Below are 1,143,353 nucleotides of genomic sequence, written 5' to 3'. Positions count from 1 at the left end.
CAATCTGACACTGTGTGATAATTTTTTCTTAAGTTTCTGTTGTCTCTTGGCAGAACTCTTATTTTTCTATCAAAACTCAAAAGAAGGAAACGTACTATACAAAAAAGTGTAGCAGTTCAGCCCTGAGGGTTATTGAAACAGGGTGATAGGGTTATAGATGGGCTTCAACTCCTGAAACGATTAATGTTCCTGCTGCAGGCCCACCTCTAAAGGTAAGCAGTAAGCACCCAGGCCCCTCCCACCGCATGTGGCTAATTCAAACCCAATGAATTGCAGGGCAGTGTCCCCCACACCCACCCTCTAGAGGTGCCACCTGGCCAGGATCAGGTATCTAGCTTGACTTCATTCAGTTAGTAAAGACCTGCTTTTTCCAAAGTCCTGTTCCGGTACTGAAAGTACAACAGTAGACCAAACAGGTAAATCAGATACTAACACATCTAGAAACAGTTTTTTGGCAGAAGTGGGTGGGGGCAACAAAAATGTGTCCAACACAGTCTAGGGTTGAAGCTTCAGAATTGAGGGCCTGGCTCCTGTGGGCAGGCTCAGCACATGAGGCCTCACCAGAGCAAAGAGGAAGGTCCCTCTGAGCCAGCATAGCCCCCAGGTTCCAGCCCCTCCCTAGAGGGCCCTCCATGCCTCACTGGCCTCCTTCCCTTGGGCTTGGGTTCTGGAGGATGTGCCCTGGGCAGAGGACACCTGCCTATGGTCACTGGGGAAGGATGCGTCATCCTTTCCCCACCACCAACATGCAGTGTTAATAAGCAGTATTATGCTTTTGTTCTGGCCCAGGTGGTATGCTGGACCCTCATAAAAAGTCCCTGTATGCATGGGGTTTGCCACCTGCTCAGGGTCATCTTGTGGTTGAGAGCCTGGTTTCTGTGATCAGACTGTCAGAATTCAAATCCCAGTTTCCCCTTTTTATCTGGTGACCTTGAGCTAATGACCTAGCCTCTCTGCCTCTACTCATTTATAAGAAGTGTCACCTATTGGTAGCTAAGTCATAGGGCCATTGTGAGTTTCAACATGACTATGCATATAAGGTCTTGGTACAGCTTGGCACACAGAGGATGTGCTCATTAAGTATGTTTGCAGTTGTGATGACTATCACTATTTTCACTGAAAAACATGCTCTGTGAATTCACAAGGAAAACCCAATCCTTTGACGCTTTTTAATTTACTCAGATGGAGTTGTCTGTGGCTTTGGAAATTGGGCCTCCCTGGAAATAACTCCTGCCTCACTCTCTGCTCAGTCAGTAGATCCCAGGAAGTATTTCGCACCAGGGACAAAGAAAGCTCAGAAAGGGGACTGACACTTAGCAGCCGTGTGGATCAGAGCTCGAACATTTTCATTTAGGCCATAAAGTAAATGTGATCTCATTTTAAGAATTGTGGGTAGTAATACCAGATCACTCAGAGGCTCATTACAGAGAGATGCAGTTATTGATATGCTTATTTATATAGGTGTGTTATATAACAGGGCCTGTAGTGCAGGAGACGAAGGTTTGATCCCTGGGTTGGGAAGATCCCCTGGAGGTGGGCATGGCAACCCACTCTAGTATTCTTGCCTGGAGAATCCCATGGACAGAGGAGCCTGGCGGGCTAGTCCGTAGGATCGCAGAGTCAAAAAACAACTGAAGTAACTTAGCATGCACACACGTCCCACTCTTTAAAAGAGAGGTTGCCATTGAAAAATCATCAGCAAAAAATATTGCCAATAATAAATTGGTAATGTTGGCCACTTTACTTTCCACTCTGTTCTGCTGTACCTTTCTTATCTTGTACCTTCTGAAGGTACTGCCCTTTTTTTGTCAAGTCTGATGGTAAAGAAATCAAATCATCTTGGACCAAACTTTGCTCTCGAAACTGCTGAGTGTTCCACTCTGAACATAGTAGAGGGGTCATTTCCAGTTATATAAACATAAAGCAAGTAAGCACCAAAAATTCAGGGAGCAGGACATTATTATCAGCAAAAATTAACTAAAAATCTAAGTTAACACAGCCTTAAATACCTAAGGTTGTTTTTTGTTTTTTTCTGACTTAAAAAGACCATAGAGGGTATTGCAGGATTAATACAGCAGTTTCATAAAGCTGTAGGAGAACCATGCTTCTCCCAACCTCCCCTTCCACCCCAGCATGTGGCCCAGCCCTCGTTCCTCAAGGTCCAAGGTGGCTACTTGAGCTCCGGGCATTACAGCCAGAAGAAAGGGAGAAAGAGGCATAGCACTTCACTTTAAGGAGAGTTCCCAAAAGTTAACTTGGCATTTCTGTTTATATCCCGTCAGCCAGAATTAGCCAAACACAATTTCAAAGGAGGCTGGAGGATGCTGTCTGGGTTCTGGGTGGCCATGTAGCAAAAAGCATGGGGAGGAACAGAAGTGGGCTACGATCATGTCTGCCTGCAGGGTATCAGGATGCGTTGTGGGGTTTTGTTTGTTTGGGGGGTTTTGCTTGATAAAGTTCAGAAAATTCCCTTAAACCTCTTGGAACTGGAATGTTTCTGGGGTGGATACAACCATGGGACCGCTTCCTCTTCAGAAGGACTAAGAGTGCCCCCTCCCTGACCCCCAAGCCCTTCACTCTCCCCTTTCTTTTCCCTTTCTTGCAGATTTCATGCCTGAGTTTTTGTTGTTGTTGTTTACTAACCTGACATTTATATTAGATCTCGTTCCCTTAGCAAGCTGTTCAAATTGTTTCTGGACTTATGGAAAATGTAGTTGTCAAACATTCATTCCATAAATAACACTGTTCATTGCTCACCTACTATGTCCCAACCCCAGGGCCAGGTATTGAGTGGTGAACAGAATTTCCATGACCCCTCTTTTTAGCAAATTAATGTAGTCATAGCACTATCCACAAAAATATAGTACAAATAATATATATAAGTTCCCATTTTCTGATATCCACATTTTTTAAATGGTGAACTTAATTTTAGTAATCTATTTTAATTGATTCAGCATATCTACAATATACCAATATGTGACCAATATAAAAATCATGGATTAGATATTTTACACTTCATATACTAAGTTTTCAAAATCCAGTGTACGTTTTACTCTTAAGAGTACAACAAGTTTCAGGTTCTCAGCAGCCAGATGTGGCTAGAATATTCCATATTCAGTCAAAAAACACAGTCTGGGGAATTCCCTGGAGGGGGTCCAGTGGTTAGGACTGCACTTTCACTGCTGAGGAGCCAGGTTCAAACCCTGGTCAGGGAACTAAGATCTCACAAGCCACACAACCAAAATTTTTTTAAAAAGAAGAAAGAAAAGCCTAATCTGAAAGAGACAGTAAACAAATGGACAATTACAAATGGCACTAAGAATCAAGGAGACAGCTGCAGTGAGAAGGAAGGGGCGGCCTCTGTGAGCAGGGCCCGAGCTGATGCCTGAAGGATGAGCAGAGCAAGCAGAAGGGGCCTCCAGGCAGGAGGGCTTCTGGGAGGAGGGAGCTGGTCCCTGGAGGGTGGGAGACCAGCCCCATGCTCTGCTGGAGAGCTGACCTGGGAGTGAGCCGAGGCTGGGCCCCAGAGAGTGCCCATGTCCTCCTGTCCATCCTGAAGCTCCCTACTCAGCTCCTCCATTCACTGTCCAAGGAACATTCAGTGAACATCTCTCAAGGCTTAAACTGGCCCCAAATAACTTTCTGTTGCCTCTGACCCTGGCCCCAAACCCAAGACCTATTTAAAGGTGGATAACCTATACTCAGGGAAGTCAGAGCCTAGCGCAGAAAGGCTCGTTCTTGCTGCCTCAGGAAGCTTGCTGGCACAGAGTACACACTTTGTATACGCTGTGTGCACTTGGACCTGTGCTCCCAAACTTCTGCATTTCCTGGAGGAGGTGTCGCATCCAGGGGAAGCCAGGAGTTAGAAGCATCACCCCGCCTTGCCCTTCCTCTGCACCACCACCAGAGAACAGGCCATCACATACACCTGAGCTTGACAGAAGTAAACAAATCCAGACTCCCTGGATCGACTCCAGCAGTCTCCCAGGTGCTCAAGACAAGCAGTATCTTCAGCCTTTTGTAAAACAGTGCTCAGTGTAGGTATGAGTTTGCAGACTTGCTGATAAATCCATGGGTCCAGCAGAAACAGTCCTGAACTTTCCAGGACTCAAGCTGTCGTCCTCACTCTGCTTGCCATCAGCAGACTTAGGCACACCGCCTCCTGCTTTTGGTCTCAGTTTCCCAGTCTGTACAGATTTTAATTTTAATCCCCAGCCATGCCTGTCTGCTATAATGCTTCTCATGAGGCATCCAGGAAGCTGGAAGATGAAACTGTTAGCCGTGGTGTCAGGACACTGAAAGGAGTCAGTCATCGCTGATGGAGCCTCCAATCTCCACCAGCTCTCATGCCTCACTCTCGTCCCTTGGGGGAATGGTCCCAAGACCACTGTCCCAAAAGCTGAGTCCCAGGGGTCCTGGCCCTTGTGTCAGTGTATGCCACTGCTTATCCTGGCACTCCTGAGCCCCCTTCCCTAATACTTCACTTAAACCACCCTTTAGCCTACAGAGTTCATTCTTTTATCTCCCCTAGCTGAATTTAAGTTCCAGAGGCAAAGGTATTTGTTTTACTCACTGCTGTAACCTCAATGCTTAGCACGGTACCTAGCATGTAGTAAGGCCTTTAAAAATATGATCTCAAGTGAAGGAGCAGATTCCACCCCCTCTCAGCAGCTGGAATCTAGGAGCTGGGCCTTGGAGCCCAGCAGGCATGGATGGAATCCCTGCCCCATCACTTTCCAGCTTCCTCCCAGCTAGCCACCCCCAGTCCTGAGTCCCAGCCCCATCCAGGGTCTCCTGCTGGCTGCTGGATCTGATCAAGGACTGCAGGAGCCTTACTGCTGCTTGTCCTTGCAACGCTTCCCAAAGGCTCAATTCCACCTTTGCCCAGAGAGGCCCCCTCACAGGGCTAGAACTAAGGCTGAGGGGCCCCCGACCAGTGCTACCTCCCCTCCTCCCATTTCTGCCTGCAGGCTCGGGCCCCAACCCTGGCCCCAAACATAAGAGCCAGAGCCAAATGCTTCTAGCATATACCACCGTGGGTGATTTATTTAAGGGTCTCCAAATAATCACTTAAGTGTCACCATGGCAACCTGGAGAGTTGCCATGGAGATCGAAGCAGGAAACGTCCCCATGGAGACCCCTGGGAGACTCTCTAGGAAATCATTACCAGGTGGATGGGGCTTGGGAAGGGGGAGCTGGACAAAGAAGGGAGCCCCACGGTTCTGTGTGCTGGCAGGCGGAGGGGGTGAAGGGGCAGAGTGGGAAAGACCAGCTTAAAAAGGCAGGCGAGTTAATGATCTCCACCAAGTCTAGAGGCCCATGTGATAAATAACTTCTGTTGTGTGCACAGAATATATCTGAAGGAAAAGACAGGAAACTAGTAAAATTGGTAGGGGGTAGAGGAGAGAGATTTTTCACCATATGTTCCTTTGTATACTATTTGAATTTCTTTTATCAGAGGTATGTAGGTATTAAATATTCCAAAATTTTAAAAGTTATTTACAAAGCATTTACTATAGTGTTGGGTGTTTTACATCCTCAAAGCAGCGCCATAAGGTAGGTATTATACCTGTTACACAGATGGAGAAATGGTGGTTCAGAAAGGCCCACAGCCACGCAGATGAGTGGGAATCAAACCCAAGTTTCTCCAGCACCCCTAAGTGAGTCTGGATTCTCTGATCTGCCAATGCCATGCTGAACATTTTAGATGACGTTGCCCCCTGGACCTCAATTTCCTCACCTATAAAATATCTTGGCACTTTGGACAGGATGAAGGCATATGTGCTGCTACCTCTGGCATCCTGTTGAAGTGCCATGGCTCTTTAGAAGGATTTCTGAGCGCTCTTATCACAGCCTGTCTCTTCTTTTTCCTCTCCCTCACCTCACTCTCTAATCCCAACCCCAGCAGTGGATCTTCAGGGTTCTAAAGAAAACACCCAAAGAACTCTGAATGTCCAGCCAGGAGGACTTCTGAAGAACCTCTAGATTCTGTCTTAGCAGAGAAGGAAGCTGTGGTCCAAGAGAGGGGAGGTGAGCCACCAGGAAGCCCTAAGATCCCTCCACACACCCAGTAAGACGGCTACAATCTAAAACACAGATGGTAACACGTGTTTGCGAAGCTGAGACATTGATGCACTGCTGGTGGGGAAGTCAGAAACTTCATACACAACTGTAAAATGGTTCAGCTGTGTCTGAGCTGCTACAGCAAAACCCTACAGACTGTGTGGCTTAAGCTACAGACAGTCATCTCTCAGTTTTGGACAGTGACAGACTTTATTTTCTTGGGCTCCAAAATCACTGCAGATGGTGACTGCAGACATGAAATTAAAAGATGCTTGCTCCTTGGAAGAAAAACTATGACCAATCTAGATGGCATATTAAAAAGCAGAGACATCACTTTGCCGACTAAGGTTCGTCTAGTCAAAGCTATGGTTTTTACAGTAGTCATGTATGTATGTATGTGAGATTTGGACCATAAAGAAAGCTGAGCACCAAAGAATCGATGCTTTTTAAAAATTTTTTATTTATGTATTTTTATTTGTTAACGTTACATTATTTATTTATTTGCCATGCAGCATGGTATGTGGGATCTTAGTTCCCTGACCAGGAATGGAACCCATGCCTCCTGTAGGGGAAGCACGGAGTCTTAACTAGTTAACCACCAGGAAAGTCCCAGAATTGATGCTTTTGAACTGTGGTGTTGGAGAAAACTCTTGAGAGTCCCCTGGACTGCAAGATCAAACCAGTCAATCCTAAAGGAAATCAGTCCTGAATATTCATTGGAAGGACTGATGCTGAAGCTGAAACTCCGATACTCTGGCCACCTGATATGAAGAACTGACTCACTGGAAAAGATCCTGATGCTAGGGAAGATTAAAGACAGGAGGAGAAGGAGACAACAGAGGATGAGATGGTTGGATAGCATCACCAATGCAATGGACATGAGTTTGAGCAAGCTCCGGGAGTTGGTGATGGACAGGGAAGCCTGGCATGCTGCAGTCCATGGGGTTGCAGAGTCAGACACGACTGAGCAACTGAATTGAAGTCCTAGAGCAAGGTCCTAGCCTACTTGGTTCCTCATGAGGGTCGTCTCGCTGATGTGCAGATAGCTAGTTTCTTGCTGGAGCCAGGGTGGAGAGAGAAAGCTCTGGTGTCTATTCTTCTTAAAAGGATGCTAATCCCATCATGTGGCCTCCACCCTCATGACCTCATCTAAACCGAATTATATCCCCAAAGCCCTACCTTCTAATGCCATCACACTGGAGGTTAAGGCTTCACCTTATGAATTAAAGGGAGAGGGGCAGGCAAACACTTAGTCCATGATAAGCTACTTTGGGAACACAGTCTGGTAGTTGCACAAAAGGTTAAACACAGGTTTACCATATGATACAGCTATGCCACTCCTAGGTATGTCCCCAAGAGAATGCAAAAATATTTGAACACAAAAGTTTGTACATGAATGCTCACAGCAGCATTATCCACAATAGACAAAAATGGAAACAACCCAGAATCTCCATCAGTGAATGAACAGATAAACAAAATGTGAAATACAATGAGTATATCATAAAAACAATATATTCAACCACAAAAATGAATGAAGTACTGACACATGATACAATGGGGATGATCCTCAAAAACACTCTACTTCATGAAAGAAGCCTCTCACAAAGGACCACACATGACCAATAAATATCTAGAATAGGGAAATCTATAAAGACAGAAAGTAGATCAGTGGTTGCCTGGGGCTGGGTGGATAGGGAGATGGGATGGTGACTGTTAATGAGTATGAGGTTTCTGTTGGGGGTAAATGTTGTAAAATTGATGGTGGTGACTGATGCACAACTCTAAATATTCTGCGTGCATGCTCAGTCGCTTCAGTCATGTCTGACTCTTTTGTAACCCTATGAACTGTAGCTTACCAGGCTCCTCTGTCCATGGGATTATCACAGCAAGAATACTGGAGTGGGTTGCCATGATCTCCTCCAAGGGACCTTCTTGACCCAGGGACTGAACCCTCATCTCTTATAGCTCCTGCATTGGCAGGTGGATTCTTTACCACTGGCACTACCTTCTAAAAGCCACTAAACTGTTTACTTTAAATGGGTAAATTGTATGGTATCTCACTAAAGCTATTTTTAAAAGAGTGAGGGAATTCCCCGGAGATCCAGTTGTTGGGATTCTGAGCTCTCACTGCCAAGGACCTGGTCAGGAAACTAAGATCTTGCAAGCCATGTGGTGCAACCAAAAACAAACAAAAAGCAACAGAGAGTGAGAGGGAAAGTACTTCCTCAAGGTTACACAGCCTTAGCAGCCACTCTTTAAGACCTACCTCCCAGGCATCCTCCTCGCACTCATTCTGTTCTATAAGGGTGTCCAGCAGGGCCTCTACGGCTGCTTCCAAAATGAGCAGGTGTAAACTACTGAGGGCTTCAGATTGTGTCCCCCACGCCCTGCCCACGGCCACAGCAGCATTGTTTTTTTCTTTAATTTAAATATAATATATTTGACTTACAGTGTATTCGTTTCAGGTATACAACCTAGTGATTCAGTATTTCATACATTATGTATCATGAAATGATCACAATAAATCTAGTTATCATCTGTTAGCATCAGAGCAGCATTCTTTAGTAAACTGAGAGCCTCAAGTAAAATGAGAGCCTCAAGATCTCATTTGGAGAAAGAGTTCCACTGCCAAAAAGAAAGAAAAGCAAAAGTTTGAATGCCATCAACCAGAGACAGTATTAAGGAGGGAAAGCAAAGTGATTGAGAACCTGAGGATGGGCTTGTAGGAAGCATCTCTTCTGATTCTGATGCTTTGACACCTTGGGGCCTTGCTGACCCTGGAAGAGATTGTGCCTCCCAGAACTAGCCAGTTCGCACAGGTAGTCAAGGGCCCTCCAGTGAGCACACCTTTTACATGCAAACCAGTCAATTCAGAGCCCACACCCCAAGCATTCTCTTCATCAAGTCCTTACAAAGCTCTCACAGTCCAGGCAGCTATTTCCCTGCCCTAATCAGTCCAGGGCCCAGTATCAGACAAGTAGAAGGCCCTATGCCCCAGAGTCCACTGAAATGTTTCAAACTAGTCAGTCTTATGCCTGCTTTCTTGTCTCACCTCTTCTGCCTGCAGAAACTACAGTAAAGGCTCTTGCTCATGTTCTCTCTTCCCTTCTGCCTCCTGACTGACCCCAGTGCTTGCTGGTGTGACCCTGCATGGTGAGTAAAATACTATCTTTTCTTTCTTTCCTTGTTTTAAAGTGAGGTTGAACTGACATATAACATTATATTGATTTCAGTTGTATAACATAATGATTCAGTATTTGCATACAGTCTGCCCTCCATATCTAAGGGTTCAGCATCCATGGATTCAACCAACCATGGACCAAAATATTCAAACACACACACACATACAAAATTCTAGAAAGGTCCAAAAAGCAGAACTTGAATTTGCTGAACCAACAATTATTTACATTGTATTTACAACTGTTTACATAGCATTTACACTGAATTAGGTATTATAAATAATCTGCAGATGATTTATAGTATATGGGAGGATGTACATAGGTTACATGCAAATACTACACCATTTTATATAAGGGACCTAACCCAGATATTCTCAGAAGTCCTGGAGCCAATCCCGAGAAAATGCCAACAGATGACTATGTGTGCAAAATGATCATCACAATAAGTCTAGTTAATGTGTGTCACCATACAGAATAACCAAAAAAAAAAATTTTTTTTTCTTGTGATGAGGTTTTTAAGATCTATTTTCTTAGCAAGTTTTTTTTTTTTTGCTGAACCCCACGGCTTGTGAGATCTTAATTCCTTGACCAGGGATAGGACCCTGGGCCCCCAGCAGTGGAAGTATGGAGTCCTAGCCACTGGACCACCAGGGAATTCTCTCTTAGCAATTTTTAAATACGCAGTGCAATATTAAGAATAGTCAAAAAAAAATTAGTCAACATGCTGTACATATACTATCTTTCCAATGATGATCATCTCCTGATCTGCTGGCCTCATCATATCTAAATAAGGTCTACAATTTTTAAAGCAGACATCAACATTTTAAAAATAAAATAAAGCAGGCTTCATTCTGCTCTAAGCTTGCCTTGGCTCCTTATGACCTCAGTCAAACTCCTTCTCCTCCATGCTTCACTTTCTTCATCCATAAACCTGAGTTACCCAGTTACCCACTGAGCCTGCCTAAGGGCCCTCATATATTATCATGTTGTATATATATAACTGGCTGTGGTTTGCACAGGGCGGGTGTGCTGAAGGCCCAAGTGGGCACTCCCATCCAGACCATGCTCCGCTTGCTGAGTTACGAATCTGCCAGGAGGAATGAGCATCTCATCCTACTTTTTAAAAAGATCCAATGGGTCAGCAATGGTCCTGGCCCATGTCCTGGGCCGCCGTCAGGATTAAAAGAGGGAAGAGTAGTGGAACACCTAAGACAGCACCTAGTGCTCCAGAAACAGTGTCCTGGAAGGCAGGAGGGGGCTCCAGCTGCTGTGCTGACATCGAGGAAGGCTTCCATTTTTTCTTTTAGGGATGGGGGCTGTAGGCATACCTCAAGCTGATTTCATTTGCCTCAAAGGAAGATGACCTGAGTTAACTCCCAGGCTATGAATGAAGGGATATCTGTGCAATTTGTATGATCACATGCATAGCAGCTTTATTCCCATTAGCTAAGTGGTAGGAACCCAAGTGCCCACTGATGGATGAATGGATAAAGATGTGGTATATCTATACAACGGAATACTACTCATCCCTAAAAAGAATGAAATCTTGCCATTTGCAAGGACACGGGAGAACCTAGAGGGTATTATGCTAAGTAAAATAAGTCAGACGAGGAAAGACAAATACTGGTCTTCCCTGGTGGTCCAGTGGTTAAGAATCCACCTGCAAAAGCAGGGACACAGGTCCGATCCCAGCCCGGGAAGACCCCACATGCAGCGGGGCAGCTCGGCTCAGTGCCACAACCACTGAGCCTGCACTCCGGAGGCTGAGAGTCCCGGCCACTGAAGCCTGTGCCCCGCAAGCCCGTGCTCCACAACAAAGAGGACGCCCTGCTCACTGCAACAAGACCCAGCACAGCCAGGAATAAACAAACAAAGAGAGAAAGACAAATATGGTATGACTGCAACACAGTCAAAAATAAATAAATAAAAAGAAAGACAAATACTGTATGATTTCACATATAAATGGAATCTAAAAACAGAAACAAACGAACAAGTGTAACCAAACAGAAATGGTATCATAGACACAGAGAACAAACAGGTGGCTGCCAGAGGAGAAGAGATACAGGAGAGAAATAGGTGAGGGAAATGAAGAGACATAACTTTCCAGTTACAAAATACACGAGTCATGAGTATGAAGTATACAGAATAGAAAATACAGTCAATAACAATGTTATAACTTCGTATGGCGACAGAGGACAATTAGACTTATCGTGGTGATCATTTTGAAATGTGCAGAAATCTGGAATTGCTATGTTGTGTACCAGGAACTAACAGCATTGTATGTCAAATATATTCACAAACAAACAAACTCGTAGAGAACGAGATTGGATTTGTGGTTATCATAGGCAGAAGGTAGGGGGAGAGGGACTTGGTGGTCAAAAGATACAAACTTCCAGTTAACAGAAAATAAGTATTAGGGATGTAATGTACAACGTAACTCTAATGGACACTGCTGTGTGCTATATATGAAAGTTATTAAGTGTAAATCCTGAGTTCTCATCACAAGACAAAAACTAATTTATTAATTTATTTAATGCTGTGTCCATATGAGATGAAGGACGTTTACTAAACTTATAAAGGTAATCATTTCATCATTTCAAGTCAAATCATTATTCCGTCCACCTTGAACTTAAACAGTGCTGTATGTCAATTGAATCAATAAAACGGGAAGAAAAAAAGAAAGAAAAAGGGAAGGATATTTTGACATATTCTACAACAGGGATGAACATTGAGAAGATTATGCTAAGTGAAAAAAGTCAGTTGCAACAAGACAATACTGTATGATTTTCGCTTACAGGATGTACCTAGAGCAGTCAAATTCAGAGACAGCAGATATGGTTGTCAGGGCTTGAGGAGAGGCAGGAATGAGGAGTTATTGTCTAATGGGTGCAGTTTCAGTTTTGCAAGATGAAAAAGTTCTGGGGATCGATTGTTCAACAAACAGAATGTACTGAATGCCACTGAACTATACCCTTAAAAATGGTTAAATGGTAAATTTATGTTATGTGTATTTTATGACAAGTTTTTTGGAAGTACACCCAAGTCATACTTCCCAAAAAAATCCCTGCATGTGGCAATAATTACTGTTCACATCTTGTCCTCTAGCAAAACTACTCAAGGCAGTGGGAAGTGATCTTTAAACTGTTTCCCCACTGGTGAGGTCACAACACTTGTTTAGACTCCCTTGGGACTGGCAGGCTGAGCACTCTGTGACGTGGGTGAGACGCTTTGCCCACACCAGCGATTATACTTTAATTACCCACATACCTGCACACACACATACAGGTACATTTGCTAATAGGATAGTAGAAATTGATGTCTACTTTAATTTTCTACTTTAATTGGGATTTCTTTGTCTTCTCCCAAGACTCAACTTTTTATTGACCATTTGTTTTCATTTTTCACAAGCTGCCTGTTCTTAATGACACAGGATTACCCAGGAGAGCAGGTGGGAGCACTTTCTTCTTAGTCCCATTGGTGTTTCAAACATCATTGCCCTAGTTTTGATAACTTCCTTTGCCTTTGGCATCAGGTTTATTAACCAGAGTTCCTGGTAACAAGAAACAGAAACCAAATCCTGCCAATGACGTGGAAAAGTTTTGTTTTGTCTTTGGAAACATATCAGGCAGCTTAGAGAATCATTGTGAAGACTGGAAACCCACAATGAGAAAATGGGCAAAACCCAAGGGTGAATGGTGACAGAGAACCAGTTGGATCTGGTAGGGACCCGAGGCACCGTGCCAGTGAGCCTGGTGCTGCCTTAGTCCCTGCTGCCAAAATAAGGCTCTCTGTTCTCTTTACAGGAGCATGCAGTTGGTCATGATGCCAGCAGCAGGGACCAGGCGACAGAGGTAGTGAGGGGCTGTCATTTCTGTCCTGGGGAATGGGAGTAAAAGGGAGGCCCTCACTCAATGGAGAAAGGGGGGATTTAGATGCTGGGCTGTTGAAAAGGTGATGCCCACCAAGTACTTAACAGTGTACAAAGCATCATATCCATAACAATAATGATCAGTGGTCACCATTTTCTTGAGTTTTGCCATGTATGCAGCACCCTGCTGAACCTATTCAGTGCTATGATGTTAACGCTTACAATGATTCTCTGAGGCTGGTGTTACTCTCGCTGTTTTGAAAATGAGAAAGCCAGGTTCTAGCAAAAAACAACAACAGAGGAAATGGAGTGCAGGAAGTGATCAAAGAAATCCTTGAAGAAAATTTTCCAGGGACTTCCCTAGTGGTCCAGTGATTTAAGAATCCACCTTCCAATTCAGGAGATGTGGGTTCAATCCCTGGTCAGGGAACTAAGATCCTGTGTGCCACAGAGCAACTAAGCCTGAGAAGCACAACGAAAGATTCCGTGTGCTGAAACTAAAACCCAACACAGCCAAAAATAAATAAATATTTTAAAACTTTTTTTCCCAAAACTGATGGACATGCATTTCCAGATTAAAAGAGCCCACTGAGTACCTGATGTAATGCATGAAAATAGACAACCCATATCAAGACAAATCACTATAATTCAGAACACAGAAAACAAAGAGATCTCACCAAAGGAAGGGAGGATCAGGTCAGAAATTAGAATGGCTTGAAACAGTCTCAACAGAAGCACCAAAAGTGAGGAGATCCTTCAGCAATGCTTTCAAAAGTCTGCAGGAAAATTACCCACAACTTAAAATTTTATATGCAACCAAACTATCGATAAAGTTTGAAATTTAAAAAAAAAAAAGACATTTCCTATGATTGAAATGCTGTTAAATGATCAGAAAATTTTTTTTCATGTACTCAAGAGGCTCTTAGAAGATGTGATTCACCAAAATAAGTTTGTAAAGCAAGAAAAAGAGAGCAGGAAGCAGGAATCTAACTCAGAAGATGTTAGTGAAGAAAGATCACTAGATAAAAAAAGTACAACAGGCCCAGGCGACACCTAGCCTAAATCTGATTAGGTCAGGAAGCTCCAGAAGAGACTGCTTCAAGAAAATGAAACAGGTAGAACATCATCTAAAGGTAATGAGGGGAGATTTCAGTAACTGGAAGAGTTTGGCATTGAATACAAAGAAAACTAAGTGAATCGGGGTCGGGGGATGATTAGTAATTCCAGGGAAAATAAAAGCTTATGCATGAAAAGAGAAGTAAACATAATTCATGCCATGGCTTTTAGCATAAACACATGGGAATAGTGTTCACCAAATGGTAATAATATAAACACCAACTTTGTTCTAGTCAAATTATTATACGGTTATATTGGGAGGATGGAGGCCAGGAAGGGAGAGTGGGTTGTTGGAGTGGAGAAGACAATAATAAATAGTGCCTTAAGCTGAAAAATCGTTGAAGTAGTAATAAAACAATATTATTTAGGAAATTATGGCAAATGCCTAAAGAATGAGTCATAGAAATTGAAGGAGAGCTCTGGAGAAGGAAATGGCAACCCACTCTAGTACTCTTGCCTAGAAAACTCCATGGATGGAGGATCCTGGTGGGCTACAGTCCATGGGGTTGCAAAGAGTTGGACACAACTGAGTGACTTCACTTTCTCATGAGGGAGAGAGCTTTTTCATAAGTTTTGCACCACTATTTGCCTCTTGGAGCGATGTGGATGAATAACTTTAATGAAAATTAAAACTATGCCCTGATTTTTATCTTAGGATATACAAGCTGAGGCAGGCAGACACAGGAAACAATACAAAAGAGATACATAGAATCCAGGATCCTAAAAGAAAACTTTCCTTGTAGACAGAGGAAGAGACAGTACACACAGTTAAGAGGAACAGCTGTATTTCCAGAAACAGGCTGGCCCAGGCTAGCTATCGTGACCTCCAGGAAATCGGCAGAGTTCATAAGACCACTTTTGAACTTGACCTTCCAGGAGGCAGCCCTGTTCTCCAGGGCAGGTACCATGGGATGGAGGTCCCTGGAACGCAAAGCAGTCATGACTCCCCACCCTTTCCTCTGCTCCTCTCCATCATCTGCCCCTTCCTCCAGCAGCCCCTGCTCTGGGCCCCTCAGGAATCCTGCCAGGAGGTGACAACTCTGTGCTCAGACTTGCAGAGATCAAACCGGCTTCAGGGATTAGGATGCTCCTCAGAGCCAGCAGACAAACCTGGCTTGGATTTGCACCCCACTCCTGCCCCCCACATCCTCTATCCCCAGTCATGGTCATGTTTGCAGGATCTAGGCAGACAGCCCAGCCGACCCACCTGCGCAGCTTCCCCAGACATTCCACACCCAGACAGTGGTGCCGGGAGTGAAGCTGCAGAGAAAGGGAAGGAATTAGGGGAGAATTAAGGTGAGGAAGTGACTCAGCCCAGCATAAGCCTGCAGGCATCCGGAGGAGCTCTCACAAGGCAGTGTGACCGCTTGTTTCGGCTTTCAAGTTGGCCTGGGAGCATTGCTGAAATGTGACTCGCTCTGCTCCGCTGAGCACGGAGGGTGGAAGGGAAAGTTGGCTGGGCTCCTGCTCCCCTCCTCCACTCCCAGAACATCTCTGGTGGGACCAGCAGGGGAAGAGTGGGAAGCAGGGATGGGCTTGGGGGTCCTTGGATTTGGTATGCCTGTGAGTTTCTTTCTCCTAGATTTGCTTGCTTTATGCAGAGTGGAGCCAGGTTGGAGAGATCACCCTAGGGACTGGCGACCTCTTGCTCACCCTGCCCACCAAGGGGGCTAAGGGTGGGTCGTTGGCACCTGATAGGCAAGGACAAACCTCTTGGGGCTCAGAAGAAAGGCACTGTTCTATAGAGGGTGTGCGGTCTCACGGTTAATTCAACTTCAGGTTCTTGACTATTTCTTCATGGAAAAAACCCTGGGAAACACAACTATCCCATCTGTTTGTGGTGAAATCATTCAGTCACTCCACAAACACGCTGCATGCCAGAGTCAGGGCTCATTTAGCGAGAATTAAAAACTAAACCACCTCACACCCATTAGGAGGGCTACTACTCAAAAAGCATGTTAACTATACAATTGACTCTTGAACACAGATTTGAACTGCACAGGGCCACTTATACACAAAGCTTTTCAATAGTAAATACCACAGTTACTATCATGGTCCATGGTTGGATGAATCTAAGAATTCGGAGAAACCTAAGGTATGGAGAGCTGACTATAAATTATACAAGGATTAATCCTGCCTTGTTCTCATGGGTCACTTCGCTTCAATAAGAAAGTATAAAAAGAAAAACCCAGAAAATAACAAGTGGTGGTGAGGATGTGCAAATATGGGATCCCTTGTTCACTGATGGTGGGAATGGAAAATGATGTAGTCACTATGGAAAACAGTATCATGGTTCCTCAAAATATTACACAGAGAATTACCGTATGATCCAGCAATTCTGCTTCTGGGTATACATCTAAAAGGATTGAAAGTGGTATCTTATGGAGGTATTTGTACGCCCATGTTCATAGCAACATTATTCACAATAATCTAGAGGTGGAAGCAACCCAGTGAACAGATGACTGGATAAACAAAATGTGGTAAATACATGCAGCAGAATATTATCCAGGGTTATAAAGAAAGGCAATCCTGTCACATGCTACAACATGGATGAACCATGGGGACATTACGCCAAGTAGAACAGGCCAATTACAAAGGGACAAATATTGTATGATTCCACTTATATGATGTAGTATACCTAGAGTAGTCAGATTCACAGCAACAGAAAGTAGAATGGGGGTTGCCAAGGGCAGAGGGAAGAGGGGATTGGGAAGCTGTTCTCTAATGCATGTAGAGTTTCAGTTTTGCAAGATGAAAAAGAGTTCTGGAGATTGCTTGCACACAGTGTGAATATACTTAGCACGACTGACCTGTATACTTAGAAGTGATTAAGAGGGGACTTCCCACTTCCCTAGTGGCGCACTAGATATAAGAATCTACCTGTCAATGCAAGGGACATGGGTTCCATCCCTGGTCCAGGAAGACTGCACATGTCACGGGGCAACTAACCCTGTGCACCACAGATACTGAAGCCCTGAGATGGCACTGCAATGAGAAGCCCACGCACCACAAGGAAAAGTAGCCCCCCTCACTGCAACCAGCTAAAGCCTGTGCAAAGCAACGAAGACCCAACGCTATCAAAAATAAATAAATTAATGATTTTTAAAAATGATTCAGATGATAATTTTTATGTTGCAAATATTTTGAGCATAATTAAAATAATAATAATTTGACTTTTTTTTTTTTTTAGAAGAGACACAATTCCTCCACCAACATTCCCAGATCGAGCTGGGCAGAGAGACGGGAGCATGGCCACACAACGTAACGCCTGCCCAGTGATGATCTGTGGAATACTTGGTGGAAAATACTACAAACAAGGATGAAGGTATTATAGGGAAGCACAGAAGAGGCATTTTGCTCAGGGGAGAAGAGGGGTGGGTTATGGAGAAAAGGTCATTTGAGCCGTATTCTCAAATAGTGGGTTTGACCAAACCAGAAAATTCTGGTTATCACATCAGTTTTAGGACTTTGGGAAAATGCCCTTTGAGCCTCAGTTTCCTCATGTGTAAAAAGGCAAAAATACCAACACCATAGAAGATTAAATGAGGAAATGTATGTCAATAGGCTAAGACTAACTGGCACATAATACACACTCATTTAATGGTAACTTCCAGCATCATTGTTGTTATTGTTAGCATCATCATCGTCATTGTCATTATTATATTTTGGCCCATTTTTGATAATGTGTGTGTGCTCAGTTGCTCAGTCATGTCTGACTCTTTGTGACCCCATGGACTCTAGCCCATCAGGCTTCTCTGTCCATGGGATTTTACAGGCAAGAATACTGGAGGAGGTAGTCATTCTCTTCTCCAGGGGATCTTTCCGACCCAGGGATTGAACCTGTGGCTCTTGTGTCTGCTGAATTGGCAGGCAGATTCTTTACCACTGTGCCACCTGGGAAGCCCATTTGGACAGTGGTAAGTTAAAGCTAAAAAGATAGGTTAGGGTCAGATTACAAAGGGTCTGCGGAGTCAAAAGTTTGGTCATATTTTTCTAGCCAGAAGCCTTGGAAGACTTTTGAGATAGAGAATTTCTGGGTTGTTAAAAATGTATTTGCATGCAGTTAATTTTATATGCTTACCTTATTTACTTAGGCAGGATGTATGGGCTTCTAGGCCCATCCCATCTGGCTTCAATGCAGTGTTTATGTTTCAAAGGGACATCAAATACCAGTTAACTAGGAGAGGTCTGGGAGAAAAGCCCTAACTTTAAAAAATCAGGAGTAGAGGACCCAGAGAGGAGGATGGCAACACTATAGCCAGAAGAAAAAAAACTTACTGTAACATTGACCATGTGGACACTAGTTTTCTAGGTGAACAGATGGTGTAACTTGCAACGCTTAAGAATGTGGCCTTGTTAAAGGTATATTTTACCCTCCAGTATTTTGTGCTGTGGGATATGTCAGTGTGTATGTTTACGTGGAAGCAATTAGGCAGATCTGCTTAGAAGTGTTCTTCTGAGCTAGTCTATGGCAGAGCCATAGACTCTATAGCCAGTCTACGGCAGAGATTGTTCATTGTCCTGCAAATCAATTCTCTCTTCCTCCTCAACGATGGAACTCTCAACTTTTAGCTGGGCATGTGGGCACCAAGAATAAAGACTACATTTTCTAGAATCACTCGCAGTTTATTGTGTCCATGAGATTAAGTCCGGCCACTGGGAAATAAGAGGAGGTGGCTTGTGTGACTTTCTGAAAGTATATTCAAAGAAAATGGGTGAAACGTTTTTTTATCCTCCTTTTTGTTGGCTGGAATTTAGATGTGATGGCTGGAGCTCAAGCAATCTTCTGGGAGTTTAAGCAGCTCAAGTCCTGTGCAGAGGAAAATGAAGCACAACGGAAGGATCCTATACCATGGAGTACCATACCAGTCTGGATAGCTGATTTATTGCCTTCATTTATGTGGGAAAAGAATGTACTTTTTTTTTACTGCAACCACTTCAGAAAACAGGCGTCACCTGGTAAAGTTAAACAATGCATACCCCATGACTCAGCAATTCCTCTTAAATATAGAAGAGATTTGTGCATGTGCCTTAGTACCATAGGAGTTACATACGGCAGCATTGCTAGTATCACCAAAGAGTCGACACAGTCCTAATGACCATCACTAGAAGAAAGCCAAGTAAATGGGGGGCTGTGTTTATCCAATAAAATGGACCATAATGGACCATGACGGCATGGGCAAAACTCCCCAAAACGGGCACACCACGAAAGAAAATGTGCCAGTGTGGGACACTCAAAACCAGGTAACTCTAGACAATGCGTTGTCCAGTGGTATATGCACTCATATGGGCTTCCCAGGTCCCTCAGTGGTGAAGAATCTGCCTGCCAGTGCAGGAGACTCGGGTTCAATCCCTGGGCTGGGAAGATCCCCTGGAGGAGAAAATGGCAACTCACTCTAGTATTCTTGCCTAGAGAATTCCTTGGATAGAGGAACCTGGCGCGCCACAGTCCATGGGATCCCAAAGAGTTGGACACGACTTAGCAACTGAGTGGGCACATATATGCATTCACAGTTCAATGATGAAGAAAAGCAAGAGAATGGTTCACACCAGATTCAGGACAGAGTTTGGATTAGGGGAAAGAGAGAGGGGTGATGGGCTGCCATGAGGGGAACACAGGAGTTCAAGCTTCTGGGATTCTAGCAAGGTTCTATTTCATAATTAATCTGGGGAGCTGGAGAGGGGGTGACGATGCTGGTGTGTGTGCTTTGGAATCCCTTAAACCATACACGTGCGCACCCTGCTGTCTTCTCTATGCAGGAGAGACAGGAAGGGAGGAAGAGTTAAGATTCTGTTTTGACAGTACAGGGGAGAGAGTATGAATATCTTTCCCCCTCTTCCTTCCCCGTCAGCAGTAATGACTCATTCCACCACCATTTAGCACTTACTCCATTCTGCTCAAATTACTGTTAGCTGTTAACACGTCTGTCTCCCTTTGTCATTAATTTATTCATTCAGCTGACAATTACTGAAAGTCTCCAAAGTGTCAGCCGGAGGGAGGGGGTGACAGGAGGGAGTTAACCAATAAAAATGAGCGAACTGGGCTTCTTTCCTCCCATAGCGTAGAGCCTCCTCAGGGAGAAAGACAGATCTCCAACAATTTGGTCTCACTTGGTCCTGTGCCTCCAGGGCCTGGGTTCTGATAAAAATGGCAGCACTGGAGCTGAGCAGGGGTGTGTGTGGGGGCAGGGGTGCCCTGCCTGCAACTCTGCAGCCTCTCCACCTGCCCAGCACAGCGCTCAGATGTTGGTAGGGCGGGTATGCAAGTTAGCATCAAGCTCTTCAGGCTAAAACACAAGCTGTGTCAAGTAGGAAGGGACTTCAGAGAGGCCCAGCTTTGGGTTCACTGTTTCCTAGACCATAGACGGGATTCACTTGGGGTGCTGGTTAAAAATTCAGGTCCTTAGGCCTCGGTCCTGGAGGGTCTGGCCTTGCAGGTTCTGGACTGGGGCCCAGGAACCTGGATGTCAAAATCACTGCTCTGGTGTCCCATGTATTGTCCGGTGAGATGTACATTCTTCTCTCTTTGGAACGTATGATGTGTTTCCCTCTTTGGGAGGCCCTGAAGTGACTGGTAGGGGATTAGCAGGGAGCCCTCTGCTTTCTCTAAAGAGCGGGTGGAGAAGGTCTTCAGTTCAGTTCGCTTGGTATTTCTCTTGGGTTGACGAATGTTTCTGGAGCCACCATTAGTAAACGAGAGAGAACCTAGCGTTTCTTTGCAATGTAAATGAATCTTGCTCCCAACTTTAGAACACCCTAAAGATTCTTCTACTAGCATCTGTGTTCATTTGAAGACATTCAGGAGCAGTAGAGTGAAGGTGTGCAGGATTTACCTCCAGACCTGGGCCATCATCGCTCTTCTACTTACTACCTGTGTCAGCTTGAGCACATCACTTGACTTCTCTGTGACTCGTTTCTCCATCTGTTGTACCCACTTCACAGGGTTTTTCTGAGGATGAATACAGTCCATACAAGGCACCAAGCTAACAAGAATGGTAACTATTACTATTGTGTTTTCCTGGCTTTTGTCTTGCGGTGAGAAGGTGGGGCCAGCCTTGGGTGGAGCCAACCTCAGGAAAGAAGGAATTCCTCTGGAGTCAACTGGCTTCCCCAATAAAAGGGACTCAGAGAGGCTGGGTGGGGCACCCTGAAACCAAAGAGGAAAACTCCCTCCAGAGAGCAGAGCTCTGCGTACAGGCCATGACTGGCCTTCCCTGGTTGGGAAGTTTCTATGGCTCCTGGCAGCTCGGTGCTGCGTGGACTTTTGCCCTCTATTGTCAGCTTCAGTTTCACCATAGGCATAAGCTGACACCTGTGGGACTCCTAAAAGAGCTCACGTGCTTGCTTTCAGAGTCTGGGAGTCAGAGGGGAGAAACTGAAGACCGAGGACTGGTTTCTCAGAGACCTCCGGAGGAGAGGACCTTGGGTACGCAGGCAGTTTTCCCACCTGGGTTTCGGGTTCTTCCCTTGAGAACAGTGAAGGAACTGGATGTGTGGATGCACCTCCACGTGCATAGAACAAGAAGGGAGTGGGGTATGTGGCTGCTGAATGCAGATCAGAGGTGACCCAAGGAGCAGGGGGCTTATCAGGAGGCTCCCCAACAATCCAAGGCAGTTTCATCCCCCAAGATTCAAGCCCCAAACTAGTATCCTAGGTTTACAAGTAAGAAACAGAGTCCCTAAGAAACTCAACAATTAGGAAGTGTGGAAAGAAACAAAGATAACTCAGATGAGAATAAGCAAAGGCTATATACTCTGTTTGCTATAGCAAGCGAGTCAGCCACCATCGCTTGCTTTTGGCATGTAGAGAAGGGATAAAGTTTTTAGTGGAAAAAGAGGAAGACCAGGTATGCTCTGACTGGAGGCTGTTGGCATGGGGTGCATTAACTAGTAGACATCCTCTGTAGGGCTTCCCAGGTGGCACAAGTGGTAAAGAACCTGCCTGCCAATGCAGGAGCTGTAAGAGACGTGGGTTCAGTTCCTGGGTTGGGAAGATGCCCTGGAGGACATGGCAACCCACTACAGTATTCTTGCTTGGAAAATGCCATGGACAGAGGAGCCTGATGGGTTATGGCCCATAGGGTGGCAAAGGGTTGGACACGACTGAAGTGACTTCACGCGCACACACACACACACACACACACACACACACACACATCCTATGTAATTGGTTAGGGGAGCATATTTGGCTTTCTCTTGTTGGTGAGAAGTTATAAGTAGATACAAAATTAGGGAACTAGTCAGTTATTAAGTCCTGGCTCATTGAGGCTGATTGCTAGAGGGGTTGTTGTTAGGTTTCTGCAGAAGATCAGCTGGTTTTCTAAACTGGTTGCTTCAGACTGTGGGTCAGAGTTCTATTTTTACATGTGGTCTGGCCATTGTCCATTTGTACATTCAGTCTCTCAGAGGTCTCCATGGCCTTCCACTTACGCCACTACCTGTGCTGTCACCTGTTGCCACTGATGCAGGAACACCTGTGAGAGTCTCTGCTTGCCTAAACAAGGACTCCCACAGAGGGACTTTCCCACCAAGGAACAACTCCAGTAAAACTGCACAGAGCTGGTGGTTCCCGGCTGGAAACCGAAAGCCGGTGTTCCATCCCTTCTAATGTGCTGTTCCTAACTTGGGTTCATTTTCACCGCCTCCAAGAGTCTTACTAGGTCTTAGGTCCATTTGCATCTGATTTACATGTGTCCGCAGACAGGCCAGCTATTGATTTCTAGCTTGCTCTGTAGTGGCTGGATTCCATTCCTCTGAAAGCAGGGGTAGTTGTTTTTTTTTTTCAATTAATTGAAGTATAATTTATTTACAGCGTTGTGTTTCATTTCTACTGTAAAGTGATTCAGTTATATATATTCTCTTCCATTATGGTTTACCACAGGATATTAAATAGAATTCCCCACGCTATACATTAGGACTTTGTTGTTTATTCAGCCTATATATAATAGTTTGTATCTGCTAATGTCAGACTCCCAATCCCTCCCTCCCCTTGGCAACCACAAATCTGTTTTCTATGTCTGTGACTATTTCTGTTTCATAGATATGTTCATTTGTATGGTATTTTAGATTCCATATGTAAATGATATCATGTGGTATTTGTCTTTCTGACTTACTTCACTTAGTATGATAATCTCTAGTAGTCCATGTCGCTGCCAATGGCATTACTTCATTCCTTTTTATGGATGAGTAATACTCCATTGTGTATGTGTATGACATCTTCTTTATCCATTCATCTGTCCAGGGACATTGAGGTTGCTTCCATGTCTTGGTTATTGTAAATAGTGCTGTTATGAACATACAGATGCATGTATCTTTTTGAATTATAGTTTTGTCTAGGTATAGGCCCAGGAGTAGGACTTGTAGGATCATGTAGCAACTGTGTTTTCAGTTTTTTGAGGAAACTCCATATTATTTTCCATAGTGGCTAGACCCATTAATTATACATTCTGGCAGGGGTAGTGTTGATGCACTGTCCAAAGCTCTTCTGACGACTTCCCTAGTGGTGCAGTGGATAAGAATCTGCCTACCAATACAGGGGGCATGGGTCCGATCGCTGGTCCAGGAAGATTCCACATACCGTGGAGCAACTAAAGCCCATGCGCCCCCACTACTGAGCCCGTGCTCTAGAGCCTGCAGGCTGCGAATGCTGAGCCTGTGTGTTACCCAGAGTCTGTGCTCTGTAGCAAGAGAGGCCACCACCAGGAGAGGGCCCTGCACCGCAATGAAGAGTAGCCCCCCTCACCGCAACTAGAGGAAGCCTGCACACCGCAACCAAGACCCAGTGTGGCCAAAAATAAAGAAATAATTTTTTAAAAAAAAGCTCTTCTGAGGCTTCTCAGTCACTCTCTTACCCTGGAGATTTCCTCTATCCTGCAAGATGGCAGACACAGCTAGGAGGGCTGGGAGCGGCCTTGGGTCCCTCCTCTGTAGCCGATCGTAGGTCTTATTGCCCATGGGTGTAGGGAGAGGAACTGGGACGGTAGGGAAAGCCTTAAGTACAGTGCCTAGTGTGTACTTAGCACTCAGGAAAGGGGACCTGTCATCTTTTGCTCTTTGAGACAGTGGACCTCTCAGACTAGAGTTCCTGGCTTAAACCAGAAAGATGGAAGTGCTCCACTGGGGCATTCCTGAGCATGGTGATGGGCACCAGGAGCAGGTGGGCTCCTTTCTAAGGTTCTTAAGTGCTCTGAATCTCTAATCTCACTCAGAATTTCGCCCTGTCCTTGCACTCCAGGCTAGCTTCATCACTAGGTATGAGCCACTCTCCGATTACTTGTTTTAAATCTTAGGGCATTTGCCTCTGAGTTTTCCTGAACTAAAAGCAAAAACAGTCTGGAAGAAAAATGTCTTCACAATTTGAGATGCTACCAAGAGCCAAGCTGAAGCCAATGTTTTTCTAAACAGGTGTAGTTCACTTCATCATCATAACATTCCTAAAGAGCTGTGTGAAACGTGGTGTTTTCATAAATAGAATTCCATTTTTGGCATCCCAGGGGAGTTCATTCTTTTAAGGAATTCTTCAAGGAAATCCTTTGAAATGTCACATCTCAGATGTTGGGCCACCTGCCTTTCCAGGGTGTAATGATGAAAGGATCCTGGGAAGTCTTGCTTCTCTGCTCACACCACGCTCACACTGAGACAGCCCCACCCATGCCCACAACGCCCTTACTGATGCTGTGCATGTGTGCACACATGTACATACTCCCTCTCGAAGGCAGCCTTGCTTACCTCTGAGGGGGCTGCATAGAGGGAGCAGACACCAGGATCTGTTTCTTCTCCAGGGAACAGCTGTCTTTCACCCCCTGGAACATAAAGTCCAGGGTCAAGAGGCCCCTGGGGCCCCAGCTCACTCAGCCTGCAGAGAAGGCCTGGTTTCTAAGTATCTTCCTTTGAAAACTTCCCCACCAATTGCTGTTGGAGGACTGGATTCTGTTTTCCAAAGACACCATAAAAAAATTACCCCCAAAGTCAGTCCTGGTGGAGAAGCAGGTTTCCGTTGGTACATACAACTGTTTTTTGAGTGCCTACCAGGGGGCAGGCACTCTGGCAGGGACTGGGGATTCTATAGTGGATAGTGGCTATTGATTCTGTCCCAGAAGAGCTCATAGTCTTTGAGGATCGTTAGTCTTCTGCTGCCATAACAACATTGCTACAGACTTTAAAACAACCTACATCTAAGATCTCACAGTTCTGTGGGTCCAAGGTCCAGACACCTGGACTGGTTTTCTCCACCCAGGGTCTTGCCAGGGTAAAAGTCAAGGTGTTGTCCAGGTGGGCTCTAATTGGTCGGTCATGGGAAGAATCCACTTCCAGGCTCATTCAGATTGTTGGCAGAATTTAGTTTCTTGGTGTTGCAAGACTGCTATCCCTATTATTTTGCCAGCTGGGGACCACCTTTCATTCCTAGACCCTCTCTGTGTCCCCTTTGCATGAGGACTCCTACAGCTCAGCTGGCAATGGCATGTCACATCCTTCTTATGCTTGGAATCTCTCCAATTTCCCCTTCTACTGCTTCCAGCCTGAGAAAATCCTCTGCTTTGATTAGATTGGGCCCACGTGGACAATTTAGGCTGTGCTCCCGATTTCAAAGTTTGTCACTTTAGTCACAACTGCTCAGTCCCTTCAGCTGTGGAACATAATATATTTCATATTTAGAGGCTCTGAGGACTAGGGCATGGACATCTTTGTGAGGGTGCATTCTGTGTACCAAGGGGATAGAGAGAAGTAAACTGGCAGTTTTGAGGATGCACATACATGCTTGGGCGCTTAGTCATGTCTGACTCTTTGTGATCCCATAGACCGTAGCCTGCCAGGCTCCTCTGTCTATGCGGTTCTCCAGGCAGGAATACTGGAGGTGGGTTTCCATTTCCTCCTCCAGGGGATCTGCCTGATCCAGGGATTGAACCTGTGTCTTCTGCACTGGCAGGCAGATTCTTTACCACCGAGTCACCTGGGAAGCAATTTTGAGGATGAGTGTTGATAAATGTTAATAAAGGGGAGGTAAAAAGTTGCAGTGTAGCTAGGAGCAGAAACATCTAGCCCTTTCGAGAGGAAGTCAGGAAGGCATGTAAAGCATGTTACCTTCCTAAAGCTGGTAACATCTAAGTTGAAATGCGAAGAACCAACTCTGAATCAAAGGGTTAAAATTCTCGGTAAGACTGTGCTTGCAGAAACCTGGAGTGGGCCATGCCCAGCCTCAGGGCTACACTAAGCTGGGGAATGGATTTCTGAGCAGAAGCATCTTTAGTTGGGTCTTGTGAGCCAAGGATGTATGCAGGACAGGGCAGAGCAATGCAGGAGAGGATGGGGTCCTGGTGCTTAGCCCTCCAGGGGTGGTGGCCCTGCCTGGAGCTCCCAGCCTGCCCCCTGCCTGCAGATGTGACTGTCTCTTGGTGCTCAGTCACTCAGTCATGTCCAACTCTTTGCGGCCCCACAGACTGTAGCCTGCCAGGCTCCTCTGCCCGTGGAATTTTCCAAGCAAGAATACAACCTCTCTTATGATGCTTCTGACTCTGCTCCATTTTCAGATGCTCTCTTTCCTCATCTTTCCATTTTTTTTTTTAGCAGATATTATTTTTTGAAGCAGGGCCTTAGTGCACAACTCTTTTGTTCATTCATTCATTCATTCTGTTCACTTATTAATTAAAGAGTATAAGCTGAGCACCCACCACCACATGCCAGGCGTTGTGGGAGGCGGGTACAGCAGAGAACAACAGAGAAAGGGCCCCTGTCCTCACCTGTCCTCTGAACAGAAGTGAAATAGACGTCTTTCTGCTGGAACCCACACCATTCTTTCAGAAGCCTAAAAACAACTGCTGAAAACCTGTTGCTACATGCTACAGGGAGTCTTTCCTTTCAGACAGATGAGACGGTGGAGGCCAAAAGAACACTGCACCTGCTATTAATTGAGCATTAACTCTTTTGATATAATTCTTGACACTATCCTTCATCGATAGATGAAAAGACTGAAGCATAAAGAGGTTTATCCAGTGTCATCCAGCTAATAGGATTCCCAGGTGGCTCAGTGGTAAAGAATCTACCAGCAATGCAGGAGACCCAGGTTCTATCCCTGGGTTGGGAAGATTCGCCTGGAGGAGGAAATGGCAGCCCACTCCAGTATTCTTACCTGGGAAATTCCATTGACAAAAAAGCCTGGCAGGCTACCATCCACAGGGGTCACAAAAGAGTCAGACATGACTTAGTGACTAAACAACAACAACCCAGCTAATAAGGTGCAAAGCCATTCTATAAGTCAGGCATTCTAGGGACTTCCCTGGTGACGCAATGGCTAAGACTCCATGTTTTCAATGCAGACGGCCCAGGTTTGATCCCTGGTCAGGGAACTAGATCCCACATACCACAACTAAGAATGTGCATGCTACAGCTAAACCCTGGTGCAGCGAAGTAAATATTAGAAAAGTAAATAAATCAGGCATTCCGACTGCTGTAGTTGCCTGATCAAGCACTACGTTACGGGGTTCATATGCCTGCCACATACTGAGGGCTTTGTATAAGTCCTATCACTGAATACTCCTAATAACTCCACCAAAGGGGGATGTTCACTCCCAAGGATGAGGTGCAGAAATGGAGGCTCCAAAACGTTAACTAGCCCAGGGATATCTAGGGAGTGAGTATCAGTGTTGGGATCTGAACTCAAGTCTGTCCTGCTCCAGAGTGAAGGAAAGGCCTTGGGATGGTGTCAGGAGATCTAAGTGGGGGAAGCAGTTCTCTAGGGGGGAATTGTTCTCAGAAGTCAGATTGCAAAGCGCCAACCGAGGGATATGGGGTCCATGAGCGTGTGGAGGTTCTGTTGTCAGGCACTGGTTCTTTCTTGAGGACACGAGAGATGGAAGGGCCCCTTTGAGAATGAGGAGACTCAGGACTGTTCGTTGACAAAGGGAAGGAAGGCCATTTGAGTGTGTGTCTGTGTGCAGGGAGGGGGTGCAAAGATTCTCTCCAGAGTCTGGAGGGCTGTTGTCAAGGAGGAAAGGCCCTCTTCCTCTAAGATCAGAAGGAGGAAAGGTCTGCAAATCTATAGAGAAATTCTTAGGCAGAAGAAGAGTGAGGTGACCAGGTGATGTGTAAAATGGGGACACCCATCTTTGTCCACTGTAACGAGACTGTATTAGTTTCTTGGGACTGTTGTACTAAGTTACCACAAACTGCTGTTGTTCAATCTCTCAGCCGTGTTGACTCTGTTCTACCCCATGGACTCTAGCCCTCCAGGCTCCTCTGTCAACGGGACTCTCCAGGCAAGAATACTGGAGTGGGTTACCACAAACTGTTGGAGGAGCTTAAAATGATAGATAATTGTTAGCTCACAGTTCTGGAGGCCAAAGGTAAAAAATAGGGGTGCTGGCAGAATTGGTTCCCTCTGGGAAGTTCTGCCGGAGAGTCTATTTCAGGTCTCTTTCCCCAGCTTCTGGAGATTGCTGGCAATCCTTGGCATTTCTTGCCTTGTAGATATAGCACTCCGACCTCTGCCTCTGTCTTCATATGGTATTCTTGTGTGTGTCTGTGTCCAAATTTCCCCACTAATCCAGTGGAGATTAGGGCCCACTGGATTAGGGGCCCCCTAATTAGGGCCCCCTTAATCCAGCAACCCACTCCTGTATTCTTACCTGGGAAATCCCAGGGACAGAGAAGCCCGGTGGGCTACAGTCTATGGGGTCACAAAAGAGTTGGACACGACTGAGTGACTAAACGACAACAACAATCCAATATGACGTCATTTAAAAAATATTTATTTATTTGACTGTGTCGGACCTGAGTTGTGGGATCTTTCATTGTGACACATGGACTGGAGTGTGTGCATGGGCTTAGCTGCTCTGTGGCACCTGGGATCTTAGTACCCTGACCAGGGATCAAACCCATGACCCCTGCATTGCAAGGCAGATTCTTAACCAATGGACCAGCAGGGAAGTCCCATGACCTTGTTTTAATTTGATTACATCTGTAAAGATCTTATTTCCAGATCAGGTCATGTTCATAGGTGCTGTGAGTCAGGGCTCAAACATATTTTTTTTTGAGGGGGGGGATGACACAATTCAACCTAGAGCAGGGCACAAAGGGAATGTGTGAGGGAAGATGCCCTAAAGGAGTTAAAATGCTAAAGAAATACAAGGTCATATCAAGGTCACTGGCTAAAGAACTCCTAAGGTTGAAGATGTTTATAAAGTAAATGATTTCCTCCAGAATTTATGTTTTGCATAAAACCCCAGAGTTTCCAATAAAGGGTCTGCTGAAAGTAATCATTTATCACACTGTAGCCCCTGGGAGAAAGCACTCATAGCAAATGGACTTTCTCACTGCTTCCCGGGAAAACTTCCAGGGACACAGCACCCAAGCTCCTTGCCTCTTTTTGGGGTTACTGGGAGATGGTACCTCCCTCCTGCCCTCTCCTACTAGGCACCATTTGGACCTAGGACTCAGTCACAGTTTGTCCTAACCACAGACCAAATTAGTCTCCCAAACTTCTCTTCCGTTCCACCTCCCTCCCACCCCTAGATTTCTAGTTAATCCGGCTAGGAACAGAGCTCCCAGTGTGTCCTAAAGGGTGGATGCCTTTGCACATGATTTAGGATGTAGGGGAACAGGTGACCAGAAGGGGGAGCCACCTTTCAGGGGCAGGAGTGGGAAAGACAGGGAGGGAGCCTGTCTAGACCCCTGGCACTGGGCAATAGAACAGCCTTCCCATCCCCTAAAACCTTACTCAGTTATAGAAGCCCAGACTACCTAAGAAGGGAGTCCTCTGAAAAGAGTTGAGTTCCACCATTTTGGGTCCACTTTGGGTCATGGAGCCCTTAATGAATTCGATGAAAGTTATGGACTTCTGTCCCAGAAAAATACATATTGTAGATAATTTGTTGTTGTTGTTTGGTCACTCAGTCATGTCTGACTCTTTTGCGACCCCATGGATTGTAGCCTGCTAGGCTCCTCTGTCCATGGAATTCTCCAGGCAAGAATACTGGAGAGTGGGTTAGTCATTTCTTTCTCTAGGGGATCTCCCCGACCTAGGGATTGGACCTGTGTCTCCTGCATTGGCAGGCGGATTCTTTACCCCTGAGCCACTAGGGAAGCCCATTGTAGACAATATGTGTCTACAAAAAAAGGCTTAGATAATTTCAAAAGCTTCACTGACACCCTCAAGCTTGTTCATATCCCCTGATGGGATACACTCTCCCCCCACCCCCCATCCTGTTTTTCTCAGGAGAAAACTGAGAACAGCCAGGGCAATTGATTTGCTTCCACACCGTGTAGCTACTTAAAATGAAATCCAAAACTGAAGTGCAAACTCTGGTACTTTTGTTCTAATCACTATACATAGAGTTTGTCCACTAAATAAAAGTGGATCCTCCCCCTAAAGAAGCAGCATGGAAGAAAGCTGCTACTGAGGGGAAGCATGGAAGTGGTGATGCTGGTGGTGGGGGTGACAGCAGAAAAGGCCTGTGATCCCCAGGGTTTGTAAATGAGCTTCACTCAATGAAACAGAGACGTTTGCACCAGCCCTGGGATTTCCACTCTACACTAGCGAGGTGGGATTACTGGAAGTGCTCAGTTGGGAGTCCAGCTTTTAAGGACCTCCTCCTGTGGTCAGGAGGTAAATGGTATGTGTCCAAGGGCAGGAGACCTTCTTGGACTTGGAACTCAAGTGTAGATCCTCATTGAGGCCATTAGGGGAGCAAGGCTTCTGCAGTCCATGGATTTATCTTCTCCTGAGACTAGCTGGAATCCGGGGTGACATCTACGAAGGAGAGCACTTCTCTTGCCAAAAAGATGCGGTGGCTCCACAGCACACCCCACCTCTCTCTTGTTCTTCCAGCAACACATCCCTCCGTCTCTGGCTCCAACATCCCACTTCTTTAGACACTGGGGACCAACCCATCTAAAACGCAGGTGAGGCATAGATCCTGATTAACCCGGTCTCAGGGGATAATACTGGGCTATTTTCTATATGTGGCTTCCCTCCTAGTTCAGTCGGTAAAGAATCCGCCTGCCAAAGCACTGTAGCCCGCCAGGCTCCTCTGTCCCTGGGATTTTCCAGGCAAGAATACCCGCCAGGCTCCTCTGTCCCTGGGACTGTATTCTTGCCTGGAGAATCCCAGGGACAGAGGAGCCTGGCGGGCTACAGTCCACGGGGTCGCAAGAGCCGGACACGACTTGGCGACTAAACCACCACCATTTTCTAAATAAGAGCTCCTTGCAGTGAGTGGGCATATCTCATAGATTTGCGGGAGGTCTAAATTTGGAGATGGCCAAGTTTAGGGGACATCCCCTCAGTTGTCTCCAGGCTTGATTGTGGAGTATTTCAGATTAGAAAACGCTAGACCGGGGGGGGCAGGGTTTTGTTTGGAGGGGGTCTCCAAGAGCTTGGGGGCTGGCCATGTGCCTAGCTGAGGGGGCGGGCTGCTTCCCACCGGGCCCCTAGCTCCGCGTACTCTACCCCGGGTGGAGCCTGGGCCTCGGAGACCGGGAGGGCCAGCGCGCGCGGTATCCCCGCCTCCCAGGCGGGCTCGGGGCGGGGAGGTGGGGACCCCTCCCCTTCGCCCATCCCCTCGGGGCCGGCCGCCCGGGCTCCTGAAAGGCCGGCCGGGGTAAGGGAGGGGAAAGAAGAGGAGGGCGGAGGGACAGACCGGCGGCGGCGGCTGGGCGCGGGCATGGCGGAGCGGGCGGCGGCCGCGGGGCCCCGGTGAGCCGGGCCGGGGCGCACGGACCGGGCCGCGCCGAGGCGGGCCCTGAGCCGTCGAGGGGGCCTGGCGCACACGACCGGCCACTTTTGCTCTCGGAGTTGCGATTGTATTCGGGGGGCGGCGCCGGGGCCGACGTTTCGGGGCGAGTTTTTTCTCGCGGGGCCGGCGAGAGAGCGGCGCGCACCGAGGGGGAGGGGAGGGGGAGCATGCCCGGCTGGAGCCGGGCCTCGGGGCGCGCCCCGGCCGCCGTCCCCACCTCCGCCTCCTCCTTCTCCTCCTCCGTCTCCTCCTCCTCCTCCTCTTCCAGTCCCGCCGCCGCCGCCGCAGCCAACATGGCTGCGCTCCTGAGCCCGGGAGGCGGCCGCTACTGAGCGCCGCTCGCCGCCCGGGCCCCCAGCCCGCCCAGGCCCCGGCCCATGGCCCCCGCGGCCTCGCGGCTCCCGGCGCGCTAGGGCGACCGCCAGCGCTCGCCGCCCCGAGGCGCCCGGGTCCCGCCGCCGCCCGCCCGCCTGCCCGCCTGCGCGCGCGCGCCCGCCGGCCTCGGGGAGCCCCGGAGCCCTCCGGCCCGGCGGGGCGGGGCGGCCGCCACCATGGAGCCCCAGCGCCGGGAGCTGCTCGCCCAGTGTCAGCAGAGCCTGGCCCAGGCCATGACGGAGGTGGAGGCCGTGCTCGGGCTGCTCGAGGCCGCGGGAGCGCTGAGCCCCGGCGAGCGGCGGCAGCTGGACGAGGAGGCGGGAGGCGCCAAGGCGGAGCTGCTGCTCAAGCTGCTGCTGGCCAAGGAGCGGGACCACTTCCACGACCTGCGGGCGGCGCTGGAGAAGACGCAGCCTCACCTGCTGCCCATCCTCTACCTGAACGGCGTCGTCGGGCCGCCGCAGCCCGCCGAGGGCGCCGGTGAGTGGCAGACCCCTCTGCCCGGCCCCTCGCATCCGCCTTCCGCGACTCTCTCCGGTTCTCCGAGAAGGGAGGTCGCGAGGGCCATTCATCTACCTGGCGCTGGCCGCGGGGAAAATTGGCTTTCCTTCAGCCCGCCGGGGGAGGGGCTGATGCGTGGACCCCCCCCGTCCCCCTCGTCCTCCAATCCCGCCCTTGCTGTGAACAATGCCCGGCACTGTAGGCCTTCTTTCTCCAGGTGCCGCGGCACGCGGCGGGGTCCACTAGAGACCCCCGAGTCCAGCCTGCGGGGCGTATGTCCGGTCAGCCGCTTTTCTAAGACTCCTCATCCACCAGTCCTTTGAGAACCTCTGCTAGCCTTCAATCAGTGTTAAGGTCTAGAAGGATAGAACCCGGCCCAGGGCTGGTACTCCTGAATTTTGGTCCCTGGCACCCGGTTTCAGGACCACTCGTGCCTTTTCACTCTCTGATTTTCTTAACTCCCTCTGCTCTGAGCTCAGTCTGTTTTGCTCGCCGAGACTTGTGGTTGATTATGCACAATGCCTGCTAGGTTTCTTTGGAAACTGTGGGCCGGGAAAAGTTGGGGGAAGTTGAACTGCACCATGGGAAAATCTTAGTAGTAGCTGCTGGGGCTCAGTTCCTTCCCTGAGGGTGCGCCAGCTGTTTGAGGAGGGAAGGCTGGTGGCTGGTACCCTGGCTGGTGGATGATGAATCTGTGAGTATTCCGGTGTGTGTGTGTTGGGGGGGGGGGGTTGGTATTACTGGGTGTTGCTGACAACTGGTAGGCTTGGCGTGGTGTGTTTGGGGACTGTGGAAAGCCAGACTTTTAGACAGGGAAGCTGAGGAAGAAAGCATAGCTCTGAGGAAGGAAGAGCCAGCAATTGTTGGGCACCTACTGTTGTGACAGGCACTCTGCTTTGTCATGTTTAATTGTTACCACTCTGTGGTATGATTCCTACTTTGCCAGAGAGAAAACTCCAGCTTGGAGTGGTTAAGTCGCTCAAAGTATTGGGCACCAGGAGTTTCCAATTATGACCCATTGTTTTATTTAACCCCTTTGGAGCCAGGAAGCAGCAAGTGCCACCTTTTCTATGTCTTGTCTTTGTTTTAAAAGTGAATGGAGAGGGCCGACAAACTGCCAGTAACAATTTGTGGGACAGAGGCTGGTGAGACCCGTTTATTTGGCTGTTAAAAGCTTGACTTATTAAGGAGATGATTTTATAAGCTGTTCCTGGTAACAGCTGGATTGGATATTGGCCATCTCAACTGACTTTTTGTAGTGAAGGCAGCTGACAGAGACTGAACTGCTGGCTATACAGCAGATCGTTTCATTGGTGACCCTTCTGTCTCCACTGTGGGTTTCTGACTCTAGCATTTTCGTCTCTCAAATCTTCATTGTCCCCCAATTATGATCATTTATGCTGGTCAGCCTAGTCCTCCCCTGGGATGATGGTTTGGAAGATGTTAAGAAGAGCTGTTGGATGTGGCTATGAGGATAATAAGGTCAGAGGGAAATCTCTTTGGGGTAATTTTTCTTCTTTTTTTTTAATTAATTTTTTTATTGGAGTACAGTTGCTTTGCAATGTTGTAGTAGTTTTTGCTGTTAGTTTCTCACTTTACTGAGTGAGTCAGCTAAAGGTATATCCTATATCCCCTCTTTTGTAGATTTCCTTCCCATTTAGGTCTCCACAAAGCATTGTGTAGAATTGCCTGTGTTACACAGTAGGTTCTCCAGTTATTTACCTATTTTTATACATAGCATCTTTTTAATTGCCTTGCTGTCTGTCTAGCTGTCTGTGTTTGAAGGAAGAAATTGATCAAGGAAGCTGGCAAAAGTTAGAATGCAGACTCAAGTTTTGGGTGGGATGTGTTTGAATCAGTGCCATCTTTAATCTCTGGAATAGATGAATTGTCATTAATTTGGTCCCTCTCTTTTCCCTGAGTGGTATATAAGGTGGGGCCTCTCCGAGCTGAAGTTCTGGAAGCTGGTCTGACTTCTAAGGAAAGGATGAAATAAGGTTTGGATTTTATTCTTAAGGGCAGCTTTTCAGACCCTAGTTTTAACACAGTGTAGAGCTGTGTAGCTTTTCAAAGGAAAGTTAAGTTCATTTTCGTTTGGTTGTTGTGCGCTAAGTCGTGTCCGACTCTTGCGAGTCGGACTATAACCCACCAGGCTCCCCTGTCCATGGGAATTCCCAGGCAAGAATATTGGAGTGGGTTGCCATTTCCTTTTTCAGGTGATCTTCCCGACTCAGGGATCGAACCTGGGACTCCTGTATCGCAGGCGGTCTCTTTACCGACTGAGCCACGAGGGAAGCCCAATTTTAGTTAATACTTTAGAAAAAAAATAGGATGGCATTTGACCTGGTAAGTTGCCATGTAGAGCTTTTGGGGATGAGGGATGACATGGTGTGACATAAACCGCAGAACCTCGGGATCTTTGTAAAGGATGAATTACTGTGCAGTGGTTTTTCAGCATATTTTCTTGGAGCCAGGGAGCCCCTCTTATGGAACAAAGCTCAGTGCCTAAAAGGACTGCTCAAGTTGAAGGGACAGAAGCACTGGTTTCATCCCCGAGGGGCCACAGCCAGGCAGGCTCAGCCCTGTGTCCTGGTCTTTGCTCTCCCAGCAGGTTCCACTTTGCACACAGGTGCAAGCTCTGCCTGGCAGACAGCCTTAGTGCAGGGCTCTTGTGGGAGCTCCAGGGAGGAACCTTCTGGCTTCCCAAGGATCCAGAGCCTCAAGAGGAGGCCCCCCTTGTCACTTTTTCTTTATCCAAGGTGCTGCCATCACCCAGTTAAGGGCCCCCTTGGTGGATTCCACATCCCATGTGGACCCCTGGTCTGGAATGCCCATCCCCTGGCTGGCATCTGTGTGCGGTGGGACTTTGTTGTGCTGCAGGCAAATGATGTCTGACAGCTCCCCACGTGGGGTCTGGAACTGGGGGAGACTGGCCTAGGTGGCGCTGGGCAGGCAAGCAAATCAAACTCATCTATGCTGCTCATGCTCAATTAGAGAGAGCCCGGACATGTGTAATCTGCCATGCTTAGGCCTGGAGTTTGAAGGTGACTAAGAAACCACAATGTGGTTTTATTCTGGGGGCAGGGGGGACTTCTGTAACAGAATTGACAGTACATTGCTATTGAGCATTTTCTATCTGACAGCATACTTTAATATCTCACTGAATTCTGTGGCACACAGTGGCATGAGTGATGCCTTTTCTGCCTATGCAGGGTTCCGGGCCTCTCTGTGATCTGAGGATAGACTGGAAAGAAGGGAGCTGGAGTCAGGCTAAGCGCAGTGCTCCAGATTCCTTGTCCTTGGTGGTTTTTCCTGTTACCTGGGTAGGCCGTCCCATTACAGCTTCAAGCCATTTCCTGCATTGGGAGCTCTGTGGAATTTTGTAGCTTTCTCTTGTCCCAATACATGAATGTTTAAGAAAGGAGTAGGTTGTCCCTGCTGGTGGTAGAGAGAGGAGAGAACTGTACTGTTCTGATTGGCTCAGGTCTCTAGTTTTCCATGCAATTGTCAGGATCATGTTTGTTCACTTAGAACCCATGAGATCCTTTGTTTTTTCTCTTTGATTCATTTGCCGACATCTGGATTTTCTTTCTGGAAGCTCCTCAACTGCCTGGCCCTGGGCCTCAGGGTCCTCATCCGTGAGGTGGGGCTGCATGGCCTGCCTCAAATACTGGGAAGCAAAATGTGACTGGGGAGGATCGAAGTGTCTCATCCTGCACTTGGTGCAGACAGGGTCGGGGTGCATAGGATGTAATTCCAGCCTGCAGCTCGCTGCCTAGGTGGGGGAATGGGACACTGAGAAGAGTGACATTCTGAGACAGATCAGCTGAGTGATAGAAATACCACGGGGGCTCGATGGTAATGAATCTACTTGCCAGTGCAAGAGATGCAGGTTTGATCCCCGGGTCAGAAAGATCCCCTGGAGTAGGAAATGGTAACCTGCTCCAGTATTCTTTCCTGGAAGATTCCATGGACAGAGGAGCCTGGTGGGCTCCAGCCTGTGGGGTCACAAAGATTCGGACATGACCGAGCACGCACGTCATCATCGTCATGACTCTGTCTACCACATGCTTCCCCCACATGCTCTCATCCACCCCCGGTGGCTCTAATGACCATCGACATGTGGGGGGCTCCACAGACTATTTTCCCAGCAGGCCTCTTAAGTGGTGCAAAAATGGCAGAACATGGTGGCTGCAGGCTGGCCCTCCCTCCTGTGCGTCCTGAGCTGAATGTCTCCTCTCATGCCCTCTGCCTCCTCTTTAGTTGCCTGGTGACTCGGCTTCACTAGAATTAAGAGGATGGAGACAGTAGTGTTTGCTGAAGAAGCCGAAGAATACTTTAAGGAGGGGTTGAGGCTTGAGGCTGGTGTTAAGGCGTTCTCTGAGCGTGCAGAGGGAAAGGAAGAAGTTTTGGGTGGGAGAAACAAGACCAGAGACCATGAGAGGAGCAGTGTGTTTTGAGGTTGTAGAAATTAGACCAGCCTGAGTGAGCAGGGCTTTGGCATTGGCTCTAGGTGGGTGGGGATGCAGAGATAATCTGAAGGACCATGATGGCTAGGCGGAGCGAGGGGTTTATATACCACTTGGAGTTTAGGCTTTGTATGCTTGTTAGAAATTGAAGCCGAAGGAGTTTTCTAAAAAGGAATAACCCTGCCAGGCATTTCTAGTAGGAGGAGTGCAGTTGGCTGCTGATTGTCAGGTTGTGGATTATCTATTATTTATTAGAGGTTATCTGGACCTTTTATTGGCAGGCAGATTCCTCACCGTTGAGCCACCAGGGAAACCCTCGTTTGGTTATTTTCATTGTGTTAAGAGGAAGTGATAGAAGAACTTGAAAGTAATGATTGAAAGGAGATTTCTAACAGAAAGGCAGTTATTATTTATTCCTCTATGTATTAGATCAGGCCCCTGTGATCTCAGGCAACAGAAACTTAGCTCAAACTGTATTAGACAGGAAAGAGGAATCGATTGTATTATATTCCAAAACCTTGGGATGGATTGGGGTAAATGGCCTTTGGGTGATTGATCCTGAATGCCATGGGCTTTTTCTATTAATGTCATCCTGAAACATGACCTCAGGCCCCTCTTGGCTTCGTCTTCACAGCCTCTGACCAGAGAAGAAAGGGAGCTGAGTCCACTAAACCAGGCAGAAAAATCTCATGGAAGGATTCTGATTGGCTTAAATATGGTCACATGTCCATGTGAGACCCAGTCACTGTGACTAGGGCTAGAGGATTGGCCCAACCAATAGGGTAGCATGATGGGATGCTGTGATTGGCAGCTTGTACCAGTACCATGTGGTTCTTTAGAGTGGAAAGAAGCAGTTCTCAAAAAAGAAGAGTAGAAAGGATATTGTGCAGGTAAAGCATCAGGTGAATGTCTACTATATGTGGTCTCATCTTCATATGATGATGCAGTTTGGTGTGGGGTGGTGGGAGAGGTTGTCAGATTTTACTAGATTTTAGACTTGAAGCTTTTTCATTCTCCTCTTTCACTTTCATCAAGAGGCTTTTCAGTTCCTCTTCGCTTTCTGCCATAAGGTTGGTGTCATCTGCCTATCTGAGGTTATTGATATTTCTTTCAGCAATGTTGATTCCAGCATGTGTTTCATCCAGCCTGACATTTCACATGATGTACTCTGCATATAAGTTAAATAAGCAGGGTGACAGTATACAACCTTAATGTACTCCTTTTCCAATTTGAAACCAGTCTGTTGTTCCATACAGTTCTAACTGTTGCTTCTTGAGCTGCATACAGATTTCTCAGGAGGCAGGTAAGATGGTCTGGTATTCCCATCTTGAAGAATTTTCCACAGTTTGTTGTTATCCACACAGTCAAAGGCTTTGGCATAGTCAATAAAGCAGAAGTAGATGTTTTCCTGGAATTCTCTTGCTTTTTTTGATGATCCAATGGATGTTGGCAATTTGATCTCTAGTTCCTCTGCCTTTTCTAAATCTAGGTTGAACATCTGAAAGTTCTTGGTTCAGGTACTGTTAAAGCCTCATTTGGAGAATTTTGAGCATTACTTTGCTAGCATGTGAGATAAGTGCAATTGTGTGATAGTTGTGTGTGTGTGTGTGTGTGTGTGTGTGTGTGTGTGTGTGTGTGTGTGGTAGTTTGAACATTCTTTGGCATTGCCTTCCTTTGGGATTGGGATGAAAACTGACCTTTTCCAGTCCTGTGGCCACTGCTGAGTTTTCCAAATTTGCTGGCGTATTGAGTGCAGTACTTTCATGGCATCATCTTTTAAGATTTGAAATGGCTCAATTGGACTTTAAGCAAGTCTCAACTGGACTTTAAGACTTTAAGGAAGACAGCCTTACTGAACTCATCTCCCTCTCTGTTGTTGTTCAGTTGCTCAGTTGTGTGTGATTCTGCAACCCCATAGGCTGCAGCATGCCAGGCTTCACTGTCCTTTTGCTATCTCCTGGAGTTTGCTCAAACTCATGTCCACTGAGTCGGTGATGCCATGCAACCATCTTGTCCTTTGTCATCCCCTTCTCCTCCTGCCTTCAATCTTTTCCAACATCAGAGTCTTTTCCAAGGAGTTAGTTCTTCACATCAGGTGGCCAAGTATTGGAGTTTCAGCTTTGGCATCAGTCCTTCCAATGAATATTCAGGATTGATTTCCTTTAGTATTGACTAGTTTGATCTCCCTCTTTGCAGAATATTTAAAACAATAACTACTTCACTGTGCTATTTGACAATCTATGGTAGGAAAAAAGCAGCATCTATTAGTGTGGTGGGCGATGAAGCCTGAAACCAGATTCTCCTGATGTATCTGAGGGTTATGTGAGAACTCCTTATAAACTATGCTGAACGGATGTCAGGGTTGCTTTTACTGTGGCCGTGGGTCATCAAGAGTAGAATGTAACCTCCATGAGCCAAATTTGCTGTTGTATTCCCAATGCCTAGAATAGAGCCTGGCCCAGGATGGGCATTCAGTAAATTTCTGTTGCATGGATAACTATTCAGCTGGTGTGGTGAATGAGTGGCGTGTCCCTGTGAAGTCCAGATCCTCTTCAGAAATAGGTGCAGATTCCTAGGTGGTGACTTCACGATGGCAGAAGGCCGTGAGAGTGCAGGAAGGCCGGGGGGGGGGGCGGTTCCAGATGCACACAGGGAAACCCCCTCCCACACTATGTCTGATAGAAGCAGATGCTGTGACTTTGGTGTCGGAAGTCCCCAGGGTCACCCCTCAAGTACCCGCACTGTGCGATTACCTGTTGCAGGATTGGAGAGCCCTGCCCTGTCTGAGCTTAGAATTTGAATGTCAGCTTGGTGTCCTCGAAAGAGTTTTGGATGGGAATCTGCTCCTAACTGTGCAACATCTTGACCTTTGATGAGCCTCTTAACTATCCAGGGCTTGTTTTTTTTCCAGTGAAAAGATGGATGAGGTAAAGCTGGAAGAAGTTCAGGACTGCCTCAGTTCTCTAGGGCAGCAGTCCCCAACCTTTCTGGCACCAGGGACCAATTTCGTGGAAAAGACAACTTTTCCACGGGGTGGGGTGGGGATGGTTTCGGGATGATTCAAGCGGATTACATTTGTTGTGCACTTAATTTCTAATCTAATGCCACCGCTGATCTGACAGGAGGTTACCGGTCCACCGCCTGGAGGCTGGGGACCCCTGCTGTAGGGCTCTCAATACTTGCAAGGTGGCATTAGGTCCAAGGAAACTTGGTGATGGGGTTGGATTAGATTTCTGAGACTTCTTCTAGCTCTGTACCATGCTCACTATTTTTTGATTTAGCGTTAGTGTTGAGTGATTTTTGTACTCTGGCTTTCTGTTTCCTGAAAAGCTAAGCACTGTAGGAGAAGTATTTTGTCTTTGTTTTTTTGATCCATTTCACTCCAACCACTGGAGAAGGCAATGGCACCCACTCCAGTGCTCTTGCCTGGAAAAATCCCATGGACGGAGGAGCCTGGTGGGCTGCAGTCCTTGGGGTCGCTAAGTCGGACATGACTGAGCGACTTCACTTTCACTTTTCCCTTTTATGCATTGGAGAAGGAAATGGCAAACCACTCCTGTGTTCTTGCCTGGAGGATCCCAGGGACGGGGGAGCCTGGTGGGCTGCCGTCCATGGGGTCACACAGAGTCGGACACGGCTGAAGTGGATTAGTAGCAGCAGCATTCCGACCACCATCATGAGGGGGCTCTTTATTTCCTATATCTTGGGAAGATGTGACCCACACAAATAGTGGGCGTAGAGCAAGAGGGCTGAACTGCCTGTCGTCCTGTGCAGTAGGGAGGCTGAACATGTTCAGAAAAGAATTTTAAATGGGATTGAGTTGGGGAGATACTGTTGTTGTTGTTTTTTTCCCCCCTTTTCCCCTGGGGCAGATAGCTTATCTCTGAATTGTGTGTGTCTATTGATCTGTTTGAGGCAGAGTTCCATGAAAGTGCTACAGAAATATTTTAAATTAAACAGATACTTTGAGTGTTCCATGTTTGCCATCCAATTCTGAACCCTTGGTGGTTAATTGTGGGGTGGCTGTTGACCTTGATGTTTCATTTCATACTAAGGGTCATAATCCATTTGCTTTGTACTTTTTTTTTTTAAAAAAATACTGTGATAAAATATACATAGCATAACATTTACCATTTGAAACATTTTTTGCTATTTTTTGAATTGTGGCAAAATATCTGTAATATTAAAATAACTATCTTGTTCACTGTTAAGTGTCCATTTCAGTGCTATTAAGTACATCCTCATTGTGCAACCATCCCCACCATCCATCTCTAGAACTTTTTTCATCTTACAAAATTGAAACTCAATTGATAGTACAATACAATAACTCTCCATTCTCCCCTCCCCCCAGCTTCTGGCAACCACCATTCTATTGTACTTTCTGTCTCTGAATTTAACTGTTCTAGGTATCTCATATAAATGGAATCATAGAGTATTCATTTTGTGACTGGCTTGTTTTCACTTAGCATCATGTCTTCGTGGGTCATCCATGTCAGAATTTCTATTTTATTTTTAAATTTTTAGAGAACACATAATGTAAGATTTACCATCTTAACCGTTTTAAATGTGCAGTTCAGAAGTGGTAAGTATATTCTCATTGTTGAGTAAGAGATTTCTGGAACTTTGATATCTTGCGAAACTAACACTGTATCCATTAAACAATAACTCCTCCTTTCTCCCTCCTCCACCTCTGGGAATCACCGTTCTGCTTGGTTTCTGTGAATTTGATTCCTTTAGCTAGCTTGTGTAGGTGGAATCATACAGCATCTGTCTTTTTGTGATTGGCTTGTTTCACTTAGGGTAATATCCTTAAGATTCACCCATGTTGAAACATGTGACAGAATTTCCTTCCTTTTAAAAGACTGAGTAATATTCCATTTCATGTATATACCACATTCTGTTTATCTGTTCATCTGCCAATGGACTCTTGGGTTCCTTTCACCTCTTGTGAATAAAACTGCTGTGAACATTGGTGCACAAATACCTCGTTGAGGCCCTACTTTCAGTTCTTTTGGTTATATATCTAGGAGTGGAATTATGATATGATAATTCTGTGTTAATTTTTTAAAGAATTTCCATATTATTTGCTTTGAGTTTTAATGAAAGGAATTCCTACTGTCTATAGCACCTTGACTCAGGGGTGAGTGACCCACCTGGAGTCCCAGTTTATGTTTTATTATTTTCTAAAAATTGTGTAATTTTTTCCCCTCAGACTCATTTTGGAAAGTCTCGAGACATTCTTTTTGGACTTTAAATATTTTAGTAGTCATCTGTGACTCTTTTGAGGACAGTCGTTGTTGACCATAGAATCCCGGCAGCGTTCCTATCTGGCCAGGAGATGTTCACACATTTCCTTCATGTTTGCAATACTAATATCTCCATCTCCAGAGGCCTGGAAGTATGTTAGTTATTTCTGCTTTATAGACACTTGCTCTTTATCCCATTCAGGGTTAGTTCGGTTATATAGACTTGAATCCAGGGTAACTGGCTGTTAAGATTTTTCTTTAGAAAAACCTAGATCAGCATTTCCCACAAAAATGCCTTCTAAACAGTAGTTTGGTGGGATGTCAGTGGTGTTATTTGTGAAAGGGTCCTGTGGTTAAGTACATTTGAGCAGTTTTGTTTTGAGAAGGTCACGCAGGCTCCTTTACTGGGAGCCTCTCAAGCCACCAGTCAGCCAGTCTTGGGACTTCGCTGGATTGAGTTCACTGGGCAGTGTTTCCCAAACTGATTTGACCACAAAGCCCTTTTTCATTGAGCATCTTGCAACATAAGTGTTCTGAGAAGTGCACTCTTGGGAAACGTTAGCATTAGTGCAGGGGGTTGGAACATCAATGTATACCATCGTTTTTCAAATTTTCTCACAACTCTTTCATTCAAGTAACCAAGAACCTTAAATTCTGATGCCAGCTGAAATGGGCATATGATTCTGGGGCTATTGGATTTTTTTTTTTTTTTTTTTTGCTGTGTTGCTGATTCTGACGTGTAGTAGATTCTGGGACCAGTAGATTTTTAGGGGAGAGTGTGTGATCTTGCCTAAGTAAGAAGTATGACTTCTCTGGGCCTTCATTTTCCCTAATGCAGCTCAACAAGGATGGTCTCGTTCATGATGATTATTGTTTGAGGCGGTTAAACCTCTTGACGTCTTCTCTATGACTGAACTTTGGTCCATAGTTGGGGTTTCTGGGGGCACCTTGGAGGGATTTGTAGAGACTGTCCTGATGGTTTGGTGACTGTAGGTCCAGGATTGGTTACCTATTGTGTGAATCCTTCCTGAGCTCGGGGGGTTGTTGGGCTGGAGAGCTGGAAGATGGCCTGGAGAATGATGTTACTTCTGAAAAGCTGGGTGATACAGCTGAATGACCCAGGTGGCCTGAGCATCACGGATGGGTTTGGAGCCCAGGAGTAAGGCCACAGAGAGCTGAGTGTCATGAGCCCAAACTTGGGGAACCCCCACAAGTTTAATTCTTGAGTCTTCCATCTTAGGCTATGTGATTTTAACAAATTGCTTAACCTCTATGGGTTTTCTTTTTCCTTATCTGTCAAAGGGCTAGTATTTTCCTCGTAGGGCTTTGGTGAGGATCTAGATTTATGTGAAGTGAGGGCAAGCTATTGCTGCTGCTTCTGCTCTAGGAGGTACCTGCCCTTGAGTGGAGAGCCAATCCCCTAACTGTCCTTGGAATCAGGAAGTGTCACAGGGTACAGAGAGATGCTCAAAGGAGGGTGGAGAGTGTGCATGGACCAGGAAATTCACATTCCTGGGACTGCTCAGAACACACCTTCACAGTGCTCTGGTCCTGGGGTCTGCAGTTAAGGAGGGCATTGCTGTGAGCTGTGAGGAGTTCAGCTCCAAAAGGGAAGAGTTATTTTAAAGAAAAGGCGACTTAGAGGGGCTTGGATGCCTGTTTTCAGATGGACATGGACAAGTGATGAGACCTGATTCTTTCTGACCCCAGAGAGCTAACTGGTAGAAGATACTGGGAGGTAGAATTGAGTCCAACGTAAGGAAGAACCTCTCTCTTCCTCCTGTCTTCATTTGAAACTTTATATTATAAAATACTCAAACATGTGCAGAGATTACAAACTCCCACTTCCCAAACTTTTGTTTCCTGTAATATTTTCAGACAAATCCCAGCCATCATATTACTTTCTCCATAAATACTTAAGGAAGTGTCTCTAAGAGATAAAATCTTAAATTTTTTTTTCACAGGTGACTGTATTAACAGTTTAATGTCATCTCATATCCAGCTGATATTCAGTTTTTCTTATTGGGCTTCCCTGGTGGCTCAGATGGTAAAGAATCCGCCTGTAATGTGGGAGACCTGGGTTTGATCCCTGAGTTGGGAAGATCCCCTGGAGAAGGGAACAGCTACCTACTCTAGTATTCTGGCCTGGAGAATTCCATAGACAGAGGCTCTGGTGGGCTACAGTCCCTGGGGTTGCAGAGAGTCAGACGTGACTGAGTGACTTTCACACTTTCTTTATTGCGGGAATGCCGTTTTATAGATGGTTTGTTTAAATCAGGATTTTAATAAGGTCCACACGTTAATAAGGTTGCCTGGGACCCTTCCCTGGGCTTTTTGTTTAGGGAGGAACTTGTTTTCATGGTCTGTGCCATCCAGCTATGATGTTGACTGTGGAAGGTGGTGACATCCCTTTCCTGAGAGTCCATGTAGATGCTGGATGAGCGTGGGGTGGTTATGTTAGGGAGTGGGTTGTGGAGTCTCATCACAAACCCATGTAGCCCCAGGTTCCTCACGGGACTGTTACAACAATTAAATGGAAATAACATATGTAAAATGTAGCTGTTGTTTATGAGTTCAATTATTTTATTTTTGTAGCTGTGGGACTTTTTTCACTAACTGGACTCTTAGGTGAGTAAGCCAGATATATAAGCTAGACAGGTGTTATGGAGGCTTGGCACTTGCCCCTTTTCTTTTTGGACTCCCTGAGGTGCCTCCGTAGGATTCTTTGAGTTCTCAGGGTTCCTTGGAACTGAGTTTGGAAACCACTGTGCTTGGATGCTTTTATTGTAAGATGCTCTCTATGATGAGAGAGGTGAAGAGCCACCCAAAGTCTCACCTTCCTTTACCTGAACTGAGCTGGGTTAGTGAATGACAACTAGACTCAGAGGCTGTTTTTCCACCAGATACTCTTGTCTTTGCCTGTTTCCTCTGTTTACCTTTGTAGGTTTTCTTTGGGGATGAACCATGCTCTCAAAAATGACAAATGACCAGTGACTTAAAAAAAACTATTCTCTGCAACCCAAGGCAGTGATGGGGAAGGAGCAGAGTGAAACCTCATCAGATAGGGTCAGGTGGAAAGTGGTTACCTTTTTGTGAAAAATTACTTTTTAAAAAATACCATCACTGACTGGCCCTACCCCTACATTGCCTAAGAGAACTGATAGTTGCTGATGCATAAATAAGATTCCTCTGACCTGCAGCCTGCATGTGGGGTTCCTGGAGCTGCCTGTGTGGAAAGAGCAGAGATAATCGCTTGTGACTGTGAGCTGTGGCCCTGGTGGCTCTCTCAAGCCAGGGTGTGTTTTCTCTGCCCACAGTGTTTTTCTAGGTGTGGCCTGTCTCTTTCCCAGGTGGCTCTCTGGCTTTTTTCTGGGTCAATTTCAGGTTACTTGTCTGGATGGTAACTGACTCCTTAGCATGGCCTGGGATCCCCAGACAGATATTCTTGTGTATCACTTTGACCCTTGTAAATCTGCTGTTCAAATGTGGTGAAAATCTATCCAGCCAAGACTGAGCGAGAGGATAACAAACCACATGGGAAGAAACTTAATTGTATTTTTAAATTTTGATGTAGGAAGGTGTACTTTTAAAGAAATATAATGACCTTTTTAATACTCACGATAACCTTCATTCTTCTTGCTCAGGATAACCTCTTTTTCGTCTTATCTGGCCAGAACTTTCATTTCCTGTTTATGTTTCTTAAGCAGCTTAAGATTGTTGAGTATCACGGCTGGAAGGGATCTTAGAGATGACTTTGCCCAGACTGCTGATTTTAGAAATGAGAAATAGCAGTCCAGAGACACAGAGGGACTCCCCCAGGCTCTCATAGCATGCCCTGGCGGAGCCGGACACAGGATCCAGGTTTCTTCCCAGGCCAGAGCTCCTTCTCAGTCTTCTCTGCCAGCCACAGGCTGGGCGGGGAGTCTCAGGGCCTTGGCTAGTTTTTCCTGATCTGGGCCTGGCTTTGCAGGCAGCAGCCTTTCCAGCAAGTAACAGGGCATCACACGCAGTTCATGGAATTGTGCTGCAGCTCTCCTTCCTGCCCATTGAGAAAAATCTTTTATCAGATCATGCAGTTGTATGCATATATGCATGATACAACAAAAATGCAGTTGGTATTAATATTTATGTTCCACTAATGGGTGGCAGAGACCAAAAGAAGTTCTTCAGCTTCTCGGGGCCTCCAGCTGCTGAGAGGAGACTGGGTAGGCTTTGGAGTCCTTGTCCATTTCTTTATAGAGTCTGCATTTGTTCTGTACTCTGGGCCATCCTGTGAAGGTCCCCATTGAGATTTCTGTGTCCCAAGCCTTGGGCACCCTTTCTCTTCTTCATGACAGTGTTCGTTCATCCAGCAGACGTGTTCTGAGCACCTGTCACTCAGAGGGTACTGTTTGAATGCAAACGTAGGACGTGACATCTACATTTAGTGCTGAGTCAGAGAATGGGTCTGATGTTGGCAGGAGGTACCTCCTTGTCTCATTCTTTACATGATACAGCAAAAACTTCCAGCGCTGACTGCTGTGGCTTCTTATTGCTTAGTCACAGGACAGAGTTCAAGCAGGAAAATGACGCCACCAAGCCTCTTGCCTCAGAAAGAACAGCCTTTAATAAAGATAAGAGGGTAAAGGCCTTGTGAACACTGAGCTGGCCCACCCCCATGGCCAACCTCAGTGGAAACTGGATCCAGGAAACGGCAAGAAAATAAACAAAACTAAAATGTGCTGGCTCTGGGTCCTCCTTCTGTTGGAAAAAATATAGCTGAGCCTGAAACAGCTTAGAATTTATGGCCTGAGTGTGAGTTTACACATGACCGTCTATTCTCCTAACTCATTTCTTCTTTTAATTTTTGTTTCAACATTTTGTTTGTTTATTTTTGTCTGTGCTGGGTCTCTGTTGCTGCGTGCGGGCTTTCTCTCGCTGTGGCGAGCAGGGGGCTACTCTCTAATTGTGGGGCCCAGGTGTCTCATTGTGGTGGCTCCTCTCAAGGCGCGTGGGCTCTAGAGCCTGCAGACTTCAGTCATTGTGGCATGCGGGCTCAGTCGTTTTGGCACACGGGCTTAACTGGCCTGTGGCATGTGCGATCTTCCTGGACCAGGGATTAAATCGGTGTCTCCTGCATTGCAAGGCAGATTCTTAACCACTAGACCACCAGGGAAACCCCTCTCCTAACTCATTTCTGATAGAAAATGGCAGACCACCTTTATGAATCTTGCCTTATATTCTCACCCATTTTATGAACTCAGAGGAAACAAAACAGTGACCATTTGTCTTTGCTTTCCACGGGGAGTTGTGGAATTTCACATAGGCTCCTGTTTCTGCCCTGAGCCTCCCGTACTTTAAGGCTTCTCATATGGAGACTCAATGGAGGCAGGCAGTGTCTTCCTGCATGAGATCACTCAGCCTTTAGGGTGGAGCCGAGACAGAAGTGGAGCCAGGTTTTATCCGTCCATCTGCCTACCCCCCTGTCCTCCCGTCATCCATCCAGTGTGTACCTGGTCCAGGCTCCACCCAGGCTGTGCTAAACATTGAGCTTGCAGAGAGGAGAACGTTAAGCTTCGCTCGTGAATGACAACCACAGTCCCATACTGGACACCCCGACCTGGATCTGCCCTTTCAGATGGAAATTATGTCCTATTCTTCCTCAAAGGTTTTCATTTCTGGTTGCACTGTCTAGACTGGAGCTTTTAGAAATCCTGAAAAGTAATCAGCTTAGCTTATCGACTTCCTACTCCTCACCTTCCATTTTGTGGTTTGTAAAGCAGATGCAAGTGTGTTCGGTTGCAAAAATCTATAAGATTCTCAAAAGGGTGACTGAGAAGATGGCTCCTGCCCACCAGGAGTTTATTGTCTCATTGGAAAGCCTAAGCCTGAGGGAGCCGGTATCCAGCTGGACAGGCCATGCGGCATAGAGAAGGCCGCCTGAAGGTCAGTGTACGGTGAGCTGGTGTGGGTGGGTGGCTGGCAGGCTGGGTGGGCGCTGGAGAGGGGTGAGGAGGAAGGCTGGCCTAATGAGGCAGCGTGCACAGTAGGGGCAGCAGGCTTGGGAGAAAATTCAGTCTGTGAAGAGTGGGTCTTCATGGGAATTCCGAGCTCCTGTTTAGAGCATGTACTCAGCAGGCCCTGGGAAAATGGGGTCAGGATAACCGGAAGGCATAGGGCAGGCCTGGCTGTCACATCCAGTCATTCTTCCTGCACCTGCACCTGTGTGAGGCTGCCTGAGCCCGGGCGTCCTAGAGGAATAGGTGGAGTTGGCATGGGCAGGAGGGTGGTCTGTGGAGTGTGGAGGAGGGCACTGTGGCCAGAAGGGAGTGGGGTGAGGGGGTCCAGACTGACTAGTCAGCCTCCTTGGAATTCCTGAAATCATTGGCTTTCTGTGAGCTGTTAGATGGATTAGAAGGCCTTCTATTTCCTCCTAAGTTTGAAGTCTGAGAATTAACAGCTGCGATGTTTAGAAGTGGGTTTCAAGGGCTTCCCTGTGGTGGCTTAGATGGTAAAGAATCCGCCTGAAATGCAGGAGACCCGGGTTCGATCCCTGGGTTGAGAAGATCCCTTGGAGAAGGGAATGGCACCCTACCCCAGTATTCCAGCCTGGAGAATTCCCATGGACAGAGGAGCCTGGTAGGCCACAGTCCACGGGGTCCCAAAGAGTCGGACGCGACTGAGCGACTAACACTTTCATACTTTCCAAGTTTTCCAGGAGACTTGAGACCCATTCCCATCTGCTGGCCTTCTCTTTGGGGAGGAGAAGGGAGTGGTTGAAGAGTGAAGTGGCTGAGGGGGAACAAGTGACCATGGCCCTCTCGCTGTGTCCCCAGGGCTACCTCACATAGCCTCGCCAGCCTCATCCCTGCCTCTCTGGTGGGGACTGCGATGTCACCTCCTTCTGAGCTGGTGCGAAAGCAGGTGGATGATGTGGGGAAATCGTCCCATACAGGTAGATGGTTGTGTACCGTGCAGGTGATAGGTGTTTCTGTTGCATAGGATACTTTGTCTGTTTTTGTATTTCTTCATTTGACCTCAGCCACACTTTGGGGGTCCTTACTGCACCTTACAGTGAGGGGACAGATGGGAGAGGTCAGCTCACTCAGGAATCAGCTGAGTCAAATTGCCAGGCACCTGTGTCTGAGTCAGGAATTGGGTTCAAATCTTCATCTCTGCTCACTATGACCATGGGCTAGTCGCTTTCCCTCTTTGTGCCTTGGTTTCCTCATCAGTGAAATAAGAATAATAATAGGACCTTGTCTTGTAAGAATCAAAGGAGCTACTATTTGTGAAGTGTTGAGAGCAGTCCCTGACACCCAGTAGACACAGTGTAAGCTGTAACGTGTTTTGTTATTGATGCCCCAATCCCAGGGCTCTTAAGCACCACCCTACACTGGCTTCTGGGGCGGCTTGGTTGGTTTGTTTCCCCTTCTGTCTCATGCTCAGGGTATGGTCCACAAACCAGCGCTGGTCTGTAAACTCTTGGCTCCTGATCCATGATGAAGTTAGCACAGAGATTGGGATCAGCATTTAGCAATCTTTAAAGCAATTTGACCTTGCTGGGACGCATTGAGCAGGTAGACTGCTTCAGGTGCTCTCAGGTCACATGGGGAGTCACATGTGGTAGGAACTGTGCATAGCGGTGCTCGGTGGTGCAATTGTGTGATGACGAAGAAGTGAAGGAGTCCGAGAACCCCTTGTCGCTTGTTCTTGAGCAGTCATGTCCTTGGGAGGATCCTCCACCCACCGGAGCAGGTGGGACCCAGGACGTTTTGCAAGGCGGTGCCTGATGTTTGTGCTCTATCAGTCTGTAGTGAGCTTTCCCAGTGGAGGTTTTTATTAATGAGCAATTGTTTCCGTCAGTGCCACTGATGCTTTTCCTGTCGCTCTCCTAGTAGGCATGGTTCTGGCAGGTTTGGTAAGAATTGGCAATGAACTCTCCTTTTCCACCTCTTAGACTTCGCAGAAACTAGAAAGCTAGATGATGTCAGTGGACAGCAGGGTGTGGGGTAGTGGGGACTCAGCCCTGCTGGTACAGCTGTCCTGCAGCCTCTGGCAGGGCTCCTGCTGAGCCCTGACCCTGCAAGCCCTCTCCTGGATGCCAGTGCCCCAGGCTCTCTCCCTGTCCCTGAAGGGGTGGCATCTGTCCCTGGGAGAGCCGACAGTGCAGTGATCGAAGTGACTGAGACACACACATGGTGATGGGATGGAGCTTAAAGCATAGTGCTTGGTGAAAAAGTAAGAAGTAGAATGAGGTGGACACTGGAGTGCTGTTATGTAAATTAATAATGCAAAACAATGCCCATTTTGCAAGAACACAAAGAAAAAGAACAATGGTTGCCTCTGTACCTGGTGGGGAAGAGTGGAAGAGAAATCGGAGTAAAACGAAATAAATAAAACAAGAGGTAAGAAGGAAACATCACTTTTCTATGGGCTGCTGTCCTCAAGAGAAGGGTCTTTTGCTTGCTCCCGACTGGGCTGCTTCAGTCGGCCCAGCTTCTGATGGTGTAGCATCTGTGTGTTTTGGCTGATCTGGCAACCTCAGGCAGATTGCTCACCCAAAAATGGCCTCAGTGAAGAGTTTCCCAAGCCATTGCAGGGCTGTCGTAGTCACCAGTGGGGGAGGGGCAGCTGTAGTTTGTGGAACAGTTGGCTCAGTGACTCCAAAGGGACATGGGTGTTTATGATACTCATCTAGGTGATTGTGGGGAGGTGACCAACTCTTGATTTATTTTTAATTAAAAAAAATTTTTGTTGGAGTATAGTCGCTTTACAGTGTTGAGTTTTAATAGTTTCTGCTCTACAGCAAAGTAACTCATCTGTACATATACATGTGCATGGATGTGTGCCTGTTCAGTTGCTCAGTTGTGTTGGGCTTTTTGCGACCCATGGACTGTAGCCCGCGGGCTCCTCTGTCCATGGATACTCCAGGCAAGAATAGGGATTTGCCATTTCCTTGTCCAGGGGATCTTCCCAATCTAGGGGTTGAACTCGTGTCTTTTGCATTGGCAGGTGGATTCTTTACCACTTAGCCCCCTGGTAAGCCCTACATATACACATATCTCCTCTTTTTTAGATTTCCTTATCATTTAGGTCACCACAGAGCATAGAGTAGAATTCCCTGTGCTATACAATAGGTTCTCATTAGTCATTTTATACACAGGATCAACAGTGTATATACGGCATTCCCAGTCTCCCAGTTCATCCCGCCCTGACCCTGATTAGCACTTGATTTAAACATGGCATTGGGAGTTTGTGTCAGCAGTGATTACAGTAACCCACATCCACCTCTTGGTCATAGTGGGAAAGTATGGATAGTCACCCTTGAAGTCAGTTCCTTAGAAAGACAGCTCTGTTGTATTTGTTGAGCTTTTGATGCCATGTGCTGCAAGGGAGATGGAGGTTTTAGCTTCAGGAAGGTAGAGTCCAGCAGTACATGAACTGAGAACTTCCAGATGTTCAAGCTGGTTAGAAGAGGCAGAGGAACCAGAGATCAAGTTGCCAACATTTGCTGGATCATAGAGAAAGCAAGGAACTTTCAGAAAAACATCTACCTTTCTTTCATTGACTACGCTAAAGCCTTTGACAGTGTGGATCATAACAAACTGTGGAAAACTCTTAAAGAGATGGGAATACCAGACCATCTTACCTGTCTCCTGAGAAACCTGTATGTGGATCAAGAAGCAACAGTCAGGGTAAGGAGCAACTTTTTAATTGCCAGCAGTCACTGCTTTAGGAAAGGGAGTGAGCTCCCAGCTGCTGTAAGTATTCAAGCAGAACCTTGGGGGTGGCAGGGAAGGTGTTCCTTCTGTCATGTTCATGGTTAAACTAGATGCTGTCTGCAGTCCTTCCTCTCCTAACTGAACTGGGCTTCACGTTTTAAGTCTGACACTGGTAATTAAAATAATCAGTTTAAAAATATAATTAGCCATGTTTATGGTAGAGAATTTGGAAAATGCCGGTAATCAAAAGAAGGTACTTTTACCTTCTTTTATTTTGCAGGTACTTTTACTAACTGGAGGTAAATACTGTAAAGCTTTTTTAAAAAGAGTGAACAAAGGAATCATTTTTTATGGGTGCACAGTATTGCCCTATCAGGATGTATGTCACCAGTCCCCCTTGGAAATTTAGGAATGTCTTATTTTTCAGTTGGGTGTCCCTGGTGGCTCAGACGGTAAAGAATCTGTCTGCAATGCAGGAGACCTGGGCTCAATCCCTGGGTCAGGAAGATCCCCTGGAGGAGGGCATGGCAACCCACTCCAGTATTGCCTAGAAAATCCCCATGGACAGAGGAGCCTTGAGGGCTACAGTCAATAGGGTCGCAAAGAGCCCAACACAACTGAGCGACTAACACTTTCACTTTTATTTTTCAACATATATCATGTCACCATGAGGATCTGTGTACTTTTTCATTTCCTTAGGGTACATATCTGGAAGTGGGGCTATTGGGTCAAAGGGTGTGGACATCTTTAAGGCTGGTGATAGAAATCACCAGGCTCATGGGATTGATTCTGAATTACTCCTAGGTTCCTCTCCGAGCAGGTTTTTGGATCCTCATCTTCAGAATCCCCCGGGAAGCGTCTGAAAAGTGAAGGCTCCCTAGCCCTTCCCTCCGTCTCCTGAAACAGAACCTGAGAGTGGGCTGGCCTCTCGTCTTCATTTCACCAGCACCCGGGAGAGCCTTCCCCTAGTGCATGGTGCTTTTTCAGGGTCTGAGCCTGCCCAGGGAAGGGAAGCAGGGAAGCATCTGTTCTCCCATCTGAGGGAGAACTGGGATGTACTTGCAGGTCAGGGAGGCTCTGGAGTGGGAAGTGCATTGTTTAGGGACCTACCTGTGGATGCTGTTTTTCTTGTCTGTTAAGTGGGAGTCTTCTCTGTTTTGATGAGCTGGGTGTCCTCCGTGTATGAATACACGCATGAGTGTTTCACTTACCGACATCACCAGGTGAGAAGGAGCTCACTGGGCCAGGCCAGACCTGGGAAGGGAGCTCTGGGAAAAGTGGGTCAGGATGGAGCTCATCTTTCCTCCTCTTCCCCACAGGGACGTGGGGCTGATACACTGCTGGAATAGGGTGCTATGGGCCCCTGAAGGCCCTGGCGTCTTTCTGTCCAGGTCAGCCAGGGGAGCTGCTTCTGCCCCTGGCTTGTTGCTCATTCCCTGTGTGTAGGGCTCCTTGCCAGTGCAGGGGCCTGGAGAAGGCCCAGAGGTTTCTCTCCAGCACCGCGGCTCCCAGAAGTCTCCCATGCTGCCTCTCATCACAGCTTCCCATTTGGATGGGCTGCTTCCTAACACTGGAGCTGCTGGTCCTGATGAGCTTGCTCAGGTGTACACAACTAAGGATGGACTCTTGGCCAGGTGTAACCTCAAGGGAGCCACTCTAGATGGACTGATTACCAGTTTTTCCTGCAGATGTTAAAGTCTCTGCCTACCCTCTGTTTCCTGGTCTGTAAGTCTAGAAGGGAGATCGTTCATTCTCTTATTGAAGCAAATGTATTGAGCTGTGGTGGCGTCAAGATGAGTGATGTACCTTAGGGAGCAGATGGCAGCATGGTTGGCTTGGGGACTGGTCAGTCGTGCTCTAAAGTGGGTAGGGACAAGGTGCCCGGGGAGCACATTCAAGGAAGAGACTGGCTTTGTCTCGTAGAAGGGAGAGCTGGGTTGAGGGTTGGTCTCATGAGGGAGGTGACTTGAGGGCCAGGCTTTGAAGGTTGAGTAACAGTTGTCAGGTGATGGGTAGGGACATTGCAGGCAGAGGGAGGGGAACTTGGCAGGAGCCAAGTGTGCTGGGTGACCGTGGGCACTGTGCTGGCTGGCCAGTGGTCTGGTCGGGGGGACTGGGGCAGAAGAGCTGGAGAAGGAAGCAGGAGCCGGGATTTAGGCTGCGAACCTGGCCTCCGGGTCTGCTTCTTATGCTGCTGAGCCGTGTGGCTTAGGCGAGGCTTAATGTTTTGGAGCCTTGCCTTCCTCCCCTGTGAGATGTGGTAATAAGACCAGCCTTAGAGGAAGTTATTAAGTGGTGCAATACATATAAAGTATGTAGCTGAGAACTGGGCAGAGAATTAGATGCTTAACACGTGCATGTTTCCTTCTTCTCAATGCTGGGGTGAGGCTTTTTGACTCTATCCTAATAGGCTAGAGGGAGCCATGGAAGGTTGTAGAGCAGGGAACTGACAAGATTGCATCTATTTTCGTGGGTGCGTGTGTGTTTTTAAGACAACTTTGATGGTCTGGTGGTGGATACCTTTTGGAGTCTAGGGTGGAGAGGCTAGAGACTTGGGCCTAGACTGGGAGGGATGAAGAGAACCCTTCCCCATCATGGTCTGTCTTCTGCTACGTTTCTTGTCTGCTGGCTCCACGGGGCTACTCGGTGGCCTATCTGAGCTCTGGGCAGAAGGTTTTGCAGGAGAGGCTAGGGTTTGAAGTGTGTCCCCAGAGAGCTGGCTCCTCTTAAGGGAGGCTATAGAACTGGATGCTTGTCAGGTGTGAGTCTGGTCTTGAGAAAGTGGGATGAGTGTCAGGAGTGGGCAGAGGCTGAGCCAGGACAGAGCTCGTGGGAACAGGCCTGATGGAGCAGTGCAGTAGATGGTAAGTGTTGCAGACAGTTACTGACCACTCAGAGCATGTGCCAGGGAGCTGACACGGGTGTCTCAGGGGTCGTCCCAGCAACCCGAAGATGAAGGGCTGTTATTTCCCCCGTTTTACAGATGTGAGGACTTGAGGCACAGAGAGGGCAAGCTGCTTGCCCAGAGTCTAAGCTGGTGAGTTAGGATTTCACATCTGGTGGTTGGGACCCAGAGGGCACACCCACTGAGCTATGGGAAATCAGAGCAGCCTCTGGGGCCACTAGATCTGGACTTTTGGCTCCTGGTTCCTTCTGGCAGATTTCAGGTGCCCACAAGGAAGAACACTGCACGTGGAGAGCTGGTCAGCAAGGGGACGGCTGCCTGTGGAGATGGTGCGCCCGAGGCTGGGAGGACCTGCAGGGCTGCCTGCCAGGTGCTGCTGGAGCTGGAGGACACACATTATGTGCCCCCCATCCCTGCCAGCCTCGAGACTTCCACCTCCCCCACGTCTTCTTACCTACACCCCCTGGGAGCTGAGATTTTGAACTGGGGCTGGAGACGTGGGTGGGATTTGGATGTTCACAGATGCAGGCGCCCAGACAGACTCTGGTGTGGAGGCGGGGACAAGCCTGCTGCATCTAAGAGAATGTGGCTTCTGTCTCCTGGGTGATGACAGAGGCCTCAGAAATCCTCCCGATAGGTAGGCACGTAGCTCCAGGCTGGTCCTTGAGTTGTCAAGAGTGCGTAAAGTGGAGGCAGGCTGGGCAGCGCTGCTCACTGGTCTCGCATCTGTTGGCATGCTCTTGCCTGCTCTGCTTGCCCAGGGCCACAAAATTCCTCCTGTGCAGGATTCCGGGCAGCCCGCCACGGCCACTTGATATCAGCTGTTCTTAAGCTGCAAAGCTCTTCACCACATCTGGGGAAAAGGAAGATGCTAGGGTGGCTGCCTCTTCCTGGCATGATGCCAACCTGCCCGGTGACTTGGAGCCACTGCCTTCCCTTCTTGGGTCTTTGTGTTTGGTGACCCTGCTCGGCATGGCCGCTTTCTCCACTTCCTCACCTACTGCCTCACCCGCCCAGGCGTGCACAGGCCTGTCAGAAGCCAGGCCTCGGAGGGGCAGGGGCTGCGCTTCCTGGGATCGCAGGGCAAGCCCCGGCCTGAAGGGACAGACAGGGCCCAGCCGCGTGACTCGTGTGCCCCGAGGAGCTGCTCCTGCCAGATGGTGTCATCCGGGGGTTGGATTAAAAGATAACTCTGTTGGCAGGAAGAGCGGCCCTCTCCTGGCGTTAGGAGCCGGGCCAGTGGTGGGCTCTGTGCAAGCTCTCCTGGCCCCGCTCCTGGCGGCCTCTGCCTCTCCTTTTACTCCCTTCCTGCCGGGACGACTCTCCTCAGATTCTCCTGCCCCTCTGTCTCCTCCATGTTGTCACTAGCCCCCTCTCTGTGGACAGGTTTCAAAATCCTGTTTTTTTGTTTTTTTTTTTTTTGATTTGGCTGTGGCAGGTCTTAGTTGCAACATGTGGGCGGGCTCTGTGGCATGCAGGATCTAGTTCCCTGACCGAGGATCAAACCCGGACCCCTGCATTGTCAGCATGGAGTGTTAACCACCGGACCACCAGGGAAGTCCCTCGTTTTCAAAATCTTAATGAGCAATTCAAGAGGATTTGCTTTCTTTCCCTTTACTCCCCGTCTCTGACAACAAGTCTGTAGCTGGGAGGGAGGTGTGGTGGGGCAGGGTGGACATCAGCAGACCGTGTCCAAGCCTTTGTGGAGGTGGGGAAGATAGGGCAACTTGGCCTAAGTGTGAGGGGGCGACTGTGAGCCCGTGTCTCTTAGACCTGATGGAGGGGCCGTTCTGGTGCCTTGAGGAAGTTCGAGTACTCCAGGAAAGTGGGAGGAAGGTGCTTCCTGAAGCTGGTGGGATCATGGGTGTTTTGTTGGGGAACTGTCCCCCGTACTCCTGGACCTGCATAGGCAATCATAGGACTCTCGGGGATTTCTGGGGAGCCCCAGTATGTTTTAATCACTCAGTTGTGTCTGACTGTTTGCAACCCCATGGCCTGTAGCCCACCAGGCTCCTCTGCCCTTGGAATTCTCCAGGCAAGAATACTGGAATCGGTTGCCATTCCCTTCTTTAGTGGATCTTCCCAACCTAGGAACTGAACCGGGGTCTCCTGCATTGCAGGCGGATTCTCTACTGGCTGAGCCACCAGATAAGCCCCCAGAAGGCAGTCCTATCTGTGGGTGGTGGAGATGTGGGGAGAGTCCTGCCTGGAAATTCCACCATCATCAGCTGAACCAGAGGCAAAGGGGTCCAGAATATTTGGTAGAACATTTTTGATACTTCTTCCCCATGTCTCCTTATCTTTGGATAGGCCCTCATTTTGGGAATCACATACTTTAAAAAAAGATCCATTCTGCTGTTAAGAAATGGTACAGTAAACTTTTTTCTCGATTGTTCTTTGTCTAAACTATTAGTTTATTAAGAGAAAAAAATCCTCTTTGAATATTTTCCTTCTTGGGTAGATATTACAGCATTATAAATGCACACATATAGCATTACTGACCTATTTTTTGGGGGGAGGTTGCACTGGGTCTCTGTTGCTGCACAGGCTTTTTCTAGTAGTGACGAGTGGAGTCTTCTCTTCATTGCCGTGCTCGGGCTTCTCATTGTGGCTTCTCTTGTTGCTGATCATGGGCTCTAGGTACATAGGTTTCAGTAGTTGCGGCCTGCAGGCTCTGGAGCACAGGCTTAGAAGTTGTGGCACATTGGCTTAGTTGCTCCAACGTATGTGGAATCTTCCCAGACCAGGGATTGAACCTCTGTCCCCTACATTAGCAGGGGCCACTGTACTACCACGGAAATCCTGCTCACATGTTTTTATATTAGTAGTTAAATGGCAATATTTTTTAAAAAATTACCTAGACAGTAGAATTATGAGCCATTTTATTTTTCTTCAAAATTTTCTGTTGTAAACAAATTTCAAATGATACTTTTTTTTCCCCTGATACTCCATTTGTAAATGTTTAGATATACAAAGAAGTTGAAAGAATAGTACAGTAAACATTTGTATAGTTTTCACCTAGAATCATCGCTGGGTAGCAGCTTGGCATATTTGGTTTTTTTTTCATTATCATTCCATTTTTATTCACATATAATTTTTTCCTGATTCTTTTGGAAAAAACGGTGGATATTGGAATACTTTACCCCTGAACACTGAAGCATGTATCACCTATGAGCCAGGACGTGCACCTACATAACTCACCACCATTATCACATCCAAGAATTCAGCACTGATACAGTAACGTTATCTAGTAGGCAGTGCATTTCACTCTCCTGAATTGTCCTACATGGACTTCCATGGTGGTTCAGTGGTAAAGAATCTGCCTGCCAACACAGGAGACATGGATTTGATCCCTGGGTCGGGAAGATCCCCTGGAGAAGAAAATGACAGCCCACTCCAGGATTCTTGTCTAGGAAATCCCATGTACAAAGGAGCCTATCCATGGGGTCAAAAAAGAGTCATACAGGACTTAGCGACTAAACCACGATGTTTGTCTGACATATGTTTTTTTTTTTTTTTTTCGACATATGCTTTTTATAGATTTTTAAAAATTCTAATAAACATGTTGTATTTGGTTGTTATGCTAATGTCATTAAAAAAAGACATGTATTATAAGCTTGATTGTCAGTGACTGACATGTTTTTGTTAGAAGACATTGTTATAGATGTGTGTACGCACATGAACACTGCTGATTGCTATCCCTTGGGCAATCTTGGAATTCTTGAAACTTGGGAGGAGCTCAGGAGATCTGCTCTTTTGTCTTTACACAATCTGGTCTGAACAGTTGAGAGACCTTTCGAGCATCCCAGCGTTGAGGTCCGCACATGTGTTCCAAATTTCTTTGCTTTATGAAATCTGACACCTTCAAGTCTGGACATTTTAAACCGTCCCGCTAAATTCTTTCAAGTACCCAGGGCTCAAATGTACCGTTGCCTGGGGTGTTACAGGTCATTTGACATAAAACAGAGAAAAACCAGAGGCATTTTGTACAGAGCTCGAAGCCTCTTCCTCCCCTCCCGCCGTTTAGCATGGGCTCACGGTGTCCTTGGGTCTGAGCACTCTCAGGAGGACCAGCCCCTGCAGTGGGGTGGCTGAGGGTCACAGCCCAGCCAGGGGAGAGGAAGGAGGGGGTGAGCAGGGGGAGCGGGAGGACAGGGAGGTGCTCTGGTGGCCGGGGCAGTTCTGCGCTGTGAGCTGGGCTGTTCCGTTAGCCCTGGGGTCTGCTGGCTGAGGGGCCTGGCTGTGCCTCCCGTGGGAAGCAGTACTGTGTTGGGAATGAGCCCTTGAGTGGAGTTGGTCAGACTGGCTTTCATCCAGTTGCAGGAATCACTTATCACTTCCCGTCCCTGAACCCCTCACCCATGCGTGGGTTGTGGCGTGAGGATCCAAGAAGAGAAGTCTGGTGAGTGCTGTGAAATCACAGAGGCAGCGGGTGGCCCTGTCCTCAAGTTTATCCATCTAGGGGGTTGGCGGGCTTCTCACCGCTAGACTATCAGGTTGGTGCAAGAGAGGCTTGCTGTGGGGTGGGCAAGCTTCAGACAGGGGTAACGCGTGAAGGGAAGGGTAATGTTCCCAAGGAAGAAGGTTGCAGTGTGGGCCTACAGGCAGGGCTTCTTGGATGAGGTCAGGCTTGAGTCCTACTAGATGGCGGGGTGGAAAAGAAGCCTAGCATGGGTCAGGGAGGAGAAAGGTCTGGGGCCGCCCTGGGCAATAGAGTGTCCTGCCCCAAACAGGGTCTCTCAAAACTCTCTCAAAACAGACCAACAGGGACAGGACTACTTCGGCACCGTGTGTTTGGAGGAAAGGGTTACTTGGGATTCTTCCTACCCCAGCTTTAAAAAAAAAAAAAAGAGCTTTATTCTTTGCTGACAGTACAACATGTACATTCATGTAGGAAATTCAGTTAATGAAGAAGAAAAAAGAAAATCACATATAACTCCCAGAAGCCACTCTATTAACATCGTTCTGGGGGAAATGGAGTTTTATTGTATGCTAAATATTGTGCCAAATGTTACCTCTTTTCATCTTCCCCAGAGCCCTGGCAGGTGGACACTTTTATCATCCCTGTTTTACGGGAGAGACCAGCAAGGCACAGAGAGGTTAAGGAAGGTGCCTGGAGTCATACAGAAAGTGCGTAAGCTGGGATTCCTGGCAGGCAGGCGGGCTCCAGGGCTCTCATGGGTGTCGCCTCGGGGATGCTGATCACCCCAGCAGATAGCTGACATGGCCACAGACACACGTAGGCTAGGATTCAGCCTCTCAGTGGGCAGTGGAGACACCAGTCACCATGCAGTGGATACAGATATATATGGCTGTCTACGGGGACCATATTCTTCCCCATAGCTCCTTGTACCAAAGTCTTGGTTGGTGTCCATGGGTTTAGAAACAGGCTTTGTCTACCTGCTCTGGTACCTGAAGATAGAGAGGTCAGCCCCACATTGGGAGGGACCCAGGATCGCTCTGTTGGGAAGAGGACACAGTGGGGAGTGGAGGAGGGGACGTCCCAGCTCAGGTCCAGGGGCAGGTAGGTGCTGAAACTGCCCTCTCACCCCCTCCATCTGCCGTTAACAATGTCTCCTCCGGGGAGAACTGGAAATCCAGGGAACGGTGTCTGCTGTGACTTCTAGGCCGTGTTTTCTGCTTGGCCATCTGAGCTTCCTTGGACTCTGTCCACGGCATGGAAGGGTCTACAGCTGATGCTTCCCCATGGCACCCGGGGACTAGCTGTGGACTTAGCAGGTCACAGTCAGGAGTTGCTGCCCAGCTCAATGTGGGTTTGGCGGGTGTTGCTCTCTGAGAGGAGGACTCCTGGAACCCGTTCTTGCCCCTACCCTGGCCTGGGGCACTTGTTAGCACCCTGGTGAGCACCTGGGTTTTCCAGGGGAGGGGGCTGCTGCAAGAGTGGCATGGCCTCTCAAGATCTTGTTTTCCTGTCTGTACAGTGGGACTGACGGTGTCTGTTCTCACTGACTACCAGGGTTAGGGGAGAATACGTGCGCTGATGGGTGAGGGAGACGTGGGTTTTTGGTGCACTCAGCTCCACCTGCCTGTTGTCATCAGTCCATACTCAATTGCTAATGGAAAAAACCAAGGTTCAGAGAGGCAGTTCGTGTGGTCACAGGGCAGGGCTGAAAACAAGTCTGACCCCCAGGCCAGTAACCTAACTGGGCAGCATACAGCATACGGGTCCTGCCATTCTCATCTTCCTTCACCCAAGTTACGCAGCAGCACCTACTGCGTTTAGTCTGAGAGAAGAACAGGAAGGTGGTAACACCGGAACTGGGGCTCCAGGCTCAGCTTTGTTTGCCTTCAGCGTGTCTCTGTGGGTCGTTTGTTTCTTTATTGAGTGCCTATGGTTGCCAGGCCTGGGGAGTGATACTGGATCGGCAGAGGTGAAACAGTTAACACCCTAGTCTCCGACGACTCACAGTGGAGTGTGGGAGGCGGCTTGTAAACAGCTAGTGCCAATACAGTGCACGGATGCAGTGTCCAAGTGAAGCATGGTGGGGCTCTAGGAGCTCAGAGGTAGGCAGTTCTGACCCTGCTAGAGCCTCTGTTTTCTCATCTGTCAAATGAGTACACTGGATTACTTGATCTTTGGGGTTGCTTCCTCCTTTTTTTTTTTTTAACTGAAGTATAGTTGATTTGCAGTGTTGTTAGTTTTTGGTGTACAGCAGTGATTCAGTTATACACACATATATTCTTCATATTCTTTTTCTTTATAGGTTATTACAAGGTATCGAATATAGTTCCCTGTGTTATACAATAGGACCTTGTTTATCCACCCTCTGTCTTACACATTCTGTGATTCTTCATGAAAACAGTGTTATCTTGGGGGCTGAAACACACCTAAGTATGTGTTTAAGATGAAATTTCCTGTTTAAAGTGGCTCCAGATCAGATGAAGAGGGATGACTCTATTATGTTCTCTATCTTTATCTTTTCATAAAAAAAATATTCATTCTCCGATGGGCCAAATACATTTGTTTTTTACGGCCAGGGAGTTTTTCTCACAAGTTGGCTTGGCTTATGGCTGTGTGCTGGTGCCAGCAGGCTGCTTATGGGTCACGGGGTAGGGGGGATTGAGGGCATGTGGCAAACCTCCTGCAGGTCTGAGCCAGCGCAGAGTGTGAGTCCATTGGTGAGCAGGTGGGTGGTGAGGGGAAGTGGCCACCTTGCCTGGTTCCTAAGGCCATGTCTGGCCTGTGGGTTTGTCCTGTCCTGTCCTCCTGACTCTGGGGCTTGTGGGCACCCCAGATAAAGACTGTGAGAGCAGGTTGAGGTGGTCATGGTGGGCCCTCGCCCCCAGCCAGGTGGCAGGAAGGGACAGGGAGGCGGGTGGGAAGGCTGGAAAGGGCCTGTCCACACGTCCCCCTAAAGGGCCTCATAGTCAAGGTTGTGCAGTCAGTAAGCAGCAGAGCTGGGTTGACTCCTGAATCAGGGTCCTGCACCCTAAAGCTCTCAGGGGGTGAGCTGTTCAGCAGACCAGTGTGTCCTTAAGATGCTGTGTTTCAGGAGAGTCATAGGACTCTTCTGTGGTGTCCTGTGGAGTGCGGTGTAGTGGGGACGGGAGCAGAAGATGGGTGTCGGGCATGATCTGAGGCCAGTTGCTGCTCTGTGCTCTGCTGCATATGAGAGTGTGGGGGGGGGGGAGCAGGAAGGAAGGGAGAAAGGTGAGCTGCACATGTGTGGATGAGCTGCCCGAGGTGGCGGAGACACTAGACTCTTACCCCTTTCCTCCTCCTGTGAATCCCTGCTAGGTAACAGGCCCCACTGCACACTGCTGCCAGGATGCAGACATAAACAAAAGCCTCTTCCTTGTTAAGTCCTCAGCAGGACTGGGTACTTAATTTGCAGCCCAGTGCAAAGTGAAATTGCAGGACCCTTGACTTGTAAATCATTAATAATTTTAAGACAGCAACAGCAGAGCGTGAAGCCAAGTAGAGGACCTCGTGAGACTGTGCAGGCTGTGCACCCGTAATGTTGGCCTTGGGACCCAGTCTCACTGGTACAGCTAGACATGCTAGATGTCGGTTAGAACCGTAGGGAGGTATAAGCAGGCTGATAGCAGAACAGATAATTTCCAGATGGAGAGGTCTGGGAAGGCTCCTTGGAGAGGTCCCATTTAAAACTGGACACCTGGGTCGGGAAGATCCCCTGGAGGAGGAAATGACAACCCACTCCAGTATTCTTGCCTGGGAAATCCCATGTACAGAGAAGCCTGGCGGGCCACAGTCCATGGGGTCGCAAAGAGTCAGACATGACTGAGTGACTGAGTGTGTGTGTATGCACACTGGAGGGACGGTGTGGACCTTGGTGGTGGTGATGGTGATGGTGGAGGTAGGATATGTGGGCATGGACAGGGAGTGATGAGGACACAGCCCGTTAGCCTGGCTGGAGGCCTGGATGGTGAGGAGAGCAATGGGAGAGGGTGCAGGCAGGCTGGGCCCCAGCCCTTGGAGAAGACCGTTGAATGCCAGCCTCAAGGCAGACTTTATTCTGCAGCCAGGACTTCTGGAAGCTTGAAGATGGCACAGAGCTGAGCCCTGGGAAGCGCTCTTGGGAGGTGGTACTTGCTGGGTTTCCAAAAGCTCTGTTGTTGAGACTCTTGACATTGGTTATTCCCTTAATCCTCTGGAGCCATTGTGGATGAGGAAACCAGGTACAGAGGGGTATTGTGTGCCTTGTCCACAGTGACAGGTGGCAGAGCTGGCACCCTGGAGACTTGAGGTGACTCGGGAGGTGGAAGAGACAGTTGAGCTGGGAGAACTGTCCCCTGGATGGTGGCAATAGCAAGAAGGGACTGGTGAGGGGTGTGGAGGTAGGCACCTGAGTGGGTCTCCTAGTCAAGAGTGCCCACCAGCTGAAGACGCCCTGCAGCCCTGGTAAGTGGCCATCCTTTTGTAGCTCAGTGTCAGCAGAGGGGTCACCCCACTTTGAGAAGCTGCTCGCCTTTCTTGGGGTAACTCTGGCCAGTTTTACTTCTTGGTGTTGTGGCCCTAAACTGTCTCCATGTTTTCCCTCTTTCTCATCATCTCCATTTGGCCATGTAAAGCAGTGAATAGTCTGTTCCTTCAGACCTAGTATTTTTTCCTTTTTGCAGCTTTTGGTTCTTTTCCACCTCTCGCATTTGTTGTGGTTTTATGTCAAATATGTGCTTCCTTTGTGGCTCAGCTGGTAAAGAATCCTCCTGCAATGTGTGAGACCTGGGTTCGATCCCTGAGTTGGGAAGATCCTCTGGAGAAAGGAAAGACTACCCACTCCAGTATTCTGGCCTGGAGAATTCTTTGGACTGTGTAGTCCATGGGGTTGCAAAGAGTTGGACACCATCTCCCTTGGCTGTTCTAACCATACTGAACCACCATATTCAGGTATGGTTAGAACAGCCAAGATAGATCGATCTGACTTTCAGAGTGTCCAGCGGATGCTGTTGGGTTTTGGTCTTCCTGCACATTTAAGATGTTCATTATCTTTGGCCCCCACCCCCTGGGGGTCAGTAGTGGCCCTCTTCATCACATGTTCACTGAACCACGTTCCCGCACATTTCCAACAACCTCCTTGGAGAGCTGTCCTCCTGTATCCTGTGCTTCAAGACCTCATGTGACAAGGTCTTGTGTGACAGGTTCTAAATTCCTTGTGATCACCTCTCTTCTCCTGCAAACCGTCCCCCCCCCCCCCCCCACCGACCCCCTCCCCCAACCCCAGCTAGGCTCAGAGAGGGGGACAGGCATGGAGTTGAAAGAGCCTGCAGCTGACCCGGCCTGACCCCTTCCTGGGTCTGCAAACTGACTCCTACATGCTCTCCCAGCCTGGTAGGTGACCTGCCAGAGCTTGGAAACTCAACACTACCTTGCTAATTGTCTGCTGAGGTCACAGCAGCCCTTGTCACCACCCATCCACCAGGACCACAGTCTCCGACTGGGCCAACTGGTTGAGCCACTGTTCTGGGCACTCATGGGAAACAAGTGGCCTTTGTGGTGAGCCGGTGGACAGGGTGGCCGTCAGCATGGGGGCGGTGACGGCACACGCAGGCTTCCAGGTTGGGTGGGGCCCCGGGCAGCAGGCTCTGAGCTGGGAGACCCACCCCAGACTCCGTTTTTGTTGTCTGCCTCTCAAGGTCTCTTTGTTTCTCTGGGTGCACAGAGTTTTGGGGACTGCTGCTCTCCCTTTTTGGTTGCTATTAAAAATGATACTTCCTAGTGTTTTTATCATGCCTGTATCAAGAAACCTCACTGATATTCTCCTGGCATAGGCCCAGGTCTGGGAGTTACCTGTGGGTTGTGACCCTTCCTCAGGGCTGGATTTTTACCATGTCTGCTTGAGATACAAACACACTGGGGAAATGAGACTTTGGAAGATCGAAGTGTTTCAGTTTTGGCAGTTCTTCCTTGGTTATCTTGAGGGAATCTCTCCATCACTCCCCACCAAACACAAACCCCAGACAGACCATGCAGGTTACTAAAGACCACACACCTCAGAGGAATGCGGTCTGTAGTAGGTGACTTGGTTTAACCAGGTTTAGTGCATGAAACTTGAGAGGAAGATGTATTTAGTAACAGGGGCTGGAATGGTCCTTACAGATGTCCTTGCCTCAGAATTCCTTCCATCTGCCTGAAGCATGCCGATGGCCTGAAGGTGGGTTTGGGCAAAAGCCTATCTGTCTTTTGAGATGCTTTAAAGAGGCGCCAATGAATAAGCTTAGAATGAAAAAGTGACTGACCTTTTAAAGTGGTTCAGAAGAATCAGTATCAGCAGCTGAAACTGTCCAACAGCTTTTCCTGTGAATATTAGTCATACTTTTAACCCCTTCATCTAATCCCTATTCATAGGGGAATTCTGCTTTCACTGTCTGCGTGGTTGCCTCTCTCCACCCCAGCAGTTTTGTATGTGTGGGTCTGTGTGTGTGTGTTTGCGTGTGCGCATATTTTGTTGTGTCATTTCCCTCTCCAGGACCTTGGAGCTTATTAGGAGGGAGGCTGTGCTAACACAGACTGGTACATCCATGCAGGAGCTGCAGAAGAAGGGGAGCTCTCTCCCCGTGGGGCCCCGCCCTGTCATTTGCCTGTGATTGACAGCGAGGGGCAGAGTAAAGAGGCGCCTGCTGCATCTTGCCTCCTAGTTATTCAGCCAGCTCTTCCTGCACGTTGTGTTTGCTCTGTTCTCTGGTGCTCCTGACAGCCCTCCCCACCCGCCTCTCTCGTCTTTGATGTTGTTGCCATGGACGGAAAGCTGGGAAAATGAAAGAACAGGTTGTAGACTCAGAATGTTTGCCCCCAAGGAAAGCGCATGTTTGCACAAAATCTGGTCTGACAGTTTCCATTTAAACTAAGAAGTTGGGGGCCCAGCAGGCCCTAGGAGATATGAAAATTGGCGCTTTGTCGGGCTGCATACTGATGGTAGCTCTGTATCTGAGCTCCATCTGTCACTGGAGATTCGCATTTTTCAGATGAAAATCACTGTCTGGCCACGGGCGACCACACCGCTGCTGTAAGCATGGTGCATTTCGCTTCGGAGCCTGCCTGTCTGCCCCTCAAGGTCTCTTCTTTGTTTTTCTGAAATGTGATGAAATGGAACATACTTTTAAAAATAGATATTTTCAGGAGATGGCCTGACTGGGGTTATTGGCCGTGACGGTCTTATTTTTGCCTCGTGAGTCCCTTATCTCATCTTGGCTGATGGGATACTGGCAAAGGTTGCTTGTATTTTTTTCCCCCTTTTTGTTCTCAATTGTGTTTCCAAAGATACTCCTTTTGATCATTTATTTATTTGCACACAGGCTGAAGAGTATCTAGAATTCATTAACAGTGTTAACTTTTTAAGAATAACTTTTTTTTCCCCTGATGATCAAAGCAGTATTCATTAAAAAAAGAAGAAGAAAAGACACCAGAACTATTCATGGTAGACAACAGAGTTCCCTGAAGTAGCTGTTGGGAGGCCTGAGGGTGATGAGGAAGGCAGTGGCCTCAGATGGTGGACATCGGTGGTCCAGGTGCGCAGGGCCATTCTGGGATCATACTGGAGCTGCTGAGTGGTTGGGGGCCAGGCAGAGGGAGCAGGGTTTGGCTTAGAGGCAGCTCAGGGGTAAAGGTGCAGGGCCCAGAACCGGGGATGTTTGTTCCAAGTCTAGCTGAATAATCTGTGTCTGGCTCCTTCATCTTTCTGAGCTACAGGAACCTTGTCTATAAATTGAGGCTAATAGCAGTATCCCTTTTTTGGAGTGCTGTGAGTTTTAAGTAGGATAGCATTTTTATAAAGAAGATTTATTTATTTCTGGCTTCGCTGAGTCTTCATTGCTGCGCATGGGCTTTCTCTAGTTGCAGCAAGGGGAACTGCTCTTCGTTCTGGTGCACGGACTTCTTGTGATGGCTCCTCTTGTTGTGGAGTACAGACCCCAGTCTCCCAGGCTTCAGTGGTTGTGGTTCCTGGCCTTGGTTGCTCCTCGGCACGTGAGACTTTCCCCAACCAAGGGCTGATCCGGTGTCCTGTACATTGGCAGGTGGATTCTTAACCGCTCGACCACCAGGGAAACCCAGGATAACGTATTCATTTGACAGTTTTACATGGCTTTCACTGTGGATGATATCTGTATTGGATAGGGCTGTGCAAAGCCTGGCACGGTAGCAACTGGATTAGTGTGGGAGGGCTTCCGTAACAAAGTACCATAGACTTGGGGGCTCAGTCGATGGGCATCTATAGTCTGACAGTTCTGGTGACTACAAGTCCCTGATCAAAGTGTCAGCAGGGCTGGTTTCTTGTGAGACCTGTCTCTTGCATTGGCTTATAGATAGCTGTCTTCTCTCTATATCCTCAAGGGTCTTTCCTCTGTGTGTGTGCATTTGTCTATATCCAAATTTCCTCTTCTTAGAAAGATTAGGGCCCACCCTACTGACCTGGTATTAATTGGATTTCCTCTTTGAAGACCTCATCTCTAAACACAGTCACAGGCTGAGATTCTGGGGAGTTAGGACTTTGACATTTGAATTTCAGAGGGAACACAATTCAGCCCTTCATAGATTATTTCTATTATGTGTGGTTCTGTAGTGATGAGGGACCCTGAAGCTGGCCTTGGCGCCGTCTCCAGCTTACCACGTGACCTGGCTCTGTGTGTCTCCTCTGGATATCCATAGAAGGTCAAGGCTGGGTGGTATAGGGGCCCCGTAAGCTCTGAGGAGGCTAAGTGCAACTGAGAACGGGGATCCAGCAGTTACTCTTCAAGCTTTAACTCAGCGTTGGCCTTGTGCTGGGGCCGGGCATGAGGCCAGCACGGGGACTCAGGGGTTCCCATTGACTGAAGGACGCCGGCTGCGTGTGCTGATAGGTGACCAGTGTGCCAGGAGCTGGGAGGACCCCGAGGTCTTTGGGGACTGATGTGCTTTGGTTTCATTGCTACACTCTGTGGTTGTGGATGCGGGTTTTTTTTTTCCCCTCCTTGCACAAGAAAGTGAAATACCTTCCTCTTTTATCACGATCAACTTTGTCTCGTGAAGATTGCCTGTGTGTGTGAAAGGTAACCCACATTTGTGCGTTTGAAATACTTCTGTGATCTCCTCCCCCTTCTCAGAAGCCTGGGGCGTTCTAGACTTCCAGGACTGAGGGGCTGGGGCTTTACTGGATTGTGTGATGCTTGGTGGGGTTTGGATCACACTGAAGTCCCAAAGATTTTGTATTGCTTTAATGGAGAGGGAGTGAGATAAAGGTGCCTCCCCCCACTCCCCACACCCCCCCTCCCACCCCTGTTCTTCGTTTGTTTTGCTTTTTGCTACCAGTTTTTCTGATGTGGTAAAGTAAACCTAGAATTTACCATCTTAACCATCAATGTTATTAATAAACACATTCATAGTGTGCTGCCATCCCTGCCATCCATCTCCAAACCTAGAATCCTTCTGTGATCATACCTCCCCCATTTCCTGGGGCTGATTTGGGACAATTCGTAGACTGTGGGTGGCCAGATTTTGTCTGGGGTAGGGTATGGGGGGAACTATTATTTCTTCATTTGAGGAAAGAGTGGTCATGGGCCCTTTTTCTGGGCTTTGGTTATGCACTCAGGTTTAAGGTAAATGTGAGCACTGGATTTGATGAAGTTATAGGTTAGAAACTGGAAGTTGCGAGATTCTAGGGAGAAGGATGCTCTCGATGTTTCATTTTTATTTGTGGCGGAGTGCAGGAGATGGCTGGCAAGAGGAGAACACTGCTTGAGTGTGTTCATGCAGTGGGTCGCAGCCCAAGTCCTCTCCCTTGTTTGGGGTGTGACAGCACCTGGTTGGTGGTGTTTACTTGCTCATTTGTGTCCAACTCTTTGCAACTCCATGGACTGCAGCACTCCAGGCTTCCCTGTCCTTCACCATCTCCTGGAACTGGTTCAAACTCATGTCCATTGAGTCATGATGTCATACAACCATCTTGTCTTCTGTCGTGCTCTTCTCCTCCTGCCTTCAATCTTTCCCAGCCATCAGGGTCTTCTCTAATGAGGCGGCTCTTCACATCAGGTGGCCAAAGTATTGGAGCTTCAGCTTCAGCATTTGGTACCTGAGTAGATTCCTGCAGGTGAGTGCATGTAGCTGTCCTTTTTGTAAAACTTTGTAAAATGTCCCTGTGGTTTTGGAAATGGACTCCTTTCATCTTCTTCTGAAGGTCCTTTCAAAATCCATAAAAGCATTGTGCAAATAAGTGTGAATCTTTCTGGGTGATGTCACTTTATCCAAGAGGAAAAGGTGTGCATAGTGTCCCAGGGCTCTTGGATGGGAAAACCATCTGCTCGGGGCAGGACCTCTGAGAGACCCCCTGGAGGGTCACACTCTTCTCTATACTTTGTTTCTCAGAGCCTCAAGGAAAGAATAGATGAGATCATTGTCCTTTTATTTTCCTTGAGGGCCCTTTCAGTCCTGGGCATTTAAAGAATGTTGGAGAAACAGATTGGATTTTAGAGTTAATTCTGGTCAGTCATTGATTGTAGTAAGCTTGCTAAGAGCTGGGAACCTTGAAATAGTGTTTCTGTTGGTGGACTGGCGCTTAGGAACAGCACAGATCAGGAGCAGTGCATCCGTCCTGGTCTTGCCCTCGGCAGACAGCACTGGTCCCTCCTGGGCTCCTTTCCTGAGCACCCGTGTAGCCTCATGCTCCCTAAGCACAGTAGGCAGTTGTCACAGACATGGCAGTTCTTTCATGATGAGCTTCTTGCCTTTTCTGCTCTAATCCAAGCCCTGCAATTTTGGTGGAGAAACCAAAGCCAATCAGTAGCCATACTTAATTAGCAGAACATCGCTGACCTCCAGATGACCGAATCAACCGTTTGTGCTCTGTGTCCTAGCCTGGCATTTGGCACGGCAGACCAGCCCCTCCGACCACTCTACCTCCACTGCCTTCTGGAAGTCTTAATTCTCTAATTCCCCCTATCTCCCCAAGTAGTCTTTCTGTGTCTCTCTCTGAAATTTGTATTCCTTCTCCTGTCCCCACAGGTCACATGTCCTAGGATTTTGTCCTGTATATGCTTAGAACAGTAAGCTTCTCAGGTGACTCAGTGGTAAAGAATCTACCTGCCAAATAGGAGACTTGGGTTCCATCCCTGGATCAGGAAGATGCCCTGGAGAAGGAAATGGCAACTCACTCCAGTATTCTTGCCTGGGAAATCCCCATGGACAGGGGATCCTGGTAGGCTACAGTCCACGGAGTTGCAATAGAGTCAGAGATGACTTACTGACTTCAACAACAACACAGTGCTTAGAACAATACTTCCTGTGTGGGTGCTATTTAGGAAGTCCTAGATCTGACCTTCCCCTTCCCCTTGCTTTTTTGTTACCCAGGGGCTTCACATTGCCAGTGAGCCGCTCTAGGCTTGTCGCTCATATCCTCCACGCTCTGCAGGGTGACTGTGTGAGCTTGAACCTGGCTCCCTAGCTCCAGTTTCTGACCGTCAGCAGCAGGCCACCTCCGCAGAGATTTCCTCTAGCACATTCATTCAGCCTGAGCCTCAGCAGGGTCTCCTCGTCTCTCTGCACCAGCTTTCTTGAGTCCTCTGTTAACTGAAGTACCTCCCAGTGCCCTCACCCCGACCCAGTATCACCCTCCACTTCTCCCCACCCACAGTTCCTTCATTCTAGCCTGTCCTCACCTCTGCAGTCTCTGCGTCCCTGCTCAGCTCGCACTCCTGACCAGTGGTTCAGGGGAGCTCTTGCAGGAGCATCCTAACTGTTCTCTTTACTTCCAGGCCTTCCCTCTTTCCACCCACCCTGTTCACAGGTGCTGGAGACATTTTCCTGACCCTCATCCCTGCTGTCTTACTCCTGTGCTCAGAAGCTTGGGGCGTTCTTGACTTCCAGGACTGAGGGGCTGGGGCTTTACTGGATCAAAGTCGTTGTAGGATTATGTCATGCTTGGTGGGGTTTGGATCACACTGAAGTCCCAAAGATTTTATATTACTTTAATGGAGAGGGAGGGAGATAAAGGTGCCCTTCCCCCCAACCTCCACCCCCACTGTTTTTAATTTGTTTTGCTTTTTGCTACCAGTTTTTCCGATGTGGTAAAGTAAACCTAGAATTTACCATCTTAACCATCAATGTTATTAATAAAAACATTCATAGTGTGCTGCCATCACTGCCATCCATCTCCAAAAGTGTTTGCATCCTGCAAAACTAAAACTATACCCATTAAATAGTAACTCCCCATTTCCCCCTCCTCACCCTGGCATCCACTATTCTGCTTTCTCTCCAGTTTTGACTGCTCTAAGTACTTCATAGAAATGGAACCAAACGCTTTTGTGTGTATCTGTGACTGGCTTATTTCACTTAGCATAATGTCCTTAGAATTCATCCATGTTGAAGAAGACACCCAAATCGCTTGCCTTTTTAAGGTTGAATAATATTTTATTGTATGTGTATACAACATGTTGCTTATCATTTCATCCATCAGTAGATGTTTGTATTGCTTATACATTTTAGGTTTTGACTAATGCTACTATGAACATGGGTGTAGGATTACCTCTTTGAAACCCTCATTTCAGTGTTTTGGGGTAGATACCCGAGATGGATATATTGGATCATATAGTAATACTATTTTTTATTTTCTGTGACACCACCATACTAGTTTACACAGTGGCTCTACCATTTTACGTTCCTACCAGCAGTACACAAGGGATCCAGTTTTTCCACATCTGTACCAAGACTTCCTATTTTATGATTTTTTTTTTAAATAGTAGCCATCCTAAGCAATATGATGTAGCTTCTCATTGTAGTTTGATTTGTATTTCTCTAATGGCTAGGGATGTTGAACATCTTGTCATGTAGCTATTGGTTATTTGTATATCTTTTTTGGAGAAATGTCTATAAAGTCATGACTAATTTTGAACATTTTCTGTTGTTGAGTTTTAGGAGTTCTCTGTTCTGGGGTTTCCCAGGTGGTGCTAGTGGAAAAGAAGCTGCCTGCCATTGCAGGAGATATAAAGAGACACAGGTTCAATCCTTAGGTTGACAAGATTCCTGGAGAAGGGCATGGCAACCCACCCCAGTATTCTTGCCTAGAGCATCCCATGGACAGAGGAGCCTGGCAGGCTACAGTCCATAGGGTTGCAAAGAGTTGGACACGACTGAAGTGATTTAGCATTCACATACTGATACTAATTTCCCATCAGATATGTGATTTGCAAATATTTTCTCTGATTCTGTGTGTTGCCTTTTTACTCTGTTGATAGTGTTTTTCCATTTACCATTTAAAAAATTTTCGTGAAGTCCAGTATGTCTGTTTTTTCTTTTGTTGCTGTGTCTCTGGTGTCATATCCAAGAAATCACTGCCAAATTCAGTATCTTGAAGTGTGCTAAGAGATTTCTAGTTTTAGCTCTTATCTTTAAGACTTTGATTCCTTTTGAGTTAATTTTTGTACATGGTATTAGGTAAGGGTTCAGATTCATCCTTTTACATGTGGGTATCCGGTTTTCCCAGCATCATTTCTTGAAGACACTCTTCTTTCCTCTTTGGATGGCCTTTCAGCACCTGTCAAAAATCACTCGGCCCTTATGCAGAGGTTGGTTTCTGGGCCGTGTATTCTGTTCTCTTGGTCTGTATGTCTGCCTTTGAGCCAGTACCACCCTGTTTGGATTTCTGCAGCGTTGTCCCCAGTCAGGAAGTGTGAGTGCTCCAGCTGCACTCTTCTTTTCCAGGGTTGTTTTGGCTGTTTGGAGTTCCGAGTGTCTGGGCAGAGCGGGAGGGCCCAGGCCCATCAGCTTCTGCTCCTGTGCTCCGTCCACTGCACGGTCACTTTGAACCTCCCATCCCTGTGGCAGCTGTCTCAGCAGGTTCAAACTCAGCAGGGCTGTTGGGGCGGTGGGAGGGTAAGTGGTTTTCCTCCTTGATCTCAGGGTCCTGGGGCCCCAGGCTGAGCTGCCTTGGTGGTCAGTAATAGCCAAGGCACCACACAGAGCATGCAAGGGAGAGGCGTTAGTGCTGTTAAAGGAAGAGGGGCGCGAATGGCAGCTTGTTGCTGATGAAGACAAGACCTTTCCTTTGTAATGACCGTCTTTGGCCTCTGTGGACTGAGTGTCCCTGACCTGTCCAGCCTGGGGTGTCATGTCCTTGCCCACTTTCTGGTCTGACCCCAGGGCCTTTGCACTTGCTGTTCCTCTACTGGAGCAGTCTTCCTCCAGCACTCAGCTTCCTCCAGGCTCCTTCAGGTCTCTGTTCAGATGTGACATACCAGAGAGACCTCCCCTGACCCTTGTCCCACCATAGCCACCTCTCTGCCCTACCCCACTCACCCTCCATTTTACTCTGCTATAATTTTCTTCATAGCACTTGCTACCTGATGCAGTTTGCATTGGCTTGTTGAGTTATTTCTCTCCCACTCGCACTCCTTTGAGCTCCATGAGGGCAGGGACTCTGTCTTATTTTCTGCTGCATCTCCAGTTTGTTCACTAAGCATTTGGTGAAGCAGCGGGCTTTGTGTTCCCAGGGCAGGCATGCCGACTAAAGGATGGTGTCTGTGCAGAGCACCATCATTCCATCTCTCTTGAAGGGCTGACCGATGCTCATATATGTGCAGGTGAGGGTCATGAGAAGGTCGGGGCGTGGCTTGGTGTGATGCTCAGCACAGTGAGCACTCTGGCTTGTTCTCTTTGATTCAGAGGACAAGAGATCTGCAAGTGAGGCTGGGAAGGCTTGGAATTGGCCATAGCTGGGCAGAATGATGGAAGGGAATGGGAGGCCTCCTTATCCTGAGGGGAAGAAAACAAAGGCATAGCAGGGCCAGATTCAGGTATTGGGAGCGGACACTCAAGGTCGAGAGTCTGGTAACAAGAATGGGAACTAGCGTTTATGGAGCGCTTGTCTGTGTGCCTGGCTCAGTCCGCAGAGCTTTACCTTTCGTCATTCAGTTCTCATAGCCCATGATTCTTCCTATTTCATAAACCAGGAAATGAAGTGCAGAAAGTGGAAGCATCTTGCTTACGGTCACACTGTTGGTAGGTGGCAAGCCTGAGCTCGGAGTGTGGGCCCAGAGCCTGTTCTTGTACCAGCAGCCTGTGGTACAAGGTTGTGGTGGAGGGCAGCACGTGCCACTCAGTCAGAGTCCAGGCATGGGGCGGTAACCTCCTCTCCCTTTGCTGAGTTGTGGAGGGGGAGCCCAGACAGAGAGGAGGGTGCTGATCAGAAGTTTATTCCAGGGCGCTGCGCTCACTGTGCCGTGTCTGGCTGCAGCGTAGTGGAAGCTTGGCTGCCCGTGCTGCACCATTTCCTGTCCCACCTCGGTGTGGCCTCTTGGCTGCTGACTTAGGGCCACGAGCTCTGGTAAGGGTAGCAGGGCAGTGACACTGCAACCTTCTCCACCCTCTCCTCTGTAGTCTTTGTTTTGGGGTGCCCATCAGGTGCGGCTGTGCTCATTGATGATGAACATGCCTCCACTACATCATTGCAAGACTCTTTGAAATCTGTCTCAGCCTCCTCCCTACCCTCTAGGGTGTAAATGATGACCAGCGCAGCCTCCCTCCCTTGAGCCGTACAGATCCTGCTTTGGACCACTTTCTGGGCTTTCTAGGTCAGGTGATAACTCACCCAGCCTGGCTAGGAGACACCAGCCTTCTCGTGCATGGCAGAGAGAAGGTGCTTTCCCACCCGGAGGTGGGCGTGTCAGGTACATGAAGCAGGGCTTTCTTGATCGATGTGCCAGGCTCCATGGCTGCTCCATTCCAGGGCCCCGGTCACTCCCTCTCTCCTGAAATGTCTGGACTTGTCAGCCTCCAACCGTGGGTCTCCGCATTCACGGTCTGGGGCCATGTTGTTAAAGGAGGAGGAAGCTGAGGCCCTAGGGAGGGGTGTAGCTGCACTGAACTGTGCTTCTGCAGCGGGGCTTCTCAGCAGCCGGAGGCGCCCACCCTCCCAGCGCTTCCCGAGGTCCTTAGATGCAGGAGAGGCGGGCTCAGCATGCAGCACTTTCACCTGCCTGCCTCCTTCTCATACCTGCAGCTCACGGAGTCAAGTGTGTCAGCAACCAGCACGGTCTGGACATTGGGATGGGCAGGAAGGAGTAGCATGTGTCAGGGCCATAAAGCCACAATTCATCTCTCTTTCTCGCTTCTCACTTAACACAGAAGAGTGGGTTCTGCCTACATCTCCTCCAGGCTGATCTGGCTTCTGGGTGCTTGTCCAAGTCCACCAGCCTCCAGGCCCCTTCCTCCATGAAGTCTCCTGAGACTGCCAGACCTTTAGAGCTGGGCAGCAGTGTTGTGACTAGGGATCAGGAGCACAGACGTTGAGCTGGACTGTCTGGGTTTGTATCCTATTTACCCTGTGGCCTTAAGCAAGTTACTTCATTGTTCTAACCCTTTGTTTTCTCCTCTCTCACTGCAGGTGTAATGACAACCTCAGGGTTAGTGCGGGAATTCACTGAGAGAATACATGCAGAGTTTAGTACGTCCCAGCACTTACAGGGCTCAGGATCAGCTGCTGCTATTATTGTTACTGGTATTGTTGTTTTTATTAGTGCTCCTGCTTTGTCATTGTGGACTGTTCAGCCTTGTCGTCCTGGCAGACAGCTTTCCTTATGGGTAACCCGAGGATTGAGGACGGCGGGGTTGGAAGGTCTGCTTTGACTGCAGAAGCAGCAGCTGACATTTGGTGCAGTGGCAGGGCCAGGTGCTGTATCACAGCCTTTTCATATTAACTCAATTGATACTCTGTGAGGTTAGTACTCCTCTGGTCCCGTTTTACAGACGTGTACATGGAGGCAGTGAGAGGCTGAGGGTACACAGCCGCTAAGGGGCAGAGTTGGGAGTTGAACGCAGGCCGACTGGTACCATCGGTATTCTAGTCTCTGCTCCCTCGGGTTTGCAGATGGGCCCCAGGCTCAGAGGGGGAAGGGCCTTCCATAGACTCTCAGCAGGCAAGTCGCCTCCTGAGCCCCTGGCTTTGCTCCTGTCTCTTAAAGCCAGCCCAGTGTCGGGCTCGCAGGGCTCAGCCGGGTGCTAGGACTCTGTTGGACACCCGTGGGCGTGAGAGTGACTGGTTGCCCTTGGCCGTCCGTGGGTGGTCAGCTCTGAGCCGGAGGGAGGCTTCTGGGCTGGGACAGGTGGCCTGGTGGTGATCCTCCCCGCCCTGTTGCAGAGCCCCCAGGGAAGAGAGGCTTGCCTCTCCCTCCTTCCCTGGTGCTGGGGGAGGCGCGTGTCCTCCCAGGGTCCAGAGCTGTGTCGCTCGATGCCTCAGGCTGGAGCACTGAGAGGACTCTGCGTGCTGCTGGAGGCTGGAGCAAGCCCCTTTGGTGTCTTGCTTTCATGGGGAGGAAGCGTGAGTCACCGGGGCCTTTACAAGCCCCAGGTGAATGGAGGGGTGTGTTCTGGGTGGGAGGGGGGCACAGGCCCCAGAGGGGGCCTTGGAGGGCTGGGCGTTCTGTTACCGCTTGGGTGATTTTACTGGAAGTTCTTTTGATGTGGTCTCTGTGACCCAGTGGAGCTGAGTCACAGAGTAAATACAATTAGCATTGCGGCCTCTGGGGAAGGACGCAGACAATGCTTGTGGCCCAGGCCAGTCCCCGTCTGCCAGCTCTCTCCCAGGGCTTCTGCCTGGCTCCCACGCGCATCCCGCCTGCCTGCTGACTTGGGTCAGCCTTGCGTTCAGGCCCCCTGTGGCCCTCACTCCCTGCGGGGGTGTTGGAAATGCAGAGTCTCAGGCCCCACCCCAGGGCTCCCCAGCCGGAGCCTGCACCTTGACCTTGACCGTTCCCCGGGTAATTGCTGCGCAGGGAACCCCTCTGCTCCACGAGGCCATGAAAACCTGGCTCCCGCTCTGCTCTTCTCTGGAACTCTTTCACAATCACACGACTTTCTCCCAGCCCTCTCAGGACCTCTGCACAGGCTTGTCTGAGTTTGCGGCGACCATCCTGAGGGTCGGTGCCTTGGTGCTCTTTGGGGGTGAGGGGGAGGCGGCAGTGGTGTGGGAAGCTGGCCCCCATTCTTCCAGACCTCTGTGAGAGGTGGAGCGTGTGCCTTCGGATTGGGGGTGGGTGGGCAGGGGGTGCAGGTGCCTTCAAGGGAACTCGTACTTGCTCACATGGCCAAGGGTGAGGGGCTCTGCAAGGCCGCGGAGCGTGCACAGAGAGATGGGATCCCTGTCGGCCTCCAGATTGGATTGTGAAATCCCAGGGGTAGATGACGTCCGTCTCACCCCTCAGAAGCCATCGCTTAGCAAGGACACCGCGTGACTTTGGAGGAAAGTGACTCCTTTTGCCTTTTCCCGACAGTCCTGACCACACAGGCTTTTAAAGACAACAATAGCCGCAGAGACAAAGCATGACCAAGACAGTGTCGTCTTCGGACCTTCCCCCCTCCCCCGAATGACGTCTAAGGCCCTGGGAACATTGTAGAAACTGGGCCTTGTCCAATTTTCATCATCCCCTGGCAGCCCCAGCACTGGCTCCCAGGAGCCCTGCCAGCCAGCTCGGGGGAGGTAATGCCTGGAGATGCAGATAAAGATGTCGTACCGCCCCCAGGTCAGGCCCCAGAGCCCCATCAGGTCAGGACATAGGGGGCAGGGAAGAGGAACAGAATGTGTTGGTTGGCCAGTTGACTCCTCCCAGCCAGGGGGGAAGGTGGGAGGAGAGAGAGAAGGGTGTCTGCCAAGTTTAATTAACAGTGGAAACTGGCCACAGGGGAGGAGAGAGACAATCTGCAGGGGAGGGGCAGTTTACTGGAAGATGGGCTGCTGCTGATGCCAATAATGAGAAAGAGGCACGGCGTTCTGCAGAGAGCATCACCAGAGCGCAGCCTATGGTGTCGTAAGCGGGGCTGGGCTGAGCTCAGATCTCAGAGGTGTGAGCAGGACAGTGTAGCTGTGCCTGCTTTGTCTGAGTAGATGTCTTTTGAAAACAGTCCACCAACACACCAGCGGGTTTGGTATATTACTCCCTAACCCCTTCAACTGCCCCGCCTCCTCATAACAGCAGCAAAAAATAACTAGGAAAATAGCAGTTGAGTTTAGCAGACAGGCATGCTGTTGTATTCTGGTTTTTTGAAGATACACACGGATTGGCTGCTTTGCACCTGACTTTAGTTCATAGATCTTTATGTCATGCTTGATGTGTATGATAGGTGAAGAGGAATGCTTTGAGAAGTCTGTGATGCTCGTTGTTGAGACAGAAATGAATCGTGTGGGTTGAATTTGAAATGCAGGATATAGCTCACTGAACACTGCTTAGATATTTTTTAGTGGGATCGATAAAGGACTTGCTGGGTTACTGGGGGTTTTCCGGTTCCGTCTCCCTTCAGAGGATGTGCAGAGCCCACCTGTGATATCCCTGCCAGGTGGGCATGGAGTGAATGCCTGTGTCGTGAGAGTCCCCAGCACCTGGGTCTTCTCGGACCGAGGCAGCACTGACCGTTAGGCCACCCTGCCCTGCATCCAATAGCTGTTTCAGGGGTGCTGTCGGAGGCCAGTTGAACAAGTTGAATCCCTTTGGGCGGTCCTTTCTACTTCCCGAGCAAGCCTCTTCCATCCATGCTATGCACCCAGAGATTCTCAGAAAATGTGATAATGAGGCCACTGGCCATTCCAGGCCACTGTTGCACTGCTTGCCATTAGAAGTCCCTTTTTTCTAATTTTCCTTTTTTCCCCTCTCTCCTTTCATCTCTCTGGTGGGCACACCTGCTGTTAATAGCGCCCCAGCATGCTGTCTATTCTGCCAGGGCAGTTTATTGCCCTGCCCTCTGTGTGTGGTCTTCATCTTTCCCCCTCCACATCTTCCCCATCCTTTTAGGGTCTCCCCTGTCCCCTGGTGCACACCTTCCTCCCCTCATCCATGAGTTTCCTTGCTCTTCTCCTTCTCTCCTGCTCACTCCATGTGTTTATCCCTTTTCTTTCCCTTCTGAGGGTGTGCAGGTGTAGAGTAGCTAATCAACAGTTGAGATGGGAGAGAGCCTCTTAGATTTGACCCTGCATTTTTGATCCTGGAGTCCAAGGTCTCATTAATTCTTGGTTGCTTTCTGACACCAAAGCCCTAAGGCTCATTCAAAGGCTTTATTGCAAAAATCTCATCTCTGGCTCACCCACTTTGCCCAGTACACACACGCCTTCATTGTGTAGTTCTTTTGGTTCCAAGAACAAAACATTACATTCTTCCCATTGTCTTGTTTTATTTGACCCACCATCTCTGCATGTTGTGCTTTTTTCAACTCCCATTCAATCTCTGGGTCCATTCGCCCACCCTCTTGCTTTTGTGTCATCTGTAGTCTTGGTAAGCAAAGCACACCTTTGTTTCTGTTCATCATGGGAAATGTTATCTCTGAAATGAGTCAGGGGAAAGGACCTTCTGAGCCGTCTGGTTGAACCCCTTCATGTTACAAACTTGAGAAACAGAGATCCAGAAAATCGAGGCCACTGGCCAGCTACTCACATGTGGGTGAGACCTGGGCTCAGACCTGGATTTCTTGACCCAGAGGTTTTTCCTGAGGCCAAACAGGTAACATCCTGGCTTTGAAGATATTTAAATTCAAAGCAAACCCTGGTGGTTATGTATCTGCCACTAGGAGTCAACAAGTGTCAACCTCCCTGCCGCCCCCAAAACTTGTTATTCCCCAACTTTGGTGACTGTGTAATTGCTCATAATTTTATGAGTAACTTTTAATACAGGGGCAGCCACTGACTAAATTATTAAGGACTAAGGCTTGAATACAGTTAGAACCTAAGAGCAGAACAGTCTGGCATGAAGAACAAGTCTGGCATGAAGATGCTTACTTAGGCTCTGTTACTCTCTGTAAGGAAGCCAGAATCACCCTGATACAAACCTGTAGGAAATCCCCAGGCCCCTTGTCACCCTGGGTGTGTGACTCCCTTGCTAAGTAAGCCTTTCCCCAGATGGTCTGATAAGAAGCCAGCTGACTGACTCTAAGCTGCCCTCTGCCCATGCAGAGATCAGTCAGACGATGGCCAAAAGTGAGGCGGAAACTGAACAAAAACACCGCAGACGAGACCCTGTCAACCACGTCTCCCCGGTCCGGCCCGTGATTCTGATTCTAGTGCCTGGCGCGGTGCTGGTTCTCAGCCTGGCGCTCCCTGAAGTCAGTTAGTCTGACAGTGGTTTCGGGTATAGACCAGAGAGCCCTGTAGGGTCAGTAACAAATGGCCTGTCTTTCTGCCTGCAGGCTCCACCTACAGCGTCTTGTCCATCATGCCCTCAGACTCGGAGAGCAGCAGCTCACTCAGCAGTGTGGGTGAGTACCTCCTTCCCGGAGGACCTCAGGGAGGCGGGGGGCTCGGGGCACGCCGGGGCAGCGCGGGGTGCGTGGGTGGGAAGTTGGCCCTCGCCCGTCACCTCCCTCTGCAGTCTCTCTTCGCCCTCTTACTGGAGGAGGGCAGAACTCTGCTGTTAGCAAGGGCGTGCGTGCTGGGGCGGCACCCCTGTCGCCGCTTCTCCACTTTGTCCGGGCACAGGACCTCGCAGAGAGCCTGTGGTCCCCTGCCCTCAGCCCCTGGCCTCGTAGCGCCCGGTGCCCGCTGTCCAGGAGGCCGGCCCCTTTGGGAACTGTCCTTTGTGAGCAGGAACAGCCCACAGGGAGTAAGGATTGCCTTGAGGGCAGAAGTCACCAGTTCATGCTGAATCGGGTGTGTGTCTCTGCACGTGGGTTCCAGAAGCCTTAGAGCGAGGCTGTCCCTGCTGTCATTGGAGATGTCTCAGGGGAGGAAAGTTGTCAGTCTTCCAGTCTTCCTGCATCTCCGTGGCCTGTCCCCTGTGTCCCACCTGTCCTGCGTGTAACACCCTAATGTGGCTCTGTGTCCTGGTCTGAGCTTGACACCTTCGGTGGTGAGTCCTGGAGGTTTTGAGTCGGAAGGGCTCACAGATGTCATCTGGTCCAATTCTATCCTTTTCCTGCAATAGACAGATGGGGAAATGGACACTCAGAGAGGGGATGCCTTGTGTCTGAGATTCTGGAACTAGCCAGGGAAAGGCCTCTTGTGAGTTAATCTGACTGGTCCAGAGCACCTCCGGGGTGGCAGAAGTGGGCTTGTGATGTAGTGGTGAGTAGGCAGATGTAGTCCTTGTGCTCATGGATCTTAGGGTCTACTGGGGTGATAGTCAGGTGAGGAGACACAGTAAGTAAGGTCAGAGTGATGAGAGGGGTACCAGAGGGAAGATTGTATTCATTTTCTAGGGCTGTCCTAGCAAAGCACCATAAACTGAGTGACTTACACTATAGAACTTTATTCTGTCCAAATTCTGGAGGCCAGAGTCTGAGGTCAAGGTGTCGGCAAGGCCGTGTGCCCTCGAGGGCACCAGGAATGGGTCTTTTCCAGGCTTCTTTCCTGCTGATGGCGTGTTGGTAATCCCAGACCATCCTTGGCTTGTAGATGCATCACTGAGGTCCCTGCGTGCATCTTCACTTGGGGTTCTCTCTCTGTATGTGTCTCCAAATTTCCTTTTAAAAACAGGACACCATTCACGTTAGTTTTGGGACCTGCCCTACTCTAGTATGATCATTTGTAAGGACCATATTTCCTAATAAGATCACATTCACGTTTACCGGGAATGAGGACTTGAGCATCCATCTGTGGGGCAAAGTTCAGCCCCTCAGAGGTCCCCGCATCCTCCTTAGGGTCCAGGGAGGACTCTGCTGGGACCACAGTCCACTTTGCCCTGCCTGCTTTGGGTCGGTGAGATACAGGGATTGAGTGATGGAGTTGTGGGGATTTTGAACATGGGACTGGCTTTCAGGAAGGGTGCGGTGGGGCAGTCAGATTGAGTGCTGTGGTAGGATGGGTTTTTGTAAAACTGAGCAGGTCGAGCTCTGAGCATACCTCTCTTGCCCCACCCTTTTCCAGCTCCGTATTTCCCTTGGGAACAAGGTACAGTGGTCTAACTGGCATCTGACAAACCCATTCACATTGACACTTCAAAGCTTGAAGTGTTGCCTTTCCTAGGAGCATTTGCATTTTTTAAGGAGATTCTAGAGAGACTGCTTAAACCACAGCAGTTATTGTTAACGGTGGAATTTCAGGCATGAGTAGAAAGTTAAGTTTCTTGTGGCTGGACCTTGGTATACTTTGGAAGAAGCGTCATGTCAATGACCCACCAGTTGGCCCTTGGGGTGGAGGGGTCACCAGTGTCCCTGGATACGTGTTGGCAGGCCGGCAGAGAGCAGTGTTGTGTTGTACTTCGCTGTCTGTGCCCAGATCTGGGATGCCCAAGATCTGCGTGCATCCCTTCAGGTCAGAACCTCTCCAGTTCCCCAGTAGCCAAGTTCTCCTCCTCTTGCTTTTCTGCATAGAGTCAACGTTGACCTTGGGGTGAGTAGCCCCACTTCTCTGCAGGCTGACCTCAGTGTCCCCATGGCTGTATTGGCCAGAAGGCTTTTGGCTGCAGCAGTACGAAATACCTATTCATATTGCCTTAAACGAGAGAAATGTGTGATCTTGCGTGGTAGAGGCGCTGAGGGTGGGCTAAGTACATCAAGTGTGACTTTGCGGGCCTCTGTGTGGTGTCTTCCCTCACGCCGATGGCAGGGGCAGCCGTCACATCTGGATCTAACAGTGTCCAGGGCTACGGTGTTCATCGTGGGAACTGCTAGCCACATGTGGCTATTTAAATTCCGGTGAATTAATATGAAATGAAATTTAAAGCGCTAGTTTCAGTTGTCACACTAGCCACATTGCAAGTGTTCTGTAGCACCTGTGGCTAGAGGCTACTGTAGTAGACAGAGCAGATAAAAGAACGTCCCTATCATCACTAGTGGCCCGGAGGATGAAGAAGGTCATCTCCTCTCATGTCTCCTGATGAGTAGAGAAGCCTTTCCCAGAAGGTCTTCAGCGTAGTCGCCAGTCCGTGTCTCTTGCGTGCCCAAACCACCTCTCATGCAGTGTGGTCCTTGGACCAGCAGCACCCAGATAGGTGATAGAAATGCAGGTTCTTGGGCTTCAAAAGCTCTGAGGATGGGTCTCAACATCCACTTTTAACAGCCCTCTTGTTTGGAGATGAGCTGAACTAACCTGGTCCCAGGCAATAGCACTGGAATGTCTGTGGCCAGCTTGGACCAGTCCCTTGGAATGGAATGAATGGTCAGCCATGGCCCACTGCAGCACCTTCAAGAGGAATTCCTCCTGGCTCAGCCACATCTAACGATGGGCAGAGCACTTCCTTTCCTAGCCGTCTCAGGCACACCATGGTCCTGGCTGAGGGGCTGATGAGTCAGATGGAGACTGGCTGTTTTTGTTTGTTATGGTCTTTCTCCATGAACTTAAGGGAAGGTAAGGTCTTATAATAAAAATATCATTTTCACTTTCCCACTTATATCTCCCTAGCCAAGAATGTTTGGGAAAAGAGCAAGTTATACGCAGCTAAGAGAAAATTGGTAGGTGGAACCTTGGGTATAGCATTTTCTCTGTAACAGCTGGTTCCTGGCTGGCTGTCCCTCACCACTTCCCAGCTCTTATTAGGTCCTCAGGTAGTCTGTCCATCTTAACTTTCCAGCCTGACCCTGCTAACAACATACCAACAGATTTAAATGTTGCAGTATCTTTCTAGGCAATTTTCACCAGCTGAGCACATGTGGCTTCTTTGAGGCTTTCCCCCACCCCATGTGGCCTGTTATTTAAGTAGCTGGCCTGTTATTTAAGTAGCTTGCCTTTTATTTAAGTAGGCCCCATGAATCTGCCCAGGATAGGCACACTCTTTTCAGACAGTCCATATTTTTTCCTCCCCATTCACCCTGACCTCATTTCTCAGGTGCCTTTTTTTTTTTTCCTCCTCCCTCATCTTGGATAACTAGAGAAGTTTTAAGAAGAAGAGAGATTTTTGGGCAACATTTATAAAACGAGCCTTAAATTCCATACACATTGAAGTAACAGGGGAGCTTTCTTATTAAAGAGAGAGATGTTCTGGTTTGTCGGCAGGAAAAAGAACTGGAGGACTTCCTTACGATCCCAGCAAAGATTCCTTGAAAGTGCAGCTTCTGGTTGAAAGGATGGTGGGGTAGATGAGCATCGAGGCGGGTTACACCTTGACCCTTTGCCCTCTGACCCTTCCTTCTCTGGTCCTTTTGGACCCGGGGCCTGTATTTTTCTCAGTTTATCAGATGGACAGGCTTCCCTGGTGGCTCAGATGGTAAAGAATCTGCCTGAATGTGGGAAACCTGGGTTTGATCCCTGGGCTGGGAAGATTCCCTGGAGAAGGAAATGGCAACCCACTCCAGTATTCTTCCCGGGATAATCCCACTGACAGAGGAGCCTGGTGGGCTGCAGTCCATAGGGTCACACAGAGTGAGACACGATTGAGCGACTTTCACTTCACTTCAGATGAAGTGATGGGAGCGGCTTGTCCCCTTGGAGCCTGTGCTCCACACTCATGGGGATCACAGGGGACCTGACTCCAGGTTTTACAGGCTAGCCAGGTATCTTACTCTGCCTAGGCACTATCACAGACACTAGACTGGGCAGTTCAGAAACAGCACACATGCATTTCTCACCGTCCCAGGAAGCATGTAAGTCAAGATTAAGGCAGAGTCAGTGTCCTGGATTGGGGAGGCACTTCCTGGTTCGCAGATGGTGCCTTCCCCTTGTAACCTCACCTGGCAGGAAGGGGAGGCGCTTTCTAGGGTCTCCTTAATAAGGCCACTAATCCCATTTATGTGGGCTCCACCCTCATGACCTGATCACCTCCCAAAGGCCCCACCTCCTAATACCACACCTGGGGAGGTAAGGACTTGAACATGGGAATTCGGTAGGGAACACCAACATTTGGACTATAGCCCTAAAGAGGTAAGCGAGTGGCCATTTTGGCTTGTGTAAAGCAAGGAAACCAAGGGAAAGGAGTAGCTAATTCTAATGAGGGGTGTCAGAGTAAGCTCTAGGGAGGAGGTGGCCCTCGAGTGGGGTCTTCCAGGAATATCATTCTGGATGCAGGAGCACCCTGGAAGCAGCAGGGCCTTGCTGTCTGTCTTGATTTGGGTTTCTGCAAACTGACCCAAGTCAAGGATTCGAGAGCAAGTAGCTGATCTGGGAGGAGATCTGGGAGCTTGGCGAGGTGGCTGCTACTGCCCTGGAATCTCACCTCCTTCCTCTCCAAGTCCACGAGGAGCCCAGCTGTGGCCCTGTGCTGACTAAGCAGGCCATCCCCTGGACGTCAGTGGGTGATGCTTTTAAATGTAGTGGATCCTGGACTGCCAAAAGGTCAAGGGATTGGAAAACGACTCTGGGCAGGCAGTGCAACTTTGATTCACACCAGAGGTTCTCAGACTTTATGAGGAATCACATTTACCTGGAGTTGGGTGTTGGTTCTCCACCAGGGTTCCTGATGTGGTAGGTCTGGCTGGGGCCAGAAATGAGTGTTTCTAACAAGTTGTATGAAGCTGAGCTGCTTTTGGATGTGGAATTGTGTCTTCCCCGATGGCTCTTGCTCTTCTGGGCAGGAGACGAGGACGGCTTGGTTTTGCTCGCTGAGGCTGGTGGTGACCATGTTCTGTTGCTTTGCGTTGCCGCTGATGTTCAGGGTCTGAAGGAGGCTGAGCAGTTTACCTGGACATCCCCACTCCACCTGACCACCTTTGGCCAGTGCCTATATTCTCCTTGGCCTCTGGTACCACAGGTCAGCAGGGCTCAGAAGCAGAGCTGTGACCTGTCTAGCTGTAAATAAGAATTAGACTCGAGGGATGGCCTTCAGGGTCAGCTGTGGTGTGACAGAGGAGCTTATAACCAAGAAGACTATCAGCTGCCAGGCTCGAACTGAGCCTCAGTGGTCCATAGAGGAGGCCGCATGAATCAGAGTTAGAAGAAGGAGGGGCCAGGACTCATGATGGCCAACAGGCTGTGTTTCCCTCGCCTGTGCCCCGTCTCACACCAAGGCCCAGAAGAGTGATGACTTTCTCTAAACTCCAGGGCCCATGCCAGCTCTCCTGGCATCTTTTAGCACTCCTTTTGGGGCCATTTTAGTCCAATCCAAATTGCTTAACCCCAGAATCTCACCCTGGACATAAAAAGGAAAAAGAAAATCTGCCTTAAGTTTTTATTTTTTAATATTTATTTATTTATTTCAGTCGCGCTGCTCAGCTTGCAGGCTTTCAGTTTTCCTCAGTTCAGTTCAGTTCAGTCGCTCAGTGGTGTCTGACTCTGTGAACCCATGGACTGCAGCACACCAGGTCTCCCTGTCCATCACCAACTCCTGGAGTTTGCCCAAACTCATGTCCATGAAGTCGGTGATGCCATCCAACCATTTCATTCTGTGTCGTCCTGTTCTCCTCCCGACTTCAATCTTTCCCAGCATCAGGGTCTTTTCCAATGAGTCAGTTCCTTGCATCAGGTGGCCAAAGTATTGGAATTTCAGCTTCAGCATCAGTCCTTCCAATGAATATTCAGGATTGATCTCCTTTAGGATGGACTGGTTGATCTCCTTGCTGTCCAAGGGACTTTCAAGAGTCTTCTCCAACACCACAGTTCAAAAGCATCAATTCTTCTGCACTCCACTTTCTTTATAGTCCAACTCTCACATCCATACATGACCACTGGAAAAACCATAGCCTTGACTAGATTTCCCTACTGCGTATTGAACCTGGGCCTTAGCAGTGAAAGCGCCAAATGTTGACCACCAGAGAGGTCCTCTGCTTTCTTTTCAAGTGGGTTCAGATTTGAGAAGAGGAAGAAGTGAAGTGTGGGGGAGAGTGTACAATTTTGCATTTGAATCCAAAAGAACAACTGCACAAAGAGAGTTTGAAGCTCCTGTGGACAACTCATTTGACGTTAGTTTTAATTTTGCTTCTTTAAACCATTTCCTATAAGCATAGTGACTGATGGGGGTGGGGGTGACAAGCCACACCTCTTCTGGAATGGTTGTTTCAGTTTTAGAGCACTATGAGGTTTTTTTTTTTTAAATATCAAAACTTTTTTTTTTTAAATCATGTTCATTGAGGTATGTACAGTAAAATTTATCCTTTTTAGTGTATAGTTTGATGAGTTTTGACAAACACATTAGTCATTTAACCAGTGCCACGATTAAGACACAGAGCAATCACCCTACCCCGAAGAATCCCCTTCCGTGACTTTGTAGTCAGCCTTTCTTGCCTCCACCCCCCTCTAGCCCCCGTCAACCACGGATCTCTCTCCTGCCTCTGTAGTTTTGCCTTTTTCCAGATGTCATGTAAATGGAATCATGCAGTGTGTGGCCTTTTGAGTCTGGCTTCTTCCAGTCAGCTTAGTGCATTTGAGGTTTCCCGTTCCCTCTGCCCTTGTGTGTACCAGTGGTTTGTGTGATAGTCAGTGCCTTTTTATTGCTGAGATGTATTCCTTTATATGAATGTAATAACACTGTCATTTATCCATTCGACAGCTGCTATAAACAGTTATGTGCTAGCTTTTGTGTGAACATAAATTTTCATTTCTTTTGTGTAAATATCTAGGAGTGGGATTACTGGGTGGTATGGTAAGTGCATGTTTAACTTTATAAAAGACTGTCAAAGTGTTTTCTTTGACAGAAGTGGCTGTATGATTTCGTATTCCCAGTGTTTGAAAATCCTAGTTTCTAAAAAAAAAAAAAAAAAAAGAAAATCCTAGTTTCTCTGCATCCTTGCCAGCATTTGATGTTGTTGCTTTTTTAAAAAAATTTAGCTATTCTGGTAATGATAAAGGGACTTGACAGTTGTCTTCAAATACTTGCATGTTTATTGTATAAAAGAGAAATTATAGTTGTACCTTATGGCCCTAGGGGTAGATCTAGGGTCGGTGGGAGAAATGAAGAGCTTAACTCGGTTTACAGAATAATTGTCTGGGGAGAGATTAGATGGGCTTTGCTGTGAAGTAGGGAGCTCCCTCACTGTTCAAGAACTCAAACAATCTTGGTTAGAGGATTCCAGCAACCATTTTCTTGAAAGGACTGCATCATCTTCAAAATGTTTTTCAACCCTGAGATGCAAGTAGAAGAGGAAAACTTTATTTTGAATTGAATGGGTATGGAAAAGGTTTTCAGCAACACTTGCTGTTTATTTTGGGACTTCCTGGCTGAGCCCATCTTGGGATTTTTCTTGAGGTCCCCGTGGTCCTCCTCTGCCCTCTGGCCTCCTTGTTGTGAAAGGACTGGAGCGTCCAGGCGGCAGTTTCCCTAAGTTAACCTGCCATCTTATGGAGTCACAGGCCTGGGTGACCTTCCTTTCTGTGTGTTTCATGTATGCTCAAGCCTTTGGGGCCGGGGCAGGGAACCAGGAGGCCACTCCTGTTGGGAGACTGTGCGCACGGTGACTGAGGCCCTGGGTCTGGAGGTGGAGCCGGGTTTGTGTGGGTGTCCGCACGTTTCCTAGCTCTGCAGCCTTGCTAGATGTCAGTTTCTCACGTGGTACTCACAGCATGTACTGGGGAGGGCACCCTGGGGATTAATGAGGTGAGGACCCAGGTGCATTTAGCATAGAACCCAGCACCTAGGCTGCCCTCAGCAAATGACAGCACTCATGTCATTGTCTCCAGGATCAGCTGCCCCTGGGTCCTTTCAGCTGCAGGGCCGGTGGCCTCATCCTGCCGGAGACAGACGGGGGCGGTGGCTGTGTGCGGTGACAGGTCTGACCCCTACTTCTGTCGGACTACTGCTTCTCTCTCTAGCCTCCACAAAAGCTAAGGACTGCATCTTCCTGTTGCTTCATTTTCAAAATGGGGTGAGAATTCTTTATCTCTCCGGAGGCAGGTTTTTGGGCCTGGTGGTGCTTTTCAGTTTCGAAATTGAGATATGATATTTCTCTGATTCTTATTGAACTTGATCATAGGTCAGGTCATTCTCAAAGCATGGTCTGGTGTCCCTGAGGTCCTTGCAGGGAGCCAGTGTGGTCAGAACTGTTTTTATAATGATACTGGGATGTCTCTTGCCTTTTGCATGCTAGTCCTCACACAGACTCCACTGTGGAGTGGAGTTTTCTAAAGGTTCGATCCGCAGTGTGTGATGCTGCAGATATGTGAGGCTGTAGCTGACTGTTAAGCCAGACATCAAACGTCATCACAGAGACGCACAGCAGTGCCATTCTTCTCGCTGTCTTTTCTGTTTGGTGATGGGAAGGGTAGTTAATTTTTTACAAAAGAAATCTTATGTGACTATGTAACAGGTTTGGTTATTTTAAAATTAGTGAGTATTTTAAAATACTTCTAAAATTTCTAATCTGGTAGATGTTATTAGGCATAAACATATAAATGAAGGTTCTTTGGAGTCCTCATTTTTAAGAGTGTAAAGAGGTCCTAGGATCAAAGCATTTAAGAACTTTTAGGTTGAGGCCTTGGGCACTGGGGTCAGGCAAAGGGCACTCTACATTTACTGGCTTGGTGACCTGGACCCATTATTTAAGCTTGATAAGGTTTTGTTTCCTGATCTGTAAAACAGGAATAACAGCAGTATCTTCCTTAAGGGGATGGGAGGGGATAATGTATGAAAAACATCTTAGAAACTGCCGGGCATATGTGAGTGCTACTCACGGTTGTCTTTGCGGGGCGGCAAGGCACGGACTACAGCAAAGAGCATGTTCTCTGAATCCAAGTGACTGGGCTGTCATCCGGGGCATCACTTGTGGTTTGTGCACATTTCAGTCAATTTCTTGACCTTGCTCGGCCTGCCTTCCCACCTGTAAAATGGAGATATTAATATTCTTACCACCTCCAGGGTTGTTGGGAAGATTAGATGAATGCCTGGGACATCTGTGTTGGTTGCTGTTGTGAGGGTTGGTTGTGACAGTTTACACTGAAATCCTTCTTTTCCAAGCTGAGTCTGAGTCTGTTTAGTCTATTCATTCCCTATATTGGGTTTGTCAATCTTACACAGATCGCGTCCCCCTGGGTTGGTTAGAAGCTGAGTTAGTTGTGGGCTTCTCTGGAAGAGTGTCAGGCACATACCCAGAGGAATCCCCGTATGTCAGAGAGCCAGGTAGATTAGTGCAAATCAGAAAACAGTCATAGGACTACAGCTCATAGAAGTGCCTTCATTTGCAGAGAGGAGGGCGTCCAGTCACACAGCTTCACAGAGCAGTAACCAGCCTGTCTTCCAGAACTCTTGGGGGGCAAGGGTGAGGGTCCAGGGTCTTTGGAGAAGGGTGAGGGACGACTTCTCCCACTGTGAAGTAGAACCCCTGCAGGGAGGGCGATGCTTGTTGGTGTGGTGGTCCTGGACCCCACCTTAGAGAACATTCCGGCCCCAGAGGTCTGGTCTGAGCGCAGAAATCCTGATGTTATGGTGGTGCTGGTTTTAAAATAACATGCGTTTCAAGAGGTAGTAGATTCGGTGGTTGGGGTGCTGACACTGGATAATGTTGGAGTCTCCTGCCTCAGACCGTGGCCTGCCTTGTTGCCCACAGTGTCAAACTTTCCATCCTCCCTGGCGCTCCTAGAAGACGCGAGGTCATGCCTGAGTGCCTTTCTTGGGGGAAACTTGGTGTACACGAACAGATCCGCCAGCAGGGGTCAGCTGGGGGGCAGTGGTCAGGCGACACAGAGTCAGAGGACGTGTGTCTTGCCCTTTGCACATTACAGGGCTCCTGGGGACACAGATACTGTGTTCCTGGGGTGAGTCAGCTTCGGGATCCCATCCATTAACTGGGGTGACTGCTGTGGGTTTTTCTGACCCCACTGAGGATCCATGAGAGGTAGAGATACTTAAATATACAAGTATATGCTTAAATATACAAGTATATATTATAAATATACAAGTATGTACTTAACTATACAGGTATTGGTATAATACCATGGATTTGTCTGTTTTTCTGGGACATTTGAGTGAGGTGCATTCTTCCTAGAAACAGATGGGGGTCTCACCAGAGGTGCTGGTGGTGGCCACTTTCCCTAAGTAATGGCATACGGCGTGGGATTTCCTTCTCAGGACATGTCTAGTCCCGGGGATAAGTGATGAGCGCCTGGTGTGGGCTGGGCCGCCAGAGGCCCTGGGACTGCCCTGCACCCCTTGGCCATGGCCAGCTGTCCCTGCACCTCCCCCAAGCTGCACCTCTGGGCTGGTGGAGCAGGTCCTCAGGCAGTCAGGCAGCTTGGAAGAGGGAGCCATGCAGACTGTCCAGCCCTGATCAGGGAAGAACAGAACACGGCCCATGGGCCACGCTTAGGAACTGACTGCCTCTGTTCTCTGCCAGCCTCTCTGGATTGCAGCCATGCCTTCCTCTTCAGGCTGTGTCTTCCACTCTGTTCAGGGCTTAGGCCGGCCCCTTTGCCCAGAAGAGGGTGACAGCTGGTGGTAGTGGAGCAGGCAAAGATGCAGAGATGAGGCTGGGCCATCCTGGAGGTGCCAAAGCCAGGCTGGGGAGAGAGAGGGGGACCCCAGCGTCCTCAGCCAGGGCCCTGGGAGTGGATGCTGGAGCCAGTCTGCCTGGGTTCTGGTCCCTGCCTTGCCTCTTGCTCTCTGGCTTGGTGGTGTCATCTGGGAAAGAGGGTTGTAACCGGACCCACCTGGGAAGGTGGGTGTGAGGAGTGAACGCCAGCTGAGAGCCCAGGATGGCGCCTGGCTGCTGGTGGGGGCTGGGTTAAAGCAAGTTCCCTCTGTCACCTTCCTCCTGCAGGCACCACCGGGAAGGCGCCGTCCCCGCCGCCTGTGCTCAGCGAGCGGCAGTTGAACGAGAAGCTGGAGAGCCTGTCCATGCAGCTGCGGATGATGACCCGGGAGAGGAACGAGCTGCGGAAGCGCCTGGCCTTTGCCACCCACGGGATCACCTTCGACAAGAGGTGGGGACCATGCGCCTCCCCTGCTGGACAGGGTCACCACCTTGATGCCGTGGCATCCCCTGCCCCAGTCACCCCGTTGCTGAGCCTTTGACTGATCTGTGTGTCCGCACGCATCCGTGTTTCTCTGTGCACGGGCGCTGTTGTCTCCTGGATACCCTAGCCTGCTTCATTGTTGAGTAGATCTTTATGTGGTTTGTAAACTGTTAGTTGTTTCCTGCCACATACATGCTTTAAAAAGGGTTGGTCCCACCTGACTTTTTGTTATTTTGAAGAAAATCTTTGACTGCTTCTTTTGTTGGAATTAAGAGGTAGATAGCAGAGAAGGGTTGGGGAGATTCTGGCAAGGTTCTGAGGGAGGTGGGAGCAGGCTCGGTTTAATCTGTTTCCTTTGAAAGCATCAGGGGTATGTGGCTCACCCCGAGGAAGGTCTTTCTGGGCGGCTTTTTTGAAGACATGTTTCTTGGTCAGACAGCTTGAGGGCTGGGCGTGAGTGTGTGCTATCCTTAACCGCTTTCATGTCACAAGGCAGAAGGGTGTCTGTGCAGAGACTAGCCCTTCTATACGATGTTGCTGATGCCCCCTAGAGCAGGGGGCACCAGACTGGAGCTCACAGCAGGACCACCCACAAGGGCTTGTTAAAGCACAAATTGCTGGCCAGTCCTTTCTCCCTCCTGAGTGTCTGATTTCGGAGGTCTGGGCCTGGCCTGAGAATTTGCATTTCTGACAAATTCCCAGGTGATTACAATGCTGCAGGTCTGGGAACCCCACTTTGAGAACTCCTGCTCCTGGCTATTTTTCTCAATCTTGGCTGCACATTGGAATCCCTCTAGGAGTTAAAAAAAAAAAAAAAAATCACCATGTCTGAGTCCTGCCCTCAGGGATGCTGATGTCATTGGTCTGGGCCTTGGTCTTTTATTATGCGCCCAAGATTGAGAATCCCTGCTCTTAAGAGAGGAGGACCTTAGTCACAGGGACTTGGTGGACCCAGTGTGTGTGCAGGCTGGTCGCGTGGCCTCCTGGAGGCTCCCAGAGATCAAGAGCACCTCCCAGCTCTCCAGGCCCACCCAGGGAGATAAGCGATCAGGGCCCTCCATCCTGGGGGTTCTGATTCTGGCTGTCTGGGTGTGGCCAGGACTCCTGGGCTCAACAGGGCACCAGGTGGTGGTGTGGGGATGTGGAGGTGACCAGTGTTTGGGAAGCACTAGGCTGGAGTGACCTAGGACATGGCTCTTCAGGCAGAGACGTCCTTGTCATGGTGATCCCGGGGCGCGTATTCACTGGGCTGTTTGCTGTCTGGGCTAGGCCCTACCACAGGCTGAATCCAGACTATGAGAGGCTGAAGATCCAGTGCGTGCGGGCCATGTCAGACCTGCAGAGCCTGCAGAGCCAGCACACCAACGCCCTGAAGAGGTGTGAGGAGGTGGCCAAGGAGACCGACTTCTACCAGTGAGTTCCTGGGGCTCCCCAGCTTCTGCCTCTTGCCAGTCTTTATTTCTGGACCCGGAGCTTGGGCTTCTGGTTCTGTCTTCGCTGTCTAGCAAGCAGTGGGCCTTCACCTAGTAGGTTTGTGGTTTTTGGCCTCAGTTTTCATACTGCATCCGTGGTCAACTTCCAAAGCATGGCTGGTAGGAAAGTGGTTGAATGCGTGAGCCAGGCAGATTGCTGGACCTCTGGTCCACAGAGGCCAATGGGGCATTTTCCCCTTTGTTCTCCTGGGGCCCCTCCGAGGGCATCTGCCTGCCCACCTGCTGACATTGGCTCAGCCCTCAGTATTGAAGGTGCGGGGTCCCTACCAGGATAGGGGCTTGTCTGCTTTCCTTGGCCTTCACACATGTGCCATTTTAGTGTCAGGTTGCTAAAAACTGGCTTGGGTGTTACTGGCATGTGGCTGACACCAGGGTTTGAGTGGCCTGTCTGGTGTATTGGGGGTGTTGGGACCTGGTGGAGGAGGAGGTGGTACCTTGGTGGGACTTGGAGGCTGGCTGGTCTCACTGTGTTGGGGGCATTTCAGCACACTCCACAGCCGGCTCCTGAGCGACCAGACCCAGTTGAAGGATGACGTGGATATGCTGAGGCGGGAGAATGGACAGCTGCTACGGGAACGTAACCTGCTCCAGCAGTCGTGGGAGGACATGAAGCGGCTCCACGAGGAGGACCAGAAGGAAATCGGCGATCTCCGGGCCCAGCAGCAGCAGGTACAGCCGGGCTGGGCCGTGGGAGCAGACTCAGGTCAGGCATCCACCCACTCACATCTGTTTACCAGCCCCGCTGCACCTACTCCTCTACCCACCTACTATCCTACCCACCCACCCATGCACCCTCCTAGCATCTATCCATCCATCTACCTACCCACCCACCTATCACCCGCCATCTGTCTGTGCGTCTGTCCCCTTACCCACCTGCTTATCCACCACCCATCTATCCACCTACCCACGCGTCCGTGTGATTATTTAGCAAGTATTTCTGGTGTCTGCCTTTTGTGAGGAATCAGGGCTATCTGTGAGCATACATTCAACCCTTGTGGTCCTGGACTCTGCAGTCCCATGGAGGGTACAAATGTTAATCAAATAATCATACACAGTCTATATCATTATGAGTGTTGCCAGGGCTAACGAGGAGGAGGTGCTCTGTGGTATGTGTGCTGGGTAACAGGAATTTGACTTAGTCTGGGAGCTTGAGGGTCTATAGCTTCTTTGTATGGATTTTGTGTGAAATTATAGATGGAGAGAAGCTTGGAAACATTACATCTCTTTGTAAGTACAAGATGGCACAGTTTCCATCGTGGTTTTGGGGTGGGAGTGTGTCCTGTTTCTCTTGCTGCTCTCTGCATTAGAGTCAGTTTCTTCCCTTTGCTCGGCTCTTGTTTCCCATTGACAGAGGCGTGAAGAGCAGGCTGGTCAGAACACTGCTTGCTGTGGGTGGTGTTGGCCAGTGCCTCTTCTCTTGTAGTTTATGGTCTGGAACTGCCTGGGCTGCAGGGCCATGGCAGGGACTGATGACGCTCTGTGTCCGTAGATGGTTGGACCTTTCGGGTTGGAACACAGTTCCAGGAGGAGGCAGAGTGTCCTCCTAGCCCTGCAGCAGAGGTCTGATTTAAGCAGAGCCCCTTCTCAATCAGAAGCATTTATGGTCCCCCAGTTAAAGGAGGACTGTTAGGGTTTGATTGACACAAAGCTAGTATATAACTATCTGAACTCAACTGGTAACTTAGCACGATGTTTTTTCCATTTGCAATTAAATTTTTTAAATTGTGAAACTGTTACAGACTTACAGAATAGCTGCGAGTACAGTATAAAGAATTTTTCTCTTTTTACTTAAGTTGCCAGCCTGATGTCCCATCACCCCTGAGCATGTAAATGTGTATTTTTTGCCAACAAGGATATTCTCCTGTATAATAGTAACCCGTCAGGAATTAATGTTGCTACGTACCACTGTCCAACTGTCAGACCCTGGTTAAGTTCTGCCAGTTGTTGTTTTAGTAGTGTCTTTAATAGGAAAAGGAGCTCGTTTGGAATAAAGTGCTGTGTTTACTTGTTTCTCTTTGGTCTCCTTCAACCTGGAACAGTTCCGCAGGCTGTGACCTGTGTGACCTTGATGCTTTGGGAGATTACAGGTTAGTTATTTTCTAGGTAGTGTCTCAGACTGGATTTGTCTGATCCTCATGGTTAGGGCTTCCCTGGTGGCTCAGACAGTAAAGCATCTGCCCGCAATGCGAGAGACCCAGGTTCTATCCCTGGGTCAGGAAGATGCCCTGGAGAAGGAAATGACAACCCACTCCAGTACTCTTGCCTGGTAAAGTGCATGGACGGAGGAGCCTGTTAGGCTACAGTCCATGGGTTTGCAAAGAGTTGGACATGACTGAGTGACTTCACTTCCTTTCTTTCTTTCTTTCATGGTCAGATGAGTTTTTCATCTTAGGCAGGACTTTCACAGGCTGAATCTGCCTTTTCTTTTTGCATCCTGTTGATTGGGACTTGGCTTGATATGACTTAACTACTAAGGATGTTCACTTTGATCATTTGACTAAGGTGGTGTCTCTAGGCTTCACCACTGTAGTGATACTTGTTTTCTCTTTACACACCTCTTTCCACACACACAGACACACACTCTGTCTCTCTCTCTCTCTCTCTCTCTCTCTCTCATGGCTTCCTGTTCTACTCAGTGGGTTGTATATACCCCTATGGCCCGTGGAAACCACTTCAAGCTTGCTTCTCTATTTGTTTATCCATTCATTCAGCTGAAACTGTGTCCAGTCTTAGTTGCAGTGCTTGGTTTTTCCCTTATTGTGGTTCACAGGCTTGGTTGCTTGTGACATGTGGGATCTTAGTTCCCTCACCCTGGGGCAAGTCCCCTGCACTGGAAGGCAGATTCTTAACCACTGGACCACCACGGAAGTCCCTTCTCTGTCTTTTCAACATATCCCCTTGTTCTTTGAGCACGTTCTTGTTCTCTGGCACAAGATGTTTCAGGCTTGTTTTATAATTATCTTGCCGTAGTCCTGGAAATCAGATGTTTTTCCTAGGAGTTCACGTTCTTTTTAGCGGAGAATAGAAGCAAGTCTGAATGCTGGGTATACTTGGTGTATTCAGAGCTCCTGGCGGGTAATGGTTTCTAGGACCTTTCAGGGAACAGAGTGGGGATATCTGAGTACACCCCCACCACACACACAAGCACTCATATCTATTGCCATGTGTCTCTCTTTCTCTCTTCCTAATACACCTGTACCTCCAATATGTAATATGTATATTGGAAACCATGAGTTCTCACTCACATTTCTAGTTCCAGTGCAGAACCACAGTGTGACAGGGTCATTCTTGTCTTCTTCCTTTCCATTTTTGTATCTCCCTTTTCCAGCAGTGAGAAATCTGGTTTTGATTCTTCTTAATCTATTTACTTAGTGGCTGTATGTGTACCTGCTCGCTTTTCCCTCTGCTGCCTCCTTCCCCACACCATTCCCCTTTTCACCTTTTGCTGGGTCTCCATGCACCTCTGCAGGGCCTCTCCTTGTCCGTACAGACTCTGATGGCCCCTCCAGGGTGCCCTTCGCCCGCTGGAGCCTCCTGGCCTGCTCTGCCTTACCGAATGACTGTTAGATTAAATAGTTTAAAATGCGGAAGGCCAGTGCTTTCTTCATGTTTTTATACTTTTCTTAATTGTAAAATTAATATGCATTTTGTAAATAATTAAAGAATCGATGCAGACATTTAAAAAATAAAATAATTTTTCCTGTAGCCTCACTCCACTGAAATAACTAACCATGAGTATATCACCATGAAAAGTTTGAGATTTTTATCAGTACACGTGGAATGCTTTATATCTTGTTAATGTATTTGACAAAATGGAATTGCACAGTGCTTTTATTGCTAGCATGCTTTTTTTTTTTTTACTGAATATGTCATGTGCATCTTTCTTTTTCAGTACAAATTCTACTTCCTTGTTTTTAACTGCTGTAGAGTATTGAGTTACATAAAAGCAGCATAATTGATTTAACTAGTCGCCTATTGACTGACCTTTGGACTATTTTAGTGTTTTCCTGTTACAAGCTATGTTCTATTGAAAAATTTGTTTCTATGGTTTATTTTCTTTCTCTGATGTTTGTTGACGCCTTATGTGGAATTAACCCAGTGCAGGCTCAGGGCAGGCCCCTAAGCTGGAGATACTTGGAGATACCTAGAATCTTTTCTGTGAGCCCTCTGATGTGTTGTTGTTGTTCAGTTGCTAACTTGTGTCTGACTCTTTGTGACCCCATGGCCTGCAGCACGCCAGGCTTCCTTGTCTTTCATCAGCTCCCTGAGTTTGCTCAGATTCATGTCCGTTGAGTCAGTGATGCTGTCTAACCATCCCATCCTCTGCTGCCCTCTTCTCCTTTCACCTTCAGTCTTCCCTAGCATAAGGGTCTTTTCCAGTGGCCCTTCCCATCAGGTGACCAAAGTATTGGAGTTTCAGCTTCAGCCTCATTCCTTCCAGTGAATATTCAGAGTTGATTTTCTTTAGGATGGACTGGTTCGATCTCCTTGCTGTCCAAGGGACTCTCAGAAGTCTTCTCCAACACCACAGTTCAAAAGCATCAGTTCTTTGGTGCTCAGCCTTCTTCATGGTCCTCCTCTCACATCGTACATGACTACTTGGAAAAACCATAGCTTTGACTATATGTCTGTGTGTCTAGCAGAGACTGTATGTCTCTGCTTTTTAATATGCTGTCCAGGTTTGTCATACATTTTCCTCCAAGTGGAAGGAGCAGACGTGTTTTAATTTCTTGGCTGCATCACCGACAGAGAGCCTCTGATCAGAGGGGTTGGTTACGTGGTGGCAAGTCTGGCGGTGGGAGTGGGTGGGCCTGACCCAGCCATGGTAACAGGAAGGTTCCTGGAAGCGGGGAGCTAAGAAGAGACCAGGGTAGCAGGAGTCCCGCTGGTGCTCTTCCATCCCACTCCTCGTCTTTCTTTTCCTGTAGCTCTGACCCTTGGGGTGAGGTAGCTGATTACAATGGTCAGTGAATGTCCCCAGTTCTCTTCAGCTACACCAGTGCCCCTTAGCAAGTGGCCTGGGGGCCGCCTCGGGGTCCCACAAGAAGAGGAGACCCATCCCCACTGGTGGGGGCCAGGGGTGTATCTGAGCCACCGGGCCGCCTGCTCTTCCAGGCCAGGGCCTTAGCCTCTTCACCAGGTCTGAGGTGGCCGTCTGGGCTGTGAAAAGCTCAGGTCTCGGGTAGGCCAGCAGCCGAGGAAGCGGGGACACGGGGGCGGCCATAGGTCTCCTCCCTGGGGCAAGGGCCGACCCCGCCGGACAAGGCCGGTTTTGTTGCCCGGATCCTCCCACGCCTTGTTAACTTCAAGAGGCCCTTGCGGGGTAAATGGTGCTGTTTGACTTGCATGTTTGCTCGAGGGATTTGTGGGCTCCCCAGCCCTCTGTGTGATTTATCTCAGAGGAAATGAGGCAGCCGGTGGGGAGGGTGCTGTGGGCTAGGGTCCTAGGACCTCTCCCTCACTAGAAGTGGCAGACAGGTGGCTTTTGTGTGTGGCTGCGTGTGTTTGCATGCATGTGTGTGTTGGGAGGGGGGCGGGCCTGATGTAGCAGTTCTGTCTCCAAGGAACTGCAGTCAGAATGCGCTGTCTGGATACCCAAGTAATCTGGGGCAGAGATGGCCAAGCCTTGGTGGGGAGTAACGTTAGGGCATAATTTTGCATCTTCTATCTTGACTACAGTAGTACCTACCTGATCTCTGGTTAAAAAAGAAAAGAAAGCCTTCAGTGACAGTGAAGTCACTCAGCCCCAGCATCACTCCATGGAGGTGACTGACCTCTCTGAACCCCATGGGATATTTCCATGTGGACATTTTCTGTGTCAAACTTAACACACAAAGTTTTGTTTTTATTTTATACCACCTGCCTTTTTTTTTTTTTAAACTTGCAATATATCATAGGTCTCCGTTTGTTTTCTGTAAATTTGAAACATCCAACAAGATATTTTATAGGTTAGTTGTCAGTCATTTATTAACAGCATTCTGTTTGTTGAGCCGCTTGGTAGTCTGCACTTTCTCCTGTTAGAAATAATTTTTTAGTGGGCACCCTTACATATATCCTTGCGTTCCTTTGTGTGTGTATTTCTAAAGTTTGATTCTTAGAGGTATGTATAACTAGAAGGTTCAAAGTAATGCTTTTTTTTTTTTTTTTAATTGGTTCTACCAATTTATTTGGGAAACTTGAGGCTCCAGGAAACTTCCCTCTCTTCCTTTTGGCCCTGTTACCTTTCTTTAAATATGCTTTTTTCCCTGGTGATTCATGGAAGTTGACTTCTTTTCCGCCGATAACCCAGGAATTGGGTTTCTCAGTCTCCAAAGGGCCTGGCTCTCAGAGAAGCCCAGCGTGTTTCTGACCAGCGTGGAGCACGGGTGCAGCTGTTCTTGGCCTCCTTGTGGGGAACAGATCGGGCTGTGGCTGTCTTGCTGTGTGAATGGGACCAGACCCTGGCCTTGTGCCTGCCCTGGGCCACTTCCACGCCCTCCTCACCAGCTGGATGGGAGTCATCTCTAAAGACTGCTGCCTGCCTGAGCTGAGAAGTGTATCAGCTTTTTCACTTTAGAACTCTGGGCCAAATGTAAATATTCTCTCTGACTGCTGTTAGCCTTAGCTGGGAAGCTAAACGTTTGATGGTTAGTATGTTTGTGTCTAACTGTCTACTAAGAACATAATCTTCTAACCATAAAAAGGAAAAATTCTAGACTGATAAGATAGTCTTTTAAATCCTCTGGTGTTAACTATGGCTGTGGTTTTTCCCAAATTTCTCCAGAGGCTTTTGAGTACACTAGCATAGGCAGGATTCTCAGCCCTGTTTGTGGAGAAAAGCTGAGAAATGTTAGGGGCCCCATGAGCCTCTGAGTATCTGGGTGCTGTCCTGTGGGAAAGGGAATGTTCTTGTGCCTTAAGGGCTCAGACCAGACGTTAGGAGTTGAGGAAGGTAGATTTCAGCTCATAATAAGCAGAAACTTCTTCTGCAGAGCTTTCACCTGTGGAATGGGACAGTGCTAGGTGTCAGCCTGATCTCCCCAGGGTTCCTTCTGATCCCTGAGCCTGTTGCGTTAGCAGGCTGGATTGCGCATCAGAAAAGATCCCTGGGTCTGTTCTGTGGTTTTCTCTGATTGATCCTGTCTCAATAGGAAGTTGTGACCCATCCTGGCAGCGGATTCACTGGTGCTAACTTGTGCCTGGGGCATCATGCAGACCCCATCCAAGCGCCTTACGGTGGGCATTTGGGGACCATTTCCCAGTGAAGAGAGGCCGCCTCTGTGTGTAGTCCCGGTGGGCTCTGCTGGGCTAATGCTCACACGGTTTTTCTTTGCGTCATTTCAAAGCCACCTTTAAAATTAGGTTTTATTTTAATATTGGGACAACATAATTTTTATTTTATAGGTATAATTGACATGTAACATTGTATTAGTTTCAGGTCTACAACATAATGATTTGATATTTGTATACATTGTGACAAGCTCGCCTCTGCAAGTCTAGTTCACATTCATCAACTTACACAGTTAAAATTTTTTCTTGTGATGAGAGCTTAATGAGCTTTGTTTCTTAATGAAGCTTGGAAGGCTGGACAGCTATGGGAGTGCATTTGGCTGGTCTACGCAGGGCCGCCACCTCGTGGAAAACTCTGGGAATGGCAGCAGTGCCTTTGTTCTGTGGTTCTCTCCTGACTTGGGGATGTTTAGAGAATAAAACGTTTGGAGTGATTTTTAAGTGGACTGTTTGAGGTGCTGCCCAGAAGACAGGGAAGTCTGGTCTAGAGGCTGGATCGTTTCCAGATGTGAGTCTGAAGTCAGGAGAGCTCCCCACTGGCTCTGTGTGTTCTGGGCATGTGTGGGCACCCCCTTTGTGGGATGCCCTTCTCGCCCCTCAGTTGTGGGCTCTGTGTCAGCTGATACCCCTGGGGTCCTCCAGCCCTCGTCTGCGCCTGGACAAATTCGGGGGTCCTTGGTTCATTCTGCACTTGGGGGACCATTTCTCCTTTGTCTAGTGATTTATGGAAAAGAATAATGTTATTATCTTCATCTTGCAACATACACAAAAATATATTCTAATACTTTAAATAAATAGTTTAGAGATTTAAGTGTGAAATATAAAATTCCTTTTAGAAAAACTAATGAGAGAGTATGTTCATGATCTCAAGGTAGGAAGGAAAGAATTTCTTATTTTATTTTTTTTCATATTTTTATTATTTTTTTTCATTTATTTTTATTAGTTGGAGGCTAATTACTTTACAATATTGTAGCGGTTTTTACCATACGTTGACATGAATCAGCCATGGATTTACATGTGTTCCCCATCCCGCACCCCCCTCCTGCCTCCCTCCCCATCCCATCCCTCTGGGTCATCCCAGTGCACCAGCCCTGAGCACTTGTCTCGTGCATCCAACCTGGGCTGGTGATCTGTTTCACTCTTGATAGTATACTTGTTTCAGTGCTGTTCTCTCAGAACATCCCACCCTTGCCTTCTCCCACAGAGTCTAAAAGTCTGTTCTGTACATCTGTGTCTCCTTTTTCTGTTTTGCATATAGGGTTATGGTTACCATCTTTTAAAATTTCATATATATGCGTTGGTATACTGTATTGGTCTTTATCTTTCTGGCTTACTTCACTCTGTATAATGGGCTCCAGTTTCATCCATCTCATTAGAACTGATTCAAATGAATTCTTTTTAATGGCTGAGTAATATTCCATGGTGTATATGTACCACAGCTTCCTTATCCATTCGTCTGCTGATGGGCATCTAGGTTGCTTCCATGTCCTGGCTATTATAAACAGTGCTGTGATGAACACTGGGGTGCACGTGTCTCTTTCAGATCTGGTTTCCTCGGTGTGTATGCCCAGGAGTGGTATTGCTGGGTCATATGGCAGTTCTATTTCCAGTTTTTTAAGAAATCTCCACACTGTTCTCCATAGTGGCTGTACTAGTTTGCATTCCAAACTAGTGTAAGAGGGTTCCCTTTTCTCCATACCCTCTCCAGCATTTATTGCTTGTAGACTTTTGGATAGCAGCCATTCTGACTGAGAATTTCTTATTTTAAATTTTAAACTTTCTATTTTGTATTGGGGTATAGCCAATTAATAATGTTGTGATAGTTTCAGGGCTTCTGGGGTTGTAGTGAACAGCAAGGGACTCAGCCATACATATACATGTATCCATTCTTCCCCAAACTCACCTCCCATCCAGGCTGCCACATCACATTGAGCAGAGTTCTCTGTGCTATGCAGTAGGTCCTTGTTGGTTATGTATTTTAAATATAACAGCGTGTACCTGTCTATCTCAAGTTCCCTACCTGTCCCTTCCCCCTGGCAACCAAAGTTCATTCTCTAAGTCTGTGAGTCTCTTTTTCTTTTGTAAAGAAGTTCATTTGTATCATTTCCTTTTATATTCCACATATAAGAGATACCATATGATATTTCTCCTTCTCCGTCTGACTTACTTCACTCAGTGTGACAATCTTTAGGTCCATCCATGTTGCTGCAAATGGCATTATTTCATTATTTATAATATCTGAATAATATTCTATTGTGTATATGTACTACATATTCTTTATCCATGGAAGGAAAGAATTTCTGAAAGAAAACAACCAAAGCACAAACCATAAAGGAAATGATTGATCAGTTTTATCACATTAAAATGTGAAATTTTAGAAACAAGGGACACTAAGAAAATTTAAAAGCTATATATTGGGAAAAGATACTTGTAATGAATATAACTGGAAAAGGATTAGTACCTGGAATTTAAAAGTCCTGCAGAAAGGAGAAGGGGGGAAGGGAGGGGCAGGAGGGGAAGGAAAATAAAGGATATTAACAAGCAGTTCATGAAAGAGAAAATGTGTATAGTCAATAAACGTAAGGTAAACATAAGGAGAATGTTGCCCTTTCTAGTAATCAGGAAAGCAAGTTTTTTTTGGTTTTGTTTTTTTTCTAAAGACATTTTTTGGTCCATGAGATAGGCATTACTTCAGAAATCTGACAGTTTTCATGGGTTCCAAGAGGTGGAAACATCCCAAGTGTCCTTTGACTAATGAGTGGATAAACAAAAGGCGGTACACATATACAGTGGACTGTTATTCATCTTTTAAAAGGAAGGGAATCCTGTCATGTAATGCAGCCTGGATGAACCTTGAGAACTATGCTAAATGAAATCAGTCAATTACAAAGACGTAGTAATGTGTGATCCCGTGTATAAATACTGTGTGTACGTCCCGAGCAGTTGGATTCGTAGAAACAGCATAGAAGAGTGGCTGCCGGGGACTGGGGGAAGGGGAAAGCTGGTTGTTGTTTAATGGGGACAGAATTTTGCAAGATGAAAAAGTTCTAGAGATTGGTTGCACAACAGTGTGAATATACATAACACTACTGAAATATATACTAAGAGGGCTAAAGATGGCTGAGACAGTTTTATGTGATGTGTATTTTATCTCATTTAAGAGGAAAACCTGATGTTTGAAATCTTGGTGAGGCTGTGTTGACGACAGTAACTCTCAAAACTCCTCCCCAGAGCTGATGGGATGTGAAATGGGAGAACAATTTTATATCGTCCAGTTAGCGGGGAAAAGTCCATTTTATGACCTTTAGCTCTACTTCTAGATGTCCGCCGTAGGGGAGCATCTCACAGATGTGGGAGAGGAGACATGGACAGAGTTCACAGTAGTATCATTTATAACCGCAAAAAAAAAAGAGAGAAAGATGATGTAAACATCTGTCACAGCGACAGGCGTGATGCAGAGCAGTCTTGGGGTTGCTGAGGGAGAAAAAGGGGTGGGAAATGGATGACTGGGAGTTTGGGATTAGCTGATGCAAACTCTTATATGTAGAATGCATAAACAGTGAGGTCATACTGTGTAGCACAGGGAAATACATTCAACACCCTGTGATAAAACAGTGGAAAATAATATAAAAAAGAATGTATGTATTTATGTATAACTGAATCACGCTGTTGTATAGCAGAAAATAGCACATCGTAAATCACCTATGTGTATGTACTCAGTCGCTCAGTTGTGTCCGACTCTTTGCGACCCCGTAGACTATAGCCCTCCAGGCTCCTCTGTCCATGGGGATTCTCCAGGCAAGAATACTGGAGTGAGTTGCCATGCCCTCCTCCAGGGGGTCTTTCCAACCCAGGGATGGAACCCGGGTCTCCTGCATTGCAGGAGGACTCTTCACTGTCTGAGCCACCGTACTTCAACCTAAAAAATCTGTCCACAACATACACTACTGTATTTTAAATAGATAACCAACAGAGATCTACTGTATAGCACAGGGAACTATACTTAATATCTTGGAATAACCCATAACAGGAAAGAATCTAAAAAAAGACTACACACATATATATGTATGTAAATATATAACTGAATCACTTTGCTGTATACCTGAAACTAATACAGCATTGCAAGTCAGTTATATTTAATAAAATGTTTAAAAATCTAAAAATGTGTGATGTACTCCTACAGTGAAATACTGCCTGCACCACTGCCTAAGCCTCAAAAGCAGAAATGCATAAAAGGAAGCACATGTAACACCATTAGGAATTTTCATGAGTACATAAGTAGTGTAAGTAAAATATTATGCATTCTGATGGTTGATAGCAAATGTAGGGGAGCAGTTCTGGAGGGGGAAGTGAGGGGTACTGAATAAGAGAAGGCTATATTGGGGGCTTTAGCTAAGCATCTGTAATAATTTATATCTTCGGAAAGCAGTTTGAGATGTGTGACAAAGAAGAGTTGGGCCTCTATGTCCTTGGGTTTCACATCTGAAGATTCAACCAACCAGGAATTGGGGGGAAAATACCTGAAAGCTTGGAAAAGCAAACCTTGTATTTGCCTTGCTGGCAACTATTTCCAAAGCATTTATGTTGTGTTAGGTATTATGTATAATAGAGATGATTTGAAGTATAGGCAGCCTGTGCATGGACAGAGGAGCCTGGCAGGCTGCAGTCCATGGCGTCGCAGAGTCAGACACGACCGAATGGCTAAGCACACACACACAGTACACCGTATAACATAAAAGATTTGCACATTCATGGATTTTGGTATCTGAAAGGAGTCCTGGAATCAATCCCTCATTGATTGCCTTAAGATGAGAGCATGGTGGTGGGTTCTTAACATTTTACTGCATTATTTGCTGGGCTTTACCGTATGTTTGGAAGATACTGCAGTGTTTTTTAAGAAAACTTTAAAAGATGAAGTGAGGCTCTGTCAGTGGTTTTCTGACCATTTCTCAGCATGCAGTCCTGATCTGCAACAGCGAAGCATTTTTATAAAACTGTTGATGATTTTAATCACCTGAGAAGCCTGTATATTGTCTTTTAAAATGAGTTTTCTAGTTTGTTGTTGTGAACTTTCCTTTGAAGGAAAAGAGTTTTGCCTTAAAAAAAAGAAGAAAGGAGAAAAGGAAAAAGACTAAAAGCCCCGAGTGAGCTGATTTCTGTGATTCCCTTTTTTCCCATAGTCCACAGCCCTAGGAGATAATGTCTCAGAGGGGTGAACTCACTTTCCCTTTCTCTGAAAAATTCTGACATTTGAATTAGCTCTTTCTTGTTAATCATATTTATTGATGGTTTACCTCCCTCCAAAGGGAATATTCAGTAGTTCCAGGTTTTGGTTTTCTTGACTGCAAAGATCTTCTGATAACCCAGAATCTATGTTGGATGAGCCACGTGATTCCTAGACTGGAGTTGGAACAGTTAAACAGGCTTTTCTGGTTCAGTGCTATCATTTGAGGAATAAGGAAAAAACCCCACCCAAGGGCTCATATCCCCTGAGGTGCTTAGCGGAGGTCAGCAGGCCCTGACCACCTCTTAGCTCCTCTTGTAGTTTGTTCTCTAGGGCAACACCTGAAGAACGTTAGTACCTCTAAGTCAGAGTAGAACACTCTTTTGCTTAAAACCCTCCTGTGGTTCCCATGTCACTCGGGATATAATCTTGGCAGTGCGCCTTGTAGCCGTGTCCACTTCTCTGGCCTTTTTTCTGTGTGTCCATTCCTGCTTATTCCCTGGACCCCAGCCCCTCTGCCCTGCCCTTCTGTTCGTGCATGGAGCGTGGCTGGTGATTCCTGCCTCAGAGCCTTTGAACCTGCTCACTTCTCTGCCAGGTCTGCTGTTGGCTGCTGTTCTTTATTTGCACCCAAGCTCAGAAGTTACCTTCTTAGAGACGCCTCTTCAGGCTTTAGCCTCTCTCCTGACCTACTCTGTGACTCAAAAATCCCTCTCCAGCTCATTATTCTATTTTATTTTTTATTTCCTTGACAGCCCTTCTTATGCTCTCAGGTTATTTTATTTGGTCTGTTTTTCTAAATATCTACCTATCTCTGTCCCTGTGTGTCTGTATCATCCCATCAGGTTAAGAGGGCCTCAGACCACAATCATTGTGTCTGACCACCATCACCAGCGTCTAGGACAGGACTGGAACATGTTAGGTACTTGTGTTGGAGTATGCAGCATCACCCCCAGGTCTGGTGATTTACTAAAAGAATTTGTACAACTTAGCATGTAATTGTACTCATGGATAAAATTTATTTCAGCAAAAGGACACAAAATCAGCCATGGAAACCGGTCAGTTCAGTTCAGTTGCTCAGTTGTGTTGGACTCTTTGTGACCCCATGAACCACAGCATGCCAGGCCTCCCTGTCCATCACCAGCTCCTGGAGTTTACCCAAACTCATGTCCATTGAGTCGGTGATGCCATCCAGCCATCTCATCCTCTGTCGTCCCCTTCTTCTCCCACCTTCAGTCTTTCTCAGCATCAGGGTTTTTTCCAATGAGTCAGCTCTTCGAATCACATGGCCAAAGTATTGGAGTTTCAGCTTCAGCGTAAGTCCTTCCAATGAACACCCAGGACTGGTCTCCTTTAGGATGGACTGGTTGGATCTCCTTGCAGTCCAAGGGACTCTCAAGAGTCTTCTCCAACACCACAGTTCAAAAGCATCAATTCTTTGGTGCTCAGCTTTCTTTATGGTCCAACTCTCACATCCCATACGTGACTACTGGAAAAACCATAGCCTTGACTAGATGGACCTTTGTTGGCAAAGTAATATCTCTACTTTTTAATGTGCTGTCTAGTTTGGTCATAGCTTTTCTTCCAAGGAGCAAAAAGCGCCTTTTAATTTCATGGCTGCAGTCACCATCTGCAGTGATTTTGGGGCCCCAAAAATAAAGTCTGCCACTGTTTCCACTGTTTCCCCATCTATTTCCCATGAAGTGATGGGACCAGATGCCATGATCTTAGTGTTTTGAATGTTGAGCTTTAAGCCAACTTTTTCAATCTCCTCTTTCACTTTCATCAAGAATCTCTTTAGTTCTTCTTCACTTTCTGCCATAAGGGTGGTGTCATCTGCATATCTGAGGTTATTGATATTTCTCCCAACAATCTTGATTGTTCTTGCTTGTGATTCATCCAGCCCAGCGTTTCTCATGACGTACTCTGCATATAAGTTAAATAAGCACAGTGAAAAATACAGCCTTGACGTACTTCTTTTCCTGTTTGGAACCAGTCTGTTGCTCCATGTCCAATTCAAATTGTTGCTTCCTTACCTGCATACAGATTTCTCAAGAGACAGGTCAGATATTCTGACCTGCCAAGCCAGTGTGTTATGGTATTCCCATCTCTTTATGAATTTTCCACAGTTTGCTGTGATCCACACAGTCAAAGGCTTTGGCATAGTCAATAAAGCAGAAATAAATGTTTTTCTACAACTCTCTTGCTTTTTCGATAATCCAGCAGAGGTTGGCAATTTGATCTCTGGTTCCTCTGCCTTTTCTAAATCCAGCTTGAACATCTGGAATTTCTCGGTTCACCTACTGTCGAAGCCTAACTTGGAGAATTTTGAGCATTACTTTGCTAGTGTGTAAGATGAGTGCAATTGTGCAGTAGTTTGAACATTGGCATTGCCTTTCTTTGGGATTGGAATGAAAACTGACCTTTTCCAGTCGTGTGGCCACTGCTGAGTTTTCCAAATTTGCTGACATATTGAGTGCATCACTTTCACAGCATCATCTTTTAGGATTTGGAATAGCTCAACTGGAATTCTGTCATCTCCACTAGCTTTGTTTGTAGTGATGCTTCCTAAGGCCCACTTGACTTCGCATTCCAGGATATCTGGCTCTAGGTGAGTGATCATACCATCGCGATGATCTGGATTGTGAAGATCTTTTTTGTATAGTTCTTTTGTGTATTCTTGCTGCATCTTCTTGATATCTTCTGCTTCTGTTAGGTTCATACCATTTCTGTCCTTTATTCTGCCCATCTTTTCAAGAAATGTTCCTTTGGTATGTCTGATTTTCTTGAAGAGATCTCTAGTCTTTCCCATTCTACTATTTTCCTCTATTTCTTTGCATTGATAACTGAGGAATGCTTTCCTATCTCTCCTTGCTTCTCTTTGGAACTCTGCATTCAAAAGGGTATATCTTTTCTTTTTTCCTTTTCTTTTCACTTCTCTTCTTTTCACAGCTATTTGTAAAGCCTCAGACAGCCATTTTACTTTTTTGCATTTCTTTTTCTTAGGAATGGTTTTGATCCCTGTTTCCTGTACAGTGTCACGAACCTCCATCCATAGTTCTTCAGGCACTCTGTCTATCAGATCTAATCCCTTGAATCTATTTGCCACTTCCACTGTATGTTCGTAAGAGATTTGATTTAGGTCATACTTGAATGGTCTAGTGGTTTTCCCTACTTTCTTTAATTTAAGTCTGAATAGGGCAATAAGGAATTCATGACCTGAGCCACAGTCAGCTCCTATTCTTGTTTTTGCTGACTGTATAGAGCTTTTCCATCTTTGGTTGCAACGAATATAATCAGTCTGATTTCGATATTCACCATCTGGTGATGTCCATGTGTAGAGTCTTCTCTTGTGTTATTGGAAGAGGCTGTTTGCTATGACCAGTGCGTTCCCGTGGCAGAACCCTTTTAGGTTTTGCCCTGCTTCATTCTGTACTCCAAGGCCAAATTTGCCTGTTACTCCAAGTTGTTTCTTGATTTCCTAATTTTGCATTCCAGCCCCTTATAAAGAAAAGACATCTTTTTGGGGTGTTAGTTCTAGAAGGTCTTGTAGGTCTTCATAGAACTGGTCAACTTCAGCTTCTTCAGCATTACTGGTCGGGGCATAGACTTGGATTATTGTGATATTGAATGGTTTGCCTTGGAAACAAACAGATCATTCTGTCGTTTTTGAGATTGCATCCAAGTACTGCATTTCTGACTCTTTTGTTAACTATGATGGCTACTCCACTTCTTCTAAGGGATTCTTGCCCACAGTAGTAGATATAATGGTCATCTGAGTTAAATTCATCCATTCCAGTCCATTAGAGTTCATTGATTCCTGAAATGTAGACTTATACTCTTGCCATCTCCTGTTTGACCACTTCCAATTTGCCTTGATTCATGGACCTAACATGCCGGGTTCCTATGCACTATTGCTCTTTATAGCATTGGACTTTACCTCCATCACCAGTCACATCCACAACTGGGTGTTGTTTTTGCTTTGGCTCCGTCTCTTCATTCTTTCTGGAGTTATTTCTCCATTGATCTCCAGTAGCATATTGAACACCTACTGACCTGGGGAGTTCATCTTTCAGTGTCCTATCTTTTTGCCTTTTCATACTATTCATGGGGTTCTCAGGCCAAGAATACTGAAGTGGTTTGCCTTCCCTTCTCCAGTAGACTGCATTTTGTCAGAACTCTCTACCATAACCTATCTGTCTTGAGTGGCCCTACATGGCATGGCTCATAGTTTCACTGAGTTAGACAAGGCTGTGGCCCATGTGATCAGATTGGTTAGTTTTCTATGATTGTGGTTTTCAGTCTCTCTGCCCTCTGATGGAGAAGGATAAGAGGCTCATGGAAGCTTCCTGATGGGAGGGACTGACTGTGCGGGAAACTGAGTCTTGTTCTGATGGGCGGGGCCAAGCTTAGTAATTGTTTAATCCAATTTTCTGTTGATGGATGGGACTGTGTTCCCTCCCTGCTATTTATCTGGGGCCAAAACTATGTTGGAGTTAATGAAGATAATGGCGACCACCTTCAAAAGATCCCATGCACACACTGCTACACTCACTGCCCCCAACTCTGCAGCAGGCCACCACCGACCCACGCCTCAGCTGGAGACTCCAGGACATTCCCGGCAAGTCTGGGTCAGTCCTTGTGGGGTCACTGCTCCTTTCTCCTGGAAAGGGGTGCATGGGGCAAAGTCCAGAGGAAACCGGTTGCTGAGTTCTGAGAGTCCTGCTCTGGAGTCACACAGGAGAGGCTTAGTTCCCCCAGCACTGAATCATGACAACACGTGAGACGTGTAACCAGGGAAGCCCGTGAGATTCTCCCTGCCCAGGATGTTTTTACTGGGAGTGGTCATATATGTAGCCCCTTGCTTAGCATGCTCTGAAATTCAAGACTCCCAGAAGAAAGCTGGTGTTGAGCCCAAGACACACTGTCCATCTATTCCAGGCATGGAAAAGCCTTTCTATCACTTGGGAAAAGTTTTATATCAGTGCAGTGAACTACTTAGCATTCATGCTGCCAGGGTCGGCTTGCAAGCAGGTCTCCCTAAGGCTAGAAGTCTCAGACCTGCTGTAGTAACTCTTTCCTTACATTACTTAAGGAATGTTTGTGAATGAGTGAATCAGCTCAATGTGACTGCAGAGCCTGTGGAATCAGACCGTGAGACTCCTGAAGGCCAGAGGGTGTAACCTCCCTTCCCTTGTCAACAATCCTTCCCCGAGACAGATGGAGGTCAGTTTGTCCTTCTTCCTGCCCTCCGACCTTTGGTAAGCCTGATTCTCTGGTCCCCAGGTGTTGAAGCACAACGGGTCATCAGAAATTCTCAACAAGCTGTACGACACGGCCATGGACAAGCTGGAGGTGGTGAAGAAGGACTATGATGCCCTGCGGAAGCGGTACAGTGAGAAAGTCGCCATCCACAACTCGGACCTGAGCCGCCTGGAGCAGCTGGAGGAGGAGAACCAGCGCCTGCTGAAGCAGACGGAGATGCTGACCCAGCAGAGGGACACGGCCATCCAGCTGCAGCACCAGTGTGCCCTTTCCTTGAGGAGGTGGGAACCTGGGTCACCCCGGGAGGCAGCGAGTCAGCCTGGCTTTTGCTCTCGGAGAATGGCCAGAGTGCCAAATGCCACCTTCCCTGCCGGGGACTGCTTTCTCCTCTGTGGGCCCTTGGTTATCTGCAGGGCTCCCTGCCACTTTCTGGGGTAAAAAGAGCACATTGAGCTCTTTCAATCAAAAGTTATGTTATCTCCAGAAATCATTTTCCTGACTCAGCATGTCGTGGGCGTTGTGCTCTTTTCTCCTGTCTGAATGACTCAGGTGTTCTGACCATCCTGATTCAGAGGTTGCCCCACACGCCTCTGCCCTCCCTGTCACTCATCCACCTAACAGATAGGGAAGTTAATTGTCCTAGGCAGTGTTCTTAATAAAAAGTTCTACTTTGTATTAAGGTAGATAATCTGTAGGGCTGTGACCCCAGCCCTCAAACAGTGTTTCTTGAGTACATTGCTGTGGGACACCTGTCCTCGGAGATGCCTATTAGCTTTATATGAAAGGTGGTCTCTGGCTGTAAGAGCGTTTGGGAATTGCCAGGTGGCACAGAGACAGGGGTCTGCCCTGCAGGACTTCTCAGAGCCTTTAGCCTGGTACTGTGCCCTAGATTCTCCCAAGACGGGGCAGAGTGCAGTGTCTCCTAAGCATCGGTCAGCAGAGGGCACACTTTCTTTAGTGGAGCTCCATGCAGGGTTGGTGCCCCAAGGAACCCACATTCAGAAGCACTGCTCTGGAGCTGCAGGCTTTAATTTGCAGGATTGCCTTCATGGCAGGATCTTCCTTGCCTGGAAGGACTGAGCTGTGCCCTGATGCCAACCTGGTGACCTTGAACCAGTCACCTGTATCTCAAGGCCTTATCATCTACATCTGTGAAATGAGCTGGCCAGACTCAATGATCATTCAGGCCACTTTTATCTTTCATAGGCTGTGATTCTAGTGGTTTTTTGTTTTGTTTTGTTTTCTTTTTGTTTTTTAAAATAATGTAGCTTGACCATGGAAGAAAGAAAGAATTATGTTTTTTTCTGGTAGAGGTCCTCCATGCAACTTCCAGTATTTGTAAAAGGTTGAGAAAAAGCCTGGGTCCAGGAGCACTGGTCCTTCATGACTTTTCTCTCTTGGGGGTATGGAGAGTGACCGCTCTTGAATCTTCATGCTTCACTGTCCAGCACCGCAAAGCTGGCCTCCATCCCCCACATCCTGACTGCCCCTCTCCCCCAGGTTCGAAACCATTCACCACGAGCTGAACAAGGCCACGGCCCAGAACAAGGACCTGCAGTGGGAGATGGAGCTGCTGCAGTCAGAGCTGACGGAGCTGAGGACCACACAGGCGAAAACCGCCAAGGAGTCGGAGAAGTACAAGGAGGAGCGGGACGCCGTGTACAGCGAGTACAAGCTCATCATGAGCGAGCGTGACCAGGTCATCTCCGAGCTGGACAAGCTGCAGACCGAGGTAGAGCTGGCCGAGTCCAAGCTCAAGAGCAGCACGTCTGAGAAGAAGGCGGCCAGCGAGGAGATGGAGGCGCTGCGACAGGTCGGAAGGTGGTGAGGGAGGGAGGGCTGTGGTGCATAGGTGATTGGAGTAGCAGGGAGCTGATGGCTTCTCACCTTTGGCCTGCTGCTGGCTGGGCTGGCGGATGTTGCCTGGGTAACTGCTGAGCTCACGCTTGGTGCCCGGCTCTGGTCAGGCTGCAGGGGACACAGGTGAGATCCAGCTGTGGTCCCGGGTATCTGGAGCTGACAGTGTAGGAAGAAGGTTGGATGACACATGCAGATGCTCACCCATGCCCTTGGTGATGTGATGGTTGATTAGTCTCCAGTTGGAAGTCAGCTCAAGGACTTGCTCATTAAGAAGATATCCCAAGGCCAGGTTCCCAAGGCCAGGGTCCCAGAGCCATAGATACATTTGGCCTTGTGAGTCTGGAAGAGCACACTCAGTGTTCCTTTCCCCCTGACATCTGAGGAATCTGCTCTGTGAAGGGGTGGTTGGGCTCATGATGGGAAGTTGGTCTCCCAGGCTGAGCCCAAGGGCCCTCTCAAGCTTTGCTTCCTGGGGGACATTTCTGCAGGGAATGGGGCTCAGGAGCATCCAGATTGAGCCGCTGAGCTTGACTGCTGAGTGACCAGTGGGGAATCTCTATCTTTCCTGCCTGGCCACCCAGACCTCATTGCTGACACTGCTTACTCCTATGACCAGGTGTGTTCTGCTGAGGCAGAACACAGGTCCGTGGACACAGTGCCATGGACATAGGCCCATGGACTCCCCCTATTTGAGATTACCTTTGTATCCTGTTGCTTCATGTGTGACTGTCTTTGGAGTTGCTGAACTTGATCAGAGCAGATTTTCTTTCCATTGGAGTAGTTCTCCATTCATACCTCTCCATTCTGCTTTGCTCTGCAGGTCCATTAGAATAAAGGCTTGAAAACTGGCCTATGAGAAGTGAAAAGAAGGTGTTAAAGGTCGGGCAGTTTGGGAAGGGACAGTGTGTGCCTGGATTGTTGCAGCCAGAGCCCGCTGGACTAAGCCTGAGGCAGGGCTGATACCCGAGGGGTGGCCAGGTCCTCGAGAGCCTCTCTCTGGACAGTGATGCTGCCTCATGCCCTGGCAGTGCTGGGAGCAGTGCTTGGAGGGTGGACCTCCTCAACCACGTGACCTCTTACCTCTCCTGGCGCTCTGGGCCTCTCAGTTGCCTCGTCTACAAACTGGAAATAATGACAGTATCTGCTTTGCAGGGTGGTTGCGACCATCAGCTGAGTTAACATTGAAAACACACTTAGAATAGTATCTGTGTGAAGTAGGAAAGATTTAAGTCTTTATTATTAGGGTTATTTTTATGCCCATGTGAACTTTACCACCCTGTTCGGATTAGGGTGCATCCTATGAAATTGTTTTTATAGGCAAAAATGGGCCAAATAATGACAGAGTTTCATGCAGAGGGAGTGAAATTTCTCCAGACCATCAAGGTGAAAGCCATCATGAAAAGGAATATTTTTTCTTTGATGAAGTTTTTAAAAGACCATAATGAAGAGATTTTTTTTTTTAATTGCTGTAAAAGTCACATAATATAAAACATACTATTTTAACCATATTGACTGCACAGCTCAGTGGCTCTAAGTTCATTCACATTGTCGTGCAGCTCTTACCATCATCCATCTCCCGAATTTTCACCTTTCTAAACTGAAACTTGGTCCCAATTAGATGCTAACTCTCCATCCCTCTGCCACCCCCACCCGCGGCCCCTGACATCTACTAATGTACTGTCTGCCTCTCTGAATTGAACTATTATTCTAGGTAATTGAAGAGATTCTTGATAAGCAAATGTAATGTGTTAGGACTTGGCGATTGCCCTGGAGAAAACATCACCCCATTTTCACATTCTGGTATGAGACCTTAATTGTTGGGGAAAATGTTGATACCAAATAAGGAAAACAGAATGATGAAGAATAAAACGTCAAAAATGCCCGAGTCAGTCACTGAACTGCAACGCTGAGGACAGTGTGTTAAAGCCGTTGAAGGTGGGCCTGTGATAGGCCGGCAGCCATGTGGCTGAGATGATAGAGGTTAATCGTGCTCTTGGCAGGAATGCGGAAGCACGGGGGCGGAGGAAGACCCCCAGCTGCCCCGCGATGCTCGGTCTGGTGGCCCGTGTCGCCCACTCCTCCCAGGGCTCACGCGTGCCTCCAGCCTGGAGCCCTGTACCTTCACAGGGGGCACTGGCCGCGCGTGAGGTCTGCCTGTCAGCTGAGACAGGAATCTTTTCTGGGCACCCATCCCAGTCAGTAGGCGAGGACAGCCCAGCTCCCGCCCCTGCAGCTCCCACAGCTGAAACCCTTAGCTCTCTCTGGAATCTGTCTGACTTCTGGGACAAGACCATTCCCCATCTGGCCAGAAGAGGCTAAGTCTGTGGCCTGGGCCGTCCTGGCTCTGAGGTGTGGGTATGAAGGGTCTTATCTCCCCATGGCTTGCGAGGCCCCTAAGGATTGCTCCCACCCCTCTCCAGCAGCCACTTCTTGGGGGGTCACCTGAGATGGACCTTGGGCCAGGCCAGGGCCCAGGTCTCAGAAGTTTTCGTTCTGCTCGACAGGGCTGGTGGTGCTTTCTCCTTCTGACACCTGTGCCTTCCCATGCTCCCCTCCCTCCTCTCCGTACCTCCTGTTCATTTACCCTCTTTTCTCTTTCTTTGCCTCCCACCCGCCCTATTGTCTTCTCCAGAGCGGGTGTGCAGAGGAAGGGCAGGTGGGGGGCCCTGTCAGGGTTTCGGCCTCACTCTGGCACCTGGTCAGCTCTGCCACCTCCCTCCCTTGCTTTCCACCTCTCAAGAGTGGGCACATCCAGGGACTTCCTTCACCCGGGCCGGTGTCCAACCTCCGGCCATGGGCTGCCAGGTTCGCCGAAAGCTCGCCGGCTTCAGGAGGACGTGGAAACCGGTTGCTGCCCCAGGGAAGCCATGGGGCGCTGCTGCCTTTCACAGAGGTCCTTCCAGATACTGGGTCACTTCCTAAGACAGGCCCCTCTGACAGAGCCGCTGTCCCCTTGAAAGGCAGGCTCGGTCACTTGGACTGGCACTGCTTTCCACTGCTTTCCTTGAACGCAGTTGCATCTCTGATGTCCAGTCCTGCTTGGGGGGTTGAATTTGGTAGAAAGTTGGGGAACATGGTATGAGGGGGGAAGTACTGCATAAAGTGAGGAAGAAGCAGCGGGGAGCAGAGGGATAGCAGGGGAGGCAGTGGGGGAGGCGGAAGATGACCAGAGGAGCATTCTCGTCTTGTGTGTATTTTACTTCTTCAGAAAGTGTTTGAGCTGGAGGAGGAGTTACTCTAGCAGTAGACACTCACTTCGTCATTTATCACATTCTTTGTGTTTTCTGAGGATGGTAGAAGCACAGAGGGAGCTTTCTGTATGAGTGCTTCAAAGAGTTTGATTTGAAATTTTAACGGAGCATGTTGTACTTTGGAAAGAGGTCCAGAAACAGATCCTTTAGATTTCAGCTTTTAAAAGGAACTGAGACACCCAGGACTTCCCCAGCAAACATAGCGGTTGGTGAATTTTCAGATTTAGCAATAACTCCATATGCCAGAGTATAACAGCTGTGTTGTAGACACAACGGGTGGTTGGAAGCGTCATGACCAGCGCTGCACCCTTCACTGCAGTGGGGCCTCTTGTCACATTTTGTCCCAAGCACTCTCTAAAGAGATGCAGAGGGCTTTCTGCAAGACGTATATCCCGTAAGTGGCAGGTGGGGTTTAGGAGGAGCCTTCTGGGGGTCATTTCACCTGGGCCCCTGAGACCAGAGGAGGGGCCGGGCTTCCAGTCCTGGCTCTGTGAGGGGCTGAGAGAGTTTGGGTGAACACTAATATAGCATCACTATTGGTGTGAGCATGGCTGTGGAGTGTGTCGTCACGGTTTGGGGGGTGTCGGAATGGGCTCTGGCTGGGATCCCAGCACTTCCCTCCATCCAGCTCCTGCACCAGTCGGAGGGCACTTCTGGACCAGGAGGCCCAGTAACCTCCGCCTCTGCTCACTCGTCGTCCCCCTGCAGATCAAAGACACAGTGACGATGGACGCCGGGAGAGCCAACAAAGAGGCCGAAATCCTTCGAAAGCAGTGCAAGGCTCTGTGCCAGGAGCTGAAGGAAGCCCTCCAAGAGGCAGACGTGGCCAAGTGCCGGCGGGACTGGGCATTCCAGGAGCGGGACAAGATTGTGGCTGAGCGGGACAGCATCCGGTATGGGTGCTGGGGCGTCCACGGGATCGGGTCTCCCTGTGACGCAGTGGGTCTGTGGGAGAGACAGAGTCTTTGCCACTTACTTCCAGGTCTGGTGGGAGTGACCTGGGTCATCCTTCTCACTCTAGGTGATGTCCCAGTCTCGCCTCATAGTGAAAATTTTGAATTTTCCATTACATCTCAACTTCCTATTTCCCTTCACCGTAGATGTCCAAGTGCATGCTGTGTCCAGAGCATAGACCCTCATGAGGTGGCACAAGGCCAGGCTTTTATCTTAGGGGGCTTCTGGTGCAACTGACGTTTCAGAAATGCATTTTCTTTTTAAAAAACTTTTGATTTTGTGTTGGGGTATAGTTGCCTAACAAACAATGTTGTGATAACTTTAGGTGAACAGCGAAGGGACTTAACCACACATAACACATGTATCCACTCTCCCCCAAACTCTCCTCCCATCCAGGCTGGCACATCACATTGAGCAGAGTTCCCTGTGCTGTACAGTAGGTCCTTGATGGTTATCCATTTTAAATATGGCATTGTGTACATGTCCATCCCAAACTCCCTAACTTTCCCTTCCGCTCATCCTTCCCCCCACAGCAACCATAAGTTCATTCTGTAAGTCTGTAAGTTTCTTTCTATTTGGTAAGTAAGTTCATTTGTATCATAGAAGTGCATTCTTACAGCCAGTATTCATTGATTGCTGACTGGGTACCAGGTCCCTTGAGCTTTAAGGACACCCTGGGAGAGAAATAGCTTTTGAGGCTCCTGGGCATGTGTGATGCCCGTGAGGGGGCCAAGCAATGGGGGCTGCCGGCAATGTCATGGGACAGGGCAATGGGGAGAGGGAGATGCATGAACAGCAAACCCGTGGGGGTGTGCAGGGAACTGGGGGGCAAGTAGGGAGGTCTCCCCAGGAAGCATGGCATTCAAGCTAGAACTTAAGCCTGAGTGGCATTTTTTCTAAATGGAGAAGAGGGATGGGTGCTGCAGCCTGAGGGACCATCATAACAAAGGTGGTTGGTGAACCCAGGGCAGGCCTGGGACTGGGTGTGGCATGAGCGGGGTGCACACTCACAGAGTCATAGGAGAAGCGGCTGACAGGGCTCCTGAGCGCAGGTGGAGAGGACCTCTGAAGGGAAGCCCTTGAGTGTAGACTTGGACCTTGGCCTGGAGTAAGGCCAGGAGAGACCCTAGTGGCGTGGTGTTGCTGGGGATGACTGAGAACCTGGTCACTGAGACTTTTTGTAACTTGTGGCCATTTGGAGAGACAGATATACTCTGGGCTGATCGGGAGGTGAAGGTTCAGGGCTGGAGGGCGACTTGGGGCCTTTGAGAGGTAGGGACGAGCCCACTCAGGGTCCATCTGGGGGCAGGGATGCAGTTGTGGGGCTGGCATAGAGCACAGACTCCCCTGCTGCTGGGTCAGCTGTCCTCACCTTCTGTCTGACTGACCAAGCTGGTCCTGGGATCCCAGAGGCCACATGTTTGTTAGTAGAGACTTTTTAAGCCTACACTTTCTACCTGCACAGGGCTCGGGGGTGCAGAGATGCATAAGACATGATTTCTGTCCAAATGGGGGGCTCCGTCTAGTTGTGGGGTGGAGGGCAACTCTAGAAAAACCTGCATGAAGCATGTGGTCGGTGCTGGAGCACTGGGGCTTGCCAGATGAGCTGGGAACGGGAGCATGGTGTTTGACCCCCAGGTACACTGAGGGTGAAACTGTGACATGAACACTGGACTGCAGAATGAGATGCTCGTTGTCTGGTAACCATGGGGTTGTCCCCTCTGCCAGGTCCAAGGTGTCCTCTCTGTCCCTGTGTGGGATTGGCCTGGGAGGTCTTGTCTCCAGACTCTCAAGCACTCCTCCCGTGCCTCTGGGGCCGAGGCAGGAATCCAGGGTGTTCAGGAGCACGGGTTGCAAGCTTCACTGCAGGCCATGAGTCCTCTGTCCGCTGCCCCTCACAGTGACCTTGCCCTTTGCCCCCTCTGCCAGGACGCTCTGTGACAACCTAAGACGGGAGCGGGACCGGGCAGTAAGTGAGCTGGCTGAGGCCCTGCGCAGCCTGGACGACACTCGCAAACAGAAGAATGATGTCAGCCGGGAGCTGAAGGAGCTCAAGTATGCTGGGGTGGGCGCTACTGGGATGAGCTGGCACCCGGGGAGCACAGGGCCCCCTCCCACGAGGGCACAGCAGCCCCATGGGCAGGCCTGGCCGCCGGTCACCTTACTCAGTCAGTCTGTAAAATGTGTCCCAGTGTTGCCTCTACGTTGAGAGTTAATTAGAAATCCTCAGACCAGCACAGAGAGTGGCAGCGGCCCTTTGGTGAGCCCGTGGAGGCGGGCAAGCACCATGTGCTCAGGTACATCAGAAGGAAGGCCCGTGCCCTGGGCAGTCCGCCGGGGGACAGGCAAGCATGTGTTGTCCATTCATTCCCTCTCTCCCTCCCTCGTTCATTCACCAACTCAGCAAGGATTTGCAAGGCACCTGTTCTTTGTGGACCAGGCCTTGGGGGAGGCACAAGCCATCGGTCCCTGTGGGGCTCACAGCACACGGAGACGGACCCAAGGCAGGAGCATCTGGGAGACCAGTATGTGATGGGACAGAAAGATGACAGATTGTGAAGCAGCGTTTGAAGGTGGTTGTTACCACCACTCCGCAGTCTACTCTGCCTGTGCTTTTTGGGGCGTCAGACACTTGATTATAGTGCTGCTCCAGGGATGTCACTTCAGACTTGGTGGCCCCTCCCAGTGTGTAGGAAATACAAAGATCCAAGCTGAAAAAGAGAAACTGGCAGATCCCAACAGCCATCATTGCAGTTCAAAACAGGAACCAGGCCCTGTAGTTGAGAAGCAGTGGCTCTCTCTCTCTTCGTGAGACCTCCCAACCTGATAGGGTGGTGAGAAGCTAGTGAGTGTGCAAGCCTCGAACATTTCATCGAAGCCTTCCAGAAGTGGGTGACTGCTTCCCCTTCCTCCCTGTTCAACAGCACCTCTTAACATGAGACAAACAGCTTCATTTGCTCAATGAAAACTCAGGAGCCCTGGGGTGTAAGCACTCTAAGAAAATCCCAGAGGTTAAAAGGCAAGAAGGCAGGCTCTCCAAGGACCTAGTTTGGATCTAGCAAGTGGTAGAATCAAATTAGGGCAAAGCCTGGAGCCCTGGGGTGCTTGAGCATGGGAAGAGGTTTTTTGTATAGTAATTGAACCAGAGTTGCCTGGAACTTTTGAGAAATGTCAGGTTCCATTTGTTCGTCCGTTCAGCACATTTGTATTTGCGCCGCCTCTGTGCTAAGTTCTCTTTAACTGGTGGGATGCAAGCAAGGGACTTCCTGCTGCTGCTCAGGAAGCCCCCCGTCTGCAGAAGCAGCAGACTTGCATGGTGGGTGAGAGCTGAGCCACATGCAGTGAATGCGCAGCATAGAGCTGCTGCTCTGTCGGGAGGAAGGCTTGGAGAAGGCTACTCACAGGCTGTAGGCTTCTAGAGCCGGCCACACATTCTTGATCACGGCTCAGACCCAAGTGTGTACCTGGGAACACGTCCACTTGATCAGGAAATGAATTATGAGTGTGTCAGGGAAGTACTGACGAATTTGGAAGGTTATCTGGGCCCAGGTTTTAGAAAGAAGGATGTTACTGGGAAATATTGCAAGGTTTCTGAGTCTTTTCATCCTCTTACCTGGGTCTTTCTGATAGCTAAAGCTTTTTATTTTGATCAAATCCAATGTATTAATTGTTTTGAAACTTTTAGTGGATTATGTTATGCCTGAAAATCCTTAATCTATTTTTAGATCTCAAAGATTTTCTCTATACTTTCCTTCTAGAAGTTTTACAGTTTTACATTTAAATCTATGATATATCGTGAGTTAATTTTTACATAAGGTATGGGGTTTAGGTTGAGAGTCTGTTGCCATGATGTTCAGCATCATTAGTTGAAGATGATGCTTTCTTTATGGAACTACTTCTGTACCTTTTGTACTTTGTGGAGCTGATTCTGGGTCTTCTATTCAGTTCCATTGATCCATGTCTCTGTCTCCCTAGCAATTCCACACAGTCCTGGTTTTTGTAGCTGTATAAGTCTTAAAATCAAGTAGAATGATCCCTCCCATTTTTTTCTTCATTTAAAAAATCGGTTTAGTCATTCTAATTCCTTGCCTTTCCATATACATTTTAGAACAGCCTTTGCTACAGAAAGTCTTACTGGCATTTCTATCAGAATTGCACTAAACCCCTACCTAGATAAATTTGGAGCAAATTTCTGAGACTTAAAAACTATGAAAACCCACTGATTCAGGAAGCCTTGACCTGACCCTCGAATTTATTAGGAAGCTGGTGTGTAGTGTAAGGGAGCTGGGCATGGTCCACCTTGTTTCCCAGTGGACTCGGCTGGGATGCTTTGCCTCCCAGAGGGCTGTTGCCATGACTCTCTCTTCGTCCTCAGGGAGCAGATGGAATCCCAGTTGGAAAAGGAGGCCCGGTTCCGGCAGCTGATGGCCCACAGCTCCCACGACTCGGCCATCGACACAGACTCCATGGAGTGGGAAACAGAAGTTGTGGAGTTTGAAAGGGAGACGGTAAACTGCCTGCAGGTCTTTTCTCCCCAGCTGTCCTCAACATGCAGGCTTGGGATGGAAGTGAGAGGGTGGCTGGCCCTCTTGCAGTGCCCTCGTTTCATGGCTGCTAGTTGGGAGGTCAGTTTTTCCTCCCAGGGTGCAGATGCCTCCTTTGCCAGCACTTGTCCAAGCCAGGTGGCAGCCACAGCTTGGTCTCCTGTGTCCCCCAGTAGATGCTGGCAGTGCGTGGAGCGCAGAGCCCGAGGGGGGGGGTGTGTGTCTGCAGTGGCAAAGAGGGGTGGATCACAGCTGCTGAGAGGTTCCATCCTGGGGACCAAGTGCCCCATCAGAGTGAAGGGACAACCCCTGCGTTGGAGTGAGTGGCCAGAGGTGTAAGATCCAAGTGTTTCTCATCACTGCTTAAAGTGAAATGTTGCTGCTCTTCTTGACAGGAGGATATTGACTTGAAAGCACTTGGGTTCGATATGGCAGAAGGTGTGAATGAGCCTTGTTTGCCGGGGGACTGTGGCATATTTGTCACTAAAGTGGACAAAGGAAGCATCGCTGATGGCCGCTTACGGTAAGTATAAGGACCCCAGCTCTGGAGGGGAGGGGGATGTTTCCCTTTGACCTAATGCAGAGGACCTGGAGATACCAGGTGATGTTTATAAGGTATTTCTTTTTTAAGAAAATTAATTTATTTTTGGCTGTGCTGGATCTTCATTGCTGCACAGACTTTCTCTAGTTGCAGCGAGCAGGGGATACTCTCTAATTGTGGTGCAGAGGCATCTCATTGCAGTGGCTTCTCTAGTTGCAGAGCACAGGCTCTAGGGCACATGGATTAGTAGTTGTAGTTCCTGGGCTCTAGAACACAGGCTCAGTAGTTGTGGCTCACAGGCTTAGTAATTGCATGACATGTGGGATCTTCATGGAGCAGGGATCCAACATTTTGTCTCCTGCATTGACAGGTGGGTTCTTTCCCACTGAACCACCAGGGAAGCTGCCAGGTGGCATTTAAATGAATGCATCCCAGGATCTAGGTGACTCCTAGAAGCGGTTTGAACTTGCAGGTTCAACTGTTAACACTGTTCTTAAAGGACATACTGACTCCAAATCGCCTCTGAATCTGATCTTTCTCCTTTTATTTCTGTGTATTAAGGGCGCTCAGGTGGTGTGTGTGTGTCTAGAATGTACATTGCTTTCTCATCCCATGACATAGTAATAAAAATAATAATTAGCACCTACATAGTGCTTGTTAACCACTAAGTTCAAGCACTTTATACAGTTCATTTACCTTTATAATCCATGAGGTAGGTGCTCATTGCCCCCATTTTACAGATGGGAACCCTGAGGCCCAGAGGGGCTACGTCACACTACCAGTAAGTTGTAGAGCTTGGATTTGAACCCAGGCTGCATCTATGAGCTTAACTACTTTTCCCTCCTGGAAGAGGAAATCTTTCTGAACGTGTTTGTGGGGTGTCTGTTTTCTGGTGTTCTGCTCCTGAATAGGAGCAACAGGCATTGGCCCCTGGTCCCACGGCTTCCACAGGCAGTGACCTGGCTTTGCCCCTCCTCAGGGTCAATGACTGGCTGCTGAGAATCAACGACGTGGACCTCATCAACAAGGACAAGAAGCAGGCCATCAAGGCACTTCTCAATGGGGAGGGGGCCATCAACATGGTCGTGCGTCGGAGGAAGTCCCTGGGTGGGAAGGTGGTCACACCACTGCACATCAACCTGAGCGGGCATAAAGGTAGGGGCCGTGGAGATGGATAGGGTACCCCTTTCTTGTGTAGAGAGGATGCGTGTGTTTTCGAGCGTACCTTATTCCCAGAACGAGGTATTGCAGTGTGTGTGTGCTTCCCGCCAGGGGACTGTCTGGGTCTTGCATCTTGCTGTGACTGTTTAATTCACTAGACCAGACATGATCAGGCCCCTGGATGGTCTGACCTGGGTGGGGTGCTGAGATGGATAGTTCATAGTCTGCCAACATCCCTTTTATAAGTTGATCTCACAAAGATGAGGGGAGGCAGCCAGAGGGCCGTTTGACCCTGGCGGGGGTTAACTGGGGGTCTCTGTGGTTTGCAGACAGTGGCATCAGCCTCGAGAATGGAGTGTATGCTGCTGCTGTGGTGCCCGGAAGCCCAGCTGCCAAGGAGGGGTCCCTTGCCGTGGGAGACAGGATCGTGGCCGTAAGTCTTGGGAACTCTCCCCAGTTCTAGACTCCCTGTCTCCCAGTTCCCACCCTGATGCCAACCACTTCTAACAATTCATTGTGTTTTTCTCTCCAACACACTCAAAACTTGTATCTCCCACTTTTTTTTTTTAAGCAACAAGTGTTTGTTATCTTACAGTTTTAGCTCCCACTTTTTAAAAAAACTCAGCTAACCTTGCTTTTTATTTTTAACAGCATGCTTTGAGCTTCTTTCGGGTTTACATCTTTAAATCTGGTCGTTTCAATAAACTGCATGTTCCGTAGTGGCTGTTGAGCCAGTCCCCTGGTGCACAGTGGGGACATTTTTGCTTCTGTGATAGTGCTGCATGGCCTCTGCTATGTCTTGTCATGGGGTATGGTTATGGGTGGGGGGACTGCTGGATCAGAGGCTGTAGGCGTTTATCCTGTGATGTGACCTTTCTCCATGTGCTCTAAGGAAGCTGTGGCCTTTCCAGTCTCATCTGCAGTGTTTGGGGTAGCTTGTTATGTCACATCTTTGCCAGTGTTTTTCAGACTTGGGGGCAAGCTAGAGTTTAAAAGCAATATGGCCCTTGTGAAAAATTTTAAGATGTGGGAAAGTTATAGAGAAAATCAAAACCAACCAAATTAATCTACCATTCCAAGATAAAAACCAAAAATTAGTCTACCACTCCAAGATAATCACTCTGAATATATATTTTTAGGTTTTGATTTTCAAATGATTGCTGAGCTAATTCAGTTATGATATTAAGTAATATTTAAAAAGTTGCAAAGATAGTACAGAAGGGTCCTGTATACCCATCATCTAGTTATGTCTGTCGGCAACATCTTATATAACTATGGTATCAAAACCAGACAGTAGATGTGGGTACAGTGTCTGTGTATAGTTCTTTGTTGTTTTATCACATTTTAGATTAAGAAAAAAAAAAAATCAAGATATAGAACTGTCCGATGCTGCAAAGATCTCCCTCATGTTAACATTTATATATTTTTTATAATTCTATTTATTTTTGATTGATTGATGATTGCTTTACAATATTGGTTTGATTTCTGTCATACTTCAAAATGAATTACCTTTATATTAACCTCTACCATCTTCAGCATGTTCCACCCCCCCAGCCCCCATCATAACTCTGGCAACAAATTTGTTCTCCTGCTCCATAATTCTGTCATTGGGCGTATATTGTGTAAGTAGAATTTATAGCATGTGCCCATTTGAGATGACCTTTGTCACTCGGCTTTATGCTGTGAGCTCTGTCACGTGGTCGGCTGTGCCGATGGGATGGTCCATGATGCCGAGTAGCGAGTGCTCCATCGAGAGCACTACCCCAGTCTCACCGGTCACCTACTGTGTATACACTTTTTAAAAGGATTGGAACAAGTCTGAGACGGATGTGATCAGAGACTCCGGCCTGTGGGGTTGTGGGAGTCTTTGTGATGATACTTGGTGTCACATGATTCCTGTGTGGTCTCCCACACCATGATCTCATTTTCAATCTCCTCCCACCCCTGGGGGTCAAACATGTTTTTCTTCCTTTTTGCTCATGAAGGAGTTCTGAGCCGTGGTCCAGCATCACACAGCAGGAAGCAGCAGGGGTGGGATGCTCCCTGGGACCCCTGGTATTCTGGTCCCAGCCAGACAAGTCCTGTCCCCAGAGCACTCATAAGGCTGTGTATTTCATTTGCTTCAGAAGCCCCATAACTGGACTTTGAGGGCCTTACTGGCGAGGGGCTTTCTCTCCTTTGCCAGCTCCAGACATGGGCACCTTATATAACCAGGCCCACTGTTCAGCATGGGTCAGCAGCTGGGCAGAACCCCTGACCTGGCACGGGCCTGACGGGCTCTCTGTTGGCCCTAGATCAATGGCATTGCGCTGGACAACAAGTCTCTGAATGAGTGTGAGTCTCTGCTGCGGAGCTGCCAGGACTCGCTGACCCTGTCCCTCCTGAAGGTAAGGGCCCCACCCTGCACTGGCTCTGCTCTAGCTGTCTGTGGGGCGGGCAGAGCCTCAGCTTCACGTACCCGAGCTGCTTCCCCACATCTCGGGGATCCTTGGGGAAAAAGTCTTGATTTCTAAGTCTAGGGTGTGCACGAACCCTGACTGGATCCTGGTTTAAAAACCAAAACCAAATAGACAAAACAGACAACCCAGCTATGAAGGATGTTTGGATCTGGACTGGATAATCAGGTGATCTTAGGAAATTTTTACTTTTCCTGGGTATGATAATGGTGTTGAGATGATATAGGAGAATGGCTTTATTTGAGGGAAAGGCATGTTGAAGCTGTTAGGGTGAAATGTCATAATATTTGTAACTTACTTGCAAATGTTCTGCAGTGTAAATAGATATAGACAATTTGGCCAAATACTATTGAATCTAAATGGATTTAAGGGCATTTATTGTACTTTCCTGTCAGCTTTTCTAAGAAGGTTGGAAATAGGCTCATCTGCTTCATTAAGAGATATTTTAAAGTGTTATTTAAAAGTTAATAGGCTTTTAGGGGAGCAGTTTTAGGTTGATAGAAAAGTTGTGTTAGCACAGAGAGTTCTATCATCTGCTTTGTTTCTCGTGTCCATTCTGTGTCAGTGGGGGCACGTTTGTTGCCCCTGATGAGCCAGAATTCATACATTAGTATTAACTGCAGTGTTCAGTTGACATGAGGATTCACTTTTGGAGTACATCCTGTGGGTTGGGACAAGTGTATAAGGACCTGTATCCACCAGCACACTACCATAGAGAATACTTTTACTGCCCTAAAGACCCTCTGGGCTTCACCTATTCATCCCCTCCTCCCCCGTAACCCTTGGCAGCCTCTGATATTTTTTTCTATCTTTGTCGTTTTGCCTTTTCCAACATGCCATATAGCTGGACTTGTCCAGAATGTAGCATTTTCAGATTGGCCTCTTTCACTTTGTAATATGCGTTTAAGGTTCCTGCGTGTCTTCTTGTGGCCTGACAGGTTGTTTCTTTTTATCGCTGAATAATATGCCATTGTCTTGGTATACTATAAGAAATATCTTTAATAATGAAGTTTTTACATTTATGTTTAATCATTTAAAAACTTAGGCAGGGCACAGTGCAAATGATTTCAGAAAACGCTGAAAGCCAGGGAACTTTGTGTCTCTCCCGTGGGTTCATAGAGGCCAGGCTGTAAACAAGCCTCGCCCGTGGGCGAGGTGTGTACCTGCACGTCTGTCTGTCTGTCCGACTTTGGGGTGTGTGTGGCCCATTCCCTCCCATGGCTCTACCTCCAGGGATGTTTTTCGGTGTCAGCTCCAGGTCCTGTCGTCTCACCCGCTCCCTTCCTCACTCCTTTGCAACCCCTCCCTTAGGTGTTCCCTCAGAGCGCCTCGTGGAGCGGCCAGAATATCTTTGAAAACATCAAGGACTCTGATAAGATGCTGAGCTTCCGAGCCCATGGCCCAGAGGTCCAGGCTCAGAATAAACGGAATTTGATGCAGCACAACAACTCCACACAGACGGACATCTTCTATGCAGACAGGCTGGAAGACAGGAAGGAGTCAGGCCCCGCCGGAGGCAGCAGCTCCTTCTTGCACAAGCCATTCCCCGGGGGACCCTACTCCGTCTCCCCCCAGGCTTGTCCCAGTGCCTCTGAGCGCAGCCTGAGCTCCTTCCGCTCGGATGCCTCGGGGGAGCGTGGCTATGGGCCGGCAGACGTGCGCAGCCGGCGGCCACTGCTGCCCTTCGAGACTGAGGTGGGCCCCTGTGGGGCGGCAGAGGCCCCCTTGGACAAGGCAGAGCCTGACAGCGCCCACAGCGGCGGGACCTGGCCCAAGGCTGTTCTCAGCTCCACGGCGGGGCCCGAGAAGCTCTCTGTTTACAGGAAGCCAAAGCAAAGAAAGTCTATCTTTGACCCAAACACTTTCAAACGCCCCCAGACACCTCCCAAAATAGACTACTTGCTCCCAGGCTCTGGACCTGCCCATTCCCCCCTGCCCTCCAAGAGGGTGGGACCTCTGACGCCCCCAAAACCTCCCAGGAGGGGTGACTCCATTAAGTTCCAGCACAAGCTGGAAACCAGTTCTGAGTCAGAGGCCACTCTGGTGGGCAGCTCCCCATCCACCAGCCCCCCGAGCGCCCTGCCCCCTGACATGGACCCTGGGGATCCCATGCACGCCTCGCCCCCTCGCAAAGCCAGGGTCCGCATCGCTTCAAGTTACTGCCCCGAAGGGGACAGGGACGCCTCCTACCTGCCAGCCAAGAAGTCCTGTGACGAGGACCTCACCTCCCAGAAGGTAGATGAGCTGGGGCAGAAGCGCCGCCGGCCCAAGTCCGCGCCCAGCTTTCGGCCTAAGCTCGCTCCGGTCGTGATCCCTGCTCAATTCCTGGAGGTAGTGCTTGACCTGGGGTGGATTAGGGCCAGCTGGAGGAGGGTGGGGCAGTGGGCTGTGAGCATACCATGAAGGGGCTTGTGCTCACCTGTACAGCGTCCCCCAGCTCAGGCTTAGCCCTGGCTCCTCTGTCTTAGCTCTCAGCACCTGCCTGGGGGTGGGGGTAGCAGGTGGATGCCAACAGGAAGCAGACTCCCTTAGGAGACTGGAATGTCCCATGAGGTGTGCATGATGGTGGTAACATGACGCCAGGAGAGAAGCACCATCTTGGGTGTGGACTGTGATTTGCTTATCTAGCAAGAAGCTTTTGAACTTTTATAATGGAACCAAGTGGTAGGGACCTACCTTGAAGAGCTTAGGGAAACAATATAGCACATGTGAATCTGTTAGCTGGCAGCAGGACAGGTGAGTTTTTGCAGGTGCTGTGATCATTTCTCAGAGAAGGCAATGGCACCCCCCCTCCAGTACTCTTGCCTGGAAAATCCCATGGATGGAGGAGACTGGTGGGCTGCAGTCCATGGGGTCGCGAAGAGGCAGACATGACTGAGCGACTTCCCTTTCACTTTTCACTTTCAAGCATTGGAGAAGGAAATGGCAACCCACTCCAGTGTTCTTGCCTGGAGAATCCCAGGGGTGCGGGAGCCTGGTGGGCTTCTGTCTAGGGGTTGCACAGAGTCGGACACGACTGAAGTGACTTAGCAGCAGCAGCAGCAGCAATGGTCATTTCTAGGAGGGAGAGATGGCTATGAGCAGGAGAACACATCTATGCTCCTCTCGGCAGACACAGAGCTTCATGTGACTGGGCAAGTCACGTGGAATTGTTATAGACATGTGCCTGAGGCATACATGTGTTCTACCTTCTACACACAAAATCTATTTCTTTGAAAGAACAGATTCTTTCTCTGTGGTTTTCTTCCAAAGTATTTTTGAAGGAAGTTCTTTTCCAGATGTGTAAGATAGCATGAATGAATAGTGAGCTGGGAGAAGCCAGGTCATAGAGGACAGAAATTGCTTGCCAGTGCCCGTGTGTTTCCCTGTTTCCAGCCACTGCCTCTTGCCTTTGGTCCTGCAGGAGCAGAAGTGCGCCCCGGCCAGTGGAGAGCTCTCCCCAGATCTCCAGGAGTGGTCCCCTTACTCTCCTGGACATTCCAGCCGGCACAGCAACCCCCCGTTCTACCCCAGCAGGGCATCTGTGGGTGAGCTGGCAGGGCAGGGCTGGGGAGGAGGGTCAACGTGGGCTCACAGGGCTGCCCAGCCTCAGGCAGAGTGGAGACGGTCATTTCAGGGAGCTGCTGCATGTCCTCAACAGAGTGGTCCAAAAGATTTTGCAGTTGCTGACCTACCTGGAGTGTTTCGTCTTTTATCAGTGACATCTTTTAGCTTTTCAGAGCGTTTTCTCCCCATGCCAGTCTGGGAAATAGGTAGCATTGAAGAGAGTTCTCCTGCTTTATGATGGAGAAGGGCCAGATGCTTGCATAGGTCCGGGGCTAGCTGGGTGTTTCGGGGCAGATGTCTCACCCTACCCGTTTCCAGGCACGGTTCCCCGGAGTATGGCCCCAAGCACTGTGAGCTCCATCCTGAGGAACCCCATCTACACTGTGCGCAGCCACAGGGTCGGCCCTTGCAGCTCTCCACCCATCCCCAGAGAGGTTGGCCCCCACGGTTTGCATCCCAGGTATGTGAGGCCGCCCATGCCTCCCTGTACCCCAGCCATCCAAGCCTGCCTGGGCATAAAGCCACTGTACATAGAGGGGCTCTGTATGGGGGAGGGACTTGGTAGAGTAGCACTGGAACCCCAGGGAAAGTAAACTTTAAGGTCACTCTCTTCATTTACCAATATGGAGCTTGAAAAGGTATTTATAGGAAGATGGTAGTGATGGCAGCTGATAACTGAGTGCCAGGCAGTATGCTCGGATGTTTATAAGCATCATCTCACTTGATCGCTATAGCAACCTTACTCTTAACAGTCTTTGGTTGATAGATGAGAATAGAGCCTTAAAAACTGAATAGATTGATGCAAGGTCACTCATTCCTTAAGTTACTTGACAGATTTTAATTGATCGTCTACTACAAGCCATGGACTGCTGCAGTTTTAGAGGGTTATAGTGGAGAATTAAGCAGATAAACTTCCTCTCCTGTGGCATTTGTGTTCAAGTGGGGGGTGGGCGGGTGTTAAAAAGAGAACAGAACCACTCAGATCAGATGGCGCTGAGTGAGCTTGAAGACCCTACAATGTTCAGATTAGGCTGTAAGAAGTTTGATTGGGCCGTGGGGGGACCCCATGCAGGGTCATGCTGCCGTAACCAGAGGGGCGAGAAGAGGCCAGTCACTCGGGACTTGGGGAGGAGGTTCTGGGAAGGAGGGCCGTGTGTGCTGTGGCCCAGGTGTCTGAGAGAGAGGTGACGGGCTCGAGGGAGCCTGAGAGAGAGATGGTGAGTCAGGAGGAAGGCACAAACCCTGTAGGGTCTGCGGCCATGATGCAGAGTTTGGGTTTTATTGAGTACAGTGAAGACTACTGGAAGGCTCCAAGCGCTGATAAGATGTAGTCTCACAGCTAGAGGAGGTCATGGATGGGCCTGACCACAGGCCAGCCCTGACATGGGCTATGTCGTCTCCCTGCCCTCAGCTCTCCAGTCTCCTGGGTGGGCTTCCCTGAGGGAGGTGCAGGACTCTGTCCTTGGTGCGGTCCAGCTTCGCCCTGCCCACCCAGGATTCAGATCTTCTGCAGTCCCTGTAGAAAGCCTTCTGTCCCACTGAGCCTGGTCCTGGCCCGGGGCTTGCAGGGCCCTCTGCGTGTGGCTGTGGGTGGTCGCTGTCCTCAGCTGCCCAGGAGTGGCTTCTGGGTTACTCTGAGCTGGCAGAGGGCCTTAGGAAAGCCAGTCACTTGGTCCCATCCTGGTCTTCCTCCTGAGCTCCTCACCTGTCTGCTTCTCACACAGTGGCCAGCACCAGGGCCGCCTCAGCCTGGACCTGAGCCCCAGGGCCTGCAGCGACTGCTCTGACGTGAGAGCCTCGCATGGGTCCAACTCACTGCCCTCCAGCGCCCGCCTCGGTAACTGCGCTACTGGAGCCTTCTCGCCGGAGTGGGCACCAGCCTTCCTTCCTCTGCATCCACACCCTCATGCCCAGACCCCCTGGCGGCCCCGCTCCTGACCCGGGGCCGAGGGTGACTCCATGCTGCACACAGAGCCCTTTCCTGCGGCCTTCCTGCAGCTTCCCACGGAGGCCGTGTGGTTGTTCTGATGACCTCTAGCCCAGGAGCCTTGCTCACTACCCTGAGGTCATTCTGGGGGATGTTGTGTTGCCGTTCACTCACAGAGAATGCCACCCGGAGTCGAGTCTGGCAGTTACCCCATAAGGACACGCTGGTGGGGCTGCTTCCAGCCTTGTGGAGACAAAGCCACAGTGACCTCTGTCACGTGGGTTACTGTCAGCTCAGGGCTGGGGCCAGACTATGATACCGTTCTGCGGCAGCCTCCCCCTGCACCGATTATTCACTCGCTGGGGACTGAGCGTCTGCTTTCCCTGACTGTCCCACCTTATAGGCGCCCCCAGGGACAAATGGCTGGGTGCTCTTACTTCTGTGTAACCCTGTGTCTTTCCTGACACCCAGGGAGGTGGGGAGGGAGTGAGGGGCACTGTTCAGTCGCAGGCCTAAACTTTTGTCTTCTTGTGGAGCCACAGGGTCTTCGAGCAATTTGCAGTTCAAGGCAGAACGCATTAAAATCCCATCGACGCCGAGATACCCACGGTCTGTCGTGGGCTCTGACAGAGGTGAGGACTTTCTCAGTGCTTCCCTGTCCCGCTGGCCCTTGGTCCTCAGGGTTGGGGGGTGTCTGGGCACCGCTCACAGCTCCCCCACCACCTCCGCCATCCGTAAATGCTGGCAGGGCAGGCCTCAGGCCCCTGCGCTCACGGCCGTGTGTCTGGGCCGTCTGGCCCGCACCCGCCCGGCCCGGCAGGCTCGCTGTCGCACTCGGAGTGCAGCACGCCCCCGCAGTCTCCCCTCAGCGTCGAAGGCCTGTCCTCCTGTAGCCAGTCCCAGACCTCAGCCGCCACGTTGCCCAGGATTGCTGTCAACCCTGCGGCCCTCGGGGAGCGCAGGAAGGACAGGTGAGCAGGCACGGGGGACGGGCGCCCCTGCAGTGGGCCAGCGCTGGTCCTGGGAGGTGCCGGGCGTTGGGGAGGGCCAACAGAGTTGACCTCCAGCGAGGCCGCTGCAGTTTGGGTCACCTTGCCTTCGCTGGTGTCCTGCTGCAGGACGTCGTGAGGAAGTCCTGTGCGCTCCTGATGCAGGAGGAGGGGCGCACCTGGCTGGCCGGGGAGGCAGGGTGAGCTCTTCTGCTGAGTGCCACAGGCGGAGGTGGGGGCCTCCAGCAAGTGATGCTGGGGTCGACCTGACTCTGACTGTGCTGGGGTGATGCCGTTCACTACCTCCCAGACCCTTGTTCAGGCACTGTGCACATAGGAAGTTGTGAAATCCTCGTGCAACCCCGTGATCAGCAGTGTCATCCTTGACCCCATTTAAGGGTGAGGAAACTGAAGTCGGGAGGTTGGAGTGGTCTGTCTGTGCTCACTTGGGTAGCGATCCACCTACCCTAATTAGACTTGTTCTTATCCTTTGCTTTTTGACCCCAGAACACAGCTGCATTGCTTGACCTCTGCCCCCCAAGGTTTTTTTTTCCCCCCAAGCTTTTTGTTGTGAGATAAAACACACATAGGAAAAAAAAGTATATGAGGCGTACATGTACAACTTAGTCAGTTTTTGGTTCATTTTGAAAAGCAGCTGTCAAGGTTCTATCTAGATGCTAGTGGGAGATAGGATTAAGCTCAAATTTACCTTTACTTAATTACTTATAAGGACTGCGGCTCCTCTGTGGCTCAGATAGTAAAGAATGTGCCTTCAGTGCAGGAGATGCAGGTTCGATCCCTGGGTCGAGAAGATCCCCTGGAGAAGGGAACGGCAGCACGTTCCAGTATTAGAGGAGCCTTGTGGCTACAGTCCATGGGGTCATAAAGAGTCGGACACAACTGAACCACACTACAAGGACTAGAGCTACTCTCCTTCACTTCAGTCCAAAAAGCCGAGGGCCCTTGTTGCTATGAGCCATAGAAAAGATACTGCTGGCTGGGCCGTCATTAAGAAAACCTCATCTGACTTGACAGTCTGAACTTGGGAGACAGCACACCTAGCAAGTGTGAACTGGAGAACAGCGTGTACCTGTAACTGCCAGCAGGCCCCCAGGGGAGTCAGGTGCAGTGTGTATGGATGTGTTCATGACAACCTCACCTGCGTCGTGCAGACAGGAGCACACACTGGCCCTGAAGGGGTATGGGGTGGGTGTGTGGTTTTACTGAACCCCAGCTCAGGTCTTCCCCCCGATAAGGTGGGTTCCTTAGAATCAGAAGGGGCCTTGTCACATGCAGTCGGACATCCCCTTAGCTTCTTCTACAGGGCACAGAGAACCGATGTGTGTGAGCGTGTATGTGTCAATGATGCCTGCCTTCTTGGTGCTTAAGTGACATCAGGTTTAACATGTGTGTGACCTGGCTGACGGACGGATTACTCATTAAAAATAGTCCCTCTTTTCCTCAGTCTAAAATACACTGTCACTATTGAAAACTGGGTAAACTGGAAAAGTAGAAAGAAGTAACAGCAATTTAAATCTCTGATGATCAGCGGTCCCCAACTTCTTTTTTTTTTTTTCTTTTATTCTTTTATTTATTTATTTATTTAAAAATTTTATTTTATTAGTTGGAGGCTAATTACTTCACAGCATTTCAGTGGGTTTTGTCATACATTGACATGAATCAGCCATAGAGTTACACGTATTCCCCATCCCGATCCCCCCTCCCACCTCCCTCTCCACCCGACTCCTCTGGGTCCCCAACTTCTTCAGCACCAGGGATATATTTCATGGAAGACGATCTTTCCATGGACCAGGGTTGGGGGAGATGGTTTTAGGAGGATTTAGAAAGAAAAAAGGTTGCATAATTCAGGGGCCCCCAACATCTGGGCCTCAGACCCTTACCTTCTGTCAGATCAGTGGTGGCATTAGATAAGAAGTAACGTGCACAATAAATGTAATGCATTTGAATCATTCCAAAACCATCTTCTCCATCCCTTGTGGATAAATTGTCTTCCATGAAATTAATCCCTGGTGCCGAAAAGGTTGGGGACCACTGATCATCAACCAGAGATTCAGTTGCTGTTATTTAACCTTTGGGGGGGTGTGTGTGTGTGTGTGTGCGTGTATGCACGCACACACAAGTATTACATTTACAGTTTAAATTCATTTTATCTTATTGTATATATGTAAACATTTCCTCCTTAATGTTATGTTTAAAGCTACTTGTAATATTAAGTATATTTTATGAATCTCTTTTACAAACAAGCCTTATTGTTTTGACAAAACTCTGCATATTATAAAAGTTTCAACCATTCAGGAGATTAAAAAGGAAGGATTACCTCAAAAAGGGCTCCCCGCTGCCCACCCACCCTTCCACACCTGGATTCACAATGTGCTCTGGAGGAGGGGGGCCTGAGGGGCTGGTGCTCTGCTTGGAGCTCAGGCTGCGTGCAGGGCGGTCCTGGCGGCTCAGTGTCATGAAGCTGTCTGTCTGTCTGTTACATTCCAGGCGTCTGTGGTTGTCTTCCTCCTCCAATCACCCCTCTCTTCTTTCTAACCCTTTGCACCTTCCAGATGCCTCCACCACCACAGATCCCTCCTGAGATTGCCTGCGGCTGCCAGGCCCAGGTCCTCCTCGCTGAGGAGTCTGAGGTTGGCCCAACAGGAGGGCTCCATCCCAGCCCCCATGCCCCTCATTCCCACAGGGTGGTGGGCGGCGGCCTGGGGCCAGCGAATGCATGGCATCACCTTGCTCCCAGCCTCCCCGATCCCTTTTAAATGCCTCGGGTTTGCAGCGGCTTAATCTCATGATCAATTTGCATCACCCTGTGTACTGGTAAATATAAAAACTGATATTTCATATTGTCCCTTTGGGGGTAAACGTCATGCCAGAAAGCACTTCTTTTCCTCCGAGGGTGTCTGAGACCCCACTGGAGGTTTGTGAGTTGCACATCGTGAGGCCATTCCTCTCCTGTCATGGAAACCTACGTGCCTTTTCCCTGCGTATGTCAGTGTTTAAGTTCACTCGGACCACTCTGTGACTTCGGGACTGGATGCCTCTGTGTCCATCTTGGGGGTCGTGTTTGTATTGCATGAGGTTGTGCATCACCGTTGTGTGAAGGTAGACTTCATCATGTGCCCATCCAGCTGTGTCGTCATAGGAGCGTCCACGTTCCCTGGCTCTCTCTGCGTAGCGAATGCATGCCTGACCTCAGACCCCCCCCAGACCTTCCCTTTGAGTCTGAGTCCCCGAAACCATTGGCTGTCTTCCAAGGCCCTACGTGGAGGAGCCACGCCATGTGAAGCTGCAGAAGGGCTCGGAGCCGCTGGGCATCTCCATCGTGAGTGGGGAGAAGGGCGGCGTCTACGTCTCCAAGGTGACCGGGGGGAGCATCGCTCACCAGGCTGGCCTTGAGTATGGGGACCAATTACTTGAGGTGAGCGGAAGGCCGCCCTTCTCTCCCTCCCCTCGTCCCTTTGTGAGTCCCCAGGACCTCCTCCGTGCCCTCCTGTCTCCTTGCTGAGCCCGTTCTTGGTGTTTCCTAGTTCAATGGCATCAACTTGCGGAGCGCCACAGAGCAGCAGGCGCGGCTCATCATCGGGCAGCAGTGCGACACCATCACGATCCTGGCCCAGTACAACCCGCACATGCACCAGCTGAGTAGCCACTCCCGGTCCAGGTGAGGTCCTGGGCCTCCGAGGGGGCATCTGGGCTGCAGGAGGAGAAGTGGAGGCTGCAGGTGCATGGCTTGCTCCAAGGAAACCACAGCTGCAAGCTCTGGGGATTCTGCTGCCATGAGAGGAGAGTTGAGCAGCCTTGGGCTTTGGAGAAGAGACATATCAGGGGAGGGTTTCTCCTCCTGAAATAGGGTGTGGAAATAGGTGGCCAGGCACCCTGTGAAGCAGGACGCCTCGGCACATGTGTGTGGTAGCCAGGCACTGAGGCCTGACGTGGATTCTCACATAGAGCGGTCCGACCCCTGCCCACGGGCAGACGCCGGACACCTGCCTGTGTGCTGCAGGTTGCAGGACAGGTAAGGAGAGTGAGAAGTGCCCCCGTGGTGCAGCGCCTGTGAAGGGAGGGGCTGAGAGGCTCAGACACAGGAAAGGGGAGCAGTGTCTCCATGTGTCCTCAGGCTCACCATTTGCAGAGGATCCTCAAGCTGAGGACAGAAAGATCGTGCAGGTGGACAACTGAGTCCATGCTCCCAAGGCACTTGCTCGTCTCAGGGCTCAGATCACAGAGCTGTGTGACCTGGTCTTTGTTCACATCCCAGAGCCCACCCAACACCACCATAGAGGGATGGCTCTGGGCAACTGCCTGCCACTCCTTATTCTTCCTGTCCTCTGTCCCCAGCTCCCACCTGGACCCTGTCGGTATTCACTCCACTCTCCAGGGCAGTGGTGCCACCACCCCGGAGCACCCCTCTGTCATTGACCCGCTGATGGAGCAGGACGAGGGCCCTGGCACACCCCCAGCCAAGCAGAGCACCCCCAGCTCCAGGTCAGTAACTGCTTGCCAAGAGCCTTCCATCAGTGCACCTCGGTTGAGCAGGGCGGCCAGGAGGGTCATTTTTGCAGCCCGTGTACATCCTCTGAGGGACGTGGGTCCCAGTGCTGCCCTGCACTGCAGATGGCACACCAGCTTGTCAGGATTTGGGGTGGGGAGCACGCCAGTCCTTTTTTCCTGTCTCTCCTGCCCTCTCTTTTTTCTCTAGTTTTTCCACTGACTCCTTCTTAGCTCTACTTTTTTTCTTTTTTCCTCCTTTTCTCACTTCACTTGTTCTCAGATACTGAATCCCAAAGTCCTCACCCATCCAGGCTGGGGCTCTAGCCATCCACAGCAGTGCTGCCCCCAGGGAGCTCCTGGTTTGAGGGTAGATCAGTGAATAGGCATGTGCAGCACAGATGAAGTGCTGGGAGGGGGAGTGGGGGCTATGATGGAGCATGGCTGGGAGCTGAGTCACAGCGTTCAGGACAAGCAGGGGTTGGCCATGCAAAGGGTGGGCATGGAGAGAAGTCAGGAGGAGGGACCAGCATTAGTGTGGGCAGGAGGAAGCCCTGTTGTCTCAGGAACTGGAGCGGAGGTGGGGAGAGGGCTATGCAGGCTGGGTTGTGAGGCTGTCACTGCACTCCTGGACAGAGCCCTTTCTCTGGCATGGCGTTAATGGACTCTTCATGGAAGATAGGCTGGAAGCTGGGGTATCTTCACGACTTTCCTGCTTGTGACCCTTCACTGTGCCCATGATGGGTACACTTCAGTTTAGTTCAGTAGCTCAGTCATGTCTGACTCTGCAACCCCATGGACTGCAGCATGTCAGGCCTCCCTGTCCATCACCAACTCCTGGAGCTTGCTCAAACTCATGTCCATCAAGTCAGTGATGCCATCCAACCATCTCATCCTCTGTCATCCCCTTCTCCTGCCTTCAATCTTCCCAGCATCTGGGGCTTTTATTAATGAGTCAGTTCTTCACATCAGGTGGCCCAAGTGTGGGAGTTTCAGCTTCAGCATCAGTCTTCCAATGAATGTTCAGGACTGATTTCCTTTAGGATTGAGTGGTTTGATCTCCTTGCAGTCCAGGGGACTCTCGAGAGTCTTCTCCAACACCGTAGTTCAAAAGCATCAATTCTTTGGCGCTCAGCTTTCTTTATGGTCCAACTCTCACATTCATACATGACTACTGGAAAAACCATAGCTTTGACTAGATGGTGCTTTGTTGACAAAGTGATGTCTCTGCTTTTTAATATGCTGTCTAAGTTTGTTATAGCTTTTCTTCCAAGGAGCAAGTGTCTCTTAATTTCATGGCTGCCATCACCATCTGCAGTGATTTTGGAGCCCAGGAAAATAGTCTGTCACCATTTCCATTGTTTCCTCATCTATTTGCCATGAAGTGATGGGACCAGATGCCACGATCTTAGTTTTCTGAATGTTGAATTTTAAGCCAGCTTTTCACTCTTCTCTTTCACTTTCATCAAGAGGCTCTTTAGTTCCTCTTCACTTTCTGCCATAAGGGTGGTGTCATCTGCATATCTGAGGTTTTTGATACTTCTCCCGCAATCTTGGTTATACTTGCCTACAGCAAAAGTGTTGTCACTCTCTGGCTCCTCCCCTGAGGTCCCACTCATCAGGCTCCATTGCTGCCCCATTGCCTTTGCTCAGTTTATTTGCCAGCCTTTCAGTGTCCCTGTGTTGTGAGTTCTTCGGTGGCTTTTGGTTTAGTACCCTCTGGGCCATAGACACTGCTCAGTAAACATTTGCTGGATGAGTTGTGGCCTGGAGGTTACCCTGGCTCTGACTTTCTCAGGAGAATAAAGTTAGGAAAACAAGTGCAATCCAGGTGGGTGAGATGGAACACATGGCATATGATGGACAGCTGGGCTGGAAACAGTGGCGTTGATGTCCGCTCTGTTCCTGAGTGGCTGCGTGTTCACTTCTGCCACATCTCAGTGCCCTGCTTATAAAACAGGTCACTAGAAGTAGAGTCTGTGTCAGCCCCGCTCCCGGCTCCTCTGGTCCTGGGGTCTCATGAGACCTGAGAGGAGAGCAGAAAATGGTTAGGGTGTCACCATTGTTTCATCTTTTTTCGCGCCTGCCTCCCTTCCTGTGCACAATTGAAGAGCTTCGTTTTCCTCCCTGAAAGGATGGTGGCAGATGCCGCCAAGAAGACCCCAGAGCCACGAGTCGTCTTCATCAAGAAGTCCCAGCTGGAGCTTGGCGTGCACTTATGTGGAGGCAACCTGCACGGGGTGTTTGTGGCCGAGGTGGAGGATGACAGTCCCGCCAAGGGCCCCGACGGCCTTGTGCCCGGGGACCTCATCCTTGAGGTAAGTTCTGAGCTGCCGAGCAGCAGCCAGGCTGCCCTCTGCCCGCGTGTCGGGCTTCCTGCCGTCTCAGGTGACATGGGAGGCGGGGGAGCACAACCTCTGCTGGCATCCCCCTTGGGTGTTGAATGCTACCCAGACCCACTCTGGGTAAATATCAGGGAAGCAGGCATATTAGGACCCAGCTTGGGCACTCACATCGGGAGGACAGATGCTCTGCTCCTGGCAGCAGTAGGACTCAGGACTCTAGTCTGATGGTGAGTGCCATCTCCCTCTCACCGGGTCTTCTGTTGGATGGGGGGAGGTAGGCTGTAGGTACTGAAAGCTATAAGGAGCGTTAGCAAGGGGAAGTGCCGTATTTCCAGTAGGCCTTACTGGCTTGGGGGCTAGAACAGGGTCTCTGCTGGGAGCAGCTTGAGGGCAGAGCAGGCACTCGGCAGAGGCCTCAGCCTCTGTGGATGTGGGGCAGATGGATGCCCAATGATGGGGATGCTGAATCTCCTCCTTATCCCACTACTGGCCCCTCAGGGGTGCCCAACGCTCCCTGCTTCTGCCCTCTGACCCCTGTCTCCTGTCTCTGGGTAGTACGGCAGTCTGGATGTGCGCAGCAAAACGGTGGAGGAGGTCTACGTGGAGATGTTGAAGCCCAAGGACAGTGTGCGCCTGAAGGTGCAGTACCGCCCCGAGGAGTTCTCCAAGGTCAAGGGCCTGCCTGGTGACAGTTTCTACATCAGGTATCAGTGGCCAGGGCTGCCAGGGACTTGGGGCTTGGGGAGAGGCTTTCGGTGGAGACTGTTCCCTGTGAATGTCCCTGTGTTTGTTTCCCTTGAGGGATGGGACTATGAGCATTATTACTTGGGCCCCAAATTGTAAGCTTATGATGAGATGCTTGTGACTTAGAAAAACCCTTGAAAGCTCCTAGGGCTAGACAGGCTCTCTCTTTAGGGTTTTGGGCCTGGGGAAGTTTGACACCCCTGAGCCTCGTTTTCCTGTGGCCTGTGCCCCTCTCCGGGTCTCTCCTGACTCAGGTCTGCAGATTCCTCTGCAGTGTGTGTGGACGTCACAGCATCCAGAGTGCCCTGAAGTAATACATGAAAAGGGTGGAGTAGGGGGCGGGGATAGGCACCAGGCGTTTTCTGGGAGGCATGCAGCTTTCTTCATGAGATCTGAGGCCACACAGGAATGGAAAGTACTGATTAACTGTGTACCAGGAGGTACGGGGTCCCTGTGTCTAGGCACAGCCTCCTCAGTCAAGGATGGCACGTTTCCCTTCTGAGAAGTTTCCGCTGTGTAGGAAGCATCGACTTTGATGTGGGAGGGGTGCAAATGGGAAAGACTCGTTTGGGAGTGGAGATATGGCCTTGGTCCTTGGCAAAAAGGCTTTTATCTGATGGGCATGAGGGAGCCCTGATCTCCAGGGAGCCCGGGCTCCCTCTTTTGGGAACTGCTGCTAGAATGGGGAGAGATGGGTCCTGATCGTGGTCTGGGGAGAGCTTCAGAGCAGGAGGGTGGCCCTGGGAGCTTGGCTCTAAAGGGCGGCCTGTGGCCTGACTCCTCCCCTCCATCTCCTGGTCCAGGGCCCTGTATGAGCGACTGGCAGAGGTGGAGCACGAGCTGAGCTTTAAGAAAGATGACATCCTATACGTGGATGACACCTTGCCCCAGGGCTCATTTGGGTCCTGGATGGCCTGGCAGCTGGACGAGAATGCCCAGAAGATCCAGCGCGGGCAGATCCCCAGCAAATACGTGTGAGTGTTCTAGAGTCTGGGCCTGGGGCTGAGGCGGGCGGCACGCGTGGGGACGTCCCATGTGATGATGGCCTGCGCCGCTGGGGGCTTACTCTGACGTTGTCTCAGGTTCTGGTCTGTAAGTTTTGCCAAAGTAGCTTGTCCAAAAAGCTGTTCCAAGTTTAGGTCAGTGATGTATACAAGTCAGAAGTGTATACAGTACAGAAGTGTAGAACTTAGGAGACATGCTTCTTTTATGTTTGTTGAGATATAATTCATGTGCCATGCGATTTACCCAAAGTATGCAATTCCTTGGCTTTTAGTGTTTTCACAGATACGTGCAACCGTCACCCTAGTCCATTTGAGAATATTTTCATCATCTCAGAGAGAGGCCCTGTGCCCTTCAGCTCCCCGCCTTGTTCTCCTGTCTCCCTGCCCCCTGTTGCCAACCCTGAGCCACCACTGGTCTCCTTTCTGTCTCTCTAAGGTTCCCTGTCTGGACTTTCTGTGAATGGAGTCATACATACAGCACGTGGCCTTTTGTGACCAACTCCCTATACTTGGCATGATTTTTTTCAAGGTTCTTCCATGTTATCGTGCATTTCTATGCGTTCCTTCTTCTTGTGGCTGGAATGATAACTTTTAGTGTCACAAGTGAAGGCTGTCTTAGCAGTTCCCTCTGACCCTCATCTGAACACAGGAGCTGGGCTGCTCTGAGAACTTGCCCAGCTCTGGTGTGTGTCTCACCCCCACAGCACTGGCACAAGGGGTCCTCGGTGGCTTGGGTGCCAGGTGGCCAGGAAACCCGCGGAGGGTGGGGGAGGAACCTGGAGCCCCAGCTTTGGCTGTCCTTGCCGCAGGTGGGCAGGGCGACAGGCGATGGTCCCTCCGCCCTTCCCAGCTCTGCTGTACTCTTGTCTTCAGAATGGACCAAGAATTCTCCCGGAGGCTCAGCATGTCTGAAGTCAAAGATGACAACAGCGCTGCAAAGACGCTCTCGGCGGCAGCACGCAGATCCTTCTTTCGAAGGAAACATAAGCACAAACGCAGCGGGTCCAAAGATGGGAAAGACCTCCTTGCCTTGGACACCTTTTCCAATGACTCCATTCCACTCTTTGAAGGCAAGTGACTGAGCTGGCTTCTCCAGCAGGCTGTCAGGCTGAGGTTTGCTGTTGACCACAGAAGCCTCACGGCAATGACTTGGACAAGACAGAGGTTTGCTTTTTTCAGACGTAACTGATCAAGGAATGTGTGTCTGGGTTGGGATGGTGGCACTGCGGTCTTCAGAGTCTACCACTTGTAGGATGTGTCCTCTGTCCTTAAGGTCTCCCCATCTCCTGCCATCACATCCATGTTCAGGCAGCAAGGAGAAGAAAAGGACATGGCAGCAGTATGCCTCTTTAAACAGCTTACCTGGAAGCCCCACCCTTCCTTTTCCACTTACACCTCATTGACTGCTTGCAACTGCAAGAGAGGCTGAAATGGCAAGGTTTTCACTGGTGTCCTGCTGGCTTCAGTAAAGCAGCTTCTCTTAGAAAGGAAGAGAAGAAGAAAGGGTGTTGGGTGGGCAAAAGGCGGTATTTTCCCAGTGCATTGCCTCTAGTTTGTTTTGGGGTTTTTCCAGGCTGCTTGGTGTGACCAGGGGCCACTGTGCAGATCTTTCTGGCTTTACTCCTGAGTCTATCCTTACAAGATCCTTCTGGGGCCAGGCACCCGCCCAGTCCTGGGGTCGCATGTCAGGGAGTGCCAGACATCCTTTGGCAGATCGCCCTGTGGAAGGATATGTCTGTCCTGTAAAGCAGGAGGCTCCTGTGAATGCTGCTTCCTGGACCCCCGGGTGTGACCCCTGTCCTGGAAGGTGTGTGCTCCCTGATAGGCAGGCTCTGGGGGGGGCAGTGGGCCTCAGAAGGCAGGACAGCTGGCTTCCTCCTCCTCCCCTGCTTCCGCATGTGTTATTTCAGTTAGGTCTTCGGCACAGTGAGTTGAGTGAGTCCCACCCTTGTTCATGGCCCACGGTCACGATAGTCAGGTCAGGGGTTGGCAAACCAGAGCCTATGGGCCAGATCTGGTTCACTGCCTGCTCTTATATGACCTTCGAGCTGAAAATAGGGCTTTACATTTTTAAATTTAAAATGTAAAAAAAAAAAAAAAAAAAAAAGACTATTTGTCTTTTCACAATAATAGTTCCTTGATTCTCCCTTCTCTTTTCTTCTGTTGACACCATCTCTGGTCTGTGGTATATATCCAGTGGATGTCTTTGGAAAATAGCCATTTGTCTAGTCATGGGGGTGCTCCCAGGTGGCACTGGTGGTAAAGAACCCGCCTGCCAACGCAGGGGAGATAAGAGACGCAGTTTAATTCCTGGGTCGGGAAGATCCCCAGGAGCAGGCTATGGCAACCCACTCCAGTATTCTTGCCTGGAGAAACCCATGGACCAAGTACCCTGGCAGGCTACAGTTCACGGGGTCACAAAAAAGTCAGACGTGACTGAAGCGACTTAGCGTGCGCACACATATTTTGAAGTTGTCTTTAAATAGTTATATCTTACTGTTAAATTGACCCTTTTATCATTATAAAATGTTTTATCTCTAGTAATGTTTCTGTCCTTAAAGTCTATTTTGTTTAAGTATAATTATCACACCAGTTTTCTACTGGTTAAGGGTTTGCGTAGTTCATCTTTTTCCATCGTTTCATACTTTTTTACAGCTTCATATTTACGTGGTTCTGTAAACAGCATGTAGGGTTTTTTTTAACTCACTGTGACACTTCATCTTTTTTCATTTTATTGAGACATGTGTATAGAAAAGTGCAAATTCATCTATAGAAAAGTGTACAGCCTGAGATGTTTTCACGTTTGAACACATCACTGACAGTTTTTATCCTTTAATCAGAGTATTTAATTACTGATTAAATCATCACTGATACATTTATCATCTTACTATTTGCTTTCTCTTATCCTGCCTATTTTATGTTCCCTTTCTTTTCTGACTTTTTTTGGGATTAATCAAGCATTTTTATCTTCTTGCCTCCTCCTCAGTCTCTTAGTTTTTATTCGTTTTGTTTTATTCTTTTGGGGCTGGTGATTACAGCAGCCCTCACAATGTGTACCTGACTTACTACTAACATGAATCATGACTTTGACCACTTCCCCAATAATTCTAAAACATCAGAACACCGTGACTTCCTTACCTCTTCCCTACTTTTTGCTTGATTATCATTTTCATTGTATATGTATTTTTAAATCCAGCAGTGTTATTGATTTACACATCAGTCACTTATATTTATCCTTTCCATTATTCTTCATTCCTTCCTGTCATCCTCTTTCCCTCTGGTTTTTTCTTTCTGCTGTATACTCCCTTCCGCATTTCTTACTTTCCAACTTGAGATATAACTGACATATATTATCATGTAAATTTAAGGTGTACAAAATGATAATTTGGTATGTATATGAGTTGCAAAAGATTAACCACAATAAGGTTAGCTATAGTTAACACACCCTTTGTGTGTGTGTGTGTGTGTGTGTGTGTGCACGCGCTCATTTGCTCACTCATGTCTGACTCTTTGCGGCCCCATGGACTGTGCCCTTACCTCACGTAATTACCATTTTCTTGTTTTGATCTTCAGCATTTCTTATGATGCAGGTTTGTTGGTGACAGTTGCAGTTTCTGTTTGCCAATTTTCCCATAATTTTGCAGATTTTGCCTGGATATAGAATTGTAGTTGGGTCAATATTTTATTTATGCATTTTAAAAAAGATATTATTCATTGTCCTCTAGCTTGCACTGCGTATCATTTCCTGGGGCTTTTGCAACATACGTTACAAGCTTTGTGGTCAGCACAGTATACATTTATTCTCTCACAGTTCTGAAAGCCAGAAGTCCAAAATCACTACTGTGGGGCCAAAATCAAGGTGTTGGCTGGTCCATACTTCCTTGGAGGCCCTAGGGGGGGAGTCTGTTAGGTCCATTGGTTTATAATGTTGTTCAAGTGCTGTTTCCTTACTGATTTTCTGTCTGATTGTGCTGGTTTCCCAGGTGGTGCTAGTGGTAAAGAATCCTCCTGCCAGTGCAGGAGACATTAGAGACGAGGGTTCAGTTTCTGGGTCAGGAAGATCCCCTGGAGGAGGGCATGGCAAGCTACTCCAGTATTCTGACCTAGAGAATCCCATGGACAGAGGAGCCTGGCGAGCTGCATCCACAGGGTGACAGGAGAGTCGGACATGACTGAAGTGACAGCACAGCTCTGGTGGCACCATCCATCCCTGAAACCGGGATGTCGCAGTAAAGTGAAGGCTGATGAGACTGAAGGGAGAGACAGACGATAGAGAATCAGCACAGGACTGCGATGTCATTTTAAACTGATGATAGCTTAATTTCAGTCTTATATAAAAGCTACATCTCTCTGTTCCCCCCACCCCTTGTGTTATGGATGACACCAATTACCTCCTTTTATATTATGTGACTATTTGGTATATAATTACTCTTATGCTTTTGATTTTAATATCTGTACCAGTTTTAAAAGGAGTCTACATACCTCCATTAGGTTGCTTCCAGATTGTATGTTTGTATATTTACCCTGCCCAGGGAGTTTATTTTCTGTGGGCCTCTGACTCTGGTTGGATATCATGTTGTGAGAGGCTCTGTAGCCTCTATGATTCTGTTATTATGAGGACTTCTGACAAAGCAGACTGTTCTGAGAGGATCAGGAAACTGCTAAATTGGTGCCCCTCAGTGTGGAATGTTAATAGTCATGAGGGGAGAAGATGATTCTGTTGAGTTGAAGACATGGTCTTAATGTCCATACACAGAGAGATGGATAGGTGCAGTGCATCCATGTTTTAGGATGGTCCAAAGGATAAAAGGGGATCAGTGTGAATCAACAGGGATGCTTTCAACAGAAACATAAGACTGAGTGAAAGAGGGAGTTGCAGAATATTTATTGTAGGTCATTTCTGTTGGACATACACATTTTCTAGGTTTTCTGAGCACGTAGAAGTCAACATAGAAGACTGACCTCTGGAAGGATATAGTATGGTCATGTCTGACTCTGTGACCCTATGGACTGTAGCCCGCTAGGTTCCTCTGTCCATGGGATATGCTTTAAATCCTCATAACCAACTATGATGCTAGTTGAGAGGAAGCTGCCTGGGACCAAGACTGGAGAAGATGGGCCGGAGACGATGCCTGGCTTACCTGTCGTGTTCAAAATTTTAAAAGACGGGGTGTTTTTATCTCTTCTTGGAAGAAGTTCTTTGCCCTGGGTCTGTGTTTTCTATTCTTTTAAAAGTGTTAACAAGTTTTAAAAAGTGTCTCTGAGATGCCAGCACAGTGATTGGTATCCGGGAGGTGTCAGGAAGATATTTGCATGCTGTTTTAGGCTATCTCTTTCTTCAAGGATTTTTTATTCATTTTGTGGAAGGGGAGGCTTAACTACATGTATCAGCTAGGATATTGGTTTGAGTGCTGTAACTGAGACCAAATAACAATGGCTGAAGCATGATAAGAAGCTTCTTTCTCTGCCATGTAAAAGTCTGGATTGGTGGGCAGTCCCTTGGAGGCAGCTCTGTTCTGGGGACCATCAGGGAGCCAGGTCCCTTTTGTCTCGTGGCTCTGTCATTTCCTGGGGGTTGTCGTCATCTGCAGGATCAGGGCTGGGTCACTGCCCCTCGTCCTGTCCGTTTCAGCTCATGGGGCGGGGGATACTTTGCTCACTGCATAGGGCGGGTCTGGGTCACACGACCCACCCCCTCAGGGGAGGTGGCACCTGTAGAGAACAGAATGTCTAATAGCAGTCAGGGGACCACGCATTGAACACACATCGGAAAGTTTGAACAGAACAAAGTGCTGCAGCGCCTTGGTGTCCATGGAGTGGGAACACTGTGCAGTGGCCCTCCCCTGGTGCGCCTGGGGTGTGGGACTCTCAGTGCTAAACCTGGGCGAGTCCCAGGCAGACCAGGGTGAGCTGGGTACCCGGCTTTGGGTCTGTGGAGTGCAGGAGGTAGGTCTGCCTGGGGTAAGCCAGGTCAGGGGAGCAGAGGGTCCCCAGCCCCTCCCGGCCCCCCTCTGCTCCGGGTGGGTGCCCATCCCCTGCTGCCCTCTCCCCCTCAGATTCAGTGAGCCTGGCCTATCAGCGGGTCCAGAAGGTGGACTGCACCTCCCTGCGGCCCGTCCTGATCCTGGGGCCCTTCCTGGATGTGGTGAAGGAGATGCTGGTCCACGAGGCGCCCGGCAAGTTCTGCAGATGCCCCCTTGGTAAGGGAAGCCCTCGGGCCTGCTGGGTTGCGTCTGTCCCTGTGTTTGTGTCCACCTGCTTCCCAGGGATGGATCTCACAGGGTTTGCAGAGCCCTTCTGACTTGGGTCGCGTCAGCGTTTAGCCTCTGCTTCTTTCTCTGGGAGTGAGGATGGCAGGGCTGGGTTTCTGCGCAGTGTTTTTTTCCCTGCCCATACAGTGATGGCTCACCTGCTAATTCCTGTGTCTGTGCTTTGCAGAGGTGATGAAGGCCTCCCAGCAGGCCATCGAGCGGGGCGTCAAAGACTGCCTGTTTGTCGATTACAAGCGGAGGAGTGGCCACTTTGACGTGACCACTGTGGCTTCCATAAAGGAGATCACAGAAAAGGTACCCATCAGCTTTCTGGGTAAGGTTTCTGAGGCCAAGGTGGGGTGGCGCTTTAGAAAGTTCCTGTATCTGGGTAAAGGCAGGAAAGGGGTTTGGAGTTGGGTTGTCCAGACCCCACACGGCCCCCGTTCCCAGCCTTGACCGTCATCAAAGCTGACAGCCTTGTGGGGAGAGTTTGCCCTGGATGAGGTTTCCCCACCGTGTGTCACATGCCCTCTTCATGTCAGAGTGGTCTTGCTGCCTTGTTCATCAGTAGCACCTTATGTATTCACTTATAGGGCAAGGCTGGGCAGTGTCAGGTGAGGGGTGGGGCCCCTCCATGGCAGACAAAGGCTGGGTTCCTGAGGCCCAGCTCTGCCCCTGCCTGGTGTTCACCGTCTCCCTCCCTGCAGAACCGGCACTGTCTCCTGGACGTCGCCCCCCACGCCATTGAGCGACTGCACCACATGCACATCTACCCCATTGTCATCTTCATCCACTACAAGAGCGCCAAGCACATCAAGTAGGTGCCAGGCTCCTTAGGGGCTCGGCCCGGGCCTTGCTGGGCATGGGCTGCTGGCTCAAAGCCATGGGAGATGGCGGGGCCTTGGCTTCGAAACAGGCATCCTGTGTAGGAGTGACCCTCCCCCACGTGCCCATCTCACACCAAGCCAGTCGTGTTACCCCAGCACAGCCCTCCCTATCCCTCTCCCGACTGTTTGGGGGCTGCCACATCGCCTCGAGCCTGTGCCACTTCGTCTGCAGAGCTCCCTCCTGACCCCCACACCCCCTCTCCCTCTCCTGCCTTTCGTCTTGGTGCTCACGACACAGGAACAGGGTGGCCCAGCTCTCCCGGCATCGGACGTGATGTGGACGGGCCTTTGGTCTTACTGAGCTCAGTTTTTGTGGTTAGGCTAATGACTTGCCAAGCCCCCGCGCCCCGCCCCCCCGCCTCTGCCTTTCGGTGCTCCCCATCTTCTGGTACCTGCACTCGGGGGCCAGCTGGGGCATCTGGTGTCTTCACCGTCTCTGCCCAGAGCTCCCTGTGGGGCCAGTAGGCTGCACTGTGGTCCACCAGGGGCGCACGTGCGGTGGGGGGTGGCCCTGTTATTCTGGACAGAGAGGCTGAGAGGAGGGCATGGGGAAGGTGGGAAGGCTCAGCCAGGTTTCTGGATGTCCCGATAGGGAGCAGAGAGACCCCACCTACCTGAAGGACAAGGTGACTCAGAGGCATTCCAAAGAGCAGTTTGAGACGGCTCAGAAGATTGAGCAGGAGTACAGCAGGTACTTCACAGGTAGGTGTGCGTCGGGCCCAGAGAGGAGCGGGTGGCAGGGACGGAGACAGCCTTCCCAAGGATGCCCTTCTTAGAAGTGGTTAGAGCCCGCACTTCCGGGGTGCCTGGTGATGCCACCGCAGTGAGCACTTTCATTACAGATGATCTCATTGCAGGCACAGGGTGGCATCGGGGACTTGCCGGTCCAAAGGTAAAGTTCACTAGTTCTGGCCTCGGGTCACAATCTGGTCTTGAGTTACGGCTGCACGGGCGCCGCGTGGCCCAGCTCGGCACTCCCCAGGCAGGTGCCTCAGCGGTGGTAGCTGTGACCGTCCGTCCCAGCACCCTCCAGGGTGGGCCAGTTTTGCAGTGGAGTTTAAGACAAACTGCACCATTACTGTCTCGTCTTTGAAACAAGGCAAACTAAAAGAAACTCTAATTTAGCAGTTGCTATAGTACTTGGTGGCTTCCAGCTTCTCCCATGAAATCAATCATTTGTAGGGAGCATAACAAACAACATTGTGGTCAAGAGAGGTGGAGACTCATTTTAATTTAACTTGTAGAGAGTGTTATTATGATTGGTGCTTCTCATGCAATATTTGGTCCCAGAACCCAGCCCCGGCTCTTCTGTGTATGTGTATGTGTGTTTGTGTTTTAATTTCAAATCCATTACAGACCGATATTTCAGTTAAATACTTTAGCAATTTACTAGAGAAAGGAAAATTTAAAACTTCAAAACTTAACGACATACAGACTTTGACTTTTTATCAGATTTACCAGATGTGAAATTACTCTGTCACATTGTCATAGCAGTTTCTAAACGCTCACTGTCAGTATCTGTGGCAAGAAGCCAGGGCATGGCACTGCTCCGTGGAGCACGCACAGAGCCCTTCTCCTGTGTCTGCTGGGCCGTGGTGATGAAACCCTGCTGGGCAGCAGGCCTGAGCCGAGAGTCTTCTCTGGGCCACGGGGTCCCAGCTCTTGAGACCCAGCCTTGTTCCGTCTAGAATCCTGCTGCCGATTGGACCGTCACAACATACCCCAGACTGCTTTCCAATGTTCTGGGACTCCCCGTTGCACAACTAGGCGCACCAGCCGGGTCATCGCTGCTCTGGGGCCTGGCAAATCATGTGCGTAGTCACATCCTGTCACCCCTATTACAGGGGTCAGGGCAGCCTGGCAAAATCAGACCGGCCTTCGTGTGAGCCCCAGATTTTAACGTCATGCAAACAGTTGCTGAGAGGGATAGATAAAAAGCCGAAGTGATTTGCACTCAACTCTTTTTCTTTTCCAATTTCTTGCTGATGGAAGAGAAATAAGGCAGGAGTAGGGCAGTTGAGCCAAGTAACTGAAAATAGGCAGAGCAGCAGGAAGAGGGAAAGATCTGTTTACTTGCCTCCTCCTGGGCGTCTTCCTCCGAGCCAATGACGTGTGTGTTTGGGGGCTCTCTTGCAGGGGTCGTCCAGGGAGGAGCCCTGTCGAGCATTTGCACTCAGATCTTGGCCGTGGTCAATCAAGAGCAAAATAAAGTCCTGTGGATCCCAGCCTGCCCTCTCTAGAGCACAGCGCTGGGGACGGCTGTAGCTTGGCCTCCAGCCCCACCGCCCGGCGCAGCTCTTTGCAGTGACTACAGATAGACACCTCTGTGTGTAAACATGGAGGGGAGGGATCCGTGAACCGGGGCTCCAGAAGCACCTCCTCTGTAGACAGAAGGCCACAGATGGACGGGATCCGGACCCCGGCCAGCGGACTGTGCTTCTCCCACATGTGTGTGCTTTAGGACAGAGACTGTGGGGTGGGGGACTCGACACCAACCTTCCTTGTAGCCAGCTCAACAGAGATGCTGCAAAGAGAACCCTTCAGATCACAAGTTTACAAGCCTTTTCTAAGTATTCGGTTGCTGATGTTTACTTGAACGGCTCCACATTGCCGCTGCCCAGCCCCGCCCTCCTCCTCACTGTGGCTTTCATGTTGGTTTTCTGCCCGCTTTCAGCGAAACGGCTCTGGAACCTCTCTGGGGGCCGCTTTGCTCTGGGAGGCTCTTGTCAGGGGGACCAGAGCTCTGATGAATGCCCTGCTCCTCGGCGGCCTCTCCTGGAAGGCCCCTGTGACTGCGGCTGCTCCGACCGTCGGTGGGTGCGGGCGGAGCTAGTGCCTTCGTGGGGCTGCGTGTTCTCCTCCTGCACCTAAGAAGGTGACTTCGGCCGTCTTGTAGGCGCATCCCTCAGACGTCGTCTCCTGCCTTCTGCCACCTCTTGCTTCTCATCCACCTGTGTTCATGATTCCAGCGTTCTCTCTGATCCTCAGAGCTTCATGGGTTCCCTGTGACACAACCAATTCTGGGCAGGGTGTCAGGCTGGGGCTGAGACATGCCACTGGGTCCTCCTTAGGTTCTGTGAATAGTGACAGCCTTTACCAGTGCAGATTTTGCAGAGTAATTCCCAAATGCTTTACAATGGGGCAGGCACATCAGCTCTGTTTGATCTAAAAACAATTCATATTTCAGACTCTGAATAGAGAGCTCTTACGGAAGCTTAAGGATCAATGTGGTCACTGTTAAAATTCAAGAAAGAGAAACTGGGATCTATCTAGTCTTGGCTTCAGCTCTCACAACATGAGCAGAGCTCCACGAGGATGTCTTTGTTTTGTTTTGTTTTGTTTTTTAACGCATCTGATGCCAGATGTTCCTGGCTGAAGATTTGATGTGGTTCCTCCTTAAACTGTGCGTCCTGTTAATAATAGGTACTGTACGGGGCTCCGGGTAAGTGTCACTGGGGTAGGACCTCTATTTTAATACTGTTCCTAACATTTCATTTTACTAGCAAGAAATCGCTGATTTCATTTTATTCTTTGTAATTCTAGACGCTAGATTATAGTTTAGCCATACTGACATTTTTTTAAAAAGGGATATATTTTCTTGCACAGTTGTTCGCAAGGAGACACGTTTCAGCCTCAGTGCTGCCCTTCATTTCACAGGTACACGCGTTCTGGCTCAGACAGCTAGGACCAACCGCAGGCCGTCGCGGGGTTTTGCTGGCCCCCGCGAGGCCACTGCTCTGGGCGGCTGGGGTTGGCACAGAGATGGTACAGTGTGCACGGGTACTGTTCGGACGGACTGGGGTTTTCTGTACTAAAACCTTCCTTTGTATCAAAAGTTAAACAGACTTTAGTACAATAAATAAAGGTCAATTTCTGTAACTCGTTGTGAAGACACCTGTGTTTCGTGTGTTTTCCACCTCTCCCCCGCCTCCTCAGCTCTTCGTTCCTACGTTTGAGACAGCCGTCCCCCGCTGCGCCACTCGGCCGGAGCTGGCCGCTCTGTGAGGGTCCCTCCAGCTCTCGCGATGACCGGGCGCCCCTCTCGCCTGCAGTGTCCCTCCTTCCCTCCCATGTGTCCATCTGTCCAGTAGAGCGCGGGCGCTGGTTGTAACCAGGCGGCTCACATGTGTTTTAAGATTCCAGTGCTGCCCTGGGGGCTCATGTTCAGATCTGCAGGTTTTGACTGGGCCGCGAAAAGCAAAGGGGCTTGAAAGACACCAGGATGCCCTCGTGATCTCAGCCGGGTCCCTGTCTATGTCTACCAGGGGGCGAGACCCAGACTGCGCCCCGGGGGTGGTGAAGACCAGCCTGGCCCAGGGACTGCAGTGTGAGAGCACCCTCGACTCTCCTGGGCAGATTGTTTGGGCCCGAGAGCCCATTCCCGGGTGGCAGCAAGGCCAGGAGAGGGGACGAGTGCTCGTCTGTAACCCATGCAGAGCCCAGGCAGGGGATGGAAGTGCACAGCCTCTGCCCCCAGGTGGGGTCTGCATAACACAGCCTCAGAGCCTTCTGGAAAGCAGGACTGACTTTTAGCTGCAGCCTTGAGACCTTGGACACATCTCGCGTGGGCCTCCAAAGACAGGGCAGACAAGAGAATCTCTGAGGCCCCATCCCGTGCTGACATCTGAGTTGTAAGTAGGGAGCGGGACTTCCGTCCTATCCCTGGGGAGGTTGAGCAAAACCCCAGCTCTGGGAACCTTGAGACACGTGATTTTTGGAGGCAGGAGGAGTCCCTGATACCTCACATTCAGGAGCAGAACCTGAAGGGATCGGGACCCAGAGTCCTGGGCCAAAGTCCTGGGCCTCTTCAGCTGGAGCGAGGCTCTGAGGCTGACCAAAGGGGTGGGACAACTGGAATTTAGGACTGGGAGACCTGAGCTGCTGCCAACCCCTGCCCCCAGCACCCCGCTCCCTGGGGCTGACAGTGCAGAGGGCCACATGGGTCACAAATGCCAAAGACAGAAAGAAATATAAGGAGTTGCAGGTGGGGCATGGAGCAAGCAGAACTCAACAGTGGGGAAACAGTTGGCGTGGGACGACAATCTTTTCTTTGGGGATGGGGCTCCGAGGCCCGGCCCTGCATAGCCAGCCAGGCCTTATCCTCTGCCCCATCAGCTGCGTTTCTCTCTGTGGGTTTCCTGGACCTTATTTTCAATCATGCTTGTGCACGCATGCCTTCCGGAATGTAGTCTCCAGACTCTTGATGGTCTCACCTTCAGTTCTCCTTGCTATTGTGAGTTTATAGCTTTTGTCTTTTTTCAACCGTGAAATGTGTCATACATACAGGAGGGCATCTGCAGTGTAAACATATGGTCTAAAAAATAATAGACGCATGTCTGTCTCTAAGAAACAACGCCACTGCTGTGAAAGCCCGCTTAATGCCCAGCACACCTGAATTCTCCCTGTCCCCAAGGGAGTGCTGGGCTGACTTGTGGTTTAACGCTTCCCTCACTTTTCTGTTTTCACCCTCCGGCGGAGGTGTTTTGAAACAATATCGTGTGCGGTTTTGAAGACACCAGGCTTCAAGCACCCACTGAGCTATGAGAGCAGAGGGCAGCTGGACGTTGGCTGGACGTTGGACGACGTTGGCTGGAAAAGCAGTGTGACCTCCGGGTCAGAGGGAACTCTAAGCTTCCCTGGGGGTTTTGAAGTGCCATTCCTCTTGGGGAAATCAGTGAGCAGGGACTTGAAAGGGTCCTGGGGACACTGGGGCCATTACGCTTGGAGTGTGTGACTGTACTGTGCACAAACCGAGTCCTCGTGGTCTGGCAGGAGTACGGCCAGAGGGCTGGAGCTGCTGACTGCAGTTCCATGCTCACTACGACCATCCTCTCGATTTCAGTGGTGAGCCAAAGCTGAGCCCTCCAGGGGAGTAAATGCTGACTTCTGCTGATCTGAGGAGTGGAAAGGACGTCAGCTCATGTCAATCAAGCCTAAGAGAGGTGAGAATGGGGCCAGTTCAGTTCAGTTCAGTTGCTCAGTTATGTCCAACTCTTCGCGACCCCATGGAATGCAGCGTGCCAGGCATCCCTGTCCGTCACCAACTTCCGAAGCTTGCTCACTCATGTCCATCGAGTCGGTGATGCCATCCAATGATCTCATCCTCTGTCGTCCCTTCTCCTCCTGACTTCAATCTTTCCCAGCATCAGGGTCTTTTCCAATGAGTCAGTTCTCTGCATCTGGTGGCCAAAGTATTGGAGCTTCAGCATCAGTCCTTCTAATGACTATTCAGGACTGATTTCCTTTAGGATTGACTGGTTTGGTCTCCTTGCAAATGAGAATGGGGCCAGGGTCACCTTAATGTTCTTTTCATTAAAGAAGAGCCAGAGGCTCTGGTGCTAATAACTCTTGACATTTCTGTCTTGAGTCCCCGCTCCAGACCAGACTTTTTACTCTCTTTGTCTGGTGTGAGCCCTTATACTGGGACCTCCTCCACTTTCCTGAGAGTTTCGTGGTAGTTCTTTTGATTTCTCTGACGCTTCTCTCTTTTGATGGATCTCTTGCTGCTTGTGATCTGAATTCTTTCTGCAGAGGAAGGTGACTCAGTATCAGTATGGCTGCATGCAGTCCCTTAATCCCTCTCTCTTCAGAATGGTACCAGTTCTCTGATCTGTGCCTGGTGAAACCTAGTCCAGGAATCCTCTCAGTATTCTCCAGGCTGAAAAGCCTCCTGGCTTCTGCTGAGTTCGGGGAAATGCATTAACCCTGTAGCTTGGACTTCAGAAATCTGTTTCTCATGGGCTTTCTTGAATTCCATCTTTAAGCCATCCTTTCCACTCCAAGTTCTGAAGTAATGCCATAGTTGCTTTTTCCTCTGTTGTCTTAGGATTTGACTCAGGTCTACTAAATAATTTTCCACTAGTCCATCTGCTTCTCAGCTTCTAAAATGATTTTATGGTTACATGCCTCTCTGCTCTCCCTGTATTTTTGGATTTTTTTTTAAAAAAGGAATCTTTTTACTGTATTTCCTTTGTTTTAGTGAGGTTTTAAGAATGGAAAAAATCTAGCTTATGTATCAAGCTAAGCTGCTTGCTTATAACACAAGAGATTAAGGTTTATACCTTTTCGCACTCCTTACTGTTACCTTGCTTTCACTGAGGTCTTGAGAGTACCTGAACTATGTACTTGGTTGCTTGTCGCAGCAGCATCCCCTTCCAGTTCCTGAGTGTGTCAGTCAGGCTGCAGCCTGAGAAAGTGAAAGTCGCTCAGTTGTGTCCGACTCTTTGTGACCCCATGGACTATACAGTCCGTGGAATTCTCCAGGTCAGAATACTGGAGTGGGTAGCCTTTCCCTTCTCCAGGGCATCTTCCCAAACCCAGGGATCGAACCCAGATCTGCATTGCAGGCGGATTCTTCACCAGCTGAGCAGCAAGGGGAGCCCCGAGAGGCAGAACCATTAGAAACAGTATGATGTATATGTAAATGTATGTGTCCATTTGTTACAAGGATTTGACTTTCGTGACTGTGGATACTGGCTAAGCCAGTCTGAAATCCACTGGGCTGGGCTGGCAGGGGAGCAGAAGAACCTGATGGGCAGGTGGGATTCACGGGCTCAGACAGGAAGCAAAGGATGCAGGGTGAGCACCACAGATATAGTTGAAGCTGTAGTGAAGCTGCTGCCATGAGTGGGATTCCTGTGTTTTATAGGGAAGTTTCAGATTTTCAGGCCTTTTAATTGAATCAGGCCTACCTGGATTATCCAGGGTGCTTCTTTACTCTTATTATTGACTGATGGACTCCAATCACATCCGCAAAATCCCTTCACATTTACACCCAGCTCAGTGTTTAATAATGGAACCATGGCCTAGTCAGATTGACAAATCAAAAAAACTTGTCACAGTGGGTTTACCAATAACTTACCTAACTGGTTCCCCCCAAATGGGTATCTGAATTAATCTTATTGTTATTTGTGTTTATATATAGATTTATCTAACTTGATAGAAGCTTCTCTGTGGGGTTTCTGGCTTTGGGCAGTTATAGGAAATTGTCTCAGACCTTTCTCATTGCCATGTTGCCCTGAGGATAAAAGCAGACTTGTACTTAGTTTGGAGATGATCTTAGCTCCTCACAGATGCTACCTGCTCTGAGAAAGTTCACCATCTAAAGCTGCTTTATGCCTACTTGCTTCAGAGATGGACAGAGATGCCCTGAGGACCAAGTGACTGTGGGGGCTAAGAGGAGGGACTGGCAGGCCCGGGTGCCCTCTTGCAGACTGCACTAGAGGTTTCTATGGGGCCAGGCTGCCCCTGAGCACATTGTGGGGGGTGTGGCTGGCACCTGGTACACATCTCAGAACACACAATGATAGGAGAATCAAACAAAACCTGCATTGAGTCCAGCAATGGTGTGTATTGATGTTGGTTCTCCATGAAAGTAAAATTATAAATCTAAAACTGCAAGATATTTTGCTAGAAATGACAGTGGCTGTTTTTTGACTAACAGCTTTTTTTTATTAAGATTATCTGCTAATAATTAGAGGGAAGATATATGTTTAATTTTTGCATTTTACAAGTTTGCATCTTCCTTGAAGTACAGAATCTTATGTTTATACTCTGGTGTTTGAAATAAATATTTCTGCTAATATTTATAATTTCTAAACAATTCCCTCCTTCTTAAAAACCAGTGCATTTTTTAAAGTTAGCTTTCGTGACATCCTGGGCTGTCACTTGTTTCTGCACCTTAAGGGTCTGGACTAAGCAGGTAATCCTCAAGGATGCTGCTGCTCGACAGCGTCTTCATTTATGGGAAGTACAATTGTTTAAAACCAAAAATCTCAGAGTTGAATCTGAGAGGTGTGTGTCTGCACAAATCATGGAAGCTTAGACAGTAAGTTCCTTGTTTCAGGTAAAATGTAACTGGTCCTTAAAAATGCAGTGATAAGACCAGTCAAAAATGTCTGCAGATGCAGAAGAACATGGGGTGGAAGCCCATCAGAAGAACTTCTGTGGACCCTTTGCAGGCCGCACCCTCGTTTTTCCGACAGTCCAATGTCGAGAGCCCAATGTTGGGGAACTGAAGACTTGGCTTCCACTGCTTCCTTCAGCCTTGTAAGAGCAGGCTTGATCAGTATCCTATGCTCTGCAACAGATGGGTTCTACAATGCCCTCAACGTTGATGCTATTCCCAAGAAGTCAGGCATTACTGCTTATCTAGTGACCCAGTCAGCAGGCAGTGTGACAGCCAGTCTGCACAGGACGGGAGCTCAGGGTAACACAGTTAAATTTGCTTCGATGTGTTACTTGTGTCCCTGGTACACTCTTCAGCATTGTAATGGGATCAGCAGAGAAGGTCATTGCCAGTACTGATCACTTTCTGAGAGATTGAAGGCCTTTATGGTGTCTATCCATAAGCAGAACGATTGAGTCAGCAGTCTGATCACTTAGAGGTCTGCCCCAAATACAGATTGGGTCAGTATGCAGCCCTGAGTCAGCCTCGTAGTGGCCACCGTCATGGAATCACTCCAGTTCCCGGGAAGTCACCAGCCCGACAAGTCAAGATATGGGTGCGTCCTCCAGCAGCAGCAGCTGACGCAGTTGGGGGTACTGAAACCACTGAAGTGGTGGGACAGTTGCAACTCCCTCACTCATCTAATCTTGTCCCCAGAGGATGGGGTTAAGGCCCATAAGCAGGCACTATCAGTGAAGTAATTAGCCTCCAACTAATAAAAAAAAAAAAAAAGCAGGCACTATCAGGTCCCCTGTAGAGATTAAACTCACTGCGAAGGTCTGATCGCTCCATGGTAGACAACTCGTGAAACAAGAAGCACTCACCGTCACGTGCTGGGTTCAGAGCCCCGGAAGGGACACCAGGAGCTACAGTCACGACACCCAGGCTTGTCGCTGCCTCTGCTGTCTGGGTCAAGTGCGTGGGCCCCAAAGGCAGGACGCCCCCGGGAGGTAGTCAGTGCGCTCAAGCCGGTTGAGATAGTAGGGTACAACAACTGAACCAATCTTTAGGGAAATAAAACGAAGGGATGAAAACAAGCCCGAGGGTCCCAGTGGGGGATGTTGCCTGTCCCCTTGTCCCACGCACCCTTCGTCCCAGGGCTCTTGGGTTGTTTGTTGTGGTTTTGCCCCCTGCAGGCCGAAGATGACCCCACAGGACCAGGTGGAGGCCTGACTTCCCTATGGCATGAAAGGGCATGGCGTGAAACACACCAGTGATGGGGTGGGGGAATGGGTGGATAAAGGATTTCAGGATTCCAGTGTGGGACTGAAAGTGCCTCCTTGGCTTAGAAGACCTCGCTCTGGAAGGGTTTGCTGATCAGATCTCCCTGGAGGTTTTCTTCTCTCCTTGTACTTCAGCAGTAGAAGAGAGATAAAAACGTATACACTGAGATGTCTCATTCGATGCCTTATCCAAGAAAGACAGCACATTTTTATCAGTTTTTCTCTACTGCTTCTTGATGCAGAATACCAGCTAAATCAAGTACAGATTCTCTCCTTTCTCACCCGGGAGTGAGTACACAGAGCTGTTCTGTACTTTTCTTTATATAACCCAAGCTGCTAGTGTAGCCTTTTGTCCTGTGTTGCAGTCACTACTGCAAATCGAGCTGTCCTAGTTGAGGCCAAAATAATGCAGAGAATCACATGGCGGGCCAATAGCCTAGATGCAAGAAAACGCAAGCTCCTGTCGGGTGGGCCCAGGATTCAGGCCCATCACGAGGAGCCAGTTTCTCTGGAAGAAGAGGAGCGGCGCAAGTGCTCCACAGCGCCCTCTGGAGGAGGCCAGAGATGGAGATACACTATCTGTGTGGGTGGAGGGTTTGTCCCGGGGACTCTGAGCTGCTCGCATTTTCTGCTTTTCTTAGGCAGCTGAGATCAGGACATGTTTTTAGAATGGAGGAACAGAAAGGTTTTAAAGATGTTTTATGTTGGGCCGCACTGGAAGGCTTGCCTTGTGCCCACACCGTGGTGTAGGGGGCCAGCCCCGCTTTGGGGTTGGTGGGTAGCCATTTCTGTGCTTCCTAAGGTGACTGGAGGTGCAGAGAGTTCTGCTGGGATTTAAGGAGAAAGTGTGTTCATCTTGCCTCACCCCCTTGATCTCCCCGTATAATATCGTGAGCCTGGTATTTTGTCTAAAACTGTAAGGCATGAAGGAAGGAGCTTGGAGAAAGGGACACCAAGTGGTGTTCTTCAAAAGCCTTGGAAAGTAAGGGAAAGAATGTGTTATGGCCACCCACACAGGAAATGGTGCAGGTTTCTCTAAGCGTTGCGAGGGGTCCTTGGTCCTCTGGGGATGCCGCGTGTATAGCGGTGGCAGGACTGTTACTGGGATGTGCAGCGAGCGGGTCATGACCGAACATAACCTGAAAGGAAAAGTGCTGCCCTCTAGTGGTTTTGCGCCCTAATATTTGCAGAACACCCTCCTTATGCCATATATTATACTGACTTTCATATGCTCTGTACATTTTCCCAGGGTTAAAACTCTATTATTTTTAATAATTACTATTTGATTGTAGCCTTCTTTTATTCAAATTATATTAATATTAAACTCATTTTTATGAGATCAATTTAATTGACTACATGTTTAATGTAAATAAATAATAAGCAATAAATAAATGAGGGGCCTATAGGCTAAGATACTGGGAAATCTCATTAAGTTGTTGTTCAGTGGCTAGCCAAACCCTGTCATTTAAAAATAGCAAAGCATTATATTGATGCATTAGGCCAGAAATGTAAAGCTTGGCTAAAAATTACATTCTTGGAAAGCATTTGCTTAAGGTGAAAATAAATTCTGTGTGTGAAATTCAACCATCTATTTCTTACAGATATGAATAAAGGCACATGGCAAAACAGGCATTTGTAGCAAAGCATGAATTGAAAAGTCAGATTCCATTCTCTCAGACAATGTAAGTGGTTAAATCAGGTGGCTATTACCATCTTAAGTGTGATCACACTTAGCCATCAGTAACAATCATGGAAATAGAGACTGCTGTCAAGTGAGAATAAGCAAAGACTATTTCCAGCTTGCTGTAGCAAGGGAATCAGCTACCAGCACTTGCCTTGGTTAGACACTCAAAGGTAGGCAGTGGAGTGAGAAAGCGTTGTAGTGGAAAAGGAAAAGTCTGCAGGTATGCTCTGATCAGAGTCTGTTAGCCTGGGGAAGCTGTAGGCAGACTGACTAGCAATGGGGAGTCCTATGTAATTGATTAGGAGTGCATATTTGGCTTTTTCTGGTTGGTCCTATGAAGCTGGAAAAGCTGGAGCAAAAACTAGGGAAGCTGACAGGTGTTGATCAAGTCTTGGCCATTTGGGGCCAAGTGTTAGAGGTGTTATTTGGCTTCCTGAACTAACCATTCAGTCCAGCTGCTGGTTTGAGGAAGTTTAATGAACAAAGAAACACCAGGCAAATCTACAATGAGGAATATTCTTTGACAATGACCTCGTCTCTTCAATGCTGTGTATGAAAAAAAAAAGGTGTGTGTTGGGATAGATGGGTGGAGGCTGTTTTGGATTAAAAGAATCAAGAGATTTTTGTAATCAAATATGAGGGAAAAAATTGTAAGAGACATTTGGGAAACAGTTGAGATTTGAATATGGGTTCAGAATTAAAAGACATGAGGGAACTATTTATGATGTTGGAATGCCAATGGCATTGTATAGGGGCTATTTGTGGCAATGCAAGCTTAACTCCTTTGGAGGTACAGTGTCTATAATTTCCCTTGAAATGGTTCAGGGAAATGTAGATGCTGTAACGTGGCAAAAAGTTGTAGTTTTAGATCTAGATGGTGAGTACATGGGTTTTCATCATAGGAGAAAGCAGGTTACTGCGTGTTCAAACTTGTCATAATGCTTAGAAAGGAGTCTGTTTTGATTCAACCTCAGTTCTACTTACTTCATGTAACCACCATTACAATTATGCCTACACAAGCAAAAAATAGACTTGTGTTTCCTTTCAAATTTTCACCTAGACAAAATCAGAACCTAACTACTTGGGTTTTCCCCTACCCAATGCCGTGGGGTGTTTTCCCATTTCAGAGCATGTGGATCTGTCTGTATGACAACACACTATTTATTTGAATGAGTGAACTTTTTTTAAAAACAGACTTAACCTTCATTTTTTGGTATAGTTTTTCTGTTAAAAACATTATCTAACTCTATGGCTGATTCATGTCAATGTATGACAAAACCCACTGAAATGTTGTGAAGTAATTGGCCTCCAACTAATAAAATAAAATTAAAAAAAAAAAACATTATCTAGTTCTACTCTCAGAGAAACTGTGAAGGAAGTGTTAATGGAAACAGGCTGGTTGCTTGAGCAAAGACGCACAGCCAAGCAAGAGAGAATAAGACTCTGAAGCCAAGTTCATGTCTCCAAAGCCCTAGAAATGGGGCTCATAAAACCAGGGCTTTCCTCTAGCACACACTCCTTTGGGAAATGATTTATCTTTGGACTCCGAGAGACTGATCTGTCACCTGGTGTATAATTTGGGGGCAGTTAAAGAGTCCAAATACCTCAAGCCAGAGTAAGGGACCTAATGGTGGATGAGTTACTTTGAACAATTATCTCTGGGTTTTAGTTTCCTTTTCTGTAAATGAAGCTGCTACTTCCTTGAAGCCCATAAGATAGTACCTCTGTAGGATGAATAACAAGCAGAGACCACTCACTGTCCCTGGTAGAAACCTCATCCCACACGATGCACTGCTCTCATTCTGATTCAGGTTTCCTGCAGCTGTGGCTGGCAGAGCCATCTGGCTGCAAGGGAGCCTGAGAAAGCAAACTTGGGTGTCTAGCTGGGGGAGGCAGGGCCCACTAATGTCGAGAATTTCCCAAACAGAGGAAGGGGATTCAAAAGTTGAGCAACTTCAACCATAATAAATAGATACCATGAATCCATAAATGTCTTTAAATAGATAATGTGCATTCCTAACATGCAATATCATGCAGCCATTTTATACACCCATTCTGAAGCATACTTAACAGCATAGGAAAAGACTCAAAATGTCTTATGAAAAGCTATGCAAAACCATGCATTGAGGATGGTCTCAATTTTTAAAAGAATGCGTGGGGAAAAGCCTTGTAACACAGATGTCTATTTGGGCCCCCTGAGAAGCAGGTGCCAACATGGGGTTAGACACACAAGAGGTTTTGTGGGGGGCATGCCTGTGAAGAACGAGGGGGAGAGAGCTGGGCACACAGAAAAAAGTCTTCAGACTGGAGGTCGATCTGCCTCCTGTGAAAGGAAAGAGGGAGGGAAGGGCTGAGTAGGGGGAGCCTCAGACCACAGTGCAGTGCTGAGGAGATCTCAGCCAGGCCAAAGGCCCTGAGCAGAAGTGTCTCTTTGGAAGTGCCCCGAGTTTGGAAGGAGTGGGCCAGCACTACTACCTCTGCTGCGCTCAGTCACTGCCTGGGGGCAGCCTGGAGGAAGTGGGGCCTCGGGGTCACGGGCTGGAGCTGGAAGCTGTTGGTCTGGGGGCTCTGTGCCCATAGCAGGGTCTCTTGAAGGAGATTGAGAGGCACACCTCCCTGGCCACCATGACATATTGATAAAATGAGGATGACTTGTGTGCTGTGCTTTGTACATGAGAAGAGTCAAGCAGTGGTTATGAAACTGCTTGAGTAGCCCCTTAGCTACTCTCTTGAACCCCTTATTGCTGGGAAATATCATGCATGTACCCAGTATACAGAGATTACACGTGTGGGGACAACAACCCCCTGGCACCCCTGGGTAGCCAGCGTCGGGTAGAGGGCAGAGCGCTGCCAGCCCCATCCGTCCCCCAAGTCCAGGTGGTCCCCTGCCGTGGGCACAAGGATGTGCCCCTGGGAGGTGGAGCAGATCCTGCTCTGCTTCCTTCATCGCTTTTCCCCGACACACCACTTTTTAAAATTCAGTGTGTACTTGGTTTTTCTGAAAACTTGCCTTAAAAGAGAGTGAGGAGTTTGCTGAAATTCTGCGGCTTTGCGCTCTACATCTTGGTACTTTTAAGAAAAGTGAGTATCTGTCATCTGGAAAACAAGACCATTTGTTTGGAGAACTTCATTTTCTGATTCTGAGTTTCACACTGATTTCAAACCCTTATTTCTTCTTCTTTCAGGAAGATCCCACGATCCCTGAGTTTAGGTTCTGTGGATTATAAAGATCCATAGGTAACTGAGGGACCCTTCAGAATAAGCCAGATCCTAACAAATCATCCTAAAGGAAAGGATACTGGAGATCGTCTAATCCCGACCTCACAAACTAGGAGTAAGGAAGCAACCTTGTGGACCCAGCTGAGGCCTCCCCACCCTCCAAGGGCTGCTGGCTGCTGCTCCCTGGAGGCTGTGGCTTCTCGGCCTCCCTGGATTCAGTGTGACTGCAGGGTTAGGAGTGTTGGCTATACTGTCTGAGGCCAGGTATGGGCTCCCTATCTCTTGTTAAGGCTCCCACCCCAAGACAAAAAGAAGTGTAAGAGAGGTGAAGTCCTTGGTAAGGACCACTGCGTCTCTCTGGTCTCTAGGTATCCAGTCCGAGGTTCTCCGAGCTGTATGGCACAGCCGTGGGCAGCTAGCAGGGTGTCCTGCGGAAGGGCTGAGATGTCCAGAGGAAGCAGTGATCATAGTGGGCCTCATCGTGTGCCAGGTACTTCCCTAAGTAGTTCCTGTGTGTTCACTTGCAGCCCTATTTGCTAGGTGCTAGTATCCCCATTTACAGATAAGGAAACAGGCACAGAGAAGCTGGGAAACTTGCTTAAGGTCATACAACTAATTAATGGCAATGCCAGAGTTTGGGCTCTCAAATCCTCTCTTTGAACACCTGCCAGGCAGTGGAGAAGGTGATCCCCAATCCAGGCCTGGGTGACCGGGCCAGGCCCGGGAGGAGGTCTGGAGAAGGAGGCAGTTGTGCTAATTCAGCAGAGGACAAAGCTTGGCCAAGAGATGTGGGGGAGGCAGAGACAGGGGGACCGAGGAGGAGCTATGGTCACACTCAAGCTAGGCTCACACTCAGCGGGTCCTGCTGAGGACTGCGGACCCTGAAGTCACGCTTAGCCGTGGGGCACATGAGCCCTCAGGCCTGCTCTGTGCTGGCTGGAGACCCCAGATATCCAGCCTTGCCCATGTCCACTTCCAACATGGAGGCAGGACTGACATCCAGCATTAGGGAAGGGCCGGAGAGGCTGTGATCCCATGCCCTGGTCAGTGTGGCCCAATCTGCAGACAGAAGTATCTGTTCAGTTAGGACAGTGACACCGGTACTTAAAATGTCATCTCACACGAGGCCCTTAGCTTTTAGAAAGCAGCTTCTTCCCTCCCACTCCTCTGGCCCTTGCTCCTCCTTCACCCACTGTGGATAATTAGGAAGTGGAGGCAATCCATTTCCAGATACCGCTAACTGTGAGAGAGGTGGTGTGAAAGAGGTGGTGTGAGAGAGGTGGGCTCTTTCAAAGCCCTTTTAAGAAATTATTCAAGAATTTTTTTTTGTTTTTTTTTAGAATTTAACTAGAAGCGACTGTTAAGAAATATATCATCAGTTGCCTAGTGGAATAGATGTATTTTTCAAATGTTTCATCAACAAAGCTATGACTTTCAGGTGTCCTGTCTCCTATACACACTGCAGTGTGTATAGGAAACCAGATCAGGATCTTTGTTTGGGAGGAACCTCCCAAGAAGCCCGTCTTAACTATATCCATGTGAGATGAGTGGCATCTGCCTGGATGTGTGTTTAAGGACTCGAACAAAACCCCAAGCTTCGGAGACCATGTGGTTCAGTGTGCATTCCTCTGGGGAGGCAAGGTACTTGGATTTGCCCTTAGTCTTAAGCCTCTGCAGCACAAAGTCACTGTGAGAAAAGGCTCTCCAAAGAGACGGTGTCATGGTGAGGGCTCTGGCCGGCCCCGTGGGCAAGCTGAGGACAAGACAGAGCAACCAAGGGTATGTGGGCTCTTGGTTTCCCACTTGCGACCTCACTGGGGATCTGAACCATCAAGAACACCATCCTATTTGTGCGCAAGAGTGCATCTTACTATTTGTGGTCAGTGGTCAGAGGCAACATTGTATAGAAGCAGCAGAAGTCATGGAAGCTAAAAACTGCAGCTGACTTCTGATTCTCACCCCAGGGGGTGGGGGAAAACAGACTGAGCAATCTCTGAAGATTCTTGGGCCACTTTAGGGTGATGGGAGAGATCCCGGGCTGGCCTACTAATCTGGAAAGCAGAATGTTGGGCGTAAGTCTGTGTAAAAATGCTATGATAAAATGAATCCTCTGCCATCCTGACCTCACAGAGCAGAGCAGGCCAGATGCTCCACACAGGTAGGAGAGAGACAAGGAGATAGAGGTTTGCTAGGTCTGAAGATTTTGCACAGTTCAGCCCTACAGCAAATCCTGATAATGAATCCAGAGGCTTTTTAGGGAAAAACGACGCTGGGCTTATCTGAAGGATCCCCAGAACCTGGCCCAAGAGAGAAGTTCCCTGAAGGAGACTTCTTCTCAGTGTGGGGAAGAGCTCCCTGACCACTGTACCTGTCCCACAGTGCGGCACAATGCTGAGAGCCCTGGCCGGGCGCTGGCTGACCCGAGCGCTGGCCAGACCGCGGGCCCCCAGGACTGTCTGACTCACCCTGGGCGCGTTCCTGGCTGCGTCTTCAGGTTGCTGCTCCCAACCTACGCACAGAACGGGTCTGGGAAATCACAACAGCTCAAGATTGCATTCCCCATTCCTCCAAGGCTCCTTTCAGATGGAAGGATCCCATGTCCAAGACGACATGGGACCCTTTTGTCTGTTCTCTGGGCTTCCCAGTCCCCAGAGCCGGGCATCTCCTATCAGAAGGAACCAGGACGAGGCAGATGTCAGGTTCTCCCCTGCACTGACTCTCGGGAGTGCGCATTTGGGTCCCTGAGGATGAGCCCTACTGGGAGCAGGCTGAGAACACAGCCTGGGATGACCAGTTAGTGCCTACTTCTTAAAAATGACTTCTTAATAAAGTCTTCATGACATTACACAAAAATAGGAGAAACAGCAGCAAAAAAGATTGTTGGTGTGTTTCCACCTGAGGCTTCCTTCTAGAGGGAGACTGACTGATACCTGCTGTCCTGGCTTCCTTAATAAACCTGACTAAACCATGTGTATGAAATTAGTGGGAATTCTGACCTATTTTAGCGTGTGTGTCTTGAATAAACAATTTGAATTTTCCTTTTTGTATGAAGCATGGAAATATTGCTGAATACAAAAACCCCTTCCAGATGCCAGAATTTCTTCTTTCAAGTCAAGGGAGTTGGTGTTATAAAGGTTTCAGCTTCTGCATTACTATGACCCTGATAAGGTCACCCTAGGTCTTTGGGTCTTGGTTTTCCCATCTGTAAAAAGAGGCTTTGGGGCAAAGGGAACATGGAAGACAACCCCCTCTCCCCCCACGCCCAGGTCAGCAGTTGGCCTTGCAAGGAGTCCTTGACCATGTGGAGTCCTGGGAAAAGCTTGTGGCCAAACTGATGCCAGCTGCCCACCAGATGATGGGGGCTGCCCACCCTTTGGGTGGGGTGGCTGGCTGTGTGATGTGCTGTGGGCTCTGGGCCTGGACTGGGATGGATTGAGTTGGGGGTCATAGGGAAGTTGCTTGGGGTTGACCTGGGTCTCAGCGTAAGGTCTGCCTGCAACAGCTGCCCTCTGTTTTGGGCTGAGCCTCCCTTCTGCATCCCTGTACTTTTCTCCCAAGCTTTAGAGCAGGGCTGGCTCCACAGCCTCCTGCCCCCAGGACTTACTGCAGCAGGGGCCAGTCTTCCACTTTGCTGACTAATTTCCTCCTAGGACCCAGTGGGTCAAATGAGAGTCTGATCATGACTCCCATACTTCTTAATGTCTTAGGCGCAATTTTATAAAAATAAAAGCACTTCCCTGCCCAAGTTATTGTACTGACCAGCAAAAATTATTTCTGACGCGTGATACATTTTGAGGTAAACATATCCCTCTAAACTCATAACTCTATGGCCTGAGCAAGCTGCAGTTCCTAATTCTTTTTGAAGTTGGATTTTTTAAATCAAAGAGATAATACATGCTCAGTGTGAAGCATTCAAATAACACAAAAGAATATAGCGTAAAGAAGCAAATCCTCCCTTTTTTTCCCAGAACTTTCCAGGATATTCTCTCCCACTGTGACTGCTGGAAGAGTTTGGTGGGTACTCCACATATGTGGAATCATACTTTGCTGTATTAGTTGCTTTTTCTTAAAAAAATAAAGCAAACTAAGTTTATGTGAACTCACTGCGGTAAGAGAGACCATCACTTTGACAGTCTTAGCGGTATCTCAGAAGGGGAAAGTCAGAAGTTGGATAGTTGTAAAGTTTTGACTCTAGGTTCAAGTGGTTTAAGGCAGACTGGAGACCCAGGCACAGTTCATGGGAGAGTGGTTTAGAATTAGAAGCAATGAGGAGAGAGTCTTGAAGTGAGCCTTGATAAGTAAATTGTAAATAAGTTTGCAACTGACTTCAAAAAATTGACTTGTAGGAATTTCTTTTCACCATTTCTGACACTTTTTGTGTCTTTGTGTAGATCCAAGTTTCCATCTGGTGTCGTACTCCTTCTGCTTGAAGAATTTCTTGTCATATTCCTGTAGTATAGGTCTGATGGCAATGACTTTTCTCAGTTTTTGGTGGTACGAGAAAGTCATCTTCTTTAAAAAAAAAATTTAAGTGAATTTTATTGTCATGTTTGTGAAGCTACTTCTGAGGATAATGTATCTGTGAATGGCATAGCTATGTCTTTTCACAATATTCCATACCATAAAGTTTAAGTACCTGTACACAGTTATTTTAAAGCAAGGGATTATAATTTTTTTTGTCTGTGATTATCTGTGTCTTTTAAAAAATTGGGATGAAGTTCACATAAAATGTACAGTTTTAAAGTACAATTCAGTGGCATTTGCTATGCTCACAGTGTACACAGCCATCTGTCTAGTTTCAAAACATTTTCATCATTCCCAGGTAGTCACATCCTATTCTCCCTCCAGCCCCTCAGAACCACTAATCTGCTTTCTATCTCTATGAATTTACCTATTCTGGATATTTCATATAAATGGAATCATACAACATATGGCATTAAAAAAATGTTTTTTACTTGGCTGCACTGCATTTTAGTTGCATCACACTGGGTCTTCAATCTTCACTGCGACATTTTGGATCTACTTTTGTGGCCAGGGATTGAACCCTGACCCCCAACATTTAGGACCGTGGAGGCCTAGCCACTGGGCTACCAGTGAAGTCCCCACATGGCATTTCTAATTTCTTTCATCTAGCTTAATTTTTTTGAGCTTCACTCACATTGAAACATCTATCATATTTCATTCCTTCTATGGCTGGATAATATTCTATTTTGTGGATATACCACATTTTATGTTTCCATTCATCCACTGATGGACAGTTGGGTTGTTTCCACTTTTTGGCTATTATGAGTAGTGCTTGCCATGAACATTCTTTTACAGATATTTGTGTGAATACCTGCTTTCCATTCTGTTGGTTATATATTTAAGAGAGAAGTTTCTGGTCAGATGATAATTCTGTGTTTAAATTTTTGATGTACCTCACACATTTATTTTTTTTTTAAAAGAAATGCAAAATTTTATTTGAGCCAAATTGAGGATTAAAGCATAGGAAGAGCATCTCAGAAAGCCTCTGAGAACTGTTCTGCACGTTAGAAGTCAAGGCACAGTTATAGAAGTTTTTTTTTTTTTTTTTTTAAGAAGTTTTTTGAGATACATTAAATGATGTACATTAATGTACATTAAATGATGTGTTATTACCAGTTTACACAATCCAGGTCTAAGTGTCATCCTGGCCCTTATAAGATCAAGAAGGAATGTTATCTTTTAAGGAATTATCTTGTTGATGCTAGGAAAATGTTGCTTTTCATTTTTGAAAGGGGTTTTCATTTTTACAACATTCTGGTTGACAGTTTTAGGATTTTTTTTTCCCTTTCTACTTTAAAGAAACTGCTCAGTTGTGTTCTGAGTTGTCTGGATTTCTTGGGTATGTGGTTTGTTGCCATTAATTTTAGAAAAATTTTGACCATTAGTTCAGATAATTCTTATGTTCTTTTTCTTTTGCAACTTCATTTATGCTAGACTGATACTGTCTCACAACTTTTGACTGTTCTTTTCTGGGTATTATTGTTTTCCCCATTCTCATTTTTCTTTGTGTTTCAGCTTATTCTTACTGACCTGTTGAGTACAATAATGCTTTTATCAGCTATGCATCATTTGCTCTGAGCCTGTTAAAGCACTTCTTCATTTCTGACATGGTGTCTCTTATTTCTAGCATTTTCATTTGACTATTTTACAATTTCACATCTCTGCTGAAATCCCCGCATCTGTTCTTGTAGGTTTCCACCTTTTCCACTGGATCATTTAACATATTAATTGTAGTTATTTTAATTCTCCGATAAGCCCCAAGATCTGGGCAATCTCTGAGTACATTCCTGATGACTACTTTTTGGTAGTAGTTTTTTTTATCTTCCTTTTAAAATGTGTATTGATGCTTTAAATTTAATGCTAAACATCATTTTAGAAGAATAGATGAGTAAACAGTATTTGTGCCCAGAAATGAGCATGCCTATTCTGTCAGGCTATTAGTATGGGTCATGAGATGAGATAGGTTTTGATTTCTTTGGTGATATCATTACCCCAATGTATCACAGACTTCAGATTCCTTCAGCAGTGGGTCTGCTGTTAACTTGTCCTGAGAGTGGTGTCTGGGTGCCAGGTGGTTTTTCTCAGTGCTCCTGCTGTACCATCAGCTTTGTGAAGTCCCCTCATATCCATGCCCCAGAGAAGGTGTGTCTGTATGCGTTGCCTCTCAGTCAGCGGTAGACTGATATTGCTTGTTACTTGGTGCCAGGTTCATGTGGGGAGTGGTAAGGGGAATTTCTCTTTCCCTGGTCATCCTTAGTTTTAGCCAGGCTCTGTGTGTGTGGATTTGGGGACTGTCTTTAGCATACTTGCTTTTCCTGATGGCAGGCAAACCCTGCCTTGTATCTGCGGTCTGCTCTCCCAGTGATAACAGATCTGTGCTTGATATAAGCCTGGGATCTGAACGGCAGAAGCTTTTGCTATTTCATTGCTGCCTAGTATTCTAATAGTTTGGCTGTGTCCAATCCTAGTTCATTGTTCCCTTACTGATATAGACATTTTTGCCATAAAATGCTGTAAAAATGGTGTAAGCTGCTTTATCTACCGTGAATGTTTCCCTAGAATGGATGCCCAAAAGTGGGATTTCTGGGGAGAATGGTACACAGTTTAAAATTTTGATAGATAAAAACTGTTTTCCTTGACTTTTTTCTTACTATATTTATCTTCCTTTAAATTAATAATAAAAGCTTTATCAGAACTCTGACAAAAAATTATATGTGCCTCCAATATAGAAAAAGGAGAAAGTGTCATTTAATTTTTTTTTTCAATGTTGCTGTTCAATGCCATAAAGCACCATGTGATGTTTTTACCATCCCTCTTGTGCCCTCTTGATGTCTCCCACACATCTTGCTGGTCCAGTGCAGAGCCTCCAGGCTGCATTCTCTGATAGCCTGGCTGCTGCTGGGAGCACCTGCCCCTTCATACTGTTTACAGAGCGCCTCATCTCTTATCTTTGTGATGGCTAGTGACAGTTCACATCTGTTTGAATTTTTCTATACCACTATTTTAATATTAAAAAAAGCTTAGGATCCCTAATTTGTATCATGGCTGAGAATATTTAGCAACACATCATTTGTATGGAGATTCTTTTACTGAGCAACTTTGGTTGTCTGAAACAGTCAAACAGGAAAAGAAAAAAAAAAAATTACAGCAGTGAAACAGATGCCACAAAGGCCATGTGCTAAATTTCATGGCATTGCATTTAAAAAAACCCAGACCCTTCCAAGCTAAAGTGTGTTTGAAATAGGCCTTGACCTACAGGCAGCGCATCTGGTAAGAGGACAGGAATGAGAGGCAGTCTCTGGGGGTGACTGTCAGAAGCCCAGCTCTCTGTGTTCTGGCTCTTAGCCTGTCTTCATGCTAGGCTGTGGGATCAGGCTGTGGACCAGATGCTTATTTACCACCTAAACCCCCATTGCTTCTTCCATCCAGAGACCAACCAGTCGGGTGGACAGTGCAGGTTCAGATTAGAGAATCCTTCCTTATCATGTCCCACCCTCCCTGGTTCCTAACAGCCCTTCCAAGTGCCAGTCATTGCTCTTATTCATTGAACGCCTGCACGTGCTGGGCATAGCAGAACAGAAGTGAATAAGACATGGTCCCTGTCCCGAGGAGCTCACAATCCTGGGAGACAGTCGTGGCACGGAGCCGTGTGCGGACCCCGCGGTGGGGCTCTGTCGCGGCAGCCCTCTCTGGGGCCTTCTCTGCGTGACCCAGCCCTTCTGTGTGGCCAGCACTCCCCGGGGTGAGAGCGAGCGCTTTTCCTGTTTCCTCTGCTGAGGACAGAGGGTCGTTCCAATTCAGGGATTTTCCAGCTGTCCCGCTTATACTTGACGTGTGACCAAGACCCCAGGGGCCACCGTGACCCATCCAGTCTGGATCCTGGAGTGCTTCCGGGCAGAGGTTCTGTCACAAGATGAGTGACAAGCAGGAGATGGGGTGGGAAGCTCTGGGAACAGGGGCCTCTGAGGCTGTGGGCAAGGGTCGCAGTTCACCTCTGCAGAGAGAACCCTCCTTGCCAGCATCATCGGAGCTGGTGGGGGCTATGGGAGTTGAAACAAGACAGGAATGGGGTCAGGTGGTGAGAACCGCTTGGCAGGGGAGAGGGGTTTCTGTGAGCAGGGTGAATTTTGGTCAGAGACACTCCTTTGAGACACGTCTTTCTGCAGTGATGCCCTAGTTAGGAGTGGCGGGCAGTCTCCGAAGGGCTCAGCAGGTCTGATTGGTTTGTGTCTTTTCTCTTTGGGACCCCAAAGGACAAAGGCCATCAAAAGGAGATGCTGACCACGGTAACAAAAAATGATTTCGGTCTGTCTGAAATGTTTTCAACTAAGAACCTGACACTTCTTGGCTCACTCATGACTCAGATGAGAAGGGTTTGTTGCATGACAGGGAGACTGGGCGGGAGGTGGGTGAGGGGGGCGCAGTGCAAAGGCCAGGAGGACCAGCACATACCTGGGGGCAACAAGGAGCCCAGCTCTTCAGGAGGAACTCAAGGATGTCAAAGGCAGGAAGTGGGATAATTTGTGGTGACACACAGAAATGGAACATTTTCCCTTAGAGTGCGTCAGAGGAGTTTACAACACAGAGGACTTACGCAGTCACATTTGTGTTTCAGAAAGCCTCATGCCAGCTTAGAGCTAAAGCTTGTTTGTTTCAGAACTCAGTGCTCCTTCCCCCGGACCTCCTCACTCCCTCCCTCTCCTCTTCCGGACCTTCCCATCACTAGACCCTGTTTTAAAAGCCACGCACCGTGTGCTGTTTGGGCTCAAGGGGCCAGTGGCAGGAGGAACATCACCTCAGAAGGACACTGCGGTGGACGAGGTATGATGATAGCAGAAAAGACAGGGTCTATGGGGCCCTCCCAGGCAGGGGGCAGCAGTCGGCAGTCACTCTGCCATCAGCATTTGGAGTAGGAAGAGGCCTTGAACCCTAGGCAGTACCGCCTGGCTGTGTTTCAGCTCCTGCAGGTCTTCACCCTCTAGAGGCTCTGTGCTCTGGGCCCAGCTCTCCAGGCCCAGAGCATCATCAGCTCAGCCATGGCAGAAACCTTTGCCGAGACTGGGGTGAGTCAGGGTGGGGCACAGCTGCAGGAGAGGAACAGCTGGTTTAGCTGACAAGTGTGGGGGGGTGGGGAGCATAAGCTGAGGGGTGGGGCTGCGTGAGCCACGAGAAGAGGCACTGCCATTAGTGTGATGCCCATTTCTGGGTCTCCACCTGGACCCCCAGCCCCGGTGGCTGTGGGTGGAGAGTTCAGCACCTCCCCCATCTTGGGTCTCTCGCTTCTTCTCCCACTTGCCTACCTTGAACATGGACTTGCAGAATTGGAGATTTGTAGGTTATACTGGGCTGGGGGAGCAGGTGTCACCCCATTGCCTCTGAACGAACCCTGCTGTGTCATCCAGGTCAAGTATCTGCCAGCCTGGCACTGGCTGCTTGCCAGGGTCTTTGCTGAGTGCTCAAGATCCAAGGGTATTGAATCAGACATGGGCCTTGCCCTTGAGATGCTGGTGGCTCTCTGATGACCCTGAGGTGAGGAGGGTTCATCACCCTTATGCAGAGAGTCATGGGGAACACTTAGCCTCTGTTGAGACTGTGGAATGTGCTCTTCCTTTGGAGACAAGCTCCCAGCAAAAACAGGCCTTTTACTGAGCATCACTTTCATCTCCTATAAGTGTGAGATTGCAAACACATGTGTATGCTCTTTATGGAATTACTCAGTATAGTATGAAACGATGGATGGGGATCAGCAATGATTTAGTGGTTACTCTCAAGGAGGAAGGGGATTAGACTATGGAGGAGGGGCACACAATTCTTAGGGCCAAAGTCTGCTGCAAACAGGAGCAGCTGGTATCACACAACAGGGGTATCTTGGTATTTGGAAAAAGTGCGGGAATGTATAAGCCAGTGGGGTAAATTGTTTCTTTCAGTCTGTTGCCGCCTGGGCTGAAAAGAGATCATCTTTGACAGAGTTTTATCTGTGGGATCTTTGGGAGGCCTGGCCTATGGGTGAGTCCTGTACAGAGATATTTCATTTGCTTCTGCCAGGTAACCTAGGGATAGCATTGGCTCGGGGTCAGTGTTTTGAGCCAGTATGAGGAGAGTGAGTGTGTATTTAAATTCTAAAGCCTCTGAGACCTTGACCTTAATGAAGAACTCCCTGAGAACCATCTCCCCGTGTGACTGTTTCTAAATTTCCCCTTTATCTGAGAGTAAGTGTCGCTTTTAGAGAATCCCAGTTTGATGTGTGTGAGGAGAGTCTGGGTCCCAGCACTCCCCGGCAAGCCCAGAGGTTCTGTCTCCTCTTTCTGTGTGAGCACTGAAGGTCAAGCTTCCTAATGCACAACCCTTCCAACCACACTCTCCGCTTCTTAGGCCGCAATGTGTGGCGGCTACTATTGGTCATCACTCTGGATTTCTGTTCCCTTGACCTTCTAGCCCCTAGGGAAGTTTCCCATACCTTCTTACAAGCTCAACTATGCATTAAAGTTTTCTAAATTGTTCCCAACATTTTCTAGGCGTTTTGCTACAGGAAACTCTTCTGTTTATCCTGTTTGTCCTCATGCCTGAATAGAAGCTTCATGGATACCAGTAGTATCTTACTTAAAAAAAAAATAAAAGATCTGAACCAGGAGGGTGAAATAGTTGGATTTGCTAGAGTTAGGTAGTGGGGTGGGTAGGCATTCATGCTCAATATTTTTCAGTTTGTTAATTTCCTAATCAGTAAACAAAGGGATCCTACTTCATATTGAAGGCCCCTTTCTGTTTCCAATTAGGAAGAACTCTAAGTGTGTGAGCAAGTTTCTCCACACCCCAATCCCCACACCCCTACCCCACCCTCTCCCCTCCACTCCCCTCCCAGCACCCCCCCCACACACACCCCCATCTCTGGCAGGAAGGGTAAAATTCTTTGGTTTGAGAGTGTCTCAGACGTCAGGACAGGAAGCTTGGCTTCGTGGATATGGAGCGATAGAAGTTATAAGGCAAAGAGCCTGGGATCTCAGCCCCTTGTCTCTGACTGAAGGAGTAGGAGCTGATTCAGCACCTGTCACCAGGTATCCATTCAAGAAGTAACCAGCTCTTCTCATCAGATGGGCCATCTGTCCATCAATATGGGGGTGTGACCATTTGGGAAAATGACTGCAAACCCTCAGTCTACTTGCAATCTCAGCATCAGATTGTATGTACCCTGGGTGGCTGGGTGGGAATAAGTGGCAAAATTAGCTTGATTGCTATTTCTTCCTTCTTCTGATCCTTCCCTATCTTCACTTAATTCATGGCTGGTAAATAAAACTCCTAAGAGACAAAAGGCCGCCCAGGAGAGACAAAGGGGATTCTTAGATACAGTGTTTCTGGGAACACAAAAGCATCTCTGAGAGTATGTTTGGGAGGTCTGTGGTGAATCAGTTTTTTTTCTTAAAACTGTGAGGACACACTACTTGACTGCCAATTAAGAGGAAAAATCAAGCCCTCTCAATTTCAGTTTGCCCTCTAAAGTGGCTGTTTTTAAGTGTATTATACATATTCATATAGAAAGTTCAGGAAATTGAAACACACTCTTCAGTGACAGAAGTTAAAAAACAAAAAACAAACAAAAAACCTGTGTAGGAAATCACCTCTATTCATTTTAAGGCGCTTCCAGAAAAAGCTCTGGTCAGCTTGCTGCTAAGAAAACATCTTCAAGGTTGAGTTTGGGAGTTTGGATTCACTTGAGTCTCTTGGACTCTTTGTCCATCCCTCCTGGGACCCTGTTGCTCCTGTCTGCCCACCTCTCACCTTCAGTTCCCCTCCTTTAGGTTTGCTACATTTGCTTCTTGGTCAAACTGTTCCATATGGAGAGACCGGTACGTGGAAGGTCACGAGGGCTTCCCTGTGGTTTCACGTCACCTTCCTTATTTTGACACAGCTTCTGTTGGGAAGGCAGTTTCCTCCTCCTAGTAGCTGAGGTTTGGGACTCGAAGAGGATTTGCCAGGTATCAGGTTGACTTCTAGCAGATGACAGTTGGTGGTTATCTCTTAGGGCCAGGTCTGCCCTCTGCCCCCCACCTTCCCCTCTGCTTATGCCAACCTCTCAGTTACTTAGGACTCAGATCCAGTCCCACCTCCTCCAGGGTCCGAGAAGCACTGCCCCAAGCTGTCCCTCCTCTCATAGGGGGATCTCACCATTCTGACCAGTGCCATCACTTTTACTGTCTGTATCACTCATTTTACTCAAGGGATGCTTGACCAGAGGACAGCTGGGGCCTCTGGGAACACTGTTCTCTTCAGACAAGTCTGCCATTTGGGCAGGAGCATAAGTGAGGTTGGGGAGAAGTGGGCGTGGCCCATGGTGGTGCCACGTGAGTAGACCTCTACACCTGGAGAGCAATGCAGGACAAATGTCACAGCCAACACCCCCACCTCTGGGTTGCTCATTCGTACACACAACAAACCTTGCTTTACTTAACTAGTCTCACCCTTGTCTCTTCTCTCTTGAGATCCTAAATTTACTTCTTCAGAGGAGAAAACACTTTTATGTTCCTTTGACACCTAACACAGGGCTAAGTGTGCCAGAGGTTACCAACAAATGCATGTTGAATGAATGAATCAGTGAATAAATGAATGAGAGCTCTGAGTACCAACAGAGACTTCTGTTTTCCTAAATTCCCAAGTGTCAGATGACTATCTCAACATCCATAGTTTTTAATCACCTCGAATCCAGAGTGTATAAAATTCTCCTTTATAGTTTTTCTCTTCCTAATCTGCCCTCTTTTCCTACTTTCCCATCAGAAACCTCAATAATTTTGGAATCTTACCTCTCTAGGTACCTAAATCACCAAAGCCCATTGAGTTGGTTATTTTCTTTTGCTTCCATACAACCATGGGCTAGGTTTCAGGTTCTTATCACCCAAGACTGGACTCTTGTAAAAAAGTTTCTGCTTTATTGCCTTGTACAACTCAACTGGGCTAATCTTCCTAAAACATTCCTTTATTGAAGTCACTCAGCCACATTTAGAAAGTAAAAGTGTCCATGGCTCCTATAACCAGCGAGATACCATTTAGATGCCTTAGCCTGCACTCAAGGCCTCCTCCATCTGACTAGCTAGTTCCTGGCCTGCCTCTCTCCACCTATACTTTGCAAAGTTCCTGTCCAGCTGGTTTGCTCACTGGCTACCCAGCAGATCTCTGGCATTCTTACTTCTCTTTCTTAACATTTTATCCTATCACTCAGCCCTTTTTGTTAGATCTTTCCAAAGGCTGCCTGGTCAAGAAATCAACAGGTTCAGGTCCCATTGCTTTAACCTCTTTAGCGCCAGCCTCTTGCAAAGACCATAGGCTATTTATCCTTGAAGTTCTTGAAACTCAGCCTTCAGGGCCCCACTATCCCAAGCTCTGGGCCTTATTTTATATTTGTAATCTTTTATTATTTTTCTTAGAGAAGATCTCCCAGTTTTTTAGGCTTCCAGCCTACACCAAACTCTCAACCACCTCTGCTCCTGATCATTGGTAGGTAACTCATTTGCTGTGTAACTGATCTGTGGGCCTGAGTTTGCTCCCAAGTGTCTTATTACAATAGGACACTTCCAGAAGTTCAGAGCTCACACTCAGTCTGTTTGTTTTACTTCCATTTGGATCAAAGCCACAAGAGTATGTTGACATGTATTTTGTGCAACATTTAATAGCTCCTGGATGGAGCAGAGACACAGAAGATTTTGCCCTTGGCATCAAGGGACATATTATTGGGAAGATTAAGTATGGACAGCTATGAAAGGAGGAAGTCCAAACTGTGCGCTCCTGGGCCTGGTGTTATGCCTAGTGTCCCCACATCCCAGCAGGGCATCCTGGATATGCTGGGAGGGTGCAGATCAGCAGAGAGTAAGGTAGTGGGGAAAGGCTGATCTTCTTCCTGGTGCTGAACCCACAACCCTCCAACCCTGGACCTGTCTGCAAGCAACTGGTGAGGCCCTGTGTCCTTGGTCCCGCCAGCCAGCTTCTTCCTGGCTTCCCTAGCAACTCATGGTCTGAAAAGAGAGGTCCAAGTGTTTCCCAGGCTAGCTTGCCAATGTACCGGGCTCTTAGGAGAGAAGTTACTGCTTTTATTTTTGTTTCTAAATCCCCTTCAATGCCCATGAATTGATTTAAATTTGTAAAATCAATGAAACAAAAAAAGTTTATACAGTTTTTGTTGGACAGACAGAAAAAAAGGGAGAGAACTCTAGGAGAGGCCCTGTGTGGAGGGGGTCTTAAAATTAAGCTTCATTAGCTTCAAGGCAATAGCCTCTAGCCAATCTGCTTCTCCGTGTTGAGCTAAACTACTCCTCGTTTTCCTTGATATGAAACCCCTCACTCTAATAGTTTTGAAGAGTTTCCTTTGCTACATACAGATGCTGAATCTTCATTTCACGCATAGAGAAACATAAGGAGAAGCTGTGGCTTGCTGTCTCGCTTGGGAGTCAGGAAATCATTTCCCTGAAAAATTGGTACTGTTTTCTCCTACTAGGGAAGTCCAAGAGTCTCACATCACCCATCTGCTCCTTCCTCTGCTTTCACTGACAGGAAGTTCAGAGCTACATTTGGGGCACAGTTAGTTAACTCCAGTCTCCTGAGGCCAATTCTTTGGGATTTGATTTCTCTCCTCCCTCTCTATTCCCTGGCCTTTCCCACACTGCCTCTCCTCTTCTTGTGCTAGTGGGCGTTGGTTCTGTTATATTTTAATAGATTTATATAGGTCAGTTTGAAGCTTTTGCTGAACCCTCATTTCACAGTTCCCCATGCCTTTTCATCAACTACCTTTATGAGAAAAAACTTGGGTCCGCCCCCAACTGGGGACCCATGGTGGCAGAGCTTCCTTCCCTTGAGAACTGAGCAAAAGTGTTATCTCCTCAGCAGCTGGCTTCTCGTGGTGGCGCCTCCCCTATCTGATCAGTAGCCCTGAGGCCCCCTTCTGTCGCAGCTTCTGAAAAAAGCATCTTTAGGAGGCTTTTGCGTATATGGGACCCATGTTGGACCCTGGCCCCCTAAACCCTTGAAGGGATTATCTGTTTCCCTTTCTCCCATCTCCTAGCCTCCTTCCTGCCTCAGGGAGGAGAATAGCTCCCTTGAGGGCGTCTTTCTTTGTAAGCTCTTCCTCTTGGCCTTCCTCTCTCTACTGGTGACTGTGGTCCTGGGAGGTGGGGCCAATCGCCGAAGGCTTGGTTGCCCTGGCAACATGGGTGGGGCTAAGCCTACCAATGGGATGACAGTTATTCAAGAACTTTCAGTTGGTTGCTGGGGCAACGACTCTTAACTGTATTTCACAGATGAGGGGCATGGCTTGATTGTAGAGTCCTTCAAGCGGGGATTAAAACTTAGAGAGGATCACTCTATCTGCCATGATAGCTTCAGTGTCAGCTCCTGCTGTATACTGGAAATGCCGGCCCTGAGTGATCTCAGAGATACTCTTCTTACCTGATGGTCAAATGTGACCTAATTCTGATCCAGGAGGAAAATCCAATGCCATCGTCCACTTAGGGCAAGTTGTCCCAAGTGTGGACTTGAGGATGCCCAAGTCACAATTATCTAGGGTACTTGTTGCACGGGTCAGATCTCAGATCCATTACCTACTCCTGGGGATGGGCCAGGAAAGATGAGTTTTAAAATAAGCTTCCCAGGTGACTAATGTTTTGAGGGCCACAGATATGGGGGATGATATATAGATGTGAAGGGATGAGCAGAAAATGATAATATTTGCAGTTAATTTTTAAAGATCAACTTTATTGAAGTATAATTTCCATACAATTAAATGGGCCTATTTAAATTGGGCTGGGAAGATCCAGAGGAATCGGGTGGAGAGGGAGGTGGGATGGGAGACCGGGATGGGGAATTCGTGTAACTCTATGGCTGATTCACATCAATGTATAACAAAACCCACTGAAAAATAAAAAAATTAAAAAAAAAAAAAATGTGCAGTCTGAAGGGCTTTGACAAATGTTTACACTTTTGTAACATCATCACAATTCAGATAAAGGACTTCTCCCTTGTGCAATCAATTCCCAGCATTCAGCCCCAGCCCCAGACCTACTGATCTGCTTTCCTGGACAACAGATTAGCTTTGCCCTTTCTAGAGCTTCAATAAATAGAATTATGCAGTGTGTCCCCTTTCGTATCTGAGTTTGCTTAGCTTGATGTTTTTGAGGTTCACTCATGTTGTTGAATTTATTATTAATGAATTTATCATTACTTTGTTCCTTTTTATGGCTGAGTGATTGATAGTCTTTTGTTTGGATAGACAAGACTTTGTTGATACATTCACATGATTTGGTTTGGCTTTGTTTCCAAATATTTTCTATTATGAATAAAGTTGTTATAAACATTCTTCAGTCCATCCAAAGTTAATTTTTATGTATGATTTGAGAAAAGGAATGAGTTTCCCTCTTTTCCTCCTCAACTAATAAAGATGTATAGCTGTCCTGGCACCATTTATTTAAGCTTCTCCTTTTCCCTATTGAAAGTCAACTGACTATATGGAGTCCATTTCTGAACTCAGCGTTCCTACATGGCTCACCCTTAAACCAATCCCCCCATTGTTGATTGCTATAGCTTTCTAATAAAACTTAAAACCAAGTAGTGTGAGTTCTTTAAATTCTATTTCAGATTCTTTTCATTTCCATGTGAATTTTAGAGTCTGTTTGTCAGTTTCCACAAAAAAGCTGCTGAGATGTTGATAAGGGATTACGCTGAATCTGTAGAGCAATTTGGGGGAAATTGTTAAGGATTTTTGAAGGATATTGAGTTTTTTGGTAATATATTTGTTTGGTTTTGATATTAGAATAATACTGGCTTTGTAAAATGAGGTTAGATCTTGAAGAGCTGTATACAACTCTCTGTTCATTGCAGTGTTATTCACAATAGCCCAGTTATGGGAGAGGGTGTGGAGAAAAGGGAACCCTCTTACACTTTTGGTGGGAATGCAAACTAGTACAGCCACTATGGAGAACAGTGTGGAGATTCCTTAAAAAACTGGAAATAGAACTGCCATTTGACCCAGCAATCCCACTGCTGGGCATACACACCGAGGAAACCAGTTCTGAAAGAGACACATGTACCCCAATATTCATCACAGCACTGTTTATAATAGCCAGGACATGGAAGCAACCTAGATGTCCATTGGCAGATAAATGGATAAGAAAGCTATGGTACATATACACAATGGAATATTACTCAGCCATTAAAAAGAATATATTTGAATCAGTTCTAATGAGATGGATGAAACTGGAGCCCGTTATACAGAATGAAGTAAGCCAGAAAGATAAAGACCAATACAGTACACTAACACATATATATGGAATTTAGAAAGATGGTAACGATAACCCTATATGCAAGACAGAAAAAGAGACACAGATGTATAGAACAAACTTTTGGACTCAATGGGAGAAGGCGAAGGTGGGATGATCTGAGAGAATAGCATTGAAACATGTATATTATCAACTGTGAAACAGATCACCAGTCCAGGTTGTATGCATGAGACAAGTGCTCAGGGCTGGTGCACTGGGAAGACCCAGAGGGATGGGATGGGGAGGGAGGTGGGAGGGGGGTTCAGGATGGGGAACACTTGTAAATCCATGACTGATTTATGTCAGTGTATGGCAAAAACCACTACAATATTGTAAAGTAATTAGCCTCCAACTAATAAAAATAAATGAAAAAAAAAAAAAAACAGACCAGATATGGAAACAAACTAAGTGTCCATTGATGAGTGAATGGATAAAAAATGATATTTTATATATACCTGAGCTACCAGGGAAGCCCCCAATGGAATATTATTCAGCTATAAAAAAGAAATTGTGCCATTTGCAATAACATGGATTTTCCTGAAGGATGTTATGCTAAGTGAAATCATCCAGCCCAAAAAAGACAAATATCACATGATAAATAGAACTCATAGAAGCAGAACATAGAGTGATGGTTGCCAGGGACTGGTTGGTTGGTTTAGTTGCTAAGTTGCATCCAACTCTCTGCAACCCCATGAACTGTAGCCTGCCAGACTCCTCTGTCTAAACTGAAGGAAATGGGGAGATGTTGATCAAAGGATACAATCTTTCAGTTATGAAATGAAATAAGTTCTGAAGATCTAATGTACAGCATGGCGACTATATTTAAATACTGTATTGTGTACTTGAAATATGCTAAAAGAGTAGATCTTAAGTGTTCTTACCACATACACACACACAAAAGGTAACTATGTAAGGTGCATGCATGCATGCTAAGTTGCTTCAGTCATGTCCAACCCTTTGCAATCCTATGGACTATAGCCTACCAGGCTCTTCTGTCCATGTGATTCTCCAGCAAGAGTGGGTTGCCATTTCCTCTTCCAGGAGATCTTCACATTCAGGGATCAAACACATATCTCTTATGTCTCCTGCATTGGCAAGCAGGTTCTTTACTACCTGTGCCACCCGGGAAGCTCTGGATGTGTTAATTAAATTGATCTAGTAATCATTTAACAATATATACATGGATCAAATTATCATGTTGTACACTGTGTATACATACAATTTTTGTCAATTATACCATAGTAAAGCTGGAAACAATGAATTGATAGCTTCCCTCATCTTCTCTTTTTTAGAAGAGATTGTGTAGAAATGGTGTTAATTCTTAGTGTTTGGTAAAATTCATTGGTGAAGCCATCCGTGCCTGGAAATTTAATTTCCTTAATAGTTATAGGCCTATTCAGATGATCTGTACCATATTGGGTGCCTTGTAGTAGTTTGTGCTTTTGAAGGAATTGGTCCATCTCATCTCTGCTGTCAAATTTATATGTATAGAGTTGTTTGTGAGTGAAGTGAAGAGAAGTGAAGTGAAAGTCGCTCAGTTGTGTCCGACTCTTTGTGACCCCACGGATTATACAGTCCATGGCATTCTCTAGGCCAGTAGCCTTTCCATTCTCCAGAGGATCTTCACAACCCAGGGATCGAACCCAGGTCTCCCACATTGCAGGTGGATTCTTTACCAGCTGAGCCACAAGGGAAGCCCAAGAATACTGGAGTAGGTAGCCTGTCCCTTCTCCAGTGGATGTTCCCCACCCAGTAATTGAACCAGGGTCTCCTGCATTGCAGGCAGATTCTTTACCAACCAAGCTGTTTGTAGGGAAGTTGTTTGTAGTATTTCCTTATTATTTTTTGGTGTCTGCTGGGTCTGCAGTGATATCATGTTTCATTCTTGATACAGGTAATATGTGTCTTCTCTCCTTTTTTATTTGTCAGTATTAGTAGAATTTTGTTGATTTTATTGAGCTTTTCAGAGTCAGTTTTTGTTTCATTGATTTTCTATGGTTTTTTTTTTTTTCCATTTTCAGTTTTATTTATTTCTGCTATTATTATTTTCTTCTGCTTGTTTTTAGTTTAGTTTGCTCCTCTATTTTTAGTTTCTTATTATGGGACATTAGACTACTGATTTGAGGCCTTTTCTAAATGTAAACATTTTATTTAGTGCTATAAATTTCCCTATCAGCACTACTTTAGCTGCATCACACAAATTTGGTTATTCATCACTACACTAAATGACAGCCTAGTGTTCATCCTTTGGGCCAAGGTTCAGTAAACCTCAGTATAAGGACGGATAATACATACTTCAGGGTTTGTGGGACCATGATCTATGTCACTTCTACTCTTCTTTTTTCCCTTATAGCATTTAAAAAATAAATTTATTTTTTAGAGCAGTTATAGGCTCACAGCAAAGTTAAGAGAAAGGTACAGAGGTTTCCTATAGACATCCTACCCCCACGTTATCAAATCCTCGAAATTTGCTACAATTGGTGGACCTACATTGACACATCTTTGTCATTTATAATTCATAGCTTACCTGAGGGTTTAGTCTTGGTTGTGTACATTGTATGGACTTGGACAAGTGTATAATAACATGCATTATATCATACAGAGTAGTTTCACTGCCTTAAAAAATCCTCTGTGCTCTACATACTCTTCCTCCCTCCCCCAGCCCTAGCCGCCATGGATTGCCAATATTTTTATTATCTCCATAGCATTGCTTCTTCCAAGAATGCCATATAGTTAGAATCATACAGTATGTAGCCTTTTTCAGTTTGGCTTCTTTCATTTAGTAATATATATTTAAGATCCGTCTATGTCTTTTTGCAATTTGATAATTCATTTCTTTTTTACTCTGAATAACCATTCCATCTTTGGATGCACACTGCAGTTTTTTTATCCAGGTATTCAGGAATAACTTGTTTGCTTCCAGGTTTTAGCAATTATGAGTAAACATCTGTGTGCAGGTTTTTTTATGGACGTAAGTGTTCAACCCGCTTTAAGTAAGATCATAATTGCTGGATCATATGATAAAAGTATGATTAGTTTGGTTAGAAACTGCCAAACTGTCTTCCAAATTGTCTGTACCATCATTCTACATTCCCAACAGCTATGAATGAGGGTTCCTATTGCTCCACATTATCACCAGTGTTTGATATTGTCAATGTTCTTGGGTTTGACCATTCTAATAGATGTGTAACATTTTAAAATTATAAAACTATTCTTAGCTTGCATGCTATACAAAAACTGACTTGTGGAACTATAGTTTACCAATCTCTGCTTTAGACCCATTTCCCATGTTCACTTTCTGAGTCTGTCAATAGCCTAGAATGGTTCATGTTCTGGCTGAGCTTTTTTTTTTTTTTTCACTATACATACAACACACATTCATACAATGCATTACTTCTTCCAATTTCTCTGCAACCTTCTCTTTTTCCAGGACTCATTTCAATTCTTACCATTTCTTTCATGAAATTTGTTTTATCTGGTTCATTCTATACCTGGTTGTTTCAGAAAACCTACTGCATGTGATTTTGCTAACACTATTTTATGCTATGTGCATACTGCCCTGATTTACCGCTTTACCATTCCAGGTATCTTAATTTATTTCTGCAACTAGATTGTAGGTCCCTAGAAAGCTAAGATTTATCTTAACAACTATTGCTACTGCTGCCAAGTCACTTCAGTTGTGTCCGACTCTGTGCGACCCCATCCCTGGGATTCTCCAGGCAAGAACACTGGAGTGGGTTACCAATTCCTTCTCCAATGCATAAAATGAAAAGTGAAAGTGAAGTTGCTCAGTCATGTCCGACTCTTCGCGACCCCATGGACTGCAGCCTACCAGGCTCCCCTGTCCGTGGGATTTTCCAGGAAAGAGTACTGGAGTGGGGTGCCATTGCCCCCTCCCAACAACTATTAGGTTGGTGCAAACATAATTGTGGTTTCAGATCGTGAATTTTAAATCATTATAACTAGGCTCAAACACATCTTTATTAATCAAAATAGGAACCATTATAAGCCATATATTTTTGCCAATGAGAAATGTTTGATTGATTATTCCTGTAGTGTAAAAATCCTTGCTTCAGAATTTGACAAACTCTTGGGAAGCATTTTCTGCCTCCTCCTGGTTGTGGAAGCATTTTCCCTGCTAAAAGTTGTTGAGATGTTTGAAGAAGTGGTAGTCAGTTGGCAAGAGGTCAAGTGAATATGGCAGATGAGGCAAACTATGCTTCAAAATGATGATGTTTTTGATTTTCGTCCAACTCATGTTGTACCCACTTATTGAGCTTTTTCACCTTTCCAATTTGTTTCAAATGCCGAACAACCATAGAATGGCCTATGTGGAGTTGTTCTGCAACTTCTCTTGTGGTTGTAAGAGGATTAGCTTCGGCGACTGCTCTCAATTGGTCGTTGTCAACTTCCAGTGGCCAGCCCTCATCTTCAAGGCTCTCATTTCCGTGGCAAAACTTCCTGAGCCACCATTGCGCTGTACGTTCATTAGCAGTTCCTGGGCCAAATGCGTTGTTGATTTTGTGAGTTGTCTCTGCTGTTTTGTGACCCATTTTGAACTCGACTAAGAAAACTGCTCGAATTTGCTTTTTTGTCTAACATATTTTCCTAGTCTAAAATAAATATAAGATAAACAGCAAGTAATAAGTCATTAGCAAAAAAAAAAAACAGTGAAAAATGCACATTAAAATGATGTATAACATAACCACATTTATTTAAGAATGTATTTCAACATCAAATGGCAAAGTTCAGCAATGCAAAACTGCAGTTACTTTTGCACCAACCTAATACAATGCTAACAATTCTCTTTGTTTTATGACAACCCTTTCTGGTTTATAAAATATTCTCATGACCTTTTTCTTTTTAGTTCATCAGAGAACCATGTGAAGCAGTCTGGACAAGGTATTTTAGCTCTAGTTGTCAAATGAAGAAACCAAGTCTCAGATAGTTGCCACTGTCTGAGGCTCATGACTAGTAAATGATGGGTCTAGGCTCCATTGCTTCCCTGATAGCTTCCCTGATAGCTCAGTTGGTAAAGAATCCTGCTGCAATGCAGGAGACCTGGGTTTGATCCCTGGCTTGGGAAGATCCCCGGGAGGAGGGAAAGCTACCCACTCCGATATTCTGGCCTGGAGAATTGCATGGACTACAATCCATGGGGTTGCAAAGAGTCAGACACGGCTGAGCGACTCTCACTTTGACTTTCAGGCTCCAGTGCTGGCCATTTGCTGCATCAGCACCCTGCCACCCAGCAGTGGATGGGCACCCTGAATGCCCTTGGCCCAACCTATGGCAAGAATGCCTGATGCTGAGAGTCTGTGTCCTTTTCCCTGGCTGTGTGGCTGAGTCCCTTTCATCCATATCTCTACTTCCTCCGCCCTTCCCCTGCTGTCTTTTCTGCCGCATGCAACTGTTATTTTAGGGAGGACTTGGGCTATCACCCTCTAGGAAGAGACTCTCAAGATAGGAACCTCGATCCTTTCATATTTGGAAATTCTTTCTCTAGAGGAAGAGGACTTGGGCCGAACTGTGCTCATTACCTGGATAGGCCACGTTCCAGGGGGGACCTTACGGCACAGGGCTTTCACAGCTCTCCTGGGGAGAGACTTGACCCACCATCACATGTCCTCCATGGGAGCATACTGAGGGTGGGGGACTGAGCCTGTTGGACTCTGGCATAGGAAACTGCCTCTTTTATAGTGTGGTCTCTGCATTAACAGAGGTGATGTTGGTGGAGAAACTAGGGATGATGGGGTTTTCACAGCCTTAGCAAGCAACTTGGCGAACACGAGAGTGAGTGCCGGCCTGATCACCTCTGCTTATCGTTAGAGGAGGGTCTCCAGCCTGCACCTGTGATTTCAGAACGACCATCGCCCCTCTTGACACGCTAAGTCCAAGCCTGGACCTGCCTGCTGTGTGGCCAGCAGACTTACTCTCTGCATACAGGCCTGGCTCCCATAGGCTTGCCCACCTCCACCCCCACCCCGGGGCCAGAGGGCAACCTGAGCAAGATAACCAGCCCTGCTAGCTGCAAGTCCAGCTCCCAAAGCTAGGACTTTAAAAGGAGAAGCTTGGGGAGTTCCCCGGCAGTCCCACGGTTAGGACTCAACGCTTTCACTGACATGGTCCTGGGTTTAGTTCCTGGTTGGGGAACTAAGATTCTGCAAGCAGCATAGTTCAGTCAAAAAAAAAAAAAAGAGAGAAGGTTGTCTGGACTCAGACACAGAGGCTCCCTGGAGCCCATGACGGAGACACTCAGGTCCCAGGGGGGCACTTTCTGTGGGGCTCAGTGCTTATATTAATTCAGAGATAACACAGTGTCCTACCTGGAAAAACTCATTTTCCTTTAAGGTCCCTTCCTTTGTTCGATCTTCTACAATCTGTTTTCTCCTTCAAGTCTTTCTGAGTACCTCCTCCCAGAAGTCTCTAAGGTTCTGTAGATTTAGGGGAGAATAAATAGTAAACAACAAACACTAGTGAGTATTGGAGCTTCCTTGGTGGCTTAGACGGTAAAGAATCTGCCTGCAATGCGGGAGACCTGGGTTTGATCCCTGGGTTGGGAAGATCCCCCGGAGGAGAGAATTGCTACCCACTCCAGTTTTCTTGCCTGGAGAATTTCATGGAAGAGGAGTCTGGTGGGCACTCCAGTCCCTAGGGTCGTAAAGAGTCGGACATGACTAGGTTACTAACGCTTTCATATTTTCACTGAGCGCTGAATGCAGGCGGCATTGTTCTAGGCACCTGCCATTAACTCACTTAGTCCTCACAACAAATTCCTGAGGCAGATACTTGACTTATTCTGGAATTTTCCAAGGAGTCCTAGCTGCTTATCAAAGCACGCAGTAGGGCAGGAGCCTATAGAGGTGCTCGGGTCTGTGCCCTTGACCCAACGTTCTACTGTGCCTCCATCTTGTGTGTCAGCTGGGGACATCAGGTGCAGATAGAGAAACCTGGCCAGGGTAATCATAAAGTGGCTTTCTGAAGGATAAGGGGAGCTCATTAAGTCCATGAGAAGGTGGATTCTGGCTGGAGGCTGCCAATCCCATTTCTGTCCCTAAGCATTCGGGTAGATGATGTTTCTCAGCCTATCTTTCAGTTAGGCCAATGGAACAAGGTGGGAAGGGGGATGATTTACAGCTCTTCCAGGCCTGGCTCTAGGAGTCCTCCCCAGATTCTTGGCTTTCACTCTCCATGTGAGGGGAAGCCTGAGATAGGGAGCCATAGAGAAGAAGCAGCTGGGCCCCAAGTCACCACTTGGACCAATGCTGCCCCGCTGAGCCGTCCAGCCTACATGGACCTGCATGTGACTGGGAAATGGACCTCACTGCATAAGCTGCTGAGAGGCCGGGTCTTATTTTCTGGAATGGCCTAGCCTAACTAGGTTCAGTGATTTTACAGCCAGAACAGTGACCTAAATCACATTCCAAAACTGCTTCCATGGAGATACCAATGCTACCACTGGCAGCGAAGATACAGCAGCTTACATGAGCATCACTGTGATGCCAGACAGTGGTCCCTGTAGATGGAGCCACTGCTGGACCACTGGGCCACAACTGGAGAGCAGGGGCTGCCCCCATCCCTGCTCTAGTGCACAGCCTAGAGGATTAGCATGTGGTTCCTACCCTCAAAGGGCTAACTGTCCAGTGGGAGGAGTGAAAACCCATAAAAGGCTATGGTAATGGGAAAGATGGGGTGAGAGCACAGAGATGCTGGACTCTGATTCCTGGAAGGAGAGAGGCTTTTAGGTCAGGATGAGTGGCTTATGTGTTGTTGGGCTTCTGGTATATTGTCTAAATCTATGTCAAGTTAAGTCACTATCTTTTGCAATTCAAGAACCTAAGGAAAAGTATTGAAGATAAAAATGAGTATGAATTATATTTATTAACAACAGCAAAGTATCCTACACCCCCAAGCTCAGTGTATGTATAGGTATGGATGTACATACCTCACCCTACTCTCTAAGCTCATTGCTAGCTTCCTTTCCTTCTGAACAGCCCTACTTGGCAGAATGAAACGAAAGACAACTTTTATTTGTTGCTGTGGCTCTGAGCCATTACATTTTTTTAGATCTTTTATTATGAATGCACTGAACATATAATGAATGCAAAGTCCTGCTCTTTAGTCAGTACTTTCTTTAATGATGCAATAACAACATCATCTGTGGCTCTACTATTATTCTTGATCATTGCTTATTGAATTCAGTATCTGATAAGAGTTCTGTAAAAAAATCCACTGTATTAAAATGTATTAAAATGCACTTTCCTGGTGGTCAGGTGGTTGGGAATCCACATGGTAATGCAGGGGACACAGGTTTGATCCCTGATCCAGAAGGTCCCCGCATGCCTCGAGCAGCTAAGCCCACGCACCGTGACTGTACCGTGACTGCTGAAGCCCACGCACTCTAGAGCCCATGCTCCGCAACACGAGAAGTCATGGCAATGAGAAGCCCATGCACCCCAGCTGAAGAGTGGGCCCCATTTGCCATGACTAGAGAAAGCCCTTGTGAACAACGACAACCGAGCATAGCCAAAAATATCAATAAATCAAATGCTCTTTCAGACAGGTTTAATGGTTAAAACAGAAGGCTGTTAACACTGACCTTCCCACACACGTTCTTATTTTCTCATACCCATCAGTCATTCATTCTCACGTCTGTTTTGCTGGTTAACAACATAAAACATTGCATTCATCAGTAACCCCTTAAAATATAATCCCTGACAAAATGATCACATGTTAGTAATCATACTTTTGTTATATGCTTGTGTTCCTGAGTCTTCCTGCGTCCCTTGAAGTTTCCTATCCTGCACATCTTAATAAATGATTAATAAAGGAGAGCAAAAGATTGGAAATGAGTCAAATGTCCATAAAATGGAGACTGCCTAAATAAATTACAGTACATCTCCCAGTGGAATACCATACAGTTATAAACAATAAGGAGGAGATGGTTCATGTTCTGAGATGAAATGATGTCCAAGGATATATTAAAAAAGAGCCAAGCACAGAACAGAGTACAGAGAATGCACTCCGATGTAAAGGAGATGTTAGAGCATGTGTTAGCTTGCAAAAATATGAACTACCTCTAGGTGGATATATCCAAGAATGAGAAAACATTTGTTGCCAGCTGGGGCAGGGGGTGGGGGGAGCGGAATTGTGTGGCTGAGAGACTGGGTCAAGATAGAGAATTTTCAATGTATATGCTTTATTTCTACACACTAAATTCTTTAGTGTGTATTTGCTGAGGGTGAGATCTTTTATGTAACCACCATGCAATGATAAAAGTCACAACATTAAAATGCTATCATCTAATCCACCATCCATATTTTGGTAATTTCAGCTGCCTCAGTAATGACTTAGTAGTCATTTTTTCCCCCCACATCTAGGACTCCACGAAGGAGCACATGTTGCATTTAGTTCCCTTATTGTGTATTCTAGTTTCCTTTAACTTGGAATGCCTCCTATGCTTTTCTTTTTGTCAACAGCAGCCGTGATCTGCAGCTTCTCAGGCAGCAGATATAGACAATTGGGAGCTAGAGCAGCAGAGCCTGAGGAATGGCTGTCAACCTCAGCCTAGTTTGTTTTCTGATGTATGGGAATCCTTGAGTACTTCTTGAAGTGATGGAGTTCTTCTGGAGATGGTGAGAATATGCTCCTGGGGCACAGGCATGGGCGAGTGGGTGCACAGTCATCATAAGTTGGGTCCTAGTAGGAATTTAACCTTTTTTTTTTGAGGGCACAGGCTGGTGAGGCTAGGTAACATGTAGATTACAAACTTAGGTACATTTATAGAGGGATGTTGTCTATAGCTTTCATTAGAATATTTTTTAAGCTTTTTATTATATGATATTTTAAACACATATAAAAGCAGAGAAAACGGTTTAATGAACTTATCACCCAGCTTCTTCGATTGAGCTGTCTTGCAACTTTTTTCCCAGTAAGTAAAAATCCCTCACACATCTTATCTTTTTACCTTTAAATACTTCAGAATATATTTCCAACAGATAAGGTTTTTGTAAAAACAACAACAACAAAAAAGAATGCTACCATTTCATTATCACATCTTATAAATTAATAACATTGTCTTAATAAAATCTCATATCAGTGCATATTCTGTTTAGAGTCTCTCGTGATGTCTTTTTGTAGTTGGTTTATTTGTATTGAGATCTGAACAAGAAGCCATTCTGGTGTGGTCCTGAAGGACAGTAGTGGAGGAAAATACTCCCACAGGGCAGAACTTGACCCAGTGCAACTGGCATTTATTTGCCTGACGTTAGAGATGACCAGAGATGTGGATCGACTTTGATACATGGACAGTGGTTAATAGTTTGGCTGACTGCTCAGGGATTTGAGAAGAACACAACTTAATGATCACAGTGGGAAGGTTCTTGGGGAGAGGTATGTGGATAGATATCTCTGACCACAGAATGTGAAGATCTATGTCCCAATAGTCACCTAAGAGTAATTATACCAGAGAAATTCTTCAGTAAGCAAGTAGATGAAATCATCTGTTCTCTGGAGGTTAGTTTCTTTTCCCAACAGTCTCTGTCCTTACAAAGGCCTCATGATCAAAGTGGCCATGGCAAGTAGTGGTGGAGTGCATAGGCCCAACAGCATGGACTGTCCACCTCCTAAAGCCTCTCTGTCTGTGGTCCCTGCTACTGGCCAACCTGCCAACAGCACACAGACCAACACCAAACCTCCAACAGAGCACCATTCTTTGGGAGACTCAGTGAGCCAAATCTACCTTGTAAGGGATGGTATTTTGATCTTCCTGACACAGGTCCTTACTCTTGACATGGGTTTGCTTTTCCTGCCTGCATTATTGTTTCCCAAACTAGTATCCGTGCATTGACAGAATAAGTTATTCACCAAGATGTTATTCCACCTTGCACTGCTTCTGATGGAGGAATCCATTTCATAGCCACTGAAGTAGAGCAGTGAGCTCATGCTCATGGAAGTCAGTGGTCCACTGCATCGTCTTGACTGCCGTATCTTTAGAGGAAGTCTTGAAATCAGGTAGTTTAAGTCTTGCCACTTTGTCCTTCTCTTAAGTTTTTTGTCTGTTCTATATTCTTTGCATTTTTCTTATAACTTTTAAAATAAGCTTGTCAATTTCTACCAAAAAATTTGCTGCGATTTGAATGGGATTATGTTGAATCTGTAAGGTGAATTTTGAGTGAACCAACGTCTTAACAATGCACATGGTATATTGCTCTATTTAAGTCTACTTTCTCTTAGCGATGTTTTGCAGTGTTTTGGTTTAGAGGTCTTGCACATCCATTTTGTTATTTGTTCTTAAGTATTATATGGTTTCTGGTGCTATTTCTACTGTGGTTTCAGGCTGGGTTTCCATCAAGGACATCTACTGATACTTGGACTAATATTGGGGCTCTTTTGGCTCTGGTTTCTGCTGAGCCTGTCTGGTCAACTGCTGCTGTGTCCAGAATCTTTCCCTTCCTCCATCACTTTATTGTTTGGTTCCTTAGACCTTTCTCCTGAAGTTTCCTCTTCTCTTACAGACACAGTACTTTTGCTATCATCTTCATTGTAGTCTGGTTCAATAGCAGCTCTTTAGTTTCTCTATAGTTAAGTCGGAGAAGGATCAAGAGGAGTGGCTTATCCAGGGTTTAAGGTGAGTAGGACTTCTGCCAATTTGCCCATTAATCTGCCTATCTTCAATCTGTGTGTCTAGTAGACTGAGTATGTATCATGTAATTTATTGCCACTTGATGGTTGTTCCTTGCTTCAAAGATGCAATTCTTATGATCCTTACAAGGATTTTTATCTACAGATTTTGTCTCTTCACTTGAGCATTTAATATCATAAGTGTCTTGTGATCTTGACTTTATTTTTTGTCTCCTGTGGAATTAGAATTACTATTTTTTTTGGAATATCCTCTTATTTTTATTTTTAGGCAACTCTCCTCCCTCAGCTTATTTTTCTGTTCACATGCAGAAGCTATAGGTTTTTTTTTTCCCCTGGATACCTTGTATTCCAGTATTTTGTTAAGATTGTTTTTTAATTGTAAACAGTTCAATTTTGTTAAGTTTTTTTGTGTGTGTCTTGTGGTGATTTGTTCTGTTAATGAATTACACTGATTTTTTCAAATGTTAAGCCAACTCTACTTTTCTGGGATAAACCCCACTAAGTCACGTGTAGTATCCTGTTATATTTTGCTGGATTCAATTTGCTAATGTTTTGTTAAGGATTTATAGTCACAAGAGATTTCTTATCAGGATAATGTTGGCATGATAAAATGATGTGGGAGTGCTCTATTCACCTCTCTTATGAAAGTGTTAATGTAAGATTGGTGATTTTTCCCCCTTATATGTTTGGTAGATTTCACCAGTGAAACCATCCTTCTTTTTCTTTATTATTTCCTTTTTTTTCAAACGGGCTATTACTTTTTTTTTTTAATGGATTCAATTTTTTTCATGGATATAGTATTATTTAGATGATCTCTTGTATGTCAGTTTTATAATTTGCCCCTTTTAAAGAACAGGTAATTTCATTCTGTTGATGAATTTTGGGGCATAAATTTGTTTATATTCCCTTTTATCATGTTAATGTTCGCAGGACCTATAGTTATGACTCCTCTTTAATGTCTAATGTTGGTAATTTGTGTTTTATCTTGGTAAGTCTAGAAGTTTATCAATATTATCACATTTTTAAAAGACAACTTTTGGTTTAATTGGTTAATCACTATTAATTGCCCATTTTCTGTTTCATTATTGTTATTCTTGCCTTCATTTCTACTTTCACCTATTTATTTTGGGTTTAAGCTGCTCTTTTCTTTCTTACTTTCTCACTGTAGAAACTTAGATGCTAGCTTTTAGAACTTCTTCCTTCTAAGTACTGCTTTGTCTATTCTACATTTTTTTTTTCTTTTACAGTTCTAATTGTGTCTATTCCTGGGGGAGGGTGGGCTGAGGAATTTTAAAACCTCATCAGCTGTATCCCCCTCCATTGCGCCTGCTCATCAGATGCTAAAAAGTGTTTTGTGATCATAAAGTTCTGGACTATTTAAAACCAATTAAGTGTGGATTTTTAGGTAATTTCTTACTGAATTCTACCAATTATATCCTTATACATAAGCCTTATACATAAGCCCTAGAGCCCTAGAGACTGTTCTGGGGAGAGAAGGTTTGTGTTTCAGATTTTCTATTCTCTCTCTTGCTTCAGAAAAGGTGTTGCTGTAAAGAGGCTTTCCTATCAGGTGCCTTTTTCTCTTCTATTTTTCTTCATGTGAAATAGCATAAGCTCTATTTGAACCCAGGTTTTATATATTTATTTATTTTTTGGTATGCATTAAGTTAAACCGTCTCTTCATACTCAGCAGGTTTGTTAGAGAAATGGTCTTCTAGGTTTGGTTCCAATTCAGCAGGATTAAGAAGTGGAAATATGTTGAAATGAGGATAATAAAGGACATTTAAAATTATATCAGAAATCCTATTTGGTGAAGTAAGAACAAATTAGTTTTTACTCCATTTCCCCCACATTCCATTTTAAAACAGGTGGCCTTTTTTTAGAGACAGATGCTTTCATGGCAGTGGGCATTTAATGCATTAGCCTTCCTGGACTTTCTCAGCAGGGATACAGACCTAGCCAAGTGACCTGGGGGTGTTCTCCCTGAGTCAATTTAGCAATTAAATATGGAGAGGAAATGGATAATCTTATAGTCTACAGATGTCAGAGGTTCCTTCTCAACCTTTCTGTCTATATTTTCAATGTGTAAGTCTTTTTGAAAAACACTTGAACTTTCATCTCCAGGATATAGAAATTTGCCAGAGTCATTACTCTCTATGTAACAATGCAAGTAAGTTGTAGTTGCTAAAAATCCATCAGAATTTAAAATGAACTAAATTCCAGAGTGGAAAGAGCCTTTGCTAGGAGAGTGAGACATGAAGCTGCTTTCATCAAAGGGGTATGTATGGTGGGTAGAACAGCAGACCCATTATAGACAGGGAATTTTTGAAGATGCATTGAGAAGCTAGCCAAACAAATGGACATTTCCATGAGCTGGAATGATGTTTTAAAATCTCTCCCCACCCCAACCTTAAATGCTAAATGGCATTTATCCACCAGTTCTTATCTGGTGGGCTTCACTGTTCTTATCTGTAGGGCTTCACAGTTCTTACCTGTAGGGCTTCACCAACTGCATGGCCCTAGCCTGGTGAAAATGAAGGACAGAAATCAGGGTGGACAGAGAGTTTGCTTGGAACACTCATCTATTGCTTCTAAGTCTTCACTGAGTACACAACAGCAGCAGGGACAGGAAGGATAGAGAGGACCCCTCAAGGCATATATGCCTACCAATTCTTTACCAGTGAGCACACGGTCAAAGGTAGAAGATATGTGAAGAAGCAGGAAGATGTGGCCTATAAATAAGAGGAAAAATTAGCCAATAGCGACAGAACCAGGAATGATCCAGATGTTGAAATCAGCAAACAGAATCTTCAGGTATTATATGTGTTGAAGTGTTTACTGGAAAAGATAGGCAAGATGAATGAAAAGATGGGTATCTTTTCCACAGAGAATCTGAAATCTTATAAAGGAATAAAATGGAAATTCTAGAGCTGGAATGAAAATTTTATTTGAAGGACCTACCAGCAGACTAGATACAGCAGAAGAAAAGTGTCAAGGGAGTTTGTAATTTCCTTGGTTCTGTCTTGCCGCAGCAAAAATTTGAAGTGATGGATGGACAAGTGTTACAGCTCAGTTTTATTTGGCAAGCAAAGGGAATTACATCCTCGAGGTATGAGAGTAGGCTGACCCAAAAGACCCTATTCTAGAGGCCCCCCGGCTCAATTTTGGCTCCTCTTTTTTGTATGTTTTTTTCTCCTCCACCGAGGCTGCCTTATTTAAATCAGGCTAGCCAGGAGGGCTGTTTGTTTTACCTGAGGTCCCTCACTCCAGTTCTCAGTTCTCGGATCTTCCTTTGTTCTATTTTTGCGGGCTTTTCCCCTCTTTGTTTTTTAGCCACCGCCATCATGGACTCCTTTTTCCTATTCTAACTACCTAACATTCCCCCCTCAAGAGATGGGAGGCCCAATTCTTGGGGAATAGGGGCGTTGAGGTCTCTCTGGCTACTTCCTGTTGAACTGGAATGGCGAGGGGCATTGGGCCTTCCTATCTTGCTAGTCTCAAGCCTCAGAGCCCTTATAGTGGTGTCCACCTAAGGGTGAGTGATATTTTTCGTGGTCAGCTGTAGTTTTATATATCCTTGTTGAACTGGCACTGCATGTTGTAGCTTGCTGACCTGGGCATAGATAAAACAGGTTAGACAATTGATAATACCTGGAGCAATCATAAGCAGCATCAATATGGTGATGACAAAGATTAGTAGGAGCATTCAGTTCAGTCGCTCAGTCGTGTCTGACTCTTTGCGACCCCATGAATTGCAGCACGCCAGGCCTCCCTGTCCATCACCAACTCCCAGGGTTTACTCAAACTCATGTCCATCGAGTCGGTGATGCCATCCAGCCGTCTCATCCTCTGCTGTCCCCTTCTCCTCCTGCCCCCAATCCCTCCCAACATCAGGGTCTTCTCCAACGAGTCAACTCTTCATTCACATGAGGTAGCCAAAGTACTGGAGTTTCAGCTTCAGCATCAGTCCTTCCAATGAACACCCAGGACTGATCTCCTTCAGGATGGGCTGGTTGGATCTCCTTGCAGTCCAAAGGACTCTCAAGAGTCTTCTCCAACACCATAGTTCAAAAGCATCAATTTTTTGGCACTCAGCTTTCTTCACAGTCCAACTCTCACATCTATACATGACCACTGGAAAAACCATAGCCTTGACCAGACGGACCTTGGTTGGCAAAGTAATGTCTCTGCAAGCCAGCTCCAAATTTCCCCTCGCCAGGAGAAGGATCCTCCCAAAAGAGATTGTAGCCACCCTGAGAACTCTCCGGCTTGTTCTTTGAGATCCAGTATGATGTGAATGTTTTTCTTGAGGACTGTGAGACTTTTTTTAACTTGACTGGAGGTATTTACCCAGAATCAACACATCTCATTCAAGATGGCTGAAGTCCCTCCTTGTTCACAGATCAAGAGATCTATCTCCTATCTATTTTGGAGTACAACCACTGCCAAGATGTTGTTGGCTCTTTAGAGCTATCCTGAGAAATCTTATCCCCAGAAACTTAATTTTGGGGGTGTTCATTAGAATGGCACTCATTTGTAGTCCTTAATAGATATCTGAAAGCTCTCAGGAGTTCACAGGTGTATTGAGTGTCCTCTTCTGTTCTCTTCCATGGCTTGACTCGTGAGTAGTGAATCCAGGAGTCATGTCTTGGTACCTTGACTGCTGTGGGGGTAGAGAGTATTACAGGGTAGGGGCCCTTCCATGTAGACTGGAGTTGAGCCTTTGGGGACCCATCTTTCCAAACTTTAATTAGGACTTGAGTCCCTGGAGCATATCGTGGTGGCTCCTTAGAATCCTTTGGGTCCTGGTTGACACCCCACAAGCATATATCTTGTTGAAGTTGCCCAGTGACCATGGTAAAACACTGGCGGATCTGAGCCTGTGAATCTAGGAAGAGGTCATTGACATAAACAAAAGATCTTCCATATAGCATCTCATAAGGACTAAGATCAACCTATTCCTTAAGGGCAATACAGGTGTGGAGGAGAGCTATTGGTAAAGCCTCCTTCCATCCAAGGGAGGTCTCCTGGGTTATCTTTTTTATCACTGATTTTAAGAATTGGTTGGATCTTTCTACTTTTCCTGAAGACTGAGCCTCCAGGCACAATGAAGATAAAAAGTAATGCCCAATGCTTTAGAGACCCCTTTGGTGACCTTAGAAGTAAATGTTGTCCCATTGTCACTTTGCAATGACCTGGGCAGACCAAATCTTGGAATGATTTCATGGAGCAGTTTTCTACCACCTCCTCAGCCTTCTCAGTCTAGATGGGAAAGCCTTCAATCCATCCTGTGAATGTATCTATCATGACTAATAGGTATTTATACCCTTGAGAAACTGGCATCTGGGTGAAGTCCATCTGCCAGTCCTCTCCTGGGTAGGTCCCATGTTGTTGGACAGGCTGGGCCAACTGGGGTCTTCAAGCTCCTTGGGGGTTGTTTAATTGGCAAGTGGGACAAGAGGAGACCATTTCCTTATAATTGTTTGGAGGCCTGTTCCTCTGAAGGACATTTCTAGTAATATTTGGAGAGCCTTTTCCACTAAATGGGTGGGGGCATGTAAGGCATTAACCAACTTCCACTGGAGGTTCCCAGGCAGAAAAAGGGAATCCCTCCTTTTGGAACCACCCCATATGATCTTGAAAGCCCTCACTCTTAGCTTTAAGAGTCTCACCTTCAGTATATGAAGGAGTTTCCGGCAAATTAGTCTGTGGAACTGAGGTGGCAATCCCTATTATGTCATTGTTCTGTTTCTTTCCAAATAGCAGCATATGCATGTAGCACCAGAAAGGTATGCTTGGAGTCAGTGTAAATGGCTACTGTTTTTCCTTTTCCAGCTCTAAACCTCAAGTCAGGGCTATGAGCTCAGGTAATTGGGTTGAAGTACCTGGTGGCAAAGGTTTAAGCCTCTAAGGTCTCAAAATTAGAGACTATTGCATATCCGGCTCTTCTTTTTCCATCCAAGACAAAGTTGCTTCCATCGGTGTACCAGATTTCCTCAGGATTGGTCACAGGATCTTCTGACAATCCCTCTCGGGGTTTTGTCCAGTGATCCAAGGTTTCTAGGCAAGAGTGAAAGGGGAGAGCCCTCAGGGGTATGCAGGAGGGTGGCTGGATTTAAGAACCTCACAAAGGGATATAATCAGGCCTGGCAGCACTACTTGATATCTGAGGATCCTTTGGTCAGACATCAATAAATGGCCTCTTCCATTCAGGAGTTGTTTCACTTGGTGACTGGTAAAAATAGTTTACCCCCAAAAGAGAGTTTTAAAGCATCTTCTATCAGGACTGCAATAGCTGCAAGATTTCTAAGGCAGGGAGGCCAGCCTCAGGCAGTTGGGTCGAGCCTCTTGGATAAGTAAGCTACAGGCTGGGGCTCAGGTCCCAACCTTTGAGTTAACACTCCCAAGGCTATTCCTTCCTTTTCATGGACATGAAGTGGGAATGATTTTTCTGGGTCTGGCAACCTCAAGGCACGTGCTTAAGGTAAGGCTTGTTTTACTGTAGCCTCTACTTTCTTTTGAGGAGTTCCCTACATCAGTGGGATTGAATCACCCTGTCCCTTCAATCTTTCATAAATAAGGGCTGGGCAGTTAGACCATGGTTGGGTATCCAGATTCTACAATACTCAGCCCCAGGAAAGCTCGCAATTGTTTTCGAGTTGTGGGGGAGAACAACTGGAGGATTCCCTGTGCTCGATCAGAGGATAGCCTCCTGGACCCGTGTGTAATCTGAACTCCCAGGTAAGTGAACTTTGTCTCGACCATCTGTGCCTTAGCATGGGAGACTTTATATCCCCTCTATGCCAAAAAGTTTAGAACCTAAATTGCATGTTGTTGGGAGTTTTTCTCATCTGGAGAGCAGATTAGTAGGTTATTTATATATTGTAATATTTTCCTATTAGGTCCCAGGTCCAGATACAGGAGATCCCAGTTAAGAGCCTGCCCAAACAGGTGGGGGCTATCTCTGAACCCCTGAGGTAATACTGTCCAAGTCATCTGTTGGTGTTTTCCTCCTGGAGCCTCCCACTCAAAGGCAAAAAGATACTGGGATTCTTTAGCCAGTGATATGTAAAAGAAGGCATCTTTGAAATCCAGGACTATAAACGACTTGGCACCAGGTGGGATTTCTCCCAAGATTACATAGGGATTGGGTACTGTGGGATGGAGGGGAACTATAGCTTCACTTATAATCTGGAGATCTTGAACCATTCACCAGGTCCCATTCTTTCTCTTTACAGGGAGGATCAGGGTGTTACACACCAAACTGGTGGGGACCAATAGCCCACGGGCAAAGAATTTATTTATTAGAGGCTGTAGTCCTTCCTGAGCTTCTCTTCTGAGGGGTATTGTTTCCAGTTTGGGAACTGAGTGGGAACTCGGAGGACAATGATGACCAGTTCAGCTTGGTGGGCTTGTCCAGGAGTCCCCTGGTCCCACATCTGGGAGTTAAGTTTGTCCTCCAGTGGTTTTTGGTCCATCCCTATTGGAGATGGTGTAATGGGTTCCTCAGTAGTAACCAGAAGCTGTAGGGCTCTAGAGACAAAAAACTTCCCATCACAAGGGTGGTCTCCAGTTTAGTGAGTATATCTCTTTCCAATAAGGGAGTAGGACATTCAGAGACCACCAGAAATTGGTGGGAAAATATTTGTCCATCCCAGCAATGAAGAAGTACTCAGGTGAATCTTTTTGTAACTCCTTTACTCGTAGCACCCCAAATGGTACAGGTTTGGGGGAGAAGGCTCTGGAGTAGGAGGTTAGGACAGAGTAGGTAGTCTCTGTGTCAATTAAGAAGTTCTCAGACCTACCTGCCACATCCAGTTGCACCCTTGGCTCCAGCCATGTGATGATTATCTGTGACAGGTGGGCTGGCTGGAGTGGGCCACTTCAGTTCTATTGAACCATTGTGAGGGAAGGCTTGGCACTTGACCTTGAGGCTCTTGGGTCCCAAGGGCAGAGTGCCACCCAATATCCCAACTGATGGCATTTGTAGCAAGCCATTTTAGGAGAACTGTCATGGTTTGGACACTCTTTGGCCCAATGTCCTGCCTGTCTAGAGGTTAGGTATTTGCCTCATGCCTTGTCCTTTAAGGACTTGGGGTTTGTCATAGGACTTCCCTGGAGAGTGGCCAGCATCTGATGTCTCTTCCCTTTTCTCCCTTTCCTGGACCTTGCCCTCCCTCTCCTGTTCTCTGTTATAAAAAGTATTGGTGGCTGTCTGGACTCTTTCATCTAAAGAGGCAGCAGGCTCCTTCTGCTGTAGCTGTTGTAACTTTATCCTGATGTCTGATTCACCTCAGAACAGGAATTTGTCCTTTAAAATCACCTGTCCCTCATAAGAGTCTACATCCAGATTGATAAACTTTTTGAGGGCCTCTTTTAGGGCTTCGCTGGTGGCCTAGAGGGTAAAGCATCTGCCTGCAATGCAGGAGACCAGGTTCAAACCCTGGGTTGTGAAGATCCCCTGGAGAAGGAAGTGGCAACCCACTCCAGTATGCTTGTCTGGAAAATCCCATGGACAGAGGAGCCTCGTAGACTACAGTCCATGGGGTCACAAAGAGTTGGACGTGACTGAGTGATGACACACACGTTTAGGCTTTTCAGAAAGGTAATGAGGTTCTTGTTGGACCCCTGAGTTATTGTTGAGACCAAGCACAGTGCTACAGCTAATAGGCCTCCTTCTATCCACTGGTGTATTTCCTTAGGGGTGAGTCTTTCTGAAGCTTATCCTACCCAGTACTATTGCAACCTGAGAGCCAGGCATCCCTGGGTCAGGGCACAGATCCCCAGGCAGGTCAAGACATGGAAACCTTCAGGGACCCCTGGACTGCTGGATCCCCGAGAAGGATGAGGCATGACAAACTTCCAAGGACAAGATTCCTAGGCATGTCAAGGCAGGTCGACCTCCTGGGATCCCTGAACTGGAGTTGCGTGTCCCCAAGGTCTCCAGCATGACCAGTGCTGGGTAGGATTAAGGGTTTGTAATCTTAACTCATTGCCAGTTTGTCCACCGCAAATGGGAATAGATACCATGATGTAAAGCAATCCAAGTCTGTGCCCTGAGACTGGTAACCTGGTGAAACAGCCATAAGCCTTATCCTCTTATTGCTCTGAGGGAATGTAAGTCACTGATTTCCTCCCCTAGTCCTCCATATGAACGACTTAGGGTGTTTCCAATGGTAAACATTTTCATTGTCATAGACCCACTTTAGGTAATAGCAGAAGTAATGACAAAGGAGTGGGCTATCTGGTCCTGTTATGGGCATTAGGAGTAGTTTAATAATAGGCGGGGTGGAGCAACATAGCCTTCAAGGGAGCAGGGTCCTAGTTGTAGCAGTTAGTAGTGGCTTAAGAACAAATTAATAAGAAGCAACAGACCAGATATTCCATAAAAGTGGAGTGGAGATTTGGCCCAGGGTTATGTGTGTGACTTTAGGAGAAGGGTGGTAAGGGTTTGGGCCCAAACAGCCTGCAGGGATAACTCCCAAAGTGGCAAACATTGTCCCTGGAAGCCCAATGGCTCTTGAAGGGATTCCACCACAGATGGACTTCTAGCAGGCATCGTGTGTCTGTCACCCACCCCAGCGGGTTCGCTGAGAAATGCTGTTGTTGCACATGTTGTAGGAAACATGGAAGATGAAGGCCTGAATATCTAGAGAGATTGGATATTATATAGTATTTCTCTCCCAAGGGCTAGCTATTTTCTGGTTGTCCCTCCAGAAGTTTGTAGAGCCAACATTGTGAGCCCGGACAGGGCTCAGGAAAAGAGCGAGAAACGGGAGGAAAGGGGCAGGGCACAACTTTTGAAAGAATGACATAACCCAAGGGCATAACATAAACTGAATAAAATCAAATGGATTCAAGAGGACAAGTCAAATTCAACTAGACCTTGATCCTCAATCTGCAAGCTAAATGACACACTCAGAGGTGTCAGGACAGTTCCAAGGCACTGTCAAAAGACTGAGAAGTGGGTGATTCCCCAACTGTTGGAATGATCCCCCCACTCATTAGCATATGAAATTAGCTCAAAAAAGCTAGCCACACCACATTCCATGGCTTCCACACTCGCCTGTGAAATGGCCCATGCCCTGCAGAGTGCTGCTCTGTAAATCGGAACAAATCCACCTCTTACCTATCACTGTGTCTCTCACTGAATTTTTTTTACAATGAGACATCAAGAGTCTGAGCTTCATTGGGTCCTAAAACTAGGCACCATGGATTTTGGCTGGGCCCAAGTCCCAGTCAGATATGACTGAGTAAGCATAGCACAGAGTCCCTGCCACATAGATTTGAGTCCCAATCTTAGATAAATGGTTTCAAGCACAACCTTCAGAAATGGAAAGAGGATGACCTGAACAATACTTTGTAAGCAGCGGCATAGATGGAGAGAGGAGCTGAAGGATGGGAGGAAAAAACAATGGGGAAAACGTGCTGAGGAATCCCCTTCATAATCTACTAGAAAATCTGCTAAATACCTCATTTGTGCTCACAGTTTTCATTGGCCTGATCCTTGGCACAAAGGAAGTTAAGGACAGAAGAACCCTCACACACTTGGGCAACAGCTACTAGGGCGTAGCAGATAGTGGAGCCTTTGGGACACACTGGGGAGTAGCCCCTGCCAGAGTCCCTCAATTGCACCCACTACTGCTCACCTATTTTCAGGGGGTCCGAGGAAACAAAAGAGAGATTGTAAAGGAATTAAGATTTTGTTAGCCATATGTCCTTCCAGCTCTAGGGGCGAGGACTTCCTACCTTAACTGGAGGCCTTCTGGAATCTGAGACTGAGCTGCATGAGTTTTCTGCTGGGTTTATTTTTGCTGTCCCAGTTTCCAGCATGCTGGGTTTCTTGTCATTCTCACTGTACTGGGTTTTCTTCACATTCAGCTTCCACCATGGGAGCTTTTCCCAAGTTAGGCTTCTGCTGTGCTTGGCCTCTGCCTCGTGGGGGCCAAGCTGAGGTTGTTTCAGCCAGGTTAAATCCAAGTCACAGCATCAGAGATGTCGGGGCAGTGTGTAATTTCCTCAGTTCTGTCTCACTGCAGCAAAAATTTGAAGTGACAAGGTGGACCAGTGTTGCAGCTCAGTTTATTTGGCAAGCAAAGGAAAATACAGCCTTGAGGTGAGGGCAGGCCAATCCAAAAGACATGAAGAGAAGAGAGGTCTCCAGCTCAATTTTGGCTCCTCTTTTTATGTTTTTTTTTCTCCTCCCCCTGAGCCTACCTTATTTAAATTGGGTTAGCCAGGAGGGGTGTTTGTTTATCTGAGGTTCTTACTCCAACCCTCGAACTTTCCTTTGTTCTATTTTTGTGGGCTTTTCTCTTTTTTGTCTTTTATGGATACCTTTTCCTATTCTAACTACCTAACAAAAAGATCAGGATCTTGAAGGTAGATTAATAAAATTTATCCAAACTAATACATAAGGAGAGAAAAATTAAATTGAATTTAAATTTTAAAAGTTACATAAGAGTTTCGGAGAACACTAGGATAATATAAAGCACTAGAGTTTATACATATTTGGAATCCCTCAAAGAGAGGAAAGAGGAGCTTCCCTGGTGGCTCAGTGATAAATAATCTGCCAATACAGGAGACACTGGTTTGATCTTTGGTCCAGTAAGATCCCACATGCCCCAGAGCAAAGAAACCTGTGGGCCACAGCTACTGAATCTGTGCTCTAGAGCCCAGGACCCACAACTACTGAGTTCATGTACCATAACTACCAAAGCCTGCACTTCTTAGAGCCTGTGCTCTGCAACAAGAGAAGCCGCTGCAATGAGAAGCCCATGCACCACAATGAAGAGGAGCCCCCACTCTCCACAACTAGAGAAAGACTGCGCAGCAACCAAGACCCAGCACAGCCAAAAATAAATGAATAAATAAAAATTTTAAGAGAGAAGAGAAAATGGATGAAAGAAAATATTTGAAGGGATTGTGCTTGGGAGTTTTCAAAAATTAATAAGAAATACTAATATATTAATTCATAAATCTTAGAAGCCAAGGAAAACCCCAGTAGAATAAATAACAAGGAAAACTATACCAAGTCTCATCACGGTCAAACTGTTGAAAACCAAAATTAAAGAGAATATCTTAAGCACAGTCAGAGACAAAGGACACAAAAGAAGTGAAAGACAAAGGAGAAAGAGAAAAATATACCCAACTCAATGCAGAGTTCCAGAGAACAGCAAGGAGAGATAAGAAAGCCTTAAGTGAACAATGCAAAGAAATAGATGAAAACAATAGAACGGGAAAGATTAGAGGTCTCTTCAAGAAAATTAGAGATTCCAAGGGAACATTTCATGCAAAGATGGGCATAATTAAGGATAGAAATGGAAAGGACATAGAAAAAACAGAAGAGATTAAGAAGAGGTGACAAGACTATGCAGAACTGTACCAAAAATGTCTTGATGACCCGGATGACCACGATGGTGTGGTCACTCAATTAGAGCCAGACATCCTGGAGTGTGAAGTCAAGTGGGCCTTAGGAAGCACCACTATGAACAAAGCTAGTGGAGGTGATGGAATTCCAGCTGAGCTATTTCAAATCCTAAAAGATGATGCTGTTAAAGTGCTGTATGCTAGCAAATCTGGAAAACTCAGCAAAACTCAGCAGTGGCCACAGGACTGGGAACGGTCAGTTTTCATTCCAATTCCAATGAAAGGCAGGGCCAAAGAATGTTCAAACCTCCATACAATTGCACTCATTTCACATGCTAGCATAATTATGCTCAAAATCCTTCAAGTTAAACTTCAGCAGTGTGTGAACCAAGAACTTCCAGATGTACAAGCTGGATTTACAAAAGGAAGAGGAACCAGAGATAAATTGCCAACATCCACTGGATCATAGAAAAAACAAGGTAATTCCAGAAAAACATCTACTTCTGCTTCATTGACTACACTAAAGCCTTTGTGTGGATCACAACAAACTGTGGAAAAATTCTTAAAAGAGATGGGAATACCAGACTACCTTACCTGTTTCCTGAGAAGCCTGTATGAAGGACAAGAAACAACAGTTAGAACCAGACATGGAACAACAGACTGTTTCAAAATTGGGAAAGGAGTATATCAAGGCTGTATCTTGTCACCCTGCTTATTTAACTTATATGCTGAGTACATTATGTGAAATGCTGGATTGGATGAAGCACAAACTGGAATCAAGATTGTTGGGAGAAATACCAATAACCCCAGTTATGCAGATGATACCACTTTATTGACAGAAAGCAAAGAGGAACTAAAGAAACCTCTTGATGATGAAAGGAGAGTGAAAAAACTGTCTTTAAGCTCAAAATTCAAAAAAGCTTAGCTCATAGCATCCAATCCTATCACTTCATGGCAAATAGATGGGGAAGAAATGGAAACAGTGACAGACTATTTTCTTGGGCTACAAAATCACTGTGGATGATGACTGCAACCATGAAATTAAAAGATGCTTACTTCTTGGAAGAAAAACTGTGACAAACCTAGACAGTGTATTAAAAAGCAGAGACAGTTTTTTTTTTTTCTTTTTTCTTTTTATTTATTTATTTATTTATTTTCAGCATTAGCAGTTCCAGACTCTTACTTCTATAAGAAACTCTGCACTTTCCTTCAGCAGAACCCAAGGGACAGACCCCAGCGCTTGCCACCACCCTGGTGTCCTTGGCCCACAGTGCTTTTGTGGTGAAGGAAACAAGGCACTTGCTTTGGTCACTTGAGACGTCTTTGGAAAACAAGATGGTGTCTTTGGAGAACAAGAGGATGGAGGACTATATGGACACGGACTGCATCTCTCTCCACGGATACATCAGGAATACACCTTCAGACCCAAGTGCATGCAGAACACCAGCTGAGAGCGGACAGGAGTACCTGACCAGTTGGGAAAGAATATACAGGACCACGCAAAACTCAGTAGGATGAAGGAACTAGGGGAAAAACCAGGAGTGTCAGTAGGACTGGACCTGCCCTCGGCTGGTGGGGGAACAGAAGGAGGGGTCTGATCCCCAAATTGGGGCAATTGTCTGAGTCAGAGGAGAATCATTAAAGGCTGAGAGTGAAACAGCTGATCTGTGGCAGCCTAAATGGAATGAGAATCAGACAGTCCTTGCTGCAGCCATACATACCCTGGACAGGGATGCAGGTCCCCTAGAAAGCACAGCAGCTGGGAGCTGGAGTTTAGGGATTGTGGAGCAACCCCATGGCGAGGGCTGCTGTTGACTGTGGAGAGACGGATTGAGGGGATGTGGGAGAAGAGATTGTGGTGGGAAATGCCTGTGGAGGAAAGCTGGGCAGCCATGGAAGCAAGGTAATATTGCTGAGTCATGCATAGGGAGTAGAGCCATCACCATAGCCTCTCCCCACCCCCCCAGCCCACCCTGCCATGACACGCCAGCATTGGCAGCTGAATAATAGAGAGCCTGGCCCATCAAACACCCGAAACACTGAACTACAGAGTAGGACCCACCCAGGGTGTCCCTTTAAGTGCCTGGTGTGCTGATCTACAGAGTAGGACCCCAGCCAGGGGGGCCCCTCTATGTGCATGGTGGGTTGAACAACAGAGAAGGACCCCAGGCAAGGGAGCCCTCTTAAGTGCCTGAACGGGTGGAGCTATGGAGAAAGACTAGACAAAGAGACCTTCTGATTGCCAGCTACAAGAGCCTCAAAAACAGACTCTGATAGGGCCATAACTGCAGTGGAGGCAGTCTGTGTCCCTACACACTTGATGCTGCCAGGGTCCCTTCAAGCCAAGCAGCTGCCCCACCTTCACGCTCAACTCTCATTAGGGCAGAACTGCCACAGGTAAAAAAGAAGTCTTGAGTCTATGTGCACAGGGTCGCTTTGGTAGTGTCCGACTCTTGGCGACCCTGTAGACTGTGGCCTGCCAGGCTTCTCTTTCAGGGAGCAGGATTCTCCAGGCAAGAATACTGGAGTGTATTGGCCATTACTGGCTGCCATACCCTTCTAGAGCACTTTATTTCCTGCTGTCCTAGCCGCCAACTCCCCTGAGTACCTGGTGCTGCCAGAAACCCTGCAACCCAAGCAACTGCACCACCTCCACACCTGGCCCTCACAGGGGCAAACACAAGTCCTCCAAGGCAACCTCAGGAGCAAACCCCAGTGGACGACCCACATGCATAGGTGGAAATAAAATCACAATTGAAACCCTGGGGCAGTGTGGCTAAGGAAGAAGTCCCAAAAACCTCCCACCAGCTGAACAAGCTGCAGATTAAATCCACACGATTAACTAGGCAGACTCTGTTTCTATAGAATATATGAAAGGTCATTGAGCACTCCCATAAAAGAAAATGCACTCGTTCTGATAACTGTGAACATTGGAGGCAAGAACACACCAGAGCAGGACCAGATTAGAATCTGAGCTGCCCCCGCAGCAGGTCCAGAGATCAGCATAGTGTTGGAGGGCATCCTAGGGAGAGATCAAGTCCTGAGCCTTTGGGGTGGGAGCACTCACTCCAAGACCCTAGGCTACCAGAAAACTAACCCTAGGGAGTATCAAATAGTGAGAACTCACACAAAGGATGCTTGAATACAAGACCCAGCATCACCCAACAACCAGTAGCACCCTGTGCAGGATGCCTCATCTAAACAACAAACAAAAATACAAACCCAGTCATCAGCAGACAGGATTACCACCTCAGCCTTGCCCATAAGAGGAAAAATGAACAAAAACTCAGCACAAATCTCACCCTATATACGAAACTTACACAAACCACTGGGCCAACCTTAGGTGGGCAGAAACCAAAAAGGAAGAAAGAATTCAATCCTGAAGCCTGGGAAAAGGAGACCTCAAACACAATAAGTTAAAAAATAATGAAAAGGCAGAGAAATACTACACAAATGAAGGAACAAACTAGAAACACAGAAGTCCAAATAAAATGAAGAAATAGGTAAACTATCTGAAAAAGAATTCAGAGTAATAATAGTAAAGATGATCAAAAACCTTGAAAACAAAATGGAAAAAATGCAAGAATCAGTTAACAAAGACCTAGAAGAATCAAAGAATAAGCATACAAGACAACATAAGGACTGAAATTAAAAATACTCCAGAAGGAATCAATAGCAGAATATCTGAAGCAGAAGAACGAATCAGTGAGCTGGAAGATAAAATGGTGGAAATAACTTCTGAAGAGCAGAATAAAGTAAAAAGAATGGACAGAACTGAGGATAGTCTCAGAGACCTCTGGGACAATATCAAATGCACCAACATTCGAATTATAAGGGTTCCAGAAGAAGAAGAGTAAAAGAGAGATTATGAGAAAATTTTTGAAGAGATTATAGTTGAAAATTTCCCCAACATGAAAAAGGAAATAGTTGATCACGTCCAAGAGGCACGAAGAGTCCCATACAGGATAAACCCAAGGAGAAACATACCAAGACACATACTAATCAAACTAACAAAGACTAAACACAAAGAATACTAAAAGCAGCAAGGGAGAAACAACAAGTCACATACAAGTGAAACCCAATACTCTTAACAGCTGATCTTTCAGCAGAAACTCTGCAGGCCAGAAGGGAATGGCAGGATATATTCAAAGTACTGAAAGGGAAAAATCTACAACCAAGATTACTGTACCTGGCAAGGATATTATTCAAAATTGATGGAGAAATAAAAAGCTTTTCAGACAAGCAAAAGTTAAGAGAATTCAGTACCACCAAACCAGCTTTACAACAAATGTTAAACGGACTTACATAGTCAAGAAGTAAAACAAAAGAAAAAAGATCTACAAAATCAACCCCAAACAATTAAGAAAATGGCAATAGGAACATATTTATTAATAATTATTTTAAATGTGAATGGATTAAATGCTCCAACCAAAAGACACAGACTGGCTGAATGGACACAAAAGCAAGGGCCATATATATATGCTGCCTACAAGACACCCACTTCAGACCTAAAGACACATACAGACTGAAAGTGAGAGGACAGAAAAATATATTCCATGCAACTGGGAAGTAAAAGAAAGCTGGAGTAGCAAGCCTCATATCAGACAAAATAGACCTTAAAATAAAGATGATTACAAGAGATAAGGAAGGAGACTACATAATGATCAAGGGATCAATCTAAGAGGAAGACATAAAAATTGTAAATATCTATTCACCCAACATGGAGAAGGCAATGGGACTCCACTCCAGTACTCTTGCCTGGGAAATCCCATGGACAGAGGATCCTGGTAGGCTGTGGTCCATGGGGTCGCTAGGAGTCGGACATGACTGAGCGACTTCACTTTCACTTTTCACTTTCATGCACTGGAGAAGGAAATGACAACCCACTCCGGTGTTCTTGCCTGGAGAATCCCAGGGGCGGGGGAGCCTGATGGGCTGCCCTCTATGGGGTCGCACAGAGTCGGACACGACTGACGTGACTTAGTAGCAGCATGCACCCAACATAGGAGCATCTCATTACATAAGACAAACACTAACAGGCATAAAACAAGAAATTGACAGCAACACAATAATAGTAGGAGACTTAACACCCCACTCACACCAATGAACAGATAAAAACAGAAAATTAATAAGGAAACACAAGCCTTAAATGATACATTAGGTGAGATGGATCTCATTGATATCTTTAGGACAGTCCATCCAAATGCAGAAGAATACACCTTCTTCTCAAGTGCACATGGAACATTTTCCAGGATTGACCATATCTTGGGTCACAAATCAAGCATCAGTAAATTTAAGAGAATTGAAATCATATCAAGCATCTTCTCTGACCACAATGCTATGAGACTAGATATTGATTACAAGAAAAGAACTGTAAGAAACACAAACACGTGGAGATTAAACAACACATTTCTAAATAACCAACAGGTTACTGAAGAAGTCAAAAGGGAAATCAAAAAATTTCTAGAAACAAATGACAATGAAAACACAACTCAAAACCTAGGGGATGCAGCAAAAGCAATTCTAAGAGGGAAGTTTATAGCAATACAATCCTACCTCAAGAAACAAGAAAAACATCGAATAGACAACCTAACTTTACCCATAAAAATAACTGGAAAAAGAAAAACAAAAAAACTCCAAAATTAGTAGAAGGAAAGAAATCATAAAGATCTGAGAAGAAATAAGAAATGAAAGAAATAATAGTAAAAATTAATAAAACTAAAAGCTGGTTCTTTGAGAAGATAAACAAAATTGGTAAACCTTTAGTCAGATTTATCAAGAAAAAAAGAGAGACGAATCAAATCAACAAAATTAGAAATGAAAAAGAGGTTACAACAGACAATGCAGAAATATAAAGGATTATAAGAGACTATTATGAGCAACTATATGACAATAAAATGGATAACTGGGAAGAAATGGATAGATTCTTAGAAAAGTTTAATCTTCCAAAAGTGAACCAGGAAGAAATAGAAATTATGAATAACCCAATTACAAGCACTGAAATTGAAGCTGTGATCAACAATCTTCCAAAAGACAAAAGCCCATCACCAGATGGCTTCACAGGAGAATTCTATCAAACATTTAGAGAAGAGCTAATGCCTGTCCTAAAACTCTTTCAAAAAATTGCAGAGGAAAGAACACTTCCAAGCTCATTATACAAGGCCACCATCACCCTGATACCAAAAGCAGACAAAGACAACACAAAAAAAGAAAACTACAGGCCAATATCACTGATGAACAGAGATGCAAGAATCCTCAACAAAATTTTAACAAGCAGAATTCAGCAACACATCAAAAAGCTCACACACTATGATTAAGTTGGGTTTATCCCAGGAGTGCAAAGGGAGTGTATATTCTTCAATATACACAAATAAATCAATGTGATATGCCATATTAACAAATTGAAAGATAAAAATCATATGATCATCTCAATAGATAAAGAAAAGGCCTTTGACAAAATTCAGCACCCACTTATGACTAAAACTCTTCAAAAAATGGGCATAGAAGGAACCTACCTCAACATAGTAATGGCCATATATGATAAGCCTACAGCAAACATTATTCTCAATGAAAAACTGAAAGCATTCTCCCTAAGATCAGGAATAAGACAAGGGTGTTCACTTTCACTGCTATTATTCAACATTGTTTTGGAAGTCCTAACTACAGCAATCAGAGAAGAAAAAGAAATGAATCCAGACTGGAAAAGAAGTAAAGCACTCACTGTTTGCAGATGGCATGATACTGTGCATAGAAAACCCTAAAGATAGTATAATAAAATTAGTAGAGCTAATCAGTGAATTTTTCCATCAGAGGGCAGACAGACTGAAAATCACAATCACAGAAAACTAATCAATATGATCACATGGACCACAGCTTTGTCTAACTCAATGAAACTATGAGCCATGCAGTGTAGGACCACCCAAGACGGGTCATGGTGGAGAGTTCTGACAAAACGTGGTCCACTGTGGAAGGGAATGACAAACCACTTCAGTATTATTGCCTTGAGAACCCCATGAACAGTATGAAAAGGCAAAAAGATAGAACACTGAAAGATGAACTCCTCAGGTTGGTTGGTGTCCAATATGCTACTGAAGATCAGTGGAGAAATAACTTCAGGAAGACTGAAGGGATGGAGTCAAAGCAAAAACAACACCCAGTTGTGGATATGACTGGTGATGGAGGTAAAGTCCAATGCTGTAAAGAGCAATATTGCATAGAAACCTGGCATGTTAGGTTCATGAATCAAGGCAAATTGGAAGTGGTCAAACAGGAGATGGCAAGAGTGAACGATAACATTTTAGGAGTCAGCGAACTAAAATGGACTGGAATGGGTGAATTTAACTCACATGACCATTATATCTACTACTGTGGGCAAGAATCCCTTAGAAGAAATGGAGTAGCCATCATAGTCAACAGAAAAGTCCAAAATGCAGTACTTGGATGCAATCTGAAAAATGACAGAAAGATCTCTGTTTGTTTCCAAGGCAAACCATTCAATATCACGGTAATCCAAGTCTATGCCCCAACCAGTAATGCTGAAGAAGCTAAAGTTGACTGGTTCTATGAAGACCTACAAGAGCTTCTAGAACTAACACCCCCAAAAGATGTCCTTTTCATTATAAGGGACTGGAATGCAAAATTAGGAAGTCAAGAAACACCTGAAGTAACAGGCAAATTTGGCCTTGGAATACAGAATGAAGCAGGACAAAGGCTAGTAGAATTTTGCCAAGAGAATGCACTGGTCATAGCAAACACCCTCTTCCAACAACACAAGAGAAGACTCTACATATGGACATCATCAGATGGTCAATATTGAAATTAGATTGATTATATTCTTTGCAGACAAAGATGGAGAAGCTCTATACTGTCAGCAAAAACAAGACTGGGAGCTGACTGTGGCACAGACCACGAACTCCTTATTGCCAAATTCAGACTGAAACTGAAGAAAGTAGGGAAAACCACTACACTATTCAGGTATGACTTAAATCAAATCCCTTACAATTATACAGTGGAAGTGAGAAATAGATTCAAGGGATTAGATCTCATAGACAGAGTGCCTGAAGAACTATGGATGGAGGTTCGTGACATTGTATAGGAGGCAGAGATCAAAACCATCCCCAAGAAAAAGAAATGTAAAAAGGCAAAATAGTTGTCTGAGGAGGCCTTACAAATAGCTGTGAGTAGAAGAGAAGTGAAGGCAAAGGAGAAAAGGAAAGATATACCCATTTGAATGCAGAGTTCCAAAGAATAGCAAGGAGAGAAAAGAAAGCCTTCCTCAGTGATCAATGCAAGGAAACAGAAGCAAACAATAGAATGGGAAAGACTAGAGATCTCGTCAAGAAAATTAGAGATACCAAGGGAACATTTCTTGCAAAGATGGGCAGAATAAAGGACAGAAATGGTATGGACCTAACAGAAGCAGAAGATATTAAGAAGAGGTGGCAAGAATACACAGAAGAACTATACAGAAAAGGTCTTCATGACCCAGATAATCATGATGGCATGATCACTTAACTAGAGCCAGACATTCTGGAATGCAAAGTCAAGTGGGCCTTAGGAAGTGTCACTTCAAACAAAGCTAGTGGATGAGATGAAATTCCAGTTGAGCTGTTTCAAATCTTAAAAGATGATGCTGTCAAAGTGCTGCAGTCAATATCCCAGCAAATTTTCAAACTCAGCAGTGGCCACAGGACTGAAAAAGGTCAGTTTTCATTCCAATCCCAAAGAAAGGCAATCCCAAATAATGCTCGAACTACCACACAGTTGCACTCATCTCACATGCTAGTAAAAGTAATGCTCTCCAAGCCAGGCTTCAACAGTATGTGAATTGCAAACTTCTGGGTGTTCAGGCTGGATTAGAAAAGGCAGAGGAAACTTAGGTCAAATTGCCAACTTTCGTTGGATCATTAAAAAAGCAAGAGAGTTCCAGAAAAATATCTACCTCTGCTTTATTGACTATGTCAAAGCCTTTGACTGTGTGGATCACAACAAACTGTGGAAAATTCTTCAAGATGGGAATGCCAGACCACCTGACCTGCCTCCTGAGAAATCTGTATGCAGGTCAGGAAGCAACAGTTAGAACTGGACATGGAACAACAGACTGGTTCCACATAGGGAAATGCCATATATTGTCACCCTGCTTATTTAACTTATACACAGAGTACATCATGAGAAATGCTGGGCTGGAGGAAGCACAAGCTGGAATCAAGATTGCTGAGAGAAATATCAATAACACAGAAAGTGAAGAACTAAAGAGCCTCTTGATGAAAGTGAAAGAGGAGAGTGAAAAAGTTGGCTTAAAGTTCAACATTCAGAAAACTAAGATCATGGAATCTAGTCCCATCAATTCATGGCAAATAGATGGGGAAGCAGTGGAAACAGTGACAGACTTAATTTTTTTGGCTCCAAGATCACTGCAGATGGTGATTGCAGCCATGAAATTAAAAAATGCTTGCTCCTTGGAAGAAAAGTTATGACCAACATAGACAGCATATTGAAAAGCAGAGATATTACTTTGCCAACAAAGTTCCATCTAGTCAAGGCTATGGTTTTTCAAGTAGCCATGTATGGATGTGAGAGTTGAATCATAAAGAAGGCTGAGTGCCAAAGAACTGATGCTTTCAAACTGTGGTGCTGGAAAAGACTCTTGAGAGTCCCTTGGACAGAAAGGAAGTCAAATCAGTCAATTCTAAAGCAAATCAACCCTGAATATTCATTGGAAGGACTGATGCTAAAGCTGAAACTTCAGTGCCCTGGCCACCTGATGCGAAGAGCTGGCTCATTGCAAAAGACCCTGATTCTGGGAAAGATTAAGGACAAGAAGAGAAGGGAACAACAGAGGATGAGATGGTTGGATGGCATCACTGACTCAATGGACATGAGTTTGAGCAAACTTGGAGATAGTGAAGGACAGGGAAGCCTGGTATGCAGCAGTCCATGGGGTTGCAAAGAGTCAGAAATGACTTAGCAACTGAATAACAACAACCTTTAAGGATACAATAATAAGAATGTTGTCTGACATCTAATCAAAGACAGTAGACTCCAGAAGTCATTGGAATGGCTTCTTTAAAATGCTAAAAGAAAAAAAATTATTCAAAATACATACTTCAAAGATGAAAGAAAATTAGATATTTTCCCACAGAAAGAAGCTGAGAGAACTTGGCTCTTGCTGACTTTCATTACAAAGAATCATAAAAAGTTCTCAGGCAAAATGGAAATGATTTTTTTATAGGAAGAACAACTTTTCATTATTTTATTATTATGTTTAGCATCTTTGCATATCATTATTTGTCTGGAATTCTGAATATTTTCCTAGGATTTATACCCTAAAGTGGAATTACTAAGGACAAAGAATATGATTAGAAATGTTATTTTTACAACAACAAAAATTGCTAGTTCAGTTCAGTTCAGTCGCTCAGTTGGTCTGACTCTTTGTGACCCCATGAACCACAGCACGCCAGGCCTCCCTGTCCATCACCAGTCGCTGGAGTCTACTCCAACCCATGTCCATTGAGTTGGTGATGCCAAACCATCTCGTCTTCTGTCGTCCCCCCTCCTCCTGCCCTCAATCTTCCCCAGCATTAGGGTCTTTTCAAATGAATCAGCTCTTCCCATCAGGTGGCCAAAGTGCTGGAGTTTCAGCTTCAGCATCAGTCCTTCCAATGAACACCCAGGACTGATCTGCTTTAGGATGGACTGGTTGGATCTCCTTGCAGTCCAAGGGACTCTCAAGAGTCTTCTCCAACATTACAGTTCAAAAGCATCAATTCTTCAGTGCTCAGCTTTCTTTATAGTCCAACTCTCAATCCATACATGACCACTGGAAAAACCATAGCCTTGACTAGACGGAGCTTTGTGGACAAAGTAATGTCTCTACTTTTTAATATGCTGTCTAGGTTGGTCATAACTTTCCTTCCAAGGAGTAAGCCTCTTTTAATTTCATGGCTGCAATCAACATCTGCAGTGATTTTGGAGCCAAAAAAATAAAGTCAGCCACTGTTTCCCCTGTTTCCCCATCTATTTCCCATGAAGTGATGGGACCAGATGCCATGATCTTAGTTTTCTGAATGTTGAGCTTTAAGCCAACTTTTTCACTCTCCTCTTTCACTTTCATCAAAAGGCTCTTTAGTTCCTCTTCAATTTCTGCCATAAGAGTAGTGTCATCAGCATATCTGAGGTTATTGATATTTCTCCCCACAATCTTGATTCCAGCTTGTGCTTCCTCCAGCTCAGCATTTCTCATGATGTACTCTGCATATAAGTTAAATAAGCAGGGTGACAATATACAGTCTTGACATACTCCTTTTCCTATTTGGAGCCAGTCTGTTGTTCCATGTCCAGTTCTAACTGTTGCTTCCTGACCTGCATACAGGTTTCTCAAGAGGCAGGTCAGGTGGTCTGGTATGCCATCTCTTTTAGAATTTTCCACAGTTTATTGTGAACTGCTAGTAAGTTGATCTATCTCTGCCTAATTTCCCTCAATATATTGAGGGGTATCCTCAGTGTGAGCTCACTGTGAGTTACAAGTTTAAGGAAGCCTATATTAATAATTGCAATTAAAAATACATCAGCCTTATTTCCTTCATCACTTCAGAAAAGTTTTCAGCTGGGTAGGCAGGTACAGACAACTCTTCACTTTAAGACAGTGGTCCTCAACTCTGAACATTAGCATCTCCTATTTCATAGAAATATTATTGATTCTTAAAGTTGAATGCTTTAATGTGAATTGATATGAATTCAGTTTAGTATGAATCCTCAAGGACAGACATGCACATATATATATATATATATATATATATATTTAAAATATCTATCTCTCTCTATATATATTTTTTTAAATTCTCAGGTAATTCCAGTGTGTAGTCAGGCTTAAAGGATCACTGCTTTAAAAATTTTTAAAGTTTGGTCAGTGTTTAGTAGCCAGATGAATTTTAACTGTTAACCTGTGAAGTACCTTTGACTTTTGTTTTCTTAGGACTTGGATTTACTTCTGATCATGGTTATACTTCAAAACTAGGATTGACAGATAAAATACAAGATGCTCAGTTAAATTTGAATTTCAGATAAAGAGCCAATCATTTTTTAGAGAATGTATGTCCCAAGTATTGCAGATGATCTGCTTATCCTAAAAATGATTGGTTGTTTACATGAAATTCAAATTTAACTGGATAGTTTGTGTTTTTATTTGCTAAATCTGCTATGCTCATCATAGTTACACTTCAGGACACTCTTGATTTTCTGTGATATTTTCCTGCTCTTGCTGAGGACTGGTGTTGGGACTGTTCGTTTTATGTAGATGTTTGTATCTATAGTAGATTTCAGCCTCATATTCTCTCTGCCCAGGGTAGAAAACTACATTCGTCAGACTTCTGAAATCAGTCCACAAAGAAACTTTCAACATGCTCCATGAAGTCTTGGTGGCCCCATGGCTCGTCCTAACATCTGTTGTGGGAAGATTTTCTTTGGTGTAGAAAAGGGTTCTCAATGGCCATAAGGTTTGTAATCGCCTCTTTAGACAGAGAAAGAATCTTCTGGAACTTCTGCCTGCTGGTGAACAGAATGTGTGGTGTGGGGTAGGCATTTGTTCAGATAGCAGTCACTGGAACCCCTGTTAGCTGTGTGCAGGTAAGGGGAGCTGATGCCCGTTACCCCGGGAAAACAGTACAATGGGGCATGTTTTTTGTTTTGTTTTTGAGTGTGTGTGTGTGTGTGAGTCTGTGTGTGTGTGGGGGTTTAAAAAATGTTGCTTCTCCCTTTAGTAAGTCAGTCTCAGAGGGGGTGAACCAAACTGTACAGGTTGCCCTGGGGTGGGCGGAGGGAGAGGGGTCTCCTGTGTATAAAGGTATTTGGACCTTAAGTTTAGTGGCTCCCTGAGACTTGAAGTCAGGGGCACCTGGTGAGGGCAAATGAAAAGAGACTGGCTAGAAAGCAAAGGGGAGTCTGGAAGCCATGTTGGGTTCAGAGCCTGCCACCCCTAGAGTGATCTGGTGAATGCTAGCTAAGCACATGGATGAGAACTGGGGAACTGAAGTCTCAGAGCCCCACCAGGGAACCCCACTGTAGCTCAGCAGGAAACTGAGCCAGTAAGAACGGCACCAGCACACCACCTGAAGCAGAAAGAGTGACTTTCAATAGTGACATCTTGTGGTGGCATCTCACAGTGGCAGCAGGGAGCTGAGCTTTTTCTTTATCCACCTGGTGCCAGGAAGCAGGGCCCATAGAGTAGGCTTGTTAGTGCAGGGGAGGAGGGAGGGCTTCAGAGGGAGAGCCTGGACTTTCTGTACAGTAGGGTAGGTGGGTGCTTAGACAGTGATGGCAAGCGGCTCAACTGGGTTCATATCCTTGTTCTGCCCCTATGAGGAATTCACAAGTTACTGCATCTCTTTTGGCTACAGCTTCTTTACCTGCAGAATGAGGATAATAATAGTACCTATCTCCTGATGTTGTTGTGAGGGTTAGATGAGTTACGCATGCTAGAATAGCGCTTGGACATAGTGAATGCTTAGGAAATTGTGCAGGCTGATGTTATTGTTGTTAGGAAAGAGAAAAAGAGATGAGACGATGTTGGTGCCCAAGTGAACTGACACCATAGCAAGCTCAGAGAAAGAAGCCATAATTCTCGCTTTGCAGATGATGTGCTGAGTTTCGGAGATGAAAGTGACTGGCCCAAGTGCATGTCACGTGATTTGATGGACATGATTTGAACTCTGGTCGTCTAATCTGACTTGTGTTTTCCTTGAAGCTTGAAATGACCTAACCTAAAAACCAGGTCTCTGTGATTCTTTAGGCATGATAGGAATCAGATCCAATGTTATTTTTATGGCAAAAGAATCTGAAGCTGAAGTGAACTCTATGGAAGAAAGAAAAGCCCCATTTATATGACCTCTGATTTTTTATCCTTGATCCATTGTTTCTCTTCCATCTTCAGTGCCTCTGCCTTGGCATAACCCTCGTCTCTCACCTGAACTCTATAGTCATCTCCTAACCCCCTGGTCCTTCTCCCCTCTGTGCATCTAGAGCATGGTCCTTCTAAACTGTACCCCCACCTCGAGCCTTCCAGTGTCTCCTCACCTCCTCCGAGACTGTCCGGACAGTTGAGCTGTGTGCAGTCAAACCCCAGTCTCCTCAGACTCTTCCTGGTACTTTCCCCAGAGCTGGGTTCTCTTTCTTTCTCTAATCAAAGCATCTGGACCCTTCTGTAGTACCACTCACTGTGCTGCACTGTAACCATTGTTTGCGTTCAGTGGCTCCAGGAGACTGTGTATTCTTTGAATGCAGAGATCATATCTGACCCCCTGGTGTCCCTCAGTGTCTAGTAGATTATCATGCTAGAAAGTGTTGATGAAGGAGACCCATCACCCTTGGGCTTATTTAGGTTACAGAGGTGGCCACTCCTTGAGCTTAGAGTCAAATGCAACTCCTTAGTGCATTATGGGTGGTATGAAACAGATGGGAAGAAAACAAATGGCCCTTATACACTATATTGGTGTGAAAATGTGGTATCTTTTAAGGAATCTGAAACATTGCAGTCTGGCTCTATACAAGAGCTCTTCAGCCAATAAACCAGACAAACCAAAAGTTTATAATTGCCAGAACTTATCGAGGTACTTTGTGGTGATATTGGCAACAGCTGAAGTTGGAAAGCTTAGAGGCAGGTCCCAAAGGGCAGTGACAGCCAGAGCCCTGGGGTTCTCTGAGGGGCTGTATGGGCGTGATGGGGACCCATGGCACCCCAGCAAGCCTGCCAAGCTGACTGCCTGGCTTTAATCCCAGCTTGGTTACACTGGCTCTGTGCCCTGGGCAACCTGCTCCACCTCTCTGTGACGAAGTTTACTGTTTACCATCAGATCAGATCTGTCTTCTGAGCAGACTAGTTCATGAGGAAATATGCCCCCTTTTCCCGTCTGTCCCTTGCCTCACCACCTCTGTTTCTCATGGTAGAGTCGATCCTTCTCCAGCAGATCTTCCGCACCCAGGAATTGAACTGGGGTCTCCTGCATTGCAGGTGGATTCTTTACCAGCTAAGCTATCAGGAAAGCCCATAGTCGAGAGAGCACTGGGTTTTAAGATGGGAGGGGACCTGGTTTCTGGATCCTGATTGTCATCTATCAACTCCATGAACCTCTTGGGGCCCAGGGTCTTCAGTTAAATAAGATGGTTGGACTAAGGCGATTGCTCAGGATCATCCAGCTCCAGATTCTTTGTCGTGTCATCTCTTCCCGCATCACTGACTCAGCACTGACTCAGCCCCTTGAAGAGGGTGGCAAGGGGACCCCCCATCTGCTGTGGTTGAGGGAGGCTCAAGAGTACCAGGGTCCACATGACATCATTGAGATGCGATGCCAGCTGCTCAGCTTGTGAGTCCCGCTGCCCCACCTGGCCGCTGCTGATGCAGAGGGTCTGAATGTTCCTAATGGGGTAGGCGATGATCACTCCTTGGGTGTCCGGTGTGGGCTCAGGGGATCCTGTCCAGTTGCCGGTTAAGCAACATTTCAGCAAAACGGAGACTGGCCTCTTGCTTGTCTTGCACATCTCGGGGAGTAGGGTGCGGGGCTGGGAGCGTGTGAACCCTCAAGACACCAACCAGGGATTCGTGGAACCTGTCCAGTCAGGGACCCAAGTCTTCAGTTTTTTCCAATACTATGAGCTTCCCCATCTCCAAATCATTTTTTCTTAAAAAAAAAAAAAAAAATTGCTTCAGTTAGCTAGAGTCCGTTTCTGTTTCTTAGAATCAAAGAGCCCACTGACACTGGATGGGAAGGATTTGGTCAGATGACTCATGGGCCTCTCTCTTCCAGCCCGGCACGTGTTGAATGAGTGAGTCAATAAATGACAGATTGATGGAATGAAACCAGCTCTCCTCTAGGCTGAGCTCGGAGAGAAAGTAAAATTAGGGCGGGGGGGAAGAAGAAGATGAGGAATGTGACTCCATGCGAACTCCAGCCAGACTGAAAAGCTTGTTGCTTGGACCAGGACTCGGATGAACACCAGGAAACCTGCCCCAGAGAGAGCTTCTTTGTTGACTGATCGGTGACCTTAGGAAAGTCGTGTCACCTCCCTAGATTCCATTTTTCTCTCTCAAAAGGAAAGGATTATTTCATGCTCTTTGCTCATCCCTTTTCTGTAGCTAAATGAAAATGCACGCATGAATAACAGCAGGCTTCGGGCAGCCCGCGTGGAGCGCTTCCTGTTGGGCTGTGAGCGATTTGAGGAAGCCGTTTCCATCTTGGTAATTGGGGCCAGATGCTTCAATGCAGACCCTGCTGACTCATCAACAGCTCTGCCTTCCTCCAGGCTGGGCTGGGGTCAGTTCTGAGCTGGTACCATCTGCCTTGATTCTAAGAAACAGAAACGGACTCTAGCTAACTGAAGCAATTTTTTTTTTTTTTTTAAGAAAAAATGATTTGGAGATGGGGAAGCTCATAGTATTGGAAAAAACTGAAGACTTGGGTCCCTGACTGGACAGGTTCCACGAATCCCTGGTTGGTGTCTTGAGGGTTCACACGCTCCCAGCCCCGCACCCTACTCCCCGAAGCGCTTTGCCAGGGGGGGTGCAGAGGGGGGCGGCGGAGGAACACATATTTAGGGAGAGCACAGTCGGGTTTCTGAAGGATGGGGAGTTTTTCTAGCTGGTGTGAAGATTTACTGGAAATAAATCACGATTTCTAAGAAGAAATTGGATCAATGAGTGTCTACACACGGAATTCAGAAGGGCTATGAAACTCATATGCGTTTGGAACAGGAAACGTTCCACAGTGCCCGTGCACGATGTTTTCCTGGCTCTTTGGGGGCTGTCTCGGGGCTGCAGGACCAAGCTCATGAACCGGACAGTACCGAGGTTTGGGAAGGTGGGCTGACGGCTCGCTTAACCTCGTGGCCTTTGGTGCTTTCTGCTTCCCCCGCCTTCTGTTTGACTCCATCATTCTTCCTGGTCCCCCATTCTTCCAGTTTCAGCCACTTTTTCTGCATGCGGCCTTCTCTCCAAGAACCCATTTTGGTTGCAAATGACTGACACTCAACCAGAGCAACTTGGGGACACAGAGAGAGACTATTGGCTCTTAAAGTCAAGTCCTAAATTTGAGCAACCAGATCTCCCCAAGAGAAGGGTACAGCTGGGCTTCAGGAATGGCTGGAACCAGGGTTCGAATCTGCTGGCAGTCTCATCTTTGCTTTTCTCTGTGATGGTTTCGCTGTCTCTCACCATAGACCAACTTCTGCCACATCCTGCATGGGAAACACGGCTGCCAACAGGGCCCTCGGCTCACTTTTTGCAGTTCCCACGACTGGAGAGGGGCTGGTGTTTACTTTGGATCTCAAGGTAAATTAAGTAGGAAACCCAGTTGATTAAAAATCACAGCTTAAAATCATGCCCGTTATAGCTCTGCCAATGACTACTATATGACCTTGCAAAATTTATTTTGCCTCTCTGAACACCAGTTTTCTCATCTAAAGGATGGAGATGAACAGAGTTCCCAGATCACAGGCAGTTATCACCTAGTAGTTGGGAATAGAGAGGCTCTGGGGCCAGACTGTCCTGTTCCAATCCTAGTTTTGCTACTTAGAAGCAGTGTGACCTGGGGCTGGTCCCCCAATCTCTGGGTGCCCTAGCTTCCTCGTCTCTAAAATAGGAGCAATAATAGCACTTACTCCTGGGGCTGTTTGAAGATTAAGGGAGTTCCCTTACCCAAAGAACGTGGCACAGAGAGTGCATCTCCCAAGCCATCAGTGCTGGCATCTGTCTGCTCCTTGCTGCCTCTATAGCTCTTGATGACTTTTTTCAGCGTCTCTCCATGGCTGCAGCTTAAGTACAACAGACGGTGACTTGATTACTCAGCTGGTAGTCACTCTAGTCCTCTTACTGCTACTCAAGAACATGAGTAAGAACCAAGGTGTTCTTATAGGAATAAACTTGAATCTCTTCTAATTTATATTTTAAAAGTGATTGTTCTTGAGCCTTGGTTCCCTATTATTAGTGGATTACTTTTAAGGACAGATTCTGAGCCCTGTGTCAAGTGGTTCACATCCATCATTTAATTGTCACAACAACACAGCAAGGCAAGTGTTCTTAGCCCTGTTTTACAGACTCAGGATGTGTGCCTCGGAGGAGAACAGTAACTTCCTAGAGATCACACGTCTGGCTTATGGAGAAGGTGAGATTCAAAGCTAGGACCTCCCAACTGCTTCTCCCACTCTGAGTTGCAGGCCTGCTTGCACATGAGCTGATCCTCTGCTGGTTGGGGTTTCGTCTTGTTCACCTGGGGCCCAGCAGCTTTCTCAGGGTAGATGATAGACCCTGGACATCGTGCCTCAAGCCTCAGTCCCCTTCCTGTCTCTCCCAGAGGTCAGGGGACTCAGCAGGGGCTCTGCAAAAGCCCCCTGACTCTGGAGACGTGGGTGGAAGAGACGGATGAAAAGGAGCATGTCAGTCCCGCTTCCCACCAGGAGGTGGCGCCAGTCTACTGGCCAGGCCAGGTCACCAGAGGGGCTGTCCCTGGCCTGGAGCTGGCAGTGCAGCTTCAGGCCTCCGCAGAGCCCTCGCCTGGAGGAGCACTGGAGAAGCACCAGTTATTGGCATTACCTAGGGGGCGAGTGGCAAGGAGAGAGACCTAGGGGAGCAGCAAGACAGCCACAGGGAGTGCAGCTCAGGGCTCCTACTTCCCTGGGGACTGCCAGGATGGCCATACAGCCCCAGCCCTGCAGTGCTCGGGGAGCTGGGCCACCCTGGGCCAGGCATCAGGATTTTTCTGAGCCTGAGATGCTCTGAGCACAGCCCATACCCTGAATGTGAACAGTAAGAAGTAATAACTGAAGCATATCCCAGCACAGGGCTGCGGCTCTGTGTGTGTGTGTGGAGGGGTGGTGGGGAGAGGACCCTGGAACCCAGGCCTTCAATCATGGAGGGCTGCATATCAGGCCTGGGACATAATGTCCAAATCAGAGCTTGTGTACGATGAGGGAACCCCCCGACGGGATGCTCGACAGGCCGAAACAACTCCTGTTGTGAACTATGTTTGATGAACCACCGTTCCATAAGGTAACTACCGCATGTCTTCACGTGTGTGTGCCAGGGCTTCAGGACAGAAGAGGTCTGAGCCTCCTCCACCTCTCAGAGCCCAGTGCACTCAGGGTCCCCGGCCCCGCCGTCTTTCTGCACAAGGAACCTCGAGGTCCTTGACTCTAGTCTGAGTGGTCTTCCTTCACCTGGCAGGAGGGAACTATGTGACTCCAAGGTCCCCTCTATCTCTATTTCCTTAAAAAATCAGATGTAAAATCCTCTTCAGAGATGTGGGGCTACTGAGAGCCACCTGATTTAGGACTACTGTTTATCCATTCTCTCCATTCATTCATTCAGTAATGACCAATCACCTCCATGTGCCAGGATCCCTGGCAGGGGCTGAACTTGACAGATACAGTACACTGCTTCAGCAGGCTCTGAGGTTTACTGGGGGAAACAGGCAGTTGAGAAGGCAATCGCTACACAGTATGAGAAGTGCCCCAGTGGCGGAAGTACACAGGAAATATCATGGAGAGCTTCCTGGAGGAAGAGGCACCTAAGGCGAGGGGGAGTCAGCTAGGCTTGAGAAGTGAGGGGTGGAACTGGACAGAGGGCTTCAGTACCTCCTTGTTTAGCGGGTGGAAGGCCGGGTTTCTTCTCCTCCCTTGGTTGCTCCCATCACAGGGACCCACAGCCTGCGGTGGCAGGAAGTCCACTTCCATCTGTCCATGTCACTGCAGCGTCTTGTGCAGAAGAATCAAGAATCTCAAAGGGGCTTCCCTGGTGGTCCAGTGGTTAGGACTCCATGCTTCCAATACAGAGAGCACAGGTTTGATCCCTGGTTGGGGAACTAAGATCCCACATGCTGCCTGCTGTGGCCAAAAACAAAATGTATTTAAAGATATTAAATTTCATAGTAATCTGATACAATCATTTATTTTAAAATACATGAACAATCTTTAAGTCTATTCTGTACATCTTATAAAATTTCATTCTAACGTTTTCTATTCTTGAAAGTCTTATTATAGATTACTTTATCTTGCATCTCTGCAATAAAATTAAACACACACAAATTAAAAAAATTTTTTTATTTCTTGTGATCACATCCTAGATTAAGCTATATTATAATTTTAATGAATATACAAGTGAGCAAAGTCATATGAGTAAATTAAAATTTTTATAAATGATAAGTATGAATGTAAAAAAGGAAATTCATTTCTTAATAATGTAAACTGAGCATTTAAATATTAATTGATTCATTTATCCATTGTGGAATATTACTAATTGCTACAATGAGAAAGAGTTCAGTTAATTTCTCTTTTTACTGAATATTTTTATAGAGGTAAGCACTAAAAAGTTTTGTTCACATAAACAATAGCAATGGATGTATTTTATTGTAACATTGTCATATATATCATTCTTGGAACTTTTTATGGATGACATTCTTAAAAATCACTTAATGATCTTATCATCAAAAACCACTTTTAACATTACATCAGCTAATAGTTTGACTAATTCCTCAAGTTTTGTTGAAAGCCAAGAATTAGAAATCATTGATTTGCAAAGGATTTGCAACCCAATCATTAGAGTAATTAATGTTCTCAGTTTCTGGGAAGTATATCAAAAAGGCTATATACCGAGACCTATCAAATAACTGTTAATTATCCTCTCATTCCTTTACAGAGGAACTTTTTTAAAAACTGATATTCCCAAAAAGAGTTGGGAAATATGCAAGCATAAATTTCAGTTTACCTTTATCATCTTCACATTTTTGATGAAATGCTTTTGTCTCAGCGAACGCTTTAAACACATTTACATCTAAACCTTGGAAAATGTTCACCAGATATTCTAGGTGCAAAGCTAATTGTCATTGTCAAACTGATTAACCAAGTCAAGTTTACTTATTTCAAAATATGACACACAGGAAAGTTCACTATGTAGAATTTTATGGGTCAATAAATAACGAAAAAGCAAACACTTAATTTGCTCTTTGCTGGCTTCCCGGAAGCCCCACCTCATGCCTCTTCTGAGTCACACCACCTTCCCTTTGTCCTGGAGGGTTCCACTATCCTCACTTTATGCTCTTCATGCTTCTTTATAATTTGCCATATATGGGTATTCACCCCTGAACAATACAGTATTGCTTAATTCTGATTTTTTATAAATAGAAACATACTGTATGTTTTTAAAGAATGTCTTAATTTTGTTTGAGAAATCCAACATGCATTTATATGCAATGGCAGTCTGCTACATTTTCCTTTTGGTATAGTTGTCCATTGTTTGAAGTTACCACATTATATTTATCCATTCTGCTATTAATGAACATTTGAGTAATTTTTGTTTTGGAACTGTAAGAATCGTGTTTCTATGAATAGGTGTTTGGTTCAACCTAGAAGTAGAATTGCTGAATTCTAGGGTAGTCCTATCTTCAATTGCAGTATGCGGTGCCAACCTGTTTTCTAAAGTGGCCGTACCAAAATTATACCTCTACTCTGAACATGAGAATTCCTTTTGCTTCACATCCTCACCCCCACTTGGAGTGATCAGTTTGAATAGTACATATTTGTGTATTTTTGTAACTCCTGGATATTTGTCATTCTTTGTACTTTTGTACTTATACATTCTGGTGGGTATAGAGTGATATCTCACAGTGATTTTAATTTGCATTTCTCTGATACTGAATGGAGCTGAGCTTCTTCTGTGAATTGCTTGTTCAAGACTCTTACCATTTTTCTCTTGGAATGTTTGCTTCTTGATCTTTTGTAGAAGTTCTTTTTGTATTTTGGATTTGATCCCAATACCACTTATATGTGTTGCAAAGATCCTTTTCTAGCTTTTAAATGGTTGTTTTTGATGCAAATGTTCTTAATTTAATGGGATTCAAACAGTGGTTTTTTCCTCATTTGTTACAGCTATCTGTATCCCAATTAGGAAATTTTCTCCTACATTGGAGCCATGAAGACAGTCTCCCATATTATCTTATAGAAGCTTTATTGTTTTCTTTTACCTTTAGGTTTAGAATACACCTGGAGTAGATTTTTGTATGAAGTGTGAAGTGTTATTTCATTCCCCTTTCCATAGAGATATCCAATATTACAGTTTTACTGATCAAAATATTGTCCCTTTTCCACTCTCTTATAGAGCCACACTTGTTAAATTGTGTGTGTGTGTGTGTGTGTGTGTGTATGCATTGCAAGGCTTCTGGGATGTCTAGTCTGGTCTTTGGATCTATTTGTCCAAACCTGTGTCCAAATTTTTGATTTGTCCAAATCAAAATCAAACTATTTTGATTACTGTGCTTTTATAACAAATCTTGATAATAAGTAGAGTGTGTTCCCCCAACTTTTTCTTCTTGAACATCTTAGCTATCATGTTAGTTTGGGTTCTCCAAGAAGCAGATCAAGATGGTATTTGTTCAGTTGCTCAGTCATGTCTAAGACTGTAGCCCGCCAGGCTCCTCCGTCCATGGGATGTTTCAGGCAAGAATACTGGAGTGGGCTGCCGTTTCCTACTCCAGGGGATCTTCCCAACCCAGGGATCAAACCTGCATCTCTTATATCTCCTGCATTGCAGGCAGATTCTTTACCACTGAGCCATTGAGGAAGCCCAAGATGGCATTAAAAATTAATAAGTACATTTTATTAAGGCAAATGCTTATCATCGTTAAGCTAGTAATGGCTTGTCTTGCTTTTATCATCATTGTCCTGAATGTTTCACTGGATTGGTAAACTCAGTAAGAAAGTGAATATGAAATCTTACATGCTTCAGTGTGTGCAAAGGACTCCTAAAGCTCCATCTTAATACCTATCTGCTAAATCGGCTAAGGTGCCCCTTCATATGCTGGTCTTAAGACCTTTCCTTGGCTCTCGACTGCTCACATAAGCGACACTCTACCCCAGACCACACACTCTTGTCAGACACAATAATTTTCACTTGGGGAAGACATGTACGGTCAACAGGGGTCGGGGTGGGGGAGGAGCTGGGTGAATCAGCAGATCTCTCTGTTAGAGACACGTGCCTCCCCCCACCCCTCCACCCTACCCCTGGGAAATTACTGCTCCACCCAGCCTTTCTCAGAGAGTGGGCCCAGTGACGGAAAGTGCACGGGATGGCTCTAGCTGGGACACAGGCATGATAAGAGCGTCTCACAAGGTGAGATAGCTTTTCCTCTTTCAACTCTCCGCAGTACTTCTCACCACATTAAGAAAATCTTGTTTGGAGTTTATGAGTTTTCAAAATGGCCGTTAACCTTTGTTCATCTTTGTTCAAAGAGAACACTGGGCTGCAGACAGTGTCTGGTTAATATTTAATCAATTGTTTGCTTTTCTGTATGTTTGTTTTTGCGGTCATCTCCTAAGTGGTAGTGAACTCTTGCCAAGTTCCAAGGAGTGTTGTGAATTGGTCCTCACCAACAACCCCGTGAGAGAGTCCTAGGTCCCCTGTTTTTCAGATACAGAAGCTGAGGTTCAGAGGATTTTAGTAAATAGCCAGAGTCACAGGCAGGACAGGGCCAGGCTTGGATTCAATCCAGAGCCCATGCTCTTAGCAGCTACTCCCTGCCATCTCCTTTGGGACAGTGATACTAAGTTTCCTTTAGAAATTATTTAAATTAAAGCTAATTTAAATATAATTTTTAAAGTAAATAATTAAAAAGTAGAGGTACTAGTTGAATGGGGCCAAAATGGAGACAGAAGTCCTGGGAAGATCCAAGTCTGGGAAACATCGGCTTAGCCCAGGCTAAACCGTCCTGCCCCGATGGCTGCAAGGCTCCAGCTCTGTCTGGAGTCAGCGCAGAGCCAGCTGGGGTGCAGGGGAAAAGCAGGGGCCCATTCTGGTCCCCATTTAAAGGTTGTTGCAGGGTAACCCATCTGGACATGGGCTGACGTATATCCTTTTATCTCTCTCATAGTTTTTACCATGTAATTGTTTTACCCGTTCAACAATATGGTGAAATATGGTGATAATATAATAGCATAAACCAGAGCTTTCTCAGCAAACGTAGTGTAATGGTCAAGAGGGGTTGTGAGGATGAATGAGTTAATACATGTCAAGTATTTAGAATAGTGTCTGGCACCACATATATGCATTTAGGGGCTTCCCAGGTGGTGCTAGTGGTAAAGGACCTGCCTACCAATGCAGGGGACATAAGAGACGGTGGGTTCGATACCTGGGTTGGGAAGATCCCCTGGCGAAGGGCATGGCGGCCCACTCCAATAATCTTGCCTGGAGAATCCCGTGGACAGAGGAGCCTGGTGGGCTACAGTCCATACAGTCACAGAGAGTCAGACATGACTGAAGTGACTTAACACACACACGTGCACTTAGAGGGGTGTCTGGGGTGAGGATGGTTAAAGGAGGATGAGAATGGGCTGAGGCCTAGGGACCAGGGGCTCTCTGAGTCCCAGAAGAAGCAAATCCTTAATGAACTCTAACCAGTGGCAGCTTCACAATGGATTGGTCTGATGTGTTTCAGGTGGTGGCACAGACCTCCCAGAGCCAGCTGGGGAGCCCCAGACCATTCTGCCCTGGCGCCTGGAGAAGCGGCGTCTGACAGAGTTCCATGCACCACCAGCGGCAGCGCACAGCCTCGGAGCAGAACAGTAACCGGTTTTTGTATCAACATTCGTCAGACACCCACCCTGTGCCGAGAGCTGCAGAAGCTGGCTACCGGATCGAGGAGTATGTATTGTGTCTTGAGATGGGTGCCATCGGGCAGAAGTGGGCTCTTAAGGCTGGCAGAGTTGGATTCTTCTAGACCTCTGAATGAGTCAGCCTAAGACCAACAGGACAGGATTAGGCAGGGACCCAGGCTGCCCGGTGAGACAGGTGCTGAGAGCTGGACGTGCTTCCATTCGCCTGCTGACCCCTTAACTTCTGCAGCACTCTGCTGGGCGCCCACGACCTGCCAGTGGTTCCAGAGCAGGGCCTTGTATAGAATGAACACGCGCATGCCACATACTCGTTATCTAACTGCACAAATCATTTATCCCTCTGGGTTTCAGCTTTCCCATCTGTAAACTGCAATTTGTTACAGTACCTACCTTCCAGGGATGCTGTGTGGACCAAATTAGCTAAGGCAAGAACGATGCCTGCTGCTGCTGCTAAGTCACTTCAGTCGTGTCTGACTCTGTGCGACTCCACAGATGGCAGCCCACCAGGCTCCCCCGTCCCTGGGATTCTCCAGGCAAGAACACTGGAGTGGGTTGCCATTTCCTTCTCCAATGCATGAAAGTGAAAAGTGAAAGTGAAGTTGCTCAGTCGTGTCCGACTCTTCTTGACCCCATGGACTGCAGCCTACCAGGCTCCTCTGTCCATCGGATTTTCCAGGCAAGAGTACTGGAGTGGGGTGCCATTGCCTTCTCCGGGAACGATGCCTAGCACTTAGCAAATGATCAATCAGTGATAGAGTTATCTGTTATCAGATCACTATTACCAGCTGTGTCATTCCTGCTGTGCTAAGGGCAGGGCAGGGCTCTCGAGCTTATTTGACAGGTTAGAGGAGGCTGCATGGAGGTGAAGTGATTACCCTAGGATGCATGCTGCTAGAGGAGAAAGCGCTATTTGAAGCCCCGGTACCCCCTTCACTAGGTAAGACACACCAGGCATGATGTGACGCCCAGCCTAGAGGTCCTCTGAACTGACCACAACGGGGAACAATGAAGTTCAGCACTTAGACTGAACTGGGAAGTTCAGCACTTAACTGGGACCCCTGTATGCTCAGATAGACAAGGATTTGTTTTGTTTGATTTACTTCGCTGCTATGGACAAAAATGTGGCCAAGTGTTCATTTGGACAAGGGCACAGGATTAGTAAACTAATGAAGATGGACTTTATCTATACTTTCATGGCCAAAGCGAATCATCTAAGTTTTAAATGAGATACTCCTTGAATTTCCATACATGTGTTAGGTGCACACAGGCTCAGAAAAAGGTCTTCTATAGCGTGAGACCCACATCGGCAGTTTAGCATGAGGCGCTGGAATCACACTGCCTTGGTTCAAATCCTGGCTCCACCACTTCCGAGCCGAACTAGGGGGCTTCCTGGCAGGCATCAACCTCCTCCTGGGTAAGATGGTGATGATAGAGGCATCTGTTTCGCAAGGTTCTGTCAATTCAGCTGCAGCTTCGCTGAGGCTGTGCTATATAAAGCACTTAGCACAGGGTCTGGCAAACAGGCTGCTGCTGCTGCTAAGTCGCTTCAGTCGTGTCTGACTCTGTGCAACCCCATAGACGGCAGCCCACCAGGGTTCCCTGTCCCTGGGATTCTCCAGGCAAGAACACTGGAGTGGGTTGCCGTTTCCTTCTCCAATGCATGCATGCATGCCAAGTCGCTTCAGTCATGTCCGACTCTGTGCGACCGTGTGGACAGCAGCCCACCAGGCTCCCCTGTCCACGGATTCTCCAGGCAAGAACACTGGAGTGGGTTGCATTTCCTTCTCCCCTGGCAAACAGGGAGTGCTCTGTAATGAGACCTATTACCATAATTAAGACACAGAATATCACTTAGATTTACAAGGCGGTAGCTTTGCAGCCCAAACACCAACAAATTATTCTCCCCACTTGTGGACATGATTGATAGCTCAGTCTGGAGTGCTGGTATCTAAGCTCCTGCATGCCTATTACCTTCTGGAAGTCAGCTCCTGCATCTGTGTGTCTTTATATCCCCAGCCTGCACCCTCTCCCTTCATGACCTGGGCCCAGTGCTTGGCACAGTGGGGGTCTCCCTAATACCTACCCCCTAGAGCTGTGTCATTCATCAACTAGGGGAGGGTGTTTCAGAGGACCGGCACAGTGGCAATGCCTGGGTCCTGGGCCAAGGAGAATGAAGCCAAGAGGACACTGTAGACAGACACCTGGCTGAGACTTCAATAAGGCCCTTTTTTTGATTAAAAGTGGTACTTTCAGGGAACTTTCCAAGCATATCATAATTGATGGGATACTAATAGCACACACCAAGATTTAATACAGCCAAACTGGATAGATCATTGAGCCCCTTCTGACTCAATTTTCATCTCAAGAAATAGGAATAAAAAATACTTGTTCCTTTAGGGTTTTGCAAGGATCAAATTAAATGATGTGTGACGTAAAGACTTTCTCTCTCTCTCTTATACACACACACACACACACACACACACATACGGTTTACTAACAACTCGTTTTCCACCCTGACAGGCTGGTGGGAAGATAGGGGGTCCACATGTAAGTCCCTTGGCCCTACATCACTTTGATCCCGTAAAGCTCCCCTCCTGACTGCAGCCTCCAGGAAGAAAGGGCTGGCACGCTGCTTACTGGGCAGAAGTTGGATTATCAAACATGGTGGTGATGATCCTAGTGATTCGTCACCTCAGTAGGGTGAGGCCAGGAGTGTGACATCCCATTCAGGTGGGAGATCCACGAGCTAAAGGTAATCCCTCTCTAAGGGCAAACACCTCAGAAGTGAGTGCAGAGCACAGCTCAGGCGCTTGCTCTGAGAGAGAAGGGCCCTGCTGATGGCTCCACCCAACTCTCAGGAGGGGTGTGACGACTCCACGCCACCTCCTGTGGGGTCTGACGACTCCATCCCCGTCTCTTGTGGGTTCTGACGACCCCACCCCCCCTCTCCTGTGGGGTCTGATAACTCCACCCCCCTGTCAGGAGGGGTCTGCTGACTCCACCCCCTGTCAGGAGGGGTCTGATGACTCCCCCCCACCTCCTGTGAGTTCTGACGACTCCATCCCCGTCTCCTGTGGGTTCTGACAACTCCACCCCCCTCTCCTGTGAGTTCTGATGACTGCACCCCCGTCTCCTGTGGGATCTGACGACTCCACCCCCCTCTCCTGTGGGGTCTGATGACTGCCCCCCCCCCCCCCCCACCATGCCGTGGGGTCTGACGACTCCACCCCCCTCTCAGGAGGGGTCTGGTGACTCCCACCTCCCTCTCCTGTGGGGTCTGACGACTCCACCCCCCTCTCCTGTGGGGTTGGATCAGCTCCAGTTCGGCTCTTCAGGACTCTGTCTCCGGGGCTTCCCAACTGGCCCCTGCCAGACTCCAGCTCTCGCCTTTTCCCTTGCACAGCTGTGGCGCAGAGTCGGGCGCTTGGTAAATCAGAAGTCAGCCTTGGCGCTCTGACTCCAGGGTCTGAATGTTTTACCCCTACATCTTTTTGCTGCCACCTCTTGGATGGAAGGAAAGAAGGAAGGAGGAAGGCTCTGTTCCAAGTTGTGAGGATGTGATGAAAGACTCCATGTGTGAAACTGCATTTACACATTCAAAATATCAGAATAAACCATTGCCATTGTTAGACCGAAGCTTGTCTCTTTCAGAAGGACGTTTGTCTTCTCTATGCTGGGCCTTCAGAACCTCTGACATCTTGAGGAGATTCCTGGGGCTTCTCCAGCCTCTGAGACTCTCCCTGCCCTCCGAACTCTAAGGCTTTTCTCTCTCTCTGGGATGTGAGGGAGATAGGACTCACCTCCTGCCTTTGGTCATCTTGCGTCTCTGTGTGACCTCAGGTGAGGCCCCCACCCTCTCTGTGTCCACAGCCACCTTGGTCTGTGATGAGAAGGTCACCCTGCCCTGCTGGTCACAGGGCTGGGAGGATCCGGGAGAGCCTGTGTGTCAGCTCCTAAATCAGGTGCTAGATCCCAGCACCTGAGTCCTGACATCGCCTGATGCCATAGAGATTGATGGCAGCACAGACACAGAACACTTCCTTCACCAAGGATGTTGTGTTGGACCTGGGTGCTTCAGAGTTTAATATCTGATTAGTTTTTTTTTTTTACTTTTGCAGTTAAACTTGCATATATGACTCTTATCACTCCAGAATGCTCTCTCTTACCTTGTCCGGTCATTCCACCCCCAACCCCAGAGATAATTGCTGTTTTATTTTTTAAAAATATTTATTTATTTATTTGGCTGCTCTAGGTTTTAGTTGAGACATGTGGGATCTTTGATCTTTGTTTTGGCATGTGGGATCTGGTTCCCTGACGAGGGATGGAACCAGGGCCCCATGCATTGGGAGCTCCAAATCTAAGCCAGGGAAGTCCCCGTAATTGCTGTATAGATCACTTGTTTTAGCCATAAATTAGTCTTGCCTGTTTATGGAAGACTTTGACTGGGATTGCCAAGGGTACCCTTAAAGATGGTGCCATTTTTCAGTCTCCTCAGGAGAATGAGAGGGGCTTGGAACTAACAGTTTCTGTCTTCTCTCCTCCCCACTTCTCAGCTTCTCCTACATCTGGCAAGCAACACAGTGTAGACTAACTGTTTGGAAGTTTGAAGTTGGCTCACCTTCAGGGAGCTTGCACCCTTCTGTCTGCCCCTGGGACTGGGCTGGACATAACTCCTGCTGTGTCCCTTTCTAGGAGTGTCTGGTTGGCATCCCCCAGTGCAGGCTTTCTGCCACCATTTGCAGGCTTGCCAGGTGGATGGGAGCAGGCAGGGAAGGCAGGGGCTGTCACCTTCTAAGGACTGTCAGAGGCCAGTGGACATTGTTCCTAGGTCACACCACCTGGTTGGTCTCTGGTGGCTCTGACCCTGTAGTGGGGGGTACAGGAGATTTCAATCAAGTTTGAGCTGGAAAGTGCGAGCTCTAGATTACTTTTGGCTTAAATTCTGATGAGGAGCCATATTTTACCTTTTTGTTTCAGATCAGTTGAAAAAATATGCAAAAAGGAAATACAAAATCCATCTCTTTGCATGAATATTATCCCCAAGTCTTGGAAAATTCCCACGGGTACGTAGCCTGCCCTGAGGCCAGCCTCTCCCAGTGTCCGCTGTCCCCTGGGGGTGGCCAGAGAAGGCATGCATGTGCCAAAAGCCAGCTAGAAGGATAGAAGCTGATTCCAGGGGCTCCTGAGAGGTGCAGAATGACATGACCTTAATCGACCTTTCCTGGGTGAAGGAAGAGGCCCCACAGCAGGGGAGCTGGGAAGAGGGTGCAGTGCGGTGCTGGAGGCTTCCTGAGCAGACGGGGTGGGGGACGGCTCCGCGGCCCAGCAGGCAGGACCTCTCTGCCAAGCCTGGAAACCATCACCTCCTGCTGTATGTTGGGCATGCCCACTTGGGTGTGGACTGATTAGGAGCTAGGATGAGAGAAAGAGCGAGGATGAGAGCCAGGATGAGAGAAAAGAGTCTTGTGACCTGGATCACAGGCGAGGAAGAGAGAGCAACGAGGACACTGGGGCCGGCGAGGAAGGACGTCAGGAAGGTTGTAGCTGGGAGCTGCCCTGAAGAGTCCCCTGAGTTGGCAGATCCCTGAAACTGATGGAAAGGAAGCAGGCCCAGGATGGGGAGGGGTCAAAGGACTCACCTGGCAGCAGGAGGATCCCTGAAAAGGCACGGTGGTGGCCAGGCTAGAAAATGATGAGAGTAGTGGAAAGGGAGACCTTTTTTGCTTCCTGTTGCAGGATTTCATGAGTGAGTGTGTCTGTGCATGTGTGTGTGTGTGTGTGTGCGTGTGTGCGTGTGTGTGTGTGAGTGAGAACCTTGGGGGCTGACCCAGGAGTTTCAAGGTTACTCTGTGTCAGAGGCTTCCCCCAACTTTAGGAGGCCCTACTGTTCTGTGTTCTTCAGGGCTGACACAGCCTCTCTGCGGCCCCAGAACTCACAGCACACAGCCAGGTTGCACCTGCAAGGCCAGCTGAGGCAGGAAGCCACCTGGCCTGCTTGGCCTCTCCCCTCCCCTAACCCAAATGCAAACTCAGAGAGAGAGAAAAAACTCTTTCCCTCCAGCTGGGATCTCAGAGTCACCAAGCACCTGTCACCAAACTCAGACTTGCCCTGTTTTGGGTACCAGTGACCCACAGAGCTTGGCCCTAGACATCACAGGCAGATGGCCAAATCCCAGCCATTCAACAAAAGGCGGCAACAGGGCCAGTGTGTTGGGGTGGGAAGGGTTGTTGTTTCTGAGAAGCATTAAATAAGTACTGTCTCATTTTGAATAGCTGGAGCTCTCCAACCTTAGACTGTAGAGACTCACTAGAGAGCTAGTAAAGGCTCCATTACTGGTGATATCCAGGCTGCGACTGGATAGATGCTTGGCAGGGTCTGTGTGTGTGTGTGTGTGTGTGTTTCAGAAGAACAGTTGTGTGACCAACAACAGTTCACACAACTATTGTAGGCTTGCACTAGATTCATGTTTCCCCTCCATGTACCATCCTCCAGACTTTTGAAATATCTGGGACCCATTTAATTATATATATATATATATTTTTTTTTTTTCTTTAAACAATTCATTCTTTTGGACACAAATATTTGTTTAAAGAAAACTTGCAATCGGTACCATGAACAAAACCCAGAATCGTGTGGTATAAATAGATGGTAATGGTTAAAATCATCATCAAAACCACCACCACAATCTAAAACAGTGTCATCAAATCCTGGCTGTGTACTGTCGTCTTCCTTGTTGTCTGGGTCAAAATGGAGATAGCAAGTTAGATGATAAAGAGAGATCCACTCCCCAAAAGACTTTTCCCTTCAGATCATTAGAAAAGATGGACTTCCTTGGTGGTGCAGTGGATAAGAAACCTCCTGCCGATGCAGGGCGCATGGGTTCGATCCCTGATCTGGGAAGATTCCACATGCTGTGGAGCAACTAAACCTGTGCACCACAACTACTGAAGCCCTTACACCTAGAGCCTGTGCTCTGCAACAAGAGAAACCACCACAATGAGAGGCCCGAGCCCAGCAATGAAGAGTAGCCCCCACTCGCCACAACTAGAGAAAGCCCATGCAAAGCAGTGAAGACCCAGTGTAGCTAAAAAAAAAAAAAAAAAGATACAGAATGAATTAAAAAGTGAACAGGCTGCTCCTAAGTGGTTCCATCCAATACCTGCTTGGATGGACATCACTCCTCCTCACTTGGACCAGTTGTTGCCCATGGTTGTTTCCTTCCACTGCAGCCTCACATGGCCAGGGAAAGATGTCCCGACTCCTGTTCCACCATCTGTAAAATAAGGTGCTTGGCTGGCGAACCCTTGCGATGGTCCCTTGCAGCTCTGACATTTCTCCCACCTTCACTCTTACAGGATTTCACTCTTAAACAGGATTGTTCAACTCCTGTGTGATTCTCAGGGTGGGCTTTCAACAGCCATTGTCTGAGCATGGAGGTGGACTCCACTGTAGGTACCTGCTGGCCCCGCAGGGAAAGCCCGCTCTGCTTCTAGGCTTCCATCTTCAACTCCCCAGAGCCTCCCCACCCACCCCCAGCCCCCACCTCCACACTTCTGAGTCTGAGTCTGGCTTCATGTGAGCTAAATGTTGGTTTGAAAAATAGGATTCCATTAAAAGACACTTGCTTCTTGGAAGAAAAGTTATGACCAACCTAGACATCATATTAAAAAGCAGAGACATTATTTTGCTGACAAAAGTTCATTTAGTAAAAGCTATGGTTTTTCCAGTAGTCATGTATGGATGTGAGAGTTGGACTATAAGGAAAGTTGAGCGCCGAAGAATTGATGCTTTTGAACTGTGGTGTTGAAGAAGACTCTTGAGAGTCCCTTGGACTGCAAGGAGATCAAACCAGTCAATCCTAAAGGAAATCAGTCCTGAATATTCACTGGAAGGACTGATTCTAAAGCTGGAACTCCAATATTTTGGCCACTGGATGGGAAGAACTGACAGGAAAAGACCCTGATGCTGGGAAAGATTGAAGGCAGGAGAACAGAGGACAACAGAGGATGAGATGGTTGGATGGCATCACCAACTTGATAGACATGAGTTTGAGCAAGCTTCAGGAGTTGGTGATAGACAGGGAAGCCAGGCGTGCTGCAGTCCATAGGGTTGCAAAGAGTCGGACACGACTGAACGACTGGACTGAACTGCAAGGATGACTGTCTGCCTCCTTACACAGGGCTCTGAGATGGACCCTGTTCTTATTTGATTTGGTCCAGGGGCACTTGCAATAGAAGGGGTAGGTAGTGTGAGACAGAGAAACAGGTTTCATTCGGGTCTTTGTTTATAACTTGCAAAAGTGTTTTGAAATATTTTTTTCAATATGCAGTCACCAGGGTGATGCCTGGTTAAGAACAGAGCCTGTGCCAGAATACAGCAACAGCAGCTTGAAGCAAGGTCATGATATGAAAGCTTGGCTGGAGGAAGGAAAGGTAAATTACACGGTGATTATGCATTTCACGTAGGAAGAGTTTCTATAAGAAAATCCTTTAAACAGGCAATCCCTGGCATGGTGAGGTTTAATACAACGACCATGTTTCAACCAGATGCATTTCAGGGATAGATTTCCTCCTGAAACCACTAATCTCCTTTCTAACTCTATGGATTTGCCTATTCTGGGCATTTCACAGAAATGGAATCATACACTATGTGGTCTTCTGTGTCTGATTTCTTTAACTTACTATAGTGTTTTCAAAGACCATCCATATTGTAGCATGCATCAGAACTTCATTCCTTTTTATGGCTGAATAATAATATTCCATTGTAGTGGTATAGGGCTTCCCTGGTGGCTCAAATGGTAAGAAACCTCCTGCAATGTGGGAGACCTAGGTTCGATCCCTGGGTCGGGAAGATACCCTTGAGAAGGGCATGGCAACCCACTCCAGTATTCTTTCTTGGAGAATCCCATGGACAGAGAAGCCTGGCGAGCTATAGTCCATAGGGTCACAGAGTCAGACACAACTGAAGCGACTTAGCATGCATGTAGGAGTATGCCAAGTTTTATCCTGCCATTCATCAGTTGATCAGTATTTGGATTGTTTCCTCATTTTTGGCTATTGTGAATAATGCTGCTATGAACATTTGTATACAAGTTTCTGCATGGATGTATGTTCTCATTTCCCTTGGTTATGTGCCTAGGGGTGGAATTGCCAAGTCATGTGGTAATCCTGTCTTTAACTTTTGGAGGAAGGGACAGACTGTTTTCCATAGCAGCCGCACCATTTTGCATTCCCGTGAGCACTGTCTGAGAAATCTCGCTTCACAATATCCTCACCAACACTTGTCATTGTCTGTTCTTTGGTTCTAGTCATCCTAGTGAGTGGGAAGTTGTATCTCCTTGTGTGGACTTGACTTGCCTTTCCCTAATGCAACCCTGAGATTTAACCCTAAGTCTCCCTGGGCAGGGAGCAGGCAACTCACAGGTCTGGGGACATTTTCTCCCTGACTGGGGTGGGCAGGGCATGTCCTGGTTTCTCCCTGTAGAGGGTGAGTGGCCCATTAATGCTGCTCTCAGTACTTTTCCTTCTGTCATTTGAGACCAGACCCGGGAAGTGCCTCTGAACAGGAGTCAGAGGATGGAGAAGCACATCAAGGACCCTCAGATTCCAAGAACCCAGGCTGTGAGAGCTTTCTGCAGAGCAGCAGGTGGGTGGTGCCTGATGAGCCTTGATCCCAGCTGTGCCCCCCCGCCTATTCGGGGCCGGTACCCAGTAGGCATTTGGGGAACACCTCTTGAATGAATGGGCTGAATGTGAAAGTAAATGCTATCCAGTCCAACCCCTTTATTTTACAGGCAGGAAACAGGCCCAGCTAAGTCAATGTTTGTAGCCAACAAGTGGGAGAAGCAGAGATGCAGGCCAGCCCTCTGGCTGTGCAGTTGAGAAGCGGTGTTGCTTCCACGGCCCCAGGGGGCCAGGGCCTGCGGGGGACGTCTCCCAGAGGGAGCCACTGTGTGCAGCCCCATCTCACCTCTCCCCGGCTCCCTCTGATCTTCAAGAACATCTGCTCATTAGCAGCCCAACTTGGATAGTTGGGAGGCAGGAGGAGCCAGTTAACCTTTGCAGTTTGAAATGCTTTCATGGGAGGAAGGAAAGAAGGAATGACAAAAAGGAATTCTTGACAATTACGTTAATAGCTGTGACCAAATAAAGACCTGCTAAGGACCAGGCACTGTGAATGGCTGCCTTGCACATTTTAATTTTTATTCATCATTCCTAAAATATATTATTGCCCATGGTCGGATGGTCCTGGTCACTGCCCGAAACAATGCAGATGATGAAATCTTTCTAAATAGAAATGGGGAGAAAATATAGGTGGGCCGAGGTCCCCTCGACAAGTGCTCAGCCCAGCAGAGGGACTGGAAAAGTTCCCGCCGTGTGAACTGCGGGCTGCCTGTGGTCCCAGGGCCTGTGGTCCCATGGCAAGAGCCAGACACCTATGTGGTCTTAGTTTCAGATCCTAGTCACACCACATGCATCTGACTAGTTCCCCTTTAACATCTAGAAGTGAGTCGATGATAATCCCTACCTCCCAGCCTTGTAGAGAAGATGCAATATGTGCAATGAAAAGGGTCTCAGGTCCACAGCTTGGCACACAGTAGGCATTTGGCGGTGGCTGGTTCTCTTTTTTTCTCCCACCTACAAACCAATCTCTACTTCCAATAGTGTCTACATCCTCTTCCCCCAAGGAAGCAGCATTTTAACTGTCATCTCTTAGAAACCACAACCTGAAGGCTCGAAAAAATGCATTTCAAATGGTAATTGGGAACCCATGAAAAACCACCAACTTGTACACCTAAGAAAAATTGAAATGTCCTGCCATTTTTCAGCTGATGTAGGAAAGAACCTTGATGGAGATTTCCCCAAATGTGGTAACAATTCTGAAGATGTGCATGACATTACCAATAGTAAATTGTGAAGCTGAAAAGAACTTTTCTAAACTCTCAGTGGTAAAAAAAATAAGTATTTGGGAGAGACCGGTAAGGGCAGAGGGGCTTCCCCAAGATAAGTCCCTTGAAGGGCCTTACAGACCCTTAACGACTCAGGCAAGTTTTGTTGCTGCATCTTTTCCTCAGCTGCCTTTCTCAGCCTCCTGAGTGGTAAGAGTAAGTTCTCAGACACACTGTGCAATGGTTTAACAGGAAGTCCTGACCTGCCCTGTAAACCTCTTGGGGCTCAGGACGCCCTGAGGTGTCCTGCGTGAAGACTGGGGACAGGAGAAATGGGCCGTGGAGGCTGCTATTTGGGGTTCGACTTGAGGAAGGATGCTGGTGACCTCTGGCACTAGAAGGGAGTGGAGTCTGCTGCTCTGGGGGTGTCGCAGTGTCTTATTGTCGTCTGGATGATGTGGGGAGGAAGATAACAATGATTTCCTTCACTGAATGTCCCCCAGATGAGACAAGAAGTCCCAGAATGCCAGAGATGAACATTCTTCTCACCCTTGCAGCATGGGGACTCTGAACAGGTTAAGTCTGGCTTCAGAAAAGTACCAAAGAAAATAATGTTGCTTTTGCCTGAGAGTTGGGGTAAAACTTACATATGCTCCAGATGTGTATTACTAACATATTATGTGCAATGTAATAACTAGATCTATGCCCTCTTATTTTTCCTTTAATGATGTAACTGATACTGGTTAAAGAGAAGTTTAAGAGGGTAATTATAAAAATTATATATATATACTTTAAATGTTTTACTAATTTACTCAGTAGGAGCATATATTACTTTGTTTTTTTTACTTTTTATTACAGAAAACCTTAAACATATACAAAATAGAATAGTATAATGAACCTCATGTGCCCATCATTGAACTCTTAAATTACTGAATTGTAGCCAAGTTTGTTTTTTTGTCTCTGTTCTCCCAACCTGCTATTACTTTGAAGCAAATCTCAGATGTAAATGATTTTACTTAATCTGTAATATTTCAGTCTGCGTCTGCTACAGGCTGAACTGTGTCTCTCTAAAATTCAAATGTTGAGGCACTAGCCCCCAGGGTGATGGCTTTTGGAGATGGGCCCCTTGGGAAGTAGCTAGGGTTAGCTGAGGTCATGAGGGTGGGATGCTCCTAACGGGATTAGCACCCTTGTAAGAGGTGACATCAGAGAGCTTACCTCTCTCTCCACTGACAGGCATCAAGGAAAGGCCATGTGAGTACCTGGTGAGAAGGGGGCCACTAGTCACCCAAGGATAGTGCTTTCACCAGGCACTGACCTTGCTGGGACCTTGATGTCAGACTTCCAGTCTCCCAAACCGTGAGAGAGAAATTCCTGTTGCCTAAGCCACCCAGTCTGTGGTATTTTGTTATGGCAGCCCATGCTAGCTAATACTGCATTTCTAAAAGATAAGGGTTCTTTAAAACAACCAAACATAACAATAACATTATCACAGCTGCAAAATGTATCACTGAATCCTTCATTTCATCAAACATCAGCAGATGAACTTACGAGTGGGGCAAAGGCCCTTCTCTTGAGTGTGCAATCAGCTCACTGGCATCCTTCGTTGCCTTCAGTGAAAACCACATTCATAATACGTGATCTACAATTTGCAGCTTCAGTTTTTTAATGTGGAATGAGAATCTAAAGATATTTTGGAAGATATGATGACAGGATCCTCCAAAGTAGTTATTACCCTCCCCCACCATTTTTTATAGTTGTCTCACTCAAACCTATTTTGGCATCATTTGGGTTTTTTTAGAAGCACACTTTTATCAAGCATTTTCAAGGCATTCACCTTAGCGTTCATAGAAATGACTCACTTTTATATCCATACTTAGTGTTTTTGTTTTGTTTTGTTTTTGACCACACTATGGGGCAGGTGGGATCTTAGTTCCCTGATAAGGGATTAAACCTATGCCCCCTCCAATGGATGATTGGAGTCTTAACCACTGGATCACCAGGCAAGTCCCCTTAATTGTTTTATAGTATTTAGTTATGAATTAGCAAGAATAACAAGTATGACTGGCGTACATGTGTTTGGGAACAAACACACATTGATTCCTTCTAATCTTCATTCTCTAAGAAGGGTCTTGGAATGCTGGAGAGTGGGCCATAGGCATCATATAGTGGGTTCTACAGAAGTATTAAGAGTATCAAATGGTTTGGTAAGTCTGTTAGGAAAAGACTGATTAAGTGAGCTTCTTCTGGGTTTTTTGAGCATCTTTTTACATTATCACAAATGGTTACACATCATTCATTTTATATATTGCATAGTATCCATTGTACCATATATCTTAACCCATGTGTTTCTTATTTGTGGCCATAGAAATTGTTCCTTGTTTTTGCCTGTTTGTTTTGTTTTTTTGCTAGTGTACCAAATGCTTCCATGAGTCTCCAAACTCACATACTTTGATATACTTAAATCAGTCTATCTCCAGGACACATTTCTTAGTTTGGAATTGGATCAAACAAAAGATAGATGTATTTAAACTTTTTTTTATTGATACTGAAAATTGTTCTCCAAGATTGTCACACTGATTTATACTGCCACCCACTGTATTTAAGAGTGTGTATTGCACAACTTCTATTACCAAACATTTTCATTTTTACCGGTCTGATAAAATTTAGTATCTTGTTTTTATTTTAATTTCTTTAATTTTGAGTGGGGTTTACCACTCATGTGTTTCATGAGTACTGGTACTTGTTTTTCTGTGAACAGTAAGTTCATATCCTTTGCTTGTCTTTTTAAACAGATTTGGGAAGCTGTATTTAAGTTAATAATATCTGCCCTTTGCTTTTCTATGTGTGACATAAATTCACAGTGAGGCTGAGATGGTTGAGAATTCATCAAAGGAAGTGTATTCTGTCTTCTGATGTGTGGGATTCTCCTGGGAGGAGGTTGCCAGCTAGGGCTCCATTTTCCAGCCCCTTTTAGGGTAGGTAGGGCCATGTGACTGAGCGACAGCCAGTGGGCTGTGAGCTGGGCGGACCCCAGCCCATTAGAATTTCCCAGGAACCCTGCTCAGTGATGCCAGTGGTTGAAGCTGACAAGACCCCCGTCAGCCTGGCCTCTGATGAAGTAGAGGAGAAGAGCTGCCCTGCGCTGTGCTGTTCACTGAAACCACTGAGCTGGAACCATTATACATTTTAGGGTCTGTCTTTTTAAAAAATAGTAGTTAGCTTTTGCTAACTGGTGCACAAAATGCTTAGCAAGTAGCCTTTTCTAATTTTTGAATTAAAAATGTGTGCTCTTTGTTTTTGACCTTTTCTATGCTATTTATTTTTTCACCATATAGACTGAGAATTTTTCTCACATGGTCTTTTTTTTTCTCCCCCCTACAGTGACTGTTGGGTTTTGTGTTATGCCAGGAAAAGAAAATCGCCCTACCCCAAGATTATTTTTTAAGTCAAATATGTATCTTTCTAGAACTTTTAAGGTTTACATTTTTCTTTAAAATTTTGCCCCATATGTAGTTTATTTCAATGTAAGGTGTGAAGTTCCCCAGCTTCATTCCCGCATACCCCCAGTAATTAGGCTGATTCCCATACCATTTGATTGATTAATCTAATTTTAATACTGATTTGAATTGCATTTTATTTATACCAAATTCCAACATGCATTTGGGTTTATATGTGGACTTGCTTCTGTTGAGTTTGTCTTTTAATGCATTGTCCCAAAGTGTTTTAGTTATTGTAGATTTACAATGAATACTTTTAAATATCTGGTGAGGAAGCCTGTTTCCATCCCCCCCCCCCCCCCCCCCCTGCATCATTTTCCTGACAAGTCTCATATCTTTGTTTTTGCAGATAAGTTTGTCTTGTCTAAAGAAATCATATTGCTACTTTAACTAGAATTGCTTTGAATGAGAAAAACTGAAATTTTTACAGCACTGAGATTCTGTATTCAAAAATTTATATTTTTTCATTTACTTAAATATTATTAAAATTCCTCAGTGGATTGTTAAAAGTTTTTTTCATATAGCTCCTGCACAGTTCTTGGGAAATTTATTCTAAGGCGTTTTATCATTTTTCTTGCTATAAATAAGAACTTTTCTTCCAGTATATTCTCTAACTGGCTGTTGTTTGTAGAAGAAGAAACCACTCAATTCAATTCTCTACTTTGTTTCTGAAGTTTTTCAGTTGAATTGCACATATAGTCATATCATCTGGAAATCGTATTGCACCAGCTTCCTCTTTTCTAATGGACTTGCCTCTTATTTTTCTCCTTACCTAATTGCACTGGCTTCTACTTCCATAATGACATTCCACCATGATGTCGATGGCAAGAATCTGCCAGCCAGTAGGAGGAAATCTTTCGTCCTCTATTGGCTACCGTCAGACTGTCTCAGAGGAAGGCAGGGAGTTCGCTATGGGAGGCCTCCAGAGGACAGGCAGTCCTGCAGGAAAGGCCCACTCTGAGCACACTCTGGATATCAGTAACCCCAGCCTCCTCAGCTCCCTCCCCTCCCCGGGCTCCACCCTTCATAGCGCTGATCCCATGGCATAGAATATAGTGACTGTCTGCCTCCTCCATGAGAATGGAAGCTCTTCCAGGGCAGAAACAGGTCCTCCTGTTACCCTCCAGCCTCATGCCCTGCCTGTCACGTAGGAGACACACAGTCAGTACGTAGTAGATGAAATGACCCCACGGCAGACAACCTTAGACTGTCTGTCTGCTCTGGAACAGCCTGGAGGGATAGGGTGTGGAGGGAGGTGGGAGAGGCGCTCAGGATGGAGGGGACACGTGTGTACCTATGGCCGATTCATAGCCATGTTTCACAAAAACCATCACTATATTGGAAAGTAATTATCCTTCAGTTAAAATAAATTAATTAATTAATTTAAAAAAAAGTCCTTAACAACTATGCCTCCCATTTTTCAACAGCCCTTTCTGGTCACAAAGCCCTTTCGTATATATTATCTTACTCTATCCTTTCACTGAAAACCCTGCCATCGTTTCCTTCTTCTCTTTTTGTAGATATGGCAACAGAGGTTCAGAGAAGTTAAGCCACTGGCTCAAGGTTGCTCAGCTGATACATGGCAGAGTGGGATCCTGCCATAGCCTTCTGGCTCTTTCCATTGAGCTGTGCTGTGGCTTAGTTGGCTGCCCTTTGGAAAGGAGCGCTGGGGATTTTCCATCTTGAGAATGAAATGTGACTTATAAAGAAGCTGTTGGCCCAGGGGGAAGAAGGGAATGAGTGAGGGGAGCTGTGCTCCCCAGAAGCTGCCACTGATTTTGCCCCTGCCAGCAAAGGGTATGTTGGTGTGGGTGTCTGGGAACATGGGGTAGGGCTGGGGGTGGTAGGGGTGGTGGGTGAGAGGGGTGGCATCCTGGACAGTTCTCAGTGCATTGCCCAGATAAACAGGCCTCAGCTGTCACGTCTTGGAGCCCAGACAGTGACGCTGCTTTGGCCCCCTGGGTTGGTGGTTCTGTGGAGGGTAACGCAAACCTCTGAGTGCTGGCCGCTGGTGCTCCCGGAACACGCAGCCCTGTCCTAGCCACATAGGGATGGCGCAAACGAAAGGGGAAAAGCACCTAGTCCTTACCCTCAGGGGCCCACATTCTGGAGAGAGAAATAATTTAGCATTTACCTTATGGCCCACCAGAGGCTGGTCACCTCACCTCCATCACATTCACTTAGTCTTCGCCACAGCCTGACAGTCAGCTGTAAGGATGTCCACAAACAGAGACTCAGACAGTGAGTGTCACAAGCTGCCCCCTGCTCACCAGTGTCAAAGAGCTGGAATCAAGCCCCGGTCTGTGACGCCTTCACTCCTTCATTGCCCCTCGCTGTGTGTGCGAAAGCAGACAGAGGGATGCAGAGTGGCAGCACTGGGTCCCCCAGGGATGGAACCGGTGAGGCTGCCTGGAAGGCAAGCTGGAGGAGTATGCGAGGCCCCAGGGGAAGGCAGGAAGGAGGCTGCAGCAAGCTCTGAACGAGCTGGGTAAACACTATGGTCTGGTCGGAAGGAGAGCTGAGAGGGATTAAGCCCAGCTCTCTCTGTGTTAGAGAGACATCTGAGTCAGCAGTTCTGAAGGCCGCGTTCCCTGATTGCTGACCTTGGTGAAATGATAATAAAGTTTAGCTACTTTTTCATCCCCTTCCTGAGCCCAGACTGGCTTCTGATCCCATGGGGCCTTGAGATCAACCACAAGCTCTCCTCCTGTGCCTCTGTGGATAGTCACACCACTGAAGGGGTCCTTGGAGCCCAAAAGTCACCCCCCGCCCCTAGGTTGTCTGTGGAGAAGGAATCACTAATGTGGGTGTCCAGGTGGTGGACACGCTGGTAGGAGGGTCTCCCAGCACCCCTTCCTGTCTGGGGGGCCACCTCTGCCTGCTCCACTGGGGGTCCATGGACTCAGGAAATTGGGGGCTCGGTGGATGACTTCCCAACCCCCTGGATGCTGACTTGGCCACAGCGCGACTGGTGGCCTTTTCCTTCCCTGGCCCTGGTACAAGGCCTGCTGGTGTCATCGACTTCCCTGTAACCAAGCAAAGTGGGGCGGCGATCCCGAGCAGTGGCCCGCTGTTAGGTGACTGGATTTCACTATCAGGATGCAAAATCTTCAGCGGTTACTATTTTCCAAAGGGCTGGCCACCTCCTGCCCCCATCTCCATTAGTGGCTCCTTGAACACAATCCAGTATCCTGGTGAAGATCACAGTGAAACCAAATCTGGTGTCCCCCGCCTCGCCTTAATCCCTGTAAGTCTTGAGCCCATCACCGAGAGCTGACCCAGCACTGGCCCCCTGTGGCTACATCCTGAAATGACTTGACTTGACGTGGACAATGAGGGACAAAACCTGAGGCCACTGCCCTTAGGAATTTGGTTCCCCTTAGGCTGTGGGTAACAAGCGATCCCCAAATACAGACACCCTCGGCAAGCAGGTTATCCCCTAACTGAGGATAAAATTGACATAGAAGGGTCCTGACAAATTCGATGATGGGGCTCAGAACTATAAAAGAGTGGAGAAGCCAGTTCCCCTTAACCTTTCCTGAGTCCAAGGGCATCATTCGCTTCTTAACCCCTGTCTGTTTTACCCCCGACTCTTGAATCTACTCCAGAGAACAAGGACATTGGGTTAGCACTATGGAGCCCTATCACATTTCTCATCAAGATTTATACACTCATGCTGTCCCCACCCCTTTCATCCCTTCACTTTCCCTCTGCTTACAGAATAGGATCCTCCCTGCTTCTGCTTCCTATCTGACCCATTCCTCTAGACTAAACCCAGTTTCTACTCCCCTAGGTCTCACCGGATGCTCCCTGTTCTTTCTGTTCTCAGAAGGCCAGGAATATTTGGAATATGATTAAACCTGCCTGCTTTCCTGCTCCTGCCACTCTCTTGCTCCTTGTTCTGTGGCCCCTGAGCCCTTCTAACTAGATCACAAACCCCATGAGGACCCATGTTCTCCTCTGTTATCTTTTTTGTGCCCCTGTGTCTGTGGCAGGCTTGGCACTTGGTTGAGAATTTTGAATACTTGATTGATAGTTTTGGTTTTCTAGCTCAAGAAATCATTCCAAGTTGCTTAAGGAAAAAACAAAAAACAGAGAAGGCAAAACAGAAGAAATGTAATCAGGAAGCGTTTGGATATTTTTCACAAGATGTTCTGAGAATGTCTGCCTCTGTGTAAGTGTGGGTGTGCTGGCCCTCATAGGTATACAGGTGGTACTTTGGATCCAAGGCAAAATTAGTTTCATTAAGATGATGCTTGCTGACCACCTGCACATGGATGCATTCTCACAGTCCTGAAATTTCCTCATTTGAGATGCCGTTTGCTTCACATGCTGTAACAAGCCCACAGTAATGACAGGGAGCTGAGGTTGGAATGCCTAATAAGCTGTGGATTAAGAAATGATGTGATAGCATCTTGCAGATTGTAATTAACACGCGATTCTATTATGTTGTATCAAAGCTTTGTCTTCTTGCTGACAAGTAATTCCCCCAAATAATCACTTGTCTTTCAGCATCTTGATGAAAGGACTAATTATAAAGAGCTCCCTCCTAGAAAGGCCGGTGGAACAGTTTGGGGACAATTACACGAGCACCAGTAGCTGCTGGGCAAAATTACCTGGATTTGAATACATGGTGAGCGAGACCAAGTGAGGGGAGTGAGGCCTTGGCTGGACATTCAGACAGCACCTGTCTGTGGCTGCCGGCTTTCTAGATAGCCTGGAGTAGAAGAATCAAGCCCTCATCAGGAGGATTTGAAAGAACTCGAATCATTTTTTTTTCCCCTTAAATGATAGTAGTCATGATTATCTGTAGAAAAGTTAGAAAATATAAACAACAAAATCACTACCAACATCTTGGTTGGTATAATCATCGTCATAACCAATACCACCGTGTTCACCATCATCAAAATTGTTACGTTTAGGAGCTTATCCTCCATTCCAAATACTTTGTGAGTCACTTGAATGCTTTCTCTAGATCGAACCAAAATCTTACCAGCTGGGTAGTTAAAAGTCCCACTTTATACATGGAAAAGCTGAATCTCACACCTGTCCCAGCTCACACAGATCAATAGCCATTAGAGATGAACTTTGAGTTCAGGTCTGTGTGTCTAAAATCTGTGTTGCCATGCCTGTTTTTGTCCTCATTTTTAAGGTGGGATAATGACCCTCTCTCTTCTAAATAGCTGTGAAAGTTGAAGAAGATGGTGAATGTGAAAGTTCTGCAAATCATAAAGTCTTGAATAGATTTAGGGCTTGTTAGACAGTGCCTGGCATCCATCCAGGCACCATACCCAGCTGCCAATTAAATGAGCAGTATTCATTGAATGCGTTTAACTGGGTCTCACTGAGAAGCTGGGAAGATCTGTGCAGTGTTCTTCTGGGTCAGGGGAAGGAAGGGAGAGGAGTAAAGCTAGGTCCATGGCAAGGGTGTCATAAGTTGAGAGGAAAGAGAACGATGACTCAGCCAAATGGAGTGGTGATTGCTGGGCAGTGGGGTTACCCCAATCATGTCCATCAGTCACCCCCAAGAAATACTTACTCAACCTCAAGATACTGTGCTTAATAAACAACTCAAAGCAAGTTCCCTAGGTCCTTTTCCAGTCAGATTCTCAACTTCTTAAATAAAAATTCTAGAGCCACTGGGGGTGCTTGGGAACAGGAGGGGCATAAGTTTGAAGATGTGGAGTGAGTGCAGTGAAGGGTCTAAGTGTGAGAGGTGGACTGAAGCCAGACTTGGAGCAGTGTTCTCTCTGCTTCTGTATCTGCCTTCCTCACTGCCTCTCCTGTTAGGAAATATGTGGAATTCAAAAGCTTTGCCCCTCTCTCGTGTAAATGAGTGTTGGAATCAGGAACAGGTTCTCGTATTGAAAGGCAGAGGTGAGGAGGTCCTACTCTCCTGAATGTCTACCCAGGACACCAGCCAGGAGCCCCACCAGGCCTTGGATGCTGACCTCTGCTCCCATGTTGGAGGTCCTGATGGCGAATTGAGAAATTAATTGAACTTCTGTTGGGCAACTCTCCGCCAGGGCACCTCTCCAGCCTCCTGTGGCTTCTGCATTTGTCTTGGAAGATCACCAAGCCAGGAGTGGAGTTTGACCAAAAGTAGGTGGAATTGACTCATAAGGGCCAACTCAGGCAGTCACTACCAAGCCAAAACAGAAAAGAGAAGGTGGACGGGAAGAAAAATTGGGCAGCATCAATAAAGATGGTACTTTGCTAGGAAGAACTTGCAGCCACACCCGGGAAAGAGCTAGACTAGCTACATGCAGCCACACCTACCCTCCCGCTGGGGTCACAGAACCAGAACTTGACCTCCGCATCTGTACCCTGTGTAGACGAACCCTCCAGGCCCCAGTACCGAGTCACCTGGATCTGTTCCGGCATGCACAAGTAACCAGATTGCTGATATCATGGGGACTATTCACAGCAACCAGGCATCTTGCATCCGGATACGTGACCTTGTGGCCAGTGAAGAGGAAGAAGCCGGGAGTCAATGATGGCGAGTCTGCTCACAGCTGTGTGGCGACACCCTTCAAGGGGACACCAGTGGCCATGATTTCTTTCTTGGTGCTGTGTCAAAGTCTGCTTGTGCCTTCATTCTTGAAACTATTGCTAGACTTAATAGAGAAGGGGGTGTTCATGGAGCATTTGCTCTGGGGAGGTTTTTAGAAGAATGAGGATCATAGGCAGAGAAGATTTTCTGCCTGGGGAGGAATGAATGAAGGCTTAGGAAATTAAGCTGCTGAGTCGCGGCAGTACACACGTGCTTGGATAATCAGAGCTGAAAAATCACCTAGGACTTAAAAAATGTGCATAGATGTATAATCTAATTGGAGCTCAGTGCCAGGGATCTGCCAGCCTATTAACCACTATTGATTCATAGATTTTGATGCTGATCCTGTCACTTGCCCACGGACTGTGGGGTCTGCAGGGTTCCCAGGGAAAGAGAAGAAAGCTGTACCCAGTTTCCTTCCTGCCCTGCGGCATGTTGCTCCTCCATTCTGTCCTGTCTCACACACAGGTTTTCACCGAGAAGAGAGAGAGAGAGCGCTCTTCTGGTCAAAGTGGGTCTTGACCCCTGGGAATGTGGAGTTCAAAGTCATCACATCTCAGCTGCATTCTCTACCTAAAGATAAATATGGTGGCTTTGAGAGGGTGTTGTGAGTCTCTCTAATATCCTACTTTTAGATGAGCTCACATGAACCTTAGATGAACTTCAGAAATAACACACTTAAATTACAGAATCGCCAGAGATTCAGCCTTTCAAGTCCTGGCATCCCTGGTCCAGGGCTGACCCAGCCAAGAGTCCAGTGTTGGTGCCCAGGGGCCTCCACTCTGGAGTGAGATTTTAGGAACCATTTCTTTGAGCCTGTGACCCAAGGAGTCCCTTCCTTTTCACCCTGTTTCTTCAATGTCTGGGTCCATTGAGTTCTACCTGCTCCTCAGCCGTGTTCCTTCTCTATGTTTCATGTGATAGGAGCCACCCTCTCCTTGCCTCCCTTGTTCCAACCTGTCGAAACACTGGATGAGGCTCTAGAAACCAAGTTTTAGGAAGGATGTCTGAAGAAGGATGAGATGTTCCAACTGGAGAAGAGAAGATGCCAGAAAGAACCATCATCATGCTCTTCAACCTACTGGTAGGTGGTGTGTATATCTGGAAGGGTAATCAGATTTGAGGTGACTCAGGAGGTGGGACTAAGACCCATGGATGAGAGCTGGAGGAGGACAGGTTCCAGGTCAGAATAAGGAAGTTAGAAGCTGCTCTCGTTAGGAGCTGAGCCATCATTCAAGCAGCCGATACTGGAGGAAGCTTCTCTGTTGTTTACATTATCATTGCCTTCATCATCTGTATCATCGTCACCATTTACTGAGCACTTACAGGGGCCAGGCCCTCAGATAAGCACTTCATTCACATGATCTCAGCATCCCTTCTACTTACTGTTACCTTCCCTTCCCTCTCTATCCTCTAAACCCTCTGGCTTATAGTTTGGGGGAGATGTTTGGAACTTGAAACAAGGAATCTGGACCAGGCTGGAGAGTCTGGGTGGTCTTGGTAGGGAGGTACCTACAGAACTGCAGGGCTTAGGAAGCAAAATATTTGCCTAATGCAAAAATAAGTGTGCCCTTCTGTACCTGATAGCCAGGCCTTGTCCTTAGTGGAGGGGGCAGATAAACGTGCTTGCTTGCCTTGGCTCAGCCTTCCCCGCACCCACTTTTTAAACAGTATTTATTTATTTATTTGGCTGTACCAGGTCTTTGATGCAGCATTTAGGATCTTAGTTGTGACATGTGAGACCTCATTCCCTGACCAGGGATGGAACCTGAGCCCCCTGAGTTTGGAGCATAGAGTCTTAGCCACTGGACCACCAGGGAAGTCCCAGCCTTCCCCTTTTGATTCCCTTAGCCACACATGTCATGAGATATAACATCATCACTCTCCTTTCAGCCTCGTCCCCATCAACCTACATGGAAAGCTGCACAGAGAAATGAGTTATGTGTAATGTGATTTTACATATAATTTTAAGATTTTGGTTTCCCCTTCCAGGGCAATGTTTTTCTACCAGGCTAATTTCTCATATTACAATGAAAGTCTCTGTTCCCTTATTATTGCAAGAATGTTACGGTTCTGAGAGCAAGTGGGAGTATTTTAGGGGACTTGGCAGGAGGCTTGGTTCCCTTCAAACCAGCTACATGGATAAGTGGCAGGACTGATAAGGATAGCTAGAAGGAAGAATGGGGAGTTATTGTTTATTGGGTACAGAGCTTCGCTGTGTGATGCTTGTTTGGAGGTTCTAGCAGGGGAGCGCAGCTAATCGTATACCCTTGACCGAAGACCGGTCCTCCTCTATCGGGGATGGTCGTCCTCTTTGACCGAGCGCGCAGCTTCGGGAGGGACGCACATGGAGCGGTGAGGGAGGAAGGGGACACCCGCCTAGCCAGCCAGATCAGCCGAATCAACCCTGGCGATCAATGGGGTGACAGATGTCGCAACCAGATCGCCCTCACATCCTTCGCTGTGTGATGATGAAAGAATTCTGGAGATGGAAAGTAGTGATGGCTGCAGGATACTGTGAATATACTTCATGTCATTGATTTGTACGTTTAAATATGCTTAAAATGGTAAAAGTAAAGAAACAGTGACTAGGCATAACATCTGGAGACACAGGGGTGAGTAGCTAGCAGAGGAAACAATGGAAGCATTCACAGGGATTGTTGCTTTGTTCAAATCTTGTCCGTTGTTGGAGGGGGTGCAAAATGGCATAAGCCTGCTGGGGAGCAATTGGCAACATTGATCAGAATCACAGATGCCCATGTCCTTCGATCTCACGATTATTTATTCTGTTTATTCTAAGAGTGTGCCTGCTCTTGCACAAAATGGCAGTGGACGAAGGTCTTCACTGCAGCAGTGTTGGAGTAACGGAAGGCTAGCCTCAGAAACAGCCCAGTCCACCCAGAGGGGGCTGGTTAAAGAAACAAGGATAGAGACACACCATGAAGCACAATGCAGTTGTAGGATCTGTCCATAGTAAAGATTTATCATGAGGTTAAAAACATCAAAGAATAGAGCAGTGTAAATAGAATGCTCTCTTTGTGTACGAGAGGGGGAAATATCTGAATATATGTGTATCATAAGTGCATAAAGGAACACTGGAAGATACCTCTGAAGCTAAAGAAAGTGGTTGCCTGAAGGAATAGGAGTGAGGAAGGGAGTGGGTGGACAGACCCAGGTGGGCGCTAGAGTCTCATTGTGTTTTTTTATATTGTTTCAATTTTTTAATTGTGTGAATAAATTACCTAGTTTTTATAAAAAAAAAAAGATTAGTAAGGCCCTGTGCAAACTCTGAAATACTCTACAGATATAAGAAATTAATAATGAGACAATAGTTATGATAATGCTTTAACAGATACTACTTCTAGGTACTGCGCTCCATACTTGATCTCCTTTGTTCCTTCCACTGTGTGGAAGGACATCTGTAACCTTTGTTCCTTCCACAATGATCTTCACTGTGGAAGACAGGAACCTGGCAAGCAGAGAAGTTAGTCCGATTGCCCAACACCACAATCCTAGTAAGGCACAGAGCTGGGATTTGAACCCAGATCTCTCTGCTGCCACACGTGGCTCCTGACTGTACCACACCCCCTATACCCCATTACCCCGTGGTAGATTTTTCTTATATGAGAGCCGTCTTTATTTTACACACTGCCAGTGCTTCTCCTGGCATCGCCAGGGCCATTTTCGAAGCCAAGTTCAACTCTTACTTTTCTTCTTTATGTGCCATTCTTGGAAAACCCAACACCTTGACACCGCCAGCGGGCCCCAGGTTGGGTAGTCATTCTGTCTTCAGGAGGTATTTTTGGTCGCAATTTTCCTACACTGTCCGGACGGGTGCCATGATTAGGCACAACTGTTCTTTGCGGTTGCTCCTCGCCTTCCTGAAATATCCATCCAGGACCATGCTGGCTCCACTGCCTTGGATGGAGCCCAGAAGAAAGTTTTTATGGAACACGTCTTTAAAGCGGTTAACGATTTAGGAATGACTTGGCAACGAAGACATTATGCACACGTACGCACAACAAAACTTTTTCCTGTATTTGGACAACCTCGGAGCCGCACACTTAAGCCTGCAAATAGGGCCGGGTAATTACATGGTCCCAAAGGAGGCCCAACAGTCAAGAGAAAATTGACTTGGTTTCTGAAGTTTGGTTGTAAAAATAATTAGATCACAGGATATTTAAAAATAGGGTTCCAGAGGTGGAGCTGTGGGCTCCATCCTCAAATGGCTTCACTCAAGGGACCCCAAGTTGAGAGTAAGTTGAGATGCAAAAGCACCAGTATTCGGCAGATGGAAATTCCAGGCTACATTTCCCAGGGCACGTGTCTGCTGCCGGTGGGATTGCCAGATGGAAGGAGAAGCCTTTTCAAAAGATTCCATTGGGGAGGTTCGCAGCCTGTGAGCGCCCAGTGTGTTTCCATAAACGGAGCCCAAACCACCCTTCCCCCAGCACCATGCTTGATGACCCGTCTCCACCACCACAGTTTACACATTTTTAAAGTTAATGATACTCTGTGCCCAGAAAGCAAGGCAACTGACGTGCAAGTGCTCCCCTGGAGGGGTGAGTGATGGGATGTCTTGTGGAAACTGAAGGACCAGTTTGTTTCAGGATAAATGGCCTTCTTGTGTTCTCTTTTTCCTATCTCAGCTGATTTCCTATAGCCAGCCTAGCATGTTTGGCTGGAGCATTGGGGTAGGAAGAAGAAAAAGCTGTGGGTCAGTTTGTTGTTTTTTTGCCGCAACTGTCAGTCATCTCAGAATATCATCTCTCCCAGGTCATCTTTTCCACCCAGACTGAACACAAGGTGACAGCCCAAATCTCCCTGGCTAACCCAGAGTTTCTAGACCTATTCCTGGTAAAGTTTGTTGGTGGGGACCTGGCTTTCTCTTTTGGTAATGGGTGTGTTGAAAACCCATGTTACGTTCTACAAAGATGTCCGGGGTGGCCTGTGCTAGGATGGGGAAGAAAACTCTGAAATAGGTCTCTGAAAGTAGATACCCAATCTGACCATCTCAGTGGGGGTTTCCATCAGAAGCTTCGGAAGCTCTGTTTCCCCAGTAGCTCTCGGGTGCAACTGTGGGCTGTTGGTGAGGCCCGGAGGTCTCCCCCTGGTTGGGGACAGTTGGTAGTGGTTGTTCCCAGTGGTCTATTCTGGGGGGGAATCTCTCTTTCCTGTAGCAACTTTCAATGGGCCCCTCAGTGAGATAATATTCCTGTGATTTTATGGATCTTCCATAGAAAGTTCCTAGCCTGTTTCCTGGCAAATCTTTTTTTTTTTAATTATAGTTAATTTACAATATTGTGGTAGTTCCAGGTGTCCAGCCTAGTGATTCACTTATTTTTCTCAGATTATAGTCCATTATAGGTTATTACAAGACACTGAATACAGTTCCCTTTGCTATATAGTAAACCCTTGTTATTTATCTAGTTTATACAGTTTGTATCTGTTAATCCCATATTCTTCATTTATCCCTCTCCCCACTCCCCAACTGCTTCCCCTTGGGTAAACTTAAGTTTGTTTTCTATGTTAGTGAGTCTGTGTCTGTTTTGTGAATAGATTCATTTGTATTCTTTTTTTAGATTTCATGTATCTGACATAGTATTTGCCTTTCTCTGACTTAACTAAGTATAATATTCTATAGGTCCACTCATGTTGCCACAAATGACAGTATTTCATTCTTCTTATGGCTGAGTAATGTTCTATTGTATAATATTAATATAACATTTCATTATATATACTATATACATATATAGTATATATCTTCTTCTTAAGCCAATTGTTTGTTGATGGCACTTAGGTTGCCCCTATGTCTTGGCTATTGTATTTAGTGCAGCTGTGAATATTGGGGTTCATGCCTTTTTGAACTAGAGTTTTTCTTTTCTACCCAAGAGTGGGATTGCTAGATCATCTGGCAGCTCTCTTTCTAATTTTTAAAGAAACCTCCCTACTGTTCTCCATAGTGGCTGTACTAATTTACATTCCTACCAGCAGTGAATGAGAGTTCCCTGTTCTCCACACCCTCTCAAGCATTTATTATTTGCAGACTTTTGATGATGGCCATTCTGATCAGTGTGAGGTGATAGCTCATTGCAGGTTTGATTTGCATTTCCAGGCTGTTCTTTTAAGGACCATGTTCCCATATTCCTAGAGTTGGGAACTCACTGTAGAGACAGTTATACCTGGAGCTTCTTACTCCCCAGTGAAATGTTCCTGAGGTTGTGGAAAGAATTCACCAGTCCTTGGTGATGATGTCTGGTCCCAGGTGGCCCTTAGAAGCAGCTCCAATTCCCACTGTCTTCTAACCAGGTGAACCAAATCCCATGGATGAACCATATCCCGTGGATAAGCCAAATCCCCTGGATAAACCAAATCCTGTGACCTGCTGCTCCCTGGGATGGGCATACAAATCATCTCCATCATAACCCCCAGGTTACTTTCTTTTGGTACAACATAGTCTTGTTCAGAAAACACAGCTGAGACATGAGTACAGACCTCAAGCTGGCTCTAAGAATTTATTTATACTTGCACCTTCCAGAATAGACCACTTCCACTATTTTCTTCTGATGAGACGATGCAAGTCTTGTATCTCTGCACTAGGGAAGGCGGGTCTGATGGCAGCACTCTCCTGGATACGGTCTTGGTTTCTCGCACAGGTGACCACTCTCTCATTCACACTCCAAGGATCCATCCCCCATCCTCAACACTGTTGGCCCCGTGGACCGGGTAATTCTTTGCTGTGGGAGACTGTTCCTTGTTTCAAGGATGTTTAGCAGCCCTGGGTCTTACCTATTGGATGCCAGTAGCAACACCCTCCCCACCAAATGTGACAAGTGAAAGAGCTCCAGTGATGCCAGCCTGCTCAGGCTTCCCAGCACATGTCACCCCACCTGTGTCTGGGTCTTTGCTTATGTTCCTACCATCAGGGATGCTTCTCTCCTCCCCAGAAGAGAAGACACCTGATTCTCTTTCCACTGGAATGTTCCCTTCCCTCGCCCTCCCACCAGTATTCCCTCTGAATTGTTCTACAGTAGCTTTGACTGTGTTAGAGTGGTCATTGCCTACTCATCTGTCTTGAGCTCCTAGGGATCTATGACAGGGTCCTAGTCGAGTTTGTACCCCCCACGGCCAGCAGAGTACCTGGCACATGTACTCTGAGTGGGAGTCATGTAGCCGACAGCAGACTACGGGCTGCATCGTCACTTGAGGGTTGGCACACCGTCGTCGCTTAGGGTGGTCACACATGGATTGGCCCTGATCTTTTCAAGTTGATTAAATAGCATGCAGTACTATTTCTTGGCGGGGTTGGGGGGGGGAGCAGTGCATATAATAAAATTCTCTTCTACTCACTCTGAGGTAGTTCCTTTTTAAAAAATAAATTATAAAAATTATTTACTTGTTTACTTATGGCTGTGTTGGCCGTTCGTTGCTGCGCAGGCTTCTTTAGTTGCTGAGCGTAGGGGCCACTCTCCAGCTGTGGTGCGCGGGTGTCTCATTGCAGTGGCTTCTCTTGTTCCAGAGCGTGGGCTCTAGCACATAGCTTGGTAATGGTGGTGCATGGGCTCACTTGCCCCATGGTCATGCCCCACAACCAGGATACCCTGGTCAATCCCAGACTGGGGATCGAACCCATGTCCCCTGCATTGGCAGGCAGATTCTTTACCACTGGATCACCAGGTAAGTCCTGAGGCAATTCTTAACCCTCTTAATTCATGAAGTGTATATGTCCTGAATGCACTTTAGGGGGCTGCAGAGTCGCTAAAAGTTTTACGTATATGCATGAATAGACATTGATTTTTTTTCCATCCCTGGGGGTGGGATCCCATAAGTTTCATCAGTTTTCCAGATGTAGCCATGAGTTTAAAACTGTTAAGGATAATTATTTTAGTCAAATAACCTAGAGCTAACTATCTAAATATCCATTGCTGGCTTAGTTGGGGATTGTGGGGGACACAGGGAGGCACTAGACTCAGACCAGCTATGAAGCAATAAAAAATGATTTCAAGGCTAAGCTGCATAGTACAGATTATCAGTGCAAAGGGGTTTTAGACGGGAGGATCAATTACAAGGCCAAGTGTCTGCGGAAGACCCTGGGAGGGCCCGTATGCTGTAGGATTGTTGACTTTCAAGTTCTTTGTTCCAACACTTGTACTGACTCTGAAGAAAAGTGGTCAGTTATCATTATTTGTGATAGCTTCTTTAAAATCAATTCATATGTATCTTGAGAGCCTGCTCAATACAAAGCTATATGCCTATTGCCTGGAGAAAAAGTGCAGCTCTTTAGAGGAAAAAAAGCTCGGTTCCCTCTTGGCTCATTTGCGTAGGAGTTTGGGGCTTTGGACAAACCCTTGGCCGCTGAGTCTCGGAATTTCATTTGTAAAATAATAAAATCTCCTCTTGTGCAACCCATCCTTATGTCAGTTTCCTTCCATTGAGAAATACCCCTTCCTTACATCAGTCATGAGGTTTTAATTGGGGGTTTTCATCCTAACACCCCACACCCCAGGCTAGGCAGACACACGATGCTTGTTGCATCCCAGTTGCCTGTCCTCCTGAGCTCCCTGGTGGGAGTGTGGCTATGACTCAAACTTTGCCAGCTGAAGCCCTTCCCTGGAGTTTTTCCAGTGGGAGATCCCTCTCTGTCCACTTGGACCAATTTAAATTGAGGTGGTTTTCTGTAACCCAAATGGTATTAATTGTAACAAAGTACCTACATTGTGAAATTTATCAAAGGAGAAATAATGTATATGGAGTAATTAACAAGGTACCTAGATATTAAAAACATACATTAAAAAATAACAGACAGTAATGTCGCAATCTAAGAAGGATCTCTCTGTAGCCCGTGTTTGAATTTGGGCTCCTAAAATGTGTTAGGCAGGCACTTCCTCTGTGTCTTTACTCACACAGTTTCTCTGCTTGCAATGGCTACCCCTCTTTACCCACCAATAAACTTATGTCAGTTCTACTTATTCTTTTTTTTTAATTAAATTTTTAAAAATTTATTTGCTTTTAGCAGTATCAGGTCCTAGTTACAGCAGAGCACGTGGGCTCTTGGAGTTTCAGGGTGTTAGCTCTCCAGTCATGGCACTTGGGCTCAGCTGCTCTGCAGCTTGTGGGATCTAAGTTTCCCTGACTAGGGATCAAACCTGTGTCTCCTGCATTGGAAGGTGGATTCTTAATCACAGGACCACCAAGGAAGTCCCAGCTGACCTTATCCTCATCTAAAAGTCTATTTTGTCTGATAATAAACAGCCAACTGCTTTCTTTTGGTTAGAATGTGTCTGCTGCAGCTCTCCCCTGCCCTTGACTTTCATCTTTTCTGAATCTTCAAGTTATAGATGTGCTTCTGGGAAACAGCACATTCCTAAATAATTTCAACCCAATCAGGCGAGCTTGTCTTTTAATTGGTTGGTTGAATCTATTTACAGTTATTGTAGTTTTAGATGTTTGAATGTTGTCATTCAGTCGCTAGGTCATGTTCAACTCTTTGTGACCCCATGGACAGCTGCACACCAGGCTTCCCTGTCCCTCACTATCTCCCAGAGTTTACTCAAACTCCTGTCCATTGAGTCGGTGATGCCATCCTATCATCTCATTTTCTGTCGCCCCCTTCTCCTCCTGCTCTCAGTCTTTCCCAGCATCAGGGTCTTTTCCAGTTGTCGGCTCGTTGCATCAGGTGGCCGAAATATTGACGTTTTCACTTCAGCATCAGTCCTTCCAATGAATATTCAGGGTTGATTTCCTTTAGGATTGACTGATTTGATCTCCTTGCAGTCCAAGAGGCTCTCAAGAATCTTCTCCAGCACCACAATTTGAAAGTATCAATTCTTCAACACTGAGCCTTCCTCATGGTCCAACTCTCACATTGGTACATGACTTCTGGAAAAATTGTAATTTTGATTATTCAGACCTTTGTCAGGAAAGTAATGTCTCTGCTTTTTAATATGCTGTCTAGGTTTGTCATAGCTTTTCTTCCAAGGAGCAAGTGTCTTTTAATTTCAAGGCTGCAGCCGCTATCTGCAGTGATTTTGGAGCCCAAGAAAATAAAATCTGTCAGTGCCTCTACTTTTTCCCCTTCTATTTGCCATGAAGTGATGGGACCAGATGGCATGATCTTAGTTTTTTAATGTTGAGTTTCAAACCAGCTTTTTCAGTCTTCTCTTTCACCCTCATCAAGAGGCTCTGTTTGAATACATTCTATCATTTTATTTTATTATTTCTGTTTGTCCTACTTCATGCTGCTCCCCACAATCCCACCTCTCCTCCCGTCCCCCCCCTCCTTTGATTTGGGAGCAATCCATTCAATTTTTATTCTTTCAGCTTCTAAAATTTTAACATATTCACTTGACATAAACTCAAGTTAATTCTTACATCTAACCCTCTTACAGACAATTTAAGAATTGTGCTGTGCCTAGCCCTGATGCACCTGCTGTCCAACATGTTACTGAATCTAGTATTTTGGTTCCAGCCTGTTTGGTCCTTCCCAAATCGGTCATTACCATTGCTGTCATTGCTTTAGAAACGAATGTTTGCAGAGTATTACTGGTGTGGTAATGTGTATCTTTGCTCATCAGTGTTTCTTCCTCATCCCTCCCTTCTGCATTCCATTTCTTGCCCCCTGAAGTTCATCCTTCAGAAATTCTTTCAGGGAGAGCCTGTTGGTGACAGATGCTTTCAGTTTTCATTTGTCTAAAAACATTTTATTTCAGCCTCACGGTTGACTCGCAGTGAAGTTGTGCATAGAGTTCTAGGTTGACAGTTGTTTTCATTCAGCCCTTTGAAGCCCTTTCATTGTGCTTCTGATCCTGGTTCAGTTTTGCTGTTGAGAAGTCTGCTGATTGTCATTCTTCTGTAGGTAAGTTCTTTCTTCTCTGTTGTTGCTTTTCGTATTTCACTCTGTGACACTGGTGAATTATGGTTTCGCTACACAGCGTCTCTAGCTGGGTTTTTTATTTATCCTGCCTAGAACATGGGCTTCCTGATTTATGAAGTCTTGTTTTTCATTAATTCTCAGTCATTATCTCTTTGAATCTTCTCTCTCATCATTCTCCATGATCATTTTCTGGAACTCTCATTAGATACGCATGATAGAAATTCTCCTTTTATCTGCTCTGTCTGACATGCCAATGCACTTATTTCTCTCTTTTTCTTTTGTAAACTATATTCTGGGTGTTCTTCTCAGATCTACGTTTATTTGCCTAGCTCTTACAGTCCAACTGAGTCTAATTGCTATTTATCCTACTCAGTGAGTTTTAAAATTTTAGTGGCTATTAAATCTTTCTCCAGAAGTTTTTTTTGGTTCTTTTCCAGATCCGCTTTGCTTTTGTCCCATTGCATTCTCCTCCCCCCATTTCTCTATTTCCTTCTTTTATACCTTTAATAATTTAAAGTTACTAATTTTATATTCTCTCTGGTATTATTCATTTACCAGAAGCTCTTGGCAGCCCTAGCTGATTTTGCTTTCCTTTTTTCTATTGACATTTGCTCCTGATGCAGTGGTTTTTCATGGGCTTTGAAATTTTGGATTGTGAGTTCCCTAGTCAGTGAAGCTTTATCTTCGGAAAGCTTTCCCCATCTTGAGTTGAGGGTGTGTATCTTCTCTTCCAAGTTTTTTATTCTTGTCAGTTAATATACTTTAATGTGTATATTGGGCTTCCCTGGTGGCTCTGCAGTACTGAATCTGACTGCCAATTCAGGAGACTTGGGTTCAGTCCCTGAGTCAGGAAGATCCCCTAGAGAAAGAAAAGGCAACCCACTCCAGATACAGTCCATGGGATTTCCAGGGTTGCAGAGTTGGACATGACTTAAGTGACTAAACAACAATAACAACCAGAGTATGTATATTAGATGCTCAACAAAGTCTTGTCTTTATTGATGGTATGGACAACCTACAGAAAGATAAAAAAATCTCCTTACCCTCCACCTTTTACTGGAAGGGGATTTTCTCTACTTGTTTCCCTCTAAGCATTTTTGCTTACAAGTCTGAGATTTTTTACTACTATTGAGACATACATTTTGGGGACAAGAGAATGCAGCTGGCCTCAGAAGAAGAGACAGAGGCAGATGTTCTGGAAAGGGGGGAAAGAGGATGGAAGAGTCCTTCAGTCACAGGAGGAGAGACAATATCAAGCCAAACAGTGGACAAAGAGGAGTGGACAAGACCACTGTCATCTCTGGGTTGAGAGAGGGGAGAAAACACAGGATAATGTGGCGATGGACCAAAGGGGTGGGGGGAGGCATCTCATGGTGTGGAGGCTAGGTGAGAAGAGTGAGAAGGAGAAGGCGGGAAGAGGTATGTATATCCCCACCTTTCCACTTTTATTAATGATGACAGAGGACAGCAGAAGGCCAAGACTTACCACGTGCCGGGGACTGTGCTAAGAGCTTTGTCTGGATTCTTTCCTTTGATCCTCATAACATCTCATTGAGGAGGCACTTCTATTCTCCCTAATATACAGATGAGGACACTGCCATTCAAGAAGCTAAGCAGTGTAACCCATACCCCACAGCCAGAGAGAGGCGCAGAGCTGAAATCTGAACCAGCTGTATCCTGCTCCAGAATAGAACACAGGTTGCCATGCCCTTCTCCAGGGAATCTTCCCAACCCAGGGATTGAACTCAGGTCTCCTGCATTGCAGGCAGATTCTTTACCATCTGAGCCGCCCGGGAAGGCCACATGGCACGTGGTGGGTGCTTAGTAAATACTTGCATAGTAAGCAACTCATGTTTTTTTCCTTTGTAGAGTTGAGGAGCTGAGCCTTGGAGCAGTGGAATAGCATGTGTTAGAGTGAGGTGCTCTCCTTCCCTCCTCCTCCCTGGGCTTTAAAGTCGTCACCTGGAGGGACCAGCACCCCGGGCACCTTCTCTGGTGAGGAGGCTGGGCTGGGGAGGATTTTCGAGAAGCAGGTCATCTTGCCGGCTGGTATAGTGATGAGGAGCTGCTGCCTGGACGCTCCCTTGGCAGGGTGACAGTTTCTAGGTATCGATCTCGATAATGAGTCCCATTATTATCACCCCCATCTTGGTGATGAGAAGAGACCACGTGAGGGAGGGATTCCTCCCTTGTCCCCCTCTCCTGCACACACAGCCCAGGCTCACCCTCAACCACTGCAGAACCTGAGACTTGGTAGGTTTGGAATGTCCAAGCTGTCGGGTCTCCTCGGGCCTGTGCGTTGCAGGTAGACCCAGCGTCTCAAGTATTTATTCTCCTGGGAAAGGAGAAAACCCAGAGTGACAGGCGTTGGGAGGGTGGGGGATGGTGGAAATGTTCACTGGCAGGAATTGGCCACCAGCATTTCGTGTCTTTCCTCTATAAGGGGAGTAACTTGTTTCTTACTGCAGAGGTCTGGGAGCCCCTTATTCTACGGCTGCAGGCTGCCTGTGAGCGGAGCACCCGGAAGAGGCCACCGACCCAGCAGCTGCATCTCCTTGTGTTCCTTGGGTCTCTGGTCTCCTCATCGTCCTTCCTTCCCCTCCCTCTTCCTGCCTTTCTCTCTCTCTGTCCCTGTTTCTCTCCCTCTCCCCCCTGTCACTTCTCGCCTCTCCTTCTCTGCCCTCCCGATCCCTCCCCCGAGGACGTGCACTTTGCTTTCTGTGAATTTTCTACCTCTCCTACCTCCCAATGCCCTCTTCCTCTCCAAAGGCACAGCATGACACCCCATTCCACCTCCTCCCTCACCCCACCATGCCTGAGAAGGTCCTGGCTTGCCTGCAGCCTCAGGGCTCATCCCACAGAGGCTCTTCAAAGCTCCTTGAGCTTATAGCTCATGAAAAGCATCCGGGCTCCAGGGAGAGGCCAAAGAGCTGGGCAGCCAGATGCACCTGCTGAGTTTAAAGTTCCCCACTGGGGAGTCTTTCCTGGGGTACCTGGGATGCCCAGCCCCTGTAGGGTGCCCAGAGGCCCCGATGCTGTGGGGACAAACTCCCGGGGTGCCTACCATCAGCCCCGGGGGACTTCTGAGGTCCTCTGTGCTGACCCACTGTGGGGGCCCCCCTGGCTGTGGGCTCCCAATGCAACAAAGAGCCCCATGGGGCTCAGAGACCCAGATCAGCATTTTAAAGAAAGGTCAGCCAGAAGGGATTGCTGAGACCTGCTGGGAGCAGAGGGGATGATGGCTAGGGAAGTTCGCCAGCCCCAGGCCCCCAGCAGGTCCATCTGCTGCCCAGGTGGCGTTTGAGAGGTCAGGAAAGGCACAGATAAGAAAGGGGCAGACTTGGGCTCCAACTTCCGCTCAGATGCCAGCGAATGAAGATCCGGGCAGGTTACAAAATATCTCCAAGTCTCACAGTCCTCCATTTCAAAAGAAAAAGTCAGAGAAAATGGTCTCTAGAGTCCTTCCAGCTCTGGCGTTAGGATGGTCCCAGGAGAGGGCTGAGGGCTGGGTGACCGTGGGGCTGCTGTTGTCCACTGATCGCAGGAAGGCCTGGGAACAAATACCAGCAGTGTGTGACTCTGGATGCGGTGGGTATGTGACCTTCTGAGCCTCAGTTTCTCCATCTGTGTAGTAAAGTAAGAGTAACACTTACTTATGGGGTCCTGTTAAAATTAAAACAAGAAGGAAAGCCCAGGGTTTCTCAAAGGGTACGCCATGTGGCCCCAGGCGGTATACCCAGGCTGACTTTAGCTCATCTTCCATCCTAGCTCAGTGACAAAGTCAGGCTCTGCTCAATCCTTTCTCAAACCCAGTTGCCACAGAGACAGTCAGCATGACTGTAACACATCTCTCTCACTCACCAATTTCTCCTTTAAACAAAGAAGTCCAAGCCTCAGGGTAAGGGCTGGCTGTTGAGAAGATCAAGTTCTGATTGGATAACATCATTTTTATTTATTATGTCTGTTTTCATGCTTTCCTTCTATTTATTATTTATTTCCATGTTTGTATTTTACCTTATGTTTTAAAATTTTATTTCTTATTAATTTGTCTTCTGCCTGTAGCAATGCTGGTTTTCCATGAAGGTCATAGAATATCCTGTTAATATAAATTTGAGTAAGTAAATGCAATCTCTTGGAGACAAATATTAAGTAATAGTAAAGGCAGCATGATGCTCTGGTATAAGTTGTGTAGGTGATCTAAGAATTGGGGGAAACGTTTGCATTAAATCTAGCAACATGGCAAGTGCTTGCTATGGTCCCTGACCTCTTTGGTGTATTTGTTGTTGTTTTGTTGCTAAATTGTGTCTGACTCTTTGGCGACCCCATGAACTATAAACTCAGCAGACTCCTCTGTCCATGGGATTTCCCAGTGGGTAATCATGACTATTACTGCCGTCGAAGGAAGGCCATTGCTCTGCCTGTCACCTCGGCTCCCAAGTTGTGCTGATGACACTCGTGTCCTCGTAGCAAGCCCTGCGGGCAGTGCAGCATAGGGATAAATCCTGTTCAGTCTTCAGATTAGTTCTGACTCAAATGGTCTCTCCCATCGAGTTTAATGGAAAGTCATTCCAATGGGCCAACAGATTATGAAACCATTGAATGTCTACACTAGTGAGAAAGGGGTTGGAATTCTCATCTGAGCCACTGTACTTTGTTAAACCGAGTATGTGTTACCTTATGAAGTAAAAGCCACTTATTCTTAGCCACCAGTGTGTCTCAATATAGTGTCACCAAGACAGATCTTCAGAGAAGAGTCAAGAGTAAGTGAAAACAAGAGCTGCAAGTCCATGGCTATCCATCACCCAGGAAGTTCCCAAGATGATTAAGGTAGCTTGTGTGTTAACTTTGTTCAACTCACAGCTTTCTATTGTGTTACAAGAAGGGAAGAACAAAATGAAATTTATATATAAGCCAAGAGATGTTTCTTTAAGCTTCCCATCCAGCACAGCACCTTACAGGAGATATATTTAACACAGCATCCTGGGGCTCCCTGGGGCTTTCTGAATGCAAAGATTGAGCCATGTGCCTGGGATTATCTGCCTCTAACAGTCTGGTCTGTCGCACCTGCATAGTGTAAGATATCTTTCTAGAAGTATCTGAAGTATCTAAAGTTTGTGATCGTAAAAGCCCATGTCAGAAGTCCCCAGGGAGGAAGATCTGGGGGACAGGGGGGCACTCAGTGGATGCCCCCAAACGGCTTCAGCACCTGGAAAAGCCAGAGGTCGTGCCTCTCTCTGTTTGGACTGGTAGCCATCGGCACACTGCTCTCTGGATTAGCAGGACAACTGTGCAAAATTCCCCCTGGTGGCAGACTCAAGGACTCAGGTCCGGACCAGTGGTGAGGACATACCTCGCCTTCTTGTCCTCTAACACTCTTCCTAGGACACTGTTTCACATATGCTGAACATCTAACAGCCTTCTGCTGAAACCTCGCAAGCTCCTTCCACAAAGAGTTGTAATGAATTTTCCTCCTGAACTCAGCTGTCAGTTTTCGAAGCCCTGTTTCCTTAATGGCTTATTTTCTTTGACTCCCAGGATATTGCTAGATTGCAGTTTTGTCTTATTTTGTGTGTTTTTGCAAAAATGTTGCAAAAGCAGAATTTCTTGGTTTCACACAGATAGCCTTACCTCTCATTAAAATACCATGGTTTATAATTTGGTAGGCCATTAAATGATTATCTCACCTTTGGGAAGCAGGAAGTTTGGCAAGTGTGGGATAGATACTAAAGTTGAAGAAGGGATGTGACTTCAAGGGCGCCAGTTGTCAGTGTGAAACAAAGGGATCCTGCTTTGGATAATGTTATGCTAGAAGCAGACACCAACAGTATAAGTCAAAATTAGAAGTCAATGAAAGCCATAGAGATGTTTGACTTTTGACTCATTTCTCCTTATTTCTCAAGAGGGTTTATAAGTGGGAAGGATGGTCTTCACATTGTCTTTTTTTTTTTTTTTTTGCCAAAGCAGTAAGAGTTTCTAGGCAGAGGCAGAATTAAATCCCTTGATTCATCTGCATAGTCCATCCCTTTTATTTTTATATATCTGTATTTTTTTTCTTTTTCTTTTGGCCGTACCTTGCAGCATGCAGGATCTTAGTTTTCTGACCAGGGATTGAACCTGTGCCCCCTCCAGTGAAAGCGCAGAATATTAACCACTGGACTGCCAGGGAAGTTCCTCCACCCCTTTTATATTGTAGTCAGTAGAGTATCTTGGAGCACAAGTGATAAGGAGTTGAGTTTCAGACTTGATCTTGAAACAGAGCTTGAACCAGAGCTTTCACAAAGATCTAATCAGGGACCTTCTATGAAGAGGATGAGAAAGTCTATCAGTCTGAGAGTCAGAAGAACAAGTGAGGAGTACTGAGGACAGCCTCTTTCCTTGGTGTCTTCTTTTTCCCACTGTGAAAATGGGTGGGTGAATTTTCGCCCTGCCTATGTCCCAGAGACAAGGTCCACAGCACTGGTGTTCTGGTGGGGTGACACTGCTCGCAGAGATGAAAGGGAGGTAGGAATTTCCAAAAGTCGAATGGGATGAAAGTGCAAGACGGGTTCTAAGCAGGGCAGGGTCCATGAACGGGGCCTCCAGTCATGGATGTAGTTTAGGGGAATGAAGGCTACATTCTTTGATTGGCACTGGGGCCAACGATTGAGGAAGGTATAGTGGGACCACAGACAGTATTTTCCTCAAAGCCATTGGCTTTGATGTGTTAGAAGAGGGGAGAATTTTCCATGGGTTCTTTGTGCTAGCCCCCAAATTTTTCACTTGGAACTGGTTGATATAAAGCCCCTGATGTGGGGCAAGGCTGGGAAGTAGCTCACAGGTAGGTTGGCTTGGACATGCCCCCATCTGGAAGACAGGCACTGGATCTATGATATAAGAATGCCCATAGAAATCTTCAGGGCATCTTTTTGACTTGTGTGAATCACTGACAAAGCTTTAGGACTTGTTTAAAAAGATAAAGTTTTGGAATAACCTAAATGTCAGCAGTATGCCATCAAATAGAATACGATTCGGTTATTTTTTTAAAAATGTTTTCTTGTAATTAAGGTACATTGGGAAAATTCTGTGTTCCATGGCCCTCAGACTCACACTTGCACCTCATCAGTCACATGGCAGTCTAACTCCACCCTGTACCCAAAATCTCTGCTGTCATTAAGAACTGAAAACTTCAGAGGGCAGATTTGCAGCTGCAACATATAATACAGAACACTTCATGAAAAAACAAAATATTTTCTATGACATTTAATGACACAGAGGAGAATGCTTACAATTTAATGTTAAGGGAAAATAGAATAAAAATTAGATGTTCAATCTAACTCTAATTTTGCAAAAATACACACCCAAGAAAATGTATGAAAGAAATATATAAAAATATTAATAATGGTTACCTGTTGATGGTGATTATTCTAGATGAGTTTTACATTATTTTATGAAACTTTAGGGGTCTGAGTTTTTCTTATAAGTAGAAAAAGATACTTATAGTAAAGTAGAAAAAAACATTTACAGTAAACAACCCCTTCCAAAGCTTGCTGTCTGAGTCCCTCTCTCCATCCTAGCGACCAGTGCTTCCTTTCAGTATTCAAAGGTCCTGAAGTATGGTTTCAAAGGATGTGCTGCAGTAGTCCTATTCCTTTGCTATAAGTCACAAAGAGATAAATTTCTCCAAAAGTACATTCTTTCTTGTGATGACTCAATAGATTTAAGCCTCAGTTTCCTTGCCTGTAAAATGGGAGAATAGCCACTGTCTGTTCTGATGCTACAAAGAGATTATAAAGACCAAGGTAAGGAAGGTGAGTTAAATAGTATTTTAACACAAAGGTAATTTAAGGAGTGATGGGTTACCTGGTGGCTAAGACAGTAAATAATCTGTCTTCAATGCAGGAGACCTGGGTTCAATCCCTGGGTTGGGAAGATCCCCTGGAGAAGGGAATGGTTACCCATTGAAGTATTCTTGCCTGGAGAATTCCATGGACAGAGAAGCCTGGTAGGCTACAGTTCATGGGGTCACAAAGAGTTGGACATGACTAACACTTTCCATCACCTCATGGGAAACAGATGGGGAGACAGTGGAAACAGTGTCAGACTTTATTTTTTTGGGCTCCAAAATCACTGCAGATGGTGACTGCAGCCATAAAATTAAAAGACGCTTACCCTTGGAAGCAAGGTTATGACCAACCTAGATAGCATATTAAAAAGCAGAGACATTACTTTGCCAACATAGGTCTGTCTGGTCAAGGCTATGGTTTTTCCAGTGGTCATGTATGGATGTGAGAGTTGGACTGTGAAGAAAGCTGAGCGCCAAAGAATTGATGCTTTTGAACTGTGGTGTTGGAGAAGACTCTTAAGAGTCCCTTGGACTGCAAGGAGATCCAACCAGTCCATCCTAAAGGAGATCAGTCCTGGGTGTTCATTGGAAGGACTGATGTTGAGGCTGAAATTCCAATACTTTTTCCACCTCATGTGAAGAGTTGACTCATTGGAAAAGACCCTGATGCTGGGACGGATTGGGGGCAGGAGGAGAAGGGGACAACAGAGGATGAGATGGCTGGATGGCATCACTGACTCGATGGGCATGAGCCTGAGTAAACTCCGGGAGTTGGTGATGGACAGGGAGGCCTGGCATGCTGCGATTCATGGGGTCGCAAAGAGTCGGACACGACTGAGCGACTGAACTGAACTGAACTGAACTGAACACTTTCCCAGTAGTAGTTACAGTTTAGAAATCACGGTAACAATGTAAGCTCTATTAGCACCTTTATCACAACAGTGTATATGCTACTAGGACTGACAGATGGATAATTAATATTATTGTGGTTGTAGATTTTTACAGCTGCAGTTTTCTCTTTGGAATTTTAGTATCTTAAATTTCTGTTTTAATAAGCCCCCTTTTCGAAATAATGTCATGTGCTGCCAGAAAGAGCCACCAGAGGGCGCTAAATCCCTTGCAGAGCCCATCTGACTTCTCTGGAGCAGTATCACTCAAATTTACATTTGAATTTGGGAAGTGGGTCTGAAAAAAATATGGGAAGTGGGTCTGAAAAAAATGAAATCCAGTGTACATTTATTATGATGTTGGGTCTACATTTAAGTAAATAAGCTTCTTTGTTCTCCTTGGCTATTACTTTAGTTTCTCTGTCTTTTTAGTTTGTTTATGCACTTTTGTTTGTTTATTTTAAATCAGTTGGGATTGTTCAGATTCGAATAATTTAGAAACATGAAGCTCCGACTTGCTTTGAAAGCTTCCAAGGACACATGTTCACACATGAAGAGGCTGCCTTCCTCACCGAGAAGTTTATAAATGTGATGAGAAATAAATAGGCGGCTTGTATTGTTTTCAAAACGGAGGAGGTTGGAATTTCTACTTTTGCAAAGACTTTTCCTTCTTGTGCAGTGGCCGTCAATTCCCAGCCTGCAGAAATACCTACAAGAGGTGGAATGCACTAGGACAAATTGTAGGTGCTTCTCTGTAGCCCTCGAATTCCTGAGGCTGTTCCAGGGAGCGGAAAGGTGGGGAGTGGGCGGGCATGTCATGGTTCAGAGGGCCCATCACCCCCAGAGTGGTCCTGCCATGCCGTGGAACCTATTCACGCCCAGTTGTCGGGGGCCATATGGGTGGCTGCGTAATGGCTGCGGCAGAGGGCAGAGGCATTGCGCCTCAGCTATCAACCCAGCTGAAGGTCCGTGGGATGCAGCACAGAAGTGTGGGTCAGGGAGTGACAATTTTGTCCACATTCCCCCCACAACACACACACACACACACACAGAGGGACTGGCTTAGGGTTCAGAAGCTCTGATCGGAGTTCGGCTGTTTGTTTTTGGGTCACAGTATTATTTTCAGAATGGGAGAGGTTGGAATTCTACTTTCGTAAAGGTTTTTCATTCTTGTTCATTGGCCCTCAATTCCCAGCCTGCAGACATACCTACAAGAGGTGAAACATCCACACAAAGGTCTGTATGTTGTTTTTTTCATCCTTACAAACAATCCTTTGAGATAGGCAGGGCAGTTCCTGTTGCTATTCCAATTTACAAATGAGAAGACACAATGAATGAAGGGGTACTTGAGGTTCCCCTTAAGTGTGAGGTCTAAGTTGGTGGGGCCAGGTGCCAGGTTTTCCAAAATCTGTGGTTGGTAAGGAAGTAGTGAGAGAGCTGAGCCACGGCCCGATGAGGTCTGTTTCTGGTGGATGCTGGTGGATGGAGGCACTCTTTCATTTGGTGCCCACCAGGCAGGCGGTGGTGAGGACTGGAGATTGTAGGAAGAGCAGGATCTTGACTTTGATGGTGAGCCTAGTCTAGGTTGTGTGTAACACAGAAACTGCGGAAAGCTTTAATCAGCACAGAGACAAGTGATGGAGAAAGCAGAGGAGATGATGCCTCTGGGGCCTCCCAGCACCCTCTGGAAGGATGATGAGATAATGAAGGTGATGATGGAGGAGAAACCCAGTGAGGATTCTGCAATTGGAGTGACAGAAGTCAAAGCAACCGGTGGCCTTTTGCTGCTAGACCCCTGGCTGGTGTCTGAGGGGAACCCAGACTATGGGGAAAGTCCAGCAAGGCCTGAAGGGGATTCATTGGTCTGCAGAAGCTTAATTATGTGAGGAAAGGGAATCCATCCTGGGGTTTTCATATTCCACTGGGGAGACAGTTCTATCCTTGGCCGCTCTTTTCATCTTTATATGTTTTGCTTTTAAATTTCAAATCTAAAATTTGAGGAAAGTCCTTAACTTTCCTGGTATGCTGAGACCCAGAGGCAGCAAAATATAGCCACTTAGAAGGCTAATACTGGGTTGGCCAAAAAGTTTGGGAAAAACCCAAATGAACTTTTGGGCCAACTCAATAAATCAAGGACTCTCTGGGCAGTGACCACCTTCCTGCACATCCTCACAGCATTTCTGGGGCTGACGCCCGCAACCCAGTTCTGGAAAGGACCCAGGGCCTCTGCGTACACGGGACTGGTGCAGTAGGTATGTGTTCAGAGTAGTTTCTGAACACAGAGAACTTTTCTAATGGATGTGGGTCTCAAGCCCAATAAATGTGTTCTGAATAGAGCAGGGAAGGAAGCTCCAAACACCTGCCTTGAACCTCTCTGCCCAGCTTGCCCTCCCTTGCCCCGGCCTGCCCTGCATCCTAGGGCCTCCAAGGGCAAGGGGAGGGGCTGAGCTCTGACTCAGGCAGAAACAGCACAGGCCTAAACCATGAAGGATGCTAACTTGGCCTTCACCACAGGAAGGGCTGACAGGAACCTGAGAATTCCAATTAAGCTTAAACTAATGAGCTGGAAACTTTGGGGAAACCACTGTGGGCAATGAGGGGAGAGTGTGATCATCTCCCTTTTAATTAGCGCTGGAAAAACCTGTGGTCCAGCTAGTAGCAGGAGAAAGGGCAGAGTCCAGAGGGAGCATCAGAGGGGAATTCCCCTGGTGGTAAGGCACAGAGGCTGCTGAACAAACCCGGATGCCTTCTTCACCTCTAAGTGGGGAGAAGGGAAGATCCTAAGTGGGGAGAGATGGCCTTGAACCGAACTTGAGCTGCCCTCCTCACACGATGGAGGCTGAGGCTGGATAAACACAGAGTGACTTTAGGGAACTCTGCTGTCTCTAGGAGCTGTCACTGTCCCTGAGACCAGGTCTCCCCGGCCCATCTCTGGCTATTTTCTTAGGCAGCCTCTGTCGCTTAATAAGGAAAAGGCAAAAACAAACAAACAAACAAACAAACAAAAACTACCAGCTGCTGCTATCAAAGGTCACAGACCACCCCCAGGCCGGCACGGGAGACTGGGGCACCTAGGACAGGCGACAGGGAAGAGCCTGGAGGGATGGATAGGGGTCGATCCAGGGTGTGTATTCTGGAGAAGGGTGCTCCTCACTCCCGAAGCCCGAGAATCTTGGGGCGTTCGGCCTGTGCAATCAACAGCTGATTACTTCTCCCCTCCCCAAAGTGGTCTGCTTTGGGGAAATCGGCCTGCCCCGGGCGCCCGACGGTCCTCCTCGGGTGCGCCAGGGCGCTCGGCTGGGGGCGCAGCACCTTGGAGAGAGGTGTCGGGTCCTGCGCCTGGGTTTGGGGCTCTGTACCTTTCGCACTGGGGCTCAGGGGTGCGTGCCAGGCCGCCGCCAAGGGGTCTGCCGGCCCCCTGCCCAGCCCGGAGCCGAGGCGAGCCAGCGTGGCGAGCCTCCTCCCCTCCCGCCTCGGGCGGCCTGAGCCCGCGCCGGCTCCAGTTGCTGCAGCTGCTGTTGCTGGCGGCGGCGGGGAGCGCGGGGAGCGCGCAGAAGAGGCTCGGGAGGCGAGGACGGGGACGAGGAGGAGCCTGAGCAAGCCGGGAGGAAGATCGAATGAAGGCCGAGGAGGCTCAGTGGCGTGGCGACGCGGCTCGGGGATCCCGGGAGCATGGGCTAGCGGCATCGGCGGCGGGCCAGGCGCGGTGAACCTGCCGCGGCCCGACGCACACCGGGGCGGAGAGAGAGAGCCGAGCGCAGCCGGGAGAGGAGGGGCTGGCGCGGGGGTACCCGGGAGGGGGCTGATGAGACATTATTAACGAGTTGCCGCCTAATAAGCCCAGAGCGGCGGGCTAGCTGCCCGGGCGGCGTGCGGGGAGGGGTCCCGGGCCGGTGCGCGGCGCACACGCGTGGCGCACGGCGGGCGGCGCGGCGCGGCGCGGAGCCGAGGGCACCCGGGCCGGCGCGCAGAGCCGGGGCGGGCCCGGGGGCGGCGCAGACCCCGGGCGCCGGCAGCCCGCGGCGCCCCCTCGCCCTCGGCGCTTGGGCCCGGCGCAGCCCGGGACGAGCGGGGCGCGGGCCTGGGAGGGGATCTGTCCGCGCGCTCCGTCCCCCTCCCCCCCGGACGGGCGGGCGGCCGGGGGGAGGGAGGGCGGGCGGCGGCGGCCCGCTGTATATATCTCCGCGCACCCCGCCAGGTCGCGCACAGCGCCCCGAGCCCAGGCGCCTCCCCGCCCCCTTCTCGCGCTCCGCGGCGGCAGCAGTAGCAGCAATATGGCTGTTGATGGGTGTTCGGGGTGGTGCCGGCGGCGGGAGGCGCTCCCCCGAGCCCCTGCGCCGGCTGCCCGTTGCTAGCTATGGCAAATGGTGGCGGCGGCGGCGGCGGCGGCGGAGGCAGCAGTCTTAGAATGAGCAGCAATATCCACGCGAACCATCTCAGCCTAGACGCGTCCTCCTCTTCCTCTTCTTCCTCCTCCTCCTCTTCCTCCTCGTCCTCGGTCCACGAGCCCAAGATGGATGCGCTCATCATCCCGGTGACCATGGAGGTGCCGTGCGACAGCCGGGGCCAACGCATGTGGTGGGCTTTCCTGGCCTCCTCCATGGTGACTTTCTTCGGCGGCCTCTTCATCATCTTGCTCTGGAGGACGCTCAAGTACCTGTGGACCGTTTGCTGCCACTGCGGGGGCAAAACGAAGGTAACGCGCGCACCGGGCGCCTCCCCACTGCGCCAGCCCCGCCGCTTCTCGGCGTCCCCTGCAGCCCACCTCCTCGCTCCTCAGCGCGCCGTGCCTCCCTGCATCCTTGCCTGCCTGCCCCTCGCCGTCTTCCCTTCCCTCCGCTCTTCCGGCGCTCGCCGACTGGGGCAGCGGCCGGCGCAGCGGGGGTGAAGAGTTGCCCCCAACGGATGCGCTCCGGGACGCGGACGCCCCATCCCGACCTCTTAATTTATTATAGGGTTGTTTGCGGCTGCGGCTGGGGCCGAGATGGGGGACGCGCGCCGCTCGGGGCCGGTGGTGCGGAGTTAGGGAGAGCCGACCCGGCGGGCACCGAACAAGCTGGGGGTCGTGGGTGCGCTTTCCGCGCGGCTCACCTGCCCGGGCTGGGCTCCTTGTGGGTGGGCGAGGGGGAGCACGTCAGCCCGCACTTTAGAAACCTGTTGGGGAGGTGAGTCTGTGGAATCAGAAAAGGAAAATCCTATAGGCACGGGAGGACATCTTTTGGAAGTAGGGAATCCCGAGGGAGGAACGTGGCCAGAGGGCGTGGGGCACCTGGAGGGGCGAGAGAAAGTTGGGGAGTAGCATCCCACTTTTAGGAATGTAGCGAGGTGGCAAGCCTGACGTCCCCTCCCTCTGTGACTCTTAGATATTCTCCTGGAACTGATCCCCCGCTCCAAGTTCTTCAGCATCTGTGTTCTCGCCCCCAGGCCACCGCCTTTAGGTCCACGAAAATGCCACCGACAGCGTGGCGCTGGAGCGGGGGGGGGGTGGACCACCGAGAGCCGGCCAAGGCCGCGGTTCTCACGCGAGCCTCCTCCCCGACGTTGTTGAGGTGGCTGGATGTCGGCTATTCCTGGCGCAGAGACGCCCACCAGCACCCAGGCTCGCTACACCTTATGCACGGTTGCTAGGCTGGCTGCCTGGTCTGTCGCGTCGTGTCCCTAGGGATGTCCTCTTTCCACCCCCCCCCCCCCCCCACCAATGGCTGAAGGTGCGGGGGGCAGCTTTTCATAGAAAACTGCAGGATAAAAAAAGAACTGAAAAAAAAAAAAGAGTGACCGAGGTGCTTTCTGTTTAGACCACTTTTTAATCGAGGGGTCTAACCAGTGCTAGCGTTTTCAGAGGGAGGGGGGATCGGAGAGGGGCAGTGAACGGTGCAAGGTAGAAGCAGATCTACGTGAGCGGGAATGCTCACGTCTTTTCTAATAAAGTTAGTCCGAGGACCCCTCAAACTTCCACAGTGCACAGCAACTTGTAGCAGCTTCCTTAATTGCTTCTGGGAGGGAGTAGCTAAGACAGGGGCTATGGGTGACATATGAGGGTGAAAGGAAGCTCTCTCTTTCTCTCCTGCTCATTAATTATACATCCTGTTGGGTACTGGGGCTCAGCTGTGTTTTGTGGCAGCACATTTGTGTTTTGGAAAATACTGATGTGTTGGAAATAAGGGAGAAAAAGAAAAGCCATCATCCGATCCCTCCTCCTCCTCCTCTGAGACCTCCAGTTGTTAGCCAGCCAGTTTTCTCTGGAGTTACCTTCTTGGCTATAGCGGTTTCTCCTTACTTGTCAAGTTGGAAGACCTCCCACACTCCAGAGAAACCAGCAGGTTCCCAAGATCCTAACCCTGAGACCCCCCCTAGACCTGGCTCCTTGCCTAACCCTCCTGACTGGGCGCCTGTTCGTGTTGTTGTTGTTGTTTAGTTGCTAAGTTTTGTCAGACTCTCTTGTGGTGACCCCATGACAGGCTCCTCTGTCCATGGGATTTCCCAGGCAAGAATACTGGAGTGGGCTGTTATTTCCTTCTCCAGGGGTCTTCCGGACCCAGGGATAGAACCCGCGTCTCCTGCATTGCAGGCAGATGCTTCAGCCCTGAGCCACCTGGGAAACCCACGCTTATTCATAGAGTCTTCTTATTCACACGTTCCCTCTCCACTGCCTCCCCAGCAGTCTTCAGTCTGGGAATGTAATTCCTTTACGGAGATTCTGTGACTACCCTTGGGGGGAAGAAAAGAATTGTACGCATCTCAAATGTTTTCTAGACTGGTTTTAGTGAACTTTTAAACAACCTCCTTATCTTTCAGGAACTGGGCAGGCTTGATCATACTGAGAACTTTTTTTCAGTGAGTGAAAATAAGTTTCAGTGTTTTTGTGATCCTGGGGTTTTAAACGCAGCTTCTGAAGTCTTTTTACTCTAGGAGGTACATCAGTACTACCGCAGTACCTGGGATGAAATGCTGATTGGATGTTTCACGTAAAGAGTCTCTTTCCTAAATGATGACCAAGCATAACTTCTGTAAGTTTTCTCAAGAAAATCGTTTTTTTGGCAGCAATCATTAGAAAAGAACAATCCCTTTATATCAAGCTATATTTTGAAGCTCCAATGCATGCCAAGTTGACATAACCGGAAGTGTCTACAAAGAATCAGCCTGGGACAAGAGATTGCTTGCAGTTGGTAGGGAAGATGTGAGGCCAGTGTAGAATGAGATAGGGTTACTTTTTGTGTCTTTAGAGTCCTTTTTAAAAACATGCCTAGAATCACTGCCCCTTGATTTGCTCAATTAAACAAGTATGTGTAGCCATCTCATTTTGCCCAATAGTAGTTACTTGGGCCTTTTATAAACTTTATAAACTTTCTTTCTATCCTTGAGGTCTGTGTTTTTACTGCAGTCTCTGGTTTTTGTTTTTTTTTTTTCTTTGTCCTTCATTCTTTTTGCTTTCCAAGTATTTAGTAGTTGTCAAGATGCCGTTCAGAAGAATGCATTTGGCTTCAGTTTGGAATAATTATTTTAGTGCTGGGTTTTTCAAGCAAACCAAGGCTGCTTTTCCTCAGTATTCTACCAGCCCTCAGATATGTTCACCCTTATCCTGATTTAGCCTCAAGATGGTCTGACCTGGGTCAGGCCAGGGTCTTTTTCACATCTGAAACTCTGGGGGAATAAGCTTCAGCCAGGGCTCTGGAATCACAGCGTTTGGCCTCTGGGACTGTACTATCCTTTCTGATCAAAGGAACCCGAAACTGAGTGTACATCAAGAGGCATCTCATCCTTAGTCCCTCTGACCTCCGAATCTCAAATCGTGAATGACTTCACTGTTCTGAAAAGAATGGCACGTGGACTTCTTTAGGAAACAAAAGACAAAAAAGAATCCCATTTTCTCGCTGTTTGGAACTTGGGCACAGTCATTCCGGTACTATATTCTTTGCTGTACTTTTCACATTATGGTCTTTTTCTCTGATGGGTTTCATCAGAGCCCTCCATTCACTTGGCTGTGACGTTTCCAGGTCAAAGTCAGCCGCAGACTGTAGTGAACAAGGAGCTGCTCTGGCAGCCTCAATAAGGTTGTGACCTTGAAGGGGTGGTTTTAGCCTCTCCGGTGTCTTTCCTGCTGTGTGAAATGTGGGCTTGGGTTCTGTGAGTGCTGGTTCCCCTTCCTGCCCTGGGACTCAGTGGAGGACAGTAGAAGGAGTTGGTGATCTATGGGTAAAGTCTCTAGCTCAGAACACATTTTGCAGTTCTCCAGCTTCAGAGTGCTTATGTGTCTTTATTTCCACCTTCTGCTCTTCCTCCAGCCCACAGGCTGCTTTTCTTTAAATGACTGGGGAAACTGAGGCCAGTTTCCTATGGTGGTGTGGTTTGCTGGGAGGGGCCTCACGTGGCCAGGCATAGACTCATCCTGTTCTCCGTTCAAGCCATCCTCCTTGTAGAAGTTTGTGTACGACTAAGTCTGGTCTGCACGTAATGAATTATGGAGGTATTGTCTCCATGGCTGTGTCTGAGAAAACAACACGTTTTCTCTGTCAGGCTCGTGACTAATATAAACATCAGATCCCATTACGGCTCGGTGATTACCCAGGGTCTGGCCTGGCGCGTCCAATCAGGGCTGGAGCTTCAGAGCCTCAGAATTCTTGATTCCAGATTGGCCCCTGTGCCTCATCTCATCCTGGAGATTGGCGGCACTGGACGACCTTCAGATGCTCCTCTTTGATGGCATCACTTAGGGTGGCCTTGGAGAGCGCTCAGGTCCCAGGCACCAGGGAGCTGCAGGTGACCTTCCTTGTCCTGAGAGCTTTTTCTCCTTGTTCCTGGCTCTCCCTGTGGAAATGCACGCTTCCGTAGAGACACTGCAGTCAGACAGACCCGAGTGCAAATCGTGGAGTCCACGCTTGTTACCTGGGCATCTGTGGCTGGCAGCCCTGTTCAGCTGTTTGTCTTCACCTGTAAGAAGAGTGTGATGATGCTTCCTTTGTAGGTTTCTTATAAGCAGGGACAGTATTGCGTATATACCACCCAGGAAATGCCTGTCACTTAGCAGGCCTGTCAGTGGGAGCTCTCAGGGCTTTACAAAGTGGCGAGTTTAAAATTTTCTCCTTGAGTCCTTGAACTTTTGACCCTGGAAGGGCACTGACTACAACAAATAGAACTTTTGAACCAAAGGAGACCTCTAGACCCTGGAGTCGATCGTCCTTGGGTCAAGCATCCAGTTAGGGGTCACACTGAGATTTGGGCTCATGACTCTTGGCTGTTCCAAGTCTGGCAGGTAGGGGAGACGGGGCCTGGGAAGGCTCCGTGGGCATGGATGTGGACGTGGAGGGGAGCTTGGCAGTTTGGCTAGTGCTTTGATGGTGGGGAAGAGAGTGGATGAGCTTTGCATTATGCGACTCCAGGAACTGCAGGCCTAGTGCAAGTAGAAAGTTTGGTGGCCATGCATGGCTGTCTAATGTCCCTTGAGAAAGGATGAGTTCCACCCCTGCTATCCCCAGCCCAGTGATCACAGACCTGTTCCCCTGAGGCTGTGACAGTTTCCCCGCCGGGTCCCTCTCCCCAGACCAGCTTCGCCCTGATAGCCCCCAGAGCAGTGTTTCCCCCAGTGTGTTCTGTGGAGCACCTGCCCTTGAATTTACCTTGTGAGACAAAATTGAAAGTCAGGGCATAGCTGCGGGCCCTTGGAGAGTCACATCACAGGTTGGGAGAAGTTCCGCGGGAGAGGAATTGGGTAAACTGCCCTTGGCCATGCTCACCTTGAGCAGCTCAGCCTAGGTTTCAGGGTCACTGGGTAGTACCCCAGAGTCAGCCTGTGACCTCGGGCAAAGACTTCGCCACTTTGTACCCCAGTCTCCTCATCTGTATCTTAGGGATCGTCGCAGAGCACAGCTCCTTGGGGTAGGTACTCTAGGGGACCCCGCTTCATAGCTTTTCCTAGGAGGACACCAGTGACTGCGAACCGTGTTCTGGTGCCCAGGGGCCTGAAGGGCTGCCCTAGTGTGTGGCCTTGGGGAGGAAGGATTCCCAGGGCAAGGATCACTAGGGCCTTCTTTCCTGGATGGGAACATCCCTCTGTGTGGCTGCTACAGGGAGTTCTTGCTTTGGGTCTCTGTCTGACCAGGGCGAGAGGAGCCTGGTGCTGAAGCAGTCAGGTTGGCATTGGATTACAATGCCAGGACCTCCTTCTCAAAGTGGGCAGCCAGGGTGTCCCTGCTCACAATGGCAGTGGCCGTGCTAGCCTGTGAATCACAGCAGCCAACACCATCTTCCTGGGACGTCAGAGCTGTGGTGCGCCTGTCGGGATGCCTCTGTTGTTTGCACGAGAGGGGCCGTGTTGGTGCTGTGATGCCGCAGCTTCTGGAGCCTTGCGGGGAACCCTGGTCTCTGCAAGCCCTATCTGGGGGCCAGGCAAGGTTGGCCTCCCGCAGGACCTCTGACCTCCCACAGCCTTTCTGTGCATAGCAGGGAGCAGATCAAGAGAGTGTCCTTTTCTGAAATGCTTCTTTTCTTAAAAAAAAAAAAAAATTATTTCTTTATCTGGCTGTTTCAGGTCTTAGTTGCAGCACATGGGACCTTCGCTGTTCACTGTGGCAGGCGAACTCTTAGCTGCAACTTGTGGGATCTACTGACCAGAGATGGCTCCTGGGCGCCCTGAATGGGGAGCACAGAGTCTTAGCCACTGGACCAGCAGGGAAGTCCCTGAAATGCATCAGGTGGAACGCTGACCCTGGGCACACGGAGAAAGATGCTCGGGGGGGCCCAGCCTCAGAGGCAGGGTGTGCGCTCTGGGGAGAAGGCTCCAGGGCTGTGCAGTTGTGGTGTCAGATCTGCTCCTCCAAAGGCCAGAGAGAGCATCAGTCTGTATTAAGCTCCTGGGGCTTCTCGTACCTTAATATGTACACAAATCACCTGGGGAACTAGCAGATTCTGATTCAGAAGGTCCAGGGTGGGGCCTGAGACTCTGCATTTCTCATGAGACCCAGGTGCTGGGCAGACCACGCTTTGAGAAGCAAGTATCCAGTCCCTTCCTCAGTCTCCGGGCAGTCCCTTTCTGAAGACAGGGCTATTTTAAAATATGGAAATCCCCGTTTCCTCAGCAGTGGGAAGGGATGAGAAGAGAAAGGTTCACTGTGCCAGGACAACCAGGTCGAGAAAACTCGGCTCAGGCCTCTCAGCCTTGCTGCAGTTTGGTCTGGACCCTTGCTGCTAAAGCCGATTGTCGGCATGTCTGCTCCCAAGGAACCCACAGCGCCCTTGGTTTGGGCCTGGGTCATGGTGGCCAGGGCGGCGTCCTGCAGATGTGCGGGGTGTGGTCCAGGTGTTGCCCACAGGCTCCCCCGCGTGCCAGTGGGTCCCACTGCAAGGGGTGAGACTTTCCGAAGTCCAGGATGGCGACTCGACCAAACCACTTTCTTGCAAAATTAGAGGCTCGTGGTGGAGCGGGGGCTGCCCTGTGGTGAAGCTCCAGGAAGTCAGCTGCTGGCCATGCTCTCCGGACTGTTTGAAGTTGGCGGGCTGCAAAACTGCAGCCTGATTTTCCATAGAGACCCGGGTGGGCCTTCCCAAACCCTCTCACAGAGGGTGCAATGCGAGAGAGTTGGGCTCAAGACCTGCTCACTGAGTGTGCAGAGATGGGTGGCCCTGAGCTGTGCTGCCCTCCAGGGGTCCTTCTCCAGAATTCCAGCAGGGGCAGTTGGAAGTAGCTCCTTTTCTCACCCTGCTGTCTGGTTTTTCACGGCTCGTACTGTCAGGGGCTTTTCCCTGGAGATGTGCTTTTTGTGTTGTTCCACTGTCAAAGGGGAGAGCCTGGAATAGACATTTTTATTTTTTTTATATTTTTATTTTTTTTATTAGTTGGAGGCTAATTACTTCACAACATTTCAGTGGGTTTTGTCATACACTGATATGAATCAGCCACAGAGTTACACGTATTCCCCACCCCAATCCCCCCTCCCACCTCCCTCTCCACCCGATTCCTCTGGGTCTTCCTGGTTGGAATAGACATTTATCTTGAGCATCTTCAGGTTAAATGAAGGCCTTAGCATGATGCCTGGCACACAGTAGGCCCTCAAATAATTTTTTATTTTATTTTTTTAATTTGGCTGCACTGAATGGCATGTGGGATCTTAGTTCCCCGATCAGGATTGAACTTGTATCCCCTGCCCTGGGAGCATGGAACTCCAACCACTGGATCGCCAGGGAAGTCCCAGTCCTCAGATAAATCTTATGGTTATTATTATTGTTGTTTTTGCTTTTGTTCCGTAGTAAGTGCATACTGTGTTCCAGGAACCAAGCTAGGTGCTAGAAGAAAAATAAGATCCATCTGTTTGATGGAGGGGAGGGAAGAAATCAGTTATCTTCTCATGGGTACACCCATTTCTGGTCTCTGAGTTGCCTGGAAACCTGCCTGAGGGCAGGAAGAGTCGAGTAAATATAAGCAAACATGTATGTTGGGTGGGTCCTTTCCACAGTGGTTTTCGAGTGAGCGTGAGGGGAGCTGTGTGGGAATGTTATAGGTACAAATAGAGTTTGCTGCTCTTTAGGCTAATTTCTTAGAAGCTATGGAGAAACTCTGAGTTAAAGAGATGGGTTTGATTCAGTGACAAAATGATGTTTGAGTCACTTCTGAATTTTGTTTTCATGCCACCCCGGTCTCCCCTGACCGGTGGGTAACAAGAATTAGTTCATGATGAGCACTAGTTCTTGAGCTGTGTGAGTCAGGCAGGGGATGGAAGGACAGCTTCAAAGCAACGGCTGCCTGAAGATGGGCTTTGCTTTGTTTGGGGCATTATTTGGTGATTGTCTTTGGGGCATTGTGTCTAATTGCCAGTTTGGAAATGTAATTGGCACTCCGGGTCCAGAATGGATCTATTTAACATTGTCAAGCCGAGCCTCGGAATCATCTCCATATAAGACCTCATTACCTGTGTGACTAATGCTTCTTTACATGGCCAAAAGAGAAATTTACTTTGTATTCTTTATGCTGCTTCACTGCCCTCCCTCCTAGGTTTTTCCAGGGGACCAGATCCAGTTGACTCTGGGCCTTTCAAAGGTAGTTAATAGGAACTTCCATGTTCCTTCCTTCTCCCCTTTCTCCTGACTTCCTTTCTTCCCTCGTGGTTCCTGCCAAGTCCAGGAGCAGAGGGAATGAAGTTTGCAGGTTAGTGGATAGCAAGTAAGGGCTCGATCTCGCAAGTTTACAAGCATGTGGGATTGTAAGTATAGAAAGGTACTTTGGGGCCGGGGTCCTACCTCCTCTTCAGCACCAGTGCTGGGAGCCCTCTGCCCCATCTCTAGAGGAGACAGGGCTGTTCATGATCTTCTGAAGTCACCGTTCCATGGGGGGCACAAACCCACCTTTGAATGGAAAGGTCTTTCTCCTTGCACTAGCCCCTCTTTGCTTCTGGGGTGTTTCTGAGACATACAGAACACGTCTTGGTAGGTGATGGATTTTGGATTCAGTCCAGTTCAGAAAGGCCCAGGGCTGGGTGGGTTTAGGTGTCAGCAATGATCTTGAGATGTAAAATTCCCTTGACTTTTGTTGCTACCATGCAGGCCACCTTCTTCTTCTTTCTCATGACTCTCTCTAGTCCTTCTTCCCCAGAGGTGGTGAGGTTTCCCCATGCCAAGATTTATTTACTTATTTATTTATGTTGGCCTGTGGTGGGTCTTTGTTGCTACATGTGGGTTTTCCCTAGTTGCGGCAAGTGGGTGCTACTCTTCGTTGTAGTTTGCAGGCTTCTCATGCAGGCTTGGGCAGTTGCATCTCCTGGGCTCTAGAGTGTGGGCTCAGTAGTTGAGGGGCATGGGCTTAGTTCTCTGCGGCATGTGGGATCTTCCTGGACCAGGGATTGAACTGGTGTCCCTTGCACTGCAAGACAGATTTTTAACCACTAGACCAGGGAAGTCCCTGTGTTGGGTCTTATTGGAAGCTGGGGTGAGGATTTGGCTGTCCCTGAGCCATCAGGTCACCTCTTTGTCACTGGATCGTGCCTGGCATTTCCAAAGTTCAGCTTCTTTCAGAGTTTAGTGCTGGGCTTGGCTGAGAGCAGGTGTGATTTGGGGGTGATGCCAGGAATCCAGATGTGGAGTGCGGATGCTTTGTTAAGCACGAGTTGGACTCTGCTTTCTAGGTCTTGGCTGTTCCCAAAGGATGGAGAACAGACAGCAATCTTGAGTCTCTTTTTGGAACATTTAAATACAGCTGCTTCTAGAATTGAAGATTATTCCTCTCCAACTGCTCATCTTATCTCTTCTCCTCTGGGCTTCTCTATGCCATTGCTGTCATTCTCCTTATTTTGCTGAGCAGAAACAAATCAGAGCAGAAAGAGAGCATGCAAGAGGGGAGGGTGAAGGAGGGCAGTGGGGGGCAGGAGATGCTCACACAAAGAAAAGTAGAATTTCTCTTCTGGGAACTGGAGGTTAGATAACTATGTAATTGGATGGATTTTGTTTTTAGTCCCTTCACCTTTGTCTTAATGAATAAATCATGATAAGTGACCTCACCCCCAAGGTGTGCAGAATGCTATAAAGACCAATGGAAAGCGTGCTTTCCCTCCTGGAAGAGTTTAGCTTTTCAAGTGAGAGGTTCCCTCTGATTAACTGCTAACGTGAGGTGTGTGTGGCCCTGTGACCCAGATGCCGGGGGTTATAAGGTTTCTGGGGCTTTCTTCTTTGTGCACCTGTTTACACAGGAGCAGCCTTCTTTTCTTAGGGAGAGGATGCTGTTTGAACTTGTTTTCTCTTTACTTGACTTTGGAAAGTATACTTTTTGTGACTCTGAAAGGGGAAAAATTAGATGTACAATGGTTAGCAAATGGAGAGCTCAGAGATAAGGACCCTGAGACTTGGAGGAAAGATTTGGAAGATGAAAAGGTTTATCCAGGTGCCTGGGATTTTCATGACCAACATTCGCTGGCCACTGCTTAATACATTGTTTGTCTTCTTTGTGCATCTGGGAGTGCTTTCCTCACAGTGCTTAGCGGCATAGATTTAACCGCTCATGAATTACGGCCATTTCTCCCGTAGGTTGTGGCAGCCACAGCTGACCAGGTGGTAAGATTTTTGAAGAATACAGGAATACAGGAATGGTGTCTTGAGCTGAGCCCATCAGAGAAGTCAGTAATTTGCTTGTCTTCAAGAAATCCATTTCTTAATGTTCGTGTACTACTGTGTCTTACCTGTAAGATTTCTTTTTCAGTTTGTGTTTCATACTTTGTCCTTAATCCTAAATATATATATATATTCATTGTAGAAGATGTAGACAGGACAGAGAGGCATTAAAAGAAAAAAGGATACCTCATACCCATCATAGTGGCTACTATGTCAAAAGCCGGGAAAACAGCAAGTGTTGGTGAGGATGTGGAGAAATTGGAACCATGGTGCACTGGGAATGCAGAATGATACAGCTACCATGGGAAACTTATGGTGGTTCCTCAGAAAAATTGAAAATACAACTACCATATGACTTAGCAGTTCCACTGCTGGGTACATATCTAAAAGAAGATATTTGCGTATTTCTGTTCATACCAGTGTTATTCATGATAGGTGGAAGCAACCCAGATGCCCAAAGATGGATAAATGGATAGACAAAATGTGGTATGTACATGCAATGGAATGTTATTCAGCTTGAAAAAGGAAGGAGATTCTGACGTGTGCTATAACATGGATGCACCTCAAGGACATTATGCAAGGTAAAATAAGCCAGTCATGAAAGGAAAAATAATGTGTGATTCTACTTATGTGAGGCACCTAGTTTCCTAAAGACAGAAGTAGAATGGTGGTTATCAGGGGGTAGGGGGATGAGGGAGTTGTTGTTTAATGGATATAGAATTTCAGCTTTGCAGGATGAAAAGGTTCTGCATGGTAATATGAATATACTTAATATTACCAAAAGGACTTCCCTAGTGGCTCAGATGGTAAAGCGTCTGCCTACAATATGGGAAACCTGGGTTCGATCCCTGGGTTGGGAAGATCCCCTGGAGAAGGAAATGACAACCCGCTTCAGTACTCTTGCTTGGAAAATCCCATGGATGGAGGAGCCTGATAGGCTACAGTCCACGGGGTTGCAAAGAGTCGGACACGACTGAGCAACTTCACTTTAATATTACCAAATGGTGCACTTGAAAATGGTTAAGATGGTTAAGTTTATGTCTGTTTTCCCACTAATAAAACTTTTTAAGAAAGGAAGAAAATCCCTGTAAACCCCACTCCCTGGAGTTTGTCATCATTATCTTTGAGCACATTCTTCACTGTGGTGCTCATGTTTGTCGTTGGGGCAGCTGATATCTTTCCTCCAAGGTCTGGTAACAGGCAGTCCCGGGAGAAGTTTCCTGGCTGGCCTGTTTGGTTCTGATGGTACCCATAGTGAGAGCAGAAGGACAGACCCAGCAACCCTCTTTCTGCCATAGAGTCTCATTTGATACTGTGTGAAGTTAAACGACACTGGATTTTTAGTTTTTTTGCCTACGTCTTGAGGCATGTGGTAACTTAGTTCTGGAGCCCATGCCCCCTACATTGGAAGCACAGAGTCTTAACCACTGGACTACCTGGGAAGTTTGTGTATTTTTTATTTTGATATATAAGTAGCTATGGTATCTTAGGCAAGTCATTGTCTCTGGGCCCTAGTTTTCTCATGTGAAACATACTCTCTGATTCATTTCAGAAAGATTTCAGTAGACAGCTATTTTTTTTAATTAAAAATTTTTTTTAATACCAAAAGCATTTTTTATTGGAGTTTAGCCGATTAACAGTGTTGTGGTAGTTTTAGGTGAACAGTGAAGGGCCTCACCCGAACATACACATGTATCCCTTCTTCCCCAAGCCTCCCTCCCATCCAGGCTGGCACATAACATTGAGCAGAGTTCCATGTGCTATACAATAGGTCTTTGTTGGTTATCCATTTTAAATATAGCAGTGTGTACATGATCTTCCCAAAGTCCCTAACTATCCCTTCTGCCTGGCACCATAAGTTCGTTTTCTAAGTTTATGAGTCTCTTTCTGTTTTATAAGTAAGTTCATTTGTATCATTTCTTTTTATAGTCCACATATAAGAGATGTCATATGGTATTTCTGCATCTCTGTCTGACTTACTTCACTCAGTAGGACACTGTCTATGTCCACCTATGTTGCTGCAAATGACATTCTTTCATTCTTTTTAATGGACAGCCATTTCTTAAATCAGATTTCAGAGCTATCACTTTTGCCTGATAAAAAACCCAAGATTAACTTACCCAAGGCAGTGGGTCCAGGGAGCAGATCTGGTTCCTTTATGAATCCCCAGAGTGAAATTTGATTGACCTGTCCCCAGAACTTCCATATTGATTTTGATGAGGTGGCGTATTTAAGAATTACAGTCTGGGGACATAGGCCCCATTGGAAATACCATCAAACTTATCATTTAAAGAAAAAAGAGTCTCAGAAATAGATTCTTGTGACTGTGCTGTTACTTCAAATGACATAACCACACTGTTATTGAAGTTTTAGTTTTAGTTTCTGGTGTGGGGGAAAGGCTGAAAAAGTCTTAGATTATAGTTGTTGCTATTGTTCAGTTGCCAAGTCGTGTCCGACTCTTTGCGACCCCATGGACTTAGATTATAGACTAGACTATAAACAGTCCACTATGATAGACTGGCTTTGTTGAGGTTGGGAATAAAAAGAAACATCTGATTTGAGAGGAGGGCATGCTTACTTTCATGCTTTTCCTTAACTCGCCCCAGAAGACAACCCCAAAGCGAGACTGTTCATCTCAGTCGTATTCCATGGAGCATTCCAGCGGCCAGAATCAGGGATAAGATGACCACAGTGTCCGTGGCAAATGAGAGTGTCCGATAGAGTCAGTAACTTCTGAAATGCCGCCTCAAGTCATAGCCAGCACATCGGAACCTGCTCAATAGTCTCTTAGGTTATATAACATTAATCAGATTATGCTACCGGGGCCATGTATTAAATTTTAACTGGTCACAGATACATTCTGTTAATATTTCACAGATCCACAGAGTGCCAGGTAGTTTTGGGGCTTTATTGAGCGAATTGGTGATGATTTAGGACTTGATGAGGCTCAGACAAAAATACTTTCCTTAGATTTTCTGTTATATTTTATTGGAGGGTTGCAGGCATCCTGCAAGTATTTCTTACAAAATAAACTAAAAAATTGAAGAGTGTAGTTTTATTTTATTTTATTTTTTTTAATCTGTAGTACCGAATAGTTGATTTCTGGCCATGAGCCAGTTAGGACAGAGATTTTTTTGAAAGCTCTGGAAGCTTTTCAGTTTCCAGTGACAGGCGATGCAAGCACTCTGTTTTTAATTGGACCCTTCTTTAAGTCAGGAACTGAAATGTTATCATGCAAATCTCTCCTGAGTTGCATGGAAACTAATAAAATCACGAAGGTTTCTATTTGTACTCTATGAACACAGACTGTAATGAAACTGAAACAGCTATCTCCAGGGATGATGCTATTTAAATGCTAGGCAAGGCTTGACAGCAGTTTTAATGGTGAAAAGAAAAGCCAGCCAGAGAGCGCTCCCATTCTCTCCTCCCCGCCCCACCAGTGCCTGTTCACCCCTGCCCCTCTTTGCTTCCTGACCTTGGAGAGCTTCGCTCAGAACAGAGACCTGTCATTGTTAGTACATCCTGTCTACCGCCTGTTGTAGAAAACAGCACCTGTTCTCAAACATTCTCTCTTGGTCTTTTCTCTCCCTCCTCAGACATTACATTGATCTCCACGCTTACCAGTGCTTTTTTTTTCTGTCTTTCTGTGTGAACTGGGGTAACTGGCTTTTTAGGGAAAAATTTTAAGAAACTTTTTTAAAGTAGTTACTATGACATCAAGCAGTCCTTTAAAATTCCTTATGTTTATTATGTTGCTTAAACCTCAAAAGAACCCTGTGGAGTGAACATTTTTTTAAAATTAATTAATTTATTTTTGGCTACTCCAGGTCTTGGTTGCTGCATGCGGGCTTTCTCTAGCTGTGGTGTGCCGGCTTCTCACACGTAGAGAGCACAACCTCTAGGCATGAGGGCTCAGTAGTTGTGGCTTAGTACCCCGCAGCATGTGGATCGAACCCGTGTCTCCTGCATTGGCGGGCGGATTCTTAAGCACTGAACCACCAGGGAAGTCCTGGAGTGAACATTTTTATGATTCCCAGTTTGCAAATTAGAAGACGAGGCATAAAGAATGTAATTTTCTGTTTCTTTTTTGGATAATAGACTTCGAGCATTTGTGTGTCTGGCAGTTTCTCAGCTCTTTATGTGATTTAATCCTCGCCACAACCCAGTGACAGAGGCGGCATCCTCATCGTCGCTTTACAGGTTAGGAAACAGAGACGTGGAGAGGTGGAGTGACTTGCTCAGGGCCACACAGTAGTGAGGGCCACGCCAGGTGTAAATGCAGGCAGTGGGCAGTGGATTGCATGTGTCTCACCCCTGCACTGTCCACCTACAGTTACTGCTCCTGGGCGCTGCTCAGCTCATCCCTGCCACATGTTGAAGGACACTTTGAAGACCTAGGACTGATGAGAGGATATAGTATGTAGAGAGTCAGGCGTCATCCTTAGATAAGATGTGGGATTCCCTTGGACAAGTTCAGAAAGTTCTATACTTTCTGGATAGAAATGAACCTTAAGGGTTAGCTAGTCCTTTGACTCTCTTCTTGTCTTGGTTTCCCTTGCTGGTCAGTGGGTTCATCACCTTTTCTCTACCCAACAGGCAGGTGTGCTGTGGGCAGTTGTGCAGGTTGGTCACTGCACAACTGTAGGGCTGCTATGACATTCACATCAAATAATACAAGACTACACATTATGGAATAGGGCACATATACCATATCCCTGTGATGAGGTGTAGGTGGAGGCGTTGAATACATATTGGGGCATTTTTCTGATTATGAGTCTTCCTGGAAGTTTTGAATAAAAACATAGTTTTAATATTAACACATATACAGAAGCTATTAGGAGTAGGATGCAGAATTCAAATGTATTTTTAAAAATCTTGAGAAATGGGCAGGAACAGAGGTGCAGATGCAGAGAACAGACTTGTGGACACAGAGGGGAAGGATAGGGTGGGGTGAATTGAGAGGGTAGCGTTGACATGGATACTCTGTGCTCTGCTTAGTTGCTCAGTCATGTCCGACTCTTTGCAACCCCATAGACAGTAGCCGGCCCGCCTCCTCTGTCCATGAGGATTCTCCAGGCAAGAATACTGGAGTGGGTTGCTGTGCCCTCCTCCCGGGGAGCTTCCCAAGCCAGGGATCGAACCCAGGTCTCCCGCATTGCAGGCAGATTCTTTACCATCTGAACCACCGGGGAAGCCCAGGAATACTGGAGTGGGTAGCCTATCCCTTCTCCAGCGGATCTTCCCGACCCGGAGTCAAACCGGGGTCTCCTGCATGGCAGGCGGATTCTTTACCAGCTGAGCTACCAGGGAGTGTAAACTAGATGGCTAGTGGGAAGCTGCTATGTAGCACAGAAAGCTCAGCTCAGTGCTCTGCAATGACCTGGAGGAGTGGGGTGGGGCAGGGGTGGGAGGGAGGCTCAAGAGGGAGGGGTCTGTGTACACTCACAGCCAATTCACACAGTTGTATAGCAGGAACCATCGCAACATTGTAAAGCAATTTTACTCCAATTAAAAAATAAATTGAAAAAACAAAAGCAAACCCTCCTGAGTTATGTGTGGGAAGGGCAGGGGCACTCATTCAGGAGTGTGTGGAGGAGTGAGATAGTTTGACACCCACCAGCAGAGGCTTTTCTGTAGACTCTGAACCAAGCATCCTGATGTGGAGTGATGCCCTACATGCTATTTGCTCATATCTCAAGCTCTGCAACTGTGTTATTAAAAGAATGGAAATTCTATGAAAAGCAAATAAATATCTCTGAGCTCCCTGGCCTGCTATAAATAAAGTGCATTTCAAATGTCGGTGGGCCAGAGAATTTAATCTGCACACTCAGAAGGAGGTAGTGGTAACTTATTCAGTGGCTGTGAATCTTCCCTTGCCTTGGAAAGATTGATCCCTTGCCCCCTTCACTTACGTGGCCTGAAAATACATTATTGTATCACATTATGGATTTCTTTCTAGACCATTGGGCATTGTGGCCTTGTGCCTGCCAAACCCCATGCACAGAATATTTGGTAGCAGATACGAATGGATCAGTCCATGGATCTTTATCAGTGTGGCTATTCTTTTTCCAGGGACTCAGGGTTGTGTAAGACATAATTTCCTCCCTGGCAACACCGGTAGCCACATTGCATGGTTCTGGGGTACCATTCCCATCACAATTCCCCTGGAATTGTGCACTGTGCAACCCACACGTCCATACGTGTGACTCTTCTAGGCATCTGGCTGAGTGAGTATGATACAAGTGAAGTTAAAAATGCAGTACAAGGTCCATAATTCTTAAAGGTCAAACAAGTAAGAGAAACATTAAGAACCTGAGAGTCCAAAAAGGTGGACAGCCCTGAGAATTGGTCAGAGTGGGGGTGGCCCGAGAGAGTCCACTGGGGATGTGAGGTTGTGAAAGTGGACCCAGCCTGCCCATCCCTAGGCCTGGCCTCCAGGACAGGCTCTTTCCGTGACTTCTGAGCACTGTGACTTAGGAGGCCTCCTGTGCTTGTTCTTAGCATGAGCTTTGGAGAAGGGTGAAAGCTTGGGTGCCTGCCCATGGGCAAGGAATAACAGGACCCTGACGATCTGGAAAAGTCCTCTGTTGTTAGCTGTGCTATTTTTAGCTCCCTCCCACGGCCTCTGCTGTCTCCAGGTGTTTGTCAGCAGGGCATCCTGTGCCTGGACGGAAAATGGCTGTGGGAGCTGAGGCCGGCCGGCTAGGCTGAAGCCGTCTTGCTACCAGGCCTGGTGGCCGGGCCGGGCCTCAGGGGCTGGCAGGCTGCGACGGGGGTGGTTGCGTAACTAGCCTTTCCGCTGGTCACAGTGCCACTGGTTCTGGGTGAGGAGGTCAAGCCAGAGTAAACAGGTCCACAGTCCACTGCTCCTCCCCACCCCCGGTGTGTTGGGCACACTCACGGGCCTGGTGATGGGCTGGTATGGGCAGGCGCTGCTTTTGCTCTAGAGCTCTTTGAGCATGGCTGCAGAGTGCCCAGGCCTGGGCCACCTGCCTGGACTGGGGAACGTGGAGATGGCCTGGCCCCATCCATGGCTAGTCCAGATGTGGTAGAAGGCTGGGCAGTGACCTCAGAGATGGTCTACTCCTTCCCTTCCTACCCTCCACTCTGCCTCCCACATCCTTCAAGGCTGGCTCATGTGCTGGGAAGGTCACCTTTCTGGGAAGCCTTCTCTGCTCACCTGAGTCGAGGTTCAGTCTTGCTACTGTTACCCCCGCCTTGTCCTCCCTATCCTGTGTGAGCATCATCCATCGAATTCTCCCTGTGGACAGGGCTGGTGGTTTTCCTTTCTTTGAACTCCTGTGCCTCCTCCAGGTGGTCCTAGGGAGTGGGCAGCAGGTGCTAACTGATCAATGATAGTGTGGCAGCTTGTCTTCAGAGAAGCTCCCAGTAAGCCATGAGTCTCGTGTTCAGACTCTTGGGTAGTGCCCTCCGCCCCACCTTTGAAACAGGGCTGGCTCTGTGACTTGTTGTAATCAGTAGAATGTGGTGGCAACGGTTTTGCTTCTTCCAGGACATGGTCAGAAGCACCTTGCAGCTTCCCTCTTGGCGTCCGGGAGCACGGGCTCAGGAGAGGCCATGAGCCTGACCCAGGATCATACAGAGATGCCTGACTACCCTGAGCGCTCCATGACGTGAGAAGAGCAGGTCACTTGGAGAGGCCCGAGGATGTGCTGCTGTGTGGAGGGAGGGTGCTCTTCAGGGAGCACCAAGGCACCAGACATGGTGAGCAGAGTCGATCTTGGAAGTGGATCGTCCAGCTCCAGCTGACATGAATCAGAGCTGAGCCAGCCAGCTCATCCTCCCTGAATTCCTGACTTATCAATCATAAATAAAATAAAGTGATTATTTCAAGCCACTGCATTTTGAGGTAATTTTTTTATCATAGAACTAGATGACTGGAACACATAACTATTAAAGGGTGATGGTTCCACAAACTCTGGCTTTGCCCTCTCTCTGGGTTGCTCTTAGATTTCTTCCCAAGCTCACTGTACCCAGCCGTAGAGGACTTCCTTCACTTTGCTAAACTTTCGGTTTCTATATCCTTGGGCCTTCACAAACGCCATCCACTCTACTTGGAATTCTCTTTCCTTGACCTCCCTCTCCTGTTTGTCTAGTGATGTGCTGGTAAGTGTTTAACCTCTAGGAAGAAAGCCTCAAAACTTTTAGCATTTGTCAATACATTTGTGGCTTTTGTCAGTTTGTCAGTATTCCCACCATGGCTGATTCCAAGATAATCAGCCTGATGGCACAGAATAGGAGGCAGGTATGTTATCTATATTATGCGTATGTGGAGACTGAAGCTCAGAGAGTTTACTTCCCTCTATAAATCATGGGCAGGCGCGGATTCTGGTCTGCTTGGCCTCAGAGACCATGGTCTTTCCACTGCCCTCCACTGTTTTCATGAAGGACTTGGAGCCCATCGTGACACAGAGTGGGTAACACTGCTGCTGGGCTGTCCTCTTTCTTCTAGGCTAGTGGTTCTTCCATTGCTTCTCTTGAGCTACTGCTGGCTCTTCCTCATGCTTTCCACACCTAACCAGTCACAGATACTAATTTTTCGCTTGGACCATATTACTCTATCTAGATTCTTTGGTCATGGAAGCATTGAACTAAGAGGGGCCTGTGAGTCCATCTTGAGGCTTGATTGATTCTGTGTATAAGACTAGGTTTGCTGCTGTAATGAGCAACCCTAACATATTGAGGGCTTAGTTTAGAAGTGTATGTATTGTTCATATAAAGTACCATTGACAGTGTGTATGGGGTTTTGGGGGTTGGGGTAAGGGACTTGTTCCAAACAGCCATTCAGGGTTGGTTCCTTTTTTCTACCTCCCCTGGCCCCGCCCCACCTGCTGCAACACATGCCACAGCTTGTGGGATCCTAGTTCTCTGACCAGGTATTGAACCTGGGTACTCAACCCTGAAAGGGTGGCATCCTAACCACTGGACTGCCAAGGAATTCCCAGGGTCGGCTCCTTATGCCTGTGGATCTGCCATTTCAAAGGGGGTCCCGAAGGTCTCTGCTGAATCCTCTGCACCCATCTGACAGATGTGGAATGAGAAGTAGGGATCGTGAAGTGTGGTTTTGTGAAAGTGATCCGGAAATCATTCCCATCGCTTCTGCCCACACGGTCCATTGGTCAGAATTTTCACATGGTACCTTAACTGGAAGGCAGCCTGGGATATGTAGTGTTCCCAAGAGGAGTAAGGAGTGGATTTGGAGAACATTCAGTTGGCAGACGGGGCTCCAGAGTGACACAGGGTGAGGGTGTTTGCGCCCGCAGCTGGTTCCGCCATAATTAACAATGACCGTGACCCAGTAACCACTCTGGGTCTTAGTACTGAACATTAATACTCAGTGTTAGGATGGAATATTCAGAATATAAATACTGAATATTAACACAGGGTGCTACTAGGTATCACACACACTGTTGAGCACTCTACCTGTTTTTTCTCATGTGATCCTCTCAAAAAGTCCGTGTTGGAGATGTTACTACCATTATCCTCATTTTGTAGCTGAGCAAACACTGTGGCTTGCTGTGGGTGTAGCATGGGCCCAAGGGACGTCACTTAGGAAGTAGCAGGATCTGATCCAAACTCAAAATCCTCTGGCTTCAGAGTGTTAAGTCTTAGCCACTTCCTCCACTGCTCTGGGGTTCCCTCAGCTCTCCCCATTCTTGTCCCTGCCTTCATCTTATAAGTTATTCCGCTTCTTAAACACCTTCAGGAACAAATGGACCAAGGGGTTTAAATGCCTCCTCCCTCCAGTTTCCAAAGAGAACAAAAGAGAAGACCATCTCGACTGTCACCAGGGGACACTGACCTGTATTCTCCACCAGAGTAAGGGGTGGTGAATTGTGGGGTAGAGGGAGGGCCTCTGTCCTCCCTCTGATGTGAAAGGACTGTCTTCTCAGCTCTCTCCTGCTTTGAGTATTATTAATAACTTGATGGGGCTCTTTGACTGGAATATCGAAAGCAGAAGGGGAATGGATGGCAGAGGCTGCTTCCCTAGTCCCTTGGCTCTCTTGCTGCCCCATGGCGAAATGGGGCAGGAAATGGCATTTCCCTTTGGCCCATTCCATTCAGTTCAGATGTCATGCTTAGCAGAGTGAGTCCAAAAGTTCACTGCTGAGACAACAAGGGATCAAACATGAGGAAACGTGAGTGACGTGGCTGCTCTTTTAAAACTCAATGGACCATAATACACGTGTCCACCTGGGCACCATCTCTCATTCCAGTTAGCTCGGTGTACTTAGCAAGAGCATGCCATCTGGAGCCAGACTTCATGGGCTCAAATCATAGTTTTGCTCCTTGCAGACTTAGAGATCTTTTATAAATTGCGTAAACTCTCAGAGCCTCAGTTTGCTCACCTGGAAAGTGGGACTAGTAATAGTAGTCACTTTATGGGGTTGTTGGGAGGATAATGTATGTTAATTACTTAAGAGTAGTGTCTGGTACAAGTGCTACATAATTGTTGGTTAACATTGTTATTTCACTTCGGTCGCCTTTGGGAGACTGACTCTTCCTAACATGGACTGTTACAATCACTTCCTAGGTGGTAACTCCATTTTCCAGAGGGATGGCTGGCATACCTGTACTCATGTTGGAATGTAGTATAACTGAAGCCTAGGACTGTATGCTGTCCATCTTTGCACCTGAAAGTCCTATGCAAAAGTTGCCTGAAATATCATCCCCATGTTGAGGACTCCCAAATGACAGGGTCTTTTTCATGTTTATCTCTGTTTCCTTAGCAACCTACACTGGTGTCCAGCATCACAAAATTCTTCTCGAATAAATGCAGGACTGAAAGAGCAAATGATTTCATCCTTACTTGGAAAGAAGGTCTCTCCTTGGGAACAGGCTGGTGATAGCATCAGTGCATTCTTTTGAGTGTTGCTGGGGTGACATCTCTCAGCATTTGAAAGTCAATTTGATTTTAGAAAACTGTCCAAGGGAGTTTGCAAGCAAGTATAATGAATAAGAGAGGAAGCCAATATGGGTAAAGTATTTCTGGTCCCCTAAATGTGTAATTATGATTGCACAGAAGAATCTGAAAGTTCTGAGTGGTGTGTAAATTACCTCTGTAGGCGATTTCCAAAGAAAAGTTCTAGAAATGCTTTGAGTATTGGCAGGATTGGAGCCAATGTGCCATTCCCCTACCAGCCTCCCCACCACAGTGGGGAAGCACATGTTTTGAATGTTAGCTTGGTCTCTTTAAATGTAGCCTTGGATTTGGACAAAGGCAGGCTTGGGTCTCAGCTCTACCTTGCACCAGTGCTGTAGCTGTGGACGGTTAACCTCGGCAAGCTCACTCTCTTCTGCAGTAAAATGTGAATACTGAGAATACTTGCCATGTAGGGTCTTTTGTGCAGGTTAAATGAGATGATCACCTTGAGCTCTTAGTGCCTTTTAGGTGCTTAACAGATGGCTCCTGTTATGATGAGATGGAGTGTTATTTCGACCCTTCTCCTCCATCAGTAGCCCTGGATGAGAATGCCAGGAAGACGAGGAGGAAGAGACCCTTTAAGGGAGCATGGTAACCAGCCGCCAGCAGTGAGTACCAAATGAGAGTTGGATGAGACAGTTTTGTGGGTCTCTGGTGCTTTTGTAAGGATTTGGCTTTGGCTGTAAGTGTTCTGCCCTGCACCACTCCCTCCCCTTCCTCAACCTCAGACAGATGGACATCATAGCAAAAGGGAGGAAAGAGATGGAAGGTGTCGGAAGGCCCAGAAGGTGCTTCTTCCAGAAGGCAGAGGGTCTGCGAAGAGGCTGTTGAGTCTGGTGGGCCCATCTCTCTTCTGTCCTGGGCAGCCTTCTCATCCTGTGAATGCCCTCAGGGGCCCAGTGAGCTGAGAATGGACAGGAGATCTTTGGGGCTGTAAGGGCCAGGAAGGCCCTTCTCCAGCCTCAGCTTCCTTGCTGGGGTTACTTCTTATTTTTCTTTTTTTGAAAATTAATATTTATTGGACTATAGTTGCTTTGCAGTGTTGTGTTAGTTCCTACTGTCGAGCAAAGTGAATCAGCCACATGTATACATATATCCCTTCTTTTGGGGGTTTCCTTCCCATTTAGGTCCCCACAGAGCATTGAGGAGAGTTCCCTGTGCTGTACCGTAGATTCTCATTGGTTATCTTTTCATGCATAGAATCAATAGTGTATGTATGTTAATCCCAATCTCCCAGTTCATCCCACTCCTCCCACTTGGCACCAATATGCTTGTTCTCTATGGTTGTGTCTCTATTTCTGCTTTACAAATAGGATCATCTGTACCATTTTTTGTAGATTCTGTATATATGCTTTAATATGTGATATTTCTCTGTTTCTGACTTAAACCAGGGTTACCTCTTCTTTGAGTTTCTTCCATTGAGGAACATATGTTACTGATGCATGGAGGCAGGCCAGGTGCCTGATTTAAGGTTTACGTAACATCTAGTATTTGTCCTCGGACTTTTTCCTCCACTGGGGATTATGTGTTCTGAAGCATCAAAAACATCCTCTGTACACCGAGCTCCTCCAGGAAGACTTCTGGATCGTCTTTCTTTCCCCCTTCCACCCCCTCTTAGCTCAAGTTGGTTCTGCCACAGTCCCTCAGTTAAGCAAATAGTTTGTTCTCTGGCAACTTGTCTTCTGTTGGGCTGGGCTCTGAAGAGGATCCAAAGGTATCCTTGTGGTGGTGCTTCCTTGGGGGAACCCACAGTAGATTTGGGGCTGAGTGAGAGACAGACATGGGTGCTCTTTCCTCCGCTTATGTGGTGAGATGGGGAGGGCCTTGGATTTGGGCTCCAGGACCTGGGCGCAGCTCTTGCCTTCTGCACTGATGGGCTGTGGTGGTCCTGGGCAAGCTGCTTTCTCCAAACCTTAGCTTCCTTGGCTTGTAAGATGAAGACCATGGAGAAAGTTCTACCCAGCATGTGAGAGCTAGTCAGTTGATAGTGGCCACCATGTTTATTGTGGATCTAGGTAGAATGATGTCATTTAGCCGAAGCAGATACATTCAAGCCGACTGTCAAGGCACCCTCCACAAAGTGCAGAGTTAGGTCCAGGATGGAGACCAGCCCCAGAGATTTACACATTGCTTCACTTGTCTGGCTCTCTGGCTAGATTGTAAGCTCCTAACTCAGGATCACTCAGGATTTGGCAGGTGCTGAGCTGTGGACTTCACTTCCCTCTGTATCCCCAGAACCAAGCATGCAACCTGATACAAAGTGGGCACTTGGTGAAATTTGGTGAATGAATGAACACAGGGGCATTCAATAGACTCTTGCTGATGAATTGACTAATAGTCCACACTGGTTGCATTTATATTTTGGGCACTGAATCTCTTTGTTGTCTGCGGCTTCTTGAGCACTGAGGGTATTTAATTACCCCTTGAAGCTGAGGTTGAACCTTTCAGGACACCCTCACCAGGACGAGACCCGGCACGCATCCAGGCCCCGGGCGGCGGCAGGGTGTGGGTGCAAAGGAAGCCTCTCCCCACCCCACTTTCCGGTGGCTTGGCCTGGGGTCCTGAAGTGTCTCACGCCCGACTTCCCGAGAAGAAAGGGCATTTTGTGTGTTCTGTGTGTCTAAGTGTCAGGCAGTGGCTTCTCTCCTACAGACAGTCTTTGCTTATGTTTGCTAAAATGACAAATTCGTCCATTCCTCCACCCCCCGCCCCCCGGCCCCATCTCCTTCTTTCATTCCCTGTGTGAAGGGACCTCTGTCAGGCCAGCCACCAGCTCCGGCGAGATGAGCCAAGTTCCTCATCACACTATGCCGAACAGAATTACCGCAAATTGGACTGAGAAAGCAATTTTAGCTTGAACACAAACATCCTGCCAGAGAACAGAGAGATTATAATTTTTGTTGCACACGGGGAGTGACAGAACAGAGGAGAGCTGAAGCATCCATTTATGCGAATTAGGCCCTAGGTGAGCACTGTGTGAGCGGGCCTGCAGCCTGAACCACCTCCCCGAAGGGATCCACATTCAGTCAGCCCAAATGCTCCCATGGGCTTCCTGATGTACTGTGACCCCACTGGGTCTGATTTTAGACAAAAGCACTGTTTTGGGGCCTGATTGGCTTTGAGTTCTGTAAGTAGGCAGAGCATGTTTTGGGGAGACACACAGAGCAGCCCTACCCGGGGTTTCAATCCACCAGAGTTTATTGGGCTCCTGGGAAGTTTTAAACCCTGTACTGTGACTGGGAGAAGGTTGGGGCACGGGACCTGCTGCTTCTTGAGAGCTTAAAATGCGTTGCCTTCTCAGCTGGTTGCCTCGCATCTTTGTTGTTGTTCAGTCGCTAAGTTGTGTCCAACTCTTTGCGACCCCATGGATTGCAGCACGCCAGGCTTCCCTGTCCATCACTACCTCCTAGAGTTTGCTCAAACTCATGTCCATTGAGTTGGGGATGCCATCCAACCATCTCATCCTCTGTTGCCCTCTTCTCCTCCTGCCCTCAATCTTACCTAGCATCAGGGTCTTTTCCCATGAGTCAGCTCTTCACATCAGGTGACCAAAGTATTAGAGCTTCAGTATCAGTCCTTCCAATGAGTATTCAGAACTGATTTCCTTTAGGATTGACTGGTTTGATCTCCTTACTGTTCAAGGAGCTCTCAAGAGTCTTCTCCAGCACGACAGTTCGAAAGCATTAATTCTTTGGTGCTCAGCCTTCTTTATGTTCCTACTCTCACATCCATACATGGCTTCTTACATCTTAGCTGATAAAATTCTCACAGCAGTCCTGAAGGGCAGGTGCCGTTCAGGAGCTGAGACTCAGAGAGGTTAATTCACCCCTCTGGGGTCACACAGATGTCCCTGGAGCTGGAAGACACAGGCCTTGAGAGCTTCCAGTCCTGTTGTGTGGGACAGAGTTCCAGACCATTTGAAATGTATTCCCACAATAAACAATTACTGTAAGCCTTTGCCTGGTGCAGCGGATTCAGAAATGAATCAGCCCCAGGTTTGTCTTACTGGGAGCAAACAGCCTCTAGAGGACTCTTCACTTTCATTGTTTTGTTTGGGGCCAGGAGCTATGTCAGAGATGTGTGCTGGGCAAGGTGAAGAGGCAGGGACTTACTCTCAGTGGTGAGAGAGGAAGGCTCTCCTCACTAGAATGTCACATTTGAAACATGCCTTGAAGGATGAGAATCAATCTGCCAATCTTTTAACTTTCACTTTTAAAATTGAGGTCTAAATACACACAGGGCACACACAGATCTTAAATATCGAGGTGGGTGAATTTTTCGTTACATATATACCTGTGTAACCATCAGTTCCTGGAAGCAAGAACCCCTCCTCACATTCTGTGTTCAGGTAGAAAGACGAGAAGCCAACCATGAATTCCTCTGAGGAATTCAGAGGAAATGGAGCTCGATGATCCTTCTCAAATCTGGCTTCCATCATAAGGGGACGGAAGATGAATATTCATGGATCTTGATCTCTTTTTGCATCATTTACATTTTGCTTTCTCTGGATTTGTGGCTTCCCACCTGCCCCTGGGTTCTGAAGAATAATTGTTTCATGCATCACATTCTTACTGCATTGGGAGGAGAAGAGGAGAGAAGAAAAGAAATTAGGGGAAGGGAAATTGACTAGACTCCTTGAATAGTTTAGCCAGCTTTGTGCATATGTTTTAGGATGCGCTGTCTCTGGCCACATTCATGGAATATGTGCCTTGTCTTTGGCATTTGTGGTAATAAGACCTGCTGCTGAGCCCTGATGTATGGTTTCCTCTATTTGTTCTTGGATGGGATATGTTTGGATCTGGCCCTTGTGTCGGAGCAGAGGGAGCCAGGAGTAGGAAGCCACTGGGACTCCCATCTTCTTCCTTGACCACTTTAAGCTTTTACTGCAGAATCACTTAAATCATGTAAGGAGGCAAATGTATGCTTGACTGTTTTGCAGACTTTGATCCCCTCTGTTGGATTATGGTAATGGCCTTTTTCTTCTCTCACCCTCCTCCCCCTGCTCACCTGGTCCTGTCACCCCAGGAGTGCTTGTGTGCACTCATTTTAGCATCTTTGGTGCATTTGTCTGTGGTTTGCCATCACAGGGACTTGGAATTTGATTATAAGGTGATAAGCTGATATCTAGTTATAAGCCAGTAGTATTCATCTCTAGATGTCTGGGTGAACACTGACCCTGGTGAATAGTATAAAATAAGTTTAGAAAAAAAATCACAGTAGCTCACACTTTTGAGAACTTGCTATGTGCCAGACCCAGAATGAAGGACTTTATGTAACTGAGTCAGTTATGAGGCTTTTGATTGCAAGTAGCAGAAATGCTAATTTTACAGAAATGCTTAAGCATTTAAGGGGCTTCACTGGCTCATAGAATTGAAGGGACTTCAGGTGAAGTGTGATCCAGGGGTTCAATGAGGTCTCCAAGGATTCAGTTTCTTTCTGTCTCTCTAGTCTACTTTCTTTGCAAGTGGCCTGATCTTGAGGTTGCTTTGCCTCTGGTTTCCAAGATGGCTGCCCCAGCTCCAGAGTACCCCTGCTATTATGTTCATGCATGGCAGAAAATAAAGCATCTTTGCTCTAGCATACCTTGCACAGGTCCTGAGGGTCAATCTAATTGGATAGGCTGAGGCCAGGTGGTATAGTCAGAGTCCTCAGAACCTGAATGGAAAATAGGGTAAGAAAAGGGGAAGATGTAAGAAAGGGGAAGATGGACACTTGGAAAGCTGTCAACCAAAGTCCCATACATATCAGGGTCAGATTTAATTTTTACAACACTCTGTCAAGGTTGGCACAGTTATTACCCCCATTTACAGAGAAGGACGTGGAGGAGGTACAGAGAGGCCAAGTAATTTTTCTGAGTTCACACAACTTGTGGCTCAAATGAGGAGATGAGTTTGGACAGTCTGACTCTGAGCCTGCGATTCTGACTTCTCCATGGCAGTTTTCAGTGGCACAGTGGTAAAGAATCCACCTCACAGTGCAGGAGATGTGGGTTTGATCCCTGGGTCGGGAAGATCCCCTGGAGAAGGAAATGGCATCCCACTCCAGTATTCTTGCCTAGAAAATCCCATGGACAGAGGAGCCTGGTGGGCTGGTGTCCATGGGGTCACAAAGAGTCAGACACCACTGAACATGCATGCCCATTTCTTTTTATAACTGAGATAAAATTCAGTCTTTTAAAGCATACAATTTCAGTACTAGTATATTCACACAGTTGAGCAAACATCACCATCATCTAATTACAGGACAGTCTCATTCCTCCGAAAGGAAGCCCTGAACCCGCTAGGCAGTCACTCTCCATTTCCCCTCCTCCCAGCCTCTGGCTAATCTACTTTCTATTTCTGTGGATGGGCCTAATCTGGACTTTTCATATAAACAGAATCCCGTAACATGTGGCCTTTGTGTCTGGCTCTTTCACTTAACCAGCGAGATGTTTTTGACTGGGATCTGCTATGCTTAACCTTAAGATTCTCCATTCCTGTCTTAACCGTCATTAAATGGGCAGTGCTGCTGGCTGACTAGAGAAGAAAGAGATTCTGTGCAAGAAAGAGAGAGGGAGAAAGAGACAGAGAGATGAAGACTCCACTGATGGGCTGTTTACTTTTGGGAGAGCCATCAGACTGGGGCTCTGTGGTGAGGGGGGGCTTTGTATCCCAGTATCTTCCAGATCTGGACAGTGAGGAATTATTCTGCCTTCTTAAGCACCCACATGCACCAGGCGGTGTTTGAAGTCCTGGGAAGACAGGAAGGAAGAAGGCTGGGTTGGGAGCAGGGACAGGTAGATAACAATCAATCAATAAATGAATTATTTCCAGCGGCACACTTGAGAAAACTGGGGGATGGGATCAAGGGTGCTTGAGGGGCTCCCTCGGTGGGTGGCCAGAGAAGGCCTGTCTGAGGAGGTGTCATTGAGCTGAGATCAGCTTGAGGACAGAGGTGCCTGGGCAGAATTGGTGGGAAGAACGTGCTCCAGGCTGAGGAGCAGGTGGCGTGGGGGCCAAGGGTGGGACTCGGTGGTGTCCACTAGTTGGAGATGGTTATCCCTGCCCCTTGTTTCTGCTTTTCCCTAGTGGTTCCTCTCTCATAGGGGCCGAGTTCTACTCTCATCCTCTGCTCTGGAAGGGTTTGGCCACTGCCTGAAGGTCCTGGTGAGAGTCTTTCCAGAAGGCTTTGGCATCTGTTTGGGGCTTTATCTCTTTTTCTGTTCTGAGACTTGAGCTGAGACTTCCTCTTATTTCTGATTTAGTCTTGAATGTGCCAATCAGCTGCTTTTATTTTTTTTTAAAGCATGTGATTATTCTAAGACTTTCATGCTCTTTAACTTTAAACGTGCTGTTGACCAAATCCTGGGACTGTTGTCCTAGTCTAGGTGAACGCCCAGCGTCACTCACCCCTGGGAGCTCTGTAGACTAGTCGGTTGAGTCCTGTCTGTCAGTGAGTATAGATGGAGGGGAAGATGAGGCTCCTGCCTTCAGGGAGTCTGTATAGTTGGGAGGAAAGATCTAGCCACAACATAGAACCCTCACCGCAGAGTCCTGGGGTGGCGTGTTCTGGCAGAGTTGGGAGATGTTATTGGGCAAAGTGCCCACGATGGATGGTGGGGGTGGGGGGGATTCAGGTGTGAACAAGACATCCACCATCCCTCCCTTCAGGGCCAAGTAATCCTGTTGCCAGGGCCTGATGAAACAGGTCATCTCCTCTTGCACACACACACGTGCTCACACACACACACACACACACACACACACACACACACGGAAGTCTAGAGCGGGACCAAGGACCATGGAATGTGGCAGGGGTCTGTTCTCATCTGCCGAAGGGCGCCGGAAAGGCTTCTCTGCAGAAGTGAGTCCTAAGGAGAGAGGCGTTGGCCAGCAAGGGTGGGCGAAGAAAGTGCAGAGGGATTGGTACTTTTTGACATCTCTGTTCCTCCAGTGACACTTTACTGAGGAAGTGGGCTGGAAGCTGCAAGCCTGGGGAGGACTTAGAGAGGTGATGACAGTGTATTCCCAGGCCACAGGGACCCTAGGAGGGAAGACAGAGGAGAACAAACAAAAGCTCTCGGAGGACAGGAAAGGGTCTCTGATGCTCATGGCTTAACCTCCCGTGGCTAGTATGGTGCTGAGTCTGGACAAAGTGCACTCCCTCCTCAGGTGGACTGAGTGTGTCGATTACTTTCTTACCGCTGTTGTGACAAATAGCCATACATTTAGTGGTTTAAGACACCACAAATTATTCTTCTCCAACTCTGGAGATCAGAAGTCTGTAATTGGCTTCACAGGGCTGCTGCTTCTGGAGGCTCCAAAGGGAGCATCCCTTCTTTGAGTTTTGCAGCTTCCAGAGGCCACCTGCATGCCTTGTCTTCTGGCTCCTTCCTCCAGCTTCCAAGTCCATCACCTAGGTCTTTATTTCCACCATCACATCACCGATCAGGTCAGGTGAGTCAGGCTCGAAGCTGGCTAGGGTGATTTATTGGAAACAGTCACGGGGGTGGGGGGGAGCATGAGGCAAGGCCACTGCCATTACCCAGAGTTCTTGCAGGGTCTTCCCCTTGGTCAGTGTGCCCAAGGCGGTACTGCAACCACCAAGATGGCCCTTCGTGAGAGTTTGTTGGCTAAACATGGTAAATTCCAGATGGCTCTGCTTGCTTCAGAAAAGAGGACTCCAGCTCACCAAGGGAACCCAGTGATGGAGTGGTGCCATTTGCTCGGTACCTCTCAATTTGGTGCCCCAGAAAGGACTTAGGAAAAAGGCAACTGCCAGAAGCAAACATGTCTTTCTTGACTCTAAGGAGGGGTGCCGTGTCAAGGACCTTTGGGGTCTGAGCATTTCTCTGGAGGAGGGGCTGGTACCTGACTGTCTCATCTCTCCTTACAGACATTAGGAACGGGAACGGGACAGAATGAGCCCAACTTAGAGTCAGCCTGGCCTTCTAGCAGTTTTAGCTGCAAAGGGGTGAAGGCAGAGGTGCCAGGGGAGGCCAGCCTTGGGAAGGGTGGAGGGTGAATCCTGAAGAGGAGACCCAGGCCACAGCCCTTACAGCATGGCCGGAAGGTGGTGTGAGTGGACGCATTGTGGCTGTGTCCCCAGAGTGGGGGTGGTGTTGTGGGTAGCGTGGATTCAGCTCTGGCTCTGCCACTCACAGCTGCATGACCTTCTACAAACTGCATATCTGTACGTGTGGGCTTTCTGTACAATGGGCCTCTCCTCATAGAGTGTGCGCCCGTATGGTGAGCTAATATGGGGGAAACATGTGGCATTTAGGAAGCACCCTAAATATGAGCTGCTTCTGTTAACATTGCCATGTTTCTTCAGCCCCAGGGCCTGCAGGACCTGGCCTGGGACGTGGAAAAGCTTTCCAGAAAGGGGAGTGGGAGATGGTGCCCGCCCCCTCCCCCGGCCATGGCAGAGTGTGGGGAGGCTGCTTGGGGCTCACTCCCCTGGACTCTGCGGGGGGCTGTCCCAGCAGAAGCCCAGGTGCCCCGTGTGTGTGTGTGGATGTGTGTGTGTGTGTGGTGGACTCTGAGCCGGGGACTGACAGGCTTTGAAGCCCCGCCATCCAACCTCTCCAGGGGCCACCTTGCAAGAAGAAGGTGGGCAAAGCCCATGTTTGGAGACTGACCTGGATTGAGACCCAGGGCAGTCCCTTCCTAGTTGCGTGATTTCTCCAAGCCTCAGTTTCCCAATCTGAAAGGTGGGAGTCCCACCCACCTTGCTGGCTTGCTTTTAGGCTTAGGAAAGATGAGGGTGCTGTTCACGGAGTCCTTCCTGGCAGTGGACAGGGTGCCAGCTCTCTGCTGCGTCATCCGCTTGACCTCATTGAAGGAGGGCCTCCCATACAGCGCCTGGCAGCTTGAGAAGGCCAGTTTTTCCAGGTGGCCTCAGGGGACCATCCCGTGTCCCCAGGCGGCAGTTGGGTGGGGTCCTGGTGAGGGGGGGACATCCCTCTGTGGCTTCTTTGTTCCAGATGCTCAGGTGGCCACAGTTAGAACTGCCGGTTTTTATGGCCATTCCCTCATGTTCAGCCTCCAGGCTGTTTTATGGGTCATTGTTCTTGGAGCCACACCTCAGGTGGGACCAGCCCTCTGGGGTGTCCCCGAGCATCTGTGGGCTGCAGTGGCATAGGGTGGCCACCCCTAGCTGCCTGTGAAAGGAGGAGGCTGGGAGGACCAAGGCAGTAAAGCCAGGACCCAGGGTTTCCAGTCACCCTGAGGCCCTCAGAGAAAAGCCTTGAATTTCCATGTGCCCACCTCCCACGAGAGCCATCGGCTAATCTTTAGGGCGTGACCGCCTGGTATCTGTGCCCTGACCTCAGGTAACCTCAGAAGACCTGAAGAGTAGAATGTGTTAACTTTTAAAAACGAACGATGACTGCCAATCGTTTTTTTTTGAAGAGGCTTATTTCATTTCAATTCCTATTTCTCTGTTTCTCACCATCCTTGATAGAAAGACTTTCTGTGTGTACACTGTGGTTTTACAGGAGGCAGTTTGGTGGAGGGTTAAAGGCATGGGTTTAGGGTCACACAAATTATGGTGTCAATCCTGTCCTCCCCACTCAACTGCTTTGACTGTCACCCAGTCTAAAGGAGCATTTATTTGACTGTGAGCAGTTACTTCCCAGGGGCTGGGAAGAGTCAACATCCTGCCAGGTGTAGGGCAGCCCCGGACAGACAAAAGCTGCCCAGCCCCCAATGCTGGTAGCTTCCTTAGAGAGACACTGTTAGTGGGTGCCCAATAACACCTGGAGCTTCTTGCACATTTTATGCAGTGGGCACTTTTGTAGGAGCTTCAGATTAATTCTGCGAGGTAGGAAGTATTGCATCATCCCTTTAGAGATAGAGAACTGAGGTTCAGTACCTTGTCCACGGTCACCCTGCCGGGAAGGGCTGGAGCCGGGGTTGGAAGCCAGGCAGTCCGATATGAGGTGTGCACTCACATCACTCAGCTGTATTGCTCTGAGGCTGTTCTTTCTCCAAGAGACTATGGTTCTGCATAAGTATGGGGTTCTATGGAAGGAGCGAAAGGTGGTACTCCCTGCTGTGTAATCGAAGAGGGTGGGCGTGAGCTCAGGTTTACATATTGCCCCAGCTGTTCTCCCCCACCACTCACTTTTGTTTTAACTCAACTCTAGGTTGTACTTGTAAAGGAGTTCTCATTTTTTAGAAAAATTATTTGTTTGTTTATGTTTAGCTGTGCTGGGTCTTCATTGCTGCACGCAGGCTTTCTCTAGTTGCAGTGAGCAGGAGCTGTTCTCTAGTTGTGGTTCACGGACTTCTCACTGCAGTGTCTTCTCTTATTGCAGAGCGTGGGCTCTAGGGCATGTGGGATCTTTCTGGATCGGGATGGAAACCCATGTCCTTGTGTTGGCAGATAACCTTGTGTTGGTTGGTAACCGTTGGACCACCAAGGAAGTCCCCCCATCCATTTATGACTCCTTCCTCTAAAAAGTGGCCAGGACCTCAGAGGGTCGGGATGGGTGTTCAATCATTGAATGGATCTGCATCCCCCATCCCCCCCACCCCCACTAATATAGATGCTCAGTTGATCATCTGTATGTTTGATTCTCAAGCTCTAGACCACATCCTTGTGGTGGGACATCTGTCTCAGCCTCCTGATAAGTGGAAATGTTTTTCTCATTCCCGGACCCCTCGTTGTGCCGTGGAAATCCATGCTGAATTGGTAGAGAAAGGGAGGCAAGGATGATCGAAGGATGTCCAGAGGGAGGCTGGCCCTGCAGGGACTCTGAGAACTCCAGCATCACAAATACCAGGGAGTGTTGCTTTATTTTTAGCAGTTTGAGGGGCCCCAAGGGCAACAGGGGAATGGGGGAATCCAATTTTTTGCTCTGTCTTGCTAATGGAACCTCTAGCAGTTTCTTTGCCTGATTTGTTTTGCTCTGAAGTCTGTCCTGCCTGCAGCCTCACACTGTACTTTTCCTTCAACACAGTTTGGAAAAACACAGATGATGATGTCAGCCATCGGACTCGGGGTCTCCCTTCCTGCCAGCTCCCTCTTCTCCTAGGAGGAAGGTGGCTGTCTCTCTGGTTTCATGCCCTCCCCCTTCCTGGGCTCCAAGCAGCCAGCTTCTCTACCAGATGAATGACTATTCCCAGAGGTGTTTCCTGGGACTGTTGTGAGAATGTTCCCATGCCTGCTTTGGTTGCTTAGAAGCCTTGAGTCCATAGCAGGGATGAGGGTGGTTGCTTGGCAGAAGGGGCCTGCTGAGGGCCCGACAAGCGAAGAACAGTACGTAGGATGCTGGTCCCATAGCTGCCCCACGGGCTGAGGGAATGGGGACCCAGTGCAGTGGTCAGATGTAAGGCAGAGAAGCACTTCCTAACTTGATGCACTCACTTTATTTCCTCTCCACCATCAGCATTTAAAATCACACAGCTTTACTGAGATATCATTTATTTATCATAAATGTTACCCATTTAAATTGGTTTTGAGTGTATTCACAGAGCCGTGCAACCATCACCACCATCTAATTCCAGATCATTTTTATCGCCACCCCCACCAAAGGAAAACCCTTTCCCCTGAGCAGTCACTCCCCTTTGCCTCCTTTTGCTCAGCCTGGCAGCTACGAGACTGCTTTCGGTCTCTAGGATTTGTCTGTTCTGGTTATTTCATGTAAGTGGAATCATACAGCATGTGACCTCTCTGATCTCCATGTCATGCTGTAGGAGCAAGCCTCTTTCCTTTTCTCTGAGCAGTTCTGTCTGCAACAGACATGAGACTCACTGGAACCCAGAACATGCATATCACAAGGGTGTCTTTGGAGATGCCATCAGATTTTGCTGTCATATGCTGTTGAGTTTATGCCTCACAAGTTAGAATAAATCCAGAAGGCCATCAGTCAACTGGAATGGTGAAGTGTATAAAGGATGGTCTCATTCCTCAGTGTCCCTTAGTATGATATAGTTCTGGTGAGAAGCAAGGTTAGTTTCTTAGATGGCATCAATCTTCTTGTGAACAAAGGAACAAGGGCTGGGCATCTACTGTTGCTTGCTGGGAACTCAGTTCTTCCTGGATATGTAAGCATTAGCAAGGTCTATGCCTTCTGCTTTGACTCTTGGTCCAAATAATTTGTTACATCTCTTGAGCAGCTTGACTTTGGCCATGTTCTTGAAGCCCAAGAAATTGCCTTGAGGTCCACATAGTTTCTGGTTGAGTCACTGGCCAATGAAGTGGCCTTGATGCTTACCAGGGCCTGTGGGGAGAGGAGGGACCAGGGAGATGACCTCTGACAATAAAGATACATTTGGAACTAGACTGCGACTTCCAAATGCAGGAGCTGCTTCATCCTGGAGCTGGTGGGAAGGAGCTACCAATAGATACTTTGGTTCCTTGATTACAAAAGAGGCATAGATTTGTACTTCAAGGGTTAAAAGTTATGTGGTCTGAGTCTAAGGTGATGGCATCATTTGTGCTTGATTGGCCAAATCATGAGCTGTGTGCTTCTTCATCCATGTCGCTGAACAGTTATGGAGTGCCTATCACCCACTCATCCACAGCACAAACTTGGCTTTGAACATAGACTTAATTGTAGCTGCTCTTTGATGACCTACTTGAGATTGTCCTTTCTTTTCATCCACGAGGTCTTGGTTAGAATGGAGATCATCATGGTTTCTGGTGTCCCTGGATGTGAACGTGTTGGTGTAGCTGTGGGACCTTGGGCAGACTCTTCCCTTGTGAGCCTTGGTGACCCTCTCTGTCAAGAGATGTGATGCCCAGATGAGATCATGTTTCTGAATTTATTTTGGAAAGGTGGAAAGGGCTGGCCATAACAGCCTCATGGGCAGACCTCCTGTACACGAAGGGCCAGGGTGAAGTCTCTCCGTGGCTTGGTGGAGGAGAAAATTGCCTTTGCTCAGCAGCAGGGACCTTTGACCATCTCAGTCTGGGCAGAATCATTAAGTACCCATTAGGTGGCTGCCGCTGTGTTAGGCAGCTTAACAAGCGGTTTCACACCCAGTAGCAGGAGGCAGAGTGGCGGAATGGAAGAGGTGTGAGGAGTGGGGCAGAGGCCCTGGTGCACACCTGGGCCCTGTTACCTTGAGCAAGGTGTGTGTGTGTGTGTTCGTGTGTGTGTGTGTGTGTGTGTGTGTGTGAGCCACTTCTCTATGTATCCTAACACCTCAAAGGGCTGTTGTGAGGACCAGGAGGAAACGTGTATAGACTGCTTGGAAGTGCTCAATACATCCTACTTCCTACACCTCCTTTTCCTTTTGATTGGTCTGTTTCTCTCACTTCACAGATGCAGAGACCTTGGACCACTCCCTTGTATAACAACATCGAGGAGGGGGCATTCCCGTCTCTGAGTACATACCCTCGGGAGTGGAGAGCTGACTACAATCCCATGCCCAAAGTATTCTCCTCCAGTTTGGAATAGTTTTGTGTGAATCTTGAAATGCAACAAGGTGGAGGGTGCAGTGTTTACATCACAATAATGAGCTGTTCATCTTGAGAAAATCATATGATTGGTTCCCTTCCCACAGTTGAATGTCAACCCATCTCTAAGTCATGAAAATTCATCCCTTGGGATGCGGGATGTGGGATGAATTTTCATGACGTAGAGATGGGTTGACATTCAACTTTGTCTTGACGTCCCCTTCATACAGGTGAAAACCTGTGGCATTTTAGGAACTGGTGAGTGTTTGGGATGGAGGTGGAGGAGATTAGCTTAGGGAGCTGTAGGACTGAAGAGAGAAGGCAGCCATTAGGAGAGAAGCTGAGGTAGAATGACATCATTATGACCTGGGTCAGAGGCTTGATCTTGACCTTGAAAAGTCAGTGTTGGGTTGGGGTGTCCAGTCCTCTGCTATAACACATTAAGGACCTACTGTATAGCGAAGGGAACTGTGCTCAATATTTTGTAGTAACATTTATAGGAAGGGAATCTGAAGACTACACACACACTTATTGATGTGCTATACACTTGAAACTAACACAATATTGTAAATCAACTATTCCTCAGTTAAAATGAAAATAAAAGCATGTTAAGGGGGAGACAATCATGTAACGATCTCTTTAATTGCTGAAAAAGCATTGAAATATAATGCTGTTGGCATTACATGAGAAAACCTCACAAATTCGGAACAGAAAGGAATTTTTTAAATTTGGTGGTGGATACGTACTAGAATCTGTAGCCAATGTTATTCTTACTAGATAAACATGGAACACATTCCCTTCAAATTAGGAATAAGACAGGAATGCCCACTGTTACCTCTGTTGTTCACTGTTGAACTGTAGGTCTGAGCCAACGCAATAAGACAGGAGAGAGACAAAAGAGACATGAGCAACAAGCAGGAAGAGATAAAATTGTAATTATTTGCTGGTGATCTGATCATCTGGTTAGAGCAAATCCTAGACTCTGAATCTATAAATTATCAGAAGCGACAGAGTTCAGCCAAGTGACAAAAGGTCATGTATGAAAATACATACCTTTCTCATAGACCAATGGCAAACGACTGGAAAACAAAGTTGAGGAGACCAGGGCTGTATGTAGTGAGGTGTTTTGACATCATCCATGTGGCATCCATGGTGGCGACTATCTCCTTACTTGTCTGTGTGCAGTGTGACAAAGGATAGGTAGCTTTATTTTGACTTTCACAGGGGAGGAATCTGTGGTTCCAAGAGGTTAAAGTGACCTTTCCCAAGGTCACTCTGTGCATGGGAGGCAGAACTGGGACCCGGCCGCCTGGGGAGTTCAGTGCTTCTTCCCTGGTGCTACTCCCCAGTTGCCCTCTTCGGAACTTTCTACATCCTTTCTACATGCTGGTCTCCCCTTGCTCATCTCTGACAGAGGCAGGGCTCTGTGGAGCCATGGTCCAGAAGCATTTATATTTGTGTTAGAGTGTACTCTGTGATTTCTTCTGATATATGTTTATTTTCATTTATTTGGCTATGCCAGGTCTTAGTTGTGGCATACAGGATCTTTGCCCTTTAGTTGTGGCATGTGGGATGATCTAGTTTCCTGACCAGAGAGTGAACCCAGGGCCTCTGCTCGGGGAGTGGGGAGGTCCCTATGATTTCTTTTATGAGTAACATCTTGTCCTTCCTACAGCGCTTGTGTGTTAGATGCTAGGTGGGCTCACTTTGAGGGTGCCTGGCCTGAGATGGAAAGAGGGAAGACAGAGGCCAGCGGTAGTTGTTGGCTGTGTTCTGGGTTCTTTCTCCCTCCTTTTTGACTCGCCCGCCCTCCACTGCTTCCTCTTAGTCCGATTTCCATCTTTACTTTTTAATTTTATTCAATGCCTCTGCAACAGTTATAACAATAACATACATTCACTGCAACTGGGGGGATAAACAACACAGAAGAAAAGGTAGTCTTATTTCCTCTGACAGCTGTCTGCTGCAGCTTCACGCCGTTGGTGGTGAAAGCCTCATATACATTTTGCCAGTCATTCCTCCTGGTGCAAACAGGTTTTCCCTTCTTTCAGTGGAATTGACAGATGCTGTGCTAGATGTTGGGGATGCTCAGTGAGCCAGAGACAAAATCCTTGCCTTCATGGAGCTTATCATCTGGAAGGAGGAAATATCTGCTAGTGAGATATCTAAAGTGTCAGCCAATGGTAAGTTCTATTGAGAAAAATAAAGCTGGAAAAGCTCCCCATCCCCCTTTATAATTTTGAGTGAAGATGTCAGGGTAGAATTTACTGAGAAAGCAAACTCTGTACAGAGATTAGGGGACACAGGTTCGATCCCTGGTCCAGGAAGATTCCATAGGCCAAGGAACAACTAAGCCTGTGCACCACAACGACTGAGTCCATGCGCCCTGGAGCCTGTGCTGCACGGGAGAAGCCGCTGCAGTGAGAAGACTGTGGACTTCAATGAAGAGTAGCCCTCGGTGGCAGCAACTAGAGAAGGCCCGTGTGCAGCAATGAAGATCCAGCACAACCTAAGATAAAAACATGAATTAAAAAAGAAAAAAACCAGTTGCCAGACATTCATGTAATGCTTGATTTAGCCATTCTCTTAAAATGTTTCTTTTCTAATTTTTCTTACATCTTATTTTTTATTGAAGTATAGTTGATTTACAATACGATATTAGATTCAGGTGTACAAGATAGGGGTTCAAAGCTTTTATAGGTTATACTCCATTTAATCTTATTTTTATTGAAGTATAGTTGACTTATGATACTACATGAGATTCAGGTGTGCAACACAGGGATTCAAAACTTTTATTGGTTGTACTCCATTTAAAGTTATTGTAAAATATTGACTATATTTCCTCTGCTGTACAAATATATCCTTGTAGCTTATTTGTTTTATTCATGGTATTTTATACCTCTTAATCCCTGTCCCCTTTCTTGCCCCTTCCCTCTTCCTTTTCCCCACTGTCAGGCGCTCTCTTCTGATGGATTTTCAGGGTGTTTCTTTACCCACGAGGGCAGTACTGTAATAAACACCCTTGTACATGTTGCTTTCCATTCTAGTGCTTCTATTCTCCTTGTTGGAGTGTGGGATTTCTAGGTCGGGGGCACGTGTATATTTTCATTTTAATGGATAGTGTTCGATTTCTCTCCAGAAAGGCTGTGTGACTGCTTTCTGTGATAGAAGTGTTCCTAAGGTTCAGGTGGCTTTGTACGCAAGTTGCTAAATAGCTGCTCTGAAAAGGGGAAATCACACCTACAAAAAAAGGACAGCCCTGGAATCCTCCCTCTTGGGGGAAGGTGTGTAGCCTTTCGGAGTGTGCTGCCGGGAACAGTATCATTTGCTGTTTTCGGGAGCTTGCATTTGACGGTTGTGACGTCAGGATCGCCGAGAGGATGAAAACACAGCTGTTGCTGTGTTGTTTGCATTATGGTTAGTTTTCCATGCGCTGAAAATAAGCTCAACAGCGAGGAGCAGCATGGATACAGATTCACACCTCATCACGGGGTGCGGACTCGTGCTCCCAGAGTGTCTTAAGCGTAAGGCTTGCTCCGAGTATCTCCTTTTATGCGCCTGCACATGTGGGTAGAATGGTGATGGATGTGTGCTTGACCCCCTACCCCGCCCCCCAAAATTCCCACTGGGCTCTTGTAAACTTTGAAGTTGACTTCTCATCTGTTTTATAGCTGTATGTACTTGGGTGAGTCGTACTGTTGGGCACTTAGGCCGTTTCCTATCTGTTCCAGTTCAAACAATGAGTCATCTTGTGCAGGGAGTCTTTTGGCACATGTGTGAGGATATCTGTTGGGTAGATTTCTAGAAGCAGAACCACTGAATCAAAAGGGATTTGCCACTTATGTGTTGATAGATATTACGAAATCAACTTCCCTCTGGAGAAGAACCAGCGTCCCCATCCAAGAGAGTGCCGTTGGCCACACAGGGTCTTGTCACACGTTTTGATTTTGCCAAGCTGATGCGTGAGACGTGTCTCACTGCTGTTTCATTTTGTATGTATTTCTCAGGAGTCAGGGAAGACCCTTCATCAGTCGAGATGTTTCTGTTTTATGTTTGTTTACTGTCTTTCAGATCCTTTGTCCTTTTTATTTTCCTGCTGGATTATTAGTCCCTTCTCTAGCCCCTTCCAGCACAGTCTGTCCACATTATGAGGACATTTGACACTCTGATCGGATAACCTAATCTGTCTGATTATTTAGAGGTTGATCCATGTCATCTTTATTGTCAGGAGTGAAAATCTAGGCAATGGAGAAAAGGAAGTAGGTCTCAACCACAAACTTGATCATGGTTGGTTGCATTTGGGCAAGTATGTGTACTGACTATTTCTCAAACTGGTTAACTCTGCCATAACAGAGAACTCTTGGTCTCTGGTGTCTATCAGTCTGAGAACATCATTTTTAACATCATTTTAAACATTTATTTATTTATATGGCTATGCCGGGTCTTAGTTGTGGCATGTAGGATCTAGTTCCCTGACCAGGCATCCAACCCAGGCCCCCTGCCTTGGGAGTGTGGCATCTTGGCCACTGGCCTTCCAGGGAAGTTCCTGTATGGTCTCATTTTTATCCTGTCATGGGTTGGAGGGAATATGAGGAAACTTGGCTGGCTGTTGCTATAACTTTTTGCTCCCTTTGCTTGAATTTGCAACAAACTCCATTGCCCGAGTTTTGAAGCAGTGACTCCACTGGTCACCATGTGGTCCAGGTGGTTTACCTACTATCTCCAGCGACTGCCAACTTCAATAACTTAACACAGTAATGGATATCTCCCATCTCCGTGATATTTATCATTAACACCCAAGTGGGTGTTCCTGATGAGGCACCCCCCCAGGTGTCTGGTCAAGGATCCAGGCTCCTTCTGTCCGTGGCTCTGCCCTATCTAGGTCCCCAGAGGCTGCCTCTGGGTCCCCAGCTGCCAGAGGGGAAAAGAGAGAAGGGGACTGTGTGAGGGAAGGTTTCATGGGTCGGCTGCTCTGCCCACATGCCCCTGACCAGCCCCCCTCTGATCAGTGCTGACCCCAGGTGCCTGTTGTGCCACAATCTCTGAGTGCCACGTGGGACTTCGCATTTCCAAGTTGTCTTCTCAAGTGTGATCTCACTCCATCCTTTGACAGCTCTGTGAGGGAGAGGTAAGGTGGATGCTTTTAACCCTTTTTTGAAGCTGAGCGGGTCATAGCCTGGAGACGTTGGTACTTAGAGGCACTTAGGTCTTAACACAGGTGCAGGGACAGTGGGCTCGAGAACAAAGCTGTCACCTGCCCGGCCCTTTCTCACACAACACAGAACAGTCACCCACTCTGGGCTTGCCTGGGTCAACCTCTGTGCGCAGGAGAATGGGACTGTTTGGCGAGGGGACAGTGGAGGCTGGTCTGAGCGTATCCCCCACCCTGGTGTGTGTTAAGATGGGGGAAGACGGTTCTTACCCTTTGACCATACCAGGCGAGTGGTGGAGGGCGACAGCATCTGCTGCTGGTAGGAAGGCTTGGCCGCGGTGGCCCCTGTAGGAGAGAACTGCAGCGCACCGGGTGCCTGCAGAGGTGCTGTCCCTCACCTTGACTCCGTCTACCGTCCCTTTGTTATCATCTGCCTGATGGTGGCGTGGAAATTGGGGCTGTCTTCTTCACATTCCCATTTTCTTTTGTTTAATTATTTTGAAGCATTTGATGCTCCAGTGAGATCAGCATGTGAACTGTGATCTTGTCTGTTCTATTTCGAGCAGCAGGGAAACAAATGTGGGATGATGCTGTCACCTCCCCTCGGAGTCAGGACTATGTCTCCAAGAACCTGCTGGATGGACTGAGCCAGTGGCCCTGGGCACATTGTGTATGCTTTCTTCTCCAGGGTGGGCACCTGGGTTTCCTTGTAGGGTGAGTGACCTGAGCTAACCTGGTCAGAGCCTCTAGGGACAGAGTCATAGGTGGATGTGTGGCTCCTCAAGGTAGCAAATATAGCTGCAAGCTACAGAATGAGGACGAGGTGTTAAAAGACCAATGTGCAGGGTTTTGCACTGTTGCTTCAGTTGAATGGCCACTGAAATTGATATGTGCAAAAAAATATGTGCAAAAGAAATACCATCTTTCCCATCACTTTTATTGGATTCTTACGAGGGTCACATGAGATAATGTGTATAAAAGTGCTTTGTAAATGGAAAAGCACGCTGCAGTATAAGGTATTATATTAATAGTAACAACTGTTATTTGCAGTCGTGGTGATTCATTTGGGGTCGGAGCTCTCATCGCTGCTACCATTACTCCCGATGTACTTCAAAGCTGCAATTACAGTGCAATTTCCTTTGGTACTTAATGATCATGGAATGTTAGTGCTGGAAAGAATCTTGGGGATTAACTAATCCAGCCTTGCTACTTTGTATGTGGTGAAACATACATGAAGGGAAGGGACTTGTTTGAGGTCCCCAGAGCCTGAGACTTCAGACTCTCAGTGCTAGAGTGGGCAGTGTTGCTTTTTGGGCTGTGATAGCCTGTGCTTTAGAAGAGGCTCGAAACCAGGAACTTTGGGTGGGACATTTATCCTTAGTCATTAGGTGGAGTTGCTGCTCTGACTCATGTCCGCTTGCTCACACTGACCCCACTCAGAGAGCCACTGCTTGAGGTTCTGGGCAAATTCGGACAGTGCTCACAGGAGAGGCTCAGATGCCAAGAGGGTTGGGCACAGGGTCCAAGAAAGAAGGGAGTAGGAACTGAAGTGGCTGCCAGCAAGGAAAGGAGACCAGGGAAATTCCAGATAAAGGCAGGAAGAGTGCCCCTGCTGCTGACCTAGGTCTTTATCAGACCCTACTGACCTCGTGACTCACCATCTGCACCATCTGCCCTCCCTGGAGTGCGGAGGGGATGCTGGCCACCAGACACTCTCAGGAGGTGTGGCTGCAGAACAGGGAGGCCCCCTTTGGAGAGAAGACTGGGGGATGCTCTGTGTTCAAAGGGCAGCAGGCTTACTCTGCATAGAATAGGGACCAGTGGGAGGAAGTTCTGGTAAAACTGACTCTGACCTCCTATTCATTATTCATTTCTTCCCTGGGGGAACCCTTTACTGCCTCCAGGTCTTGCTCCCATGTCACCTTCTAGATGAGGTCCACAGGAACCCCTCTATTTCAACATGCAGCTCTCACTGCCCCCATACTTTGGCCTCTCTTTCTGGACTGGATTCACCATGCAAAATATACTGAAAAGTCGGAAGTTAGTATGGTGAGTTCTTGTCTGCACTTCACCCAGCTTCCCCTGGTGTTCATATCTTAGTAACCACAGAGGGGAGCAAGGCTGGAACCCAGGCAATGAACATTGGTGTAATGCTACCCGCTCATTTACAGACCTCTGATCACCGATTAGTTCACATACTCCCTTTTTCCTCTGCAGGGTCTGATCTAGGACCCTACGTCACCTCTTTCTCTACATCTCCTTTTAGAGTCCTCCAGTCTGTGACGTGGCTTCATCTTTCGTGTCTTGGACATTTGCGATGACCATTGCCAGTTATTTTTGCAGAATATCCCCACGTTTTGTCTTGTATCTTCTTGTAGGTAATATGTACTGATTTTATTTTACTATCCAATGGGTCTCCCCCTGAACTGGATGGCCGGCTTCCCCAGAGCGGGCATCCTGATCTGTCTGGTTCGCTGATGTACCCCAGCCCCGACTGGAGTGCCTGGCACCCATGCTGCGTTGATACTCGCCGAGTGACCACTGAGGTGGTGAACTCCCCAGCATTAGCTGGGCATCTGATCTGGAATGAGAGAAACCCAGAGTGGCCAGGTGCTGGCAGAGCTTTGATGGGCGGCTGGGGTGGGTGTGCGCTGAGTCGTCTTCCATCACTCAGATTCTGTGATTTTATAACCTGATGGGGATAGGTGAGCTCAAGTTCATAAAACTCCACAGGTGTTAGCTGAACATGTGCTGGCTGTGGAACCTGTGCTGGGCACCGAGCATCGAAGCTCTCAAGTACACGTATATTCCCTATGGGCCGGAAGTCCAGGAAAATGCACGAGAGGGTCCAGTGGCCATGCTGCTGACAGTTAATGGTCTGGAGCCTGGAGTCTAGAACATCACTGGTTCCCAGATTCCAGCCTGCTTTAGATTCACCCAACAGACTCTGTCACAACACAGATTGCTGGGTCTCACCTGCAGTTCCCAGTTCACCTGGTCTGGGGTGGGACCTGGGAACTTTTATTTCCAACAACTTTCTGGGTGATGCTGATTCTGCTGGTCCAGGGACCCCACTTGGAGAACCACGGCTCTAGATGTTCAGAGGAGAAAGAGGCAACTGCCAATGAGCAGAAACTGGAAAGGCTTCGTGGAGGAGGTGGTCAGGCTGGAGTGGGGTGAAATTTACACTGGTGGGGATCAAGTCACACACAGCCATCACATGCACACTGTGGGTGCCTTTTGCCTGCCTTTGCCCTGTCCTGTTGACCTCTGACCTCACTGTGGCCTTGTCTGGCCTTCTTGGTTCTGTGCACGATCTCAGCCAGGGGAGTCTGAGCCCCCAGAAGAGGAGTCTGACTAAGCCTTTGACAAGAGTTGACCTTGGCTGGCTTGGATCGAGTCCCTCTGAGGCCTGGACTCAGCCCATGGTGTACAGGCTTTCTGGATGTGTTTATTTGCCTGGGCTGTGCCTGCTGCCTGCTGGCAACCTTGGAGGTGTTGCTGTTGGGCTCCGTGGCTCTATTTCTGTTTTCCCGTCTGGCACCAGTTCAGCGGGGGCAGATGAGGTGTGCGGCCACCCTTGCTTTCCTCCTGACTCCATGTTTTTCTTGGGGCTGGCCCTTGGTCGGGTGGAATGTTTCCATCTCTCTAGAGTATCTGCTGTGGAAGCAGATGGGAAAGGGAAATTCTGAAGGAGGAAGAAAGTCTTTAGGGAGATAAATAATTAAATTATGTTTGGATGTATGACACAGTGATGGTAGGAATGTTTACATGTGTGTGTGTGAGCGTTTAAGCTTCCAGAATTATTCAGGACTTTCAGTACCTTTGAGGGACATTCAGAAATTGATAGAGGTAAGGGGGGATGGTAAGGGCATCAGCAAGCTTGGAGAGGCAGTATTGCTTGTGCTGTTGGAACACCCTGGGCAGGAATGCAGCATGTTATACAAATCACAGAACCACAGTTGAGACCAGAGAGTGTTTCTGGTTCACCCTTGTCATCTTAACCAAGACCTTGAAAGGGTATCTCTCCTGAGATGTCACCTCCTCAACTATCCCTGGGCAGTCACCAAATGACTCTCTCTTTCTTCTATGAACCAAAGTTGCTTTATAGCAGACCTCTCTTGTAAGTACTTGTGTATGGGATCAGGGATCAGCAAATTACAGCCTGCAGATCCAGTCTGGCCCTCTGCCTGTTTTTGTAAATAAAGTTTTATTGAAACACACTTGTGCACATTTGTTTATGTATTGGCCACAGCTGCTTTTGCACTACAGGGCAGAGGTGAGTAGTTGCTCCAGAGACCCAACAGCCTACACAGTCCAAAATTTTGATTATCTGGCGCTTTGTAGAGAAAGTTTGCCAGCTCTGGCACCAGAGAGTGAGCTTCTGGATGGCAGGAATGGAGTTTCATTCACCTTTGCATTTTCTGTTCTCTTACAGTAAGTGCTCAGTAAATGTGTGTTGAAAGGCAGTGGGTCACTTGGTCACTTGGTTGAGTGTGCAGGGCTGTTGGACCACTCTGTGCCCCAGTTTTCTCTCTATAGAGAACTGAGTTCATTGATTTATGGTGAGCTTAGAGCAGGATACTAGGAACCTTACTGGAACTGTTGGCCTAGCTTCTGATCTTCTTGACGATTCTGACCTAGCTCAGCACTGGATTTCTCTTTCTGAAACCCTTGCTCCCCTGGTACCACCCTCTCAGTGACTTTTTTTTTTTGCTTACAGGTGAAAATACTGAGCCTTTCATTCATTACCCTTTTCTTGGGCTTTTTTCTTTTTAAAAATTTTTTATTTTATATTAGAGTATAGTTGATTAATAACGTTATTTAGTTTCAGGTGTATGGCAGAGTGATTCAGTTATACATATACATGTATCTATTCTTGTTTCAAGTTCTTTTCCCATTCAGGTTATTATAGAATATTGAGCAGAGTTCTCTATGTTATAGAGTAGGTATTCCTGATCCTTCTTATTTTGACCCTGACCTACCTGTCTTCCTTGATCTGTCACTTCTTCAGTGCTACCTGCTGCATTCAGAATTTTCTGCATATTTATTGTATCTTTGCCTGAGACCCTCCCCGCTCCTATTTCTGCTTCTCTGCTCTCTGGTTTTGCAGATCACCTTTATGCTAACCCTGCTGGAATCATCTGACCTTGACCAGCATGAGTAACTATCGTTTACCTACCCAGTATAGTGTTTTTTGTTGCTATTTTTTAATCCTTATGGATGCTTGTTAAAACAAACAAACAAACATAAAATAAGTGGAAGCCCAGACCCCCCAGATCCATGCAAGTGAATCTTCCAGGGGGGAATCCAGGCTTCTTTGTCATTAACAATCTCCTAGTGTGGTTATGATGGTGACCCAAGTTTGAGGAACGCTAAGTTAAAATAGAGCGCTTCACAGCAATATTTATCTTTTTATGGGACTCTGTTTTCTCCTCAAATAAACTGGAATCATCTTGATGGCAGAGCTGGATCTTATGTTGTTTTTTGTTTTTTTCTCAGAGTAGCACATTTATATGAAGATTAGGGCTGGGAGATGATTTGTTGGTGAGATTACCTCCCGCAGCAGGCCCTGCATCTGGGAGACACTCTGTAAATGTTTGCTTGTTGATCGATACAAGATAGGAGAGTGCTCGGGAAAGCAGAACAGGCTCTATAAAGCAGGGGATTATCCCTGCAAGCCGGCCTGATGTATACCTTCTACCGATTCTGCGAAAGATGGCCTTGGAGCCCTGCATGCTTAGCAGCACAGATGCAGAAACTCAGCCCCTGAGAGCGCTCACCAGGCAGGATCCTGTGTGTCTCCCTAGCTCTGTCCTCTTCACTTTTATCTTCCTAAAAGTGCAAAAGCTCCTTTTTTCCCTCCCCCTTTGACTTATCCCAATAATGCAAAGCCATAGACGAGCATGCTGCCAGGGAAAAGTTTGTTTGGACACTGAAGAATGTAGAAAAGGGTTTAGCTTGTAGAATGAGTTTCGCTTTCCTGTTTAAAATGCTCAGAGAGAAGTCCAAATGTTTCACCTCTGCCCGGCGAGTTCTCCTGCCTGTCTCCCCGAGCCTGTCCTCAGTGGCCTCAGAAGGGAGTTTTTGCCTTCTACTGGATGTGGCAGCACAACCTCGGTGCTGGGTCTCCAGGCAGATGTGGTGTTCATGTCTTCTTTCCAGTGATGTGGCAGCAAGGTGATATTTCAGACAAATAATTACAAACAGTGCCTTGTTTAGAATCATTGTGTGGGGTTATTTAGAACATGAGAACATTTAGAACATGTTGTCATACTCTGAGAAGTGCTTTATAGACCACCCATCAGGGTTATAAACCTGCGTCCTGGTTAGGACTCTCTCTAACTAAAATAGGCAATTCTCAGTCTGTAATGGAAACAGATAAAGCAACAAAAACAATTAAATAAAAACAGAACTCGGAGTCAACAGTGAGGCCCAATTTAGGAGAATTCTCTATACATCTTTAAATACTTACAGCCATCTAAGCATTTGAGGTGGCTGGATGGCATCACTGACTCAATGGGCATGAGTTTGAGTAAACTCCGGGAGTTGGTGATGGACAGGGAGGCCTGGAGTGCTGTGATTCATGGGGTTGCAAAGAGTCGGACACGACTGAACTGAACTGAACTGAAGCACATGTAGGAATCTTGCCTTTGACAAATAAGTGCTCTGATGGCGTGTGGATAAAAACTTTTTTCTCCTGTTGTTTCATTATCAGCATGTTTATGTGGGGGAAAAATGTAGGTTTTAGAACTGATTTCTCCCCTCACTCATGATTTCATTCCATTAACATTAGGCTTAATTATTCCAATGTATTATATTAAGGCTTATTGCTTCATTAAAAAAAATTTGAATGGGGGGACTTTGCTGATGGTCCACTGATTTGAAGTACAGGGGATGTGGGTTCAATTCCTGATTGGGGAACTAAGATGCCACATGCTGCAGAGAAACTAAACCTACGTGCCACTAGAGAGTCTGGGCTAGAGGCCCCACATGCTGCAGCTAAGACCTGATGCAGTCAAGTAAATATTAAAAATTGAATGGATTATTAGCTTTTTAAGAAAGAGTAATATTTACTATCTACTGATGAGGGCTCAAATCAAATCATTTAATTTGTTACTGCATCCCTGTTTGTTCATGAAATGGAACAGACTATTACTTGCTGGAAACTGGGGGTTTTGACTATGCTCCAATGAACATAGACAGCAGTGTGTGTGTGGGGGAAGGGGAATTCATGTAGGATCCAGGATATGTTTCACATGGAGCACAAGATGAGGCTGTCAAACATGAGACTTTGCAGCCTGTGTCTGATTGTTCTAATCAGTTTTCCTCTGTCCTCCTTAGAACCAGGAGCCCAGGTGGGTATAGCTCAGTGAAGTGACCACATGGCCCTGTGTTTCAGTGAAAACAGTCTGGCATGCAAATCTCGCTAGTGTGCTGAACTGACTGGTTTTAGATTTACAAGTGGAGAGCGTTACATACTGATTTCAAAAAAATGTTGCATGAAAATTGAGGCACTTACTACATAATGGAGAGAGAAGATGTGTGTTGATAAACAGACTGTTTGATCTGGGCATTCAATTTCAAGGTGATAGAAAGTGTGCTTGGTCACATTGGCTTCCAGTTTTGAGAAGCATGAGGTTCCAGAAGGCCACTCTGGCTCATGTACTTTGAGAAGGAGGTTTCAGAAAGGAATGTTGGTGTATTCCCCAGCAGAAGTAGCTCTGTTGTAATCATTTGACCCCTGGGGTCTTGGTGCTGAAGAATGAAGGCATTAGTGAACTCAGCCTTTGTCCTCAAGGAACATATAGCGCACCCGCGCAGAAGGGTATAACTAAAGGTGGTGAAGATCTGTGTTCTTGGATGCCGAAGATATCTGAAAGCAGGGTGGGAAAGCTGTTCATCTGGGGACTCATGAAGCGCATAAGCTGACTTACAGAGCTTGCATCTGAGCCCATCATTGAAGAATATGTATTTTATAAACAAACAGAGATGAGAGAGGTAAAAGGAAGAGAGAAGGGTGTTTACATGCATAGCATGTTCGAGGCAGCTTAATGAATATATTTGGAGAGCCTGTTATGTGACTAGAGCTCCATTTGAGTGAAAAGAATGAGATAAGAGCTTGGTACAAAACCAAGTAATATTCCCTGTGCTTATCTTCACTCCTTACAGAAGTTATTGAGAATAATAAATGTTGTCTTTAATTGTGTGAATTTATTTGATCATGACAGCTGCCCATTGAAGTAAGAATCATCTTTGTTCTCAAATTATAGAAGAGGAAACCGAGATGCTTGCAGTGAAGTGATCTGCTTAGGTGCACGTAGTTGATATGTCACAATGCCAGGACTCATGAGCGCCAGGCTGACGTGGAGCTTGTAGTCTGGGCCATGGCCCCACGGGCTGCCACTTCTCTCCCAGGATGCAGTGATTCACCTGTCTGCTCACCTCCCTCGCCAGAGTGTGAGCAGCTTTAGAGCAGGGATACGGTTCACTCCTCTTGGTCCTGCCATCATCCAGCACACTGTCCAGTGACCTGAGCTTGGTAAATGTAGACTGAGTACCAAAGATGCTCTATGGAGATTTTAAGGAGGGAGTGAGCTCACTTTCTGGGTTTAGAGGGACAGCTCAGAGGAGGTTAGGGAGGGTGTTTCTGGGTGAGAGAAGAATGCAAAGGGCTGGAGTGGGTAGGTGACTGGGCAGTGTCAGGAATGAAGGATGCCATTTCCTCTTAGGCAGGAGTGTGGGCTGCATGTAGGGAGCTGGCTGTGATGCTGGGGAGGTAGGTGGAAGCCAGTGGTGTGCCTTGAGGACCTGGGAGTGCTGGCTTTTCTGGGGAATTTCTCAGGGTCTGAAGGATGAGGCTAAACCTCCAACCTGTGAAGTGATAGTAGATGGCCAAACCCTCTCCCGACTCACTTTTTGGTGTCTCTTTCAGAGATAAAGGTTGGAACTGAATGACCTACACCCTGGACTCCAGGGAGCACTTCCATTGTTGCAAACATTTATTGTACAACTCAAGTTACCACATTCTGTGACTGGAGAGCAAATAAGAATTGTTCACAGATGAATGTTCCTTTCATGTATTGGTGCTTGTTGTTGGGAGAAGACACAGTGGATAGTGGGGACTAAACCTGGCCCAAGGCACTCAGGGGCTACAAAAGAACCAGCCCGTAGACTGACAGCAATTCTCTGATCTTGAGTTGCTGACTGGTACGGTACCAGAGGGCTTCCCAGGTGGCACTAGTGGCCACCTGCCAATGCAAGAGATGTGGGTTGGATCCCTGGGTCGGGAAGATCCCCCGGAGGAGGGCATGGCAACCCACTCCAGTATTCTTGCTTGGAGAATCCCAAGAACAGAGGTGCCTGGCAGGCTATAGTCCATAGGGTCAGAAAGAGTCAGACAGGACTGAAGTGACTTTGTACACTCGCACGCAGAGTACCAAAGATCTACCCTCTGGGTTTTTGTAACCAAGCTAAGTACCTGAAGAAATCAACCAGTTGTCACCAAGTCAGGTCCTTGGTGAAGGATGGTAAAGCATGACAAGTGAAAGAGGAAACAAGTTAATCATCCTATCCTGTAAATCAGGTCCTTGCAACATATGTCATTTGTGAATAAGACTTGGCTTTTCAGAAATGGAAAATTCCTTTTATTTATTTTTTCAGTGGCGAAAAGTTACTGTCATTTATTCATTAGGTCAGGAAGCATTTACTGAGTGCAGCCCATGCTTGTACATAGTGCAAGGCAGAGGGAATTGAAAAACAAACGAACAACCACACCCCCAAAAGAGGACATTAGCAAATGTGGCCTCGTTGTTTCCATATGTTCCTTCTTACCAATAGTGATCCAGTAAACATGGGTGTGCAGATGTCACTTCTGTAACTTATGGTTATCAAACGGGAAAGGGAGAGGGGAGGGATAGATTAGGAAGATGGGATTAACATATACACACAACTACATACAAAATAGACTACCAAGAAGGACCTATGTACAGCACAGGGAACTCTACTCAATACTCTGTAAGGACTATATGGGGAAAGAATCTGAAAAAGATATGTGTATGTGTGTGTGTGCGCATGTGGTCAGGCATGTCTCTTTGTGACCCTATGGACTGTAGCCTGCCAGGTTCCTCTGTCCATGGAATTTTCCAGGCAAGAATACTGGAGTAGTTTGCAGAAATGGAAAATTCCTTTTAAATCTACATCCCCAGTGTCTCCTCCCCGGGTGTGGTCAAGATTGAGGGCTGGAGACCAGGCCTTTAGGAAGTGGGGTTGGATGTTTTGGCCTCTCCTGTTGAGCCATTGCTGAGACTGAACTTGGAAGACAGGTGACAAGGATGGACTGTCAGTGTAAACCACAATGAATAAAGAGGCAGCACCCGTTTCTTCTGCCACACAGCCAAGGAAATTATCCCACAACTTGGGGTTCACCTTGACCCTGCTCTGCCCATGTGGAAAGTTAAGTCACTGATCAGAGAGTGGTGGAGCAGTTCCATCAAAGATGGGCTTTTTGTCAAGAAGTTGATTATTATCGTTACTCAGATATCAGATGTTAGAAAATTAGAGCAGCATGGGCTCCAAGGCCAAACCTTGTAGAGCCATTTTCTTTTTGGGATTAGCATCTCCGGGCGTGAACCAGTCTCCAGAGATCCTACGTTCTGCACTGATGTCCCTATGTGAGACATGATACCCAGGCTCTAGTAAGCCTGAGTTTGTCAGGACCTGGATTCCAGTGGCTATTTGTGTCTCCATCCTTCTTTCTGTGAAACTTGGTCAGTGACACATTAACCTGACTTCTGATGATCTTCAGTTGCTCAGAGTGGAGGCAGCTGTGGTCAGGCCATCATGAGGCTGAAAGGAAGAAACCCAGCCTGGGAGTCCAGGGAGCAGAGGCAAAGAGTCAAGACCAAGGAGGAGCAGGCAAAACCACGAGGACCAGGCTCTCAGTGGTCAGAGGTCAGCCGGAGTAGCCCTGCTCATGAGTTGGGCATGAAGATGCCCATTAACCATGGCGGTCCTGCACCTGTGAGGGATATTTGTAGCCAAAGGACAGTTGGCAGCCCACAGTGCTGCAGACTGAAGCAGGAGGAGATGGAGATGCTGGAATTCTCTCACCTCGCCAGAGTCACCTTTGCCCTGAAAATTGGCAGATGGGGCTGGTGGCCAGGCATGGGTGCAGACAAAGCCCACAGGAAGTAGGGCCTCCCTGGCTGGCTGCTTGTCCTCTGCCTTGGGGCCATGCCCATAGCTCAGCAGTCACAGTCTGTTAAATAAAGTCGGCTGAGAGTCTCATCTTAGCTACATGGAACCCAACACCTGGGTGTCTGCCAAGACCTCAACGGCTCTGGTCAAGGCCCCCCCAGAGGGGCACAGCTCTGAGAGCTGCCCTCATGGGTGTCCTGGTGGGGGCAGGTGCTTCCTTGCAGTTGGTCAAGAGAGGGCAACACCGCTTGCTTGTCTTGGGGATTCCAGAGGGGAACGGTGTAGGGCGTGGCCAAGCAGAGGCTGTTTCCTGCTGCCTGTGCACTCCCTCTGGTTCCTGAGTTCCAGCTTGAAGAGAATGATATTGATACTCATTGTTAGTGGTTGTTAGGCTCTTATTCCATGCATATTAACATGTTTATGCCTCATGACAACCCTGTCTGACGGACTTGGTTATTTCTGTTTTATGGAGGAGGAGGAGAAAGAGGAGGAACTAGGAGGCTAAGTGACTTGCCAAGTGCATTCTGCCAGTGAGTGTCAAGGCTGGGAATGGGCTGGTGTTGGGGGGATTCAGCCCCAGGCCCATTAGCTCCACAGCGGTGCACTGGCCTCAGTGTCTGCGTCAGTGACCTTGAGGAAGGACCCCTCGGCCTGGTGGGGCTGGGCTGAGACATGTTTGATCTTGCTGGAGAAATTGCCAATCTCCTCAACCCTTGAAAAATATGAGAAGAGGAGCCTCAGCACCATATCCCAAGGGCATGTCTCTTGGTTTACTTAATTTTCATAAAGAGGTTTTACTTTCCCTTTATTGCCTGGATATGGGAGATGGACATGGGCTTGTAGAACCGGTCTCTGTCGTGACTGTCTCCTACCCCTCCTTAAACTCAGATGCTCTTTAAAGTTTTCCCTTCACCTGTCAAGGGGCATGTGCATCTGTAGTCAGGGCCAGACTGGATGGAGCTGGTGGACCTTCCGAGGCCATCCTCCATGTAGCCCCCATGCAGTGTTCCCAGTGACCACCAAGGTCTTCATGGAATAAATGGGATGGCCATGTGAGGAGGGATGCCTGCACCCCACGGAGGGAGGGAGTGGTAGGAGGAGGAGATTTGGGCTCAGGGCTGATTGGCCCAGGCTACTAAGCCTTTGTTCAGGCTTGAGTGTCAAATGGATCCTGGTATCTGCCCTGGCTTTGCCTTCTAGAACCTAGAATCAAGGAGGCGCTTCGCAGATATAATTGCTAACTATGTCATGGTCAGACAGGCAGGTGTCAGAGTTTGATGCCTGGGGTCACTAGTGAGCCATGTGACCTGAGCCAGTTGCCTTTCAGCAGGAGCAGCTACATAACTTGTAAGGGCCAGTGCACAGTGAACATGTGAGCCCTTGTTCAAAGAACTGTTAAGACGGTGACTTCAACCAAGTGTGGGGCCTCTCTAAGTGCAGGGACCTGGGTGACTACACAGATTGTACTCAGTCTTCCTCCTTTGAAAAATGGGGATAGTTGTATATCCACCATGGGCTTGTTATGCTCCAGCCATTTGTTTCAACCCCGAGATATATCCAACTGCTGCAGACTCGGTACCTCTCCATTTCAAGAGGCAACACTGCAATCCAGAGAAGTTGGATCCCTAGGTCACTGGTCTGATCAGAGGTCAAGCCAGGGCCAGAATCCTGGACTCTGGATGCTTAGGAAAAAAACCACTCGTTTTTAGATTTTTAGGTGGGATACCAGGAGAAATCAGCCCCCAGGGCCGAAATAGGCCTATAGAAACCATTAGGAAACCCTGTGGATCCACCTATCACTCAAGAGAGAGGCCCACTGGCTGAGGCAGGGTGCTTCCTGGAAGAGACTCCTCTTGTGTCTCATGGGGGCTCTTGGCTGTAGGTGGCTTGAGGCACTGTCCAAAGCTGTTGGCCTCTCATCCAGCTGGTTTAATTTAGCTCCAGTCCTGCAGGAGGCTGTGCTAATTATAGCCCACTGGCCATGCTGGTAGCTATAAATAGGATGAGAGCACCTGTTCGATCATTAGTAGGCACTTATCAAGGTACCTACAAAGAGTTCAGCTTTTGGGGGCGCAGAAAGCACCTGGAAGCCTTGAACTTTGCTTTTAATTTATGGAGAAGTCGGAGGAAGCCAGTGGGTGGAGGCGGAGTCTAGAGCATGGTTTGGGAGTTCCACAGCAGGCTGTGGGAGTTCAAGTCTTGGCTTTTCACATCTGTGAGACCTTGGAAAAGTTACTCAAACTCTCTGTCCTTCAATTTTTCTTATCTATAAAACAAAGTTCTTCATAATATGTATATAATAAGGATGCTGTAAAATTAAACGAGTATATGTACTTTATATATAGATTTATATATTTAATGATTATAATACAAATTATCCTATTGTACAATTACATATTAATCTATGTGTATATATATATTATTTTTAAAAGCTTTATATCTTAAGAATAAGAAAATTATTGGTTATTTATTACTGTATGAAATGGCTTGAGGACAATCCTACTCCACCTGCCCAGAAATAACCATCATGTGTGTAAACCTTGATTTTGGAGGGGCACTGGGTCTAGGGCCCTCCCAGCCTTTGGTGACATAGGGCTGTCTGACAGTTAAGAGTGTAGGTGAAATTTCAGTTTTGTTACTTCCCATTAGGCGTGCTACCTCCCATTTATGTCTCCATTCTTCTTCAGCAAATAATGAGCATCTTGTGGAGTTTTGGCCAGATTAAATGAGATAATACCTGTAGAGCGCTTAGCACAGTGTCTGTTACAGTTATGTGAAACAGTGTAATTCATTATTGTTAATTCTCCTCTTTTCCTGTGACTTTGGCTAAGACACAGCATCTCCAGGCTGATGTAGTTATGTCCCCTGGAGAATGGGGCAGACAGAGGGCAATAGCCTGAAAATGAGAGTTGAGTCACCTTCCTTTGCAGTTCTTATTGTCCAGCTGTTAGTGGCCCTCCTCCTGGGCACCAGGGCACCCTCTTTTTAAAACATTTTATTTAGTTATTTTTTTTGGCCATGCCAGGTGGTTCATGGGATCTTAATTCCCCAGCCAGGGATTGAACCTGGCCCTCGGCAGTAAAGCAGAGAAAGCGTGGCGTCCTCGCCGCTGGACGGCTGGGGGCTTCCTGCACCATGCCTTAACAATGCTCTTTGTGCCTGTGTCTCTGTCCTTGTGCCCCAGCTGGGTTCTGGGTGCCTAGCCCTGGACACAGCACGTAGCGGGCACCTAGGAAGCACGTCCCAGTGGAGGGTTGTGTTTGTCATGACGTAGGAAGAAGAGCTAAAAGGACAGGAATGGTTCGCTTTGTATGGAGACGCCAGGGGCATGGAGGTAGGAACAGGACCCCTGGGAGCTCTCCTGGGAGAGGGACCCTATTCCCTTTATCCTGTGCCTCAGAGCAAGGATATCAGGTGCAAGTGTCAAGGAGGTTGATCTCCGTCAGGGAAAGGGTGAGTTGCTGGGCCCTGGGCCTGCTTGAAGGCAGAGGCCTGGGCAGAGCTCCCACCTGGATTTAGGCAGACTAGTTCAGGCATGCAGCCTGGGTACCAACCATACCTACTGAGCCCCCCATCTGCTTCTTAACAAGATGCCAGCTGTGGGCATGGAAATTGGAGGAGCCCTGTTGTAGACCGGTGCTCCTTAAGCCGGGAACCACTCTTACCAATCCACAACTGACAACATTCAGGCTATTATGGGCCGTGAGCATGGTCCTCAAAGGCTAACTTCTCTCCCTGGGTCACTGCAGAGCACTGATTTTTCTCCCTGGACCAACAGCATCAGCCTCACTTGTTAGAAGTGGAAATCCTCAGGCTCCACCCCAGAGGAGGGGAATGAGACCCCCTGGGGTGGGGCCAGCCCTGAAGCACTGAGATTGATAACCAGGAGCAAGGGCTGCCAGTCCCGGCTGCACACTGGAATCAGTTGGCAGGGGAAAAAAAAAAAAAAGAACAAAGGCAACACCTGGGTCACGAAGAGCATCTGAGTGTGGCACGCCTTTGGGAACATCAGAGGCTCCCCCAGTGAGTCTCCCGTGCAGCCAGGATTGAGAGCCAGTGCTTTAGGCACATGTACTGAGTCTCAGTTTTCTCAACTGTAAATTGGGTAGAATTGTGTAGGATAACTCCTGCAGCCCAGGAGAGCCTGTCATGGGCTGTTTGGGACCTGGGAAAGCACACAGGAGACAGGCTTCCCCGGTCAGGAAAGGTGCAGCCGTGATTGCTGTGCTGAGAGGAGGCGGGGTTGAATGTCCACTGTGGCCTCAAGGGTAGAATTGTAATGCGGTGGCTGGCTGATCCAAGCACCAAATGCTGTGAAGACGATCCCGCGCTTGCTGCGGGAAGATGGCTAGTTCCTTGAGAGCCCAGTGCAAGCTGCCCCTCGCTGCCTCCAGTGCCTAGTTCTGGGGCTCACTTTTGGTGGGGTCTTTTGCTCAGTGTTGGCGAGATGATGAAGTTTGCCCCATTCCAGGCTCCCTTGGAATAGGATGGAAGGGTTGTTGGGGAGCTGAGCCCCCAGCTTGCTCCGAGCACTGGTGGTGGCAAGAATGGAGTTTACAGAAATATTTACGCAGAGTAATCCCTCTGCTATGCCACTGCCCGTCTCCCAGGAAGCTAGGTAACAAACACAGAGTTCTGGTTGTGATTTATGGAGGGGCGAGCTGAGCCTTCCAAGGACTGGGACAAGACAGGGGAAAGGGTGGTGGTTATGGTTGCCAGCACCTAGGGGCTCATGGAAATAGCCGTTAGTTCCAACTACAAAGGGGCAAGCTGCTTGTACGTTATATGCTGGATTCGAAACTGAATGTGGAATGTGATCGTAACCTAATGTTAAAAAATGAGATTACATGGTACTTCCCTTGTGCCTGGAGGTGCTGTTCTACGTGTTACCTTATGTGATCTTCAACAACCACCCCATAAGCTCTGTGCTGTTATCTCTCCCATTTTAATACATTGTTGTTGCTCTTCAATCAGGAAGTCTTATCTGGAGAAGTCCTCTTGCTTTCAGGAGTTTCTGATGGTCAACCTCTGCATGTCACAGATGGGGAAACCAAGACCCAGAGGTTAGGTACATGTCCAGGAATCATAGTGAGTGAGCAGCAGAGACAAAATTCAAAATAAGGTTCCAGTGGTTAAAGCATATCTTGAAAAACAAAAGGTTTAGTGAAACCTCTTCTTGTTTTCAGGTTGGGAATGACAATTCAGAATACCTGGATTATGTAACACCAGAAAAATAATCCACAGGATATCTGTTCTGGAAAGGTTCACAGGGAATTATCTAGCACAGTGTATGATCTGGCCACCCAAGATGGCTGTTTTCTTGCTCTCTGTATCCCCTGCTTCATCTACACCGTACTTACCTGACCTTCCTACCATGATTGCCCCATCTTGAGCTAGGAATTGCTCTAATCTTTAGCTCAGAGCATCTCCACCTATAACTTATTAAAGAGGCCGTGAGGGATGTGTCCCCTCTGTTAGTTCCCCTAGTAACTGATGAGCCCACCTGATATCAAGTACCTTTAACTGGTGTCCTCCCCCTCCCCCGGAGAGAAGCCTGCTGTCTTGTTCTACCTGCTCTCTGCCACGCGGGGTCGGGTGTCACTCCAGGACCTTGCTTCAGGCTTGTAAGTCACCTCGAACCCTGCCCTCCCATCCATTAAATCATCGGTATCTCTGTCTCAGACTCTGGGCACTTCCTTAGGTCTTGAAGTTGAGTGAATACAGGGCTTGTAGGCCTGCGGGCACAGCCCAATAATTGGTGGCGTCAGCCCAGAGACGGAGGAAATTCCCTTGAGCACCAAGATGTTGGGAAATAAGGACATCCGGGAAAGGGAGAGCTGTGAGGGCCGTCCACTGACAAGGAGGCTCCAAGAGTTGTAGGGGTAATCCCGGGGTACCCATCCACTAATGTTACTGAAGGTGGGGTCTGGCTGCTCACTTCTCAAAAGCCAATGAGGAGGCAAGGTTGGTGGAAAGGAAAGTATGCTTTATTTCAGAGGCCGGGCAGCTGGAGGGGAGGGTAGATTCCTGCCACTAACAACCAGAAGACAGCAGCATGTATAGATGGAGGGAGCTACATGTAGGATCAAGACAGTCAACTCTGACGGTCATCTTGAAATTGGTCATGTGATGGTTTGACCGGCGTCATCTTGATTGTTTTAAGTACAGTTACTCTTCAGTTCTAGGGTTGGTTGTTCCCACTGCTTTGATGCCACTTCTCAGAATTGTGGCAACTTATGTCATGGCTACAGCCTGATCATCATGTACGTAACTTCTCCACCTGGTGGGGTTTCAGTCTCTGTAACACAGCTCATAGCCTGTGGCTCAGAATATTGTCTGTAGCCCTTGAGAAGGAACTGAAGGTTCTTGGCGATGCTTACTGACTAAACTATTGTTTTGTCCTGTTTGAAAGCTTTTTTTTCTGCATTTTCTCACTACAATGATTAAACTTACTCTTTGGCAAAAATGTTTCTACAGACAAGAGGCAGGTGGAGGACGTGGTGGGGAGGGACCGTAGGGTCCTGCTTGATTTCGCTAAAACATGGAGCCCAGAGAGTGCAGGGGAAATCCCACGGTGGCTGTCCACCTGTATGAGGGGCCCTGTGTTGGCCGTGCTTGATGAATGGGGGCCACCAAGAGATCTGGAGAACAATGACCCCTAACGACTCTGCTGTTGAATCTAAGTGAGCCTTTTGTAGTTGGTTAAGCCAGCTTTTTAGAAGGAATTGGTGTTTCTGTTCTTGTGCCTTTGAGATGATCTACCTGGAATCTTGGGAATTTTAATTTAAGATCCTAGGTGATCTCTAAGAGTGAAGAAAAATGAGAAAAGTCTTGTAACGCTCTACAGGAATAATTATGTTTGTGCTGTGCGTTCAGTTGCTCAGTCTCAACCGTGCCTGATTCTTTGCGACCCCATGAATTGTAGCCCACTGGGCTCCTCTGTCTATGGAATTTTCCAGGCAGGAATACTGGAGCAGGTTGCTATTTCCTACTCCAGGGGGTGTGCCTGACCCAGGGATCGAATCCATGTCTCTTGTGTCTCCTGCATTGGCAGGCTGATTCTTTAACATCATACAACTTTAGGAAACCTATATAATTATGTTTGGGGAATGTCTGTCAACAATAGTCTCTCTAAACACTGGTAACGTGAAAGTAAACTAAGTTAAACGAAGAGAATTCATTAATTAGCTGGGTTATTTCAAATAGGATAAAATATTGAAACATGCATTGCTGGATGGGTCTAAGTTGACCTACCTTTGCCTTCATAGGAGAGGAAAGCTAAAACATAAGTTTTCCAAACAGGAAATGCTGGTATGACAAACAGTTAACGATTACTTGCTTCTTAGTTTTTGCCAGAGATTAAGATTTTTTAAGGGTTAAGTTATAATCAGTTATATTTCTAGTTATTCTAGCCAAGTTTGCTTTATCAATTACATTGTAACCAGGTTTTTAACTACCCTTTTAAGTCTTTTGTCATATATAGACAGTTGTTGTACTTTGATACTTTTGCAAAAATGCTTCATCTTCAAGAACTTTCATAAGGAGACCTTTTGATAAGTACAGGTCTCTGATCAACTTCAGATTATACTACTGAACTGGGTAAGAAAGTAAAGAATCCTAATGGAAAACCTGATGGCTTCATAAAAAGGGAAAAGGATTGGTTGCTGAGTGGAGTGGTCAGTGTGGTTATAATCTTTATGGTTTTTGTCTGGAATATTACTGGCTTTGATCTGTTTTCCATATATGGGGAAACCCTTCCCCTCTAATTAGTTAAGACTTACATTGATTGGGTGCACCAAACCTGTGGGTAGAATTTAAACTTTTTCTTTTTTCCTATTCCCTCCAGAAGTTGGAGCCGCTTGAGTTCTGAGTAGCCTTCCCAGGTGCATGAGAAAGGCTGTTTCCTGGCATGTGCAGGAATTTTAATATTTTGGGGACCTCTCAAAGAGAGACATCCACCAAGGAAGAGCGTCATGTCAGGCTTTTGGCATGACTTTCCTGACCTTTAGAGGCCTTTTGGGAATTCAGTCTGAAATGCATTCTGAGGAATTTCACCACAGGCAGTTTGGAGCAAGCTATGTGGTCAATTGACCAGATTTGTTTTACAAATAAATTAGTCTTGATTTGGCTGTTTGGAGATGTGGGTAACTGTAGAGAGAAAAATATTGTGTTTCCATGAATATTAAATTCTAGTTCTGCTGACTGAGGTCTACATTTGTGACAGTTACTGTGTTGGCCATATTTTTGCCCTGATGTTCAGGATGGAGAGAGAATTCCTTAGTGAAGTTGTCACAGAGTGTAGGCTGCTCATGACACATGTCCCTGCTTGCTTTGAGTCTGATGCTTTGAGTCTGAAAACACATGTGCAGTGTTCACCATTTGGTCTGATTGATAAAATGTATAGCCTTTAAAATATTTTCCCATCAACATCCCTCTGAGCTGGTTTGTAATATCTGATTGGTTCCCCCTCAATATGAATAACTAGGCAAATATAAAAGTGGTCTAGCACAGGTGGCTCTGTGGCAGAGAATCCACTTGCCAAGCAGGAGACAGATTTGATCCCTGCGTCAGGAAGATCCCCTGGAGGAGGAAAGGGCAACGTGCTCCAGTATTCTTGCTGAAAAATCCCATGGACAGAGAAGCCTGGTGGGCTACAGTTCATGGAGTCATGAAAGAGCTGGAGATGATTTAGCCACTAAAGAGCAACAACAAAGCACCAAGGAACATGATGATCTGGACCCAGGGCAAGCAAGCAGCATTCATCCCGGCTCTGAGGGACATACACTTTGGTCTATGGAAAGATTTGCAATCAGAAGGGAAATTGATGGAAAATCTTCATGTGTGGAGGTGTGGGGAAGTCATTTTGGCTTATACATGGTTTAACTTAAACTTTCCTGACCAGAGTGGCCTATTTTGTGGCCTGTCAAACATGCACTGTATGTTTGCTTTGTCCATTGAGGGGAATGCATTTGAAAGTCAAAATGGAGTAACTGTGGTTCAACTAGGTAGACATTGCTGCTGTGATTTTAGACAAGTTCTTGTACAGTATTACTGAAAGCTTGAGTTTTCTGAGCTGTACTGCAGACCATGACAAAAACCACATCATCTCAGAATGCAGTACTACTTGTATTTTGCTTGGTGGTCATGCTTTCCCCTGTGTTGTGCTTGTTGGATTAGATTCATTTCATTGCATCCCTAGCCTGAGTGGAGAAAATCCAGTCAAGGACTGGGAAGCAACAGCCTCCCTGAAAAATGAGTCTAATTGCCAAGCTCACTCTGGCCATCACTCATCCAAGTACTTGGTACCTCTCCAGGTGGCTAATCTTTTCTGTGCCTTCTGAGAACCAGAGTGTGGATTCTGAGGCTTAGTCTCAAGATTTGGGGATGGTGGATTCCAGGGTAGGCATTTTGAGAAAGAACTCATTTGTCTGGGTTCACAGCCCCTGGTTCACAATTCCAAAATTCCCAAAGCTCTGAACAGTGAAAGTTTTTACATCATCTGGAAGCAAACCTGCCCTGAACTAATGTGGGACTAATGATGACCTTTGTTCATCCAGCTCAGTGTGAAGAGTGGGTAGTTTCCCTGAAGAAATAGGAGTGCATGTGGCTGGGTCATGTGGTCCAAACCCCACAGGAACACAATTAATTTTCTAAAATCTGAAATAGAATTCTAAAACACATCTGGCCTCCGGGTTTTTGGGTAAGGCATTGTGAACCTGTAGATATATTTGACGTGTGTGTGAGTGCACGTGTGTGTGACTGTGTTACTGATTTATCAATGAATGTTTATCGAGAGGAAGGAGTGCCAGGTGGCAGAAAGTGCAGAGGACCAGCTATCAGAAAGTTGTCTGTTAACAGCTACAAAATTAAGCTCAGAGGGTTTTGTGGGGGCGACGTGACTGATGGCTATGAAAGCATTTGGGAAACTAGAGTGATCCTGAGGTGTAAGCAAGGTGTTTGGTGTGGTTTCTTAGATAATTGAATTGTAGTCTCTAACCATGCACTTATTTCCAACTATAACAAAGGCCCACATCGTGTGTGTGTGTGTGTGTGTGTGTGTGTGTGTGTGTAGGCTGAAAATGTGTCACTTTATTTTGCTGAGCCACAGATGAGGAATAATGAAGCTAAATAAAACGAGAGCGAGAGGACTGTCTCTACATTCGTTGTAGACTCTTCTCATATCTCCTCTGTGCTGTTTTACTATTTCCTTCTTCTTTGTTCTTCCTTCTTTAAAATATTCAGCTGCCCCCTTCCTGGAAACTGCTGACTGCGCAGAGGTGCACAGTTTTCTTTCTAACTATTAGTCTTGCAGGTCATTAAAGCTCTCTGCTGCTGCAGCTTTTTCTCTTTCCCAGTAAAGGCTTTAGAACTTCAAAGTTTTTGAAGCTTATACCTTCAAGGGCCCTGGGAACTCTGGGCTCCTGAGACTAGAGGAAGGCATACCCCGTGTTCATTTAGCTGCAGGAAATGGCACAGATGCAAGCTCTGAGAAATACTTGGAGATGTCTAAAAGAAATCAGGCTGAGGGGCATGTCAGACTTTAAGCTAGGATTGAAAGTGTGGTTTTTCCCAAGGCCCAGGAGACAAACTTTAGGCGCTTGCTGGATGGGATGTTGGAAATGAGATTTCTGCATAAAACCAGCCCCGCCAGGGGTGCTCCATCTTCAAGGAACAGATAGTCAGCAGACACCTGCCAGAGAGAGCCAAGGAAACAGACAAGGGGACTTAACCTGCTTTGACTTTGGCTTGGTGGTGGGTAGGAGAATGAAACAGTGTCTCCTGTGAGACATTTGCGTGAACACAGATCTATGGTGACAGTTCAGCTTTGAATTTGTACTACCTGTGTGGCCCAAGAAACCCCAAGCTGTGAAATTAATCTGATATAATTTGGGGTTGGTAGCATCACATCGTGCCTATCAGAGTCAAATGAGAGTCATCTTTGGAGGGCTGTGCTCACAGTTCAAACTCTGAAAGATTCCGTAGATAAAACCCAGCCATTCCAACACAAGTTTTTACCCTCGATTACAGATGAAGAAGCAAGTCCTCATGAATGAAAGTCAGCAGAAATAACAAGCAAAGGAATCAGACCCCCAAGGGTTTACGGTACAAGACCAATGGGATATATAATGTCTTTAAAATGTTAATAAAGTAAAACAAGTCATTGAAAAAAATGAGCAGGAAACACTATACTAATTTTAAAGATCTACAGATATTTGAAGAAAAAACAATTAGGACATCCAGAAATGAAAAATATAATCACTGAAACTGAACATACAGTCTTCAGCACTAGGTATGTGCTATCACAGGTTCTTATTAGAAGCATCAAGATAGCAATTCTGAACAAGGCTGCAACAAGAACAACATTAAAAAAGTTAATTTGTACAATTTTGTACCATTGAATGGGGGCTTCCCCAGTGGCTCCCCCGGTAGCAGTAAAGAATCTACCTGCAATGCTAGAGATGCAGGAGACTCGGGTTCTATCCCTGAGTCAGGAAGAGCCCCTGGAAGAGCGTATGGCAATCCATTCCAATATTATTGCCTGGAGAATCCCATGGACAGAGGAGCATGGTGGGCTGCAGTCCATAGGTCTCAGAGTCGGACATGACTGAAGCGACTTTGCATGCACACATGTACCACTGAATGCATCACACTGCATTAGAAAGAAAACAGGTATGAAAACAGGCAATCTTTCACTACACGACTGTGTGACATTTTGGGTTACTTCTTAACCTTTCAGATTCTTGGTTTCCTCTTATGTAATCTGACCCCACAGTTTTGCTCTGAGGGTTCAACTAGACAGTTTTTACAGGAGTCTTGATTCCCTTTTCCTCCTTTGATTCTGGAGACTGCATCTCTTCCCCACCTCCTTCTCCCTGGAGAAGGGTCCTGCAGTTTCCTGTTTAATTAAATTAGTTCCTCAGATGAATGAAGGGACTGTGTCACAATCACTGAGAGTTCCCCTAGGGACTTGTATGTGTTCAGGAGCTACACATTCATCTGGAAGCTAGGGGCTCTATAAGGAGGGGGCTGGGATGGCTGAAAGTCAGACTGCCAACCAGAGGGGGTCAGTTCCAGGTAGCGAGGCCCTGGCTAGGCCTCCCGTCCCAGGGTGGTGGTGGGATGGCACAGTTCTGACTTTGAGACGGGCCTGAGTGTGGTTAGTATGCTGACAGATAGGGATTTTGGTCAGATACAGCCTGCAAATCCTATTCCCAATTAACTTAATCCCAGCCCTTGGGGAACCTGAATTTTGCATTGAACTTGAACTCCACTTCAGGGCTCAGGCCCAATCTGTTAGAGTGCCCTGCAGGCGTCCTGTGTCCGGTTCTCTTGGTCAGCTCTCCCGGGAGGAGGCCTGCCCGGACTGTCCCGGGGCCTGAGCGCCTTGGACTGGGGGAGGAAGGTGGGGATGGGAGGCAGCTGGGCAGGAGTGTCCCCATCTTCCTGCCTGTCTCCCTCTCCCTCCTTTCCCCTTCTCCTCTTCCACCTCTTGTCACTTTCCTCACATGCATTCTTTTTCTTCTTCTCCTTTTTTCTCTTTTCTTTCTAATCTCCTTCCTCTTCCCTTTCTCTTTGGCAGAGAAATGCAAGACTGTTTCTTTGTTTGTTTGTTTTTCTGCTCTGGGAAATGAGTACAGTGGGGACTTGGGGGGTAGGTCTTGTCTGGGCTTGCCTGAACCCAGAACAGTCTTGGCACAGAGTAAGATTTTAGGAACTGTCAAATGGAGTTGTCCTGAACTTTGGGAAAGCTTCTGGGCCTTTCCTGGTGTGAGTCCAAATAGTGACAGTGGAATTCTACCCAGGAAGGGCAGCTGTGAACCTGAGCAGCGCTGGCCTTCGGGAGGAAATGGCAGGTCCCCCCTCCGCAGTGACACGGGCCCAGCCCGGCCTTGGAACTCGGCACGGCCAGGCCTGTGGATGACGTCACCTGCCTTCCGTGGGACAGGCAGGAAATGCCAGCAGTAACTGAAACTTCATTTTCCAAGGCTCGCCACAGCATTCGTGCATGGCGAGGTGTCTCTACTGCGGGATTTTTCAGGTGGCGGCCCTGGACACCAGGGGGCCGTGAAGCCCCTGTCTCCCCTGGGGCAGGGCTCCTGGGGGTGGTATTCGGAGACATTCCTCAGAGGACGGCAGCTTTCTGTTAGTGGGATTCCCTTTAAACAGACCTTCAGAACCCATGGGATCCGTTTGGGCAATACTCTTCAAGACCCCCTTTTGCTATTCCATTTAAAAAGTATTTTCTTCTTCTTTTCCTGTCTCTGCCGCCTCATCTTCTCTGTGCAGTGGGTGAATGTAAGAGACACGAAGCAAGAGAGAAACTCAGAGGTTTAGAGGACAGACTATTTTGTGGCGAGGCAGCATCTGCCTGGCCATATCTGAAGGTCTGGAATGGGGAAGCGGCATCGACTGGGTCTGTGTGTCCCCTGGTAAGAGAGTTGGAGCTGTGGGGAGGCTCATTTCATCTTGGGATTCCAGTGGGGGTGAGGAGCTCACACCGCCACACCTGCTGTAGAGCAGCCGCAGTGCACGGGACTTGCTCATAAGCCTCGGGTGTTAGAGAGAGTTTATACTTCAGCAGACAACCTCCAGCACGGTACTCTAATGGTTATGGGTTACTGGGCACCTATCTGTCAGGCCTAGTGCTAAGCCCCGTACCTGTCACCTCGTCTCATTCTTGTGACTGTTCAGTTAAGTGGGAATGATCATTAACATCGCTTTAATTGCTCTGCCAAGTAACGTGGATAGAACCAACTGAAGCCTCACACACGGCCTTCTCAAGTGTTAGTATGCCTTGGAATCTCTTTGAGAGCAAGTTAAACAGTCTCTAGGGCCTCCTCCGCAGTGTCTGAGGCAGGGCCCCTGAATCTGCTGTTCATGGTGTACCCTAGTTCCTTGCTAGGCTTCCCAGGTGGCAGAGTGGTAAAGAATCCACCTGCCAGTGCAGGAGATGGGGGTCAGGAAGATCCCCTGCAAGAGGGCATGGCAACCCTCTCCAGTATTCTTGCCTAGAAAATCCCACGGGCAGAGGGCCTGGTGGGCGCACACCTACACACACACACACACACACACACACACACACACACGGATGGGGGTAATTGGGGTAATTGACTCACAAAGAACCCAGTGGCCTGAGGTCACAGGCTGGTAAGTGGCAGGGGCTGAATGGAAACAAGGTAGTCTGACATCAGAGCTCCCCTCCCCCAAGTCTGAACCAGCAGGATTTACTGGGTTGGCCAAAAAGTTTGTTCAGGTTTCTGTAAGACGGTGCAAAACCCTGAACGAACTTTTTGGCCAACCCAATACTTCTCGGCATGGTTTTAACATAGGTTGAACTCACCAGCATTTTCTTGCATGCTTTTTTCTCTCCCCCTTTTTATCGCAGTCCTAGCTGTCACATGAACCTATTACCTTCAATTGTTGAGAGGATGCCACTTTGGGAGAAGTGTGCTCCGCAGAGAAAGCTCTGTCTCTGCCTCCCTGCCTCCTCACGGTTTATCTCCTTTCAGGGAGCGCGTACTATGGGAGCTGTCGTCTAAAAATGGACTGGCTCAGCGCTGCAGGGATTCAGGAGGGGGAAGGTGACCACTCGCAGGAAGCTGGTGCTGGGCGGGGGACTAGAGGACATCTGAGGTCCGGCCCAGCGAGGACAGTCACTGAGTCACCCAGCGAGGACAGGCCCTCGACGGAGCTCCCACTGTCCTAGAGCCGGTGCTGCCAGAAGCGTGACTGGGCGGGGGAGGCAGTGGCATCCTGGCCCCTCTCACCACCTGCCTGAGTTATCGCAGTTGCCTCCTGGCTGCTTTGCTCCGCTTACTTCACTCCCTTCTCCAGGCCTCCCTGCACGCAGCTGCCAGATTAATCTCCTGAATGCTGATTTCATGATGTCACCCTGAACTCCCTTCCCTCCTGTCTGGGCTCAGAAGCCTGAGCTCCTCTGCCTCAAAGTCAGGCCATCTGCCCTCAGACGATGATCTGCCTTTCCTGCCTCTCCTTCCTCGTCTGCCCCACCCTCCCCAACCCGCCCCTGCCAAACCCCACTTCACCTGGCCTGGGCCACAGAGTGTCCTGGTGCAGAAAGAGGCTAGGGAGAGACAGAGACATGCAAGGCAGGTCCCCTGACTTTGAAGAGCTCTTGCTCTAGGGTAAGGGCATGTAGGAAAGCACCTTTGATCAGTGTGGTGAAAGCTACTCCAAGCTGTGTAGAAAGCCCCCTCTTCCAGGAAGCCCTCACTGATTGCTCCATCACTGAGAATTCACCCTTTTCTGGAGCCGTACAGATCCCAGTCTCTGTTCTTCTCTTTCAGCGCCTTGTTTTCCGCCCTGAAAAATTTGCTTTCTTTTATTGCCAGTATCTCTTGGACTTTATCCTAAAGGAACATACCACACTTCTGCATCATGTGCCTATTAATAGGAATATGTGTTTATATTAGGGTCTGATTATAAAGCATGCTCATATTTATGATTCTCCTGATTCTGTTAGCAGTGGTAGGGGACAGGCAGGACAGATGTGATCAACCCCAGCTTGCAGAGAGGTAAGGTGCATAGTTTATGAGTGGCAGACCCAGGACTGGGGCCTGTCACATGCGTCTTACCACATGTGTGCTGCACAGCCCCACAGGAGGATGGATGGACACACTCCCTTTGCTGTGGACTCTCCGTTGGGCCAGCAGTGGGTGTCAGGTGTGTTAGCGGAAGATGAGAGAGTGGAGAGGAGACTCTTGCACCCAAAACCCAGAGCATCCATTGAGGAGCAGAGAGGTACATGGGGTGACCTGGGCTGGTTAGGATAAAGGGTGCACTGTTCTCCTAATTCTTCTCATCCAGGCACTCCTTCTTGTCCTCCACGGAGGCCGGGAATAGCTGATGATCTACCCAAGTATAGACTAGACTAGAAGGAATAGAGGGCTGGGGGGGAAGCGGAATGAACTTGGATAGGACGGATGAGCAGAGAGCAGGTGAGCAAGGTCTGGGGACAGAGGCAATCAGGGGACCTGCCACCTCTCCCTGGACTTGGACGAGCCCTTGGCTTTCCTTAGCACCCAGAGAGGAGGGGGAAAAAAATTCAGGCCCCACCACTCAGCTTAAAAATTTCAGAATTCTGTGTGGTTCTTTAAAGTATTTAGTGGAGCTGAAGCCAAGGTATATAGAAAATGGAATCCCAGCTCCCTTTCACCCTGGCGATTGATTGTTGGTTTTGCAATTATAGTGAAGGTGCTGTTGCTGTGAACACTAGCTGGTTGGAATGCTTGGGCTTTTGAAGCTTAGCTGTTTGAGCTACCTATGTGTTTAAAAAAAAAAAAATCTTACCTTTCTTTACAAGAACAAAGTGTGTTTCTTTAGCCTAGGCATGAATCAAAAATAGTTGAACTTTTTTTTTTTTTTCGCTCAAGTTTAAAAATAAAAAAGTCACCTTTGGGCTGAGATCAAGAATGGAAAATTTCAGGGCATAAGAGTAATTTTTTTTCCATGTGTTCTGGCAATGGACGATAAGGCGTTTTGATGGAAGGTTGCATGGAAACGTCAGTTGTGAGTCCCACTATGTTATTGCTTTGTGGTGTTTTCTTGGTTAAGCTGTCCTCCGTGAAAGCCCCTCTCCCTCCTCCAGGTCCAAATGAATATGCAAAGTGTAGGAGAGATGTGTGTAATTGAATATCAGCAAGTAATTGGAATAGGCAAAAGAGGAGGTGATTAAAATTAATAGAAGCTTCAGCTTCTTCAAAGGTGATTTTTGTCACATAAAGTGCAGATTAGTACCCCAAAAGATTAATTGCTACAGCTCTAGACAGGGTAATGACAGGTGTCTAGAAATAACTGCCAGGTCTAGAAAGTTGTGTTGACAAATGAGAAAATAAGGATGGGGCACTTCTGAATTTTCATTAAAAAAAAAAATTCTGTATAGTCCCTGACACTGTAGTTAATTTTGAAGGGTATTATGGTTAGAGTTTTATTTAAGAGACTCTATTTTTGCAGCTCAATATTATTAAGTTATGAAGAAACTGTTTTATGTATTTCGATTTTACTGTTTCTGACAACATCTTCCCGAGGAAATATACTTTTGTGCAACAGACTGCCTCGGATGCTAAGTCTAAATTTAGAAGCCGCCTTCAATGAAGTCAATCACACAAAATTCAGGTGCTTACTTAGAAATCTGAATACTCGGGAGGCTGGCAAGGTCTCTGGTGGAAATTTGGGCAGTTGACCTCTTTTAGGATCCCAGGATTGTTAAGATGTGGCATTATCAGCTGTGGACCAGGCTCTAGACTTCCACATCAACATGTATTAATTTTGCAGGGACAATGGACACATCCTCAAAACCCCAATCCGGGTCCCCTGGGATTTCATTTCATTTCTGTCACTTACTGGCTATGTGACCTTGAGTGTGGTGATTCATGTAGCAGCTTTGGTTTCCTCATCAGTAAAATGAGCATGCTGAATCACATATGCTCTAGGGTCCTTTCCAGATCTCCAACCCTGTAATTAACAAGCCCAAATTCAAAGATGCACGTAAGAGCATTAGCTCTTTCTTACCTGGGATGTTTGTAGTGGTCAAAAATGATAACATTTATTATTATTATTATTTTTGTCTGCACTGTGCAGCATGTGGAATCTTAGTTGTCTGACTAGAAATTGAACCTGGGCCCCCTGCATTGGAAGTGCAGTCTTAACCACTGGACCCCCAGAGAAGTGCAATAGCATTTAAAAAAATGCCCCTGCTGGTTAAAATAGCCATTTCCCTAAGCTCTGTGAATGCCTTCCTCCCTCTGGCTCCTTCCCTGATAGCATCTGGACCTCCCCACGAGGCAGCTCCTAAAGGCACACGGCTGGGCACTGCAGGGGGTCTTCAGTCCAGGTCCCTGACCACCTGATGGAGGCAGCAAGTCACAGAGCCTTTCTTACCTCAATGCATTGCCTGCAGCATGGGGATTATAATTGTTTAGTCACACAGTCATGTCTTGACTCTTTGTGACCCCATGGATTGTAGTCCCTTGGGCTCCTCTGTCCGTGGGATTTCCCAGGCAAGAATACTGGAGTGGTTTGCCATTTCCTACTCCAGGGCATCTTCCCAACCCAGACACTGAATCCACATCTCTTCTGTCTCCTGCATTGGCAGGCAGATTTTTTTTTACCACTGAACCACCAGGGAAGGCCTGGGGATTATAATAGCATTTACTTTATTGAGCTGAGGATGAGATTGAATAATATATTAATATGTGAAATGCTTAAAATAGGATAAACATAAAAGACACTTGCTCCTTGGAAGAAAAGTTAGACAGCATATTAAAAAGCAGAGACATTACTTTGCTGACAAACCATAGTCAAAACTATGGTTTTTCCAGTAGTCATGTATGGATGTGAGAGCTGAACCATAAAGAAAGCTGAGTGCCAAAGAATTGATGCTTTTGAACTGTGGTGTTGGAGAAGACTCTTGAGAATCCCTTGGACTGCAAGGAGATCCAACCGTCCTTCCTAAAGGAGATCAGTCCTGAATATTCATTGGAAGGACTGATGCTGAAGCTGAAACTCTAATACTTTGGCCACCTGATGTGAAGAACTGACTCATTGGAAAAGACTCTGATGCTGGGAAAGATTGAAAGCAGGAAAAGAAGGGGATGACAGAGGATGCGATGGTTAGATGGCATCACCGACTCAATGGACATGAGTTTGAGCAAGCTCCAGGAGCTGGTGGTGATGGACAGGGAAGCCTGGCATGCTGCAGTCCATGGGATCGCAAAGAGTTGGACACGACTGAGCAACTGAACTGAACTGATATGAAATGCTTAAAATAGGATAAACATTGTAGAAGGGATAGCTGTGTGTGTGTGTGTGTGTGTGTGGAGGGGGTCTCTATGTCTGTGTGTGCTCAGTCATTCAGTCATTTCCAACTCTTTGCGGCCCCACGGAATTTTCCAGACAAGAATACTGGAGTGGGTTGCCATTTCCTACTCCAGGGCATCTTCCCAACCCAGGGACTGAATCCACATCTCTTCTGTCTCATGCATTGGCAGGCAGATTCTTTACCACTGCACCACCTGGGAAGTGCTATATACGTACCTTTATCATAGGGCTTTATTCTGTACTGAGTGAGATAATGTTACCAGAAGGAGCCTTTGACTTGTCTTAGGCTCTTCCAAAGGTCACACACTCTTCATTTTCCCAGTGGATGCGGGGTGCACCTGTGGGGACAGGGAGGTTGGATAAAGAGCTCTGGTTGCTTTGCTGGAGTCTCCAGTTGAGGAAGGCCCTGGGCCCAGTGGTCCCCCAGCTTGCTGGCATCATTAGGCACTTTGGAAGTTGGTATGAGGCTCAAGGTGGAGGCTGGGCCCTAACCGTTGGCAGCCCCAGCCCGGCTGTGGGCCTGGTAGACCAAGAAGTGTGTTCCCCCCAGAGCCTCCTGGTCAGAGTCAGGAGGTCCGGTGCTAAGATTTAGTTTTCTGGGGGAAGTCACAGCACACTAGAGACCCCTCGAGTGCTGCTCTTGACGGCTGAAGAGCCAGCTACTTAGCATCCAGGAAACCCGACCCCTGTGTCCAGAGTCAGACCTGCTTGGAAGAGAAGTGACGGCCACAGGCTGCATGGACTGGAAACCACTCACATGCTCCTGGTACAGGTCATGCTGCTTCTCCAATCTCAGCTTCTTCATCGTTGTTAGGGTGGAGTTAGCTAGATCAGGGGCTTCCAAGCTTTATTTTTTCCCTTGGGACCCACAATGAGCGATTCATTTTCTTTTTCAACCCAGCACACCCGTCCATGTGTGTAGTTCAGAGTTTCATGCAGTAGCACTTTCTATATGCAATGTTTCCTGTTTTCTCTGCTGCCAGGTTGTTTTCTGCTTCAGCTGAGAAATGCCGGTCGTGAACTATTAAACCGACTCTGTGATCTGCTCATGGGTTGTAGTCTGCAGTTTGAAAACACCAAGCTAATTGAGAGTTGAGGGCCCTTGCGGTTCGGTTGGGACAGCGGTGGGGGGAGCAGTGGCTTCTGGTTGTTGGACCAGAGACTGTGTGATGTGTTTAGTGGGTGATACCAACCAGATATTTAATTGTAGAGATGGGGCCAGGAGCTGCTGCTTCTGTTTTGACCTTTTCCTTGAGAACAAGGGCTTCCCTGGTGGCTCAGATGGTGAAGAATCCTCCTGCAATGCAGGAGACCTGGGTTTGATCCCTGTGTTGGGAAGATCCCCTGGAGGAGGGCATGGCAACCCCCTCCAGTGTTCTTGCCTGGAGAATTCTATGGACAGAGGAGTCTGGTGAGCTGCAGTCCATGGGGTTGCAAAGAGTTGGACACGACTGAGTAACATGTAGACTCCAAAGTATGGTGACAGTATGTGTAAGGTTATAGGTCCTTCTCCAGGATGCCCAGTCCCAGTGGGAATGAAGTTAGCATTTCTAGCTGAAGAGGAGAGCTGGGGAGAACAGCAGATAGTGTGGCCCCAACTGGTTCTCAGCAAAATTGTTGCCTCCACCCTTTCCACCAGTGTGACCCAGCTGCAGCACCATGGATGGGCACCCGTGGGGGGGGGAGGTGAGGTGGGGGTGGGATTCACATCCTTTCTCAGCTGCACACCCCGGGCACTAGTTTGGTCCTGGAGAGGCATTCACCTGCCCCATCAGGTGGTGACTTAGGAGTTGCTGAATCACAGGGAGATCTGGGGTCACAGGAGAGGGATCAGAGTCATGGTGGTGGGCATGCAAGAGTTTGGGGCAGAAGGTACTTACTAACATGTAAAAAATATTTCAATATTTTAACACTGGTAGTGCTGCACCAGTGCAGACATTTGAATTTCAACCCTGGACATGTGGCCTCTTGCCTTCAGTTGTCTTAAAAAGACCACCATGACACTCCACCTCTTCGGATCAGCTGAGGGTGATCTGAATACCTCCCGAGTGTTGACAGGGGCTGGACTGACCAAGGGCATGGAGGATTATTAGACATTTGGGGCTGGAACTCCCAGGCAAAAATAGCCCATCAGACCTTTTCAAGTCAGCCACCATATTTCTGGTGTAGCACTGGAGCCTGAATGTCCACTGCTGTCTTATGATAAAGTTGCATCAGCAGATCTCCATCTAAGGTCACAAGTACTCTAAAGGAAGAAAGACTCATTAGAAAGTGTATTGCTTGGGGAGGCCTCGAGGTTCATCCAACGGGGACTGTGCCAGGACTTCTATCAAGATGCCTGGCTTGACCCTGACTTCCCAGACTCTGTTTCTTAGGCATATGTTGGACCTCTGCTGTCTTCCATCTAAATGGTCAGTGATCTTATTTGGAGTCCCAGTGTTGCTGTTGAGATTTGGCAGTATTCTCAACTGGGAGGAGCATGCCTAAGGACAAAAAAGTCCCCAGTTAACACCAGCTGTATTGTAGCAACCTATCTTCTTAGAACTAGCCAGAAGCCTGGCTTCTCTCCCTCAGGACACCTGTCATCTGAGACACTTTCCGGAACTACATGGAAGCTGGTGAATCATGGGTCCAAGGTCTCAGTTGCTGTGTCCCATGACTTTGATGGGTTCCCTCCCCTGACATCATTGTGATCCAATAGATCTGATGAAACAGGTGTCTGCTCACGGCTGGGAGGGGAGTGGTCTTCAGTACACCCCTGACTCTGCAAGTCCATAAGCTGAGGGAAGTGCCATCCAGGCATCACCTGACTTCTGGTGCCTGTCCTTCCTTTGTGTTCTTGTTTTTTGTAAAGACTAGAATTACAAACGTTCCAGGAGTTACCTGCTGCCTAGAGAAGTGAGAAGCCTTTTCCTTATCCCAACCAGGAGGACTCAGAATGCCCCCTTCACAGCTCTGTTGCGAAGACCCAGTGAGACTGAGAACTTGAGAAGGCTTTGCAGATTATTCAGCACAAGGGGGAAGAAATGATTATTATTTAATTATTGTTTTGATTATTTAGCATTTCTTATCGTCCAAACATCCAATGCCTCATTTGACTGGTGCAGTCTTTCTCTAATTCCATTCTGGGATGTTTGCTTACTTGTTTAGAAAATGATGTAACGAGAGAAAAAAAAAATCACTTCGCAGGCAGGCTGAGTGTCTTTCTTTCTACTTATTATTTATTTTTGACCGCACTGGGTGTTTGTTGCTGTGTGCGTGCTTTCTCTAGTTGAGCTGAGCAGGGGCTACTCTCGAATTGCAGTGCTCAGGCTTCTCTTTGTGGTGGCTTTTCTTGTTGCGAAGCATGGACTCTATGGTGCGCCAAGGCATGTGGGATCTTCCTGGAGCAGGGATCGAACCTGTGTCTCCTGCATTGGCAGGCAGATTCTTAATCATTGGACCACCGGGGAAGCCCCAGGATGAACTTCTCAACCTTGCCAGACAATGAATTTTTTTTTTTTTTAATATCAGAGAGGGGTTATGCCAGATTTCCCAACCCTTCTGATAGCACATTATTACTGTTTTTCTCCTCTGACATTTTCAGTTCATCTTGGAAACCCTAAAGGGGATGAGAATTACTTTCTCTGTTACTGCTCAAGAGTCTTGCATTCACCATATAAACAGTGTCAAAGTGCACACTTGTTCCCCATAAACTCCTTTGGGTTAATATTATGGACCTGTTTCTCTCACCTCTGGCTGGCTGGGTATTTGTATGTATCTGCACATCCTTCATGCCCCGGACACACGTCATACAGGAGAAGCTTGCAGCCTCCCACTTGGTACATGCCCATAACTCATGAACTCAACATCAAAGGGCTAATTGTGGGCCTTGATTCCTAGTGCTTCTGAAAGCTTTAGGGCAAGATTAAGCTGCTTTTTGGCTGTGACTGACAGCTGCCAAGATGGAAATAATGAGCCCAGAGCTCATGATTCCCTGCAAACAGCTCTGGAGTTAATTTTTTTGTGTAGCTCTCCATACCTCCCAGAAACCTGCCTCTCGTGCTGCTCTTCGCTTAGTATATATCACATCCATCTCCAGCTCTTTTGCCAGACTTAATTGCCAGAATTTTCTGAGTGAGTTATTTATTTTAGTCTGCAACCAACCAGCTGTTGCAGCTAGAGGACCATCAGAGAGAACATATGCTTGATTGCCTCCGTGCCTTTCGGTTCGGGTCCTGGCAGGGCACACAGGAGATGGGTTGGAGGCACTGGGGTGTGACTGTGCCTGTGGTCCACGGGCCAGAAGCTCGAGCTGGGGAAATGCTCCAGCGATTGTGTTTTCTTAGGGTGTTTTTGGCTCACTGATGTGTATCCCAGCAGCATGACCATTGGGTGTTGATGGAAGATGGCTCCCTGGTGTTAGATATGGGGCGCTTGGCTGAGTGTGTCCATGGTCATCTCGATCCTCAGTTCTGGATGGATCTGATCCATATCTCCAGGGTCCCTGGTCCCACTTGATGCAGTGTGATCATGGCTTTAAGATGAGTGAGGAGCGGAGGCTCTGCCTCACTCTATCACCACCTTCCTCCTCATCAACAACACAACCACTTCCGTAGGAGCACTTTTGAGGTGACAGAGGTCTGGGCCCTGCATTGTGATTTTTAATTTTTCCCAATCAATTTGAAGACTCGCATTCTATTTTTAAAGAAGAAGAAACAGGCTCAGTGAGGTTGGGTGTTTGGGCCCAAGTTCCCCAGATGGTAGGTGGTAGAAAGTGTCTTGAAACCCCATACTGAAATCCACACTCTTTTCCTGGCCACAGCACAAATTCCCTCTGGATTCTCGTCCGACCCTCTTTGAGAGGAGCTCAAAATGCTTTCGAAACCCTGCATTTTGCTACTGATTCTTTGTAGAATATCAGTGTTTGCCTAAGTAAATTCTTGGGTAGTAACTCAAGAATGTGATAGTTCACTGGAATTGACCTAGCTGATTGCGGCACAGAACTGGAGACCCCCCAAATACAGCCCAGATTTCTGACTTCTCTGGTACCACCTGCATCTCTGGATGCCCTGCTGTGGCTTGTATGTGTGTGCAAAGGGCACGGGGGAGCTGAGTTTGGATCTCTGTACTGTTCCCTTTTCATCTGTTTAGTTTAACCTCCAAAGCTTTATACCAAGTTCTTGGTGCCAAATGGAAAATGATGTTTTTATATTGCTTCATACATCATTCTTAACTTCAGCCTGGGGCTTGGGATCTTGGAACAATTCAAGACACTCGGCATAGGACTCTGCTTACAGCTCTGAGAGGCTCTTGGATTCTTTTTTGTTGTTAAGTTGGCTGAACCAACAGAACTGAGTTTTACCATTGTTTTCTTGCGTTCAGTTCAGAAAGAGAAGCTTGAGAAAGTAGGTGTCACTGAAGTGTCATTTTAGTAAATGATGTGTTTTTTTTTTGCTGTTAAAAGAAAGGTTGACCCTTCCTTGATTCTGGTTTTCAGGTTATTTCTGCAAGGTCTACATATCTGTTTTGTTTTCTTTTTTTTAAATTCTCCAGACATGTGGTGTTTTCAGTCCCGGATACTCACTTCTTATAAGAGTCAGAAACGACCCTTGATCCATCGAGTTTTATTTGGGCTCAGATCAAGTCCCAAGAAGCACCCAGGGCCTTGTGCCTCTGCCTTACAGTCACCTGGCATATGAGGAAGGGTGCTGCTCATCCTTCGCCTGCAGCTCATCAGCCACATCTCCCCCCAGACACCCGACTTGCTTCCCTGGAATGAGTGCCCTCCCTTCCCCATCAGGGGTATTCCTTGCAATGCTTGTTTCTGTGGTGTTAGCCTATGTGATGCCTCAGGGAGGCCTCTGTCGCTGGCATTTGACCTCCTTCTCACCACTTCTGGCTTTTCAGTGGAACTGGACTGTGAAGGCATCTGCAAGCTGAAAACCATGGTGTCCCCTTTGTGGGACTCACCAGGACCATCCCCGGAAGGAGAGGATTACTTCCAAATACACATTGCCATCATAGTGATGACTGGGGTAGCTGAGCTGTCCAGGCTGGACCAGAGGGTCTTGGTCCTCCCTCAGTGCTCCATACGTGCCATCCTCAGGGAAAGGGGTCTTCCTTGAAGAATCAAGGCTGTGGCATCCACTGAACCCTGGCTGGAATCTCAGAGCATCACTGTACCCATCGGAATTTTTCATAGTAGTGTGCGGTTCCAGTCCCTGGGCAGGATGAGTTAAATTGAAAGCAATTCCTGGTCCCTGTGGAGTGGGGCTCCTAAATTTGGGTGATACTTTCTTGGAAAGAGCACTGATCATGGGGGTCAGGGACTCGGGATCCAATCTGTTTCTACTCTTGGCCTTTTCTGGGTCTCAATTTTCTCATCTGTAAAATGGGACCGTTAGAGACTGGGTGTACAACAAGACAGTTCAACTTACACAGTACTGTAGGTCAACATTATTTCTCAAAGAAGCTGGGAAAAAAAAAAAGAAATCTGGTGTTTCTGAGAATTTTCTGCTGAAGTCCTTTAGGGGAGAGAAGGATAAAGGTAAATGAGCCCTTCCCCCATCTCTTGCCTCAAATATAGCAGAAAAATCCAGAGTCACCCACATTGTGCAAAATGCTTCATACAGTTGTGCAAGGTGTTCTGTCCTTCCAAGATGTGTGTTTTATTCATTATAAAAATTGTGTCCTCCCTACATTTCCCCCTGTTTTGTCCTACCGAGTTACATGTGTATTTTTCATGCAGCTTTGCTTGTATAAGAGATCCTCTGTCAGCTTTCAGCAGGTGCTCTGTGAAAATTTTTCCATATGTAGATGTACTTTTGATGTATTTATAGGTAATGTGAGTTCCACGTCCTTCTACTCCACCATCTTGGTCTCCCTCCCTCCATCTTTGAATCAATTTTATATTCTATGAGTTTGACCCCTGAGTGACTATGTTGATCTCCGACACCAAAATCTTGGAGCCTTACCTCTGGGAGGCAGAGCTTGGGGAGCAGAGGTTGGGACATGCTTGGATTGGAGGGGGCAGCATATAAAAATAGTACCCTACCACTGTGTTCTCTGCTTGTCTCAGGGTTCTATTCTCACATTGTTTTAGGATCTTTCTTTTCCAGACTTAACAGTTACGTCAGTGTCTTACCTTAAAAGTGCCCCATTTGGGAAAATGTACTCACAAGGAGCCCACTCAGTCCTTGCCACTTTGCAGCCTCCTTTCTCCCTAGACACGCGTCCCTAGGGAGAGGCATGAGGTGCTTGTTCAGGAATGTTTGCCAAAGCCTTTCTAGCTCTTCTGTTCTGTGGGTCTCCACAAGGTCACAGTGCCAAGACAGGCACGCTGAGCAGTGTGTTGATGGCACAGTGGTATGTTCATCCGAGAGATACAAGAGACAGTCAGGCAGGAGAGAACAGTGTGAGGTCCCAGAGAGGTCCAAGGCCCCGAGGGCCTTCCAGTGCTCCCAGCAGCAGAATGAAGATAGCTCCGGATGCTGTGGCAGCCCTGGGGAGCGCACATGCTCAAGTCTGCACCGTAGGCATTGCGAGACCCAGCTCCAGCCAGAGCAAATATGGGAGCCTCTGGGGAGAGGTGATCCAGCCTTGCCTGGGAGCTGGGCCGGTCCTCCATCTTTTCTGACCCCCATTCTCCCCACCAGCTGCACCCGGACTTCTGCCAGAGGCAGTTCTCTCTCTGCCTTCATTTCCTTTCTTCACTATTCCCTGGTCCTGGTGGTGAGCAGGCCAGCTGTGAGCATCACTGCCCGGCTCGGGACAGTCTGCTGGATGGCTGGGGTCAGGGCCCTTGCATGGCCCTTGAATCTTAAGTCATTCCTCTTCATCCTCTCTCCCCTCTTAGCATCCTCCTCTTCTGAAAGTGAAGCTATTATCTCCCTAGATAAACTAGCATTTTCACCCTCCTACATTGGCAATGGAGAAAAATACATCAAGTGGGCCAACGGTCTCTGAATGTCAGTGACTTTCTCTCCAGTTTTGCCTTTTTCTTGGGGAATTTCTCACTTCTTGCTGCCACCACCAAGACACCAGTTTTAAGGGGACACCATTTTCCTCTAACCATGATGACCAAAGCTTGAGTACATGGTTCTCTCATCTTGGCATAATTCCTTATGTATGGTCATCCCAGGTGTGTTGGTTTGACCTCCCAAAGGTGTGTACCGGTGGTGGTTGTTTTAATTTAAAAATGTTTAATTTTTATTTTCTATTGGAGTATAGTGGCTCAGACAGTAAAGAATCTGCCTGCAATGCAGGAGACCTCAGTGTGATCCCTGGTTGGAAAAGATCTCCTGGAGAAGGGAATGACTACCCACTCCAGTATTCTTGCCTGGAGAATTCCATGTACAGAGTAGTCTGGTGGGCTGCAGTCCGTGGAGTCACCAACAGTCAGACACGCCTGGGCGACTCACTTACACAGTTGGTTTACAGTGTGTTGTGTTAGTTTCAGGTATGCAGCATTCTGATAGCTTCAGATTCAGTTATGCATATACATGCATCCATTCCTCTTCAGATTCTTTCCCAATATAGGTTATTATAAAATATTGAATATAGTTCCCTGTGCTGTACAGTAGGTCCTTGTTGATTATTTTATATATGGTAGCAGGTATATATTAATCCCAAACTCCTAATTTACCCTTCCCCACATCTTCTCTCTTTGGTAACTATACATTTGTTTTTGAAGTCTGTGTGAGTCTGTTTCTGTTTTGTGAATAAGTTTATTTGTATTTTTTTTTAATTCCATGTATCAGTGATATTGTATGATATTTGTCTTTCTCTGGCTGACTTACTTCACTTAGTATAATAATCTGTGAATCCACCCATGTTTCTGCAAATGGCATTATTTCATCCTTTTTTCATAGCCGAGTAATATTCCATTTTATATATGTGTCACGTCTTTATTCATTTATCTGTTGATGGACATTTAGGTTGTTTGCTTGTCTTGGCTATTGTAAATAGTTCTGCAATGAACACTGGGGTGCGTGTATCCTTTCAAGTCATGTTTTTCTCCAGGTATATGCCCAAGAGTGGGATTACAGGGTCATGTGAAGTGAAAGTGTTAGCTGCTCAGTCAAGTCTGATTCTTTGCAACCCCATGGACTGTAGCCTGCCAGGCTCTTCTGTCCAAGGAATTTTCAGAGGCAAGAATACTGGAGTCATTCCTTTCTCCAAGGGATCTTCCTGACCCAGAGATCGAACCCGAGTCTCCTGCATTGCAGGCAGATTCTCTACCGTCTGAGCCACGAGGGAAGCCCAAAAAGAGTATGGAGGTTCCTTAAGAAACTAAAAATAGAGCTACAGGTTCAAAAACCTCCCTACTGTTTTTTCACAATTGCTGTGACAGTTTCCCTTCCCACCAACAGTGTAGGAGGGTTTCCTATTCTTCACAGACTGTTGTTCTGTAAATGGGACTTCTGTCACTTGAGGCACTGAGTATCAGGCACCTGGGGCCTTTATTGGTGTCCTGTTGTGCTGGAAGGACCCTCCAGAGACATTTTTCCATCCTTCTTCTTCCATGCAGGACTGTATCAGTTATATTCTAGAGATATCATTTGCTCTTGAAAGGTCTCAAGAAATAGCCCCAACCACTTTTGAAAGTTTTTCTAAATTGAGGGTTGCAAAAAATTTTTTTTGTATATATAGGGTAAAATAGGGAATTAGGCTTTGCTGGCCATGCTGTTGCAACTACTCAAACGTGCCTTCGTAGCATGAAATCAGCCACAGATGATATACAACCAAGGACCATGACTGTGTTCTAGTAAAACTTTATTTACCAAGACACACACCAGGCCATATTTGGCCCATGGGCTGTTAGTTTGCTGACCCTTGTTCTAAATGATCGTCTTTGGAGTCAACCCATTTCCTTTGGTCTTGCAAGTTCTGGGTACTGCCTGAGTCAGTTCATCCAAGGGGATGGCAGTTCCATGTTGACTTACCAGTCTCTGCTTCGAAACCCCTCTGTGAGAATGCTTGCTCAGGAGAGGGCCTGGGTGGTTCTGGAAACATGTGCCTTTCCATGCAGAAGGCTTACTGTGTGTGGAAAGGCTGGCTGTCACCCCAAATTCTAGTTGATCTGGAAAAGCCATGAAGAGGTGGGCCTGGATCAGGGAGCCCAGTCTTGGGTGAGGCTAAATTACTATGAATGCTCAGACACTTGGGTTTTTGGCTCCATACCCCTTCCCTGTCTTCTTAAAGCCAAGATAAATGAAAGGCAAGAGCTGTCAGAGCTTGGGCATAATATTTCAGGTTTAGCGGGTAGTGTAAAATATAATTGACCAGTTCTGTTCCTTTTTCCGAGCCCTCATGATTCCTTAATAAGTCATGGTGGGGATGGCAGGTCGGTGGGGAAGCAGGAGGGCTCTTTAGTAGATATCCTGATTCCAGGAGGTACTGGCTTCTAAGAGGCAGATTCAGCATGATTTTTTTCAGCTTCATCTTTGTACAGGGAGTTTTTTTATGGAAATTTAAAATGCTTGCAGCTAAACACCCTTGCTATTAGCATCTTTCATTTTGACAGAGGAGTTTTCTTCCTTGGCTCTGATGGATTATCCAGGCTGGGCTGGATTTCTTTGTGGAGTTACAGGCACTCCTTAGGGGAAACGTTTGGTGTGGTTTCTAGGACTAGATTGATGAATTGGCCACTGGACGCTATAAGTAATGGCCTTGGGCAAGATCCTTAACCTCTCTGGGCTCACCTGCACCAGAGGATGGTGACACCATCCTCATGGTCGCTGGACTGGATGGGGGTTGGTAGGTACATACAGTGGGTGTCCTATGAAAAGTGAAAATGTTAGTCGTTCAGTCGTGTCTGACTCTTGGCGACCCCATGGACTGTAGCCCTCCAAGCTCCTCTGTCCGTGGAATTGTCCAGGCAAGAATACTGGAGTGGGTTGTTGTTCCCTTCTCCAGGGGATCATTCTGACCTGGGGGTCGAACCTGGATCTCCTGCATTTCAGGCAGATTCATTACCAGGGAGATAGCCTATAAAGGTACACAAAAGTTTAGTTGTAAGAGTCAGGCTTGGTTCAACTATCTAGGTCTGTTTCAACATCCTTGAGGTAGGTTGTCTATGTGCTTCCCTGACAAGTAACCACTTAGCAGTAATATTTTGAAATGTGAAGGAGGCCTGAAGGGGCCAGCAACTGCACGGTGGACAAGCCTTTCTGAGTCAGCCTGTCCCTTTCTCTTTCTCGTGGATACATTCAGGCAGTTTGGAAGCCAGGCGGCACTTGGAGAAGGAGCACGTGTCTGAGAATCTTGAGATATAACCTTCTTGTGTGAACTTTCCCAGAAGAAGGTGATAGGAGTGGCCTGGGACTCCATATATTTTGGGGTTTTGAAGAGGCTACTAGCTTTGGACCTTGTACCAAAGTATTTATAGACCCTTAGAGGCTGGAATGTTCCCTTGTTCTTCTGTGTGAGGTATCTTCTGTCCGAACACTGCCTACTTCCCCTGCTGCCTGTATCCTGAGTCTCTGCGTAGGGCAGGGGCCACGCTCACCCTTTCCTGGCTGGTGGACCAGGGCTCTCTGCAGGTCTCTGGAAGCCGGGAACCCCCAGCACACAGGAAGCCAGTGGGAGGCAGTGAGCTGAGGGCTCAGTGGAGGAGGGAGGCCCCGCAGGCCTGGAGAGGGGACAGAACGAGAAGAAACAGCGGGAGGAGGAGGAGGCAGTCGAGATGGCTCTCTCACTTCCACAGAGAGTGTGTGATCACAGCCAGCCTCACACAGACTTCCCTCCAAATGAGAAGGGAGTGAGAAAATGTAATTTTAGTGTCTGTCTTTTGACTGACTCCCTGCGGAGTTTCCTTCTGGGCTGAGGCACTGTGTGCCCCCCGCTCCCTTGCAAGGGACAGAGGGGCCAGGAGAAGTGAGTTCAGATTTCCCCTGGAGGAAAGCCACCAGGAGGAAGTGAAGGGCTCTGTGTGGGCCCCGGGGGTCTGGGGTTTCAGGACACGGAGGTGATATCAAGGACACGGCCGGAGAGGATTTCAGGACAGGGTAGTGGGGTCAGCAGCCCGGCTCGGTCTGGGCTGAGCTATATTGGGTCTCTGTTCCTTCACTGAGGCATGGGCCGATGTTTTCCAGGCCCTGTTCCATGGCCCTGCTGCCAACACAGGTGTGCATTTTGGTGGAGGCCTGCCGGCCTGTGCGCAACACCAGGGCCGTGGAATCTTTCCCTGGAACAGAACCCTGCTGGGAAGTGCGCAGTCCTGGGAGAAAGTGTTCCCGGCAAGGCCTGGGGTGCCTCTGTGCCCAGCTGCCTGTGGCTTGTGGCACAGAGGTGCCAGGCCGTGTGCACTGCCCCGCTGGAAGGCCTGTCCCATCTGTGTGTGAAAGTCAGACTCAGTGATTATAAACCAGGGAGGCCCCCCTCAAGTCCCTCAGCCCCCTCCTAGCCCTGCGAGCCCCCAGTGATGAGTGATGGTGTTGGGAGGAGTCAGGCTTGGTGGAAAATCTACTTAACATTTTCATCCTACTCTCCCTCCCCCCACTGCCAGCCAACATGTGTTAGGGGAGTAGAAACTCATTTCAATACGAATTGAATCTGTGAAAAAATATAATTAGGAAGATAAATTGAAAAATGCATATAATACACATCTGTGCCGGATATAAATTACTTGATCCACATCACTACACCCGTCCATTAACCCAGGAAGTAAGGAGTCATCTGTGGCGTGAAAGTCTCTTGGGAGCTCTTCCCAGGGAACCCAACTATTAGGAACTGTTCAAAGTGGAACTGAAATAATAACATATAGATAAGAGCATCTAGGAAACTTCCTGATTCTGTTTAAATTCATCATTCAAGAGGTTTATCACAGACCAGGAGAAAATGCCATCTTTTCTCCATATTTAAAAAAAAATTTTTTTTTAACTTTATTTTATATTGGGGTATAGCTAATTAACACTGCTGTGATGTTTTCAGGTGAATATCAAAGGAACTCAGCCATACATACACATGTATCCATTTTCCCCCAAGCTCCCCTCTCATCCAGGCTGCCATATAACATTGAGCAGCGTTCCATGTGCTATACAGTAGGTCCTTGATGGTTATCCATTTTGAATATAGCAGTGTACACATGTCCATCCCAAGCTCCTTAACTATCCCTCCCCCTCCCACCCCCGCAATTCCCCTGGCAACCATAAGTTCATTCTCTAAGTCTGTGAGTCTCTTTCTGTTTTGTAGGTAAGTTCATTTGTATCTTTTCTTTTTAGATTCCACATATAAGGGATGTCAAAGGATAGTTCTCCTTCTCTGACTTACTTCCTTCAGTATCTTTTGCAGTTGGTGTGGGATGGCTTGTGGGAGGAAGGCTGGGCAGATGAGGGTCATGTGATTTTTGTTTTCCTATATTGGAAGGCAGTGATGTTTGGAAAGGGATTACACTTTTTTGGTGTGTCCTCACAGAGCAGAGTAAGGTAGATATTGGATCAATACAAAGCATCGCTTTCTAGCAAAGCATTTTGATTAAAAACATGGCTTAAAGCCTAGATCTAGCACCTACTAGCTGGGGAGTCTCAGGAAAATTTACTTCTATGGGTCTCAGTCTCTTCAACAGGAAAATGGGAAAACTGTAATGAAGCCTCATAACCTCATACTCTGAAGATTTAAAGGAGGATGTAGAAGAATATGAGTAGTACATGGTTTGTGCAATTCAGTAAAGAGTGGGCATTATTGCTAGAAGATATGATAGCAAGGGTAGCAATAGGAAGAAAAATTAGCTGTACTATAAACTGGCCTACAGTGGGATGGGACAGTTGGGAGGTAGTGAGTGCATCATTAAGCTTGGAGATTTTGGCAACAGCTGGGAGACTGCCTTCTTTTCAGGAGTGCTGTCTGGAGATATCTGGGTGAGATTTAGAAATCACCACTGAGTAGATTCAGTGATCTGCAAACTTGGCTGTCCCATCTAAACCATCTCTAAAAATAACAGTTGTTTTTCAAAATATTCACTGCAAGTAACTCAAGCAACACCAGTGTTCATAGAGGAATTTTTAAAATAATTCATATCTCACAACCTCAAAATAACCATCTCAAACAGTAGGAGAAAAATCACTAAAGAATCTTTCTATGGGTATATGCAGTTGGAAGGAGACATAGATCATAGATTGGCAGGAATAATTTTAGAATAATAGGATCATCCTAATTTTAACAGAGTATTAATTTCTTTGGCTTAATTTTCTAATAGGGCACATTGGAAGGAAATGTTGAGCTCTGGATAAATGTTTCTCCACTGAAATATAATTTTCTAAAAGATCTCACTAAGGTAATGAAAATTTTAAGAGGTGGGAGTCATTACTTTCTTTTTTATAAAATTTTACTGAAGTATATAGTTGATTTACAATGTTGCGTTAATTTCTGCTGCACAGAGGGACTCACGCTGTTAACTATTTTGAATTTTAGACTTTTGAGTCCATACCATCAAGCGATTGAAGAAATCAGCACTCATATTCTTTTTTTTTCTTTCTAGCATTCATATTCTTCATCTTACCTTCTGTCTCTGGCTTATTTTAGTGAGTATTGCTTTTATGTTGTTAAGATTGATAGTATTTAATAAGTTCCAAAGTTGTTTAGTCTTGAGCCTTTTCCCTATGTAGGAATCCAGTTTTCACATGTATTATTTCTGTATCCAATTTGTTCAGCAATCTGAACTGGTGTTATTTTGGTCTTCAGTTTGCTTTGTTTGATCTATCTTCTTTGTCATCCAACTTCCTTGTGTTATGGAATATATATTCTGATTAATTTCTACTACAGTATTAAACACTAGTTGGAAATTTCCTGTTTCTTTGGTTCTGTTTTTAATCGAAATAGAGTTCTTCCTCTTCTGTATGCTTTGTCCCATATTTTCCCCCTGTAGTATCTGTATACATTCAAGTACTATGATATTTTTTAACTTGCTTACACTGAACTTGGGTAGCTTTGTCTGATCCTTCTACTTGCTCTGATATTGTGGGCAAATGCTTTATGACTCTTTTTGGAGCTTACTCAAAGTCTCTGCCTTGGTGTCTGAGCTGTAGTTTGAGATGATTTCTGATATCTGCTGTAGGGAACATGGGAATCTGGGAGGGTCAGGGCTCAGAGCTGTGTGTTCTTTGGGTAGGGCTGCATGCTGCTCTCCTGAGAGTTTGCTAAGTGTCCTGTTCCAGGGTTCCTTCCGCCCATGGGGGATGTACCGTCTTCCATGGGAAGATGCCCTTGACATTTAGATGATCTCCTCAGTTAGGTATTGAGCCCTGGAGTCTGCACTTCTATGAGAGAGACAGAAGGAGGGACCCCAACTCTCCCTAGCGCTGTTTTACAGCCTTCTTCCTAGCAGTTTCTGATTTGTCTCAACTTTTTCCATATCAAGTCAGAAAAGGGGAAAAGCAGCAATGTAGACATAGACTGCTTTTTCCCAAACATGTAGTAATTAGTGAAAAGTCTCCTGATTTTGGCCTCACCAGTGAAGTTTCTGGGGGATGGGGTGGGGACAGACCTCCCAGTGCAGTTCAGTTGCTCAGTCGTGTCCAACTCTTTGCAGCCTCATGGACTGCAGCACTGTAGGCTTCCCTGTCCATCACCAACTCCCAGAACTTGCTCAAACTCATGTCCGTCGAGTCAGTGAAGCCATACAACCATCTTATCCTCTGGCTTCCCCTTCTCCTCCTGCCTTCAGTCTTTCCCAGCATCAGGGTCTTTTCCACTGAGTCAGTTCTTCACATCAGGTGGCCAAAACATTGGAGTTTCAGCTTCAGCATCAGTCCTTCCAATGAATATTCAGGACTGATTTCCTTTAGGATTGACTGAAAATCAATTGACAGAAACCCCCCAAATCCTGTTCTCTGACCCTCACTCAGGTCTCCCCTTTAGAAGGCATTCCTTGTTTGATCACTGCTGATTTTCCTCCCTCATTTTTAAACAGTGTTTATTGATTTGTTATGATATTGCTTCTTTTGTGTTTTTGTTTTCTTTTGCTTAATTATTGAGAAAGGGAATTATTATGATCTATCTCCACTGTGCCATCTTTCTCCAAAAGACTCTTTGGAGTATCTTCTGAAAAATGCTCTTTCCCATGCTTCAACCAGAAACATAGAGTCAGATTGCCCTAGGGATGCAGCAGGGGAATCTATATTTTAACAGTTTCCAAGGCAGGTTTAACAATCACCCAAGTGTAGGATCCTTTTTAAGGTTCCTATAAGGTTCTTTCCACCCCTGAGATTCTGTGATTCATTCTCTTCTCTTTAAGAAGCAGGGAGGGGGCGTTAGCACAGGGATTCTGTCATTTCTTTCCCCAGATATTCCCTGACGTGGTTTCCCCTCATCGAGGAGGAGGGGGTCACATATTTCTTCTTATTCTAATTATTTCTTTTGTGAACGGTAGGTAGGAGGGATGAGTTTGGAGGGTCGTCTCATTTCTGCTTTCCGCAGTGACCTAACAGTACCCTCCATCTTTTAGGAGACCTGTACTTGAGTTTGTGTTACAGATAGTTATCCTCAGCTCTGCCTGAGAGTTAGGGTCACTTTGGAAGCTTTTAAAATACTGATGGCTTGGGTCTCACCTGCGGAGATGCTATGTTAATTGGTCTCGGGTGGGACCCAAATCACTGGCCTTTTCTTAGAGCTCTCCTTGATGTTCCCGCTAACTAACCTGCTGCCAGGATTGAGAACCACTGCTGCGCCGTGCTGAGTCGCTTCAGTTGTGTCCGACTCTGTGCGATCCCAGGGACTGTAGCCCTCCAGGCTCCTCTGTCCATGGGATTCTCCAGGCAAGAATACTGGAGTGGGTTGCTGTGCCCTCCTCCAGGGGATCTTCCTGACCCAGGTGTTGAACCTGAATCTCTTACGTCTCCTGCATTGGCGGGTGGGTTCTTTACCACTAGCACCACTTGAGAAACCCGGAGAACCAATGGATTGTTCTTTTCTCTTTAGTGACTCATGGCCCTTTCTCTATTGCCTTTACTTACGCTCCAGGTCTTGGTAATGGAGCATGTGTTTTCCACCCACTAAATATTTCCCCACACACTGTTACTTAGAACAGTAGTGTGTTGTGGTTGAAAGCATGGGCTTTGGGGTAATAGAAACCTGAGCATGGGTCCTCTTTGTTCCCCTGCTGCCTGAGTGATCTTGGGCAAGTAAACTAACCTCTCCATCGCTCCATCTTCTTTTGCAAAAATAAAGATTTATTTTGCCATTTTGAGGGTTGTTTTGAAGACCCAAATTAATTCTGAATGACATTAACTACATGTTACAACAGTTTCTTTTGGGTTAGTGCTTGCCTGGTGTTTTCTTTACTGTCTCTTTATTCTCAGCCTTTTAATAAGGTTTTACTTTAGACATGTCTCTTATATTAAATTTTGTTCACCTTTTTAATCCAATCTGATAATTTCTATCTCTTGATAGGTAAATTTAATCTGCTTATGTTTACTATAGGGGCTTCCCTTGTGGCTCAGTTGGTAAAGAATCAGCCTACAATGCAGGAGACCTGGGTTCGATCCCTGGGTCGGGAAGATCCCTGGAGAAGGAAATGGCCACCTCTCCAGTATTCTCTCCTGGAGAATTCCATGGACAGAGGAGCCTGGCAGGCTACAGTCCATGGGGTCACAAGAGTCGGACATGACTTAGCGACTGAACCACCACCACCATATTTACTCTCACTGCTAACATAATTTCTGAGGTTTTCCCCCACTGTTTTATTGCAGGTTTCTGTTGACCAATTTTTTTCTTTGCTCTTCTTTTATCTTTCCTGTCCTATGCAATGCCTAGTTTCACACTCATTTCTTTTTTCCTTTGTTGGTTCACAAGTTAGAGATAATGTTCTATTCTCTTAGTGGTTCTTCTTAACATTTTTAACATACATATTTAACCAAAATTTTTCTAGGAACATTGAGAGTGATACCATATTATTGATAAAATACTGTATAGAAAAGATTGAGCACAGTGCCTGATAGTCATTAAAATGCATAATAATTTCCACTGGCTAGTTCTGCTCTTACTATTGCCAACACTGCAGTTAATATTAATATCATCATTTTACCCAGAGAGCTGCTGAGCATCATTTTTATCCATGAGCACATTATCAAGAAGCTGAACGTGATGAAAATTACTCGGAAGGATTTCTAGTCTGAATAGTAACGTGCACGCTCAGTCGTTTCAGTCATGTCTGACACTTCCTGTCCCCATGGACCATAGCCTGCCAACCTCCTCTGTCCATAGGATTTTCCTGGCAAGAATACTGGAGTGGATTGCCATGCCCTCCTCCAGGGGATCTTCCTGACCAGGGATTGAACACATGTCTCCTGCATCTCCTACACTGCAGACATATACTTTACCACTGAGCTGCTGGGGAAGCTCCCTGAATAGTGACAGTTTTTCTCAAAAGAGGGGCTGTTGGGAAAGAGCACTATGTCTTGGTGCATTTTGCGTCTGGGCTCATGACAACATCTCTTTGCAGGAGTCTTCTCATTTACGAAGTGTTACATTGAGTATTCAATGAGATAAGTCTTTTCAAGTGCCTAGTACACAGTAGGTGTTCCATAATTGGCCACCGTTTTATGGATACCAAGCTGAACTTCCCTTTTCAAACATCCCAGTCTTGACTTGTCATCTTACCCTGTTCCTCTGAAAGCCATTTCTGGGGGAGAACCCCTCTGGCCCTGATCCCCTGACTCAAAGCTCCTGTGGGAGGAGCATGGAGATGGCTGCTCTCAGGCATCTGGGGCACAGCCAGGCAGGGGCACAGCCAGGCAGGAGGCAGCTCGGCACTGGGAAATCAATCATGATGATTCTGGGAGGAATTATCGGCAAATTAGCGCAATGCTGCGAGGGACGGTCCAGATGGAGGTAGGTGTAAAGTAGAGCTTTGCTGGATGGAGTTGTTTTTGCACAACATATTGATCTCCTTGGGGTGGGAGAAAAAGAGAAACAGCAGCTCCTCGCTGATCTCCAGGAGTGGCGGGTGGGAGAGGACAGGTGGGAGTCTGTGGGCCCCCTCAGCTGGCTGTTTTTAGATGTACCATCAGGTACTGCAGCTGTATCCCACTGCTCTGGGGCAATGCAAAGGGCAGATTACTAAGCAGGGCTGGGCTGGCAGTGCTCTTTGCTCTGTTTTTGCTCCGTGGCCACGGTGTTCCCAGGGGCAGGTGTTGCAGATACTCTGAGAGGGGGCAGGGCCCATGTCGGGCACCCACAGGCTGAGCTTAGAACTGAGAAGTATGGCTGGGCATTCAGCTCATGGTTCTCCAGTGCCTCGATCTGATGAACCCTAGGGGGGAATCTGGATGTGGGAGGATGAAGGACTTTGCCAGAGCTGGTCTCATCCCTGAAGATGTCTCCTAGATCAACCCCTGAGAGGATAGAGTTCTGGTCCCCAAGCCTCAATTCTGCTTTACCTCCATAGTATGTTGTCTGGGAAGTCCTAGGCCACTCACTTATCCCATCTGGGTGTCTGTTCCTTAACCTGTAAAATTAGAAATGCAGATATTTTAGTAGATGAGCGGTCAGGAGATGGGACCTAGATTTTAATTCCATCTCCATCATTGTGCGATCTTGGATAAGCCTTCTAATTTGGGTGCTTCACCATCTGGAAAGCACGAACTAATAACATCTGCCCTCGGTACCTGGGTCAGGGAAGTTGGGGAGGCAGATGAGAGAGTGGCTTTGTAGGCTCTGGAAGTGGAAGAGAGTTAAACAGAAGAGGGAGTCTTGGGGTCATCTGCTTCTTACCTAGGGTTGGGGGAGCTGGGGTATGGATGGTGTAAGTCATAGTCCCCAGCCTCTTCCCAGGGGTCCTCTTGGACTAGCCAGCCTGTATTTGAATCCATTCAGCCGCCTTACTAGTAGATGCAGGACTACGATTGGAGGCATGAGGGAGACAGGTCACTACTCTGCAGGAATAGGGACCTGCTGGCCGAGCAGCCCAGTCTTGGAGATAACTTGTGCTAAGCAGGGATGTGGAGCCAGACCCTTTGCTAACCCCTTCTCATGTAGGATCCGGCATCCCACTGAATCAGCATCCTGACGACCAGCCCCTTACAGGCATGGACCAATCAGATTGGATGTTGCTGGTATAACTGGAGTGGGGTCCTGCTGAGTCAGGTTTTAACCCTTTAGTCATTAGGCTGTAGAAGGTCCAGAGGGGTCCATGGAGGAGGGACCAGGGTTGGCATACTTGGGGAATCATAGACTGGGGACTTGTGATCTGGCTGATCTGTTGAGAAGTGGCTTCACATTAGCCCTGGAGTTTGGTGTATGCATGCTCCCAGATAAACCCGAGGAATCTGAGGTTCAGAGAGGTTAAGTGACTTTGCCAAGGCTACACAGCTAGTAACCTGGGATTTGAACCCAGGTCTGCTTAACTATAGAGTAAGGCAGGAATACAGGGTTAATGATGCCAGTGAAGACTCCAGGGTTGGAAGGGGCCAGAGTCTTGGGGGTCATGGGGCTGCTTCAGTGGACAAAGAGCTTGGCAAGGAGTCTTGGCCCATAAGACCACTGTGGGGGTTCCTGGAAGCTGATGGCCAAGAGTGAGTCTGAGTGTGTGTGGGTGTGTGTGCAGGGGCTAGGGTAGAGTATATGTATACAGTGTGTGTTTAAGTGTATGTGAGTAGGTTGTAGAGTGTAGCTTATGTCTTGAGTGTGTGTAAGTGTGTGTATGGTGTAGAGTGGATCTAGAGTTATGTGTGTGTAAATGGTGTGTGTGTGTGAGTGCAGGGTGGGGATTGTGTGTGTGTAGGGTGCAGAGTGGGTCTAGAGTTGTGTGAGTGTGTGTGTGTGTGTGTGTGTGTAGAGTGCCTTCCCAAAGGCCCTGCTCTGCCAGCAGCCCTCTCATCCATCATCATAATGGAAGCCTATTCCATTCCCTCTGAGCCTCGCCAAAAAATCAGAGTGAAGGAGAGCCATAAAGAATGTTCACACCCCGGGAGGATCAGGCAGCATTTTACAGTCTGAATGGCCTATTGTGATGATTTGGGTGACAGTGGGACCTGCGTTGCCACCAACACTCTTAATGAATCCTTAGGAGCTGTTATATTCTGAATAACAGATTGTTTCCACTTTCTTAGGGCTAGGTAGGTCTTTTTTTTTTAAGTATATATTTCTTGTTTTTTAAAGCAGAATGGAAGAAAGAAGGAGGAAGAGGGGGAGTTGGGGAATAAGCGATTGAGGGAGTTCAGGCATAACTGAGTCAGTTCTGAAGCTCTCAGTCAGGAGAAAGAGGATGCTGAGTAATTTTTAGTTTTTTTCAGTTATGGGAGGAAAAGTGCCGAGTAGGTAAACAGGAGTCACATGGTGGCCATTGAGACCTTGTAGCCCAGATAGGAATTTTCTGGTATGTCAGTGTTTCCTTCTGGAATCAAGATTCACTTAGTGCACTGACATGTTGCTGACATTGAACTGTGTATGTGTGTAGATCTCAAGTAATTATAATGATTTCATGCCTCACCTTCATGTAACATCTTCATGTAAAGTTTGGTACTTGAGTAAAACCCAAACTCCTAATAGCAGCCCTGTAAATTGAAGGTTGTAGATTTATGCTGTAAGTATGGGTGTAGGTTGTGGTTATAGGTTATGGGTATGGGTATAGTTTGTAAGTATAATTTGTAGTTAGAGGTTATAGATACAGGTTGTAGAGTATAGCTTGTAGGCACAGGTTGCTCATGTGAATTGTAGGTATAGGTTATAGGTTGTAGATGTAGGTTGTAGATTGTAGGTGTAGGCTGTAGGTATAGGTTGTTGGTTGCAGATGTAGGTTGTAAGTTATAGGGATAGATCACAGGCAAATGTTATAGATTGGAGGTATAGGTTGTAGGCTATAAGTATATATTGTAGGTGAGAAATAGAACAAGGGGCTTTTCATTTCTTAAAGTCACATGCATTTGGGAGCAGACACACCTGAACCTAGAACACAGATCTTTTGATGCCAAGATTCCTGATCTTTCTGGGTATATGCTCTTTCTTGAGAAGTAAGATGTGTTTCAAAGGCAGTATTTATATTTTGCTATTATAAATACACATAAACATAGTTAGAGGAAGGAACTTGTTTCTGGTTGGTTCCCTTTTTGATATATTTCCTTCAAGCCTCTTTGTATGGATTTTCAAATTATCTCCATTTCCTTAGCTGTGACTATACTCTTTATCCACTTTTGTATGCAGCCTCCCCCTTCCTCGAACTATAACAGGTCTGTGCTCTTATAAGTCTGGAAACATTTTTTATGGCTGCATGCTATTCCAGTGTGGCTGTACCACCATTTCTTAGCCTTTCTCTTGAGTGGGGTATTTAGGGTGTTTGTACTGTTTGGATTTCCAAGTAAAGAAATAGGTCAAGCAATTATCTTTGAGCTAAGTTCTCTTGAAGATGGTTTCCTGGGGCACTGTGTGGCTGGGTATTGGTCACGCCCAGGGGAAAGTGGGGAAGGGTTGGTAACTCCTTGATGGGAAGCCTGGCCTGGGATTACATGGCCTGGCTCAAGTGTGCCCTTGGGAGGAGCTACCTTCCCCAAGGCCAGTGCTGGGCAGTGTAGTGGGCCAGCCCTGGGGTGGATAGAGTGAGAGAGAGAAGGGTTCTTTCTTCTTTAGGCAGAAATAGGATTTTTCAGGCACAGAGCTAGGGAAAATGAATGCCTCTTGGAGATTTGGTTTTACAGAGATAGTCGAGGTGGGTGCACAGTGGCTAGAGCAGTCACACCTTTGTGACCCTTCCATTCATATTTGCCCCTCTGATATTTCTACCCTCGGTTGTCAACAAGTAACAGGCAGTTTTCTCCACAACCAAAGCCCAAGCAGGGAACAGTTCTTCCTGTGTTCTGGTTGGGGAAGAACCCTACTTGGGGCTCATCAGAGGGATTTCAAGGGAGGTGTTTTCAGGGTTCAGTGAAGTTAAAGTTGTGGGAAGAAATACAGTGACCTCAGTTCTTCCCACCCAGTGGAAGCTTGCTTTGTATGGGGGACATCTGTCTTTCCCTTTGCTGGTCAGCCCCTCATAGACTGCTGGCCTCTTGCCCTCCTCACTTGATCAGATGGTCCAGAGAGCCCACTGCCCTGCAGGGGACAATTTGCCCCTTTTGACATCATGGGGAGGCTCAGAGGTACCTCAATGGAGACAAATGATGAGTTAGCACATGTCTGCTTGGGGGATCCTTCTGCAGTTGACATATTGTATGACACTCAGCAGGGTTTGCATCATGCTGTAAGGCACATCAAGCCTCTCCTCTCTCCCAGCACCAGTTCAGTGCATGAGTGAGTGAAAGTCACTCAGTTATGTCCAACTCTTTGCGACCCCATGGCCTGTAGCCCACCAGGCTACAGAATTCCTCTGTCCGTGGAATTCTTCAGGCAAGAATACAGGAGTAGGTTGCCATTTCCCTCTTGAAATTCAGTGCATTCCCCCACCAATTGCTGCTTTTTGTAGGCGATTATTTCTGGTGCATATTGACTTGTTACTGGAAACTGTTTGAGAGGGATAATGAGCTGGGTAGTTTTCCTCTTCATTTTTCTTTGTTATTGTTGTCAAATTCATATGGGTAACTGGGCTCTCCACTTACACTTCATTGATCCCTGAATTTAGGGGATGGCTCTATAATTGACAATTACCTCCATGCATTGTGGCAGAGAGAAGGACTGAACCTAGGGATGCTGACTGTGGGAAGCTGTACCATTCCAGGACCAAGGTTCTTGCCTGAGACAGGGGCACTTCTGCCCAGACCTGGCTTGACACAGCCAAATTGTCTGTAGACAAGTCCCTCACTGCCCTTGCCTGGCTCTGGTTTTCTTTTGCTGTCCTACCAGCGATCAGACCAGGTGATACCAAGCACTGGCCCTGCCAGTTCTTACATTTTCCAGGCTGGGATGAAAGCCCTTATCTTTGGTGGCCTGGTGTGTGAAGACTCAGGCGCTTCTTCGTTCACAGATGACACTGTCAACCCTGAGGAGTCTTGCCATTGTTTTTCCCAGGAGGCCTGATAGATGTGTGCTGAGTCACACATGCGCTCAGCCAGAGCCCTTTGTGACCAAGCTGTGCATTTTCAGGAAGGCTGGCAGGGCTGGTGGTGCAGCCTTGAGACTGGGACAGCCTGAACCCCGGGATGCCCGGCTGGGGAATCAACCGTGACCTTGGCAGGGTGGGTGAGGGGCTGCCCACGCTGCGCTCCACCCCAGTGCTCTTGGCGGTCAGTTTGGCTGTGCATAGCTGAATTACTCTTGTTTCAGATTATCATGGAAAATCTTGCTGTCAAGTACTTAGGACGGGATTAGGTAGAATAGGTGATAAAGGTCATCAGCATTATTTACAACCTCTTGACTTTTTATTCACCCCTGTAGGCTGTAGCTGAGCTGGATGCTTACAAGAGTGGCATTAATGGACCAGGCACACCCGAGTTTGGAGCCCAACAATGGTGCCTTGGGCTGTATCACCTTAAATATGAGCCTCCCTGCGCATCTGTTTACCTTCTATAAGTGGTAGAAAACAGCACTGATCTAAGAAGTTTGCTGGTGAAGACAGAGTGAGTGAAAGCTGAGTTTTGCAGCATCCCCACACCCGTGGGATGCTTTTAGGTGGGACCCAGACGAATTTCTTATTATAGTTGTGTATTTGAATGCGTTGGTGAAAAAATAGAACTGGCACATCAGAGCTCGTGATTTCACAGATATTATTGCTCAGAACAATGCTAATTTTACAAAAAGTGAGACAATTTAAAGTTGAGTTCAGGGAAAACGAGCAGTGAATTTTTGTGCAGGGCAGGGAGACAGGAATTGGGAAGGTGGATGAGTAGGACAGAATTTTGGGTACTACCCAGCTCTGTTATATTCAAAATCTCATAGAGAGTACATGGTAGGAACAGAATCTGTGTATCTTTGCTTTCTTGTCTTTTCCTGGGGCAGGGGAGATGTAGGGAGCTGGTGTGAGACACGCAGAAAAATCGCTGGTAGCTCAGCTTTGTGTGTCTTCATCCTAAATAAGGACCGGGTGGCCACTTTCCCAGATCTTTCCGGGCAGGTGTTAGTCTTTATGAAATTAAAGCCTTAGGGCTAGAAGAGGGCTTGGAGACAGTCTACTCCATTTTATAGTAGACTTTAGTGATTAAAAAATTATTTTACCAAAAAAAAGGACCCAGAGAAATATACTTACTCAAAGACAGACAAATAATTAGTGGAATGGCTGAGACAAACCTTTAAGTGTTTCCCTTGAAGACCTTTCTTTCCTCTGTGCTGCTTCATTGTTTAAAGTGTGTTCTTAGGACAAGACCCACCTAGACTTAGCTGTGTGTGGATGAAAAATGTTGCCTGCCTACCAGCAACAAAGAAACAAGGGATGCTGCAATCATCAGCTGCTACCATTGCCCCAAGGGTGAACCTGAGGGAACTCAGGACTGGAAAGAACAGGATACTGGTCCTACATTGCTAAGTGAAAGTGAATGTGTTAGTTGCTCAGTCCTGTGTGACTCTTTGTGACCCTATGGACTGTAGCCCACCAGGCTCCTCTATCCATGGGATTTCCCAGGCAAGAATACTGGAGTAGGTTGCCATTTCCTTCTCCAGGGGATCTTCCTAAACCAGGAATCGAACTTGGTTCTCCTGTATTGCAGGCAGATTCTTTACCGGCTGAACCACCAGGGAAGCCCATAGATAGCTAAGGTGCATATCAAAGGAATGATTTCAATGAACCCAGACTCTTGCATTTTCCCATACATAGAAATAGTTCTAAATTCAGTAACTTGAGATGTCTGGTTTCCTTTAACAGCAATTTTTTGATGTTCTGACTACTTGGTCATGTTGCAAAAACCCCTATGTAGCCTGACTCCTTCCTTACCTCTTTGGAGCAGTCCCTCCGAACTATCTGAGAGGCGCCTCCTGGGTTTGAGTCCCCAGAGTCCTCTGAATAAAACACTGCTTAACTTTTAGGTGGCGCATGTTTTTTCAGTGAACATGTGTAAGTCCAGGACCATGAGGATCTACTCTTCAGCATGGCCTGTTTCTCCTCGTGGTGAGAGGATTGGAGATCCAACTGTTTAGACCCTACAGGAAGAAGAGGAAATGAATTTTAAAATCATAAGTGTTGGCTTTTTGTGCCTGCGGTGTTTCAGGCTAGCTGTGTGACCTGGGGGTGCCGCTGACCTTCCAGGGCCTGCATTTCCAATCCTTAGAAGATGGTCTGACCTGTGCAGGTTTGAATGACACAGGGTGTGGGACAGCCTCCCGGCCAGCTCCCTCAGTCAGTGTTCTGTGTGGATATACCCTGTTTTATTGATCTGTCCCTCTGCTGTGGACTTTTGGATTGTTTCCACCTTTGACTATTGTGAAGTGTGCAGCTATAAATGTTTGTGTACATGTTTTTATTTGAACACCTGTTTTTAATACTTCTGGATATATGCCTAGGAATGAAATTGCTGGGTTAGAGTGATAATTTTTTCTTTAATGAATCGAGGAAACGGCAGGATTCTTGAGGGTACGTTTGGCCCCATACTCTGCTCAGGGCCATGGCCTGCTCACATGCGCTGTCATACAAACTCTGAGAGATGGTCTGAACAATGACTGTGTGCCGGGCAGGGTTTAGGAGGTGGGCGCTGCTCCTGTCCCCAGTTTTCAGATGAGAAAACTGAGACCCAGAGTGGTTTAGCACCATCCTCCAGGTCATACAGCTTGTGAGCAGTAGATCTGGGTCTGGAGCCCAGACGGCCTGTCTGCAGAGCCCGGTCTGGCCCTGAAACACCACTTGGTACCTCGGGATGAGAGTGTGCACCGACCGAGTCACAGGCTGAGCCCGGGGTGGGGGCTCCTGATGTGTGCTGGGAGGCTATCTGTGCAGCATGACGCCCACAGGAGCCCCTGGGTTTGAAGGCTCTCTCTCTGGGGCCCACTCAGCTGTACCCTTGATTTTTCCACTTTGTTTTCTCCCCACCCACCTTGCTGCCAGCCTCACCACCACCTTTCCTTTTAGTATTGGATTAGCTAAAACGTTCCTTTGGGTTTTCCCCCTAAGATCCTACAGAAAAACCTGAATGAACTTTTGGGCCAACCTAAATGAATGAAAATGGTCTGTGACCTCTTCTAGAAATAATATCATAGAAAGCCCCTGCCCTGTGGTTCAATGGAGGTGGGGTTGGGAAGGGGAGAGAGAATGTGCTCCTTCAGCAGATCTGGGGGGAACCCAGGGGACCACCCAGCCTGGGGGTTTTCATGGTGCCTCCAGGGCTGCCGCAGAGGTGACCCTGAGTTGGGCTTGGGCTCTGGTGTCTGAGCTCCCCTGCTCTCCAGGCTGCATGGCAGTCCACAGAGCAGTGTGCTTCATCGGCTATTGTATTAGCAGCACTTACAGAGGATACTGCATGCTGGGCTTGCTTTGGAACCCATGATATTCCCCTTGCTGAAGCTGAAGGTGGGGGACCCTGAGGAAGAGATGGCCTGGCTGGGGAGAGGGGGGGAAAGCCCTCCTGGGAAATGAAGCGGGAGCCCCAAACCAGTTTGTTGTGTGGGAGATGGCCCAGATTATGGTTTACAATGCAAATCTGGGAGCTTGCCAGGGCCGTATTAATACTGCATGAGGCAGTAAGGGGACCGCAGGCCTGAAACTGGAGCTCTGGCCTAGAATGGAACTGAACAGTGGGCCTTGTCTTAAAGGGACATGACGTGCTCCCAGAAGTATGTGCGGCATTATTTCCCTCTAATGCTGTTTACTATATTTGCACACAATGCCCCCGAAGGGTTTAAAAAGGAAATGGCAGTGTAAGCTGGGAGGTGTTTTTTTTATTGCGCTTGGTAGCACCAGTTAATGCTCATCAACTTAATTATTGTTTCTTTTGTTACCTTGGTGAGAAGTTGGGGAGTGGGGAGGGGGGAGAGAGAGAGAGTATGAGAGAGAGAGAGAGAGAGAGAGAGAGAGAAAGAGAGAGGAGGAAACCTATATGCCTACCTCTGTCCTCTCCCTGATATTTTGCTGAAATCTATCTTAGCCAGTAAGCTGATTGAGAAATCTGGGACTCTTTTAGAGGTAAAACAGAAATGAATAATACTTTGAAAGCTCAGAAGCACTGATACAGCATAGAATCTTCTGTTCAGAGTGCCAGTTTTGACTCTTCTGCTCTCATGATTGAGTTCATGGCTGTGCTCCATTGTCTCCACGGACAAGGGCAAGTCAGAGCGCTGTTTCTTGTTGGAATATTTGGACCTCTCACATTTTTCTAGAAACCAAGCAATTACACAGTGCAAATGCCTGGATGTTGCTGGCTTATGAAGAAGAAAAGAAAGTGTCAGGGATTTACTTGGGAGTGTAACCTCCATCCAAATGGTGTTCTAGAGTGTTTTCCTAGACAGTGATTCAGCTCTATATGGTATATAGCTTTAGTGTGAAGTTTGCTTCAGAATGCATCTATTCTTTTCAAATTAGTTAGGACACTTTTGGCTGCAGGTAATGGGAAACACTAAGTTTAATCTGCTTAACCAGTAAGGAAATGTATCTCCCACAAGGAGAACAGAGGTGACTGGGGTGGAGGTGGGGGCCCTCCAGCGTGGTTGGCTCTGTGGCCAAGTGATGTTTGAGGTCCTGCCTCCTTCTGTGTCTTTGCTCTGCTGTCTTTAGTGACAGTTTCATCCTAGATCTGGTTCCTCTCATGGCTGCAAAATGGCTGCAGGAGTTCCAGGTATCACATCTGGATATAGCAATGTTCAGGAGTGGGGACCGTCCCTTCTGGTGAGGCTTTCTAAAGAGAGGAAGCCTTTCCTGGAAGTCCCTCCCTTACGTTCTCTATCTGCCTCATGGACCAGAAGTAGGCCAGTTGCTTGCCCCTGAGTCAGTCAGTAGAAGTGGAATGGGGGTGCCCATTGAAATTGATTCTTTGGGACCTAGCAGCTGGAGAGGGAATGGGCTCAGCCTCCCTAAGGCCTCAGGGACAATGTGAAGAAGCAGCAGGAACCTGACAAAACAGGGCGACGCTCAAAAAGCGGAAGGGGGTGACATGTAGCTGTCTCTTGCATCCAAAGTAGCGAAAGACAGCTCCCACTTACCTGAACGCATGGGGCATCATGGAATGCTAGAACTTAGAAGGGGAACAGAGACAATCTGCCCCAAGCCTTTCATTTTATAGATAAAGAAGAGTTGGGGCAGCTTGCCCACTGTCACCCAATGCACTCTGAGAATCAGGCTCCAACTGGGTGGGCACCGTGGGCTGGTGGGGAATTCTGGCTGGTGCTGCACCGTTCGTGGGAACTCACCAGGACCCAGGCTGGGAGAGCAGCCGGCAGGCCTTCTGGAAACTGTGTGGGGCCTGTCAGTTCCATTCAGGGAATGTATCGATCCACCATCGAGCCTCTGACTCTGCATTCTCTGGGTGTTATGAGGAAAAGTACAGTGTCCACCCAAGAGAAGAAGTTCAACTGATCAAGGTGTAGTCAAAGCTGATGTGTGATCTCTTCTGGAGACAGTTCTCATTTTTCATATTCTTTTTTTAAAAAAATATTTATATTTGTTTGTTTGGCTGTGCAGGGTCTTAGCTGAGGCATACAGGATCTTTAATTGTGGCATGTGAACTCTCAGTTGCAGCATGTGGAACCTAGGGATCAAACCTGGGGCCCCTGAATTGGGAGTGTGGAGTCTTAGCCACTGGGCCACCAGGAAAGTCCCCCTATTCTTACTTCTTGATTCCAAGGACTTGCAGCCGATTCTGGAACACGATAAAGTGAAAGTTGCTCAGTCGTGTCTGACTCTTTGCAATGCCATGGACTATACAGTCCATGGAATTCTCCAGGCCTGAATACTGGAGTGGGTACCCCTTACCTTCTCCAGGGGATCATCCCAACCCAGGGATCGAACCCAGGTCTCCCACATTGCAGGTGGATCCTTTTACCAGCTGAGCCTCAAGGGACACCCAAGAATACTGGAGTGGGCAGCCTATCTCTTCTCCAGCGGATCTTCCTGACCCAGGAATCGAACTGGGGTCTCCTGCATTGCAAGTGGATTCTTTAACAACTGAGCTATCGGGAAACACAATAAGCACTCCATAAATGCGTGTCCAGTTGCATCAATTAAAGCTACACAAGGTCTAGAAAATGTCAATTTTCTTATTTTAACCTGCACAAGATGGTGATAAAATTGTCATGATAGTGATTCTCTGGACAAGATTGTCGAAAGGAAAATATAAAACCACCTGCCTACTTGAGAATGAACCTGTGTGGCCTCATTTGGGGAATGTGGCCTTGATGGTTAGGTACAAACCTGGCATCAGGCCTTGATGCGGGTGCAGCCCACCGGTGCTGAGAAAGCCTGGAACTCATATCCCTGAAAGTCATCCATGATTGCCCTTGACCCCAGTGTCTAGAGGAAGTGTGACCTCCTCTTGCCTCCTATATAACCCCCAGGGCACTCCTCAAACCCTTCTCTCATTGTCACGAGGTTCTAGCTGTCTATTGTGGTCTGATGCCAATTGCAGAAAATGTGGGTGGGGAGTAGCTGGCAGACAGCTAGCTCAGTCCCTGGGTGCCACCCTAAACAAAGCAAAAAAGCAACCCACAGCTGCCTCAGTGTGCCTGGCTCTTTTGTTTTCTCCCCTAGAACCTAGTTACCAGGGCTCTAAATCATTCAGTACTCAGAACATCACCACCCTCCTGCCCCGCTCACTGTGTCAGGGTTTCTAGAATCAGCCTCTGGTTCTGTGCCATCTTGAGAGTGTCAGAAACTCCAAAATACTTGAAGGTTCCCAGAGGAGAAGGAAGTAGCCCTCTTATTATTCTGATAGAGTGTCTTTTGCACATTCTTGACTTTCTCAGCATTTGGATTCTTGAGCCCAGTTGGTCTGCGAAGGGAGAGTGAGTTCCATCAGCGCTTCTCCTCTTGTTGTGCCGATGGAAAGTTCTCTGCATCTGTTTTATTACTCAAGCATTCCACATTCCCTTCTGGCATCTCACGTGGTGCTGCTGCTGGCCTTGTGCAGTGGGACCCGTCTTACTTTATAGGTGCTAACAGCTGAGCTCTCTATAGAGTGAATTTTTATAAAACAAATCCAATTCTCACGTTGACTTCAGTCGGATAGTGAAGGTTAATTTCACCAGGGGAAATGTGGTTTAATTATTCCTTTTTTTACTTTTAGTTGAACTGTAACATGATACTTGAAAAGTAACCATAAATAACATAAAGTCCAGACATCTAAGCAGATGGACCACACCCATGTAATCAGGAAACAGAACATCTTCAGAATTTCTTGAAATAAACACTTGAGATACAAGGCATGTGTATGTTCTCTCTGGAGCATGTCTGCATTCTAGAATCCACCCCTCTGATACCGTCATGCCAAGCCTGCTCATCATCAGACTGTGGGAATTTTTCTCCCAGACAGGGGTTACCTGGCTTGCATTTCCTGTGTCTCAGCTACTGTCTTTGTCTTTTTGTATGCATATTCATATACCCCACTTTTAAGGAAAACCCAGCATATGAAAAGCCATATTTACAAATGAGATCAACTGCAGGCAATCTTACATAATACCAGTGTTGTTTTCTTTTTTTACTGTTCAAATGGGTGAACTCCTCTCTTGGATTTATAAAATGACTTACCTTAGGAGCCTATAACTATTTATTAAGCACTTACTATGCTCCAGGCATTTTGACAGCTACTGTGTGTTTATCTGAGATGTGAGTGCAGTGGAGACATGATCCAAGGTCGAGTAAGACGTGGCTTTACTTCTCAAGGATGTGCCAGTCCAGAGGGCGACAAAATGTGCTTGCCCTTGAACTTGCTACATAAGTGAGATATCAGAGAAGAGTTATGAGATGGGAGAGGGGAAAACTGCTCCCGTCCGAGGGTGGTGAGGGAGATTCAGAAGAGCTTGTAAAGGAGGGGACATGTTACTGCCACTTGTGAAACCGTTAGGTGGAGTTTTGGGGTGGGGGTGTCCATCCTTTATGTGTCAGCACAGAAAGAATTCCGTGAGAGGCAAAGCGATAGATAAGAAGTGATTTATTAGAAGAGAACACTTGTGAGGCTTACAAGCAGGCAGGCGAGAGGGTGCTGTGCCTTGAGAACTTCGTGGGCTACCGTTTTATAATCACAGTGAACGTGGGAAGGGGGAAAAGACCACTTTCTCATTCTTGAATAGATGGCATGTTTCCATCCTCAGCTCCTCCTCTAGGCTGGGCAGATGAGTTTTCCTACACAATCAAGCCAGCACTGTAAAAAATATTTCAAGTCTCTGTACAATAAGCACTGCCATAAATATTTTTTTTTATACGCAGAGAGTATGTCCTAGGGGTCATTAATTTACTGACTGCACTGGGCAGGATGTGGGTCTCTTGCCACCATTGTCTTCTTGTTTGGGGGCATGTCGTGTGTTTCTGTTGCATGGTTTTGTGGTTAAGCAAACCTGCTTTCCTGAGTAATCATTAATCTACAGGGATCTCCCATATTTTTCTACTGACAATCCTGTGGTGGAATTAACTGTTGAATCCCTTACGTTGTCCTTTTCCTCCGTCCCCATCATCTGGAGACGTGGCTCTGATGGAACTCATGCTCATGTTTTGATGTGAACAACATGGAAAGGAGTCTTACTATGTTTTGAGGGTAGGTTCTGCTATTTAATGTGTGAAGCTGAATCAAAAGGAAGATGGAGGTTTATTACAGGAAATTAGGACTCTCTGCCTTAGCAGTTCTGTAAGTTCAAAATGTGAAACAGTGGGTTTACCTAAATAATTGGTTGTCCTGAGAACCATTTCTCATGCAGTTGGCAGACAGAGTTTGAACCTTTGGAGCTTGCCCTCTGAGGGTAGAGGCCAGAAGCAGACCCTAAACTGGGCTCCTCAAGCTCTGCTGCCTACAAATCCTGCTCTCCTGCTGGCTTCCTCAAGCCCTGCTCTTGGGCAGCGGCAAATGTAAGGTGTGGATGAGGGGCTGTTGCTAAGAAAACTATTTCAGCGCTCCTCGTCTGACGTGTGTGTCTAAATTATCATCTTTAAATACAATTCCCAACAGTTACTTAGTTTTGAAACTACTGGGGATTTGGGGGGAGGTGAGGGGTGTTGAGGGGGAGGAGAGGCAATTTGAAAAGACAAAACATGTTGGGGGTATTTTTTTTTTAAAGTTAAAGGAAAGAGTGTCAGCTGGGGGAAGTGCGAGTGTCAGTCATGGTTGTAGAACCCTTCTGTAGGATCAAAAAAATCCCCTTTTTTTGCCCCAAGACATCAGAGGCAGCCCTGAGGAGCCAGTTGGAACTGGCTTATGGGAACATATGGGAAGCCCTGAGTCCTCTTAGGGTCCCCAGAAGTCAGTGTATTGAGTTAGGATTTGGGATGGGCATATCTGACTGATACCCACCCCTAAGGCAAGAGGATTCAGGTGTTTGGGAATCTGGATGTGGTACTGGGGTGGATGAGTATCATCACTCCCAGCAGGCTGAACAGAGAATGGGAATCTAATAATAAAAACGATGATGCTTAAAAAAGATAATGACAATGCTCACATTTATTGGGTGTCTCCTGTGTATCAGTGACTAAGCTAAGAACTTATCTTTTAACTTGTCTTACCCTAATAGCTGCTCTCAGAATTGATTCTCTCATACCTTTGGTTTAAAAATGGGAGCTGAGGCAGGGAGAGGTTAAGTAACCTGCCCCAAATCAGCCTAGCAGTAAGTGGCTGAACTGGGGTTGAAACCTGGCTTCCCAGCACTAGGGTGTCTGCCTCTAACCTTGAACTTTGCTGTCACCAGGAATGAGGCTCCAGGATGGAAACTGAGGAAGCTAGTTGAGAGCGAGGATGTGGAAGGGGAAGACAGGGGATAGGGCTCAGAGATTTACTGAGTAGAGGATGGTGTCTCCTGTGACTTTTTAAAGGTTGCTTTTGGATGAGAGTGACAAAAAGGTGTCAGTCTATCCTGGGCATTATCAACCTCTAGAATCCTGTCCACAAAGAACATGCCAATAAAGAAAACTTGGAAGGTAAATTTTAAAATCTAATGAAGTGTTTTAATAGGAGAGAAGAGGGTGGGAGCCATACTCTTAGGATATAACTTTTATATGGTTTTGCTTCTTTATGTAAATATAATACCTTAAAACATCAAATTAAGTAAAAATGCAGTGAAACAGAAAAAAAAAACATGCTAAGCTATGATATACCTCACGGCCTTTGTATGTGCTGTTCTCTATGGCTAGAATTCTTGTTCTGCCTCTTTTTGTATGCTGGCTCCTTCTCATTGTCATGTCTTAGCTTAAAGTCCCTGGGATAGAGAAGCCTTCTAACCATCCAACAGTGCTCATTCAGTGAATATATATTGTGTGTCCATGCACATAATTCTAGGGACATGGCATGTAGTAATGAGTGGACACACATCAGTGTCCTTGAGGAGCTTCAAATATTGAGAAACAGAAAATACATAATAAATATACCATATAACAAATGTTGCACTGTGCTTTTGTTACTCACTTCAGCACCCCCTTTGCCTCTTTCAAAGCCCTTATCATGATTTGTAATTATTTGTTTACTTGGTCCTTGTTGGCTAACCTCCCTTGGTAAGTTCAGTAGCTGCGGCTCCTAGGCCCTAAAGCACAGGCTTGATCGTTGTGGCGCATGGGCTTTGTTGCTCCATGGCATGTGAGATCTTCCCGGATCAGGGATCGAACCCCTGTTTCTTATATTAGCAGGCGGATTCTTCACCACTGAGCCACCAGGGAAGCCCAGCCTATCTCTTTAAAATGGAGATGGTGGTGCCTGTTGCTCTTAGTCAAGGGTAGGAGGGAGGGTATGGGAACAGACTTGTGGTGAGCTGGCTCCCAGGAGCAGAGGAGTGTATGGCGTGGGATGCCCAGTGGCCTCCCCTGGGGCGAGTGCGGCACTAAAGCCAGGCTGAGGGCCAGTGGAGGACGTGCCATCTTCAGCTCCATCCTTTTGTTGGCATGGGGACCAAGGAGATCACACTGTTGGGCTTGAGGTGGTATTACACTCATATTAACTCTTATGGTAACACCTTATGATAGGAGCTAATGTTTAGGGAGTTCCGCTCTGCGCTAGATGCCATGCCAAGCCCTCTGTGCGCATCCTTTCGCTGAGTCCTCACTGACTCTGTGTGATGTGGGAATCTGCCAGATGAAGGGACTTGCCCAAGGTCACATAGCTGCTAGAGCTGGGAACCCCACTCAAGCCAGCCCCAGACCTCACACTATCTACCCCCTCGAACAAGTCCCTTTTCTTATTTCTAGTGTCACTAAGCAGAAGACTCTTACATTGTCAGAAGACCCCTAGCTTGAACTATAGGAAAAAAAAATTCTTATTCTGTGTTTCACCAAGGAAGGTTGTAGCTGTTGAGATATTAGCAGAATTACTTGGCTTTGTAAGCACTCATGGTATTTATTGTTCTTACTTTTACTAATAAAAGCCACAATAACCCAGTAACTCAGTCTCTGGGTCAGAGAGGCAGCAGGTGGGGTGACCTTGGTTGGGATGTTAATACTCTTTTTCTTTTTAATTGGAGTATAATTGCTTTACAATGTTGTGTTAGTTTCTCTTTTAGATGAAGTGAATCAGTCATACATATACATATATCCTCTCCCTCTTGGACCTTCCCTGCTTCACAGCCCATTCTTCTAGTCATCACAGAACATTGAGCCCTAATACTTTTTGGCATTCTCCTCCCTGTTATCCAGGCTAAAGAAATGAGAACCAGTGCCCACAAATAATCATAAAACAAAAACAGTTGATTATCCGCTCCCTGGGGTGTGGACTGACAAATAGGGACTAAGCCTTTTATGAGGCTGACCTTCCAATCTGACTGGCGTCTCTGGTGAGCTTTAGCAAGTGCGGGGTGGGAGTTAATCCTTGCTTTGCAAGTCGGGGGTGGAGAAGCAGTTTTTGCTCTGGCCTTTCTTCTGGGGTACAGATGGTGTGTGGATCTCCTCTGCAGCCAAGGTGGAGCTGGCGCTGTTTTTCCCTTCCCTAAAGCGTCTTGGGTGATGGAGCAAGTTGTCTTAATCCCCCCTGAGCATTTTGCTGGCTGTGCGGCTGCATGGAAAATCTCACCGGGCTGATCCAGGCCAGGCCCCGGCCAGCGAGTCTTCGAGCTCTGCAGGGCTGACGTGGCGTGCAGCTTGAAGGGACTGGAAAGGTCACAAAGGCCCGGGACGAGGGAGCGGACAGAGCCAGTGGCCCTGTCCGGTAACGTTATATGGAAGATGAAATTGTAGCGTGGAGTCGTGAGATGCCGGGCGGGGGAAAGAGACCTCAGCATTTTCCATGATTAACTTTCTAATAGTAACTGTGTGTACGGCCGGTGCTTAGCAACCAGGAGATGATCTGCGCGGAGAGTGCATTAATACAAGTGCATGTGGCTTCCCACCATGGTTGGGTTTTCCCCATTTTGCTTCTATTACTGTCTTGGGAAGACACTGCGGAGTTCAGACCCCCAACCTGCTGTCCCTGATGGCAAAGTGGGGAGGCAGCCGAACCTGTCTCCTCTCTTTAATGGATCCGCTCCCTCCACCTGGAAGCCCCAAGCCTTAGGTGCGCACGGAGCTCCCTCTCAGCAATAAGGCAGAAAGAACTGTGTGTGCTGAGTGAGGTTATGCGGAAGTGAACGCAGAGCCTGGTCTGCGCCCTGGGTCTCCCTTCTAGTCCTGGATTCTGGAAAGCAGCCTCTTGCATTTTTCCTCCTGTCTGCAGCCCCCTCCATGTAGGGGACCAAGAACATCTCTTAGGCATCGTGTCTTGGCCTGCTGGAAGGAACCCGCGAGCCCCAGTCCAGCCAAAAGACCAGCAGGTCGCCGCCCTTCTGAGCCTGGCAGTTTCCAGAGTCTGCAAAGTTTATTAGATGTGCATTGGTAGTAACGTGCCCCTACCCTGCTCCAGTGCCTCTGTTGCTTCCTGGAAGCTCCAGGGGTCCAGATCTCTGTGTGGTGCAAAATCACCAGGAGGCTGGGCTCCTTCTGGTGGGTGCTGGTGACCCCACACCCCCAGAGCCGGAAGACACCCGTGCTTGGCATTAGCCTGTGTTTTGCAGGGGCTGACTTGATTGCCCAGTTGCTGCTGTGTAATTGCCTTCTGGTCCTTTAATAAAGGAGGCCTGGGTTCTGGTTGCATTAGCTCCTTCCGACAGAGCATGATATGGATCTGGAGCAGGAAAGGGAGGGAAGGATTCTTCCTGAGGGTTCAGGGCAGAACCCTTTTCATCCCTACTGTGTCTCTCCAGCTGGAGCTTGCACCAGGGGGAGGAAGCACCGACACCTCCACCCACTGACACACCTTCCCTGCATTCACACTCGTGTGCACACCCACACATGCTTGCCTGCCTCTCTTCCCCCTCATCTTTTTTTTTTTTACCTGCCTCCCCACGTCCACAGACACCCTCTGCTACTCCACTCACTTGTGCCCCAACATTTCCACTTCCTGATCTTTCACACTTGCTCACATGCTGCAGTTCCCCAAACATGCCTCCTTGGTGGACCCTGTCTCCCTCAGCCCACCTCTGCACACTCAGATCCTCACCCTACATCCCATCCCCTCACATGGGCACCGCACTGTATCCTCTTGCACTCACACAGAAGGGATTCCTGACCTGCTTTGTGGCATCTGAGTCACAGAAATGTGATGAGACCTGAGAGATGGAAAGTTCTGCAGGTGCCCCGCTCACTGATAGCGGAGGAGGAGGAAGAAGAGGCAAGAGTTCTGGCTGCTTCTCAGGGTCTCTGAGGCCTTGGCTTCATGCAGTGCTTTTTGAGAGGATCTTGCATTCATTTAGACATCTACTGTGCCCCTCTGTGTGGCAGGCACTGTCCTAGGCACTGGGGACACTGCGGAGAACAAAGCATTCACAGGCCCTCTGCTCGGGGATTTGCTTTCTAGGGGGGATCCAGACCATAAACAGGATCTTTACGTAAACAGGATAAGTCAGGTGGTGATAGGTGCAGATGGACAAGTAAAGGAGGGAAAGGGGAAGAGTAGTGATGAGGAAGTGCTGATTTACACAGGGCAGTGAGAAAAGCACTTTGGCAGGTTGAATTTTGAGCAGAGAGATGCTAAGGATGAGTGCTGGGGGAAGGAGTTGTGAAGGGGACTGGGGAGGGCTGGAACTTAGAAAACCTTTGCTCCTTGATGCTTTGCCTGCTTCAGTTCTCTATGGGGCTGCTTCTGTGTTCTGAGCTCTCCATGATGACTGGATGGAAAGACCCAGCCCTTCCCTGGAGCAGCTCCCGGCTAGTGAAGATGGCCACTAGCCATCCCGGCCACTGGGATGCAGGAATAGTGTGTGTGCCCAAGAGAGATGTTCCCCAGGCTGGTGGACCCAGGGCTGGCAGGCGGGCACTGCAGAGAGGGCAGCTCTTTGGAGGAGCTGATACTTCAGAATCTTCAGGAAGGAGAGAGGCCAGCCTTGAATGAGAGGAAAGAAGAGGGAAGACATTGCAGGCAGAGGGGTGACCCACAAAGATTTGGGAAATGCCATCCACCCAGTGTCTGGTGGAGGCTTCCTAGCAGTTGGGGGCTCCAGGAGTGCTGTTTACTCTTGCCTTCCTGCTCTGTTTGTGCTGGGCAAAGAAGGGAACAAGACAATGTAAAACCCTTCACCTGGCAAGCAAGCTGGCGCTGTTGTGGGACAAACCTTGGGGCTCTCTGTCCCCTCCCCAGTGCCCAACTGGGAATGGCTGACCCACACTGCTCCCTATCCCTACTGGTCATTGTCCTGGTTCCCTCTCAACTCTCAACATGGTGGGAGCCAGATTTCCTGTCTCATCAGTCCGATCTCACCTTCTGGCTGGTGCTGCTCTTAGAGAGCCAGGCCAGGAGGGCTTTCCTGGGGAGAAGCAGAGGAAGATGCAGACCTGTGGATGTACTTCCCAGAATCCAGTTGCCCCCCTCTCCCTCTCAGCGAGGACAGGATGGTGGTCTGCAAGGGTTACCGTTTTATGGGTTATTTCTCTTTTTGCATTAATTACCTAGGTTTACAAACAGTTTTTCAGATGAAAGTCCAGGTTATTCTAGCTTTCCTTGAATAAAGATGGAAGATGGATACTCGGGGGCCTGTGTTCTTGTGGTGATGATTGGGGGAGAGCAGCTGCGGCTTCTCCCACCCAGAGCCACCTTCTTGCCTCAGCAGCCTGGTTCCCAGGGGCACATGGGCAAGCTTGCACCCCATTTTTTGCATTAAGGAAACAAACACTGGATTGTACTTCTGCAAGTTCTCAGGGGTTGAGCCCTCAGATTCTTCCGGGTCATTTTCATTTCTCAACTAGAAATCAGTAGGAGGGAGCCCCTCCCAGTTGTTTTGACCTGGATGTGATTTTATAACAAGAATAATGGAAGAACCAGGAGTGTGCAGGGCTCTAGATTGCACTGTTGAAAGACATAGGCCAGATCTCCCAATGTCTGTAAAAATGGTGTCTAGATGTGGGTCAAGAGGTGAAGGTCAGAGGTCCTTCTCCAAGCTCGAGCAGAGAGAGTTGACAGGTGCAGAGGGTGGGGACAGTCAGGGCCGCCCTGCCTCCTCTCTTACTCCCTCTAGCTATCCTCTCCTTGCAGTCCATTCACCAAGCCAGTTTCCCAGTGAATCTCTCTAGGAAGGAGTAAGACCGGATTGATATGGTCAGGGTCTAACCAGGTGGTCACCCCCTCCCCCGAGCATGGGGTTCCCTTTGACTTCTTGGATTTGCATGTCATTTCCAGTAAGTGGGAAGCCTAGGAATGGGTTGGGAGGTGGCACTGCATTGGGAACTGGCCTCTTGAGCCTGACTGCCATGAGGAGTCATGTTCTGTTCTCTGGTCCTTGCACTGAGGAGGAGACTGAACTCGCAGCACCTGGGCAAGCTGCTGTGGCATGACCACTTGTGGATGGGGTGTCAGATGACCACCTGGGGAGTGTGCCAGAGGGGCAGCCAGGACCTGGAGTGATCGGCTTCCTCCTTGCCAGTGCTTTCCAAGGTCTAGTGTTGGCCTGTGGTTTTGGGTGAGGCTTGGCCTAACCCTGAGGGTGGGCCGGTGTGTCTTTGGGTACAGAAGTCTCATCAGGTGACAGGCCCTCCACACTTTGCACGAGGCCTGGTGCAAGGGTGGTGGGGGGAACCACACGCTGCCCGCTGCTGATATTAGCGGGGAGGCTCCAGGAGCGGGTGCCAGGCGGGCAAATTGATTTTTCAGCCTGCAGAACTTCTAAAGATAGGCTCGGGTGGTGCTCTGCTGGCACCGGGAGTGATGGGCCATCTGTGAATCACAGACCCACCCGCTGAGGGAGCGCAGGCCCCAGGCAGGCAGTGCAGCAGTGAGACAGGCCCAGATGCAGGAAGGACTAATGTGATGAGGGTGAGTCAGCCTGGCTGCCAGGCCAGGGTCCCCTCCCCGGCGGCCCCGAGGAGGGGCTCTGCTGCCTGGCTCCAGGAGGACTGTGGCTATCTGTAATTTATATGGTTCCTGTGACTGGGTGGAGCAGATAAAGCCTGACTAGAATAAATGAATAATCGTCAGTGTGGTTTGTGCTTCTCTGGCCCACAAACCTCACACATTTAAGAAAATGGGTTGCTTGGTTTATTTCTTAAATCACCATTTAAAGTGCCTCCGCGTTCCCACCCTGAATCCTCCATCCTCCTCTTCCTTTTCCACGCTGTTCTTCTTTGAATTACTTGGTCGGCTCTTTGGGGTGCTTGTGACACTCACGTTTATGTAGCACTTTACAGTTTGCAAAACACTTTCAGGTACCACCTATTTTCTGAGTTCCTTCCAGGCTCTGGACAAGTGCTGGGGAGGCAGCCCTGGACAGACAAGGGTGCTTACTCTCACGAGGTGTGACTAAGCCACTGCTCAGAACATCTAGGGAGACAACAGCATGAAGTGATACCATTTTCTTTAGGATGAGTAGGAAAGGCCTCTCCGAGAAGGAGACAGGACCCAACCAGGTGGAAATTTGAGGGAAAAGCCTTTCAGGTAGGGGGATCAGAGAGGGCAAAGGCCCTAAGGTAGGAATAAGCTGGCTTTTTTCAGAAACCACTAAGAAGCCACTCTGAATGGAATTTAAGGCATGAGAGAGGGAAGAGTGTTAGGGAAGGAGGTTGGCAGTGGCTGTTTTCTTGTAGGGCTTTGCAGGCAATGGTGTGGAGGCTGGATTTCCTGCTCATGGTGATGGGGCGTTATTGGAAGGGTTTAAATAGTTATGTATGTGATTTAATGAACATTTTTTAAAGCTTCCTTTTGTGATAGTGAGGCTGGGACACAGGGAAGGAGGAGAAGCAGAGAGCCTATTAGGAGGTTCCTGCACTTATCTTGCTAAGCTAATGGCATGACCATGGATTGCACTCTCAGACTCATTTTAGATAACTCATCTCCATCCTTCCAGCAGCTCTAGTAGGGAGAGAAAGGAACACACAGAGGTTCCAAGAGTACCCACGACTTGTCCCATGGCCATTAAGCATCAGGGCTAAAAGTTGCCGCCAGACCCCCCGTGTAAAGGCTTCCACTCTCTCCTCTTCTCAGGAGACCTCCCACCTCTCTTGCACAGTGTGATACCGGGTCCTGAGCAGGAGTGGGGAGGGTCCCTGTGGCCACTGTACTATTATCGCTGTCATGTTTGGAAACCCGCCACTGTACAGGGAGGGTAAGGAGAGATGGAAGAAAGAGAGAGCACCCCATGTTGGTAGGTGGCAGGTTATATAAGCAAGGGAACTTACCAACCAGGCTTGCCTTGGGTACATCTCTGCACCCACCCACTAGAATCTTAAAGTTTCTATGGAGGCCTTAACTGGGTTCAGGCACATACACCGTCCAGATGGTCTCAGCAACACCTTGCTCTCTCAAGGCTGTGTCCTTGGAGCAGCTCTCACTGTGGGAATGGTGGGCAGAATGTTCATTCTAAGGACAGAGGAGGAAATGAGGAGCGTCTGATTGCCCAGGTCCAGCTCACGGGTCAACCAGCAGCCGTGTCCTCTCCATGACCTCTTCCAGCAGTGGCTCCCACAACCCAAGTTGATTTTTTCACCGTTCTGGAGGCTTGAAGTCTGCCCTCAAGGTGTCGGCAGGGTGGGTTCTTCCTGCAGCCTCTCTCCTTGGCTTGCAGATGGCTGCCTTCTCCTGTGTCCTTACATGATGCTCCCTCTGTGCAGGTCTGTGTCCTCATCTCCTCTTCTGAGGACACGAGTCATGGTGGGTCAGGGCCCACTGTAATGATGTCATTTTAACTTGATTACCCCTTTAAAGATCCTGTCTTGGTATACAGTTGTGTTCTGAGGTCCTGGGGCTGAGGACTTCAACGTGTTAATTTTAGAAGGACACAATCCAATCCTTAACAGCCCCTGTCCTTAGAGAGCCAGCTTTGCGGGCAGCATGAAGTTTACACGAGATGCTGCTCTCCCTTGACGCTCTCGGTTTGTCTCTAGATAATGATCGGCTGGCACTAAGATATTTGCAAGTGTTCATGCAGGTGTCCAGACCAGTGCCACAAGCCTGGGAGGGGAGAGGGGGTCCCCAGAAACAGCAAGTGTCTTGTGATTCTGCAACATGGAGGGTGGGGGTGAGAGTAAACAGTGGCGTCTCTCACAGCCACCAGTCAACACACGGACGATGAGCTGTTTGCCAGGTCAGGTGGTTAAGGAACAACGTTACCAGAAAGAATATCCAGTATTTATTGAGCACCTACTAAGTGCCAAGTACGCTCCCAGTTGCCCTGCATACCTTATTTTGGCTTCACAGAAGTCCTCTGAGTGCTGTGTCATCATTGTCATCATCCCCATTTTAGAGATGAAGAAGCTGCACCTTGGAAAGTTTTAGTAACTTGTCCATGCTCCTTTGGCCAGGCAGTGGTGAGAGTGGGGATTTGTGCACATGCTGTTTTCTGATCCCAAAGTCTGTTTATTAAACATCTATGAAATGCTTCCTTTAAGAACTTGTACCCAAAGAGAATGGATATTTCAAGTTTTGAAGTAGAGTTGATTTCTTTGCAGAGAGTAGACAGATTTCATCTATGTCTGCTGTTTAACTTGCATATGAGGCTTTTTTTTTTTTTTTTAAACTCTCAGTGTTTCTCAAAATGGGGTCTCTGGAGGAGCAGATCAGCATCAGTTGAGAATGTATTAGAAATGCAAATTCTCAGACCTGACCCTGGGTCTGCTGAGTCAGAATCTGAGGCTGGAATCTATCCAGCCCTCTGTGTTTCAGCAAATCCTCCAAGTGAATCTCATGCTTTCTCAGTTTGGAAACCACTTGTCCACATCGATCCCAACATACTAGCAGGAGTTTGCTTTTGGAAATCCAAGGCTGGATGTTTCAGGTGGGAGGAGAACCAGAGCATCATCTCCCAAAATTGGTCCATGTGATGTTAGTGGATGTTAGGCTGGGTGTCTGTGGTCACTATGTTTGAGAACTGTGGGTTTCCTTATTGCAGACCTTTAACTGTTGATTAGGCTTCCCAGGCAGCTCAGTGGTAGAGAATCCGTCTGCCAGTGCAGGAGATGCAGGTTTGATCCCTGGGTTGGGAAGATCCTCTGGAGAAGGAAATGGCAACCCGCTCTAGTATTCTTGCCTGGGAAATCCCATGGACAGAGGAACCTGGTGGGCTATGGTCCATGGGGTCACAAAAGAGTCAGACATGACTTAGTGACTAAACAACAACAAAACTGTTGATTGCTCTTTTGCTCTTTTTGGAGATACTCATGTTTATGTTCCCCACACTTATTTGACTGCGGAATCCTTTTTGTGCAAGCAAATCCCAGGACTAATGTTTGTTAAACATTGCACTCCCTGGAGGCTTCTGGGGGAGCTATAAGTGTTTGAATTGAAATCTTCACACTGATGAGTTTCTATCAGTCAATTAAGCGGTGTTTACTCATAGGTATGCTGTGTTCCTTCCTGTGGTAGAAGCTACGAGTGATCCCAGAAATGAAGGGGGATCATTTTTTTTAAAAATCAAACACCTCCTCTATGGCAGGCAGAGTGCAAGGCCCTACAGCCTTAAGGCATTGACCCCATCTGTCTCAGTTACCTAATGAGGAAAATGAAGCACAGGGAGGTGAAATGGCTTGTCTGACAGCTGGTAGGTAGTGGAGATGGGATTTCACTCCAAGACTGTGTGGACCCCAAATCGTATCCCTTTCTTTGTCTGTATGACTTCATGAAGCTTGTGGGGGGTGAAGGCAGGAGCCACTCCCAGAGTAGAAAACCAGACCCTGAAGAGATGGCTGTGAGTTGACACTGTGCAGAAGGAGGCTGGAGGAGGCTTTGAGCCCTGCAGCATTGATAATAGATGGGGTGGGCAGCATTTGATGAGCCATTCTTCAGCACAGTTTTAAAAAAACAGCATTCATTATTTTTCTGTCTTAAATGTAACACATGCTCCTGGTAGAAAACTCTGAAAATACAAAAAACTATAAAAATGTATTCCCAATTAAGATGACTTTCTTTAAAAAAAAACACAAAAAAACAAAAAGCAGTGAGTTGAGGATGTAGAGAAATTGGAAACTCTGTGCATTGCTGGTGGGAATGGAAAGTGGTGCAGCTGCTGTGGCGATTGCTTAAAAAATGAAGCATAAAATTACCATATGATCCCACAATTCCACTATTAGGTGTATACCCCAAAGAAATGCAGACAAAGACGGAAACAGATAACTTGTATGCCCATGTTCACAGTAGCTTTATTCACCATCGCCAAAAAGTGGAAGCCACCCCAGTGTCTGTCGACAGAATGGATTAACAAAATGTGCCATGCACACTGGGGTATTAGCTTTAAAAGAAGAAGATTTTGACACATGCTGTAACATGGATGAACTCTGAAGATATGATTCCAGTTATAATAAGCCAGTTACAAAAGCACTAACATTTGTATGATTCTACTTATATGAAATATCTAGAGTTTTCACATTCATAGAGATACCAGGTAGAAAGGTGGTTGACTGGAGTGAAGATGGGGCGGGGAGGGATTAATAGAGTTGTTTAATGGGTCCAGCTTGTCAGTTGGGGAAGATGAAAAAGTTCTTGAGATGGTTAGTGGTGGTGTTTGCACAACAGTGTGAATATACTTAATGCCATGAGACTGTCTGCTTAAAGATCTTTAAAATGGTAAATTTTATGGTATTTGTATTTGATCACAAGTTTTTGAGCATAAAGAGGAAAGGAACTATTCTATCCCAGAGACGATTGTTGCTAATATTTGGATATGTTTCATATCAGTCTTTTCGCTATGAATTTAGATGCATATAGAGATCCTTTCCCATCTCATTGATAGTTCTTTGAAAATATGCTTTTAAGTGATGCATATTTGGTTTTCAAGTAGATGCATGGCAATCACTTGAACAGATGGCTAACCTGTGTAACCATCTCCCTACGATTGGTCCTCTGAGTTAGCTTCAGTTTCTCCCTGTTTTAGGCTACGCCAAGGTCTGTATGTGTCCATTTTTATTCACATCACACATTGTTTCCTTAGGACTGACTCCTAGAAGTGGAATGGTGCATGTTTTTAAGATTCTCTGTTCACGTTGCCAGGTTGCTTTCCAGAAGGATCGTGCTGCTTTCACGCGGTCTCACCCACAGGGTGTGAGAAGGAGTGTTTTTTTCTCATTCGCTTCCCTCCTTTCCTGAAAGGGAGCCTGGTCCCTGCAGACCTCAGAACTGCATCTTGGCCTGTGACTTCTTCTCTTGGGCAGCTAGTGGTCACCTGGTTAGTGAGCTGAGGCAGGGCTGATTAGCGCTCTAAACAGCCAGGGGTTCGGAGCCCGCCTGCGGGAAAGAACAGCCAGTTCAGGGATGATCCTCTGACACTGGTGCTGTGGTTCCAGTCTAGAGATTTTTATCAGGGCTGATTGCCAGGCCAGCTCTGGGCTGGGGCAGTGCCGGCAGTCTGCTGAGCCGGTCAGATGGGGTTCACTGAACCTCCTGATTTAGCCCTTTGATCTTATTTCAGGGTTGTGTGGGGAACATTTGAAAGCCATCTCTTTGTTGCTTTTCTCCAGCTTACTCTGGTACTACATTTTAAGGAGTGAGAAAACAGTAACTGCTTTCTCATGGACATTTTTCTGTTTAATAGGAAACTAAACTAGGTTGCAAGAATATATATTATCCTATGATGTTCCATACAGTCATTTATTTTTTGAGTGAAAGAAAAAGAGAGGCCGCAAAGCATTTTCTGTTTTTTAAATTTTAGAAGTTTTTGGTGGATTGTAGAAACCTACCCTAGCCCATTTGGGAATCAGTGTACTGCTCTTTATATTGAGCTGACAGCATAAACACCAGTCTGGAATGAATGGCTGGCTCCTGCGGAATTAAGCTCTGTGATGGGTGGTGGGAGGGGCTTAGAATTCTGAGCCTGGGAGATGCTGGGAGCTGCAGGGTTTGGAGGAAGAACTCTGTCTTCATCTCTCTCTCTCCTCCTCCCTTTTTCTCTCCCCACCTCCGGCCAATACTTGGGAACATCAACTCTATGTCCTTGGTTTCTCTCTGGGTGTAGGAAGCCCTAATAAGACCGCCCAAAACATTTTTTTTTTTGATTTGGGGTTGTTCTTAAAAGGATGTGTTTCCTGGCTTTAACCGTACCCAGGGAGGGGCTGGGGATCCGTTGAGCTGTGCCCCTTGGATGTGGAGATGATAGAAGGAAATAGGATGAGTTGTGGGCCTGGTGATCAGGTCTGTCCAAGGAAGCTCAGTTTCAGAACTTTTAGGAGAAAGTCTTAATTAGCTTTCTAACCCCACATGAGCCAGTGTGGTTGAATTCACCCAAGAGGAAGGGGAGTCACTCCACTGTTTTCTAAGAGGAAAGGAGAAAAAGAGAGTGTTTCTCACAGGCAGCATGGTTTTTAGGGACTGGCTTCCTCTGTGCCTTTTCTAGTCTGTTGCCAAATCCTAGCAGTTCTCCCCCAGTCCTTCTTTGTGTACATTCCTTCTCTCCATTGCCTGGTTCAGGCTGCTATTGCTGCTTGCTCGGACTATTGCAATAGTCTTCCAGATGGCCCCATCACCTTCTCCTTTCTGATTAGTCAGACATCTGGCTACCCAATTAAACTTTCTAAATGTTAGCTGATGATTTCACTTTCCTCATCAAATGCTCTTTCCTGACTCCTCATTAGCCAGAGGAAAACACAAAGCCCAAACATCTTTTCTTGGTGTTCAAGGATCTCCATAATTCCTCCCTGTCTGCCCTCCCCTCCATATCCCTGTCCTTGCATCTTTATTTCCTGCCTTGTGTGGTAGGATGTTCCGTCCTTTTTGCTTCCTTGTCTTTTTACCCTTCAGTCCCACTAATTTTTGTAGCCTGGGGCCAAAGCCAGCTCTTCCAAGATGCTTCTATTTTTGGTGTTCAGTCCAGAAGTCATCTCCCCTTCCTCTAACTAGCACTCTCCTCCCACATTCCCTCTCTTAAAGCACTAAACTTTTGGACCTTCTGTTAGTTTTCTGAATACTAGTCTTACCTCCTTGAGCTTTGTGAAGATCTGAATCACCATTGCAGCATGCCTTGTGCATGGCAAATATGTCATAGTATTTCATGAGTAAATGTACAGATGACTGAGGTTGTTTGGTGCAGCTCAGTCTTTGTTTGCACCCTGCTCTACTGTTTGCCCTGACCTCGCTTAGACTGGTTCTTGCTGGTGACAGCTTGCTGCCCAGGTACCTCTTCACTTAAGCCTGCTTGTGTATTTCCAGGCACGCAGCAAGGGGCAGCGGGTTAGTGATTCATGAGTGGGAGGAAGAGGTGATCGCCTTGAGAGCTGCTGACTCAGCCGCCTGTCGCTAACCTGGGGCTCCTTCGGGCTGTGAATCAATGAGCGGATGGCATGAATGAACAGATGGTCATGGAATCTCAGGGGACCCAGATCTCCTGGATCTGCATTTCCCAGCGTTAGAAGCACACAACTCAGGGCCTCACGGGGAGTGCCAGGAGTCTCAGTATAAATATGGCATATTTTCCTGGAGAAACAGTTCTTCTTGAGGCTTTGGGAATATATTCTTTAATACTCAATCATAGTTCTCACAGGAAGTAATGCAAATATGTAGGCATTTTAAAAGAGAAAATGGAACACTTTGTAGAAACTCCTTACCTGCAGAAGGCTTGCTTCAGGGCAGTCCCAGCTCTGAGGTAGGAAGTTGGTGTTCATGTTTCGTAGCCATGGAGGCTGTAATGGAGAAGTTTGCAGTGATCTGGCTTGTTCAGCACCCCTCACACCTGGCTGCTTGTTACCCCGTCACTGCCTGCCTTCCCACCCCATGGCTGATCTCCAGCAGAATGTAGACTGTGATGAAGGATTAGACTTGAGGAGTGTGCAGAGCTGGGTTTGAATCCCTCCAGCAGTATAGACCCCAGATCCAGAGCTTGATGGGAGAAGGGACATTTGTGTTGCATCTTTCCAGAGGAGAGACATGAAAGCTGGAAACGTGATAAGACTGAAAAGTACATGTAGAATAAATGACATAGCCTCGGCAGTGTAAGCCTGTGGGGATCAGTATGAGAAAAACATTTCTTTCAGGCAGGACCATAACCAGAAAGGGAGTCACCGGGAGCCCTTCACCTGATGATGCCCCTCAGTGGTACCCCTCATGGAGAGACCCTCCAGGGCCACACCTCCGCATCCTGTGATCTGCGATCGTCCCCTCCTTGTGCCCCACCCCCCTTTCAGGCGTGCTGAACGTTGCATGGCTGTGTGACCTTGGGCAAGTCACCTGCTCTGGCCCTCAGTCCAACTTGTTAAATAAGTAAACACATGAAGATGTGATAGCAAAGTTTTTTCATGCTTGATAATGCTGCAACTGACCTTCTCTGCACTGAAGAACCCCATAGCACCTTCCTCTGCAATTGCAACACGGGGATGGACCAGTCCTTGGCTCCTTTTGGGTTTTCTGAGAAACGGTTTACAGAATGCCAGCTTCCATGCAGGCAGGGATTTGCCTGATTCACCCTCACAGCCTCACCTGCTGGAGCAGTGCCCGGCTCAGGGTAGGTACTGGGCTGTTATCTGATGGCCAGATGCTGGAAGCAGATCCATTAACATGGGAGGGCAGCCAGAGCCTAGAGGATGCACTCAGAACCTCTGAGAAGTTTACTCACGAAAATGGTGTGAATTTAATGACCTCTTCAATGTGAAATAAAGCTACCAGGCTTTTCTGAATTTGTCTTTAGGAGCCTAAACTAACCTCTGGGTTTCATGGAACACTCCGCCTGGAGGAGGGGGCTCTTTAGGGCAGGTAGCAGGGAGAGGCAGGCATCTTGAGTGGAGGAAATAACCTGAGAAAGGGTTCAGGGGCAGCTTACGCAAGCATTCTGGCTTCAGTCTTCCCATCTTCCTGGCACATTCAACTGGAGATAAAGCACTATAGGAGGCATTTTCTCCATGTGAGAAGAAGTGCTGTGAAGAACAGGCGTTTCTGGTGTCAGAGCATGATTACCAGTGGAAGTGTCAGGTAGAAACTTCTTTCGTGACTTTCCTCCCCGCTTTCCAGGCGCCACAGCTGTTGTGCTTCATGGCAGCCTGAGAGAGCACCGAGCAGCTACTGGCACCCTCAGATGTGTGTTTTAGTCCCAGCTGTTAGGTTTTTCTGCTGTGTGACTTTGGGGCTGCCCCAGAGCCTCTCTGCTTCCTGGGTCTCACTTGCCAGAGGAGGGGGTCACACTGGTTATTTCTAGGGCACTTGTAGCTCTAAGATGCTTGGGTGTATGATCTCATTGTAATGACACACAGCAATAGTGAAATCCCTGCTGTATCTCAAATTTGAATTACATCTTTATGAGTGGAAAAAGTGTCTCCTGCCTCCTGGGACATTTTCATTTAACTCAGATGTACCTGACCCTGGTCTGTTTACAGACACAGAATTTGCCGTGTGGCCTGAGGGCTTAGCCTGCCCGCCTTAGCTCCCCGCCCCCCTGGGGTAGCACCTGTTTGGCACTTGAAGGCTGTTTTCTGGCATGTGCCTGGGGCTCCCCTGAGTGTGGGCTTTCTTGCCTCTGCAGAGTCCAGCACCTGGAGTCTCAGTCTGCGTCTGCCTAGCTCTGCAGAGGTGCCCAGGGAGGGAGAATGGGGCTGGGAGGCAGGGATGGAGGGTGGTGTGGGCTGGGGATGGAGGCCCTGAAATGACAAGCTCAGTGAGTCACTCAGCGTCGGCTGCAGCTGGAGAGAATCGAGGAGGGGGTTATAGCGCTGCCTCATGTGGGAGGCAAGGGACCAGCCATGAGATGGCATTGGTTTATTCTCCTGGGGGCGGCACGTCCTTCTAGGGCACAGGCATGGAGGAGTCGGTGCAGAAGGAGGTTCACTGAATTGGGAGGTGGGAGAGCAGCAGGGCTCAAGGGGAAGCTCTGCCGTGTGACCCTGAATCAGATCGAGGGCCGCCCTTGTGAGATCTCACTGCAGGCACTGGGAATGCTTTACAGAAGTGATCTCATCCCATCCTCACAGCCATCCCAAGAAGGGAGGCACTGTTCTTCTTCTCAGTTTGTGGATGATGAATCTGAGGCACAGAGAGGTTAAGCATCTTGTCCGAAGTCACCCAGAAATAATTAAACGGGGTTCAGTGCTCCCGGCCCTGAGAGTCTGTGGGCTCAATCACCACATCAGTGACTCTCAGTCTTAAACTTGTTATCAGAACCACCTGGAGGACTAGATCATCCCACCCCCTAGTTGCTGATTCTGCTTGGGTCTGGGATGAGCCCAAGAAGGGGCAGGTCTTTGAAGTTCCCAGATGATGCTGATGCTATGGGCCTGGGACCACATTTTGAGAACTGCTATTCTGTACTCATCTTCCACATCCCAATCTCCTTGCCTGTGAAACAAAGGGTTGGAGTCTCCTACCATGAATGCCATTCTGTAATCACTCATAATTATGTTTAGTTTGGGCCAATTTAATTTATGACAACAATAGCGGTTTGATAAACTTGCCTACTGCCACTGTGTTTCTGTCGCTTGTCTTCTTTAATTTTTGACAATTTGCTCTTATATGTTTTGATGCTTCCTTACTCACTTCATCAAGTCCCTGACTCCTAGATGTTCACTTTGGCTTATACGTTTCCTCAATATAAAACATCTTGCATTGTCTAATCTCTCTTTTTTTTTTCTTGAAAATCTCTTTATTTGGATACTGACACCTCCAATATGGCATTATTTTCTTTTACTTGACTTCTGCTAATATATTTTTGGCCCTTCTTTTAATTTTAACCTTATTTTATCAATTTGTTTAGGGTACATTTCTTATAAAAAGTATTGTTGTTCAGTCACTAAATCATGTCTGACTCTGTGACCCCATGAACTGCAGCATGCCACGCTTCCCTGTCCTTCACTGTTGCCTGGAGTTTGCTCAAACTCATCTCCATTGAGTCAGTGATGCCATCCAACCATCTCATCCTCTGTTGCCCTCTTCTCCTCTTGCCCTCAGTCTTTCCCAACATCTGGGTCTTTTCCAGTGAGTCAGCTCTTCACATCAGGTGGCCAAAGTATTGGAGCTTCAGCATCAGTCCTTTCAATGATATAATTTTATATTTATTCACCATGTATTATACCATGTTTTATAGCATATATATGTTTATGTGTGTGTGTTTTATTCTAATAGTGACTATATTTTGGCTTTCTTTTCTTTTCTTTTTAAATGTTTCTTTGTAGACTCCTTTGTCTTGCTCAAATGCTGCTGCTGCTAAGTCACTTCATTCATGTCCAACTCTGTGCGACCCCATCCCTGGGATTCTCCAGGCAAGAACACTGGAGTGGGTTGCCAGTTCCTTCTCCACTTGCTCAAATGAACCACTTTAAATTTTGTTCTATAGTTTTTCACTAAAAATGTTAGCTCTACCTTCGTTGTTTCTCAGATACCTAAATTTATTCAACCATATTTTGCTAATGGTTAATGTTCAGAATGAAACAGCTTCTCTTGACTCCCTTCCAAGTAAGGTAAATAACTTAAAGCTCTTCCATCTTTTCACCCCCCTACCTATAAAACGTTACATTTGTGCTTTTATTATGTAATCTGGTATTTTAAATCTCTTCTGTGTTATAACAGTTCTTATATTGTTATCTTCCCTTTTAAGGAAGTGTTATTTTTAATTTTCATTTTGGTTAGTGATAGGTCACAGTTATAACAGTTACTTAGACCTAACGGCGAGTATTCATTGCCAGATCTTTATTCCCACAGGCATCCCCTACTATTGAATTCCTTATTTTGATTACTGTCTTGGTCATAAATGGAAAAGTTTAGCACTCGTGGAGCCTTTCTGAACAATGTATACTTGTTTGTTGAACTCTGTTTCTTCCAATGTGAATGATAACTTGGCCCTGTCTGCCATTTAGTTTTGCAGAAGTCAGATACCTGTCTTGGCTTTCTTTCTTTCACAGGTAACCTGCCATCTTCTGTTTGAAGGTGTTTATGTTTTCATCATGAAATAAATAAATAGACATGTACCCAGTTATCAGTGAGCATTTTGACCTTCAGACCTAGTTCTGTCTTCACTGTTAGAAAGGTTTCTGGTATTTTCAGAGGTTTTCAATTCAGTTCATTCCGGATTGTCTGCCTGTCCTCTAGATGTGTCATCTTTTTGTATAACCTGCTGCCTTAGATCTCACAGTATTTCTGCTCACATCTTTCTTCTTCATTTTGGGAGTACTTTTTAAATTTGTCCTGCACAACACATCTTATTTCAGAGGTTCCCTTAACTTTAATTGCAGCCAGAGAAGAGATGGTTTCTTTGTTTTTTTTTTTTTTGAGATGGTTTCCTAATGCTTCAGTTATCGTAGGAGTTCTCGGGTACTGAGAACTATGCTCCAGGCACAGTGCTAACCATTTGCATGCTCTACCCCATATAATCCTTAGAATAAGTCAGAGAGGCATGCGCTTCAAGTGTCCTCACTCACTGTATAGACTGGGGAAACCGATGCTCAGAGACGTTGAACCTTGCTCAGCTTCACCCTCTAGTGAGTGCTGGGGCAGGAATTCAGGGTCATGCAGTTTTCACAGTAGAGCCTGTACTCTTAGTCATGTTGATACGATGCCTTCCCAGCCAAGACGTCATCTCCAAATCTTTTTCTTCATTTTGAGTGCCGTGTTCTCAGCTTTTTGGGTTGAAGAATGTTTTCACAACTCTGGTGGAAGGCTTCTGTGTTTTTCATCCATAAATGTGGACAGTGTTTCTCCATGTCAGGAGGGTCAGTTCTCCTGGATCCCCTTTTCTGTCCACCTCATGGCTGATAGCGTGATCTTCTCAGCTTTTCCACCAGAGCACGGGTTGATGAAATGAGGTCTTATAAGATCCAGCGGGCTGTAAGGCCAGGCTTCATGCGCTCGAGCTCTGAGCTGTTCCAGAAGGGAAACTTAATCCCTGTGATATTTCTTCCTCAGTTTGGTGAGCCCATTGCACCGAGAGCCAACTGTTTGCATCTGGCTCGCTGTTTGACCTGGCCACTGTGCCAGGTACAAACTGTGCTTGAACTCATGCTCCTTCCTGGAGCTGCCACCTGCCGTGTCAGGGACAAGCCCCTGCCCCCAGCCAGTTCTCCTCTTGGTGGATCTGCCACGTGATTCCTGGGGCTTCCCAGGGTTGTGCTGAGGCTCCTTTTGTGACCAGGGGAACCTGGTGTGTGCGGCTTGTCTGCCCTGTGCCTGGCTCACGTCCCGGTCCGTCCTTCAGTCTGGGCAGCTCTGCTCTGCGGGTCTTGATGTCCTCTACTCCCGGTTGCAAAGCCATTCTGCCACTTCTCATGAAGCACGACTGCCCAGAGGCCCACTGCCTTCTCTCTTTCCTCATCACTTTCCCCCCCCAGAGATTCTTCTAGATTTATGGCACAGGGATGGCACCTGTGCCTAGTTTCCTGAGCTGTGCAAGTTCCCCAGGCTTGCAGTACTCATTTGGTTATGTTAACAGGAATCTGGACATGAAGGCATCACAAGCCTGTGCCAAGTTGCCATGGTGACTCATTAATGGACGGTTCCCTCTGAGACTGGTTGAAGGGCTTTTCTCCCTCCACCTCCTATGTGTCTGAGTGTGGGGAGGGGACAGGTCACTGCTTCTGCCTGACTTCTCTTCTACTATTTCTTCCACTTTCTCCCCACTTCAGATCTTAAGTCTTAGCAGGAGAAGAAGACTATGTCCTCTGGATTTGACGCGTTGAGTTGGATAAGTCCGCTGTAGCCACAGCTTCTATGACTCTGGCAGCATTGGTCTTGGTGATCAAAGTCAGGCAAAACTGAGGTCTGTTTTAGGAGATTAAGAGACTCTATAATAAAGAGTTGGGCCTCTGCCAGCCCTCCTTACACATCACTCTCAGGCTAGGAACTCAGGATATAGAAGCCTGTCTGGGGGTTTCTAGAACCCAGAGGTGGACATGCTCATGTGGGATAGATTCATTGTCTGGAGGTGAGGGCAGTGGTGTCAGGAGCAGACCGAGGGTGTGCGCTCACTCATTCTCACGGGGCACGGACTTGGTGTACCATTTCCAAATCCATCCGGGTCTGGTGCTTGGCACGCTCACTTCCTTGAGGTTTAGTTGATTGATAGTCACTTCTACTGAGGAACCTGACACTCCGGAGGCATTACATGTGATAAGCAAACAGCCTTGGCTCCCAGGCTGAGAAAGGATGATCTTTCCTCGCTGGATGTTGATATTCATAAATGACAGTAGGTAATTAGGCACTGTGCCTTCAGGAAATTCATTAGGTGTGATGGTGGAATTTTTCCAATGAGAGGACAGAGAACCGAGAGGGGACATGGTCAGGTTGGTGGTTAACTCCCAAGGCACTTTGAGGTCTGCTCCCTGAGATGCTTCTTACTCCCATGTATTGGCCTCTGTATAGACTTGGTGGGGGGGAGCCCTGGTCCCTTTGTTTGATTTGTCAACATAGTAGATGCTGATGACCTTGTGAGGAGGAAGAATCCAGGGGAGCAAGGTCAGAGGGTAGGGGGCTGATGGGGAAGGGGAGCAGGAAACTCAAGGAGGGAAGACAGTGAGTTTGGAGAGGCTGAGTTTGAGGCACCCACAGGACACCAGGTAAAGACAGCCAGTAGGCAGCAGGAGGGAAATAAGTCCATGGAGATGCAGTGGGTAGCATCAGGCCCCTACTTTGCTCTCTTCTTGGAAACCCATTCAGTGTTTTGGAATGCTAGTTACTTTCCCTATAAAATGAGAACATTCAGAGCTTCCTCATGTTCTGTTGTGAAATCAAGACAGCCAGTTAGCATGGTGTTGCTTTGGGTCCCTTCTGGTCTGGCAAGTTGCTCGATAGCTCTTCCTTAAAGGGTGCTTATTCTGGAATAATCTTTTTTTTTTTTTTTGTTTGGCTGTGCCGGATCTTAGTTGCAGCACACAGGATCTTTAGTTGCTGCATGGGCAATCTAGTTCCCTGACTAGGGATTGAACCCGGGGCCCCTGCATTGGGAGCATGAAGTCTTAGCCCCTGGACTACCAGGGAAGTCCCTGAAATATTCTTTGTAACAGTCATGAGGTGTTCCCATCACTGGAAGTCCCCTGGTGAGGATTTTGATGAGAAGGGTAACACATAGATGGGATTTTGTTGTGAGTGAGATGGTTGGGGAGGGTCTGGGATCCAAGATGAAACTGAGGACTGGCTAGGCCATGTGGTCAGGTGGGTACAGCTGCTTCAAGGATCATTTAGGGACCCTGGGCCAAAGAGGAGGAGGTGGTGAGAGTCATCAAAGCAAACACGTCAAGCACTATGTGCCATGCAAAGCTGTCCGTACCCAGCGAGCCTTCTTCCAAGGCCTCCAAGGAGGGCTCTGCATCTTTATCAGACTGATGCTGGCTGAGCCTCTCTGGCGGATGGTCTGAGGCAGCCTCGGGACCAGCGAGCTTCCCAGGGAGGAAGACTTCCAGAGACTGGCAGCCTTCCATGAGAAACCTCAGGAGTAAGGCAGGAGTGGCTCAGCAGCCCTCTGCCTCCCCCTTGGGGAAACGCAGTGCCTGTCTCTGGCCCGATGTCTCTTCCCATCCTCTGCCCAGCCAGCCCCTTGGGTGTGGGCCAGAGCACAGCCACTGTGTCCACCTGCACCAGCCTCTAGGGCAGCATGCCTTGGCTTGGGCTCCCTCCTGGGTGTCTCAGGGGAGCATTCCGGGAAGTTTGCGTTTTCTCCCTTTTGCAAACGAGACAACAGGGCCCAAGAAGTCAAGGGCACTTGTTGGCTCATGTTCTTGTTGGTGTGCTCACCAGGGGTGCAGAAGGTAACAGCGGAAGGTCATGTTCTGCCCTCCGGGTGGTGGGCAGCCATCGGGGGCTTGAAGAGCAGGACAGTGGTTTGACAGGGCTGGGCTCAACAGCGTGACTCAGAGTCAGGCAACCTGAGGCTGGAGGGCACAGAAAGGAGACGACCAAAGTCAGGGCAACCAGTTTGGAGTCCGTCTAGTGTTACAGGCACGAGGCCACAAAGGCCTGGGCTGGGACAGAGCCAGGAAGTTTTTTCAGACATCTAGCCTATTTCTTGGGGCTCTGTCCCAGTATATTAGTAATGTTAGGAATTCCAACTTAGCTTTTAAAAAAAATGTTTTTTTCTTTAGGGATCCCAAGTATTGCAGGTTGAATTATGTCTGTTCCAAAAGATATTGAAATCCTAGTCCCTAGTACCTATAAATGTGACCATATTTGAAAATATGGTTTTGGTTTTTTTTTTCCATATATTTTTAAAATTGATATATAGTTAATTTATGATTTTAAATTGATTTCTGCTGTATGATAAAGTGGTTCAGTTGTATGTATATTTATTATATATATATGTATATATATATATGCATTCTTTTTAATATTCTTTTTCATTATGATTTATCATAGGAAACTTAATATAGTTCTCTGTGCTATGCAGTAGGACCTTGTTGTTTATCTACTCTGTATATAAAAGCTTACAGGTGCTAACCCCAACCTCTCACTCCATCCCTCCCCCAACCCCCTCCCCCTTGGAAACTATGAGTCTGTTCTCTATATCTGTGGTTCTGCTTCTGTTTCAGGGATAGATTTATTTGTGTCATATTTTAGATTACACATATAAGTGGTATCATATTTGTCTTTCTCTTTTTGACTTCACTAGTATGATAACCTCTAGTTGCTTCTGTGTTGCTGCAGATGGCATTGTTTCATTCTTTTTTATGGCTGAGTAGCATTTCTTTGGGGCTTCCCTGGTGGCTTAGTAGGTGAAGAATCTGCCTGCCAATGAGGGAGACACAAGTTTGATTCCTCAGTTGGGAAGACCCCCTGGAGAAGGAAATGGCCACTCTCTCCAGTATTCTTGCCTGGGACATCCCATGGACAGAGGAGCCTGGTGGGCTACAGTCCATGGGGTTACAAAAGAGTCAGTCACAACTTGGCAACTAAACAATAACAGCAAGTATTTCTTTGTATAGAGGTACCACATCTTCTTTATCATTCATCCATGGACACTTGGGCTGTTCCCATGTCTTGGCTATTGTGAGTGGTGCTGCTTTTTTGAATTATAATTTTGTCTGCACAGGAGTGGAATTGCTGGATCATATGGTAGGCCTGTTTATAGTTTTCTGAGAAGTCTCCGCACTGAGCTCCGTAGTGGCTGCACCAACTTACAGATCCCCCTCAACAGTGGAGGAGGGTTCCCTTTACTTCGTCCCTCTCCAGCATTTGTTATTTGAGACTTTTTAATGATGGCCATTCTGACCCGTACGAATACCTTGTTGTGATACCTCGTTGTTTTTACTTGCATATCTCTGATAGTTAGTGATATTGAGCATCTTTTCATTTGCCCATTTGCCATCTATAGGAAATACAGTCTTTAGGGTGGGCCTTAGTCCATGCTCAGTCATGTCCCATTCTTCGTGACTGCATGGACTGTAGTCTACCAGGCTCCTCTGTCTGTGGAATTTTCCATGCAAGAATACTGGAGTGGGTAGCCATTTCCTTCTCCGGGGGATCTTCTGGACCCATTAGTACTGCTGTCTTTATAAGAAAGGGAAATTTGACCACGGATAGGCACACAGGGAGAAAGCCAGGTGAAGACGAAGGCAGAGATCAGGTAATGCACTTACAAGGCAAGGAGGGTCAAAGATGGCCAGCAAACCACCAGCGCTGGAGGAGAAAGGAGGAACAGATTCTCCCTCATAACCCTCAGAGGGATCCAACCCTGTTGACATCTTGATCTCAGACTTCTGGCCTCTAGAATGTGAGGCAATAAATTTCTGCTATTTAAGCCACCCACTTCTTGGAGCTTTGTGACAGCAACCCTTGGCAGATGACTACACCCAGCTTTCCAGACCCTGTTTTTCCATGCCCTGGAAAACTGCTTCCACTGATGTCAAAGGATCATGTATGTGACCTCCTGCCCTTGAGGAGTTCACTTCTGATGAGCTCTCCCAATCTGGATATCAGAAGTTGCTCTCTGAGTCAGGGGGAATCCAGGTAGCTCATATGGGCAGAGGCTGCCAATTCATAGCCTGCCCTTGGCCCTAAGCTCAAGAGGGGCTAGGAGATGAAAGCTAGGACCTAGTTGTTGGGGAGCTTGCGGTCTGGTTAGTGAGACACTCAGGCTAAATAGAGGTTACTTTTTAAAGTCAAGCACAACGTGGTGAGTTTCTCTAGCTTTCATAGTCTTCTGCCATGGTCATCCCATTCTACTGAGAGACATGGTCAATCTTGTGTATCTCCTCCAGCCCTGTATTGATTTTTCAGCATTCGATTCCATCCCTTTTATATTACTTACAGCGTCCCCGAGGGCAGAAGCCTCTCCCTGACTTGTTCACTGTGCACAGGGGAAGCCAGCATGGCCTGGGGCTTACCTGCTTCAGCTGGCCTGATCAAGATATCCTCTTCATGGAGGGGAGGAAACCAAGACTCTAGGTTGGAGTGATTTCTTCAATGTTTCACAAGCAGAACTAGGCACAGGGGCTCCCTGGCACAAAGTAGGCTCACAGGAAATGTGTGATTTGATGGGCACCATGTCAGAGCTGTGTGTTAAAGGCTATCTTTAATGTTCCAAGTGAAAGAAGTGACAAATTTTATTTTTCTGGGCTCCAAAGTCATTGCGGACAGTGACTGCAGCCATAAAATTAAAAGACGCTTGCTCCTTGGAAGGAAATCTACGACAAATCTAGACAGCGTATTAAAAAGCAGAGGCATCACTTTGCCGATGAAGGTGTGTAGTCAAAGCTACAGTTTTTCCAGTAGTCATGTTTGGATGTGAGGATTGGACCATAAAGAAGGCTGAGTGCTGAAGAATTGATGCTTTTGAATTGTGGTGTTGAGAAGGCTCTTGAGAGTCCTTTGGACTGCAAGAGGATCAAACCAGGCAGTTCTTAAGGAAATCAACCCTGAATATTCATTGGAAGGACTGATGCTGAAGCTGAAACTCCAATACTTCGGCCACCTGATGCGAACAGCCAATTCATTGGAAAAGACCCTGAGCTGGGAAAAATAGAAGACAAAAGAAGGGGATGGCAGAGGATGAGATGGTTAGATCACCATCTAACCATGGTTAACCATGGTAACATCACCCCCTCAATGGACATGAGTTTGAGCAAACTCCAGAAGATAGTGGAGGACAGAGGAGCCTGGCATGCTGCAGTCCTTGCGGTCGCAAAGATTTGGACACGACTTAGCGACCAAATAACAACAAAAGTGTTCCATAGGAGCCAAGCTCATGTCCTTGGCTAAGACCATGGACCTTCAGCGACAGTGGTAACCTCTTTGCTGGAGCCCCTGTGCTCCCAGCCCTGCTGGGGCACACACTCCCCTCCTGTGCTGATTGACGGGTGTGGTATCGCGTGGTATCAACGTGTGGCCTTTTGCAGGCAACTGTAGGAGGGTGATGAGCTTTACAAATCTGCCTGGTACCTAAAATTGAACCGTACACATAATTCACTTGCTCAGCTGGGCCTGCATTCTCTCTGCCAACCAGCCTCCAGCTCACGCTTGATGCCTTACAATTCTGGACTTCTTCAGCATGGCTGGCTTGTCCCAAATTCCTGACCTTTGGGCCTTGGGTCCCCAAGGGCAGCTCGTTGCCATCTGAATGAGCCCTGGCCCAAGGTAAGTCTTCTCCAGTGTTCTACAGCCTCTTGTCTGCTTTCGAAGCACCGCGCCTGCCAGAGGGCAGGTAGCGAAGGGGATGAGAAGCCCCTTCCCCAACCCGGGGAAGGGGCAGGGGTTGTGATTTGCACCCAGGGCCCCCCATTTAAATAGCCTTGCTAGAAACTGAGAATTATCTTTGAGTCCATTTAAAGGGCCCAATCCAGTGCCAGGAACTGTGAAAGCACAGTTGCTGTTTCCAGAGAGACAAGACCAGTGGAAGAGTCTAGTTAACACTCAGGCTGGTGTTCAGGTACCTGGTCAAATTCCTGTCTACTAGCTTTGATCTGAGGCGAAAGATTTCATTTCTTTTAACTCAATTTCTTTGTAAACTTCTACAAGGTCTTGGAGAGCAGTTGCAGAGCACATGGCATGTTGTCAGGACCCAGTAAGCAGGAGTTGAGAGTACCCACCTCCCCCACTGCCTCCACTGCAGTGATCAGAGCTGAGCCAGCGACAATGCCTGCCAGGTGCCAGGTTCCTTTACAGGGGCTTTTATAAGTCCTAGTCACTTCACTCACATGGGAGCTCCGGGAGAGACCGAGGCACAGACTGGTTAGGAGGAATTGTCTAAGGTTCCAGGGTGCGAAGCTGGGGTTTGATGCAGACCATTTGGCCCCAGATCTGTGCCTTAAACCTCCATGCTCTGTGGCCTTGCTGAGACCAGCTTATGAGACGCTGGACAACTTGCCTTATGTCATCTTTCCCCCATACTTCCTAGTTTCCTCATCTTTAAAATTGGGATGGTGAGTGTACCAACTGAGACCTTTAGGAGATTTTTTTCTCTCTCTTTTCTTTAAACTTTTTATTTTAAAATAAATGTGCCATTGGAGTATGTGTGCATGCTAGGTCACTTCAGTCGTGTCTGACTCTGTGATCCTATGGACTGTAGCCCGCCAGGCTCCTCTGTCCGTGGGATTCTCCAGGCAAGAATACTGGAAAGGGTTGCCATGCCCTCCTCCGGGGGATCTTCTCAACCCAGGGATCAAACGTGCATCTCATATGTCTCCAGCATCGGCAGGCAGGATCTTTACTATTAACGACACCTGGGAAGTTATATTGGAGTGTAGCCAGGTAATGATATTATGATAGTTTGAGGTGGGCAGCTGAGTGACTCAGTTAAACATATACATGTATCCATTCTCTCTCAAACTGCCCTCCCATCCAGGCTGCCACATCCCTTTGGGCAGAATTCTCTGTACTCTACAGGAGGTCACTGTTGGTTATCCATTTGAAATATGGCAGTGTGTACCTGTCCATCCCCAACTCCCTACCTTAGGAGACTTTCTTGAGCTTTGTAGAGGGTTTAAGGAGGATGACTGGTGTGTCCTAGGCACTCAGTATACAGTAGCAGTTCTTTCAATAAAAAACACAGGTATGTGCCCGTGTGTGCATGTGTGCTAAGTCACTTCAGTTGTGCCCGACTCTGCCACCCTATGGACCGTAGTATACCAGGCTTCTCAGTTCATGGAATTTTCTAGGCAAGAATGCTAGAGTGGGTAGCCATTCCCTTCTCCAGGGGATCTCCCCGACCCAGGGATTGAAGCCAGATCTCCTGCATTGTAGGCTGATTCTTTATAGCCTGAGCCATGGGGAAGCCCTTGTGTGTGCACAGGTGGCCAAAAATGCAAGCTGTCACATGCAGAACACCCACAGGCCGATACAGCTCTTTTATTATAGGAGTTTAGAGCATGGAAATCTGTGTGCCTGGATTAGGAGAGGTGGGGTGAAGTGTTCCACGTTGAGGGTGTCAGTTTGGGCAAACGTAGGGGAGGTAGGAAAGCAGAGAGCCAGAAGGCCAGGGTGCCAGGAGCAGAGTTTGTGTGGGAATGCTGGGTTTGGGAAGCGAGGTTGGGGACTTTGGCTGGGAATTATGACCTGGGAGCTGTGGGGAGGCTCTGAGGGGTGCCATGCTCATGGGGGATCATTTCAGACTCTGCTGGCCCATTAGCAATTAGGCTGTCGTGGATGGGAGCGACTTCTCATTCATTCAAATCTGCACCCATTTCTGATGAACAGAGCGGTATTCAGAAAGGGAGGGACCAGCAGGGCATGTGGGATGCTTGCCCAGTCCCTCCATCTGCTATCCCAAGGGGCTGGCCCCCAGGTCCCGGACACGTCCAAGGCTACAAGCTTATTGCCTTTCAGCTGCTGTTTGTGTCACACACGCCTGTCCCACAAGGGGCATTAAAAATATCCCAGAGGCTAACAGCATTTCTCAAAATAACTACTTGCAAAGTGCTTTGCTGGGGCGAATGGCTACTAAAATTAGACACACTGGAGAGTGAGTATGTATGTGTGTATATGTGTGTGTGTGTGAGTGTGTGAGTGTGTGTGTGTGTGTAAGAATTTTGAACTCCTTTCCTCCTAGACGAGGCCCACAGTTTTCACCCTTTTGTTCTGTGGTTCCTCCTTTTGTCACTGGGTGTCCCAGAGCCCTGTTTACTGGCTCACCCCCGTGATGCCCTCTTCAACCCCCAGTCTTTGGCTAATTGGAGCGGCTGCTGCCCTACATTGCCTGGTTGTCCTGCCCCGAGGAGCAGAATTTTGAAGAATCTTGGGGGTGGGGTGGCCTCATTGTACGGCAGCCTCATTCCTCAGCGTGCCAAGTAATAATAGCACACCGTGGGGGGAATCTCGCTCAGCCCGCACTCCGAGGGGGAAACTGGGCCACGGAACAGCCAGGCAGCCCCACTCAAGGTGCCCTAGTAACTGAGGGCACAGACGCAGAGTTTTCCAGACTCTGGTTCCAGGCTGAGGCTCTAGAATTCTTTAGTGATCTCTAGTCCTTGGGACCGCTAGGTCCCCCAAAGGCAACCAGTTCTCCTTTCACTCACAATACGAAAGGGCGAGTTATAAAAACAAAGTGAATGGGCACTTGAGGGGAACCTGGATGCAGGACAAAGGGAATGTGAGAGCCAGAGCTGGTTTTTCCCTTAGGTTGTAACTGCATCAAATGAGGTGGGCCTCAGTGTCCCCATGTTTGAAATGGACCTTCAGTGACTCATTTAGCAAGCATCTTTTGAGTGCCTTATGTGGGCCTGGCACTAGAGTTACAAAGAGTGTTCAAGGTGAAAACCAGGTCTGGAAGCGTTCACAAGCCAGTGTGCTCTGTGTGTGTGGCAGCTCCAGAGGGTCCCGGGTTCTGCGTGGTCCAAGGTGAGGAAGGCTGGCTACATCACTGTGTCTGCTGGCCTTGTATGGTCCCTAGAAATTTGGGTCCTGGAGGTGAGAGCCTTAGGAGTGTTTCAGCAACAATGGAGGCCCAGGGGGAGTGAATTTCCCATTCCTGGTGGGAACTCTTTATGATAGAATGTTTATATAGTAGAAGGAGCACAGGCTCTGGAGTCACGTGGGCTTTCGTGACCTTAGGCTAATTATATAAGCTCTCTGAACCCATTTTTTTTCCCCCAGCTGTTAAATGTGAATCCACATGGTATTGACCTCCAAGGGCTATTGTGAGGGTTACAAAGAGGCCACCTCTTTGAGAGGCTACCTCTCAAGATTCTTTGCAATTCTGCTCTTCAGGGCAGGACAACCAGGCAATGACTGACTGGATCCAAAGTGCCTCGGTGGTCCTGGTGTGTAGTAGGCGCCCCACACATTGGAGATATTGGTAGTGTTAGTTATATTAGTATTAGTAAGAACTGTGTCTGCTGAGAAGTTCTGATAATCACCGTTTTCAATCAGGGGGCTGGTAATTTCAATTTTGGGTATTATCAAGTCACTGCTGTCTGTAAAGCCATCAGAATGCCGGAGTCACTTACTAGAAACCAGTTAGGCTAAGTTTTGAATGCAAGTGTGGGTGGAGGTAGGAGTACATTTTTAAAGTTTACATGTAATGAAACCTTGGTAAAACCTTGGTAAATCTAACATCCTATGTTAGATTCTTTATGGAAGTAGGATATTTAAGACAAACCTTTTCCAGAAATCCTTGTGTAAAGCCCTAAAATTGTTAACTCTTAAAGTTGGCAGGGGCTCCAGACATCAGGATATACAGTCTTCTAACTCAGGGATCCTTGACAAGGAGTGAATTTGACCGCGCCCCCAGTCTCACCCCATGGGACATTGGACACAGTTGGAGCGTGATGTTACTGTTACCTAGTGACTGGAGACCAAGGATGCTGCTAAGCATCCTACAATGCATAGGACAGCACCCACCCCCTACAAACACACGCAATAAAGAACTCTCTGGACCAAAATGTCAGTAGTTCTGGCAGGAGAAAGTGACTTCCCAAAGTAATGACTGAGATGGACCCAGGACCCAGAACTGAGTTGCTTGACCAGAGGCCAGAGCTTTTCCTTATACTTTACTGCCTTCATCTCATTGTATGAAACAAATAATCAGCTTTAATCATGTTCCGGAGATCTTATTTTATACTTTATTACTTTCAAGTCACTTTCTCTTGTGATCTCCTAAGTTTTCTGCTTTGAAAAAGCCAGATTTCCCTATTCTAGACCTGGCTAATAGAGAAGGGTCACTAGATTTAGTAAATAAAAATACAGGATGCCCAGTTTACATCTGAATTTCAGATAAGCAAGATAGAACTTCTGGTTATGTATGTCCGCTCCTCTATCTGGGGCATACTATTTTAATAAATTAATAATAAAGTATTTCCTGTTTATCTGAAGTTAAAAACATAGGTGGGCATTTTGCTTTGACCTGGAAACCCTGTAATCTAGAGATCACACACAGGTTGTGGGACTTTTCTACCCTTGCCTGAGGCTTCTGTCATTGCTCCGAGACCCCTCTGCGTGGAGGGGAAAGATGGACAGGTCGGGGGGAGGGTGGCCCTGAGCATGGAGCCAGCATCTTCAGCTCTGGCCCACAGGTGTCTGGGAGGGACTGGCCATCCACACTGGGCTGAAGGGAAATGGGCTGTAAGCTGAGAGGGTGGCTGAGCTGTCCCATTTTATAACTGAAGAGTTTAAGTGAAGTGTCAGCAAGTGAGTTGTGTTCCTGGAACACCAGGTCTAGGGAAGTCCTGGCAACTTTGCTCCTGAACCAGGAGCAGGGTCCTACCCATTCCACTGGCTTCTAGAGAACACTGCCGCCTTGACCTGAGGAGTGCCTGGGCTGTGGGCACGGGCTCCTCAGCTGGGTCACAGCACCTTCCAGCACTGAGGTGTTCTCTGAGCATGGTGCTTGGACTCTGGGCCTGCCTGCAGGGTTGGAGCTGGGCAGCTGCGGCAGCTCAGGGGAGAGGACGGGGCACCAGGATGCACCCACAGAGCCGCCTCTGAGCTGGTGGGCCCGGCTGCTGCCAGCTCCTATGACCTCAGCCCCTTTGTTTAGAAGAGGCTTAGAGGTGGGGGCTGTTAACAGGCGAGGTGACAAGAGGATGCTGGCCGGCCACTCCGCCCTCTTGACCTCACATGTCCTGCCTTCTCTATTGATTCTACATCTTCTTCTGCTAATCCAGACCCTGGGCTGCAAAGCAGGTAGGGGTCAGCTGCTACTCTGCTCCATCCCCTCCGCCTCCCCACCCAAGGTCCAGGCTTGCTGGGTGTCAGAATGCTGCCCGTCCCTCTCCCCAGAGCAGCTGCTTGTTGCAGGAATTCATCGCCATGGCCGTTCCTGAAGGGTGATCAGTTGACCACAGCCTTGATGGTGGCTTTTCTTCATGTTGACCTGGAACAGCCTTTGAAGGTCTTTGGGGGTAACTTATTTACCACATTGCCTGCCATCTTGTGGACATCCATGGGCCTCCTGAGGACCAGTGGATACTCCTGACTTTGCTGTGTAGGTGCATACATGCATGTGAACCAATACGTGAAAGAGAAGAGCACAGTAATGCTATTTTGTAGAAAGTATCTGATGATAAAGGTTGAGGTCACTTTTTCTCAAACTTGAGCGGCCATCAGCATCACCTGGAGAGTGTTAACATGGAGACCAGTCCCAACTCAGGATTCCTGGCTCCAGAGTGAGGGGGTAGGGACCAAGACTTTGTACTTCTAACAAATTCCTGAGTGATGCTACTGGTTCAACACCATACTTCGAGAGTCACCAGCTTAAATGATGGCCCTTCTCAAATGCCTTGTATTTCAGGTCTATTTTTATTAAAATATTCGTTAAGTAACTAACTAGACAAATCTTCATTAAATACCTGCTATATCCCATGCACCAAATTTGGGGGATAAAATGTTAAAAAAGAGCCTCAGGGAAACCACAGTACAGGGGAACTGCACATTAAAAACAATTGCCAACTAATCTATTTGCTTTTACTGGAGTGTTATGTGGGCAGTGCAATAGGCATATAGAGGGACAGTTGAGAGGGATCTTTTTGAAGGCAAGCGTGATAGAGTTTGCTTCTCTCTGCATATTGTACTTTTGTGTGGTTTGTCTCCCCAGTTGACCTGTAGGAACCCTCAGGGGAAGAGGCTGAGGTGAATCTCAATTTCCCTTTCTTAAAGTATGTTCTAATTCAGAGGACATGGTAGGCAACCAAAAAAAAAAAGTATTTGCCAAAACAGAAGATGTCAGTATCAAAGAAGTGATGCCTAGTGGTGGAATTTCAGACCCAAATGTTTGTGGGAGCTTACAGATTTGGATTTGATTGTTTATGCCTACTTCTCAGGCTGACCTGGATAGAGACCAGCGTAAGCAGGAAGACACACTGCCTGGTCTCCAGCACGAACTCACTGCCTGAGATCATGGGAAACACTGCTGAACATTTCACCTGCAGGAGGCTTGAAACCTGCCGTGTTCTTAGAAAGCTCACTTCCAAGAGCCTGAAGCGGTCCTGAGCTGATGCTTAGCTGGGACCTGTCTTGGCCTGAGGGGACACACCCTCGCAGCAGGGGGAGCAGACCTGGGTAACTTTCTTTCTTTACAACCTGGGGGGCTGAAGAGGGAGGAAATCCCCTCTGTGGTAACTGCTTGGAGCTGTGAGCTCCAGCTGGAAAGTGTGCTTGTTCTGAACAGGGCCAGGAGAAATCCTGGGGCTTTGCCCAGGGCCAGGGGCCGCCTTCTCTGTCACTTCTCCTTCATATCGTGTCCTCCCTGACTTCAGGAGTAGTAGACAGGAACAGAACTAAGTTTGCTCCCTCCATCATCCATCGCAAAATTGTTCATAGTATCTCTTGTTGTGTGCAGAGTACCGTCCTTTAAAAACACCTTTCAGTTTAGTTCAGTCGCTCAGTCGTGTCTGACTTGTTGCAACCCCATGGACTGCAGCACGCCAGGCTTTCCTGTCCATCACCAACTCCCGGAGTCCACCCAAACTCATGTCCATCGAGTCGGTGATGCCATCCAGCCATCTCATCCTCTGTCATCGCCTTCTCCTCCTGCCCCCAATCTTTCCCAGCATCAGGGTCTTTTCAAATGAGTCAGCTCTTCATATCAGGTGGCCAAAGTATTGGAGTTTCAGCTTCAACATCAGTCCTTCCAATGAACACCCAGGACTGATCTCCTTTAGGATGGACTGGTTGGATCTCCTGCAATCCAAGGGACTCTCAAGAGTCTTCTCTAACACCACAGTTCTCAACTTTCTTTACAGTCCACCTCTCACATCCATACATGACTACTGGTAAAACCATAGCCTTGACTAGACGGACCTTTGTTGGCAAAGTAATGTCTAGGTTTATGATAGATTGAAAAGGGTCAACAGAGGTGAAGAACAGTCAATATTGATGGAGCGCACGCCCTCAGACACAGTTCTGAAGCACTCTGCCTGTGTTTCTTCATTTAGTCTTGAAAACAACTCTCCAAGTAGGGGGTGCAGTTTTCTCCATTTTAAAGAAAATACTGAGGCTGTGAGAATTTGAGTAACTACTGAAATCGCTCCAAAAATAAAAGGGCAGCATCAGGTTTGGATTCCATGAGACTCCAGCACTGGGAGTAATTGTTCCCCTGTCCTGCTCCAGACGATGGGGGGATGGGAGGAAGATGAAGGCGAAGATTAGACTTTGGAATTTGTGCCCTGTCTGCTCCTCCTGGACCCTGGCTTCCTCCATAGTCTGTCCAGCTGCAGCAGCCTATATTAGCCCCTCTTTCCAACCTCTGTTTTGATCTGCTATTTATTGGACGTTTAATTTGGTTTGGATTATGATAATGCTGATGATGATTACTACTACTACTATTGTTACAATAACTCTATCTTAGTAGTATTGCAAAGCCCCTGAGAACAGGCACTGACTCCGTCTTGCTCTCCCAGGATGTCTTACAGCAGAGATCAGGGTGGGGCTGATAAACAGTGAGGCTCACCAAGAGCTGGTACGTGGTCCACACCTAGGGTGATTAACCATCTGGTTTGCTCGGGACTGTTGTGGTTTTAGCACTGCACGTCTGGCATCTTAGGAAAACCCTCAGTCAGCCCTAGGCAAAGCAGGATAGTTGGTCACCCGGTACCCCAATTGACAGATGAAGACACTGGTGCCCGAGGTGGGTGGGGTGGGCCTGGCAGAGGTGGACAGAGTGTGCCTCAAGCCTCGCCATGATTCTTGACGGAGACTGACTCCAAGGACTGCTCCCTGACTCCTGTTCTGGTACTCTCTCTTCCGCAGCCTCCAGAAGCGAGGCTCAGACTCCCATTCTGTGCTCTTAAGACACAGATTTTATAGGCAGCTGCTGTCTTCTCTCTGATTCCTTGACGCTTCTCATCCTCTTTTGGGAAAATAACTTGTGCGATCAAGAAGCTTTGGCTGAAAGCTCCTGGTGGTACATTTGTGAGGTACTGGGGGCTTGTTGGGGGTAACTCTTTGAGGGGAAGTAGGTGTGCTCCAGAGGCTTGTGTTTCCTCTGCATTTCTGTGTGGTTTGTCTCCCCAGAACCAATTTTAGCTGAACCACAGGCACAGTGATTCTTTAGCAGGGACAGGGAGCAATTGACAGATTCTCAGTTGAATCCTGGAGGACAATGCATTCTAGGTCAACACCCTCTAAAGTGGGATGTACAAAACTGTCCTTTGGAATATGGGGGAAAATATTAAAATATTAATTTCTATTTTTGTGATCTTTTTAAGTGGCTTTCTGTGTACATATAGCAGTGTATGTAATATTCATATGGTATGGCTTGTGATGTACATATATGCACACATGGGGGTATATGCTGATGGGGGCTGCTCTTCCAGAATGCTTGCCATATTTCTGAAGAAGTGTTTTAATGATAATAAAACCTCTTGGAGGGAGGATAGGTGTTTGAATCTGTTTCAGCAGGGGAGGTCCAGATGAAGAACAGAGTGAGTTTTGAGATGTCCCTGGTGGTCCAGTGGTTAGGACTCTGTGCTTCCAATGAAGGGGGTGCCAGTTCGATCCCTGGTCAGGGAACTAAGATTCTGCAAGCCACGCAGCACTGCCAAAAAAAAGTAACAGAGCAGTTTTCAGTGTAAATTGGCTTAGAACATCCCTCTGTTGATGTTTAACTGATGCAGATGGTACTTAAGTGTCTCCACGGATGGTGTATACCCTATTTATGGTAACAAGTCTCGAGAGCAGTTCTATGCAACACAGAGGTAGCTTCCTGCTGTCACGCTTTGCACACTTATGTCGTATCTCTTAATAGGATGAATGTGTTAGCTGATGAGTGATGAGAGGCAGTGTGTGATAGAGCTGTGTTCTCAAAGTGGGATTCCCAGACCAGCAGCATTGAGCAGCACCTGGGAGCTTGTTGGAAATGCAGACTCTTAGGTTTCACCCCAGACTCCCTGAACCAGCGACTAGGGGTAGGGGCCCAGCACTCCTTGTTGCAGCTGGTCATTCTGATGTGTGGGAAAAAGTGAGAACCGCTGAGATACCCTGGCAGGAGCATGGAATTGGAGTCCTGGGTCTGCTCCTGCTGCTTCTGTGAGCTTGGGTAAATTACTAATGGTCTCCTCGGACACCTGCTTTCCCCATCTGACTAATGAGGGTTTTAACAACTCTCTCCCAACTTTAGTATGAAGATGGAAATGGGGATAATTGATGTAAAATGCTTAGCACCATGCCCAGCAAGTAGAGGTATACGGTATCCAGCCTCAGGTATTGTTTTTCCCATTAATTGGATGCAATGAGGGTTGTAGCAGCTTCTGTAAGGAGGAGGCCCAGAAACATCTGGTTCCCAAGTTGCTTCCCTCACTAGCTCTGTGATATTGGGCAAGTGGATCTCCTTCTCAATAAAATGTGCTTAACCACACCAGTCTACCAGGATCCAATGACTGAAGTGCTTTATAGTTTGTAAAATAATCCAATAGAAGAAATTTCTAAGAAGTTATTTACTGAGGTGACTTGTACTTTGTCCTCTGGGAAAATATATCCTCTTTCCCAAAACAATAAAAGAAAACGTCAAAAATCTCACCATGGAGGACCTGCAGGCTGGGTCACAGAAGACTTTTTTGCCCTCAGGACCACTGTATTTTTCCTCCCTGCCATTTCACTTCCCTCCCACCCTGATCCTATCCATCAAATCCTGTCTTCAACTTGCTTCCCTTGTGCTCTGATGCTGAACCTCTATTAAAACGTCAACCGCAAGCCATGAAAATTCTGCCTGGCTTCCTGAAGGAGGGGAGGGTGGTGGTGACCATCCAGCATGTCCTTCTGCCATTACAATAATTGCTTGGGTGACCATGCCAAGGCATCAAATAAATTGCCTCCTCCCTTTAAGTGTCTCAGTGCTGTTTTTTTGCAACATGAATTGTCCCAGCGCGGAGATAAGCTTTGCTCGTAATTTCACCAGATCCTTAAATGAGGAAAATGGCAAACAGCTTTCCCTTGCCCACACACTCCCTCTTCTTTTTCCGTGATGGTGTCCAATGACAACACATCCGTCTCCAGAGAGGCCTGGAGCCGGGCCAGCACGGGCTGCTAGAAGGTTCCTGTCTTCCCCTGAGAGCGCCGAGGGCCCTGAGAGGGTGTCTGCAGAGCAGAGATGGAGCAGGAGAACTTGGGGGGAGGCCCCTCCAGCCCGGGAATTACCATCCAGAGGCAGTAGCTCTTCTTGGGAGGAGAGGCATGTCAGTTTCCTCCTGCTTGCCTGCCTCGATGAGCCACTCGCTGATGAGGTGAGGGCTGATGTCACAACCACGACTCCTCATTAGGCTGCTGATGAATAAGGACAGCAGGAAAAATGAGTGGGGCTCTGCAGTGGCATTTCTCTCCTTTGCTAGCAAACTGTCGGGGCGTCCTTCTCCTGTATGAGTGGAGGGGAGAAGGGTCAGAAAGGAGAGATTTCTGATATGCCGTTAGTGGTACAGCCTATTAAGAAGAAATTAAAACAGAAATCTCTGCTGGCTGCTGGAATGCAGGCGTCTCCTCTCCTGGCCCCTCTAAACCCTCGAGCAAATTAATTGGATGGGTGTTGACCTGAGGGGATCAGCTGAAGGCTTAGATACCAGTTCTTTCCATATGGTGGGCAGAGAGGAAGAGGGGTGTGTGCCTCCCTCACAGGGTAGATGGGGGTGAGTTGGGGCAGTATGGGGATTGAAAGGAGATTTGAGCATCTTGGGTAGAGAAGGCAAAATCTGCTGGAATTTCACCTTGATGAGAACCAGAGGATTGGGAGACCGACCCTCTCTAGCCCTGGAGAAAACCATTTGAGGATGTGAAGCACTGGTACCTCCTAATTCCTCTGCTCTGTAGACTCGCAAGCCTCACGAGGGCTCGAAGGACATAAGGAAGTCCTTTGTGACTGAGGAGTGTTTCTGGAAAGGGGAGGGAAAAGTCCAGAATGTTCCCATGGTGCCGTCAGTCGGCGGGAGATGGAGGGGATGTCTGCCCTTTTGCCAGGCACACTTTTTTTCAGAAGCTTTCTCCGCTGTGTGGTTAGGTGACCTGGGAGAGAGGCAGAAGGAGGAGGCTGCCTCCCCTTCCTGGAACCTGGGCATTTGGGGTCACCTGGGGCCCTCCCTGACCTTGCCAGATCCTCAGCCTGCCTTCTCCATAACCTCTCTTTCCTTTTCTAGACTCTCTTTTTAAGCACTTAGAAAACAGCAGCTGTGTCTCTTTGGCCCAGGGATCCAGATGGAGCATCTTCTTGTGATCAGGGCAATGGACGGGCGTGGAGCAGGCCCTCCCTGTCAGCTTCTGGCCGCTGCTCTGTCCCAGGATCAGCAGTGGTCCCCCTGGGAACGCCTCCCGCCACACACTGAGCCATAAAAAATTCAACTGCAGGGTTATCAAATATTTAACTGCCTGATGAATGAATGCTTGCAGATTCTTATGAATTCTTTGCTTTGATTAAATAAAATTGAAAGATGGGAATTGTCTTTTCAGCACTTTAGCAAAAAGGCGAGTCAGGCCAGCTAATTTCTGCCTGGGATCTGTCCCCAGGAACAGCTGGCGTCCTTGTGAACCCACCTGCTCCATGTGTCTTTACCGACTCTATACTCCAGAGTTTTGGACTTTGCCCATGTTGTATTCAAGAAGGACAGCTCTGAAAGACCAGCAGTCCTTTCCAGGTGATAAAGCAATGTCCCAACAGATCCCAATTCCAATATCTTCAACCTTGGGTAGCCCTCAGTCTTCATTTTTCTTACCTGTAAAATGGGAGTAACAATAATAATACCACCTTACTTAAAAGTGATTGTGTGATATATATATAAAATGCCTCATACCTGGCATCTGGTAGGTTCTAAAAAATTTTTACTATCATTATTATTTTATTTTTATAATACCATGATTCCGTTGAGTATCTCCTGGGGTTTGGGAAAGCATGATTTTGGAGGCCTGCTTTGTAGGCTGTTGCCTGCGGTTCCTTGGAGTTAGCAATTGATCAGTCCATTAACAAGCCTACTTTTTGTCCATTCATTCATTCAAGGCTGTTGGGTCCATTCGTTAACAATTGGACATCTGCTCCAAAGGAAAATATGCTTTCATTGGGAAAATAACATGTATACACTATCCATATATGTACATCTGTGTGTCTTAACATGTTCATCATGCAGGGAGAGTTAAAGGTTCCTAAGAGTTGAGGCTACTAGAGGTGGAGTTATTAGGAAGGCAACCCACTCCATTACTCTAGCCTGGAAAATCCCATGGATGGGGAAGCCAGGTAGGCTACAATCCATGGGGTCCCAAAGAGTCGGACACGACTGAGCGACTTCATTTTCACTTTTCACTTCACCAGGAGGTAGGGTGAGGTGTGGGGCCAGCACTTAGGAGAAGCCTGCAGAAGTCCTGGTGGTTTCAGAAGAATTTAGAGAGGAGAGCCGCAGCCCACTGTCTCTAAGTGTGCAGCAGCTTTGAGTTCGATTAAGGCTAAAAAGATGCAATTGCAGATATAATCTTTTGCCCCAGGCTTGCATTTGTTGTCTGTCCTGCTCCTGGGGACATTAAGGAGCTATTTCCTTATTTGCCTGGGGCATTCTAATAGTTTAGCAAAAGTAAACCCAGCCCTGTCCGAGTGCCTTTGGCTCAGCTGGAAGATCTGCTCTGCTAGAGTATAAGAGGGTGCCTGGTGAGTGGGATGGGATCAGACAGGAGCTTTAAGACTGGGATTTGCCTGCTGGAGCCCTGGGTCACCGCGGCAGACCCTCATGTGGGTCCGAAACTGGAACCGGATCCTGTGCCCAGACGGGAGGCAGCAGGGCCAGCCCTTCCCTTTCACTGGCCTGTAGCCAGCCCAGGTCTGGTGGGAAGGAAGGGACACATCCTGATGTCTGAGTGCCCTGCGATCTTGTCGTCGATGCCGAGGGCAAAGGCCTACATCACACTGGATATCCACTGGCGTCCTAGTGGGTGCATTGGACTTCTATTTTGGTTGAAAGCCAACCTGCCCCATGGGTCCATTCTCCTTGTTTGCCTATTCAGTCAGTCAGTCGATGTGCAGATTATTTCCTGAGGCTTGAGGTGTTGAGTATTGAAAAAATCTGCAGGCTTGAGCTGGAAGAGGGCACAGGAATGCCAGGCAGGGACAACCCCCACCACCCAGGGAGCCCCAGTCCAGTCAAGGGAAGCAAGAGAGACACACAGGAAAGGTTCGGCAACAACTAGTACTGACCTCAGAGACAAGATGCATGGGTAGCAATTGAGGAGATGGCCTAAGGCTGCACCTCCTCAGTGCTGCAAATGTCCGGAGCAGGGGTGACCGGCTGGCCTTGGTGGGTGCGGCTTGTGGGGGAGCCTGCCTCCTGGCCCAGCATTTGTGTTTGTTTCATTAGCTGCTTTATACGAAGAGAGAAATTCTGTGTCTTTCCAGATCGCAACAAGGGTGCATAATGTCTGAGGACATTCTTTTCTATTTCCTAGTCCCCTCCTGCTGTCTTTGGAGGTCCTACAGGCAGAGTGCAAGTTATTTGCAGAGAACAGAAGTGTGCAAAGAGGCAGAAATAAAATCATCCATAATCACATCAGAAACATCTACTACTATTCACATTCTGCTTTATTTTCTCCTAACAATATTACCATTCATTTTTCTTTATAGTGCTGAGATCATAGAGTACATGCAATTTAGTGTTCTGCTTTTATCTTTAACATCAGCATATTATCAGCATTTTCATGTGTTACTGAAACTCTATAAACATATTTTTAAATAACTTATATCCCATGATTTGGATAGTCACCCCTTTTTTTCATATTCCTCCTTTCCTTTTTCCTTTTTTTTTTTTTTGTTATAATAGAGTTATACTGGATACCTTTCTACAGAATTATATGCATAAATTATATATATAACTTCATTTGTTCACTTATTTAAAAAACTTTGAGTTTGTGTACTGTACAAGATGTGCTTTTCAGCCTTGAGAGAAGAGCTTTTAGACACTTGGATCCTGGGAATCTTACGAGAGGACTTGGGAGGAAACCGTCTGAAATACAAAAAGGCACATAGATGAACTACTTAAGAACGTGCAATTTTGTGATAATGTTATATGTAGCCACTATCCCTGGCTTATGATAGGACCATGGACAGGTTAATTGTTCTGGGCCTCAGTTTCCACAGCTGTAGTCACTAAGTGGGTTTGAAGCTACTTCTTGCCTCCAATAGTCTGTGGTTCTTACTGGAAATGTAAGATCATCCAAGGGCCTTTCTTTCCCAGTAACCTCCCTGAGGCTGTGTTTGGAGTGTTTCTGGTCCACAGATGATGCTCATGGGCCTGGACAGAGACTGTCCCCTTCCTCTTCTGGTGGGGGTCACAGTGGTCATTAGCTCAGCCCTCTTTTTGCATAGCTAGTTTGGGGCCTGACTGCAGCCCAGCTCTGTTTGCAATTAGCACAGAAATGGTGAGCAGAGCAACCTAGGAAGGAAGACTTTTCACCAAATGATGACATACCAAGAGAGAGGTCCCCTTTAAAACTCGAGCAGAGTAGATCTTGGACACATGGGGTAATTCCTACTACATTAAGCCCATGATAAACTCAGAGATTGCATTGTCCTGAGAAACTCTGAAGACAGAAATCTTCAAAGGCTTTAAAAAGATGCCACAGAATTAAATAAAGGCCTGGGGTGGAAAGATACCCTGGAGGAGGGAAAGGCTACCCACTCCAGTATTCTGACCTGGAGAATTTCATGGACTGTATAGTCCATGGGGTTGCGAAGAGTCGGACATGACTGAGCGACTTTCACTTTTCAAAGGGTATTTGGTACCTGCAGAATATTTTAGTTGGGTGGTTTTGTGTGGCCACATTCTCTAGACCCAGAAGATAGCACCTGAATTTATGAGCTATCATTATCAGTTTTTAAACAGCATGATTGAGACAAGCTTGCACATTTAAATAGGGGCTGAGAGACGGGCTAATTTCCTAAGGATAACAGTTTCTCCCTGGGGTTATGCTTCTAGCTTTGCTGGGTCAGAGTACTTAATTTTAACAATTCACAGGGAAGAATCTGGTTCAGGTTATTGACCTATACTCAGCTAACTCTTGAATGACTTGTGAATCCAATTATAAAAACAAACAAAGAATGTGGGTGAGTGAGGTACCACTGTCATAAATGACAAGGTGCCACCTTCTATCCCTTCCTAGTAAAAGATATCCTTAATCTATCAGGATGCTCTTTAAAGCTAAGCCACAACACAGGCTCAGAGTCCTTTTTAAAACAGTGCTCTCAGCTGCTGCCAAGCAAATGGAGTTCATTTGCTCCTGGAGTAAAACCTTCTTGGTACTCCTGGGTATTGAGGCATTCTTTCTCCTGTGGGCAACAAACACCATGCAGGAAAAGAAATAAACATTGCAAAGGTTCCTTGGGCACAGATGTGATAGCCTGATAAATTGCCTTTCTCTGGGGATGTTGGTCCAAGGAACTGAGTGCCATCTTGAGTAGGACCAGTGAATATGAAAAAGCATAGATATCTTTTTTGCTATCCATTTTGCATTTCACGTTAGGATAATGAGTTATGTTGTATGCACATCCCAAAGGGCTTATCCCTGCATTTTATCATGTGTTCTCCATAGCAACACCTGTTGGTTAATCAAGGTTGCGTTATCTCCATGGAGCAAGTGATGGAGGCTTAGCACAGATAAATGCACTGCATGAGGCAAGTCACGCAGCTAGGAACTCTCCCTAGAAACCAGGTGTCCCTGCCTCCAGGTGCCAGTTATCTTGGTATGCTTAAAAAAATTTTTTTTTTAGTCTGTCAAGTTTGTGCTAATATGAATTCCTCTAGGGCAAGCTCATGTTTTATTTCTGCATATTTGATTACTTTTCCACCTCAATCTCAAGTATTAGAACTAACACACAGGAAATACCCCAGAAAATATTTATGGCCTGTAACTCAGCAGATGGGTCGTTCATTCATTCATTCATTCACATATGTAAGAAACAAGGAGCTTTCTCTTTCCTCCCATGCTGGTCTGTCCCTGTCCCTTCTGGGGGTAAGGTGTGTCTTGAGCTTTAATCACAAGAGCAGTCCAGCTAGGAGGCAGCCCTGACATAGGCACCTGTGCAGCCAATGATGACGTTTTCTCTCCCATGGAGGCTTTCTTCCCTACAAAGAGGCTGGTCATTATGTCTTTATTTGCAGCCATTGACAGCAGGACCCACAAGCCTCTAACCTGCTCAAGACCTGGGGTTAGATCTGCTTGGATCCTGAGCAGAGGGATCCTTGCAAGGAAGGACTTCCAGAACAGTGGCAGTGCCTCTGCTGCAAAGGGTGGAGGACTGGGGGGACAAGGACCCCACACTTGGTGCTGGGGCAGGGCAGCAGGAGAGAGGCCAGTACCAGGAGGTGTGGGGAGATGGGAGGTAGGTTGGATCTTAGGGTTGGAGGGAGGGGCGGGGGTGCCTAATAGCTGGGCTCCCTGATCCCTCTCTGGACCATCTTTGTTTTCTGAGTTCTACTGAGTCCCTTTTGGGGATGGTCTTTTGACATGTGCTAATTATAAATTGTCCTTTGGTGCATTCTGAGAATTCTAATAATTAGAATTTCTAATTCCAGCCCGCTGAGCTGCTCCCAGCAGCCTTATCCTGCGAGAGGGCACTTGACACATTTGCAGTCCTCCTGAAAGTCACTGCGAGAGGCCAGCAGTGCAGCCTGGAGCAAGGATCCAGATCTGGGGACCAGGCATGGCGACCTCCCCCCAGGATCCAATGCAAATGTCCCAGAAGCTCTTCTCTTTGCGATTTGTTGGTTTCTGAAGAGGGAAATTTTCAAGCCAAATGGACAGGGCAAAGTGTCTAGCTGGGGTCCCCAACCTCTGGGCCACAGACCAGTACCTCCTGGTGGCATTAGTTTAGAAATAAAGTGTACAGTAAATGTAATGCACTCAAATCATTGGGAAACCATCCTCCAGCCCTCCCCATCCACCCAAACCCTCCTTATCTTCCTTGAAACTATCTTCCATGAAACTTCCATGGTACCAAAAAGGCTGGAGACCACTGGTAAGGGATAGACTCCTGGGCTTTGACCCTAGCCTGCAGAGCCTGTGGGACTATGGGCGGTGAAATTTTTGGACCTCAGATTGCTCACCTGTAGACCAAGGGAATCAGAGCTATGGTTGCCCAGGGCCTTACCAGTTCTGAGATCATTTGAATCCATGAACTGTAGAAATAGCTCTGAGCTGGAGCCCTCAGATCACATAGTAACTCTGGCTGAGTCAGCTATGTGATTTCATTTGCATGCAATCTGATAACAAGATATTAAATAACCTGTTCAAAGTCTAGGTAAGAGCTTAAGCTGTGTTTTTTTTTTTCCCCCCCACCCTACCTCATTGTCTTGCTTAACCTCCCTAGCGTTGGTTTCTTCATCTGTAAAATGGAAATGATAATACTCAGGTCATAGTATTGGTAAACTCTGTGTAAAACGCAAGGGCTTCCCAGGTGACTCAGTAGTAAAGAATCTGCCTGCCAATGCAGAAGACTCAAGAGACATGGGTTCGATCCCTGGGTTGGCAACTTCCCCTGGAGGAGGAAATGGCAACCCTCTCCTGTATTCGTGCTTGGAAAATCCCATGGACAGAGGAGCCTGGTGGGCTATAGGCCATGGGGTCGCAAAGAGTCAAAGACGACTGAATGCTCACACGCACACACAGTGTAAAATGCGAAGGACTAGGCACGCGTGACATCCCGTCATATGGTTGCTGCCGCCTTGCACTGAAGGAAGAGGCGCATCACAGTTTCTTCGTGTCTCATCCTTCACAGGGCTGGTTTCCTAAAGCATCTGTAGGCTCTTGTAGCAGTTTGGTGTCCAAGGTTGTCCTGGGGAGAAGGTGGGAGCTCCAGGTCCTACTCTGACTGAAGATTCAGGCTGCCTCCCAGGGAGTCCCCTGTGGGGACCCAGAGAGACTTGAGTGTTAGTCTTGAGATGGTGCCCTTCCTTCTTGTCCGCTAGTAATGGTGTGTGTGCTTGGATGTTTTATCGGTACACTGCATGTACGCTCTTGTTACTTTATTTACAGGATGTGGGGGTAGTACCCAAGACTGTGCAGCTAGTAGACTGAGGACGGGGACAGGTCAGAAGCAGAAGCTTCCAGCTCCAGGAGGCAGCCCACAGCCCCGTCACATCACTCCAACCTCTGGTGCTTCTCTTGCTGTTGTCCTATGTTGCCTGCCAGCCTCTTCCACTGGAGCTTGTGCCCCAAAGCTGCTCTTGCTAGCTAGGATCCTCAAGCCTTAAAGTTGAAAGGAGAGAACATTAGTGCTGGAGGGATACTTCAGTGTTGGCTCAGCTGTTTCAGCTAACTGGTGCTGGAATGGGGGCGCAGGTAAATGACTGAGTGGCTCCATGACCACATGTTGTTGTTTAGTCACTAAGCTGTGTCGGACTCTTTTGCATCCCCATGGACTGTAGCCCACCAGGCTCCTCTTTCCATGGGATTTCCCAGGCAAGAATACCGGAGAGGGTTGCCATTTCCTTCTGTAGGGAGTCTTGCTGGCGCAGGGATCGATCCTGCATTGACAGACAGATTCTTTACCCCTAAGCTACCTGGGAAGTCCCCACGGCCACACAGCTTGTTGAAATAGCCGGGAATGATCAGCTCTCCTGATCAGGGACCCAGTGCCCTTTCTCTGGCACCCTATTGCCCTTCTTTCCTTGACATTCCATCAGGGGTCATACGCTGGTGAAAGCGAGGTACAAGACTTTTGTTTGGCTGGTCTTTGAGGGAAGAATTTGAACAACAAGAATTTGAAACAAAGAATTTGAAGTCTCCAAACAGGGCATACAGCACCCGTCCTGTGTTAGTCAGCTCAAGGGGCAATAGCAAACACCCCAGACTGGGTGGCTAGAGAACATTTATTTTCTCACAGTCCTGGGGGGTAGGAATCTGGGATCAAGGTGCTGGCAGCGTTTGAGTTCTTTTGAGGCCTCTCTCCTGGTCTTGTGAATAGCCATCTTCTTCCTGTCTTCACAGGGTCTTCCCTCTGTGTGTCTGTATCCTCGTCTCTTCTTCTTGTAAGGATACCAACCACATTGGCTCAGGACTCACGCTGGTGACCTTGTTTTAACCACTTACCTCTTCAAAAACTGTGTCTCCAAATACCATCGTATTTTGGGGTACTAGGGGGTTAGAGCTTCAGCATATGTATTTGAGGGGAAGATTCAGGCCCTAACACTTCTCATATTGGTGTGTCTGATTTTACAGCTTTTATCCGTTTGTATTCAGCCCTATCTTTACGGGGGTGTTGGTGAATGATCAGCAGAGATCCCAAAATGGAATGAATGTCCCAGGGGTGTTGGAGAGGGGGACGCAGAGGGGCCTACCTACCCATGACCACGCTGACCTTTACCCCGTGGTGACTGCTCAGTGAACCTGCTTGGTGAAGATGGAAGGATCCAGTCTGTTCAGAATGCACGCATTCGGGGCCAGCAAGGGAGCTGGTAGTCCTCCTAGGGAGCGTAGCTGATTAATATAATCATATTAACTGGCCCTCAAACAGACATATTTATAGCCATGGTGACACATTATTAAGGATCTAATTTGGATCAGGACTCTGGGAATCTTATTTTTAGGTCCAGAGGAGAGCCCTGCAGTCAGGTGACCAGGAGGTCTCCCGGGAGCTTTGTGTTTATTCTGTCCAGTTGGAAACTCTCAGGATTGGAAGAAATTCACAAGATCCCATCAACCCACCCTTCCACCTGATGCCTATATCAACTGCATGTGTCCCCACTGAGGGACCATCCAACCTCCTCTAAGTGCCACCCATATTCTGTCCCAGAGGCCCATCTTGTCCTAGGAAAGTGGGAAGGAGCTTCTTTCTACATCTTCTGTTCAGCTGGTCTGGGTCCACACAGCTGGACAGAACACGTCTCCTCATTTGGCAGCTCTTCAGAGTCACTGGAGTCAGGGCTGAAGATCTGCTGGCTGTCACTGCTCCAGGCTGAGGGCCCCACTTCACCTTTAGCAGAATTCCTCTCAGAATATAGCTCCACCTCGGCTTTTTGAAAAATGTAAATAAACGTTCAGTCCTGGGCTGTAGGACCTTCTCGAGTGCCTGCCTCGTGGTACTGCTCCAGTTCTGGGTCCAGATGAAACTTGGCCAATTGTAGTCACCTGGCCTTTGTTGAGGAATTTTGGGGGAAACCGTCTTCTTCTAAAGAGAAATCACTCCACAGGCACCTGTGCTCTTGGTTTGGTGAGGAGAAAGATGGAGGCTGAGTATTGATAGCGGGAATCTGACCCAGGTGAGGGGCAGCACCGTGCCCCTGGGTCAGGCCATAGCACAGAGGAATTGGCCAGCGCACCCTGACGTGTGATCCTTCTGGGAAATGAGCACCTGGGCAGCTCTGGTTTGCATGCTCCACTCTGCCCACCCCAAGAGTGATGGAGTCCCTTCAGCCACACTTGTAGGTGACCCTGATGGTGGGAGCCTGGGGTGTGTCTTATGCAAGGCTGTGTCCCCTGGCTCACAAGAGACACCTGCATGGGCACCCACTGGATTATGTGCACTTGAGACCCAGCTCTGCTGCTGACCAACCCTTCCTGAGACCATGAGTGAGCCTCCTCACTGCACTGATCTCCAGCTTCTCCCTACTTTCTTTGTAGTTTTAAGGTCGAAACACTATGATGCTGGTCAATACACATGCACAAGCTTCAAAGTTCTCCACAAATGTCGCTGATGAAAGATTGGGAGGCTGCCTTGGTGTGCACAGATATTTATATTTTAGTGCCTAGCAACAACAATGAAGCAAAAAGAAATAAATTAGTTTTCGAGTGTGGGAAAATCAGACTTCAGAGGATATTTTGTAAAAGCTTCATACATAATAGGAGTGGGCTGATTGTCCCAATACCACTTTTTCTGTTTCTTTTTAAAGCTCTGCTTTCTGTTAAAGGCAAGAAAACTGTCTATGTGGGTGTGAGTCCAAGTTTTGGGACAAACAAATGGCTAGAAATTGCACTTCTCAGGGAAATGGCTTTTGGTGGCACTTCTAGAGAAACTCCTGTCATTTGAAATGAGATGAGAGTTTCCCAAGTTAGATGCCAGCGAGATGGCAGATCCCATGGACAGGCTTTTAAAAAGGATTAAATGACTCGTTCTGTGTGGTCAGGATTCTAGTCAAGTGGCTTCTTTCTACTCTTCTGCTTGGCTTGCAGCTAAAAATAAGATTCAGAAATTGGGTTCTCACTTCTGTCCTCACCGCAGAGGCACCCTTGTGAGCACTGGCATTGTTCCCGAGGACGGTCAGGCCGAGAGGCCTCAGGTGGTGGCCGAGTCTCTCAGCAGCTCTGGGCACTCAGGATAAGGCGGGTGGCCCTTGGTTTACATTTCTGGGTGAAGCTCTTCTCTCTCTCTTTTTCTTTTTTTGAGAGAAGTTTGATTCTTTTTTGGCTGTGCTGGTTCTTCGTGGCTGCACGGGCTTTCTCTAGTCTTAGACAGTCTTTTCTGCCTTCTGTGGGCTTCTCATTGTGATAGCTTCTCTTGTTGTGGACCACGGGCTCTGGAGCTCACGGGTCCAATGGTTGTGCTGTGCTGGCTCAGTTGCTCCGCAGAATATTGGGTCTTCCTGGAGCAGGGATCGAACCTGTGTCCTCTGCATTGGCAGGCGGACTCCTGTCCACTGTCCCACCAGGGAAGTCTGAAGCTCTTCTCTTGACCCACTTGGGGACTCCCTCTGGGTGCTTCCCCACAACCCCCGGTCCTGTGCAGCATTGAATGCGGGGCTTTATTAACGTGTTTCTGTGGCATCCCCTCCTTGCTTTGCGCAGTCAGACTCATCTTGATTGCTGGACCATCAACTCCATGAGCCTGGGGACTGGGTCCATCTGAGTCATTGTAGCGTTAGTCCATAATCATATGTGGGATAAGTGGGCATACTTCTGTTGCTAATGTCCTTCCCAGAGCAAGCACAAGGAAGAGAACTGCACCTGCTTCTCTTTCCTGGTTCCCTCCAAGCCACTGGTGACTAGTGAAGAAAACTGGCCCCTGGGGTTTCTGCCAAATCCTGCATCCCTCTGGCAGAGGCAGCAGAGGCACCTGCCTTCTGTACCCTCATTCCCCGTGACTGATGGGATTAAGAGATCCTTGGCAGCATTACTAGGTGTTCATCTGCTATTAGCTGATTAAAATGAGTGGGGGTGGGGGGCGGGTGCAGAAATCTGCGTCCCCGGACAGTGTGTTCTTGATGCAATTGAAGAAAGACGAAAGAACTCTCCGAGACTTGCTGGCTTGCGTGGCCCTATTTTTGGCGTCAGACCCATTGTGAATTGCTATCTTTCTCCCCAACCATCAGCTGGAAAATCCATTAACAAATTAAAATTCCCTTCAGAGGCAGACCAGCTTTAGTTTCTGGGTTTCTAAATGACCTTAATTTTTATCACCGATGCTGTGTAGGTTTGGAAGCTTCCATTGTCATCAAATCTCTTGCTACTTGCTGAGACAGCGCAATGCTGGGGTTTTATAGTTGGGCCAAGCTTCCGGGTTCCCGGGTGGTTCCTCTGGAAGCCTTATTGGTTTCTGAGGGTCTTTGTGCTCCTTCTTCTTCTTCTTTTAATTAGTTTTTATTGAAGTATGTGGTGGTGGCTCAGTTGTGTCCAACTCTTTGTGATTCCATGGACTGTAGCCTGCCTGCCAGAATCCTCTGTCCATAGGATTCTCCAGGCAAGAGTACTGGAGTCAGTTGCCAGTTTCTTCTCCAGGGAATCTTTCCAAGCCAGGGACTGAACCTGGGTCTCTTGCATTGCAGACAGTCTCCTTACTGGCTGAGCCACCAGGGAAGCCCTTGCTGACGTCTAGGTGCTTTACGGTGCTATATTAGTTTCCACTGTACGCCAGAATGAATCAGCCACACATATACATGTATCCTCTCCCTTTTGGATTTCCTTCTCACTGAAGTCAGCACAGTGCATTAAGCAGAGTTCCCTGTGCTACACAGTAGGTTCTTATTAATTATCTATTTTAGTATCAATAATGTGTATGTGACAATCTCAATCTTTCAGTTCATCCCACCCTGCCTTGGTATCCGTGCATTTGTTCTCCATGCCTCTGTTTCTGGTTTGCAAAGAAGATCATCTAAGCCATTTTTTTAAGATTTCCCACATATTTATGCATTAATTTACAATATTCGTTTTTCTTTTTCTGACTTACTTCACTCTGTATGACAAGCTGTGTGTTCATCCACTTCTCTACAAATGACCCAGTTTCATTCCTTCTTCTAGCTGAGTGATATTCCATCGTCTGTGTGTGCCACGTCATCTTTATCCACTGTCGATGCACGTTTAGTTTGCTTCTACGTCCCGGCTGTTGTACATAGTATTGCTGTGGGTACTGGGGTGCATGTATCTGTCTGAATTATGGTTTCCTCTGGGTATATGGCCAGTAGTGGAATTGCTGGGTCTCATGGTAGCCTTTCCCAGGTGGTTTCTCCCTCAGCTTTAGGTATGTTCACATCCCAGGGGACATTTTCCATCACTATCATTTAGCTTGTTCTAGGTCCTCAAGGGTTCCCTCTGGTGACTGTTGGGTTTAAGGCCTCTTCAAGACAAATTGAGAATGAGACACAGTTCTCAAACTGCTGCTAATAGGCTGGATTATCCTTGGGTAGCCGAAGAACTGCCCAGAGCTGTGTCAGCCCTCCAGCTCATCACAAAATAGAGAAACCCTTCCTTTCCAATACACTGGAAGGCCAGGCCTCTGATTCTCATATCTTGGGAATTTGGGTGGTATGCTTGTTTTCCTGGTACCTCTCTTTTCTGGAGATGTATTCTGTGTTGTCTAACTTGGATAAAGTGGGGGAGAATCACGCTTTCTGTGGGGGCCTCCGTGGTCTTGGGTGGGGAGAGGGTGGGAGTTGACAGGTGGGTCTTAAAATGGCTGGGAGCGATAGCTAGAGGAGAATGAGGAGCAGAAGGGAAGTCCTATGAATGTGGGTCTGGGGATTCAGACTGCTTTGCTTTAGGATATCTGGGTTGAAGGTCTCGTTGGGTTGGGGGGGGGCTTGTGAAGAGCTTGGACTTGCCTGCAGGATTTATCTCTCTGCTTTCATGGGAAGCTTCTGCTCACACACGAGCGAGAGGAGACAGTTTGCTGATACCAGGTGGGTTAAGGCTCCACATTAGTAGTAAGTGTAAGGAACATTCATTTATGGGCCACCTGTGGAGGGCCAGGAGCTGGGTACTCGGCACAACTCTATGAAGAGGGCCCAGGTATTGTCCGGTAAGAAAAGTGAGGATGCTAGGCTCCTATAACAAATACCACCGAGGGGGAGGTGTAAACAACAAGAATGAAAATTTCTTACAGTTCTGGGGGTTGGAAGTCTGAGATCTAGGCATCAGCAGGATTGGTTCCTTCTTAGGGCCGTGAGGGAAGGATCTATTCCAGGCCTCTCTCCTGGGCTTTTAGATGGCCCTCATCTCCCTGGGTCTTCACGTCGTCTTTCTTCTGTACATGTCCGTGTCCAAATTTCTTCTTCTTAGAAAGACAGCAGTCATATTGGACTGGAGTTGCCCCCCAGACAGCCTCATTTTAACTTAATCACCTCTTTAAAGATGTTATCTCTAAACCCAGCCACATTCTGAGCTATGGAGGTTGGGACTGCAACACGAATTTTTTTAGAGCGGTACACAGTTCAACCCACGACCAGCACAGAGGGGCTAAAGTAGCTTGCCTGAGGTCATAGGGCTATAGGATTATAGTTCAGGCAGCCTGACTCTAGAAACCCCTGGTTCTGTCCATATAGAAAAAAATTAAAATGAAGACATGCCAAAGCAAGGTTATGCAAATTGTGATCTGTTTTAAATGTTTCCATGAATTAAATAAAGGAGTGCTTTTAAAAAGAAATCAAATACAGTATGATCATGATATTCAAAGGGCAGTTACTTAATATGTAAACTTAATATTAATCCCTAGAGTATTACAAGGGTGAGATCTGGTAAGCCCTGAGGATGAAATCTGAACTTGACAAGCAGTGGTGTCTTTATCCACTTTGTGAGTGCATCTCCCTGGATACAAACATAACCTCATCAGGGATGGCTTCGAGGTCTAAATTCCAGGTCCCTGGTGAATGTGGAACTTGGCTAGTGGCCTCAACGCCTCCCTGTCTGCTTCAGGGAGACTTTATGAAATTTTGTGACTCCCGTCTCTGGTCTTAGAATACTATACTATACTCTGCTTCCTCCCAAGTTTAGAAACCTGGGTTCTGATGTCAATTCTGCCAGGAAGCAGCAGTGACCTTGGGAAGGTCAAATGCCTCCAACTTAACTTTCCTATCTGCACACAAAGGTATTGGAGGAAAAGGTGACCTTTATGGGCTCCAGCTGCTCCAGACATTCCTGCGACTCTGACGCTGTGACTAAGAGCTCTGTTACTCGATTCTGTGGCTGAATATTAAGCAAAACTGACTTCAGTGTCTGCAACCCTATTGGATCATCCTTGATGACACCCAGAGCCTCTGGGTCTTCTAGTCACCAGACATGATATCCACCGAACACTACTCATCCACCCTTATTGTGGATGACTGCAAGGGAGACAGACCTTCCATCAAGAAAAAATGCAATCAATCAAGAGGACTTGATTAAAGTATATTTATTTGGTGTGGAGCCTCTCCTACCAGCAGTGAAGCAATAGCCTCTGCGATGTAAGATTTGTTTTAACAAATGGATGTATGAGGCCAGGAGCCATGGGAAGTGACAATGCCTGTCAAATAGAGGTGGCAATAGCTTTATCACATGGTATCCTTCACAGTCTCACCCAGAGGTCACCCTGAGATCTTAAGAGAGGCTCTGTGTTCTTCCAGCTGGGTTTTCCTCCTACAGATTTCTGTCTTCCTTTTTTCCCCCTTTTCTCTATTTCTATTTACTTCCCCCCTTCCTTTTCCTTTATTTTCCTCTCCTTTGTCCCCTCTCTCCCATTCTTCCCTCTTTTCTTGTGAGTTCTATTTATGTGATTTAGGCTTCACTTTCTTCAAGGCTTCCAAGGCTTCGAAGGTGATCACTCACCTCCCTGGTAGGCATCTACGTTCCATGTGTCATAACATGAATGCCCTCTGTTGTGTGAAGGGGCATCACAGCATAGAGATCTCTGTTGCATAGATGGGTTATTTGCTCATATTCTCTCCTCTCTCTTACCTTTCTGGCCCCTGACTGTCTTGCTGGAGTCAGAGTCATCCTGCCTCATGTGCAGCTCTTTGTATGACTGTTGAAGCAGTCAATGATTGATTATAAACCCACTGACTCCTTTCTTGAGAGTTGCCATAGTTGAATACATGCATGATATTTATGTTTGTGTGCTTGGGTTGATCTTTGACTCTCACTAAGAGTGTAAGCTCTTTGAGAACAGAGCTTTGCAGACAGATCCTGTCTTTCTCACTCTTAACTCTCCTGGAGCTTTGCACAGCATGTGGTTTGCACTAGGTTCACAATGCATGCTTGTTGAATGACTGTATAAGGTCACTTGGGCTTTCTAACACCCTGGGAGAGTAGGTGAGTGGGTATATCAGTCTCCTTTGGAGGGGAAGAGTAGGTCAGATAACTGGGTGACTTGCCCAAAGCATCACCGCTATCCATCAGATGACACAGACCTGGGCTTGCTCCACTGTCAGGGACCACAGTGAAACTGACCCTTCCCCTGCCCATGAGGAGCTTATTATCCAGTTGAAGAGACCATGTGAAGTAGGGGAAGGGCTGTGTGAGGAGCCTGTTCTCGGTGGTGTGAGGAGTGCAGCACGGGCAGCTGAGCTTCCGAGAGGCAGGGAGCTCTGAGCCAGAGATGATGGATCAGTCCTGAGCCCATCTCTGCTTCCATCTTCGGCAGCTGTGGTCAGTTTCTGCTGCTCCTGCCAAGGGTGTGCCTTTGCTAGACTTCCCCTCCTGCTAGCTGAGGCCCTGCCAGAATACTTGCTGGGGTGGTCTTCCCTACCAGGGCTAATTTGGGTCTGTCCTTTTACTCCCACCATCCCATGAATATCTCCAGAGGTACGGACTGCCTAGCCCCAGGTGAGGGACACTGTGCATTAAGACCATGCTGTGGGCAGTGCCCCTATGGTTGTCATTGGCTGAGGGATGGAACTGGGAACCTGGCAGGAGCTGGCTCACTCTCTTAATATGATATAGACCCAGGAAGGGCCCACCCCTGAAAAGGTTTTTGTTTTACCTTGGAGGAGGGTATCGACACTTATTCGATGCCTGCTGTTTGCTGGGTCCCAGCAAGATGCTTTATATACAGTATCTATATCCCTACAGCCCTCTGGGGCTGACACTGTTATTATCCCCACTTTACAGATGAGAAAGCTGAGGCTCAGTGTATTTAAGTGACTCATCCAAGGTGGGTACAGCTCGTAAGTAGCAGAGTTTGGATTTTAAACTCAGGCTCCTCCAACTCCACCTCACCCCCACCGCTGACCCCAGCCACCAGATATTTCCACACTACCACAATGCTTCCTGGGAGAAGCCAGGCAGCTCCAGGGACAGGGGTGCCATCCTGAAGCCAGAAGGGAGGGCCTGGCCAGCATGTCTTTCTTTCCATTTGTGTTGGAATGTGCTTGTAGCTGTAGACTGCCTGGTACCCTTGGGCTGCCAGCTTTACCCTTGGCTGAATCTCCAGCCTAAGAGCCCTTGCCACAGCTCAGGAAGACCAAGCAGTTTGCCCCTAGTGCTCTTGGAAACAAGCTGTGGGCAAAGAGTCTTGTTTCTGCTGAGGTCTCTGCTACTTCCAACCCCATCAGAGACTGTTTTGGGTCTCCAGGTAAGGACCAGAAGGACCCAGGCCTGCCCTCCTCGGACTTTAACTTCTGGGTTGCTAGTGTGTGTGTATATCATTTTGGGTGTATTTGTCTCTCATCTGGTTTTGGTTTAGAATTTGTGCCACATCCCTTTGTTCCCTTCCTCTTTGGGTTTATACACAACCACAGGCCTGTGTAGAAGACAGGTGCTCGGTCATCTCAGCCCCTGGAGCTAATGGAAGGAAGCAATGAATTTAATGAAACCAGATAAGCAATAATTTAGAGACTTTCTATCCAAGCCCTGTGATGTAATTTCCTCCCATGGCAGATTTATCTTCTCAATTCTGTTCAACTCAGACCAATATTAGAATGGCTTTCTCCTGCTTGTTTGCACACCAGCCTGGGTTGGCTGCCAAGGACACGGTACCCGGAAGTCCCGAAGAGAGTCTGCCTTACAAGGCATGGAGCCCAGCTCCTTCTCTGGGCCCTGCCTCTCACTGGCTGTGTGACTTTGACTCACTCATTGAACCTCTCTGCGCCTAGGAAGCCTCATTTCTCGAATGGGTATTCAGTAGTGATACCTGAATTATGCGAAGGATCTGTGTCAGGCCTGGGATTTCTAGATGGAATGCTCTAGCTTACTTAGCATTCCTCAGATTTTTTGCTTTCCTGTTAGCAAGAGCTGTGTCTTTCTCACCCGCTCCCCCTCTTTTCCATTAAGGTTTAAAATGAAATTAGGAGGCTGTCTTCTTGGCTTCAGTGTGTCCTGCAAGGATCATTTCCCAACCTCCCTCTCTCAAAGATGTCAAGAAAAAGAGAGTGGCCTGGTGGGAATGGAATCCATGTGTGTGTGCGTGCTCAGTCATGTCCGACTCTTTGTGACCCTTTGGACTGTGACCTGCCAGGCTCCTCTGTCCGTGGGACTCTCTAGGCAAGAATACTGGAGTGGGTTGCCATTTCCTCCTCCAGGAGGTCTTCCCAACCCAGGTACTAAACGAGCATCTCCTATGTCTCCTGCATTGCAAGTAGATTCGTCACCTGCTGAGCCATCAGGGAAGTCCAGGAAAGGAATGACTATTTGTAAAAGCCTTCCCACTTCTTCAAGGGCTTGCAGGTGGAGGATCTGACATGGGCCTCCTGGAACCCATGAGAGAGATACAAGCCTCATAGTCCAGATGAGGAAGCTCCAGTGCCCAGAAAGGTCAAGCGGTTTCCATAAAATCACACAGAAATCTGATGGCAACAGCTGAGTCAGCATCAGGGGTTTTGACACCCAATTTGGTGCTTCTTAAACTTTAATGCACCCAAGAATCTCCTGGGGATCTTGTGAAAATGCAGATCAGGAGGTCTGAGGTAGGGCCTGAGATTCTGTATTTCTCACAGGATTCAGGCAGTGCTGATGCCACTGTTTTGTGGACATGGCTTGGAGTGGCAGGGGGTTCCATAAAGCTAGGAGGCTGGGGTCTTTGCAGCCCAATCAAGTGGGAGTGAGCCCTCTTCTTGTGTGAAACCTCCCCCGCCTCCTTCCTGTCCCCTCAACTCTTTTCCTGAGTTTTCTTTTCCTTGTGCAGGAAGGGCCTGGGCTGCTGCCCCAGTGCTTCCCGGCCCATTTTCTCTGGTTTTTTCTTGCTTGGGGTTGCAGTGAACGTCACATCTCAGTCAGGTTCTGGGGGGCCCCCCGGCTCACACACCTGCTGTTTTAGGCTCACAGTCCCCATTCCAGGGAGATTCGATGCCTGAATTAACTCCCTCTTGGAGCAATCCACCACCTTGAGTGCTAACCTAGTTTGTATTTTTAGAGTGTGCTCCATCAATTACTTAACTTGCAGAGCAGCTCTTCTGTGCAGTGGGGAGGTGCCAGCAAGGAGTGTTCTTCCTCCAGTTTCTGCAGGCTGCCCCCTCCTCCTTCCCAGCTCTCCAGAGGTCAGTCCTTATCATCTAGGGTGGAGAGGTTATCCACCCCATTTGGTAGAGGTGGCGGAAACACTGAGGCCCCAAGCGGGTGTTGGCAAGCTCGGGCCATGCCTGGTGATGGTGCCAAAGAAGAGAGCTCCTCAAGCCTTCACCTCCCCACTGGGGAGAGGTCAGGACAGAAGGCATCTTCCCAGGCTGAGCAGAGCCAGGCTCTCCCTGAGCCACTGCTTTGAAGACCGGGATTTGAAGGGAAGCCAGGCGGGGGCCATGTCCTGGGTCCCATCAGGTAGAATGAGCTCCTGGCTCTGATTTTATTTCTGAAGTTCAACTGGAAAACCCACATGCTGGGAGACAGAGGCCAGGGCCACTTAAGCCTGTGGTTTCTGCCACACTCTTCCTACCCCAGGGGACCTTTGACTCCAGCCCGAGACAAGTGGCCGAATGACTTGGTTTGGGTTTCATGAGGTCTCCGCCACCTCGGGCGGAGGTGTTAATGAGCAGCACTTGCCAGGAAGCCAGCAACAGGCAGACTGGCTTCCCTGCTGGCAGGGCTGGTGGAGCCTCCATGGGTTGGGGGCAGAGAACTGCTTTAAAGCCCCGGGGTGACACAGCCAGCAGCCGAGACTTCTTAACAAAGCTCTGCTCCTTTACCCAGGGCCCCTGGATGTGACAACTTCACCCATTCCTCCATCAATTAAACCTGAGCACCAGCTGTGTTCACAGTACTGGGCAGGATGCTAAGGGTGTTCCAGTCTCAGGGTGGGATGGGGCATCAACAGGGCTTGCTCTCAGGGGCCTTAGACAGCTTCCTGGGAAAGCATGCTGTGTATATCTGTAAAAGTAAAAACATCAGGCAGTGTGTACATGTATGTGTGTGTGTACATCCGTGTATATACAATGTGTATTGATTTGTGTGAGGATCTGGGCATGTGGAGGGATATGTGTGAATGTGTATATGTGAGTGCTTATGTCTTTTTGCATGTACGTATTTGTTTTTGCATGTAAATGCTACTGTAATGTATCTTTGTGTGTTAGTGTGCATGTTTGTGTATATATCTTTGTATATATGTGTGTGTTTATGTGTCACTGTGTGCATGTATCTGTGTCCCTGTATGCTCATGTGTGTTACATCTCTGTGTGTATGTGTGTTTATATGTGTACATATGTCTGTGAATATTTGAGCCTGTGTGTTTAGGCTAATGTGTGCATCAGTTCAGTTCAGTTGCTCAGTTGTGTCTGACTCTTTGCGACCCCATGGACTGCAGTACACCAGGCTTCCCTGTCCATCACCAGCTCCCAGAGCTTATTCAAATTCATCTCCATTGAGTCGATGATGCCATCCAACCATCTCATCCTCAGTCATCGCCTTCTCCTACTGTCTTCAAACATTCCCAGCAACAGGGTCTTTTCAAGTGAGTCAGTTCTTTGCATCAGGTGGCCAAAGTATTGGAATTTCAGCTTCAGCATCAGTCCTTCCAATGAATATTCAGGACTGATTTCCTTTAGGATGGACTGGTTGGATGTCCTTGCTGTTGAAGGGACTCTCAAGAGTCTGCAACACCACAGTTCAAAAGCATCAATTCTTTGGCACTCAGCTTTCTTATAGTCCAACTCTCACATCCATACATGACTACTGGAAAAACCAAAGCTTTGACTAGATAGACCATTGTTGGCAAAGTAATATCTCTGCTTTTTAATATGCTGTCTAAGTTGGTCATAACTTTTCTTCCAAGGAGCAAGCATCTTTTAATTTCATGGCTTCACTCACCATCTGCAGTGATTTTAGAGCCCAAGAAAATAGTCTCTCACTGTTTCCACTGTTTCCTCATCTATTTGCCATGAAGTGATGGAACCAGATGCCATGATCTTAGTTTCCTGAATGTTGAGCTTTAAGCCAACTTTTTCACTCTTCTCTTTCACTTTCATCAAGAGGCTCTTTAGTTTTTCTTTGCTTTCTGCCATAAGGGTGGTGTCATCTGCATATCTGAGGTTACTGATATTTCTTCTGGCAATCTTGATTCTAGCTTGTGCTTCATCCAGTCCAGCATTTATTATGTACTTTGCATATAAGTTAAATAAGCAGGATGACAATATACAGCCTTGACTACTCCTTTCCCGATTTGGAACCAATCTGTTGTTCCATGCCCAGTTCTAACTGTTGCTTCTTGACCTGCATACAGATTTCTCAGAGACAGGTGAGGTGTTCTGGTATTCCCATCTCTTGAAGAATTTCCCACAGTTTATTGTGATCCACACAGTCAAAAGCTTTGTCATAGTCAATAAAGCAGAAGTAGGTGTTTTTTTGGAACTCTCTCACTTTTTTGATGACCGAACGAATGTTGGCAATTTGATCTCTTGTTCCTCTGCCTTTTCTAAATCCAACTTGAACATCTTGAAGTTCACGGTTCATGTACTGTTGAAGCCTGGCTGGGAGAATTTTGAGCATTACTTTGTTAGCTTGTGAGATGAGTACAATTGTGCGGTAGCTTGAGCATTCTTTGACATTGATGTGTCTGTATTTCAATGTCTCTCTCTGTGTGTGTGTATAGGTGTGAGTACATGTGCGAGTGTATGTGTCTGAATTTGTGTGTCTGTGGGCTCACCTTGGCCTGAGACACGTTGAAAGCCACCCTCACAGTGGAGGCATCCCAGAGCCCCAGGTCCAGGCAGCTCTGGAGTCTGCCCTGGGTCCTTTGGGTGGTGGATGAACAGGGGCATGTCCTGTGAGGAGCGTCACTGTTTGGGTTTATCCTGGATGTTCCTCCTGCATGGATGCCACTGGGCAGTACTCACAGGGGAAGGGAGAGGAGGGAAAAACAGATAGGATCAACTCCACTACATTCAGTCTGTGCCTGGGCCACACTGGAGGCACAGCCGGCTCAGCGTGCACCAGATTTGTCAAGTATGGGGGACCAGTATGGCATGTGCTCTGCTTGGAGGGGAGCTGGGGCAGGAAGGAGAGTGCCTCCTGGGGAGGGACAGCACAGCCCTGAGTCAGCCTGCAACAGCCCTTGGCAACAGACAGTAGGTGGACAGTAGTGGAATTGGCACACCCCTCCCAGTATAGTAGCCTCACTAAGCCCAAGACTCAGGACACCCAAAGTTTGACCTTGATCCTCACTGTGTGACCTTGAAAACATTACTTGGCCTCTCTGGGCCTCATTTTCTTACCTATAAAAGGAAAACAGTGGTTCATCTTCTCATCTTACAGGAACCATTAAACTCTGCAACTGAACAAGTCACTCTGCAAATGGCAGACTGGGACAGGTGTCATGATAGAAGAGCAAGCGCAGTGCTCTGGGGAATAAGGCTGAAAAAAGAAGGGTGAGCCTTGGAAGGCTACTTGAGCTTGGCCTTGGAAAATGAGTGGAGTGGGAGGTAGAGGAAACAATGCAAGAAGAATCTGAGAGGGAGAAGGGCACATCCTTTATTCATTCATTTAACAAACATTAATACAGCACATATTATAGAGCGGGTGTTGTTCTAAGATAGAGGTTGGCATTGTGCTAAGAAACGGCCTGCTAGGTAGTCTTGTCCACCCCCTGACTTTATAAATAAAGTTTTATTGGAACACACATGCCCATTCATTTACATATTGCCTATGGCTGCACTGAGCTCCAGGGGAAAGTTAAGAAATTGGAACAGAGACCATATGGCTGGCAAGGCCTAAAATACTGTTTGGTTCTTTCCAGAAAAAGTCTACCACTCTGTTCTAAATCCTTTACAAATATGGACTCATTTAATCCTCATGATTTGAGAAGGTGTTATTGTGCCCACTTTACAGATGAGGAAACCCAAACTCAAGAGATATCAAATACTGTGCCAAACTCCATACAGTTAGGAAGTAGATGGAGTGTGAACCCAGGTGGTTCACACTCCAGAGGGCCTGGGCTCTGGTCACTGTGCTCTGCTCAGAGCAGCCCCTCAGGGAAGGAGAACAGGCTGAGAAAATTTTGAGTGCCAGGCTTCAGAGCACTGCCTTGTCCTTGACCTTGTCAGACTTTGACTTGGCTTTGGACAAGGGCAGCAATGTCTCTGAGCTCTGCTTTGGAAATTGCTATAATGTGACTATTCAGGGACTAGCCTGCCTAACGGGAATATCAGTCTCCAAACTGTATCTTTTAAGTTCTAGATACTTTTCATAGGCGACAGCTGCACACCATTAGCTGGGCACTGCTCACAAGGGCTTCTGCACAAAGCCTTCCTAATTTGGTTTATTGGTCAGTGTTTGTTCAGTTGCCACGCGCAGTCGTCTGTCTTGCTTGTCTGCCATAGATTGTAAATGCACAGAAGGCCTGGGATGTGTCTTTCTCAGTTGTGCAGGGAGAAAGGCTCCTCTTTAGGCTGGAGGATTCCAGGACCACAGTCTTACCAGGAAGGAGCTGTTAAAATGTCTGAATCCAGAGGGCCTTCCACAAGAGCAGAGAGTCCTGTGCAGGGGGGACCAGTGAGGCTAGCAGATGCTGTCAGTGTCTCCCATACCCCTACCCTCGCTTCCTGGAGGCACAGTGATCCAGGACAACTGGAGGTGCCTAGGGTCAGAGCCCCCAGGAGCAGCCCCCAGAAACTCTGATGGGAGGACAAATACCCCAGATTCTAGTTCTCACATGGAAGAGCTTTTAGGCATGTTCTGCCCCCACAGACTTTCCTGTGATGATGGAAATGTTCTATAGCTGTGCTGTTCAATATGGCAGCCCACTGGCCACATGCAGCAATTGAGCTCTTGAAATGTGGCTAGTAAGACTATGGGACTGAATTTTTAATTTTAACTAATTGTCATGGCAAGTAGCGAGATGTAACTAGTGCCTGCCATGTTGAGCAGGGGAGTTCTGCCGTGCCTCTCAGAGGTCCCCAGAAGGACCAAGTCTGTTGTCTACCTTTGATGTCCCAACTGTCATCAAACTCTGCATTGAATCTCACCTTGCCCACTCCCTGACTGGTTCTTCCCTGGAATCGCCACCCAAATAAAGTGCAGATCTTCCTTGACTTTTTGCCTTCCTTAACTTATGATGGGGTTGAAATGAAAAGTGAAAGCTCACTTGTGTCCGACTCTTTGCGACCCCGTGGACTGTAGCCCACCAGGCTCCTCTGTCCATGGGATTCTCCAGGCAAGAATACTGGAGTAGGTTGCCATTTCCTTCTCTAAGGGTCTTCCTGCTCCAGGGATCGAACCCAGTTCCCCTGCATTCGGGAAGATTCCTTACAGTTTCAGCCACCAGGGATTATAGCCCAACAAACATATTGTGAGTTGAAATATATTGTGTGTGAAATGCATTTTGAGTCCAAAATGCATTTAATACACCTCACCACCCAAACACCACAGCTTAGCTTAACCTACCTTCATTGTGCTTGGCACACTTCCATCAGCCTACTGTTGGGCAAATCACCTAACACAAATCCTGTTTTATGATAAAGTGTTGAATCTCTCATGTAGTTTATTGAGTATTGTACTGAGAGTAAAAAACAGTGGTTTTTCTGGGTATGGTATGTGCATCAGTTGTTTACCCTTGTGAGTGGATGGGTGATGGGAGCCATGGTTCACTGCTGCTGCCCAGCATCACGCAAGAGTGTTGTTCCATATGTGGCTAGCCCAGAAAAAGATCAACGTTCAACATCTAAGTATGGTTTCTATCAAATATTTTTGGTTTTGCACCATTGTAAACTTAAAAAAATCATTAAGTTGAAACATTGTAGGTCAGAGGCTATTTGCATTTCTCCAAATCCTATGCAATTGCCCCTTGTTTTAGTTGAAAAAGTGGTTGAATGTCAGTACTTTCATGATTCAACTTGTACTGAAATTCCCACTTTGGATTTGTGTCTGGGGGATCCAACCTCATACATGGGGTGTTGAGGTTTATGTTGGTTTCTGTGTGCAAGCCATGGCAGGGCGGTTGAAGTCATTCCCTGCTCTGGGTTCCAAACTTGGCTCTGCCTCAAATTAGCTGTGTACCTTTGGGCAAGTCACTGACTCTCTCTCTGCCTCAGTCCTCAGTGAGGCTAACCCCATCTGCGTGTCTGCTCTGTCTTGTAGAATGCTTGGAAGGAATGAGGAAACTCATGGAAGCGGCTGTTCATTGAAGGAAGTGAACGCAGTGGGAATGTAAGGTGCTCTCCTGTGCTGGGCTGTTTCCAGGTGCAGGGTCCCAGCTGCACTTCCTGGGTGGAAGGGTGCCTGAGCATGGATGGCAGGATCCAGACACTGTGTGCCTTTCATGCTACAGGACTGCGCTCCCAGGATGCGCCAGGCCTCCCTAGAAGGGGGTGCCTGAGCTTGTCTTTGCATGCTTAGATCTTTTTTTGGCAGGGAGCACTCAGAGCAGGAACACTGGGAAAACTCACCTCAGTTGATGTTAGATCAGCTCAGGGGCACAATGAACTGATGGGTGCTCAGAGCCTCAGTTTGTTTCCCTTGTCCACAAAAAGGCTGTAAATGGTTTAACTAGGTGGTGAGTGTGAGGCTTTTAATTTTTAGCTTTTTCCTGAAATGGTACTGAACAGGATAGTGGCATTGCTGGTAGTGTGGGTTTCCCATCTGTCTTCTAGGACTTCCTAGGGGTTTGTTCTTTCAGCTCAGACTGGCCTCTCTCGAAGCTCAGAGCCTTCCAGAACTTCATCCCTTGATGGAGGGAGACTGATCTGTCAGGGGCCATTCAGGAAATCTTGGCTCCTGCCAGTGAGTGTAGTGGGTGAAGTTTCCATGGGGAGCTGGGTATAGAGGTGTTGGAAGAGATCCAGAGTCAAGCAAGAAATAGAGAGGTAACCAGGAAATGACAATAGGAGGAAGCTGCTAGGATCCCTCAGGATGGAGGGGCAGGGGGGCAATTGGCTTCCTGGAGCCCAGGATCCAGCAGCACCTGGGGATGGGGGCACTGTGGAAGGCCTGCTGGCTGGGGCAGGACCACAGAGGAAGGGGTCTCTGGGGGAGGGATGGAGACCCAGAGGTGATAGAGACACCACACAGATTGGCAAGAGGGGGAGAAGTACCCTGGTTTTCCTTTGTGTTTTTACAAGGAATACAGTCTTCTACCTGGATATTCCTATTGACAAGACTTACCAGAGGAAGGGAGTCAGGGGAGTGTAGAGGAGGGCTCAAGGCTGGGTCTGATGGCAAGCAGGCAGACAATTAGCATGGGGGCTGAGAACGAGCCTTAGGATGAGATACTCTCATCCTGGACCTGTGGATGAGGTTCAGAGAGTCTGTGCACCTCTAGGAAATACAGGCACTGTTTTTCTATATATGCTTGTGCATTTTGCTCAAAAAAATCAGTATCTTTCTTCAGATTCTCAAGTTAGTCTGCAACCACAAAAAGATTCAGCATAATCAATAATCCAACCATCTTTTCTTATGAATGGGAAATCCAAGGGCACAGACAGGTTCCTATTCTCTTGGTCCCTATGTGTATGTCTACATCTGTGTATAGCTGTGTCTATAATATATATTCTGCTAACTGGCTGTTGTCCTGTGATCATCCCAGCTGAGCAAACCTATTAGGGAAAGTCCCTTCTCTGCTTCTCCAGAACCAGCCATGTGTCTCTTCAGCCATCCTGAGCTCAAGCACACAGACATGCTCCTGCGGCCCATGGCAGCCCTGCGTTGATCTGCATCCTAGTGTAGGTACACAACTCAGTGTGTGGAGGATGCAGAGCTGGTGCTGGAAATAGAACCCAGTTCTTCTTCCTTCAGTCTTCCTCATTCAATAAGCATGTGCCTTGCCCCTACCACGTGCCAGGCATTTTACTCATTGCTGGGGACACATTGCTAATCAAGATAGATGAAATATCCATCTTGTTTTGCGGGTAGAGGTAGAGTTGGAAAATAAACAGAGTAGTCAATCTAGGTAATTTCTGATGATGATAAAGGCCAAGAAGATAACAGGATAAGGTGACAGGATAGAGTATTTAGAGTCAAGCATGAGAGCTACTTTTGATGGGGGAGGCCTCTGCTAGGAGATGTGAAGGATAAGACAGAGTTAGTTTTCCAAAATCTGGAGGGAAAGCATGTTTGATGGGTGCAAGAGCCAGTGCAAAAGCCCTGGAGTGGGGATGAGGGAGAACAACAGCAACAAAATGGGCCAAATGAGAGCTCCTGCCTTAGAGTCTGACTTGTCTGACAGGCTCTGCCTCACGTAGGATCTTCTTGCTTTAATGGGTGAATGGGTGGCAAAGCACCCCTTGCTTAGCCAAGCCCCATTCTCAGCAGTGTGTCTGGCAGGTGGCTAGAAGCTGGCATTCTGCCTCCTGACACAGTGGCTGATTTTTTTTTTTTGGTATCTTTGAGATGCCAGGAGGATGGAGGATTGTTTCTGTTCAGACCATCTACTGCACAAAAGCTCCGGGATCAAAGAGCATGGGCTTAATTTATTTTGTTGATTTTGCAGAGGAAATCATGCTTCCTTGGACTGAAAGCTCTGAAGACTAAAAGCTGAATGGAGAGGGGGAGTTTGGATTAAATGAATGGGCTGGCCGGCTCTGACCCAGTTTCCACCCAGCACAGCAGTGACGGAGGAGGGAATTACATTTCTCTCTGTGCTGGCCCTGGGCCGGTCACTTCTCCAGCTTGCCCTTTCATGGGGGGCGGGCCTTCTGTGCAAGTCAGGCTTGATGGAAGTGTCCTTGAAGGGCACTCGGAAGGGGAGGGATGCAGGGCCTCTGATCTCTGTGTGTAGCAGCCCCACGCCCCGCTTGAGTTCATCTTGGATACTTCAGGCCTGCCTGATGTTACCCTGTCCCCTTAGCAGTGAAGGCAAGTGTAGGTTTAGCTGAAGGTCACTTTAACTTAATTTTTGTGTGTGTGTGTGTGAACCTACAGCATGTGAATAAACTGGGAGGAAAATTTACTAATCCTCTGGCCTCCAAAGGAATATCAGATGGGAAATTCTGAGAAGGCCTGGAGTAGGCTGGATGGGGGCATTCCAACCTATCGCTGTGGCCAGTTTAGGGCTGTGAGTACAGTGAGTGGGTAAGACATGTCCACAAGAGACTTGGTTCAGGGGGTCCTGGGTTGGCTCCATGTTTCATTAGCTATGTGACTTGATGCCAGTTACTTGGTCTCTTTTAGAGGCCTCAGCTTCCTCACTCTTAACCTGGGGGGAGTGATACCTATCTGTCCTTTCTCTCAGGATTGATGGCTCTAGAGGGATACAGGGCTTGAAAGTGCTGCCAGGCACATAGTAGGCACTATCTGTTTGCTTCAGTGAAAAAGGCATCATGGAAAGAGATCAAAGCTTGTATATTATTCTAGAACCTTATGATTTAAAGGAGCTAGCATTAATATGTATTAACAGTGACAGGGAGGAAGTTAAGGTGAATGGTTGGAGGATGAAGAATCACCTAAGTTAGGGTTGATCGAAAGAGGTTAGGCAAGGCTGAAACACAAAATGAACTAAAACTGGTAAAAACAGCTAAAGATAGCCACAGACCTTTGTAAAACAATCGGCCCAGAGTTAGATGATGAACAAGATGGGATAGTATCGCTTCTCAGGAAAGATGACACTGTTAGCAAAGAAACGAAACAGAAAGTGAGCATTTCTGTGTTTTCTCTGTTATCACCTAGAATGACCCTCTTTGGAATGAAAAAGGATAGAGCAAGTCTCTTGCAGGGAATTGGAGAATCATTTTAAAATGCATTTCTGAGGCCCAGTGGATTCCTTGGCAGGGCATTGAAATACAGTGTGGATGTGATGGTAGAATTGCTGGGGGGAGTCTTTTGATTGATGGTTCTTTTTATTATGGGTTGTATTTCCAAGCTCATTTGCATGTCTGGTAATTTTCGATTGGATGCCAGACATAGTAAATTTTACCTTGGTAGGTGCTGGATATTTTAGTACTGCTATAAGTAATCTTGAGCTTTGTTCTAGGACACAGTTAAGTTACATGGAAGCAGTTTTCTCCATTTGGGTCTTGCTTTCAAGCCTTATTAGATGCCTTGCGTACATGCTAACTCACTTAGGACTCTGCGACCCTGTTGACTGTAGACCTCCAGGCTTCTCTGTTCATGGGATTCTCTAGGCAAGACTACTAGAGTGGGTTGCCATGCCCTCCTCTAGGGGATCTTCCTGGTTCAGGGAGCGAACCTGAATCTCTTAGTCTCCTACATTGACAGGTGGGTTCTTTGCCATTAGCACCACTTGGGAAGCCCTTAGATGCCTTAATCTAGGACTAATTTTTTTCCCACTACATAGGCAATATCTGTCTGAGTACCTGGATTAATTTGCTAGAGCTGCCATAAAATATCACCAATTGGGTGAACTAACAACAGAAAATTATTTTCTCACAGTTTTGGAGATACTAGAAGTCTGAGATCAAGGTGTTGGCACCCTTGTTTCCTCTGAGGTTTCTCTCCTTGGCTTACACATCGTTGTCTTCTTGCTGTGTCCTCATGTAATCAACCCTTTGTCTAATTATCTGTATCCTAATCCCTTCTTCAAAGGACATCAATCAGGGCTTCCCTGGCGGCTCAGTGGTAAAGAATCCCCCTGCCAATGGAGGAGACACGGATGCGATCCCTGGTCTAGGAAGATCCCACGTGCCATAGGGCAGCTAAGCCTGTGCGTCACAAATGCTGAACCTGTACTCTGGAGCTGCAACTACTGAGCCCGCATACCGCGGTTCCTGAAGCTCACACACCCTGGAGTCTGTTCTCCTCGACAAGCGAGGCCACTGCAATGAGAAGCCCGTTCACTGCAGCAGGAGAGTAACCCGCACAGCAGCGGAGACCCAGCACAGTCAGAAATAAATAAGCATATTTTAAAAGGGCACCAGTCATATTCCATCAGGGTCTACCCTAGTGACCAAATAGAGCTGTGTTCAGATGCTTGGGGTAAGGGGGTAGGGTTAAGGATTTCAACATAGGGATTTTGAAGGAACCCAATTCAGCTCATAACAATATTTTGATTTTTGAACTTTTCTGCTCTGGCTGGTGGGACATGACCTATGCCCGGCCCCACGTGAGTTCCAGGGGCTGTTCTCTGTGCTCCTTCAGGGTGTTTCTGTCCCCCACCTTGGGTACCGAGTCTTCAGTACTTAGCTGAACACTCAAGAAGGTCTCTCTGCTGATCCTCAGAGTGTTGTCTGGGCAGCTTTCTGCTCTCTGGTGCTCTGTCCTATGAACTCTAGGTGCTTGGGCTTTCCTGGAGTCCCAGCTCTGATTCTTCAACTCAGCAAGACCCCTGGGCTCTGTCTGGGCCCCTTCCTCTGAGCTATGGCCCAGATACTCCCCAGGTTGAAGGCTGGGGTATTCATGGGTTCGCCTTGTTTTGTTTCACAGGGATCACTGTCCTGCCCCATCTGAGCTCCAGTGTCTGCAAACTATTATTTCAAATACCACACCTGATTTTTTCAGTTGTTCACTAGAGGAGGTAAATACACCCCCTATTACTTCCTCTGGGGAGTCTTTGAATTGTGGGGATTAGTTCTAGTGTTCTGGAACTTGTCGTTCTAGCTCGTGTTTCTAGTGGGTGTTAGAAGTTGGATTTTGGAATTTCTATTCTAATGATGTTGTGGCTTATCCCTGGGAATAAATTTTTGATTGGACTGTTAAGCTGAGTTGATTGGATTGTTAAGCTTGTGAGCCTTTGCAGATGCAAGTAGTGGTCACAGGTGCCAACCTGGTCTCCATACAAACAGAAAAAGCCGGACCCACCGGTTATTAAGGAGCCAGTGCCAACATGTAGGTTTTCTTTCACCTGAAGTCACAGCCATGAATTTTTAGTACATACCAGGATTTCCCTTGTGCCAGGTTTTAAAGCAGCCCCGTCAGACAGGTGCCAGTATCCCTGTTTTCCAGATGAGGAAATTGCAGGGTGATAAAGGGTACTTCCCAAATCTCAGGTTTGAACTCAGTTCTGCCGGCCCTTAAATGAGATGCCATATTGCCCAACATCTTGATTAGTATCTTAATTAGAGAGGATCCAGGAGCTGGAACTTCAACCCGAATTAGCAAAACCAAAACAAAAGATCAGATACAAGATGAAGACTCCTTCTTTGTCTTTGCGTTGAGATAACAAAACATCCCCAGAAGCACATGGATTCTAAATACTCCAGGAAAAGGCCTCCTTTTTAGAAGGGAACTGAGAAATTATTCAGTCCCTAATTTATAGCTGCGGAGAAGGCAATGACAGCCCACTCCAGTCCTCTTGCCTGGGAACTCCCATGGACGAAGGAGCCTGGTGGGCTACAGTCCATGGGGTTGCGAGGAGTCGGACATGACTAAGTGACTTCACTTTCACTTTTCACTTTCATGTATTGAAGAAGGACATGGCAACCCACTCCAGTGTTCTTGCCTAGAGAATCCCAGGGATGGAGGAGCCTGGTGGGCTGCCATCTACGGGGTCGCACAGAGCCGGACATGACTGACGTGACTTAGCAGCAGCAGCAATTTATAGCTGGGGTTAGTGGTGGCCCGTGGCCAATAGCTATTGTAGCAATGTCACTGTCAAAGGATGGTGGTGTCACAGCAGCTTCCCTGGCAGGACTTCCCCTTGATGGCCCCCATCGTCATTGTATGGAGGGGCTTTTTGTATTACAATGAGTGTGCGTTTCTAAAGTATATAATTATTCCAGTAGCTGGATGGATACAACCTTGTCGATTATAAATAAATCATCACCTCGCCTCCTCATCACCATCAAAATGTCTTTCACACTCCAATTACATTAACGCACTTACTTTATTGTCTAATAAACTTTTTCCACCTCCATCTCCATCTAGAGAAGAACCTGGTTAAATATCACCACTTTGCCCACCTATGCAGACGCCTCACTCTGTTCTTCGAGTGTGACTCCCTCCATGTGATCTGGCACCTGATCTGGGGTCTTGTCTGAGCTGTGATCAGACTTACCCCCTTGCATGGGAGACCCAGACTGAATGGGATGAGAGGAGGCAACAGGCAGGGAGAAGATCAGAGTCTAGTAACTTCCTCCTTCTCATGGCAAGATAGGCGTGGGAGAGGAGGGAAGAGCCTTGCTGAATTTTGTTATTAGTTAAAGAGCATTTGGCTCTCTTAGAATGCCAACTCATGTCCAGAGCACCAAGCAAATACAGCGTCTGTGGTTTTATTTTCATTGATGTTAGCAAAGTTTTGGTGGGGAGGAGACATGACATTAAGTGGGGTGTTTTGTCAGAGTCAGGGGTGTTCCACAGAAAGTACTTGTTAGGCCTAGTTCCCTGTGGTGAAAAGACTTGTGAATTTCAGAAACATTTTGTGAAAGTATACAAGCTTTGACTGACTGCAGGCTTGTAATTGAGGTATAAGCCCTTGGAAGAAAGAAAAAAGCCAACACACAGGTCTGTGAATATATAGGTGCCCTGACATGGTGACGGCTGGCAGCCTTGCCCATGAACGGGAGGGGCAGTTCCTAGACCATGTGGTCCGCACACTGCAGAGACTGCCTGTGCCTCGGCAGGTGAGCGCCTGGCCTCTGATTGAATATACCCAGAGTGTAGCTCAGTTCGTGCCATGTCTTCTAGAAGCCATCTGCCTGCTTCAGGCTGGAAGTGACCTTCCTTCTCTGAACTCCAGTTGCTCCCATCCATGTCTCTGATGTTAGGGCTCTGGTCACTTTATTTCTGGGATCTGAGTTAGGTACACGCCTTCCTACATCCTTATCTGGTCTGCACCCTCCTTTGAGGATCAGATCGAGGTCTAGGTCAAGGTCATCTTTTTGACCCCTTCAGTGCTTTGCATGGAGTTGATGCCACCTCTCACAGGTGGACAGATTACCTCAGGCTTCAGTGGTTCTTTTTTTCATCTGCCTAATGTTGTCCAGCCAGTTTTGCTCAGGGTGAGGAAAAAAAGAGAGTGATGCTTTCCTGTTTGATTCTAGGGTTCCCCTGGGTCAGGTGACCCTTATATTCCAGGGGTCCAGGATTGATGGGGAGTGGCATCAGCTGGGATTTGAGGCTAAGCCAATAAGGGTTTGGATCTGCTGCCTTAGCTGGCTTCTCGCCATGGGTCTCAGATGGCTCCTTTCCTCCTCTGCGCTCAGGAAAGTGTGGATTTGGGGCAGGACATGACTGGTGACACCCTGAAATTTCTAAGCTCGGTTAGAGGCAGTTCATCCTTGTACTAATAGACTGTCTTAAAGCTGAAATAAAAGAGGCTTTTTATGATAATAAAATTATGTGTTTATGATATAAAACTCAGGAAATAAAAGCTTCATAAAGCGAAAGCAGTATCATCTATAATTCTGCAGTGCAATGATCATATTCAGGTGTATTTTATTATTAAAATGTAATGTTATTCTGAAAGCATGATTGGGTTGTACTATATGTAAAGCTTTAAAATATATTTATTATTTAAAATGTAAGTAGCATATACAATAAATATTAAAATGATTCATGAAGATATAAAATGCAAAGGAAAAGTTTTCTGCCCATCCATCCATCTGAATCCCTGAAACATTTCTCCAAAAGTATCTGCTCTTCAAAGATTATTCTGTTTCTCTCTATGGGGTGGGGAAAAGCATGTGGAGAGGGAAATGCATCTATTAGCTTTTGTAATCACCAGTAGTTAAAGCTTATTTTTTACTTTATTGCCTGGTGGCACAGATGGTAAAAATCCACCTGCCACTGCAGGAGATGAGGGTTTGATCTCTGGGTCAGGAAGATCCCCTGGAGAAGGAAATGGGAACCCATTGCAGTATTCTTGCATGGGAAATCTCATGGACAGAGGAGCCTGAGGGACCGCGGTCCCTAAGGTTGCAAAGAGTCGGCCACGACTGAGTGATTGAACACACACACTCACACACACACACAAACTTAGAGATCCACAATGAGCATTTCCTCCTGTTGCTACTGATGTTTCAGTAATATCTTGAGTGGCACCACTGTGCTCCATCATGTAGATATCCCATCTCTCTTTAGAACATATAGTTTTTTTCCAATGTGTTATTAAAAGTAATACTTTGAAATAAATACATCTTTACATATAATATTGCCCCCCACCTGCTTATTTTTTCAGGACAGATCTCCAGAAATGGAAATATTATAGCAAAGGAAATATTATAGCAAATGGAAATATTATGGCTATTGATAGATACAAATTATAATATATTTTTTTCTATAGTAATAGGACCATTTTTCTCACCCATAAATTCCTTTTAATGTTTTGAAGATTAGAAAAGTAATACCTGAAGGCCTGCTCTTTATTAAAAAATTGCAACAACACAGAAGTACTTACTTGCAATGAAAAGTAAAATGAACCCCTTCCTCCTCAGCTTCCTATCCCTACTCAGAGGTGAGTCCTGATAGAGCCAAACTGGGAATTGCATGGACCTAGATTTGAATTCGGATGCTGTTGCTGTTTAGATGTGTGATGGTGGATTCGTTATGTACTCTCTGGGTCGTGGTTTCCTCATCTGTAAAATGGATGTGCCAGCAATTGCCTTGTTGGATAGTGTAAGAAGAAAATGGGTGTGTGGAGAGGTAGCCACTGGCCAGGGGGAGTTGCGGTCATAATTACCATCTTTGTTGAATGACTGATTGCTGCTCTCTCTGATGTGTGATCCACAGCCTCAGTCTGAAATCGTGCTAAAAAGCAATCCGCTTATTCTGATGAGCGCTGGTCCCTCTCTGCAAGATTGCTTTTAAATCTGAGCTGATGGAATCACAATGTTGTGAGCTCCCCAAGTGAGAGACGGTGTTTCCAGCAGCTTGGGGAGCTGCAGCTGTTCCACTGAGCTTTGGTTTGTGTTCTGGGGTGGTTGTCCAGGCCCTTTGAGTAGCAGGATATCACCACCCTATTATTAGGTTAGACATACCTTGGATTACTATTGCTGAGAAGGCAGGCATTAATAAGAATCAGGCAAGAGAAGTCCCAGCTTGAATGGGCACTCACCAAGTGTCCCCTTGAAGTGTCAGCCTGCTCAAAACTGTAGGCATGACACCATAAACCCTACTATTTATATGACACTAAACTCTGCACACGTCTTTAGTAACACCAAGCCTTGGGTTGTTTTAACAGCATCTCTAACTATAACTTTTTTTTAACATTTGCCATGATGACACGCCATCTTTACTCAAGTGTGGTGGTGAACAAGGCAGTTTGCACCCAGCGGCAGCAATGCTGATGAGAAGATGCCACTGAAGCTGACCGCCCAGGATAAAGAAGGATGACCCGTCACTGAGAAGGCTGGGGACCCAACTGACCACTGTTCTGGATCCCAGGATCCAGAATATCCCATGTGGTTCTCAGGTTTCAGGTGTGAGATGAAAGAGTGAGGGTGGATTGTGATTCTGGGGGAGCCAGAGGAAGGCATTTTCTTCTAACAGTGTTCTGGCCGATCAGCCTCAGCAGCATTTTGTCTACATAATCAGTAGCTACTGGAAGAGGGGTGGACTCCGTGAGAGCTCCCTCAACAGGTGGAAACATTAAATTATTTTATCTGTTTGCCAGATGTTTATTGAGCATCTATGGGAGAAACCGTAGGTTTCTATTACAACCAAAGGTTGTAATGTTAATGGCCAAGCGCTACATGAGAGCATGGGCACTGGTGTGGACTGGGTTCTCTGGAGACAGACCTTGGCACAGGATGTTTATTAGGGATCAACTCCCTTGAAAGGAGGGGTAGAGGCAGGAGTGGCCAGAGGGGTGAGGAGAGGGTGATACCAGCTCCTCCAAGCCTCAGCCAGCCCAGCAGGGTCCTCGGAGTGAATGTTGTCCAGTAGAGTCAGTTCCATCAGCCCAGAATGGCTGGGCCTCTCTTCCCCAGATGCTCATGATCCCAGAAAGGCCATGATCTTGGATGAAGTTACTTCCTGCAACTGAGGCTGACCCTGATGGGGTCCGCTGATCCCCCTACCTGGAGCTGGGCAGTGCATCCTTCCTGGTGCGGCTGGGGCCAGGGCATCCCATTAGGCAGGCACAGCTGAGGATGTAACTGGAGCTCCGCCTGAACTCTGAAGAACACCTTGGCCTTTGGCTGTCATGAAGGAACAGGGAGAGCTTCCAGGGGAGTAAAATGGAGTGGCCAGAGGTGTGGAGGTAGGAAAATAGCACACGTGGAGCCAGAGTCAAAGTGAAAGTCGTAGTGGCTTGGATCTAGGCAGAGACTGCTTGTCATTGAGAAATGGCCTACAGGGTACCTCTTGTGTGTGCCCTCCCAGGTATTTGCTCTCTAGCGACTCTCTGAAGCCTGTCGTTCCCATCAGCTTTATGGGATGTGTCTTCCCGAGTGCCCCTGGATGGCCTTTGCTCCATGTCCTCCAGCCCGAGCACCTTGGGCCCCCAGGGAGATTATCTGCTTCTTCTGGTGCAGAGCCTGGATTTTCAGGGCTCATCGCTGATGAAGCTGGAGGTGACTGCTGGGGCACCAGCCCAGGGCCTTGAGCATGTCCTTGACCTGGCCACCCATTTTGGTTAATGGCTCTTCTGAGAAAAGTGTGGGGGGGATCCTGATAGAGCACCCCAGCTCCCAGCTGTGAAGCAGCCCTTGTCCTCTGACCGGCGTTTGGGAGAAGCTGCCAGCCAGGTGATCATACTTGCTGGGCATCTCGTAGCCCCTCAGACGAAGGGAGTCTGGGCCTGATGGCTTGGTTGTTTTCATTCCTGAGTCAGCTCTGGAATGAAAGCATCTTGGTAGGTGGTGACTTGGTTCAGCTTCCCTGTGATCTGGGAGGTCTCCTTGGCCAGGCTGTTGAGACATCAGGGACTGTAAGGAAAGAGCATGGGAACAGAAGTGTCATCCCTTGAAAAGCATCCCCAGGGCCCAGCCAGGTCCCTCCTGCTCATCCTTCTCCTCCTCCTCTTTCCCTGGTCCTCCCCCAGCCTCCTGCCTTCCCCTGGGTCTGCAGCCCACGCTGACCCTTGGCCGATGAGGGCCACACCTTAGAGTCCCTGTTCCATAAAGTTGGATTTCCTCTCGCGCATCCCCAGAGGCCCTGCTTGGGTGCCATCATGGTATTTTGGGATTTGATGAAAGAGGAGAGACAGAGTGGCCTGGTGGCCTGTCTGTGGCTAACTTCCCTCAGCCTTGATTGATGATTACAGTGGCGTGTGGACGGCAGGCAGGTCCCCGGTGCGGCCGCGTGGGATTGGGTTTCCTGAGTCGTTCGTATCAGCCAGCAGGGAGCCAGACTGCTGGCTGCCAACTGTGCCAGCTTGTACCTGCGTGGGGTTTGGGTTTCAACCCTACCCTCACTCCCTCCCCCTAAATGCTGAGCTCTCTTAGGAAATGTTGCACAACTGAAATAACAATTACTCTACAGGTACAGTGATGGAAGTGTCCGAAGATAATGTTAAATAGAAATTTTCATTAAAGGGTCTTATTGAAATTGGTCCTTCACTGATTTTTTTTTCTGATCTAGAAATCAATCATAGGAACCTTGATATATTTTTAATTTTCCATATGTGCTTGCATGGTACATGGGGGGTGGCAGTTGGGGAGGGAGGGAGAGAGAGAGAGAATCTTTCTGTGGAAGATCCTGAGTCGGTTGTTTCCCTTTAAACTCCCAACACAGCCCAGCTAACCCATGGGGCCTGCATCACCTCAGCACACAAGATATTCTTGGAGCTTGCCTTGATAGAACTCTGAGATACTTGCTACGTTTTTTCCTTTTTTTTTTTCTCCCCCTGTGGTTTTTCTGAACCTGAACAAAGCTTAATCTCTGTCTCTAAATACTGCTGGGTGGTTTTTGCATTTGGTTTCTGCATTGTGGGTCTGTTTAAGGCAAGCCTTGGGCATCTCATAGGTGCTCCTGCAGCTGCTGTTGGGTTGCTATAGAAACCAAATCTTACAATGTGGCGTGGGGCCTTTTTAGGTTTACATGTGCTGCTCCTGACCTGGGAACAACGGTGATGGTGACCTCTTTGCTCATGGCCTGAGCTGAGAATTCCCCGTGCTAATTAGCGAGGCGTTTCAAGGCCCTGGCCGTGATGACCACTACAGGAAGTCAGGAATCCTTGGAGGGTGGTTTTCCCTTTACTCAGGGGCAGCCTTTGCCTTTGGACAGGCTGCCTAGCTTTTCCTTCAGCCTCAGCAGCACGCACTGGGTCAGGGAGTCCTTGTGTTGTTCGGACTGTCTGGGAAGCCCCGAGGATAACCTCCGGAGCAGTTGGGAACATGGACTGATACCACCCTGGGGACAGCCTCCCCCTTGTAGCATGGAGATGACCGAAGCATATCACATGGCATTTTACATCTCACGAACCAGCTGATACAATAGTGAATATAACTGCCATGTGGCAGATTAAGGTGACTCCGAGTCAACTAACAGGTGCTGTTTCATTAGTAATTCCAATCAAAGACATTAGCTGCTATTTAAGGATCTAGCAGCTTGGCCACCTACACCACACTTCATCCGGCAGCCTGAAGCTTTTGAAGAAGAGACGGAAAAGGTCGCTCTCTTCCCTGCTGCTCATCCTTGGAGAATTAACTTCGGTGAAACATTGGGTAACTCTCAGGATTGAGTCTTTCTCCAGAGCAGAAGGCAGTCTGGAGAAGTCACCACAGTAATTCCACAGGCAGGAAAGTCTCCAGCCATATTAAGCAAGCTCTGTGCTTGTCACCTTTCTAAATTATATCCTTGTATTCTCAAAGCAGCCTATTGTAGATGGCATTTTCTTGGTCCCATTTCTCAGATGAGGAGATTGAGGCTCAGAGAGGTTAAATGGATGACTAGTGTTCACTCAGCTAGGAAGTGGCACAGCTAAGATTTGACTCTGGTCTCTGATTCCAAACCCCAGTCCCTTCATGTTCCAACTCGGAGACAGTGCAGGACCAGGAAGACCTGATTCCTTATGAACTGAGGTCTCTGTACTTCCTGAGGGCTGTCATTTTCTCTGATGGGCAGGTATCTCACCCGGTTCTCTGGCTCTTATCAAGCCCAACCTAGATGAACCATCCTAAGAAGAATTTTCCAAGGCTTACCACCATACCTAAGTGGCTGTGAAAATGCCCATCAGAGGTTTAGTGATGGGTCTGAAGGAAGTGGGTATCTTTGGCAGACTCTGTGGATGCAGGGGCTTCAAGACCAGCAGGAGCCTACTGGGACCACCTTTCATTTGGGAAAACATGCATATGGAGGGGCTCTGGCCTCTCCGTGGGATACTGGTGGACTCCAGGGCTTTTTCTCTTGCCTGGTTGTCCATCTCTCTGTGTGTACCTGTCCTCTTTGGGATCCTGGCTGACCCTGGGCCATCATCATGGCATCAGTTGGGCAAACACATTCGCTGAAAACCAAACATGTGCTAGGAAGGAACATCTTCCCTCCACCTTGGCCACCTGTGCAGAGCGAGTCACGCTGCTCTGTCCACCCCCTCCCCAAAGCCTCCCTAGACTGGGACAGGAGGAGGGACAAGGATGGGGTAAATAGCAGTTCTCAGGCACTTAGGGAAATGAGTTCGGATTCTCACCAGACAGGAGCTGGAGCCCCAAGTACAGAGGTCAGGTGTGCTGATTCCGGTTGCTACCTCCCATGCCACTGGGTGGGGTGGGGGGGTGGGGGTCAGCCCCCACAATGGTGAGTCAGTGCACATGTGGGCATGCTAGATGTGGATGAGAGCTGCCAGTGACTCTCCTTAGGGAACACTGCCATGTGCCAGGTTCCAGGAGAAGCCCTTTTTGTGTTCTCTTGCTCATCCTCATAAGGAACCCTGGGAGATCCACATACTATTGTGCCCATTGCACAGTTGAGTAAATGGAGGCACTGAGTGATATCACTTGGCCAAGGTCTTACAGCTAGTGAAGTAGTGGGTCCGGAAGGCCAGGCCAGGCTCATCTGACTTTAGTCCTGGGTCCCCCTGAGGTTGCAGGAGCTGGGTGGGTAACTTAGGAGCTGGGGCAAGAGAGGGCTAATGCATAGAGTGCAAAAAGCCCAGCAGGGAGGGTGAGAGGACCAGCAGGGCAGGGGTGACAACAGAGATGGCATTGGGAGGTGGCACAGGTGATGAGGGGAAGGGGGCCTTGGGTGCCAGACTTCCATTGCTAGCGCTGGGAACCAAGGATGGGGGTTCCTGGCCTTGAATGTTTATTTGGCTCACCTCCCGGGTCTGGTCTGGGGAATTCACTCCTTGGGGTGGCTGCTGTAGCCTGGGAGTGGGTGGGACTCAGAGTGCAGGTTGAACATGGGCACAGGGGGTAGCAAAGAGGAATGGCCTTGGGGGGTTGGAGCCAGATCTTGATTCTATGGGTAGGGAGACACCTCAAAGAAAATAGGCCGTTCTGGTCTCCTGGGACATCTCTTTTCTAACCCCCACAGCCACCCTCTAAGAACTGTGAGTGACCAAGTCCCCTCCACTGCTGGCTCCTGTAGCAGAGGGCAGTCCCCAGCGGACTCCAGGCTGTTCCAAACTCATGCTTTTGTGGCCTTGACTGAGTGAGTGAGCCCCCATTACCCTCACTTGGCCAACTGTGGGACCCTATCTTGGTATATGAGAGAGAACAAATCTCAGCCTATTGCTCAAGCCTTCTATTTATAGTCAGCACATAATTAAGCAGATCCTCCTGTCCTAGACCAGAAGGGGCCGCCTGGCTGGTGGGCCATGTGGTAAGTCTGCGGGGCCGCCGTGTGGCTAATAGGAGAGAGGAGAGTTTGGAAAGCCTCTTGTTGATGCTCATGCTTCATTTCTTCCCAGTGTGTTTTTGGTCAACAGAAGGATTAAAAATAGAATTTAGAAAAAATGTTGTTCACTGGGTGTGACCCTGGGGGGCTCTTTGGATCATAGTTGCTTGCTTCCCTATTTGCACAGTGGGCTCAGTTCTTTAACAGCCCTAGAAAGAAAACCCAGCAGAAGACTTCAGGTGTCCCCCTTCCTAATTGGATCTTGCTTGGCTTTGTCAAGACCCCAGAGTTCCTTGGCTAATGTCAATGATTCACTGAGTTCCCCCTTGGGTACCCCCAGTGTTTGCAGTGTATCACCTGAAGGCATTCTGGTAAAGATACTTCTCTATCCTCACTCCGACTCCTTCACAGCTCCCTGTTAGCTACAGTCAAGTTCAGACTCATACTAGTGTCCGAGGCCTGGCCTCAGCTCACCTTTCCAGCAGCATCGTACCCTCTTCTCCTAAGCCACCTTCAGTCATCTGGGGCTCCCTGCTTCTCCAGAACTGGGTAGTGGGGGGCTACCTCTTGAATTTTGACTTCTGTTGGAATCCCCTCTCACTTCCTCTTTGCCTGTTCTCATCCTTCTCATTCTGCAAAATCCAGTTCACCTCCAGTCTCCCGGGATTCCTCCAATCTCGGAATGATCTCACGTTTTTCTTTTTTTTCTGGACCTTTAGAGCAATTCTGTCTGAACACTTTCATTTGGCAATTAATCATGTTATGCCTGGCAGTGTCTTCCCCACTATTATCTGAAAGAGTTGTTTAAATATTTCATCAGCATTTAAATCTTCGTATTTGTCCTGCCACCTCAGCTGAACTGAGTCTTGTTGGAAGGTGCAGAAAGAAAGGGTCACAGGCTTCTCCAGCAGGCAGCTGGGTGTAGTGCTCTCATCCATGCAAATTCCACAGCCTCCCGTGTTTCATCCTTGCTCTGCCTCTTACTAACCATATGACCTTAGGAAAGTTTTCATTTCTCTGTGCCTCAGTTTCCCCACCTATAAAATGTGGATAAAAATCACACCCACCTCATAGAGTTCGGAAGGATCCAGTGAGTTAATACAGGCAAAAAAGGGCTTAGAACAGGGCATGATAGTGTCTGCTGAGATCTTTCGTAATGCCTATTTCCCCTCCACCCAGTCCCAGCCCACTGCCATGGACAGAGTAGAGGGGCCAGATTTGCTTATTTATTTGGTGTCCTCTTATTTCTACAGATGAGAAAGCCCTGACTCAGAGAGGGTAGGGGGGTTTCTTAAGGTCACAAGGCAAGAAGCGGTGGAGATCCTAAGGTGGCAGGACTCAGATTCCAGCACTTCAGGGCGAGACCTTTATTTTCATATGCTGCCCCCTTGAGGGGGCTTTACTTTGCAAGAGGCAGTGAGAGAAAGCTTGTTATTTTATGCTTGAACACCTTTTCCCTGGGGCAGATGGGCTGGGTTGGCAGAGGCACTATCGGCCTGCAGGCCTCCAGGGGGGTCATTGACATCGATTGTTCACATCTATTCTATGGGAATGGCCTCCCTTAGAAGTGTACAAAGAGACCCTGGGATGCGATATGTCCAACAACCCTCGCACCATACCCCTGGGTCTAGGAATGGAGCCTGAGGCCTGCTGCAGCTGGGAAACGCAAAGGCCTCAGAGCCAACAGGTACCATTCATCCCCCTTGAACAGGTTAAAGGCCTCCAAAGGGAGGCATGGCTCCCTGTCCCATACACTGCCTGTCCTCCTGTTCCCCCGGCCACTTTCTGAAAGACCCCTCAGGGCCTGGGGAGGCATTTCAAGGTGGTGAACTATTCTCAAACACCTTCCCTCCCTGCTTTGTGCCAGGAGAGGGATCAGAGGCTGGCTGGGACACGGGGTATGGCGAGGTAAACAGGTGCTCCAGGACCAACACCCCTTTCCTGCTGCTCCATCCCAACCCCAGGAGAGAAGAAGGTTGGAGGGCGGGGGTCAGAAATTGTAACATCTGAGCTAAGCCTTAAAAGTGTTTTGTAGGCTGCTTTTCAAATAGAACCAAGACAACAACTTTCAGACAGATTTGTGATAAAGCAATACATACAGTAAAATATAATGATGTTCTTGGTAAAACCGTATGTGATGCTAGTGGTAAAGAATCTGCCTGCCATGCAGGAGATGTGAGTTCGATCCCTGGATTGGGAAGATGCCCTGGAAAAGGGAATGGCTACCCACTCAGTAGTCTTGCCTGAAGAATCCCCAGAGACAGAGGAGCCTAGTGGGCTACCGTCCATGGGGTTGCAAAGAGTGGGACATGACTAAGCGACTAATACCTTGTATATGGTAGAATCTAGGTGGTGAGTATTCAGATGTTCTCTGTAAAATTCTTTGAACCTTGTTATTTGTTTGAAATTTTTCTTAATAACATATTGCGGGGGGAGAGTGAGGGCTTTGTAGCTGACTGCCCAAGTAGCAAATCCCCTCTCTGCTCCTTTCTAGTTATGTGACCTTGGACAAGTTACTTAAGCTCTCTGAGCCTGTTTCCTCATTTGTAAAAATGAGGCTAATCATAGAACATATTTTAGGGGGTAAGATAATGCATTTGAAGTACTTCTTAGGCAAAGACTTGGGACAGTCACTGATGCACTTAATATCCAACTGATAAATATCATTGTTATTATCAGTTAGAGAGCTTCGTTTGGATGGGCTCTCAGAAGAGGATATTGAATTAGGCAATTAGAAGGTTATTAGTGACCTGAAGGAATAATTCTGGGAACATGGTGGAACGGGAGGATAAGCCAGAGCAGGGGTTTCAGTAGAGAGGAAGGTGATAGAGAAGTCAAGGCAGTAAGTCTAGACCTACTTTGCAGAAGGCTTATTAGAAACTGGGGAGAGAACTGGGGTAATGGCTTGAGGAAAAGGAATTTGGCAGTCAGAGGAGACTTTCTTGTGGGCCTCAGGAAGAGAGAAAAGGGGCAGGAGGGAAAAAAGGTTATGCAAGTGCTGCCTTGCTCTTCAAAGTGTGGTCCCAAGGACCACCAACAACTGTGTCACCTATGAGCTTGTTAGAAAAGCAGGATGCTTATGTTTATTAGAAAAGCTCTGAGCCGGTCCACAGATTCAAACTGCAGGATGGGAAGGGCCCTTCCAGGTTGCGGCAGGATGCTCAACTGCCCAGTCACAGCCTGAGTCAGGAGGCAGAGTCAGTGGTCCAGCCAGGCATTTTCTCACCTTTCCCTGGGGTCAAGGACCTCAGATAGAGCCACCTGCAAGTGTTCTGTTGCCTTTTGTCTTCTCAATGTGCTCTAAGAGAGTGGTGTGTTGGAAGAGCCATGGGAGCCCACGCTGCCTGCACTGCGCATTAATAAAGCAGAGGACACATACCCAGCCAGCCTGACACACTACATTTCTAGGGCATTTTGAACATCTAATCCGGAGAACACTTCCAGGATTTGTGCCACGTTCATGGTGTCTCACTGAAAAAGAAAAAATTAGATGCTAACAGAAAGATTAAGTGTATCGACATGAAGGTACAGATTTCTAGCACCTGTTGAAAAAGAATCAACTGATCTGGCCGCGTGGGACCTGACGGTGATCTGGATCTGCTGCCTCCTTGGCCTGGGCATGTGGTTTCTAGGTCACCATAGTCCCTGCTGACCCTTTCAGCTGTGTCCCCAGCCTAGCTTAAAGCGTTTGAGTTTGTCACCGCTGGTGTATGTGGCCTCTTACTTTTAGGAAGTGGCCACTTTTAGGAAGTGGCCAGTGGCCAGCCACATCAAGGGACTTTCCCTGTATACAGGGTCATCTGTTTTGTCCACAGAGCATGGTCCTGGCTCTCCATGCAGGGCTCTTACCTCTGCATCTTATAGCCCCTCCCTCTGTGGGTTTGTAGGCCCTGCCACCAAAAGCCCCCTCCAATCTCTATGAAACCCCTTGTCTACTTCAGGGAGCCCAAACAGTTGCATTAGGAAGTGTGTATATGCCTGCTTTATGCCATTACCACAAACCAAGTTCCCCTTGGTGAGTTGCTCTAAATTTTCTATCCACAAAATGTTCCTTTTCACTCCGGAATTTTACCTGTTGAAAAACCTATTTAACAGGAACTTGACATTTTAAAAACCAACCCAAATCCCACCAGCTTAGTGTAGTAGCTTTCCCTCTCTTTCATTTAAAAAAATGTTTTCAGTCACTGAAAAGCTCTTCTTATTTTACCCTGTACCACTGACAATGTATTTTACGTTGACTTCCTGCCTTCCACCCTTCTTCCCTCCCCTTCCCTCCCCTCTCTGTCTTTTTCTTTCCCTTTCCTTCCGGCCTTCCCCAGCTGATAACCGCTGAGTAGCATAATGCTTCCACCCTACATTCAGAGTTTATAACACAATACTTCTATCCTACATTCAGAGTTTATCTCCTGAAGGAGGATACAGTTGCCCGATCCTGCTCAGAAAGCATCCCAGGCCCACCCTTGGTAATGGAGCTCTCTATTCTGCCACCTGGCTTGCCAGATAAGTTCCAGATCTTTGGAGGTAGAGGAGAAACTCAGCATCAAGGCTGAGCTGGAAACACCTGTCTAGCCCTTGCTTTTCCATCTCTTCAAGTGGAACATTTCAGCTGAGGGATCGCGTGTGTGTGTGTGTGTGTGTGTGTGTGTGTGTGTGTGTTGGATATGACTGGAATGGTAGAGTTTTAGGTACCAGGAACCCCCTCCCTTTCTAGCCTGGTATAACCAGATAATTTTCTTTTGATACTTCTGACTCATAACAAGTTATACATTCGATACAGTCATCTTTACTGTGTATGGCTTTCTTAGAATGTATGTATGTTCTTTTGAAACAGTCATTGAGTTATATGCCAGAAGGCATATTTTAGTGCACAGTCATCATAAAATGCAAATGTTATGCAAATAGTACTTCCCTGGGAAGGCCATGCTGTGTGCTGCTAGAAACAGGATTGCTTTTGGTGCTGTGGCAGCTCTGTGACCTTGTGTGAGTTACTTTACTTCTCTGTGCTCAGTTTTCTTTTCTATAAAATGGAGCTGATCATTCCTAACCCTGCTGGGAGGGCTAATTAAAGGAGATATGGTATATAAGGGCTTTTCCCTGGTGACTTGGTGGTAAAGAATCCGCCTGCAGTGCAGGAGTCACAGGAGGTATAGGTTCGATCCTTAGGTTGGGAAGATCCTCTGGAGGAGAGCAAGGCAACCCACTCCAGTATTCTTGCCTGGAGAATCTTGTGGACAGAGGAGCCTGGCGGGCTACAGTCCTTGGGGTCGCTAAGAATTGGACACGACTGAGTGACTTAGTATGCACACATGTGATGTGAAACAAGCAAAAAGCCTGGCAACCAGAGCAGAGACTCCACATCCTCCCCTCTTCTTTTTCCTACAAGTTTTCTTTAGAGCTTGAGAACCTGCCAAGGAGTTAATAATCTGTTAACAAACACTTAAGTGTTCCAGGGACGCTCAGTCTACAAAGGATTGCTTTTCAAGAGGGAAGAATCTTCTTGTAATGTAAACAGTCAACTTTGATTTAGTTTTTAACTTTGGTAAGCCTCTGGTTTAACCTGTTGAGTTTTCTTTGCCCAGTTCTACCCGGAATTTTGGGAATTCTTTTCCAGTTGGGTATGTAACTTGTGAAGGCCAGCTTTGCTGGGGTCTTCCTGATTTCCTTAGGAATGGACTTTGGACTGGGCCATGGTGCTAGTCTCCTCTAGGGGATCCAGATCTGCCTTGCCTTCCTGGTTCAGACATGCTCTGCACCTGCCAAGACTGATTCACTGCCTCTACTTCTTGGGGGTCCTCTGATGGAATTCCACTCATGGTCTAAAATTGAGAATAAAACCATTTGAAAAGCCCTCTCTTCCTTCCGGATTCTGGGTCCCAAACAATTGAAGACTGATGATTCTTCACTCTGTTGCTGCCAGCTGGGTGAGCTGGGCTCTTTCTCTCCCATCTCTGGTCTTTTTTGTCCTGATTTGCCACCCATGGGATATATTTAACATTGGAGGGAGGGCAGAAAATGTGGAAACCTAATTCAACCAGCAACCTAGTGTTGCCTGAGCATTGTCTAACATCCTCGTGCCTGACATTAAGCCATAAACTTATGGTATTACCGACTCTAGGTGTTGGTGGAAACAATTCAGGCTTCAGGGTTTCTCCAAGTGTAGGAAGCATACGATGGGTGGTTTTGGTACCTTCCAGTGATATGTAGATAAGACCTTGAATCACCAGGCAGAAGAGAGTCCTTTTTCACTTTTCTTCCAGTCCTGATTATCACACGTAGAGTATCTTGGTCTGGTGTTTTGTTTTTAATATGTGTTTATTCATTTAGCTGTGCTGGGTCTTAGTTGTGGCACGTGGGATCCTTGATCTCCGTTTCAGCATGTGGGGTCTTTAGTTGTGGCATGCAAACTCTTATTTGCAGCATGTGGTTCTAGTTCCCTGACCAGGAATCAAACCTGGGGCCCCCTGCATTGGGAACTTGGAGTCTTAGCCACCTGACCACCAGGGAAATTTATCACTTTGGTGTTTTGAAAACTTCTCAACACTCTGCCTTGTCCCCTTTGAACAAAGGCATGGCCAGCCTTGGTTGGGTGAGAGCCTCTGTCAGCAACGGTATCTGGCTGGAATTTCGTGACCTGGTTTTGTTTTGCATTGTGATTATTTTGAAAGTTATCTTCTATTTTTTCACAAGTTATACCAGTTTTTCACATATAGCAGTGTTCTAAGGTTTTATTGAGATATATATAATTAAAAGCATGAGTCTGCTTAAAGAAAAAGCTTAAGAAGTGAATGGTGCAGGTAGCACGTAAGTGGGGCAGAGTGTGTGATGGGCAGGTGTGAGCGGCTTAGGAGGCACTGAGTCCCTCTCCTGGATTAGCCCTCCAAGCTGCTGACCGCGGCTCCATTTTTGACCTCAGCATCAACAGATCACATTGGGGTAACTTCCACCAGTCAGATAGTTCCTTGAAGGTGGAGGCACCGTCTTTTTCTTTTTAAATAATTTCTATGAATTTATTTATTTTTGTCTGTGCTGGGTCTATGTTGCCGCTCAGACTTTTCTCTAGTTACGGAGAACAGAGAAAGCCCAGGCATCATCTTTTTCATCCTTGTCATCCCATGCTCCTCACCGGGACCTCAACACATCATTATTCAGCTATTTTACGCAGATAGTGGTGGACTTGTGGTGATCCTGGTGCAGCTGATTTCCTAGCAGTCACTTCTTCCATGGGGAAAGGTGTCCAGGAGTTAAGAGTGGGGTGTTATTACAGATGTCAGAGGATATGCTGGTCCACACCCTGCTCAATGGTCCACACAGCTCTAAGGCTTGCCTTTGTGTGTTACTTTAGCAAGGCACATTCCGTGTTTGTATGGTTGGGAAGCAGGAAGAAGCTTGTACTGGCTGGTGATGTGGGCATACAAGTCCTGAGTTGGATGAGGGGTGGGTCCCTTGGAGGCAGTGGCATGTTGGTGTTATCAAACATATAGTGGATCTTCCCAAAAGAGAGGTATTGTCTGGCTGGCTGTGGCTCTGACTGCATGGCAATTATCTCTGTGGCCTGGGCTCCAGGCTTGGGATGGCTAAAACATTGGGCATCACTCAGGCTTGATGTCACCATGATGGTGACATGGTTGGTGATGATCTGTCAAAAACTTTGGGTGCCCTGCCTTCTGGGCCTGGCAGGGGCACTGCCTCCCCATGGACAGTATGTGGGGTGTTTCAAGCTTGCGGGGCTCTGCTTTCTCAGTGGCCTTTCAGAGGGATTGCATGCATGTGCGCTAAGTCTCTCCAGTCACGTCCAGCCCCTTGCAACCCCATGGACTGTAGCCCGCCAGGCTTCTCTGTCCGTGGGAGTCTCCAGGCAAGAATACTGGGGTGGGTTGTCATACCCTCCTCAGGGGATCTTCCTGACCCATGGGTTGAACCTGCATCTCTTATGACTCCTGTGTCAGCCAGGGTTCTTTACCACTGGTGCCGCCTGGGGATTCCACAGGGACTGGGGACAGACAGACGAGCCTCTTTATTTCCAGATGTCACCACTGCTCCTTGATGTGGCACCGGACACCAGCAGTCATCTCCAAAGCCTCTTCCCATTTTCAAGTTCTTTGAATCTGACCCTGGGTGACTGGGCTTGTGTTATATGGGTGTGAAATGAGGAAGTTAAATTAGGACAACCACTTGTTTTGGATGAAATTCTTGAAGGTATCATAATACAGTAGGATTAACCAGTGAGCAGGTCATCTTTGTCTTCTTCACCACCATAGGCCCAGCACCTAGTGTAATGGCAATAAAAATAGGCTCATGAAGTGAAAGAACAGGAGGTGATTATGTGAGTTTTGTGAGAAGTGGTAAATGAGCCCCAAGGAGGCAATGTCCCTTTGGCTTCTTGGTAAGCATGACCTCACCCTACTAACTTGACAAGGGAAAAGGAAAGAGAAAGCAAGAGTGAAGATGAGGCTCTGAATCTGGATTCCTGCAAGTGGGAGTGGCTGGCTGTGTGCTTTTCCGATCCAAGGTCCCAGCCTCCTAGTCACTGACTGTCTGTTTCCACAGCACAGACTTTTTTGGGGGGGAAGCTGCAGGCAGTCTGCAGTTGCTTCTGTATTCATGCTGCAGCTGCTGAGACACCCGTTGGTTGCAGCTGCCCAGGGGCTGAGCCCTCAGCATCGGCTCAGTGGCCTGCAATTACTGCTGTGGGCTTCAGACTGGCTGGAGCCGAGGTAAACCAGCAGAGGGGTCCCAGGCCTTCCCTCCAGCTTGGAGCCCTCCCCACTGCCTGTGCTTACACCCTCTCTGCTTGGAAAGTCACAAAGGGCCAGGAGCAATCCCTGAGATCCTCTTCTGCTCCCTAGGACTGAAAGAGCATCCATGGGACCCCAGAGGTCTCAAGGTACAATTATATTTCAATCTTCATGCAAAATTGTAGAATATCATGCCATCAATAGTTTCCCTTTTAATATTATTTTGATTGTTTTGCAATCCAAGAATGAGAGCCGATCTATGGTCCCTCCAGTGCTCAGTCTGGGCAAGACCACCAGGAGGGTGAATGGTCAATTGTTACATTTGCTTGGGCGAGAGGGATAGGAAACATGCCTTGATACACTGCCTCCTGGAGGGACACTGGCTTGACTGATATGAATTAGAAATTGATCTCATGTCTTGGAACTGGTGTAAGTGCAGAGATGGACAGTGGGCGGTTCAGAGGAGGGGGAATCTGCTGCCTTTAAAAGAAGTAGTTCTCTCTGCAATCCAGAAGGCCAAGATGGAATGGGATCCAAGAAAAGTGTGAAGAGGGCAGACAGGAGTGGTGACCCGTGAACTGTAATCAAGGCATGTCGATGGTTCAGCCCTTGACCTTTGTTGGTTAGCATACTCCAAACTTTATCAAAGCCCACTATGTGCCGGCCACGATATGAAGGTGCACTGTATTAAGACAAAGATGAGTTAGGTTGAGTGTCTCTGGTGGGGATTGCACTTGGATGGGCTGGGGAGGCACATGTGGATGTGATGTTGAGCAGCTGGCTCCTGCCGCTTTCCTCCATGGTCATGGCCATTGCCTTTGTGAGGTCCTCCTCGACTTCACCTGCAGAAAATGCCTGCTTGGTTTGTTCTCCTGGGGAGTATTGTGCTGATATTCACTAGCTTTAGCTCTCCAGGTGGATGTTGTCAGTGGTGTTGGTAGAACCATATTGTGACATGGTTGTGAGAAGATGGGCTTTTGTTGTGGATAGCATCCAAACCGTTTGTGCAGAAGGAGGTGGGCTGGGATTCAGGGCTCCAGGCTTCTAGGCATAGCTCTGCCCCACATCTGTTAATGGGACTTATGAACAAGACTGGCTTATGGCTTCCCTTCATCTAGTCAACGGGAGAAAGGCTGCCTGGTATATTGTGCCTGCCTACACATATACATGTAAAAATCTCACAAGATATTATTTAGCTCTGAAAGATGTAAACAGGTAAGAAAAGCATCTTATTTGAGAAAGATCACAAGTTATTTAAACAGGTTTCTACTTACTGTTGCACTTTTCAGGGTCCTTAATATAATGATACTAAGAGGTTGGCCAAAAAGAGCTTTGTTTTCCATAAGATGTTATGGAAAAGACTGAATGCACCTTTTGGCCAATCCAGTAATGCGGTAAATCACTGCTGTGGGGTACAGTGGGCAGTGATTCACAGACTTAGTTGATCATGGAATACTTGGGTTGTAGGGGAGCTTACTAACTAATGTTCCTTCGCATCTACTTTGGGAACCACTAGTCTAGATAAGTGGTTCTCAATCCATGATGACTTTTGCCCCCAGGGGACTTTTGGCAATGTTTGGAGACGTTTTAGTTGTCACAACTTGGGAGGGCGGAAGACTGCATCTACCATCCAGTAGATGGAGGCCAGAGATGCTATTAAACATTCTAAAACATACGGGACAGATGCCCACATCAAATTTATCTTGCCAAAATGCCATTAGTGCTGAGGTTGAGAAACCCTGGATGAGATGGTCCCTAAAGCAGCCTTCCCCCTCCCAGCTCTAACATTTGGGGGAGTGGGCCTTTTGGTGACACTCCGTAACTTGGTGCACCTGTTTACCCAGGGGGATGTCTGGCCCTTTCACGTCATTGCTCTCTGAAAGGCAGGAGAGATGAGGTCATTCTGCTTTATGCTTGTTGATACTTGAGCATTCCTGGCTCACAAGCCATGTACCCGTATATCCATAACCACTGTCTGCATCTCTGGCAGCCCCAGGGCTGGTGGCTAGGTGAGCAGAACACAGAGTCTCCCTTTCCTGGGTCTTGTTTCCACTCTCAGTGGCCAAGTTGGGGGAGCTCACTCTGCTCTGTTGCCGGAGAGACTTGGATTTCAAAGCCCACACTGCCTGCCAGGAGCCGTTCCCACAGACAGTGCTGAGATTCCAAGAAGACTCTTCAGCTCACAGAGATTCATCATCTTTATGAAGTTTTAAAATCAGAGATGGGTTTTACAGATACTCAAGATATTCTGGCTTTTTGTGCTTCCTCTTGACCACACCCCCTTCTCCAAACACACATTGTCCTCCAGTAACCAAAACACAGTAGGTAATGGAAATTCCATCACAGCTGACCCACAGAGACCCAAATAAGACCAGTGCAATTATGTCTGAAGCATGGCGCTGTCATGACTGACTAGGCTTTCAGAGAAGTGAATGCTCCCCTGTACAACTTCAGGGAGATCAGCCTGCTGTGGCTCAAGGTAGACTCTTTGTAGCATCTCTTCCTTTTCTGGGCTTCGGAGGGACACATCCTCTAAGGAGTCCCTGCCACCACTGGGCCGTGTGAACAGTCCAACTCAAGGTGGAAATACACTTCCTGCGTGCCTCCTAACCACATCAGTCCTGTGCTTCTTCTCATCCCAGGGAGCCTCGTTATCTTCAGGAGTATGAGCCACTTACAGAGATGCTTGTTTCTCCCTGGAAAGGCTGTGTAGACAAGGATCAGCAGGCTTAGAGAGGCCAGCTCTGTCACCAGTGGTAACTTACAAGCATCTTGAGAAAGCCACGGTGGAATCTGTCCCCTCTCTTTTCCATCCTAGGTGTGTGGGGGGGTGCGTTGTCCTGTGTCCAGAGACATCAAATGAGATGAAATGAGTGAAATGAATGCAACAAACTTTACTGGCCATTGGCCCTGGAGTGGGTTGTAGGAAACACCTTTTTCAAAAAGACACTCAGTGATGGGTGACTTATTGGATGAATAAGTCCCAGCCTCTTGCTTAATTGGTTCAGACATTTATTGAGTATTAACCATGTGCTAGGGAAGTGCTGCTATTTCTTCTGAAGGTTGCAGTGTCTGCAACTATGAGACAGAGAGACAGGGATGGAAGGCGCTGTACGGTTTGGGGTCAGGTGTCGGGGGGCAGCAAAGATCTCCCACCACCAGTCAGCACCCATTTGGTGTTACAGGTCCTGGCACTTTGCTGAGAGCTTTCTGTGTCTCAGCCAACCCTCCCAGCTCCCCACCTATTTACCCACTCAGTCACTCACCCTCTCATCCACCCACCCAGTCCCTCCCAACCCTCCACCCAGCCATCCTCTATCCACCCTCTGCAGTGGACATTAACAACCTCCATTTCCAGGTGAGGAAACTGATGCTTATGGGAGGTTAAGAACCACCCAAGTTGTGACCAGACCTCAACTCATTTTTCCAGCACACCCTGAAGCCATGCTCTTAATTCTGTGCCTCCCACGAGTGCTGATTTGAATTCAGGTCCTTAGCTCCTAGCTCATACCCAGTCTCCACAGCCTCAGTGCTCCAGACAGGCTCAGGGCTCTGGGGAGCATCAGAGTGACCGCCCAGAGTGTGACAGTACCATGCTGCTCACATGCAGTAGACAGGGCTTTCGAGCTTCAGGAAGGATTGTTGTGTGCTCAAAAATTGCATGTTCATATGTTAGACCTGAAATAACCTAAGACGAATTTTTCAGGCCATGGCTACAACCCATAAGTGGATCATAAAATCAATTTAGTGAGTCACAACCAATGCAAACAACAACAACAACAAAAAAGATATGAAAGTACATCCCGTGTAATAAGGTTAGATGTTGTTTCATGAGCCCTTTGTTGCAGTTACTTATATACTAGATGTGTATGAGTCACAATGGAAAATAAATTTCTTACTGCAGGTGAAGGTTACAAATTTGAAAGCACCACCCAGGAGGGGAGTTGGGCAGGCCGCCAGCCACAGAGACAGGCATGCTGTGTGTGCTCTTTGAATCTCTGCTTGGTAGGTGGGTTGAAGGGGAAAAAGGACACAGTGGGTCTTGGCAGGTCAGTCGGCAAGGGTTGGCTGAGAGTCCACTCTGAACTGGGCTTTGTTGGTGTTTTGGGGGCTTCATGATGTTAGAGAGGAGGTCCCTGCTGACTTTGAGTTCTTCCTTTCCAGTCCAAGAGAGCATCTCTACCCAGCAAGGTGAGAGGATGTAATAGGCAGTGTCTACAAGAATAATGATGGAGCAGTGCAATGTAGCTCTGGGTAAGAGCATGAACTCCAGGGCAGCCTGCCTAGGTTTAAATCCTACCTCAATTCTCTCTCTTATAGTTCACAGCTTTGGGTAGGTAACCTAATCTCTCTGTGCCTTAGTTTTCTCATCTGTAAAATGGGCATAAGAACGCTACACACTGTGTGAAGTTATTATGAGGATTGAGTTAGTATTTACAGAATGCTCATAACAATGCCTGGCCCAGGGCCACCATATATATATGTGTGTGTTTGTTATATCTGGTGGCTCAGATGGTAAAGAATCTGCCTGTAATGTGGGAGACTCAGGTTTGATCCCTGACTTGGGAAGATCCCTTGGAGAAGGGAATGGCAACCCACTCCAGTATTCTTGCCTGAACAATCCCACAGACAGAGGAACCTGGAGGGATACAGTCCATGGGGTTGCAAAGAGTTGGACATGATTGAGTGGCTGACACTTGTTACATAAAGGTGAGCATATGAGCTTTATCTGAGTGCCTAACAGGAAGCTTTACCAAGGCAAGACTTAGAGCAGGCCTGGATGATTATTTTTCTAATATTCTTCTTCCCATCATTCAGTTCAGTCGCTCAGCCGTGTCCGACTCTTTGCGACCCCATGGACTGAGGCACGCCAGGCTTCCGTCTCCATCACCAAGTCCGTCATCTTCCCATCGTGATCATCCATAACTACTGTTTTCTCATCATAAAAATATTCTAGACACTGTGCAGAGTCTCCTGTGTATGTCCTTCTGTCCAGGGATGTGGGGCTTCTTATGTCCATTTCTCAGATGGCGATGTGGCGTGCTTAAAGAGGGGCCAAGCCAGGCCCCAGCCCCTGATGGGTCTGGCTCTGAGACCTGTGCTCTTGAACCAGAGGGTGCATCCTGTCCTTGGCCTGCCGCCTCTGCTTTCTTTGAAGATGTGGCTGGTCTGGTCCTTTCCTGGCCCAGAGAAAAGGGTACTGTTCTCTCCACTGGGCAAAGGGAGGCTTCTGAAGCTCGCTGGCTCTGTGAAGTGCCCCAGCCCTCCCTGAGGGGTGACTCACACAGCGACGGGGAGACCCAGCTTCCCGATGGCTCTCGAAGCTGCTGGAACCCCCAGACGGCCTTGCTGGGGGCTGTGCTGGGGTCTGAGAGGTATCAGCAGCCTGCTGTACCCTACACCTGGCTCATCCTCTCTCAGTCTGAGATGCAAGGCCCTGCCTGGGCTGGGAGCCCGTGGCAGACGCAGCTCCTCTTTGAAGTGCTGGACTGAAGAGACTTCCAAACAGAAAGCGTGGCCCAGCAGAGACCCATGCATTTTTAAAGGCTCTCTTGCCTTTGGAGGAAGGTCCCCGAGAAGGGCTGGAATCATTAGGGTGCGTGGTTACCTGGCTCAGCTCCAGGAAACCCAGGGTCTCAGTTATGTTCTCAGCAGAAGTCCTGCCACCTGGGCAAAGCTGGAGGGCAGCCGCCTGCCCCACCAGGGTGCCAGGCCCGCGTCCTTTTGATCCCTGACTTATTAATGAGCTTTGACTGCTTGCTGCACACCTGCTGCATATTCACTAGACATACTGCTATATATAGATCTATATCTATCACTATAGAATATGTAGTCTAAATAAATATAAAGATGTATTTATGGCATCTCACTCCAGTATTCTTGCATGGAAAATTCCATGGACAGAGGAGCCTGGTGGGCTGCAGTCCATGGAGTCTCAAAGAGTCTGACATAACTGAGCGACTGAGCATACTATAAAATATATAAACACATAAGAAGAATATATATTATTAACTAATATGTATTATTAATAAATATGTGTTGATATATTATTAATATACATCCTTATTAATTCTTACACCCTGCAAGTAGAGGCTGTTTTTACTGTCTGAGAACCTCCTGTGAGCATTCCTTCTGTGAGTGTTGCAAAGGTAAATTGTTGAATGAATAAATGAATATTGGCCTTCATTTCTAACCCCTTATGGAGATACAGAAGATCCCTGTAATGAGTGCACCTGCCCACTGACAGCCTGTCCGAGCTCCGCTTGGCTGCTTACTGGCTGTGTGACCATGGGCAAGTGAATTGACTTCTCTGTGCCCCTGGTCCTCATCCGTAGAATGGGCGATATTAATACTAGCTGTGAGGATGAGAATGATTACAACCCCATTGCCAAGCGTTTCTTATCATTTTTATCTTACAGCTCAGGAGCTTGAGTTTTCGAAGGGTTAAATAACCTGCTGCAGTTTGTACGGCAAGTTTAGATTATAAAACAAAGCAAACAAAAGATGAGGCAGATCTGCAAAGCCGGGACTGTTTGTCCTCTGTGACAGCATGCCATTCCTCTGGCTAGATTAATTCTCGACTCTTAAGTCAGAAGCTGAGATGTTGATGTTCCCAAAGTCCACTCTCCAGGCAGAGGCTCACATGCTGTTCATGGGCTGACTGGGCATTTGAAGTTAGATGCTGGCCTTGGGAGGGTTGATGGAAGGAACACTTAACTCCCAGGTTTGGGGAGAGGAGGGATTCTGCCCGTCTCAGAGAATCAGACTCCTCTCTTGTGTTTTCAAGGGCCTTGGGGTGGGGGACAGCATCCTGAAAATCTGACCTGCTGCAGCAGAAAACATGGCTTTGACCTACCTGTAAAATATCTGAAGGTTTCCAAGTTCACACTGATTCTGTGAGCAGGCAACCCTGGGTTAGCGTGGACTGGAGAGGCAAGGAAGGCATTTGGTTGGTTTTCATTTTTATTCTGTGGTCTCTGAGCTTGAGAATACAGAGTCCCTATCCCCTGGTGTCCCCTTTCTCTTCATCAACAGTGACACGCTGTGTCCACATTCCCTCTTGGAGCCGTCCTAAGGTATCGGGCACACAACAGTGTCTGCCTCTTTTCAGAATAAAAATTATACCCCTTATTTTTCAGAAACAAGAGGGGTATAATTTGTGACTAAAAACCAAGGTGCTCAGACTGTGAAAATATCTGCTGCTTGGATGTTTCTGTGTCGATTGAAAGTGAAAATGAAGTTGTTCAGTTGTGTCCAACTCTTTGTGACCCCATGGACTGTAGCCTACCAGTCTCCTCCATCGCTGGGATTTTCCACGCAAGAGTACTGGAGTGGGTTGCCATTTCCTTCTCCAGGGGATCTTCCCAAGCCAGGGATCGAACCTGGGTCTCCCACATTGTAGGCAGATGCTTTACCATCTGAGCCACCAGGGAAGCCCTCAATTAGAGAAGTCATTTCTAGCTCAGATCTGAGGGAGAAGAAACTCTTTATTTGTTAGTGAGAAGCCCGTTGTGAGTGTCTTCCAGTGAGAAACGGGACCAGTCGAGCAAGCGTGGGCAAAGCCAAGTCTCCTTAATTTATTCATTGACTCTCTTTTTTTTTTAGGCTAGAAAACAATCACATACTTTTGGCCAAAACCAGTCCTGGGGCAGGAATCCAACAAAACTTCATACTAATTAGATAATCTAATTTCCAAAGAGAGACCCCAGCTCAAACTACTGCCTTGCTAGCAGTGATGCAGAGATGACAAAAGGATCAGTCAGCAGAGGCCCATCATTTCCTTGAAGTTCACATGGACAGTCACCAAGGTTAGGGCTTGGCCGGAGCTTCACCTGAGTTTTGTGTGGGAAGGGTGGTGGTATCTGTAATAGTGAGAAATACCCTAGTTAGAGGAAAAAGTGCTATAAACTGGATGACTTAAATAAATAGAAATTAACTTTTTCATAGTTCTGGAAACCAGAAGTTCAGAATCAAGGATTTGCAGGTCTGTATTCCTGAAACCTGCAGAGGGGGATCCGCCCTCACTCTCTCTAGCTTCCAGGGTGGTCGTCCATCCTTGGCATTCCCTGGCTTGCTGCTGCAACACACCAGTCTCTGCCTCTGTCCTCGTGTGGCCTCCTTCCTGTGTCTGTCTTCTCAGGGCCTGCTCTCCCCTGTTTTACTCTCTCCTCCTTTCATAAGGATGCACATGATATTGAATTATGGGCTTACTTGGTTATATCTCCAAAGACCTTATTTCCAAATAAAGTCATGGTCACAGGTACTGGGGTTTAGGACATAAACATATTTGGTGGGGAATGCAGTGCAACCCATTATGTATAGATGCCTTGCCTGAACACTGGAGAGATGGATCAGGCTTTCTTCTGCCAGTGTGAAGAAGTAAACAAGCTGGGGTTCTCCTGGGAATCAGGTTCCTGGAAGGAGGAGGAAACCGCAGGTAGAGGACTTAAGCTCTGAATGTCCTTTTTCCCAGATCTGTGTTTCCCTAGATGGGGTCTCCAGACTAGCAGCATCTACATCAGCTGAGAACTTGTGAGAAATGTCAGTTGTTAGGCCCCACTGCAGACTTACTGAACCAGAAGCTCTAGGGTGGGGCTCAGCCACCTCTGTTGGGTGGTTCTGATACTACAGTTCAAGGGTTATTCTTCTACATGCTTGCCTTTTGTTCTTACTGTAATGCCTTCAGATGGGGTTGCCTGTTGATGCTGGTAGATGTTTTGGGTTAAAATAGATAGTAATAGTTCTGGAACTTCCCTAGTGGTCTAGTGGTTAAGACTTTGCCTTGCAGTGTGGGGCATGTGGATTTGGTCCCTGGTTGGGAAGCTAAGATCCCACATGCCTTGGGGTCAAAAAACCAAAACATAAAACAGAAGTGATATTGTAATGCATTCAATAAAGACTTTTAAAATGGACTACATTGGGATGTCCCTGGTGGTTCAGTGGTTGAGAATCTGGCTGCCCATGCAGGAGACACAGGTTTGATCCCTGGTCCCGGAAGATCCCATGTGCCATGGAGCAACTAAGCCAGCAAGCTGCAACTTCTAAGCCCACGAGCCTAGAGTCTGTGCTCTACAACTAGAGAAACTACCACAATGAGAAGCCCGCACACCATGACTAGAGAGTAGCCCCTACTTGCCTCAACTAGAGAAAGCCCATGTGCAGCAATGAGGACCTAGCACAGTCATAAATTTAAAAAAAAAAATCAAAAAATCTTTTATTAAAAAAAGTATATAGTTCTTTGGTCTAAGTCAAACAAGTTCTGTGACTAGCTCTGAGCTTTTGATATGCTTTATGCACTGAACATTGAAAATTTCCAGGAAGGGAAACAGTAGCATTTTCAAATTTCATTGATAAAAGAACTCCTTCTGTATGGAGTACCCCAATGGACTGGAATTTTGTAGAGTACGCACTGGGAAGCACTGCTCTAGTCCACATATGAAGGCATTCAGCAAACTTTTTATGAATCATCTTCTAAGAACCAGGCCCTGTGTTGGGGCAATAGAGCAGTGAAGACGTAGTTTCTCTTTCCATGGAACTGAGCACTTGTGCCGGGGCTGGCAGACTTCAGGCTGTGGGCCAAGTCTGCCCTGCCATCTGTTATTTTTTTTTTTAATGGCCTGCTAGCTCAGAAGGGTTTTTTCATTTTTTTTTAAGAGATAAAAAAATTTTTAATAAAGGATATTTTATGAAATGTGAAAATTCTATGAAATTCAAATTTCAGTGTCCATAAATAAAATTAGATTGGAACACAACCACTCTTGTATGTTTACATTTTATCCCTGACCACTTTTGTTCTGATGATGACAGAGTTGAGTAGTTGCCAAAGAGATTTTAGGCTCCTGCAGAGCCTAAAGTAGGGCTTCCCAGGTGGTGGTAGTGGTAAGGAATCCGCTTGCCAATGTAGAAGATTCAGTAGACACGGGTTCAATCCCTGAGTTGGGAAGACCCCCTGGAGAAGGAAATGGCAACCCACTGCAGTATTCTTGCCTGGGAAATCCCATGGATAGAGGAGCCTGGCAGGCTACAGTCCATGGGGTAGCAGAGAGTCAAACAAGACTGAGCACCCAAACATCCAGAGCCTAAAATATTCACTAACGGACCCTTTACAGTTTGCCAACTCCTGCTCTATGGAAGCAAAGAGGCTGTGAGCAAGTATTTGTGGATGCCTTGAGTGCTCTGGAGGAGGAGTGAATGCTCCACATGGTTAAAGAGCTTTCCTCATTCAGTGGAGGTGGAGGGGCCATTAGGGAAGGCTTGCTGGAGAGAGAGCTTAAGTCTGAGTGGGAAGACTGGAATATGACTGGGTGGAGAAGGTTGTTTCAGGGAATGGTACATGCAAATCCATGAGTCATAAAGGAGACCCACTCATGGAAGGAAGGGAAGAAAGTCCAGTATGGCTGGAGAATAAGAAAGGTGAGGCTGAGAGTGGTTTCATATGTGATCAGATATAAGGCCAAACCCAGACATCCAAGAGCATCCCTGAAGGCCATGCTGAGGATGCTGAACTTGACCCTGAGAGCAGTGGGGAGTCATGGAAGAGTCTAAGAACAGGGATGATAGGAGTGAGGTAAACTTTGTGAGATCTCCCTGTCTTAGTGTGGAGGATGGATGGGGCACTGGAGCAAAAGCAGATACCTTATTATTAATTATGAAGCCTAGCAGTCAGTCTGGGGACAGAGGGTGTGGGTAGAGGGAAATGAGTGATTTGAGATGCAGAGGCTTTCTATGAGACTCACCGCCCTCGTGCTGGACCTGTGTGCTGTGTGATGGCCTTCTACACGATGGGCCTGCATCCTCTTAGACCCGGACTTAGTAACGAGCACTGATTGCTTGCTGCACACCTACTACATATCCATGAGGCACAGTGCTAGATGTAGAGGTATATTTATCTTTATTTAGAATATAAGTTTTTATAGATATAATAATAAGAATATACATATTCTTGTTATATATTGATATTTACAGATGTAGGTATGTACTTGTCCAGAATATGTATTTATATTGTATAGATATAAGAATTTATAGTAAATGTATTTTATAGAGTACATTCTAAAGAATGTATAATATATATTTCACAGAATATACATATATTCTGTGAAAGTGAAAGTGTTAGTTGCTCAGTCATGTCCAACTCTTTGCAATCCCATGGACTGTTGCAAGACTGCTCTGTCGGTGGGATTTCTCAGGCAAGACTGCTGGAATGGGTTGCCATTCCCTTCTCCAGGGGATCTTCCTGACCCAAGGATCAAACCTGGGTCAGCTGCAGTGTAGGCAGATTATTTACTTTCTGAGCCACCAGGTGTGTGCCCCTATATATATTCTATAGATTTGAAAATTAATATGTCAGGTTTCTGACCTCAGGATTCTTAATTGGAAGGGATGATGGATGCTTGAACATATCGAGGGCTGATAACCAGAGGAACAAATAATACTGTGAGGGGACAGAGAGTAAGGGTTGAATGAATATCATTGAGAGGTGTTAATTCTTATTAAGAGATCTGGAGAGGCTTCATGGTGGAGGTGCCTTTAAACAGTTTTGAATTATGTCCTGCATTTGGAAAGGAGCAGAAATGTAATTAGTCCAACAGGAGCAAAACAATGGACTTGTGACAGTGTGAGGTATGTATACAGCGAAGTGCTCAGGAAGCAGTGTGGCTGGAATGAGTGATGAGTGGAAGCTTATAGAAGGTGAAGAGGTGATCCTGAGGCTCCTGATCTGGCATGGGACTTGACCTAGTCTTCTGATTGATTTAATGTTCTTGCCACCTTAATGGCTGTGCTGAGACCATGAGCAACTCTCAGGAGTAAATTCGCAGGGCAAGAGAAGACTCTCTTTCTCCGATGGCCAGGGGCCCTGCCTACCTCATTTCATGACCTCCTGAGGCAAGTATAAGCAATAAAACACACCCTCTCCCCATCACCTTGTTTATAGGCTCAGCCTCTTTATCCAACAGGAGACTGTTGTGTTATCAAGTCCTCTGGGGTTCCTAGCCCATGCATCCCATGGCTGTGTCTGTGTCTGACCTCTGCTTTGACATTCTTCTTCTGGGTGATGCCTGCCCCTCAAAACTGTGAGGTTTTTTTTTTTTTTTCCCCAAAACAAATAGCTTTTTATTGAAGTGTGGTTGGTTTATGATGCTATATTTGTTTCAGGGGCTTCCCAGGTGGCTCAGTGGTAAAGAATCTGCCTGCCAATGCAGGAGATGCAAGAGGTGCAGGTTTGATCCCTGGGTCAGAAAGATCCCCTGGAGAAGGAAATGGCAACCCACTCTAGTATTCTTGCCTGGAAAATGCCATGGACAGAGGAACCTGGTGGGCTGCAATCTATGGGGTGGCAAAGAGCTGGACATGACTGAGCATGCATGGATTAGTTTCAGGTGTTTAGCAAAGTGATTTAGTTATACAGACATACACAAGTGTATATCTATTCTTTTTCAGATTCTTTTCCATTATGGTTTATTATAAGATATTGAACATAGTTCCCTCTGCTGTACAGTAGATCATTTTTATTTGTTTTATGTGTAGTAATGTGTATATATATTAATCCCAAACTCCTAATTTATTCTCCTCTTTCCCCTTTGATAACCAAAATTTGTCTTCTATGTCTGTGAGTCTTTTTCTGTTTTGTATGTTCATTTGTATATATTTTTTTAGAATCCACATATGAGTGATATCATATTTGTCTTTCTCTGTCTGGCTTCAGTTAGTATGATAATCTCTAGTTCTATTCATGTTGCTGCAGATGGAGTTGTTTCTTTCTTTTTTATGGCTGATTAATGTTCCCTGTTCATTATCCATTCGTCTGCCAATGGACATTTAGGTTGCTCCCATGTCTTGGCTGTTGTAAATAGTACTGGTGTGCACATTGAGGCACATGTATCTTTTAGAGTTGGAGTTTTCATCTTTCCTGGATATATGCCCAGGAGTGGAATTGCCGGATCATATGGCAACTGTAAGTTTTTTTTCTTCAAGAAACCTCTATACAGTTATTTATAGTGGCTGCACTGATTTATATTTCCACCAACAGTAGGAGGGTTCCCTTTTCTCTACACCCTCTCCAACATTTATTGTTTTAGACTTTTTGATAATAGCCATTCTGACCAGTGTGAAGTGATATCTCATTGTGGTTTTTTATCATTTTTCTAATAATTAGTGATGTTGAGCATCTCTTCATGTGCCTGTCAGCCATCTGAATGTCTTCTTTGGAGAAATGTCTATTTAGGCTTCTGCTCATTTTTTGGATTGATTTGTTTGTTTTTTGTTTTTTGTTTGATATGGAGATGTATGAGCTATTTATATGTTTTGGAAATTAATTGATTATTGGTCACATCATTTGCAAATATTTTCTCAAATGATGCAACTGGCAAGGGCTTCTAATGAGGTTTTTCTTTGTTCTTGGTCCTGTTTTCAGGGCTGTGACACAGGGTTACTTGCAGTCTGAGTCTTCTGTCATGTACCATAACTTACTTAATAAAGGTGGGTGATGATGATAGGCCCCTTAAAAACAGTTTGGCGGATTTATTTTTAGATGTCTTTTCAAAATGGTGAAATGAAACAAAATACAGAAAAGTGTATAAAACATGAAAGTGCAACAAAAAAGTGAATGATCATGAGAAAATCCATGTAACCAACCAGGTCAAGGAATAGAATGGTGCCGGGGTCCCCAGGAGCTTCTCCGCATGTTCCTTCTCCTTACCTGGCTTCTCACCTCTGATGCCTCAGTGCCGAGGAATGCTCGTAACAACTCTGTCCAGCTTCCAGTCAGAAAAGCAGCTGCAGAAGGAGAAGAAAAACAGAACCTTGGTATTCAGGCAACAATCTGACCTTTCTTCAGAGCAGCCCACACAAAGGAGGTCTGGTCTCCGTGAGTTCCAGGGGCCAGACTGACAGTTGTTATGGAAACATGGGGCTCTCAGGATGGTGGCTGAGGTGATGGCCACAACACTCAGACAGGGGCTCCCATCCTGCAGGGCTCTTGTCTCGTTGCAGCGTCTATATCCTTCTAACAAGAAACTCCTGAGATTTAAAAGAAGATCCCTCTCTCATGTTACCTTCCTCCCAGCATCCTCCTGATCCAGCCGCACCTCAGTATTGTAGATGGAGCACTAAGGGAGGGAGAGAATGCTGCTTTTGGTCCAGGGGAGACTGGGTCCGTAGGCGAGAATGTGGCAGAGCTAAGAGTAAGAGTTCAGTAATCATTCATTAGTGAACTTGACGTGCAGGTTTCAGACATCTTTGCAAGCTGATTTTTCTAACAATTGTCTTGGGCCTGTCTCTGATTAGAGTTTGTGTTTGTGGAAGGAGACCCATCTGAACAGGCATAAGGCGAAAAGCAATCTCCATCGGAAGAGAAGGCTGAAAGGCTTTGCCCTGTCTTCTAGGAGAATGGTGTATGTGTCTTTTGAGATTTCAGTTCTTGAATCACTCACCCCAGTAGCTCTTCAATATTTATAATGGGTGCACTGCAATTAGATTTGCAAATTCAGAAAATTGGGGGGTGGGGAGGGCTTCTGTGGGGAGGGAGGCCCCTGTGTTTGCAAAGTACGTGGGTTGCATACACTTTTCTTTGGCTTCCTGTTGACTCTATTTCTGACTTCATCTTTGGGCTGGACCTGCTACTTTGTCAAGTATGCCCTCCTGACCGAGGTCTGGAGACGGGGAAAGGGTGTGGGTGCCCCGGGGGTAGCGAGCCGCCACGTCCAGACACTCGTGTGCTCTGTCTGGGTGGAAAACCTCATCTGAAGCCAGACTGAATCACACCAGTTTCTAAGACATTCTTCAACCATGTTAGGCAAAAGAGTCCCCTGCTGACAAGCCAGGATAGAAGGAAACCTGATATAATTTTGGAAAAACCTTCTTTGAGAAAGAAGGTTCTCACAGCTGCTGAGCCTCTCCCCGACATCCAGGGTTGGAGGGGTCCCAGGCCACAGGGAGGAGATTGATGGGTCCAGGGGTGCCAAGTGGAGAGTGGAGGCTTTGCAGGGCTGGGGTGCTGGCCATTCCTAACTCGCAGTAGAAGGAGAAGGAGAAGCATTTGTCAGAACACAGTAGAAATAGAAGAACCCTCCCCTCTCCCCCGGCTGTTGAATTATTGTTATTATTTCACATTAACAGCCAGGCCAGACTCTTGTATTTGGCTGCTGTTTTGGAAATCCAGATCCAGGCTAGGGTTGTGGGAACCCAGAAGCATAGGAGGCTGGAGTTTCAGAGCCCAGCCAGGCTACCGAGACGGGTGCAAGCTCAGAGCACAGGTAGACAGGCCTCTCTGCAGACTCCCAGCGATCTGCGCCTGGGTCCTCACACTGTTAACATCACTGGGTCCTGAGTGTATCTGTATGCCTCATCACCTGGCCATCCCTCTGCCTCCCGAGGTCTCTCTGACTTGCTGGGCCTTGGTTTCCTGAATGGGGGTCATGTTTCCCATTGGGAAAGGCTCTGGGGCAGGGGGAGTGACCTTTATTGCAACAGCTCTTTTGACCTGAAGCCAAACCCCATCCAAGTTCAGCAAATGGAAGAGGTGGAGAAATATTCAGTCGGTGAGGTCTATAGGCACGTATTGGGTTAGGTCCTAAATTGTGGTGGAAATTTTCCTGGAACGGGGCAGATCCTTTTGTAAACAAGAACATTCATCTTTTTTTGACTGACGTGCCTAGTGAGGCATGTGCCTCTCAGAAGCCCCATGACATCTATTCTTGTTTGGGATTTGGTGTTTGTATTTGAAAATGTAGCTACTCGGAGGAACAGCAGTGTGGGAGCCAGCAGTCCTGTTCAAGCTTCAAGTCATGGAAACTGGCCTGGTTGGGCCAGGATGTCGGTGGTGCCCAGGGAAGGGCTTGCTTTTCCAACGCCTCTTGAGCCGTGTTTACTCATTCAGTGTACATACCTGCTCATCACTTGCTGTATGCCACATACTCTGGATGTCTTAAAAATTGGACCTTGACTTCAAGGATCTTTCAGGCTCATTGGGGCATTCTGACATGCATGGATGACAAGACAGCTAAGGCTGCCAGCCAGGGCCCATGTGGTGTTGAGAGAGAGGAGTGGATCGTGGGCCCTGGGGTTAGGACATGGAGGGCTGTCTGTCATCGGGAGACGGCATCACTGGGTTCCTGGGGCTTGATGAAGCAGAATGAAGATGGGTGGAGAGAAATGCAGAGGGCATTCCTGGGATGGGAATAGCTGTAGAGGTCACGAGGGCTGAGTCCTCCCAGAGAAACCTGATGGGGGAGAGGGCTTAGTTAGGAGTGGGAGGGCAGCTGGCAGGCCTGAAGACTGGGTCTTGGGGATATGGAAGGAGCAGATTTGGCCAAGGTAGTCCCCCCACTGGAGCTTACCCTCTAGTGGAGATGGGTGGGAGCTTACCCTCTTGTGGAAACAGAAGGGGAATAAGTGCCCCCGGGTATAAAGTTGTGCAGTGGTAATGGCTGAGGAAGAGTGCTGCAAGCTAAGGGGATGAAAGGAATCCGCTTCCCTTGGCATTCCCAGGGACTTTGCTCACCAGTCATTCACCTTTTTTACTCCACGTTGCTTTTGTCTGTTGACTTGGAGGGCATTGTTCAATCAACCTTCAGCAATTCATCCCACTTGCTCTCTGATGGTAAATACTTTCTTTCCAGATGCCTTTTGAACGATAGTTTGGGGCCTGGAAACAGTGTCGCTGTTTCTAGGGAGATTGTTGAGGTTCTGTGCATTTCCTGCTGTAGAAGCAATGAGGGCTGCAGAACTCAGAGTGAGGCTCGGAACTCAGGACTCCATGGTGTGGCCCTGAGCCCTGAATACTGATGCATTCCCTTCCCTCTGCTCTCTGGACCTGCTCCAGCTAAACTGTTAGAGCCCCGAGGGACCTCATCTCCATCCCTTGGGTCCTATCTTTCCTGGCCCCAAAGCTGTCCCTGTATGGTGTGACAGATACGCACTGGGTTCCTGGTTACTATGACCTCTCTGGGCCTAAATTTCCCATCTGTAGCCTGAAGATGAGGGAAGTGGTCCATAGAGTTTCCATTGGGTACTCAATAAACTTTAAAAATCATAGAGCATTTCAGAGGGCTGCCAGCTTTTTATTTTGACAAGCAAGAAAGAACCTGTCAAATGCCAGCTCTAGCATCATTGTCATTTCATTCAAAGGGCATGTTAATACCCAACCAAGGAGTGATGACATAATGTCAAAGAAAAGGATATTTCTTCCCTGGGGAGGAGTGTTGGATGTTTTTCACTGTCGCACACACACATTACACTGTGCTCCTGCTTTCCACTTCCAAACTCCATTGTAGCAGCACTGCTCTGTGGGCCAGTGGGTGGGGACCACGGGACCAGAGTGCCTGAGAGCCAGCTTTGCAGGATGCTTTGCTGTGGGGCCAGATCCTCTTCCTGACGCTCAATCTGCCACCGGCTCCCTTCCTTCTTCTACTTTTCCCCTCTTGACCCTTCCACTGTCTCTCTCTCAGCAGCTCCTCTCTCAAAGTGGGGACACTCCAAACTGCCCTGGGCTGCTTTTTAGGAGCTGGGAGAGGTGGAAGAGAGGAGGAGCCCATGACCTCCCTAACCAGATGAATTGGTCCTTCAGATGTCAAAACTCCATACCTTTGGATGGGATTCAGTTATTTCCCAATCAAGTTCGCAGTCTTGTTTTTATTCCATTTGCCCTTTTTCTACTCACGTGAGTCATAAAAGTTAACCAGGCTATGATATAGAGATTTCTGCCTTCTTTTCTGAAAATGAAGGTTTTGGATTTCCTCTGGGTCTTAGTTATCCGTATCCAGTCTGTTTTGACTAGAAACAAAGCGGGCCTTTACTTTGGTGAAGAGGCAGAGGTGAGATTTATTGTCAAGAAAACTCCGGATTCCCATCCTGATGAGCCCTCTATTAGCTGTGGAACCTTGGACAGGTCATTGTCCAAGTCACACAAGTGCATGCTCTGGCACTTAGTCAATAAAACTGTTTACTGCCCTCTCACCACCTACTTTGCATTCATCATCACAGTTAATCCTCATAGATATTCTCTGAAGAAGGTGTTTGTATGCCTGTTGTTCGGTTAAGGACACTGATGCCGGATAGAGTGGAGTGACTTGTACTGGGTTGTATAGCTGGTACGAGGGGAAGTCAAGAAGTGGACTCCAGGGACAAGGATCCCCTGTGCCTGCCACCCTTTTTGTGCTGTGTCTTAGCCGTGGGGTGGTCTACTGAGTCTTTTAAATGAACAAGCTGTGTTTCCTTGAAGAAGCTTCTACCCTTCTATGACCCTAGGCTTCTTCCTAAAGGGAGGGAACCAGCCTACACAGGTTCTCAGGTCCCTTACAAGCCCTGACCTCTACAGATCTATGACTCTGAGATGCATTTCACTGAAAAAAGAAACAAATCTTTTGAAGGGATTTGAGTGCTCACCATGAAACAAGTCCCTCTGGGTTGCCTTCCCATACAGTGCCAGATTTTTCCTACAGAGAAAAGGGGTTTGTATTGAGCATATAGGCCTAAGTGGGATCTATAAGACTGTACTAACCATAGACCTGCAGATAGCCTTACTGCCTCAGTTGCTTATCTTTAAAATGGGCATAATAGTGCCTAAATTACAATCTTGTTAACAGAACTCACCAAGAAAATACAAGGCATTCAGAAAATTATATCTATTATCAGTCTTTCTTAATATCTGGTCCTGCCTCAGACCTGCCTTCTGTGGGTACAAGTGATTCCTCAACTGGAAAACAAGTGTGATTTTTGTTTTCTGACTTGAGCGCCTGTGATGGTTTTCTTGTGCCTGTGGTTCTTGAGTCATTCTCCCAGGACAGGGCAGGCTGCCCTCAGACTGGTAGCTCAACCACCATATCTTTGCATGTGAGCAGGCTGTTGTGGACCCGGCCCGGCCACTCTGGCTGAGAGGTCAGAGCTGAGGTCTCTGCTAATCCAATTCCAAGTCTCTGAGGTCCAGATAGTGAACTCTGGACTGTCACTTCTCTGTTCCCATTTTGTTAAACAGATTGATTGAGAAGGAGATCGTTATTTTGCAAACATGGTATATAGGCTGAGATGGATGCATCAGTCTTGAAAGTTCAGGGTTGACTTATTAATTTTAAGCAACAAGTGTGGCACATCTCACCATGAGATATACTGTCTATTGGGTTACTCTATTCCCTAACTGGCACCCTCTCCCTTAGACCACTTTTCCTACACCCTATCCATACATGGCTGATTATAACCAGATGTCTGTACTACACAATTCTGTTATTTAGAAGCCGTAGGGTGTAAGACAACTGTTTCAATGCTAGTAATAAGGAGCATTTTATAAGGAGATCCCATCTCTTCTTGGTACATTTTGCCTATCCCGAGGCAGCAAGGAAGAGGAAAAATCATGGCCTTTGGTCTTAGAATAGACTGGATTTAAATTTCACCTCTGCCACTTAAAAGAGGAAAATTACCCATCCTCTGTGAGCCTCATAACATTCCTACCTTGCAGGTTTGTTGTGAGGATTAAATAAGATGGTGTAAGACTGCCAAGGAGAGAACATGGCTGGTAGAGGCAAGAAGGAGTCAAGGATTTCCTAACAGCTAGTTGACCCTCTCAGTCCCCAGGTGACAGGTGAGCAGTGTTGAACATGAGAAGAGCCAGTAAGGACCCCCAGTCCTTCCCCAGCATCTCACACTGCTGGGACACAGGGTAGTGCAGGACTCACGGTCCAGAGGTCAAGGTCAGGCAGTTTCAGAGCTAGACAGAACCTTGGGGGGTGTTTCCATGGCCCCTTTGAATTGGAAGCAAGGAAACCTGAGGCACAAAAATGGTAAGCAACTTGTTAATGAGCACCTGGCTTTTTTTGCTGTCACCCTTTTCCTTCCATGACGACCTATGTCTTCACACACCATGCAGGCGGGCTCCTAGGAGTGTGAATCTGGACACGGTACCTGGGAAGTCAGAGCTAAAAATTCCCGTGATGATGAGTTATCTTACAACCAGCAGAGAGACCCAGGCGATGCGATGGTTTCCTGACATCCCAGAGCAACTGGTCTTGTCCGAACTTCTTTTTAAGCTCCTGCAGCCTGTTTCTGTGGATGCTGCTCCTTCCCTGGACATGTAACCTGTAGTTAACAGACGTAATAGTTGCTGGGTGGGTTGAAGATGAAAGTGTTAGTATCTGAGTCATGTCCGACTCTCTGCGACCCCATGAACTGTAGCCAGATTCCTCATGGGATTTCCCAGGCAAGAATACTGGAGTGGGTTGTCATTCCCTTCTCCAGGGGATCTTCCCGATCCAGGGGTCAAACCTGGGTCTCCTGCATTGCAGGCAGATTCTTTACCATCTGGCACAAATGTGGTGCCCCAGGTACATCTGGGTCCTGGGGGGCTGATGAGGCTACAAGGTGCAAGGGAGCTCCCTCCTACCAGGTGCAGATTGGATGGTTAGAACTTCCCAAGGGCAGAAACCAATCCTGCCTCGTCTCCACCCCCACCTGCCCAATGTCAGGTGCCTACCTCCTCCCTCCTCTCTCTTTGCAAAACCCTGTGAAAATCCTGCTGGTGGTGCCCACATTATGCTTTATTTGCTTGAGTTGCTCGAGACAATCGGCCTAATCCCTAATACGGAGGATTATTGGTTCCTGGGAGAATCCTGGGGCTGGGCCACCCTTCTAGGATGTGAAGGAGGCTGTAGGGGGCAGCAGGAGGGGATGGGAGACAATTTCCTCTTGAGCTGTTTGGAAGAAGTGGGAGTGGCTTGAGGACAGATCCTCAGCCTTTAGGCCTGGTGAAGAATTGTGGCAGAGGGACAGGATGATCATCTGTGAGGGTGCCCTGGAGCCCTGTGGGTTTATAGGTGTGGATGTTCAGGCATTTCTGGGTTTTGGGCCAAGCTGTGGCACAGGATATCAGCACATTTGCCATGAACACAGAGCATTTTATAAAAGCTAAAATGGGCCTATGGGTTTTTACTCAGTAGATTTCAAACTTTTTTTCTGCAGAAAACCCCTTCACTCAGGTGCAATCTAGCCCAGAACCTTAATAGGTGAAAATGCTCAATGTCACGGTGATTTGATTTTCACGGGGGCTGGGGGCCTTGCCTCCTCTACTGCTGCTTGCTAACCCCCTAAGGCACCTAACAAAACGCACAATGCTAACCTTTAAGGGACAGAAAACTATGGATCTAAACCACCACTCCCCATCATTTCCCAGATGGGGACTCTGCTTACTTTGCTTTCCCCAGCAGGGGACTGCTGCTGGGGAAGAGTGAGGGTGGGGGTTTCAGGCAGACTGAAGCAGGATCCATCAATTCAGGCTCAGGAGAAATGGCTTTCTGATGTCGACCAGGGAAATGCGAGGATGAAGTGGGACTATGAGACATGAGGGGAGGGTAGATGGAGGTTTCTGGGTCTTCCCTTCCCCCGCTGCCTTCTGGATGTTGAGCACCCAGGAAGTACTCCATAGCACCAGCCCTGGGCAGAGAGAGGACCAGACATGGGACTCCCAGGGCTGGGAAGTGCTCTGGTCCTGGTCAGTGCCCCGCCCCAGAGGCTCTCCAGGCCTGGAAGCATCAGGCCAGGATGCCCTATTAAGGATGCAGACTGCACTAGAGAAGATGTCTCCTCCTCTGGCAGCATCTGCATAGAGAACCTCATGCTTAGCAGGAGGGCTCGCAGCCTGTCAACTCGACCACATTCATTTCCCATCTGACACTCTGCTCCGTGAAGGGTGATTTAGGGTTCTAAGCTGGTTCTTGGCCAAGAAAGGAACCGTGTTCCTCTGTCCTTAATTTAACTGCCCTCTTAAGGCACAGCAGCCTTGAAGAAGGGTCTCTGTGGTACACGCGGTACCCAGACATGGGCCAAATTGAGCGTTCTGATGGTAACAAGCCTCTCCCCGGCCCTTCACGACAGTCCATAATCCTTCCACACACATTATCCCTGAGAGGAAGTCAGCTCAGGTGCTTGTCTCTCTTTGGTGTCAGACAGCTGGGTTTAAATTCCGACTGTGTCTTCCTGGGCCAGCTGATTAAGCCCTCTTCTGCAAATGAGTGCGTTGAAACCTGCCTCATAGAGTCACGGTGATGATGTTCAGAAACGGTGGTATTGTTTCTGGGTATTATCATCCTTACTTGTTAGTAATATTATTTGTTGTAGATATTTTGCTTGCTGACAACTGACTTCCCATCTGCTACAGCTCTCCCTCTCTCCCTCCTTTATCTCCTTCTGGCCTCCCTCCCTTCTTCCCTCCCCTCTCCCTTCACCCTTCCTTTATACCTTTCACCAAGGTGCATTAAGTGCTTACTTACTCTGAGCTTATAGTATTTCATTGTTGAGGACCCAGTCATGAACAAGAGAGGCAGAAATGCTTCCCTTATGGAGCTTTTAACCAGTGATGATTACAGTATGCCAGCTACCAGATGGTGGAGGAAATACTCGGGGAGGCATGGAACATAGATGGGGGTGATGGAGTAGGGGATTGGTGGAGGGGTGGGGTGTCACATTCAAGGAGTTCTCAATGATAGGTTAAGGATTTGAACAAATAATAAGGTGAGGGAGCAGCCGTGGCTATCTGGGGTGGGCATCGGGAGTCAGCCAATGCCATCAACCCCAGCTGGTAGTGGGCCTGGAACATTCTGACAGCACAAGGAGGCCAGTGAAGCTGAGCAAGCAAGGGGGGTGAGTGGGAGGCTTGTAGGATGATGGCAGAAGCGGGCCAGATCGGGTGGGTTGGACTGTGTGATGTCTCTGACTTGTCCTCTGAGTGGGATGAGAAGGACTTACATTTTGAAGCATCGCTTTTCTCCCTGACGATCACCGCTTCAACAACTTCCTAGATCCAACTGAAATGTTAACTAAACCCAAGACAGACTTGGAGCTTTGCAGGGGGTAGGTGACTTCAGCGGGGATGGGCAAGGTGACTCTGGACTCTTCCTCCCTCCCTGAGGCAGTCAGCCAGCAGGGGTGGTGCCCAGGCTGGCCTTGGCACCTGGCACCTAGAGGTGAACGAGCCCAGCTGAGCAGCGGCAGGTGTGGCCGAGGCTCCCAGGGAGGGTGTGGCCGGCACAGTAGGCCACCTGGCAGGACCTGTCGGTGCCGACATCCTGTTTGTGCCCAGGGAGATAACCAGGCCCTGCCCGTGACAGGCGGGTCTCTGGGAGTTGAGCCTCGATGCCATCCTTGCCCGCCCGTCATAAAAAAGATGGTACTTTCAGAAAGTGCTGGACGCCGCCTGACCAGATTATATGGCAGGGCACATCCGTGTTTACAGAAGGGGTTTTGAGAAATGAAATGGCTTGTCCAAGGCCATCCAGAAAGCTGGACTTGAGGATCTTTTGACCCTCAGAGCTCTTCTTACCACACAAAAAACTCGAGGCTCCCAGTATCCTGGGTCCAAAGCAGGAAGGATGAGAGAAAGACAGACAACCTGGACCAGAGGACCAGGAGCGGTGGGGTCCTGGGATTAGCACAGGCCTGCTCTCCCAGGCTGGGCCTGGGCCATGCCCACTGCTGGGGAAAGCTGAGCCCCTTGGGGAAAGCTGAGCCCCTTGAAGACAAGAAGGTTGCCCTGTGGGGCTCCCACACCAGACCAGATGGAGACTTCTGCGGTCCTAGGAACACGAGGACTCCAAATTGCAGGCTGGCAGGGCAAGGATCTGCTTGGGAGTGCTGGGTTCCCTGGGCTAGATGTGGCGGAATCATACTGTCAGGAGGCAACAAGAGGGAAGGGAAACAGAGCCAGCTGGGGGGTTGTGTCTTGGCTCGGTGGGTACGGGGTGGGGCAGGGTGGCACCGAGCAACTGGGCCTGTGGGGGGACTACTCCCCCCACCCCACGCCCTCTGCGTTCTCATCCATTCCATGAGGGGGTTGGCATCCAAAGGCACAGCTGAGGTCCCTTCTCAGGCTTTGGTCTTAGACCTGATGGTTTGGGGGAAATGCCTGATCATCTAACAGATACGTGCTTTGGACAGTGAATATTGTGCGGGTGACTGTGGTCCAGTCAGGCTTGTGGTCATAGGGTATGGGAGGGGTGAGGCTGTGTGCCCAGGCCCAGCCCATGAGAGCTGAGAGCTACCTGTGTGGGCGTGTGATGGCAGAGGGCTGCCAGCTACTCTGCTGCCCAGGGTCCCTCCAGCCTCCTGTATGTGCAGCCCACCCTGTCCTCTAGTCCGGGCACTGAGATCAGAAATGTCCCATGTTGCCCGCAGAAGCTGTGGCTTCTTTTACATAAGACTCTGATGGGAGACAGGGCAAAATAGAGCCCCTTCCTTGGGTGGGGGGTGTGGCTGTCACCTGACCTCCACCTTCCAGGACACCCCCAGGCACCACCTGGTCTTTTTATTTTGCTTCTCCTTCCTTGTTGTTCCTCTCTTCCCTCCAAGGCACCCTTTTCTTCTTAGAAAATCTCTCATGATCTTTCTGAGGCTAGGGTAGCTAGAGCCTGTAGCTGGTGGCCTTCTCTCTCTTACATACACGTACACCACCCCCATCATACCCCACCCCACCTCACCATGACTTCCTGGAGGGGGAGCAGGGATCAGGGCCAGCTCACTCATGACACCAGGGGGAGCCTGTCTGGCCCAGCTTGGGTCCTCCTGTCAGAGGGACTGGGTCCTTCTCTGCAGTGGCACGTGGAAGGTGTGAGGATGGAAGGACACTCACTCTGCCGTTCAGAACAAAGCCCCGTTCTCTGTCGTGGAGCACAGGAGAGAAAGCAGGGTCCTGGACCCAGGGGCCTGCCTCTCTCTTGTCCTCAGTTTCCTCATCACAAGGGAGACTGATCTAATGGAGCATAGAGGGATCTGAGAGGTCCAGGGCTGCCTGTGTAGGAATCCGTGGCCCCGCTGTCCTGGGGGAGTGCCACACAGCTCCTGCTGGAACCTCCACAAGTTGGGTGCCTTATCTCCTGGGGGCTCATTTCCTAGTTAAAGACTCATAGCTGTTAGCACCTATACTTGTTTATCTTCTGTAACTATTAAGTTTTCACTATGGTCTGATGTCCCTCCCAGGGCCTTCAATTGATGCTTTAGCTTTAAGTGCCCTGGATACCCTTGGAGCCAGCCTGTCCCATCAGTGGGTGCTCAGCCACGCCAGCTGTAGCTACCATGCCCCTAGCCCTGTACTAAGCGCTGTGCACTGCTTATTTCACATAAGCTTTGCCACCACCTTCCTGGGGTCCGCCTGCCAGTCCCCATTTTACATGGAGAAGGCTGAGGCTTGTGGGATAACATGGCCGAGGTAGTCAGCTTATACACAGCAGAGCAGACCTAAGTCCAGATGGGTTTGCTGGAGTTCTCAGGCTCTGTGAGCCTTCCCCTGATAAATGCCTGCTCTCAGTTGGCCTGTCTGTAAAATGGGGATAATTTCACCTGCCTGTTGGATTTATTATAAGGTCTAAGGAAGATAATGCAGAGAAGACACTTAATTTTGAGTTTCTGGCACCCAGTTCTGGCTTGATGAATGATGGTCAGTCACTATTGTATTGGACTCTGCCCCTTACCATTCCTCTCCTGCCAGCTCCCACCCCTGTACGTACCCAGCAAGGCCACTTGACTTCTCTGGGCCTCTGCCCCCTTTCTCTGGAGCAGGCATTATACCTGCTCTTGGTGCTTTGGCCAGAGTGAGGTCAGAGGTGCAGAAGGACTTTCCCTTCAGTCCAAGGACACTAACCTGGCAACCTAGCATCAGGCTTTGTGATGTTCCCATCTCCCTGCTTCCCCAGCCACCGCCCCAAGTCCTATCTCCCACACATAATTATGCTCACAACATGTAGTGTAAGCAAATAATAATGAGACTATTATCTCCCTTTAGTCTGTGTTTTTCCTTTCCTATCATAAAGTAATTAAAATAATGAATGCCTTGTAAAATAGGTAAGCGGGCTGGCAAGAGAGTGTTATCTGCCATATACCTCTTGTACTCTGAATTATTGATGCAGTGAAACCACTGTGTCTGGGGAGGACTCCCTGCCTCCCAGCGTCTTGCATGCTGATTCCCTCCTCCAGAGTCAGCCAGTGGCTGGGGAGTCTGTACCCCAGGATCGAGGAGCAGAGAGCTGGCTAATTCTCCAGGTCGTGGCCCTGGACCAGTTCAGAAATGTCTCTAGGAGGCACTGCTCAAAAGGAGACACAAAGCCTCTGATCTGCGAACCTTGCCCTGATCTCTTCCCTGTGAGGGCAGAGGGAGAAACTGGGATCAAGCTGGGGGTTAAGATGCACATCTCAGTTCATATCAGGGCAGGGATGATCGAGTCAGGCCAGCATGATCAGAAGCAGTGGTCCTCACCCTGGGGTTTCCAGACCAGCTGTGTCCGCATTTTCTGGGAACTTGTTAGAAATGGGGGTTTGGGAGTGGGGCCCAGCACGGTAGCTGCACTGGGTCTGAGTTGTGGCACAGGGATCTTCCATCTTCACTGTGTCATGAGGGATCTTTAGTTGGAGCATGTGGGGTCTAGTTCCCTGACCAGGGATTGAACCCAGGCCCTCTGTGTTGGGAGTGTGAACTCTTAGCCGCTGGACCACCGGGCAACTCCCTCAGCACTATTTCTCCACAAGCTGCCAGGTGATGCTCCTGAAGTTTAAGAACCACTGCTAGAGTGTCTGTAGTTACAGGAGACATAGGAAGTGGTGAGACTAGTTAATAAAACATGTACTATCATATGCCATTGGGCACGGTTTAATCCCAGCAACACCTATAGGGCAGACAGTAGTCCAAAGAAAGTCCCATGAGGCAGAATGGCTGAATCTACACCTTCAGTTACTAAAGGTTGCCCCTGGATCAGGGTCTCTGTCTCTTCCTGGGCACCCACCTGTGCAGCCTCCATATGGCCAAGACTCAGGGCCCTAATGGGCCATTGGGATTGGCCTCAGTTGGCTTGGTAGCTGGCTCCAAAGATGTCATCAAGTAGCCCCCAAATATACCCACCCAGTGCCCCACTCCAAGACTCCTTTTGGATTGTTCCAGTGCTGGGGAGCCCAGTACACTTGGAAATTAAGCGTGAATGCCTGTGTAACTGATGCTCAGTCTGTCTTCCCAACGCCCTGAGTCAGGGGTGGCTGGCGGGGGAGAACCAAGCGTCAGGAGCAGCTTCCTGCCTGCCTGCAAGTCCCCGGGAGGATGACTCATTCAGTGCCTCCAGCTCTCCTTTCCTCCCTCTGTTCCACCCCCTCACCACAGACAGAGATTTCTACCTCTGCCTCCGGGTGTTCCTCCTCACTCCAACTTACAATGATCCCCAGGGTCAGTTTGTTTTGTTAATGGATTCTAGCATTTTAAATGATGAACATAATTTTGCTGACATCTTTTTGAAACATCTATGTCTGCAAAAATAATCTCAGTGGTTATTTGAGTAGGGGGCCCAGTTAAATTTTAATTTTAATTTAATTTTAAATGAATGTGTTTTAAGTATAAATATGTCCCATGCAATATTTTGTTGTTGTTCAGTCCCTAAATCATGTCTGACTCTTTGTGACCTCATGAACTGCAGCACACCAGGCTTTCCTGTCCTTTACTATCTCCCTGAGTTTGCTCAAACTCATGTCCATTGAGTTAGTGATGCCATCCAACTATCTCATCCTCTGTTGCCCCCTTCCCCTCTTACCCTCAATCTTTCCCAGCACTGGGGTCTTTTCCAGTGAGTCAGCTCTTTGCATCAGGTGAACAAACTATTGGAGCTTTAGCATCAGTCCTTCCAGTGAATATTCAGGGTTGAAATCTACATATTTAAACTGAAAAATTATTTGTTGTTTATTTGAAATTAAAATTTTGCTGGGCTTCCTGTATTTTATTTGGCAGCCCTTAAGCCCAGACTCTGTAGTCAGTGAGGGGCTGACATTCATAACCCCTTTTACTTTTTCATTCATGTCTATTAAGCCAGTTTTATACTAGGCTTTCTGTTGGGCACTCAGGATTCAGCAGTTGGAGGATGCAGACTATAAAAGAAATAAGTAAGAGAATTACAGAGTGTGTTACAAGTTTTAGATGCATTGTAGAAAAATAAGGCAGAAAGGCAGCATCATTAGTAGATAGTTGGAATTTTGAAAGAGTAACCAGAGACGAATGATTGAAAGGTAATATGTGAAGCAAAGACTTGAGGGGTGTGAGGGGTAAGCCATGATCCTTAGTGGGGGAAGAGTATTCTAGGCAGAGGACACAGCGCATAAAAAAGCATACAGTTTAGAGCCTCATGTGAGGCTCAGTTATTTGATGAGGTCACCCTTATTTCCTCAAGCACATTTTTAGCCATGAAGGGGAATTTACTGTCTCCTGTCTAAAAAGGTCTGTGGTGGATTTCAGGTACCGCGGGATCCAAGTGTTCCAATGATGACATTAGTATTCTATCACTTCTCCTAGTTTCCTCTGTGTTAGCTTCATTCTCAGAGAAGGGTAACCTTTCTTACTCTTTTCAGCAAAATCACAGGCTTGAGTTGTATTGGGTTGGCATAGTTCACATAACCATCCTTGGCACAATTGCTATTGCCAAAGGGATAGACTGGTCTGATTGACCAGTCTCCATTCCTGGAGACAGTGTGTACCTTTAGTCCCTTTTGAACCATGCAAATTGAATGAGAAGATGGAGATTTCCTCTGGAAAATAGGGTGTAGTTGTGAGAAGGGTGTGAAGGCTGGGCAGGTGGAGATTACAGAATGCCGACTTCACTTTCTTCCTAGCCACTCTCATCTGAGGCAGGATGGTTTCACTCTTGAGCTTTTTGATTTTTTTTTTCTTTAAAATGGGAAGAGAATAATTTCATTCTTCTTTCTTTCACAAAAATAGTTTAAGAGGAAACAAAGGAAAGATTCTTTTTAAAAAAGATTTGAAAAAAACAATCAAAGTCAAAATCCATCCCTTCTTCCTGACCTCTGTACCATCAAACCAGTTCCACCTCAGCAGGGGTCCGTCTGGCTTTAATTCTTTTGGGTAGAATATGTTTTTTAAATCCTCTTGGTGCCCACGTCTCAATCCTTGTTCTCTCTGTTGCCAGGAGGCCCAGAAGATTAACAATGGCTCAAGCCAGGCGGATGGCACTCTCAAGCCCGTGGATGAAAAAGAGGAGGCGGTGGCGGCCGAGGTCGGCTGGATGACCTCCGTGAAGGACTGGGCGGGGGTGATGATATCTGCCCAGACGCTGACCGGCAGAGTCCTGGTGAGTCCCTGGCCCCCCCTCACATGAGGAGGCCTGCTCCCTGGCCCACGATCTCTGCCTTTATGGGGATGTGGTGTTTCACTCCGTCTTCTCCAGACCATTGGCTGTTGCGAGGTGGGGGTGAAGAGTGAGTGCTTACGTGGGATCATGGAGAGACTGGCGTGTTTGTGCACATCTGAGCCAGTGGTCTGTGGGGGGATTTACAGAGTGAGCCAGCATCTGGGGCAGAGGGTCTGTTGGGGAGAATGTAGAGCATTTCCTCTGCTAGCAGAGTAGGTGTGTATTCTCACACACACAGTGTGCACACAGACACACACATACAGCTTGATTATCTTGGTGAGAAGAAAGGGTCAGAGAAATGTGTGCTCAGAATTCTGCAGAGGCTCTATAAATATGGGATCCAGTGAGTTCTGAGTGTATGTGTGTGCTTGTGCATGCACAGGTATGCATGTGTGTGTTCGGTGGCCTTCTGAGGGTGTTACTAGTGTCCTCTGGCCGCCGTAATTTTCAGAAATCACACCCTATGTGATCAGAATCATGCCCCGTGGTAGAAACCCTCAGTCATGCTGGTGATGAAACTCAGCAGCAGCCCACCTGTCACTGCTGGTCCCATGCTTGGAGCGTTGCTTGTGTGACCTTATTTCTGAGGTGGCTGTTCTCAGCCCCACCTGCAGCCTAGGCTCATCCTTACCCTTCTCCGTGCACTTACTGCATTCTCTTTGTGGAGCTAGGCTTCATTGACCGGCTTCATGAACTCCTGGTTCTTGGCAAGTATTGTGGGTGGAACAAGCCTGAAGTGACCAGTAATCCCTATTTGCCTGGGGAACCTGGGACATGGTTCTTTTGGAGCAAAGACTGGGAAAGTTGTGGGTGAACAGATATGAGTTGGTCACCTGGTCAGGCCAGGCTGATACCATGGTTGGGCTTCTTCCTTAGGTAGCCCTGTCTACCAGCTTTCTTGGGTCTGATGAGTCAAGAGTTTCCTTGAGAAGGATGTGACATTCTAAATAACACCCTGTGATTCTGGAAGCTGTTTTGTATGGACTGTCCTTCCTTGTCCTGATGCTGGGGCTCAGTCAAGAGTCATTTGGCTTAGACATAGAATGAATGGGGATGTCCTAGTGGCTAGGGGGTATCAGAGATCAGGCAAGGATGCTCAAAGATAGATGCCATCACTTTTGATGTTTCATGACAAAAACTCAGTGAGAAGGTGACCACAGATATTGGGAGATGGTGAAATTTCACCCATCAGAATCCTTGGGGAGAACTCTACATTATATTTTTGATAAATATCTCACTCACTGCTTGAGGGAAGGAGTAAGTCAGTAAATGTCAAGCTCAAGTCACCAAACTGGTGGCCAAACAGCCTTCAAGGAGGACAGGGCTCTGTTAACTGGGACCACCAGGAGCTGTGCCTTCTGAAGAATCTGGTTAAGGAGTCTTAGATTATGTTATTGGTAAGGAGTGGCAAAATAGAAAGTGGGAAAGCTTAAAGCTGGGATTATGGAAAGGAGGAGAGAGAAACTGGTGAGGCCAGTTGCTGTGTGGAGGAAGATGGAGGTGGGTGGTCTGGGTTGGTGGGACTTAGGCCCTCCTGGGCAGCCCTGAGTGTCTCATGAGGAACTGAAGGTGGTTTGTTGTGGGTTGTGTTGTGTGACCATCACCGTCATCTCCCCTCTAGAGGCTTCAGTAAAGTCTCTATTATTTTTTCACACTTGCGTATGAGTAGATTCTGTTTGGGAAATGTAAGGAGGTTGGAGTCTGGGTCTGTGCATCCACCTGGGTTGAAATGGAAGTAGGCATTGTACATGCATAGTACAATGAGAGGTACAATGAGAGGGTGAGGAAATTGCAGACAGCTTGGTTGCACAGTATGATGCCTGCTGCTTCAAAGTGCGGTCACTTAGGACCATTCTATCTATCTTCATTAGCTAAGAGACACTGAGCCCCAACTTTAGGCCAGGTGTTTTATCATCTCTGTGAAAAATAATGAATAATCCTAATTCCATCACACCATGGTTGGTTGGAAGGTGTTGAAGGGAGGAGAAATGCTTTGAATACAAATATTGCGTGAGTGTGTATGTGGTGGAGAGGCTGAGTGTGGGGAAGCAGGGAGTCAAGGAAGAATTCACAGGGCTTCATTGGAGGGAAAGCCTTTGAGCTGAAATGTCTGTTTCAAGGTGAACTGAACACATTTGATGACAGAGACAATATAAAAAGTAAAGCATAGCTAAGCTTGAGAACAGGGACTACTTGGGCCAGGAGCTGAGAAGGATGCCTAATAAAATAGAAAGCATTTGAGTGGAGCTTGGCAATGTGGGTTAGGATCCTGAAAAGTTAAGGGAGAGGAAATGATTCCACAGTGAGGGAGCAGCAGCAGATTAGGGGCATGGTGTGTTAGGAAATGAGGCTGGAGCTGGCAATACAGAAGCACCTGAGGGGCAGTGAGACTGGGAACGTGGGTTGGAGACAGCTCGTTGGGTCTTCAGATGCCGAGCTAAGGACTTTGGACTGGAATCATCCATTTTACGGATGCATCACAGTTTGTATTTCCATCTACCAGCTTGGGTTGTTTCTACTTCTCCTTCAGATTTTTATGGGAGTATGACTTTTTATTTCAGTTTGGTAAATATCTGGGAATTGGATTGTTCTGTTTTCTGGTAAGTTTAAGTTCATAAGAAACTATCAAATTAGCTGTTCCTAGCAGGACTGTATGAATGTTCTGGTTGTTTTTCATCCTTGCTGGTACTTGGTAATATCAGTTCATCTTTAAAATTATAGCATTCTAAACAGTGTTTAGTGGTATCTAAGTGTGGTTTTAATTTGTATTTCCCTATATTTGGAGCTTCGCTGATGGCTCAGATGGTAATGAATCAGTCTGCAATGTAGGAAACCCAGGTTTGATCCCTTGGTGGGGAAGATCCCCTGGAGATCTTGGCTACCCATGTTTAAATATCAACATCTTTCCATATCCTTATTTGCTATCAGTATATGTCCAGTGACATTTCTATTCAAATATTTTGCCCATTTCTAATTGACTTGCTATTATTGGGGTTTTTTCCCATTTTTATTGAGGTTTATTTTCACTGCTGGACTTCCCTAGTGGCTCAGATGGTAAAGCATCTGTCTGCAGTGCGGGAGACCCGGGTTTGATCCCTGGGTTGGGAAGATCCCCTGGAGAAGGAAATGGCAGCCCATTCCAGTACCCTTGTCTGGAAAATCCCATGGATGGAGGAACCTGGTAGGCTGCAGTTCCTGGGGTCGCAAAGAGTCGGACATGACTGAGCGACTTCACTTATTTTCACTGCTATCTAATTGTCATCACCCCGAAAGGAAACCCTTTACCCTATTTTAACAGTCACTCTCCATTTCCTTATCCCCCACCCCTAACAACTACTAATGTACTTTCTTCTCTATGGATTTGCATATTCTGAACATTTCATATCAGTGGAATCATTTTTTTTTTAAGACTTTTTAAAGTCTACTTTTTAAAGTCAGATACTACTGCAGACAACAACGTTACTGAGAGCCTCTCAGGAGCCAGGCACTGTGCTAAGCCCTAAATGTTGGGATCAAGTTGAAGGGCAAGGACAGTGTTGAACTTGTTCCATAGCTCCTATTTTGTTATAGGAGTGCATAATGAGGACGCCACGGAGCCAGTCTTATCAGTGAATTTAAGTACATTTTACAGTTGAGAAAATCAAGGCCGAGGAAGGGCAGTGAAGTGACAGAGCCAGGCTGGTACTTGCAGGCTTCCAGACTCCCCATCCAGTGCTCTTCCTGTGTCATCACTTCCCATCTGGAGATAATACCTCCTTTTTGAAGCCACTGTCATCTGTTGCTTTGGCTGTGACATGACTGTCTCTGAGCCCAGTTAGGTCCTGAGGCTGCTTGTTCTGATGCTCTTACCATTTGCGTGGACTAGCATGGCACGCTCAGGCCTTCTTGCCTTGGACTGCCCATGAGGCCAGCTGCTTTCCGAAGGTCTCTTGGGAGAAAAGGTGGCCTGGGCTGCTCTGGTGCGCTCAGGCTGGATCAGTCCCACTGCCCGGAGAGCAGGCAGCTCTGAGTACAGGCGGCACCTCTAGAGCAGGCCTCTCCTTTAGGGAAGGCAGGTCCTTGCACTGAGCAGGGAAGAGATTTCATATTGCAGTCTCAGCATGCAAGGGGAAGCAGCTCTCCCTGTTCAGAACCCAAAGCTGTGTTTGTCTTGAACTGTCCAAATGTTTATCCTTGCAACAATGGGACTCAAATGAGACTAGACACCGGCTGTGCAGTTTTCCTTTTCAATTTTTAATTTGTTTTCCTTGACGCACAGTTCAGGAGCTTGGCCTCCACATCTGGGCCCTTACCTGTCTCATTGTCACAGGCGAGTCTCAAAACCAGGCAAAGCGGGCAAGGCCCAGCTGGGGAAAGGATTGTCCAAGACAGCCTTGGCATATCTGTGGATTCACTGGTTGTCCGGATCTTTCAGATGAGCACACCGTTCATTCAGGAAGTATTTACTTCTCACCTGCACAGGCATTATTCCGGACACTGGGCAGAGGGCAGGGAGCACCAGGGATTCACCATGTGCATTGTTCACATTGCGAAATTAGACAAAAGGTTGTAGTGTTCAGTGTAAACAATGTGAAATGAGGGTCACTGTTTACCGGTGCTTTTATTAACTGTTAATTCTATTAACAACTGGAGCTTCAACATCAGGGTGAGAAACTTCCTTGACCAGGTCTCAGAATAGCCCATCTTTGTCTTGTGTCTCAGCCCTAGCTTTACAAAAACAGCGAGACCTCACTGGGCCTCCTCTTAAAAAGAAAAAATTTTTTTACACTTTTTATTTTGTATTGGAGTAGAGCCAATTAACAATGTTGCACTAGTTTCTGGTGGACAGCAGTGGGACTCCTCCATTCATACACATGTATTCATTCTCCACAAAGTTCCCTCATATTCAGGCTGCATAGGGCCTCCTCTTAGAGTGATGGCTGAGGGATTCTGTATTAGAGTGTACCTCCAGACTCTTAAGGATGACTGCTTTCTTATCTTTTTCTTAAAGCAAAAATACTTGTTATCTTCTGATTAGAATGTTGGTGCATGCTTAATTCAAAATCATGGAATATATTGGGAGAACTGATGATCAGTTCCACTTTGGGACCTGGAGCTGGTCCATGCTGATGGCCGTTTCAATGTCACAGTGAATGCCAGTGAGATGCCGCCCAGCTGTTTGGGTGTTTCTGGGGACTCTCTTCACTACATCTCATGTTATCTGCTTAAGCACAGATTCGAGGTAAATAGTTCTTTGTGCCAGGATTGCTATGGTCTTTCTGGTTAACCTCCAGTGAACATTCTAAATTGGGAAAGGGACACTGGCCCTTTTCTGTAGGTTTCTGGGAGCCAAGTTCTTGGGCCATTGAACATACACAGCATCTCAGGGTTTACATTCTGCATTTGCATCCTCCCGGCTTCATCTCCGCATGTCTTCTCTCATTTCCCCTTTGCCTACTCTTTGAACTTTACATGTATGTGGTTATGTGCTCTGTAGAGTTTGGGGAACTAAATGAAATCTTTCTAATAAGCCAGTACAGGAAGACCTCAGAGATACTGCAAGCTTAATTCCAGACCACTGCAATAAAGTGAATATCATAATAGAGCTAGTCATGTGAATTTCTTGGTTTTCCAGTACATATAAAATATGTTTACATTATACTGGAGTCTGTTAACTGAGCAGTTGCATTATGCTTTTAAAAGCAATGTATTATACATACCTTAGGCTTCCCTGGTAGCTCAGTTGATAAAGAATCTGCCTGCAATGCAGGAGACCCTGGTTCAATTCCTGGGTCGGGAAGATTCGCTGGAGAAGGGATAGGCTACCCACTCCAGTATTCTTGGGCTTCCCTTGTGGCTCAGCTGGTAAAGAATCCGTCTGCAATGCAGGAGACTTAAAAAAAAAAAATCTTAATTAAATTTTAATTAAAGAGACTTAATTAAAAATCCTTTATTACTAAAAAATGCAAACAATCATCTGAGCCTTCAGTGAGTCATTTACTATCATCAAAAGATCACAGATCACCCTAACAAATGATGAAAAATTTGACATGTTGCGAGAGTTACCAAAATGTGACACAAAGATATGAAGCGAGCAAATGATGTTGGCAAAATGGCACCTACAGACTTGCTCAAGGCAGGGTTGTTACAGATCTTCAATTTGTAAAAAGCACAGTATCAGTAAAGTGCAATAAAGTGAGGTATGCCTGTATATATGAATAAAAAGGATAAGAACCACACAGAGTAGGCTTTTGTTTGTATTGTTTTATTGTACTTTATAGATTCATAAGCCAAAAGTAGTATTAGAAATAGTCTAGGTCAGGGTTCAGTTTTTCTGTAACGGGCCAGCTAATAAATATTTTAGGCTTTGCAAGCTATAGAGAGACTTTGTCACAACTCCACTCTGCCACTGTAGTTTGAAATCAGCACAGACAGTACATGGGTGTGACTCTGTTCCAATGAAACTTTATTTATAAAAACAGGTGGGGGACCAGATTTGTTTAATGGGCCGTAGTTTACTGATTCTTGGTCTAGTTCAACTTCTTATTTCGTAAACTAAGAAATTGAGAGGCAGAAATTGAAAGAAAAATTTTAGGTAGGAATTCCCTAAGATAATGTAATACAAGAGTGACAATACCAGTGAATGCATTTATAATGGGAAAAATTATAGACATACAGAGTTATAGAGATAGATATAGGCACACACACACTAGCACCATCTCCATTAGCACCTTGTTCCTGAATATTCATATTAATTTCCACAGCAATCTCAGAGTGACTATTTCCCTAGAAAAACTATGCATTATGGCCAAGCATGGCCTCACCTCAAGATGTAAGCATAGTCTACACTGGCTGGGTTGTGTATAAAGCTGCTCAGTCCCTTTATAGATTCAGTGTTTTGTGCTCACTTCAAAGCCCGGTCTTGCCAATATATCTATCAGCTCCTTGAAGAAAGATAGAGCCTTTAGAATTACTCTTATTTTTTTTTGCTTATTGTCCTCATATTCCCATGCTGCTATATTTAAATATTGCTCCAGGAAACAGACACATCTAATCCATGAATTGAAAATATATTCTACTTGCTTTACTGTCTGGGGAATGATTTGTTGAAATAAGGAGAAAGAAAAATGCCAGTCTTTCCTTTTATCTTCCTAAATATATGCATGTGTGGCATTTTACATTAACATAGTATACATAGCCTAGACCATTCTATCCTTATCTCCTAGGGTCCCATAGAAAATGTGTAACAAGCCTTTCAAAGAGAAATAATCCTGTTGGTTTAATAGAGTTAAATAGGTGCATTCACTGCTGCGCTGTCTGTACCTGAATCAGACCAGCTGAACAAAGTGGGGAGCACATGGGCAGAGCTTAATCACACAGGTGACCTCGTTGACTTAATGTCTCCCTGTAAGGGCCTCATGGTGCTGGTGATGCTTCTCATCAGCATCTTCTACTGTGTATTTTCGGTGGTGCTTGGTGGCAAATTCACATACCTCACATTTCCATCTCACCCTCTTCCTCACCTCCTTCCCTATCCCCCTCTTTTACATTTTAGACAATGTGCATAAAATTTCTATATCCCTTACAGATGACCCCCTATGTAGCAGACAGATCTTGAGTTGCATAGGTTTTTTTTTTGTTTTTTTTTTTTTAAGTAAGAATGCCCCCATAGTGAAATGGTATATTCTGCTTTTCATGCAGTTGGGAGTTTAAATCTCAATTAAATTGAGATTTAATTTGAGTTTAACTCCCTTAAGTGAGGCTTCTTTTTAAAGGAACTGAGTGGCAATCCACACTTCCATACCCCATGACTTAATAATGACTCTTTATTTTATCCTGTGGATAAATAGAGTTTATATTTGGTGTTTGAATCAGTAAATCAAATAAGGAAAGCTTTCTTTACATTATTAAACATAAAGGTTTGTCTGTGATGAAGGGTGCACTAGACTGCACTAGACTTGTTACTTGGGACCCAGTGTCATTGGGTGGGAAAACAAGTCAGAGAAGTCACTGAATTCAGTAGGAACCCATGGGTAGTAGTGAGCTGCCTGCCACTGGAGATGTTCAAAGAAAGGTAGGATCTCATTTGGCGGCACTGCTGCTGATGGTTGGCGAGATTTCATCCTCATTACTTTAATTAGGGTCCACAGAAAATTAGCTGGAGGAGATGCTCCAGAATAAAAATACTTCCCTCAAAGTTGAACAGATTTCTTGTCCTATTTTCAAGATCGTCCAATGGGTATCACTGTGTAAGTCCTGCAGTAAGAAAGACTTTGGCCCAGCATTTCCCACTCCTGTTTTACCATGGAACCCTTACCCCATGAAGCATCTGTGGGCATCACAGAGAACACACTTTGGAAAACATTTAGTTAGCCCAGCTGTCACTTATGGGCCAAATCTGGCTCACTGCCTGTTTGGTACAGCTCACAAGCTCAAGATGGTTTTTATATTTTACATGGCTTTTTAAAAAAAATCAAAAGAAGATTATTCTGTGACATGTGAAAATGATGTGAAATCATATTTCAGTATTCATAAAGTTTTATTGGGATGCAACCATGTTCTCGTTTACATGTTGTCTGTGGCTGTTTTTGCAATGCACTACCGCAGCAGAATTGAATAGTATCTGCAGAGTCCAAGATACACCACTCTGGAGGAGTTACTGTTGGGTCCTGGACAGAAAGCATTTGATGACTCCCAAACCAGACCATCAAGTTCCCCTTCTGCTCTGTGGCCACTAGGACTCGGAGTGGCCACCGGGACTTGTTGCCGCAGTTCAAGGCAATGGATAAGATGTACCATCCAGTCCCTTCTTGTAGAGACCCTCTACATTTACTTCCACAAGCTCAACTAAATGATTCAGTGGAGAGAGGGATACAGAGGTCAGAGCTAGGCAGGCCCCCCGGATCCCACAGTTGGCTCAGCATAGGAATTTCCCCTCCCTGTGGTCAGTGGAATATGTCTGAGAATTGGGCAACAGGGTCACTTTCTGTCTCCTGACCTCCACCTGCCTGCATCCCCCTGCAGTCAGCGCACCCCGAGCCTGCCCCGGCAGCCCAGTGTCTGGTCCCTACCATGGAAGACACCCCTGGTCCAGGCCTGCAGGCCAAGTGCCTCAGCCATGCCAGCCACTGGACCGTGCTGCCAGTCTGCGGGGCATATGCCGTGTGTGCCCGCCTCTCCACCACATTCTGCAAAGAGCACTTATTAATTTAATAGCTGGTGTGTTGGCTCCTCTGCCCTCCCCTGTGAAAATAAAGGAGACTTTCAGAAATTAAGCCCCAGAGAGTTTTGGGGGGAGGAAGAGCCTTCTGGCCCAGGAGCAGTCTGGTTCATCCTGGCTGTTCATCCCCAGCTTCCACAGCCTCTGGGCTCTGGTGGCCAGTACTTATGCTGCTGCCTCTTTCCACTGGGGTGTTTGCCAGGAGTGGGTGCCTGTTTTGTTCTTCTGTCTCATCCATCTGTTTGTTTATCCATCTCTAGCCACTCATCCATCCGTCCAATTCACATACCTTTGCTGGTGTTCCCCAGCACACAGAAGCGAATATAGCACCCAGGCAATGGATGCCTACTGAATAAGGCACTCAACACTTTCCCTTATCTCTGTTGGCTCCGGTTCAGCTTCTCTGTCTGGACCGGAAGACAGGAGCCTGCCCTGTGGCTGATCCAGCATCATCGGAATTGGGGCTTTGCTCCTCATCTGGCCTGGTGTCTCATTCATTTGGAACCAGCAAGAAGGATAGGTGGAGCACTTAGCATCCCCAGATCGCCAGGTCCTGCTTTTCCTCTCTCCCTGGGACCTGCCTCCTTGGGGAGGGATGCTATGGAGCTTGGTGCATGGAGGGCTGCGATGTGTGGTATGGCAGGGCGGTTAGGAACACAGCCTCTATGGTTATTCTTTTGAATCTCAGCTCTAGGGCTTTCCGCCTGGGCCAGTTGCTTCATCTTCTAGTGCCTCCGTTTCTTCATCCGTTCAATGAACATAATAATAGTCTCTGCCTTTTGACGTTTATTTTAACTTTTTATTTTGTATTGGGGCATAGCCAACTAACAGTGTTGTAGTAGTTTCAGGTGAACAGCCAAGGGACTCAGCCATACATATACATGCATCTGTTCTCCCCTGAACCCCCCTCCCATCCAGGCTGCCACATAACATTGAGTAGAATTCCGTGTGCTGTACAGTAGGTCCTTATTGGTTATTCATTTAAATATAGCAGTGTACATCTGCCTTTTCATGTTGTTAGGATTTGATGCATCAACATATGTACAATGTTTAGAATAGTGCCTGTTATGTGGTTAATGCTTAATAAGAATTTGATATTATTATTTTTGTTAGTATTAAGGGAGCCTGGTCACCATTTCATGGAGGAAGCATGATGGTGTGGAGATGCACAGGGGCAGGGAGTGGAGGATAAATCCACTCCTGTGACAGGAATGGAGGAGCCCGCAGACATTGCCAAACTCAGACATCGTTTAAGAGGGCTGAGCCACCTCTGGGCATGGCCATCTAAACAGGGTCTGAGTATTCCAGGTCCCAGGTCTGGGTCCAGCCAGCCGATGATGTTTAGTCGATGCACACAATTTGGGCCCTGTCATTTCTGAAGCTGGCTCATGCCAGCCTGACTCATCACTGTCATGTCAGCCAGGAAATTCTCACTTCATACAGCCGTCCTGAGCTGGCTGGGGGCCGGAGGCCTGGCTGGGCTCTCCCTGGGAACTGTACACTGTAGGCACGTGTGTCACAGGAACCACCCTGGCAGGCTGCCAGATGAATCTTGAGGAAAGAGGGACAAGTGTACTCACTGTGGTCCCCGTATCCAGTCCTCCCTGGATGTGAGGTGAGGCTGATGAACACAGGGCTGGTTTCAGAAGGCGTGTCAGTACCTTCTGACATAGGGAGGTGTCTTTAACATCCAGTGGCAGGCAGCAACCCCAAATCCATTGGAAAGATGCAAGAAGGTGTGTTAAGTCCCAGAAGAGAAGGACACAGGTTCTACTGTATATGCCCAGACTCTCCTCCGAGTCATTCACCCGTTCCTTCAAGCATTCCTGCAGCACCTGAGAGGTGTCAGACGCTATTCAAGGCACTGGACACATAGGGGTTCCTCTAGCAAAGTCTGCAAAGTGAAATCATCCCAGGTGTTGAAAGTGAAAATGTTTTGTTGCATTTTCCTGCAGTGCTTTTGGGTGGCAAGGTGTTTGAAGTAGTTTTGTGATAAATGAGGGCCTGTGACCTTTCCATCCATCCTCGGACAGGCCTGGAGACCCACCTCTTCTAATCCTGGTCACATGTCCTGTGTCTTTCTGTGGCTGGATGCAAGGGGCCTGAGTTTAACAATATATGATTCATGTTAAGCTGAAACTCTCTCTCTCCCTCCTTCCCACTCTTTCTTTCTCCCTCCCTCTCCTCCCTCCCAGTTAGTAAAAGCTGGCGCCCACTTGAGGCTCTGTAGGGAACAGAACATCTGTATTTGAAGCCCACCATCCAGGGCTTCCCAGGTGGCCCAGTGGTAAAGAATCTGCCTGCTAATGCAAGAGATATTGGTTCAACTCCTGGGTCGGGAAGATTCCCTGGAATAGGAAATGGCAACCCACTCTAGTATTTCTTGCCTAGAAAATTCCACGGACAGAAGAGCCTGGTGGACTCCAGTCCACGGGGTCTCAGAGAGTCGGACATGACTGAGCACACACACACCAGATACATCTCATACTGGGACACTTCTTCATTCACCTTTTCCCCCAGGGCCTTCGGGAAATGCTCACAGTTTAGCACTCCCTATTTGTCAGAAAAAATACCTGGTGGACTGAAACTCTCCTTGGAGCCTCCATTTCAGCTGGGAAGAAGTTTGTTGAACAGGAAGACTCAAAAATAGAGATGATGATGACAAAGTTGCCAGCCATTGTCATTGCCGGGAAACACGTGTTTGGAAAATCACACTCAGGACCACACACGAGCTGATGCTTCCAGGTTTAGTTTACTAGGCTATGTTTAGGAGGAGGCAGGCTGACTCGTGCCTCTGGGCCCCAAACATCCCAAATTGGTACACTCAGAGCCCTGTTTTTAGGGTCTGGGTTCAGAATGAGGCTTTTCCCAGAAAAACGACTACTTCAGAAGAATGACAACAACAGCAAATTTGCCCTAAAAATTTAATTGCAGAAAATGTTCTCAGGTGTTTGAGTAGTGGGGGGAACTAGGACAGGACATTTACTTCTCTGTCTTTCTTAAGGAAATGAGGGCACTTGAAAACTCAATTAAATGTACCCAGGCCTCTTAAGCACTGGGGCTGTCTTTTTTGCTCATCTAATTAATTGTAGTTCACAAAATTGGCCCCGTGCTGACATGGAAGGCTCTACGAAACTGAGGAGCCAGGGGCCTGTTTGAGTGGAAGCTCGCTTCCTGGTTCACAAGCCTCTGGGGACACAGATCTTACCTGAGGACATCCAGGTTACCTGTGAACTTGCCTCCTCCCTGGGCAAGCAGACCTCTGGGCCTTCCTTGTTTACTGGAGGTGAGTTAATCCAGAAAGTAAATGGACTAGGCAATCTGGTTTCTTGTACCTATGGAAAAGCCAGGACCCAGCACATTAAGCTGAAAGGTTGAAAAACCTTCACCTTTCCAGATTGATTTTAGTGAAGAGGCTGAATTTTGATCTTTCCCCATTTTCCTATTTTTCTCTTTTCAGCAATTTTTTTTCTCTTCATTTCATGGTGGGTGTTGAGGAAGCAACTGTCCCCAGGGAAACAAGGAGCAAGCAACTCATTGAAAAGGAGAGGGGAAGACAAGGGCCCATTCCCACATCACTCTCCTCAAATTTTAGCTTTGCTTGTACTAAAACCAGCTTGCAATGAAAGTCAAATGACAGGAAGGTAGCATTTCATAGGGCAGTGGTCCCTGGCTGCCTGGCCTCCACAGGGACCTGCTGGTTCTGTTAGCCTGTGGGTTTCAACTTGCCCAGGAAGGGGTGGGGTGTAGAATCCCGTTGGGAGGGAAAACCTGTTTCCTTCTGTGTCATGCTGGATCTCTCTGGAGTTAATTCTGTCAGTCAGGCACTCACAGAGCCTTCTGCCAGGACTTGTGCCAGAGTGACAGATAACTTTCTGCAGTGGAGAGCGGCTGGTTTCAGGGGCTGCTTGTTCCCACAGACCCCTGTGTGTGGGCTCCAGGGAGAAGCTGTCATGAGAGTACTGACTCCCGCAAGCCATAAGGTGGGCAGTTTGGCTTCTTAACCACCTTCAACCTCTCCAGGTTGAAGGATGTAAAGCTTACATCCTCAGGAAGGAGGAAATGAGTTTACTGACCTGGCTTCATGCAGTGTATCCGTCTGGGCCTTGGGGATTGATGATGGTGTTTTAAGATCAATTTGGGATATGAGAGCAGAGACGACCATCACTTCCTTTCATCTGAAGAATGGTGGACAGTGGGACACTGGGTTCTTAATCCTGGCTCTGCCATAATCTCTCTGGTGACCTTGGATAAGTCCATTCCTTTTCGAGGTCTTGGTGTGTCCATGGATAAAATAAGGGGGTAGTAATAGTCTGTTCCCTTGAAGTCCAAAATGTTGCTATGTTTTCTCACTTACTCTACTGTCTTTTATTCAGCAAAGGCAGCAAGGGTCTACCTCAGAGCTGTGGTGCACTTGGCAATGAGCTCGGCACTTGGGGAACTGGAGAAGGAGAAAGAATAATCCTTTCTCAGCTTCCAGAGAAACTGGAGGGATGCAGAAAATAGTCAAGGACCCATTCTCCTAGCCCTGCCCTGGCTTGGCACTTCATTTAAGACAAAAACAAAAACTCTCCCTGTGTCATCAGGCCTCTGCCTCCCTCTCATCTCTTATGATTCTTTTCCTCCTGGACTCCTTTCCAGGTGTATCACTATAGGCAGAGAGAGAAGCAGGTGGCAGGAGGAGCAGGGCCTGTGACCATGGAGTTGGGTAGGAGGAAGGATGCTATGGGAGGAGGGGTCACATCCCAAGGGACCAGTTGCTCACCGAAGAAGTGTCTTCCTGTAAACCACTTCAGTCTTGGATGTCCCTCCTCTAGACATCTCCCAAGAGTTGGAAACCCCTGAGGGGATCACGTTCTGATTTGGTAACCCCACTGGCACCTAAGTTGAACTGAAGAGCCTTCTGTCCCATGGAGCAGCCTTATTGAGGAGACCCTCGGGGAGGTATGGGTTCTGTCCTTTGCTGTTTGCATTGCTGTGACAGAATTGCTGCCAATGCAAGTCACAAAGTTCCTGGAAGTCTGTTCCTCTTCTGAGCAGAGGGCAGAGGCAGGTCTGTCTCTTGATATCTGTAAACGTCTCATAAGAGGCACATTTATTTAAAGTCATGACCAACAGAGACACCCAAGAGGTGCTGAGGAGCGAGGAGACATTACCATGGCAAGAGGCATTTTTTATTTGGGGAGCAAGGTAGCTAATATACCTATATACCTAATATACCTATATACCTAATATACCTTATATACCTAATATACCTTATATACCTAATATACCTAGGGGGTTGACAGGAGCTTCCAGGCATTTAGCCTCCAAATTACAGCAGAGGTATGAATACTGAAATTCTTAGTGGGTTTGATGTTGCAGTTTCCCCTAAATGAACCTTTATTTCCAGTAAACTTCTTTGATGAACTTGAAAAAATAACCAAAATAGATCCTCAATTGGCCACCTATTTCGGTGTTTGCAATTTAGTTCATATTATTTAAGGAAAGATTGTCCATGTCCTTGGGAGTAAGGGCTGAGCCCTTCCTTGGAAGCTAAATGATGAAACATCATTGTTCCTCTGATCTGTGCAAACTTTGCAAACAAGTAGAATTTTCTGGTAGGTTTTCCTGGAAAGTTACATCGCTGAAGCAGATTTTCATAGCTTCCTGGACCAGAAGAAGTTGCTGTGTTGGGGGCTCAGGGCTCTCTCCAACAAATCAACCTCACAGAGACGATGCGGCAAAATACCCTTCCAACCTCCAAAGATAAAGTTCATCTTCCCCAGGTTAGGATGGAGAGATCCAGATAGAACAGAAATAAATAAGTAACTTGATTATCTTTCATTTAACTCTCAGACACAGCCTCTGGGGCTAATTATTTCTGCTGTGGATTTTGTCAGACCTTGAATCTCAATCCTTTTGCTATAGGTGGTATATTTTAGAGATGCAAAATGACATGAAAAACAATCCGCTTTCCTGAAAGACAATTTTGTGTACATTAAACAGACACATTAAGCCATTTACAAGTGAGATGTTTGTTCTCAGGGATCTGGAGGAAATCTGAATTTCTAATTCTTGGCTCTTTAATAATTTTCAAAAGCACTGAGGGTAATAATTAAATGTCTTTGAATTTCCCCAGGCTGTCTTTTCTTCCATGATCTCATAGCATTTTAAAAGGAACAGAATTCTCTACCTTGATGAAATCCTTAAGAGGAGAGAGGGGACATTGGCCTTAGGAGGAGCTTTTTAGCAGAATGAGGGAATCTAAGGTAAAGAGGCCCAAGAAAAATACACAGGGTCACTTTTGGAGCTTTAGACATGGGTGTAATGGGAGAGCCTTCCAGTCAGTCTTTTTTCTTACAGCCTTGGCTACTAGGGCTTGGGAAAAAGGCCAAGGAAAAGAAGAAAGATCGATCTTAGTTGAGGGCTTCCCTGGTAGCTCAGCTGGAAAAGAATCCACCTTCAATGCAAGAGACCCCAGTTCAATTCCTGGATCAGGAAGATCCACTGGAGAAGAGATAGACTACCCACTCCAGTATTCTTGGGCTTCCCTGATGGCTTAGCTGGTAAAAAATCCACCTGCAAGTGGGAGACTTGGGTTCAATCCCTGGGTTGGGAAGATCCCCTGGAGAAGGGAATGGCTCCTCACTCCAGTATTCTAGCCTGGAGTATTCCATGGACTGTATAGTCCATGGGATCACAAAGAGTCATACACGACTGAGTGACTTTCACTTTCAAGGGTGTCTGTAATGAGAATATATGTGACACGTAGCATTTTATAGCTCTGGAATTTAAGGATTAGAAGAGATTTAGTCCAGGGATGGTGAACAGGTTCCATCTCCAGGGCCCATTCTGGTTAATTGGTTGGCCGGATTGGTTGGGTTTGCTGAAAATTCAAGGCTGTGCGGCAGAGCAATTGGGACTGCTACTCTACAGAATGCTGTGATTGATTAATGATGTCTGCCATGAGCAATGTCTTGGGGGGTGGCAGTACCAGGGTTTTTTATGCCTTGTTATGCCTTTGCTACCTCTGTTCTAGATCATTTTCCAAAAAGTCTGTGAATGATTTAAATGAAGTTTGTCCAAGGTCATGCAGTCAGTCCAAAGCAACAAATAGACAAGAACCCGTGTTTCCTGACTCTTTCTAGTATTTAATACTGGAGCTCCATAGGTTAGATCTTAGAGGATGAGAAAGCTGTCAGCTTCCTGGATGAGCCTTCTTTTTCTTTTCTTTCTTTTTCATGTTGAAGCCTAGTTTCAGATTTTTCCATCTGGAGACTTTCTTCAGTGTGTGGAGAAGTGGAGGGGGTGGATTTCAGATCCACAGTGATTCTACAGACAAACAGAAATACAAGCAAAATTTTCCCATTTATTAGGTCTACTCTCAAAGCTCTTTTAGCACTGAGCACAGGTTGATCACAGCCCTCCTACTGCAAGGCTGTCCCCTTGGCCCACTCTCAGGGTTCCATTCTCCCAATCTCTGAAGATGCCTTTTTCCACACCCCACTCTCCTTGCACCATAAAAAGTTTTCAGTGGGGGTTGATGTGTCATCATTTTCTCTCTAGCTTCAGAAGCCTCACTTTCTATTTCTGTCTGTTTTCTCCCTTTGTGTTTTATCTCTTCAGGTATTCATGCTCACATCTTAATGACTATGCTTACAAAGATAAATACATTTTGCTTTTGACCAAAAGCAATTTCTGCCCTGACTTTGAATTGAAAAGTCTGTAAGCATTGCTAGGTAGGAACAGGGGGTAGAGTCCTCAGCTTCGACCTGGGAGCCATAAAGGTTTGCTAAGCTTTTATCGCTTCCATCAAGATGAAAATGGGATTACAAGGCTTCAAATGTGATAGATAAATAATCAGGAAGACTCCAGCTTTTGTCAGAGCAAAGCTCTCTGTACTAGTTTTATGAGTCAACCTATTATATGCGTTCTCTGGCATCTATTTCATTCTGAAGTCAGAGAAAACCTTCCCCAGGAATTCATGCAGCACCTGGGATAGATAGAGGATTTCAGACAATTGGTAGATCTTGGAAGAAAACTCACAAATCATGTCCATGAGCCATAACTCACCCCCACTCTCCTCACCCATTCCTCATTTTGCTCCTCACTTCTGCTGTGATGGGAATTGGAATAGAAAGTTCCACTAGCTGTAAGACCCAGGCTGGGTTTAGATGCTGGGTGGTGATGGATAGGGTGATATAACAAGACTGCAGTTTGATGTCCCAGGCTGCCTTTCACCTCTGAAATGGCTGGGATTCTTTGTCATGATTGAATTTGCCATCTTAGCTTCAGTAGCCAGCTGCATATTACATGGAGAGAGCTCAGCCTCCATTTCCAGACACTCCTCAGGAGAGCTCTGAGTTTTACCTTCTCTGGAAACTGGTGCTGTAAGTTGCCCCTGTGCCACTCTGGATGGCTGGGAAGGTACCCAGTAAGAGCTTCCTGGAACTTGTTACTAATTTGAGTGATTTGGTGGGAAGCTGATGCAGACGTCTTACATCATGGCAGAAACCATGTCCTATGGACTTGCCCTCTGTGCTTCTGCTTCCATCATCCTGGTTTAGACTCTGAGACCTCTTCCTTGACCCATGATATCAGTCACTGTGTCACTCTCCCCATTCGCCCCATCTCCTCCCTTTAGTCTGCCTTGCATGCCATTGGCAGATGAATTTTCCCTAAAGCCAGCTTTGCTTAGCTTCCCCTATGGCTCAGAGACTTTCAGTGGCATCCCATGGCCTGAAGCCCAAACTGCTTATGCAGACAGTCAGTGCAGACCATCATCTGGCCCCTACTTGCTTTCCAGCCAGCCTTTCTTCTTTTCTCCAATGTTCTTGCATGTTCAAATCGCTCTTCTCTTAAAGATGCAATGTGGGGTCTTCTCCTCCTCTGTAACCCATCACTCTTATATATTCTTTATACACATTTGTGCAGGTGACCTATGTCCCTTATTTAAGGCATTGATTACCCAAGTGGTTAAGAGCAACTGACTACAGAGCCAGACCAGCTGAATTTGACTTTTGCTCTGCCATGTACCCATGTGACCTTGGGCCAGGGATAGTCCTACAGGCAGCACCTAACCTTGTATTGAAGTGTTATGAGGATTCAGTGAGCTAAGATTTATAAAGTAGTTAGAACAGTAGCTGGCAGAGACCAAATATTATATAAGCTGTTTGTTAAATACAGTAAATTGTAAATACCTTGAGAAGAGGAAGCATGTATTTTAATATTATAATCTCCTTTGTCTTGCACGGGGCTGAAATAATCCTGAAGCAGATTGCTGTGAGAATGAAATTAAAAGAGAGGGGAAAACACTTTGTCATTTCTTCATCCAACTGATATTATTGAGTATCTGGAAGTACCAGGCTGTCTGCTAGGTAGTTTGTTCATGATCAAAACGGAATGATATATGGTTTCAATATTCAAGAAGCTCACAGTCTAGGGGAAAAGATATAACTTTAAGTCAATATCTAAGGATGTTGACTATGACTATATGGATGACAAGTGACAAATATTATTCTGTTCTCACCCTCATGCTACAGATAAGAAAACCAGGGCACAGCACACAATTTTTTACTTTTTATTATTTTAATTTTTAATTTTTTTATTGAAGTATAATTGATTTACAAAGACTTAAAAAAATAACTTAGTTAAGACAATACATCCAATAAGCCTCAGGATTGAAATTTAAAACTGGGTTTCTAAACTCTTTCTGCTGTACCATGGTGCTTCTCATTCATGAATGAGTGAAGGAATGAATGGATGTGTGAAAGACTATTTTGGACCATCCCAAAGACCCATGGCTCTGGGATGAAATCAGTCCAAGGATGTGCTTTACAGGATGAGTTCTCAGTCAGCTTGGAAAGGCGGTAAACCCCTGAAGCCATAACCATTTGTCCAGTGAAGCATTTTTAGCATTTTTGTTTTGGGATCCACCTCATCTCTAGCCCCTCAAGGGCTTCCTTGGTGGCTCAGAGGGTTAAAGCGTCTGCCTGCAATGCGGCAGACCTGGATTTGATCCCAGGGTTGGGACGGTCTCTGGAGAAGGAAATGGTAACCCACTCCAGTATTCTTGCCTGGAAAATCCCATGGATGGAGAAGCCTGGTGGGCTACAGTCCATGGGGTCACAAAGAGTTGGACACGACTGAGCGACTTCACTTCACTTCATCTCTATTGTCCTACCTTGTTGCCCTCCAGGCATTTATCTCTGAGGCAAGGGTGGTTTTATTTTCTGATCCTTTGGGTAATACCCAGGACAAAAGGTGGATGTGATGATGGAGAGAACAGGTATGTGACTGTTCCCTCTTTAATCTGCTTTGATCATAACGGGACCATTTGGAAGGTTCCGTAGGTACAGGGACAATGCTTCTCTACTGGGCTTCATCAGCCACGGAATAATGATCAAGACATCAGGGAAAAGTCTGGAGTGAGGCTGGCTGGTTTCCATGGCAACCATCGCTTGCCTCAATTCTGCTCACACACTTCCTTCTTTCCACGCAGGCATATGTTTGTTTATTACTGGCTTAGCCCGGGGGTGCTCAAGTGGCTACGTAGGTGCTGTCTCCACCTCCACTGCTGAGGTCACCCTCACAGTTTGGACACGGACCCACAGGTGAATTGGCCAGAGGCACAACGTTTGCCCCACCAGGAAACGCTCTCCTTCAGGGCCTAGATCTTGTGCTGACGTCATCATGATGATGACAACTGGGGGGTGAGGGAGCTTAGAGATGCTGATCGAGGACTATTAAAGTCAGACACCATGTAGGGTCTGGCAGTGAATCACAGACTGCCCTAGAGAGGTGGTGGTGATGTGTGCACCTTTCATAAACAGATGGCTTCTTATTTTCCCCTGGGGATGGCCTTGGGCTGCCTGAGTGTGCGTGGGCCAGAGGAACTGGATATGGCTGTCCAGCATGGGAATCACTAACCCCAGGTGGCTAGTGAGCATTTGAAATGTGGCCAGTCCAAATCGAGATATGCTGTAAGTGTAAAATTGAGTACAGAATTTTAACATGAAAGGAAGACTGCAATATATTATTGATAATAATAATTTTTATATTGATTATATCTTGAAAGGGTAGTATTTAGGACAATCTCACCAGAACCTAGTCTAGGCTAAATAAACTCTTATTAAAATTAATTTCACCTGTTTCTTTTTGACTTTTAAAAAAACATGCTCCTGGATGGATAGGGGGATAATTGTACAATGTGAATGAACTTAATGTCATTGAACTGTAACTTAGAAATGGTTAACATGTATCTTACATTGTATGTTTCACTACAGTTAAAAGAAGTCAAAAAGAAAAAATTATCCAATGGGAAAGGAATCATCTCTTTCAGACCTCTTTCTTAGGACCATTTTTTAAAAAAGCTCCAAGGACATCTCCCCATTTATCTCTTGGGCCAGAACTGAGTCACATGCCTGGTTCTAAACCAATTGCTGGCAAAGAAATGTGACATTGTGACTGGCTCAGACTGCCAAGGGCACCGAGGAGTGAAGCCAGGGTCTCTATGATGAGTCACTTGCATCCCTGAAGCAGGGTTCTCTGGAGAAAGAGCGGGGAAAGGGCAGCCAACACTGCAGCCTTAAAGATGTACAAAATGGGACTTCCCTGGCAGTCCAGTGGTTAAGACTCTGTGCTTCCAGTGCAGGGGACATGGGTTCAATCCCTGGTTGGGGAACGAAGATCCCACATGCTGCTCAGGGCAGCCAAAGAGAAAAAAAAAAAAAAAAAGATGTACAAGAAAACCAATGTCTGTGAGCTTCAGGTGAAAGCGATTTAAAAACTTCCTCCTCCAACAGTTGTCATTGTGCAGTTGTTCAGTCATGTTCGACTCTGTGACCCCCATGGACTGCAGCACTCCAGGCTTCCCTGTCCTTCATTGTCTCCTGGAGTTTGCTCAAACTCATGTCCATTGAGTCGATGATGCCGTCCAACCATCTCATCCTCTGTCAACCCCCTTCTCCTCCTGCTCTCAATCTTTCCCAGCATCAGGGTGTTTTCCAGTGAGTGGGCTCTTCACATCAGGTGGCCAAAGTATTGGAGTTTCAGCTTCAGCATCAGTCCTTCCAGTGAATGTTCAGGGTTGATTTCCTTTAGGATTGATTGGTTTGATCTTGCTGTCCAAGGGCCTCCCATTTAAAGATTTGTCTTTAAATACCTACAGATTTAAATAAATCAATCAATAAACTAGTAAATAAATCAGTTAAGTGTCCCAAAAATGCCTCCTAGAAAACTTAAAATTATGTATGTGTCTTGTATGATATTTGTTCTGATAGGGCTGCTCCACAGCATTTGTGGTTAATCACAGAGTCTAGGCTATTGTCTCCTGTTTATAAACTTGATGAGCTTGGACAGGCTGCTTTACTGGCCTCATTTGCTTCATCTGTATTATGGGAATAACAGTAACAATCCACTTCCTAGGGTTGTGAGCTAACATATGCAGAGCACTCAGAACTGTGTGTCTGGCCCATAGGAAGAACCTGAGAAAGCTCAGCTCTCATCAGACTGCAGGGGTCCAGTGGCTGTTCCAGGGCCTCCAGACCCTTCTTAGCCTGCTCACCATAGCTCCTCCAGCAGGCAGAGTGCTGACTCTGGAAAGCAGAAGAATCACCCCAAAGGGAGCTTTTAATCAGATATGGCTTATGAGCACTTGATGGATGGCTTTCCTTCTCTGGATGGTCCCAAGATGACTCTTCCGAGATGAAGGGCCTCCTCCTGAGCCTTGTATCACTTCTGAGGAAAATAGAGAGGAAAATAAAAGATCCAAAAGAGGAAACCCTTGGTTGGGTACCACCTTATCAGGTCTGAATTCATTGCAGTCAAGCCAATGGCTCTGGAATGAGCTGCTGCTTGAAGCTAGGGTGCCCAGCATCCTTGCTCTGAGTCCCTTTTCTGACTCTTTTTAGGATCATCCCTATCAGGAGGGTGTCTGAGGGAAGGCAGGACCTGCATTTAAAGTTATTTCTGAGTCAGTGGAAGAAAATAAAATCACAGTGAATTTGTGATTGCCTTCACAGTTGTTTGGGACCAGGAATACACATGGTGGATTTGGGGAGACCTCTGGGGAACGTGGGAGTGTTCTTTATGTCATTGAACTTAGATCACAGTAATTAGGTCTCAGCAAACTCTAGTCTCAGTTTAAATTGCTACTTACAACTTAGAGAAATAAAATTTCAGTGCTGGAAGGTACCATACAAAGTACTGTAGAGAAGGAAACAGGCTTGGAGGGAGCAGGTTACATGCCATGTTTACATGGCAAATTAGTATCATTTTTCTGAAGGCGTTTTCCTTATATTTTCTCTAACTTTCAATCATTCTGAGAACTTAGGGGAAAACAAAAAAGAACTTTTTGGCCACCCCGATAAGTTTCCTCTATTTTAAATTACTCTGATTTTCTGTTCTCTGCATCTTTCATTTTTCTTTATAAACTTAAAATTCTCTAATATAGTATTTATATACTTTGATTATTTGTTCAGTATTTTGTCTATCATCTAGCTTCTCTCGTCTGCATTAGAATTCCTACTAACTCCATAAAAGCAAGAATTTAGTCTGCTTGGATCACTGCAGTATCATGAGCATCTACTTGTTGGAGTATAGTCAGCGTTGAATGAATGAATCTGTTGAAGGAGGGGATGGGAGCCAATGGACTTCAAAGATACAGCTAATTCAGTCTCTGGAGAGATATAGGGCCATCACTTCTACCCCAAATGAGACTCTAAGGTCAGAAGAGCACAGAGTTGTCCTATACTAAGTTATAAATAATGAATTTCAAAGAGGTCATTAGTCTTGGAACTTTGAGGTAGACAAGTCATTTCCCATCATGGTGCCCACTATGCTGCTTGATGTAAACAGTACACAAGGTGGGTGCTTAGAGTCTCATTCCCTCAAAACAGAAGGCATTTTTTCCTGTCAAGTTCAAGTAGTATTTCACTAGCTTGGAGGAAGAGGAGCAGGTCTTCCAAATGAAGGGATGCTGGAATCAAAGCTGTGAACACAGAAGCCTACTAAGCTAAGCTCTGAGTTGAATGTGGACTTGTGACTTGCATATGTGTATTTGAGGGTTCATGTGTAGCAGACTGAGAGAAAGAAGGATTAATATTTTTTGGCAGGTTCCTAAAATGTGCTTTTGTTCTTTGGAAAGGTAGGCTGAGCAAGAAAGTAATGCAAGAAGAGACTCTTTCAAGGAGCCAAACTAAGGGCTCTAGATAAAAGGATTCCTTTGTGAGGGAAATGAAGGAAGGAAACAGAGGGGATGCTGTGGTTGAACCGTGGCCTGAATGAAGACCTGAAATAAGAGAAGTGCTTCTCAAAGTTAAGAGTCCAGGCTGGTCTAAGACTTTAAAAGACTTGGGGGCTGACCTCTAAAAAGACTTGGGGGCTGACCAAGCCTGAGATCTGGGTGTGGAAGCCAGACACAAGAAGGAGATGCAGGATAGAAAATGCAGAATGTTCTTCATTTTTCATGTAGCGTATGAGACAAGGATGGCTCTGAGTATGATACCTTCAACCTAATAAAGAAAGAGCTTTCAGATGATGTTATACAATATCCAAAATACTTAAAAAAAAAATCTATACACACACATTCCTTCTTTTTTTTCACCTAAAGTGAACAGCCCTAGCGAATAACAGATGCTCGTATTTATTAAGGATTTATTAAGTGCCACCTAAGATACCAGGTATTTTCCCTGTGTTATATCTTTATAACCCTCACATCTCCACAATGAAATAAGTACCATGTTTGTTCCCATTCCAAGACCCTATAGGTGAGGACACTGTGGTATGGGGAAGCTAAGTCACCTACCTTTGTAAGGGGAAGCCCTGATAAAAATGCTGATCTGCATAGATATCAAATGTTTTACATGAGAAACATATAGCATGGCCTTTATCAGACAGGGATGAGGAGCGACTGGCCCTTGAGCTGGATGTAGTCTTGATACAATTTTATCTCACTAAGGAAGTAGTTACCAAGAGGTTGCATACCCTTTAACTCCTGTCATTCTAAACCTGTAAAATAGTTTTCAAAGATTTTTGTGTTAATGTTCCAAAATTAGAGGCTGCTTTATGAAAGTTTATTTTTCATTATACTGTTGTTATTCTTTGGGTTGATTGTTTTCTGCTTACTTTTGTCTGATTTTCTCCTCTGTCTCCATCCTAGATGCCTTTCTTAACAACTTCTCTTTTTTTCTTTTGTATCGCTCTTGTTTTCTCCTCTTAGGTATTTATCCAGGTGTTTTCTTTACTTTTCCCTTTTCTCTCTGTACCTATTAGTATCCCTTAAGTGCCCATGAAAAAAGAATTCAAGTGTGTTCTTATTGCTTACTGAGTACAAAAGAGTTTTAGGGTTTAATTTTAAATTTTTCGATGATTTAGTCAATCTCTATTTTAAATACAAAAACATTAAATTGCCTTTTAACTTAATTAGTATCAGAAGAATATTTTGATTCCCTATTGGATAGTTGATGGGGGTGGGGAGGAAGCCTCACAGTTCTCTATCAACCACAGAATTTGGTCCATTATCTTTCTTGGTTATTTATTAATCAGTTTAACATAGAAATTGTTAAAGTTTTTTTTTTTTTTTTTAAGTGTCAAGGGAAGGCCTAGTTATTCCCCAAATATCAAATGAAACAATGTTCGTGAACTAAGAACTTGTGAATAGAAACCAATTACCCAGGGTGTCATCAGCATCTCATCTCAGTGTTTGTAATTGAACAATGAGAATGAATGTGTGCGTAAAGGCCATGGAATGAGGCTTTTAATTTGAATCCGGGGATGGGGTGAAGAGCTGTCATTTACAACATTACACAAATAATCCTACAATGAATAATAATTCTGTCTTGAAATCGCCTCTGTACATCCTTCCTGCCAAGTGATCACCATAGATTAGTTGGTTTATGATGAAGATGAGTGCTTCATATTTGCATATACTTGATGTTCACTTGTTAAGGTATTCTATCATATGCTATCTTATTTGTCATTTGAACATCTCAAATGCCCTGGAAGTAAGGAAACTGGAACTAAGATCTCGCTTCACAACATGGAAGCTGAGGATCAGAGAGGGTATGTCACATGCCTTACCACATACAACAGCAAATCAACAGTGACAACTGACCTAATTCAAGTCTCTAGACTCTGGGAGCCAAGGCTTTTCCCTGAATGCATGTGGCAGAGGTAGATGCCGTCCTGTCCGTTGAGCTGCTGGACCACTGACCCGTCCTCATCCTGTCCACTGTGCTGAAAGTAGAAAACACAGCACTTTGGGGCGGTGGGTCAACTCGTCAGTTTTGTGTGCCTCACCTTAGCAAAAGACAGATTTTCCTTCCTCTCCCTGAAGAGTCAAGACAGAAGCAGATGTCTTCAGCTCTTCCCAGCTGAGCCTTTGGCCCAAACCCCAGGCACTTGTGAGATGGGGGTGGGGCAAGGAGGAGGTCCAAACCCAGGAATCACAGGAAAGCAGCACCCTCACCACACGCGTTCCTGTGGCACCCTTCCTCTCGGATGGAGGAGTCAGTGCATTTTATTTTCACCGCTTGTTGACTCCCGGGCACCCTGGGGCTGTGGTGACCAGCGTTTCTTCCGGTGGATGATGACAGAGTGCTCTCAGAACTACGCTGTTTTTTCTCAGATTTTTAAGCCATTTAAATGCTGGGGATTCTTTGAACTCCCTCTCTATCCCTCACCTCACTGTAAAAAAAGAACTAACTTACTGGTATTTTACATCTAAATGTCCCAATGTTTCATTTAAAAAATGAAGCACTTCATTTTTTAAAAAGTTAACTTAAAGAGAAAACATATAGCAGTTGATAAAATAATTATTTTGAAATTAGCCATTTATTTTCTAGGGGAAAAAAAAAAATTCTGGCCTTTCTGGTATTGATGGAAGCTTTCTTCTCCCTCAAGTTGACTTTCTACATAAGGCCCTGAGGTGACCATCCTTCATCATTTACATTTACATTTGTCTGAGCCATTCAAAGTCCTTGGTGGTTCCTGGAATAAAAAGAAAGGGGTGGGGGGTGCTGTCCCATTGCAGGGTTCCCTGTTGGGTGTTCTATTGGTTCATTTATCTCTCCACCCAGGATTGACTCACTCAGCTACCCAGGGAAATTGAACCTTGTGGCTTTTTCTGATAGAGAAGGTCTGTAGTGCCCAACTGCTGCCTAAAACTTCCCAGACCCTGTTGGAAGACAACTGGGTACCAGATTTCCCTCGAAGGGGGCTTTGCCCATGTGGAAGTCCAGCCCCACTCAGGGTGGTCCGAGCACCCCCATGTGCCTTTTTGCTTACCCTGCTCTCTTGGCCATGCCAGCAGCAAGTGTGCCCAGGATCTAGAGGGGCCAGGACCACATCCTGTCTGGGCATGTGGGATTTGGGTTACTTTGGATTTAGCAGGCAAGAAGTCTTGTTTCTGACATGTGTTCAGTCAACAAATTCAGAGTTTGTGGCATTCAGCATCCTCGGGAAGCAGATTGGGAGGCCAGGTGAGCGTACTTCTCAGGGATATTTATCAGAGAGTGTCCATAATACCAAAGTCCATGGATGGAGGGGAGCAGGCCAGGATTTCACAGAGGTTGGGCTGTGAGGCAGTCCTATTGCAGCCTCACCCCGTCCCATAGAGAAAGCTGGAACTCAGATGGTCTGCCAGCATTGCCCTGGTATGAGCTGAAATGGGCTTCTTTTTCCTCACCCTGCTCAGTCATATAGGAGTTGGGCAGCCCTTGAAGGGCGTGACCTTGGTCCAGGCAGCTCTTTGCAGCTTAGCAAACCCTGAAGAGGCTGCCAGCAGTCCTCCCAGCAGCAAGTGTGAAAGCGGGTGTGGGGCAGATCAAGGCATCAACAAGGCTGAAGGAGACCAGTGATCCCCATGTTTCCTGAAGGGGGAGACTGGCCTGAAAGGCTTTTGAAAGCAGGTCTGGACAGAATCCAAAGGTCCCAAGGCCTTGATGTCCAGCCTCTATGACCTACCACTTAATCAAATGGCCAAGGATGTGTTAAGAGGGAGAAATGTGTAAATGTTTAGAGAACAGTGAGTTGTGAGCTATAAATGGCCCTGGTGTGTTTATAAGAAATGAGCAGGCCAGAGAAGAAGCCCCAATAGGCTTTTTTTTCCCCTTGGATAGAATTACCACACTGATGGATGGGGGGAGTGTTATGGTTGTTAAATATTTGGGCCTTGGGAGTCTTCTGATGTAGTGCCTTGTGACAACTGCTTGCAGAGTGAGCTCAAGCTAGCTTCAGTTAGCTCTGGGCCACGTGTTCCGGAAGGGAGGCTAGAGTTTGGAGTAGATCCCCTTTTGTGGTTGTTGGCCACTCTGCCATCCAAGGGTGTAGAACTCTGGTCGTTTTGGAGTGCCCAGCCTTGGCATTGGAGAAGGGTTTGCCTCGGCTAACTTACCACTGTGCACGGTACTCCAGGTCTGGATGACTGTGGGGAGGCATTAGATGAAGGACACTTAGCCTGATGCTCAGTAAGACGCTGACACACATCAGGACCAATCAATATCCCTTTCCAGCTCCGTCCGCCGCCATCCACCCTTCCTCACCATCCTCAGCAGCCTTCCCCAGCGCTCCCTGCTCACTCTGCATGTCCCCCTCCTCCTGCCCCTGGTCCTTTCTGCCACCAGGGGTTCCTTCAGCCGAGGATGCTTGTGTGACCTCTCTCTAAATAGCTCTGCTTGCATCTTTAGGAACAAAGTTGAAATGACATCTCTTCCACAATGTCTTCCTGGACCCACCAGCCAGAAGCAATTGCTGCCTCTTCCAACTGCCATTTCAGTCAGTTAGATAGATCCAGTATGAAAGTGGGCATCGCGTTTGTTTTTTATCAGCTGGCTGGCTGGCTGGGTGAGTAGACTGGTGAAGAGATGAATAGAAGGAAACATGGATAGAGGGATGAATGCAGTGTTTCCTGACTTAAAATAACAATAACAATGTTTCAGCTTTCTTAACCTCCTCTGTCAGTGGGACTAGTAACAATAGCACCTACCTCATTGTGTGAGAATTTAATGGGATAGCATTTGATATTAATAACTGAGGTGGGGTAAGTGTTACTGATTGCTGTTGTTGTTATTTTTGGAAATAACTCTGTAAGATATTCAACCCTGTGAGAAAATTATCCTTTTGAAGATTATGTATTAAAATAAAAAATTTCTAGGGCTTGTATTTCCCCTTCTAGACTCACTGCCTTATGTTACTGATGAGGAAACTGAATCCAAAAGAGGGAAGGGAGAGACTTGCCCACACTCTCAGAGTTGGTGGCAGGCTTAGTGTCAAAATATAATTTTCAGAAGTTAAAAATGTGACTCGTACAAATATAGAATGTGCACATGTCAAAAATTGCATTTAGCTCTCTAATGAGGGGATCAACAAAATAGCAAAATGGAGTTATATAGGCACTGAAGAAGGAACACTGGAATAAGATCGCTAGATTAAATATAAAACTAGTTAATGTTTTACAAGGCTATAAAATCATAAGCGTTGGGATTATCTTTTCTACTGAATAGAAATCATTTGCATTTCTACTGGTCAAATGATCATGCAACTTTACAGACTCTGAGCCTTTCATTGAAAGTAAATGACAAATCAGACAACAGTACTTTCACCTATATAATTAGCTATTGCTTTGGGCAGCTGTCAAACAATGCCCCAAATATGACATTGAAGGAATGTTCGCCCTTTAATCCTGATGATAGAACCAAGTCTTCTCAGCATACCCACTCCTTCTCCTCCTTCTTTCTGCCCTCCTCACACATGCATAGGGTCTGGGTCTTTGCTACCATTTCCTCGTTCACAAAACGAGGATCATCATACCCCCCTTACGCGCTAGCTCTGCTCGTATATGGCTTGGCATTGGGCAGGTGCATGGAAGAAGGTCATGTAGTCCCAGCATTGGAAGAACATGACATCCATAAGAGACGCGGACTTGTGCAAATAATGGCACCACCTGGGACAGGCAAGAGCAGAGTGCCATGGAGCCTAGACAGAGGGGTGAGTTGGCAGAGGAGAGGAAGAGAAAGGACCAAGACAAGAGCATTAGACATGGAATCTCCAAGCCCCATATCTGGTGGTTGGTGAAAAAAAGAAGCCTGTGCTTGACCAGGTCAACAGCTTATGCAAAGGTACAGAGAATAAAAAGTAAGGTTCTTTTTTTAAAAAAGAAAAAAAACCTTTTAATTTTGGAGTTCGTATTGGACATAGCACAGCACACGTAGCTGATTAACAAGGACTTCCCAGGTGGTTCTAGTGGTAAAGAGCCCACCTGCCAATGCAGGAGACTGTAAGATACACAGTTTGGATCCCTAGATCAGGAAGATCCCCTGGGGGAGAGTATGGCAATCCACTCCAGTATTCTGGCCTGGAGAATTCCATGGACAGAGGAGCCTGGTGGGCTATGGTCCATAGGGTCACAAAGAGTCACAACTAAAGTGACTTAGCGTGTGTGTATGGCCAGTTAACAGACAATGTTATGGTAGTTTCAGGTAAACAGCAAAGTGACTCAGCCATATATATACATATATCCTATTCTTTCCCAAACTCCCCTCCCATCCAGGCTGCCATATAACATTAAGCAGAGTTCTATGTGCTATAGAGTAGGTCCTTGTAATTTATCCATTTTCAATATAGCAGTGTGTATATGTCTATCCGGAACTCCCTAAGTATCTCTTCCCCAATCTCTCCCTCCCCCAACATCTTTAAGTTCATTTTCTAAGTCTGTGAGCCTCTTTCTGTTTTGTAAGTAAGTTCATCTGTATAATTTCAAATGTAAGGTGCTTTCTGTTGAGTGGATCTTTGTTGAGCTTTTGATGTGTGCCCAGTTCTCTTTGTTTGACCCTGGGGTGTGTGTAGAGAGTGGAAGAGATGAGAACCCTTATTGGTGACATAGAAAACAAGTCCTAGTCCTTCTGGAGTGTTTCCAGGAGACTGGGGTCTTGGGTACATTTGGGAGAAGGGGTAATAGGTGGGGAGGTGTGGAGACAAGTCAGGCTGGAGAGACATGAGTGCTTGACCTTTAGCTCAACGATGATATGGATGATAACCCTTGACCAAACAATTCATTTTTAGCCAAAAGCTTTTCTATACAGAGCCTGCAACTGCCTTCTAGGGAAGGGGAACAAGTATAAGCACTGGTAACTGCCTCAAGAAGTTTACAGTTCAGCTAGGGAAATAGGAGACACACTCACAGGAAAAAGTCACAGTGTGTGATAGTGGATAAGATGGCTGTTGGCTCAAGGCTTTTGGGGGAGGAGAACTCTTGGTGGCTTGGGTGGTCAGGAAGACTTTCTGAAGAGGAGAGCCTCTTGATTGGGTTGGGTAAACAAAAGAGAATAGAGGCATTCTGGGCAGGGGAATGCTCCCAGCAGAGGCCTGGAAGCAGGGAGATTTTCCAGGGTTCCTGGGAGAAGAGTTTGAACAGGTGGAATGGGTCAGGTAGTGAAGAACCATGAATGCCCAGCAGAAGAAGTGGGGTCCATGTTGTATCAGGTTAAAAACTCAGATGCTCTTATGAGCTAGGAAGATCATGCCATGAGGGAAGAGGGCCTGTTGGGGGCCTTGCTTCGTGGAGTGAGGGTCAGGGAGGGAGCAGCTGCCTTGGAGCTCTGGCTGATGTGGCCATGTGACCATTTGTGAACTTTCAAGGGAAGAAAGAAATATACATTTTGGTGAAGTCTGTTTGTTTTTTTGTTTTTTTTTAACATGTTGTCAACTAAATGTAAAAACAATAAAGTCATTCTGTGGGTCAAAAAGTAGCCGTGTGACATGCAGGGCTCCATCTTGTCATTTCTCTGTAGGCAGTGTGGTCAGTGAAGGTCCTTACTGGCTTGGGTACCTCAGGGCAGAGGGAAGAGGAGGATGCTGACCTTGAGAACTGAGCAAGGAGCAGGCAGCTTCATGTCCCCATGTCCACTGTGACAAGGGGTGACAATAATACTGAGCAGGGCTCAGCCTGACCAGGAACCACAGCCCCAGAGCAGAAGAAAGACTGAAGGAAAGGTTGCGAGGTGTCAGGGTCAGAGTTGAGTGAACAGTGCAAATCCAGTTTCTTTTCTTGTCTTTAAAGAAGCCTGGATGGTATTGTCCTGTTTATGTAAGGAGGGCAGGAGAGCTAACCCTTAACACACTTGGGCTTATTGAAATGGTTCATAAGATGGGCTTGTGCAAAGAGCACTAAACTAGGAACTGGGAGGTCAAGGTTATAAAAGTTCCTCCTGTTTATGGAGTACCCATCCTGTGTCAGCCACTTCATACACATTCTTGTTACTTCTCCTAATTCTCCAAGGTGCCATGCAAAGTAGAAAATACTGTGCCTCTGCTTGTTCAAGGTCAAGGTCACAGAGCTGATCAATGGCAAGCCTGGTGCTGGAACCCAGGTCAGTTGATTGCACAGGCCAAGTCTGTCCCATGGTCCCTCCCACTCCTCTGGCCACACTCTGTCCTTCACTGTGTTCCTTATCACACTGACTGTGTGACCTTGGATAGGTCACTTCCCAGCTTCTCACAGAAGAGCAAGAGAGGGAACTTTAGGGCCTGCCTGATTCAACTTCAGGGTGCCATGGTTCTGCAATTGAAGTATTCGTATGTTGGGATTTTGTGATTCTAACGGTCTTTGAACATTTAGCTTCAAAGAAAGAACTAGGAATCAGAGATGTGTCATCTTCAGATAGGCAGTGGCAGCAGTATTGAGGATGAACTTGGCAGCCCTGCAGGAGAGAGTGTGCTCTCATCATTCTTGGAAGGGCTTTTTGTAGGAAACAGGTACATGAGTGTCTGAAAAACAGATTTTCCTGCACGGCTGTCACTGACACCCCAACCTGGGGGCTAGCATGCAGCTTCTACCTTTTCATCGTTCTGCTTTTCTGTCATCTATGAACGTTTGCAAACTCCCCAAAGGACCCGCAGCTTAAAAGAGAAATATTATTGATGCGTTATGTCTATTTTTGGCTTGCAGGGGTTGGTGCCTATCCAAAATGGAAGCATTAAGTTTTACATCTGTTTTATCTACATCAGCTCCTCTCTCCCCCAAATCCATTAAAAGATAACAGAAACAGAGTGTTCTTCAGGCAGCATCCGATTGGTTCATATCTGGGGGACCAATATGTCATGTCCCACCTTGCCGTAGCTGAGACATGCATTTAACCTTTACAAGGAGCCACAGAAAAAGATACAGCAAAACTTCCATTTGCCCTTAGAGATTAGAGGAGGGTTTTTCTCTCAAATATGGAACTGTTTTTCTGACTCAGCAGGGGAAGGAGGTGGATATGAAAGCAAAAGATGTTCCCTAAGTATTTTGGGTCGTGGATCTTATTGATCAGACTTACGCAATTGGACATTTCTCTTGTGCCCACACATGTTCTCTCTCTCCTCTGTCTCCTGCTGCCTCAGTAACTTCCAGAGAGATTTGTGAAGATAAGAGGCAGCAAGAGGATGGGCTTTTGGAATCTTGCTCCACTTCCTGGGGTGGGTAGAGAAAGGCAACCTTCAAGTATAGGAAACACATTAGACCAATAGGAGGAGTTAGGTAAAGCCATCAGTCAGAATTGTTCCTTAAAATTTTTCAGTGAGATGACTCCTGTCCTCAGGTGATTCTAAAGTGCAGTGGGGCTAAGAAGCAGTGGACCAGTGGCCTCAATCAGACTTACTTAGTGTTCATCAACCAGACTGACAGGAGCCCAGTTTCTGATAAGCCCTCACCTTAGTCTAGAGTAGGGGGTTCACACCTGTCAGACGCTTGGAATCACCTGGAGACTTAAAAAAAAAAAAATCCAGTGTCTAAGCCCACCTTCAGATGAAAGGGAAAGTGAAAGTCACTCAGTCGTGTCTGACTCTGCAACCCCATGGACTATAAAGTCCATGGGATTCTCCAGGCCAGAATACTGGAGTGGATAGCCTTTCCCTTCTCCAGGGAATCTTCCCAACCCAGGGATCAAAGCCAGGTCTCCCGCATTGCAGGAAGATTCTTTACCAGCTGAGCAACAACGGAAGCCCAAGAACACTGGAGTGGGTAGCCTATCCCTTCTCCAGCGGATCTTCCTGACCCAGGTGTTGGAACCGGGGTCTCCTGCATTTACCAGCTGAACTATCAGAGAAGTCCCACCTTCAGATATTCTTACTCAGTTGGTCTAGAGGGGATCCAGACAGCCATGTATTGTAAATTTTCCCAGAGGACGTTGTTGTGATTTCTACTCTAGAGCAGAGTGCTTCTCAAACTCTGATGTTCAAAGTTTACCTGGAAATCTTGTTACAATGAAGATTATGAAGACTTAAAGAAATGGCAAGACATCCCATGTTCATGGACTGGAAGATTTATACATAAATATGTCAGTTCTTCCTCAATTTCTCTACGGATTTCAAATCAAAATCTAAGCAGGACTTTTTATAGGTAAAAGTAAGCCAATATCTAAAATCTGTGAAAAGGCAAGTAGCTGGAATAGCTAAGATAATTTTGAGAAAGAATATGTTTGGAAAAATCACATTACCTGATTTTAAGATTTGTTATAGACTGTAGAAATAAAGTTGCTCAGTCATGTCCGACTCTTTGCGACCCCGTGGACTATAGCCCACCAGGCTCCCCCGTCCATGGAATTCTCCAGGCAAGAGTACTGGAGTGGGTTGCCATTTCCTTCTCCAGGGGATCTTCCCAACCCAGGGATCGAACCTAGGTCTTCCACATTGCAGGCAGATGCTTTAACCTCTGAGCCACCAGGGAATAAAGACAATGTGGTATTGGCAAAGAAATAGACATGTAGGTCAAGGAACAGAATAGAGTCCAAAAATAGACCCACATCAAAATTGTTTCTTGACAGAGGTTTAAAGACAATTTGATGAAGAAAGGATAATATTTTCTAGAAATAAGTTTAAAAAATTGGACATCCAAAATAAAAAAAATAAAAAACCACCTAAACTTCACACTCATACAAAAATTTGCTCAAAATGGATCACATATATAAATGTAAAACTATAAAACTTTTAGAAGAAAACAGAGGGATATCTTTGTGGCTTGTGGTTAGGTAAAGAGTTCTTAGGCATGACATCAAAAAGACAATTCGTACAAGAAAAATGGATCAGTTGGACTTTGTCAGAATTAAAAACTTTTGCTCTGTGAAAGACACTATTTTGAGAATGGAAAGACCGGTTACATACTGTGAGAAAATACTTAAAAATCACATATTTCACAAGGACTTCATATATAGCCAGGGCATATAAAGAAATATTAAAGCACAGTAGCAAGAAGACAACCTGATTGAAATACGGCAAAAGACTTGAACTAACACTTCATCAACTGTTGGTGACTAACACTTTGCAAAGTGTTTTCTTGGAACTAACTCCAGAGGTTAGGAGAATCCAAGGAGGATACACCGCATTATTTATCTAAGCATAGTCTGTCAGAGTTTTCTACGTTTCTCAAAGCTCTTGTGTATTATGCTCTTTAGATACCCTATAGTTTTTGTGGGATCCTAGGCAGAGGTTCATCTCCGTATCTTGCAGGTAATAATCACGAGACCCTGGAAGGTTAAGGTCATAGAGCTTGTTAGTGCAAGAGTAAGGCGGAAGCAGGTTTCTCAGCTACCAGAGCCCCGGGGTCCCCATGAGAGGTGTATCAAGTGGCCTGAACCATCACAACACACCAAGCTTAGGGAGCAGATTCTTGGGACTCTACCGGGTAGTCAGCTGCAAACTCACTCATGTGACTGTCGAATTTAGGTTCAAGCACATGGTGGCACTTTGTCAAGTGGTGAACCTGCAGAAAGTCATATTATCACCTACTCCTAATTGTCTTTTCTCTGCCTCCAATTAGAGGAGGTCCTCATGAAAGTTCCGGTGTTGAATAAGAGCTCATTAGTGTCAAACCATTCAGGCTTCAATCCTCCTGCAGCTGACAGCTACCTTGTTGAGGGGTCTTGAACAAATCAAAAATAGGTCCCTGGAAATGGTATCTGTGCTGTTCAAGGCTTGGGAGTGGAAGATGTCCCTGAATTGCCATTGCCTGACCAAGGATGGCAGTGAGACGAGCCAGGGATATGCAGGACAAGTGGGACCTATTTGCTATGTTGAGATATTGGGGTGTGACGTTTCATGCCTCTGTTGTTTGCTCCAAGTATCACTGCCCTCAGCTGTGCTTTGGTTGATAACCTTAGATGATTCTTCTATGCAGTTGGTTCTTGCACCTCAATTTTCTTGACAATGACTTCTCAAACACTAGCTTCCTTGTAGTATACAACCTCAATTAATCCTTAGTTAACATACCACAGAGATGAAAGCCTTTTTTCCCTTGTTCCATTTTTTTTCCCCCTGAGCAGATTGGATATTGTGTAGCTCCTTTGGAAACCTGCTTTGAAAGCAGGTTCAGATTCTAGCCCAGTTCCTATTTATTTATAGCCTCAGTTATTTCAGCAACTGCTGTCAAATAAAAACTCTGGTTAATCAGAGGCAGGTAAACATGCCAATTCTAGTTCATTGTCCAAGCAGCCCCCTCTGCTGTGGTGGAGGAACCAGGCCACACTGGGGCCAATCCCAGCTGCTAGAGGATTGGAGATAAACACAGTTAAGACTTGCTCCCCATTCATTCTGGGCACCCAAGTGATTATCACTTTTGTTATATGGTGGAAAAAGAAAGAAGTTATGAGCCAGGGCTTCCAATTCTGGTTTGGCCACTTGCTGGTTCTATGACTTGTATAAGTTACTTAGCTTCTTGGAGTCAGGATTTACTCATTTAAAAATGGCAGCATTACTAACTACAAATACAAATGAGCTCATGTATTTCTCTAGGACAGTGCTCAGTAGACAGTGGTTTCTTAATTCATGGTTCATTGAAGCTCTTTGATTAAATGTGAAGTCAGAATTTAGAGAGTGGAATGAATAAAGGAATACATGTGTTCATCAAAGATCATTGAGAATCTGCTAGGCATCAGGTATTATGAAAGCTGGTAGAGAAAATTAGATATTGTCCTGGGTGTCCTAGAGCTTACATGGTAGGGAAGAAGAGGAAAATGAACCTAGAAATGTACAATCGTACATATTGATCAGTCTGTTTTTAAAAGACCTGGAAGAGAGAAGATGGTGGGGACAACTTGTCCTGGGGAATAGTTAAGGAATTGAAGCAGCAGCCTTTGAGCTGAGACCAGAAAGGAAGGCGGGGTGTGGGAATTAACTGGGCAAAGAGCAGAAAGTACACGTATCCAGTCCTAAGTGCACATGTTCAAGGAAGGAAAAATAAAGCCAGGGGGATCCAAGTGTAGTGAACAAGGAGTGGCCTGGCTGAAAAGCAGCAAGAGAGAAGGGCAAGAGCACATGGGCATGCTCTCTTATCCTGGGAGCCACAGCAAGCCATAGAAGGGTTTTAAGCAAAGAAGTAATGTAATTCTAGTTATTAGGACCCAGTTGGACTGAATAAATGGTTACTAAGAATACAGTGCCTCCTTATGGGATGAGCTCATGCACTCAGTGCTGAGGGCTGGCAGAAGGCAAGGGTGGTGGCCATTGTTAATAGTCTTTGGTTCTGCCTGACTCTGGTCTTTCATGGAGCTGGGGGCAACTCAGAGATGCTGCAGTCTCTGGGTTCTGTAGGGTTCTGCCTGACTGAAGCCATAGACTTCCCCTTGTCTTGGGACTCCCTAGGAGTGAGAATTCAGAAGGTTGTTATCTGTATGGCCTGAACTGGATAATTCCAGCTTGATGATTTGATTCTACTATTGATTGGAAGAGGAATGGTGAGTCTGTGGCATCAGCTGGAATAAACTGGGTTAAGGAAGCACACCCTGTATTTTTCAGGGGGAAAAAAAAGGTCATTCAAACTAAGTCAGTTGTGCCCCTCTCCTCTCACTGACAGGAGGACCCTAAACACTCTGAAGGGGACATATGTTCTCTGTGCCCATTGCAGCCTGATCAGTGGACTGGCTTGGCCTGGAGAGAAGCGGCAACTCTTTTTTTTCTTAATGTTCCTCCTCTGTATATCTGCAAGGAGTCCAGGGAGACATTCATCAAAAGCCCCTTGGACAGATGCATATGTCTTTATAAGCTAACTATCCAGGGGAGAGTCCCTTCTTGGAAGAGTGGGTGTGGCAGAGTGAGATAAGGCTGACTCAGGCAGATGGGCAGTGGCTCCTAGGTTCTTCAAGACTGTAGCTGCCCTATAAGCAGGACAGCCAGGTCTGAGGCAGAATGGTAGCCATGATCCTTCTGAAGAAGCTCTCACATTTATTCAGAGTCTGCTGTCTTCCAGGCTCTGGCCTTTCCTCAGGCCATCACATTTATCCTTCCCAGTGATGGTCCATTTTTTAGATGAAACAGTTGAGACTCAGAGTGGTTCCATAATGCACCCAAATTCACATGGGCAAGAAAAGGTTGATATAGATTGGATGTCTGTGTCCCTCCCACCCCCAAAATTCATATGCTGAAATCTCCCCACCGTCGATGGTACTTAGAGGTAGGGCTTTTAGGAAGTGAGTAAAGCATAAGGACAGAGCCCTCTTGGGATTAGTGCCCTTATAAAAGAGGTCCCAGAGAGCTGCCTTACCCTTTCCACCATATGAAGACACAAAAAAAGATGACCGTCTATGAACCAGGAGGCAGTCTTTTGCCACATACTACATACATACATACTACATACTACATACATACATACTACACCTGCCGACATCTTGATCTTGGACTTCCCAGCCTCTGGAACTGTGAGAAATAAATGTGTGCAGTTTATTTTTGTTATAGGTGCTTGAACAAACTAAGACTCAAGGTAGAACTGGATTTGTGTTCAGATCTTTCTGGCTCTTTCTATGTTGTCTCTTAGACCATTCCAGCTTCTTGCATGTGTGTAATGTGGGGGAGAGGGCCTGTGATGTGTTCCTCCCAAGCTCGGCCTGATGCTAGGACCCTGTCCTTGGGAGGGTACAGTGAAGGGGCATTGGATTGGGAGGATCTGAGTGTTGCCTTTGGCCTGTGAGTGGGCTGTCCTTCTCTCCCCAGTGAAGCAGGGTCAGCATGCCTGCCTTGTTGGTCTGCCCTTGCCAGCCTGCTGGGCGCTGGTGTGAGTTAATGGATGTGAAAGTTCTTTAGGGAGGAGAGAGCGCAGGGGAGGAGGCTGAGGTGCGAATGGACAGCCAGCAGCCTGCTAAGGGAGACCTTGGTCCTAGCTCAGCCGCAAGTGGGCTCAGCTCTCAGGGAACTGACAATCAAGCCACGCTTTGCCTGGGCTGGGTCAGAAACAACATTTCCGGAGACCACGTCACCCGCTTCCATTTGCACGGTTGAGGGGGTGCCTGGGTGTGCTGCTCCCTGCTTGGGTGTACATCTGGGCCCTCTAATCCCTGCTCCTTAAAGCCCAGAATTAGCTGGGGTGCATGTCTTGGCCCCCAAAATGGACCACATGGGCAGCAGGGAGCAGAGGTCACTGTCCTGCCTAGCCATGAGAGTCCCTTGAGCTGCTCCCAGCTGAAGCCAACGCTGGGACTTGGGCCCCTCCGTCTCTCCTCCGCCTGCTCTCACCTCCTCCTTGCAGTTTGTCTGCCGTTTGCAGTGGGAGGTGCTGGAACAATTAGGTGGCAACACCCTCCCAATTGTCTCTAATCTTCATGCTTTCCGAATCTCATTAGTTCCTGTGCTTTCCTGCTCTGCCTTCCTGTTCTTTGCTGCTGGCATATCCAGGGCTAACCAGTTACCTTGCTCCTGGGGCAAAGATGGAATCCTAGGCATGTGGCACAGTGACCTCCCTAGGAGGGAGGTCTGGGATTTAGGGGCACACACTGGGACTCCTCCAGGCCTGCTCAACTTCAGGGCCACCTTCTCCTTCACGTCCACTGGAGCAAAGGGCTCTGGCTTCAGAGTTGGGCAGCCAGGGGCCTTGTCTGAGATGTGTCTAACCTTGATGATAGTGATGGTGATGATCATAATACCAGTAATAGTTAAAACATCTGTCATTTACTACTCTCCTGTCTTGTGCCAATGTAGACCCCATGTCATTTAATTCTAGCAATATCCCTGTGAGACAGGCATGATACTCACTTTACAGGTAAGAAAGCTAATGCTCAGAGAGGCTGAGTGACTGCCAACAGTCAGCAGCGGGAAGATGAGTGAGCCGCAGTTTATGCCCACATCTTGGTGACTCCAAGCCCAGCTCTGTCCACTGGGGCGTTCTGATCCATGACTCACGGAGCCCCAGGGTCACTTACTCAGAAGACCCCCTGAAAGTGGCAGAGCTTCAGATCCTTCCAGCTCCCCGTTCTGGCAGTGAGGAGTCTCAGACCCCTGACCGCACTAACGCCCTGGCTCTAATTCCTACCTACCTGGGGGATTAATTCCCCCTCCCCCCACGTGTCTGCACCGAGCCCCTGTGTGCCATTGTCTGAGCTGGGCTGCAGACTCTAGAAAGTGCTGAACAGGAAGAGGCTCGAGGCAGCCTGACCCAGCTACTCCTAGTTTTTCTTTTGGAGGCCCGAGAAACACATCTGGAAAATGGACAGGAGGGTGAGAAGAAGCAAGAAAAATGAGAAAAAGAAGACTAAAGACTGCAGAAGTGCAGAGGGTGCCCATGCCCTCCACCCGGTGCTCAGGGGAATATCCATCTTAGAGTGGTCTGAGGGGGGCAGAGTGCCCACCCTGGTACTGCAGAAGTCAAGTGGAGTGAGATCCTGCTAGCCTTGACTCCTGGCTTGCCTGAGACCATCAGACCTGAACCAGGAGGCTTCCTTAGCCTGGACAAAGCCTGATGCTCCACCAGGAGCTGGGCCTCCCCATCACTGGAGGACTGGGGGGCCAGCAGCTCTCTAGCCCTTGGGTTCACAGAGGGGACAGTTCTTGGAATCTGCTCTCTCTGTCTACAGTGGCTACCCTGATTCTCCCCCAGGCTCTCATCCTTCCTCCAAGGCCCACTTACTGTCACCTCCTCTGGGAAGTCTTCCCTGCCTGCCCTAGTATCATGGCTCCAGACCTTATTCTAGAACATCAGCTACATCAGAGTCTCCCTACAGCTTTATACATGTCTTTCTCTTTTTTTTCTAAGACAAGACTGAGAACTCTTTTAAGCATAGGATGATCTCTTCTTCTGTGCTTAGTCCCGTAAAATATTTAAAATACCACTGGCATAATTCAGCATACACAGTAAGTTTCTACTCTTGCATACGTAGATTATTCTCCCTTTCCTTGTAATGGGAATTATTAATGCTCCTTATTATCATTTGCCCATAGTTGTTTCTTTTTTATATCTTTGGTCCCCATTGCTTTTCCTCCTTGGTGTTTTGTTTATTCAGTAGTCAGCCATTGAGCAACAGTGGGCACTCGTCTAGGTGCTGGATGTGCAGAAATGAGCATATATGTAGTTTTAATTGTCTTATGCAATTGAAAAGCACAGAATTAGGCTGACTTAGGGTGAGGCTCAATTCATCGGCTTAATGATGTCACCCCTGGAGCTGAGATTCCCGTGGGAGCTCACTTAGGGCTTGAGTATATGAGGGGCCCCTTGCCTGGGTACACCTCAAGTCTTTCTTGAATGAGCGGTTCATCTGGTAATGAATGAGGCCACCTAGACTCCCGCACACTTGTTCCTGGAGTTGGCACTTCTCAGGTTTCATAATGAGAACAGGCTTTTTTTAGGGGAGCAGGTGTGTGGTAGATTCTGGATCCCTCCACGCTGTCTTTTGATGATTCTCAGAGAATCGCACGTCTCCAGTCTGATTTGGCTGAGCCTGTCTGTGTCACCCCCACAGGGCTATGCTGTTTGTTCCTGGAGCAGAGGGACATCTGTCATCCTCACTGAGCCTTGGCAGATGCCACATTCAAATAAGCAGCACCCGTTGAAACACTCACACAACAGCAGCAGCTATGTCATCACCACCCCGGCTTAGACACTGCACCCTCGTTTACCTGCCCTCCCTCCTGCTGGGGAGGCCTTCCTGCTGCTCCCACGCTGCAGGTACAGGACCAGGGGACCTCTGTGTGCCGTGATGCCCAACAGACTTGAGCAAGAGGATTTGCACCCAGGAGATGTGAAGAAGGCTCTCACCACAGAATTGCGGGTTGTAAGCACCTGCTGGGCAGTGAACACATTTCTGCCTTTCCAGGTTGGAACAAGTCTTAGAAGGTCAATCCTGAGCATAATGGGAAAAGCACACAGACCATCACCTCCTCTGGGATATGAATGGGTCTTCCAGAGGAAGCACCTCACTTGGCCCCTGTTAGCTTCAGAAGTGAGAGCTTAAGGAAGTGGTGTGGGCACACATTGAAAATGGGGCTTACTTTTAGTATTAAGGGGGAATGGAGAATGGGCTGCTCATATTCTAAAAGAGGGGAGGCTTAACTGAGGATGGCTTTAAAACAAGATATAGATGAAGCAACTCAGATGAAGGGATTGATGAAGGTGGTGGGATGAGAGGAGAAGAAGCAGGCATACAGTCTTGTCTAAGTATATGAAGGTCCTGCAAATATTTTATAATGATATAGAACATTTCATCTTTCTTTATAAACTCACTCTAGTGTTTGGTACTTTATCACTCCCTCCATGTGGTCAAACAATCCTCAGCGGTGTTTGTGAACTTGTCTTGAGGAAGTCTAGGTTGAGTGTCAGGGTGGGAGAGCATGTCCTCCTTGGTAGGCTCCTGGAGGAAGAGGGCTGTCTGGAGAAAGATGCTGGAGGGCCAGGTCCCTGGAGCCTCTGAGAAGGAAAAGAAGAGATGAGTCCAAGTGCAGGGGGAGGCAATTATTTATTAGGTCCTAGGAAGTGTCCTGGTGCCATGTTCCAGATGGGAAGGCTTGGGAGATATGGGTTCATAGTTAACATCCTGCTCAGGGCGGGGAGTAGTGGTGGAGGTGGGTGTAGAAAAGTGGGGAAGGAGATTGTTACTTCTATTTAACCAGATCTATTGCAGAAGGTCAGTAAGAGAAGTCCTACTCTTGACTATGCGTGCCTACAGAAGATTCCAGTGGAAGAGACTTGTCTCATCCCAAAAGCTTCCTGGAAGAACGTCTGATGAATGTGGCTGCATCTCAGCTAGAGTTCTGCGGGGGTGGGGGGGGGGTGATGGAGAACAGTATGGAGGGAGCACTGGTTCCGTGACCATCAGCCGGGCTGCAGGGAGTCCTGGGGGCCGGTTCTCAGCTGATTCTCACTGTTCCTCCTTAGATTGCCCACCTCTTGGAGAGAGCTCTTCTACTCACATGCTTTTTCTCAACTTGTGCTTAAATGTTTCATTTGGAAAAGAGACTTGGGAACTAAAACATTTCTTTCTATCCCGAGTCTGATCATCCTGCAGCTCTGTCAAACTCTAAGCTGATTTTGGGACATGGTATTTTCAGAGACGCCAGTCCACTTCATCTCATCTTGCTTTTTATCCTTAAGTTCCTCTTTCTTTCTTTTTAAAAATATTTATTTATTTTATTTGTCCATGTGAAGTCTTAGTTGCAGCACGTAGGATCTAGTTCCCTGACCAGGGATCGAACTTGGGCCCCCTGCATTGGGAGCATGGAGTCTTAGCTACTGGACCACCAGGGAAGTCCCTTCTCTTTCTTTCTTAAGCTTTGAGTTCCTAGGTGGTTCTTTCTGCATTTCTTCAGATTATTCTTGTGATTCATCCTTTGCATGTTGTTTTAAGTAATGAAGAGAATCTGAACCCAGGAGTAAACCTGAGGGCTGTCTTCATAGCTTTGGAAGTTTCTAGAATCCAAAAAACATCCCTTTGGATACAGCAAGCTGAAGTTGAAGAAATACTAGCTTTTCCCTTAATTTAAATGACTGCATCCTATGGGGAATTTAATTTTTAAAATAAATTGCATTTTCCAATAAAGAGGAGAAATCTGCTGGATAAGCAGTGAAGATGTTTACTTATAAAATGATTCTTTATTCAGCTCAAGAGAAACCTATTGGATAGAGAAGAAGAAGTGCTGAATGGAACCTATAAGACCAGATTTTTAAATCAAGGTTGAATTTATCATGTATCCTTTTCAGGGAGCTCTACCTAAACAGAGCCAAGCAGATCCTCTCTGGATCCTCCCAAAACCCAAGAGTGTCAGGGTGCAAAGCCTGGGAGCAAAGGGATGGAAAGTCTTAGCAGTGTGAGTGCATGTATCATTTGGGGGTTTATTATATGCAAATAAGAGAAATCTGGTTCAAGCTGCTTAAGCACAAACAAAAATAAAAACAAAAAGGAAAGGCTGAGGAGGGATTGGGTAACTCTGGTAACTGGAAACCTCAGAGGTTAGGTTTGGCTTTCTGTCTAGCTGACCCCAGGCACTTGGAGGATAGCTCCAAGTCCCTGTTCTTCCTGGTTCACTCCATTCACCTTCCATATCACATTTGTACCTCTGTGATGGTTTTATACTTTCTGCAAGAGAGTCAAATGCATTTCACATTCACTTCTTACCCTTAACTCTCAATGAAAAGGCAATTTCTTTTTTAAATACAGAAGTTCCAGCAAAAATAACCAAAACCGACTCTTACTAGAACAGGTTGGTTCACATGCTTGTTTTTGAACCAATTACTGTGGCCAGGAAGATGGGTCTGCTGGTCTGATTGGGTCATCTTGGTGTACACCCACTCCTGGAACTGGAGAGTGGGGGCAGGACCCTCACTGAACCACAAAGATTGAGAATGAGGGATTGTTTTCTTACCAGAGGGATCATGTATGCTAGCCAGGTAAAGAAATAGCTATCCACTATGACATGACTTGGTCAGGTAGATTTGAGGGGTCAACCTTGGGGTGATCCATGTTTGCCAACTGATCCTCTTAGGCAATGTCTTCCTGTTTGGATATCTACAGTGTATCTCAGTTGCTGGTGCAGTCCTGCCATCTTGTTTCTAGATATTGGAAATTGAGCATGCAGAGCCTAACTTACCAAGTTGATCTGGTGTGTATACGGCAAGGCAATCTCTCTCCATGTTTCTTCCCCAACTGTAGCTAACAAATTGCTTCCACCCAGTATGATTATTATTAATTTTAAACTATCAGTTGAGAGTTGATAACTATTGGAGATTTAAAAAATTATCTATCTGCCTGTCTGTCTGTGTCTATCTATCCATCCAGTTTCACATTTGAAATTATTTAATTTTATTAATTGAACACATTTTTATGAAATACCTGTACTTGCCTGTTATTGAGTACTTACTATGTCCTGGACAGTTGTGTGTATGCTCTATAAACATTAAGTCAGATCTTCCCCCCAAATCCTGTGAGATACACACTTAGTCCCATTTTTCTGGAGAGGAAACAGGGTCAGAGTGTTCTGTGACCTGTCAAAGGTCACTCAGTCTGGAGCAGGCAGAATGCTTGTGTCTTGGCCTGGGCTTGATGCTTATAGAAGGGATACATAAGCCATGTTCTCTGCCCTTGAGCAGTAAGGAACTGCTGTGCGTTTGTAGTTACATAAAAGAATGAGTAATATGCTTCTATGGGAATAAAAAAATAAAATAGAAGGAAGTGATTAATTTTGCCTGAGTGTAGTTTTGGAGGCAGGAAGGGACATTTGAGCTAGGCCTTGATGAGTGAGTAGGAGTTTCCCATGAGGATACAGTACAGAGGGAATTTGTCCTTTAACTGAGTTATGCATGAGTTTTGTATGAGTTGGAGCTGCTAGTTTCAGGAAATGTAATATCATCTTGGACTCTGCCTTCTCATTTTACTGCAAGGCCAAAATGATATACATTTGTATTAGTCCAGATGCTTTCATTTGCAAAGAAGAAGAACCACTATACAAGGTAGTTTAAACAATAAAGGGGATTTGGTGTCTCATCTTATTGAAAAAAAATTCACAGAATTAGGGCTGGTATAGGGCAAGCCTTGATCTGTTGGTTGAGTACTCTCACCCAGGGTCTAGTTTCATAACTTTTTTTTTTTTTTTAATCAAAGGCTGGCTCCTTTTGGAGCCCTAGGATGACTAACAAATCTTCTAGGACTGTGTCATCCTTTGTTATGCCCACCTGAAAGGAAAGGTGGTTTTTTTCTAACTTTCCCAGCCAGAGACCCACGAGTCACCCTGATTGGACTGGCTTAGGTCACTGGTGCTCAGCCCTGAGCCAATTACTGTGGCAGAGACAGAGCGCACTGATAGGGTCAGTTTCTCTGGAACGACATGAATCCTCAAGTGGAATTTTGTGGGCTGGTGGAAGAAGGAAATGGACAGTGGATTCTGGGAAAGCTTTAAAGAATGTTCACTACAGAACTCAAGTTTGTACATTCTCTATCTTTTGATCAGGGAAGATAGCATATACCTACTGCTCATAAATCTGGATGCTCTAACTCTAGGCTTGACCTTGGGCAATCCAACCACGAACTACTTTCTTCTTTCTGTTGTCTCATCCTAGTTTGTCCTCTGTCCAGCTTGGTTTGACTTGGTCTGAGGACACCCACTCTCTTTTAGAATATAATGAATTTTGTGGGCAGACCAAGGTTCTGTGAGGAGGAAGGCATAAATAACACCCAGAATGATCTAGAACTTCAGAGCAACTAATTTTTGAGGCCATCATCAGAATGTCTTTCTTAAAAGAGGGTTAAAAAGAAAACTGACAGCATTTTCTAACTCTTCTCAACCTCTGAGACCACCACTCTCCCCTTCCTAGTGGAGGAGCTAAATTTATTCTCAGTCATAGAATGGTGAAAAGAGGGCTTCCCAAGATGTTTTGCACTGATGAGAGGAAGGAACATGCAAGGCCATTAGCCAGACATGGCAGATCATGGATTATAACCAAGGCAGGGTGGCTCCAGAAAGGCTGAGTAGTTGGAGGTGGGCAGGCCCAGTTTCAAGTTGGTGGTGCTGTCACTTTTTAAGAGGCAATATGGGTGTGGCATGGAGGTGAGGAATCCTAACTGTAGACAGACTGCCTGAGTCTGAGCCTGTCTCCAAGCTGTGACTGTGAAACAGGAGGGAAGGGGTTAAGGTACACCCTTTAAAAGAATGACATAGCCCTAGGACATGACATAAACTGGTTAGAACCAAATAAGTCCAAGATGGTGGATAAGTTGACTTCCACTGGACCTTGAACCTCAGTGTACACCCATTGTTTTACCTGGGTTCATGTCCCAGCACTGCCATTTACTAGACCTGGATCAGGAATGGTCACCAAGTTCTAATCTTTCTTTCAAGGGGTTGTTTCCTGATGTGTCCTTTTGTTAGGTGGCCCTGTATTTTACCTGGGAGGGTGATGTCTTTTACTTTATCTCTTTGGCCTTAATTGTTTCATCTATAAAATAAGAATGAGAATAATATCCACATTATAGGGTTCTTGTCAGGATTAAATGAGTTAGTATGTGGAAAATGAAACAGCAGAAAGTGAGCACAAGCAGTAAGGATAATTAGACATGTCTTATATGTCTTGTTGGACTGCTATGAGCCTTAGCGTCATTGTGTCTATATTGCCTGACCTGTAGCAGACACCTGATAAATGATAGCCATTAATTATAATAACTATGTTGATTGAACTGCTTAATAATGTGAGCCATTGAAGTAGAACTTGATCATTTTTGGGGTGTTTGCTTCCAATATTGCCCCCTTGGACCTCACCACTGCTCAGTGACGGGGCTTATTCTTTTGTTCAGTGGGTCTCAGGATAGGGGTGAATGCCTTCCCAGGGTGTCATAGTGGGACTAGGACAGAGCCCATGGAGAGGAGTTTCCCAATTCCCACCTCTTCTCTGTCCTGTTCCCACCTAGTCTGCAGACTTCTCAGTCATTTATCACAGCCTCTTTTGAAGTGCATGTGGTTTTCATCTGTAATATCCTGATTGTCCCATTAATCTCCTTTAAGCTTCATGAAAAATACAAAGGGCTGGATCAGGAAATAGTCACCAAGTTCTAATTTCGCATTCAGGGGATTGTTTTCCAGGGACGTGAAGAGACTGCTGTTTCCTATTTGGCTTTCCAGCTAAGTCAGGGAGAGCTGTCGCCTTCTGAATTATCTGTCACTTTACAAGGTTGCATCTCTATTTTGCCCCTCATGTGTCTGCACCTTTTGTTGCTTCTCGGTGTGCATGTGCTCCTCTTCCTAATGAATGCAGAACTGTGCTACCCAGAAGGAACACTAAGACATGTATTTTGATGAGACCTTAGAGCAGCAAGAAGCTGGAGCCTCAGATACCCCCTGTGCATATTCTTTAGTCCCTGACCACAGAACAGTGCTCACTAGAGAAACAGCACTGTGTGTGTGTGTTTCCCTTAAACAAGAGAAAAAGTTTATTTCTGTGCTCACAGGAGCCAACCAAAAAAAGTAACTAACATGTTACATGGTGAAGATTAAAGGCTTATAGGGGCTTCCAGTGGTTCAGCTGGTAAAGAGTCTACCTGCCAATCTGGGAGACACAAGAGCTGAGGGTTCAATCCCTGGGTCAGGAAGATCCCCTGAAGAAGGAAATGGCAACCTGCTCCAGTATTTTTGCCTGGAAAATCCCATGGACAGAGGAGCCTGGCAGGCTACAGTCCATGGGGTTGCAAAAGAGTTGGATATAACTGAGCGCACATGCACATATGCACAAAGGCTTATAAACCTCACTTACCAGGGGGAAAGGGAGAGGGGAGAAGTGGCTTCTATGGAAAGAACAGATAGGTTTCTCTTCTTTCCTTTTTTTTTTTTTTTGACTGTGCCTCTTGGCTTTTAGGGTCTTAGTTCCCCAACCAGATATTGAACCCAGGCCCTCAGCCATGAAAGCACAGAGTCCTAACCACTGGATCCCCAGGGAATTCCCACAGAAGGGTGTCTTCAGGAAAGACAGATGGGTTCTTTGGAAAATAGTGTGGTATAAGAAAGTTTGTGGTAATATTTGTCGGCACATGGATGACTGATCTTTGTGTCTTCTTCAGGGTTGTAAAACATCCCGCCGAAGGGATTTATGGTAGGTCTTGCACACACACTAACAGCACCCCCACGACTCTCTCCAAGGTCCTGAATTCCAGATCAGTCCAGTGTTTAATATGGCAGCCACTAGTTGTGTGTGGCTATTTAAATTTAAATGAAATTACTAGTTTAGTTACCCAGCTGCATTAGCCACATTTCAAGTATTCAATAGCCACAGGTGGCTAGTGGCTACCATCTTGCATGACACAGAAAGAACATTTCCATTGACACAGAGAGTTGTGTGGAACAGCATTTAGCATGAAGGGGAAAAGGAGAGGCAACTGGCACATGGGTGTTAGCATTTAGCTGCAAAGTACCAGGCATAAATATTAAACATTCCCCCTTTTTAACTCCACATGTATTTCCCCTGCAATTTTCAATCACCTGTATAACAGGAGAAATGAGAGACTATTGTTCCCTGATCTAACATAAACATTCCGCCAATATGGAAATTTTTCTCTTAGGGAGAAATACAAATGTATATTTTGTTACCTGATATAAATAATGAACTTGTATAGCATATTACATGTGTTTCAATCCACTGGTGACTGGTATGGGTGTAGTCAGAAAGCCAATGTAGAACCTTGCTTATATTAGAGAGAGAAAGGGGTTCAGAAAAACTGTTAGACATTAAATATTCCTGTCCAGTCAGAACTATAACATCTTTGTCTGTTGGCTTCTAGGTGGGCAAATCCACTTGTGGACAGCCCAGTCTACTAATTCATCTCAAAAAGCATACACCAGAAATGAATAGACTTGTTTTTGATGATGCTTGCTGCTCTTGGGCTGCTGTCAATAGATGCAGATCAGATCAAGGGGATAAACCTCATTGCATGAATACTGCAAAAAGTCCGTGGATCTCTTGGGGACCCACCAGACCTACTTTGGAAAATGACGGATTTAATCAGTTTACATAGCTTAATACACATCCTTGGGCAAGGGTTCTGCATTCTGTCCTTGGGAGGAAGGAAAAGCAGAGGATAGTGTTGGCTGTCTGGGCTAATAAGGAAGTGCAGCTGGATCCAGGGCTGCCTCTGAGGTCTGAGATCCAAGGTTCAGAACCCAGTGCAGGGAAGGGCTGATGTCCTGCCTGAGGTAGTCTTATCCTGCAGTGCCTGGAGCCTCTGGTGAGTGTGAGGTTCATTGTGTTCCAGGTTGTCTGTGACAAGCCTACCAAATAGGTTGGTGTCTGGTGGAGGATATCTGTAGAAGTGTCAGAACAAGAGGATGATCTTCCCCAAATGTCTTCATAGTCATGAGTTAATTGTGGCGTCCTGGGAATTTCAGGTTATGGTACCCTTTGACCTTTAGTGTCCCAAGGTTGAGTGGTGACATTACAAAGAGAATTTCTTGGCTCTTCTCACTGAGAATGCTCTTTAAAGGTTTACAATATTACAAAAATATTATACTGGGAAAGATTGACGGCAGGAGGAGAAGGGGGTGACAGAGGATGAAATGGTTAGATAGCATCACTGACTCAATGGACATGAATTTGAGCAAAGTTGGGGAGATGATGGAAGACAGGGGAGTCTGGCATGCTACAGTCCATGGGGTGACAAAGAGTTGGACACAATTTAGTGACTGAACAACAACAACAACAACCAAATATCATTGTGAGACCTCCTTCCCCTTGCAGCATTATCCTAGTGATGTTTAAACTCTTTTGGTGGAGGGTCTCCTCCAAAATCTTTGCTCAAATGAAATCATAGCTAGAACCCAACGTATAGTGCAGATAAGGGTGGAGTATGATTGAAGGGAAAGAAAGGGTGGGGCCCTGATCACTGATGCTCGGCTCCCTTAAACCTTCCTCTAGCCTCTGAGTTAGCCCATGTCTCCAATGAGTGATCCAGAGCAGCACTCAGTAAGTCCTTACATCATTTCTGGTCATCACAGTGACCTGATGCTGCCCCAGCAATAGGGAGGCAGTTGAAGAGGAGAGAATAACCCACACACTGCTTGGCCCAGTTCAAGGCATGTCTGTCATGGCAGGAATGCAGGGGAAGGGACTCCTCTGAGGTCACTAGTGGGGTCTGTAGGCTTTTTTCTAGAGGAGAGCCTATCCTTATAGCACTTGGCTCATGAGTTCCTAGCCCAGTTAGAATTTTTGAGCACTGGCCTCCACATAGTCTATCTTCAAAGTGGTTCAGGGACTCTGCTGTGAAGGCCCTCAGGAGGTTTTCCAGCCTATCTTGAACTTCACTCAGGCTGCTCAGTTCCTTTTGCTTTGCAGACTCAGGTGTGGGAATCTGGAAGGCCCTGCAGTGGTCTCCACCGAGGCTCAGGAGATCCATCATGCTTATCTGGCCTCTTACGCTGCTGCCAAAAACAAGACAACTGCAGGCATGGTGTTAGTGGGTGCATTTGGCTTTTGTACAAGAATGAGTGAGCGTTGTCTTCCAAGGCCTCTTGTTTCTGTAACATGTCATGTGCCAATGAAGTGAAAAGTGTTAGTTGCTCAGTTGTGTCCGACTCTTTTCAACCCCCCATGGACTGTAGCTCACCAGGCTCCTCTGACCATAGGGTTCTCCAAATAAGAATACTGGAGTGGGTTGCCATTCCCTTCTCCAGGGGATCTTCCCAACCCAGGGATGAAACCTGGGTCTCCTGCATTGCAGGTAGATTCTTTGCAATCTGAGCCACCAGGGAAGTCCCATTTGTCAATGCTTCAGTATTTTTGCCTGTGAAATGGGTATATAAATAAACATGTCTAGGACTCACTAGAAGATGAAAACTCTTTGAAAATGTTGATTGTAGATCCAGACAGTTGTATGACTGACCTCTCTCTTCAAACCAGTTAACTACCATGCTCCATAAAATATCACTACTGTTTTTGTTCTGAACCTGAAAAAAAAAAAGATGAAAGCTGTGACCTATTGTCTAAACTTTGTTAGTGATTTTTAGATTGACTCTGTATGCCAAAGAACTGCCTATCAGTTTCCTATAGGGGAAAGCTGATGTTGGGGAGGAAAGGAACTGAGTTTATTTGCTGATCTCAGTTTCCCAGTTGACTCACCCAGTGGGTTTGGAATGCTATCCCACATCTCCATATCTACCATAGACATGGGGTGTGGATGTTACCCTTTTGCCCACCCAGTGAAGGATGAGGGAGAATTCCAATGATTACATTAAGAATGTGAGTTGCAGAGTGAAGGAACGCCTCCTCAAAAGCCGATTCAATTTTAGTAATCTTATGAAAAGCTATCCAGGTTTAGAATCAGCTTCCAGAAATTTGGCACTGGATTCTAGCTCTGCTCGGAGAGAGCAAGAAGGAAGAAGATGCTGCTTTTTCTGGAATTCTAGGACCTTCCTTTGCAAGGTCAGCAGTGCGGAGATATACCCTAATGATCCATGGTTGCCTATATTTGGAACGGAAGTATTTAATTTGGTCTAATTGTGGCAATTTCTAGGAGTCATTGGGAAATCCAGCAGCTAATGAACGTGCCCCTGTTCTGTCAGATCCCTATTGTAATATTCAGTATTCTCTTTTTCATACTTATCAGCTAAGGGAATTACTGAAATACATTTCTGGAGCCTACTGTGGTAAAAAAACAGGGATATGAAAGCTTCCTTCTTCCCCACCAATGAGTCCCAACATCGCAGGTGAATGTCACACTTGTGTTAAAAACAGGCCATTGATTCCCAGCAGGCTCTGACCAGAGCCTCTGCCTCCCAGGACGGTGCCAGACTGACCTCCTTTTCCTGCTGCCACTCCTTTTGGGGGCCTCCGTGGGTCTTCATTCAGTGTGGGAATTGTGGGTATCCAGGCCTGCAGACAGACACACTTCTACAGATCTGGATCAAAGGACAGAAGACAGAGGATGAAGGACACTGGACTGTTCATTTCCCCTTTTCTCTCTTTTGGCATTATGCTCAGTTTTGCTAACAGCTGATGGGAGCTATTCTATCTAGAGTAAATGACCCAGATGCATATTTCTGAAATTATATTTTGGGGCATACTAGTCCTCCTCCAATTCTGGGGAGGCTGCATGCTCTCTCTCTCTCTTGATGATTTTGCATGCACATTTACATCTTAAAGACCATGCAAGTCCTGTAGCAAAGTGACCTGGACAAGTTTGCCTTTGTTTATCCCAGTGGTTCCCAGGGAGACCCGAGAGGTTGGGATGCTGATGTTGCTGTCCTGGACTGACTCATTCTTTGAATAAAGTTCACATGTATCCAGAGGAGTCCAAGCCTGTAAGTTTTCAACACCTGGTTTTGTGCCCTTGAGCAAGTTACCTAACCATGACATACTTCAGTTTCCTTGTCGGTTAAAGGGGAATGATGAAAAGTGCCTACTTTATAGTATAGCATTGTCATGAGAGTTAAGTGCTTTAGTTCGGCTCTTGAAATATAATAGGGCCTGTGTTTGTTAGCTATTATTATTAATCTCATTAATTATTATTTTTCTAAAGTCTTTGGAGAAGGGAATGGCTGCCCATTTCAGTATTCTTGCCTAGAAAATTTCATGCACAGAGGAACCTGGTGGGCTACAGTCCATGGGGTTGCAAAGAGTCGGACATGACTGAGTGACTAGCAAAAGTCTTTCAATACTGTGCTGAGGGTTGTTATTGTCTTCTTTTTGTGTCTCAGAGTGTGGCATAGTTTAAGAATATCTTACCTAGGAGTAAAAGATGGCAAAGCACCATTGTTTTACTTAAGCCTCATGGCAATCTTGCAAGGAAATTGCTGTTGTCTCTTTTTATGGCAGAGGAAGCAAAACATCCTGAGCAGTAGAGAGGCTGGTCCTAAGTCACACAAAACATGGAAGACTCAGTGGCTCCAAGTCCATGATCCCCAGCATCTCTGTAGAGCTGCTTGTCAACTAGCCCTTTATGGGGACCAGACACAGGAGGCTGATGTCAGCTCCTCGTGGATCCTCCTCATATGGCGAGGGAGCCCTCAGCCCAGATCTGAATTCCACCCCTCCCTAACTCCTTCCCTTTGCGCAGGTTATTGAGTTCTCTGATCTATAGTCTCCTCTGCTATAAAATAGGAAAGGTGATATCCATGTCATCTGTGTACAGTGAGGCTAATAACATAATGTGTGAGTGTCAAGTACAAGGTGCAGCATATCGTCAGTGCTCAGTAAGTCTCAGCTCACAATGATGCTCTGCATCAGCTTTCACCCGGATGTTTTCCATGCATGATCTCCTGTAATCCTCTCGACACCACCAGGAGATCTGTACTGTTCATTTTTCAGAGGGGGGACTGAGTCACTGTGTGATTAAGTGACTTGGTCAAGGTCCTAAGGCCACAGATTATGAAGTTGAGCTTGAAACCCCAGCAGCCTTACTCTGTTGAAACTCTTTCCCCATTCCTCTTCTTTAGGCCCCGAACTAGAGTGCTTAGTTGGCTGGTGCTGGCCATCAGCAGGACAGACGGGCAGTGGACACTTTGATCCTGTGTCTACAGGACAGTGCTGTCATTTGGGCTTGAAGATGGTATTCCTGGGGCAGGAGAATAAAGCAGAAGGTTAATACTGTTTCTCCAGGAAGGAAGTACCAACTCTGGTCTTGGGTTGAACAGTTTAGTCAGAGATGGTGGCTCCTTCATATGTGCATGCTTGGCCGGGTCAGAATCTGTGCCAGAGCACAGGATCCAGAAATCCCAGTGGACCTCTTTAACAATCCAAATGACCGGAAGAGATCCTTCCAGCAAGACAAACTGAAGAAGTCCCCAAACAGTCTTCCAGTTGATTGAGGAAGAACCCAAGCATTGCAGGGCAATGAGAGAGAGAAAGAAGGATTGAACAAGTTCTTAATCTGAATTCTTCAGATAAATTCTAGTTAATGATTTCAAAATCATGGCTGCCCTTCAACTCGAAAGACAAGAACAAGACAAATGACCAGAGGTACAGATGTAAGACACTAGAACAGGAGGGAGAACAGAACACAAGGGAGAGTCTGGGGTTACTAGCATGGCTTTCCTATGGCTTTTAGGGTCCAGGGAAAGATTCAAGATGGGTTATTAATGGAGTATTGACTTGGATATGCTGAGCAGTTGGAACGTTTTTGTTTCCTAGACAAGACAGCACACTCGGCTTTGTATGACTAGACTTTAAATTGTTGAGTGGAAAATCACATGGTGTTGGGCTGAGTCTGCAAAGACTCACAATTTGGGAAGAACAACTGTTGCAGTATTCTCATGTTCCAGGGATGGTTGTGGAGAATAGCAAGTTCTATCATTCAGTGAAAGCACATTTTCTCAGGATATCCCTACTCTGCCTTCTTTGACTCAGGGTCCTGTAAACACTCCTGTGGGGAATGGGAGTACATACCCAAGGGGAGTCAGTACATGAATGTGACCAAGATTTGAGTCCATGGGGATGGAGATAGGTACAGCTGTGCGGCCATGGGGGTGAGGGATGAAGGCAGAGCCAAGGCAGAAAGGGAGTGCCTCCCTCATTCATTGATCCAGCCAACATTGACTGAACACCCGTTGTGTGGCAGGTGTTGTTCCAGGCATGGACATAAAGCCTGATGGATGAGAATGATGACTGGTGATGGATGTGTCAAGCAGGACCACTCATAGCCACTCACAGAGTCAGCCATGGGGGCTGCAAGACAGAGGGGAGGGCTTGCTCCCTTGGGAGCTGAAGGCCTGTGTTGTATGATGATGCTTCCTTAATAAGTCAGGTTGGTTCTTCTCTACTCTCAGAGCCAATCTAGTTGGAAAAGCACTTTACTTTCTTTCTTCATTCCCTCCCATCCTAGCGTCTAGCAACTGGTATTTGTTTTGCCTCTGTTCCCCAGCCTGAAGGGTGGACACAGGCGTGAAACCTATAACTTCTTCTCTTTGGATTCAGTTTCTGAACAGAGAGAAAAGGGGGTCTTCCAGACCCACAGTCAGCCACGTGCTTCTCCGGGGAGGCACATCCCCCTGAATCTTTGGTTTTTCTTTCTGAAGGACCTAAGTACATGATTTCAGATCAGGGCAGTATCACCTGGTAATGGCGAGCCAGGAGACCTAAACTGGAGAATGAGGTACAGTTCTAAGTTTCGGACTTGGGACCCATGCCAGGGAGAGCAGAGTAGGTTGAGGGTCCACTGAATCATACATGTAGAGAATTTAGGACCATGCCGGATGTGTAGGGGGTTCAGGAAAAGTTAAAAATCACTAACACTGGGAATGAAAGCAGGAAACCCAAGGCAGTCATCCATTCAAGATTTAATCATTCAATCAAGAATCATTTCTTGAAAACTCAAGTCAGAAGGGCAACGATTCTGGTGCCAGACTGTCTGAGTTCAAATCCTGGTGCAGGATTTTGCTGTCTTTGTAATCTTGAGCAAGTTACTTAATTATTCTCTGTTCCTCAGTTGGTTATCTCATTTGTAAAATGGGCATAGTCAATAATAATAAGTTGGGGTTGTAAGAAAGACTAAAAGAGATCATGAGCTACCTGTGTTTGTTAGTACCTTTTTGTTTGTTTATTCCATGGCTGTTCATTGGTCTGATGTTGTGACCTATCTAGGAGATAGCCAAGGTCCCTGCTTTTACCAGTCTTTTGTTCCAGTGGAAGAGGCAGATTATCTAAAAAACACATAAACTGATTGATTTGAAGATAGTGAAAAGTGCTTTAAGGAAATAATAGAATACTGGGAAGTGAGCGATTAGAGGTGAGGATCACTAATACATAGGACAAGGAGAGAGGGAAGGACCCACACAAAGATCATTCTGTTGAAAACCATGAAATAAGCAAGCTTTTGGAATTTATCTCTCTTTCTCTCTCTCTCTCTCTCTCTCTCTCACACACACACACACACACACACACACGAGGGAGGGAGAAAGCCCTCCCTGAGTTTCCAAGAGAGGCAAGCAGGATGAGCAGCCCAAAATAAATATAGTTAAATAAAGATTGATTCTAAGGCCAAACAAGCTTCAAGATAATTATTTCTCCCGGTAGTGAATCATTATGGCTCACAAATGAATTCATCTTTTCATGTTTTCAGTTCCAAAGGTCCCTGATAGATGGATTAATCCTCTTTTTCTCCTCGCTTCCTTCACCTGATCCCCTCACCTCCTTGAATTGGAATGAAGGGCCATTCATTCAGAGAAATCTATTAACTCGCAGCTCCTAGACTGCTGGGTTTCCACTCCGCCTGGCTTGGGTTCCGCCTCTCAGGGTGAGAGCCCTCACGCATCTCTGCTGTCCCGCTTCATGTCCCCTTTAGGCCCGTGGCTGAGGCAGGAAAGCTCACCAGTTGCTCCAGTGGCTCCTGTATGTTTCCCAGAGCCCACAATTAGGAGGGATGTGGGAACCTAGGAGCTGGGCATCACTTCCAGGCTGAGGCAGGGGGTACCGATGTGGTCCAGTGCAAGGTGGCAGAGCTTCCATCAGCCTGGGCCCCAGAGTAGGAGCATGGAGTGAACCCCAATGCCCTTGTCTTCTTTGATCTCTAACTTCCTGGCTTCTCTGGGCCTCAATGACATGTTACTCCTTATATTTTTGTAGGCTTTCAAAAACCTCTGCCAATGGATTACTCAGCCTTGGATTGGCCTGTTTCTTTTAACCTTTGCCCTCTTAAAATAATTTCCACATCTCTTTCTGCCTAATCACTCTATCTGACACCCCTGCTCTATTTTCTATTTTTTTTCACGTATTTGCCATTCTATGATATTACCTTATTTAAGTGTATATATATAAATGTGTGTGTATATATATACATATATGTATATGTATGTATGTATTTCTGTCTTCTCACTAGACTATAATCTTCCATCTATTTATATATCACCTTCTCCTTGGTGCCTAGAACAGACTCTGGTGCAAAGAAGATACTCAGTAAGAATGTGAATATATAAAACAGAAAAGCAGACTCACAGATATAGAGAACAAATGAGTGGTTACCAGGAGAGGGGATAGGAAAGTGGGGAGAGACAAGATAGGTGTAGGGGAAAAAAGATTATTTGGGGATTATATGAAATCATATGTGTGAAACTTTTGAAAACTGTAAAGCATTATAGAATTTAAAGAGTCTTTCATTTACTATTTTTTTTTAAGTGGAAAGGTAAAAGAATGTGAATGAATGAGTGCCAGGGAGGCACCTCCCTGCCGCCTGCTGCTTCTCTGGTCCCCTCAGCTTGGCTGAGCTGACTCACTGAAGTCGAAGTTGCTCAGTCGTGTCTGACTCTTTGCGACCGCATGAACTATACAGTCCATGGAATTCTCCAGGCCAGAATACTGGAGTGGGTAGCTGTTCCCTTCTCTGGGGGATCTTCCCATCCCAGGAATCAAACCCAGGTCTCCTGCATTGCAGGAGGATTCTTTACCAGCTGAGACACAAGGGAAATCCAAGAATACTGGAGTGGGTGGCCTATCTCTTCTCTAGGGGATCTTCCCAACCCAGGGATCAAACCCAGGTCTCCAGCATTGCAGGCAGATTCTTTGCCAGCTGAGCCACAAGGGAACTCATTAGACAGTAGAATGTGTGGTCAGGATGGTGCACTTCAGAGCCAGGCTGCCAGGACCTCAACATAATGTGCTAGCTGTCTGATCTTAGCCAAGTTCATCCATACCTCAGTTTCCTCATTTGTGAAATCTGAGAGGAGCAGTACCTAATGCCTAGGATTGTTTTCCAGATCAAGTGAGTTAATACATGCAAATGTCTCAGAGAAGTGCCTCACTCATTGTAAGATGCTATGGGCTTCCCAGATGGGGCTTGTGGTAAAGAATTGGCCTGCCAGTGGAGGAGCCATAAAAACACAGGTTCGATCCCTGAGTCAGGAAGATCCCCTAGAGGAGGGGATGGCAGCCCACTCCAGTATTCTTACCTGGAGAATCCCATGGACAGAGGAGCCTGGTGGGCTACAGTCAGGAGGGTCGCAGTGAGTCGGACATGACTGGAGTGATTTAGCACAGCACAAGTATTATCATTGCTACCAGTCATCAGTGGAGGAGAGGAGCCTGCCCGCTGGGCAGCCCCATCAGTAACCAAGAGGCCTGGCTTCCATGCTCACCGGGGGGAAGGGGAGTCACGGGTAGGCGGGGACCCTTGGAGTCCATTCAGCAAGAAGGTTCAGCCACACTGAAACCTCGTCCCTAGACCCCACTCAGTCCAGGGAAAGGATCCCTGGGAAAAGTGGCTGACCCAGATGTGGGCAGAAGGTCCTTTTCTCAAGGCTGAAGCTCTCCATGGCTCAGAGAGGCCTCATCCTCAAGGCGCTGTCCTTGCCCTGACCTTCAGCAGTATTTCCATAATGTTATTGAAAAGCGAGGTACACCGACCAAAAGAGTGACACTTTGCAGTGATGGGACTTCGCCATGCTCCTCTGGGCACAGCGAGCTTGTTCCTTTACGTGCCACCCCTGCGATGGGCCCAATCACAGGTGCACACATTAGCCTCTGATTATACCCTTGTTGAATCTCTCTTGACAGGAAGGAAATGAATTTACCTCGTGTCACCTCTGTAGTCTGCAAGCAGCCTTGGCTTCCGTGATAATAGCACCTTTCGCATTTTGTGAGACCAAGCAGGAAATGTTCGCGCAGTGGCCAGCTCTGCATGAGTTTGTGTGTCCAAGTCTGGGGGTGGCTTGAGCTGGTCATCAGTGTTAGTGCAGGAAGCCCGCTTAGAACAAACGGCGGACAGAGTAAGAGCTGAGGGAGGTTGGCTGTTTTTCTTTATTATGGGTGAGCTGCCTCTGTCACTAAAGGGGGAAGTTGGGGTGCTGGGGAGGCCTAGAGAGGTGGGCAGGGAGAGGGGTCTCTGTGGGGTGGGCTAGTTTATGTAGGTTTTGCTTTCCTTTGGGGGCAGTAAGCTTCTGGAAAGAAGGCATTCTCCTTGCCACACTCTTATGAGTTCTGCTCAGGATTTCCCTGAAGGCCAGAAAGTGAGTTGGGAGTGGAGTCTGTGATGCTGTGATCCTTCCAGCTGGAGCTGCTGAATCTAGCTTTGAAGGGCGTGTGACTCCTGGTGAGGGGCAGCTGACCTCTCTCTCTCACCAGCGCATCCCCTCTCCAATAAATACCCTGATCCTTCAGCAACCTGTCCACAGGAAGCCACCCCTCCCCTCTCCTCCATCTCACAGCATTTAGAAACACAAGGAGCCTGGGGATTCCTATCCAAAGAACTGTGCCTGAGAGCTAGGGAAGGGCTTTCCCTTGACCTGCAGAAGGACAGGATTCCATCAGCACATCTTCTGGAAAATTAGCAAACCAACCTTTCCCCTACCATTTCCTTGGAGTTGTTTGCTCTTTGGTTTGTAAAGTGGACACATTTCCTGTCCCCAGTGAATTCCCAGGGGGCAGTATCAGTCTGCCCCTGTGTGGATGGGGCCATGAGGTCCTGGGAAGCACTAACAGTTTGGTCTGATCCCAGTTCAGAGATTGAATGGGGCACTACCTCTGAACCCTTTCTGGCTCTTTGAAGCTGCTCTAGCGGGGTCACCTGGGACATGAGACACACCTGAGAGGTTCCACTCTCGAGGGGGGGCACAGTGGCCTTCTGGAGGTTTGGGGCCCAAGGTCCTTGGGTACCACTCTCTTCCCCCACTGCCAAGTCTACAGCCTCAGCCAAACCTAGTAGCAATGATAAGAGCCTGGGCCTGGCCTGTGTGGGGATGGATCTTTGCCTGCAGGGAATGAAGTCTTCAGCGACTGGGAACACCAGGCAAATTGCCACATCCTTCCACTGTGAAAATGAATGGGAGCAGGGGACCAGCAAGGGAAGAGTCAGATAGAGACCTGCAGAGAAATGGAGGAGGGGAAAACTAGAGAAAAGAGCCAAACAACAAGACAGACAGACTCACAGGAAGAGTAATAGAAAATGGTCTCTATAGCCATCGAGTGTATACCGAGTAGTTTCCAGGCGCCAAGATGAGCACTTTGCATATTGTAGCTCATTTAATCTTAGCAGTGGTAGTATGGTATAAGTACTATTCTCAACTTTTTTCTTTTCTGTAGTAAAGACAGAGGACATTCAGCAAGGTCAGGCATCTTATCTAAGGTCACACAGCATGCAGTGGGAGCTCAGGACTAGAACCCAGGTTCTCTTGACTGCACAGCCCATATGCTTATCCCCCTGCGGAAATCCCTTGACCTTGGGAGTATGGCCAGTGGGGCAGAGCACCCCTGAGCCCTGCTGCAGGCCCACACGATGAGATACATATGGTGCTGTCTTTTGTAGTAGAGATATACTGGTATAGAGACTGCAGAGAAAGCAGATGGGAGACCATTATGTATCTCACCCTTGACCTTGTGTTGTTAAGATGGTTTAGGGGACCAACAGAGAGCACCATCCTTCTACACAAAATGAAGTCTAGACATAGGTGGCTGCTGCTGCCAGTTCAGCTGTTGTATCATGTCAAGGTCGACCTCTCTAGAATGTCAAGATTCTTTTGACTTTTCCTTGTGGTTGCAAGAAGAAGGTGTGACATCAGAACTACTGTGTATTTTAGGAAGAACAGAAGGGCAGCATCGGGTTAAGCTGTCTCCTCCTCCTCCTCCTCCTCAGCCTTCTTCCCATGCAGAGTATATGACATGGCCATTCAAAGCTACAAGTGAGGTGAGTAGGCAGCCTTTAAGCCTCTAGGACAGGTAGAAATCCACCTTGGGCAAGCCTAACCGCAGTGTCTACAATATTCCAACAAACCAGTGAAGCCCACACCCAGTGGTAAGCTTCATTCCCTGCCCACTCCCCCTTGCCAAAGAGGGTGTGCCTTTAGCTCCCATGGAAGTTGCAGGCCAGCCTGGACTGGCAGCCTCATCCAGGTAGTGGCAAGTGGCAGGGGTAAGGAAGGCCTGGGCACTCAGCCTCTTCCTGCCCTGATGCTGCTGGAGGTGGGGATGAACTCTATCCTGTCTGTCATGTCTGGGAAACCGAGACTGGAGTCTCTCAGCTCTCCACTGCCTGCCTTCTCTGCAGCCTGATGCACGGCTCACATCCCAGGAGAGGCGGCAGATTAGATCAGTGAAGGAGTGGAGAGGCTGGGAAGGGAGCCGAGGAGGCATGAACGTGGATTTGACAGAAGTTTCAAAAATATCGTATTATTGATTTGGAAGAGACATGGGAGAGGAAGTGTAAGAGACAGGTGTTAAGAGGCTCGGCTGAGCTGGGTGTGAGAGAGGCTGCCTGTGTTTTGATTGGAGGTAATATCAGACCAGGGTTTCTCAACCAATTTTTCATTACTCCCTGATTGTGGAGCCTGTTTTTTTTTTTTTTTTTTTTTTTGCATTTTTTCCCCTAATTATCTTCTCTACCCTTCCCCCAATGAAATTTTAATATCATAGATATGCAGTATATCTGTTTAGGTACTGTATGTATATCTGAGCTTTTATCCAAGAGGAATGGGATTTTATTTTTTATTTACTGTACCCCCCCAGTACTCATGTTTGCCCCCTTGGAGGAGATATGTCCCCATCAAGAGTATTGCAGTAGACACATCTCTGGGGTCACATACGGGTTTCCTTGGGGAGGGGAAGGACTGGCCCTGCCCACTATGCTTAGACCTTGTGCAGAAGGGGAGTGGGAAGGAATCTCCCATTTCTCGAGCACCTGTTATATGCCAGGCACCAAGGTGGTGCTTCATAGACACGCTCTCACCCGACAGGTCGCAAATGAGGGCTTCAAGATTAAGAGGTTCACCCCTCCTTTGAAGAAACCAAAGTTGCCCAGATGAAGGAGGTAATGCTACCACTATGACAGAATATAGCCAAGTGTCAAATGGTTTAGAGATGGTGGGGTGAGGCGAACAGGATGGGCTGGAGTCTGTGGTGACACCTTCTGGAGGGGGTGGTTTGGAATAGGCTTTGAAGACCCAGAAATAAGAAGGGGAGGCAGGCCAGGTGGTGGGAGTAGCAGGAAGGTAGGAGGCTTAAGGCCCAGATGGGACTCTGGCTGAAGATGAGGAATCTTACCGGGGAGCTGAGGGAACCCAGGTTGGAACCATCCCAGGCAATGTGAGGAAGCCGTGGGGAGGCCTGTTTATTCTTTGAGGCCTGGTTGGAACGTGGTCTTCAGCCAGGAATCCAGCTCTGATACTGAGCACAATGGCCATGAGGCAACGTGGTTCACAGGTTAGGGCAGGAGATGGTAACATAAAGGGTAGGCATCTGGGGTTCCTAACTCAGAAGATTCTGGAAATTAACTGGTCTTTTTGGAGTTTCCCAGTGGAGGAAATCTCTGAAAGAAAGTAGCAGAGTCTATGACCAAAAGAATAAAAGACTAGAATCTTGTCTCCTTGTTCTCCAAAGACCCACTAGCTCTCTCGTATTTTCCCATACAGGGTGATGTAACTCTCCAGTGGACAGGCAGTTAAATAGGCCCTTTTGGACATGATGGTCAATGAGAAAAGGCTCCTGTGACAAGTGACCCCCAAATCTCAGTGGGGCGGTGCCACAAAGACATGTTTCCCCCTTGTGCACATGCTCTCCATGCTTCTGGAACCTGTACTGTCTTTCCCCCAGAGGCTTATTTTCTCATACGCTTCCCCTGGTCGGGGAAGAGAGCATGGGGAGAATTGTGTACAGCTCTGTAAGTTTCTGCCAAGGTGCGACTCCCACCACTTCTGTTGACATTTCATTGGCCATTGTAGGTTACCTGACTTAGCCTGACTTCAAAGGGGACAAGGAAACATAATCCTGCATATGACCCACATGTGAAAAGCAGGAGATATTTGTGAAAGACTCTAAGGATGACCACAATGGTAATAATGAATGATGAAGATATTAAACTGATTTTTCAAGATCAGGGAGAAATGTTTTCTTCCTCTAGTTTCTCTAATGATCTCTCTATTAATGCCCATATTGTGCCGTTCAGTAAATATTTGAGAAGACCCTTGAGAGTCCCTTGGACAGCAAGGAGATCAAACCAGTCAGTTCTAAAGGAAATCAACCCTGAATATTCTTTGGAAGGAGTAGAATCTGGACTTTGGCCACTTGATGCAAAGAGTCAACTCATTGGAAAAGACCCTGATGCTGGGAAGGATTGAGGGCAGGAGGAGAAGGGGGTGGCAGAGGATGAGACGGTTAGATAACATCACTGACTCAATGGACATGAGTTTGAGGAAACTCCAGGAAATAGCAAAGGACAGGGGAGCCTGGCATGCTGCAGTCCATGAGGTCACAAAGTCAGACATGACTTAAACTGAACAACAACAACAAAATGTTTGTTGACTTAAGTAAAGTTAAAACTCTCAGGAACAAGGAATATGTTAAATAAGAGACCTACAGATACTTACTGAGGACCCACACACTGTGTACCAGGCGCATTGGTGGTAGACAGAGCAAAATCCCAGTCACTCACGGTGGTGGGTCTTCTGAAGCTGACAGATGAGTTGAGTTCCCTCTGGCTTCCAGAACACCCTGGGCATCCCTCCATCCTAGCACTAGTCCAATTGCTTGTTGATTGACTCTCTAAATTAGAAATTGGAAGTGAGTTGGAGAAACCTTCCAGAAAAATTGGCCTGTGAACCAGTGGCAAGCACAGGCCACACATATGACGGGTCTATGATGCATTTCTTCACAGTATTTTGCTTTTGACAGTGGTTCTTTCATCCTGTATTCTGTCTGTTCCTTTAGGTAAGGCAGGTATTAGTTGTCCTATTGAACAGATAGGTAAGCAGTCTCAGAGCTGGTGCATTAACAACGTCAGCTTATTTCCTTAAGGATAGAAGCTCACCTCTCTGGCTATGTTAGCTGAGCTGGACCTATCAAGTTCAGGCTTCCCATCAGCTCCCAACACCATCCATCAAATATTCTCAAATTGGTGGAGCTTAAAAATGACAGCCATTTGAAACTGAGTAGAATTCACTATTATTAAAACAGCATTCTAAATTTTAATCTTGTGCACCGACTCTTTAATAGCTTCTACTTTTGCTAAAAAATTATGGGCCATGCTCACAGACATTCAATTTAAATTCTGTCAGGCAAGACTGATTTCTAGTATCACCAGATTCTTCTTCCTTCCCTCCTCCCTCCCTCCCTCCTGCTCTCTCTCCCCTCCCCCTCTCCTCTAACTTTTTTTAAAAATAGCACTGAGTTAATTTTTCACTGCTTGGTGATTTGACAGAGCTCTAAGAGAGCATGTCTGTTTGCATCCCCTTTATCCTTTCTCTTCTAGTTGTTGGCCATCTTTCCAGTCTATGCATTGGTGAATGAAGGCAGGCTCCTCTGTGGAAGTCAGATAATGATTCCTTTTTCTGGGGCATCTTTCCTCCCCGTCATAATACAAGGAGGAAATAATACTCAAAGAAGTTTAGCGATTAGTACTGGTGCCCACACTGCACATGCTCTTTCAGTGCGCAGTCTCTCTGTAGTTGCAAAAGTCTCCCAGGAAACACTGGCCCTCTAGGAAAGATGCCTTCCTTTACGGATGCATCTCCTACTATTTTTCTTTCCTATCTTCCACCTGCCCCGTCCCCAACCCCTTCCTGCCATGTTACTTTCTTCCTCTTGTTCCCATCCCAGTTTCTTACCTTTCACCAAGATTGGGGTGGTGGACTAGAGGGGGTGGGATTGATAAAGAAGGGTAGACAAGGGCAGATAAAGGATGAGCATGAGTTTTGGGGTCAGACCTGGTTTGAATTTCTCTCTGCCAGTGGCTGACTGTGTGATGCTGGAAAAGTCACTTCGTTTCTCAGAGCCTCAGTTTTCTGCTCTGTAAAATGGGGTTAGTGATACATATCTCCTAGGGGTATGTATCTCATATGGATCAAATGAAAAAAAATATACTTAAAGTGCAGTGCTGAGCATCTGTAGCAAACAGGCTGTTCTTTCCTCTTTTCTTCTCTGTACCGTCTACCTTCCAATCCAGCAGGTGTCAGCCCTAAATACCATTATAATCACCTAGGAGCCTCTAAAATGTGCCAGAATTCCCAGGCTTCAGTCTAGATCAATTAAATCAGAATGTGGGGATGTATGGTGGTGCCTCTGTCACTTTAAAAATCCCTTCCCGGTAAGTCTGATGCCTGCAAGAGTTGAGAATAGTTCCAGTTCCCTAGGGTTGTCTGGAGCCTGAATATGCTTTTCTTTAGAGATCAGAGGAACCTTGTATTAGTGCTTATAGGCAAAGACCCAGATCTCTCACGAGTGCTGGGATGGGATTTTAGTTTTTCTGACTGTACCTAAGAGAATGAAGACAAGAGATGGGGTGGAGTCAGGGTTTGTGGGTAGGACTAGGTGTTCTGTTCCTTTTCTTCTTGGGATGCCTATGCTTCCCTTCCACCATCATCCTGGCTTCCAAGGGGTGGGCAGAGGGGGATGGGAGGGAAGGAAAGAGGAGGAAGAAAGGAGGGAAGAGAGTGGTGTTCCTCCTGATGGCCACTGTCCACACATGGGTATTAGACGCTTGAAATATGACTAGTCTGAATTGAGATGTGCTGTGTCATATACGTACAGAGTCGGACACGACCGAAGCGACTCAGCATGCACACATGTGCCATATACATATTCAAAGATTAATTACAAACGAGAGAAAACAATACATCTCATTGACACAGATTTTTAAAATATTTGGTGCATGTTAAAATGATCATATCTACTGGGGTTGTGTGAAATATTACTAAAATTGGTTTCACTTTTTTCTTTTTACTTTTTAATGTGGATACTAGAAGAATTTAACTTCACCGATGTAGTTCACATTATTCTGTTTCTATTAGACAGCACTGGTTTAGCCTCACATTTGGCAGTATATGTTTCACATATATATGTAATTTTGTCTTAATGTTTCCTACAGATAGACATTTTGAAGACAGGGACTTCAGTATCCTGTTCATTTTCTGTCTGCCAAACACCTATTATCAAAACATATTGTACTCAGCAGGCAATAGTAGATGTTCTCTGTAGTTGTCATTGATGATGGTGATGGAGATGATGATGATATAATAAAGCTCAAATGTTATGTTGGGATTGTAATGCAAAGGTTTGAAAAACTCTGCAAGATGACACAGTTACATTTCTTAGAATAATGATCCTCAAGTACATCTTAATTGCTTGATTAATTTACACATATAAAGATCCTTGGTACATGGAGCAGAAATATCTTCAGTCATTTCTGTTTAGAGATAGAACCATTTTTTAAAAGCCTTATGATTAATAGTGAACTGTTGCTATGGGCCAATACTAGGTAATAGGGCTACAGCGGTGGATGAATGAGATAAAAGTCCCTGCTCTTAGAACCTTACACCATGTGTGAAAATAAACACATTTCCAAAATAAAATGTATGTAGGTCAGATGGCATAATAAGCAGCCTGGGGAAAAACAAAACCAGGCAAAGGAGAGGACATGCAGTGGGGTCATGTGGATGACTTGGGAATCTTCCATGGGGCTCAACTGAGTAAATAGCCTTTGATCAATGTTCTAAAGGAGGTGAGCAAGTCTCTTGGGACTCACTTTATATTCTTGTTTCAATAATTCACCTAACATCATGTGTCTTTGATTCATTTATTCATTCAACAGAAACATGTGTTGAAACCCTTTTGTATGTTTCTGGCAGTGGTGAGCTAAGGGTTCCCCTGCCCAAGGAGCTCACAGCGTAGTCTCAGAAGCTTGAGAAATGTGCCAATTATACATCACACTCTCATCCTCTTTCAAGCAGATCCTCAATTAGGCAACACTTCAGCAGCTGCAGAGTGACTCTATCATATTCTCAGGTAACACAAGTGCTTCTCGGAAATATCCTCTTATGCAGGATGTACTGGAGCTGTTGCCTGGGGAGACTCCTCTCAAGAGGCCTGCGTCCTGCAAGCAAATGTGGTGAGGCGCTTGTTATCATTTTGAACCCAAAATGAGTTGAGGGCTAAAAATGGTGCAATTTTGCTACAGTGTGGTAGTTGGAATTTAGGCACAGAGTTTATTTTTGAACTGCAAGCACAGGACTGGTTTGGAGTGATGTGGTTTGAAAGGTCCCAGGCTATTCTTGGTAGAAGTTGTGTCTCATCCACTTAGTCCATTAAGAGAGGGGCACCAACAGATCCTCTGTTCAGGGCAATCTAAGGTATTAAGACTCACATCCTACTTTATATATCACCTGTGCCTTTACTGTTTCCTCTTGTGGGATGGGCTGGCAGAGCTGAGACCCACCCTGACCATGTGAAGCCATCCTGGAGCTCCAAACAGGAAACAGCATGAAAATAACATGTTTATTTGACTCATAGCTGATGAGTCTGCATTCTCTATGTAAAAGCCCCATTGGTCAACAGAGTGAAGAATCGCTCTTTTGTTAACTTCACCTTCAAAGCTAGAAAAGTTATCTTTAGCAAGGTTAACACAGAGACTCATCACTGGATGAATCCAGTGTCTCTTTGAGTGTGTCTGAAATTTGGAAGCTAAGATGAAGCTGACTAAATGACTCTTCTGAGAGCCACACACTTCTGTGGTTTCCACTTCTCTCCTCTCATTATCTAACCTGTCTTTTCTGACTTCCTTGCTGCCCCCTCACAGATGTGTTTATAATTCCCTGTCACTCCCAAACTCTCCTAGCTCTGCCTGATGACCCCACAAATCCCCAGTGTTCAATATCTGTTGCTCTGGGGAGGGAAGCAGATGGCGGGGTTGTTCATTCTGCTACCCTGAGAGGCAGGTGGAGGGGCAGCTAGGGTTACAGCAGCAGGTGGGGTTTCGGGGCTGAGCCTGAAGGAGACACAGCAAATCACCCAGGACCCAGGGCAGAACAGCTCACCTGGAACCAGCCCTTCTGGCAGCAGGTGGCAGCAGCTGGGGGCCATTGCAGCTCTTGAGTAAGCAAAGAACTGTGTTGGGTAGGTGACTGCGTTTATGGATTATCACTTTTTGCTTACCACCTCACAGCTTTGCAATGGCTGCACTGAAGCCAGGTTCTCTGACAAATAGGGTTTTGCTCACGTGTTACTTTGATTCAGGGCAACTTCTCATTTCCCCCTTCTCTTCCCCTGACCGACTCCTGTGCCCTCTTTGGGTTTCAGCTTTGAGCTAAGTGTAGAGTTTAGTGAAAGGAGGCAGTGACATACACTGGCTTCCAACAAATGCCAGCATCCTACCCTCCCCTTCCCCTCAATCCTCTTTGATGCACCTGCCATTCACCTGCTGTATTCTGTCCTCTGTATTTCCGGAGCCTGGAAGAATACACCTGGTGCTGTGAATATTTGTAGCACATGTATCATGTGTTCATGATATCATTTAATTAATTACAGACTTTTTTTTATTATCCACTGAATGAGAGGAAATGGCAGCCTGGAAAAACCACAATAGCCAAAAAAGCCAAAAATTTTCAGATAATCCAAAATTTCTTTCTTTAAGACTTTGCAGCCTTCCATAGAGCAATGTAGGGGAAGGGGGCAGATTATCTATCTTCTTGATCATTGCCATATTTACTAACTAAAATTGAGGATTTCAGTGTTCAAATATTATCAGACGTCTTTCACTGTCTCTGTCTTCAGTATCATTTCACCCTTATTGGCTCCAGTCAAGGTAGAAAGAGTTGTTTATGGAAGTGGGTGTGTTTCATTGACCCACAGTTGTCATGGTGCCATATAACATAAAGCACATTGTATAAACCGAACATAAGGATTATCAGGGTTATCTAGATTGTTAGTTATTACATTCCTCATGCTCAGATCTGCTGCCAGTCAGCGCGAGGAGCCTGGGAGTGTGCCAAGTGGGGTGAGCCAGGTCAGTATGGGATGTAAAAGTTTTCCAGATAAGTCACATGTGATAACTGAGCTCTTTGCTGTTTAAGCAGAAGTATGTCAGAGGTGTATCAGAGAGGGTGGAGAGGGAGGGGACAATAGGACACTGGCATTTGTCTGAAGCCAGTGTTTGTTACAGTGTCATTTAGTCTAGATTCCATGTGGCTTTGAACACTGGAAAGAGCTAGCCCCACAGTGACAATAATGACACTGATGTCTTCTTACTTAACTCCATCTCTATGCCACATTTTTGTTTACCCGTCAACATTCTGAAAGGAAGGTACTATTTCCATTTTACAGATGAGAAAAACCTCATAAGTTCTCACCTTTTCTACATCATTCAGGTAATAAGAGGTAGAACTGGGATTCAGACTTCTCCCTGGCTGCTTTCCCATGCTTTTCTCACTAAATCTTGTTCCCTGAACAGTCAGCCTGGGTTGTTTTGAATTTGCCATTCACTGGTAGCTGTGTGACTTGTAGAAAATCACATCGATCTGTGGACCTCAGTGATCTTTTCTGTATAATGTGTTGCAGGCTAAGTCACTTCAGTCATGTCTGACTCTTTGCAACCCTATGGAGTGTAGCCCTCCAGGCCCCTTTGTCCATGGGGATTTTCCAGGCAAGAATACTGGAGTGGATTGCCATGCCCTTCTCCAGGGAATCTTCCCAACCCAGGGATCAAATCTGCATCTTTTATGTCTCCTGCATTGGCAGGCATGTTCTTTCCCACTGGCGCCACCTGGGAAGTCCCTTCTGTATAATGGGGATGGTACTAATTATCTGCTTTGGAGGGATGTTAAGAAGATTGAAGAAAGTAAGGTGCATGGCAGTGTTTAGGAAAGTATTATGAGTTCAGAATCAAATAGGGTCACTATATTGCTTGTCTTCCATCCTGACTGCTGAACTTTCTCGGTCAGGGGCTGGGAAGACTGAGCATTCTTCACAGGAGCCAAGCTATTGGAGCCCAGGCTTCTGAGATCTGCACAGCTTGTATAAGCCTTGTGAGCCTGCTGAGCTGTCCTGGAAGCTGGCAGAGTGATGGAAAAGCAAGTGGAGGGTGGTCTCAAGCATGGGGTTAACAGTGGCTCTGTTGTCGTATGAACTGAGTGCCCTAAGCTCTCTATGGCTTTTAGGGGAATTGTAGTCCTTATGGATCTGTCTTTCATTTTAAGAAATTCCTGATCTTTTTTTATGTTGAACTCAGTGGGTAGGTGAGTAAACAAACTTTCCCATCTCTTACTTGATCTGTCTCCACGGTTTGCTCAGGAGGGAGGTGGAGGGAGGCAATAATAGGAGCAGCAGAGGGAAGGGGATCATGCAAACCGGGATGCAGGAGGGATAAAGAAGCTTTCATCTTTGTTAAGTCTGACTTGGAATAATAGTAACAATGAAAACCACTATGATATTAATAATAATTTTATACTTAATGAGTTCTTACAGTGTACTTTCTATGCAATTTATATGCCTTACTTATTTAATTTTTAAATAAACTTATGAGCTCGGTGCTATTTTTATGATTACTTTTATAGATGAATGAAATGAGATATGAAGAGGTGAAAGAAATTACCTCCTGTTAGGTGAGAAGTTAGGATTGGAATCTAGGCAGTTTGATTCCAGAGGCTCACTGGTAATAAATATTCTCTGCCATTTCTTTGCAGTAGGTAAATTAGAGAAGAGAAAAATTAACTCATTTCAGGATAGGAGATTCATGTTGTTCAATTTCTTATTATCCAGGCCAACAGAGGGGAGCCAGTGATTCCCCAAGTAATTTATGTTAGCTCTGGTATGCATTATGAGGTTCTTTTTGACGATAAGTTTAGAATCAGGAGCACAATAGGTGGAGAAGCCCAATTAATGAGCCAAAAAACATTTATTCTCAATAATTGCATGTATCTGAACATAATTCCAAAGAGTATCTCTTTCTGCCTTGGCAATCTCTTAGAAGTGATGATTTTCTACCTGCCTTTTGCCACTCGTCTCTTTCAGGACCACGGACAGGGCCCGCGTGTTGGTGTGGGGAAGCATTTTAGTTACACTATACTCATGTCCTTGGTTCAGTTTCTCTTCCATGGGACATTTTTCAAAGCCTTGTAGGAAGTCACAGTAGCATTGTCTGAGTACCCACATGCTGACATCAGAGTGTACAATGCTTAGAATATTTTCCAAGGGTAATCTGCAGAGTGGGTAATGAGCCCTTTTCTGTTTTCTCTGGCCTTATTGGGACTTGATGGACTTGACCCTTTGCTTTACACTGTGGCCTGCCTGACTGAGATTTTGGTCCTTCAATGTGGTTGGTTCTAAAAATGAAAAAAGAAAAAAAAATGAAAAAAGAAATAAGCATTTGCCCATTCTTCAATATCACGGGTGATGACAATACACATTTATTGAGTGCTTGTTATAAACCAGACTGTGCTTTGAGTATTTTGCATATTTTATTTTATTTAACCCCCATAAGCACAACAGTCCTAGGCAACATGGATATCTATTTCAGTTTTATAGATGAAGAAGATGAGGTTAGAGAGACTAAGTAAATTGCTCAAGATAATTCAGTTAGGTCATAAACAGTGGAGCAGAGCTCATATTCTGAATCTCGGGGTCATCCTGTATTTATTCCCATGAGATGCTCAGACTAGAAGGGCAGGTATAACCTTTTTCTGGGCAGAAATGTAGGAGATGTGATTATATTTGATAAGATTTGATGCTCAGGCTTTTGTTCTGCTAACAACCCAAGCAGGAGGGTAGTGATATTCTAGAAGCCAAGGATGGCAGGTTAAGTTGCCTTAAGAGTCATAAGGCGTGGGCCCAGAAGCAAAGATGGGTGTGCCGTGCAGAAGGGTTAATAAGCACCTCCAGTCAGGATCATTTTGCTGCAACATCTGTTGCTAACCCACTGCTGTGAGAGGGAATGTCAACCCTGATGCTGCCTGGAGTAACCTTTAAAACAGAAAACATTTGCCTATTGCAGTGAGGACTGGCGTTCTTTTGGTTGGCTGACATAAATCCTCATTTCTCTGGTTCCCCACTGGTGTATTTGCATTTGTGTGAAGGCATAGCGAGTAGGGATGACACATATGGATGGAGGTCAGCTCAGTGTAGTGTCAACTAGTCACATTAATAACCACTGAATTGTAATATCATTACTAGATGGAACTTCAGATCCTTCCAGAAAAATGTTTTCCTACACAGCAGAGGAACCTGAGTCCCAGAGTGGAAAAACAGGACTGGAACCATTCAGGGTGAGTGTTTGGAGGAATTTCCTGGCAGTCCAGTGGTTAGGACTCAGCACTCTCATTTCCGGGGGCCCAAGTTAGGTGAACGAAGATCCCACAAGCCTCACAATGGAGCCAAAACAAACAAACAAACAAAAACAAAAGTCAGTGTCCAACTACTAATCCAGTGCTCTCTCCATGATTCTGTGCCATCAAATGTGCAAACACAATTAATAATCAGTAACATATAATAGCATTAATACTATCAATAAAGCTTCCACCAACAGTAGAGCATTGGGCTGTATGTTTGGAAGTTTGTCAAGACAAAGAAAGCCATGGTCCTTCCCATCAAAGAGGGGATTGGCAATCTAGAGTTTGAGATTTAAAAAGATATCATCATTAAAGAAGCCTGTTTTGAACACTTATTATATGCCAGGCACTGTGCTACGTGCTTTATTTATACTGTGTCTTAATTTAAAACTTATAGCAAACCTATTATTAACCATGCTTACAGATTAGGTTCAGAGGAGTTAAGTAACTATTACAAAACCTTCCATTATGAAGCTCCACATGGGGGATGCAGTTAATCAGGTACAATAGATGCTTAGAAAAAACAGAACAATGAAGAGGCTTCACAGAGGTGAGCTTTGCAGGGGACCTTGAGCTAAGCCACCAAGATTGATTAGGATGGTGAAAATGAAGAAGGTAGACAGGACCCTCTATAACGTGAGGAGTGCCTGAATAGTTTTCAAAGTGAAGGTGGGGAAACAATGTGTAGAGTGGTCTGCAAGAGTGAATGAATGAATGACCTTCTAGGTGCTACTGAGCACATTCCCTGTAATAGGCCCCATCAAGGTGCAAGGTGGCACTGGTCATACAGAGGTGAGAGACACAGACCCTGCACTAAAGAATGGGGGAGAAGACCCTGAAATAGACAACCACCATCCTGATGATAAGGTCTGGGCAAGGAGCAGAGTGAAGGGGCCATGTGAGTTCTGAGGAATGGAGTCAACCTCAGTCCCCAGTGGTTTGATGAGGTTGGGGCTTTATATTGAAAACCAGAGGGAACCAGGGAAGGATTCAGAGTTAGGGGGTGACCTGAGTGGGTCGTCTGTTCGGGGAGACACTGCTGATCCTGTGGAGGGTGGCCTGGAGACTGTAGGGGCAGTGCAGAGAACACAAAGTTCCAACTGGTAACTGGCCTTGAAGGTCATTCTCTTTCCTTGTCTACTATTCCCTGCCTATGAGCAGGACAGGGAAAACTTCTGTTTGTGCCACTCCCTGGTGTGGTCAGCTGCCAGAGCTGTATCCTGAAGCCCAGAGCTCCCCAGAGCCAGAGCTTGAGGCCAACAGGGGGTATTACTCCACGCAGTCTGCTGCCCCTCCTCAGTTGAGCTGGGGGCCTGTGTGTTCACCGTGACAGCCATCCTGCCCTCCTCAAATCCCAGTGCTGAGGCTGGGCGGCTGCCAAAGGGCGGGCTTCCGGGAGACCAGGCTCGCTGTAGGGGGAAGGAGGGGAGGGACGCAGCCGGTGCCAAGAGAAATATTAACTTGACATTTAGCAAAGGAGTGAATCCATTCACCGCGCTGCAACAATGAGGTGTTTGCATCCTGAGTCACCTTCTGTTTTCCTATTGTCTTTCCTTCTCAGTGGTCAGACCCAGCTAAAGTCTTGGCAGTTTAAATCAGCATGATAATGAAAGGGAGGCTTCCGATCAGTTCAGAGTTAATCTCTCTCTCACCCTGTCTCTCTCTCATACATACACCCCTACACACACACACATACACACACACAAACAGAGTCCCCAGACCGATAGTGATTTGTTCAGAAGTCTACTTCTCCCTGGTTCCTTCTTTGATGACCCTAAATTTACAGTTCCAGCCCAGATGACTTGGGCACCTTAAAATGCTTCTACCCTGGACTGGCTTTCCAGCTACTAACGAAACCATTTCCAGGCAGGATGGAGAATTGATTGAACTTTTGCTGTATGCATTCAGGAAGGCCAAGAACATGACAAAAATCATCTACATAGCCACGCATGGATTTTAGTATTTCAGGGCTTTTGCCCTTTTATCATCTTCCCAGTGCCTTGGAGAGGTGGGCGGGTTGGATGCCATTCTAACTTTGGAAGCTAAGATCTGGAAGGTTATAAAATGCCAGACTCAGTACTGGGTTATTTAATTGTATTGTATCATTCAGTTTTCAGCAGGATCCAGTGGGTCCCATTTAAAAGATGAGGCAACTGGAGAATTTTGGAGAGGTCTTAGCTGGGAATTCCAGAACTGGGAAGGATGCCATATCTCCCTGACTCTAAAGCTGCCATCCTGCTGGTGCGGGGAGCATGGATCCGCCTGGAACGTGGGCAGTATCCATTGCACGCCACTTCCTGTGGTTGCATCCACTCCAGTAGCCTGCAGTGGTCCATGGAGAGTCTTGAGTGTTAGGAGGAGGGAGCACTCCTTTTACTTCAATGCCAATGCTGCCCCCAGAATCCTCAGAGAAGATATTGCTTCTTATCTCCTTGTCTTATTGAAACTGGATCTTGGCAGGCATCTGAATATCTGCTTCAGGACCAAGAAGCTCACAAAATGTTCTGTCCAGAAATTGCCTCCAGGAATGGATACAGGTAGATGTATGACCGAGTTCCTTTGCGGTCCACCTGAAACTGTCACAATCTTGTTAATCAGCTATGCTCTAATATAAAATAAAAAGGTAAAAAATACAAAAGAAATTGCCTCCAGGCCTTCCCCATGACAGCTATAGGCCAGTGGATGGTTCTGTTGCTTTGAGCCCAGTCTCAACTCTAGAACACGCCTACCCCTGAATCCCCAGGCCCTAGGCCCCTCACTCTACATTATGAGGGAAATCCTACAGGTCTGATATGACACCTGACCTCAAAGTTTTGCAGTAGTATTCAAGGCAGGAGAGAGAAATAGAGACATATATATATACATATATGTATGTTACACAACTTTTCTGTAATCTCTGAGCTATCACTCTTAGCTTTCCAAAGCTATCTACACATTCATATCACCCCTGTCACAGCTTAGCAGGTACATGGTAAATCTCTTGCTGTAAAATTATATTACTGAAAAGTGATTGGCCTGAGCATATTTAGGTAGGGTATAAAAAGCCAACCCAGGGACTTCCCTGGTGGTCCAGTGGTGAAGAATCTGCCTGTCAATGCTGGGGACTTAGGTTCTATCCCTGGCAACTAAGATCCCACAGGAGGTGGGACAACTAAAACCGAGTGCCGCAACTACTGAGACTGTGGTCTAGAGCCCATGAGCTGCAACTGCTGAAACCCACGTGCCCTAGAGCCCATGCTCCACAAGAAGAGAAGCCACTGCAACGAGAAGCCTGCACACCCCAACTAGAGAAAGCCTGAGCACATCAATGAAGAGCCTGTGTGCTGCAAGGAGGACATAATACAGCCAAAAGAAGCAGCAAACCCACACATCCAGAGCAAAGTGCTGTTCTTTTTGACCCATCCATGTGCCTGTGTCCAAGTAGGTATGGAAAGGAAAGGCCATAGCTTACCCTTGACAAAGACTTTGTTCATTCGAATCTCTTCCCACCTCAGAACCATTCTTCCAGTCCTGCCAGGGATTCCCATTTGTCTCTAAAGGGATAATCAAACTCCTAGGAGCTTTGGTTTCCAAATGAGAGGACCAGTTATTTCTGTGATGCACCAGTTTCTTCTCAATATGAACACCAGCCTCAGACCTTTGCCTTCCATCAGAGGTTGATGGGAGCCCAGTGCTCTGCTGATCTTAGTTTGGTTCAGCCACTTACTTGGTCCTGGCTGTCATTTTAAGACTGAATAAATCAATCCTACTGGTGGTGAACTTGTATTTTCCTCCAGGGCAGTGGCTGCCAAATATGATTGTTTATTGCGACTATCTAGGGTGTTTATCACTATGCAGATTCCTGGGAACTGCTTTGCATTGACTAAATTAGAATTTCTAGAGGCTTTATATATTTTTAACATCTCAGTCCTCCTTCCAGGGTTTGGAAACAATGATCTCATTTATCTATTGGTTCCCAGGCAGAGGAAAATTTGCAATAAAATCCTCCCAGTGTGGATACAGTGGAGCGAGTCCTCACTCTCACCCCCAGCCTAACAACTTTTATTTTCCTTTTGAGAAGCAGGGCTCTCATCAAAAGCTCAAGGCTATTCCTCTGGTCCATCTTAAGCAAGGCTCTCATCAGAAGCTCAAGGTGATTCCTCTGGTCCATCTTCTCTTTGCAAAGCACAAGTGATGATTCCAAGGGGCACTTCTGGGACACTCAGAGAACAAAGAGAAGGATCCTTGGATTCAAATAAACACACCTTGCCACATTGCTGATGAGGTGCACAGCATTCTTTATCCCCTTGTCACCTCTGATGGTGATTTCTTTTTTTTTTTTTTTTTTTAAATTTATTTTATTAGTTGGAGGCTAATTACTTCACAACATTTCAGTGGGTTTTGTCATACATTGACATGAATCAGCCATAGAGTTACACGTATTCCCCATCCCGATCTCCCCTCCCACCTCCCTCTCCACCCGACTCCTCTGGGTCCTCCCAGTGCACCAGGCCCGAGCACTTGTCTCATGCATCTCACCTGGGCTAGGGATCTGTTTCACCATAGATAATATACATGCTGTTCTTTCAAAACATCTGGTGGTGATTTCATAATGAGCTTGGAGCACAGACTCTAAGGATTGGAATTCAAGAATTGTTAAGTAGGTATAAAGTGCCCCAAGACTGCAAAGAGATAACCATTGTAGAGAGACATTTAATGACCACCAAATAGCCATGAATTTTCCCACTCTTCCAAGCCCCTTGCAGTTGGGTGGTCTGTGAGCAGAAATTACATGTATCTCTTGCAGCTGAGTCAGTTAAAAGCCCCTCCTGCTTCCTTGTGCTCTCCCTTGCCCTCACATGGTCATGGCAGAAGTTGCGTGTTGAGATGGTAGAATCATATGATAAAACCAGCCTGGATTCCTGAGTCATCTCTTTTAAAGAAGCTACCTTGGAGAACCACCAAACCCAAAGTGACTTTGCATGAGTGAGAAGTAAATGATGAAAAGTTAAATTTTGGGAAGTTTAGAATTTCTTTGTTAGTGCAGTGTAACCTTACCTATCCTGATTAATGAGCTTTACATTGTCTGGAGGCCAACTACCCTTATGCCTGAAGCCTCTAGTTCTTGGTATTTGTAGATTGCTTCTCCTTCTCCTAAAGACTGAATGGAACCAGAACTTTCTAGGAACCCTTTCAAGCTGCAGTAATGATTTACTGAAGCAGAAAAAGCGTGGTTATTCTGAGCCACAGAAGGAAAAAACTTAGGACTGTTGTCTTCGTTCCAGAAAGGAATTAAAAATACCGGCATATGGACAAGGGCAGAAAACAACACTGCCTGATCTGGTGTGGAAGTGTTCTTTGAAAGTATTAATTACACACTCATGATGTCTAAAAATATTAATTGAAATGTACACAACTTGTAAATATCTTCTTACTCTGTCTGCTGGATGACTTGGGACAAAACTGTGCTTAGTCACACAGTCAGGTCGAACTCTTTGAGACCCCCTGAACTGTAGCCCACCAGGCTCCTCTGTCCATGGGATTTTCCAGGCACGAGTACTGGAGTGGGTTGCCATTTCCTTCTCCATGGGACAAAGCTAGCTGAGAATTAGTTGATGAATAACTAGCTACGATCTGTGTGTGTTTTCACTGACAGTATCCTCAGAATTTGGGCTTCTTCCAGCTTTTCTATCTGTGGGAGAAACAGTTTCCTATTCAGGAGAATTTTACTGTGTAGCAGAATTATCTAATTTGAGCCTTTCTCCTTTGACAAGGGCAAAGGTCACTTATTTAGAAGTGGATACTCATGTGGTATTCTCAGAGTTGTGTGTAAGAGGCTTATTTGGCATATATGATAGAATGATGTTTAGGGTAAGGAAGGAAAGTTATGACCAACCTAGATAGTATGTTAAAAAGCAGAGACATTACTTTGCCAAGAAAGGTCTGTCTAGTCAAGGCTATGGTTTTTCCAGTGGTCATGTATGGATGTGAGAGTTGGACTGTGAAGAAAGCTGAGCACTGAAAAATTGATACTTTTGAACTGTGGTGTTGGAGAAGACTCTTGAGAGTCCTTTGGACTGCAAGGAGATCCAACCAGTCCATCCTAAAGGAGATCAGTCCTGGGTGTTCATTGGAAGGACTGATGCTGAAGCTGAAACTCCAGTACTTTGGCCACCTCATGCGAAGAGTTGACTCATTGGAAAAGACCCTGATGCTGGGAGGGATTGGGGACAGGAGGAGAAGGGGACAACAGAGGATGAGATGGCTGGATGGCCTCACCGACTCGATGAGCATGAGTTTGACTAACCTCCGGGAGTTGGTGATGGACAGGGAGGCCTGGCGTGCTGCGATTCATGGGGTTGCAAAGAGCCAGACACGACTGAGCGACTGAACTGAACTGACTGACTGACCCAAGAAGAGGACTTTGTGCATCATGATGTCAGAATGGTCTTCTTTCCATTATTATCCATCACATAGCAAAAATTTCCACTGTGAGTAATGTACCTAAATGCCTTCCTGGAGACAGCAAAACAGTCAGTCATTAACAGCATAAATTTAAAATTACTTTAGAAAAACACCTAAGAGAATGTATACCATCAGATCGGTTTTTCTCTTCAAATATTTTCTCAGAGTCTTTCTTCTCCTTCTGGGAATGCTATAAAGGAGAATTAGTGCACTTAATGTTATCCCAGAGGTCTCTTAAATTGTCCTAATTTCCTGTCTTTTTTTTTTTCTTTCTGTTCAGCAGCAGTGATTTCTACTACTCTGTCTTCCAGCTCACTGATCCCGTTCTTCTGCATCAGTTAGTCTACTATTGATTTCTTCTAGTTTTGATTTCAGTTATTGCATTTACCCTGTTTGGTTGTTTTTTTATGTTTTCTGACTGTTGAAAACTTAACTTCTTGCTCTGTGCATCCATTCTCCTCTTGAGCCCTTTGGTAGTCTTTACAATTATTACTCTGAATTCTTTCTTGTGTAGATTGCCTACCTCCACTTCACTTAGTTCTTCTTCTGACACTTTATCTTTTTCCTTCATCTGGAACATACTCTTCTGCCACCTTTATTTGAGTTGTTGTATGTATTTTTATGTATGGGGTAGGTTTTGTTTCTCGACCTTGGAGAAGTGGCCTCTGTAGGGGTGTCCTGTGCATCCTAGCTGTGCCCTCCCCTTTCGTCACCCAAGCTGTATGCTCTAGGGGTTCCCCCTAAGAAGGCTGTGTGGGTCCTTTTGTTGTGGCAGGCTGACTGTGTGGGGTCTGGTAGACTTGGTTGGCTCCTAGTCTGGTTGGTTGCCAGGCCCTGCCTTATATGGATGCTGCTGGTTCCAGGCCTGGTCACAGGGTGCCTGGTCATGGAATCCCAGGGCACCCTGGGGCCAGTGCTAATGGACTGGTGGGCAAAGTCAAGGTCCTACAGACTCTGGGGCTATTGCCCATCCACTGATATGTGAGCTAGCTCCTGGAGTCTGGCTGCAGGGCCCAGGGATCCCAGAGTTCATGTCAGATCACTGCCAGGTGTGAGGCTGGGGTGTCCAGTTGGGAATGAAGCCAGGGTGTCTAGCAACTTGCACTGGCTTGCTAGTGGGTAGGACCAGGCCCCAGCTGGCCCCAGGGTTAGAGTCTGGCCTGTGTGGTGGGGTATAGTTTTCTTCCATCTGGAGCTTGCCCCTTGGTGGGTGAGGCTGGTCTAGAAGCTTGTGCAGGCTTCCTGGTGGGAGGGATCCATTCCTATCCCCTGCTGGGTGGAGCTGGGTCCTGGCCCTCTGGTGAGCTGAGCTGCAGCTAGGGGGCATGTCCAGAGGCTGGCATGGGCACTGTAGTCTTTAGGCAGCCTGTCTAGTGATGGATGAGGCTGTTTTCTCACCCAGATCGTTGTTTGGCCTTGGTGTTAATAAGCGAATGGCACCACCAGTACCAGCTACTGAGGCAGAGGGACTCCCAAACATGACTGTTGCCACTGTCTGTGTCCCCAGGGTAAGGTTCACACACCCCCACCCCAACCCCACAAGTCTCTGAGACCAACAGGTAGGTCTGGCACAGACTCCTGTCTAATGACTGCTTTTTCCCTGTGGCCTGGCGCACATGAAATTTTTGTGTGCACCCTTTAAGAGTGAGGTCTTTATTTACCCCAGTCCTGTGGGGTTGCTTGCAATTAAGCCCCACTACCTCCAAAGCCAAATGCTCTGGGGGCTTATCTTCCAGGTGAAGGACTCCCCAGGCTGGGGAGCCCAATGTGGGGCTCAGAATTCTCACTTCTATAGGAGAACATCTGCACTAGAATTATTCTCCAGTCTATGGGTCACCCACCTAGGGATATGAGATTTGATTATATCATGAGTCCACCCATCTTCCCGATCTCCTTGTGGTCCTTTCTTTATGCCTCTAGTTGTAGATCTTTTCTGGTAGGTTCCAGTCTTTTTTCTTGATGGTTGTTCTGCAAAGAGTTGTGATTTTGATATATCCGTGAGAGGTGGTGAGCTCAGTTAAACTGGCTCCTCTCCCATCAAATCTATTTTATGGGGGATGTGAAATCAGGCGGAGAGCTTTTTAAGGATGGAGTGTGGCAGGGGTGGGGGGAGGTGAGCAGGAGGCTGCAGTGGAGGCCCCAGGCAGCCCGCAAGCACTGACTTTGGGCAATGAAGTACGTCTGGGTGATGAGCAGTCCAGACTTTTTCAGGGTGGGTCGTGGGTTCCTGCCTTGGTGTGTCATAAAGGTCCTGTGAGGCTGATTTCTTTCACGTTAAATACAGGCTTCCTGAATGTTTGAGTTGTGTTCAGGTTTTTCCTGTAACTTTCAGGCTGGAATCATGTCATATTGTATGTAAGTCAGATGATCTATCTGCTTAGTCTCAGATGTAGTGGGTTTGGCAGGTAAGGAGGAGAGAGAAGTGAGACAGAATCTAAATCAGAAAGTGCTTTCCTTCATGCATCCTGGTCTGGCGAGTGACTGGGAGGATGGCAGGAGTGGGCAGGCCTGCCAAAGCTCTGACATTTGTGTGGTGAGAAGGGTTTGGCCCAGTGACACAGAGTGCCCCTGGAAAGCCACCAGAGCACCTCCTTCCTTCTGTTGTTGCAAGTTTGTCTGGGGTCCAGGCATCAGCTTCAGAGTTCAGAGTCACATTCAGATTCAATTCTTAGGGAATTGTTTCTTTCCTTTCTTACAGAAAAACCTTCATGAGTTTTTTGGGGATATCACCTTCCTCTTAAAGGTATCGAATATCCAAATAAGTCCCACTATTTCTTGTGTCTCCGTGGTGTTGACACCCACTTTCTAATGGCACTTACCAGACCGTATTTCTTTTGTGCCAGTTAGAAGCTCCTTCTCCAGAATTCCCCATGGGGACCTCTGCCATTTTGTTTAGAAAAAAAATATGTTGATGAGTGTCTCTTGAGAATGAGGGGTGAGACCTTAAGAAGAATGTTCAGCTATCAAAAGTAGCCATCAACTTCCTTTTGCCGAGTGTGGATTCTGTTATCTAGTGGATCTTTTTTTAATGGTGAGCACCAGAATTAGTTGCATATAATAGTTTGCCTGTAGATCAAGGCAGGGCTGAATTGTCCTGCTTCAAAGAGGCTGCATCAGTCAGGTCAAACCATGTTATGCTACAGTAACAAACAACCCCAACAGTGGCATAACACAGGAAAGGTTTATTTCCTGCTCCTTCCATGTACAATATCAATCACAGGGACAGAAAGGAGGAGAAGGGAAGACTCTTTATTAAAGTCACTCAGTGAACCAAGCTGAATGAAGCTCCAACTTGGCATTTACTTCTAGGATCATCCTGGTTCAAAACAGTTGTGCACCTCTGAATGGAAAGCTTCCATCCAGAAATGGCATACATCATTTTGCTCATGATTTATTGGTCAGAGCAAACCGCTGGCAACATATAACTTCAAAGGAGACTAGAAGATATACTACCAATTGCCCAGGAAAAGGGGAAAAAATGCAATATTTATAAATATCCTTAAAGATATCCATAGAGATGAAGCCCTATCTAGTGGGAGGATGAGGGTCAGGGGGCTTTTAGAGGGAGAGTGAGAGACTTAGGCTTCTTAGGTCCATGTTTCTACCTTAAGGGCTATATGGGGAAGGGTTAGGGAAGAAATCCTTGGTTGAACCATGGCCTTGAAGAAACTTGGTGAACTCAAAATCTCCTCTGAGACCCACTTGTCCTGAGGTGCTCGATTTAAGTCCATTCTCCACCTTACCTGTGAAATCTTCAACAGTCTGTGTTGGTCCCGGCTGCCTGTGTCTGGGGGCATGGGTTGGAGGGCAGGGCAGGAGGGGAGGTCTCAAACAAGTGCCACATCCAGGGTATAAGTCATTCAGGGCAAAAGCAGAGGTGTACACATGGCACCGGGCACTGGGTAAACCAGAGATGGCTGACATCTGAGTTAATGTCACTGTTATCTTTCCTCCTAGATATAAGTTCCTCAAGGTCAAGGACTGTTTCTTATGTATATGCATGTCCCCTGCAGAACACAGAACTACTCTGGGCACAGTAGGTGCTCCATTGCTTGAGACTTGTTAGTGGGTGAATGATTGAGTGAGTGAATATGATCCTCCCCCTCCGCCCTGTGCTCTGAAGCCATGCTGTAGGCTTGCAGCCAGGGGACGATGTTGGGTGGACCAGAAAAGCTCTTCACTCAGCGAGCAGCTCTCCTCACTCCACACCCAGCCTTGACTTGTAAGCCTGTTAAAGCAGTGTAGGTTCCCACTGCTCTTCAAGTGGGATACAGAAAGCTTCCTCAACTGTTCTTGTCTATGCCAATGGATATTCGACTCTGGAGAGTGACTCCACTGATATGCTGGGAGGCAATGGCAGTGTAGGGGCCCTGAAGCAGGACATGGTTGGAGGATGCGAGGCAGTGGAGTGAAATATCTGGGTGTTGAGGGTAATGGACGAGAGGCTGTCCTTGGAATTCCTTCCTTCACTTACCTCCTCATTCATTTATTACTCACTCCTTTACTCACTGATTTATGACTTCATCATTCCTGCTATCATCTTAGATGATAAGGTGGGATAATGCATATGGAGCTTCTGATACAATGCCTGGCATTGTGACGAATGCAAGTAAATGTGTTTGTTCCTTCAATCATCAGCAATATTTTCAGAGTGTCTGTTTTGTTCCAAGCATTCCACCAGACCCTGGGAATAGAGTGAAGAACAGATAAAGAGGTCTTTGCTCTCAGGGAGCTTGCATTCATGTGGATGAATGGAGTTATTATTGCTTGGAAGTATCTGTGCTATTCTAGGAAATCACAGAAATTGACAGTGTGATTGTGCTCAGGTAGATTAAAAACTAGTGAGAGACAAAACATAGGCATGTGAAATATAAAACACAATCAGGCAGCCTGTGTGGGGCCCCAAGGGCTGGGGGGGTGCGGGGCTGTCAGACCACCAGGTGAGGGGTGCTCATGGCAGGCTTCAAGCTTTGGAAGGGCGGGGAGGCAGGGAAGGCTCTGCTTGGGGTGGAATGGGGGTGAGGGGTAGAGGAGAATGGATTGTGACTGCAGACTCTTCTCCCCTTCCTAGCTTTGTGACTGTGGGCAAGTTAACTAGCCTCTCTGAGCTCCTTTTCCTTCTCTGTAGAACTTCATGGGGCTGGTGTAAATTCATATTTCATGGAGCTCTTAGAGCACTAGCAAATACAGGAGATCACTCTATACAAGTTTGTTATATCAGTACATGAATAAAAGTGGGGTGGTGGTGTTGGGGTATCCACATTGAAAGGTATGGCTGCCTACATGGAGAAGAGTCCTGAGAAGCACTGAAAGATGATGGGTAGGCTAGAGCCCACTTAGATATCCTTCCTCGAGGAGACATTTAGTTTCCTTCTTTCATGCTTGTCTCTCTCCCTCTATTTTTTTCACAATCTCCAGCCTGTGGGCAGTATCTGATTCATCTCCTCATTCCCAGTACCTAGCACAGTACTGGAAAGATGGATGAGATGCCAGGACTGTTCAGTGAACCAATGAATAGCCTTTCATTGTCACTGGACTCTGTCTATTTAGTCAAGATCCAACCTCTATCTTCCAGGTCCCCAGACTCTCAGCTCAAGTAGTCCGGCAGTCTAGAAATCCTTGTATTCCTCCAGCTTCCCCACCTACTGAATGTCGTGCCACCACCCACTTTTGGCTGCTGGTCTTTCTCTGATCCTCCCCCAGGGCACAGAGGGGAGGGGGGGAATCTGCTCTCAGCAGGATACCCCTCGATTCATGGCAGGTGATGGGTGGGAGCCAGGCCTGGACTCCTTGGTGAGGAGGGGCATCCATCTCCTCAGCTATTGCTTCTTTATCCTTGGATGGCTCATTTTCCTGCTTGTCCTCCCAAGGCCAGAAGTAGTAATGATGACCATCACAATCATCATCACCATGACAGCAAACTAGCACTTAGGGTAGAGTGGTCCTCTGTTACCAGGTACTATGTCAACTATTTTACCTGCCTTGAAGCAGATGTTCCTGTGCCCACCCATATCTCCACGCCCAATCCCAGGAGTTTCTTGAGGGTGAATCCTGAAGGTAGACCCCATCCGCACAGGTGCCTCCCTGCATCTCTTGCCCTAGGGTATTTTGTCTCCATGAGAGGCAGGCCAGAAGTGCCAGCAGTAACCCTCTAGCAATGATGGATGGGTAAGTGGAATAGATAATCCAGCTCTCACCTTTAGTGGGACACCCCCTTTGAAGAGCCCCTGGAGGGACAGAGCCCTGGTCGCCCACTGTGGGAATAATTGCTCATCAGTGCACCCAGCACCGGTCTGCTCCCTTGCCTGTCTCACTTACTTACACCTCATGTTGTTTCCCTGGATTGTCTTCCAGATAAATTACTTGTACCAGGTGTTGGACTTCAGGGCTGCTTTTAGGAGGGATTCAGCTGAAGACTCCTATTATTATCCCCATTTTATATATGTAGTAAAAGAAGTGACTTGCCAAGGTGACACAGCTGGTAAGTGGTGCAGCCAGGACTGAACCCGGCCCAGGTCCAGAGTCTCTGGCTGTCGTGACTGTGCAGTCCCTACTCGCCCTCTGACTGTGACTTATAAGTCGGGTGCTGTTTGCTCAAAGACTTGGGACCCCCAAAGCAGACCCAAATTACCCCCACATCCCTACCTCAGGCTCCTTGAGAACAGTCCAGGCGGTAATCCTCCACCTGGTCCAGACAGAAGCCCTGCTCCCTCTTTGTTGCGTCAAGAAGCTGCCAGCCCCTTCCCCCTTAGTATTTGCTGGCAAGACACAGTAAAAGCATTTCTGGATTAAAGGCACAGTGAAATGACACTTGAATTCTCTGGGGAACAATTCTGCTATGATGGATAAACATGTTAATTACTCAGAATTTAACCTCCAGCTGCTGCCTTTGCAGAGCATTCTCCTCTCAGCCTGAGCCTGAGGTCTGTTGGCGTGGACTCTCCGGGAGCTCTCTGGAACCCCAAGGCTCCCCACCCCTGCACACAGTGCATACCCAGGAGACAGTAAGTGGAGACACCCAAAATATGGACTCTGGTGCTAGATGGCTTGGGTTCGAATCCCAGAGCTATTATTCATAACCCATGGACTCTTGAGCAAGTACTTCAGTCCTGCTGTGCCTCACTTTTTCTGTCTGTAAAATGGGATCATTGTGAAGATTTAACTAGATTAGCATCAATAAAGGACTTAAGGACTTTGATGCATTTGTACTGTGAAAGGAAGTGTTTGCTGTGCAGATGGCTGCATCACGTCCCAGCTTTCCCCTTCAGGGTTTGCTGGTTCTTTTTTCTTTTATGTCCTCACCGCCTCAATCCAAGCTTAGTGAACTTGAAATTCATGTTTCCCTGAGCCAAGTTTCACCCCTCCCAAAAGAGAGTGGAGTGAGGTGCCTTTGCAGTCTTCTAGGATGTGAGTGTGTGTGTGTGTGTGTGTGTGTGTGTGTGTTAGTCATTCAGTCATGTCTGATTCTTTGGGACCCTTTGGACTGTAGCCCACCAGGCTCTTCTATACATGGATTCTTCAGGAAAGAATACTGGAGTGGGTTGCCATTCCCTTCTCCAGAGGATCTTCCCAACCCAGGGATTGAACCCAGGTCTCCCACATTGCAGGCAGATTCTTTACCACTGAGCTACCAAGGGGTGTAAGTAGGGACCTCCCATTTTTCTACTTGTATATCGAGCATTTAAAGAGTGCCAGGCCCTGCAGTAGCCATTGAGCTGCATCCTCCAGGCAGACAGGGCTCATGACTGCACACAGCTTTCCTCCAGCAAGGTGGAAGCACAGTCAGCCGTCTGCTGCAGCCTGGAGTGGTGGGTACTATGACAGAGGCCAGAAGGTCCCCTCCGATGGTGTTCCTGCCGCACCCTGTGATGAGGGCGGCACATGGCAGCATAGGCTTTGGAATCCAATCCTGAATTCTGGTGCCCACTAAGCATCTTTGCTGTGTGACCTCAAGCGACACATCCAACCTCTCTACCCCTCAAGTTCCAGCTCAAAAATGGGGCTGAGCTGATAGACTTGTGAAAGTTCAGACAAAATCCTAAGCCCAGTCACCCAGAAAGCACTTAGTAAGTGACAGCCAGTATGATGACGCTGATATTGCTAAGGATAACCTCTCTAAGTGGGAGCGTCCTTGCCTAAAAATAGCACCTCCCTCACTCAGCTTATGATAAATGAGAAGATGGGTACAAAACACTTAGCACTTTCTGGGTGCAAAACACTGCCCGGTGATGTTTACTCTGAGCTTTTTCTCATCAGTGCCCCTCCTCTCTCAGCTCCTACCTCATTTGGGGGCCTGGAGGAGCCCCACCTTCCAGTTGGAGCCCCAGTTGGGCTCCAGGTTCCGCCAGGAGCCAGGCAAAGAGACGCCAGCCTTCAGGTTGCCTTGCACAAAATCATAAACTTCTGGGTTCCCCAGACTGGAAATGGTTTGTTGCTGATGGGATCATTAAGAGTGCCAGCCAGATCTGATCTCTGCATTCGGAGGTTTATTAATATCACCTCGAATTTATCTTCCTTGATGGGGAAATTTTGTCAGCATCTGATAAAAGCAAAATGCACAGCGGCCTTGTGCCAGCCAGAGCCCTTTCTCTGTCATCAGCTGGTAGCAGAAAGCTAATGCAGCAGCCTGCGACGGGGCTGATGAAAATGTAGGTGGGGAGGAGAAATGAGTTTTGTATCTTCAATGCGGAACTTGGACTTCAAAGCTCTTCTAGGTCCCTCCCCCAAACTGGGCTGTGAAAATCAATTTCAGAGCTGTGTCTCTCTCTGGGAGTGTATGCCTCACCCTCCAATACCCATCTGAACGCAGCACTCTGGATGAAACCATACTTGTCCCCTCTGAACATATTCATGTACCCCCGCTCATCCTCCAGTCTAGAATGCCACCATAAAAGAATTATCAATGAATGGAGCTCGTTGCAGATGAAAAGAGGAAAAACATCTTGGAGGAGTGTAATACTTCAGCAAGAAGGATGCCAGGTGGAACTGCTGAGAAAGTGGGACCCTTAGCTTGTGTTAACTGAGTCAGATGGGGTATAGCTAAGCGGGAGGACTCTAGGGCAGAGGATCAGGTCATGAGTCCAGGGCAGTCTTGAGTTCTCCTGCTGACGACTTGGCAGTGGGAAGCCTAAGCGTGGTAGGGAGGGTCTGGAGAGGCTGATCTGATGTATGGTGCTGAATCGAGGAGCAAAATGCTTTGGAACTTTCTAGCTCAAAGTCATCCTCATTCCATTATAAAATGTCAAATGCCCTCATTTTACTAATGAGGACATGAAACCCAGAGAGGGCAAGCCATGTGCCCAGGATTACACAGTAAGTCACTGGAGGCAGGGCTAGAACTGGAATGGATATCTGGCTCCCCTGTCGAACAGTCTTTCCATCAGACTGTATTCCCACCTCTCTTCCATATTCAAGTAACTTTAATGGAGCCCTTTCTACCTGTTAAGCAGGGGATGTTCTTTGTTGACTTTCACACCAACCTTGGGAGAAAGATGTTCTTGTGCCTTCTTTTGACACTTGACATCACGAGGCTGGAAATTTAAATGATTTGCCTAAAGCCACAAGCTAGTAAGTGGTGGACTTCAGGGCTCCAACCTAGCCAACTGGCTCCAGAGCATTGTTTATAATCTTCATTCTCAACCAACGTTTCTCGAAGTGGGGTGCCTGGAGGAGCAGTATCAACCTGGGAACTTATTAGAGGGGCAAATTCCTGAATCAGAAACTCTAGGGGTGGGGTCTGGCCATCTGTGTTTGAATACATTTGAGTTGGTCTGAACTATTTAAGCCATAAATCTTCCCAGTTTTAGAGCAAGCCTTCCTTGCCATGCTCTGTAAACCAGACTGCTGACTTCTCACACCTGAGGAAATTTACAAGGTCACTGCTACTTCTCAGCAGCCCAGCTTCCAGTGTCCTCTTTTAACCATGGAATTATTCCAAAATGCTGGGATTGGCATAGGTTTTCCACCACCCAGAGGGGTTAAGTGTGCCTCTGGGCTCGAAGACAGCAAAATTATCATTGCTGAACCTTCTGTTGGCCAGAGGGGATTCTGAGAGTCCCGTCTGCTTCCATGTGAACTTGGACAATTTGGTCTAGTCAAGTGGAAAATTAACAAACCAGAAAGGAAGGGGATACAATTTGGGACCAAATGTTCATTGCTGCCAGACTTCTAAGCATCGCTCTTTTGAAGCCATTAGGAATCCCACACTGGAGATGTTTTCTTCTTGAGTCAACAGATATTTATCTTGCACCCACCAAATGCCAGGCATTTTGCTTAGGACTGGGAATAGAAAGATGAAAGGATGTGGTCTCTGCTCACAGGAACCCACAGTCTATCGTGATTATCTAGTGATGTCATTCTCCACTGGGGAAAGTACAATGGCTTTTAGTTGTTCGTTTGATGATGTCTAGTTAATAGAGTGTCATAAAAATAAATTCCCCCAATTACCCCACTGGTGATTGGTGACAGTGCGTACTAATGAAGGCAGCATTTTTTGGTGGTGTGGGATAAAAGCACTGCAGATCAGTGAAGGAGAGTCTGATGAAGACTTCATTATTTAATGAACCGTGTCCTTGTGAACAGCTGTGGTATAAACCAGCTAGGACAATTATTGTAAGTTGGATTATGTCTCCAGTAAATTGATTCCACTTTATTTGATTAAGTTGGTTCTCCAAAGACAGATTCTTCCAAGTTGGGTCAGTGGGGTTGGGGGGGGGGATCACCATTCAAACTTTGCTTCTAACTTTTAATCTTTGAGATGCTTTTGCTCTCAAATCTTAAGAGGAAACACGTGATGGCCACTCTGTTGTTATCAGCAAGAGAACCAAGAATAATTATGTGTTTGCAACAGCCATTAGCATGCTCCGTAAAAGACTCACACGGTCTTCTCTCAATGAGTTTGCTCACAGGGGCAGTAGGAGACAGGCAGGAGACTGTGACCACTCCTTCGTGAGCCCCCGGAGTAGCCAGGCTCCAGCTTATCAGGCAGTTATCTTCCTTTACACACAAATATAGGAATGCAGATGAACATAATGAAAAGAAAGGGGATCGATGTGAAATTCTTCTCCTAACCCCATTCTGCCACTTTCAGAGTATTAGGCACTACCTAGGCCATGATGCATTAGCATGCTTGTGAAATCTAGTTAATGGGTCATCACCAACATCACTAAAAAAATGAAAAAGAATGAAATAAAATATTATTTTATCTCAATATATTACTCATAGTAAATATTGCTTTATGAAACTATGTTTTGGTTTGTGTGTATGGGCATGTGGGTGTGTCTGATGTGATGTGTTCTGAACCATGTTGGAATCCCCACAGCCAGACTCTCTGTAACAGCCAACTTCTGGATGAAATTCATTTCCTATGATAAAAGGAGTCTAGAAAGGCTAGATAATCACACATCCCAGATGTAGTCTCTGAGGTAGTAAAACCACTGGATGAATGTCGGATTTGTTAGTGGTTTTAGACTTAAGACAGGATACACCCAGCATGCTTACTTTTAGTACATGTGATTTCTGATCCATTCCATTCCCATGGTATTTATAAAATGTTTGTCAGAACTCATTAAGTTGATCAATTTCATGACCCACCAATGGGTTACAATTAAAAAAAGAACCCCACCAGATGAGGTTACATTCAGATTCCCTTCCCACCTCAAATGCTGTAAAACCAGTATAAATCAGCAGTGTATTCGGGTGTAAAATTCAGTGTGCAGCAGACTCTTAATTAAAGTTGTTTTAACCTCCCTACTAGCTTTGTGTGGAATGCTTCCTACCGTTACTGTATGTTTGCCATTACTGGTGAGCCTTTTCCTTCCATGATTATCTTGTTCTCATTGTGACCTTTTCTTTTTCTGCCTGGTCTGGTTGGTTGCCAGGCCTGCCTTGTGTGGAGGCTACTGGTTAGTGGTGCCTGGTGGCTGGTTGCTGGATCCTAGAGGGCTCCAGGGCTATTCCTGGCTGACTGGTGGGCAGAGTCAGGGTCTGGAAGATTCTGGAGCTGTTGCCCACCTGCTGGCAGGTGAAGCCAGATCCTGGGGTTAGTACCAGACTACTGGTAGGTAGCGCTGGTTCCTGGAGTCTGGGTGCAGGGCTCAAAGATCCTAAAGTTCCTTTCAGATTGTTTAGGGGGGTGGGTTCCTGATACAGTTGGCTATGACGTTTAGGGGGTCAGGAAGGTTGCATTGGCTTGCTAGTGGGTAGGGTCAGAACCCAGCTGGTCCCAGGTTAGAGTTTGCCCTGCGTTGTGGGGGTGTAGTTTCCTTGCTTCTGGAGTTGCCCCCTCGTGGGTGAGGCTGGTCTAGAGATTTGTGCAAGCTTCTCCGTGGGCGGGGCCACGCCTGTCCCCTGCTGAGTGGAGCTGGGTCCCGGCCCCCTCAGGTGGGCTGGCGTGTGTCTAGGGACAGGTGTGGGCTCTTCAGTCTTTAGGCAGCCTGTCTGCTGATGGGTGGGGCTGGTGTCCGCCCCAGGTTAGTTGTTTGGCCTTACGTGCCGCACGTAGCACGTGTGCCTACAGGCTGGTGGGCGGGGCCAGGTAGCAGGTACTGCTAACGAGCTGCAGCCAGCAGGGGCGTCTGTGGTAGAAGCGGCTCCCAAATATGGCTGCCGCTAGCACCGACGCCCTCAGTGTGAGATGCAGCCGCCCCCGTCCCGCCTCTCCAGGAGTCGCCCCAAGACCAGCAGGTAGGTCTGGCCCAGACTCCTATCAGATGACTGCTTTTGCCCTGGGGTCCGGGGGCTGTGAGAGTTTGTGTGCGCCCTTTGAGAGTAAAGTGTTCCTAGACCCTGTCGTAAACCTAAGAGTTGATATATTGATGGGAGCAGCTGGAAGTTCAGGGTATCGTGATTCTTTTTTTTTTTTTTTTTTCCTTCTTCTTAATTCCCCCTTTTGTATATGTGATATTAAGCAGAGGATGAAGCGTTCCTCTTGAAAGATTTAACAAGCAAGGAGAAAGACCCACATTTTTGGGCGGAGAAGTCTTTGCCCTTCTATTTTGAAGAGTGGATCGTGGCTGTTCTCAAGTCTGTCTCTTGGTAATAGCACCTGACTTTAGGATTCCCCCCAATAATTTTTTTTTTTTTTTTTTTTTTTGCCAAGTTGTGCCTTTCCTTCTGGAATTGTAATAATAGTAATAGGTACAATAATAGTACCTATTTACACTGTGAAGCAGATATTGTTACAGAAAATAGACCAGAGACTTTCTCACTTGTTAAGCTTAATAATGCCTTATGAATATATTATCTACAGAGAAACCCATGTAGTTTTTACTTGCTGATGCTGTCTGCCTGTTGGAGAATAAATTTTGAATGGTTCTTTTTTTTCACCAAAAAATAAAAGAGTAAAGTCTTTATTTCCCCCAATCCTGTGGGGGCTCCTGCAGTTAAGCCCCGCTGGCCTTCAAAGCTGAATGCTCTGGGGGCTCATCCCCCAGGTGCAGGACCCCCACCTCCCCCCGTGGGTGGGGAGTTGGGGAGCCCAGTATGGGACTTAGAGCTCTCACTCCTGTGGGAGAACCTCTCCAGTTTGTGTCCTCTCATGGGCTTAGTCGATCAGTCATGTCCGACTCTTTGTGACTCCACGGACTGTAGCCTGCCAGGCTCCTCTGTCTGTGGAATTTTCCAGGCAAGAATACTGGAGCCGGTTGCCATTTTCTACTCCAGAGGATCTTCCCAACTCAGGATTGAACCCACATCTGTTTCATCTCCTGCTTCCCACTTGGGAGGCCCAAGATGGCTCAGAGTTGGGAACTAATCAGATGTCTTATGTATGGACCAGCTTATGCTAGGGAAGGACTCGACTCGAATCCTAGAAATATTCTGTTTAACCATCTGCCAGATGGTTAGAGGTGAACTGGGTCCAATAGGATAGAGGGCACTGGATGGTCCTTAAGGCACCCCCATGATGAGAGTCTCATCCTCAGATGGCCCTGTCAGTGTTGATCCTTTCTTTGCTCTGGACTTCTGTGGGCAGTTGATAGGGTGGCCACATGTCAGTTTAGAGTCATGTGCTAAATTTTTTATGATTATTTTACTGCAAGATTATATTCTCCTGGAAAGGAGCAGCTGCTTGCCTGGGTTCCATCACTGCAGGACTCTGAGTTGTTCATCAATCATATGAAAAATGGGAGCAAGTCCACCCACCCCCACCTCTCCAGTAGGCTCGAGGGGAGGGCTAAATGACCACCCCTGGCTCTCAGGAAGGGCCATTACCCTCTCCCTTCAGCCTCTGCCACTCTGAAGAAAGTCAGCACTGGTCACATGGATTGTACCTGCAACCCAAGAACTCCCTTTCCTCCCTTCAGTCCAGCTCTGGAAACACCACCGTGTGGTCAGATCTCCAGACAGTCTTCCTCCATGTTTGTTTTTCCTCTTTACCCCCATCACATACTGCCCCCTCTAATTTAGGTCATTCAGCCAGGATTACAAATACTTCCCCAAACCCAAGGGGCTGTTGGAGTTCCCGGCTCCCTGCTTCTACTGGGAGCTCCCTCCTGCTTTGCCTTGGGGGCTTCCCTCACACTCCCTGCAGTCAACTCACCCCGGCACTCTCCATACTGAATAGAATGACTTCTGTGTTCTTCTTACCTGAGTTCCTTCACTTGCATAGTCACAAGAGGGGCCAGTCGCTAGTGAGCTGTGCACACCTGAATTTGATAATATAATTTGATATTTAATAATGTCATCGAGGTGGGATGCAAATGGCTGGGTAGGTTGACATTCCCGCTAAGCTGGCAGACCATGGCTTGAGTGAGCCCCAGGAGACCCGTGCACCCTAGAAATGTGAGATAGGCTCACTGAGATGATCTCCTCCAGAGCAGACCTTTGTCAGGGAGGCAGCATGGCTTAGGGAACAAATAAACTTTGAGCCTCTGAATGAGGCAAATTGATTCCTGTCCCATGGAATGCTGTATTTGTTTATGTCTTTCATACTGAGCTCTACAAGACAAGAGAAGGCCATTCCCAGAATTGGCCTGGTTCAAAAAGCCATTGCATTCTGTGGCATTGAAGCTAGAAAGATTTTGCTGGATCACCTGTAGTCCAGCCCCCTCCCTTTACAGATGAAGAGGCTGAGGTCCAGAGCTAGGGTGTGACTTGCCTGAGGTCAGTGAGGGCTGTCACTGCCAACATGTGGGGTGGCAGCTGTCTGGGCTGTGAGAAAGTGGGATGTGTTGATGCTTCTCCTCCCACTCATTGCCACCATCTTCTCTTGGGTGTCCTTGTCTTTCCCTGGAGCCAGGAGACAGAGAGGAAGAAGCATCCATTGCCATGGAAACCAGCCCAGAGCAGGAGCAGGCTGCTCTCCCCACGAACTGTAGCTGCTTTAACCGGTGCTGATGTTGATTCTGCTGCTGGGCCTTGCTGGGGGCACCACGACCAGTCACCATATTTTCTAGGTGAGAAAGCTGGAGGAACTCATCTGACATAAATTCTGGAGGCTTAGCAAAGTGGGCCACAGCACCTGGTAGCATTCTTTTGCTTTCTTACACCAGCTTCCCCTCTCTCAGTGACTCCTAACAGGATTTGAGAATCTTTTCAGAAAGAGCTCAGCCTTGAGCTGAGTTTGGCCTTCAGATGCCAGTACTAAACTTTTGAACTGACAGCAACTCTGGCCGAAAGGTTCTGTTTGTCAGACCTGCCAGAAAAATATTTAAAATGAAGAGTTGGAGTTGGGGGAAGGAGAAAAAAGAAAACAATTTATTTTGCTTTCAGACATAGTTAAATCTCCTAAATGTGCCAGGAGTTAAGTTGGGACTCTAAAAATCGATAGGCTTTCCTGTTTGTGTGAGACAGAAGAGTTCAGGGGTTGGAAAAGGCCTTATTAGGTCAGCTCATCCATCCCTCTGCCTCCAGGCCTATTCTAATCCCTCTTGTGTATAAAACTCTGGAGAAGGTGACTTCATCAGCCCCCTTAATAATTTGTTCCACTGTCTAACAATTCTTGATCTTAAAACCATCTTCCTTATAGCAGGGCCAAATTCCTCCCGCTGCCTCCAAAGCTTCTCTGTCTGTGGTCCAGCGCTTCTCAGAAGCAGCTGGGATTTTTATGAAATGAGTGTGAACTTGGGCCTATTTGTCAGTATTCAAGTCTTGCCATTTCCACTCATAGGTAAAATGATCTTGGACAGAAACCACTTCACTCTTCCAAGACTCAATTTCTTCATGAAAAGAGGTCAATGTGAAGGTTATAGGAAGTAATACATACAAATATGCCTAACACAGCACCTGGCATTTAGTGATGCTCAACCCAAGGTGCTGTGTTTTTTGGCCTGGGGAGGTGGGTGCCATGTTACGGGCACCTTTTGGGTCAATACCTCCAGTATAAGGAGGGAGATTCAAGAGGGAGCGGGCATATGTACACCTATGGTTAATTCATGTTGCTGTATGACAGAAATCAAACCAATATTATAAAGCAGTCATCCATCAATTAAAAATAAATATTAAAAAAAAGACCTGAAGTATGACTATTAACCTTTTAGTTGTTGGATCATAGCGTTCTTGAGGGGACAGAGAAGTGGAGCAGGAGGGGCAACTGAGAGGACATTTGTGGAGCTTGGTCATTGACTGTTTGCCAACCAACACAAAAGGCTTCAATATTTTAGAAGGATGTCTGGTGGTACCAGTGCATCCTATCTAAAGTATGAGCCCCGGTGGTACCTTCAGAGATGCCAAGCAAATCCCCACGTCCACGTCTTTGTGCCACTGGTACCCCCGCCCATGCCTTCACTGCCTTTTTGAATCCTGGCCATCAAGGAAGACCCAGCTCAAATTCAACCTCATACATGAATACAATTCAGCTCTAAACCCATAACTCTCATGCCCTGATTCCTTACTCCAGGAGGGAAGAAAGAGGAGGGAAGGTTGTTGGTGCATGGATAATTGAACCATTGGCTGAGTCAGGGGATCACAGAGCATTTAGCCTGAGAAATATAGATGAAGAAACTGGGCCAGAGAGCGGGCAGGGACTTTCCCCAGGCTGTTCCAGTCATCTGGAACAGATCTGGAACCTCCCTCTCTAGCCCCATTGCGTAGGCATCTTGTCCAGTACCCCACTAGTGAAGCTGTTCGTTAAGCCTGGAATTAGAACAGAGTCAGCCCCCACCCTGTGTCGCACCCTCCTACCCCAGCACATGCTTGCTGAGTCACTTGGATGGGAGGCGGATAAGGGGAAAGCACGCTTTTTGGGGGAGACAGCATATACCAGTTGGGAAAACTGGAGCCAGGCAGTGAGAGTGGGTGAGTCTCCCATCCAGGTCCCCTGCCCCATATTTTACACCAGGATCGGAGTGCTGGGAAGATGAAAAGCATTGATGTCTTTCTTTTTTACCCACCTGGGCAAGGGGGTGAACTTTCAGCCACATGCTGGGTGGGTGAAGTTTTACTCTTGGGAAGATACCTGCTTGGCTTAGGTTTTAGAGAACCTGTTTCAATTGTAAATTCCTTAGACAAACTTGTTCTGCTGTCACAGAATTGCTGATCGGCCTTTGAAGCATCTGGATTATAGAAACATCTGGAGGGGGTTATTCAGGCCAAGAGGCTATGAGATAAATGTGTTTGTATATGCCTGTGTGTCTATGATCCCCTCTGCTGGCTGCACATTCTGTCATTTCATTGTGGAAAAATCCTTCTGGAGGAAAGTGGCAGGTGCAAAGATGCTGATGTGGGAGCCATATTTATGCACTGGGTTGACATGTGATTGGCCCAGATGGTGAAGAAAGACTGTTGAGATGACCAGGCTCCTTTGGGTAAGGGACACACAGTGGCTTCTGGTACAGTAGGGACTGGAGTAGGGTAGGGAAGCCTGATGCTTTGGCATACCCAAGGTTAGGGTTCAAATCCTGACTTTGCTGCCTTCCAGCTGACTGACCTTGGGCAATTCTACAACACTTGAGGCTGCTTTGTGGGTAGGGGCTCAGTGTAAATTCTGGGGTCATTCTCATGGGCTTTCAAGGATAAACACAGCTGGGTAGCTCAGGGGAAAATGACCCAGAGCTTTGAGCTTTTCAGTCTTAGCCTCAGAGTAGGCTCATAGCATGAAGAGGTACGCGTGGTGGTGGAGAGACCTGTACATAAAGTGACACCTTGGGCTGCCATTCTGGCCACATCTCAGGGTTAGGAGACCGCCAGCTGGCCGGCTTCATTTCCTGAGCTCCGACAAGGCAGCAGCCGGAATCGTCGTCTTTGCCGGGATCTGGAACAGCTGCTGGGACTTAATAGTGCACTTAGAGGAATTACCTGGAATCACAGCAGGCAATAAGAAATGGAGATGCATCTCTGTAAGCCCAGCTAATGTCTGAGTGAGAGAGAACAAGGCCTTTCCTTCCATGGGTGGGGCAGGGGGTGAGACGTGAAAAGGATTGACCTGTGATCATGCTCTAAGTAATACCTGTAAGTAGTGTTTTCTTCTGGGTGGTGCTCGGCATGGTACTTGGTTGGATAGTGTGTGAAAATGATGACTGGATCTAGTTGGATCTCCTTTTAGATCGGTTGCTTAAGGAAGCCACTGTCACCTAGGGAGTGACCACTGTCTTGGCCAGTACATGAGAGCAGTTGTGGACAGAACAATGTGGTATCACAATATCCATTGGTGTCTGGTATCCAACAGTGTCTTCTGTTTTCATTCCATTCCCTGATACGGGCACTCCCATGGGACATCACACTGCTGGGTGTACTATACCTGTCTTCTAGTGGTTTAAAGACTTTGGGGGAAATATGATTCATAAGTGTTTAAATAGTAGATCAAAATAAGACAGCATAAATTATGGTTATGAATTGAATCGAAGCAAGATAGATATGTGTAGGACCAATGTAAATGTTCTTAGAGTTTAGAAGAGGGAGAAACTTCTGAAGTCTGGAATTGATTGGCTTTGGATGAGGCATATAAAACCAGAGGCCTGCACAGCTGATTGGAAAATGTGCCTACCGCAGGGGGGCCATGTCCCTTCAGCGAACTCTGAGCCTGATGCATTTGAGCCTAAGGCAGTAACAGAGCCTGGGTTTAATAGCAGGAGGGCGGTTCTTCCTCTTCCTTTTGCAAGCTGAGAGTTTCACCTGGCTTAGGGAGTGCTTGGATTGGCCATACAAGTGCCATGGTGGCCTGGATAGGAGGTAACTTGACTCAGTACCAAAACTGGCTGCTGAGTGGTTTCCAGCTATGACTCTGGATTGGAATCCAGCTCTAATGAGATTGGATTCAAAGTGTGTCACAAATCACTGATGGCCATTTACCTCTTGTGCAACTCCCTGGAGCCGTGCCCTGTGTCGTGCTGAGCACCAGCGGAGCCCAAGTTGAGGCTGACCCCAATCAGTCCAACCTCCTAGGTATCTCTGTGGTCCATTTGCTCCTAACCTAGTTCAGGCCACCATCACTTCTTGTGTTGGCAACTGTGATCATGATCTAAAAATCTGACATTCCCTCTTCATCACACCCCCATCCCCATCCAATCCATTGTTCCAACAGAGGCCAGGGGACATTTCTAAAAATTGTTTTCAACACACATATATGGAATATAGAAAAATAGTACTGAAGAATTTATTTACAGGGCAGCAGTGGAGAAACAGACATAGAGAATAGACTTATGGACATGGGGAGAGGAGAGGAGAGGGTGAGATGTATGGAAAGAGTAACATGGAAACTTACATTACAAAATTTAAAAAAAAGTGGTTTTCTAATCATGATAATTCCCTTTAAGAAGTTCTTCATTTGTCCCCCTTGTACTTAAAAGAAAATCCTGTCTCCTTAGCACATGTTTTCTGCTCCAGAACTTTTGTCATTCTCTATGTGCTTCTCATAATGCAACTTCAAAACAAAAAACAACTGGCCTCAAGTTCTCTGGAAGTCAGTGGTTGGGATTCTGCACTTCCACTGCAGGGGGATCTAAGATCCCACAAACGAAAAAAAACAGCCTCTACCCACAACTAGCCTGTACAACTAGCCTCTACCCACGTGAATCCTTGTACTGGGAATGTCTCCTCTCCATTTCTATCCACACATTTGGCCTAGCTCCCTCCTCTTCATCCTTCATGAGCTTGATCCCTTATCAGGCCAAGAGGGTAGCTCTCACTCCATACCCCTCAGCTTGCTGATCTTTTCCTTTGTAGTATCTCATGAATTACTATGTGTTGTCTGTGTAGTTTTAGTTTGTTTGCTTGTTTGACATTTGATGTCTGTTTTCCCCTTCCTTTCCTCCTTCTGACCCCTCACAAGTTCCCTGAGGGCAGGAACTACCCCCATCTTATTGACTCAGGACCCAACTCCAGCCTGCAGTTTAGCATGATTCAGTGCATATGTACAGAGGTGCTCGAACCTTTGGATTTTTCTTAATATGAATTTATTTATTTTAATTGGAGGCTAATTACTTTACAATATTGTAATGGTTTTGCCATAAATTGACATGAATCTGCCACGAGTGTACATGTGTTCCCCATCCTGAACCCCCCTCCCACCTCTCTCCCCATCCCATCCCTCTGGATCATCCCAGTGCACCAGCCCCGAGCACCCTGTCTCATGCATTGAACCTGGACTGGCGATTCATTTCATGTATGATAATATACATGTTTCAATGCCATTCTCCCAAATCATCCCACTCTCGCCCTCTCCCACAGAGTCCCAAAGACTGTTCTATACATCTGTGTCTCTTTTGCTGTCTCGCATATAGGGTCATCGTTACCATCTTTCTAAATTCCATGCATATGCGAGCCTTTGGATTTTTGAGAGCTTCCTCGCAGGTTCCTGCCATGTGTCCTGGCAGGCCAGGGAACCGCTGAAACTGAAATGAACTCCAGGCAACTCGGACAGATGTTTCTTCCTTTAGATGAGCTCTATGCCTGGGCGCAGAGCAGAAGAAACCATGTTGACTCATAAACCAGGCAAATTTATAGTGGAAATTGGTGGGAGAGAATAAGTACGAATCCCCGTGATGTCATTTTATGGGCTGCTTTATAGATTGTAATCACCCATTTAGAGTTTGCAGCCTATTAAATTTATTTGCGGAGAGCCAGGACACTTAGGGACAGGATTTACAGGGCTGTGTGGGGTGTCGGACGTGGACCCAGGCCTTCAACCCCTGAAAAAGGTTTTGGAAAGAGAAGGATAAGCAGTCTTTGAGTGGTTGGGACTCCGGTGTCTTTCCTCTAGCACTCTTCCTAGCCGTAATTTTTTTTTAAACATATTTTTTTCACTGTCGTATTATTTTAATTTTACCCTAGTCTTTGGGCACCCTCCTTCCTGCTAGCTAAGTGGCGGTGTGGAATCTCCCATTCAATTCTTGGTGGAGAAAGCTTCCCTTCTGAGATCTTGGGGAGGCCTGAGGAGAAGCAGTGCTGGGTTGGACAGAACTGGGTGGAACACAGTTCTGCACCTTGGCCTGTGATCTTGAGCCAATTTTTATTGTATTGGTTAATTTTTTGCCCTTCCTTTCTTCCTCTGTAAATCTTGACCACTGCCCGCACCCAACCTCAAAGGCTGATTGTAAAGATAAAGGAGATGAAATAGGAAAAGCACTTGGATTCAAAAAGAACTAGAAGTAATAAAATGATTATGATTGTTGCTGTTTTGAAGTAAGCCTAGTTCAGTAGGAACAAAGTATAAACGAAGCATCAGGACACTTGGTCCCAACTCTGTCACTGACATGCTGAGTGACCTTGAGCAAACTAGCCAGCCTCTCTGATCCCGGATTCTGTCTTAGGTCCTGTCTCAGGTAGTGCTGACACTACCATTAGCATTCTCCTCCTCATCTCAGATTCTGACGGATTTGATCTTGAAAGTGGTGCTGCTCAAAGTGTGGTCTGTGAGGCAGTATCATTCAGTGACTTGTTGGAAATGCAGATTCTTAGGGTCCACCCCAGCTCCCCAACTCAGAATTCTGTGGGGAGGGCCAGACCTTTTGTGTTTTAACAAGTTCTCCAGCTGGTCCGCGGGCACAGTGAAGTCTGGGGAGCATTGCTTCCTGGTAACTTCTGGCTCTAACACACCATGCTCACAGTCCTAACATACCCGATGTTGGCTCCCAAGCAGCAGTCACTTCTGGCGCCTTCCTCCTTGGGATCTTGAACCACGGTGGTCTTTGGCAAGAGGAGAACATAGTGGAGTCGGAGAAAGAGCGCAGGATTCTAAGTCCAGACTCTATTGAGATGTGAACCCAGGTCGCCTGATGCAGCGTCTGTCGGTGGAGCCATTACTTAGTGACTAGTACAGCCTCTGCCGCCTCCTTGCCTAGTGACCGTAGCCAAGTTATTTGTATTTGTCAGACCCCGTTTTCCTTCTCTGTACATGGGGAGCATACCAGGACCTATTTTATAGGGTTGCTGTGGGATTATATGAGTTAAATGAGAAAAGGGCCTCTAGGGCCTGTACAGCACCAGCGCTGGGTGCATTTGCTTTGCTGTGGAGACTACCATCAGCATCCTCCTCCTCCTCCTCTTCCTCATCACAGCCTCAAGGATATCACTACCTAGGTCTCTGAGTAAAAGTGGAAAGTAAGAGAGGAGAACTCAAGTTTCCTCATTTGCTCTGTGACCTTGGGCAAGTCGTTTAAGCTTAGAAGGTAAAGTGTCCTCATTGCTAAAACGGGAATGTTTATTTTTTCTGCTGATACTTATTGAGTGTCTGTCATGTGTTGACACTGGGCCAGGCCCAGACAGTGTGGCTTGGGGTGGGCAGATGTGGCCCCTGTCTTCTCTTCTCCACGCCTTGAGATTGTTGAGGGATTTGGCAAGATCATACATGAGAAAGTCTCTCGTGGTTGTTAATCGTCCTCATTTGACAAACACAGACTCAAAGTATTGGGGCTAAACAGTGTCGACCATGTTCTTGTGCTGATAGACCCCTTGGAAAGAGGAGGAGGCTTTGTCTGGACAGCACTAGATATACCTGCTTTCCGATTGCCTGACCAACTCCTGGACCCTCCGCCTGGAGGGCTCCCCCTCTGTGTTTTGAGCAGTCATTGGAGGTATTCTTCCAAAAGCTGCTGCAGAAATGAGCTAACATCTGCCTTTACCGTGTCTTCTTTCAAGTCTTCATTCTCTGCCTGAATGTGTTCTATCTTGGAGACCCAGTTAGGGGCATCTCTGCCTCAGGTGTCTCTGAAGTCTTTGCATCAAACAGGAGGTTGGAGCTGCAGAGGGGCAAGGGATGGGAGGGAAGGTCCTTTAGGTGGTGGTGATTGGACTTCTCTTTGAGAAGGGGCTTTAAACATTTAGATAAAATTCCCTTTTACTGTGGGAGTTGTACTGCCTTTGCCCACAGTCTGCCTGTGTGCAGATGAGGTCTACCTGTGGTTTAACTCTCTGGGCAATTAGAGGAGGGAGGTAATGACATTTCCCCTGCTGCCGCATTTAAGGTGCAGCAGTCCTGCCAGTCTCTGGGGTCTTCAAGAACCCAGCTTCCTTTGAGAAAAGGACCAAATCTTTCAGGGCCGCACTGCCTCAGCTCACTTTCCAAAGAGCACCTTCTGTTCAAGTTTTGAGCAGGGTTCTGTTCCTTCCATCAGCCTAGGGCTTGTTGATCGTCTGCCATAGGTCTAGCCCTTTGCTAGGCCGAGAAGGAGAAAAAATGATGTCATGGGCTCTGCCTTCCAGGAGTTGGAAGTAGTGGTGAACTGAGTTGAAGTCACAGAAATAATTCCCCATTTACATGAGGTGAAGTGTAGTTTATGGTTTGTGTGACACAGGCAGAAGGAGAGAACCTTACGAGCTTGCGATAAGGGAGGGCTCCGTGAAAGGCACGGCACTGTAGCTGGACCTGATGGATGGAAATTTTCAAGGCAGGAAGCAAGTGGACGTGGAATGGTTGGTTAATCTATAACTAGCACTTGTAGTGGGTGACTCAGTTTACCAGTGTAGGTGTACAAACAAAATCATTTCTAATTTTTAATCTTCTAATCAACTGAAATGTGACCAAGTTTTCATCCACATGTTTACTGGGAGGAGTTGCCCCTCCTCTGGGTTGGCCAAAGCTGTTGGGTCTAAGGAAACACCCAGTCACAGGCTACTGGTCACTAATGTATGCCCACCTGGTCCTTGCTGAAATTGTTGTGACCTCGAGTTTCTTTGTGTTTGGACTTCTGCCTCACCTGTGCTGCCCTTGGAGCATGGAGTTGGAGTCTCTGGACAGACAGGGAACTTGTACCAGTGGTACATCCTCACCAGGGTACCATGAAGTGACCCTGTCTGAGATCTTGCTGTCTCACTGCCACCAGGAGGATGTGAATCTCTTGCTTACCTTCTCCTTTGTCTTCTCATACCTCTCTTCTGTGGTGCTCCCAAAGGTCCTCTCCACCACCATCTCTTCCATGAACCCCAATGAACCAGAAAAGCCTTTGTCATCAAGCTACCTATATTTTCCCATCTACAAAAATTCTCTCCTAAAAACCATTTGGTAGATATGAGCAGCCCATAGGGAGCACAAACATAAATTGGTATTTCTGGAAATTACCCTACCACTCATTTTAGAACCAGAAAAGCAGGAGTAACGTCTTTAAGTAGCTGAGGTCCGTCCTACCCTTTGGGCAAACGTTAATTTCTTGGGGCTGTGTTGGATTCAAGTACTAATTCTTCAGGGACCAGAAAGGACCAGATCAGGCAGCTCTAACCAGTAACTCACCTCTGGGTGACTTAAGACAAAGGCAAATATTTCTTTGACCATGTACCTACCACAAAATATCCTCCCTATATCATTTTACCGTCGCAGCAATGGCCCCGTCTGAAAGAACCAAGCTCCAGAACCAAGCAGACACGCAGAGAGTCCTTCTCCCGTTGGCTGTCAGCATTTGCTGCTCCTAGCCTCAGGGACTCACTGCTGAGATCTGAGGACTGGGGGAGAGAAGGTGTGGAGACCCTAGTACTCAGGTTCCTTCTCTTGTGGGGGTGAAGATAGGAGGTGTGACTCATTGTTGAATGAGGGACTTGAGTAAGATCATCTTCAGAGACCTCAGAGTCTCTAAGACATGCTTGTTAGCTATTTCTAAGCCATAACAGATGGCAGGATAATATTATTTTTCCAGTCCCTTGCTAATAACATTCAGTCATTCTAAGATAACTCCCTAGTTGAGGAAGATTCTCACTGGGATTTTCAAAAGTTCCCTGGTAAAGATGGTAAAGATGGTAGCCTCATTCTTTCTCTTTCCCACGTTCCCTTCTACCTTTTCCCTTTCCTACATTTCTGAGTAGTGATTTAGTCCAGCTCCATGAGAAGGGCAAATGAGGTGTGATTTCATAGACCTTTTATGGCCCTTTGGCCCATCAATATGTCCCATTGATTCCTTAGCATTAGACTGAAGTGTTTATTTTGTTATTTCTTTGGGTCCATGCATGAAGACAACTGCCAGTCTTATCTCTGATATGAAAGATAAGAAAGGATGATAAACTAATATAATATTAAAAGCTAATAATGTGTTGGAGTCAATAGATCTGAAAATGAGTAGACTGAGTGAGTGTGATTCTCAGTATTATTGCTGATAAAGAAACAGTATTAGCATAATGGTTAAGAGCACAGACCGTGAGACCGTGGGCTCAGAGCCTGAATTTGCTAGATTGGATAAGTTATTCAGCCTCTTTTGTTCCTTAGTTTTTTCATATATTAAATGTGGACAGTATGAGTACTTGTACCTTAGGGTTGCTAACAGATGAAGCTCTTTTGTTAACATATATTAATACTTAAAACAGTTCCTGGAATATAGTAGGTACTATATAAGTAATGGCTAAAATTCTATTGACCAAGCTTATACAGCTTGTCTTTGAAGTCCTGAAATTGGGATTTTTAGAAGCCGGTTGTTTAAATAGAAAGGTATGCGGCCAAGACATTTTGGTGGTGTGGTGTGGACCAAGGAGGACTGATGGGAGAGTTCTATGTCAGAGCACATTAGAACACTCAGAGAACCTTTGAAAACCCCAGTGCCTGGGCCATCCATCCCCCCCATAACAATTAAATCAGAATCTCTGGGAGTGGGACCTGCTCCCTAGTATCTTTAAATCTCTCTCAGGTGATTTTGATGTGCAGCCAGGGTGTCGAACTTGGGGTCCACAGCTTCATAAGTCTTATAAAAGTTGCCTTGTCACCTTGTTGAAATAGCTTCTTTCAGCGCCAGCTTTTATGGGTGGGCCCAAGCATTGGCATTTCTGTGCAGCTCCCAGAGAGTGCTCATCCCCCTGGTCTGGAGGCCACACTGAGTGGCAGGTCTGGAGCCTAGCATTGGAGGGAATGTGCCGCCTTTGGTCCACACTGGAAAGTTGTGGGTGCCTAGTGGCAACCTAAGATTTCGACTGACTTACCTCTCTTATGGATTTTTATAGGATGGGGGTTACAGTTGGCTTTAGTAGTAGAAGTTTGTCGGAAGTCCCTAGGGAATTCCCTGGAGTACCAGTGGCTAAGCGTTCATACTTCCACTGGGGGGGTCACTGGTTCAGTCCCTGATTGGCGAATTAAGATTCTGCATGCCATGCTGTTGCGCAGTCAAAATAAAGATATTAATTAATTAAATAAAATAAAAATGCAAACTTTGTTAAAAAAAAAAAAAGTCCCTGCAGTTTAGAAAAATGACCTCATTAGACTTCCAAATATAGAATAAGACAACGATTATTAAGCACCTGCAGTGAACTAGGCCCTGAGGGGACAAAAGAAAAACAAGATTTGCCCTTAAGGGGTTTATAAGACACTTACCTTTGAAAAGGTAGATAATGGAGCAATGAAAGACAGCCAGTGAAGGTAATAGCAGTAATCCATCATTGTAAATGAACTCATTTAATGTTTGCAGCAATGTGGGTATTATTGTTTCCATTTCGAAGATGAAGAAATTGAGGTCAGAGGTTAGATAACTTGCCCAAGGTCACACAGCTTCTCAGTGGTGGAATGAGGGTTTATACACAAGGTTGGTCACAGGACATTGTTGCTTAAGGAGTAGTGTAAGTGGGGAGCAATACAAGATGCAAAAAAAGTAGAATTCTCAAGCAGGAGCTCCTGGAATCATCGAAACACCCTGTTCCCCAGGTCTGGATCTGTGGATGGGGAGCAGGTTGCCCCACCTTTTTATAGAAAGAGGCTTGGAAATCAGAGGGAGCAGGACTGAATCCCAGGTCTGCTATGACCTGCATCCGGCAACTGTGACAAAAAGTTCAATGGGAACGTATAGGACCCAGCCCTGCTCCTGGCATGGTGTGCCTTCACTGTTCAGCAGCTTTTCTCTACTTGGCCCCCTGCAACCCTGCTCCCAGGCCTTGGAATCTGGGCCGAGAGGCCACCCTGCCTGACTTTAATTGGCTTTGATTTGCCACCGAGCTCTCCTGGCTGTCTGGGACTCTGCCTTTCGACCGGTTGAAAATTAAGCTGTTGTGAGGTGCTCCCATTATTGTGATTTAGAAGCATCTTGGATGACTCGTGTAGCTTTTGCCAATTTCTCAGAGAATTAAACATTTATTGCCCAATCACAGAGTTTCTAATGTTGGATACACGTGGAATTATATGCACACCCCCTCTAGGGGGTCAATTAAAGTGCAGTTGAAGCTTGCTCACACTAATTCTCCAACGTGGAGTAGTATCTCTGTGGTCGGTGAAATGAGTAGCGTTTATAATTTGCAGGAGTGTAGCTCCAAAAAGAGAACGTGGAGGGGAAACAAGGTGTGTTAGAAAAAGAAAAGCTTGGCATGGATGCAAGAAGGAAGGCAGAACCCCTCAAAAGTGGATCCAGCTTACCTGGAAACCGATTTACCTAACATGTTAGAAGAAATTGGTTTCTAACAATTATCCTTACCATTCACCACTTTTTATGGCGTCTAGCCAGCATAAAAGTTATCTCACATTCTCAGCATGGTTGATTTGGAGAATTAGATCATTTGTAAGTCAAAAGATTCTACGAAATTCAAAGTAGGTTAATATCCAGGTATCTCAGCTTAGCTGGCTAGAAAGAAGGAATTTTTTTTTTTTTTTTTAGGGTAGGTTTCCTCATTTCTGAGTTTAAAATTGCCTTTAAGGACTTAACCTCATCTCAAAACAACAAAGGCTCTGGCTGAGGAAGAGCCTGTCTTTTTGTCTAGCGTTCTGTGACCTGAGTTACTGAGGGCTTCCATTCTCCTGGAATTAGGGAGGAGGCTGCCAGCTATTGTTAACTGCCAGGCCTGGGTGGATTCAAACATCATATGGTGATGAGACTAAGTAGATCCTGGCTGCATTCTGTTTGAACCCTCTGGGGAGCTTTACAGGCACACTCCCACTAATTAAATCAGAACCTCTGGGGTGGCCCAGCTCCCTAGGATCCCAGGGAGCAGTCAGGGTGGGTAACCACTGGACACCCTGTTCCTCCTGCAGGGCTTCTCAGGGTTGGGTTTGAGAGCATGGTAAAGGGTCTGGAGGGGTTGGGGAAGGAAGGAGATGCTGGCTAGGGTGGCACCTTGTTCCCCAGGGGCTTTGAACTAAGCTGTAGAATTTCCCAAGAAGAGGCGAGTCTTGAAAGAACGTTGCATCTGTTGCAGTGCATGAAATGGTCATGAAAATATTTCCTTCCTATATTTCCCTGATTCTAAAATATAATGCTTAGTAAGATGCACCACCAATTTAATAACTGCTTTTTTGGATGAAAAGGATAGAAGAAAATGCTATATTAGGTGTGTATTAAAATATTCATTGAAGGTAAAATATATCTTGACTTCATAATCATTCTGTGTTGGAAAATGTGACTCTTGGAATTGATCTAATAACATAATGAGACAGTGATTTCAATACATGTGTTCATTTAATCCTCTCGACAATCCTACTAAATAAGTGCTAGCATTTTCGCATTTTATGGGGGAGTTAAGGAATAGAGAGGTTAAATAAGCTGACCCAAGTCACAGAACAGACCAGTGATGGAACTGGGATTTGAACTGAACTTTGGCTTTCAGAAGTAGTCCAGAGCCGGGGGAGGTGGCTTTCCCTTAATGAGGCAGGATTGTACCGTACAGTTGCTCCTGTGGTGTGCTGCACAAGGGTACCTGGCCAAGGAAATGAGAGGGCATGAGGCCCTGAGCTCGAGGGGGTTGTTTCTTCTGATTCCACAGGGGCTCAGTGTGAGATAGTGGAGCCCTGCCCTAGGAGAGGAGCCGGTGGAAGTGAGCAGGGCTCTGCCTTCCTTTCCAGCAGTACTCTTACCTCTGTGCACAGCTTCGTGGAGGATCAGTGCAGTGGACCTGTTTGATGGACAAGGACGAGGCAGAAGAAACTTGAGGTCCTTCTAGCCCTGGGGTGTCTGCGACTGTGCTTTCAGGACGAAGGTCTGCTTTCCCACACAGTTTGGTCTATCCACAAGCACTGTGGAAATGGAGGAGAGTGGCGGGCTTACCGGGAACCACAGAAACAGACAGCTCTGAATTCCTGACCCCAGGCCTCTGGCACAGATTTTGTCTTCTTTGTTTTCCCCTTTTCTTAAGCTCCATGACGGGAAGGCAGACTGCACCTCTTAGGAGCTGCATTCCAGAGCAACCTGGGTAATGGAAAGTATAAAAACAACTTAAACTCGTTTCCAAAGCCTGATGGGTTACACTGGCTTCTCAGAAAGCGTCCACTTGGACCCAGAATATGAAATCACATTTTGTGGCTCGCTGGAGGAGGGCCAGAGGGTTACGCAGCTCCAGGCATGGGCCAGATGGGAAATCCAGACACCGGGTTGGTGAGGGAGGTCTTTTTTGCTGCTCATTTGGGCTGCCAGAGTGGCAGTTCCTTAAGACCCACACTGAAAGCCTTAAAATGTGGCGCTTTGGGGAGAACTTCAGATTGGGGGGAATGTTTACTCAACACGTGCAGCATCTAGCTAGCATTACAATGATGTTTAAATGAGGGATGTGGGTGGCAGCAGTAGGTGAAGGTTGGAAGCTGTAGACCATATCACAACACCAAAAGCATACAATATGAATGATCACGGTCTGCGAGCTCTGCAAGTGCATGATAAGAAAGCCCCCACGCTCTCCTGTGCATAAGCCTGTGTGACTGTAGAGCTCTCTGGAGGGCAGATATTTGTGGGGAAAGAGCTACAACAACCACCACATCTGTTGTTCAAAGATGGCTTTGTTACTCCTCAAATGGGAGCATCATCTGATTCTCTGGGGTACAGATTCTTTGGTGCTTGGAGGGTGGGTGTTGAGGGTCATCTCTGCTCAGCTGCCCATGGTGAGGATCTCCTGCAGATGGTCCTCCCTGCCTATCCACAGTGGAAGCCCAGAGTGGCTGTGGCTTTCGAGGCCGTCACTCTGGTGGGCACTGGAAAGGGCAGCCCTGGATGCTCAGGCCCACTCCTCTCTAGACTTGCCGACTGTCAGGCAGGGGGGTGGCAGGGAGCCTTAAGTGATGGGACCTTTGGCAGATCACCTGACTCTGTAGGGTCTGAACTCAGATGGGTGTTAAAAGCATCTGGGGATTTTTTTTTTCCAGTAGAGTTACATGTTTCTTACTCATTACAAGATATTTCATGGTGCTTAAGTATGCATATTTAATACACTTCTTGGGGGTTTTTTGGGTTTTTGGTTTTTTTTTTAATTTTTGGCTGTGCTTGGTCTTCATTACTATGCACAGGCTTTCTCTAGTTGTTGCAGCAAGTGGGGGTTACTCTTCACTTTGGTGCATGGGCTTCTCATTGCCATGGCTTCTCTTGTGGGGCATAGGCTCTAGGGCACACGGGCTTCATTAGTTGTGGTGCACAGGCTTGATTGCTCCTGGAATCTTCCTGGACCAGAATCTAACCCGCATCCTCTGCATTGGCAGGTGGATTTCTATCCACTGTATCAACACGGAAGTCCTCTTGGTTATTTCTGATGGCCCCTCAGAACTCCTTCCTCATAACTCTTGGGCATTTGTAGCCAGTTAGTTCTCATTGTTGATAGGCTTTCTCTAGTTTGCAAACTGCACTGGGTTACACTTATTGTTGAGTTCTTACAAGAAAATTCATGATGCTGGTTTGGATCACAAGTATATGTCGCTAATTTTTTTCGACGACTTTAAGGGCCTGCCTTGGGAGGAAATGGTAAGTCAAAGGCCTTTAGGATGGATACCAGGTTTGCTGCCCTGAGGGTTAGTCATCATCACTTGGTGTCACTGCTGGGACGACTATGTGTGTTCATTTGGGGGCCAGTTAATGCCCAAGTCTCCTCATTTGTGTTCCCCTCTTGGAGCCCAGGCAGGAGAAATTAACAAAGAGAGGAAATGCATTTTCCTTTCTCCACACCTGTGGTGTTCAGATCATCCTGGCAATAAAGAGGCCGAGGAATGGGAGAGCAGATATAACCTGGCTGAACAGGAAAATGGGTTTTATTTTTTTTCTCCTCTTCTTCACATAAGTAAAGGCTGACTCTTTTGTACCATCTGTCTTAGTATGCAGCCAAATTAATTGTGTGTATTTAGGGCTTAACTAGTCTTGCCACCAGACCCGTGTGTAGTGCCTTACAGTTTACAAAATAGGTTCACATACTAATCTCCTTTGACTTAATGAGATGATGATTCAGTGGGTTATAAATCACCAGAGCAGAGCCGTGCACTGCAACCCCAGAGCTTGGGTGAAGCTGTCACTTGAATGAAAGAAAATGATAAAGGCTTGTGTTCCTCAAACAGAGGGGGAAAAAATAGCTATAATGTTTCTATTGAGGTTCTTGCTATTATATCTTTAGCTCTTTAGTAATCTTGTGTTTGAGATATCTAAGAATTATGGTGACAGCATCCTGTAGATGAAATGTGGGCTGAGGCAAGCGATTTGACTCCACGTTACATTGTGTTGGGTGTGACAGGGCCACCTGTTTGGACTCTATTCTTGGGACAAGAGACAATGGGACTCTGTCTTGGGTTCTGTGGTTCGCTGGAAGCCGGAGGCTGTGATTACACTCTTTACCTCTCACAGTTTCCTCTGTATCTCTGCAAAGTCTTCTTGGCAGAAACTAGGTCCTCAGTCACACAGTGGTGGGTGGCCTTAATTTCTGAAGCAATGAAACGTTCTACATCCTCCTTAGATGTCTTGGGTGCAATCAGGTGAATGGTTCAAAGGCAGAGGGAAGTTCAGGTTCACAATGGGCTATGCCAGGGCCCCAGAAAGACATTTTTGTTTTTCTCCACATGAGCCCACTAGACATTCTTCTTACGTTTTATAACTCCTGTTAAGCAGGTTGGCAGGTAGGACCTCTCATCTGTTTTCTTCTTGCCTGACAAGTGGGATCAACACGTGTTAGGGGAGAGATGCCATCCTGTTAAGAGAGTAGCAATTAGACCAGATGGATGCTAAGTTTACTCATGTGTGGGGCTGGGGTGGCAGCTGTAGCAGGCTGACTAAGAGAGATGTTTGTCATTCATCAGACTTTATTGTAACTGACAGTTATGGAAAACCTGTCTCCAGCAGAAGGCTCAGTCAGGGCCAGTGAGCCACCACTTGCGGTAAGCCTGTCTGATTGTCCCCCTTCTGACACATCAATTAGACTGTTTTAAAGGTGTGCCCCCGTATTAGTTTACAATCACTGCTATAGCAAATTACCACAAATTTAATGTCTTAGCACAACTTTATTGTCTCACCATGCTGGAATCCGTCTCACTGGGTTAGAATCCAGGTGCTGGCCAGGCTGGAGGCTCCTGGGGAGAATCCTTTTCCTTGCTTTTTCAGCTTCTAGATGCTCCCTGCATTTCTTAACTCATGGCCCCTTCCTCACGTCTTTCTGACCTCTATTCCTCTTGTCACATCTCCTTCTCTGACTCTGAGCCTCCTGCTTTCCTTTAATAAGAACTCTGGGATTACATTAATGTCCACCTGGATAGTCCAGGACCCTCTCCTCATCTTCAGAGCCTTAATTTCATCACACCAGCAAAGGCCCTTTGATCGTGTAAGGTAACGTCCACAGTTTCTGGGGATTAAGATGTGGATGTCTCTGGGAGACGGTTATCCTGTCTACCCCAACTTCGAATGAATGATTTCTCTGTCCTAGTCACCAAAGTCTCAGGGAGCATTGCATTTGCTCTTTTTAAAAAAGTATTTTAAAGAGAGAAATTTTACTTATAAAGAAAAAACAAAGCTACTTAAAAATATGTCTTCACCCCTGGTTTCTAGTGTTCCATTTCCCCATTTCTTCTTCCCAGAGGTGAAAACTGTTCATTCTTATTTTCCAATGTATCCTTCTAGTAAGAATCAATGTGTATATAAGCATATATGCACACATACATGTATCTATATGTATAACTCCCCATTTTTGAAAACACAAATGATAGCTCATTTTCACACTACTGTATTTCATTTGTAAAAATTTGTATTTGAGTATAGTTGCTTTATAAGGTTGTGTTAGTTTCTACTGAAAAGCAAAGTGAATCAGCCACACATATTCATATGTCCCCGCTTTTTTGAGTTTCCTTCCTCTTTAGGTCCCTCCTGAGTAGAGGGACCTCCCCCCTCAGAGCACTGAGTAGAGTTTGTGAGCCGTGCAGCCTGTTCTCGTTAGTTTTCTGTCTTATCCATTCTGGTATATACAGGTATGTCAGTCCCAGTCTCTGAATTCATCTCATCCTCTCTTTCCCCACTTTGTGTCCATACATTTTTCCTGTACCTCTGTGTCTTTATTTCTGCTTTGCAAATAGGTTCATCTATACCCCTTTTCTAGATTCTACATATATGCATTAATATACAATATTTGTTTTTCTCTTTGTGATTTAATTCACTCTGTATGACAGTTTCTAGATCTATGCAAATGGCAAATTTGCATGTCTCTGCAAATGGCACAATTAATGATCTGTTCACAGCAGGATTTCTCTACCTACCCTTTTTTTTAACAGCTATATAGTTTTCCATTGTATTGGTATATTAGAATATATGCAACCAGCCAGCCCCTTGTTCAGAGACCTCATGGTTATTTGTAATCTTTTGCTGTAATAAACAATGTTATAGCAAGTACCTTCTTACTTTTTTTTTTGTACACGTGTGCCAGTTTATCTATGGCATAATCCCCAATGAGTGTCATTGACGGGTGCCAGGTTATGTACATCTTAAACTTAGATAGCTGGCACCACATTGCCTTCCAAGAGAAGCATGTCAACGTGTGCTTGGAGACCATGGCCTCTGGGCGTGGCTAAACGTCATGCTTAGCAGGGCCCTGCTGTGCCCCCTCACTGATTGTTCCTGGGGCACTTCATTATGGGTTGTTTCTGACCATGTCCACCCTCACTATGCAGGGGTTCAGTCCAGGATTTACAAGTCTCTTCACTGGGGGGGCAGATTTGGACCCAGAGTTACAACCAGGAGGGATGTGAACATTCAAAAGTATATCCATAAAGGGTCACTTTCCAATATGCTATGTCAAATGCTGGGGACACCACACTGTCTCCTTGAAAATCACTGATCGCTCTTGTGTCTCCAAGTTGCCAGAGCCAGACAGGTTCCAGACTTTGACTCAAGGGCCAAGGTGGCAGGAACAGACCTCAAAGAGGCACTGCATTTGCTGGGGATTGCAGCCCCGCTGGCTGGCGGGGGCCAGAGTGCTTGGATGTGACACAGCTATTATTTGTGGAAGAGATTTGATGCTTCATTAGAGAAGAACTGTGTACAGAAACCCGGCAGAGGTTTCTTAATGGCATGCTGATTAAAGGGGCAAACAGCCTAAATGCCAGATTAGTAGCATTTCAGGGAAGAAGGCGCGATGGGGACTGCATTTCTCTTTTCTCCCTGCCCTCAGCTTTGCTTGGCAGCACACTTTTGTCACTTTGGGGAAATGAGAGAGAGGCTGGCTGATGTAGCAGAGAAGGAACTGAGAAGCAGAGCCTAGCATGGAAACTTGCAGCTCTCTGCTAGTCCAAGGGGGCAGGGGAGAGAGTGTCCCAGCGTCTGGATGGTCCGGTGGACCACCTCAGCGTGTGAGGGTTTGCTGGTGCAACTTATCTTTCCACTGGCAACTTTCCAAAATGGCTAAGGGAGGGAGGGATCATTAAGACCTTTGAGTGACAGGCTACTGTGCACACACGTGTTAACCTCTCCTCTCCTTCGTCCTCAGAATGCATTGGAGCTGTTGTCAGGGGGACCAAAACCCACACTTCAGGAGCTGTGGCTGTGCCCTCTGTCCTTCTTTGTGCAGGTTGGCTAGGACTGTGGCTATTTGTCTCTCGGAAGGGGTAATATATCTGGGTAGGGAAGCCATTTGAAGGAGGGGGATTTGAGAATCTCTGTCTCTATGGACAAGCAGGGGACTTTCTCTAGCCTTGGCCCAAGTGTTTCTGACGCTGAGCACATGCCGTGCCGGTTTCTGCACCACAGCCTTTGTCGTGCTGTCCGGGCCTCCCTGGTGGCTCAGACAATAATCCGCCTGCAATGCAGGGGACGTCGGTCTGAGCCCTGGGTCAGGAAGGTCTCTTGGAGAAGGGAATGGCTACCCACTCCAGTCTTCTCACCTGGAGAATTCCATGGACAGAGGAGCCTGGCAGGCTACAGTCCATGGGGTCTCTGAGTCAGACACAACCGAACATCTAACACTTGTACTTTTTTTTTCTTTCCTCTGCCTGAGTGCTCTTCCCCTCCTTTCATGGGTGGGTTCTCCTGCATTCTTCAGATCTTGGGGAGATGTCTCTTTGCCATCTGATACACCCCGTGCCCCTGACTCCTGCCACTTTGCTGCTGATTTCCTTCATAACCCTAAACACAACCAGGAACTATTATTTCTTTATTTTGGTGTTTTCTTGCCCTTTGGGTTTCTCCCCACTGGAATGTACGTTTTAAGAGGGCGGGGATCTAGTTAGTCATCTTCAATGCCTGTAGGAGTCAGAATCCAATCAGGAAAACGGGGTGGATTGAGAGAGGGAATTGAATATGGGGAACTAGGTTCCTGGGTTTAGCAAGAGTGGAAAGGTCAACTAGACCACCTCAGGGAAACCCAGAGGTTAGAAAGAGAAGGGAACCTGGGCCTGGAGGGACCAGGGATGGAGGTGGTGGTTTGGAGGAGATCCCATCACTGTTGGAGGCACCACCTGAGGGAGAGGAGAGGGAGAGAGGGCAGTCAGCAGATAAGCAAGCTCTGGCCAGCTTCTCCTGCCCTCTGGTCTCCAGCTTCCCCAGGGCTCCCATTGGCTGGAGCCAGCTGTGAGCCAGTTGTCAAGGCTGCCCCCAGGGAAGCATATAGCCTGTGGAGGTTATCCCTGTCACCGAAACACAGCAGGGGAGAGGCAGGGAATAGATCTGAGAAGACCCTCATGACTGGCACCTTGCTCTATCCCCAGCATCTCCGGAGCTCTTGGCACTTAACAGGTCCTCAATACCTGTTAAGGCACTTAACAGGTCCATCCAGTGAATGGATGAATGAGGGCGTACGTGAGTCCACATAAATCACTCCTGACATCATTTCTAATAGGGCGGATCCCTGTTAAAATGCCAGAACCCAAGAGGGAGCAGTTCTGGGGCTTGCGCCTAACCCAGATGGGTTCCATGCCAGGTGTTTCTTCTCTCTCTGATGCCCTAGCCAAGAGGGAGGGAAAAGGATTTTTATTTCTGAAAATAACTCTTTCCTGAGTCCTTTAATCTGAGCCTGCTGATGCTTTTATATGCAGGGTTGCATTACTTGAGGAATTCCTTTGAAGACAGTTTTCAACTTTCATTCCTGTGTGATGTTTGAGACTCTTCCCAGCATCCTGGATTTATTCATGGCTGTAGGGTGTTAAGGGAGCAGAGCTGAATCCCACATTCCCTATGATCTCTATCTGGTGACCTTGGGGAATTGATTCAACACATAGGAACATCTGGGCTTCCCTTGTGGCCCAGCTGGTAAAGAATCCGTCTGCAATGTGGGAGACCTGGGTTCGATCCCTGAGTTGGGAAGATCCCCTGGAGAAGAGAAAGGCTACCCACTCCAGTATTCTGGCCTGGAGAATTCCATGGACTGTATAGTCCGTGGGGTCACAAAGGGTTGGACACACTGAGTGACTTTCACTTTTACTTTCATAGGAACATCTATTTGCCTGGGGTGTGGAATGCCTTGGAAGGAACATGAAATAATGAAAGAAACACTCTATAGCACCAGAGTCTCCTTTCCCATTCCCCTGAAGTGAGGTGGCTCAGTCGTGTCTGACTCTTTGCAACCCCTTGGACTGTAGCCTACCAGGATCCTCCGTCCATGGAATTTTCCAGGGAAGAATACTGGAGTGGGTTGCCATTTCCTTTTCCAGGGGATCTTCCCAACCCAGGGATAGAACCCAGGTCTCCTGCACTGCCAGCAGACGCTTTACCATCTGAGTCACCAGGGAAGCCCCATTCGACTACCCCCACCAAACTGGGAGGTGGCCCAGGTGTCCCCTATTCCAAGTTCCACCCATGGCTCATACCAGCCTTAGCCTTGACTTTCAGATTTCCTCCTGCTGACTGTCCTCCATGGAAGGATTTGGTTGGAGCAAAGGCAGTGGTTGGCCACTTATTAATATATCTCCTTCTTGTTGTGACATTTTTCCCTGGTAAAGGAGTAATTGTAGGTTTTCTATGAATTTGTCTTTAAGGGTTTTCTTCCTTTAAAAATAATCGTAGTCTGCCTACACTGATTTATGTGAGTAATTTATGGAGTACATGTTTTTCCTTTGTCTTTGCTTCCTCTTTTGCCCTTTCTTTTTTGCTGAGGTGGTGCCTTTTGCTGCCTTGCCCTCAGAGTTTTGCACGAGGGTTGAATTTTGAGCTGCAACAGTTTTTCCCATTTAAGTGTTAGGGTTGAATGGTGCTTTATCAAAACTTCCTAAGTACCTTTTATTATTGGAAATCTCTGCAGGTTTAAGTCCAAAGACTTTTATTTAAGCCTCTAATGTAATAGTGATGCCCAACTGTAATTAGGACATTTCTGGAAGTTACTTCAATTGAATTGCAGACTGGAAGGTGACAGCTATTGGGGGCTGGCACTAAATTCATGAGAAAGAAATGCATAGGAAGATGTGGTCCTGGTGGAGAGTGATGGAGAGTGTATATGTGTAATTTTCCAAGATCTGTCTGAATTGCTAATATGGCGGTAGGTGAAAGGCGTATTTTAAAAATGTTGTCTGGTGAACATCCTGTGTGTCAAATCTCCCCATCATCTTTCCACAGCCACTCCCAGCCTGCCTCATGAGACACTGCTGAAAAATACGCCGCAGCTTTCCAAACAGTTAGCCTCTCCCTGATCAATTCACAGGACGGGGCTTAGTCAAGCTTGTGATGACGCAGGCTTCTCTGGGCTTTGAGGAGTACTGATTGAGGTTTTTTGCACCCTTCTCTTCAGAAGCAGAGTCATTGTGTTTTCCTTTGTCAAAGGCACTGTCAGGACTGTCAGAAAGTGGAATTTCCCTCAAGACTAGAATTTCATCAGCTTTCATTCATAACCTTAGTACTTTCGGTTTTAAAGGACAAACTTGTTCTATTTTAAGTTTTAAAGGAAAACAACTAACTCTCAATTATGGGTCTGTGCACTTAAGGAATTGTGAAATAGCATTGAAGGGCGCAAAGAAATAATCTCCTCTTAGATGCCTCTTTCCACACATGAAGGCAGTGAAGTTCTAAGGGCAGTGGCCCTTGGCTGCAGGGCTTGGGGGCACCCAGGCCCTCAAACCCTTGTCTAATGGGAGGTTGTAAAGCCTAATTTGACTTCTTTCTCCAAGCACTACCACTCCTATGACATCTTCCCTGTCCTTTCTATTCTAAAAGCATCTTAATATGTTATTTCATTTCATCTCTCCTGCAATTGTAACCATTGAAATTTGTGAGATAATCAATAGTATTCTAAGTATGACTCAAATTAGAAATTAAAAAAATGATGCAGAAAAGTCATCTTCTGTAAGAAAACCTATTCATGGTCTTTTACACATTTTGATTTTTTACATTGCATATGTGTGTGCTAAGTTGATTCAGTCTTTGCGACCCCATGGACTGTAACCCATCAGGCTCCTTAGTCCATGGGATTCTCCAGGTAAGAATACTGGAGTGGGTTACCATGCCCCCCTCCAAGGGATCTTCCTGACCCAGGGACCAAACCCAGGTCATCTGTGTGTGCTGCATTGTAGGCAGATTTTTTACCTGGGAAGCCCACATCATAACAGTAAAATGGGCTCCCCACTTTTTTGTGTACAGTTCTAGGAATTTTAGCACATGCATAGCTGCTTGTAATCACCCTCATAATCAGGACAGACCCCTGTTCCTTTATTTCTGTAAAGCTCTTGCCTTCCATCCATAGCCCCTGGCAACCACTGATCTGTTTCCCATCACTATAATTTTGTCTTTTTGAGCATCAGATGAGTAGAATCCACAGTATGTGACATTTTGAGGCTGTCTTTTCTTATGGGCCTATTTTGGTTAAGTACATACTCATCCTGTATCATTTCATTATATTGTTGTTCAGTCGCTAAGTTGTATCCGACTCTTTGTGACCCCATAGACTGTAGCACGCCCGACTTCCCTGTCTGTCACTATCTCCTCAAACTCATGTCCATTGAGTCGATGATGTCATCCAACCATCTCATCCTCTGTCGCCCCCTTCTCCTTCTGCCCTCAGTCTTTTCCATAATCAGGGTCTTTAATAACGAGTCAGGTCTTCACATCAGGTGGCCAAAGTATTGGAGCTTTAGCTTCAGCATCAGTCCTGTATAAGCTTGGAAGCATTTGAGTGGTTCCCTAAAGGAGCACTTAGAAAATCGGCTACAGGGACTGGTAGACAGCTCTGAGACCTTCATTTCTGTCCCAGGCACTGACACCTAGTAGGCCCTTAGTAACTTCTGGCTGCTGTCCATTTCTCTTACGTAAGTCAAGTGTAGGCTGTGCGCCTGGAGGGAGGCTGGCTGGAATTCCAAGTGCCTGCTGACAACTGGAATATTATCCGCTTAACCAAGTGATCTGGAGCCATGAGGCTGCTCAAACACAGTCCACACATGGTTGTGGTGACTAACCACATGGAGCAACCAACCACATTCGTGCAGGAACCACATGAGTGACTTCAGGAGCCCTGCACCTCTGGGGCTGGGCTCTGCCAGGACAACGTGCTGTCTGCATGGGGACAGGAGGCTGCTGGGTTCAAGGTGGAGAAGGCGCTGCTCTGGTGTGATCGCCTGCCAAGGAGGTAATTGAGAGAATTGGCTTGGTGATCTCGGTCTGACAGCTAGCAGGAGACATCACAGGAACTGGAGGAGATAAGCCTGTCAAGATCCTCCCAGCTGTTTTAGGCCCAGAATTGTCACTGCTTCAAGTCAAGGTTTTGGTACTGCCAGAAGGGAAGTGAGCATGTTGCAGCCTGCTTTCTCAAAGCCCCAAGGAATCATGGCTAAGTTGCATAGAACCAGCATGTTTTCCAGTCAGCAGATGCCTATCAATCTGTCTTCTGGTTTAGCCAGTGGGTTGAGTTCACTTTTGTGACACAAGCCTCAGGTTGTATTATATAATCCCATCTCTTGGTCTCTGAAGAAAACAAGCAAACAAAACCCTGCTGAATTGGTTTGGTTAGAATAGACTTTTAAGTTTCAAATCTCCTATAGCTGACAGTCTGTCAATTGATTGGCTATAACTGATTAGCCATTAGCAGACACAGGAGATACAGGTATTCAATCCCTGGGTTGGGAAGATCCCCTGGAGGAGGACATAGCAACCCTCTCCAGGATTCTTGCCCGGAGAATCCCATGGACAGAGGAGCCTGGTGGGCTATAGTCCATGGGGTCACAAAGAGTCAAACATGACTTAGCAACTAAACAACAAATAACTGCTATTAACCATTATTGAAGCATGTGGTGTTGTTAAGAGCCAGACCACATGGGTTCCAAGTCCTACCTTGGCCTCTGGCTGGCTGGGTGACCCTCAGGCAAGTTGTCGACCTTTCTGAGCCTTGGTTTTCCTATCTGTAAAATGGAGGTGACAATAGTGTCTCCTTCACTAGTCAATACATTTAAGGAAACTAATTAATGCCAATATTTTGTTATAAGTTAATTTTGAAGACACTACATGTGAGCTCTTTACCAGAGTGTTTCCACGTTCAGTTTGAAAAGTGCTCATCAATCTAATAGTTTCACACTCTAGAGAAGAAAGCTGAGATCTACAAAGGCTTAGTAATGTGTCCAGTGGCACAACCAGGACTAGAGGTGTCCCTTGGCTCTTAATCCCTTTCTTCCCAAGGCAAAGCAGACAACTGATGATCTGTATAAACTGGGTACTTGATTAACTGGAACTCTCTATTAACTTGTCCTCTCATGCCTTGTCAAGACAAGAGTAATTAATTTTCAGATCAATAAACCCAAGTCACTAGTGAAAGAAGTCACTTACTCCGGTGGAGTTTTCAGGTTAAGTGTATTTTTAAGGTGCTTATTCATCTGCATAATGACCACCATATGTGATACGTGGAGCGGTTCATAACGAACTATGTTTACTTAGCTTTTTGTTTGCTGACTAGAAGAGATAACAGAGTTTATTGCCACTTGATCCCGCGGGCCAGCCCATCTGGGTCAACTTGTTTCTCCCTGGGACACAAATTTCTTTCCATCAAATTGTTCCAGTGACTAACAGCTTGGTTAAGTGATGACAAGTTTGTTAATAGAGGAGCTCAAGATAAGGCCGAGTTAACTCCCTCTGCCCTCAGAGTTTGCTGCCTGCCTGCTGAGTGATCAGGGACCTGTCAGCCCTCCAAGGTGATGTGTGAGGTGATGGGAGTGGGGAAAAGCACTTGACGTGCTTTCAGATTGTACACGTGTTCCGGTGCTTCAGCACTCAGCCTGCCACCCCCTTCCAGGAAACCTCTCTCTCTCTCTTCGCAGACAGGATTCACGCCAGCTTCCATCTAAGAAATAAATGCCTTTGACTTACAAATACATTTTCTTGGATGCACAGAAAGTTTTGGCTTTTGCCTAGTCCACAAATCAGGTAACTCCCATTGTCCATCTGAATGATCTGTGGTCAAATTTAGAATCCCAGGTTGGGATTTCCTGTTGCTGTCGGAGTTTCTGGATGAGACAACATCATCTATTATTGCTAAAGCGAATGTGACAGGCAGGAGAGGAGGAACTAACATGGATAAGAGCCTCTCTGTGCACATAGAGAGTATGTACTTTCCTGGGGCAGACTCCAGAATTGCACGGATCGTTTGTCAGGTGCTTCTGAATTATCTGTGTAATACGTTCCCATGAAGCAGAAGTTGATTGCATGCACAGCAAAGGGACTCCCTCCATGTGTATGCCTTTGCTTTTTCATTCATCTTATTAGAGTGGTACAAACCCTGAAGCGTGAATTAACTGGATCTGTGGCTGAATGAGTTCAGATTTGCTGAGCAAGCCGATTCAGGAAAGCGTCTTCTATTCCCCTGCTATTTACAGTGTACAGACACCCTTCCTAAGTGAATGTGGCATTTGTATTAGATGACGGCAGTAGCTCGGGATGAAACGTGATTACATGTCTACTTTAATCCTCAACGGGTAATGGTTCCCACTTAGGGTGTTTTAAAGGACATGTGTACTGGTGGACTCACATGATATTTGGGTCGAAGGCATTGATAGACAGAGATGGGAAGTAGGAACCATCAACTTAGAAATTTAACCTCAAGAGAGATGGAGGTCTGATTGAGGATGCATAAAATTTAAGTAGCCCACCTCCCATATATATTATATATATGTGTATATATATATATATGCTGATACATTGCTGTTTGCCAGGGGAATTCACAGATATGTAAATTTCACAAATTGTAATGTCTCACTCTGCTGTTTTAGAAATGAATGGGCTAGAATTAACTGGGAGCCTTCCTTCCAAGGGAATATTGGAATTGTTCTCAGCTGCCATGTGACACTGCTTGTTTATCCATAAACCCCCCCACGAATTGTGATAGAAGTCACTCTAGATGACATTGTGAGAGATGGATGTTACCAGGATTTCACATGGCGTGTCGCCCCAGCACCAGATGATGCAGACTCACGTGGTGAGAGGGTTGTGTTTTCTTTTACATTGTTTGCCATCTACTTGGTTCTGTCATCTCTTTGGGACCTCTCTAATGTGTGGTCATCAGCTTCAAGCTCTGAGCCTTTGCTGGGGTAACAGTATCAAGAGAATCTGGATGATTTTTTTTTTTTCTCTATGTTTATGGTTCCTTTCTCGTTATGACTAGTAAGGCAGGCTTTCCATTTCTGGTAGTAATATAAAGATCCATTTAAGAAACAAATTTAGAAAGATGCAGTTTCAAGAGAAACATATTTATAAGTAATTGTGCAGGTGGGACCCAGTTATAACATGCTGTCTGTTGGGATAGGATGTGAGTGATGGCGGTTAGAGACCCTTCCACCGAGGATGATTTGGGAGGGTGGGGAGCAGATGGGGATGAGCTCCTCTCCCACCTTGTAAATACTGCCCCTCTTTCCAGCAGAGGGACGCTGATCACTAACCTATACAGCTAAGTATCTTTCGTACATCTTACTTAATCATCCCAACAACCCCATGAGGTGTGTATTGCTTCAGTCTCTTTGTTTCGAAGACGTGGAAGCTGGCACTTGGAGGTTGTGGCTGACTTTCCAAAGACACATGACTGGGAAGGGGGCAGACCCAGCGTTCGTACACCGGCAACTGGACTCCAGATCCTGGTGTTTCACCCTTGTGCCACATCCCGTTTCACACCTAATAACACTCCAGGCAAATGACCAGGGACACAGGATAAGAGAAAACTGGAGTCATTCAGTTTACTACCTGTTGGCAAATTGAGTTTCTAGTGAGGAAAAGGAAAATCACATTTAAAAAGAAAAGAGAGACAACACAACAACGTGAAATTAAACAGTTGAAACTTATATGTAATCCATGTGACATCTTAATTCTCACCTCTGTTTCACTGTCCCTTCCCTGTTTCCCTCATGCCAATGATTGTTAAAGATCAATGGATGGTCTTGAAATCCTCGCTTTGCTCTTCAACAATTCAACTCGATTATTGTCTCTCTCTCTCTCAGTCTGAACCACCAAAGTCTTTGGATTCGGAATGCCTGGCTTGGCTCTCTGTCAGTATTTATACATTGACATGAACATTTTTTAAACTTTAAAGGAGGGATCCTTTTGCAGCTCAGCATGATTGAGAGTCTGTCAGCAGTATTCTTACATAGTTAGCTTGGCCATTGTAAGGATAATATATGCTATCTATAAGTATATGGGATGTTCTGCTCAGCTAAATGCATTTACTCCTTTTTATAAGTTTTGTGGGTAAAGTTCAAGACCTTCAGGATATTACTCAAGTTGGTAGATTTTATTAAACCTCCAAGAATACAATTAACTCATTTTACAAATTGTTAATGCTTACAGAAACTCACGATAAATGAGACCGCTTAAAAGGAAATAGGAAAAGGCAGCTTATTAATGCTGGTCCCATTCTCTGATATTGTGAGAAATAAATGAATGTTTATCACTCACTGCTGTAACCTTCATGTGAGAATTCTTTAAAAGGCAATTACATATGTTTACAGAGAAATAACACTGCCATTTAGTTCATTTTCAGCTTAACAATCTCCCCTGAAAAAATTACAAATGCATGCCTTGTCAGTCAAAGATATGTTTTAAGTTGGTTCTGCTTGAATTTTAACATTTTAATATGCCTGTATCACAACCTTGCTCATTTTGAGAAATATAAAAAATTATTGATGGTCAATCTCAGTCTGTCTTCAGTTGCATTTTACTCTGCTGTCCAAGAGGTCGACAAGACTTTGGTCCCAGTACTTTAGTTCTAGGCGCTTACTGCAGGGGTGTATTTCTAGCCAAGAGTGTACCCCCAGGCATCAGGAACTGTCCTCGTCGTAAGCCCCAAGGTTCATTCTTCTCTTCTGTGCTTTTGCACATGCTGTTCCCTCTGTTTGGAGAATTCTTTCTCTTTTTCTCATATCCCTTCCAACACACTTCTTTCACATGGATAGCACTTCCAACTCCTTTTAAAGTGAACTCAAGTGCAACTTTCTTGGGATACTTCCTTTCACCCTGTTCCTTTGTTAGCTGCTCTTCTAGAATTGTGTTCTTTCTTCCTTCCTTCCTTTCTCTCTCATTTTCTCTCTGTCTTCCTCTCTCTGTCTCTTTCTCTGTCTTTCTTTCTTTCATCGTGGAGTTTGTGGGATCATACTTCCCCAACCAAGGGTTGATCTTGGGCCTTTGGCAGAGTCCTAACCTCAGGAGTGCCAGAGAATTCCCCGTACTCAGGTTTTCACATTCTTATCTCCGTTTGGGTTCACTCATTTGTTGAGGGCGACTACTGGATGAGTGTCTACCTATGTTGATAAATTAAATTCCTTGAGAGTAGCTGCAGTCTAGTTTTTGCTACAGTTATGTCCATCCTCAGCATCTTACTCTGTGCCCAGCACATAATAAACACTCAATTAAGTATTTTTGGAATATGTAAGTGTCTAGAAGTGTTGGACAACTACCATATTCTCTCCCTCTGCCCTCAGTGTCAAGGAATCCTGTTCTCACATCATCCTCCTTCAGTTTTCACTAATGTGACTTCTGGTTTTGACCTAATATGACAAGTATGTGAAGGGACCAGAGCATTCTTGGCATTTACTGGGATTTATCAAGAACTTTACAGGGAGGCTGTCCGTCCCAGGCAGTCTGTACAGCATGAGTCACTTTCCTAATCAGCAGCATCCTGGATAGGTTGGGGACCACTCAGGTTTTTTTTGGGGCTGTGGGACTGCCAGGCTGCAGTGGACTGGCTGATAGGGAAACGGAATTCCACCTCTATTCTCTTCTTCCTCGAGTTAGACAGTGGTGGTTTTAAGTTCTATCTAGATAACCTGGAGACTGGCAGAAGAGGAAATAAAGTCTTACTGAAATTATTGATAAAGAACGAAGAAGATATGAATGAAGAAAGGAAATGGATATTTACAAGCTGTGTTGCAGAGACCATGTTGCAGAGACCAGGCCATACACGCAGCCGTTGTTTCCTTTCATTCATCCCTCATCACAGATGAGTAAGCGGACGACCAACAAAGAAGGAAAGGGCTGCTGTTTAAACCCAGGCCTATGTGGCTCCAAAGCTTATATATGTTCCGCTCAACGTGATTCCAAACTTCTGTTCTCCCTGGTCTAATCCAAAGGTAGGGAAGCTCATCCTGACAGAGGTGGGAATGTGTCTGGCCCCAGGGCCCCTTGTGTTTCTTATCAGTCTGTTGCTACAGACTGGAGACTGGGAGGCAATGGAGAAAGGCAAGACAGGCAAAAATTATTCCACAGCAGGGATCTGTCCTCCTCTAATTCCCTGACCATTATCTGGTCAACAGAATCTGATCATGTGTGAGTTTAACTTAGAGAATTCAAATGCACCTGCCCTGCCTGAGTGAACACACACACACACACACACACACACGCACGCACGCACGCACACACACACACACACACACACACACACACGATAGTGGAGTGTTGTTCTGAGAGCCGTGTATTAAAGATCAGGAAAGGCTCCCCAGAGCAGCCCTTGGCTTGAGATCTGAAGGGATGAATAAGTGACCTGATGAGAAAGAAGTTGGATGAAGAGGATCAGAGAGAATGTTTCAGACAGAGCAGTCACATTTGCCTGAGCCTGGTGGGGAGTGGAGGAAGGCAGACCTGAGTCACTGAGAACAGGCCATTGTGGCTGGAGCTGTAGAGGGGGCTGGAGCCTGACCTGGATGTCAGGACAGTGAAGGGACCCAGTCTGCACAGATTCTGTTCTGCCATCTGTCAAGCAAAGAATAAAGGGGGTGAGGAATGAGGTCTTAGTGGTGGAAGGAAAGTGGAAAAAATTGAGGCAAACCGGCTGTGATAGTAATCAAAAATGTGTTTCTAAGAGCTTATTAAAGGATAGAGGCAGAGCTAGCCAGTAATAAGGGTTGGGAGAATGAAGTCAGCTTTCCTGTGAGCCTGCACTGCAGTCTCCCTTCCCAGAAAGCCTGATCGCTTTATCATCGTCACTGTCACAGCATCCAGACACACAGCTTGGGATGTCTTAGGGAAACTCCTTCAATTCTCCACACCATCCGCCAACCCTAGACAACCATGAGTCTATTTTTTATTTCTATAGATTTGTCTATTCTGACACTGAATAGAAATTGAATCATTCAATATGCAATCTTTTGTGCCTGATTTCTTTCCCTTCGCATAATGATTTCAAATTTTATCCATGTTGCAACATATACCAGCACTTCATTCTTTTTTATGGCCGCTCAGCTACTTCTTGACTGCCACCCTCCGCCCCCCACCCCCACCCCCCAGGGAAAGCATCCAGTCCCTATGTGTGGTTGGAGCAGGGTGCCACAGAGTTTAGTGATTGTCTGTGATGCTGTTGGACCTCAGTGGTCTAGATTGGGTCAGCTTGGACATAGGCCCCTCGGTTTCTCTCTTGCCCTGCTGAGCAGCAGCCATTCTCTAGCTGTACATTCCTGCTAATGGTTCTGCATCTTGGGCTGTGAGTATTCCTTCCATCTGGGTCACCATGTACAGTTTTACGGGTTGAGCGCTGCCCAAAGGTGCCCAGCTGAAGGCACAAGAAAGGGCTCACACATAAAATCTGCATCCCATATGCCAAACCATGAACACCATTATAGGACTATGTTTCATCCAGTGGGGGTGGGGTGTGGTGGGGTGGGGCTTTTTCTAACCCTTACAAAAACTGTGTCGGGTTTTCTGCAGTCTGCCCTGTCCATTGACATTTGTCAGAGCTGAGGTCTTGGACCCAGTTAACATGGCTTATATTTGAGTTAAGATTTAGGTAGTGATAAGATAGAGGATAAAATACCTGGTCTACAGATATTTTATATCTATATTTAAAATATATATTTATGTATGTATTTATTTCTGTGTTGGGTCTTAATTGTGGTACGCAGGCTGTCTAGCTGAGGTGCAGGTTTAGTTGCCTGGCAACATGTGTGGTCTTAGTTCCCTGATGAAGGACTGAACCTGCATTCCCTGCATTGGGATGGTGATTCTTTTTTATTTTTGGAAGGCGGATTCTTAACCACTGGACCATCAGGGAAGTCCCTAGGGGTTTTTTAATTTATGGATTTGTTCCCAAAAGAAAAGCATCCCTTAATCTCTATTGGATTAGCCAAAAAGTTTGTTCAGGTTTTTTGGTAAGATGTTATGGAAAACTCAAACTTTCTGATCAACCCAATATTTAGAGCTCTATAGTTCTACCATGAGCAAGAGGAATTTTCAACCTATTTTCTTCATCAGTTCTCATCTGAGTTCTGACATCTCATGCTGTTCCCATCTGTGTTTCTAACTTTGGGGTACATCATTTCTGTGGTTGAATTGGTGTTAAAAAATAATTTTCACAACAAGGGTAAAATCATGACTGTCAGATATCAAAATGAATACATGCTAAAGATTTTATTCTACTTCCTAATCAGGGAATCAGGCAGATGTTATAACCTATTGAAAAGAACAGACACATTTTGTAGATCAGAAATATTAGAATGAATGTGCAAATGTGCAAAAACTGTTTTCTCCACAAGGGGAGGGAGAAGTCCGTTGGACCTCTCTTGGACAGGACATAATTTACATGTCTATAGACAAGAAGTATTTGCATTGCTATCACTTATCTACAATTTACAGAGCTGCAAAATGACTTTCATACTGTCAGAATCAGATAACCCAAGGGGTGTTCTCCAGGGTCTGACAATGCGTCTTCTTCTAAGGAGCCACACATTTCCCCCTCCACTGGTGATTCATGCGATCTCTGGCACATTGGTGAGTGTAGATTAGATTGCAAGATGAGGACAATGTTTTCTTAGGTCTCAAGTGGCCCCTGGTATACAGTGTCCTTTGTTAGAGGGACAAGAATTGGGATGTTTTCAAAGACACTGTGGTTGGTTGAAAGAACAAGGGTGAAAGGCACAGGGAAGTTTGAAGGGAGGAACCTGTTAGACCAGAGACTGGGGAATAAGGCTGAATTTTATTCTTAAAGTCATTACACACTTCCTATGTGACCTTTGGGCTTGCCATTTATCTCCCTGCCTCTTTGAGACAGGAAAATAAGTATTCTCTGTAAAGTATGTTGAGGTTCCCTGATGAAAAGTACCAGTTAGCTGGGAAGTGGTATTATTAATTTGTTCAGGCTTGCCCTTTGTATTCCTGCTGGGTAGATTTGTCTTCCATTGCCTCTCTCTCTCCATCATTAATGTTCACTGTAGCAAGTGAGGGCTTCATCATGGGATCAAATATTTTCAATGGCTGCTTTGGATTTTTCTATTTACCCTCAAAAAATCTGTTAAAATAAAGCCTAAAACACCCACCTCAGTTTCTTTCCTTTCCTTTAAAATGTTTAAGTAAATAGTCGATGGGATAATTATTCTAAATGTAGTAGAGTGTCATGTTATCTTAGAAGACTTGCTATAATTTCAAAATTAGTCTTGTCATAGCTTAATGGAATTCTTCAGCTCCACCAGGCAAGCCTCTCCTGCCCCAGTGCTGCAGGTGGTAGAAAGGAAAATGCTGAAGCTTCCAAAAGATAAAAAATAAAAATGGGAACATTTCTGAGATCTATGAGCCTAGAATTGACTCCATTCCTATAAATCACACAGGAGTCTTCAGGTGTATTTTTACTGTATGAGAAAAAGGATTTAGGAATGTCTGTAACACTCGCAGTTTCATATGTGGTGTGTCTACTCAATCAGCTTCCACTAACAAAGCTGACTAGCCATGGGATAGTGAATAGTGGCTGGAAGACTATTTTCCTTTTAGCTATGCAGCTTTGGTAACTTTGCTGTCCCTCAGTTTTCCCACCGGGCTGAGGTCATGTGTGTGCGTGCTTAGTCATGTCCAACTCTTTGTGACCCCATGGATAGGCTCCTCTGTCTATGAAATTTTCCAGGCAAGAATACTAGAGTGGGTTGCCATTTCCTACTCTAGGGGATCTTCCCAACCCAGGGATGGAACCCTTGTCTCTTGCATCTTCTGCATTGGCAGGAGGATTTTTTTTACCGCTGTGCCACCTGGGAAGCTGAGGTTATATTCTTTTACAAATTGAGTCACATGATTCTTAACTTCTACCACATCCAATCCCTTGTACCTTGCTTTAGCTCCTGAATTGCTTTGGATGACCCAATATGATGGTGGGGAGGGGGTTATTTTTGTCTTCATCACCATGACAGGTTTCCCTAATGCTCTGATGAGGCTGGAGTTTGGAGACTGCTTCTCACTCCAATATTCTTGTCTGGAGAATTCCATGGACAGAGGAACCCATGGGATTGCAGAGTCAGACATGACTGAGTGACTTTCACTTTCTTTTTGTGGTTTCCAGACAAATGCAGGAGTGAGAAACAGCAGCAGCATTTTAATCGAGTGCCCTGAATGTTTTTGCTTTACAGGACACAGTGCACTTAGGATTACATTTCTCACATTTATCACCTTTGTTACTTCTGATAGATTATTTCCCCAGCCATTGTAACCTCACTGATCATCTGCTTCTCAATTCCTAAGGCTTTTATTATCTCTCCTACCCATAGTTCCTTTTAACTATGCACAGTCTGTTATGATTGTCAGGCTGTTTGTTGAGTATTCATTTTGTCAGCCCATGGGACATATATATTCATTAAGAGAGAATCATATTTTATGTTTCTCTTTTGTTCTTTACAGCACCTAGCAGGTAGCCCAAGTTACCACAGATGCTGAGCCAACTTTTTTCAAATTCTTAAATGCAAATTGCATTGGCTCGATGTGCACTGAGTTAAGTAGACTGTCTGTCACAAAGGTCAAAGCATACTGATCATATACCTATGATCAGCAAGACTGACCTGAGAAATATGCCATGCTTATTTTTGAATGGTGTTGGGGTCTGTGTGATTGAGTTGGATGGCATTGCTTAACGAAAGGGTTGTTCGTTGTTAAGTCACCAAGTCATGTCCTACTCTTTGTGTCCCCATAGACTGCAGCACGCCAGGCTTCCCTGACCCTCCCCATCTCCTGGAGGTTGCCCAAGTTCTTGTCCATTGAATTGGTGATGCCATCCTTCAATGGCAGGGTTTAATCTTTTAACTATTTAGATGGAAAGGAAATATCTCCAACATCCTTTTGTCCCTTGGAGGGACCCTTAGAAACCAAAAGGACTCAACAACTCATTTTCATAGGGATAACTGCCGATTTCTCAAGCAGCTTTGAAAATCAATACTGGCCCAGTGACCCACAGTGCTTGGAGTCAAGCACAGAATTAGGATGACTAGTTAGGAGATTAGTGGAAGAATCTGGTGCATTGGACTCAGTTTGGTGCAGTGTGTGGTGAGAAGTGTGATCTGTTGAATCTACTTAAAAGGTAGAGCCAGTCACGTGGTGAACAGTGATCAGGCCCTTTGTGGTGATTCCGTGATCCAGAGAATGAACCCCAGGAGAAATGTCACCCTCACTTTGAAGACATTCCCTGTTCATGGAGGTGGGTTGTCAGGGGCAGATCTTGGGTTCCGGTGTCCATGTTGTGGACCCAGGTTCTTTGTCGGGTTGGCACATGGACAGTGCGATCGTTTCATCTATTAATAATTCCTCTGCTTGCGGAGACAACGTCAATCATTCAGAAGTTTAAAAACTCATCGGCTAGTCGACAGTCCCTTCATCCAGAACCTGGCCACATCATGGGAAAGCTTACCAGGTACCACCTCTGCATTTTACATTAGGCACCATCTTCATTGCGTGGGGCTACGACTCTGTGCTCCTGGCATAGAGGTCCAGTGATGGTTCTTCCTGTTAAGATTTGGCCTGGAGCCCAGCCCTGCAAACTCTGCTGGTGGGTGGAATAGACTAAGATAGCAGCTTCTCACCTCCTCCTCTGTTCCCCTGGGGGACAGAGGGCTTTTTCCAGGGGAAGTCAGAGCTCTCTATTTGGCAGGGACAGCTTGCTGAGAACATCTTTGCAGATCTCATGACAGAGACACAAAGAGAGAGGGGATGAACCATGCAGCTGGCTCCTGTCTCAGGAAGGAGGAGCGGTTATCAGAGCATCACCTCTATGCCATTTAACATGTTGGGCCGATGACCCAACAGTCCTGGGCCTTAGTTTCCCAGCTTATAATGTGGATATGATAGTAATAGTACTTACCTTCTAAAATGTTTTGGTTTGATTAAATGAGTTATTACAAGTAAAATATTTAGAAGAATGCCTGGCACAAAATATATATCATATACATGGTGGCTGCTATTAATATTCTATTATTAATTTATTATGTCATCAGTTTTATATTTGTTATATTAAGTTATTATAGGGTTATTTTGTTATTAGTATACTCCCAAACCAGGCTCAGTCACTAGCCTTTCTTTGTGGTTTTGGTTCAAGGGAGTTCCTAAATTGATCTCTGTGTATCCTACACAGATTTCACTCCTCATACAAACCCCTGGAAGTGAGTACCACTTAAACCTGGATCTGTGCAGGAAACTAAGACCAGGTCTCCTGACCCCAAGGCCCCTCTCCACAGTCAGTGTTGCCTATGCGAGGTCAGCGAGTGTTCTCTCGTGTCCTCTGTCCACCCATTGCAGTGGGAGGCACTCTGAGGCTGTTATTCCCAACTGGGATGCAGATTCTGTTTGCAGTGTCTACATGTTAGCTTCAGAGCATACTCCAGGCACATGGTGGGAGGCATATAAAGAACGACCCCAGCTCCCAAGTGATCTGATCATGGAAGTGATCATCTTATTAAATAAAAGTACATAGTGGGTACAAATTCTGTGTACATGTGCCATGTCTGCTCTGAAAAGCAGCCCAGTTAACCAATGAGGTTGTGATACTTCTTGTCCATGCTCAGAAAAGGATGTTGTCGTAGGGACAGGAGTGGCTGGAGGAAGGATCGTGAGCAGAGCGACACAGCCTGGTAGGGTTTGTGACTGTGGAGGAGAGCACCGAGGACAGTGTGCCTGGGGCATCCTTTGAAAAAGGTTCAGAGGTGAAAGGACTATGGCATGTGACTGGGGTGGTGAAGACCCCTGCTGGCATTTCCCTCCTCTCTCTGGTGAACTGAACACCTTCTTTGCAAACTCAGTGGCTGTTTCCCATTGCCTTCCTGTGCTTTCACCAAGGGCACCCTTGGGCAGAGACAGAAGGCAGCATCGCCTCACCCTTTACTATTAATGCAGCGAGATGCAGAAAGGGGGTTGCATGAATAGATTGGACTTGGGCACGTGCTGGACCTCCCTTGGCATTTTCTCTTTCCTGGTGACAGTGTTACATGTGCCTCTCTCCTCCCTCTTGTACTTCTGCTGAATAATGATAATACAGTGTAGCCTGCTGAGAACTGCCTGCAGAGAGGAAGGGTGTCCATCTGTTTTATGGGTTTTGTTGTGGTTTTGTGTCTCTTGCTTGTGAGTAGCTTGGCCAGGTGTGCCCTCTCTGGGGCAGCAATCACTGAGTTGAAGGCAGACCCTCTGTGCATTTCCCCTCCTTCTTTGTCATCCATCCTCCTAATTTTACCACTGACTCATAGAAGGACTCCGGACAAGTCAGTTCCTCTCTTGGTCCCAGTTTTCTCCCCTAAAATTCAGGCCCAGGACAAAATGATCAAAGTTAACAGTCAATGACTTTTTTGAATCCTTGGAATTATCCTTGGTGTTCAGTTTTCTTGGCTCTGAAACATCTTCCTTCACTATTAGGTTCCTGAGCCAAAGCCCAGATTTCCTGGGCTCAGTCTCCTTGGAAAACTCCTGCTAGACTGGTGCTGGATAAGAAGTCTGGAAGGGAATCCTGTCGCTTGTAGCCATCCCTTCAACTCTCTGTTGATGAACCTTTGATAAAGGCTCTCTGAGGTCAAAGCCTTCAAATAGAAAGTACCTGTGTCTGTGTGATTGACCATACCGGATCATCCAGTGATCACCCCGAAAGAGATTCTTAGATGACAAACCCTTCCATACACAGGCTAATCATGGCTAAGGTTTTGCACTGAAGCAAAGATCTGAACAGTAGCCTTGTGATTAGTCCCTGTAACTTAACTGCAGAGGAAGCCACAAGCATCACTTTCATTTAAAGGGAGAATCTCCTGGAATGACAGACACCTTGGCAAGCCAAGTCCCACCCTGTCTTCATATTCATCATTTCCCTTCTTACTTTCTCTCCCGTCAAAGCTCACTGTGAGATCGCTTGTGGCAGTGAGGTTTACCATCCAACATAAAGGAAACCCAATGGCACTTGGCTAACAGACCAAACTTACCCCACTTCCTCTGATAGCCAATAACTGTTTAGCCACCTGCATTCTCCCCAGTGCTATACACCTGCCTCCCTTTTGAATCTCTGGGAGAGTAAGTGGAGCCAGGATTAACCAGCCAGGGTTTGTGAGGCCCAATGTGCTTTTGTTTCTGCCTTTGGCTCGCAGGCTGTCTTTGTAGGATGAAATAGTGGGCTTTCTACTAGGCATGGCTCAGCAAGTCTGCTGGTGTCTGTGCTTTATTGAGCAATAAATTAATGCAGAGCACTGCCAAGAAAACAGATAAATGGATAGGACAGCAAACACATTTTTAACAAGGAAAATGGCTTTGTTTCTCACTAGCATCATTTAAATGATTAGCTCAGTAATTGTGTGTTCCTTGATTGCAGGGGAGGAGGGGATTCTGATTAAACACATATCTGGGAGGAACCATATGGGCATCCTTTGGGGGTTTAGGGAAGAAGAGATTTGTTTTGGATCCTGGGTCCTGGGAGAGGCTGGGATTTTCATCGTGTGTGATACAAATTCTGCCTGGGTTTTAAGCCTATAAATAGCATGTGGTTCACTGCTGGGTGTACTTGCAGGCTCTGATCAGGATAGTCACACTTGAAGAAGTTAGGAGAAATCTTTATGATTTGTCAGGGTCATTAACTGTATCCCCTGATTAATAATGGCAACAGGGAAGGAGAAAGGATGAGATAGGCTCCATGAGAGGAAACTCCTTGTTGCAATGCAAATCTCACAAAGCCTAGAGAAATTCTAGATGTCATCATAAGGGTAAACCTTCAATACTCAAGAGAAAGGCAACATAAGAATGTAAATAAATAAAAATCCTTCCCTGTCCTGTATGTACATGTAAACATCACACTGTGCATATCTTGTCATAACTAATTTCTAGAAAGGGGCCTCTGCCTGTCCCTTGTTCTACGTGATGTCCCTTCTGCTGGAAATGTTATCTCAAATATAACAGGAAGTCAGTACATAGGCACGGATGAATGAAATCATAAGTGAGCTGTTTTCCGCCCTCCAGTTCTGCCCATTACTCCTTACTATCTTAACCAGAGTTCTACCAGCTCCTTTCTCGACAGCTCCCACCTGAATGACCATGCTCTCCTCTGCTCACCTGATTAACTCTTTAATTTTTTTGTTGGAAATTGAGCCCTTGCTGTGGACCATCTTTTCTATCGTCTCAATTTGACATTAAAACCTTATAGTATTGATCTTTTTTAAGATCCATTTTCACAAACCTTTAAGGTTGCTATAAAATTTTTATCTGCTTTTCTTAGGAATAGATGAGGTGCATAAATGTGAATTCAATTCATCTCCCATGTATAATAGTTAATCATAATAGACTCTTCATGTAATAAGTACATCAGAACATAATTTAGCCTTTATGGGATTTTTTTTTTTCTGCTTCAGATGATTGGCCTGTGCGCTTAATTGTTCAAGAACAAATGGGACTGACCTCCTGATTTTTGTTTTAGAAAAACAGAGAAGAAAAACAGGAGGGAGGCAGGAAGAAAGGGAATGAAAGAGAGAGAAAGAAAATATGGATGTATATTGATATCCATAATTTATTATATGGAACTTTTATTATAAGTTCTGAGGACTTGCAGCTATCTTACAGAAAATGTTTACAAAAAATAAGTGTCATAGGATTGGAAATTGAAGAGGGTAGACACATTGATGCTTCTGTTAAAACAGTGTATCCTAGTATTTCTGGTGAAGAGAACTTCCCAAGCTTTCTCATCTCTGGTCCTTATAATGTTCTCATGGATCTCTTCTTCATAGGGGATTTGAAAGGAATGGCTGCTCTTTGCCAAGGATTTGCTTTGTTAGAACAAATCATTTGCGATAGAAGTGCATATACTAAGATAAATGCCATTTTAAATGTAGCGTGCTGTACTCTTGGCAAAGAATCTTAAAAATGACTCAAAGCTTTTTTGAAACACGGCCGTATAATTAAAGAAAGCAGACTTAATGATCTAACATTTAACATTATTCTTTACAGTTTTACTCTTGGACTGGAAAACAGTTGCAAAAATAGCTTCCTTTAATTAGAATGTGAAACATAACACACATATAGCTGTATGCATATATATATTTACTTCATTTTGCAAATTATTATTTGTAGAAATAGTCCACTATGTGTGACCAAAAAATTTAGTTTAGGGACTATGCTTTATCCTTCCCATTCATTCATCAACAAGTATTCATTGAGGGTATGCCTTATGCTGGGCATTAAGAGGAATGTAACATTCAGTACACAGCCTCAAGGGGCTTGACCTCTAGTTGGGGAAACAAGACATTTACACAAAAATAGTTAACAATCTATATTAAGTAGCATGGAATAGAGTGTCCTCAGAATGTGAAAAATATGTGCATTGAAACATCAAGCTAGAAGAAGCAGGAGAATCTATAATCAAGGGGGGAATTCATTCAACAATTTTATATAAAGCAACTACTATTTTCCAGCCACTGATCTGTGTCAAGGAGTGTAGCAAGGACAAAACAGACCAGATTTCTCTTCTTATAAAATTTATCTTCTCTTGAGGTTAGGTAAGCAGTGAACAAGTAAAGAAGTAAACAGGCAAAGTAATTTCAGGGAATGATAAGCCAGCAAAGGATATGAATGGTGTAAGGGGACAGGCCAGTGGAGTGTGCACCTGTGTGCATAGGCTTGCTTGCTTGCATACCCATGACACAGCTTTAGGAAGTACAGTCAGGAAAGGCTTCTAGGAGGAGCCTTCCTGAGCTCAGACCTGAATAAGGAAGGGAGCCTGAAGAGGGTGGTACTCTATCCTGGCCTTGGAGAACTAGGAGGATACAATTTGGAGGATAGGAAAGGGACTCACAATCTGGAACATATCTCAGCCTGAGGTTGCTGTGCTTGGTACAAAGTAAGAACTCAGTCAATATTCCTTGAGTGAATTAATGAATGATACTGCCATCTAGAAGGTTGGTAGCTGTTGACAGGTGAGGGAGATTTTTTGCATCTTCCAGTAGGAGCATCCTGGAATACGCTGTATCACTGTGCTCAGTGCCCAATCAGTGGACATCGTGCTAGAAAGTTAGTTCTTTAGCATCTGTTTATAGTGCACTTACTACGTGGCAAATGTAAAGACTTAAGTGTCTTACAGTTATTAACTTATTTCATCCTCATAATTCTTTGAGGTAGCTGCTGTTCTTATTCCCTTCTGACAGATGTGGCAATTGAGGCACAGAGCATGATCTGCTCAAAGTCACGTGGTGGTGAGTGAGTGCACAGTTCTAGCCCTTAACCTTCAGGCTCCTTTCCATGACAGGAGGGAGCATCCATGTCACTCAGGATACTTCCAAGCATTGTCATCCTGGGCTGGTAGAAAGAGAATAGGACCTTTTCTAATTGCTTAAAGGTCTAGAGCTGTGCTACACCAAAGAATTCTCTGCAAGAAAAGAAATGTTCCATCTGGATGCTGCCCAATCCAGTGCATACTAGCATGTGTCTATCAAGCTTTCGAAATGTGGCTAGTGCCACCAAAGAACTGCATTTTCAAATTTTCTTTAACCTCAATTAATTTCAAAACAAACCTCAAAACTAAGGCAATACAAAATATTTTTCTGCCAAGCACTACTTTGTTGTTTTAATGGGACAACTTTTCACTAAATGCAACAATTGTGGCATCACAAAAGACATTGTGGTATTGCAGTGGGTGTGTTGGGTGCACGATTGTGTTTAGTATCTCATTAATAATTTTTAATAATACTTGCATGTTGAGCTTCACTGGTAGCTCAGCTGGTGAATCTGCCTGTAATGCAGGAGACCCTGGTTCATGTTGAAGTAATGAATAAGTGAATAAATGAATTTCCTCCTTGATGTATAGATTTCCCTGCTTCTCCTTGCTTGCTGTTCCAAAGCACATATCATTTTTCACATTTTGAGGACACTCTATTCCCTACAACTTAATATATATGTTTAATTATTTTTTGTGTATATGTTTTATCTTCCCAGCTAGACTACTAACACAACTTGTGCACCCAACACACCCACTATAATACCACAGAGTCTTTGAGGCTCTGTTTTGAAGGTTACATTCCTCTTAATAGGGCTTCCTTGATAGCTCAGTTGGTAAAGAATCTGCCTGCAATGCAGGAGACCCTGGTTCAATTCCTGGGTTGGGAAGATCTGCTAGAGAAGGGATAGACTACCCACTCCAGTATTCTTGGGTTTCCCTGTGGCTCAGCTGGTAAAGAACCTGCCTGCAATGTGGGAGACCTGGGTTTGATCCCTGGGTTGGGAAGATCCCCTGGAGAAGGGAAAGACTACCCATCCCAGTATTCTGGCCTGGAGAATTCCATGGCCTGTGTAGTCCATGGGGTTGCAAAGAGTTGGACACAACTGAGCTACTTTCACTTTTCCTCTTAATGCCCTCAAGTGCTTTGGATATGTTGAGTTAAATATGAAATATTTAAAATGTGAATATTGCTTTAGTTTTTTTTAGTGGATACTAGGAAGTTAAAAGTTACAAATGTGGCTTGAATTCTATTTCTGTTGCATGGTGCTGGCCTACAGTTCACCCTCATGCCACTGGATAGGGTGCTTGACCAGATAGGAACTAGCTATTGTGTTTGGATGGACACTGAGCCATCATCCCAATGACAGGTTCTCCAGGGACTTCTGGGTCCTCATCATCCTCTTTCTTGTCCCAGGTTCTCAGGGATCAACACATGCTATTGTTACTAAAGTTTTGCCAAGGGAGTTACACACCCTTGTATAGAAGTTTGTGGGAATGCATGCATTTACATGACCTTCACTTTGCTGAAAAAGATGTGGATTTGGTTTGAGTTGTGGGATCTCTGAACCAGATCCTACTTATACGTTCTGATCTTGCCTCTTTCTTGGGAAGGACTGATTAAGGCCTGCATTGCCACTGGCAAGAAACAGCTGTCTACCCATCTGAATACTTGAGGGCCAAACCCTGTACCTGGACCCAGAGGTGCCAAGGAGCAGGAGATGAGATGGCTGTGCTTGCTCAAAGGACCCTGCAGAGCCAAGGAACAGTTTGCTGAAACTACTCAGGCTATTGATGTTCAAGTGGCAGCAAATGGTCCAATCATCACCAGATTCTGACTCCATCCTGTACCACCCCAAGGTTCAGCGTGCCACAGCCTCTCTGCTGGCCTTGGTTTCAAAGGGGAGTGTGGGTGTCTAGGGGAAAGACTGGGTTAAAGACTCAGTCATTTTTAAACTCAATGACTGGGTTAACTAAGGACCACTTTTCCAGGGTCGTTTAAGTGGTGTTGGAGAACCAGGCATTTCTCCATTCACACACAGAGAGCCCTGACTCTCCGTGTTGGGCTGCATGAACCCAGGCCCTTGATGGTCATCACATGCTTCTGCCCTGAGATGCCTCCCAGTCACTGTTTAGGTGCTATTAGTGGGAGTTCAGATACATGCTATTAGTGGATCTTAGCCCAGGCTGCACATTGCAGTTACCTAAGGAGCTTTATCTTCTAATGCATCAGAAAAATGCTAATGCCTGGCCCTTCCCCTCTGAGATGCTCACGTCATTGCTCTGGGATGCAATTTGGCAATCTGGGTTTTAAAAACTCTAAGTTCTTCTTCCCAGAGAAGAACTGATGAATTAAACAGACCTCTCTTGAAAGGTGTCAGAATTGCAGAGGATAGTGGCATGGTGTGCTGGTTAAAAATGCAGATTTCAGAGCCTTTCCTCAAACCTTTAGAATTAGAATATTTGGAAGTGTATTTTTAACAAAAAGCTTCAGTGAATCAAAGAGATATCTGCACCTCTATGCTCATTGCAGAGTTATTCACAATAGCCAAGATGTGGAAATAACTGAAGTCTCTGTTGATGGTTGGATGGATAAGGAAAATGTAATGTATGTCTATATTTATATGTCTGTCTTCAATGGAATATTATTCAGTCACAAAAAAGTAAGAAATCCTGCCACTTTTTAATAACATGACTGAATCTGGAGGACACTGCTAGGTGGAATAAGCCAGACCCATGAAGACAAATACTTCATGATCTCACTTAATACATGGAACCTAAGAAAGTCTACCTTACAAAAGCAGAGAGAGTAGAATGATGGTTTTTAGGGGCTGGGTGATGGTGGGGGAGATGTTGGTCTAAGAGTACAGCTTTCAGTTATAAGATGAGTAGCTTCTTGAGACACAATGTGTAGCATGTAGACTGAAGATAATAATGCTGTATTGCATATTTGAAATTTGCTGAGGGAGGAAGTCTTCAGTGTTCTCACCACACACACAAGAAAATTATAACTATATAAGGGGATAGATGTGTTATTTTGACAATGTACACATATATCATTTGACAATGTACACATATATCAAATTATTATGTTGTACACCTTAAATATATATAATTTTATCAGTTATGATGCAGTAAAGCTCTGCCTGTTGCACAAGACATTTAGGCTCCCCATGCCTCAGTTTGTTTGCCTTCAGAATGGAGTCATCCTCTTCCTTCTTGAGGACAATGCGTCTTCATTCAATTCAGTACAGTCAATGTTTCCTCTTCCCTCACCTCGAGCGGTCATGCTGAGTGAGTAGCACCATCTTGGTTCCTCCATTCACTCAGCAAACACAAATAGGATGGTTGCTCAGAACCTTTGGATATGTTGTTTTCTGTGTGTGAAATGCTCATCTTACTCTAGTTAATTCTTTCTCATCCTTCCTTTGGGGACATCTTCATGGACCCCACAATCAACAAAGCTTATCTGTCCTCCTCTTTAGCACCCTTCTTACCATGTGTAGTTTTTACTCATTCGTGTGACCATTGGTTGACTCTACCAATGAGTTACGTGAGGGCAGGGCCCATTTTTATTTCCTGCTGTATGTCCAGGCATTGCACAAAGCTTGCTCTGCAGGGATAAATATTTACTGTACTCCTTACATGTTTGTGGAATAAATAAGGGAATGCTGAGGACTCAGATGTGAACAGCACACTTTATACCCTCAGGGAAATTGTATTTGGGAGACTGAGAAGAAAACTAGTGATGATAGTACAGAATAGGAAAAAATGCTTAGTGTCTCCCTAGGCTCCTTTGGAGGCCCCCTCAGCAGAGCAGCAGAGGAAGGTACTTTTGGAAGAAAGACTACAAGTTGTCACTCCACATGCATCTGAGTGGCTTGATTTTTCAGTAGTAGAAATAAGCAAAAAAGAAAAGGAAAAAGAAACAAGGCTTAAAAACATTCAACCATCCTGTGTTATTGAATAGCATTTACAACAAAATCTGCAATAGCTACTCAAGGTGATAAAGTGACTGCCGTTGGAGAGATGGTGCCAAGCAGACCTGCATTCTAATGAAGATAGGGCAACCGAATGACTGCTAGAAGGTTCTTGCAGGAGTGGAGCCCAAACAGAAGGCATTGTTCTGGCCTTCCTCTGTCTTAGACACTTCCAGGGGAAAAAAATGCACAGAACCACAGCCTTTGGTTCCTTTGTTTTTAGAGGCTATGAGGGCAGCTATTTTTCTGCACTATTTCTTCTGAACAATAAAAGATATCATTTATTGATGAGCTTCCATCTTCTATTGGGTACTATCTTTGGAAACCAAGTCTCCTCAGCTTTTGTACTCCTGTATGGAACTAGGACTTCAGATTGCTAAGCCTATATATTGGAAATGAGGGTTTTAATCATTTTATTAGCAGTTGTTGTTGTTCAGTCACTAAATCATGCCCAACTCTGCAACCCCATGAACTGCAGCATGCCATGCTTCCCTATCCTTCACCATCTCCCAGAGTTTGCTCAAACTCATGTCCATTGATTCAGTGATGCCATCGAACCATCTTGTTCTCTGTCACCCCCTTCTCCTGTTGCCTTCAATCTTCTCAGCATCAAGGTCTTTTCCAGTGAGTTGGCCCTTCACATTCAGATGGCCAAAGTATTGGAGCTTCAGCATCAGTCCTTCCAGTGAATATTAAGGGTTGGTTTCCTTTAGGATTGATTGATTTGATCTCCTCATTGTCCAAGGGACTCTCAAGAGTCTTCTCCAGCACCACAGTTCAAAGGCATCATTATTTGGCACTGAGTCTTCTTATTAGCAGTAGTGACATTATCTCTAAATTTATGAGGTAGCTTTCTATGGGGCAAGATATATCAACTTAATTTAAAAACAACAACAATATCTTTCTGGCATTGTCTAGTTCATCGAACTAGAGTGTGAAAATGGTTTTGAATAATGTTTCAAGATAGAGTTCTAGCCATTTATTTTTCCTTCCAGAAGTCTTTGAAGTATGTTTTTATAGATATTTTAAGGGAATTTTGTGCAAATAGTGCATACCTAAAATAATTAATTTAAGATGTTTTTACATCCATATTCAAAAAGAAAGTATGTCCTGAAAAGGAAAACTTTTTATTTTATGAGGATTTTAAAGCAGGGATTCTCAAAATAGGGTCAAAATATTCTCAAAATATGTTAAACCAAGAGCCTCAGCATCACTTGGGTCTTTTTTTTTTTTTTTTTTTAAATCTTTATTGAGTTTGTTACAGTATTGCTTCTGTTTTATGTTTTGGTTTTTTGGCCATGAGGCATGTGGGATCTTAACTCCCCAACTGAACTTGCACCAGCTGCATTGGAAGGCAGTTCTAACTACTAGAAGGAAGTCTTAACTACCAAGGAAGTCCTCACTTCGATCTTTAAAGATGCAAATTCTCAACTCCTCAGATCCTCAGAATTAGAATCTCTAGAAAGGGTTCAGCACTCAGCCCCTGATTCCTAAGAAAGTCATAGGCCACTTTGTGTATCAGTTAAAGATGAGGATTGGAGAGGAAGGGGAAGATAAGGACCCATATAAGGTCTCTATGGCTAAATGGGGAGAGATTCTGGAATCTAAAGGAGAAATTCGAATTAACTAAGGGATAAGATCAAACATCCCAGAGAGGAAAGAATCTCATGTATGAAATGCAAGTTTCTTAGAGATAGTCACTGCTATTGAAAGGAAAGATATTTGTAACCCCCTTAGAAAGTGATTAAGTTTTAGATTTTAAATATAAATATACTGCTGGATTCCACTTGCAAGTTCTTTGAATTTTTCTTCTATTTTTTCCTTTAATACATATAAAATACGGTATATTATTTTAGCCATTACAATTCTGTGGCTTAAGTAAATTAGCAGTGTTTACAACCATTATCATTGTCAATTTCTTTTTCATTGATACAAACAGAAATTCTTTTTTTCCCCTGGTTTTATAAGTAAAATTTTATGGGAATGGCAATAGCCATTCCCATTTATATATGTGCTGTCTCTGTTGCATTTTACACTATAGTATCAGACTTAAGTAGTTGTAACAGAGACCATGTAGCCTGCTGACCTAAAATATTGACTCTTCAGCCCTTTACAGAAGAACAAGCAGAAATTCTATACACACTAAACATCATATATCCATCCCTACCACCTCCAGGTCCTGGCAACTATCATCGCATTTCTGTCTCTGTGAATCTGACTAGAGAAGTGGAATCATGCAGTATTTGTCCTTTTGTGTTTGGCTTATTTCACTTAGCAGAATGTCCTCAGTTGTTATCCAGGTTGTAACATGTGCTTGAATTTGCTTTCTTTTTTAAAAAAAATTTTTGGTTGTTCTGCACAGCATGTGAGATCTTATTTCCCTGACCAGGGATTAAACCCATGTGTCTTGCATTGGAAGCATGGAGTCTTGACCACTGGACCAGCAGGGAAGTCCCCTAGAATTTCCTTCCTTTTTAAGACTGAATAATATTCTGTTGTATGTATAGACCCCATTTTGTTTATCCATTCATCTATCAGTGGACGCTTGCGTGCTTCTACCTTTTGTCTGCTATGAACTTGAGTTTGTACAGGTATCTGTTAGAGTCCCTGCTTTCATTTCTGTTTTTGCCTTTAATATACCATAAGAACTAGCAAGATTTGAAAAGTTAGGCAAAGGTGGCCATAAATTTAGTCTTTGGTGACAATAAGTGGCAACCGGTGACCTGATAGTGCCCCAGAAGTTTTCTCATCCTATATGCCCAATTAAATTAACAGTCCAATTGGCCAAACTCACATGCTTTTAAGCCAAAAAATTTTTTAAAAAGCTCATTAGCTGCAAAACTGGAAACTCCACCAGCAGGTGGAAGGTTTTCCCTTGGATTTTTCAATAATTAGACAGGAAAGTTCTTTCAAACTTTAGTCCTCGAATGGAAGATTTTTGTCTTGTTTGTCAAGACATCAGTTTTAATGCCATCGGTAAAAATATGCAGAAATCAACCTTTTGAATTTTATGATGCAATGACCTAAGGTTTCAATGTCATTAAACCTCAACTCTCAGAAAGGAGACAGTTTAGGGCAACTTTTCTGTCTTATTGTTACTATTGCTTTCCATCATTTCAGTTTCTTGTTTCAATTGTAATAAATGTACACCTTAGAGAAACACATTGGACTCTTCTGTATTTTTAAGTTGCACAGAATGAGATGAGCCTGGTCAGTGAAATCCAGGATATAAGACAGATGATCCTCCTGTGATAGCTGAGGATGCTCAGCTGCGTAAGTTCACAGAAGTGGCATCTAGCATGGATCCTCAGAGGAGAAAAGGGGCAATTGACTTATCACTGACTTTCCAGATTCTTCTTTGAAGAACATAGCAAACCAAGGAGAACCCAGCCCCTCTATATCTACTATATTAATCAATTTCTCCTCCACCCTCGCTAGAATGCCCATTGTTGTACTTAATTTGTCTGTTTTCCGGCAGACACATAGTTTATAATAAGTGTGTTCTTAGCTTACACTGAGAAGGAGCCCTATTATTTCCTAGGGCTTCTCTGTATCTACAATCATTTTGAAATTACTACCTAATTTGAAAATGGACAGAGACACGTTGCTGGGAATGCAGTTGCTTAATAAGTATTGGTAGAGACCCAGCACTTGTGATTAGTCTGTGGACTCTCCCTTTGTCTCTGTATTCTTTGCAGTTTGTGTTTGTGTGTCTGTGTGTGTGTACATTGTTGCTGTCATTGTTCAGTTGCTAAGTCGTGTCCGACTCTTGCGATTCCATGGACTGCAGCATGCCAGTCTTCCCTGTCTTTCACTATCTTCTAGAATTTGCTCAAACTCATGTCCGTTGATTCATTGATGCTATCCAACCATCTCATTCTCTGTCGCCCCTTCTCCTCCTGCATTCAATCTTTCCCAGCATCAGGGTCTTTTCCAATGAGTCGGCTCTTTGCATCCGTGGACAAAGTATGGGAGCTTCAGCATCAGTTCTTCCAGTGAATGTTCAGGGTTGATTTCCTTTAGGATTGACTGGTTTGATCTCCTTGCTGTCCAAGAGACTCTCAAAAATCTTCTCCAGCACCACAGATTGAAAGTATCAATTCTTCGGTACTCAGCCTTTTTTATGGTCCAACTCTCACATCCATACATGACTACTGGAAAAACCAATAGCTTTGACTATATGGACCTTTGTCGGCAAAGTAATGTCTCTGCTTTTTAATATTCTGTCTAGGTTTGTCATTGCTTTTCTTCCAAGGAGTGTCTTTTAATTTCATGGCTGCAGTCACTGTCCACAGTGATTTTTAGAACCTAATACATGCATATACATTCATGTACAGGGCTTCCCTGGTGGCTCAGTGGGTAAAGAGTCTGCCTGCAGTGTGGGAAAACCATGTTTGATCCCTGGCTTGAGAAGATCCCCTGGAGAAGGAAATGGCAACCTACTCTAATATTCTTGCCTGGAAAATTCCATAGACAGAGGAGCCTGGTGGCCTACGGTCCATGGGTTCACAAAGAGTCAGACACGACAGTGACTAACGCCATTTGCACATTTATATTATTCTGTATCACACCTCCTCAGGACATGGACTACCCTTTGTTCCTACAGATTCCTAATCCTTGCCTTACTCTAAATTCTTAGCCTCTTCATGTAATACTCCTAACAAACTGGTTTTCACTGGAGTTGTAGTTTCCCCCACTTTTCTGTGTGGAGATGGCTTGTTTCTTTATAGCCCAGGGATCACTGGACACTCTGGTCCTCTATTGCCCCTTATGCTGTTCAAAACCTTTTATCTTGAGGTCCCGGCCATCTGACTAAGTCCTCATTCTATCTACTCTCCCTGCTGCTGTCATCTACCTACCTCCAGGTCCCTCTGGCCATCACCTTCCAGTCTGTGCACTTGAATGTCCTAGCTGGCTCCTGGGCATCCCAGATCCTGATCCTCCCCACTGCAATGCTGTTCAGCCCCACTCCACTTTAGCGGGGCTCCTGCATCCTGCCATTGTAGGGAAGGATTTAAATTCTGAAGTCCCACTAGGTGAGGGTTCATATCTTCTGGCTTTCTTTTGCTTTCACTGCACCGTCTCCAGCTCATTCTTCAGTCTTTTCTCCATGTGCTTCTTTATTTAAAAAATGTTGATTGAGACACTTTGTTAGCTCCTGGAAATTTAGTGATGAGTAAAAATGGATATGGACCCTGTCTTCATAGAATTTGCAGTCCAGTAGAGGAGAGAGGAATTCATCAAATGATTACACAAAGAAACATGATATTGCAAATTGCCCCTGTGATAAGTGCCACCAGGTACAGACTGTACTCATGGAGACCTTCTCCCATTATGTGAGCAGGGAATTGGCAGTGGGGTTGAGATCTGAAGGATGAATTGTCTGAGGGGAAGTAAGCCTTCTAGGAGGAAGAGAGTACTTGTGCAAAGACCCTGTGGTTGGGTTGTGTGTGTGTGTGCATGTGTTAATAAGAACTCAAATTTCCATTAATTGGAGTCTAAAAAGGGAAGGCATATGAGATAAAGCCAGGGAGGAGGAAAATGGTCAGTTTTCAGGGTCTTCTAAGCTGTGCCAAGGATGTTTTTCTTCATACCAAAAGCTGTGGAAGTCATTTGCAGCAATTGAGGGGGGCCTTTGGAATTTTATATTATGTGTCCTGAAAATCCAGGTCATTCTACACTTTATATATTGCATTTTTTGAGACATCAGCTTTGAATCCCCACAGAAATCACAGGTGTTTTTACTAGGCTTCCTTGCATTTGAATAAATCACAGTTTTACTCTTATCTGGAAGTCCCATGTATTTTATTTTAATGCTGTAATTCTAAATACCAACTCCTGAAAGTTTTCTTTTTCTCCTTCCTTTCTTTGATCTTGATTACGTCTATACTTCAGTCATTGTTTGGAGTCTTGGTTTCCAGTGAATCCATTTATGGCATTTTTGTGTAAGCGCTTGCATAAGTCTAATGTAATGTGCTAGAATGTTAGGTTGGAAACTTAGGGGGCTCTTCGACTGTTTAACTGGCACTGTCAAAATATTGGTCTTGTACTTTACAAATCTTTTGTTATTTCGGATAACAAAAATACCTTTTTTGGTAGCAAGATGATGTCTTCTCCTACTGAGAACCACTAATAGTTCAGGGATGAGGAAAACATACTACTAATCTTGCCAGATAGTGAAGAAAAAGAAATCCTTCCCCCTTTCCCTTGAGAAAACATTGAGACTCAGAGTGTGAGCTTCTTGGGGTAAAACTGGCAGAAATGAGTTTCTAGAGAATCACAGAGGCAGGAGGAGAGGGGCTGCGTCAAACCGCCACTCAATGCCCTGTAGCAATGGCAGGGTTGAGGCATAGAGATGGCAGACCCAGGAGATGGCAGAGGCTGGCTCTAGGATTTTAGTTTTGTGGTATGAAAAGCTAGAGGGACGACTAACTGTGCTAGTGGAAATGCAGACTCTGAACCTGGGTGTCTGTGGGGTTCTCGCTTGTGGTTTTTTGAAGGAAGCAAGCCTGACACAGATCAGTGTCCCACACTGTTGACATTGTGCTGAATTATAATTAGGCACAAATGACATACAGTTGGCGTAAAAGAACTCTGCCTTTTCAAGCCAAATGTTTTTCATTCTTTCACCATCTAGAGTAACCTATCAAGGTCCCCACTGGATAAACCTGTTGCGATCCCACCATTTCACAGATTGGAAAGCTGAGTCCCAGGGAGGTTGTATGATTTGCTGAAGAGTATGTTGCTTATTGTGGCAGAGTCGAGATTCAAACCCAGGAGGGCCTCCTGACTGGAGTCCTGTGCCAAACACCCCATGCAGCTGGTGCCTGTCCTTCCCTGGGCCAGCCATGTGGACCTGGAACATCAGGAATTCTCCCTCCTCATTGGTTTTCCATTCCCTTCTTCCCCTTTCACTGTGGGAGTTGGCAGTGGTGTTACTTCTAGCCACCCTCCCCTTCCTTGGTCATCACAGAAGGGTCTATTTATATGTGTAGCATTTACAAAATTCACAAGGACTCCTGAGTAATTTAAACTTCTGAATTCCATGATCCTTGAGGGCAAAGATCAGGCCTGACTTAGCTATTTTGGTTTTCTGTTTCCCTCTTTCTCCTTCTGGACCTTATGTAGAGGAGTTCAATAAAGGTTGATTGTAGGATTGTTAAATTCGCCTGACCAAACATTATAATTTGGATGCTAGTATGATGTTATCCTCATAAACAAACTTTCCCCAGATTGTTTTGCTTTGGAAGTCCTCATGTCTTTTTTTTTTAACATACAGTGAATTTTATTGTGTGTAAGTTATACCACGATAATAAAAAAAGTAATGTGCCTTTGGGATCCTGTATCTAAAATTGTTCATTTTCTGAGGGGTCGCTGCTGCAGTAGCTGGCTAGGCCCCTATCAGACATGCAGAATCATTAATTAGGGTCATTTGTTCTGCCATGAGCTGAGCAGAATGTGTAAAATCTGCTCAGGAGAGAATTAATGCATTCTCTTCTCTGTACTTTTTAGAGTACTCCTTGCACGATTCTCAAAGCCTGCAGGCCTCATACATATGTTCTAATGGGCTAATTGTTAAGGGGACATTTGTAAATTAATGTCTGACTTGAGCTAAGTGGTTTTCCCTAATGGGTTTAATTCAGTGACTCCCATTCTTGGCCACACATCAGATTCACTGGAGGAGCTTGTTAAAAATAGAGATACCCAGCTTCCTCCTCCCCCCAGGCTATCAACCCTCTGTTCCCTGGGTGAGGTGAGGGCATCACTGTTTTAAGGAAAACCCCTCAGGTGATTGGATTGGAGTGGCAGCCACCTTTGTGAACCTCTGCTCCAAATCCATGTCTGAAGGCCTGTGTAGCCTCAGGTGTGGATTCAAAACTTTTGGGCCTAAACCCGACAGCTTGAAACCAGGTTCAAGAACAGACAACGTATCTGAAGAGCCAGCTTTCCAGCTTCATTCTCCTCTGTACCACACCCATGGGTCTGTCTTTTCCTTGGGGAGCTCCGGTGGCTTGAGGGAGGATTTTCCATGTGCTTTGTTATACTGCTTGGCATTTTTCTGAACTTCTTGAGACATTTGGAAGGTCGTCAGGGCCCGCTAGAATTTCCACCGTGAAGATGGCCGTGGCTTCCATCTCTTTGCTCCCTATGGATCATCAGACCCCTGGTGTCAGGTATTAGGGGACAGACATTCTTTTAGTACACTCTTTGTGTATGTTCCTAGCATTCTTCTGTGCAAACACACGTCATGTTTGATCTTGGAGTTTTGCAAATAGATGACTCACAGGCACTATTGTTCCAATGACATTTATCAGACTGCTTTTGTTTTTAGGAATCTAGCGCTATGTAAATAGCACTCAGGACTCAATACCACCACACAGCATTTGGGCGTTTGCAGTAAACCTAAGAATATGGCAATTAGCACTGCGCAAGATAGTCAAGGTGATTTGGTGAACACAGACTGAAAAGTTAGCAAGGTTGATCGGGCTCTCATGGCAGGCGTAAGGTATGCCGAGAGGGACAACTCACCTCATCCCATGTGTCAAGCTGTGTCCACACACTCTTGTTTGGGATGGTGCTTTGTAAAGTGCATGATCTCTGTAAGGAGTGCTCTGGTGACTCAGCTGCTGAAGGGCAAGTGTTTTCTGATCTCAGCTTTTGTGCTTTTCTTGGTCTCATCTTACCATGTCCCTTGGGCTGCAGGGCCCCAATCCCTGGAACTTTAGAAATTCATGGAGGAATTCCCATTGGCGCTCCTCATTACTGAAGAGACATTAAAGTAGCCATAACATATGGGAAGAAGGGAAGCTTTGAGAAAGACTTGGCCATTGAAACAAGAACTCCTATTGTTTCCACCCTTCCCTAGCTATTCCATTTATGTATGTACCACCTACTCAATATCTTACTATGTATTGGCCCTACATATACTGTACAGTTGAGCACTAATTGCATAATAGCCTAGGATTCATCTATTTAAGTGTTAATCCAGAAAAAGAGCATATTTTGTGATTCTAAGTGGGCTTCTTTCATTTTTCCTAAGGCCTTATGCATAGCAAATATGAAATAAATACTTAGATGAATATCTGGGTGTACTCTCTAACGTAACCATTACCACTTAGGCTAAAATCTCGTCATTTTATGTAGTTGGGCTGAATTTTTTCATATTAAGAGTAGGGTTCTCAGACAATGAAAGATGCGAGAGAACCCTTTGCTAGGGCCCTGGAGAAGATTTATCTCTGTTGGGTTCCTGTTTTCATGGCCAAATCCAATGGGTTGATTCCTTTTCTGCAGCACCTGGATCTGGGATGACAGTGTAATCAAGCCTGACAAAGAGCCACTTAGCAAGTTTGAAAATTGCATGCTTGGTTGCCTCAATAGAGGCAGTTGATCAGAGAAAAGCTGATCCTTGATCCTCCCCCCGTTGATCATTTTGTGTCTGGAGGCAGGTGGGTGGGGGATGGGGGGTGGGACAGTTTGGACACCCAGAACCTCATTGAGAAAAAGTCTTCCTGCTGAACGTGTGGACCCAGGAATAGGTCCAGTTCTCAGAATCTTCATCTCCTGGGAGCTTTTGAGTTCTTTTCCTCCTGAATTTTTCTCTCTCCCTGATCCTAACAGCAATGCTGATACTTGAGTTTGCATATGAAGAGGCTAGCAAGAGTGCTCCCCTCCAGTCACTGGCTGATTTGCTTAAATAAGCTACACATTTTCCACATCACAGAGGCCAAGCTGGGGTACCTGGGATACATTAGTGTCAGCTACTTTGTCCCCACCTCCTCTGCCCTGGTGCTGGGAAGTCATCACCATTGCGGGAGAGCTTATTTCAGAATGATGTAGATAACGACTTGTGAGGATTTTATCTTTTCCTTTTTCTTTCCTCTTTCCTTCCTCTCCTCCTGTCTCTCCCATCCTTTCCCCTCATCCTTTCCCCAGCTTTAATGGCCTAGGCCTGGACAGCTGCTCTGACAGAAGCTCTGCACTCACAGACGTGTGTGTGCGCGCGCACACACACACACACACACACAAACACAGACAAATTGATAGAAATTAGTCTGCATCAACTGCTTGTGAATGAAGAGGAGGGCCTTCCCCTCTGATGTGGCCACTCCCCTTCTCTTTGCAGCATTTTGAGAATGAGGTCAGGGCCCGGGACTAACAACTGCTTATGTCTCTGAAATAGCAGCACAGATCAAAATTAATCTTAAGCTATTTGATTTGCTGCCTCATTCAGATAATAGAGGGAAGAGCAGAGGCCCGTTGATGTTTTTTTTTGTTTTTATGTATAACTGTGCAAGAAATGTATGAATGAATGTGTGAGGGGACTGAAGTGAGTCTGCTGGCAGGGGTGGGCCGGAGGGAGGGGGCAGAGGGATTAGCCCTGGGCCACGGGTAATTACTGACAGACTGCAGGAGTTTCCTTCAATTCAACTGCAGGCTGTTTTAGCTTTGAAAACAAAATGGAAGAATAAAGTTAGCCCAAGTAGTGTATTGTTTTAATGCTTCCTTTCATAAGAATTCGTCCTATGCTATGAAAGTACATACTCCTTTTATAATGTCTGATTGTTTCAACTGCCAGTTGTCTGCTTTGTAGCCCACCACCATGGAATGAATGGACATAGCTCCCCAAATTTTATAATGTTTTAAGTGAATATGTATGCAGAGTTCAGTTTCTATCAGCCTATTTGACACGTGCATACATGCACACACACAGGCACATGACTCAATTATGTTTCATCATCACGTAAATCGAGATTCGCATCCATCCACCAGCTAATGCTACAGGGATGTCAATTTGTAGACAGGCTGAGGAGGCTGACACCTCTTGACACCCTTCACCCCACAGTCCCTTTAGGATATTAACACATCTGCCAGGTACTTATTTCACACCCCACCCCCCACCCCCACTTCAAGCATTGTATGTGATGGTGTTGTTTATTTTTTGTTCTCAAACTTCATTGTTGGCTCTTGGCATCTTTTTTATTTTTGTACATCCTTTTAGTTGCACTCCTAGTCTCATTTATGAAAGAATAAATAAATTGGAATGTTGAGTGAGGACAGAAGCGTCAGCATCAGCCTCATCTGCTCCATATTCATTTGATAGACTTTAGCGTGACAGGTATTCTTTGAAGGAGATGCCAAAACTGTCTTCTGTATCCGTGGTGATTAATTTTGAGTGAAGAGTGTAAAGAAGAACAAGTGTTGTCATATACCTGGCCGATCATATTACCTAATTTGGCTTCCTGCACCTGAACTATCTCCAGAATACTTGAGAAGTCGTATAACCACACGCACGCACGCACACACACACACACACACACACACACAGGCAGTGAATATAAATATGCATGCACACGAGCACACATATATCGACATTTGTACAGACACCAAATTTGTGCTTTTTGACTAAAATTTCTTGTATAGAAACTGAAAGTAAGTTAGTAAATTATTATTTTTTTGTTTTATTTTTATTTTTTTGTTAGTAAATTTTTGTTTGTTTAGGATTGGGCTTCCCTGGTAGCCCAGATGATAAGGAATCTGCCTGCAATGTGGAAGACCTGTTTTTGACCCCCGAGTAGGGAAGATCCCCTGGAGAAAGGAATGACAACCCACTATAGTATTCTTGCCTAATGAATTCCATGGACAAACCGTGGGGTTGTAAACAGTTGAACAGGACTAAGTGACTAACACTTTCACTTCACTTAGGATTGGGAGTAGGAACAGATATTAACTGTAATGGATATGAGGGATCTTACTGGACTGTTGAAAATGTTCTGAAAGTAGATGAAATACTGGCTGCATAACTTGGTAAATTTACTCAGTTATTGAATTGCACACTAAAAATGGGAGTGTTTATGGTATGTAAACTATCTCAGCAAAGCTGTTAAAAGTTGATATCCCTATCTTTGAGTTCCTTTGGGGCCTAGGTTACATATAATAGGAAAAATTGTATCACTGCATTTGTTTTTGCCTGCTCTTTTCCCACTGAAGTCTGTTGACTTCAGCTGTGGAGAAGTGGGACTCTGAGATCACAGGGCCAGATCAGACCTGGTGCCAGGGGATACAGCAGTCTGCCCTGACCTCTGTTGGCCAGCGGCGAGGTTGCTGTCCACTGAGATGTGAGGAGCCAACAGCAGGGGGGTGTCTGCGGGTGCAGCAGGGGGACAACACTGCCAACAGGCCCCGAAGGCACCAAGTTTCCAGGCCGCGGGTGGGTGTTGCACAGAATAAACAAGTAGACATCCCAGTGTTCAGCTCTTGAGTGATGGCATTTTTCTCTTCTTTTGCAGGTTGTCTTAGTCTTTGCTCTCAGCATTGGTGCACTTGTAATATACTTCATAGATTCGTCAAAGTGAGTATTCAATATGTTTTCTTGCCCTCTTTTCTAAAACAATCACAAACTTTTACATTGGTCAGTTGATTTACTTTAACATCAGCCTTTGCAAGAGCCTCTTTGAGTGTGGAAGACTTTTGGAGGAAGGAAGGACTGTCTGTGTTAATTTTCCGAATGGGAAAGCAAGCTCTCATGAGAAAGACTACTTTGATTAGACTGTCCTAGGAGGGTGAGAGAGGAATCTGGGGTCATCAAGCTTTTTCGACGGCTGTTACTGCTTTTAAAATAGCTATTTCCTGGTGCAGTATTTGCCCTGAAGGTAGAAGGAAGTCAAGAGGGCTCTGATGTGAAATTGGAACCTCTGAGAGGGTCATGGTGTCCAACCAGTGAGGCTGTGAGCCATGCTTGCCATGGCAGTTTAGAATCCTTTTCTGTTAGGGTTGCCAATGCTTTTCTTACTGGAGGTCAACTTAGAAAGCATGATGCTCTCCTTTGCGCTGGTAGTTGAATATTCAACTGAAGCATCGCTGGCTGGTGCTTCTTGACTCGTGAAGGTAAGGAGATGGGACAGAGGAGTTTGTGATAACTCCCAGAGTGGAGGCCCATGGCTATCTGAGAATTCCTAGAGTGGACACTCAGGCAGATGCCTGGGGTGCCAGCTGAGGGAACTGGTGCTCTGGGTGGGGTCTGTCTGTGTCACACACAGAAAAGGTTTTGTTTGAGGCAGAAGAGGGCCCTGAGCAAAGGTGCTCAGTGGTGGCCACTTCTGCCCTGTTTCCTGCAGGTGTCACCCCCACTCCCACTGGTAATCATTTGTTGCAACTATTCAGTCACAGGCTTGAAATTGGCAGCATCTGGGAAACTGGAGCTGAACTGGTTTGACTCCCTTGGGTGGGGACATGAACCTAACACCTGATGGTGGCCTTAGGCTCTTTGTCGGCATTGTCCACTGTGAGAGTGTTTTTGATTCCCTGAACTCTCAGCCTAGTATGCCTCAGTGCTAGAGTTTGATCTGAGGAAACCCACTTGGTGTCCGTTTTGGCTCAGAGTCTGGTGTGCCTGAGTTCTGAGCTTAGTGTTCTTTTTCTGTGGCTCAGGATGGTAGTAATTTCATGCATGCCTAAACTCTGAATTTCTCAGAGTTACTGGTCACCAGCCAAAGGATTTTGTGCATTTGGGTGCTGAGCCAAAATCATGTCAGGGAAGATAAAGAAAACATCTCCTCTCATCACCTGTCTCTGGGAATTGGCCATGTGTAGAGTATCAGCGGTCCTTCAGCCCATCCCCATGCACACGGCTGGACTGCCCTCGCCCACCACAGGTGGACTCTTAAATGTCCTCCGGGATTGAGAGTCCATGCACTTTTCCATCAGCTCTTCCTGGCCAAGAGAGAAAAGAGCTTTTTAAGTTTGGAAAACTCCAACTGGTATGTCATTGAAGGTAAGCCTTATTTAAATATCTCCTCTTCATAATTCTGGATCATATTTGAATTGAACTGAATTATCTTCTAGAGCCGCTTGTCTTATTTCTCCATTTTCTCCCCCAGGGCTGAGGAGTGTTCTCAAAAGTCTTGGAGTGCATACTGTGTCAGCTTCCGTGCCAGGGCTCAGGAAGTAGTGTCAGACATGTAGTCTGTGAGCCCCAGACAGGCAAACACTTATGTGGAAGTGAATGGGGTGATCGATCAGAAGGACCTTGACGCCTTCTTTCTTGGTCTCTCCTTTTTTGCTCCTCTGTATTTCTCAGAAATAAAATGCTCTTGTAAAATGGATTTGAATTGTGTCCTTGTTTACAGTGTCCACTGTGGACTGGTCTTTTGCTCTGTCGGGTGTGGTCTTCTCAATTCCATGTGAGAGGATGGAAGGGAATAGAATTCCCCAAGACAAAGCCCTCTTTCCTGCATGCCCCCGGCAGCACCTCAGTGTCCTTTGGATTTAGCTGTGATTTTGCTGAGCCTGGGAAAACCAGCCCTGGGAACCGTCTCTGGTTCTGGTTTCCTTCATGGACTTGCAAAGAGTCTATTCCATGGATAGACCTCTGGTTCTGTGCTCAGTTTTTCCAAGCGAAAATGCCAAGAATCTTAGATCCAAGACTGTCCTCACGCTCCCTGGGGACTATTTTAGCCTCATCCTAACTTCAGTCTTTCTTCTCTGTCACTAAACTGTGTGGTTTGGCATAGCGAGGCTTTATTTATAAGACAATCTTATGTTTATTTGTGTAGCTCTTTCTACTTTTCATTGCAATTACTGCATTGGGTTCTGAAGTCAAACCTCAGGAGTCTGTCTATGGGTGACCTCATCAGTATAGTCGATACCAAGGGTCTGCTCTCTTCCTGGGGAAAGTCAGTAAAGATGCTCCCTGTAAGTAGGGGGATGAATTAAAGCAGAAGCTATAAGGTAACCTCCATGATAAGTCACAGATTCATTCCCAAGAAAAAAAAGAAAGTTCATTAGACAAATTATAATTAAGCATAGTAAACAAGATAAAAAGTTCTATACACATATAAGATGCAAATGAAAAGTGAGTATGAAAGCAGAATATAAATTCTTAAAATGCATCCCTTTCATTCAAAACTGTTACCGGTTTTACACACTTGTGGTTTGGCTGGCCATCTGGGCATCTTGGAAGGAGAGCTTTAAGCATCTCTTGGAAGTTACGCTAAATCATCACCCTGGAAAAAGGTGCCTCGTATTCTTCAGATGAATTTCAGTTATAGTATTTATACCCTTCAAGTAAATGAAAGACAATGCATAGACTTTTCCTTGTGTGAACCTAATTGGGCAGACAATGGTCCATGAAATGGCTTGTCTGAGTGAGTTTTAACCAAAATGGTAGGGGTGCTCAAGTTCAAGATATTTGGCTCTCTGCACCTGGCCCTTTAGATCGCACAAGAAACACACGTTAACATAGAAAACAGGCTCCATTGGCCATCATGGCTGACTCAGTGTCAAGGCAGGACAGTCAGTGCAGGTGGTATGAATAAACAGGCAGTTCAGATAAATGTCATCATTGGTGAGTTTATGACCTTCTTAACCTTTCAAAGCTTATTTCACCATCAAGAGGCAGTGGATAAGTCATTTGTAAAGACGATTTCTACGCTTCTTTCCTTTTCCATTGTTAAGCCAAGATGGATCCCCAAACAGGTCTTTTTCATTCAGGGGTTTGAGAAGCCCTCCTTTGGGTTTAATTTTCTTAGAGTGGTTCACCACAGAAGAATCACTTGTGCAGCCTCAGCTGATTACTATCTGCTTGAGACAGATTGTGCTCAGAGCTCCTGGTCTGGAAAGCCAAAGAGAATTACATGAAACTATGTTAACATTATGTTTCATCACCCCAGCAGCAGTCTCTTAAGAAACCACCCAAGCAGAGGGAGACAGTTCCGCCCAATGATTGGATGGAAACAGATGTCAGTTCCTTAACAGACACAGAGAAGCATTAAGCCCACCGCACACAATAATTCCACTCCCCGCTAAAACATTAAATGGCCACACAAGGCAGATACTGTCCCAGAGAACCCCATTTCTTTTTCCTCCTTTTTCTCCTCCTAGTTTTACTGAGATATGATTGACACACCAGCCCTGGGTAAGTTAAGGTGTACAGCATAATGATTTGACTGAATGTACGTCACAAAACAGTTACCCCAATAAGTTTAGTGAACACCCATGATCTCATATAGATACAAAATTAAAGAAAAACCATTTTTCTTCCTTGTGATGAGCACTCTTAGGACTGACTCTGTTAACGACTTTAATTTTTTAAAAGGTACCTGAGTTTAAGGCGCTTCAGCTCCTAATTCTGATGTCTCTCCATACCCACACCCCCTTTACTCCTACACACTCTGATCATCTGTGAAGCAAAGATTTTTTAAAAAATTGTACAATATAGTCAAAAGTGCCCCTGGACATCCCGTGGGTGATAATGTCACTGTTACTGGTCCCATCCCTGTCTAGTTCCTCCCTTTGACATGGGAACAGTAATTCTTCTCTAAAAAGAAAAGACCCAAAGATGTCAGTGTGAGGGCAGGATCCACGGATTGCATAATGTATAAGTTCCTGCTGCTTCTAGAATTCCAAGGGAACTGAGGCTGAGACTCAGGGGCCTGGGTATTTGCATTTTTTCCAAGGGCATCCTTGGAAAGATGACTCAACCTGTGTGAAGATATTTATTCCTTCGATTCGCATTTAAACTCCACTATTTCTTGTGTTGCAGTTAGGTGGATTATGAATATTTAACGTTGCACACACTGAAAATGAAGGTCAGGTCCTGCTCACTGGTGACTTCATTGCAGGCTTGTGTCTCTAAAAGGCAGGCTACCTGCTGTGAGCAGAGTAAAGCTGAAAGGTTATGCATTGTTAAAATTTTCCTTAATGACTTTATCTGTTCCAGAATGGCTGGTGCACAGTGGGGGGGCACCTGCTGATTTCATCGGTCTTTGCTCTCTGCTTCTGGTGTCAGAAGTGCTGTTCTGGAGGGCTGTGGACATTAGGCGGCAGGGGGTGGGGGGTAGGGAGAGTGGCACACGTTTTGGAGAGCATCTGATCCAAGGGCCAGATTCCAGGAAAACAGTGGTGTTATGATGTGAAAATGGCATTCCCCCAGTCCATAGAATATTGTTTGTACTCAGTTATTCATTCATTTTATATTCAGTTCATTCATTCGAGACAACTTCATTGTGATCATGATGAATGTTTTCCACATGGCCAAATTGCTTATGGTTAGGTATGGTTAAGGAATACTATCTTTAAGACTGCAGTAGAAATTGACCAGACTGTTTTCATAGTCTAAAAATAACATGGGCATCATTGATGTAATGGGGATACCCAGAGCTTTAGTACAACTGGCTACTCTACAATTTTACCTACCTACCTGAGTCTTCACACAGCCAGGCATCTAATCCCTTTGCCTAGAATTTCTCCTTAAAAGGGGAGAGAGGGCAGAGGAACATTCACTGATCCTGTACTGTGTGTTGAGGTATGGCGCTAAGCCCTTCAAAATTAATTATATGTGCAGTCTTATTGAATTGTCCTGACAACTTGATAGGGTAGGGACTGTGACTTTTTCCACTTTACAGATGAAACTGCAGTATTTGCCCAAAACCACGTAGTTAGTAAGACCTGTAGCTAGGATTTGAATCCACAGGTCTAAAGTCACCTCACTTCCAAGTCAAGGAGTAAAATTCCAGATGTGAAAGTGTCTACGTGGGTTCAGTAGATGTTACAGGAGAGGTCACATAGCCTCATCCTGCCAACTCATCTGTCTTGTTTCTTGTTTCGTTCTCCATCTCCCCATTCCGGACCTTTGGGGCCAAGTCTGCAAGGCAGCCATGCTTAAGAGGGTCCTGTGAGCTTTCTCACTGGGACATGGGGTGTTTGGACCATGTACTGCCTGATGTCTGTTTGAGCCTTGATTCATTTCTTTCTAAACTATGGCTCAAAAGAGAATGTCTTCTCTTTCAGTCTAGTGGCAGCATTTTGTGATGGAATAAGACCAAGTTAGCAAAGAACAGGGAAAACTGATTGTTTCTTAAGGGCCCCTCCCACTAATTGAATTCTTTCCTGGTAGAAAGCCCCTTTGCCTTCCCATCCTGACCTAGGTCTCTGAGCCTGTTATTTGGCAGGTTAAGAGGAGATAACCAGAGAGACTCTGCTTCCCCATTAGTTTCTTTTATCTCTTTGGAGAGTTTCAGGATAGAGTTAATCTGTTACAGTTCTGTGTTGTGTGCTTAAGAGCTCATTAGTGCATTGTGTGCACCTCAAACCGCTGGACTTTAGGAAAATTTCATTCCAGGTAGGTTTCTGTGTAGGTCTTCGAAACCATGTAAGATATCTAGCCTCCAGCTCTGGTCTTGTTATTACCCATCACACACACAGGTGTTGACCTCGAGCAGGCACCTGGCAGAACTGTGAGGACAATGTACGTTATTTCCACAACAGCACGCTGTAACCTGTAAAGGACCATGAATGCTACTTTCATTGTCACCAGTGGCACACCCCCCATCCCCACAGCAGGGGCAGCTGGGCAGCCTGTGGCACCGAAAAGGAAGCTCAGCATTTATTCTGGACCCAGCTCCTTTATGGAACCTGGTCTTTCTAGGTAACGTTCTGAGAAATTGGCTCCAGCTCCCCACCTTCATGCCCTTTTCAAGACATCGTGGCATACATTTAAACCTTTGTGGAGGAAGTCAACACAGATCCCTGTGTGTTTAAAGCATCTCCCTATTTTTCCCTTTTCCTTTTTAAATACTCCCCCCAATTTTCTCCATCCCTCACTGACATTTTTATTGCCAGGCTTTGGTTTGGAAAATTATGGGTAGAGAAAGTTCAAGGGCAGGATGTTCAGAACAGCACTGCACATCTGTGAAGGGAGCACAACGGGAGAGCCAGCAGCTGTTGAAAGAATGGCCTGCAGATGGTGGAGGGGGCCAGCCCACAAAAAGAGGGCTGGGGGAGAGGAGACGCCTTAGGGGCGAAGAGGCTGTAAATAACTCCCAATGGGAAGTCCTGTCCTCGTTCACAATTTAACCTTGAATAGCAACCCTCGATTCTTGGACATGGTTTTTGCAAATTGCCCTTTTTATATCAGTGGACTGTAAACCTGGCAGAGAAGACAGGTGGAGAATATGCTGAGAGGGTAAGCGACCTTGTTCCTTGCATCTTCCATGCTGTACAAGGGTCTAGGCTTTCTCGCTTGCTACTCACTGTGTAGGAGATGCAGAGGTACCACAGGCAATAGTACCTAGAAACGTCAAGGGAACTGCTCATCTTCAGCATTTCCTGAGGCAAAAAATCAAGGGCTGTTAGGAGTGGGAAGGAAGATGGAGCTAGACCTTCCAGGTTTGCTGCAAAAGACAGCTTTAGAATAAAATGCTGGAACTTGCTGAGGCTTTAGAGTTCATCTGGTTTACAGTTCTCAGTGCCTCAGCATCCTCTCCTACCGACTGAGGGCTCAGTGACCTTCTTAAGGTCACCCAACCAACCGCAGACAGAGCTGGAACTGGAAGTCAAAGTCCTTCCGTCCCAGGCCAGGCCCTTTTCTACTTGATCTTTTGGTTTCTAAATAAAAGATAAAGATGTGACAGTATTATCCATTGAACAGCAGAAGCAATAATGACTTTTTACACAATTCTGGACTTGCAGGCTGTCATCTTGGGGGAAATGTTAGGGATATAGAAAAGAACAGAGATAATCCCAGGTGGAAAAGAGCAAACCCAGCTGGGGTGCCTGGGATTAGTTTATTTCATTGCCATTGGCATGAGGCTTTGAGTTCCTGCTTTTTCTTTGTGTGTGTGTGTGTACTATTTCAGAGAGGAGGTGAGAGTCCAGCTCTGTTGTGAGAGGTTGACAAGGCTGAATGCATTGGTCTGGGCTGTCTGGAATTTGTGGCACAGAACTTCTGAGTACATTTTGCACCCCCCCCCCCACTCAGTTGTTTCCTCTATGAAAACACTATCTGATAACCGTGTCTATAAATCCATATGTACTCTACCCTCCAAAATTAGAAGGAAGTATTTCTTCTCTTTTTACCATGCTCTAGAATTTAAAAGAGAACCTCAGATTATCTGACCCTCCTTTAGGCCTCTGGTTTTTTCTTTTTTTTAAAGAATAATTGTTTTAGGGCAAATGAAGAAGATGCATTCTGTTTCACACCCAGTTAGTTATTTATGTCTTCTGCAACTAGTGTGTGTTTATACCACCAGAGGGCTGGATCGTCTCCCTGTTGCCCAGCTCTGGTCCTTTACCTAAAGTTGCAGCCAGGCATGCATTCAGAAACTGCTGAGAGATCAGTGTGAAAGCCAGCTGGAGGGAAAGATTAGAGTTCAGAACAGTTTGATCCAAATACAGGGGTAGAACGCATGCTTAACACAACCATGGTTGTTCTGAGGGGTGGTGTTGACTGGTACAGCTTCATCATGGGGTTTATGGGCTGCAGACAGGAATGGAGATGTGACCTCTGCCTCTTCTTTTATTCCTCCTGTCCTTCTTCCTGACAACCTGACAAAAGGAAGCTTTGGGGAGACCCTGGTCAGTGATGACTCATTTGTGGAGTAAAAATAGAGTCCCTTACAGCAAGGATGCCCTTGGGACTTTTTGGATATGCATGTCACTGTTCCCAGAATTTGGGAGAAGGAAGTGTATATGTTTGTGTGTGGGTGTGCATGCACGTGTGTATATAGGAGACAATCTTGTCTCACTTATAAATGGATGGGAAAGTACAGCATGGGAGGATTAGCCCCCAGTCTCATCATAATAACAGATGGGGCTGAAAGCCATGTACCTTAAAGGTATCAATCAGGAACTCTTTGTGACCCCATGGAATATAGCCCACCAGGCTCCTCTGCCCATGGAATTCTCCAGGCAAAAATAATAGAGTGGGTAGTCATTTCCTTCTCCAGGGTATCTTCCATTTCCTTCTCAGGGGATCTTCCCGACCCAGGGATGAAACCTGGGTCTCCTGCATTGCAAGCAAATTCGTTACCACCTGAGCCACCCATCAGTCAAGTAACAGGTGTCATTAAGTACTGACTGTATGCGAGCTATTTTTCTAGATACTGATGGTTTCAAATACTATGTATGAAGCTAGATTTTTTCCATTGAGATGTTTAAATTATAAATATTTTCATGAGGGTACAGCCATAAATACAGGAAAAATAAGGTAACAAAACAAGATAGCCAGTGAGATATCAGTAGGCTGTATATCATCAGTTTCTAATGATGAGCAAGTGCTAAAGTTTCAGAAGCTGAAAAGATAGCTGGGTTTTATAGGCTGTTTGGCTCTGGGGCAGTTTTGTGTTGAGGAAACAGAAAGCTCAGTCCCCCCTACCAACTCAAGTAATCCACAAAAGGGGCTTTTGTTATGGCATGTGCTTTTGGGCTTCTTGGATTTTGTTCTTGGTATGTACTGAGTCCAGTGACGCCCTGCCTCGAAATTGGCCACTGAGATTAAGAATGGAGAATGCTTTCAGGATGTCAGAACAGAATCAGAAAAACAAACTGTCCCTGGTGGCAGTAATACTCTTCTCCAGTTGTGTGTGGTGAAAAACCTCTGGACACTTCTACTTAGACATTTCCAGAAGTGACTGGATGAAAGGCATCTGTTCCAGCTTTTTGAAACTGAGGTCTGGGTGTAATGTTCCTTACAGGGGCCTCACTTATGAATGTGCCACATGCAGAGCATCCATAGATGTGGTGGGAGACAAAAGTCATGGCTAAGTGAGGTCGTGCTATGGGCAGACCCACCACGGCTCAACCTGAGATGCTGGTCTGGAGACCAGCATTTGCCTGGAGGGCTGCACTGTGATTTTCATGGGCTCTGGGTACTTTTGCATTCTTAAGTCCATTTCTCTGTAAAGAATACTAAAAGTTATATTTTACTACTGTTTTTCTATAAAGATAAGTATAATCCAGGCTAGAGTCCTTATGACATATTCATTATTGTTTTTTTCTTCTGATTTTGAAGAAATTGGAATTCAGCCATTTTTGTGGGTCGCTGGAAGCATGGTGGGCCCTCGGCACTATGTCTAGAGTGCCTGATGGAGAATTTGGCTCCCATCCCTCCCTCCCTGTCAGCCCCAACCGTCTGGAAAATTTCACAGATAAGAAAACATGCCTAGAGACAGATGCTTTATAGCACAGCCCTGCCGGTGTCATCTAATTGTTTCAGATGAGAAAATAAAAACAAACATTCCATTTCAAACCATGTCTTATGACTTGGCTTTGGGAAATAGTAATGTCATTTTATATCATTTAATAAAAATGACCCCTATAGATACGTCCATAAAAAAAAAAAAAAAAAACCTTAATAGTCTTGCTTTTCTGTTGAGTTTTGAAGACACATGTTCTTTGTCCATCCTTGTATCTGAAAATGAGTCTTGCCAGGGTAAGAGATCTGTTCACTGAAAGTGCCCACAGTCAAAAAAGAACATTTCCTGTACTGAGGTTTTACTAGCTCAAGTGGAAAGGGGTGGGCAGATGTTAGAAATGAGGCTAGCAGATATGTGAGGACCAGGATGAGCTGAGGGCCTGAGCCATCCCTGAAATAACTTCCCAACTGATTGTCCCCACCAAAAATGCAGACTTGTGCGGGCAAATCATCCCTGTTTCAAGGAAAAGAGAGGAAACTGGGCTTTCATGTTGAATCTCTAGTTTTAAAATATAGCCCATGACTCTACCACTTTAAAAAGTACTCTACAGGCCAAACAAAACTTCTCTGTAGGCCGTTTTCAATCTCTATTCTAAACTGTCTCTCTTTCTGGTCTTGAATTAGCTCTGATCCCTGAGTGCCAGAAAATATTCTTAACTCTTGGTCTTCAGCTTCCAAAAAAGGGGCCCTTCTCTCTCCATGGTGAGCAAGCCCCAGCTTGTTTCCCATTTAACATGTTTCCAAATGCTGCATAAGTGAATGTCCACCTTTCTCTAGACAAATACTGTATGTTGCAGCAACAAATCACCCACAACTTACTGTAAATCCCCAAAGACACATATCACTAAGTCTACGTCATCCCTGAAAATAACATCGTTAGGACCTCATAAACATACACTCTGTTTATTTAAGAACTGCAAGAGCTTTTTAAACATGGTTGCTAAGTCACAAGAGTCTATTTTCCAGGACATAAATGGAAACGAACATAACCCCCTTAAATTGTCAGATTATTTATCAGAAATAAACGTCCAAATCTGTCTGTTCTACTAGTGTATTACTTGACCAAAAGAGAGTTGACTATACTAAGTGTGTCAGTGATAATTGCTCAAGATTATTTTCTGACTTACTTGGCTAAATGGGCACATTTGAAACTTGGTTTAATTTTTAACATATGTTGGTATTAAAGCATGGGTTAACATAGATAAACCCTGGGTGTAGTTTCGTCAACCTTAAAGTTCCCAATTTGCTGAGCGTTAGGGTCAGCTCATGAAATTCTTACACTGTGACCCCTTCAAGAACAAAATATAGCATAGCATCGCTGTACCTCCCTTTACAGATATGGTGTCAAGTCTGAGCTATGGCTCCATCTCCTGAATTTTCACTGATTGTGATTCTCTCAGGAGGAAACCACAGGTAGGGCTCCAGGGTCTACCTGTTGACATACTCTACCCACTTTCCTGTTCATGCAGACATCCTATTCAGACGGAGTCCGCATTTCTTCCTTTGAGAGCTGGTGTTTTTACCTTGCCTTCCCAGTCCCCACAGAAAATGAGCCCATAGCCCAATTGGAGATACACTTGATCTTGATGCCCTAGAGGAAACTGCAGGTGCTGTCTGCAGAGAAAGGTGAAAACATGATGCTATTAGGTGACTCCACCTGGCGCATGCTTTTTTCTCTAGCAGCGGGAGGAAATGGGCGAGGACTGCATTAAGGACTTTTCCCTCTTCCTAATAGCATGAACGGCAGTAATAAGACAAGGTCTGTAAAGAGCAGCATTAATAATGGAGCCATGCAGCCTGTCTGTGCCTTCGAGCACAATCTGGCATCAAGTACATGGTGAGGCTGGGAGGTAGGCACGGAGCGGGCACTCGGTGCCTGTGTGTCTTGTGTGTGTGTGTGTATATGCCTAAAGGAGGCACAAATGGGTGAGAGCTGGGAGGGGCAGCAGATCAAATGATAGAAAGCGCGTGTGCATTGCCGTGCATGATGGTGGTGATTCTTTTGTGGGTCAAGCACCCTTTGGGGGATTTGATGAGTGCTATAGGAATTTTTCCTTGTCAGGGATTCTCAAATTAGTCCGTGAACCCAAGTTAAGGATTCCTGCTCTGTTAGGGTAGTCTTACCTACTCACTCACTCCATTTTTTTTTTTTTTTTTTTCCTGCCTTTAAGAACACATGGCAGAGGGCAGTCTTGATACCCAAAGTAAAGATTGATTGGGAACCTCCCCTTCCTGGGCATACAAGATAAGTCTCAGTGTGCGTCTCTCTGTGGTATATACCTCTCCTTGGGTCAAACCCCTTCCCTCACTGCATATGAAATCTTGAAAATGTAGGGCCAATGCTGATGCAACTAGGGAAGGGAGGCCCTAGACTTCCCAGCTACTCCTCTAATACCAAGCAACTCAGGAAGCAGTATGTAAAGTGAGATGAATCTAAAGGGCAGAGCCTAAACACTATGTGTGTTCTGCCTCTCTTATACATTGTGACTTAGCACCTGTTTTTAGGGGCAGTTTTCCTCCTTGAGCTGTGAGTCAAATATGCAAATAATCTCCAGCCAAAACTACTCCTCCTGAGATGCAGCTCTGGGGCACAGGACCTGGGCATCATTGGGGTGCCCAAACAGATGCAGAAAGCAGCTGCCGCCTCTCTTCGAGACTGCGTGTCTTCCTTACTACTGGAGAGTCTCTGGGGATCATTGTAGACACATCCAACCTGTCTTCAGACCAGTTTGACAGAGAACAGCAGAGCAGCTTCTTAAAGAAACCCTGTCTCCCCTAATTCCCTGCCTCCCTCAGATTCCTTGCTGCCTTAACCTGTCTCCAAGCTGGTCAACTATGACCATTTAATTGGTGCGGGGAAGGCGGGAGGGGTGGGGAGACAGGCAGGGGTGACTGGAGTTCTGGAAGATAGAGATTTGCTGGAGGTGAATGAGGGGAGCCGTGACGGACAGGCCTGCATGCGGGACTGCATGCAGGCAGGTTACTGACCCTTGCTTAAAAAGAGCATTGACCGAGGAGGAAAATTTGGCCAGCTCTCTTCCCTGAGCTGACTGGGCCAGGACTCTGCATTCATGTGTGTGGGTGATGCCCTGTCCACTGGGGGGCAGCAGGGTTAGCTGGCAGCTCTGGCTGGGAATGAGAATGTGTGGAAAGGAAAGACAGTGCTTCCTGGGGGTTAGCAGCAGGCTCTGGAATCTGACCTTCCTGGGCTTCATCTTGCTCTGCGTCTTCAGTGCTGTGTGTCCTTTGGGCAAGCTGGTTAACCTCTCCAACCTTGTGAAATGGGGTGAAAATGGTGATGAAGGATGATGATATTACTTTCTTTGGAGTAGTGTGTGGAAAGAATTAGGTAATGCATGTAAAAGCTCTTAGTACACTGCCTAGCATGAAAGTAGCCAGAAATATATTAAATATTGTTATTTTCCTTTTGAGGTTTATTTTGAAACTTTTAATCATTTCTTTAAAGAGACAAGGTGTGAACACATTAAGGGGAAAAAACAAGGCATATTACAGAGCAGCTGTGTGGTTCATTATCGAGGTAGTGGGCAAGACCTGAGTTTCTTAAAATTGCAAGTCTCAATTCATCACTAATTTGTAAAAGCAATAGAGTGGGCACAGCAAACATCTTTTTTTTTTTTCTTTTTTTTTAAGGAGATTGAACAGCCTTAGATAAAAATACTGCTTGGAAAGGTCAATGTGATTATATGAAAATTTTCTCTCAATTATGTACACAGATCTCTATATAATATATAAACATAAGTGTGTACTGGTTTGTGATGTATGATATATTTCTTCCTTTGGGTTTTGCTAAACAGCAGTTTGAGAAACACTAGCTTTAAGTCCAGAAGAGGGCATGTTTTCTGGGCTGCAGTAATTTAGGACCTCTTCAGGTAGGAAAGAAGACTGGATCTGGGTCCCCAGGCATAGGTGGGGCTTAGATAATACAGAAGAAGGGGGGAGGGTGAGCTGTCCACAGGACCACTCATTTCTGACACCAACTGCAAGTTCAGGGAGCTCCCTAAACCACCCCTGACTTGTTAGAAGGACCGCAGAACTCACTGAAAGCTGTTATGCTCACAACCAGTTTACTACAAGGAAAGGGTATAGATTAAAATCAGCCAAGGGAAGAGGCGCCCAGGGCAGAGCAACCCAGGGAAGTACTAAACACAGAGCTTCCACACTGTTCTCTCCCTTTGGAATCACGACTGTGGTACTTTTCCAGCACTGATGTGTGACAACATGTGAGGAATTCTGCAAACTTGGGAAGCTCACTGAGCCTTGGTGTTCAGACCTCTATTGGGACTCAATCACATGAACTTGTGTTTGCTGACCTTCTTCAGCCACGTCGGAGCTTGACAGCTTCCACCTGACCCAAAGCCTCCATCATATAACATGTTGTTAGACTTTCTCATGTGATTTACCACCCTCTCCCTACTCCTAATCTTACTGTTCCTACCTGGCTGAAGACCCTCAAAAGACTTTGTTCAGACATGACATCCCAAGGGCTGAGAGATTGCCTCCCAGCAGCTGACGGCCAAGGGCAGACGTCTCTTGGGCAAGGCTGACATCTTTGCAGCTGAGTCAGTGGAGGGACTGGGCTGGCTGCAGAAGGGGTCACTCTTGGAGAAGGCTGGGAGTGGGTCCTTTGACTACATCCATGAATAGCAGAGGAGAGGGAAATACTACTTTATAAGATGTGGTGTTTCCAGGGTCTGTTAATGTCAGCAAATCATCACTGAACATGATTATCCCATCTCCTTGGCACCCACCTACACCCAAGCTGAATGATTTGGTGAGCCTGCAGCTGGTAAAAATGAGACTGGGCACAGGGGCCAGGAAGGGGGCTGCTGGAGGCATGCTCCTCACGTGACTGAGCTGCCACCGGCACAGTGGGCCTCTGGTTTGACCCCATTTGCTGCCATCTCAAAGTGACCAGCACTCTTCCTGTGCCCTGTCCTTTTGCAGACCCAGTGGATGGGTCTCCAGGTGCTCTCAACAGATTTGGTAAGGAGAGCATCTGTCTTCCTGTTCCAGTTTAGCCTCCTTACCATAAGGCTTGATGAGGTCAAAACCAGGAAACACTGAGACCTCAAGCTGGGGATAAAACGCAGATCTGGCTTTCATCAGGCCATGTTGCCCCCTTGCCACCTGACAAATGAGACAATCCCCAGCCAGGGACAGTTTGTAATTGTGCAATCAAATTAACTTGGATTTCAGCTTAATGAAGTGCTTAATGTCCCGAATGAGGCCGAGCCCTAATATTTAGAGAAGCAGACTGGACCCCAGGAAGGCAAAGAACAGACTTCAGCTTAATGCCTATTAGTATTAATTGTGCTTGCAAAATAAGCCTTTTCAAAAATTCATCCTTTCACGTGAGGCAATCCATTAGCACCTAGTTTTGCTATATTTTTGCTGAGGGGTTTTTCTGCTATGGCTCATAAACAGGACAGTGGAAAGAACATTTTATTGGAAATTTCTGCTAAACTCTACATCCTAGGGCATATTTCTTAACTTTACAGGATCTCAGTTTTCTCAATTGGACAACCAGAAAAACCCTCCTCTTTTTTTCTGAAATTCCCATTTTTAGTCCCCGCTAGAAGTGTCTTGTAGTTTTTTAAAAAAACAAAAAACTGATAATCTGGAGGCAGGCAGATCTGGTTACAAAATCCTGACTCTGTTACTTGCTAGCTCTGTTACTTGGGAAGAATATAACTGCTCTGAGCCTTTATTTCCACAACTGTAAATATGGATAATAATTATTCTGGCTCTTTAGTTCTGAGAACAGTAAATGAGACACTGCACATAAAGTACTTACTACAGGACATAGGCCATAATGGCACTTATTAAATCTGATGATAATATAAATGTGAAATTATTTTCAGTATGAATTATACATCACTAGCTTGGTATGTGTAATTTTTATTTTCATTAAGATGATGATTTCACTGTTGTTTAGAAAATGACTGATGATTTAGTAATTAACTCAATAAATATTTATTGAATGGCTGTTATGTGCTAGGCACTGCATTAAGTACTAGGCACTAACCAATTGTAGTGCAGGCAATAAACATGTCAACAAATAAATAAATAATTTAACTTGATGATCCTTAATGTGAAGAAGGTAAAACTGGTAATGGAAAAATTGGGGTTCCTTAGCTGGTTATGTGCTGAGGAGTCCTTTTGTGGTCTTGTGAAGACTATGATCCCACCTCTCAGAATACTTATAAATGCATAATATAAAAACACTGGATTGTAAGAAAACCAATTATATTGAAATAGAGTTATCGTAATATAAAAAAACAAGTTCATTATTGAATGTGCCTCTTGATTAGTGCATTATTATGAAGATCAAGAGCAATGGTTCTAATATACTCACATAATTTTAAAGTAGGATTAATGTAAATGATATTTTGAGATATCTGCATCAGTTATAATCCTACATGTAAATATCTGAGATTTTTATTGCTAACAAACAAAGTCAGAAGTATGATTAATACTCTTCTAGTTTGCTGCTCACAATTTTATGTACATATAAAGAAATGCCACATCTGAGTTAGAGGTTCATAAAAGTAAAGATGTAATTTTTCTCATCTAAGTTGGTGGACTTCCTGAATATTATCCTAGGACCTCTTGGGAATTTGTGGCCCCTGGGTAAGAACCTTTGGAATAGAGTGTGATTTGTGATGGTGGGGGTGGGGAGCTGTTTTATTGAGAGAGGAATCGTGTGATTTCTGCTTTTAAAAGTCATTCTGAATGTATAGGTTAACAAACTAGAACTCATAATTCAAAATAAAACCCATACAATTATAGTTGATTCATTTTTGATGAGGTGCCAAAATCATTCACTGTGGAAAGCATAGTATGTTTTTAAAAAAGATGCTGGGACAACTGTATAGCTACATGTAAAAGAATGAGGTTTGACCTTTACCTTACATCATATTCAAAATTAACTCAAAATGGATCTAAAGACCTAACGGAAGAGCAGAAACTGTTAACCTTTAGGAGAAAATAGAGGTAAACCTTTGTGACAATAGATATGGCAATTAATTCTTAAGTATGATACCAAAAGCATAAGCAAGAAAAGAAATAGATAAATTGAACCTCATCAGAATTTAAAACCTTTGTTTCTTAAAAGACTCTATCAATAAGTGAAAAGACAGCACAGAATAGGAGAATACTTTTGCATATTGTATATCTGATTGGAGACTTGTATCTAGACTACATAAAGAGCTCTACAACTCAGTAATAAAAAGACAACTCAATGAAAAAATGAGCCAAGGAGAGATGTGCATCAACACATTTGTCATCAGTGAATTGTAAATCAAAACTGCAATGAAATACCACTTCACACATACTAGTATGGCTGTAATAAAAAAGATAGCTCATAACAAGTGTTGGCAAGGATGAAGATGTGGACAAATTGCAATCTTTGTAAACTGCTGATGGAAATGTAAAATGATGCAGTAGCTTTAGAAGACAGTTTGACATTTCTTCAAAAAGTTCAACATGGAGTTGCCATAAGACATGGTTATTCCACTCCTAGGTATATACCCCAAAGAAATGAGAATATATGTTGGACACAACTGAGCGACTGAACTAAAACTGTACCTGAATGTTCATAGTAGCATTATTCATAAGAACCAGAACATGAGAACAACCTAAATGCTCATCCATGGACAAGTGGGTTAATATAACATGATATATCTATGCAATGGAATGTTAGGCCATAAAAAGGAATGAAGTACTGATATATGCCACAACATGAATGAACCTTGAAAACATTATGCTAAGTGAAAGAAGTCAATCATAAAAGATTACATATTATATGACTTTATTCATGTTAAAGTTCAGAATAAGCAAATGTATAGAGACAGAGGATAGATTAGTGTTTGCTTTAGGCCTTGTAGAGTGGGAAGATTGGGAATTGACAGCTAAAGGATGCAGAGTTGGTTTTTTTAAGTCATGGAAATGTTCTGAAGTTGATTGTGGTGATGGTTGCACAACTCTGTGAATATACTAAAAACTATTGAGTTGTACACTTTAAATAGGCGAATTGTGTGGTATATAACTCAATAGAGCTGTTAACAAAAATAGTCCTTTTGACTATGATGCAAAGGATAGAGTGTAAGGCCCAAGATTTTTATCTCACAAAGAGAATATTTGGGAAGCTGATATTTCATTAGTCCCTGCTGAGAAGCTTATCTCTTGCACTAGGAGGGATTGAGGTGGTGAGCACATACTATGGGGTATGATGGACAGGACCTGCTGTTTAAGAATGACTTCTAGGCTCTGAATCTTAATAACTAGTGTTTTCCTCCTAGAAGACCAGAGTTTCAGTTCCAGTCTGTAGAAATGTTGAGAGGATTAGTGGCAGACCTGAAAACTACAAACTTTCAAAGAGCTGGGCGGCAAGGTGTTACCACTATCATTTTCACTGTACCTTTGATAGGGAAAAGTATTCTCTGTATACATGCACATACTCATACATCTTTACACGCACACTCTTGCATTCAAGGCAACGACATAAAAAACAGAAAGCTAAACCAGCACGGAAAGAATGAGCCCTGAGCCCCATGACTTCTCATGCCAATGCAGATTTGTTCAGTGGAAATAGAGCAAGCAGGAAAGAAGCTGTTTGAGAATTTATGTATCTTAAACATGTCCATCAAGCATAATTTTCTCCTAGTCACATGTACAAATAGTAAAGGAGAGAAAAGTGTCATTTCAGGGTTTTGGGTATTATGAGATTTTGATGTCAGCAGAATAATGGATGAAAGAATCATGATTTCTCCAGTTACTTGGCCTCAAGTAAAGCCCAGGCTAAGTAAGTCATCAATCCTGGGTGTGTTAAAACACAAGTTACTTAGGGTTCTTCTCTAGAGACAGCATGGCTTCAGTAATGGATGAGAGCTCTGGAAATTAAAGCAGTAATCATTTTGTTAATAGAGGCTATCCACTTCACTTCAAGCAAAAGCAAATGAAACAGATTCTTTCTGAGCATGTATATCACTCTGTTGAGAAGAGTCAAGAGTGTTTCATGATGCTGGATTCTCCAAGGATGGTTCTTACCTAGAAATAGAAGACCTTTCTCCCTGGGTTGGAGATGGAGAAAGCCTTCCCTGAGGACCTTAGCCTTGAGCCAGAGAAACGGGAGTTGGGATACAATCAGTTATGCTTGAAGAAGATATATTTCCCTTAATGTTTTTCTCCTTTCCCTCTAGTGCCCTTGGGGAGCAGAAATATCCAGCTGCATTGTCCAGCTGTGTTAAATTAATTGACAGAGGGCTCATTTCTAATCCCAGCTCCACCAGTGGAACTTTGCTGTATAACTCTAGGTTAGGCAACTCTGCGTGGCTCCCTTTCCTCACTCACAGAGGACAGAGTGGGATACAGAAATTGAGGGATCATCTGCTACACTTTACCATCCTTGTTCTTTTTTTTTAATTGAGGTAAAATTCACATAACATAAAATTAGCCATTAATCATATGAAAGTGTCCAATTCAGTGGCAATCAGTATATTTCCTGTTATGCAGTCATCACCTTTGTCTAGTTCCAAGACATTTCATCACCCAAAAAGGAGACCCCACACCCATAAAACAGTCATTTCCTGCTTCCCTATTCTCCTTGCCCCTGACAGTCACCAATCTACTTTCTGTCTCTATGGATTCATTTCTGGATGTTTCCTATAAATAGAATGATATATATGTGGCCTTTCGTGTCTAGCTTTTTTCCCTGGGCATATTTTCAAGGTTCATTCATATTGTAGCACGTGTCAGTGCTTCATCCCTTTTTATGGCTGAGTAATATTCCATTGTATGGATATATCCCATTTTATTTATCCTTTCATCTGTTGATGGTCATTTGGGCTGTTTTCACCTTTTAGCTATTGTGACTAATTGCTGCTATAAACACTTGTACACAAGCATTTGTTATAATTCCTATTCTTAATTCTTATATACCCGGGAGTAGAATTGCTGGGTTATCTAACAGTTTTAACGTTGTGAGGAATCACTAAATTATTTTCCATGGTAGTTGTACAATTTTACATTCCTACCAACAATGTGTGAAAATTGCAGTTTGTCCACATCCTCGCCAACACTTGTTACTTTCTATTCTTTTGTTTTTGTTTCTGTTTGCTTATAGTCACTACTCTTTGATTTCCAGAGTAAAAGCAGCTCATGCTCAGCATTTGATACCCTGGTTCATGTGAGGCGGTTTGCTCCATCTTCGATGACAGTTTTAGAAGTGGGCCCGCAGGTGATGTGGGGAGTGTAGGTCTGCTTCTTTCTAGGAGTGTAACCTTGGGTGAATTATGATCTCTGTATGTCTTGACCATTTTATCTGTACACTGGCCATAATATTGCCTTCCTTAACATTGAGTGAAGATAATGAGTCACTTCATACCATGTGCCTAGAAGATAGTAGACTGAATAAATGATCTTCTTTCTCAACAATGAATATGAGTAAAGGGAATGGGATGAATTTCAAATAATCTACTTTTAAACTCTCACTATTTTTGGTGTTGGACTTCATCATAGAGTGCCCTCTTTGCAGTAGATTCCGTGTCAAATCATGCTTGATTAAATTAACAATTGAAATGTTAGTATATCTATTCTCTGTGTATACCTGTTGATGAGGGTGAAGGAGATAAATCTTCATGATGAAATCAGGAAGATAAACTAGGCTACCTTTTGATCTTGAGATTCTCCAGGTGAGTGACCCACCTTTGTTTTACTTTCCACAGTGTCCATGGTTCAGGATTGACTTGGAGTGGTTATTGATCAGATCATAGCCTTCTTATCATTCTAGCAAAATGAAGAAAACTGTGGACCACAGGCTGCTATATTAACTTTGGAAAACTCAGCAACTATTTATATTATTCACGATGTAAACTTCCATCCCTACAGAAAAATTTCAGCCTCATCTTCTAAATAACACTCACTGATAGGTCCCAGCAATATTTTAATGGTGGATTTTTCTTTTCTTGGTCTTAAGTGCTCTAGGTCCTCACACAGATGCAGAGGGTCACTTCTCCCTTAGAGTCTGGCCCCGATGGAGGGAGGTGCCTTGTGACCTGACTGCAGGTGGCTTGAGCTGGAATTTCTGACCGCTGATGGGTGGTTAAATAATGAGAGAGAATAGGAAGAGCAGAAAGAGTGTTTAGGTCCAGTGCCCAAATAGCTCAGAGAGTGGTAGACCAAGGAGACACCTGGACAGGCTAATAATTTTTCATGCCTTCAGATTGGTATTCTTTATAACTTACTAAATACTTATTTAGTGAAGAGACTGAGCTTTCTGTTGGGGAAGAGAAGGAGGGGCAGGAAGAAAATTATTACAGACATACCCCTAAGGCCCTGGCCACTTGCCCTAGGAGTTCGGAGACCCTCTGTTGGTTTTTGAATTTATCCTTACAGAGTCTTACCTTCTCACAAGTGGTTTGCCCCAGCATTTTTCCTAATCATGTGTGGTAAGTACTCTTGCTGAAAATCCCATGTTTTGATGTTGTTACGTTTCCAGTGATTTCTTGGGCATCTTATACATTGACCTCCAGTAAACTGGCCAGTTGGCCTACCCCCTAATTCATTTCTGGCTGAGAATTTTCCAGAAAGTTTTTAATGAAATGCTTACTCTGTGGTAGGCATTGTGCTAAGCTGCTTTTGTCACCTCAGTTCATCTTCATAGCAGCCTGTAAGGCAGGCGCCAGTATTACCCCCATAGCAGGTGAGGAAGGCTTCCCTGGTAGCTCAGATAGCAAGGAATCTGCCTGCAATATAGGAGACCTGGTTTCGATCCCTGGGCCAGGACTATCCCCTGGAGTAGGAAAAGGCAACTCACTGCAGTGTGCAGAGAGGTTGGAAATGGCAACTAGGATATGGTACAAGGAGGATTTGAATCCAGATTTTTAACTTTAATCCCTATATTTGTCTTGGGCAAAATTGCATATTATTTCTTTCAAAGCCAGGATTTCGGATGCTCTGATAATGATAGCAAATGAAAACAGTGTGGGGACCGTTTCATCCTAAAACAGCAGATGTACACACCCTTGTGATTTATTTCAGAATCAAAATCGTTACAGTCATGAGGTATCTATGACATAAATCTTTCTGAGAACTGGTGCATCTATCAAGGTGTTTCTGTTTTAATTTGGTTCCTAGGAAGTTAGCATCCATGTCATAATTTGCATTCTGCAGGACTTTCCAAGTCACTGGCTGATCACAGCTTTAAAATGATGGAACTCTGAAGTTCACAGGCATCTTTGTGGGCCTGGTGAACCTCAAAAGCAGAACCTGGGTTTAGTCAGACACTCTGCAAGGAAAGTGATTGATTGCTTTTCCTATCTGCAACTAATTACCAAAAAATGCCAGGAACTTAACAGGGAAAATTTTCCACCTTCTGCTTTTCTCTATGAACCTCAAATTGCTTGATAGTCTGTCTGTTTCCAGGGTGTCAACATCAGTGCTAATGGCATGCACAGAATAATTATCTAATATGCCATAAACTCCATGCTATGGTCTGGCAAAGGAAATACTGCCCCAGGCAAAGAGAAAGTCAGATTATATAGAAAAAACAACCAGCTTTTCCTTAATTACTCCCTAAGAAGGAGAATTCTAGCTTTTAAGATTAACTAAAAGTACAAAAAGAGCATATTTTGCAATGAGGGAGGTACATCTCTCTCTTGAATATGAAAATTGTTTTCTGGGCATTGACTATTAGTAAAATGGAGAAAATAAGAAATTTCCAGTTATGCACCCAGGAGAGTGTGGCTGTTCTGATATACCGCCCCGCCCTTTTATCTGAAGCTGCTCCTTACAGGGTGAACGGGTTTCCTCAGAGTCGGTATGACTCTCATTCCTTTTCTCTCCTGAATGCATCAGGTCCTGGGCTGAGAGAAGGAAAGATAAATGACTCCCAGTGGTCATGTTGTAGATTACTTAGTGCTCGTTGTCAGTTCTTCTCTCCCTGGGAAGGGTTTGAAATGAGATTGTTTTCGACAGACTGTCCATGATAAATGATTTTCTTAGTAAGAAATTGCTTTCAGTGCTGGATCTCACCAAATCACCCTGACACATGTCTGTGGCTGCCAGGGACCTTCTGTTGCCGTCTCCTGCTTGAGGACGGGGTGGGGGAGGGGAGTGGGACGCTGGGGTCTTCAGGCAGGATGGGTCCAATAGGGTATCTCCTGCATGAAGACAAAAGAAGGCCAGGGACCTTTATTTCTGGCTTGTGCATTTGGCCAGCTCCTTTCTGCTGATGTGAACAACCCTTTAGCTGGACATCCAGAATACTCGAGACCTGAGAGGAGGAGACAGACTGCAGGGGTGGATACATCTGTTAGTTCTGGATTCTGCTGTTGTTTCCATGTTAGGAGGAGGGCCACTACAATCAGTTATAAATAGGACAGCACTATGTACTCAGCGGGGGCATGGACCCTCTAGGCAGTGTTCTCAACCTCTTATTAGTCCATGACCCTTCCAGGAAAATCATAAAAATAGCACGTGCTCCTTCAATATTATTTGGCATTTCAAAAGAGATTGAATACCATGTCTGAAATCACAAAGGGCTGGTAGAGCATGCCTATTCCAGCCTTTCAGAGCCCTCCTTCCTCCCCTAGATTCTGGGAGAACATGGGCCTCCTGCCTGATGGTCTCATATCTCTTGGCAACAGAAGTCCCAGGGCACTGCAGGAAGTTACCTCTAAGCTAGAATCTGAGGTCTCAGCGGCAGCACCACAGGGTGGTTTAGTCATGGCCCAGGTGAGATAATTGAGATAGTGATCCCTTGGGAGGGGTCCACAGTGCTGTCTGAGCTGCGAATGAGACCTCAACAGTGTCGATTTCAAAGGAGGTTGCTACCCTCTTCTTTGTGGACATGTGGCCACCATGGCTTCCCGGGTCCTAGGGAGGACCCTGTGAGCTGTCTGTGACCAACTATAGGGGTGTCACAAGCTTCTTAGGTAGATAATGCAGGCAGCACCGGCATCTGAGTCTCAGGAGCTCCAGCCCCAGGGCTAGATGCTCTAAATTGGTGCTCCAGCAGAAGTTGGTCTAGGGCAGGATGGGTATAAGGAGAGGGAGTAGTCAGCAACTCGGTGGGTGAGGAAAAACTGCTCTAGGAAGCTGATGCTGGAACTGAGTCCTGAGTCTCCCCAAGGCAGCCTGGTCTTTAGCATCATCCTCTAGGCTCAGGCTCTAGATGCTGGGATTACCCCATAGCCTTTCTTGTGGTGTGAAGAAGCAAAGGAGATGTGCTTCCCTGTGTGTTCCCTTTAGATCCAGAGACCTGGGAGCTGTATGCAGAGAGGAGACAGACATGCCCATGTGCTCAGCTCTGTTTTCAAAACAGACTTTCAAAGTCATTGTCATGTGGGATCAAAAGTCTTCTCGGAACCTTTCAGAAGAACTGTGACTCCTCTCCCAATTTGGGATTAAGAGTCATAAACTTGAACCATGCCTTGTTGGTTAGAATGGAGCTTGGAATAACTGACTTTCTATTCTGGGAGCAGACACATCCAGCACTTAGGTGAGCAGAACTCCAGGTGTGTCTGGGTCTGTGGAACCATAACATCTCACATGTATAGCAATTATGGCAAAAGGAGAGAGACAGAGGCCGAGATCAAGACAAACTGACTCCTGGAAAGCTCCCCTTTGCCTGTGCCCCAGTCTTAGCAGAAGGCCAATAGCAGAGGCGTGGCAGAAAAAGCTGTCCAATTCCTTCTGTGGGCACCAGGTTTGTGCTGGGAGAGGCAGCTGATTTGCTCAAGGACTGCCCTATGCTGGAACTTGTGTGATGTCAGGTGGATATACCAAGTAGTGATGCTTTCCGTATACTTACTGCCCCGGTTCTTTGGCTCATTGGGTTGTTTGGTTCTGCAAGTGAGTCAGCATCACCAGGGTGCTCCTCTTCACTTTGCCCATGACCTCTGCCTAAGCTCACTCTCTGTGGAACTGTGCTACCTTAGGGAAGTGACCCCTGGTCAGGGGACAACCCCCTAGAACTGAGGAAGGAAGGGAAGCGTGGCATTCACCCTGGCAGTGGCTCTTAGAACATCTGACCCTTCTGCTTTCTGGGTTTCCTGCCACCGCGTGTGCATGTCCAGTCAGGAAAGTTTCCCAGGAGGTCACCACTGTTATGTGGTCCTCATTCCTAGTCTATCCTATGCATGTTCTCACTCTCCTGTACTCTCTTTTAAACTTGTTTTGTTAAAGACAGTTTCTTTAGCGGGAGAGTGAGGCGGATAAGTAGAACTTTAACGATGACAATGCAAGTGGGCAAGGATCACCTGAGCAGTGTAAGATGAGCAAGTGGCAGGGTCAGTGTCATCCAGAAAACCAACACAGTCTCTGTCACAACATGGTCTAGTGAGAAAGAACTCTGACCACTATAAATGGCTTCCAAATTACAGTTCATCACAGCCAAAGAGAAATGCCCTAAGTATTTAAACTGCAGTTCAGCTCTGCAATAGCACACACCAGATCCAATTTGTAATATAAAATCAAATATCTAGAGAATAGCAATCAGTTCCAGTCCCTGACCTGCTGCTGCTGCTGCTAAGTCACTTCAGTCGTGTTCGACTCCGTGTGATCCCATAGACGGCAGCCCATCAGGCTCCCCCATCCCTGGGATTCTCCAGGCAAAAACACTGGAGTGGGTTGCCATTCCCTTCTCCAATGTGTGAAAGTGAAAAGTGAAAGTGAAGTCGCTCAGTCGTGTCCGACTCTTAGCGACCCCATGGACTGCAGCCTACCAGGCTCCTCTGCCCATGGGATTTTCCAGGCAAGAGTACTGGAGTGGGGTGCCATTGCCTTCTCCGAGTCCCTGACCTGGTCTCAGCTAATTAGGCTGAAGGTTGATGTTGATTTTTTTTCTTTTTTTCTTTTTTTTACTGGCCATCAGGACAAGTTTGTTTTGGGAAGCAGAAATGCAGAGGTGGGTTCTTCTTATCCCCAGTGTTTTCCTGGCCCTCTCTCCCTGGAATCTGGCCGATAAAACAGGAGCCAACTAATCAAGATATTTCTGGAATCACTGCTGCTGTCCTGGAAGCCCCAGCAGCCAAAGGATCTAGAATTATCCCATTGTCATTCACCCCAGAGAGCCAACTGACCCAGGTAGGACCAAGCTGCCTTGGGATGGAGGAGATGTGAATCTTGCAGCAGGACCCCTGGTGACTGGCGGTGCAGGCTCCCTCAAGTCACGTTAGTGCCTTTACAGTGATGCAGCTTCACATTTTACATGATTGAAATATTCAGACCTTGCTTGTCATGTTGGGGGATGAGGGGCAGTAGATTAAAGTGGGTGGGGAAGCAGAAGGTTGGAAGTTTACTTTAATTCAGATTGGGCATTTCACTATGAGATCCATAAAAGGAATTATAATCTAATATGATGCTCAGAAAAGAGGTCTCCTATTACCCGAGTCTTATGGATTCCCTAGGGACCATCCCAGCCTGATTGTAGAGCAGTGCACTTTATCTGTAACAAAGCCTGAAATGCACCTCCCAAAGACAGGAGAGCAAGTTCACCATGAATGAGCCTAGATACACCTTTTTTTCTCCTGTAGAGAGGATTTTTGTTTTGCTTCTTCTGTAGATGAATGCTATGTACTTTCATGTATTATTTTGTTTAATCCAGCAGTAATCCTGGAATGAAGATGTTATTATCATCATTTTACAGATGAGGAAAGAAGGCTCAGGGAAGTTAGGGCACTGGTCTAAATTCATGCAACTTGTAAGTGACAGAGCTGGGATTTGAGTTTTCCTGGCTCCAAAATCCAAACTCTTCCATTCTACATCTTAAATGTCCTTGTGATACAGTGGTTAGGTAGGTATGGAGTAGTTCTTTAATGCTTAATGCTCTTTTTTGGAAGGTGGTGGGGAACATAGACTTTCTGAAGAGTTTTATGAAAATTGTAGACCTCTGGGCAGGCAGAGAGTCAGGAAACAGCTAGACTCTACAGTTTTGCATTCAATTTCCAGCAGTCCAAGGGGCTGTGGACCCTATCTGTGGATTATTTAGGCCTACTTGAGCCTTGGGATGTCAGGATAAGCTAATTAGGGGTTGGAAAGCTTCATTAAAAGATTCATGGGAATTCCCTGGCAGTCCATTGGTTGGGACTAGGTGCATTCACTGCCAGAGCCTGAATTCGACACCTGGTTAGAGAACTGGGATCCCACATTCCTTGGGGGTGTGGCCAAAGATACAGAAGACCAAAGTTTCATTAACAGTTTTTGGAGAAAACAATTGGGTGATTGGAAGGCCTCTTCCGGAAATTTCCTATTGCTTTTTCAGGAATAAAGAGCAGGAAAGGAGAGGGGAGAATGCAGAGGGGATGAGAGAATGGAAGAGGAAGTAAGATAGACAGCATTAAGGAATTATCTGACAAGCAGTAAAAGCAATTTGCATTGTGAATAATTAAGGTTGTTCAGACCCTAAGGACTTGGCTGAAGCACCATTCACAAGCACTTTCTTCTTCAGGTTAGAATTAATTGGAGTGTTGGTTTATTTATCTTTTCCCTCGGTGAACCAAATGATTCATCCTGATTCATAAACTTTCCCCCATCCACTCTCTATTAAGGTCATTGGGGGTGAGTGACTGATGATTTGATTGTGTTCCCCAGGGCCAGTGTTTTTAGGACCTAGATGCAGGTGACCATGTCACAGACTGCTAGAGACTTCTCAGAGCCCCTGAATTTCTAGTTTCTTTGAAAACGGAAGACAGGTAACCTTGTGAGTGTGGGTGTATTATATGTCATCAGGCACACTTTTTTAATGGAAACTGGAATATATGGCTAAAAGGGGTAAGAAGGGTTAGACCCAAGAGCTTGGGAAGTTTTAGATTTCAATGTGTGAAAGTCACTCAGTCGTATCCGATTCTTTGCGACCCCATGGTCTATACAGTCCATGGAATTCTCCAGGCCAGAATACTGAAGTGGGTAGCCTTTCCCTTCTCCAGGAGATCTTCCCAACCCAGAGATCAAACCCAGGTCTCCCACAGTGCAGGCAGATTCTTTACCAGCTGAGTATCAGATTTCAATACTAGATAGAATTCCAGCCCCCTAGGAAGGAAACTTAATACAACTCTGCTTCTTGTATTTAGAGATGACACCTTGAGAGGGTTCCCCTACTATGAGAGTGGCCCATGTGAAATGCACCACCATGACAGAATTCTTTCATATGGCTTATCTCCTCTGCTAGAGGGTCTCCTGAGATTACAGAAATAAACAAGACTAGGAAAGATCTTTCAGCCTGGCTCTGAGGAGGCAGAGCATCCATGCCAGAGCCTGTGGGTCAGTAAGAGATCTGACTCTGCAGTGATCTTGAGAAGTCGCAGAGCACATGGCTATGCTGTGGGTCTGGATTCTGACCACGTGGAGTAGACTCTTTGCTCTCATCCTGACCAGTATGTGACCTTGACCAGTCAGGCTAGACGTTAAAACACAGCTTTGACAGCCAACTGCCTGAGTTCACATCCTTCCTGATCCCTCGCTGGCTTGGTGAGCTTGGCTTTGGCCTCCTCTCTGTGCCTCACTTTCCTCCCCTATAATAGAAAGATAATGACATAAATTGTAACACAATTAAGGCTGTTATGAGGATTAATTGAACCAGCATATGGAGGCATTTAGAACTGTGCCTGCTGTGTTTAGAGGATTAGGACAGCGTTCTTAAAGAATCTTAGTTTAGTTATTATCCTTTGGACTCTAGGTTTCAGGTTCTCCATATAGAAAGGCACTGATGATAATGGGGCTATCTTGGGGAGGGTGAAAAAATACAGTCAGTGTGCGTAGAACAGTGCTGGGTCGAGCATTCGTGTTCATCAGTGTTTGCAGCAGTGGTCATAACCCTAGTGATAAGAAACAGATCAGCAGGTCTTGGCAGTTCCCACACAGATTAAGATTTGTGGTTGGGGAGAAACCTTGTAGCCAGTCAGAACCCTTAAAATTTTGATCTTGATCTCTCCTGTCCTAGGTGGCTTTAGGCAGTGCCAGAGCATACAAGGCCTGAGGCATCATGTCCCTCATCTTGGCACTCAAGATGCCAGGCCTGCCTGAGTATGGGGTTTACACCCATACTGGGCTTGCACCACCTGAGTATGGGGTTTACACCCAAACTGAGGTTACACCACCTCCCAGTGTGGGTACAGTGAACCCGGGTGCCTGCGTCCTTTGTGGTTTAAATTTCTGGTAACATAGTGCTTTGAAGAAATGAATGTATTAGGTAGGGTTCTTTTTAGAAGAATGGTTTTAAGATTATATTATGCTGATGTAAAGCAGGAAAAAAAAAAATCAGTGTTCCTCTCTAGGCCCTGTGCTCTAAAAGGACACAGTTAATTTATTAAGCATGTCAGTGGAGCAGAAGCTTTGGAGACGTGGTTTCACTGCTGATTCTGGCGGCAGCAGCCATGTAGAGTAATGATGGGGTCACTGGACGAAGAGACCCTGGCAGGCACTTCAAGAGCAGAAGATGTGAAAGATTAGGGATGGATCTAAAAAAGAAAAATCTGTTGTTTTTTTAAAAAAAGGAAAAAAAAAAAAGTCTCATAAGTGTTGAAATCTGACCCAGAGTAGAACAAGATTTTTGAGATCATTGGTATTTATGGGCTATTGGCGGGAATGGGCAAAGCTGAACTGCCTCTCACACTGATGTGGTTGAACCACAGGGTAGGTCTTAGCTCTGAAGGGCCTTCTTCCCTCTTCCGGGGTTGAGCAGAAAATGCCCACAGGAATCAGGTGGGACGTAATCCAGTAAGGAGGGGTGGGGACTGGGTCACTTGTCTACAGGGGACACGCACTCAATTGTACTGAGTTAATCCCCAGTAGGAACATGAAACAAGTCTTTCAGATCTTTTTATTCCAGTGATTATGAAGATACAGTCTTTTTTTTTTTTTTAAATGCAGTACTTTTGATTTTGAAAAACCACAAGGGTGGTTATTTTGTAACCTTTGACAATAGAGGAAAACCAGGGAGCTTGTTACTTTGTAGGCGCAGGGCAGCCATAGGTGTCACTTGGGAACAGGGGGCTATACTCCTTCAAATTTTATCTCCACCCTCTCGGCTGTCAAGAGAGAAGGGCTCACAGCTTTTGGGGGACCTGAAGGAGATGCTCTTATTCTCCAAGCCTTTCCATCCCATCACCTCCAGTGGTGGTCCTAGAATCTCACCCAGGGCTTATACTTTCTCATCCTTTTTCAGAAAGCATTCCTGCATCCTTCCATTATTAATTATTAATTAATATCCCTCCATTAATTTCCCTGCATTATGGAAATTACTATTATAAATAGGGTAGATGGGCATATTTTCAAAGTCGTTTAAAAATCCTTTGGCCTCATAACATTCCTGTCCGTCAGGGACCCAAGGGAGTTATGGGGTATTTATGTAGAGATGGGCCCCAACTGAAAAAAAAAGAAACAAAAACAGAATTCAAAATGGAGATTGGGAATTGACTATTCTCAACACAAAAGGATTTTTTCTCATTATAAAAATTTCCATCCCAAGGTTCTATCACAGTATGCTTGTTGAATTTATAATAGTATTTAGTTTATAAATCAATTTGATTTACACATAATTTTCGGCAAAACATCTGCAGCATAAATTGAGGTGCACCGCTGTACTTCATACCACTTTTTTTTTCTCATTTTGTTTTTCATTTTCTGCTTTGTTCTGTGTCATCCTTAAGTATCTCTGTGTTTTCATCCTTACAGTTTTGGAAGACTTCATAGCAAACCCACAAATTAAATGTAGGAAACCCAAGAATGGCCAGAAACAATCTCCATAATTGAATAAGTGGATCATAAATGAACCATAATTCCCCTTTCTTTATTATATACCAGTTGTTGGAAAGAAAAGGTCAAGGAAAAAGTGGGGGGTGAAATGATGGAGATTGATCTGGCATCTACATCTCTATGTATACATGCTCAGTCACTTCAGTCATGTCTGACCCTTTGCAGACTGACTACTTATGGACTGTAGCCCACCAGTCTCCTCTGTCCATGGTGATTCTCCAGGCAAGAATACTGGAGTGGGTTGCCTTACCCTCTTCCAGGGTTCTTCCCGACCCAGGGATCAAACCCACGTCTCCTGCATTGCAGGTGGATTCTTTGCTGCTGAGTCACCAGGGAAGCACCCTCTATAGCCAGCACTGAAAAAGGAGAGTTTATTAAAACATCAATAACAACAGCACAAGGAAGGCCTCTGCTCTCAAGGTTTTCACTTTGAACTTTTCATTTATGATGCTGCAGCAGAGAAAAGGCTTAGACACAGGTCTTAGAATCCTGGCTCTGCAAGGTACTAACAATGGGAATTTTCCACAGCCCATTTTCTTGTGTAAAATGGAGCATAATGCTTATCCTGAAGGATAGCTGTAGAAGATTAAATGAATGATGTGTTCAAAGTCAAAGTCACCTACGAAGCCAGTGTCCAGCCAGTAGCATTTGTTTGCTAAATGTTCTTTTTTCTCATGAATGAGTTCAGAATTGAAATTATACGATGAGGAAGTAAAAATATGATTTTGAACTCATGGGAATGGGTGAGGTCATGCAGAGGAAAGAGGAAAAAGTGGCCCAGAGTGGAGGGAGGAGGGTCGCCGACATTTAGAGGCTCGGAAAAGTAGGAGCAGCCTGGATGGGAAACTGAGAAAAGAACATGACCCAGGAGGGTGGGATGATGGAAGCCAAGGGATGTGAGTGTTTCAGGGAGGAGGAGATGGTCTACTGCCAGATGCTACTGAGACATCAGGGAGGACTGGGGTCCACAGTCATCTGCAGAGTTTACTGCACAAGTGTCATTGGTATCCCTGACAAGGGCAGACTTAGCAAGTGGTAGGGAGAGGGGGACCAAGATGGAGCTCTTTTGGAAATTTGTCTGTAGAGACAATGAATTGAGAATCTGAGTGGGATGTGGGCTCAAGGAAAGTTTTGCTTTATGCAGTGGAAGATAGCTGAGCCAAGTATATATTTTGGTGTCCATGTTCCAGTAGTGAGGGAGAGATGGCTAAGGCAGCACAGACAGAACAAAGCTGAAAGAGCATCCAAGGAAGGTATGGCCTTTTGTGGGAGCAGAGGAACCTGCTCCACTGAATGAGAAGGCGAAGAGGAGGGACTGGGCGCCTGTGGGTGCAGGCGTGGAGGGCCGCTGGTGGGAAAGAGTGAAATTTGATCTGATTTCATGTATTATTGTTAATGACAATATGAAGTGAGACCTTCAGTTGAGGATAATGGTGCAGAAAAGCATATAAGAAGTTACAGGGGTAAGAGAAACTATGAAATAATGGGAAATTGGGAAACAAACCATTTCAAGAGAATTAACCATTTGTCAGTTAATAATGAGTGTCAGTGTGATGTATGAGATCATGAGTGTAAAGTGAACCCGGTCATTTCACTTGTGTAGTTTTTATCCAGGAAATTTCAGCTGCCCAGGAGCCCATGTAGAGCAGAGGAAGAGTTAAGACCATCATGGGGGGGATTTTTGTTATAGATGGAGGGTGGCTGCACATGGTCAGGTTGGATTGTGGAAATTAGGCTAGATGAGGTGGGGCCTGAGGTGAGGCAGGAGCAAATGGCTGGCCAGGGGTTGGGGGTTCGGAGGTTTCCCTGAGGTTGAAGAATGATGTCAGTGGGGATTCTTGAGTAAGTGAGCCCAGGAGGTAAGAGGTTGGGGTTCAGGTGTCAGCTATACCAAGTCTGCTGTCACTGGCCAGTCCAGAGCAGTGTCCATGGGTTGGGTGGGGGGATGCAGTACAGGGACGGGTCACAGGTGTGAGCACAGCAAGGAACTGAGAGGTTAGCTCTTCTGATGATCCATCTGTGTCATAATTACAGGAAGAGAGGCAGTGGCATGAATGGGGAAGACTGTGAGTCAGGAGTTGGGTCTTTTAGTCATACCCTTTGGGCCCACTTGTAATTGTGTGTGCGATCAGGATACATTTTGCCACCTTGTTTCTTGTGCCTTGAATACAACTTCAAATTTAATATTGATGTACAGGAATCAAAGTTCAGAAATTCAAGTTAGTCCCTTATAGCTTCTATTTTTAAGGGTGATTGTTTGGGTGACCTGTCCTTAGAGATGTGAGTACTTCTACCCTCACACGAGCCTTCTCCAGGCCTCTTCTGCTGCTGCCTTCGATTTGCATAGAACATAAACATCAAGGATTTGATTAAAAAGAGAAAGATGAACAGAAAGTGCAAGCCCAAATGCTGAAAGCTACCTTCCTGGTCTCCAACCTCAGCTGCATTCTGCGCATGTAGTACCAGGGCTTTTTGCTCTTTTGCAAGGTGCCCTGTGAATCAGGCCACATTGTTGCACATCATAATTGTATCATTGCATGTCATAACAATGGGATTTCAACAGTTATTATTGTACATTCTAATTATGTGATTACTCAGGCTTTCACCAATTATGTAATTAGATTTAATTACACCAATTGCACAAATAAACGATAGTCAACTACAAATTACTTAAAATAAAATCCAGAACTGTGCCTACATTGGCAATTGCCCCAAAAACAAGACAAGAAAACAAGAGAAGGAAGAAGGCTTATGAAACCAATTGGCAAGTGAAAGGAATGATGTGGTCGGGACAGATCTTTGAGAACCATGGCAGGGCAGCACCTTGTTTAGAAGTTTCCTGTCTATTTTTCTTCCAGCAAAGTGTGGTGGTAAGAGCTAAGGGTGTCAAAAGCAAGAATATTTTTCTGCCTCTGCCATGTCTTTTAAGAGCAAATAGTTTTTATTTCTTTAATAAGGAAAGGGGGAAGGGGAGAGAGGAAGAGGGAGCAAAGAGGTGGAGACTGATGAGAGAGAGAGACTGTAGCAACTTTGACATTTAGTGATTAAAAACACTGCAGTGTGACTTAAAGAGCTCAGAATCAATAGATTTGAGCAATTCCAATTTGTTATTTGAATCTTACCTTCGTGCTTAGCTGCTCCACTCTGGCATTTTAGACTTTTGCTTTCCTTCACCCTTGATTTTGTTTCATCAAACTCCTCCTGAGGTTGTTATTTGAAGTTAGAACTTTAGGGACAGGAGCCTGGTTGTTTCAAGACTTGTGAGCCAGAAGTTAATAGAGGAGATAGCCTATATTTGGAATATGGATTATGGAATAAATATAGCACTCATTATCATTTTTCATTTGCCTTATCTTGGGTTGTTGGGTAGTTTTGAGCTGGGGTGCGGAGGTCGACTTGAACACTGGGTGCTGTATCACATGGGACCAACTTTCTTTCTATGGAGACACCACAGAGGAGTGGCCATGTCTGAAAGTAAGTTTTCTCTGGCTCAAATCTCAGAGCCAGAGTAGAGAACAGTGATAAATGTCAGTGTTCCCAGCTTCTCCTGTGCCCAGGAAAAGTGCTACCCTGGTGCTGCTAGAGAGGAGAGGCAAGGAGTGCTTTGTGGAGGTGGGAACTGCTCCCATCTGAGTAGGTGGGCTCGCCGCCTTTGTGCTCCAACAAAGAGATATAATTGGTAGGTGCCATTTAAGCACATATATACTTAGGGAAAATTATCCGCTGGGCTTGGCTAAGTACTGCATAACCACTGAGCACCAGGCTTGCTTAGCATCTGCTCTGGGATCTTACAGTGGTTGACAGGATGAGGATTACTTCAAACGTACACATAATGACTGGTGTATGTAGTTGACCCTGCTATAAAAATAAGTCTTAATGCTGTTGTGGGTCAGACTGGGGGATCAGTGTGCTGGGTTAGCTCTTGCCTGTGCATTAAAAATGAACAAACTGCATAGCTAACAGTAGCACAAATGAGGAGGGAAATGTGCATTTATATCTAAACAAAGGCATATTCATGCATTCTCCTCTCTTGTGGATTCTTCTATGGAAGCCTTCATTTATACAGTGGAATCTAAGGGACCTTAATCTAGACACATTCATCTGTCCTTTGGTTTCTAGATAATCTCAGAAATGTGATTTACTTTCTATGTGACCGTGGTGGGCATTCATTCTTGCATGGAGGTTTTCTAGTTTCTAGTGTTAGTGTAATTCTTTGCAACCCCATGGACTGCAGCCCACCAGACTCTTCTGTCCATGGTATTCTCCAGGCATAAATACTGGAGTGGGTTACCATTCCCTTCTCCAGGGGATCTTCCTGACCAGGAGATAGAACCTGGGTGTCCCACATTGCAAGCAGATTCTTTACTGTCTGATCCACCAGGGAAGTAAGTTCAACCCTCAGCTATGGAAAGGGCTGTATAGTTATGTTGGAAATGAAGAGAATGGAGTCAAACTCGAACTTTGGAGCCCAAATCTCTCTTCTACATCTCCCCAAATTCACCAGCTCCAATAAGGTCACGGCAGTGCTGATCAGCAGGTTCGCAGCAGTGTAGTGCTCTACTCTCCACTCTCAGAAACGTAAGTGTGTGAAATGGAAGATGTGCTGATATTAAGCAGCCAAAGCTGTTTTCTAAGTGAAAGCCAAAGAAACATAAGCTGTTTGCACAAATCAACTTGCCGAGCTGTCATAATCTGCATTCCAGATTCTTGGCCCAGTACTGCCCACTCCTGGTTTGTTCTTCTAACCAGAAATGCCAGTGCAGAGATTAAAGTGCCCTGTGCTGATGGCTGAAGGCTTGAGCAGGAGTCAGCATCACAGTCTTACATAGACTGCCCCGCCTAGGCTTCTACCAGTTGTATGCAATTCTGGGATAATGAGCTCAAGGGAAGAGTCTGCAAAAAGGCATCTCACAAGCATAGAAGCACCACACAACCTTAACAGGTATCAACAAAGAAAAGAAGAGAGGACTGCCCCCCCCCACCCCCATGGCCAGTCACAAGGAAGCACCCATTCCTTCAGCCAATACGTATCAGATAATCAGGGAGTCAGTTCAGTTCAGTTCAGTCACTCAATCGTGTTCGACTCTGTGACCCCATGGACTGCAGCACGCCAGGTCTCCCTGTCCATCACCAACTCCTGGAGTTTACTCAAACTCATGACCATTGAATCGGTGATGCCATCCAACCATCTCATCCTCTGTCATCCCCTTCTCCTCCAGCCTTCAATCTTTCCCAGCATCAGGGTCTTTTCAAATGAGTCAGTTCTTTGCATAGGTGGCAAAAGTATAGGAGTTTCAGCTTCAACATCAGTCCTTCCAAAATCAGGGGGTCAGGCACCTACTTAGCTCGTTGTCATTAAGGGATTCTGACATTAATCCTTATATTCTCTCTTTAGGCCTGTAAGTTTATTGAGAACTTACTATGTGCAAAGATAAGCCCTTGACAAACTGATCTCATTGTATTACTCAGTAGCACTATTGTGATGTTCTCTGTTTGATGAAGAAAGGGAGCCTCACCAAATTTAAATAACTTGGTTGAGGTCACGCAGTTACTAACTGGGACCAGAATGTGAGCTCCTGGTCTGAATCCAGAGTTCTTTTTCTTCAATCCAAGATGATACATCCTTTTATATGCCAATATCTGTGGAATCCTGGATAATTCATCATTGTAAGCATACTTTCAAAGTGTGGGAGATTTGCATGGATGGGTTCAAATTTATTTTGGGACACTCCTTTATTAATGAACATAACAAGACAATCTCCGGGGCAGGTTGGCAATTTCTTCTTCACATAACCTAAGAGAGCAATTGACAAGGATATGTTTTGTTTTGCCGTCCAGTGGGACTGGAAGTATATAGTTAAGTGTAAGTCAAAAACTAGATGTCAGACATCTTTCCAGGTGCATATATTATAGACTGTTAAATTATCAAGAAACTCCTTATGTTGGAATGAGAGATGAAAATCCTTTGATGTGGGTACAAACGTCATATATACATGGGAAGTGAGGTGGCAGCAATCTCATGCTAATAATCATGGTGTGACAAGGGAAACACTATCATTAACCAGAGACTTAATCTCTTTGAGGTTTATCTAGGACTTCAGTCCCCTCTCCCTCTTTCTTCCTAGCTCTTACTCTCCTCTTCTTTTCTTCACTTCCTGCTTTCCTCCCTCCCTTTTTTAAGTCCTTTAATTCCTTCCTTTGGACCTCCATTTATTTGTTTATTCATATAGCAAAGTTTATTGAGTCCTACCATGTATTATGTTCAAGGTTCTGTTCGGGCTCTGCTGAAGCAATGAATAAAACAAATACATTTCCTGCTTTCATGGAGCTTGCATTTCAATGACTGGACAAAAACATGGGGATTTGGAGAAACAGAAAGAAGATGCTTATGATTGGATCCTAGTGGGCAAGAGAGAGTGATATGTGGAGTAGGAAACTTAACGCAGAAGCAGAGGCGGTCCAGTGAGCGGTGAAACCTACCCAAGGCAGATGGAGGCTTGGCTCCTGGCTTCACATGTAACACCTTCAACAGAAGTGAACTAATGAGTGTTACTAGGTTCCAGTGACTGTCTAAGTGCTTGTCACATTTTAACTCATTGAAACCTTACAACTCCATTCACCGGGTTTTAAAACATCTCTACTAAGTTGAAAAGCAGTGAATTCAATGTCAGATTAATAATTCTAAAAATCCTTTTTATTGAATTAATGGAGTTAGGACACAATGACATTAAGGTTTTTTTTTTTTTTAAACAGTGGTGATGCTGTTCTAATATGATGGCCTTAGCGCTCATATACACATACATACATACTTTTTTTTTTCAATGCAGAGAAGTATTTTATACTTAATGGGATTGGTTTTAAGCTTCAAATTAAACTAGTGTTCTCCCTCTTTATGGTGGAACTCACTCATTTGCAAATGGGTTCACTAAATGGTTCCATTTATTGTGTTTGCTCTGTTCACACTATGATATCATGCTGTTCATAGTTTTGTCTAAACCAAAGTGGTGTTTTGATTCATAGAATATTGTTGCTGCTCATAATAAATGAATATCGTATCTTTGCTTTGCTACTGTTAGCTCATGCATAACTACAGATTGTCTTTAGAATTGCTTACACAAAGCACAGTGTTTCAGAAGCTAGTGACAGCTTAAATTTTTTTTTTTTTGTCAATCTCACATAATTTTAGAAGATAATCCTGATTTTTTAAAATCCATTTACTATTCAGGGAGAGTCATGGCTAGAAGGAGCTGTCCATCAAAATATATGCTGATTTGAGAGGACAAATTAAAGGGAAAGTCAGTGTTAAATGATTTGAACACTTGGTTCAGAGACAGTCTCTAAGTGAACCTTGACCAGATGTGCAGTATTGAGGAGTAGCTGTGATAGGCCCCATCTTCATCGATGTAAGACTGTATTAAGTGTTGCTGTATTTTTCAAAGTTTAGAATGCATTGTATTCAGCACTACTTGAATGGTAGAGCATGTTGTTGCATATCCAGTAAGACTGGTCTGTTTGCAAGCACACCCTTTGGGTTCAAATTCTCATCTAAACTCTTGCCACCCACCCCCTCCCCTCTGCCTCCCCCTCCACCACACTTTGCGTTTTTATGGAGATTGGTGTCTGTTGTTACTGCAACACTTTACTGGGTTCCTAGAGAAGTGGATCAGACAGAGTGACCTGCATTGGCGTCTCTAGATTTTCAGTTTATGCTGCTAATATGCTAATGCCAAGCTTGGATCACCTTCTTAATCTAGAGCACAAAAAATAGACATCATGTGAAGAAAAGGAAGAATAGTGAATTGAGACTCCAGTCATCTCTATGTATTCTTTCCATCCTGGCCTCCCTATGACAGAAGACAATTCTTCTTTAAACAGAAAAGGACCGGTTCATTAGTTTGAGAGAAATGAGGTTTAATCTGGCATTAGGCATTTCGTTTTGGGATGCCTACGTGACACAGAGAAATCAAGTGCCCCAGTGGAGATCCTTCCCATTATAGGATTCAAAATCTCCTGTGACCCGCTTGGAGCTTTGGCTTTTCACAGCTGGTGGGTCAGTTGGCCTCACTGAGTGGTGAATCTTGCTGTCTCCAAGACCATTCTCATCCTAAGGCTTCAAATCTCCTTATACATCTTAGGGGAGATAACCTGTAACTCTCCTGGGACATGGAAGGAGCCCATAAATTAGTTTTTTGAGGATACTGCATCCACTAGGCAATGTAGAAATATCATGGCTACAATAGTTATTGTCACATATTTAAATTCTCAATCCATATGGGAACCCTGGGCCCATTTAAAGTCAAGTGAGAGGTTAGGATTTCTCTAGAAGGCTTAGCAATTCCTCTAGGTGCTAATGTGTTGTGATCAATTGTCCCCAGATCCATCCATTTCTTTGTTCTATTCTTCTCCTCTTCCTTAAACATTTGTTGAGTGCCTACTTGGGCACTCTGCTAGCAGGAACACAGACACAAAAAATGACCCCACAGTCTCTCTTAGGTAACTCACGATCTCTAGTAAAGAAGGGAGAGAGATAAGAAAACAAACAAATGACCACTGAGTGAGTTAGGAGTGCTACAGTGAAAGCACCCGTGAATAACGGGAAACCCAGAAAATGGCTCACTTCCTTGCTGGTGAGGGAGGGACTACAGAAAGCTTCCTGGAGGAGGTAACCACTGAACTGTGTTCCAAGGTGACTGAGTGAGAGTTTTCAAGTGAATAGCATAGGCATGAAAGAGAAAGTTGACTTCACCAGTCCATTCTTTCTTAGCTGACATTCATTCTTATGGATCCTGGATAGTTCTGTGAGTCTTCTGTCTTCCACTGGTTAAGAAATTCTTAAAAAATATATATAACGCAGTTAACATAGGACCTTCTTCATAGTAGGAGCTTCTGGCTCCTCAGGGAGTGGTTTGCATAACTCATTTATTTCCAGTTTGAGCTGTTCTGATTGTTTGTCTTTTAAACAACTAGGGGAAGATAGAAGTTTCAGACGCTTCATAAGCCCAAACCACCTACAGGTAATAACAGTGTTAGGTTAACAGCAGGACCAGATCTTCTATTTCAGGAAGGATTGAGTTCCTCTTCCTGGATATTCATTTGTGAGGCTTCAGTTCCAGGAGATTTTATTCTTTGCATGTTTCTCCATTTTTCTTTTGGTTTAGAGAAAACATCTTAGAAAGATAAAACAGATGACATATTTCTTGAAAAGTCATTGGCATTTTAAGGATCTATCTTTACTGCCTTACTTTGCTTGACTTTACTTCCAGTAGAATTACCTAGGACATCATTTTGGTAGATAGAGTGGATAGTTACCCTTGGGTGACTTGGAGGATGCTGCAAAAACCTTTACTCCAAAATATCTCTCTTTCTAAATTGCGATTTAGAATTTTATAATTCTACAATTATAAATTCATTCTTAAAGTATTTCAAGGTTATTTTTTTTAAATCTAAGTATCTCTTCATAGATCTTGTTATATGTTCAAGCTAAATTTAGAAAAGGCAGAGGAACCGAAGATCAAATTGCCAACATCTGATGGATCATAGAAAAAGCAAGAGAATTCTAGAAAAATATCTACTTCTGCTTTATTGATTACACCAAAGCCTTTGACTGTGTGGATCACAGCAAACTATGGAAAATTCTTCAAGAGATGGGAATATCAGACCACCTTGCTTGCTTCCTGAGAAATCTGTATGCAGGTCAAGAAGCAACAGTTAGAACCAGATATGGAACAACATACTGGTTCCAAATCGGGAAAGGAGTATGTCAAGGCTGTATATTGTCACCCTGCTTATTTAACTTATATGTAGAGTGCATCATGTGAAATGCTGGGCTGGATGAAGTACAAGCTGGAATCAAGATTGCCAGGAGAAATATCAGCAACCTCAGATACACAGATGACACCACCCTTATGGCACAAAGTGAAGAGGAACTAAAGAGCCTCTTGATGAAAGTGAAAGTGGGGAGTTGAAAAGCTGGCTTAAAACTCAACATTCAAAAAATGAAGATCATGGCATCCAGTTGCATCACTTCATAGCAAATAGATGGGGAAAAAACGGAAACAGTGACAGACTTTATTTTCTTGGGCTCCAGAATCGCTGCAGCTGGTGATTGCAGCCATGAAATTAAAAGATACTTGCTCCTTGGAAGAGAAGCTATGCCCAATCTAGACAGCATATTAAAAAGCAGAGACATTACTTTGCCGACAAAGGTCCATCTAATCAAAGCTATGGTTTTCCCAGTAATCATGTATGGATGTGAGAGTTGGACTATAAGGAAAGCTGAGCACTGAAGAATTGATGCTTTTGAACTGTGGTGTTGGAGAAGACTCTTGAGAGTCCCTTGGACTGCAAGGAGATCAAGTCAGTCCATCCTAAAGGAAATCAGTCCTGAATATTCATTGGAAGGATTGATGCTGAAGCTGAAACTCCAGTACTTTGGCCACCAGATGTGAAGAACTGACTTCTTGCAAAAGCCCCTGATGCTGGGAAAGATTGAAGGCAGGAGGAGAAGGGAATGACAGAGGATGAGATGGTTGGATGTCATCACGGACCCGATGGACATGAGTTTGAGCAAGCTCTGAAGCTGGTAATGGACAGGGAAGTGGGGCATGCTGCAGTCCATGGGGTCACAAAGAGTCAGACAGGACTGAGCGACTAAACTGAACTGATCTCTTCATATCACCTTGTACCATAATTAAGCAGGTATCAATTATTGGCTCCTTAGTATGGGAAGTATTGAGCTCCATGAAGGGAAATGAGAATGAAAAAAAACAAACAAAAGGATAGCTTAGTCCAGGAGCAGCTGTAAGTAGGGGGATCATCATAACAGCAGCAGCATCACTCAGCATAGCTCGTCACCCAACATCTGCTTTCCTGAGGAGATTCCTGCTGGCTAATCTAGAAGTTTCCTTATCACCTTAGTGAACTACATTTATTGAGAGTTGATTTTGTCTTGAGGGATCGTCTGTGAATATTTGCATAGTAGATAAACAACGTCTCTGCCTCAATTGGTATTCCTTTGAGAAAGGGAGGAAGCTAGTTAATACTGATTGGCATTGCGAGCTTCTCTTGTACCTCTTTTGTATCTTTTGTAATTGAGCACATGACTACACAGATAACAGGTGCCAAATAAATGACTTCTAAAGAAATCAGTTTGTATATATTTTTTAAGGGTCCTATCACCATAAATAGAATACCTGCTTGATACCTGGCTAAGATAAATGTAAGCAGCCAAAATAACTGATTATTTTGCTATTATAACTTGATTTTGAAATAGTTTCAAGGAGTTGAAAAAGCAATACAAAGTTACTGTGCACATTTCCTCCAATGAGAGTACCATATATTGAGTACTATATGTTACATAGCCATAGTATGTTGTTAAAACCAGAAAACTGACATTGGCACAATATTGTTGACTCACATACTACCTTTTTTAGCTTTCTACTGGTTTTTAGAAGCACTTTTTTTTCTATATAGTTTGAAGATATTTTATTGCATGTTTTTATATTTTAACTTCTCCAGTAAGAATACAGAATTCTTTCATCAGTACAAAGAAATGCCATTGTGAGACTTGAAGAATGCCAAACTTGAAGAAAAGATCCATAAGTTGAAAAATACACACCAACATTTTCATAAGGTCACATTACTGAATTTTAAAATAGTACTTATTTCAAAATGACAGATTGAGGTTTAAAATCTCAGTAAAAACTATTGTAATTCGGTTGACTACTTGTGAATATGGTATATGTGGTTTTTTTTTTTTTTTTAATCACTTTTTTTTAGCCTCTCCAAATAACACCTCGGTCACTTCTGTTGATCAAGATGGAAACTTGCTATCTATGGCAAAGTTTTTCTCAGTGTCATGTTCATCTGATACCGCAGGTGGATGGGTGCATATGGATATGCACACAGTTATCACTACTTCTTGGCAGGAACACAGGTTTGGGCAGGAGCAGGTGAAGCAGAGATACTGAGTTGCTGAGGGAGATACTTGGGAACATGGATCGGAGCTCTTATCTCTTGTGGTTTTCTAGCTGGTTGCTCAGAAATTTGCTCAAGAATGTTAATTCTGGGGAGGGGACTGTGTAGTTTTCTTATTTGAGTCAAGACAGCAAGAGGGAAAATACCACTTTTGATAGTATACTTTCCCTTTAGAAGTTACCCAGGATGTTCGATGCTCACTTAACTTTCTTGTAGAAGGATTGTGGGGACTCAGTACTCTTAGCTGATGAAGCAGAAACAGGCAAGTTTTGTTTATATACTGTTGTGACCATGTGATCATGCTTGTCTGGTGGATTTTCATTTGTTCTAAATTCATTCTTATTTGGAGTTTCCATGAAGCCAGGACAGGAGTACAAATGCTAACATGAAGAAAATGAACCCTCTGCCCTCAGACTTGTGAAAAAGAAAACATGATTAGCTAAAAACAGTAAAAACACAGACCTATCACATTATCTTTTGAAATGAGGTCATGGTCCAGGGGCTGCCCCACTTCAGTGCCTTCCCAGCTGCATTTCCTGAGTGTCTGCTAAGAGCAGGGTAGCAGTAGTCTGTGTCCCTAGAACCAGCAGAGTACAGGTCACAGAAGGAGAACCTCAGAGAAAATTGCCAAATGAATGTACGGACTATTATAGTATTGTTCAAAACTGTAGTGTTTTTTGAAAACATTCAACTTAAATGTTCAAGTTTGTAATCAATAAAAGGGAATAAATTGTGAACAAGTGGAAACAGCTACACCTTGAGGCATAAGGAGAGGTGCTGGGAGGAAAATGGATTTTGTTTCTACCGGTATCCATCCACACATTCCAGGGATCCTGGCGGATGTCCAGCTCTCTCAGCATGTGAGATTGAAAGCATGCTCTGCCCATTCATGGCTGTAATCACAGGTGGAGGGAAGGTGAAGGTTGAGCTCATATGTCCAGGAGAATATTTTAAGAGGACTACTATTTCTGGTCAGAACCAAAAGAGAGAAAGTGTGAGCTGGGGCTAGATTGCACCATCCTTTGAGTTGTGTTCAATCTCTGTTCATTCCTGTCGCCGTGGCCTTGATATCAGAGAAGGGTATGATGGGCTCCTGCTGAGTCAGTAGTATTTTTGTTTCTTTAAAAAGAACTTTAAACTTCTGTTTTTATTGTTTTTGCTATTCAACTGATTTTGATAGAAGCACTTTTAGGAAATCTCACCTGTAACTAAGGTTCTGTGAAATGGTTAAGGTATACATGGGGTGCACTCACTTCTGACCTGTTATGCATGCTGAGGTGATGAAAAGATTGCTCCCCCTGGGAGTGGGTTTAAATTCAGGCTCATAGGTGACTTCTGGGGGATCATACTAGCATAGGGTTACCTACCCTTGCACCAACCCGAGTTTTCATAACTGTTGGGTTCCTGCAATATCATGCTTCGCACGGGGAGTCACCATGAACTCTGTAACTAGTATGTTAAGGATGTTGGCACTTAACTGTCTGTATTTATCTGACCAGCTCAGCTCTGATTCTGTAATGAACCGTAACCCAGGAAATCATGGTGTGTATCTTCATGTAACGGATGCCTTGCTTCTCCTGAATTTTCAAAGCGCTGAATTGACAATTATGGATGATGTTAAAGAGTCTAATGAGTTATTTGTTCCATGCAACATACACTATAAAAAGACCTGCATATATTGGGTGGGCCAGGGACACCGTCTCATCCGAGTAACAACTAGTTCTGTCCCCACCTTCCCCGCTCCGTCTCTCCCCTCCTTGTCCCCGAGCTGCCTCTCCTCGCGTGTACTGCAGTGCTCTGTACAGTGTTTTGTTTAGAGTGTGAACATTTTTCTGCCTGTGTCTTTCATTGCTGAAGTAACGCACCTCTCTCATATCGACTCTTACCCAGGAGCCGCACTGCAGACTCTTTGATGTAGGTCTTTTCTGCATGGCAGCTGAGGCCAAGCTGTGATTTTCATTGCATGATGCAACCTCACCCTTTCGGTTGTCGCCTCCAGGTTAACCAGATCCTTTCCCCGCACTGCCCATGCATGTCACGTGCTTCCCCGCCAGGCCCGGACCTGAATGTAGTAAGCACCGGGCACATGCATGGAATCGAAGTGACGAACACACTGATACACTAAAGTCCTAGGATCTAAGATTCTCTTTGCCTATCATTGAGGGCCCCCAGTTTGCTGTGATATCACAAAGGCCACTCAGCCCATTAAAAGATCAAGCCTGGAAAGTTGGGAAAGAGAGAAATGAATCTTCTGTTTTTAAGGATAGGCTGAGCAAAAGTTAGCGACAGAGAATTTAGAAGTGAGAGTCATTTTTCCAAATTGCATTTTACCTACAGTCCTACAGATGCCCACCTCTGCACGAATGTGCCCAAAGTGACCAGAGTTACAGTACCTTATCACATCTTTCTGAAGACTGTTACCTCATTTGCTTTTGCTTAGATCTAATCATTTAGATCTAATCTTTTGCTTAGATCTAAATTTATATACCTAATTTAAAAAGTACCTCTTAAGCTACATGTCCTGGGGAATGTGATCATGGATCTTTCTCTTAGATTATTGTATTAACCGGAATACCACTAATTCAACTTTAAAAGATGTGAACTGGTAGCATTAAAAAGAACTATCATAGCCAGTGAAGCATGTTGATGTTGCATTTGCGTTATTAATTAGTAATTGCAATCATTTTCTCTCTTTGAAATATGTTTTTGCCTTAGGGCTTTCTTTAAATGTGCTCTTTTTTTTAAAAAGCATGTTTTATTTCCTCTTTTTTACTCCCTTTTATTCTCATAATGGACTTTTATAAAGCATACTTGTCAGGAACTGTTTTCTTACTAGAGTTTTTTGTTATTTTATATAAATAGAGACATTTTAGATTACAATGGCTGTAAATTGAGTAGGATGACAGGTGGGCATTAGCAAACTTCTAATAATCCTAGGGTAAGAATAATAATTCCTAGAGATTCTTGGCAGTGCTAGCTTGGCAGCACCCCTTAGATTAAAACTATGCACTGAGCAGTCATAATGACACAAAATTGAAGGCTTTGTATCTTGTTTTTCGTTTTCCCTCATGAATCGTGAGTTCTTTATATCTGGGGGATTTAGTAGATTGAAGCTCTTACCATACTTCTATTTTCTCCTGTTTTATTAAACGTATCCCAGTCACCCGATATAAATAGACTTTGCTTAGAATTTCATAACATGTCCTTTTGGTCACCAGTGTAAAGGTCCTTTGATTGGAGGCATTTCCCTTTCTGGAAGGAGCTTAGATGGCATTATTGTGCAGACAGACCTGTGCAGAGCAGGTGATGCTGCCCCCAGCGTGTTGAAATGCTCTCACTTGCCCAGGGCTTTTATCTGGGGTTTTGTAAATGAAACAACTGATCCTTCTTTTCAGGTTCTTCAGCAAAGAGACTGATTCCTCTTTCTCTGAAACCACAGTGCTTCTGGATAAAATGAAAGAATTTCTGAAACCCAACACAGTGTGAGGATAAGTGGGTCCATTTGTGGAGACAAAGGAGAAAATCATAAGGAATCAGATTTCCAGGGTCTTCCTGAGTCCTTCCCAGAGATGGTTTTACAGTGATGGGAAAACAATTCTCGAGGAAAAATCAAAGATGTGGCAATATAATTGAAAAGAGGACCTGCAGAAGGAAGGAAGGAAAAAGAAACTTCACCCATAGAGCATAGCATTCATGATATTCTTTACTAAATTTGGATCCAAAATCATGGGGACACCATTGATTGATATGATAGAGCTATTTTTTTTCTGAGGCATGAGCAGGATTATTTTGACATATAAGTCATTTCCAATGCTAACTGGAAATAAGCAAGAAAGAAAACTAAATGAAGGAAAGGAAATATTCTAAGAGGTAGTTTGTTTTCACAAAGTAGTTAAGATAGTATGAACAAGTATATATTTGAAGACACGGTTATAAAATCCTAGAAGTTAACAAGTTACCATTTTCCTTGTTAGTGATGATGATTTGTTTCTAAGGCAACTTGATAGTCTATGGAGACATTGGTCTCCATGGCCCAGGTCACTTTATGACATTCCTAAGGAATGACTCTTCTTGCTTTGCACTCAGCAGACTCAAGGCTTCTAATCGGCAACATCTCAGACTCTGCTTTTTGGCTGTGAGGCTGCTGGGCTCTCAACAAAATTCCTAAATAGGAATACTTGCGAAACTTTCATGCCTCAGCTGTCAGCCAAAGACAGAGCTAAGACACAGCTGTTTTATTTCCTTGTAATAAAGGTATAATTGTTCTGTATGCCAGATGTCAGAAGGACTTGTACCAGGTGTCTTCTTAAAAATCAAACACCAAAAAACAAATGAAAGAGAAAAAAAAAAAAAACTCAGGATATCAGAAACAAAGTTATCATCATTATCCTTTGGCATCACTTAAAATTCGTATGTAGCTTTTAACAAATGGCAGGGTGCTGGTGTTGAGGATATATGTTATGTGACAGTGTTTTCTATTCTTCAAAGTCAAGTTGCAGGTAAAGGGGGCAGCTGTTTCTTTAAATAATTATTTTTTCTCATTACTATCCCCCAAAGGGCCTTGGGCCTCCAACAGTCCATGCCAGGGAGGCCCTCAGTGTTGGCATTCTTCATCAGGATAGCCCTTTGCATGGGACCACTGAGGGTCGTGCTTGCCACTCTGCTTGGGTCCCGATGTGGCTGGGGTGAATAGCAGGGTTGAAACTGTGGTAGGTCTTTTAGGCTGCCGATAGAATATTAGATTTTGTCAAAGAGAATAGGAAAGGGAGCTGTCTCATGCATCCTTGTTATATGTATCAGGTGAGACTGCCAGGCTGGTACCCAGCACAGGCTTCCCCACCCTAATCCTGGCAGGTAGACCCATAGCAAGGAGGCATTGCCAAGGTCAGGCTGTCCAGGTGCATCACGATTATGTCAGGGAGGAAGACAGGGATGGAAGCATATGGCATAAGCTGAATAAGTAGGAGACAAATGAGTGACCAAGAAGTGCCTAGGAGAGTCTAAGACAAGTATAAGAAGAAGGGTCAGAGAGAAGAATTTTGACATCTATATCCAATAATAGCCCAAAGAGATTCCACAATGAATTGAAAACCTGTTGTACTGTGGAAGTCCCAACCCACCTGCTCAGCCTTGCCCTGATGAGCCAGCTTTTGTAAATAGAGAGCTCATGCTTTTTCTAAGAGACTTTTGGCAATCCGGAGAGCTGCTTCTGTGGGCAACCTTGAGGCTGAAGTGCCTCAAAACTATCCCAGGCTATTCTTCAATCTTACTCTCTCTTTAAGAAGCAGGCACAGCAGACAACTGCTCCCCGGTGTCTCAAAGCTGATGATTGTTTATTACTAGTTAGAAATGATTGTTTATGGGCCTCTTAAAACATGTTGAAACGTTTAACATCCAGAAAAAAAAAAAAGGCATTGGAGGCAGAAGGCAGTGGTGGGATGACTGCTTGATTTTTCCTTCCTCAAGTCTAAGCTTTTGTAGACGTGAGCAGAATAGGGCTCCAGGAGTCAGAGGTACTACTGCCCATCCCCTTTCCCCTATGCAAGGCACTATGTCTGAATTCTTTCTTCTCCTTTCAGACCTGGGACTTCTTTCCCCCTCTTTCTTCTTCCCATTTCTGATCACCTCATCCAGGCTGTCTGGTGTTGTGGATGGTCCCAGAGTAAAGTTGGAGTTGGGTAGAGAGCAGCCATGGTGCTGGAAGGCTATGGATACGTGCATGAGCGTGTGTCCATCCACGGGTACCACCCCACACCTGTGTGTGGTTCACTGACCCGGCCCTTGAAGAGCTCTGTTTTGTAGTATCTGTGTGCGAATGTCTGCACCAAGGGCTGTTTCAATCATGTACTCCGTCACGTCCCTCTATTAGAAAAATAAGAGTTCACTGCAGGGGAGCTGACTCGAGTCAGTGGAGGTAGAGAAGCAAGGGAGTAAGAATCATTTGGTCAGCCTGCTCAGACAGTTTGGTGAAAACTGAAGCAGTGCTCATTTGGCAAGACGCTGTTTAACACAGTAGCTTAATTCTGATTTATTGCATAAAAGTTTCTGGCAAATACAAATAGTAATTCCACCCTGGTAACAACTGTGATTGAAATAATTATAGTCTGTAAATAAACTGCAGAAAACAAGCATTAGTGGGTAGGTTGTCTTGGACATCATTTTGAGAGTCCAACACTGAAGAAATACATAATCTTATGTACATAGAATTGGAAGAGATATTCAGAAGACCTATGAGTAGTTCAGCCCCCTGCCTTTTCTCCAGATCCATGCTAAGCCATCCAGGCAAATTAAACTCTTTCCTCTGCTCAAGACCCAAAAAAAGGAGAATACACATGTCCTGTGGCCCCTTATTAAAGTGACTCATGGTCTTCTATGCTGGGAAATCTTGGTTAATTATTTAGAATTTATGAGACTTGTATGACTGCCTTCATGGAAATATCTTTTTCCTGGTGTTTCTTTTTTTCGATGTTACCCAAAGTTAATGTTGTAATATATAGAATCACACCAGATGTCAGCTCACTGCAAATCCTATTGGGCATTTGAATTATATTGCAACACCTGATAAGGAGGCAATAAAGCAGATCCAAAAAAATAGAGTGTGAAATAACTAATTCTGTCTGTTTTTGTTCATTTGGATAATTGCCTTTTGGGGCATTTTTCTACAAACATTTCTTATTACCATTATTACTATTATCTTTGTTTTTAAGATAACTATCACTTGTTCAGTAATTAGTCTTCACTCATTATCTGATTTCATTTTCACAACAGCCTTTGAGGCTTGTGCCTTATATCCAGCTTACAGATGAGAAAACCAAGGCTTGAAGAGGTCAGATCATGTGCTTACCATTCTGTATGTAAGTGAGAGTTGGTATCGTAACTCTTCTGTTGAAGTCTAAAACTACCCAACTGCTAACCACTCTTAAAGTCAACTTGTAATGCCCACGTTTCACTTCTGATTTACTTATTTGAGTGCATTAGTGGATTAGAAGACAGGAGAGACGAAGAGGAGAAAGAAAACCTAAACTCAGATGGCATATTGAAATCTTGTGAGATAATTCAGAAGAGCTTGCAAGAAAGTGACAGAGGTTTCCTGAAAACAAATTGTCTGTGTGTTTCATTGAAAAATCCAGTGTGTAAGGAACTGACATGTTTTGTTCTTTCCATCAGCAATCTGTGTCACTTCCTTTGTCTCCTAGAAGAATGCTTAATTATTAGGGCTAATCATTCAGGTAGGCACCCTGAACCATACAGCCACTCTGAAGTCTACTGCTACCATTGTTCAGGGCTCTCTGATCACTCAGAGCTCAAGAAGACAGAGCACGTAGCATTCCAGTGAGTAGTGAGGGTTTATATACTACCTCTCCATTTGTTCCAATTCATTTCAACATGACCCTAATGAGGCATATGCTTGTGGCTGTTGGATTACATCTCATCAATTGAGCAGAGGCATAATTAGAAGCCTGCTGCTGTCAGAAAGATTAATAGGCCGATTGATACAAACCCATAACCGAAGATTTCCCAACAAAGCCATTTAACCAGCTGGCTTGAGATCATGGTATGGCAGTACTGCAAGTAACAAAAAATGTTTTCTGTGCTCATTAGAGCCATTGCAAGATCTAAGAAAAGTGTTTTAAGATGAAACAAAGGGCATATTCTGACGTTATTATTATTGTTAGTATTGATGAATAAATGAACACAAATTTACCCATCAACAGTAACAATATCTTAGAAGATAGCAACTTCAAGATGTTCGATGATAAAGTCACAGTGATGGTGAACAGAACAGGTCAACTTCTGTTTGGTTAAACTCATGAAAACTACACAACTTACTGAACACGTTCCCCAGTCAGTATAGACACCAAAGCACCAAAATTGGAAAGATTAGCTCTTAAGTGCATAGCTCTGTTAAGGCAGTTAAAATGGGAACACTAAGAAAAGCAAACAGATAGAAAGCTTGGATCCATTCAACTTAGATCCATTCAAGACCTGGGCACTCCTGAGGTGCTGTCTAGTTTAGAAGACCATGTTCTACATAAAGATTCTTGCTTTATCATTGACTAATAAGTATTATACCATTCACAAAATCCACTATTGTTATTAGCTTGCAAGAGACCTAAAATTCTTGCAAGAGACCCAAGGCACCAGCTCATGGTAGGAAGAGCTTTAACCTGGAGCATGGTAGAAAATAAAATAAGAGATGTAGGCTGAGGCTGGGTTTCAGAGGTTTTTCTCAGCCAGACTTCGAGTTGATGCATGAGGCAGGAGACAGCCACAATGGTAGGTGAATTTTAGGTCTCTTTTGTGAGACCTAAAATTATATGAACAATAACATTGATTTCTAATTTGGAGTATATTGTAACATCTGGCCTCCCTTTTAAAATTTCTTGATCTCAAATATTCTGATTACCTGGGTGCTTTTATTTCTATTTTGTGGAAAGAAAACCAAAGCATTTTACTTATCCCATATATCCTAGCAATACTAAAAAATCTCAGTTCACTTAGATTTACTCCCTCTTCATCACAGATAGGTTTCTTAATATCCATGACTATATGATGTAATTTTTCTATATTTTGATGGAGTGGAATGCAAAACTTATTCATTGTCTAATCCATGATTAGAAGTGTTAACAGTATCTAAAGATTATCATCCATTGCTGTATACTTTCTTGTTCTCCTAGAATAAGAGAGACTGAGAGAAAATTGAGGTATCCATCTTTAAGAATATGGAAAACTAGGCTTTATTTCTCTATAGGCAGAGGGACTTACCTCAGCAGTTAAGGTCAAGCTCCATGACATCAATACTATGCATGGTCCCAGGAAGGACTTTTGGGTATTAGTAATATCTCACATGTCAGTCTTCACAGAGGAGGGTTAGATACAGTTTGGACAGTTCAGCTTCCTCTGAATTTTCCAAGAACATCCCACAAACACATACATGTTTTTCTAGGACAGTTTTACCTCCTCCATAAATCAGTCACACCCTCATTGTCAACCCCTCTTGATTTATATAAGCTTCATGCCAGGCCCTATGGATAGCAGATACTATGTCTTATGCTTCTTGTTTCCTCTCCAAGGATATTGCAATTGGTCTGGAGAAGGGAGGTGGTCTGGCAGAAAGGATATTGAGATTTCCTATCCCAACTCTACCACATAGCCACATGATCTTGAGTAGGTTTCTGAGCCTCTGCTTCTCTGTATGAAAAATGGGGAATAGACCAAAATATCTGCTACTTGATTTTGCCAAGTTGTGAGGACAAGTGCAATAGTATGTGTAAACTCTATGCAATTGCCAAGTATTATTATATTGAGTAAGAACCAACATTCCAAAGCAGTTTAGAATTCCTTACTCCTAGTGCTACGAGAATTCAAGATGGGAAAGTTCAGTGAGGGCAGAAAGCCAAGGCATGCCTTCTGGTTGGCCTTGAAGACTGCCTGAGATTTGAACTCAAAGAGGAAGGAGCATTTGAAGAGTTCACAGTAAAAGCATAGGGTTAGAATTAGGAATATGAGAGTCATATACATGAAGTGATGAAGGCACCAGCTCATGGTAGGAAGAGCTTTGGTCTGGAGCATGGTAGAAAATAAAACAAGAGATATAGACTGAGGCTGGGTTTTAGAGGTTTTTCTCAGTGAGACTTGGAGTTGATGCATTAGGCAGGAGAGAGACACAATGGTGAATGAATGACACCTTTTAATTAAATTAATCTGGCAACATTGCAGAGGTGAGACTAGGAGGAGAGTCTGGAATCATTAAGCTTATTGTATTAATTCATGTCTGCAGTTCTGTGGGCCTGAACTCCCGTGGTCCATAATCCTGGTGGGAATTGAGATGGTGTCATCCAATTTGAAAAGGGACTAGCCACAAGAGTGAGGAGAATGTAAATGTTGGAAATTATTTCCCAAAGTGCTATTTTGTTCCTCAGCTAGTCCCTTCCCTCTCATGCGTTGTTTATTAAATCATTTCGAATGTCTGCTGCTGCTGCTGCTGCTGTTGTTCCTAAGATGCTTAACATTTCTTTATCTCTTATAAATGACAGTCTCCATAACCTCTCCCTATCCAGCCCTCATTATTTTTCCTTTTAATCTTAAACTAAAAATGTGCTCCTCAGGCACTCTCTGGTTGTTAATTGGAATGTCATTGGTGAATCTTGCATGGTGGCATTGTATTTATTGGATTGGCCAAAAGGTTCATTTGGGTTTTTCTATAAAATCTTACAGAGAAACCTGAATGAACTTTTTGGCCAGCCCAATAATTACTTCCCTGTATTGTCCTAATTCCGCTCCACCCCCACCCACCTTGTTCATATCTGAAACTGAAATTCTCCTTTTAACCCCTTGATCTCAGCACTTAGTTAAGTAGTAGGCAGGTGGGTGTCCAGGGATGGGTCCAAATGCTTAATCCTCTTTATTCAGGTCTGAATGGGAATCACCTCAAGCAGCAACACCTATCCCTAATGTGTAGTTGCAGGAGAGTTCTTTAAGAGCTGTGATTCTCAAAGTGTGGTTCCTGGATGAGCAGCAGTATCTGGGAAATGCAAATTCTTAGGGTCCCATACCAGACCAACTAGATCAGTAGCTCTGAAAAATGAGGTCCAGCAGTGTTTTACCAAGCCCTCTAGGTACATGCTGAAGTTTGAGAAACACTGTTCTGGAGAAATGTTTTAAAAGGCTTGGGCAGCCAGGCTCAGAGAGTTAGGAAAACAGACTTCAGAAAACATTAGGAAAAGTGTAGCGGCTGAGAAGAGAGACAATTACTTCCTTCTTGGAGATAGTCTAGACATCACAACTGCCAGAAGTGAGACTTTGTCCTTAGCCCCCTACCCTTTGAAAAACAACCTGTGCAGTCATTGCTTACTTCATGCTTTGTAAAGACAAGTTCTTAAGCCAGTCTTCAAGAAGGACTGTTGGATCTTCCTGCTCAAAGGTCTTCACCTGTATTGTTAAATAGGTGGAGAAATAGATATATTTCCCACTTTGGCCAGCCTCATTTTCCTCTGTAGAGACATCTGAATACTAAGGATATGCTTACTTGATGGTCAAGTGGGAACAGAGGTTTGTATTTCAGTCTCTGTTCTACACGGAATGTTTATCCCATCAGAAGCAGCTTTTTATTGAGGTTCTTTTGAAGGTGCCCCAATCATAGTGTCCTGATCAAAATGCTAAATTTGCCTGAAGTTTTAGTACCAGGCTTGATCCATGGACTGTAGGAGCCTAGTAATTAACAGTTCATCAACTTACCAAGTATCTTAGGTCCTCTAATTAGTAAGTTACTAGTTAACCAAGAACAATTGACAGAAAGTCAGCTCTACCCACCAGGACTAGTGTTTTTATTTCAGTTTTTAAAACCCTCCTTTTCTATCTGTTGGCAACATGTCTATAAAAATCCTGTTCTAATGTGGGCATGCCTCATCAGAATGGCGATCCAAATTTAAGTGTGTAATTCAGAGTCACTTCCCTTTGTAGGGAAAAAAAAAAGTGATTTCTAGCTCCTAAAACTTCTAGACAAGGAACTCTTCTATTTTACACAAAAAGGAAGAAGAGTTTATATTTCATTCTCCATTCTACAATGAGCATTAATCATTAAGATAAAGTCTCATTGGGAGGAAAATAAATCCTGGCCAGTATGGCCAATCCTTTTATTGTTGAATTCTGCATTTTCTTTTTATAAGATCAATGAACTTCTCTGTGGGTTGTTTCCATTTGAGGAATGAAATGATGGGGCTTTAGAGTCTCTGCTCTGTGGTCTTTGACTGTATGAGTCTGTGGACTAAAGGCACTCAGAGGATTTATCTCAGAGGGGATCTTGATAAACAGTTCTGATATCTCTTGAGAAAACTAAGCAGGAGATTTCTCCTTGGTCTCTCATGCAACCAGGAAAGAGCTGAGAGGGATAGAAAATAGACTCTCTGACCACTCTGGTCGTATCTGGATTGCAGGGGCCAGCCTCTTCTGTCCCAGAATTTCCTGTTTCTCTCCTACTTCATCTTAGCAGAGTGGCTCATATTACTGGTGAGCTTCAGCCAGAGGGAAAGCTGCCAGCCCCAGCAGCATAATTTACTCCCTTTATTATTTCAGCTCAAAGTATAAGTCTCAAGGAATGATATAAAAGGATGATTAAATTAATTCTCTAAAATTCTGAAAGACCAGAGAAAAAGTCTATTATGATTTCAACATTGCTTTCTGTAAATCAGGGTGTTGTAGAGGTATATTTTTCAGCACAGTGTACTTTACCATCAAGCCCTCTTATTGCTGCCTTTGGGGATGGGCAGTATAGGAGGGAGCAGCAGAAATGACAAGGAAGGCAAGGGATAATGGAAATTAGTTGCTACAGCCCAATTCCTTATACTGTTTTAATTATCTGCTTCCATTTATGTTGAACCAAAATATCTTCAGTGGTATTGAGCTAGCATCTCTCCCCCCTCACTGTTCCATTCTCTTCCACAGCCTAGCAAATACTTTCCTACTCAGTGTGTTTCAAGGTTACTTTGAAATTGACACAGAAGCCATGGAAGTAATAGAAGTTAAGGAACTCACAAGGACTCCCCAAATGTGCCACCAATGACTATCATGAGGGCAATAATTAAGGTTATCATTTGGCCTTGGTGAAGTTATAGTGAGTTTTCCATAGCAGACTTGGGACATCTCTGTCCCTTTGATTATATACACATCAATCTTGATGTGGACAAGTTTATAATACACAGCTAAGTCACTGCTGGCACAAGGGAAGACATGAGTACAATATTGTATTTCCCTGCGGGATCCTCCCCCATCCTCAATCTCTCGCTCACTCTTATGCACACACCTACATGCACACATACACCATTTACTCTTCAGTATTTTGGTAGCACATCATGCCTGTGGCTTACACAGTATAGAGACGCATGGTCCCATCACTTGGGATCAATAATGGACTTCTGGTCAACCTAGTTCATATACTTCTTTCCACTGCACCTAGAGTAGCAAAGAACTCTAACACTTGTGGACCCCGAGGGTCTTGTTCTTGAAACAAAACAAAATTCCATCATAGATTGAGGATTGCAGAAGTGTCACTTGTTATCTCCTGTGCTAGATTCTCCTTTTTTCACTGACTGTGAGTGAGGGAGCAGGCAAAGAGCAGTGGCAGGCTATGGTGTTCAGTCTCTTTTGCTCCTGCCTTCTTTCAGCATTGGAGTAAGCAAATTCCATGCTATCTTTCCTCCCACTTTCCCTTAGTGAAAACCCAATACTTGCCATTTCCTTTATACAAACGGTTTTCACTGTTTATTTTTTGTTCAGTCTGCTTAGTTTGTAAATGCAAATGTAGATTCCTCTTCATGCTTGTCTGTAGGGTTTTCCACATATCTGTAATTTGGGAGATGACAAAGGGCATGTTTGACTTGTAATACAGATGAAGAATGGATAAATCCAGTGCATGTTAACACGTTCGGAGAGTCCCACAGACTAAGTCACCCTGCCTTTAAGTGGGCCCTGCATATCTGTACTGCACAGATTCCTGCCTGTTGAACAACCAAGAATTGCCCTTACAGAAGTACAACTATACTAACTGGTATTGCACACAGCAGTTTCCAACATGGTGATACTTGGAAATCCTCCATCCTGCACCTCTCAAGCTAGCCCTCTCACATCCTGGAGGTCCATGTTGCTTCCCATCTGGGGAAAGTATTTTACTTCTCCCCACCCTCCCATATCCTTTCCCTCACCACACCTTCTTGACGTTCCTGGCCTGAGTGGTACCATTGGCTTACTGATAACAGTGTACTATAAATTTTCATTCACAGCTTTGAAAGGCTTATGAGGCTTTCCTACTTCCCATACAGCCCAAACTTTGGGACTTTTCACACTCTGGTCCTCTGATCAGTTTGATGCAGGAAAGCACATGGAAGCCACGTACCAGTTTGTATAGTTGTACCCTTTTGAACTGCCTACTCTCGAGCAGAGTGTGCTGGGGGTTCGCATTGGCTGCTTGACACACACAAGGGCAATTAACCTGCATGCCAAAAAATAAAAATTAACCCTTAGAGTACTGCTTCAATTGATTTAATGGTCTTGAATTCTACCAGTTGGGCAATGCTTCTTTCCCCAGATCAGAGTGCTGCATATAAGGGCATATTTAGTTTCACCAGAACATCCACCAGGATCCTCTCCTCCATGGCTTTCCTGAGATGCTCCTGGTCCTTTATCATTAATCAACCAATGGCTTTTAAAAGGTCCAAAACACAACCACTGTGTTTAATTGAAAGTGGACTTCATTTCTAATGTGCTGGAGAGTGGGAGGGACTGCTTTTAGCTTAGGTTTGTGTCCTCTCAAAGAAAGAAGTCAGTTCTTTAAGGGTTAATATGAAATTGAGGAATTTGGTGGTCTCTTCTGCTTGTCCTTCCTTCAAGGTGTCTGCATGATCCTCTTTAGATTCTTAGCTCAACTGTTGAATGATGATGGAAACAATACATGTATCAAATGACGAAAACAAAGAACAAAAGACTGTATGGTTGAATGGAAAGATCCCTTGGCAATGCTTGCTTGATGATCACAGGGGATACAAAGACCAAATGTTTTATTTTTTGAATGTTCATTTTGTCCTCTTCCCTAAGCACCGTCACTGCACAGCGATGTGGAACACGTGATGATGCTTTTCATTTACCTCTTGCTTTTCTCTTCTTCCTGTCTAATAGCCCAATAGAATCCTGCCAGAATTTCTACAAAGATTTCACATTACAGATCGACATGGCTTTCAACGTATTCTTCCTTCTCTACTTTGGCTTGCGGGTAAGTTTGAACAACGCTGCTCGGTATCACAATGGAGCGTGTGAGTCTCCTACCTAGGGACCATTCCCCATCAGCATCTGCTACCGCAGGCAAGATGAAGCCCAGTGTTTGCAGGGAGACAAGAGACCCGAATTCTGATTTTCACTTTGTGAGAGAGCCCTTTCCTTAGTTCAGCATTTCCTCATATGTATGTTAATTTTGTTCCGAGCAGGAGAAATAAGGATTGAAATGACTATTAAACCCTTACTGGTCTACTGTTTCTCATCTCTCTATTCACGCACGAATGCATGGTTGCCTTAAACAGGAGGGAGAACTTTCCACTCTTAAAATTATGTTTATCAGTGCTCACTTAACTGAATCCTGAGAGAACAGTGAGTTGTGAGGGTTGCATCAAGGGGATAGATTGGCAGAATTGAGGGCTTGGAGGATTTATCCAAACCATGTCTATAAAGGGAGCTGTATAGAGACTGTGTGGGTGAATATTTACAGTAGAGACTTTAAGAAAGGTGAGATTACTCAAACTGCCCTAAAATGCTTTTGAAAACCGCAGAAAAATGTACTCCCTGATCTTTCTCCAAGGCTCACAGAGCATATAGTCACTCTCTAGAAAAGACTGTGGATCCAAATTCTAAGACAGAAATAACAAGGGACTGACGTAGATGTAAGAAGAACATAACATCTCCCTCTAGGCCCCCATGAAAAACTGAAATGTACCCTTTGGAAGAAAGAATATAGTTTGTTGCAGAGCCCCAGTTTGAGTTCCCTGAGTCATATAGCAAATTCCCACTGGCTATCTCTTTTCCATATGGTAGTGTATATACTTCCATGTTACTCTCTCCATTCCTTCCCCCCTTCCCGCCTCCCCCATACCCATGTCCGTGAATCTGTTCTCTATGTCTGCATTTCCACTGTTGCCCTGTGAATAGGTTCATCAGTATCAACTTTCTAGAATAGAAGGGTGGGAAGAGGTTGGAGGTGGGGGGGAGGCTTAAGAAGGAGGGGACACATGTATACCCATGACTGACTCATGTTGATGTTTGGCAGAGACCAACACAGTATTGCGAAGCGACTTTCCTTCAATTAAAAATAAAAAAGTTTGGGGGGAGGGAAGAGAATAGTTTGCATGCCGGCATCATGCTTCTCATTTTCTCTCTCTCTCTCTCTTGTTTTTTCTTTCCCCCAGTTTATTGCAGCCAATGATAAGCTATGGTTCTGGCTTGAAGTGAACTCTGTAGTAGATTTCTTCACGGTCCCCCCTGTGTTCGTGTCTGTGTACTTAAACAGAAGTTGGCTTGGTAAGTTGATCTCTCTCCCTTCTTTTTTACTGGCTCCTGAGCCATGGCTGAAATATATAAGGTGGTGCATCTGGGATGCACTGGAGGTCTGAGAATCCGCAGAAAGAAACCTTCCTGGATTTGTGTGAACAACTCTCAGAGTTTTAGAAGCTGATGGTGAGAGTTTTCTCTCAGAAGCAAGCACTAGCCAAGAAGAATGTGAACCGTGAGTGCTTCAGAGAATGCAGTTTTATCATTGTTGAAGCTCAGGGGTCATCCTGGTCACAGCCAGAACCTCTACATTCATGGTTCTCTAACTTTTCATTCAACAGAGAATGGGCACAAAGCTTTCCACGTAACTGGTTCAGGTGCCCCAGGAGGCCTGCCTGCCAGAGTTAGCTTCTGTCTGCTTCACAGTTTTGTGATGGGTGGACCCGTGTGGTTTAATTAAAATTGTGAGCTCCTTTGTGGGGTGGGATAAGACACCTTCACCTTGTGGGAGATCCAGCTTCTTCCCTGTGTTAATGGAGGAGCTTTTGCTGGAGCTGTGTTCACACCTCACTTCCTGAATTTGCTTGACAGGTCTCTTCCTGTATCAAGTCTAGGATAATTTTGTGGGGAAAGTAACTAACTCAGAGGATGGTCAAGGGAGCCAAAGGTTTAGAGAGGCAGCTATTGGGTTCTCTTTGTCACACTGAGTAACTTCCTCAGAATGTTCTTGCTGTCACAAGTCTACAGGGGAAGAGGGGCGACTGAAATAGGACTTGGAGGACTATTTGTGGGTTCCCTCTGTCTTTATTTTCAGAGATTTTTGGTCTTAACCTATTTCTTCAAAGTAATATATATAATAGCATCAATAGTCAAAGATGTGTAAAGAAAATATTAAGTACCTCTTTTGCTCACATCCATCACTACCCTCTTCCTGGGATGCTCAGTGTTACAGACTTCCACATCTTTCCTTTGTGCTGATTTCACCACAACAAACACAGATGTGCACACATCACAGTGTTTTAGAGATGGTGGTCTTCATATGAAACCATTGTTATCAGTCACATCACACTGCAGTTGGCTCTCTTACTAAGTAATAAGTAACGGCCATCCCTTCAGCTCTGTAATGATTCATTTTATGACAGTTGCGCAAAATCCCATACATTGCTCTAGCGCATTTATTCAGCTATTACCCAAATGATGCATCTCATGATTGTTTACTTTTCTGTTATCAACGGTGGTTTGGTAAGCACTCTCATCCACATATCCATACAGTTCTATCTTTAGAGACAATTCCAGGTTCCTGGAAGAGGACTTGCTGGATCAAAGAGTATGTGTATTTTAGTTTGTAGAGGTATTAATGGATAGCTTTTCAAAAATGTTGTGTCAAAATATGTTTCTGCTAGCACTTTTGATGTCCTTGCTAGTCCTGTAAATTCTATACCTAGTACCAAGTACTTTTAAAACAAGAATCTTTTATATACGATGTATGCAGTAATACATACATGTATGTATGTATCTCTGTGTGTATATATCATGTGTATTCTGTTTTCTGCTAGTTTTCTCATTTGAGTTGTGTTTACTTGCTCAAGGGGAATGTTTTCATCCTCAGTCTGAGATGTGCTCTCTTAGATGGGATTTTCTGGCCAGCATGGTGAGACCATTAGAGCCACACACCCAAGTGAGAAGCGTCCTGAGTATCCTTTAATGGCTCTGATGCCCAAGATCCTGACCACTTCAGCTGAGCTCTTAACCTGCCTTGTGATGTGGGAAACTCACTTTTCTTCCCTCTCCCTGGTGTTTTTCATCTGTAAAATAGAGATTGGGCTAGATGGTCTCTAAGATTCTTTTATTTCAGGAAATTTCTAAACCTCTTGCATCGTTCATGGGAACTTTGAGAAAATGTGGGATCTTGGTTGTTGTAGAGGACTAGGAAGTTAGTGAAATTAATCACCAGCATACCTGGGTCAAAGTTATGTATGGACTGCTAACCAGAGACCTTTCTAACCCATCCCATTGTGATTCGTACACACACACAAACACACACACACACACACACACACACACACACACACACAAGCAGACAAAGAACAAAGGAAGGGAGAGAAGGAAGAGAGTGGGAGGGAGAGAGGGAAAGAGAGAGAAGGTTGGAAGAGAAAAGAGAAGAAAGGAGAAGGAAGAAAAGGAATCTGCCTTCTCTTCTTGGTTGGGCTCTAATTCCTCTGTGCACTCGAACAAACACTACTTTCCCGGACCCTCAGTTTTCCCATTGGAGAAATGGGAGATTTGGACTTAAACTACCTTCCAGTCCATGCACTTCCCAAAGCTGAATTTGATGTCAGGGTCCCTTGTGGTCCTGGAAGATGGAAGGGACCCCTTCCTGACTGTGGTGGAGACATCCCACCTCTGCAGCCAGCAGGGCTCACCCCTGGTGTGGAGCCAGGTCTCCTTTTTTTTGCGTGAGTGAAAGTCTCCCTGAATAGTCACTATCAGGAGGACTTAGATCTTGTAAAAACCCATTCCTTTTTGTGGATGATGTCATTCTGACTTTTGGAGGTGTTCAGATCTAGTAAAAATCTATCTTTGCAAACAGGAAAATGGAAGAAAGAGGAGAGGGGGTTGGGGGAGGGATAAATTAGAAATTTGTGATTAGCAGATACAAACTATTATATATATAACAGATAAATAACAAGGGCCTACCATATAGCACAGAGCTTCTCAGGTGGCTCAGTGGTAAAGAATCTACCTGTAATACAGGAGATGTGCATTCGATCCCTGCATCGGGAAGATCCTCTGGAAAAGGAAATGGCTACCCACTCCAGTATTCTTGTCTGGGAAGTCCCATGAACAGAGGCACCTGGCAGGCCACAGTCCATGGGGTCACAAGGATTTGGACATGACTTAGGGATTGAGCACACATGTACTACATAGCACAAGGAACTATATTCAGTATCTGATAATAAACTATAATGGAAAATAATATGAAAAATTATATATATATATATATATATATATATATATATATATATGACTTCCCAGATGGCACTAGTGGTAAAGAACCTGCCTGCCAATGCAAGAAATATAAGAGATGCAGATTCGATCCCTGGGTTGAAAGATCTCCTGTAGGAGGCCATGGCAACCCACTTTAGTATTCTTGCCTGGAGAATCCCATGGACAGAGGAGCCTGGCAGGCTACAGTCCATGGGGTTGCAAAGAGTCTGACACAACTGAAGTGACTTAGCATACGTGTACAGATAAATCACTTTGCTGTACACCAGAAATGAATACAACATTGTAAATCAACTATACTTCAATTAAACAAAACAAGGGGGGCAGAGACAGAAAAGAGAAGAGCAGTGAGAGATGCTTTCTTCAGTTGTATTTGCTTTTCAAAAAAATATGCTCTAAAATATGCTTTAATTTGCTCACGAATTGAACATTGTTTATAAAGCAGCTATTATGTGCCAGGTACATTTTTCATATGATTAGGAAACAACAGTGAATAAAGTAGGCAGCATCCCACCCTCTGACATTGCAGTGGGGGAAGAACAGAACAAAAAAAGCCTAATAAATAAATAAATTATATAGTATATTAGGAAGCATAAGTGCTCGGTCGCTTCAGTTGTGTCCAACTCTGTGACGCCATAGACTGCAGCCCTTCAGGCTCCTCGTTTGTGGGATTCAAGTGCTATTAAAATTGGAAGCAAAGACCAACAACCTTTAAGGCTATGAGATACTAATAACTACTAATAACCTTTCTCCTCTTTTAGGAGAAAACACATTTAATGAAATACTTTTGGTTCTTTGGTGACTAAGCCTCTTGGGTGAAATCCAAAACTGGTCTGCCTGTTATGGAAGAGAATTCAGTATAGTAATATTTCAAGGAGGTCCCCATTGTGTTTTAATACCTAGGTTATTCCACCATGAAACAGTTATTGTTCCGATGAGCTGCCAGAGATAAAATGAACATTCCCATGAGGTGTGGCTTATAAAGTAAAAGGAATAATTCCATTAAATAGGGCATTTCAGAAAGCTCTGCCCTCCTCTTAGTAAATGAAAAGTACTGCCTTTGCTGGCAGAGGTGTAGGACAAAATGCAGGGAAATTGAAGTCTGTCCCAAATCTGCACACGCTTCTTGAGCCCACGCTAAGTTGTGTCAGACATTTCAGTCTTGTCTGACTCTATACGACCCCATGGACTGCAGCCCGCCAGGCTCCTCTGTCCGTAAGATTCTCTAGGCAAGAATATTGGAGTGGGTTGCCATGCCCTCCGCCAAGGGATCTTCCCCACCCAGGGATTGAACCTGCATCTCTTATGCCTCCTGCATTGGCAGGAGGGTTCTTTAACACCTGGGAAGCCCGGTCAAGAGCAGAGGACTGTGCTGCAGCTGGCACCATCAGGGATGAAAAGTGAAATGACCATCACGTCCCCTGCTTTTACATTTTCTGGAGCATAACTTGCATCACATTTGACTTCCTACTCTTAACACATAGTTGCATATTATACAGTACAGTATTTTTTTGCATGCATCGTCTTAGTCCATTGGACAGTCTGTTAATAAAAACAGCTAGTATTTATTCCGGTTGTGCTATGCACTGGGCCTTTAATAAACCCTCGCATACATGAACTTGGTCCTCAGAGCAAACCTGTAAAGGAGGAATTATCTTCCCATTTTACAGATAAGGAGATGGGGGCTCAGAGGAGCTCTGTCTCTTGTCCAGGATTCCGTAGCTTAGGAGTAGGGGAAGGCCTTCCTTACCCGAGATCTAGTCTGACTTAAGGCCCATTTTCTTATGCTGCTCTCCTGCCCCTGTTCTGACCTTTTTGAGGGGTTTGGGGTTTTGAGGACTGGGTTGGGAATAACTGAGCCACTGTTACTGCTTTATGTTGGCATCTCTAACTCATCCTGTGGCTGCAGACAGGCAGGGAGGGGGAGAGGTCTTACTTAAAAACACACAGCTCATGTCTCCTCTTCTCACTCTTCCTTATTCAGTGCCAGTTTCTAGAACTAGAGCTAGCGTGGAGGCTCCCGAGTCCCAGATTATCCTAGCAACTTGGGGACTGGACCTGTTCCACCTGAAGAGAGAGAGAGAGAGAGAGAGACAGACAGACTGGGGGCAGGTCCTTGATCAATAGAGCTGATTGGCTCAGAGTCCCGTTCTGGGCTCCACCACCTCAGCTCACATTGTGCTCAGCCACTTGTTCATGGGTTGCTTTGAGCACAGTCGTTTTCCCTGCCATGAACTCAGTCTTATCACCTCTCCAGTGGGGATAATGATAGCACTCACCTGAGATGGGGATAGTGGGGATCCAGTGACGTGTAACGAGTGACCAGGCACATAGGACCAGCTTTGGGAACAGAAGCCATGGGTTATCCACAGCCTTTCTTTCTAACCTCTCTATCATATTTTAAAGCCCCAGAGAAGAAAACAAACCAGAATGGAACCAAAAATAAGGCAGTGGGATGTGAGGACATCCACGTCTGCAGGCAGCAAGTCAATGCTTATTTTAATTTCTGTTCCCACACACCAGCTTATTCACAAAATCCTTATCCTGCCTCACTAAAATAAATGTACCTTGAAATGAGAGATGGATCTTATTTTGAGACTCAAAAAACATGCTCTGAGGAGAACTCTTTTGTCTGTCTGTCTCATTCTTGTGGGAACTGTGTCCCCACGGTGGGTCAGTGGGCTGTGCCTCGTTTGTTTATGGATATGTTTTTGTTGAGGGGCATCTTACAGGATTAAAGGCAGACAGTAGAGGAAAAAATGATACACACACATCAGCCAGTCATCTAACTGACTGTTACTGAGCACCTGCTGTGTGCTCAGTCCCGGGGTAAGATGAACACGTGCTTGACCACCTTCTTTCCTAGTTTTACTGTGATTTCCAACCTTGCCCACCTCCTCTCTGACTGATGAGATCAGGGTATGATGAGGAGCCCCAATCACTGTCATCAAAAACTAAACCTGCTTCTCTAGTCTGTGTCAGACCTGGCCTTCGGCCTTTTAGTAAACTCTGCTAGAAAATAGAAAACTTTGCTAAAAAATAGAAAAATGAGTTAGTGTCCAGTCATGGAACAATTAAAATGATTGAGTATCTGGTTATAAATGTTTGCCTGGGCAGTGACTCTTTGTGTCAAAGGTGGTAAAACAGGACTGTAAAGAAAAAAAAGTACAGATCCTTAAAAACAACAACACCAACAGGGCAAAACACAGTTCCTGTTTGAGACCAAGGTTTCAATTTAGTTTTGGAACCAAAATAAACACACATGCAGCAACAGCAGGTAGCACTACCCGCTGTATAATTACGTCCGAAATTGCGAGGTCCAGGCTGTCAGGGCAGTGGGAGTTCAGAGGAGAAAGCTCACATGGGCTGAGGAAAGAGAGGAGGCTTATGCAATGGGCTGGGGCTCAGCTGAGGCTTGTGATGCTAGGTGAGATGGCAGAGTGGGAAGAAGTGAGCATTCTGCAGGGAGAGGCGCTTACCACGTCTGGAGAATGGCAGGTGCCCACGGATGGTAATACCACCCGAGATAAGAAAATAGTTTTACAGTTTGCCAGGCACCAGCCTCACAACCCTGCCAGACGGATGCACTAGCATCCTATTGCTGCAGTAACAAATTGCCACAGATGTAGAGCCTTAATACAACACACATCTATTATCTTAAGGTTGTGTAGGTTAGAAGTCCAAAACAGTATCTTCAGGGCTGTGCTCTTTTCTGGAAGCTCCAAGGAGGATTCTATCTCCTTGCTTTTTTCAGCTTCCAGAACCAACCCACATTCCTTGTGGTCACTTCCTCCATCTTCACAGCCAGCCACAGAGGGCTGAGTTCTCACAGTGCATCTCTCTGATCTTACTTTCTATTGTCACCTCCCTCTCTGCCTCTCTGCCTCTCTGCTTCCTCCCTCTTCTACTTTTAAAGACCTTTATGATTACATTGGAAGGTAATCCAGGATGCCCTTCCCATCTCAAGGTCAGTTGATTGGCAACCTTAATTCCCCTGCTACCCTGGTTGCCTTTTGTCATGTAAATTACCAGATTAACAGGTTCTGGGGATTAACATGAATATTTTTGAGGGGCCATTACTCTGCCTTCCCTGATAGCTCAGTTGGTAAAGAATCTACCTGCAGTGTAGGAGACCCTGGTTTGATTCCTGGATCAGGAAGATCCCTGGAGAAGGGATAGGCTACCCACCCCAGTATTCTTGGGATTCCCTTATGGCTCAGCTGGTAAAGAATCTGCCTGTAATGTGGTAGAGTTTGATCCCTGGGTTGGGAAGATCCCCTGGAGAAGGGAGATGGGAAAGGCTACCCACCCCAGTATTCTTGGGCTTTCCTTGTGGCTCAGCTGGTAAAGAATCCGCCTGCAATGTGGGAGAGTTTGATCCCTGGGTTGGGAAGATCCCCTGGAGAAGGGAGAAGGGAACGGCTACCCACTCTAGTATCCTCACCTGGAGAATTCCATGGACTGTATAGCCTATGGGGTCGCAAAGAGTTGGACATGACTGAGCGACTTAACTTTTTCATTCTGCCTACCGAAGGGGGTATTATTATTATTATTATTCCCATTTTGCCGAACAGGAACCTGAGGCTCAGAGGGAGTGAGTGACTTGCCCAAAGTCATAGACAGCCAGAAAAATTTAGAGCTGGGACCAATGCCCTGTTCAGACTGGCAGGTGGCTCTCCATAGTCTGTTGGAGTCCATAAACTCTTATAGGCATTTAGGGCCCTCTGGGCCCTTGACTCTGCATTTTTCCAACGTATCATGGGAGGAGACTCTTGGGGAGATCTTGTTTGGAGCTTGAGACTTTCCCCTCCCTGCATTTCTATATAACATTGGACCTTTCTTTCTTTTCTTGGGAACAGATGAATTACTAGATAGATGTGCTTGTTATCATTGTATGTAAGCAAGTTAGAGAGATCTGGGTTCCCTTTCCTTTGAAGCTGTACTAGAGCCTGTTTAATTTGCAGATCCTTTGGTTAAAAGCCCTCTTTCCTTAGATCTTATGCTTTCTTGCTTTTTGGGGAGTTCAGTTAAGGGTGGAGAGAAACAGAATAGCAGAGTGCCAGATGAGTGAACGAGGTACAGTGGCCTGTCACCATTCTCCCGAGGAAAGCCATACGTCGGGCCAGACGCTCTCCCCTTTAGTGGGTCAGTCTTCCAGTGGCTTTAATGAAGTGCCAGGAGTCTCTGTCTTGTCCATCCACTTTATAATGTGGTCCCAAGGCCCCTCCCTTGTTTGAAGAACCCCACAAAAGGAAAGGTGAGGTTCATATCAGGACCTTCATTGACTAACCTCTGCACTGGGCGAGAGTAATCAAGAATAAAAGCCTTACCCTCTTGCACTGTTGGTAGGAATGTAAACTGGCACAACCACCATGGTGAACAGTATGGAGGTTCCTTAAAAAAACTAAAAACTAGCATCAGTTCAGTTCAGTCACTCAGTCATGACTCTTTGCAACCCCATGGACTGCAGCATGCCAGGCTTCCCTCTCCATCACCAACTCCTGGCACTTACTCAAACTCATGTCCATCAAGTCGGTGATGCCATCCAACCACCTCATCCTCTGTCGTCCCCTTCTCCTCCTGCCTTCAATCTTTCCCAGCGTCAGGGTCTTTTCAAATGAGTCAGTTCTTCACACCAGGTGGCCAAAGTACTGGAGTTTCAGCTTCAGCATCAGTCCTTCTAATGAATATTCAGGACTGATTTCCTTTAGGATTGACTGGTTGGATCTCCTTTCAATCCAAGGGACTCTCAAGAGTCTTCTCTAACACCATAGTTCAAAAGCACCAATTCTTTGGCGTTCCATAAAACTACCTTATAACCCAACAATCCCACTGCTGGGCATATACCCTGAGAAAATGATACTTCAAAGAGACACATGTACCCCTGTGTTCATTGTAGCACTGTTTCCAATAACCAGAACATGGAAGCAACCTAGATGTCCATCACTAGATGAATGGATAAAGAAGTTGTGGTAAATATATGCAATGGAATACTACTCAGCCATAAAAAGGGGCAAAATCTGGGTCATTTGTAGTAATGTGGATGAATCTAGAAACTGTCATGCAAAAATAATTCAGAAAGAGAAAAACAAAGAAATATTGACACATATATATGTATGGAATCTAGAGAAATGGTACTGATGAACCTATTTGCAGGGCAGGAATAGAGAAGCAGATGTAGAGAATGGACTTGTGGATGCAGCAGGGAAAGGCGAGGGTGGTGCATATTTAGGGAATGGCATTGACATAATTACGCCGCCACGTGTAAAACAGAGAGCTAGCGGGAGGCTGCTGCGTAGCGCAGGCAGCCCAGCCTGGCTCTCTGTGACGACCTGGAGGCCTAGACGGGTAGGATGGGAGGGGATGTATGTATACTTATGGCTGATTCATTGTTGTACAGCTGAAACTAACACAACGTTATAAATCAATTATATTCCGATTAAAAAGTATACTCCCTACAAAATTAAGTCCAAGAACTAAAAAAGACATTAAAAAAAAAAAAAAAAGAATGAAAGCCTTTGGCTGGTTTCACTTTCTGGACTTCGGTAATTTTTAGCGTATTGAGATTTAAAAAACAAAAGCAGAGTATGATTTTAGGCAGAGAATGGAGGCAGTGCTAAGCACACAGTCCTACCTCCCTGCCTCCCTTCTCCTTAGACTTTCCTCCCCGGCCCCACCAGGCTGCGTCTGTCTTGCTCATCTTTCCTCACTCCTGCCTCAGGAGTGAGTTTTTCCCTTCTGTCTGAATGTCATCTCTCTCTCTGCATGAATGCACAGCTCTAACCCCACCTCCTGGGTGAAGCTTTCCCATTCTCCCAGTTGGAATGAATTCTTTGCTGACCTTTACTTCCTTCATGCTTGTGATTTGTGTTGTAAGAGCTATATAATCAGTCTGTTTTCTATTCTCAGTTAGAAGTCAAGTTCTATGGATAGTATGGCAGAGATCTTGACCATCATTTTTTTTTTTCTTTTTTTTTTTGCCACATTCCCAGCATCTGGAGCAGTGCCTGACACACAATTTGTGCTTGTTGAATGAATGAGTGAATGGGTGTCTCTTCTTACACTAATGATAATAATGAATTTAATTGCTTATTAAGAGCAGACATTGGACTCAACATTTCATATGCATTATCTCAGTTATTTAATAGCATTCACAGCAACCCAAAGTCTAGTTTTACAATTTTAAAAATCTATGGTTTGGGGATTAGTTAACTTCTTCAGGTAGTAAATAGTGGATTGAGGACTCAGCCCAGGTCAGTCTGATTCTAAAACCTATGCTTTAAAAAAAAAATGACTGAGTGAGTGGCTTGCTAGACCAGCAGACAGCATCAGCATTGCCTGAAAACTTGTTCGAAGCACAGATTCTTAGAACCCAACACAGACCCAATGAATCAAAAACTGCAGCAGTGTGTGTTTTATAAGCCCTCCTGGTCTTCCTGACGTCCACCCAGTTTTGAGAACCACTGTCCTAGGCTGTGCTGGGAAGGTTCTCTTGTTTGGTGTCCATTAGAATCCCTGAAAAGCTTTTAAAACTCTCAATGCTCAGGCCAGACCTCCAACAAATTAAATTGAAGGGTCTAGGTTAAGGGACAGGCAGTGGCCCAGGCTCAGCAATTTTTTTTTTTAACACTCCCCAGTTGCATCTAAAGCACAATAAAGAAACACAGATTCTTAGAACCCAACCCAGACCCAGTGAATCAAAAACTCTGAGAGATTGCGAGAGATTGAGAGACCCACTTGCATGTACATATACATATGTGTGTGTGTATATATATATATATATATATATATATATATAAGATATATATATATATATCTTCTATGACTGTTGAATGGATTCCTCCCTAGAAGAGTGCTTCCTAAGACTCATTGTGCAGATGAAGCACCAGGAGATCTTATTCCAGTGCAGTTTCTAACTCAGGAGTTGTAGGGTGAGATCAGAGACTCTACTTTCTGCAAGCTATAGGGGATGCAGATACTCTGGCTTAGGGATCATGGGGACCAGTCTTAAGTAGCATGGTTTTCCAGTCTAGACCATGCTGTCCAATAGGGTAGCCACTGGCCACATCTGACTATCTATATGTAGACCAATCAAAATTAAATAAAGTAAAAACTTAATTTTTCAGTCATACTATCCACATTTCAAATACTTGAGAGTTTCACGTGGCTAGTGGCTAAGATATTAGCAGAGATACAAAAAGTTTCCATCATCATAGAAATTCTTTTGGACCCCACTGTTCTAGGATGTGAGTCTTGTGACGGAAAGTACCATGAACTTTTTCATTTTTTGTACAGCTGGGACACTCTTGCATGCAGTGGAAGCTTATCAAATGTTTATTGAAGTTATTTTTAGTGCAAGGATTCTAATGGTACAAAGTGTGTGTCAAAAAGAAGTAAATAGCTTTCTTAGATGGATGCTAGGGAATTCATTAATATGATGAATGAAATGAAACCCCTCACTACCCACCCAAATTGAATTAAATGCACTTAAGCCTTGCGTAAGCAAAAAGATGTAATAGAGGCCCTGGCTCCAGCCCCAACTTTATCCCCAGAACTCTGAACTCTCTTTTGGGCTCTGAAAAGAAAGGACTCTGGTTCCCCCTACAGGACTGTCCTGGAGTTTGCTGGATTAGAGTGAGATTAGGTCTGATAGAAAAGGGAAGGGGGACAAATGAGCTCATGGTCAAGCGGGCAGTGTGTGGTTAGCAGAGGGAAGGGCAGGCTGACTTTGCTCTGCTGTAAGGTACCTGGCATCTGATCATTTGACTCAACCACCGTGGCCAAGGGCTTCCAGGTCACAGTGCCCCAGGTCTGGGAAAAGGGGCCTTTGAGTGTCCCTAGAGGTCACCGACTCCATAACCAAGGTTGCTGAGCTTTTAACTCCTACATCTCGAGTCTCTAAAGCTCAGAGCCTTCAAAGTAAACTCTTCCCTGTAGTCAGTGGTTTTATTTAAAATAATAATAATAATGAAGAAAATTAAAAGTTTGGGTTTTTTTTTAGCTTCTCTTTTTGGGGTCAGATATGTTTTGGGAGTAGAGAGAGGTTGAAAGAGAAGATGGGGAGGAGAGGGAGAACATGCTTTAAAAGAGAAAGTTCTTCTGTAACCAGAGTAGAGATGGATGTGTTCATATTATACATTCATATTATACGTGTTATGTGTGTATGTACATGTATGTATGTGCATGTACATGTAGGTCATTATCTCAGGTGGCATTCCAAACAATGCTGTGAAATAGGTGTCACTTTATAAAGGGGGAAACCAAGACATGCAGAGATTCAGTAACTTGCCGAAAGTCACAGGGTGGGTAACTGACTGTGACTTTGGACCTGGACAATCTACCTTCAAGGTCCATGTTTCTTAATAATGTACTATGCTCAAGATATAAGTGTATGTGACCCTGATAGTTACACCTTAAAAATTAGTCTAACAGTCTTGTCCAGTGAGATTAAAGACTAAATGCAGCTTCCTCCTTGCTCCAGTCCCCTGACAAAAGGCAGAAAGACTCCCTATCAGTATTGCATTGGTCCTCCCAGGTGGGAAAGGAAATTGACGCAAAGTAACTCATGCCATTCTTTGGAAAAATTGAGTTAATGATAATTTCTGTAATTTACCAGCTTCCAAAGTACTTTTTTAAACTTTTTTTTTTTTTTAACTTTCAAAGTACTCAGCTCCCTCTTCTGAGCTTCTTGCTTTATTCCATATGAGTACCCTAATAAGTAAAAATAACCCATGTTATTGCTGTTGCTGCTATGGTGGTGGTGCTCAATCGTGTCTGACTCTTTGTGACCCCATGGACTGTAGCCATCCAGGCTCCTCTGTCCATGAGATTTTCCAGGCAAGAATACTGGAATGGGTTGCCATGTCCTACTCCAGGGGATCTTCCCGACCCAGGCATTGAGCCCAAGTCTCCTGTGTCTCCTGCATTGGCAGGCAGATTCTTCACCACTGTGCTAGCTGTTGTTAGTCCATCTTGAATGTACCATCATGTTAGAGATTATGGGCTCTACTCTTTGTCTGAGCTTTTATTTTGTGGGTGGGGGAAGCCTTAGTGGCACCATGCATCTCGGCAATAGCATTGAGACTGAATTGCTGTTGTGGGACAAGAGAAATGGACTTGCTAAGTTCTGTCCCTGTGGCTGGGCTCTGAAGAAGGCAGCCCCAGCAAATGATAGAAGTTCAGGTTTATTTTTAGGAAGCTGATTGCTGTCCCAGTAGCTGCTGTAGCTGTAGAGAGATATTCCCCTGTAGGAGATTTCCAATTGTGCTTCCTTGATACTGCTTTGTCAGGGACGTGCTTTAAATAAGAGGCCCTCTGTAGGCAGCAGAGATTCTAAATCCTCTCTGACTGGTACAGCTCTGTGATGTGCCAAATTGGAAATAACATTCTAAAACGAATGTCTTCCAGGAACAAATTCAGCAGTAGGTTTCCATCGATGCCAAACACTCTCCAGATGGCTGTACTTCATCTGGGGTATTATTGGAATAGTCTCCCCAAGCAACCTAAATCTCTAGGACTGGACGGATATTTACCTTCCCGTCATCTTAAAAAAAAAAATAGATGCCTCGATTCTTCTCGATGAGATCAGGGCCCCTGATGGACTGACCTGGCTAGCTGATCCGGTAGGGAGAAAAGAAACACTGGGAAGCGGCACTGAGACACTTGTGCACTTATTCACCTGATACCTACTGAGTGCAACTCACTGATTCCTATGAGTGGTCCACAGATGGGGAGAACATAGCTCTGACTTAAAAATGTTGACAATTTAACTGGATGGGTACTTTATAAGGAAGAATGAATGATAAATGTATGAGAGTTTGGAGGAGGAACAGAGGGTAGAAAGTTGGCCATCCCAGCCCAAAGTAGATCCCAGGTACCTAAAAAGTTAAGCATATTCCTCTAGAGCGGTATTGGTCAACACATCACTTGGGAATTCATTAGAAGTGAAAGTTCTAGGGCCCATACCCAAACCTATAGATTCTTTGGGGGTGGGGCTGAGGAATTTGGTTTAATGAATTATCCAGGTGATTTTAATACATGTTGAACTGTATATTAGATATACTAATATATTAGTGTACATGAGTGTATATTATAGTAAGTTTGGCACAGATGGGCTCAATAAAGGACAGAAATGGTATGGACCTAACAGAAGCAGAAAATATTACGAAGAGGTGGCAAGAATACACAGAAAAACTGTACAAAAAAGATCTTCATGACCCAGATAATTGCAATGGTGTGATCACTCAACTAGAGCCAGACATCCTGGAATGTGAAGTCAAGTGGGCCTTAGGAAGCATCACTACAAACAAAGCTAGTGGAGGTGATGGAATTCCAGTTGAGCTGTTTTGCATCCTAAAAGATGATGCTTTGAAAGTGCTGCACTCAATAGGTCAGTAAATTTGGAAAACTCAGCAGTGGCCACAGGACTGGAAAAGGTCAGTTTTCATTCCAATCCCAAAGAAAAGCAATGCCAAAGAATGCTCAAACTACCGCACAATTGCACTAAATGGCAACTCACTCCAGTATTCTTGCCTGGAGAATCCATGGACGGAGGAACCTGGTGGGCTACAGTCCATGGGGTCGCAAAGAGTCAGACACGACTGAGCAACTTAACTAACTTTCACACGCTAGTAAAATAATGCTCAAAATTCTCCAAGTCAGGCTTCACCAACACGTGAACCGTGAACTTCCAGATGTTCAAGCTGGACTTAGAAAAGGCAGAGGAACCAGAGATCAAATTGCCAACATCCATTGGATCATCAAAAAATCAAGTGAGTTCTAGAAAAGCATATATTTCTTCTTTATTGACTTTGCCAAAGCCTTTGACTGTGTGGATCACAATGAACTATGGAAAGTTCTGGAAGAGATGAGATTACCAGACCACCTGACCTCCCTCTTGAGAAACCTGTATGCAGGTCAGGAAGCAACAGTTAGAACTGACATGGAACAACAGACTGGTTCCAAATAGGAAAAGGAGTACGTCAAGGTTGTATATTGTCACCCTGCTTATTTAACTTATATGCAGAGTACATCATGAGAAACGCTGGGCTGGAAGAAGCACAAGCTGGAATCAAGATTGCCAGGAGAAATATCAATAACCTCAGATATGCAGATGACACCACCTTTATGGCAGAAAGTGAAGAAGAACTAAAGAGCCTCTTGATGAAAGTGAAAGAGGAGAGTGAAAAAGTTGGCTTAAAGCTCAACATTCAGAAAACTAAGATCATGGCATCCGATCCCATCACTTCATGGCAAATAGATGGGGAAACAGTGGCTGACTTTATTTTTGGGGGCTCCAGAATCACTGCAGATGGTGATTGCAGCCATGAAATTAAAAGACGCTTACTCCTTGGAAGGAAAGTTATGACCAATCTAGACAGTATAATAAAATGCAGAGACATTACTTTGTCAACAAAGGTCCATCTAGTCAAGGCTATGGTTTTTCCAGTGGTCATATATGGATGTGAGAGTTGGACTATAAAGAAAGCTGAGCTTCGAAGAATTGATGCTTTTGAACTGTGGTGTTGGAGAAGACTCTTGTGAGTCCCTTGGAATGCAAGGAGCTCCAACCAGTCCATCCTAAAGGAGATCAGTCCTGGGTGTTCATTGGAAGGACTGATGCTGAAGCTGAAACTCCAATACTTTGGCCACCTGATGTGAAGAGCTAACTCATTGGAACAGCCCCTGATGCTGGGAAAGATTGAGGGCAGAAGGAGAAGGGGACAACAGAGGTTGAGATGGTTAGATGGCATCACTGACTCAATACACATGAGTTTGAGTAAACTCCAGGAGTTGGTGATGGACAGGGAGGCCTGGTGTCATGGGATCGCAAAGAGTCAGACACAACTGAGTGACTGAACTGAACTGAACTAGCAATATACATGAGCATTGCCTGGGAGCTTTGAGACTCCCCTGCTATCGCCAAGCCAGGCTATACTTCAGACCAAGTACATTAGAATGGCTGGGGTAGAACTCAGCCGTTGTAATGCTTTAGAGTTCCCTGGCTAATTCCAATGTTCAGTCAGGTTTAAGAAGCCCTCCATAGGAGTGATAATCAGAAACATACCTGGATACCTGAAAAACTTAGACAACAAGAACAAGTACATGTGATCCCCTTCCCAGGTCTATTGAGTCAAGAGTCTTTGGTCATGATAAAGGATAGTTGCTTTGGAACAATGACATGACATATTCTGGATATTAGTAGATCAATGGTTCTCAAACTTTGGCGTGCATCAGGATCACCTGGAGGGATGGTTAAAACACAGATTGCTGGGCCCCATTCCCAGAGTTTCTGATTCAGTGTATCTGGGATGGGACCTGAGAGTGTGCCTTGCTCACAAGTTCCAGAGGAATAGCTGATCCTGTTAGTCTGGGGTCACACCCTGGGGTGCTTCCCTAGTGGTTCAGTAGTCAAGAATCCACCTGCAATTCAAGAGATGCAGGGTCCATTCCTGGGTCAGGAAGATCCCCTAGAGGAGAGCGTGGCAACCCACTCCGGCTTTCAGAATCCCATGGACAGAGGAGCCTGACGGACTACAGTCCATAGGGTCACAAAGAGTCAGACACAACTGAGCAACTGAGCATGCACACACGCACGCACACCCTGAGAGCCACTAGTATGAGACTGAACTTAACTTCTGATATCGGCTGTTCTACCAGTTTCCAGGATTCCCGTGTTCTAGCAAACCTTACTATTTTTATGTACCAAAATATCAGTTTCTTTATTGTTGTAATCCCTTATTTTAGTATGTTTTTTGAAGTAAAATCAGAGTCATTTATATCATGAGATACACCCAGCGTATTATAGTCCACATTATAATTTCAACTTGAACAGAAGGGCCCTCTCTAGAAAGACCTGTGATCTTTCATGTCTAACTCTGTGCTAAGATATTTCAAGCCCTGGGTTACTAGTGAGATAAGGACCTTTGTTTGTGTTTATTAGTCACTCATATTTCCCCCAGAGCCAGTTTGGCTCTCTTCCTTCAACTGCCTTGAATTGGCCTAGGGTTGGCTCATTAAGGAAAATAGAAAGAGGGTGTATTGGAGATTTGGAAAGAAGAGGTGGGGAGAGAGATCCAGGTTCATTTCTCATCATTTCCCTCAAGCCTGCCCATCTCCCTCCTCTGGGATACAGTAGCTCAACACCCTTCTCCAGGGACGGATTCTGTTAGGGCCTGAGCCTTTCTACCCTCTAGGATGATTTATTTTAACATATATTCTTTCCCAGTCATCCTACCTGGAGACACTAAAATGCCCAGGCCTAGACTTTGGTCTCTGGGCAAAAGTTAAGGGCAGATGATGGGTGATGAACAGAGCTCCATTTTTAATGAAACACATTGTATTACTAGAAATAAATACCAAGTACCAGCATGATACCGCTTTGCTCCCATATGACAATGACTAAATTCAACTTCTGTCTTCCCAGATGAAAATTTAGCAACCTGCCCCACAAAGGGTACTGTTCACTTCATCATTTCCTGGGCGGCTTGAAAAACAGCCTCCTGGACAGACTAGGGGCACAGCAAACTCTTCCTTTTTGTAAAAATTCACTCTTACAGCCTTTGACCCTTATGTTCTTATCCATCCTCTGTTTCCACTCCTGTTATCTGCCTCTCTATGAATTTCTCCCCTCTTTTCTCCAACCAGAACTACCGAGTGCCACCCCCACACCAATCACCGATGTATCTCATCTCCATGGCTTAGCGAGTTTCCCTGTCTAGCTGTCCTCTCTAAACATTTACCTGAACTCAACCAGTTATGATCTGGCCTCTTCTAAAACCATTAACATCTGAATCTGGAATGGGCAATCTTCTGATATTGGCTGTGTTTTTATAAGGAATATTACAAGTCCTCACTCATCAAACTAGATCAGGAATGGACAAATCTGGCTTGCTGCCTGTTGTTATAAATAAAGTTTTATTAAAACACAGCCATACCCATTCATTCACATATTGTCTTTGGCAATGAAAGACTAACGGCTCACAAAGTCTAAACAATTTACTATCTGGATTTTTACAGAAAGTTTGTGATCTGACTCCTGCTCTAGACTAGCAGCTGCATTTTATATTCTTGTGCATTCCTCTAAAGTTCTCCTGCAGTTTTGCACACAGTAAACTACTAATCAGTTTTGATAAAATAGGCATGAACACTCCTCTGATATCAGTTAGTAATGTTCTAGTAATGATGTGAAATTTTACTTTCACTGTTGTTATTTTCTTTAGAGGTACCATGTATTACGTAATTGGTAATGGTCCAAGCTCTTTCTGCACCTGTCTCATTTCATCCTCTTAACAGCCCTAGGAGGAAGAAGAACCTGGAACTGAGGGAGGTGAACTATCTCCTTAGCAGTATTACTTCTGCAAGTGATACAGTAAGGGTTTGAACTCAGGTCTTTGTGATCTCAGAGCCTGAGCTCTTAATTACTACTAGGTAATCACTGTTCTGGCTTCCCAGGTGGCGCAGTGGTAAAGAATCTGTTTGACAACGCAGGAAATGCAAGAGACATGGAGTTCAATCCCTGGACAGGGAAGATAACCTAGAGTAGGAAATGGCAACCACTTCAGTATTCTTGCCTGGAAAATTCCAGAGGAACCTGGTGGGCTACAGCGTGTAGTTGCAAAGAGTTGGACATGACTGAGTGCACGCATGCATGCACACACACACACACACACACACACACACACTCAATCTCTGTTTAGTACTATCCCTTATATGTGATGAGAGATGGAAATCTTCAAAAACCCTATCAGGTTGATAAGGCTCATAAGCTATACTGGCATGTGGTAAGAAGAGAACTAGGAGGAGGCAGTGGCCCTAAAACCAGCATCTCCTCAGATTTTGTTCACTGGGCTCTTCACTTGCCTTATGCTAATCTCAGCCCTAGTTAAGAAACCATTATATTAGCCATTGTTTTATTATTTTTATTTTCTTTACTTATCCACTCAACAAACCTTAAAACAACTGTGATGTGTGAGTTACTGTGTTGGCCTTGGAGTTTAAACTGTGAGTAAATTCTTGCCCATAAGGTGGGAAAGACAAGTCCATAAAGCCCAGGTTGTAAACCCAAATGTTTACAGGGACAGGAAGATGACAGATGAGTGAAGACCCCCAGTGAAGGGGATCTCTCTAGCTGCGGAGTGAATACTCCTCTTAGAAGCATAGCTGCTGATTCTTTGACTGATTCTTGCTGTATTGACACTTCTCATATCCAGTGGCAGCTTCTCCCCTCTGCCCCCTCCTCCCGTCTGTCCTCTGTCTTCCCTCCCCCTGTCTTTCTGCACCCCTCCCCCTTTTCCCTCCTTCCCTTCCCCATCTCCTGTCCATGCCTCCTTCTCTTCTTCTTCCCCTCTCTCTCCCCTCCCCCTTTCACTTTTACCCCTCTCCTTTTCCTCCTCCCTTCCTCCTTCTCTTGCCCATTCCCCTTCCTCCTCTCCCCTCCTCCTCCTCTGGATCAATTATTTTTGACCACAGTGACTTGCCTTTTAGAAACTGATATAGGATATTTCTCTGCTTGGGACACAAGGGATTTTGGTGTCTTCTTTGTTCAAAATGGTCATCTTAGACTTCATTCCCTTTTACAACATGTCTTGACCTGTGTCATTACAAAGCCTATGACGTGGTGTCACTGACCAGGTTATAGCAGATTCATAACTAAATATTCTTAATATGGTGGGTGAACATCTTAGGTAACTTGAGACACCATAACTTGACTTTGCAAACCGAGTCAGAAATCCTTTCCCAAATGTTATGGCTATTGGAGCAATGTGTGCATTGTTTGAAGACCTCTTATTCTGAGTTTTTGGTTTTTTAAAATTCATCTTAGGTGATCACTCGTTTGCTTCCCTCCTCTTAGGCAAAGCACTTCTAGTCTGGTGGAGAGGAAGGGACTGCAAACACAAAGGGAGCTGTGAGAAGTGCAGATGCCACACACTTTTCCCTGCGCTCACTTGCCCTCAGGGTCTGTCCTTTGAGTAACTCAGAGCTCTCTGCAGCCCTGCACTTCAGCACCATTTCCTTTCCCAGGCCACTGTTCTGCAAAGATTTGCTGTGCAGTGCTGCCACCTAGTGAGGGGAAGTAGGAATGGCAACCACGGGAGCTGCTGTCCTCAGAATGGGGTCTTTCCTGAATCCTGGTTAACTAACCTTGGCTGAAATGAGGTGTTAGGTTTTTAATGCCGAAAAGATAACCCGTTCCTCAGAGGGTCTCTATACTATGTGGAGAACCCCCAAAAGATGACTGTCAGTGCAATAGCTAGGATTTTGAGAAGGCAGCATATGCATTCAGGCTAACCATGTACTACAACCACTCCCCTTAAAAAAACAAATCTCAGTGGATATCCAGGGCAGGTCAAGGAGAGAAATTCTGGCCTGATTCCAGAATGAAGATATTACCTGTTTCACTAAAGTCAAGGACCATCTTCAATTGTCTATATAATCTTGTTAGGCCCAGGAGGGTATTTTCTTTCCATCTTTTAACTGAATTGGTTTGGGATTTGAAAGAAATATTGAAGTGATCTGTCACTTTCCTTTTTGTACATCAAGCTGCCGGCTTCCAAAAATGAAAGAATGCACAGATTCTGAATATACATGTTTGTCAAACCTAAACAGAAATAGCAACTTTATTAATAAACTTGAGTGTAGTCATAATACATATACTTTAATATAGCAGCACTGATACATGAAACAGAAGTGCAGTGTTGAAATGAGACGCCACTGTGTTAGCAACTATTATTACTTCATTCTTTCCTCCTGGGAGGGGAGTTGGCAGAATATTACCACTGATTACCATTGGGTGGGTTTCAAAGGTCATTTCTATAAAAGATAATAGAGCTTTTCATATAATGTGCTTTTGGTCCTCTAGTAGATGCAGAATAATATGAAAAGAGACTGAAAAAATGGTGAATTTTTTTTTTTCTGAGTTGTATCAACTCATTTCAGGGAAGAGAAAGTTTTTTCTTTTTTCTTTTCTCCTGTTATGACATTTATGTCATTTCTGTTGACTCTCTGGCTAGACTTCATCTCAGCCAAGTTGAAAAAAAAATATATTTTAGATGGAAAAAAAAGATGGGAAGAAACCATAAAGGAGTGAGAGCTACAACAGAAGGAAAAGCAGAATTCTGGTTGCCCTCTTGCCTTATGGAAAGTTTAGAGTTTTCAAGAGGGAAATGCATTGGAGCAGTTGGCTGTTTTATTCCAGGGCTAACAGGAATCCTAGGAGCTTTGTAGTTGGTGAACGGGCACTTCAGTTATCTGGCTCTGTCTGCTGTCGAAGGAGACAGTTCACAGGACAAGAAAAACAAGTACCTGTGGGTGGAAATCTCCTTTTGACCAAACCACTTCTATAGGATGTAGGTAGCAGAGGAGAACAACAGTGGGGAAAGAACTCTGGAGTCATCCTGGAATTAGGTTTTCAGAGCCCCATAGGTTGTAAAAACAATCACCAGCATGTGTGTGTGTCCAGAAGGACAAGCGGGGGCTGATTCATGTGTGTTTGTGTGTGTTTTAAAATAGCCGCCCATGTCAAAGTTGCAATCTAAAATGTGTGTGGAAAGAAAATCTTCATGATTCCTAGCTCTCATGGGCCAGTTTATGAAGCCTGTGTCATCTCTCTCCTCCGCTGGTGTGTGTTCAGCCTGGCCACCCTTCCTGCTGAAGTCCTTGAGCAGACATTGGCTGAAACCCCAAGGTGCAGTCCCCGTTCTCTGTCAGCAGTGATCTGTGGAATGGATTGGTGTGGGCCGCGTCGCCTTGGGCAGAGTTCATGTGTCACTCAGGAGACGATGCGTCAGGCTGCAGAGGCAGACGGAGGCTGCCTTATGTCCACGGAAATGAGTGAATCAGAAAGCCAGATGGGGGCTGGCTCTCAGGACGTGAGGAACGCAGAGAGCAAAACCCGAGGAACTTGGGAACAACATGTCCTTTATTGTACGTATGAGAAAACTGAGGCCCAGGGATGCCAAGAAATTTGCCCACGTTTCTTCTCCTAAGTAATTAATTCTTCGTGTATTCAGCACTGACGCCTGCGTGCCTCTCAGGGGTCAGGCTTTGTTCTCTGCACTGGGGTTATGAAGAGGGTGAGTGTCACACAAGGAGCAGAAGCTTGTCACAAGTCAGCCTGAAAGCAAAACCTGATTGTGAACCAAGAGTCTAGGGGCAGAAAAGGGGGGAAAGGAGAAAAAGAGATCTACCTTGGTGTTGTACAGTTTGGTCACTGATTTGAAAATCTTTAATGATGATAGTAACTATCAGTATATAATGGTAAATGAGCCTGCGTACCTTTTCTTAGCACCCATCAGGCTTGTCCTCACAATGGTACTTGTAAGGTTGTTTCTGAGTCTCTCTGTCCTGCTCTAGACCCAGACTATGAGTCCCACTATGCAGGTACCTTTTTTTGGCCCTATTTTTTTAAATCCCTAAAACCCTCCAAAACACTTGATAATGATAATGATCCAGCTCTAGTTAGAACAATTTTAAATGCACTAAATAGTCCCATTTCAGAGAATAGCCACGGAATTAGTAATTTGTACATATTCACTGATATTGTTCCTTCTTGGGTCTAAAATTCCTAACAGTGAAACAATAATTACCCCAAAGGGAAGAATATTTTTTTTTCTCTATTCCACCAAGGATTCTTTGTTCAGACTAAATTTAAAGACTTCTATGTGTCAGAAACCCAAAAGGATGAGGGCTGGAAAATGGAGAGGAGTAAATCATGTTTCCCACTGAACCAGGAATCAAGTTCCCTACTCAGCCAGCCTAGAGGAGGAGCCCAGCATCAGGAGCTAATTACCATACCGTGTGATATGCTGTGGTAGGACTGTGTACCGTCTTGCATCCGGGGCACCTACGCACGTGTTAGAGAAGGGAATGATTAACTTAGGGAAGGTAATATTCATTAAGTAAACAATAAAGTGGTAAGGCTGCCCAAGTTTCATTCTATAAGATAAGGATCAGCAAACTTCTATGAAGAGTCAGATACTAAATGTTTTAGGCTTTATGGGGATGGGCGTGCTATCTCTGTCACAATCATTCAACTCTGCCTTCCAGCAGAAAAGTTATAGACAATATGTGAAAGTATGGGCCTGGGTATATCCCACTAAAACTTTGAGAACACTGAAATTTTAATTTCATCTAATTTCATGTCCGTGAAATATTATTGCAATATTTTTGAATTATTTCAAAATTTTAAAAAAAAATCTTGGCTTGAAGATTGTATAGAAAGAGGTACAAGGTCAGGTTTGGCCCACAGGCTATAGCTTAGCATCCCCTGATATAGGAGTAGATTAATGGTTTGATTAAAGGTTTTAGGAGATTTTTTTAATTGATTGATTGATTCATCCATTCAGGCATTTGTTGAGGACCTGCTCTGTGCCAGGCTGTGTACCAACCAATGTACATAAAACAGAAATAAGACACCATGTCTGTCTTTGGACGGTTTAGCACCTAATTAAAGAAGATACTTGTAAAAAATAGAAGTGTAATACACTGCTATATTTAAAATGGATAACCATCAGTGACCTACCGTAGACCCCAGGGAACTCTGCTCAGTGTTGTGTGGCAGACTCTATGGGAGGGGAGTTTGGGCGAGCAGGGATACATGTTTATGTTTGACTAAATCCTTTCGCTGCGCACCTGAAATTACCACAGCATTGTTAACTGACTGTACTTCAATATAAAATAAAAAGCTTTAAAAAATAAAAACATAATGAACATATATAGTGCAGTGACCTAAGCTCAGCACAGGGAAAGGTTGATGAGTTCTGTTCACGGAGATGGAGTTCTTTACATCATGGCCTGAACGATGCCCAGAAATAGACAAGGAGGGAACCACATGAAGAAAGGCTCAGAAGCATTTTATTTTATGGGACCCGAATCCCTCACCTTCAGGTAGATGTGATGACAAAACCCTGGAAAGGCAGCCCTAGGAGGCAGGGATTGTATCTGCCAGGACTTGGAGTCTTGGGTGAAGGAGTTTGCAGTATGCACATCTGATCTTGAAACTATCTCTCTGAAAATCTTTTAGAATCCACGGTCTCCAGGGAAGCATGTGGAGAACACCCTTTGGAGAGAAGTCAGGAGAGAGTTAACTTGGAGATAGGGTCTGCTTGAGAATCAGAATCTTGGGGAGAAGTCTGTGTTCACTAATGCAGAAGCAGGAGTTACGGAGGGGTTGGGGAGATCAAGAGAAATATTAAGGAAAAAAACCCTGATGGGCCTTGTGGCTGATGGATGTGTGGAGGATGAGGGAGGTAGAAAAAGTCTAGAATGACTGATTTGGATGTCCCCTCATGAACTGGAAGGAAGACATGTTTTAGGAGAGAGTAAATGGACCTTTTGTGCTTCCTTCTATGGTGAATTTTAAGAGAGTTCTCATTGTAAGGTTTAATTCCTGTATCTGTAAACCAATAATAATTACTTCTGTACTTCTTTGGGGAAAGAAGTGGGGAAAGACTTGGAATGACCAGCCTCTCTTCGTAGTCAGAATGATGATTAGTCACCGGTGCAGAGACAAGATCATTACCCTCAGCAGGTCGGATCTCTGAAGGATGAGTCATGACTGTGGAGTAAATAAGAACCACACTGTCCACTTCATTAATATATGTGAGGCACTCAAATTAATTAGGGATTTGCAGCCTACACCTTTCAAATGTCACAAGCATCTTTCCAACATTCTCCATTTTCAGATTGGAAAATCCATGTAGATGGAGTGATTTTCATACTGTCAGTTTGCCTAGCTAGTGCTCAAAAACTTCCTGATAGTTCTCTGTCTCATTCTTTGTCCATTGCAAAATGGAATTTGTTTTTACTTTCCATACAGATTTCACAAATTCTGTTACGAACCATTGTTTTAAAATGTTCAGATATTTCTCATCTAGGTGAAGTGAAAGTCGCTCAGTTGTGCCTGACTCTTAAAAATTCTCCAGGCTAGAATACTAGAGTGTGTAGCCTTTCCTGTCTTCAGGGGATCTTCCCAACCTAGGGATCAAACCCAGGTCTCCCTCATTGCAGGCAGATTCTTTATCAGCTGAGCCACAAGGGAAGCCCAAGAATACTGGAGTGGGTAGCCTATCTCTTCTCCAGAGGATCATCCTGACCCAGGAGTTGAACCGAGGTCTCCTGCATTGCGGGCAGATTCTTTCCCAACTGAGCTATCATGGAAGCCTAGGTAGAGACTCCCAAAATAACCTTTGCCATTGACTTTAATTTTTTATGTTTTTTACTTTCCATTTTTTCTTACATTTTATTTTTTTGCTGAAGTATAGTTGATTTGCGATGTTGTGTTAGTTTCCAGTATACCACAAAGTGATTCAGTAATACATATATATTCTTTTTCATATTCCTTTTCGTTATAGGTTATTATACGATATTGAGTGGAGTTCCCTATGCTGTAGAGTATGTCTTTGTTTGTCCTCTGTTTCATATGTAGCAGTATGTGTATGTGAAGGGGGCCGCCTACGTGGCTCAGTGGTAAAGGCCCCACCTGCAGCTCAGGAGGTGCAGGAGACGTGGATTTGATCCCTGGGTCTGGAAGATCCCCTAGAGCGGGGCATGGCAACCCGCTCCAGTACTCTTGCCTGGAGAAGCCCATGGACGGAGGAGTGAGCCTGGTGGGCTACAGTCCACAGGGTCCTACAGAGTCGGACACAACTGAAGCAACTTAGCACACACGCACATGTGTGTTAATCCCAAACTCCTAATTTATCCACACCCTCTCCACTTTCCCCTTTGGTAACAGTAAGTTTCTTTTCCATGTCTATAGGTCTATTTCTGCTTTGTAAATACATTCATTTGTATCTTTCTCTTTAGATTCCACATATAAGCGATATTACATGATATTTATCTTTCTCTGGGTTTTAAGATAATTTCTTTAGAGAGTAAAAGTATTTAGAAAAAAACATTCCTAGCTCCTCTCAATTGGCTTGGATTTTCCCCATCTCCATCGTGATCAAAACTAGAGGCAGAGGTACTATCTGTCCATTGTAGTCAGAAAGCAATAAAACTCTGTCTGTCTTAATTTCTGACAATGGAAAGTCATCCAGGAAAATATTAGTAATGATACAGGTAACATAAGGTTAGACACTAAAAGATCTTGCATAATACTTTTCTTATTTGTCTGTTTCTGGCCAGTTTTAATTCAATAATATTTTATATTCCAACCAGTGGTTTATTTCTCCATCACCAACAATTTTGCACTTTTCAGAATTCTTTTGGGGATTTCAGAGCAAATGGCCTTAAACATCAGCTTAATTGTCTGAGAGATTTTCTTTGCTTGTTAGAACCGTTGGGTCCACAGCATTATCTGTATGGGGGAGTAATTCCCCTGCTGCCGTCAGTTTTACAATTCCTCGCTTATAGGATTATGGTTCATTTTATATAAAAGGATACTTGGGATGGGGCTACTCAGAGTGCTGGTTTTGGGTGCTTTTAACTGGGATCAAAGTAATAACAATTTGAGGAGACTCCATGTACCTCTTGGAGCCTGGAAAAAGGTAGAGAAAGCAGGATTGGGGGATGCAATTTGAGATTAATACATGATTCAACATATAACGTATTAATCTTAGCTCTGCACCTGCCTTGCATAGGATACTGTGAAACATAAAACACATTTTCAGCCTAGAGTAGCTTACTTTGGTTATGAATGTGGGAATTCAAAATACCCATTTCGACAGGAGTGTTGAAAGTCTTAAAGTCTTTGATGAGTATGAGATATATAACAATGTTTATAACAATGAAAAGGAAATGGCAACCCACGCTAGTATTCTTGCCTGGAGAACCCTATGGATAGAGGAGCCTGGCAGGCTACAGTCCCGAGGGTCACATAGAGTTGGACAGGACTGAAACAATTTAGCATGCATGCACATATAACAATATATATAACAGATTAACATATATTAAATATAGTTTAATATATAAAAAGTGAAAGTGAAGTCGCTCAGTCGTGTCCGCCTCTTTGTGACCTCATGGACTGTAGCCTACCAGGATCCTCCCTCCATGGGATTTTCCAGGCAAGAGTACTGGAGTGGGTTGCCATTTCCTTCTCCAGGGGATCTTCCCGACCCAGGGATTGAACCTAGTGTATTTTAAATATATGTATGTAAAATGTGTATCAGTATAGCTAATATTTATACAAAATATGTAAATGAGTAAAATTTGTACATAAATAAGTAATTGGGTTAAATTTACATATTAACATATTAATAAGTAAAAGTGTTAGTCAGTAAAGAATCTGCATGCAATGCAGGAGACCCAGGTTCGATCCCTGGGCCGGGAAGATTCCCTGCTTAAAGGAATGGCTACCTGCTCTAATATCCTTGCCTGGAGAATTCTATGGACAGAGGAGCCTGGTGGGCTGCAGTCCATGGGGTCACAAAGAGGCAGACATGACTGAGCGACATGAGATCGCAAAGAGTTGGACATGACTGAGCAGACTAACACTTCACTTTTCATATTTATAGCTATATAGAACAGAGGAATACATAAACATTTAAATAATAGCACTGAAGAGTAGCCACGAGAAGCTGTGCATTGAAATGTGCATAGATGCATTTTTTATTTTGGATTTAATTCACATATCATCCATATGTTGATTGCATGAGACACACACATATCTATACACACATAATTGAGTTCAACTTAGGAGGAGAGTAACTAAATGATAGAAACTTGTGTGCCTGACTTTCTCAAATCAGGTATCTGATCTGAGCACAAGGCAATAACTAATATTAAAAGCAGTGGAATATACCAGTGGGTCCAAACGGAAAATTCTCCCTGTCCTGCTCACCTTGCCCTGAGTGAATGAATGCGACATCAGCAAAACAGCTGTTGTTTATTTCCCTACCCCACATCTGTCCTTGAAGACCATCACGTGGGCGAGGAGCAGGCAGACAATGTTTTCGTCATCAGGCGGCACCAGCCAAGCCTGCGGCTGACCTTACTGAGTGGATGGAAGAGCCTTGGAGAGACTGGGCCTCCTAGAAAAATAGGCTTGTAAGTCAAGAGCAAGGTGGCAGCTCCCTGTGGAATTTGGTGGCCAGAATGAAAGCAGGCCTGAATTATAAGTTGTTGAGTCTTGTGCATGAGCATTCAATTCTTAGCTTGAAAGAAGTCTCAGTGTCAAAGGAGTGTATATAGGAGAGGAGTGGCCTCCCTGACAGAGAGAAACTAGGTTGTTACCAGAATGGCTTCTGTTGACATGTCTTTGTGAGACACGTGTTTCTATGGCTGTCCCGATGCACGAAAGCATTTTGTGAACGCGGTTGCATTTAACCAACTCTGTAAGTAGGGCTTCTTTCTCTCCCCAGTTTGGCAGGTGTGGATAAGGATGTTGCAAGAGGTCTGTGATTGGTCCCATGTCTCACACCTGGAAAATGACATGGCTAGGGCTAGAATTGAAGCTCTTTTTTCCAGTCACATTCCTCCTCTGATATGAGAACCATAGCATGGCTCTGCCTTCTTAGTGTTGACCAGTTTATGTTTAGGTGTATGTTTGGATGAGGGGAATTATTCTCTGGCTAGGGAGTCCCCTTTGTGTGGCAGTTGAAAGCCGAGATGTGCCTATTCCCCGGGAACGTGCTGGGAAAATGAGATTTGAGTTGAGCCTTAAAGCATAGTTGGGGTCTGACTCAATGGAGTGGAAGGGAAGGGGTGTTCCAGAAAAGAGCATAAGGTAAGCAGGGGGAGGAGTTTGCCTGCTTCTTTGGGGAGCCAGCAAGTAGATGAGTGTGGATATTTCGCAGTATTTGTATGTTTGTGGGTGTGGTGGGGGCTAGCTGATGGATCTGCATCAGTGGCGTAAGTAACTCAAATGGGTGTACCCCCAATAAGGCAGGCTGATTGAAACCCTCTTTGAGAACGATCAGGAAATGGGAGGAGTGCCTTCCCTGTTAACCCTATTATGTTCCTTCTCTTTGATGACCTCCTACAGATGCACAGTAGATGGAATTCATCCAATTACTTGTTGACTCACTCCTTCCTTTTTTTTTTTTTTTTTTTTTCACTCCTTCCTTTCACTTCATTTTGTTTCATTTGACACACCTTTATTGTGTACCTACTATGCTCCAGGCACTATGTTAAGTCTTAGTGAAGTTAGTAAAAGAAACCCTCCACATTAGATGAATTAATATATGAATGAGTGAACAAAAGATTTGGGACAGTAATGTAAGAAGAAGGAGAGGAACAGTGAAACAGTGACTAAGACTCTGAGATCCTGATGCAGGGAGCCTGGGTTCAATCCGTGGTCAGGGAACTAGATCCCACATGCTGCAACTAAAACCTGGTGTAGCTAAATAAATAATTTAAAGAAAGAGTAAAGGCAATGATATAGTAGAAGAAAAGAAGGACAGGAGGAGATGGTGATACTGGACTGTTTTTGTTTTTTCCTAATACAAAAGCAAAAAATGTCGTATATTTTAAAAACTGAGCTAGAATGCCATTCTGGGGGCTTAGGAAAAATTCAAACTGTATGAGAGCTCTCTTCAGACCTTAGATGGCTTATGGTAGCATCTAAAATTGCTGGCAAAATTATGACCTTGTAATTCACAGCTGTGTCGTGTATTCCTTAGCATACAGTGTGATTTATATACCAAGTCAGTTGCTTTAAAAAGGAATGGGGAAAATACTCACATGGCAGAACGTTTATACAGTGTTGTTATTTTTAACGTATAATTCTTTCATCTAAACCTGCAGTGATAGGAGGGGTGGTGTTCTGAGGGTCAAGGTTATTGACGTAGTTCTTGCAGGGTTGGGTGGGGGTGTGAGGGTTTCTTACAACACTTGTACACTGGGGCTGGGCTGCAATATCCAGAACACGGAATCCTACCCACTGTCTCCTAAAAAGAGCCATCCCCTCGAACCCCTTCTTCCCATGAAATTATACTAAGCATCTACCAAAGCTTCATCTTGACTTGCATTAAACCCACGCAAGAAACTTAAATTTTTCTGGGAATTGTTTCTCCCTAGGAAGCAAAGGAGCTCTGTAGGACAGCTTGTTAGGAAGCCATAAATGGGACTTTTTCAACATGTTTTTCAAGTCAGTATTGTTTTGATCCCTGTGAAGGAGTAAGGGAAGGAGCCAGGAGTAGGCTAGGATCTGTGGAGGAGGGACTGTGGGAAATATCAGATTCATACAAGTCTTAACTTCTGTGAGAAGGTGGCAGGAGAGGAGACCCCATAGCCCAATAATCAAGGGTGAGAAGCCCTGCAAGTTGAGTCCAGAGACCCACTTGTGGTCTAGGCTGGGCCCTTGCCAGTCTGGTTGACCTTGAATAACTCACCTGACAGGAACTCTTGCCTTTGCTACCTAATGGAGTTTTTGCAAAGATCAAAGGAAATACCTCTTTTAGTCCTGAGTCTGTGGCTAGGATTGTTATTTTTCACTTGCTCTGCCTGTTTCATTTTCCTCTGGTTGCACTCAGCCCTTTTACTTCAATGAAGAATCTCAAGGACAATGATCTGACTCAGACTTCCTTCTCTCTCAGAGCTTTTTCTTTTCTTTAGTCTCATTTCTGTCTTTCCACTTATTCATGATTGTTTCCTCTGAGCTTGTAAAAATCTGGTCTCTTCCCTGGGTAGGACCTGTTTGTACTCCTTTGATGTGACCACATGCTTCTTCAGTCAGATCCTTCTCTCCTAGCTCATTTCCTGCCTGCCCCCGACCCAAGGGGCACCAGAAGCTAGGATAACAGAGGCAGTTCATTGCTGAGCAGAAGGACCTTGCTGGGCCACTTGGGATGCAGGTGACCAGAGGCTATGGCTCACTGCACTGGTCCTAGAGAAGGTGCCAGGATGCTGTTCCCATTAAAGGCAGTGGGGCTTGGAGGGCACTGTGGTCTCCTGTTCAGAACCTCCTAGCCTTAAGCTGTCCCTGAGGCACTTGACCTTAGGATGACGGGCAAGGCACTGGGGCTTGGAGGACACTGCAGTGTCCTGTTCAGAACCTTCCAGCCTTCAGCCATCCCTGAGGACCTTGACCTTAGGATAACGGGCTTTGATTTTGGTTGGCATGTTGCTTCCCCAGAAACCCTGAACTTGCTTCCAGTCCCTCCAAGATAAGCTCTTATTTTATTCCAACATGAAGATCTTATTTTATCAGATCAAGAAAAAGAAGTCCAGATATCTTAGTTATATGTTTCCAAAGTAAGTCTTTTATAATTTTTATAAAAATGACACACTGTCACTTAAAAGAAATGGAAGCAACACAGAAAATGCAAAGAATACGTCAAACTAAAGCATCATAAAATTTTTGACAACATTAGGTGAAGATCATCTTAGACATCTTTCTGTGTATTAGATAAATGAATGTTAGATAAACAGAAATTTATATGAAATGAGCTCATACTGCATATGCTGCTTTAAAAATAAAAATGTCAAATTTAAGTTTATTTGAACATAATAGGAAAAATAGAAGTGAAGGAATCGCCAAACATGGTAACTTTTAGTTCCTTAAGGCTGTGGGTATGGTTAGGAGAAAGCAATTAGGAAAACTAATGGAAGTACAGTTATGTTTTAACTTTATTTTTTAATTTGAGGTAATAAGGATGAACTTTCTGCTGTGAAAGGAGAGAAAATTACCACATTTACATTTCCTCCCACATCCTTTCCCCTCACAAATTAGTTATGTTATTATTTGTAATTTGTCAAGGTTTTATAACATTCTCTTCTAGAACTAGAGTTCCCATTTTCATTTGGTTTTAGTTAAGAATTTTAAGGTGTGAGATACTTAGCCCAGGTCCTGTTTTTGCATAGCTTCTTCTTACAGGTTTAGTGCTGACGGTATGGGGAAGGAAGATCCTTGAGTTGAGGTCCAGGATTATACAGGATGAAATCTCTGGGGTGGGAGGGGTGGAAAAGGGGAGAGGAGGCCTGAGCGGTTACCAGTCATGCACCTGGGGGAAGTGAAACAGTGCAGGAGTGTTGCTGGCCTCAGGATCAGGACTGCCTAGCCGTGAACCCTGCTCCATCACCTAATTGCTGGGTGGGCTTGGGCAAACTCTTTAACTTCTCTGTGCCTCAACTGCTGCTTCTGTATAATGGGGACAAATTACCACCCCCTCTTGTATAGTTTTGAGGGAATGAAATGAGTTACTTAAAAATGCTTAGAAAGGTATCTGACTCACTGTGTTTCTCTTATTAGAAAATCATGCTTTTTGGAGACCAGTATGTAGCTGGTGGTAAAGCCTGTTCTAAGAACCTCCCATGCATCTTCCTTCTCTAACCATTTTCAGGAATCTTCTAAAATGTCAAATCTCTTTCAGCCTGATCATGTCATTCTCTTGCTTTAAATTCTTTTCATGCCTTTCCTTGTTCTTAGACTAAAACCCAGTATCCTCCACACGGCATCCAAGGCCTGCCATTGGGTGTTCCTTCCCTCTTCCAGCCCCGCCGACCACAGGCAGGAGGTGTCCTCGCTGTTTCCTTACTCTGAACACTGCACCTGCCTCTCCCCACGCTGGATGAGGTGCTGCTGCTTCACTCTGGGGCAGCTCTTCCTCACCTTCAGTCCTCACCCATCTCTCACCTCCTTAGAGGCGTGTCTGACTGGCCACTGAGTCTAATGTGGCCCCCATAGAAGTTGTTTGCATTGTGACCACGAGTAGCAATTTGTAATTGGTTGGTTGGTTGGTTGGTTGTTTATTCTTATAGTCTGTCTGTCCCTCCTGATGCTAATTCCCTGAGGACTGGAATCATGTCTATCTTATTCATTGCTACACAGAACAGAGTATAATGCCTGGCACCAGCAGGCCCTCAGTGTACAGTTATTGAACAAAATATTCATCTATGTACCTATAGATAGGTGGCTGTGCAAAAATAGATCTATCTATCTATCTATCTATCATCTGCCCTTCTATACCTACCTGCCTACCTAGTTAGGTGGCAACAGAGGATGAGATGGCTGGATGGCATCACTGATTCAATGGGCATGAACTTGGGCAAACTCTGGGAGATGGTGAGGGACGGGGAGGCCTGGCGTGTTGCCGTCCATGGGGTCCCAAAGAGTTGGACATGACTTGGTGACTGAGGAACAGCAGGCTATCTACCAATGTATACCTTGCTTTTCATTTCACAGGATTGTTCTGGTGTTAGAGGATTCAAGTGGAATTGCACATTTTCAGAGCTCAGAAAGTAGCAGGCAGACTTTATGCACATACAGATATAGGTAATCACCAAATAGCTTGACTTATTCAGGCAGTATTCCTACCTGCTCTCATCCATTTTTCTCTTCACATGACAATTATGAGTCAATAAGAACTCACGTCAGGATCCTTGTGGGAGTGGTTCGAGCAGGAGATTTGAACGGCACGTGACATTCATTGAGTGTCAACTCTGTGCTACACAGTGTTGGATGCTTTGTGCTGTATTTTACTCAGTCTTTATAGCAACCTATGGACTGGAGTCATTTTCCCATTTACAATTGACACTGGAAAGGTTAATCTCTCACAGGTAATAAGTGGCAGAGCCAGGACTGGAGGTGACTGCCAGTTAAAGAAGGATGATGTGGTAACCACCGACCAACCTCAGACAGCTTGCAAGGAGCCCTTTCTTTGGAGGCATGAGCTGAACATATGGGTGTCAGAAAGAGTAATTTCAAGTTGAAAGCTGACACCAGCATGAGCCAAAGAAATGAAAAGTAAGGGAATCATCAGTGTGGGTTTGAGTTCACCAAGAAAGGAGGTGAAATCAGGAGATTTGGGTGGAACTAAGCAAGCAAACTTGTCAGCAGAATTTGGTGGGGGTGGGTGAGCTGAAAATTATGGAATGATTTCCTGAGAAAAATTCATCAGTCTCAGGCCTCCTTTTCCCAAAATGTGCTTCATGGAATTCTACGCTACAGAGAAAGTTGGTAAGCATTATAGAAAAAGAACACTATGGTTGAGTAACTTTGGGAATAACTTAGTATTTCTAGTTAAGGATTTCTTAACTGCAGGAATTCTCAGAGCCTTTAATATGCTGGTACTCATTGTCAATTTCCAAGAACAGTACATGGCACCTCTCTGAACCTCTGGTGTCTTCTGATGGCCTTGGGGTAGTGTTCATTTACTTGGCATGGCCTTCCAGGGGTGTTAGAGAAGAGCCACAGCATCTCCTTGTTCTCACATAATAGCAACAAGCCCTGAGGAAGTGGAGGCACAGTGCAGAGAGCAGTGATAATGCCAGGTCATTTCTGTATGGGCTTCCCAGATGGCTCGGTAGTAAAGAATCTGCCTGCCAATGCAGCAGATGCAGGTTTGATCCCTGGGTCTGGAAGATCCCTGGAGGAGAAAATGGCAACCCACTTCGCTATTTTTTGCCAGAAAAATCCCATGGACAGAGGAGCCTGGCGGGCTATAGTCCCTGGGGTTGCAAAGAGTTGGACACGACTTAGTGACTAAAAACAACGACATTTCTGTATATTGTTTCATTTAAGCCTTACCACAATCCAAGAGGTAGGTTTTATGATTCCTTGGTGGATAAGCCCTGTTGATACTCCCACCCACATCTCCTTCCTCTTACCTATCCTGTAGGTGGAGGTGGCTGGAATTTGAGTTGCCCACATCAGCATGTCTTTGCCTCGGGCCTTTCTCCAGTCACTGAAGCCTACCTGTGGGCCTCTAGGTCATGAGCACCTAAGGATTAATGGTCCCCTCAGCCAGTGGAGGGAGAAGGCAATGGCAGCCCACTCCAGTACTCTTGCCTGGAAAATCCCATGGACAGAGGAACCTGGTAGGCTGCGGTCCATGCTAAGTGTCAAACACGACTGAGCGACTTCACTTTCACTTTTCACTTTCATGCGTTGGAGAAGGAAACGGCAACCCACTCCAGTGTTCTTGCCTGGAGAATCTCAGGGATGGCAGAGCCTGGTGGGCTGCCATCTGTGGGGTTGCACAGAGTCGGACACGACTGATGTGACTTAGCAGCAGCAGCAGCAGCCAGTGGAGAGCTTTGAATGCTACCTTCTACACAGTCCACCATGATAGTTGCTTGATAACTTTTCATCGCTATGTTCTTTCCCATCCTTTTCTCATATCTCTCCTCCCCTCCTGGTGTTTCCTGAGATCATCTCCCAGATAAATAATGGGCAGCCAAATTCTTTTCTTATGTTTTGCTTTGGGGAAAGCCAGACTGAAATATTCTATTTTCCAAAAGAAAAAAAAAAGGCAAAATAAAAATAAAGAAAAATCAAAAGTCTCCAAGAGGTTGCATAATGTAGCCCAGCTCACAGCTTATAAATGATAATGCCAGGATTTAAATTAAATCAATGAATTTATTGAACACCTAATATATGCCTGGCACTAGCCTAGATGCTGAGTTGCTAGGGAAAAAAGAACCCTCTGTCTTTAACAGTAAACAGAAATGAATTAGTCCAGACCTGTCTTCAGAGTCTCTGCCTTTAACCAGAGTACTCTATATACTCTCTAAGTATAGATGCTTGACTCCTTCTAATCTAGGAGGCCTTTTTCATATCAGACCCCTGTGTCAGAAGCTGTTATATTCAGCTCCTATACTGCCCTTTAGGCCACCCCAAAATGTATAAGATAAAGGCTTTTGGTTCACGATAAGTGCTGGAGAAAATTGCAAGATTCTCCCAACTCAGTGATTTTCCTGCTCAGTATAACATCTTTCTCAATTAATGAGTTGCAGTTAGCATTTATAAAAAGAAACTGTTCCATAAGGTGAGGCCGTTGAGGTGTAACACTTGTTCCAAAACTGTCCTCCTGGTGTGAGTGGGATCATTTGGAAATTAGGCATCTTAATAAGCTCCAGCATCCAGTGCATCTGGTCCAGCTGGGTGGGCAGGCTCTGAGATAGGCAAGTGGAAGTTTATAGGAGTGAGTCCCTGCTCTGCAGACAGTAACCTCTGTTCATGGTTACAGAGTAGCTTCAGAAACTGTAGAATTGTGAGAATGATTCTTAGTTTTCCTTTTTGGCAATGTTAAAAATATTCTTTTTTTGTTCGTGAATGACCTCTAGAAGCACAGAGACATAATTACAGAAGTTTGATGTGAAAGAGACATTAGAGATTATCTACTACCAATTCTTCAAGTTTATTGATTCCTCCTCCCCCTGCTCCCTGCCACTCCCTCCCTCCTCCTCCCTCCTTTCTCTCCTTTCTTTCTTCCAGTGAGAATTTTAAATCATAAGGAGAGAAAATGACTTGTCTAAGGTGACAGGGTATGCTGGAGCATTCCTGAAACTAGAACCCACATAGTTCAAACTATCATACAGATATCCTTTCCACACCCACCAGAAATCTTAAGTTTGTATGCTTTTTCTTCTCTCTCTCAGCACTTCAGACATAAGAATTCTATTGACAGGAAGTCTATATTATCAACCAATGTGTCGTTTTCACATCATCTCTGGATTTCTGCCCTGTGGACTGTGCTCTCAGCACTCTTAAGATATTCATAGTCAGTTCCAATAAATGGTTATTTATTTGCTGTTTTTCACTTTTGCTTTTGTTGTTGTTGTTATTGTTTGTGCTCCTTTAGAGGAGGGACCATGTCTTACAATGTTTCTGGCCCTAACAGCTCCCTCTAAAGGACCAAACGTGGTAGGGATGCCATGAATTATTGCTGATTAATTCATGTTTTAAATCTATGTTCTTCCCCTTGGTTTGCTGGGTTTGAAACTGGTTCCCATTGATGTCTTCTCTTGTCCCCTCATGCAGTCAGTGAAATAGCCACAAGGAAAGTATCTGATGGAAGAAGAGGGCAGGACTGTTCTCTTTTACTGCCCCCCCCCCAATTGAATAATCAGTCCAGAATAATAGTGGGTTGATTTTATTTGCAAACCCACATCTCAGGCAGGCCATTGATAAAGAAAAACAACATAAGTAATAATACACGTGTGTTGTCTGTTTACATCCTCAGTTTGTCTGTGGTAGGAAGAATCCACTTATTGTTGATGATAAAGGAGTGACCCACCTTATTTATTTTCACATAAATCATGCCTCGGCAGGCATTTTCATAGTCCCAGACCAACTTGCTGCTGTTTGTCTTATCTCTGAGATTGTCCTGCTGTCGATGAGCTGTTTCATAGAGATCAAGAATCGCTGCTTAAGTGTGATCCATCTTCATCAGTGAAGATGAAGGACTTTTGAGATGTTATCTGTTGCCATGTGACCATTAGGCAGATGGTTTTGTGTTTTCTGCCCTGGTTCTGTGAAAGGATGGCGATTTCAGTCCTCAGCTCCTGTCACTCAGAGCCTATAGGCAGAGATGGGTGAGGCCGATGGAACTGGCGGGGGTCAGTGAAGCCTGCCATTCAAACTCATATCAGGGACCTTCTTGTGGTCAGGGGCAAATCAGGGTTAGGGGATGTAGACTGAGATTGGAGATGGATTATTCCACTAAGCTGTGCTAAATGTGAATTTGAACTGGGTAACCCCACAGCTCAAGGTCTTGCCTAATAGATACTGTACCTGCCTGAACCAGTTGGCAAAGGTTTTGAGCAGAACAAAGGGTGATGAGCAAAGCCCAACTTATATTCACTTCCTCATTTCTTCAACACATATTTAGTGAATATTACCATATGCTGGACACTGAGGATATGGGCAGAAAGAGACATAATTTATGTCGCTATTTATTTTTTGGAAGAATATGCTGATGGAAGCACATGAGCCAAAGACTTTGGAATCACAAAGGGACTTGCTAACTTGCTTTTGATCTGGACAAATTGGTTTATACCTTTAGCATAGCTTTATTCAGAAGTTACTAAAAACATGATGCACATGACAATCCATCCTTTGGCAGAAACTTTTTCTCCTCTTAGGTTAAGAAGATTTCCAAGTTCTTGCATATCAAAACCAGGGATGTGAATCACCCTTGTTCAGCAAGGGAAAAATCATTTTAAGCAAAAGCAATGTGCCTGGCTGTGCATTACAGATTATACACAAAGAAGAGGGACACAACCCCTGATCTTGAGGAGTTCATGGTCCAAAATGATGTATAAATACACGAATTAGGCTAGGAAAATAAAAACAGCATGATATCAGACACCACAATGAGTGTTACAGGGAACAGAAGGAAATACCAAGAGTTACTAGCTTGAAAAAGCACCTGTTGGCAAATTATTCCTTCCTCCCTCCAAAATGTCATTAAATCAGAGGCTGGCAAGCTAGGGCCTGCAGGCTCAATCTGGCCCTCCACCTATCTTTGAAATAAAGTTTTATTGGAAGGCAGCCAACCTCATTTTCTTACTTATTGTCTGTGGCTGGTTTTTGCACCACAGTGGGCAAGTTGAGTAGTTTCAACCGAGATTGTATGGCTCACAAAGCCCAAGAGATAGTCATTATTGGCCCTTACATCGAAAAAATGTTGCCACCCCTGATTTCAGTTATACAAATTTATCCTGCTGTTAATTTAAAGCATCAGAACAAAGCATAGCTGGTGGCAAATTAATTCCCCCCAAACCAAACACTTCATTTTCATCCTCTGAGTTTACCTTAAATTAATTTTGAGCATCGAAATTAAACATAGCCAAATCCCGAAGGCACCTGAGGCCCTTATGAAAATGTTTTTACTGACCTGAGATTCAATGTTCTGCTTTCTGCCTTTATAGAGAGGTAAATCAAGAGTGCCTGTTTGGAAGAAATGCCTCTGTTCTTTGTAAACTGTAATTGAAGGTATAATTCACGGTGTTCCTCAGTCTTTATTCAAAGCCGCTGGCACAAAAATTCTGCTTGAACTTAATTTTAGGACAACGTGGATCTCTGAATTGACTTTATAGGTTTTCTCAGTTCACAGTCACAACCCTGGTATGTTTCTCTCTTGCCATAGGTGACAGAAATGCTGAGCCAATTTCAAAGAGGAACTTAGTAATGGACTCATTGCAGGTGCCAGAGCTGGGACTAGGGTGAGGCAAGAGAGAGGCATAGGGTGCAAAATTTAAGGAGGAACTCATTCTAAGGGCAATGAAAGGTGGAGTTGGCCTTAAAATGTGGTACCTCCTTAAGCTTTGTGCCCTAAGTGCCTCTTCAGCCTTCCTCTTGTCATGTTGCTGGCAGGTGCCTGGTGACATCCATTCCTTCTGCTTCTACAGAGAGCAGGTGCCCCATCCTAGTTTACCCCTATATGTAGGTTTTGGATTTTTTCTGATCACATAAGCTGATTCAGGGCGTCCCTGGTGGCTCAGTGGTAAAGAATCCACCTGCCGATGCAGGAGACGCAGGAGACACAGGTTGGATCCCTGGCTCAGGAAGATCCTCTGGAGAAGGAGATGGCCACCCACTCCAGTGCTCTTGCCTGGGAAATCCCATGGACAGAGGGGTCTGGCAGGCTACACTCCATGGGATTGCAAAGAGTCAGATAGGACTTAGTAACTAAGCAACAACAAACTGATTCGGGTTCTCCTTGCAGTAGAAGTGGTACAGATCTCAAAAATCAAATCAGTGTGTACTTCAATGACCAGGAACTGCCATCTGTCCCCTCTGGGTCCAAATGTCAGGCAAGAGGGAGGCACAGGGCCATGTGTCAGCTTCCCGGTGGGGGCTCAGCCTGGGACGTAGGATTAGGGAGGATTAGGCCAGTTCTCTTCGTTGAGCTCAGGTCTTCATGTTGAGGAAGAGAAGGGATATTGGATGAGGCTGGATCTGCTCGTCTCCAGTATCATGTGGTGTGTCAGGACAGACAGAACCTGTGAGTTCGGAAGTGGAGGAAACTGCAGGGACTAAGAATTTCAGTGCTAGTGGGTGGTGATGGGAAGGCTGGGGAGGGTAGAGCAGGCTGAATCTCAGACCGTTCTGCCCCTTAGATGGTTAGTTCTTGGGAGGAAGAAAGAGAGGAAGGGGGAGGAGGAGAAAAGGAGGAGAGAAAGGAAGAAGGAAAGAAGGAAGAAAGGAAAAGAAGGGAGGGAGGAATGCAGGAAGATGATGTACAGTGCAGGGAGGCAGATGAACTGGAGATCAGGCAGAATTTTCTTGAATAGCAGAACCAGGGGCCAAAGCAAAGTATCCTTTTTCCTTGTAATTTGAGGTCTGTGAAAACACCACAAACTTTTAGTCTGCAGTATAAAAAGAGTAGGACTGTGGGGAGATGACCTGGAGACACTTAATTCAAATAGTCTGGGATTTGGGAAATAAGTTATAGTATAAATAATATGTACCTGGTTATAAATTCACCCTTAAGAGATTAGCTGGCTCTTAAATAGGGCCATGACAATGGATTATTTCTAACCTATGGATTGTAACTCCTAGACAGGCTTGTGTTTTAATAGGACCAGATCATTAGACTCAAGGAAGAGGGACCAAGTATGGGGACTTCAGAGGAGACCAGGAATGGCCACTGCTTATGTAACAGATTCTCTGTTAGGCATTTAAAAGCATATGTCAAATCAATTTATTTTCACAACCCCTTAGAGGCATAGTTATTTTCTTATATTTTATGAAACCTGAAGTGATAAACTTGCAGGTTTAAACCCATAAACCTCGGTTTATGCACCCAGGTTCTCAGTGCATAAGGAAGGAAGCCAGGGTTCAAACCCACATCTGTCTGATACTTAGGTCATTCTTACGATGTAATACTGCTGCTCTAAGGGCAAAATTTCAGGCATCAGTGCGTGAGTGAGGGGAAAAGTATTCATTTGGGGGGTCTTCTGCTAAAATACGATATATAGGTAGTCATTTTCCCTCTCCAGCTAAATACAATTGTAGATCATAAACTGCTCCACAAAAGGGTCAGTTCTTTGGGGAGAGATTTATAACTAATCATACTTGCATCTGCAGTGTGTTTAGCTCAGTATGTGACTCATAGTAATAATAATAGCGCACTCTCATTGACACTGTGTACCAAGGATGATTTTAACTGTTGTAGATACATTGTTTTATGCTTAACAAACACCCTGTAGGTAGGTTACTGTTACTATTCCCATTTTATAGTTGAGGAAACTGAGATACTGTGAGTTGAAGGAATTTGCAAATGTTCACTCCCAAGCAATGGCAGAGCTGCAATTTGTATCCCATTGTTCTGCGTCCAGAATCCTGCCTCTCTTCCAAACAGGTGCTTAATTAAAACCTGTAGTTGAATAAATGTGCTATCACATCAATTTGTATAGGATCTAGGGAATTGGCTTTTGTTGATTTCACCAAAGGGTTCAACTGTGTCAGTTAAATGGTTGGTCAGTATTTTTGAAAGAGTGGATTAATATTCCTATGATTTTCTTTACTGATTCCTCACTACCCCTAGCCCCATTCTGTCAATCAAGGATGATGTTCCATGTTGACGACAGTGGGCCTTCAGAAACAAAACCCTCCCTGAATCCCATAGGGTAGCAACCATGGGACACACTGGACCATTTTTCAGGGTCATTTTTCACAATACTTAGATGCCCAGAAAAATGTGACCAAATGCATTTGAGTGTGTGCATATATTTGCATGACTTCCCAGGTGGCTCAGTGGTAAATAATCTGTCTGACAATGCAGGAGACACAGGAAATGTAGATTTGATCTCTGGGTTGGGAAGATTCCCTGGAGGAGGAAATGGCAACTGACTCTAGTATTCTTGCCTGGGAAATCCCATGGACAGAGGAGCCTGTTGGGCTATAGTCGGACACAACCGAATGACTGAACAGGAACACATGCATATGTTTGCATAGAATTCTTTTAATATTTAAAAAAATTATCACTAAAAAAACCCTGTTTTTATGGCAGACAGTTTTATTTTGAGAAGTTTCCCCCTATTTTAAGGGTCAGGGACTTGAGGCAGAGTTTGGGAAATTTTCCAAGAGCATGTGGATCATACATGGAGATGCCAGGACCCAAATTCCAGCAGTCTGGCTCTAAAGGCCACATCAACAGGGTCTTCTGAAGAAGGTGGCAGACCTGTTCTGTGGAGAGAGGAGGGGTTTGATTATTGATGCTGGGAGGCCATGTTGCCTGTTAATGATAGGGTATCTGTGGGTGGGAGATAGAGCAGTCTGGCCATGCCCTAAGACTGGGGTAGATTGGTTTGGGAGTTGTCATTTATAACCTTGTGTCAGTCTCTGTGCAGGGACATTATTTAATCTAGACAGTCACCTGTGAAGTAGTTTTAACCTTTCTGTTTGAGGGATGAGGAAACCGAGGCTCTGGAGTTGGGGCAGGGGGATGGGTCATGTAACTTGTTCTACTACCCAGCTATCATGGTACAGCTTGGGTGCAAGTCCTCGGCTATCCGTTAAGCCAGCTGTCTTTTGGAGTCTTTGGGATTTCCCTTCCATCCTGCCCCCTCAGAGTTGGGAGGAAGTTTATAGGGTTAGAGCAGAGGACCTGTGTGTGAGATATCAAGGTTAATGGTCCCCAAGTTGTACTAGTCACCTCTGTATGAATTCCTCTGGTGACTTCTAGGAGGCAGCCTTTCTCAATATTTTTAGTCAGGTATGTTAGGCATACCATAAACTGCATGGATCTTAATGATGCAGTTCAAAGAGTTTTGACAAGTGTATGCAGTGAAATAGACTGTCACTCATCTCAAGATACAGAACATTTCCATGACTCTGGAAAGTTTCCTCATGCTCCTTTCTGATCAATATCTGCCCTCTTCCCTCAAACATAGGTGATCATTATCCTGATTTCTGCCATTCTAGCTCATTCTTGCCTGCCTTTAAACTTCATTTAGGTGGAATCAGATAGGATATTCTTTTTTGTGTATAACCCCTTTCACTCACAGTAAGGTTTTTGAGATTCATACGTGGCTTGTAGGATAGATATATGTTTAACTTCAAAAGAAACTATATCATTTTATAGTTCCACCCTTAATGTCTTAGAGTGGTAGCTCCTTTGTTTCTCTGGTTGACAATTAGTATTGTCAGCTTTTAAATTTTAGCCATCCTAATGGATTTGTAGTGATGTTTTATTGAGGTTTCAGTGTACATTTCCTTAAGTTCTTCATCAGGTAAGCATATTGCAAATATTTTCTCCCAATCTGTGACTTATCTTTTAATGATCTTAAGTGTCTTGATGAGAAGTTTCACATTTTAATGCTATTTATCACTTTTTAAAACAACACTTTCTGTTTCCTAAAACATCTTTATTTACCCCACTGTCCTCTAGATCCTCTCTATTGCTTCTTTTTACAAGATTTATATTTAGCTTTTACATTAAGTCTGTGATCCCTCTCAAACTAATTTTGTGTATATTATTAGAAAAGAGTTGAGATTCATTTCTTTCCCTTTATAAATAAACAAATTTCCCACTACCATTTATTGAGAAATGCCCCCTGTCTAATGGAATAACATTGGTACTTTTGTTGTAAATCAACTTTCTATACACATGTGAGTCTATTTCTGGCCTCTTGTCTTTCATTAATCAGTTTGTCTTTGTTTAGACCATAAAACACTGTCTTAACACACTTATTACATGTAGGCTTATAGTTTTTATCAGAAAACAGTGTTATATTTTGTCAAGATTTTCCCCTGACATCTATTAAAATGGTCATATGAATTTTTTAATGTGTTAATGTGGTAAATTACATTGCTAGTTTTCATTTGTTAAGCTAGTCTTGTATTCCTGGAATACACTCCAACTGGTCTTGATAAATGATCTTTTTTACATACTTATAGATTAATTTTGCTAGTGTGTATTTAAGGACTGCTGTACCTACGTTGACGAGGTGTATCAGGCTGTAATTTTTTTAGTAATGCCCTTGTAGGGTTTCAGTGTCACGGTGATGCTGACGTCGTAAAACAATTTGGGAATTGTTTCTTCTTCCTTTACTCCGTAGAAAAATTTGTCTAATATCAGCATTATTTCCTTCTTCAATGCTGGTAGAACTCTCCAGTGAAAACATCTAGACTTGAAATTTTCTTTGTAGAGATTTTTCTTTCCCTCAAAGTTTATTGGAGATAAGAATTTTTTTTTAAAAGTTCTCTTTTTTTTAAATTTTATTTTGATGAAATATAGTTGATTTACAATGCTTTGTTAATCTATACTATATTTCAAAGTGACTCAGTTATACATAGATATGTTCTTTTTCATGTTCATTTCCATTTTTGTTTGTCACAGGATACTGACTATAGGTCCCAGTAATATACAATAGGACCTTATTGTTTATCCATTTTATATATAATTGTTTGCTCTGCTAATCCCAAATTCCCAGTCCATCCCTTCCCAACCCCTCTCCCCCTTGGAAACCACACGTCTGTTCTCTGTGTCTGTGAGTCTATTTGTAGATTAATTCATTTGTGTTGTATTTTAGATCCCACATATAAGTGATATCGTGTGGTATTTGTCTTTCTCTTTCTGACTTCATTTAGTATGATAATCTCTAGGTTTACCCAGCTTGCTGCAAATAGCATTATTTCATTCTTTCTATGGCTGAGTAATATGCAATTGTATATATGTACCACATCTCCTTTATTCATTCACCTGTCGATGGATGTTTATGTAGTTTCCACCTCTTAGCTATTGTGAATAGTACTGCTGTGAAATAGGGGTGCATGTATTTTTTGAATTCATTATACTCTGTCTGAGTATGTGCCCAGGAGTGGGATTACTAGATGGTATGGCACCTCTATTTTTAATTTTTTGAGGAACCATCATGTTTTTGGTGGTAACATCGTAACATAGTGGTTGTACCAATTTACATTCCCACCAACTGTGTAGGAGGGTTCCATTTTCTCTTTGTGGAGAGGTTTTTAATTGAAGTTTTGATTTCTTTACAGATATATGGTTGTCTAAATTTTCTGTTTCTTCTTGTGTCATTGTTTTAAAATTTTCTCTTTAGTTTTTAAATTTATAGACATAATATTGTTCATTATTGTTGTTGTTTAGTCATAAGTCATGTCTGACGGTTGTGTGACCCCACGGACTTTGTCCCCGCCAGGCTCCTCTGTTCATGGGATTTCCCAGGCAAGAATACTCAAGTAGGTTCCCATTTCCTTCTCCAGCGGATCTTCCCAACCCAGAGATCGAACTGTGTTTCCTGCTTGGCAGGCGAATTCTTTACCACTGAGCCACTGGGAAGTCCCAGTGTTCATTATAGCCCTTCATTATCTTCTTAATGTCTGTAGGATCTTTAGTTATGTCTCTCATTTTTAGAGGACTCTGGGTGTTAAAAAACTCATTTCGCATCAGTTGTTTCATTTTCCACTCATTGAATTTCTTTCAAATCAGGAACAGATCATTTTCTTCACTCTTTAGTATATTTGTTTTGCTTTTGACACAAGCTGAAAAAAATTCCCCTCACCACAACCTTTATTTCTTCTCACCTATCCATCTGCTTGCTACTCAACCATTAGGATTCAGAATTAATATGAACCCCCTTCTGATATGCACATCATAATATATTCCACACACATACACAGCCAGCTACACATATACCTACCACCACACACATACTCACATAGCTAGCTACTTAATGCCTTTCCTTTGCAGCAGTTTACTCAAAGTACTAAGTTCTTAAAATTGTGATAGAACCTTTATATTGTTTCTTTCTCTTAGTAGATGATAAGCACCATCAAGGCTGGACTTGTATTATTCCTGTTGGAAGCTAATACTTAGTACCTATCACAATGCTTGGCATGTAATACATCCTTGAGACATCCTGATTGGGTGAATGCACTAATCTACACTGAGGAAGAAACAAGTTGTTCTCTTTGAAATTTCTATCTAATAACATTAGTTTTGCTAGCAGGCAGTGTGAAGTCTGGAAAAATAGGTAGAGATCAGATTATGGGGAGCCTTGACTAACAACATACAGAATCTAGATATTTCTTTGTTCATGTTTTTCATATTTTCCTTCTGTCCCTCCTTTGTGTTTGTTCACACTCAGTGCCCTGGGGGATAGAGGGGCCCACCCCCGGTCACGAGGAAAGATGCTGAAGAGTACAAGACAGAGAGGGGAGCAAGGGGGCTGGGGGTGGATGTAACAAGAGTGTCTCCTCCTGTCTGCCTCTACAAGCCCAGTGTTTCTTCTCTGCCTCAGTCCTATGCATAGGATTAGCAGAGGATTTGAGTATTTGGGTTTATATTGGTAGTGGGAGGTGGGATGAGAGGAGGAGGCCATTGGTTTTTCTCTCTAGTTGAGTATCACATCCTATAAAGAAGCCCTTCCTTCAAGCTCTCCATCATTAGACAGAGTCATTAAAATTAAAAAAAAAGACCCAGTGGCGCCAAACTCCTACAGTCTTTTCTGTACCCCCTGATTTGAGGAATTACAGCCTTTCCTCCTTCCTAAACCATGTCCAAAGGAGCTTATGTGGTAATTTACAGAATGAAGCTGATGGATCAGCTTGTAGGACATCGTGGATCAACATGTGCCCTCCTCCCCTCCTGACTGCCTTTCTGACGTGCTTCATGTCGTTGATGCCTTGAGATTCTTGCAGTTTGGCGGGTGGGTAAGGGAGGACATAGATGCTGGTGAGCCATACTGGGCTGGACTTGAGGACCCGTCTGTAGCACAGATCAGAGAAACACACGTCTACAGCATCAGCTTGTGCAAGAAGTGATTAAAGGGAGCCTGGAGCCCAGCTCTCTGCCTCCACCATGATCTCCAGTAAGATTCTGGTCTACCATTACCCGCCCAGCAGCTCCAAAACAGAGGTCTATAGACCTACCAGGCGCCGCAAAAAGTCCCTGGGAGATTTGTTCCAAAACGGCTTCCGGGTGAGGTCTGGGCCCAGCGCTGCTGAGAAGGAGGAACCACAGAGCTTCGGGCAGTCAGTGGTGTCCTGCTGCAGAGTTTGCACCTCTTGGGGTAAGAATCCCCTCAAAAGCAGCCTGTGTTCTGAGAGGCTGCCCAGGAAAGAAGAGCCCTCTCTGTGGACTAGTGGACGGGCGATAGACTTCTCCACTCCTCTGTGCTTAGCATACCCCATGAGCACAGACGTGCTGGCCAAGAAACCTGGTCCTTCCTTCTTAGATGAATATAGCTGGTCTCTAGAGCTCCTAAAGGTTTTTGAGCTATTAAAAAATATACTTTAGAAATGTTGGAGAAAGCTTAGCAAATGACAGAAACAGCTTCCTTTTTCATTTATTAAGTGGTAATAATTTCCAGTGTGAGTCAGCATTTTTAAAGAGAAACATTTGAAGCTGTCGACAGTATTTTTTGTTTTTTTCAGGGACAACAATGCTATTTTGATTTGCTTTCTTCTGTTTTCAAATCGGGCCATGGTAATGTTTTCTTGCCTGTCTTGGATGGTATTTTAGTATTCTCACCCAGCAGAGATCATAAGAAATATCCTCTGGCAGATTTTCTTGTCTCAACTGCTTTCCAGTAGGGATTTGGTTTTATTCGAACAACTATAATGTATGGGGGTTTGAAATAAATGGCTTAACTTTGCATTTCTGGATCTAAAAATTCCAGTGGTAGGAAGAGGTATCTTTTATTTCCAGAAAGGTTAGTGTTACAAGCAGCTTCTTTAAAATGAAGTATAGTCCCTTTGAAACCCAGCTTAAGATTCTGATGTGAAAAGGCCCAGCTCGAACTGTCTCTGCATTATATAACTATGTAGAGCAAAATTCCAATTAGCAAGCAAGGGATAGGTGAGTCCCAGTCAATCGTTTTCATTAGAACTGGCATAAAAGACCTCTGTGAGCTGTAACATCTGCGTGAACTTCATTTGGAATCTAAATATTCACGCCCCCATGTCTGTGAACCTAGATCTGCTGACCAAATTGTTCTGTTGCCTCCCTCTTCATGTCAAGAAAGAGCTACTTTGTGCTTTATAACAGCCAGCATTGCCAGGGGCCAATATTAAAGCGGCTAGAGAGAGGAGTGCAAATGATGGGATTATTAAGCTAAGAGAAAACAGAGCATTTCCTGAGAAAGAGTTGCGGGAGTGAAGCCACAACTTTAACTTAGTATTTAGTCTCCTTTCTTTACCCTTGAAAGGGGTTCTCACAAATTCATTGATTTTCAGCAGTGAGTGCTGACTGTGTGCCTGGCATCGCTGTTCAGGAAGATGACGGACATGGTGGTGAACAGGTGTATGAAGTGCTTCTGCAGTGAAGCTGACATTCTCTAGAGGAAGACAGGCAAATAAACAAGCAAATATGATCACTGTAGATTGTGACAAATACTGTAGAAAAGAACAGGATAGTGAGAGGTGGAGTCCAGGTTGGGTGGCTAGGAGAGGCCTCTCTGAGGCAGTGTCAGTTGGGCCAGTCTTGCAGTGATCTAGGGGAAGAACCTTCCAGAAGGGAATGGAAGGGAAAGCCCTGAGCTGAGTATAAACTGGGAGATATTCTGGAGCGGAGTTGCACTGTGGAGGGTGTGGGGATGGGGAGAGTAGAGATGACTTGCACACAGACTAGATCATGGAAAACTGTCAGAGCAGGGTGAGGAATTTGAACTTTATTTTCAGAGAGACGGAAGCCACCTGAGGGCTTTTAGCTAGGAGTGATGTGACCTGATTGATGTCTACAAAGAGCATGTTGGCTGCTTCTAGGAAATGGATGATGGGGAGTCGTGGGCTGAGGGAATAAAAGTGAAGACCAGCTTGGAAGCTGCTGGTCAAATTAGAGGTAACAGTGGCTTGGGCCATGGTTCTGGCGTTGGAAAGGGAAAAGTTGAGTTTTTAACATATATGTTTAAGAGGTGGATTAACAAGACTTTTTTGTTTGTTTGTTTATTTTAAATGTTTCCTTTCTGGTTCCCGTATTCAAATAGAAGATTCTCAAAGTGCAACTTCATCTCTGTGCTTTCAGAGTCTAAGACAGCGAGTGACTGGTGCAGAGAGGTACTCACTGCACATGTATGTCATGAAGGAATGAACAAAGGAATGAATAGGCGAGAATCCCAGTTTGAGTATTAACTGCTGTTTAGTATCTGTCAGAAAGAAAGCAGGACTGGGATAAGTTAGGGTACAGAACAGCCTGAGCAATTATCAAGGGAAAAGTTTTGAAAAGGTCAGACAAGCAAGCCCTGTTTATAAAACACCAATTCGGACTGGAGAAACAAAATCCCAGCGGGCTTTGAGAACAAGAAAGACAGTCCTCTTCCTCCAGCTAGGAAAAAGAGGCTCTGATTCTCTCTGTGTTGGCGGGGAGAGAACTTGGTCCGGGCAGTGATGGAGCTGGGGGATGGGAGGTGGTACCCAAGGATGGGAGCAGGGTGCAGGGACCACCCTGGAGAAGTCTCCCTGGGCTTGGGTCTGTCCCCCCTTACCCTGATGATTCTCATCCTCAGTGTAAGCTCTCAAGCTTCAAGGCCAGATGACTTTGACCTTGTCAGACACCACAAAAATAATTGCTCTTTGGGATTTGGGGCGGAGGGATTGGAAATGACAGAGGTTTATTTGAACCTTTCAGCTTTTTGGATTTAAAGATTAAGGAGTTAAAGGGAATGGAAAACAGCAAATTGGAAAACCCTGGCCGACTTTCCACCCGAGGCTGGGGTATGTTTGCTTTTGTGTTTTCGCAGTCTTGTACTGCAGTGCAACCTTGCTTGCAGAAATTGCTCGAGACCTTTCTGTCCTCGGATGGTGGGGACCCTGCCTGGTGAATGATTCATCATCTACCTGTGTGTTCCTCAGTCTCTGTCAGTGTAACAGTTCTCCGTCCATCTGAGAAAGAAGTCCTAAATCCCTTAACTTTTCTGGTCAAGCAGCACTAGAATTGCATGGCACTGGACCTCAGGATGACCTCACTTGTTTGGTCAGGTCCCGGGTGCCAAGTGTGACGCTCAGAAGAACCAGCAGTAGCCAGTTGCCCTCCCTGCCTGGAGCCACTGGCCTTGGGTTCCTGAATTTTTGCGAAGGACATAGGGCTTAGAATCAGAAGACCTGTCTTCAGTCTTGACTTGCCATTAACTTTATAACAACAGCAACAAAAAATTATGCATAAAAATAGGAATTTTGTATAATTATAGATAATTTTAAAAACTCGATCCTACCTTGGTGTCTTAACTCTGTCCTCATTTTATGCACTTTCTAGTTTTTATTTTTTCATATGCCTACAGTTTTCATAGTTTTATCAGAGAGAACTTGCAGTTTATATTTTTTAAATGTTTCCAATTTGCTATATTTTTATTATGATAAAAATGCATAACATAAACTTTTCCATGTTAACCATATCTTAATGCTCAGTTCAGTAGTGTTAAGCATATTTGAATTGTTGTGAATATTTTCACTGATTCCAGAATATTTTCATCTTGCAAATTTGACACATTAAACAGCTACTCTTTCCCCACACTCCTCAGCCCTTGGTGACCACCATTATACTTTCTGTATCTACTTCTTTAACATTGTATCATAAGCATAGTCTGTGTTGCTACCTTATTTTTTGACCATAATATCCCATTAAAAAAGAGGGACTATATTTAAGAAGACTTATTTTTAGATAGCAAGCTGCTTTTTGTTTTTCTTATTTAATGAATAATTTTGCAATGAACATCTTTGTTTCTGTAGCATCTTTCCATTATTTTTTTTATATTTTCTTAGGCTTCTTTCCTAGAAATGGAATTAGTTTGATTTATATTGTGGAATTACTTTCTGAAAATGCTATTTCTGGTTTAGTCCCCAAGTTGTGTCTGACTCTGCAACCCCATGGACTATAGCCCACCAGGCTTCTCTATCCCTGGGATTTCCCAGGCAAGAATACTGGAGTGGGTTGCCATTTTCTTTTCCACGGGATCTTCCCAACCCAGGGATCGAACCCAGGTTTCTGGCATTGCAGGTGATCTCCTGCATAGCAGGCTGATTCTTTACCAACTGAGCCACCAGGGAAGCCCCTGAAAATGCTGTATTGATATTATATGAAAATGCTATATCAACTTACAATTCCACCATCAAATTATAAGACTATCTCCTTGTAGAGGGATCTCTAGTAGGTGAAATTCAAACATATTGCTAGTTAAGTAGAATAAACAAAAGTCACTATGTTTTTAATTGGCATGTCTTTTATTTCAAGCAAGTGTAGTAATTTCTAATGTTGCTTATTAGTTATATTTCCTATTTCATGATTAGTCTGTTTATGACTTTTCGCCAATTTATGGACTACTGATGTGGTACATGTTTTTGACATTACAAAGAATTTATCCTTATTATGTCATATTTGATTTGTTTTTCTAGTAGATTGTCTTTTTCATTTCTTTTATTGACACGTAGAATTTTGATATTTTTGTGGTGACATTTAAACATTTTTATGATTCCTTTCACATCTGAGTCTAGAAATTTTTCCTTTCTTTAGAGGGCTAATAAGTATGTAATTTTATTTTCTTTAGTTTTCCTATGGCTTTATTTATGTTTAATTTTAATCTCAATGTGATTTCAATTGTGGGGTGAGGTGACTATTTAATCTCATTGTTAACCAGCTGTTTCATTATTATTACATAATGCTTTTCTCCCCGTGAGTTGTGATGACTTCTTTATCATGTATTAAATTTTTCTCTATATAATCTCTTCTACCTCTCCTTTTGTGATTTTTCTTATCCTAGGGCTTTGTGGTAAATGTGGCCTATATGATTTCAGTACTTTGGAATTTGGTAAAATTTCTTTGTGGCCTAATGCAATAGTCAGTTTCATGACCATTCAAAGGTTGCTATTGAACATTGTATTCTTGATTTACTGGGTATAATATACGCATGTGTCTATCTATCCATCCATTCAGATAGAGATATACAAATATATCCAAAGGAATTAAAGGTTATTTGAATATTTTTTATGGTTATGTTTGGCTAATTTCTGAAAAGTGAACATTAGAGTCTCCCCACTGTGATGTGACATTGTCAGTTTTTTGTTTGATGCATTCTTACCAGATTTTGTTGTATATGAACCTCAAAGATATAGTCTTAGTTGTGTAGGCTTGGTTTCACTGTTATGTATTCTTGGTGAATTGTTCCTTCATATCAATATGAAGTATTACTATTTCTTTTCTATGTTTTCATAGCAGCTGCCAATTTATATGGTATCATTATTGGTTTGTTTGCCCGCCCCCCTCCCTCCATCTCTCTCTCTCTCTATTTTTTTTTTTTTTTTGGTCAGAATTTCTGGTACATATTTTTCAGCCTTTCATTTCCAGCTTTTCTTGTTTTCAGTGAATCTCATGTGGAATGTATTATTGCTTTTTTATATTATCTGAGTGTCTGTCAATTAGCAGATGAATTTTAACTTACTCAATTTTGTTGTGGTTACAAATATAATTAGGTTGTTTTTGCTGATGCAATAGTATTTTATTAATATTAATTAATGTACTCTTTTCTTTTTTCACAATTGTTTTCCTTTAATTAGCTTGATAAAATTCTTTTGTTCTTTTTTTCCCATTGAGATTTGGAATTCTGAAGCTTTTGATACACGTACTTAAATTTTTCTGTTAATATATATAATTAATAGTACTTTCTCCTGAAGCAAGACAAGAACCTTAGTACAACTTTCTTACCTTCACTGCTCACTCTCCCCCATTCCTCCATCTTCCACATGGTATCATCTAGAGATTTTACTTTTAGATCATTATTATTATTTATTAGTTTTTCTAATGTTCAGTCAACACATAAACAAATTACTTTTACTCTTTTCCCATATTGCTTCCTGTATCTCAGTTTTCTTTGGGATTTATTTTTCTTTCAGCTGGTTAGGCATATCTTTTTTTTGTGCATGCTAAGTCACCTTAGTCGTGTCTGACTCTTTGTGACCACCAGGCTTTTTTGTCCATGGAATTCTCCAGGCAAGGATGCTGGAGTGGGTTGCCATTCCCTTCTCCAGGGCATCTTCCCAACCCAGGGATCAAACCTGGTTCCCTTGCATTGCAGGAAGATTCTTTACTGTCTGAGCCATGAGGGAAGTCCAAAAAAGAAAGCTTCCGGAGGAACATTCAGCGTCACTCAGCGGTTTCTCTTCCAGATTCTGCTGCTCCTTCGGGACCTGCTTCCTGTGCTAGCCCTCCTCACCTGTTGGTGGTTTAGTCGCTAAGTCATGTCAGACTCTTGCGGCCCCTTGGACTGTAGCCCACCAAACTCCTCTGTGCATGGGATTTCCCAAGCAAGAATACTGGAGCGGGTTGCCATTTCCTCTTCCAAGGGATCTTCCCGACCCAGGGATCAAACCCAGGTTTCCTGCATTGCAGGCAGATTCTTTACCGATCTTTTTTAGTTCAGAATAATTTCTCCTGAAAATTGTGACGGTATCTTTCCTTTGTTTTCTTGCATCCAGTACAGCCAGGAGAATTCTGACAATAATTTGAGTCTCATTGCTTTGGGAGTATATATCTTTGCATTGGTTCTGAAATGTCTCTGTAATATGCCTCTGTTTAGGTCCTTTGAAATTTAACCTGCTGTACACTTAACAGACCTTTCCAGACTGAAGATGCAGGGCATCATTTTGATCTGGGAAACTTTATTTCAATGTTTGAAAGTTTTCCTGCTTTCCTTTTTCTTTTTGGCTGTACCTCATGACTTGTGGGATCTTAATTCCCTGACCAGGGATTGAACCCAGTTCCCCAGCTGTGAAAACACTGAGTCATAACCATTTGACCTCCAGGAAGTTTTTCCTGCTTTCTATTGCCTTTATTTTCCCCTTTTGGAAACTGAATTACATGAATGTTGAAAATTCTACACCTGTCTTCCGTGTCTCTGAACTTCCCTTTTGTACTTCTCATCCCCTTCCCCCTCTGTATGAAGAGACCTCTGCTTCACAGTCTAGTTTTTATGCAACTGTGTCCTTTCTTCTAGTAGTTGGCATTTTAAAGTTTTAATGTTTAAATTTTTAGTTTCTTTTTCTGAGTTGACATATTTTCTCAAAACTCTATATTTTTCAATCAGGCTTTTTCTAAAATCGTTGATCTGTTAATGTAGCATTAAGTAGAAATTTGCTAGACTGTGTACCTTTCTCCAAAGAAAGCTTGACTTTCCTCAAATACTTGGTGATTCTTAGTTTTGTGCTCTCTTTTAGATTTGGGATTTTTCTGTTAGCCTCTATTCAAGTGTTGTCTTTGCCTAATGTGCCTAGTCTGAAGAGTGACGGGATGTGTGGAAGTGTGTTTCGTCCTGGTAACTGGTCTTGCAGCTGTGGAGACAATTGCTTTCTTCTCAGAGTTACCAGTTTTCATGCAACATTGCTTTGATGACTGAAACGCTCACACTCACTGCTTTGTCCTGGCTGCTCTTGTTTGGTACCCCGGCCCATCAGTGAGTGCCCCAGCCTCCCTCTTCCCCGTGTCAGTCCCCTCATCTTATCTTTTGAACAGTTGCTTTCTCCTTCTCTATGACCCCAACAATCTCTCTTTGTGAAATCCCTTATCAAATTTATTGGCCAAAGACAGTTCTGATATTTTTTATTAGTATAGACATATATGTTTCTTACTATATATGTTATACAAATGTTAAGTTAGGTTTCTGAGCTCTGTCAAGTTAATTTCCAACAGAATATCCACTTTTCATCTACTAGTGTTTTGCGATTTTCTCTTATGTGCTATAGTTTTTCTCCCTTTCTTTTTGCCCATGTAGGATATTGTTATTTTTCCCCATTCAGTATTATGCTATTATTAGTATTATTTTAATGAGGTTTTGAGAGGAGGCAGAGACAAATTATTCTATCCAATTTATTAAGTTTAACCGCAATGCTCTAGGTTATTATTTTAATTCAGGGATGAATTATATATAATTGGTATTTTATGTAGAACTTTAGTATCACTAATCTTAGGGAGACTATTTTACTTTTGTGCTTTGAGAGGCAGTTTTGGGTACCAGGTTTATGATTATCTTATAACAATCTTCATAGTTTTGCATCTTTTTGTATATTATGGAATAGCTTAGAACTTCAATAAAATGTACATGTTTTTAAAAATTTAATAAATTATATGGGAGCAAAGTCTCTGAGGGGAAGCTATCTGTAAAAAATTTCAATTTATATTTCAATTATTATCCTGTAATGGTTTTATTTTTTGTGTGTATGAACTTACAAAGTTTACATTTTTTGAAAAGTCGTCCCTTTCACTGAAGATTTCAAGTTTTATTATTAGTCCATAATTGTGCATGATTTTCTTTTCTATCTGTTGCTTTATTAGTTTTTATTTTGTTTTATTATTGTTATTTTTTACCCCCAGAAACTGATTTGAAAATTTTTATCACTTTTAATCTTTTTTAGTTCTCTGATTATTCAAGTATAAACACTAAAGTAGAAATCATCTTTTATTCTAGTGTTTTAAAGACTACTTTTTTTCCTAAGATCTTGAGCTGAATGCATTATTTTATTAAGTAATCTCTTACTGTGCTACTGATTTCTTCTAGTTTATAGTTAGTATGTTCTTTAAAAGTGAAGAGGCAGAGTGCTTCATGGATGTATTACTGGTTTTAGAATATTCAAGTGGTTACTAAGGGAAAAGGAAACTTGCCAACTATTTGGGGAAAAAATAAAACTTGGTCCCTTTGGCACATTATTAACCAAAATAAATAAATACATCAAGATGGATTTGCAAGTTAAAGGTCAAAAGAAGAAAAGATACCCTAAATGGGTGGTTTGCACACTTGACTGCACATTAGAATCATCTAGGGAGTTATAAAAATTGTCTACACCCAGGTTGTCACCCAGGCCGATTAAATCAGAATATCTGAGGGTGGGAGGCAGACACCAGTGTTGTTCCACAATTTCCAGGTGATTGTAATGGCAACAAAGTCTGGGAAGCACTGACGTGCAGTCTTGTTACCAGTGTGATATTGGACCAAAAGCCTCGGTGACGTTGTAAAGCTGGTTAGAATTGCAGAGCATCAGGCCCCACTTCAGACTCAAGGAATAGGGTGTGAATGCTAACAAACCCTAGATGATTCATGTGCACGTGGAATTTAAATAGCTGGTCTCTAAAGCTGGCATGGCAAGCTAGGCTCCATGGCTTATTTATTTGAATAGAATTTTACTGGAATATAGTCACATGCATTCATTTACATGTCATTTACAGCAGAGTGGGTAGTTGTGATAGAACCTAAAATATTTACTATCCACCCATTTATAGAAAAAGTTTGAAATGCTTCTCAACCATGATGGCTCATTTGGATCATCTCAGAGCTTTAAAATTCCCTCTGCCTGGCTGTACCTCAGACCTATCAAGTCAAAATCAAGGAGGAGGAAGTGAGACCTGGGTATCAATAATTCTTAAAGCTTCCCAGGTGATTTAAATATGCAGCCAAGGTTCAGAACCAGCACCCTGAAAGTACCGAGGGAAAATGTGCATTCATTTTAAAAAGTCTGTTTTTATGGTGGAAATGGAAATTTTTGAATATCAAAGAAACAATATTGGAAGTCTGATACATTTGACCATATAGCAAACTTTGGAATTCAGGGGAAAAAAACACCTTAAATAAATTTTAGACTTAGGGGGGAAAAAAAAAAACCTTGAGCAAAATTAAAAGAATGGTGAACTGTGGGAGAGAATATACATTCTCATGACAGCTCAAATATAGTAATAAGATGAATACACAGATAATGTGGCAGAGACTGCTATAAACCACTTTAAAAAAGAAAGTAAAATGACAAATGATTATATGAGAACACAGTTAATTTCATTTGTTAACTTAGATAAACAAAATGAAACAGTGATAAGCTCTGTTTGGGGTTACATGTGTGTGCGCTCAAGTCACTCAGTCACGTCTAACTCTGTGACCCCATGGACTGTAGCCCACCCAGACTCCTCTGTTCATGGGATTTCCTGGGCAAGAATACTGGAATGGGTTGCCATTTCCTACTCCAGGGGATCCTCCCAGCCCAGGGATTAAACCCACACCTTCTCATGTCTCCCGCATTGGCAGGTGGATTGTTTACCCCTGTGCCACCTGGGAAGCCCCTCTATTTGGGGCTGGTGCCTGTCAAATTGAGACTCCTACTTTCATTCTTTTCCTCCCTTCTCTTCATTTCCTTCCTCTCATCTTTTCTTTATCAAAATACTGACTCTGGTGGGGTTGTAGGCAAAGAGCATTTCCCCTCTGAAGGAAATGTAGATTGTTAGAAGAGTTTGGCAGGAGGATCACAAGTGCTGTAAGTGCTTACTTGAATGCTGATATTTAGAACTGAAATCGATTGGCCAACGTCTGTTCCAGGGCAGTGGTTACAAGCTTGGGCTTTATGGCATTACACAAATGTGGAATGAAATCTGGCTGTGTTGCTTACACACTGTGTACTGGACACACTCTCTTGTCTGTTTATTCTTAGCTGTTTTCTTCTGTTGTATGAATTAAATAAGATACAGCTAAAGGGTTAGGCATGTAGAAGTAATTAAAAATAACATACAATCAATCATGATAGATTTACTTCATTGTTAGCATCATCATTTTGCTAATAACTGAAAGTAACAGGAATGCTATGTACTCTGTGTGTGTGTGTGTGTGTGTGTGTGTGAATCTTCATCGGCTTTCTATTTTGTCTTCTTTGCTTTTCTTTGAAATTGTGAACAATAATACACTGTTTCACAATTCCATAGCTTCATGTGATGAAATTACTGTTTGTTTAGTATTTCCAATGTGCTCAGCATGCTTCTGCAGAGTCCTTAGTCTTCTGGACCATGTCCCCAGGGCAGGCTTCAGTGCCATCATGGGAGAGGAGACAGGAGCTGGGACGGGGTGGAGGGCTCGGCTGCAGGGCAGCTGCACCAGAGGCCTCGTCCACCCCCTGCAGTCCCGCAGCTGGAGAGCCCTTCAGCATTGTTCCAGATCCAGGCGAGGTGGCAGACCTTTGTCCCCACATCCACCAGCCGTGGGGGCCACCCCTGGTGACGGGTGTGACTGTGGGCAAGGTCACTCTCCAGGAGCCGGTGATGAATAAAGATCCCTGGAAAAAGGATCTGGGCTGCGCCCCACAGCAGCCACTACTGCCCATGCTTGTTATTTATTTAATACAGTCTCAGATTTTATGTAGGATTCTTGTGGTTAGTCATTAGTGTGATGAGCTTGCCATTTTTTTCTTTTAATATGTGGGGTATCTATGTCTAGGTAATGCCACTTTTCTAACCAATATAGAGTACAGAAAAAGAAAAGTCCATTTTTACTACTCAAGTATATAATAGAGAGTATGTAGAGAAGTTTACTGTATTTGGATAGTTTAAAGGAACTGGCTGTGAAACAATCTAGACTTTTGGAGGGCTTAATTAACGTTTCATTTTCTTCACAACTCTGTTAAGGCTGTCTTCTATCTCCTAAAAATATAATTTTATTTCAGAGAAATTTTAACTTATATAGACTAAATTATATGAATATAATGTTATAAAGCAAAGGAGATGAATATTTGTTGCTTAGGCATTGCCCTTTCCACTGTTTCCTTTTCTTGGCCTCCTTGTGGAAATGTGAGGTTGCTGTCCATTCTCTTTCAGGACTTCTCTGGGTTCAGCAGCATGACCGTGGGTCAAGGCTCTTTCCTGGTTAGGCTCCTTATTTCCCTGGCCTCTGTCAAGTGAACCTTCAGAGGTCATGGCTTTTCCCTCTAGTAGACAATGTGTTATCTCAGAGTTCCACAAGCAGAGTAGCTAATCTTTAGCTCTCTGCTGTCTAATTCTTTCTCAGAAGTCTGATTCATTCAGTTCAATTCAAGCAAGTGTTTGCCTAGTATCCACCTTATGCCAGGCACTATTTTAGGTACATGGGATACAACCATGAACAAAATAAACATCAGTCCCTCTCCTCCTAGAGGTGGTGCTATGGATAAGGTGACAGAAAATAAATTATATAAATAAGTAAGATGCTTGTGCTTCATGCTGGGGAGAAGTAAAACAGGCAAGTGGAATGAAGAGTTTTTGGGGGGTGGGTAGGGTTGAATGGGGAGTTATGCTTTTAGACAGAGTAGCCAGGGAAGGTCTCACTGAGAAAGTTAGTGCTGATCAAACACCTGAAGGAGGTGAGCAAGTGCAACATGTGGCCATTTGGGGAACAACTTTCCAGGCAGAGGGAAGAGTGTGTGCAAAGGCCCTGGGGCAGGTTCACTGAGGAAGACATTCAGATGAGAGGTCAAGTATTGATATTAATAGCATAAGAGGGAGGAGGAGGTCAGCAGGTCTGGAAGGAATGAGGACTGGCCTTGCTTTAGGTCGTTGAAGGACTTTGACTTCTACTCTCTGTGGAATGGGCACATTGGAAGATTTTGAGCAGAGGGGCGACGTGACCCATTTTACCTGGTGACAGGCTCTCTGGCTGCTCTGCTGAGGACCGACCACAAAGTGTCCAGTGGGGAAAGCAGTTAGGGAGCTGTTGTGATGTGTGGCCTGAAAGATCAACACTTCAGACCATGCATTTCTCCAGAGTGTCTAGCTTAATCTGAGGAGAGTATCTATACTTATTTTTTTTTAATATTTATTTATTTTATTTATTCATCTTGGCTGCCTCAGGGGTTAGTTATGGCACATGGGCTTAGTTGCTCTGCAGCATGTGGGATCTTAGTTCCCAGACCAGGGATTGAACCTGCATCCCTTGCTTTGCAAGGCAGATTCTTAACCACTGGACCACCAGGGAAGCCCCAACACTGGTTGTTTTTTTTTTTTTTAACCTGTGTAGAATATTGTTTCTCACTTGCATTAGTGAAGTCTTGTGCTGGGATAGTGACCAGCACAAGGTGGTCAAGTAAACAAAGCCCACAGTTGTTTAGTATGTGAGAATGTTGCTCCTGCATCACCCCAGGTCCCTTTGACAGGGAGACCTTTGTCTGGGTCTCCATCCTGGGCTCACCTCTCCTCCTGAGAACCAACTTGTTTTCCTTTTTCGTACATTATTAATCTTAGAGTGTCTTCTTGCTTGCTCTCCTTGGGAAACTGCTCAAACCTGGTTCCCCAGTTTATAGCCAGTGAGAGGATAGGATCTAGTGACTGCTGCATTCTTTTTTTCCTTACCTTTTCTTCACATACATATTTTTCTGAGTTGCTTTACAATGTGACAAGCGACCAACAAATAACATAGGGTACAAAAGGCATTGCTTCACAATAAAAAGAAAGACATGCCGTCCAAAGTGTGGGTCATTTGTATTCTATTTTTGTTTCCATAAATGAAAATTCACTCATACACACACAATTTTTCAGGATGAAATTACCAGTGGCTAGTACATTACTGAAACATCCTTATATCCTGACCGGTTTCAGTGCTAACTGCCAGTCCTTGCCTATGTCCAGCTTCTGAATGTGTTATTTTATCTCCCAGTGGTATGCGACAGTGATACTGGAGTCAGATCAGCCATCCAGGTTGGGCTGGGTACTTAGAACTAGCGGGAAAGTTTATTTAAAAAACTCACTTTTCAGTCTGCCCCTCTGCTCATTATGATTTAATAAGACTTAGGAACATCTTTATTGGAGAAGGAAATGGCGACCCACTCCACTGTTCTTGCCTGGAGAATCCCAGGGACGGGGGAGCCTGGTGGGCTGCCGTCTATGGGGTCACATAGAGTTGGACATGACTGAAGCGACTTAGCAGTAGCAGCAGCAGCAGCAGGAACATCTTTGCAAATACTTTGTACAAACAATACATTTTCTGAGAACTTGGATATTTGAAAGTATTTTTTGTTGCCTTTATTACTGTTGAACAACTACTTGACAGGGTATAAAAATCTTGGGTCAGACTCTCTTTGTTTTAAAATTCTGAGTTTTGCTCAATTGTCATTTAATACTTACTGATACATAATGAAATCTTAGTTGCGTTAATTGTAACCCTCTCCCCCACCCTCAACACTTTGACTGTTTATATTTTCATTTACTTCAATGCTTAACATTTGAAGGATAAGAATAGGCAATTTCTTGTATCAGTCTTAACAGAGCCAGTCATTCATTTTGCCTTTCACTCCTGTGATGTCCTGGCCGTTACTGATGATCTGCGTGTTGTCTGCACTTCCCATTGGAACACGTATTATTCATAGGTTGGATCTCTGTAATCTCCACTTCGTTTCTGTTTTCTTAAGTTTCATCTTCTTTCTTCCCTTTCCTTATGTTCTCTGCCTTGGAGACGCCCCTGCATTTTGTCCTCTGCATCCAGTTTTCAGCAGTGTAAAGTCTACCTTTCATCAGCTCAGTGAGGACTGTGTTTTGGGCTCTGGGGCCTTTTATTTCATCCATCCCCCTTCTCATCTCTGCACTTTCTTGTTTAATAAAAGTAAGATGAATATCATTCAGAACAGAAGGCAGATGTTTTCTGAAAAATCTTCTGTCCATGAAGTTAAATCCTTTTAGATGAGAAATTTTCCTTTTGAGCCACATCCTTTCATCCTTCTGTCTGTGTGCTTTATGTTAGTTTTTTCTTTCACTTTATGCTTGAACGAAGAGTCATCTCTCTGGGCCCAGTGTGGAGCCGTTTAGGAGAACACCTCCGATCTGTCTTCTTTCCTTGATTCACCCTGGGGTCGTAAGAGAATCACCACTGTCTCTTCCCACTGCTCTGCACACCTTCCCCCTTTGCTGCCTCCGATAAGGCGCCAAATAAAGTCTCACCCACTGGCTCTGAGCTGACCATTTACAGCTTAGCCCACTGTGTGCTCAGCTCAGCCCACTGTGCGCTCAGCTCCTAGCATGACACATGGGGCAGGTTAATAAAATGCTTTCAGAAAATATGCACAAGAACATCCCCTTGAGAGCAGGTGTGACGTTGAAAGTGTCCCAGAGCTGTGATAATCAGTATTTTGTAAACAGTACTCTTACAAGACTGCCAAGCTTCCAAGTCCTGTGCCACTCAGATTGCTTTTACTCACTAATTTGATCTCAAGAGAAATACATTTTACTCATGGCTGTTAAAACCCAACAAGAATTTGTATTTCCTTGAATCCTCACTTGGGTGTTCCTTCCCCGTTTCCCTCTGTCTCTTGCCATGTAGAAACACTGCCTCCTCTTCTCCATTCAAGAAAGTTTGCTGATTTCTGAAGAAGAAGCGTTTATCTTGACATTCAATAAAATGGAATTATAGAAGTTTTGAATCCTGAAGTTATGGGGTGTGAGATCTTAGTGATTTGATTTTTTTCTTTTTGATTGGGAGAAAAATATAGAACTTTGTAGGAAACAGATAACACCATGGGCTCTACTCTTCATTTTATCAGGACTGAAGATAAAAATTGAAAAAAAAATTCACCAAAGAGGTGAGGTTATCCGATTTGTCCCTAATCTGCTCTTAGCACAAGGGTTATGCTGAGCTATTCCCAGTACTTTTCAGAGACAGAATCCTCTCAAACAACCGTGTAACTTAGACGTAGCGCTTTAAATCGGAGATGGACACGAGAGAGCTCAGTGAACTGGGCTCTCCCCACCGGAACTTCCTCTGCGGTGGCTCCACACAGGCTCCCTTTAATGAGAATGTCAGTTTACCAGCTGAGATTGAACCAGTCAAGGATCAGGATGAAGGACCACATCCAAGGTACCGGCTGGTTCAGTCTTCTGCAGGAGTTTCCTATCCCCTCAACCTTGGCAGCTTCAAATCCAGCAGCAGAGCGCAGGCATTAAAACTACACATTGAAAATAACACGTCTCTAATTTCATTTCTCTTTCCAGGTTTGAGATTTTTAAGAGCTCTCAGACTGATCCAGTTTTCAGAAATTTTGCAGTTTCTGAATATCCTGAAAACAAGGTAAGATGTTCTTTCTACATTTTTCCCCCCTCCTTCTGGTCCCCAGTGCGAAGTTGTAAATATCAGGTGTGTTTGCCTTCATTATGATAAAATTAGTGTTCTTTCGTGCACAGAGAAAATGCTCCAACACAGAAATTCAGGGAGAGCCTAGAGTTGGATCTTCTGCAGGGCAGGGGACTCTGTGGTGAAGAGAGAGGAAGGGCCGTGTATGTGGGGAAGTAGAGACAGTTTGGGGCACCATGTGGGGTTGCTTGGGCACCAGCCACAGCATCGTGGAGAGGGGAGCACAGTGAGTGAGGGATAGGTCTGCTCATTGATTGGGAAGTCCTTGCTCACAGGTTTTAAATCACCCCTTTATTGCATCACTAAATAAGAAATTGAACCTGGCCGTAAAAGCAGTGGAAGCAATGCTCTTTGAGAGGCAATCACAAACCTCATACGGCAAACAGAAAATCATTTCATTTCAAAGTACATTCTAGATGTTCACTTTATAGCCCGTGTAGCCCCTGGGGCTTGCTCTGTGAATTGCCTTCTGGGGAATACCTAAAAACCTCCTGCCGAAGGCGCCGTGACTACTTCTGTTAACTGTGTTATGATCTGGAAAACACTGCTGGACCAGGAGAAAAAAATTCCCCAGAGACCGTTTTCCTGATGACCTGCAGGTTCTCAGAGCTGGCCTGAAACCAGGGCTGCCTTGATGAATAAACTAATAAAAGAGGTTGGACGTCTTTTAATGGAGAGTAAGTACAGGTCATAAATTTCCCTCATAGGAAATTACACTTTGAGAAACTCACTGCTAATGTTCCATTTCCTCTTCGGTTGGCCTTAGCGTGTTTGATAAATGATGAAAAACAGGACACCTCCGAGTTTGAGATTTATAATTAATACACCTGCACGTGGAGGGGGGGGGGCGGTGGCGGGGGCGGGGGGGACTTGGACTTAGCATTGTTTTCCCAGTAACTGAGGCTGGGACTCAACTTCCGGAATATGTCACATCCAACAAGTGTGACAGGCTATTGGCTTTCCTCTTAGGGTCTTACTGTTTTTCGTTTATTTTTGTTTGTTTTAATTCCAGACTGATTTCCCCTTGCTAACTATCCGTCTGTGTGAATGGGAGAATCAACTCACTTTCTGTTAGTTAAGTTAAAAAGAAAATGAGCATCGAATGCTGTGGGATTCCAAGTGTGTTCCAACACCCTTGCCTTCATAATCCTGGGGTCAGAATTTGCTGGTGCTCCACTGTGTGTACTGTTATTAATATAGGATGAATATTGTCATTCTTCATATTTCTTCTGAGTGACAGTAACCTTCATTTCTACCATCTTATGACTCTTGTGTGCACTGGACCCATATTACTCTTGAAATTAAAATGATTGACAAAACTAGCCATCCCTAAGGTTTGCCTATATCATATTTGCTGCACTGGGTTTTTAAAGATAGACTTGGTGAGGACTCAGTGCCGATCACAGGGGCTGTATTTAAGAGACACTCATGGGGATGGTGTTATGTGGCGCTATCCACACTGTCTAACATGGTATAGTGCCTCTGTCTCCCTGTTTCATGTCTACTTGTTCAGGAGTCTTTTAATCCTTGGACCCCAGCATTTTAAGAAGGTGCCATCACTTCGAGGAATAACACGGAAAGAACTGTGTTCTCACCTTCCTTGTACTCCATGTGAATCCTTTCTGGACTTAGGAGAATGATAAGTCATCTGTGTAAAATACCTTTTTCTGGGCTTTTGCCAAGAGGTCCACCAATTTCCCACTTCTTGGCATGGGGGGGCAAAACTTTCCTTTAGATGTTGAAAATAGCACTGGCATCCCTTGGGGAAACAGTCCTCCTGAGAACTCTACAGTTAAGGCAGTTCCTTCTCCCAGTGCAGAGGAGGGGAATAACTGAAGCAATGAGTGAGGGTAAGAGGTGACTTTCTATGTTGGAAGAGTCATGTGGTGGCGGGCTACCACGGAGTCTGCCATCCTAAGCCCCATTTTCCCGGCATCCTGCTGCCCACAGAATTAAACTCCTCCTTGTCATTGGAGGATGGTTTCCATCTCAGCCTTACACTTGGAATTGTCCCAGTTTCTTTGGCTTGTGGTCACAACCATGTGAGTGGGTCAGCTCAAGCCTGAATCGAGCACCCATCTGTGCAACAGTGAGAGGGTGCCAGGATTGAGTTCTGCTTTCTGAGAGCCCCTGAGGGAGGGAGAGCCAGACTATGGTTGGTACTGGGATGCAGACCTTGGGAGGCTTAGAGGAGAATAGTTAAGCAAGGCTCAGACTGAATGAGGGGCAGTCAAGGATCTTTTCAAGGCAAAAAGGGTGTCTTCAGTAAGCCTTATAGACAGCCAGGTGTCATCTTGGTGAGGCTGGAGACTGGGCGTGTGAGAGGGAGGGAGGGAGGGTGCAGCTGATTTCCAATCATAGCAGCTGCAAAAAAAACGTAAGTTAGAGGGGAGAGCCCCTTACGGGAACTTCCTTGATGACTCAGTGGTAAAGAAGCTGCCTGCCAATGCAGGAGACGTGTGTTCAATCCCTGGGTCAGGAAGATCCCCTGGAGGAGGGCATGGTAACCTACTCTAGCATTCTTGCCCGGGAAACCCCACGGACGGGGAGCCTGGCAGGCTACAGTCCATAGCCTCTCAAAGAGTCGGACACGACTTAGTGACTGAACAACCACAACAACTATTCTACCATGTCACTTATTTCCCACGTAGCATTCCATGCTATGTACAATATTTACCATCGTTTACCTAAACAACACACTTTTCTTGTTTTTTTTTTTTTAAATTTTGGAAACTGAAACCATTGTACTATCTAAATGACCTCAGAAATGGCTCCAAGTTTAAAGTCCTTTAAAAGAGTATTCAATACAGAGACTTGCAGGCAGAGGCCACATCATGAAGGCTCTCAGATGTCATGAATTCCACATGGAAATTGTATGGAAAGTGGGTTTGAAACATCTTGGCTATCGATGTTTAGATGTCAGGGGGGCAGTTGTCCAGGCATTGGCACTAGGGACTGGCCTTAGAAAAGGGAGAGAGATTGAATGATATTTAAGTCGTTGAATTGACAGAACTTGAATTGGCTTCACCCTGTGTCTTAGGAGCTCAGGCCCTTCGTTCCCACGGGATACAGTGCAGATGACTTTGAGGGGGCTGCACATCTGTCTGGCAAAGGTAACAATGAAACAAAATAAGAATATTGGTACCTATCTGTATTCTCAGCCAGAAGCAAAGAGAAAGATACTAATCAACCAGAACTGGGAGGAATTTGTATTTCTTTCTAGAAGGAGGATGACGTTTTCAGTGTCAGCCAAACCATGTCCTGGTAAATTCACTGAGCAAAGATAAGCCCATGGTTCTGTGTCTTTAGAGATAATCTTGGAAAGAGATGGGCATTCATTCTTCCAGTATCTACAGAGACACACACACCATCTCTCTCTCTCTCTCTTTCTCCCCCAGTATCTACAGAGTCCTGAGAAAGGTCTCTGATCTGTAAAAACAGGACTGTCTCTGTGTCTGCCCATGGATGATTCATTGTATCCTTTCGTGGCTAGTGAGAACTCATGGGCCAGGGTCCCAGAAACAATAATAGAAAACACGGCAGTGAAGTTAGGCTATCATGCAAAGATCACACTTTTTATCCCTTATCACGAGAATGCTAGAATCTGAATTGTTCCAATCACTCTCATCATTAGGACCTTAGGGTTCAGTCCAGACTTCTGGACTTGGCCCTCAAGTCTTTATCTCCAGTGTCCACGCAGAGCCCACAGACCTGCCCTGCAACCCTTTTCCTCCTTCCAGGGAGCTCTTTGCAGCCTGGTGAGGTTCAAATGTTAGAATATGGAGAGAGTGCACCAAGAGTTAATCTTGTATCTCTTGCATAGAGCTTTTAGATGATTGCCTGGTCATAGAGTTTAATTTGAAAAGCAAATCCTAATACTGGGGATCTGAAATAATGCAGATGCCATAAAAATAATCAGATTTCAGTGCTTAATAGAGACTCTTTCAGCAACAATGATTAAATGTTCTCTACACAACAGAGAGCTCCCTTAAGCGCTATTAGTATCACTGTGACAATCACTAAGAGATTAGTAATCACCATACTAGGTCATTTTCCAAAGCGCCATGAGGCCCGGAGACTCCCATAGTTTTAATATCTCAAGAGGGCTCTGCACGGTTATTGTTGGGACGCTGCTTTGTTCCAGCATCCAGGACTATGTGAGTGAGTCACCTCGGCACTTACTTCTCTTCTGAGCAGCACAGGCGTCCCTGAGATCTTTCTTTGCTCCTGACTGCCTGTTCCTCGTGAGTCTCCCACTCTCCAGTGTTGATGGACCTCAGAGGAGGCTTTTCCTTCATTCTGGCCTCCCCTTGAGAAACTGGTTGGGCAGTGGGTATGGTGGTAACCTCTCTCCTCTCTGGAGCAGTGCCCTCTGACCCTTTTCATACCCTGTGCAAGAGTGTGGGGGAGTCACAGCTTTGCTTTCACAACAAGGAGGACTTTCTGCTGGGCCCCAGGCTGTGGCTCTTGTACAGCGTAGTAGACAAAAGGGCGGTCTTTGGGGCCACACTGCCTGGGTTCAAATCCCAACTCTGCTGCCTACTTTTGTGAACTTGGGTCAGTTTCTAAACCCTGAGACCAACTCATAGTCTTTATACAGATTAGATGAATTAATACACATGAAGTACTTAAAATGGCAGTGCACGTGGTAAATCCTGTGGGAGAACTGGGCTCGCCATTCTTACAAGGATGAGCTTAAACTCTCAATTTCAGTCATTCGTTTTCCCTTGAGAAAGAGGTGGAAGGGGTCAAAGATCAATCTGTTAAGTCTGATGGGCTGAACCAGCCTGTGGGCAGTGTTACACCCCTCTGAGAAGACTGAAAAAGATAGAAAATAGGGTTCTTTTCTGCATGATGCAGTTGGGAACACGAGAGAGTCAACTAGAAATGTAAAAATGATGGCTTAAGCGAGTAGAATTGGTGTCCAATGATTAGCTGGAGATAAAAAAAGCCACAGGTCACTTTTAATTGCCAGTGGGTGGAGTTACTTTAAGGAGGAGGTACAGGCTATACCAAGCTTTGGAGAAAGGGAAATCTTCAGTAGGTGGGGATGGCTTTCAAGCTGAGTCATAGCATAAGCAAAGACTTGGCAGATATTTTTGGCTTTGATAGAAGTTGCAAGAGTTTATGTAGAAAGAATAGTGGTAGGAGAATCTGAAACTTGAGCGGGTGTGGAAGGAGGCAGTGTAGACATAGTGTTTTAGTCCCTGAGAGCCTGTGGACAGGGGAACGACCTCCTGACAACAGTGGCTGAGGGGCTGTACACTCAGTGGAAGTAAATGGGGTGAAGGCAGATAGGAAGAATGCAGAGAGGAGACCAGCTCACTCTGTGCAAATTCTTAGAGGCCCTACTGTGCGCCAGGGGACGCACTCCCAGGCTTCTGGCCGACTAGGCCCCTACTCTCAGGGAGCTAAATATCTAGTGAGTTCCAATTGATCTTCTTAAAGAACACCAGTGGATGGCGAAATTTTTACGTGTAAGATTGCTGGGGAATAGGATGTTCCTATGGCCCCAAAGTCCCACTCCCCAGCTGGCATGTTGATTACCAAGGGAACCTGGTGCCTTTCAGTGGCGCCACCTGGGGCTCCCACGGATACGAGTGACTGAACCTGGTGTAACAGTTGCAATTTCCTGATATGATGCCATCCCAGGCAGGTATTCCCAACAGATGTATTGAAACAGGATCTAGTCAGGGGGCAACAGTCAGACAAATCCAGAATATGGGACTTTCTGGATAACAGCAGGCCTGGGTGCATAGAAAATAAAATAATCACAGAAAAATGGAATAAAAAGGGTGTGTGTGTGTGTGTGTGTGTTGGGAGAGAGGGAGGCGGTGTGTGTTATATACGGATTAAAGGAGAATAAAGCAGAGAATGGCAAATACACAGCCTCTGGGCCAATCAGCCCACTGCCTGTCTTTGTAAATAAAGTTTTATTGGAACACAGCCACAACTAATTCCTTTACAAGTCTCCTGTGTGTAGTTGCAACAGAGACTTTATGTCCCAGCAAAGCCTGGATATTTACTATCTATCTGTCCCTTTATTAGAAGTTTCCTGACTCCTAGATTAAAGCCACATAATAATCAAATGCAGCACATTATTATCTCTATTACTTCCTTAGGGTGAAAACATGAGAGCATAAGTAAGCCTAATTTCAGAGCAACTGCAGAAATCTAGCTTGGGAGTGAATATTAGATGACATTACTGAATCTGTGTTAATTTCCTTAGGCAGGACAATTGTACTATGATTGTTTTACATTGTGTCCTTCTTAGGTGTTGAGTGCTGAAGAGTTTGTAAGGTTGTGTTGTGATGTCTACAACATGCTTGTAAATGGCTTCATCCAGAAAAAAAAGAGAAAGGGAGAGAAAATATGCAGATAAAGCCAATGTGGCAAAATGTTAGGTGAAGGGCATCCCAGTGTTTATTATACTCATCTTTCACTATTTCTGTAGATATGAAAATGTTCAAAGTAAAAAGTAATAAAAAAAATTTTTAAACAACCAGAGGGGTTAATTTAGGGACCACTTTCAGCAACTCAGATGTCATCTTCCTACAGGCTCCAGCCTGAACTACATTTGCTGCCTTTCAGATCCTTCCCTTATGACGGAGGAACACTGGGGGCTTGGGGGTGGGCTGCCTCCTCCCTAAAGGGGCACTGTTGCTCTGGAACCCACTCCCAGCAGGGTCTTCTGTAACTTGGGCATCTTGCTTTTTTGTCTCTTTTGCACAGTAATTCCATCAAGCTGGTGAATCTGCTCTCCATTTTTATCAGCACGTGGCTCACAGCAGCCGGGTTCATCCATTTGGTAAGTATCCTTGAGGATGCTTCAGTTCTGGCTTTTCTGGAAGAAGACCCTCTCAGAGTCCTTTTATTACCTGGGAGACAAACTTCAGCCCAGCTGGAGAATGCAGAAAAAGGAAAAACAACCGCACAAGTTGTCTAGGTTTCCAACCCGTTTACCCCAAACTAGTTCCAAATGGTGAGCCATGTTCACACTCTAATCCTGTGTTTTTCAGCTCACCTGTATGGCTGGGGCAGGGGCTTCTGTAAATTTTTTTTTTTTTATTCTGTCTGCAATAACCTCAGTAAACCACAAGATGGCAGTGCTTCCTAAGCAATCACTGGAAAAGGCTGGCGACCAGATTGGAAGTCTGATCCCCATCTCTTGAAGTGAAGTGAAAGTTCCTTAGTTGTGTCCGACTCTTTGCGACCCCATGAGCCATACAGTCCGTGGAATTCTTCAGTCCAGAATACTGGAGTGGGTAGCTGTTCCCTTCTCCAAGGGATCTTCCCAACCCAGGGATCGAACCCTGGTCTCTTGCATTGCAGGTGGATTCTTTACCAGCTGAACCACACATCTCTTAGTAAGTAGCAAATAACAGATTCCTCAATTTCTCTTTGCTTTCTGCTTACAAGGGCTTCCTTGGTGGTTCAGCTGGTAAAGAATCCGCCTGCAATGCGGGAAACTTGGGTTCAATCCCTGGGTTGGGAAGATCCCCTGGAGAAGGGAATGGCTTCCCACTCCAGTATTCTGGCCTGGAGAATTCCATGGACTATATAGTCCATGGGGTCACAAAGAGTTGGACATGAATGAGTGATTTTCACTCACTCCCCCTTACAAAAAGGCCTCTTTGATTCTTTTGCTTGATTACCTGTCAAGTTATTTTGCATCTCAAAAATGTTAGTTCTTTTAAATTAACAACTCACCGAAAGCCTTATATTGTGAAGTCAAGCTGTACTCACATTCCAAGGGCAGATTTCTGCCTGGGAGTATAGCTTTTTTTCTCTATACTTTTAGAGAGTATAGCTATTTTGAGATGTGTACTTCATACAAACACAAACTGTTACACCTGGAAGGAGCATCATCTAACAGAAGTTTTGAGTAAAGTTGTCCTTCCCTTGCTGAGCTTCAGTCTGCTTAAGGGATGGAAGGAAGCATTGTTGCCTGTTTACCATTGGGATTTTTGTGATTGGCTTTCAAAGGAAAACTTCTGAGCTATCACTCAGTTACTGGATCTGATGGTTCCCCACCCTACCCACCCTTTTATACTGATGAGATTCTTGGATGAAATCACCCTTAGATAATCACTCTAACTCTGCCAAGTGTCAAAAATCACAGATATGGAGGGCTAGTTGGTTGTTTTCAATCAGCAGTGACCTCACCTTACTGTTGTGTGAAGTACTGGATTAGACAAAAAGTTCATTTCATAACATTTTATGGAAAGACCCGAATGAACTTTTGGGCCAACCCAGTACATTCTTCTTCACCAGGAAACCTCCACAAGAAAGGGCACATTGAGGACAAGCACTGATGTGTGAAAGAGGCCAGGCCTTGGACACTTTCTGCAGAGGCAGTCTGGCGATCTGGAGGGAGGCTTGGGGCTGGCCATCCACAGGGACCATTCTGGCAGGTCACAGGCATTGACCTTCGGGTGTATGGTAGGGTTGGGCCCCTCTCCTCTACAATATCTCTCCTACCTGCCTCACATTTGTTGGCAGATCATAGGTGATGGGAGGACAGGAAGTGTTTTGTGAGTCTAAGGCAGAGATGGGCGACTGCAAATGAAGGTGAAAGAGGAGAGTGAAAAAGCTGGCTTAAAATTCAACATTCAAAAAACGAAGATCATGGTATCTGGTCTCATCACTTCCTGCAAATAGATGGGGAAATGATGGAAACAGTGACAGACTTTATTTTCTTGGGCTCCCAAATCACTGCAGATGGTGACTGCAGCCATGAAATTAAAAGATGCTTGCTCCTTGGAAGAAAAACTGTGACCAACTGAGACAGCATATTAAAAAGCAAAGACATTACTTTGCCGACAAAGGTCCATACAGTCAAAGCTATGGTTTTTCCAGTAGTCATGTATGGATGTGAAAGTTGGACCATAAAGAAGGCTGAATGCCAAAAAATTGATGCTTTTGAGCCATGCTGTTTGAGAAGACTCTTGAGAGTCCCTTGGAGATCAAACCAGTCAATCCTAAAGGAAATCAGTCCTGAATATTCATTGGAAGGACTGATGCTGAGGCTGAAGCTCCAGTACTTTGGCCACCTGATGCAAAGAGCTGATTCATTAGAAAGGACCCAAATGCTGGGAAGGATTGAAGGCAGGAGGAGAAGGGGACAACAGAGGATGAGATGATTGGATGGCATCACTGATCCAAACTTATCACCACCAAACTCCTGTCAATGGACATGAGTTTGAGCAAGCTCCAGGACATGTTAAAGGACAGGGAAACCTGGCGTGCTGCAGTCCATGGGGTCGCAGAGAGTCAGACATGACTGAGTGACTGAACAAAAAGAAGTCAGGAGCAGAAGCTTTCCACACCCATTGCCTCTGAGAGATTTCCTGCTAAACCTGCAGAGATGAGTTGTCCCCACAGAAAGCAGAAACCCCATGGGCCGCAAAGCCGAAAATATTGACCGTCTGGCCCTGCACAGACTAAGCTTGCTGGTCCTTTGTCTACAGAGTGTACAGTTCGGAATAGCTCTCCTGAGCTCACATTTTGTGCTCCCGAGGGAGGCTACTGCAGTTTGCAGGGCAGAGCGGTCCCTGATCTTCTGCAAAGCAGGGAGAGCCTAGTCAGACTCTGAGAGATGCTGTTCAGGGTTTGGGTGCATAATCTGAACGAGCAGGGTCCCCCAGGCATCTCCTTGGTCAAAAGGATGAAAGGGGGAGGCTCTCTGTGGGAGGGTCCAGGATTTCTTTGGGACTGAACAAACTCTAGACCAGGGCAGGGCTCTCTGGCTCTTTCCTGGAAAAGAATGCTGTAACACATGGCCAGAGGCAGTGCCCTAAAATTCTGCTGACCTCAGATCTTTAACAGTGAGAAGAAAATGGACTCTGGATACATACCTCAGTTCCTTCTCTTCTCTGCCCCCATCAGCCTGGTGGGCATGTGGGGTGTGGCTTTCACTTTACTTCTTCCACTACCTGCTCAGAGGCTGTGAGCCCAACTTAAAGAGCTCCACTTGGGGCAGCAAACTCCTGTGGTTGAAGGTGCAAAACATCCAAAAATAGCCTAGATGCTGGAGCTTTGGTGTTTCTGGTTTATTACACCTATAATGTTTTTCCTCTCTCTCCCCTGTCTCCTTGATTTAGGTGGAGAATTCAGGGGACCCATGGGAAAATTTCCAAAACAACCAGGCTCTTACCTACTGGGAATGTGTCTATCTGCTCATGGTGACCATGTCCACTGTTGGTTACGGGGATGTTTATGCAAAAACCACGCTCGGGCGTCTCTTCATGGTCTTCTTCATCCTCGGGGGACTGGTAAAAACGCTTTCTTACAATGTTGATTTTGTGATCATTGATATTTTCTATTATCCATTTTCTGAAGGCTGTGTATTTGACCCTGTGTTTCTGCATTAGAAGCAAGTGACTGCCTTCGTGTTACAGTCCAGTTAAGGCAATCCCAAATGCCAGGGTGCCTTTTCTGCCTATTTCTTTTGTGTATTGAGTTTGTTTCCCGGAGACCCAGGCACGGTGTCCTTGTGAGGGACGGCCATTTAGCCCATAGCAAACCTAATTGTCTTAAGAAAGGGATGCTCGCTTATCAAGTGAGAGGGTCTGTGCCTTCATAATGTAATTCAGCCTCTGATATTCTGCAAGGACAGTGTTATCACCTGACCGGGTAGATAATGTTGATACTCTGTAGACAATTTGCGGTTTCAAGAGCTCCCCACCCCCATCCCGGTCCTCCCCAAACTTCCAACAAACACTGTGGCTGGGCCCTCGCCCTAAAGAGGAGGGTCCCCACCCCAGAGGACAGAGAGTGCACTTCTCCCCAGATGGACATCACCACGTGAGCTGAGTGTGGTTTTGTAAACAGACCACAACTCCCTTACACAGCGACACGGGTGGGTGTTTCCGCCCTCACTCTGTAAGTCAGAAAGTTGCACTGTTTGCTTTTCTGGTCTACGCAGATCATCTCAGTGGGTTACCACATACTTTTCAAGGGGGATTTCTGGCCGCTCATCGGCAGTGACTGCCTTTTGTCTTTCAGAGTAGCCCATTTGATGTTTAGATTTTTGCTGTGTGTGAGGTAAACCTAAACTCACACACAGCTTTCACATATGTACACCACACATGCATTTATCTCATGCATACACACTGTTTTGTATGCATATGGCATATACATTTGAGAAATGTATATAAATGTACGTGTGGTGTGTACATGCTCACAGCATTCCTGCAGTACCCGTGAGGTCCCTGCAGATCGCACGACTGCATTATCCAGCCACAAGCACAATGTTTGTTGGACAAAACATGGCAGATTTGTTTCTCCTCACTATTCTTTCCTCCCATGTGATTTCCTAAATTCACCTTATGTGCTTTTTAGTGATTTTTTTTTAATGGAAAAGTTTATATATTTTTAAATCTTCTCTTGCTGTTTATTGTCTTTAATCGCTCATAAAGGCAGGGATTATCATGTGAATTTTAATTAGAAAGAAAGGTTTTCTCTTAAAATTGTGTGTTTGTGAATGAGAGTGTGTGTGTGTGTGTGTGTGTGTGTGTGTGTGTGTGTTATTCTCTAGCATGCCTCCTCTTATTTCTCTTCAGGAAGTAGAGCTAGATATCAATTTATTTATTCCTGTCTCCTTTACATTTTTCTTAACTGATTTTTTTGTTTTTTTTTTTTTAGTTGTCTAGGTTGGTTAATGTTTGTTTTTTGTCCTATGTAACTTCAGAAGCTTGCTCTTTTTTTTTTTTTTTTTTTTAAATACAATCCAGCCCATGAACACGTACCTTTGCAGTTCTAGTCCTTTTGTGTTTTCAGATCTTAGCGTTGCCCTCCTCCCCCTTCTGAAAAGGTCACCCCCTCTCTTTGGCCTGTCTTTCAGTCTCTCTTCTGTCTCCTGTCTTCTCCTCAGGCCATGTTTGCCAGCTACGTCCCTGAAATCATAGAGTTAATAGGAAACCGCAAGAAATACGGGGGCTCCTATAGTGCGGTTAGTGGAAGAAAGTAAGTATGCCAAGAGGCGTTGCTGCCTCCGCTGCGGTAGAATCCTCTCTGCATGCCATTTTTGTTTTGGCTTTTGTTTCTTTGTTTCACGCATGTAGGCAATGTTTGCCCGCTACGTGCCCGAAATTGCTGCTCTCATCCTGAATCGGAATAAATTCGGCGGGACTTTTAACAAACATGGAGGCAGAAAGTAAGTCAGTTGCATCAGAAGAGATGTGGTTGAGTGACTTTCAGAGCCGCTATGCGGCGACACCTGGATCCTGCCCCCATTACACCCCACCTGAAGAGCCACATTCTGTGTGAGGCGTGATGTCAGAACGACCACTCCAAGTGATCACAAGGACCAACTACTGAGACCTGTTCCTATTCACAACTCTCTTCCCCACCCATCTTTTCAAGAGACATAATATATTTATCCTGGAAGGCGTCCATGTGTTACTGAACTCATATTTTCTATTCTGATCCCTGATGTGTAAGCCCAGTTTATTCGTTCTTTGTATTAATTAGGTGATTGATTACATTCTGGTCCCTAAGACTAAAGAGGTGTCATCTTATGGGGTTTTTGTACAGCCAAACCTTGAGCCCATACTCCAGCAGGGGAGTCCCAAGGAGGGCAAGATCAAGGCGACACTGGCACTCTGGTTCCCATGAGACCAGGTCTCTTTAGCCAGGAGGTACCAAGCTTATCCTCAAAGGGACTCATTACTCAGTTGAAATTCCTTCTGGACAAGAAATATGTTTATATATATCAGGGCACTGCGCGGGCTTCCTGATGCATCTTTTGTTTGGCTTTCCATACATGAATGCTTTCTTCTTGGGGACTGTTTCGATTTGTGCTCACATCATTTTGTCAATATCAGTGTCAGTGTGTGGGTGTGTTGTCAGCTGGAAGTTTTACTCCTAAGTAGATGTAAGGCCTTGACTGCTCTGTCTCAAAGGAGAAGGTTGGAGGGAGGCAGGGTGGAAGCAACCATTCTGTACTGTTTTTCTTTCAAAGCTTTTTTTGAGCATTGGATTTTGTTTGCTTTTGAGTTTTGGCTTTCATTTTAACTTCCATTGAGTAAGATATACACATCTTTATGTATCGCTCAAGGATTTTATACCTGTGTACACACCCAGTAACTACCGCCTAGACCAAGATACAGAATATTTTTTATCACTTTGCCCCTTCCCCAGTCATGGAAGTTCCTATTATGGAATTAGGGTTTTTTTGTTTTGTTCTTATTCCATAAAATTTTCACTCAGTCATGTCTGACTCTTAGCTACTCCATGGACTGAAGCCCACCAGGCTCCTCTGTCCATAGAATCCTCTAGACAAGAATACTGGAGTGGGTTGCCATTCCCTTCTCCAGGGGGTCTTCCCGACCCAGGCATCAAGCCCGGGTTTCTTGCATTTCAGGCAGATTCTTTACCATCTGAGCCACAGCTTTTGATTAAATTTAAATACATATTTGTTCATTTTTACAGTGTTGTATTGGTTTCTGCTATACAACAACACAATCAGCCATGATTATGCATTTTCAAATGAACTCTTGAATAGCCTATTTGCTCTTTAAGAGAAAAATAAAAGGAGTAGCATCGTGTTTCTGTCCACCGCCTCCTCCTTGCCTGACGGTCACATTGGAAGGAGCCCACCTCTTCTCCCATCAGTGATGCCATTGCATCCTGAGCTCAGGTGTCCAGTCCTCTGTATAGAAAATGAGGAGGTGGGGAAAAGGACTCATTTTCTTGAACTACCCACAGGACACCCGTTTCCTTTCAAAGGCATGGAGGACAGAGGAGGCCAGTTGGCATCTTTTCCAGGGAGGCAGCCGTTCCCCCACCTCCCCTCTGATGGAGCCCTCCTCCTCCTATTATCCTAACAGCCCTGGATGAGATTAGAACCAAGCTGTTCCGATTTCTGGGCCATTGGTTAGATCCAAAAGGCCAAATAAGTCCAGAGATTTCCACTGGTCATTTATTCCATGCCAAGAGGAAAACAGCCTCTTGGTTCGTTTTGCCTTGAAGGTGCGGACAGGTCGCCATAAAGCAGAAGGCACTCGGGGCACACGGGCTGCCTTTATGGCCTCCCCAGGCCACTGTCTCAGCCAGCCTTCCCCGCTCCCTCACCGCCCCTGAAGATGTCACTAAAATCAATTGCCCTGATGTCTGCGTTGAAAATATTTCCCGACTCTCACTCCAGGTACATTTCTTTTCTTCCCTCCAAAATAGCTGCCATAGTCCAGTGTGGGTGGGCCTGCTGGCGGGGGGCTTTTGTTGACGGTGACCCAGATGAGGCCCTGAGACCCACAGTCGCTCACACACTCCAGTCCCACCCGGTTGTCCCTTGGCCTTGGCCCCTCTGTGCAAACCCCCACGTCGAAGGCTTCAGATCACAGACTTCCTGCAGCTTTTGTTCTGGCTCCATCTCCATCATCTTTTATCACTACTTTTACCCTGGTTTTTTCTCTTTTCTCTCCTTCCTTTATGAAAATGCACACTTTGCCTTTAATGTTCACTCTGGGTCTCTGAGGTCCCCCGACCCTGCGGACAGAAAATAGGTTCTGTCATCAGCACTGGGACTGTTCGCTTTACTTTACGCATTGTTTCCTGGTTCAAAAGCTAATTACTAAGTAGTTTAAAGAAGCCCTTTGGTCACTTAGATCTTTCATCAGAAAATATAAGCTTGGGAAAGGAACGGTAATAAAGGGCCATTAGCACCCTTTGTTTGATGTTGTTTTTCTAGTCAGTAGAACAAGATTGATGAAATGTTATGTTTGGCCAAAATTTGAGTTTTCATTTGGAATTCAGTGTTGAGAGAATGGGCTGTCAGAATCAATAAGTTTTCTTTCGCTTGGGATATGGGCATGTGGTAGTAATTAGCAATATAAGGTCTTTAGTTGAGCAACCAAGCATGGATTCTGGCAGCAAACATAATGAGAAACTACAGTTGTTCTATTTCTAACGTCAAAAAGTTTCCAGATAAAATTAAATGCATTTGCAAAAGAAAAGCAGCTAAACTTTGTTGAAAGATAGAATTCATACTTAAAATAACGTGCTTTGCCCTGTGTTTTTCTGTATGCATAAATATATGTGCTATACCCACGGACACATATCCATGTATTCGTTCTCCCTGAGATTTCATCAGATGGATGCCCAGAAAGTAACTTAAACATATACATAGTTAAGCGATTTGTTTACATGTGCACATTTTGCTCAGAATATAACTTCTCTAACAATGCATTAACTTGTCAGAGAACTCAAGGTAACGCGCGACCCAAAGCCATGGAGACACATGAATTGGAAATTCATTTAAAGTAAAAAAAAAAATTTAGATAGAGAACCATGGGGTTTTGTTCACACAACACCCAATTTCAGGATTTTGGAGAATATGAAAATTTCAGCGGCACCTAATTTTCAGTTCTAATCTATGTTGGCATAATAGAAACAGTTCATGTAGTGTCCCCAGAACATCCTCACCAGCAACACAGCATCCAGGGTTCACAGTGGCTCATGCCCACATTCTTATCAACATCCCTGGCCTGACCTCCTACAGGATATCCAGAGCCAACAGCAGATATAGGGGGGGGTGTGTGTGTGTGAGAGAGAGAGAGAAAGAAAGTCATTCTCTAGTTTTTCCATTATGATGTAGTCTGTAAGATAGGGACTTGGTCAATAACCAAAGGTCTAACCAGTATCTTGTCAGGCAGTCTCTCAAGTTGAGGTCTTGGGAACAATTAGGCTCTTTGGGCTGAGACCTTAGATCTTATTCAAAAGGGTAGCCCTCCTGTAGTCCAGCCTGCCTCCCGAGGCCACTGTCTCCACTTCTTTCCCTTCCTGTAAGCTCAAAGCCTCTCAGAGGTGGTAGAGTGGAGGGGTGAGGCTCCCATGGCCTTTGGGATCCCAGCTTGCTCTTCTTCCTCCCACAGCTCCTGCTGTTTTCCCCAGAGGTTTCCTCTCTGCTTGTGACTCAACCCGCTCCTGGTTAGTTTATGAGAACTGACAAGATCATGGTCTGAGGTCACATGGCCAAGGGCCATGGAAAATAATTGGCCAGAGAGAAGAATCCATCTGCGGTAACCCCCTTGTCAGAGACAGCCGGACTGGGGAGCCATCCAGACACTGAACTTCCCATGATGGGGCTCCTGGGGCCTGAAACTGAAGCAGCCCTAGGCCAAGTGGTTGGGAGATGGGAGGATAGATGGGTTTGGATTGTTCTACTGATTTCTGGTAGCTAAATGCTCCGAGGACACAGAGAGAAGGATGGACAGTTGAGGACAAGGAATATGGAAAGGGGGCCAAGAACTGAATGTAAGAACTGGGAGGAAGCTCCTTGGCTGGATGAGGAGTCTGTGTTCCCTTCTAGCTGGGGAATAGGTGTCATAGATGAACCTGGCTCTAACTCCTATTCATGAAATCTGTCTGTGAAACATAAATGTACAATGGATTCTCTTAGACCTCCTTATATAGGTGGAGGCGTGCTACATCCTTCTGGAAATGAGAGCATGAATCAGTAGAACCCAAGTCTTGTGACTGGCTTCTGTGGCAATGATATTATCTACAGATGCTTCCATCCTTCTGCATCCCCATGGCAACTGTGTAAGGAAGGTATCACCATCAACTCCATTTGCAGTGACTTGCCTGACATCATAACCCTAGTAAAGGGTTATGTCTGCTCCACTGGACCATGCTGCTTGTCTAGATCATCTCTTGAGACTCCTTTCTGCTCTAAACTCAGTGATCCTATCACTGTAACTTTTCTCCCACTTCTACCCACAGTGGGGCCAGAACATTGCATAGAAGATGATGAGGAAGGTAAAGGCCTGAGCATCACTTTGGACCCTTCTCCCGCTTCTACTCACCTAGTGCCTCTTAGGAGCCTGGCCCTAGGGTCAAGGACAAAAAGGTGGAGAGGGGACAGAAACATTTCTTCCTAGTTTTTCTCATTTGGTTAGATTGGAAAAGTGTTTACCTCTTGAACGTGTCTAACAACAAGGGGCTCTTAAGCATGAACAGACAGATCATTGGCCAAAATGAGATTTGTAGGTTTCTACCTGTTCCTCCACTTCCTGGTTCCATCCTTCCTGGGGAGTCATTTCCTAGGGGGCCAGCTGTGGTGGGACTGTCATGATCTGCCAGATTTGGGCTCTCTCCTGAGCACAGCCTACCTGCTCATCATCTGAAGAAGAGCATTCTTTCCCCGGCAAACATATCTACCTGTGCCTTTCACTTCCCCAGTTGGTCTGCACAGCTCAGGGCACTTCTGTAGTAGTGGTTTCTTAACTGTCAGTGAGAACTAGAATAGCAGTTGCCCGTCTTGGAAAATCCTGGGTGGGTTCCCTGGGTTTATTTCATAGCTTTGAGTGAAAATCTTGACCCTCAGGAGGCAGTATCCTCCTGGAAGGAGTTTAGGTGGTCTCCCTTCAACCTAGGTGTGGCCTCAGGATTGTAAGAAGCCACCTCAATACCATAGAGGTGGGCCAACTTTATCATGGGGTTTCCTAGGTGGCACTAGTGGTAAAGAACTTGCTAGCCAATGCAGGAGATATAAGAGACACAGGATCGATCCTTAGGTTGGGAAGATCCCTTGGAGGAGGGACATGGCACCCCACTCCAGTATTCTTGCCTGGAGAATCCCATGGTCAGAGGAGCCTAGCAGGCTATAGTCCATAGGGTTGCAAAGAGTCCCACATGACTAAAGAACAACAACAATGTCAAGACTTTATCATGCTTTTCCCTTTAAAGATGAAGCAGAGTACTTTATTACGTCCTTCAATGGCAGTGCTCATATTTTATAAAGCATTGAATAATTTAGAACAAAATTGCAAGAACGAAGAAAACAGCGCAGTGAGTTACCTGCCTCGCTCACCACTCCTGCTATCACCTCCACTGGTTCACTTGCTCAGGCTGTGCCACTCACGCAGGACCGCATGTCGGGCAGGTATTCGTGGTACCTGTCACATGGAGGTTACACCTCCGGAAGGTGACAGGCGATGGCAAGGGTAGGAGTAGAAGGAAATGCCAAGTACAGATTTTAATACATGCAACAAAAGCAAGAATGAGCTAAGATTCTGTTATAGAGCAAAACAGGGATGATTTACAGGGATAAAGTGGTCTAGGGAGGTGACATCTCAAAGAAAGGGCTGTTATAGCCTACTCAACAACTTTCATTACTGCCTAGGCAGAGGGGAGCTAACACTCTAGGTTTTAAAATTAATATTATGGGAACCCCTCCTGCAACTGTTGGTCTTTAGTTCTACTTCCGAGGGACTAGGTCTTTAAAAATCTCATTTGTGTTTCGGGCCCTAGTTTGCCTACAGTAGTGCTGTCCACTGGCTTACCAGGGGAGGCCATCCTACTTCCTGATGATCAGGTCATTTAATTTTGTGTCTTTCCTCTGATCAGAAATAAGCCCTTCATCTCCCTCACATCCTTCGTTCTTCTTTGAGACCACATTCTATTCCCTCCTGCCCAGCTGTCTTGTATCAACGTGAAATTCCATTTTCTCCACTGCTCAGATTTTGCCCACCTGGTTCTAGACCATCGTTTAAAAGAATTGGGATCTTAAATGTTTTGCTGCACCAGGACAGGGATTATTTCTTTATAAAGACTCATTTAATCTACCACCCATTGTCTGTTTCCTGCTCCCCAAAAGAACTAATATGAGTCCTGCCTTCATCTTCATCTCATCCATGTGTGTTTTCTGAGTACTTGCAACATGCCAGATGCATTGTACAGGCTGGTGAAAATCTCCAAATTTGCCACATCTATCTTGAGCAATATGTTACATTATTTAGCCGCCAAAGTGGTTGGGGAGTTCAAACTCAGAGCTTGTGTAAACCTCCCTTCTTGTTTCCCAGAGGTCAGAGCCTTCCTACAATAATACTTTCTCCTCTACTCATTCTGAGATGGTCTGACCCCAGTGCTTGGAAATAGGATGTGGGGTTAATTCATAGGGTGTTGCCTTGGGTTGAGCCCCGTGTCCTTTTCCTTCCTGTCTGTGTGTAACTCAGACAACATTCCCCCTCCCTCCTCCTCGGCCTGTGAATGGGGTGCTGCTCCTAGGAAGGATGGTCTCTATAACATTTCTGCATCACAGACATCACTCTGGCTGAAATGTGACTGCCGCTTTGCTTTTTATACAAACTTCAATCCCTCAACAAGTAAGCTGTTCAGCCCTCTCGTCATGGGGCCCACGTGATCCCCAGCCTGAACTCTCAGCAGTGTTTTCAGATTCCTAGATTTTAAAAGTCATAAATTAGCAAATCATCAACATATCACCAGGAAAGATCATCTGGTAGCCATTCTAGTCAGAAGAAAACACAGGCCCCAATAACTGATCTTCACAGAGATATGAAGAACTGTAGACAGACAGATACAGTAAATAGGAAGACAAACAGATAATTCAAGTTGACAGGCCATGTTGGACTGATTAGGCATTCTGCTTTGATTAGCATTTAACTTTGGGGAAAGAAAAAAAATGAGATTGCCCTAATAAGTTTGGAAAAATGACCCCTTTACTACTTCTGAAATTCAGTACCAAGGGGCAGATACTGAAAATGAGTCTTATTAGACGCTATATCATGTAATGTAAAGTGCCAGGTATTCCTTTCCAACGAGAGGGGTCTTTATGGGTGTGGATGTGGGCACTTCTTTCTTTGCATCTGCTTTGGATTCTTGTAAGCCACGTCTTCAGTCCTTTTCAGACTTGGAGCTCTATTGAGAGAGACTTGGATGCATATTAAATCTATTTCCTGATAATACTAATGGAATGAAAGCTTGTCTCCCCCCTACCCCAACACCATTTTTCTGCTGTCTCTCTTCCTTTCCACACACTTATCAAAGTGTTCCAGCTATTGTTCTGAAAACAAGAATAGAAATGTAGGTGGGAGATGAACTGTGTACCTTAGAAAATAAAAAGTCATATTCAGACTTTGACTTTCACCCTCATATATTCTTTCTTCCATTAAAGAAAAAGAATTCTGAATATAACTTTTCTAATTATAACCCCTGAAGATCCTTCCTGCTTAACCTTGCATTTGATTGGGTGAATCCTTGTTGGGTAGATTCTAAATCTAAAGGACAAACACAGCCCTCCAAGACTAAGTTGCACTGTGTTTTCTCTTTCAGCTGTGTCATTCATTCGATAGCAGTCTTCCCAGAGTTGTGCAAAGTGATTCCTAGTAGATTTGGGGTTTCATCCCACTCATGCTGCCATCACACACTAAAAATAAACCAGGAAACCTTTGAACTGGCCAAGTCCAATGTCTCTTTTTTATTATAAAAGAACTTCAGAAGCTGATGCAGCTTTCTAAAATTTCCATGAAATTCATGGAAACTTGATTCTGTGCCTCTCAAGGTTTGCACCTCCACATCTGGTACTGGTATTGCATAACCCCCCAAACCATAGGGACTTCTTCAAATGTGAGTACCAGTTGTCAGTAGAAGCAGACTTATCTCATCTCCCATACTTTCTCGGTAAGGACACATGTTCAGAGATAGAATATGCCCATCTTGTGAAAGGTTTTATGGCCCTAGCCACTGACCTCAAAGGCAAATGCTAGCTAGTATATAGAACAGATTTAGGAAAGCTGCCATCCCAATATATTTGCTCAACTAATAATTATTTGAACCCTGTTATGTTCCAGGCACTGTGCTAGGTGCTGTGGGTTAAAGGATGATATAGATGATATGATTCTTGCTCCCCTGCAGCTTACCTGAGACTTTGATCAATCAGAACCACCCAAGAGCTAGTGGCAGCTATGTAGAAGATGGATTACAGAGGAGCCTTGTCTCCGTGAAATGCTCTTTCGGCAGGAATTTTGTTCAGTAAAATCATGAAGATGTAAGGCAAACCTGAAGACTGAAAGCCTTTTAGAGGGATTGCTCCTAAAAGCATTCTAATGATGGACCCTGTAAAAGGGGTGCAGAGATTCAGGAGGTAGAGGGGCTGTTAATGCCACGTTGAGTTCTGGGCCTTTCCATATCTAGCGAACATCCCTCTCCGGTGTCTTATGCTTTATCAAGCTCTGGAACCTGTGGACTTCTCCCAGTACTTGTGTGTGTGTCAGACAGATGATGGAGGCTCAGGGTGTTGGGTCTACTTACAGTGGATGGCTAGCAACACACAGCTAGCTGGGGCAACACCTTTGGATGTGGCTGAGGAATGAGGCCACACCCAAGGCTGTGTCAGGATATGTCAACTTGATTGTTGTGGGAGGGCCATATCCCAACAGCTTATGTTCTAGGGCCATGAGGCATGCAGGGGTGTTTGGGAAGGCAGTGGGGTCAGTTTGCACGTCAAAGCTAGCATACCTCCCCTCTACCAGGCAGAATTAAGAACCGCTTCTTTGCTTGGACTCCTTCTCCCTCTGTTCTGTCTTCATCCCCAGAGGGTGTAGTCGATCTTTTCTTTGATCTTCTCTTCTGTCGGTGCCTTGTGTTCAGAAGCAGCATTATCCAGTGGAAACAGGCAGATCTGATTTGATTGGAATGGAGGAAGATGATGTTCAAGTGCCTGGATTTCTCTGTTAGAGCAAAGAACCACCTAAAATTGGAATAATCAGGTCAAAGGAAGAATGACTTACTTAAAGATGACCAAAGGCCACCAAACCCTGCAGTAATGGATGAATAAAAGGCAGAAGGGAGAGGGTGTTGTGGAGAGACACAAGAAGAACCAGTGTTAATTATGAGATTTGGGCAATTATAGAATTGCTTGCTTAAGAAGCTGTATAAGTCCTCTTCCATGAAGGAAGGAGGAAAGAGATAAAATGAAAATGGTAGTACTAATACCTGCATACTGGGTTATTGTGAGAATTCAGTGAGGAACTAAAGTTAGGATAAACAAATCTATAATTAAAGTTCTTTGGTTATAGGCAATTGAAATTGTTTCTTGGTGACTTCAGCAGAAAAGGCTTTTTTTTTTTTTTTTTTTTTTGGAAGATGAAAGTATCTTACAGCATTCAGCCAAAAGCTGAAGATGCCAGAAAGGACAGAGGTGAGTCTGAGAAACAGCGCTGGGATCCAGCAAGCAGAAACTCAGAGAAAGTCCTCACAAGGTTTCACCTTGAGGATCAATCAGTTCCCACCATGAACTTAGTGTCACTTCATTTGAGATTGAAAAGCACTGCTTGTCCTAGTTTGGGCAGAAACCAGGGTTGAAGGTCCCAAGACTGTATTTGACTGGGGAGGAGTGGTTCCCCAAAATTAAAATGAGGTGTTGTTTTCTAGATTGGACAGACCCTATGCTCCAGATGAGGGGCAGCTTCTTAATTATGTGGGCAGGCAGCAGAAGCAGGCTTATCTGCATCTCCCCTCCTCACCCCTATGTCCCTCCTTCCTTTCCCCAGTCCAAGGTTTAGGTTTATGCTTAATTTTATCATGAATGCCATTCTAGACAACCAGAGAACTGGAACCTTACCTTCCTCATGCCTGGTAGCTTCCCTGGTAGCTCAGATGATAAAGCATCTGTCTGCAATGCAGGAGACCCAGGTTCAATCCCTGGGTTGGGAAGATCCCCTGGAGAAGGAAATAGCAACCCGCTCCAGTACTCTTCAGTCTAATGCTCTCCCAACTGAGCTATTTCGGCTCCTTACTCCAGTACTCTTGCCTGGAAAATCCCATGGACGGTGGAGCCTGGTAGGCTAGAGTCCATGGGGTCACAGAGAGTCAGACATGACTGAGCGACTTCACTTTCACTTTCTTTCATGCCTGGTGTAATTGTGGAGGTCTAATTGTGATTTGGGATGATGAAGGTACAGGTACAGATCCCTCTGGGTGGTTTAGATCCTGACTGTCTGTGTAGGATAAGATGTGCCCTCTTTGTGCAGAAAGTTCAGGTCAGGGCACCCCAGTGTTCTCTGTTGGGACTGCCAGTAGTCTGTCCTCTGACCTTGGGGCTCTGTTTTACAGAGGTGCCTTTGGTATACTGCTGGAGTCTATTTGCTCAGCCTTCTGCCCCCATTTAGGGAAACAGCCAAACAGCCTGTCTCCTCCAGAACAGATCTATTGACAGCTGGATAAGATGATTACTTTATTCTCTTCCTCACTAGGGGGGAGAAGATATTCCCTTCCTTTGTGATTAGCAAAGTGCTAGATGTGGGTCCTGGGTAGACAATTATCTCTGAACCTCCTTGGATTTTTTTTTTTTTTTTTTTTTGGTTGTTGTTGGCTTGCTTTTGTTTTTTCATCTGTTTTAATAGGCAATGGTTAAAACCATGGGATCCTGAGCTCCATACACACTCAAAACTGTTTTGTTTTCATTTTTGTCTTGCACTGTTTTCTTACAAACTTGAGACACAATGATAGATCAGAGGTGGCAGAATCAGCCAATGACCTGCAGGCTTGCAGTGAACTAACTGGAAAATGTCTTCCACACTTCCCATGACAGGGTATCCAAGCCAAGCATACTTCGCCAACCAGTCCACTGATAACAGATAGTTCTTGAGAGCCCAGCAAGTTTGAGGGGTTCTGAGCTGGGTCTCAGGGCAGCCCAGAGTTAGCAGCTGTTTGCTGAAGATGACCACCCCACTGGGAGGCAGTTCCTTTGGGATGGGCTCCCAGGATAAGAGGCAGTGGGAAGGTGGGACTAGGGTTAGCCTTCTTCCTTCAGGTAGTGGGATTATGAGCCTTACGGGGAAATCTGGGTAACAGTTGCTCTAAAGGACATGCCCCAGATCAGGGGAAGCACTATCAGGTGAGACACAGTGGAAAGCTCAGAATCTTCCTGAATCTCTCTCTCAGAAGAGACAGTCTTGGAGAGAGAGTCATGTTGACCATGATGGTTTCAATTCAACATAGGAGGGACAATGTGAATTTTGGGTACTGACCATTGTGTGATTTGGGCTGTGGGGTCTTCTGTCACCCCTGCCCTGCTCTCTGTGTGATAAAATCGTGCCGAATTCCCTTGACAAGTCCTCCTTAAAATTCATTCACGTCAGATGCAGCCTTCAGGAGTGGGAGGTGTTGGGGGTGAGAGGGAGGACGAGGCAAGCATGATTAGAAGGCTCAGCAGAGAGACAGAAAAGATTCTAGCATATGTATTTGATATAAATATTATAGTTTTACAGAGACATCTAGATCAATATATGCCACATTTCATCTACCTCTTTGACAAAGTGAGCTCAATGTACTCAGGGAAAGCTGTATAGGATTTTCAATTTACTCTGTATGATTTATTGTGACAGGATAGCTATGGGTTTTTTAAGTTCTTTATACTTGTTCCAGTAAAAATGGATATAGTATCTTTAAAAATAAACAGCCCAGAGCTGTGCATTTTACATTGTCTTCCTAGAGCGAGGCTCAGCTGAAGAGAGATCTGAGACCTCCCTGCCCTTGTGGGAAGCGATGCAGTCAGATTCTCAGTCCTCACTCTTGAGAGCTTTTCTTCCTTTTTTTTTTTTTTTTTTTAAGAATGGGGGTTTAGTAAACAGGGAACTGAACTGGGAAGCTATGGCAGACGTCTAGACTAGATAGGCTGGTGTGAACAGGGTGGGGGCAGAGAGCTGGAACACTGAGTGGGTGCAGCCCCAACAGTCTGGGTCTCTTCGTTTTCTAGTGACTGGGACCCAGGTCACACAGAATAGGTCCCCCCCATCTTCTGATTCCTAGCCCAGGCTCCTTTCAGGTGCACCAGCTGCTTTGGCATTGCAGACATCAAACCAAGGGGATAGGTCTGCCCTTCCTCTGGCATTCACCTTGAATTGAGCTCCGGACCTTGGTTTCCACATTGAAATAATGCAGACACCAGACTAAACATTCACCAAGGACTGTCCTGATGCTAAGATAGATGGAGGACATGGAAAAGAGCCTATCATTGTCACCAATCTCATCTTCAAAGGCCACTGACTTTAAGAAACATTACCTGAGTCTTTCAAAAGGTGTAGACATTGGTTCTCATTGAGCTACAGTCAACCTCATTCGATCTCCAGATGCCTCATTCACTGGAACCTTTGACTGGGAGACCCCTCTCTGTCTTCATCTTATGCCTTCTGCCATAAGTCAGTTCCCCTTAGTGATACATTCAGAAAGACACCAGTGGAATTGAGTTCTAAAATTGAATTTCCAACCCCACTGGGTCATTCCAGCATACTTGGCCCATCTCCAAGAAGAGAGTAGTGAGATTGAGGATAATGTGTGGGATTTCATTCTGAAAGTGGAGATGCTTATTAATGGGAGGGAAATATTGAATGAGATTGTACCCATGAAATAAGCAATTAGCACTTTTCTGATAGAGTCTGTAATAGTCAAGCATCATTCCTCTGATTAAGTCATACTCCACCCTTGATGCCAAGCCTGCTCCATGACACATTAGTGTTGCCCATTCTAATTCAATCCATCCCCTCTTTCTGGAGCCCTTATCCAAACCAGGCATGCTTTCTTACACTGGATGAGTAACTTCTTCCCACAAAGTGCCATCAGCTACTATTTTGGCATTTAAGATGCTTCCTCATGTATCTGAGATGGGTCTTCTAATCCAAGCCGCTAAAATTAGTTTATCCCAAGAAAGAGTTGTTCACAGGACTTGACAGAACTTTTAAAACCAAAAAGGTCATTCCATCAGAAATGATTTTTGATTTAGGTTTGTTAGCCATCTTCACAAACCAGGTGGCCAGGCCCTTGATGACATCAATCATTAAGATTGCTGGTAGTCTTGAGAAGTTTGAATCCAGAGCCACAGATGGGAAGAGCATTAGAGCCCTTCACAGCCAATGTTCCTCAATGTTCTCTATTGTCAGTGAATCTTTTATTAGATTTTTTGTTCTCTTGTGGAATCCTTGGGCTGGATATAGTATATAATGCTATAAAGGTTGTTTTTACATCACCTTGCAGCCCTTTGGCTTGCCAAATTGCATACCTTCAATTAACAACTCGGTTCTGAGTTTCTGCTGTCATTCAGCCTTTGCTATCTTGAGCTTGCTGGCCTCGCTGACTAGATGCAGCTAGTATCTATTGATACCATGCTGCAATGATGCTTTAAGTGAGGGCCTCTGTCCTGTCCCAGGGAGGACCCGCCAATGTCCCCTCCACTGTATGTCCGAGGGAGCCTCTCATTGACCTATCCCTGTCTGTTGTAAAGGAGTGGAAGCTGAAATGCCCAAACCTCTGCTCCCTCTCCACGTCTTCACCTTTGTCTTTGTGAGAATTAGAGTCGGAGACCCTAATCATGTCCTGGGCAAGTGACTTTACTTGCCGTGGGATGTCAGGCATGTTACTTAAGGAAATTGAGGTTCAGAGAGGTTATTTGAAAAGATGCAGAGAGTAAGAATGTGGGGCTGTTTGAGGATCAGATGAGACTCCAGGAGCTACAGACCACTCCATATCTGTTACATCCTGATTTACAGACATCACATGAATCCTACCATTTAATCATGCTTAGAATGGCCCAGACTCTTTAGTAGACCCTTCACATGTATTACCTATTTAAATAAATCCTCAAGATAACCTCATGAATCAGGTAATAGCTCCAACCCCTCAGAGACTCTGACTTTATGGTTGTAAAATGCAGAATTGGTACCTTGCCCAAGACTGTTCAGTTATTTAGTGTCTGAGCTGAACTGACACAGGGCTATCAACATATGAATCTCACATGGTAGATTTGTAGGTGTCAAGGAACCCGACAGAGATAATTTTGGCTGAGGAACTGTTTGGCATTCTTCAAAGTGTGCATGGTGAACAACCATCACTATGCTTCCAAGGAGGGCACACCCTGCTCTCAGTCTTACAATATTTTCAATTATATTTTCAATCACTGAAGATGTGAGACATTCTTGCTTCTTTTCTCCCCAACAATAACAGCCTTCTTCAAACTAGTGCCTCTGGAAATTTCAAGAGTCCTGAAAATATTGCTGGAAAAGAATGTTTCCCCGTTCACCGTCCATCCCCTGTACTCCGCAGGGCCCCTAGTGCTCACTCCCTCAGATGTGAGCTGGTGGGGAGCAGACCTCTTAATGCAGGTGCTGAGTCAGAGAGGCAGCTTCACCCCACCCATCAGTTCTAACTGCATTCAAACATCTTCAATATGTGGGCTCCCTGATAACTTCCACTGTATGGAAAACAAAGTGGAGGGAAATGATTATTGGCACAAAAGGGGGAAGCCGTAAATCTTCAACTCAGATAGAGGACAGATTGGAACAATATGGGTTCTCCAAGGTTGCCATGATAATGTACCTAATAACTCTTCTTGGGCAAAAAGGCAATCTGCTTTCAATCAATCTCGCTTTTTTCCTGAGCAAAAATACCAATTATGTTGAAGGGAGATTTTTTTCTTCCTTTTTTGATAAAGACTGCTCTCCACCTCAGAAATCATGCTGTAGCTTAAAGATATATATACTTTCAATTGTCTAGAATGGTATTGGATAGGCCAGCACCAAATGAGAAAAGTCAATCCTTTTTTTTTCCTCCCCTCTCCTGCCAACATTTGTCTGCTTCTTAAGAGAAGTGAAGGCTAATTAAAGGCTTAAGGGATAATATTGATTGCATTGGAATATATTTTATATGTACCCAGCACATTTTCAACTAAGAGAACCCTGACTCTTTCTAAGGCTGAATAAATCAGCTGCCTGAGTCTTTGATTCAAGGGTGAGAGGATGGACTCACCTCCTTCCCCTCCACTTCTCACACATCTGTCCTAGAGATGAATGATCTCACAAGAGGAAGAAGGAATGCTAGCAGATGTTCATTCAGTTCTTTGCATACAAGATAGGGAAGGATGAATGTTCTGGCATTTCCCTGGACTGATCATTGATTTGAGTCCTGCTCTGAATGATAACCAGGCTTCTGCGGGTAAAGAACTTTGAGCTTGGCAGTGCCTGGTGCAGGAGGTTGGATGGGTAGTATTAACCTCTCAGCTCCCTCGTCTATCAAATATGGATAAGTAGCTTGCCCAGAATCACACACATCCTTGGTGGCAGAGCAGGGAATCAAACCTGCCATACTATCAGGAAGAGTCCCACTCACCTATCTGTCCTGCAGAGGTGCCCATACATTGAATTCATTCTGGCCTCATTCTCAATCATGGAAGTTTGTAGTCAGAAAGCATTAGAATTGTCCCCCAAACAGGCCTGTTGTCTTTTGGGGAGATGTCAGATTAGGAGGGAGATGTTGTTTTTTTGGTCAGTTTCTGAACATACTTGGCAAATTAAAAATTAGAAATCTTATTCAGAAAATGCACACTCATTTGCAGCCTCTTTTGTCCATATAAATGCACATTTGCCACAAGAATCACTTTTCAAGATATGACCCGACAAAAATGTGTATAATTCAGTTGTTCAATTTACATCATGTTTTCTGACATACTGTGCATTTCAGAAGGGAGTTATTCATATACATTTGGGGACATCAAATTTGGATCAGTGGCCAGGGGACCTCCCTTAACCTAGCAGGTACTGGCTTGAGAGTCAAGTGGTTATATTAAAACATCTCTTCTGAGGAAGCCCATTGACACCGCCCCCCCCCCCAACAAGGGCCTCCACTTGCCCGACCGCTAAGTGCAGCACCGTAACAATAACAGTCCATAATGGTGATGTTATTAACTGCATCGTGCATATTATTGATTTACTCTTTGTTCTGCATCATTATCCTCTCACCAATGAGTTTACTGCATTATTCTCACATACTTAGTCAAGCACCAAATTACACCGAAAGGGCAGGCTCTTGTAATGGCATCTAATGGAACATCGCATAAGCGATCATCACTGCCTCCTCTTAGGAGCCGCCTCCAGCCAATGAGCTCTCTGCCTTACTGGAATGTGCACAGAGCAATTATGGAGTGCAAGGGGCCTGGCCATTCTAAATTTCTTCCACAAAATTACTGTGCTTCATACTCACCACCTGCCCATGCCTCAAAGCCCAGCCAGGGAGTCAGCCTCTGTCACTGTCAGCATGAGGGGCACAGGGACCTGGGCTGAGTGAGCTGCAGTCTCTTTACTAGAAGCTGGCAGATTTCATCTCCGCAGTCAGTCTCAGGGTTAACTTTTATATTAAAGAGCTTACTCCTGATTGAGCATCATAGATAGTGAATGTAAGTGGCCACAGTATAGCCCAGTGTCAAAGTCAGATTGGTTCAGGAGTCCAAAGGTATTGGTAGGGTGCAGGGGGGTGAGGACTGTTCTTCCAGTAGTCCTGGAAGATGGGCTCATCTCAAGGGGAGCCACTATTTCCAGAGACAAGTCCAAAGCACCCCGAAACAAAGGCAAACCATTCCATCCTCATCCCTTCATAGCTTTTCTCCCCTGTCCAAAGGTAAATTCCTTTGTCTCTTGTGGAAATCTCAGGCATCCTAAGGAAGCAGCTGTCTGGGGATGCACAACCTGCCTGCGGCACCATCTCAGATTCCATAGGTGTCCCATCCCACATTTAGCCCTGAGTGATGCTCACTTACTGTAAAGTGTTACATGCTCCCATTGTCGGAGGAGTTATGGCAGAAAAATGCAAAATTTCCTTTTTACTGCTTATGGCCAGCAGAGCCCATAACGTGTCAAGCCGCACATTAGCCACCCTGATAAAAGTCCGCTTTCTTACACACAAAATCATCGTTTCAGCAAGATTTGTTATCTCATTACCTGATAAGCTCTATGTCATAAACCAAGACTCATTCGGTAAATCTCCCGGGAGGACGCTTTGTGGGCAGAAAGGGAGAGATATGAATCTGCAAGGGGCTTGATAATGCAGCATTTAAGCGCAAGCATAATGTCACTTATTGTTAAATGCATAAAACCACTTGGCCAAGCGGTTGGGCTTTTAATAGGATTTTGTGCAGCATCAGGTGAGAAGCCATATGCTTTTCTGTCGAGGAGTCTCTGAGCACCTTCTGGCCCCGCTGCTTTGCCTCACAGCCCTCTGGGGAAGGGAGCTGGGCTTTACTGAGCCTCCTCGGAGGACTTGAATGCTTCCCTGCAGCTGTGCGCTTCCTCTGTCTTGCTGGGGGTGGGTGCTGGGGCATCTCTGGAGTGGCCTCATCTAACTGGCCTTTCCCATCCAGGCACATAGTGGTCTGTGGACACATCACGCTGGAGAGCGTCTCCAACTTCCTTAAGGACTTTCTGCACAAGGACCGGGACGATGTCAATGTGGAGATCGTCTTTCTTCACAAGTAAGAGGCCCCCACGGTTTTGAGACCCTCCACCCAATCAGGCAGCTCAAGGGGGACCCCCTGAGTGTCTGTAGGTGGAGTGATGTGGGGGTGGCACTGGGGGGCAGGGCAGAGTTGACTCAACCACCGTCTCTGCTGGGCTCATTGGAGAGGACGTTCTAGATGCGATGGGAAGGAAGCAACCCACTCATTCAGTGATGAGAGTTGCACCTGCCTCTGTGGAGGTGACTCTGGAAGTGACAGTAGATTCATTACTGGTCAAACACATCATTACTGTCCCTGAAGCTGTCTGGATTTATGCAATCCAAGTGTATCCACAGTGTCTGGTGTGGATTCTTTATGAGTGTAGGACTAACATAGTGCCTGAGCAAGAAACAGAAGTAACAGGAAGCAGGGTACAAGGCAGTAACAACAGCCGTCATTCCTAGGAACCTTCGGTGTAGGACACAGTGCTAGTCACCGTAGTGTCTCCTTAAATCAGAAAAGGGAGTAAGAGTACATGCTCAACTCAAAGGATGATCTTGATCCTGACTCAACTAAGTACTGAACAAATTAAGTCCCTGGGCCTCAGTTTCTACAACCATAAGATGGGAAGGTCAAATGGTTTTTACCTACCATCTTGGGCTATTATCAGAATGAAAAGCAAATTCATCCCAAGTATACAGAGCAGTGGGCTTCCCAGGTGGCGCTAGTGGTAAAGAACCCATCTGCCAATGCAGGAGTTGTAAGAGATACTGGTTCAGTCCCTGGGTTGGGGAGATCCCTTGGAGATGGGCATGGCAACCCACTCCAGTATGCTTGCCTGGAGAATCCTATGGACAGAGGAGCCTGGAGGGCTATGGTCCATAGGGTTGCAAAGAGTTGGGACACAACTAAAGTGACTTAGCATGCACACATATAAAGAGAATCAGACACACAGTAAGTGCCCAGTAAATGTTAGCTGTTATCATGTGAGAGAAAATATATTAGGCTCTACAATGGACTTAAGAGGTAGGACTTAATCAAGTTTGTTTTATAGGTAAAGAAACCAAGATATCTCCCTTCCACTCAGTGCTGTTGAGATCTTTTGCCTGGTCCCCTTTTAGGTAAAAGGTAGCCCATGGATGGAGATGGAGAATGCAGGCATGCTCACGTGGGTGGTGCTGTCCTCCTCTTTTATGGAGATGGGGTCATCATGGGGCAGGTCTTAGCCCCACATTGCCAAGGGACAAAGCTCACATGCTGATATTGGCTTCACTTGATATTGACCACCCAGGACTCAGTCCTGCTCTGAAATCTCACTGAGGTTGACTTCCCTACACTTATCCTATACATCTCCTTCCTTTTGACATTTGTGAATATGGAACTGGCAACCATGTTTGAGCACCAGCATTTTTCTTCTTGGCACTGACTTCTCCAAGTTCTGAAAGGACTGGGCAGACCATGGCCACAAGAACTCAACCCATAGATCCAATTAACTGCTCAGCCACTGGTGACCAGCTGTGGGGCCCATCCTCTGCTGAGCATGTGGAAGGTTGAAGACAAGTCATCCTTCTTGGACATTTCGAGAGGAGCACATGTGCAGCAATTAGAGCACAACATAGTTCTATTAATGTACTGATATCAGTCTAATCAAGTGGCAGAATCACATGGGACACCTGGATTGGGGAGAGACCACCACTCCTTGTATTACCAGGGCAGGCAGACTTCCTGAAGGAGGCCCTTGTGTAACAGATCTGTAAGACCAATTGGACTTACACAGGCAGCTGTGTTTCTCTCACCCACTGCTTTAGTCCAAATCAACAAGCTGGCTGCTAATGCTTCAATTGCTAGGATTTACCTTTGTGTCCCCAGCATCTATCATTGTCAGCCCTGTCGTCCATGGCCCAGTTAATTAACCTCTCCAAGCTTTGGGTTAATAACATACCTTCCTCTAGAGTTGTTCTGAGGTTTAAATGAGTTAATATTTGTCAAGTGCTTAGAATGGTGGCTGTTGCATAGCAAATGCTCAAAAACATTAGCAGTTATCATCATTACTATGTACTATGTTAGGCAAGGGTTGATTAACTCAGTCCTTGGCACCTAGTAGGTTCTAACTAAATGTGATCTCCCAGTGCCTAGTGAAGTACCTAACAGAAGCTAGGTGTTTCTCATCTCTGCAGAATTAATAAATGAATGGATAGGCTAACCAATGTTTTAATCCTTGTCCTGCAATGGGAAAGATTGCAGGGTGTGGCTCAAGGCTAAGAATGATAAATAGTGTACACATGCTGAATCAAGAACAATACTGGGAGTGGATTACCTCTGTATATGTCTACTCAGAGGGGATTTTTTTTTTTTTTTCATCCAGTTCCTGAGGTTGGGAAGTCCATGAGGTGGAAAAGTAGGGAAAAGGCTTTTGGTGAAAGGAATAGCAGGAAGCTCGGCCAGGAAGACCTTTGGCCGATCCCTGATGTCACAGTCTCTGTTCTTCATTCATAAAATAGTGATTCCTGCTGGGCCAGTGGTTAAGAATCCCCCTAGCAATACAGGGGACATGGGTTCAATCCTCGGTCAGGGAACTCTGATCCAACAAGCTGTGGAGCAGATAAGCCCACACTCCCCAGCTACTGAGCCTGTGCACCACAACCGGAGAGTCCGTGCACCGCAAAGAAGTATCCTGCGTGAAGCAAGGTAGATCCCGCCATGCCGCAACTAAGACCCGGCACAGACAAATCAATCAGTACATAAAATAAAGCAGTGAGTGAGACAAAATTTTTAAAAATAGGGATTCCATTTATGTTGACGCTGAAGACGTTTTGCCACATAGGCCTCAGACGCTATAAAGGTTATGAAACTTCATTTTAACTTGGTACTGGTTTTGATTTTCAGTTGGGCTGGGATTTTACTTCTCTTCAGTGTGAGCCTCTTATTTATGGCAAGAAAGAGGGTGCTCTGAAGGTGGAAGCCTTTTCTCTCTGGAAATTCAGGGAGGCCATGGAGGCTGAATACCTGAATCTGTTATATTAACAGCTGTTTCTTCTCTCTCCGCACAGTATCTCCCCTAACCTGGAGCTGGAAGCTCTGTTCAAACGACATTTTACTCAGGTGGAGTTTTATCAGGGTTCAGTCCTCAATCCACATGACCTTGCGAGAGTGAAGGTAAGAAGGAAGAAGTGACTTCCACTTTTATTCTGTCTAGGGGGTGTGTGACTCTGGGGTGACAGGACATGCCTCCTGACATGGCCAAGAGTCTCCTTCAAAGCCCTTGGAAAATAAATCAGATACTACCAACCTTGACACCACCCTTGCACTGGCCCCAGGACTGTGTTCTGCTGGCACTTGGCAGAGCAGCTATGAGCATCCCATACGTGGACTGCTTGTACATAACATGCTAGACACCGGGCCCCTCAATACCAGCACTGCTAAAGGAAGCAGACCAGTTGTATGAACTCAGCGGTGTCATACGTGACACAGCCATCAAGTCATCCCCATTTTGAATACTTAAATTGGGCTCAGCATAGCTCTGAAATCTGTTATTTATATAAGGAAGGAACATTAAGGATAGAGTATAAAATAATTTACCCTAGCCAGCAAACATTTTAAACTTCCCTTTTTTCCTCACCAAAGACTTAACTGGGCCTGCAGACATCTGGCAGCAACTGGTAATGGGCTAGTCTTTCTGTCTAGAAACGACTGAGTTAGATTCTTCTTATAAACACACCTAAGACTTATAAGGGAAAGGAATACAGCAAAACGGCATCCACTACTTTACTCATTTTATATGGATTTTGTAAGCATGTTCAGTATTTGCATGCCAGTGGGGATAGATTAATATTCTGAATCCATTGACATCTCAGTGCTTACTGTGGTCACTGCATAATTCAGTAAATAATGTAATTGGCAAACATGAATAAGCCAAAAGAATTTGGGCGAATTCTTTGCTTTATGAAAGAGAGAAAACTGGAGACAACTTGTGACATACCGCGGAGGAAACCATGCCCTCCCACCAAATGCAGAAATAGTCTGTCATAAGCACAACGTCCCAAATAGGACAGACCAGAGCCAGCATGGGAACACTTACGCTTACAGAGTCTAGTTAATATTATCCAGACATGATCCACGTTATGTCTAATGTGAAATCTTATGAGAACTTGGGGAAAACAATTATTGTCCATGGACCTGATTTAGTTGCAAGCAATTCTTAGCACAACTTGTGATCCCCTCAAAGGAATAAGTATCTGTTGGCACATGTTTAGATAATTCTTTAGGTTGTCTTTCAAGGTCATCTGTAACATATCATTTCACACTCAGATTTGTTGTCTTTTGAATATCTGAATGCTAACTGAATCCTAAACAGTACTGAGCCGTTATCTGAGTTAGGGCTCTCATTTCCTCTTATTCCACATTTAAGATGTGAAAAAAGGTTAGATGAAGGACTTGAGTCTAAATTTCTGAATCCTCAAAGACTCAGTTAACTTGGTAGCCTAAGAGAAGGGGTTTCACCCACCTAACACCACTTCCTGATTGGAAAAGTTAGGATGATGGTGCAAATGGGGGGGAAAGGAGGTGGAGAGAGACTGAAAGCCTTAATTAATTGTTATCTCAAGACAGAAAGCTTCTGTGTAAGAGGCTATGCAAAATGAAAAGTGTAATTACCAAGGTACACGTTGTCCCTTCCAGCAGCAACAAGATGAAATGTTTATACCATAACAAGAACTTACAACCTACACTTTTGACAAAAACTATAATCTCTCAGGATTATTATTTTTTTCTTTCCTTGCAAAGCACCAGATTCCCCCAGAGCTGTCAGCAGAGAGAGACTGCAACCAAGGATGTCTATTCATATTTTTGTGTTCTGTGATTTTCTTTGGTGTCTTAGATAGAGTCAGCAGATGCGTGCCTCATCCTTGCTAATAAGTACTGCGCAGACCCCGACGCCGAAGATGCCTCCAACATCATGAGGTAATCTCGGGGAGGCAGGGAGGGCTCTGGGCTGGGTGCTCTGGGGCCACTTGCTGCTCTGTTGGGTCCCTCTCCAGAGCACTGTCTCTGCAGGACCTTCTTTCCTCATTAGCCACCTTATAGGCCCAGGGTGGGGGGAACGGAGGCTGTGGTGGGTGAAGAAGGCATCGCCAACCAAAAGCTCAGCCTTGAAAGATATGAGGGCTCACAAGCAGACTTGGGGTGCAGGACTCGCAAAGGAAAGATAGGTTTCATTGGGAATATGCCTAAACTAGGGGGACATTTTGGAATATCCAGAAATGTTCTTGGTTGTCATAGTTAGGGGACAGCACTGCTCATGTCTGCTGGATAGAGGCCAAGGTTACTACTCAACATCCTACAATGCACAGGACGGGCCCCTGTAGCAGAAAATTGTCTGGTCCCAAATGAGGAGCCCCATGTTAGGGCATTCCAAGTACATCTATAGCACATTGATTAATATCTCCCACAATGAGGGGTTTGTTGATCAATTGGCTTGTTTCCACCAGTTTCCCCAGATGAAATAGTTTTCTTTACCGAAAGCCTCCTCAGTGCTTTCAATACTCATATGAATTTCTAAGGTAATGTTCTGTAGAGAGTTTCTCAAACCTATTTGACTACAATTCCCTTCCCCCCGCCCCCCCCCTTTTTCTAACAGAACACCTCCTGGTGAGGGTGGGGGAGTGGCAGTCAGTCTTTGGAAAACGCTTCCCAATAGCTTTGTTGTAAATAGGCTAGGCCCGTCTAAGCCCATTTTCAGGCCAACTTCTGCTCCTTTTTTTTTATCATTTCAGGAGAAAATTGTTCTGTATTTTTCTTCACATAGACCCATGTTCTGGACATCTTGGGGCTATGCGGTGACCAGAAAGTAAGATATTTTGCTCCAAACAGTCAAAACTCTTTTTGGATTCTTCCTGACTGGAGCATAAATTTCAGAGTAGTTAAGAGAACTGGGGGGGATTGTAAAGAGAATCTTCAGGAGAAGAGATGAACTAAGAGGAAACATTTCACTCCCACTAGATTCCCAGGAACTCTTGGCTAATTGTGAACAGCCATCCTTTGGGTCTAGACCAAGATTCCCCTCTCCCTGCAGCTTGGTTTCCCGTGTCCTGGGAATTTACCTGGGGTGGAGGCTAGGGAAGTTGCCTTTGCACCACTACATTGCTCGCTTCTCCTTGGCTTTGCTTTTCCTCAGTGGTCCCAGGGCCATGAGCTTTCCCATCAGTGAGGGGGCGGAGTTCCTCTGGAGCACGTCCGTCCTCCTCTCAGCATCTGGTCTTTGTGTCTGGCAAGTGACATCTGGCCCAGTGTGCTCTTTCTGCTCGCTTTTCTTTGACAGTACACTTAGTGCAGTCATCCTAAGAGAGTCAATGCACTAATTCCTGTAGGCACTGGGCTTCCCAGGCTGCAGGGAATTGGTGGAATGGGGACCTGCTTCCACATCTGGGCCTGTCCCATAACCAGTCACAGTTCCAAAGTGACCACAGTGGCCCCAGCTTAAGGTGCATCACTTGACTGTTTCCTTGAACTAGGGTTTCTAGCCTTCACATTTCTGTGTCATTTAAAGTGATAAAATTGTAGCTTTTAAAGAACACTGTTTTTCAAAATGTCAAATGAAAAACCAAAAGAAGATGAAGCTTAATGTTTTGACCCTATGGAGAAACTTGGGGGCTGGTACTGCCTTTTATTTTACTTTTTTAAGTGAATAATTGATAATAGTTTCGAAATGGGCATTTCTTTTCACAGTATTTTGTTTAAGCCCTGATGACAGTAGGGTTAACATGAAGACATACAGGGTACCTTATGCCAAGGCATAAAAATGACTGAACAAAGGTAATATCAGAAGTGTGATTAAGCCATCCCTTAGCCAGAATCAGAACTAAGGCCCAGTCAGCAGAAGGAAGTGGGAAGCTCAGGGTTAAAAAATGGGCTCTGTCTTTCCCTTATTTGTATAATCCTCCTTTCTCCTTAGTTTAATGAGACCAATCTGCCCCTTTTGAAATTAAAATGTCAAAGATCTGTTTGAAATGAGCTAATGCAGAAAACTGGCTGATGCTGTGAACTGAATTCCGAGAGCTGACAGAGGCTCAAAGTCCTTGAGTTATAAGCATTGGCCAACACAATACTTTTTCAACAATAAAATGAAATCCTTCAAGTGTAAAAGCCCAGGGTGAATTTGTTCAGGGAGAGGTTTCTGCATGATCCATTTCCTAAATTCACAAGTGGTCGCTTTTCAGACAAAGTTGCTTCCTGGCTGCTTTCTCTCCATCTTTGCACAAAAAGGGATGAAGCATAGAGCACTTCCTGGTGGGAAGTTTGTGGGGGTGGTCATGATAAATGCACTTGCATTTCTGATTAGGCTTAGGAGGTGGGCCTTTTGTGGAATTCCTTTCTTTAGCCTTCCTTGTCACAGAAGGAAATGTACAATGTCACCTCTGACAGAGTCGGTAATGACAAAAACCATAACTTACACATGGAGAGAGCTTTTAATGATTTCAAAGCATTTTCACATCTGGTTTTTCATGTGCTGCTCATACCAAAGCCTGTGAAATACATAAAGCAGGTACCATTGCCCCCAGTGTCCAGATGAGGTAACAGTCACAGAGTGCCCAGGGATTTCCTGAAGGTCACCCAGTTTGTTAGTATAGCAGCTGGGACTAGTATGCAGGTGTTTCTAGTCCTCTGTTCCCAGCCCCTCCCCTTTCAGCATAGTGATTGTTATGGGGAACAGAAGAGGGAGGGTTGAGGTGGGGGCAGGCAGTGGTTAATACTAAATATGGACTGAGAACAGTTCGGGGGAATTTTCCAGCAGACCATGACCTCCACAAGGCCCTGGCATTTATCTAACCAGCATCAAAGTCGTCATCTAGATGCTATTAACTATCAAAGGCTGAGTCATGGATCCCCTCCTAAGAGTCCTGCTCAGAAATCATTTCTGTGAGAGTGGCCATGTGTGCGTGACAATTAGAATCATTTGTCAGGCTGCTTGTCTGATTTGTCACGTTGTCTCATGTTGTTAACTTGGAATACTGGACTCAGAGCAAATCGTTTCTGGGCTCTTCCCTAGGGTATGTGAGATGGCAAACCTCTGTTGGTTGCACGAGTAGAACTTGCTTTATTTTGATGCCTAGGTAGGCAATAAGCCCATGACACCCTGCTCCAGACCCCCCATGCCCAGTACACACACACCATCACCATGGCATCACAGGATCTCTTTCTTCTTTCATGTCTAAGACACGGTCTATGGCCACTCTGTGAGTTCCTTTTCACACGACCATGGGATATGGTGGTGGAAACACAGTTTAACTTGGCCAAGTGCCTGTAGCCCCTCTGAAGTCCCTGGCTGCTGGCCCCATAGTCACTGCATTTGGATGTAATCAAATTAATCTTCCCATCAGACTCCAAGGGTGAGGCAGACCCTGGCTCAGCTTTTGTTCTCTTCTCTTTCAGAGTCATCTCCATAAAGAACTACCACCCGAAGATAAGAATCATCACTCAGATGCTGCAGTATCACAATAAGGTAGGGCAGCAAGCCTGTCCCAGGCTCAGAGGTACAGATGGGGTCCAAGCTCTCATGAGTGTGAGGTCTAGCTGCACACTCGTGTGTGCATGCATGTACACATACACCAGTGCCATCCAGAGACCTGGAGGAGGGGTGATGGGTGAAAACCTCCCGGGACATTTCTTCAAGTCCAGACACCTTGTTTGCAGGTGTTCCTTGGAGGGAAACTTCTTCACGTACTGACTTATTTATTCAGGAAACATTTGTTGGTCCCCTGGGTTCAGAAGCATCAATATGCCCTTAGACTCCATTCCAACAACCTCCATTTCTGTGTGCTGCACTCATTTCTTCCATTGGTATTTAGCAAATACCTATTACTTGGTTGGCACTTGGCCTGCCTCCTCCAAGCCCACATGGAAAGGGTATGTGCTCAGGGATTTTGCAGTCAAGGTGGAGAGTGTCCTAGGTGAGTGAGGGCACTTTTCTACCTGAGACCAGGTGAACTTGGGGGGATGGACCGTGCATTGGGTGGAGAATGTGGAACATGGTGTTCTCAAACTCAGGGTGAGAATGTGTACAGTTGAATTCAGGAAAATAGCTGGCTCTCCAGAGATTAAACATAAAAGGATTTTCCTAGTGTTACAGTTTAGGGGGGAGAAGGAAATGGCAACCCGCTCCAGTACTCTTGCCTGGAAAATTCCGTGGACTGGTAGACTGCAGCCCATGGGGTCGCAAAGAGTCGGACATGACTGAGCAACTTCACTTTACTTCACAGTTTAGGGGATATCAGAAGGAAAACCAGTGTTGGAGTCTATGCTGTTTTCCTTATGATTCCTTCTGCATAAACCACAATCCTATCTCTCATTCAGAGGCAGTGCTCCTTTGCTTGGCTATCAGGAGACTCCAAGGAAAACAGCTTTGGGGGAGGGAAGGTGGCGTCTCTCTGTGTTTGATGTGGAACCAGTTATGAGAAACTGGAGGCTGCTCAGTACCTGCCACCAGGTGTCCTGTCTGGACAGAATAACTCCCTGCTGGGATGTGAGTGAGCGTTTGTCCCATCTTATGGGCCATATTCCCTACGAAATAGGCAGTCAGGTGACCCAGAGAGGACTCCGTTCTGCCAAATGTGCCAGTGCCGTGCCATTATTTCTTAATTGCTGGCAAGCGCTGTCCCATCTTGCTGTGTGGAAGCCCGTCAGAGGTATTGTGGACTGGAGCCTGCTGCCAGTGACTGGGATGCTGCCCACGGCCTTCTGCCGCCCAGCCCTCCCAGTTGGTTCCACCGCAGACTGTACTGGGCTCCAGCCAGTGGATTGGGTGGTGGGCACCCAAGGTCACAGTGTCTTCTTTGTCTCTGGAAAACCCAGGACACTAAAGAGAGAAAGTGAGGGTATTGGTAACCCACCGGCACCAATCTGGAGAAGTCTTAATAGCAGCCCCTGTAGGTGGAGGTGAAGTTTATGAGCAAGGCTGTGGCTGGTGAAAGCTCTCGAGGCTGTGAACTCTCCCTCCTTCCTCTGTGATTTGAAATTTCATTTAGTGTGGGAGTGCTTTAAGCCATTGTTTAGATTTGGGGCTGAGTTTAGATTGAATAGGAAAATGAATGTTGTATGTTTAGAAAAGGATGTCAGTTCCTTTTCTTCTCCTTCCAATGAGAGCTGATATAGCATCTTCAAGGAATTAAGGAGAATTTCAGCTCTGTGATTCTTGTTAATGACCTAGGGTCCAGATGCCACTGGTCAGTCTTCACATGATCAGGGCAAGTTGAACGTCTTTTACAGTCTCTGCCTTGCCATTGTTCAGAAACAATGATGAACACATAAATCGACCCATGATTAATTGCTTAAAACACATTTTGTTTAGAACCACCCCAAGCTATTTGGGTTTCAGAGTTAGGAAAAATCACTTATAAGACTTTGTTCTTATAGGATGTGTGAGAGTGAATGGGACATAGTGACTTTGTTACAGGGCTCTTTTCGTTTCCTTTTCCTCTTATAGGGAAAGAACAGGAAGTCTACTGGTCATTATTTGTCATCTCATTCCTTGTAGAATTGCAAATAGGCATTCTTCACTTTGCTTTACAATTTTGCTGTTTTTTTTAAAGATCCTCCTAGCTACCTAAGATCCTAGCTACCTTTATAATATTACTTTTCTTCATCTCTTAGCACTTTCTTTTAACCCACAACTAGATGCCCATAGATCTCCATCCATTAAAACTTGCTTTCAAAAAAACAAACTTGCTTTCAGGAAAGAACCTGTTGCATGCATGTACACTTACATGACTGTCAGCATATTCCATAGGATACTTAATTCCATAATTGAATACCAACCTTAAAATAGGAAGAACTTCAATTCCCCACGATCTATTGATGGTAGTATTCTAGGATCTAGGGATGCAGGGAAGCAGTCTTCTTTCTTTCCATATAAAACTGGTCCTGAGTTTCTCATCATCATAATCTCAGACATTTGTGTCATATTTTACAGTTTTAAAAGAGCTTTGACATCCATTATCTCATTTAGTCCTCATTTAACCACCTGTGCCTTTCAGTATCCCAGTGTCACTGCAGACCGTAGGTCTAAGTTCTGTCTCAGACAGAGCATCTCTGATGGGTACAACTCATGGTCGCTTGGGAGACAGTGAACTAAGAGACAGAACTGCCAACTGCCACCCTCTCATTCAGTAGAGCCACAGGCTGTTGAACTAAATTGTGGTTCCCCTGAGTAGGACTTACAGAAGGACTGAGGGTCTCCAAAGTCCATCTGTTTACCCCAGTAGAGTTCAAGGAGAGAAACACTCAGCCTTACCATCTCCCAACATGGAAAGGAGATGATGCAGGGTTTTTTTCTTATTTGAGTGCAAAGGGCTTAAAACTCTTGAAGGAAAGGATGCTTTATGACATCTTGAAAAAATGTCACTCCTGATGAGTTCACTATCAATGGACTTTTAAAATGTTCCCAGCAGACTCTAGAAAAAGAGATCTTTGTCTGTGACCAGAAGCCAAGTCCTAGTGGCCCAGTGGAGATGGACATTCTCTGAGCTTTCTCACTGTAAACCCTTATACTTGAGCACAAATGTTACAGTGTTTGCTCCGAGGTGAGCAAAAACTGGCACATGGGGATATGAGAGACCATCTTAAAAAGATTTTTTTGTTTGTTTGAAGGTACCATGAAGGTTACATTGTGTCTGTCTGGGGCTTGGACCACCCACATCTCCTTTCACACTTGATGATTTATGTGTTCATGACTTAGATTTAATTTCTCCTCATTCTTCTCAGATGATGCTCATGCAGATGAGTGTTTTTCCACTTAGCCTGATATATTCTCTATGATACCAGGGACGTAAAGGGGGAAAAATGGGCTTCTTAAGCCAGTGAAGGATAGGGAGAGAAATGAGATAAAGGGCAAGGTAATTAATGGAATTGAGTCTATGATGTGGGAAGATCTCTGATACTTAGCTTGACAGAAATTCCCATCTGCTATAGCCCACACATGGGACTATTTTAACTGCTTTCATTGGGGAGGATACAGTCAGCTTTCCCAGGAATAAACACTGCTGGATTAGGATTCACAAGATTGTTACAGAACAGGATTTTGTAAGAGGGAATTTCACAAGAGTGGTATTTCTGAAAGCCAAGCTTGGAGCCACTGGACTTGGTCGTGGCTCCACAGTGGAGTCTTCTCTTTCTAGTAGCACACCTATCGTATATTGCCCTGAAAGTGAAGGGACTCCTCCTTTGTGCTCCTTGTGTTTGCTGATACCTGGAGAGAAATAATCATTTCAGGGCCATAGAGTATAGAGTCTTGGCATTAGCAGAAGCCTAGAAGGGCCTGACTTAGCTTCCTGTGCAAAGCATGAGTCTATCTACTGAGTCTTGGAGAAATGCATACTGAGTTTTAGGGACAAAGACCTTGCAATTTTGGAGGTAACTTTCTCCAATTATTAGGCAAATTACATCCTTAAAAACTTCCTTTATAAAACAAGTCAGAAAGCTTCTTTCTTATAACAGACACCAGTCAGTCATTCCTAATTCTGGACCAAAGCAAGACAGGCCTGGTCTCTGCTCATCACAGCAGGACCTGAGGTATGTACAGGAAATCATCCCGTCTTCCTGGAGGTGTGGAGCTGCTTCAGGCTGAATGCTGCTGGCTCCCTTAACTGTTCTTCAAAAGATGTTTTTTTAGAAACCATGTCTCGTCTTAAAGCCTGTCATTTTTCTCTGGGAGTTATTCAGTTGTCAACTTCTCTTTTTAAATCTGACTGTTTTAATCTGACAACTGGATCAAGTGCTGGGGAAGTAGCCTGACCAGTTCACAGCAGAAGAGAACATTCGTATGTCCTGTGATCTGGAGACAGTTTCTGATGAACTACCATTGGGTTTTTCTGTAATCTGTCACAGATTGGCCTCTTTTGGAGATTTTTAGTTTACCCAAACACTTTTTCTTTTTCTGTCCCTTCATATCTGTTGCCAAATAAGAGCTTCTCATTTTGGATTTATATAATTGATTTTTTTAAACCTAAGTGCTATACTTGACATTACGGCCTTTTGAATCTTTTCTGGTTGTTTTTTTGGCCCATTTTCCAACTCTGGATAACTTTTGGGCCTTAATTCTTTAGTCTAGTGTATTATCTTTGATTCTCTGCTTCATGCCACTTAAAAATAATTGGATGATCATGCCGCTGGGTCCTCGTTTCAGGATCTGACCTCACTGGTGAATAGGATCAGTCCATCTGCAAGAGATTGTAACATGTCTCCACTGTGACATGCCTGATAATTTAGGGCAGTGCTTCTCAAAAAGTGGTTCCTAGCTCAGCATTACCTTGAACCTGTGAGAAATGAAAATTCTCCAATCTTACCCCATCCCCAAAGAGTCAGAACCTGTGGGGGAGAGGGTGACAGTTTGTAAACCCTTCAGTTGATTTGGATGCCCACTCAAGCTCTGGAGCCATAGAGCAAGAGGTCTGGGAAGGCACATAAAAAAGAAATCTAAAATATACAGGTGTCTGACAGTCTTAAGGTTTTTTGGAGAACCAATGTAGAACAACCTAGCCAGACATTCTAGTAGCACAGGTTGACGTGTCTGTCACAAGAGGAAATTTTCTCTGGACTCTGTTTGGCTCAGTGACAAACCCAAGGGGAAGACTTGGACTTGGTAGGTGAGAAGCAGAGCTGCAGAGAGACTGAGATCTAATGCACAGAAGAGCTGAATAAAGCAGGAAACGCCAGACCCAGGCAAGGGAAAGGAAGGCGGAGTCTGGATGACCCTGAGCAGTTGCGAAATACTGGGTTTCCCAGAGGAGACTTTAAACAATTGAACATTTAACAAAGTAAAGTCTCATACCTGTTTTTGTTTCTGCAGGCCCATCTGCTAAACATCCCGAGCTGGAATTGGAAAGAGGGGGATGATGCAATCTGCCTCGCAGAGCTGAAGCTGGGGTTCATCGCCCAGAGTTGCCTGGCTCAAGGGCTCTCCACCATGCTCGCCAACCTCTTCTCCATGAGGTCATTCATAAAGGTAACGTCTCGTCCGATTAGAGCGCATTAGTCCCGGATTCAATTTGTCGTGGGGTTGAGTAGAGAGCACAACTTAAACTCAAAACAGATCGACGGGCTTTAACCACTCTGGTTTAGGAGAAATTCCTTGTTACAGATTTGGGCACAAGGCCAGCTTCTTTCAAAATTATGTTTTTATTTTTATTTGGCACATCCATGGCCATTAAATGATTGTTCAAAGCACGATCCTCTCTCTTATTTTAGATAAACCACATGTTTATCTATCAACAAAGCCTCCGCTGTTAAAACAAAAATATGATTTATATACATTCCATATGGCACCAGCGCGCCTAAAGAAAAGAATTATCATTTTGCTCTTTTACATCAAGTGGCTGCTGGACCTCTCACTGTGCGGATAAATGCAGACCATGTGTTTGTGCTGAAGCCCAAACCCCAACAACATAATTCATTTATTTATTTCTCCACAATCAAGGAGGCCAGCAGGGCTGACATGCCATGGTTGTTTGAATGAAGAGTCAAGGGAGGAACTGAGTCCTGGGCCACAGGGCCCTTTACACCGTGAGATGGGCGGTCTGGATATACTCATCGGGTGGTCAGCAATTCACCCACTAGGGTGACTGGGCAGCCTCTCCAAAGTCCCAAAAGTGGCCCCTGACCACTGAACTAACTCAGACAAAGGAAGACCTAACTTTGTTCTCACAGGCCAGGCCAGGAATGTTTCTAGGACATCGGGTTGAGGACCCAGGATTCTGCTGAGTGAGCTTTGAGAGCTCTTGGTGATCCTTATCCTGGGATTGCTTAGCCTAGACAGGCAAGGGAGCAAACCAGCACAGTAAATCTGTCTAGACTGGGCCTCCTTGATTTGGCATTGGTGGCCATTAGCTCAAGATCTAGCCTTATATTCCTCTCCCTGTTATTTGTTTATTTACATTACCCTTCCTGAATTGCTAGTGGTTGAGGTAGGAAATGAGTCAGTCACTAGGAGATCCTGCAAAGGAGCCAGAAACTCTGAAATCGAAGGTGTGAACTCTCCAGCCTTTTGCTGCCATTGTTGCTGCCTCCACTACCAGCAGTTGGGAGTGACCCTGGATGCAGAGACAGGGGTAGGTTGGGAGGATGGGGATGCAGGTGATGAGCTAACTCCCTGTCAGGGCTCACCCTCAGCATCCATAAGTTATGTGACTTAGGATTTTCATCTCAGTCCTTACCCTCTCTGCCCACCTCATTTACATTATTTAGCCAATTTATAGTTAATGTTACAGAAAAGAACAAATCATCCTGAAGTCCTTTCAATCACTTTAGTGACGGATGCCTTGATGAAAATATCCTTTAGTTACTATGTGCCCAGAGACCTCAGCTCTGCAAAATCCTGGCTCAGACCCAGCTCACAAATAAGGACATTGCTTTTCTTTAAATGGCTCCTTTAATCCAGGCTGCCAGTCCCCTGCCTGGATACAACTGAATGCAAGCAGATAGAGGCAGCAGGGAGGTCTTTGTGGCTGGACTCAGAGACAAGCCTCAGAGCCAGATGTAGCCTGGTTGTCTCCCAGGGCTCTTACATTCAACACAAGGAGCCCAGACCAGGATAAAGGACTGTCACCAAGCGAGCTCCTCTGGCTCGTCCAACCAAGCTCTGATGGCTTCTTCCAGCAGGGAATTACCCACAGGACCAGCACACGTGGTCTGGGGACTTGGGCTCTGCTTCCTGGTGTTGATGGAACACGGCCTTGGCAGGGCCCCACCCCACATGGGGCACTTGACATGCGTATGTTTTGATTTTGTGGTGCCTGCGTGGAAACTAGATCTGCCTGTCAAGAAAATTAATAAAATGGATGTGACGCTGATCCTTCAGTGTTATTACCAGCAGGGAGAAAGAACTTCTGTCCAAATTTCCTCAAGACCCTAAAGGGCCTCACCTCTGTAGCCAAGGATGTCCCCTCCAGCCCTCGCTAATTCCACTGCCAAGTTCCTATTTAGGAAGAGCCTGCGGGAGAGGCCTCGTCGGGCCCTGGTATAACTCAGAACACATTTCCCTCCCAGGGTCATGTTACCATGTTATTTGTGTCCAGGGCCAAACCCCTCCATGTTGGGAGGTAGCTCTTTGAATATGACCTTCACCTTCTGACATTCAAGTGATCTTTGTGATGGAATTTGCTAAGGCACATGACCTGTATATAACAAGTGTATATAACAAGTGATATGTTTTCTTTTTTTCCTTTTGCACATGCTCCCAATTCTGTCTTCACACTCTTATCCTCCACATTCCAGATCCTTGTTTCTTTTAGGTCATAGTAAACAACATAATGATGCTCTCTTTGGCATATTTTATATATTGTCTCACATTCCAGGGGTCACAAAGCCTTATTTGGGGTGTTGGATGGAAAAGAGAATCTATACCTGGATTACTGTTTGCAGAAATGGCTCCCTTCTGCAGTGTCCTCTGTGTCCTGTGGTAGAGAGTTTATCTTCCATGGGGAGAGGCAGGCCTGGAGGGATGGAGGGAGGTGGGATGAGGCTTCGGCAGGACCTGATCCCTTGAGAAAGCTTAGCATTTCTGGAAGCTGAAGGTGGAGTGTGAGCTCACCCTCTTCCTGGCCCTGGGCAGATATGATGTCTGTTCCTTCCTCCTGTGGAATACATTGTAACCTGACCCTGCTGAAAGAAAACAGAACAAGACTGAAACAGGAATGATGTATCACAGTGACTGTCCACCAGGCTTTTGGAATGCATGAGGCCAAAAAGCCAAGCCTGACAGTGAGGGTGATAAAGTTTCATGAAAGGAAGAGGGACTACTGACAAATGGAAGATACCAAAGAGACCCATCCCTGGGGTGCCAGAAAATACAGAGGAGCACCTCTTTATCCCTTCAGCAAGGGCACTTTCAAAGACCTTTTGCCCTAGGGTGCCAAGTCATTGCCCCTGAACGCCTTCCTCTGAATTGATCTAAACTTTTGGGGAATCCGTTCATATTTTTAGCTTATATCTTTGGAGTTAATGAATTCCTTAAGTTTCCTTGTGTGCATGTGTGTGTGCTGAATCGCTTCAATTGTGTCTGATTCTTTGACACCTATGAACTGTAGCCTACCAGGCTCCTCTGTCCATGGGATTCTCCAGGCAAGAATACTGGAGTGGCCTGCCATGCCCTCCTCCAGGGGATCATTCTGACCCAGGAATCAAGCCTGTGACTCCTGCATTGCAGACAGATTCTTTACCTCTGAGCCACTGGGGATGCCCTTAAGTTTCCTTAAGAATTCCTGACTGCTGTTAAAGACTTATTTCTGACTGTTTGTCCTAAATTTGCTCCACTTAACCTTCAAGACATGGCCTGTGTAGTTTCTTGTGTGCTGTGATTTGTTGAACAAATCCACCCTAACTTTATAAGTCAATACCTTTTATGAAAGCAGCTCAGACTGGTCACTCAGGGGTCTTGTGGCCCAGCAGCTTGTTGCTTATGATGCAGGTGAAGCATTTTGTCCACCAGGACCCAGTTCTCACGCTTGAATGCCTTGAAGAAGTGCAGTCAAATACCCTGAGTCCTGTGACTTGTCAATATCTATGTTATCAATCGGGCTCAGAACATCCTGTTCATTGACTGTTATCTGATCTCCTACCACCCACCTGTCAGGTTCAAATGAGAATCTTCCTAAATATCTTCTGGACCGACCAAGACAAATGAACTACTTCGCTTATCTGGCATTGCCTCATCCATGAATAAGTGGCCACACGTATCCTCTCCTTGGCATCCTCACTTGGATGTAATTAAGATCCATTGATTTAGAAAAAAAATTTTTTTAGAGTTTTGCCATGTAATATTAAACTTCGTCTTCAAAATATCTGGTTTCAAGCTGGGGCTTGACCTGCTATCTTTGTGAACTGGGCTATTATTTTTATTGGGATTAGCTGTCCTTGGACATGCTGAATTGTGTGTGTGGGTGTTATATTTTAGAGAGTGATTAACTCTTGATATTTCTTTTCAATCCATGCTGCCTTCGAATTTAGCACATTTAAATTGTTCTCAGAATCGCCGATGATTTTAACTCTGCTAATCTACCATTTTACACACACACACACAGCCTAGAACATGGTGTATATTCCATAACTTTTTCTTGTTTCAATAAATCGATTATGAAATTGGAGGAATACATGATGCACTTCTTTTATTTTCTTTGTTTTACAAGATTTGGAATTTATGGGTGAAATTTACTGAAGATTGATTACAGCACAGTCTCTTCTATCACATTGTCTATTTCTGAATAAGGAAGCACTAGGGAAATCAGGCCCATGTTATTCAGGTTGTATCTTTTAAAAAAAAATATATTTATTAATTTGACTTTGCCAGGCCTTAGTTGTAGCATGTGGGATCTTTAGTTGTGGCATGTGGAATCTAGTTCCCTGCTTTGAGAGTGTGGAGTCTTTTAGCTGCTAGACTACCAGTGAGGTCCCTCAGACTGTATCTTGGCCAAGGTGGACTTTGCTGTATGTAGAAACCATTTGTTCAGTATTGCCATTGTCATATTGAGATAAACTGTCAGCAGTATAGAGTCCAAGTACTAATTGTAGCCAAGGGAATTGTTTTTAGTACCTTTATTTTGGGTTATATTTATGTATATATGTGTGCATATATAAAAACATTATGGTTTAGGAGATGGAAATAGAAATCAAGAGTCTTTAGTAATAGCTAGACTGTAGTGGGTTCTCACTATGTGCCAAGCCCTATGCTAAATGCAGTATGGGCTTTGTCGTTTTTAATTTTCACAAACCACCCTAACTTGGCATTATCATCATTACCTCTGTACAGGGGCAGGTTCTGTGGGTTAAGGAAAGTTTAGCACCTTGTGTGAGAATGTAAAGCTCGGAATTGGCAAACTCACACGTCAAACCAGGAATGCTGGTTCCAAGTCCATCCTTGAGTATTTCTAGAAGAAATAAGATAAACGATAAGAGGGAACCTTAGTTTTCTGTAGTTTATATTATGGGAACTCTTGATTCAATAGAGATTCCCCAGGCACCTACCATATTTTAAGCAGTGTGCTAATAACCCTGTTATGCTTATGGCTAAGAGGCACTCATAAGCTTCAAGAAGCTTCTGTTCTGACTGGGATGTCTGGGCACAGGTTTGCACAGCCCTATCCTGTGGCTTTTGTTGGCCTTTCTCTCTGGTCAACTCTATAGGGGCAGAAGTCATGGCATTAAGATAGCTAAGGGGTTAACTTAGGCTTGGATGAGTCAAGGTGAGAAAATGAATAGGCTCTCAAGAAGGTAATGACATTACACATGGCCTATTCAGGAGATGAAGCTGATTGACTTAAGTAGGTGCTTCTGGGAGATAGCAAGCAATTCTTATTGGCTGATGGGTGTGTAAGCTCTGGAGACCAGAAGTATTCATCTAGGTGAGGGAGGCATGTGAGAAGCAGGGCTCAACCCTGTGTGGACTGGGAGAGAGGTGGGTGACAGGGTCTCTGAAATGGGGCCAGGACTCCAACTGATAAGGCTGGGATCCAAGTGGCTTTCTGCTCCAGGAGGAAATCCTAATGGTGCCAGAGTAGCGGGTTCACTTGGCAAAGTAAACCTACTTGGGATGTTAGATAGTGAGATGCAAACTGTTGCTTATTCCATACACAAGAGCGATGTCACCCTGATCATGAATGGTATCATAACAGTGGACTTCTACATCCATCACCAGTGGAGAGCTGCTCCTAATACATGTATATTCACTTCCTCGGTAATCTCATTTATTCTCATATATCCTATAGATGACTCCCAGATTTATATCTCTATCCAGAACCCAGCACCAGTGTTGTTTATTTAATTGCTGCTCAACATCATTATTTGAATGCTTCATTTCCTCTGAGACCTAACTTATCCAGAGCTGAATTCCTATTCTTTTTCTGTAAACCTGGTCTTCTCCCATTGCACTGTTGGCAAGATTATCCATCCCATTGCTTGTGCTAAAGTCCTGGGATTCCCCCTTAGCTCCTTTCTTCCTCTCATGTACCATGTTCAATTCAGCAAAAAATCCACTTGGTTCAACTTTCAAAATAAGCCCAGAATCTGTGCACTTCTCACGATCTCCACTTTATTATCAGATTCAGACCACCATTATCTGTCTCCTAAAGTATAATACCAGCATCCTAACTGACCTCCCTGCCTTGCCTTCTCCCTATCCTATTCTGGTCTATTCTCATAGAGCATCAGCAAGCGTGAGTCAGATCCCGTCACCCCTCTGCATAAATCTCTCCATGGTGTCCCATCTCATCAGAATAAAGTTATTGCAAATGTCTAGAGGTCCCATGAAGTCAGGTTCCTATGGCCTCACAGACCTTGTCTCTTAAGTGTTCTGCTCCTTAACATCATCCACACTCCGTTTAGCTAATCTAGGAGTTTTGCACTGGCTGCTTCCTCTGACGGGAATGTTCTTCCCCTAGATAACTTCTGATTTCCCTCTGTCACATCCTTCATGTCCTTGTTTAGTGTTAATTTCTCAGGGAGACCTTTTTCTAAAACATTGAAATCACATTTTTAAAAAGGGATTAAAAACAAACTTTTAGTTGAAGTATAAACATACAAACCAGAGTGTGCATCTGATAAATGGACAGCTTGTTAAATATTCACAGACTTGCACTCCTGTGTAACCAGGGCCTAGATTAAGAAACCGTACTTTATAAGTACCCCTAGGAACCACTGTTTTTAAGCCAGATGACAGTGTATGTTTGGGTCTGTTTTGGGGATTTCTTGGGGGAGCATTAACATCTCTACAATGCTGAGTTCTCCTGTCTATGAAGTTGGTATACATAGGGATATATATACATAAAGGGATGCTTTACATAATAAAGGGGTGTTTTATGAATCAACAGTTTTCCTGGCAAATGTAGGGAAAACAGAAAGAAAGTGACCAAGTTTCACAAATTTTTGTGGGGCTTCTGCGGGTCCCTACAAGGAGTAGATGTCCTACTTTACCATATTCTCTAGGAAGGATCTATATGCTGTCTTAGACGTTATGGGGAGAATAAGGTTTCCATGTGAGAAAAACGTCAGAATTGCATTTTTAAAATTTGCATCCCCCTTCCCTCCACACCCCACATATCCACATCCTTGTCGACTCTCTTGGCTTTGTTTTTCTCCATGGTGTATTGTGTATTGTCTCTTTTCCCAGAAACAGTGTAAGCATTCTGAAGCCTAGAGCTACTTGCTTCTCCCCAGTGCCTAGAACAGCACCTGATTCACAATAGATTCTCAATATATGCATTTTTTAATGAATGAATGGTCTGATCCTTGTCTTACCAGCCTTTATTATGGATAGCTGGGTGGGGGCAGGACCAGCAGAGACTTAAAATTTGAGGTGATTATGGTGCTGAAAACTTTTTCCTCTGCTACTATATGTGGTTCCTTTGCCAAATTAAAGAGCTTTGACTCCATGTATAAACTAGAAATTCAAAACTTTATAGTGCTTGGTGAGGATGCATGGAGTCTGGTTAGATTTGGTTATAAACCATTTTGACTGCCAGAAAATCCAGTCAGTGTGTTGTTTAAATTCACAAATCAAAATAAATGCCCATGAATTGAAATGAATTTGCTGAACGTCAGTATCCCATTTGGGTCAACATCATTGTGCATCCTCTTCTATCCTACTTTAATCTCATTAGATGAGAGGCTCTACCTGCCTCCCCCACTGCTATTGACTCTGCCCAAGATGACTAACACCCACCTGAACGGAGAACAACTTCCCTGGAAACGATTTCAAATGAAGAGAGAATTAATCCATGAACTATTAACAGGGATTCTGTTCCCCTCTGGCCCTGGTAATTTCTAGAACATTGAATTAAAGAGTTCTCAGACCTTTACAAATTCTCAAGGCAAACATTATTAGCAAAGAGAAGCCCATACAGCATGTTAGAAGATTGCCAGAAAATGTCAATGGAATTTCTGAATAAAATAAAAAAGGTTGAAACTCCCTTTCCCCATCTTCTGCCCTTCTCCCTCCTTTCTTCCCCCTAACATGATTAGAAAGTCATTTCATGTGTCTTATATGTTTGGTCTATCAAAGGCAAACGTACATGATTGATGGTGACAGGGAACACATTTAATTCATTATTCTTTACTTTGCAGCAAAATGATTTGTGTAAACTGTCTGCCTAGCATTAAAGGTAAAACAAACTTAGAAACCCCAAAATGTTATATTTTTGTCTAATATTTTCCTTTTGGTTTTATAGCTGTAATCACATATGGATTCTTTTATTTGGCTCTTGGCAAGGACTGAGCAAAGGGGAAGTAACATAGAGAGATTACATAATATGCAAAGCCCTGTGCCTGTTGAGGATGGAGCCCCAGAAACTGCAGTGGCCAGGACTCAGTGTGAAACCCAGGAAAAGCTACCATTCCCCCCAGCCCTTATCAGCTCATAGGATATTGTCACTAACAGGAAGGAAGGCTCTCTTAACCAAGCCTCTGGTACAACATCAAAACAAGCTCTTTCAGAGATTATTGGCCTTTAATTGAGTGCATTTCTGAGTACACCTGGGCATCTTCCTCACCTTCCCCACACACACTACAATTTCTAACTTTTAGCTTTTATGGGTGCTAACCATCATCACTGACTTTTCAGGCAAAAAATCTCAAAATGCTATTAAACTATTAGTAATGAAATCTCAGATTCCCTTACTAAAACTTTTGGTTATCCCTGCCATAAAGTGATATCAAATATAAATCTATGCCCAGAGTAAGGATGAGCGACCTGGACCTCTGAGATGACCATTCTACATATCTCAGGGGTGTGAAGCAAGAAACCACCACTGATTTGATAAGGGAGCTGTTTTGTCAAGATCTTTAAAGTTACCATAGCACCCTACATGAGCATAGCACTTTAGAGTGTAGAATTTATGCATTTCAGTTAAAATACTTTCATCTAATCTGTAGGGTAGGAAGAAACAGGAGAAGGGAAAATAGAAGATGGTTGATGGGAATGATGGTACAAAGACCAGATCACTGCTGGGTCTTTGTGTTCTTCACTCAGTACTTTCCCCACAGTTGCTGCCGCTGCTGCTGCTAAGTCACTTCAGTTGTGTCTGACTCTGTGCAACCCCATGGATGTCAGCCCACCAGGCTCCCCCATCCCTGGGATTCTTCAGGCAAGAACACTGGAGTGGGTTGCCATTTCCTTCTCCAATACATGAAAGTAAAAAGTGAAAGTGAAGTCGCTCAGTTGTGTCTGACTCTTAGCGACCCCATGGACTGCAGCCTCCCAGGCTCCTCCATCCATGGGATTTTCCAGGCAAGAGTACTGGAGTGGGGTGCCATTGCCTTCTCCATTCCCCACAGTTACACTTTGCTTTAAACGTAAACACTTCTTGGTTTTGTATTCAAATCAATGGCTTCTAAGAACAGAAATCACTTTGCAGTATTTACAAAAGTAGTACCCTAGGTTTCTCCAAGCATGCCTAAATACATGATATGAAAATCAAGATATTTTTCAAAGGGGGGAAATTCTTATATCTGCCCTCATTCCCTCCATGGCACCTTAGTATGGAAAAGTCCCAGGCAAGACTGATAAGACCATAATGCCTTGTCATTTGGGAGAATTTGTTGCTCAAGTCAAGTGCTGCGTTGGATCTAGGGAGGGAGATGATGACCAGTTTGCTAAGCAGGGATGTAAAAAAGTTAAAAACCATAGTCCCAACCCTCTAAAGGAGGGTATCAGTGGGTCAGAATGAAGATGCTGGATTTTCAACATGGGGATCATATCAATAAAAGGACACAAGATCCAGAAGAGCTAAACAGTGCTGAGAAGAAGAAAGGAAATTTTCTTACACTGTCTTTCCCAGGTAAAGTTTTTAATTTCGAAAGTTTGGAGGTTTTCTCAAGATGTTAGAGAGTTTCCACATGATCCAGCAGTTCTACTATTAAGTATCTACCCAAGAGAAATGAAACCATATGTATTAATTTCCTCTGGCTGCTATAATAAATTACCACAAAGTTAGTTACTTACAACAGATTTTTTTCCTCTTCCTTTTCTGGAGGCCAGAAGTCTGAATTCAGTTTCTCTGGACTAAAAATCGAAGTGTTTTCAGGGCATCTGTGGATCTTTAAAATTAGGAGACAGGTATTCTGCTTCCAAATATAATAGCAGGAGAGCCATAACAGTTACAGGCATTCCCGTTCCAAAGGGAAAAAAATGGGAGGAAGAAAGGAGCTACTAGCCCCAAGTACCTTCAAAATCCAACCAAACAAGTTCCAATGGGTTTTTAGATCTGGGAATAATCCTCTGTGACTTAAAATTTGCCATCAGTAATGTGATTTCTCCAAATGTGTTCTTCTTCAAAATTGCTCTGATTATTCTAATGCTTTTGGCTTTTCATATATATGTTAGGATCAGCTTTTCTGTATCTACAAAATAAAAAAAACCTACTTATTTTTATTGGAATTGTGTTAATCCTATAGATAAAGTTTGGGGGAACATTATCATTCATGAACTTGAGTTGCAATGCTTGAACATGGTGTCTCCATTTACTTAGATAATCTTTAACTTCTTTAATCAGTGTTTTGTGGTTTTCAACAAACAGATTCTCTATATTTTTGTTAGGTTTATATGTAAATATTACATTTGGGGGGAGGTATTTTAAGTGGCATTTAAAAAAAAATTCAGGTTCCAGTTGTTCATTGGTGGTAAGTGTAAGGAAACATTATTTTTCTATGTTGACATCGAATCCTTCACTATACTGCACCAGCTGGCACTTCTTGCAGGATGTTGAATAGGTGCAGTGAGAGTGGACATCTTTGATTTATTCCTGCTCTTAGGGGAAAAATAATCATTGTTTTATCATTAAGTATAATGTTAGTTTTAGGTGTTTTGTAGATGTTCTCCTAAGGTTGAGGAAGGTCTTTTCTATTGATAATATAATGAGAGGTTGTTTTTTTTTTTTTTTTTTTTTTATTGTGGATGGGTTTTGAATATTGCCAAAGATTTTTCCTGCATCAATTGATAAATCATGTTGTTTTTCTTCTTTACACTGTTAATATTGTGGATTACATTGACTGATTTGAGAACTTTGAACCTGACCCTGTACATTCCAAGACAGACCCCACCTGCTCATGGTGTGATTTATTTATGTCTGTTATCTATTTCTATAGCTATGTATCTATAGATAGATATATAGATTTGATTTCCTAATATATTTGTGAGCATTTTTCTTTATCTCTATATTTGTGAGTAGATATTTTTCTATAGATTTTTTATACTATCTTTGTCTGTCTTTAGTATTAGGGTAAAGTTGACTTCATAAAATAAGTTAAGAAATCTTTCCCATCTATTTTCTAGAAGTGATTATGTAGAAATGGTGGGGTTTTTTTCCCCTTAAATGTTTAGTAGAATTCATTAGATTTATTTTACTAAAAAATTTTAAAGACTAATGTAATTAGTTAGAAATCTGTTTAGATTATTTTATTTAATCTTGAGTGAGTTGTTGCGGTTTGAACTTTTTAAAACATGAGAAATTAGTCGAATTTTTCCGAGTTGTTCAATTTATGTATATAAGTTCATAGTTTTCTGTTGTCCGTCTAACGTCTTCAGGATCTATAATAACGACCTCTGCTTATTCTTGATTTTTAGATTTGTCTTGTTCCTTCCCTCATTCCTCCCTTTCTTTCTTTTTTTGGCACATAAATTTTGCTGATCTTTTCAAAGTTTTTGCTTATATTATTTTCTTTATCTTTCTGTTTTCTTTCTGCTTGCTTTAGGTTTATTTTACTTTTCTAACTTTTAAAGATGAAATGTAGTTATTGATTTGAGACTTTTCTTTCTTAGTGTAAACATTTAAGGCTATTTCAGTCTATGAACTGCTTTAGGTACATTCCACAATTTCTGAAATGATGTATTTTCATGTAGTTAAAATAGTTTATACTTTCATTTGAGGCTTCTTCTTTGACCCATGGGTTATTTAAATGTTTGTTGCTTAATCAACAAGTATTCAGAGCTGTTCCTCTTATATTTCTATTCTTATTTATGGTCTGATTCCATTATGGTAAGGGAACCTACTTTGTATGATTTTGATTCTTTTTAATTTGTTAAAGTGTGTTTTATATGATCTATCTTGGTGAATGTTCCATTGAAGCTTAAGAAGAATGAATATTCTGCTATTGCTGGGTACAATGTTCTATTAATGTTCATTTGGGCCAGTTGGCTGATGGTGTTCAGTTCTATACCCTTGCTGATTTTATGTCTACTGATTTTACCTATTACAATGAGATGACTGCTGAAGTCTCCAATTATAATTTTGGATTTGTTTAGTTCTGTGAAACTTTGCTTTGTGAATTTTGAAGCTCTACTGATTATATATATGTTTGGATTGTTGCATTTTCTTGATGAATTGAACTTTTTGTTATTATATTTTGTCCCTATATCCTTGGCAGTTTTCTTTGTTCTAAAGTCCAGTAGATTTCAGATCTGATTTAATAGATCCATCCAAGATTTCTTTTTGATTAATGTTTTAATGAAGAAATATATAGATTCTCATGATTTTTTTTGAAACAAACTACCTCTTTAAATTCTAAGTGATTTTCCTATAGCCAACTTATGCTTGGATCATTTTAAAAATTACTCCGTGAATCTCTAGACCATTTATATGTAACATAGTTATAGATATGTTTGGATTATATCTAATATTTTATTATTTGTTTTTTCTGAATTTCCTCTGTTTTAGTTCTCCTCTTTCCTCTTTATTTTCTTCTTATAAACAGTTTAGATTTCATTTTATTTGTAGTGTTTTTTATTATGTAACTTTATGTAGTATTTAACTGATTACCCTTGGGACAATGTGCATACTTAACTTTCCAAATCTACTTAGATTCAGTGGTATACCAGTGTAATGTGGAAAACTTACTAACCTATGGATCTCTTTACCCTCCCCATTTTTGTTGTAGTTGTGTTGTTGAAAACTCCATCAAACAGTGCTATAATATTTCCCATTTCAGTTGTTCTGTCTTCATTCCTGATATTCCAACTTACCCCTTGGAATCATTTCCGTTCTGTCTTCCTTATAAATGATTTTTCTTCATTTGAGAATGTCTTTATTTCATCTTCATTCCTGAAGGACATTTTTGGTGGACACAGAATTCTGGGGAGACTAATCTTTTCTTTAAGTTCATTTCAGTTCGGTTCAGTCACTCATTCATGTCTGAGTCTTTGTGACCTATGGACTGCAGCATGCCAGGCTTCCCTGTCAGTCACCAACTCCTGGAGCTTACTCAGACTCATGTTCATTGAGTCAGTGATGCCATCCAACCATCTCATCCTCTGTCATCCCCTTCTCCTCCTGCCTTCAATCTTTCCCAGCATCAGGGTCTTTCCAATGAGTCAGTTCTTTGCATCAGGTGGCCAAAGCATTGCAATTTCAGCTTCACCATCAATCTTTCCATGACTATTCAGAACTGATTTCCTTTAGGATGGGCTGGTTTTATCTCTTTGCAGTCCAAGGGACTCTTAAGAGTCTTCTCCAACACCATAGTTCAAAAGCATCAGTTCTTCAGTGCACAGCTTTCTTTATAGTCTAACTCTCACATCCATACGTGGCTACTGGAAAAATCATAGCTTTGACTAGGTGGACCTTTGTTGGCAAAGTTATGTCTCTGCTTTTAAGTATGCTGTCTAGGTTGGTCATAACTTTTCTTCCAAGGAGCAAGCATCTTTTAATGTCATGGCTGCATTCACCATCTGCCGTGATTTTGGAGTCCCAAAAAATAAACTGTCACTGTTTCCATTGTTTCTCCATCTATTTGCCATGTATGGTGTTAGAAAGTGTTCTCATTTCATTCTTTTACAAGTGGTTGACCAGTTTTTCCAGCACCACTTGTTAAATAGATTGTCTTTTCTCCATTGTATGTTCTTGCCTCCTTTGTCAAAGATAAGGTGTCCATAGGTGTGTGGATTTATCTCTGGGCTTTCTATTTAGTTCCATTGATCTATTTTTCTGTCTTTGTGCCAGTACCATACTGTCTTGATGACTGTAGCTTTGTAGTATAGTCTGAAGTCAGGCAGGTTGATTCCTCCAGTTCCATTCTTCTTACTCAAGATTGCTTTGGCTATCTAGGTTTTTTTTGTATTTCCAAACAAGTTGTGAAATTATTTGTTCTAGTTCTCTGAAAAATACCATTGGTAGCTTGATAAGGATTGCATTGAATCTATAAATTGCTTTGGGTAATATACTCATTTTTACTATATTGATTCTTCCAATCCATGAACATGGTATATCCCTCCATCTTTTTGTGTCGTCTTTGATGTCTTTCATCAGTGTTTTATAGCTTTCTATATATAGGTCTTTTGTTTCTTTAGGATGATTTACTCCTAAGTATGTTATTCTTTTCGTTACAATGGTGAATGGAATTGTTTCCTTAATTTCTCTTTCTGTTCTCTCATTGTTAGTGTATAGGAATGCAAGGGATTTCTGAGTATTAATTTTATATCCTGCAACTTTACTATATTCATTGATTAGCTCTAGTAATTTTCTGGTGGAGTCTTTAGAGTTTTCTATGTAGAGGATCATGTCATCTGCAAGCAGTGAGTTTTACTTCTTCTTTTCCAATTTGGATTCCTTTTATTTCTTTTTTTCCTCTGATTTCTGTGGCTAAAACTTCCAAAACTATGTTGAATAGTACTGGTGAGAGTGGGCACCCTTGTCTTCTTCCTGACTTTAGGGGAAGTGCTTTCAATTTTTCACCATTGAGGATAATGTTTGCTGTGGGTTTATCATATATGACTTTTATTATGTTGAGGTGTGTTCCTTCTATGCCTGCTTTCTGGAGGGTTTTTTTTTTAAATCATAAATGAATGTTGAATTTTGTCAAAGGCTTTCTCTGCATCTATTGAGATAATCATATGGTGTTTATCTTTCAATTTGTTAATGTGGTGTATCACATTGATTGATTTGCAAATGTTGAAGAATCTTTGCATTCCTGGGATAAAGCCCACTTGGTCATGATGTATGATCTTTTTAATATGTTGTTGAATTCTGTTTGCTAGTGTGTTGTTAAGGATTTTTGCATCAATGTTCATCAGTGATATTGGCCTGTAGTTTTCTTTTTTGTGCCATCTTTGTCTGGTTTTGGTATTAGGGTGATGGTGACCTCATAGAATGAGTTTGGAAGTTTACCTTCCTCTGCAATTTTCCAGAGGAGTTTAAGTAGGATAGGTGTTAGCTCTTCTCTAAATTTTTGGTAGAATTCACCTGTGAAGCCGTTTGGTCCTGGGCTTTTATTTTTTGGAAGGTTTCTGATTACAGTTTTGATTGCCATGCTTGTGATGGGTCTGTTAAGACCCATCTTCCTGGTTCAGTTTTGGAAAGTTATACTTTTCTAAGAATTTGTCCATTTCTTCCAAGTTGTCCATTTTATTGGCATAGAGCTGCTGATAGTAGTCTCTTATGATCCTTTGTATTTCTTTTGTTGTCTGTTGTGATTTCTCCATTTTCATTTCTAATTTTGTTGATTTGATTCTTCTCCTTTTTTTCTTGATGAGTCTGGCTAATGTTTTGTCTATTTTATTTATCTTCTCAAAGAACCAGCTTCTAGCTTTGTTGATTTTTGCTATGGTCTCCTTTGTTTCTTTTTCATTTATTTCTGCCCTAATTTTTATTTCTTTTCTTCTACTAACCCTGGGGTTCTTCATTTCTTCTTTTTCTAGTTAACAGTAACACAATAATAGAAGGAGACTTTAATACTCCTCTTACACCTATGGATAGATCAACTAAACAGAAAATTAGCAAGGAAACCCAAACTTTAAATGATACAATGGACCAGTTAGACCTAATTGATATCTATAGGACATTTCACCCCAAAACAATGAATTTCACCTTTTTCTCAAGTGCACACAGAACCTTCTCCAGGATAGATCACATCCTGGGCCATAAATCTGGCCTTGGTAAATTCAAAAAAATTGAAATCATTCCAAGCATCTTTTGTGATCACAATGTGATAAGATTAGATGTCAGCTACAGGAAAAAAATAAAAATACAAACATATGGAGGCTAAACAACACACTTCTGAATAACCAACAAATCTCAGAAGAAATCAAAAGAGAAATCAAAATATGCATAGAAACAATGAAAATGGAAACACAACAACCCAAAACCTATGGGATTCAGTAAAAGCAGTGCTAAGGGAAAGGTTCATAGCAATATAAGCTTACCTCAAGAAACAAGGGAAAAATCAAATAAATAACCTAACTCTACATCTAAAGCAACTAGAAAAAGAAGAACTGAAGAACCCCAGGGTTAGTAGTAGGTCTTGTTTAAGTCTTGCAAACACGTTGATAGCTTTATGGTGGCATGTGTAGTTGAACTGTTTTATTTTAGACTGCAAGTCCTGATCAAGCTTCTGTGGGTTGTAATTCCAATATGAGTTGAGTTTTCAAAACATTGGCAGGGCTATTTGGATGTGTCCCACATCGATCTCAAGCTGGGTGATAGTTTGTGCTTTGGTTTTCAAAATCTATATATACTGTGTAGGATCAGTTTCTTCCTTGTACAGCTCAGGGTGAGCCCAGGAGTTCATAACTAATTGTAAGGAGCTACTTTAAGTTCTCTTTCTCTGTGATCTCCAGGGGAATTTGAGCTTCCATGGGGTCTTCTTTACTATCCTCTGACCAGAAAGCTGGGCTTTAGCTACCCTGATTTGTTATATACTTTCTACTATTGTGTCCTCACCTGGGCAAACCAGCGGGAGAACAGAGGGAGACTCTTTGGGGACCTCAGATCCTAAGCCAGAAAAGTTTTTCCTACCTCCTCTTATCTCCCATTGCCACTACTGCTACTGCCACCACTGGGTGCTTAGGGGTTGGGGTGCAAGAGAAGAGAAGAAAATAAAAGATACCCTAAACCATGATTTTCCCCACTCTTCCTCTGAGTATTAAGAACCCTTTCTACTGGTCTTGAGTTAGAGCAAGAGCTTCTCTTGGAGCTTTCTCTTTTCACATTCTTGTCTTCATTTACAGATTTTGCTTTTCCTTGAAGTCAGGCTAGAGGATACCACAGCAAAAACAAACTCTGCTGATTTGGTAGTACTTCCAATTCTGGTCATTTCTCCTAATCTGCTTACTGTTTATGTCTCGGAGTCTTCAAGTATCAGCTGTATGCATTTTTTTCCAGGTCTAATAGATGCATTCAATGAAAGACACAGGATGGAATGTCCTTATTCTATTTTACACAGAGCCAGAAACCCAGATATCACTTTAGAAATGATATTCTCTATTTGTCCTTTATAGCTGGACCAGGGGGAATACTGCCTTTAAGGCAGTGTCATTGTTATCTTCATCATATCCTTTTAGCATATTCAGCAGTCACTGTCTTTAGGGGGTGAGTTTGAGGTAATCAGCCTTTTTCATCAGTGACTATGAATAACATAACTTGGCAGGCTGCGTTACAATGGAATCCTGTGCATTCCCTGGTAGAACAATAGGAGGTAGCTGTTTCCACTTTAGACTCATTTGGCTGATTTAGAGAAACTTTGGGACACCTGTAAAATGACGCTGAGATCATTTTAGGCATCCATCTGCCATCTTGAAAAACGGCATGCAATAAAACCTTTCAACTGGGTATAATTTTTGTAGTTTTTATCATTAGCTGTCACACATATCCCATGGTAGCAAGAATGATGCAGGCCCACTGATTAGAGTTTCAGGTGCAAAGAAATATGAGGGTCTTGCCTCAACACTGTGCTTTGCGTACACTAGGGGTTTGGAAGTAGACCAGGAAGTGAATGGAATTAACTGATGTTATATAAGTGAGAGATATCACTTCCTCCCTTTTCCTTTTCCTGTGGGCAGGTGGAGTATCTCTGCCTGCCAGGAACTAGCATACAGCTCTGTGCCCACTGACCTTGGTGTGCAGAAGCTCTTTGCTGTGATCGGTCTGCCAAGAAAAGTCTGTTTATGCCTAGCCTCCATATTTATGGCATTTCTTTTTCAGACAGTGGATTTAATCAGTTTCTTCTTTCCCCCTAGACTGTGACAATGGGGCTTCCCAAGTGGCGTCAGTGGCAAAGAACCCGCTTGCCAGTGCAGGAAATGTGCGAGATGTGGGTTCAATCCCTGGGTCAGGAAGATCCCCTGGAAAAGGGCATGGCAACCCACACCAGTTTTCTTGCCTGGAGAAATCCCATGGATAGAGGAGCCTGGTGGGCTACAATCTAAAGGGTCACAAAGAGTCAGATGCAACTGAAGTGGCATAGCATAGCACTGCTGCTGCTGCTGCTAAGTTGCTTTAGTTGTGTCCAACTCTGTGCGACCCCATAGACAGCAGCCCACCAGGCTCCCCTGTCCCTGGGATTCTCCAAGCAAGAACACTGGAGTGGGTTGCCATTTCCTTCTCCAATTCATGAAAGTGAAAAGTGAAACTGAAGTTGCTCAGTCATGTCCGACTCTTCGCAGCCCCATGGGTTGCAGCCCACCAGGCTCCTCCGTCCATGGGATTTTCCAGGCAAGAGTACTGGAGTGGGGTGCCATTGCCTTCTCCGATAGCATAGCACAGACTGTGACAAAATAAATATCATTTCTTAAGGACTTTATATTGGTTTCTTGTTGGCGATGAGAAGTCCTTTTATTTTAATGGTTGGTTATATTTTTCTTCTCCTTAAATTTAGTGAGGAAAGAACCAGAGAAAGAGGAATATTTGGTGCCTCTTTCAGAATTTGGATGAAGTATTAGACTTGATCATCCACAAATCTTGGATGGTGTCTCCCTGTCCAAGTAGATCCATGGAACATGCTGCTATTCAAATGTGCCCCCACATCCTCTCCCTTCCTGCTGTCCCTCAATCATGGAATGTGAACGGAATTGTGAAGCTGCGTGATGGGCAGAGGCCTAGGGTAGTGGGAGTGGTTGTAAGGCTCTAATTTAGAACATGATTTGTTGTAAGACCTTGCACTGCTTGCTTAAGCTTTCTGGACTTCATACTACCCACTGTGAGAAGTGGAAGAGCCTAGCAGACTGTTGAAAAATTACCAATATATGATGGCACTCACCCTCTTTATCCTTCTTAAGAGTGGTATGGTTTGGGTTTGCAGTGAGACCTGATACTGGATTAGGATTGGACCACTGATGGGAGAACACAGAGGGGTGAACTTTAAAACTAGCCCCTAAAGTGGTGTCAAGGCAACCTACCTTTGATTACTTATGATTTTGTGTTGCCAACATCTTTGTAAATGACTGAAATTGGGGAAGTCTCTGGGATTCTTTGTGGTGAGATACAGAATTAGCAGAATTTTCTGCCTGAATACAGTTTCCAGGACTGCAGCATTATTCATTAGCCTAAGTGACACTGGGTCCTTTAAATACCTCAATTCTCTGCCAAAAACCCACCCCTACCCCACAGCTAGAAGCTTTTATCTGCATATACAGGTGAAACCTGTGTGTGCCTGTCTGGCTTTTCCCAGGTTTCTCAGTGAATGGAGATTTGCTGACTGTTCTTTTCCATATGTAATGAACTTCCAACTAGCAAGAGCAGCCCTGCCCAGGACAGAGCCCTGCAGTGGCAGTTTCTGGAAGGATAGCAGCTGTATGCTGAGATGTGTCACCTATGGAGAAATCTGAGAGTGTAGCAACCTCCTGGGTCCTGCCTGGAGTACTGATATATACTATAGACAGCATATTAAAAAGCACAGACATTACTTTGCCAACAAAGGTCCTTTTGGTCAAGGCTGTGGTTTTTCCAGTAGTCATGTATGGATGTGAGAGTTGGACTATAAAGAAAGCTGAGCACCAAAGAATTGATGCTTTTGAACTGTGGTGTTGGAGAAGACTCTTGAGAGTCCTTTGGACTGCAAGGAGATCCAACCAGTCCATCCTAAAGGAAATCAGTCCTGAATGTTTTTGGAAGGACTGATGTTGAAGCTGAAACTCCGATACTTTGGCCACCTGATACAAAGAGCTGACTCATTTGAAGAGACTCTGATGCTGGGAAAGATTGAAGGCAGGCAGAGAAGGTGACGACAGAGGATGAGATGGTTGGATGGCATCACCGACTCAATGGACATGAGTTGGAGTAAACTCTGGGAGTTGGTGATGGACCGGGAGGCCTGGCAAGCTGCAGTCCATGGGGTCACAAAGAGTCGGACATGACTGAGAAATTGAACTGAACTGATGGACTTGAACTTGCTTGTGGGACCAATGAGCATAGGGACAGAGAGACCTTTCCCTGACCAAAAAGTATCATCACAAGTCTTCTTTTTCTTCTCATCTTATACCAACTGGAGGACATCATCCTGGAAATTTTCTGGGAATACTGAACTATAACAAGAGTAGAATCTAGTGAGTCTTAGAGGGATGTGGGCAGAAGTCAAGCCCAGAGACCAGAAGTAGCTAATCCAGTCAACCCATCAGGGTTTTTTTTCCCTCAGGGGTCCTTTCAGGAGACCAGACTGGATCTTTCTATATCAGATTACATATGACCTTTCTGATCATATATGACCTTTCTCCCATTTGGGGAGACAGTCAGTTCTTTCAAATACCTAATGTCTCTCTTATCATCTTATCTATTCAGAGTGAATGTGGGAAGGGGAGGAAGAAGGAAGACCTCCAGGGAATACTGCTATCTTTAGGGGATATACTCAAGCTACTTAGTTTTTCTCCTCAATTTAGAGGATCATTGGATGATTAGTGATGTTTCAGGTGTTTCTACCAGCAGCTAAGCCACGCGAATCAGTGGTCCTGCATCTAACTAGTTATGTTCCTTTGTGTGAGTGATAGAGATGTCCTCATAATCACCATCATCGGCATCATCACCATCATCATCAGTAGCATCAGCATCATCACAATCAACAACGTCATTACCATCATGAACATTCATTATTTATAATGCTAGAACATTTATAGAACATCTACAGGGTACACGTCCAATAAGTGCCATCTTTTAATGTGATTAAACCACGAGTGTACCTATCACATAGCAACCACTCAGCAAACATTAGATATTTGTCAGGTACTACATTAGTGCTTTACAGGGATCACTTCATTTCATCTATCTTCCTAAGAAGTAGGTACTATTGTTGTTCTTATTTTTCAGGTGAGGGGATCAAGGCTTGGAGAGGTTATACAATTTGACCTGGGGCATTCAGTGAGATGGGATTTGAACTCAGAGGTTGCATGTACTTTGTTACTTCCTGCCTTGCTACTGCACTCAGGATCAGGGGTCCTCTTAAAAAGAAACTGCTAAGCCCAGCTAAATGCCTAAGCAATTTTATAAGCTGTCCACCTTCAATCTCTGAACCAAATATCTTCTTGATGAGGCCCAAAATCCACTCTAGGAAGCCACAGAGGGGAATTTCTGAAGTCATTTTAACTTCCTGTGAAAATATTCTCTAGCTGGCAAGAGATTTTCTAGATAACAATGAATACACAATAAAGCGGGTGCCTCTGCCCTGGATACCTGGCTCACAAATAACCCATTTGGCTTCCCAATCATCCTGATACCTAAAACTAGCAGAATTTATGCTCGTGGCTTGAATGGCTCTGTTCAGCCAGAAAAGGCTAAAGTTTATGGCTGAAACCCTTTGCTCTGAAATGAAATCTAGTCTCTTTGGCCCGACTTTATTAGGCTGTATTGTACAGTGATAGGAGACGTAAGTATCCAGAATCTGCTGTCACTAAAACAGGACTGAGTTGGCAAGAATTTTTATCCTCACAGTCAACACTTTGACCTAAAGTAGAAAAGTTGAATAAAAATTAGGGATACAAATTAGAGCCATTTTCTGAAAGTTTCATTTTAATTGAATTAAATACAGCCATGTCATTGTTCTCTCTTTACCCAGCCCACATTGAAATGGAGGCTAAGCTATCATTGGGGTCACTGGATCAATGGAGAGAGACTAAGTAGATAAATCTGGATTCCTGAAATATTGTTTAGACTAATGACTACAACAGACAAAACACTGGGATACCCATCTTGTGTTTAATTATCCACGAGCTTTCACTGTAACTGGCTCCAGTATTTAGTGATACTTGTAGAAAGCATCCTTTTTCATCTCTTACTCAAGTCTGCTAGGCCATGATTGATTCCCTGGTCCTCAAAGGCATAATGGAGAATACTTGTTCCCTGTTCTTCACTCTCTTTGGGAGTACCTCTGCTACTCTTAAGTGTGATCCATATTTGGGGAGTATTGATGTTATCTATGAGCTTGTTATAAATGCAGGATCTTAGACCTCACTCTAGGACTACAGACAACACATTTTCATCAGAGTCTGGGAAGCACTGGACTCACAGCCTTAAATGTGCCCACTGGTAAGAAATTATCCTGTATTAACATCAGTGAATTCAGTGAGATTCTCCCCAAACTAAAATACAGTCTAAGATACTGAAGATTTTCTAAAAGCGTGGGTAATTCTCCAGTGATTTGTCTCATCAGAAGCAACCTCCTGTGCTGATTCAAGTGCTTCTCTAAGTCCTTCCTTTTCTCCCAGTTCTTAATTAATTAATTAGTTAATTAATAGCCAACAGTTGTTTTTGACCTCAGTTTTAGGAGCAATGGAATTGCCAAGTACAGCCTTTGCTGGACTCTATTTCCTGCTGAATTGTTGTTTGATCCTACATTGAAATTCAGAGAGTGAAATAAGAAGACTGAGGGCTGGGTCACATGGGAAAGAGAGTATAGTCATGGACAGAGCAAAGGGGACTCCTTTTTGCAGGCAGGGTGGTGGGACTGTAGCTAGTAGGAAGAAGAACTTCTATTAGATTGGTGGCAAATGCACCAGTTCCTCAGAGTCCTTCCTTTCATATTCAAGTCTCTAAGGTATTGGATCTAAAATTTAGAAAACCATAAACCACTTACTAAGTAGCCCAAGATGTTCTGTGATGACAAAATTTCCCAGTAATGTATTGCTCAGTAAGTTCTGGGAAGTTTAAAAAATCACTCAATTATACACATCCCCTATGAGATACCAAGAATATAGAATTTTTCAGCATTCAGAGGCACAAATTGCTTTCTTTTATGGTTAACACTAAATGTTATGAAATTATCAGTACTGACTTGTCATTGGATGCCTAGAAAAATTCGACTTCTTTGTCTCTTTCTCCAGTTTTGCCTTGCTCAGTTCAATTTGACAAATATTAATTAAGTACTTCTTAGAAGCACCTGATAGGGTAGTATGCTGCTTGTTCTAGAAGATACAAAGTTGAATGCATTGGGGAGGAGCTTGTTACTTTATTATAGTCCTTGCCAGTCATTAGGCGTCTCAGATGCTGTGATGGTAGCTAACAATAGCTAATGTGTCCTGAGTGTTTCCTGCAAGTCAGGGAGTGTTCTAAGTGTTCTTTATCCATCAACTCATTTAGCCCTCCCAAGCTCCCCAGAGGTGGGCATGATCGTGTTCCTATTAAGGCAGGACAGAGCACTTCAAATTAGGGAACCCAGGGAAGACCACACAGATGAGGTGGCATATGATGGGAATTTCACAGCAAGAGTTGGATTCTGACAGTAGAATAGGGGAAACAAAGTGGTGGGGAGATCAGGGAGAGGGAATGTTAAGAATAGCATCCTGGTCTCCATCAGCTCCTCCTTGAAATAAAGGATTCCAAGTAACTAAGCATCACGTTTCCTGCTATGGAGATTTAAAACTCATAGTAACAAGTGAAGTACTCTGCATTGCACTAAGGAAAGTCCCAGTTTGGCTTTGTGAAATCCACTGCTTCCCAAATATATTTTATCATCCATTCAACAAATATTGAGCTACTGCTGTGTTCCATTCACTGTTCCAGGCACTACAGACTTAGATGAATTTTTCTGCCTTTAAAAAAACCTACATTTTAATGGGGACTGACAGGACTCCCTGTTCACTCTCTTATGTTCAAGATGACACTTGTTAGCAAGTTCTGTTGAGTTTACCTTGGGAAATCTTGGTTGGGAATAATCCTGCTCTACTAGAATTTGGGGAAAATTGTGAGAAGTAAGGTTTGTAAGATAGAGTGGGACCAGTATAACTGCAAATGCAGTCTGTGGATGGGTGCTGTGAACTGTTTGCCTCTAGGAAGAGTTAAGTACAGGAAATGAGAGGAAGTGCTTAGGAACTTCTAAGTTCCTAAATCCTTAACAAATTCATTTTATATTGGTTGAATCTAATGATAAAAGTTTTGGACTTGTACTTTGCATCTCTCCTCTATTCTTTTTTTTAGAAGTTCATTTCTGTTACATTTTTGCAGAAGTTTGAGTCTGCCAAACAATGAGTATTAGAAATAGAAACAAGACCCAGTCTCTTACCCCAAATGGGTTGAGAGGCTGTTCTGGAAAACCCTGCCTGCCAGGGACTGGATTACTCTCCTGAGGATTGCTCGGCAGGTGTCTGCTTGAGAACACTCACTTGCTGCTTGCCCTACCCAGATGAGAATTATTTTTAGTAGTATTTTAAGAGCCTTATTATTTGAAGTACAAATGAGAATGTTCTTAACTATTATTAAGATTGCAAAACCAAGTTCTATTTGGACAGATAGTGAATAGGCCCATCTTTAAAAAGGTCTGACATCACTTAAGCATAAATACCTTTTCTGCATTGAAGAGGAAAAGAAGGAAAGGGTAGACAAATATGTATTGAAAAACATTACCAGTTTCCTGCCGCATAGGTGATACTTTCTGAAATTATAAGTAGTAATTCTTTTTAAAAGTTCTTATATCACTCTTTCTGCTAACCCATCCTTTAACTGCAGTTCCTCTGGAATTCTTTGTTTCTGTGTTTTCAGAAATAATCTGAACTGGAGTAACATGGGAGGTGGGGTGGAGGTGGGAAATGCCCTGTGTTCTGTGGTGTTATTAACCTCTCTCTGCACACTTCACGTGGACTGATTTTTTTTTTCCCCTGTAATGCCTGATGGAAGAAATCTCACTTGATAGTCTGCAGCCCACTAGTCTGGGAATAAGAGATTTGGCTCAAGTCCATGCCAAAATTTGTCTTTGGAGTTGTTTATTTATTCTTTCAATGCTGAAGCAACCAATTATCTGGTATTCCATCAAATCCCAAATAATGTATTTTAATTGACATTATCCTGAAGCGTTTGAACAATCTGAGATCCTTTGGTCCTATCCTCTCATTCTGGAAAATGCAATCTGAAATAGGCCATAATGGTGGAATGCCAAATCATTATGGGGTCCCTGAAATCCAATGCTGCTCTAGGAAGGGCAGCCGGCCTGAGGCCACATCCAAGAAGCATAGCGTTGATATGCAATTTGGCGCAGAGGAGAGATATATTCTGAAAAGGTGCAAATCACCATTGGTTTCCCATCTCTTCTGCTTCTTTCCTGTCATTTCAACTGTATCACCTGTTTCTTCCGCCCCTGGAAAGCTGTGCAGGGAGGCATTCTCTGTTCTGGCACTCATGAGAACCTGAGCTAGTAAGACTCAAACATTTTGTTTTTAATTCTATGAGTCAATTTTAGGACTTGTGATTATATAGAACAGTGTGGAGGCTAGGAAGAGAGGGAGGAAGAGTTGCATGCCCACTAGTAAAAACTGGGGCAAGTTTGTTAACATTGGAACATAGAGGGAAATAAAGGAGGAAAGAGACGATCCAGGAATTGTGTCAGTGATAGTCTTCTTAACATTCACTTGTTCTTAACGTTTTTCTTTCCAGCAAGAAATGATTAGATGCAGCATTGAATCCAGTTTTTCCAAGTGGCAAAGTATGCTGTTGAGGGATGTGGACAAAGGACCCCACTCATTTTAGTGACCAGCTTAGAGCCCACCAGTGCTGATCCCTTTTTTAAAAAATTGTAATTAAGAGCTTGACACATTTTGGGGGGGTTCCCTCTTTTTTGTGGGAATAAATATGTTTTGTGGGATTAAAGATACATTAGCCAGTTCCTATCTCAGCACTGTGTTTTAGACTGTCACATTACAAATGACAGAGATAAAGTACTCTATAATTTATATGCACACATATTCAGATGCAGTTAATTCTAGTTAAAGACTTATGATTGAAAGCTATGCATCCTTTAAAGGAAGAATATCAAGAATTTAGATAGGCTTTTTAAAAAATCATAAATGTGATAAATACCTGCTATTACAATAGCTTTCTACTCTCAATTTTAGGTGATGCTGGTGTGTTTGTTATGACTCACCTCCTCTTATTGCAGCTATTAACATAATGGCCCTTGGTTTTTATAATTTCCTCTTAGTTCGTTATTTTTGATGTGCACAACATAACATATATTTGGATTAAAACAATGTACTTGTTTTCAATTAAGTAAGGGTTGAGATATGATAGTCTTTGGAATCATTTACATGACTCTGGAGGTAGGGACAGACTTTTGCAAAATTATTTAGCCATAATCAATATGGTTATTCAGACTCTTCGCTGGAAACAGAAATCACAGTGATCATAACATACCCCAGCTGGGAAGGTTGATTTTTCACATTCACCGGGTTGTTAGCATTAGAGAAACACAGTTTCACTCTAATCAGAGAAAGCATAAAATATAAAAGGTGTCGTTACTGACCTACCATTAGTAACACATGCAGAATCTGAGATCAAGAAGGTGTTACTTCCCCCAGAGCCAAGGCTGATGTTTCCAGTTGGATGGTACCTTTGATGATGAAGCAGTCAGCCGTGGATCGGTGTACAACCATTTACTTAAGGGACTGAACTAGACTGGTTGAAAAATTAGATAATGAAGGGCAGATAAATAAGACCATGAGAAGTGTGGACGAGCGAGCCCCACGGCTTGGTTCTCTTTTCTCACTGAAGATCTGTGAGTATTTGATGAATAAGGACCCAGAGCACATCACCTGCTCATCTTTGCTAGGTGCTCTTCTAAAGCAGCAGGAGTCTGATGTGACAGCCAGCAGAGAAATTGCTGCCCCAGGAAATGCTTCGCCTTTGACTGATTGCTGAATGGCTGGCAAATTAATTTTGGCACCTTTACCTAAGTCATTTTGCTCCCATTCCTCCATTTCTCTGCTGGAAAGTATGTATTCACATTACAGTTAAAAATATGTCGACAACACAAATGTGGAGAACAGCATGTACTATTTCAGGAAAGAAGTTGTAGGCTTGGATGGTTCCATTTTATAGAATAGAAATGATGTCATCATGCTCTGAGAGAAGGCCTGAACTCTCCTTTCAGCTCAACTTAAAATCAATATTATTTCTCACTGGCGTCTTATAAAGTCAGGGGCTCCAGGGTTTAAGATATTGAGTGCTTGAGGAACTTCTGTTCTGGTATTTTCCTCTTAGGTAATGTTTAGCAAATCTTTTATATTTAGCAAACCCTTCAAGTCCACCAAAATTCTAGAACCATTGCTTCCTTATACATTTATCTCTTCAGTCTCTAGCAAGAGATAATTTGGGGGGTGGTTAATAGCATGAGCTCTGAATCCTGTTTATACCACTCATTGGCTTTGTGACCTTTAGTGGGTTACTTAACTTCTCTGTGCCTCTGTTTTATCATCTGTTAACGGGACTCATAATGACAATAACTCACTGTACTCTCTCTAGATCTCTTTGTTCACTGTCATTGAACAATGCCAAGTTTTTCAACTCAATGTATTTCACACTAATTTTTCCTTTTCTAATAATGTATCTTATTACTGATGACAAAAGTAAAAGGGATGTGCACTTTTGCTTTGGCTCTTTTCAAAATAAGTGAAAGGTGCCATGCTTGAGAATTATAAAAGTAAACTTTGATAAGACGGGGTAGTTGAAGCCCTTGCCTCGGGATGAAGGTTGATGTTCTGTTGTCTCAGCTGGTGACACGTTACAGTGTCATAAGGCTGGTTGCTGGCTCCCTGACTCTCCTGATGTGATTGGCCTGTTCCTGTCATTGATCTGTCACAACTTGCCATTCTTGCCCTTAAGGATTAAAGGGTGTTAAGTGTTTATTATAATTACTGATTCTTCTTATGTTATAGTATCATCTTGTAAATTAACTGTGGTAAAATACATACAACAAAAAATTTACCATTTTACCATTTAAGTCATTTTCAGCGGGGTTTTCTTTTTTATGGGAACATTTATTAGAACCTGAAAAACTTGTTATCAATAAGGAGACTGTGTTAAAGATACAGAAATCTGAAAGGGTTATGACAATGACTTGAAACTCCTCAGCTTTTAGACTGGCCATTCAATGCTGCTCCCCCTCACGCTGTAGATACCATCTGAGAATCTGCATATGTCTGTCAGTTCATTTGCTCAGTCGTGTCCAACTCTTTGCGACTCCATGGACTGCAGCATGCCAGGCTTCCCTGTCCATCACCAACTCCAAGAGCTTACTCAAAGTCAAGTCTGTAGAGTCGGTGATGTCATCCAACCATCTCATCCTCTGTCACCCCTTCTGGAGTGGGTTGCCATGCCCTCCTCCAGGGAATCTTCCTGACCCAGGGATTGAACACAAGTCTCCTGCGTTTCCTGCACTGCAGGCAGATTCTAGGTTTATGTTGTGCTTTTTCTGGGAAATAAAAATGTATGCCAGTTTAAATAAAATTCAATCAGTAACTGGAACGACTCTTAAGACACAAATTATGCTCAATAAATATTTGCTGAAGGGATGAATCAATGAAAAAGTGTATGCTAATTTCAAAAAAACAGTAATACTGATATTCTACAAAGAATTTGTTTCTACCTAAATTTAAGAAGTTTAATGATGAACCTGCAATAAAATTTGGTCTCAAAGGTAGTTCCATTAGGCCATAGAAGCATGAAAATAGTGATCATAACCAAAAGAGCCAAATTAAAACCGTATTAATTTAGGAATAGTGTCAACAATTAATAATAATTAAGATAAAGTTTCATATTTTCGTTCTTTTTAAAAATCAAGTAGAATATTTAAATTAGCAACATAAGCAATATATTATAAAAGGAATATCCCTGCTAAAAGAATAAGCTGAATTGTACTTCAAGAAAACTATTTGCCCATGAAACTCAACTATAAGGATATATAACTGGCAATCCATCAGGTAGTATCCTATTTACCAATAAAAATTATGATAATATAGTGTCCCAAATATTATATATTTCAAACTATTTACTAATGCAGACTAAACTTTCTTTAGATTCGTTAGCATTGATGACCTTTGCTTATGAAGTCAAGAATATGTTTTTGGAAAAATAAAGTCTTATGAATGGGAGAGATTAAAAAGTTTGTGCTTAGCTAAACACATAGCAGTTAATTTTAAGTAAATCATAAAATTTAGCAATAGAACTGGTTGAGTCCTTTCTTTGTTTTCTTTTTTTAAAAGACCCTACTTTGGGGAAGACTAATGTGTAGATGAATAACCATACCCAGCAATGCTGCATAGTACATGTCTAATGTGTGGGAGTAGGTTAGAAGCAGCTCAAACTAACGGAGTTAACCCACATGATTTAATCACCCAGCCCTAGCACAAAGCAGACAAATAGCAGAGAAGCAGGGAGCAGTCAATTTATTTCTAAATTATTCCTAGCTTTTGTATTTCAGAGTGTCACCAAGTAGATAGTAGGTGTGCATTTCCTACTATTTCCAAGTCTCCTTTATCTCCCCCACTTAACTGATTATTGAGCCATAAGCAAGATACATTTCATTCATTACCAGCACAGGACATTATTAAGAGTCATTTTACTGATTGGCTCGGAAGCTCTCTTTCTTCCTCCCCCTAATCTAACCTCCAGTAGAAGTGAATTTAGGAGGTGGCAGCTTACAGATACCCAAGAATCACACAGACTGCTTGTTTTCCTGGTTTGGGATTCCATGACATCCCCAAACTCCCAAAGGGGCTCAGTGTTCTTGTTGCTGTTCACTTTATATAGTTTTAAATGGTTGACTCCATGGTAACTCCCTTCCAGAAATGCCGAACATGAAGAGGACTGTTGGGAAAACCAGTTGAACTTGATTAATTGTGGAAAAAAGACATGTAAATGATATTGGGATTGAGACCTTTCTGAAACTACGTTTAACTTTTAGTAATATTCAAGTTAGGGTTGGAGAAATTTACTTTTTCCCCAAAGTAAAAATAGATACATTGTTTTGTGTTATACATAATGCTCATTGCAAAAGCCTTCAGACTATACAGAAATCTACAGACTTCTATATTTCATAGTCATTCTATGTCTCAAAGATAACAACTGTTACTGTCTTGGTATGAAGCTTTCTGTATTTTTCTATGGCTTTACAAACTTTTAGTTAATTACAGGATATTTAAAAAATAGAATCAGACTACACATGTTATTTAGTAATGTGTCTTTTAATGTAATTTTCTCTATGAAGAAATTTTCATCATCATTTTTAATTGCTTTCCTGTATCCCATGGTATAAACCTACCATTTTTGGTTTCTAATTTTTCACAAATAGAAGGATATTCTTGTACATATGTATGTATATACTTCTATACTTTTTTCTTGCTATGAATACTTAAATTGAAATTGTGTAAAAAGTATTACACTCCAAAATCACTGCAGACGGTGACTGCAGCCATGAAGTTAAAAGATGCTTGCTCCTTGGAAGGAAAACTATGACAAACCTAGACAGTGTATTAAAAAGCAGAGATGTCACTTTGCCAACAAAGGTCCGTATAGTTAAAGCTATGGTTTTTCCAGTAGTCACGTATGGATGTGAGAGTTAATTTAGGAATAGCGCCAACATAAGGAAGGCTGAGTGCCAAAGAACTGATGCTTTTGAATTGTGGTGCTGGAAAAGATTCTTGAGAGTCCCTTGGACTGCAAGGAGATCAAACTGGTCAATCCTAAAGAAAGTCAACCCTGAATATTCACTGGAAGGACTAATGCTGAAGCTTCAGTACTTTGGCCACCTGATGTGAAGAGCTGACTCACCGGAAAAGACCCTGATGCTGGGAAAGATTGAGGGCAGGAGAAGAAGGGGGCAAGAGAGGATAAAATGGTTGGATGGCATTGTTGACTCAATGGACCTGAGTTTGAGCAAACTCCAGGAGAAAGTGAAAGACAGGGAAGCTTGGCGTGCTGCAGTTTTGAGGTCACAAGAGTTGGACATGACTTAGTGACTAAACAACAACAAAAAAGAGTATGCATTTTCTAAATTTTGGTAACAATTAAAAATTGCTCCCAAAAAATTGTATCAATTGTGGTGAGTGCCCATGCTTCCCCATTCTTAGAAATCGTATAGGAAGATGTGGTGCTCTAGAGTGGATAGCTAGTCTATGAGTTTCGGGTCATGGAAAGTGTCACATGGCCATGTGGTTGTGTTCCTGGTTGTTGAAGTGAGTCACCATTGCCCAACCAGTGCATTCATTTTTTTGCCAGATGGGATAACCCGGTTTTACTTTGTACAGTCTATTGTCCTATCTTAAACCCTTTTCCTATGTTCTTCTCCCTTAGATTGAGGAAGACACGTGGCAGAAGTACTACTTGGAAGGAGTCTCAAATGAAATGTACACAGAATATCTCTCCAGTGCCTTTGTGGGTCTGTCCTTCCCTACTGTTTGTGAGTAAGTGACCATTAACTGTATGCTCTTTGGCTTTCACGAACATTCAATGTGTCCCTTGCAGGAAAAACATCTCACCAGTAGCCAGCACAGCGCGGCCATTGAAAATTACCAGTGTGTTGTGCTCAGCCTTCTGCAATGAAGGGGAAAGTTGGTCTTTATATAGCCCCTGCTTTGGGGGTTTCTACTAACTTTCCTTTCCCTCCAGTTCTGAGAATCTTAGGTTTAGATCCTTCATATGCACTAAATTATGAACTGCAGTTTTTCCTGCATGTCTTGAATTATGCCCCTGTGATATAGACACTTGTATGAAGGATGGCACAAACCCGTGCCTCTGATTTTACCAGGGCAAGACCAAGTCTTGCTAGCCCCTTGATGAAAGAAATTTTAATTTCTTTCAATCAAGTCAGATCATAAAGACATCAAAGAAGCTGCTGTTCAAAGTGCTTTCTGTATTTGCTGAGGGAATGTGGCGCCAAATGTACGCAAAGAGGCTTTTAATAGTCCTGAGCAATTTAGCCCCAAGACGGACATCTGCCACATTATAACAATAAAAAGCCTTAGTGTCTCCTTCTACTGGCTCAGCAGGATGGATATGAGCAAGGGGTAGCCCTAGCCTGCATGACCCTTTAAGGTAGAACAGGTGATCATTTAAGGGCTATGGTGTAAGGAGCTCCAGGTATCCCAGACCTCAAGAAGCTTTCACCAGGATGATGGCTCAGATCCCCCACCTAGAAGCTCAGATGTTGGACAGAAGTCAAACAGATGCTTTGTCCCCATGAAAATACAGACTGGAAATGCTGCAACATGCAGCCCCATCCTTTGACACTGTAGCAAAGACTTTGGTAAACTCAGTTTCACTGATAAAAACTGTGACGAAGCAGGAAGATCTAGGAACTCAATGGGCTGAGGAAGAGGAGATATTCCTTTTTGCTGTCTACATGCCTGCAAACCAAACCCACCTTCTGGAAAGGGCGACCTGAGGAGGACAGTCCTGGGGGCTCTTGGGCTCCTCAGAGTTTTCTGTTCTATGACCAGCAGAGAGGAGGCAGAGCACCCAGTAGCTTGGTGTTTACCTGTCAGTGACTGCCATCAGTGAGCACAGCAGGTGCATCCTGCCTGTCCCCGGGCCCAGACCCTGAGCAATCCAAAATCGTTTGACTGTTTACTGAGATTTCTCACCCTGTCTCAATGCGGAAGTTTAAATGCTAAATGGACTGGAAAAGCGAATAGGTAATTGATTCCGAAGGAGTTATTTTCTGAAAATGGATGCCCTATTGTAACTCCCATGTGTTCCTTTCTTTGAGAGCTATTTCTCATTCTGCTGTAGAAAGGAGTTAACCATTCAGAGGCACTGGGTCCTGGAGCCCTGAGGCAGTCCCAGGGGATTTTCTGTACTTTGGAACGTGGACTGCCTAGGATAGAAAGCCCAGGAGGATTCGGGACTTGTATTGGAAGCTGGTTCTATAAGAAGGCAGTTGAAGCCGCCTGTGTCTAATGCAGGGGTGGTCTGCGCACACAGCAGACCTGCCAGGGTCTGGAGGAGCCCTGTGCACTGGGGACGTGGTGGGGGGCTATGCGAAGCCCCCTTCTTTGGCTGTTGAGCCCCCCTGACTTAACTGGCATCAACCTGAGTGCTCCCTCGGAAGTCCATTCATCTGTCTCCTGGGGCCCCCACCCCCTGGCCCCCTGCTTTCCGCCTGCTTCTCATTTTTGCTTCTGGGAACTGAGACAGTTCATTTTAACAGTGTTAACCTGGAGGGTTAGGAGTGCTCTGTCTGGAAGTTCCAGCTGGGGTGTCTCTGGGGTCAGTTTGACTCACATATTTGTCCTACACAGTGTTTACTTTATTAAAACTTTGTCGCCAGTGTTGCAAAGAAATGGTTTCTCACATAAAAACTAGATTAACGAACTCTTTTGAAACTTTAATAAACCAACATGGGACCTGCATTTCTACTGAGGCCTAAGTAGCTCCAGTTCACTGTAAGGAGGGGTTTAGTCAAGGACCTCCCCCTCCCTGTTGTCTTAAACTGACCAAATTTGCATTTACACTGGGGCCTGGCCCCCTCCATGGGCGAGCTAGCCCACTCTGACATAGTGGGTGTGTAAAACTTCTCTGCCCACTGGAGCTGGCTCAAGAGCTGGACACGAGTCTGTAAATATTCCCCTTGATTGATTTTCATGTTGACAACATGTTCTGAGAAGGAGAAAATCCTTCAGACCTACCTTGTCAGAGAATTTAGCATTTGTTTGTTACAGCTTCTGGAATTAAAAAAAAAAAAAAAAGATGAAAAACTCGTGAGTGAGAACATGCTCAACTTACTGCTATTATTCCTTTAACACAATGATACAGCAGAGGTAGAAATAATCAATAAAGAAAGGACATTTAATGAGATTTAGGAACATCCCAAAACATTGAAGCTCTCCTCAAGCATTTGATTATCTGGAGGCTTAATTATCTGTGTTTTCTACTTTAAATTAAAGAAAAGCCATAACTCAAAGTTACCAGCAGTTTAATGATAAGACTCTTCAATTCAGGTTAATTAAAGCACAGCTGTAATTAGAGTGTGGGGCTGTATATCACTGGGCTGGTGCATAAGTATTTTCATTACAGTAAGAATTGGCTATTCAATTTCAAGATGACATAAAGGACGCCAAAATATATTTTCAGCTGGTTCATGTAAAAGAAAAAGGGGAATATTCCGGGTATAATAAAACACAGATAAAATATACAGATTTTCAGAGCCGTTTCTGTAATTATGCACGGCATTAAAACAATATGCAGCCAATAACGTCTTGAAGCATGAAAAGAAATAAATTTGCTCTTCCCCTGGGCTGGCAGAGTGCCCCTTTGCAGGGTAGGATCACCACACCGGAAAGCTTGGAGTTTTCTAAGAAGATGGGAGAGTCATTCAGTGAAAAGATAAAGAGGCAGGATTAATAGGTGAAATTTGAGGTCATTCCCCAAGAGAACAGAATGTGGAGAGAAGAGAGCAAGGGCAGGAGGCCCCCGAGGTTAACTCTTACAAGCATTTCAAGCAGAGTGATGCTTTCTCCGGCTCAGGTGAGACCTGCATGAGCCGTTGGCCTCCATGTGTGCATCACCAGAAGTCACAGCTTTGTTCCAAAAACAATAATTTAGACAAAATGCAATATCATTTCTAAATATAAATATCATTTACATTCTCTCAATGAATCTTCATCACAGTCCTGTGACCTTTCTGCGAATATCACCATCCCTGGTTTATAAAGGAGGACACTGAGACTCAGATGCTGATGTTTCCTTCCAGAGACACCTAGCAGACAAATTACAGAGCCAGGCCTCCAATGCTGGGGCCTTAGACAATTGAGAACAGCTTGTAGGAGCTGCTAGCTGAAGGCTAGCTAATTAAGAATCTCCTGGGGAGCTTATTAAACAGAGAGATTTCTAGACTCCATCTCCAGATTTTTATATCTGGGATAAGCCTCCCAAATCTGCATTTGTTTTGCAAGTAAGTCAGGTGATTCTGATTCAAAGTCTGATGACTCAAAACCCCTACAGACCCCATTTCTCCACACACAGGAATAACCTCTTATTTCCACTTCAGTCCCTGGGTTGGGAAGATCTCCTGGAGCATGGAATGGCTACCCACGCCAGTATTCTTGCCTGGGAAATCCCATGGATAGAGGAGCCTGGTGTGCTATAGTTCATGGGGATGCAAGAGTCAGACACATCTTAGAGACTAACCCACCCCACTCTGGGCTTAGCTATTGGGGTGCTCTTCTCTGATTTTAGCCAAATCATAGAATTGTAGGTGGGCCACACCTTGTAAGCTAATGTTAAGATTTGTGTCTTTTTGGAGGCTTCCTTTCCATCTCTCTTTTTCATGAAAGGGTATTCTGCAATCTCTATGGACATTAGAAGTGAGTCTACCCACTACCATGCCAGGCAACTCACGACTGCTCTCCCTACTCTCTGCACCTAATCCAAATCAGAATAGGAAAAAGTCACGGGGGTACTGAGCCCTTTAATGCTCTCTGTCCACTGGGGATCATAAAGCAGTTTCAGATAAGCACCAAATGCAGAGAAAGACAATTCAGGATACAACTGGCTAGATACCTCATGGCCTTGAGGGCATCGTGGTGGCCATTCCTAGAATACCCTTAACATGTTCCTTTTAAGGACCAGCAACTACTGAACCTCTCCCCTTGGTTTTTGCATGGCTGGCTTTCCCCTGGGTCTGTGTGGCAATAAGATCAAGTCAGAGGAGTTTTGGGATGTGAAGGAGAGGGCGCCATCCACTGCTCTCTGAACACCAGAAAACAAGCTGCTTCATTTCTCCTCATACTCCCCATCTTCTTCAGCAAGGGACTGTGGAGGGTGCAGATAGCCAGTGCCAGCCAAGCCTACAGGAAGCCAGGGGCTAGGGTATGAGGCTATGTTTGCACTAAGGGGTCCTGTTTTTGAGTAGTTTGAATAGTAGGGTGCTGTATGATATCATGAAGTGTGAACTGTGGAGTTGCAAGGGTCACACCCCCAGATCAGCGACTTGCTGGATATGTGATTTGGACAAGATGTTTGATTTCTGCCTATCCTTCTTTTGACAATTACCAACTGCCTGACCTTAGACTTGGTGCTTACCCCCTGTCTCCTCAGCTCTGAAATCAAAATGATAGAACTTTTCTCAGTACCAGCTAAAGTCCTTTTCCCCTCTTCTGCTGCCTTCTTGCCACCATCCTATGTTACCCCACTGAATAGACTGTAAGCACAAAGAAAAAAAGAAATATATCCTGGCATTTCCAAGTTTTGTGTACTCCACTGTTTAGAAAATTCTACCATCAGTCACCAGCCAGTTAATCAGCTAGATATTTAATTATCTTAGGATATCTGTGCCAGTGTGTAGGCATGATGCTGTCTCTAGAAGAACCTACAATTAGATTTGATTAAATATATGCTCATTAAAGGACATTCCAGGTGGCATTAGTGGTAAAGAACCTGCCTACCAATGCAGGAGACGTAAGAGATGCAGGTTCGATCCCTGGGTTGGTAATATCCCCTGGAGAAGGGAATGGCAACCCACACCAGTATTCTTACCTGGAGAATCCCATGGACAGAGGACCCTGGCGGGCATAGGTTGCAAAGAGTCTGGCAAGACTGAAGAGATTTAGCATGCATGCTCTTTAGAAGATTAATACCAATATTTTCAAATGCCAGGGAAAGGATTCTGCTTCCCTACAGCGACTGCCTTCTGAGAGTTCACAGTCTGGCCAAAGAAAACAATACCCATCCTCAGAGAGAGATGAGTACGCCCACTGATGAGTGTTTGATGAGGGCACACAACCAGGGACCAGAGGCTGAGAGCTGCAAGGACAGGGGGTTCCCTGTAGGCGGGAGGTGCAGGAGAGGCTTCCCGAAAGAGAGGACACTGGAGATGTGCCTTGTATGGAGGTTGGGTTCAGAGAAGAAATAGAGAGAAGAGGGAATTCTAAGTGGTAGGGAACCAGGAGGCTGAGAGCCTCACAAAACTCTCTCAACGCTTAGGTCTCTGAGATTTTCCAACAAGAACAAATAGATTTCCCCTTTAGAGGGGAGAAGGACAGAAATCAGAGTTCTTCTGACGTGATGTTTTCATGGAGAAACTGTGATAGTGTTTTTTTATCACGAGAACTAGCAAAGGAGAGGATGCACCCCCCACCCCCACCCCACCCCACCCCACCCCACCCCAGGTAGGAAAATGAGGGCAGAGGAGGGAGATGGGGAAAGAGAAGTGGAGGAAGCCACACGCTCACAGGTTGGCTACTGCAGGGACACTGTGTGCCAGGTCCTGAGTCTCACGGTGAGCAGATCAGTCAGTCAGTCATCACTTGTGAAGTGTAACACTCCTCACCAGCAAAATATAAATGTGTAATTGATGCTTAATTGTACCAGGTTTTACAGCTCAGAAGGGTTAGGACAAAAGATGTGTTTCAAATACTGCGTGTGTCTCTGTGTCCCCCTGCAGCTGGTGGAACAGTTAGAAGTCATATTTGATGTGGAGTATTTCATGCCTGGGTGACTTGAGGAACTCTAACCAGATGTTACCTGGAGTTTTGCTCTCCAGCCTCGGTACCAGCCTGGAGGCTTCTATGCTGGTTTAAAACAGTGTGAGGGCTGCAGGGTGTAGTTCTCCATTCCCTCATCCACAGGAATTCAGGGCCCCTCACACTGAAAAAGTCATGCTCTCATCCTGGGCTATTTGGCATGGACAGATCTTTCCAGTGAAGCCACTTGAGGAAACTTAAATTTAAGACTACCTAGAGAAAGCTAGGAAGGATATGCCCATCTGAATGCAGAGTTCCAGAGAACTGCAAGGAGAGATCAGAAAGCCTTCTTAAGTGAAGAATGCAAAGAAATAGAGGAAAACAATAGAATGGGAAAGAATAGAGATCTCTTTAAGAAAATAGAGATACCAAGGGAATGTTTCATTCAAAGATGGGCACAAAAAAGAACAGAAATGATATGGACTTAATAGAAGCAGAAGATTTTGAAAAGAGATGGTGAGAATATACAGAAGAACTATTAAAAAAAAAAAAAATGTCCTAATGACCCAGGTAACCATGATGGTGTAATTACTCACCTAGAGGCAGACATCTTAGAGTGTGAAGTCAAGTGCAAAGCTAGTGGAGATGGTAAAATTCCAGCTGAGCTATTTCAAATCCTAAAAGATGATGCTGTTAAAGTACTGCACTCAATATGCCAGCAAATTTGGAAAACTCAGCAGTGGCCACAGGACTGGAAAAGGTCAGTTTTCATTCATTCCAGTCCCAAAGAAGGGCAGTGCCAAAGAATTTTCAGACTACCACACAGTTGCACTCATTTCACATGCTAGCAAAGTAATGCTCAGAATTCTCCAAGCCAGGCTTCAATAGTATGTGAACCGAGGAATTCCAGATGTTCAAGCTGGATTTAGAAAAGGGAGAGGAACCAGAGATCAAATTGCCAACATCTGTTGGGTCATAGGAAAAGCAAGAGAATTCCAGAAAAGCATCTACTTCTGCTTCATTGACTACAGTAAAACCTTTGACTATGTGGATCACAAAAACCTGTGGAAAATTCTTGAAGAGATGGGAATACCAGACCACCTTACCTGCTTCCAGAGAAATCTGTATGCAGGTCAAGAAGCAACAGATAGAATCAGACATGAAACAATGGGCTGGTTCCAGTTTGGGAAATGAGTATGTCAAGGCTGCATGTTGTCACCCTGCTTATTTAACTTATATGCAGAGTACATCATGTGAAATGTTGGTCTGGATGAAGCACAAGCTGGAGTCAAGGTTGCCTGGAGAAATACCAATAACCTCAGATACGCAGATGACATCCCCCTTATGGCAGAAAGTGAAAAGGAACTAAAGAGGCTCTTGATGAAAGTGAAAGAGGGGAGTGAAAAAGTTGGCTTAAAATTCAGCATTCAAAAAACGAAGATCATGGCATTTGGTCCCATCACTTCATGGCCAATAGATGATGGAAAAATGGAAACAGTGAGAGACTTTATTTTCTTGGGCTCCAAAATCACTGCAGATGGTGACTGCAACCATGAAATTAAAAGCTGCTTGCTCCTTGGAAGGAAAATTATGACCAACCTAGACAGCATATTAAAAAATAGAGACATTACTTTACCAACAAAAGTCCATGTAGTCAAAGTTACAGTTTTTCCAATAGTCATATATGGATGTGAAAGTTGGACCATAAAGAAAGCTGAGTGCCGATGAATTGATGCTTTTGAACTGTGATGTTGGAGAAGACTCTTGAGAGTCTGTTGGATTGATTTCAGGGAAATCAATCCTGAATATTCATTGGAGGGACTGATACCGAATCTGATGCTCCAGTGTTTTGGCCACTTGAAGCTAAGAGCTGACTCATTGGAAAAAACCCTCATGCTGGGAAAGATTGAAGGCAAGAGGAGAAGGGGATGACAGAGGATGAAATGGTTGGATCGCATCGCAGACTCAATGGACATGAGTTTGAGCAAGCTCCAAGAGAAGGTGAAAAGCAGGGAAGCCTGGTGTGCTGCAGTTCATGGGGTCTCAGAGTTGGACACGACTGAGTGACTCAACAACAGCAAAGAGAAAGCTGGAACTTCCCTGATGGCTCAGATGGTAAAGGATATGCCTCCAATGCAGGAAACATGAGTTCGATCCCTGGATCGGGAAGATCCCCTGGAGAAGGGAATGGCTACCAACTCCAGTATTCTTGTCTGGAGAATTCCATGGGCAGAGGAGACTGGCGGGGTACAGTCAGTGGGGTTGCAAGGAGTCGGAGATGACTGAGCTATTAACACTTTTTTTTCAGAAGAAGCTGGGTCTCTTGCCCAATGAAAGCTATAGCTAGTTTAACTTGAGTTCTGTGAAATCATTAGAGATGATTTCTAGAGAAAGACATCTGAATTTGAACATGGAACAGAAAGAAGTCAGCAGGCTCTACTGTTATGTGATAGATTTATTTAGCCAGGCTGCAGAAATGAACATTTTGTGAGAATTTATGGAGAGGCTCAAGTTTAATCTTTAAAAAATATTTTTCCTTGAAGAACCAGCCCTATTCATTCAATTATCTGAGGGTATTATAATTAGGACTGAGCACATAATGACAGGAATACAACATTGATGATTATTTCTACTACAGGGACTCAGAAAGTGACTAGTAATCCTTCAACATGTGAATAAACCAGTGACCATAAAATCTGCTAAAACTCTTAAAAGCTACAGAGGCAATGACAAGTCTAGAATTCTCTACGGGGCAGGTTAGGGAGGCAGTCCAACAGAACATGCCTCGACTTGACTTGATCCTGGATGCACATAACAAACACACAGCTTACGTTTTATATTTCTGATGAATAATACTAGCAAAGCTTTCTTTAAAAATGTACTTACTGATGCTTTCTGAAAATGCATTTACTGACTTTTAGGCAGATGTTAATTGTCCATGTGAAAGAATGTAATTTTATTTACATTCAAGTGTCTTAGGTGTGCAGTGGAAATATTGTGAGTTTGGGTGTGTTTGAAGGTGGGGCTATTCTAAAGCCTCCCCACTCCATCTTTATCAAAGCTACTGGGAAATCTGAACAACGTTTTTCATGAGCATTTTAAATCACTTCTGTTTTCCTGGTACTGAGTCTCACAAATCCCACTTGTTCAAATCTTCTTTAACTAGATGTTTTCATTTTGAGAGCTTATCATTTTAAATCAGAGCTCCTAAATGTGCATGTCTCTCTTTTTTTTCTTTTTCTTCATTTTAGCCCCTAGATCCTAAAGATCTGGTTTCCCAGTGCACAGTGTTCACATCCTCATCTACTCTAATTATATGTGCCAACCTGACATTCCCAGGATGCCTGTGGACAACTGAAGAGGGGCTGGTGCTTCAGGGTGGAGCTAGGTTTGGAGGGCACAGAGAAAGCTGTCTCTTCTGTCCTTGCCCCTTCACGCCTGGGTGAATCATCTTCAGTAGCCCCAAATAACATCTTTGCATACCCTTCCTGAACACATTAGAAAGTATCAATTCTACAACAGGTTTCTATGCTTAATTCATACAAGCAAGCAGTCTTTCTAGTCAAGGGGTCTGATTTAATAGCAAGAACAATTTATTTCCCTCTGGGTAGGTGGAAACAGTTGGACTCTAATTCTTAAGAGCCTTTGTTCAGGAACATCTGGGTTGAAACTACTGTAGTTAACAGATGATGTTGGCAGTTAAAAAAAAAAAGGGCTTTGTATAATGTTGTCAAATTTGGTAGACCTCTACTTAATAATTATCAAGAAAGCAATCTAACTTGTTATTACAACAGTTTTATTGCAGATTGCTGGTTTAAGACCTTTTTGTGACAAGTAGTGCTTTTTTTTTCCCTTGAAAAAAGAATTCATTTCGATTCCCCTGTAATTATTTTTGCAACCAGTGGCAACTTCCTGCCTTGAACATACTGGGACATTTTATTTTAGAAAACAAGAATTAAATCCTTACTACCTTATGGATGATTTCATCTTGTATATCTCATTGCGGAAGCTTCCTGGCTTCCTTCTTCTTCTCTACCACACACTAAGCCTCTTTCTCTTCCCACCCCAGGTCTGTATATGCTCAAGTCATAAGAATGACTCTGAGGATTAGATGAGCATAACCTATTTTGCTTTACAAAAAAATGGTGTCAAATGATGCAAGTAAATATTTAATTCTGGGACATCAATTCTAAGTAGTCCAAAGGCACATCTTTTGTTACAGGATCTGTGGTGGTGGTGGGGGTTCCAAGGAGAAATCACTGTCTGTACCTTAGAATTGTACTTACCTCAAGTCACAGCAGATTGAAGGCAAACATTAGATTCCCAGAGCATATCACTGTTGTTAGTTCCTTCCACACCTTTCTTTTCCTGTCTGCTTCTAACCCACAGGTTAAAAAGCATCTTGTTCCACGATTCTAGACTCACTTCTAATCCTTTTCTGCCTAAACTAGACTCTCCTAGTTTATCACTTTATCTGTTGTGGATCATTCCAGCAGCTCATGAGATTTTGGTTCCATTTGTTTCATACATTTATTTAATCAGTATTTACTGAAAGCTTACTCTTTGCACTTTGCAAAATGCTGGAGAGACAAAGCATGTGTTGTGCGCTGAAGAAACTCAGTTTGAAGACAGAGACAAGTAAAGAAGTGTGACCACACCCCACCCACTCCCTGTTTACTCACCTTGATTTGCCCTTCCTCCTATGCCCAGCCCCAACAGAGGTTGTACCCTGACTTTCGCCAGTTTTCTATGGCAGGAACTAACGAAAAACTGTCATTTTAAACAGGGAAAGATGTAGTTCTGTTTCCAGTGTAAATTGTAAGTTGCTCAAGATTTGTGGAACCAGAGATCAAATTGCCAAGGTTTGTTGGATCATGGAGAAACTAAGGGAGTTCCAGAAAAACATCCACTTTTGCTTCATTGATTACACTTAAGCACGTGGCTATGTGGATCACAACAAACTGTGGAAAATTCTTAAAGAGAAGGGAGTATCAGACCATCTTACCTGTGTCCTGAGAAACGTGTACTCAAGTCAAGAAGCAGCAGTTAGAACTGAACATGGAACAACAGACTGGTTCAAAATTGGGAAAGGAGTATGACATATATTGCCACTCTGCTTATTTAACATCTATGCAGAGTACATCATGCAAAATGCCAGGCTGGATGAATCATAAGCTGGAATCAAAATTTCCAGGAAAAATATCACAACCTTATATATGCAGATGATGCCATTCTAACGGCAGAAAGTGAAGAGGCATTAAAGATCCTCTTGATGAGGGTGAAAAAAGAGAGTTAAAAAGTTGGCTTAAAGCTCAACATTCAAAAAACTAAGATCATGGCATCCAGTTCCACCACTTCATGGCAAATAGAAGGGAGAAAAGTGGAAGCAGTGAAATTTTATTTTCTTGAACTCCAAAATCTCTGTGGACAGTGACTGCAGCTTTGAAATTAAAAGATACTTGCTCCTTGGAAGGAAAGCTATGACAAACCTAGACAGTGTATTAAAAAGCAGAGACATTACTTTGTGACAAAGGTCCATGTAGTCAGAGCTATGGTTTTTCCAGTAGTCATGTACAGATGTGAGAGTTGGGATCATCATGAAGACTGAGTGCCAAAGTATTGATACTTTCAAATTGTGTGCTGAAGAAGACTCTTGAGAGTCCCTTGGACTGCAAGGAGTTCAAATCAGTCAATCCTAAGGGAAATGAACCCTAAATATTCATTGGAAGGACTATTACTGAAGCTGAACCTCCAACTCTTTGGCCACCTGATGCAAAGAGCTGACTCATTGGAAAAGACCCTGATGCTGGGAAGATTGAAGGCAAAAGAAGAGGGCAGTAGATGATGAGGTGGTTAGATAGCATCACTGACTCAATAAATATGAATTTGAGAAAATTCCTGGAGATAGTGGAGGATGGAGGAGCCTGGCATGCTGCAGTTCATGGGGTCGCAGAGTCAGACACGACTGAGCAACTGAACAACTACAACAATGCCTACAGGGGACAGACAGAAACAGACAATTAGAAAGAGGAGGTCTGGGACCTTAGGGAGTGGTGGGGACTGTGGCACATTGGAGAGCACATGTCCTGTCCAGAGGTGTAAGTGCTTTGGAAGTCCAGTTCCTTTTAGCCATGTGGAATGCAGCGCTGTCTAATATGGCCAGATCTGATTTTGAAGGAAAACTGAAAGCTAGTTTTTATATGAAATCACTTATTGGTATCTAATTCTAGTGTTTTGTTTGCCATTGTTACTGTTTTTTAAATGCTGTTTGACCAAACAGAATATGTCTGCATTTTGGGCTTCTGGCAACCACTTCATTTCGTTTGCTTTCATAAGAAGTAACTGTGTAGGACACTGCACTGAGACTTGATTTTTGACATTTCTATGTGAAAGTTGTTTAATCCTGAACAAGTTGCTTGATTTCTGCTTTTGGCTTTTTTTTCTTAAAAGCCACTTGACCTTGAACAAGTTGCTTTTACTTCTTAGAACCTCAGTTTGTCCTCCATGTGAGAAGGGCAGGACCAGTCAATTTTGAAGTGCCTGAGTCTGAAAAATCTATGGTTGTGACACTGTTTGCATTTACACGCACGCCTCTTTTTATTATGCTTGTCTTTATTGCACTTTGCAGACCCTGCATTTTTTTTTAAACAAATTGAAGGTTTGTGGCAAGCCTATTCAAGCAAGTCTATCCCATTTTTCCAGTAGTATTTGGTCTCTTCATGTCTCTGTGTCACATTTTTCTAATCCTCACACTATTTCAAACATTTGCATTATTATTATATTTGTTATAGTGATCTGTGATTAGTGATCTTTGATGTCACTCTTGTAATTCTTTTGTTTTTTTTGGCAGTGGATTTCTTTCTAATTACAGTATGTTCATTATGTTTTAGACATGATGCTGCTATTGTGTATAGTATATATAGACATATATATATATAGTATATATAGACATGGTATGGGTCTATGGGAAAGACATGGGAAAGACATGGGAAAGAAAAAATTTCATGTGACTTGCTTTATTGTGATACTGCTTTATTGAGGTGGCCTGGACCCAAACACAGAACCCAAGATCTCCTGTGAGCACTTTGTATCACTCAGTCTCTGTCTTCTTAGTCCCTTTGGCCAGTGAACAAAGGCTTGTTTTAAGTCAAAGAGTTCTTGAAAGAGGCCTCTCTATGCCCACATTGAATCATTTTAGATATGGATTTGAAAGTTACAAAAAGAACTCAGATCTGCTGGTCCGCCCTGGGCTAGGTGAGGAATATGCACAAAGCCATGTAGATTTTAGTGACTTTTCTGAGTTATAAAGCGGCTTTCTTTTTATATAGAGTTGGAAAATGGTATTGCAGTAGCTAGGCAGACATGATTCACCCTAACTATGAACTGTTTCTTCCCTTATCACCAATACGATCAGGTCATTAAAGCAATTAAGGTCCTTGATGCCAACAACCATTAGAATCCCAAATGGGAGTGGCTATTGCTTGAAGGATTTCAGCAAATCAGCCTCTTCATGATCTGTACTGAGTTAAGATCAGCCTTCTCCTCAAGTTTGGCTCTTGGTTGCTATTTACATTAAAAAGTAGTTACTTAATCTGGTCATTTATTTCAGCAAATATTGCATAAGCCAGCTGATATTTTAAACAGTTTAAGCTCCAGAGGTAACAGCCCCATAAACGGTGTGTGTTAGTGTGATGCTATATGGAACATAACTTAAGAAGAGCACTTTTCCAGCTGTAGTTGGATATGTGGGTTGGTGTTTCAGCAACCGGCATAATCAGCACAAAGCCCAGATCATTAGAGTCTGCCGGCAGGAATCAGAAGACCTGCAAATCACCGGGAGAGTCCAAACGTGCCTGGATGCAAGTGGTCCTCTGAAATCTGTCTGTTGAAAGCAGTATGGGGGACCATGACTTCCCAGGCAGGAATGAACAGCTGGCCTTGTTCCCTCCAGAGAGCCTGAGGCCTTCACCAGCACGTTACCTGCAAGCAACACATCCACAGGTTCAGTGCATCTGATGATGACACTTTTCTATTTAGAACCAACCCAGAGTCTCCCAGTCCACTTGGAATAAGCTGCAGATTCCTTGATGTGGCTGGCAAAGCCTTCGTGGTCTTGTTCCCACCTCTCTCCCTGGCCTGGTTACTGTCACTCTGCTCACTTCGCTTTGTCACTGTCCCTCTTTTCACTCAGCTGCAGCCTCACTGGCTGTAATGCTGGTCCTTAAACATTGTGACTCGATTGTTACCTCAGGACCTTTGCACTTGCTGTTTCCACTCCCTAGAAAGCTCTTTGCCCATATCCCTGGTTGCCTGCCCCTTACCATCCTACTCCAGTGCCCTTGTTTTACTTTTCAGATAGGACCTCCTGGACCATCACAGACAACACACCTCCCTAGTTACTCTTTAACCTCTTAGGTATTTTATTTTCTGCACAGTATTTGTCCTTATCTGGAAATATATTATGTATTCACTGGTATATTTGCTCATTGCCTATCTACCCCAACATAAAATAGGCTTCACTGGGGACAAAGGTGTTATATATCCTGTCAGGTATGAGCTGGGGACTTAGGGCAAGTTACATGGGCTTTCTGAGCCTTAGTTTCATCACTTGTAAAATAGAACCATCAAGGTGTGCTGAGTCACTCAGCCGTGTCTGACTCTTTGTGACCCCATGGACTGTAGCCCACCAGCCTCCTCTGTCCATGGGGATTCTCCAGGCAAGAATGCTGGAGTGGGTTGCCATGCCTTCCTCCATGGGATCTTTCCAACCCAGGGGTTGAACCCAGGTCTCCCCCATTGCAGGCAGATTCTTTACCAACTGAGCTACCAGGGAAGCCCAGAAACACCAATGGAAGTCTGAATAACTGGGGTCATATCTCCCTCTTAGGGATATTATGGGGATGAAATGAGAACACCAAGAGCCTGACCTGTGACCCAGCACCTTCTCCCCCTCCCAGTGCTGAAGCTGAATAACCATCAACTCATTTCTCAGTCCATCAGTGAACCAATGTTTTTCTATCTAAAAGTCCTCAAAGCATGAGTGATAATGCCCATTTAGGAAACTTGTGATACATAATGTATATAATTCTTTGTTAGTTTATGTGAGCTTTTATTTCTGTGAGTTTATAAATATATGTTTTCACTGTATCAGGTTATTTACATCTTTGTACCTACAAGATAATATTCATTGATCTACCTTGAAATATTCTTCAAAAAGTCATTTTGAATGCTAGTACGATACTGTATGCCATTTTATCTTTGCCTTTTTATTGGACATTTAGGTTACTTTCAGGTTTTTTTACTCTGCATTAGTAGTACTTCCATGAGCATCTTTATGCATAAGTATTTTACTGAACTTTTTTTTGTTGTTCTCTTAGAACCGAACACGAGTAAGCAGAACTCATTCATTTCTTGAGTTTTCTGTGTCAGGTTCAATGTACAGCACTGTGGGGAATTCCAAACAAGTCCATAACTCTTGAAGAAGTTGCACTGGTTGAGGAGATAAAGTTCAGACACTTGAAGCAGTAGGAGGCAACCACAGCCGGTATAAAATCAGCTCAGGGCCGAACGATGTGGTTGCACGCAAGGTGCCGGAGGTGTTCTGAGGCAGAAAATCAGAGAGACAGCTGTCTGAGAAGGCCTACATGGAAGGTCCAGTTTGACTTGGGCCTGGAGATTGGGTTGGGAGCAGAGGAGGCTTTCTGGGGTAGGAACCGTGTGAGTGAAGACCTGGAGGCAGGAGCCAGCCGGCCTCCATGCAGGCGGGGCTGCGGGTAGGAGCCCCCGGCAGATGTGGTGAGAGAGCTTGGATGGAGCCAGGAGTAGTGGTGCCGTCATCATGTCCTGGGCACTTACACGGAGGCTAAGGGTTATTGCCACCATTCCAAGCGCACAGGGGTCTGCTCGGAACAGCAATATGAGCCATTTGTACAAAAGACCGAAATGGAATCCAAGTAACAGGTCCAGCTGCTCCAAATGCCTCCCTCCCCCTGCAGTTAACATTTTACTACCCGACCGAGTAACTAATGAATCTGGCCCAACATAAATCCCCAGGCAGAAATCCCTGCTTGGGGTGTGTGTCTAGACATCCAGATCTGAGTGCAATTTGCACTTTGAACATTCAGCACCTTATCACTTGTGAGAAATCAAGTTTAATGGGGAGGATGGGGAGGTGTGGCTCCTAGCCCCCTCCCTCTGGCACACAGACTATTGAATAGGGGTCCCTTGGATAATGGCCGCATCAGGAGATGGAAAGGTCGTAACAGTGTTTGTGGTATGGCTCTGGTCATTTGGAAGCACTGACTGGGAAGCACTTTCTGTCTCATTGCAGGCTGTGTTTTGTGAAGCTCAAGCTTCTCATGATAGCCATTGAGTACAAGTCCGCCAATCGAGAGAGCCGGTAAGTTTGCTGTGACCCAGCGCCCAGCTGACGTTTATGATGGTGAGCATGCAGACTGGGAACATTCGGTTCACTTCTTAACGCGTTATTTATTTGTTTGGAACCCTAATGCAACACTTCTCTGACTTGAAGTCACATTTCAAGGCATATTTAACTAGACGCTGCTACTTCTATCCCAGACACACCTGGCATCCCAAACCCCACTGGAGAGACTGTTTCTCCAGGGGAAGGAGTGAGGCATCCAAATCTCCACCTGATCACACCAACTTACACTTTTCACTCTCTAAATATAAAACTAGGGACAGACCCTGTCCTTAAACTCATGTTTACTGCTGTGAGCAAAAAGCAGGCGGACTCTGGCCTCCTTCAAAGCAGGCATGGGGCAGAGCCGTAATGGGAGATCACAGCTCTCTTGGAGCCAAATTACAGGCAGTCTATTGTGTACCATATGTGTTTCTCCCGGTGCAACTGAAATCCAGGTGGCAGAATATCAGCTTCATGTAAATTAGCCCAGAGAACAGGGCTTGGAGGCAAGAGCCCTCTTTATTTATTTATTTCGTACTTAATTATGTGCAAATCAGACTGATGAGGGACCGGGTCTGGTCGAATTAGATAACACTCCAGTCAATATATGAGTTTGTGCTGGAAGGAGGAAGCATTGCCATTAACAAGGAATTTTTGTTGGAGTACTGGATGCATTACAGATAAAAGAGAGATGACTTTTTGCTCCCCAATTCTTATCAGTAGCTTTAGAAGAAGGAGAGCTTACTGAGAAGTGCTCAGACTTCTGTCCCTTGCATTGACATCCATGTTAAAAAGTTTACCTGTAGGTGTCCAAAGGAATGGTGGAAATATCCTCCAACATATGCCTTATTAACTAATTGCAGGGCAAGACTAGAAGGTTCCTGCTATCATCATTTAAGGAGTTTCCATTTTCTGAGTGAATGACTCAATAAAGCCAGACTTTCAAATATGTAGCCTATGTCTCTATGACTCAAACACAAGCAAGCAAACAAACAAAATCAAACACTGGACTGTAAGCCAGTCAATCCAATGTTCTCTGTTACCTTAACCACCAGATCAGATTGCTCACAAGGTCAATCTGATCACATATTAAACTATTTTGAATATCCAAATCAACCAAAAGGAAGACAAAATGGTAGATTTGGTGGCCACATGGTAGACCATGGTCTTAGCAGTTGACAACTATTTATGTAGATATACGTTTTTCTTCTCTGTGCTGGCAAAGTGAAGAATATTGTTTGCAAAACACCCGAGAGTTCTTGGCTATTTGCTGTTCAACAGATAAAGTGGATGTTTCTGGGATTGTTGCTTGCCCAGGTTGTTGCCAATATACCCCTGTACCTGTGTCGGGGAAAATGTGTACCCTGGCTTTCTGCAAATGATATTCTCATGTTGCCAAGTTAGTAAATCTTTGTATAATTTAGTGTTCTCTATCACTTCTGTGCATCTTTAAGGAAAAAAATGTCATCATGTGGGTGATGCTGAAGAGTGTTTCTCAGCCATTCTGGAATAATTCCGTGGCAGGAGACTGCACCCTGAACCTTAACAAGCCATCTCCCACCTGCCACTTTTTGGTCACTAAGGAGGGAGAGAGAAAGACTGTTAACGGTTTCAATGTGAATCCACTGTCACCATTCTAAGAAAAATAATACAGTGCTCTCCCTGAAGGCACAATCTTTTATTTGATAGGTGCTCCAATTAATTCACAAATCAGAGATGTTTTCAACAAAGCCATATTTGTACATACAGAGAGCTTTTAGAATTTCCTTTTTCAGAAGAGGGAGAAAAGAACCGATAAGACCTGGGTTTAACTTTCTGTGTATAGCTGCCAGCTTTAATTCTCAAACGTGGCTTGGTCTCAGTGTGGAAGCACATTGGTTCTTGTGGAAAAAGGTGTGTTGGAGGGAATGTGGATCATGCCTCCGAGAAAACACAGCACTCAAACACAATATCCGTGTTAAAAAGGACTGAGCTTCTGACCCTTCCTGAGATAATCATTTTGATTTTGTTCTCCATTTAAAAATGTCCCATTTGCCTTCCTCTCCCATTTCCTAAGTGACTGGGTGTTAAAATTCAGAGGACCGCCCCCGCACTTCTTTTTTCCGCCCCTACCCCGTGCCTCTGACCTGTGTGAACTGCCTCCTTTGTTGCTGTTTCACCCCCATGATACTGTTCCCATGCTTTGCCAGAAAACCTTGTTTTCACATGCATCCTTCAAATAACTTGAAACAAAGGTTTTATTCCTTCTTTCCTTCTGGTGTCAGTCAATTGATTATCCAATTGTTTGATTTTCAATTCTTTTCTTGTCGTTTTGCAGAAGCCGAAAGCGGTATGCTCTCTTCGTTAACTTTCTTCCCAACTTGCACCCTCCGTCTTCACGTCTAACCACAGGACTAACCCTTTGCCAAGAATTCAGGAAGATAGAGATTATATATATGTGTATACATATATATAATCTCATTCCCTTGTCTAGCCCCGTATATACATATATATGTGTGTGTATATATGTGTTTTTATATCCAAACCTCTCTCCAACCAGAGTCCATAAAAACTGAAAGTAGCATATTGCTTTTCTTGTTTGATTTGTTGATTCTTTTGGATCATGCACTAACTTCTTTGCAGGAAACCTACACAAAACAAAGGCCCAATCCTGTTTTCAGTCATGGCACCAGCGATGGGAACAAATGCTAGTAGAGTTGACAAAGGAGAACGCTTCTCTCCAGCCATTGGTGTCTGTTTCTGTCCTGTCTTCATGTGTTTTGGTGCCGTTTGTCTGCATACCACATCCACATTCCCAGTGACCTCCTCTGCCCTGTGTCTGGCTTCCAGTTTGTAGAGACAAATGTGTGTCCTTTTGTCCACAAAACAGAGACCAAGCCCTTACACTTAACTCTCTTTCCTTATGCTAATTTTGATGGTAACATTTGACGTACTTTCTCCCTGGGCCAGTACTCAGTACAGACTTAGAATGCTGCTACTCAATTGCCAGGTCGTCACATTTGATTTACTGAATGAGTACTGTTTATTGAGATGAACTCGTGTTTCTCTTTCTTCCCCGTATGTTTGGGCATATTTCTTAATATGACGTATCTCAATTTCCACCATGTGACCTCACCCTGTTCTGCTGCTGTTTTTATGTTGCACGAAGCATGACCAAATCCTCATCGATAGATTTTTCCCCCCAACTCTTTGGGTTAATATTTGCAGTGTTGTTTTCTCAAAGAGAGTGTTGTTGAAACATACTATTGAGACGCCTCCTTGTTCATCTTCTCTAGAGATGTTTTGTTCTGTGGTTGTAGTCACTGTCATGTGTTTTTGTTTGTAATTGTGTGTGTGTGTGTGTGTGTGTGTAACTATCTATCTGACACTCCTTCCAAAATCAGATTCTTCTGTGATTTTCTTGAGTAGAGGTGGCTTCCTGTCAGTTTGGTATTATTGATATGATCCAACTGCAAGAAGTTACTGCAACACTTTGCATCTTCAAAGGTCCACAGTGGTTGCACCTCTGCTGTTGGCTTTTGGCCTTTGAGCCCTTTTATCTTGTGGTGAGGCATGTTGTGATATAGGCATGACTTGTCCTGAAGTGTATCAGAAAGTGACATGGTTTGCTCCCAGAACCAAATATCCAGCATGGTCCTTCCCAAATGAACTCTCTTTCCCATCCCATATGGCTACTGTTTTCCTTATGTGCAAAATAGATTTTAAAATGACATTTCTAAAATTGCTGAGATGGATTCAGGCTAAACAAGCCCTTGCACCTGTCATTGGCAGACCACAGAGGTGGTCATTTGAGTGTGGCCAACTGGGAGCAATCTTTACGATGCTGTCTCTGTGTGAGTGAATTGGGCTCAAACATATTGAAGCATGGAATACACACCGTGCCCTTCCATATATTTTATAGGAAAAATGCATGTGTCCAGTTGTATGGGACTCTAGCAGAATATATTTTAAACCCAAGAAGAAATGAAAAGTTCCAGAAAGGCAATAAGATTTGTGATTTGGGATTTCTTTAGGCTGTGCTGAACATAAGCCATAAACTGCAGGGCAACCACTGGTCAAACCAAGTCCCATCTAATAGCAATCTCTGTGACCCTGTGTGGTCAGAAAGGTCACTCCCCAGTGGCATGATTCATCTGGGCACAGCGTGAACTAAAGTGCTAGATGGTCCTTATCTTTTTGCTCTAGTTCGTGAAGTCCCATTAGCTTGCTAGACACAGATATAATTACCATGTTATCAAGTACAAACTGTTTTCTCATTTGAGTGATATTTTGTAATTGCTCAGGGAATGGTACGCTACACCTATCAAAATTGAGGGGAGGGAAGAGAGAAATACACACCTGTCATATTTACCCATAATGGATAAAAAGTTCACTTTAAAAAAATGTGTTTCAGTTGAATGACTAATCCTTGGTTGTCTCCAAAAATAGTGACCAGGTAAAGTTTATGATGATTGAAGAAGGGATAACTAGTGTTTCCCAGTTGTTATGTGTAAGTGGTGGAGAAAGGGAGCAAATCATTTTGCTGTCAAGCCCCAAATCCCCAGGAGTGTGGTCACTCCTTTGATAGGCCCAACTGGTGAGAATTGCCGCTTGGTCTTTGGAAGAACATCTGTGACTACCTTTCTCTTTATTAGAGAAGGAAAGAGACACTTCTGTAACTGAGGCCACTGCTTATGGTTTTCATTCATTCAAGAGAGTTGAAATGTGCCTATTGCAGGCAGGGCTTTAAGCTGATTGCTATGAGAAACTTGCTTATAAAAGTAAATAAAATAGGATTATGGTTTTCAGTCTTTTACTTAATTATGGTTTCCCTACAGAAAATAAATATTTGCTCCATAGAGTGTATAAGGAACCAAAAAATAAGTCTAGAAACAAACCTAGGAAAAAGAGAGGGAGAGTAAGAATCCTTGGGGAAGGGATCACACCAGCCCTTTGTCTCCAGCTGTTACTGAATGTTTTCAGTTGGAATTAACAAGGTCATAGAAAAAAAAAGATCATTTATAGTTCCTTGAATTAAGAAAGAGTCCACCCTTGCCAAGAAGATGTCCCTATTGGAATTCTGCTAATTGATATACAGGCTTTTTTTTCTTAGAGATTTCCTTGATTCTTCACATGACACATCTTGAAGTTTATCTCTGATAAGCTAGTGAATTAGACAAAATTGGAGCAAAAGCCGATTTAAAGTGAGGCACAGGGAGGGAGACTTGGCAGTCATAAAAGCCAAACAAACTTAACATCTTTTGAGATCAAAGATCTTTGGAAAGATTTACATATTCCCATTAGAAGGTCAATAGCATATTCTAAGGGTAGCAAGCATTTGGCAGGAAAAAAAGTTACTTCTGTCTAGGATCCTTATCTTTTTATAGTTTGAAAGAGAGGAGGATTTAATGGATTTAAACTTTCTAGATTTGGAATGTGGATAGAAGACTCACTGTCTAAAATATCAAAAAGAGTAATAGTTTTCCTTAAAGAGACTTTGAAACTTTGTACCCTTACACAGGAAGTATTATATGCAATGGTCCCCTGAAATCAGGGGCACATGCTTCTTTACCCAACCCTTAAATCTATGAGTGGAATCCAGCACAACAAACTTCTTTGTGTATCTAGATGTCTTTCCTTCATTATTCTCGAGAGCTGAGCTCAGTCTTTTGATTCCCACCCAGAAGGCTGCCTCAGCCTGAGCAGGATACTGCAAATGATGCAGCCTTGAATCTCACACAGAGATGATGTGAAGCCTCCCCTCCTGTCCAAAAGAGAACAAGAGGGCATCCTAGAATCACACGGTCACTGATGCCCTTGGAGGTGCTTAGAGTGCCTTACACAATCCGTTGTAAGATTTAAAGAACAGGGGGATAGTCCACTTTGCAGCCAAAAGCCAGTCCAGATGAGTCCATCTCCAGGTATGGCATGGGGATAAAAATGCTATCTCAGTCAGTACAGAGGTCTTCCAGTACCAGTTAGATGCCTCCTAGGTAGTTTATTAGCACCAAAGATCAAACGGAGAGCAGTGATGCTCTGAGAGATTGTCTAGCTCTTGTTTAGTTGTTGTCATTACCTTGCTTACTAATAATAGTGACCATGTATTAAGCACCTGCTTTGTGACCCCTCAGCGCATAGTATGTATGGTATGTACTTTAATTCTTTTTGTGACACTGTAAGTTAGCGATTATTCCCCCCATTTTACAGATGAGGAGAGTGAGGCTTATCAGCCCGTCCGTGCCCAAGGCCAGGACCTGAGCTCGGCTATCCGACACACACACCTATTCCCTTAACCAACACAGGCATCGAAACTGAGATTTGAACACCAATGTGCCTTTCATCAGTGCCCAAAATCTTTCCACTCCGCCACACTGACTTAACTAAAGCAAGCTTGAAGGCTGTAATAAATTATCTCAACCTCTTGTCTCCAGAATGACAGTCCCAAATCCTCACTGTACGCCAATTCTTATTCACTGTTGCTAAAGAACAAAGGAAATGAAAAGAAACTTTCCATTGATAGGAACCGTGACACAATGGGCTTGATCACTGGAGTGCAATTAATGAAGCATATGATGCCAAAAAAAAAAAAAAAAACGAAACAGGGTTTTGTGTGAGGCTTGTTTTGCTACTACATGTCACCTAGACATTGATGAGTGTCAAATTTCCCCTTTTGAATTGCATTGTTAAAACTACGATAGGATTTCTTTTTCACTCAGAAGCTTCTTTTACATCCTTATATGAATACACATCAAAATGTAGGCTTATTCAACTTCAAGGAATTAGTTCCTTTAAACTCCAGAAGGACTCAGAATTTTCATGTGTATTCCTGTATATTATTCTGGAGTGTACAGTTCTTCTTTCTATAATAACTTTATATAATTATGGGCAAGGTATTTTGGCATAAAGTTCTATGTTCCATTCTACGGGGCCAGCTAAAGTGATGCTTTCATTAAAAATGAAATACACTTTTGGCTTTTTTTGCAATAATAAAAAAAAAACTAATATACATTAGCTTTCTATGCATCATCTCCCTTAATCCTTTGAAAAAAGTAACACAGACTATGCTTATCTTCATCTTGTATGTGAGGAAGTTGAGTTCTAGGGAGGATTAGTAACTTGCCCAAAGTCAGACAGTAACTGAATGGTGGGGCTGGAATTTGGACCCAATTTCTTATTGCAGAACTAGGGCACGGGAGAACTGCCATACAGCACAGTCATGAGGATAAGAAAGTGTGCAAAATCCAGCCTTCTGCTTTTCTAAAACATCCCATTTAATTGACTTTGAAATAGGGACCCATCGAAACTGTGATAAGCTCTGACCCTCTTCCTCTATAATGGTGAAAAGTCAGAGGGCTGCTAAACCAAGGTGAAGAGTGGCTGAAGGGTGTGTTCAGGAGGTGCCTGTATGGAGCTCCTGCCCCTTGCAAACTATGCTTTAGTGTGACCTGCTGCTTCCTGACTGGTGAGGAATCTCATTGTTGCCTGTGGTTCTAGGGCAGAACACTCAAATCTTCATAGACACTTGCTATCATTTAGTGTTACTCACAGTGATCTCACAGGATCGGTTTCCTCCTGTCGGGTCTTGTTATTGGTAATAATCGATGCTTCTGTGACCGCAAACATTTTGCAATAATGATCTGCTCTGTGTTCTCCAAAGAGAACAGAAGTTCACCTGGGTCCTTCCTGCCTTGCTACAGATGCATTACTGTGCTGGCCACGGCTCTTTTCTGGAATGGTTTTACCAGCAGTGAAAGATGACGTCTTAAATGCCATCCTTCCGTTTTGAGGAGTTCCTTTAGCCTGATTCCAGACATCTATTACCATAAACACCAACTTTTCAGATCAAAAAATAACTCTGTGGTATCTAGTGCTGTATTTACAATGCCTCAATTCTGTGTCCGTTAAGCTCAAAGCCTCATCTCTGTCTCTATGTAAAATAGTCCGTATTCTGCTTTTGATCTGAAGACAGTTAAGTTTGTTTGTTTCATCCATTTATTAGATTAGGATACATTTATCTCTCTGTCAGTCCAAACACAGCTTGGTCAGCGAATCTATTTATACAACTTTGAAATAGGACAGTGTATATTTAGGTTTATACTTCCCCCATGGGGGAAGTTTTTTTTAGGGATAATTTGCATTTGTTTTTTCTAATTACAAGTTGGCCCCAATCAGGATATACTAGACACATACGTTTTTCAAACACTCCCATACATTTTTGTAAACAGCAGACTGGAATCACTAAGTATTTCCAATTGCTGGCATTTTTTTTTCCTCATTGTCAGGGTAGATGCAATTCTTTCTACCTAGGCTGCAATGGAATCCACTTCCAGGTCCGTATCAACGTTATGCAGATATGCTGTTTGCTTCTACGTTGGTTACAGGCATCCCGTACCATTCCCTGTAGTAATGTGTGGTGTGTATACATGTATGTTTCTGTATGCATATAGGGGTCCCATTAATACCCTGCCATCTAATGGAAAATCAGTGTAGTCATAGCTCTGTTAGACCAATAACACTCAACACTGACCATCAACAGTAATTTCCAAAACAATACATGATTAGGAACTTTGTCTCAAACCAGAAGCCCATGGCAATCCCATTGTACAAACTCAGCCCTAAAATCTGGATTTGCTTTGATATCTGCAACTGGAGTGTGCCAGCCTGGGAACCTGGCAGCAGAACTTTATGATGGCATCATCCAATTAAATGTGTAGGGCCGTGGAGATCAGGCTCTAGACAAAATCTTTGGGGAAAGCATTAGACTAGTGGGCCCCCTATAAAGTTAACAATATGGTGTAGTCTTTAAGGTTTTCTTCAGAACATGACCTCATAACTATGTCTTTTTGTTTGTTTTTGTTTCACTGAGCAGTATATTAATTAATCCTGGAAATCATCTTAAGATCCAAGAAGGTACTTTAGGATTTTTCATCGCAAGTGATGCCAAAGAAGTTAAAAGGTAAGAGTTTATTTTCACTTGCCTTCGTTTTTGGCTCAACTGTACCTATCTCCAGGCACTGAGATTTGCTTTCAGGGTGTACTGGGCCCTAACCCCAGAAGTGCTTAACATGTCTGTTTCCATCAAATGGTGCTGAACCTTAGGAAAAAGAGATTGTGCTTTGTCATGCTTTCATGGACTCCTCATCACACAATGAGTTCCATACCTTTGAATTAGAATAATAACATTTTAGACCTGGAGACCCTCGATATCTGGTCTTGCATTTTCCAAGTGAAGAAAGTGAGTCTCAGGGAGATTAAGTGATTGTTCAAGATCATCCTAATTCCTGATGATCCAGGACAACATAGGACAATGGCCCCTCATCTAGTGCTCTTAACATTATCCAGGCAAATTTGCTTGAGAATTCTCCATTTTCTACTTTAAGTGTCAAATGGAATCTCAAAAAAGTTTGGATTAATTTCAGATGAAATGCCAAACTGGCTATATTTCTATTGGTGGCCTTTCTGGATGAGTGACTGACTTTGTCAGGTTTAATCTTAAGCCTCTGTAGGTACAATCCAGGATTTCATTGGCCTCAGTGTTTCACGATACTTTTGTTCATATTCTCAAACCTGTTTTAACAGCCCAGGAAATCATAGGACTTTCTGCAGAATACCATGGAGTATTGTTATATTTGATTTTAGCCTGTGAACTAGAAAAAATTTACTAAAAGAAAAATGTGACTCAGATGGTCAGAAAGGTCACTTAGCTCAAGGACAATGTTACATAAAATATCTTAAATAAATGATGAATTGTTCAGGTGTGTCATTTTTATATTAAGCCTATTGTCTTCACTAGGCTTCCTAGGGGCCCAGTGGCAAAGAATCTGCCTGCCAATGCTGCAGACGCAGGTTTGATCCCTGGATTGGGAAAATCTCTTGGAGGAGGAAATGGCAACCCACTGCAGTATTCTTGCCTGAAAGAGTCCCATGGACAGAGGAGCCTGGTGATCTACAGTCCATAGGGTCACAAAAAGTCAGAAACGACTTAGCGACTGAGCATAAGAACATTGTCTTCATCCAGTGACCTCCTACTCAAAGTCAGGCTGGTGCTGGGTATTCTACAGTCCTTGTTTCTAGTCCTCAAAATAACCTGGTGAGGTTGGTCTTCTGAAATTCTCCAGGCTTCAGTTTCCTCCTCTGTGAAATTGAGACAAATGATTTGTACAAGGCCATGCAGCACATAAGCAAGTAGCAGAGCCCAAGGGGAACTGGTCTTTCCTTTTCTAAGGAAATTTTTGACCACAGTTAGAAACACTAGCAAATTCGTTTGCAGAGTTCCATGTGCGGCAGCTGTGTTCCAAGTTCCAGATAGCAGACGTTGATGAACTCATTTAATCCTCTCAACAGACTGTGAGACAGGGAGCATTGCTACTGACATTTACATGTGAGGAAACTGAGGCGCAGATTAGTTAATTAACTCGCCCAAAGCCACATGGCTACTGGGTCATAAGGCCAGGGTTTAAAACCAGTAAGTCCCATTCCAGAGCTTACATTCTTATTTGTCGAGAGGTGAACCTGCCATGCTGAGCACAGACTTATGAGATTTGACAACTGACACTTGTTTTATTCCTTTTCATCCTCTCTTAAAAACTAGCCCTACTAGTTATAAAAGCTTTTAAGGGGACTTCTCTGGTTGTCCAGTGATTAAGACTCCATGCTCCCAATGCAGGGGGCATGGGTTCAATCCCAGGTTGGGGAACTAAGAGCCCTGCATACCTTGTGGTACAGCCAAAAACAAAAAACAAAACAAAACAAAACAAAACTCAGGAAAAAGGCTAAAGAAAAAAATCCTTGAGACTGAGGTATCTAATGACTTAAATTTACTTCTGCAAATTGGGAAAGGATTGTTATTATTCAGGTGAAAGAGGAAAAGCTCCTTATCCAGTTCATAGAGCCTCACCTTTTCCAGAAGTACCCCCCCAAACTGGGGTCACCTGCAAGAGGAAAGCGAGGCTAACTGGGACTGAAGCCCCTCCTGGTCTTCTGGGAGAGAAGGTTGATCCCCTGATCAGACACAAGACACAACAGCTGGGAACTCAGCACTGTGCATGGGGGGCTGGGAGCACGGCGCCCCACTGATCACACGTACCTCCCAGATAGCAAGTATAACATGAAGCTCCTGTTTGGGTGATTCTATTTCCTATTGCGTCTCTCACTATTGAATGTCGCAAATACCAGGCAGTCCAAAAAACAAATTACCTCCTGTGTTAGGGAGTACAATATGTCTCATCTCAGTGCTTTATGGTGTTCACAAATACATGCTGACACAATCAGCCTCGACACCAGCCTGTAATTTTCCGTGGAGTGTGATGTGTCAAGAGCAAATGCTGTCAGTTAGGGGATTGAAAACCACAGAAAGGACATTGGAGGTTTGCAGGAAACTAAACAAATTTTGTAAAATGGAAAAGTAGATTATGATGATCTAGTGTTGAGTTTGCACCTTCCGTTGCAAAAAAGTATTGTAGCTCAGAGAAACTTTCTGATGTAGTGCTTTACGAAAGAGGGTTGAAACCCTCCAAGCATTATCTTACTCCTTCATTCATCAAGCATCTGCAGGTCACTCGCTTTTGAGAACACTCTGTACTAGGTGCCAGGGAAGCAGTGGTGAACAGTGGGACGGAGACACTGCTTTCATGGGCTCACATTCTAGGGAGGAGAGAATTGCACTTTTGTTTGTTCATGATGGAAAGAATTAATGTAACTGTCACTGATTTGGATTGCTGGTAAGTGATGGCTGCTCTGAGGGAGAGATATTTGAGTGGAGGTGATGAAAAAGAATCCATAGAACAGGGATCAATGGATCAGAAGGGAAGAAGAGACATGGTGGTAACAATTTTGTCGTGTTTAGGGAACTGAGGGGGAAAAAGGGGGTGAGATGTTGTTAGAGGGAACAGTGGGGGCTGGATTCCATAGGACTTTATACAGAGGCTGTGTTATTACATGGAATCATGGATGGTCTTAAGCTGGAGACGATGTATTAAAAGGTGTTTCCATCTGCATGGTAGAGAATGGGAGGTAGTGGGGTTGGGGGAGAGGAGGCCCATGGACTTGGGGGCTGCTGCATGGTTTAGGTGGGAAAGGATAATTTTGGCTCCATTGGTGAGTAGAGGTGGAGAGAAGTGAGACCAATTCAGAATACATTTTACAGAGTCTGCAAGACCCTCTGATGATATAAGGATATAAGAAGTGAGAGGAAAAAGAGGAATCAAGAATGGAGCCTAGATCTGGAACTTACACTGCTGGGGGGGATGATGGCTCCATCTTATCAAGATAGGGTAAACTGGGAAAGGAGCAAGTTCAGGATGGCAGGAAATTAAGAATTCTATCTGGACTAGGATAAGTAGGCAATACACACTAAACATATACATGGAGATGTCATACAGCCAGTGGGACCTAAGATTCTGGCATTCTGGGAAAAAGTGAGGGCTGGAGATGTACATTTGGGTGGCTGCTATATCAGTGAGGGTCCTGGCCAGAAACAAATGACATGCTTAAATGGGAAAAGGAAGGAGAGTTTTATGAGGGGACCACGTAAAGCTATGGACACAGAGTTAAGGAAAACTAGCAAGGGATGACAAAGCACCCCGGAGCTCACAACAGACGGGAGCCATTCTCAGCTCTGGATCTGCAGACTCAAAGGAGGGCTGTCAGAACGTGGTGAGCAAGGTTGTGAAGGAAACACTGCTTGGCAGGAGGTGGGTCCTTCAGTAAAGGAATCTCATCACTGCCATTTCCTACCACTTTTCACCCTCCAGTCTCCTGCCGGCCCCTCCCATTGGCCAAACACAACAGGAAACCTGAGTACGAGGAGACCCTAAAGGCCAGCTTTGCAGCATGCAGATCTGGTCTTGATGATAGACGGGGGCAAGGTCACCAACTGGAGAAGGGGTGGGGTGAGGAGGAGAGGGAGTGATGAGGAGAGGAGAGAGAGTTGACATGGGAGGAGGAGGTACGAGGTGGGGGATCCTGAGAAGTGTGAAAAGGTTCCTGGAATGCACAACCATGGATTTAAAGTGAAATCAGTTGGCACAGAGGTGTGTTCCTTTCCCCAGCAAGGCTCAGCTGCTTGGGTACAGCTGTACAGAGGGGCAGGGCTTTGCCAGGTGAGCATGGGAGGCAGAGATGGGTGGGGAAGTGCAGAGAAGTGCCTCTTAGCAAGAATCAGCTGGAGCTTAGATACTCTGCCCTCTTCGGTTGGTTTGGGGGGGGGTACGTCTCCAGGTCACCACAGGCCCCTCCACCCCCATTTCACTCATTAAGTTTACATGTCTGGCCCTTTGCATATTTCATTTTCAGAATCCAGCTTTAATTCATGAAATAATCATACTTTACCTTTTTAGTCATCTATTCACACCCATCATTGTCTCACCATCTCTTTAGTGGAGATGTGTTAAGACCTTGAGCTCTGGCACTAGACTGTGTGAATTCGAATCCTGGCTCTGTTACTCTTCTCTTTGTGACCTTGGGCAGGCCACTTAACCTCTGTGTACTTCAGTTTCCTTATCTGTAATTCAGAGATAATAATCGTATCTCTTTCAAAGGATTGCTTGAGAATCAAATATGTTAAATGTGTTAATGCTTATAACAGGTTTAAAACAGCTCCTGAGCTATAATCTGTGCTCTGTAAATGCATTTTGGTTACAATTATTATTATGTGTAGAAACATCAAATGGGAGAGAAAATGTCCAAGGGAAGTGAAAGAAAAATTGCTTCCTCCTTTCCTGTCCTTCCCCTTTCAAGGCAAGTCATCACTGATTGGGTTCTTAGTCACACTGTCACTCAGGCAAGCAATCTGCTAACTTTTTTTTTTTTTTTGCAAGGTGGTTGAGAACTGGCATTTTAAGCAGTGGCTGAACTGCTAGGGTAGAAAGAGCTCTGGGCTTGACTTTAGAAGTTCTGGAGTTGGCTAAGGTCTAGACAGGATGACTTTGCACAGATCATGACAACCTCCTCGATTTACAGATGAGGACACTGAGTCCCAGGGACTTTGGCTGCAAGATCCACACAATCTCTTCCAGATCCCAAAGTCTTAAAGTTGGTTTCCAGCCAGTGCCAACCATAAATGAAGTCCTATGAAAAACAAAAAGGAACCGAGAATAACATGGTCAAGAAATGTGTTTATTTCTTTATAGCCTAGGTCAAGGAAAGACCATGTTTATCCTTGGCATTCAGTTGCTTGTTGGGAGTGATGAAGGTGGTGAGCCAGAAATTTTGTTAGTCTCCTTATTCAGAAGGTTGTTCCGGTAAATTTTCTCACTATCACAGTACCCATGCCCCTCCCCAGTACTGAAAGGATACAGGCTCCCAGTGCTGTTCTTCCAGGCCCTGTACATTTTAAACAGTGTTCCAGTGACCTTGCTTTGCCTCATCCAGAATATCTCCAACACAGCCAATGCACCTTGTAATCGCGTATTGACACTTGAGTCACACGAGGGGATTTTCTTGTTGATTGCTGCCTGTGGGTCTCCTTCTTTCTACCTAAGTTTAGTCCTCTACCCCAACCCTATAACACCCTCTGCCCAACCCATCCCTGGGTCAAATGAACTATGCTCCTTAGTAAGAAGAAAACCTTCATTGATGCAGTATTTTCAGGTCCGGAGAGTGTGGGAGTGGGTCCAGCCTGTTTGGGAGTAAATATGGGCTGTGAATTCCCAGAAGGAATTTGACAGAGGACCCCCATGACTTTCCCTTCTTCTTCAACCTTGCTTACCTTGGTTGACAAGAGAACGTGCTTTCAAAGTGACAAGGCTGATATCTTTATTTGACTCAGGAATGCCATCCTTGTGCCTTTTTAATACCTATTTGATCAGACCGTGAGGATGTCAGGGATGTATTTAACCTCCCACCGAGGGCCCAGAGCTGGTTGCCCAAGTGTTCTGATGAGTGGCATTGAGGACTGTTCTCCAAAATGAAAGAGGGGAGGGCAGACGTGGAGTGTCACATCAGCAAACCCTCTCCCAGCTCCTTTTCAAATAAAAGTTTATGAAAAGAAGCACTAACTCAAATTGCAGAATCCTGTGTTTGAAGTAAATGGTCTTGCAACAAACATTTCCGTCTATGAATGTCTAAACCTTTCAGAAGATTAAAGGAAATTAGTGCTGGCGTGTTTCATTAATTTGGCACCATGGTGGAGGAAATGTGGTCCTCATTTCACTTGGGTGGATTATGAAACGTGTCAGTTTTTCCATTCTCTCTCTCCAGGGCATTTTTTTACTGCAAGGCCTGTCATGATGACATCACGGATCCCAAAAGGATAAAAAAATGCGGCTGCAAACGGCGTAAGTAGTGTTTCTTTCCCCCTTCCCTCCCTCTCTCCTTCCTCTTTTCCCCCAACTCATTTCCCTTCTCCTTTTCTTTTTAAAGAAACACTAAACATCAAGAGGGTTCTTGAATATGTTTATGTTTCACCCCACAGTTTAAAGAGACATGAAATAAATACTTGTCCTCACTTGATCAGAGCAGAGGATGGAAAATCGCCACCATCAACACCTTGGTGTGAGCCTCATGCCTAATCCCCACTTCTTGACTCTAAAGGGATGCCTAGGTAGCTGTGTCCATCAAACACAGTAAATGTGATCTATGTTTGAGATGGAGAGCAGCTGAAGCCCTGGAGGAGGGAGTGTTTTTGCATGGTGATTTTCAGTGGACTAGGGGCTCTCAAGTGTAAAGGTGGCTGTGCTAGGGTTGAAGGGAAACTGAGTCTGAGGATTTGGGAGCTGATTCTCTTCCCACTTGGGATCCTTGCTGGATTGGTTACCAGAGGTCAGAGTTTTTAGTTGTGATACTCTCAGACTGGCCCAAGGGAAGAACTTGGTCATCACCAATGGACTTTATATGCCATTGCCTGGTAACCAAATCTCAAACACCATACTTTTTGGGATGTATAGGCTGCTGGCCTATCTCATCTCAAACTCCTTACAAAGCAGCCAGTGGGACTTCTTGAGGAGGATATGGTAAATCAGGAATGGTGGATGGTGAACTCTTGACCTAAAGCATTAGGACTTCAAGTGAAGCTTGCAGTCATTGTATTGCACTGTCTAATAGAAGCTGTTCACAACCCTGGAGAAAACAGCAATAGTGATTCCTTCCTTCCTGTGGTGATTTTAATATTTCCAGAGCCCTTGAGCTCTTTACGATCATTATTACGTTTGATCTTCAGCATAACCCTTCATAGTTGACAGCAGGATTATTAATCCCATTTTACAGAAAGAGGAAAGTGAGGCTCCAAGTTTAGTGGGAGGATGAGATTGATGAGATCACACAGATCTGACAGACAGGGACTCAGGCTCACCTGAAGACCTCTCTTGATGTTATTTCCTAGTCTTTTTTGTAAGAGAGAAGGGCAAGATGAGTGATCTTGGATCTGAAGAGTAAGAATCCAATTATAAAAGATCGCCCCACAAAATACTTTTTCACAAGCATGCACGTGGGCTTGTGTCAATCTTATGGCAAATGCTCATGGGAAGCACTCTTAGTCTAGAGACGTTTCTTCAGAAATATTCTAGGGCTAGTTGCCAAGCTTGGGGCAGCTTCAGTCCACTGACCTAACACATGGGTCTCCTTCACCAATCTCTGACACCTCACTGTGCTGAATATCCATACTTCTAACTTCTTGGGGGCCTCAGAATTCTCTAATTCTGGCAGCCTCCCAGGAAGAGCATCTAAAATCCTGTGGAGACACAGAGCAAACTCACTTCTCATCCAGTCCCCCACACTCCATAACTCAAAAGGCCCTTCTCACTGAGCAGTGTCCCCACTCAGCTCAGCTCGGTTGGTTGGAAACACAGAAACACAGCTCAGCTGACCAGGCATCGCCTGGATCACTTCCACCAGAAGGAACACAACATCCCAAGGCAGAAGTACATCAGAGAGGAACAAGTGTAATAGGATGAACCCTTGTCAGAAAACCCTTGTAGTGGAGGGGTTTGGGGAATGCAGGAGAGCATTAATGCCAATAACCCTTGACCAGGTACTTGCCACTGAACCTGGCCCCGTGGGGTATCAGTGAAATGGCAAGGCTCCTTTCACTTGTCGGTCGGTCATTCACATGTGTTTGAGTGCCTTCTTTGTGCAAGGCACTATTCTTGGTGCCAGGGGGGGAGCAGTGAACAAGACAGTCCCTGCCCTCCTGGAGCCTTCACTCTAGTGAATGGAGATAAGCAGTGAGCATACAAATAATTAAATACCTTCAGAGAGAGACAGGTGCTCTGAAGAGAGAGGAGACTGCCTGAGGGTGTGAGGGATCTTGTATGGATGCTGCTTTAGCTGAAAAGCTCTGGAAGGCCTTCCTTGGGAGATAATGCTAAAGCTGAGATCCAGTACAGGTAAACAGCATGGGCATAGGCAGGGATAAGTTGGTGGTGTTTGAGCAAAGGCAGGAAGGCCAGTGAGGCTGGTGGGGTCGGGGAGAGGTTGGTAGGAGATGAGGTCAGGCAGGGGCCATGGGAAGAAACTTGGGTTTTAGTCCTATAATAAATACAGCCATTGCAAGAGTTTAAGCAAGTTAATGATATCATCAATTCTTGTTTTAAAGAATCTCCCTGGTGACTAGACAGAGAAGAGGCTCTAGGGAGGCGAGAATGGAAATGGCAGGGAATGAGCGAGCGTCGCTGACTCCTGCTCGGATGCTGACATGTTCCTCACTGGGCACTGATGTGGAACCCAGCAGACAGGTTTTTAAGTCCCTGGAGATGAGGGTTTGGACTCTAGGATATTTTTCCATCTTGATTCCAGGCAAGCAAGTGGCAGCTGACTTTAGCTTCATCCTGGAGAGAGAGGGACGTAATTGTTTTAAATAATTCTACCCTCATTACCTTTAACGTTGGTTCAGCTAGTGAATCGAACTATCTCCCATCCTTCAGGGTGGCCCAGACTGCTACAAAAGGACTGTCCCTGCAGAGCCAAGCAGTGAGATAGGGCCTCGCTCCCTCTCTCTGCACCCTTCTCCCCTTTTGGGCCTCTTGGAGGCCTTCAGCTGTGAGACTGATGCTTGATGACAATCAGAACTGTCCACATACCATTCTTCCTTATTAAAAGGCCAGAGCAATCTGTGTTACAGCAGGTGGGATACAGATGCATATGTGTGCAGAGTGGTGAGAATAAAATAAATGATTAAATGTGAACTTCCCTGGGCATGCTGGGCAGGTTATGAAATTGGGGAAGATAGATTTGGGTTGCAAAGAAACTTCTGTGAGAAGGAGCTAGAAGTTTTGATAACGCATGCAAGTTGGGGTGGTTTCCTGCCTTTGAACACACATTGCCTGTAACCCTCAGTTGGAGAGGGCAGCAGACCCATGCTCCATTGTCCAAACCTGGCAGGCCAGGTATTAATAATTCATCCTGGAATGATATGTCTCTGGGAGGGCAGAGCTGATGACATCACTGGATTTTACGGTTTTCTAACCCTCCTCTCCCAACCTCGCTTTTCCCTTTCTAAATCTCCCCACCCCATCCCAACATCCCCATTCACCTTCATTCAGTCTTAAACGTCTTGTGTCATACTACCTGGAGAAATACTGAGTGTGGACCCTCTGTTTCTGGAAATTTTGTGGTAGTATAGTTTAACTTTTGCATTCTTTCCCATTTTTTCGTAGTTCTCCATCCAGGAAGAGAGTCAAATTCAGCTGTCTGGCCAAGGAGCAAGTTCTCAGAATCTGCTATTTACTCATTTTCTTTTTCTGTGTAACAAATCCAGTCTAATGATTTCCTTTTTTCTCCCCCAGCTTCTAAAAGTTTGCCAAAAGGTGGACTCCTTGGGGACAAATCATGTTCTAAATTGCTGTGTTTTGAAGGAATTTTCTTTAACTTCTAATCATTGACGTATTTTTGATTTATTTTTTTCTCTTTGCTGCCTTGGAATACGGCCCCTACTCTATTTTAACTGCACACTGGTAGTGATATATTGTGAGTAAAACGGGTTCCCAGCAGCCCAGAGTCCAATTCCCCCTGTCTTTCTCTAGAAGAGATACTTCTTTTATTTTCTGTGCAGTTGCAGTTTCTTTTTTCTTTTGGTATTCATGTTGCATGTAGCAGTGACATCATGCCCCAACTCGGTCTGCAGAGTAGCCTGGAGCTAAAGAACCCTGCGAGCAGGGAACCCCTCTCTGTTCATCCACCTCCCACCCCCTCCATTGCCCTCCATGCCCCCCCCTCCCTGCCAACCTCTTGCCAGCTTCTGGCATTGTCTTATTTTTCCACTTGAAAATAAGACCTTGACAACAGTGTTTCTCTTGAAGGCCTTGTCTCAGGGACCTTGAGGGGACACTGAGTCAGCTGAGGTAATTACCACTAGCTCTAGATGCCTCATCAATTGGGAGTCATTGTCATGCTTGCCTTTGATAAATTATACTTGGTCTCCTCTGCTGTTAAGCTTGAATTCCTATCCTGAGGGAAACACATGTGCTACATATATATTCCCATGTTGTGATATATATATATATATATGATAAGTACCAATACTTTATATGTAAAAATGTACATTTTTATATATAAGCATAGAGGTATAGAGAGAGTGATGTATTTACTACACCACACATGCCTCTCTACACGAGTAAGTGCTTGAGAGAGATTTAATTGGACACCCAGCTTTGGGACTGTAAGTACCTAAATTGCCATACTGGAGACAAGTATTTCCATAGTGGTAATTATTTTCTATAGTCTGTGAAATGCCTTTGCTTTAAAATAAAATTTCTCCCTCAGCAATACCCACTAGGACATACCTAGTTCCTGTATACCTAGACATCTTGCAAGATCTGCTTACTTGTTTAAGGCAGAAAGGGATGGTTCAGAGAGTATGTTCCATTTTGTTAATGAGCTGTGTAGAAGCCCGCCTGGATGAGGAAATGTAAGTCTTTGAGCCCTATGTTGCTCAAGGAATCGGACCATCTCTCCCAGCGAGATGTGGCAATTGATGAGGACCTTTTAGGCCAGTGTTTCCGTGTGTGCCTTAGAAGAGTGCTGCTTTCCATGGCACCAGCAACAAGCATCCATCTTTACTCGTGGACAAGAGACCCAACCTACAGACTAGTTCAGCACAGCAGCCCTGGAATGTGGAGAAGCTGTTTCTGCACCTGGTTCTCTCTTACTCCTTTGCAGAAGAAGAAGAAAGTTGGTCATCTGGTTTGGGCTAGTCGTATGAGGGTATAGTACACTCTATGTACCAACAGAACAAAAGTGACCTTCAATTTGGGGCAAAATTCTGCCAGAATTGACTCCGTGGCTCCCTTTTTCTGCAGAACATCTTGATAAATGGGTTGAGGACATGGATGGCTTTCCTCCCTGCCAAGCGGCCTACTGTATCTAGTGGAGGGAAGCTGTGGTGTCAGTCTGCAGACAACGCTAGTGCCAAATCCTTCTGTCTTCTCCAGCCGCAGTGCAGCGTTAAGGGCAGGATCACCCTACTAGTTCAGTGTGCTCTCTGCTGCTGTCCTTAACCAGCTTTTTTGTTCCCTTCTTTCCATTCCTGGAAAACTACCTGGGAAGGTCTGTTCCCTCCAGAAGCTATTTGGAGAATTTCACCAAGAGAAGACATCACTCCCCGTTTATGGGGAATGCTCTCGGATTCCCATTGTTCCATCAAACATATGCCTCTGTCTTACACCTCAATGGACTTTTTCTTCCATGGATATTTTGACTTAAAATTTTAGTTGCTGCCAAGCATATGAAGAGCAGTTCTAGAGTTCAGCCTTCCTGATTTTAAACATGAAGTTGCAATCTGAATTGAAGAGCAGGTTTTTGTTTTGTTTTTTCTTCCACTCCAGTCTTGCCTCGAATTGCTCCATTTTAAACCTAAAATATTTTTTTCCCAGCAGTTGGAAAACTCCACCTGAGGCTTTTAGTCCAGCACTGCTTTTCCTGCCCCTTCCAGCCCACCCTGGAAATTAAGATTCTACAATTGGAAATTGGCTGACAATTTGGTTGCTGATTCAGGAGGCAGATGGTGTGAGAACGGGATGGAATCCAACTCCCTCTTCCATTCCAAGCTTGGCTCTGAAGGGCTAACCAGCAGAGAACCTGAACTTGACAGCTGACTGTCAGCTTGACACAAGGAAAGAGCAGTAACTAAGCTAATCTACAGCAGCCCCTTCTCTACTGGTTTCCTTTCTCATGATCAAGACCTTTGCATGTATAAGAAAAGTTGTCCAAGAGTATGTCTGAGAAATCTTCCAGTTTTCAACACTTGAGTAAACAGTTTTGATGATGTCCATGAGGAAAATACTTTTGTCTCTAAAAATAGCACTAGGAAGTCATAATGGAAGTATTGGATGAATATGCACTTCATCGTGATGAAGGAAAGGACATAAAAGCTTTTTCTCAAATTGTAAAACTGCTAGGACAGAGTTCTTGGGGAGAAAGGTGAGACCTAGGGTCTAATTCTTGGCAACCACATAACCTCTTTGAATCTGTGGCACTAGTCCAAGAACAAGAACCTTATGATGTGGGGCAAAGGGAAAACGGAGTCTCCAGGGGCTTATATTTCTCTGCATTCCCAGAGTTAAGCCAGCCGATGGGGACAGTTAATTGAGCATAAAGTTCCGAGAATGCTGAAATGGAATGACATGTAGCTGCATCATGGACACCCCTCCACGATGCACTCTTGTCTGTTCTCTGTCTCAGGAAGCTATCACAGGGCTCTAAGGAGACCCAGCCAGCTGGTGCTGAAGCAGTCCTGCTCTACAGGCCGCGACTGACTGCACGGCTCACGCAAACTGCCACTTTTGACCACTCTAGGACCATGTCCTGGAACCTCTCTGGCTTTCATCCTGGCTCTCCCTTAAAAATCTGTGGATTGGGAGAAGCCGTTGAGTTGAAATGACACTGCAGGGTTCAATTCTTAGAGGCACGCAGCATCTTCACCCAGCTTGTTCGGGTGGTCTGTTAACTAGCTGCTCTTCCATATGAATCCACTAGATGTCCTTACAGGTCTACTTAGCATTACCATTGAGCTCCTGTGGAAAACTCCCTTTTCTGAGGATGGCGATTGGGGAAGAGAGCATTAGGTGACTAGATAAAAAAAGAAAATCAGCAAACACCAGAGGAGAGAGGGCACTCTATGTGGCCAGGGAGTAGATAGGAAACTTAACTTCTGTTTTAAATAAATACTGAAACTTTCACAATTGCCCTTTGAAACCTAACCTTGGGAGTTTTAAGTGGCACTCTGATATCTGAAATTAACCTTCGAACCTACATCAGCTCTAAAAGAGGAAACAATCATGGAGACATGGAAATAAAAAACACCAGCTAATTCTGAACAGCCTCGATTCACTAAAACAAAAATGAAGGATTAGGAAGGAGAGAGAGAGTCGAGGAGGTTGACGGACAGTGTTTTCTAAAGTTGGAGATCCATGACTTAATTTTGATATAATTTTATTTTACGACTTGAAAGTATAATTTTACACACGGAGCATATACTTCTCCTGGAACGACTACTACCAGAGAGACACATCCTCATCCATTTTTAATTAAAGAGCCTATTTGTGACTCATAACATGGCCCAGTGGAAGGTTCTTCCTGGCTGGGACATAACATCCTTCAAGCTCGATGGATCACAATCACCAGAAGGAGGTCAGAATGGGCCTTATCTTTTAAGAAAGTGGACCCAGAAGTATATAGGTGAAGACACCTGATGGGGGACCAGTGAAAATGGACTATTTGAGAAGTAAAACAAAAGTGCCAACCTCTTAATTGGTGGCACCTTGGTCTAGACGCTGTAATTCACAAAGGTTTATCAGCGTGTGGGGCTCAGTCATTTTTAACTGTTTCTGTCTTGTCTTTGAGCCTCTCATTGACCGCTCTTGCTGATTTGTGTGTGTGTGTGTGTGTGTGTGTGTGTGGTGCTTCTTTGTCTCCTGAGATTTCTATTTTGGATTTGGTGTGACTGTAAAACTGATGACTGGGAAGGAATGACAAGAAATAGCATGTTTTCTTTCTTATGCATATGCTGCTTTGGAATGTGAGTGCTGACAATTAACATTTAATCTTCTTATAGCAAAAGTTTTTTTTTTTTTTTTCTTTTTGCTGCTTTGATTACCAGTTTCAGCCTGTTCCTGCATGCTAACAGTATGAAATTTTAGAACAATGCATGGTCTCCAGAAGAGCCAACAGTAACAATTGCAAACAGTCCCCGAGAGGCACTGATTTGAAGTTTGTGTTTCCTCCTGAACCCTTATCAAGTAGGAGGTTTCAATCACCCATTATGATGGGTTTACCCCTGACAAAATCATTTCAAAAGTTATTCCACCCCCTCCTCCCTCCCCTTGTCCTTAAAGACGGTATACATATAAGAACTTTTTTTGCCTATAAATGTGTCAGAGTCTATTACTGTGTATGAACCCAAAATGGCAGTATGAAAACGAAAACCAGGCACTGTTGCTAATGAGAAGCATAGCATTTCAGAGTTTGATGGGCTTCTCTTCTGCTACAGCATTTGATTAAAATTTTTTTTCAAAACAATTTATCTACAGTGAAACAAAAAATCATCTTCGTTTCCCTCCTCTGTGTAAATAACAAGTCAGTATTTCCAGTAAAAGAACTGAGAAGGAAAAAACAAGCAAGTGGTCTGTGAGTTGGGTAGCAGATCTGGATGCATTTAAAATAACTTGATTTTCATGTCTTCCACCGAAGACTGTTTTCCCTTTCTTGACTTCAACAACTGCTGTTTGGGGTGTCTGGGCAACCTTCTAAATTCTTCTGATTCAAATGCTATAGTGGAATTTTTTCTTTTCTTCTTTTCCGTTTTCCTTTGTAAAAGCTAAGCTCAGGAATGACACATTGAACGGGGCTGGGGCTGCATGGTGATGACCTGAACAACTGACTAGCTAGGATGCTAACAGAACCTGTCGCTAGAAGTGTGAGCCAAGATCACGGGAATGGAGTTGCTGCTGAAGAGATCTCTCATTCATCTCCCCCAGTGCCTGTTCCTCACAATCATAACGTTCCCCCTGCTTGACAAATAGACTGGATGGCAAGTCATAAAGGTCTTAGAACAGGACTTGACCCATTGGAGAGATTTAAACCTCTCTTCCTAGTGACGGTAACATTCAAAGAGGGCAAAACCACTAGCCATATTTTAAAGTAAGACTGCAACCATTTCTCCACAAGAAAAAAAAAATGGGGGAAAAATGACTTTCAAAATGAAAGGTATGGGCCCAGGGAATAACACCTCTCCAGTCCAGCTGACTATTTGGCTGTGATGCTTGAAATAAACATGAATTCTCCCATCTTGTGAGAGGAGCAGGCAGGCATGTGCTAAGGATGAGTCATGATGTTTGCCTGCTGTAGCATCAAAATGAGGTACAAAAGCTTCTCATTATACTGAAATCTAAATTGGCTGGAAGGGTGGAGGTGAAGGGCCTTGAGAACTATAATTGGGGTCCAACAAGTTTTGTAGGTTAGTGCTCAAGTTGGATTCCCAGGCAGTGCAGAACCTGTGATAGTAGCTTAAGACAAGCTATCAAGGCCTCATGCAGATCTCAGTTAAGATGTTTTACGTGGGATCTATTCTCTCATCTCATGTTTTGTAATTTCTCATCTATGCTGGCCAGTATTTTCTGTATAGGAAAAAATTATTGTTAACCAATAACCCTATAGCTTTCTGAATTTTTGGTGGGTGGGGAGAGAAAAGCAGATGGGATTTTCAAATTCTCTGAGCTGTAAGCAGAAAATACACCCATGAGTGGCTTAGCGCGTTCCAGCAGACCAACATCTCATATGCTTCTGGTGATTTCTTGTTTGTGAAATGCTTTTAATGTCAGATATGCAGCGTTTGCCTTGAGTAGCTGCGTTTCTTACATGGACAGATTTGGATATTTGTTCTGTCAAGAGTAAATTTAAATTCCTGTAGGCATCACGTAAACTCACTCTGGGGAAGTTCAACAGAGGCATCCTCAGATTCGATATTAACATGTAATCGTTTCACATCTAATTTGATGAAAGCTTGTCCCGGCTTCTGCCTAATGCCCAGAAATGGATGGAAATTAGAAAGCCTACATACTAGATATTCTTGCATCTTGCAAAAAAAAAAAAAAAAAAAATTCATTGCACCCAATAAGGAACTAATTGATTGGCTGTGTGTATATTTTGTCCTCCTGTATTAATCGTGCCAGGGGAAAAAAAAAAAACGTTGGTTGTGTTTTTGCCGTCTCTAACACGTGCTGCTTCTTATCCAACAACCCTATTGTCATCAGCCATGCCCTTCATGTGGTCACTTGCTTTACATAGGGGAGAAAACTAATATGCAGCAGCCTTGGAGGACTCTACCGGCCACTGATACTTCCTCTGCTCTTTTCGATGTACAACCAAACTGTTACCAGCAGTCTCTCTGCATTTTATTTTTTCTGGGTCAAGACTGTTAATGTGAACTAAGACCTGTGTTCAATCCCTCCAGCTCCCTTCCAGCTGCCTCGCTGTGTGTGACTTTGCCATTAACTACCGCTCTTCCTCTCCTCCCATCCGGCCCCCGTGGTTATAGCCAAGATGTCCATCTACAAGAGAATGAGACGAGCATGTTGTTTTGATTGCGGACGTTCTGAGCGTGACTGCTCGTGCATGTCAGGCCGTGTGCGTGGTAACGTGGACACCCTTGAGAGAGCCTTCCCACTTTCTTCTGTCTCTGTTAGTGATTGCTCCACCACTTTCCGTGCCTGTAAGTTTAACCCCAACACGCAGAGTTCCGTGTCTGTGCTGTCCGTGGCCCCATCCCCGTCTCGTGTCGTGCCTGTGGCGCTGTGTGTGTTTCTCCCGCTGGATGTGCTGACGTGTCCCCTCGCTGCCCGTGTCTCTGTGTGTGTGCTGGGGAGGCCTCCCTCCCTGTTCTGTGAACTTACGTTTCTTGTAAGAGTGTGCAGGCTGTGATATTATAATCCAGTGACATTACTCCTCTCTCCTTTAAAGAAATTAATATGACAGCACATCAAATGCTGAATTGATACAGAGATGCATGGAAATGTATACCTTACTCTTTGGGGAAAGGAGTTAGACATTGGATTGGGTTGAAAGGAGGTAGGAAAACGATGTACAGAGAACAAGCTAACTCTGGCATAAAACTGCTTTTAGTGAGCTTAGATACTTTCCAAAATACAACAGGGTTTCCATGCAGATGGGTTTTTTTTTTCCTTTACAATGTCTCCCTAATTTGTATCTCATTCCTCTAGTACTGGTTTGCCTCCTAATGCTCTGAAAAAGAATATTCTGAATCTGCCAACCCTTACAGGCTGGTAGATTCTAGAGTTTTTCCTCCCAATGATGATTCATTCAGAGGATCAGTCCATTATTAACTTCCTTTTTGCCAAAAATATAGCCCCCTGTTTAAGCTCTCTTGTAGCAATCGTGATTCTGAATAACAGCAAAAATCATAAGCCAAGAATCTCCCTGGTTTCCTTGTGTCCATTGGGGTCAGTCTTTGCCCCCCACAAGCTCAGAGGTGTTACAGAGTTTTGTGGTCTTGTGACAGTTGGCATGTCTGAGCCTCACCACACCCACATACCTCACCTTCAGCACGGACTTTGCTGGTGTTTCACTGACCCAGTTCATAGGTGATATTACTGAAAGTTCCAGCTTATTCACTAAGGGTCCTCGTCTAAGCGCAGAGGAGGTTATGGTTTGCGTGAGGACTTGGATACCTTCAAGGGTGGCTGTCGCCTTGTTTGGTAGCATGAACAGTAGAAGACGATCCTTCCTTCTGTGTTCATTACTTCCTCTTGAAAGCACCCGCCGTATTTGTTGGTAATCATATTATCCATTATCTTTTCTTCTAAGTGCCCAGAGCTGGTTCAACTAAATTTTCACCAGCAGCAGTTACTTCATACTGGCACCAGGGCGGGAGAAGAGCAGTTCGCTCTTGAGAATTTATCCCCATGAGAAGTTAGCTGGCTCACATGCTAGTGTTGAAGGTGGGATCCGTGGAGTGTCCTGGGCCAAGGGAGCCCTCATTTCACTAATGAGGAGTGTGGCATCAGAGTGTGGCAAGCCCGGTGCTGGTATCTGAACTCACAGTTGAGGTCTGAGACATTATTTGTGCTGGTAGCAGTCTTAGGGGCCTTTGGACCAGAGAATCATCATTGTCTCTGGTTTGTGATTCACTGCTCCTTCAGAACAGTGCCAAGGGACAGGATTAATTGTTTTAACAGTGACAATGAATAGATGTAGTGTGAGAGGGATTTTGGACTGTCCCAATCACAGTGGCCTAACATCCTCAAAGGGAAATTTCCTTTGAAATCTTTTAGATGCCACAATATGTGTCCTTATTCCATTCTCCTCATCACAGATCTCTCCAGTTCATATGACACCACCCAGGTGAACTCAGTCACAACCATGCAAAGAACTTGTTTGTCTGTGATGTGTGGCAAGACACCAGGTTCAAAGACAGGAGCTGGGGAGGAGGGGTGGTGGAGGGGTGAGCTCTAGTGAACTCCAGTTTGACCACATCTCTTTGATTGATGGCAGCAAATGTAAGCACCAGCCCCCTTGGCTACCTGCCTAAGGAACAACTTCTATTTTGAAGTAACCACCAGGCTCTAAAACCTTGGCCAGAGATCTAGTGGAGAAAAGGAAGGAGCCACTCAGGCTCTAAACTCAGGCCTGTGGTCATGTCTTGGCACTGGCCGCCTCTACCAGTCACAGCAAATCTATGTCCCCTGCTTGAGGCCCATGATGCCTAGTATGTGCAATTTCCATCTTATGCAGGCAAAACCATAATTGGAGGGATTTCTCAGCTCTGCAATTTAATCCAAGTGTTGATGGAGGCCAGGAGAAGAAGAATTAAGGGTGGGATTGTCCCATCTACTGAGAAACGTCCCGGACATGAGATTGTTATCTTTCTACCCATCCAGCATCAGCCCCACCATTGCGAATGTGGAACTCTGGGCTATATGTCGAAGGCGTAACTGGTACTGACAGCTCAGGGGGGTGGTTCACCTCCTCTGTTTCATCAGCCTCCCCGCCGTCGTCACTCCATCAAACAAAAGCAGATTTCATCCATCCCTGTGTGAGTCCACTCACCTTTGACCATTAATAATAAGTTAGAAAAATCCATTCCAATTTGAGCCCCTCCGTGGGCCCACGTAAGCCCTTCTTCTCCAATTAAAGGATGTCTGTGTCTATGCAGAATTCCGCTGGCAGAGCTCCAATAGCAATCCCCCGCCTCCCCTGGCTGGTGGTGGGGTTGGGTGGTGCCCATTGGACAGGGCTGGTTGCCTCAAAAAGCAGTGGTGAGAGTGGGCTTTTCATTAAATATGAACAGATGTGAGACGTAGAAGGTTTGACAATTAGAAATGGCAGCAGAAGGGCCCTTGCATCAAAGTGAGGTCAGATGGGTGGATCAGATTACTTCTCTTACATTCTTTAGTTGTTCTGAAAATCATCTTGAATTAGTGTCAGCAGAACCATGATGGGTTTTGCCCTTTGTCTTTTATGCCGGGGCTGTATTGTTTCCCAAGACAGTCATTAAAGGTCATTATACTATTATGGAGCTTGCTTTGGTCGCAGTTCCCTAGTTGAGCCAGTGTATTTTGGAGACTCGCTGATTCGCTCTCTTTTGCCTTTCCTCTACCTCTTTACTTTTTTTTTTTCTTATAAGGGGAAACATTTCTGTTTTCAAGGGACATTAAATTGAAACGCAAAGTCCCATTATGTGTTTTCTGAAGTGGGAAAAGGAGTAGCCAGTTCCCAGAGGAGCAGCGATATATTAAAAGTGTTCACACAGTTTTAGAAATCTGCCTCCTAATAGCAGGGCCTGCCTATTCCGCGGACCTCTCCTTGGAGGTGTGGCTCCTTACACGTTCCCTGTGTTGTTAAGTCACATACTTTTCTCACAGATGTCTCCTTCTATTGAACTTGTGAGATGCCTGTGAACACTGTGCTGACAAAAAGATTTGCAGGGAAGGAGGAGTTCTTTACAAAAGACCTAACAAGCAAAGTCAGAAAAGTTAGACAAGGAGTGACCAGTAAGGACGCATCACAAGATTATTCTATTTTTGGCAGGAATGAACCTTGCAATATGGTGGGTTAGAATTGATGTGCATCATTTTTGGATCATTCTGGTTCTGTTTCTACTTTGCCTGATCCTAAACAAAAGTGCCAGCTATCTTAAAAGATGCTCAGATGGTATGGGCCCTAGACTTTTCACAAGTAGCTATGTTCTAGTACTCTCAAACAAAAATATATATAATGTCTGACAGTATCCACACACACATAAATATAGATTGAAGTTCTAATCGGTTCCACTTCTCTTCCATATAATTTTGTAAAATAGTGTCTTTTCTTTGTTTAGAATTTACTCTTGTTATTTCAGCCTTGCCTGATATCTGATTGTTAAGTCTAATAGAAAGGGGACAATCCAAATTATGATACAGTGACAACATAAGACCCTATTGATTCAGACCTGCTGAGGTCTGCCTGACATGGTGCTGGCCACAAACCATCGGTAACCCTGGCATGAACAAATTAATCATGTGCTTGAAGAGATATAGATCTTTAGACTTGCACTCAGAAATAGATTCAGCTAAAGGACATGTATGGTCACTCACACTAGCCTTTCAATTTACTAATAGTTTAAGCCTGCACAATTACATACACCCACTTGTGCATTGCTGTAGCTAATTTTAAATGGTGCACAACTTTTCTTTTGGGTGTAAATATAATAAAAGGAGGCATTCAACTCTAATGGTTTGGTCAAGAGGAGAAGTCCAATATGATTAGGTTGACGGGAGCAATACCAAAATCAGTTTAGTGTAATCTTGAGTCTTGTGAGATAATAAACAAAAATCAGCTTATCCCTAGTAGCCTTTGGTTTGTACAGGCAGAGAATTAATGTTGTCAATAGAACTAAAGTCACTCGACTGCACTAATGACATTTTGAAGTATATAAAATCAGATACTAGGGCAGGGGTGCAAATAGCTCTAGAACAGTGTCTGTAATAGGACACACTCTATGCTGACAGTCACCAATGCCTATTGCAGGGAGATTTAATTTAATAAGCTGCTTTTTAAAAATCAACAGCACATAATTATCTCAATCCTTTCCTGTAGGTATAGGTTTGGGTGACTTCCTCAAGCTCCCCAACCCTAAATTTTGTTTATTTTACTCTGGACCTTGAAACCAGAGGCTCTTTCTTCCCACGACCACCATCAGCGATAAAATGAAAAAGGACAGGCAAAGCACACTCAGCCCAAATCAATCTAAGTCATGGTTTGCCCTGCATTTTTAAAAACCCATTCATTCTGGGTCTGCAGTATCTCCTATTTATTCACGCTTGCTGGTGGAATCTCTCTTTCTCCCTTATCCCTCTCTCCCTCCCCAATGTCTATTTACAGCTACAAATACTACAGCAACCTTTGGCTTCTGCCCTACCTCTTTAGGCTTGGCCCATGTGCCCTGATTTGGCCATTTGCACTTCATCACAGGAAGGGGAAAACAGGAAGGCAACTGAACCTGGGAAACCATTTAATCATTCCATGAGTAATGGACCTCAGTGGGAATCTTAGGGCACTTTTGTTGGTAGAAGGCAAGACTGCAGAAGCCCACGTCTGTCCCTTGATTTTCTGGTAGCCACATTCGGCAGCAGGGTGACACAGTATATTCTTTCCTACAGTAGTCAGCTCACTGTAAGACAGTTTGCACTTTGTAAGACAACCATCATGTTTGGGCAAAGTTTTCTTTGAAATGAACCCTTTTAATTGTCCATCTCTAAGGACATCTCCATACAAATCATGCTTTTATTTGTAATAAATAACTGCTTTTTCTATTATGACACAGGTCTAGTGTCAGGTGAAGCAGCTGACTTGTATTTGGGGACTGTGATGTGCTCTCCTCTTTCTCTCTCTCAAAAATAGCATCATCGAATTCTTCAAGATAAATATGCTGTGAAGAGGCACCGCATGTAGATGAAAGAGAAAGGAACAGTAGGCACACAGCAGCCAACTTTTTAAAAGAAGTCCTTTGAAACAGAGCTGAGAGACAAGAAGTAAAGCGGTCAGATTGAGGAGAGGAGAGGGAGCTTTATGTGCATCCCCATCTCTGGGACACCTCGCTTCCCAGGCATGTGATGCCTTAATAAGGGACTGGGCTCTTCAAGGACAAACCGGAAAAGGCGTTGGCGTGCCACAAGTAAGCTAAGCAGAAGTCCTTATGCAAGGTGACATGGAAATTATGTTTGCATTTTTATTTCAGGACAGTGGCCGGTTGTCACCATACTCACCCTGACAGCTCCTACCACCAGGCAGTGGACTCTGCCTCTTACCTCCATGGTGGAGGGCAGATGTGGCCAGTTGGCTCGCCATCTCCCCCCTCCTCCCCTATCGCAGGCGACAGATGCCAGGGCCAGCCCGCCTTTCACTTGAGCTTTCTTGTCAAGGCTGTGCCTTGAGCCTGAATCCTGACCTTTACTGTATGAAATAAAGTCCTGATGAACAAGCAGAGGTTTGAATTAGAGCAGGCTTGGAGCAAATGTCAAGTCCATCTCTGCCTCCCTCCTCCACCTGCACCAGGAGCCTGGATTAGACCCAGGCTGGAGTTTGCAGTGCCTTAGGCTTTTATGGGTCTGGGGAGACATAACTTATTAACAAAGAGTTATTAAATTTTTATCAATTTTACAACACAATGTAAATGCCTCCTATGAATCTACATTGTATTCATTATCATTTAAAACGTTAATTAAGTCAAAGTTGCATTTAATTTCTCTCTAAATGGGCCTCTGGGAAGAGGCTTTTAGAAACATCTGTGGGAGCGTGCGGCTCGTGGAGGCAGGGACTCCCCCAGCCCGCATTCAGGACAGCCCCCTGAGTTGATTGCTATCGCGTGTCTGTGGCTAATTTGTTGTGATGCGATGAGGCAGTGTCTTGAATTAGCATCAGACGGAGGATGGTGTAAAGCCACTGGAGAGAGGCTTGCAGGGCGGCGGCCCAGGCCGCACTGCATCCTCCCTGCAAATCCCATCCAGACGGAAATGAGCAGTTGATCTGGGCGCTCTGGTCTCAATCAGGCTTTGGGACCTTCTCTTCTCATATGGTGCCCATCATGTCAGTTGGATGCTTCCCTGATCTGAGATGGACGTTTGTCATCTGGCCCAACAGATTTAGGACATTTGCCAGCATGCTTATAGGAAAGTTCTCAGCGTTTGGGATCTCTTTGATTCGCGTTTAAGCCTACAAGCGATGAAACACAGAATGGCATAATGGGGCCTGTTTTCAGGATACAGTGGATGTGTAGAGAGTACAAACAGGTCATACTCATTGGTGAGGAGGGAAGAAGAGTGAGGGCTACTAAGATTTGCTGGAAAAATCACTTTCCCCTTTTGAAGCATGGTTGACACCTCTTCTCTTAGTGTATATATCTTCCATCATCTAGGACCCAAGGCTTATTTATGTAGCAGTGCTGGGAAATGGCCAGTTGCTTAACTTGGATTCATGTTAAGACTAGACTTAGTTTAATATCTGCTCTTACTATATATTTCAGTCATGTCTGACTGTTTGTGACCCGTGGCCTGTAGCCCGCCAGGCTCCTTTGTCCATGGGATTCTCCAGACAAGAATACTGGAGTGGGTTGTCATGCCCACCTCCAGGGAATCTTCCCGACCCAGGGATCGAATCCACATTTCTTATGTCACCTGCATTGGCAGGCAGGTTCTTTACCACTGAGCTGCCAGGGAAGCCCTTACTCTATGCAAGGGACTCTGCTAACACTGCAAGGGGCAGTGTGTATACATGCGCATTTGTTGTTAAATTGAACACCCATGTAGCATTTTCTGCATTGCAGGTGCTGTTCTGTGCCCTATACAAATACTATTTAATCCTTACCATGAGGTAGTAATCTTTATTTTCAGTTGAAGCAACTTCAAACTGGCACATCTGTGCATTGACAGATGGGGCAACTGAGGCACAGAGAGGTTAAGAGACTTGCCAGGAGTCACACAGTGAGTCAGCGGTGGGGCTAGATTTGAGGTCAGGCTGGATGGTCAGTTCTGCAGCCTGTGGAGCAGATTGACTTACTGAAGAAGATGGATAGGTCGGTCTGTCTCCAAGGAAGGGGAAGAAAGATGAGGATTCCAGTCCTGAGAGCTGAAGACAGTGGGGGGGATTGTTGTGAGAGAGGGAGGGCGGTGTAGGGGCCTGGAGGTCACCTCTTGTTGGTCAGCTGAGGAAAGGTTCCACAGGCTGGAGCAGTTCAGATGTGCTTCGGGGGATGGGAGGCAGAGAGTGTCCTGCCTCATGGCATGAGAGAGGCTGTGGCAGCCAAGGGTGGGGGCTGGTGCCTCCTTACAGCTAGCCGCCCAGTTTGGCTGGAGCTTAAGGCCTGTGCCTGGGAGTAACAGCAGCAGAGCCTTGAAGGGTGAGTTGTTCAGTTGCTCAGTCGTGTCTGACTCTTTGTGACTTGATGGACTGCAGCTCGCCGGGCTTCCCTGTTCTTCACTGTCTCCCAGAGTTAGCTCAGACTGATGTCCATTGAGTCGATGCTGCCATCCAGCCATCTCATCCTCTGTCACTGCCTTCTCCTCCTGCCTTCAATCTTTTCCAGCATCAGGGTCTTTCCCAGTGAGTCAGCACCTCGCATCAGATGGCCAAAGTATTGAAGCTTCAGCATCAGTCCTTCCAATGAATATTCAGTGTTGATTTTCTCTAGGATGGACTGGTTGGATCTGCTTGCTGTCCAAGGGACTCTGAAGAGTCTTCTCCAGCACCACAGTTCAAAAGCATCAATTCTTCAGTGCTTAGCCTTCTTTATGGTCCGACTCTCACATCTGTCCATGACTACTGGAAAAATCACAGCTTGAGTAGGGCCCTCTTGTAAGCATAGTATTCAGATATACTACATAAAAAGCATGCTAGGTATTTGATAGGGGAATGGGCCATAGAGGCTTTGTTTTGGGAAGACCTCCATGGCAGCCATGGGAGGAAGGACTGGGCCTGAGGAGGCCCTGAGGAGCCCACCCTGTGAGAGTGAAGAAGAGCAGCGGGGTGAGGCTATGCCAGGAGGAGGAGGGAGAGAGCTCCCCTCAGAAGCTCGAAGAAGGCAGACTCGATTTAACAGCCTCTAGGACTCGCAGCTGAAGCGCATTATCCAGATACAATTCCAAGAAATTAAATCCTTTTAAAAGAATCTTGAATTAATGGCACTGAAGTGGCCGAATTCCATTAGTTAAATTTCTTGAGCTTAATTCTCCCCAGCTGACCCAGCAGTCATTGTGATTCCGACTGGGGCTCTGCGAAGTCGTCTCCTGGGGAATTTCCTGAAGTCACGGCTGGGAAAGAAGAAGAGGGCAGCAGAGGATGAGATGGTTAGATAGGATCACCGGCTCCATGGACGTGAGTTTGAGCAAACTCCAGGAGATAGTGAAGGACAGGGAAGCCTGGCATGCTGCAGTCCATGGGGTCACAGAGAGACACCACTTAGTGACTGAATGACAATAACAGCAACAGCAGGGCTGGGACTAGACACCTACTGGGTCGCCTCCCCTGCCCTTGGTCTTGGGGATCCACTGCATTAATTTTCTTTTTTGAATCAGTATTTCTTTTTCCTCCCCGACCAGCCTCCCATTTTCCAGCAAGACCCACGTCTTGAGTCTGTCAATGGGGATAGATCCAGGCACCTCTGAATTGCTGGCATGAGTGGCCTTGACCCAGGCTGAGCAGCAGGAACAAAGCCATGGAGGGCCACCAGTGGGGCATGTGACCAGCCCTGAGGGGCGTGGCTCAAGCTGCCTGCAGTGGCTTCAGTTAGAGCTCCTGGGAATTCTTTTTAAAAATCCCTGTGTATGGCAAGGCGACTTTCTCCTCCCATCTTCCTCAGGAAGTCAGAACGTCTCCTTCCATCTATGGAGGGGAGAAAATAATCAAGTGCTTTCACATCCCATTCACTGAGAATCCACTGTCATTTCCAACCACTTATCCGACTCCAGTGGAAATACAAAACACATTTCCTGTGAAGTATGGCCACAAAAAATCTGAGGAAGTCATGTGGCATTTCTAAGTACCATGGTGCAATTTTCTTTTCTTTTTCATTTCTCAATGCACATGAATTTGATCTGAGTTCACTGTGTCTGTATGTGAGCATCCAGGAGTGGAGGATTTATGCACACCTTCAACCCCAAAAGGTGGTTGAAACAACACAGAAAAGCACATGAGTCCTGAACTCTCAAGCAGTGGTAGAGCATGCATGCTGAGAATGCCGTGTTCTCAGAGGTCTATTCCCAAACCAACATTTTTCTTTTTTTGGCCATGCTACATGACTGATGGGATCTTAGTTCCCTGACCAGGGATCTTGAGTCTGCACCCCCCGCAGTAGGAGTGCAGAGTCTTAACCACTGGATGCTCCATCATGTTGAATTACCTAGATAATCAAGGAATCATCCATCCTCACATTTGCTTACCAAAATTTTGCTTTTCCAGCCAAACATTTTTTCAAAGAGAATCTGAATGGACAGAAACAAGTTCAGCGTTGTCAGATCCACACAGTTGAAATTTCAGATAGCATAAAAAAAACTTTTTGATAAATAGTGCCTCGTCTGCAGAGAGCTTCTAGATAAACCCCTAGATTTTTGTTCTGAGGAGGCATTCTTCTGATGTCTAGCTCAGATGAGCTGGGGAAAAAGGGTCTGGAGATTCCAAAGTGCCCTTCCTTCACTGACCATTTCATCTGGTCATCCATAGGAGGAGCTACCCTCCCACCACCAAGGGAAATAGCAAAAGGAAAACTCTTCCTGCCTCTTCTCATAAAACAGAAAGTCCTGGTTTTATCCCATTCTATAGGATAGTATGAGTACCACCAAATACTCCTAAAGCTAAAGAAAAAACCCTGTGCACACTCAAAGTGGAAGCTTTTGAGGCAGGTCTGTGTCAGGGATGATCAGCTACACTGAAAGACTTTGAAGTGAAGTGAGAAAGACTGCTCCTCGGTGCTGGAGCCACATAAGATGGTACCTACAGGGGCGCTCTGTAGACCACCAAGCAAGGGCTGTCTTCTGGGAGTGGAGCCGACTGCTTGCCTGAATGTGATCTCCATTCTGGCCCTTGCCAGTTTTCTGGGATGGAGCCAGTTGGATTGCCACTCAGTCAAGAAAAGACATGAGGACTGCCTGCCTTCCTTCCAAGGCCAGAAATGTACTACACTAGCATTCTTGGCTGGGCTTTGTATTTTGGCAAGAATACCTGAATAGGAGATGGCCTGAAGGATTCCAGTTCAGTAAATATTTCATGAATGAAAGAATGAATAAATGAAGGATTCTCAGCCGTCAGTTAAAGGAATAGATGGTCTGCCAGATGGCCCCGGATCTGTGAAGTTTCCTAAAACTTTCTAAGCTGCTTACAATATAGTATGTGTGTCTATACAAATATAGGTATACAGATGTAAAGTGCGTGTGTGTACAATCTTCTCATACCCCACAAGGAGGATACAAGAAGATTCAGAAGGAATAATGTAGCAAGAAAAAGAAAAACTAGGACATAAGGATCTTGAAAAATCATCAGCTAGGAGTTACAATCCATATTCTTTATGAAGGTTAAATACTGGGAAAGAAATCTAGAAACAAATACCAAAAAAAAAATCACAGTAGACAAAAACTGCCAATGTTTCAAATGAGGAAAGACAGGGATACCACCATACAAAGTATGCTCATGTATGTAGTGTGTTTGTCCCAGAAAATCAAGGACTTGTGGTATTTGCATTCAGTTTTACTAATTTTGATGAACTTGATCACTTTCGTGTGAGTCAGGGTGACACAAAAATAATAATGCATCAGGTGGGATCATGTGAGAAATGGATCCATTTGTAGAGAGCTGTGACTATTTGTAGATGACCTGGTCAACCTGCTGAAATGTGGAGCCACATCTAAGGCCACTCATGGCTTCCATGTGGCTCAGATAATAAAGAATCTGCCTGTAATGCAGGTGACCTGAGTTCGATCCCTGGCTTTGGAAGATATTCTGGAGAAGGGATGGCTACCCTCTCTAGTATTCTTGCCTGGAGAATTCCATGGACAGAGGGACCTGGCAGGCTGGGCTACAGTTCATAGAGTTGAAAAGAGTCGGACGTGACTGAGCGACTAACACTTTCACTTCATGACTATTAAGATCATTGACACTGACTTGGGGTGGGCATATTCAGTCCTACAGCACCAGAATGACAATTCCTCCCACCGTAAGGTGTCCAAAGGCTTCATGTCTCATGGATAGTTTCTGTTATATCATTTTTCTGTGTGTTCTGCTCAAGATAAGAAGTGGGCAGGGAGCGTTCTCCATTGCTCACAGAGCTCTCTCAGGATGTAGCAAGCGTTCCCTTACCTTTGAATGGTTTTGAATTGCTCTCTGCATTTTGTCAAGGTTGATCTGGTCATTTCTTCAGTGCAGATGAGTCAGTTTTCACATATGGCTTATAACATACCCAACTGAGAGAACTCATCCACAGGGACTCTTCAAAGTCCAAGCCCTAAACAGGTGTTACTGAAAAAGGAGGTACAATGACCTGCAGAGAACAGAGATGCACAGTGAAAATGACAGAATGAAACTTGCTGTAAATGCAGACAGGGAGGAGGTAGAGACTCAGGTCATGAGGCATGGAGGTCTAGGGATGTAGATTTGGAATATTTAAGGTGCTAGTTTCTGGAAGGGCCACACCTTCACAGATTTCTCCCACAAACACAAAGGTGGGTATCTGATAGACAAACATCTCCTGTATTTTCTCTGCATTATAGTAGGGAACTCCCAAGTTATTTTCACTCACTGTGCAGTGAACCAAGTGATCTCCTTGGCAATTAAAGCTTGAAATTCTTGGGAACCTTAGGGCAGGGAAAAAGAGAGACGGGATGAGATTTGTACATTTTCTCAGGACTTTAGAACAGTCCTGATGCAGTCATGTTTTGATCTGTTCACCAAATGGATGTTTGGCAGATGCTGATTGCTATCATAAGAATAATGCCTTACACATGTGTAAGTCTTTATACTTCTCAAGGCACCAAAATTGTCTTATTTTATCTAGGCAGTCCCAGAGTAGACACCATCCCTTGCTCTCATGGGGCTTTGCACCAGCTCTAGAACCTCTCTATTCTTTAGTTTCCTCTTCTGAAAAAAGGAGACAGTAATAGGACCTCACGGACCAACTGTGACTGTTTCTCATCATTCTTTATCTTACTGAAGTTGCCTCATGACTTTTCCGTCTCTAAAGTTGACATAGTGAATTCAGTGTGAGACAGTGTGAGATAGTGAATTCAGTGTGTTTTTGGAAGAAGGTTGGGTGAGGGGAACAGAGGGCTGGGAGAGAGGATATTTCTCTCCTTTTAAATTCCATCAAAATTTCTTTTCCTGATGGTGATCTTGATCTCAGCTGATCTTTGAGGTCTGAGTGGTGTTGAGGTTTCATAGCATCACCTCTTCCAAATTTCTTTACAAGCAGTTGGGTCCTTCTGCTTGTTGATTTTCCTGTTAGTAAGATTAGTGCGAGGATCAGGGTCAATGGTACCAAATACCCAAACCCTGCCTTTCCCTCTTTGAGCAGACCTGACGGGGGGACAGTCTAGAGATGGTTTGAGTGAGTATTGATACACATTTTGAAATCCTAAGGGTTCTGTGATCCTGCTCTCTCCTCCACCCTACTGATGGCCAAGCCATCTAGTTTGATCTCCAGATTACATTTCAAACCCCCTCTTCTTCTTCTACGTAGCATTACTAACTTCAAGCCCTCATTTTTTTCCCCATCTGTTATACTACGACTGCCTTCCATTTAATTAGTCTCTCTTGCCACTAAACTGCCACACATTTATTATGTTAAAGCACAGATTCCATCATGTTGTTATCCCATTTAAAGGAGAAAATAATAAACTTTTGATTGTTCTTGTTTTCAATAGGACAACCTCCAGCCTTCAAGGCCCTTCACAGTTTGACCTCAACTTGTTTTTCTAGTTCCATTCTCCATGTATCTTTCATCTAACTGTTCTTCAAAAAAAATGTCTTGTTTTCGTTATATACACGTTTCTATAACTTCTTCCTGTGCCTGTGATTCCTCTGCTTTTCTAGCTGATGGAAACTTACCGATCCTTTAAAGCAGAGGACAGCCAGTTGTGGCCCTTTTTGTTTTAGTAAATAAAGTTTTATTGTAACACAGTCACAGCCATTCATTTGCATATTGTCCCAGGCTGCTTTCAAGTTAAAACCACAAAGTTGAGTAGTTGCAGCAGAGAGCATAAGGTTCCCAAAGCCCAAAATAGTTACTACCTGACCTTTACAGAAAAGCACTTGCTGACTCCTGATTTAAACACATAGTTCAAAACGTGTATATATATCAATGCTACCTCATCAGTTCATCCCACCCTCTCCTTCCCCTGCTGTGTTCAAAGTCTCCACTCCTTCATTGAAAATAGGCTCATCAGTACCATTTTTTGATTCCATATATATGCATTAGTATGCGATATTTGCTTTTCTCTTTCTGATGTGCTTCACTCTCTGTACAAGGTTGTAGGTTCATCCACCTCACTACAATGAACTCAAACATGTTCCTTTTTATGGCTGAGTAATATTCCATTGTCTGTATGTACCACAACTGCTTTATCCATTCATCTGTTGATGAACATCTAGTTTCCTATAAGCCTCATTTAGAGCAGTTTTCATGTTGAGCTTTATAGAAATAAACAATGAGCACACACAACTCTCCTTGGTCTTTGGACTCCCAGTGTATTACACACAGCAGCCAAGGCGCACAGTAGGAATTCAACACAGATTTGCTGAATAACATGTACACTGTGTTGGGATTATCTTTCCACAGTTTATTAGGCACGTATCTCACGAGACAAGAGGATCTTGAGCTTAGAGGTCTTGCTTCTTGTTTCCTCGTGCCTTCTTGACCAAAACATTTGTTTCTGAGCAGCTGCTGCTTTTGACTGCTAGAGCGCTCTTGAAGAGCTGGATCCAGAACTGACCACTGTTTCTTCTTTCTTCCACTGCTTCTCTGGTAGGCACAGTGTTCGGAGTCCGTGGTAGATCTGGGGATGCTCATGTGTTCCCTTCTATATGTTGGGTCTTTGAGCCTGGGTGTCGAGGTGCAAGTTGGGAATGCATGGCAAACCCATTGTTTCACTCTGCCCGGAGTAACCTCACAAAGCCCTTCAGGTCCGCAGTTATGTTCCTAACTCAAACAAGCTCCTTTCATCGAACTCTGATCCCCCATTAATTGAATGTGTCCCAAGTGGTTTGAAGGCAGGGCTTGTACCTTGAATCACTCAGACCCCAGTCAGCTGCAGGGACCTTCTATTGCTGTGCTAATACATTGGATGACCCACTCAAGTCTCGACAGCCCTAGATTGCAGAGTCCCACACACCTTCCACATCTGCCTGAAATTGCTCCTGGCAGCCCTGTCTCTCCCCATGAGTGGGAACCAGCTGAAATGGGAGAGAAGATGCTCTCTGTTCATGCTCGAGACCCTCCTCCTCAAGTCCCCTGTGGTAGGTAACTGGAGATGCCATAGGCTTACAGGAGGCACTCTAACATTTGATTCTCTTTACACATACGTCTTACCTAACTTAGGTGGAAGAATGGGATGGGGAGGGATTCCACAGTTCCCATTGGAAATAACAAAATTGGGTGTGTGTGTGTGTGTGTGTGTTAAGGGATGCCCCTTTGGGTGGGTGTGTGTGTGTTAAGGGATGCCCCTTTGGTTACTGCACCAGCTTCCTTTTCACTGTAGTTGTTAGAGATTAAATCTCAATAACTTTTTGAAATTAGAGCAGGCTTCCCATCAGCTGAATGGGCAGTGGCACTCATCCACTTCCCATTATAATCCAAGAACAGCCCTACCTTCTTCTAAAGCTATGGAATGTTATCAGCATGGTCGTTTGGCTTGAGATCAAATCAAGGCAACATAGGAACTATCATTTTTCATTTTCTGGGGCCCTTTGATCCCATTTGGGGTTTTTTTGTTTCAAGTGAAAAATTCGATTCCTATTGGATACATCTATCCTGTAGAGTGCTTTTTTATTTTTTTCTGTTAGAGATCAAATCAGAGTTGTAAGTAGTGTGGTCATTAGTTATCACCACCAGATTTCGCAGCCTACACTTTATTTCTGTTCTTACAAAATCACCAGCCTTCTCTGTTGCATACCAATCACTTTCAGTGAAGCCGCAATATGCCTTTCCTGGGTGCTTGGGTGTTAATTTATTTCACAGTTTCCTTTGCTGATATAATCAGAGTCACCTATCACATTCCTGTTTCTTCCTTTTATTGTGTTGCTTTGCTATCGCGTTTGTATGATCTTTTTCTGCAAAAAATGACAGGTACTGTTTCTCACTCTATCAGTGACTTATATGTTCTGTGACTTCTATAGTGCCATTTAAAAAATATAACCTTTTATAGATGCAATCTTAGTTGTTTATAACTCAGGTTTTGTTATATGAGAAAATTCCCTAAGTGACACATTGGTTTAAGTCCAGTTTTTAAAGATGGGAAAAATATTCTCTGCAAAAACATTTTCCTCTAAATTGTAAATGAAGGGAAGGCTCTCCATTAGTAAGATTATGATGCATTTTTCCTTGTTTCTTAGTACATTGAAATGTATGAACGTTATTTTTATATAAGTGATCAAGTTGTGGTGTTTAATAACATGTTGTTAGAGGAAAAAGAGCTATCTCTTTTGATTTATTTGGATATTTACTGGGTGACTTACAGTGCTTTACGTATTAGAATTGGTTTGTCAACAATTAACATTCTAGGTTTTTATATAACCCGTACTTCAGGTAATAGAGGATTATTAAACGGCAACCAGTGTGTTAGAAATCTGCCGACTGGTAATAAAATTCTTATGTATAACAGCAGCTGAAAAATACTGCTGTATATTTATGCATAGATTGCAAGATAGATGATGGCCCCCACACTGCAGAGGGCCTCGAAATGCTGGTCTACCAGCAGGTGGCGCTGCTCGTCTATAAATGAAACCTTCCTGGCTTACTCTAGGTCCTACCCTCACCCCTCCACTCCCTGCTTTTTCTTTTACAGATTCTCTCTCCTTTATTTCTCTGCAATGAATGTGTAAAGCTATGTTCATTTGTTTTTTTTTTTGTTGTTGAGGAGATAGCCCTCAAATATGGTGACACCTTTAAATTGCAAAGATTTCCTTAAATCCAACTTGCTTGATTTAAGGCTCATTTGGAACAAGTCCTAGTTAAATAACTGTTGCTTTTGCTAAAAGGTAACTACACAATACCATATCCTCACCCCTAAGACTGGATTACCTCCACCATCTGATCATTGTTATGCAGCAAGTCTCATTCTTAACTAATGTTTATTTATACAAATTAATTTCCTAGGCTTCATTCCATACCAGGATAATGAGGGTCATTTTTATAAAGGGGGCTTTTGTTCTGGATTAATGTGCTATATAAAAATGATTTTAACGTAATGCTCTTTCATCGAGAATTATTTTGGAATCCAAGTTAACCAAAGAAGGTTGCTTTTCTCCTTGGGCCAGGACTAAATTTCTGACAAACAGGCTCAGAGGGTTTTTTGTTTTTGTTTTCTGATAAGATTATCCACACAAGGCTGATCAGCTTGTCAACAAGGGGGGTTGGGGGGGGGGGGAACAAATGTATAGGCAAAACTTACTTTTATTTTGTTTTTTGTTTTTTAATCCACCCACAGGTAATTTTTCAATCTTTTAAGTTTGTTTAAAGACATAACTACATCTTTTTACTATTTTTTTTCCTTTAATCTACAGTATTGCTTTTTTACAGGGTGTTTGCTATAAACATGGCTTATTTAGGAGACAATGGATTTATTGAGATTATGTAAGGGGGGGGATTAAAATACATTCCAGGATGACTCATATATTGGGTTTATTTTCTTCATTGTCAAATGCTATCTATCAGGCTATGGAGAAATTTCAATGCAAATATTTTACTCTTTTTGTAATTTAAAAATTTGAAACCATTAATTTTGGGACTCCTATAGGAATTTTTCTCTTTTGAGTTTTTTTAAAAAACTTTTTCTAGGCATACTGATCTAAGGGGTTGTAGGTTAAGGATCTAGATGAAATCATGTACATTCTTATTTTATCCACTTATATGCTTTTGGCAGAGAAAATCCTGAAGTGTTATTGGTTAGGTGAAACCATGAAGTATAGGATTGGGGACAACATTTCCTTCTCAGTGGATCCACTTGGAAACACTGGCTTTGTTGAAAATGTTTTTCAAAGTATTGATTGCAATCAGTTTTGTAGCTTCAAGTTCTGTTTATATGGACTGGGATCATGTATGGTTGAAGACAGAAAGTAACCACCCAGGGTCAAGGGTAGATTTACCTGGCTGGGCTTTGAGGAAGCAGCCTGTGGGTTTCACAGGACCCCTTTCCCAGGCATTAAATAACTTTATTTTCCTGTGAAGTATTTCACTCTAGAATAAAATCAAGGCCTCCAATAGACCTGGACCATTGCCAGGGGCCTCTTCCTTATCAATTTCGTGCATATACATGTACATCTTATCTTGAACCTTTATAGCTTCTAAGTGGACAGAAAGAAAGTAGACTGAATTACGGGGGTTTCTGATAGACTTTCCAAGATGCAAACCTCATACTGTCCTCTCTGAATCTGAGTATTGAAATCGAAGGAAAAATAACTCCCAGAGGATTCAGATTATTACCAAGTATTATCCAAATTCCGCCATTTGGGTTTCAAAGCCTGTACACTATCTGTGTTCCTATGCCCCCCAAATGTGCCTTTAAATAAACCTTCCTACTCCAGCCAAACTGCTTTTCCTTTGGTCCCTAGGCTTAGTGACCCCCCCACTTCCTTGCCTTTGCTCCAGCTCACCTCCCCACCCAGCATGCCCTTCCCACCCCTGCTTTATTCAGCATCACAGCTTGAGTGCCCCCAGTGTGCCAGGCCCTGTGTTTGGTTCTGGGGTTACGCAGGTGAATGAGACTGACTTCTCTCTCCATCCAACTCTCATTTCCAGTCTTATTTTCCCTGACCTCCCAGATCTTTTCACCCTTACTCTCTAGGGGGTATCATTTAGCCCTCCCTGATGCTATCATGCAACCTTGTTATTTCATACAACTTGTGAATTTTGCCCAAATATAGGTAACTTTAATGCAGTTGGCTTGTTACTCCAGCTAGACTTGTGGATCTATTTTACTATACATCTTGAAAAATATTTTGGAAAAAAAGAAAAAGAAATGCCTAACCTCTCATCCCTCAGGATTTGTGTTGAATTGCTCTGGTATTCTGTAGAGTTCTCCAGTTCCTTCTATTGAAAGATGGAGTTGGGAACCGTTTCCCTCGGACCAGAAATCCTGCTTTTCCTAGTTTTTAGTGCTTTGAGTTGAGTCTGGTAGGAAGTTGTAGATAATTATTTGTGGTTGGAGGGTTATGATGCCTTCAATCCATGGCTGGCTCCTGTGATATCTGGCAAGTAACAGAAGAGAAGGTTAAGCCCAGAGCTGTTACAAAGCAGAGCTAAAAAACTCCTATGCTTAATTAACACCAGTCCTCCAGAAGGGGAAGGGTCTTGCCAAGGCTACACAGTAGGTCTAAGCTTGGACCTAGACCTGGGCTCCTCACCACTTGGCTGTGCTTTTTCTTTCTGCAATGACACCTCCCTGGTCACTAGGAGTTATTTCTTAGAAACTTTACTAGGGGTTCAGCCCTGTAAGAGATTCAGAGATTTGTAGACTGCATTAAGAAACTTACATGTCTAGTTGGGGAGAATGAATGGAAAATGGGAAACAAATTATAATGCAAAAAAAGAGAGAGAGCTATCAAAGGGGTGTGAGATGAGAAGTGCCAAGGGACTTTTAAAGCAATGAAGGATTCCGCCTTATTACAGTCATCTGGGAAGGCTTCCTTGAAGAAGCAGGCTAACCTGTTTCTTGAAGGTTGGTTAGAGTAGGGAGGTGAAAGGAAGGAACGGAGGAGGAGTAGCCACCCCTCTACCTCATCATCCCCCTGTCCCTCCTGTCATCTCCCAGGTACATGCCCCGATCCCATGACCTCCCACGAGAAATCCAAGGAAAAGCCCATCACAATCGGGCAACATGAATTTCCTGTAATTTAGAGGGAACAGTGGGGTTTCTCCGTGTTTCCATCTGACTTTCATTTGTTGTTGCTCTGAATGGTTCCAGCCTTCTTCAATTGAGGCCCATTTAAACATTTTCTGGCTTTTCTTGTTTTTATGACACTTGGCATAGCCTAATTATTTTGACCCCAGCAGTTCATTGGGGCCATATAAAATATGGGACAAAGGTGACTGTCGACAGGACGTAGAGAATGGGGGTGGAGTGGTGAATCTCACCCCATTCTAGTGGCTGGATACCAGCTCTGTTGCGTTGGGCAGAGGAGAGTTTGTGAACCCATCTGAGTAGAACAAAATCAAAAGAAAGCAGATTGGCCTTGTGATGGTAGAGAGCTCTAATTACTTTGACTTCTCAAAGCCAAGATAATAATGATGGGTAACATTTATCAAGAGACTGCCAGGAACTCTTCTTAGCACTTTTTCTTCACTTTTTTCAATCTATCCTCACCACCACCCTGTGAGGAAAGATTATTCCCAGCTTATAGGTGAGAAAAATGAATTTAGGTAATTTACCAGATACTCAAGTTCAGACTGAACAGACTGGTTTCAAGTCCTGTGTGCTTACCTGTTACCCTCATTGCAGCTCAGTAGTAGTTGATGTATTTAGAGGGGTTTTCCATCCCATTGCTCCTTGTCTCAGGAATAGCACGCTTGAGTGTCATTGGAGTCAGACCCAGAGATGCCGACATGGGGTACCTGCCATGTGACTGGGGGTCCAGGGGGCAGCATGGGGGTATTTGAGGAGCTGGTGAGCTCATATCCTGTGAGACAGTTACCTTCCTAGGATGGGAGCCCAGTCTTCTGCAAGGTTTTTAAACAGTTAAAATCCATATTTTTATGGATAATCTTTAAAGATTGTCCTACATATAAAATCTGATGGAGCAGCCGGATGGTGCTATGCAGAGCACAAGAAGAGAGTATTTGTCCTCAGCCTGTGGTGACTGGTTATCTCACTTAAGCCCACAGCATCTCCAGATCTTGGTGTTCTCATCTGTCCAGCGTGGATCTTGTGACATTGGGGGTGTCGAGGAACTTGTGTAAGATGAGATCTCTAATGCTCTAATGAAGATCAGAGTCAGGACTTGAACAGGTCACCTTACTCCACAAACCCATGTCTTCATGCTATTCTCACTAACAGACTTCTGACAGCAAATGATGTGGAGGAGAAGTCCACAGACCTGGGTGCTCCTGGGTTTGTGTTATTAGTATAACCTTGAGCCCAAGGAGGGTCAGGCCTGCTCATGCCTAAACCCAGTCCAGCCCTGCGCCCGCGTTATACTTGCTCTGTGTTGACCAGCAATGTCCTACCGTGCACTACCATTTTCAAATGTTGCAGGGGCTATGTCTGAAGATAAATTATAGTAGAATACAGATGATGATTTTATAGTTTGAGGACATCTTTAGAAGGTGACTATGCCCTTAGGAAATATACTAAATGCTGTGTTTAGTGTAAAGTCACAATCCAGACTGGTCCTTACCTCCCAAGGTTAAAAGCATACAGTATTTCTAAAGTATTCTGGCAGGGCATTCTTCATCAGGCCATACAGTGCGCCTGGGTTGCACTAAAAACCCATGCATTTTACCTTTATCTGAGTTTCAGAGAGAATATCAGTGCAGTCATGTGGAATACATGTCAGAATGCTAGGGGGCTCTTGACAAAACTGGCTCAGTGGCAGATATGGTGTTTATGAATGAACCAGTAATAATAATGATATTAATAATAATAATGGTCCTTATCTGTACAGCGTCTTATGGTTTAGAAAATAATTTAACATACACACAATTAGATCCTAGACTGATCTTCAAATAGAATCACTGGGGCAAGCATGAATTCAGAAGACATAAATACGAAAGTGAAAATGGAAGTGAAAATCTGATTGACATCTTATGCCAATCTTGTTTACTGGAAGCAGTTTAGGGGGAGGAAAAACAAAAAGAGAAGGAAGGTAACAACTGAGTCACCACATGTAAGCAAATAAAAACTTCTACCTCAAAGTGGAAATGTAAATACACATTGTGTTCACCAGGAGAATTTGATGTGAGGTGTGAAATGAAGTCCGGGAGAGACCTGACCCTTTGTTTCTCTTCTGTTTCTCACCCTGGGCTGGTGGCGTATCTCAGATTCCGGAGGCAGCATGATCTTTCCTCCACTCCTTTGGGTGTCTGACAATCTGTAAATCCACAAGGAAGCCTTTCTTGCAAGGATTTTCCTGAACAGTCTTATACAGACAGCATGAAGTGATCAAAAGAATGAGTCATATTTTACATTTGCCTTGTCCAGTTTTGAACAAGGGAGCATGTATACACACATGCAGGACAAATTAAGATAACTTCTCTGTAACCACAGGCAGAGTCGAGTACCTAGAACACTCTTGAGAAATGGTCAGGCAGGGCTGGGGCCAGAGTGGGAAGAATGAGACACTTGCTTTAGGCACCAAATTTGAGGAGTCACCAAAAACCTGTCATCAAGATAAACAATGTATGCTCAGTCACTTCAGTCATGTCCGACTCTCTGTGACCCTATGGGCTTGTAGCCTGCCAAGCTCCTCAGTCCATGTGATTCTCCAGGCAAGAATCCTGGAATGGGTCGCCATACCCTTCTCCAGGGGATCTTCCTGACCCGGGGACTGAACCCACATCTTCTTCCTGCAGGTGATTCTTTACCAACTGAGCCACCAGGGAAGCCCCAAGATAAATAATAAGTTAATGCAGTATTATAAAACATCAAAATGCCAAAAAAAATGCATGATGAATAAAATGTTAGAATTTCAAATAAAGGCAGGACAAATAGTGATTTTAGTGTTGGCATTTAAGTACTGAATTTCATAAGTCAGTAGGGGTTAGAATAACAAACACAACACAACTGGCAGCTCTGCCATCTATGTGAGCACTTGAATTGTTCCAGGAACAATGTTCAGCACCTTCCAGGCATTTTCTCTTGATACATTTCAGAGAGACCGGTTTGTCCAACAGTAAATCCAAATCTATTTGATAATAAACCATATTAGAGAGTTCCTTCACAGAACCATAAATTCCATTACGGTCCATTTTGTCTTTGTTAAACATTTGAGTTGAAAATTACAATCCCTTTATTCATGATGATCATTTCAGACACACAGCTCAAGAAGAACCACATTAACTTTAAAAAATATACTAGTACGCTTGAACCTGTTAAGCACCATAGCTTCGTAGACTCCAACTGATGCTTTTTATTAAGTATACTGCAGGAGGGGAAAAAAATCAAGAATAATTATAAATTCATATATACCTCTCTTATGGGCATACGGTGACTTGAATGGGATGAATGCAGAATTTATCTGTTTCCCCAAGAAAATCACAGAGATGTTCTGATTAAGCCCATACTCTAGTCAATGTGAAATTCTAGCCAAACGTATGGGGCACATTTTCTCTTCTGAAAGTACTTTTGATAAGAAATGCATTACAAACTCATCAGTTCGGCTTCCTGTTAACAAAAAGACAGCGGCCGTCTGGATCATTCTGGGTTCACAGTGAAACTGCCACACCGTGTATCCTCCAAGCAAAGCTGTGCCAGTTTGACAAGGGGCAGATGAATCTGGGAGTTATTGTGCAGGGGTTTAAATCTATGCGGCAGCTGACGGTTGAAATAATCATCTATATATCGCTCTGAGCTAGCTGGGGAAAGGTTGACGCTGTATATTTTCAACATATCTAGTCTAATGGTTAATCTGTTGTCTTGGATGGACTCTTGCCGGGTGGACTTGGAGCACACACTGACAGCTCCAAGGAATTGCTCATGGTGGATGTGGTTGGCCTTGATTCTCAAAGTGCACGGTAGAGGGATCTAACTTAGCTTGCATGGGGAAATGAGAAACTCACCTGACTGGTCTCCCCCAAGGCAAGGGGCCTGCTGGACAAATGGCAGATTTGGTGGGAAGGACATTCGAGGCTCTCAACTGTTAATACTTCCATCCCTCCTGACTTACCTCCTGACTTGACTTCCCTCCCGACTTCTCCACATCTGAGCACTGGAAGTGAGTTACTTATGTGTTGCTTTCATTGTCTGGCTATCTTGACAGATTGGAAAGAGAATTGTTCTTTTTGAAAACTGGAAAGCTAGGAAAATGTGAGAAGATAGGAGCAGGAATCTGCAAACCTTTGCTATCAAGGGTAAATATGTTACACTTTGCGGGCCACACAGTCTCAATTGCAGTTATTTACCTCTGTGTTGTAGAGTGCATACAGCCAGAGATGCTAGGTAAACAAATGACTATGGCCATGTAATGATAAAACTTTATTTAGAGCTACTGAAATTTCCATTTCATATCATTTTAATGTGTTATGAAATATTATTCGCCTTAGATTTCCCCTCAACCACTTAAAAATGTAAAAATTATTTTTAGCTTATAAGCTCTACACAAATATGTTCTACAGTATAGTTTGCTGATCCCAGAACTTGAGAAATATAAAAAGAAAGACAGCAGCTGTTGGTGCCAGGAACTTGGCAGATTTCATCCTTATTCTGAAGCTTGTCCCCACAAAACATGTACTACATGTGTCAGGGTTGCAGAAAGGAGTGAGACACACTTTTTGACCTCAAAGCTTTTACCATCACATTGGTGTTGGGAGTAGCAGGCAGGGAGAGAAGGAGAGGAAAGTTGAGAAGACGCTGTTTTGGTTGAACTCCTATACATTTTCTTTCTGTTTGATTCAAAGTATAAGTTTTCTTCTTCTACTGCCTTCCCAACTCCAAACTCCATAGTGAAAATTCAAAGAAGTTCTTGCAGTTCTCATTTCCATTGTGTATTTGCTTTTAAAGTTTCCTTGTTTTTTCTGTCTTCCTCTCTAAGAAGCTTATACATTGTAATCTTTTCTTGAGACTCTTCTTTGCCCTTGAGGTGATAGAGACAGTTATTCTAAGAAAAAAAAAAGAACCAAAGGCAACTGGATTGCCAAGAGAAATTTTCTGCTGAATACTGGGCAGGGCAAGAGCACTGGGCAAGTTGTAATGACAGGTCAGGTTTTTAGTAAAGATATTTGAGCTGAGATTCTAGATACAGGAGACTGGAAAATGCTGGACTCTAACCAGGATGCATATAGAGCAGGAGGCTGTGGTTTGAGATGGGGTGCGTCGGTATAGAAGGTACATCTACTCCACCAAATTTGATTCTTGATGATCTGTTAGGCCACAGTATTTCTGAAGAGAACATTACAAACCAGGTCATGTGGATTCTGTTAATATATTTATATAGTATTTCTTCTCTCTCCCATGCAGGAGCTGAATTCTTTCATTACTCTGTGTTGATGGCCTCAAACTTACACAATTCAGGTTTCCTAGGCAGTGAATAGAGCCAGAAATATACCCTGTGATTAACTTCTACATAACCCATTGTTCCTTAAAGTCTCCCTCCCCATTCTCCTATTAGCTCCACAAAAGCCAGAAATGAAAAAGCTCCAACAAGCCTCCCTTTCCTGCCCCCTCAGCCTCCCTTGGGGTGCTGATCCCCATGCCTGGACTCAGGCAGCTTGGGGACTCTTTCCACCCTCATTTTGCATGGTAACAGGTCATTGTTGTTTCCAGCCTCCATCCTCTAGCTTTTCCAAATAAATATATTTACTGTTTCTCAGCTAGAAGTTGTAAAATGATCCTGCCTGATGCCTATTCAGTTGTAGAGAGTTATGTATATTGTGTTGGTGATATTATTAGTGTTCACATTGCTTTGGGTAGGGAGCATCCGTCATCTTTTAATGATCTCTGTGTTAATATTCACCATGATGTTTCAAAACAAATCAGCTTTTGGGGGGATTGATTTTATCAATAATGCTGCAAAATCTTCCCCAAACTTCTTGGTGAAATACGGCGCAGTGGTAAAGAAGCCACCTGCCAAGCAAGAGATGTGGATTTGATCCCTGGGTTGGGAAGATCCCCTGGAGAAGGAAATGGCAATCCACTCCAGCATTCTTGTCTGGGAAACTTCATGGACAGAGGAGGCTGGTGGGCAGTCCATTGGGTCACAAAGAGTCAGATACTACTGAGCACACACACATATACACACATACACTAGGTTGTCAGACCAGAAACTCTTACTTCAAGGATATCACCGACTTTAATTTCCCTGTGTTCTTGAGCGGTATACTAACCTTGTAGGCGTAGAACTTGGCTCAGATGCCGGTCTTACTTTATTGTAGCTGCTCAGCCTCGTTGATGGGCACATCGCATTCACACCACAAGATTCATCCTGAAACAATCGTTAAGTGCTCCTTTAGAGTAGTTATATGGCCAAACTCACAGGATGGGTTATTTATCTGGCATTCATTGTCCTTGTTCTTACTTTGCCTTCATTGCTTATGGGAACATTCATATCCTCTCACCGGTCTGGATTGAGTGATAGACAGCAAGGGTTCTGGTGGTCTGTAATTGTAAGACAGGAAACGTCCCTTTGTAAAAGAGGTGCCATTGTGTGCTGCAAGCCAGGGATTTCTCTTTCCTGGCTACACCGTAAGACCTTGGAGCTTGCTAGCCCAGATTTCCTAGTGAACGTCTGAGGCAGTCATCCCCTAGAGAGGTTGAGTCGGCCTGGAAGTTTTGTCTATCATGAATCAGTTTGTTGAAAAGTAACTGTATTACTACAACTTACTTGATTTTTCTTGGGAGGAAAGGAAGTTTGATAAACCCAGGAAACAGGAAGCACACTTGTCCAATCTCTAGTCCCACAATTTCATAAGTTGCCATTTTTAGTAAAACAACATTCATGTCCTGAAAGGCTGAAATCACACACCCGATTCCCACTGGTATCACTCACCATACAAGGAGATGCGACACATCATCCTTTCTTAGGAGTAGCAGACCCCTGGCATTTAATGCAAGTTAAGCAGCGATATCACAACCAAGGGAGCTAACCAAGCCAGTGATTTGAGTTGAAAACGATAGTTTCATATTGAGGGTTGATGACTTGGACTCTAATGATTATTCAGTAGGATGCATTTTAGCAGGTTTTAGAAGATAATGAGTTTGGTCTTTCTGCAAAACTGAATTTTCTGTGTCTGTGTATATATCATGGGGGGAGAAAGGAACTCTGTATATTTGGGGAAATGATGACACAAGCAAGATTGTCTGCTGACACATTATCCCATCTGACATCGATGACAATAATGCAGTGAAAAGAATTTCAAGAAGTTATCGGGGGTAAAAGAGAAAAACCCTGCAATTTAGCTGTGAGGGAAGAAACTTCCATTTTAATTTAAAACTATAATTTTGTTCAATGTGAAAACTGGTTTGGAGCTTTTCTAATGAAAAATTTCACAAAGGATTAATTTCAGTTTTCTTTTCTTGTTATTGTTTGGCAGTCAAGGTTGGAGCTAGATCACGCTATCCCAAAGACCCGTTTGAGTTCAAGAACACAGCTCACAATTCTCAGCTTGTGACCGAGCCAGGTGAAGGAGCTCTGGAATCCATCCCAGTTTTTAATAACTGCACCCCTTAATGTTCTACCTTAACATGCTGAGCTCAGGGGGAGAAGGAAGATGTACTACTGTGGATTTCAGCATGCATCTAGCTTGTTGGGCAGCAAAATACCAAAGAGAAAATCCATACAAAATGATAAATAATCATTTAAACTACCCTCCCCCCAAACTAGCAGCTTGCACAAGACTCCAGTCGGAAGCCCTGTTAGTTCTGTGCCTCTGCATTCAAACCACTTTGCATGCCTCTTACTCTGAGTGATTCCAGTGTGAATATGACATTACTAATGATCTGCTAAGTGTGTGCAGATGTGGGTTTCGCCAGATGTGGTGATTAATAACGTAATGGAGATAGCCAGTTGACTCATGTTTATGGGTTGTTTGCCTTTTATTACATTTCCGAGTTTATTTGCTTTGAACTATTTTTTAACTGCAGCCAACAAACTCACCTTTAAGTCTCAGAGGGCATCATCCCTCTAAACCCTGTTGAGGAAACAGGGACAAAGGAATGTGCCCCAGGCTGGAGCTGAGAGCTGGGTCCACCAACAGGTCAGCTCTGGACTACGTAGGCAAGCTGAAATTGTTGCCTCATTTTACTCAAAGTGCCCATGAAGAGGCATTGATGAACCTTGACGGTGTTTGCAAGTTGGCTAGGCCAATAAAGAAAGGGATTTCTCTTTTTTAAAAAAAATGCAGTAAAGTATATGATCATCTTGAAAGGAGCCCGGAGTTCTAGCCAGTGTTTCTGGAAGACGTTGCCTTGCTGTTGCTTAAAAAAGAGTGCCGATGAAAAGTTGAGTAAAATGTTGTTACAGATGTTCGGCTCTGCATTAAGGCTGTTGGAATTACCACCACATCTTAAATCAATTCCCAGAACATTGTCTGGAGGTTATGTCATTGAAATAATGAATCCTCTTTAGTCAAGTATAAGCAAACATGTTAAAACATCATTGTAACTTTAAATTAAACTCCAGCGCAAACCAAGGGATCTGAAGGCTCATTAGATTTGCCTGACATTTTTCTAGCACTGAGTCTTCCCAAACTGTAAAACTGTTAGATTCAGTGCCTATTAGACAAGCGAGCACTGGGAAGTTACAACAGCACATTAAGTGTTATACTTAGGGATGTGCAAAAACAAGCCCTTGAATTTTATGAGTACTCAGAGACTGGATGGAGTTCAGCTCCTATAAAAATTCCACATTGGATTCCTGAACTTGTTTGTGTTTTAAAGAAGCTGGTAAGTCAGGTTCCTTTAAAAGATCTTATCTTCCTACTGCTTCCACAGCAGGAGGACCTTAGTGGAAATGCCGGAGACAGAGGTGTATTATAATTAGCCAGAAACCAGGCTGACTGTGAACCTGGACATGTGTGTTGGCATGAGGTAGTAGCCCATTCCTTTAGTACTCGTCTTTCACCGAAGTAAGTCTCCCTTTTTAATTCAATTTTTATTCGTCTCATGTAGTCACAGAAGCCATGAAATGAAAATTATATTTTATAGCTTAACTAAAAGTTTTCCTCAATCTGCTTTCCTTAAATATGCAGAAATTGATGGAATCCATATAAAAGGATAATAATTAAATATGGTTTATATCCTACTTAGGAGGCAGAAGTGATCACGGCTCCTCTAGTGGGATCTAAGCCACGTGTAATGGTCTCCATTACACAGCGTTCGTATATTTAAGCTGGAGACATTTCCCTGCCCCCCCCCACATCCCCCCCACCCTGCCCCGTCTCTTCAGGGAACAGATCTGCATTTCCAGTACACGAGGAAACCTTTGAACATGCATTTCATTTAAGAGAACAAATCCCAGTTTAAATGCAGTATGATTATGATGGATGAGCTTTCTGAGTTGTGATGAAAACAAATCGTTTCCTTGCATAGAAGGAGGCCTGACTTTAGCACCAGAACAAGGTGTTTCCCTGGAGCTGGCAAACAGGTATTAACTTGCAGGTCTTCCATCTGAAGATCACTGCAGATAAACAGACAGCGAACAGGTGCCAGGTTAATGGGCACTTAACAGGAGAGAGCTATGTGTCATTAGCCCAGTGCAAATGAGGAAAGTAAAGTTAAGCAAAAGAATTCAGCAGAAATGCCAGAGACTGTGACTTCCTACAGACACAGGCTTATTGTATAATTGGACAAAACTGTGGCAACATCTGGTGGGCTTGAATAAAGCTAGCCTAGGGTAGGTAAAAAACCTTTTTGGACATTTCATCCTAACCATAAGAAGGCTTGTGTGGTAAGAAGAAAAGAATTTCCACCTCCTACTAGATCAACTCACATGCACATGTGTTGTTTAGTGCATCATGCTCCTCAACTAATCTAGGTCATCTTGAACAAAATACAACCATTGCAAGTGGCCCATATTAAAAGCTGACTTTGTATTACATGGGTAGTCAGCGCAAGACTTTCTATCCCATCCCGAGGTGGGGAAAGTGCAAAAGTACACTTACACTATACACATTCTCTGTCTCTCAATCTTACTCCCTTCTACTCCATCATTGCCTGGAATACCTGGCCTCTCTCCTATGAAAGGAAGATAAATGCAGGTCAAGAAGAGAGTGCCTGCTTGCTTGCTGAGAGATGCATATCACCTCTAAGTGATTTTTTTCAATACCATTTATGTGTCTTGTATTTATTTCCTTTAATCTTTTAAGTGCTGTTTAGTCTCTGTGATTTGCTGTGGATACTCATTTCTGATAAGATGCGATATCCTTCCAGCCACATAGTTCCCTCCTGGAGACCTAAGTGACTGATACGGTCACAGCCTGAGCCTGGGCCTCTGGCGGGTGGGTGGGGTTGGGGTGGGGGAGGGAAGACCGTGCAGGGGGAGCAGCAGGTGATAGAGTGTAAGGGTTGAGGGCATTTGCAGGTGATTTATCTGCCTTTATTTCTTCCGGTCACACTGTCATTTCCAGCTACATTCTTGTTCCATTTCCCTGTGTCAGCCAAATTTTAGACAACCCCAGACTGACAGTAGAATAAAGGAGTGTACCAAGGGTGATACTTGGAAGCATTTAGAGGGTAGTTGGATTATCATGGTCTTCCCTGTTGACCAGACTGTAAAGAATCTGCCTACAGTGCTGGAAACCTGGGTTCGATCCCTGGATTGGAAAGATCCTCCTGGAGAAGGGAATGGCTACCCACTCCAGTATTCTTGCTTGGGAAATTCCATGGACAGAGAATAGTCCATGGACGGCTATAGTTTGTGGGGTTGCAAAGAGTCAGACATGACTGAGTGGCTAACACTAACACTGGATTATTATAAACTCTTTTGGGCCATATATCATAACATTAAATGTATTTAGTGTTTTCAGGGAAGTACCATATCATGCACGTTCTGATATGGGTCTTCCTGGATAATATCAAGCAGCTGAGATGGCATCTCTTCCCCCACTTAAGCCTTGTACACCTTTAACACCTATCAAGCTTCTTTTGATGTTGTCACTGCTAATATTTCTCCTCTTAGCTTTAAGGTAACTGCATGTCATTTTAAGTTTCAGGGATGCTTCCTCCCAGTCTGTGTTGCAGTCAACAATAAGAATCCAAGGATCCTGTTTTTCCCTCTTGACATTACAGCTTTAGCCCTAATCGTGGGGGTGGGGAGAGGAAGACTAGGATTTTGCTGCTGGTGCCCTTGGGTGACAGGCTGGGTATGCATCTATTAATTATCAAGCAGCTCTCTTAAAAGACGCACAATGCAGGCTAATACATCTCCAGAGCTTATTAGTGGGTGTCTTTGGGCAAAAGCAATAAGAGTATGCTATGTTGTTTGTGAGCAGAGCTTCACATTGCTTAGCAATCTGTGTGGTTTAAACATTTGGAAAACAACCTGTGGTTTCCAATACTCTCTGCTGCCCTGCTTTCCTGCAACCTCCCTGCAACCCCCCGCATCATCAGAGATATCATTCAATGGCAACCTCCTCCTTTGTTTGGGTGCTTGCAGCCCCCTTTCTCCCATCTTAATGAATTGAGAAAAGACCCCCTCCCCCCCCACACACAGCCCCACAGGCCCTCTCTCCTGGGAGGTGGAGGGACAAGAGCTGCATTGGGCTGGGATTCTTGAGCCAGAACCCACCAATGTTCCCAGTCCTGATGGATTGAAACATTGGCTGTTAAGGCCTCCAATCCTTGCCTCTCCAAGGCTCTTTTCCTCTGGCGTGCAGGAATTAGGAACCGGTTTTGTTGGTTCATTTGCAGAAGCAGCCAGCTGGCAGCTCTCATGCCGCTGCTTCAAAGACAGCTCTGTTTCTGACTTTTGGTCATCCAGCAAGGCAAAGGAACCAAATTGAATTCTAAGCAGAATGATGGCGTGTTCCCATATATACATCCATATTTTTGCAATTTCTGTTCTTTCTATCGTCAGGGTGTTTATAAACTGTTTTAGTCTTTGAAAGTGCATGTTTAAATGCTGGAGTGTTGAGAGGTGATGCTCTCACCTCCCTTAAGCCAGGCTCTTTGACCAACGCCTTGGTTTTTGTCATTGGGTCCTAAGCCACGGCCATGAATTCCTAGTGAGTGACTGAGCCGTAAGTGTGTGTCCTTTGATATCTTGCCTGTATCTCACAGTCTGCCCTCAAACTGTTCATAATCTCATGAGCTGCCTGTATTTCCAGTTGAAGATGAGCAGCCGTCGACACTGTCACCCAAAAAAAAGCAGCGCAACGGAGGCATGCGGAACTCACCCAGCTCCTCGCCCAAGCTGATGAGGTAAGGATGGATGGGGGCCTGGGCTGTGCAGTGGGTCCCCTGGTGGTGGGCCCCCCTCTCGCTCCATCTCCTCTCATTGCCACCCTCCCAACCCTCTGGGGCCCAGAGGCTCTCCTCCCTAGCAAGCTCGCAGGGGAGGAGGGGACGAGATCGTTAGATGGCTTCTTAAAGGCTGGAGTATTTATTCTGTCAGCTTGTCAGCAGTTAATGATAGAGCTGAAAAAATTCTGTCATGAAAAACAGTTTGAAAAGCTGTTTGAAAAATACATAGGCTTTAAAGTCTGAGCTGTCACCATGTCCTGTCTCTGTGTAGTTCCTAAACAGCACTGGCACTAATGACGGCAGCAGCCAATCAGAGGGACGCGTGTGGTTAGTTTGCCTCCGGCAAGTCTCTTTCTGCTGGAGTCCCTCCGAGGACTGTTTTCTGTACTTAAGGCCATATGTGAGATGTATCATCACAATCAAAAATGAACCTGAAGATTACCTTCTCTTTATCCTGTCGATTGAAATCAAATTTCTGTTAATTGATTTTGACTGATAAAAAAGTCTAATAATCTGTGGACTTGCCAAAGCAAAGTTCAAAAGTAATCCACTTCTGCTGAGGCTAAAAGCAATATTAATTATGAAATAGTGCTTGTGAGCACTCTTTTGCTCTCTTTCTCTCCTTCCCTCCCTCCTTCTGTCTCTCTCTCTGTCCCTCCCTTTCTTCCGTCCTTCTTTTCTTTCTTCCCTTCTCTCTATCTTGACTGCAGCTTCCTCTAGGAAAAGGCAAGTGAAGCCAATTTTCAGTAGATTTCTGCTGGTTCCTCTTCTTGGCTTCTTCACCTTTCCTCTCCCCTTTTTTGGTCTCCGATTCATCTGCCAATCCTAGTGCTTATTTCCCTCGTCATCCTCACTCTCCAGCACCTCAATGAAACAGGAATGATTTCAGGTTTGCGCTGCTTTCCCTAAATGTTTCCTGCCATGGAAACACCTGCCATCTTGATGGTGCTTTCTTCTTCTCCTTGCCATTGGCCACTCTCCTCGCTTTGATGACTGATACAAAAATCAGGATGAATTCCTCCTCCTCCCCACCTTTTCCTAGCTTTAGCCTCTTTCTGCCTCTCCACAACCATCTTTCTAGGATGGAGACAGGGGAGTCCTCCATGTGGTCGAGAACACAAGTCCCAAGAGAAGACTCACCCAGCCCCACGTCCTTTTCCATCAAAATCCCCTCTTTCTGTTCAGTGTTTCCAGTTTCCCATTTGCTCAGTCTTGCTTGGGTGCTGCTGATTTACCTGCTTGTTTACAGTTTATGACGAGAAATAAAACGTGTCAATTGCCAAGCCCTTGTTTTTCCAATGCCACTTGTCATGCTCACATCCATTCTCTATTTACTCACCATTAGGTGATCGCCTTATCTCATGCTAATAGTTTTATCCACTGAAAATAGAAGCCCAGGCGCTTTCTTTTTGCCTAAATTTAGTGAAGCAAATAAATAAATAAAGAGAAGTCTGAAAAATCTGAAACCTTTGGAGCCAAATTCCCTGTCCCTGTTTGCTATGTAAAGTATGGCTCATTTCTTTGATCTTGAGTAATAATAATTCTGAGGAGTTATACTGTTTTCATATGCTTCAAAGCTGTGTCAAAGTTTTGCTGCTTAAGGGTACTTCTTTATTCTGTTGGCTCTTGGGTACCAAGATGACAGGTCTTCTGTACGAGGTGGAAGCTTTTTTAAGTCGTAGCCTTCAGCAAAACATCAAATTACCAAATCCGGGGTAACATACTTCTACACAAATGCCTTTCCTGTAGATATATTATACCCTATATATTAAATACTTTAGTGTTACATGCTACATTTTATGTGCAATAGAAAGTGATGGTTTGAGGTAGCCTTGGGGGGACTTTTTTTCCACAAGCAGAAAAAGCTAGTATATACCGTATCAAGTATGGTTTTTACAGGACTTTCTGCCCGAAGGCCTTTGTAAATAAGTAATGATCAACAGATTGGCTGTGGGTTTTTGAAAAGCATGCCTGTGTCAGTTTGCATGATGGGGGAGAATTTTCAAAGTGGGTCTTGCTTTCATTGCCTGTCGGAGAGGGGCTGAGGGAGGCAGTCATCCTGGGCTGGGGCTGTCTGCTCTGCGGTACATCAGAATTGCTAAACGTGGGTCAGGCGGTGAGCTGAAACTTGCCGAGCTACAGAACTCAGGTTTCTGGTGTTGCTGCCTTTGGGCTGCTGCTATGACTGTGGCTGCTGTCACTGGAGCTCTTTACCCCGCCAGCCCATGACGACCTCGATCGGTGCTCAGTTGGAACGGGCTGTCCCGTGACAAGTCAGAAAGTCTTAGACATCCCCCTCTTTGACCGCAACTTTCTGTGTTCCAGGTACTTTACAGAGTCAAGATGGGAGTCTGTCTGTGGACACTCCACAGACTCTGTGGAGCCCTGTCGCTGTTGCTCTTCATTTCTAGGGTAGGAATGAAGAGCCCGTGGGTGGTTTGGTTTGAATCCCTGACTCTGGCCATGAAGTTGCCAGGACTTATTTTTTTCTAGCTTCATCTTGCTGATTGACAGGAAACAGTCCCCCCCACCCTCCACCACATCTGCAAACATTCCCTATCTACTCTACAAGAGATGGGGCTCACAGGTCCTATTTCTTATGACCTGAAACATCCATAAAGGAGGCTAATGACTCATTTGAAGTGGGTGTTTCGACATGAGTTTGTGGCTTGCTGCTTGAGCAGAATCAATCATCCTGAATATGGGCAGGTTTTAGTGGCCTATGGGCAGTGATAGGAAACATTCTGAGAGAAACTGGAGAGCCCAGAATGGGCTGGACTGGGCTCTAATTTACCACTGTGGCCTCTGCAAATAAAACAGACTCCTGCGTGAGGGGTCCTTGCAAGCCATCTGCCAACAGGAAATGCAGCAGGGACTCCGTACTAATGGTCTTTGTCTCCCCTTTGTTCTGATAGCAGGCCTACCCTGGCTTCCAAGTGTCACTTCATGCTCTGCACCATCATTAGACGAACTGCCTTGCTTGTTGTGTCTGGATCCTGAGGCAGTATGTTTTTTCAGTTACCCTGACACAGAAAACAACCCTCACAACTAGACTGAGCCAGTGGCAAGCATCTGTTCCCCAAGTCAGGGATCTGTGTGTCATGATGGAGACCTTTGGCTTCAGATCCCTCAAAGGAGCAGACTGGGGAGGTGACCAGGGCCCTATTATTCTTCTCTCTGTTGGTGTCTTAACATGGACTGGTTTAAGGAGCCTCTCCTAGCTTTCCTCTAAAATCGCCAAGCACCTGTTGCCCAGTTCTCCTTACTCAGTGGGTGTGTGCCCTGCAAGGAAAGCTGTGTCTTCCTTCCATTTAAGGCTCTAGAGTGAAGCACTTTGTCTCTGAATAACCAAGTCAAGGATTCTTAATTAGTAAGGAATCTTAATTTAGTAAGTCTTACCTAATTGGAAAGATATGAACCTAAATGGTTTAGTTTCCAAACCCATTTTATTCACTGCTTCACTCCTATAGCTACTGGAGGGAATAGGGTAGTGCTCAGGCCTTTGCAAGTGGCGCAATGTGGCTGGAGAAAGAGGTTCTTAGAGTTGACAATATGAGAGTGTTTTGGCTTCATTCGGGTGCTGTCAGATCCCATTAGGGCTTCCCAAGTGATGCTGGTGGTAAAGAAGCCCCCCTACCAATGCAAGAGATATAAGAGACACAGGTTCAACCCCTGGGTTGGTAAGATCTCCTAGAAGAGGGCAAGGCAACCCACTCCAGTATTCTTGCCTGGAGAACCCCCATGGATAGAGGATGGTGGGCTACAGCCCATGGGGTAGCAAAGAGTCAGACACAACTGAAGTGACTTACCTTGTACACAGACCCGCTGACTATCCAATGAAATCTATCTAGAAAGACTTTCTAGGGGAAAAAAAGCTCATTGGACACAATTTTGACCGCAGTTGAAGGAGATTCTTAGATTCTCTGAATCCCAGCCCTGTTCACTATCACATTCAGTTCATTTCATGACCACCTTCAAATGGTTGCCTTCACAGATGCTTTTTGGCTGCTGAGAAGATATCTTCAGTGGATAGACCGGTATGGGGAAAATGCCCAGGCTCCTTGGCTCTGTCCTCAAATGCAACCCCAAAGGTTATACCTTTCAACTGCCCACTTCTATTTCCTTTCTCAGATTAATTTTTATCTGGTAAAGGTTTAGAGAGAATCTACTGTACTTAAGATGTTGTAGGTCTTTGTGGGTATAAAATTAAAGTGGATTATAGTCCTCAGATAATATGGATTTAATGAAGTGAGTGAAAGTCACTCAGTCATGTCTGACTCTTTGTGACCCCATGGACTATACAGTCCCTGGAATTCTCCAGGCCAGAATACTGGAATGGGTAACCTTTACCTTCTCCAGGGGAATCTTCCCAACCCAGGAATTGAACTCAGACCTGTGTCTTCAAAAGGTTCATGGTTTAATGTGGGAGATAGACAGGAATATACAGCAAAATAGAGTAAGGGCAGGGTGGCGACCTACCATCATAGGCTGTGAGAGCAGAGAGAGCCCTCATTACCTCTAGTTTGGGAGGCTGAGTCTGGGCTGTGAAGGATGAGGAGAATTCTTGACTAATAGCACTACCCACCCTTGTCCATTGTTTACCAGATGCCAAGCATCATTTCTGGAGCATTATGCCTGTTATTTCATGGAATCCTAACGACATGAGGAGGGACTGCTGTTTCCTTTTATGGATAAGGAAATTGAATCACAGAGATATAAAGGGTAGTAAATCTAGTAAGTCTTACCCAATTGGGAAGATATGAACCTAAATGGTTTAGTTTCCAAACCATTTTATTAACTGCTTCACTCCTGCACCTGCTAGAGGCAATAGGGTAGAGCTTAGGCCATTGCAAGTGGCTGGAGAAAGAGGTTCTTAGAGCTGACAATATGAGAGTATTCTGGCACTTAGTCATGAAGGCCTTTCCTGTCATAGGCTAGAACCTTGCAGGTTTTTGAGGAAGCAGTACCCTAACTTGTGTTTTGAGAGGATCGCTGATGATGGTATAAGGAAGGGTTTAGAAGCCTGCATCTGGGCCTTCTGGAGACACATGATACATAAATTCAGAGGTGTGAAGGGAAGGCTTATCCTCGCCTTGGCCTCTGCCAAGGTCCTTTGGGTACCAAGTCATTCAGGGTCTGCTGTCAAACCATGGGCAGATGTGAGTTAAACAGTCTTCCCAAGAAGGACATATAGCATTCCCGACATCAGTTACACTTCTTCCCTCAGGTGCTGGGGGACTTGGCATAAGATGCCGTGGGCCCTGAGGGTCTACCTAGAGTGTGTTGGGTAGACACTTTCCACAAAGAGATAGCCCCCAGCCAGGCTAGTGAGGATAAATGACAATGCCCCAAACAGAAATTGAACACTGTGAAAGGAGCTCATGTCCTAAGACCCAAGAAACATGAGCTGTTTGTTTTCTGAATGAAAGTGGAAATATGATTGGAGAAAAACAGATTATCCTCCTTGTGGGCACTAACTGATCATTAAGTGAAATAAACTCATCTGCTTGTTAAGTTCCATCCCCTCCCTTTTGATTCATACCTCTCACTGGGTCTTTTTGTTAGGACTGCCAGCTTGAAAGGTTTTAGTAATAGAAAATGGCAAAGTGGCCTGAGTCCACTCAGAGTTGGAGACAGAATGCCATTCTTGCGATTCCGTCCACTGAGCAGAATGAAGAAGGAAAGCCGGGACAGCTTAGCTAAGTAAATTCACCTCTTAATGCACAAACAAATCATAAGTGACAGGCCCCCACAGGACTGGAGAGGAAAGAAATGGTGGGTCTCGTCCTCCCAGGGCTGGGGTGTGTTGGACATAGTTCCCTGGACACAGTGCATGGACAGCAGAGGGTCATTATCCCATCCCTTGGTTTCAAGAGCATCTTATCCAGTCTCCTCCAGGACTGAAGAACATGTCAGATCTCCTTGCTTGTCTCCCAAACATAAAGGCACCAATTTCCTTCTTCCTCTGAGAACAGTGGCTGCCTAGCAAGAGATGACACACTCGGGAGCCACAGTTCTTGATTGCTTATTTGTTTGGGCAGGAAAAAAAAAAAAAACGTGCAAGTAGAGATACAGAAAGTGTGGCCAGAGTGGCCTGAAGGTTTTCTCAGGGTGGCTCCCAGGATGGCCATCTGGTGGGATTTGGGAGTGGGAGTAGAGGAAGCCGTGTCTCAGGAGAGATGAGCATTACCCAGGATGGTGGAGGCAATGGTGAAGGATGAGTTAAGGTCGGAGCCAGAATCCCAAAGTCAGGATCCTTGCAACATAGCAGGAAATAGAATCCACCCAGAAATGTACCCAAGAATGAGGCAGATCCATTGAGTCAGAACCATTTACGGTACTGAAAACCCAAGTATGGGCCCTTTAGAGGAGACCACTTGGGAACCCCTCTAGTCTTCTCTGACTGGTGCAGCCAGAGATGCATGTATGTGACCTGCTGCTCCTGAATGTGACTCTGAAGGACTTAGTTACTACCTGCCAGGTTGCCTTCTGTGGAGTGCAAGTGATGAAAGCCAAGAGGGTAGAAAACTGAAATATATGTTGTACTTAATAAGAATGAATATTTCATTTACTTTTTTATGCTTATTTGCTGATTAGCTCTTGGAGATAGAGGTCAGCGAGAGAGAGTCACTTGCATCCGGATTAGAAATTTCCGTCAAATGTTGATACAACCCCTAAAGTTCCAGAGAGTCACTGAAAGAAAGTCAGAGCAGGTGACCTGGGCTTAATTTAGTCCCCAGATCTGCGTTCTCCATTTGAAAAGCAGGGACTAGAGTGAGGCATGTGAGCTGTCTCCTTCAACTTTGCACTGACTCCCCTCCAAGGTCCTACTCTGGTCCTGTCCTTGTTGAATAGGACTATAACCTTCTGGTCTGTATGTTCCAAATAGTTGTTAACTATGATAGGATTGACTCTAACCACAAAATCGGTCCATCTAGGTGAAACTTGACAACAATGATCCTTAAACTTTAGCGTGCATCAGTCTGGGCTGCACTGGAGAACTGCATTTCTTAAAAGCTCCCAGGTGATGCTGAGGCAGCTGGTGTGAGGCCACACTTTGAGAACTGCTCCTTACATGAATCAGAGCAGTGGGAGAAACTTCAAGTGATGGGAACCCTTCTCACAAAATTATTCAGACCTGGCATTGGAGCACTAAATAGTTGCTTAGTTAAGAACATCTGTATTGACCACCACTGGACATCAAACATGAATAGTCTGTGCTGATCAGTTACAGCAGCTGGCTCTGGGCACCTTCCAGGTATCCTGAATGGTTAGAGACACATTTATAGGGTCTCCGTCCCAATCATCATGCCCTATTACAGACGCTGTTCCTATAAAGTGGGAAACAGCACAAGAGCCTTGGCTGTTCCCCAAACAAACTGTTACAGGAAATCAAAGTTGAATGGGCTTTCTCTGGGCACTTTTTCTGGTCTGCTTGGAAGGGCTGTGGCACTCTGTTGAAGAGATAGTCAGAGACCAGAGATCATTCATCATCAGCTTCTCTTGGTAGTTGGTTGTTTATTGAGCATCTACTAAGTCCTCTGCTGGGTTCCAGAAATGTGTGGGAGAGTAAAATATGAGTTCCCTGCCCTGAAGAACATCACCAACTAATGGATAAGACAGTCATGTAAATTATTATCTCTGAAAGATCATCTCACTTCTGTAAGAGTTCCTAGCCATGTCTGCCTGAGGTTATGGAGGAAGACAGCTCAGGAGGAGCATTTGATACAAATTATGAGGCTTCAGAAATGTCCTGGTACCCTTACTATGGGACATAATAGATACTCAATAAAATCACTCTTACCACTGGGATGAAAGGCCTACAAAAGCAGGAGAAATTGCCCAAATTTATCAAGACTCCCATTTCCCAGGAGGACCACCTCAGGATTGGCCTCAATCTAGATGGGATGCCTGTAATGATAGGAAAGGCTGCATCATGTAAGTAGAAATGAGGTCCTGAAAATGAAACAAGGAAAGGAGACAATTTAAAAACCATGTGGTAACTTTCTCTTTTGTTTGGTTGGTTGGTTTTGGTTCCTTGGACTTTAGTATAAATTTCTGAAGTCCAGCACAGAACCCACTGCCACAGGAAAAATCTCAGATTCTCTTCTTAGGGGAACTGTGCTCTTTAAAATATAATGCCAGCTTCCTCACAGCAGGTTTGCTAGAGAAGGGATTTGTGGTTTTGCTTTAGGCTGTTGTCTTCAAGGCAAGCTTTTTGTGTGTCTGCTGTAGCTGGGCATTTATTTCGCTTCCTGAGATTAATTGATGGCAAGTGGCATTCCTTGCTCTGCAAATCCTCAAAACAATGATCTTTTATTCTTTTTTTGAAGTCAGGCATGCTTAATTTCTAGCTGTAGACTTTGGAGGTGTGAGCTGAGATTCAAGAAGCATAGCTATGAAAAATTTAACTCACTGGGGCTTCTCAGTTGTTATAAAAATGTGGGGTATTCCTAAATGCAGTCCTCAGATATCAGGACAAGACAAAAGCATGTCTAGCCTTAATTGATTATTGAGGCTTTCCTTAGCACATTGTCCAGACAGGGGCTCATGGGGAAATTTTCTGCTGATTATTCACACCAACTGTGCATTTCATAAATGCCCGACATGCTGCTTTTCCTCTCTTTGCAACATAGGGCACTGCAGCTTGGGGTACTGCGCTGGGGAGTGAACATGACCCAGGTGCTTCCTGCAAGTGGGAAGGCGTGAGATAGGGACCAAGCATCACTGACTTCCAGTTAAGAAGACTTCTCTGGGCAAACCTTGTTCTCTTCCCTCTAGCTGTGTTATCTCAGCCACATACTTAGCCACATTCTGTTTCCCACCCATGCCAATGGGTCATAATTACAGAAATTGCCTGTGTCGTTGTGATGAGTACATCATAAAATGTAGGTAAAAGTTTTACCCCAGCAACATTTATAAGAGCTCAACCCAGGATGGCTATTCATCTTAGTAGCAATAGTAGTGGTAGTAGTAATAAAGTAGTCAGATACAGTAGGAGAACCCATCTTTATTACTGAACCACTATCTCTTCCCTGTCTCCTTTCACCATTATAAGAGCTACAAATATATGAGTAGATTCTTTGTTGTTGTTGTTCAGTTGTGTCTGACTCTTTGTGACCCCTTGGATTGTAGCACGTCAGGCTTCCTTGTCTTTCACCATCTCCCACAGTTTGCTCAGACTCATGTCTGTTGAGTTGGTGATGTCATCCAACCATCTCGTCCTCGTCCTCTGTCATCCCTTCTCCTTCTGCCTTCAATTTTTCCCAGCATCTGGGTCTTTTCTAATGAGTCAGCTCTTCACATCAGGTGGCCAAAGTACTAGAGCTTCAGCTTCAGTATTAGGCCTTCCAGTGAATATTCAGGATTGATTTCCTTTAGGACTGACAGATTTGATCTCCTTGCAGTCCAAGAGACTCTCAAGAGTCTTCTTCAATACCACAGTTCAAAAGTATCAATTCTTCGGCACTCAGCCTTCTTTATAGTCCAACTCTCACAGCCATACATGACTACTGGAAAAACCATAGTCTTGACTATATGGACCTTTGTTGGCAAAGTTATGTCTCGCTTTTTAATAAACTGTCTAGGTTTGTCATAGCTTTTCTTCCAAGGGGCAAGCATCTTTTAATTTCATGACTGCAATCACCATCTGCAGTGATTTTGGAGCCCCCCAAAATAAAGTCTGTCACTATTTCCATTGTTTCCCTATCTATTTGCCATGAAGTGATGGGACTGGATGCCATGATCTTTGTTTTTTGAATGCTGCATTTTAAGCCAGCTTTTTCACTCTCCTCTTTTACTTTCATCAAGAGACTCTTTAGTTCCTCTTCACTTTCTGCCATAAGGGTGGTGTCATCTGCATATCTGAGGTTATTGATATTTCTCCCACCAACCTTGATTCTAGCTTGTGCTTCATGTAGCCTGGCATTTTGCATGATTTACTCTGTATATAAGTTAAATAAGCAGGGTGACAATATACAGCCTTGATGTACTCCTTGCCCAATTTGGAACCAGTCTGTTATTCCATGTCTGATTCTAACTGTTGCTTCTTGACTTGCATACAGATTTCTCAGGAGGTAAGTAAGGTGGTCTGGTATTCCCATTCCTTTAAGAATTTTCCACAGTTTGTTGTGATCCACACAATCAAAGGCTGTGGTGTAGTTGATGAAGCAGATGTTTTTCTGGAATTCTCTTGATTTTTCTATGAGCCAACATATATTGGCAATTTGATCTCTGGTTCCTCTGCCTTTTCTAAACCTAGCTTGAACATCTGGTAGTTCTCGGTTCACGGACTGTTGCAGTCTAGCTTGGAGAATTTTGAGCATTACTTTGCTAGCGTGTGAAATGAGTGCAATTGTGCGGTAGTTTGAACATTTTTTGGCGTTGCCTTTCCTTGGGATCAGAATGAAAACTGACCTTTTCCAGTCCTGTGGCCACTGCTGAGTTTTTGGAATTTGCTGGCATATTGAGTACAGTACTTTAACAGCATCATTTTTCAGGATTTGAAATAGCTCAGTTGGAATTCCATCACCTCCGCTAGCTTTGTTGTAGTGATGCTCATGAAGGCCCACTTGATTTCACATTACAGGATGTCTGGCTCTAGGTCACAGCATCGTGGTTATCTGGGTCACTAAGATCTTTTTTGTATAGTTCTTTCATGTATTTTTGCCATCTCTTCTTAGCATCTTCTGCTTCTATTAGGTCCATACTGTTTTTGTCCTTTATTATGCCCATCTTTGCATGAAATATTCACTTGGTATCTCTAATGAAGAGATCTTTAGTTTCTCCCATTCTATTGTTTTCTTCTATTTCTTTGCACTGATCACTGAGGAAGGCTTTATCTCCCCTTGCTATTCTTTGGAACTCTGCATTCAGATGGGTATATCTTTCCTTTTCTCCTTTGCCTTTCACTTCTTTTCTTAGCTATTTGTAAGGCCTCCTCAGACAACCATTTTGCCTTTTGTTTTGTATTTTTTATATTTTGTATTTTTGTATTTTTGGGGGATGGTTTTTGATCACCACTTCTTCTACAATGTTATGAACCTCCATCCATAGTTCTTCAGACACTCTATCAGATCTAATCCCTTGAATCTATGTGTAGTATTACAAATAGATTATACGGTATTCCACTGTATAATCATAAGAGATTTGATTTAGGTCATACCTGAATGGCCTAGTGGTTTTCCCTACTTTCTTCAATGTAAGCTGAATTTTGCAATAACGAACTCCTGAACTAAGCCACAGTCAGCTCCCGATCTTGTTTTACTGACTGTATAGAGCTTCTCCATCTTCAGCTGCAAAGAATATAATCAATCTCATTTCGGTATTGCCCATCTGGTGATGTGTAAGCAAAGTATAAGGAACGATAATAATAATAATAGTTAACATTTAGTGAGGGCATGTTCTGTGTTAAGTTCTGTGCTAGGTGCATGCCATGTCTTCACTCAGACTGTCCTTAAATTAAAAGAAAGAAAGTGAAAGTGAAGTCACTCAGTCGTGTCCAGCTCTTTGCAACCCCATGGACTGTAGCCTACCAGGCTCCTCCATCTGTGGGATTCTCCAGGCAATAATACTGGAGTGGGTTGCCATTTCCTTCTCTGGGAGATCTTCCCAACCCAGGGATCGAAGCTGGGTCTCCCGCATTGCAGGCAGACGCTTTACCATCTGAGCCACCAGGGAAGCTCTAATGATGACATTTAACACTCCCATTTTACAGATGAAGAAACTTGCACAATGTAGCAAGTAGTAGATGAGCCAAAATTTGAAGACAGACATTTTGGCTCTGGAGCCAGCATACATAAACACTATGCTAAAGGAATAGTTGGTTTTTTTCTATCAGTGGTATCCACTTCCAAAACTCCCTTGGGGGATTAGCTCTCTTGGTTCCACTGAACAAATTAACTGGCTAGCGTCTTGGCTTCTTTTTCTTTGGATGGGGTTGTCAGAGGTATTGATCCTTAAATGCACAAGTTAAAGGCCAGGAAGCCTCCCAGGCCGAGCAGACCTAACGGGGTTTGTATGAGACCAGACTCTGTCATGAAGATATTGTGTACTTCTGATATGTTTCCATGTATTCCTAAACTGATGGCAGGACGCTTCTTTCCTTTAAATGAACAGCTGAGCCCTAAGGTGCTAGAGGACATCCAGGGTCATCAATGGAGTGACATCTGGTCCATTGTGTCCATTTTTATTCAAGGTACATAACTGTATTAATTAGCTCAGGCTGCCATAACAAAGTTCACAGACTAAGTGTCTTCAGTTCAGTTCAGTTCAGTCGCTCAGTCGTGTCCAACTCTTTGCCACCCCATGAATCGCAGCATGCCAGGCCTCCCTGTCCATCAGCAACTCCCGGAGTTTACTCAAACTCATGCCCATCGAGTCAGTGATGCCATCCAGTCATCTCATCCTCTGTCGTCCCCTTCTCCTCCTGCCCCCAGTCCCTCCCAGCATCAGGGTCTTTTCCAATGAGTCAGCTCTTCACATGAGGTGGCCAAAGTATTGAAGTTTCAGCTTTAGCATCAGTCCTTCCAGTGAACACCCAGGACTGATCTCCTTCAGGATGGACTGGTTGGATCTCCTTGCAGTCCAAGGGACTCTCAAGAGTCTTCTCCAACACCACAGTTCAAAAGCATCAATTTTTCGGCACTCAGCTTTCTTCACAGTCCAAAAAAACAACAGAAGTTAATTTTCTTATGGCTCTAGAAGTTGGAAGTTCAAGATCAAGCTGTTGGCAGGGTTGGTTCCTTCTGAAGCCATGAAGGAAGGATCTGTTTCAGGCCTCTCTCTTGCTGGTAGATGGCCGTCTTCTCCTTGTGATTTCGCATCATCTTCCCTCTGAACGTGCTTGCGCGAAGTTCCTCCTTTTGTAAGGACAACAGTCATACTGAATTAGGGCCTGCACTAATGACTCCATTTTAACTGTTACCTCTTTAATGAGCATATCTCAAAATACAGTTACAGTGTGAGATGCTAGGAGTTAGGACTACAACATATGGATTTTGTGGGGTGAAAGGGGATACAATTCAGTCCGTAACAACTACACAGCAGATATCCTTCTCTCGTAGTTTCACCCTAAAACAAGGCATGTAGGTGGTAAGTAACAAATGAGCCTTGAATCAATTATGGTCCATTTGGTGGGAGTTGGGATTACTTTGTGAGTTGAGGAAGCATATAAAATAGTTCAGATGTGAAGGGCGGTATCTAGGAATGGTCCTCAGTTCCAACTAAGCCTTTAAAAGAGTTGTCTGAGAACTTGTGAAAGTGACTCTCTTCATCATTTTGTAAACTAATAATGATGAGATTCTCTGTTCAGGGAGATTTCTGATGGTCCTCTGTTCCACGTATAACAAACTGCCTTATTCTTCTCCTGGGCCTCCCCTGACCAAAGCACTGTTGATTGACATGCTCAAGGAGCAGAAGTTCCTGTGGAATGACTGACTCTTTACTCTTCACCTATGTCAGAGATCTCTCAGTAGCCTAAGCCAGCCTATGTCACTTGCACTGATGCAGGAACAGACACGGCGAAGAAACGTATCCTGTCTGGCCCAGAGTAGTGACAGACTCTCATGCTGCTGGAATGATTCACATTCTAAGATTCCTCCCAGACATCTAGTGAATCTAGTTAATGAGGAGCATTTCTAGTCATCAGTCTTCAGTCCTACTTATCCTCCATCTTTGCTCCAAAAACAACTTTTCTATGCTTACTGCATGCCCTCCAGCCTTTTGATACCCAATAGTGGTTAAAAAATACAAATTCTTTCCATGTACCTCTTGTTCATTGAGAGAACAGTGCTTCAAATCTTAAAGATCTAGGCTCACCTAACATTTACAATGAAATCCCCTCTGTATCCACAGCTCCTTAGGAATGGCTCAAATGATGAGCGATCCACTGCTTTGGGAAACAACTCATGTCATTTAAAAATTACTTTCCGTTTGAATGACATTTTTCCTTTTTGGAAACTTGAGTTTGGCTCCATCTAAATCCCTAGTCTGAGCTCCATCAGTCATACTCAGTCAGCTGAACCCATCTCTTCCACTTGACTCCCAGTGCACATCCAAGTGCCACTTGGGAACCTTGCCTGAGTCTTCTGTACCTTAGGTCAGGCAATACAACATCTCCAAGATAACATCTTTTGTTTGGATCTTCTTTGGGACCTCAGTCCTCTGAATGGCTTCTAGTGGATCATGACTAAAACAGGCTGAGATTCCCTCTCACCTTTCAGGGCTCAGAGCAAATGTTACCTTCCTTGCGAAGGTTTCCTTGATCACTCAGATACCAGGCAATTGACAACTTTCTTGGTATTCTCAGACCACCTTGTACATTACTTTTGCTATAACACTTGCTGCAGTGTATCACAACTGTTGATGGGCATTTTCTCTCTTGCTCAGTGTATGATAACCCTTTCCTCAACAAGGGACTAAGCCTTCATCATTACAGTCTCCTCCGTTCTTGGCACAGAAGAGGGGGTTCAGGTTTACCGGTTGCTTTACTGATTCAAGAAACCAAAGGTCAAATTTCAGGTACCATGACTGGTCAGAAATGGAAATATATTTGTTCAGGGAGATTTTTGACAGTCTTCAGATGATCCTCTTTTAGGAACGTCCTGGACGACTTATATTTAAATGATCTTGGGGCAGGCTGAGAGGCTTGCAGGAAGCAGAGTGCAGCATGGTTTACCACTGAGACCTCCCTGATGCTTCTAGATGTTCCAGCACAAATCCTGGCTTGCAGCTCTAGTGTCAAATAATATGTGGGGTACCCAAATCCTCACCCTAGTTAATGAGGCTTGACATTAAAAAACTGTCTTTTTCTTCTCATTGAGGGGCAATTGATCATCAGACTTGCTTGTTTACTTTTCTAAGATGAGTGTTGGAGACCAGTATAACCAAGAGATGATTCCTCCCAAGAAAGATAGGAAATCAAAATGTATCTCCTCCCTTTCAAGGCACATATTTTCCAAAAGGAATTTTGGCCAGCTTGCTACATCATTTGCTTGCTTGCTAATATTATATGAATATAAATCTTGAGTACATTGGGGACAGGAATACTCAGAAGTATTCCCTGAGATAATACTTCCTCTCCAACCAATAAACAAACTGTATCTTCAGGGAAAATTTGTTAAGACTCTCTTCCAACTAAAATACATTCTAGGGCTAGGAAGAAAGAATCTATTCTGTTCGTTTTCTCAGACTCCTTCTTTATGGTGAGTAGTGGATATCTATAGAACTCTTAAAAATTCTTCAAGGACAAAAATATTCAAGTTTTCGCTTGCCATGATCTGTAACCCATTATTATCAGCAACTGCCTGTTTATTTTAGCATTTTTGACTGAGTTAGTGTTTGAAAGGTGACTTGCTGGTTTACAACACCTTCAGACTTTGCATCAACCCAGCTACTGAGATGTTATTCCGAGCTGATCTTCTCCTTTTAAGATCAGATATGACTATTCCTGTAGTAATCTAGCATGTTCATGGAAGATAACTTTGTAGGATTGCCCTGCACAATATTTGTCATTTGGTGCAGCCTAAAAGAAAAATCTCAGGAATAAATAAATGCAGTGAGAGTCTTCCCATTTTAAGTGGGATTGGAAGGCCTGCTAGGAGGGCTGTGGTAGGGATCCTAAATGTTCATTTCTAGGTCTCTGGACCATATCAGAGGGACTGCTATTACACTGTCTATGTTCCAAACATACAGATGAGAAACATCAGAGAAATTTCAGAGGAAGAAATATTAAGAACTAAAAGTTCACTTTTATGCTTGAAATAGATGGTTTAAAAGGTAAAATAACTTTACAGTAAACTTTTGGAGTTTCAACTTATTTATATTTTCTATTTCAAATTGATGAGATTATTCCAGGGAAATAGTTCCACTGTACAGATAGGTAACTATGCCTTGGGATACTGTCCTAATTTTCCATGGTCATTGTTGTAGACACTCAAAATACCTCCCTCAAAATGGAGGTCCAGAATCTCTGTCAGAGATAGAATCTAGACCCAAGATGCAGGATTTATATTTCTTATGCTGTAAGCTTGTTAGAGCTGCCTGACTCTATTGTAATTCTTACGGTTGTTGGTAAGGCTCTGCCAGTCTGCTGGAGGGGAGGCCTCTACAGAGACATCTTTTTTCTCCACCAGTAAATAAGGCAAGAGCAAGTGAATGTAGCTCTGAGAATTCAAGACAAGTTTATTAAGATGCCTCTGAGCTCGAGGCTCTCATCTATGGAGGGAGTGTGGCAGTTGGGAGGTGAAGATGCAGGTGGGGGGAGTGCATCGTTGGACAGTGAGTGCAAATACAGTTGTCTAGGCAAGGAGAGAGGGTGTTGTTTAGTATTGAAATCATGTATTCCAGATGTGGGCATTTGGTAGTCAATCTGCTCTGAAGTGACATGCTGCTGAATCTTTAAAGGGCTTCAGCCAGGGAGAGCAAAATCTGATTGGGCAAATTGCTAAAATATTTAAAGTGCAGCCTGTTAAAGCTTTTACTGCGAAGAGCATCACGTCAGAAGTTGTAGTCAGAAAGAGCGAGTAATTGGCTTTCCATCCTCATGCCAGTCAGTCAGCATGAGGCTCTATTCCTATTCTTTCCTCTTCATTGCCAATGCTAATAACAACCCTTTGGGTGTGTGCATGTGTGTGTGTCATGGAGAGACTGGATAGCTGGTAAATGAGAATAGGAGGAGTGAGACATCCATAAGAAGGGAGACTGAATCTGCAAAGTGATGTGAAGTCCATTGTAGAGAAAGCGGAATGGGAAAGAAAGGCAGAATTACTACCTGACACACATCCCCTGCACATCCAGGAGGTGATGGGGGTTCAGGGCAGTTATCTTTCACAGGATGGGTTCTGCAAGTAAAAGATTGGCCTTCAGTGACAAGTGCTTCCTCCGCTTCTCCCATCTCCTGAGATGGAACTCAGGGGGCACTTTCCATTTATAATTTATCACATTTTCCACTTAAGTTTTCCTGTACTTTTCTCCCCAGGCATGACCCCTTGTTAATTCCTGGCAATGATCAGATTGACAACATGGACTCCAATGTGAAGAAATATGACTCTACTGGGATGTTTCACTGGTGTGCGCCCAAGGAGATAGAGAAAGTCATCCTGGTGAGTGACAGGTTGCAGAATCTGTGCCATCCACTTCTGTCCCAAATTATATTTGCTGTGAATGAAGTTTTCCTAGCTGGGTGGTGGGGTGTTTGTTCCTGGCCCTAATTATTTTTGGTAATTAATATTCAGGACATATGTTGAAGCAGCTAGAACTCTTATCAGAGCATGACCTAAGACTGGAATTTTCAACCTCTGAATATGTATTGGTTCATAACCTTAGGGTGTGAAAACCATCGTGGGAGACAGTATGTACCATAACTCCTGCAGGTGAGGTTGTCAGGCCAGCGCCTGCCTCTGCGTTTGCTGTGTGGCCTTGGATAAGTCCCTTGAAGAATTTGCACTTCGTCTCTTATGTGTAGGAAGATGGGATGAGGATGACCTTAACTCACAGAATTGTAGTGAGGATTAAAACCCAACATAAAACCCAACTCCATAAACTTACCTATTTTTATTGCATATTAAATGCCATGAAGAAATCTGAATGCTACTTGTATTATCATGTGTTTATAATAGTGTCTTGTATCTTTCTAGATAATAGACTTGCATATTTGTGATCCTTCTTAGCTCACAAGGTAGGCAGGCAAATCCCACTTGCTGATGATGACAAGGATGACCATGGTCCACCTCGGAAAGGCTGGAGCTCATAGCCCCGTTTCTTGGTTGACTCATCTCAGTAGCAACAGTGGGCTTCTTCTGGTCTGTCTCAGGAATGTCAGAATAGATAATAATCCATGCTATTCTTTTGGAGAAGGCAATGGCACCCCACTCCAGTACTCTTGCCTAGAAAATCCCATGGATGGAGGAGCCTGGTAGGCTGCAGTCCATGTGATCACTAAGAGTCAGACACGACTGAGCGACTTCACTTTCATTTTTTACTTTCATGCATTGGAGAAGGAAATGGCACCCCACTCCAGTACTTTTGCCTAGAAAATCCCATGGATGGAGGAGCCTGGTAGGCTGCAGTCCATGGGGTCACTAAGAGTCAGACACGACTGAGCGACTTCACTTTCATTTTTTACTTTCATGCATTGGAGAAGGAAGTGGCAACCCACTCCAGTATTCTTGCCTGGAGAATCCCAGGGACAGGGGAGCCTGGTGGGCTGCCGTCTATGGGGTCACACAGAGTCGGACACGACTGAAGTGACTTAGCAGCAGCAATGCTATTCTTTAGACTTGTCCGATTAACAGCTTAAGGTTTTATGCCTACATCGGCTTTCCTACCCATGTATTGTCTTGCTAATCCATGAAAAATGGATTAATAACCAGGAAGTTCAGACGGAGAGGTTCTTCCTCCCTAGTGCTTTCTAATCCTCAGATTGCTGAGTCCTGCTCCTTTATGTCAGCCAGGGAAATCCCATCATTTCTGATGTTATGGCCACCGTTCCTAAGAAAGGATGGTTCCAGTTCCTCAGAATGCCTTTGTGCTCTAATCCACTAGGTTTTTCCCTGTGTTTTATCTGAATATGTGTGTGACTTCTCAATTTAATTATAATCGAGCATTACAAACCAACACAGCTCTGTGCTGGAGGCTGTTTGGGAGGTGTAAAAGTTGCAGACAAAATCATAGAAAGTCAGAATTCTCAGGAAGCAACCCTTGTCCAAGGAGTGCAAATGGTTCTCATTACGAAGCTGCTGCTTTTGTTTATATTCTGATGTTGAATCTGCCCCACTTTTGCTCTGGGGATATAAACTCATTCTGGTGTTGCCCACCTTGGGGCATGTCAGAAGCTGAGTTGACATTTGGGGATGCAAGCTTTCAGTGGCTTGCCTAGATAATCCTGAGAAGTACATGGCTGACACTCAAAGCACCCTCCCAGCACCAAAGAGTTTAATGAGGCGAGTTACTACTTCTCTTACCTGAAAATAGGATCATTTAACAAAACGTATGTAACAAACCTATGATGTGTTAGACACTTGCTCTTTGTTGCTAAAGATACAACCCCTGACAACAGCTGGTCTCATAGATCTTGTAATCTAGTGGGGACAAAGACCAGATCTCAAGATAGACAATGACTATGTAATAACATTTTAGATATTGATAAAATGCTATGAAGAAAATAAAATGGGGTCATGGGCTAAATCAACCCTGAATATCCATTGGAAAGACTGAAGCTGAATCTTCAAAACTTTGGCCACCTTATGTGAAGAGCATTGGGAAAGACCCTGATGCTGGGAAAGATTGAGGGTAGGAAGAAAAGGAGGCAACCAGAGGATGAGGTGGTTGGATGGCATCACTGACTCAATGGACATGAGTTTGAGCAAACTCTAGGAGATAGTGAAGGACAGGAAAGCTTAGCGTGCTACAGTCCATGGGGTTGCAAAGAGTCAGACAGGACTCAGCGACTGAAAAATAGTAGCAGTGTGGGCTAGAAGGGGCTTCCCAGGTGGTATAGTGGTAAAAAATCCACCTGCCAATAAAGCAGATGCAAGAGACACAGGCTCAGCCCCTGGGTCAGGAAGATCCCCTGGAGAAGGAAATGGCAACCCACTCCAGTATTCTTGTCTGGGAAATCCCACAGACCAAGGAGCCTGAAGGGCTACAGTCCATGAGGTCACAAGAATTGGACGCAACGGAGCACCCACATTTGCATGGGCTAGAAAGGGACTTGTAGGTGCTGTTTAGACAATGTGGTCCAAAAAACCCTCTGTCAAATAACCCTCTCAAAGAGATGAGAATGATTATGAGAGCCAGCTGCATGAGGCTGTAGGATGTTTGTGGATGTAGGCCACTGACTGCTTTGGGAGTTAGACAATTTGAAATGGCTATAATTTTGAGAAAATGACCATCTAATTAAAAGATATAATGTACCATGAAACAACATATTAAAAGCTAAGCGTGACAAGATACAAAGCGCTGTTTCACTCTAGTATGTATTTAAGTGGCCAGGGAAGTCTTGTGAGGTACAAACAGGTTGAGCTCAGAAGGGGTTAATGGCTGTGAAGGCCCCACATGGACTAGGCCTTGAAGAATATATAGGAAAAAGGAGATACACCTGAGTAGTTTCTCCATTGGGTCTAATATCTGACTGAATCAGTCTCCCCAGGGCTACATCCTGGGAATTGGGGTCTTTACCAGGTTCTCCAGGTGATACTGCTCTGGTTGGTCTGAGGATCTGGTGCCTTGGACACCAGATCTAAGCTCCTGGGATTAGCACAGTGAATGGCTCCTCTGATAATCGGTGCTTTCCCTAGCTCCCACGTCTAGATTTCCGGCCCCTATTCTGAACTCAGTTTGTGTTTCTCAGGCTTCCTGAAGGGAGCTAGCCTCCCAAATGACCTGGCCAAATAAAATTAATCAGGAGTCCCATCACAGCACGTTACAGACAGGTTGACCCTCTGCTAGTGGTACCTAGACAGCATGCTCCATCCAGCCGAGATAACTCACTCATCCATGAAGCAGTGATGGGGACGTGACTCCCGAGCGGCTCCTCCTTGGTCACCACTTATAAGACATGTTTTATGGCCTCCTTCTTAGATGTCCCTGTACTGTTGCAGAGAGAAACCAATAATGGTGACAGCCCCTGCTTTATTCTAACGATCAGGGAGTAAAAGCTAGCTTCTTCCTCTCCTTGGGGGTTACTGTAATAACCCTGACATTGTCATGAATTGCAATATTGGCATTTAAACAATCGATACACTGGTCAATTTTAGAGATTAAATTGAGCAGAGTTTGATATGTGCAGTGGACATTAATATGCCTCCCCAAAAGCATTGTAAGCCACATGGGGCCATCCAGACATGCAGTGGGTGGACTGGGAGGAAGAAAGGAAGTTGGGAGGCATTGGGCCAGAAAGAGAGGCAGAGAAAGACCCACAACTGGCCTCCCGTGTTGCTCTTTGCACGAACACAGTAAGCAGAGGGGCCAGCAGGGACTAACGGTTTAATTGTCCTGGGAAGCTTTAACTCGGGTGCTTTTATTCTTTCATTTGTCTCCTTTGTGAAGTACAGGCCTGGAGTTGGGGGAAGATGGGGGCCTGTTGCTCTTGCTGTTATGATCCTTCTCGTGGTTGTTTGGGAGTCTTCCTCTGACGATTTAACACAAGTGGTCACTCTAGTTGTGTCCTTGGAGACCCTAAGGCAGCAGTAGATAATGGTCAGCAAACTCTCTCTGTAAAGGATCATATAACAAAGAATTTAGCTTTGCTGGCCATAAGGTCTCTGTCACAACTAATCACCTCTGCCTTTGTAATGTAATACCAGCCATCGGCAATACCTAAATCAGTAAGACCAGCCGTGTTGTGATAAAACTTTTCTTGGAATTTGAACTTCACATAATTTTCAGGTAGTATGAGATATTTTTCTTTTGATTTTTTTGCCAACAATTTTCAAACATAAAAACCAATCTTTGCTCACTGGCCAGAGATAAGCAGGTAGTAGGTTAGATTTGGCCTGTGAGTCATAGTTTGCTAGCCCCTGGCTTTGGATATAATTTTCTACTTTCTGATGTGGTAATGTCCTGTGAGATCCCATTGATGAGTCTAGAATTCAAAACTCATCTCTTGAGCCAAGGCCAGCATGAGTCTGACTATTTTATCATCATCTCAGCAACAAAGGAAAACAGTTTTATCAACACTTTCCTGGAAACTAAGACTTCCTTTTCCAAATGACATCAGTATTGCTCTTTCTTATTTCTCTCCCTGAATCCTGTTCATTTGTATGTATGGCATATCTTCCTTAAATCTTTTTTAAAAGAAAGTAGTGATGTGTATGAATATATATTTTTATTGTTGTTTAACCACGAAGTCATGTCTGACTCTTGGCAACCCCATGGACTTCATATTTATTACATCAATATAGTTTATATACATATACTCGAGTTATAGATGTATATTCCCTGGTGGCTCAGATGGTAAAGAACCTGCCTGCAATGTGGGAGTCCCAGGTTTTATCCCTGGGTCAGGAAGATCCCCTTGGAGAAGGGATTGGCTACCCTCTCCAGTGTTCTTGCCTGGAGAATCCCATGGGCAGAGGAGTCTAGCGAGCTAAAGTCCATGGGGTTGCAAAGAGTCAGACATGACTGAGTGATTAACACATGGCATGAATATAACATTGAAGGAATAAAAAATAATGGTACATAGTAAGCACTCAGTGATTGTTTACTTGTTATTTTACAAGAATGATTTTCTAGTCCTTTCCACAACCCCACGAGGTCTCCTCTCCAATGCTTGTGCTTTTCTCCCTCTGGCAGACCCGAAGTGAAGCTGCCATGACCGTCCTGAGTGGCCACGTGGTGGTCTGCATCTTTGGTGATGTCAGTTCTGCCCTGATTGGTCTTCGGAACCTGGTGATGCCACTCCGTGCCAGCAACTTTCACTACCACGAGCTCAAGCACATTGTGTTTGTGGGTTCCATCGAGTACCTCAAGCGGGAATGGGAGACACTACATAACTTCCCCAAGGTTTCCATCTTGCCTGTAAGTTCAGGGTCACATTATCAATGCTTTTTTCTCCTTTTTATTCACAAAAGAGAAATCCCGGATGAATATAATGGTTGTAGCTTTGATCATGCCTCTGCTTCTTCATCTGGTTATGGGCCTGAGGACTCAGCCCTTCCCCTACACTTTGTCTAGGAATATCCAAACCCTGAGAGACCTTATTAAAAGGAATTTGCAGCCAAGTTCAGTCACTCACCAGACATGGAGTTTAGCTGGTATCAAATGTATTAACCATATCAGTGTTTAAACACTTTCTCTCTTACCTACCCAAACGCAGTGCTTTGCAATATTATAATGCTTACAGTGGAATTTACATATGGAACTATTTATATCACTTTATTTATGGTATTATAACTGCTTGGAGAAATCTTATTTTATCTTGATCTGTTTTTAACTAAATGTATTTAACAGAAGTCTTTCTTTCTGCTGTGCAGAGGACCAACCCCTTCTGCTGGCCAACGCCTCCTTCCATCACAGTCGTTTAGAAACCCTGTAATGTTCCCATGCCATTGCATGTGTACACATCTGTGCCCATGTGTGCCTGTGGTATAATTGATTATAAAACACATAAAAGGAGCAGTTTTGGACTCCACAATGTAATGTGAGGGCATGATTTGACAGTCATGTAACTAACTACTTCCTTAATTAGTAATCAATATATTTTCTATAAAGAAATTCCCAGATAATTGGAGAACACTTTACATTTTAACCTTTGCTGTAGTTCTTCAAGCTACAAATCCATGCAAATGCTAGTTATTCTCCAAACATTTTTCTTGGAAGTGCATATCCCTAAAACTGAGGAACACAAATTTGATTCTATATTTCAATAAATCTGGATTTTTCCCCACTTTTGAAGCTAAAATTCATTTTTTCTGTTATTAGCTTCTAGAATCTCAGAAATGGGGTTCTATATATATAATTATAAATATATTATAATTTATCTTGATCTGTTTTTAAGTAAGTGTATTAACTAAATGTATCTGTTAAATATACATATATAAGTAATATAATTCAATAAGGAAGACATAAAAATCTATCCACAAGCAATGCCGTTTGTAGCTACCATGTATCCTTATATATACCTAGTACAATAGACAATTAATATAGACAATAAATATATAAAGAAGTGAGAAAAACATAGAGATCTGGATGCTGGACCCCAAACTCACTGACTTGATGAACACATGTGGTGAAAAATAGTCACCTGCAGAAAAGCAAATAGTCTTATACAGAAGAGCATAAGCAGAGATATACCTTGCTAATTTCAGAAACGTGATGGTTGTGATTACACATTTCCACTATTATTTTTCCTACATGTGCCTTTCTACATGTCCTTGGGAGCAATAGACTGGGGTATAAAAGTATTTTGTAAAGAGCTTATTGTTTTCTGGGATACAGGAGTCCATGTATATGTTGGGGGTCTGTGTATGTATGTTTGTTGTGCGCGCTTCCTTCTTCATGCCCTTGTACACGTCTACTCATCTGCCTATGTGTATATGAACTAGTTCTCCTGTTTGCAGCTTCTCCTGTTTCAAACCTTCCAAAATTTAGCACACTCAAACACAGCATATTTGTACAAAATGGGCCCTCACCTTTTTCTTCACATACTTCATTCCTTAAACAGGGCCCCACATATAGGGCCATCCCAGAGAACATGGACTTCTCGGGTGGCGCTAGTGGTAAAGAACCCACCTGCCAACGCAGGAGACTTAAGAAGTGTGGCTTCAGTCCCTGAGTCAGGAAGATCCCCTGGAGGAGGGCATGGCAAATCACTCCAGTATTCTTATCTGGAGAATCCCATGGACAGAGGAGCCTGGAGAGCTATGGTCCATGGGGTCGCAAAGAGTCAGAAATGACTGAAGCACCTTAGCACACAGAGAGACACCAAGTGTTTCTGTGTATGCCATTTGTACTGCTTGAGTTTTGAAATCGTGTGTACAGCTGTACAGGGATTGTCTTATATCACAATTACTGTTGGATTTTCTGCGAGGTGAAAATTAAAAGAATATGGATGTAAGCGGCTGAAGCTTATGCATTCGTGAAATGATTCAGGAAGTTGATCAGACTTATTTTGCACCAAAGGCCCCAGGAAAAGAGGGGAGAGTTCTTCTCTCAAAAGATCCTGCTCCAGAGCTTGGAACTAGCAGCTTCCCCACCCTATAGGCCTCTTCCTCCATAATTCCACTTTGAAGCAATATTTTGGAGGCTGAGAATAGAATCATTACTGCCACTGAGTCATAAAAAGAGGGCTGATGGCCTTGATCTCTACAGCCAAGTCTAGTATTCTCAAAGGCCTCTTTCCAGGAAGGAGAACGAGAGGAAGGCATCCAGAGATATAGGCAGTTGGCAGAGTCTATCCCTACTGGCTCAGTGTGTTGAAGGTAACTCAGATCTCTATGAAGGCACATCAGAAGCTGGATTCAGGCTGGAGGATGAGGGAGGCTGGTAGCTGGCCGTGAACTCCAAAATGATGCCTGTGGGCCTTCTTACGTGGGATGGCCAGATTATTTGGCCATAACCCTCGATGAGGACACAGAGCATGTGAGGGTCATGCCCCTCTCCTTCAATCCTAACCCTTACATTTTACCAGAGGCTACATTTCTGACCTCTCTGTCATTCCTTCCTTGATCTGTTTTTATTTTTTCCCCATTGTTTTCTGTCGTTATGGGACATTTCAAAAAATCTGTTTACTAGCTTATTTATTTTTAATTACTCCAGTAATATACAAATACATTCTTGTTATAAAATATTCAAACAAGAGATAAGTATGTAAAGTCAAAAACAAACTTTTCCTTCCAGTCTTATTCCCCTCCCCAGGGGTAATTACTGTTATTAATTTAGTCTGTACTTTTTCTGAACTTTCTCTCTGAAAGTTTGTATATACATTCACACATGTATAGTTCTATTTTGTGGGTTTCTTTTTACATAAATGAAATCATACTTTCTGAATTGTCTAGATCTTGTTTTTTGTTTGTCTGCTTCACTTGTTCCTCTCTCTTTGAGATCCTTCCAAAGCAATACCTACATGGAGAACTCTTTTCAATCCTTTTACCTACTACATAGACTTCCACTGTAAATCTATCTGATGGTGCATTTAACCATGCCTATGTTCTTGGACAATTACTCAACTTCCTTGTTTTTCTCTTGCTGAAAATATGCAGTAAAATGATATGACCTGAAGCTTCACCCGCCCTTCCATCTTCCCTTTGCAAGATGCATGTTAATTGCAGTCTCTCCCACCTCCTCCAAATTGAGCGCTGCATTCAGCCCCACCTCATCACACCATGCTCCCTGGCTATTTCCCCTTGGCTGCCTTGGAAATTCTAGTCGGAGCTGCTGTCTTTTTGCCTGAGACAGAAGTGACTTGCTATTAAATAAACAGGCATTTGAAATCCACCCCTTTGTTACATTCTGAAAGCCAGAGGTTGCCACAGGACAGTTACTTAAATCAAGACAATTTCCAGGCAGGAAGAAGATGTAGAACCCTGGCATTATTCCTCTCCCTCGTTAGTTAGTAATAGCTTGATTGAGTATTGAGAGCAAGCCTAAAATGCTGCCATCAGCACCAACTACCCTTTAGATTAGCACACAGCTCCTATTCCCTTGAATGTAGTTAGGCCAGCTTAATGTCAAGGCATAAAAAAGATACTTGTTAAATAATTTCCCAGAGCTCCGGCTCAATCTTTAATTTGTTTTTATTTTTTTGCCCCTCTTTCCCTCTCGTCCCTCAGTCTCATTTTTGCTTCTCCTTTTTTTTCTCTCTCTCTCTTTCCTCTATGCCAAAGGGTACGCCATTAAGTCGGGCTGATTTAAGGGCCGTCAACATCAACCTCTGTGACATGTGCGTTATCCTGTCAGCCAATCAGAATAATATTGATGATACTTCGCTGCAGGACAAGGAATGCATCTTGGCGTCACTCAACATCAAATCTATGCAGTTTGATGACAGCATCGGGGTCTTGCAGGCTAATTCCCAAGGTAAGGACAGCCTGTAATACTTCTCTGCTGTGCCTACAGGGGACAGGGGCTGGCAAGAGGGATATCCTTCACTCAGTAATTCAAAGAGGCTCACATCAGCCTGCCTGGTAGTGAAACCTGCCGTGACTGCCGCAGCTTTCAAAGGGGCATCTCCTGCCTCTTCTTGCCAGCCCGGGAAGCGGGCTTGAGACCTGAATACCCACACTCACAATAGACTGCCTTCCCGAGAATAATCCAGCTTTTAAAACACCACCCCCTCAGCCTTCCCAAACAGTGGCTTCGTGACCAAGGTCGCCAGGTAAATGTCAGAGCACTGAAACGATGCTGGCCAAACAGTTCCCAATGTTTCTGTCTGACACATATTTTTGCCGTTGACCTGGGTTAAGCTTTGCCATTGTTATAGCTACATGGGGGTGTTAAGCTTTGCATTGTTATAGGCTGATCAGGGGATGGTGGTCTCTGGAGAGTGAGGACTATATGGACACTCAAAGTCATTTAGCAAGAGGTGACACTTGTCAGCCCGGGAAGCATTCTCTGTAGGAGGCACGGTGGCTTTAAATGACACATCTGCTGTCTCTGCTCTGCCCCAGTCTTTCTTGTCATTTGCTCTGGGATCCTGGGCAGATGGTAACAAGTAAAGATGTTGTCTAGGAGTCTCAGAGAACCAGCACTGCTAAAACCCTGCAACAAACAACCTCACTCATCATGGCCTTGACAGGATAGGATGGGAAGTATTTTCTGCCAAGTAACACCTCTGTGTGGGTTTGTCATGAGCTGGAAAATCATTGTCACACGTGGTCTGCTGGATGGGTGGCATTGGGTGCCTGATGAGGACCTGAATGCCATCACCCTAAGAGTAAAGGTAGAGGATGAACAGCCCCTGAGAACTATAGCCATTGGGCTGTGAAGCACCATCTTAGTGATATGATAAAGCTCCATCCTGCAGCCTAGGCTTATGTGCCACATTATCTTTTGTGAACTCAGCATCACCACTGCCTCCTTCTGAGGTCTCTGCAACATCACAGTGAAGCCAAGACAATAGTTCCTAGAATCCCTTTACCTGCATGGTTCTGGGCTGGAGTCTGCCAATGAGAGAGGGACTCTAGGGCCTGTCTAGATGGTAGAAGAGAAAAAGAAGCCTTAATTCTTGGGACGCAGTTATAGCCAGACCTTGAACAGATGTACGGTTGAAAGCCACTCTCAGTTGAAACTTTGGCAACCACTGACTTTGCCGCTTGAGATGGAGACTGGGGTGTGAGTTTCCCTGAGGGTCCTGAGGTTCACAGCAGCTGCTGGTGACGTTCAGGAGAGCTTCCCCCTTGGTGCTGCAAGTGAAATGGGTAATGGTGGCCTCTTTGACTTTGCTCCTCCAGCCCTTTTCTAGGCAGTGTCAGCCTCTAATTTTCATCATACCTGTAGCAGAGTGGCTTCTATTCTGTACATACCCTGGTTGATACAGCCTGTAACTTGGTTTCGGCCTCTCCACTCCACCCTCCTTTGCCTTGCCCCCCAGTTTAAATCTTGGTCTCCATTTGATCAGTCATGCCTGCTGGATAGAGCAATGTGCCAAGGCCCTAAGAAAGAGCCTAAACTCTTTCCTGCCTCCTGCATGGCCCTGCTCACGGAGCTGAGATGACACAGGATGAGAGGAAACCGTGACTTGGCCTTCTTGGAGAAGGAAGAAGCAAGCTATGTTTTGGTTTCTGCCTTTAAGGAGTTGATCTTCACTGTGTGTCTTCCCACCCATACCTTAGCATGGGCATCACACAGGGACCATGTAGAAATGCAGCCTCTCATGCCACCCAGAGCTACCTGGTTAGAATCTGCATCCTAACAGCATCCCCAGGTGGCTGTGTGCACTACTTTAAGGTACAATAAATGTTCACATTAACAGCACGGGGTCCAGTGGACACACTACCCAACCCGATTAGATGCCCCTCTTCTCCTGGCAGGAACTAGCAGAGGGAATGGAAAAAAGTAGAAGCAGGGGCAGTGCTCCCTTCAGGTGGAGAAGGAACCAAACTAGGGGGGAGGCGAGCAGGAAAAGACTCCCTTTCCCGAGCATGCTGGTTTCCCCCCAATTCAGTAATCATGATTTTCAAGGGCCTAGTTTAGAATCTTGACATACAGTATAGTCACGTATGCATCTGACGTCGGTGTTCCGCTTAGCTCTCTTAAACCTTTTCCCAGACTCTCAGATCCTATTTGATGGCCAAACTAGTTTTAAAAAAATGCTTCCCCCTCTCCTCTTCAGATACTCACTCAATTCTCAAAAGCCTTCTTTACTGTTTTTTGTTTTTTTTTTTATCACAGCAATAAGCAAGAAAAGTAGATCTTGGAAGGAGAGAAGGAAGAATAAGGGAACTCATTTTGTTCTGCAATAAAGAGGGGCTCTTCTTTTGTGTAAACACACACACACACACACACATCCCAGAAGAGGCAGCGGATGTGCTCTATGGCTGGTGGTAGTCTTCAGAGACTCCTGGTTGGCACTAGAGTGGAGTGTACATCCCCCAGTAACCAGCAAGCATTTCATCCAACTCTTAATGAAGGACTGTCAAAACTGTAGCCTCACTGAGTCCATATTCCCCGTTGCTTTCTTATTCTACCTGCTCCTCTCTTGTTCTTGGTCTTCTAACACTCCCCTGTGATGACACTCTGACCTTCTAAAAGCGGTGGCCCTGTGGTGGCTGTCAACATAGGAAGTCACTCCTCCCTGATGGGTGAGTGTTGTAAATTCACCTCTGGTTGCTCACTGTACAGCCCACTTCTCAGGTTCATCCCAGTCCATGGAATCAGATGGACAAAGTGAGATTCCAACTGCTCCCCCTCCTTGAGACCCCGGTGACCCACTAGAATGCCCCCTAGTCTCAGATACTTTTGTTACCTTTCACCTGGGCGTTTGGCATGACCAGGCTCCAAGTGGATTGGAATTACCCTGGGTCGGGAAGATCCCCTGGAGAAGAAAATGACAATCCACTCCAGTATTCTTGCTTGGGAAATCCCATGGACTGGATAGCCTGGTGGACTATAGTCCATGGTGTTACAGAGAGTTGGACACAACTGAGCGATTGAGGTTGATCGCCAGCCCCCACTTTCATCACTTTTTATTTTGTAGTCCTTATGAGATCCATTCCTTTGTTTCACCTTGAGAGCTGTGTTTCCATCTCTCCAGAACATAGCAGGTCAGAACTGTGGACCCAGGACAGATGTGTGTCCTCTGGGGCCACAGTATTCATGCAGCCTTACGGCAAGTTGTTCTAACATGAAATGAAACAAGATGTGTCTTAACATTGAGGAGGCAGAGTCTTCCCTGGGATTTGTGTCCGGACACTTGATATTGCATGTTATTTGCTCTCCTAGACTCACAAAAGCTTTTTCCTCTTCTCTTTTCACATTCCCTTTTGGTGTCACTGTTCTAGCCCACATGGTGTCAGGACTGGCCTAGCGTAGGGATTCTGGACCAGATACTTTCTGAAAAGATCTGAAATGTGATGGCTGGTTGTCAGAAACAATTACAGAGAAAGGTGGCATAGTCCATGCTGGACGGTATATCCGATGTGACAGTTGGGTCTATGAGATGCAGTTTTAATATACAGCAGGCAAGACTGCAGTGACAATTATATAAAGCAGGTGAAGCCGCTTCTTGCTGGTCAGCAAACATCAGCTCAGAACCACTTTACAGCTCTTTACCAGCAACTAAGTGCCTTTATTTACAGAGCGCCTGTCACTTCCCTTTGGCTGGAGAGCTGGTGTATTATTTAGCACGCATTTATCTGGGGAAAACATTTCAATTTAAATCAGCTGGTACAACAGTGGCTCTTGCCAGACTCTCTCCCTGTGGTTCTAAAAGATAGGAACTGAGTCTGATCTTGCAGTGGAGGGTGAGCAGAGTCCATTCTCAGAGAGCTGCTTGAGTCAGACCCTGAAAGGAAGGATCATACGATTGAGTTTCCCATTATGTGTTTTTTGCTGTTAAAGAAGAGTTGATTTACAATGTTATATTAGTTTCAGGTGTACAACATAGTGATTCAATATTTTTATAGATTATGCACAATTTAAAGTTATTATAAAATATTGGCTTTATTCCTTGTACCATACCATGTATCCTTATAGCTTATTTATTTTATGCATAGTAGTTTGTGTCTGTTAATCCCTTATTCCTGTCTTATCCTATTCTCTTTCCCCTCTTGACTGACAACCACTACTTTGTTCTCTACATCTCTAAGTCTGTTTCTGTTTTGTTATAAACATTCACATTTTATTTTTTATATTCCACATGTAAGTGATAACATACTATTTTTGTCTTTGACTTATTCACTAAGCATGATACCTTCTAGGTCAATCCATGTTGTTGCAAATGGCAGAATTAAATTTTTTTTATAGTTAATGTTCATGTGTGTGTGTGTATGTGTGTGTGTGTGTGTGTGTGTAGGCCACATCTTCTCCATTCCTGTTTTGGTGAATGCTTAGGTTGCTTCCATATCTTGAGTACTACAAATAATGCTGCTATGAACAATGGGATTCATGCATTTTTTTGAATTAGTGTTTTTGTTTTCTTTGGATATATACCTAGGAGTGGCATTGCTAGATTATGTGGTAGTTCTGTTTTTAGTTTTTTGCTATTATGAATGTATATCTAGTTATGAAATGAGCATTTATAGTTTTTTCCTGCTTAACCTTCTAGTAAGTTTTAAGTGAAAGAAAGAGGAATAAGTGAGTGGCCACTATGTGTCAGGCACTATAGCACCCAGAACACAAATGAGTACCATATTGAACAGTGAGGATCTAGAGCATAGGCTTATTGCCTTGCTAAGCATTTGGATTTATACGAATATGATGATTAAATCTATCTTTTAAAAAGATGATAGCAAAAACACGACCATGGTTTAGAGCTGGAAAGAGATGGTGGCATGAGCTACATGAGAAGAATACTTCAGTGGACTAGAAGGGATCAGATGAGGTCTGACAGGACAGGTTAGTGATGTTAGTTGTGAAGATGACAGAAATTGAGATAGATCTGAAATAGAGAAAACAGCCATTGAAGACTGGTTGATGGGAAGGAAGTGTGGATGAGGAATTGGGAATGCATTTCAAGGTTGGCCCCTGAGTAAATGTAAAAGTGTTTAAGCAAAGGACCCGGAAGAAGAAACAGGCTTGGGAGAGAAGGTAAAAATTTTGTCTTGGTTCATTTGTGTTGAAATTTTCTGGATAATATGCAGCAAGAAATAAGAACATATAGTTATAAGGATAAAGTTAGGTTTGAAATTATAGAGTTGGGGGTCATTGGTGATAGTGTATAGGCTTTGAGGATGGATGTTTTTCAGGGAGACAGGCAGGGCAATTAAGAGAAAAGGGGTCAATATGGAACCTTGGGAAACATCAACACTGAAGGGACAAACAGAGGAAGAGAACCCAGTGAGAGGGCAGAGGACAAAGATTTAGGGGAATCAGAGTAGGTGGTGTGAAGGTAAATGAGAAGGGAGTTGAATAAATTCCAGAGCCACCATCTAGTATCCTTATTATTTGTCACTACACATGTTTTCTTGAGTAGACTCTGGGCTCCCTGAGAAATAAGGCCTCTTCCTTATCTTGCCCATCTTCATATCTCCAGTTTCTCTAAGCACAGGACCTGACACAGCGTTGGCATGCCAGAAGAATTTGCTGGGCTGAACTGATTTGAAAGGAAACAGTGATTAACACTGTCAGATACTGCAGAAAAGTCAAGTAGACAAGGGCCTAAAAATGACAGCAGTGCATTTGACCCTCAGGAAGTTCCCGATGAGCTTAGCAAGAGCAGCTGCTGTAGCTTGTTACTGGTAGAAGCCATCATTCAGGCAGCTGAAACCTTAATGGTGGGTAAGAATTGGATACCCTTTATTACTCTTTCAAATGGAGATAGGGAGGGAAATGGGATAGTTCAGAGAAGCTCAAAGAAAGGAATTCCTTTTTGTTTTTAGAAAAGGGAAAAATACGCCATAGTTGTTGCTACGTAAGACTAGGGTGAAGCTCCAAAGAGGGAGAGAGTTTGAAGCTATGCGACAGAGTTGTTCAATGATAAAGAGGAAGTCAGAGAGAAGCAGGAGAGATCAGGTGACCTTTAAAAGGGTAAGAATGACTCCTGTTCCTCTGAGTCAGAGGGCTGGATGGGGAAGATGGAGCTGGAAGAAGCTTCTGTCTGATGGCTCCTCCTTTCTTTATGAAGCAATCAGCTTGGCCTTCCTTGAGGAGTTAAGGAGTTGGCCAGTTCAGACAGGGAACTGATGGTAATCAAGGGTCAGCGCAGACATCATGGGAAACGTGTAAGGAGATGATTGGATTTAGAGGGGGTTTGTAGGCAGAGAGGCCAAAAATGAAGCAAGAACTAAATCCCCGTGAGGTCAAAGAATAGGATTGTGAAGTAAAGGAGTGGGAGAGCCAAAGGGTGGGAGGTTTGAATAGCGAGAGGAATATGTGATGACCTCAGAGAATGAAGTGTTCTTTGCAGAGCCGGAACAGAGCTTGGTGGTAATGCCCTGAAAACAGTTCTTCTCCACAAGGACTTTGAGCCCAAAGCAAAGATCACTTGGTCACCACCAGCAGCATCACTACCACCATCACCACCACCCCTGATAACAAAAACCATCATAATGCTTATGCTTTATGAACATTTCCGCCATTCTGTGGTAGATATTTTGTCAACCAAAACAGTAGGCATTTCTCAGAGCACCAGTTTCAAGCCTTGACCGCACACTGTAATCACTTGAAAAATGTTAAAAAAAAATATATATCAGTGCCTGGGTTACCCCTTAGCAACCCAGGTGATTTAGCTGGTGGAAGGTTGTACAACCTGTGCATCGGGAGTTTTTGAAGCTCCCTGATGCTTCCCAGGTGCAGTTAGGGTTGAGAAACACTGTCCAAGGTGGTCAGTCCTCAGAGGAGGCGTATGAAATAAGAAGGTTACCATTTTGATTGTAAAGAGGAAGAAACTGAGGCTTAGGGAAGCTAAGTCATCATTTTAACCTGAATCTCCTGCTTTCCTGGAAATCCTAACCTTTAAACCACTTTGTTTCTTTAGAACAATTCTGTTGTCTTGACAGGGCTTCCCGGGTAGCTCAATGGTAAAGAATCCACCTGCCAATGCAGGTTTACACAGGAGACTCAGATATGACCCTGGGTGGGGAAGATCCCTGGAGAAGGGAATGGCAACCCACTCCAATACTTCCTGCCTGGAAAATTCCATGAAGAGAGGAGTCTGTCAGGGTAGAGTCCCTGGGGTTGAAAAGAGTCGGACACAACAGAGCAACTAAGCCTGTATGCATGTTGTCTTGACCTGTTGGTCTACATTCTTCTTTTTGTATATTTTTGGGTGATCATTAGCTTTCCCATCTTGAAAATCCTTAAGTGGAAAAAAGGGTTGAGGGAACGCAGTGAGCAATCAGGCTCTGTCTTCTGCCCAACTGGCTTGTTTGTCATCTTGTTTCTGTCATATGTTTCAAAGTGACAAGTAAAGGATATTAGTTGCGCAGTAGACAGACCTTGTTCTTGACCACAGCTTTTGAAAGGTGGCAGGGCTGAGATCTAGGACTACATAGCTATTAAATAGCAACATTACTTACCTTAAAGCCAGCAGCATGCTTTTCCCAGTGTCTGGATCTCTTCAAAAAGATGGAGGGGGTGTATTTTCATGCCTGGGCTAAATTAGGGTTCCTCTCTTGTTGTTCTTCCTCTTATATGCTATGCATTCATCTGATTCATGCTATCTGTCCTGAAGTTGTCAATCCAATCCCACAAACATTTAATAAACATCTGCCACGTACCCAGACTGTGCATGGCAGGCACTCTTGAGGAGTCAAGAGTCATAATGCACATTCTCGGTCTTTGCAACTTTCTAGCAAATATACAACTGTTCTTCAGGATGCTGGTTGATGCCTGTGAGAGAATTACCACCTATTAAGGCTAACATTGGTGGCAAGAAGAGAAAGAGAGTGGGTCTGAGAGACACTCTGGAAAAAAATTCACAGGGTTTCAGTTGTTGGAAACAAATAGAACTGGCTGTAGCCAGAGAGCAGGATGGAGGTAAGCAGGACAGAGGCACAGGGGGACATGTTTGAGGGACAGCAGTCAGAGTACAGTTTGGCAGGAACACAGTGTATGTATCAGGGAGCAGGGAGGCATGAGGCTGAAGTGTGGGTTGAGCATTGAGGAACTTTTTTATTTTACTTAGGAAGCTATAAATAATTTTTTATGAGTCTGTGAGTTAGGAAGCTGTAAGTAATTCAGTAGGCACTAGGGAGCTACAGAAGATTTCAAAGCAAGAGAGTGATGGGATCAGACCTGAGCTTTAGGGAGATTGACCTGGCAGCCGTATGAAGCATTGTTTTGCCCGGAAAGAAGAGGATGCAGAGATACTGGGTAGGAACAGTTGTTCCTACACAGGAGGAGTGGTTCTCCAGGAGGAGGTCAGGAACCTTGAATCAGAAAAAGAAGGGGAGAATCTTGTGTGAGATGAGATGGTAAAACAGACTCCATGAATGAATGTGAGCTTCCTTCCTGGTGATGGAAGCCAGGGCCCATGCATAAGAAGAAGCTTGTGGAGAGGAGAGACTGGCTACAGGAGAAAGCAGGGTTGGTCAGTTGGTTGAGTTGGGTTTCAGTTATGATTCATTTCTGCATGGACTCAATGGAATAGTCCAGGTGGGCCTGAAGGTGGGTGGAAATGAAATCCTAAATCCAGGAGAGGGTGACACTTAGAGATCTACCCCCTTGCTCATGTTCTAGGAGGGGAGAAGAGCCTCAGGGGAGAGGATCCTGAAAGCAAGCTGAAACACAGAAATCTGAGGACCATCTTAGAAAGGACAGAGGGAGCCATTGGTAGAAGCCAGAGAGTCACAAACTGAGCTGAGTTCTCAATGTCCTTGAGGAGGGAGGAGCATGTGTCTCAAACTCGGAACGAATGTCCACTCCTATTTCCCTCTAAATAAATTTGTTTATGTTTTATGCCTTCTTATAGCCACAAGTTTAAAAAAATTATAATGGACTTACATAAACACACCAGCAGGCACACAAGCTTGAGACACACGCATGCGTACACACACACCACAGTTCCTCCAGCCCTCCATGACCCTCAGGCACAGTTTCCCTAAGTAATATCCATGTAGAAGCAGATACTCTCCTTTGTCTGCATTTCAGCAAAGGTTAAGAGCCTCAAGTAGGGAGTGACATTTTTCTTTGGAAGTATGGCTGTAGTCCTTGGAGAGCCAGCATTAATTGGGGGCACAGGGTACATCCTAAAGTCTGAGATAGCTCTTACTGTTCCAGAGAAGAAAATGTGACTTCTGCTTTATATATGAAGGAGATCATGTGAATTAAGATCTCTCAATTATATTGGACAACAGCAGTCCGGATTCAAAAGGGACCTTCCTAAACTGGAACTATGGGACAAAGTCCACAGAATGGAACGGAATGAAGACCACTCAGCTTTAAGTTTCGAATAATTACTCAAGACAGGCTGGATAAACCTTGCTGATAGAGGTGCAATTTATTTGGAGCAGTGATTGTTTCATCCTGGCTGGTCTGAGAGGGAGTGTGTCAAGAGCTATGAAGATCTGAAGGAAGGCATTGACAGAGGGAATGCTGCTAAGAGGACAGCCAGAATGGGGAAATGCTTGACTGCGCGTCACCTGCCCAGCGGTTAGGAGAATGAAGCTAGGGACTGAAAGGGTGATTTTAGCCTCTGCTCCATGAAACAAAACCAGGATTGATGGCTAATGATTAAGGAGAATCAGATTTTAACCTCGCAGAAGAAAGGCATGTCCAGCACAGAATAGGCGGCCTAAAAATGTGGTGAGACTCCTATCACCATTTGACCAAAGGCAAGTTCCTGGCATGATCTTTTTGACGGCAGGGAAATTGAATGAGATGAGTTCTGTGGTCCTTTATAACTGTGGGTCTCTGTTATTTCCTTGATTTTGGTGACATAGACCTCTGTGTTTTAGAAGGTCTTACTCCAGAAGGAGGGCTGCACTCTTTGGCGGACTTGAGGTCATACCAGGTCTCTTAGTGGAAACTTTCATGCCCTTCCATATTGGCACTGTCTTTGTGTCTGAGATGGGGAGTGGCCTGCATTGGGGTGAGCAGCTGCACATCTGGCTTTTCCATTAATTTGACAGACCACCCCCATCTTCAACTCCCATGTCACCCCTCAACACCTGCCCTTCCCAGTTTTTTCCCATCCTCCCCTCCCGCAAGCACTCCTCCCACCCTGCACACCAGGACTTCTCTGGCTTGCAAGTGTACCTATACACATATCCTACACACATTCTCCCTCCCTGAAACCAGAGAAGCCTTTTTCTCAGCCTCCCATATAACATTTCATTACCACAATATTCTCTCTCAATTCTGAACTGGTGGTGGGGGAGAAGCCATTTCTCTTTATACCCACCAAACGAACAAAGCTCAGCGCTAAAATATTTTTCTTCAGTTGTAACTGAAATGGCTGTTGGCTTCCGTCCCAAAAACCAGAAAGACAATTATACTTAACTGTTTAGAGATTTATAAATACCACACTGGAGTAGCCTCTAGGTAGTAACTTTAGATACCCAGCCCAATAATTTTCTTTTATTGGTTTGTGATTTAGATCTTATTTTGAGTCCTCTATAATAAGAGGAGTACATTTCATTAAAAGAGCTTACTGAACAATAAAGAAAATCTGGCTTAGGGCTCTGAGTGGGTCTCAAGTACACAAGGGGGCCTGCCCCATCCCATTTCTTGCGTGGACATCATGAGATGGATCTCAGCACAGTGGGGCACATGTATTTCAGCAAAGCAGCCATTGCAGCTATTTTCTAAGTGACTTCAACGTGGGAGAATTTTTCCTACACAGCGTATTTCACCACATGAGAGATGCTCTGAAGACTGCCATCTACTATTCTGGCAATTGATTGACAGTGAAGGAAACAAGGAAAAACCACCATCATCACAATCTGTAACAGGAGAAAGAGGAAGGAGGGATACTTTCTGAACCTGTGGTGGCTTTTAGAGCCTCTGTAAAAGGAGGTCTAACTAGGGGAGTGGAAATGGGGAAGAGAAAGTCAGAATGAACCGTATCACTTATTTCTTCCAATGGCCTGCTTAGCAGAATTTGCTTCCTGACTCAGACTGTGCCCAGCTTGGGACAATTGCAGTGAGAGGAAATCTGAGCTTTAGAGACAGAAAACAGATGTGGAGAGGTGTTGGGGTGCGGCTGAACTCATTGTCCCAGCATCAGGCTTTCATGAGCTGCTTAGCTACTCAAAACTCATGTGCCTAGTTAATGCTCTTTTTAAAAAAATTACAATCCCCCCTTTTATCTTCAGATGGATCATATACCGTGCACGTTCAAAAAGACAATATCACATTGAATCCCCCCAATAACCTGCTCAGGCAGATGTGATTTCTTTCTATTTTACAGATGAGAAAACTGAGGATCAGGATCACTTTGCCCACAGCCTCTTAGCTCAGATATCCAAACCGTCTGATTCCAAAGCCTGTGCTTTTTCTTACCACATCAGTCTGTTCTCAAAAGAGAACAAGTGTGATTCTGATGAAAGCAGCCCTTAATCTGCCCATCTGCTTCTCGGGCTTATGGCAGCATCCCTGGGGACAAGCATTCGGGGAAATGAAACCATTGGAGGCACACCAGACTTCCAAGCTGCCTCTTGTGCTCAAGGGCTAACTTTGTTCTGCACGCGCTTGTCTTGGGACATCCTCATTTTGTGCGACCCTGACCCTCTCTACCCCAGCAATCAGAGACACTAGGACCCTCTTGGTACCCAACTTCATTGCCGTAACAACTGGACAAACAAGAGCAGAGTTGGGAGAAGAGTTCTTCTTACCTGCCTCTGTGAACAATATAATTGTTGAACTTATTTTCCTGTTAATATACATTTGATTTTGAAGCTGTCAGAAAGAAGGTGGAAAGTTTGACCCGGATATTGCTTTCTTTTGTTCAGAAACGTATAAAATATTTCCAGGTTTTATCTACTTATCCCACTTTCCAGGTGGAATTTTCCATGGAAAGCAGAGAATGAACAGATTGCTGTAGCTCTCAGAATCTAGGATTTCAGGGTGTATATCATGCTGAAAAATGGCCCAGATAAATTGTCCTATAGGAGGAAAGTGTGGTTGTGTAATCAGTTCAGTCCAGTCACTCAGGCGTGTCTGACTCTTTGTGACCCATGGACTGCAGCACGCCAAGCTTCTCTATCCATCACCAACTCCCGGAGCCTGCTCAAACCCATGTCCATTGAGTCGGTGATGCCATCGAACCATCTCATCCTCTGTCGTCCCCTTCTCCTCCCACCTTCAATCTTCCCCAGCATTAGGGTCTTTTTCAATGAGTCAGTTCTTCACATCAGGTGGCCAAAGTATTGGAGTTTCAGCTTCAGCATCAGTCCTTCCAATGAACACTCAGGACTGATCTCCTTTAGGATGGACTGGTTGGATCTCCTTGCAGTCCAAGGGACTCTCGAGAGTCTTCTCCAATACCACAGTTCACATGCATTAATTTTTCGGCGCTCAGCTTTCCTCACAGTCCAACTCTCACATCCATACATGACCACTGGAAAAACCATAACCTTTACCAGACGAACCTTTGTTGGCAAAGTAATGTCTCTGCTTTTCAATATGCTGTCTAGGTTGGTCATAACTTTCCTTCCAAGGAGTAAGCATCTTTTCATTTCATGGCTGCAATCACCATCTTCAGTGATTCTGGAGCCCCAAAAAGTAAAGTCTGACACTGTTTCCACTCTCTCCCCATCTGTTTTCCATGAAGTGATGGGACCAGATGCCATGATCTTAGTTATCTGAATGGTGAGCTTTAAGCCAACTTTTTCACTCTCCTCTTTCACCTTCATCAAGAGGCTTTTTAGTTCCTCTTCACTTTCTGCCATAAGGGTGGTGTCATATGCATATTTGAGGTTATTGATATTTCTCCCAACAATCTTGATTCCAGCTTGTGCTTCTTCCAGCCCAGTGTTTCTCATGATGTACTCTGTATATAAATTAAATAAGCAGGGTGACAATATACAGCCTTGATGTACTCCTTTTCCTCTTTGGAACCAGTCTGTTGTTCCATGTCCAATTCTAACTGTTGCTTCCTGACCTGCATACAGGTTTCTCAAGAGGCAGGTCAGGTGGTCTGGTATGCCCATCTCTTTCAGAATTTTCCATAGTTTGTTATGATCCACACAGTCAAAGGCTTTGGCATAGTCAATAAAGCAGAAATAGATGTTTTTCTGGAACTCTCTTGCTTTTTTGATGATCCAGCGGATGTTGGCAATTTGACTTCTGGTTCCTCTGCCTTTTCTAAAACCACTTTGAACATCTGGAAGTTCACGGTTCACGTATTGCTGAAGCCTGGCTTGAAGAATTTTCAGCATTACTTTACTAGCGTGTATGCTTCTGTTAGGTCCATACTATTTCCGTCCTTTATTGTTCTCATCTTTGCATGAATAGTTCCCTTGGTATCTCTAATATTCTTGAAGAGATCTCTAGTCTTTCCCATTCTATTGTTTTCCTCCTATTTCTTTGCATTGGAAAGAGTTGTTGTATAATCAGAGAAGGTAAAAGAAATCTTGTCATCTCACTGATTCACTGAAGCCCCTGATGAGATTCCATATGAGGATCAACAGTTCTTTACCTGAGCATTAGTTTTGTAAGTTGCCTGAAGTTAGTCCCTGCGCTTTCCATGATCCATGCCATTATGACACTATAGGGATCTCTAGGCAGAAGTGACATAGATGTGTAAAATGAACTGTATGACACAACTTGAATGTACATATTTCATGATATGGAGGTTGGAAGATTCCAGAGTACCTTGCAAAATGCATGGTGTGAGTCCTTTGTAATTGCTGAGGCATGAATGAGATCCATATGCTATGAAGATAGCACGCATGCCTCAGGCTAGCAAATGAACCTAGCCAATTATCCTGTGTATTTTTGTCTCTACCCATCCTTTTCTTTAAAAAAATTTTTTTATTTACTTATTTATTTGGCTGTGCCAGTTCTTGGTTGCAGATCCCCAAGGGGATCTTTGATCTTTATTGCAACATGTGGGATCTAGTTCCCTGGCCAGGTATCAAACCCAGGTCCACAGCATTGGGAGCACATAGTCTTAGCCACTTAACCACCAGGAAAGTTTCATTACTCATCCTTTTATAGGCAAAAACTCATGTGAAGTCCTAAAACCTTTATTTCCTTTTTCTTAAAAATGGCCCTGCAAAAAAGTCAAGTGACTTATAAATGACTTTAGTTTTGGATTGACAGAATATTTAAGGGTATATATACTTCAAGGAATGTTCTGGAGGAAATTATTCCCCCACTGGAAAAGCAGTATAGTAGTCATTGAGCATCTTGTTACATATCTCCTGTAAAGAGTTTCTCCCCGATATCCTAAGTAGCACATGGCCATCACCACACCACACTTCTCATGTGTTATGAGAAGGCAGAAGTTGCTTTGGGCTGCGATGCTCCAGAGTCAGTGGAGTTGAATTTAAAAATAGGTGTGATTATTGTAAGTAAAGGGGCTGCAGGCAGATGGAAGGATCTGGGGCCAAGTGAGAAGAGGCATACAAGCAGGAAAGGTCAAGTTTATTCACAACAGGGCACTTGGCTATATGTCTACTGATGACATAGCTGAGGGGCTTAAAGATCTCAGAGTGTCAAAGGAAATGATTATAGGGGAGATCACTGTTAACTTGGATAGGCTCTCAAAGAAAGGCCTTTTCTACCATCTTCCTGACCTCCCCTTTCCCACCCATTGTCAGGCATATAAATGCTTAGCATAGCACCTCACACCTAGTAAATACTCAGTAGAGCTTGGTGGAGTGAGTAGATACATGATTTAATCCCCATATCTGTTGTTTGCAGTCTGTTCTGCCTTAGCTTGCCCTCCAATGAGATAAAGCAGTTCAATCCCTCTGTTAAATACTACATCTTTTCCTTCCAGGCTTCAGCCATTCTCCATTCATTTGATAGCTGGACACTGGGCAAGGGTCCCAAAGATCAGAGACGTTGAACTTGTTAATAAGAGCCATGGTCACACTTGTCCAAGAGTTCTCTAGTGCAAATCATCCCATTCTTTTCATATATGCTAGTAGCTCCTGATCCTAAATATTTTACTAACCTCACTGCAGGTATATTTCACTGTACCAGCTCAAGGCCTGAGGAGGCTGTAGCATTGAAAGCCTCAAAGTTCAGTAACATACAGAAAACATCTCTTCTTTTTGCTCTGGGGGGCTTGGAATGATTTCTCAGAGCTTCCCTGGCCACATGGAGATGGAAGCTGTCTCTTCTCAGCAGCTGACGGGCAGTCAACTGTGCTCTATCACCTGGGTGGGGAGTAGGCAGGGGCAATCCAGCAGATGGGTTTTGTTGCTCTGCTTATTGATGGTGAGGACTCCCCATGTGGTGCTAGTTATAAAGAATCCCCCTGCCAATGGGGAGATACAAGAGACACAGGGTAGATCCCTGGGTCAGAATGATTCCCTGGAGAAGGCACTGGCAACCCACTCCAGTATTCTTGCCTGGAGAATCCCATGGACAGAGGAGCCTGGCAGGCCTCAGTCCATGCGGCCCACAAAGAGTGGGACTTGATTGAGTGACTGAACACAATAATGGTGAATCACAAGTGGACTGTCAGAGGGATGACGCCATTGTGTAGGGTCAAGGAACAAAGTTTTAAATCCTACTTATGTCAATCATGTGGTATTTAACTTTGGATAAGCACTCTGATTTCACTTCTTCATCCCGGAAATGGGGTTAGTTAGAGTGGCACCACCTAAATATCCCAAGGGACTGTGTGTGAATCCAAGGAGATGATGACTGCAGAGTGGTTTCATAAAACCACTTTAGAGATTGCATTGTGCAGTCAAGTTAACATGGTGTGTGTGGGCTCTAGAACTGAAAACTCTGATTTGACTGCAGCTCTGTTACCTACTAGGCTGGGACAAATTATTTAACCTCTCTGTAACTCAGTTTTCTCATTGAAAACACTAACTGTACCTGGTTCACCAAATTTCTTTGAGATATAAATGAGATATAGGACTTTCTCTAGTCCATATGTTACCTTTACATGAGTCAGAAAAAGTCAATTCTTTCTTGATATACTTTACTTCCATCTGTTGAAAAATTCTCATAATACACTTGTTATCTTTGAACAGTATGCTTTTCTACCATCTGCTGGGGAAAAAAATTGTAATAAATATGCAAATACATTGTGTCCACAGTATGAGTGATGCCCACTTGGAAGCTGTTGCTCAGTGTCTGACCTTCATAACCATACATGGTCTGAGTGGATAGATATAAAACAGCATAGAGAGTGTAGTCAGAGATCAAGTAAATTTAGCCTTTTTGCTATTTAGTTTAGTCATTTCGGCGACTCAATCATGTCAGACTCTTTGTGACCCCATGAACTACAGCACACCAGACTTCCCTGTCCATCACCACCTCCTGAAGTTTACTCAAACTCACGTCTATCAAGTCAGTGATGCTAGCCAACCGTCTTATCCTCTGTCATCTGCTACTCCTCCTGCCTTCAATCTTTCCCAGCATCAGGGTCTTTTCCAGTGAGTCAGTTCTTTGCATCAGTGGCCAAAGTATTGGAGTTTCAGTTACAGCATCAGTCCTTCCAATGAATATTCAGGACTGATTTCCTTTTGGATTGACTGGTTTGACCTACTTGCAGTCCAAGGGACTTCATGGGTCTTCTCAAGGGTCTTCTCCAACACCACAGTTCAAAAGGATCACTTCTTTGGTGCTCAGCTTTCTTTATGCTCCAACTCTCACATACATGTATGACTACTAGAAAAACCATAGCTTTGACTAGACAGACCTCTGTTGGCAAAGTAATATCTCTGGTTTTTAATATGTTGTCTAGGTTGGTCATTACTTTTCTTCCAAGGAGCCAGTGTCTTTTAATTTCATGGCTGCAATTACCATGTGCAGTGATTTTGGAGCCCCCCAAAATAAAGTCTGTCACTATTTCCATTATTTCTCCATCTGTTTGCCATGAAGTGATGGGACTGAATGCCATGATCTTCATTTTTTGAATGCTGAGTTTTAAGCCAACTTTTTCACTCTCCTCTTTCACATTCATCAAGAGACTCTTTAGTTCATCTTCGCTTTCTGCCATAAGGGTGGTATCATCTGCATATCTGAGGTTATTGATATTTCTCCCAACAATCTTGATTCCAGCTTGTACAACAATCTTGATTCCAGGTTGGCATTTCACATGATGTACTCTGAATATAAGTTAAATAAGCAGGGTGACAATATACAGCCTTGATATTACTCCTTTCCCAATTTGGAACCAGTATGTTGTTACATGTCCAGTTCTAACTGTTGCTTCTTGACCTGCGTACAGATTTCTCAGGAGGCAGGTAAGGTGGTCTGGTATTCCCATCTCTTGAAGAATTTTCCACAGTTTGTTGTGATTCACACAGTCAAAGGCTTTGGCATAGTCAATTAAGCAGAAATAGATCTTTTTCTGGAACTCTCTTGCTTTTTCTGTGATCCAAAAGATCTTGGCAATTTGATCTCTGGTTCCTCTGCCTTTTCTCAACTCAGCTTGAACATCTGGAAGTTCTCAGTTCACATACTGTTGAAGCCTTGTTTGGAGAATTTTGAGCATTACTTTGTTAGTGTGTGAGATGAATGCAATTGTGCAGTAGTTTGAGTAAGCTGTGACTTTGCCTTTCTTAGGAATTGGAATGAAAACGGACCTTTTTCAGTCTATGACCACTGCTGAGTTTTGCAAATTTGCTGGCATATTGAGTGCAGCACTTTCACAGCATTATATTTTAGGACTTGAAATAGCTCAGTCAGAATTCCATCACTTCCACTAGCTTTGTTCATAGTGATGCTTCCTAAGGTCCACTTGACTTCACATTCCAGGATGTCTGGCTCTAGATGAGTGATCACACCATCATGATTATCTCAGTCATTAAGCTCTTTTTTTGAATAGTTCTGTGTATTCTTGTCACCTCTTCTTAATATCTTCTGCTTTTGTTAGGTCCATACTGTTTCTGTCCTTTATTGTTCCATCTTTGCATGAAATAATCCCTTGATATCTCTAATTTTCTTGAAGAGATCTCTATAGTCTTTCCCATTCTGTTGTTTTCTTCTATTTTTGCTCTTAATATTTGATAATTTTTCATTTTCTTTCATTTGCTCACTCAAAATATCAATTAGCAAGGTAGGGTTAGGCATTTGTACCAACCAACCAGATTTCCTGTTGATTCTGTTTATCAGTAGACATGCATGGGACGCTGATAGTGGTGGAAACCAAGACCCCTTTGGGAAGTGAGCCATCAAGGTTAGGGAGACTTACAGTAGCCTGCAGAGTATTGAAGAAGAACGAGGGCAGACTGATCATGACCACTGGAGTTTTCCCTCATAGACAGGCAGTGTGGTATCCCTCAATGGAGGTCTTTTAGGAAGCAGAAAGGTGAGGCCTCCGCTCAGTGATGGAAGCCCTCACACGCAGCTGCTGTGGCAGTTGGTTATGGAGGAGCCCTGACGATTGGGTGAAACGACATCAATCCAGAGCTGCTGCTGGCTGAGTGGAGTTCATGCAGTTCCAGCTAGATGGTAGGTTTTACCCGGCCTTCCTCCTTTACCTCTTTTTCCTTCAAAAAATATATTTAGGCTCTCAGCCTGGGACCCTGGAGAATGATTTGTTCTTCATTGAGAAAGAGGTCTTGCATCCTTTTAAATGGCTAATAAAATAATGGGTCCCTTCCCTAGTGCCCCCCCAAATCCCCCCACCACCACCATCATATGCGTGCATGCTAAGTCACTATAGTCATGTCCGACTCTTTGTGACCCTGTGGACTGTAGCCCACCAGGCTCCTCTGTCCATGGGATTCTCCAGGCAAGAATACTGGAGTGGGTTGCCATGTCCTCTTCCAGGGGAACCCCCTGCCATAGGTCTATGCAGAAATATTTGCATATGCATTCAAGAAATTTACCAGGCCTAGTGTCTTTTTCACCTTAGCTGCACACTGTAATCAACTGGGTGACTTTTTTAACCCTGCCAAGTCCAGGCCGCATCCCAGAGCGACTAAGTCAGACTCTGAGCATCAGAGATTCCAAGGTGCAACTAAAGTTGAGAAGCACAGGCCTCGGCACTTCTTTATGCAAAGTGGCTATCTGTGAGTCTCATAGCAGGGCTGCAGAGTCACTAAGCTCAAATCTCCATGGACTGGCAGCCTCGTAAGGGTAATATCTGGGAATTTTGGAGGGCATCTAACTTTGACTCATGAACTTCTAGCCTTACTCTATTCCAATCCAGAAAGAGCAGAGGAAATAAAGTAGGGGAGTGTGCATGGGAGAGATCAAGGCAGGTGGGGGCAGGTCATTCTCAGAATGCCTAATTGGCAGAGGAAATGGAAAATTTTTGAAAATCAATCAGACTCTGGTTCTAATGACAAGGAAGGACAGTAAATAATGAGAGAACGTCAGAGTTGAAGTTTCACACTTAATCTATAAACCTACTTTTAATAGGCCCTTGGGTGATTATAAATTCATGATACCTTTCTTCTTATTGGATTATATATGACTGTTCCACATTTCTAAAGGCAGCCCAGGTGTGTCTCTTATTTATTTATCTATTCATTTATTTATTTATCTATTTACATTTAGGATATTGAAGAATTTTTTTAAAAGCCTCTTTGTTATGAACATTAATTATATACCATGCAAGGAAGCAATTGCCTGTGCGTTATGAAATATTAAATCAAAATGCTTCCCATTCCCAGATGTCCCAGAGATAAATACAGCAGTATATTGAAGCCCCTCTTGGAGCTGTTTTGCCTGCAAATTTATTGTTTTGTCTCCATTTTCAGAAAGCCCTGTTTTCTGTGAAGTATAGCACTCTAGGTAGTTTTTAAGGCGCAAACTCCTCTGGAGTTGCCTGTGTCGGCAACAACTCTTATGTAGATGGTACACGGGGGATGGCGTGTTGATCGGCTCCTTTAAGATGACAAATGGGCAGAGAGTGTTATTGTCTTTGATTGCACGCCTTACATCATCTGTATGTAGGAATAAGAGGGCCATACTTTATCTTTAGCCATTTTATAAATATTTAAGTCCTTATAGTTGCCTAAAGATATTAAAGCATATTTTACAGTAGTCGGAATATAAATATTATATATAGCACAAGATACCAAAGTAGTTTAATGAATTCGTAATTTTCTGTTCACATTTATTGGAATGTGTTTTATGTTCCAAAAGTTCCATTTAAAGAATAAGATCCCATTCTGCTTCCCGACAACATACCAAGTGTTAGCTGGCATTTCAGGCAGGGGTCTCAGTCCCAGTGTCTGTAGAGGCTTTCTTTAGGAAGCAGGGAGGCAGGAAGTCAGGGCCCTGAGATATATTTCCCCCATCTCTACATTTAAAACTATATATAAATAACTTTTTGAATAAACAATTCTGTTGCTTATTTAAATCATTAAAGCGTTCCAGAGAGAAAACTTTTTATAGCCCCTTTCCTCTATTTCAAGGAGATTAATTCAGAGAACCTCAGTCAGAACAATAAAGATGTAGTTTGCAATTTTCCCTTCCTCCCCACCCCCTTTCATAAACAGGGACACAGACCCTGTTGGCCAGTATGCTGCCCGATTCAGGGTATTATTAGTTTGGGTAGTGCCTTCCTGATGCATGCTGAACATTTCTTGCTACGTTAGAGTCCCCACTTGTTCCTTCCTTTTCCTAAGTGCAAAGAAGTGACAGGGAGACTATTACTGCACCTCTTTTCAATTTTCCAGTGAAATATAAAGACTTCCCTCTTTAATATTTTACAAAGTTTCTCCAGCTCCCAGCGGGAGTCCATGCTGGGTAATGTTCGCTAATTACCAACAACAAAACTAGACATACAACGCTGGTAAATTACCTGACCCTTTCCATTTTAATGAGACAACAAGGATTTCTCGAAGTGATGTTGTTTCACTGGTTAATGGTGTCAGCAATGTTGTAATTGTGGGTTGAGACACATTAGCTGAACAACCACATGTAGAAAGGGCTTTCTCTCAACAAGCCCTTTGGAGACTAGAACCATATTATCATTAAGCCTCTGTCATTTGCATGCTGCTAATCACTTACTTTATTATCCCGCATATCCATTGTCTTTCTTTAATTGCTCTTTAAATTAAAATTAAAAATAGTTCTAAAGCCCACAATGACTGGGATAGCATCTTGATTATGAAGATAACTTCAAGAAAATGGAACAACTGATAACATATTGCCAGGATTATGAGCGAGTCCCACTGTTCTGTACTGTGCCTGCAGGCCCCAGGGGCCTAATTGTGGCAGTTTCTCTTCCTTCAGCCCACACTGTTTGTTTAATAAATGGTTATTTATGGCCTTTTCAGCCATTATAGCAACTTTGGAGAAAGTACATCCTTCTCATTGGTTTTGGCACTGAAATTTCATTCTCCTGGCAAAGGTATAAAACAGAATTGAAATGCAGGATCTGCCCTACAAAGTGTGACGACCTCTGAGAAGAGTTCCTCTTTATTCTTCTTGTTAGTTTCTGTAGGAGCTTATTTTTTAAATTTAGGGTCTTAAAAGGGACAAACTTCAGAGCTGGAAGAAACTTTAAAGTCATCCCCATTTTATAGATGAAGAAACTGAGGAGCAGAGTGGCCTCTATGACTGAGATCACATGATGGGAGATGAAACCAGATTGTCTGTTAATGAGTGGGTTGATGCAGGGCTCCTGGAGGGAGGATTGTGCTTTATGGGCTACTCCTGAGATAGGATATTATCTCCTGCCTAGAGCTGTGATATGCATGTTGCCCAGTTGTCATGGTGCCGTGCATTTAGTACGTGTCTCTCATGTGCCTATACTGATGTATTTTTTGATGTGAAGTATTGCAGGTGACATAAAAGACTTGAGTTCGATCCCTGAATCTGAAAGATCCCCTGGAGGAAAGCATGGCAACCCACTTCAGTATTTTTGCCTGGAGAATCCATGGACAGAGAAGCCTGGTGGGGTACAATCCATGAGGTCACAAAGAATCAGACATGACTGAGTGTCTGAGCACACATCACATATGCCAGGATACTAGAAGGAAGGGCTGCTGTCTCTCACTTTTTCAAACGATGATCCCAGAAATGAGTGCAGACATTCCTGAATATTGAGTGGTCAAACTCAGAGTTATCATGGTTCTAACATTGCATACAGTTCCCCAGAATTAGGATGATAGATTTTTGAGAGCCAGAAGCCATTGGGAAGCCATTGCTTTATCTGCCTCGGTTTTACACATGGGCAAACTGAGTTTGGACAACATGTGGAATCTCTCTCAATTCTCACAGGGACTTAGGGGATAACCTGAAGCTAAAACCCATGTCTTTCGAGTCTCTGTTTTTCTGTCAGCATCACCAGTCTATCATTGGCATCATCATCATCAAAAATAAAGTAGTATTTATAAAGTGCTTACTACTCTGTGCTGGGCACTGTTGCAAGCAGTTTATCTGTATTTTTTTAACTTTTGATTTTATATTGAGATAATATACATTTAATTATTATTAATTGTATTAATATTATTGTGTTATAAATTTTAGATTGGAGTATAGCTGCTTAGCAATGTTGTGTTAGTTTCAGGTATACCACAAAGTGATTCAGTTATACATATACATGTATCTGTTCTTTTTCAAATTCTTTTCCCATTTAGGTAGTTATGTGATGTTGAGCAGAGTTCTCTGTGCTATGCAACTGTATTATTTAACTCATTTAATCTTCATGTCATATTACGCTTCCATTTTATAGATGAGGAGACTGAGACACAAAAGTAAATTGCCCCAGATCACAAAACTGTGAACTGAAGGAGGTGGCACTCAACCTAAGCAGTCTAACTGCAGAATTCCAGTTCCATGGTGTTAGGGTTCATTTCAGGATGTGGTCCAAGGATATTGGCGTAAACAGAGATGTTCAAAATCAAACTAGCACCAGTCAGCCCCTTCTTTAGTGAAGATCTGTGTGTGGGGAATGTCTCACTCTCAAAATGCAAGATCCTAGTTACATATTCATCTGCCAGCATCAACATATATGCAGGAAAGCCTTTAAAACTTCAAAGGAAACATTTACAGTGCTTTCTTTTAAAAGACTATCAAATGCTTGGAACCTTAGCCGCTATCTCCGGCCAGGCGTCCTGTCTCTAGAACCTGTCGGAGACAGCTGGCAGAGTGTTGTCAGTGATGGGATTCTGTTCTTCCTGAATTGCAGGGCAATGCCTTACACTACTTGGCAAATCCATCTTTTACAGCTACTTAATTTTCTGGGCGCTTAAGATACGGGTGTTTTAGTTTGCTCGTGATTTCCTAGCTCTGGTTTTTGCTTAGCTGGCCATTGGTTTGTATTAAACCAAACAACTGGGGCCCATTTGGCATTTGGTGTTTTAAATGTAAAAGGACATTTGAACTACATGACAAATGCTGAAAAACAAAGCCCACAGCATTGAGAACATAAAGAAACTGTTTATAATGTGAAGGTGGTTACATTTTCAGTCAATCTATCACTTTAATGAGCTCTTTGCATTTCTTTGATTAATGCTCACAAAAGTGGGAGAAAAAATTGATGTAATGGAAACAAAACGGTATATAGTCTTGGCAGCATGAGGGTTTCTGTGTGTTTTACTAGTATCCACTCTGTATCGCTGTCTCGCAATGTGTACGTCTACCTTTTCCCTGGCATAGTATGCCTCTAGTTTACTGGAAATGTGATCCAGCGTGGAAGAGAAGATTCTATGTTAGTGACAAAACGGCCTTTGTCTTCTTGTAATGGCAGCAAAGAGGGAGGGTCCAGAAAAGGAACTAAAGTAACAATAATAATAAAGTAGTAATGATAATAATAGAATTTTCCATGTAGTTCAATAATAATAATGATACAGAAGGCTGACATAGTTCATGCCATATTGAAATGAATCCAATAGGTATGACTCTATGAAAAGAGAGCATTAAAGATACTTAAAAAAAATTTAACCACTAGTATATAGTTATTGGTACATAATCAGTAGTAATTCTTATTTTAAAATAATGAATAAATGAAAAGGAAAAAGTCCGGCTGAAGATATCTTTATGAAGTAACTACATAGGGGGAGAAAAGCTGGTCAAGGTAGGCTTCCTGGAGGTGGTGAAGGAAGGGCAGGAACTGAGCTGAGGGCGAATCAAAGGGACAGCATGTCTTAGGTGGTTAAGACTTGGTGGGACCAGGGATGGGAATCAGCAAGTGCCACTCTTCTGCGTTAGAAACCAGCTCTAACTGCTCCTCTCTTTGGCTGAATGCACAGAGCACGATACATTTCCATGGGTTCTTTGAAAAGTAAACGTATCAGTCACTCAGTTGTGCCCAAACTCTTTGCAATGCATGGATTCTCTGTCCATGGAGTTCTCTAGGCAAGAATACTGGAGTGAGTAGCCATTCCCTTCTCCAGGGGATCTGCTTGACCCAGGGATCAAACCTGGGTCTCCTGCATTGCAGGCAGATTCTTTACCATCTGAGCCACCAAGGAAGCCTTGAACCCATGTAAGCTCTCATCATCCTTTGCTCTGAGATTGAATGGCTCATTAAGTCGTAGGAAGTTGAAATAGTGGAGAACTGGGAGCCTTGAAAACTCTTATTTTGACAATGTTTTCCTAAAGCCTCTTAATCTGTAACTTTTGGTCACATCTATCCCAGAATCTTGTTTTCCCCAAGTTTAAGTAGATCAAAATGACCTTTAGGATTGATACAGTTCAGTAGTGTGAGTCCCTCCACCATGTCAATCAACTGTTCTCAGCCCATGAAGATGACATGAAGTTGTGAGGTTTCATGCTTTTCCTTTCATTAATTTATAATTTTGGTAATTTTTTCCTCCTTGCACTAATAAAACATATTTACTTTACAAAATTTAGCAACTATGTATAAACAAAAAGAAAACAAATACACATTCCTTATAATTTTAGCATTCGGACATAAAGTTAATGTTAGTCTTGTTTCTGCAGATATAAGTATTTTATTCCTCTAAAATGGATCACCCATAATAGTGTGAACCTGTTTTTTTTTCCCACACAATTTTATCACAACCATTTTTTCCATGTCATAAAATGATTTTCTGCATTATTTTTAGTGGATGCATACTTGACATAATCAGTTTCCTAAAACTGGATATTCATGCTGTTTTCATTATAACACTTTTACTTAATAACTACAAATGAAGAACATAACCAAATCTTTAATATGAAGAAATATTGGCTCTACATATATTTTTAGAAGTGAAATTTTTTAAGCCAAAGAGTATGTCAGATTTTAAGTCATTTTATCTGTATAGCCAAAGTATGTCTTATTTTTAAGTTGTAAGCTGAATTTGGAGGAAGTATAAAGCAATTGAGAAGTTGTGGAAAATTCATCATGACACTATGAACTTTTGTGCAAATGAAGATGATAGACTAGGTGGATATAAGGTTTCTTTCCAAACCTGTGGTCTTAACTGTGCTTGAGTTGTAGCTAGTTTCCTCTCCTTCCTCCTTCCCTTCTTCATCCCTTCTCTCCCTCCCTCCCTTCCTTTCTACACCAGCCCCTGAGAGACAGGTATTAAGGACAGTAAGTTCTTTAAGTTTACTTTAAGGAAAGAGACTGCTTGGAGAGACAACTCTTGCAAACATATTTGTTTCATGTGCATGAGACCTAAGTGCTGATTCTATCTTATGAAACTCCATGGGCAAATAGCTATGGAGAACTTTGGTTGGTTGATTGGTTGATTGGTTCAGTTTCCTTTGGTTTAATTTAGACTCAAACAGAAACTCCGAAAAAGATGAAGTATCTTGTGCCGCTTTCCAAGGCTTTCATTAATTACAGTCTCTAGAAAAGGGTATTGTTAAAAATATCAGTGTTACTGATTATAAATAAAGAAATGGAGAGGGAAGTATTGACCCAGGTCTCATCCCTGGTCACTGGAAGTGAACAAGAAAGCTTCAATGAAGATACAGTCACTTGTTTCAATAGAAACTCAGATATTCATGCACCATTTTATCAAGAAAAAAATAGAGATTTTTCTCAGTTACTGTACTGTTTTGGCATTTTTGTTACACGTAATGCAAATCCAACCCCCAAAGGCTTAGATAAAAAGAAAGTCTTATGACTAGGGTGCCTCTGACTTTGGCACATTTGAGCCCAGGAGCGTATGTCAGAGCTCTGTCTCACTTTCTTTACCCCTGCTTGCCTTTGACTCTTGGTGAGCTAAATGGTCACCAGCAGCCTCATACTTTTATCCTTCTTTAACATCTTTGCCATCAGGTCTTGAGGAGAAAACAGTTTGGCCCCAGAGTGGAAACCAGCCATATGTCCAGGATGATGGAGTCAATCTTGCTGGCCCTGGAGTCAGACTGCCTGTCTTCCTGTTGCCACTGTTGTGAACAGGGTGGGGATAGAGTTTCCACACACACCCTATCACCACCACCACCACCACAACACACAAACCAAACACTGTGAAATAGGTTCCTCATGTAGAGAAAAGGTTTAAAGGGGGCAAGTAACAACAAAATCAGCTATTCTGCCTCTGCCGCCAACTGGGCCGTGATCTTGGACTCAGTAACTTCTCTATTCTGAGCCTCAGTGTTCTTCATCTGTAAATGTAAGTGATGATTAGAGGGTTTCCAAAGTTCTTCTATCTCTAACAGAGTGATTGGCAAAGAGGCAAAAAGAGACCCAACTGGTGTAGCTTAGGTTCCTCAGAGCTCTCTATTAATATAATTTATAAAACTTTGACTTTAGGCTCTAGGTAGGGAACAATTATCAGCTCCAAGCTCATGAGTTTCTTGGAATAAAGCAAAAATAATACAGTTGAAATTAACAAGGTTGTTCTCATCCCCCTTCTTCCCCAGCATTGACTTCCAGTAACCTGTTGGGGGCCAGCACCACCTTCTGCTTCTAAGTGGAGAGTGGTCAGAGTAGCCTATGGCCAGCATCAGGAGAAGTTGCTGCCTTGACAAATAATCATTTTTTTATTGAGTCAACACTGGTCAGCTCCTGGCTGTCATGACTCAGGACTCCAACTTTGTGGAAAGTCACTGAAAACGACTATGAAAAAATATTACAAGGTTCAACTGGGGTTTTCCCTTGGCCAGATTTCTCTTGCAGACTTTTCTAAAAAAAATCTATTTCCCAATCAGCCTATGCATGTGGACTTTTCCCCCACAAGTTAAAAAGCAATCATGCTTCTATATACAGAATTTTCTTTACTTCAGCTGCTAAAGAATTTGTTGGAATACATACTGCAAAAATGACTGCTATGGCTATTACTGTACTTGCTCAGGGGAGCTATTCAGATGCCTCATTTATTGGAGCTTAATAGATTAAAAGTCCAAATTGAGTCTCATGATATAAGCCTAATCAAGTTCTAATCTGCATAATTTTCCCATAAGCAGCAATGGGAAATTTGGATAATTTATGTTTCAGCGGTTGCCAATCATGTGTTAAATAGCATTGTTGCATTTACTTATCAAAATATTTTTATTGATCTTCACTTCATCTGACATTTGGCTTTGGGTTTTTTTTTTTTTTCCCCTGGCATTAACAGGAAATTTAATTCATCTCCTAGATGATGTAATATGAGATGTTTCTCTTGATTTTAACATGTCTTTATAGATCATTTTTAATGGTGATCTTTCCCTTTTACAACTTCATATTGAATACCTGTCTCAGCAAACCTAGATGACTCTGCCTAATTTATTTCCCTAGTTTAACGTAGCATATGGATTTCTAACCATCATTTATATGCACACAATAAAAGATAATTTGCCCCACCATTTGAACCAATTCCTTTATGTTAAATCTATGGGGGCGGGGGAGGCACTTACCTTCCTTTCTCCATCTATTTTAGGGGAGGTGATTTATAAGAATTTCCATCTCCCTCTCTCCCTGGAAAAGCTTGGGGATTTAACCAGGGAAGATTTAGATAGTACTTTGTGTTTTCCCCCACGGAAAAGTACTGTAATAAAGCATTTATTATATGTACTGAGTTGTGCATGCTACCATACCAAAGCAAGTTAAGCATAACTGCAATGGGTCCCAGCTGTTATCTGCTATTGTTTAAAAGTGAAAACAATAAAAGAGTAAGACTGGCTCAGGCCTCCAACTTGCCTGCCAAGCTCGGCACGTGAGAGAGAGACCATCACAGAAGCAGAGGCCATCACACGTGGAGGGAAGGCAGCACAGAGCAGGTTAATCCTTGGTCTCTGAAGTCAGACTGTCTGGCTGTAGCCCCCTAGATGTGCCACTTACCAGCTGGGATGCTGAAGGAAATTATCTGACTTCCTCTGAATCTTATTTTCCTCATATGCGAAATGGTAATATTAGCAGTTCCTGTACTTATAGGGTTGTTATGAGGAATAAATGAGGTGGCCTGTGAAAAAAAACCCTTAGCTCAGCTTTGGCACATAATAAGAAAGAATATGCCATGGCCTCTGTTAGAGGAGGCCCTGGAGTCCATTTACCTAGATTCAGATTTAGATCTGCTTAGGCCTAGATGTAGCCTCTGGGGCAAGTTGCTTAACTCATTGTTCTTCAATCTCCTCATCTGTAATACAGCACTATCTACATAGGATGGTGTAAGAACTAAAGTTAAAACAAGAGCAGGTTTTGTTAGATGGTGTTTCAGTCACTAAGTCGTGTCTGACTCTTACGACCCCATGGACTGTAGCCTGCCAGGCTCCTCTGTCCTTGGGATTCTCCAGGAAAGAATACTGGGATGGGTTGCAATTTTCTTCTCCAGGGGATCTTCCTGAGCCAGAGATTGAACCTGAGTCTCCTGCATTGCAAGCAGACTCTTTACTGACTGAGCTACATTTTATAATCCCAATCTATAGGGATAGAATGTTGGTAAGAACAAAAGTTAAAACATGAGCAGGTTTTGGTACATACTGAACACTCAGTAAGTGTTGGATTTTACTATTTTTTCCTTAAAATTCTATTTAAGCCTGGCTTCTTCATTCTCAGTTATCTTAGTCTAGATCTAGAACATTCTTGCCTTTGCTTTGTGTTCTATAAGGAACACTACATTGAGTCTTTCTCATTTTTGAATGTACTCACAACTTCATTACCCTGGAACCCTTTTCTAGCCATTCCCTCTGGTAGATCTTATCTGAGTCAGAGCCTGTCATTGCTTGTAACCATGGATGCTCCGTCTGTATGCATGCGTGCAGCAAGTACCCAAAACAGTTACTTTAAAAAATGAAACCTTAATAATCTTGCTATTACCGAGTCTCTTCTCCTTGAACCTTTTGGGCATAGGCCAAGTGTTTGTATTAAATTCTTTCATGTGACGCCATCCAAACAGAAATGCCCTTGTCATATTTAACTAGAGGCCAATTAATCTTCCAGTAGCTTCCCTGATACAAACCAAGTGCTGCTCACCAATGAATAACCAGTCATGAAAAGAACATCAAGTACTACAGATTTTGTTGAGCTGAACCCAACAGTGGTGTATGTGATTGAGAACACAAATGTTGGAAAAGAATGTAGAGAGTAGTGAAAACCATTTCAAAGGCCCAAGAAGCAAAATAAGAAAGCTTATATCCTTAAATAAATAGAGGAAGTGGAAATTAAGTCTAGAAAACAGAAGACTCCAAAGACCTTGCAGTTGCTATAATGAATTAAAAAGCTTTCTTTCATGAGACTGGACACCAGTCTTTCAACATACTAAAAAAAATCTTAGCCATCTGATATCCAAAATACTCCTTCCTTAAATGTTTTAGGCCATACTTTTAATCACTGAATTGATCTGATTATTTTTACTAAAATATGTCTACACTACTAATGCCTTCCCATTAATTTTTCAGGATTTTCTCAATGTGAAAATTCTTTTTAAAAAATCTCTACCAAAAGCTACCTCAGTTCTTTATTGCTTCCCCCTTTAAGGGGGAAGCAATGAAAGCTGTTCCTTGCCACAGATATTTACTGAGTATTTGGTAAAATATTAACATTGGTAGTCAACATTTTCAAGTTTTTGCTTCATACCAGACATTGTACTAGATGTTTTGAACATACTATTTCATCTTATTCTCACAACTGCCCTGTAATTCCAATTTAGACAAAGATACAGAGGTTTGGAGAGTCTGTGCTATATTTGTGGTTATATTTCTTATCAGTAGGTGAGCCAGAATTTAAACCTAAGACATCTGACTCCAATGCACATGCTTTTAACTATTCCATTCCATTCCTTCTCTGTGGGCTAGACAATTTGTAGATAATCTGGGATGCTTAAATATACAGAAAATTCAGGCTTTAACTTAAAGTTCTGCTACAGCATATGGAGTAAGCATGCTTGGCAGAGGGCAATGTTGGGCCCATTTCTGCCTGATGTCAAAGGAATAGAGCAAGTAATGTAAGCTCGTCATATCTGCCCCTGAAGCTTGAAACGGGGCAGAGCTTTGAATGTAAGGAGATCAGGTAGTCTTTATTTTTTTTATTTTTTATTTTTTTAAGTATTTATTTATTTTTTTTTTTTAAATTTTATTTTATTAGTTGGAGGCCAATTACTTCACAACATTTCAGTGGGTTTTGTCATACATTGACACGAATCAGCCATTGAGTTACACGTATTCCCCATCCCGATCCCCCCTCCCACCTCCCTCTCCACCCGACTCGTCTGGGTCCTCCCAGTGCACCAGGCCCGAGCACTCGTCTCATGCATCCCACCTGGGCTAGTGATCTGATTCACCATAGATAATATACATGCTGTTCTTTTGAAACATCCCACCCTCACCTTCTCCCACAGAGTTCAAAAGTCTGTTCTGTACTTCTGTGTTTCTTTTTCTGTTTTGCATATAGGGTTGTCGTTACCATCTTTCTAAATTCCGTATATATGTGTTAGTATGCTGTAATGTTCTTTATCTTTCTGGCTTACTTCACTCTGTATAATGGGCTCCAGTTTCGTCCATCTCATTAGAACTGATTCAAATGAATTCTTTTTAACGGCTGAGTAATATTCCATGGTGTATATGTACCACAGCTTCCTTATCCATTCATCTGCTGATGGGCATCTAGGTTGCTTCCATGTCCTGGCTATTATAAACAGTGCTGCAATGAACATTGGGGTGCACGTGTCTCTTCCAGATCTGGTTTCCTCGGTGTGTATGCCCAGAAGTGGTATTGCTGGGTCATATGGCAGTTCTATTTCCAGTTTTTTAAGAAATCTCCACACTGTTTTCCATAGTGGCTGTACTAGTTTGCATTCCCACCAACAGTGTAAGAGGGAGGTAGTCTTTAAAGTTATCTTTGGCCCAGAACCTGCCTCTCATGTCCACACTTAACAGAGAGAAATGGGAACACATCTAAGGAACCAGGAGGCCGTCTTGGTAAGAACTTGGGCTATGGCTGTGGTTACTTAACTTGAATCTTTTCCTGATTGAGAACTTTTCATTCTATCTATCCAGTGCCAACATTCCTCATCATCTCTTCTGGCAAAATGAGTGTGTTTCTAAAATTAACTTCCTGAGTGTTAGTTCAACGAATGGAAGGAAAATTTTCCAGTTTCACTATCCTTTAGTTGTAGATCAGGGTCCCTGTGCAAGGACTTACACATGTAGAACCAGAGCACTGCTTTATGTAGAGGGCCTTAAAGCTCAACCAAAGATGTTATCCACTGCAGCAAGCAAGGGAATGAGGAGCAAGACAATCAGAGAACTGGATACAGTTTAGACTTGCACCTTTATCAACAGCTGCTATGATGAATAGGGTAGCTGCCAACAAATGATACCAAAGGCCGAATTCACTCATCCCTTTGGAAGGAAAGTGCCTGATTTTCTATTCTCTTCAAGGTCACTTCAGGAATCTGGGTCAATCCTGCCATCAAGCCACAATTTTCCTGTATTAGAATCTCTAAGAAAGAAACAATGCTGATACATTCTGTTCCTCTTTAACACAACTCTCCAGGAAGGGTTAAAAAAATTGAATTAAATCTATTTCTTTTGTCTTTGCCTCTTGCTTGTAAAAACGTGTGGCTATAAAAGTATCAAATAATAAGTGACATTATCATTGCTGAAGTTTTCTTTCCAACAAAAGCACCTCGTTCTTGGGGTCACGTGTAGGAGAGAAAAAGACCTTTAATGGAGAGATGTCTTTGGACATCCACCATAGTTTGTCAGTTGCAGATGCTAATGGAACCAGGCTTGGTGACTGAAGGGGAAAATGGAATATGAGAGCAAAATGAAAGAAGCCTAAGAGGCAAGCATGTCATTTCTAAATGAAGGTTTCATGCAAAGGAATTGAGTCTTTTCACAGCTGAAAATGGAATCTTTAAATAAGATAAAATAAAAGGATGCTTTGGTTTGTTGCAGGTTCTGTAATGAAATACAGTTTTCCTAATACTGTGTGACCTGCATTTCTCCCTGTTTTATGGGTGCTATTCCTTGATGTACAAACCCGTATTTTCTCAAGTCAGCATTTGATGATGGATGTCAAAATACAGGCCATGTATTATGCATATAGCATTACCGATTTAAGGTGTTTACTTGTCAAGTTGAAGAAATTCAAAAACGTCACATCCACTGAATCTGCACAGCTGTCACTTGCAGTTTTTCATGCTTTTGAATGAAACTTCTGATGAAAACAGTTTAGTTTTCCTCTTCACTATTCTAGGGGAAAAAAACAGGTAGCATTTCAATTGCATGTTCTTGGTTATGTGGATGGCTGAAAACACACACTTTCCAAAGCTTAGAAAGACGGACCCTATACTGTCATTCAAATTACTTACCTGTGCACAGTGTATCAATACAAAGAATAAAATTAAGTGCAATCAGGGAGTGAATGGTAAATGGAACTTTTTTTTTTTTTTCTTTCTGAAAGTTTGGCACTCAGTTGGATGATATTTATATACAGGAGAGCAGAAAATAGTAAAACTCTTTTATATTTTTCTGGCATCTCATGCAGCATGCACTTCCAAAACAACAGGCAATTACATGCACTTGTCATTTCATTTCTGATAGATAAAGGTTTACACATACCTTAATGCCAAAATTAACCCAGTCTTGTCACATTCCTGAGTAAGTAAGGAACCGGGTCACATCATCTTTGAAATTTTGTTCTTAGAAATTTAGCAAGTGACTTTGTAATTCCCTAATCCATTGATAAGCCGAGGTAGCCATCCACAAGGGCAGAGAAGATAAAGTGAATGTGAACTTCTGTCTGCCTGTTCTATAAGGGGGAGGAGGAAGTTGGGCATGGTGGCCGGCATAGTGCTGGGGGTGACACTTACCACATGCTTCACTTGGTAAAATTAATTTTCACCAAATGAGTGTATGAAGAAAATAAATGTCTCATGTCTGTATGGCTACATACATCATTAAAGAGGCAGCCATTTGGCCTAGCTGGGATGGTTTCCCACCTTCCCTAAATTGAAGATATGGTTGGGCCAAACTCAATCTAATATGTATTGAGATTTCGGTCTGAAACCCAAAGAAGCCAAAACTGCAAAAATCAGAAACCAAGTCGGCCACTCTCCTGTTTACTGTGCCCACATCTACATTCTACTGTGTGAAGTCTGTGTCAGGCACGCTGGGAAGTTCAAGGGTCCACTCTAAATAGGTAGCATATGCATCAATCAAGACTATTTCAGTTGCAGGTGAAGTCTTCAGTATGGCTTAAACAAAAGGGGGAAGTATACATATATACATACACTGTGTATGTGTGCTCAGATGCTCAGTCATGGCCGGCTCTTTGCGACCCTGTGGACTGTACCCTGCCAGTTCTCCGCTATCCATGGGATTCTCCCAACCAGAATCCTGGAGTAGGTCGCCATTTCCTCCTCCAAGGGTCATCCTGACCAGGAATCAAACTTGTAGCTCTTGCATTACCATTTGCTCCACCTGGGAAGCTGTGTATATGTGTATATACATAAATATTTAATACACAATACAAAGTACATAACTATACACATATAAAATATCATTGTTTAACTCAACATTTTAAAAAACTGAGATCACAGCATCTGGCCCCATCACTTCATGGCAAATAGAAGAGGAAAAAGTGGAAGCAGTGACAGAGTTTATTTTCTTGGGATCCAAAATCACTGTGGACAATGACTGTAGCCTTGAGATTAAAAAACACTTGCTCCTTGGAAGGAAAGCTATGACAAACCTATATAGCATATTAAAAACAGAGACATCACTTTTCTGACAAAGGTCTGTATAATCAAAGCTATAGTTTTTTCAGTAGTCATGTATAGATGTTGGAGCATATAGAAGGCTGAGTGCCAAACAATTGATGCTTTCAAATTGTAGTGTTGAAGAAGACTCTTGAGAGTCTGTTGGACAACTAGAGATCAAACCAGTCAACCCTAAAGGAAATCATCCCTGAATATTCCTTGGCAGGACTGATGCTGAAGCTGAAGCTCCAGTACTTAGGCCACCTGATGTGAAGAGTTGACTCATTGGAAAAGACCCTGATGCTGGGAAAGATTGAAGGCAAAAGGAGAAGGGGGCAGCAGAGGATGAAATGGTTAGATAGCATCACTGACTCAACGGACATGAATTTTGAGCAAACTCCAGAAGACAGTGGAGGACAGGGAAGCCTGATGTGCTGCAGCCCATGGGGTCACAAAGAGTCAGACATGACTTAGTGACTGAATAACAACAGCAATCTCATTATTATGTATATAATATATATGAAATCTCTTTATATATATTATGCATTTTATATTATAATCTCATTTATAAGTGTATAAAATCTCATGTAGTAAAGAAATCCTGAGATCAGTTGGTTTTGGTTTTAGGGCTGGTTAATTCAGGCACTAAGGAAAATTATTCCTGTCCTTCAAACTTTTTATCACTGGCTTCAGCCAGCTCATTAAGCTGGCTTGTCCTTGGCTAGTTCCCACCCAAGTTACAAGGTGGCTACTACCGTTCCCCTCACTACAGGCACAGAAACAATGCCCAGTGGATAAAAGAGAATCTCTTCTCATGTGATTCCTTTTAAGGACAAGGAAAGACTTCCTAAAGACCCCCAGGCAGATGTCCTCCCACTTTCTCTTGGCCAGAACCCAGGTTTAAGTCACTTACTGGCAAGAGAAGAAATAATCAATTGGTTTAAGATAACAGTCAGGATAGGTTAAGATATGCTGTGGTAACAACCAAGCACAAACACCAGCAAAACAAATGGCTTAAAGCAACAGATTGATTTTTCACTCAGAATGCTTTGTGTGTCTGGGTTATTTTCCAGGGTTGCTGCCCAGCCTTCATCTCCATGGTAACCCACGTTCTCACTGTTGCCACAGCCTGGGGAGAAGGATGGCAAGTCAAATACTTGTACCAGAAGTGATGATATGCATTGTTCTGCTTGTTTTTCATGGGCCAGAGCATTTCCTGTGTCACATGGTCATGTCTAACTTCTCAGAAGCACAGAGGTGCAATCTGTGTGGAGGGAACAGAAATCTGTGAGCAAGATCAATAACAGGTGTAGAGACTGGTTTTTAGGGATCTGTCAATGTGGGTTAGAATTATTTATATTGGTCTCATACTTTGTTCTTTTGAAAACAACTCATCAGAGTTTATCCTTGGAGTGTTAATTTTTGACATATAAATAATACTTTTTTTTTTATTGTGTATATACACTGTACTCTCACTATTTCCAAGTTCTACATGTTTTTTATTTTTCTCTTTCCTCTCTTTTCTTCCCACTAGGGTTCACACCTCCAGGAATGGACCGATCCTCCCCAGATAACAGCCCGGTACATGGAATGTTACGCCAGCCCTCCATCACGACTGGGGTCAACATCCCCATCATCACTGAACTAGGTAGGAGTGAACGTCAGCTTTGGGTGGATTTTTCTGGTCCTCTCTTCCAACCATGCAGGATATGAGGAGGCTGGCCTGTCTCTTAGCTCTCTCACTGTGGTAGGCTCTAATGGTGTATTTTCTGGGGGGAGTAGGGGAAGATTGGAGAAGAGTATGGGTAGAACTATGGCAGATGACCCAAAGGAAAACTGATCTATCTTTCCTCTGAGATGAATAGACAGTTTCCTGCGTGCTGGTTGCTGTTTGCAAAGGGGCATGAGGTGATGGGTTGGAAACTGAGGCATACATTCCGGAATGGGGAGGAAGGGAGGATAGGTATAGTCCAAGGGTTTTTTCCCAGTGATTCTCATTGGAAGCATCTGTGGAAATTCCCTCCCCTGAGGGACAAAGCCTCAGGTCTAAGCCAATCCCATTTTGAGAACTGCATAGAAACACTGGCCTGATGTGTGATAAATTTACATTTAATCTATTCTAGTTAAACTCTTCAGCTAAAAGGCATTTTCAGTGACTATCACCCTGGTCCAAAAAAAAATGACAGGGTTTTGAGGGCCATGATCATTGACTGGTGGGATTCAGCTTTTAACCTGGCCATGGCATTTCCTGCTATTATTTGTGAATTTGCAAAACTGATACAAGGTCTCTTCCCCCGAAGATAAACACTTAACTACCTATGGTCCTGGGTCCCTTTACTTCAGAATGCTTTCTCTGTTATTCCCTCACTCTTTTCTTTTTCTGTACTTTCCTCCACTCCCTTTCCCCAACCCTAAATGCTGTATCCAATTAGCTAAACCTGGCAAGTTGCCTTTGGTATCAGTCAATCAGGAAAAAAACAGTGGGACGCACATTCTAATGATAACCGAACTGGGTAAGAAGCACTGTTTTCTTTCACATCAGTACCTCCTTTTGTTTGTGGTTGGTGTTTCCGACTATCACCAGCTTGTTTTTTATTTCACCGGCTGTAGCAGATCGGCTACCCCATGGCACTGCTTTGAATGTGTTTTATTTGTGGCTCTGGTTGGAATCGACTGTCTTGTTCTGGCCTTTCTTAATGATTTTTTTCCCCACACAGCATCAGTAAACCTTTGATCACACCCATCTGACCTGGCAGTTGTTTCCAAAGCATCTTTGCTCTAATTCATTTCCTTTAGCTTGGGCTTTTTTTTTTTTTTTTCCCCTATGTGTCCCCTTGCTCCTCCTCCCACCTTCTCCCTTCTATTCCTCTTCCAACACACTGTCAGTTTGACTGACATGTCTTCGCAACTCTCAGAGGAAGTCAAAGAAGAAATATAAAAATTTTAAGATAAGAAATCTAAGATGGTGCCTTCCCTCCAGCTGTTTATTTTCCTTTATTCTGACTTTATTTGCCTTTTTTTTTCCCCCCCTACTTGGCCCTTTCTCAGAAGCTCTGGTTTCTGAAGCCATAAAAGCAGCGAGCTCCTAGGGGACCCTTTCTTACTAAAGCCAGGTCTTAAGAAAGGATGCAGAGGATGAGGTTAGCAGTCACCAAGGCCCAGCCCTGCACTCTGACCCCCACCTCACTGGCCTAGAGTCCTCTCTGGGAGATTCAGAGAGGACTCATCTAGAAGATGAAGGGTTCTGGTCATGACGGCATTTGTCAAACTTTTCCACAATTCCCTATGACTTGGTTAATAACTCAATGAAAAGCACCCATCAGCAGCAGGTCTCAGAACTAGGGATTGATCTTCTAGATAAAGACAGCAAGTGCTGTTCAGTGGAGGGTGAATTGAGAGGTAGGGAGCACCTGCCTTCAAATGGCTCACAAATGAAACTCACATGCCATTTTCTTGGCCCCAAAATATATTTCAAAATAAGAGAGCAGGCTTTTAACACAGTAATCTTGCTTGCCAGGTGCCTGGAAACAAAGGAATAAATTGTCCACCATTCAGCACTGTATTATTGTCGATGGAGCTATTTTTCAGGACAAATTCACTCAGGTCAAGGAGCAGCACACTATTTTATGTTTCTAACAGTACGACAGGTGTCTTTTTCATGTTTAGAGAAGTTGGTTAAAAGCCTAGGGGTGGATTGCTTTTCTCAGAACCTTAGGTAAGAGACCCAGGGAGCTTGTGTGGCCCAGACCTCTGGGTGGAAAATTCATGCAGACATCTCTGTCTCAGAAAAATTCAGCAGTGTTTCAAAATCATCGTTGCCAGGAATTTGTCTGTTTGAAATTCATGCGCTGCCAAATAACTGGAATATCTTGATTTGTGACTAGTAGAAAAGAAAAGACTTGATACCCCTAATCTGTCCAACAATTCAAGTATTCAGTTAGCATAATTGAGTACCCTAAAGGCTTTGTCCCTTACCAAATTTCTTTTATGAACTCAGACAACCTTCCATGTGTTCACATCACCTTCACCCTCTGCCTTAAGACCAGTTTTCTACTGGGCTTACCACTTTTGGCAGTTAGACCATTATCCTCTGACCACCTCACCTTCCTTATCCCCACAAATATTTACTGTCTATTTACTTATTTTGAGATGTCTTTGCATTGCACCAGGTCAGGTTCCAAAACATAAAAGGTGCCAACGTCAAACAAACTCGTTAAACTGGGTAGTGTATCCCAGTCTTTGTGTACTTGAAGAGTCCCAATTGATGTTAGCAGGTCAAATGATTCTAGAAGGTCCACATGAAGGAAATTTGTTCGAAGCTCTTTAATCCATTTCCCAGTTGTATTTGATTACCAACTCTTGGGGGTGATTGTTTTCATCTCTTAGCACCCACATAATTATTGTTCTGTGAAATAGGTTTCAGGTAACACTGGCTAGGTAACCCAGAATGGTGCCTGGGATATTGAACCTGGGCTTGTGCCCTGGAGTTTTTTCCCAAAGATCTGAATCCCTAACTAGCTGACAGTCTCCAGTCGTCTGTCAGGTCTAGAACCAAACCCTCCCCATCATCTTGAAAAGAGGTAACCAACAGGTCCTTTAGGGAGGGTCCATGCACATGCCCTCCTCAGCTCTAAGTAATTAAAACCACATCCCTCTGCATCTTGTTCCAAGTTCATATTTTCCCATTCACAAAGCAGTTTAGTCTTCTAAACTGTGACCCATAACATACTTCTGGCTAAATGGCGGGAGGAAAGGAAATGCTTCCATGTGACTCTGGTAGGATCCTTGAGCAAGGCCTTCCTTGTGTCTTCTGAGAGGGGCGGAGGGAGGCTGGGAATTTTCATAATTTCATGAGATCACAAGAAAGGCCACTATCAAAATGCTGAACTGGGCTCACCAAGGAGAATCTCATAGGAATCTCCTAACAGCCTATCAGGAAAGTTGCTAATAGTCTCCCCAGAAACTAAGAAACTAAGGTGCAGAATGATAAAATGCTTTGCTCGAGAGAATTAATGACAAAGCCTGAATTCAGAGTTCACTTGCTAGATCCTGGATTTTGCATTTTCACAAGCCTGTAACTTAAGTGCTGCTAAGACAATGGAGAGCCAGACATGATAAACTTTGGAAGAACAGAGAGCAAAAATTTTTCCCCATTAAGATCTTTCTCCAGGGAAACAGGATGGTGTCATTTAAAAATAATTCCATGCCCAGCCTTTTATCCTATTATCATTTATTCTGCTTCATACGATAAACAAACAAAAGTTTTAAAAAAAAGAAAAGTTCTCTCAGAAGTTCCTTTTGGAAAAAAAAAAAAATAAAGCAATAACTCTAGAAAAGAGAATTAGCTTTAGAAAGGATTCAGAAAAAGGAAACCTCATCTATTCTTTTCCTAAAAGCATGATAATTATTCCAGAAATCACGAGTGCTCATCTCCTCCCCCACCTCGCACCCTCCCCCTCCCCATTACCTGCTCTGCAAAACTGATAATTTCTGAAGCCAAGATGGGAATGGAAATTAATTTGTCATTTAATTTTTAATAAGTTAAAGACATCTCGGTGACACAACCAATCAGTCTGCACGTGCATGCCAGAGGAGTCCTTGAGGAATCCTCAGATGGAAATGAAATACAACATCAAATGCTGTGTCTGCTTGAGCTGAAGCACATAAAAGATTGAGCTGTTTAGAAGGGGAAAGGGAGAACGTGGGCGTCCCTATGCGCCTTGGGATGCAGAGCAAGTCTTTGTCAGCCACAGCCCAGACAGCCAGGGGTACCTCCCACCTGGAGTCGCCTTTATACTGAACAGGATCTGTTGGATGTGGGCCTGGATTCAGGGCTGGACACCAGGCCCTGCTCAGATCCACGCCTGAGGCATAGTGGTGCCTGAGGGTGGATTCCTTGCTCGTTGCCTTTGCTATGCTCCTAACCTAGATGGCTTACTTTTCCTTGTGGCTAAACTTTCCATCCCAGCATGGCTACTCATGGCTCCTCATCCTTGAAAGATGTCCATCTCTCAAAGGACTTGGCTACCAAAAAACACTTCAGAGTGTTTTTCGTCATGATCCCAAAGCTATACCAAAGAATTGACCAAAGCCAGTGCACCCTAGCTCCACCAGCTTGCCATGGAGCATGTCCACTTGATGTCTCTGCTCTCCAGGTCTGGGAACCTTGAACAAGCACCTCAGAGCCGTCCATTGAGTCCCGCCGGCCCCTACCCCGAGCTCCATCGACAGCTTCTCCCATGCTTTTCTTTCCTTTTCAGTGACCTCAGTGTTTCTAAACCTGTAGCCTGTTCTCTCTCTGACTTTGCTGCCCACATGTAGTTTTTCAAGCTAATTCCTACTTCATGCTTTTCCTAGTGAACGATACTAATGTTCAGTTTTTGGACCAAGACGATGACGATGACCCCGACACAGAACTGTACCTCACGCAGCCGTTTGCATGTGGGACAGCATTTGCCGTCAGTGTCCTGGATTCGCTCATGAGCGCAGTAAGTGGGGGACACAGGGGTGTGGGGATGGGGTGCCTCCAGTGCATAAGGGGCATGGGCTGGAGCTTGAGCTACATTGAAGAGCAGAAACATGCAAACTAGCCATCTGGTAGGAGATGCTGTTGTTAATCTAACTAGTACACAGATAAACACCTGATTATAAATTCTTGAAAGTGCAAGGAAGTTTGTGAGTAAATATAGGTGGGCACTTGACCCAGGCTCAGAACTAGAGAAAGATTTCTCCAAAGAAAGAATATGTATTTTATGTCAAGATCTGAACAATGGAGAGGAGAGCTTTTGTGGGGAAGAGTACCCCACAAAGAAGGACAGCAAAGGGAAAGACCTGCTAGGGAGAAGGGTGCCTGCTGGGCTCACAGGAGATGGGAAAGCCTGGGTAACAGGACCTGAGGGAGCGAAAGTGAGGGAAAGGCAGAGCTGGACCCATAGGACCTCAAAACCCATCTCCGTGTTTTTGGTCTTTTTCTTAACAGCAGCGAAGAGGTACTGAAAGGTTTTCAGGTTTATGTTTTGGGGGATTGCCCAGGCAGGTGCGTGGAGGGTGGCTCAGGAGGCAGGATGGCCCCAGGAAGTCTGAGTAAGGGGCTGTCCTGCCCTGTGTAGTAGGATAGAGCCCGCAGAGCTGGAGGGAGGTGGATGCATCTGAGTGGTGTTTGTCAGCAAAATCTGTAGGACTTGGGAACAGACTGAATGTGAGCAAAAGGCAGAAGAGGACAGAGTGTCAGAGTGTCAAGGAGGACTCCTAGGTCACTGTCAGTCATGGAGACAGAGTCCTGGGAGAGGAGTGGGTATGAGGCAAGGCCTGGCCGGGACTCTGCCACAGGGTAGGAGTGGACTGTTGGCAGAGAGGAGGGTGGGCTGGCCGAGGGATCCAGAGCATCTTCGGTTTCTTTTATAACTTGATGTGCATCAAATAATCAAGGCATTTGTGTTTTCACTTGTGAGACCAGAATCAAGTGACAAAAAGTAGGTCCCATCTTGGGACTTCCCTCATGGTCCTGTGGCTTCAACTCTGCCCTCCCAATGCTGGGGGGCCTAGGTTCGATTCCTGGTCAGGGAACTAGCTCCCTCATGTCACAGCTCAGAGTTCTCATGCAGCAACTAAAGATCCCACATATCACAATTAAGACCCAGCATATCTAAATTAAAAAAAAAAAAAAAAAAAGGTACCATCTTAAAGAAACCATCTTGAACTACAAAAGGCAAATCAGACTAGAATGGGGATTATAAACTGTTCTGATTGAGTGACTTTATTTGTTATATAGAAAAGTCTTCTTTTTGGAATTTTCAACTTCACCATTTGTAAAAATACAGACATAGCTAGATAAAAACTGACCTTTGGAGAATCCACACACATACACAAAAAAGAGTTTTATTGAACTCATTAAAACCGTAAACACAGCCCAGAGAGTTTTTATATACATACATTTCTTCAAGTGCTTAAGAAGGCTATTCTCCTGCATGTGTTAAACAACTGATGTGCTAATTATGCATTATTCTCATCTATTCATTAAAGCTAATCCCAGAAGGACCTCTATTTGAGGAAAGAAAAATCATAAAGCTTTTTAAGACTAATTTAAGTTATTCTATATTCCTGAATGTGGTCCAACTACAAGCATATCTTAGTAAAAAATCAGAATTACGCATTTAAAAATAAACATGAAACAACATTCATCTGAATTAAGGTCGACTGGGCTTCATGCCATCTCACTGCTTGCCAAGCCAAGGAGGAGAGAAAGCAAGCGGTCCCTGGAGAAGGCCATCGTGGTTTCCCAGGGCTCATGACCTTTGTGATGGGGTGAGCATACTGAGCCTCATCTTTCTACCTGCCAGTGATGTTGGGCCCCATCTGGGCAAACTCCTCAAGCTGGTCAGAGGGCCTGATGGAAGCAGCAGGATATGCTCATTATGGTGCCGTATTCTCTGTAACAGGCCATGCAGTCTCCACATCCAGTTACCAAGCAGATTTTGGTAACTCCTCAGAAGTTTCATTTTACTTCTGACCCTAATCAGACAGATTTCAGAAGACTGTTCTCACAAAAAGATGATGAAACCGTTTATAGTAGATTTTTTTCAGAACTATAAAATACTTGATCCAAATTTTTTTTAAAAATCCAAATTTACAAAATTGTTCCTACAGATCAGACAGGCAGGATATTCCAGGTGAGACCAGTTACATAATTTGAAAGGTTACTTTTCCATAAGTTATTAAGAATTTCAAAATGATGACAGCAGAGCACTGAACCACATGAGGGGCTCTTCTGAGCATGCACTTTGGGTGACAGTGCAGGCCACACACCCAGCAAACCAGCCCTGGTTGCAAGGAATGACAGGTCTCAAGAAGTTCAGCTCTACACTGTCCAGGGGGCACATGGTGGCCATGGGGTAGGAGTGGGAGTTCACCTAGATTTTAGTTGCATTACTCTCTCTGCAGCAGCACTATTGAGTCAGTTCTTGGAAACTCAGCTGAGAAATCAAAGTGTGAAATTTTTAAAAAATCTGTCTCTAATCTCCTTTGAAATGCAAACTGAAATCTTTGACAGAGCATGGCTAAGGTGTGTATGAATACAACAGCCTGCTAGCAAAGTGGCACTTCTTCTGAATTCCAGCCTGGGAAGAACGGGTGTCAGGAATCTAGTAATGCCATTGTAATGATCAGCAGTAGCATAATTTATTGAGGGTCCAGAACTGTACAAAGCACTTCATTATTATTATTTTGGACAATATTATTTTAGGCAGTGATGTGAGTCAACCTGGCTTAAGTGTTGAGGCAACACCTATTTAATTGATCTACTGTTGTGACTTCTCAAATCATAAAACAGAATGCCTGTCCACTTATTCCAGGCTTTCTTTTCATTGTCTGGGATAAGCAAGTTCCACAGTGAGGCCTCAAATTGGATCAGGTTCCACAGACCCATTTGTATCTAGACCTTCTGATAATGGATTACTTTTGATTTCTTAGCCTTGCACCACGATGGTAATTTATGAAAAAACAGGAGATTATCTAGTACCAAGGCAGTAACTGGAACATAAATAGAGAAAGTGAGAATCCAAACAGCAGAAAACAGAGGTAAACTTCCATCTCAGGCGCTTGCTCATGAGCAACATCACAACATCCGCACACATATCTCTTTAGATGTCTATGATCTCCTTTTTCTAGCACTCCTCCCCAAATTGCTATTTAATCATGTGTCTAAACATTCCCTGAATATTGTCCCTCATAATTCAACTCCTGCTGCTTACTGCTTCATTTGTGAAAAAGAACAATGCATTCCCAGAACAGATAGCGATGTTACCAACATACCCTCCTGGCTTTCTCCTGTGAATCCACAGCAGAAACACATGATGAGAGGGAAAAAGTATACTTATGGATATATGCCTCTGAGAAGATCACAAGAAATGTATTTCTCAGAATCATCTAGTTTGTGTCTCATACATACGTGAAAGATGAAAGGAAGCCTCTCAGTGAAACTGGCACATGAATATTTAGATTTCTTTTTCACACAGCCCCCACTTTCCCCTAGCCTCACCTCAATCTGAGTTACCTGCCCTAGAAACAAAAAAATTGCAGTCAGGGCCTCAGGAGCCAGACTGTTTGCATGTGGATCCCAGCACTGCCACTTACTGGTTGCATAGCCTTAACCTCTTTGTGTCATATTTTTCTCATCTTTAAAATGGGACTACTAAATAGTACATACCTCAAAGGAGGGCTTTCCTTGTGGCTCAGCTGGTAAAAAATCCACCTGCAATGTGGGAGACCTGGGTTTGATCCCTGGGTTGGGAAGATCCCCTGGAGAAGAGAAAGACTACCCACTCCAGTATCCTGGCCTGAAGAATTCCATGGACTGTATGGTCCATGGGGTCGCAGTCAGACACAACTGAGCAACTTTCACTCACTCACTCACCTCATAGGACTGTTGAGATGATTGAATGAGCTAAGGTTGTAAAGTGATTTGTTCATTGTTTAGTCGCTCAGTCGTGTCTGACTCTTTGTGACCCCATGGACTGCAGCACGCCAAGCTTCCCTGTCCTTCACCATCTCCTGGAGCTTGCTCAAACTCATGTCCATTGAGTTGGTGATGCCATCCAACTATCTCATCCTCTGTTGCCTCCTTTTCCTTTTGCCTTCCATCTTTCCCAACATCAGAGTCTTTTCGAATGAGTTGGCTCTTCACATCAGGTAGCCAAAGTACTGGAGCTTCAGTTTCACCAGCTGTCCTTCCAATGAGTATTCAGGATTGATTTCCTTTAGGATTGACTGGTTTGATCTCCTTGGTATCCAAGGGACTCTCAAGAGTCTTCTCCAACTCCACAGTTCAAAAGCATCAATTCTTCAGTGCTCAACCTTCTTTATGGTCCAACTCTCAGATCTATACATGCCTACTGGAAAAACCATGTCTTTGACTAGACAGACTTTTGTTGGCAAAGTAATGTCTCTGCTTTTTAATAAGCTGTCTAGATTTGTTATAGCTTTTCTTCTAAGGAGCAGTTAGTCAAGTCTCTCAGTCGTGTCCGACTCTTTGCAACTCCATGGACTGTAGCCCACCAGACTCCTCCATCCATGGGTTTCTCCAGGCAAGAATACTGGAGTGGGTTGCCATTTCCTTTTCCAAGGAGCAAGCGTCTTTTAATTTCATGGCTGCAATCACCATCGGCAGTGATTTTGGAGCCCCCCAAAATAAAGTCAGCCACTGTTTCCATTGTTTCCCCATCTATTTGCCATGAAGTGATGGAACCAAATGCCATGATCTTAGTTTTTTGAATGTTGAGTTTTAAGCCAACTTTTTCACTCTCCTCTTTCACCTTCACCAAGAGCCTCTTCATTTCCTCTTCACTTTCTGCCATAAGGGTGGTGTCATCTGAATATCTGAAGTTATTGATATTTCTCCCAGCAATCTTGATTCCAGCTTGTGCTTCATCCAGCCCAGCATTTCACATGATGTACTCTGCACAGAAGTTAAACAAGCAGGGTGACAATATACAGCCCTGATGTACTCCTTTCCCAATTTGGAACCAGTCCACTGTTCCATGTCTTGTTCCAGCTGTTGCTTCTTGACCTGCATACAGGCTTCTCAGGAGGCAAGTAAGGTGGTCTGATATTCCCTTCTCTTGAAGAATTTTCCACAGCTTGTTGTGATCCACACAGTCAAAGGTTTTAGTGCAGTACTTAGCACATGGCAAGCTCCATATGCATTTAGTGTTATGAATCAATACATTTCTGGGCACTTACTAAAGCCTGGACTCTGTTGTTCATGCTGAGGATCCAGTATCTGCCGGAAGAGGAAAGGTGAGGTCCCTTGCCCTCTTGGGGTTTGAACTGTCATTCTCGTGGGTAGTCACTACATGGTGCCAGTGATTGTGCCAGTGGGCACCTGAATTATAGCAGATTGGGATAACTAGTTTGAAGGACACAAAACAGTTTGAATGGGTGTGGAGACCTACCCTGAAAGGCCAGAGGACTACAGCTGAGGGTGAGGATCCTTAGCTTTGTGAGGCAGAGAGCTGACCTCTCTGTTTGCCAGAAATAACTGAACGTATGCTGCTAAGACTGGAGAATAGGACCTTCTGGAAGAGGGAACCACATGATTTACTTTGTTAACTGTACTTGTATGGAGGGCTGAACCCTTGAGGTGTGTTATGGAAAAGGCTGAGTTCTCAGGCGGCCCAGTGCCCTGTGATGTTAGTTACATAAACAAATTCATCCTCCATGGCCCTCCTCATTGAATTCCATTCCAGAGTCACCATGTAGACTGCTCACAAGAAGACAGTAGCCCGTGGTCCACCCTGTAGCAGGTGAGCCAGCACCACTGTAGGCATGATGGATGAACTCGGAACACGCTACCGCTGTCATAATCAGGCCAGGCAGGGCTGGGATAGGAAAAAAAAAAAAAAAAAGATCAAATAGTTCTCATCCCTCATGAAAGAAAAATACTAAAAATAAAAATCTACACCATGAAAACTAGCAAATATAAAAAATGGCAGCTATGACATGGAAAATGACAATTTTAGAGCAATTATAAACGAAAGGCAAAGTGCCATTAAAGTTAAGGCAATGTTATTAAAAGATGTGTTAATTTTCAGTTAAATTTTCTATAAAAGACCAATTAGTTTAAAAGGCTTGACAGCATTAACTGTGAAACATAAGCTCTAGTAATTATACTTTAAAAAAATAAAAAAATAGAAAGATGCTCCAGCGTGTTGGAGGCACGGGCGCAGGGGGACCTCCATGAAACGGGCTAGATGGCGCTGCAGGCTCAGATTTTCCTGTTGTAACCCACCAGTCCTTTCTCCAGCATTTCTGGGTTTACTCAGTCTACTTAGAGATCCTGAGAATCCCCAAACTTTAGAGGCTAAGGGGCCACTCATGTGATCTGGGCTAGCTGATATTGGAACTAAGAATGCAGAGAGAAAGGAATGTTCTAAACTGGTTGCATTGTCAGCTGGTTGTTCTTTTTATAAGCTACCCTTTATTGAGTATTTGATGGGCTTCCCTGGTGGTGCAGTGGTAAAGAATCCGCCTGCCAATGCAGAAGACACAAAAGAGACTTGAGTCTGATCCCTGGGCCAAGAAGATCCCCTGGAGGAGGGCACGGAACCTATTCTAGTATTCTTGCCTGGAAAATCCCATGGACAGAGGAGCCTGGCGGGCTGGAGTCCAGGGGGTTGCAAAGAGTCAGACATGACTGAGCACAGTGAGAATTTGTTGTTCATTAAAATTACACAAAGTATCTCATTGAACACTATCCAATAATCTGGGTTTGTTTGTTTGTTTTAATCCCTTTTATATGGATAAGGAATCCAAAACCCTGAAAAGTTAGGTAACTTTCCTATTGTCATAGCTATTGCAAGGGATTTTAAATAATAGCAACTAAATTCTGAAGTCTGTACACAGATCTAGGGGTGCCATGTTGCCATACTTAGGTGAAAAGTCTGCCCAGACCACATGTGGAATCTGGACCTTGGCACTGGGAAGAGGGGCTCCCATATTACTCAAATTACACCCGTGTCTGGATCCCAGGCACTGAGCAGAACCCTGGAGAATTCTGTTTTCTTTTTTAGCACCCCCAAAAACATGTGACACAGGAACAGCCAGTGCAAAGGCTTCTGCCGAAAATGAGGGCTTCCCTGATAGCTCAGTTGGTAAAGAATCTGCCTGCAATGCAGAAGACCCCGGTTCGATTCCTGGGTTGGGAAAATCCGCTGGAGAAGGGATAGGCTACCCAGTCCAGTATTCTTGGACTTTCCTTGTAGCTCAGCTGGTAAAGAATCCACCTGCAATGTGGGAGACCTGGCTTTGATCCCTGGGTTGGGAAGTTCCCTGAAGAAGGGAAAGGCAACCCACTCCAGTGTTCTGGCCTGGAGAATTCCCTGGACTGTATAGTCCATTGGGGTCGTAAAGAGTAGGACACGACTGAGCAACTTTCACTTCACTTCACTTCACTTCTGCTGAAAGTGGTTTCCCTGAAAGCTCAGTTGGTAAAGAATCTGCCTGCAATGCAGGAAGCCCTAGTTCAATTCCTGGGTTAGAAAGATCCGCTGGAGAACGGATAAGCTCCAGTATTCTTGGGCTTCCCTCATGGCTCAGACAGTAAAGAATCCGCCTACAATGCAGGAGTCCTGTGTTTGATCCCTGGGATGGGAATATCCCGTGGAGAAGGGGAAGGCTACCCACTCCAATATTCTGGCCTGGAGAATTTCATGGACTGTATGGTCCATAGGGTCGCAAACAGTCAGACCTGAAAGCATTCCTGGAGACTAGTCCTGCCAGGTTTGGAGATTGTATGCCAGACTTCCTCACAAGGCTTCTAGCACAACTATAGTGAACAGGGCCATGACAGGGCACAGAAAAGACTAGGAGTACAAAAGCTTAGGAGGCAAAGGAACACACCTATGTATTACAGAATTCTGTGTTTCTTCCATCTGGTGTTTCTGTTAACCAAGGAAAGAATGGTGCCTTCTGGGTCAGATGAGTTGTAGAGAGGTTTGTTCTACCTGCCACAGCCTCCACAGGAATACTCTTTGATAACTGGCATTTGAAGTCCTAGCACCTGGTTTGCCCTCGTGATGCTTAAACTGTCACTTCCGAAGCAGAAAGCACTGGATGGAATGCTTAATTGCAGACCTGCCTATGTTCTGTGAGTGGTACCCCAGCCCCATAAAGAAATTTGCCCCCCAAAATGACTGGACATCCTTTATCAGGGGAAGCACTGTCTTTCCACCAAGTTGCTCAGATCACAAAGAGACCTTGAAACGTGCTCAGAGCACACCTGTATGTAATGTCAGAGGACTTCTCTGCAGCTGAATACTGAGGCACCAAAATGGGAGCAAGAGTGCTTTCTGACAGGCATCATTATACTCCATCACAGCAGAAACCTATAGCTCTGCTCCTTGATGCCTGTATGAAAAAATCAAGGAGAGAGATCTGGGATACAGTGCCAGCTCAGGGCCCAGAGAATTGTGTTCAGTGTTGTGAGTGGTTCTAGAATTGTACAGGGACCTCCGAAACCCTCTGACCCACCCTGAAATTATACCCGTTGATGGGCAATTTTGAAAGTGACACACTTTTGGAATAGCATACAATTTCAGTCCAGACCAAGAGCCAGGGATTAGTAGGTGCTCAATAAATGTCAGTGACTGATTGATCAAAAAGATTAAGCTGTTTCAGTGTAACTGATTTCAGCACAGAAAGGGAAACACTTTAAGGTCAAATCTTAAAGATTTGACAAAACAATAACCTTTCATGTTGACCTTCCTGACTTATTGTTGCAAAGCAGAACTTAGAGTGTTCTTTGTTTAAGAACCACCTTAGAAAATGAATTCATGTTCCATGGGAAACTTTAGAAAGTGCAGATATATATAAAGAAGAAAATTTAAATAAACCATATTCCCAACACACAAAGATCAGCCTGGCTAGTATTTTGGTATATTTCCTTCCAGATGGTTAGATAAATATGGAATCATCCAGTTTTATATCTTGGGTTTTTTTCTTTTCAGAGTTAGTATTTTTATCAGAGTATCTAATCATGTCATTTTCCTGGGAATCATTGTAAGATCTCCATGTAGGACTTCCTGAGACTCAAGCATATGGATGTTCCAGAATCTTGTTAAACATCATCTATTGTGGGGCATTTCAGTTTTTAATCATTTTTATTATAAAAATAACTAACCCTGTGATAAGTATGATTGTACATAAATCTTTGAGTAAGAAGACACTTATTACCTCGAGGTAAACTTACTGGGTTTTAAACAAATATGAACATATTTAAAACTCTTGGTATCTATTGCCAGATTATCCCCCAGAAACAATTGTACCAGTTGCACCACCATCACTGGTGTGCACATGCCATCTCTTGCACTTTGGTGAGCAGTGACTATCATCTTCCTTAGGGGGTCCTTCAGTTGTGTTGGTGGTAGTTCTGAAGTATCTGTAATTTTAACTTGTGTGTATGACCATGTAAATGTATATGGTCTTTGGTGAGTTCTTCTATAGATTTTATGCCTAAAAACTGCTTGCTGAAGAAAAGAAGTCATCAGGTATCCTGTCAGTGTGTTAGTCACTCAGTCGTGTCTGACTCTTTGTGACCCCATAGACTGTAGCCCACCACGCTCCTCTGTCCATGGAATTTCCCTGAGATAGGTTAAATATTCAGCTATATTTTCACCAGGTTGTTTGTGGCTATATTTTTTGCCTTTAACTATTTTATAACATTTACCTCCTTCCCCCCAACTTTATTGAGATATCATTGATTTATATCATTGAGTTATAACATTATAACATGTTTAAGGTGTACAGTGATATATGTATATATTGTGAAATGATTACAACAGTAAAGTTAGTTAATACATCCGTCACCTCACATTTACAATTTTTTCTTGCTGTTGCTGAGAACTGTGAAAATCTACTCTCTTAAGCAGTTTTCAAATATATAGTGCAGTATCGTTCCCTTTATGCACTGTGTTACAGTGTGTCATATCTCCAGAATTTATTAATTATATCCTATGACCACCTTCACCCATTTCTCCCAACCCCCACCTCCTGCCCCTGGCATCAACCAGTCTGTTCTCTGTTTCTATAGGATCGGGTTTTTTTAGATTTCACATATAAGTGAGAGTATGAATTATATTTCTCTGACTTGTTTCACTTAGCTTCGTGCTCTCAGAATTCATCCATGTTGTTGCATAGGGCAAGATTTCCTTCTTTTGCAGCTAAATATTCCATTGTGTATGTATATGCCACATTTTCCTTATCAATGCATCTCTCAGGGGACACTTAGATTGTTTCCGTGTCTTAGCTATTGTAAATAATGCCGCAGTGAACATAGGGGTGAAAAAGATATCTCTTTGAGATAGTTATTTCTTCTGTGGATATATACCCAGAAGTGGAATTGCTTGGTCATATGGTAGCTATATTTGTAATTTCTCAAGGAACCAGCATACTGTTTTCCATAGTGGCTGTATCAGCTTACATTCCCACTAGCAATTTACAAAGGTTTCCTTTTCTTCACAACCTTACCAACACTTACTTCTCATATTTTTGACAGTAGTCATTCTAACAGGTGTGAAATGGTATCTTACCATGGTTTTGATTTGCATTTTCCTGATGACTAGTGAGGTTGAACATCTTTTATAAAGTAACTGTTGGCTATTTGAATATCTTCTTTGGAAAAAAGTCTATTCAGTTCCTGTGTCCATTTTTTAATCGAATTTTGGGAGGTTTTTTTTTTTGCTACTGATTTGTATAAATTCCATTTACTTCCTTTCTTAGAAATTTAAGTAAATGTATTTTCATAGTAGGGAATATATAAAATGAATTATCGGAAAAAATGAAAATGAATCAGAATTTTGTTACCAGGAATTAATTTCCATGTAAAATTTCGGGGTAATAAATATTTAGTATTAACATAATATTAAATATTTTTATATGACTATATATCTTTGGAGGTTTGCACTTTTAACATGCGTTTTAGATCTTAGTGATTTTTGGATCCTGCTTTTTTAATATATTTTAATATTATGTCATGTAATTGTTACCATGCCATTAAATATTCTCTGAAAGCATACTATTAATATCTGTACAATGTAAGTCACATAAGTATATCATTACTTATTTAATCATTGCCATATTGTTGAAAAAAGTTTTCCAGATAGCAGATTTCCCCTAAATCATCTGTTGAGTAAATGTCCCTTCTCCATGGTGTGTCATGCTTTCCTTATTGTAATAAGAAATGGAACAGCAAACTTTTTTATAAAGGGCCAGATGGTGAATATTTTAGGCTTTTGAGAACCATACAGACTCTGTTGACAATACTCAATTCTGCCATTATAGCACAAAAACCATTGGTAAACAAGTGGGCATGTGTGCATCTCAATAAAACTTTATTAAAAAACAAAAACAAAAAACAGGTGGCAAGCTAGACTTTTCCCATGGCCTTGATTTGCCAACTCCTGTTTTAAGGTCTTATAACTACTAGAGTATGGTTCTCAATACTTTGAAGGACAGTTTCATAAACTGTTTCCAGAGGAAATTTAGCATAACTTTATCAAGTTTAAAAACATATCAATTCACTAAATATCCTCTTGCTACTTCATTAATTGATGCTTTATTATTTCAACCTTCTATTTTTCTCAGATAAAAAAGAACAACAAAAAAGCAATTATTTTAATGCTTAGAATTATTAGTTGACATTCTTTCATATTTAATGATAAAAGCATTTAAAGTTCTGAATTTGTCTCTGTAGCTTTGGCCTCAATCCATGACGTTTTTGTTTGTTAGTTTCAAATAGTCTTTAATTGTTAAATACTCTATATTCTTGAGTTTTATTTCCATCTTGACCTGTAATTATTTAGGATACTTTTAAAGAACTTTGAAGTATTGGGTTATTTACTTTTCTTTCTACTATTATGTTTATTTTTAAAATATAGGCCATACATCCTATATTTTAGTATGTATATTGAGAGTTTATACTTTGGGTCATTGATCATGATTTGTTAGTGTTACTTGGAAGCTAACTAAAAATGTTATAAAGTTTAGCACAAAGGTACTAAATGCCCATATTATATCCTTCATTTCCTTATACTTTTGGTCTATTTGAGCTGTGAAAACAAGAAACACAATGATATTTCACATATCACTTTTACATATGACTCTCAGTCCATATTTATTTTACTATAATGGTTAATTAGTTTTGTTGTCTATATTTTAGTTATAATATTTTCTCCATAAATAAGTTATATATTTTTTATAAATTTTAACTATGAACATGTTAATTTGATAATAAAATTTTCAAAAATTTTCCCTTTAAATATACTTTCATATTCTCTGTGTGTATGTCTGTATGTGTGTTTTCCTATCTCTGAAGATACCAGAGTTTGATTTTGATTTTGGTTTTTGAACAAGTTTGAGAACTTTGCCATTTTATCAAATCATTTAGCTCATTTATGTTTAGTTATATAATCTATGATGCTAAAATTTGCATTACACTTTCTGCTTCGATAATTGTGTCCTGTATTATTTATCCTTGGGCATTGGTCTATTTTTGTATGCTTATTTTCTCTAGTGATGTGTAAATTAAACATTCTGTTTTTAACTCTAGTTAGTGGATACCAGATACTCTATAAATGTACTTGAAGCTACATTTTATTCATATTATTATCTAGAAAAATTTAGTAGCTCTTGATTACTTCCTCTGTAAGATCAGGGAATTTACATGTGTCTTTACTTCCATTCTTTCTGTTACCTCATTTTTCTGACTTTTAAAAATGACTTAATATTACTGATAGATAATTTTATGTCATATTTTTTCTTTTAAGAATTACTTTTGACATTCACATTATTTGATAATAATATATCCTTTAAAATTCCATGTTTTAATATATTTCACCAGTATTTTAAAATAAAATTTGCTCATTTTTGTCCATTTTAAAATTTGGGTTATTTTTCTTTATGTTGTTGAATTGTAATATTTTTAAATATATACTTTGGATGCTAGGTCCTTATGGGATATATGGTTTGTAAATATTTTCTCTCATTCTGTAGGATTTCTTTTTACTTTCTGGATAGTGTACTTTGTGCACAGACAGTTCTCATTCTGATTAAATTTAATTTACCTATTTTTTTCTTTTGTTGCCTATGCTTTGGGTATCATATTTAAGAATCAGTTTTCAAATCAAGATCATAATGCTTTACTTCTGTGTTTTCTTCTAAGTGTTTCATTGTTTTACCTTTTATATTCAGGTGTTTTATCCATTTTGAATCAATTTTTGCATAGGATGTGAAGTAGGGATACAAATTTATTCTTCTGAATGTGGATACCCAGCTGTGGTAGCAATATTTAAGAGTCTATATTCTCCCTCTGTAGAATGATCTTGGAACCTTTGTTGAAAAATCAATTGACACAAAGCATATGAGTTTAGCTCTGGATTCTCAATTTGATTCCACTGGTCCATAAGTCTATCCTTAGGGCAATACCATACTCTCTTGATTATAGTAGCTTTGTGGTGTGCTTCAAAATCAGGAAGTGTGAGTCCTCCAATTTTGTTTTTCCTTTTCAAGATGGTTTGGTTATTAAGGGCTCCTTGCAATTTCACAAGAATTTTTAAATGAGCTTCATTTCTATAAAAATGGTCTTTGGGATTTTGATAGCAATTGCAATAAATCTATAGATTGTTTTGGAGAATATTGCTGTCTTAAGAATAGTAAATCTTACAATCTATGAACTTAAGATGTCTTTCCAATTATTTAGATTTTCTTTATTTCAACAATATTTTGTAGTTTCCAGTGTACTAATCTTATACCTCGTTGGTTAAATTTATTCCTCAGTATTTTATTCTTTGTGATGCTACTGTAATAAGAATTGTTTTCTTAATTTCATTTTTATGTTTTTCATTGCATGTGCCCAGATACACAAATGATTGGTTTTGTATTCTGCAATCTTAGTGAATTCATTTATTACCGAGAATATAATTTCATTGGATTCTTTAGGATTTTCTATATACAAGATCATGTCTTCTGTGAATAGAGATAATTTTCCTTCTTCAGTTTTTACATAGATACCTTTATTTCCTTCTAGCCCTGGCTAAGACCTCCAGTGCTATGCTTAATAGAAGTGGTGAGAGCTTGCTTCTTTGTCTTGTTCCTAATCTAAAAGGAAAGCTTCCAATCTTTCACCTATAAGTCTGATGTTTTAATATATATCCTTTTTCAGATTGAGCCAATTCCCTTCCATTTCTAGTTTTTTGAGTGTGTTTATCGTGAAAAAGCATTGGATCCTTTTCAGGCATTTTCAAATTATATTCTATTTAATTTCAATGTCTTACATTTTAAAAGAATTGAATATGTTGTATGAAGTCAGTTTTCTTATCGTCTGATCATTTGTTTGTTAGAGACACTGTTTTTTTAATTGATTTTGATTCTAAAACATATGCTTCCTAAATTTTTCTTTTACTTCTTCCAGTAAATATTAAAAAAATATTTATATTAGCTGTTTCTCTCTGTACATTTGAGCAAAACAGACTCTGTTTTTCACCATGAGGTCATTAATGTTCTGCCGTCCACACTTCGTGCTGGTGAACTCCTCCCTGGGTGTCGATCTAGAAGGGTAATTATAGCACAAAGGCATTGGTCAAAGTTCTGCATCTGGCACTCCCTCATTTAATGTGCCACAGAGCTGAGGTCAGGGGAGGGGGCTTCTGCTTCTGGCGATGGTCTGTTGAACTATAGAGAAGACAATTTACCTCTGAAGACTTTGGGAAATGTTTTTATATGTGTGCCCTGAACCAGTTTCCATGAGAGTTCACCTATGGTGGCCCACATGGCTCTGGTCACAGCTCAGTATGCAGTCCCCATTGGCCCTTGCTGGGTCTTTGCTAAGTCTAAATGGAATCTTAGCGTGGAGGCAGCCTGAGAAGTGCAGATGCAAGGGTAAAATGAATGGCCTTGGTTTGCAACCCCACCCCAGTACCGCACCCCCCCCCCAAAAAAAAAGGCAGAAAAGACTTTTTGAAAGAGAAAATTGGTCATGAATTAACCTGTCTTTTCATCAACAAAGGCCCAAGTTTCTTTTTTTGTATTTTTATTTTGTATTGGGATAGAGCCAATTAACAATGTTGTGATGATTTCAGGTGAATAGCAGAGGGACTCTGCCATACATTTATGGGTGTTTGTTCTTCCCCACACTCCTCCCTCATCCAGGCTGCCATATAACATTGAGCAGAGTTCCACGTACTGAACAGTAGGTAACGAAGACCTGAGTTTCTGATATCAGTCCAGAAAGTATTTCTCTGTGCTCCCTGTGCACAAAACACTTTTCTAAATGCCTCACACGTATCAGTTATATAATCCTTGTAACCCACTCTGTTATAGTTTACAGATCATGACACTGAGGCACAAAAATGAGAAATAACTTTCCAGAGTCATGCAGCTACTAAGTGGCGAGGTCAGCCCTGAACCCCTAGCCTGCCTCTCACCCCTTAACCACACCAGCAATGGTTCCTCCTATATTTGTTCTCATTCAGCTTCTCTGCCCCCCACGGGGCATCTAAGCTCTGGCAGATGATACCTTCTCCTTAGGGCCTGACTGGTTCTGAATCACATTCCTAGTTTCCTGTTGCTGTTGAAATTTTGTATTACTTTGGGTGCTTTTGTGAGTACTTCAATAACCTAGGGATTCTAGCCTCACTAGCAGCTACCATTTTAACTCAGAGTCCTCCTGGAATTCTTTGCATATAAACTTGATCTTAATGATGGTGCTTATTTTACGGATGAGAAAATCAAAGCCCAGAATGATTAGGCGACCTCCCCCGAGACATAGAACTATGATGGCCAAGCTGTAGCGAACTCATCCTTTACCTGGGTTGTTACCCACTAGATTTTTGTCAGGTGAACTGTCCAAAAAACTGCTGAAATAAAAATGCAGCTGTCTTGCCTAACCTGCTTCAAAAGGTCCATCCATCCTCAAAAGCCACAGGCAAACTTTAGCTTGATATTATTTAGCCTGTTTGATTTCTTCTTACACTGGAAAATGGAAAACAGACCCTTAACTGAGATTTTCCTCGAATTAGGCTGTGTGAAAAATGCCTTTTTGAACTCTTTTATTTGACATCCTATTAATTTTTTAAAACTCCTATTGTTTTGTTCCTGACAGACCTGTTATGTTTCAGATGTGAGACAAATGTACACATCGAGGGAAATTTCCTTAAAAAGCTATGTTCTCTTCAGACCACAGAGGTTACTTAAAAACAAAAATACCAGGGTATCCACCTTGTCATACATTTATCTGGCATATTTAATTGATAGAAACTTCTGGTTTAGCCTATTATCAAAGTATGTGATAAATCATTGAATGCATGGCCTTAATGATGCTCTTGGCATCTCATTCTAAAGAGAGAAGTTCTACCATTGTTGGGGGAAGCAGCTTCCTGGCATGTGGGTTGCAGAAACTCAGAGGCCATCCTGCCTGGGTCAGGCTGCATTTTTTATTACATACGCCCAGAGTCCCTTAGCAAGCAGGAGAGGAAGCCGTATTTACATCCCTACTAGCACCAATTATGGTAAACACTAACCATTTTGACTTTAGCCCTTTAATAAAAATCCACTGAATTTCAGGTTTTAAAGTCAGGCTCTCATGGCAGAACCAAGTAGGAGAGAAAAGAATGGAATAATTGGAGGCTGCTGTCTTTTCACTTCCCACATAAAACTATTTGAAGAGACAGGACAGAACTTTAAACAGGAGACATCAAGAAAAGTTGTAATTTGAATGTCGGTTGTCGTGACTTTAGGGTGTGTGTTTAAAGGACTTTGCTCCCATCTCTTCCCAGACATACTTCAATGACAACATCCTTACCCTGATACGGACCCTGGTGACTGGAGGAGCCACACCAGAGCTGGAGGCTTTGATTGCCGAGGAGAATGCACTGCGCGGGGGCTATAGCACCCCCCAGACGCTGGCCAACAGGGACCGCTGCCGTGTGGCCCAGTTAGCACTGCTGGACGGGCCCTTTGCAGACCTGGGGGTGAGTTCAGGGGGCAGAGGGCGCCTGAGCCTGTTACTTGGAAAATGACCAGATCTGAATGTGTCAGGCTAGACCTCTGCCTTTGTTTCTTTCCACATGAAAAGAGCTATCAGAGGTGATGCTTATGGTTTACTGTGTATCAGCCACTGTGCTTTACATGGATTTATTCACTTAATTCTCACTGTGACCCTTTGGCATAGGTTCTCTTATCAGATGCTCTAAGGAAACTGGGGCTCAGAGAAACCGAGGACTGGCCCTATCAGGGAATTTGCACCAGGGATGTTGGCTTCAGAGTTCATGGGCTTACTGACTCTCCTAGAGTATCTTCTGCTACAAGATGGGAAGGCATCAGGTGGTTTCAGATGCACACAAGTTAGGGAACCCATTCTGCAGGTCTTAGCATGGCTCAGGGCTACTTAACCCCAACTCTACATTAATTGGTCTGCCAGAGTGCCTGAAGCAAGCTGGAATGTGGAGCCCGAAGGGAGGCATGGGTCACCCCTGGAGCAAGGAGTAGGGTAGGGGAGAGTGACTAGTTCCAGCCTCGGAATTAGGAGACCTCAGTCTGGAATTAGAGACATAAAGGATCCACATGAGATGCTATTGGTTGGGCCAGTGGGTCTAGAGGCACATAATAAGCTATGGTGTTCTGAAAACCACTAATGTCAGGGTCAGGCCCAGAGTCCTGGCCATCAGTGTTTTTTAAAAGCTCCTTTTAGAGGACTTTTATATCTCTGGAAGAGGGCATGGCAACCCACTCCAATATTCTTGAGGAGAATCCCATGGACAGAGGAGCCTGGTGGGCTATACAGTCCATAGAGTCATAAAGAATCAGACAGGACTGAAGCGACTTAGCACACATGCACGTGGGCTATTAATTCTGAATGTGGACTCAGTCACTCCCCCACTGCCCTCCTTGCTACAGAGGTGACCCGTGCCTCCCTTTGGGTTCTACGCACCAGCCTGCTTCAGGCACTTTGGCAGAAGTATGCAGTCTTAATTGACCCTTATTCCCAGCCCAACTCCATGAATGTATTCAAGGGCTAGAGCCAGCAGTCTTAAGAGCCAGTAAGCCTAGTGTATGAACAGTACTGCCTGCCACCCAGAAAGTCCAAACAATGGAAAAGGAGCCAAGGAAAGGGTCACTTTCTCCATGTCTTCTGAAACTGTGATGCTAATTTGCACCATGTTTTAGTTTGGTGAGGGACAAAAATCTATGTTAGACTTAGAGCTTCTTTAAAAGGTCATCTCCATAGCTAGTGGCTCTTTTTATCTATCATTTACTCACTGGTACACCTCAGTGGTAAAGAATCTGCCTTCCAATGCCAGAGATGTGGGTTCAATCCCAGGGTTGAGAAGATCCCCTGGAGAAGGAAATGGCAACCCACTCCGGTATTTTTGCCTGAGAAAATTCCATGGACAGAGGAGCCTGGCGGGCTACAGACCATGGGGTAGCAAAAGAGCCGGATATGACTTAGTAACTAAACAACACTCTAAAAGAACAAAGACTTTAAATAATGGTAAGATCTGGCTCCAGTTGTGTTCTCTAGTATGAAGCCCATCTGGCAGTTTCAGTAACAGGAAGGACAGATGCAGTCACTTTATTCCCAATGAAGTCAGCCCTTGGTGCCCTTCCTGAATTAATATCTGAAGCTAGCTGGCTGCAGGAAGCCAATGCTTCTGGGTGAGTTTGCTTTCACATTGCTCATCTGGTCCCAGACCCTTGGAAAGCGACTGTGAACTGATTAGAACTGTGAATCCCAGTTATTCAGCCTGCAGACCTCCAGCTCCTGGGGAAACACATTCTCTTCCACCCTTGCCATCTCCAAGGTCTGTAAATTGTGCTTTTCACACAGTCCTTCTCTGAAAGAGCCTGTCACCATAGTGCCTGGTGGGGTCTTTTCTTCTGGTAGTGATTTTAATTATCACTTGAGCAGTTTTGACAACACGGTCAGATCACTGTGGTTGCAACTGAGCTGGGGCTAAACATCATCACCATTTTGCAGAGCTGATTTCTTCTCCTTAGCTGAACAGACATCTGAGACCTTCAAGCTTATATCATACCTTAAAGAAAGGAGAGGCACCAGCTCCTTAGAGCTCTCATTGCTACAGATGGAAAACTGGAGAGAACCAGAGGAAAACCCATTCTTATTTGATCCCAAAAAGTCACCAACATTGGGGTGTAGGCTGTAAAGCACATTTAACTTCTTCAGCCACTGTTCCTCAGCACAGACCCTCCGACTCAGGAGACACTAATGTGAGCTTTCATGAAAAGGCCCTTCCCACCCACCCCCAATTTACTTTCAGACAAATAAAAATGATTTTTCTCTCTGTTCTTTCGTTGTCTCCCAGGATGGTGGTTGTTATGGTGATCTGTTCTGCAAAGCTCTGAAAACATACAATATGCTTTGTTTTGGAATTTATCGGCTGAGAGATGCTCACCTCAGCACCCCCAGCCAATGCACGAAGAGGTAAGTATGTTTCCACTCTGCCCTCCCACTGGAAGGCAGAGACAGAAATGCCCTTTTTTGTCTCCTACAATGAGGGCAAAAGTCTACACGCGTGTTCTCAACATGCAAATTGCTCTGCTCATATTAAATCCAATGCTGACTTTGGTGGTGGTTATGGGAAGCTTTTTTCTTTCATTACAATAGCAAGTATAAAGACATTGTGGGGAGAATTCAAGTTTTATGGGATAGTTCCATCCATCACTTAATTACACAAGTCTGAAGGAAAACATGTCCTCCAAACTCCTGCTCCTGGGATAATTCTGTTGGTATCTCATATAGAAATATTTCATATTGCTACTGCTTAAGGTAAATGGTTCCTTGGCCTGTCTTAGACATATATGTATATATAGATAGATAGATAGATAGATAGATAGATATATTATGTAGATAGTATTATTATAATAGATACTATAATAGATACTATTATATAGATAGTATATCTATCTATCTATCTATCTATCTATCTATCTATCTATCTATCTATATATGTATACACACACACACACATATATACCTGTCATTGTTGTTTAGTTGCTCAGTTGTGTCCGGCTCTTTGCAATCCCACGGACTATAGCCCGCCAGGCTCCTCTATCCATGGGATTTCCCAGGCAAGAATATTGGAGTGGGTTGCCATTTCCCTCTCCAGGGTATCTTCCTGACCCAGGAACTGAACCCACGTCTCCTGCTTGGCAGGCGGATTCTTTACCACTGCACCACCTGGGAAGCTTTCCCTCTCTACGTATATATATATACACACACACACACACACACACACAAGCACATATATATACAGATATTTAATTTTTATTGGAGTATAGTTGATTTGCAATGTTGTGTTAGTTTCAGGTGCACAACAAAGTGATTCAGTTATATATATATTCTATTTTCATGGAAACGTATATTTTTACTTAACGTATTTTTCAGTTGACTCACTTTTTTACTTTTATATATTTGTTTTTAAGAAAACTGTATGTTATTACCTGAAGCAGAAAAAAGATTACAATTCATGTATGCTAGTTACATTTCTCTAATACACTTTAAAGTAAATTCATAGCAGCCTAAATTTAAAAGTACATCCTAGAATTGTCAAAGTCAGTGTGTTTGTATCATATACCTCAGGAAACCATGCCATGGAGATGAGTGTTTCTCAGACCTACTTGCAGAGTAGAATCTCTGGGGGTGCTTTCTAAAAGTACTCTGATTACTCTGACTTTACTGGTATGAAATGAAAATATGAAGTTTGAATGCCCAGCAGATATACAATACAGCCAGAATTGAACATAATTTCTGTAGTCTAGCAGATTCTCAAAGTCAGGTGAACATGTGAATCATCTGTAAAACGTATTAAAACACAAATTGCTTGATCCCCAATCCAGAGTGTCTGACTCAGTAGGACTTGAGTGGAGTTGCTTAAGAATTTGCATTTTAACAAGGACCTCCTGTATAGCACAGGGAACTATATTCAATGTCTTATAGTAACCTAAAATGGAAAAGAATCTGAAATCAATCATATATATATATATATAACTGAATCACTTTGCTATACACCTGAAAGTAACACAACATTGTATATCAAGTATACATCAGTTTCAAAATAGAATTTACATTTTTAAGAAGTTCTCAGATGATGCTAATATATCTGGCTTGAGAACCACACTTTTGAGACCCATTTCTAGAAATGGTGATTTTTTAGTCATATCTGATATTAATCAGGGAAAAAGGTGATCTTTGATGAGAACAGTTAAAGCCTGAGGGACATACAGGCAGGGAGGTGTTTTATAGCTTTCCATTTAGTGAAGTCCTTCATCAATGTTGATCTTTAAAAGATAAAGAGGGAGAAAGGACTAAGGTTTTGCTAGATGCGGGTAAACAAAGATACTGTGATATGGGTATGAGATTGTTGTAACGTTCTAGGATAAGAGATGCAGTGCAGTCCTTGAAACCTCCTGCATGTGCTTGTGCATTTCCGGATCAGAAGGGAACTTGATATTGTGCTGAAGTGGGTATACAGACCACAGGAAGTACCACTTGTTTCTCCCTTGTCTAGTGCTAATTCAGAATCTCTGGGAGGGTTCATGGCTGACTTCCTCTGTGGAGCTAAACAGATTTTGTTCCACTCCAAAGACACTGTCTAAGGCCTTGGGCTGGCTGGAATCCTCGGGTAGACCTGGTTTGGTTCAGAGAGGTGAAATCTCCACCACATTATCCTCATTCTGTGACTTCTTTGCTCTCCACATCCAGGTATGTCATCACCAACCCCCCGTACGAGTTTGAGCTCGTGCCGACGGACCTGATCTTCTGCTTAATGCAGTTTGACCACAACGCCGGCCAGTCCCGGGCCAGCCTCTCCCATTCCTCCCACTCGTCCCAGTCCTCTAGCAAGAAGAGCTCCTCTGTCCACTCCATCCCATCCACGGCAAACCGACAGAACCGGCCCAAGTCCCGGGAGTCCCGAGACAAACAGAAGTACGTGCAGGAAGAGCGGCTCTGATGTGTGTATCCACTGCCTCCGTGTGTGAAACTGTATCTGCCACTCATTTCCCCAGTGGGTGTTTACAACAGTAACTTCCCCCATTTTCCCCTGTAGTCCCCCCATTTTTTTTACACATATTTGCATATGTATGATAGTGTGCATGTGGTTGTCATTTTTATTCCACCACCATAAAACCCTTGAGCACAACAGCAAATAAGCAGACGGACCAAAAGTTATTTATGATTCTAGGGGAAAAATAACCCAAAGGCATGCTCCAGACATAAATAGCTCACTGCAGGAATGAGTTCACAGACGAGAAGGGAGTGCTTGTGAGCCCCACGTCAGTTATGCAAAGCAAGTTTAGTTAGTGCAGAAGAGAAGTTTATTCTGATATATCAGTTTTATCAGGGTGCTTTGGGTTTTGATTTTGTTGTTGTTTTCCTTTCTTTCCTTCTCTTGATTTTTTTATATATACACAATAATATATATATATACACACACAAGTATTTGAAATAAGCAACCCAAAAGCAACAGAAACATATCTATCGGTTGTTTCTACTCTCTGGGCCGAAGTATCTCAAAGCATTTGAAAGTCTTTTGCCATTTGTGTAGATGATGAAGCACTTGCTTGTTAGAATATCAGAGATTTTTTTAGTTACTCACCAAGGCCTTTTGTCCCAGAGTTAGCTTCCTTTGAGAGTTATAGGAACATTTCTACCCTTACTGTGGCGGGAAAGACTAGTATTCCCTTCTTGGATGTATCAAATGCAAGTCATTTCATTTAAGTGAAAAGAGGTTTGATTGCATATTGTTATTCTGTCTCCTTATGCTGCCATATGAATAGCTATGTTTTTTCTCTCACTTTTGACATTTGGGATGAAAAGCCATATGTATCATAAATATCAGATGTAAGTCATTAAAAACTGCCTTCCTGGGACTTTTACATCTTTTAAAAGGTGAATTACCTACCTTATGTACAGAATAAATAATGCTCAGGAAAGAGCAAGTATTTTTCCACACATTCTCTGGGGACCTTTTTACTCCCCTTTGTTTGATCAGCTAGGGCCCCAATGCCACGGAGGAGCAAGGGCTGGGGCCATGGTAGAGAGAGAGGAAGATAAACCCAGCGGCAGATCATGTTTTTCTAGAAGCCAGCATGCTAAATAAATCAGAATGTAGGAGGATCAAGCCACAGTTGACTCCACAAAGACAAAAGCCAGCTTCAACTGTTGGCACAGCTGCATGATGCTGGCTGTTCCAGAGCAGAAAGCCAGTGGGAGAAATTCCTCATCGTCAGTTTCTTTAACGTAGCCAATCTACTTAGGCAGGTGAATGACAGTCATAGAGAAGGACCCCTTGTCATTAACAGATGGGAGAGAAGAAGAGTGCAACAGTGAGCCAAACACATTTTGGTATAATTCTTTTTTTCTTTCATTTTCTTTCTTTTTTTAAACAGTTAGTAAGCATGAGCAAAAAAGTAGAGAAATACCATTTTTTTCAATATGCAGTTTTCAGATATTTTATGCATGCAAACCATGCTTTAGGCAAGGTACAATAGTTCTTAAATATTGGCCAACTCCACCATAATCAAATTCTTGTGAGGATGGACTAGCCTTGGGCTGATATATATATATATATATATATATATATATATGTATGTAAATATATATATATATTTGAAATGTTTATTTGAAAACAGATTTCATTGAACAGCATAGGTGTTGGGGGGGAGGAAAATGTCACAGCTGTAACCATCTCTAAAAAGGTGTTTTTATGGTGAATGTTTTGGGTTTAGATTTTGAATCTCCTGTCCCCCCAAGCATGACAGTTTTTGAGATCTGCTTGCTGTGTGAATTGACAAGCACTTTTACTGACAAAATAGTAAGGCTTAGTCAAAATCTCCATCCCCACACCCAAGACAGGGCAAGGCAGCGTTCCAATCAGTATTCGAGTGGGCAGTCATTGATCATGGATATTAAAAAACCCTATGAGTGGAAGATGTTTTCAAATTATTTTTGTCCCTATGTATTGATTTATACATTACATACAACAACCTTTTTTATATATAACTATATATATACACATATATACGTATATATATGTATATGTATATATATACATACACATACATATCCCCTCGTTTTGGATCATGAAGAGCTATTCATGCATTCTTTGCAAAGGAGGTTATAAAGTTATGCCCTCAGAACATTTATAACTATAAGAATGTGCCAGTTAAAGTGCTCAACAGGAAATATGACAGTTTAAAAGCATTGTAAAACTCACATAGCTTACTTCTCTCTCTAAAGTGCAACAAGGATGAATAGAATGGGCCAAGGTATGACAATTAATGGTTCTGCATGACCTAGCCACTGCTGGGGGTTTTCTTCTATAACGTTGTCCTTGTGAAAACTTTTGTGAAATTAAAAAAAAAAAAAGGAGTTACAAATTTTATTCTGTTATTGGTTTGTTTATTTTTATTTTTATTGTTCTGTTTGTGGGTTTATTTATTTTGTTTTGCTTTTTTTTTCCCCCCCTCCCCTCCTCTCCCCTTCCTTCTTCTCCCCCTTCCTCCACTTTCTAAATTGCTCAGTGCAATGAGGCTGTCCTGCTGCTACCGCTAGACCCCTTAGAGTTTGTTTTGGTGTTCTTGGGGTTGGGGTTGGGTAATCTGGGGGGAACTTCTCCTCCATCTGGCTTGCCTTTCAATCTGCACGTGGCCTCCCTGCCCACCTTGGTACCTTGCTCCAAGTCCAAAAGCATTTTCCCATCAAGAAACCCAGCTTCCTCCACCTCCCCCCATTACCATCACCCCAACCGAGTACCCCATCAGTCTGTCCACATCTCTGTGTCTATCTTGGCAAGACCAACTAAATCAAGTGATAATGCCAAGTGATAAACTTTTCTGGAAAATATTTGCAGCTCTTCCACTTGGCAAACCTGCTTCTTGGTGAATAGTTTACCCTCCTTTCGATTTAAACCAGGAGGATTATTAATGGTTTTAAAAACAAAATGGTCTCATTGAAGTTGGATCAGAATGACTCCCAAATTAAAGCTGTTCAGCTATATGTATCAACTCAATAGCCCATACCCAGTTATCTGGGGGCTGATGATTCAGTCTCTGTATTACCTGGGTCTCTTCTCCCACCTGCCTTTCAGACATTTGTGAAATCCCAACCAGAGATTGGGCAGATAGAGAGAAGTAATTCCAAAATGCATTTTATATACAATCTGTTAGCAGCTGTGATGAGATCTTGTGATGGGAATGGAGTGGGAACAGACTGACTTGCAATGAAATTTGGGGATGTTCCCTGGACTTCAGGCATACAATTGAAAGTTGATTGTACTTGGCTAATGATATATTCAGTGATGAAAAAGGTATCATTATTACTTCTATTTTTTGTGAGTCCAAACTACTATATTGTTCTTTCCTCAGTTGAATGAAGAATCTCTTCCATTGTTTTCCATGTGACCCCCAAACTTCTCATCCTTCTTTCAGGTTCTCTTAGGAAGGAGACATTCAAGGTTTTCATGTGATACCTCTTCTCTTCCCCCTCCCCACCCAAAAAATAAGTAGGTCAGGGTGGAAAGTGAAAGGTTATTTGAAGAGAAAGTATGTGTACTTAAAGAGAACAACAGCTAGAAACTCAATTATCTGCACCATTCTAAAAGAGAAGCAATTTATAAGCCATTCAGTTCAATTTGTTTTAGGCTTTGAAAGGGGTGAAGCTTAAGTAAATGGATAGACCAGGAGGCACAGTGAAACCTCAGCCTCAACACTCAGGTGATCATGAAATCAACATCCCTAATGGCTGCTACGCAGGCCCCTTCCTGAAACCAGTTCAAATGGATAGAGAGAGACTTGGACCCTTACAATTAGATTTCTACCACCATTAGGAGAGGTTTCAAATTCTGAGTTTGTTTAGTCACTAAGTAATGTCCAGCTCTTTTGCAACTCCATGGACTGTAGCCTGCCAGTTTCCTCAGTCCATGGATTTCCCAGGCAAGAATACTGGAGTGAGTAGCCATTTCTTTCTCCAGGGGATCTTCCAGACCCGGGGATTGAACCCAGGTCTCCTGCATTGCAAGCAGATTCTTTACCATCTGAGCCACCAGGGAAGACCATACAGGTTTTGACCCAGAACCTTACTCTCATTATGTGCTCAATAAGTATTTTTGAAATAAATTGATCTTAAATACTGTTATATCTTTAGTTGTTTGATAAATTATCTTCACCTCCTTGGCTTATCTTACGAAAATTCAAGGAATGCCTGTAGGTGTTTCACAGTGCTATCTTGCTGTTGGCACTTTCTTGGGCTGAGTACATGGCTTCTGAGAGAAGGGAACAGTCCTTTTTTTTTTTTTTTTTTTTTTTAATATTATTTTATTAGTTGGAGGCCAATCACTTTACAACATTTCAGTGGGTTTTGTCATACATTGACATGAATCAGCCATATAGTTACACGTATTCCCCATCCCGATCCTGTGAGTTCAGTGAGAGGAGAGACTTGACTGTGCCTCCTGCCAGCATCATCAAGATCCCAGATGACCAGAAAAACCTTTTGACTGGCTCCTTTTCAGCATGGGAAAAGCTGAAAGGTGTCTGCATCCCAATAGAGACAATTAAATCAACCTGCCAGGTTTCTATAGCAACAGGCTCCTGAAGGAGAAAGAAGAGGGTGCAGAAACTTCAGGGACTGCAGAAGTCAAGGCAGGGTAAAAAAATATCAGTGTCTCAATCAGCTTCTTTCAGCCCATCACTGCTTTGTCATAAGGTGATGAAGTAGATGTGGGCACCTGTCACTAACCTGGTAGACTATGTCCCACCAGGAGGTTGTACATTCATCACCTAGGGAGGTAAGAGGGATTATCCCTTGCCACTTGAAAGAGAGGAGTGAAAAGTCAGTCCTTATGGAGTGTCAGGAGGAGGCGGTTGTTCTGCTTAGGGAACGGCAGCATCAGACTTAACAGTTAAGAGGGGTCAAATAGAGTCACACCGGACAACTGCAAAGGAGCAAGATAGCTTTTATAAGGGAAAATTACTCTGATTCTATTGCAGTTTTCATTTCTAGGAACTAGCCATACTTTGTCCTTGGAAAGGAGAGGAGACAGTAGGGATGGGTGGGGTCCACTGGGGCCTCGGGGTCTGCTGGGCGGAGGGCAAAGGCCAGACTAGCTCTCAGAAGCTCCTACACAGTGTCACCTTTGAAGGATTGAGCTCTTTGTTAGCTCTTACTGTTCTCAACTATTATCTCTATCCAAATGGAATCTTTCCCTTTCAAGCCCTTTCTGTTTCAACCTCAGGTAGTGGTATAGCAAGAAGAGGCCCAATTATTCCAAATACCTTTGCTGTATCATCATCTCCCTTTTCATGTGCTCTTCTCTTGGGAGTGTTAAGAGAAAAGGCCAGAGCCCACAGCACTGACAACCCACAGAGCCAGAAAACCCAGCAGTTATGTCAGCCCAGATCACAAGCCCTTCTCTGCCATAGCCCACTCCTCTGGGATCCTTCATGGCGGGAGGAAGTCCTGACCCTCATTCTAGACCTTCAAATGCCAGTGATGAAAGTAGCAACGGAAGACACAGATGGCTTGCAGGTGGGGTAGGGCACCTGCCAAGTTGAAAGCCAATGTTTCAGACACAAGTACCACTGGATGCTGTCACCCCTTCCTTTCCTCCTCTTCCTAAGGAGGGATATCCAGTCAGTTCCTTATTCCCCATCTCTGCTGCCACAATCCCCATTCTTCTGGCCAGCACCCAGGTTTACACACCTCAGTCCTCCACCCCTAGTTCATCTGTACTCACACCAAAAGCTATCCCCTATTCTTATGTCCTTTGGCACTGAGAGTACTCATATTCATGCTAAACTTATGTGTGGTTAACTGACCATAACTAAAACCTAACACGCTCCAAGTGCTTACCATGAGTCAGACACTCTTCTAAGCACTTTATGTATATTAACTCATTCAGTTCTCCAGACAACCTCAGAGGTAGATGCAGTTAGTATTTCCATCTGAAAGATACAGAATTCAAGGGACAGATTTGTTCAAAGTCACGCAGCCAGGAAGTACCAGAGAGGTGTTTAAAACTAAAGTCCATGAACTTTATGCTATAATGCCCCCTAATATTACCAATAATACTGATAGCCTTAACAACTCACATTGACATATCATGTATGTAGATAAGTGCTTCATGGACACTAACCCCTTTCATCCAAACAGCACCATTAGAAAGATCATTAGCCTCATTTTACAGAAGAGAAACTGAAGTTAAGATAAATTATGTAACAACCCACTCCGAGCCAGCAATTAGTATGTGAGAGAGCCAGAGGCCCTTGGCCTTACCTACTGTCCTATGCCAACTCCTTGGCTGCAGTGGATGGCTTGTGGCCTGTCTGGTCTTCATAGGTGATGCCTCCCAATGGCAGTATCATGACTCTCTGCAGTTTTTTTCTGGGTTTGATCTTATTCTACCAGCCTACTTGTCACAGACTGAAATGCCACTCCTTCCTTGACTTGAGGCACATCATACCTTCTACTCACAGTGATGACACCATGTATCACATCTTCAAGAACTTATTAACAAATGAATTTCTTTTTCTTTGGCAGGGAGGAGGGCCTCAAAACCAGATCCATCGCCCTTCTCATTCTAGGGATAAAAATAAAGCCCCCAGAAGTCTTTCTGGCTTGTGGGGTGTGGTAGGGAGAGGAGACCCCCTCAGGGCTTTGGATTGACCTTGGACCACTCCAACACTCACTTGAATTCCTTCCCTGAGCATTCTTCCTTATGACCAATTTTGTAAGCACCCAGTGATGCAGCTCCTTCTTTGGAAGGCAAAGTTTGATAACCCAAAGTGTCATTGTCATAGCAGGGCTCTCTCCATTGGGGCAGAATGACTGGCAGTCATTAAAGTGTGGTTCCTATCAAGCCTTTTGGGAGAAGAACCTTTGCCCCTACCCATTTTAGCATTCATCTGTTTCCATTTCTTCAACATCTTATCTAACCAAGTCTCCAACAACATAGCTGTTTATATCTTACAAGGCACCTGAATTAAAAAGCCTGTTTCTCAGGCATAATGAAAACCTCAACTCATCACCAGGATATGCTTTAAAACAACTCCTTTCTGTGCAGAAGCTGAATGGCCAACACAAGGATGACTCTGCTTAGATTATTTTTATGGCAAGAAATGTAAAAGAAAAGAGAGAAAGGCACTTAAATGGGGAAATAATGCTCTCTTTCTTATAGACAGCAGAAGGAAATTGATACTCTCTCTGCCATGAAAGGTCAAAATGCCAACTTTGAGCTGAACTGTAAAGACTAAATTCTGAACAATTATTCTCTGCAGCAGTTGTAAAAATTTCAGCAAATTGCAGCTGTCTTAGGTCTTTCACCCAGAAGACCTACTCGTTTCCATCAGCAGAGTTCACTCTGCCTTCCAACCTGGCATGTCCAACCTAGCACTAAATCCTTTTGCAAAATCAGTCCACAGAAGGGGACAGCCAAAACCAAGGGCAGCTCAGGCAAACAGCACAGACACTTTCTGAAAATCATCCTTACAATGAAACCATTGGAAAAAGTCATAGTTGGAAATTGTTTCAGCGGCCTGGCAATGCTTTTAAAACATGATAACCATCATACTTTACTTCTCTCTGAAAGGTTAGTTTAATCGTAGATCACAAAAAAATTGGTTTCCACAAATGCATAATGGTTCATCTATGTCACACTTGAACTAAATGGTTTTTTAAATGGAGCTGAAATTATTTTGATGTGTACACAGTCCCGGATTTCTATACAACCTTTTTTAACCAGCCCATCAGGAACCTTGCCTCTAAAGCCTCATTAATAATTCAGATGTGCTGATGACTTTAAAAGATCTATGGAATTGAAGCTTAGGAGAAAAAAAAAAAAAAACTCTGCTTGACAAAAAGATAAATGAATGTAGAAAGAAGCTGTAGGAGTCTGGCAAGCTGTAGATCATCTCAGAACAGATTGTAACTTTATCATTCTGTCAGGGGGAATAATTTAAAGCACTTAATCAGTTAGCTTCACTGTGAGGATGTAGCATTATGAATTCCTATCGTCCAATCTGTTCAAATCAAAGTGAACTTAATTATAATAGGTGAGAGAACCAGTGCAGGAAGGAGAGGGGGGTGGAGAATGATGCAAGAGGCAGGAAGTTTCCTGAGGAGGGGGTATGCCGAGCTGCTGAACAAAGGATAGTGAGTGAGCTTTCTCAAGGCTCAACTTAGTTTAGTGTCTACTCCGGGGGCCCAGGGCCCTGGACACAGCAAGAGGAAGCATGGACCAAGGAGAGAAAAGCAGAGTGGTCATGAGCTGATCATAGGTGTCGGATCTATAAATCATTAGCCATACAGGGACACATACGCATGGTGCTCTATCAGAATCAAGCCAGGTGAGCAATTTTGTTAACATATCCATCCAGGACCACCGACAAGGCAGTTACGAATTGTTCTGAAAGACAGAAAAGGAGGCCAGAGAGGCCATCGTCTCTATAGTAGTGGGCGTGCTTGAAATATTTTTCCTTTTTCTTTGCTTTTCCTAAAAGCCACTAAAATGAGGCATATGATTCTCAAGTTAGAATGCACTGTTTGCCCCAGTTCCTTTGTATCTATAGATGTGGCTGATTTCCCAGAAAATTCCAGTGTAAAAAGAGGTAGGGATAAGGGCTGAGTCTTGTGAAATAGCACTAATTGCCAGGACGATGCTAGGCCATTTCATCCTCACCCCAGCCTCTGAATGCCCTGACTCAACATTCTCTTCCAGCCTTCTCTGGATCTAGGGTGAGAATGAAATGCCAAGACTCTGTCAAGCTCCCTTGTTGACAGCTTGGGTGATTATAGTCGGTTAAGATAGTGCCACTAGGAATTCTTTTCATAACTTCATACCAACAGAGAGTTTTATTGAAATTAAAGCCATCTCAAAAGCCTTTTAAAACATTGGTTGTTAATCTAATGTTTCACCCTCACTGGCCAGCAAAAATCTGTGGGCTTACTTTAAGACTCCCAAAACTGGCTTCAAAAGAAATAAAGGAGTGTTGTAATTGAGATATACCTTTAAGGGAGCTTGTACAACAAGCAAAGCCAATTAAAGGCTGGGAGGAGGAAACCCTGCAGCAGATTCTAGATCTCTTAATCTGTGGAAGGGACAGTGTCCCTTCATCTCCACTCAAATCAACGGATGCACAAGTCTTTCTTTAGGTGCAACACCCATGCCTAATACTTGTTATATTCATCATCTCCTCACCACCAAAGCTTTTCAGGCCACCAAAGGAACCCCAGAGAACACTGCCAGAGTTAATCTTCCAACCCCTCTTTATTCTCTGAAGTCCACCCCTGGTGCCTCCAGGTCCCAATAGCCCGTTGGTTCGTCACTTGCTACAGGCAGCAGAGGTATGTTTCAGGTTCTGGGGTTCTCCCTACACTATACCGTCTCTTTTAGCAATTACTCACTGTCAGCTTCTCTCGATTACCTTTTTGCATTTTTCAATGAACTTTCCAAAATCTTTGGCCTAGGACTAATTAAGCTTCTAATTTCTCCTTCTTGTTCTCTATCCGTTTTGCCCTTTAGCAGAAAAGAAATGGTTTACAGATGAACCGGATAATGCCTATCCCAGAAACATTCAAATCAAGCCCATGAGTACCCACATGGCTAACCAGATCAACCAATATAAATCCACAAGCAGCTTGATTCCACCAATCAGAGAAGTTGAAGATGAATGTTGACTCCCAGGAGACCAGAACTATTTTTTTTAAAGCCTGACAAACTTCATAAATGGTGACGTGACTTTTCTTCCTCTTAACATGCTTTATCACTGGTGGAAACGTTAGGATAAGCAAGAATTGCAAGAAAAATAGACAGATCTTTCTCCTTGTCTGCCTTGAATATTGCTTCCATGTATTTTGGAAAAGAAAATGATTTCATTTATAAATGAACATACGAAAATAGTCCTGTATAGCCTCTAGCATTTTAAATTATTTTTATTTATTAGAAAGAAAATATATATTTTTTCTTTTTTTCTCATTGTCAAATATCTTCCCTATATCTAACAATGCAAAATCAAAATGCCTAAGTGGCCAGACTCCTTAATGCATACTTCTCTTCTTTATCTCTTTCTTTGAGGAGAGTGATGGTCACCACCACAATTAATTGTAATTAAGGAAACTGGATTATTAAGGCAATTTTAAAATGACCCAATAATGTAAACATGTATTTTAGTAAATTAAAAAAAAAAAAAGACAAAAGGGGGCAGGTGAATTTCCTGGATGGATGTGTATTTTGGCTACACTGACACCAGCTCTTAATAAATGGAAACACTTATTTTCACATTCAAAAGTCATATTTTTGTAGTTTTAGTTTTCATCCTGTATTTCTTATCCTTTTGTTCATATATTTAAAGGGAAGACCTTCTTGCAGCTTTTCTACAAATGCCAGATCGGGTTTACCCTGCCAACTAACAATACCAGGAGGGTTGTGAGCATGCCTGGGATGTGGAAGTTGAGGACCAGATGCACAGAAGACATTTCTCTGTTTGTTGTTCCAATGGCGGGGACTCCTACATGCTGTTATGCTTCTCATTTCATATCTCCAAACCAACCAAGCAAGTAATTTCAACTTTGGTAAGGTCTGGTGGACTCTCTCCCTATCTCCCAAGTCCAGAGCTTTTAGTCTGAAAGTTTGTAAACATCAATTAACAGTTCTACTTAACAATATGATGGGATAACACATTCATGAGATTCACTGAGTTTTTGTGTAAAAGCCAGAAAAGTTTCGTGATCGAGGAGACGACTTTTGCCCAGATCTAAATTTTGCAGACTTTTCTTTAGTTGCTGGGACAAAACACACAAACTTGTTACAGAAACCTAAAAAATAATAACACAAGGACAGCTACGAATACACTTAATACAGACTATTAGAAAAGGCCTTTAAAAATTACCAGCGATGAAATCCTATGTATCAGCCACTTCAAACTGTGGTCAAAAAAGATTTCTCTAGCCATCAGACACAATTCTAATGTGTCTGAGCTCTGATGTTTGCATGCTCAGTGTCACGGCATCCCAGTAATTATTCCATTCCAAATGATTTTCAACTTCAAAATGATAAGTCTTTGATAGAATCATCAGGGTCTCTGGAGCAGCATGAGTATGATTTTTATTTTCTTAAAAATGTTAATTGTGGACACTAAAAAAAAAACTAACCAAAATATCCCCTGAAAGTCCCATGCTATCTCTTCCATTAGGCCATGACCCCGTGGTACATAGTATGTTACTGCAAATCAGATCAGAGCCAAGCAATGAAACCATCATGAAAACATGTCCACTAAGTACTCCAATTACCACCATAGGCAAAACGAGCTTCCAACTCTGTCCAGTCCCTGCAGAGCCAATGTCGTGTTTCCACCTTGTAGGCATCGTCCTGAAGTGACTTGTCAGACTGTGGTTACCCTGTCGTCACATTTTGTAGAATTAGTCCAATAAAAGTATTGTGAATATAATATATGTCCAATTGGATTGTTTAAAAACTACTTATAACTAATCACTAGTCTACTCAGCAGACTAAAATGACGTCAGCAGTCTCTATTCAGGCTTATACACATTTCTTGGTTTCCAACAGATGTAAAATGGGTTTGTGGGGGTGAATCCCTTGCTAAGATTTGACAATTTTTCTGAAAGCTAGGCCTTCTTCTATTATACATAATAATTTTGCATTCGGGTCACCTTCATATACATTCTTAGTACATCAACCCACGCTCTTTTTTCCTTCATGAACCCTAGTGGGTTACTGATAACTTGATAACCATTTCTGAATTTGTCTTAACTATTTGGTCTCCTCTGGCAGGCAGTGATGGCCAACACCTAAATGTCCTTCCATTAGAGAATGTTAGGCCACAATGTCCTATGCCCGCTGCCCTCTCTTCCCCATCTCTCCAAACCGAGGCACAATGGAAATGCAAATTCAAACTCCGTGCTCTTCACAGCTAGAGATTTGAATATAAACTTTTTTTTTTTTAATCAAAATGGTGAAGATAGTTTCCTAAAGCAAAGGGCTCTCCTTCAAAAACCAGTTGGCAAGAATCCATTTCCTTCTAAGGTAGAGCAAAGTCATGCTGTTTTGCCTTTGTTAATAATGAATTGTTAGGGGCAAGGAAACACAACTATGCATTTTTTAGAAAGGAAATCTATAAAAATGGCTGGTTGTTGGCTCCTTTGGCAAAAACTCATACCTGGTAGATGGCAAATGAAAGAAAAGTAGAAACAAGATTATAAGATCATTGAAGGGCTTGGAGAAATGCCAGGGCTTCCTGGTTTGTTTCTATTTGTTGAGCTTTCTGGCCCAGAGGAAGTCCTTACCACCCTCTGACAGACCCCTCTTCCTGGCTACATTCAGCATAGACCAATGATGGCTATCATTGGTGTAGTCTGTGTTATAAGGCTCTGATGTCCCATTCCACTTTAGGATTCCAGAAAAACCATTTTCCCAAATTAATAACTCAAGTGCTTTGGGAATCAGACTCTCCAACAGGCTATTGAAAAAGCAGAAAACACCTACTTATAAAAGTATCATCATCATCTTTTTCATTAAGATAACTCTTACTTTCATCTGAGCAATTTTGTATTTTAAAATAGTCTCGAGCCAAGATAAAACACCTTCAGTAAAAGTGGTTGTGACTAAGGCATAGAGGGAAAACCCAGAAGCTCTTTCCTTCCAAAGCTTGAGACATCTTATGATGTACTTTGTAAAAAATTTAATTGAGGACTTTAAACAAACAGGGAATTAGAACTGTTTGGTTAGGGTTAGAAGGGAAGAAAGTGAGAAGGCATGAGAACATTGGGAATGTTTTCATGTCAAAAAGCAAAAGAGTCCAAGTTTCCTACTTACGGTTTAATTATGATGGTTCAACAAGCTACATCTGCAGATAACTAGCTCTACACTTAGAAGATGTTCTTGAAACTCTCTGAGTCTCAGTGACCTCATTTGTAAATGAAAGTGATTCATCTAGATGACCCCTAAGGTCCTTTTCAGATCGGAGAGGATGTGATCTGAGTTAAAAGTGGGAGCATGGAGAAAATCCCTTTCTGTCCTTCCTGCAGCATCACCTAAGCAGTGCCTCTTCTGCTCCGGGCACATGATAGTTAGATTTGTTCCTCTGCTTTACATTGCAGAATCTCTTTAGGTTCAAAATACAAATTTCAAATTTTAAAGTCACCTGAATCATTTTGATGTGATTTTTCTGTGTATTCTTAGGATTTTCTTCTCAATTTCATCCCAGTCTGCCTTTTTTTATTGTCTCAATTTCCATCAATCCCTTCCTCTCTAACCCATATCTCCAATATGTAGTTAGAGGCTCACAACCTCCAGATTCTGGATATGAATCTAGGCACTAAGAAGTTACTAGTCTGTTACTAGTCGTACTTCTCACTTCATTTCCTGTCCTCTGTTTATTTGATTTTTTTTCCCCCTCTCATTAGTAAACCAACTATTTCTTTGCTACATTTCTAACATTTATCTACCATTTTTCTTTGTCAAAGAGAATCTCAGTTTAAAAAAAAGAAGGAACAAAAGGAGGCAGAGGGGTAGAAAGAGAGAAAAAAATACAAACCAACTGGGATGTAAGTCACCTTACCTTATAAGTGACTGAACAAATCATTCAAATTGGACATGGTATTCCACTGCAGAATCTGTCCATTCTCTATGGAAGCAGAGGGAAACTAAGATGAGACTTCAGCGAAGGCACTAGAAACTAACTTGTCTTCAGGGCCAAGCTAAGATGTTGAGGCTTCATCTAGAAAGTTATGGAAAGTCACTAAGCGTTTTAAACAAAGAGTGATGAATTGAACCTGTGCAAAAATGAACCTGTGCATTTTTAGATCATCTGTTTTGAGAAGCCAGTTCTTCCTGGAAGTCATCAAGGGAAGATATGCAGGGTTGAACATTTTCTCAGCAGCATGGAGTTCTCAAAGTCAAAGACTCCAACTCAAACAAACTCCAAGTGAAAACACAGCATGTGAAGTCCTACCTTCCTCAAATAAGTGTTACTGATCCTCATAGCTGTAGATGCTCCACTGGAAGTATAGAAGTTGGTTTAAGAGCTGGGAGTTGGGGCAATGGTAGTGAATCTAGAAACGACCCTTTGTGAAAGGAACACTTCATTTGGACCTCAATACAAGAGACTTGTGGAGGAGCAGAAAAGAATGCAGGCAGCTGAGAACTGTTGTATTAATTAGTTCGAAGCGGAAGAAGCTGAGCGTTATCTAAAAAGGCAGATCTGGCAGTCGAAAGGCATGGAGGAAAATGGAGCTGAGAAGAGGGTCACAGCAGGTCCTGTGGGATCTGGACATCAGAAGCACAGAGGTATGTACGCAGTGTGTCTGGGTCTCTAAAGGAGGAAGGGTAGGTGTGGAGGATTCTTTGAAGGCAGCAGAATGTGGCAATGGCAACCGGACTTTTACGGGCTAAAAGGAAAAAAAAGTAGAAGCTGCTGGGAAAGGAGATCTCAGGTACTCCAGAATCAGGAAAAGGGGAACTAATAGAGATGGAAAGGTTAAGAGAAAGAGAGGGTGGGTCATATATGAGGTTGGAAATGAAAGAGACGGTGACTTGGGGTAAGAAGTAAAAGGACTCACTTGAAGAGGGCAGGGACATGGCCTGTTGCACTGTGGAGTCTGTCGGGATGCCTGGCTCTGGCAGGCAGTCGGGTTGTAGTCTGTGTTACTTTGGATACCGTAGGCGAGGGAGGTTGCACAGGACTTAGGTCACGGGAACTCCTCCCAGAGAAGGACCCGAAGAGAGGGACCCTGAGGTGTGCTTTCTCTTTCGCCTCCCTGTGCTTGCCGTTTCATTGCTCCCCATTCCCACATCCTGGCGGCTCTGGTTTCAGCGTTGCTAAAACAGACGCGACAGTCTGCTGCTTTCGTGGCTTTTCTGGACATACAGCATGAGGAGAGAGGGTTTTTGACTCGCTGAAGCCAACCTTAATTTCTAGGTGGATTTCAAATTTAAAAAGCCTTCCTTTGGTTTGTTTATCCCCTTGAGGACGTCTGTGTTTCTTCCTCTCCACCTTGCTGCTTGGCAGAGCAGGGACAGAAGTGACACCAAAGGTGCGCAGCGTGCCTGCCTGGGCCCGCCGCTCAGAACCTCAGATGGAAATGTGCACACGGCAGTGGCACACGCCTGCCAGAGCAAATCGGGGCGTCTGTCGGTGGGATTCAGGGCCAGTGTGAGAAGGCAGCCGACAGGTTGGGGGAGCCCCGCCAAGGTTGATGGAGCCCCATTTCCACACCAAACCAAAGCACCCTGCCCCCCACCCTGCCCCAGAGCAGCCTGCCCCCTTCCCTTCCTTCCACCAAGTACAGCCTGACACATTGGACCAGAACTGCAACATTTCAAACATAAACCAAGGTCGGCCTGGAAATCCTAATTAAAAACGTTCCATTCCCAGGTGGCACAATCACATCCTGCGTAAAACTTCTGGCTCACATCCCACCCCCCAGATGCTGAAAGGAAAACCGTCCCTCACTTAACACCAAAACCTCCACTCAACGTTTCTTCAGGGGATAAAGGAAAAAAAAAAAAAGTATGCTTACACAGAGGTCAGCCTACTTGTTCATTAAGGAAAAAGAGCGTGGCTTATTCATCTGTCTTTCAAACGTTTGATTGTTGGCATGATGATTTGATGATGGTGGATTACTAGGACCTAACCAAATTGGAGGAGAGGCTAAATGCTGGTGCTCTGAAATGATCTACCCTGTCATCTGTAACAACCAGTGATAACTCTCTTGTCTTGTAAAAAGGGTTTGTACATAACTTGTACATGGTTTCATTTTGTATTTTTCGCAGATTAAAAATTTATGTATTTGTGTTCTAAATCGGTGAGCGTGCCTTTTGTCTCCAGCGTCCGCACTTCATGGGCGGGGTGGGGGAGGGGAGAGTGGCGTCTGTGGGTCCCCGTCAGGCTTCTGTGCCTCCCTGGTGATGGCAGAGTTGAGGACACATCAGAGCCATGGGAATGCCCTTCCATTGCCTTTGCAGCTTCCAGTGCAAACAGAGTCCTGCACCTCCAAGGAGACTGTCTGTAGGTACCAGCCCAAGACAGCAATGGATGGCAGAGGAGAGGAAGAGCCTCTGTCATTAGATGTGGTGCCTGGGAGTCAGTGTCTCCAGGGTCACACCATGGCCAGAGGGCACACACGCTCCTGCGGAAACCTTCAGCATGCAGGTTGCTAAAGAGATAGACAGCTTTTAGGTAGCCTCTGGGAAGCCAGAACATATCTGTCCTCAGCCACTTGTACCCAAGCTAGATACTCCTTTCCTGCTATCTCCACAGCAAAACAATGCTCCTTTCCCCTGCATTTGGCATATCAAGACAACCATCAGAAGTTTTCCCTTCATCTCACCCCATGCTCACCCCCACAGAGCAATCGATGAAACTTTATCACAAGGCAAAAAAACAGAAAAAAAAAAAAAAAAGAGGAGCTGAGAACGGAGAAAAGCTACCCAAATTGTATGTATGTAATGTGTATGATGATTGGCACTTAGTGTATTCGAGACATTATCTCATTTGTTTATGAGCTGTATTTACTGAATAGTGATTATGTTCACATTCTTCTACTGGGAGCTGGGGATACAACAGTGAGTAGCATCATGACTCCAGTCTCCAGTTTGGGGAGGAATAGAACCAACAAATCAACAGGTAATAGTCACATATTAAAAGTTAAACTATAGGGGTTAGTATGGTATGCCAGTGGGAAGGCATGAGAGAAGCATTTAGCCATTTCAAGAACGGTCGACCAATTGACTGATACTTTGAGAAACAAATCCCTGTTTTCCATAAACCAATACTAGCCCAAACTAAAACTCATTTTCAGCAAAAGCAGGTTCACCTGTCAGAATGTGCCAATTCCTGGCAGTCTTTGGATTCTGGTTTCTCTTGCCTTCTCCAATATTTGCTAACAAATCTGAACATTGTTGGGGAATGTAATTGCAGAGCATATGGTTCTCATTAGTTAGGCAAACTTCACTGCCAAATTCAGCTCCAAAGAAGGAGTCTGCATAAAGGATGAAGTATTAGGAAGAGATCGACAGTGATGGAGAAAGCAAATAAAAGAGAAGAGACAGTGAGTTACAAAATAGCAGGCTCGGCATACCCAGCACATTGAATGTGGAGCATATTTTTCTATTTGTTGAGAAAACAATATATGTGAATTTGTGTTAAAATCTTCCTGTAGCAAAAATCAAAGTAGACCATTCACCAGAATCAATGTTAACTGCTTTGCCACGTCAGATGAGATGGATTCTGCCTGGAAGAAAAACTGGGGGTGAGGTGGGGAAACAGAACAGACAGGGTGCGAAAGGAAATAAAGCATGAATGATATAAAAATGTAAATATGGGCTCAGGACTATTTTAAATGTTAATGGATCGTGCCTCTGAGAGAAGAAACAGGATCTCATGCTTACTAACCTTTCACATTCAAAGAGTCTGAAAATGTAGGCTAAGAATCAGAGATAAGAGGTCCACTGAGACCTGGAAAGAATGATTGGACAAGGTGGGGGCATTGGGTATCGCCAGGCAGAAGACAGTTCTCCTGCCCAGACCAGCTTCTGAAAATTGTGGTGGGAGGAGGCTCGGCTGTGCCTGCACCCAGATTCACCGTGGCTGCTTGACCTGTACTATCCAAGAGTTAAAGTGGGGGTCTTCTCACTGCCCACCTCACACACCCTAGCTTTCAGTCTGTTGTAATTGCCTCACTCATACCTAACAGACAGATCTGTTTTGAAATAATCTTTTTTTAAATTTTATATTATAGTTGATTTAAAATGTTTCAGGTGCATAGTAAAGTGGTTCAGATATACATCTATAGATCTATATGTATCTATTCTTTTTCAAATTATTTTCCATTATAGGTTATTGCAACATGTTGAAGATAATTCTCTGTGCTATAGAGTAGTTCCTTGTTGCATCTATATTTTATATATAGTAAGGGTGCATCTTTTAATCCCAAATTTCTAATTTATCCCTTCCCACTCTTTGGTAACCAAACGTTTGTTTCCTATGTCATTGAGTCCATTTCTAATTTAACAGATTTTTTAAAAAGCAATTTACCTTAATCACTTCTTTCTAAGAATAGCTAACTTTGTAGAATCAATAATCTCTTTCTTGTCCTTCTGTTTCTTTGGATCATGCTCTTTACCTCAGTGGCATGCTACAAGCACACGTATTTGAGTTGGCTTGGGACTACTGGTAAACTCAGCTGATGAAAGCTCAAGGGAAAAAAAAAAAGCCCAAGGAGCAGCCCACAAGGCATAAAATTCCAGTGCCCTGCGGGGAGCAGGGAGCGTGTTCACAGGAGGATGGAGAGCGAGCGGCAGCTAACCCAGCTGGCTGATAAGTAGTACTTGGTTCAGAAGTTCTCTGTCTTTGCTTTTGTGGGCTGCACCCTGTGACATGTGGGATCTTAGATCCCTGACCAGGGATTGAACTCATGCCCCCTGCATTGGAAGTGTTGAGTCTTAACTACTGGATCACCAGGAAAGTCCCAAGAGGATTTTTAACAGAAACAGTTGCAGATTTCTATCAATGAGAAATGAGTTAAATGAATGTATTCATCCATTCAGTGGAATACTAGACACTCAGGACAAAGGATGAAGTAGATTCATGTTTATCAGAGGTTGGCAAATGGTGTCACACAGGCCTCAGACCTATTTGTAAATCAAGTTTTATTAAAACATAGTAATACCTTTTCATTATGTATCATCTCTAGCTGATTTCCTGCCATAAACAGTAGAGATGAGTAATTTCATCAGAGACTGTATGGCATGTAAAGTCTAAATGATTTACTATCTTACTTTTTACAGAAAAAGTTTGCTGACTCCTGACCCATATTGCACACAGGGAGATGATAATATAATGTATAGAAGGACTCCATTATGGTTAACTGATTAGATATATTTATACATTTATTAAAATTTGGAAGAAAATTAGCCTGAGCCATAAACAATGATCATGAAGGAAGGGCAGGAGGCAGGGGGGGAAATTAAGAAATATTTGTATTTTGGTAAACTGTTCTAAATGTTCCAGGAAGAACAACTGGGAAAGCTATCTATTTTTTTTCAAAGACAAAATGTTTGTTGAGGGCATTAGTGAGCTACAAATACAGTGGCAAAAGATATTTATGACTTCATATTTAGTATTTTTTTCTTGTGACTTTAAATGGATTCATTGTTTTAATTCATAATTTTTTATTTTTGTTTTTATTATATAGAGATCCATATGCATTTTGGTTTATTGACCAGATATCCAATGACTTTCCTAAATTTACTTATCAATTCTAATAATTTGGTTTTATTCCTTTGTATGTCCTATGTACACAATCCCAATTATATCTAGCAACATGGTAGTATTATTTTCTTATTTTCAACTATTATACTTCTATTACTTTTTTTTGCCTCATTCCTTTAGTGAAAACCTCTTAGGATAGTGTTTTTGTGTTTTGTTTTTTTTAGGATAGTGTTTTAACAGAAGAGATGTGGTGAGTATACCTATGTTGTTTCAATATCAGGGAGTATATGTATCACATTTTCTTTATCCATTCATCTATTGATGGACATTTAGGTTGCTTCCGTACCTTGGGCTTCTCTATTGGTTCAGAAAGTAAAGAATCTGCCTGCAAACAGGAGACTTGGGTTCAATCCCTGGGTCAGGAAGATCCTCTGGAGAAGGGAATGGCTACCCACTCCAGTATTCTTGTCTGGAGAACTCCACAGACAGAATTCCATTGTGGGCTATAGTCCATGAGGTTGCAAAGAGTCGGACATGACTGAGCAGCTAACACTAATACATTGGCAACTGTAAATAATGCTGCTATGAACAACGGAGTGATTGTTATTGTTGGCTTTCTTTTGACGTCCATTGCATGGAATACCTTTTTCCATCCCCTCACGTTCAGTCTGTGTGTCTCTAGATCTGAAGTGAGTCTCCTATAGGCAGCATATGTATGGATCTTGTTTCTGTACCCATTCAGGCACTCTTTATCTTTTGGGGGGAACATTTCGGCCATTTACATTTAAGGTAATGACTGATATGTATACTCTATTGCCATTTTGTTAATTGCTGTGCACTTGCTTTTGTAGGTCTTTTTTCTTTTTCCCCCTTGTTTGATTCTCTTCTCTTATGATTTGATGACTATCTTTAATGTTATATTTGCATTCCTTTTTCTTTTTTGTGTGTGTATCTATTATAGATTTTTTGGTTTGCGGTTACCATGAGGTTTTTGTATAGCGTTCTATATATATACATAACAGTTTAAAATTTCTGATCTCTTAATTTTAAGTACCCTCGGCCAGGTTGGTTTATGGGCCCTGCTTTGTGGGGATGCTGCTAGCTGCTGGTTATTGGGGCCTGGTCACAAGGCAGAACCACAGGGAGCCCAAGGCTAGTGCTGGCTCACTGGTGGGCCAGGTCAGGGTCCAGAAAACTCCAGGGCTGTTGCCCCCGCACTGTTAAGTGAAACCAGGTACTGAGATTCATGCCAGACTACTGGCAGGCAGAACTGGGTCCTGGAGTCTGGCTACAGAGCCCAGCGGTCCCAGAGCTGTCGTCAGATCTCTACAGGGGGGACAGGGGCAGGGGCTAGCTTCTGATACAGTTGACTACAGGGTCTGGGGGTTATCCTGAGGTTGTGTTGGCCTGTTAGCAGACAGGGCCAGGGCCCAGCTGGTTGCAAGGTAGGGTATGGCCTGATGGGGAAAGTGTGGTTTTCTTGCATGGGTGTCTGCCTCCTGGTGGGGAGGCTGGTGGACGGAGCTCTGTCCTGGCACCCTGGTGGGCATGGCCGCGTCTTGAATCAGGGCTAAAAATAGCTTCAGTCTGTCTGCTTGTGCATAGGCCATGTCCCTACCCAGTTTGTTGTGAGGCATCCCAGCAGTGGTGGGCAGGGCCAGGTCTCAGAGGTAATGAGCAAGAGGGAGGAGCCTAGGATAGCATGCCAACACCAGTTTCCTCACACTAGAAGGAGCTCCCAAATATGGTTGCCACCAGTGTCTGTGTCCCCAGCATGAAACTCAGCCCCCTACCTCACCATCCTGCCTCTCCAGGGGGTAGACCAGCAGGTAGGTCTGGACCAGGTTCCTATTAAATTACTGCTTTTGCCCTGGGGCTGAGTGTGTGTGAGGTTTTGTGTGTGCCTTTTAAGAATGAAGTGTCTACTTCCCCCAGTCCTGTGGGGCTCCCGAAGTGAAGCCACACGGGCCTTCAAAACCAGATTTCCAAAAAAAAAATAAAAACAAATTTTCTGGGGGCTTGTGTTCCTAGTGCAGGACCCCCAGGCTCCCCAGGCTCTTGTGCAACTCAGAACTGTCATTCTTGTGAGAGAATTTTTGCACTAAAATTATTCTACAGTTTGTGATCATCTACCCCAGGGTGGAGGTGTTGGTGGGTTTAGTCACTAAGTCGTGCCTGACTCTTTGAGACCCCATCGACTGTAGCTCTCCCTGCCAGGCTCCTCTGTCCAGGGTATTTCCCAGGCAAGAATACTGGAGTAGGTTGCCACTTCCTCCTTCAAGGGATCTTCCCAACCCAGGGATCGAACCTGCATCTCCTGCATTGGTCTGCAGACTCTACCACTGAGGAGTCCAAGGGAATTGATTTTATCGTGAGCCTACCCCTCCTACCACAAGATTGGCTGTGAAATGATGACTATTAAAACTGGGTGATGGATAGATAAGGTTTATTATACAATTCTGTTTATTTTTTATATGTTTGAAATTCTCTGTAAAAACAATTTTTTTGACAACATCAAGTTTTAGTAATGATTTTAAGTAACTAATACTCATAGATGCTGTTAAGTCAGGTAATTGGTACACTTTTTGGTAGAAATATAGCAGTCTCAGGCTTCACTGACAGTTCAGTTGGTAAAGAATCTGCCTACAATGCAGGAGTCTCCGGTTTGATTCCTGGGTTGGGAAGATTCACTGGCGAAGGGATAGGCTATCCACTCCAGTATTTTTGGGCTTCCCTTGTGGCTCAGATGGTAAAGAATCTCCCTGAAATGTGAGGGACCTGGGTTCGAGCCATGGGTTGGGAAGATCCCCTTGATAAGGGAAAGGCTACCCACTCCAGTATTCTGGCCTGGAGAATGAAACAGATTGTATAGTCCATGGGGTCACAAAGAGTCAGACACAGCTGAGCGACTTTCACTTTTGGACTTCCCCAGGTACCTCAAATGGTAAAGAATCTGCCTGCAATGTGGGAGATCTGGGTTCGATCCCTGGGTTGGGAAGATACCCTGGAGAAGGAAATGGCAACCCCATGCAGTATTCTTGCCTGGAGAATCTCGTAGACCGAGGATCCTGATGGGCTACAGTCCATGGGGTCACAAAGAGTCAGACAAGACACTTTCACTCTCATAGCAGGCTCAAGTATATTTGAAGATGAGCACACTATACCACAAATCAATTCCTCTTCTGCATATATACTGTAGAAGTACTGTCAAAGATGGAGGATAGGGGGAGGCAGGCAAAATACTTTCAGAGCAGCACACTTTTGCATGTGAAAAAACTTGGAAGCACTACAAATGTCCGTCAGCAGGAAAATAGACGGATTATGGTACATTCATCAAATATATTTCAATAGAGCCATAAAAGTTAATGAACTGTAACTACATAAATTAACTTTGACGACTCACAATTTTAAGGTGAAAAGAAGAAAAAGGAAAAAAGCAAATTTTAGAAGAACACACATATTTTATACAAAGTTTTAAACACATTTAAGAATGTTATACTCACATATAAAGGATTCACCTATAAAGGATTAATTGCAGAGGCTATTATAAAATGCCAAAGAATGGCTGGTGCTGAATTTTGGATAGTAGCTACCTGTAGAGGAGGGAGGAAGCATGTTTTGGAAATATACAACACGGGCTCCAAATATATTGGAACTACATTAAGTGTTATGCTTGATTTTACACATTACACAAGTATTTATTTTAACTTATATCATTTTTTTGGTTTGAAGTTTCAAAATTTAAAAATGCCAAAGTGTGTGAAGGCATAATGAAGGAATAAAGTAAAGGTTATGAGCCTGGTAGACGGTGAGCATAAAAGAGGAAACACAGACCCTGCCCCGGTGCTCATAGGAAGCCCCCTGATAAGGAGATAATTGTGCTGAGTCTTGAAGGGTGAAAGTGAATGCATTCTTCTATGAAGCAGAAACAGAAAGAATATTCAAAGTAAGATGTGCTACTTTTTTTTTTTCTTGGGCCAGTAGGCTAAATCAAGGAACCTTTTTTTTTTTTTTTCTTTTTTCTTTTTATAGCCGAGGAGCTAAGAGTAATTTTTACAATTTTTTTAAATGGTTACATTTTAAATAGCTATATAAGTATTTACATACTGTTCTCAGTTTTGCCTCTTGGTCCATAAAGCCTAAAATATTTGCTATCTGGTACTTTTAAGGGAAAGGTTTCCCAGGTGGCACAGTGGTAAAGAATATGCATGCCAATGCCAAGTCAGGACATGCAAGAGACATGGGTTCAATCCCTGGATCAGGAATATCCCCTGGAGGAGGAAATGGCCACCCATTCCAGTGTTTTTGCCTGGAGAATCCCATGGACAGAGGAGCCTGATGGGCTACAGTCCACAGGGTTGCAAAGAGCTGGAAATGACTGAGCACCACATACATACACTTTAAGAGAACGTTTGTTAATCCCTGAAGCTTCTTTTTTTAATTGAAGTATTGTTGATTTACAGTATCATATGAGTTTCAGGTATACAGCATAGTGATTTAATATTTTTGCAGATTATACTCTTTTCAAGGTTATTACAAGATAATGGCTTTAATACTCTGTGTTATGCAGTATATACTGTTGCTTATCAACACCTGAAACTTTAAATGCTTGTTTCCTAGTAATTCTTGGTATATCTTCCTGATTCTGAGACAGAAATGGAAAACACTCTTAGTTATGAAACTTCATATGGTCTTAAGGGAGTAGTGCAGGTTTGTATTAGTTGCAAAGGACAGAAATAGAACTAAAACAATCTTAAACATAAAGACTGAACTATTTGCTTATGGTTCTGAAAGTCCAGGGTAATGTCTTCAGGTGCAGCGTAATTCACATAATCAGATGGTATCAAGAATTTTGACTCTTTTTTTCTAGACTCCACTGTCCTCTGGGTTGACTTTATTAACAGGTAAGCTTTCCCACTGTGATAGAAAAATGGCCAACATCAGTTCCATGCTTATAATTGAGTAGCTGTGCAACTTGTCATTGATGATTGTTCCAGGAAAAGTCTGAGGGCACATATTCCTTATCCTGTCCACCCCTGGATCTGGGGGCTAGAGTGTCTCCTTGGATAACAGAGCCCCAAAGTGCAAGAAAATTGCAAGACTTTTCCACAAGAAGCAAGAATGGATTCAGATGACCCTAAGCACAGTCTGGCAGACACTGTATTTGTTTACCCCACAGCTATTCCACTGTCCTTCCCCTCCTGCCTCAAGATCCCAAGGCTGAGGATAAACTGATTATCTTCCTTTTTGGGTATAATACATTCTTCATACACTTCCTATCTAGTCTGCTGACTTTTTGGTGCACCAAGATTTTGGATTAACTCTCTTTTGCTTTTACTGTGGAGCTTTAACTTTACATTTGCCTTGTAACTCAATGACTTTCTTGCTTTGATTTCTTAACTCTTTTGAAACTTCAACTCTTTAATATGTTTCTCCTTTTCTATCCATACTAAAAAATTAGTGGGAATTACGATACATGCACAAAAACCTCAAATTAACTGATATTTGGAACACCTATAATATGAATTAACTTTTATCTTGCCAATGTTCAACATAAGTTAAAAGTTTCAGATGGTAATCCACTTCTTAACCAGTTTTACCAAAGACCAGTTTCCACCTAGCAGTAGGAATAGAGAAAAGAAAGAAAGAGGTGAGGAGGTAGAAATATTCTGCCACCTTTATAGTGAAATCTGGCTAAAGACTATTGACCTAAAACAAATAGACTGTTGGTTATTTCTCCAGCAAAAAATGAAAAGGGTTTATTTGGGATCGGTAAAGGATAACAATTGACAGTCTGCAGTCATGGCAAGTCAAGAACAAGTCCCCAGTGAAAATAAAAAGAACTTCTTTTTAAAAAGGGGAAGAGGAAGTTGAGAGAGTCCATTGGAGGAACTGAGAGTTTGAAGTCTAGTGGCTTTTCATTGGCTGAGTTGTGGCAGTCTCTCATTGGCTGAGCGCTTGCCATGCAAGAAGCAGCAGCATTTCTTCTTTCAGTTGGGCTCTTCTGTCATTGTAGGACGTGAGAGTTTCCCCTTCTGGCCTCCTAACTTTTTTTTCCCCCCGTTCTATAACACTATTTTATTTATTTATTTTAAATTAATTTTGATTGGAGCATAGTTACTTTACAATGTTAGTTTCTACTCTACAGCAAAGTGAATCAGCTATTTGTATACATATATCCACTTTTTTTTGGATTTCCTTCCCATTTAGATCACCACAGAACACTGAATACAGCTCCCTGAGCTACACAGTAGGTTCTTACCAGTTACCTACTGCTGACTATTTTAACTGAGGTTACTGTTTATTTTTATAGCACATGTCCTCAGTTCTAGATAATGGAATGAGAGTGCTCAACTTTCATTATTGTCATTAATATGCCATCTGATTAGACCACACAGTCTCCTATGCCAGGGAACTGGCATGGGAAAAATCCTCAGGTCCTGGTACTCTTGCTTAAAGCAGGAATTCAATCTAAATAGCAAGTGTAGTAGGAGAAAAAAAGAGGCACACAAGTATGGACTACCTTTGGCATCACATTTGGAGAAGAGATGTAGGGGTTTCAGGAAACTCCCATTTGAATGGAAGCCCACTAGTTGTGGCTACAGAACCAACCATTAGATAGCCAGCTCCAAGGAATATCTGCCAGCAGATATGTCTTCCCAGCCTCTGACACAACCACTCCAGCCTCAGGTCATATTCCCCCACTCCTGAATGTTTCTCAGCTACATAGGCTCATGGCATGGATTCAATCCTCCATCTCTGGCACTGGAACTACCTCCTCATCAATGGTACATCAAGTCCTTTCCCTGTACAATGTTTTAATCAGGAGCTAGGTGTCCCAGTCCCAGCCATCGTGGCCTGTGTGATTGGACCAATTTCATCCCCTCTAACTCATCACTGTGTACACTATATTTCCCTCTGCCCCACACTGATGCCAGGTCACATTGTCCACCGACTTCAGCATGGCCAGGAAGGCAGCTGGGTAATCTGTAACCAAACTGCCTGGATTTGAATCCTGCTCTGCTGTTCATGAGCTATTGGCCTCTGTTTCACCTCTGTTCCTCAGTTTCCCTGTTTGAACAAAATGTGGATAATAAGTACCTTCAATCATCATCATGGAGATTGTGTGAGTTCATATTGGTAGCCTTGCTTAACACAGTATCATGCACATCGTGCTACACATGATGATCAAAATAACAGCCCATCAAATGCTGTCTTCTTTAGACATAGCCGTTAGTTTCTCAGCCATCACATATGCATTTCCAAATCCAAAAATGGAAAGCTGTCAAGGATAATGACAGGCAGAAGAGGAACTGCTCAAAAAGGAAACCTGGAAGGGACCAATCAAAAGGGCACTACACATCCCATCCCAGGAAGTAGCCTTGAATCCATGCTAGCTCCCATGAAGCCAGGATCTAAAACCTCGATCTCCAGAAATGGAGACAATAACAGAAGAGGGAGCACAGACCTCCAGCTAGAGAATTAATAAGCTCTGTCCATTAAAAAGAAATCAGGCAGAAGTGCCTAGCTGTAGCTACTGAGACACTTCCTGAAGGAAGGTGGCTGACTTTTTATCAGATGTGTCACTTGGTGAAATAATTGCTGGCAATAATGGTGGAATAGCAGTCCGCTCAGAGTACTATTTATCCATGTCTGTTCTATCTTTCAACTTCAAAGTGACCGCTGCCTCACAGAGCATGTCAAAATGACACCACAGTTGTTAATGACAGTGGCCTAACGCAACACACAGAAGTCAAGTGATTTCTCTAGATAGGCCAAAGAAGAAATAATCTTTCATGGAAAATCAAGGCTTGTGTGTGTATGCATATCCTGAAGCTCCATTTTAATTTGCAGTTTGGGGAGATGGAATTGGACTGCAAATTTATTCACCTTCAGAAAACACTAGAATATGAGGAAGGTAGGGAGAGGTGTGACATGGATGAATAAAACCAATAAGGAGATTATAGAAAGGGGATGGGTTTCTTTTCATTTGCTTTACCAGTAATTTGTCCCCATATGGTTAGTGACCAGACTCCTTGTTCTATCAGGAGAAGCAGGAAATCAATTGTGAGTACAACACTGTCTTTTACCTCTGTTCCACTTCAGCAACCTACTTGTTCCACCGTACCCTTATCTGACCACCTCCCTTCACCTCTCCTGTCATTCACTGCAGGAAAGTGACCCTGGGACATCACCGCATCCTTAAATCCTTTAACTTTGGATAAGACTCTCCATCAGTCATTTCATTTCTGGAAGGACTTCTACCATAGCTGTGTGGTTACCGTGGTTCAGTAAAATCAGCTGCACTCTCTTACTCTCCGTAGTCTTATCCTCTGCTTCACCTTTTGCTCCTATAAATTTCACATATTCTGGATCAACTTGGCCTCCCCCTTCTTTTTGGTTCTACCTCCAAGCTCATGTTAAGAATCTGGTAATCATGATGATGGACTACTTTACATGCTTTAGTTCACCTGAGCCCATATTCTTAATCCATTTCCTCATTTCTGGTCAGTTTCTCTTCATATTTCTGTAACAGTCCTTTGTAAAGGTCATTGTGCATCATAATAGCCAATTGAGGCATTTTTGAAAATACACATGTCGGTTATTTAAGATCAGTAGAGAATTGCGATTCAGGGTCTGCAACCATGGCAAGCCATGTGCAAGTCCTTGCATGGCAAGGAAGAGCGCTTTTATAGAGGGGAAAGGAAGCTGGGAGGTCTATGGTAAATAAAAGAGCTCCTGGCTTTTGATTGGCTGACTTCTTGCCAGGCATCTTTTTCCTTCCTATTGGGCTCTGCTAGCCTCACAGGGTGTGAGAGCTTCTCTCTCTTGACTATTGAAGTTTCAGTTTGTTTTTACATTTCCCCCTTTCTTTTTTTTTTTTAATTTATTTTTTAATTGGAGGAAGATTACCATGTTGCGTTGGTTTCAGTCATACAACAACATGAGTCAGCCATATTATACATGCATCACCTCCCTCTTGAGCCTCCTCCTCCCCCTCTCCCCCATACCACCCCTTTAGGTCATCACAAAGCACCAGGCTGTGATGGGCTCCTTGTTTTATAAGCTACTTCTTACCAGCTATCTAGTTTACACATATGTCAGTGTTACTTTCTCCATTTGTCCCACTCCTTCCTTCCCCGACTATGTCCACAAATTCATTCTCTGTATCTGCATCTTCATTCCTTCCCTGAAAATAGGTTCATCAATTCCATTTTTCTAGATCCTGAAAGGTTGTTGCGATGAGCCCTGAACGACACCGGGATTCTTGGTCTCTGGAGGAAGGGAATTCTATCCAGGGCCAGTGACAAGGCTTGATTGCTCAGAGCTTTTGTGTAATAAAGTTTTATTAAAGTGTAAAAGAGATATAGATAGCTTCTGACATGGACCTCAGAAGGGGGTCAGAAAGAGTCCCTCCTTGCTAGTTTATAGCAAGAAGTTATATACTTATTAGCAAGCTGCTAATTAAGACAGGAAATGCCTCAAAACTGAGAGAGGGGCACCAGACACCTCACCCACAACACACATTTTGAGATAGTATTAGCATAAGGTAAGTCATCCAGAGCTATAAAACAATTGACATGAATCTTGAAAATCAAGGCAGGTTTCCAAGCAAATACATAGTTACATTAACATAGCTTAAGAAAAACATTTCCATAAGAAAAATGCATTGCTTAGCTCAAGGTTTGAGAAAAGTTCAGGTGGAACCAGGTGTAGTTGTGGCAACACAGAATTTTAAAAAGTAAATTTTCAATTTCGTATACAGAAGGGGGGAAAAATATCTGACTCTTGTGGTTTGTTTCCTACTGCCCCTTAAGAGAGAGAGGAAAAAAAAAAAAATGTCTGACACTTGCAGTCTATTTCCACTGCTTGGGGACCCCTAGCCTTCCTGCCTGCTACCCTCTCAATTCCATACATATATGTTAATATATGATATTTGTTTTTCTCTTTATGATGTACTTCATTCTGGGCTTCCCTTGTGGCTCAGCTGGTAAAGAATCCGTCTGCAATGTGCGAAACCTGGGTTCTGTCCCTGAGTTGGGAAGATCCCCTGGAGAAGGGAAAGGCTACCCACTCCAGTATTCTGGCCTAGAGAATTTCATGGACTGTGTAGTCCATGAGGTCACAAAGTGTCGGACACGACTGAGCGACTTTCACTTCACTTAACTCTGTATAGCAGGCTCTAGGTTCATCCACCTCACTAGAAATGACTCAAATTCATTCTTTTTTATGGTTGATTAATATTCCACTGTAAATATGTACCATGTCTTATTTATCTCTTCATCTGTCGATGGACATTTAGGTTGCTTTCATGTCCTAGCTATTGTAAACAGTGCTGCTATGAACATTGGGGTACATGTGTATTTTTCAATGATGGTTTTCTCAGGCATTTTCCCCTTTCAATCAAGATTTTTCTAAAAGCATTGTAATTGGGAGCCAGTTTATCCAGTTTCAGTAGTTTTTTATTCCTCAGTGCCAGGAAGGACCTTTCATTGGTGTAGTGTCTCACATTGGAGGGAAAGTATATAGACTGGAAAACTATTGAGGTCACATTTGAGTGACAGGATGGGGTAAGAGGGGAAAATGTTAGGCATTTTTTATTATAGGCATTGGAGATCAACGAAGTGTTACATCATTGTCAAAGATTTGGTGGCAAACTTCCAACTGGCCTGGTCTGGATATCTTGGGAAAGCTGTCTCATCAGATGTTGTCTGCTTCAGTCCTGAGAAATCCATACTTTCAGGTCACCGCATGATGTGCCAGCCAGGCAGGCTTTGGTTCTGTCTGTAATGTGCCACATGAATCCCAGAGTCTATGCCTTGTATTTTGATGGCCTAAGGGTTCAGTAACAGTCCCTGATAAAGGCCTGTCCAGCAAGATTGAGGAGAGTTAATTCTGGAGATGCTTTTCCAACAGACAAAATCTCCAGGATGAAGGTGTTATGCTTAAGGTCTTGGTCTACAGAGAGTGTGCTGTGAAAAGATTGCTCTACCAAAGCATGGTTTTTTTTTTCTCCATCTCCTCGCAAATCAAGCAACATGTCTTATATAACAGATGATGATTGATTTTATTTATTATTTTTTAAACTTCTTATTTTATATTGGAGTATAGCTGATTACCAATGTTGTGATAGTTTCAGGTGAGCTGCAAAACAACTCAGCCATACATACACGTGTCCATTCTCTCCCAAACTCCTCTCCCACCCAGGCTGCCATGTAACATTGAGCAGAGTTCTCTATGCTACACAGGAAGTCCTTGCTGGTTATCCAGTTAAAATATAGCAGTGTGTACACATAGATCCCAAACTTTCTAACTATCCTATCCCCTCACCATTGCCCCCTCGTAACCATAAATTCATTCTTTAAGTCTGTCTCTCTGTTTCTCTTTGGTAAATAAATTCGTTTGCATAGTTTCTTTTTAGTTCCATATGTAAGGGATATCATACAACATTTCTTTTTCTCTGAATCCACTATGACAGGCATGGTTACTTTTAATAGAAGTAATTAGACCTTTACAATGTTGTAGTATCTCTTCTTTTATAAGTTGTGAGTCAAAAGAAGAATGAACCAAGTGTATTGAGCCTCCTATGACTGTCTCAAACAGTCAGAGTTTGAGTTCCAAAAGGGGTAATCCTGAGATTTAGAAGGACCAATGGCAATGTTTTGGGGTTAGGTATTTGGAGGGCCTGTACAAACTTTTCCCATAGAGTCTTAATAATACCTTTAGTGCAATAGAATAAACCAGAGATTTGAGGGTGGGAAGCACAGTAAAAAGTGCTCTAAAATTGGGCAAATAGTACAGACTTTTCCAAATACCTGGCTAATAAAATCAATTCCTTGATCACCGTGGAGTTTAAGAGGAGTTCCACAGGTAAGGATCATTTCTTCCATAGGACTTTATTTATCGAAGAGCCGGTAACCTGTCTGCAAGGAAGGTCTTCAGTCTAGACAGTGACTAAACTATATTTATGTACATGAGATTGAGGGAGTTCTATGAAATCCATTTGCCAGACTTCAAACGGCCACATGTCTGAGAGTAGAACCAACAAACTTCCCTGAGCTGTATTTTAGACAAATGAGACCACAGAGGTAGGTGGCCATGTTAGTGCTTCCCCATCAATATTGATTTGTTAATACTGTAATTTTGTCCATAGACTTGTGGTTTAATGTATGTGCAGTGATGAGAAGTGGGAGTTTTTGTCTCTGGCAGGACTGGGTTGGGTTAGGATTAAACTAGAGCTTGCTCTTTTTATCAAACCAACAATTGTCGAATTTCCATTCTTGTTTTTGTTGAATTTCTATTCTTGTTCCATTCTGAGACCAATTGTTTGGCTTCTCTAGCCGGTTTTCTAAAATATAATTTGAGGAAATATCCCTCTGAACCATGACAGAGGTTTAGCTGCTGGTGGTCCCTTTTACTGGCAGCATTCCTTGAGGAAATACTACCAAGGTGAGTTCCTTCAGTTCCCAGAGAGTCAAATGTAGAATGCTCTGGTATCCTAATAGTGAAAGTGACAGGGAAAAGTATTGCATCCAGTGATTCCCGAACATAGGGGCAGTGCTAAATTTTATTTCTGCAGGAAGTAAGGAAGCAACATTGCTTCTACAATATTCCAAAGTCATAAGCTACTTCAAAAGCATATCTACTATTTGTATAAATATGGCAATTTTGTCCTTGGCTTTAAGCCCTTGTAAGAGTGTACAATTCAGTGCTGTGATGACCTAGAGGGGTCGGATGGGGGGGTGAAGGGAGGCTCAAGAGGGAGGAGATATTTGTATACACATGGCTGATTCACTTTCTTGTACAGTAGAAGCTAACACACACTGTATAGCAAGTATATTCCAATAATAAAATAAAATTTTAAAAATACTGAGTGACTCAAATGGTAAATAATCTGCCTGCAATGAGGAGACCTGGGTCTGATCCCTGGGTCGGGAAGGTCCCCTGGAGAAGGGAGTGGCAACCCACTCCAGTATTCTTGCCTGGAGAATTTCATGGACAGAGGAGCCTGGTGGGCTATAGTCCATGGGGTTGCACAGAGTTGAACACGACTGAGCAACTAAAAAATACTGAGGGAACCAGTAGGGTGGCAAAGCTAATAAACTATTTGAAGTACTTAAAGGCAAGGGGATTTAAAAAAAAAAGAAAAAAAGAATGTTAGAATAAGATCCATAGGTTAGGTATAAAACTGATTAATATTTGTTTTTTTTTTTAAAAAAAGGAGTGTATAAATCAGTCTTTGGGGCTGAAGGGCTTTCCTGATGGCTCAGACAGTAAAGAAGCTGCCTGTAATGTGGGCAATCTGGATTTGCTGCCTGGGTTGGGAAGATCCCCTGGAAGAGGGCATGGCAACCCACTCCAGTACTCTTGCCTGGAGAATCCCATGGACAGAAGTGTGTGGCAGGCTACAGTCCATGAGGTAGCAAAGAGTCAGACAGGACTGAGTGACTCGGCACAGCACAGACATAGGTACAGATGCTGCCTAACAGCATCAAGAGAAGTTGCAATGGCATACCTGGTACAATATTTGCCATTGTCACCTTTTCAATAAGAACCATCAGTGAACCAGGAGAAGTCAGTTTACTCAGAGGAACTTCCAGTAGGTCATCACCAGGAGTCAGGAGGTGATCTGACAGTGGTAAGCAGTCTTGAGGAAGTTAGTGATGGAGGGGAGAAGAGTAACATGGTTAATGTTACTATAATAGAAAAGGATTATGTGAGGAGCAGTTAACAAAAGGATTTCGTGGGTAATGAAGGGGCTGACTGAGAGATGTTGAGTGTGATGAGAATTCAGGAGGGCTTCTGCTACATGAGGTACAAAATGGTTAAAGGGGATCCCACCACACCTTCTTGGCGGTCTTAATCCAAAGGGCACTCACTTGTCATAATGGCTCTGTGGCAAGGGCAGCGTCCCAGTGCCACAGAGTCCAGTTCCTGACTACAATATCATATGGGTTGATGGTGGTTCCTGTGTTTTTAGGTGAGTACCACAAGAGATTTCCCATCCTTTTCATATACAAAAGGGAACTATGAATCTGATCATTGGTATGCCCAGAGCAGGTGGGTTCATCAAACCCTCTTTTAAGGCCTAGAAACTATGTTGTCCAGTTTTCCCCATCAAATTGGGTCAGGGTTATTGCCTAGTCACCCAGTCATGTCCGACTTTTCACAACCCCAACAACTGCAATGTGCAAGGCCTCCCTGTTCCTTACCATCCCCTGGAGTTTTCCTAAGTTCATGCCCATTACATCAGTAATGCCATCCAGACATCTTATCCTCTGATGCCCTCTTCTCCTGCCCTCAGTCTTTCCCAGTATCAGGGTCTCTCCCCTGAGTCGGCTCTTTGCATCAGGTGACCAAAATATTGGAGCTTCAGCTTCAGCATCAGTCCTTCCAACGAGTATTCAGGGTTGATTTCCTGTAAGACTAACTGATTTGATCTCCTTACTGTCCAAAGGACTCTCAAGAGTCTTCTCTAGCACCACAGTTCAAAGACATTAATTCTTTGGTGCTCTACTTTCTTTATGGTCCAGCTCTCACAACTATATGTGATCACTGGAAAGACCATAGCCTTGATTATACGGACCTTTTCGGCAAAGTGATGTCTTTGCTTTTCAACACACTGTTTGTCATAGCTTGTGATGGTTGTTATTGTTGTTATTGTTTAGTAAAAACATAGCAAATTTTGGCCATAAGAGAGAAATTTTGGATCCAATTTTGGCAATAACCAAATAGCTCAGGAAAACTTCCTAGTTGACATTCAGTTGTGGGTTTTGGGAAACTTAAGACATCATGAAAACTATCTAGATGTATCTCTAATTTAGGGCAGATGCCCTAAATATCAAACCAACATTAACGAAGACTGAAAATTTTCTTTGGCAACTTTATATCTAAGATGAAAAGTTTTAACAAGTGGACACAGTCTTCCTGTGAGGAGGTTTGAGAAGGAGAGTAAAGAAGCAAATCGTCCATATGTAACAACAAAATAGAGCCTCTAGGGAGCTTTACATTGTCCCACTCGCCTTCAGGATTTGTGAGAAATACAAAGGACTCTCAAGTAAAACCCTGAGGCTTTACTGTCCAGATGAATTTTTTTTCTCTCAAATGAAGGCAAAAGGTATTTCTGAGCAGCATCAACAGGAATATTAAAGAATACATTGCATAGATCAATTATAGTAAAAAGTGTCCTTCCAGTGGGAATGGATGCTGGTGACACAGGAGTGTAAGAAACAGCAAGGTGTCCAGACTGACGATGTGGCTTAGTGCTCAGAGATCCTTGACAGACTTCCACCCTTGGCCATCAGTCTTCTCACCAGTAAAATGGGGGTGTTACAAGGGAAAATGAGACCTTGAGCCTTGTAGTCTTCTATTACGGACCTTATGCCTTGAAGGCTTCTTTACTCACTGGTTATTGATTAATCCTGGGAAGAAGGTTTGAGGGATCTAATTTGAATCTTGATGGGACATACACTGTGAATTTTGCCAATGTCAGTTGGAGATTTTGCCCTTAAGGAATGTGGTACCTGATTCGATAGGGACAAATTGTCAGTGTTTTCAGAAACGGCTCTAGTACCGTCCAAGATGGAACAAATAAAAGATGTCAAAGCGTCATTTAATTCATGTGGTTGGTCAGTTGTGTCCAACTCTTTGTGACCCCATGGAATATAGCCCAACAGGATTCTCTGTCTATGGAATTTTCCAGGCAAGAATACTGAATTGAGGAGCTATTCCCTTCTCCAGGGAATCGAGTCCAGGTCTCCTGCATTGCAGGCCACCAAGTTCTGGAAAAATTTCCTCTTTTGAGAGAAAGAAATTCTGGCATGGTACTTCTCTAAGAGATCTCAGCTTAATAAATTCATGAGTGCTGAAGAACGAAAGAGAAAAAGTTGTGTATCTCTTAAAGGATCTAAACAAAATGGGATAGGCTCAAAGACAGGAACCTCTTGAAGCGCAATAGAGATCCCACTATTTGAACTGTTTTTGAACTCAAAGGTGGGAACTGCTTTATAATAGTGGAGCTGAGCACCAAGTGTGTGGTTCTGGTGTCAGTTAGAACTGGAATAGACTCACCCCCATTATGCAGAAGTGTTTCCCCAAGCCAATTAAGAGGAAGGATTTGTACTTGTACTTCCTCAGAATCCTGGCATTAGAATTGAGGGGATGTTGGAAAGGCTGATTAGGATTTAAAATGGGTTGGCAATAAGGACCTACTGTATAGCACAGGGAACTCTGCTCAATATTATGTGGCAGCCTGGATGGGAAGGGAGATTAGGGGAGAATGGATACAAGTATATTTATTTATGGCTGAGTCACTCTGCTGTGTACCTAAAACTATCACAATATTGTTAATAAGCTATACTCCATTATAAAATGTTTTTTTTTTTTTAAATGTTGATTAGAGGAGTGAAGTTGCCTGAAACACTAAAATTTGTAACAATCTCCTTTCCAGTGTCCTGGTTCTTTGCAATAATAGCAGAAACTGTAAGGGTTTGGTTCTGTTTAGGAAGCGCCATCTACTAGAGTTGAAAAATCCAGAATTTTGGTGATCTTCCTTTTGGGTGACCCATCTAGAGTGGGAGAGAGCTGGTTTGCCAAACTAAGTAAAATCTGGAATGGACATAGTTTACCATTCCATCCTGCTTCTTTTTAGTGGAAGAGAATGTCTCAGTTCAGCCCGATAATAAGCATAGATTGAAAGCTATGCAGGTAGAATCAACACCTGAAGGAAGACCAGAGTTTTCTTTAAAAATTGTCTACAGTTGTATCATAATAGTCATGAACAGGGTCATAGGATTTTTGTGTGCAAGCCTGAATTCTCTTCCAACAACAGGCTGTAGACAAGTCTAGGAATTGCTTGATGAAGTCTCCTAGCAATTGCCTGGTCATGGTGACAGAAGTTAGTAAGCTGAACAGACAAAATTCTAGCGATCTTCCAGGACTTTCCCAGTGGTTTTCATCCAATGCTGATCCCTGCCTTCATCAATAAGCACATGAGCTAGCCAGTATAATTCAGAGAGACTAGGTCGATAAGTATGAATGAATTTATTAAGTCCCTAAACAAATCTATGAAAATATTCAGTTACTTTGGGGAAATCTTTGACTATGGCTCCCCATTCAGCTTCAATCCAAGGAATATAAAAAATAAAGGGCTTAGGTTCTAGGTCCTCAGAAGGCTTTTTTTTTGGATTGTTTTACAATGTTGTGTTAGATTCTGTTGTACAATAAAGTGGAGCAGCTGTATGTGTTCATATAGCCCCTCCTTCTTGGGCCTCCCTCCCACCTCTCTAGGCCGTCGCTGAGCTCCCTGTGCTACATAGCAGCTCCCCACTAGCTATCTGTTTTACACATGGTAGTGGATCCACGTCAGTGCTACTGTCCCAATTCATCCTGCCTTCGCCTTCCCCCTCTGTGCCCACAGGTCCATTCTCGACATCTGTGTCTCTTTTTCTGCCCTGCAAATAGGTTCATCTGGACCTTTTTGTAAAAAATAGATTCCACATTTATGCATAAATATATGTTATTTGTTTTTCTCTTCCTGACTGACTTTACTCTCTATGACAGACTCTAGGTCCAACCAAGTCTCAACAAATGACCCAATTTCATTCCTATATATATTAGACACACACACACACATACACACCACATCTTCTTCATTCATTCATCTGTTGATGGACATTTAGTTTGCTTCCATGTCTTGGCTATCGTAAATAGTGCTACAATGAAACTTTAGGGTGTATGTGTCCTTTTGAATTACGGTTTTCTCAGAGTATATGCCCATGAGAGGGATTACTAGATCATATAGTAGTTCTATTTTTAGTTTTTTAAGGAATCTCCATACTATTCTCCATAGTGGCTGTATCAATTTACATTCCCACCAACAGCGCAAGAAGATTCCCTTTTCTCCAGAAGGCTTATTTTTAAAGGGATAGGGTCTGACAAGTTCAAAGGAAGAGGGAGTGGGGACAATTTCAGAGGAAAGGGGAAGTTCTGAAGAGAAAATTAGTACAGGAGAATTCGAGGTAGACAGGATGCACAGGCAGGGAAGATGAAGATGGTTCCAGAGGTAGAGCCTGGCCAGGGGAGCCCAGGAGAGATACCAGATGATGCTGGAGGCAGAACCTGAGACACAGAAGCCAAGAAGAGGAGTCTGGGGCTTCAGGAGGCATTTTCTTTTTCTTTAATTGTTTGTTTGCCTCAGTTAATCATAAAATCTTACTCTATTAGAGAGACAATTTTAGGCTCTTGATAATGTTTGGAATCCTCAAACTATCAATCAAAATAGGCATTCCACTCTGTTCTGGAAAATTTTAAATTATTGTAATCCAATTTGGTTTTAAGGAAATTACGTTTGGGAATTTCAGAAGTTCCCCATAATGTTTATTGATATTCTAAATTGTTGTTGCTCAGATTGGTCCATTTATTTGGAACTGCACCTGAGGAAGGACTGCAGTTTTAAAGACTTTTTAAAACAAATTTTATTTATTTGTTTATGTTTATTTTTGCCTGTGCTGGGTTTTTGCTTTGCACACAGGCTTTCTGTAGTTGTGGTGCAGGGGCCTAGTTGTACCATGGCATGTGGGATCTTCCCAGCCCAGAGATGGAAACAATGTCCCCTAATTGCAAGGCAAATTCCTAATCACTGGACCACCAGGGAAGCCCAGACTGCAGTTTGTTTATTTTTGGCTGTGCTGGATCCTTGTTGCTGCGTGGGCTTTTCTCTAGTTACTGTGAGTGGGGGCTACTCTAGTAGTGGAGCTTGAGCTTCTCATTGTGGTAGCTTCTTTTGTTTCAGAGCACAGGCTCTAGGGTGCACAGACTTCAGTAGTGTGGCATGTGGGCTCCATAATTGTGGTTCCCAGGCTCTAGACCACAGGCTCAATAGTTGTGGTGCACAGGGTTAGTTGCTCTCCAGCATCTGGGATCTTCCTGGACCAGGGATTGAACCTGTGTATTCTGCTTTGGCAGGTAGATTCTTTATCACTGAGCCAACAGAGAAGTCAGAGTCTCTATAGGAGAGTTGCCCTGAAAGTATTTATATAATTGAAATTCCATTTCTCAGAAATTTTTCTCTAGAGTAAAAGAACAACTTTCAAATAGCCCAACCAGCTTACAGCACAAACAGCTCAATTCCAAGAGCTTGCAACTTAGTCTGCAAGCTAACACCAGCCAGTTCTGAGGAAATAGCTTGGTCCTGGAAAAGCCAGGTCAAAGACTTTTTCAGCCAGGTTCCAGAGAACAACCTCTGTTCTAAAGGAATGGACTGATGGCTTCTGAGCTTCCATTGAAATAGTCTGATTTCAAAATCAGACTAATGTGCCAAATGAATATTGCATACAGAACAAGACCTTAACCAAAAAGACAAAACCTTAAAATAGATCCTAAAAGAAGTCTGGAGAGCTTCAAATGCAAACAGGGAATGAACTGAGATTCTGGAGAAAGACATACTTTCAAACTTCAGGGTTGGTGGGAAAAGCAGTGAGTGACAATGGGCTCACTTGTGGATATTGTACCTGTTAGATCATCAGCCTGGAGCCTTTGAGGGTCTTCTCTGTTCCTTGTATGGGCCACCAAGATGTTAAAGCAAATAGACTGCCAGATATTTCTCCAACAAAGATGGATATATTGCGGATCAGCAAATAATTACAGTTTGGCATCTGCAACCATGGTGAGCCACATCCAGGTCTTTGCAGGGCAAGGAAAGGAGAACTCTTTTATAGAGGGAAGGAAGAAGCTGAGGGGACCAGAGTAAAAGAGTTCATAGCTTTTCATCAACTGAGAGCCTGCCGGGGAAAAAAGAGGAGTCTTTTCTTCTTCCTGCTGGGCTTCCCCTTCTGGTCTCCTGATTCTATTTAATTGAGGTTTCTCTCTCTCCTTTTTAAAACAACATCAGTAAAGTGTTTATCACATAGTTCAGTGCTTGGAACATAGAAGATTCTCAACAACCAGTTCCTGAGTGAATAGATATGCCCTTAGAGGCTTTGCTGCTGCTCTCCTTTCTGCCTTGCTGGGACATCCTGCTGGGTGAAGATGATACGGTGGCACCCCCTTAGGCATGCTGTTGGGAATTTCTCACTTTCCCATTATGTTTTCTATCTGGCACAATCATAGTCATTTTTCAAGCTCAGCTTAAATATCAGCTCTTCTGTTAAGCTTTCCTTGAGTTTGTAGATCAGCTCTCTCTTCCCAGAGAAGTTAATACTTTCCTTCTTTGTACTTCCACACCCCTTGGTGAATGCAGATTCCAAGTGCTTTAGTACTAAGGATTCATTATTTGGTATATGTATTATATCTTACACTTTTATTACAAAGTGAACTCCTTGAAAATCCTTTGTTCTTTTGATTATAGCATCAGCGTGCATAGGAAACACTGAATTTTTATTTGGTCTAGTTGCGTAGAGAACTTGAAGGCAAGAAGACCAAGAATTGTTAACTCAATTGCACACATTAAACAGGTATGCCTGGATTTAATTTTTAAGCAATAATAATAATAATAATAATAATAATAATAATAATAATAATAGTAATGGTTTGTCTTTCCAGGATGTTTGAATCATCTTTACTTAGTATTATTTCCTTCCTCTTATTGGCTCATTTGTCCCAGACATCAGGAAAATCCAAGTCCTTGTTCCCCAGGAGTTTTTGAGAGGAGAGCAGGTTTCAAATCCATGGATTTCTTGCCTCCAAAACTTCTGACATTCCAGTGAACAAACATAAATTTGAAGGCCTTCTCTCCAAACCAAAGCAGTGATGTAGACCAAGTTGCAGGAGAATGGGAGACCAGCTGTGGAAGGTCAAGGGAATATCATCCTGATACACAGAGCTTTAGAACACAGTGAGGTGCCAGTCCTACAACTGTTCCCCAAATATACCCGTTTGGTTACAGTATGTTACAGCTCCTGAGACCCAACACCTGCTCGCTTTCCCAGTTAGTGGCTGAAATATGTGTTCTAATATTTGAAGGTAAACACATTTCCCCATCTGTTTGCACAAGGCTTCCACAAAGACAAAGGCAAATTCTTCTTATTGGCAAATTTCCTACTTCTAGCTCAAGATCATCCTGTTGCTTTACTACAATTTATAATCCTCCACAAAAGTAAAAAAAAAAGAAAAACAACTCCAGAAATTTTGGAAATTTTTCTCAAGTTGTTTGCACTGAGACACTCAACTGAAAGACTGTTCCACCATTCCTGAAGTATCCTAACTCCCAAAAGAATGCTGTGTATACCCCCGCTGGTCTCAACCCTCAAATGTGGAAGCTAATTATTGAAGTCACATTCTCCTTGATTTGAGATCTTTTAATGGACGTCTAGAAGCTTGGCCATCACTTTACACCTGCCGTAATGTCAATCAGTTGGAGGAAAAAAAATTTTTATGTCAATCAAGAAGTCCTTGGGGATGTTGTAATCTGTTATGATGCATTACCCTTTGACCGCTGTGACTTAAAGGCTCTGGCACTAAAGAGCATGTGCCAGAAATAATTAGAAGCTAATCTTAATTAGCATTCACATATAAATGAAGCATTTAGTCTGGGAGTGTTTATACTGTCTGAACAAGAAGCCTGAGAAGTCCATCTTCCTTGGTGCCACCATCAGCATTCCTATTAATTAAATGTAGTGAGTTGAGATTCAAAGTTGTTGCCCTAACACTGCAAATATTTAACACCCATGCGAGGACTATTATCCTGTATTAATGTTCTGCCACAAGTGTTAACAAGGCCAGTATTGCAAGCTGACTAATTCTCAATGCTCCTAGCACCCCGTGGTGAAAGAGATGGATACTCCAGGAAACAGCCATTGTGGAAAACCGCGATATATAGGGCTGAGGCTGGCCTTACACATTTTAGTGGTTACAAAAATGTCTCCCCCACCCCTGGTGAGTTACAGCTCACTGAGGTATGACACTGAATCACCTTATCTCTCCCAGTAACTGCTCTGTTGTGCCTGGGCTCAGGGGCATTCATCTGAATGACACCAACCTCAAAATCGGAATTTGGGCTTTAAATCTTGAGCATGTGATGTTTTTTCTTTATGGGCCAGATTTTAGAGAGCCCAAAAAAGAGAGAGAATCACCAACACACACCCAGCTTGCACTTGTTCACAACTCATCTTGCCCACTGCAACATCCTGTCCTTAGAATGACCTTACAGAAACAGGAGAGCTAAAGGGAATAGCCGCAAAGATGAGAGTGGCTGAGGAGTAAATAAAACAATAGGAAGGCAGCCGGGGGCCGCAGTGCCCAGACTGAACCAGAATAAAACAAATTCATTATACTGTAAATTGCTCATGCTATATGGAGTCTATTACGAGGAGTTTGTGAGAACTGGGAAAGGGGGGTGGATTCCAAATATTTTCAGAGCCCATGGATCACCCTAACACCCCCACAGCCAAGGAAACCTAACTCCTGATGGATTGCTCATAGTTGAGGAGGATGAGAAGAGAGTAGGTAAATTAAACCCCCAGATAGCCCTATCTGTGGTGTGAAGCGTTTTACAAATCTTTCTTCTACATTTGGACTGAGGTTGCCTGAGAATAATTTGTGCCATCTTCAGGACCCAATACAGGGCCAGCCAGAATGTCTAGTGGGCAGTATATTTCTGCTGACTTCCAGAGGATAGTCCTGAAGTGTGTTAAAGCACTTAGCACATAGCAAGTGCTCAGTAAATATCAGTGATCCAGTAGCTGAACAACCAGTTCCTCCATTTAAACTTCCCCCCTCTACCATGGATGTGTAACCCACATTACAAGATATGAGCTTTCTCATCCTCACACGACTGTTTCATTTATTCATTCCATTCACTCATTTAACAAACATTGGTAGAGCAGTTCCTATGTGCCAGGCTCTATCAGTCACAGGTTCTGGAGTCCTGTAAAAGCTTTGACATCAGAAGGATCTGGGTTCAAATCCCAGCTCTGTGAAATTAAGTTCCTTACTATCTCTGAGCTTCAGTTTCCTCATATGCAAAATTAGCATAATAATAGCTCCTCCCTTGAGATACTGTGAGGATTAAAAGAGCTTGTATAGTTGAGATATTTGGTGATGGTTTAGTCACCAAGTTGTGTACAACTCTTGCAACCCTATGGACGGCATCCCACCAGGCTCCTCTGTCCATGGGATTTCCCAGGCAAGAATACTGGAGTTGGTTGCTGTTTCCTAACACAAGGTAAGCTTTACAGATCTAGTAGCTTCAAGGCTCTATGCCTACATCCAGGCATCACTGTGACACCCTGTTTTACACAGTCCTGGTTAATTATGTTTTCCTCTGAAATTATCAGTACTTATTGTCTGTTCTATCAAGTTTAGGTCTTGGCTTTTTCACTTACTTGGTAGTCTTTCTTCCTTTGCCTATTATTCCATGAATCTCTACCTTTGACTTTTCCCTTGGAGAAATATATTTGCACAGGAGCCCAGAGCAAAATAGGAACTGGAGATTGAGTCTGGATGAAGATCAATGCAGGGAAAAAACTCACTTCACAAAGTCAGAGTGAGGCCTGATGAAAGATGAATAGAATCCTTGCAGGGAAAAGCAGAATGAAGCCCAGAAAGGAGAGGAAGAGATGAGTTCCTGATGGCTATTCCAAAGAGAGGGGGCATATTCTACAGTGTGGAGAGTCCCCGAGAGCATGAGGATTCTGACGGGGAAGTTGTGTGAGGACACTTGTTCACCATACCTGGATGGGGAAAGAGTTCCCTTGTGAATTACGGGTGCTCAACATAGTCGGGGACCATCCACAGAAATGTTTACCGTATTTCTTCATCTCTAATTATTAACTCTTGTTGGATATAAGCAACTTCAAGTCTCATTGGTAGGAAGAAAGTGTGCCATAGGACTCTACCTCTGCACTTCCTAAAGCCGTTGGCTTGCTGGATGTTTAGTCATAGGCTGGGATCCAAGAGCATAATTGTAAGGAGTGGACTGATAAGAGCAGGAGACAAAGAGTAGCAGGAAGGAGACAGAAAGAGATGAGAAAGTGGCAACTATGGCCCCTGGATTTCAGTGTTACAGTTTTTAAAGTGAGATTCTAACCCTCTGAAACTGTGAGCAGTTTTATGTGGACATTTTTTTTTTTTTTTTTTTAAATCTCTAAGAGGGTCAGTAGCTTTTGTCAGATTCTCAGAGGGCTGTGGATTGCCCTTCCCTGGCTGTGCTCAGAGGAATGGTGTGGGCTGGTCTATGGTCCCTTGACATCCACTGAGCATTCTCAATGGCTGCCACTGGGGCGGGAGGACAAGGACAGAGGTGGTGGTGGTGGTGACGTGGTGTTTAGTCTCTAAGTTGTGTCCGACTCTTTGTGACTCTGTAAAATGTAGCCTTCCAGGCTCTTCTGCCCATGGGGTTACCAAGGCAAGAATCCTGGAGTGGGTTGCCATTTCTTCCTCCTGGGGATCTTTCTGACCCAGGGGTTGAGCCCAAGTCTCCTGTGTCTCCTGCACTGGCAGGTGGATTCTTTACCACCAAGCTACCTGGACAGAGAATATGGGGCGATTCCACCCCTACCCCTGCCAACTTCAGTAAGAGCAATTTTTAAAATTTAGTTTTTCATGTAGAAATAGTTTTAAACTACACAAAAGTTGGAAAAATAACTAGGAAAAATGAGAAGTAAGATTATCTAGCTGAAACGGGTCCCTTGGTTCTCTTGTATCCACTCCCACCATCGTAGGCAGGCACCCTGTAACGGGGTGCCTCGTGTCGACTCGGGGTCCACGGCTTCATCATGGATTGCGACCACATAACATGCTTTACACCTTACTGCTTTCCCTACTGACAACTCTATTTCTCACTTCCTATTTTCATTCTTGCCATGTGGACAATTTGACTGACACCTCGAAAGACTATTTAGTGGCATAGAAAAATATTTATAATTAAATCCTAAATGGAAAAAAGTAAAACCCAATAACACAAAAACTTCCTGAGAAGTAATGAATAAAAGGTAAATTGTTTGAGATGCTGCACATCTTTATGATTCTCCTGGTTATTTCTCAAGGCTACAAGTTGGCTGCTATTGCTCTAGCCATCATATCTACATTCCAGCAGAAACTAAGTAGGAGGAATAAGGCGAAGAGGACATTGCCTGAATCAAACAGCAGAAACTTTCCCAGAAATCCCACAGCATGATTCTACATGTGTCCCATTGACCAGCACTTTGACACATGACCAGACCTGTTGGGAAATAGACAAAGAAAAAGGAGTTTGGGACTGGGGTTGGGATCAGTCAATCAATAATTACTCCAGGTGGTAATTGAAAAGTCACCCTGTCTAACTTTTGGTCTTAAAATAGGAATCAAGTCAGACCAGGCTATGAAAAGAAATTTTCTTCCTCTCTCCTTTGCGCTCTTCCCCTCTTCTCTCTTCTGTATTATGAAATGTAAAATGTCAAGTGATGCTCTAATAGCTTTGAGGCTCATTGCTCCTCAGTGCCTAGCTGTGAGTTTGCCTGTTCCTGTATATATGCCCTCCTCTGCTCCACCCCAGCCCCTCCCCCAACCCCACTCCAAGCCCAGCAGGAAAATCTCCCTCCCTGGAGAGTTCCCCAATCAGCAGAATCAGCTGTGCCTCACCTGGTCTTCAGCCTAATGGGTTTCACCTCCCTGTCAAATTGTGAAATTATACAAACAAGCCAATCACATCCTCCATGTGAACAAAGGGTTACTTCACTCTTCACCACAAAGCCTGACTCCTAGGGCCATGGCTGGATTTCTGTGCTCCCAAGTACAATCCTTGCATGGTCTTACCAGGCTTGTGGCATCCTCCTCCTCTTCTCTGTGAGTACATATGGCTAGTAACCTGTCTGGCATCTGGTGGTGTGTGTTCAGCCACCTACTATTTAGAATAAAAGAATCATCCCACACCAGTGGGGTGCATAGGAGTTGATCAGAATACCTGTACTGATACCACAACAGAGAACAAGATACATGCAGGCCTTGCCTTTAGGGGGCTTACCATCTTGTGGGAAAGGTATTTGCTTGTATTCTGTGTTTGCTGCTCCAAGTACTGGTGTAGGGTGCTATGGAGAGAGAGGATGAGAGAGAGTGTGTGTGAGAGTGTGTGAGAGAAAGAGTGTGAGAGTGTGAAAGTGTGTGAGAGGGAGAGTGAGTGAGAGACAGTGTGTATGTGAGAGAGAATGAGTGTGAGAGAGTGTGAAAGGGTGTGAGAGAGTGAGAGTGTGAGAGAGAGTATGAAAAAGAGTGTGAAAGAGTGTGAGAGAGTGAGAGAGTGTGAGAGAGTATGAGAAAGAGAGTGTGAAAGAGTTTGAGAGAGAGTGAATGAGAGTGTGTGTGAGAGAGAATGAGAAAGAGAGTGTGAAAGAGTGTGTGAGAGAGAGAGTGTGTGTCTACTGCAGAGAAGTCTGGGAGACTGAGTAAGCCAGCCAGAGGGATTAGAATAGTCAGAGAAGGGGTTTTAAATTCAAGCTGAGAGTTTGAAGAGCTAAGAACAGAGGGGGGAAACTGCAGAGGAACTGGCTGAAGCAGAAGCTGGAGAGGAACACAGAGGCCAGGTCAGGGCGAGTCTTAGCAGAGGGGAGAAGTTCAGGCTTTTCTGAACAAGCACTGGCACGCTGCCTTCAGCAGGAGGACATGGATGGACATTTGCTTTTGGGAAGACCTCTGTGGCTTCAGTGTAGAGGACGGGAGGGTACCGGAATTAGGAACCAAAGAAACCCAGGGAGGCTTTGGTAGTGATCTAAGCAGAGTGGCAAAACTTTACCACTCTGTGGTAAAGGAGGTCCTGGATCAGTAGATGCAGAGAAATGCACGGTCTCTTAGTGTGACTTTACACTCAAGGGTTTTTGTTTTTACCTTTATCATAAGGGTCAGGGAAGGGAAAGCTACCTGCTTACAAAGGGCAAGGCTTCAATTGCTCATGACACAAGTTTTATATTAGAACTTTCTGCATCTGCCGAAGAAGATATAGTTCCAGTGGCTTACACGAATTGGACTTCTTTTCTTTTTTCCTTAGAGAAAGGTAGTTGGGTCAAAGGAATCAAAGCAGATGCCACTTTTGGAGTCTCCCTCATTGTCCCATGGAGGCTGCTGCAGCTGCATCCATTATGCCTTCAAGGCAGGAGGAAGGGTAAGTAAGAGAGCCTGTGCTGACTTTCTGTGACTTTATGTGTCCTTGTAGCGGAAAAGAAAAATATTTTGCAAATGACCTTTCCCAAATGATTTCTGCTTAGTCCTCACACACACTGGCTACCCCAGCTTCATGGGAAGCTGGGATGGCAACCATCGATTTTCAGGAACATCTGGAAGGAGGTAGAAAGGGAGAAGGGTGCTGGTAATGGCAATTCAGCAGCCAGTCAGCCACAAGTGCCTTATACTAGAGGGGAAAGGGGAAGCTGTGGAGGCCAGCATGCAGCAGGGGTCAGTCACAGTCATGAATTTTATGAAAAGTTTGCTGGGAAACTGCATTTAAGAAAATATATATGGTGACTATGATTCCCTTGACAGCACAACTGAGTGATTTGCAATGTACTTGCATTTCATGGCCCTGGTTCCAAGTACTGTCACTCGCTTTCATGTCCGACACTTGAGTTGTTTCAAAATCACCAGACTGGTCTGGTATTAAATTGCACACATGTCCGTACACACGCAGAGCTTTCAGGAGCCCCCAGTGTATGGTGAGAAGCGTGCTTGCTCTTCTGATGGCTGTGGCATCAGCACTGTCGATTTGTTTGAGCAAATACGCTTCTTTCTGAGACTGGAACTCCAGGAAACTTAAAACTATCCTCTGCCCTAGGTCTTTTGCCATAGATCTGAAATCTAAATTCCTTGAAATTAGTTTTATGCCCATGGTATCATATGATTCTCGTGGCAGTCCTGCAAAGCAGGCTTGGCTCACCATTTTAGAAGAGGAAACTGACCCAAAGAAATGAAATGATTTGCTTGTAGCATGTGAAGGTCAGCAGCCCTGCTCCAAAGGAAGACTTCTGGGTTCAGATCCCAGCTCCTTCTAATGCTGGGTGACTCAGAAGACTTTGAAGCAGCAAAGCGAGGCCACTGAAGTATGGGAGGAAGACCAGTATTGATAAGCGGATCTATAATTCTAGCTTAGGAAAATCTGGAAAAGGACTCTTCCATGTGTCTATGTGATAATAAATCACCCTGAAACTTAGTCACATACGCCACCAATTGTTTTATCATGTTCATGTATTCTGTGGTTCAATAACCAAGGTCATAGTGGGGATGGTCTGTCTGCTCTTTGATATGTAGGGCCTAGCTGGGAAAAGTTAAATGTTTGAGTTGCTCCATTACTGGGAACTGAAGACTTTCAATTTACATGTCTGGTCCCTGAATAGGAATGACTCCAACGTGGGCTCAGATGGGACTATTGACTTACACACCTGTGTATGGTTTCTCGAGGTGACTTGGGCATCCCATTTTTTTAATTTAATTTTTATTTTATATTAAAGTATAATTGATTTACAATGTTGTTAGCATCAGTGTTCAGCAAAGTGATTCAGCTATACATAAGTGCTGTGCTTAGTCACTCAGTCGTGTCCAGCTCTTTGTGATCCCATGGACTGTCGCCCACCAGGCTCCTCTGTCCATGGGGATTCTCCAGGCAAGAATGCTGGAGTGGGTTGCCATGCCCTCCTCCAGGGGATCTTCCCAACCCAGGGACTGAACCCAGGTCTCCCACATTGCAGGCGGATTCTTTACTGTCTGAGGCACCAGGGAAGCCCCAGTTATACATATACACACATCCACTCTTTTTGTATTCTTTCCCCACATAGGTTATTACAGATTATTGATTAGAGTTCCCTGTGCCATACAGTAGATCCTTGTTGATTATTTCATTCTTTTTTGTGGCTGAGTAATATTCCATTGTATATGTGTATCACATCTTCTTTATCCATTTTTCTGTTGATGGACGTTTAGGTTGCTTTCATGTTTTGGCAATTGTAAATAGTGCTGCAATTAACATTGGGGTGCCTGTATCTTTTCAAAGCATGAGTTTTTATGGATGTATGTCCAGAACTGGTATTTTTGGATCATACAGTAGTTCTGTTTCTAGTTTTTGAAGGACCTCCATACTGTTCTTTATAATACTTGTACCAGGTTACATTCCCACCAAAAGTGTAGAAGGGTTCCCTTTTCTCCACGTCCTCTTCAGCATATATTGTTTTGTTTGTAGACTTTTTGTTAATGGCCATTCTGACCAGTGTGAGGTGATACTTCATTACAGTCTCTTCTAGTTTGATAATGCTTATTATTTTACAGTTTTTGTTGAGATGTGATTTAATACCTAAAGTTTCAACATTTTAAAATGCACAACTCAGTATGTAATATAGTTTTTATTAACTATTCCCTGGTTTTTAGTATATGTGCAAAGTTGTTCAAACATTGCCACTATCTCATTCCAGAATATTTCCATCACCTCAGAAATAATACCCAGTACCTCCTATCAGTCACTTTCAGTTCCCTTTATTCCTTTATCTGAAAAGCACTAGTCTACTTTATGACTTCCTGGTTTTGCCTATTATGGACATTTCATACACATGGAATTGTATAGTATCTGTTACTTGGTGAATGACTTCTTCTATGTAGCATGATGTTTTCAAGGATGAGCATGTCGCAGTGTATCAATCCTTCATTCCTTTCCATGGATGAATAACATTCCATTGCATGACTGTTTTGTTTATAAATTGGTCAACTGATGGACATTTAGGTTGTTTATACTTTTTGACTCTTATGAATAATGGTACTATGAACATTTGAGGATAATATTTTTGTGTAAACATGTTTTCAGTTCTCTTGGGTATATACCAAGGACTGGAATTGTTGGGTCATGTGGAAACTCTTATGTTTGAATTTTTAAGGGCCTGCCAGAGAGTTTACCACTATGATTGCATTATTGTAAGTCAGTTGTGTAAGAGGATTCCAATTTTTTCAAATCCTTGCTAACACTTTTTATTTCCTGTGTTCTTGATTATACCATCCTAGTGGATGTGTTGGAAAAGGCAATGGCACCCCACTCCAGTACTCTTGACTGGAAAATCCCATGGACGGAGGAGCCTGGTAGGCTGCAGTCCATGGGGTTGCTAGGAGTCAGACACGACAGAGCGACTTCACTTTCACTTTTCACTTTCATGCATTGGAGAAGGAAATGGCAACCCACTCCAGTGTTCTTGCCTGGAGAATCCCAGGGGCAGGGGAGTTTGGTGGGCTGCTGTCTGTGGGGTCCCACAGAGTCGGACACGACTGAAGTGACGTAGTAGCAACAGTAGCAGCAGCAGTGGATGTGTAGTGGTATCTCATGGTGGTTTTGACTTGCATTTCCCTAATGAGCAATGATATTGAGCATCATTTCATACACATTTTGGCCACTTGTATAATCACTTGGGAGATATGGCTATTCATATGCTTGCATAGTTTGTAATTGTCTTTTTTTAAAAAAAATTATTGGAGTATAGTTGCTTTACAAATTTGTGTTAGTTTCTGTTATACAGCAAAGTGAGTCATATATATGCACACACAGATCCCCTCTTTTTTGGATTTCCTTCCCATTTAGGTCACCACATAGCAACACATGAAGCTCCTTGTGCTATTCAGTAGGTTCTAATTAGGTGTCAGTTTCATACAAAGTGGTGTGTATGTGTCAATTCCGATCTCCCAGTTTATCCCACTCCTCCCTTTCCCTCTTGGTGTCCATATGTTTGTTCTCTATGTCTGTGTCTCTATTCTGCTTTGCCAATGAGTTCATCTGTACCATTTCTCTAGATTCCACATATGCATTAATATATATTTGCTTTTCTCTTTATGACTTACTTCTTCCTGACAGTCTCTAGGTCCAGCCACATCTCTCCAAATGGCACAATTTTGTTTCTTTTTATGACTGAGTAATGTTCCATTGTCCTGGGTGTTCACTGGAAGGACTGATGCTGAAGCTGAAACTCCAATACTTTGGCCACCTCATGCAAAGAGTTGACTCACTGGAAAAGACCCTGATGCTAGGAGGGATTGAGGGCAGGAGGAGAAGGGGATGACAGAGGATGAGATGGCTGGATGGCATCACTGACTCAATGGGCATGAATGTGAGTAAACTCTGGGAGTTGGTGATGAACAGGGAGGCCTGGCGTGCTGCAATTCATGGGGTTGCAAAGAGTCAGACACGACTGAGCGACTGAACTGAACTGAATGTTCCATTGTATATATGTACCATATATTCTTTATCCATTCCTCTGCTGATGAACATTTAGGTTGCTTCCATGTCCTGTCTATCATAAATAAGACTGCAATGAACACTGGGGTGCGTGTATCTTTTGGAATAATTGTTTTCTCCCTATATATATGCCCAGGAGTGGGATTGCTGGTCATATGGTAGTTTTGTCTTTAGTGTTTTAAGGAAACCCCATACTGTTCTCCATAGTAGCTGTATCAGTTTACATTCCCACCAACAGTGTAAAAGGGTTCCTTTTTCTCCACTCCCTCTCCAGTACTGTTTGTAAACTTTTTGATGAGGCCATTCTGACTGGTATGAGGTGATACCTAATTGTAGTTTCTATTTGCATTTATCTAATAATTAGAGATATTTGTCTTTTCATGTGTTTGTTGGTCATCTATATGCTTTCTTTGGAGATATGTCTAGGTCTTCCATCCATTTTTTTTGATTGGGTGTTTTTTTTTTTTTTTTTTTTTTTTTTACATTGAGCTGAATGAGCTGTTTGTATATTTTGGAGATTAATTCCTTGTCAGTTGTTTAGTTTGCAAATATTGTCTCCCATTGTGAAAGCTGCCTTTTCTTTTTGTTTATGGTTTCTTTGCTGTTCAAAAATTTTTAAGTTTAATTAGGTACCATTTGTTTATTTTTATTGTTCTAGGAAAAAAGAGGAAGTAAAGTCGCTCAGTCGTGTCCGACTTTTTGCGACTCCATGGACTATCGCCTACCAGGCTTCTCAGGCGACAGTCCATGGAGTTTTTCAGGCAAGAGTACTTGAGTGGGTTGCCATTTCCTTCTCCAGGGGATCTTCCTGACCCAAGGATCAAACCTGGGTCTCCCACATTGCAGGCAGACACTTTACCATCTGAGCCACAGGAAAGCCCAGTCATTGTTTTGGAGGTGTGCCAAAAAAATCTTGCCATGATTTATGTCAAAGAGTGTTCTGCCTGTGTTTTCCTCTAAGATTTTTTTATAGGGTCTGGCCTTAGATTTAGGTCTCTGCTCCATTTTGAATGTATTTTTACGTATGCTATTAGGGAGCATTCTTATTTCATTCTTCAGCATGCAGATATTCAGTTTTCCCAGCATCACTTATTGAAGAGACAGTCTTTTCTCCATTGTATTTTTCTTGCCTCCTTTGTCATAGATTAAGTAACCATAGGTGTGGAGGTGTGGAGGGTTATCTCTGTGCTTTTTATTATGTTCCATTGATCTATATTTCTGTTTTTGTGCCAGTACCGTATTGGCTTGATTACTGTAGCTTTGTAGCATAGTTTGCAATCATGGAACCTGATTCCTCCAGCTCTGTTTTTCTTTCTCAAGATTGCTTTGGCTATTTAGGTTCCAGATGGCGCTAGTGTTAAAAAACCCATCTGCCTATGCAGTAGGCTTAAGAGACTTGGGTTCACTCCCTGGGTTGGGAAAATCCCCTGGAAAAGGAAATGGCAACCCACTCCAGTATTCTTGCCTGGAGAATCCCATGGACTGAGGAGCCTGGTGGACTACAATCCATACAATTACAAAGAGTCAAACACAACTGAAGTGACTTACCACACACCACATACAAATTGTAAAAATTTTTGGTTTTAATCCTGTGAAAAATGCCATTGATAATTTGATAGGGATTACATTGAGTTTGTAGATTGCTTTGGATAGTGTCTCATCATTTGCACAGTATTGATTCTTCCAATCCCCAAAACATGGTATGTCTCTACATCTGTTTGTATTGTCTTTGATTTCTTTCATCAGAATTTTATATTAATAGTTTTCTTTGTATAGGTCTTTTGCCTCCTTAGGTAAGTTTATTCTTGAGTATTTTATTCTTTTTGTTGCAATAGAAAATGGGATTGTTTCCTTAAGTTCTCTTTCTGATATTGCTAGTATATAGGAATGTAAGAGATTTCTGTGCATTAATTTTATGTCCTGCCACTTTACTAAATTCATTGATTACCACCAGTAGTTTTCTGGCAGCATCCTTAGGATTTTCTATGTGGAGTATCATGTCATCTACAAATAGTGAGTTTTATTTCTTCTTTTCCAATTTGGGTTCCTTTTATTTTTTTTTCTTCTCTGAGTGCATGGCGACCTCCAAAGCTATGTTGAATAATACTGGCAAGAATTGACAATCTCATCTGGTTCCTGATCTTAGAGGAAATGCTTTCAGTTTTTTACCATTGAGAATGATGTTTGCTATGGACTTGTTGTACATAGCCTTTATTACATTAAAGTAAGTTCACTTATGCCCACTTTCTGGAACATTTTTATCATAAACTGGTGTTGAATTTTATCAAGAGCTTTTCCTGCAATTATTGAGATGCTTACATGGTTTTTATTCAATTTGTTAACATTGTGTATCACATTGATTGATTTGTGTCCTTTGAAGAATCCTTGCATCCCTGGGATAAATTCCACTTCATCCTGGTGTATGATCATTTTAATGTGTTGTTGAACTCTGTTTGCTAGCATTTTGTTAAGGATTTTTGCATCTATGTTCATCAGTGATATTTGTCTGTAATTTTCTTTTTGTGTGTGATATTGTTGTTTGGTTTTGGTTTCAGGGCAATGGTGGCCTGGTAGAATGAACTTGGAAGTATTTCTTTCTTTGCAATTTTTTGGAAGAGTTTAGGAAGGATCTGTGTTAGCTCTTCTCTAAATGTTTGATAGGATTTGCCTGTGAAGCCATCTGGTCCTGAACTTTTGTCTGTTGGAAGATTTTTAATCACAGTTTCAATTTGATTACTTGTGGTTGGCCTGTTTTGTATTTCCTATTTCTTTCTGGTTCAGTCTTGGAAGGTTGTACCTTTCTAAGAATCTGTCCATTTCTTCTGGGTTGTCCATTTTATCGGCATATGGTTGCTTGTAGTAGTCTCTCATGATCCTTTTTATTTCTGTGGTATCAGTTGTAACTTCTCCTTTTCATATCTAATTATTGATTTGAGTCCTCTCCCTTTTTGTCTTGATGAGTCTGACTGAAGGTTTATCAGCTTTATTCATCCTCTCAAAAAATCAGCTTTTAGTTTCATTGATCTTTGCCATTGTTTCTTGTCTCTATTTTATTTATTTCTGCCCTTATTTTTATGATTTCATTTCTTCTACTAACTTTGGGTTTTATTCTTCTTTCTCTAGTTGCTTTAGGTATAAGGTTAAATTGATTACTTGAGTTTTTCTTGTTTCTTGTGGTAGGATTGTATTGCTATAAACTTCCCTCTTAGAACTACTTTCATTGCATCCCATAGGTTTTGGGTCACTGTGGTTAGATTGTCATTTGTTTCTATGTATGTTTTGATTTTCTCTTTTATTTCTTCAGTGATCTCTTGTTTATTTAGTAGCATATTGTTTACCCTGCATGTGTTTGTGTTTTTACAGTTTTTTCCTGTAATTGATTTTTAATCTCATAGCATTGTGGTCAGAAAAGATGCTTGACATGATTTCAATTTTCTTAAATTTACCAAGGCTTGACTTATGCTCCAAGATGAGATCTGTCCTGGAGAATGTTGCACTTGAGAAAAAAGTACTCTGCTTCTTTTGGATGAAATGTCCTATGAATATCAATTAAATCTTTCTGATCTAATGTGTCATTTAAAGCTTGTGTTTCCTTATTGATTTTCTGTCTGGATGATCTGTCCATTGGTTCAAGTGGGGGTGTCAACATACCCCACTATTATTTTTTTACTGTTGATTTCCCCTTTACTGACTGTTACCATTTGCTTTGTATATTGAGGTGCTCCTACGTTGGATGCATAGATATTTAAAATTGTTGTATCTTCTTCTTGGATTGATCCCTTGACGAGAGATCCTTCCTTGTCTCTCTATTTTTTTTTATAAAGACTGTAACAGTCTTTATTTTTAAAACTATTTTGTCTGATATGAATATTGCTACTCCAGCTTTTTTATTTCCATTTGCATAGAATATCTTTTTCCACCCCCTTACTTTCAGTCTGTATATTTCCCTAGGTGGTCTCTGATAGACAGCATACATATGGGTCTTGTTTTTGAATCTATTCAGCTGATCTGCTTTTTGGTTGAAACATTTCATCCATTTACATTTAAGGTAATTATCAATATGTATGTTCCTATCACCATTTTCTTAACTGTATGGGACAATTTCTACCCTGTTGGTTGTTTGGTGTGAGGTGTTTTTGTAGGTCTTTTTCTTCTCTTGTGTTTCCCATCTAGAGAAGTTCCTTTAGTATTTGTATAAAACTGGTTTTAGTGGTGCTGAATTCTCTAAACTTTTGCTTGTCTATTAAGCTTTTGATTTCCCTGTCAAATCTGAAAGAGAATTTTGCTGGTCAGAGTATTCTTTTTTGTAGCTTATTCCCTTTCATCACTTTAAATACATCATCCCACTCCCTTCTAGCCCGTAGTGTTTCTGCTGAAAAATCAGCTTATAACCTTATAGGGATTACCTTGTATGTTATTTGTTGTTTTTCTCTTCTTGCTTTTAATATTTTCTCTTTCTCTAATTTTTGTCATTTTGATTAACATGTGTTTTGATGTGTTCCTCCTTGGTTTATCCTGTATGAAACTCTCTTTGCTTCCTGAACTGCAGTGAACATTTCCCTCCCCATGTTAGGAATATTTTTTAGCTATTATCTCTTCAAATATTCTTCAAGCCCTTTCTCTTTCTTGACTTTTTCTGGGACCCCTACAGTGCAAATGTTGGTGCATTTAATGTTGTTCCAGATGTCTCTTAGACTGTCCTCATTTCTTTTCATTTTTCTTTCTTTCTTCTATTCTGCAACAGTGATTTCCATCAATCTGTCTTCCAGCTCACTTATTCATTTTTCTGCCTCATTTATTCTGATATTGATTCCTTCTAGTGTATTTTTCATTTCAATTATTGCATTGTTCATCTGTTTGTTTGTTTTGTAAAACTTCTGGCTTTTTATTAAACATTTCACATTTCATGTATCTTCTTCATCTGTGACTCCATTCTTTTTCTGATATCCTGAATCATCTTTACTTTCATGCTCTGAGTTACTTTTCTGGCCGATTGCCTATATCCACTTCTTTTAATTTTTCTTATGGAGTTTTATCTTGTTCTTTTTCCCTGGGATAAATTTCTCTGCCATCTTATTTTGTCTAACTTTCTGTGTTTGTGGTCCCTGTCCTTAGACTGCAGGATTATAGTTCTTATTGATTCAGGTGTCTGCTCCCTGGTGGGTGAGATTGTTCCAGGAGCTTGTGCAGGCTTTCTGGTAGGGAAGACTGGTGTCTTCTCATTGGTGGGTGGAGCTAGGTCTTACCCTCTGTTGAGCCAGGTTTGTCAAGGGCTGTGTTGGCTCAGGACTACTTTCATCAGCCTGCTGCTGATGGGTGGGGCTGTGCTTCTACCCTGTTGGTTGTTTGGTGTGAGTTATCCCAGAAGTGGAGCCTGCAGGCTGTTTTGTGGGACCTGGTCTCACTGCCAAAATGGTAACCTCCAGGAGAGCTCATGCTGAGGAGTATTCCATGTGGTATCTGCCACCGGCGCCCTTGCCCTCACAGTGAGCCATAGCTGACTCCCACCTCCCCAGGGTATCCCCTAAGACCTGCAGGTAGGTCTAACTCAGGTTTTTATGGAGTCACTGCTTTGTCTTGGGTCCCAGTGCACATGAAACCTTGTGTGAGTCCTCCAAGAGTGGAGTCTGTTTCTCCCATTCCCATGGAGCTCCTGCACTTAAGAGCTACTGCATTCCTGCATTCAAATCCAAATGCTTTGGGGGCTCCTCCTCCAAATGCCAGACCCTCAGGCTGGGAATCTGATGTGGGGCTCAAAACTTACTCCTGTGGGAAAATATATCTATTTTCCAGTATAATTATTTTCCAGTTTGTGGGTTGCCCACCTGATGGGTATGGAATTTGATTATATCATGTAAGCACACTTTCTATTTTCTCATTGTGGCTTCTTTGTCTTTGGGTGGAAAATATTTTGCGGTAGGTTCCAGTCTTTTTTGTTAATGATTGTTCAGCACTTAGATGTGATTTTGGTGTTCTGATGAGAGGAGGTAAGCCCAGGTTATTCTACTCTGCTATCTTGTCTCTTGTCCCTGGGTTCTGTCAAATATTCAGTCCAGATCGTCTTAAGGCTATGTCCTTGGAACACCTCCCACTGTGAGAACAATGGACAGAAGGACATTCCAAGATGGGAGTATGTGAGGTGCTTCCAAGTGCATAAGACTAGCTTCCAAGTCATCCAGTAGTCACACCCTCTCTGTGACCTCGTACGAGTCTCCAGCCTCCAAGGACCCTATGGCAGGAGCCTGACTAGGACATCCTTGAAATGTGGGCATCAGGGAATTTTTACATCGTGTCTCAGAGTTCTGAGATATTATGTTCCAGTGAACAAGGCAAAAGCTGAGCAGCCCTTTGGAAGTCACACAGTGTCATTTTCATCGTGCTATATCAGCTAAAGTAGTTTCAAATCCATCTAGATTCAAGAGGAAGGGATTCCTCCTAGTGAGAGGGGTATTTGCAGCCATGTTTTAAAACCTGTACAGACACTAATCTATATTAGCTACCTTGATTTTGAATTTTACCAAAGAATGTTCAAACTGCTGGACTATTGTGCTCATCTCACACACTAGCAAAGTAAGGCTCAAAATTCTCCAAGCCAGGTTTCAACGTATGTGAACTGTGAACTTCCAGATGTTCAAGCTGGATTTAGAAAAGGCAGAAGAACAGAAAATCAAATTGCCAACATCTGTTGGCTCATAGAAAAAGCAGGAGAGTTCCAGAAAAACATCTACTTCTGTTTTATTGACTACGCCAAGCCCTTTGTGTGGATCACAACAGACCGTGGAAAATTCTTAAAGAGAAGGGAATACCAGATGACCTTACCTGCCTCCTGAGCAATCTGTACGCAGGTCAAGAAGCAACAGTTAGAACTGGACATGAATCAACAGATCGGTTCCAAATCGGGAAAGGAGTACATCAAGGCTGTATATTATCACCCATGCTTATTTGACTTATATGCAGAGTACATCGTGCAAAATGCCAGACTAGATGAAGTACATGCTGGAATCAAGACTGTTGGGAGAAATATCAATAACCTCAGATATGCAGATGACACCAACCTTAGGGCAGAAAGTGAAGAACTAAAGAGCCTCTTGATGAAAGTGAAAAAGGAGAGTGAAAATGTTGGTTTAAAACTCAGCATTCAGAAAACTAAGATCATGGCATCCGGTCCCATGAAGTTCAGTTCAGTCCAGCTACTCAGTTGTGTCCGACTTTTTGCAACCCCATGGTCTGCAGCATGCCAGACCTCCCTGTCCGTCATCAACTCCTGGAGTTTACCCAAACCTATGTCCATTGAGTTGGTGATACCATCCAACCATCTCATCCTCTGTCATCCCCTTCTCCTCCCACCTTCAATCTTTCCCAGCATCAGGGTCTTTTCAAATGAATCAGTTCTTTGCATCAGGTGGCCAAAATATTGGAGTTTTGGCATCAACATCAGTCCTTCCAAGAAAACTCAGGACTGATTTCCTTTAGGATGGACTGGTTGGATCTCCTTGCAGTCCAAGGCACTTGCAAGAGTCTTCTCCAACACCACAGTTCAAAAGCATCAATTCTTCAGCGCTCAGCTTTCTTTATGGTCCAACTCTCACATCCATACATGACTACTGGAAAAACCATAGCCTTGACTAGATGGATCTTTGTTGGCAAAGTAATGTCTCTGCTTTTTAATATGCTGTCTAGGTTGGTCATAACTTTCCTTCCAAGGAGTAAGTGCCTTTTAATTCCGTGGCTGCAGTCACTATCTGCAGTGATTTTGAAGCTCAGAAAAATAAAGTCAGTCACTGCTTCCCCATTTATTTTCCATGAAGTGATGGGATCAGATGCCATGATCTTAGTTTTCTGAATGTTGAGCTTTAAGCCAACTTTTTCACCCTCCTCTTTCATTTTCATCATTTACTTTCATCAAGAGACTTTTTAGTTCTTCTTCACTTTCTGCCATAAGGGTGGTGTCATCTGCATATCTGAGGTTATTGATATTTCTCCCAGCAATCTTGATTCCAGCTTCTGCTTCTTCCAGTCCAGCATTTCTCATGATGTACTCTGCATATAAGTTAAATAATCTGGGTGACAATATACAGCCTTGACGTACTCCTTTTCCCATTTGGAACCAGTTTGTTGTTCCATGTCCAGTTCTAACTGTTGCTTCCTGACCTGCATACAGGTTTCTCAAGAGGCAGGTCAGGTGGTCTGGTATTCCCATCTCTTTCAGAATTTTCCACAGTTTATTATGATCCACACAGTCAAAGGCTTTGGCATAGTCAATAAAGCAGAAATAGATGTTTTTCTGGAACTCTCTTGCTTTTTTGATGATCCAGCGGATGTTGGCAATTTGATCTCTGGTTCCTCTGCCTTTTCTAAAACCAGGTTGAAGTTCATTTGGAAGTTGGTGGTTCACGTATTGCTGAAGCCTGGCTTGGAGAATTTTGAGCATTACTTTACTAGCGTGTGAGATGAGTGCAATTGTGCAGTAATTTGAACATTCTTTGGCTTTGCCTTTCTTAGGGATTGGAATGAAAATGGACCTTTTCCAGTCCTGTGGCCACTGTTGAGTTTTCCAAATTTGCTGGCATATGGAGTGCAGCACTTTCATAGCATCATCTTTTAGGATTTGAAATAGCTAACTGGAATTGCATCACCTGGTCTCATCACTTCATGGCAAATAGATGGGGAAACAGTGACAGACATTATTGTGTTGGGCTTCAAAATCACTGCAGATGGTGACTGCAGTCATGAAATTAAAAGATACTTGCTCCTTGGAAGAAAAGTTATGACCAACCTAGACAGCATATTAAAAAGCAAAAACTTTACTTTGCCAACAAAGATTTGTCTAGTCAAAGCTATGGTTTTTCCAGTAGTCATGTATGAATGTGAGAGTTGGAGTATAAAGAAAGCTGAGCACCAAAGAATTGATGCTTTTGAACTGTGGTGTTGGAGAAGACTCTTGAGAGTCCCTTGGACTGCAAGGAGATCCAACCAGTCCATCTTAAAGGAAATCAGTCCTGAATATTTACTGAAAGGACTGATGTTGAAGCTGAAACTCCAGTATTTTGGCCACCTCATGCCAAGATCTGACTCATTGGAAAAGACCCTGATGCTGCAGAAGATTGAAGGCAGGAGGAGAAGGGGACGACGGAGGATGAGATGGTTGGATGGCATCACCGACTCACTGGACATGAGTTTGAGCAACCTCTGGGAGTTGGTGATGGACAGGGAGTTCTGGCATGCTGCAGTCCATGGGGTTGCAAAGAGTCAGACACAACCGAGCAACTGAAGTGAAGTGATTTTGAATTGATATTGTGTATGAGAAATACATTGTACTTTCTTTTCAGAGCTTTTTATTTCTAAATGTGTTTATCTGCCCCTAATATTATCACTTTACCATTTGTGTGACCATGAAATCTTACCTAGTGTCTCTGAATCCCTGAGATAATGGAAATAATACTTAACCTTCTATGAGAAGGATATGTGACTATGTATGCAGAGTGCTTTGCAAGAACCTATTCTACATTTATGCAATACACCTAGTATTCAGGTAACAAGCTCTGTTCTAAGTGTTTACATAACTCATTTAATCCTCACTTACCTCTGTGACGTAGACTCTATTTTCATCCCTATTTCAAGGATGAGTAAACAGAAGTGCAGAGAGGGTAGTGACTTACCGATGGTCACAAAGCACATATGTGAAGACAGGACTTAAACAAAGTAACCTGGTTCTAGTGTCTGCAACCCTCAATCCCTCTGATATGCTGCTCAGTAGATAGTACAGATGTAATTTATGCATGCATATATCGTTTCTTGAACACCCACAAGTAACAGTATGAGCCCAGGATTTTGGTTTGTACAAAGAATCTGTTCATCTAGAACAAGGGTCTGCAAATGATGACTGTGGTCCAAATTTGGACACTCCTATTCATTGTGTATTAATTACCATGGTTGCTTTTACATTATCACAGAAGATTTGGATGATTACGACAGAGACTGTATGGCCTGCAAAGCTGAAAATATTTATTATCTGTCCCTTTGTAGAACAAAGTTGGTTAAGTCTTGTTTTCAATCTTACCTGAAATACTTTACCTAAATTTCTTGGAATTTCACACATGTTGAACCTTGTCAGTTCCTTATTTAGCAAATTTTTATTGAGTTAATTTGTGGCAGCCAGTGTTCTAGACACTGGAGCTACTTGATAAATAAGAAAGGTATGGTCTTTACTCTCAGGGAGTTTTTATTCTGGTGGAGGGAAATTTTAAAAAAAAACACCAAAAATAAGTAAGTAAAACCAAATAATTGTATATTATAATGACAGCAATGAAAGAAAGAAATAACAAGTAACTGAACTTAGAGGACTTCTTATAAATTTATTTCACAATAAATCTCATTGTGAATATTACTGCAGCTAAAAGCATATCAATAAATAGATACATGGAGAGGAAAAAGTATGAAATTGTCACCTCTGACAGCAGAACAGAAAGCCTTCTGGGAAGTGTGGGAGGATGGCTGCTCAGAGCTCCTGCCTGCCTCACGGTGTGATCGTGAATTGAAAGTAAATGGTCAGCCTCATTGTATGATTTTTCTCCACTCTATCTGAAGCAACTTGGATGCAGACATGAAGAAAGCAGAGAGTGAGTTCAACTAAAGTTGAGGTTTTAGAGGATAGTAATACATGGAAATAAGGGAAGAGGTGAATGGGCGCGTTTAGCCTGGAGACAGATTTACTTGGCTTGCCTATTGTATTAAAATTAGGCATTTGAATGCCTTTTGATAGAATACAGTCAATTCAGTTCACCATGTTTGTATACATCCTTGCTGTGTTCTTTCTTGCCTGTTGTACTTGTCTATGTTTTCTGCCTGCCATTGTAAACTCCTGTGATTACAAAAATTGAATTATAGTAATAGATGATAGGCTCTTGCTTGCATGAAGAGAGAAATATCAGAACAGAGAACTAAAGAATTATGAGACGATGGTAAGATTCATGAATTGGAGACTGAAATTTTGATGAGGTCAGATGAGAGCTAAGGAATTATAAAAGTGAGGACTGGAAATATAGAACAGTTTCTTGAGAATAGAGTATAAGAAATTAAGATTCTGAAGATAGTAGGTTGTTCAAAAGTTAAGAGTGTGACACTGGGAGTGAGTAGCTGAGGTAGGGAGAAGCAAGCTGTTACATGTACATACAAACATATACATGAAACATGTGCATAGAACATACGTATATACACATAAATTCATACACACACAGGCTTGAAGTGCTTTTAATAGGCTACCTGGCATTCACATTTAAGAAAATATCTCCACACAGTAAGGATGCATTTTTAAAGGTTTTTCTAGACACATGATGAAGAGAGTTATTAAGAAACAGCCCAAATGCAATCAGCCAAGGGCAGGCCTAGGCTAGAACATGAGAAATCCTTTGTCTTTTCATTTTTTTCTACAGAAAAACCAGGGTAATTGAATTATTAAAAACATACCTGAGGCTTCCAGAGACCTCAAAACAATGACTGCTGCCTACGTTGGTATCTCCCCATACATCAATATACCAGTTTCCTCCGCTATCCAAAAGTAGAGCCATCCTATGAAATTTTTCATGAGCCAAAATGTGTAAAGTGAAAGAGCAATTACCTTGAGACACCTCTTGCAAATTGATGCACTAAGTGGAGATGAAGCACAGATGCTCACAGATACGGTTCAAGGCCCCAGCAGCTTGATGCTGAGGTGTGGAGTATAGCTGTCAGAGGAGCCTGGTGGTGCCACTCTCATGGCCTAGGGTGAGCAATGCCTCTGTAAGAGCCTGCTGCAAAACAAATCTGATGCTATATGTGTTTTTCACCTTTTCTGTATATGCAAAAATCTTTGGATTTCTTTCAGTTTGAAAAATAATACTTAAGTAGGCTCTCTCCTAAAATTGGAGTGATGTAAAGCAAATTTTTGAGAAGTGGACAATACCTGTAATCCCAGCACTGGGCATTTACAGGTTGTGGAGTGGGGCCAGGTCTTGGGGCAAATGAGCTAGAAGAATTCCAAGATTGCACCCACCAGCCCTGGCTTCTTCCAGGTGGTAGAACCAACTCTCAATTATGGCTGATGCTAGTGTCTCTGTCCCCAAAGTGAGCCACAGCCACCCCGCCCCACCCTCAGGGAGACCCTCCAAGGTCAACAGGAAGGTCTGGTCTAGGCCCCTATAGAGTCATTGCTTTTACGCTGAGTCCTGGTGCCCATGAGATTTTGTGTGCGCCCTTCAAGAGTGAAGTTTCTCTTTCCCCTAGTCCTTGGGGACCTCTGAAATTAAGCCCTGCTGGCCTTCAAAGCCAAATGCTCTGGGGGCTCATCTTCCTGTGCAGGACCCCCGGGCTGAAGGAGCTCAACACTGGGCTCAGAATACTCATTCCTGCAGAACCTCTGCAGTTTGTGGGTCACCCATCTGAAGGTACGGGACTTGACTTGATTATATCATGAGTCTTCACCCCTACCCATCTCGCTGTGGTTCCTTCTTTGTGCCTTTAGACGTAGAAGATCTTTCCAGGTAGGTTTTAGTCTTTTTTATCAATGGTTTTTCTGCAGACAGTGTGGTTTTGGAGTGCTCATGAGAGATGAGCTCAGGGTCTTTCTATGCCATGTTGGTTCTGCCCTCCAGTATACTTTCTTTTATTATGTACAGTAACATATTTTAAATATTCTGGGCATGAGCATGTAAATATATTTGCAGGGAGGTTATTCAGCCTATGATAGTATCACAGATATTAAATTTTAAAGTAAATTGACACCAAAATACAAATTTTCAAGGGAAATAACTGAGTTGATTTCATGGCCCTTGAAACCCTCAACCACTTTCTGGGTATAAAATTGTCAAGAGTGGATTCTGAGGATTTCTTTGGTGAAAGCTGGGCTATGAGTCCTAAGTAATAAAGAAGAGGAAATACCTTCTCCATAACATAATGCCTGATGGGAAACCACCTGAGGAATAGATATATGTCCCCTGGAGTTTGACGACTATCAGATCCATGTCTGAGGAATATTGAAAAGAAGTGTGGCTGCTGACCCGAGCACTAGGATCAAGGGAAAGTAAAAGTCTGCATTTGAAAATAACCCTGCACCTGACAAAGCGTGGAGTTGTGTGCTTCCTGTGGACCAACAGTAAGTCATCAGAGGAAAGAGTGAACCAGGGACCATTTAAGAACTCTACCACTGAGGACATAGCTCAGTTGGTAAACAATCTGCCTACAGTGCAGAAGATCCGGGTTCAATTCCTGGGTCAGGAAGTTTACCTGGAGAAGGAAATGGCAACCCACTCCAGTATTTTTGCCAGGAGAATCCCATGGACAGAGGAACCTGGCAGGCTACAATTCATGGGGTTGCAAGAGTTGGATGCAACTTAGTGACTAACCCACCACGACCACTGAGTACCACTTAGAGTGGTGACAGGATTCCAGCAGAGAGGCCTGGGAAGAGGAGTTCTCCAACAAAGTAAGGCTGCAGAAAGGCCTGGAGGAAGATGTATATTTCTCACATCACAGGATTATAGTCAGAGGAACCCAGAAAACACCTACAAGAGAAATTATCACTTTGAACTCCACTCTACCTGCCCTGTGAAGGGAAAGGAATCCTTCTTTAGAAGAAGTTACTGTTAGCTTGCATGTCTACATTTTTGTTATATGTTCATAAAATAAATAAATTGATGGAACTGGACATGAACATGTAAACGGAAAGGAACATGTACAAAGGTGCTCAATATCATTAGTCACAGAGGGATGACTATGAGATACTATTTTTTATATATATATCCTCCTATCCAAGATAGGAGGATCTTTTTAGCCATACCGTTGAGAATGGCTAAAATTAAAACAACTTGATAATATAAGGTGTTAGAAAGGATGTAGAACAAATGGAATACGTTATGTATGGGGATTCCCTGAAGGTCTGTGAGGGAGAATTGGGCTATCCTCGCATAAGACAAGATTATTTGAAAGTTTCCAGAGAGCATTCTACAGTGATAAGAATAAAATACTTGGTAAATTATTTGGAAGTATTTCCTAAAACCAAGGTTCCATATGCACTATAACCCAATGACTTTACTCTCTGATATGAACCCAGTAGAAATGAAAGCTTATATATTTATCAAAAGTAATGTACAGGAATAATCATAATAACTACAATTAAACATCCCACCTGGAAGGAACTGTTGTGATCACCAAGAATGGGATAGTAAATAATGTGTGGTAAATTCAGACAGTGGAATAGTATACACAATGGGGGAAAAGCACAAACTATTGATACACAGGCTAGCATGGATGAATCTAAATACATCATAAAGTGGATGATATTAGACACAAGAGAATACATAAAATGTTTATATGAAAGTTAAAAACTAATCTGTAGAGACAGAAAATTCAAATAATTATTACCTGTAGGGGTCTAGTGACTGGGAGGAAGCATAATCAAATCTTCCAGGATCCAGAAATAGTCTGTTATCTTGATCTAAATAGTCATTACACATATGTAATAATTCATGCAATTGTGAACTTAAGATTTTTGAATTTTTTGTTATACATCAGTTCAAAAGAATATTAGTTCTTTTGTAAACACAGGACTAAAATACAGGGCTATCTAACCAGAAACAAAGAGAAAATAATGCATAAAATAGAAATAGATCCATTGTGCTTTGGGTGACAAAGGTCTTAAAATCAATGTGATGAATTTATTCAAGACAATAGAGATAAAGATGGCCAAAATAAAAAAAGGAAAATTTCACTAGAGTATTAGAATCTATTTAAAAGATCCAATAAAATTTCTAGAATTAAAAAAATACTATATCTGGATTTAGTTTTTAACTATGATAGAGAAATTGGTGCTGAATTCACCTTCTCATTTTTAATAAATACAAAAACCCCACAAAAGTTTATAAAGCACTGGACAACAGGGAGCTCAAGACTGACCCCTGAAAAAGAGAAACTGAAGAAGTACGCCACACTTAAGGATGATTGTCTTAGCCCTCTGCCTGAAGGCAGTTTTTAGATTATGGTGCAGTAAGCTAAGCTTCAAACCAAGTTCTGTCATCTTGATGAATCAAGGAGGTGGAGATAAGGGTTTGGGGCAGCTGAAGAGGCTGGAGTCTGTGGGAAAGATCCAAGATAGGAGGAAGCTGTGCAGAGATGAGATCCCATAAGTATGCACAGCAATTCCCTAGAAGTCTGTGACTAAGTGTTGGACTATATTTTCTCAAGACAAGTGGAGGATTTTCAAAAATCTCATTAGAGATGAGACTAGAACAGAGAAACTAGAGGTCATGTAAATCTAGGGAACAAAGCATATTCAGCTGTAGTGAAAAGTTCTCATTAACTCCTTGTTGACATCTCAAGCATCCAACTGAGATACAAAAAAAGGTCAAATCTAAGAACAGGGGCCTACTCTAGAAAGCCTATTCTAGATCTTCCCTGATAAAGTTTAAAGCCAAGAACTGACACAAATCTATAGAGAGTGCAGAGTTTGAAAGATGAGTCCTTCCAAGTAGAAAATATTTTAATTAAGAAAGAGATTAGGATTTTCATAGGTCTTCCCCAAGAAAATACAAAACTAAGCCTACATAAAATCAAATTGACTAACCCATAATTGAACAGTTATTATTCAGTCGCTCAGACATATCTGACTCTTTGCAACCCTGTGGACTGCAGCAAGACAGGCTTCCCTGTCCTTCACCATCTCTTGAAGTTTGCTCACTCATATCTATTGAGTCCGTGATGCCATCCATCCATCTTATTCTCTGTCTCCCCCTTTCCTCCTGCTCTGAATCTTTCCCAGCAACAGGGTTTTTTCCATTGAGTTGGCTCTTTGCATCAGGGAGCGAAAGTATTTGAGCTTCAACTTCAGCATCAGTCCTTCCAGTGAATATTCAGGACTGATTTCCTTTTGGATTGACTAGTTTGATCTCCTTGCTGTCTAAGGGATTCTCAAGCATCTTCTCCAGCACCACAATTTGAAAGCATCAATTCTTTGGTGCTCAGCCTTCTTTATGGTCTAACTCTGACATCCATACATGACTACTGGAAAAACCATAGTTTTGACTATCCAGACCTTTGTCGGCAAAGTGATGTCTCTGCCTTTTAATACGCAGTCTAGGTGTCATAGCTTTTCCTCCAAGGAGCAAGTATCTTTTAATTCCATGGTTGCAGTCACCATCTGCAATGATTTTGGATCCCAAGAAAATGAAGTCTGTTGCTATTTCTATTTTTTCCCCTTCTATTTGCCATGAAGTGATGGGACCAGATGCCATGATTTTAGTTTTTTGAATGTTGAGTTTTAAGCCAGTTTTTTTCACTCTCCTTTTTCACCTTCATCAAGAGGCTCTTTAGTTCTTTGATTTCTGCCATTAGGGTGGTATCCTCTGTGTATCTGAGGTTATTGATATTTCTCCTAGCAATCTTGATTCCAGCTTGTGCTTTACCCAGCCTGGCATTTTACATAATGTACTCTGCACATAAGTAAGCTGGGTGACAATATATAGCCTTGATGTAGCCTTTCCCAATTTTGAACCAGTTCATTGTTCCATGTCTGGGTTCTAACTCTTGCTTCTTGACCTCCATCAGGTTTCTTAGGATGCAGGTAAGGTGGTCTGGTATTCCCGTCTCTACCAATTTTCCAGTTTGTTGTGATCCACACAGTCAAAGACTTTGGCATAGTCAATAAAGCAGAAGTAGATGTTTCTCTGGAATTTCCTTGCTTTATCTATGATCCAGTGGATTTTGGCAGTTTGAGCACTGGTTCCTCTGCCTTTTCTAAATCCAGCCTGTACATCGGGAAGTTCCTGGCTCACATGTTGTTGAAGCCTAGCTTGAAGGATTTTGAGCGTGACCTTCCTATCATGTGAAATGAGTGCAATAGTGCAGTAGTTTGAACATTCTTTGACATTGCCCTTCTCTGGGATTGGAATGAAAGCTGACCTTTTCCAGTCCTGTGGCCACTGCTGAGTTTTCCAAATTTGCTGGCATACTGAGTGCAGGATGTTAACAGCATCATCTTTTAGGATTTGAGATAGATCAGCTGGGATTCTATCACCTCCACTAACTTTACTCATATTAATGCTTCCTAAGGCCACTTGACTTCACACTCCAGGATGTGTGGCTCTAGGTGAGTGACCACACCATCAAGGTTATGCAGATTGTTGAGAATTTTTCCAGACAGTTCTGTGTATTCTTGCCACCTCTTTTTAATATCTTCTGCTTCTGTTAGGTCCATACTGTTCCTGTCCCTTATTGTGCCCATCTTTATGTGGAATATTCCCTTGGTGTCTGTGTCTCCAGTTTCCTTGAAGAGATCTCTAGTCTTTCTCATTCTATTGTTTGCCTTTATTTCTTTACATAGTTTACTTAAGAAGGCTTTCTTGTCTCTCCTTGCTATTCTTTGGAACTCTGCATTCAAATGGGTATATCTTTCCTTTGCTCCTTTGCCTTTCACTTCTAGTCTTTTCTCAGCTATTTGTAAGGCCTCTCAGACAACCATTTTGCCTTTTTGCATTTCTTTTCCTTGGGGATGGTTTTGATCACCACTTCCTGTACAATGTTGCAAGTTTCTGTCCATAGTTCTTCAGGCACTTTGTCTATCAGATCTAATACCTTGAATCTACTTGTCATTCCCCTATATCATCATAAGGGATTTGACTTAGGTCATACCAGAATTGAGTTGTATTCTTGAATAAAAAACAACTTTCTGCAGAAGAATATAACACAATCTAGAATCTTTCCAAAGAAAGTATTATCAACAGTATCTAACAGAGAATGAAAACCCACCAGATATGGGAAAATGGAGACAAGTATAGCTCCCAGTCAAGGAAAAAGATATAGAGATAGAAAACAGCTAAGTTGGCCCAGATGTTATATTTAGCAGGCAGGAACTTTGGAGCAATTATTATTAAAAGAAGTATTATTATATAAAAGTGTTATTACTTTATAGTATGTATATTATTACTTAGTATATATTATATATAATAGTATATATATTATTACTTAGTATATATTATATATAATAGTATATAATTACTTTATATATATTACTTTAAAGTATATATTATAGTATTATTATATTAAAAGAAGTAATGATATATATGTGTATATATAATATACATATGTATATGTAATATACATATATGTATATATAATATGCATATATATGTATGTGCATATATAATATATGTATATATACATAATACATACACATAATATATATGCATAATGTATACACATAATATATATGCATAATATATGTGTATATATAATATATATATAATGTATAATGATATATAGTATATATATAATAGTATATGTATTATTACTTTATAATTATATGTATCTTTAAAATATATATTAAAGTATTATTATATTAAAATAAATAATGATATATATATTCAAGGAGTTAAAGGGAAATTTTATTTTCTTTCATAAAAAATATGCTGACATACAATTAGTATTATATAGGATTTTAAATATTTATTTTGTCTGTGTTGAGTCTTAGTTGTGACATGTGGGGTCTTCGCTGTGACATGCAGCATCTTTTGTTGTGGCGCTTGGGCTTCACTCTTGTTGCGGCGTCAGAAAAAGCAACAAAAAGTATAAATATTGGAAAGAAAGGGGGCAAACTCTGTTATGAGAATTTTTTTTTTCTACAGTAAAAAGTTCAGGAGAATCTACAAACTATTAGAAGTAAACAAAATTTTTAAATAGGAAATCAACATAAAAAGTAGTAATAGATTTTAGAAATAGTAATTAATTCATAAATTAGTAAATTACTTCTCAGTTCAGTTCAGTCGCTCAGTTGTGTCCGACTCTTTGTGACCCCATGAATCACAGCACGCCAGGCCTCCCTGTCCATCACCAACTCCTGGAGTTTACTCAAACTCATGCCCATCAAGTTGATGATGCCATTCAGCCATCTCATCCTCTGTCGTCCCCTTCTCCTCTTGCCCCCAATCCCTCTTAGCATCAGGGTCTTTTCCAATGAGTCAACTCTTTGTGTGAGGTAGCCAAAGTACTGGAGTTTCAGCTTCAGCATCAGTCCTTCCAATGAACACCCAGGACTGATCTCCTTTAGGATGGACTGGTTGGATTTCCTTGCAGTCCAAGGGATTCTCAAGAGTCTTCTCCAACACCATAGTTCAAAAGCATCAATTTTTCGGCACTCAACTTTCCTCACAGTCCAACTCTCACATCCATACATGACCACTGGAAAAACCATATTCTTGACCAGACGGACCTTTGTTGGCAAAGCAATGTCTCTGCTTTTTAATATGCTATCTAGGTTGATCATAACTTTCCTTCCAAGGAGTAAGCGTCTTTTAATTTCATGGCTGCAATCACTATCTGCAGTGATTTTGGAGCCCAAAAAAATAAAATCTGACACTGTTTCCACTGTCTCCCCATCTATTTCCCTTGAAGTGATGGAACCAGAGGCCATGATCTTAGTTTTCTCAATGTTGAACTTTAAGCCAACTTTTTCACTCTCCTCTTTCACCTTCATCAAGAGGCTTTTTAGTTCTTCTTCACTTTCTGCCATAAGGGTGGTGTCATCTGCATATCTGAGGTTATTGATATTTCTCCTGGCAATCTTGATTCCAGCTTGTGCTTCTTCCAGCCCAGCATTTCACATGATGTACTCTGCATAAAAGTTAAATAAGCAGGGTGACAATATACAGCCTTGACATACTCCTTTTCCTCTTTGGAACCAGTCTGTTGTTCCATGTTCAGTTCTAACTGTTGCTTCCTGACCTGCATACAGGTTTCTCAAGAGGCGGGTCAGGTGGTCTGGTATTCCCATCTCTTTCAGAATTTTCCACAGTTTATTATGATCCACACAGTCAAAGGCTTTGGCATAGTCAATAAAGCAGAAGTAGATGTTTTTCTGGAACTTTCTTGCTTTTTTGATGATCCAGCGGATGTTGGCAATTTGACCTCTGGTTCCTCTGCCTTTTCTAAAACCAGCTTGAACATCTGGAAGTTCACAGTTCACGTATTGCTGAAGCCTGGCTTGGAGAATTTTGAGCATTACTTTACTAGCATGTGATATGAGTGCAATTGTGCAGTAGTTTGAGCCTTCTTTGGGATTGCCTTTCTTAGGGTTTGGGATGAAAACAGACCTTTTCCAGTCCTGTGGCCACTGCTGAGTTTTCCAAATTTGCTGGTATATTGAGTGTAGCACTTTCACAGCATCATCTTTCAGGATTATAAATAACTCAACTGGAATTCCATCACATCCACTAGCTTTGTTCATAGTGATGCTTTCTAAGGCCCACCTGACTTCTCATTCCAGAATGTCTGGTTCTAGGCGAGTGATCACACTATTGTGATTATCTGAGTCATGAATATCTTTTTAGTATAGTTCTTCTGTGTATCCTTGCCACCTCTTCTTAATATCTTCTACTTCTGTTAAGTCCATACCATTTCTGTCCTTTATCCAACCCATCTTTGCATGAAATATTCCTTTGGTACCTCTAATTTTCTTGAAGAAATCTCTAGTCTTTCCCATTCTGTTGTTTCCTTCTATTTTTTTGCATTGATTGCTGAGGAAGTCTTCCTTATCTCTCCTGGCTATTCTTTGTAAATTAGTTCTACATGCTGGTAATGACCAATTCAAAAATACAATTTAAGAATTGTAATTCCCAACAGCAACAAAGCTTTTAGAACATCATGGATAAAAGAGTTATTGATAGATATAAGAAATACCTAAGTAAATCAAAAGATACACTGTGTTTATTTTTGAAAAGTTTCAATCTTCACAATTTTAAAAGTTTCTCTAAATTTACATGCAATTTCACTCAAAATATGTGTGAGGGAGAATACCTTCAATTAATGCTAGAAAGCAGATGGCAGATAAAATTGCCAAGAATGTTTGCTATGAACCTGTTTTCAAGTGCCAAGACAGACCAGTGTCAACAGATACCAGCTTGGGTGGAAGCCTTGGGTTTTCATGGCATGTGATAACATCTTCACAAATAGAGGAATGCAGTGCAATAAGAATTGGGTACTATTTAGACTTAGCAACACCCCCAATTACGTATTTTCTCACAGCCACTGGATTCCTGGTTTTGGTCTCAGTGTTTATGCCAAACCAAAGCAAACAAAGAATCTTTAATGTGTAAGAAGTGGAGTCTAAACTTCATAAACAGGAACAAGTTCATTTCTGTAAAAAGTCAAATAAAAAAATGATGCCATCACAGCATCAACATTGTTGCAAACTAGACAAATTTCTTTGAATTTTGCTGTAAACTTTTCAATCCTACCTCAATTCAGCATTGTTTTCATTTGGCACCCTCCAATCATGAGGCTTCCCTGGTGACTCAGATGGTAAAGCATCTGCCTACAATGTGGGAGACCCGGGTTCAATCCCTGGGTTGGGAAGATCTCCTGGAGAAGGAAATGGCAACCCACTCCAGTACTCTTGCCTGGAAAATCCCATGGATGGAGGAGCCTGGTAGGCTACAGTCCATGGGGTCGGAAAGAGCTGGACACGACTGAGCGACTTCACATTCATTACATTCATTCATTACATTGGAAATGGAAACAAATTCCTGTCATTGATCTTAAATAGTTCAGACTCAGTTAGAGAATAATGAGCTAATGAGAGGCGATGACCAATGACATCTCCAAAAAGTGATTTAAAAACTATGACCTCTGCCTGTGGTGTCTATGTCTAAATTCTTGTAGATAGAATAAAGATGAACCCATTTTTGGCAAAACTTATTATTCTGCAGGTTTGGAAGAAACTATGGTCCCTGATACAAAAGCCTTATGAAACAAATCAGCTCTGTAGATAACACTAGAGCAATAAACTCCCAATCTTTAGGAAGGAATCAGGGTGGGAGGGATTTGACTTTAAATTCTTGACCCCGTCTATTGAAAATCCATGAAAATCCACCTCATCAGCAATTATTGTTTGAGTATGCTGCTGCTGCTGCTAAGTTGCTTCAGTTGTGTCCGACTCTGTGCAATCCCATAGACGGGAGCCCACCAGGCTCCTCTAGGATTCTCCAGGCAAGAACACTGGAGTGGGTTGCCATTTCCTTCTTATCTGAGTATAGACAGGTGAAATTGCTACATGAAGTGCTTGGGGTACATTTAATGGCCTAAAGAGGACTGGGGAAAAACGTAAGATGCATCCATGCATCCTCCCTCAGCTGTCTTCCAGGATTATTAAGTATCCAGCGCTATAAACTCCTACTTGTTTCTTTAAAAATTGTTAAAAGCTGAAATGCCAACATGTCAATAGCAGAGCAATATCCAAATCATATATTGTTCCTTCTGAAAGTCTGGAAAAAGGCAATGTACATCCCCTGATGATGACAATGCTAATTATAGAGCTAGTGACATGCCTGTGGGGATTTCCCTAGGGAACTCATCTTTTTATCACATGTTAAAGCTTTGTTCAGTCTCAACATGCTCTCTGGAGCAGATTTCCTTTCTTCTATAGACTCTGAAGAGGAAAGTTGTTCAGTCACTCAGCTGTGTGTGATTCTTTGCAACCCCATGGACTGCAGCACACCAGGCTTCCCTGTCATTCACTATTTCCCAGAGTTTGCTCAAACTGATGTCCATTGAGTTGGTGATGCCATCCAACCATTTCATCCTCTGTCACCCTCTTCTCATCCTGCCCTCAATCTTTCCCAGTATCAGGATCTTTTCCAATGAATTGGCTCTTCACATCAGGTGGCCAAAATATTGGAGCATCACCTTCAGCATCAATCTGAAGGGGAAATTTCTTTCTTTAAAATCTACCTAAGACAGGGCTGGCCAGGTTCAGGAATCTGTAGTAGCAGCATGCTAACAAAACAGAGAGACACAGAGGCCCTCCTCCACTGAGAAGAGGGGTTTGACTCATACTAGTATTTGGACCAGACATTGGTGATTCATGGTCACTACCTGATTTGGGAACTTATGAAAAATAATACTGCAAGTAGTTCACATCTCATTCCTCTTTACTCTTTCAGTCTTCTTCCTCCCTTCATACACACAGCTTTGGGAACATGGTTTTGGGACCATGAGCATGTCACATGCATGTTTGAACACACAAATATGTGTAGAGACATATATTTAGCAAGATGTTATCAATACAGTGTGCTGCTCTACATTTATATTCCTTGTTTAGCTAGACCCAGATGCATAACTCAAAGTCATAGAAGGCTTTGAGATTTTGCATTACTGCTTTTCTCTTACATATAGCTTGTCCAAGAAGGGTTAACCCTGTTGTTTCTCCATCAAAGTATCCTCAACTTTGATCATTTTGACCCAGTCCTGAAAGTCTAGAGAAATTCATTGATTTATCCTTTCAGGACAGGTTTAGTTAAACCTCACAATGGCAGAGGACATCAAACAGAGCCAGGATGCACAGTGTTGAGAAATCACAGCCATATATTGGTTGGCATGACCTGGAGTCCCAAGAAACCAAGAGCTTCCACTAGTAACTGAGATCTCAGGCAGAGAGAGTGATGGAGAATAGGTCGCATAGAGACAGCACTGGCCACAGGGTCAGATTCCTGGAGTCCTTTGGGGTTCCTCAGGGAGTAAGTGGAACTCTTCCCAGCTCTAAAACTCAAAGGCTGTGACCCAGAGTTGGCTCTGTCTTGCTAGCCAAGTAGGAAAAACAAAAAAGGTTCACTGAAGTGGCGTTGAACTGACCCGGCCAGAGATTAAAATATTCTTTCTCTCGTTTATTCTCCCCAGTTACATTGCACTCTCTCAGTCATACTTCTGAGAGAGCCAAGATGGACAGCAAAGTGCTGTTAAATGTCTTGCTGACAGTGTACAGAAATGAAGGGATTGTCAGCAAAGGCTCCTGTGAAGGTTGTAGGGATGGATGAGGGCAATTGTTTTCTGAAGTACAGTTGTCACTCTGTGTTAATAACTGCCTCTGACCTTTCCCTGACAAAGACTCTTTGCCGGCGACCACATTGAGCGGCCAAGAATGATTTAAAATTTAAGTTCTGACAACAGGGAACACACTGCACTTGTTTTCTCCAAAACCTTTGCCTGTCATGGAAGCTCTGTGGAAGGCAAGAAAGAAGGGTGAGAAATCACACCAGGGCCACTCTGTGGAGCAGGCATACTGGTAAACTAAAGATCCTCTTGCTTGCAGCTACAATTCAGGTCCTTAGAAAAAATCAACTCAGGCACCAATTCTTCTTTTGCCGCAGGGATAAGTGACTAAAAATAACTAATAAATATTTGTGAATCCCTTTCCACCACTAAACCTGTTCTAACCTCCCACTATAGACTCCCCCGCCATTAAAAGTGATCTTTCTATTCAATCCCAAGTCTTAAATTGATGACTTGGTTCGGTTCTTGTTTCATATTTCACCTACCCGCTTTCCCAGAGCCTTGTGTAGTTTGATAGCCTGCTATTCCCAGAACTCTTGGCACTAATTATGAGCTCTCTTATATTATCCTCAGCTGTTATTTAGCTAGAATCTTCTCTTTTGCTTCTGCACGAAGCTGTCCAGCTTGGCTTGTCTCTAGAAGCAATAAAAAATGCAGAGCTTTTATTTAAAATGGGAACCTAGGAGTCAAAGACACTGTGTTTGGTCTGAGGAAAAAGCAGAAAAAGATCCGCTGTGAGATTTACCCTCAATGTACTTGTGGTCCAGTGGTGTAGAGGTAGCTAGGGTGGGAGCTGATGGAAGAGGCCATTCAAGGCTGAGGAGATAACTTTCAAACTGAGGTCAATGGAAGAGTATGACCCAAGATCAAAAGAGTTGTAATGCCAAAACTCTTTCAGTTTATATGTGCCCAAACTGGGCCCCAGCAGGTAAAATTATTTGCTATTGGCAAGGGTCAGCACAGTCAAGGTGGTATAATACTAGTTGTTGTTTGTTTACTAAGTCGTGTCCAACTCTTTGCGACCCCGTGGACTGCAGCACAGCAGGCTTCCCTGTCCTCCACTATTTCCTGGAATTTACTCAAGTTTATATCCATTCAGTTGGTGATGCCATCTTACTGTCTCATCCTCTGCTGCCCTCTTCTCTTTCTGCCTTCAATCTTCCCCAGCATCAGTATCTTTTCCAATAATACTAGTGGAAGCTAATAGTAACAATTACATGCATTTTATGAGCTCTTGTCCTGTGCTTTTCTTGCCTTTCTCCAGGCTTACCAAGGCTGAAACTGAGATGTAAAGTGACTTTTCCAAGGTCACAGAGTCAGAGAGTGGGTGAGCCAAACAGACCCCAAATCTGTGTGACTCTGGCCCTCTACTATTGTTCTAATTTCCTTCAAAGAAGGAGGAAAAACTAAGATGAAGTTAAAACTCCTATCATGGTTGCATGATCTGCTTACTCTGTGTGGATCCTGAACCTGGTGTCACCTAGTTCAGGCCATCAATCACAGCCAGGATCTTTCACTAAAGGGCTTTGGTTACCTTGCTTGTAAAATGAGAAGGTCAGACCAGATAATCTCTGAGATCCTTGCTGGTTCTTACAGTCTGTGATTCTATGATTTCAAACAAAGGTTGCCATCCTCAAAGACTATAAATTTCAACTCCTTTCACAAGCCCTAAAGAAGAAGGAATGGGAAAGAAAAATTGATCACATGCTTGTGCAAATTTAAGTAATAGAGAACAGAGATGCTACCCTTGTGAATTCCTGGGTGATATGCATGACTTGGAAAAAGAAGAAAGGTATTTCATGCAATACCACAGGGCGCCTTTAGCTCAGCCTTTCTTCCTGAAATAAAAATACAACTGAGTTTTTCAAGTTAGTTGGTTGATGTATCACTCTGTTCCCCCTCATCATTCTCCTATGATTCAACAAACATTAGAGAGAAATTTTTCTGCTTAAATTCCTTCCTGCAACAGAAGTAAATATCTTACTTTTATAAAATACATTTCTTAAAGATAAAATACAGTACTACAATGCTGTTTCAGATAGATTTGCCATAAGTCAGATACCGTTGTTCAAATAATAGACTATGAACATAATCCATCTTGGGGAGCCAGGAAGTGCAGAAGTTGGTCTTATTAAGGTGCTCTGTTATGAGGCTTAGTCACTGACACAATGAATTGTTTTCCAACTGGGCTGTGGCTGCCACTGTAAGTCTTTGGCTTGAATGAAAAGGCAATTAAGAATGCCAGTTGGAACAAGGAACTCGAACTAGATGCTCTTCTTTTTCCAGTGCTAACATAATTAAAATGGTGTTTAACTGCCAGTTGGCTAAAACTAAATAAAAATGTGCAATTAAGGGCACTGGTGAGACTAACTATATCTCAACAACTCTCTCTCCTACCAGTGCCTTTTGATTATTTTTCTTTCTTGCAGAAGTTTCTTTCAAGGTGTGGTAAAAGTTTCTTTCAAGGTGTGTTGCACATCCTAGTTCCCTAATTCACAGTCCTCAGTTACTCTAGAGTTAGCTGGCTCTCACAGACATAATGCACTTCCTGCTGCTGTGCACGGGGGCCATTAGGGTGACAGTGTTCAAACCCAGAGCCCGGCTTCCTTTCTTATGTAACCATGATGAGAAAACCTTAGTCTCCCAGGACTGGCCAAAAATTGTATTCCATCAAGGTCTGTATAAATAATCTATTACTAGGTAATAAAGTACTGCAAAACTTAGTGGCTTAAAAAAACACAAAACTGTTGTCTCTCAATTTTTGGAGGGTGAAGAATTCCGGTATGGCTTGGTGAGGTTGTTGATCTGAGGGTCTTTTGCAAGGCTACAGCCAAGGTTTAAAGGCAGTAGGATCTGCTTCCCAGCTTACTCACTGACTGCTATTGGTCTTCAGTGTCTTGAGGGCTGTTGAACTGAGGACTTCAGTTCCTTGCTGGCTGTTGGCTACCCTCTGTTCTTTATTTTGTGGCCTTTCCAATATGGCAGCCGGTTTCATCCAGGCCAGTAAGACAGAGTCACAATCTTTTGTAACCTAATCATAGAATTGTTATCACATTGCCTTTCCATGTTCTATTGGTTAGAAATAAGTCAGTAGGTCAGTCAGTTCACACTCAAGAGATTACACAAGTGTGTGCATACCAGGAAGGTGGGGAATCACTGGGAGTCATCCTAGAGTTCATCCACTAGAAACAGATATGATTCCAAGGTCAACCACTACAAACCTGTTTTCAAGGCTTGGCCAAGCTTCATACAATAATGAAAGGCCAAGGTCTAATTAATAGCCTCCTTCCCAATTTTTAGAGCAAAATCATTCTAAAAAGAATAGAATCATGAGTTATAGGTGCTCCTTCTCATTTCCACTACTACCTGCATATGTGTGATCATCATAGCTACTACTCTAAATGGAATCTTTTCCTACATAGTGATTAAGGTTACACTGTTGCATTATTTCTCAGAATTTAAAATAGCAACTCTTTTGGTCTACTGGCTATTGATATGGGTGTGACTTAAAGTATATAAAACTGTTCTGAATCTACCAATAATTCCTTATGGCAATTTAGGCAAGTTACCATCTCACTGTGAGCCTAAATTTGCTTCTCTAAAAAGCAATAAGTTTACTTTAGACGGGGACTAAGCTCCCTACCGTTTCGTCATTAAGTGTTTTTATTTTGGCTCCATCAAAAGAAGTACTAATGAAACCCTTACAGGATTTCTTTATGGTCGATATGCACTCACCAGCTGATTGCGTCTGGCGTCTGTCTGTCAGGGTTCTCCCTTCTAAGTGACAGAAATGGACTCTCACTAACTAAAGTTTAAAATCACTGTTTGAGGGAGAAGGAAATTTATTGGAAGGATAATGGGGGCTCATGAACTGACAATAAGAGTAGAATAACTAGGTCACTGCAAGGGAAGTAACCAACCCTCCTCCAGGGGTTGCAGCAGTGGGTCCACCTCCTTGGGGCCTCTTCATATTGTGGCATGGCACCACATATCTTATATTCCCCTATGTCTTCTCTGATTAAGCTGATATTTAAATCATAAGGAAGAGATTCTGATTAAGGTCAGTTCAGTTGCTCAGTGTTTGACTATTCGCGACCCCATGGACTGCAGTATGACAGGCTTCCCTGTCTGTCACCAACTCCCGGAGCTTGCTCAAACTCATGTCCATGGAGTCGGTAATGCCATCCAACCATCTCATTCTCTATCATCCCCTTCCCCTCCCACCTTCAATCTTTCCCAGCATCAGGGTCTTTTCCAATGAGTCCATTCTTTGCATCAGGTGGCCAAAGTATTGGAGTTTCAGCTTCAGTATCAGTCCTTCCAATGAATATTCAGGACTTATTTCCTCTAGGATGGACTAGTTTGATCTCCTTGCAGTCCAAGGGACTCTCAAGAGTCTTTTCCAACACCACTGTTTAAACACATCAATGCTTTTCCTTGACGGTGGGAGTAGGATAATACCCCACAGTCAAGGGAAAGAGTCATGATTTCCAGGCCTGTCAAAATCACAAGTGATGAGTGCAGAGCATTTCCAGAAAAAAGGTGATGTTGAGTAGTTTAAAGCAATTTACCTCCTTACTTTCAGTCCAAAGGATGGCTGAACTAATGGACATTTTTAGGAGATAACTTAGGAATATGTTATCCACAAAACTTAGTGGCTTAACAAACTATAGAATTATTATCATCTTACAGTTTTGGTGGGGGGAAGTCAGAAGACTAGGCATGGTTTAGCTGGGTCTCTAGCCTTATTTAGGGCTTCCCTGGTGGCTCAGCTGGTAAAGAATCCATCTGCAATGTGGAAGACCTAGGTTCAATCCCTGGGTTGGGAAGAACCCCTGGAGAAGGGAATGGCTACCCACTCCAGTATTCTGGTCTGGAGAATTCCATGAACTGTATAGTCCCTGGGGTTGCAAAGAACTGACACGGACTGAGTGATTTTCACTCACTCACTCACTAACCTTATTTAAGGGCTTCCCAGGTGGCGTAGTGGTAAAGAATCTGCCTGCCAGTGCAGGTAGATGTAAGAGATGTGGGTTCTATTCCTGGGTTGGGAAGATCCCCTGGAGGTGGGCATGGCAACCCACTCCAATATTCTTGCCTGGAAATCCCAAGGACAGAGAAGCCTGGCAGGCTACAGTCCATAGTGTCACACAGAGTTGGACACAACTGAAGCTACTTAGCACACACACACTAGCCTTATTTATAGGTCAAGTTAGGGTAAGTTGAATCAACTTTTATTTAAGTATGCCTTCCTCAATCAGTAGTTACTCAGCAGTAGCCACATCTATTCCGTTGGAATGTAAGTCCCATGAAGTCAGGAATCTTTGATTCATTGATGAAGAAAAGTGTCTAGAACAAGGCCTGGCACATAGTTGATTTTCAAGAAATATGGTTGAATATATGCATTGAATGGACTTGGCTGGTACATATGTACACTGGTATAAGTGAACTACATCCCACACAGAGGTTTGATTTCAATCTCAATTTGTAATGGGGAGCTGTGTGTCATAAGAATTACCACATGATGAACATCATGGGACACTTTGTAAATTTCTCTGAACTCTGACATCCTAAGCCATTTTTCTACATAATAACTGCAGTAGGTTTTTTTTTTTTTTCTTTCTGGAGTTTATTTCATTGAGCACTGTAAAATTAACTCCTTGGAATTTATTGGCCATGATGTATAAAAATCTGTATCATTAAGCCTTTCATAAGAGGCCTCAAGAACCATGGACTGTGGGCATAAGTAGTTTCATTTGTCTGTCCTGTCTTGTCCATCCCTCAGGATGTACATTAGCAACTATGCTGCCATTTTGGAAAACATCAAGATCCTTAAAAATGTTCGTACCATTGGACCAAATATGATTACAATTTGGAAGTTCAACACCCTGAAGTTTTTGAAACTCTTGCCTGTTGGTAGTAAAATATTACCACACCCATTTTAGCAGTGAGGAAGCTAAACATAGATTTAGTTCACTGTACAGTCTTCAAGTGTCATATAATCACTGTACTGGAAAGTTGCCCTTTGGTCATTTAGTTCAGCTCTAATTTAATGTGGGAGTCTTCTCCATACTGCTTGAAGCAGTCCTTTTGACTTGCTTGCTAAATTTCCGTGGATGGTATGATTGGCAGAATAAATACCCCCCTCCAAAGATGTCCATGTCCTAATCCACAAGCCTGTGAACATGGCAAAGAGGCATTAAGTTTGCAGGGAGGATTAAGGTTGCTAACCAGCTGACCTTACAAAAGGGAGACTTTCCTGGATTATCTGGGTGGGTCCAGTGTAATCACAAGAGACTTCAAGAGTGAAGGAGGGAAGTAAGAGGAGAAAGTCAGAAGGACATGTGACTGGAAGAACAGTCAGAGGACAGGGGACACTGCTGGCTTTGAAAATGGAGAAAAGGGGCCACGTGCCAAGGAATGCAGGCAGCCTATAGAGGCTAGAAAAGGTAAGGAAACAAACTTTACCTTAGAGCCTGCAGGGGAATGCTGCCCTGTGACAATATGACTTTAGCCTAGTGAGGCCCTTTTACACTTCTAACCTCTGGAACTCTATGATGATAAATTTGAGTCACTAAGCTTGTGGCAATTAGAGCAACCATAGGATGCTGGGGTAGATGGATAGTTTGTCATGTCTATAAACAGTTTCTGTATTTCAGGCCTTGCAAGGCAATGTGGAAACAATGGACTAAATATTTATTGGCCAGGATATACCTGAAAGATGGGCTTTAAAATATATTTCTGAAGTCTCACCTCAAATCTTAACCTAAAACCACATTTCAGTTCATTGAATTTACATAAAAGATCTTAGCATACTGTCTTGTAATTATATGCTGCTTTTGACAGTCTTGGTTTGGATGACCTCTCACACATGATGGTACACAATGCCTTTAATTCCTCTGGTTTCCAAAATTCTTAGACACAGATCTGATGAGTAATTAAATTTCTTTGAATAAGTGAATAGACTGTTTTAATTGATGAAGTTGAAGACCTACTCAAAGGCTTATTCATAACCTATAGCCTGAGCTTCTCAGAGATTTAATAAACAGTGTTTTCCTCTCACATGGTTTACCAGCCTTGAATTGTTAGGAAATCAAGGAGTCATCAAGTTGTATGGTTACATATTAATCATTAGATTTTATAGTTGGTCATAGTTATTTTATACATTACCATTTTATGCATCAAATGCAATATTCAGACGCATATAGGCAGTTACACAGATTCAGGGACTTATGACCTAGGAAAAGTGGGCTTGGTTTCTCTGTGTGTGTGTCTGCATTTCTAATTATGTCTGGACATCACCCAAAGATGTGGCTGTCGTGAAAAGATCACAAATTAACTGGCAAGAATGGAAGGCAACCCGGAGTTTTTTGAGAGCAATCTTAGAGCTTGGAGAATTCATAAACCAAGTAAACCTTCTGACATAACTATAAAATGTGGTATAAACCCTAGAAAAAAATGGCCATCTTGAAAGGGTAACAGCACTTTTATGAGAATTCCAACCGCACCATGGCAACATCAACCCGTCAAAGCAAATGAAGGGTAGTAAAAGTAAAATTAAACATGATGAAGGGGACACCAGCTTGCTAACAGCTTTCCGAGCAGTAAAGCTTTCAAATGTTATCTCTTCATTGGTCTGTTCAATCACACATGCCTGCTACCAAGCTTTATCATATTATGTATCTTTCTCATCACTGCAGCCTGCCACGGGCTTGATGGACTTGTCTGTATATTCACAAAGGAGGGGAGGAGAGGGCTCCCCTTCCCCCAGCTGTAGCCCGCTCCTGTGAGCCCTCATCTCTCTCCTGTAATTCCTCTCTCCCACTGTCCTCTCTTGCCCTTGCTCTGGTGTCCAACACGAGTCCCTCCTGCATAACAAAGGTTGCCGTGCAGCTCTGAGCTTTGAGGACTAAATATAGATCAAAGCCCCATCCTACCCTGCATCATCCAAAAGACAGATCCCAATGTGCCTCTGACTTTGTCCTCTCTTTTCGACTAAAAATCAGCATCCTTCTTTCTCCTCTTCGTTCTCCTCCCAGCAACTAATCCCTCTTCCCTACCCCTTTTCTGACCTCCTGCAGGGAAGATTGTGAAGGCATTTTCATGTGTTAACTAACAGACTTGCTAATCCCTTGGATTGAATGCCTTTGCCCTGTTTTCAGGGACCCAGAAATCTTAAGGTTACATTTATTCTCTGACCTACTCAACCACCAGGGAGTCAGGGCAAATTCTAGCCTTTCAGTGCTTTAAACTTCTTCCCAACTCTATTTCCCAGTCCTCAACAAATAAGGTACCCATTCATTGTGTGGACAGTGTTTGTAATGCCAAATACCTAAGCCTGTAGACCATATGAGTTATTCAACTATATGGGAAGGAAAAAGAAAAACAAATGACTAATCAGGCATTTTAGGCTTCCCATAGCCCACACAGTGATGAGGAGATTCAGGGGGCAAAAAAAGCCGGGATACCATGCTGTGGTGCCTACAAATAGTCAATAGGGGGTGGAAAGGGGAAGGGGAAACCAAGACAAGAAAGGCAAAGTGGTTGCAGCCAACTGTCTCATCAAATTGCCATGTTTTAGCCTGAGTTTATTGTCTGTTAGTGTTGGTAATTGAATTGCTTTCTATACTGTGGGCTAGTAGTGTTTGAGCCCACCTCCTTTTTCTATAATCAACATTAAAGTGTGTTGCCAGTTTAAATCAGTTCCTTTGATTTATTCATCCATTCAACACATACTTACTGAGACTCAACAGCATGCAGAGTAGGACTTAGAATGCATTTGAAGTCTGAGAAAGGGCAGCACAGAGCTCAGTCACAGGCTAAGGAGAAGATCCTTAAATGGGCTGTGCTGCCTCCCACATTTCTGTCTCCAAATGTTTCTCTCCATGTCTGCCTCCTTTGAGTCAGGTCTCAGGCATTTGGTTGTCCTGGCTCTAGCTTCCAGCCAGGAACTCAGATATCTGCGTTTGCTGATTTTCCATCTCTTTTTCAACTCTTGGAGGGTTATCACAGCCTTCCACACCACCTGTCTGCAATGGCTGCTTAAAGTATAAACATTTATTGGGGGGAAATATTAAAAGTATGAATGACATCATGGTTTCAAAAAGGGCCCATGAGGATTCTGATAAAATTAATCATGTGGTGTGACTGTGCATGTGTGTGTGTGTGCACACACTCTGCTGCTTTATTCTTTACTTCAGCTGATCCTAATTGAAACAATCAGGCATCTTCTCCAAAAATGTAAGAAATTGTTTATCTAGTTTATTATGTCATAGTGAAAACTTTGTACTTCTTGGAAGGTCCTCATTTTGCAGGACAGAGACTCTTTCCAGCGCCCATGAGTGGGCTCTTGTCTCACACTCAGAAATGAATTGTGCAAGGAGACACACATGCTGACAAAGCAAGCGACTTTATTGACAAGGGGCACCTGGGCAGAGAGCAGGAGGATAAGGGATCCCAGGAGGGCTGCTCTGCCACATGGCTTGGTCTCAGGTTTATGGTGATGGAATTAGTTTCCAGGTTGTCTCTGGCCAATCATTCTGGCTCAAGGTCCTTCTTTGGTGCACACGTTGCTCAGCCAAGATGGATTCCAGCAAGGAGATATCTGGGAGATTGGTAGGACATGTGGCGTCTCCTTCTGACCTTTACTGAATTCTTCCAGTTGGTGTTGACTTGTTAGTTCCATGTTCCTTACCAGGATCTCCTGTGATAAAATAACTCATGCAAATGGTTACTATGATGCCTGGCCAAGGTAGGTGGTTTCAGTCAGTTCACAGTAACTGGAAATCACATGACTCATATCATCACAGAAACTTGGGATTGAAAGCAGGGTTGAGAGCTGGATGAGCAAAGGGCTGGTTTTCTGTTCACAATCTCTTACCAGTTTACTTGGCCTTGGACAAGTCACTTTTATTTTTAAGCATAGATATAAATGAAATTATAAATACAAATACATACCCACCTGTATCTTTAGCACCAAGCGTATGTGACCGCCCTGTACTAACTGTATCAGTTTGCTAGGGCTGCCATGACAAAATACCACAGACGAGGTGGTAAACAACAGACATTTATTTTTCCTCATTTCTGGAGGCTGGAAGTCCAAGAGTAAGGTGCTCCAGATTTGGTTTTCTCTGAGGCCAGTCTCCTTGAGAATAGCTGAGCTCTGGTTGTGTCCTCATGTGGCCTTTCTTCTGTGTGTGTTCATCTGGCAACTGTTCTTCATTTAATGGCCTCATTTCAACTTAATCACCACTTTGAAGACCTTAATCTCTAAATACAGTTACATTTGGAGGTATTGGGGGTTGGGATAGAATTCAGCCCAGAATGCAAGATGCAAGGAGACAAAAACAAATGGGGCATAGTCCTTGCCCCAGAGGACCCAGTCATTGAAACAAATAAAACTAATTATGCTGTAGAATAAGACATGTAGCAATAGAGGTGGCTGCTGAGTGTAGTGAGGGCACCGAGAAGAATCAACAAGTCACGTTGTCTTAATTCACAGAAAAGGGCAGGAGGGAGACAGTGTTTGTACTGGGTCTTGCCATCTTTGTAGTAGTTCTCCAGGTCATGGGGAAGGATGAGGAAAGAAATGGGCATTTGATATGGGTGGATATTTAGGGTCAACTCGGTGGCTCACAGAGCCCAGTGCTGTCTCATATTAACAACCTTCTGTGATACTTGAGAGGAGAGAAATGTGTCCCAGTTGCTCTTAGCCAGTTGGATCCCTAACTGGTCTAAATCTCATACAAGCCTATTTAACTGGTGGTGAGTTCTGCAGTCTGTGTGTGGTACTGTCCTAAGGTCCTTGGAGACAGAAAAGACACTAACCCTTTCTTTGCATAATCTGAACAGGAAGTTCAGAGACTACTGAAATAACTGGAATAATATTATAAGGCAACAAATGAATAGTTCCGAAGAATACTTGCCTTTTTTCCTCTGGCTAAAAAGAAGGATGTTATACTGAATCTTCTTTACATTCTGCTCAAGGGATCAAATGATCTGTGACAGTGTTTCTCAAACTTGAGTAATATATTAAAAAAATTCACGGATCCTCCTTTGTTATCTTAAATTGTTAATGTTATATAAGAGCATATGCAAAAGGCATACATCCTGGGTTCGAATCTAATCTTAGATCTACCATTTATTGGTTATGTTGACCTTGACCAAATCACCAAACTCTCTTTGCCCCAGTCTTCTCATCTGTGAAATGGGGATAATAATACCTATATTCATAATATTGTTATGAGAATTAAAGTAGTTAATATTTGTTTTATTAGGTTCTTTTTAAAAAAATGTTACATTTAATTTCTGCTGTACAGTAAAATGACTCATATATATTCTTTTCCATTACGGTTTATCACAAGATATTGAATATAGTTTCCTGTGCTATATAGTAGGACCTTCTTGATTATCCATCCTATATATAATAGCTTGCATTTGCTAATCCCAAACTCTCTAGTAGTTTTTGTGTGGAGACTTAAGGGTTTTCTATATATAGTATCCTGTCATCTCTGTATAATGGCAATTTTACCTCTTCTCTATCCATTTGAATACTTTTATTTCTTTTTCTTGTCTGATTGCTGTGGTTAAGACTTCCAATACTTGTTTGAAGAGAAGTGGTGAGAGTGAGCATCTTTGTCTTGTTCCAGCTATTAGCAGGAAGGCTTTCAGCTTTTCATTGTTGAGTATTAGTTGTGGGTTTGTCATGAATATGTCTTATTATATTGTGATATATTTCCTCTATACCCACCTTCATAAGGGTTTTTTTTTCCATGAATTGATGTTGAATTTTATCAAATGCTTTTCCTGCATCTATTGAGATTATCATGTGGTTTTTGTCTTTTGTTGATGTGATGCATCCCATTGATTTGTGAAAGCTGAACCATACTGTGACTCTGGCATGAATCCAAGTTGGTTGTGGTACATGATCTTTATAATGTGTTGCTGGATTTGGTTTGTCAAATTAGTTAGTATTTGCAAAGCATTAAAAACAGATAACCTGGCATATATTAGGTGCTATATGTGTTAAATAAAATTTTCTATAAATGTATAAATATAAAACTAGTAATGAAATCTTTATGCATATAGCTCTTCCTCAACTATAAAATAAAACAAAAGCTGTGTGCTATATAGCAAATTTGAAAATTAAGTAAAAAACTATAAAAGCAATAAAAATCAAATTTAAAATATTAATTCAGTGTGACAGATATTATTGTTTACACTAACCCTAACTCATAGAAGTTGTCATTATTTATAAAAAGAGCCTCAGATCTGGTTCTTTAATGAACTTATTTTTCCTGTATTTTGAAGTTAATAACATGAATGCACAGGGCATTTGCATGCAAAGGAATCTTTTCAGAATGAGGTAAATACTATCCAGACCTTGTTTGCTAGGTCAGAACAATCAGACCTGATTCTCTGTCAATACTTTACTTGTTAGAAGTCCTAGAATGCCAATTTTAAGTAAAGATATCAGCATTACATTATTAGTGAAACCCACACAAAATTGTTCTCTAAATTGCAAAGTTGCTCAAGTCAGAAATTTGGAGGCCATTCATGATTCTATGTCTTTGTCCTCATGATTTAACTGAATAAGAATCTCTCTAAAATATTCCCTGACCCTGCCATCTTCTTTTTATCTTCTTCTAACTACATGAATTCCTGAGACTGTATTCAACCCATGGAATTAGAGACCCTAGTTTGAGTAAGGAGGTATCCCATACATGCTAGTGATCTCTGTGAAAACCACACAGGAGGATGTTTGCTTGAGTGCTGTTTAAACAAGTGGGGTTGCAAGATACTTACACATGCACCTCTTCTTTGTATTTCTTTTTTTTTTAAGTTAAACTATAGTTAATTTACAATGTTGTGTTAGTTTCAAGTGTATGGCAAAGTGATTTTTATATATATATATATATATATATATATATATATATATATATATGTAGTGGCTCAGACAGTAAAGAATCAGCCTGTAATGCAGGAAACCTGGGTTAGATGCCTGTGTCAGGAAGATCCCCTGGAGAATGGAATGGTTACCTACTTCCAGTATTCTTGCCTAGAGAATTCCATGGACAGAGGAGCCTGGCGGGCTATATATAGACTATGGGGTTGCAAAGAGTCAGACATGACTGAGTGACTAAAACTACTCCTCCTCATGTGTATATATATGTATATGTGTATAATGTATATGTAGTCTTTTTTAGATTCTCTTCCATTATAAGTTATTACAAAATATTGAGTATAGTTTCCAGTGCTATATGCTAGGTCCTTGTTTTTCTTTTTACCTATTTTGTTATATTGTAGTGTGTATATATTCATCCTAACCTTCTAATTTATCTCTCCTATCCCATGCTTTTAGCTTTGGTAACCATGAGTTCATTTTCTATGTGTGTGAGTATATTTCTTCTTTGTATTTCTTTTGAACAGAACTCTAGGCTCTAGAGTAACCCAGAGTTACCCATTGGTATGATGAAGTCCTTCATCAGTGGAGAAGTCAAAGCAATTATCTTATGGCTTTCTGACTTCCCAAGTCTATATTACAATCAAATCTAACCTAGAAGGTTATTTCTCATAGTACCTGCTATGATGCGATCTGTTGTCCTCTGCAGCCTAAATCAATACATTTCATCATTAAAGAGTTCAACTTCTTTGTAAAGAGCTTTGGTTTTTCAACTTGGTTGGGGTTGGGGCAGAAGTGCCCTGCTCTGCTGACCTGTAGGCCACTGGCTTTTAATGAAACTCTGCAGAATGTGTGTACCTTTAGTTAAAGCACAGAATCCTGGAAAGCTGGCATGCAATTAGAAATGACCAAGTTCAATCTCTTTGTTTTATATGTTGGGAAGTCAATGCTGAACTTCTCAAAGACAGCAAAAGCCTTAAAAAAATTGTATTTGTTGGAGTATCTCTATTAAGTATGAAAAACACAGCAAATCTGTATTTTCTTGTTAGAAGCACTAGTTAGTCTTCTAGTTAGTAGTCTAGTTAAAGGTGCTCTGGGGTGGTCCTGGTACCTCCATTGTTTGGCTACAGGACTTTGGCTTAAAGGTGGAAGCTTTCCTTCACCCATTGGTTAATGCAGAGAGGCAGATCTGACTCCCCCCATCCTCTCTGTTTTCAGGCTGCTCAGGCCACCAACTTGTCCCAGCCTTTATCATATGTCATCACATGTATGTGTACATCTGTACTCTTCTAGTACAGAATTTCCAAATTATATCAACACATGTCTTGCTGGAAAAATGATTCTGTGGTCAAATAATTGTAGAAGTAGAGCATTAGTGAACTTCTCCTAAAACTTGGAGTATTTAATATGCCCACATGCATTACAAATTTCCATCAGGGGCATATGTAGGAAGTTGAAATTCACATTTTTTTTTAACTGAAGACTTTTATTTTTAGGATGTGTCAGGTGGGATCTGGAAAAACAGTATGTTACCTATATTTTAATCCTCTATCCACAGTTATATTGACTTAGTCCTCTTTATGTCCTAAACTCAGAGCACTAGGCTGGGCACATGATGGGTTATCAAACATATTTAATGAATGAATGATTAAAGTTATGTATTTTCCCGAGTTCTCAATCTGCTTATCTGTGATATGTAGAATTAAGATTACATGTTATTTTGTTTGGTGATTTTAACATGTTTAGAAGAACAATTTGAATGAACATACATTGGTAAACTGGGAAATATTTTGTGGATTTTTTATTACTATCAACATCAGAACCACCTCTACCAATCTATTACTATTAATATGTATGTCACAGAAAATTGTTTCTTTTAACCTTTGCTCTACATGAAGTATTAAATAGCTCATAAGTTTCATTACTATGATATATATAGCTTTAAAATAGACTCAGGTAGAAGTAAAATTTACCAAACATCTCCAGGTGAATCATTTGCTAGAACATTACTTTCCAAGTTGCCTAGTCCTGAAAAAAAGGATACTCATATATCTAGATAATTCACCTGCAGCCCTCATTCATCTGGTTATAACTATATATGATGATTATTACTACAGCTATATGTGTGTATATATTGATTTTACATATGCATATGTTAATTGTTCAATAAATGCACATATATATGCAAATAAGATTTATCTAGCAATTATTATGAGTTATATATGGTTACAGGCACTTTACATTTATTATTCTTACCCCCACAATAACTCTGCAAAAGTTGGCATTATTATCCTTATTCTAACAAGAGACACCTAAGGCCTAAAAATATTTGATAACCACCCAGAAGTATAGGGACCCTGTGCCTTAATTCTGTGAAAGAATCCTCAAGATGTACTTGCTCAGCCTAAAAAGACTTTTTCATAACTTGCATTTATAGTGCTTACTCTGATAAGTTATGGCCCATGCCCAGAACAAGAATATCCAACCTGAATGGGGGGTTGAGAGTAGCCAAGCAACAGAGAGTAATGTCTGAAGCCTAACACTGTATTACTGTAACTGTCTCCCCGGTGAGCCAGCAGTTCTCCTATTTGTGCCTCCACAAACCCCCACCCAAGTCGATGTGGCCACAGGCAATGGGTGACAGGCCCTTGCAATCCAGCTCTCCTCTTCTCCACGGCTCAAATGACACCTGGAATTTGCCTTCTGATGCCAGGTTTATAGGGGAGTCATCAGCATCACACAGTCACCCTCAGCCATGCAGCGCTGACAATGCAGTCACCTGTCAGCAAATGAGCTGAGTGGTTCCTGCATGAGGCTGTCTGGGCCATATTTGGCAAAATCAGATGACTTCATGCCTTCTAACCAGATGCAGACAGAGCTCTCCATTACCCAGAATGGGAGCACAGTTTTCTCTGTCTTTCCTGCACACATTCTGAGATTCACGCAGAAGCCACAAAGAGAGAGAGGAAATATCTCAAGATGCTTTTGTCCCATCTCCTTAATTAAAGATTTGAACTTGTTTTATAGAAGGCTCTTGGAAACCAATTACAATATTCCCTGCACATTTTTTTTTTTCCACTAAGGAGTGCGTTTCCAGTGTTATACCTGGCAGCTTCGTCTTCTGGGTAGTCAGAATTTAATCATTTCATTTAGCCAATGGATACGGTAAAGACTGGGCTAGAGACCTGTGGGAGCCCTCAGACAAGGCCCAAAGCCCTGGTGTACTATTAATGCTGACCAGGTGAGGAAGACACTCTCTTTCTCTCCTCTCGCTTTCTTCCCAATATACTATTATGAAAAATCTCCAACATACAGAAAGTGGAAAGGATTTCACAGTGAATAACCCCCTCACCCCATTAGGTTTTATTTTACTTGCTTTATGTCACATCTGTCTCTCTGTCCATCCTTCTGTCCAATTACCAATCCATCTTATTTTAATACATTTTAAATAAGTTGCAGACTTTGGTACACTTCACTCCAAACACTTCAGCATACATAGTCTTATCTAAATCTAATATTTATGTATCTCTTTTACCTTTGAAATTTGAGGTAAAGTTTGCATACAATATAATATAGAAATTTTTTTTTAATTTTTTTAAAATTTTTTTATTTTTCAGTGGGTTTTGTCATACATTGATATGAATCAGGCATAGAGTTACACGTATTCCCCATCCCGATCCCCCCTCCCACCTCCCTCTCCTCCCGATTCCTCTGGGTCTTCCCAGCCCACCAGGCCCGAGCACTTGACTCATGCATCCCACCTGGGCTGGTGATCTGTTTCACCATAGATAATATTTTAAGTGGACCCTTCACTGAGTTTTGATATCTGTACATACCTGTGGAATTCAAACCCATATCATGGTATAAAATATGAACATTACTCCAGAAAGTTTTGTGTCACATTCCAGTCAACCTATGACCCCACCTCCCCAGAGGTATCCAATATTACAATCTTTTCCCCCCATAGATAGAACAGTTTGGCTCACTCTAGAGTGTCATATATATGGAATCATAAGAGTAGATAATTCTTTTGGGTAAGTTTCTTCCCTCAGGATAATCTTTTTGAGATTCATCCATGTTGTGTGTATCAGCAATTCACTCCTTTTTTTTATTGCTGAGTATTATTCCCTATGTGTAGATATACCACAGTTTGTTTATCCATTCACCTGGTTAAGACTATGATTTCCAGATTTTGGCCATTGTGCATAAAGTGGCTGTGACTATCTGTGTATGAATCTTCATGAACACATCATATGCTTTCATTTATTGTGGGTCAATAAATAGGGGTAGAGTTGTTGGTGATAGGGTGTATGTATGTTTAGTGTTATAAGAAATTGCAAACCTTTTTTCCAAGTAGTTCTCTCATCTTACACTATCACCTACCAAGTTTGAAAGTTCAGTTTGCTCTATATCCTCACTGACATCAGGTGTTTGTCTTTTTAATTTTAGCCTTTCTGGTGGTGGTGTAGGTATCTCACCGAGGTGTTAATTTACATTTCTGAGATGACAAGTGATGTTGAGCATTTTTTCATGTCCTTCTGGCTGTCCATATTTCTTCTTTTGTGAAAAGTCTACTCAAAACTTTTGCCCAGACATTTTTTTTTTTTTTAAGAGAGGGTGTGGACAAACATTGGCCCTGATTCCAGAGAGACAAACCCACCACCTTCTGCATGTGCTTGTATTAGGAAGCCTCAATCCTTTTCTGCCTTTCTGCTCCCTGCTCAGGCTCAAAAGAACCTGAAGAGATAATTTTTGAATAAATGTTGGTCGCCTTTGCTGGGCGCTTCCAAGAGGGAGCAGGAAGGGGCGGCTTGTTAGCAAAGCCTGGCCCCTTTGTGAGATGTTTACAGAATGATTGATTTACAATAAAGTGGTTCCTGGTGTGTGCATGCAGGTGGAACTGATGCGGATCGATTCCAGTGGTGCTAACTAATCAGCTGTTTAAACTGGCAGGGAGAGTGCTCGGTGACAGACGCAGAGCGACCATCATTTTCCCCGTAAGATTACAAATTAACTTGTTGGGGTTTGTTGGGCTGTGTGACAACCTGGAGCCCAGCCACAGAGGAGGGGAGGGTGGCTCTGCCTTCAGAGAGGCCTCTCTGGGATCTGCCTTCCTGTAAGACTGGACCTGGGCAAACAGCACTCTGGGCTGGAGGAAGAGACATCCCATCTAGGAAAGAGTGCAGATTTTCATCCTCATTGAAATTCATCTCTACCACCTAGAGGAGGGGGCCTGGATGAATTTTAAAGGGTCCTCTGCTGTTGCTCATTTCTTTTTTTCTGTTAGCTATTTGTTTGACCCCATGGCAGACCCATCTCTCTTCATTTCTTCACATAGAATAAACACACAGGAAATCATAATTTTTCTCCATCTGGTCTTGGAAAAAACTCCATATCCTCAAATTCAAGTTCTTTCAGTTTGAGAAAGTGAAAGTGTTAGTCATTCTTCGTGACTCTCTGTGTCCTATTCTTTGCAACACCATGGACTATAGCCTGCCAGGCTCCACTGTCCATGGAATTCTCCAGGCAAGAATACTGGAGTGGGTGGCCATTCCCTTTTCTAGGGGATCTTCCCAACCCAGGAATTGAAACCATGTCTCCCACATTGCAGGCAGATTCTCTACCATCTGCGAGGCCCCTGGTTTTTGTTTGTTTTTAGGCTCTTCTCTCTTTTTAAAATTTTAATTGGAGGCTAATTACTTTACAATATTGTGATGGTTTTTCCATACTTTCACATGAATCAGCCATGGGTGTACATGTGTTCCCCATCCTGACCCTCCCTCCCACCTCCCTCCACAACCTATCCCTCAGGGTCATCCCAGTACATCAGCCCTGAGCACCCTGTCTCATGCATCCAACCTGGACTGGCAATCTATTTCACACATGATAACATACATGTTTCAATGCTATTCTCTCAGATCATCCCAGCCTTGTCTTCTCCTACAGAGTCCAACAGCCTGTTCTTTACATCTATGTCTCTTTTGCTGTTTCGCATATAGGGTCATCATTATCATCTTTCTAAATTCCATGTATATATGTTAATATACTGTATTGGTGTTTTTCTTTCTGGCTTACTTCACTCTGTATAATAGGCTCCAGCTTCATCCACCTCATTAGACCTGATTCAAAAGTATTCTTTTTAACGGCTGAGTAATATTCCATGGTGTATATGTACCACAGCTTCCTTATCCATTCGTCTGCTGATGGGCATCTAGGTTGCTTCCATGTTCTGGTTATTGTAAACAGTGCTGCTGTGAGCATTGGGGTACACTTGACTCTTTCAATTCTGGTTTCCTCGGTGTGTATGCCCAGCAGTGAGATTGCTGGGTCATATGGCAGTTCTACTAACAGTTTTTTAAGGAATTTCCACGCTGTTCTCCATAGTGGCTGTACTAGTTTTCATTGCCACCACCAGTGTAAGAGGGTTCCCTTTTCTCTACACCCTCTCCAGCGTTTATTGTTTGTAGACTTTTGGATAGCAGCCATCCTGACTGGTGTGAGATGGTACCTCATTGTGGTTTTGATTTGCATGTCTCTGATAATGAGTGATGTTGAGCATCTTTTCATGTGTTTGTTTAGATTCTTATCTTTATAGTTGGATTACACTGTGGTCCTTTTTAAGCATTGCGATATTGGATTTTACAAAATTAATTACAAAAATTACAAAACTTGATCCTGACAATGGGGAGGTTTTAGGCTGAAGAAGCCAGGGAAGATGATGAAGCGGTTGGTGTAACTGTGGTACAGTCATGGCCACAAGAGGATGGCCTAGCCTAGCTCCAGACTCTAGCACTTATCTTGATCTCTTGCCCACAAAAACCTGTTCATACATTATTTCATCCTTGCAATAGCTTCATGTGATGCACAGGGACCACCATCTTTTATATGGGGAAGCAGAAGTCATCACAAGGCACCCCTAAGTAGATGCTGAAAGTCGTGAAATCTGACCTCAAATGCAGGTCTTTGGGTGTTAATATTTCTAATTATGGCTCTGAAAGCCTGAATTAGCAGGCTAAATAATATATGTGCTTACATGAAGTGTCTGGAATGGCATTCCAATATAAGAAGGAGGACCTATTAACAACCTCCAAATTAACATTTCAAAAGGATTTGTTTCTTCAGAACTTGATGCTGTTATTCTAAAGTGCTTCTGGAGGAATAACCAGGTAAGAGCTGGGACAGGCTACAACCAGATATTAAAATTTAGCCTAACGCTCAAATAATTTAATTGCTGTGGCCCCAGGGATAAACAGACAAAGTAGAATAGGTGACCTTGTAAAAGCTTCCAGCTAGTATTTGAAAAGGCAAAATATGATAAAGGAGATATCAAGGACTTGTAAAGAGAGAATGGGAAGATTAGTCAACGAATGACTCTGCAATCACTGGAACTTATTAAGGGGATAAAGTATATTTAGATCCTTAACAGATGATATGCTCCAAAATAAATACCAAATATTTCAAGATTTAAATGTAGAAATGCAAATTATAAAACTGTTTAAAATATTTAGGTGATTAACTCTTTGGATTAAGAAAGACTGTTAGGAGAAAAGCAAAGGGAAAATCGCAAGTGAAAATGTTCATGTATTTAGTGTATAAAAATAAATTGGTATGTCTTTATAAAACAATACAGAGATTAAAAACCAAGAGTGAACTAGGGGAAATATTTGTAAAGCTTATGCTAATGGGCTAAGATCACAATATATAAAATTCTGTTCAAATAGGTAAGAAACAGGAATCTCAATGGTTATATTGAGGTCAAGAAGAGATGTGTTATAATGGAGGAAATAAAAATGTTAAATTGGCTTTTCTTTGTATAAAAAGTGTTAGTTGCTCAGTTGTGTCTGACTCCTTGTGACCCCATGGACTGTAGTCTACCAGGCTCCTCCATCTATTGGATTTTCCAGGCAAGAATGCTGGAGTGGGTTGCCATTTCCTTCTCCAGGGGATCTTCCTGACCTAGGGATCGAAACTGGGTCTCCTGCTTTGCAGGCAGATTACCGTCTGAGCCACCAGGGAAGACTTTTCTTTGTACATTCACCAGTAAACAAAGGATTAAAAATTAAGATAATAGGATATTTTTCATGCATCATATTAGCAAGGATAAACATAGGGTAATACTTAATGTTAGTGATAATACGGCAAAGCTGACACTCTCATATACTTAAGGATGAAGGTTAAATTGTATGATCTTTCTGGTCTGTGTGCCTATATGTTGTACCTCATATTGCTTTCCCTTTGCTCTCTGTTCTAGGATGAGGGGAATTTTTTTTTCCCAGTTGCCTTCACACAGATTTTCTTTATGTCTAGTAGGTTCTGAGACTTCCCCTCTCTTCCCTCCCTCTCACTCCTCCTCCTCCTCATTTCTTAGTCCCCTCCTTAGCTCCCCTCCTCCATTTTCTTTGCTCCTCCCCTTCTCCCATGTTTACCCCTTTTCCCTTCCATTCTTTCTCTTCCTCTACCATTTTCTTTGCATCTTTTCCTAGTTGAAAATTTTTCATCCTTGAAGTCTCAGATCAAACATTACCTGCTCAGTGCATTCACCTTATTCTCCCTGAAAGTGTCACATTATTTAGCTATTTGCTCTCACACCATCTTATAACTTGTCCATATGACACTAATCATAATCAAAATGTATATATTTATAATGATTTGACTAACATATTTTTCCCTCCCAGGATTACATGGGCTGTTGTCACATTTAGTCAACATTGAATCCCCTGTATCTAGCCAAAAAGACAATAGAGTTAATACATATTTGTTGGATGTTTTGACTTTGACCTTCCAAAACATCACTAGAATAAACTGAGACTTAAGCAAAGCTAATTTGAGTAAACCTACTGCAGTAAGGGAGAGCAAACCTTGACAGAGTCTTAGTTATTTCTCAAAAGAGGGTGGTCATGGGTAGAAATCTATAGTTTGAGGATTGAGTGGTTTAAGGCAGGCTTTAGTGTTAAAGATCTGATAAGGAATGGCCAAACTATGATACAAGAGTTTAAGACTGGTGAGTGCTGTGAGATAAGGATCTTCAAGCAAGTCTTCTAAGTAAAAATAGTTTGATATATGAGCTGTTTGCTCATGTGAACAATCTATTGTTTTGACAAGAAGTTCTGTTTATCTAGATGGGCAAGCTAATTATTCATATAACTTAGTTTCCAGAAAAGTTCTGAAACTAACAGTGAAAGTGATTTATTGGTTTATAGCCTTATCTTCATGGGCAACAACTTCCAAGAAGAAAGAGTAAAATCAAATTCATAGAACTGTCTTGAGGTCTCAGTCCTGAGAGTTAAAGATCTCAGTTCTGAGATGAAGAAATAGAAAGGTGCTTTGGCAATATGTAATAAGGTCCTTAGAAATGTTTTCACAACATTTTCTAGTAGCTCATTTCTAAGAGTCTATCATTAAAAAATTAGGAACACGAAGTTTTATGTATGGGGTTTGGAGGTGTCTCTTTGGGAAATTGAGACAACCACTGGGGAGAAACACGATCCAGGCCTTGGGAGAAAAGAGGGGCTAGAGCATATGAGGAAGGGGAAATAGAGGTGAGGCAAAACCAAAAAATCTTGCCCAGCTTTTTTCAGTTTTCCTTTGATCCATTTATGGAAACTGGATTCAAAATCTATTGAGGGATTCTCTTCTTCTCTGCTCCAAACTGGTTATATATTTGTGTGCATGTGCATGCATGTGTGCACGTGCGCACGCGCACACACACATGACTTAAATTCCAGGACTGTCTACCATTAAATCTCCGTCTCTGCAGTTATCAGCAAGTGATAGACACATTGCTCTCAGTTCAAGTCAATCAAGCAATCACCTGATGAGACTTTCTAGTAGGGAAAATGCTACAAATGCTATGTAGTGACAAGGCTAAGGTTTGTCCCCAAATATCTTGTTCAATTGCTAAGTCATGTCCGACTGTTTGTGACCACAAAGACTGTAGCATGCCAAGTTTCCCTGTCCTTCACCATCTCTAGGCATTTGCTCAAACTCATGTCCATTGAGTCCATGATGCTATCCAACCATCTCATACTCTGTCACCCCATTCTCCTCTTGCCCTCAATCTTTCCCAGAATCAAGGTCCTTTCCAGTGAGTTGGTTCTTTGCATCAGGTGGCCGAAGTATTGGAACTTCAACTTCAGCACCAGTTCTTCCAAAGAATATTAAGTACTGATTTCCTTTAGAATCTCCTTGCTGTCCAAAGGACTGTCAAGACTTCTCCAGCACCACAGTTTAAAATAAATTCTTCAGTGCTCAGGCTTCTTTATGGTTGAATTCTCACATCCATACATGTCTACTAGAAAAACCATGGCTTTGACTACATGGACCTTTGTCGGTAAAGTGATGTCTCTGCTTTCTAATATACTGCCTAGGTTTGTCACCGCTATTCTTCCAAGGAGCAAGTGTTTCCAGTCACTGTGGCTGCAGTCACTGTCCACATGGATTTTGAGAGCCCAAGAAAATGAAATCTGATAGTGTTTTCACTTTTTTGAAATTTAAGCCAGCTTTTTCACTCTCTTCTTTTACCTTCATCAAGAAGCTCTTTAGTTCCTCTTCACTTTCTTCCATTAAAGTGCTATTATCTGCATATTTGAGGTTGTTGATATTTCACCTGGTAATCTTGATTGCAGCTTGTGAGTCATCAAGCCCTGCATTTCATATTATGTACTCTGCATATAAGTTAAATAAACAGGATGACAATATACAGAATTGACATACTCTTTTCCCAATTTTGAACCATTGTTCCATGTCCAGTTATAACTGTTGCTTCTTGACCTGCATACCGGTTTTTCAGGTAGGTAATGTGGTTTGCTATTCCCATCTCTTTAACAGCATTACGAAGTTTGTTGTGATACACACAGTCAAAGGCTTTAGCCGTAATCAGTGAAGCAGAAGTAGATGTATTTTTGGAATTCCCTTGCTTTTTCTATGATCCAGCATATGGTGGCAGTTTGATCTCTGGTTCCTCCGTCATTTCTAAATCCAGCATGTACATCCAGAAGTTCTCTGTTCATGTACTGTTGAAGCCTAGTTTGAAGGATTTTGAGCATAATTTTTCTAGCATGTGAAATGAATGTAATTGTGTGGTAATTTGAACTTTCTTTGGCATTGCCTTTCTTTGGGATTGGAATGAAAACCGACCTTTTCCAGTCCTGTGGCCACTGCTGAGTTTTCCAAATTTGCTGACATATTGAGTGCAGCATTTTAATAGCATCATCTTTTGGATTTGAAATAGCTCAGCTGGAATTCCATCACCTCCATTAGCTTTGTTCATAGTGATGCTTCCTAAGGCCCACTTGACTTAGCACTCCAGGATGTCTGGCTCTATGTGAGTGACCACACCATTACGGTTATCTGGGTCATTAAGAGGTTTCTTATACAGTTTTGTGTATTTTCCCCACCTTTTCTTAATCTCTTCTGCTTCTGTTAGGTTCTTGCCCTTTTTGCTATTTATGGAGCCTATCTGTGCATGGAATGTTCCCTTACATGTGTGCATGCTAAGTCGGTTCACTTGTGTCCAACTCTGTGACACTATGGACTGTAGCCTGCCAGGCTCCTCTGTCCATGGGATTCTCCAGGCAAGAATACAGGAGTGGGTTGCCAAGCCCTCCTCCAGGGGACCTTCCTGACCCAGGCATTGAATCCTTATCTCCTATGGCCCCTGCATTGCAGGTGTAGGAGATACTGGGGAAGCCTAAAATGTTCCTTTGGTATCCCCAATTTTCTTAAAGAAAGATCTAGTCTTTCCCATTCTATTTGTATTGTTCGCTTATAAGGCTTTCTTATCTTTCCTTGCTATTCTCTAGAACTCTGTATTTAGTTAGGTATATCTTTCCATTTCTCCTTTGCCTTTCATTTCTCCTTTCCTCATCTATTTGTAAGACCTCCTCAGACAACCACTTTGCCTTCTTGCATTTCTTTATCTTGGGAATGGTTTTGTTCACCACATCCCATACAATGTTATGAACCTCTGTCCACAGTCCTTCTTCAGGCACTCTTTCTACCAGGTCTAGTCCCTCTAATCTATTCTTCATCTCCACTGTATAATCATAAGGGATTTGATTTAGGTCATCCAACCACTGGGCCTAGTGGTTTTCCCTGCTTTCTTCAATTTGAGCCTGAATTTTGCAATTAGGGACTGATGAACTGAGCCACGGTCAACTCCAGGCCTTGTTTTTTCTGACTGTATAGAGCTTTTCTATCTTTGGCTTTAAAGAATATAATCAATTTGATTTTGATACTGGCCATCTGGTGATGTCCATGTATAGAGTTGTCTCTTATGTTATTGAAAGAGGGTATTTACTATGACCTATACGTTCTCTTGGCAAAACTCTTTTAGCCTTTGCCTGCTTCATTTTGTACTCCAAAACCAAACTTGCCTATTATTTCACTATCTCTTGTGGAGAAGGAAATGGCAACCCACTCCAGGACTCTTGCCTGGAGAATCCCTTGGACAGAGGAGCCTGGTGGGCTACAGTCCATGGGGTCACAGAGTTGGACATGACTGAGGGACTGACACACACACCACTATCTCCTGACTTCCTACTTTTGCATTCCTGTCCCCTATGATTAAAAGGACATATTTTTTTGGTGTTAGTTTTAGGAGGTCATGTAGGTCTTCATGGAATCATTCAAGTTCAGGTTTCTCAGCATTAGTGGTTTGGGGCATAGACTTGGATTGCTGTGATGTTGAATGGTTTGCCTTGGAAACAAACCAACAACATTGTCATTTATGAGATTACAACCAAGTACTGCATTTTGGACTCTTGTGTTGACTATGAGGGCTACTCCATTTCTTCTAAGGGATTCTTGCCTACAGTAGTAGATATAATTGTCATCTGAACTAAATTCACCCATTCCGGTCCATTTTGGTTCACTGATTCCTAAAATGTCGACATTCACTCTTGCCATCTCCTGTTTGACCACTTCCAATTTACCTTGATTCGTGGACCTAACATTCCAGGTTCCTATGCAGTATTGTTCTTACAACATCAGACTTCACTTCCATCACCATCACACCCACAATTGGGCGTTGTCTTTGCTTTGGCTCAGCCTCTTCATTCTTTCTGGAGTTATTTCTCCACTCTTCTCCAGTAGCATATTGGTCACCTACTGACCCAGGGAGTTCATCTTTCAGTGGCCTATCTTTTTGTCTTTTCATACTGTTCATGGGGTTCTCAAGGCAAGAATATTGAAATGCTTTGGCATTCCCTTCTCCAGTGGACCATGTTTTGTCAGTCCCTAACTAGAGGGACACGTCCTTCAGCCACTCAGCATAGCTGGATGACATGCCTGGTGTTCTGGTTGTCCCACTGCTGGTCCTCATTGAGTGTGTAAACCTTCACTGGGTGTTGGTTGTCAATTAACACGCTGCCAGGGGTTGAGGCAAAGGCCCTGGTGCAGTGGCTGGGAAGGAATTCCGGGGAAGGCTGGAGCCCATGTTGGGAGATGCCCAGGAGTGGAGGGCCCCCCTGGCCTCGCCACTGCCACTGACCACCCTGGAGCTGATCCGCTGAGTATCTAAAGGTCTTTCTGTGACTCTTCTCTATGATAACAATGTATATAATGGGTAAAACTCACTTTTCCTTTGGTCTTTTTGGTCAAAGAAATGTTTTTTCATACTGAAATCTTTGGTACTGAGTATGTGGCAATTAGGTAATTAGCAAGATGGTAGGAGGTCAGTTGTGGTTCTACTTGAGTCCATAGCCCCTTAATGGCTGTCCTTACATGCTGAACTATGAAGGCAGCTTCCAAATAAGATCCCTTAACATTAAGGGATGTGCTAGAGAATAAGACAGAGGCAGCATTTGGTTTTCTTGAAAAGCATGATACACTATCAATCTGAGACATTTTGGATGAAAATTATGAGTTGCTTTATGAGTACTGAAGAGGGAAAGCAGTTCCCATTAGGACCTAAGGTGGGGTCACCAAGAAAAATCATGACAGATAAATCCCATTTCTTGTTTCTGATACTGTTTGTAGATCAAGCATATGTATACATTGTAACTGGATTAAAAAAAAAATGGCATTGACTACCTCAAAATGGTTTTATGGACAAGTATGGGGTCGACATACTCAGTAAGGTGGCTACTACTTGATGGAAAGACTGTGTCTAAAGAGTATGGATTGGTGTCTTGGACGGTAAAGAATCTGACTACAGTGCAGGAGACTTGGGTTTAATCCTGGAGTTGGGAAGGTCCCCTGGAGAAGGGAATGGATACCCACTCCAATATTCTTACCTGCAGAGTTCCACAGACAGAGGAGCCTGGCAGGCTACAGTCCATGGGGTTGCAAAATGTCAAACATGGCTGAGCGACTAACACTTTCACTTTTTTTCAATTTTAACCTACATTAATATATTCATTTCAACTTGTGGCTATTCAGAATAACTATGAACCAGCAGAGGCTAGTCATATTCAGGGTCATTTAAAGCTATGTCCTATAACAGAAAATCTGTAAATACCTCCTGCCTCACATTATTCTAAAAAGGCATGAGATTTATGAGATTTGATGTTTAGATCATGATGAAGGGTTTTTTTTTTTTTTTTTTTTTTGCCTGCATTACCTGACATCAAAAGCTCTTGGGTCAAAATATATAGCTTCATTGATTTATTAAACTGGATATAGAAACATGTTTTCATAGTACATATCAGTGTCAAATCTATTTTAGTCAATGATTGTTAGCTTCAACAGCAAGCTCACAAAACTTGTAAATGAGTTAGAGTTCATTATAAAACAGTTAGTCAAAGTCTTTGAAAATAAGAAAATATATGAATATTGTATTCCTACATTTCATAAATAGTCATTTGCCTAGCATGTATCATCATGTTCATATCAATCCAATCACCACAAAGATCACGTTAGAAAGTCAGGCTATTAACATGTGATGATTAGTCATAAACAATAGGCCACAGATGTCAATTACTTTGTAATTACACATAATGTAAACCTCATAATGTATGTGGTAATCAATTAGAAAACAGAACATAACTTTTCGGTTCAGTTCAGTCGCTCAGTTGTGTCTGACTCTTTGCAGCACACCAGGCCTCCCTGTCCATCACCAGCTCCCAGAGTTCATCCAAACTCATGTCCATTGAGTCAGTGATGCCATCCAACCATCTCATCCACTGTCATCCCCTTCTCCTCCTGCTCTCAATCTTTACCAGCATCAGGATCTTTTTAAATGAGTCAGCTATTCGCATCAAGGCAGCCAGTATTGGAGTTTCAACTTCAACATCACATAGCTTTTAATACTACAATATAATGTATTCTATAAAAGTTATCAAACAATATATTTTATTCCAATGAAAAGGTGACTTTTGAATTCCTGAATTACTAGGCAAAATCAGCCAGCCATGTGGAGATGGAAACAGAAAGTTCCAGGCAGAAGGAGGGACAGGAAAAGTCCTAAAGAGGGAATGAGCATGGTATATTGTAGGAACCGAAGGAGTCTTTCATAGTTGTAATGGGGAAGAAGGGCTATAGTGAATCTGGTTAAGGTTAGGAGGTGGGCAGGGACCAGTTTATGTGGTGATTTTTGGTCCATGGACAAGAAGTTGGGTTTCAGACTAAACAAAGTAGGAAACCCTTGGAGGGCTTTAGGGAAGAAAGAAATATTATCTGATTTGTTTTTAAAAGGTTTCTTCTTGGATGTTGAAGGGATTACTTCAACATTACTTCTATTACTTCAAGAATAGCAGCAGGGAGACTGTTTTAAAAAAATGAATGCATTGAACTTGGACTGGTCATCTACATATGGTAATATACATGTTTCAATGATATTGTCTCAAATCATCCCACCCTCACCTTCTCCCACAGAGTCCAAAAGTCTGTTCTTTATATCTGTGTCTCTTTTGTTATCTTGCATATAGGGTTGTTGTTAACCATATTTCTAAATTTCATATATATGCATTAATATACTGTACTGGTGTTTTTCTTTCTGACTTACTTCACTCTCTATAATAGGCTCATTTCATCCACCTCATTAGACCTGATTCAAATGTGTTCCTTTTAATAGCTGAGTGATATTCCATTGTGTATATGTACCACAGCTTCCTTACCAATTTTGTCTGCCAATGGATATTTAGGTTGCTTCCATGTCCTAGCTATTATAAACAGTGCTGTGATGAACACTGGGGTACACGTGTCTCTTTCAATTCTGGTTTCACAGGGCACTCAAAGCCGGTACACTGGGACAACCCAGAGGGATGGGATGGGGAGGGAGGTGGGAGGGGGTTCAGGATAGGGGACACATGTACACTTGTGGCTGATTCATGTTAATAGATGGCAAAACCCACCACAATATTGTAATTAGTCTCCAATTAAAATAAGTCAATTTTTAAAAAAATGAATGCATTAGTCTAGACAAGAAATTGTGTTGGCTTATACTACGGATGGAGCTGAAAGATGGAGAGAAGTAGAGGCATTTCAAATGTATCATCAAGGTAGAGCTAAGAGGATTTGAAGTTATGGATGAAGTGGAGTGTAGGGGAAAAGGATGCTTTAAGGATAGATACTAATTTGGGAGCTTGAAATGAATTTAGTGGATGGTTGTGCTGTTAAATATGAATTAAAAATATATACTGAGCATCTACTGTGTGGAGGATACTTTTTTGGACAGGATACATTTTTCTAACTTCTAACAGATTGTGGATGCAATTATGTAAAATTGTCATCAATATTTCTATTTTATTTCAAGCAAATATTCTAAATAAGCATGCTTTCCTGCCTCGTTATCTTGTTATAGTAACATAGATTTGGGGTCAGCAGACTTTTCCTGAAAAGATTGAGGGAGTAAACATTTTAAGCTTTGCAGTTTCTGTGAACCTTGTTGCAACCACTCCACCCTGATTATGTAGTGTCAAAACAACCAGGGACAACACATTAAGGAAAGAGCATGACTGGGTTTCAGTAAAACTTTATTTACGGAATAAGTAGTGGGTAACATTTGGTCTCTGTAGTTTGCTAATCTCTGACATAGATCGCAGATCCCCAAACAAGACAACCTAGAGTGAAAAGGAAAATCAGGTTGTGAATAAAGATGCCAAGTACATATTTATTGATTTATAGTTGTCATTTATTTAATATGTTTCTTTCTCATTATTTTAACAGTCCTTCTTCTGGTTTCTTCAGGGTCCCTAACTTCATTTAATCTTAAGACTATAAATCATGCCACTTTGTTCTCTACCACAATGGTAGGACATTATCCATGTTGGCCAAACTGATTCGTCCCTTCCCCATGGTCACAATGATTGGGTTGGAGGCAGAAACACAATTCAAGCAAGGCCAATTAGAATCTGCCCTGGACTTCATATGTAATTAGTTCAGTTCAGGTCAGTCGCTCAGTCTTATCCGACTCTTTGTGACTCCATGAATTGCAGCACGCCAGGCCTCCCTGTCCATCACCAACTCCTGGAGTTTAGCCAAACCCATGTCCATTGAGTCGGTGATGCCATCCAGCTATCTCATCCTCTGTCGTCCCCTTCTCCTCCTGCCCCCAATCCCTCCCAGCAACAGGGTCTTTTCCAATGAGTCAGCTCTTCACATCAGGTAACCAAAGTATTGGAGTTTCAGCTTCAGCATCAGTCCTTCCAATGAACACCCAGGACTGATCTCCTTTAGGATGGACTGGTTGGATTTCCTTGCAGTTCAAGGGACTCTCAAGAGTCTTCTCCAACACCACAGTTCAAAAGCATTAATTCTTTGGCACTCAGCTTTCTTCACAGTCCAACTCTCACATCCATACATGACCACTGGAAAAACCGTAGCCTTGACCAGACAGACTTTTGTTGGCAAAGTAATGTCTCTGCTTTTTAATATGCTATCTAGGTTGATCATAACTTTCCTTCCAAGGAGTAAGCATCTTTTCATTTCATGGCTGCAATCACTATCTGCAAAGATTCTGGAGCCCCCAAAAATAAAGTCTGACACTGTTTCCACTGTTTCCCCATCTATTTCCCATGAAGTGATGGGACCAGAGGCCATGATCTTAGTTTTCTGAATGTTGAGTTTTAAGCCAACTTTTTCACTCTCCTCTTTCACTTTCATCAAGAGGCTTTTTAGTTCTTCTTCACTCTCTGCCATAAGGGTGGTGTCATCTGCATATCTGAGGTTATTGATATTTCTCCCAGCAATCTTGATTCCAACTTGTGCTTCTTCCAGCCCAGCATTTCACATGATGTACTCTGCATATAAGTTAAATAATCTGGGTGACAATATACAGCCTTGACGTACTCCTTTTCCTATTTGGAACCAGTCTGTTGTTCCATGTCCAGTTCTAACTGTTGCTTCCTGACCTGCATACAGGTTTCTCAAGAGGCAGGTCAGGTGGTCTGGTATTCCCATCTCTTTCAGAATTTCCCACAGTTTATTGTGATCCACACAGTCAAAGGCTTTGGCATAGTCAATAAAGCAGAAATAGATGTTTTTCTGGAACTCTCTTGCTTTTTTGATGATCCAGTGGATATTGGCAATTTGATCTCTGGTTCCTCTGCCTTTTCTAAAACCACTTTGAACATCTGGAAGTTCACAGTTCCCATATTGCTGAAGCCTGGCTTGGAGAATTTTGAGCATTATTTGACTAGCATGTGAGATGAGTGCAATTGTGTGGTAGTTTAAACATTCTTTGGTATTGCCTTTCTTTGGAATTGGAATGAAAACTGACCTTTTCCAGTCTTGTGGCCACTGCTGCATTTTCCAAATTTGCTGACATATTGAGTGCAACACTATCACAGCATCATCTTTCAGGATTTGAAATAGCTTAACTGGAATTCCATCGCCTCCACTAGCTTTGTTCCTAGTGATGCTTCCTAAGGCCCACTTGACTTCACATTCCAGGATGTCTGGCTCTAGGTGAATGATCACATCATTGTGATTTCTGGGTCGTGAAGATCTTTTTTGTACAGTTCTTCTGTGTATTCTTGCCACCTCTTCTTAATATCTTTTGCTTCTGTTAAGTCCATACCATTTCTATCCTTTATCAAGCCCATCTTTGCATGAAATGTTCCCTTGGTATCTCTAATTTTCTTGAAGAGATATCTAGTCTTTCCCATTCTGTTGTTTTCCTCTATTTCTTTGCATTGATCGTTGAGGAAGGCTTTCTTATCTCTCTTTGCTATTCTTTGGAACTCTGCATTCAAATGGTAATATCTTTCCTTGTCTCCTTTGCTTTTTGCTTCTCTTCTATTCGCAGCTATTTGTAAGGCCTCCTCAGACAGCCATTTTGGTTTTTTGCATTTCTTTTCCATGGGGATGGTCTTAATCCCTGTCTCCTGTACAATGTCATGATCCTCCGTCCATAGTTCATCAGGCACTCTGTCTATCAGATCTAGTCCCTTAAATCTATTTCTCACTTCCACTGTATAATCATAAGGGATTTGATTTAGGTCATACCTGAATGTTCTAGTGGTTTTCCCTACTTTCTTCAATTTAAGACTGAATTTGGCAATAAGGAGTTCTTGGTCTGAGCCACAGTCACCTCCGGGTCTTGTTTTTGCTTACTGTATAGAGCTTCTCCATCTTTGGCTGCAAAGAATATAATCAGTCTGATTATGGTGTTGACCATCTGGTGATGTCCATGTGTAGAGTCTTCTCTTGTGTTGTTGGAAGAGGATGTTTGCTATGACCAGTGCGTTCTCTTGGCAAAACTCTATTAGCCTTTGCCTTGCTTCATTCCGTACTCCAAGGCCAAATTTGCCAGTTATGCAGGTGTTTCGTGACTTCCTACTTTTGCATTCCAGTCCCCTATAATGAAAAGGACATCTTTTTTGGGTGTTAGTTCTAAAAGGTCTTGTAGGTCTTCATAGAACCGTTCAACTTTAGCTTCTTCAGCATTACTGGTCAGGGCATGGTCTTAGATTACCGAGATATTGAATGATTTGCCTTGGGAAACGAACAGAGATCATTCTGTCGTTTTTGAGATTGCATCCAAGTACTGCATTTCGGATTCTTTTTTTGACCATGATGGGTACTCCATTTCTTCTAAGGAATTCCTGCCCACAGTAGTAGATATAATGGTCATCTGAGTTAAATGCACCCATTCCAGTCCATTTTAGTTCGCTGATTCCTAGAATGTCAATGTTCACTCTTGCCATCTCCTGTTTGACCACTTCCAATTTGCCTTGATTCATGGACCTAACATTCCAGGTTCCTATGTAATATTGCTCTTTACAGCATCGGAGCTTGCTTCTATCACCAGTCTCATCCACAACTGGGTATTGTTTTTGCTTTGGCTCCATCCCTTCATTCTTTCTGGAGTTATTTCTCCAGTGATCTCCAGTAGCATATTGGGCACCTACCGACCTGGGGAGTTCCTCTTTCAGTATCCTAGCATTTTGCCTTTTCATACTGTTCATGGGGTTCTCAAGGTGTTATAGCCACGCTTTTCGGGAAACAAACTCACTCAGAAGGACAATGCAGATAGTGGAGTTTATTACAGTTTATTACACCGGTGGGCCCAAGGCAGAGTCTCCTCTTAGCCAAGGACCCCGACCAGCATTTGTGAAAATCTTTTATACCCCATGTGTACGATATGTACGTGTCCAAACCCACTACCCCAATTCCCTTGAGACTTACATAAACAAAGGAAGGGTAAATACAACTACAGTAACCCCATCATTCACGTGTTATGTGTTCAAACAGTCAATAATCAGTAAGCCCGCAGTTACATTCCAAATTGTTAGTAACCGATAAGCCTGTGTTTACATTCTGATAGTGTCCGGAGGCAGGGGTGATTAGTGTCTGTTCTCTCTTAGGTGATGAGGAACCTGGATGTGATCTTCAAGGTTCCCCTGTCCGGAGGGGGTCTTAGCCTTCCATTGTCGTTCCCACAGGCACTCAGCAGAGAGTCCACTGGAGAGGTGGCCGAGCACGATCAGCACAGACAGGCCTGAGATGGAGTACAGGCCCTATGAATTCCTTCTTCAAAGGCAAGAATACTGAAGTGGTTTGCCATTCCCTTCTCCAGTGGACCACATTTTGTCAGACCTCTCCACCATGACCCGTCCATCTCGGGTGACCCCACACGGCATGACTTAGTTTCATTGAGTCCGACAAGGCTGTGGTCCTGTGATTAGATTGGCCAGTTTTCTGTGACTATGGTTTCAGTGCATCTGCCCTCTGATGTAATTAGTAGGAGGCAATATCTTCAATGAGGGTCTAGTAAGAGAGGGGGCTAGAGATCTGTAACTTATACTGTGCCAGTCATGTTGGTTAGTGCTTATATTCAGAGCAACACCAGCAGAGATCAACAGAGTTAAGAGCCATAGCAACATTGTTTGGAAAGTTTAATCCAGCTATGTCTAAAGTCAGAAGCATACCGAGACTTCCTGGTTATGTGAGTCAGTGAATACCATTTTAGCTTTGGCTAGTTTGAGTTGAGTTTCTACCAGCTGCAGACAGAAGATTGATTATAGACAAAAATACCACTGCACTGAATCTGGAAGGGGACAATTAGCATTTGAATCCCTTGAATGTGCCAAGCATAATACATGCTAATCTTAGTTAAACTTAAGATAGCTTTATCTTTAAGGTTGAGAGAACAGGGGCTCAGAGATAAGTGATTTGCCTGAAGTTACGTAAATTTTTGGTAGTTATGATTGGATTGCTAGTATTTCTAACTCCAAAGCCTATGCTATTTATATGGTACCGTGCAGTAAGGAAGCACAGAAATTAAATGGAAAAAAATAGTAAAGTCTAATTTCTGGATTTCTATTTCTCTTAAACTAGTTTCTTCTAGGGCTCCAAATCTGAGGAAAAAAGATGATTCTTGAGGCATCAGAAATATTAGATGTAGTATATGACCTGTTAAGCAATCAATCATGGATGGACTTTCAAAGCTGCTTTGAATCTTAAAATGGGATGTTTCTAGCCTAATTTTCCACAGGGTAAAGCTGGAAAATGTTCCTTTTTCCTCCTGCTTAGGGAGACCAGATTTCATATGTATGCAGGAAATGCAGAGCCAGGCAAAGAGTTCATTTCCATATCTCTAAGTGGGCTGTGTGTGCTTGACAAGGAAGGGCAAGTAAGGAGTATAAAATCACCATCAAAGATTCATGCTGAGGACACTCTTCTTGAGAGCTATATGGAGATGGCAGGACAAGAGGGGCTTCTTTCTAGGTAGAAAGAGGTGATAATTAAACATAATTTGTAGAAGAAAATTAATAGTGATGGACTTAAATCCTTTATAGCAAATGTAAATTTCAAAGCAATTTTGTGTGGAGAAGTAAAAAGCTATAATATATGGCTGAGTGGTATATGCTGACAGTAATGGTCCTCTTGTGCAGTGAGTTATTAAAGACTTTCATCTCGTGGTTTTCAATAATGAAAAGGAAGGCAGTCTGGGGGCATTTTCTGAGCTATGTCCCTTGTGTTGATTTAGCTTGTAAAACCAGTAGGTTATCTCAACAGCTGTATGGAAAAGGTTAAATTTGCTAAAAGACTAAAATGTGAGAAGCATCCTATTTTATAGAAATGCATTATTTCTTCTCTGAGACTAACAAACTATGACCTTGGGCAAGTCATGTAATCTCTATGGGGCTCGATCTTTACTTCTTGTTCAAGGATCTTATCCATAGCTTTTTCCAATTTCAGTAACCTACGATTCCTTCATCTGGTAAAAATATCCTCTTGGGAATGAAGAAACTTCAGGGACATATTGCTTGCAGTCATTTACTCTCTCTTCCCTTGTTTTTGAAATGAATTCTAGAATCAGTTCCAGGATTGCATGTCCTTCATTGAGCAAGATACAGAGATAATGAAGAATCAGAGTCATTTCACAAAGCTTAATGTTCAAGCTTTCACAAAGATCTACAGAAGGAAAAGTTGTAGGAAAACCAATAGCTCAACTTAACTGGGTCACAGTACAAATGACTATGGGTTTGGGATGTGCTTGAATAGTACTGGCTTGTGAGGATTGGACCTTAAGGAAATGAGAAATGGGATTCTGAAAGAAAGAAAAGATCAAATATTTTTGATAGTTTATTGCATTTATTAAACTTCTGAGGGTTGAATATGGAAAGTTAGTATTAATGTGTCATGTTTTATAGATCTTAATCATTCATGTTCTAGAACAGAGCTAGTCATCTTTCATTAGTATGTTTTTAAAAACTGATTGACAATATTGACTCATTATTGCTAACTAAAGTCCAAACAACTCAGATTTACTTAGCTTTTACCTGTTGTTCTTTATCTGTCCCAGGATTCCATCTAGAACAATGGCTCTTTAGAGTATGACAATTTCTCAAATATTTCTTGTTTTTAATGACTTTGACACTTTAGAGGAATACTGGTCAGGTATTGAGAAGCATGTTTCTTAATTTGGGTTTATCTGATTTTCTTTTTTTCCCCTTCATGATTAAACAGGACTTCCAGGTCTTTTGAAGACCACAGTATCTGTAAAGTGCTAGCTTTATCACATCATAAGTGCACATGCCACCCATATGACTTTTCACTCAAGATGCTAAATTTAATCACATGGCTGAGGCAGTTTTGTCAACTTTCTCCACTGTAAAGTTACTCCTTGGCTTTTTCTATACCGTGTTATTTAGAAGGAAGTCAGTCCCTCCCACAATTAAGGGAGTAAGGGATTACAATTCACCTATTTCATGAGAGAGTAACTATATATATTGTTAGGAATTCTTCTGTGTGGGAGATTTACCTGTTCTTATTAATTAAATTATTTATTACATCCCTATAGGCTCATAGATATCTAAGTTTAGATTTATACATTGGGTTATATTCTAATACATGTTATTTATTTTATTGCTCAAGGTTTGCGCTTCGGACGTTCGGAGCTCTTTCTGTGGCTTCTATGTTCCTCTGACATATTCTGCTGGGTTTTGTTTTTCCTTACCTTCTGACACTATGAGATGCTCCCGGCCCATCCTGTATATTCTTGCCTTGGCTTTCAAAACTGTCGTTTCTTCTGGAAGTCCCAGTTTCCTTTATTGGAGAATGATGTTTGAGCGAGGGAGGAATGGGGAATGAATTTTTAATGGATACAGAGTTTCAGTCTAGGAAGATGAAAAAAGTTCCTGAGATGAATGGTGGTGATGATTACATAGTAACGTGCATATCCTCAGTGAATGCCAGTGAACTATACACTTAAAAGTAATTAACATGGGAAATTTTACATAATGTATATTTACCACAATTGACATACTCTTTATCTAAAAAACAAAAACAAACCTTACAACTGTTTCCAATGGATGAGAGTTCATGTTTTTCCACATTCTCACTAGCACTTAGTTGTCAGACTTTGTCTTGGGTTTTTGTTCTAGCTGTCCTAATAGGTGTGTAGTGATATCTCATTGTTTTGATGGTGGCATCTCATTATTGTCTTAATTGTCATTTCCCTAATGACATCTGGGGCTTTCCAGGTGGCTCAGTGGTAAAGATTCAGCCTGTAATGCAGGATATGTGGGTTTGATCCCTGAGTCTGGAAGAACCTTGGAGTAGGAAATAACAACCTATTCCAGTATTCTTGACTGGGAAATTTCATGAACAGAGGGGCCTGGCAGGCTACAGTTCATGGGGTTGCAAAAAAGCTGGACTAAACAATTAAACAACAACAATGAAATATGATATTGAGTGTCATTTCATATGCTTGTTTGTCATTTGCATATCCATTTTGCTGGTGTGCTTAATATTTTGATCTTTTAAAACTTTATTTTTTTCATTGCTGAGTTTTAAGAATTCTTTGTACATTCTGGATACAAGTCCTTTATTAGATATGTGATTTGCAAATATTTTCTAGAAGTCTATGGCTTCTCATTCTCTTAACAATGTATTTCACAGAGCAAGTTTTTAATTTTAATAACATCCAACTTGGGGTCATTTTCTTCACAGATTATACTTTGTGTTTTTGTATCTAAAAAGTCATAACCAGTGAATATCATATTAGTTTTCTTCTAGATGTTTTATAGTTTTCATTTAACATTTAGGTCTGTATACATTTTGAGTTAATTTTATATAAGTTGTGAGATCTGTGTCTATATAGAGAGATGTCTAATAGTTTCAGTAGTTTGTTGGAAAGACATTCTTTCCCCACTGAATTGCCTTTGCATCTCTGTCAAAAGTCAGGTGATTAGGTTTCTGTGGTATCTTTATTCCCTTCCATTGATCTATGTGTTTATTCTTACACCAAAACTGTACTATCTCGAAAATGAAGCATAAGACATATTATGTCTTTTTTTAAATTTTCATCTTTCTTTTATATTAGGGTGTAGTTGAATTACAATGTTTTTAGTCTCAGGTATATAGAAAACTGATTCAGTTACATATATATCCATTGTTTTGCAGTTTTTTTCCCCTGTATAGGTTATTACACAAGATTCGGCAGAGTACCTTGCACAATACAGTAGGTCCTTGTTGACCATACATTGTATACGGTGGTGTGTATATGTTAATTCCAACCTCCCAACCTCTGAATTTGTCCTTTCCCTGACTTTTCCCCTTTGGTAACCAGAAATTTGTTTTTGAAGTCTGTGAATCTGTTTTTGTTTTATAAATAAGTTCCTTTGTATCATTTTTTTAGATTCCACATGAGTGATAGATATGTGTCTTTCTCTGACTTACTTCAAGTAGTGTGATAATTTCTAGATCCAACCATGTTCTACAAATGGCATTATTTATTTTCTAATGGCTGAGTAATATTCAATTGAGTGTGTGTGTGTGTGTGTGTGTGTGTGTATCACATCTTCTTTATCCACTCATCTATCAGTGGATATTTAAATTGCTTGCATGTCCTGGCTATTGTAAAAAGTGCTATAATGAGCAGTGGACGCATGCATCCCTGCGAACCATAGTTTTCACTGGATATATGCCAGGAGTGGGATTATTGGATCATATGGTAGCTCTATTGTCAGTTTTTTAAGGAACTTCCATACTGGTCTCTATAGTGAATGTACCAGTTTTCATTTCCAACAGCAGTTCAGGGGAGTTCCCTTTTGTCCACACCCTCTCTAGCAGATACTGCTTGCAGACTTTTTGATGATGACCATTCTGATATTGAGCCACATAAGTTGCTTGTATATTTTATAGATTAATCCCTGTTGGTCACTTCATTTGCAAATTTTTCTCCCATTCTGTGGATTGTCTTTTCATTTTATAGTTTCCTTTGCTATGCAAAAGATTTTAAGTTTCATTAGGATCCCTTTGTTTATTTTTATTTTTATTTTCACTACTCTAAGAGGTGGATCCCAAAAGATACTGCTGTGATTTATGTCAAAAAGAGTTCTTCCTATGTTTTCTTCTAGGAGTTTTATAGTGTCCAGCCTTACACCTAGGTCTTAAATCCATTTTGAGTTTACTTTTGCGTATGGTGTTAGGGAGTGTTCTAGTTTCATTCTTTACACATGGCTGTTCAGTTTTTCCAGCAGCAGCTACTGAAGAGACTGTCTTTTCTCCATTGTATATTCTTGTTTCCTTTGTCACAGATGAACTGACCACAGGCACATGGGATTATTTCTAGGCTTTCCATCCTTTTCCATTGATCGCTATTTAGTTTTTGTCCCAGTGCCATACTCTCTTGAATACTGAAGTCAGGATTCCTGATTCCTCGGCTCATTTTTCTTTCTAACAATTACTTTGACTCTTCAGGGTCTTTTGAGTCTTCATACACATTTAAAAATGCTTTGTTCTAGTTCTGTAAAAAAGTGTAACTGGTAATTTAATAGGAATTGCACTGAATCTGTAGATTAGTTTGGGTAGTATAGTCATTTTGACAATATTGATTTTCCAATCCAAGAACAAGGCATTTCTTTTCATTGATGCTGTCTTTGATTTCTGTCATTAGTGTCTTATAATTTTCTGAATACAGGTCTTTAGCTTCCTTCAGTGCAGTTCAGTTCAGCCGCTCAGTCATGTCCAACTCTTTGCGACCCCTTAAGTAGGTTTATTCCTAGGTATTTTATTATTTTTATTACAATGGTAAATGGGATTGTTTCCTTAATTTCTCTCTGATTTTTCATTGTTAGTGTATAGGAATGCAAGGGATTTCTGTGCATTAATTTTGTCTCCTGCAGCTTTACCAAATTCAGTGATGAGCTCTAGAAGTTACCTGGTAGCGTCTTTAGGATTTTCTATGTATCACATCATGTCATCTGCAAACAGTGACAGTTTACTTCTTTTCCAACTTGGATTCCTTTTTCCTTCTTCTTTGATTTCCATGGCTAGGAATTCCAAAACTATATTAAATAAAAATGGCAAGAGTAGACATTCTTTTCTTGTTCCTGATCTTAGAGGGAAATGTTTTTAGCTTTCTACCATTGAGTATGATATTAGCTGTGGGTCTATCACATACGACCTTTATTATTTTAAGGTTTCCTTTATGCCCACTTTAGAGAGAGTTTTACCATAAATGGGTGTTGAATTTTGTCAAAAGATTTTTCTGCATCTCTTGAGATGATACTATGGTTTTTTTCTTATATTTGTTGATGTAGTGTAACAAACTGATTTGTAGATACTGAAAAATTCTTGCATCCTTGGGATCAATCACAGTTGATTATGGTATATGTTCTTTTTGATGTATTGTTGGATTTGGTTTGCTTGGTACTTTGTTGAGAATTTTCGTGTCTGTGTTCATCAGTGATATGGGGCTGTAATTTTCTTTTATTGTGGTATCTTTGTCTGGTTTTGGTATCAGGGTGATTTTTGTCCTTATAGAATGAGTTTGAGAGGGTTCCTTCCTCTGCAATTTTTGGGGACCGGTTTCAGAGGCATTGGTATTAACTGTCTCTAAATGTTTGGTAGAATTTACCCGTGAAGTCATCTTATCCTTTGTTGTTTAGTTGCTCAGTCATGTCCGGCTCTTTGTGACTCCATGGACTGTAGCATGCCAGGTTCCCTGTCCTTCACCATCTCCTGGAACTTGCTCAAACTAATGTCCACTGAGTCCATGATGCCATCCAACCATCTCATCCTCTGTCATCCCCTTCTTCTCCTGCCCTCACTCTTTCCCAGTATCAGGGTCTTTTCCAATGAGTCAGCTCTTCGCATCAGGTGGCCAAAGTACTGGAGCTTCAGCTTTAGCATCAGTCCTTCCAATGAATATTCAGGACTGATTTCATTTAATATTGACTGGTTGGATCTCCTTGCAGTCCAAGGGACTCTCAAGAGTCTTCTCCAACACCACAGTTCAAAAGCATTAATTCTTGGGTGTTCAGCCTTCTATATGGTCCAACTCTCACATCCATACATGACTACTGGAAAAACCATAGCTTTGAGTATTTGGGACTTTGTTGGTGAAGTAATTCTCTGCTTTTTAATGTCCTGTCTAGGTTTGTCATAGCTTTTCTTCCAAGAAACAAACGTCTTTTAATTTCATGGCTGCAGTCACCATCTATAGTAATTCTGGAGCCCAAGAAAACAAAGTCTGTCACTGTTTCCATTGTTTCCCCATCTATTTGCCATGAAGTGATGGGATCGGATGCCATGATCTTAGTTTCCTGAATGTTGAGTTTTAAGCCAGCTTTTTCAGTCTCCTCTTTCACCTTAATCAAGAGGCTCTTTAGTTCCTCCTCACTTTCTGCCAAAGCTGAAGCTCCAATACTTTGGCCACTTGATGTGAAGAGCCTACTCACAGGAAAAGACCATGGTGCTGAGAAAGATTGAGGGCAGGTGTCATCTGCATATCTGAGGTTATTGATATTTCTCCTGGCAATCTTGATTCCAACTTGTGCTTCGTCCAGCCCAGCATTTCACATGATGTACTCTGCATAAGTTAAATAAGGAGGGTGACAATGTACAGCCTTGAAATATTCCTTTTCCAATTCTGAACCAGTCTGTTGTTCCATGCCTGGTTCTAACTGTTACTTCTTGACCTGCAGACAGGTTTCTCAGGAGGCAGGTAAGGTGGCCCGGTATTCCCATTTCTTTAAGAATTTTCCACAGTTTGTTATGATCCAGATAGTCAAAGGCTTTAGTGTAGTCAGTCAAGCAGAAGCAGATCTTTTTGAATGTCTCTTGCTTTTTCTATGGTCGAACAAATGTTGACAATTTGATCTCTGGTTCCTCTGCCTTTTCTAAATTCAGCTTGAAGATCTGGAAGTTCTCAGTTCATATACTGTTGAAGCCTAGCTTGGAAGATTTTGAGTGTGACCTTGCTAGCATGTGAAATGAGTGCAATTGTGTGGCAGTTTGAACATTCTTTGGCATTGCCCTTCTTTGGGATTGGAATGAAAACTAACTGACCTTTTCCAGTCCTGTGGTCACTGCTGAGTTTTCTAAACACGCTGGCATATTGAGTGTAGCAGTTTAACAGCATCATCTTTTAGGATCTGAAATGGCTCTGCTGTAATTCCATCACCTCCACTAGCTTTGTTCATAGTAATGCTTCCTAAGGCCTACTTGATTTCACACTCCAGGATGTCTGGCTATAGGTGAATGATCACACCATCATGGTTATCCAGTTCATTAAGATCTTTTATGTATAGTTCTTGCCACCACCTCTTAATATGTTCTGCTTCTATTAGGTCCATACTGTTTCTGTTCTTTATTGTGCCCATCTTTGCACAAAATGTTCCTTTGGCATCTCTAATTTTCTTGAAGAGATCTCTAGTCTTTCCCATTCTATTGTTTTCCACTATTTCTTTGCATTGATCACTTAGGAAGGCTGTCTTATCTCTCCATGCTACTCTTTGAAACTTTGCATTCAAATGGGTATATCTTCCCTTTTCTCCTTTGCCTTTCACCTCTCTTTTCTTGGTATTTCTAAGATCTCCTCAGACAACCACTCTGCTTCTTGCATTTTTCTTGGGGATAGTTGTGGTTACAACCTCCCGTGCAATGTTATGAACCTTTGTCCATAGTTCTTCAAGCACTCTGTCTACCAGATCTAGTTCCTTGAATCTATTCGACACCTCCACTGGATAATCGTAAGGGATGTGATTTAGGTCATACCTGAATTGCTAGTGGTTTTCCTTACTTTCTTCATTTAAGTCTGAATTTGTAATAAGGAGTTCATGATTTGAGCCACAGTCAGCTCCTGGCCTTGTTTTTGCTGACTGTATAGAGTTTCTACATCTTTGGCTGCAAAGAACATAATCAGTCTGATTTTGGTATTGACCATCTGGTAATGTCCACGTGTAGAGTCATCTCTTGTGTTGTTGGAAGAGGGGTTTGCTATGACCAGTGAATTCTCTTGGCAAAACTCTAATAGCCTTTGCCCTGCTTCATTTGGTACTCCAAGGCCAAACTTGCCTGTTACTACAGATATCTCTTGGCTCCTCTTTTGCCTTCCAATCCCCTAGGATGTAAAACACATCTTTTTTTGGTGTTAGTTCTAGAAGGGCTTTCAGGTCTTTATGGAACTGTTCAACTTCAGCTGCTTCGGTTGGGGCATAGACTTTATGTTCTCCTAGACTTTAGTTTGGGAGTCCCTGGCAGCTCAACTTGTAAAGAATCTGCTTGCAATGCAGGAGACCCCAGTTTGACTCCTGGGTTGGGAAGATTCCCTGGAGAAGGGATAAGCTACCGACTCCAGTATTCTTGTTTGTTTCAATTTCAGTTTTTTGTGATTGCCCTGGTTTATATTTTCTATTTCTTCCTGGTTCAGTCTTGGAGGGTTGTTGCTTTCTAAGAATTTGTCCATTTCTTCTAGCTTGCCCGTATTATTGGCTTAATCTCAGAGGTGTTCTGATAGGCAGTTGTTGGATCAGGAAGACTTTAGACAGCCTTTCTGGTGATGGGTGGGGCTGTGTTCTCACTCTTTTGGACATTTGACCTGAGGCTTCCCAGCACTGGAGCCTGCTGGCAGTGGGTGGTGCTCCATCTCTGTGCCAAATGGCAACCTCTGGGAGAGCTCAGACTGAGGAGTAGTCCCTGGGTCCTCTCCCACCAGTGTCCTTGTCCCCACAGTAAAGCATGGCCAACCCCTGCCTGCAAGAGACTGTCCAAGAGCAGCAGGCAGGTCTGTCCCAGGCTCCTGTGGAGTCACTGCTTTCCCCTGGGTCTCAGTGCCTGTGAAACCTTGTGCATTTTCCAGGAGTTGACTCCCTCTTTACCCCAGGCCTGTGCCGCTCCTGTACTCAAGCCCCAGTGGCCTTTAAAGGCAAATGCTCCGAGGGCCCCTCCTCCCCACGCCTGAACGTCAGGCTAGGGAGCCTGGCACGGGGCTCAAAACTTCCTCCTGTTGGAGAAACTCTGTGACATAACTATTTTCCAGTTTGTGGGTCACCCACCCTGTTATGGGATTTGATTCTATCGAGAGAGCACCTTTCCTACCACCTTGTTGTGGCTTCTTTGGATGTAGAATATACTTGTTGGTAGACTCTAGTCATTTTTGTTGTTGATTGTTCAGTAGTTAGGTGTGATTTTGATGTTTTTGTAAGAGGAGGTGAGCTCAAGTCCTTCTACTCTGACATTTTGTCTCCTCCTTCTATTGTCTTGAAGTTTAGTATATGATCACTGCAACTTTGTTCTTTTTGATTCAGTATTTTGATACTATTCTGGGTCTTTTGCTTTTCCCTGTAAATTTTAGGATTAATTACCAAAAAAGCTGCCAGGACTTTGGGATTTTATTAATTCTATAGAACAAGCTGGAAAGAACTGACGGTTATGAAACTTCTAATGTATGAATGTCAAATATTTATTCATTTATCTAGATCTTTTGTGATTTAGCTTTTCAGTGTTTTATAGTTTTCTACATATAGACCCTGTACATATTTTTTTGATTTACATGGTGTCTTAAAAATTTTTTAAATTCGTTGTTTCTTTGCTTATGTTGCTGTTGTTGTTCAATCACTAAATTGTGTCTGACTCTCTGTGACTCCAAGAACTGCAGTATGCCAGGCTTCCCTGTCCTTCACTATCTCCCTGAGTTTTCTCAAACTCATGTCCATTGAATCAGTGATGTCATCCCACCATCTTATCTTCTGTCACTCCCTTCTCTTGCCCTCAATCTTTCCCAGCGTTAGGGTCTTTTCCAATGAGTTGGCTCTTTGCTTATATAAAGGAAAATATTTGACTTTTGCATATTGGCCTTGTATCCTGTAAATTCTTCTTAATTTCAAGGGCTTGTTTTTTATGAGTTTCTACCTAGACATGTGATCTGTGAATAAGAATAATTTCATTTCTTTACAAGCTCTATAACTTTTATGTTTTTCTCTTACTGTACTACCTGGGATTTCTTTTATAACATTCAACATATGTAGTAACAGAGGGCATCACTTTTTTTGGCCCAAAACTTAAGAAGAAAGTATTCAGTATCTTAGAGTGTTAGCTATAGAGGCTCTTTAATATATACTTCATTGGTTAAGGAAATTCCTTTTATCCTAGTTTCCAAAAATCCTAAATGGGTGCTGATTTTGTTAAATGTCTGTATTCATTGATATGAGAATATGATTTTTCTCAGTGTGTTAACAAAGTGAATTTCATTGATTTTATGATATCAAATTATCCTTGACTCCCCAGAATGAACGCTGCTCAATAGTGCTCTATTAAGCTTTTTGTATGTTACTAGAGTCAATTTACTCATATTTTATTAAAATCTTTTATCTGTGTCTGAGATATTTGCATGGGGCTCAGGCTGAAGCGCTGGAGTGGTGGCTACACAGTGCTGGAGCGACTTTAGGAGATATCCCTCGTCCAAGGCCAATAGGATGGTAGGAGGGGTGAAATCGCATTTAGAATCAAACCCCACACCCACCAGAGGTGCTCAGAAGGCTCAAACATACCTTGTGCACACCAGGGCCCAGAGATCCCACAGAGACTGGGACAGAATTGTGTTTGGGTGTCTCCTGAGGAGGTACGGGTCAGCAGGGGACTGCTGCAGGGGCTCTGGGTGCAGCAGACCTGGGTCTGGCATAAGCCCTCTTGGAGGGGGTCGCCATTTACCCACCATAGAGCTGCCAGAACTTACACAGGGCTGGGAAACAGACTCTCGGAGGGCACAAACAGAACCTTGTGTGCACCAGGACCCAGGAGAAAGGAGCAGTGACCCCACAAGAGACTTGCCCAGGAGTGTCCAGGAGTCTCTGGCAGATTCTGGGTTGGTGGTGGCCTGCTGCAGGGCTGGGGGCACTGAGTGTAGCAGTGCATGCATGGGACCTTATGAAGGAGGTCGCCATTGTCTTCATTACCTCCACCATAGTTTGGCCTCAAGTCAAATAACAAGGAGGGAACACAGCTCCATCCTTCAACAGAAAGTGAACGTGAAGTCGCTCAGTTGTGCCTGACTCTCTGCAACCCTATGGACTATAACCTATGAGGTTCCTCTGTCCACGGAATTCTCCAGGCAAGAGTACTGGAATGGGTTGCCCTTTCCTTCTCCACTTCAACAGAAAATTGGATTTAAAATTTACTGAGTGTGGCCTCACCCATCAGAACAAGACCCAGTTTCCCCCTCAGTCAGTCTGTCCCATCAGGAAGCTTTCATAAGCCTCTTATCCTTCTCCATCAGAGGGCAGACAGACTGAAAACCACAATCACAGAAAACTAAGCAATTTGATCACATGGATCACAGTCTTGTTTAACTCAATGAAACTGCGAGCCATGCCGTGTGGGGCCACCCAAGACAGATGGGTGATGGTGGAGATTTCTGACATAACATGGTCCACTGGAGTAGGGAATGGCAAACCACTTCAGTATTCTTGCCTTGAGGACCCCAAGAACATTATGAAAAGGCAAAAGGTAGAACACTGAAAGATGAACTCCCCAGGTTGGTAGGTGCCTAATATGCTACTAGAGATCAATGGAGAAATAACTCCAGGAAGAATGAAGAGACAGAGCCAAAGCAACAACACCACCCAGCTGTGGATGTGACTGGTGATGGAAGAAAACTCTGATACTATAAAGAGCAATATTGTATAGGAACCTGGAATGTTAGGTCCATGAATCAAGGCAAGTTGGAAGTGATCAAACAGGAGATGGCAAGTGAACATCAACTTGAGTGAACATCAACATTTTAGGAATCAGTGAACTAAAATGGACTAGAATGGCTGCATTTAACTCAGATGACCATTATATCTGCTACTGTGGGCAAGAATCCCTTAGAAGACATGAAGTAGCCCTCATAGTCAAAAAGAGAGTCCAATTGCAGTATTGCAATCTCAAAAATGGCACAATGATCTCTGTTCATTTCCAAGGTAAACCATTCAATACCATAGTAATCCAAGTCTATGCTCCAACCAATAATGCTGAAGAAGCTGAAGTTGAATCATTCTATACAAGACCTTCTAGAACTAACACCCAAAAAAGATATCCTTTTCATTATAGGGGACTGGAATGCAAAAGTAGGAAGTCAAGAGATACCTGGAGTAACAGCCAAATTTGGCGTTGGAGTACAAAACGAAGCAGGCTAACAAGGCTAACAAGAGTTTTACTGAGAGAACACACTGGTCATAGCAAACACCCTCTTCCAACAACACAAGAGAAGACTCTACATGTGGACATCACCAGATGGCCAACACCAAAATCAGGTGGGTTATATTCTTTGTAGCCAAAGATTGAGAAGCTCTATACAGTCAGCAAAAACAAGGCCAGGAGCTGACTGTGGCTCAGACCAAGAACTCCTTATTGCCAAATTCAGACTTAAATTGAAGAAAGTAGGGAAAACCACTAGACCATTCAGGTATGACCTAAATCAAATCCCTTACAATTATACAGTGGAAGTGACAAATAGATTCAAGTGATTAGATCTGATAGAGAGCCTGAAGAACTATGTACAGAGGTTCGTGACATTGTACAGGGGGCAGTGATCAAAACCATCCCCCCCCAAAAGCAATGCAAAAAAACAAAATGGTTACCTGAGGAGGCCTTATAAATAGCTGAGAAAAGAAGAGAAGTGAAAGGCAAAGGAGAAAAGGAAAGATATACCCATTTGAATGCAGAGTTCCAAAGAATAGCAAGGAGAGACTTTAAGAAAGCCTTCCTCAGTGATCAGTGCAAAGAAATAGAGGAAAACAATAAAATGGGAAAGACTAGAAATCTCTTCAGGAAAATTAGAGATACCAAGGGAACTTTTCATGCAGAGATGTGCACAATAAAGGACAGAAATGGTATGGACCTAACAGAATCAAAAGATATTAAGAAGAGGTGGCAAGAATACACAGAAGAACTATACAAAAAAGATCTTCATGACCCAGATAACCACAATGGTGTGATCACTCACCTAGAGCCAGACGTCCTGGAATGCGAAGTCAAATGGGCTTTAGAAAGCATCACTACGAACAAAGCTAGTAAAAGAGAGGGAATTCCAGCTGAACTATTTCAAACTCTAAAAGATGATGCTGTGAAAGTGCTGCACTCAATATGTCACTAAATTTGGAAAACTTAGCAGTGGTCATGAGACTGGAAAAGGTCAGTTTTCATTCCAATCCAAAAGAAAGGCGATGCCAAAGAATGCTCAAACTACTGCACAGTTGCATTCATCTCACGTGCTAGCAAAGTAATGCTCAACTCTGCAAGCCAGTCTTCATCAGTACGTGAACCACGAACTTCCAGGTGTTCAAGCTGGATTTAGAAAAAGGCAGAGGAATTGGAGATCAAATTGCCAACATCCATTGGATCATCAAAAAAGCAAGAGAGTTCCAGAAAAACATCTACTACTGCTTTATTGACTATGCCAAAGCCTTTGACTGTGTGGATCACAACAAATTGTGGAAAATCCTTAAAGAGATGGGAGTACCAGACCACCTGACCAGCCTCCTGAGAAATCTGTGTGCAGGTCAAGAAGCAACAGTTAGAACTGGACATGGAACAACAGACTGGTTCCAAATAGGAAAAGGAGCACCTCAAGGTTGTACATTGTCACCCTGCTAATTTAACTTAGATGTAGAGTACATGATGTGAAATGCTGGACTGGATGAAGCACAAGCTAGAATCAAGATTGCTGGGAGAAATATCAATAACCTCAGATATGCAGATTATACCACCTGTATGGCACAAAGTAAAGAACTAAAGAGCCTCTTGATGAAAATGAAAGAGGAGAGAGTCAAAAAGTTGACTTAAAACTCAACATTCAGGAAACTAAGATCATGGCATCCGGTCCCATCACTTCATGGCAAATAGATGGGAAAATAGCGGAAATGGTGACAGACTTTATTTTTTGTGCTCCAAAATCACTGCAGATGTGACTGCAGCCTTGAAATTAAAAGACGCTTGCTCCTTGGAAAAAAAGTTATGACAAAACTACACAGCATATTAAAAAGCAGAGACATTACTTTGCCAACAAAAGTCCATCTAGTCAAATCTATAGTTTTTCCAGTAGTCATGTATGGATGTGAGAGTTGGATTGTAAAGAAAGCTGAGCACCAAAGAATTGATGCTTTTGAACTGTGGTGTTGAAGACTCTTGAGAATCCCTTGGACAGCAAGGAGATCCAAGCAGTCCATCCTAAAGGAAATCAGTCCTGAATATTCATTGGGAGGACTGATGTTGAAGCTGAAACTCCAATACTTTGGCCACCTGATCAAAGAGCTGACTCATTTGAAAAGACCCTGATGCTGGGAAAGTTTCAAGGCGGGAAGAGAAGGGGACGACAGAGGATGAGATGGTTGTATGGTATCACCGACTCATTGGAGATGAGTATGAGCAGGCTCTGGGAGTTGGTGATGGACAGGGAAGCCTGGTGATCTGTAGTCAATGGAGTTGCAAAAAGTCAGATACAACTGAGCAACTGAACTGAACTGAGATATATCAACCTGTAGTCTCCTTTGCTATAGTGTCTTTATCAGGTTTCTCTTTTAGGGTAATTATGGTCTCATAAAACTAGTTGGGATGGTTTCCTCATGAAGAAAGTATTTTAAAATATACTATGGAAAATTGGTATCATTTTTTCCTTAATAGTTTGATAGAATTAACCAGTAAAACTACCTGGACCTGGTGATTTCATTTTTGGAAATTTGTAAATAGTGAACTCTATTTCTTTAATAGTTATGTTGTACTATTCAGAATATCTATTTCTCAAGCAAGATGTGGTAATTTTTATAATTTAAGACATTAGATTGTTTTATCTGTTGTCTAATTTTTGGGCATATAGTTGTTCATAGTACTTCTTTTTATCTTTTTACTGTCCTTGGTAGTAGTAGTAATGATCTCTCTATCATTTATTTATAATTTGTATCATTTTTCTTTTTCAGGTCTAGGCTGTCTAGAGCCTTATCAATTTTTATTAATCTTTTCAAATAAGCACTTTTTGATTTATTCATTTTCTTGTGTTTTCCTCTTTTAACTTTTGTTGATTCTTCATCTAGTTTTTATAATTTATTTCCTTTGCTTGCTTTAGGTTCAATTTGTTCTTCTTACTGTACTTTTCTTAGGTGGATGCTTAGGAAATCAACTGTAAATTTCTCTTTTTTAAAATATAAGTAGTTAATGCTATAAATTGCTAAGAATATTTTCATGTTATATTTTCATTTAACATAATTTAAAATTTCTTGGAAACTTGTTTGACCTAGTGATTAATTAGAAGTGTGCTGTTTAATATCCAAATAGTTGGACATTTTCCAGCTATCTTTCTGGTACTGACTTCTTGTTTAATACTGTGGTAATCTAAAAGCATACTCTGCATGATTTCTATTCTTTTAAAAATGTTAAGATGTATGTCATGGCCTAGTGTATCATTCTGTTTTGGTGACTATTTCATGTGTTCTTGAGAAAAATGAGTATTCTCCCATTCTTTGATGGAGTATTCTATTTATGTCAATTTGATCAAATTGATTTATAGTGCTGTCCAGGTCACTTATGTTTTTACTGATTTTTGGCCTGCCTAATCTATCAATTACTGACAGAGTTGTGTTGAAGTCTGCAACTATAATAGCAGACTAATCTATTCTCCTTTCTATTCTATTAATTATTGCCTCATGTATTTTGATGCTCTTTTGTTAGGTACCAATGGGTTTATAATTTTTGGTGTGTTCTTGAAGAACTGACTTCCCTCTATCATTATGTAATAACTTTCTTTATCTCTGATAGTCTACTTTATCTGAAATTAATATAGTTACTCCAGCTTAATTTTGATGTTAAGCATCTTGTATCACTTACCACTGCTTTCCTTTATCTACAGTATTTATATTTTAAATGTTTTTCTTCTAGATGACAGATAATTATGTTTCTTTCTCTTGTCTGACAATCTTGGGCTTTTAACTCTTTAGTCCATTTATAAGTGGCTTTTGATATAGTTGGATTGAATTCTACCATCTTTGTAACTGTTTTCTACACTTGATCTTAGCCAAAAGGCTGAGAAGCAATGTAACTGTTTTCTAAACATTACATTTGTTCTTTGCTTCTTTTTACCTCTTGTTTGTCTTCTTTGGTTTTTAAACGAGAATTTATATGATTCTCAATTGTTCTCAATTGTCTCCCCTTGGTGTATCATTTTTATTTCCTTTTAACATGTTTTTAGTGATTTCCTTAGGGCTCACAATATATAGGTTAACAATTTAAATCAACTTTCAAATGACATACAACTTCATGTATCGTGTAGGGACCTTATAACAGAGTATTAATTCCTCCAACTATCCCTTGTGAAATTTCTGTAATATATTTCACTTACATATAAGTTACAGTTACTCAATACATCTACTTTATTGCTTTTAGATGAATGAAGAATAATAAAAATATTTATTTTTACCTTTGTTCCTTCTCTGACTCACTTCCTTTCTTGAGGTAGATCCAAGTTTTTGATCTAGAAACTTTTCATCCATCTGAAGAAATTCTTTTAGTTTTTTAATTGGACTGTTCTGCTGGTAACAAACTTGCTATGTTTCTGTTTTAGAAAGCCTATTTCTCATCTACTTTTTAAAAATGCTTTTGCTAGACATTGAATTCTACGTTGGTCATTTTCTGTCAACACTTAGAATATTTTGCAATATTCTACTTTTGCTTGCATGGACCCCAGTGAGACGTTTGCCGTGTTCATATCCCTGTCCCCTACATTGGGAAGGTTTTCTTCTTTCATTGGTTTCTTTCAGCATTTTCTCTTGTCTTTGGTTTTTCTACAGGTAAACATATCAATAATACGTCTAGATGTGGTTGTTTTTGGTACTTATCTTGCTTGGTGTTCTGAACTTCTGCCATCTGTGGCTTGGTTTTGGGGAATAATTTTGGTAGCATCTCAGCAATTATCACTTCAAACATTTCTTCTGCCCCATTCTTTCTGGTGTTGCAATTATTTATACACACACACACACACACACACACACACACACACACACACATAACACACACACACACGTATACACAGAGTTCTCAGGTTTTTGTTCTTTTTTCTCTGCTTGTGTTTTAATTTTATCTTTATTGATCTATCTTCAAGTTTACTAGTTCTTTGCTTAACTGTGGGTAAGTCTATTTATGAGCTTCCTGAAGGACTTCTTTAACTGTTTTTGATTTCTAACATTTACTTTTGAAATTTCTACAATTCTTCTGACATTACCCATTTGATCTTACATGCTATTTGTTAACATATTAATCATGGTTATTTGAAATACCTTATCTGTTCATTCACATATCTGAATGTGGTTATGATTGCCAAGTCTTCCAAAACTGTGACTTTTAGTATGCCTTTTAATAAAAAATTCAAAGTTGACATGTGTCAATAGTCGCTGCAGGAAATAGACCTTTAGAGGGCAGGATTTATGGTAATCTACCTATGAGTTGGGCTGTATTTTAACGTTTGCTGTAGCTATAAGGGGTAGAGATTCCAAACTCCTCTAGTGTCATTCTTTATTTCCTCTTTTGGCTTCAAGGTTTCTCGTTACACTGTTTCTCAGAGGGGTCTATGGATTTTCAGTTGTAAATTCTCCGCTACACTGACTGCTGGTGTGGGGGCTGGGTGCAGAGAAGGTCAGAAAGTCTTTTAGCGGAACTTGGTCTCAGAGTATGGCCTCACCACTGTTTCTACTCCTTTTCCAGGCAGATAGCTCCTCCCATCTTCCTTGTACCCAGTTCCTGACATATTTCCATGAAACTTTCTGCTGTTCATGTTTCCTTTCCCCTGCTTTAAATGAAATCCTAATCCTAGAAAGGACTACCAGGGGAAGAAAATCTCTTTCCCTATGTGAGATAAGGTTTCAGTATTGCTCTACGGCAAAGTATATCTCTTTGGAGATTGTCAGTCTTTGTTTTCGAGAAGAAAATGAGAGGCTTACCCTTGCAGCGCTTCCCCTGTCAGAGCCACAGGAGGTTTTTCTTGAATGCATACTGTGCGAAGTTGTGGAGTTCCTAGAAGAAAAGCCCAAGACAGTATAAGTACTCTCCTTTGACTGCAGCCCCCAGGAATGTCCTAATCGAGCTAGTTACCACTTAGCTTACAGCAAACTGTCAAAATTACTAGTAAAGGAAGCATTTATACAACTTGTGGCTTCTGGAGGCTTCACGTCCAGGTAAGCAAATGTCTAGTGCTGTATCTCTCTGTATGCACCAATGTCTCCAGATTTTAAAGGGGCACTTTGCCCTGTGACCTCAGTTCGTTGATAAGTTCAAGAACATTTATTAGTTTTCACTTTTCCAAGCTTTTCCTTATAATGCCAAGAGTGATGCCTTGTAATCTCTTTTACATGTTAAAGCTGAAACAGATAAAACCAGGTCTATCAATTGGGAATGGGAAAAATTAGATGTGCTTCATTTTAAGTGTTAAGATTCCACATAATCTCACAAATAATAACTATGTACACTGAATAAGTAAATAACTTTGTGGGATAATAATTTTAAAGCCAATAAATACCTGATGTAATACAGATTTATTGTATTCCCCATGGAGCAAAGAGAAAATTTCAGAGTAGGTGCTGTTTGGTGGAGAAGAAGGGCAGAGCTCACTCTTTGGAAGGTGCATTCACTATTATGCACCTCTTTCTTAGTTAACATTTTGGAGTTTACGGTTTGGGCTCATAAATAAAATCAAGAGGAAGCATCGATCTTGGCAAAATAAAGGTAGGTCTAGAAGCACATTGAAACGTTTGAAAAAAGTGCACAGGCTGAAGAGAGGAGGAAGCAACTCCTCTTCTCATTTGGCATTTATTCACAAATAAAAATGTTGTTCATTGAGCCATGCCGGCAGTTTAAATTTGTTCCATATGATAGTCTCTGGCTAGACAGTGTGTCTAGTAAATTGGTGAGGGTTTCTGCTTGAAAATATAACATCTTAGAAAACAGCAGATCTTAGAGGGCATTTACTTAATGTGTTTTTAGGTGATAAGTCACTATGCCAAGGAAAAAAGGAGTCATATTGGAAAAAAATGGTATATTTTTTCAGGTTATTATGGTACAGCATCATTAACCGAGCAATCCCTATGTGAGGTAATTCTGTTACCCATTGTTATAGTTTTTATTTCATTTAAAGTCTGGAGTCAGTTAATTAGTAACTGTTTCCTCCAGACCAATATAAGAGTCACACATGCTTTCATTTTCCTGATTTTTTTCTTGCCTCCATCAATGTCCATGTGGAAAATGCCTAGAATATTAATTCATATTATTGTTGAGATTCTTTTCTTTTCATAATACATATTTAGACCTACCAACGAGTAGTTCTCACTTCCATCCACTATATATTTGCACATACTTCTGTTTCTTTCTGGATTAACTTTCTTCCCTGATGTACTTTATCCTCCAAAAAGTAGCTATTTTCAGAAATAGCCTGTAAACAGTCTGAGATGAAACTCACCCTTGCCTGATAGTATTTGTGGTCATAGACTTCTAGGATCAAAGTATTTTCAAAGTATTTGCATCTGTACTTACAGGTGTTTCACTGTCTTCTTGTTTCCAATACTGTTGATGACAAACCTATTGTAACCTGAATTCTTGCAGCATGTTCTGAAGCAAAGACGTGCAAATTAGTAAATTTTGTCTTTATTAACAATGCCCTGAGGTGTATACCTCAATACAACTTTGGTGCTCTTATTGTGTGTACTTTAGTCTTGCTCTGTCTCCCTTTCAATTTACTACTTAGTAATTACCAGTTATGATTTAGAATATTGCTTTACATTCATTCTCTTCCTTTCTCCAAAACCTCTATTACCTATTATAGTGGGACTTATGTTTTATCCATAAAATGATCTGTCCATATTTAAAATTAGGTTACTTATTTCTTATAAGTTGAAACAGCTATTTATTCTCCATTAAATAGTATTTCCTTCTTTGTTGAAGGTAAACTAATCAGATATCTATCTCTAGTTTCTTTATTCTATTTCATTGTCCCTCTACCTTGACTCTAACATCACAGATTTCAATTACTGTAAGTTTAGAACAAATCTTGAAGTTAGATAGCATAATCCCTCTGACTTTTCAAAGTTTTCTGAAGTTTTTTTTTTTTAGCATTTCCAGGTCCATGAATATAAAATATGCCTCTCCAATTATTTACATTTTTTTTCAATTTCTCTCAGTAGGAAAGAAAATTCGTCAACCTGATGAAAAACTACAGTGGACAACATCGTAAGGTTGAATGCTTTATGTCCGTGATAGGAAACAATGATATGTGATCTCACCAACTCTATTTAATGTTGTGTAGGCAATCTTATGGAGAAGAAAATGGCAACCCACTCTTGTATTCTTGCTTGAAGAGTTCCATGGACAAAGGAGCCTGGAAGGCTACAGTCCATGGGGTTACAGAGATTCAGATATGACACAGTGACTAACATACACACAGGAAATCTTAACTAGTGCAATAAGGTAAGAAAAATAAACAGATTTAAAAGGAGTGAAGACCTATTGCACACAATATGAAGCTATGCAAACTGACAAGTGATTTTAGTAAGGTGGCAGGACAAAATGTTCATATACAAAATTGATTGTATTTCTATATACTACAAGTGAAAGTGGCAGTCACTCAGTCGTGTCCAACTCTTTGCAACCCCATGGACTATACAGTTCATGAAATTCTCCAGGCCAGAATCCTGGAGTGGGTAGCCTTTTCCTTCTCCAGGGGCTCTTATACTAGCAACCAATAATTGGATTAATTAAAAGTACCATTTGCAATGTCAACATGAAATTTTTACAGATAAATATAAGACAAGCTATAAAAGATGAATATGTTGAAAACTGAAACATATTACTGAATTATACAGTGTTAATACATCTAAAGATTGACTAAATGTTAGTGTCCAATTTTACAAAATTAGAGCCTCAATGCAATCTCAATCAAATTCCCAGCAGGATTTTTAAAAACATTGACAATTTGATTCTAAAGTTATGGAAATGCAAAGGCTGGAATAGTCAAGCCTAAACTGTAAATCATCAGTGTATGAAGCAAGTTAGCAAGACTTACTATTAGGCTACAGTAAATAAAATAGTATGATAGGCATACAGTTTAATGGAATAGACAGTTACAGAAATAGTATTGCACCTATATGGTTAATTGATTTTGAACAAATATGCCAAGGAAATTAAGTGGATGCAAGAAGTTCCTTTTCAACAAATGGTACTAAACAACTAGACCTCATATTGGAAAAAATGAACCTCAACCCTCATCTTACACCATATATAACTCATCATGGATCATAGGTCTAAAATTATTAGCTAAAAATAATGAAGAAATATTTAGTGGCCTTGAGTTAAGCAAAGCTTTTTTTTAGGAAACACAAAAAGCATGACTCATAAGAATAAAATACTCAGAAATAAACTTACCTCAGAAAGCAAAAGACCTGTACTTTGAAACCTGCAGGACACTAGTAAAAGAGATTGAAGACACAAACATATGGAAAGATATTCTTGTATTGAAAAAATATTGCTAAAATAACCATACTACCCAAAGCAATCTACAGACTCAGTACAATCTCTATAAAATACTATCTTGAAGAAGAAAAACAGAGCTGTAGGAATCGGGCTTCCTGACTTCACACTGTACTATCATTACAAAGGTACAGTGATCAAAACAGTACGGTACTGGCACAAAAACAGATCAATGGAATAGGACAGGAAAGGTCACCTAGTCTATGACAAAGGAGGCTAGAATATACAATGGAGAAAAGACAGTGTCTTCAATAAGTGGTGCTGGGAAAACTGGACAGCTACACGTAAAAGAATAAAATTAGAACGTTCTCTAACACTATATACAAAAATAAACTCAAAGTGAATTAATGACCTAAATGTAAGACTGGATACTATAAAACTCCTAGAGGAAAACATAGGCAGAACACTTACAATGTGTATCACAGCAATATTTTTTTAACCCATCTCCTACAGTAATGGAAACAAAAGCAAAAATAAATGGGACTTAAAAGCTTTTGTACAGCAAAGGGAAGCAACAAAATGAAAAGACAAATACAGAATGAGAGAAAATATTTGCAAACAATGTGACCAACAAGGGATTAAACTCCGACATATTCAAACAGCTCAAATAGTTCAATGTCAAAGAGACAAGTGACCCCATCAAAACATAGGTGGAAGATCTAAATAGACTTTTATCCAAAGACATACAGAAGGCCAATAGGTACATGAAAAATATGTTCAATATTGCTAATTACAGTAAGCCCCTACATATGAACAAGTTCCATTCTGAGAGCATGTTTTTAAGTCCAATGAAGTTAGGTAGCCAGCAAACACAGCCAGCTGTATAGGAACTGTAATGTAGTAGGTTTATAATACTTTCCACACAAATAATACATTAAAAAACAAACAAAAACTACAAAAACTAAGATATTTTTTAATCTTACCGTAAAGTGCCTTGAAAAGTACAGTAGTACCAGCTACATCACCACTGCTTTTATGCTTGCTTCCAGACATCTAGGCTTGAAATAAAGATTCTGTACTACTGCAAACAGTACTATAAAGTTCACAAAGCACGATCACTTATACAGGGTGCATGCCTGTGGCAGTGTATGTCAGACATGCGAACTAACGTATGTGATTGGACATGTGAATGGACGTTTGTATCTTTGAAAGGTCACAATTTCAAGGTTTCTATGTCAGGGCTTACTGTATTAGAGGAACGCAAAGCAAAGCTATAATGACATATCACCTTGTACCAGTCAGAATGGTCATCTCAAAAAGTCTATAAATAATAAATGCTGGAGAAGGTGTGGAGGAAATGGAAACCTCCTAAACTCTTAACGGGAATGTAAATTGGTACAGCTACCATGGAAAACAGTATGGGGCTCCTTAAAAAATTAAAATAGAGCTACTGTATGATCCTGTAATCATCTAGAAAAGATGAAAACTCAAATTCAAAAAGATACATACATCTCAATGTTCATAGTAGCACTACTTACAATAGCCAAGGCATGTAAACAAGCCAAATGCCCATTGGCTAATGAATGGGGAAAAAAAAGATGTGGTATAAATAAAAAGACCACCAACGTTAGTCTCGGTGAAGATATGAAGTAGCTAGATCTCTCATACATTGCTGGTGTGAATACAAAGTTACATAGTCACTTTAAACAACATCTTGGCAGTTTCTAAGAATTCACACTTAGCTTTACCATTCAATCTAGCATTCCCACTTCTGTGTCTCTCTGGCTGCTCAGTGGTAAAGAATCCGCCTGCCAATGCATTAGCCACAAGAGACGTGGGTTCGATCCCTATGTTGGGAAGATCCCCTGGAGGAGGGCATGCAATCCACTCTGGTTTTCTTGCCTGGAGAATCCCATGGACAGAGGAGCCTGGTGGGCTACGCAAAGAGTTGGACATGACTGAGCATGCATGCACAGTTACCATTTGACCCAGCATTTCCACTTCTATTTATTCAAGGCAAATGATAACATAAGGCTGTTGAACGATTTGTACTCAAATGTTCATATGGACCTTAGCCTTTTTAGTTAAAAACTAAACCAAAAATATATTAATCGGTGAATTAAACATTATGGCATATCCATTCAAAGAGTTCTATTCACCAGTATGAAAGCACACTATTGAAATAAACAGCCACATGATGAATCTCAAAAGCATTATGCTAAGTAAAGGAAGCCTAACAGAAAAGACAATCTTACGATTCCATAAGAATAAAATTCTAGTTAAGGCAAAATTACAGAAATAGTATCAGTTGTTGCCTCACTGTCATGGAAGGGTATTGACTGCAAAAGAGCAGGATGAAACTTGTTGGGGTGATTAAATTATTCTGTATCTTAACTGCTGTTATTAAATGACTACATATTTGCCAAACTCATAAAGTTGTACATTTAAAATTCGTGATTTTTTTTCTTTTTGGTATGTAAAGTTCACCTCAACGAAGCTGATAAAAAAGAAAGGCTCAGAAATGACAGAGAAATTAAAGAACCATTTTTCTTTGCAAATTAAGAGTTGAGGGTAATAGGCCACTTGGAATACTTTTATCACATCAAATTTAGAAATGACTGTTAGAAAACCCTCCTAAAGAGTTTAGCTGTGTTCTTTGCTGGTTTGTTTCCTTTTCCTTAAGATGAAGGATCAATTATTCCTTTACAGGCAAAGAAACTTTAAAACTTCAGTTTTAATATGAAAAGGGTAATCAAATGCCAGAATTCTCATTTGCACATTTCCTTCTGGGGACAGTATGAGGTAGGGGAGTTTTTGATTATCTGGGTTAGTCAGTTCTCCCGCTCCCTCACAAACTCCAAGATGGGTTGTCCTGCCTCACCATGAGACTGGGCTCAGACACAAGCCTACACAAGGAAGGACATTGTGAATCTTTCCCTTGCTCACCTTAAGAGTTGCTTAGGCCTAAAAACTGTCTAGTTATAAAAGATCTGTAGCACAACAGGAATTGTGGACTTAAGATGATTCTAACTACAGTGAAAAAAGCCCAGAGGTGAAGGTAATCATTTTCAGCCATTCTTGTTAGCTTGCCACACACGTATCAATGGCTTCATTACCCACACAGTCACACAGAAGTGTTTAAAAGTTTACTTCTATTTGGAACATCTTTATCCCATACCTTTTATGGATTTTTCATCTTCCTTAACTGTCATCTTCCACATTTGCAGCCCTTCTCAAGAGAGAGGAAGAAAAATATGTTGTGTGTGTAATATATGATGACTCAACCCTGTTGTTATCATCACTCACAGGAGAGATGGGAAGTCATAAGGTATGACTTATCCCTCACTCCCTCATTCACAGAGATAAAAACAGAAATGCCATCCCAACATTTAGGCAAGATATACATACCAGGAATGTATGAGAACAATAAATTGTCCCAGTGACTCCAATCTTCTTTCCACAATAAAATGGTAGGATGGAGGGAAGCAATGAAAGCTTTTAGAATAAGATCATTGTGCAACCACAGTCAGTCTTTATATATTTATTCAGATAAAAATTCTCCTATAGTTTTGGTGTTCCAGCAGCTACAGCAATCAAAGAGTCTCTAACCACATCTATTAATATCTGCACATGAAATGAGTACATTTAAGTAGATGGTTCTCTGGTTCAAGAGCTGGATTTGCCTGCAGGGTTTAGAGAACCATGAGACACTACAAACTTTCTGAGTAATGACCTAAAAAGGAGCTTAGACTTTGTAACCTTGAACCTGTTCTTACTTAGCACAAATGTACATCCCACAGCACCATCCATGTTAATGTCTATGTACAATGGCCTGTTTCTGGATTTGCTTCAAGATCCCATTTAAGTGTTTTCCCATATTGCAGCTTTGTATATTTGGAAAGTAGAAAATCATAACAGTCTATTCTGGTCTTTGTATGAGATATATAACCACCATCCCACCAAAATTCACTCCCCCCGCCCCAAATTGCAATTCTACAGGAATTTGTGAAGCTGTGGTATTAAAATCCCAAAAGATATATGTAGAGTAACCCAATGATATTTACAGTTCCATATATTTTCTCCCTGGCAACATGTAGCTCTTTAAAGAATGTTCTTAAAAATAGTAAACATATTTCAAATTTTCTTACCTGTACAAATCCTGTTATACATTCGCTTTGCAAAGCAGCATGAGAACCTAGAAGAAAAAAATTAAAAAGATCATTCCAGAAAGGTTTTATATATGGACTCTTGTTTGTTGGAAAATTCATCTTTCATCCTTAGTGAGACTATCAGAACTGCACAGGAACCTTAAAGATTGTTAAGATGATTAAGAGCCACATTTAATAGTTGCTCCAGTAGCATCTTGACAAACATTTTAATTTTATATCTCTCAAGTAAGCCCATAAAACAGCATGATGTAAAAATTCTTAACAAATATATTAATAAAGATTTAAACATGCATGTATCACTTATGCTTTTTTGAGTTAATTACATAATATTGCCTTGTATACACCTTAATTAGATTAAATATTGATCAGTGCACTTTCCCATTTGCCATTGATATTTCATTAACACATAACAACTGTCTTGTTATATCTCAATGTAATGTTAAATTCATTAAAGAGTCTGCCTAGAAGTGAAAAGTTATGGAAAGATATACAAAGCAAGCCCTTTTATACATAAACAGGGTTGGAAACCTCAGCCTATGAATTAAAGTAGGGAAGAGAAATTAACCTCTACCTAGTATAAGGATTTAAAGTAATTAGATTTATTAATTACAATGATCCATACTGTTTTTTTCCATAATATTTCAGGAGTAATATCAGTTAGACTAGGTTCATCTATCACTCTGTATTATGGAAGAGGTTATGAAATATTACAATTATTCCTGATAATTATGGTCTTTGTTTATTTCAAAAAAGAACCTAGATTTTTAAACAGCATCAAAGATTTCTTAGCATGTGATTAAGGCTGTTTATTTTCATGCTGATGAGCTGTGAGCTGTTTCAATGGGGAGATGCTGTAATTTTCCCATGATCTGGAAAATAATTCATGGCACTTTTTATGTTGTCATTAACTGTCACGTCTCTTGAGTTAAATATGAGCCCTGTCATTTGGAAGTCAGAAAGTGGCTCCTAAATTTCTCAATTTCATTAGCAATTGATTCAAATCATTTCCCGAAAATAGTCTGAATTGACATATGAATTGTAGTGGTTCCTCAGCTTGGTGATTAATTAATCAAGCCATCAGGTTCACATTAAACTATTTATCAATCTTACGATTTCCTGCTTTTCAGAAAAAATTAAAAAGCACTCTAATGATATTTTATGAGTTTAGAGAAAAATTAAAATAGGACCAAAAAAGTAATCTGTCCTTCCTAATTCATGAAGCTCCATGATGTCAATTTCTATCAGGCAAGACACTACAAACAGGAGATGGGACTGGAATCTCTACCCCAGGGAAGGCACGTGGGTCATTTCTACAGGTCGTAGTCTCTTCATCTGTAAAATAAGAAAACTGAACTAAATAATCTCTTATTTTCGAAGTTATGTTTGTGAATCAAAATGTAATATGATAGCTGCGGTCACTTTTAGTTTTATGATTTTGACGTGTACCATTGTCCTTATGTTAAAAACAAACAACTTGGGATTACTTTTAGATCCTCAAAGGCTCCATATTAAAATTATAATCAACGTTCTCGGATCAGCTATGGACACTGCTCTGCAATTTGCATTTGAAATA

General features: G+C 44.5%; 2 protein-coding genes, 2 long non-coding RNA genes and 1 other non-coding gene across 16 annotated transcripts; 2 read left to right on the top strand and 3 right to left on the bottom strand.

Moving 5' to 3' along the window:
• The first annotated feature begins 32,368 nt into the window (after nt 1–32,368).
• Nucleotides 32,369–152,416, top strand: DLG5 (discs large MAGUK scaffold protein 5). 2 transcript variants are annotated; one of them, XM_065922698.1, is made up of 32 exons: nt 32,369–32,810; nt 80,765–80,833; nt 92,129–92,291; nt 93,594–93,737; nt 94,303–94,486; nt 111,597–111,856; nt 113,076–113,388; nt 117,395–117,579; nt 119,570–119,695; nt 122,016–122,148; nt 122,580–122,707; nt 123,705–123,880; nt 124,216–124,319; nt 126,181–126,273; nt 127,654–128,673; nt 129,746–129,869; nt 130,207–130,348; nt 131,613–131,725; nt 132,358–132,447; nt 132,636–132,786; nt 136,078–136,240; nt 136,350–136,483; nt 137,161–137,307; nt 139,445–139,628; nt 140,211–140,359; nt 141,203–141,373; nt 142,277–142,473; nt 147,460–147,603; nt 147,842–147,969; nt 148,362–148,471; nt 149,134–149,243; nt 150,678–152,416. In XM_065922698.1, exons 1-32 carry the CDS (start codon nt 32,507–32,509, stop codon nt 150,779–150,781), a joined length of 5,763 nt encoding a protein of 1,920 aa, XP_065778770.1. In that variant the 5' UTR covers nt 32,369–32,506; the 3' UTR covers nt 150,782–152,416. The 2 variants fall into 2 exon arrangements, with proteins under 2 accessions (XP_065778770.1, XP_065778771.1); XM_065922699.1 differs by lacking the exon at nt 80,765–80,833.
• Nucleotides 152,417–221,119: 68,703 nt separating this feature from the next.
• LOC136159893 (uncharacterized) lies at nt 221,120–226,286 on the bottom strand. The gene is made up of 4 exons (XR_010661522.1): nt 226,186–226,286; nt 225,057–225,305; nt 221,960–223,820; nt 221,120–221,765 (listed from the first exon to the last, which is right to left on the bottom strand). It is a non-coding gene; the product is annotated as an uncharacterized lncRNA (long non-coding RNA).
• A 48,143-nt stretch (nt 226,287–274,429) lies between these two features.
• On the top strand, nt 274,430–1,022,698 carry KCNMA1 (potassium calcium-activated channel subfamily M alpha 1). Of its 11 annotated transcripts, XM_065922697.1 has the most exons (30): nt 274,447–275,304; nt 495,608–495,769; nt 647,734–647,795; nt 704,838–704,931; nt 706,115–706,226; nt 768,512–768,587; nt 775,383–775,458; nt 778,754–778,924; nt 780,526–780,617; nt 798,577–798,687; nt 801,702–801,807; nt 803,528–803,610; nt 807,079–807,148; nt 812,489–812,644; nt 843,927–844,036; nt 860,364–860,432; nt 869,305–869,391; nt 875,634–875,710; nt 912,793–912,879; nt 917,524–917,617; nt 934,638–934,761; nt 939,953–940,177; nt 943,984–944,176; nt 979,853–979,966; nt 984,676–984,806; nt 1,001,640–1,001,834; nt 1,004,187–1,004,305; nt 1,006,586–1,006,810; nt 1,016,403–1,016,609; nt 1,017,232–1,022,698. In XM_065922697.1, exons 1-29 carry the CDS (start codon nt 274,966–274,968, stop codon nt 1,016,425–1,016,427), a joined length of 3,585 nt encoding a protein of 1,194 aa, XP_065778769.1. In that variant the 5' UTR covers nt 274,447–274,965; the 3' UTR covers nt 1,016,428–1,016,609; nt 1,017,232–1,022,698. The 11 variants fall into 11 exon arrangements, with proteins under 11 accessions (XP_065778764.1, XP_065778766.1, XP_065778765.1 ...); XM_065922695.1 differs by lacking the exons at nt 912,793–912,879; nt 1,017,232–1,022,698 and adding an exon at nt 1,009,124–1,009,152 and having other exon boundaries at nt 1,016,406–1,017,224; XM_065922690.1 differs by lacking the exon at nt 912,793–912,879 and having other exon boundaries at nt 274,449–275,304; nt 1,016,406–1,016,609.
• Nucleotides 474,047–474,118, bottom strand: TRNAC-ACA (transfer RNA cysteine (anticodon ACA)). Its single transcript has one exon. It is a non-coding gene; the product is annotated as a tRNA-Cys (tRNA).
• A 94,109-nt stretch (nt 1,022,699–1,116,807) lies between the features above and the next one.
• Nucleotides 1,116,808–1,141,043, bottom strand: LOC136158124 (uncharacterized). Its single transcript, XR_010661320.1, has 6 exons — nt 1,141,020–1,141,043; nt 1,140,790–1,140,840; nt 1,135,683–1,135,757; nt 1,134,098–1,134,170; nt 1,117,864–1,118,023; nt 1,116,808–1,116,954 (listed from the first exon to the last, which is right to left on the bottom strand). It is a non-coding gene; the product is annotated as an uncharacterized lncRNA (long non-coding RNA).
• Nucleotides 1,141,044–1,143,353: the final 2,310 nt, after the last annotated feature.

The sequence above is a fragment of the Muntiacus reevesi genome, chromosome 2 (assembly GCF_963930625.1).
Source record: "Muntiacus reevesi chromosome 2, mMunRee1.1, whole genome shotgun sequence".
NCBI lineage: Eukaryota > Metazoa > Chordata > Mammalia > Artiodactyla > Cervidae > Muntiacus > Muntiacus reevesi.
Note: the sequence above shows the minus strand (reverse complement) of the source record. Positions and strands in the feature narration are given on the sequence as shown.

Bases quoted from the DNA above. Each gene is read 5' to 3' on its own strand.
- KCNMA1 (XM_065922695.1), top strand. From the start codon at position 274,966: ATGGCAAATGGTGGCGGCGGCGGCGGCGGCGGCGGAGGCAGCAGTCTT. The intron at 706,227-768,511 runs GTAAGTTGATCT...TTCTCTTTCCAG, and splicing joins CTTAAACAGAAGTTGGCTTG to GTTTGAGATTTTTAAGAGCT. The intron at 860,433-869,304 runs GTAAGTTTGCTG...TTCACTGAGCAG, and splicing joins TCCGCCAATCGAGAGAGCCG to TATATTAATTAATCCTGGAA.
- DLG5 (XM_065922698.1), top strand. From the start codon at position 32,507: ATGGAGCCCCAGCGCCGGGAGCTGCTCGCCCAGTGTCAGCAGAGCCTG. The intron at 132,787-136,077 runs GTGAGCAGGCAC...CTGTCTTCCAAG, and splicing joins GGGGAGCGCAGGAAGGACAG to GCCCTACGTGGAGGAGCCAC. The intron at 136,484-137,160 runs GTGAGGTCCTGG...CTCTGTCCCCAG, and splicing joins AGTAGCCACTCCCGGTCCAG to CTCCCACCTGGACCCTGTCG.